At 36.1% G+C, this 1,148,575-nt stretch overlaps 24 protein-coding genes, 6 long non-coding RNA genes, 9 other non-coding genes and 2 pseudogenes across 77 annotated transcripts; 23 read left to right on the top strand and 18 right to left on the bottom strand.

Annotated features, from left to right (window-relative positions):
- Positions 1-308: 308 nt before the first annotated feature.
- Positions 309-125,449, top strand: RhoGAP100F (Rho GTPase activating protein at 100F). The gene is given in 31 exon segments (XM_074175504.1): positions 309-1,062; positions 11,104-11,212; positions 42,674-42,787; positions 45,870-45,953; positions 54,823-55,080; positions 62,506-62,753; positions 64,666-64,825; positions 64,828-65,012; positions 69,600-69,797; positions 69,856-70,035; positions 71,642-71,767; positions 73,542-73,651; positions 74,691-74,750; positions 74,753-74,832; positions 76,982-77,111; positions 78,956-79,159; positions 80,917-81,087; positions 81,176-81,243; positions 81,306-81,504; positions 81,751-81,869; positions 82,077-82,212; positions 82,270-82,550; positions 82,988-83,225; positions 108,141-108,412; positions 110,713-110,953; positions 113,336-113,448; positions 113,779-113,899; positions 116,559-116,858; positions 117,086-117,200; positions 120,912-121,118; positions 123,512-125,449. Coding segments are annotated over 30 exon segments (4,896 nt in total). The 5' UTR covers positions 309-1,062; positions 11,104-11,128; the 3' UTR covers positions 123,606-125,449.
- LOC111504639 (pre-mRNA-splicing factor syf1 homolog) lies at positions 46,866-49,166 on the bottom strand (annotated as a pseudogene).
- On the bottom strand, positions 108,751-108,822 carry TRNAD-GUC (transfer RNA aspartic acid (anticodon GUC)). The gene has a single exon. It is a non-coding gene; the product is annotated as a tRNA-Asp (tRNA).
- Positions 115,342-115,413, top strand: TRNAD-GUC (transfer RNA aspartic acid (anticodon GUC)). Its single transcript has one exon. It is a non-coding gene; the product is annotated as a tRNA-Asp (tRNA).
- On the bottom strand, positions 122,276-122,347 carry TRNAE-UUC (transfer RNA glutamic acid (anticodon UUC)). Its single transcript has one exon. It is a non-coding gene; the product is annotated as a tRNA-Glu (tRNA).
- Positions 122,638-122,711, bottom strand: TRNAI-AAU (transfer RNA isoleucine (anticodon AAU)). Its single transcript has one exon. It is a non-coding gene; the product is annotated as a tRNA-Ile (tRNA).
- LOC111504645 (serine/threonine-protein kinase Nek8) lies at positions 125,411-132,375 on the top strand. Its single transcript, XM_023159314.2, has 5 exons — positions 125,411-125,589; positions 127,479-127,737; positions 128,490-128,650; positions 129,596-129,746; positions 131,225-132,375. The coding sequence occupies exons 1-5, from the start codon at positions 125,477-125,479 to the stop codon at positions 131,426-131,428; spliced, it is 888 nt and encodes a 295-aa protein (XP_023015082.2). The 5' UTR covers positions 125,411-125,476; the 3' UTR covers positions 131,429-132,375.
- TRNAL-UAA (transfer RNA leucine (anticodon UAA)) lies at positions 129,467-129,550 on the top strand. Its single transcript has one exon. It is a non-coding gene; the product is annotated as a tRNA-Leu (tRNA).
- A 1,315-nt stretch (positions 132,376-133,690) lies between the features above and the next one.
- Positions 133,691-135,437, bottom strand: U2A (small nuclear ribonucleoprotein polypeptide A'-like U2A). The gene is made up of 5 exons (XM_023159323.2): positions 135,250-135,437; positions 135,051-135,198; positions 134,635-134,987; positions 134,455-134,580; positions 133,691-133,870 (listed from the first exon to the last, which is right to left on the bottom strand). Exons 1-5 carry the CDS (start codon positions 135,329-135,331, stop codon positions 133,836-133,838), a joined length of 744 nt encoding a protein of 247 aa, XP_023015091.1. The 5' UTR covers positions 135,332-135,437; the 3' UTR covers positions 133,691-133,835.
- An 11,666-nt stretch (positions 135,438-147,103) lies between these two features.
- TRNAD-GUC (transfer RNA aspartic acid (anticodon GUC)) lies at positions 147,104-147,175 on the bottom strand. Its single transcript has one exon. It is a non-coding gene; the product is annotated as a tRNA-Asp (tRNA).
- A 1,554-nt stretch (positions 147,176-148,729) lies between these two features.
- On the top strand, positions 148,730-216,839 carry LOC111504663 (very long chain fatty acid elongase 7). The gene is made up of 8 exons (XM_023159334.2): positions 148,730-148,904; positions 187,938-188,009; positions 200,707-200,897; positions 202,050-202,130; positions 203,080-203,136; positions 211,311-211,553; positions 212,792-212,962; positions 215,191-216,839. The coding sequence occupies exons 2-8, from the start codon at positions 187,949-187,951 to the stop codon at positions 215,416-215,418; spliced, it is 1,032 nt and encodes a 343-aa protein (XP_023015102.2). The 5' UTR covers positions 148,730-148,904; positions 187,938-187,948; the 3' UTR covers positions 215,419-216,839.
- Positions 211,311-212,911, bottom strand: LOC111504673 (uncharacterized). 2 transcript variants are annotated; one of them, XR_012465487.1, is made up of 3 exons: positions 212,772-212,911; positions 212,152-212,697; positions 211,311-212,086 (listed from the first exon to the last, which is right to left on the bottom strand). It is a non-coding gene; the product is annotated as an uncharacterized lncRNA (long non-coding RNA). The 2 variants fall into 2 exon arrangements; XR_012465486.1 differs by having other exon boundaries at positions 211,311-212,697.
- A 44,351-nt stretch (positions 216,840-261,190) lies between the features above and the next one.
- LOC111504679 (very long chain fatty acid elongase 7) lies at positions 261,191-290,971 on the top strand. Its single transcript, XM_074175506.1, has 8 exons — positions 261,191-261,296; positions 261,356-261,424; positions 276,323-276,513; positions 280,431-280,511; positions 280,570-280,732; positions 283,911-284,047; positions 284,918-285,103; positions 286,085-290,971. Exons 1-8 carry the CDS (start codon positions 261,206-261,208, stop codon positions 286,262-286,264), a joined length of 1,098 nt encoding a protein of 365 aa, XP_074031607.1. The 5' UTR covers positions 261,191-261,205; the 3' UTR covers positions 286,265-290,971.
- Positions 290,972-291,607: 636 nt separating this feature from the next.
- On the bottom strand, positions 291,608-487,996 carry nmo (serine/threonine-protein kinase nemo). 6 transcript variants are annotated; one of them, XR_012465493.1, is made up of 11 exons: positions 487,481-487,996; positions 344,169-344,298; positions 343,320-343,375; positions 303,042-303,148; positions 302,261-302,346; positions 301,472-301,660; positions 301,119-301,328; positions 300,304-300,505; positions 298,984-299,077; positions 293,772-295,027; positions 291,608-293,579 (listed from the first exon to the last, which is right to left on the bottom strand). XR_012465493.1 is itself a non-coding variant. In XM_074175508.1 (11 exons), the coding sequence occupies exons 1-10, from the start codon at positions 487,699-487,701 to the stop codon at positions 296,230-296,232; spliced, it is 1,374 nt and encodes a 457-aa protein (XP_074031609.1). In that variant the 5' UTR covers positions 487,702-487,996; the 3' UTR covers positions 291,608-295,027; positions 296,214-296,229. The 6 variants fall into 6 exon arrangements, 4 of the variants coding, with proteins under 4 accessions (XP_074031609.1, XP_074031608.1, XP_074031610.1 ...); XM_074175508.1 differs by adding an exon at positions 296,214-296,308 and having other exon boundaries at positions 291,608-295,027; XR_012465494.1 differs by lacking the exon at positions 291,608-293,579 and adding an exon at positions 296,214-296,308 and having other exon boundaries at positions 294,992-295,027; positions 298,937-299,077.
- On the top strand, positions 449,565-451,447 carry LOC141482380 (uncharacterized). Of its 2 annotated transcripts, XR_012465489.1 has the most exons (3): positions 449,565-450,143; positions 450,428-450,731; positions 451,064-451,447. It is a non-coding gene; the product is annotated as an uncharacterized lncRNA (long non-coding RNA). The 2 variants fall into 2 exon arrangements; XR_012465488.1 differs by lacking the exon at positions 449,565-450,143 and having other exon boundaries at positions 450,293-450,731.
- Positions 457,419-459,324, bottom strand: LOC141482381 (uncharacterized). 2 transcript variants are annotated; one of them, XR_012465491.1, is made up of 3 exons: positions 458,741-459,324; positions 458,135-458,438; positions 457,419-457,802 (listed from the first exon to the last, which is right to left on the bottom strand). It is a non-coding gene; the product is annotated as an uncharacterized lncRNA (long non-coding RNA). The 2 variants fall into 2 exon arrangements; XR_012465490.1 differs by lacking the exon at positions 458,741-459,324 and having other exon boundaries at positions 458,135-458,538.
- A 3,998-nt stretch (positions 487,997-491,994) lies between the features above and the next one.
- Positions 491,995-504,336, bottom strand: LOC111518312 (ubiquitin-protein ligase E3B). Its single transcript, XM_023174728.2, has 15 exons — positions 504,026-504,336; positions 503,491-503,968; positions 503,241-503,429; positions 502,925-503,116; positions 501,461-501,650; positions 500,699-500,944; positions 500,469-500,640; positions 500,239-500,357; positions 497,819-498,137; positions 497,252-497,535; positions 496,917-497,196; positions 496,734-496,863; positions 496,497-496,661; positions 495,433-495,544; positions 491,995-495,367 (listed from the first exon to the last, which is right to left on the bottom strand). The coding sequence occupies exons 1-15, from the start codon at positions 504,184-504,186 to the stop codon at positions 495,195-495,197; spliced, it is 3,210 nt and encodes a 1,069-aa protein (XP_023030496.2). The 5' UTR covers positions 504,187-504,336; the 3' UTR covers positions 491,995-495,194.
- A 998-nt stretch (positions 504,337-505,334) lies between these two features.
- LOC111518314 (tRNA (guanine-N(7)-)-methyltransferase) lies at positions 505,335-510,389 on the top strand. The gene is made up of 4 exons (XM_023174731.2): positions 505,335-505,525; positions 505,582-505,888; positions 507,263-507,478; positions 510,167-510,389. Exons 1-4 carry the CDS (start codon positions 505,386-505,388, stop codon positions 510,290-510,292), a joined length of 789 nt encoding a protein of 262 aa, XP_023030499.2. The 5' UTR covers positions 505,335-505,385; the 3' UTR covers positions 510,293-510,389.
- Positions 510,364-520,871, bottom strand: LOC111518313 (cilia- and flagella-associated protein 65). 3 transcript variants are annotated; one of them, XM_023174729.2, is made up of 16 exons: positions 520,666-520,871; positions 520,390-520,612; positions 519,903-520,162; positions 519,435-519,732; positions 517,929-518,126; positions 517,700-517,865; positions 517,362-517,643; positions 515,791-516,025; positions 515,005-515,349; positions 514,662-514,738; positions 514,291-514,561; positions 513,736-514,143; positions 512,025-512,278; positions 511,533-511,785; positions 510,801-511,063; positions 510,364-510,748 (listed from the first exon to the last, which is right to left on the bottom strand). In XM_023174729.2, the coding sequence occupies exons 1-16, from the start codon at positions 520,846-520,848 to the stop codon at positions 510,391-510,393; spliced, it is 4,074 nt and encodes a 1,357-aa protein (XP_023030497.2). In that variant the 5' UTR covers positions 520,849-520,871; the 3' UTR covers positions 510,364-510,390. The 3 variants fall into 3 exon arrangements, with proteins under 3 accessions (XP_023030497.2, XP_074031618.1, XP_074031619.1); XM_074175517.1 differs by lacking the exon at positions 520,390-520,612 and having other exon boundaries at positions 520,774-520,852; XM_074175518.1 differs by lacking the exons at positions 511,533-511,785; positions 512,025-512,278.
- A 2,570-nt stretch (positions 520,872-523,441) lies between these two features.
- On the bottom strand, positions 523,442-529,299 carry LOC111517760 (uncharacterized). 2 transcript variants are annotated; one of them, XM_023174024.2, is made up of 2 exons: positions 529,156-529,299; positions 523,442-525,649 (listed from the first exon to the last, which is right to left on the bottom strand). In XM_023174024.2, the coding sequence occupies exon 2, from the start codon at positions 525,642-525,644 to the stop codon at positions 524,241-524,243; it is 1,404 nt and encodes a 467-aa protein (XP_023029792.2). In that variant the 5' UTR covers positions 525,645-525,649; positions 529,156-529,299; the 3' UTR covers positions 523,442-524,240. The 2 variants fall into 2 exon arrangements, with proteins under 2 accessions (XP_023029792.2, XP_074031621.1); XM_074175520.1 differs by having other exon boundaries at positions 529,159-529,275.
- Positions 529,300-529,417: 118 nt separating this feature from the next.
- Positions 529,418-541,825, top strand: LOC111517761 (apolipoprotein D). Of its 2 annotated transcripts, none has more exons than XM_074175522.1 (4): positions 529,418-529,556; positions 537,953-538,083; positions 539,942-540,144; positions 541,223-541,825. In XM_074175522.1, the coding sequence occupies exons 1-4, from the start codon at positions 529,524-529,526 to the stop codon at positions 541,387-541,389; spliced, it is 534 nt and encodes a 177-aa protein (XP_074031623.1). In that variant the 5' UTR covers positions 529,418-529,523; the 3' UTR covers positions 541,390-541,825. The 2 variants fall into 2 exon arrangements, with proteins under 2 accessions (XP_074031623.1, XP_023029793.2); XM_023174025.2 differs by lacking the exon at positions 529,418-529,556 and adding an exon at positions 533,105-533,326.
- Positions 541,826-544,538: 2,713 nt separating this feature from the next.
- Positions 544,539-889,015, top strand: LOC111510052 (uncharacterized). Of its 5 annotated transcripts, none has more exons than XM_074175514.1 (16): positions 544,539-545,048; positions 655,776-655,860; positions 657,810-658,115; positions 675,422-675,532; positions 785,202-785,335; positions 839,581-839,671; positions 868,831-869,052; positions 870,542-870,899; positions 873,243-873,458; positions 873,518-873,788; positions 874,915-875,129; positions 877,706-878,336; positions 880,991-881,864; positions 884,073-884,378; positions 884,927-885,083; positions 886,971-887,181. In XM_074175514.1, exons 1-16 carry the CDS (start codon positions 545,011-545,013, stop codon positions 887,015-887,017), a joined length of 4,062 nt encoding a protein of 1,353 aa, XP_074031615.1. In that variant the 5' UTR covers positions 544,539-545,010; the 3' UTR covers positions 887,018-887,181. The 5 variants fall into 5 exon arrangements, with proteins under 5 accessions (XP_074031615.1, XP_074031613.1, XP_074031612.1 ...); XM_074175512.1 differs by having other exon boundaries at positions 544,550-545,048; positions 870,551-870,899; positions 887,038-889,015; XM_074175511.1 differs by having other exon boundaries at positions 544,560-545,048; positions 887,038-889,015.
- Positions 644,627-867,677, bottom strand: LOC141482384 (uncharacterized). Of its 2 annotated transcripts, none has more exons than XR_012465495.1 (5): positions 867,501-867,677; positions 797,615-797,677; positions 750,264-750,386; positions 711,283-711,409; positions 644,627-644,968 (listed from the first exon to the last, which is right to left on the bottom strand). It is a non-coding gene; the product is annotated as an uncharacterized lncRNA (long non-coding RNA). The 2 variants fall into 2 exon arrangements; XR_012465496.1 differs by lacking the exon at positions 867,501-867,677 and adding an exon at positions 866,830-867,064.
- Positions 694,725-716,674, top strand: LOC141482385 (uncharacterized). The gene is made up of 2 exons (XR_012465497.1): positions 694,725-695,401; positions 716,452-716,674. It is a non-coding gene; the product is annotated as an uncharacterized lncRNA (long non-coding RNA).
- On the top strand, positions 755,852-758,225 carry LOC111517762 (large ribosomal subunit protein P1-like; annotated as a pseudogene).
- LOC141482452 (small ribosomal subunit protein uS2-like) lies at positions 840,799-858,173 on the top strand. The gene is made up of 3 exons (XM_074175775.1): positions 840,799-840,843; positions 857,000-857,250; positions 857,943-858,173. The coding sequence occupies exons 1-3, from the start codon at positions 840,799-840,801 to the stop codon at positions 858,139-858,141; spliced, it is 495 nt and encodes a 164-aa protein (XP_074031876.1). The 3' UTR covers positions 858,142-858,173.
- A 1,325-nt stretch (positions 889,016-890,340) lies between the features above and the next one.
- On the top strand, positions 890,341-894,872 carry LOC111510102 (S-adenosylmethionine-dependent nucleotide dehydratase RSAD2). Its single transcript, XM_023165966.2, is given in 6 exon segments — positions 890,341-890,716; positions 891,705-891,761; positions 891,764-891,924; positions 893,432-893,595; positions 893,973-894,162; positions 894,600-894,872. Coding segments are annotated over 6 exon segments (1,068 nt in total). The 5' UTR covers positions 890,341-890,385; the 3' UTR covers positions 894,765-894,872.
- Positions 891,888-892,325, bottom strand: LOC141482386 (uncharacterized). Its single transcript, XR_012465498.1, has 2 exons — positions 892,235-892,325; positions 891,888-892,170 (listed from the first exon to the last, which is right to left on the bottom strand). It is a non-coding gene; the product is annotated as an uncharacterized lncRNA (long non-coding RNA).
- Positions 894,866-906,884, bottom strand: Marf (Mitochondrial assembly regulatory factor). Of its 4 annotated transcripts, none has more exons than XM_023165955.2 (11): positions 906,762-906,884; positions 905,586-905,869; positions 905,016-905,236; positions 904,660-904,959; positions 901,953-902,060; positions 901,328-901,611; positions 900,558-900,734; positions 900,159-900,506; positions 899,437-899,720; positions 899,010-899,282; positions 894,866-895,453 (listed from the first exon to the last, which is right to left on the bottom strand). In XM_023165955.2, the coding sequence occupies exons 2-11, from the start codon at positions 905,800-905,802 to the stop codon at positions 895,362-895,364; spliced, it is 2,304 nt and encodes a 767-aa protein (XP_023021723.2). In that variant the 5' UTR covers positions 905,803-905,869; positions 906,762-906,884; the 3' UTR covers positions 894,866-895,361. The 4 variants fall into 4 exon arrangements, with proteins under 4 accessions (XP_023021723.2, XP_023021715.2, XP_023021702.2 ...); XM_023165947.2 differs by having other exon boundaries at positions 906,622-906,821; XM_023165934.2 differs by lacking the exon at positions 906,762-906,884 and adding an exon at positions 906,533-906,622.
- Positions 906,885-907,570: 686 nt separating this feature from the next.
- Positions 907,571-908,213, top strand: mRpS18C (mitochondrial ribosomal protein S18C). Its single transcript, XM_023165995.2, has 2 exons — positions 907,571-907,729; positions 907,787-908,213. Exons 1-2 carry the CDS (start codon positions 907,687-907,689, stop codon positions 908,125-908,127), a joined length of 384 nt encoding a protein of 127 aa, XP_023021763.2. The 5' UTR covers positions 907,571-907,686; the 3' UTR covers positions 908,128-908,213.
- Positions 908,210-909,849, bottom strand: LOC111510109 (NIF3-like protein 1). Of its 3 annotated transcripts, none has more exons than XM_074175523.1 (4): positions 909,652-909,849; positions 909,257-909,520; positions 908,912-909,207; positions 908,210-908,498 (listed from the first exon to the last, which is right to left on the bottom strand). In XM_074175523.1, the coding sequence occupies exons 2-4, from the start codon at positions 909,496-909,498 to the stop codon at positions 908,239-908,241; spliced, it is 798 nt and encodes a 265-aa protein (XP_074031624.1). In that variant the 5' UTR covers positions 909,499-909,520; positions 909,652-909,849; the 3' UTR covers positions 908,210-908,238. The 3 variants fall into 3 exon arrangements, with proteins under 3 accessions (XP_074031624.1, XP_023021752.2, XP_023021742.2); XM_023165984.2 differs by having other exon boundaries at positions 909,257-909,505; positions 909,652-909,846; XM_023165974.2 differs by lacking the exon at positions 909,652-909,849 and having other exon boundaries at positions 909,257-909,643.
- A 1,750-nt stretch (positions 909,850-911,599) lies between these two features.
- On the top strand, positions 911,600-916,181 carry Ipk1 (Inositol phosphate kinase 1). 2 transcript variants are annotated; one of them, XM_023166014.2, is made up of 7 exons: positions 911,600-911,909; positions 912,056-912,411; positions 912,662-912,867; positions 912,921-912,979; positions 913,060-913,224; positions 913,281-913,718; positions 913,771-916,181. In XM_023166014.2, the coding sequence occupies exons 2-7, from the start codon at positions 912,063-912,065 to the stop codon at positions 913,949-913,951; spliced, it is 1,398 nt and encodes a 465-aa protein (XP_023021782.2). In that variant the 5' UTR covers positions 911,600-911,909; positions 912,056-912,062; the 3' UTR covers positions 913,952-916,181. The 2 variants fall into 2 exon arrangements, with proteins under 2 accessions (XP_023021782.2, XP_023021776.2); XM_023166008.2 differs by having other exon boundaries at positions 911,605-911,909; positions 912,043-912,411.
- Positions 916,182-933,880: 17,699 nt separating this feature from the next.
- On the top strand, positions 933,881-1,119,770 carry Sarm (Sterile alpha and Armadillo motif). 16 transcript variants are annotated; one of them, XM_023166048.2, is made up of 11 exons: positions 933,881-934,119; positions 988,030-988,071; positions 1,081,988-1,082,086; positions 1,090,506-1,090,880; positions 1,098,435-1,098,602; positions 1,107,089-1,107,337; positions 1,108,203-1,109,503; positions 1,110,309-1,110,840; positions 1,111,108-1,111,274; positions 1,114,844-1,115,095; positions 1,117,547-1,119,770. In XM_023166048.2, exons 1-10 carry the CDS (start codon positions 934,054-934,056, stop codon positions 1,115,049-1,115,051), a joined length of 3,207 nt encoding a protein of 1,068 aa, XP_023021816.1. In that variant the 5' UTR covers positions 933,881-934,053; the 3' UTR covers positions 1,115,052-1,115,095; positions 1,117,547-1,119,770. The 16 variants fall into 16 exon arrangements, 15 of the variants coding, with proteins under 15 accessions (XP_023021816.1, XP_074031627.1, XP_074031628.1 ...); XR_012465499.1 differs by lacking the exons at positions 933,881-934,119; positions 1,117,547-1,119,770 and adding exons at positions 987,196-987,216; positions 1,112,693-1,112,841 and having other exon boundaries at positions 1,114,844-1,114,983; XM_074175526.1 differs by lacking the exon at positions 933,881-934,119 and adding an exon at positions 987,196-987,216.
- Positions 934,279-934,350, top strand: TRNAM-CAU (transfer RNA methionine (anticodon CAU)). The gene has a single exon. It is a non-coding gene; the product is annotated as a tRNA-Met (tRNA).
- TRNAV-UAC (transfer RNA valine (anticodon UAC)) lies at positions 949,109-949,181 on the top strand. Its single transcript has one exon. It is a non-coding gene; the product is annotated as a tRNA-Val (tRNA).
- LOC141482387 (uncharacterized) lies at positions 959,148-960,273 on the top strand. Its single transcript, XM_074175524.1, has 2 exons — positions 959,148-959,359; positions 959,423-960,273. The coding sequence occupies exons 1-2, from the start codon at positions 959,208-959,210 to the stop codon at positions 960,132-960,134; spliced, it is 864 nt and encodes a 287-aa protein (XP_074031625.1). The 5' UTR covers positions 959,148-959,207; the 3' UTR covers positions 960,135-960,273.
- On the bottom strand, positions 974,460-975,518 carry LOC141482388 (uncharacterized). The gene is made up of 2 exons (XM_074175525.1): positions 975,311-975,518; positions 974,460-975,251 (listed from the first exon to the last, which is right to left on the bottom strand). Exons 1-2 carry the CDS (start codon positions 975,488-975,490, stop codon positions 974,850-974,852), a joined length of 582 nt encoding a protein of 193 aa, XP_074031626.1. The 5' UTR covers positions 975,491-975,518; the 3' UTR covers positions 974,460-974,849.
- Positions 998,188-998,258, bottom strand: TRNAA-UGC (transfer RNA alanine (anticodon UGC)). Its single transcript has one exon. It is a non-coding gene; the product is annotated as a tRNA-Ala (tRNA).
- LOC141482389 (uncharacterized) lies at positions 1,117,597-1,119,770 on the top strand. Its single transcript, XM_074175533.1, has 2 exons — positions 1,117,597-1,118,032; positions 1,119,110-1,119,770. Exon 1 carries the CDS (start codon positions 1,117,597-1,117,599, stop codon positions 1,118,008-1,118,010), a length of 414 nt encoding a protein of 137 aa, XP_074031634.1. The 3' UTR covers positions 1,118,011-1,118,032; positions 1,119,110-1,119,770.
- Positions 1,119,771-1,121,400: 1,630 nt separating this feature from the next.
- On the top strand, positions 1,121,401-1,130,250 carry gry (trafficking protein particle complex subunit 11 gry). Its single transcript, XM_023166120.2, has 15 exons — positions 1,121,401-1,121,936; positions 1,122,457-1,122,816; positions 1,124,190-1,124,420; positions 1,124,474-1,124,615; positions 1,124,852-1,125,022; positions 1,125,081-1,125,214; positions 1,125,266-1,125,473; positions 1,125,658-1,125,860; positions 1,126,015-1,126,198; positions 1,126,795-1,127,119; positions 1,128,031-1,128,395; positions 1,128,463-1,128,620; positions 1,129,093-1,129,306; positions 1,129,563-1,129,760; positions 1,130,116-1,130,250. Exons 1-15 carry the CDS (start codon positions 1,121,551-1,121,553, stop codon positions 1,130,182-1,130,184), a joined length of 3,348 nt encoding a protein of 1,115 aa, XP_023021888.2. The 5' UTR covers positions 1,121,401-1,121,550; the 3' UTR covers positions 1,130,185-1,130,250.
- Positions 1,130,251-1,139,088: 8,838 nt separating this feature from the next.
- LOC141482390 (uncharacterized) lies at positions 1,139,089-1,141,260 on the top strand. Its single transcript, XM_074175534.1, has 3 exons — positions 1,139,089-1,139,948; positions 1,140,008-1,140,229; positions 1,140,287-1,141,260. Exons 1-3 carry the CDS (start codon positions 1,139,694-1,139,696, stop codon positions 1,140,374-1,140,376), a joined length of 567 nt encoding a protein of 188 aa, XP_074031635.1. The 5' UTR covers positions 1,139,089-1,139,693; the 3' UTR covers positions 1,140,377-1,141,260.
- The last annotated feature ends 7,315 nt before the right edge of the window (positions 1,141,261-1,148,575 follow it).

Below are 1,148,575 nucleotides of genomic sequence, written 5' to 3' on the forward strand. Positions count from 1 at the left end.
AACCAACGTTTGATTTCTCTTCTCTTTTGTTGTGGCTGGTGGTTAGAGTTATTGTCCAGGAACCTTTCTGTGTCTGTTTGTTTCCTCTACACTCTGTTACCCTATGTACCGTTTTCACCTCTATTCACAAGAACATCCAAGAAAGTTACAGTTCCTTGGGTTTCTCGTTCCATGGTGATCTGGATTTCTCCACTATCTTGTCTTACCAACAATATGGTTTCACGACCGCTTGCTTCTTATTATTATATACAGTTAAAAGTATATTATATATAGTGAAAAGTAGTGGGCCTAGAACAGTACTTTATAAGATAGTGCGATTTTTCTCACTTTGCTGATGCTATCGTCAATATAAACCTATGCTGGCGACAGACAACTTTCTAACAAACAGTATGAATATCCTCCAGGAACGTTATTTTTCTCCCTACATACATTCCCGCATTTTCTCATCCGCCGGTTTCGATTCAGGACGATCTTGACGTCTCGTCTATCTTTTCCTCCCCGTTCCAGCACTGCGCATCTCATCGCATTTTCCGGGTCGTGTTTTTCCGTCAATCTCTCGAGCAGGGAGGGGGCCGCAAGCAGTGAAGCTATCGGGGGTGCTCCAAATTCAAATCGAGTCGTATTAAACGCGTTTCCCTTAATTATACCCTAATTAGAACCCGATTAGGAAGTCATAAGTGCCAATGCAGTTGGAAAACCTCGTCCAAGATTGAGTGATCAACAACACAATCGGTTTTTGAATGGTGCCGAAGGGTTTCTATCGCCATTTTCTCTCGCGAGAACTCTTTACTCGATTATTCTGTCGATAAATGGTGATTTGGGACCGAATTGAAAAACAAAACTAGTGGACTGGAAAGTGAGGTGAATAGATGAGGTTTTTTGACAGCGGGACATGAAATGATGATCACTGACTGAAATTATCGATTGAAGCGTGTACTACTACTACGTCTACGCTGGTTCTTTACTGAATTTCGGGGAAAATGCATCGGTTCCGGTTTGCTATAAGGCACAGAAAGTTTCTCGACAAAATATTCAAGAATAGGTGATTATGAATGTATCTAGGTGAGTGGCATGAACTTTTATGACAGATCGATGATAAAATTTCGAAATTGAATAACTTTGGAGATCAACTGTCGACATTTCTCTCTGATACGAATCACTAGAAACCGGAAAATTTTCTAAAATTGCTAAATTATGTAAAAATCAAATTGCCTTTTTCAATTTGAGCATCAAACATGTAAAGTAAAAGAGTGGAGACCAAATAATGAATGAAAGAGCACCGAAATAAAGTTTCTCTTAGACGATATATTCCATCCCCAAAGTAACCTTGTTTTTTGTGATATTATTTTAAATATTTTATTTTTCGAACTGATTATTCTCTGATACATTGACAATGGAAAATATGCGATCTGTTAGATGTGAACCATACATACAGGGTGGCCATACAAAGACGAAATAGTCTTTGTGTCATAGCTAACTTACGGATTTTTTGGCCGTGGTCTATAGGTGTTCATGCCTGACGTTTCGTCCACTACTGCGGTACACTACTCGAGCACTTCGATCATTACCTTATCCTCTTCGATAATATCTAGCCAATGGGGAGCAATCTGTCACCCTCAGGTGAGAATGAAAATCACTTCAAAATTATTTAATGTCACTGGGGATCGAGAGGATATCGTTTTAAAGCCGTTGAAATTTCTATTGCAATAGTTTTTGAATATTAGAATTGCTTCTAATAGTTTCCAGAATGATTATATTTCAGAATTAGGATTTTTTCATCGGCCGAAGTTTTCCAACTTCACTAGTCAACAATTTGGTGACCCAATCTTCCTGAAAATGCTGGTAGTGTTTTATATGTCTACCTTAATTTCTAGATGCTCATAAAAATACAATAAGGGGCGATACATTTAACACAATGTTGCCTCTTCTTTCAACCCAGTAACGTGGAAAATGTTGGTGTGAATTTGAAGTTGTGGGGATGGAAAAATCTCAGAAAAGAAAACCTAACCTTACCTTAACTGAATTGAAATCTAACCTAACCTAACCTAACCTAACCTCACCTAAACCCTAATTATCCTATTTCATCAATTTGGACTTCTATTGTCTAATATAATATAAAATTGATTTGAAATCCCTGAACAAAAATTAAAAAGATTAACCGAAAATAACAATTTCTTAAACAAAAAACTGAAATTACAAAGAAATAACATACAAGCAACAATCAAAAAAGCGACGTGAAAAGCCTTTACACCAACGTTCCTGTCGAAGAAGCATTTCAAATCATACAGAAGAAACTATCCGATGATGGGGACCTGAAAGATAGAACAAACTTACCGATACAAGTAATCACTAGGATGCTGTGTACGAAACTGCTACTTCCAAATGAAGGACAAATTCTTTACGCAAGATGAGGGACTGCCAATGGGATCGCCACTTTCACCGGTTATAGCTAATATATATATATATATATATATATATATATATATATATATATATATATATATATATATATATATGAAGTGGTTTGAAAATTTGGCCATTGCAGAAGCCTACAAGAAGCCCGAGTCTGGTTGAGATACGTAGACCTTCATAATATGGAACCATGGAAATGCAGAACTAGACACTTTCCTGAAGCACATCAACAACGCAAGTCCTTCCATCACTTTCACAATGGAGAAGGAAGTTCATAACGAATTGCCTTTCTTAGAAGTATTGGTGAAGGGGACCGACACTAAATGGGACACATCTGTATATCGAAAACCCACTCACACAGGACAGTATCTGAACCAGAAATCCAACCACCATCAATCGACTAAGAGAGGAATCATCAAGACTCTATTAGACCGTGCTTTTGGGCTATGTAATGCAAAGGAAGGTCTTGAAAAGGAACTAGGCATCATCAAAAATGACCTTCAACAGAATGGTTACTCCAGAGTGATGATAGAACAGGATTTAGCCAGAAGACAGTAAGAGCTCCACTAGGAAAAGAAGCCGCCACAACCAGTACTTGTTCTTCCCTATATCAGAGAATTATTGGAAAAGATGAGAAGGATTGGGTCCAAGTATAATATCAGCACCTGCTCCAGATCTGGGAACACTATCCGTAGCAGCCTCATAAAAACCAGGCCACCAAACGCGGACTGCGATTCCAAGAATTGTATTTACCGGATACCCTGCGAGTGCGGAGAATCATACATCGGTGAAACTAAGAGGTCATTGAAAGTTCGCATTGTTGAGCACAACAAACACACACAGCGAGGAGAAACCAGCAAATCCAGAATAGCAGAGCATGTGTGGACTCATCAACACAACATCAAGTGGGCTCAAGCTGAAATCATCCACAAAGAGGAACACTGGTTTAGGAGAAAACTCAAAGAAGCCACGTGTATGTTGTCCAACAATGTATTTAGTCAAGCTAGCGTGTAGATACGTAACATATGGAAAACTTGAATATAAACATCCAATTTCATCATGAATTGGCGGCACAACTCTGCTGTTTAATGTTTCACCCATTCAGAAATAATCATACACCTATCATGAAAAATGAGATCTCCTACCACGTAGTAACGGATAAATCCATCAACCATATTATATCCTTTCCGTGATATCTGTTTTACTTTCCTTCATGAATGTTTTTGGAAAAGGTATTTCTGTGTTGTTCGATATTTGTAAATGAAAATTGTTCAGTGATTATTTCAATAGCGACATCAACTGTTGTCGAATTATCGATTTCTAATTATCATTATGTACATAACGTCGAACATTCGGAGCACAAAAACAAATTGCGTGGGATGTTATCTGCCCACTCGTTATAGCAGAGGAACGTAGCTTGTGGGTGTTCTAAATCAGTGGGTTTATTGTGTATGTCATCAAAGTTCCCCTTTGATTTCTCTTGGGGTGACAGGAATATTTCTAAACCTACTCATTCCACACACGAATAATCCATGAGATTTTATTCCGTTTTATCCATTCTGGTTATGTCAGATATCCTGGTTTTCCAGAAAATGACGAAATGATTAAGGCTTCAATGCCGAATAAAAACAGTGACACTGATATTCAAAAAATTTTTTATACATCGCAGTTAACAATTCATAAGCATCTTTCCGGTTCTGAAAAAAACATTGGACCAAATTAGGTTCCAAATAATATAACTTGACATAAAAACTGTTCACGTATTTTTGTGAAATTATAAAACAACGATAAAAATAAAAACAACAATAAAAATTAATTGGCGCTCCGGGGCGAGTTCATTGATTCTAGTGGCGCATTTGCTTTTTCAGCTGCAGGAAAACCCGGAAAAACCTGCAGCACCACATCATCTGAAGATCTTGATCTGCCAATGTCCTCTCTCTCATGAAACAAAATGTAGGGTGTCTCCAGAGGCTCCAATAGATTCAATACATCGCCAGAATACTTAGGCGTAATAATGAACAAATTCAACGCTAGAACCACAGTGAACAATGACTGCATGAATATTATAATAGTGGTTTGCTAGGTTGAAATGTTCATCTATTTCGAACCTTCCAAAAAGTTTCTTGCTTCCGTTAGAGATTGAGTTTTGTTCGAAAATCATTTGTGTTATTATTAGATTGACTGGTGCCTCAGCTATACTTTTTTCCTTATAACAGTCAGTTTGGCGCATGTTTGACAATACAGTCGATCATCAACAAGATGGTCTGTACGGAATCATTCAGTCCAGAGCGGTCAGGACTATTGATTTTGCTATTGTTTTGCTCACGAAGAGTATTCAACAAGAACCCCAAGAATTCGGAACAATCCTCTTGTTGTCCTAACGAATATCTAGTGGACTTCAAAGACTCCAGGAAATCAGTTGGAGGGAAAGATGATAACATTGTTACGAAACTGCAGCTGCATGAACAGGTGTCTGAGTTTGATGAATAAGTAGGAAACATTCCCGTTTTCCTTCATCATTTAAACCTCGTTCTTGAAATTATTCGTCATGAACAACACTTGTGAAATGCTATTCATGTAGCAAGTGTTTTCTAAATTGTCCAATCCAATTTTCTTCTCTAGATTTTCAGGACAACTCTACTGATTCATAAGGAAGAACATGTTTCACAGAATCTCCATAAGAACCATTTCTCAAGCTGCGATCGATCCTTCCAAGTGAAGAACGGTTTCGTAGAGGGATCGATTCGGCTCTTGCTTCATAAAGCTCTTCCACTGAAAGGGAACCAGAACTACGAGGACTGCAACTCATATTTGGGGGACAAGAATGACCCAAGTCCATTGACCGCACTGAAAAAGAAGAAGGTGGATCAATCACTTGTGAATTAACCTTGATAGGAGACTGATGAATATCCACATATCTCGGCTTGTTTCGAAGATATTTCAGTTTCGTACTGAAATTAGGGCAATGCATGATCTCATCAAAATTATGTGAAGGAGGAACAGTTCCAAGGACCGAAGCAGCATTACCACGTTGGATAGCAATACTAATTATTTCTATCAAAAAAGAGGTAGAACGGTGATCTTTCGTTGCTTGGCCTATTCTCCTTCCGAGTTCATGAACGACTAACAGAGATTCCGGGCCATAAACACCGTTGTTCAAGAAGAGGTAAATTGAATTGAATATATCGATTTTTTCTGAATGAACGTGTTATTTAACAAATATGGCAAAACAATATTGGTTTAGTTTGATAAAATACAATGCAATTGTAGAAGAAACAACTTTCTCAATTGCTTTTCTCCGAAGTTCTGTGGAGAACGGGCAATTTTGAAGTTGTTTTCGAAAAAAATTACAATTTTGACAAGTAGGTACTGACAGACAAGTATTTATGCTACTCTTGATCCAACCAACCAACCAAACCAAAGTCAGAGTCCAATGAAGTTGTATTGGATTTCAAGTGAGTCTAGTAATAAAAATATTCAATAGTTTGGCGACTTCATCGGTGACACTGTATAAGAAAAATGAATTCTAGAGTGGCAGGATGTATTTGCATAACGGTGGGCATTTCGAACATTAGCGGAAATTTTAAAAGAGTTCCATTAACTTTCGAAACGGTTATCTAAATAAGAATGTACTTATTGTATTATCAATTGTTCCTCTTGAAAAAATTATTTTGAATTGCTTCTGATCTGCTCTTTTATACATTGTATTGAGGGCAACTATTATAGTTGCAGAATTATGCCTACTATAAACATTGTAGACAGGACTGGATCCTCCGGCAGGAGGAAATATTAAGAGTAGATAGTTGTTGGTACACAGATGGAACAAAAACACCTTCCGCTTCTGGTGCAGGTGTTTTCAGTCGCAGATCCAGGACAGTCGTGCGATCCAAATCTAGACTCACCTCACCAAATTGCCAAAGACGACTCTCCTGGATAGGAAGACTCAATAGATTGTCTCTGGTTTGGATTCCTGGCCATACTGGCCTGAAAGGCTTCATTGCCTTTCAGCTACTGACTTCCTTGCAAAGGAGGGTGCTACAAGCAGCTTCATCGGACCAGAACCTGTCATTAGCATCGCTTTAGGCTTTGTCAAAGATTGAACACTTGGATGGCAAGAATATTTATGGACTTCTGGCAGAATCTCCCAGAATTGACTCACTCCAAGGCGTTTATTCATCCTTCGAAGTTTGATACCAAACAGTTGTTGGACTTTAGTAGTGATGAACTACGATGTCTAACAGGCCTTCTTACAGGTCACTGTCGTTTGATTAAACAGCAGAGCACATACTTTGTGCCTGCCCCTCTGGGGACCGAATCAGGTTTTTAGAGTTCGGCAGAACCGTACTCTTACCATCTGAGCTGAAAGACCACTCATCATACAAACTAATCGGCGTCGTTAAGAAGCTGAGTTTATTGGGTCGAGTGTGAATAGGCGTGAGCCTCAATAAACCGTTGTGGGTTGCGGTGGAGGGTTGAATAGATTCACTCACTTTGGACCTGACCTAACTATAAACGTAGAATAATGTTTTTATTGCAAAATAGAGGTGAAAATATTTCTGAAGGAATTTTCGCCAATATTTCTTCCAGCAGCACTCTGCGTGGAAAACGGATATATCACAATTATGGTGAAATCCAATGAAGAAATATGGACAGGAGTACATTTGCGAACCTCCGTAATAAATTTTTAATAAGCTTTGCTGCCCATAAACAACATTTACACCCCGCTTTATGACATAATGAAGTACAGTTGCAACTTTCTCTCTGTTTCCGACTGACACCATATTTCTAACTTTGGATTTATTACAGCGCTTTTTCACCTTGTTTATCGTCTGCCGTTACTATAATTACATATCGCATGTCGTTTCATTGCGAAATACATTCATTCATAGAGAAAAAATACTAGTTGATCGTACTAGTTGATGAGTCTACTTTGAACTGTAATCTCTCAAGGAATACTTATTATATTCCGTTAGCACAATAGTTGGTGTTAGGGATTCGATGAAGTCGACGAAGACTGTTTTTGCCTGTATCTGATTGGAGAAGGTGCCACCAGTGAGGAAGTTAGCGAAGTGCTTGAAAAGATACAGGTTGACGGGAGGTCTGGACGATATGGTGGCTGAGGCAGAACTTTTGTTGACCAGTGTTGGCTGCTGCTGACACATTTCGTCGATTTTTTCACGATAGGTCGGATTGGCTCGGTTGCAGAAACATATAGTGAATTACACCAGCCGCTGACCATCATACAGTACCCATTTTGGGGGGGGGGTTTGCCTGTTTTGGCTGTTTTGGCAGCGCTTTGGTTCACTTCGAATTCGTAGGGAAAAATTGGCCGAAAATCGCTCAACGATATCATATAGCAATAAGTTGAAAACACGCAGAAAATTCAATTTGATAGATGTAGCTCCAGAGGTCCCTGTTGGAAAACCCTTCAGATGGTGATAGGAAAGATAAATTCATGAAGTGATGACTTGGGCGAAGTAATGACAACAATCTAGCAGTTCTGTGGTGGAGTTATTTGTAGCAAGGTCGTCTACAAAAAGTACCAACAATAATAGTGGTAAACAAAAGGTTAGGTTACAGGTAACCATAAATTCATTGTTGAACTGAAAAGGAGAGTGACTTTCTTCAAAGGATACTTGCTAGCCTCTACTCGTAGACTCATTCAAGAAAAAACTTTCCCAGAAGAGGAAATATCGGAGGGTTGTGGTAGGAAAAACTAATAAAATCTGCTCTACTTCAAGCAACAAGAAGCATTTTCCTTCTTCAAATATATGAGAAGTGATTGATCAACATTTACGTAACCTAGATTGTTGCATTTGACGTTAGATTACTGAAAGGTGGTCATCATTCGTCAATTAATGAAAATTTAAATGTTGCATTGGTAATATATTAAATCAGTTTGCCATTCGGACTATGCAATTCACCTTCCGAATTTCAACGTTCAATGGATTTGGTTTTCAGAGGACTATCTGTATCTGTACAGTAGGGAAGTATCTGTATCTGTACAGTAAGCCCACAGTACTTGAACCACATGTGACCCATTGTTCATCCTCCCGAGGAGTTGTCCTACTAGGTCTTCGTCCAACCTGTCCTTTTCAGGAAGGTGGACAGGTCACTGGGAGACATCTCCTTTATATCGGCAGGTGTAGGCCAAGACTCGCCGAACACACACTCTCTTATTGACGATAACTTCGGGCAATCGCATAGGACATGCCTGACAGTCTCATCTTCCAGTTCACACATCATGCATAGAGGTGAGTCCACTAGCCCCATATTATGGAGGTGTTTCCTTAGTTGACAGTGGCTAGTTAGAAATCCTACTGTTAAGGGTAGATTTTTCCTGATCATCGCCAGATATTTCTTTGGCGCCAGCTTCCCAGGGTAGCCAAGGGTGATCCTGGCAAGATTGCAACCCATCTCTTCAGGGGTTGAGCATGGGTGTAACATTCGACTAGTTCCGCAATTGTCGAAGTCATCAGGCCGTAGGTGCCACTGGGTCCTATAATTCTTAGTCCAGCCGCTTCCTTGGCTGAAGAATCGGCAATGCGGCAACAAGAATCATTTTCCTTCATGAAATATATGAGAAGTGATGAAAGAATAATGTAGTCGTTGGTAGTGTTGTTTACTAAAAAGATTGATCAACATTTACGCAACCTAGATTGTTGCATTCGACGGAAGGTTACTGAAAAGTAGTCATTATTCGTTAAAAAAATAAGTGAAAATTTCAATTTTACATTGGTAATATGTATATTAAATCAGTTTGCCATTCGGACTATGCAATGCACCTTCACAATTTCAATGTTCAATGGATTTGGTTCTCTGTCAAACCTGATTGTTTTATATCTATCATAAAGATATTTCGAAAACACTCACTGTTATCCGGATTATTATCCAGGACTGAATTTCGCAATGATAATTGTTGTGTTTGTAATCAGATCCAGTCACGTGAATCTGGTAATATATTAAATTATTCCTGTCGGCATGTGTGTTTTTCGGGCGTTAATTTAGGTATTTGGCGTCGGATGGTAGTTAGACAAGACCGAAAAGTTTTATTATCCCGAAGATCGTATAAGCATCTTGAAACGCTTATTATTAAATCCCATGCGATGTTTTTGCTAAAAACATGAATTCATGAATAATTTCGATCTGTTTTTGGTGGAAATTCAACTAATGAAACGAATTTATTTTCTAACAGTAGACGAGACTTGTGAAACCTTTTAGGAATATACAGGATCACTCATGAACACAACCGCAATCTATTTGAAAAGTATTCTTGTTAACTTACGTACAGTTATGGCAGTTAGATGTGAATAATGTAGTATTTCAGTCCATTACAAGTGTGAGAACAGAATGAAGCCGCAATGAGGAAAACACAATTTGCATTTGCAATGACTGGCCATTAATCACACCATTTTTCGCTGTCTGGCTCAAAGCAAAACTCTTTTCAATCCCCAAACTCGTAACATACCTCCACAGGTTTCACAAAAATTATTAAAATTCCCGATGAAATGTGTCGGGAAAACGTCAAGGGATTAATACAACAAAGAACAAGCTCTCCCTGGTTTTGTTTCAATTAAAAATATACGTAACCCCCTTTTTCGGCTCTATCAATCATCAGCATCATTTGTTGCGTGGAAAATAACATATACGGGCGTATAATTATCGTGGAAATCATGAGAATTACGACCAAATTAGAGTACAAATGGAATTCAGGTGAATGATATTGAGCAGGTATTGACAAGTTTGTACACGAACTGAGAAATATGCCACAAGAAAAAAGTTGTACGTTCTAAAACTTTCAACGATAAAAAGAGTGAGTGCATCACACATGGACCTAATAGTTAGAAAATGTTGATAAAAAATAAATGTTGTACTCAGCAACAGTTGGCTGTAAAAAAAAACAGATGCTAATGAGACATCTGTGGTTTTGGTTGAAACATCTCTTGTCTTCACAGGTAAACCTGGTTAACATTTTCATCCAGAAAATCATATAAAATGAAATGAGGAAGTTTCATTGGTCATTAGCGTATATATGCAATCGAATGGAACCAATGAAACTTGAAACGAATATTGAAGCTTCTTCGAGCCAAAAGTTCTACGAAATGGAAAGCTTAAAACGCAGCAAAATAATCTCAAGATGGCGGCAAAAACGCAGCAAAATAACCTCAAAATAGCGGCGCTTCTCCCTTCACCACAAGCGATGCGTCACAGTTCTCACTCAGCGTACGAATATCTTTGATACTTCAGCTTCTCAGTGGTGTAATTAAAATTTAGATGTCCACATTCTATCTTCTGATTTCGTTGTCATTCAAATTTTTAAATTGTCTCCTACGATGGATGCGAATGTCGAAAAAAACAGATGCACAGAGTCATCAACAGAAGCCAGCCACACATCTGTAGAGTTCGTTGAAAGATCTCTTGTGTTCACAAGAAAATACGTGAAATTTTTACCTGATATTAACACAAAAAAGCAAATCCATCAACAGTGTTGCGAGCTAGATGTGCTTCTTCTTGAAACCAAATGTTGTTAATCTTGGCTACACCGTACTGATGAGGACCAACTTTCACAAGTACTTCTAAGAGTTGTTTGATGTTTCGGATTTCCAAAGTATTCGACCCGAAAAACGAAAACCATTAGCTGCATTATTGTATAATAATTGTTAGATAAATTGACTGTGACTTTTTTTTCAGGGCGACATCCCAGAGCTGATCTGGTATGCAGTGGCGGAAATTGGCACGCTCTAAGATCTCCTCCGGTCGGTCACGCACGCGCAACATGCTCTGCTGTGGCCGCAGAAAGGTAAGGAATCATGAAAACATTTCGAACTGTGAAATATATGCTTGACTTTCGCGATGAATCTTACATAACTGTATTACCTTCATGATCCATATAAAAGTGTCCAAAAAAACATATATACATATATTATTGCAATAAATCAGAAACATAAGCAGGTCCAAAACTGCTCCCTGAGGAGTTCCAACCATTTGTACAACTCATCTTTTGATGGTACATTTCAGATACACTGGGTGATAGTTTCCATTATCATTTGATTCCCTGAATCAACGAATCATTGAAACAATTACACATTGTTTGATCTTTGATCAAACCAGTTTGATCTCCCTCTTGAAGATGATCACTCGGTGATCGAAACACATGTCGAGGTATTGAAATAACGGTTTGGTGTTGGGTAAAAACTTCAGTAATATTCACTACTACTGAGGTTCCAAACAGTGCATCATAAGTTAGTCCGGAAGGTTATTTTATCATAAAGATATGGTGGCTTCTTTGTTTCTGTAATATTATGGAACAATTTGCGGGTAGAAATTATTTGTCTCTTGTAAATATTGAGCCAAGCGATTTTCCCTCAGCGGCCTGATTCATGATGTTTTTTCAAACCTTAAATCGAAGGACTATATATCATGTTGACGTTGTTAAGGTGGAAAAGGACTAATAACTCAGATGATTTTACCTCTTTTAATAAACTAGTTTCGAGTTGGCGAAGGCAGACTGATGTGGCTGTTGGAATAGAGAGAGGAGTCCAATATGAAACGAAGAAGTGAACACAATACGCCCTGGCGACTACAGTGTTCTGTGGAGACTAGAAAAATTGGCAACATTGCCAGGGAGGTGATACCAATTTTACAACCACACCCGCTACACCGGAATGAAAATGCGGGAAGGTGCATTACCATTCAGGAATCCTCCCACATCCTCGGGTTTATTATGAATGTATCGGAGTCACGTGACCTTAGCCATACGTACACGTGTCAGTAATTAAAATGAAACACGACCTGCAACGTTGCCGTCGAAAATTACGCCTATCAAGTTGTCAACGGGCACACATATAGGACACTCCTGATGTAATTCATAACCCACGTGATTGGAAGATTGCACAGCAATGAATGCGACTATGCAGAATGGTTTTTTCATGAACTCTCTTTAAATAACAGGGGCCGATCCTATATATATTCCTGGGGGGCACACTAGAAGTCCACCTCATATGGGATTTTTTGTAATCTATGAAATTTCGTGAAAAAGATATTCGTTCTCGATCTTTCTCTGCAGCTTTCAGTGCAAGGCAACTAGTTGAAATTAGAGCCCGTTTATGTTTGGGGATTCAAGAACGTCGAGGATTCTTATGCGCGCAAAATCACCCAAGGCCAACACAACATGACGGAAACGAAAGGCGCTGAAGAATCTCAATACAGATAAAAATAAATTGGTATTGCCTGCTAACAAAGGGAATGCTCCGTCGTTATGAACACAAAGATTATAATGAGAAAATTGTCGTCTTACTCGATCCAGGGACATATAAAAGACTCAGCCGGGACCCGACCTCCGGGATTTTGAGAAAAACGAATCTTGCTATCCGTTCTTCAAGTCCTGGAGAGAACACAAAAATCCAAAGCCTTCCGCCAACTATTCGGAAGTAGATTCACCGTAAAATCGTGATTTCAATAATTTTAATCACAAAAATTGTTCCTCCCCACTGTTCTCCTTCATTGCAATAGTGAGAGTGGATAATCCCTGATAATCATGGACGCATAAAGCCGATAGTATCGAACTGAAATGATAATGGAGTCACCTAATCTGCACCCTCATACTTTATCAACTATAACTAATAGCTCTGATAACGCCAAAACGTGCATTTCTAACAAGAGCGCTAATTGCGATTTCATATAACAAAACACGTAAATAGATAAAGGGCTAGACTAGACAAGATAATAGTCGAATCCTACCAGGTTTATCGACGATTGCGTTCGTTAACTTGTTTTAGGCCAGGTGAGTACGCTGAAGGCTAACGCAAAATCCTCCAGCAAGTTTGTTTCTAGCATTCAATTGGAGACGGTGGAAACAATAGTGTTCGAACTTTCCAAATGCTCATTTTATGCTGTAGCCGTATCAAAAAACACGCTGTTAGCTATGTAGTTGAATTCAGAAATAGAAAATAATATTGGTACATGAGAAGATCACTAGTTAAAGTAATAATATAAGGAGTACTACCAGGATCAATTCCTGGACCTGCTTTTCAATTCTTTGACTACAGTAAATTCACCGGACAAGTCACAAATTTTGCTGACGATTTCATCGGTGCCTAACCACTGTCCTGAACGTCTCGTGCTGTTGTAGATGATTCAGTGATGATCCGATCCAAAGAAGGATCGTTTGGGTTGCGCAAAAGCAAAGAAGAACAGACCTTGAAACACGACAATTTATGTGGATCATTCAAATTCACTTTTGGAGCTTTTCGACCTTTCCAAAATGTTTTAAACCACGCACCGTTTGTGATGGGTCGGTCTTCATCGGCGTCCTCAAGTCCACGTCCTAGCTTACTGTAGGTCGACCACCCCAGGGCTAATTTTTGAGGCTAAAATCTTCGGAATGAAATTTCGCAAACCAACTTCGAACAGTTCGTTCATTAACACTATCATTGCCGAATGCCTGGTTAATTTTTGGGCTGTTTCGGTTCAATTTGAATTCGTAGAGAAAAATTGGGTGGAAATCGCTCAACGACGTCATATAGTTCTGAGTTGAAAAGGTGCAAAAAATTAAATTTTGAAGAAAAAATCAACAGCATTATTTTATACAGTACAAAATTCTTTATCGATCAGTATACACCAAGACAACGTAGAATGAATATTTATTGAGATATGAAGCTACGAAACACATGACATCAAAACGGACAAAACTGTTTGAACAACTAAAGACGTTGATCAAATACCGTAAGCTGTTGCCGTAAGCTGTTGCAATTGTTGCAATTTGATATTTGATGCATATAAGCCATTGCCATGTTTCCGGCGTACTGCGAAGTCCAAACGTCATGCGGTTAAACTCGTTTCTTAATTTCGTGATGTGTATCAAAAAGGATTTTTATCGTGTTATAAATAAAAAAATGGCACATCCTACAGATATTTCGTTTCGAACTACAACTTTTCAATTACCGAAAACCCGTAATACTTCCCGAGTTCTTACTGGGATTAGAGCCAAGACATTTCCAGACAACTCGCAGAGCCCATCTAGTACACAGTTAATGACCGTCCTAACAATCAATTCTGTCCTTTCGTATCGGGGATTCCCATCTTCGAAATGGTCCGCCGTTTCGCCGGGATCTCAATTAATGATCATTTATACCGTCCCAGCAGATAATCTATTACAGTTGAACCCGCGATTTCTTAATTATATTCTGGCAATCAACGGGTACGATCCGCTGATAATACTCTGTCTTCTGGTGCGACTGAAAATGTTGTCGGCAATTTATTTTCTTCCCGGGTGTTGACAAGATCGCATTAACACCCGCTGTTTGAAACTTGATAGCGCGTATTGATTGAGAATGATATATTTGGAAGGTAAAGAAAGCCGAAGTTGTGAGTATCGCACGAGATGGATTCATCATCCAAAACAGATTTTACTTACGCTTGCGTTTCATCATTTTCATCATTCAAAATATATTTTTGCGATCCTTCGAGAAAATTTATGGTTGTGTTAATAGGGATTTTTCTTCTAGTTCGTACTTATGTGGATGCTATACATGTCTTTATAAATAGTTTTTGTAAAAACTAATCTCCCCTGAATAATAATGAATAATGAATAAGAATTTTTACCTGAGCTATCATTTTACCTAGTTTGAAGATATGTACTAATTACCAATTTCCTCGTTGCAAACAATTCAAATCTATTCGATCATTGAGCAATAATCCCGAATTTTCACATCTATTGATTTCTGAACATTCCAAAAAGTTGAGTTCTGAAATTCAAAAAATTACTACTATGTTCTTTTATTATTTTGGAAAAACTTCTTCCGGTTTGTCCCATATGAACTTTTGGACAAGAACCACAAGTCTACTGTAATACTTTCGATCTATTCGACGCTGGGGTTTTATCTTTATTGTTTTTGATGAATTTACCCAAAGTATTGTTTTTTCTGTAGGCTACGTCCATTTCTTTGCCTTTACTATTAGTTGGATCACCAAAGTGAGTATACAAGCTGATGATGCACTGTTTGGAACCTTTGGTGTAGTAATGAATATTACTGGAGTTTTTTCCCAACACCAAATCGTTATTTTTAACACCTCGACACGTGTTTCGATCACCAAGTGATCATCTTCAAAGAGGAAGATTAAAACTAATCCTATTTATGCTATAAAGGTAACTCATACAGGTAAACCATCCAGGCGTACCAACGATACAGGTATACCAACCTAAATTAATTTTACAATTTTTGCCTTATCTATTATTTTACTATATACAGGGTGTTCCTTATACACATGCTAATATTTAAGGAGGTAATTCTTGGACCCATTTTAAGGATAATACGTCCTATGGACGTATGTCCTAAACGCCTTAACTTTCGAGATACAGGGTGGCAAAGTTTTCAAAAATAATCAGTTCAGAAGTCAATAGATGTCAAAATTTGGGATAATTGCTCAATGATCAAATAGATTTGATTCGTTTCCCTTTATTGAATTCAGTTTGCAACAACGAAATTGGTAATTAGTACAGATCTTGAAACTAGGTAAGATGATAGCTCAGGTCAAAATTGTTATTCATTATTCTCCAGTCTTACGAGTTGTTCCAAGATAAGATCATCTCCACAGCTATATTCTGGAATATTTCATTCCTCATTACTTCTAATCGACTACGAGCAAAACAAAGATCTAAAATTTTGATTAACTTTTCTGGATATTACACAATATCGGGCTGTCAGTTCCATAACAGTTCGTTGAAATGCTATTATGAAAAATCGAAGCAATTAATCAAACATTCGAGTGACTTTACACCTTCGGTGGTGGATATTCATATAAAACTTGCAATATTTCCCTTCAATCTACAAACCAAAATGATTGTATCAGAACAGACGTATGCGAAATGATGGATTGCAAAATGTCATGATGAAGTGATGGAAATTCATAGCTGAACATGTTGAGTGTATATGAAAACTCTCCCTACATAGTGGTGCTATGAGTTTTCCCAGAGGTTTCTCTAGCTGAAAGGCAAATTAATCATTGCCAAACAACTACTAAACAACGCGGCGTCTTCAAACTTGAAACATATGCTTATAGATTATGTACTTTCTAACACAGTGATATTTTTTCAACAACTACCGCCATCTCCAGGTCAGGCTAGATACCTCTGGGACCACCCTTTTATATGAAAGATGTAAAGTTTCACTTATATGGAACCCTGTCACCCTCAGAGGCATACATTCGATGTTTCGAAATAAGACACTTGTTTTTTGCCTCTTCAGCATAACATTACAAAATGAAGCGCTCAATTCATTAGTAAAGTTACGACCTCATGTCACGAATGAGTTCAATCTACTCTTGTCGAACTTTTTAAGTAATGTTTTTTATATCCGTTGAATTGAATAGAATTAATTTCTTTTTCAAAAATTAATTCAGTATCGATCAAAGTTATGTTAATATCTCATAATCTATGACACAGATGGAGCGACTTGAACGAAATTACCATATAAATAACTTCCGAAAACTCCCAGCGGAAAACTTCCCAGAATATCACAAAAATGCATTGTACCGAAGAGTTTTATGAGGGACATTAGACTTGTTTATGCGTTTTGGACATGATGTAAGAGCGCAACTTTTTGTGTCATCCGATACCAGAAACTCCCCAGAGAGCTTTGAGGGGTTGTAATATTGGGGTGTTCATTTATTATTCTGCTGGTTTACGAACGAAGTGCATATTTAATGACTGTCCTTTAACATATAGAATGAAGAAACTAACTTTTGTCTAATTTCGTAACAAATCGGTCGTAACAAAGAATAAACTTAGTAGAAATTAGACAAGAGTTATTTTCTCTATTCTATATTCAATATGAATTTCTATAAATTAAATAGGTCATCAATCGAACGAGTCAAACTGCTCTTGAAAAATTACTGAAGGTTTTCAATTTGAAAATTATCTGTAATTTTATATTGACTTGCAACTAAGTAGGGAAACAAAGCGACTTCTGGCCCACTTCAAGGTCGCGTGTCGTTAGTAAGTGTTTCGGAGAGACTTTAGTGAGTGGGAGAGAGAAATAAATTATAACTAGCGTAGTTTTTTGACGAAGAAGTATTGTTTATTCATGTATGTACGTATCACCTAATTATTTTCCCCGAATCTTCACATTTAATCGGTATTTTTTTTTGTTCAAGTTTCTGATTCTTCTAAGAAACAATAAAGTTTACTGGAATTGACTCCAATTCAATGAGTTTTTTCCAGCAATACAGAGTTTGACTCATTTACAAACTGCATGATTCGAATGGATGAAAACTATTTTGTAATTTCCATTGCATCAATTATTTTATCCCGTCGAATTCAATATCAATGCACAACCTGTAATAATTCGAAATGTATTTACCGGAGATAATTCGTTTTACCTTTGTTTTCAACATCAACATTACCCAATAACGAAATTAATAGGCAAATTACAACGAAAACTCAGTGCAATGTATTTGATTTTGAATCCAATGAATACCTGTACGTAGTTCATTCAACAATATCGCTGCTAGGCATTTTTATAATCGAAATTTTTCAGTGGTGAAATTTTATTTCATTGCTTTCTACCACTTCTGCATGAGTGTGTTGAATAACATCCCTCTAGATACCAAAGTAAGTATAAATGATGTATTAAATTTTCAAATGTATCTGTAATTGTTTTAAGCTCATGGTTTTTACATCAGAGCTCAGAATCACCGTTTCAGCAATCATTAAATTCCACTTCAGAAACTCTTTCATTGTAGTACCTGAGAAATAGCATTCTATAAAGATAATTGATACAGAGTATTTTTCCAATCAAGCAGATATTGAAAAGGGTTTACTACAAGTAAGTGTACTGGGCCCTTCGCTTATATAAACGACCACGTTTCTATCAGATACAAAAATGTTTAGTTATATATTGAACATCTTTCGCACGATCTTGCTGGCTAGTTCACATCACCCCCACGTGTGACAACCGTGCCCTCAAATCGCTCCTGCAGAATATCAAATGTGGTATGAGCTGGGTGGTATGTAGCGCCGTCCTGTTAAAACCACATGCCGTTGGTGTCTAGATCATCCATTCCAAGCCAAAAGAAGTTGGTACTCATCAAGCTATAGTGCTCGCCGATAACAGTGATGGCTTGGTCAACGTCAATCACAAAGAAATAATGAACCAATGACGACCCCAGCCCAAAATCCACACCCAACAGTGACTTTTTTGGGATGCATTGGACGCTTTTAGATCTCATGTGGATTGTTACCGTCCCAAATTCGAAAGTTTTGTTTGTTCGCGTAGCTATTTAATCAGAAACGGGCCTTGGGCCCTGGAGAGCCTTCGTTATCTGTGATATTCGAAGACTGGGTTCTCTGACGATCAAATAGATTCCAAGAAGAGGTATCATTGCCTTCACATACTCAAGTATTGTTAGTAATAAGAACCTAATCCGCTTAAAAGCTGTACCTACAAGTCCCTGCTTGTATAGCAAGGGTCGATTACAAAAGGATCCCCCCGTTAATTATACCGCAAGTGATCCCTTCCGGAGGTCGATCCCACATCCAACCCCGTTCCACTTCTATTCAAAATCACGGATCCCAAACATCAGATTTTTCCGTCTCGAATGGTGCAAATTGTACAAATGTTTACAGAAGCAAAGTTCATCAATCGAGTAGATGAAGCTGCTTCTTGCCTTGCAGATCATTCACCGTAACGAAAACCTCGTAAACGTTTCGATTCCGTACAACTGTTAACATATTCCCGGCTTTTGATGCGGTGAAGGATCGTCTGGAAAGCCTCGAGAGCTAGGTAAGGTGTCTCATTGGAAGTAATCAACATTATCTGATTGTAGCGATAGAGCTGTTTTGTCGTGCTGTAATGGAATTTCGGTTGGTGAATTGGGTTTTCGAATAGACGCGTTATGAGGACGGAATAACTTGAGAGAACGTTGTGATTATTTTGGAGTTACGCCAAAGCGAATGGAATGTTAAATTCATTATACTATGACTTGTAAGAGACGTATTCTACGAACGACAGAGCGGTGGACTACTTCTACACTTGGCAGTTGAAGCTCCAGGCTGATTTTTTATTTTTGAGATAGTCAAGCATTTATTGCCTCAAGCATTTAAGGGCCTCACTCGAGGCCCTTAAACCATCTTCTTTTTTGCATTAGTTTATTGGATGTTTGTCATATAATTCTGCATACAATTTTGGTTGTGGCTTGCTTTCTTTGATCCACTGTCTTGTATCCACATTAAACACTAGCTGTCTCTTTCCTTTTGCACAGTCAACATCTCCATCATGCAGTCTCATTTTCTTCAGATGTCCTCTGAATTGACCTTGTCCGGTGAGTAGCCTGAGCCTACATCTGGTACCCCAGATGTAACTACATATTGAGCCGATTTGAAAGATTCATATTCGACGAATTGTTTTCTGTTAACTAGATATGAGTCAATAAGAGTATAGAGTAAGCAGTTGCTTAGAGAGTCCCAATTTGGTCAACTTGCTGAGAAAAACATAACATCGGAGTTTGGCCAGCAAATCCTTATGCCATACACGGTCGAAGGCCTTCCCACCATGTTTTTAGATTGCGTTATTTCAAATATGGTGACATACGATAGAAGGTCGTCTGATGATATCTGTTTCCGAGAGGCATATTGATGATCGGATGTTAAAGCTTTCCAAATATTCAAGGATATGATGGTTCACGGCTTTCTCCATGATTTTTGATATTTCTCTTCAACTTCATCCATTTTTGTGAAATCGTTATTTGTTTGAGTTGAAACAAGTTCTCCCTTCTAAGAAACCAACCGTTCGATGTTGTAAGTCATTTGTGGTATCTTTCTGTTTGTTTTGGAAGCATTGATATGCGCCCATTGCAGCACAAAGTTTGATATATGGTCCATGTTCAAATCCTACGCTTCTCCTGCCTAGTAGCGTTTATCGATTCGCAGAGAGCAGAGTGCTGGCAGAGGCGGTACAACGGGGTTACAGGCCTCTTTAAATTGCATTTTGTCAATAATAAACACTGAACAACTGAATCGTGAAAATTTCTGCTCGATAACATTGGGACATACTCATTTCTATCATTTTCTATTTCCAAGTCTCAGAGTGTTGATTTGATTTTTGTTTGGAGTCCAGTTTTGTTTTGAGTTATTGAACGTTTAACAAAAATGAAATTTTGTAGTTTATTTATTTTTCTAAAGTGAATCATCAAGGAAACGAAGTTTTACAGATACTGTATGGTCCACTGTCGTAAAAGTACTGTCGTTTCTACGCCAAAAAAGGGGTTTTGGAAAATACGCTCCACAATTCAATATCAAGTGTCACAAAGTTTTTATGTGACGTAAAATTCAAACTAAGAATTTCACAGTAAATACATTTTTGTTCGGACACAACTAATTTGTCAGTTTGTCCGAGTCGTCGACAATTTCTCTTGTGCTCATAGAGACTGGTATCAACACTTCTTTCAGTGGTTCCAATGTAGACCAACCCGCAGCTACAAGAAATCCGGTATACACGGGTGTTGCTAAAGGTTCTCTGGGGTCCTTAGCTCTGACCTTAACTTCGTCTGATAGTTTTGTTGGCCTAAACATTGGTTTCAGGTCGTGTTTCTCTAAGATCCTCCCAAATCGGTCTGTAACATAAGGAAAGCTTTTCCCTTGACCAGCCTAGTTGGGGTTACTTTGGCGATAACTCTCCTGGGTCGTATGGCCCGCTCAAATTCTCCTTTGCTGTACCTATTCACTTTGAAGGCATTTCTTTAGGTGATTGACTTCCTCAGAAAAATTCTCAGGTTCACATATACGACGTCGTGCTCCCTCAACCAACCTTTTCTCTACCCCTCTCTTTTGTTATGGCTGGTGATTAGAGTTTTTGTTCGGGTACCTGTCTTATGTGATGTTTTCTGTACACTCTGTGGGTCAATGTCCCATCTTCCCGTCTGTTCACAAGAACATCGAAGAAGACTAGAGCCCTTGGGTTTCTCATTTCATTGTGAATTGGTTCACAATGAAATGTGAACCAATTCACATTGGTTTCTGATCTATCTGTAGACCAAGTGACAAAAATCTTTCTCAAGTTCTTGTGTAACGCATTATCATCTCTCAGCTTTCCAATCATATTTTTGAGTTTTTCTGAATTGATGACTGGTTTAAAATTAGTTCATATCATTTTTTGGGTATTCAGTGTACATGTTTTTTCCACTATAATTCTTTGTAGTGAAAACATCCAGTCCTTTAGAGGACCTCCAGAAAACCTTCCAACAAAACCTCATATCTTTTTTCGCCTACTCCACTGCCAGTCACATACATAGAAACTCCCAACTCCACTCGGATAAAAGGAAAAGACAAACAACCGCCAGCCAGCGAAAACCACCCCCGTCACCCCCGTTGCTATCCTCGACCCTTCCAAACAAGTAAACTGTTTCGCGACTTCAAAGTGGTCGTCGTTCTATTTATTTTCATACGAGTGCATGATGAAGAGCTCCATGGATGAGTCCTTCTTTCAGCTCGCTCGGACTCTGGAGAAGTTTTAATTATCTCGTTTCCAGAAACCTGCAGCGTTTTCGGTCGCCAGTGAAGAGGAAAGTTCGACGAGAGTGGTTTGACAATTACATTTATTTAGTCTCTGGTGTATGTTGTACATCGTGGTATAATTCCCTTAACTCTGGTTGGATGGTTATGGCATGGTTCTAGGAATCATTGTTACGTCCTTGTCGGTTATTCATAAAAATAAGTTGGTCTAAAAAAATAAGCTGGACTAAAACTAACCTTAAAGGACAAGCCTGTGATGTTGATGACATATCCCCTCACAAAGTTGCCATATATACGGAAGATTCAATTCACAAATATCAACATTGACCTCTGCAACTTTTTTTCAAGACAACTAGATGAAACCAGAGCCCTGAGACAGATCATTCATTGTGAATGAAACGATAGCTAGGCAAATACTGGTTTACTTTACTTCATCTAGTACATTTAAAATACATACATTTCAAAAAAATATACCCCTTTTTCAAAATCATACACCAATAATAATATACAACAAATTAACATATACAATTGTGAAACTAAAACTAAACCAAATGATTTTACTTTTGCCTAATACAAACACCTTCCTTCATTTACATTTTTGAATCCAACATGGGGTTACATCTGATTGGAAATCAGATTCCCTTTGGGATCGTAGGTTCGTATCCTACCAACTGCGCCATGTGAATGAAACGATAGCTAGGCAAATACTGGTTTGATTTACATCCTCTAGAACATTTGAAGTACATACATTTCAAATAAATATACCGAGTGATCCTCTATATTCATGACACTGGACAGCGCTCTTTTAACTCGTCATGGTGCTAGCTGAACTACAGATGCATTGCTGAACTCAACTATGCGGGATATCATTGAAATTTTTCATTCGTTTAAAATACCTATCGACGCCACTATGTGTGGAATGTAATATAGTTCTAATGTCCGCCACGACTTTACTGGGTAGATGGAAGCCGAAACGAAAATAGAAATGAAAATTTCTATGTTTTTTACCACTTTTAATTGTAACTAACGTTACTGCAGTTTCGTCCTATATGGACATTCTCAAACTAATACAATGAACTAACAATGATTCCATACATTCGCCTATATATACCATTCAGGTACTTGATCGAGTACCTGAATTTACAGTTCACAATGCGGATGTGCCAATTTAAAAACGGAGAGTAAATTAAATCGATTTGATCATTTAACAGGTTGCACCCGCAATGTTTATACTTGTAAATTTCCAAGGATTCTAAATAATTAAGTTGGTTTGAAAACGGCGAATCATTTTTTCCTAGTCTGAAGGACCTTTCATTTTCAGCATTCCGTTTTTGGAAATTTCGTCCGCATTGTCCCACATAAACACTATTACACTCCGGACACTTAAGCTTATAAACTCCAGATTTTTCTAACTTGTCTAACTTGCAAAAGATAAGGTGGTAATATAGCACTCTTAGGGCCGCGTTATGTCGGTGGATATAGGCCGATACCGCATATGTTGGACATGCTGATGGCAAGTGCATTAGGTCTCGAGCGCCTCGCGGCAGGCCCTGCACCTTGTGTCAAGAACCTCTATACCCATCAAGCGACTGCGGTAGACTGAGGTGTTGAAGACACCATCTTGTCAAGCCATGATGAACCCCTCAGTTTCCGACTTCAGCCCACTTGACCTGAGAAAAGCGAAGGTCAGGCGCTTTAATAAGTCAAGGTCTCCAATGTTATTGAAGAAGACCCCATGCATTGGCTTATCCTTGTGTTTCCGCAGAAGTAAGGTGATCTCTGCGGCTTTTATATGAGCTTTTTGCTGAATAGGTTCCAAGTCGGTGACAGTGTGGTCACCTCGTTCAGTGTCGAAAACTATACCGAGTTCATCAGCTGCTCTGGCAGCTGCCCTAAAGGGAAATACTCCAGTTCCTGCTCTCTCATGGTCACGGACCATGCAGAGAAGGGGATCCGAACTCCTGACGACTTTACAGGCTGTATCCAGAACCATTCTGTCATGTAGACACTCCAAACTCAAAAGTCCACGGCCTCCCTGTTGTCGGGGGAAGTACAACCGTGAAACGGACGATTTGGGATGCAAACTCCTATAGAGATGCATCATTTTTCGGGTCTTTACGTCGAGTTGATACAACTCCTCCCGAGTCCACTTCACTACTCCAAACGAGTAGAGTAAGATTGGAACGGCAAGCATATTTGTTGCAGCAACTTTGTTCTTCCCCGACAGTTCCGATGACCAGATCTGTCGAAGTTTGTGCTGATACTTGCCGCGGAGAGAGTTTTTCACTGCTGTTACCTCTTGTGAGTGGCGTTGTTCCACCCCGAGGTAAGTATACGTCCCTCCGACATCCAGATGGTGTAGGATGCTTCCATCTACGAGCTGCACATCCTCTCCGTAGTCCTCGCATCGTCCTCTTTTGATATGTACCATTGCACATTTGTCTATCCCGAATTTCATACCGATAGCATGCGTGTACTCTTCCACTACCCTCAAGGAATGATGGAGATCCTTCTCTCCAGAGGCATAAAGTTAAGATCATCCATATAAAACAGATGGGTGACCTCGTGCCTCCGGTTTCCGGGGGTGCCACAGTTATACCCTCGAGTATTTCTGAGCGCAACGGATAATGGCAATAGTGAAATGCAGAAGAGGAGGGGACTGAGAGAATCACCCTGAAATACACCCCTTCTGAAAGTGACCCACCCTGTTTGGACCAGATGTTATAGTGAAGCGAGTTCGCCTAAGTAGTATTAGTTGTTCAATGCATCTCACTATGTTGTCGGATACAGCAAGGCATCTGAGCAAATGCAAGATGAGCTCATGCGTTGTATCAAATGCCTTACGGTAATCGATCCAGGCCATAGAGAGGTTACGCTTATATTGTATCGAGTCCTGCGTTATACATCTATCGATGAGCAGGTTCTCTTTACATCTAGCGACTCCTCTCTTCGACCCTCTCTGCTCATATATCCGTTCGAACACTCGGTCAACTGCGGTGAGTATTCGTGTGTATAAGATGGTTGAAAACAACTTATAACACGAATTCAAGCATGTTATCGGTCTGTAATCCTTAGAAATCGACAAAACTCCGCTTTTGGGGTTGAGAACGGTCCGCCCCTCGACAAACCAATCCGGAATCAGCTGCTCTCCGTCCAGTCATGAGTTGAAAACTCTGGCCAGATGGCGGTGGGTACTTGATAATACTTTCCACCAATAAGTGTTCTGCCCATCTGAGTCTTCTTAGTGACTTCTTAGCAGTCACTAGCATTCGTATCGTATCAAGGCAGTGCTGTTTGGTGGTCAGCAGCACGCCTTGGCTTAGAGTGTGATGGATACGTCGTAGATTGGCGGCTATTCGCCGCACTGCGGACGTGAAAGGCCTATTGGCCGCCCTGTACTCTATCACACATTGGATACGAGACGCGTGTTGTCTTGCCGACGTGATCTTAGCCTCCATCTTGTGTACACGCCGTTCAATCTTCCGAACCGCAAGGCCGGGATTTCGTCCTTCCGATTCGGAAAGCGATTGGACAACGTTATACACGACATATTTATTATTATTATTATTATTATTATTAAAAAGTATATTCGATAGTTTGTCGATCGCTCCCGTGTATTCGACAAGAAAATGAAAGTTGGAAAATGTTCCAATGCCTAACCGTACCGTTTTCAACAAAAAAACCGACTTGATTTATTTTTTTACAGCGGTCACGCATTTTGTCGATTTATTTTCCAGTCCCGTGCCGGATTGATGACTACTCTCAATTTCCAGAACATAAAGCCGGGCCATAAAACACTTTCCCATTCCTTCGGACGAAATGAACTTTCAAAATCAGTATTCGAGTAATCGAATTGTGTTGTTTTCCTCTGAACCCTTGAAATGAAAAAGACCAGTGCAATATTGATGATAAATTATGGTACAGGCTCTGATGGGGTGGATGAATGGCGCCACCACTATTTTAGGCCATTAAGTGCTTCCTATTTTTGAATTCAGATAAAACAAAGTGACTGGTTTTATTCGTTTGAAAGACCAATTGATGCCATCATTATTTGTTGAATATAATATCGTTCAAATGTAGGGCACAGTTTCTCAGGGTGGTGCGCATCTAAAAGGTCTAATTTTCCATGACTCTAGCCCATAAATCAGGCTGATTTTGACCAATGGCATGGGTTATGTTGGCTTTGAGGACCTCTGTTCGCATACACCTACAATTTGAGAAAAAAGAATCTGTTTAAAATCTGTTTTTCCGTTAACCAGCTGTCGCACCCCTACGAACGACAACCCTCAGAAGTCGAAACTTGTGCGAGCTAAGGATTAACGAGGTCTTACCTTTCAACGTGTGATTTCTAACACGGGTTGGACGATAGCAAGCGAAGATCGATCGTTCAGACTAGGGCTTGAACCATCGAACAACACGGCAGTCAATTCGAGTGAGTGAACAAAGCACTCACGCCGAACCGCTTGGCTACCGACCGACCAAAACCACAATAAAAAGTCTAACGGGGTTAAATTGCACGATCTCGGTGCCCAGTTCACATCACCTCTACGTGAGATGACCATGCCCTCAAATCGCTGGTGTAGAATATCCAATGTGGCATGAGTTGTGTCGCATCTAGCTCCGCCCTGTTGAAACCACTTATCGTTGGTCTCCAGATCATCCAATTCAGGCCAAAAGAAGTTGGTAATCGCCTATAGTGTTTGCCGTTGACAGTGTAGGCCTGGCTAGCGTCGTTCTCAAAGAAATATGGATTGATGTCGCCTCCAGCTCCAAATCCACACCAAACAGTGACTTTTTCGGGATGCATTACACGCTCTTGGATCTCATGTGGATTGGTATCGTCCCAATTTTGTTTGTTCGCGTACCCATTTACAGGCTTGTCTGGCTATCATTGGTGTCATCAGTACCATACCATCAGCGGCTATGGAGTTCCTTCTAGATCTACCTCCTCTCCACATTTTTCTGGAGAGAGAGGCTAGATGGACTGCATACAGACTTTTGCACATTGCCAATTGCAAAAATCAATTTAATGCAGAGTGCAACAGACTGTTGGTTGATATTGGAAGTCACAGCATTCTGGAAATGACCTCTGACTTTATACTTCCAACTTTCAACTACGATTTGTCTTATAAAGTACTATGCCTGAGGAGAGAGGACTGGATCTTCCGGGAGAAGGAAATATTAAGAGCAGATAGTTGTTGGCTCACAGTTGGATCAAAAACATCTTCCGGTTCTGGTGCAGGTGTTTTTAGTCGCAGACCCAGGACAAAGATATCTATCTGCCTAGGAATTTATGCGACTGCATTTCAAGTGGAACTTTACGTGTGCGGAGAGATTGGATAAATCCAACCTCACACACAAGTCAATAAAATATTCTCGGACAGTCAAGGGGCGTTGGTAGCTCTTGGATCCTACCGAGCAACGTCTAAATTGGTAGCAAATTGCCAAAAACGACTGTCCTCGATAGGTAGACTTGACAGACTGTCTCTGGTCTGTGTTCAAGGCCATACTGTCCTGGAAAGCAACGAAGCTGTTGACTCCCTTGCAAAGAAGGTGCTGCAAGCAGCTTCATCGGACCAGAACCTGTCATTGGCATCGCTTTAGGCTTTGCCAAACAAATTTTGAACACCTGGATGGCAATAATATTTATGGACTTCTGGCAGAATCTTCCAGGATTGGCTCACTCCAAGGCGTTTATTCACCCTTCGAAACTTGATACCAAACAGTTGTTGGACTACAGTAGGGATGAACTACGATGTCTAAAAGGCTTTCTTACAGGTCACTGTCATCTGAATCATCATATGCAGACACTTGGACTGTCGGAAAACAGTATGTGTCGCCTCTGTTTGGAAAATGATGAAATAGCAGAGCATATACTTTGTGCCTGCCCAGCTGGGGACCGAATCAGGTTCTTAGAGTTCGGCAGAGCCGTACTCTTACCATCTGACCTGAAAGACCACTCACCATACAAACTAATAGGCTTCGTTAAGAAGCTGGGTTTATTTGTCCGAGTGTGAATAGGTGTGAGCCATTATAAACCCTTGCGGGTTGCGGTGGAGGGTCGAATAGACAAACCTATTTGTCCAGAAATGGTTCTTATCGCTGAAGTGATTTTTCAATGAAAATTAGGGTCAGTTTCCAACTTCTTCAGAGCCCATTTAGCAAGTACACTTCGTTGACTATGGTCGTTTACTTTCAGTTCCTGGGTCAGTTTAATTTTGTACTGCTGCAGAGCCATGTCACGACCCAAAATTCGCCAAGTTTTGGAAAAAAGAGATGCAAACAAGTAATAGAATGCAACCAAGTGTTTTAAACGGTACGAGTTTTTTGCTCAATTAAGAGACGGTTCTTATGACCGGCCATGGTTCATTCTGTGTACTGTACTCAGCATTGACTAAAGAAAATACCAAGTATGTTCGTTGCTGAAGCTACTCAGAAATGGAATATCATCTGGCATATAAAAAAGAGAAGGTTTTCGGTAATGCTGTTCATCTCATGAGGAAGATCATCGCTAATCTCCATACAACAGGATCTGTAAGGAGTACCAGTGTTTGTGTCAACCAACTTTCCAATGAATCAAAGCAAAAACCTTGACGACTACAAATTCGATCCTATCCCACACGAAAATCGTATCCAATTTCTCCCACCACCACCCTCCAAGCTACCCCATCAATTAAAAACCTCACGGCAATCCGTCAGAATCGAAACCGCATGTTCACGTTCGCGTACGGCAACTGTCATCTGAAATTTTGGCGCTTTTTCCGCCCGCCAATCGCAGCGCTCGTAGTAGCTGCGCGCGAAAAGCGCTACGTCACACCGGAGATCAATAACCGGGCACCGAAATCAAGTTGGCGCCGACCAAAACGTCGAATTAGTTTTATGTGTGATAAAAATGGCAATGGCTGCTTTTTCACCAGAAAGGTAAATGAAATGCTTGTTCGATTTACGTTTGCTTGCGATAGGTGTAATGGTTTGGGGGTAGCGACGCCATTTTGGGGTGCTAAATCGAGTGTGACTAGGGGCATGTCTTCGGAGCGGTAAATGTCTGTAAGAGGCGATCGGGGGTTATTTATAGGGTTGGAAAGTTTATCGGAGTTTTTTGTGCTAGTTTCGCAAGCAACAACTGCATTGTTTGGTTCAGTGTGCCAGATTTGAAGCAAAGTCAATATTTTTCATAAGAGTAACTTATCAGAATGTCGAACGTACATTTTTTACTACTGCCATTTGGTCTTTCTAGTGTCCCACATAATAAACATCGCCTCATTGACTGGAAAATATGATCTATGCACCAGTATAAATTACTCAGGAATGTATTTGGTGTACTCTGTTAGTTCATTCACCATGAATATGATTTATTTGCGAGTGCATATAGTTTTTCAGAATGATAATAACTCAATGTACTCTCCAAACATCATTATATATGAATATCGAGCTATGAAGTGAAATATTTGTCGTTATTGAAATAATTGAACAAGGATGATGATAAATGAATGAACTATTGACAGTTGCCATTTGGACTACTTAGTGCCCCTGAGAATATGTATCGTATCATTGCCTGGAAAATATGATGTATGCACCAGTATAAATTAACCAGGAATGTATCTATGCCATTCGTTTTTCAGCATTAGTATAACTTAAATTATTCAAATTAATTCCCAAATCATTATAAATAAAAAAGTCATGGTATTAAGTGAAATATTCGAGGACTCCAACTATTTGGTGTACTCTGTTAGTTCATTCACCATGAATTTGATTTATTTGCGAGTGCATATAGTTTTTCAGAATAACAATTACTCTCCAAACATCATTATATATCGAGAATCGAAGTTAAATATTGTAATTGTAATTGAAATAATTGAACAAGGATGATAATTGAATGAACTATTGACAATTGCCATTTGGACTACTTAGTGCCCCTGAGAATATGCATCGCCTCATTGCCTGGGAAATATGGTCTATGTCCTATATGCTAGTGTATGTCGATTTTCAGAACTATTATAACTTGATATATTTACAATTTATATAACAATAAAGGTTATTGAGTGTTTTGATATAAATACAGTAGATAATTCATTGGACATGACACTCAAGAAAATGGAAAACCATAAACACGTGTTTCGGGCTTTTGACCCATCATCAGTATGGTGCAAAGATGGATTACACTTCCTGAGTGTTATGTCCGATGGATTATTTTCTGCAGTTATATCAAGAAACTCAATAACCGCCATATCTCTATGATTTTCTGGACCCGGATGTCACGCAGGTAGCTATAGCTGCCTCAGTGGCAATTTTAATAGTTTTCCTGTATACACAAGGTCTATTAACTCAAACTACAACTATGCGGCTTGCCTCTGCTGATGGCTGCGTATATTTGTATTTATTTTGGCGACCAAGTGTTGTCCATTCTTGCACTTGGTTGCACCATACTGGTGATGGGATAAAAGCTGAAAACACGTGTCTATGTTTTGTCCCTTTTTTGAGTGCAATGTCCGATGAATTAAAAGTCGAATTTTCGGTAAGGAATCGAACCACTGTAAATACTTCGAAACGTCGAACACATCGGAAACCAACTTCCGTAGGAAATAGAATCCTAAAAGTTGGAATTCCACTGAAAATATAATTCAGAGTATCCTCGCGTTCTGAAAGAACTTCTGATCTATAACTCCTACCGTTCATGTGGAAAAAATTGTTTGAATCACTGCCTGCAATCTCAATTCCTGACTTGTGCTAGTAATTAAAACTTTTCCATAGGAAAAAGAGCGACTTCGGAAAACTTTTGTTAGAAAGTCTTGATCGAAACAGAAAAGTTTCCTGGCTGTGCTCTTACAATCATTTAGGGTAAGGTCTCATAATTTTTCACGACGAAATAGAAGTTTTTGAAATCATATTCAACAAGCGAATTCAAAATTTGTGCTGTCAGCAATGAGAAATATTACACAGAAAGTCGGTGAAGCCTTGACTATATTCATAGACTTTGTTGTTGCTCTTTGAAAATTGATTTGGTTATTGAAATACTGTTTTCCATTGCATTTATTCTAGAGTTCACGTTCAAAGTTTTCACTTACAGTTTTTATTTGTTTCAACTGTGGAGGGTTAGAATTCCCAGAAATTTCTACAGAAAACAATGAAAGGATGTAGTTATTACGTCAGGTATTGATATGTAATGACACGTTGCTCAAAATATTTTCAGATGAAATGAATGGATGATTTTTCTCACGATATAATAACAATAATACTGGGTTGTTCCAAAAGTTTACTATCATACAGCAACTATGGTGTTTTTTGACGAGATTTCACCTTTGGGAAGCACCTAGGTGGCTCATCGGTGCCATCGTGGGATATCCAATTTTCGAGCTTTTTGAACTCAAAAACCGCCTGGGTGCTGACCCCCAGTTCTCCACCAGGGTCCTAAAATCTTCGTCTTAGATTACTGTTACACTATCATTGCCAGATGTCTGTTTTACTTCAATCCAAACTCAACTTTCATCCAAAAGTATGAAAGAAATACGAAGTATTGAAAATCGATCAATCTGAAGTTATGATTCTGCTATTTAGGAATTCGCTTCCATCAGGACAGAATACATAAGAGTTCCTTGTCAAAATTCTTCCGCTTTTCGTCACGTGTATGCCGAAACACTCAATTTACTCTGTTTGAATATCGCAGAATCTCGATTCTGCCGTGTGCCTCTCTGAATTATAGAAACATCTTCGTGTCACGTTCGTATCCAAACTGTCGTTGCTGTTAAATTTTCACGATGGGAAAACAATCGTTGTCCTCGGAGAATTCAGATCTGTGTCGCTTGAAAGGAAATGCTTTCTCTCGCTCTTCCCAATAGGGATTATGAAGAAAAAGGCGAGTCGATGAATTGTGCATTCAGGGCCTAATAGACCTGAGAATCGATGGAAAGATTTCAAATATTTCTGAGAGTTCAATTGATGCCAATTGATGGCACTTGTTTTTCTTTCCTGCCAATGAGCTCACTTGATATACGTGTATGCTTGGCGCTTGGCGTTGAAAATCAAGACCTACCCAAATTATTAGATATTTAAAATCATCGTCAAGGTTTATAACGTTTCATATCATACGGTAACCATGTTCTTTTTTTGTTGGGTTCCACTTTTTGGAAGTGCCTGGGTGCCTGGTTACGCAAAAGCGAAGAAATAGGCTTCGAAACGTGACAATTTCTGTCGATCTTTAAGATCGTGGGACACCCACTTTTCGAGCTTTTTGAACTTTCCGATATGTTTATAACCGTTAAAAACCGCATGGAAGTTGACACCCAGTTAATCCAGCATCGCAGGCACTACTTGTGATGGGTCATTCTCCACCAGGATCCTCAAATCCTCGTCCTTGATTACTGTAGATCTACCAATTCTCAGACATTCTCTCAAGTTGAATTCCTTCCTGTTCACAACATTGATGAGCCCTTAATGGTTTAATATGCTCAAGCTCTCTACCGCTATTTTAATCAACGTTGGCACGGTCTCTGTTTGTATAGATCGACGAAATACTGGTTTTTGGTTGACGTGATGAATACTGAGCCTGCTCTAATCCATGAGTTTACGTTCAGATGCTGGATTTGGATGCAGCCTCTCCAGTAAATAGATGAACTTGTTGTAAACCGATAGAAGACGGAAATTGTTCATGTAAAGTACACGTGCAGGAGTGATTAATTTATGAAACCGTGAAACGGAATGACAAGTTCTTGATGTGCTACTTGAAAGGACAATTATGATAATGAATTATTACTTCTTTCATTTGAGACAAGGCAAGTTCAACATTGGGATTTCTCTGTTTGTAATGTTATTCACTATACTATTTTTGTCAGTAGTCATCGTTAAGATTCACAATAATATATCCTTTCGTTATTTGTAGCACTGAATATTATATTGCATGGTAAAATAATTTCTGTTGTGGTTTCTGCCGTAATGTATGAACTTTCCTGTATTCTATACAATAAGGGAGTATGTAATAAATAAATATCCACGAAAGAACTTGAAGTAACTCTTTTTTCTCATAAGCATATTTTGCTTTTTCAGTAACCTGACATAAAGTTGAAATAACTAACCTGTACGTATTGGGCTGTGATAGCCTGACCTGAAAAATATCCTCTCCCCAGAAGGCTCAGGATGTGGAGTGTACTCCAGATCACTAAGCCTAAGGATTAAGTGAGGAATGGGAAAAAATACCAGTGGTCCAAACAGAATCGCCACAAAAGAATAACCAGGAAAGGAATTTCTGGCAAAAACATAACAATCTACACTGATGGCAGACAAGTCCTGTTAGCCTTGAACAGATAACGTGTTACCTCAGGGCTAGTACTAGAGTGCCACCCAGATTTAGCCTCGGTAGGTAATAACATCATCCTGAGGAAGCGGCTGGACCAAAAATTTTAGGACCCAGTGGCACCTACGGCTTGATGACTTCGATAATTGCAGAACTAGCCAAACGTCACCAAAGGTCTCCCAGAGACCTGTCCACCTTCCTGAAAAGGACAGGATGGACGATGACCTAGGAGGACAACTCCTAGGAAGATGTACAATGGGTCGCATGTGGCCTAGGTTCTGTGGGCCTACACTCACCTTCCCCACTCCCCAGATACAGATCCTCTCTCCAGAATAGAGGTGTTCCTAATCATTGTCCACAGCTAATAAGGAGCTGTGACCCATCTGCTTGGTAGGTCCTCATTAGCGCTTCCATATCCCTGGTTGGTGGAAAACGTACGCTAATCTAATCAATATTTCCTTACTCATCAACGTTATTCTGATTACTGTCGGGTCCTTGGTATTGAAGTTGCCCAACGGCAGTATATCCATTCATTTTCAAATAATTTTACTCTTTCTTGGTCTCTCTGAGGTTCTGTTATGAATCAACTTTCCTGGGATCTCTCCCAATCATATCATTTTTTCCTGTAGATCCAGGATTCTTGTATGACAACAAACTTTTCTTCATCTTCGTTAGTACTTCCAAAGCTTTCTTACTGTGTTGAAGTCCCTGTTGGAATCCTTCTCTTTATGTTTCTACTTGTGATCGATTCTGTTTCTACGGGTATACGGAGAGGGGTTGTTCTCATCCATGGAACCCCCTACAAAGATGCAAGTAATCCCAGAGGCTGTCTGGAAATCGCTTGGTATACCAAAGGTTTAGTTTGTGATACCTAATGAGATCCAGAAATCATTCATCCCTCAGCACGGGTCGCATAACACCTCTGACGTAGACCTCCATTTCAGCTGTCTCGCCAAAGATACCGCTGACTTATTCTAGCTCAGTATCCCGCATGGGTTACTTCAGTTTCCTGTGCCAGTTGCCTTGGAAATGATTTTGCAGCCTCAGCTCGTTCAGACTCACTTGAGAGAGTGAAAATCGTGAGGTTTTCTTTTGAATTACACGTATCCAGGCTTTCAGATCATAAGCTAAAACTTTTCGTCCACTCTCTGGCTGAAAATAGCACGAAATAAGTAATCTCTGACATTCTACTGATTATAAAAACCCCGTCTCCGGCACCATCGCTCAAAATTAAAAACGTTCCGGTATGTCATCCGTCAAGGCCGATTAAATCTTCGATCGCACCGCTGGAAAAATAATTTTTCAGTCGGATTTCCCGGGGCGGATTCCACTTGTTATTCTAACATGACATGGGAGGGATTTGTCAAGATAAACGCTTTCCTTGTACGCGAATTCCCATAAATTCCGATTCGGTTCTGCCGCCGGTGAAATTACAGTTGACGGATGTGACCCTGTTGACCATGATGACTGTCATTCATTTGTTCCGTTCCGTGTTTGAATTAAAGATTTGGTGTAATTTGGATTATTTTTGAATGTATGGAGTAGCGCTGGATGTTAAGATTGTCATTATGAAATCTAGATTACGCTGAATAGTCAGACCTCAATCTAGAAGTCATTAGGTGGTACAAAGGTAAGGTCTACTCATTTGAAAGCGATAAAAAATGCTCGTTGTAGAAGTTATTTTCACGAACACATAGTTCCGGTCTATCCACTTTCCCGGAGCTCCAATACCAAGAACCTCCAAGCTGGAAAATGGCAATTGTATTGAAGATATGGAATGCTACAGCCATGTTTCTTCATTACATCATTTCAAAGATGGATGACATATGAAAAAAAGTCGCTTGATGATATTTGCTTCCGAAAACCTTAATAATGGTCGCTTAAGACATTAGAGTATCTTGAATTTTCAGTAATTTGAAGACTCACACGTTTTATATTATTTTTGATGACAGTGTTAGTGAAGCAAGAGTTCACCTGTATTCGTTATGAAGATTTTCCCTGCTGTTTATTGGTATAGATTGAATTCGAGCGGTCTTAGGTTAGGTTAGGTTAGGTTAGTTTAGGTCCAAAGTGAGCTGACTAGTTTGTAACGTGAGTGGTGTTTCAGGTCAAATGGTAAGAGTACGGCTCTGCCGTAAGAGTACGGCCACTGAACCATCCATTTGTGTTATCCAAAAGGAATGATCAAACAAATCCAGTATTTGATATTTACTTCCATATATTTCGAGGAGATTTAATAGACGTTCCGTTCTCATAAAACAGTTGAAGACTTTCGTTCGCTGAAACCCGGGAGCGGTGTTTATTTTCTGTTAATTACTCTGAGTCAATAATGCCGTTGTGTGTACTCATGTTTAGCAACATTTTCCTCCGATTAGCGTTTCTGTACTGTTTCGGCATATTGATGAAACCGAAAACTGTCATTTGGTATTGATTACTACCGGGGAAATTGCTCAGCAATTATATTGGCGCTGACCATTGTAGCAATTTAGTGGTGCATTCTTTAAACAAGTCAAAGAACAGATTAACATTTTGTACTGACATTTCTGCGAAATATAACATTTATTAATTCAATTTGAAACAATTTGTCTTCAGGAGATAGAGTCTCTCTATGTCCTGAACCAATTTGAAATTTCAAATATGATTTGAATTATAACATAATATAAATGTTCATGTTATTTTGTTCTTTAAGTTGTACATTTGTTGAACATGGCATTGCTGTTCGATATTTAGAGGCAACTCTACCCTATAAACTCAGAAACTCAATGGTTTATTCATCAAAGACAACGAATAATAAGTCTACGCGCTTATTATTTCTTCGAAATTCAAAAATAGACATTACTTTCGTAGACTGATTTAAAACGATTCAGTAATAATGTAACCGTTGAAAAGGCCACATTTATCATCAGAACTATTCTTGAAAAACCTTCCCGTTCCTCCAGAGTTTTTCTCTCATCATCGTAATCCATGGAATAAATTGGTAACTCGATATTTCCTCTCTTCTCCTCTCACTGACTCCCACGAACTTCTTTCTCACAAGTTTGCTTTGATGTTTGCATAACATTTGCAAATTCTCGAATTCCTCTTCCAGCACTTCGTTAACAAAATATTCGTTTGACTAAGTAATTACCCAGACGGATGTAAATAATAGAGATAACATGAAAGTTTAATGATTCACCTTCGAGAAAGTATTACCGGGAATTAATTAGGCTGAAAGATCAACTTCAAGCTGTCGAAGACTTGCATTTTTGTACAGTACATCGTTCTTGTGTTTTGTTCTTAAAAAAGCTAAGTCGTGGGTCACGAAACACAAGAAACCAGAGAAATTATTGAGAAGAAGAAGAATGAATTAACATAATTCCAGATGTTTTATGTCAAATAATTCTTCTTCTTGTATTTTATCTTTTGTCTTGTGTTTTGTGATCCATGATTGAAACTGAAGGGGGTATGTTCTTAAGAGAGATAGGTTTTGAGATGACAGTGCTCCATATAGTATATTGTATAGCATTCCTATGAATGATCTGTTCCAATTCCATAATTCATTATCAATTAGTGCTCTATTGACGTTACATTCAGGAAACTTTGAGATCATACCATCACCCTACCAACTATAAGGGTAGAAAAAAATGACTGCTCGTCTTACTGCGGGGGATCATACTACAGTAAGTTGTTAAAATTCAGAACGATTTTATAGAACTGAATTTAAAAATGTCACTTTTTTCAGCGAACAATCGCCCTCGCTTGAGAAGTGTTCTCAAATTTGTTCACGAAGTTTCCGCCCGCCAGTGATTTTATCAGAATATTCGAGAAAGTTGTCACGCGTGAAAGTTGCTTTCAGAGTGGTGAGCCCTTTGTGAGGCCGTGAGAAAAACGACCCGCACTAATGTCTCATCCCTCAGGAAGTTGCGTCATCCATCACAAAGGACTGGCACTACTTCAGCAAAACAAAACAGAGACGAAAACCATCTGAAATTACTTGAAAGAAAAGAGTCCTACGTGGAACACAAACTTCTCCTGACAAGTTACTGGCAGAAGATTTAATTAAAATTGAAACCGGTAAGAGTTTCCTTATAATATTTCATTATGATGACTCGAAAACTTCAAAGAAGCGAATTAAAGATGGAATCTTGAAACTCGAGGGGATTATATTCATCCTCCTTGGGTGTTCAAATTGGTTTTTAAAATGTAATTAATTCCATCCGCATTTGCGTTCGAGCGACCAGGTATGGACTTACGCAGTTTGGAGATCTTCCAGAGAATGCACAATAAGCCCATACTTGCTCTCATCTGAGCCAAGCATTTAATATCTCACGTCCAAAAGTATTATAGAGTGATTTAAGGTTAGGTTAACTGTCATGAGAAATTCATTGTATTCGTTGATATGCATTTCAGTTCTGTTCTGTGCAAATGCTTTGTTCGTTGGAGTCAGGAAAATATTTTTGACATTACGCGGGAAAATTACGAAATCAACTTGTTTTGATCCAGTTTTTTTAAAACTTAAGTATTCAGGTTTTGAGATTTAACGGTTGGGCTGTTAAAGAGTTTAGTTAGTTAAAAATAGTTTTTTTTTGTGTAGAATGCATCACTTTCAATATTCCATTACTTTCCTATTGTTATGTCATGATAGAAGCAAAGTCAGCAATATCCATCAGGATGTTTTCGAGCGGGAAGATCGAATTTTCTACAATGAAGCTGTAATGCATTTAGACTGCGTAAGATTTTAAATCAATCTACTGAAAATGATCGTCATGTTCAGTTAATTGCGACATGCGACTATTGATGACTGATAATAACCTACAATTCTTACGTAGATTACATGTTACTTCACTCCATTTTGAATTTTAGATCTGTCACACATGTTACTAACAGGCGAGAGCAAGATCCACAAGTTTTTTTCATGTTACATTTTCCATATAGAAACAATAATAACCTGTCAGCAGAAAAAAATCGAATCCAGCCAGAGGCAACGTATTTTTGATGGTTTCCTAATATTGTCTGTTCTCAAATTTCTCCAGGATCCTGAATTCCTTCCAGACCTCGTGATAAGGTCCATTTTCTTGCACTTGTGGCTTCTTTGAAGTTGGACGATCGTTGAATTTTTAATATTTCATTGAACAGACCATTAAATTGGAAATTCAGCCATTCCTTTAGCTGTCTTTCCGTTCGAATAAAAGGCTGAGAGGGTGTGCAGGAATGGAAAGGTTCACAGATTGAGGTGAGTAAGGAATCCACTGAGAACTGATAGAGATTTGGATTCAATCGAAATAATTTTTGAGTTCAAGGCTGATAAATCATTTTCTTATGTTTGCATCTTATTCATTTTTACGAAATGGAATGTTTATACAGGGGAATATGAAGAACAAATAAATAAATGAAGAAAAATGGGAATATAACGTGTCCTGTGAATTGTTATGATATCGAGGCTATTTTAGTTTTCAACTACTCTCATTTTGTTTTTAAGTGATAAACTTCCGAGTTCATGTTTTCATTCATGTGTTTTTCTTTAGACTGTCTGTTCGATAATAAGTATAACGTTTGTGATCAATTTTGAAGTAGAAATGTTTTCTTCCAGGGGCTGTAAATTGATGCATTTTTTCATTTGTGATTGACCTTGAAGGTGTTGAGGAGAGTATTTGGCAACTGTGATTGGTATCACACACAGTCATCAAACAATAACACAGATGTGCACTATAAAAACACTTTTTCCAATCTGTTTAACTCCTATCACATTTCATGAAAATGTAGCGTGTGCTGGAATCAAATTAGCAATGCTTCAAACTCGATTAAAATTTCGTGAGACTAGCTCGAAAAAACAACGACAAACATCCCATTTGTTTTGCATATCTGTACAAACTCTCATGTTCACTTATTTAGATTTAATGAAATTTTTATATGCGAAACACGATTTTGAAGTTCGTTGAGTTCAGTTTTCTGTTTTTTCTGTTATCGGCGAGCAGTTAATTTTCCACCTCTTCTCATGAAATGCGTGTTAAATTTGATAGTTTCGCACTGGAATATACACGGTGCATAATCTGAAAAATGGTCGATCTTTGGAAGATTATAATATTAATACTTTGTGTATACATTTGAACATCGACAAATTTCAATGGTTTATCGAATTCCTGAAAAAGGAATCGATAAGGTAACAATAACATCAAGTGTTGAATATTTTTTGCAGCATAAAAGGGAGGCCAGTTCTCCATATGCTACCTTGGTAATATTTCTAACATCTCATAAAAATATTTTGCTGAGATCATAGCCGGTGCAGGGGCGTCAAAACTAGTGTGTGGCTCCTCTTCCACAACTCCATAAAAAAGTTCGAATCAAAATTCTAAATGACCACTAGTGTATTTGATTGTCCTTGAAACCATTTACTTCTGGGAACGAAACGAACTCTACAGAATTGAATAATGATCAATTTTTCATTTAACAGTTTTTCATAAAATTTCAGAAAACTTGAATAATTTTTTTTACAATTCTCCAAAGTGATTGTTTTAGCGATAATTCAGTGTCAATATCATTTATAATATTGCAGTCTCTGATTTTGTTCAACATCTGGTTTTTCACTGTTCACTGTTGAAAAATAGCATTGCCAATACATAAATAAAAATTCATAGTGATGTTTCAAAAATTGCAACTCGCGCTGCTGTTCAAATATTCAACACGTCTGAAGAAATAATTGTAGAGTGAAACATGTGTTATTATTTTGTAAAGTATGTGGTGAAAATCTCCCAATGAAACTGAAATAACTCGAAAACATGATGACTGATAACACAATATTTGGTGAAACTATGGAAAATGAGAACATGCACGTTCTGCAGTAACTAGATTCTGCGAAGAGTGTTGATAATGGGCATATATCTATCCATCCAAATTTCATATGATTGAATTATAATAACAACAATAAAAATGATAGTTTTTTGCAATAAAAGAGTACAATGATCGAAGTAACTCCCAATTCATACTTCTCTGCATTTCATTTCAATGTAGTTCTTCCTTAACAAATATGGATCATTCTAGAGTGAAATAATAAATAATGAAAATGAACTTGGACTCGCAACCTTTATCAAAGACGAATGTTTTCTACAATGATTTTACTGGCTGTTTGGCCTCATTTCCAAATCTAAAATGGTGGAAATCACAAGTCTGATTACTTATTGAGGAGAGATAAATACGTAACTATATTTCTATGAATGATCAAAATAACTTTTCATAACTTGGAAATTGTAATTTGAAGGCACTCGAATAATTTAATGTCAAATATTTCCCATCTCATAGCTATTTATACCGAGTTGGAATATGGTATGTTTCCTTTATCAAATTCTCACAATCCGAGCTGGTAATTTAATAAATTGAACAATGTCTAACTTAGTTAGCTGAAGATATTCGGGCAATATTCTCGAAACGTAGCCTCGTAGACTCAGGACTTCCCTGTCTGAATAATAATTAAATGGGACATCCATTCTACCAAGTCTCACATCGATTACCATAAAAGTGTCGAGAAAAGTTTGTTTTATGAAGGTGATCTTTAATGTCCTCTAAGAGCTTCGTTGCTACTTTATGGGGACTCAGGATATGAGAAAGTTTTCCGCAGCAGGTTAAACGTTGAAGTCTTTATATGAGAAATGACAGTTTCGTGTTGATATAACTCTCAGCCAGGATGATTTTATGAACCAATTTCGGAACAAGTAGGAATGGTGTTTTTATCGATTAAGGGAATGGAAAAAATGAGGAACGGCACAATTCAATTCTTTTTAGTAATTCATAAACTTCTTGGACGTGAAAATTTCACGTTTCACTGATAGTGTACAAATACCTTCTTCAATTATAAAGTCATTTGGAGATCAACTGAAATCCTTCGGTTACTTTACTGTTTTTATATCGCTAATCCTATCAGACAAGAAACAATCGGGAAACCATATTAGAGATGCGTTTTTGTTATCCGCCTAAAGGATAAGGAGTTTTATTTTTATCCTTTCTGAACGAAAACTCCTTCCCAAACTAAAACGGTTTATAAACCTCTATAAGACGGAACTGACGTGATACGATGATACGGAAAAGGATTTTTGAGTACAAAAACATTCGAAAAGAGGCAAGGATTACAATGGTAACGTAATTGCGGGGATCCACTTTGAGACTTGAACTTTTATTATTTTTCAATCGAATAGAAAATAAAACTGGAGAAATAGGATATTTATTATCTAGATATTTTCAGAACATTTGAAATATGAAGAATTCAATTCAACTTCAAAAATATTTTTATTGTGTTACTCAATTCGTGATTCAGACACCATCAATATATCGAAAGATACCCTGTGAGTGCGGAAAATCCTACATCAGTGAAACTGAGAGACCATTGAAAGTCTGCATTGCAGAGCACAAGGAATAGCAGAGAATCTTTGGACTCATCATGTTGGTCTCATGTTCATAGTTCATAGAAGCTGCACATATGTTGACCAATGACGCATTTAGTCACTGAAATCATTTATTGTATGATTCTCATCATAAAGGGTTTCACAAAAATTGCGACTTGTGTTTCGCTATACAATAACTTTCTCAAACGTAAAATAATTATTATTTCATGAATGAGAAAGCTTTTTTATAAAGAAACAGTGTTGGGGTTTTTGTAAAACCCTCATTAAATAAACAGTATTGATATTTTAATATAGAAACCTGTAATCAAGCGGAAAAACGGTCAACTTCCTCTAAACCGGTGAAGCGGAGAGTGGGAAGAGGGTATAGATGAAAGCTTTCGAATGACCTATAAATACCTAGTCATCTCTTGGAGAAATAGTTAATATAACTTGGTTTGAAATCTTTCTTGATTATTTTAATTAATTTCTAATTGTTCAATAAATTCTTTGCACATTTTCGTATATAGATATAAGACTATATCTTATGGGTTAGGATTGAAATAAAATTATTTGTTGCTGAAATGAAAGTTTTATTTTGTTAGTTACCTATCAAAGAAAACATTTTATTTACACTTTTGTACATTTTTGTAAAAACCTCACATGAAATGGAAGAAACGACATACAAATTCTATTCCTCCTTTTCGATTTGTATAGTCACAAAATAAATCCCAATATGAAACTATTTCTCGTCCTTTTTCTTATCGCCACATTTCATTGAATCTAACCTCTAACCAAAAACTATAGATTAAAAAGTTTGACGTTGATATGCCAGCACGCGAAGCGCGCCAAATTCAAAATTAAAGAAATCTAATTTACATTACATAGATAAAAAATCACAAACAATGCTTAATTGACAATAAAATTTTTCACCGTTCTAGGACTTTTGACGTATGCTGTATGCACCCAAAATTAATCACAACAGAACATACATGAGTTTTTCAAAACAATTTCTCAAGATACTGCACCTCATCTAGTGTTCTTCTCAGTTTTGGTATTGATTTTTCATTCTGCCCTCATTAGACGCGTTTATTTCATGGCGCTTCGATTTTGTTTCAGGATAATGGGCGAGAGGCTTTGGATCTCACGGCATCTCCCTTGCGAGCCCCTCCGGCGCCCAACTCGAGGAACACCCATCCGCCGCCGATGGTTATACAGGGGGATTTCAGAAAGGTGAGTTGATACTTACCAAGATCTGCGACAGTCTGGAAAATATATATAAAGCATCATTCACGTGTTGTTCTTTACATTATAGAACATCTCCAACACATTTATCAATATCCTGTTGTGAAAAAAATTAAGGGTATTGTTCACTTGAATCGTTTTTTTACAAAAACTGCTAATTTTTCTCATAATTATCGTCATCTGGAAACATGGAAGGGACACTCCATACCTTTTCCTAGACCACTTGAACGCTCAGCACTCCAGCATCAAGTTCACCATGGAGACTGAACAGGATAAGCGAATGGCATTCCTAGATTTACTAATCGAACGATTCGGAACCGAAAATCCAGACACACGAATATATACCCGCACGCATTATCAAACCACTATCCTAGTCAAAAGAGAGGAGTCATCTCTACTCTAACTGAACAGGCTTGGAGAATTTGTGAACCGGAGCATCCAAAGGAAGAAATGGAACGTATTCAAGTGACCTTGAGATCGGATGGATACAGTGTACACGAGATCAACAAGGCCATGAAACTGAAGAGTTCCACAGTTCAAAAAGAGGAGGAGGCTACCATATATCGCTACGGTTATAGACACAATTGGAAAACTCTTGGGGAAACACAACATTAAAACGGTTTTCAAAGTCACCAAGAAGATACAAACAAGTCTCAGGTCGGCTAAAGACCAAAGAGACCCACTATCAGCAGCAGGGGTCTATCACCGTGCACCTGTAGGAAGATATACATCGGAACCACCAAAAGATCCATGGGAACAAGGCTGAATAGTAACACTGAGTAGTACATCATGGTTGTCTGTTTCGCCATTTACTGCAAATGAATAAGATTTTCTTACGACTTCTGCATCTTTTGACAACTGCGCCTCTTTTTAATACTTGAAGTCATATCTGTTTCCAAGCTCCAACCAATACATAACTTTCTTCGAATAAGTGTTCTTCTTTTGGCTCTTCTCCATCTGTTGACTATCAATCAGGTTCTTCAAGGACCTGAGTTTGTGGACTCAGTTTTGGTAGTCATACTTCCTCCTCTGCTTTCCCTTAGTCTAGTATTAGTCTTTATTTATTATTTATAAAACAGTTGTGTAAGAGTCATGTGCAATTTCCTGGTGTTTCAAACAAAAAAATCAGAACCTTTTAGAATCGTTTTTCTGGTTTTAAGGAGTTGGTTTTCCTTTATGCCGAGTTCAATTCCTTTATATAAAAGATTGAAACAGCAAACACGCTGTTTCAATCTTCTACCTCCATTATGGATGATCTTCTACCTCCATTATTTGCGGTACTATCATTCTTGGTTCCAGAAATGGCACTCAATTGAGACATTTAGACACTGAGGCACTTAATTGTTATTTTGTAAATTCAGACCTCAAAGGCTCAGTGGTCAAGAAGCAGATAAATCTCAGGAACACTCGACAAAAAATCATGACCATTTTCTTCGGTGCCCGCCACGGGATGTTCCTGTTTTTGCAAGGGACACCAAATCTCGTTCTCTAACTTCCATTAGTGGAATTTAATTATGGAATGAGTGTATTTGTTGCGGTTAACCGGTGGTATAACGTTGCAAATCGTTAATTAACGAGTTAGTCGGAGCGGCCAGATGGTAGTGTGTTTTCTAATTTCGTGCGATACAAGTTAAATCGTTAACGAGTGAGTTATGTCTGAACTTATGAGACCATAAGTCTGAATGTAGTTTTAGTTTGTTGAGTTCGTTTCTATCATAACTTTGATTGTTTCTATTTGTTGCAGAGGAAGTTTTGTAATATTGTTTCGTAAATTCGGCGTGATAATGACTATAACCACGCAAACCTGAATTGTAAGGACGCTGTCAGGTGATAGTTTTTCAAATGATAAAATTACAGAGCGTGCAATGATGGAAAGAACCCCACAAAAAAAGAAATATATTTTTGATCGTCACGTTCACTTCGTCAACCCTTTAAGCTTGAATGGGATTAGGAGTCAAGTGATATCTCGTATGGAAAGTCATGTTTTCCAACAATTGAAAGTTTATCTTCAAGAGAAAAATCCCAGCATACATTACATTCCACGGAAAAAGCTTCTCTATATTTTGTTATCATGCGTATTCACAAACTGGGTTTTCCTCAGACCACTACCGAAAGTTATGACGATTAACACATGTGTTTACATGAAAAAACTCACGACAACCTGTCAAGTTATAATTGAGTAATCTTTGAAATAGAATCAATACTGATGCAACATTTTATTTTCCCAGTATTTCAGGTGGGTTTTTCGTTTATTACTTTCCATATATTGGCAACTAAAGAACGATGCTGTAATATAAGCGAACCTACCGTTGTAAAGTAAAGCTCATTTATCGATATTCGTGGCAGTTGAATGAACCACTGGTAGGTAGATGATAAGAAGAAATAAACATGGTCAAAATACTGTGGGAAACTAGGTGTGGATATATGGAATGTACTTTCAACGCAACGGCGTTCATTTTTTATTATAAGCATCGAAATCCGAACACTAAATTATATTAGTAAGCTTGGATATCTCTTTTTATAGAAACGCCATCTAGAGATCCAAGACAAACACTGGTCGCAACGGCAATGTGTTGAAAAATTCTTTGCTGAAATTGGATAGAATTATTTTTTACAATCTACTCGACATAGACATATAAATAGACTTAGACATGAACATGGGCTTGGACATATACATAGACCATGGGTATGGACATAGACCATAGACATGAACATGGAAATAGACATTGACACTAATTCTGACATAGGCATAGACATAGCCGTAGCCATAGCTATAGGCATAGGCACAGGAATATTCATATACATAGACTTAGACTTGGACTCAGACTCTCTCAGACTCTCAGATGCAGACTCAGACTCTCAAACTTAGACTTGGTCTTAGATAGTCTCAGTCTTAGACACGGACATATGAATAGATTTAGACATGAACATGAACATATGAATAGACCTGGACATGAACATGAGCATGGACATAGACCATGGATGGTGAAGGTAACTTGTTATAGAGACTAATAATTTGCAGAGAGTTATCATGCCGAAACACATGCATTGTGATTGTTTTTTTTTGCAGGTATCGGGAATCAGCAGCGAAATTTTCAAACAGATAGAAACAGTAGAAAACGACCATGATGCGTCAACTGCAGCCGCATTAGAGGTGAGTTGATTTTCTTTGACTGTCGTTAGAGTAACTCCATTTAAGAGTAATTCGAATTCGACCAGGAGTACGAAACTTCGCGATGAAGAAATACTTTTCAAGAACTCATCAATTGCAGTCAATCTTGAAATAAATAATGTAGCGAACTTGACAACAAGGCTTTGAATCGCGTTATTTCTTTGAGGGTTGTGAAAAGAGGGAAAGTCGAGCGACCGTGAAAATTGCAGAATGTGCACTTGCCCGGAAGAATGTTTCCGTGAATAACCAATAAAAACAGACGGTTGCGAGTTGTTGGTTATTGTTTGCGTTTCATTACTTACGCTCTGGGAAGTTTTTACGTCAGTTTGTTTTCCGTAAGTAATTCTTGATGGATATCGAAACAATTTAACTTCGGTTTCCTGATAATTTTTTGACTAGAATCAACACCGTAATAAATTCTCATCCACCGTATCCTCATCACTCTGATGGAAGCACGGAACAGTGTCAGAAATTCAACAAGGTAATCCTGACAGCAGGACCCCACTTTACGATTACGACAGCTTTCAGGTTGGAGTATTTCTATGAAAATATTCTCTGAGACACGAATCTCCAATGCACCGGCGCATGCAACGAGAAATCCACCGAGACTTGGGAGAAAATACCTCGGAAGACAAGTCACCGATGAGACAGAAACTCCACCTGCTCGATGGCTTTGTGGAACGTCTTGGATGCATTATTTATGACATAATGCGGACATTTTTACTGGAAAAAGTATAGTTTTTGAGCTAGCTTTATTTTTAGGTGCTTGCGGTGTGATCGATTTGCTGTCACTGGTTTAATTTATGGAAACTATGCAAACTGAATTACATTCATTCAATCATATTTTGGAAGAGAGAATTGATCTATTTCCTGACTAGATGACAGACAAATAAGACTTACAATTCTCCCTTATTTATTAAGAAAATTCGTTCATCACTATTTTTTTATGAAACAGGTAAACTTAATCTTTATAAAGCATTAAAACTAATCACTAGTCTCACTGGTCATCTTCCTTTTTCGGTACCTGCACCCGCAAACTTCCAAATACCTCGGAGGAAATACTTTGTTTTTCCACAGGTACATCCTCTTCTTCATCTTCATCATCGATATCAATCTCATCAGGATTGACAACTTTGTCTTTTTTATCTCCCTGGGTTTCTCCCCTGACAAAGTTTATTCCTGACATTTCCACTGCTTTGGCTTTCAGCAATCGCATTCCATCCTTGACACCAGGTACCAGATCTGCGACAGTTCTAGACATACTGGCAGCTGTACTCAGCATCTGCGCCGACATCATGTTAACCAGGGTGTTGAACATTGCCTGGACACGTTGCCGTGTCATACTTCGAACTCCTTCCAAATCTGCCAGAAGTCGTTTGTTATACGCGGATCGCAAATTTGGCTGCAATGAGCATAGATAGCTCTCGCTCTGTCTATTTCCCCTAATTTTTTCTCCATATCAGCAAACCTAATGCAGATATCCCTCGTTTTATCTTCTGGTAGCACCTCAATCGCCTTTTCATAAATTTGACTAGTTTTTGGGATACCATAGATTTCTGCCGCTCTCTTTATGTATATATTGAATATTTCGAACATTTCCCCTTCTGGCACAGCTTTGGTAGACCTTTCGTAAACAGCCATCGCATGTCTAGCCATTCCATGCTCTTCTTCCAGCTTGGCGTAGAGAAGGTAGAAATGTTTCGCGAACTGAGGAGGAAACCCCTCTAAACACTGCTCGAAAAGATCCCTGGCTCGTTCAAGTTTAGTACCTCCATATCGTTTGAGGAACTTGGTGAGATAAGTATTTCAAATGTCGTAAATATTTGGCCACTTGAAAAGAGAGATGCCTTTTTCGTTAGCCCTGAACGCTTCCTCAAAGTAGTTATTTTCTTCCAAAAATAATCCGTAGTTGATCATGATCTGAGGTGTGTCGATTTTCAGATCTATTATGCGATCATAGATAGCTTTGGAAGATTTAAATGTACCGAAACTTTATTCTAAATCAGCGTACATGGACCACACTTTCAGTGATTTATAGACCCTACTTTACACCGTAAGTGTTGATTATTTCCAGTGGTTTATATTCATACAGTTGGACCCCTTTATGCCATTCTTGGACGTTATGCAGGTTCTGTCTCAGAAGTACGGAGTTAAGCAACAGCAATCTCCTTTCCATGAGATTTTCAAATCCCGATAGCCTCATTTCCAGATTTGTATTCTCATCTTCTGTAGGATTAGCCTGATTAGCAACCTCTTCCATTTTCTTGCTAAGACTCAATTCCTCAAACTGTGCGTAAGAATCAAAAACTTGGGTGAAATCACGAACGGTAGTGACTGTTTGAATAGCTTCCTCATAAATGTCTCTTGCTCTTTCGAACAGGCCACTGCGTACATAGTGGTTTGCTAAGGAGTTCCAGAGGTGGCCCAGTTGATCAGTATAGCGTCTCAGGCCTCCTCTGATGATAGCATCAACATTTAAGGAGCGAATCTTGTCAGGATTTTTTGATATGAGTTCCTTTCTGGGAAGCAAAATTTTCATCACTGACAATTTTTGCCAATACTTGGGCAGCTTCGTCAAGCCGATCTATTTCTGTGAGGAGTCCACACATTTCTGTGTATTTTCTGCACACAGTTTCCACTACCTCCTGCATACCCGGACAGCAGTCTCAGGAATATCATGCTGCTTTACAAATCTCAAGTACAAAGGCCAAATTCTATTATGTTGTGTTACGGGCAATGCTCTCAAAGCTCTGTCGAACACCTTTCTGGTTCTTCTTATTTTGCACTGATCGGTAAGGAATGTGCAGTAGTCCATCCAGATTCGAGGCATCTTGTGTATGAACACCAGGTCCCTTCCGAATGCATTATTTACCTCTTCATATTCGGGGTCTATTATGCACCGAGATTTGACTTGCATTCTCCTAGTTCGTAGATATTTATACCATACCTTGTGAGAACCTGGCAGTTGCCTCAGGGCTCTTTCATATACGATGTTGACTCCTTTCGGAGCTGCCTTTTTGTGTTCAACATATCGCAACCACTGCTTGACTGAATACGGGTTGCGAAGAATCTCTTCTTCATAAGGCAAGTTATCATCACTGAATTTTACTTCTATGTGTTCGGATTGTTGCACCATATTACTTATTTTTTGTTTATGTTTTATGTTTACTCTATTTTTAGGAAATTATTTTTCAGGTTAATTCGTTCAATTGGGTGCGTTCTTAGACATGTACCCAGCCACTAATTTCTCAGGAGCCATACTCGGGTTCGCTATCTGAACAGTCCCTCAACTCCCTAACAATCAAAAGCAGTCGCACAGTTGAGAATTGTAAAATTAACTGAACTTAGAGCTATCATGAGTGGGGGAAGGGAAGGTGTCTTCGATATGACAGTAGCTATTAACAAAATCTGATTAGATAAATTAATAGTTCTGGCAATCCATTATGATAGAACTCTTTCACCTGGAGAACTGCGTTAATGTGGAATAAACTTCATATGGTTGAGATCGACATTTTTCGATCATATGAATATCAGCCATTAATATATCTGATACTTCAATACCATCTCTCTGAAATTTCATTCCATTTCATTTCATATTTTTTCAATAATTAGTTTCATCATATTGATACCTCTTTCCAAATTCATGGAAAATATACGCAATCATCCTTAAATCACTTTCAATTAAAGTGTGCTTCAAAGTTGTTTTGACTGATTGGCATCTTAAAGCCGTGCTTTAAAAACTAGAGAGGTCTCTAAAATCCAACGTAATTGATTTCCAGCCTCGAAACTGGTATCGGAAAGAGCGAGCAGAGCAGAGCCAACTTGAGAAATTAATCAGGGTTTACGGCCACGGCAGCTTTTAAGTTTGTATATCTGTTCGCGGTGAACGTGAGCTGGTTTTCTATTAGTTTTTTTCCAAGTTTCTGCCTCCACTGTCAATTAGAAAATGAAGTTTTGAAATGATGGCGGTTCTTTGGAAATGAAGTGCCCTTACGAAATTGTAATGACATAGATTAAATGATCACTTGAACTCTGTGGGTTTTCCACTTTCCACAATACGAAAGATGGGTGAGTTCATTGAAAGAAATGCATATTTCAACGTGAAATCTCGAAAAACTTCCATCTCTTCCAGAGTACCTACATACCGGAAGAGTTATTGCCACAAGGTGGCATTAGCGTCAACGCAAAACTGAAGGAAAACAAAGAAACCGATTGAATATTTGTTCTCTTCTTTTTATTTGGAACAAAGCTCTGGCAGAAACAGATGAATTAAATGATCAATTCACCAATTTTGAATTTATTTTTACATTCCTTCCGAGCTGAGCTTCTGAGAAGGAAGTATTATATTCCATTATAATGAGCTACTTGCCAATTAGTATACAAAAGTGTTTTAGCGAATGAAAAGTTCACTTTAATATTCATGTATATGAATATCGCAAACACATGGAGAAACTTTATCTCCAAATGTTTGCTACTATGTTTTTTTACAATAATCAATGATTTCCTTGAGTTTGACATTCAAATTATAACTTCTAGATGTCGCTCATTCTATAGCCATTCTGTTTTAGAGCCGGTTAATTCAAGCAAATTAATTGCACTTCAAAGAGCACTTTGTGAGGAATAAAGAAAAGATAAACAGGATTTAATCAACCTCAAACAGAATAAAAAACATTTACGTTTTACATAAATGTGCTCCAAAGGACTCAGTTCCTTTAGATTTTTTGCTTCTTTTCCTCTCGCTGTTAGTGATTCAATTAACTCGGACAACAAGGTTACTTTGTATCGTTTCCGAAAAGCGCCTGTTGGAATGTTTTGGCAAAGGGAAGGAGTGCTCGGAAAATAGTTAAATAAAAGCGAGGGACCAAGGATGGTTTTAATTAGTGATGCAGCGATATACAGAGAAAAAGCTGGAGAAATAAAAGTTGGAACTGTGTTGAAGTTGTGATACGAAAGAGTAATTCACCTCTTATTACGAGAGAATTTGAATTATGACACAAATTAAGGTCATTAACCTCATTATTATGCTATGGTTTTCGAATGTATATACAAAATGAGTTATTGAAAACAAATTACGAACCCAAAAATACGTCCGGTTTTGAGTGTAAATGATAAAAATTCATATCATCTCCATAACAGTTTATAGCGACTATCACTTCAGTTCTGGGATAGATTTAAGTACCTGAGAAAGGCGGATATCATCCATATTTTTTCGTACATAAGAGTTTTTGGAGATGCTGAATCCAATTTTGAAAACAATTCTCATTGAGTTTCATTTTTGACATACTTCTCGTGAATAATTATTCCTATTTACCCTCCGTAAAACGGCCCGCCTACGAGAATAATAATTTTTATTTCGGCCAATTGGAAGGAATTTTTAGTGTCTTCAGGAACTTTATCGTACAATTAGATATGATAAAATGACAATTGCAAAATAAGTGAAGCCGGTACTTACCAAAGGTGAGGTTATGAATATGAAGACAGCAAGAAAATCAATGTTTTCCTTGATACATTAATTAATTAGAAGGATATAAGAACACTCGTGAAATTCAAACACATGGGAAAGACCGTATAAAGTTGAAACGAAGAGACGACAAAAAAAGATTAGCACAATTGTTTGAAATTTTCAAAACCCATTTTGTAGACTTTTTGGAGGACATGTCCAAGTCAACTGTCATGAAACATGGAACTCAAAATAGATGGAAGCGTCTCTCAGAGTGACTGCCTGTACCAAGAGAGTTAAGAAAAATTTTGTGAAAAAAATTCAATTAACAGGATGTCATTGATACGTTGGAGGAAAGTTTTCAGATAACTAATCAGTTGTCATGACATGACCAGAATGAATAAAATTGATTATTCAAAAAAAATGTACTATATCGACATACTACATTATTAATATTGAAAAAGTATGGAAATAAAACATATATTTATTACTGTAAGCAACTAGTTAGTAAATATAGTTCATGTTGAGACCTTCAACGTCCCTTCTAGAATTCATACTGAGTGGATATTCAAAGATGTTAGATATTTCTAGGTATATTATTTATGTAAGCTATTAGAGAAATCTACATTTTGGCACTGTCATATGCAATTTTGTGGTCCAAGTTGATGGAGTGATATACTAAAGTACAATTCTTTTTGTTATTCTTGATATCACTTTTGTTGGCTCTGATTATGTCTTTAGGCAGAATATCATCTTCGTTCCGACTATGCATACCCATAAAGACAGTAAGGATTGTGAAATATATTCAAATTTTGCCTCAGAAGACTTTGTTCAAGCTTTGACTTCTCTAAGTTTTCTCTGAAAATTTGCAACAGCTCAAGTTTGATATATTAACTGGGGGAGATATATCATGTTCAATTCCCGTTTCTTGTTTTCTCATTTGTTCATGTGGTAAAAGGTAATCGCTACTAGAGTTTTGTCTAATTATCAGTTTCAAATGTAAATTTCACGATTGTTAGTTGCACGCACAATACTGTGGAGAAAGATCGATATACAGTGAGATTCAGTAGTATCAGTCAGTCATTTTGATTAATATTTCTGGAACTTTTCAATCCAGAAAAAAGAGAATGGAGTTTATTTCACTTTGAAAAAAACAGCTCTGAAAATGTCACTGTGCCCATACGAAAGTAGCGATTCACGATGGATTTGAATCGCTGAAGATTGAATTCATTCGGAAAAACCTCCCGTGAAAGAATCTATGAAAGATAGATGAATCTCCAACCTGTCTTCGATGTTCCAGGCTGTCAAAGTTGCAGGTGACGTTCGCGTCTCCAATCAGGCGGATGGCTCTTTCCCGCATGGAATCCAGCAGCTTCAGGGTATTCTTAGGGGCGGAGCTCCATGTATGAGAACAATACTCCAAAAAAGGTCTGATCTGAGCTTTATACAGCATCAAAAGTTGCTGATGTGTGTACAGTTTTCTGGTTCGGAACAGTGTTCCAAGTTTTTGAGAAGCAGGCTTTGCAATTTCAGCGACACGATTGTGCCAAGACATATTGGTGTCCATTTTAATTATTATTTTTTTACCATAGTATGCGCTGGTCAGGCCCTATCCCCCGAAGCCCCGATACATTCGGGAGGGCGCGCCAGCATTACCAGCCAACGATCACTCTCACCACCGTGGGGTAAGTGATCATTGGGTCCGAGAATCGTGTGCCCTGGGCAAGAGCAGTGAGCCAAGAATGACAGCCATCTGCATTTGTCCGGCTAAGATTTCTGCCTTAGTGCGGCATGCTGGTATGATTTTAAGATTCGAGAGTAGAGAGGAGATCATTCCACCAAGGACTCCAATAATCAGAACTACCATCTTGACAGAGTGATCTGGATAGAGTCTGCGGAGTTCGAAGAGAAAATCTCGATATTTTATCCGTTTTTCCTCCTCTTTTCTGGCGATATTCGTCTCGCCAGGAGGTGAAAACTCCACGACAAATATCGTCTTGCTCTGATGGTCAAGAGGAACTACATCAGCCCCATCACCTGGAATGAGCCTGCGGGTGGGGAACGAATAGTTCCAATAAATTCGACACTCCTCGTTCCCCACAACGGTTTCAATATCCCCCGGAGCGTGCGGCGTGCGGTGTCTCGTCAATACCGCAAGAGTGCCGTAGATGGTAATATAGCACTTTTAGGGCCCTGTTATGTCGATGGATATAGGCCGAGACCGCATATGCTGGACATACTGATAGCAAGTGCATTAGGGTCTCGGGCACCTTACGACAGGCCCTGCACCTTGTGTCAAGAACCTCTATACCCATCACGCGACTGCGGTAGACTAAGGTGTTGAAGACACCATCTTCGCAAGCCATGAGGAACCCCTCAGTTTTCGACTTCAGCCCACTCGACCTGAGGAAAGCGAAAGTCAGGCGCTTTGATACGCCGTAGGTCTTCAATGTTGTTGATGAAGACCCCATGTATTGGCTTATCCTTGTGTTTCCGCAGAAGTAAGGTGATCTCTGCGGCTTTTATATTAGCTTTTTGCTGAACAGGTTACAACTCGTGACAGATTTGTGGTCACCTCGTTCAGTGTCGAAAACTAAATTGAGTTCATCAGTTGCTCTAAAGAGAAATGCTCCAATTCCTGCTCTCTCATGGTCACGGACCATGCAGAGAAGGGGATCCAAACTCCTGACGACTTTACAGGCTGTATCCAGTACCATTCTGTCATGTAGACACTCCAAACTCAAAATTCCACGGCCCCCCCCTGTTGTCGGGGGAAGAACAACCGTGGAACAGACGATTTGAAATGCAAACTCCTATAGAGATGCATTATTTTTCGGGTCTTTACATCGAGCTCCTCTCGAGTCCACTTCACTACTCCAAACGAGTAGAGTAAGATTGGAACGTCAAGCATATTTGTTGCAGCAACTTTGTTCTTCGCCGACAGTTCCGATGACCAGATCTGTCGAAGTTTGTGCTGATACTTGCCGCGGAGAGAGTTCTTCACTGCTGTTACCTCGTGTGAGTGGCGTTGTTCCACCCCGAGGTAAGTATACGTCTCTCCGGCATCCAGACGGTGAAGGATGCTTCCATCTACGAGCTGCACATCATCTCCGTAGTCCCCGCATCGTCCTCTTTTGAGACGGACCATTGCACATTTTTCTATCCCAAATTTTATACCGATAGCATGCTTCCACCACCCTCAAGGATCATCCATATAAAACAAATGGGTGTTTGGACTCTTGCTTGACCAGATGTTAAGATGAAGCGAGTTCGCCAAAGTGGTATCAATTGTTCAAAGAATCTCACTATTTTGTCGGGTCTTTACGATAATAGTAATAGTTAATGGTTTCAAGCATGTTTCCTGATCCTCACCCAGGTTCTTTTCCCTTACTTTGAATCTTATGATTTCAGCACGTGGAAAAACGCGGGGAGATGATCGTGAGGATCCTGGAGGCTCGGCATCTTGGCAGGACTGCCAGTGAAGCAGCGAAAAGGTTCACGTCCATGCAAGATGCTAAGCAAACGGTCCAATTCGTTGAGATAGTGAAGAGGCCTGGCCAGACTTTGGGCTTGTACATAAGAGAAGGAAACGGGATCGATAGAAACGACGGCGTCTTCATATCCAGGATAGCGCTGGAATCAGCGGTATACAACAGCGGGTGTTTGAAGGTAAGAGTTCTTTGGAGATTGTTCCAGTTGAAGTAGAAGATCACTGTTGTATTTGTATGTATACAAACAAGATATATTTAATGTTTTCTGTATTAAGATCATGTACGAGCAACGGAATAGAAACTGACAGACCGAAAACTATATTTTGTTGTCACAGAACACTGACTGATTCATACATCACCCACATTTTTCTGACAGACAGTCCCCCTGTCAATCCACTTTATTTTACTGCCAACCATTCATAGTAAGGTGTTGCCAACTGAATGTAATTTATTTTTTACTGTACATGACAAATACGAACGAGTTTTCTGAAATTTAGACGTATTGTAGTTTTCAAAATTCGATAGTCCACTGTTCGAAAATGCCCCAGTTTTGAGATATCGAAGGAGAAAAATGCCAAAGAGAATGCGAACAAACCGTTCTGTGTATTCAGAAACATTACATGTACGACGGTGGTTCTAGAAGTACCTACCCGGCCTGACCTAGAGATAGTGGTAGTTATTTGAAAAATACCACTATACGTTTGAGTAAAGAAATCAAGCACAAACGGTCGCATTAGGCTAAGAAAATAGTGTTGTTTCATCAAGATAATGCACCATCTCACAAATCCATTATCGCAATGAACAAAATTAATCAATTAAAGTTTAAGTCACTACCTCATGCAACCTCGCCAGATTTAGCCCCCTCGGATTATTTTCTGTTCCCAAACAACGATGAAGAGGTGATGTCGGCAGTTAATGACTATTTTTAGACAGTGGTCAGTGATGTTTGAAGGTGATTGACAATGTTTCATGATAAATTTCACTAGTACGGACTTCCATTGTCTAATATATAAAATGATATGAAATCCATGAAACAACTAAAAAAATAATTAAAAATGAATAGCTGAAAATAACAATTATATTAAGCAAAATAAACCTGAAATGAAATAATATTGAACTAAACTACAAGTAAAAAAATAACAATTGAATTATTAAAAACAAAATAAAAATAAAGGAATGAAAAAAAAGAAAATAAAAATAAAAAGTGTAGAGATTCCAAGTCATGTTAGTTCACGACGTTTCGATTGTTAGTATCTACAATCGTCTTAAGGTGATGACTGGACTGATTTCTCCGAGAGATGACTATTTATAGGTCGTTCAAATACTTTCACTCATCCCTGCTTTCCATTTTCCGCTTCACTGGTTCCGTTGGAGATGACCGTTTTGGCGGGAGTTGGCCATTTTTCGCTTGATGATGGGTTTCTATATGTTGCGTATTTCTACGCTGACCTGGCTGAATACGTTGTTGGACAACATGTATGTGGCTTCCTTGAATTTTCTCCTTAACCAATGTTCCTCTCTGTGCAAGATCTCAGCTTGGGACCACTCGATGTTGTGTTGATGGGTCCAAACATGGTCTGCTATTCCTGATTTGCTGGTTTCCCCTCGCTGTGTGTGTTTCATGTGCTCGGCAATGCGAACATTCAATGGCCTCTTAGTTTCACCAATATAGGATTTTCCGCACTCACAGGGTATCCGGTAAATGCAATTCTTGGAATCGCAGTCCGCCTTTGGTGGCCTGGTTTTCGTGAGGCTGCTACGGATAGTGTTACCGGATCTGAAGAAGGTTCTGATGTTGTACGTGGAACCAATTCTTCTTATCCTTGTCCCACAAGTTGCTAGGGAAAGAAGGTCAATCACGTCGCCCGGTATCTCGAAGGTTCCGTAGAGACAGCTGATAGGCTCGGTGTCATTCATCCTCTCGTCACGGATACACAAACCTTAGGATTAAGCCATCGTTGGGATGCCTTTCAGTTAGGGAATAACAGAACCACGAGTGATTCTGTCATCTCTGTATCCAGCGAGGCTACGTGGAACCAGGCATTACATTTATATTTATTCAATATTATTTGTTGTTTCAAGTTTGAATTTCAAATTGCTATTATTAAAATACGAGATACAATGAAGATTTTCATCGCCTAGACCAGTTTCACGAATGATCAATGATCTATGCTGAAGATCTGTCATGATTCTGTGTCGTTCACATCGGTTGATAGTTCAAAGAAGCGTGGGCGTCGGTCAAGTCCGTGGTTGATGCGACTCATCAGTTGCCATTGATTAGTATGAGCAGTTGCATTATCATTTCGTGAAGGAAATGAACAGTGTATATGCATACGTATTCTCCAAATTTCAGTTTTCCAACACTTACCGTTTCAAAATAGAACGTAACATCGTAAACGACTTTGCTAGATCTATGCAATACCAAATTCGAAATCAATTTCCTGAAACTAATTGGATACACTTGATAAAAAGAAGTTAGTTTTGTCAAGCTTAATAGTCTATTCGCAGGAAATCTTATAAGACTGAAGCTGCTAAGAGGAAAATTGACGCTCTTTGAACTCCGGACAACTTTGCAGATTAACGGTTATTACACGTAATTCGTTTTACTGGAAGCCGGATCATCGCTAACAATGCAGTGCTCCTTTGTGAGATTTATTATTTCAATAAGTTTTGATATTATATCGGTCTTTGTTCTGTCTAAACTAGAACGGCGTACAATATTGGATTATTGTTTCGAAAGTTTTGTGTTTTACGCGTTTGTGTAGCTCAATAAATATTCATTCTACGTTGTCATGGTGTATACCAGAGGTTCTTGTCTACCGCCCGCTTCGAGAATTATTATTTTCTAGCGCCCTCCATTTTTTTTTAATTTAGTACATCTTAAGAATCACAATCGCAGTCATTATTTTAATAATTAAATTATGTTTGTCATGTGAAAATGTTGGAGATGATTGGAATGAAAAACTTCAATGCAGAAAAACGTTTCTATTCACCACAAAAACACAACAAGTCGCCGGAATAGATAAAATAGAGTACAGGTTTTGATAAATAATTTACATGTCGTCTGTTCAGAATGTTAATGCAAGTGTAAGTGTTCCTCAAACAAAAGAACGCTCGTTTTTTATGAAGTTCCTTGTCACGTGATCATAGACGCTAGTTACTGTTTTACCTTTCATATTCTAGCCAATAGAAATTAAACAAGTTAAATGAGGTGATAACGACAACGAACTTCATAAAGTATTGTCAGCAAAACATACATTTCTAAATTCAACCAAGTTATTGCAAGATGAACATAAATAATTCATGAACTACATTCTCAATAATGAAACAAGGAAATAATAATGATAATAATAAGAAATCACATTACAACAAAAATAAGACTTTCTGATGAGGGTAATGTAAACACCATTTTGTAATATTAGGAAAACTTTTATTCATGTTATTAAAACAAACATTTCAATTTGAATTTTGAAACTAATCTAATGTGAAAGATGGATTTGATGATTTTCAACAAGTTTGTTAATATCAGGCTCGAATTTATTCAAAAACAGCCGTAAATCACCGCGTTCGGTAATCTGCAACCGATTTCTCTTTATAGTTAGCAGCGTTGCCACAGCACTAAATCGACGGTCACACAAATACGATGATAGGAATTTCATTTTCATTTCCTCGTTCGTTATCAGTTCTATGAGTTCTTCTTCCAGCTGGGGTGATTCTGCTGTGTTGACATTTGAAAAGGGATCCAACACCCAGTCCGGTATTCCCAATTTTAAAATGTCCTGGAATCGTTCTGCAAAATCAATGTGGAGGTTCTCGAAATGTTGGCAGTGAACAAGCAAGTCGTCGTTGTTGAAGGATACTGCTGACAAATTAGGAAAATTGCGAAACCCACGCCGATGTTATTCTTGTATGAGAGCAATTTGGCTACAAAAGCAGCAATGACATTTTTTTATTTTAATCAAATTCTAGTCGTCACCTTGGAGTTGGAGATTGACATAATTAAATAATTTATACAGGTCTGTCAAGTACGCAATATCATTCTTTGAAGTGATTAGGTTGTCGTGCAATTCTTTGTCTTTGTTTTACAAGAACTCTGTTATTGATAGGGGAGCGCCCAAGTGAGGATTTTGGGATTCACTAAAGCGCGGCAGATTAATATACAGGGGGATATCTTGTACCCGGTTAAGTACCTCCACCAAATATGAGCCCCATATATGAGGCCGCCTGTGAGGGATGAAGGATCAGATTAGTAAAAAAAAATTGATCATCAGAAATTCTCGAGCGCGTCAGATTGAGGTAGAGTGAGTTAATTACCTGCTAAAAAGTGTATATTCCATTAAGAGAGTCATAGTTACGACCGCACCAGGGGGCCTGGGGGGCCAGTTAGGCCCCCCAGACGCACCCTGGCGTTGGATGTGATCGGGTGTGGAGGGGTGGATTTTCGGGAAATCCTTGCGGGTACCGCCCCTCACCCCACACCAACAGGATTTCGCAGGGCTTCCTCCCGCTCACCGAACCCGGAATTGCTTCCTTACATCTACTTAGTGTGGCTAACCAAGAGACAGGACCATCGGCAGCGTTCGACCGAACGTTCGTACAAGTTAACTAAGCTCTTCTTTCGCCAGAGAGTGCTCGCGTCACACACCTGCCCCCGCCAACCATGCCAAATCAATTGGGAATGTGGTCCCGGAAGTGGCAGGTCGGGGTCCTAAGCTCGGATACTAGTAGCTCCGTCCAACCGGGGTCCGACACCTCAAGCGTCTGCCTTGGTGCCCTCCAAGACTAGACTCGGATACTAGAGCCCGGAAGGACCGCGAGCCCCGACACCTCGAACGCTCGGATCCGTACAGAAGCAGGCGAGGATCACGGAACAGCATAGGCCGTCCAGTACCTCAGAATGGGGATGCAATGCACCCATGAATGGATTACCGCAACCCTGTATCCCTTTACCCGCTAGCGGAGCCGCTGCATCTAAGAGGCCAACGCCAGTTGGAGATGAGGCTCACTAGCCTCCAGCCGCGAGCGGGCACTCACCTCCCCCCCTAGAACTCATGTTAGGAAAGTTCCCTTTCCAACGTTTGATGAGTAACCGTCGAGGACTCTCACGAGCATCCTCTACCACACATCATATGTCGAAGATGTCGCAACCATTACCCGTGTAGGTGCGGGATAAGGCGGTTCATCAACAACTTTTGGGTGTACGCCGTGTGGTCTGCACCGCATACCCTTACGTTACCCCAAGGGGCACTCATGTTAGGAAAGCTACCTTTCCAGCGTTGGATGAGTAACCGCCGAGGGCTCTTGCGAGACACCTCTCCCACACATCTAGCTTGAAACCGGCCAACGCCTGTTACCCGCAGGTGCGGGATTGGGTGGTTGACCGATAACTTTACTGGGTGAGTGCCGTGTGGTCTGCACCGGGGACTGTCAAACACCCATAAGAGAGAGACAGTGATTCCCCGCCACTCACCCCGGAAAGAAAGAGGAGAGCAGCAAAGTTATAAAAAAATAACGTCATTTCGACATTCTCGAGCGTAGCAATTTTTTTTTTATTTCAAAGGAAATAATTCAAGGATAACGAAAAATATATAATCCGACGATTTCCGCAAGGCGAAATAACAAAAATTTGTCGATAAAGTTTAATGCGTGCAGCTGTGTGATACCTATATTTCCCTCTTCGAGTTTCTATTCCTTTATTCTCTATTCACTTTTTCTCTATCTATTACTCTCTCACTCCGTCCCCACTCTGAATTCTGTTGCCATGACGCCATCACAGCTGATCACAGAGACTCGTTCGTGATGAAGATGAAGATGATGATTAATTAATCAATTAATTGATGGATGTAGCTGTTTCTACGTGGTAGGAAATCATAATGATGAAAAGAGAAATTGAATTTTCTATGTTTTTACCACTTTTATTTGTAACTATCGTTACTGCAGTTTCGTCCGATAAGGACATTTTCAAACTAACACAATATACAAGGATATTTTCAAACTTATACAATATTCAAGTTTGAAAATGTCCTTATAGGACGAAACTGCGGTAACGTTAGTTACAAATAAAAGTGGTGAAAACATAGAAAGTTCCATTTCTCTTTTCTTCATTGATTAATCGATTGATTATAAAAAAATAAATTTTTTTGAGCATTTCGTTAAAATTATTTTTTCACAAATACAAGTATTCCACTTAAAAAATATACACTTTTTTATTTGCATGCTATTTCCTGAGCTTTTCAATCAATTAGGTTCAATCAATAAAAAAAAAATTTAAAAATATTGTTTTTGTTAGATTAATCGAATCCCTCTAGATAATCGTCAGATTATGAGACAGCACGTCTAAAACATAAAGATGAACCATATATATCTTAATATGACGCGCTTGAGTATTTCAAAATGGCGAATTTTTTTGCACATTATAATAATGGCCGCGAGTTTGCGTCAGATCGAAATCGTCAGATTATTGAATGAGAGTTTTTTTTGTTGCACTTAATACCCCTTAGAAAATCTGACGCGCTCGATAATTTTTTTTTCACTTTTAACCCTTACGTACAACCACCCACATCATGCAAACGATCAGATTAACATACCAACATTAATTAAAATACGTAGGACATTGATGTTATCAATATCTGACGCGCTAGAGTATGTCCATGCAACAATTTTTTTTTACACATTCAAAAATCTATAGCCACTTCCCCCACCGATGAAAAGGTATATATTATATAAAAATGTTTTCTTTTTATCATCTAAGCTCTGCAACCTAATATGTCTTAATGACGCTCGAGTAAATCCCCATTTTGCATCGTGGGCTCCCCTGCTATTTACACAGTCAAATGGATTGTAAAGTCGAGTCGGACAGTTACCTCTTGATAACCAAGGCACCTCTGTGTGAAATACCAATCGGTTGAAATTTTCATCATTAGCAACAAAGCTGATTAAATAATCTGTCATTTGAATTGCTGTTTAGGATTTCATTGACTGATTTGATGATATATTGCAGTGATTGAGAGAGGCGCTCACTCAAATTTTTCGCAACCAAATGTTGCCTATGAATGACGCAATATGGAGCGAGCACATCTAGAATTTTATTTTTTAAGTACGCTATGAAGCCTTTGTAACGTCCTGTCATAGCTAGAGCGCCATCCGTAGCAGCTGATATAATATTCCTCAGTGGAATTTCTTTCTCATCACAACATTTTTCCAGTGTATTATATATGATTTCTCCTTTTGTATCCGTCTCTAGATTTCTGACAAATCGTAATTCTTGATATATTTTCTTATTTTTAATAAACCTCATGTATGATAACAACAATGCTTCATTGGTTGGTAAAGTGAACTCATCTAACTGAATTGAGAATTTAGAAGTCTTCTGATGATTGCAACAATGACTCTTGAATGTTACTACTAAATGTAATAACCCAAAACCCCCCCGCAATCGAACTATATTCCAAATATCTTGCATCAAAAGCCACCTTCAGATTTGATCTAAAATTGCTTATTTTCATTCACTGCAACAGTCTAATTGGTCTTTGATATCTAGCAGTTGAATCACCAGTTCTTCCACTGCACCTCTATCGGATGAAACACCTCGTATTTTTTCCAGGTTGGCGACGAAATCCTAGCAGTTAACCTGGTGGACGTGACGCGAATGAGCCTTGACGACGTCGTCATCATAATGTCGATCCCCAGAAGACTGGTGCTGGCGACGAGGCAGAGGAAGGGCAGCAAGGGCGGACAGGGCTCCCCCAGCGTGCAGCCCCGATCAGAACACAAACCCCCTCCCGTGGTTGTCATCAAGAGGGATCTGAGGGAGGACGAGACCGATGAAGGAGACCTTGGAGGTGATCACAGGTGAGTGTCAATGTAGGAGATCGAATGTCTTTGCAGTGAGACTGAATGTATTTTTAACCTTTTAAATGTCAACTGAAAATACTATTAATTATTCTAAGATTATTTTATATTCCACTATATCTATACAGAGCCAACCTGAATGGATCGTTCGAGTGGAGAGGGTGTGAAAGATTGCGAATTGAAAAACTGGATTTAATCGTTTTTCGGAGTTCCTTGTTCATTTCATCCCAATCATCATACTTGGCGAAACAATTCTTTGCGGATCTTGGCCTGCTCGCATATACGTTGCCATTTCCGTCGATTCCTAGCAAATTTCCTCTGTTTATTAACCGTCAGCATCTTTGAGTCTTCTTCCACATCACGAATCCATTTTCCACGCGGTCGTCCCTTACTTATTCTGCCCTCTGGGTCTTAGTATTCATTATCTGACATCCTAGAAAAATGCCCAGCCAATAAATGTTCAAAATGTTCACCATTCATTTCGAAACAACAATAAAGCCTATTCACTAATTCATTTATCAAACTATGGGATGTTTTAGGGGCAATTTCGTTGCAAGCGCTTTTCATTCTATCCAGAGTTCTGAAATGTACTGAAAATGTATAACGTACATTGATAATTCCAAGTATTCCCACAAAAAATCTAAGGGCGTCATATCAGGTGATAAAGCGGGCCATTCTAAGGAACCAAGTCTCTCCTTTCATTGGTTGGGGTACTTGACATCTAGGCACTTTTGAATCAGCCCGTCATGAGGAGGAGAAACCTCATCATGCAGAAACCTAACATCAGCTTCATATGAGAACTCATTTTCCTGTGCAATTTTAACAGTCCCAGACTTGATACGATTTTGTAGGATATCCAGATACAGAGGACTGGTTATATTTCTTCCAAAAATATTTGTCTTAGAATGTGGTTATTCAGCATCAATCTTTTGTGGACAACTTGTCCGCTAAAGTGATGAGATACCATGATATGAACTTGTTTTTCTTCTTCATTGGGCTTTCTTCTTGATTCCTCTCATCTACTTACTCAAACGGTCCTGTGAGACTGACTGATTCTTTAAATTACTTTCGATATATTAGATTATTATCAGGAAACCGTTAACAAATATTCCTTGTTTTGTGATAAATTCACCCTAATTCATCATAAATTGAAACAGCTTCAATTTTTTTCTTCCAAAAGTCAAGAGCCAAACCATTGTTTTGACAATAAACTGGAAAACTTCCCTTGAAAGGTTACCAGAACAAGTAACAAGTGTTTGACATAAGTAATATATGGTATACTTGAATTTGAACTGAATATTATGCTAGTAGACTCGGCCCCGATTAAGCCAGACAGACAGCCGGAGCGAGACAGACAGCCAGACATCCAACCAACTGAGCATATTATTCACTGAGGCGCGTTGCGCCGAGGGATATAATGTGCGAGGTAAATAATAGCTTTCTCAGCCTAGGTACATATAGAATTCAACCACATTATCAGATTATCACCAGTTCAGACCTGTTGTAAACCAGTTCAAACCTGATAAAACCTGTTCATAACCGGATCAAAACCAGTTCAGCAGACCCGATAGAAGCAGATCAAGTATCCGTTCAACCTATCTAAAAACCTGATCTATTCAAAAACCTGATATAGACCAATTTGACCCTGTCTCGCGTGACAATTTAGTTGTATGCCTGGCTGGTAACGTCACTGTTCGTCACTGGTACACCACGGTTGGATGTCTGGCTGTCTGTCTCGCTCCGGCTGTCTGTCTGGCTCAATCGGGGCCGAGTCTACTTATGCTTCTCATATAGACTTTGTCTGACCTTGATATTTAGTCCCGTTCAAAATTCGAAATGGAGGAAACTTCTTACGTCCACGCTGTAGTACCCTCATAACTATTTGATAACCGACGAAAATTCCTCTTTTCAGAGAACCTATGAGGCAAAGACACACCGGCGACGGTAGAGAAATGTCCGAGTCCCGTTCCCGGCTCGGACTGGGCCTCTCCAGTTTAGATTCTCGCCACTCCTCCGGATCGCAGCAGCAGGCCGACAGCAACGGCCTCGATCTGTACTATAACAGCCGCCCGCCGATAGCAACTGGGGCTACCAGCCGCCGCCCCCTGTCATCACGGAGCAGCCCAAGTCGAGCATGCAGCACTTCCAACCCTATGAGAGGAACTACCCGAACACTTTGGAGAGTCTGGCGGAAAAAGTGCACTCGTTCGGAATGAGCAGTAGGAGAATGTCTGCCGGTGGGCAGCCGCTGACTTCCAGGTGAGTTGAATAATGATATATTGTCCTCAATACGACGTAGTGTTGAAATGTTTTTCTGTTAACCAGCTGTAGCACCCCTACGAACGACAATCCTATAAAGTCAAAGATTGTCTGAGCCAAGGATTAATGAAAATTAAAAAAAAAAAGTGATATTACAAAAAATGAGGTCTTACTTTTCAACGTGCGATTTCTAGCAAGTACTGATCTACCACTTAATCTGGTTTTGACTGAATACTAGGTTTTTTATTTGGTAGTTGTTCTTTGGGAGAGTTACCCTATATCGACATAAAAAAAATCAGATATACTATAAATTGTTAGCTACGAGTGACGAGACGGTTCCTGGAAGCTGGAAAAGCATGTATACACAGGTCAGTTGTGGTCATGTTCAAACCTGTATTGAAGTGTACGAGGTGTCAACTCGAATGATTCTCTTTCACAAAGTAAGTCTTCCAATTTGGAATCTTGTAATGGACGAGCTATTATGTATCTTGGACCACAATGGGTATAAAGTACTGGGCTATGCAGACGACTTAGTTATCTTACTCCAGGTTAAATACAATAATATAGTGAAGGGATGCCCCGAATATTATAACAAGATGGACCGAAGAAGAAGGGCTTAACATAAGCCCATCCAAATCGACCATAGTAGCATTCACCAAGAGGACTAAAACGGAGGGTCTCGGACCTCTAAAACTTCGAGGTCAAGGAATACAAGTGTCGGGGGAGGTTGAATATCTGGGAGTAATCCTAGATTCCAAACTGACCTGCAACCAACACTTGGACAGGATAAAGAGGAAAGTGGAGGTAGCATTGATGCTCGCCAGACGCACCTATGGAAAACATGGGGAATGAAACCAGACATCGTATATTGGCTATACACGATGGTGGTTAAACCATGATAACATACGCATCTCTGGTCTGGTGGCCAAAGATGAAGCAGGCGACCGCCATCAACAAACTAGGCAAGGTGCAAGGACTTGCATGTTTGGGAATGACGGGAGCAATGAGAACTACCCCAACAGCTGCATTGGAGACACTACTGAATCTACCTCCTTTACACTTTGTGATAATGGGGGAGGCCAGGATGGGCCAATTCAGACTGGAAAACTCACCGAACTACTAAAGATCGGACCGAACAGAAATTTCGGAACAAGTGGAGGAGCACATATTGAATATGTGCACAGACCACATGACACCGAAGTACATCTTTAACACAAACTTCACGGCCAAAATCATATGCCATGAAAAGTGGAAGAGAGTACTGGACAAAAGTACCTGACAACAAACACAGTAGAACCTTCATTAGGGAACCGTCCGAGAAATGAACCGAAGAACTACTTCAATATATTAGGGATCGGCTCAGAATAATTACAGGGTTATTAACCGGTCATTGTCCGCTTAGAGGACACCTGAATAAAATGGGGCTCCATAACGGAGACCTCAGCGACACATTATGCAACGAAGGGATAGAAACAGCTCTACACATCTTATGTGAATGTGAGGCACTGAATTACAGGAGGCAGGCAATATATGGACGTACGAAATTACGTCCAGAAGTATATGACGAACCTGTACAGACCAGTACATGTAACGAGACTGATGGAATGGGTGTCATGAGAAGATGGGAGAATAAACGCAATAAGCCCAAGAGGCTGCAGTGTTTTCTGGAGACTTGGACTAAATGAACAAGTCAGACAGCTTCCAAGGTACCAAAAAAAAGTTTTCCAGTTACAAACATGAACTCCTCATCAAATGAAGCAATCCTGACCCAGTAGTGAACATAACAAGATTCCTTACAAGGGTAATATCTACTGAATCGACGGAAAATTAAAACCCCTCTAACTTAAAACAGCTCTGGTAGTTTTACTTGCTCTTCTCGACTTTGGCTTTTTATGATGGCTGGTGCTTGCTGAAGATTGTGTAAGCGAAACACCGTTTTTTCGAAAAATATTCTGAAGAAGGATGAATTTGAAGAATGTGCGTGTTCAATATATGTTCATTTTGAACAGAAGTAGTATTTTGCACCTGCAGTAGTTATGAAAAAAAAATATATGAAGAAGAGGTGATAAACTGATCTAGCGGCTTTCGAAACTTCTGAAAGTGTAACAATGTCCCAGATATCGCATGCCATTATTTTCTACGAGGATTTCTCGATCTCTCCAAGATTCAATTTCGTTTTCCTATTAATCACATAAACCTGAACATCGACCTCAGAATTCGATTATCCGTTCACAATTCCCCATAACCGGTACATTGAAATTACCGATGATTCGATAGCAACAACGAACTAAATGGAATTTGGTCCACGCGGCAGAACACGAACAGTCAGCGATGCAGTCGCTTCGAAGAGTCCGCATTTGGAGATGGAAATGTAATTCGACTAGAGAGACGAATGGACCATTCGCGAAATTAATCGATGTTGTGTGTGGTAACGTCTGGCGGAATAGTCCGATACGTTTATGTTTTGGAGCGCATTTGAGAAATAGGTAGGAGTTCTGATATCTACGTTCTATGTTGCGCGTTCGGTATGGAGCTCAGTTGAAGATATGGAGTTGATCTTTCCTTAAGTTGTTCAGAAACGACAAATTTAAGTTATCCTACTGACTGCGCCAAATTTCTCTATAATAGTCCTTGAGTTGGAATTACTCTCTACATATTCCATAAAGCATTTGAAAACACTTCAATGTGAAATTTATACTTGACAGTTTGCAAAACCGCGACAAGTTTGTCACTCTCTACCAACAACACATGCCAAAGCAAGCTCTGCTGATAGTGACTAGAGTTACCCTTCCGAAATGAAATAGATGGATGATTAAGAAACGTATCATTAACTAGGTAACCTTACTTAAGCTTTTTCTCTCATTGGTGAGGAAATGTCTCCCGATTCCTTCAAAGTTTGGGAGCTGCAAAAGCAGATGTAGCTCTCTTCTGTAGATGCTCAACTCAGAAATGTTCAACTGATTTAGATATCTCTAAGTTCAACTCAATAGCTTTTCCTGAACTCTTCACAAAATAAACATTATCGAAGCTGAGAACTTTTCATTGGTATGCATTGTTCACTCATTCACTATTGGAGGGTTATTCAAAGTTGTTTGTTCGTGTTGAACGTTCAGTACCGCAGCACATTATTGGACATTATTCACTGCACTGTGTGCGAGCAGTCGATATTGCCAGCCGACGGAATTGTATTTGTCGAAGTTATTGAATGCGAAGAATGGTCTTTGTACCGGGAAAATTCCTCGAGTCATTGTTTTCCTCGATTTCCCTTTAAGACGCGTATTGAGGACGCTCACTTTCCGGAATGAACGCGTTCCTGCGAGAAATAACAAATGATCGGGACATTGATGAATCTTTCAGTCACGGTCGCCCTGGATCTTGCCGTTCACAATATATCCGGAAAAGAATTTCCTGTTAGAGATGGAGGGTGAATTGAATTTGCTGGTGTGAAAAACGTGAGCAATTATTTGCAATACGACCATGCCTGGTCAATTATGCAACTTGAAAACTGTAACACCTTACACGTAAAGTTTCGAACCCTAATTCCCTACTGTAAACGTAACAATATTATTATTTCAGAGGGTGATCGCGTAACTGGACTACAATTGAAGTTAGTTTCAATAGTTTTTCCAAAGCTGGTGTTAGTAATAATCATATCTGTTGAGTTAAGCACATTATTTTAAAAATTTGTGGAACTGGATCTTCAGAAAATGTATATTGAATTTGCTGGTGTGAAAAATGTGAGCAATACGACCCTGCCTGGTCAATCATGCAACTTGAAAACTGTAACACCTTACACGTAAAGTTTTGAACCCTAATTTCCTACTGTAATCGAAACAATATTATAGATTCAGAGGGCGATCGCATAACTGGACTACAATTGCCACTTGAAGTTAGTTTCAATACTTTTTCCAAAGCTGGTATCATTAATAATTATATCTGTTGCGTTGAGCACATTATTTTAAAAATTTCTGAAACTGAATCTTCAGGAAATGTATATTGAATTTGCTGGTGTGAAAAATGTGAGCAATACGACCCTGCCTGGTCAATCATGCAACTTGAAACTTTAACACCTTACACGTAAAGTTTCGAACCCTAATTCCCTACTGTAATCGAAACAATATTATAGATTCAGAGAGGGATCGCGTAACTGGACTACAATTGTCACTTGAAGTTAGTTTCAATAGTTTTTTCAAAGCTGGTATTATTAATAATTATATCTGTTGCGTTGAGCACATTATTTTAAAAATTTCTGAAACTGAATCTCCAGGAAAAACAAACATGCATTTGCCAGTGGATGCTACATAATCAAATATGGAAAACAGTGTCTCTCATCTCGAATTGTTCCAAATAAAAAGTTGATATCGACTTTTTCCATGATATAAATCTTTGAAGTAAATTACGAGACACAGTCTTGAACCAATTTTGTTAATATATGTTATATTATTATTATCAGCACGTCTAGAATCGTGCATTTCAACACTTGACGGGTTTGCATTACATTTCCTGAAGAGAATCACCTTTTTGCCTAGGATTGCCTTCAATTCCATCTCTGAAATATTTCATTTATCTTCTACTATTTCTTTGCAGCAGAATATCTTCCCAGCAAAGTCCATCCTCCCACTACTACGTCCAACATTCAGGTACAGGAAGTCGTAGAATAATGCCCAGATCTGGGTCCGATCAGCATCTTCCTCAAACGGAATATTCGGATTACACCAGTATCACCCAGGCTGGACGGCACAGCTTGCTACGCAGTAGTCTCAAATCGGGATCGACTATGAGCAGGTAAGTTATTCAGATCATCATGCAATACCTTATATTGATTTGAGACGTTATTTTTCAGATATAACCAAAGATTCGTGGATCAAGCCGCAGTCGCAGCTCAACTAGCTCAAGCTAAGTATGGTACTACTGGTACTCAGTACGGAACTTCTGGTACTATGCGGAGGAACAGAGGTAGCCTGGATTATTCCAGTGACACCGAAGCAACCAGTGGATCCCGAAGTGGTTATTATTACTATAGGTGAGTTGCCTTCATTTTATCTCAACTTAAATGAAAATGTTAGGTTAGGTTGCTTTCAAAGTGAGACGGCCTGGTTAGACAATGTAACTCACCCCTGCTGTAGTCTCACAAAATTTGATGACAAAGGGTATGGAATGCATTGGAAACCCGTTTTGCAGTCCAGGTCTTTGGTGTGAAGCAGTGCAAAAACTATAGATTCTGGTCCGATGAAAAAAGTGAGAAGCTTCATTAGCTCCCTGATCAGTATGGGTAAGAGTCCATACCAGCGACAATTTATTGTCTAACACCAACTTGAAAGTTGTTTGGGGATCAACAAGTGCTTTCATAGATGTTTGGCCGTATGTGATGTATTGATTCATTGTGAGATTGGTATCTCTCCACATATAAATCAATGGAGTAAATTTTCGCTGCACCAGAACCTGAAGGTATTATCTCTACTATCTGTTCCTCCTCTCGGAGGATCCAGCCCTCTATACTCAAGATTGGGACTGCATGAGGAGGTTATAGCTGACTGCTGGAGGCATTGAGTTGTAGATATTTTCCAAATGCTGTAACTTTCAGTGTCAGTCAGTTGTTACATGCACAGTTCTCTATGTTTATATGTTGTCCATCTAACTTATCTTTCCAGAAAGATGTTGAGAGGATATAGGTCTCGAAGGGTTCATGGCCGCTACCGGAAGGTTGAAGATGATATTGCTATAACCTGTCTTTGTACATTAGACAGTATCTCCTGATATCTTCGCTGTACGTGAAATGCGTTGAATAGTGATACTGGAATTATTATTTCTGGAGTTCGAGGAAAAATTCCACCGTTTTCGGTGTAATAAATTTCCTCAAAATAATGAAACCTAATGCGGTGCCACATATTTCTCGCGCTGATCGTTTATCTCAATGAAACAGCAGAGTGGGAGCCGTTCTGATTCCATAACTGAAAATTATGCATGTAAAAACACTGAAAGGTACTGATGATTAATTGATTCGGCAGAAGAAGTATGTTTTGTGGTGAAGGGGATCAGACCGAGAGCTTGGAAATATTTACGGTCATAGAGCGTCGGGGGATTCGAAAAAGAAGAGATTCATTAGTGACACTCAATGTACATTGATTTTTCGGAGCGGTCAAAAATATGTGTGAAAACGAATGGTTCGGCACGCATAGATTGAAAAATATTTCAATTTCCTACTTTGTCTTTTTTTTTATGAGGAATTCAAATACGAACAATTTTAAAATGAGTCGTTGGGATTTGTTTATTTTTTTGCGGTATCAACTGCTAGGTTATTAGCCTCGGACTTGTTTGTTTTTCAAACTCCATCTATTGTATTTGCGGTGTTCAAAAATGCCATCAGGTTGCTCAACGTTCGTCTATCATCACATGGAATTTCTTCCATTTCTTCAGTTATAATTTGTTTATTATTCATTATTCATTGTATTCTTTGCAGGAACTGTTTTAATATCAAACGCACGCAGTTTTATAAACTAATGTACCACTATCACTTCTTCACACGAATATACAAATATGATCGTACACCAATGCTAATGCCCTACGCTCATTTTGAAATTCATACCGTAGCATCTCCAAACATCTAACCACTCATTTCTTTTCCCCAGGAATCAAGGCGCATCGGCGGTCCCTCATAGCACAATTCCCACTTTGGGACGTCAAAATTCCATGACAGCCACAGACATCACAACCAAATTCAACTCGCTGCCGCGTGATTCCAGAGGATCGACGAGGTATGGAAACGGGAAATTTTTCACGTATTACATGTCTCCTCTCAACGCTATTACACTGTCATGAAATGATCAGATTGTATGAATACTCGTATATTATGTGCTCTGTATCCATAATACTTTTTGGAATCTAACAGGGTACACGGCACTTTCACTGAATCAGATTCCCTGACTTTTCCAAGTTTTTCCTGACAAATTTTTTCTTTTTCCAGCACCTAATACTTTGATGATTCGAAAAGGGAGTTGAACTATGAAAACAAAGTGTTCAGATGTTTATACATCCTGATTGACGGTCCGTGTGTTTGTGTTTTTTTTGCCTCCCGTACCAGTCGGCTAGGGTATTTTTGTTTGGGGGCAATGTAGTAGATCACCAAAGTTGATTCTGGGACACCAGTTTGACGTACTAGGTATCAGTTTCGCTCAAATGTTATCTTTCAAGGTCACGCATACGGTTGAGAATCGAGCAGCGTTATCGCATATTGAAAGATAACGATTCGAGCAGAATCGATACATAGTACGCCGAACCAAGCCATACTGCGCAAAGCGTAACTGCGCAACATCAAATTGTACCGCGCTCTCATTGGCTGGTGTCCCAGAATCGGCTTTAGTGATCTATTCAATGTGTTCCGTGTTTTCAAACAGAATCCTGCGGTTTCCCTCACTGAGTGCGTGTTCTGCCACAGACGACTTGTCCGTTGGGCCCAGTCTGCAGTTTCTTTCATGCTCCTTCAGCCTTGTTCTCAAGGATCTTTTGGTGGTTCCGATGTATACCTTTCCACAAGTGCACGGTATGCGATAAACTTCTGCTGCTGATAGCCATTTTGTAATACAGTTGATTCAAAAACTCACTTGTAATGTTCCAATGATATGATGATATTTTGGTATCGAAAAAGCCGAATGGTCTATGTCAGATTATGGGGATGGGGACTCCTCCGCTCCTGAAACTCTTTCGATCCGCAGAGAGTGCGGTGAGTGGAGTATGAAAGATGGATTGTGGAAGAAGGGCTCAACATAATCCCATCCAAATAGATCACCAAGAGGATCAAAATAGTAGGACTAGAACCTCTATAACTCGTGGTACTATTATTGAAGGGGATTGAATATTTGGAAGTTATACTTTGTGATAGCTGACCTGGAACCAATATTGAATCAGAATGAAAGAATAAAAAACGACGGAGGTTGCACTGTTGCTGGTTAGACATGGTGGCTAGAACCAAAAATGCTAATTTGGGCATGATCAACGATACTTAAATCTATGATAACATATGCTTCTTCGGTTTTGTGACGAAGATTACACTAGTTACTGTTAGTAACAAACCAAGTAAAGTGCAACGACTTCGTTGTTATGGAATGATGAGAGCAACAAAATCCCCTCCGATAGCTGCATTTATGGAACTCCCTGTTCACATAGGGGAGGCAAGAGAAAATGTTACTCATAGCTTCATTCCAAGTCATATTTTGGTATGTTATCACCCTCCCAAGTATTCAATTTTGAATGCCAGTTACGTCTTTGACTTTATACTTGCATATTTTAATGAATTGTTTGTTCTCCAGTTCTGAATCGGAGTCATATGGGCGGGGGGAAGCTCTCATCTCTTGTCTTCTATATTTCCCAAAAAACTTCCCGACTCCAACAAAATCGGCACGAAGTGCACTTCAGCTGATCCATTAATACCTACTGAAAACCATAATCCTGGCATAATCCGACACGCACCAGAAAAACTTTCGGCATCGGAAAAACCGAAATGACTTGTTATTAGATAATGGTCTTTTTCAGATTGCCGATGAATAAAAGATTCGGAGATAGAAGCGTATCCCTGCTGCAAGACGAATCGGACGGAGCACTTTCAGCTCCCGAAATGCCTTCTTCGATCCGCAGAGAGCGCGGTAAGTGGAATATTTAACTTTCGGGGTTTCGGCGAAGGGTGGTTTGGGACGATGAGGGCGGAAAGTTAGAGGTGCGTTGAAGTTTTATGATGCGAGTGTGTGAACTACACCGAACAAGGAAAATATGGAGGTGGAGTAGGCAGATCTTCAACTAATGTATCGACACAGTACAATATGAAATTGTGAAATATGAAACAACAAAGTCATACGTTAAAATCCCTCATAGACTCAATAGTTGAATACCTCCCAGACATTTTTATTACATTATACTGACAATGAATCTGTTACTGACGTAGCGATCCGTGTAAGCACGTTGTCTCAATTATAGCATTTGAGGTTGGAATTTAGGGTAAACTCTTTCAAAATAGTGCATATGATTAACGAATCAACTAATATATTGCTATCATTACCACTTGAACGACTTAATAGCAAGAACACTCTTGCGTAGTTATTTTTTGATTGATGTCAGTCCATCAACCTGAAGTGTAGGTGAGTTGACACTAGTCTGAACCAATTGTTCTCTCAGATAATTCAATTCAATCTGTTTATATTAGCCAACCCAACGTTTGCATATTCTATACTTACTTATTGCCGCTGTTAACAGAAACAAAAAAGAAGTAATTCCGGTATTAGACATCTCATTGTCAACAAAAACTGCTTGTTCACGCCAGCTTTTCAGATACGTCATCTGTCAACACGTCCAACAACCTCTCCATGAGCGTTGAGTACGCGTCACACGAACTGGGTCGTTAATCCTGAGGAGTACATCATCAATAACCGGATTAATGGAAGGTGATGTATCTGTCGCGAGCACAAGTCTTTTCGAGAGGAAACACACGGGCTTTCGAATTAATTTTGCGAAGCGACGCCAGACTCTTGCTGAATAATTCGAATCGGGAGATTGAATCGCCTTTTAATCTCTCTCGAAACAACTAGCTTCAAACGAATATCGAATTACACGAAGTTTCCCACACTTTTTTGTACAAGAAAATGAAAGCCAAAAGCCTTGAAGTTTTGAAAAATGTATATGTTTTTACAGATGAATACAGGCAGTGGCTGAGCAGAACACCATCAACGTCGGCCATATACGAACAAATCCGGCTTCAAGAGACGTTCTGAATCAACAACGAGCAGCCAGATTTACATACAGCGCTGAGAATATTCACGATGCTTTGAAAAATGTAAGTATTAAAACGATTCGTTCCCGAAATTGTGGCGAAAGAACCATTTCTCGATATTCATATAAGAAAATGAATATTTCGAAATGAAATCCTGCTGATGGATGAACGAGAAACTTTTGCTAGCAGTGTTGTTCCTGCTCGATTTTTTTTCAACAGATTATGAAGTCTTTCACTTCAAATTTTAGATTTTGATTTGAATTTCGAATTGTATGTTCTGAATTTTGAACTTATATCAATTTAGATTTCTATTTTTTATGTAGATTCAAGTTGTACTTTGACTATTCCTATACAATGTTCTGTTGTCTACTGGAAACTAAAGATCTTATCTCATCTTACCTTCTCATATCCTATTGTCTACTGGAAAATAAAGATCTTATCTCATTTTACCTTATCTTATCCTATTGTCTACTGGAAAATAAAGATCTCATCTTATCTTACCTTATTTTATTCTATTGTCTACTGGAAAATAAAGATATTATCTTATCTTACCTTATCTTATCCTACTGCCTACTGGAAAATAAAGATTTTATCTTATCTTACCTTATCTTATCCTATTGTCTACTGGAAAATAAAGATCTTATCTTATCTTACCTTATCTTATCCTGTTGCCTACCGGAAAATAAAGATCTTATCTTATCTTACCTTATCTTATCTTGTTGTCTACTGGAAAATTAAGATCTTATCTTACCTTACCTTATCTTATTTTGTCTTAAGCTGAAAAGCAGAAAATTCATATTTACTGTTATTCCCGTCCGAGCCATAAAGTCTTAAAAACAATCATGAATAATGGCACTGATAGATGCAAAATCCATCAAATGGAAATGTTTGATAATAAATCTCAAAATTGCACAGGAACGAAAAGCTTCACTCAGAAATGATACCAATTCTGCAGGACTCCGAAGATATAACAATAATATTATAATAACATGCTTCGAGAATCCAGATATAATCAAACTTTCGCTCCAACTCAAACTAATAAACAGTTTCGTTGAAAGTAAAGTAGTCGGTAACAAGTAAAATGCAGTTTCGGAAAATTTTAAATTAAAATAAATGTACACAAAGAAGTACGATTAAAAGTTTGGAAGTTCCATCCAACTTCTCCAATTCAATTTACTTATGGCGTGGGGAGTAGTGTGGTTTGCTTTACAGAATATAATTTGAACGTTAAAGTTATGGATACAGTGCAAAAAGGTGCTAAATAAAATAATTCGCTGTAAAAATATCAACAGTAATTCAATTACCGAAGAGAATGTACTTGTAATGCAAGTACTGGAGTTTTATCTCAACACCAAACCGTTATTTTCAACACCTCGACACGTGTTTCGATCACCAAGTGATCACCTTCAAGAGGAAGAATAAACTAAACAGTTTAGTTAAATCTTCCTCTTGAAGATGATCACTTGGTGATCGAAACACATGTTGATCACTTGGTGATCGAAACACATTTTGATCACTTGGTGATCGAAACACATGTTGAGATGTTGAAATAACGGTTTTGTGTTCGGAAAACACTCCAGTTTTATACATACACTTCATTAAAAATAAATTCCGTAGCAGAGTTATCTTTGGGAAGTGCCTGATTGGCTCAATGGTGTCCAAATACTGTGCTCCTGTTGTCGTAGAGGATCCACTTTCCATCAAACGTGATGATCCGATCCAAAGAAGGATCGTTTTGGTTGGCGAAAACAGAACAACAGACAATTTTTGTCAATTCAAATCGTGGGGCACCCATTTTTTGAGCTCTTTGACTTTTCCAATGCGTTTTAAACCATCAAGAACCGCATGCGAGGTGACGCCTGGTTCTTCCGCCTTCCCACGCACCGATTGTGATGGGTCATTCTACACCAGGGTCTTCAACCCCTCGTTCTGGATTACTATAGGTTGACCACCTCGAGGCTCATCTTCGAGGATGAAATCATCAGAACGAAATTTTGCAAACCAACACCTAACAGTGCGTTCATTAACACTATCATTGCCAAGTTCTCGGTTAATTTTTCGGTCTGGTTCGGCAGCCCAGTTCATAGAGAAAAGTTCGCCGAAAATGTTGCTTACCATTTGATTTTTCTTCCAGTTTTGAAAATATTACAGGTACATTGACCATTTTCAATTGACGTAAGATAAATTCAAATCAAAATACTTTATCTTCCAGATGGAAAGTGGATTATATAGCGGATACGGACGTCCAGGAACAACATCAACTCTGGACAGGCACTTCACGAGATCACAACAACCCAGCATCCCTGCAAGATCTTTGTCGACGCAACATATCACAGCATCAGGTAGAAAATATTTTAATAGTTTTGCTCAAAAACTGAGTCTGGTTTCCGACAGTTCGAAAATGAATCGAAAATCAATTATGGAAGTTCAAATAACAAACCCCACTGAATATGTTCACGTATACCAGTCGTGTCAAAGATTCGACCTACGAGCCGCATCCGGCCCCGGGCGTATCACTACGGCCCGCGGTCGCAATGCGTCACAGAAAAAAATCATGTTTTTAGAGCTTTTAGACTTCACTCGATTCCTCAACTGAAGTTTTAAAATGCGCACACTACATTTCAAGGGCAGCACGTGCCTAGCCAAGCGAGAGAGTGTTAGTTAAATACCCATTTACTTCTAGTAAACAACTCAATCATAGACAGTAACGCCATCTCTCAGCAACAAGCCGAAATACCCTATTATTTTTGTTGAGAACAATAGAATGTTCCACGCGCTTCGAGTCTAAACTAGAACTTTCCTTATCGATATAAAAGGAGTGCGTCGGCCCGACGTGAGTCTGTTGAGTCGAGTAATCGAAGCGATACGGTCGGAGGAGGATTCTAGTTGTACAGTTGTACTGCGAAGTAGTTATTGTGAAGTCTAGTAATGGTGAAGGTATTGTGCATTTTTTTGTGTCTTGCGCGTGCGATATCCATTATTGTTTTGTGGATCCTCAACCTAAAAATAATTACCCTCTTCTACAACTTCGATATGATTTTTAACATATAATTAAATAGTACATTTTTTATTTGAATATGGCCCGCCTACATATTTCAAATTTGATATATGGCCCTCTGCAAAATTGATCCTGACACCTCTGTCATATGCCATATTTTATCACCCCTGTTGAGTACATCAATACATAGACATGAGCTGGCTGGTGAATTGATTTGGCATCTACTCGTATCAATAGCCGGCGGTACAGTTTAATTTGTTATAGAAACGTTGCATTCAGCAAATGTTTCGGTTTGCCACAATTATGTTTGTTAACAACAAGTTCAATCAATTATAGCCGTGAATGCGAAGCTGTAATTTTGCCCTCTGGTTTGATATAATCAATAGTTGTACCATGAAAATTATTAATAACGACGTGAGACATAGAATTTTTCTATCGTTGATATTAAATTCCTTTTAACAATATCATTGTTTATTAACTTAACAATTGAAATATTTCTGGATATGTAAATTTGAATCTGTGATAAAAATAAAAACAACAATAAAAATTAATTGGCACTCTGGGGCGACTTCATTGATTCTAGTGGCGTATTTGCTTTTTCAGCTGCAGGAAAACCCCGAAAAACCTGCAGTACCACATCATCTGAAGATCTTGATATGCCAATGTCCTCTCTCTCATAAAACAAAATGTAGGGTGATTCCAGAGGCTTTAATAGATTCAATACATCACTAGAACACTCCGTGACACGACTACCGTCAAACTTAAACCAATCCTTTTCGTCTCTGACTAAGGCATAATAATGGCCAAATTCAATGCCAGAACAACAGTGAACAATGACTGCATGAATATCATAAAAGTGATCCGCTAGATTGAAATGTTCATCTATTTCGAACCTTCGAAAGAGTTTCTTGCTTCCGTTAGAGGGTCTACTCAGTAACCGTTAGTTGTGAAAGAGCAGTGTTTTAGAAACCCGGATATAATCTTTATTTCGCTCTCGGAGGCAACTATGTTGGATAACGAAATCAAATTTTATTAAAAAATGTTTTTTTCTATGTTAGCCTACGGAATCTTTTCTCTTTTCATCGGTATGAAGGTATCGGTATCTATCTAAATTCTTTTGTGAAATGCTGATGAATGAATATCATCATCATTAAATCTGAAACTTATGAACTCATTATCGAATTCCAGCTCTGAGTAGTTCGAGATCGCCTTCGATGCGTCGGATGAGACAGCTCCTCGACCTAGATTCCGTCAGAACCGGAGCCCCAAGTCCCGTTCCTACCCCTAGCGGCACCCTGCCAAGGGGGCAGAGGCAGCTCGACATCAACCCCGCCGAATTTCTCAAATACAAACTCGACAAGCCGGGGATGGTGGCTGGGACGTCGATAACAGGTGAGTTTTGGTAATCGGGTCAAGAGGATGAGCGTTATTTGCCCGCTTGCTAAAAGTGGATTAAGAATTCGATGAACTTTTCTAGTTGATTGCTGTCTTTGATGATATTCCTAGTTATCAATGAAAGTGATCACAAGTTTTCTCAATAGAGACTTTATCTCCAATGGGCGTTTCACCACATAGTAGTTTCCTCAGTTGATCTGGTACTCTGCACTCATTTACAATACAATTTATACAAATTATCAATTAGTAGAGATTACTAATTGATCAATAAGTAGGTTTGAGAAGAGGTAGCCTGCAGGTCCTTACTAATGATTTGACTGATGGTAGAAAAAATTTATTGTACCTAAATTCAACAGTGGTGAGATATCAACTTCTTGTTGGTCGTTCGATTGGAAATTCGATTACCAGCGATTGTAACAGGTTTGATTTATGTCCTCAATTTGCTGTATGTAATTCGTTCTAGTTTGTATGGAAGTTGTCATTGTTTTCCAACAAATGGCATGCATAGGTTGAATTGGTTTCAATTAATTCAAAACTTGTTTTGTGTTCAGACATTCTGGTTTTGAAGTTTCAAGATTTCCTTTCAATATAAACTTCTGAGAACGAGCCACATTTCAGCTTGTAGACACACGATTCGTCCGCAGCTACAAGGAATCCGGTTTACCCAGGTATTGCTCAAGGTTCTCTGGGACCCTTAACTGACATTAGACTGGTCTGTAACATTTTTAATATAGGAAGGAAAAGCTTTTGCCTTGACCAGCCTAGCTTGGACTAATTTGTTGTTCTCTCTCCTGGGTCCTGTGGCTCGCTCGAATTTTCCTTCGCTGCGCCCATTCTTTTTGAAGGCATTCTGCAGGTGATTGAGTTTCTCAGGAAGACTCTAGGTTCACAGATACATCATGCCGACTGCTTGCTCTTAGACCCGTTGTTCGGAATTTTCCATAATGAAGTTTGCCCAGACTGCCCATTACGGTGTTCTTAAAAAAACACCATCCCACTGGAAATGAGTTGATGATAAATATTGAGCAAAGAGGGTGGTATCATTTGCTGGGAATACTTCGCTAATTAACAGTGTCGTGTCCTTGATTCAGAACTTCTTGTATAAGGATACCACGTCGAAGTTCACTGGATTGTCCCTAGGACCAACTTCATATATCTACTCTTTTCGATAAAATGTCTTGAGTCCTCAATAAATTACACTGTATTTCATATAAATAGCTGCAGTAGGGTTGTGAAGTATTTGTCCAGCTCATAGGTGCCACATTTTCTTTATGGATTTTTGTGTCCTCAAAAATTAAATATTCTAAATATTCAGTAGTCTGCCTCTGACTGACTATCTGTAGGTACGTCCATCTGTCTGTCTGCCTATTTTTGACTACCCAAATGTCTGCCTGTATGTCCACCTGACTGTCCGTCTACCTGTTTGTTTGGCAATCTGTCTGTCCGTTCGTCTGTCATCCAGTCGTCAAAAATTCTGTTGTGTGTGTTTTGTTGTCCATTGTCACATTTTCTGCAAAAAAATAATATTTTGTAGGTAGACGTGAAAAATATTATTGTTTACTTATTGTCCAACAAGTTCTTCAACATTGCTGAATGTACATTCATATCAACCACGTATAATACTGTTCCAATCCAGAATATGGGTATTTTCCGAAAAATCTGTTTGAAATGTGTTTTCCCGTTAATCAGCGTTTTTCCGTTAATCAGAAAAATACTCGTATACATCAATGAATGGAAACATGAATTGGTTCCAGGTCTTTCTCAGTTGGCCACGGGCACGGGTACACTAGCATCTTCGTCAGATGAGCCTGTCAGCGGTATGCTTTGGGTTCACCTTCTCGCTGGAAGAGGATTACGAACTTCTGCCGGTACTTCGGCAGCAACAACGCCTGTTACACCAAGCGGAGCATCTCCTAGTATTACAGGTATGTTCCCTGAAACACTTCTCGTTTCATCTACCGATCTGCCCAACGTCATTATTCGGAGAAATCTCAGATTCCTTATATTTTGCAGGGTCTGCTGTCGTGAGAGACCTCTACTGTGTTTTGGAATGCGATAGAGTGCATAAAGCACGCACTGTTGTGAGTAATATCGAAATCATCCGCTGACATTTTCGAAAAATCATGAAATATCCTATTTTCAGGTGAGAACCGGTGATCTGGTATTCGATTGGGACGAGAGCTTCGAACTTGACCTGGTGAACAACAGGGAACTGGATCTTTTGATTTACTCTTGGGATCCTCAGTACAGACACAAACTGTGCTACAAGGGCTCCGTCTATTTACCTACGCTGCTCAAGTCTGGTCCTATACACCAATTGGCTCTCAAAATTGAGCCCAGAGGTAAGAACACGTAATATATATTTGAGTCTTATCAATAAGGCTTCAAAAATACACTCAATATATCAGTCAGTGCTTCAGTTGTTTCCCCTAGGGATATAGGATCATATTGGATAATAATAGGTGATTTTTTAGACCTCCTCCTCATCAAAATATTGGAATTCGAAAGAGTTGTATCGGTAATAATAACTGAATTATCTTTATCTAAAATCATGGTTCATATAAAATGATATCAACTCTCGATTTCAGGCACACTTTATTTGAGACTGAAACACACCGAATCCCAGACACTCTACAGAAGAAGAATGCTCTCTACTCTTACCTTGTCTAGGACCACTCCTCTTTTTGGAGTTGATTTAGAGACTGTGGTGAGTATTTCATTTTCCTCAAACCTGAATCTTGATTGACATTTCCTATCTATAGGTAGTACATTCGGTTGGAAGAATGAAATTCCAACATTGATACAGCAGTCATCAGAGTATATCATCGATTACTAAATATCTTTTGTCACAACCTCGTGCTGTCAAATTTTGTTTCAGTGTGTGTGTTTTTTCGTTATTGCATTTTTTTTTCAGGTGAACCGAGAATGTAAGACTGGTGGTGTTCCTGGAGGAGTCGCGACAGGTTTAGTAGCGAGTCCCCAACACAGTATTCCTATTATAGTAAAGCGATGTGTCGAAGAAGTGGAAAGAAGAGGTCTGGATATCATTGGTGTGTATATTTTTGATAGCAATATGCGGAGTTGGAGTCCTAATCCTCCTTTTCTAGGTCTGTATCGATTATGCGGATCCGCAACCAAGAAACGGATCCTCAGAGAAGCTTTTGAACGCAACAGCCGATCTGTTGATCTCAGCCCTGACAACGTGCCGGACATTAACGTTATCACCGGCGTCCTCAAGGACTATCTGAGGGAACTACCGGAGCCCCTATTTACGAAATGTCTCTACCAGATGATGGTCGACGCCCTAGGCGTGTGCTTGCCGGACGATCCAGAAGGCAACGCTAAACTCATGTTCTCCATATTGGATTGTTTGCCGAGAATCAACAGGGTGAGTGATATTGAAGTTACCGCTGTGGTTGATTGTTTTTTGAGGTTAACATAGGAAGAGAACTGGCTATTTCCCGTCGACCATGTCACATTGAACGCCAGAAGACTTTTGTTCAATCGAATATTATTGTTGCGTTTTGCTGAGAACCAACAAAGTGGGTAAGCTTATGAAAATGATGAAATGACAAAACGTCTTCTCTAGACAGAGGTCTGGAGTCTTTATCAGGAGTATCCTTTTGATCCTTGCTCAAATATTTTCTCAACTGATGACAAGTAACTAAGTTATTATTCTTATTCACCATTGAGGTTTTCTTCACCTTCAAATATTTGGATCGTAAGGAATTCTTTGTTTCATATGGATGACTTTGAATTTCATGCCTCTTGACCAGCCCTCGGGTCTGGTGGAAATATTCGAAAATATTCTTCTATTTTTTGCAGGCTACCCTCATTTTCCTCATGGACCATTTGGCCCTCGTCGTTTCTGCTTCGGATCGCAACAAAATGTCAGCCCAGAATTTGGCGACAGCTCTAGCTCCGCCCCTCATGCTTCAAACAAGCGACTCGATAACTCCCACCGCAGCCTCGAAACCCCACCATGAAATAGATTATCAGCAACCGATTAGCGTTCTCAAGTACTTACTTCAAATTTGGCCAACGCCCAAACACCATCACTCAGGTAATGTGGAGTTGTCCACGAGAGCTGTATTTCTACTTAGTTTTGATTAAGGTGTCTAGATTTCGAGAGATTGCTTTAAGGGAGTCGAAGGTCTGAAAAGTATTTTTGTTCGCTTCTACTTCGCATGGAAATTAAAAACAATTATATTTGGTGCAAGATATTAAGGACCTGATTTTGAAAAGAAAAAGGCGCCAATATGCACATAAAAATTTAAGACGAGTCGTAGATGACTCAGAATTTATGGTGTCCTCAATGAGTATACTTGTTTGAGGATAACTGAAGATCATATCCAATGTAATGTGCAAGGGTTGGAGTTTGGAATGCTTTCGTGGAACTGAATCGAGATAGAATGCTCTGAGAAAAGATGCTGATCTGAGAAAATCACCATAATAGACAATTTGAAATCAGACCTTCAATATATTGCACCAAATATCACTTTTTGTATCACTATAGCTTTTTTTTTCATGTGTTGGGATAAAGGACTAGATTTTTAGTATACTATATTACATGATACCGACGTATCATGGACGAAAGTTATATTTTTGATAATGACTGAGGTGCCTAGAACCATAATACTTCGAAAAGCATGAGGCGCAATTTTCAAACCAAAGGGCAGTGTTATGAATTCATACAACACTTTTTTATAGCACTTTTTGACTCCTTTTGGCAATCTCTTTTGCTTGATCAGTAGTGGATATCTTCGAACCAGTGATCATCTCATCTATTTCTACGACTTTCCACAGAACTTGGTACAGTAACTAGACATGAATAGCTTAGATAGATTGTAGATAACGTCCTAGAATAATTCAATGTTGACTCCTTCTGTAACAACGTTAACGATACATAGCTATTTCAACACTGAATGATTCTAAAATCACAACACCCACAGCACATCAACTCATTAGGAAATCATATTGATAAACACCAGAAATAATATTTCTGAGGCAATATATCTTTCATTCTTTCAAAGCGGTTATTATCGAAAACAGTTGTTTGATCTCTGGAATGTACCAATGTTCACAGTTATAGTTCACGGTGCGATAAAAAATATATCAATGACCTTACTATATTCTTGAAAAAGTCACAAAATTGTTATTTCATTGCAAAAAGGCTGAGTGAACTAAAAGTAATTAGTGGTAGTTCTCCAGTGCTGACGATAATACTAGACATTTGCCTCTATGAGACATACAGATTTGTAGGTGCATGTAGCATATAATAAACAACAACAAACCAAGCTAATGCTAGGCTGAAAGATGAAGAAGATCCATCAAAAACCTGAACAACATCTTCCGGTCGAATGATTTATTGCAAGTAACCAAGTAACTTCTTGTGGATGAAAAGCAGATATTAACTTCATCTGGTCTGCATGATCACCGACAGGCTGGTGATTCAATTCTGTCCGGATGAATTGCTTATAGATTTCCAAACAGATATAACTCCTTCCAGCTTTTCATAAGCTTCGTCTGCAGTTACAGATGCGTCTTGATGGATCTTCTTCAACATTCGGCGTGATATCATCTGGATATGTTGTTGTTTCCTAGACAGTAATTTGCCAGTCATGCCTAGACAGATCTCACCCGTATCTATAGGTCTCACCTGAGAGTGAGAGCTTGGAAGATTCATCACAACTTGGATACTTTAAATACATCTCTTAAGAATGTCTTTATATAGTTGGCTGGATCTGTAAAATATCAGATCCGTCCCGCATTTTCATTATCGACCTGAAATTATCAATTATATCGGTTATTTGAAAAGAAAAACTCAAAACTGTTGGAAAGGTACGTTCCTCAGATCTACTCGAAATATTCTCTCCGCACTCTGTCCATTCACCACCGACGCACATTTCACGCAGCCGAAATGTTTGACGCGGTCTCACAATTGATAGACCCTCCCTTAACGTAGTTAGTGTCGATGTGTGGGGGTGTTGTTGGTATTTAGAGGGGGCCTTTCCAGACAGGTCGTCGCGGCAGGCCAGCCGGGCCGCGTGGAGACAGTCGCAGTGCGTGTCCTCAGGGGCTCAGCAGCAGCGCAACGAGCCATCTCGGCTCTCAGCGGCTCCGTTTCCTCCTCCTCCTCGCTCAGCAGTCTCGGGCCCGCGAGGCCCACAGCCACAGGTCCCATCACACCAGATACTAGTGAGTATGGAGTTTAGTCGTTGGGTCTTTCAACGAAATATGTAGAAACTTCTATTATAATAACAAAATTAATTGAGAAAATGTTTATTGGTTATGCAATTATACTAGGAATGGCACGTTGAAAGATAAAACCTAGTTATTCGTCAGCTCGCACAAGTCTGGACTTCGGGGGGTTGTCGTTCGTGAGGATGTTCGATGTTCCATTTTTCATGATAGCACCATCCTGAAAATAATTGTATCTCCATTACTTATTTGGTCATGAAGTTTGAGAAGTTTTGCATCTTTTTCCATTATTGTATTGGGACTACAACCTCTTCTGGGGGTTGCCGATCGTGAGGAGGCAATAACATTTCGATGTTCTATTTTTCATGATACAAACATCCTGAGAACGAAAAAGTTTTCTTACATATCGGGTTATGATGTTTAAGGAGTTTTGCGAAGGAAAATACCCTATAAAGTTTCATTTTTTCGGCTTTCATGAGGTAATTATATTACAACCGAAGCTGATCTAGATCGTTCGATAGATTTTCCTTCCCTGTGACCGGAGCTTTTGATGGTATCTACGAACAATTCTTATTGGCAATGTTACTGTTCATCACTGATCATGTAGTATACTGCTGAGTTCAGAGGGAGAATTTATTTTAATAAGGTTTATTGTATTGAAGTTTCTACATATTTCTATTCTGATTTTACGATGCAATTGAAGAACTGGGATCAATACAAATGATATCTAAGGAAGGGTGTTGTGAAACTTCATATTAATGATAAAGGAAACAAGTTCTCCAGATGCATCTTAAGGACCTTTCAAAACATCTCACCTCTATCTACACTACACAAATATTGAACAGGTATTATAGAGAATTTAGAAATAGCGACCGTTTTAGTATCGATTCGTATTGAAATTAGAATTCTAATACCACAATATGTATATTATATAAAATAGCTAGATAATAAAGTGAAACACAGTATCAACAAACTAGAAATCTAATTTCATATTCGTTGCTAAGGATGTTTTTACTGTATAAAAGTGAAAAAACGTACTTTAGCGTTAATACCTCCAATATAATGTACATGAGTATTTCTACTTTTGATATCCTCAGTGATGAATGATCAAGTTGAAAAAATCTCTATTTTAATTTATTAATTTACTTGAATAATGAACAGAGTTGACAGCTATAGGTTGAATCACTTTTATACGGAGTTACATGTTCTTGATGTTTAGTATTTCAACAAAACGGAAAACTAGAGGAAGAATTTGTAAAAACTTTCCAGATTTTTTTATTTTATTTCAAATATATTCAATGAAATCATAGTTATTTGTCAGTATCTATGGCACCTTCAAATATCTCACAATCAAAAAATATTCCAAAACATTTGAGTAATTTTCTACTGATGTTCACCCTAAGAGCACAGGGTTGTGGACTTGTCAGATATATATCACTTATTCAGATCCTGTAACAAAAATGCAATAAGGTCATGCGAATTCTTCAATAAATAATATTGTTTTGAGTACCCAAAAGTGAAAACAAATTCATCCACTGACTAACCAAAACACTATACACTTCGCGCATACATCTTACTGTTATAAGTAGACAGGCTATAAAGGTTCCACATCGAAAACATAATTTTATTCTCCATTCAATCAATGCCTGATCATGCTAACATGTGATCCTTAGTCATCGAACCCCCTTTTTAATAGAGGAGGGTTCGATACTTTTGGTGTAGAACCCGTATAGTTTTTCTACTGCCACTCGAAACTGGGAAACGCTCACTGTTTTAATCTTACAGGGCCAATCATCAGCAAGCAAAGGTCCCTACCGTCCGCTGTCTCCTCGGGTCGGACCCCCGGCGGCATCCTCGTCGGCAGGAGCTCTGCGGCCGCGCCAAGTGATAGTCTGTTCGCCAGGCTCGCCAAGCAGCAGTAGCGACTCCCAATCGGGATCAGAATCCGTTAAACACTGCCTGCCCAGCCGCGTCAGTTCTCCCGCCATCCGCGCTTCCCCCTCCTCGCAGACGATGCTGCGGTCCTCGCAGTCTATCACGATCAGCTCGCCGGCCATGAGGCACTCGCCTTCCGTCACCAGCGTCGCTTCTCCCGGCCCAAGGAACTCGCCCTCCGTCACCAGTCTGAGCAGGGCATCGCCTTCACTGCTAGGCCAAGCTTCCAGGTCCAGTTCGCCGGCGATGCAGGCCAGCTCAGCGGGCCTGAACGTTACCCTCGGAGGTACCAGCCCCTCATTCGCAGCTCTGACTGGCTTGCAGAGTACGACCGCGACGACGAGTTACGGCTGGAGCTTTTCTCAGCAGCCCAGTTATTCCCAAGCAGCAAGCTACTCTCAGCCATCCAGCTATTCCCAATCGTCTAGCTACTCGCAGTCATCCAGCTATTCCCAGCCGCCTAGTTACTCCCAACCGAGCAGCTATTCTCAACCTTCTAGCTACTCTCAGGCCGGAAGCTACTCTCAACCCGCCAGCTACGCTCAGGCTCCAACCTACGCTAGCACGAATCCGTTTTTGACAGGAGCTTACATGAGCTACACGCCCGGAGAGATGAATTACTCGGACAAGTTCAACACCATCGGCCCGACGAAGGAAGTGAAGTCGTTTTTTGACTCGTACACCAGCGACACGTCGAAATACGCGACGATGAACAGCAAATCTATTTCCTACGACCCTGATTTGATTTACGCTTCTTCAGAGGGCAAGACTAATGGCATCGGAGGTCGCTACCTGGGTACCAGCTATTCTCCGGACATGAAGTACAGTCCAGGAAAGAATAGCAGCTATGATACTAGTCCTAACGTGACGCAATCGGGCAGTAGTTCAACGTCCGGACTGTTGAACGTCGAAGAGACCCCCACCCCAACTAGCAGTATCGATACGGAGGACAGCAACACTAGGGAGGTGGGCGAGAAGGACGTGGAAGGGGATGGAGAGCAGAGCGACTGAATTCGCGGCAAGGGCACAACCGAATCACTTCTTTATTGTGGCAGCACAATTAAAAGACAACACTTAGGGTATTTATATATGTAGATCATCGCCCATTATCGATGTAAATGTACCATTTTGACTCGCATCATCGTGAATGGCTACTATACGAAATGAGATATGTCTTAGTTATCTTTTACATAAACATTGATGTATTCGCTTGCTAGAAATCAAACTGAATCAATAGAATCATTGTTAACTAATATTTAAATTATATAATTTAGTTGGTAGCTAAATGAATATTATATGAGAGATAGGTCAAATATCTAAATGGAACTTTAGAGAATAATTGTTGCGTGTTTGCACAATTTCTTTGGTTTTTCTTCGGTTGTTCAGAGTGCCGCAAAATTGTGCTGAGATAGTGTTCTTCAAAAAATTTCTGACTATTAGTAATGTTCTATTTCCAAGCGTCGTTGTTCCTGAGGGGGATTCACTTATGCAGGATCTATGGAACATATAACCGCAATGTTAGTACATGCATCAAGTCAATGAATTCTCATTGATGGGACTTTTCACATCAACGTATAAATATCCATTCAAAGCAACCAGAATTCCTTGAAGCAGACAATCAAGATAATTCAATCGATTAACCATTATTTGTTCATGTTTTTTCCTTCAATTTTACATTTATAACAGGAGGAATCGAAATTAATTCGAAGACCAATTCATGCAATTTTGCCATCGTTTTCATTGATTTGTGACACGATGTGACACATCACTTTCTTTTTTATCAAATAGTGTCTTTTTTTCGCATTTTCGTTCCTCAAACGCTCCAATAACGCTATGTGATAGTCGATGAATATTATACCATCCCAAAATACTGGTACCATAACCTTGCCAGCCGCTTGTTGCGTCTTTGCACGGTTCACCTCGTCCTGTCCACTCAGATGACGATTGTTTCAATTCTGATGAGGTTTTCATGGTGGAACAGCTGCTACACTGCTCAGAATCGTCAATAAGTTGTTGCTTTGACCGCAACTTCACTTTGCGGTCACCCAAAATTATTTTGTGGACTTTTTTCATGTTTTCGTCGGTAACAATCTCTTTGCGATCTCCCCATAAACAACGATTCATTTTACAACCGGCAACACCTGCTTGCACTAGCAACGTATAACCTCGATACCATCTCCATCTCTTTGCGTCGATTACGTCACACGTGTCTCTCACTCTCCCACATATACGCACCTTTATATGGAACATCAATTCATCCCCAAATCTAAGGACATTTTCCTATCTTCAACATGACAATTACGTCACAATTTCCCTAACATTCTACGGAAATTAAAAAGTGCGGTCAAGTATAATGAAATGAGTCAACTTCGGTCCCGACAAAACAACCGCTATAAATATCAACAATTCGCAGTTACTTTTAATATTCCATGTTGGAGTCGAGGCTAAGGACAAACCCTACCACGCCGATGTTCTGGGTTCAATTCTCATACCGATAAACTTTTTTTAATTAGGGCCACGTGACTAGGGGGCCCGAGGGGTGGGGCGAAGTATTAAGGGGGCCCTAGTTGTGGGACGGAGGCTATCCTATACTCAGTCCGCCCTTCTCTGCATCGATTACGTCACACTTTTCTCTCCCCCACTCTCGTTTGACCTGAAAATTGTAAAAAGTTTAGCTTATAAGAAAATACATGGGATTTTGTACTCGCACCGGCCTTGTTCATCTACTGTCCACTTCTTGCATGGTCCTCGGTGCTCATTTCACCTTGTTTAAACTTAGCAAACTACTACTGAATGGTTTATTTTCCTGGTCTAAAGTCCAAATAATCTTTATCAACCCGAGCCTTGGCTTCAAAAACTTTTCAGCCTACTTAATTGATAAATGGAAATATTAAATTTATGCATTTATTTGTCTACTTTTAATTCAATACATTTATTCATTATTCATACACTTATTCATTCCTTCATTCGTTCATATAATTATTCATTTATTGATCATACATTCATCAGCCAAAGCAGACAATGGGAAAACAAATTTTTATATTTTTCAACATTGGGTCTCTCAAGCAAATGAAGTTTTGACATAATTGCTATTATTTTTCAGTGATGGCATTACTTTACTGATGTGTGGGTCATTACCTTGTTTATCTTCTAAATACTTATGTCAGTCAATAGTATATATTCATGAGTCATCTACTTTGACCAATCTATTGAATCATTACATTGTCTGTCATGGAAATTTTGATACAACGTGAAGTGGGTCCAGAATTTCTAACTCACACGTACTGTTTTTTTTTTGTAAATAATCATTGACCTACCATATATACGCTATGTATCACAAATGGTGATTGAATATTATTATTATTATTATTATCCCGTATATAGTGGAACCCCCAAAAAAGTTTCAAAGCTATAATTCTGCAACAATTTTGCAGTGTCTCTTCATGTGATATTGATAGAATTTTTCATAACCCCGATCATCCTGAATCCGACATGCCAAAAACTCTACGTATACACAGGGTTGACTTATTTTTTATCGTTTTACCGCCGCCATGCCGAATATACGAGGTGTAGTTCGAAAGTTGTATGAAATATTTTTTGGAATTATACAATCAAGCTTGTGAGCATGTTGGTACCTCTTTAGGATGAATACCTGTCTTTATTTTAGAGCGCATTTACCTATGGAACTGTCTGTCCGATGAATAATCGAAAAGTATGAAGCATCAGCAAGAAGCAGTGAGTCTGATATCTAACCAACCGAAAACAAGTTGACTAGATATTTATTTTCATTGTGACAAAGAGATTTCAGTGAACGAAATGAAATATCGGATGTTCGGAAAAAGTTCTATAGGCAAGTGTGCACAGTTTTTCTTCACTGGGATAATTGCACAAATACTATTTGTATAATAAAACCGTCACTGCCATGTAACGTATTTAAGGCAGATTTCCATCTAGCATCTCAATCGTTTCGGTGAGAGTAAATCCCTAATTTTTTTCTATAGGATTTGTAATTTTTCATGGTATATATCTAGATCGTATTCTGAAGCGATCTAACTCTGTACATTCATGGTTGTACATAGTAGTGCGATATATTCAAAACTGAACCTTTTTATGATATACATGCAATTTATTATTTTCACTTGATTGTTGGTAATTTGTATTTTATATATGTACAGTGTTTCATTTGTTTACGTTGGTTGCCATGCAAGAATTTGATCATATACGCATTCGGCGATTCTATCGTTTTGTTACTAATGAAATGTTTATTATAAATATTATTGAATGTTCTCGATGTATATATTATTGCTATGTTTGGGCGTATGTTTAGTGTCCAAGAATATTTGTATGGCAATAGGAATAATATCTTCGAAAACTTCACATTGAATGTGGTATGTTCCAGATGCATTGATATGCTTCTTCCATATTTACCTCTAATACACTTTCAAACAAGCTGATACTGTTCATTTTTGTGTATATATAAATATGGAACGTCTGCTTAGCAAAAGGAGGCGTCAATCCGCATATTTCAAAAAAATCTTTGATTTCTATGTTGTGACTATGAATATCAGGCTGTGTACAAATCAATTCATGAAATCCAACTCGTCATATTTTTGATGATGGGACAAAAATCGTCGGATATAAAACTCAATACATAAAAAATCTTTTATGCAATGCAAATGCAATAAAATTCATGTGATCTGCAAAATCAAACCCAAGAAAAGTTTGATTAACCATAACATTTCAACTGGAGGAACCAATATGAACGTTATGCATTGAAAACTATTCAATTTAGTATTATCATCAAAAGAATGCATTGAATGTAATCAAAAAATTGAAGTACTATCACAATAAAAGCTTCCTAAATACAAAAAAACATTCTAACAAGATATTGTGGAAAGCATTTAACAAACAGAAATTATTCAATTCGTTATTATCATCAAATAAATTCGTTGAATACATTAAAATACTATCAACAATATCAAATCATCAAATACAATGACACAATTTCTTCAAATATATGTACTGTATGTGAATTAATAAACATAATTCATTCAATTCACTATTGTTATAGAATGAATGTAATAAATATATTAAAATACTATTACAATATGAAATCATCAAACAGAAATTATTCTTTTCAGCATTATCATCAAATACAATAATATAATTTCTTCAATGAAACAAGGTGAATGGTATTTGATATCAATTCAATATCATCACGGAATAAATGAGAAAAATACATTAAAATACTATTAGCAATATTGAATCGTTAAATACAATGACATAATTCCTTCAATGGAGTATACTGTATGTGAATTGATGAACAGAATTCATTCAATTCAGTATTGTTATAGAATAAATGTAATGAAAATATTGAAATACTATTACAATATGAAATCATCAAACAGAAATTATTCTTTTCAGCATTATCATCAAATACAATAATATAATTCCTTCAATGAAACAAGGTGAATGTATTTGATATCAATTCAATATCATCACGAAATGAATGAGAAAAATACATTAAAATACTATTAGCAATATTGAATCGTTAAATACAATGACATAATTCCTTCAATGGAGTATACTGTATGAGAATTGATGAACAGAATTATTTCAATTCAGTATTGTTATAGAATAAATGTAATGAAAATATTGAAATACTATTACAATATGAAATCATCAAACAGACATTCTTTTCAGCATTATCATCAAATACAATAATATAATGTCTTCAATGAAAAAAGGTGAATGGTATTTGATATCAATTCAATATCATTACGAAATAAATGAAAAAAATACATTAAAATACTATTAGCAATATTGAATCGTCAAATACAATGACATAATTTCTTCAATGGAGTATACTGTATGAGAATTGATAAACAGAATTCATTCAATTCAGTATTTCTATAGAATGAATGTCATAAATATATTGGAATACTATTACAATATATAAATATCCCAAATATAAAGAACTTCTAACAAGATATTGTGGAAAATACTGAACAAACAGGATTTATTCAGTTTAGTATCATCATCAAAAACAATAATATGACCTCTTCAATAGAATATAATAGATAGTATTTGATAAGCAGTGTTCATTTTGATTCAGTACCATCATGGAATAAATGGAGAAAGTACATTAAAATACTGGTACAATATGCTTTCACCATACATTTATAAAATCAATATTAAAATGTTAAAAAAATTAAATGTATCAATTGATTTGTATGGTACGTGGAATGTGAAAATTTCAATAATAATAATAATAAAGTCTCCTGATATGAAATACATCAATTCATAGATAATCAAAGCCGCAACCACGAGTCGGTGAAATTGTCCTCATTATCCGAAATTTTCATGTCGAGAATGCCCTATTCGGATGCAAAATTCTGACAAGAAGTGTTACCAACTTTCGAAAAAGTTCAATAGGAACCAACCGCACTTTTGCAACTAAATTTTTGGTAGTTTTCACATAACTCCCACTTTTCTCACATCTTTCTCGAAATGAAAATGCCCATATCTGAAAAAATATGCGGCATTGACGCCTCCAAAAAACTCTTTAGGCTCTTTTGCATTTTTGTACTTTGCGGTGCTAGGACAAGCAAGTAGGTTTTGATGTTAAATGCACACTGAAAAAAATTGAAGCGCTCGGGTCATATCATTCGTAACTCGGGTCGTTTCTACGCGCCTAAGTAGTAAATGTGGCTAAATCGATGACAAAAAAATGTATATTTATTATGTTAGAGACTGTGTGCTGTGGAAGAGAGATATATATACTCTAGTCAATTTTGAGTTTTGTCAATTTTACGAGTAGCTGAATTTATCGTTAGATTATGCAAGCACTGGGGTTAACACAATGAATACAGGGACGACCGAGAATGACCTAAGAGAAAATTTGAAAAGATGAGAATTTCAGAAACGTACATTGTTTTTCTCCAGATCATCAGATACATATCCCACTTTTCCACAACTTTACTAGCCAATTGAACTAACTATTGTTTCACTTTCCTGTTACGCTTCATTTTGTTGTTGACTACTTGGAGAAATTACTAAGTTTTACTTATGAAAATGTCCTCAATGATGTTCATATCCAAGATGAGAACCAAAAACAAAAATAATTCAGCTGTTTCCAAAATTACCCAATATAATAATAATAAACAAGAATGTTTATAACAGGGATAAAATTTAAAATAATGATTTAATAAATTATTTCAATATTAAATATCAATTTAATATATAGCACATAAATACAAACACATATATACATATTCATATACATATTTACATATACACAGACAAACATATATAAATATTTCAATATTAAATTCTACAAAAAGGATTTGAAGCTTTATATCTTCTATTAATTATCTGCGAGCGCTTTCGACAGTTGGTAGTACTGTCATCTTCTAGGCACTCCTCAAACTGGCAGTTTGAGGAGTGCCAGAAGAATTGAAAATCAATATAAAAACAATAAAATTCAAATCAGAACATCTTTTGTTGTAAACCTATAGAGAAATTCAGACTTCTATATTAGTTTTTCATTCATTCAAATACCCTTGAATTTTATTTCTGTTTTGAACGTTTTTGTTTCTTGGGATTCAATAATTCTCTATGATTAATTGAGTAAACATGTGAAAAATAATAATTTTTCAAAAAAATGTGTGGGAATTGCATCTTAATTAGGTACAAATTAATAGTTTTGGCTTTTTCGATCATGTATCTACCAATTCACAATTTCGTCAATATAGAGACCAATTAATCGGGTACTTTGTTTATAGGATATATTTTTGTTATTAGAAGGAAGTGGAGTGTCAATATTATGTTTTTCTTTCTGGAAATATACTAATAACGGATCAAGCATACATTTTTACGTTTAGTAAACAAGTCAGGGCTGAGCTTGTCCATTTGTAACAATATTTCTCAAGTAACTTTCACATTCATTTCAGTTCATAAGTCATCTTTCATCTATCATCATGATGATAGATGAAAAAGTACCTGATTCGGAAAATCAAGCTACCTGAACTATTGATGCTACCTATAATGTAAGAGGGTTCAGAACCCTGTGGAATAGCAAATGAAAAACAGCAGAAGCAATAAAATATTTCACATAATGATTTGATTTCAAAAGTTTCTCAAGTTGATAAATTGGAAACGCTGTATAAGAAGCATTCTGAAAATTGTTTAAAGATGAACAGTGAAGATATACAATTATATTATTCAATGAATGGAATAATGAAATTGAAGAGGACGTTAACCCAACTTAAAGAATCAAATGAAGCCGAAAACAAGCACTGTCCAGAACAAGTCTTATTGCTCTGGTTACTGATATAAATCGAAGTAAATGAATATATTCAATTAAGTACTGTATTCATGCAGAATACAGTATGATTCATCTATAAAACGTTAAATAATCCTGCATATCATAATTTTGATCAAGATTGTTGAAAGTAAAGGGTACCACAAAATGAAGTGAAACAATTTTTGAACTCTCAGTAAATAACAGTAGTTTTTAACACAATTGTAAAACATATTTTGGACAATTAAAGATCGAAATAGTTTCATCTGAATGTACAGGGTGTACTACAATAACCTGCTGATATTTAATGAGATTACTTTCAGGTCAATTTCGAGAAAATATTTTTATCCTTATAACTTCTGAAGGTCTTGAAATTTTGAACTGCAGGTTTCTGAAGTGTTAAGAAAAAAAAAGTATTTTTATGGTAACTTTGTTAAAACCCTAGATAATTTGGGGAAACGCCATAGACCGCTTGGTGTACAAGATAACTCTTACTTTCCCGCTACTGCGAAGTATAAAAGTAGTTTTTCGTGCAACTTCAGCAGCCTGCATTTCAGATCATATGTTTATATAAAGGTTTTTTTTACCTCAAAATGGACTCTATAATAACTTCCTCAGTGTTTAAGGAACACCCTGTGTAATCTTCTCTGGGTCATTCTCGTATATCCGAACGAATATTAAATCATCAAAAAGGCGTATGTATGTTGTATGCACATATCATTATAGAATTTATACTTTCCTATACATGACAGCTAAAGTGTGTACAATAATTATGTAAAACCTTCGACCATTTATTACCCTTCCTAGTCGGGAAAACCATTCGTAAATTTTCGAGAAATCACTCCAACAACTTGTTTTTCAAGTGTATATATACTACCCCAAAACCTCCTATTGAAAGTGATTGAAAATATTGAATAAAAGAAACTCATTAATACAGTTTATTGTATGGTTTTCACTATAAAGGGTTTTACAAACACAGAGACACGTGTTTTGCTATACAATAACTTTCTCAAGCGATTATTAACACTTGAGAAACACGTGTTAATAATATTTTCAAAAGGAACCATAAAAATTAAAAAGATTAGCTAAAAAATAACAATTATATTAAGAAGAAACTGAAATTAGAATGAAATAAAATACAAGCAACAATTAGAAATTGAACTATTAACAAGAAATGAATTATTAACAAGAAATTAAAATCAAAAAAAGATGTTAAGGTTGGTTACTTCATCCACAATCGTCCCCAGTATCCCAGTCATCACCCGAAGATGTTTGTGGATACTAACAATCAAAACGTCGTGAATTAACTTTGGTTGGAATCTTCCAATTTTTAATTTTCATTTCTTGTAAATAATTTTTTATTTTCATTGCTTGTTAATAGTTCAATTTTTAGTTGTTGCTTGTATTTTACTTCATTGTGTAATTTCAGTTTTTTTGCTCAGTATAATTGTTATTTTTTAGCTAATATTTTTAATTTTTATAGTTCCTTTCAGGGATTTTCAAATCAATTTATCAGACAATGGAAAGAATCAATTTTACTTAAAAAAAAAGCTTTCTTGCTAACGTTTTGAATCCAGATAAATTCTCCTCAAGGCTCGAAAAGTGGTTTCTTTCTATTGAAACTATAACCATTTTAAAAAACCAGACATATTACATACTTAATGAGAATAAGAAACACTAAAATAATGAAATATTCGGGACAAAAACAACATTACACAAAGTTTTGAAACAAACGAATGACTTTATTTATGTTTGAAGGTGATTGACAATGTTTCATGATGAATTTCACTAGTTCGGACTTTCATTGTCTACTATATAAAATGATTTGAAATCCCTGAAACAACTAAAAAAGAAGAATTGAAAATGAATAGCTGAAAATAACAATTATATTAACCAAAATAAACCTGAGATGAAATAATAGTGAAATAAAATACAAGTAAAAATAGTACAATTGAATAAATAGAAATAAAGAAATGAAAAAAGAAAATAAAAATAAAAAGTGGAGAGATTCCAAGTCACGTTAGTTCACGACGTTTCGATTGTTAGTATCTACAGACGTCTTCGGGTGATGACTGATTCCTCCGAGAGATGACTATTTATAGGTCGTTCGAGTACTTTCACTTATCCCCGCTTTCCATATTCCGCTTCACTGGTTCCGTGGGAGATGACCGTTTTGGCGAGAGTTGGCCATTTTTCGCTTGATGATGGGTTTCCATATGTTGCGTATTTCTACGCTGGCTTGGCTGAATACGTTGTTGGACAACATGTATGCGGCTTCCTTGAATTTTCTCCTAAACCAATGTTCCTCTCTGTGCAAGATCTCAGCTTGGGACCACTCGATATTGTGTTGATGGGTCCAAACATGGTCTGCTATTCCTGATTTGCTGGTTTCCCCTCGCTGTGTGTGTTTCTTCTGCTCGGGAATGCGAACATTCAATGGCCTCTTAGTTTCACCAATATAGGATTTTCCGCACTCACAGGGTATCCGGTGAATGCAATTCTTGGAATCGCAGTCCGCGTTTGGGGGCCTGGTTTTCGTGAGGCTGCTACGGATAGTGTTACCGGATCTGAAACAGGTTCTAATGTTGTACTTGGAACCAATTCTTCTTATCCTCTCCGATAATCCTCTGATGTAGGGAAGTGCGAGCACTGGTTGTGACGGCTTCTCTTCCTTACGAGGCTCCTGCTGTCTTCTAGCCAAAGTCTTTTCTACCATCGCTTTGGAGTAGCCATTCCGTTGAAGATCATTTTTGATAATGTCTAGTTCCTTCTCGAGACCTTCCTTCGTATTACAGAGCCCGAAAGCACGGTCTAATAGAGTCTTAATGATTCCTCTTTTAGTCGATTGATGGTGGTTGGATTCGTGGTTCAGATACTGTCCCGTATGAGTGGGTTTTCGGTATACAGATGTTTCCCAAGCTGAGATCTTGCACAGAGAGGAACATTGGTTTAGGAGAAAATTCAAGGAAGCCGCATACATGTTGTCCAACAATGTATTCAGCCAAGCCAGCGTAGAAATACGCAACATATGGAAACCCATCATCAAGCGAAAAATGGCCAACTCCCGCCAAAACGGTCATCTCCCACGGAACCAGTGAAGCGGAAAATGGAAAGCGGGGATAAGTGAAAGTACTCGAACGACCTATAAATAGTCATCTCTCGGAGGAATCATTCCAGTCATCACCCGAAGACGATTGTAGATACTAACAATCGAAACGTCGTGAACTGACGTGACTTGGAATCTCTTCACTTTTTATTTTCTTTCTTTTTTCATTTCTTTATTTTTATGTATTCAATTGTTCCATTTTTAATTGTATTTTATTTCACTATTATTTAATTTCAGGTTTATTTTGGTTACTATAATTGTTATTTTGAGCTACTCATACTCAATTCTTCTTTTTTAGTTGTTTCAGGGATTTCAAATCATTTTATATAGTAGACAATAGAAGTCCGAACTAGTGAAAGGCTTTATTTATGATACTGAAGGAGAATTTGAATAAATTCAAAACGTTGGTAAGGAAATTGATTGAAGGATATTCGAAACCTTTATTATTTCAATGTATTCAATTTTTTTCCATCGTGTTCCACAGATTTTCCTAATTTCTTTATCGAAATGTTGTATTTTGAATGAAGTTAGTTGCTTTTCATTTTCCTTGTTTTGTAGAAAAATATACAAATTTACATCCATTCTCATATGTTTAGGAATATATTATAATCAACAGCAACCGTCTGGTATTCAATTTTTGGAGTAATCAACTCCCAACGTTTACTATGGCTTAAAATTATTTCTACTTCTACTGCGAGTATTTTTCTGTGATTATTGAGGAACAACATTGAAGTGAATTCGAATTTTCTTTAAAAAAATTTTTAAAAATTATGAAAGGAGTGAAAGTGAAATTTGTCACGAAAATTCGAATTCATTTCAATGTTGTTCCTCAATAATCACAGAAAAATACTCGTTATATCAATCCCAACTATGATATTCTCAAAAATTTACGAATCGTAGCCTTTCCTTTCCCAATAGACTATCGAATTGTTATGTATACATATATTTTTCTCCAATATTGTCACAAAATTTTATCACCAGTCATTACAATTCCAATGTGACCCATTCGGAAAAAAAGTTTGTCGCTCGTGAGCTTTCTTGTGCTTCAGCCAAAGTTGTTCAACGTGTTCATCACATCTCACTGAAAACACAAAATGGCAAACAAAGATAGAAAGATAAACATTTCAGTGACTAATTTTGTATTCCTCATCTGTATCTGTATCTAGTCTAGTCTAGTATGATTCTATTTGGATTCGAAATCTATGAAAGAACAAATGAAATTATAATGAATAGCTGAGAAATATCAATTATATTATGCAATAAAACCTGAAATGAAAATACAATACAAATAATAAAATAAACAACATACAAAATGAAAATGACTTTAGAGTTAAAATAATAATAATGATTTTATTAGTCTCAAGAAACACACAGTTTTTAGACACGTCAATACAATTTCTAAAATAGGTTTGAGAGGATAAGATTCGTTAATATAGTTTTAAAAAAATGCTTGTAGATAAATTAGATTTACAAAAAAATACAAGTTAACAAGATAAAATTCCAATCTTATAAAAATTGACTGAAATATAAAGCCATGTGCTTCTACAAATTATAAATTACATAGCTAACATATTATATACATTCAGAGTTTAGTAAAAGTTCGGAAGGTGACCACAAAAGTGTCTCTTTCTTCCTGAATAACTTCAAAAAATTTATCAATTTCGTATAAACGATATTTGGTTAATATTTTCATCAATTAGTTTTCGAATCTTCTAAATGGCAAGTTACGAAATTCGACAGATAAGGCATTGTATATCTTAATTCCTATATTATCTGTTCTTTTCAACCTATTAGCTGTAGGAACAAGGTTTAATTCATTTCTTGTATCATGTTGGTGTATATGCTTGTGAGCAACTTCATTCAACAAGTTTTGTTGAACAAGAAGCAGATTTTCATTGACAATAACTGAATATAGGGTCATTATTTTAAGTTTTACAAATATTGGTCGACACTTTTTATCATAATTGGCAGAGATCATGCTTCTCGCTGCAGATTTTTGAATGACAAATATTCTATTAAGATGTACCTTTGATGCATTTTTCCAATTGATTATACCATACCTAAGGACTCAATAAAAAAGTGAATGATATGTTGCAAGTGCAAGGCCAAGTGCTTCTGATAGCAAAAACTGTCTTACTAAGTTTACTACACATGCTATTTATATGGCCTATCCATTTCAGGTTGGAATCTATTTGTACTCCCAAAAATTTGGTAGAATTTTTGTTATCTCGATTCAAACAAATTGTTTCAGAAGTTAGAGTTTTTGTTTTTTTGTTCATTGAGAATCAAAAGGAATAAAAAAATTAATATAAGAGAATAAAAATAAATATAAATAAAAAGTTTAAAAGTCATCATTCCTTGTGGATAGTAATAATCTAAACGTCGTGTATTAACTTGATTTGAAGTCCTTTTTAATCTATTTTTAATTTTTGATCATTTTTATTCTTTTTAATTTTATTTTCCATTTCTTTCTACCTAAACCTATCTTGTTTATTTTATTTGTTGTATTATATTTTCATTTCAGGTTTTATTGCTTAATATAATTGATGTTTTAGCTATCTATTCTGATTTTATTTGTTCTTTCATAGATTTTGAATCATAGTGGAATTATAGTAGGCAATGGAAGTCCGAACTGATGAAATTCATCATACAAGGTGGCCCAAAACTTCCAAAAATTGTTCATAATATAAAGTCTGTAATTAACTTGTTTATAAAAGAGATACCTACAATAGTTTTTAATTGATATCGTCAACGTTTCATTTTCATCTGCAATTCATTTCATTTTTCCATTCAGAGTCCATCATTTAGTATTTTTTTTTCAATTTTATAATTTGTGTGGAAGATAAACCACACATTCGTACACAAGTTTTGGTATATATTGTTCACAATTTTTCTCAACATTTTTGCCACTAGTTTTCACAAATGATGCTGATGATGACACTTTTAATCAGACGGTTTCAATCTCGCTGGTCAAATAACTTTAAATTCAATTTTTTAGTCGTTGTTCAAAAACAAACACCAAATAACTCGTTAAACTCTTCAGGATCCTTTCAAATTTAATTATTATTTTCACTTTTTTAAAACTCTTTGATAGTTTCTTACAAAATCATCATCATAGATGTGATATCTGATGATATTCGAAGTGGTATCAAAATTGATCACGTCATAAAATCATTAAGATGAGATAAACAGTGTTTTCGCAGTCTCAGTTTGAATCCTTATGAATTTCATACGAAAAGTTTAACGAACTTTAGAAATGAAATACGTGATATATACAAAAATAAATGAAGGTAAATAAGTAAGGTGTAGTTGTGGAAATGAAATACGATATATCAATTGAAAAATAAAAGTTTTGAAACATTACTCGTAGGTACATTCAAATCAAGTAGCAAAAATTAAAGACGTTCAATATTTGAACTCTCAGACAATGTTATTTCACACCCCTTTGTAATCTCTCGTTTGCCATTTTGACTCGATTTCCATAATTTCACATCATTATTAGACAATAAATACGTATAAAGGAATTTTAGAGTACAATTTTTATCGTTTAAGTTACGCCTGTGTTACGAATGTAAAATTTTGTGAGAATATTTAAAAAAATATAAAAAATATAGATGTTAAAAATTAACTATAAATTATCAGTATTTAAGATAGCTTTTCAAATGGCTAGACCCTCCTAATATGTACTTACAAAATAACGAATAAATCATTCAGTTGAGCAATATTCTTTGTTGCTTTTTTTCCTACGTCCAAAAAATAAGATGAATGTTCATATTTCGTAGACTACGTTACTTCCGATTAGCGATTTTTTAATTTTTTTATGTTGTCGAACTCGTCTGGAACATATGTTCATAGTTTCAGCTGTTTCTGTTCAATATATGAATGAAAAATACTACATGGGAAACGAGTGGAGAGAAATTTTCATTGATATTACATTCGCCAACAAGACTTTCGATTAATCACAAACGAATAAAACAATAACCATGTCAATACCTTAATGTACTGAGCAATCAATCAACACTGCAAAAAAAAGTACCGCTTCAACGCACAACACCGCAAAATGGATACATCACCGTTCGTCAGTGTTGCCGCACTGAGAAAATGTTCAATACTACAAATCAAGATGAAGAGTACCACATTTCATATAATGAATATTACAACTGCACTATCATGGAGAATGGATAAGAGTTTCATCGAATCTAATATGGGCTTCAGAAATCTGAAACAGCGAAAGAAACTTGACTACTCTTTTCTTCAAAATATTACAATTTGATAGGTAATATATTTTGTAGTAAATGATCAAGAGGTAGCAAAAACGTAGGTGATTTTCTGAAACTTCAACAAGCGTTTCCTAATATGATTGAGCATTTGAACTTTTACTTTGAACATTTACTTAATAGACATTTTTAATAAATTTGTAGTTCAACAAAAACCTCATTAAATATTCCATTTAAGCCAAATTTCACAATTACTGCTTCACCCTGTACAATTATTTATACCATTGCATAGCATTTTTTATAGTCTTTTTAATGATGTATCACAAGTAGGGGTTTGCAATTTGAACTTTTTGAGTTTTGGTGGGTGGTGCTTAGAGGGTTGATGGGGGTGAATTCTCTTTCATGTCACTTTAGTTCCCCCTTACTATCCTAGAAACGGATTAAAGCATTTTTCGATATCAGCTTTCGTTCGTGAGATATAGTCCATTGTAAATTTTAAAATTGACACACTGTATAAAGTTGTGTTTTCTGTGTTGAACCAGGTACTTCTTGGATCACCACAAGGTGTCTTATGAATGCCTTTTTGTTATTCCTTCTATGTATTTTTTGTTTTGCAAAGAACTCTAACATTATACATTCCATATTTCAAATTGATATGTCAGAAAGTACCACATTTGGAGTGAATTTTCGAAAAGAGCACCACCGTACTTTCAATAACAGAAAAGTACCACCTAAGCAATCGTACCACTGCGGCAACACTGTCGCCCGATCTTCATCTGTTTTACCACTCCGTTGCTTCGGTTGCACTTTCCCAAGAAAGTGAAAGTGGAAGGGAGTCTCTTTTTCCGCCGATTTGGAGAACCACGGTTCCGCAACGATATTGCGATCCATCAGCAATCAACAGGCAGTACGACGCGGTACGCGAGGTAATGTTGGTTCGCAACTTCGTGTTGTTTCTAGGGGTATGCGCGCAGTTCGATGGGGGTCAGATGCATGGAAACAGGAGGCCAGGGAGGTTTCCCCCGAGGCTGAATCTGAAAACGGCGCTAGGACTGAAGAACAGGATCCAAGAGAGGATTACGCAGTACAGGGAGCGAACTACTCAGTCTGTTTGTTACGGTAAGTAGCAGTAATTCGAGTAATATAGAAGACCTGTCCTGGTTCTCTGTCCGAACTATTTCTAACAGTCAGAAAACGGTCGCCTAACTGAATACTGAAGATGTTGTTGCGTAAAAACTTTCAGTCCACAACTGAGTCACTGATTTTGGACGATTCGAAACAGTGAAAACTGAGAACCAGAAGAAACCCAGAGAGACATACCTAATTAATTCATTTGTCATCTTCCAATAATAAAACTGAAATGAGTGTGAATAATTTAAGAAACACTTTATTGTGAGATTTACAAAAACGCAACACGTGTTTCGCCATACATAGTTTCTTACCATACCATCATACCAAGTTTCGTTCAAAATGAAAATTTGCCGTTGTTCTTGTCTATATTTAGTTATTTCTTCTTCTTAGTATTTGTTACGCAATTCCATTATTCTTCTGCTTTCCATAACTGCTTTACGTTTGTTTATTATTTCAAATCTAAATCCTAGTTTCTTTATCCAATTCTGAAGAGTTTTGTCACAGCAGCTAACGTTATGGTCGGAAGTATTCAATTTCTTCCTTACGATTTCAGTAGGAATCTCATTGCTTTTGTAACAGTCGTATATTGTTTTTTTCAATGATTTTATCAGATGAACATCTAAAGGTTTTGGTAATCCCGTATCACATCGTGTCTTGCGTTCATAAGGTTTGTTTTTGTCTATTTTTCGTACAGTGAAGAAAGGAGTTTCGGTCAAATCTGATGTTGCTTGTAATAGTTTGTTTCCCTCGAAACCAAACTTGAGATGTAGATTCTTATATACATTGAAACATACTCTCTGTGTTTCAATATTCAAATTCATCCGAATCTTATTCACTGGTATCCCTTTTTCGCATTGTTCACCATCGCTATTGGAATCACTACACAGGAAAAAGTCTGCGTTGATCACACTCACTATTACTATTAGTACTTGTCCAAGGACGCCACATTTTAAACAGATAACAAAAATTTTAAGTGATTATAACTGCACCAATATCTAATTTCAACACTCAAATCGCGATCAGTTCCTGAACTAAATACAACGGCGATAACCATCCCCACATTTCCGATTTCGTAACATGACTTCAAATTTAATTTTATGACTCTTCAGCCATTCATAAAACTCGGTTAGTAAAAATTATCCAATACAAACCAATTATTCAGTCCAAGTGGACTACTTGGCAGCGGCATTATTTCTCTGTATTAGTTTTTTGGTCTTTGATACAGGTTATTTCGACTCTACCTAATATTTGCCTGGTTCAAATTTCTAATTATTATGCAAGAGAGTGAACAACGCTGTTCATAATCTTCAATTACTAAACTTCTGAACTTCCAAAGGCGTCTTAAAGCCGGTTGTCATGTACCGTTCTCATCAGTTTCAAACATTTCACACTTTCTTTATGATCCTCGTCTATGGTATGTTGAGCCACAATAGAATTCTCCGGTCTATGAAACTGAATGTGTGAAATGTGTTCTTAAAAACGTGTTATTATAGTTCGGTCAGCTTGTCCAACATACTTTTGTGTCGGAATCCTCTCGGCTGATATTGAAACGATTATGTGCCTTAAATGAAGGAAGAACTCTACTTGAAGTAATTTATGATTCCACTGGCTAAGGAGATAATTATTCTCGACCAGGTTGAAATTGAAATAATTAGAAATTGTGGCGTTTGAAGTTTTCTTTGAAATTTGAGTTTTATGGGATTTTGGATTTACAAAAATGACGATATATTACCGTTTGAATACAGCAAGGTATTTCGTATTGTGAGAAGACAAAAATATATATTTTGTTACGAAATATTGTTGTAATATTACAATTCTTTTCATGACCTCCACTTCCTTGCAACATCTCATAAAAATTTGCGATCTATGTGTACCCACTTAAAAAAGATTTCTAGCAAATTAAATAGCTGTGACCAAATACGCGAGAATCTCGATAAAACTGATAATTGAATTCATGATTGAACAATTTCTTCATCCAATCACTTACATAAGTCCTTGTATACCCGTACACAATCACTTCGACTTGAACTTTAAAGAAATTAGGTTAAGAACGTTGGTATTTACTTTGTTTATTTTCTGCAAATAAATTATTATAGCTAACGAGGAAAGTATTAAGGTTTATATGTATTCGAAAAGCGTTCAAAAGAAGATTCTAATAGCAGAATATATACAGGGTACACCGCGATGACAGTTGGTTAACAGTATTTTGAGAAATGATACGACTCATATCCTGAAAATATGCTTAATCGAATGAATATAACGGTTATACCGAAAGTTGATACCAACTTCGTCAATTCAAAAGTAACCCCCTGTATATTGCCACTTTTTTTTATAGCTAGCGTCACTCAAATGTCAGTTTATGTTGTACACCATGTACCAAAAACTATCCGTCATCGAGATATTGATTTGTTGCTGTTGATAAATTACATAAATAAGTCATTATCGATTCATCAAAATACTTCATTTCATCCTGTGGTAGAAATAACATTTCCAAATTATTATACAAAGTGTTCTGAATCGATGACTAACTCTGAAGATATAGAAACGGGTCAAAACTCAAATTTTTCAAATGGAACACCCTGTATTTCAGGAAAGTTTTGTAATTCCAAAAGGAATATATCGCACGGTGTTTTTTCAAAGATATAATTTTCTATTTCACATGAGGGATATTAATAAGTCGACCTTAATGTCATAAATATTAGGTAAACCTTGAATTAGGCAACGATAATGTATGTATTATTACCTGCATATTGGCCAATTCCGTCACTATGATGATAATTCTCATGCAAATTAACATTACGCCAAGAGATTTGACTGTTGACAGTACCCGCCTGAAATATGTTAGTTTCATGGTTATTTTATTGATGGGTAAACACTCAATATCCGTTAAAGTATGTTTTCAAATGAATTTTGTGACCTCAACCCAAATTATCGATGGAATTGTGTATAACAAAACTATATCTGATAATATCAGTGCCCATATACAGAAGCCTGTGAATATACGAAATATTATCCAGTAGGTTTGCAAGATTATCTGTGACAATTTGATAGTTAACAATCAAATTTCCGCATACCTCCGTATATATGAAATTTTTTGCTACGATTGCGATCCGAATAATTAAATAAAAAACAAACACAGTCGTACACTAACGGAGACCAACTGGAGGCTAGCCTCCTCTTACGCTATAATTTCTGCAACTGAAATTACAAATCCGGACGTATGTCGCTGGTTGGATCGGTCTCGCGAAGCTTGTGTTTTTTAAAGCGGTCGGAGGCTTGGCTCCCTTGCAACGTATGGCATTTATCATTTCGGGTTGATGGTTTATTCGTTATTCGTTCATGGGCGGTGCGTTTGAGTTTTGTTGATGCAGGATACAGTGTGGTACGTACTACGTACCACACTGTATTTATATTGAAAATTAACGGTAAAGTAATGATTCCCAAGCATTTTTACAAAAAAATAATCATAATCATTCGTAAATATCTTTAAATTTATTGCGATGAATAGCCTCAAATTTTATGGGGAGGCTAAGCCTCCCTTGCCTCCTCTGACGAGCCGCCGCTGTTGTCTTCAATCGAGGACCGCCTGCCCGGTACTGACGATGCACAATAGGCTGAAACAGCTGTCTACCGGTGGCTAATAAATTCAAATCAATATGGAATGATCAGAATGGTACTTACTATGTATCTTTTGATTTTAATGGAATTATTCTCCGTCAGCTTGACTTTAACCTTTGTCGAGACATGTCGTTTTGTGTTGATGTTGTCTCGAACATTTGATTTTGCAATGTTTTTTATTATTATTTTTTAATCTAATATGTCTGATGGTTTTCAAAATAGTATCATCATCAACACGAAAAAACTACTTTTCGAGCCCTGAAGAAGAATTTAATTAAATTCGAAACGTTGGCAAGAAAACAATTGTTTTTTTAATAAAAAAGTGTTTTTGTTACCCAACCAACCCCTTTTTGTAAAATTTCAACTGACTGTTTTCCTAAATTGTCTTTTTATGTGACGTCAATCTCTTGTTAACAAGATCAAATGCTAGTAAAGATCATTATTATTATTATCATCAATAATTTTCAGACATCGTGGGCTGCTTCAACCTTCCGCACAAGAACTCCCCTCTCCAAAAAGTGCCAGAGGACCCCCAAGTTCTGGATACCAAATTCCACCTCTTCACTAGGCGCATGGTGGACATTACCAAACCGGAAATTCTGCGCTATGATGACAATGGAAAATCTTTAAACGAATCGACGATGGACTTCACTAAACCCCTGAAGCTGATTGCCCATGGATATATGAGCAGATGGAACGAAAAAGGATCCATCATCATGGCAAACGCCTATTTGAAATTGGTGGGTGAAATATTAACAGTTATTTCAAAAAAGTTTTGTCCGTTTTCCTCAGTCTACTGATGAATATTTAGTCTCGGAGATATATTAAGAAAAAATAACTGGGTTTGAAAATTTGAATTCAGAGAAGAAAATATGATTTTTGTAATCATTCACTGATGTATGTAACAAAATATTTAAAACATTTTCAAATCAGTTCGTATTCTCTCACTTGGACAAATATGAATCATACATCGTTAGACAAATACAAGTTTTTAGTCATATCAAACATTTTTGACCTCAAAATTTAAAAAATCATTAATGCGAGATTATTGAAATCCTACCCGAAATTAAAAAAAAATCTCCTCGGCGGGGAATCGAACCCCGGTCTCCCGCGTGACAGGCGGGGATACTGACCACTATACTACCGGGGACTTACAGATTAGTAACGAAAATATTTTACAGAAAATGTAATTAGTTAATGGTCGATAAAAGTTGTTGCCTGAGTTAAAGAAATAACAATTTTGAATAATATAGTTAATCCCAAAAGATATTACATCACTTACTCGCCACATCTCTTTTCATGATCAAGAAATTATTACGTAAAAATATTTGCGAAAGTTACGTGGCATTAAATACCAAATTATACTTTCACATAATGTGTTCCTAATATTATGTTCGCCATAGAGTTCAGGGACGCCTTCTGTATTCATTGAGTGATTTTAAGTAGTCCGATGGGGTATATTTATAATAAGAATTGAAAAGCTGCTAACAGAATTTTACATATATGGCCATGAAATTTACATCTTTGTGTCATTAATAATAGTATTGTATTCAACGAGCCCGAAATATGGGCTTTATTCGTAAAAATGAAGTTTTTCGACGCGAGCTAAAGGACAATCGGTACTTGACATCCAGAACTTCCAGTAATGTGACTTGACATCCAGGAATGCAACTTGACATCTAGGATTTCCAGTAACGTAACTTGACATCCAGGACATTCAGGACTTTACATCCAGTATATTAAGGCTTCTAGCAATGTAACTTGACGTCCAGTAATGTAATTTGACGTCCAGGAATTTAACTCAATATACAGGACATCCAGGAATATAACTTGACATGCAGGAATGTGATTTGACATCCAGGATTTTCAGTTATTGACATTCAGGTATGTTACTTGACGTCCAGGACTTCCAGTAATATAACATGCCATTCAGGACATCCAGAACTTCAGTAATGTGACTTGACACCCAGGAATGTAACTTGACATCTAGGATTTCCAGTAATGTAACTTGACATCCATGACATTCAGGACTTTACATCCAGTAGTATATTAAGGCTTTCAGCAATGTAACTTGACGTCTAGGAAATCAACTCAATATACAGGACATCCAGGAATACAACTTGACATCCAGGAATGTGATTTGACATCCAGGTTTTCCAGTTATTGACGCCCAGGACTTCCAGTAATGTAACTTGACATATAGGACTTTTGTTACTTCACATCCAGGACTTTCAATAATACAACTTGCCATTCAGGACATCCAGAACTTCTAGTAACGTGACTTGATATCCAGGAATGTAACTTGACATCTAGGATTTCCAGTAAGGTAACTTGTCATTCAGGACTTTACATCCAGTATATTAAGGCTTCCAGCAATGTAACTTGACACCCAGGAATTCAACTCAATATACAGGACATCCAGGATTATAACTTGACATCCAGGAATGTGATTTGACATCCAGGATTTCAAGTAATTGACATTTAGGAATGTAACTTGCGTCCAGGACATTCGGTACTTCACATCCAGGACTTTCATTAATATACTTGCCATTCAGGACATCCAGAACTTCCAGTAATGTGACTTGACATCCAGGAATGTAACTTGACATCTAGGTTTTTCAGTAATGTAACTTAACATCCAGGACATTCAGGACTTTACATTACATTACAGGACTTTATATTAAGGCTTTCAGCAATGTAACTTGACATCCTGACATCAGTTATTGACATTCAGGAATGTTACTTGACGTCCAACTTCCAGTAATGTAACTTGACATCCAGGACATTCGGTACTTGACATCCAGGACTTCCAGTAATGTATGTTGCCATTCAAGATTTCCAGTAATGTAAATTGGCGTCCAGGGATCTAACTTGACATCCAGTTCACTCAGGAATGTAACTCAACCTCCAGAAATCTGAGTTAACACACAGAAATCGAAATTTGTGGTCTTGTGACTTTCGATAAAATTTCGGGGTGAATATCCGGTCGATAAAGGATTCGATACACGAATTTTGCACTTATTATCATCATTGATTTCAGTATGACTGTAACGTGATCCTATTGGACTGGCACATTGGAGCGAGGGGACCACAATATCCTACAGCAGCAGCCAATACCGAATTGGTCGGAAGACAACTGGGTATCCTGCTCGTCCAGATGGTAGAGAAAGGACTGGACGCCAGAAAAATTCATCTGATAGGGTTTTCGCTAGGAGCTCATGTTTGTGGTACGGCATCAGAAAGTTTGAAGGCGAAGGGATACCTAATAGGACGAATAACTGGTAAGATACCACTTTTGTTTTCGTGTTTCGGAAGGGATCTATGTTCACGTTTTTTTTTTCCTCCCGTACAAGTTGAAAGAAGTCTTGAGAAAAATTGTATGTTGATTAGGCGCCACAAGTTTAATTTTTCCTTCTTTCATTGGATTTGTTACACGCCGAAAGTTCCAAATCTACCTTTCTTTCATTTCAGTGTTGAATGTTGATGTCAGCAGAGGATAATTGTTTGGTATGAAATGGCTAGTTCAGTCGCCCAAGTAACTTAACTAGATGCGGAACTTTGAAGTATAAGACTGTTGAAACGAAATTTGATCGCCGGAGATAAGTGTGTGAAAGTTATTTTCCAGGTTTTTTGGTCGTAGTCTACAGGTTTGACGTTTCGTCTAGTACTTCTAGTAATGTAGAAGATATCTACCGCAGTAGTTGAGTCAAGTTTCATTACCGAAAATCCTGGATGTCAAGTCACATTACTGGAAGTCAAGTCACATTACTGGAAGTTTCTAATGTCCTAGATCTCAAGTATCGATGGTCCTGGATGTCAAATCACATTTCTGGATATCAAGCTACATTATCGGAAGCCCTAGATGTTAAGTTACATCGTGACTTACACTTCTGGATGTCCTGTATATCAAGTTAGATTCCTGAATGCTAAGTTACATCACAGGAAATCCTGGAGGTCAGATTACATTGCTGGAAGCCTTGAATGTCCTGCATGTAAAGTCCTAAATGCTGGAAGTCCGGGATGCCAAGTACCGAATGTCCTGGATGTCAAGTACTGAGTGTCATGGATGTCAAATTACAATCCAGGGTGTCAAATTACATTCCTGGATGTCGAATTACATTCCTGAATGTCAAGTTACATCACTGGAAATCCTGGATGTGAGGTTATATTTCTGGAAGCCTTGAATTTCTTTGATGTAAAATCCTGAATGCTGGAAGTCCTGGATGTCAAGTACCGATTGCCCTGGATGTCAAATTACATTGCTGGATGTCAAGTTACACTACTGGAAGACCTGGATGTTGAGTTACATTCCTTGATGTCCTGTATATCAAGTTAGATTCCTGAATGTCAAGTTACATCGCTGGGAATCCTGGATGTCAGGTTATATTGCTGAATGTCTTTGATGTAAAATCCTGAATGCTGAAAGTCCTGGATGTCAAATTACATTCCTGGATGTCAAATCATATTTTTAGATGTCAAGTCACACTACTGGAAGACCTGGATGTTGAGTTACATTCCTGGATGTCCTGTATATCAAGTTAGATTCCTGAATGTCAAGTTACATCACTGAAAATCCTGAATGTCAGGTTATATTGCTGGAAGCCTTGAATTTCTTTGATGTAAAATCCTGAATGCTGGAAGTCCTGGATGTCAAGTACCGATTGTCCTGGATGTCAAATTACATTCCTGGATGTCAAGTTACACTACTGGAAGACCTGGATGTTGAGTTACATTCCTTGATGTCCTGTATATCAAGTTAGATTCCTGAATGTCAAGTTACATCACTGGGAATCCTGGATATCAGGTTATATTGCTGAATGTCTTTGATGTAAAATCCTGAATGCTGAAAGTCCTGGATGTCAAATTACATTCCTGGATGTCAAATCACATTTTTAGATGTCAAGTCACACTACTGGAAGACCTGGATGTTGAGTTACATTCCTGGATGTCCTGTATATCAAGTTAGATTCCTGAATGTCAAGTTACATCACTGAAAATCCTGGATGTCAGGTTATATTGCAGGAAGCCTTGAATGTCTTTGATTCAAAATCCTGAATGCTGAAAGTCCTGGATGTCCTGAATGTTAAGTACCGAATGTCCTGGATGTCAAATAATATTCCTGGCTGGCAAGTTCCATGCCTGATGTTTCCTCTACTACTTCTAGTAATGTAGTAGATGTCTACCGCAGTAGTAGATGAAATTTCAAGCATACTAACCTGCAGACCAAAGAAGATAGCTTTCTCACAATCATTGATTACATTATTTCGTGCACCTGAGTCGCTATGGAAAAATTTACTAGCCAAGTAAAGCAAAGCAAAATTCAAGGAAAATTTCAAAATATAATCTTTATTTTTCGTTCAGTACAAAAAATGAAAATTCAATTGCTTTTTGCAAGCTGTGCATAAAAATACAGTGATTTTTTATAATGGTACTAATTCTCTACGTCTCTTGTCTTCTTCCACATAGAGAGCAAAGTACCTATTCTAATTTGGTGTTTTGAAATACAGAATTCACTAAAAACTTCAGGGTATGTACAGATTCATTTTCTTTTGCTCGAAGCCCAATTCCTTTTGGTTTTGTTCAGGATTATTTTCGAATTCAGCCTGTGCCACATTTTTCTGATAAAAAATATGCAATTCCTTAACATCAGACTTTTTCTTCAGGACTTGATGCAGCAAGTCCCTTATTTAGGAATGAATATCTAAGGGAAAAATACAAAAAGCTGGATAGAAGCGATGCCAAGTTTGTTGATGTTATCCACACCGATTCTAGTCCAGTAAGTCCATGAAATTATATTTTTTCATGCATGACTAGGTTGTAGAATGAACCTTGTAGACAATAAAGTGGCTATGAAGGGTTGTATTAGCACAAACATTTATGGATCTGTTACAAATTGAGTTTTATTCTCAATAAAATGCACAAAATGTTCTTGCTGATACATTACCAAAGCTTTAATTAGTGAACACTATTGTGTTGAAAAAATATTGGTCTGAAATGAAGAAATTGAAAATCAAGTTCTTCAAACGTCATCAATGTCCAAAATCATGAAAAAAAAAATTACAATCCTACATTTATCAATGTTCATAAATACTTTTTCTGTATATAGTTTGTCACTGACGGTTTCGGCTTGTGGGAACCAATTGGACATGTGGATTTCTTTCCGAATGGGGGTCAAGACCAACCTGGTTGTGAGGATGTGAAAGATTCAATAGTTGTCTCACATTTTGGTATGTATTCAGACCAGTTTCAAAGAGATAATTGCAAATCTTCGATTTTTCCTTATATTTCTTTCATGAACACTGCATACCAGATAATATTGAAAATAAACAGGGTGTCCCAGAATGTATTCAACAAGCGATATCTTCGTTAGTTTTGAACCTAGAAAAATGAAACGAAGGCGGTTTTGATAGACTTCAGAATGCCATTCTGAGATGATGCTGTCATGGCAATTTCAAAAAAATGTTTTTCAAACAGCACCCCCAGCATAAATCTACTTTGTTTAAGTTTCCATTGTACTGTAAATACTGTCACATCATTTTCCATACATGATACTGCAGAATTTAGTTAACTCGCCTGACAGACTTGCACCAAATGAAATCACTCGATACCTAGTTGTTTTTTAATTCGCTAAACGATATTCTTACTAACTTCAAGTGCTTTTGAGAATACTAGAACTGAAACATGTGGCTTCAGTTCAATACATGCCAGAACATTTTTTTAAATTTCTTCTCTCCTGGTTGATGCCTGATGTCGGGCACGTTTTGAGATTGGAAACTAAATTCTAGGGCATTCTGTATGAACAATGACATGTGACACTTAGAAAAATAACAATGGTTGTAATGATTTCAAACACCATCTCAGAAAGGCATCCAGAAGTCTTTCGAAACCACCTTTGTTTCATTTTTCCAGCTCCACCAATACCAAAGATATAGTTTGTTAACTAAATTTTGGACACCCTGTATATACTTATATATGAAGTGTACTAACAATATGGATGAAAATGAGAAAAGAAAGTACAGAACAAAACCTAATACATGCTAGGGAATAATGGAGTGGGTATATGTGAAAAATTTATCACATAGGTAGGTATGTTCTCAATTTGATCAAGAATCCATTTTTGATAAATATTAGCCGAGAAGAATGTGAAATAGTCATTAAAATAAGCAACATGTTTTGAATGATCTATTTTTATGATATTCATTCACAAAATGCAATTTTGAGTAGGTAGAACTTTAGTTGTTCCATTTACCTACTTCTCGTATATCCTATGGATATCCATAAGATACATCCATAGGCTATACTTTTCAATGTAAAGATATCCCGAACCTGAAATGGACATGAAACGGATATCCGTAGAATGTCCTGTGTTAACTGGGAAGGATTACTAAGAGACATTTCATTTCACAAACGTAAAGTCCAACGAAAATAGTGGAGAATAATCGGGCATTTTTTTAATTCTATAACTAAAAGCACTTTTCTATAGTTATCACATTTGAAAAAAAAGATGTCATATGGTCCATAGTTATTTGAGTTAATGTTTGTGTTTTCTACACCTGAATAGAATTTTTCATGATGTGGAGGGTGTGAATCCCCAAAAATATCAATATGTTGATAATGAATATTGATAACATATTCTTTCAATACATGTAATTTACTAGAAATATGTAAGTCCCCGGTAGTATAGTGGTCAGTATCCCCGCCTGTCACGCGGGAGACCGGGGTTCGATTCCCCGCCGAGGAGGTTTTTTTTATTTTGAGAAAAACATTTTTATTATTAAACACAAATATTTTTAGTTACTCCACACATTTCACATTGTTTATCACCTGGAACAATTACTTGTAATATATAATTTAAACTTCTACCTTAATTACTCCTAAACTAAATGTGATTTCAACATTTGTTGAGCAGCACTGACCATTGTTCTGAAGCTATAATATAATAAATTTGTAAATGGTGTCGTACTCACTATTTAACATTACATAAGGTGAATATGCAGTCCATATAAAAATATTTTTCTACACCCGTACTCTAACAATACACTTATATGACCATAATCCGTTTCATAATGATATCCATTATGATACAGATTTTTCATAACGATACAGATTATCAACCAATAGAAACCCATAATTTTTCAATCAAGAATCCTGTTCCTTTGTTTGTCCTAGATTCTAACCTAAGTAACTAATTGCTTTATTTGTCAAAATCAGTTTTCATATTACCTACCTATATTATCAAAATGTCTGAAAACAGCGATATAGAAGGAATACCATCGACTCCAATATTTTTAAAAGATCAGATTAATTACAGTTGTTATAATCAATATAAATATAATTAGAATCTTTATAGTTTTCATATATCCGTGATAATACCATTAAGTTTGTGTTTTTTTAAAAAAATATGAGTTAATTACTGTAAATGTGTTCAATACAAATATAATATTTATAGTTTTTCATTATTTATCGGGTTTAGAAAAAATAGCGTATGCAACTCTCATGTAATGGTTATTAATACACTCGCATATACCATACAAAACTCGCCTTCGGCTCGTTTCGTATCCCGTTAATGCTCGTGTCTTAATAACCATCATTACATGATCGTTGCATAATATACTATTGTGATGTTCTCCACGGATCTATTCTTTTTTTAATGGACATGAATAATATGTTTCTTTCAGCCTTGATATGAAATTGAACATGTTACAAACCAATAATAATAATTCCCTTCCATTTCAGGTTACAATATACCTACTGAGACTTTATATTTTTTTCTATCATTTTTACGTTTCTCAATAGCTCATCCGGAATTTCACTTTCAGTATTTTAATTCCTCCCCCACCTTCACACTTTCACTAATCTCCTTACTAATCGTGCATTCTTCTCTAGAAAGAGGCCTCTCCAAACAAATAGTTTGCAGCCACATCAGAGCTTTCCATCTCTTTCGAGAATCCCTCTTGAATCTCTTAGAGAGACAAAGAAACAAGGACAGTTGCGAATTTACCGCCTATGACTGCCCGGGCGGTATGCCTTCCTTCGAAAGGGGCAACTGTTTTCCCAGGATAGGAAAGGAAAACGAAACCATCGCCTTGGACCCCTCATACAGGTATGACATAGGAAAGTTTGGGGAAGAAGCCAAAGGAGAGGGGGTCATGTTCTTTTCTACAAAGGACAGTGGTCCGTACTGTGGTAAGAAAAAGTCTAATTTTACAGTAACTTATAGGAATGTGGCGTACCACAAGGGTCGCTCTTGAGCCCTGTTATGTTTCTAACCTCATATACATACGTGATATCTTTGTAGAAGTCACACAATTCCAAACGCTCTTTCTGTATTTGATCCATTTTTTTGGTAGAATTTTTCAAAAGCTAACAATAAACTTGGGAATGAATAATAATCTTTTTTTTTCTCCTCGAAGGTACCCAGCTTCAAGCTTCAATACAACTATCGCCTAAAACCGGGCCCATGAAAGGACTGTTACAAGTGCAATTGAGACCTTCCAACAACCCTGTTGTTTTTCAAATAAACTGCGAGTAAGTATCATACATTTATATTCCATGAATGAAGCAAAAATAGAAGCATCTACCATGGAGACAAGGATGTGATGGCAAAAGAACTGGATAATGAAGTAGAAGAACCATCGTAGGGTACCTATATAGTCGACCGTTACTGTTTGGATCTACACCGTGGACATGGACAAAACAACTACTATGAGAAGATTACCAATAAGTTCTTGTTCAGTAAAGGTTGCACACAGAGTTAGGGGTTGACCCCCTTCTGAATCCACTCCTACCTCTCGTCTATCAAAGATATCAAGCAAACTTATATAGACTACCTTGTCATCTTGGCATGGACCAAGTTGGGAAGGGTAGCCTGTTGAATGCCCCCTTTGAACATTGGACAATGTTCATAATTGGTGTCAGACAGAGCAGAGGTCTGTAAACACCAGCAAAATTGTGATAGTCCCTTTCACTCCATCATCATACTGGGGTAGAGAATCGACCTTTACTGTCGAGTCTACACCGTGTTCACGAACATTGGGGTGCTAGCCCCCCTTTTGTTGCCAAGTTGGGAAGGGTAGCCTGTTGTATACTTCTTTTGAACATTGGGCAATGTTCACAATTGATGTTAGACAGAACAGAGGTCTGTAAACACCAGCAAAATTGTGATAGTCCCTTTCACCATGAGAAAGAACCTTTGCTATTCAACTCAATCATCATACTGGGGTAGAGAATCGACCTTTACTGCCGAGTCTACACCGTGTTCACGAACAATGGGGTGCTAGACCCCCTTCTGTGGCCAAGTTGGGAAGGGTAGCCTGTTGTATACTTCCTTTGAACATTGAGCAATGTTCACAATTGGTGTTAGACAGAACAGAGGTCTGTAAACACCAGCAAAATTGTGATAGCCCCTTTCACCATGAGAAAGAACCTTTGTTATACAACTCAATCATCATACTGGGGTAGAGAATGGACCTTTACTGCCGAGTCTACACCGTGTTCACGAACAATGGGGTGCTAGACCCCCTTCTGTGGCCAAGTTGGGAAGGGTAGCCTGTTGTATACTTCCTTTGAACATTGGGCAATGTTCACAATTGGTGTTAAACAGAACAGAGGTCTGTAAACACCAGCAAAATTGTGATAGTCCCTTTCACCATGAGAAAGAACCTTTGTTATACAACTCAATCATCATACTGGGGTAGAGAATCGACCTTTACTGCCGAGTCTACACCGTGTTCACGAACAATGGGGTGCTAGACCCCCTTCTGTGGCCAAGTTGGGAAGGGTAGCCTGTTGTATACTTCCTTTGAACATTGAGCAATGTTCACAATTGGTGTTAGACAGAACAGAGGTCTGTAAACACCAGCAAAATTGTGATATTCCCTTTCACCATGAGAAAGAACCTTTGTTATTCAACTTCATCATCATACTGGGGTAGAGAATCGACCTTTACTGCCGAGTCTATACCGTGTTCACGAACATTGGGGTGCTAGCCCCCCTTTTGTTGCCAAGTTGGGAAGGGTAGCCTGTTGTATAATTCCTTTGAACATTGAGCAATGTTCACAATTGGTGTTAGACAGAACAGAGGTTTGTAAACACCAGCAAAATTGTGATATTCCCTTTCACCATGAGAAAGAACCTTTGTTATTCAACTTCATCATCATACTGGGGTAGAGAATCGACCTTTACTGCCGAGTCTACACCGTGTTCACGAACATTGGGGTGCTAGCCCCCCTTTGTTGCCAAGTTGGGAAGGGTAGCCTGTTGTATAATTCCTTTGAACATTGAGCAATGTTCACAATTGGTGTTAGACAGAACAGAGGTTTGTAAACACCAGCAAAATTGTGATATTCCCTTTCACCATGAGAAAGAACCTTTGCTATTCAACTCCATCATCATACTGGGGTAGAGAATCGACCTTTACTGCCGAGTCTACACCGTGTTCACGAACAATGGGGTGCTAGACCCCCTTCTGTGGCCAAGTTGGGAAGGGTAGTCTGTTGTATACTTCCTTTGAACATTGGGCAATGTTCATAATTGGTGTTAGACAGAACAGAAGTCTGTAAACACCAGCAAAATTGTGATAGTCCCTTTCACCATGAGAAAGAACCTTTGTTATACAACTCAATCATCATACTGGGGTAGAGAATCGACCTTTACTGCCGAGTCTACACCGTGTTCACGAACAATGGGGTGCTAGACCCCCTTCTGTGGCCAAGTTGGGAAGGGTAGCCTGTTGTATACTTCCTTTGAACATTGAGCAATGTTCACAATTGGTGTTAGACAGAACAGAGGTCTGTAAACACCAGCAAAATTGTGATATTCCCTTTCACCATGAGAAAGAACCTTTGTTATTCAACTTCATCATCATACTGGGGTAGAGAATCGACCTTTACTGCCGAGTCTATACCGTGTTCACGAACATTGGGGTGCTAGCCCCCCTTTTGTTGCCAAGTTGGGAAGGGTAGCCTGTTGTATAATTCCTTTGAACATTGAGCAATGTTCACAATTGGTGTTAGACAGAACAGAGGTTTGTAAACACCAGCAAAATTGTGATATTCCCTTTCACCATGAGAAAGAACCTTTGTTATTCAACTTCATCATCATACTGGGGTAGAGAATCGACCTTTACTGCCGAGTCTACACCGTGTTCACGAACATTGGGGTGCTAGCCCCCCTTTTGTTGCCAAGTTGGGAAGGGTAGCCTGTTGTATACTTCTTTTGAACATTGGGCAATGTTCACAATTGGTGTTAGACAGAACAGAGGTCTGTAAACACCAGCAAAATTGTAATAGTCCCTTTCACCATGAGAAAGAACCTTTGCTATTCAACTCCATCATCATACTGGGGTAGAGAATCGACCTTTACTGCCGAGTCTACACCGTGTTCACGAACAATGGGGTGCTAGACCCCCTTCTGTGGCCAAGTTGGGAAGGGTAGTCTGTTGTATACTTCCTTTGAACATTGGGCAATGTTCATAATTGGTGTTAGACAGAACAGAAGTCTGTAAACACCAGCAAAATTGTGATAGTCCCTTTCACCATGAGAAAGAACCTTTGTTATTAAACTCCATCATCATACTGGGGTAGAGAATCGACCTTTACTGCCGAGTCTACACCGTGTTCACGAACAGTGGGGTGCTAGACCCCCTTCTGTGGCCAAGTTGGGAAGGGTAGCCTGTTGTATACTTCCTTTGAACATTGAGCAATGTTCACAATTGGTGTTAGACAGAGCAGAGCTCTGTAAACACCAGCAAGTCGTGATAGTTTCCTTTGTCAAAAGACTATGGTATGGCAATTCTATTGCCATACTATATTATGATTGATAATAATGATTCTCCTGGAACGCTCACTTGGAAAAACTTCTACACAAAGCCAGACTACACAATTTGGAGGCTCACTACCGAATAAATAAAACGGATATATCTGACCAATTATCACTTATGGAGCAATTACCTAAAAACCGTTACACTCGTTTCGTTGAATAAAAGCCTACATGAAGCCTATAAACAAGCCTACTTGAAGAGGTTACGCTATCGAAACACGTGTCATGGTTTTGTAAACTGTTTTAATTTGGAGTTTTCGTTGAGTATCAATTTTTTACAGCAAAGGCCTCAGGCCAATCATTCTAGAAAACACAGAGACAGGCTTGTCTGGCCACATTATATATTTATATATGAGAGAGTTTTCATGACTGACAAATGATAATGGCGATTTCATCAAATTGAAAATGTATTTCTTTCAGATTGCCGAACGACCAAAATCTGGGGATTCAGATGAATGGTTTGGCCGTCGCAGATTACAACTCGTTGCCAGCGGATTTGGACAGCATCCAAGCAAGGTTAAGTTTTTTTGATATAGAACAGGAGGAGAGAATAAGGAAAAACCAGACCGATGTTTCGCCTACAATTTATTTTGACAAGCTAGCAGTCAGAGACATGTATGGAAACAGGTACGTTTTCTCGAGTGAGGAACTCACAATTGTAAAAGTCAACTGGGAGTTATCACATGTTGGATATATTATATCATTGTGGAGACAACTTATTTTTCTACAAAACACGCTTCAGTTTCAAATAAAAAATTGAGAGATGCAGATTTCCGATAATTTCGATGAAATAAAAAATTCCGGTACCGGAATCGAACCCGAGCCTCCTGGGTGAGAGCCAGGTATCCTAGCCACTAGACCATACCGGATTATAAGAGAGTGTTGCGAAATGTCTGATATATCTATATACTAAAAAACTATTACCAATCAAGATATTAATACTCTAACTAGTAATATAATGAAATATCAAATGAGAAATAATTGTGGGAATGTACATAAGCATATACATAAGCAGAAAACTCTTTCTTGAATATATTATTCATGTGATAAAGTCTTAGTTGCTAGTTATTACGTTTAGTTCTTAGGTATTTCTGCATAAACCCGCTATAAACCATTACAAAGAACAAGAATACTTTGGTGATATTCATTTCCAATGCTCTGGGAAGTTATTATTTTTCGACATTCTAGATCAAGATCTTCAGATGATGTGTTGCAGCAGGTTTTTCCGAGTTTTCCTGCAACTGAAAAAGCAAATGCGCCACTGGAATCAATGAAGTGGCCCTGGAGCGCCCAATAATTTAATTGTTGTTTTTATTTTTATTCTTGTTTTATAATTTCACAAATAAATCTATTCATATTTTCTGATAGTAAAAGTAGTAAGAATTGTTAAAACTTTCAGGTACCTAAATGGATTTATTCTATGGAACACTCTGTATATTTAACAGTTTTATCTCAAATATCAAAATGATTAAAATGGTTTATATCTACAACGACTTAAGAGGTAAAGCCCATTAGAAAGGTATATTAAAAAATTAATGAAGATTTAAAAAAGTTAACCAAAATCTGGCACGAATCTGTTACATTTTAAATATTTTCTGCCTCTTTCTCGAAGAGAATAGAACTTACAAAATGGTAGATAGATGAGCTGATGGACAGACAGGCAGATAAAATAATAGACTGATAGAGAGATAAGTATGCAAAAATCCCAAGAGATTGATTACTTTGCACAAGGGATGTTCTGAGGGTAGTTGTGTGAAAAATTGAACAAAAAAAATAAAAAAAAGTTCCGATACCGGGAATCGAACCCGAGCCTCCTGGGTGAAAGCCAGGTATCCTAGCCACTAGACCATATCGGATTATAGTAAACAGCAGCAAAAAATTATTCGTCAATGAATAGTATGAAGACCACTACCTATAAAGATATTAGGACTACAAACCAACTATAAATTAAAATCAGCATTAATAAAAAAAGCAAACTGTGACCAACAATTTCATTGCTGAAAATAATATTTTACCTATACTATCCTAAACCAGTGAAAATTTAAATGAACTTGTGAGGAAGTATAAAGACAATTTATGTAAACGTTAAAATAGTGACATATATTTCATGATGTATTCAAATCAATGTTACAAATTGAAAAAAATATGGCCCATGAGGGGATCGAACCCGCGACCTTCGCGTTATTAGCACGACGCTCTAACCAACTGAGCTAATGGGCCGACGTTTAATTTTACCCATGATACAATTATCAATTAACATTCAATAATAGAAACTTTTGGTTTACATTTTTTCAATGAACTATGGAATTATTCATCAGGAAAAATTATAGAAAGATGTGAATCTTTTTTAAACGCGTTAACAGAGTCGATTTACTGCAAATTATTTTTGTAAGAAATACAGTTACTTTGCAAGATAAACTTTTCTCTAGCTCAATAATGGCGAATTGCTAAATAATTAGCTATACCTAAATGAGTAGATATGTTCTTTAAATAAAAAAAAATAAAAATTATTATTTGTTTTTCAGGTTTGTCAAATATACACAAATGGTCAATAAACATGGATTAGGTGTAATAAGATCCAGTTTCTAACATGAATGGTGCAACGAAAATGTTTGCTACTATTTGTAGCTTTACATAACTTTCAACGTTGTTTGACATTATGCTTCGTTAAATCAGTAGTGTGTAATCTCTTTTTCTGAAATAACAAGAAGATTTTTGTTAATGCTATTTTCAAAATAGCAATATTATCAGCACTCTAGTGGGATTAATTTTATACTTGTTTAGTGGGCTTCCTTTTGCGCTTTGATTTCTCATTCATTTTCCTCGCTGGATTTTGATTCAAATGAAACTGATTAAATCTGTTACTTGACCAATATACAATAAAGAAATCAACATTATCCTACAAGAGAAGACAATGAGCCACAAATGGAACTAGTTTCAACATTGCTGATGTTTGCTAATAGCTCCTATATTTTCTTTTCTTTCATTATGCCCGATATGAACCTTTTTCCTTTTTTCAGTTGGCAGTATTGCGGAAAAGACACCAAGATGGAAGATAAGACAGGCCAAGTTTATGGCTTATTGAACATCACTCTGAGCAAAGTTGCATGCTGATATTCACCATAACAGAAGACTGATTCATCGGTAAAGAAGAAGGTTCCCCGTCAAGATAAACCATAGTTGAAGATTTCAGAAATCCACTCATGGTTAGAAAAAATCACCAGTAATAGACATAGTTAGAAATCGATCTTGCCAAACTTGTTTGAATATTCAACGCATTGTTACAATCTGAAACAAAATAAAAATTGTAATGGAGGATTTTACCACTCTGGTTCGAATCAATCCTAAATGGTCGTAGCATAATTGTGAAGCAAGGAATTTCAGAATTTCAAGGATATTTTTCTGTTTTTCTTTCTCTTTCCGGGCGGTATTCGTCTCACCAGGAGCTGAAAACTCCACGACAAATATCGTCTTGCTCTGATGGTCAAGAGGAACTACATCAGCCCCATCACCTGGAATAAGCCTGCGGGTGGGGAACGAATAGTTCCAATGAATTCGTCACTTCTCGTTTTCCACAACGGATTCAATATCCCCCAGAACGTCGGACAACACCAGTGTCTCGTCAACACCGTAAAAGTACCGTAGGAGGTAATAAAGTACTGGCAGGCCATGATGAATCCCTCGGTTTCCGACCTCAGCCCACTTGAGTAGCTGCCCTAGAGAAATGCTCCAATTCCTGCTCTGACATGGTCGCGGACCATTCAGAGAAGGGAATCTTAATTCCTGATGGCTTCACAGGCTCCATCCAGTACCATTCTGTCATGTATAGACACCTTCAACTCAAAAGTCCACGTCTCCCCTGTAGTCGGGGGAAGTACAACCGTGGAACGGATGATTTGAGATGCAAACTCCTATACAAGTGTGGAAAAGGAAAACATCTAGTTCACCCCGAATTTGATGAATTTCTCTACCAAAAAAGAGCTGAGAAAATTATACACATACTTGTCTTGAAGTTTCTTCGAAGAAGTTTGAGAAGTTTCTTAATGAATTGAATCAAATAAAGAAAAACTACAACTGGCGTTTGATGTCGTCAATTATAAAGACTGAAGCAGATTTTTGGTCTCTAAAACGTCCTTTTTTAGGAAAGGAAAAAACTTTTTGGCTCTCCATTTCTCAATCAAACAAAAAATGAAAAAGGGAGTGCTTCGTCTTGACATCCAAAACGACGCTGATGAGGTGATGAGGTGCCTTGCCCCGTAACTTCGAAGTACACCATTGAGGATGAGAGGGTTCCATACAAGTAACATTTTATATCAATACTGTTCATATTGTGTAGTGATCCTATGAAAAATATTCATTTAAATCCCATTGAAAATGTTTGCTTCATGTAATTTCCAATAAAGTTAGAGTAGATAACTGTATAATTTTCGTAGTGTTTTCTGGTAGGCAAAATTATCAAATACAAGTTACTGTGTGAAAAATACATTGTAACATATCGGAGTCGACTAAAAAGTTTGCACTTTCCACACCTGTGTAAAGTTTTCCATTACAGTCTTCATATTTGAGGAAGTTTGAAGTTTTCAGAAGGAACAAGGCTCGTTTCAACCACAGAAACGAATTTTATTCAATATTGATTGTATTTCGTTATTTTTTTTTTCAGGTATAGGAATAAAAGTTCAATGTATTCAAAGTAACTTTTCGGGAAAATTTGTGTTACCAGCGTCATACTTAGGGAAAACTTAACAATAATAAGACCACATTTTTTGTAATCATCACACTTTTATTGATTGTCAAACTTTTAAAAATTGAAATAATTTTCAAGGTAGAAATGGACCTAATTTATTGTAACCAGTGTACTTCACCATATGCAAAGATTCCGCACTTTTTTCTCGTCCTAAAGATTAAAATATTGTTTTTATTTGAGACAACTGAAATCGTCATTAAAAAATATCCTTGAATACATTTGTTTTTAATTTGAATGGGCAATGCGAAATTCTGTATCCAAAGACTTGCCCAACTTTTCGCAAATTATGACAGAAAAAATAAAAATGATGGAATTTTACAATACAGTGAGACAGCTTGGCAAAGGTACTTTTGGGTAAGTACTATATAAGATCAAATATATCTTCAAATCTAGAATTTCTCGAAACATTTTATTAATTACTTTCGGTAAATATTCGTTTTGAGGGTACCCGGAGATTTTGAAAAAAATTTTGAGTGTACTTACGTATTTTGATGCGTAGATTACGAATCCGAAAGAAAAAAGCGGCGCTGTCCCTTATATACAAAGTTACGGGCCCTTCAAAGTTCAGAAAAGGGCAACTTTTCAGCCTTCTTTTTCACAAGATAAACCATTTAAAAACACAAGCATTTATTCACTAGGTTACCTTTACACCGTATTTCTCCTTCCTTGGCACTTTTTTTTCACTTCAACAATTAACATTTTTCCAATAAAAATGTTAAAAACTGTACGGAGCTGCTTTTTGGTTATAGGTATATCTATGTATTTTACGTTTTTAAGGTTAATGGCATAGTTGGCACGACTGATGCTGCATTCGTTTTTAAATTAAGTTTTTTATAAGAAAAATGTTGATTGTTGAATTGAAAAGTGTCAATTAAGGAGGAATAAGGTGTGAAGGTGACCTAGTGAATAAATGTCTGTGTTTTTGAATAGTTTATCTTGTGAAAAAGAAGGCTGAAAAGTTGCCCTTTTCTGAACTTTGAAGGGCCGTAACTTTATAAATAAGGGAGAGCGCCGCTTTTTTCTTTCGGATTCGTAATCTACGCATCAAAATACGTAAGTACACTAAAAATTTTTTTCAAAATCGCCGAGTGTCCCCAAAACGAATATTTACCTTGAAATTATAAATGAAATTTATATTTTTTCAGTTGTGTTTGAAGAATTTGACAGTTCAATTCTGAAATTATTTTTTTACATTCTATTGAAAGTAAATATTAGCCAATTCTTGATGAGAATCAATACTAATGAAATTACTCACTTCAAATGTACTCATATTGATTCACAAATGTACAACTGTGAGATGTGGCCCTCTGAAGTATTCTCTTTCACACATTTACGCACCTGTCCAATGAACAGTGAATTGAAAGTTTGAAATTTTCTATAAACTGTATTTCAAAAACTCATTTCGAAAATATCAGATTATTTGAAGAATAAAATGTTGTTTTACAATAATGAGAACATTTCGTGCTAGAAATCGCGTATCAAAAGGTAAGACCTCGTTAATTCTTAGCTCGCACAAGTTTATATTAACCCTCTGTACATTACTCTTGAACGTTAAGTCACTGTTGATTTTTAACCAAGTGAATAAATGTGCAGAATTTTAGTGTGGACTGCGGAATATTGCGAATCAATCCACTAAAGACGAAGAAGTCATGCAATGAGAAACGTACCGTATTCGGATATGCCAGGTATATCCTGTTTTTTCAGTTAAAATCCATTGTTATGCTGTTTGAGAGTTAAAATCTACTGAAGACTTAGTGTACTTTTTATGGTAATTATTAAATGACTCTAAATGAATTTTATTGCATCAATTTACAACTCTTCATTAAAAGGAGCAGTGGACATCGTTTCGATTTGATTAATTTGACTTCGGTGAGTAATTTAATTAATATCTCATTATTTCTTGTGAAATTGAAACGATAATAATCGTATAAGTTTTGTGGAAGGTATATTTATGAAAATTAATTGTTATAGAGCCCTGATGGAGAGTTTAATTAAATTCGAAACGTCGGCAAGAATACAATTGTTTTCTTTAGAGAAAATTGATTCTGTTACCCAACCTACCCCTTTTTCAGAAAAAAATTGTTATTCAAAAAAAAAAGATTAACCCGACAACAAAATATGGCAAGAAAACACGATTATCTTTGTCGTGAAATGAAAATAAAACAACCTTGAATAATAATTTCAAGGAACTAGATAAACCAGTGGTTGAACAATAGTGCCACAACATCCTGTATATATTCTAGCACAGTCCAACTATGCGAAAGGATTCACAACAAACAAAAGATCGTCGTCAAGCAAATTGTGACGGAATTGGAAGGACAACAGCTGGAGGCAGCCAAAAATGAGGTGGTCATCCTGAAATCCCTAAATCATCCCAACGTCATTCAATATTACGACAGCTACATACAGAAGGGACTGTTTTATATCGTTATGGAATACGCCAGCAAAGGAACACTCCAGGAGTCTATCGAGAGAGAAAGGCCAAAATATTTCACACCTCAAGTTAGTCGTTTCCAAATTTTTCTTTATAATCTCGCTTTGATTTTCGTAAAATTTCCTTAATTAATTCGTTGTAGCAGTTAGTCGTATATTAGGTGGGCTGAAGAGTTCGTAGGCTACGACAGAGATGGCGCTACACGTATTATATCCATATATTTACCTAACCCTAACCTTCAAAATACACGTGTACAAATTTCACAGATATCGGGTTATTAGTTTGAGGGATATAACATTACCATCAACAGCGTTGATGATAAAAGTATTCGAGATATATCCATCGACGGTCACTTTCAGGCAACGTTATTTCAGGAAGCTGAAGAGTCACACACAAAAATGACCCCACATACCATATCATCAAAGTTTGGCCAGCAAACCCTCATGTCACACACGGTAAAAGGCCTTAGAAATATCAAGCGCAATAGCTCTTGACCCTTCATGTTTATTCTTCTCAGACCTCGAGAGAATGCTCGCTGGAAAGAAATTAAGCGCCGATGAAGACATAATCATCGAAACTGAGGCCTATTTTGAGGTTAAAGAAAAAGCGTACTGTAAAAAATGGTATCGAAAAGTTGTAAGACGGCTATAATTATTGTATTGCCTTTGAAAATAATCATATTTAATAATTGAATCAAATTTTATCAAAAAAAAGTATATATTAGCCTACGAACTTATCAGCCAAACTGTTATATGATATGTTCAAAAATTTGAGTAGCTGCTAATGAATGATGAATAATAACATTGCCGTTATCTTCTAGCACGTGATGGATTTATTTTGCCAAATCCTAATGGGACTTGACCACATACACCGACGAAAAGTCATCCACAGAGACTTGAAAACAGAAAACCTCTTTTTAACCGGGCTAAAAGCGGACGTCATCAAAATTGGCGATTTTGGTATTTCCAAAAATCTTGTAAAGTGAGTAGACAATTTTCTGAATACAATAAATTTTGAAAGCGATCGAAACAAATGAATTTCAAATAGTCAACCTCGCGCTCAAAATGTCTGCGAATAAAATTCCCCTCTAGCTTGGCAAAACTGGATTATATTCTGTTGGTGTTATACACAGCATAGGCACAGCATATGTTAACTATGCTGTGAAATAGGTAACAACTGTTACGTATGCTGTGACACAACAACAACTACGCTAAGATGAGTATTTTGACAGTTTTCCGCCATTTTGTGTTTACTTCCTTAGACATCCACCTGAGCGCTGTGCTGTACTAATGATAATAACTTTGTATCTTTGTATATATATTAGAGATGTCAGTGGAATGAATTTTTAGGTTGTGTGTTTCGTTTTTATTGTTTATTGACCTTCAGTGTGTTATATGGCTATTTTTTCTCAGATGTCAAGTTTTCCGTTTCTAGGGTATTTTTTTCCTATTGGATATAATATTCATGGCATTTTTCAGGACATATTTCTCACATTAGATCGCTGAAATAAGGAGTAGACATTCGCGTATATGAAAATTATAATAGATAAATCAAAACAATATTTGAATGTGACTCGTATGTCAATAATCAATGTTTCCCTGAGTTCGACCTTCCAATTTTCAAAACTAGATGTCGCCCATTCTGTAGTTTTCTAGAATAGAGGTGTAAAATGAATTTCAATATGCATCTTTATTGTCTATTTATCAACAGATGGCAGAAAAGTGCCGAATAATGATCAAATTACAATAAGTGTTAAGTTTGACGAATCAATTATGTTTTCCTCACTACATTCTACAAGTCAGGTTGGCCGAGCGGTCTAAGGCGCCAGATTTAAGCTCTGGTTCCCGAAAGGGAGCGTGGGTTCGAACCCCACACCTGACAGACAAATTTTTTCTTTTTTTTTATAACAATGAACATTGTTTTCAGTGGAAAAATGGCAAATACTGTTATTGGCACTTGCAATTATCTAGCTCCGGAACTTTGCGATGGAAAACCTTACAATAGCAAATCTGACATTTGGTCACTGGGTTGCATTCTTTATGAAATGTGTGCCATGCAGAAAATGTTTGACGGAACCGTAAGTAATATAAACTTTAAAGCGTCTCTTTGAAATATAATCATCTTGAACCACATTTTTTTCTCTATTTCCAATTTCAATTAAACCATTCTTTTTCACCAGAATTCTGGGATGAAGGAGTGGAATTATTAAAAATCATTTCATATAAAATTGTTAGATATCAATGCACTGGACTCTTTTGAAATATTCTCCAATATACAGGGTGTCCAGTAGCGTGCCGTAAAAATGTTGATTCCTTTAAATGGTAAGACATATATTGCTTTCAATATTCGGACTCTGACAGAAAAGTACTTTTAGAAATATAAGGAATGTATGGATATATACCAAGCGCTTCAGAAGTTATTAAATAAACGTCGAAAAATGAATCGCTATTTATCCGTCTCCATTTTCAAAGAGAAGTTATCTGAGAAGTCTATTTTGTTATGAGATGTTTTGAAAATGTAGTTTTGCATTATAAAATGATAATTTGTTCGATAATTGTGTTCAAATGAAATACCCTATATATCTTATTTTAAATTTGATTTCCACGTGAAAAATGCTTTTTAAAAAGACAAAATAAATTTTGAAATATTGTTTTTTTTGTCATCGATGAAAATAAATTTGATTGAGGTAGTACCTGAGAGATTTAATATTTGAAACCATTATTTTCCTTATTTTTTTCCAAGGAAACGTTATGTACGAAAATCGTATAGATTCCACAATGTAATTTCACTGGACCCTATATTTTTCAGTCCCAAATGAACCTTGTTGACCATGTAAACTTTGTTGTACATTATTTCCCTAAGAGAACTTCCTAATTTTTTTTTGTGTTCAATAAGTCTTCATTGTTCCTAAGTCATTACAAAAATATCTCTTTCCTTATTCTTGAAAGGATTGTTCACGTGAATATCTGATAATCTATTTATTTCACGTTGGAATTTCGTTTTCGAAAGAACGAAGTGCTGGAGAAGTTCAATGTTGATATGTGATATCGTTTTGGATAAGTATTCTTTGAAAACAGAGACGGTTGATTAGATCTACTTTTTGCCATTATCTTTAGCTTTAGATTCTGAGCCACTGAAGCATACAATATTATATTTTTATTTTATATATGGTTTTTTGTTGGATAACTGCTTCTATATACAGTGTGGATGAATTTCTTGCTTTCAGTGCTTAGATAAATGACAGTTTCTTTTACACATGTAGTCTTTTTTAAGTTTATTCAGGATCAAACATTTCAAGCCACGTTTCTACTGGGTACTCTGTATATTGAAGAATATTCGAAAGCCTATATAATTTAACTTCTGAATACTGACACTGACATCTGAAACTTTTAAACTAAACATTTTTTAAAACTTCACTCCTTTGTCTTACACTTCTAATGGTAGGTGTCGATGTGACGCACTGTATATCAATTTACATTCATTTTAATATTTTGCATATTCCCCAGCAGCGTTTGTAAAGTACTCGTATGTCATACCTTTTGGTGTTCTTTCCAGGTTTCGAACATAGTTCTATCCATCGCCAATGGACGAAAAAAAACCGTCAACACTAAAGTGTACGGTAAACAAATGCAAGAAATAATTGACATGATGCTTCAGCCGCGTCCAGAAGACAGACCCGATACTCTGGCTCTTATGACGCATCCGGATATCTTTCCTTCTTTGTATTACTTGGGAAGCTATCTTGGATGCATAGAATAACTGACTGATGAAAGGTCAAAATCAATGCTTGGTTCCTTTATGGTCTGGCCGACGTTTGCTACATCGAATATGCTAAACTACTGCTGGGTCCCAGTAGATTAGCTTGATTCGTATCCTTGATTGAAATTAAGATTAGGACAGCGAAAAATTGTTATCCACAAATATTTGGTTTGTTTCCTTATTTATTAAATTAAATCAACTACTAGCTAGCAGAGACCCTTTCCAGGGAAACCAAATATGCGTTAATTTTGAAATTTCTATCTCTCCAAACCAGACAATAATTTTATTCTCGAACAAGTCATTTTTTGTGGGGGAAATTAAAGTTTTCATCGACTTCTTTGACGATTCTCACCTTTCACAAACTGAAAAAGTTTAAATTTGCTTATCGCTCACAAAATGAGCTGAGAATTTGCACATATACTGATAACTAGATCATTTGTCTTCCTAAAAAATACTCAGAATTTAAGTAGCGACTCATTGCGGTGAACTAAAAAGATTACGATTTCTATATTCGTGTCAAATTCTCGAATTCAATGTTTTTCAGATTTTGGAACTTGAAAATACCCAAAAGAAGTTCGACCAAAAACTTTATTGAAATTGAAAGAGGTATTTTTCAGTAAAGATTAGTTTTTGGAAGAAAAGCGTCTCAACTTCCACTTCTCCTTTGGAAGTTCCCACAATTTTTTGCATAAAGATGGTGAAGTTGAACCTGAAAAACTTTATTTTTATACTGACATCTCAAAAGTCACTGCATCAATGAAAAATAAATGAGGTTAATATCTTTATAGTTTGGTTTGTGGAATTGATTTTATATATAATTATTTTAAATTTTAGATTTTTCTACTTTTACTGACCATGTTACTGAACGTTTATGTGTGAGTTTTGTTGTGACATTTTAATTTGTTAAATTTATTATGATTTCGAGACAATAAATCCGTTTGAAAGTACAGATCCCGGTTTTTTCATTTCCAACCCACAATCTGTCAGTTGTCAGGAAATCGTCGTATTCATAAATTTTGCCTACAAAATGAATCATCAATGGAAAAAATTAAATTTCCATACTCAAGTTTGTCACGTGGTTAACGTTTCGAAAAATAATCCCTCCTGTTCAAAAAACTCAAAAAAACGTAGGATGTTTTCAAAGACCACAGAACACCATTTTTCCAATCTTACAAATTAATATTTGTTCCATGACCACAAATTATTAAATAATCATGATTCCCTTATATTTGATGATTTGAAGGTTGTTTAATGGAGGGAAATGAAGAAACATACATTACTATTTAAACTTTATTGAATTATGAACAAAGAATGAAAGCGATGAACAAGATCATGATGATAAGGTATTTAGTGTATAAAATCAAATCAAATGATGTAACTTTTATGTCGAATTTGAAAGACAATTCTTCAAGACAAATTTCGTTTTCCAACTAGTAGTTTTTTGGTTTGTCCTTACATCGTCAACATTCCCCAGAACTAATCCTTCATGCATTTCCATGGGGAAAGATTTTTTGAAAATTTGAAAAATATATTTTTTCCTAAAACCCATGTTACCTTTGAAATAGCAGATTTACACGAAGTTTGAGTCGTTTATGCCTTGTAATAACAATCAATATAGAGCTGAAAATTAAAAAGGCGCAGGCTAAAGTTATTTGAAAATGACAAGTTTGAAAAAAAATTAAAAAATCATCATTTTAGACAATTATTTTATTGCTTTTCAAAATATTTGCCTTCGTGTTTTTGCAAGGTTCAACAGCGTCTTCCTGACGTGGTGAAAAATTCTTTCAATGTATTTTTGTTCGAAATGAAGGAACAGAAAAAGTTTTCAGGTGATAATTCAGGAAAATATAGGCGGTGATTAATTTTCTCTTTCGAATAATCAAATGTTCAATGTTGTGTGTGGGACATTTGCAGTTCCCAGCATATTTTAGAGCAATTCCATACAAATCAAAAGCCCATTATATACTTTCAAATGATATCAAAAAATGAACTAAAACTTTTTCAGTTCCATAAACATACAGGGAAACCAAAAAATTTCAAATTCCGTTAGGTGTATTTATTTTTTTCCATAGAATGGAAATCTGTTCTGAAATACAGGAAAATCGAACGAATACCAAGGAAAACTCATTTAGAACATTTCTTCTAGTCTTACTCTTTTTTATAATAATATTAGAAAGGTCTCCAAATTACACGCTTCACCCAATATAGTTGTTCTTGTTTTTATTATGATAGTAATAATTATCGCTTCTCAACCTACAAAAATATGTAGCACATACATTTTTATTTCTTATAAAAGTAGTGGTACAATGTTCTTATCAGCTTAAATATACAAAATCAATGACGTCAACAATGAAAACTTATATAAATACTCTTTGTGATACTTTACCGAAAACACACAGGTAGTTCTTCATTCGTATTCCATCATGGTTCCATTTTGAAGTCCTGGGAGAGAAAAAATCACAGAATCAATATGCATTTTCTCTAAGCTTTCAAATATATTCAATAATTTTTCCAAGAAAGAGTATCTAGAAATGTAAAACAATGAATGCAACTATTACTTGAAATATATACTGAATACTGTTCTTTCCAACATCCTTCATTTTAATTTAAGCAGCTTCTATTAATTTTGCAAAAATAATATGGAAAACACGAACAGTGAGAATGATGAGAAAAAAATTTAAAAAAATTGCATCAACTCAAATTGAAGTGAAAATAAACTTATGTGACTTTTGAAGAACACTGTATAAATATACATGATGATCAGAGCATTATGTGGTGTGTTCTCTACGTCATTTCACCAGACAAAATTCAGATTTTTGAATACATAACATAATTACAGTTACTTCATTCAGATTCTTGAAAAAATTTCTCTCTGGACATTAGGACTTCTGTATGATCATATCTCCAAAAGCTGCACCGAATTATCACTTCAGATTTGCGATCGGCATTCAAGAATGAGTAACGATGAAAAAATTGCAAATCATTACCAAAACAGTAAAATTCAATTACTCAAAAATAACACTCACTGCTATTGAATTCATTTCCAGGTATCTGGCCAGACTGCAGAATTTTTTGCAGTCTTTCCACCTCTTCTAGGGAACTGGCTTTATTGATAGCCTCCCTGATCTTCCCAAGTTCCTCTTCTGTCAACCCTAAAAAACAAGACTCAGTTATTCAAGACACATCTTTGAAGCACCACAACTCACCTCTACTCTTAGCCAGGTTGTTCATATTGCCACCAGGTACGAAGGTTTTTGCCTTCTTAGCAATTTCTTTCTGAATTTCTTTTCCTTTTTTGCTCTTGAAGAGAGTTCTTGCTTCTTCACGTTCCTTCATTTTGATTTTCCGGAAATCCAGTAGCTTTACTTGTGGCAATTTGTATATAACATACAGTCTGTAATGCTGTTTGGCTGCAATAGGGTTGAACATTAAACTTAAGGTAGTGAGTTTTTCTAGGTTAACTAACGGTTCGATATCTGCCAGTTCTTCAATTTGATTTCCGGCTAGGATAAGAGTTTCTAAATTAGGAATGTATTCTTCGAGGTGCTCTCCCAGACGCCTAGAAAGAAATCATTTTCAAATAATGTTAGTCCTGCACATCTATTCTAACGATATTACTTACACAATTCGATTGTTGTTCATCAGCAAACATTTCAATCTCTTCAGGTAGGGGAATCCGTCAAGTTTTCTGATATCATTGTCGGAGAAATCTATGGTATCGAACTGGTCCCCAGTAGCGCCCAAATTTTCAATTTCAGGGATTCTATAACCTGATATAAAAACATGAAAAAATCACTATTTAGGAGTATATAATGTCTCACCTCTCAAGTCCAGTTCTCTATCCTTGACTGGATTTATGTATTGCATTGAATTCAGGATTATCTCGGCCGTCAATTTGACCATGTTTTATGTTTAATTATTATTAATTTGAAACTATTTAATAAAACCACGCTTCAACTCCAAAAATATCAAAATAAAATGAATCTTTTGATGTCAGCTGTCATCTGTCAATAGTGCCAACCTCGAAATTAATGTCGTATATTGACCAACTGCCATACAACTACCGCACTACAGATACAAGGTGCGTTTTGTTGCTACGATTACGATTTCGAAACCACAATTCCCAGCGTTTTATGCTCTATGTTTAGTGTTCCAGCTACTACTGTTCCTTCTCAATCGATGGAATCTTCGAAAAACATCGAATTCTATTGAATGTAATAGATATTCATAAAGTTTTGTTTCATATATACTTGTTTGATATTATAGCTGTAACACCACAATTTTCAAAATTTTTGATAATTCTCAAAAGTTTCTACTTTCATTAACTGAAATGTTGAACGGTCTTAAATCTAAAAAGAATAACGAACTGATTCAAAATGTATAAAAATAATAATAATTGTAGAAATAAGAGTCGGATGAAATAATCAGATCAAAATCAATATTGTAGAATAGATATAAAAAAATCATAATGAGTAGATATTTATTGAAACGGGTATATTTTTAGGAGAGAATAATTTTTGGGAAAGAGAGGTTTTGGCTTTTTACTTATCCACCTTTATACAAAAAAAGTGGGAATCTTTCAAAAGAAGAAGAAAGCAATCGATTCCAAAATAAACTATTTACAAAGATGTGTAGATTATGCAAAGAAGTAACTTTCAGACACAAACTGTAATAAAGCCCTCTCAAAACAGTTACTTTCTTATAAACATTGAACTACACGAAAGAAAGAAGACTTTTGAAACTCCAAACATTTGTTAAGAATTGATTCACAATATCGTATATGAAGTAAGTATTATTTCACTTACATGGAACACTGTCATCCTCAAATACTTGCACTGCATATCTGTAAACTCAGAATTCGTAAAATGAACCACGTGACTTCACGTGACATACCAAAGCAGTCCAGTCCAATTAGTCGACAACACGAAGTTACCTATACTTATACAGCCAAGCACAGTAGATCTCCAACCTCAGTAGTAGCACATCATTCCGGACACTGGCTTGCAAGCTGCAAGAGAGTCTTTGTCCGCCGACGAAGCTTTTGTTATGTAACAGCCAGTTACGTAACAGAATGAGCATTGGTCATATGCGCCTGAAGATAGGAAGCAACAAACATCCAAAATAGAGAGAGAGAGAGAGAGAGAGAGAGTGAACCACGTGACAGCCAGATATGAACCCAATTCCAAAAATATATTATAATTTAATCCGAATCCGAACTGTTCAATATCAACCTCTCAATTAATCAAACGCGTGACATCACCGCTGATCATCAGTTTTTTTCATTGCACCTTGCAGATGACAGATATGAATTAAAAAAAAAAACCTTCTCTTGGCTGCTGGACCGGAAATAAAATGCTGTAATTTCCTTGGCGCTACACACCTGTAGGCGTTAGAATTTGTAGTATTCGAAGTCACGTTAACGGTTTGACCTTTAACTCTACCAATTCGGAGCCCCTTTTCTTTGTTCCATGGATTTAGAAATTTAATTACCTACCTACTGGTATCGGTTTATGCAAGGTTAATTGCAGATTGAGGCTATACGTCTCAAATGTAATAGTCAAATTGTGAAAAAAAGCTTTTTGTTTTTCTACTTCGCCATCATTAAACATAAAATGTGTTCAATGATGGCATCATGGCATCATCAATGGAAATATTTTTGGACAAAAAAGTGTCATGTTCCGAACATTTTGAAGTATACCATTGAGGGTGCTACAGTTCAATGTAAATGACATTTAAATTGGTGATTTTTCATGTATTATATTTTGTAGGGTTAGGTACTATTAATGCCATCTGTCTCAGTTCCATAATGAATGATTGAAGTACAAACATAATGTGAATAGTTGTTTGGAAAGGATTTTGTCTTTTCGTGTATTCCAATGTAAATGTGAAAGTGATTGTTTCGAAAGACTTTTCTTCTTCCAGTTTACATCTGAAAGAACAGTTTGTGTATGCATTATATATGAAGGGTATCACATTATAGATTTTTTGCTTTTTTTGCTTTTCCATATTTTTTTGTTTAATGATGGAGTAAAATACTTGATATACGAGGTGGCCCAAAAGGAAACGTCCAAAAATTTTTTATAGAAAGGTGACCTCAAGACCTATCATAATTGGTCCAATCAGTGGAGGAAAAACACCAACGATATTGTAGGTATAAATTTTGCCATTCATCACCAATTTACATAAATGTTTGGATTTAGATTCTACTGGGAATAGAAACCACTTATTTCCGGGGGTTAAAATGTTTTATCAGAAATACGTTCGAAATTAGATAGATGTCACTATCGAGGTGAGTTCCTGAAAACTCTATGCTTTGTGAGAACTCCATGTAACCTCCAAATACTGCACGAACATTGGCATTTCTAGATCTGACGGATTGTCCTCATTATAACCCCATAAAATGGGGTTGTATAACCGAGACTTCAGCTGCAGATTATGCAACGAAGGGATAGAAACCCTCTACACATCTTAGGCGAATGTGAGGCACTGAATAACAGAAGGCAGGCAATATATGGACGTATAAAATTACGTCCAGAAGAATAAGACGAACATCCAACAAGGAACCTGTACAAACTAGTACAGGGAACGAGACTGATGGAATGGGTGTCATGAGAAGATGGGAGAAAAAACGCAATAAGCCCAAGAGACTGCAATGTTTTCTGGAAACTTGGATTTAATGGACAAGTCAGACAGCTCCCGAGGTACTAAAAAACAAATTTAAGGTTGTGTTCAACATCGATAATAAGTTCTATGGCCTGATGTAACTGACTTTCTATAAGGCTGAAATCAGATTATATATATTAAAAAAATTATTTTGTTGTTAAAATAGGATGGGATGCTCTAAATTATATTTTTATTGTGGCTCCAATACCAAGTATTTATAACAAAGGATATCTAGCACCCTACGATTTTTTACAACAGAATAATTTTTTTCGTAAATAGATTTATTCTGATTTCAAACTTATCAAAAGTCATTAGTTACATCAACACAATATTAAACTAGTTTCAAATACTTTTTGAGTTTGTGTCGCTGTTAAAGACTGTTGTTTTAGTTGTTTAAAGTATTATTTCTTTTCCATTCTTCAGTTTGCCTTGCTATTCCAAGCCCACTTGTTTTATTATAAAATATATACGTATGCGCAAACAGTGTGGTTTACTCAATTGTTCTTACACATAGTTTGTGTAAGAACAAGTGAGTAGTTAATCCTGATGATCCTGATCAGGATACTGAGATAAACTTATGGAATTATTGTATTTCCACCGATTTTTGATGAGTGTACAAAGTTTAAAATAGATCTATTCGTTTGAATTTAATCAAAATCGAGTCCAAATGAGTATTTTACAAACAAACATACATACAAGTGACGTGTTAAAAAGTGTGTGGTAACTCTTATGGATTCTAACAGACGCCTAAGAATCTTAGTCGAAATTGACATTTGTTGGTTATATCCCTGAAAAAACTTCACTATTACTATTATTCTTCGTATTTTGGTGAGTACGGTTTTCGTCGAAATCGACGGCGGAACATGTGCTGACAGTCATTTGAACCGTACAAGGTGAAAACTAATTCATAACAAACGACCGTTTCTCGAAAACAAATCGGGAGACGCAAACGACAATTCAAGGTTCTCCTTTGTTGATACATACTCAATATTTACAGCAAATTCTTAAGATAATTATTCGACATGCCTAGCCGTTGAGGTTGCCATAAAACTAATTCGTCAATCTATATTCTAGACTGCCCGAAAAGTGAAGCGATGACCCAATTCCCTCGATTAATGTTAGAAAAACATTACCAGGTTTTGTATTTGCATGTCTGCGACGTATTGCTAACGCTTATTTCGAGTTTACGAAATTTTTCGTACCTGACATAATAGTGACGATTGAAAAATAGGCCGAATGTTTAGGTATAAACCAAAGAGTAGTTGATTTGGGCCTGGGTAGTGCAAACATGCATAATCTTTCCTATTTTTCATATAACTTTTTTTATATCCAAATAAAATGTATTCTTACATACACATGTTATATATGCCACTATAAATTAGTAGGTACACACATACATATTTGAGTATGAGATATAAGAGATATAAGAATATAAGAGATATTGTAATTCAACAACTGAATATCAGTATAGGCTCTAATGGATTGGAAATTATGAGGGAAGCAAAAAATCTTAGGGTGATCTCCGATTTGATTCCCATGTGAATAAACCAATCCAGAAAGCTTACCTCTCACTCGAGCTGATTTACGAAAATCGAAAATTCCTCTCTAAAAACCCAAGAATTACTCCATGTGACAGTCTCGTTCTATCGTCTTTAAACTATGCAGATGTACTCTATGGACCAAGCCTCACAATTAGAAACAAGAAAAAACTGCAGTAGATTCAAAACTCCTGCCTTCGCCTAATTCATGGAGTAAGTAGAAGGAACGGAATCTCATCAAAGCTGTCAGAAACTTGTTGGCTCAATATGGAAAACCGAAGGTCGCTACAGTCTGCATGTATCTATCATAAGGTTATGTGCAAGAAGATTAGGACTTATAATAGGGGAGCCCAAGAGGGGATTTCGGGATTCACTAAAGCGCGGCAGATTAATATACAGGGCGATACCTTGTACCCGGTTAAGTACCTCCACCAAATATGAGCCCCATATATAAGGATTAGTAAAAAATTGATCATCTGAAATTCTCGAGCGCGTCAGATTAAGGTAGGGTGAGTTAATTACCTGCTAAAAAGTGTATATTCCAGTAATCTGACAATTTGAGAGTGACGTAAAGAAAGGGAGGGCAGCAAAGTTGTAAAAAATAACGTCATTTCGACATTCTCGAGCGTAGCAAATTTTTTTTTATTTTGAAGGAAATCAATCAAGTATAACGAAAAATATATAATCTGACGATTTCCGTAAGCCGAAATAACAAAAATTCGTCGATAAAGTTTAATGCGTGCAGCTGTGTGATACCTATATTTCCCTCTCCGAATTTCTATTCCTCTATTCTCTAATCACTTTTTCTCTATCAATTACTCTCTCACTCCGTCCCCAGAGACTCGTTCGTGATGAAGATGATAATTAATTAATCAATTAATTGATGGATGTAGCCGTTACAGCGTGGTAGGAAATCATAATGAAGAAAAGAGAAATTAAACTTTCTACCATTTTTATTTGTAACTGACATTACTGCAGTTTCGTCCTTATAAGGACATTTTCAAACTTATATATTGTATAAGTAAGTGCAGTAACGTTAGTTACAACCACCCTCTCTACTCTACAGATACAGATACATTTCGGACTGACGTACACAACTTGAATGTACGGCACAAAGAGATTAACTCCTTTGATACACAATAAATAATTTTTCAAGCGATCATTTACGTATCAGATATGCCACGTTTACAATGAACCCCCACCCATTTGAAACATTTTAAAATAGGTATTTTTAGGAAGAAATTTGAAAATTGAACTACTCAATAATATATCCATATTCGAGTGCAAAAAAATTTATTTTCAAGTGGCTTATTCACAATGATGTGGCTGAAGTTAGCTTTAGATTTAAATCCGATTTATGATGGAATCGGCTGATACTTGATGAAAATCCATAACTAACGTATTCCAAAAACAATTTATTGTGAGATTTTCACTAAATTGTTTTACAAAAACGCAACACGTGTTTCGCCATACAATGGCTTCATCTGGCGTGTCTTTCAACTAATTCTACACATTCAATACTAAATATATATATAGTTTATGATCTCCTGATCTATCCGACATATAAGCTGACCTGTGGCTCTTGTCCAAAACTGTATATTGGCCAAACAGGAAGAACATTTTTCCAACGAATTAAAGAACATAGGAGTAGTTTTGTAAAGAGAAAGACCAATTCCACATTTGCAAACCATCTTTTAGCAGAAGGACATGAGTTCAATCATGAGTACGAGGTGTTACATTTAGAATAGATTCAGGAATTCGGGTAATTTACTGAATGATCAATTAGAACTCAATAACTCTCCGTTACTGAATATATTTTTTCAAATGTGAAAATAGAACATAAGTGCAGGTAATTTAATTCGTTAGAAACTCAGGTAAAATATCAGCTACTTAAAATTCAGGTACTTCGTTTACAGGTACTTTGATTTCAGGTACTCCATAAACTATATATATATTTAGTATTGAATGTGTAGAATTAGTTGAAAGACACGCCAGATGAAGCCATTGTATGGCGAAACACGTGTTGCGTTTTTGTAAAACAATTTAGTGAAAATCTCACAATAAATTGTTTTTGACCAGATGAATAATGCTCATAATGATAGTTTCTCGAAATATGTCTACTTCACAATGAATTTTGTAGGTAGAAATGCATGTTGATATCACGCATATTGGAATTCACATCAAAGATTACACTAAAAGGGCGAGTCACTACCCGTAACAGGTATACTTTCAAAAAAGAGTTTCGCAAACCGTTTCAAAATATACTTGGATTTAAAACACAAAATAATGCAAATAATCAGGCTGCCTAAACCTGGAAAGGGTGGTCTCACCCCTATTGCTACAAGTAATGACGATTTCTACTGATAATTGATATCTCTCCACCAGAAACATGACGAGATTGGCAGAAATTTCATTTGTCAAATGATGAAAAAAAAAATGTATAGATGGCACATGGAGATTTATGATAGTTAATAGACTGAAAGGAGGTTCAACCCCTAATATAAAATTTCTGCCCAGGTCAATTTCTGACGAGAAAATCGAAATCCACGAAAATCTATTATAAGAACATATAGGAATCAACACTAATATCATGAAGATAAATACCATTCATATAATAAGGGGGTGGTCTCGTCATTTGTCAATATACATAATGATCTAAATTTGGATTTTTACTTGAAAATTTTGTTCTGTCTTTGTTAATTATCCAACTACCTCTTCACGTCATTGAAATTGCAAAGATCTCTGTTTTAATTTCCAGTACTGAAATTTATTTACGACTTGACCGGTGAAATATATGAATTTAATGAAATTCCTGGTTGCAAATCAATTTCTCTCCACTCGAATACAAGTATCTCCTATTTTTCGAAGTACATTTTCACTTGTTGCAGACTTCGTCCATCTACCTTACTTATATTCTAAGATATACAGGGTGTATTCTTTTTAATGGACGATTTTTTCACTGTTGCAAGTTCAGATGAAATACCCAGTGAATAGCTTATATCTATCTGCTACGTATATCGCGTGTTCATAGAGAAAATCATTATCATTTCTGACCCAAAACACTAAAGATCAGTGGCTTATATAGTGGTGGGGCAGCGGGGGCCCGAGAATGTAGTAGACAATTAAAAACACATTCATTTGGGTCGTTATCAACCAAACAATTCCTTTAGTTAGTTCTTTTAATGAAGGTGTTTTATTTCATAGTATTATACAGTGTATTTCTTTAATGTCCCCCTCCCCTTTTATTTTTTGAACGAGTCAACTATAAAATTGAAATTTGGAATAATGAAATGAATTCATGAATACTTTATTTTGAAGTGAAATTGACAGATGAAACTTTCGAAATGACCTGGGAAAAAAATTAAATAGAAAGGGGGGTGTTGTGACACATATTTTTGAAGCTCCCTACAAATGCTTCACAACCCTAGAATATAATGTCAATATCTTCAACTACTACAAAATGGCGGAACTTTTAACAAATGCCTCAATACATTGACATTTAACTATATAATATGAGGTAATAAGTTTGAGGTCACTTCAGAAGATGCTCGAAATGGTTGCCTTGAACTTCTTGACATATGAACAGCCTATCCGATATTTCACGCCGAACATTTTTGAACACAGTAACGTCAATATCTCTTCAAATATTTATTATAATCTCTGCCGTATATCCAATATTGAATCAGGTTCACTTTCGTACACAAATAGCCCATAAAAAAGTCAAAAGGTGTCAAATCTGGCGAGCGAGCTGGCCATTCTGTAGGACCTCGATGGCCAATCCAACGACCGGGAAAAGTAGTATCTAAATAGTTTCTTACTTGTCTGTAGTAATGTGGTGGTGGTCCATCTTATTGGAGTGCAATATCCATATCGAGTTTACTAGGATTCGCTTCGACGATTTTAGTGATGAGACAGTCAACAGTTGTTTTCAGCATATTCAAATACAGTTCCCCTGTTGAATTTTATCAATAAATAGAGGTCCTACAATATGGTTTTCCAATATTCCTGCCCAAACGTTAATTTTTTCTGGATATTGGGTATGTGTTTCCCGGAAAACGTGAGGGTTGGTGTCACTCCAATTTTTTATAAACAAAAAATAACTTAAAAAACCTCATCGGGTTGTTAGAATTGCCATATGGTAGATAAAAAGGAATATTTCTAGAAATATCGATATTAATGTGTTTGTCTTCAGGAAATTATTAAATGTTCCACCATTTTGTGGTAGGTCAAGATATTGATTTCATATTCTAGTGTTGTGAAGTATTCGTCAGAAGCTTCAAAATGATGTGTCACAATACCCCCTTTTCCATTTATTTTTTTTGCCCCAGAAGGCGCCCAGTCGCCATCTTGAAAGTTTCATCTGTCAATTTTACTTCAAAATAAAGTATTCATGCATTAATTTCATTATCCAAAATTTCAATTTTTTGAATTGACCCGTTCAAAAAATGAAAGGGGGGCGGGAAATTAAAGAAATGCACTGTATAAAGAAAACTTTGCCTTCCCCCTTTCTCAGGAATAGAATAGATGAACATTTACAGATGCCTCATTGGATTAAAAAAAATATACATTCTCAACCTTCTATCATGCAAAGCTCCATTTAATAATTATTTATGAAGGAAATGGAAAGTGCCACTAAAGATTTTATTGTGGTAACAAAATAGATAGTAATTACAAGTGAGAGTAATAAAACTGCTCTTCCCAAGAATCTATGGAAATTTTGAAGGAGAAGTTGAAAAAACAGTGTACTTTATACCAATAACAATTACTAAATTTATTGATTGCTAATTGAAAGTTATACTCTATATATTTATTACAAAAAAGTTCCAAACTTCAAGGGTAACTATTTGGACTCTATACGATCAAATCACATAATAAGCGTTCGGAGAATGAAGAAAAACACGTCATTGTCTATTCTATTGAAAAAAAAACGGAACTGATGGGACTTAGAAAAGCCTATTATAATTACAATATTTAATGATAATAATTGGCCAATTCGTTTATCGGAAGCATCAAAAAGCAATAAATTACCATATCAGAAATCAAATGAAACAGGTTGAATATAATAGCAAAAAAAATTGCAAAGTGATCATTATGGTATTTGATTTACGACATCAAAGAACGCGGAACTGATTTGGCCAATAAAATTTATAGCCAAGCTTCAAATTTGTTTATAAAAACAGTCAAATAAAAAGTGGCACTGGAACCATATGAATAAACAAAATATCATAACGGTTTCTCCTCTATTAAGTGTTGGGCTGTATTCAATATAAATATTCGAAACACACCTTCATTTTGACTGCCCGTAACAACTTTAAACTTTCGAAGCAGCACTTCGCAAAACGCCGTCTTTTTATAGATCTTTTCAATCTTGGGAACAGGAAAAAGTCGCAGGGGGGCAAATATGGTGAATACGGTAGCTGAAGCATGATTACGATCGCTCCATATTCTCTGTTACACTATCACTGTCGTCATTTAAATAAATAATGAATTTATTTTTACCATTAATATGGAAATGTCCAATCTTCATATAGTCTTCTTCAACTAAAATTACTTTTTTAATTCTTTTCTGCCAGTCTTCTGGTAGAATATTCGATACTTCATCTTTAATCAGCTCTATTCCTTCTTATCAAATTTTGGAAAATTATTTTTATGCCTAATGCTTGGTTTCAATTTTCCCCTTGATCCCCTTGAGGGATCAATGAGTTGCTGAACACCTTCCTCAAAAATATAAGCTTCCATGATAGTCAACATTGCAGTCCTCAAGTTTTTTTTCCACATAATTTCATGTTAGGCGTACACATTCTCGAACCGTCAGTCCACCCTTTGCTAACTATGCCGTGAGTGTCATACCAAGTTTCGTCCAAATAGAAAATTTGCCGTTGTTCTTGTCTATATTTAGTTATTTGTTCTAAGTATTTTTTACGCAATTTCACTATTCTTCTGCTTTCCATAACTGCTTGACTTTTGTTTTTCATTTTCAATGTAAATCCTAGTTTCTTCATCCAATTCTGAAGAGTTTTGTCACAGCATCTCACGTTATGGCGGAAAGTATTCAATTTCTTCCTTATGATTTCACTTGTAGGTATCTCATTGCTTTTGTAACAGTCCTATATTGTTTTTTCAATGATCTTATCAGATAACCACCTGAAGATTTTGGTAATACTGTAAAACATCGCATCTTGCGTTCATAAGGTTTGTTTTTGACTATTTTACGTACAGTTGAGAAAGGAATTTCGATCAAATCTGATGTTGCTTGTAATAGTTTGTTTCCCTCGAAACCAAACTTGAGATGTAGATTCTTATATACATTGGAACATACTCTCTATGTTTCAATATTCAAATGCATCTGAATCTTATTTACTGGTATCTCTTTTTCGCATTATTCACTATCGCTATTGGAATCACTACATTGGAAAAAGTCTGCGTAGTTATTACATTCGTTATTACTATTAGTACTTGTCCAAGAACGCCACATTTCAAACAAATAAAAAAAATTCAAGTATCCATAACTGCACCATGCAACATCGAATTTCAACACTCAAATTGCGATCAGTTCTTGAACTGAACATTGACACGACGGCGATAACCATCCCCGCATTCCCGATTTCTATTCGTCACCGTAACATGACTACAAATTTAATTTCACGACTCTTCAGCCAATCATAAAACTCAGTTAGTAAAAATTATCCAATACGAACCGTTAAACTAGTCCACGTGGACTAATTTGCTGCCGCTTCATTTCTATGTATTGGTTTTCTTGGCCTTTGAGAGTGCCGACAAAACAGTTCATCTGTCTGGCGGCATGTAGTCTGATGATTACATGAAAACAAAGTATTGCTTATCGATTTTCAAATCATGAAACTGTGCTATTGTGCTGAAGAATTTGTATAATGCCATATGAATAATTTTCTTGAATAATTTAGCTAGCGCACATATGATTGAAATAAATTTGTAATTTTTTATATACATTTTACTAACAAATTTGTGTTAGTAGCCAACTAATGAAAAGCACTAGATCATGAACTGAATGCAGATAGCAGATGCCAATATCCCACAGTCTGGCGTTTAACAGAAATTTCGAACTTGTATTCGATAATAATTCTCCAATGAAGCACACTAATTATCGAAAAGTTAATGACCTTATTCAGAGAGCCTATTATATACTCGTATAAAATGCAAGGGGTCAGAAACTTTTAGAGTGCCCAGCTGGATCACCCGACCTGACTCCTTAAGATTCACATCAGGAAATTTAAAAAAGTCATGCCATTTCGACATAAATTGAAGCTTTCACCATCTTTTAAAAACGAAAGTCAAATACTTATAATCTTTGTCAAATATTGAATACGTCACTAGATACACCTAATTAGTCAAGATAATAAACAAAAACAAATTCCCATAATTTATTAGGTGAATCTCTTTTGAAAAATTCCGGTGATTATGGAAAAATCATTTCAATTTAAAAATAAAAAAAAATCTCCTCGGCGGGGAATCGAACCCCGGTCTCCCGCGTGACAGGCGGGGATACTGACCACTATACTACCGGGGACTTGTATACTAACGTAATTCAAGTGTATCATACATCCTCCATCAGTTTTTTCATGTCCTCATCAACATCTTTACAAAAAATGTTTATACTATCGAAGAAAAAAATATATATAAAATTATCAAAAACCTATGAGTAACATTTTATATTAATAATTTGAAATAAATATAGTCCAAAAAACTAAAAAGCACACTCTTGAAGAACATCGAACTAAAAAGTTTAAAATATTTTTTTTTAATAAGCTCAAAACAATAACGAACGAAAAATATTAGTATATTTGTGAAAAAAGCGTGGGCGCTTTGTGCCATATTTTTTGTATATGCAGCGCTCACGCTTTTTTCACAATAATACTAATATTTTTCGTTCATTATTGTTTTAAGCTTATGTAAAAAAAATATTATAAACTTTTTAGTTCGATGTTCAAAAGTGTGTTTTTTAGTTTTTTGAACTATATTTATTTTTCATTTATTAATAAGTTGATGGATGTAGCCGTAACTACGTGGTAGGAGATCATAATGAAAAGAGAAATGAAAATTTTTATGTTTTTTACCACTTTTATTTGTATAAATATAAATAAAACGAGTTTCATTGTATAAGTTTGGGAATGTCCGTATAGGATGAAACTGCAGTAACGTTAGTTACAGTGGCGTAACAACAGGGTGGCAAGTCGGCAAAATGCCATGGGCCCCCAGCCGGAAGGGGCCCAGGTCAGAGGAGAATCCCAACCCAAATGCGGTTTTTATCCAATGTATTGCTCATAATTTAAATTTGTTATAAAATGATGCAGAAAAAGAGGTCATAGAAAGACATACATTATTTGAAACTGTGCAACAAATTTATAACTTTTTTGGCCATAGTATTAAACGGAGCTTGAGAGTTACATACATACATACAGGTGAAACTAATAAAAGCATGTTGAAGTAAAAAAAATAATTTATGTGTAATTAAATGTGAAAGAGTAAAATAATTTTGTTTCAGAAGAGATTTTTCTGGTTTTTATCCACTGAAATTTTTCATTTTCACTACAGAAAAAATTAAATAAAAACTAACAAAAAATGCAATTTCGACACCCTGTATCTCCGAAACGAAGCGTTTCCGGACACAAGTTTACATAAACTTTTTTTCTTAAAATTGTTCCAGGAATGAGTCATTATGTTACACCCTGTATATTATATTGAAAGCACTTGTCCCACCCCTCTCCGGGTGTTAATCTGTGCTAACTCTGCCTTTTGGTAGGTCATTTTCTCTGGCACTATTGTTATTTTAGTTTGATCCTAGCAATAACATCGTTCATAATAATAATTATTATTATATTTTCCGTCATTTACTGAGATCTACAAAGCCGCTCACAGTACGTCTAGAAGAAAGAAAGAAGCTGAAAAAATTCCGTCATTTACTGACATCTACAAAGCGGTTCACAGTACGTCTAGAAAATAGAAAAATACTCAAAAATTTCCGTCAAAAAATTCCGTCGTCGAAAAGCACATGTACTTTAGGTTAGGTCAAGTAGCTCCCTGGCTAGTGGGGATAATTATAAAAGATAGTTTACTTGATTTGATGCGCGATTGTGTGTGGTACGTTGTAATATTCAGTTGTTAATAACTCCGGGCACAGGTATCTATCAAATCGGTGGGTTTTACTTTCATTTCGCGCTTGTTTCAATCCCAGTAAAGACGCAAGTGCAAACGCTGTGGTGATTTTTGTGTCTGTGATAAGTGCTGTAGGCTTTAAGGTGAGTGTGTTTCGAAATTTCACAGAAGTACACTGATAAAAAGAGATCCATGAAGCGAATATTTTTTTTCGAATTATTTAAACATTTTTGGTAGTCTTCAATGAAGACGCAAGTCAAGTAATATATTATTCATTGATAATTACCTAGCTTTTTCGATAATTCACTTTGAAATTTTTTCCAACGACCATCAATATTTTTTCATAGTATTCAACGAAAGTCATTTTTTGTGGAGGAAAAAATCAGTTTTTTTATCGACCTTTTTTGGGTAATTCTTACCTTCCACAATCTGAAAAAATATAAAAATTATAATGGAGAACTTTATACAAGTGTAGAAGGGCAAACTTTTCAGTTTACCCCGATAAGTTACTGCGTAAAAATCAAAGTATTTTTCACAAAGAAAAATCTTCTATTTATCAGTAACTTGTATTTAACAATTTTGCCTATCAAAAAAATTATTAAGAAATAATACTTATCTTTCACGTTTCGGAGGCCAAAATCTGCCTCCGTCTTCAGAAATAAGCTATCAAAAAAGGAATAACTGCGAATATATTCGAATTTTTATCCATTTCTGAAGACGGAGGCAGATTTTGGCCTCCGAAACGTAAAAGATAAGTATTATTTCTTAATAATTTTTTTGATAGGCAAAATTGTTAAATACGACAAGTTACTGATAAATAGAAGATTTTTCTTTGTGAAAAATACTTTGATAATTTTTATATTTTTTCAGATTGTGGAAGGTAACAATTACCCAAAAGAAGTCGATAAAAAACTGATTTTCCATAGTATTCCTTAATTTTTATAAATTTTCAAATCGATAATCGATAGTTGAAAAAACATATTTTTTGTGACATATTCGCTTCAGATGCCACGTCCGCATCCCAAAATTCACCCGCGAAGGTCTATTTTTGGTGTTAAATTAAAATAATGAAGTATTTGCAAAAACCTAAATACTTACCTTTTTTGACATGCTAATTTGTTTATAACTTTTGCATTTTTTATGTGCTAAAAAACGGTTTTAGCACATTTTTCTGTATCATTTCGGATCGGAGGAGCCATCGCACGTACCTCTAATATTATCTCTATGTATTATATACGCTGGTAACTTTTCGATATCTGAAATTGATAATGTTTTATTTGCAGTATATGTGAGAATGTGTAATGTACCTATTTTGACAAACCTTTCATACAGGAAACGCAAAAAATGCAACAAACATATCACCTAGAAAATTGAGAACCAATTTTGCACCGAATTTAAAAATATTAAAATTGGAGTTCCACAAGGAACCACACTAGGCCCGGTGCTATTTCTTCTCTACACAAAGTGGAAACATCATAACTTCCATAGCCATATGAAATCGAACCAAGTTTTTTGAAGTAATATCCCTTTTGTTGAATTTGAAGGAAATAAAATGGCAAAATTGACAGATTTTGTCGCACTGACTTAAGTTTGAGAGGAAATCCTCGCAAACGGAATTTTGGTTCAATAAATATTGTTAGATATATTATTTTGCATGCATATCGTTTGATTTAGTTGTAGATGTAGATGTAGTTGTAGTTCAGTGACACAGATTTTAAACAGATTCGTAATGAATGATTCGTATTTAAGAAAAATAACATGGATTTCTATATGATTCAGCATGCGTAGAGGGAAGTAGTTATTCCAAATAGACTGCCGCTTGAAAATATATTACGTTTTTCTTGGGATTCTAAAAAAATGTTTTGGTTTTCCTGTAAAAAATTTATTTACCATATAATATTGAAGTGAAATATAAAAGGGGCATAGATGTAGATTAGTTACGTGTGTTTTTTTTGTTCATTCCATGTATTATTGTCTAATGACTTCGACCTACTTAGAACCTCCCAAAATCTGGAAATGTTTTTTATTTTGTTCTTGAGATGAATTAATTCAAACCGAAAATAAAATGCATAGTTGAGTGTATAATGAGCTATAATAACTAAAAAATAAGTTTTACTTAGATAGTCGCTGAATTAACATACATTTCCACCATTTTCAGAAAATTAAGTATAATGAAATACCTGCCCATGTTTTTTATTTTGTTCTAGGGAACAAAGTAATATAAAACAACGATAAAAATAAAATAAAAACAACAATAAAAATTAATTGGCGCTCCCGGGCGACTTCATTGATTCCAGTGGCGCATTTGCTTTTTCAGCTGCAGGAAAACCCGGAAAAACCTGCAGCACCACATCATCTGAAGATCTTGATCCAACAATGCCCTCTCTCTTATAAAACAAAATGTAGGGTGTCTCCAGAGGCTCCAATAAATTCAATGCATCACCACAACACTTCGTGACACGACTATCGTCAAACTTAAACCAGTCCGTTTCTTCTTTGACCAAGGCGTAATAATGACCAAATTCAATGGTCATTATTGGTATGAGAGGCATACCATTTGGTCGTTTACCATCATCTCGACTGGTACCTAAGGGTTCCAGAATTGCAGGAACATCCGCTGACAACATAGCTCGTTTCAATATGTCGTTCACTTGGTGATGTCGAGATGTACGCTCTGCACTTCTCCTGCAACTCAAACCATGTGTACCTTTCTCATCAACTATACTACCGCAAACACAAGTATGAGAAACACAAATAGATGAACCCATCCTAAGTCCTAATGCAATTCTGAAAAATTCATCGTCTAATAGTGTTCCAAGAGATGCAACAGGTAAAGCATTCAGAGATGAATTGATTGAAACCGAAAATAAAATGCATAGTGAAGTGTATAATGATCTATAATAACTAAAAAATAAGTTTTACTTAGATAGTCGCTGAATTAACATACATTTCCACCATCTTCAAAAAATTAAGTATAATGATATATCTGCCCACTGTCATACCAGAAAGATTTGGAAAAAATGATCTACCTTCATGTATTGCAAAAGTATTACTCACTGCCAATGAGACATAGTTGAACAGAGAAGAATATGTGAAAATTGAAAAATCTCTGTGTGCGAAATCAAAGTTGGTCCCGTCCCATACTTCCAATTGCTCGTGCAGAATATCCAATATGTTGAAACCACATGTTGTTGGTGTCCGAATCTTCCAATTCGTGCCAAAATAATTTGGTAATCATCCACCTACAGTGCTCGCCGTTGATAGTGATGGCCTGGCCAACGCTGTTCTCAAAGAAATATGGACCAATGACGCCGCCAGCCCAAAATCCACACCAAACAATGACTTTTGCGGGATGCATGTAGATTGATATCGTCCCAAATTCGAAAATTTTGTATCCATCCATCCAGAAATGGGCCTCATCGCTGAAGATGATTTTTCGATGAAAATTAGAACAGCGAACACATGTAGTTGTCTAAGGTTGTTCATCTTCAGTTCCTGGGTTAGTTGAAATTTTTACGGGTGCAGGCCCAAGTCTTGTGAGCGACACAAAATCGACCCTCTCGGATTTTCCTGCTCACTCTCACAGACAGCGGTGATGTCTTCGGTGAATCTTGCGTTTCATAGAAGTACGGGTGTTAATCGATCTTTTAGTGAACCGGTGGACTCAAATTCATCCAACACATTGCGAATAGTCTTTTCTGTAGGACAATGGGTTTGTTTCATGATTTTTGGTTTACAGTTCATTTGGTAGTAATTTCAAATTGAAAAATAGTGTACTTTGTTTCAGCTCTCTAAATTGCGTTGTTTTCCCGTAATCAGTTATTGGAAATCGGATTTTCTAGGCCCGTGACGTCACGGGCCTAGTCCCGCTTCTTGTTCGATTGACTAATGGGAACAATACAAATAATGAAAATTGATAAATTGTAAAATTCATGGAGCGTATATACAGTTTCGGATTCATTCGTGATTCAAAGTGAAATCACACTCATTTCCGACAACAATCTAAGAAGAAAGTGTAAGAAATGCATTGGAAGGGAGAATTAATTATACATGGGATCCAAATGACACAAAACGCAATAAAAACGTTATTTTTGAAATACCTCCCTCCGCTAGTAGACATTTTCATGTTGATATTACAAAAATTTTATTTGAGGGAAGTGAATATGAACCCGTTAACGTTCAAATTCATGAAAAAATTCTACATATAGGATAAAATGTACTCGAAAACCATGGTTCTAAATAAAATTTAACGAGTTATATTTTGAAACGGTTCTCGAAGGCTCATAAACTCTAATAAAATAAATGCATTCATGCCACCCAACAAAAATAAGAATTGCAATGTAATATATTAAACATATTACCACCCACTCAGCTTTCTCTCTTTTATGTATGAGACAATGTACTCTTTCGAATGTTTCACAACTTCGTATTTTTGTTGAAATAATTGACACTTGGCAACACCGCTGTAGACACGATCAATTTTATTGGTCAACAGACACGCGGCCAATTTAAACTGTTGCTTCTTGAATTTTTCTTTTTTCTGTGAATATAAAGAGGTATTGGGACCGATTAGGCTCGTTAAGTGTATAATACCGCTAACTCGATCAGTCTATAAGCAAACCAATATTATTTTCAATAGCATGAGACAAGGCCATTACGATCGCCGTAATGGGCCTGTTTCATGTTTTTACGGTCGCCATGGTGATTTGGCAAACCTGTTTAAAAAAAAATCTGCCCCATACGAACGACAATTCTCAGAAGTTGAGAAACTTGTGCGAGCTAAGGACTAACGAGGTCTTACCTTTTAACGTGTGATTCCTAACACGGTTGCAGAATCGTCCCAGCTTCAACCAGATAAATTATCTCGAGAAAAATATCTGGTCGAGGCGGGAATCGAACCCACGGCCTTCCGATCGTGAGTCGGGCGCACTACCACCGCGGCCAATTCCACAACCTGACTGAATAAATGACAACAAATTTGACAGATGTAGCTTCAACAAGATGGGCGTCATCAATTGTCAAAGTTTGGAAGTTCCTGTTAAGGTGCGTATTCATCAAAAAAGCGAGCACGAGCGAACAAGAGTGAGCGAGCGAGCGAACGTATGCTTGTTCGCGTTCAGAAAAGATCGAGAAGCAGGCGGTACTACGAACTTGAAGATATTCGCTGTGGTGGGGACGAGACATCAATATGTCGAGCAAACACGAGCAAATATACACTAATGCTCGCTCGTGCTTGCCTTTTTTTGATGAATACGCACCTTTAAGGTGCGTGTTCATAAGGTGCGAGCACGAGCGAGCATGAGCGAGCATTCGTGTATGTTTTCTCGTGTTCGCTCATTATTGATTATTGATGCAGAATGCTCGTTCACTCTTGTTCGCTCGTGCTCGCTTTTTTGGCGAATACGCACCTTTAGACATAATTTATTTCAAGCGTCTCTCATTTTCTCACCGCTTGGGTGTATTAGATAATAGCCGAGGCAGCAGTAACAAGTACACAACTGTATTCTTCCAACCTGATATTTATTGAAAAGCATGTACAGAATCGATAAAATTGTTATACGGCAATTTAAAAGACTCTTATCTAGCTTAAATACGACCCCGAGCTAAAAACAAATGAACTATCGAAACATATCTAACCTGAATGAAATTGGTCTAAAGAATGGAACATGTTTTATCAAATATACAAAAAAGTGCACCTTTGTTGCAAAGAATAACGCAATCGAGAAACATGGAGATTCAAGAGCTGATGCGCTTGATATTCCTAAGGTTTTTGACCGTGTGTGACATGAGAGTTTGCTGGCCAAACTTCGTCCTGAATGTTATTTTACGATATACCTAAATAAGGCGGATTTCTGTATAATATAATTTTATGAAATAAACATATTGAATGAAATTCGAACCTATCTTTCATGTTGAACCAGTTCAGTTCCCAGTTCCGCAAGCTTGTGGGACACATGTTCATACTTCCACTGATATATATATATATATATATATATATATATATATATATATATATATATATATATATATATATATCAAGACGAAGTCCATAGACCGGAGAACAATAATTGAATTGTGATAAAACTAGAGACTCGCATAACATTTTCTTTATAGGTAAATTGAGGTACATTTTGTGAGGATATAGTAATTTCAGTGCATAGACTCTTTGAATATTTCGATTGATATGTTCTGTAAATCTTAACGACTCATCTAAAATTAAACCAAGATTTTTTGCATTACTTTCATTTCTAATTACTTCATTATTCAGGTGCAGTTTCAAGTTATTTTTTACCAATGATGCATGAGCATTGTTTCCGAATACTAGTGCTACTGATTTTTTTGGATTGAGCACAAGGAAATGCTGTTCGTCAACGTTTGATATAGTTTCTAAATCATTGTTCAACTTTCTAGTAGAGTTGTCCAGGTCATCAACTTCGAAAGGGAGGTACAGCTGAATGTCATCAGCATACATGTGTATTTTACAATGTTTATGAAATTGGCTAGTATAAAGTGTAAAAGAGTGGTTCCAGAACTGAGCCCTGAGGTACTCCCAAGTTGACATTTCTAGCTGCAGATAATTGATTTCCCAATTTAACGCTTTGTGTACGATTGTTGAGATATGACTGACAAAGCTGCAGCGATTTCGTACTGACTCCACTTGTTTTCAAGATCTTTAGTAAAGTATCATGCCTAACCGTATCGAACGCTTTACTAAAGTCAAGCACTTTGCGGTTAGTCAGGTTTCTCAAACGTTTGAATTCATTCCAGATTCGCGACGGGCTGTGGCTGCTGTTTTGAGGAACAACTCAGTAAACCTCGAACTTCATTGTTTAAAAGCTCTTTCATTTGAAGAACTGCGTTCATGTGGAATAAACTTCCTGAAAACGTTTTTCTAAATGAATTTGATCCCCAGCGATTCAAATCGAACGTAAATCTCTTCGTTCGCTCAGGCACCGCACTTAAAGCCCCTTAAGTATTTTCCTGTAGTGCTTTGTTTTGTCCTTGAAATAAAAACCCATATAGAAATACTTGGCATACCATTAAGTAAAGTATAATTAAAACTAAGTACAGGGTACACAGATCAAATTTGAAACCCCTTTATTGTATAGTCTATCCATTACCAATTGGAACGACAATAAAAATAAGAGTACAGTCATAAACAGTTCTTGCCTGTGGCCCCTGGTCGCCCAGATAGTTAGTAAACGTGCTATCAAATGTAGTTGAGGAGTAAAGGCTCGGCTAGCTGGACTTGCTGAATACTAATTTTTTGTCCGTTTCACAATATTCCTTTATCAGTGCCGTGTGTTCGTGGGGTTAGGTGAGGTAGTGAGTGGTTTTGCACACTGATTTTTGTAAACTTTTTCTAGAAATCAATTACCCTAACACCAAACTGATATTTTTGCACTCGACGCGCGTTTCGCTAACAAGGTTAGCATCTTCAGGAGAAGCAAATTGATACTGAATCTAAAGACAAGGGTTAGGCTGTTTATATACCTAACGTTTTTTGGTCCGATGTGGACTTTGTTTGTTAAATGATGATTATCCTAATTGATTTTTCGGTAATTAACTAGTGGAACCACTATTTGCAAATTAATTTGTCAACAATAGATTCGATAATCAACAATAGATTAAAAAGCGGACAAATTAATTTGCAGGTAGTGGTTCCACTAGTTAATTACCGAAAAATCAATTAGGATAATCATCATTTAACAAACAAAGTCCACATCGGACCAAAAAACTTCAGGTATTTAAACAGCTAACCCTTGTCTTTAAATTCAGTATCAATTTGCTTCTCCTGAAGATGCTAACCTTGTCATCGAAACGTGCGTCGAGTGCAAAAATATCAGTTTGGTGTTAGGGTGATTGATCTTCTAGAAAAAGTTTTCAACTTTTACACCAAAGGTTCCAATCTCATCGTTTGAACCGATTTTTGTGAAAATCTTAGTGTTTTTGGGTACTTTCATCAATATAGCTTTCTGGAGACCTTTTGAAACGAATTATAACATTACGTGTGAGGAATCTGTGTCAATCGACAGGGATCCGGAGTTTGAAAATAAGGACTTACATGTTCAAGTTCAGCGAGTAATTTTAAATATTCATGAATGCTTGAAGAAGGAAAACTGTCACACTTCACAGAATGCTATTGTGAATAGAATATGCGAGTTAACGAAACTATCCTGTTCGACAGTTCTTCGATTCATTAAAATAGGGGATGTCATTGACCATGCAATGAAACGAAAACAAAGGAATAAAAAATTCGCGAACGTTGATGGTGCTACAAGAGATGTGTTTCGGCGAACAATTTATGGTATACACCAAAAAAATGAAGTACCAACTTTGGAAATGATTTGGTATAAATTACTCGACTATCCCGATTACAATTATAAATCTTTAGAAACTCTACGAGGTGTCTTATTGTTTTGTGGTTTCAAATATAAAAAATTGAACACTCGGATGGTCATAATGGAATCGACACGCATTGTTCAACTCCGACAAGAATATTTGAGGCGAATGAAAAGCTACCGAGAATCCAGCAGACATATAATCTACCTCGACGAAACTTGGTTTGACACCCATGATGTTGTCAAATATGGCTGGGTAGACGAAACCAAGTATTGTGCTTTGAACACACCTTCTTCAAGGGGAAAACGTGTTATAATTTTGCATGCCGGGAATGAAAGTGGTTTCGTACCTAACGCTTTGCTTCTGTCGGCCAAAAATATAAAAAATTCGTCTGCTAATTACCACGCAGATATGACTGCGGCTTTATTCGAAACTTGGTTCAGTGAGCAGCTTCTCCAAAATATTCCACCAAACTCCGTTATTGTTATGGATAACGCTTTGTATCATTCTCGGTTATTGATTACAATACCAAACAATAACACAAAAAAAGTAGATATTATTGATTTCATGCGAAATCATGACATGTAAATACCAGAAAAGATTCCAACGAAAAAGGTATTACTGGCGACCATAAAACAACGTAATTTCAAAAAGGATTATATTATTGATTCGATGTGTGAAACACGTGGTCATATTTTCTTACGTTTGCCTCCATACTATTGTGTGTTCAATCCAATTGTTTTGGGCCACAATGAAAGAAAGCTTGCAGAAATGTAATCAGTCACCGACTTTGAACGCTGTAGTGTTTGACAATATTAGGCGAGTGGTGAATGAAGTAGGTAATAGTGATGTGTGGAAGAACTGTGTGGCCCACGTTATAAAAGAAAAGAGCAAATATTATGTGCAAAGTTCCATAAATCCGATCGTTATTCAACCCGATGATGATACCACCTCATCCGAATATAGCGAAGAAGAATTTTGATTTTTTTAGCAATTTTGTTGGCTTCTATTATTTTGTAAATATATGTTTGACGAGAATTCTGTGTGCTTATTTGTGTTTTCATTGTATTTTAGAGTTTTCGACTCGGAAATCAACTACCTTGAATTTCGAAGTTTTTCATAATTACCCATGGTGGAAAAATTCAGTTGAGATAACTTCTTCATGGGGTGATCAATTGCTATGATTGTAAGAATAAGTAACTGAAAAACTACCACTGAAAAATAATATGCCGACGCCTATGCCGAGGCGGGAATTCCTTCACTGTGATGTTCCAATTGGTATTGGAAATAGTATACTTCTCCATAGCACGACATGCACACGCGTTTTTAATGACTGTCATATCGCTTGCTGTTTATCATAGTGATTTTCAATTTATTCTGGGTAATAAATAAAAAAGTTAACTTTACAGAAAAAAATGTATTGCTTGTGTCGCAGCGAAAAACATTTTTAATGAACGGTATCAATTACAAAATGTGCGGCAATCTACTATTAGTAGGATTATGACGGAACTCAAATCTATTGGTTCGGTAAAAGTTCATTTCAGAAACAATCTATCCTATAAAATATAATGAGAAAAACCAACCGAGTATGTGCCCCAATATTGTAAAACATTGGTAAACTTCTGGGGTATGAATAAATCAAAAACAAGCAATTAATACTGAATAAAAAGTGGATAAGTTAGGAAAAAAATGATAAAATATAATATAATAGTTGATAAAAATTGACAAATATTTATAATCATTGATTTATCGATAGTTCATCAACTATATATGGCGCGTTTTCGACCGGAGGCACCGGTTGACCTGAAGTGATGCTGTGACCGCGTGCTCTCCGCCCTCTATCTCGAAAACGGTTCACCGTATAAAATTTTTTTTAAACAAAATTTGTAGAGAATTTTGTATTCTACAATATTGATAATAAATACAAATAGCAAAAAACTCATAGGAAATGAGATATTTCCAAAAAAGCGCAAAAAACCGATTTTTGTGACCTTTGACCTTGAAATTTAATAGTTGCTTACACCCTACCATATGTAGGTTTTGAGACAACTTTTAGGGTGTCAATATACAAGTATTTACAGACCTACAGCTAGGTATCTCGATTTCCGAGATTCTTACCTAATTTAAGCTTAAATGACTGGATTATCCACATTTTTCTGGAAAGAGAGGCTAGATGGACTGCATACAGACTTATGCACATTGCCAATCGCACAAATCAATTCAATGCAGAGTGCAACAGACTGTTGGTTGAAATTGGAAGTCACTCCACTCTGGAAATTACCTCTGACTTTATGCCTCTATCTGTCAACTACGAACTGCCTTATAAAGTACTATTCCCGAGTAGAGAGGACTGGATCCTCCGGGAGAGGGAAATATTAGGAGCAGATAGTTGTTGGTTCACAGATGGAACAAAAACACCTTCCGATCGAGTTGAGATCTTCTTGAAGGGAATAATGTTCGACTGAGGCATTTCAATACAGCTTAGTATCATCGGCATAAAACGACTTGCTGGACTTTATGTGAAGAGCAATATCACTTGCATAAACAACGAAGAGGAGCGGGCCAAGAACAGATCTCTGTGGAACTCAACTTGTGACTTGTCTGTGCGAAGAGAAAGAGTGACCCACTTTGACCGTGAAAGTTCTATCTGTCATGTAATTTTCAATCCATAATTGGATCAAGTTTATCGCCTTTTTTGAAAATAACGGTGACAGATGCCTTCTTCCAAGCCGTGGGATGCGAGATTTTGCGAAAGAGACTGACATGATTGTTGACAACGGAGAGCAGAGAGTTTCGGCAAACTTTTTGAGAAAAAAGGGGCTCATTCCATCCAAACCAGGGGATGAATTCGATTTAATGTTCAATAAATGATTTTTAATTTTTTCGGAAGTAAACGTCACATTAGTCAGATTATCACGTAGTCGTTCTGCTATAATTTTTGGTAATTGGTCATCTCGAGGCTCAACCGTGAAGGAGCTTGTGAAAGAATCGGCCAAAATCGTCAGGTTTTCGTAGGAGCGGAATGCTTACTTTGGTGTTCAGGTTAGATCGTATGAACTTGTACAGTTATTTATTGTTTTCAGAGTCTGCAACAGATTTTTCGAACTCACGACGTGAAGATCGTATTGTTGATACCAAGTGTTTTGAGAAATTTCGATGAGCTTCTGTGGCTTTTGATCTTTTGTATCTTTTCCAAAGTCTTATTTTTGTGATGTATGAGTGACATTATTTTGGCATTGATCCATGGTTTGAGAGGTAGGTTTGATCTACAAGCACAGGACATTGAAACGGACCAAACTTTGGAACAACTGAATAGTATTCAAATAAACATGAACGAGCATTGATCATCTCCATTTCTTCTCTGGGAATATATTTTCGCCAACACTGTCATTGAATATACGTCACGTTCAATCCGAGCTGAAACAGCTGTCATGTTTGAGCTTTGTTTTCCAATAGTATCACGGATTGTTTACTTTTTGATGATTGTATAAACAATTACGCGCGGATTTGAATAAACTATCATTAACGCAGTTCGAATTACGAGGCAAAATTTCGTAATTTTCGAAGAACCTGCTCAGATGGTGCGGACGAGGTGAACCACTATACAGGGCAAGTGAGAAGTATCGAGCGAATTGAAAAGGGGGTAGTTGAACATGGGATTTCTGACCATTTCATAGTTTACTGTAAACTTAATTTGAAAAGGGTTACAGTTACAAAATTTTGACGAGGCTTTGTTCATTAATGATTTGAGAAATATATCATCCTTCCGTATATTCGATCAAATATTGAACCACGTAGTTTTGAGTTTAAAGAAATAGATGGCATATTCGTATATGACAATATATGCAAAATTAAATCAAACGCAATGGGTTGTGATGGGTTAAATGTTACGCTTATCTTATTGTTCCATATATCACACATATTATAAATTTTTGCCTGATGCATGGTATCGTCCCGTTAGTTTGGAAGAAGGCTGTAGTAATATGGGTTCTACCCAAAAATCAACAACCTGCAGAATACATAGATCTTAGGGGGATAAGCATTTCACCTATCCTTCCTAAGATTCTTGAAAGGAGTATTGAAGTACAAATAAGAGAGCACTTGACTGGACATAGCTGGACTACTGCCTCACTCAATATGATATAATTACTTCTATCGATAAAGGTCAATGTACAATTTTATTTCATTTAGACTTCAGTAGAGCATTTGACACTATAAATACAGACTTGCTACTCGACATTTTGGGCTATATAGGTTTTTCTGATATAGCAACCTTTTTTTTTACGAAATTATTTAAGTAATAGAGAGCAGTGTGTAGAAATTGAAATGGTCCAATCTGAATATTGGACACTGAAATCAGGGGTACCTCAGGGCTCTATCCTGGGCCCGTTGCTTTTTTCTATATACACTATCAATATCTGCTTATTGATCAACTCTACTGAATCAAAATTATTGTTGTTTGGTTCTGCATATGATCGTGCTAAAACGCAAGCAAATAAACGTTAAAATCAAAAATAATTTGTTAACTGAGAAAGATGACAGCACGACCAGCTGTCGGAAGCTGGTCGTACTGTCATCTTCTAGGCACTCCTCAAAAGTTTGAGGAGCTGTCGAAGCGCTCGCAGATAATTAATAGAAGATATAAAGCTTCAAATCCTTTTTGTGAAATTTAATATTAAAATACTGAAAATAAAGGAAAATTAGTTGCATCATTCAATATATATATATATATATATATATATATATATATATATATATATATATATATATATATATATATATATATATATATATATATAATATATATATATATATATATACAGACAAAGAAGATTTTATCGAGTGTGTATGATATACAAATCTTAGCGACTGGAGAAATGTACGGTAAAATAGATTAACAGAGTCTCTCAGTCAAAAAATCACACAAAACGAAACATGACCTTTGAAACAAAAAATATTCTTCATAATGTTTATTAAAAAAATTGTAAACCTTTGCCTTTCATATTAATTATTCACATCTGGCATCAAGTGAAATCACAGACAATTCGAAAGGTACATATTTCCAAATCCGCTACGACCTTTACATTGGCCTGATTGTTCTTTTCTCTGGGGCAATACCGAGAGAAAAACATATGACTGTGGGTACACCACTCTCGATTAAGAATTATCCGTTTGTCATTATCATAAAAAAAAAGTACATGCAATTCATTCATTATGACAATTCGATTGCCCTTGAATCATTTCTTTCATACAGTTTAATTTCTTAAGATGTATGTAAATCAAGGTCGGCTAACGTCAATTGGTAGCAATTGTTTCACTCTCCGTCTTGAACAATCATTTGTTATGTGTCGTAACTTTCAAAAGCGAAAAAAAATAAACAGTTTTTCAATCCATGAGATCGACAAGAAGAGAAATATTCAATGGGGTTTGAAACATCGACAGAACCATTGAAATAGAATAATAGCGCCGAATTAAAGCAAATTCAAATCCAAGATAGAGTGGATGTAAACATTGACATGCCCTACGCACGTGATATTGAAAATCCCAAGAATTGGCCAGGGTCGTATTCAGAACCAACATCTTGTTGATCGCAAATGCTATTCATACTTAGGAAAACTTTTTTATAATAACGAGTGAAATGCACAAGTTTTGCAGTTTAACGGGAAAAATGCAGATAATATGTGTAATATAAAAAGATTTTCATTGGATTTTTCACAGCGCACTCAAGCATTATATGAAAAGAGACGTAATTATTTCTTTATTGATAATTTTTTTCTATGTAAAATCAAAAGGAATATTAATCAAAATTATTCAACTGGATGAATTTGTCTCTTCATCAGTAGTGTCATCCTCACCAATCTGAATTATCAGTGGCTTGATTTGTGCCTCTATTATGTTATCAAGCTTCCACATCTTTGTTTCGACTTCCGATATCACATGCCGAACACACTTCTCCCATTTCTCCGCTGTGACTCTTTTCAAAGCATCATCAAAAAGTACTTTGAGATCTGCAAATTTAAACGTGGTCTTATGCTGAGCTGCAAAATTCTTCACATCCGCCCATATTAACTCGATGGGATTGAGCTCGCAGTGGTATGGAGGCAGGCGAAGGATAATTTTGTTTTGGCCTGCTGCCATCTCATCGACTATATATTTTTGGTATTCAAGCTTGCGCTCCTTGACAATTTTTAGTAGCTGTACTCTTAGCATTGAGTCTTCAAAGCTAATATTTTTTGATCGCAGCCAATTTTGGATTTCAACCTTCTTTGAAGACGTTGTCGGAATCTTCTCTAACCGTCGCGAATGATAATGTGCATTGTCCATCACAATCACAGCATTATCCTCCAGATGGGGTAGAACTTTGGAAAAACACTGTTCGAAAGATGAACCGTTCATTTCTTCATGTTAATCTCCAGTTTTCTTCGACTCGAAACACCACAGTCCTTCAGCAACAAACCCATTCTCGTTGCCGATGTGACAAATAATCAGCCGTTTTCCTTTACCTGAAATTATGAATAGGTATGTAAGTAAATAAAACAAATACAAGGGTTACTTTTTATATATTGAGATTGAGGCAGGTCTTAATATAAATATAAGTTTACCTGATGGATTTGTTAATCCGGTGGATAGTCCATCTAGAAAGGCCCTCCTAGATGAGGTCACACTTTCATCGACCCATACTTTAGGGGTAGTATGACCAGCATTAACCCAGGTTTCATCTATATAATGAATTGTTCTCTGTTGTTCCCTATAATATATAATTTTGGTCAAATACTCTCTCCTCCATAACACAATTTCTTCTCTATCCAATAATAAACCATTGCGCCCTCGTTTTTTCCATACAAAATTCAAATGTTCCAATACTTTATGGAATGTTGACCGCTTAAAACTTGGCAATGAAAACATCTTCATTTATTTCTGTGAGTACTTTGTCTATCGTGGGTATTTCATTTCTGAAAAAGTACTCATGCACTTTCTTCCTGATTGAATGTTTATCAGCATCATCTATTGATTTTATAATGGTTTGACGATTCTGATTTGTATTCGGTTTGGAAAATGTATGATTTTGTTTATATTCCCGTAAAACATTGTGAATCGAAGCGCAACACACTCTAATTTTATCGGAAACTTTCGATACGACTTCGTCGACAGTCGATGTCTCAATTTCTTCCATCTCTTTCTTGAACACATCTTTCATCTCAACACTCAAATGTCTTTTTTTGGATCGTTTCCTGGATGGACTCAGAGGATAGCTCATAGTGTCATCTGCAGTGTCTGTACTGGACATCTTGGAAAACAATTTTAAACAATATACTAGAACGCACGCCACACAAACACGCAAAGGACTGATTACAACCCTGTGCTGGTACCGAACTCGTACCAAGAAGGCGAATTCACCAATGAACGCTGCCCTTTCCATCTGACACTGGGCGATCATGTGAACATCACGCTTCGGTTTTGTTTTGTTTCACTCTATCTTGGATTTGGATAGACTTTAGGTACCTACAATAATTCCATTTGTCCCTCTATATAATATGCAGTTTTTTCAGAAGTTTTGAACGTTTTTATTGTAATTAATGTAATTATACCAGCAAACAAAATGTGGGTCATGAGATGTTCCTAATTACTAACAAATTATAGGTGGCACTACAGCCCTACATATCACTAAAATTTCCATTCATTATATAGCATATAAAAGAAATGGAAACGGAACTTTTCACGCACCAACCAAATTAAACTTAATCACAGTACTTAATCGATCTCATTAACAGTACTTTTCCTATCAAAGTATCAAGTGGCAAGTTTTCTTTTATCTAACAACACCTATAACGAATATGTCAATTAGTAAAAAGCTCACTGCTGCATCAAAACACGATAATTATAATGGCAGAAACCCTGGTGGAGAATTTTGAAATAATATTTCGTTGGCCGACGACGGCGAGCATGGGTGTATAAAATAAAATCTAATAGACACCGATTCTCAACTGGAAGTGGGAATTTATTATGGTTATTATCATAATGGAACAGTTGTAAAATTCATATGCTGGTGAACATTTTTCCGGTGGTACCGGGGACAATTCAATTACCGCCCTAATTAGCGAAAAATTACTTTTGTGTGTGATTTCACATTCCCTGCGGAATATTACTTTGTAATTCTACCACGAAAAGAAATGTGTAATTTTTCATCGTTATTTTTCATTTTGAAATGTACTTTTGCTATGGAATAAAACTTGTAAGGTTAAATTTGCGATATAAATATCTTACGTGATATTACATTCTACCATAAATTTACAGTGGAATTTTACATTTCGCCATAATTTTACAGCAGAATTTTACACTTCAACATAATTTTACACTGTAATTTTTCATTTATAGGTCATCTTATAATCACCTTGAAATGAAACTATACAAAATAGAGAATTTTAATGTATTGTATTTCCAATCAAAAATTTGTGAAAAATAATACTGGAAAATAAAAACATGAACTCTTTTAATCAACATTTCTTTCTCAACATCTCATCTTTTCAGTTCTTTCTCAAACATTGATGATGAAGGATCCTCAAATAAACAGTAAATTCGAAAATCTGAAAAAAAATTCTGATACATTTCACAATTCTAAATCGTCTTAAATCAAAACATTTGAACAACGTATACTTTTTTTTGGTGAAAAATTGAACAAAATACACAATAACACCGCAGACATTTTTTTGCAAAATATTTTTTCGTACTGATAATTTTCTTCAAAGCATCCATGAGTGTATCTCTGTATCTCAGTATACTTAGTCTCCATAAAAAATCGAATTTTCAGTGAAAGAGGAGTCGAAACTTGTGCGAGCTAAGGAATAACTAGGTCTAACCCGTTAACGTGCGATTCCTAGTACGGGTCAGACGATACGCGGTAAAAATGAGTCCCAAAGTTTGAATCTGTTAAAAAAAATATCTGTTTGAAAATCTGTTTTTCCATTAACCAGCTGTCGCACCCCTACGAACGACAACCCTCAGAAGTCGAAACTTGTGCGGGCTAAGGATTAACGAGGTCTTATCTTTTAACGTGTGATTCCTAACACGAGTTGGACGATAGCAAGTGAAAATCGATCGTTCAAACTGGGGCTTGAACCATCGACCAACTAACTAACTAATCCTCACATTGTGGGTAATTAAATTTGTCTGTTTGAAATCTGTTTTTCCGTTAATCAGCTGTCGCCCCCATACGAACGACAACTCTCAGAAGTTGAGAAACTTGTGCGAGCTAAGGAGTAACGAGGTCTTACCTTTTAACGTGTTATTCCTAAGACGGTTGCAGAATGAGTATGACGAACCACTCACATACGTCTTTACTTTCACTCTGTTGGTAACTTTTTTTGAAAAACTAAAATGTTGACTAGCTAACTTCAGGGACTTTCTGATCGCGACAGAGAATTGTTGTGCCGATAACGACTGTCCTCAAAGATGACACGTGGATTTCGTAATAGGAGTGGAGTCCAAAAGTGAGGGTTTTTTTCAACACGCTTTTATTAGCTTCACCTGTTTGTATGTATGTATGTTTGCTTGTTTGTTTGTAACTCTCAAGCACGGGATCAGTATTTGACAGAATAATTGACATTATTGCTTGATCTATTCGCGGAAAGATGGCGCTGTACGTAAACTCCTTCACATAATTCGAAATTACTTTACATGTATTTCTTCATTTGAAAAAAGTATTTTTTTTATTAACACGCACGCATGCTGCCTTATTTGTAACCCTCCTTTGCGCGCCTGCCGCCTTAGGCTTGGTAGCTGATTTTCAGGCTCCCTCTTCGGAATCGGAAAATATCAATGGTCATTTTTCTAAAAAATATACGGCTGATTGATCCCAAAGTTTAGATAAAATAAATATGGTTCAAAAATACTGAAAAACACGCTTTTATAGCATAAGAAACTGAAAAATGAAAAGTAAATATATCTAGTTTAAAAGACTAAAAAACACGCTTTTAAAGAAGATCGAACTAAAAAGTTGAAAATATTTTTTTAAATAAGCTTAAAACAATAACGAACGAAAAATATTAGTATTATTGTGAAAAAGCGTGAGCGCTTTGTGCCATTTTTTTTGAATATCAAGCGCCCGTCGCTTTTTAGTTCGATGTTCTTTAAAAGCCTGTTTTTCAGTTTTTTAAACTATATTAATTTTCGAAATAAAGGCAAGTTCGAATAAATATTGAAGTGAAATATATTTTGAGAGGACTGGCGATCCCCTAGTGACAAATTAACTGTTTTCATGAAAAAAAAAGTTAATTAGAAAACTTAGGGTGGCAACATTGCCTCAAGAAAGACAGCTGCGCCCTCGGTCGAAGCTTCTGTTCACTATGGACAAGAGGAGGCTGGCCAAATGCGCTCGACTAAGAAGCAACGGCCATATAAAGTAAAGAAGAAGAAACTAAGAAGAAACTCATCGGATTGATGAATCCTCTGCGACTTCGAAATGATTCTAAACTGACTTAAACCGTCCCGAATCATTCTTGCTCTCGAGGCTGAACTGTTGAGAACTGTTCCCGTTGCTCATGCGCATTTATGTGGAAATTTGTTTGGACTATTTTCTTGTATGTTTTTTTTATTTATTCGATTGAAATAATTGATGATTAAGTTCAGATAACTCTGAACTGACTACAAGGATACGCTACATAACAAAATGGACATGATCAACAGTATTTTTCTCGTATTGATCTCTTCATATATACGATAGGTGGCACCGTGGTCTCCTCAAAATGTGTTCTGGTTTAACCAAGTATCCGAGACTTAGAAGTGTCCGAGAATCTTTACTGTGTATATGACGATTTCCATGCTTGTAAAAAAGTCTCAGTAAAAATAAAGTATTGTATTGTATTGTATTTCGGACTGTTTGAGATTTTTTGCTTAAACGCATTATGTCTTGCGCAGTTTCCGAACAGTTTCGGATGTTAGAACCGAACTAGAACAAATCTCTTCTATTCAAAATATAATAAATAACTTACATTTGGGCTTATTCATGATTATTAATTTCGAGGCATTGTCAACTTCGAAACGTAAATAACTGGACTATTATTTCATTAGATCTGTTTTGCTTAACGCATACCTACCTACCTGTAACACTTTCCATTTTGTTTGTGTAGCACTGCAATGTGAACGAGATTATTGACACAATTCGCCGAGTCTGCAGTTGCGTTTATAATTTATTTCACGTGTTAAAATCTAGCATTCCATCAAATCTCTAGAGCGACTCTTGGCCACAATTTCTTGTTGGCCATAATGAGATCGTTAACCCTGAAATTTGGTAGTTTCACTTATATATAGGTAATAATCATTAGAATGAATGATTACAAGCAGACGACTGAATTAGGAATTCGTAGTATACAGTGTGTCCAAGATGAGGATGTCTTTCATAGGTATATGGGAAATCACAAAATATGTAAAGCTGGTTAATTTAGGGGAAATTTTATCATTTTGTATTGAGGGTTAAAATACTGTTGAGAAAACTGACAAATTTCAGAACACAAATTATTCATTGAATTGAAACAAAATTGTAATAAACTTATCTCCTGGAATTTCATGAATCGCAGTAAAAATGTCTGGCCTTAGCCCCTCTGCGCTTTCAAGCAGGGCCTACCCGTATCTGTAGGGTAGGGCAAAGCGATTACCTTTACTCCTATCGTCCTAAATCTTGGTGGCACTCTAGTACTAGCCCTGAGGTAACACGTCGTCTGTGCAAGGCTAATAGGGCTTGTCTGCTATCAGTGCAGATTTTTTTGCCAGAATTTCCTTTCCTGGTTATTTCTATTGTGGCGCTTGAGATACCAGCCAGTTCTGTTTGAACCACGCTGCTATTTTTTCACATTCCCCACTTAATCCTCAGGCTTAGTGATCTGGAGTACACTCCACATCCTGAGCCTTCTTTGTTTTATGAACCGTCTGTATATATGCATTTACATTTGTAGCATCTGACTCTGTGTTCTGTTTTATTTGTATTTTGTAGGGTTTAATAAACCCTAATTAGGAAGGGTACAAGATGGGCCCCTCAAAATAAAACACGTATACCAGTAGGAAATGAAAACCCCAATTCTTTTTTTGTGCAGACGTAAAATAATTGAAAGATAATAAGTGTAGTAACACGATGTTCACTACACGAGTTTCTTGATGTTAATGAGCTTTCGCCCCACTCCGCAAATAAGGTGTGAATGTGATGTGGTGAATATATTTGGTATTGTGCAAAACTAAGGCTCAAAAGTTGCATTTCTCGGAAATTTGAAGATTTGTAACTCAAGAAATATATGTTCAAAATATGTTTTGTCTGTTAATCAGCTATCGCACCTCTACGAACGACAACCCTCAGAAGTCTAAACTTGTGCGAGCTTAGGACTAACGAGGTCTTACCTTTTTACGTGTGATTCCAAACACGGAGAGCATTGATATTTTTCGGATTCGCAATTTACACGTCAAGATAATTACGTAATTACAGCTTCGCAAATCTGACCGTGTCTTTGAATATTGGATGCGCAGTAGATCAACCGGCGGATCAACATCGAAGAACTCGTGTAGTGAACATCGTGTTAGTACACTGAGTAGAGGAATTAGTTTGTGTGGTAAACTGTTATTTGCCTTCGTACAGTAAACTGAAGAACAAGGCTCTGAAAGGACAAAGAAGATACATTGTGAACATCGTAATTAGATTTATGTAAGCGGATGCAACGGTATATGTGTAGTTGATTTCACCATGTTTTTTTCCAAAATGAAAATCTTGATTTGCAATGAAGGACATCTCCAGAAGAGGTGTTCAATTCAATAAGTCGCGACACTGGAAAAAATTAAAAAATCCCTCATAAATCGTCGTTATTAATATGAGTGTTGAATAACCATAATAGTAATAGAAATAAGAATAATCCGGATATAGGCCTATATCCATCGACATAACGCGGCCCTAAGAGTGCTATATTACTATCTACGGCACTCTTACGGTATTGACGAGACACCGGTGTTGCTCTACGCTCCGGATATTGAATCCGTTGTGGGGAACGAGAAGTGCCGAATTAATTGGAAATATTCGTTCCCCACCCACAGGCTCATACAAGCTAATAAGCCTAATGTAGTCCTTCTCGACCACCAGACCAAAACGATATTTGTCGTGGAGTTTTCAGCTCCTGGCGAGACGAATATCGTCAGAAAAGAGGAGGAAAAACGGATAAAATATCGAGATTTTCTCTTCGAACTCCGCAGACTCTATCCAGATCACTCTGTCAAGATGGTTGTTCTGATTATTGGAGTCCTTGGTGAAATGATGTTCTCTCTACTCTCGAATCTTAAAATCATACCGGCTTGCCGCACTTAGGCAGAAATCTTAGCCGCACAGATGCAGAAGGCTGTCATTCTTGGCTCACTGACCTTGCCTTAGGCACATGATTCTCGGACCCAATGATCACTTACCCCACGGTGTGGGGAGTGGTCATTGGTTGATAATGCTGGCGCGCCCTCCCGAACGGTGAGAAAAAAAATAGAATAGAAATAATAATAGAATAATAAATGCATCGGCTAAGAAATGTGTTCGCAGTAACTCTCGAAAAATCATCACTGACAAATGGTCGGGGTCATAAATATAGTCAAAAAGGATCAACCACTTGAGCACGAATTTCTTGTCTCAATCCATAAAAGCGTTAACGATGAGTACCTACTCGAAACATCCCAAGTGGTGTCGTTCTACATATTCATCAATAGAGAAATAAAATGTTTCTAAACTGTAGTTGTAGGAAAAAACCCTGCAGACACGTTGTCCAAGAATTTAAAATTTTATTCTCTGGGAAATCACTTGAAATTTGATTGAATTTCAGGTATAAATTTCGATTGCTGTTACATAATAGTGAACGGAACATGTCACAATGCCCAAACTCCGCTAACAATCTAACCCATTAACGCATAAAAATGACGAAATGAATTTACTCACCAATTGGAATTTCCCAACGGCATAATTCACCGAAAAACTTATTTAATGACTTATCTGAAATCTCGAGTACGAAGATCGATGGTTAGTACTTGCTTGAAGCAACCACTCTGTATACTATTTAGTAACATCGATATTAGCCATGAAATGTTAATTAGGTTCGAAATCACTCCTGCTAATTGTAACGAACAGAATTTTGACGAAATCGAATGGTACCTACCTACCACGTACCTGAATTTCATTCAAGTTTTACGTCATGTGGTGCAATGTTCATATCACAATAATTCGAAGATATTACAATCTTTTTATATAACTTTCTGTTAGCTTCAATGATTTCTTTACCTGTATCTCTTAATTAGTTGTTATATGCGATGGCATTGACCGATTCTTGATGAAAATCCAAAACGTATTTAAGTAACACCTCATTTTGAGATTTCCACTGAAAAGTTTACGAAACCTCAACATGTGCTTTACTATACAATAGCTATCTGGGGCGTGTTTATACAGGGCGTTCCAACTAAAACTTGACCGCCCCTGTGAGTCAGAAACGGACGTGTGATCGAAAATTTCAAAGGACACATCAATTTTTATTTTTAGGGGGAGTAATTCTGATACGAAAATCATACCCGAAACTTCACCCCCCTGCGGTCATGCACAGCAACTACCCCCTCTATTTTATTCAGTGGCATGGAGGGTCGAGTGATACAATATTTGTCCCTCTATCACTTCTGTGATTTTTTTCTAAATTGGTTCATTCGTTATTGAGAAATTAAATGTTGAACTTCTTCTTCTGTCACTTCTTCACGAATTATTATTCAGTCATCCTTGTTCACTGTGTTCCAACATGGTTTATTCTACTGAAGAATAGAATAGAATAGACTTATACTTTATTGTCCAAAAAAAAACAATCTTATTGACAAAGCTTGTTAAAAATTCTGGTAAATATAGCACTTCAAAGAATAAGAGAAAAGAAACAATTCACAAACACAAATACATAGAAACACAATTTGAGCAAAACTCAATTCACATTATCTAATAGATAAAATATAACAATAGAAAATAAAATTCAACAAATTGTAGACAAAATAGTTTGTATGTAAATAACAAATATATACAATTTGAACATAAGTTCACGTGCCATGGCAATAAAATAATATATATCCCAGTAGAAAATATAATTTAAAGTATAGGTGTCAATATAAACAACAAAAAAAACATCTATATTAAATCACAGCAAAGTTCCATTGTAATATTCATCAAGATTGTGGTACGCTTTAGTTGCAAGGGCATTTTCAACAAGATTTCTGAACTTTTTTATATCTTTTTTCCTTCCTAATTTCGTAAGGTATGTGATTATACAGCTTTTTACTTTCATAAATTATAGAATACTTTGTCTGGCTTGTTTTTGGAACAGGAAGATGTATTTTATTTTCTGTTACTTGCCGATGTAATTTGTAGGTTCCATGTTATGTTTTTTGTAAATCAGGCAAACAGTTTCAAGTATGAAAATACAAGTAACAGTGATAATTTTTTCTCTCAAAAATAATGGTCTGCATGACTCACGTACTCCCACCTTGCATAAGTATCTAACTGCTCGCTTTTGCAAAACAAACACTGAATGTAAAAGTTGTTACAAGAGCTGTTTTTAGACACGGAGGGAAATTTTTAAGGGAAAAGGATTAAATTTAAAGAAAGAATAGAAGTTTTTGCAACCTATTATCGAAATAATGAATGTGCTAAAAATGCTGCAAAAATTTACAATACGAATCATCCAGACCAAAACGTGAGCCATCAATAAGTTAAAAAGTTAATGAATAAGTTTCGAACTTCAGGTTCTATTCACAATAGAAAACATGAAGTATCCCGTACTGTCAGAAATGACGGAGTTGAATTGTTCGGTGAAATTTTTGTTGGAACGCCCTGTATATAGTACATACACTCCAGACGTAGCTATTGTATAGTGAAACACGAGTTGCATTTTGTAAACTGTTCAATATGAAGGGTCTTTCAAGAGAAACTTCCGAACTTTGACAATTGAAAACGGCCATTTTGTTGAAGCAACATCTATCAAATTATTTGCCATTTATTCAGTCTGATTTGCCAAATCATCAAAGACGGATATAGAACCCGTTTTCAGTTGAAAAAAATCTGTTTAAAATCTGTTTTTCCATTAATCAGCTGTCGTCCCCATACGAACGACAACTCTCAGAAGTTGAGAAACTTGTGCGACCTAAGGACTAACGAGGTTTTACTTTTTACGGTTGATTCATAACAAAAAAAGAAAAATGGCAGAGAGTAGTGAAGTCGACTTCAAAAAATGCTTTTAAAAGTATGTTGATGATCGGGTTATTCGTGTCATAAGTGAATTATTTCGGAAGGGAGCCATTTTGAAGGCGATACGATAAATTTAGATGAATAATTATATATTTTGGCTTTTCATTCCTACAGCTGTGAAACGTTCCAAATCCGCAAATTCTCACCTGCTAACCAACCACACAAATTCAACAAATTATATATTAGTTCATCAATACTCGTTTCAACATTAGAAAGTTGGCGTTTACAGTAAACACACAAGGTTGCAAAATGCAGCGGCGATGGAGAATTTAAAAAAATTGGAAATGTCAAAAGTGAATCTCAATATCTAACCCGTATTGTTGCAACTATAGTTGGGAACCGGCAAATGGTCTGGGCATCTAGATTTTCTCCGTATTTTCCGTATTAGTCCGGTCAAATTAGACCAAAAAATGAGAATAAAGCTACCTAAATTTCCACCAAGCTGAATATCAGTATGATCAAAAATAAAATTTGAAAATTCCCCATCTTTCCCCTGTCCCTTCTCAGTGCCTTCAATGTTTCTCAATTACTCATTTCCTGATTGGCTTTTATACCCCTACAGGTAATTCGGGGCCCATATATGGAGTTGATGTTACATGTCTAGCATATTCATCAGTTATCATGTTGCCGAATGTCTTCTGTCGCTGTCGGGCATTTTTTAATGACCCATAGAGTCATCAGTGCCCATAGTCTAGCTAAGATTACAACTCCCGCTCAAACAGCAGATGTGTATTGTCATAGGAAGTATCACGAATATATCCACATCCATCAGTTGATGTTTAATAATCCATTCAACAAACTCTCTTCGCTGTGTAATTGTCATTTGTACGACTCCATTTGTTGTTGTATTTCATCAGTTCGGACTTCCATTGTCTAATGTCACAACGTTTCGATTGTCAGTATCCACAATCGTCTTCGGGTGATAACTGGACTCATTCCTCCAAAATCTGACTATTTATAGGTCATTCGAGTGCTTTCACCTATCCCCTCTTTCCTCTTTCCGCTTTATTGGTTTTGGCGGGAGTTGGTCGTTTTTCCTTTGATCAGAGGTTTCCATATGTTACATATTTCTACGCTAACTTGACTAAATGCGTTGTTGGACAACATATACGCGGCTTCTTTGAATTTTCTCCTAAACCAGTGTTCCTCTTTGTGGATGATTTCAGCTTGAGCCCACTTGATGTTAAAACATGCTCTGCTATTCCGGATTTGCTGGTTTCTCCTTGCTGTGTGTGTTTGTTGTGCTCAGCAATGGCCTCTTAGTTTCACCGATGTATGATTTTCCGCACTCGCACGGTAAATGCATTTCTTGGAATCGCAGGCCGCGTTTGGTGACCTGGTTTTTGTGACGCTGCTACGGATAGTGTTCCCAGATTTGAAGCAGGTCCTGATGTTATACTTGGACCCAATCCTTCTTATCCTTTCCGATAATCCTCTGATGTAGGGAAATGCAAGCACTGGTTGTGACGGCTTCTCTTTCTTGTGGAGTTCTTGCTGTCTTCTAGCTAAGGCCTGTTCTACCATCACTTTGGAGTAATCATTCCGTTGAAGGTCATTTTTGATGATGCCTAGTTCCTTTTCGAGACCTTCCTTTGTATTACAGAGCCCAAAAGCACGGTCCAGTAGAGTCTTGATGATTCCTCTCTTAGTCGATTGATGGTGGTTGGATTTTTGTTTCAGATACTGTCCTGTGTGAGTGGGTTTTCGATATACAGATGTTCCCCATTTAGTGTCGGTCCTCTTCACCAATACGTCTAGGAAAGGCATTTCGTTGATGATTTCCTTCTCCATTGTGGTGTATTTCATCAGTTCGGACTTCCATTGTTTAATATAATATAAATTGATTTGATAACCCTGAAAAAAATGAAAAAAGTAACCGAAAATGACAATTTTATTAAACAAAAAACTGAAATTACAAAGAAATAACATACAACAACAACCAAATAACTAAAAATTGGAATATTAATAAAAGCTGAAAAAAATTGAAAAAATTAAGAATATTTTTAACAAAAAATGAAAGAATTAAAATTAAAACCAAGTTAATACATTAGTTGTTGTTGAATTTGTTAAGCGTGTAGACCAGTCCTTGAGTAGCATCTGCTATAGAGAGCTTCTTAAAACAGGAATTGAATTGAATTGAATATTAATACAATCAAGTGTCTTTACCATACACTGGTTAGGCATAAATTAGAATTTGCTTCAATAATATGGTCAGGAGAAAGTCGGACAATACTTCAGAGTTGAAAAAATACAGAATAAATTTATGAGATACTTGTATTTTAAAAAATATCACACTAGAGCAGATTATAATACAGGACGAACAATTAATTTGAGAAATGAATTTAAAATTTTGTCTTTGGAACATAGACTAACCCTTTGCATGTTGGTTTTTCTGTACAAAATTATTAACAATATAATAAATTCTCCTGAACTGTTAGCTTTCATAAAATTCAATATACCTCCTCGCAGAACCCGAACACTAGCTATGTTCAATATACCTCGATAGGTAACAACTACTAAGGCCCCTCTTGTGACCATGTTTCGACTAGCCAACAACTTCAATGCAATGATTGATTTGAATTGGACTCTCTCACAAAGTGAATTAAGCATTTGCTTGCATTATTACTTGGAGTGTATAATGCTCTTATGTGTGCTATTGATGCAGTGTGCATTTTTTTTCTTTTTTATATTAAGTTACAATGTTTAATTTATCCATGTAATGAGACCGATAGGTCTGTTTGGATATAAATATAAATAAACAAATAAATTTTCACTAATTGTAAGCTAGGGTTGCCAACACTCTACTGCACAAATGGCGGCAAATTCAAACCTTGTATTCATTGTATTACACGTTTTATAGTGTAATCCTCTAACTCACCTATTATTTGGAATTATTTCCCTTTCTTATTATTCACTTCTAATTATATCTTAGTTTTTTCGCATAGCGCAACTTCAATTATATTATCTATAAAATGAGAAATAGCTGAAAAACTTACTGTTAGTCAAATAGTGTAAAAGTTGGAAATAAAAATGTCAAACTTTTAGTCCTATACCGCAATAGCACACAAATTTGAATATATTATGATTTGATATTTGAAGCTTGTTTTGATATGTATGAATATATTTGCTTTAATTCAAAACGATGTTAACTTTTTTCCATTTAAATAAATATTGCTTTCGTCCATATAAAGTTTGACATATGACCTTCAATAATACATAAATGCTTGAGGTTTTTTTACATATTTTTCCCCATAAACATAATAAGTTGCGAGGTGAAGGCTAAAAAACTAACACGAAGACACTAAAGCAATAGAGGGAAGTAAATAAATCTCGTACCACTCAATTTTAATGAATTTATCAGGGGAAACATGCCAAAGAAAAATGAAGTGAAATCAAATGCATGAAGCATAAATACATGAGGTTTTTTACATATTTTTCCCCATAAACATTATTATTTGCGAGGTGAAAAAACTAACACGAAGACACTGAAGCAATAGAGGGAAGTAAATAAATCTCGTACCACTCAATTTTTATGAATTTATCAGGGGAAACATGTCAAAGGAAAATGAAGTGAATACATAATTCGTAATTCATGGGTGAATTGTGTGTATTTTCTATAATGTTAACCAATTTGGTACTGAAGAGCCTTAGGGCAAGTGTCTTACGGTGCAACATCGATGTATACCAGTGAGGATGACAGTGTTCCATGTAAGTGCAATTTGTTACCATTCATTTCACAACGAATGTTTGGAATACAAACTGAGTAGAGAAAAGTATCTTCTGTATAATTCAGTGTTCATATAGAAGTATTTGTTTCGAAAAAATTTTTTTTGTTTCGTGTAATTCAATGTTTATATGAAAGTAGCTGTTTCAGGAGGACTTTCTTTCAGTTTGTGTCTGAAAGTTACTTCTTTGCATGATCTACACATCCATGTATAGAGTTACTTATTTTCAAATTGATTACTTCCTTCCTTTCTTTGGAAGATTCCCTCATCTTTTTTTGTATCAAGATGGAGTAGTAGAAAACGCGTTTTTTTATTTTCAGACTAGATTTATTTGACTTTTCGTGAAATAGAAATTCATGTGAAAACAGTTGAAATGGAGAGGTGTCAGTTCACTAGTTTTCATTTATGGAAGTATCCCCAAAAACAGTGCCAACTTTGGAATAACATTTGCCGTCATAATTTTCAAGTTTAGCTGCTTTTTTGTCACCGAAAGCCATCTAAAAATTACAGGATGATACAACCATCAATATTGATAAGCTATTTATAAAAAATAGTCTATCCTGTCATTTCCTCGGAGCTAATAAATGTTTTCTGTTTGACTTGACTTTCGAAGCATTTAAGTGCTCTGAAAAATTACTTAAATCATACCAAAGTAAATTTTATTCGACTCTTATTCAGAAAGATCCATTGGAACGAACATTCCAATTCCCTTAGGATGAATTTGAGGTGTCATTTGTGATGATTATGACAAAAAATTTGATTTTTAATGCTCTTAGGGAAAAGAAAAAGCATTCAATTCATTTTTTAGATCACTTCACAAAACTTTTGCACCAGTATCACGTGAAGAAGGTCACCATGTATATGAATAGGAATGAGCTGTTGAAAAATAATCACTTGAGTTTTATGTTCCAGCAGCTATGGTGAAAAATTAACATTTTGAATTAATAATAACGACTTCTCTCAAAGTATTCTCCAAATATTCAAAAATAGCAGATGAAAGCCGGGTCATGATGTTATGACACAATTGGCATTGTTCTGATTGGTTGAAGAGTTGCTGTGAAATTTGGCAACATTTCAATTCGATTAAGTTTCTCTTTCCTACTAGAAATGAGAGATTCTGGAGGAGTAATGGTTCTATAATTATTAATATTACATTTATCTTTCAAAGAGACCCTTAATTTTCCAGTTTCTCCGCTGATCGGTAGCAACCTTAACCTCCTTTTTTATTTACGACTCATTTTATGCCATCCACGAAACACCGCAAATAAGCAACTGCCATTATCGAGATTTTCTAATCAGAATGAATTATCATCATTAGATAAAAATATGTGTCGCCTAAGAAAAAATGTTACGCAAGAATAGTAGCTTGAATTATTCAGACTTTTATGTTAAGGTCAGTTTGGGATGTCTATAAAAGACAGGTTATCGATGAGTTTTATAACCATATATGTATTTTACATCTGGGTGAATGTTGCTACATTCTGAGCATTCATAGAATATGAAAGGTTTGCAGATGAACTAGAATTCAACCTTGTTTACTGGGTTATTGAAATTTTTCATCAGGGTTTCAGAATTTCATTGCCCTTGATTTGAAAATGCTAAATACATTGATTGAAAATTTGTGCATCATCTTGTCATAAAAAGAAACATAAACTAGTTTTCCTTCGAAAAATAAATAAGAACTGTTAATGGACATTTTTATATTGATTTTCGCACAAGACATAATCAGAAGAAGAAAAAATTAAACAAGATATATGTATACCATTCATCTCAGTTTTTTCATCAGATTATTTATATGCTTGTTCCACTTCAAGTTTCTGTCAAGCGTAATACCTAAATATTTAACTGTGTTGGTTGATTTGAGTTGTACTATATCATCTGATATTCGAACAGCTATAGATGAATAGTTGGGTAGATTTGATTCGTAACTTGTGAAAGGTGTGTGCATGGCTTTCTTTAGATTTACAGTGAGTAGTTTACTACTGAAATATTCCATGATGTTATACTTGGAACCAATTCTTCTTATCCTCTCCGATAATCCTCTGATGTAGGGAAGTGCAAGCACTGGTTGTGACGGCTTCTCTTCCTTGCGAGGCTCCTGCTGTCTTTTAGCCAAAGTCTTTTCTACCATCGCTTTGGAGTAGCCATTCCGTTGAAGATCATTTTTGATGATGTCTAGTTCCTTCACGAGACCTTATTATTGCATTTGTGATCTTAATGTATAAATGATTTAGATTTCAAGTATACACTCCACTTGGTCTACTGCGCCAAAGGGAAGCAAAGACCATAAAAAAAGAGAAGAAGAACACGTACACTCCACTGGAAAAATCACTGAAAGCAACAATATTGGATTGAGTTTGTAAATTTTCAAATATGGAAAAATTTGAATAAATTAAATAAGTTGCAATCATTTCAAATAATGGTATAACCTGACAACATCAGCCCCTACTCACCACTGTTGGGTAAGATTAGTCAGGGTCAATCAAATGCCAACCTATAAAAGTCTAAGGAAATATCGCCAATGACAAGTGACTAATGGAAAAGCCTCGCGACCGTGACAGATGTTGTTATGATAAGTGGGCATTAGTAGAACAAAGAGCGTAGAAACGTCTCCAATATCACAACGAAATCGTAAGTGAAAATGAATGTGCTGAGCATTAATTTAATTGCATCTTACTAAATATTTTGTTGGACGCTCTTATTTAAATAAAAAAACAATAATGTTCACTGATCTAGGATTGCGCAGGAATGCCGCAAGGCGGTGTTGCCCACTCTTCAAGCTGAATATACGTATACAAAGCGGGAAAATTTTACGAAATCATATCAGAGTTGCACAAAGTTGAGTGTAAGAGAAATGTCGAGACATAGTTGATGATAATAATAAAATATATGGCCAAGTGGCCAACACATGAGAAAATCCATGACGTCTATTCCAATAACAAAGAGCTTTTGTGGATTGGAGAAATAACAAATTCAAGAGCAATTGCCATTTCCAATCCTGAGTTCCATAAAAAAAATCTTTAATTAATCGAACATTATCAAGTGAAAAATAATTTTTCAAGAGCCCTCATCCGAAAAATTATTGAAGAAATAAGTTCTTTTTCCCAAAATAAAAGAGTCAACATCAAATATCACAAAATACCATGTGTAAAGAATTTGGAAAACTTGGAATGTTACTTAGTGAACAACAAACAACTGAAACACCTCAAGACAAACAGTCCAACATAGTGTACAATTTGAACTGTGAGAGCTGTACCAAATGCTATGTTGGTCAAACTAGACGACATTTTAAAACACGCGTTTCAGAAAACATTAGAGACTCTAAGAAACTATATATCAAAAACCCCCACAGTCCTTTTTGAACATGAAAGAGAACATGGACACATTTTTGACTTTGAAAATCTGACTATTCGGGATGTGCAACCATATTTATCTAAGAGGTTTTTGAGCGAAATGATACATATAACCAAACACGATAGTTTCAACACTGAAGGACATATTTCAAATCGATCAGTGAAATATTCAAATAATCTCCCAGTTTTTATTACCATTTTTTCTGTCAGTGTAATACATTATTATCGTGATTGAACTCATGTCGCTCTATCAAAAGAAGGTTAGCAGATTTGGCATTAGTTTTTCCATTCAAGAAACCATTTCTATGTTTTTTTATTCTTCGGGAATTGGTTCTTTCCTTTTGGCCAATAAAAGGTTTAAGGCAAGAACCACTGGTCACTCATATACTCCTGATCTGACTCTGAAGTTTTGTCTTCACTGTTCTTATTAAATTTGCTTCAATTGTGTTTCTATTTCGCACCTTTCTTGCCCTAATGTGGTGTGAAATTTGATGAGTTTTGGGATCCCAAAATGAAAAATTATTGTTGGAAGTTGCATCTTGTGCACGTGGAAGAAACAGATGGAAAGTTGAAGCACTTTGCTGGGCCGTTATGCACTCACCCCGTTTCTACAGGGCAAGTGCGGTAGTCAGAGTTGAATTCTTTTTATGGGCTTGTTTCATGCTATGAAAAATGATACTGGTTTGCTTATAGACTGATCGAGTTAGCGGTATATTATACTTATGAAGCCTAATCGGTCCCAAAATCTCTTTATATTTGAGGAAAAAAGAATAATTCGAAAAGCAAGGATTCAAATTGGCCGCGTGTCTGTTGACCAATAAAATTGATCCATTTTGACAGACGCCATTTTTGTTGTTATTGTTGTCAACTCAGTTGAATACAACTGTTACAATCATCTAATTAAAGAACGTTTTTTTGTAAAAGGTAGGTCTCGGCGGGTGCCTATTTTGTTGCATATTCCTTGTCATTAGTTTACATTCCGGAAAATATTTTTTCAGGTTATTTTTGAATTGATATGTTCTGGAGTAATTCTACATTTCACTGTACATATTTTTGCTTCTCTTTTCAACCACCATACTGCTCCTTGGCCGAGATAAAATACAAATTAAATCAAAACTTTCCATCCTTCGATGAAAGACAAAGTCTGAAATGAATGTCATATAAATAAAAGGGACCTACTAAATATACCACCTACCGTTTCAAGTAGGTGGTATATTTTCATTCTTCATTTTGGTACCAAATGCAAATTTTTCAAGTAAAATTCATCGATCACTTCAAAATCGACTCTTGGTAAGTTGTCGTGAGTCAGTTTCAACAAAATTAGACTCAACATTCATTTTGAAATTATTTTAACAAAAATACGAAGTTTGTGGAAACCATTAGAACCATTAGAAAGAGTACATTGTCGCATACACTACAGAGGGCGCTGGCTGACTGGATGACAATATGGCTAATATACCAGTAACGTTGAATTTCTTATTTTTGGTGGGTAGTATGAATGCATAATTGATTTATTTTATTAGGGTTCATGAGCATTCGAAAACCATTTGAAAATACAGCTCGATTAATTCTATACAGAATCATATTTAGATATCAGTTATCTGTACTATATCAGTTATCAAGGCAAATATTATTGTTCATTTTTATGCTTGATTCGTGGCTTGGAGCGATCTTATTATTGTATATTTATTTGGCTTTATTCTTAAAGAAAAATGAATGAATAAATACAGAAAATTTTAATTGAGTACCCATATCACAATTTATTGGTTCTTTCGGATCCATTCTGCTTGTTTTTGCAACATTGAGTTTCAACTTTTTCTTCGCTGAGAGCTCGCGTAGGAACAATTTGTTTTTTTTATCGAGTTTAGTTTGTGTGTGTTTTAAACGTGTTTTAGAGATATATTTGAATATTAAGCACAAGAAAACAGAAAGCGCATTGGTTTATAGATGAGTTATTTCATATAATGAGTTTAGGTTCCCAAAGGATAAAATGGTGAGAAAAAAAATGAAGTATCGAAAAGAAAGAGCTACAATTCTTCTACTCCTCCGAAACTTTAAAGAAATCATTTAAGAAGTGTTTTTGCAACATTGAGTTTCAACTTTTTCATAGCTGACAGCTCGTGTAGGAACAATTTGTTTTTTCATTCAACCTTCCTGTCAAGTTTCGGAAGATTCAACAGATTACCCAAGCGAGCCTATAAGCTTGAATTTAGTAGCTATATTAAAAAGAGGTATGTATGTAGGAATCATTTTTTTTTGTAACAAATTGCAGTTGTACAGATTGAGGATTGTAGAATAAATTGAATATTTAAAATGATTCTTCAATCCAGTTTGCTATATTTTTTGATTTTCATCACTGTATATTATTAAATAATGCATAAAATCAAAGTTTAGGTAAATATTTAGTGATCTATCAACTTTGTGTACTGACTTTAGATATAGAACTTATTTCCAAACATGATTTATCGTGTACATTTTATTCCATGTGCAGAATTTTTCATTAATTGAAACGTTAACGGGTTCATATACACTTCCATAATTAAATTGATAATTTTATAGGCTCCGTAAATTTCACGATTTGGCAATGTTGATTATTTCTATTGTTTCTATTGGTCAATCGAACAAGAAGCGGTAATAGGGTCGTGACGTCATCACCCTACCATTCGATTTTTAATAATTAATTACGGGAAAACTACGGTATTTAGAGAGATGAAACAAAGTGCACTGTTTTTCAATTTAAAATTTCTATCAAGTGAACTATGAACTAAAAATAATGAAACAAGCCCATTGTCATTTAAAAGTTTCTAGAGGTATACAGAACAAGAAAAACACCCTAGCATTAGCGACTGGGTTTTGATGTTTTGTAGATGTTGGACTTTGCAAACCATAGCATACATTTTCCACACCTTGCCTTAATAAATAATGAGTGATGATGCATCTGCTAATCTTGGCATACGTCTGTGGTAAATACTTAAGGTTTTGTGCAACATTTTTCATACTAATTCTAAGTAATACACCAATATTTCAGAAATTTGCAACAGCCTGTATGCATTAAATATTCCATATGGTTCAATAACCTTGGGCGCCAAAGACCTTTGTTGAAAGTTCTGTAAAAATTACCACACCCAGTAGTCTCCAATATTTACCTAAATTGTTATATCACTCTACCACGCAATTGCGACTGTAGCTCATTTATTTTGAATTTCTATTAGTAACAATCACTTTTGCAACTCTTACCTTGTACGACTATAGCATCATTTCTCGCAGTCGAATATGGGAAAATACATTTTGTCAATAAATTCACACGTTATAGGAGGCTGATTTGTAATCCGCGTTAATTTCTTTATATTTTCATCTCGATGATTCTTGCTTAAGCTCAACGACTGAGTAATCATCTTTATTAACTCATTTGTAATATTTGTGTTCACACGAAATGGATCCAAGAATAGTCGAGATTAGCCGTCACTCACTTTTCTCAGGAATTGCTGGCCAAACTTCGATGCTATGGTTTGTCGGATCATTATTGGGGGTGGCTCTTCAGCTTCCTGAAAAAACGACCCCTGCAAGTGACCGTTGATGGATATCTTTCGAATACCCTCACCATCAACGCTGGTGTTCTCCAGGGATCCATATTGTCTACAACCCTCTTATTATTGTTTATCAATAACTTATTGGAGAAAACCAAGGTTCCAATATATTGCTTTGCTAACGACAACTGACACAGTCATTCCATTCAGAACCCAGGCAGGTTTTTCCAAAAAGATAAATGTCTCCGCACTGGATATAATAATGTCAGGACAAACAATTCCGCTTTCTGCTTCGATAATTTTGTTGAGGGTTGAAATGGACACTGATATGTCTTGGTTGGCACAATCATGTCGCTGGACTTGCAAAGGCTGCTTCTCAAAAGCTTGGAACACTGTTCCGAACCAGAAAACTGTACACACTTCAGCAACTTTTGATGCATTATAAAGCTCAGATCATACCTTCTTTGGATTATTATTCTCATGTACGGAGCTCCGCTCCTAAGTCTTGGCGATTTTCCTGCGGTGCTCGTATTTTGTCCTTGAAAAAGTTCAGAATAATCTATGATTACCACAGTTTAAATCATATCCTGATGGTGTCACATCGATTTTCCGAAACACCTCAAGATCACTACGCCAGACAACTTCTATATCTTCATTCTCCATGTCAATGTATATGTCAATGAATAAAGCCCATTTATTATTTTTTTTCCACCGTAGCGTGCGCTGGTCAGGCCCCATCCCCCGAAGCCCCGATACATTCGGGAGGGCGCGCCAGCATTATCAACCAATGACCACTCCCCACACCGTGGGGTAAGTGATCATTGGGTCCGAGAATCATGTGCCCAAGGCAAGGTCAGTGAGCCAAGAATGACAGCCTTCTGCATCTGTGCGGCTAAGATTTCTGCCTTAGTGCGGCAAACCGGTATGATTTTAAGATTCGAGAGTAGAGAGAACATCATTCCACCAAGGACTCCAATAATCAGAAGAACCATCTTGACAGAGTGATCTGGATAGAATCTGCGGAGTTCGAAGAGAAAATCTCGATATTTTATCCGTTGTTTCTCCTTTTTTCTGACGATATTCGTCTCTGGTGGTCGAACTACATCAGGCTTATTAGCTTGTATGAGCCTGAGGGTGGGGAACGAATAGTTTCCTGGAGCGTAGAGCAACATTGGTGTCTCGTCAGTACCGTAAGAGTGCCATAGATGGTAATATAGCACTCTTAAGGCCACGTTATGTCAATGGATATAGGCCGAGACCGCATATGCTGGACATGCTGAAAGCAAGTGCATTAGGGTCTTGGGCGCTTCGCGGTAGGCTCTGCACCTTGTGTCAGGAACCTCTATACCCATCACGCGACTGCGGTAGACTAAGGTGTTGAAGAGCCCATTCTGGCAAGCCATGATGAACCCCTCAGTTTCCGACTTCAGCCCACTCGACCTGAGAAAAGCGAACGTCAGGTGCTTTGATAAGTCAAGCTCTCCAAGGTTATTGAAGAAGACCCCATGCATTGGCTCATCCTTGTGTTTCCGAAGAAGTAAGGTGATATCTGCGGCTTTTATCTGAGCTTTTTGCTGAACGGGTTCCAACTCGGTGACAGAGTTGTGGTCACCTCGTTCAGTGTCGAAAACTATATCGAGTTCATCAGCTGCTCGGGCAGCTGCCCTAAGGAGATATGCTCCAATTCCTGCTCTCTCATGGTCACGGACCATTCAGAGAAGGGGATTCGAACTCCTGACGACTTTACAGGCTGTATCCACTACCATTCTGTCATGTACATACTCAAAACTCAAAAGTCCACGGCCTCCTTGTTGTCGAGCGAAGTACAACCGTGGAACGGACGATTTGGGATGCAAACTCCTATAGACATGCATCATTTTTCGGGTCTTTACGTCGAGTTGATACAGCTCCTCCCGAGTCCACTTCACTACTCCAAACGAGTAGAGTAAGATTGGAACGGCATGCATATTTGTTGCAGCAACTATGTTCTTCCCCGACAGTTCCGGTGACCAGATCTGATACTTGTGCTGATACATGCCGCGGAGAGTTTTTCACTGCTGTTACCTCTTGTAAGTGGCGTTGTTCCACCCCGAGGTAAGTATACGTCTCTCCGGCATCCAGATGGTGTATGATGCTTCCATCTATGAGCTGCACATCCTCTCCATAGTCCCCGCATCGTCCTCTTCTGAGATGGACCATTGCACATTTGTCTATCCCGAATTTCATACCGATAGCATGCGTGTACTCTTCCACCATCCTCAAGGACTGATGAAGATCCTTTTCTCCAGAGGCATAAAGTTTAAGATCATCCATATAAAACATATGGGTGACCTTGTGCCTCCAGTTTCCGGGGGTGCCACAGTTATACCCTCGAGTATTTCTGAGCGCAACGGATAATGGCAATAGTGAGATGCAGAAGAGAATGGGACTGAGGGAATCACCCTGAAATACACCTCTTCTGAAAGTGACCCACCCTGTTTGGACTCTTGCTTGACCAGATGTTATGGTGAAGCGAGTTCGCCAGAGTTGTATCAGTTGATCAACGCATCTCACTATTTCGTCAGGTACCGCAAGGCATCTGAGCAAATGCAAGATGAGCTCATGCGAAATTGTATCAAATGCCTTACGGTAATCGATCCAGGCCATAGAGAAGTTACGCTTATATCGTATCGAGTTCGAGTTGTATTGTATCGAGTTATTATTTTTATTATTTTTTCCAACAAAACATGGCTAGAGTTAATTGAGATAGAGTTTTCAGAACTTCACGTTCAAGAGGAATGACCTCAGTTACTTGGGATAATTCATTAGTTCGGGTTCCTAACCTCCTCTTTCCATGTTCTGGAGTATAAATGTTTGTGTCTTCACTCAGGAGAATAACTCTTTTCTGTGTAGAATCTGGAAGCCTAGGGATATGTTTGCTCTATATGTGACCAATGTTTCAGCTATTCCTGTGGGATAAACAGATTCTGGGTCAGTTTGGTCCAACAGCCAGGAATTTATTTTGACTCATTTTTAATATGGGTGAAAACATTTCTGTAGTGACTACTGAAAATTAAGCAATTCAGTATGAAGATCGTGGAAACATACATTATATCTTTGGACGGTGACAAATTTCCAGAAACCCGTTTTCAGCTGGTGATTCAATTTCGCCTAATTCCAATGTCATTAACTTCGGAAGATTTCCAATAATGGAATCATAATTAAAATAGCAATCAAGCACCTAATGTCACGCACAATAGATTCCAAAGGTTATCCGATGGATTGGAAAATTGCCGAAATCTCCTGAGGGGGTATTGGTCAACGGTCCTGTCGAAAATTGGAGGTCAATACCGTTAGATAGATAACAAATAGTTCAAAGTGTGGGTAAGTATGCTAAGGTTGCTTTTTTGTTATTTATTGCAAGGCTCGTACGAACATATGGCACGGAATTAATATAAATATTGTGTTGACGATCATGTAGGAAAATAAGACAGTAAATCATTATGGAAATGGTTGGTCTTTGAAGGTGTGGTTTGTCCTGGCAAGGAAGTTCACGTTGTTTCAACGCTGTTAACAAATCGGAATGCGACGAAGTCGATGAATGTCTTCAGATAATATTTCCTGCCTCTTTTGTATGAAAGACATGTTGATAAATGTCATTTAGAAATTCGAATAGTTGAAAACTGAGAAACTGATTGCTTACATGATCATTATCACTTACATTACATTATTCGTATAGGTCTTCAAGCAATCTGAATATTTGGACATGACAACCATTGTTTTAGGTTGTTTTAAAAGTTTTTTTTCCGTCTACTTTGTACTGTAATATTTGTCACTTACCTATACGCATGTGCTCAACCAGTATTAAAATTATAACACACAGGAAACATTTTGATCAGTATTTTTATTAGGCCTTTGAAACATGTGACGCCATTTTTTTCAGTGTAATCTGATTTCAATTTTTTTGTTTCAGTATTATACAGAATGACTCATTACATCAGATATGTGGTTGATGGATATCATGACTTGATGGACAACAAAAGTGGTGAGTGCAAATAGTATATTATACATAAATTGAAGGGGGTTATTTTAAGAAGATCTCCACACACTTAATTTGAGAAATATATCAATACAGGGTGTAACTAAATAAATGTAAAACATTTAAGGAGGTGATTCCTCATCGAAAAAAAGATAGGATCTTTCATATAAAGAAATTTCATTGGAGCATCCCTTGTTAAGATACAGTCCCTTAAAGGGGGTACATAAAATTTGTATAACAATTTTTTTCACAAGCACTAAAATAGTTACAATATTGAAACTAACCTGACGTTTTGTACTACCAAAAAGGCACTTAGCCAGAAATTTATTTGGTTTACCCCATAGTTGTAAGGGGTGGAAAACGCAAACCCTAAAATTTATTTCCAATGTAACTTTTTGTCTTATCATTTGTTTACCTTTTAAAGATTTATTTCCGATAGCCTGTTTCATTGTTAACAAAAAATGTCTCTTGGGTTTTTTGCCCAAAATAAACCAGTTCGCAGCAAAAAATTATTTTACGAACAACTACAGAGATACATCGTCATGCACTTTTGCTTGATGAGACTTGAGTTCTTTATTGAAATTATCTATTGAAAGAGGAACATTGACCAATCTATGAATCATGCAATTTTATACTGCTACAGAAAAGTCAATGTTCCTCTTTTAATAGATAATTTCAATACAGAACTCAATATCATCAAGCAAATTGCAGTAAACAATGGGGTTAAAGCTAAATTAATGAACAAAATACTTTTCAAAAAAGTCTACACAAAGGCAATTAGAGACGTTTTTCCTATTGATAAGTTAGACAATCAAAATCAAAATTATGTCTCGATATTGAATCAAAATAAGGGGAAAAATTTAATATTCTAGATGCAAAAAATTGCAATGCATTTGGAAAATCGAAAGGTAAGTTTTCACCAAATTTGAAAAGGAAAAAAAAATTTTTGTAGCCTATAAAAAAAAACAAAAAATCGATTATTCGAGTTTTTTGCATGATTCTTGAGGTTATGTGAAAAAAGTGTCAATACAAAAGTTTCAGATCTTTTTATCACCTGAAACTTTGCTACTCACCTTTTTTCCATAGGACTTGTAGTTTTGCCGGAAATCAAGATTAACCGTTTGTTACCCTTAAAAACTCACCCTCTTTCACTTTCCGTTCTCAGATCGCCCGTGAATGAATTTTGTCATATGTTCTTCCCTCTCCAATGGGTTCCAACCTACTACTATATTCTTTCTCTTTTTCTCTTTTTCGAAGGCTTCGACTGGTCTGAAAATTCACTATTTTTTCTAACAGTACAACGTTACTTGAATAGTTATCATTATTCAATTTCAGCCTTGGTGAAACTGACAAAAGTTCCTGTTCTCCTTGAAGAAGCGGACTTTCTTGATATAACGCCAACGTTGCTTTGAGGACGAATAATATTCCATTATTTTTTTAATTGTTGAGTCGTCGATTATAGGACCTATAACGATTATTTTTTCAAACTCCAGCATTTGACATACCAGGGTCTAGGTTATAACAGCTTATTATGCAATGATTCAACATAGTTATTAATAATCTTTATCCGCTATCTTCGGTTAGAAAATATCAGTTTTTTGTTTAGATTTTGTGTATGTTTGAAGCAATATTATAATAATAATCGAAGAATGTAAAGTTTCACGGCCGGAGATGACTGTGTAAAGTTATATTCCGGGTTTTTTGGCCGTTTCATCTACTACTGCGGTTGTTGTTCCCGTATTGGACATCTCGTAAGGCATAGTTTCAAAGTCACTATCGCTACTGCTTTCTATAGTTTATTGCGATAATTGCGAATAAAAACCATACAAACTTTCAAATATCAAAATGTCAACTAACTTCAGTCAAACAGTTGTCGCTCGATATTTTGCTGCTATGGTAATGATCAACTGCGTTCATCGAAACAATACCCACCAAGTTTTTCATATTTACAGAGACAACAACGATGTGATTCTTCCCGCCTAGTCCGGAAAGGACGTACTTTCCGAACTAGGCCGGAAAAACGCTACTTTCTCAAAAAAACGTTTCAGAAAGTGGACACTTTCCAGACTGTTGCAGAAAAAAGTATTTATAGTAAACCTTGTCCCTGTAGAAATAATTACATAGGTGAAACTTCCAGATCCCTGAATGTATGAAAAAAGGAATATGCTGAATATAAGTATAGAGGACAAATATCAGGATCGGACTGACAAAAATTGACATCAAAGATACTAACAAAAGATCGTGAAAACTCTGATATACCAATTCGGAAAGACGGTTTTCCCGCACGGTTGCCAAAAAATGATATTTCAGTCATCTACATTCAAACAGACTACACATTTTGTCATTTTTCTGTGAGACTGCGTTACTTTTTGAACAATTGCTTCTGTTTCTGTATCTGTTGAGTAGGGAGAGTAAGTTTAGGCCCACAGCACTTAGATAGATAGATAGATATTTTATTCATGTCATTACACAGAAGTACATATACATACGTCACATATAATAGATTCAAAAAGTAAAAATGTATAAATGTAAAATATCACAGTGACTCGGATCAATGTTATGTCCTAAAAACAAAACGTGTTCTTCAGATGCGTTTTTCTTTCCAAAAATAAGTGTTTTGGTTTTATTATTGTTGAGAATCAGTTTATTTGCGGTGAACCATTCTGTGGATTGCTGTATTATATTTTCTTTCCATTCCTGAATTACTGAGGATCTATCACTAATTCTTACAGTGAATGTTACATCATCCGCAAACAAAGTTGTTACGGCATTCATAATTCCGGGTAAGTCGTTTTTATATATTAAAAACAAAAGTGGTCCCAACACACTACCTTGGGGAACTCCGTTGTTTACCGGAAGACTTTCACTGATTTGGTTATTACAGTACACTGATTGTGATCTGTTTTGAAGATATGAGATCATCAATTGTATAGCTATGTGCGAAAAACCATAAAATTTTAACTTTTTTATAAGAATATAATGGCAAACGCAGTCAAAAGCTTTGCTGAGATCCGCAAAAATTGCTAATGAGTTCGAAGAGGCCTCAAATCCTTCAGTTACAAAATCTACAAATCTCGTCACTGCATCAGATGTAGCTCTACCATTACGAAACCCAAACTGGCATTCCGTGAACAGTTCATTACTTTCAAAATATTCCTTTAAGATACATAAACTTTTCCACCATTTTCGCCGTTATGGGAACTAAAGCTATTCCCCGATAATTGTTGATCTCTCTTCTGTCTCCTCCCTTGTGAAGGGGTATTACTTTTGCCATTTTCAATTTGTCAGGAAATATCCCATCACACAAAATAGTATTGATTAAATGAGTGATGGGGCTAACAAGAAATTTAATGTTCTCTTTAAATAATAATGGCTGTTTCACGTATAGTCAGTGGGCATACTTGAAGACTGGCTATAAATCAAATCATCTAAAAGAACAATTCGTTCAGGCCAGCCTCAACACCCTACACAGTAGGTTAATGGACTGACACCTATCAGAAAACAACTACTCCCCTGGCTAATACCACGAAGGGCGTTGGATTATATCCGACAGGTGTCAGTGCAGGATTCTTCACTGAAGTTATTCCTGCATATGCTGTTGGCGATACAACTGCCGCAATAGATTTTCAATTATTGGAACACACTTGCAGACCGGTTTCGGGCTGTTTGGCCACTCGTCAGTGCAAGGTAGTGTATATCATCAACATAAAGTCGATGATTTCCGATAATTGAAAATCGAATTCCGTCAGAGTATCATTCCTCGAACTAAGCTGAAGACTACAAACAAACAACAGGTTTGTCGTCGCTCCATCTGCCTGTGAACGAGGTAACCAACTGCATATCCAAATTTGCCCAATTCCTCGTAAAAGGAAAGAAATCTTTCACGTATAGTCAGTGGGCATACTTGAAGACTGGCTATAAATCAAATCATCTAAAAGAACAATTCGTTCAGGCCAGCCTCAACACCCTACACAGTAGGTTAATGGACTGACACCTATCAGAAAATAACTACTCCCCTGGCTAATACCACGAAGGGCGTTGGATTATATCCGACAGGTGTCAGTGCAGGATTCTTCACTGAAGTTATTCCTACATATGCTGTTGGCGATACAACTGCCGCAATAGATTTTCAATTATTGGAACACACTTGCAGACCGGTTTCGGGCTGTTTGGCCACTCGTCAGTGCAAGGTAGTGTATATCATCAACATAAAGTCGATGATTTCCGATAATTGAAAATCGAATTCCGTCAGAGTATCATTCCTCGAACTAAGCTGAAGACTACAAACAAACAACAGGTTTGTCGTCGCTCCATCTGCCTGTGAACGAGGTAACCAACTGCATATCCAAATTTGCCCAATTCCTCGTAAAAGGAAAGAAATCTTTCACGTATAGTCAGTGGGCATACTTGAAGACTGGCTATAAATCAAATCATCTAAAAGAACAATTCGTTCAGGCCAGCCTCAACACCCTACACAGTAGGTTAATGGACTGACACCTATCAGAAAACAACTACTCCCCTGGCTAATACCACGAAGGGCGTTGGATTATATCCGACAGGTGTCAGTGCAGGATTCTTCACTGAAGTTATTCCTGCATATGCTGTTGGCGATACAACTGCCGCAATAGATTTTCAATTATTGGAACACACTTGCAGACCGGTTTCGGGCTGTTTGGCCACTCGTCAGTGCAAGGTAGTGTATATCATCAACATAAAGTCGATGATTTCCGATAATTGAAAATCGAATTCCGTCAGAGTATCATTCCTCGAACTAAGCTGAAGACTACAAACAAACAACAGGTTTGTCGTCGCTCCATCTGCCTGTGAACGAGGTAACCAACTGCATATCCAAATTTGCCCAATTCCTCGTAAAAGGAAAGAAATCTTTCACGTATAGTCAGTGGGCATACTTGAAGACTGGCTATAAATCAAATCATCTAAAAGAACAATTCGTTCAGGCCAGCCTCAACACCCTACACAGTAGGTTAATGGACTGACACCTATCAGAAAACAACTACTCCCCTGGCTAATACCACGAAGGGCGTTGGATTATATCCGACAGGTGTCAGTGCAGGATTCTTCACTGAAGTTATTCCTGCATATGCTGTTGGCGATACAACTGCCGCAATAGATTTTCAATTATTGGAACACACTTGCAGACCGGTTTCGGGCTGTTTGGCCACTCGTCAGTGCAAGGTAGTGTATATCATCAACATAAAGTCGATGATTTCCGATAATTGAAAATCGAATTCCGTCAGAGTATCATTCCTCGAACTAAGCTGAAGACTACAAACAAACAACAGGTTTGTCGTCGCTCCATCTGCCTGTGAACGAGGTAACCAACTGCATATCCAAATTTGCCCAATTCCTCGTAAAAGGGTGTTGAGGCTGGCCTGAACGAATTGTTCTTTTAGATGATTTGATTTATAGCCAGTCTTCAAGTATGCCCACTGACTATACGTGAAAGATTTCTTTCCTTTTACGAGGAATTGGGCAAATTTGGATATGCAGTTGGTTACCTCGTTCACAGGCAGATGGAGCGACGACAAACCTGTTGTTTGTTTGTAGTCTTCAGCTTAGTTCGAGGAATGATACTCTGACGGAATTCGATTTTCAATTATCGGAAATCATCGACTTTATGTTGATGATATACACTACCTTGCACTGACGAGTGGCCAAACAGCCCGAAACCGGTCTGCAAGTGTGTTCCAATAATTGAAAATCTATTGCGGCAGTTGTATCGCCAACAGCATATGCAGGAATAACTTCAGTGAAGAATCCTGCACTGACACCTGTCGGATATAATCCAACGCCCTTCGTGGTATTAGCCAGGGGAGTAGTTGTTTTCTGATAGGTGTCAGTCCATTAACCTACTGTGTAGGGTGTTGAGGCTGGCCTGAACGAATTGTTCTTTTAGATGATTTGATTTATAGCCAGTCTTCAAGTATGCCCACTGACTATACGTGAAAGATTTCTTTCCTTTTACGAGGAATTGGGCAAATTTGGATATGCAGTTGGTTACCTCGTTCACAGGCAGATGGAGCGACGACAAACCTGTTGTTTGTTTGTAGTCTTCAGCTTAGTTCGAGGAATGATACTCTGACGGAATTCGATTTTCAATTATCGGAAATCATCGACTTTATGTTGATGATATACACTACCTTGCACTGACGAGTGGCCAAACAGCCCGAAACCGGTCTGCAAGTGTGTTCCAATAATTGAAAATCTATTGCGGCAGTTGTATCGCCAACAGCATATGCAGGAATAACTTCAGTGAAGAATCCTGCACTGACACCTGTCGGATATAATCCAACGCCCTTCGTGGTATTAGCCAGGGGAGTAGTTGTTTTCTGATAGGTGTCAGTCCATTAACCTACTGTGTAGGGTGTTGAGGCTGGCCTGAACGAATTGTTCTTTTAGATGATTTGAATAATGGCTGTGTTCGAAAATATCTGTAGCGTGTGAGTTTCTGACACAGTTGATTACATCATGAATGTCCTTTTCTGTAGCTGGTAGAAAAGTAAGTGAGGTATGCGCAACTAAGTTGGATTGTAGAAGGAAATCTTATGCCACATGTTGCACATCCTCCCGAGGAGTTGACGTCCTAGGTCATCGTCCTTCCTGTCCTTTCCAGGAAGGTGGACAGGTCACTAGAAGACATGTCCTTTATATCGGCAGGTGCAGCCAAGACTCGACGAATGAACACTCTCTTATTGACGATAACTCTGAACAGTCGCATAGGACATGCCTGACAGTCTCATCTTTCTGTTCACACATCCTGCATAGAGGTGTCTCCACTAGCCCCATAATATGGAGGTGTTTCCAGTGTTGACAGTGGTCAGTAAAAAATCATACTGTTAAGCGTAGATTTTTACTGGTCATCGCCAGATATTTCTTCAGCACCAGCTTTCCAGGGTTGCCCAGGGTGATCCTGGCAAGATTGCATCTCTTTAGGGATTGAGCATGGGTGTAGCATTTGGCTAGTTCCACAATTGTCGAAGTCATCAGGCCGTAGGTGCCACTGGGTCCTAAAATTCTTAGTCCAGCCGCTTCCTTGGCTAAAGAGTCGGTAATGCGATTACCTTCACTCCTGTCGTGCCCTTTAACCCACCTCAGGATAATGTTATTATCTACCGAGTCTTTGGCTACATCTTGTTTGCACTCTCGTACTAACCCTGAGGTAACACATTATCTTTTTTTTTTACTTAATCGCATCAACCTTTTTGGTTATTAGCGAACAGTATTTTACTAGCATATTTACAATTTGTTTTTGATGTGAATAGCTTCTATGAACGAAAGTACATTATCTGTATTACAATTTGTTCCTAAAATAGTTTCTAGCGTTCCTATCAGCCTGTGCAGATTCCTTTGAGGGGCGAAGTTTAGGCATTCTGTCAGGATATGTTTAACAGTGAGTTGTTCATTGCAGGTTTCACACATCGGTTGGTTGGTGTTTTTGAAAAGATAATCATGGGTTAATGGTTAATGGTTAATGTTTAACACATTATCTGTTCAAGGCTAATAGGGCTTGTCTGCTATGAGTGCAGATTGTTGTGTTTTTACCAGAAATTCCTTTCCTGGTTATTTCTTTTGTGGCGATTGAGATACCAGCTGGTTTTGTTTGGACCACGCTGGTATTTTTTACCATTCCCCACTTAATCCTTAGGCTGAGTAATCTGGAGTACATTCCACATCCTGAGCCTTCTATGGTTTTTAGCATTTGACTCAGTGTTCTGTTGCATTTGTATTTTGTAGGGCTTATTAAACACAAACCTGGGTCCAATTGCATCACTGGTTGCTTGTAGTAGAGGTAAGCGCTTCTCGATTGACCCATTCCTACTTTGAGGTTTATCCAACCGTGAGCAAACGTAACATGGCTATTAAGGCAACCTCTTCTACGTACAGGTCCAGAGAGGTCCGACCAGTAATCAATTCCACTGCCGCGTGTTGTTCTCATGGCTCCTGTGATGTTTAAACAAGCCAATCGCTGAATTTTATATTATTTTTGGATGGCCTTTGCTTGTAAAACTTTCGGTCCCCATGCGATGGCTCAGTACGTTAACATAGGAATTATTATTGCAGTGTAGATCCAGGTGACTACCCCATGTGCGTCCCACTGTCCTCCGACATTGCTCATAAGCCACCAATGCTCTTTTTGCTCTACTCTACACTTGCTTATTTTGTATCATTCACTGCATTATAATACAATATTCAGCGTGTTTGCTCTGAGGCTATCTTTACCGTCCGAAGATGGATACTAATAATCAAAACGTCGTGAAGAACCTTGGTTCGAATTTTTTTCTATTTTTAATTTTCCATGGAGAAATTGACCTAACTTGATGAAAAGTTTACAAAAAAGATCGTATTCATTCAAGTTTTAGAAGTATTTACCACAAGAATATGAAATATCTGAAGACTTGCCTCTTCAACGAACCCAAAACAGTTAACTTTGTTTTCTTTTGCCGTTTGAAAATAGACTTGGCTACAGTTGGAGGAACTCAGAACACTGACGAAAAATAACAAGTTTTTAGATGTTGAGAATAACAAAAACCTGTGTTTTAAAGCACACTGCGATGGACTTACAACCAAAACTGTATTCTTTAGCATTCTAGCTAATCAACTACTGAAGTGGGGAGCTCTGTTACGCCAGCAACGCAAAGTACGGAAATCACATTTAGAAAATGCCAAAATTAGGTTCTTTTTAGGTGCTTTTTAGGTACCGAAGTCAAAAATTAGGTGCTCTGTAACTTACACCGCAACTCAATACTCAAAGTTGCGTTGCTAGCAACGCAATGATGAAATAAATAAAATAATGAATGTTAAGGGAACACTATTAGGTGCTAATTAATGTCGATAATTATGTCAAATACAGATCCCGAGAATTCAAACGGGAAGTTACAAACAAACAAACATACATACATACATACACACATCGGAAAAGTCTAGGGATATTTTTTAAAATGGCAATAATTTTTTTTTAGATCGCTTTAGGGAAAAAAAAAAGTTGACGGGTGATTACTAAACGAATGTAACTTACAACAAAATTTATTAAATGGTCAAAAATACTGAGTGCGCATATAAGCAAAACTAAAAAAAAATATGGCTCTTCTTTGGCACCCCGAAAAAAAATCATAATACAAAAAAATTGGAATCAGTACAAAGTATGGCCTCCACGCTGGTTTATTACGGCCCTACATCTATCGTGCATCGACAAAATGAGATTGTCAATGTCTTGTTGAGGTACATTGGACCATTCAGCGATTGAAAGCTCTCTCAATTGAAACGTTGTGTGAATGTTCCCCATATGCGGAGTAATTCTTCGTTGAAGCATGTCCCACACATGCTCGATGGGATTCAGGTCCGGTGATTGTGCTGGCCACGGCAATTCAAAACTCCTTCGTTGGTGAGCCAGTCAGTCACTAGACGCGCGACATGTGGACGAGCATTCTCGTGCATTAGGTGGAAGTTTTCACCAACAGCACCAGCAAACGGACGGACGATAGGTAGAAGAATGGTGTCGAGGTACTGTCGAGCTGTGAGGGAGCGATTTGGAAAAACGAGATCGGTTCTGCCGCCGATCATGATTCCGCCCCATAGCATTGCTGTACCACCTCTGTATGTGTGGACTTCCTGGACGTGTCTCAAACGTTCATTATTTCCAGGTCGTCTCCACAGTTTTACTCGACGAGAATCTGGATGAAATCCAAATCTGGATTCGTCTGTAAACAAAACTGTGGCCCAATCATTTGCATCCCAGTTTTGATGTTCTTGACACCACTCTAATCTTCTACCGCGATTGCCTCTCGACAAAGGTGGACTTCTAAGTGGCCTTCTGTTGTGGAGATCTGCTTCATGCAATCGATTTCTGACAGTATCACGACCAATGGTTACCTGGTGCGTCTGCTGCAACACGTTAACCAACTCAGGTGCTGTGATTGTCGGTTGTCTTCTTGCGGTTAAGACCAAAAATCGGTCTTGAACTGCAGTTGTAGCGCGTCCTCGCCCTGGATGTTGTTCGGCTGGACTGCCAGTTTCACGGAAACGCCGCCACAATCGACTGATAACACTTTGGAAGACCCCCAAACGAAGAGCTACATCATTTTGTCGCATGCCCTATAGCTCTATTCATCTCAGCCAATGGTAAGTGATGGCGTTCCATGTTAAAGCACAATATTTCCAGTTTAATTGCTAAGCAAGAACTGCATAGAATGTACAAACTCGACACTTTCAGATTATTCATTTTAGCTGAAAACCTACAGTTTGTAAAAAACTTGATAAAAGATTAGTTACCGTCTTTGCAGGCTTTGTTCAACCCATAGAAATCTACAGGGTGGTCGAGTGTACCAATTTAATCGAAATTAAACGACCTCATGCATTTATTTTTATGATATTTAGTATGTTATAAAAATATCCCTAGACTTTTCCGATGTGTGTACATACATGCAGATGAAGGTAATAAAAGCTTGTTAATTAAAAACATTGAAAAATATATCAAGTTCCGCTGGTTCGAGGGCGGATTGTTCTCAAAGGTTTTAAATGTTGCAGGTCTTCGTTTATTTAATGTATTTCCAACTGGAATAAAGAAAGCGAAATTTTAGAGAGGTTTTAAATGATTTTTTTTTTTAGTTTTCAATGCGTATTACAGCATTAATGATTATTTAACGTAAGTGTATGTGTGGTGCGTGCATGCATTTCCGTGTGTGCTTCTAGTTTGACTGTATTAGTTTATAACTTAGCTTTTACTGACTATTCCTAATACAATTAATCATAAAATTGACAAACAGGAAAATGAAGGATTTGATCTGATCTGTGAAATTATTTACCGAGTGGTCCAACGAAAAGTATGCGCCTTGATTTTCTCCTTTTTTTGTAACTTAACACAAAAATGCTCGGACAGGTCAATTTTGCATTTGAGAGGGACACATTTTAGATGTATTTTTCTATATGTGCCTTCAACCCCCTAGCGAGGGTGAGTAACAACCCTAAAATTTCAAATGGAAAGTGGGGTCGAGTAATATATCATTTGAAAGGGCACAAAATTCTCTTTCCAATGATACCAAATTTGTTGTAATTACTTGAATAGTTATAAAAAAGCAAGAACATTTACTTGATATTTTTGGTGTAAATGAAAATGCGGAAAAAACGGCATTTTTATCACTACTACATTCCTCAATTTCTCTTGTGCGTTTTTTGTTTCAAATGACAGCAGATAAGTGTACAAAAAGAATTTAGGCAAACGTTCATTGATTCAGTTCGGTTGCTTTTGAAATTATTTCAACTTTACTGTAAAAATGGTTTATTCCATTCCTGAACGAGTTGGAATTGTTAAACTTTATTATCAATTTAATAGTTGTGCTAGACTTACTGCTCGCCTCTTTAATAACAGTCATCCCAGGAAAAATGTAAATGATTCGTACGTTTCCTAGTTAGTCCAAAAGTTTGTCGATACCGGATCTGTCTGTAATGTGAAACACCAGCCACGGAAACCGATCAGAAATGAAGCAGTGGAAGTCGCTGTTTTGGGACATGTTGAATTGGATTATACTCAAAGTACCCGTCAGCTTGCTGCAGCCTCAGGTGTCTCCCATTCGTCCATAATACGGATATTAAAAGACTATAAATTTCATCCGTACAAAATTAAATTAGTACAAAAACTCAATGAAGATGATCCTAATAGAAGGCTGCAATTTTGTGAACAACTGAGCCAGCTACTAATTGATGATCCGCACCTATCATTCAATACGTGCTTTTCCGATGAGAGTACATTTTTTTTAATGGAGCTGTGAATGGGCATAATTGCCGTTACTGGGATGACAGTAACCCACACTTATTCCGAGAGGTCCATACCCAGTACCCTCAAAAAATCAATGTCTGGTGTGGCTTATTAGGTAGTCATATCGTAGGGCCACTTTTTATACCTGGGAATTTAACTGGTGAGGGCTTCCTGAACATGCTTGAAGATACAATTGATCCTCTCATAACAGAAATAATTGAAAATGACCAAAATCATAATGATGAGCGGCTTTATTTCCAGCAAGATGGAGCACCTCCTCACATGTTGCTCCGGTAAGAGAGTTTTTAGATGACCGGTTTCCTGGACGGTGGATTGGAAGGAGAGGCCCCGTCGAATGGTCTGCCAGGTCACCTGATTTATCGCCTTTAGACTTTTTCCTTTGGGGACACTTGAAAAATAAATGTTTTGCTACGCAGCCCGAGTCCATAGAAGATCTTCGCCAACGAATTACAGCAGAGTGCAGAAGTATAACACCTGAGAATGTTAGGAATAGATTTGAACAAAATCTGTATTATTGTATGGAAGTAAATGGGTCACATTTTCAGCACTTACTGAAGTAGGATTCTACTAAGTCAATTACACATGTCCAAGTACTGGGTTGTAGTTGTTTTTCTTCATAATACCTACATGTTTGAGTGAAATACAACAAATTAGGTATCATTGGAAAGATAATTTTGTGCCCTTTCAAATGATGTATCACTCGACTCCACTTTCCATTCAAAATTTTAGAGTTGTTACTCACCCTCGCTAGGGGGTTGAAGGCACAGGTAGAAAAATACATCTGAAATGTGTCCTCTTCAAAAGCAAAATTGACCTGTCCGAGCATTTTTGCGTTAAGTTACAAAAAAGGAGAAGAGCAAGGTGCATACTTTTCGTTGGACCACTCTGTATGATTGTTTTCTTTTGCAGATCCAAGAGTCAACGACTGGTTCCTTATGAGCTCTCCATTTTACACGCTGGGTATCTGCTTGTCGTATGTCTACATTGTCAAAGTGCTTGGACCCAAACTGATGGAGAACAGAAAACCATACGAACTGAAGACTGTTTTAATTGTATATAATTTTTTCCAAGTGTTGTTCAGCTCGTGGCTTTTTTATGAGGTGAGTGTTTCATTTTTTCACAATTTCACAATTTGAAAACTCATAAAAGTGGACATATTATTTCTGAAATTTGATATTGAGGTGGCATATTAGGAAGGGATCGTAGAACCTCAATGAAAAGGGTTTCAAATGAACGTGGATCAGAATTGTTTTCTCTGGCTGGCACGATAGTATTTCTGAGTTATCAAGACCCTAAGTCATGTTCAATTAAAGTTGAAACTTTTTTGTAAACTGAAGAAAAACGTTCAATTAGCTTCCTCCATCTCCTTTGAAAACATTACAGGAGCTCATTTCTCTATTTAGATAGAGATTTTTGTTTTGCTGCCACATCATTTGAGATTCCTTGATAACATAAGTTTCTTGAAATTTGAAGTAGTACTTCGTCCTTTTCTCTTTTGAGAATTTCCCAATCCCTTGACGACAAGGAGATTGCTGTTGCTGTATTTTTCAATATTGAAGAAGCATTTGGCGTTGCACTACCTAAATCTATAGGTTCATCTCTGGCTAGAAAAGGCATCGAATCGACTATAACTGACTGGATCTATGCAATGCTGGTAAACAGAACTGCAACTATGACTCTTCAAGGCAAGACCATTAGGTTCAGGGTCACCAGAGGCTGCCCTCAAGGTAGGGTACTATCCCCTCTTCTGTGGTCGCTCCTAATGGACGCTTCATGCCCTCGACACAAGAGAAGTAGATCTGCAAGCTTATGCAGATGACCTTGTCATCTTGGCAAGGTCGACGTCGGGAAGGGTAGATTTATGAATTTCTGGCAGAATCTTCTAGGATTGGAAGATTGCCTCTGTTTGGAAAATGATGAAACAGCAGAGCACATACTTTGTGCCTGCCCCGCTGGGGACCGAATTAGGTTTTCAGAGTTCGGCAGAGCCGTACTCGTACCATATGACCTAAAAGAGCACTCACCATAAAAATTAATCGTCATCGTTGAGAAGCTGGGTTCATTTTGTCGAGTGCGAATAGCCTCAACCCGCGAATAAACCTTCGCGGGTTGAGGCTGAGCGTCGAATAGACCCACTCACTTTGGACCTAACCCAACCTAACCTAACGAATGGAAGTATTCAGTATATTTCAAGACAAGATTATCCAAGAAATTTCTTTCTGAAGTGTTTTCAGCAGTTTTTTTTCTTGCAGAGTTGTGTAGCAGGATGGTTGAACCATTACAGCTTCAAATGTCAGCCAGTGGATTATTCGCGGAATCCTTTAGCAATGAGGGTAAGTTTGTGTTTTTTAATTCCTTCTACTAATGGAAGATTCCTACATTTTTGATTTGTATCAAAGTGAAGAAGTAGAAAGCCAAAACCGCTCTGTCCCAAAAATGAATCTCTCTTAAAAATATACCTCTTTTAATTTGAAAAATACTTTCCTATTTTGGAAGTATGCTATTGTTTTGCCATTACTAAAAATGAAAGAACCAATATAATTATTAATGTTACAAGGTCGATATGTAGCAAATAACGGATGAGGTTGAATATTATAACAACCGAATCCGTTGTATTGGCCGTGCGGCTGTTATCGAAGCGTTTGAAGGCCGAAATTGCGGAAAATCGACCCCATTTCAAGAAAAAGAAAGTGCTGATTCAACAAGAAAATGAACAGTGTTACAAAGCAATGAAAACGATCCCAAAATTGCATGAATTGCTTCCACATCCACCGTATTCGCCAGACTTGGCTCCTAGCGACTGGCTGTTCGCAGACCTCATAAAAATGTTCACCGGTAAGACATTTCTCTCGAATAAAGAGGTTATTGATGAAATTGAGGCCTATTTTGAAGCAAAAAATAAATTGTTCTTGAAAAAAACACTTTCGAAACAACTACTTTCACATGAACATTGAATTACATGAAAAAAAAGAATCCTTCCGGAATAACTACTTTCATATGAACAATGAGGTTCACGAAAATCACTTTTTTCCATTCACTTTGTACTACACATATTCGTTATAAAATTGAAACAGATATCCTTCATAGGAATGATTTACAATTTGTTATATAAAAGAACATTGATATGAAATATTACGAAACTTCGAAGTACACCATTGAAAGCTACCTTTCATTTTTTTAAAAATTGAATGCTGTGCAAAAGATGAGACAAATATTTGGGGTAGAAAGTCATTGTGATGGTGTTATTAATTTTTGATATGATTTTTCTTTCTATTTTTTCAGATGGCTAGAGGATGTTGGTGGTACTATTTCTCGAAGTTCACGGAATTTTTAGATACGGTAAGTTGCAAAGTATCTCAAGTTAACCTTTCATTGAAGTGTCATCTTTCCAAAGATGACACTTCAATGAAATCAAATTAGTGAACTATCACCGATTCCAATCGATAAAGGTACGTCGCGTCACATAACAAATTACTATAATTTGTTTTCGACTTCGTCAAATAATTTATAATGGAAATTTAAAACGGTATTAACGAGATGCACTTGAGAAATATTGACTGTGAAATAAGTCGCAGGAATTTCTAGTGTTTGGGTTTTTTCATCTACGACGCACTTTTGCAGAACCGGATTGTACTGGTTGGCCAGCTGCTGTTTTATTCATCTGATGGAAAAAACCTATAAGTGCTATCAGAATCATATACGTCAATAAAAACTATATGGCTATGGTGTGACAGCACAAGTTTAAAGTTCCGTCATTTTCACATGTAAACGTCATTTGTCAAGCGAAGCGGCAGCAGTTATGCAACACACAAAGCTATTTCCTGAAGGTATCTAGATTCTAGGATAGAATCATCCCCTTTGAACCACAAAAGTAATCCCCATTTTAGTTCTGTTCACAAATAATAAAAAACGACTTTCAACAATACAGCCAGGCCCGGATTAGCCACAATGACAACCTAGGCCATGACCTAGGGCGCAGACTAATACTGGCCTCATATTACGACAAACAAATGTAATTTTTATTGATAATTCAATAAAAAAACAAAATTATTCAACAGCTCAGTCAAATCAATCAATTTCTCATTCAGGAACATCAGGTGTCAGCTACAGTTCTAGATATTTTATCATTGTTCATTCAAATTTAGATTGTTGCCTTTGGGAAGTCTATCGTCCAGCTACGACATCTACCGGACATTTCGAAACTAACCCAGATAGTAAAACAAAATGTCCTGTCACCTGTTTTACTATATTGTTGTGGCTTCTTGTACCTCGCGTGAATGAAAGTAAATTATTTTATCCATTCACCAGTTTCCCACGTCTATAACAAACGCAACGAGGCATTACTCTCACAAATTCACAATTGAATGAATTGAAACACAAAAAACTTGAAACAATAAACATGAGGTGTGTCTAATTTTGGGATCAGAAAAAAGTCGCAGTCGTCCAAATCTGGTGAATATGGTGGCTGAGGCGTGATTACGGTTTTGTTTTTGGCCAAAAAATTATGAACAAGCAATGACGATCATGAATTATTTTTCCACAATACCAGTAAAGTTAGGTTAGGTCCAAAGCGAGGGTCTATTCGACCCTCCACCGCAACCCGCAAGGGTTTATTGTGACTAACACCTATTCACACTCGACCAAATAAACCCAGCTTCTTAACGAAGCCCATTAGTTTGTATGGTGAGTAGTCTTTCAGGTCAGATGGTAAAAGTACGGCTCTACCGAACTCTAAAAACCTGATTCGGTCCCCAGCGGGGATGCGACAAAGTATGTGCTCTGCTGTTTCATAATTTTCCAAACATAGGCGACACACACTGTCTTCCGACAGTATGAGTCTCAGCATATGATGATTCAAATGACAGTGATCTATAAGAAGGCCTGTTAGACATGTAACGGGTAATTTTTTAAGAGGTACAGGATTTGATTTTCAAAACGACACAAAAAATTTGAAAACATTGATGAAATCTTTATTGCAATCGATAGAACGATCAAAATAATTTAATGTTTGAAGATAATTTCATGCAAATGTTGTCCGCGGCTCCGTTTTAGATGGTCCATGCGCAAGGTCCAATTTTGGCACACTCTCTCTAACATATCGACCGGTATTTCACGTATAAATGCTTCAATAGTGGCGTCAGTCGTTGCTGGGTTATCCCTGTAGACATGAACCTCAACATGACCCCACAAGAAATAATCCAAAGGCGTTAAATCACACGATCTAGGAGGCCAATTCACGGGCCCCAAACGTGAGATAAACTTTTTTCACGGAAGGCGGCTCTTAATTGGGCCGATGCATTGGGATGATGCCACTGACCCATAATCCATACCAAACAGTGACTTTTTTGGGATGCATCGGTAGCTCTTGCAATGCTTGTGGCTGGTTTTCACTCCAGATGCGGCTATTTTGCATGTTAACGTATCCATTCAACCAGAAATGAGCCTCGTCGCTGAACACAATTTTTCGATAAAAATGTGGATCTTCCTCCAACTTTCCCAGCGCCCATTCACCAAATGATAGACGTTGTGGGAGGTCGTGTGGCTTCAATTCTTGCACCAGCCGTATCTTATAAGGTTTTACACCCAAATCGTAGTGGAGTAACAAAGGCTCAATTGCTGCGAACGGCGGCGAATCCACATTTCACGGTCATCACGAACACTGGCGGATACAGCCGCAATATTTTCTTCGGTCCTCATTCTACGTATGCGTGTTGGTGGTTTGATGTCCAATAATGTAAACTGGGTTCGAAATTTAGTCACAAGCTTCCGAATAGCTGCTTCAGTAGGCCGACAACACTGCCCATAAATTGGAAGAAGTGCACGATGCCCTTTCTTCACGAGCATGAATTTTGATAATCCTGGAAGATTCTGCCAGAAGTCCATAAATATTCTTGCCATCCATGTGTTCAATCTTTGTTTGGCAAAGCCTAAAGCGTCGCCAATGACAGGTTCTGGTCCAATGAAGCTGCTTGCAGCACCTTCCTTTGCAAAGTAGTCAGCAGCCTCATTGCCTTCAAGGTCAGTATGGCCAGGAATCCAGACCACAACACTGGACGTTTTCTTCGTATTGCTTCTTGCAAGCGGCGCACAATTCCAAGATAATACTACTTGAAACACACGCTAAACACTTCTAATTTGTATGCTTCTCACCAAAAAACTCAACGTGCAAAACAGCTGAAATCGTGAACGTATGTTGGAACATCAGTGTACCAACTTAAAAAAAAAACCCTAATCAAACGTACGTAGCCCGGGAAATTTGAACATGGATCCCAAACATAGCAGAGTACAGGAAGATAAACTAGAACCAAAGTGTTGAGTGAAATGTTGATTATTTTGTACGTCAACGACGCAAATTATAATCCACTCACCTAACTTTAATTTTAAATAAACTCTCGACTTGAATGACATTGAATATCAATTTACCAAAATTGAAGGCCCAATCCTCCAGAAATATGAATGAACATATTTGTTTATATTTTGTACGACCTCACTGTTATTGATTGTTTGATGACTATTCTATCGCGTGAACTATGCTTACCAGAACACCTTCGATCATTAATTAACATACCGCTGAATGTGGGTGGCCTGCAAGAAAATGCGTTTCAATTATGTGGTAATGTAACAGAAGATATGCATGTGACAAGAATATTTGTGGAAAATCGGCATGTATTATAGACTTTTCTACCGTTATGTAATCACTGATTGCTATTGTAATAGGTCTGTAATATATACAGACCCTGTAATATATATGTTACATTGCCTGCATTTGCTGGTGGAAAATATACAGTGTCACCAAAAAGTAAATGGATTGATGAAATCGTGGGACACCCACTTGTCGAGCTTTTCGACCTTTGCAATACATTTTGAATCATCAGACACCGCATGGGAGCTGACGCTCAGTTCTTCCGCCATCCCACGCAGATTCTCTTCCTCTCCTAGATAGGAAGACTTAACAGATTGTCTCTGATCTGGATTCCTGGCCATACTAGTCTGTGGAACGCAATGAGGTTGCTGACTCCCTTGCAAAAGAGGGTGCTGCAAGCAGCTTCATTGGACCAGAAGCCGTCATTGGCATCGCTTTGCTAAAGGAAGATTGAACATCTGGACGGCAAGAAGATGTATGGACTTCTAGCAGAATCTTTCAGGATTGGCTCACTCCAATGCGTTTACTCACCCCTCGAAGCTTGATACCAAACAGTTGTTGGATTACAGTAGGGATGAACTACGATGTCTTACAGGCCTTCTTACATGTCACTGTCATTTGAATCATCTATGCAGAGACCTGGACTGTCGGAAGACAGTGTGTATCGCCTCTGTTTGGAAAATGATTAAACAGCAGAGCATAAACTTTGTGCCTGCCCCGCTGGTGACCGAATCAGGTTCGGTAGAGCCGTAGTCTTACATCCGACCTGAAAGATCACTCAACATACAAACTAATCGGCTTCGTCAATAAGCTGGGTTGATTTGGTGGAGTGTAAATAGGCGGACTTAACCTAACCTAATATATACAGACCTTATAATATAGACAGATAGATAGATAGATAGATAGACAGATAGATAGATAGATGGCAATTCATATTGGAGGCCCTTAGAAACAGAGGCGTGAAGGAAAACCTAATTTATATGATAGCGTTTGTTTGAAGGTGATTGACATTGTTTCATGATGAATTTCACTAGTTCGGACTTCCATTGCCTACTATATAAAATGATTTGAAATCCCTGAAACAACTAAAAAAGAAGAATTGAAAATGAATAGCTGAAAATAACAATTATATTAACCAAAATAAACCTGAAATGAAATAATTCCTTCGAGAGATGATGGGAAGAGGACCGACACTAAGTGGGAAACATCTGTATACCGTAAACCCACTCATACGGGACAGTATCTGAACCACGAATCCAACCACCATCAATCGACTGAAAGAGGAATCATCAAGACTCTATTAGACCGTGCTTTTGGGCTCTGTAATACGAAGGAAGGTCTCGAGAAGGAACTAGACATCATCAAAAATGATCTTCAACGGAATGGCTACTCCAAAGCGATGGTAGAAAAGACTTTGGCTAGAAGACAGCAGGAGCCTCGCAAGAAAGAGAAGCCGTCACAACCAGTGCTTGCACTTCCCTACATCGGAGGATTATCGGAGAGGATAAGAAGAATTGGTTCCAAGTACAACATCAGAACCTGCTTCAGATCCGGTAACACTATCCGTAGCAGCCTCACGAAAACCAGGCCACCAAACGCGGACTGCGATTCCAAGAATTGCATTTACCGGATACCCTGTGAGTGCGGAAAATCCTATATTGGTGAAACTAAGAGGCCATTGAATGTTCGCATTGCCGAGAACAAGAAACACACACAGCGAGGGGAAACCAGCAAATCAGGAATAGCAGACCATGTTTGGACCCATCAACACAACATCGAGTGGTCCCAAGCTGAGATCTTGCACAGAGAGGAACATTGGTTTAGGAGAAAAGTCAAGGAAGCCGCATACATGTTGTACAACAACGTATTCAGCCAAGCCAGCGTAGAAATACGCAACATATGGAAACCCATCATCAAGCGAAAAATGGCCAACTCCCGCCAAAAAGGCCATGTCCCACGGAACCAGTGAAGCGGAAAATGGAAAGCGGGGATAAGTGAAAGTACTCGAACGACCTATAAATAGTCATCTCTCGGAGGAATCAGTCCAGTCATCACCCGTAGACGATTGTAGATACTAACAATCGAAACGTCGTGAACTAACGTGACTTGGAATCTCTCCACTTTTTATTTTTATTTTCATTTTTCATTTCTTCATTTTTATTTATTCAATTCTTCTATTTTTACTTGTATTATATTTCACTATTATTTCATTTCAGGTTCATTTTGGTTAATATAATTGTTATTTTCAGATATTCATTTTCAATTCTTCTTTTTTAGTTGTTTCAGGGATTCCAAATCATTTTATATAGTAGACAATGGAAGTCCGAACTAGTGAAATTTATATGATAGCCTCATATCTATGAGAGAGAGAAATTTTACTGGAAGCCATTGATGACACAAAAACTATCAGTATAAATAGCGGTGCCCCACAGGGATCAGTCCTAGGACCTACGTTGTGGAACATCCTGTATGATGACGTTTTTACAATTGAATTGCCCGATGGAACTGATTTGGTAGGGTTTGCAGACGACGTGGCAGTAGTAGTGGCAACCGGAAATGAGAATCTCCTAATGAATGTAGCAAATAGAGCAATACTACGAGTATCGAAATGGATGAAAAGTAGGCGCCTAAAACTAGCCCCATAAAAAACCGAAGCCGTGCTCCTGACAAAGCGTAGAAAAATAGGGGTGATCTATTTCGATATCGAAGGAACACAGATCGGACTGAGCAAGGTGGTAAAGTATCTGGGAGTATGGCTTGACTCTAAGCTGACCTTTGTAGAGCATATAAAACAAAGTGAACTCAAGGCTGAGAAAACAACTACAGCGCTAGCAAACCTGATACCCAATATCGGAGGCCCCAGAGCTTCAAAGAGACGAATTATGTCAAATGCAGGTCATTCACAGATCCTGTACGGTGCACCATCCTGGTACACCGCAATGCAAAACAAGAAACTAGTCCAGAAATCAACAGCGGTGCAGAGAAAAATGAACGTTCGAACGTGCAGTTCATATAGAACGATATCCGTTGAGGCAGCATGCGTTATAGCGGGGGTTTCACCGATAGAAATTCAAGTGCTGGAGAGAATGGAACACTACAGTGGCCTGGGAAGAAATGCAGGCATGGAAAACCTCATGCGTAGGTGGCAACTGAAATGGGACAGTGGTCTATATGGGAGATGGACGTACCGACTCATTCCAAACGTAGAGAGCTGGGTTAACCGAACCTTTGAAGAAGTAGACTACTACCTTACTCAAGCACTTTCTGGAAACGGCTGCCTCGGTAAATATCTGTTCGACAGAGAAAGATTGGAGTCTGCATCCTGCATCCAGTGTCAGGTAGATGATGATGCGGAGCACACGCTTTTTGCCTGCTCAAGATGGACTGAAATGCGTACGGAATAGCACCGAGAAACGGGAAAAATATTTAACATCGAACATATGATGGAAGACCTACACATATCTCAATCTTCTTAAGAGAAAAATTGTACTGGAAAGCTCGCTGGTCAGTTTTTGAGTATGATAGTGCTGGCTGAGAGTGTCATCGATTGTAATTCCAAGAAGTTTACAGTGTTCTCCTGATGTGTATTTATTGTTACTGGATATAATCATTTGTTGCGTTTTTTCAACAATTAGTTGTAGGGAGTTTGCAGAAAACCAATTTCTAGCAAGGTCAATCAAATTGTCAGCAAGAATTCTGAGGCTATGAAAATCTGACGTACTATTGATAAGTGACGTATCGCCAGCGAAAATAATGGTGGATGTATCCTGTAGCATATGCTGACAAATGTCATTTATGTAAATGATAAAAAGCAAAGGACCAAGGACCGATCCCTGAGGAACTCCATGTTCCACTGTCCTGAGCTCGGATGTAGTATTTTTCATTTTGACCAGTTGTTGTCTATTTGTTAAAACGATGACATCAATTTTAGTGGTGTTCCTCTAACCCCATAATAAGATTACTTTTCTAACAGTAGGTCGTGTGAGACACAGTCAAACGCTTTGGACAAATCGCATATAGAAAGAATGAAATGTTGCTTTTTTTCAAGGCCATCGACAATGTCCTCCACGACCTTCACTAGTGCCCTCATTGTAGATTTGTTTTGGCGGAAACCAAATTGAGTGTTGGCGAGGAAGTTATTTTTTTCAAAATAATGTGTTAACCTTTCTTTGAGCAAAATTTCTATAATTTTAGAAAACGTGTTGATTATTGAGATTGGGCAAAAGTTGTACATAGTTTCAAGGTTTTTTTTCCGGTAAGGGCAAAACTCTTGAGATTTTGAATAAATCCGGGGAAATGCCATCTAAAAACCACTCATTTATTAGCGCAACCAATGGTTCAAGCAAAATGTCCGATGTTTTTTTGATAAGTAATGCATTCATTTGGAAAGCATCTTCTGAACTGTTTTTTATTTATACTTTACGTATAGCTGACAAGACTTCGTCTAGAGTGGTTGGGGCTAAGGAGCTAAGGATCCAATATACAATGTCACCAAAAAGTAAATTGATTGATAAAATCGTAGGAGACCCACTTTTCGAGCTTATCGACATTTGCAATACGTTTTGAATCATCAGAAACCGCATGGGAGCAGACGTTCCGCCATCTCACTCAGATCAATTTTGATTTCTGTCGAACAAATTAATTTATGTAACATTGAAAAACAACTGTCATTCAAAATAGAGTAAATCTTGTGAACAGTGAATGTGTCCTACAAATTCAACCAAATAAATTGAAACAAAAGAAATTTTAAGTGAGTAAATTGAGGAACAATTGTTTGAGACAATAAAAAGTAAAAGCCCTGTTGTATAATTATCTGTTTTGTTGCTTTATTTTGATGGTCTGGCTATTAAACCACAAATTTCTTTTCCAGTTCTTCTTTGTCCTCCGGAAGAAAAACGACCACATCTCGACCCTGCACGTTATTCATCACGGCATAATGCCGATGTCCGTTTGGTTTGGGGTCAAGTTCACTCCTGGAGGTCACTCAACCTTCTTTGGTTTTCTGAATACCTTCGTTCACATCATCATGTACAGCTATTACCTTTTGGCCGCTTTGGGACCACAGTACCAAAAGTATCTCTGGTGGAAAAAGTACTTGACAACTATACAGATGGTGAGTTCATTGACATTTTGAATATCTTCTGTTTGTTCATTTATTCTCGCCGAAATTATGTGATATCGGTATTCCTCAAGGATCGATGCCTAGGCCACTTCTCTTTCTATTTAAAGGATCGCCTAAGCATACATTCGAAAGTAACGTGAATAAGGCATTGAAAGATGTCTCAACCATAGTATAACCAGGCTTAGTGACTGAGGGACTCAAACAGGACAACCATAGGAGGTTGAAGATTGGTGTTATTCAATGAAAATGAGCTAAGCATCCTCTATAGTGTTGGATATGGAAGACTCTTGAGTCTCCACTTGAGGTGGAGAGATATCTCAGTCTTTCTGTTCTCGAGTAGATTGAGGAGTAGAGATAACAAAGAAATGTAGCATCGCTTTATAATTTTGAACAAAAACATGACGAAGGGTGTTCATATTAGAATGAAAGTACAAAAAACTTAAAGGGCTATCGCCGGTCGGAAGAATTTGATAAGAGTCCAAGCTTTCACATATATGCGGGATAGTTCAATTCAACGGCAATTCCTGAAAAAGAGCAGCGACATCATTATTGTAGGTAATGAACATATGATATGACATGTACCACGTACCTAATGATAGCAAAAAGTCTCTTAACTTTGTAAAGGTGGATGAAATATTCCAAAATTAAAGTGCTACACATCAAAACCTTCGAGCTAAGAAGGACCAGTAAAAAAATAGATAAAAGCAATGATTATGTTAGACTAACTTGTTTCACGTTAACAATTACTGAAAAGGAAAGTTAATTTCAATGAAGGATTGTGATGAAAAACGCGGATACTAACCTTGGGGTTTCTGAAAATGCTCTTGAAATCATACATTTGTAACTACCACGATGTTTTTATCTCTCTTGTCATTAGTCTTAGTTATGAATTGAAAAATATCTGAGTTTCCTATTTCACTCTATATCCATTCTGGACATTTTGTTATGAGATTCTGCTACAAAAACTAGAAGTGTATGACTTCACAGACATATCATACCTGTCAGAACGTACTCAAAAAGTTAAACTTCCGGAAAACTTATCCCATCCCCAGACAGTTACCTGTGGTGTTCCACAAGGATCGGTTTCAGGCCCAATTCTCTTCTTGTTTTATAATAACGACCTAGCTCGATATAGCTGCAGAAATAACCCAGTTTGCAAATGACACAACTTTATTTTGGCATTGCAAGAATGAAAGCAAGGATACTAACCTCATACTTATTTTTCACAGATCCAATTCGTTTTGGTCATGATCCACGCATTCCAGTTGCTTTTCATTGACTGCAACTATCCTAAGGCTTTCGTTTGGTGGATTGGCATGCATGCTGTGATGTTTTACTTTCTGTTTTCCAACTTTTACAAGGAAACCTACAACAGGAAACAAAAGAAACTGAAAGCTGAGGTGAGTTTATCAGTGTTAGTTCTGAATAATTGATGAATAATGAAAAAACATATAAAACTGTGATGAGAGTGAGGCAACTGAACAGGAGAATTGCTGATACAACATAGATGGGCAAATTGCGACTGTAATCGCTCTTTTTTTTCCCTATTGTGTTAATAAAACTGTTGGGAACCTGATAATAATTTAAGAGGGAGAGAGAGAGAGAGATTTGAAGCTGTTGAAGCTCCATTATAAACCTTTATTTCGTCATCAGCTCTTATTGATCCAATAGGGAGATGACACTAGAGAGGAAAAGTGCAACCTCCTCTCCTCAATTCAGAATGGTACAAATGTGGTTATACTGGAAGAATCTATAGTAATGAAATAATATTTTCATTAGTTATGCCACCGATTTATGACGTAATAAGTACTACGAGCTGAGTTGCCAGTTTAACGATTCCACTGAAGTTTAGAGAAAATAGTATTCACTTCCCAATGAATTAAAATTGGAAGTTTATATTGAACAGTATTTTTTGATTCAGTTCTTCATGAACAATAACTTAATGACTAACTTAGTGCTCGAATTGCCCACAGGGAAAATAATAATTTTGAAAAACATTTGGCAAAGCTGTAAACCATTCTGTGATAGTAGTGTTGCCAGATTTACTGATGGATTATGGTGTAGGTTCCTAACAGCAGGCCATGAAATTTTCTCATTATCTTTATTACTCACGATGTGATTAGGAAAGATTACATTTTTTATAGTATTGAGCTCATTGGATATTTGTCATTGGAACTGTCAGAATATGTATCGACTTTTTTGTCTACCTATAATGACAACGTAGCTTCAGGACTGTCGAGTACTCGTGACGTCAGATGCTCTGCCGTTTTTGAAACAGACTTCTTTGGGTGTTTATTATGGCCTCGAGAAGCACGTTCATCCAATTTGTAATCTATATAAGATCTGGTATTTGGATAAAACTCCATTTCCTTCATAACATGAATTCATAGAAGCGGAATTATTAGATCTGTCAAAAAAACGTACTCCGAGCGACAGCTGGTGGACAAAAGTATCACTATTTCCTCCGTTCCGAATTTTCACAGAGGGAGCACTAAAATTGTTTAAATTTAACTCTCCCAAGATTCTTATTTACTTTTATTATTGTTGATCGGAAGGTAAAGATTTGAAGTCATTTTCCTATAACTATTGATGATACATCATGCCTGAAGTCGATTGTATTATTATTATTGGTTATAGCAAAGAATACAAACTCAATTCCAGTCTTCGACGGCTGAATTTTCTATCGACCTATAGATGGCACTCTATTCGGAAGACAGAAGATTAGTAATACAGATGAAACCAGGAAAATCGGTTTGAGGCTCATCGAATATTATTTTTGAAAAAAAAATCATTATTATGCATATCTCTAAGTTATCTTTTTTCTATTTGTGCGTACGAGATGAATTTTATGAAGGTAAAATTTATGAGATTAACATCTTTTGAAACGCATATGGCAACTCAGGTATTCCCTAAATTTTTCTGTGACTTAAGTAACGCATTTCTGGTTAACGTGGTTATTGGCCTTCTTTCAATTTCATTGACGCGCCCATTATGACAACTCCTATGGCGAACGTTCCTCTTCCATTTAGAAGTTTTCTAGTTCAAACCTTTTCAAAAAAAAATATATTCCAATTTCAATTTAAAAATGAACGTGTAAACTGTTGCCATCTATGAAGGAAAAGAATAACTTCTATGTCTTTCAAATTAGTAACCATGCGCCCTCTATCATTGTTGGCGTTCTGTATTATCGATCGGCTTTTGAAAACATTCAAAAGATATATAAAATACATATTTTATATATCTATAAGAATTCAAAGAAGATTCAGATTTTGACTTATTGTAAAGTTATTGGAAAATGATTCATAACTAGACTTAGAACATTCAAAAGGTATATTTTAAATATTCACATATTTCACTTCTAACTTAGGGCGAAATCACACAAACCCCCAGTTTATGTAAAATTTACGAAGGGATATAACTTCGATTTTACATGTTTTTTTAAGCTTGTAAAGTGGAAAATTTTTGAACTGTACTGTTGAAAGTTTAAATCCTTCACATATGTGTTGTTTATGAATATGTTAAGGTGGTAAATACATTGGCAAGTTTTTGTTCATTTTCTCTAACCAGACTGATGACTAACCTAATTTTAGAAAATAAATACACAGATTAACATACATTTCTGTTACAGGCGGAAGAAAACAAGCCAACTCAAAACGGAATCCACAAAAACGGTGTCCACAAAAACGGTGTCCAGAAAAACGGATACTCGAAAGTAGGCATATGCTTCACCACCCAAACGGCTTTATACGAACACACCAATGTCGTTAAACCAATGCCGAATGGATACACATCGTCTGAGATAAAAGACGAGCTCAGAAACAGAGCGTATCTAGATAAAAACGGCATCAAATCATAGGCGTAGAATTAGGTTTAGGTGTAAATAATTTTATAGTCATCACACAGTAGAGATAAGTCTCTATCATTATGAATTATACTATAAGCGGGGCGCCACAGCAAGGAACTTGTAAGTAGAAATGCCACAGATTATGGCATGGTTAAAGGAGAGCGTATGGTACAGTGTTGGTTGGAGAGTGTGCAATAATCAAAATCTCTCCATAGACACACTGTACATTCACCATTGTATTATGATCAATAAAGGATACGAAGTTTGAAATAGTTCTTCATTCTTGAAGAACGATACTGCTGATGATGGTTCTTCAGACGATTCTGAGAATGGTTTTCCATGTACAACCATGAAAACGGATTATGTTGAGGAGCAAAGATTGTAAAATTCTAACGTTTTTCATTGGGAAAAGAATGTTGCAATTACTTCAGATCAAGGTTAAGGTACCTTTTGAACTTCCATCTGAATATTCGTGGATTTTTCCAAACAACTAGAGTGTTTAATAATATTTTGACAGGTCAATTGGACATAATACATAATTCACTTCAGTTCAAGCCAGTGACGTGATAATGAGTATGGACTGGCAATTAGAGAGAGAACATTGATTCCAACAACTAAAAAGAGATGAAGAGATTCATGTCCTGGCATGTCCCTCAGTCTATTTATTAACATGTTTGACAAAAATTCTCATGTTTATGAAACGTTTTGGTGTTTCACATAGGAGAGTGCTCAGTATTAAAAAATAAAATACTGTATTTTTTCAGATCCTTTGACTAATGCTTATATACATTGAATTTATATAAATCAATGAAACTTTAATTATATTGCCAAAGATGAACATTCTGTTGAACTATTCAGAACTTTTATTACCTAATTCAGAAATGAATGACTCAATGGTATTTGTTGAAACTTTTATAAAATATTTTTGACATGCTCCAATTTTCTTCAGGCGTTTTACAATTAATTTACCAGGTGATGAAAAATCCTGAATATACAGAAAAATGTAACATCTTGAGTGAGAATGACGTACTTAACTCAATGCAAATTCAATTTAGTTTCAGTGTGTATCTTCCCCATTTTGTGCTCTAAGCAATAATATTCATTTCAAGAAAGTTTGAAGCACTTACAGAGTTGTAACATTCTACAATAATAGACCTTCTGAAGGCAGAATTAGTTCATTTACTTTGGAACTTTTCTGGTGATTTTATGTGAAAGAATATCTTCCACTAAAAGAAGATATTTCTGCTCGCCTTGGATAACTCTGAAGATTTTTCTCAGAAATATAGTGATAGTATTGTACATTATGATTTTACCAGAATATTCTTAGGTAGTTATAAATTTCAACGGTTCAGAGAATATATTTATTTTTTTATTGTATGTTTACTTCTGGAAGTTTCGAATATTATTTGTTAAATATATAATTTATCATACAAGTTTTGTTTTTTTTAAACCCTTTTGTGTATTCATTGTAATGGTGTGAAGAAAGTAGGTAGCAGTTTTTGCAGATTAGACCAAATATCACATGGATATCTGGTAGAAGCCAATCCAGGTTGAAATATTCTTGTAGGAAATCTCACAGATATCTTCGATTGATATTTTTTAAGTATTTCTGCAAAAATCAGAGAAGCTTCCGAAAATTCCACAAACAAATCTAATTGTCATAATATTAAACATAAACAGCGGCAACGTTGCGGTGAGCGATCTGCCGCTGACGCCATCAAGCTAGAATCGGCTAGAACCGACCAGCCGGACCAGCGCGTTAGTGTTCGAGAACGATCTGGATTGCTTTGAACGGGATAAATACGCACGGCGCGGCGACATTGCGCTTAGTTTAAAACTGAACGCGTAACCAACGTCCAGCGGTTGGGTTAGTAGAGAACAACAAAAATAATATTATGGCAAGCAGTTGTAAGAAGGTAAAGACATACCACTTTCATTCGGAATGGGAAGAACAATGGCTTTAGTAGCGCAGTTTGTTGTTTCACCCTTTATGGAAATTGATATCCAACAGTTTGTAACTTGTGTTATGCAGAACTTTGGCGAAGACATCGCTGCAACAGAAATGGAAGTCATTGAGTTTCAAAATGATTTAGCCTTAAAATCGTTAGTCTTAAGTACTGAATGTATCTGGTCTATTGTAAGTAAAGACAAATATTCAGTTCTATGGCGTGTTGCCTTGAAAGTGAAAGCATTATTCAGTTCAACCTATTTGTGTGAATCTTCTTTTTCCAATATGGAGTTTATTAAGAACAAATATCGCAATCGACTTACAGATGAACATTTGGATAATTGTATTCGAATGACTGTATCAAATTATACTGCAAACATTAAAAAAAATATCGATGAGTCTGAGTGTCAGCCTTCTCATTGAACGTGCTTTTTTATTTTTCAATGTTTATGTTCATGATAGTGCGTTACTTTTTTGTTGTTATTATTAACTATTTTTAAATCATACGTGACATGCCGTTGTGACTGGATAAAAGTTTGTGTTTATTTTTCAAACACCTTCGTTTGATAGGTAGGAATGTAGCTATGAACAAGTACGTACTAGTAATATTAGTTATTTTGTTATCAGTTTATTATTAGTACCTATGTATTATGTATTACCAGTTAAATAGTAAAATAAATACATATAATGATAAATTAACTGTGGATTATTTCATTTACGTTGCGTTGCGTGGCTTCCGTGTGGGTAGCTCGCTGTTTATTCCAAAATTAACAAAGTAGCTCAACACATTGAAGAGGTTGGCGACCACTCGTCTAAGAGTTTGTGTCCCATTGCACTTCCGAATACAAAAACAGATCATCAACTCAAGTACATTTTCTCGTCACTAGATGTCACGGTGATTCATATTCTACTTGGTGATTTCTGTTCAACAATTTATACACGCAGGTTGTTATCAAATAACGTCAACATCACTTTTTTGAAAAGCATTTTGAAGTTGTCAACTCCAGATATCTATAGTAAAACCAATAATGATTGAGAGTAAAGCGCGTTGTCATATCTAAATTTAACGTTACCAGTTTATAGCAGAAGAGTTATAAAGTAGAGTTACCTAGTGCTCTGGCTTTCTTTATTTCTCTTAAAAAGTTTCTTCTCCATTCTACAATCTCTGATTCTTCGATTAACATGCTTTTTCTATCTTGCTTCCCAAAAGTGAAATTCAGCTCATGTAATATCTTCCATAATCGAGTTCTTCTTATATCAGGAAAAAAACTGTCTTAAATAATAACTGACAAAACTTTATTTAATGTAGGTATTTCGTTTTTCATTTAAAAAGAGTGTACTGTTCTGCTGATAGAATTTTTCACTTCTTCATCAATAACCAAGCACATTCTACCAGTGGATACTTTCGGCTCGAAAAAGTTGTTGTTTTCCTTGAGTTCCTTGAGAATTCTAAAAATTGTCGATCAATTGACACCGGCCATACTCGCGCATTTTTGCACTACTTCCTCCTTATTTTTTATTTCGGGCGGATATTATATTCTTAGAGAATTATATACATTCATAATAATTGCTTTTTCATTTATATTTAATGGTGACAATTTCGGGCGCTTCACGATTCCCGAACAACTAGCTTCCATGTTGTATAGCTGTTTATTCAACGCGCTCTCGAAGTAAACTGAAGAATATCACGAATAACCCCGCTAAAAAGCCAAGTCGGTCTTATTTTGAGGTTAAGTGGAGGAGCAATTGAATTATGACTTGCCATCATGTAAATTCAACTTCGCCTTTTATCTTCTTATATGTTATAGTGTAGAAGCTACACGAAAGATATGTACTTGATTTGGGCGTCATCTATGGATAATATTTTGAAGTTATACAATTATAATCTGTTCAGAAATGAGAGAGACTACAGCAATATATATATATATATATATATATATATATATATAAATATTTATATATATATATATATATATATATATATATATATATATATAAATATTTATATATATATATATATATATATATATATATATATATATATATATATATATATATATATATATATATATATATATATATATTACAATGTAGGTTTTCACGGATGGTAGAATATGATGTGTTGTTTTTCCGGGTATTCATCCGTTGTGTACTATTCGATAGTCGACGTTTCGCCATCATCTCAGATGGCATTATCAAGACGAGTTACTGCTTCGAGAGGTGTAACTTTAGTTACACCTCTCGAAGCGAAGCAGTGTGTAACTTTAGGTGCAGGTGTAACTTTAGTTACACCTCTCGAAGCGAAGCAGTAACTCGTCTTGATAATGCCATCTGAGATGATGGCGAAACGTCGACTATCGAATAGTACACAACGGATGAATACCCGGAAAAACAACACATCATATATATATATATATATATATATATATATATATATATATATATATATATATATTTATATATATATACAGTGTGTAACAACGAAAACTTAACAGCCGTTTTTGAAAATAAAAAATGAGATTTTTAAAAAAAGCTCGGACACGTCGATTTATAATTAAAGGGGGACACCTTTAAGACTAATCAGATTTTTTGTAGTACGCACCCCCTCGAAGGGGTGCGTCTGACGACCCTTATTTAGATAGGGAAAGTAGGTCGAGTGGCACATTGTTTTAAAGGTATTTCGAATACCTTTACAACTTTGTTAAAAGAAAATTTTTGTAACGATTAGTTTTCGAGATAATTTGAAGTTAAAATTGCCATGTTAATAATACATTAGACAGACCACTCGGTAACTGGTATGCCTAAATAAAAAATTTTTCGAGCAGTTCTTCCTATCAGTTTTTTGTTAAATAAAATCCCTTTTTTAAAATCAATACCCAATCCTCTTGATCCAGTTTTCATTAGTACATCGTTCGATTGTTTTGCTGAAAGGGTTTCAGTTATTGATTTATTTTTTGGCAACTACCAAAATGCTCATAGAACATCAATTTTATTTAACAAGCAAATCACGTTCTGGATTTGGTCACAAAATCCAGGGAGACAGGTTAGGTTTTAAATAAGAAAAGAAATGTTCAGAGAAGGGTAGTGAATGACGATAATGCGATTAGAGTGATTGGTCAAGTCATCGCCAATCCCAGGTTAAGTACCAGAGGTTTATCAGCAATGGCCGGAATAAGCCATATGAGCGCATGGAGAATCCTTAAAAACCACAAATTCCATCCTAACAAAATTAAACTTGTTCATGAACTCAATGAGGATGATTTTGACCGAAGACAGGAGTTTTGTGAGGGCATGAGTGAGAGATTAATGCAAAATCCCGAGCTGCTTTATAACATCTGTTTTTCGGACGAAAGCTCATTTTATTTAAATGGTTGCGTGAACAATACGCAGAAATACATACCCAACATCCCCAAAAGTTGAATGTCTGGGCCGGAATATTAGGCAATCATATTATAGGTCCATTTTTCATTGATGGAAATTTAACCGGTGATTCTTATTTACAACTTCTTGAAGAGGCAATACAACCTCGTATAGTTGAAATAATTGAACAGGATCCAAGATGTCAAGATGAATTTATCCATTTTCAACAAGACGGTGCATCACCCCATTATGCCCAGCAGGTTAGAAATTTTGTGAATAATCATTTTGAAGAACAATGGATTGGCAGAAGAGGTCCAATTGAATGGCCAGCACGATCACCAGATTTAACACCACTGGACTACTTTTTGTGGGGATATTTGAAGTCTGAAGTTTATGCTACACAGCCAGCCAATTTGGATGAATTACGTCGTAGAATTATTGATGAATGCCGAGCTATAACTCCTGAGATGTTGAATAATGTAAGAACAAAATTAGAACAAAATTTTTATGGTTTCATGGCGCAAAATGGCGCACATTTTGAACATTTACTCTAAATTTCCTATGTGAGTTACCCTTATTAGGTGTTACTTTTATTGGGTGTGCTTTAAAAACAATTATTGGGATTTATTAACCCTAAAACAGTTTTTAAACTTTTCTATGTCATCAGCATTCAAGGAAATCATCAGGTTGTATTCGTTGTGTGGGTAAGTTTTTAGTATGATTCACTTTTTTATCAGAAGCATAAAATATCCACGTCAAAAGGCAACCTTCATAAGGAGGTGCCACTCAATTTACCTAAAATGTAAGGGTGGTAACCAACCCCATCCCCCGAAAAAATCTCCTCGTAATAAACAAATAATTCTTACTTTTTTACGAAATCAAATGGACACGTATTAGAAGGTTGTCATAAAAAGCAAAAATTTATTTTTTTTATGAAAGTTCTGAACGTAAATTGTACCTCAAAAACAATTTGATTTATTTTAAAAGAGTTGAACTCAAAAGAATACCTTTAAATCTTCAAATTATCTCGAAAACTGATCGTTACAAAAATTTTCTCTTGACAGAGATGTAAAGGTATTCGAAAGACCTTTAAAACAAGGTGCCACTCGACCTACTTTCCCTATCCAAATGAGGGTCGTCGGACGCACCCCTCCGAGGGTGTGCGTACTACAAAAAATCTGATTAGTCTGAAAGGTGGCCCCCTTTAATTAGAAATCGACGTGTCCGAGCTTTTTTAAAAATCTTACTTTTTATATTCCAAAACGGCTCTGTTAAGTTTTCGTTGTTACACACTGTATATATACTGCTGTAGTCTCTCTCATTTCTGAACAGATTATAATTATATAACTTCAAAATATTATCCATAGATGACGCCCAAATCAAGTACATATCTTTCGTGTAGCTTCTACACTATAACATAAACAAAAATTTCGGTTATAACCCAAATGAAAGAAAAGCCTTGAAACCAGTAATTATAATTTCTAGAACCATCCTGAGTAAAATATTTGACTTGGGATAGGGTGATTTCAAACCTGGAGCTTAAGTAGGAATGTGTGGGCTTTGGAACCATCTAGTTGACTGCCTGCAGTGAAAGCTGCAGAGGGTCAGAAAGCGAATTCTCATTTGGTGGTAGATATCGAATTTTCGGTTTGCATCTAACCGCTGTTGAAACTGTCCATCACCTAGCTAGCATTTGGTAACATTTTTGTATTATTCAGGGATTAATTTCGCCCATTTCAAAATAATTATTTTCATATTTCTTCACCCAAATCATTATTTTCGAAATTTTTCCGTCTATTACAACGAATTGAAACCCTTGGAAAAATTTTTATCAGTGGAAACTCATTAGTCAAACGTACAGTCGATTCTGTCAAACAATTTGCATTTTATTTGTGTCCCCATTTGATTATTTACGATTACAGAGCTTTGTTATCAAATTGTGTTGATTAATATATTCATAGACACTGTGGACAATGTTCATAACCAATTCATTATTAAGAGCATTTGTATCAACAAGCGCTTAATCAATAAAATTCGAAATACTTAGACGGGAAGTAGGTAAAGATTTTGCTGATATGTGAATCACTTGATATACTGTTTTATACAAGGTGTATCGAATATGTGTGAGAGAACGACGGCTGCTTTGAGATACTTAAAAATGTACCTAACAAAAAAACCCTGTAATACCTTGAGAGTAAAGGCTCTTTTATTGAGCGCTTTCTATCTTTGGAGTTGAATAAAACTAAATGTGTGAGAGATCATCGACATTTTTTATTTGTTGGAAAGACCTTGATGCCATTATGTGCGTAATATAACATCGTTTAAATGACATATACTTTATTCTACAATTTGAAGTACCTTCATTTCAAGTACCTGATTCTTACCTAAGTTTGTAATGAATTGAATTAGCTTAGCTTATTTCCCATTTTTCACATTTGAAAAAATATTTAGTAACGGGGAGTTATTCAATTCTGATCATTCGGTAAATTACTCGAATTCCTGGATCTATTGATTTCTAAACATTCTAGCTAGAAGATTAAGTTTCACACTCTTCTCTTCTAAATGTAATACATCGTAAATTCATGATTGAACTCGTATTCTTCTGCTAAAAGGTGGTTTGCAAATGTGGAATTGGTTTTTCTATTCACAAAACTACTTCTATTCTCTTTAATTCTTTGAGAAAATGTTCTCCCTGTTTGGCCAATATACAGTTTTGGACAAGAGCCACAAGTCAGCTTATATACTCCTGATTTATCCGACATCGAAGTTTTGTCTTTATTGTTTTTAATAAATATAATTAGGAATCACACGTTAAAATGTAAGACCTTGTTAGTTCTTAGCTCGCACAAGTTTTATCAACTTCTGAGAGTTGTCATTCGTATGGGAGCGTATTATTCGTTCTGTAAGCTACGTTTACGCATTCTTTCTTCAAAAAACGGGCATAATTATTGGTTGGTTCACCGAAATATGACAATGTACTATAACTGACGTTATCGCATTTTGAATTTGGGTAGACCAGGTCCATGTCTTGCTTTTGTAGTTTTTTGGAAAGAATGAAGTCTATAATATGTACCTTGTAACCGTTGTTAACAACGATTTGTTTGATCAAACTCAGCTCTCTCTGGAAATCACTCCCAGACAGTGGAATATTCAATAGTACACATAGTACTGAATGCAGCAACTTCATGCTGGTAAGGGTTTTGTTAATTGTTATTTTTCGTAATAGTTAAGTCAAAATAATTAATTATTCACCTCCCTCTCAGTGGTGAATTTAATTGACGGGTGGATGGAATTGGCATATTCAATGAACTCGCCTAATTGCCTATCAGTACCAGTAAAACAGACTAAGATATCATCTACGTATCTGTACTAGTACAAAAAACTGTTAGCTAACCGACTATTGTGGATTTCATACTCTATACCTACTAGTTTTACAGATGTAGCTTCAATAAGATGGCCGTTATCAGTTGTCAAAGTTCGAAAGCCCCGGTTGAAAAACCAGTTATTTCGTTGTTGAGCTATTTCTAAGGTCCAAGAACTACTGCAAAAGATAGCTAGATAGATTCTCGATTGGAAAAGATGCATACAAGTGGGTATCGTCAGCATAATGCCGAATGTGGCAAATTTTGAATACTGATAGATATCTGAAATGTAGAGAGAAAACAGTAATGGCCCAAGTATTGAGCCTTGTGGAATCCCGAATATTAAAAGTAAGGCATTTGATCTATGTCCATCCAAACAAAATGTTCGGGTTGATGAATCGTAATTGCTTTGGTTCAAGGAATTTTTCCTACTTGTCTCAAGAATTTAATTAAATTAAATTTCCGATAGAAATTGGGTAGCCCAAACCTACATTATCTGTGAGCTCATGTTACAGGGTGTTAGATTAAAAATAAAATGCAGGGGGGAGGCTGCCCCCATCCCCCCATGGCGACGGCCCTGTCTCTACTCTACAGATACTTCAATAGAAAATAATAATAGTATTCCTACTATTCAATGATCCTCATTATGTTCACTGTTTTCTTTCAATTGGCCCACCCTGTACAATTGTTTCGCAGTTACTACCTGATTCGCAACTCATAAAAACTTTCACTGCAATATTGCTGTATATTGTACAGCATGAATCAAACTACTTTCTCAAAGTGCAATAATCCTGAATAATAGAATAATTGGCTTCATTCGTTCCGATAGTGAATTGCCAATTTCACATAATAAAGTGATGAGGTTGCATTATTAACAAAAGTTATTTTATTTGCACTACTTTATCCAATAACAGTTGGATATTTGTTGAGGTAATATTACATAACTTTGCGACTAATAAACACTATTTTTATCGATCGATGAGACCAGTAACAATAAACATAGTCAATTCGACCAATTCAAAGTAAGCAGGTTAACATCGCCAACTTTTGAACTCTTGATGTGAGAAATTTCGTCTGAAAATGACGAAAGCATGAAAAAGAGATTCCACAAATTCTGTAACATGAAAACAGCTGTCGTTTCAAATGAATCAGCCCCTAAGGAACAGTTACATCACAAATTACAACCCATATTGAGAGAGTCTTTGACAATGGCTAACAAGGATAACAGATACAAGAGATGAAACCTAACCTCAAAAAAGTTTGTTTATTATTGAATTTAATCCTCGAGCAATTATAATCAAGCTAGACATTCAAGTAAAAACTTACGTCAAAGTGATGTTCACAAAAATTAAGCTGAGTACTGGACAATATTCCCGCTGAACCTCGTCTTGCAAGTTTAAGCTACTTATTTCGCGTTGTTTTTTTTGTACTGGACGAACATAACTAACTTTTTCGTAGTTTTTATTGATGCATTAGTACAGTGACGAACTGCACACCACATACCTATACACTTTTGAATTCATGACGTCACGATACTTTGAAGTGTTTTGGTGCGAATTTTGAACTAATGAATTGAAGTGTATATATTTTCTTTTGATGAAATGTGATATACGTTGTAATTATAATATATTATAGAACATTATTTCAAAATCTGTCATCATGCCTATTATTTTTTGTTCTGTAAACTACGTCCAAATTTTTCTTTTTTATATTGGTATGTTATTGGTTAGTTCACCGTTTCATGAAGATATATCAATGAGAACTAGGGCAGCATATCATTTTGAAAAATTACCCGTGTAAACTACCCCCTAAAGGCAATAATAACATCATACCAAGATAGGTAGATAAAATTATTACTTTCGTTTGTAATATTCTGAATGGGAGGCCTTGGCCAGCAAAAATCATAAGAGTAAACTACACCCATATAAGGGTGTGGATTGCATTTTTATGTAGGGTGAGTTTTCAAAAAGTAACGAGTTCTTCGGATTATGAATGGCATATTTGGGTGATCCTTTCTGGCCAGCAAATTATCCACTCCCCCAGAATCCCTATCACAGCTACTCTTGACCCCTGCATTGCAAAATGTTACCTCTTTCTGCACCATCTACACTAAAATCGTCACCATCGACAGGTGTAACTCCGCCGGTAATCCGCGGGGAGTCATTCAACCACCCGGATGACGTAACTGTGCGTTTTCCGTCCATCGGCGATCGAGCGTTTCTACTCGGCCGTTTCCGCCGAAAACGACCTCACGAAGGCCTATATATAACCGCTTCTCCCGAAACGACAAAACCCTACCCGCTAAATTGAATGAGAGTTGGCCCTGGTGCGGTGAGTACGAACCGGACGAAAACCAGCAGTTACCACGGCATAGGCGGGTTGATTAGGTTGATTTATATTATACGAACGCGGCACGCCTATTTCAAACTATGGTGCGATTTAGTGATAAGATCTAGTTGGCGAAATTGGAGTGGAGAAATTTAAACACTGTCGTTTGATAAGAGAAGGCGTGTTTTTTGATAAAAATACCGGCGGAAATTTGTGTTGTCTTGTGTGGACCGAAGTTAGGTGCATTTATTCGGTACCGTAGGTGATTCCTGTTATTCTTCAGGTGAGTTTGTTGCAAAATACACCCACTTTCTAGTCTCTCGTTTCCCTGGTGATTTCCTTAACGTGGAACTAGTTCACAGCGGAATGCTTTATCATTTTCACCTACTTTTCAGTTAATAGTCGCACGATTGTTTCGACTTTGTGGGTTTAATGATTTTGCTCGCGAATATGGGGAGGAACATAATCCTAACCTCAATTCGAAATAATCGATAGATGTGGTAGGGTTAGTGCGGCAGAAAAAACTTGTTTTTTACGAAATTATTGTTTCATCCTCTTTGGGATTCTACCAAAAGACAACACTTGAAAATGAGAAATTTTGAATATTAGGTGGTAGAATTTGAAGGTCGAAAAGTATGAAACTTACCCTGGTTTCAATTGATATTAACAATAACCAAGAAATATTATTGAATGAATTTATGTCTTGCAGCAGGGCTGGCTTTAAAGCTTTGGGCACTACTGGCAAAACATGAATTTGGCGTCTCCTACGAAATTTTTCTGAATTGTATGAATGGATGAACTCATTTTTTACAAGCATTTTTTACAGGCACATAATGAAAAAGAAGGGTTTCAGTGAAATCTCAAATAATTTAAGTAACTATAAATAAACATTTCATTTTGAGTTTCTTGCATCAATTGAGCTCGATTTACCATTATAGAAAACCATTTTTGGTCCTCATAGTAAATGATGGAATTTTCATCAACCAAAAATCGAGAAAGAGTGGAAACTTTGAAAAACGGTTGACACCAAACATAATGGGCTTGTTTTATGATTTTTGGTTTATAGTTCACTTGATAGAAATTTTAAATTGAAAAACAGTGCACTTTGTTTCATCTCTCTAAATACCGTAGTTCTCCCGTAATTAATTATTGAAAATTGAATGTGGTAGGGTGGGGACGTCACGACCCTATTCCCGCTTCTTGTTCGATTGACCAATAGAAACAATAGAAATAATCTACATTGCCAAATCGTATAATTCACGGAGCCTATAATTACCAATTTAATTATTGAATTACGAAAGGATAATGTTTCAATTAATGAAAAATTCTCCACATACAATAAAATGTACACGATCAATCATGTTTGGAAATATAAGTTCTATATCTAAAATCAGTACACTAAGTCGATAGATCACAAAATATTTATCTAAACTATGATTTTATGCATTATTTAATAATATACAGTAATGAAAATAAAAAAATATAGCAAACTGGATTAAAGAATAATTTCAAATATTCAATTCATTCTACAATCCTCAATTAGGCTCGTTAAGTGTAATATACCCCTAGCTCAATAAGTCTAAAATCATTTTCCATAGCATGAAATAAGCCCATTGACATTAACAATAATGAACCACAGACTGGCAAACGTACCCATTGAAAAAATGCCAATTTTCTTCTGGAATTCAAAACAGAACCAGAGAAAGAAATAGTAGGTGATACTTTTGTAATATTTATTTGTAATATCAATTCTAGGAAGACAAATTTCTTCATAAAACTCCACCACCTTGTACATATGAACTCGAAGGCCCTATTTAAGGTGTGTTAGTAACAATGATTTTAGTTGTTCCAAAGAATTTGGAATCATTAAAATTCTGCCATCTAGACGTACTATCAGGATATTAATACACCTAATTGGGTAATATTTCGTTCATTAACTATATAGTGATATGGTGATAAGGAAACGTAGTTATCGATTTTCCACGAAAATGTAAACGTTGCCTCCTTATCTTACTCTAATTCTATCCTTGCTTACTTGAAGTTCTGAGTCTACATATACAAGTGTATATTCGAGTATGAAAAGAATTGTATGTCTAGTTTCAAAGATATTTTGGAACTTGTCACTTCAAAAATTACTGAGAGATTTGGAAAATTATATTTTATTCAGCACTTTAGTGTTCACCACTGCACCACTGAGCTGTTTTTTCATGTCGAACATTCAACTGGCATTTAAACGAAGAAAAACATATTTTTGAACTTCGAAGCTTAATTTGTTTAATTTCTGCACAGTGATTTGTGAAAGGTGTCTCTTCTGTTGACCTCTTCTGTTGACCAGTGCTTGCTGCTGCTGACTCAATAGGACTCTGCTAAGATGATATGTCCCGGTTACAGAAAGTGAATCAAACCAGTCGTTGTCCACCATACATGAACCATTGTCTTTTTTGGTGGGTTTTCGCCTTTGGGCAGGGCCTGGGTGGCTCATAGGTGTCCTGAACGTATCCTGTTGTCGTAGAGGATCTACTCTTCCTCAAACGTGATGTGATGGGTCAGTTTCCACCAGGGTCCCCATATCCAGGGTCCCCCAAGTCCTGGATTTCTGTAGGTCGATCATTTCGGGGCTCATTTTCGAAGCTGTAATCTTTGGAACGAAATTTCGCAAACCAACGTTCATTAACACTATCATTGCCTAAGTCCTGGTTAATTTTTCGGGCTGTTTCGTAGACAAAAATTGGCCGAAAATCGCCTAATGACATCACATAGTAATAAACCGAAAAGAGGCGACAAAAAACAATTAATATTTATCGAGATATGGACCTTCGAAACACGTGACATTGAAACGGACAACTTTTCAAACAACCAATAATTAAATAGGAACTACTAATTTGAGAAATAGTAGCCAAAACAGCAGTGGCGTCGAAATTCAAAATATATTCATAAAACTCCTGAATAATGTGAATTGAAATTGTATCGAAACTCGATTAAATAATCAAATACCAAGAGACAGTTTATTTTGAGACAGAAGTAGCGATTCACATTGGATTTTAATTGCTGGAGATGAAATTCATTTAGAAAAACGGAAGTATACCACATAAACAAAACAAAACAAAATTAAAGCATGATGTTGATGTGGCATACAGAAAATTCTCGGTTGAAACTGAGGAAGAAATACATATCAATCCCAACAGATTTTGGTCATTCATAAATAATAAACGAGGTAGTTCCAAAATATCACAAGTACTGAATTTTGAAGGTCAATTGCTGGAGAGGCCCTCTAATATCGTAAACGGTTTTGCCAATCTTTTCCAACAATCGTATACCGTTTCTTCCCCTTTTCAACCAAACTCTGATATTGAGAATAATCACTTTCTTGATATATCAAGCTTCAGTGAAAACGAAGTATACGAGGCACTAAGGTCGCTGAAGCCTAAAAAGACCACTGGTCCAGATGACATTACAGCTTTCATCCTAAAAGATTGTGCACTTGTGCTTGCTCGTCCTCTATCTATACTAATTAAAATCTGCTTGAGATCGGCTACAATACCAATGATCCGGAGTCATCTAAAGTCTGTCCCATTTTCAAGAAAGGAGATAGACAAAATATTTCAAACTATCGGCCTATCTCTATTATTTGCAACTTCGCAAAGGTTTTTGAGATTCTGCTGGAGCGAGTTATATAAGCATGTAAGTTGCAATATAGGTATAAACCAATACGGTTTTATGAAAAATCGTTCAACGGTCACCAATCTTCTGACTGTAACCCAACATATTGCTGAATCTATTGATAATAGGGCCCAAACTGATGTTATTTACACAGACTTTTCTAAGACCTTCGACAGGCTTGATCATGGCATTCTATTAAACAAACTATAGTCCGTTCATAATTTGTCGATAGCTCAAAATGAGGGCCCAAGTCATAAAACGGTCGTAAAACTCGTAAAATCATAGGCGGAGGTTCCTGAGGTGTTCATTCATTAAATATAAAGCTTCAGTTTATATTCGAAACTTGCCTTGAAAGGGTGAAGTTGTTACGAACGAAAATAATTTTTGGTTTAGTACATTTTTTAATCGCATTTAATTTACGGCTCGTTGGTGTTTCGGCGTCTACGGCAGTAATTAACGTCTCTAATATTTATTTTGCGAATTTTGTGCAGTGCGTGAGTAACTTTTTTTCATATTCCTACAAACATATACGTACCTTTCGTTCCTGCTTGTTTTGTTTGATTGCTTGCGATGGCTTCAACATCAACATCATCAAGTTTTACACCGGTACTGTTGCGTACAGTCAGTAAGTCTGTCTATTCACCAAGAGAGAAGACTATTGTTTTGAACGTTCACGATGCTCTGGTTTCTCAGAATCCCACAAACACTGTTCAGAACATAATCAAGAGTTGTGCCAACATGACGGGCGTAGGGGAGTCAACAATATATAGGTTCCTATCAGAAAGAAAAAAAAAAGGTATAGCTAACCCAAATACAAACGAATACTTAAAGAGGGGGAGAAAACCTATTGAAATTGATGAATTTGCCAAAAATGGTATTCGAAGGAAAATTCACGAATTTTTTTACAAAAAAGAAATACCCAACTTGAACAAAATTTTACAAGAAGTTAGAGACGACCCGGATTTGCCTCATGTCGGACGAACCAAATTGTGGCAAGTTTTAAAAGAATTAAATTTCCGGTGGGAGAAATCAGACCGAAAATCACTTTTGATTGACCGGGAAGAGATAATATGTTGGAGAAGAAAGTATCTAAGATCTATACGAAAATTTCGGGCTGAAGGAAGGCCAATTTACTATCAGGACGAAACGTGGGTAAACGCAGGTCATACTCTCACAAAAATTTGGACATATAAAAATATATCAAGCTCCAGGCAAGCCTTCATGGAAGGTTGGTCTACTGGTATTTCCCCACCCTCTGGTAAAGGCAGTAGATTAATAGTTTCTCACATTGGCAGTGAAAAAGGATTTGCTAAGCATGGTTTGTTGGAATTTGAATCCAAAAGACTATCACGAGGAGATGACAGCTGATGTTTTCGAAGAGTATTTTGAGCAGATGATTGAACATATGCCACCAAACTCAATTATAGTATTAGATAATGCACCTTATCATTCACGACTAGTTGAAAGACTTCCAACGACTGCGTGGAAGAAACAGGATATCATTGACTGGCTGCGGAATAAGTCCCTGCCTTACGAAAATGGAATGGTTAAAGCAGAACTTTAAAAATTGCCCGGCAACACAAATCTAAGTTCAAGAAATACGTAGTTGACAAAATGGCGGAAAGACGAAACATCACAGTCCTTAGACTTCCACCCTACCACTGCGAATTAAATCCAATTGAACTCATTTGGGCACAAATGAAAAGCTATGTGGCTAGAAAAAATACGTCATATAAAATACAAGCTGTACGTGAATTGTTATATGAGTCTTTACAACATATTACAGAACAAAATTGGCGAGATGCAGTAAGACATGCAATAGAAGAAGAACAAAAAATGTGGGATCTTGACAATATAATTGATGCGACTGTAGAGACACAACCGCTAATTATTAACCTGCAAGACGACTCGGATTCCGAAGATGATCCTGTTTATTTTGAATTTGAATAGTTTTGTAAGTAATCGTAGTTTATATCATTTAAAAATAGGTATTAATTAAATAAATGTATCTTTTACAAATTGCAAGTAACTTATTATTTTTGAATAAAATAAAGAAATTTTTTAAAATTAAAAATACAGTTTACAGTACCTACAGTTCAAGAATATTAATATATTTATTTATTTAAAGTAACTAATGTTTTAATCATATACTCTACGACACTGGTCACTCATTTCCACTCAAAATACCTACATAATCGGATTAAAAGTTTTATAGCTGTATTGTATTTCTTCAGATACAAGGTGGGTTAGTCGAAAACATCTTAAACTGCCAGTTTTAGTTTGGTTTTTGTTATTATATCATATTAGCTGTCCTCTCTGTATTTCAGTTCTCTAATGAGGGTCAAACTTGCAGTGAGCTATCAACAAATTATGAACGGACTATATTATTTATTTCCATCCTTAATCGAATTCTTTCATTCCTATCTACAGGATCGAAAATAATATGTTCAGCTCAAATCTACCGAATATAGTGCTGCTTCCGGTGTTCCACAAGGGTCAAATCTGGGACCATTGCTCTTCAATATCTTCGTTAATGATATTGCAGATGTTATATATGTGTATTTCCTCTTGTATGCCGATGATCTAAAACTATACTGCCTAGTTGAGAACATAGATAATTGTGTGAACCTCTCAGCAAACGTAGAACGGGTTGTAGAATGGTGTTATCGAAATAACTTGTCGCTAAACCCGGATAAATGTAAGGTCATGTCCTACAGTTTTAAAACGAACATTTTGATCTTTTATTATTCAATAGAAAACGTTTCCCTGGTGAGACACGGTTTACTCAAAAGAAAAAATACAGAAACAGCATCGTTTGATTTCATAGATGAAATTCATTCTTTTCTAGAACAGTACTCTATGGCTTGTGGTGTTTTTCTGGACCTGAGTAAAGCTTTTGACTGTGTGGACCATTCTGTTTTATTACAAAAATTGTATCATCATGGTGTCACGGGTAAAGCTTTAGATCTCATGAAATCGTATCTTAGCAACAGAAAACAAAAAGTTTGCATTAAACATCAAACAGAAGTTTTTTACTCTGACAGCTGATATTCATGAAGGTGTTCCACAAAGAAGTGTGCTAGGTCCTTTGTTGTTTGTCATTTATATAAACGATTTTTCGAAAATTTTTAAAAATACTAGCACCAAACTTGTCAAGTTAAGCTGATAATTTCAATCTTGTTATACCTCTTGACTGCCATATGAATTTGGAAAGTGATGTATTGAACGTTGTTTCTACATCCTCAGCATATTTCATTCAAAATGAACTTCTTTTGAATACAGCCAAAACTAATTGTATAGTTTTCAGAACAGTTAATACTTCCATCATTATTCCAGAGTATGTGAACATGGGCCCTGAAAAGTTGAATTTTTCATCATGTACAAAAATGTTAGTGGTCTATCTAGATGGCAAATTAAACTTTGACGTAAATATTGAGCATCTTGCAAAAAAGCTGGCTAGCAAATGTTATGCAATTAGAATTTTGAGAAGTTATTTGAATACTGCTGCACTAAAAACAGCATACTATGGAACCGTATATCCTTTCCTCAAATTCGGAGTTATGTTCTGGGGTGGAAGCACTAACTTGGAACGCATTTTCATTATGCAAAAACGTATAATAAAGACTATGCTTAACATGAACTTAACCGACTCCTGTTGCGGAATTTTTAAAAGTAACAAATTACTTACTTTATATGGGATCTATATTTATGTTTGTGTTACCTTCGTTTATGACAACAAAGAAAAATTCATTACTCATAAAAACATTCACGAGTACTATACTAGGAACAATTCGAACCTTGTTCTTCCTAAACATAGACTAAGAAATACAGAAAGAGGTCCACGCTATATGGCCATCAAACTATACAATCATTTACCACTGACAATCAGAGAAGAAAGCAGACGGCATACTTTCAAAATTCTAGTTTTCGATTTGTTGTGTAACATGGAACCGTTTTCGATGCAAGAATTTTTTATGCAACGATTGCAGAAAACAGAAGAAGGATAGATATTAGTATTAGTCATCAATTTTTTTTTAATCCTAACAAATATAGACATGATATATGCGAGAGGATATTTTTATTTTCATTATACACACATCGGAAAAGTCTAGGGATATTTTTAAAAATGGCAATAATTTTTTTTAGATCGCTTTAGGGAAAAAAAGTTGACGGGTGATTATTAAACGAAAGTAACTTACAACAAAATTTATGAAATGGTCAAAAATACTGAGTGCGCATATAAGCAAAACTAAAAAAAAATGGCTCTTCTTTGGCACCCCGAAAAAAAATCATAATACAAAAAAAATTGGAATCAGTACAAAGTATGGCCTCCACGCTGGTTTATTACGGCCCTACACCTATCGTGTATCGACAAAATGAGATTGTCAATGTCTTGTTGAGGTTCATTTGCCCATTCAGCGATTAAAAGCTCTCTCAATTGAAACGTTGTGTGAATGTTCCCCATATGCGGAGTAATTCTTCGTTGAAGCATGTCCCACACATGCTCGATGGGATTCATGTGCGGTGATTGTGCTAGCCATGGCAATACATCAACTCCTTCGTTGGTGAGCCAGTCAGTCACTAGACGCGCGACATGTGGACGAGCATTCTCGTGCATTAGGTGGAAGTTTTCACCAACAGCACCAGCAAACGGACGGACGATAGGTAGAAGAATGGTGTCGAGGTACTGTCGAGCTGTGAGGGAGCGATTTGGAAAAACGAGATCGGTTCTGCCGCCGATCATGATTCCGCCCCATAGCATTACTGTACCACCTCTGTATGTGTGGACTTCCTGGACGTGTCTCAAACGTTCATTATTTCCAGGTCGTCTCCACAGTCTTACTCGACGAGAATCTGGATGAAATCCAAATCTGGATTCGTCTGTAAACAAAACTGTGGCCCAATCATTTGCATCCCAGTTTTGATGTTCTTGACACCACTCTAATCTTCTACCGCGATTGCCTCTCGACAAAGGTGGACATCTAAGTGGCATTCTGTTGTGGAGATCTGCTTCATGCAGTCGATTTCTGACAGTATCACGACCAGTGGTTACCTGGTGCGTCTGCTGCAACACGTTAACCAACTCAGGTGCTGTGATTGTCGGTTGTCTTCTTGCGGTTAAGACCAAAAATCGGTCTTGAACTGCAGTTGTAGCGCGTCCTCGCCCTGGATGTTGTTCGGCTGGACTGCCAGTTTCACGGAAACGCCGCCACAATCGACTGATAACACTTTGGGAGACCCCCAAACGAAGAGCTACATCATTTTGTCACATGCCACCTTGAAGAAGCCCTACAGCTCTATTCATCTCAGCCAATGGTAAGTGATGGCGTTCCATGTTGAAGCACAATATTTCCAGTTTAATTGTTGAGCAAGAACTGCATAGAATGTACAAACTCGACACTTTCAGATTATTCATTTTAGCCGAAAACCTACAGTTTGTAAAAAACTTGATAAAAGATCAGTTACCGTTTTTGCAGGCTTTGTTCAACCCATAGAAATCTACAGGGTGGTCGAGTGTACCAATTTAATCGAAATTAAACGACCTCATGCATTTATTTTTATGATATTTATTATGTTATAAAAATATCCCTAGACTTTTACGATGTGTGTATTTTGATATCTATATATTTAAGACAAATGCGTTTATATCTGTGACACTTATCTTTTTTTCTTTTGTAATTTTTGTATGTTGTATATTTCAAAACTGGATCTGAACACACACACAAATGCAAAACTATACACTTTCGCGTTCTTTGCCCTCGCGTTTGTCAGTTTAACATTTATCAAGGAGTCATTTTAGTACTCGAGAAGAATATTGAACAGCCACGTTGGGAAACCGACGATTTCTATTAAAATTCATTCACGTCGGATTTATGTGGATCATCAACTGTCGAAGAATTTGATGTATTCGTTTGTTTGTTTATCCATAGATATTTGACATGTACGGCACATAAATTGAGTCATTGTCATTTGGAATAATTACGTCTGATGTGAATTGTTATTTGTGATAAAGGACCACCCAAAATTCGTCAAGGTCAAAAGTTTTAGAGGTATGATACGTATGTTGTCATAGTTTTTATCGATTTGTGGTCACTTCAACACCTATGTTTTCATAAAAAAATGGTTCTGTGGATCTTGATGGAGATTACGTTGATGGATGAAGCCAATTTCGAAAAAAAACAACGTGTCTTCTTTCTCATGCCGGGTCCAGACCAAGCAGACAAAACAACGACAAGACAAGAACATGTTTCGCGGCGACAAATCCGATACATTTCTGTAACATTTTTGTCTTATTTGGGTTTTGTTTCCAAATTCTGAGACTGTTGCAAGTCCCGTCGCTAGTCGGTAAAGATCAAAGGGTCTCTGTTTTGTCTGCATATTTTACGACAAGTTGTCGGCGCAGGGTGAACGGTACGCGCTGACAAAACTAGGTGACCAGGTAGTAAATCAGTTTATGTTACAGAGTATTAACACAAACCAATTACGTACAAACGTTATACATACATTTACATGAACACTAAGACTGTTAATTAAACCTTCACAAACTTCAGGTATTATTACAGATATGGACTGCTTTGATACTTTTGAAAGATACAAGATGCTGTGGTAGGTACATGTGGCAGATACATGATACATGATGCTATTGATAGAAATCTTAAAGTTATCGCTAACCTTTCTGTTACACTTATATCATTTCTGTAGTTAGTATGTCTTTTGGCAACTGCAGGACCAACAAGGCATATCAGATTCTCGAAATCTTCGGTGAACATTCTTAGAAAATTCTTAAAGCTTGAACGAATCTCACCACTAAGTCCAATATCATCCTCACGTAACTGAACTAACAATTCATCAATGGAATAACTTCCTCGCTAGCAATAAATCTTCATTTTTTTGAATTTTCCTCCTGGTGGAACAATGGTTAAACAACGAATTCCCATCAACTAAATTTTGTTGCACACTTGTCGTTGTGGTGAGGACAGTTTGTCTCAATTTTGTCTTGTCTGAATACCTAATATTTTGTTGCAATTTTGTCGTGTTTTTGTCTCAAAGTCGTGTTCACTTTTTGTCTGCTTGGTCTATACCCGGCATTAGGCCCGAAACTTTTCAGTCCATGTGTTATCTGTTGTAAAAATATTACCTTTGATGAGATGTAACTCCGGCGGCTGCGAATCTCTTAATAAAATCTCTTTGCGTCTTTGAAATATTGAATATTACTGGAGTTCTTTCCCAACACAAAATCGTTATTTTTAACACCTCAAAGGTCAAAAATTTCGAAAAAAAAAATGTTTTTTCGCGTAGAGATACGCAACATATGGAAACTCATCATCAAGCGAAAAATGGCCAACTCCCGCCAAATGGTCATCTCCCACTGAACCAGTTAAGCGAAAAAATGGAAAGTGGGGCTAAGTGAAAGTACTCAAACGACCCATAAATAGTTATCTCTCGGAGGAATCAGTCCAGTCTTCATCCGAAGACGATTGTAGATACTAACAATAACGTCGTGAACTAACGTGGCTTGGAATCTCTTCTTTTTTAGTTGTTTTAGGGATTTCAAATCATTTTATATATGAGACAATGATAGTCCTAACTAGTGAAATTCATCAAGAAACATTGTCAATCACCTTCAAACAAACAGTTAAATCATCTCTGAAATTATTCAATCTTTGCAAAAATCTCTGCGATGATCAGTAATGAGCTAACACCTGGTATTTTTTGTAATCAGTGTTCGGGGAAAATATATATTAATCGCATGTTTCTATTGAGACAGTCCATATTTGAACTTGAGATAAGATAATAATAATACACCTGTTTTCACTTAATATATCTGAAAATGATAATTCACACCTGCCATGTCACTTGAAAGGATGTTATAAAAGTGATCATACTGGAAGTTATAGCATAGGTCGTGTTTCAAAGTAGCAACAAAAGATTCGTATAAGGATTTTTCAATATACCTATAATATATTTATGTCAAGCTTTAACAACATCGTCCAATTATTCATCTTTTTTGGAGTGGCGTAATTTTTCTGCATAGTACCACTGTTCCAGTTCCTCGGTAATAACTTGCCGGGTGGCTGGTTTGGAAGGAGAAGTTCTTTAGGATGACCACCCAGAACACCCGATTTGACTTCACTGGATTTTTTATGGAAATGGTTGGAATCCAAAGACGCAGCTCACTACTATAGATAGTTGACGGAAATAAATTACCGGGTGCTATAGATTATTAATAATACTCATTATTTTCCTTCAGATAAATATAAATATATATGTGTTCAAAAATGTTATTTTGTCGGTACAGAAGCTCATTTATACCGCTGGTTGGATGGAAGAGCAATACCTGCCTTGATTTATCTTGTGAAGATGTTGAATTATGCCTTTTGTTAGGTTAGGTTAGTATCTCTATGTACTGAGTAACCTTTCAATAAAAGCATTTATTATTATTATTATCATTATTATATGCGTTGTTTTGTATGCATTTTTATATGCAAGTTACATGTGCTTAAATGTTAAAACTACAAAAAAAATGGTCCTGAGATCCTGGCTTACCGTATAGGTCAGCCAGCGGTGGTCCGACATAGAAATATGGTCCGAGACTTGCCAGTCTTGGATTTTGTTTGATATTTTGGTTGTCGTAAGCGTGATATCTATTAAGCGGCGTTCCCACGAGGCGTTAATCACGACAGTGAACCACGCTTTCGTGAAATACACTTCTGTGTGAACGCATAGTCGTTAAACTTGCTTTCGTGAGGAACGGCGCACGACTCAAGCGTGGATAGATCAAACCTGTTTGATTTTCAGTCGTGATATACCGTTCGTGAAGCCAAGATGTCGTCACAGCAACGTGGCATTATTGTGTTTTTTGGAACACGGAACAAAAATTCTAAACTTTTGAAGGAATCACCTGTAGCTAAATACCGTAACGTCACCTCTAATTTTGTTTTTGCACTAATTGCTTGTCTCATGTTAGTGTTAGATTTTGAAATTTTATTTGTAACACGCAATAAGAGGTATTCAAACCGAAATTCAGTCATTCGCAGTAGGTTTCTGAAATCTTCTGAAGAATTGCTTTTTAGTTCCATACTAACCAAGTTTGACGCTCCTAACATATTTGTTCGCTGTATCCATTCTCTAACCCAAAAACGTCTTTTTTTTCGTTTTCTTGTAATTGTGTCCTGTAAGCACTCCATCTTTTTTGCTAAGATAGTAGCAAAAAACGAACTTAGAACAGCACAACTTTCAACAACTAGATCATTCATGATCGATGTTTCGATGGTGACTAGTCGAAACGCGAGGCGTGAACGGCACGAACCCCCCAACCGTGTGAACGTTTTATAAATTCACACTTTCGTGATTGTCACGAAAGAAAGTTGACTAGCGTGGTTAACTGTCGTGATTAACGCCTCGTGGGAACGCTGCTTTAATGTTTGGCTCCAGTTGTTAATAAATGTCGGTTCCGTGCCTCTGTTCAAGATTGTTAGATCTTTCTTAATTATATTTTCATATAGGGACTTTCCTCGGGCGATGATTTCCTTGCTGCCCCAGGTCAAGTGGTGAGAGTTTGAGTCGCAACCCAATATGAGCTCCACTTTCTGGTTGAGGCAGTGATCCACTAGTACCTCCATTTCTCTGGTCGGTGGCTGCATCTGAAGGGAAGTACACCGATGCGAGTATCAACGCCATATATTTGCCTTTTCCAACTGGATCGGATCACTTTTACTCTTTCTTTGTTGGAGAAATGTCGAACGACGATCTCGAGTTATTTCAATATTATGTAACAGAACCAAAACTGGTTTTCGGTATCGAGGTCACTGCAGTATTTTGCTGGAAACTTCGAGTCGATAGTCTACTGAATCCTTTGCATATACTCATCATGTACAAAAAACAGCAAATACGAGGGTGATCTGAAAAGTTTTGTACCTCAACATGTAAATAGCAGCACCCTTGAATAAAACCTGGTGAATTCTGTTGTTCATCTGTTGACACTTACCAAAGTTTCAGCCATTTTTTACGTGCATTTGTTATGTAACAGTCGTTTAGTTAATGTGAGTGTTCTTATGAAAATGTACAAAATAGAGTATTGAGCTGCCATTTTAAATATTTGTTTTTGAAAGGCAATACGCCTACGCAAATCAAAGATGAGATGTGTTCTGTGTATGGGGATTTTGCACCATCATTTACCTCAGTGAAATTTTGGGCAGCTGAGGTTAGCAAAGGTTACAAACATGTCAAAAAACGTGTTGCGTTGGGTTAGGTCTAAAGTGAGTGGATCTATTCGACCCTCCACCGCAACCCGCAAGGCACGAAAAACGCAATATTTTCCAAAAAAAAAACGTTTCAGTAAATTTTTTGATATGGATTGGGTTACGACCATTATTCGTCAAATACTAGTAATGAAAATTTTAATAATTCAGTTATATTAAAAATTTCACTACAGGTGCTGTGCTAACTTTATATCGAGTTAGCAGGGCTACCCCTTATAAAAAAAGGAGATGCGCGACAATTATTTTTCTTTCGCGACAAATTCTCGACAAATATTCGATAATTAAAAAAGTATATTTCAATAATTTTACTGCAAGTTGCCTTGCTAACTTTATGGAGGTAGTTTACTCTGTCCATAAAAGTCCCACGAGTAGCTAGGGAAAGAAGGTCAATCACGGCATAGCCCCGCATTACCGTGACAAGGCGATGCTACGTCGAGAGGACGTCTGGACCTTAGGATTAAGCCATGGTTGGGATGCCATTCAGTTAGAGAATAACAGAAAACAGAACCACAGGTGATTCAGTCATGGAGTTAATTTATTCGATTATCGTCAAAAAGGAAAAACCATTACACGAGCATATTACGCATCATTAATTGATAAGCTGAAGGCAGAACTTGCGGAAAAATGGCCACACCTTAGCCGTCGCCATGGTGAAAATCCACGAATTACGGTTTGAACTGCTTGACCATCCGCCTTACTTACCAGATCCAGCCCCAAGCGACTTCTTTTTGTTCCCTCATCTGAAAATCCCGCTCAGAGGACAGAGGTTGTAGTCGAATGAAAAAACAATCACCTTCGTGAACAATTATTTTGCAAAGAATATAGTGTAGTCGAAGTAAACGATATTGTGCACTCTTAAAGTTGGCGGCACTCTCAAAGACAAAAAACCACTAGTCCACTTGGACTGTAGAATTGGCGATTCGTATTGGAAAATGTTTAGAAGTCATGTTACGGTGACGAATAGAAATCGGGAATGGTTATCGCTGTCGTGTTCAGTTCAGGAACTGATCGCGATTTGAGTGTTGAAATTCGATATTGGTGCAGTTATCTGTGCGTCCTTGAACAAGTACTAATAGTAATAACGAGTGTGATAACAACGCAGACTTTTCCCAGTGTAGTGATTTTAATTGCGATTGTAAACAATGCGAGAAAGAGATACCGGTATAAGAATCTACATCTCAAGTTTGGTTTCGAGGGAAATAAACTATTACAAGCAACATCAGATTCGACCGAAATTCCTTTCTCAGCTGTACGTGAAATAGTCAAAAACAAACCTTATGAACGCAAGACGCGATGTAATACAGGATTACCAAAACCTTCAGATGTTCATCCAATAAAATCATTGAAAAAAACAATATACGATTGTTACAAAAGCAATGGGATTCCTACAACTGAAATCATCAGGAAGAAATTGAATACTTCCGTCCGTAACGTGAGCTGCTGTGACAAAACTCTTCAGAATTGGATAAAGAAATTCGATTTAGATTTAAAATAAGAAACAAACGTCAAGCAGTTATGGAAAGCAGAAGAATGGTGGAATTGCATAACAAATACTTAGAACAAATAATTAAATATAGACAAGAACAACGGCAAATTTTCTATTTGGACGAATCTTGATATGACACTCACGACACAGTTACGAAAGGGTATACTGATAGTTCGAGAATGTGTACGCCTAACATGCCTGCAAACAAAGGATCGTGACTAATCATTCTGCATTGCGGAGAAAGTAAAGGATAGGTTCCAAATTTTGTGAAATTATATTATATATATATATATATATATATATATATATATATATATATATATATATATACATATATATATATACATATAATGTAGTGTTAAAAAGGGACTATGGTAGTCGGGAACTTGTCATACCACCCTCGTAACGCAAGTAGCAAATTCCACAGTTGAACCCATGAACAAATGCTTTGCAATGCTCTAGAGAAACTTTCACTTGGCTGGTTGAGCAAATCGTGACTGAATGTTTTGGCGGGCGACGTTTTCGACTGCTGACGCTGAATATGTCATAATATCACAGACGTATTTCTACATTGCTCCATCGCTACTGGAGACATTAGTGAAATGAAATATTTTTTTTTAGATAATGTATTATGTTGTGAGTATATGGATTTTCTAATTTACACTCAAGTCCTTGAGCTTCGCAAGTCCTGCGAACCGGTTTATATTGGGCAAAAAACTCAAGAGACATTTTTAGTTTAGAATGAAGCAGGCTATAAAATTTGTATAACAATTTTTTTCACAAGCACTAAAAAAGTTACAATATTTGTAATTAACCTGACGTTTTGTACTACCAAAAAGACACTTAGCCAGAAATTTATTTGGTTTACCCCATGGTTGTGAGGGGTGGAAAACGCAACCCCTAAAATTTATTTCCAATGTAACTTTTTGTCTTATTTCTTGTTCATCATTTCCGATAGCCTGTTTAATTCTAAACAAAAAATGTCTCTTGGGTTTTTTGTCCAAAATAAACCAGTTCGCAGCAAAAAATTATTTTACGAACAACTACAGAGATACATCGTTATAGTTTCACCCTGTACATCGTTCACAATCTGAGGAAACTATTTTTGAAAGTGAAGTTATCGGAAGCTATTTCAAAAAAATTACTTCACTCTGTACAACTATCAGAGATAAGTAATTATTTAAAAAAAAGTTACTACGTGCATTGCATTAAAACAGAAAACTGGAACAACGCTCACGATGCCGTCGTAATTGGCAAGGTTTCAGAGTGGCCTACCATGACTTAATTCTCATTCAATTCATCATTATCCACGGATTTGCAGAGGGCCTTGCTCTACCTAGATCTTTTCTTCATATGCCTAATTATATTCAAGATATACGAGGTTTGTTCAAAGAATAAGGTTAGCGAAACACGCGTCGTGAGACCGTAATTTTTGTTCTGTGGTTGGGAAACTGTTTTCAATAGGTCGTTGATGTGCTGGGGCGTCCAGGGTGAGCATAATAATAAAAATAATAATAATATGATTTAATTTCCTTGAGACAGTACAGGCTGTAACGAAAAAGTCAAAGGAAGGGTTTCATACAAAGTGCATATACCATCAACAAACGAATAGCAAACACCGCATACAAAACATACAAACGGTTATATATAACAGGATAATCAAAAGCAAATAAGTTCATAAATAGATGAGAAAAAAAATTTCCCTCAGAAGTAGTGTTCTAAAAACTGTTCTATGGAGTAAAAGCAATTTTGCACTAGAAATTCTTTCAGATTTCGTTTCAAAATGAAAATTGAACTACTATTTTTTATGTTTTTCGGGATCAAATTGAATATTTCTAGAGTCCTGAAGTTTGGGGCATTTTGAGTTATTCTAAGTTTTGTTAAAGGCACCATAAAGTTATATATTCAATTCTAAGATATGGAGTGAGGGTAAAGTTAATATCTCCAGGTCTTTGAATGAATTTCTGCAGGAGGTTCGAGAACTCAAACCCGACATTGAACGTATAATACGTTTTTGTGCTATGAACATACAAAACGATGAAGTTCATGCCAGAAGGTCAAGCTATATCGTAGTCTACTTTCTACCTGTGCATAATAGAGCTGCAACAACTGATTAGGATTCAGAATTTTTTTTGTATTCCTTAATTGAAAGGCAACTGTGTGGAGTTTGGTAACAAAATCCTCACAGTGGGATTTCCAATTGAGATGGTTATCAACATTTAATCCCAGAAATTTCGTTCTTGTGACATTAGTGGAGATCATAGGAAAACGAAATGAGATATATTCACAGGTTCTTTGCGGGATATCGTCATACGCATCGTCTCGACCTTCTGTGAAAAGCTTTTTTAACTTTTTTCTCACTCAGGGTACAATCATCGTATGTCACTGTCAACATTTTAGATGTTTTTGAGCACTCGATTCCGTTTAATACACAAAATTTGATGCACATTCTTTGATCCATTTTCTTCGATAGCAGATCGAATCGATTGCCGAACACACAAAGTACTTTGAGCATCTCACTAACAAACTAATCATGTTAAACAGCTGAAATCATGAACATGTGTAACATGTGTGACGAGTGTAACAACATGAAAAAATCGCTAATCGGAAGTACGTAGTCTATAAAATTTAGACATTTACCTTATTTTTTTTAACAGACCTTGTAAACCGAAACCTGCGCAGGTGGTGATTTGCATCTAATTATGAATTTTTTTCTGTTTGGTCATTATGTATGCTTCGTTCCATATGGAAATGGATACTCAAATCGGTAACCTTGGAAGTCAGTATCAACTGGAAATTTGAATAATTTGAAAATTTCAAGTATTTACAGTGTGAAATCAGCGGCATTGTTCGAACCGGACATTTGGGTTTTTACCCACTAGGGATATATTAAATGATGTATATATTAATGATGTCAAAATTGACAGTTTATTCCTATTGCACAATATTTTCTTCCCTGACATTTCTCCTTATAGAATCTCTACTGGTTGTAGCTTCTTACTCAAAACCAAAAATACCTTTATTATTGCGTAACTTATTGGTTTCGGAATATTTGGATGATTTATGATCCACTTTTCTTCAAATCAATGTGTTATTATGATCCTAGTGACTCTAATAAAAGGTTCGCCCAAGTTATTCTGCAAGAAAGCTATACAAAGTGGCTAGATCTGCATCCGGCTGCAATGTAATAAACGTTTACTGTGTAGTCATAGCTTCCAATTCTACGTATAACAAATAACGGTTTCTAGCAATGCTACTAATACTATGTAGTCAATTCTACCTAGTTCAAATAACGGTTTACAGCAGGGCTACGGAATTAGCAGATGTTATTTTGCTAAAAAGCTACTGATACTATGTAGTCATAGTACGTAGTCATACTACGTAGTTCAAATAACGGTTTCTAGCAAGGATACGAAATTAGAAGGGGTTATTTTTGTTTGCTAAAAAGCTACTGATACTTTGTAGTCATAGCTTCCAATTCTACGTAATTCAAATAACGGTTTCTGGCAAGGCTACGAAATTAGCGAGGGTTATTTTTGCTTAAAAGCTTCTGATACTATGTGGTCAATTCTAGCTAGTTTAAATAACGGTTTCCAGCAGGGCTACGTAATTAGCAGATGTTATTTTGCTAAAAAGCTACTGATACTATGTAGTCATAGTACGTAGTCATACTACGTAGTTCAAATAACGGTTTATAGCAAGGATACGAAATTAGAAGGGATTATTTTTGTTTGCTAAAAAGCTACTGATACTATGTAGTCATAGCTACCAATTCTACGTAGTTCAAATAACGGTTTCTAGCAAGGCTACGAAATCAGCAGGGGTTATTTTGCTATAAAGCTACTGATACTATGTAGTCATAGCTACCAATTCTAATTAGTTGAAGTAACGGTTTCTAACAGAGCTACGAAATTAGCAGGGGTTATTTTTCTAAAAAGCTACTTATACTATGGAGTCCAGTTTACCTAGTTCGAATAACGGTTTCCAGCAGGGCTACGGAATTAGCAGGGGTTATTTTGTTAAAAAGCTACTGATACTATGTAGTCATGGCTACCAATTCTACGTAGTTCAAATAACGGTTTCTAGCAAGGCTACAAAATTAGCAGGGTTCATTGTGCTAAAAAGCTACTGATACTATGTAGTCATAGCTACCAATTCTACGTGGTTCAAATAACGGTTTCTAGCAAGGCCACGAAATTAGTAGGGGTTATTTTGCTAAAAAGCTACTGATACTATGTAGTCATAGCTACCAATTCTAATTAGTTGAAATAACGGTTTCTAACAGAGCTACGAAATTAGCAGGGGTTATTTTTCTAAAAAGCTGCTGATACTATGTAGTCATAGCTACCAATTATACGTAGTTCAAATAACGGTTTCTAGCAAGGCTACGAAATTAGCAGGTGTTATTTTTGATAAAAAGCTACTGATACTATGGAGTCCAGTTTACCTAGTTCGAATAACGGTTTCCAGCAGGGCTACGGAATTAGCAGGGGTTATTTTGTTAAAAAGCTACTGATACTATGTAGTCATGGCTACCAATTCTACGTGGTTCAAATAACGGTTTCTAGCAAGGCTACAAAATTAGCAGGGTTCACTTTGCTAAAAAGCTACTGATACTATGTAGTCATAACTACCAATTCTACGTGGTTCAAATAACGGTTTCTAGCAAGGCCACAAAATTAGTAGGGGTTATTTTGCTAAAAAGCTACTGATACTATGTAGTCATAGCTACCAATTCTACGTAGTTCAAATAACGGTTTCTAGCAAGGCTACGAAATTAGCAGGTGTTATTTTTGATAAAAAGCTACTGATACTATGGAGTCCAGTTTACCTAGTTCGAATAACGGTTTCCAGCAGGGCTACGGAATTAGCAGGGGTTATTTTGTTAAAAAGCTACTGATACTATGTAGTCATGGCTACCAATTCTACGTGGTTCAAATAACGGTTTCTAGCAAGGCTACAAAATTAGCAGGGTTCATTTTGCTAAAAAGCTACTGATACTATGTAGTCATAGCTACCAATTCTACGTGGTTCAAATAACGGTTTCTACCAAGGCTACGAAATTAGCAGGGGTTATTTTGCTAAAAAGCTACTGATACTATGTAGTCATAGCTACCAATTCTAAATAGTTGAAATAACGGTTTCTAGCAGGACTACGAAATTAGCAGGGGTTATTTTGCTAAAAAGCTACTGATACTGAGTAGTCATAGCTACCAATTCTACGTAGTTCAAATAACGGTTTCTGGTTTCATCCATGGTAATGAAACGACTCAAGAATTCTGACGACGATCATTCAGGTTGATTGTCTTCACCGTTTCTGGAGTTATTTATTTTCATAGACTCTAATTTAAAACGGAATTTTCATATTAATTACTTAGTCAAAAAACTCCAATATCTGATATTATAGATTTATAACACTGGGAACTCTACTTGACGAGAAACCTTTGAGAACGATATATTTTGCTCTTATCCAGTCACATATACTTTGGGAATTCTAGCATGGGAGTTGACAGGTAAAACAATCATGAACAAAATACTAATAACTCAAAAGCGTTTTAAAAAAATCAAATATAACAAAAAGAGAACCCATCCATCGGATGATCTTTACCAACAAACATAAATATTGGACCCAATACAACTTTTCTTCCACTATAGCAACATACGGTTACAAAAAATTAATACATATTACATAGAATAGATCATAAACATCATACAATAAGTAGAGAACACAAATTAAAAATACCATTTATGAATAAGAGTACTGGGCAGAAAAGTTACAGATAGCAGAGCTTGAAACTATATAACAATCTACCGGATATAATAAAAAACATCAAAAACATACATGCATTAAAAAAACAACTGAGTTATTGTCTTGAATTATTTTATGTTTTGAATTATTGTATTTCTCAAATTATTTATTATAGCTTTGTCTGTCACACACAAGCGTTGCTTTCGTGGCGTATTTTGTTTACTTTTCATTTTTTCAACACTTGTATCTTTATTTATATGTTATTGAAGTAAACGTATTATTATTATTATTATTTGTTTTCACTGTAGTGTCCGCTGTCAGGCCCTATCCCCCGAAGCCCCGATACATTTGGAAGGGCGCGCCAGCATTATCAACCAATGACCACTCCCCACACCGTGGGGTAAGTGATCATTGGGTCCGAGAATCATGTGCCCTGAGCAAGCGCAGTGAGCCTCAGTTCGGCAAGCCGGTATGATTTTAAGATTCGAGAGTAGAGAAGACATCATTCCACCAAGGTCTCCAATAATCAGAACAACCATCTTGACAGAGTGTTCTGGATAGAGTCTACGGAGTTCGAAGAGAAAATCTCAATATTTCATTCGTTTTTCCTCCTCTTTTCTGACGATATTCATCTCGCCAGGAGCTGAAAACTCTACGACAAATATCGTCTTGGTCTGATGGTCGAGAAGGACTACAACAGGCTTATTAGCTTGTATGAGCCTGAGGGTGGGGAACGAATAGTTCCAATAAATTCGGCACTTCTCGTTCCCCACAACGGATTCAATATTATTATTATTATTATTTACCGTAGTATGTGCTGGTCAGGCCCTATCTCCCGAAACCCCGATACATTCGGGAAGGCCCGCCAGCATTATCAACCAATGACCACTCCCCACATCATGGGGTAAGTGATCATTGTGTCCGATAATCATATGCCCTGAGCAAGCGCAGTGAACCAAGAATGACAGCCTGATAAGCCAAGGTCTACAATGTTATTGAAGAAGACCCCATTCAGCGGCTTAACCTTGTGTTTCCGCAGAAGTGGGGTTATCTCTATTATTATTATTACTATTTGGTCGACCACTGCGATGCTCCTCTTGGCAGCTTGTAGGGCCTAATTCAAACTCTGATATCCAATATTTGTTGTTAACGAACGAGCAGACTTACCCAAAGTAGAATCCAGTTCAGCTTTCATATTGGTTGGGCTAAGGCCTCTCAAATGGCTCAAATGGGCTAATGGCTGCCAAACAAATGCTAAACAACGCAGCGTCTTCAAACTTGAAATAATGCTTTATAGCTTGTGTACTTTCTAATGCCGCGACATTTTTCAAAACAATTACCACCATCTCTAGGCCAGGGCAGGTACTTCTGGGACTACCCTGGTAGGTCACGGGATTGCTACACAATATAGCATATGAAAGAGGTAAAATTCCACTTACATAGAACACTGTCGTCCTCATTGGTGGACGTCCAAGGTTTCGGAATAAGACACTCGCCGTATTGCCTCTTCGGCAGTTACATAATTGCTGAATAGACTTAATGCATAGGAAGTCTTGCTTTCTCTCAACTGCTCATTCATTTATTATGTAGCAATTACCAATGAATGTGTTAGGTTTTCTCGCATCGTCATCATTTCCTCCAGTGTTTCCCAATTTGTTCTACATTAAATTGGCGTATTTCGTAATATTTTCATGTCTAGAGCATCCATAGGTTTTTTGATTGAGAACAACTTTGTTTGTGCGTGTTCATAGGTATCAAAGATACACAAGTTTTGTTTGAAGGTGGTCAACAATGTTTCGTGGTGTATTTCATCAGTTGTCTAAGAAACTATCCGAAGATGGGGACTTGAAAGATAGAACAAACTGACCGATACAAGTAATCATGTAATCACTAGGATGCTGTGTAGGAAACTGCTACTTCCAACTGAAGGACGAATTCTTTACGCAAGATGAGGAACTGCCAATGGGAATGCCACTTTCACCGGTTATAGCCAATATATATTTGGAGTGGTTTGAAAATCTGGCCATTGAAGAAGCCCACAAGAAGCCCCGAGTCTGGTTGAGATACGTGGACGACATCTTCATAATATGGAACCATGGAAATGCAGAACTAGACACTTTCCTTCCATCACTTTCACAATGGAGAAGGAAGTCCACAACGAATTGCCTTTCTTAGAGGTATTGGCGAAGAGGACCGGCACTGAATGGGAAACATCTGTATATCGAAAACCCACTCATACAGGACATTATCTGAACCAGAAATCCAACCACCATCAATCGACTAAGAGAGGAATCATGAAGACTCTACTAGGCCGTGCTTTTGGGCTCTGTAATACAAAGGAAGGTCTCGAAAAGGAACTAGGCATCATCAAAAATGACCTTCAACGGAATAGTTACTCCAGTGTAATGGTAGAACAGGCTTTAGCTAGAGGAGAGCAAGAGCACCACAAGGAACAGAAGCCGCCACAACCAGTACTTGTACTTCCCTACAGCAGAGGATTATCGGAAAGGATAAGAAGGATTGGGTCTAAGTATAATATCAGGACCTGCTTTAGATCTGGGAACACTATTCGTAGCAGCCTCACAAAAACCAGGCCACCAAACGCGGACTGCGATTCCAAGAATGGCATTTACCGGATACTCTGCGAGTGCGGAGAATCATACAGCGGTAAAACTTGAGGCCATTGAAAGTTTGCATTGCTGAGCACAACAAACACACACAGCGAGGAGAAACCAGCAAATCTGGCCCACTTAACATCAAGTGGGCTCAAGCTGAAATCATCCACAAAGAGGAACACTGGTTTAGGAGAAAATTCAAAGAAGCCGCGTATATGTTGTCCAACAACGCATTTAGCCAAGCTAGCGTAGAGAAACGTAACATATGGAAACCTCTAATCAAGCGAAAAAACGACTCCCGCCAAACGGTCATCTCCCGCTAAAACCAATGAACCGGAGAGAGGGAAGAGGGGATAGGTGAAAGCACTTGAATGACCTATAAATAGTCAGATCTCGGAAGAATAAGTCCAGTTATCACCCGAAGACGGTTGTGTATACTAACAATCGAAACGTCATGTCATTACTTGGTTTGGAATCTTTTAATTTTTATTTTTCATTTCTTGTCAATTTAATTTTCAGCTTTTAGTATTATTTTAATTTTTATTTTTTTGGTTGTTGCTTGTATGTTATTTGTTTAATAAAATTGTTATTTTCGGTTAATCTCCTTAATTTTTTTCAGGAATTTCAAATCAATTTATATTATATTTAGACAATGGAAGTCCGAACTGATGAAATACACAAGTTTTGTTCTTGTTGGAATTCATGTACAGGGTACTGCTGCAATACCACGTCATTTATGATTATATATTTGAAATTAGACCTGGAAAATCTATGATAAATAAGGTAATGTTTTTTTTATAGACCGACACTTGTCAACTGCATTCCCCCACACATTGAATATTAATGCACATTTGCCCGTCAAAAGGGTAAAATTGAATAAGAAATGATGTGTGATTGAAAAATTAAAATTATGAAAAACAATCATCGACTCCTTCGTTGAGAAGCTGGATTTATCCACCTAAGCAGTTGTTGGAGTCAAAAAAATTATTCTGTCCGTCAGGACTCCAAAGTTAACAGAGAACCCATTTTCAGAAATAGCGGGACACCCGGTATACTTGAGTGATACCGACCGAAACTGTTATAAAAACCGCAATATGTTAATTTGATTAAATATCCCATATATTGACAAAAACTATTGCCAACTTTTCGTGGTTTCAAAATGACACAACTTTCAACTTTGAAATCGGCCGCTTGTTTTTATCAGAGCAGAACCTGTTATATACATAGAGTTAGTTATGTAAGATACGCAGAAAAAAGGAATTTATTATCAGCGAGCGTTTTTTCCAGATAGTTATTGCCAGCATTAAAATCCGTTTTACATAACCCGCTAATTTATTCATATTCAAGATTCTGGTTTACTGTAAGAAATACATGTAGTTTACGTGATGTACATCCATGGAGTCACTGACAAAGTGAGCCGAACGACATAACGTAAAAACAGTATTCACAACCAACAACTAAATCTCCACTATGTTAAGAACACCCAAGGACACGATACGCCCCAGAACTTACATCGGCCAGACCAATAGAAGAATTTCCAACAGAGCCTATGAACATGAACTAGCTGTTCGCAAATCAGATCCAGCATCATCTCTCTCTCTCACCACCATCAAACAGGCCATACAATAAGCTTCGAAAACACCAAGACCATTGCTACGGAGAAAAATCTTCAGGCCAGAAAAATTCGGGAAGCAATCGAAATTGAAAAACGTCATAACTGCCTTAACAAGCGAGATGGATTCGCAGAGACTACCACAAGCATGGAGGACATTGCTGTCACGCAAGATACCTGAAAATAACACAGGTACCTGGTCAGGCAAACCAGATACCTGCTACAACATAAATATGGGCTCCGTACAACAGAGTGACCAGTACGAACTTAGAGTGGAACACAGCAAACATAGAACTAGTAACGAGACTTGGGGACAGGGGAGATCACGACCTCGTCCTCGAGTCATGTAAGTACAAATCTAAGTGATTCTTGAAAATGGGTTCAAAGCAGGAGCCGCAACGTCAAAAGGACGAAAATTACAAACCATAGACGCGTGTAAGTGTAAGGATGAGCAACACTTTGTTACCAGAAGAAATAAATAATACAAATACACGGAGCCACCAGCAAAATCACCACGGAGACAGCTGCAGCTACCTGCGTGACATGCGGGTCCAGGAAATAATACAAATAAGAAGGTTATCGAGTGTCTTGATATGGATAAAGAAGTTATCAATCAGACATAGGTAGCTACAGCTGCCTCCGTGGTGATTTTGATAGCGTTCTTGTAATCACAAGATCCATTAACTGAAACCACAAATGTGTGGCTGGCTCCTCCTGGTGGCTCCGTGCATTTGTATTTCTTTCTTCTGGTAACCAAGTGTTGCCCATCCTTACACTTGGCTGCACCATACTGATATGACAGTTTCTTCTAGTTCTTCCATTACAAGTTGAACTATGGTACTTGATATTGGGGATCCCATTGCACAACCGTCTAGTTGTTGAAAAAAGGAGTCTTTATATTGGAAATAGTTTGTTGATAAAGTTGTTTCAATGGTCTTGATGAATTCTTCCATTGGTAATGGGGTATGGTTTTGTATGAGGTTCCATTTTTTTTGTGATAATGTTTTTTAACAGTTGGTTGGGAATGCTCGTGTATAGGGGTGTGACGTCTAGTGAAATTAGTATGTGGTCGTCCGGAATTCTAATGGTGTCTATGAAGTTTTTGAAAGAGAATGAATCTTTAACGTAGTAGCTATTTTTGTTGATAATATTGGATATGCTGTTCCCTAAAAATTTTGAAAGATTATAAAATGGGGATTGAATGCTGGATATAATGGGTCTTAAGGGTATATTGGTTTTGTGTAACTTGGGTAGGTCATATATTTTGTCTGCGATAGCATTTTGGATTAATAAGTTTTTCCTTGTTGATTTGAAATGTATTGTTTTGATTTCCATTTTTTAATGAGTTTATTGTTTGTAAGTTGGTATTTATTGGTGGTATCATTTTTTTATTTTTTGATATGTTTTTTTGTCATTAAGTAATAGTTCCATTTCATTTTCATATTCTGTGGTGTCCATGATAACAGTTTTATTACTTTTGTCAGATTTAGTAATTATAATTTGAGGGTTGTCCTTTGATGAATCTTTTTGTTTTGATTAAATTATTATTTGTTTTGAGTTAAGATTTTTTATTGTTCTTATTGTTCTTCATTTTATTTTTGTGTTTGTTAATGGCATTAACAATTTGTAATCTTATTTCGTTATTGGTGTCTTCCGCTGAATATATAGCCAGTTAATGAATCTATTTCCACCATTAATATGGAATTGTCCAATCTTCATATAATCTTTTTCAACTAAAATTACTTTTTTAATTCTTTCTGTCAATCTTCTTCGGTGATATTAGATACTACTTCTTTAACTAGCTCTATTACCTTCACAATGATTAGTCGCGATCCTTTGTTTGCAAGCATGTTAGGCGTACACATTCTCGAACCATCAGCCCACCCTTTCGTTTTTTTTGACTATTTTACGTACAGTTGAGAAAGGAATTTCGGTCAAATCTGATGTTGCTTGTAACAGTTTGTTTCCCTCGAAACCAAACATGAGATGTAGATTATTTTATACATTGAAACATACTCTGTGTTTCAATATTCAACTGCATCCGAATCTTATTCACTGGTATCTCTTTTTCGCATTGTTCACCATCGCTATTGGAATCACTACACAGAAAAAAGTCCTATACTGAACATTGACGACACAACGGCGATACTCATCTCCACATTCTATTCGTGACCGTAACATGATTTAAAATTCAATTTTATGACTCTTCAGCCAATCATAAAACTCAGTTAGTAAAAATTATCCAATACGAATCCCCAATTCTTCAGTCCACGTGGCCTAGTTGGCAGCGGAATTATTTCTCTGTATTGGTTTTTTTGGCCTTTGAGATGCCGATAGCTTCAACTATTCACAATACAGGTTACTTCGATTATACCTCCGACAGCAATGATTTGGCTAAAATAGCGATTCACGTTGGATTCGAATCGCTGGAGAATAAATTTTTCTGGAAAACAGTTCTCAGGAAGTTTATTCCAAACTTCTCAAAATGAAAGAGTTCTTAAGCAGTTAAGTTCGAGGTGTACTGAGTTGAACCTCAAAACGATGAGCAGCCACAATCCGTCTCGTATTTCCGATATATACTGCTCTTGGTGGAATCAAATGTGCCAAGTTACTTGAACACTTCCCGTGAAAGTATTCGATGTTCCAGACTATCTAGGTAGCAAGTAATGATCGAGTCTCCAATCAGGCGTATGGTTCTTTTCTTGATGGAATCCAGCAGCTTCAGGGTATGCTTAGGGCGGAGCTCTATACATGAAAACAATACTCCAAAAAGGTCTGATCTGACCTTTATGAAGCATCAAAAGTTGCTAAGCTGTGTACAGTTTTCTGGTTTGGAACAGTGTTCTTAATTTCTCATTAAGACATGCAACCTCCTGCTGCCCGTGAAGATATGCATCTGCAGCCTTTGCAATTCCTCATTAAGATATGCCACCTCCTGCTGCCGGAGAAGATATGCATCTGCAGCCTTTGCAAATCCTCATTAAGATATGCATCCTTTGCAATTCCTCATTAAGATATGCCACCTCCTGCTGCCGAAGAAGACATGCATCTGCAGCCTTTGCAATTCCTCATTGAGATATGCATCCTTTGCAATTCCTCATTGAGATATGCCACCTCCTGCTGCCGGAGAAGATATGCATCTGCAGCATTTGCAATTCCTCATTAAGATATGCCACCTCCTGCTGCCGGTGAAGATATGCATCTGCAGCCTTTGCAATTTCCCATTAAGATATGCAACCTCCTGCTGCCTGTGAAGATATGCATCTGCAGCCTTTGCAATTCCTCATTAAGATATGCCACCTCTTGCTGCCTTTGCAATTCCTCTTTAAGATATGCAGTCTTTGCAATTCCTCATTAAGATATGCAACCTCCTGCTGCCGGTGAAGATATACATATGCAGCCGATGTCCTGGAATCCAAATGGAATGAGGAGCCAAGTGTGCTGTCGTCAGCAAAGCAATATATTGGATTCCTGATGTTTTCCAATAAGTCGTTGATATACAATCATAAAAGGGTTGGAGACAATATGGCTCCCTGGGGAACACCAGCGTTGATGGTAAAATTATTCGAGAGATATCTATCGACGGCACTTGCAGGAAGCTTGAGAGCCATACACAAGCCATAGCATCGAAGTTTGGCCGGCAAACCAACGTGACACAAGTCATCAGCATAAAAATTGCGTCATTGAGAAGTCGACGAAGGCCGTTTTTGCTTGGTTCTAATTGGCGAAGGTTCTTCCGGTGAAAAATTTATCGAAGTGCTTGAAAATGTAGTAGTCGGTTGTTGTGAGATCAATTCGTTGTCGTGGAGCAGTAACCATGGTCTTTTATGGTGGGTTTTTGCCTTTGGGAAGTTCCTGGAAGTCCAACCACTGAACTGAACGTCTCCTGTTGTCGTAGAGGATCCACTTTCCTCACACGTGATTATCCAGTCCAAAAAAGGATCGTATTAGTTGCATGAAATCAAATGAACAGACCTCAAAACGTGACAGTTACCGTGATAAAATTAAAACATCGTATAGGTAATTATTCTATCAAATATATGGCACATAACCTTAAATAAATATTTGAAATGAACAAATGAAGCTTACGAAAATCAATATAGTTTTTCTTCTGAATAATATTCATAATAATCGCACAATGAATTTATTAGTTCAAATTTGATTTATGTTTAAGTGAAGGAACCTATCAAAATAGAAATTAAAGGTTCAAACAAATTTTAAAGTCGATCTTAAAACAATGGAATTATGCAATTCCGCCAACAATTGAATTCAACTCTTGTCCAATTTCTGTGAAACATAATAGTGACTGTCATATTTAATATATTGTTATCTTCATCTGTACTTACAGGGATTCACTGAATGTGATTTAAAGTATTAGCACCCACGATAGAAACAAAAAAATCTCATTAAGATAGCACAGAGATAAATGTTTCGTTTCTATCGTTTCGAACCTGTTTTCAACAATGCTGATTCATCAGAAATGGAACTAACATGACATGTGTACAAGTGTAGTTCTCCGAAAAATTCCTCTGCTAATATCGACGCGAAATAAAAATACTTGTTGCAATTATTTTTTTTCAATTCGAAACGGTATAAACACTTGAATTTTGATAATTTAGGTACCTATCATACATAAATAAAGTAGGGAACTTCCCTATAAGGAAAAACACAATAAAAACTCTTCACAAAGACATGTCAATCATACATAGAAGTTCATAGATGATATCATTCATAGGAACGCCACACAACGTGATATTTGAAAGATAATTCATATATTATTTCACTTACATGAATCACTAGCATCCTCAATGGTGTACTTCGAAGTTTCGTGATGGGACACTTGTATCCACTGTTTTGATGCAGGACGCACCATTAAGGAAAATCTATTTCGAGAATTGATTCCAACCTGCCCAAAAGTGGAAAACCAATAAGGCTCTTTCTTTGAAAAAACTGTAACCATTGCCTCTTTTGTGGATTTTCGCCTTTGTCCTGAACGTCGTAGAGAATCCACTCTTCATCACAGTAAAGATCCGATCCAAAAAAGGATCCATTTGATAGCGCAAAAGCAAAGAAGAACAGACTTCAAAACACGATATTTGTGTGGATCCATCTTCGAGACTGAAATCTCCTGAACGAATTCAATTTGAAGTAGTAGAGAAAAATTGGCTAAAAATCGCTTTACCACATCATATAGTAATAAGCTGAAAAGCGGCAAAAAATTTAATTTTGGACGAAATCTGAGCAATCTGTTGGAACTGACATGGTTCTTTCGAAACTATTTCATAATAATGTTTATTGAGTCATCTGTTATGTGACATTTTTTAAATTATCCACAAGGTCGAATGCTCTGAAGAAATTTCCGTTGAATCGACAAAGCTGAATTTCAATTGTTTCTATCAATTTCTCAAATAATTATAATAGTTAATTGGGTAAATGGTACTAATTACTGCATCTCTACATTAAATGTAAATTACGAGCATTTCGTGCCGTTGGAGTTGTACTTGTAATAAAAGACCATGAGCTAAAATGCTCTAGTTTTTATTGAGAATATGTTACAGTCTATTTTCATCTCAGATATGTGGAAAATGCGTTCTGTTCATTGTCACATCGAAGTAAACAGAGAGACCAAAGCTAGTTTTCAGAAAACCAGGATTGAAATAATTTCGTTACTGATAATTAATGTCTTTAGATATTTGGGAGGCCAGACCCGGCCTCCCATATATATATATATATATATATATATATATATATATATATATATATATATATATATATATATATATATATATATATATATATATATATATATATATTGCTCTTACTCGTAGGGGGCGCCACCTACACGTCTTTTTCTTTTTTAAAGATTCATAACTCGTCTTCTAGCACATTTTTCAGTAAAAAAAATCGATTCCTCTATCATATCTACGTAAATAAGCTACCCTTCTTACTAGTCGCTGTAAGCAACCGTTTTCTAAATATTTGGACTTGAAAACTTTGAGTCGATTATTTGATAAATAATCGATGCATGTTGAAGTTATTACGAATATTTTGCTTTTTTCACAAGAATGCTTTGGAAATGAATTTGACGTTTTACTCGTTTGAAGAGGTCATTACTGTTGGGTACGTTCCTTTATGACATCCTTAAGCGAAATAGTTATTTTTGTATCAAGGGTGCATAATCATTATTTGTTTCAATAAAATTTGCAAGAAATGTCAACATTTTATTTCAGGAAATTTTGAATATGTAGAATAAACTCAAATAAACGAAACTAAATTGTACTCAAATAAATTGTTGGAAGTGTCCACCTTCAGCGAAGATACAGGCAGTCAGTCGTCTAGTCATTGAATCTCGTACTCGCTCAAAAATTATTGGTGTGTTTCTTATTGTTTCATAGGCGTCTATTATTCGGTTTCTTAGATCTTCCTCGTTCACCACTGGAGTCTTATACTAGTGACTTCAAATGTCCCCAAAAATAAAAATCTATCGGGTTTAGATCTGGGGACCTTGGTGCCTACGCCTGGTTAGGTTCTTCTACACCCCTACCGATCCATCGATTTAGATAGACTGTGTTAAGGAATTCCCTGGCTACAACGCTAAAATGGGCCGGAGCCCCATCATGCATAAACCACATGCGGATACGAATTTCTAATGGTACATTCTGAAGTAGTCCCCGCAATTCATTTTCTAAAAAGTGTCTGTAAGTTGCGCCATTCAGTCGGAGAGGAAGAAAGAAAGGACCTATCAAGTAATTATCAATTATTGTCGCCCATACATTTACAGAAAATTGATACTGATAATGCCTTTCACTAACTGCGTGCGGATTTTCGAGAGCCCAAACATGGTTGTTATGAAAGTTTGTGATAGCGTTTCGGGAGAAGTTTGCCTCGTCCGTGAAGAGTACATATCTTAAATATTGAGGATTTCCGGACATTTATTTATTTGGACAATTCATATTAGAATATTGTGAGGAATCACCTCCTGAAGTTTGTCAAAGTACTTTTGAATCACCCTGTATATTAATATTAAATTTCACAAAACGGATTTGAAGCTTTATATCTTCTATTAATTATCTGCGAGCGCTTTCGGCAGCTGGTCGTACTGTTATCTTCTAGGCACTCCTCAAACTGAACTTGTCATCCTGTCGTCTGCCTCTTTATATGGTCCGGACGTCTCAACTCAGGTATTTCAGGTACATTAGGTAAATTTGCTTTTATTTGTACTGCATCAGGTACTATGCTTTGTGTTAGATCTTCTCTAGGAATGTGTATGGTTTTGTTTAATATATTGAATGTGAAGTCTTGTTGTGTTTTGATTTGTACTTGTTCGTCGATGAGTGATTTATGACTGTTGAATTTATGGATATTCAAGTTTGCCCAAATGTCCATGCGGTTTCCCTTGTTGACTTGTTTTATGAGTTTTATGTTCTCTGGTGGGGGGAAATTATGTTTGTTTTGTATGGCGTGTGTTATGAGGTTTGATTTATATACTATTGGATTTATGTATGCCTTTTTGTGCTCATTGTACCTTTGGATTAGTTTTTTCTTGGTTTGGCCGATATAGAATTTGTTGCAGTCCAAGCATTGTATACTGTATATCCCGTTTTGGTCTTCGTCTTCTTCTTTTTCATAGTTGTTTATTTTTTGTATTATCTTCGTGTTTGGCTTGTATGTGATGTTGATGTTCAGTGGTTTGAAGACGTTTGTTAGTTTTTTGGTTTGGTGTCCTACGTACGTAAATGCTGTCCATCGTTGTGTTGTTTTGTATGTTGGGGTGGCTTGATCCTTGTTCTGTATTTTTTGTTTGATTCTGTTTTCTAGTTCGCTATTTGGTATATGACTTTCCGTTCTTTGTTTCGTGCTTCATTGCTGAGTGGTATCCCCAACATTCTATATATGAATGCGTTATAGGCAGCCATTTTGTGTGATGGTGGATGGTTTGAACTTGCGGGTATGGTGGAGCTTGTTTGTGTAGGTTTTCTGTATATTGCCATTTGAAATTGTGTTTTGTTGTGGTTATATCCTATGGTTATGTCCAGATAGTTAAATTTTGAGTTGTGTTCTTCCTCAATGCTGAAACATAGTTTTTGATTTATTTCGTTAATTTCTTTTTTATTTGATCTATTCTTATTCCATTGTTTTGTGATATGTACAGTCCATCGTCAACGTATCTGAACCATTCTCCTTTTTCATCATGTGTTTTTATTAAATATATACATACATATATATATATATATGTATATATATATATATATATACATATATACACAGATATATATATATATATATATATATATATATATATATATATATATATATATATATACAGATATAAAGATGTGATTGAATGTGTATTTTTCCCTTTTGATAGATATATCCTTTGATAGATAAGTACTTTTTGATCATTTCCATATCGATTTCAATTTAACAGCTGTTTCAGCCTATTGGGCATCGTCAGTACCGGGCAGGCGGTCCTCGATTGAAGACAAAATGAGAAAAAACCAAGAGAGTACTTGATATAAATAGCTGCGTAAACGCAAGCGAAACATAAGTGGTAATTAGAGAGATGAAACAAAGTGCACTGTTTTTCAATTTAAATTTTCTATCAAGTGAACTATAAACCAAAAATCATGAAACGACCCCATTGTTTAAAATTAATTTGGCTTCTTAAAACACTTAAGCTTATTCAGAAGTATTTCTATTGTGGATGTTTATTTTTCGATGTCCCCAGAAAAAAGAGAAATCCAGTGGATTTAATACTGGATATCTAGGAGGTCAAATTGATTTCTTGCTTTAATATATACGTACGCAAATATTAGCTCTTACTATATATAGACTTTTGTATAAGAAAGCTATCCATCATTTCAGTGCCATTTCTATTTTTCTCCAGTATTTTTAAACAGATCACACTCTCTACCGCCTCCAAATTATTTGATAACAGTTCCAGAGTTTTCGTTCCACATGTTTTTCACCAAATTCACCCATTTTGTGGCCGTTCTCTAAAGCATGTTAAGCGGCATCACACTTTTAGGGTCTGCGAAACCGAATATGTGATACATGTTCCTTTAAACGCGTCATTATGGTCCTCCTAGTTTGACCGACATACTTTGTATCCCAATCCTCACAGCTAATTTTATGAATTCCAGACTTCTGCTTCCTCATTCAGGTTGCCCAACACATCTTGGAGAGTACGAGCAGTTTCAAAGTACACTTTCATATTATTTTTTTCTATGTTCAGAATCAAATATCAAGGCGAAAGTTGAAGAGTTTTATTGTCATTTCAATATGTTTACCAAATTTTCTCGCATAATTTTCCATCGAAAATATTCCCAAATGACTTGGGAATATTTGAATAATGCATTGTCCATACTTCGAATTCCAATTGTTATTTTCTTGCATTATGATTCAGTAAAATTCCGAATGAAAACATTGTTTGCAAAAAGATTTAAATGGTTTCTTCCTAACCAGCTGTCATTTTTGTACGAACGACAATTCTTATGCGAGCTAATAGGTAACGAGGTCATACGACGTATTTTTTCAACGAATAACAAACTTTTTTTTTCTTTACAGATACCAAAATGGCTCATCTAGTTACAAGTGTGATCGATACATACCAGGATATACTAGTGAATAAAAGTGGTAAGTTGTTTATCTTCTTCTTATCATTTTTTCAAGTACAGTCGTGAATTGTACACCATAATACCGGAGTACGGTTTTCATCTAGAAGTAGTTGTTGCTCGCGTAGAATTTGGTGTGTCTCATTTTCGTGACCCAAAACTTCAGGTTTCCAACTTCAAAACTGACGAAATTCAATACAATCTTTGTTCCCCTATTTTCCCCTTTGGGGGTGGAAATTTTTGATTCCCTTTCTTGTTGCGTATTTACGCTATACAAATAGCCTACCTGCATATTTCAAGATTCTAGGTGCTGTAGCTTTGGCTATACGTTAACATAAAGGTGGGCAACAGCTAGAAATTTTTTACTTCAAAAATATAGTAACTAAAAAAATGCCAACTGCACTAAGTATTTAATAGCTTCGAGAATCGAACTAACACAACCTTCACGCGTCTGCCTGCGTTCTCGGCGACGGCGCTTCATTGCTTAGACCGCCCCTCTACGCCTCGAAAGGAAACAACAAATGCAGAAATATGCAAAGTACCTTTTCATCGTACTCATTTTGGTCATATTGACTCTTTAGGTAGAATTTTGATACTTGCAAGCACTAACAATGTAGATTTAGAACTTTTAAATTCTTCTTTGGAATCGTTTTATAAGACTGAAAAGATTTTAATTGATTGGCTCATTTTCGCCATTCTTTTTTCATATTTTTACCTTACATCAACTGGTAGTTATAGATTATTGTTACAGTACATGTGTGAATTTGTTAATCATTCTGTAAAAACAAACAATGCTGTAAATAAATAAATAAATAAACATTAGATTTGAAGAACATCCCATTGTATTTGAAACAGGCCAAGCCAAATTTCGTAACACTTCGAATGAATGGTAAAACGAGGTGTCATAATTTTATCGAGTTCAACCCCGGGTTACACAACATAAATGAAATAGTATCCGCTTGATGGGATTTCGCCCGCCAAAATCTTTTTAACGGCAACGTAACTACTTGTTGAGAAACCTCAATTAGTGGTCAGCATTAGTTTGGTAACAAGCAATTCCGTTCAATTCAATGATCTCAACTGTTTCTTCACGGTTTTCATTTGTAAATACGCGGAAGGACACAGTTACTCTTTAACCCCAATATCGAACAACACAACCAAAGTTTATTGCTTTCAGATGTTCGTTACGTAAAAATTACCGAATGATGTATAATCGTTTTAGTGACGCATTGTTTGGAACTTTTGGTGTAGTAATGAATATTACTGGAGTTTTTTCCCAACACCAACTCGTTATTTTAACATCTTGACACGTGCTTTGATCACCAAGTGATCATCTTCAAGAGGAAGATCCAAATGGAGAAAGAAGTCCACAACGAATTTCCGTTCTTAGACGTACCTATTGGGAAACACTGTATCATGTTTCGGTATACAGATGTTTCCCACTAAGTGGGAAACATCTGTATACCGCTAAGTGGGAAACATCTGTATACCGAAAACTCACTCATACGGGACAGTATCTGAACCACGAATCCAACCATCATCAATCGACTAAAAGAGGAATCATCAAGACTCTATTAGGCCGTGCTTTCGGGCTCTGTAATACGAAGGAAGATCTCGAGAAGGAACTAGACATCATGATCTTCAACGGAATGTCTACTGCAAAGCAATGGTGGAACAGACTTTGGCTGAAAGACAACAGAAGCCTCGCAAGGAAGAGAAGCCGTCACAACCAGTGCTTGCACTTCCCTAGATCAGAGGATTATCGGAAAGGATAAGAAGATTTGGGTCCAAGTATTACATCAGAACCTGCTTCATATCCGAAAACACTATCCGTAGCAGCCTCACGAAAACCAGACAACCAAACGCGGACTGCGATTCCAAGAATTGTATTTACCGAATACCCTGTGAGTGTGGAAAATCCTACATCGGTGACACTAAGAGACCATTGAAAGTTTGCATTGCCGAGCACAAGAAACACACACAGGAATCAGGAATAGCAGAGCATCGAGTGGTCCCAAGCTGAGATCATACAAAGGGAGGAACATTGGTTAAGGAGGAAATTCAAAGAAGCCGCATACATGTTGTTCAACAATATATTCAGCCAAGTTAGCGTAGAGATACGCAACTTATGGAAACCCATAATCAAATGGAAAATGGCCAACTCCCGCCAAACTGTCATCTCCCGTTTAACCAGTGAAGCGAAAAAAGGAAAACTTTGGTAGTTATTCCTCTTAATAAAGATTATCCCTCTAATCTTCTCCCTATTTCTCTAATACCAACTATATCGAAAGCCATCGAAAAACTAGTTAAGATTCGAATGGATGATTTCTTGTATTTACATCAAATCATAAGTAAAGATCAATTTGGGTTCCAGGCCGGAAAAAGCACTCATGATGCAATTTTTTCTTTTCTGTACGATTTTTATTCAGAAATAAATGCTGGTGATACAGCCGCAGCAGTTTTCTTCGATCTCTCTAAAGCATTCGATTGCGTTAATCACAATATACTGCTTAGAAAACCCAATCGTTATGGGTTCAAGGGCACAACTTATCATTGGTTTGAATCATATCTCACAGGACGAGATCAAATGGTCCGAACAACAGAAATCTCAGAAAGAAGGGCAATCGATAGTGGTGTACCATAGGGATCCGTGCTGGGACCTGTTCTCTTTCTATTATATGTAAATGATTGGACGAATATCAACATATCGGGCAGCTTTACACTTTTCGCGGACGACACCACCATCTTGTGGAAAGAGAAAAATGAAATCGAACTACATAAAATAATAACTTCTGACTTGGAAAAAATTAAAATGTAGTGTGACGCTAATTTGCTTTCTCTGAATGTTACTAAAACAAATATAATATCATGCAAATGCGAGCTTGACGAATTTCCTGTGAACGGTGGTGTCCTGCAAAATAAATCTAACACAAAATTTTTGGGTGTATAAGCTTAAGTTTGATGAACAGGTCCGACAGCTCAGAAGTAAAATTTCCTTTGGGTGTTATGCAGTGAGGGTAGTTTCTAAGGAGTTGAATTTCAGTACTGGAAAAACGGCCTACTATGCATTAATTGACTCCCAAATTCGATATGGGATACCTTTTTGGGGAGCATGTTGTCCAACTCTCTTGTCTTCTATATTGATTATACAGAAAAGAGCTGTAAGATACCTCTGTAAGGTGAAACCAAAAGAGTCTTGCAGAAAACTCTTTATTAATAATCAAATATTAACTGTCATTGCACTTCTCATCTTGGAGACAGTATGCTTGGTGAATAAACACAATCAAGAATTCAATATTTTACAATGGTGCTAAAACTGACAATCATCTGCCAGTCGACGTAAGGTCCTCTAATTTGACAGGCAAGCATTTTAGAAAGGCTGTAAAGAAATTTTTAGTAGATAAGCCCTATTACAGTCTACAAGAATACTTTGTAGACACCTTTTAGCATGTTTATTGTATATGTTATGGTACCATGTGTGGATTTTAGACGAAAAGTTTTATTATATCTTGATTATTTTTTAAGTTTATTCGCTAAATCTTGAATATTGATTAGTTATATTTAATTGTCCTTATTGCTCAAGCAATAAGGACTAGTTGAAGGAAATTTCTTTATTATCTACCATGACTTGTGATTTTACGTATATCAGTAAGTTATATGAATTGTCCTATTGCTCAAGCTTTGTCAACAAGTTGCCCTTGAGACAATAAAGCATATTTATTATCATTATTATTATTATCACCCGAAGACGATTGTGGATATTAACAATCGAAACGTCGTGAAATTACTTGGCTCGGAATGATATTTTTTTAAATTTTTTGTTCAATTGTTCTAGTTTTACTTTATTTTTTTCACTGTTATTTCAGCGTTTTTTGCTTAATATAATTGTTAATTTCAGCTATTCCTTTTTAACTCTTCTCAAATAAGTCTGTGTAATATTATACAATGCAATTCCGAATTAATGTAATTTCTACTGAGTTTATTATTTGTCACGAACGATTTCGGTTTATTAGACCATTATCAGTCGTAACAAAACTTAGTGGAAATTAGACAAAAGTTATTTTATTTATTCAATATAAATTTCTATAAAATGAAAAGGTCATCAATCGTACAAGCTGAAAATCTACGAAAACAATCCATTCATCAGATCTATCCCTGTGTGTAAATTAACTTATTTATCTACGCCTGTGGCGAAAATTTGCTACCTCCTTTCAGGTTTATTGAGAATATGTTTTTTTTTACTATATTTTTGTCCGTTTTTTGGAAGGATAATGAAATGTTATGACCTGACTAGTGGAATTGGTATGTTTTCCGATAAGAATTTATTTCTGCTCCACATTTTACATAACCACTTGTTATTTTATAAGTTTGGTGTTTATACGAGGTCTGTTAAAAATTAAGGTGATTGTTCGAGTTTCGCTCATCTCAAACATACGTCATCAAATTCAGCTGTTTACTTTGTTGGTGAGAGACATAAAAGAAAATTACAGGGAAGCCTCGAGGAACTAACACGAAGTCTTTTCTCGATCAGCGAGGAGACTGTAGAGCGGGTTTAGTTCTCGGCGGAAACTTCTGAATAAGAAATAGTTCTCGGGCGAAATCCAAGAACAGAAAGAATTGCCTCGGCTAAAAAATGTGTTAGAAGTCACTCTCGAAAAATATCATCACTGACGATGGTCAGTCCAGAAGGGTCAACCACTTGGACTTGAATTCCTTGTCTTAATCCATAAAAGTGTTAACGATGAGTACCTACTCGAAACGTCCCAAGTGGTGTCGTTCTAAATATTCATCTGTTTTTCGGCAGAAGATAGCATTTCGAGAGAAGATAGCATTTCAATGATATGCGATGAGAAAATACATATAAACACCCAAGCAGATGGATATTTTGGACGACTGCCGCTAGTAGCTGTAGTAAAAACCCTACACCACTTCATAGTGGATATTTTGAAAGGGTGACTGAACTTTGATTAAATTGCGAGAAAATACAAGAATTCCGTCCCAAGTTTTTGAAGTTGAGTGGAAGAATAACTCAGTAGCACTTGTGCTAACTAAGTTGAACTTCGCCTTTTGTTATGTCAGCAACTAGCTCTCTAATTTATTTAAATATTTGTATGTAACTACAGCTGAGTAACAATAAAGACGATTATTATTATTATTATTATTATTTCAGACAATTTCCGTTGTAAACACCGCTTTGGACCTACCTAGCCACTTGCACTAACTAATTTCTAATCTCGACGCCACAGAAATCCGCACTCATGCATACCTAATTGTTTTACATTCCGGTAATGTTTCGTCCGCGAGGTTTTAGCGCGTTGCATCATCAACCATTAACACATAAGATGACTCGCGAGACATGATGATACATCGGAATTTTCGTGTTGCGAGTCATGCGGCAATTCGACCCACAAATACACTTTCGATGGAGGGGTCCAAACTCCAAATGTCGAGATCGTAAGAGGGTGTGGGTAATACGGAGTCTGCAACGGCCTTGAGGGGAAGTGGGTCTAGCGGTACGGCGTCAGGTATGTGTACAGGGTCTGCCGAGACTAGGAGATGATCAGTGGCGAATCCAGCCAGGCCCTTGGACGCGGAAAATATTCAATTATGGGGCCTAAGCCGGTCCTACACTGTTGCCCATTACCAAACTACAACCGATAACCAGATTCCTGCATCTCAAGTGCGCCCTGCCCCCTCAATGAATTCCTAGAGCCGCTCCTGGAACTGATCTGACTTTTTTTGAAGGGATAATGGAATCTGTAGGTTTACAAAACCCGAGAAACACTATGCAGTGTGACCGCAAAGTATGGAATAAATTCGATATTTCCAAAACCAAAGGTCGTTTTACAAAAGCCTGAAACACGTCGATTTTCAATTTTAATATTCTACATTTCACAACAAAATTTCATTATACAGGGTGATCCATATTAATGTGATGACGTCATCGGCATTTGGTGTCAGTTTTAGATAATTCGTAACGAGCTGATTCCGAAAAGGTATGATACTTAGGGTCTAACGGTCAGAATCTGAAAAATATGTATTACAAGAAATACAATTTTTGTTGAAAATCTTACAAACTGAGAATTCTGCATACTTACATTCTGCAAATCTGAATGCGACGTTGCTCAACAAGTACGCAGCTTCTTTGAACTGTCTCTTGAACCAGTGTTCCTCCGTGTGAATGTTTTGGTTGGTTAATTGGCGGTAGCTGATTTAATAATTCGGATACTGACTTGCATGTGTTAGTTTTCGGTACAAAGATGTTTTCTACTTGTTCAACTGCTAAAAACATTCTTGGTAACTCTAGAACATTCCAGATATTTATAATATGTATTGAATTTCTAAGTAATATTTTCCTCGGATAATAGATAAATTTAATGGTAATAATTATGTAGTTATGATCTGTTTTTACATTAACCTTAACAAAGGAGGATTGCAAGTAACAAAGCTTTCAATGCATGAAATAGTTCATAAACAATTCGTAGCATTGAATTACAAATGTTATTGTTTCTAAACATCCGTCTGGAAAATAACTGGGCCAGATTGTTTGTCATAGGGAGTGTGTCATTTAGTAAAATTCATATTTTATTATTACTATGCTTCTCTAGTCAAATTTGAAAATTTCCCACATATATTTCCATTCAACAATGATTTTCATTCATTTAATCGGACAGGTCAGGGTCGTAAATAAATTCAGAACAGTTCTAGGGACGTTCTTCTATTTGAAATTCTAATTTCTTCCGTAAATTATAGTAGCATTTCGTAGCCGTGTACTATGTAAACAACAGCGGCTTCATAATTGTAATGGGTAACGTATAGTAGATGAACGTATGAATTATTAAAACATGTATGAATAATGTAATTAACATATCTCTGCTTCTTTGTTTTTGCAATTTTTATATGCGAAACAAGTTGTTATTTGATGTGCATTAGTTGTGGTCACCAGGATTTCTAGATCTGATACCTACACCCTAGGTTAATGAGCAGCCGGATAATACTTAACAACTATCAGCCTGTTAATCGCCTGATTTGGCATCTATTGATGTTGCAAAACATTCATGGACTACAAAGAGAATGTCTTGGCTCTTAGCATAACTTTTTGCTGTTGATGAAATAACATATTCTCCGATATACCTGATTCGGACAACGCAGGATCATAACGACTACAGCACCATAGCTGCATTATAGCTTCTGTTCTATGTTGAATAACATACATATACATTAACGAAACTTCCATCTACTGAACCAATTCCAAAATGTGGTCCTTCGAGCCGGATTTAGATCATCCCTTCTGAATATCCATAAATAACGAGGGAAACTAATATCCACGTGTCATGTGGTGTGTTTCGCAACACCTAATTTCGTTTTCTACTTTATTGGGTCTCTTAGCAGACGTGCTGGTATGCGTACAGGAACTAACAGTACGCCTGCAATACGCGGGGCATTTTAATTACTATCACTTTGTTGCTCGTTTTCTATGCGACGTAACGGCTTGGAAAGAGTAACGCGGGGAGATCCGTTATCGACAGGTGGCGCTTTGAGGATTTCACTTTCGCCGGCAGATTGCTATCGGATGGATTTTAAGGTGGCCATGGCCATATGATCCCAGACAATACAACCCACCAAAAGAGTCACTGTCCAATGTTCAACTATGTTTGAGTGGGTTATAAAATCTACGAATTTACTTTACCTAACAAATCGTCGATAGAGTTACTTGAAAACAGAATATGATAATAATAATGATGATGGTCTTTTTTGGATGAAATGTAAAATAACAGCCAAAAGGCGTAGTTCAAATTTGCAATGGAGAGTGCTACATTTTTGTTCTACCAATAACCAGAACACAGAGTCAGATGCTATATGACATATATACAAAAAGAAGGCTCAGGATGTGGAATGTACTCCAGATCACTATGCCTGAGGATTAAGTGGGGAATGGGAAAAAATACCAGTGAAGTCCAAACAGAACAGGCAGGTATCTCAATCGACAAAAACATAACAATCTGCACTGACAGCAGACAAACCCTATTAGCCTTGAACAGACAACGTATAACCTCAGGGCTAGTGGTAGAGTGCCACAAAGATTTATCCAGAGCCTTGGTGGATAATAACATTATCCTGAGGTGGGTTAAAGACCACAACAGGAGTAAACGTAATCGCATTGCCGACTCTATAGCCAAGGAAGCGGCTGGACTAAGAATTTTAGGACCCAGTGGCACTTACGGCCTGTTGACTTCGACAATTGCGGAACTAGCCAAATGTTATACCCATGCTCAATTCCTAAAGATATGGGATGCCAGAATCACTGGAACTGGCCTGAGAAGTTGGTGCCGAAGAAATATCTGTCGATGACCAGGAAAAATCTACGCTTAACAGTAGGATTTCTGACTAGCCACTGTCAACTAAGGAAACACCTCCACAATAAGAGGCTAGTGGACACACCTCTATGCAGGATGTGCGACAGATAGAATGGATGATGACCTAGAAGGACAACTCCTCGGGAGTTGTCCTTCTAGGTCATCAATTGTCCTCAATATTTTTGGGATTTGCCCTATGCCTAGCTGATAAAATTGAAAGTATACAGGCATTTGGAACAATCATACTAGGCTGTTGGGTCAAACGGTAGCTGCTTAATTATCGTGATTAATTTGTTTTACTCATTCATCCAACCGATCCGTGAACGTTTAGTTCAGTCCCGAACTGTGGGACGATAGATATTCACTGCGTATCGTCCGACCTGTGCTGGGGATCGCACGTTGAATCGCAAGACCTCGTCAGTCTTCACCTCGACAAGTTTTGACTTGGGCGAGGTCGCTCTGGTGTGACGGAACGAACTGGAAGGATCCTCGAAAAACATGGAGTTAGGGTCATTTTCAAGGCCACAAGTTCGTTGGAGAAGAGTCTCAGATAAGCAGGAGACCTGTGATAATGACTGATGTGTTATCTGTGAACTGGTATACACTACCCAGATTCAAGGCTTTGGGTGAGTCGTTTACATATGAATGAGCAGTATTGGTCTACGGATTGAGCCCTGAGGTACACCATGCCCAATTATGATTCTACTAGGTATAAAATGATTATGTTAATTCAGTATGCTACCAACCTGGGCAGGGCCGTAGCGAAAAGCCGAAGGATTAGTTACTACTATAATATATTAATTTTCTTACTTAGCTATCCAACAAAACTAAATTTTGGTAATTATAAAAATAATAATGGGAATTATTCTACTTTGGACCAAGGTCCTTGGTCTTCCACCATGCATAGGAATATTCAATACAAATGAAAGGAAACGACACTTAAATAATATTGTGCTTTTTGTAAGTTTTCAAACAACTCAGAGTTATGCATGTTGGGAAATCCCAACCTTGTCCTGGTTCTTTCCCTTTCCTCATTACCTCTCCCTTTCTTTTCTCTCATTTTAATTTTTTTCATTCATTTTTTTACTATTATTTTTCTCTATCTTCACTTCCCAACTTTTTCCTAACTTTTTCCCAAGTCGAAAAAGCAGGGGGGAGGCTCCCGCCCCATCCCCCCATGGCGACAGCCCTGAACCTGGGATCTATTTGATAGGTATGACCTAACGATTTCATAACCCACACCCATTATTCCATACTTTTCCAGCTTATTTGGAGTTTTTTCGTGGTTTACCACGTCGAATTAGTTTTCATGAAAAATGGGGACGTATGAATAAATTCGTTTTTCGGCGTTCTGAATCGCTCGATGTAAACTCATGGAATTCTATATGTTGTTGATGAAAAACAAGAACGATTCTGAGCAGTTTTTGGCCATGTTTAAACATTACAAACAGGAATTTATGCATCAATATGTGACAATGGATGAAATATGGATCCATCACTTCGCTCTGGAATCAAAACGTATGTCATCTGGGTGGAGAGCAACTGGTAAAAGCAATGGCAAAACTACTTGGATTGAACTTCGAACTTCTTCCGCATCCACCGTATTCGCCAGATTTGGCTCCCAGCGACTGCTGGCTTTTCGCAGACCTCTAAAAATGCTCACCTGTGAATTTTACTCGAACGAAGAGGTTATTGCTGAAACTGATGCCTATTTTGAGGCAAAAGATAAATCATTCTAGAAAAGTGACATTGAAAAGTTAGAGCGGCGCTGGAAAAATTTTGTGGCTCTTAATGGAAATTACGTTGAAAGCCAATTTTGAACAAAAAAAAACACGTTTTCTTTTTTAGGCCCATGACTTTTTATCCCATGTCGAAGACCCCTAATCGATTGTAGCTTGGTGTCGTTGTTTATTTTTTTTTACGTCTACGAATCAATGGTTCAATTTATTCCATAACCATTCGAAGACATTGTATACGACTTCGTGCTTCTGTCAAAATTGCCTGCGGCAAACATGCTGAATACACGAAATTGTACTGCCTTGACCTTCGAACGACACGAATCTTATTTTATTGCAAGTATGCACACATTATGAAACAATGGCGGATAATTATTCAATTTTTTTCTTCATATCTCACATCTGTCAGGCGAACGGTTCGCTTAGTTTTGCTAAAATGAAGAACAACAGAAATCTTAGATTCTATGAATATTGGACGTTGAAAGGGGTAACAACCAAGAAAACTTTGCATTTTGGAAGTTTTTTATCTTTGTCACTTTCGAGGGGGTTTCGAAACATGAAAATGGACTTTTTTTTAACACAATATGGACGAGGACGAGGTTCACCAGTTACTCTGTTACCGTGTTAGGAATCACACGTTAAAAGGTAAGACCTCGTTAATCCATAGCTCGCACAAGTTTCGACTTCTGAGGGTTGTCGTTCGTAGGGGTGCGACAGCTGGTTAACGGAAAAACAGATTTTAAACAGATTTTAAACTCTCCAATCAGATGACGTTTGTTTTGCAATGCACAATGATTAGTCGCGATCCTTTGTTGGCAGGCATGTTAGGCGTACACATTCTCGAACCATCAGTCCACACTGTTAATTTTTTTTGTAAATTCACATAACACTACGTTGGCCACAAATAACCAACGTAATGTCCTGTAAAAATACAGCAGAGGTTGTAAGGAAGACACTCCATTATAAATTGTGTAGAACAAAAATCGTTGATATAATGGAGAATAACACGAGAATTTATGTGTTTTCCACAAATACTAATGAAACAGTCGAATATGAATTGGAAGAATTCTGCATATGTAATGTAATTTTAAATAATATTTCAAGTAAATTTCCTCAAAAGTAACTCAAAATTCTGTGATAGGTTTACCTTATTAATAATGTGTTTTTACATTGTATATTTCCATTTTCACGGTATTTTTACAATGTATTTTCACATATTTCATTGTCATTTCACAATGGACATGTTAATTTAAAAGTTGAGTGTTATATATCAAAGGGAAAGCTTTATCAAGCATAGCACTGAAATAAAAGCAAAGCATGGCCGATGAATCTTTCTCTTGGATTTATATATCAAAGCATTTCTATTGTTACCATTTCCGGATTGAAAATTCCACGTAGGTAGCTATAGTTGCCTTTTGTGAATACTAGATCTTCTTACGAAAACCACAGATGTGCGACTGACTTCTGTTGAAGACTGCATATAGTTGCGCTTTTATTTGTAACCATGTAACTGTCCAATCTTCGGCCAATCATAAAACTCGGTTAGTAAAAATCAAGTCAACAGTCTACGTGGACTAGTTCGCTTCCGGTTCATTTCTATGTATTGGTTTTTTGGCCTTTGAGAGTGCCGTCAACTTTAAGAGTGCACAATATCGTTTACTTCGACTACACAGTGATGAAGAAATGGCTATTTTCAAAAATGGCCTCAGTATTCTATAGCACTGTAGAGAAAACCGAGAGCAAGCTGGAGAAAAATAAAACTAATAATTCAATAGTTTGACCTCCAAAAAACTCATTGAGAATGTTAACGGCCTGATAATGTATTCCAGTATTTTTTTTTTTTTAGTTATTTGCGTATTTTCCGATAACATAGTGTTGTTAATGACTGACAGTGAGTTTTTTCAAGCAATTATACCTAATAATTGGCCATATAGGTAAATTAATTTTTCAGATATTGTGTATTCTGGAACTTCGAAATTTGACGTTATCTAAGAATGACCGATAAATAATTGTTGTTGATAATTTCTGTTTTCACTAGGCATATGAGCAAAATGCTAGTTGGTAATATTATAATAAATTGTACAGGGTACTCGCCTATCTATTTGTAGTAACGTGATTTTAATTCAATTTTTTTAAATGAAAAATAGTTTCCTCATGATAAGCGATGAAATTATGAAAAAACGAACGAAAGAAACACCGGTCAACTTAATATTTATCGTTGCCTCTTAAATTTCATCTCTTGAAACGTTCAAAATTTTATGAAAACCCTCTTTCTGTGATTTGAATAATTGGATTTGATTTTAATATACAGGGTGTGCCATCGAAAACTTGACATGGAGGTTTTGGGTACTAATCTTGCAAATCCGAAAAAACGCTCAGACAGGTCGATTTTTATAAGGAGGGGAACAGTTTTTTCCCCATTAAAGTACAGTAAAGTACTATAAACTTACATATCGATTTGTAAATGTTTGGAATCCTGGGAAATCATACATTAATGTTGCATGACATTATGTGAAACTATTACAGATCAATGTATTGGTAATAGGTATGTAACTTTCCAGTTTTACATTATATTTGCTGTAGCTTTTCAGTATGAAATGTAATTTTCATATGTAATTTATCAACTGGATGAGATTATACAGAGCTAAAGAGCCATATTACAAAAATAAATATGTCAATTTGAAATCTGAACGTGAATTATGTAATCAGTTATACGTATTAACTCATAATGAACCATATTGAAAATGTAAAGTGTGCATATTAGTGGTATTTACTGTAGAAATACACTTTTTTTTCGTATGTACTAAATGAGATAAGTTAGTGACTGGAGAAAATGTATCTAAATGGGCAAGTTGTTAGGCGAATTTGATACGTTCGATTTGAACAACCTTGAGCACCTACTTATCAGCCTGATTTCCGTCGAAGTTATTATTATTATTGACTGTATAATTTTGTTTATAATTTAGATCATTTTAACAGAGTCCAACGTTCCGAGCATCATTAATTTGCTACTGTAATTGTATGCAAACGTATCGATTGTTATTACCTGTGATTAAAGACTAAAAAAAATGAATTGAAATTACAAATCGAATGACACCTCAATTATGATTTTCGAGGAAGGCGAACTGAATTGAGACGCTCGTTAACCATACAGGGTGTTTCCTAGCTAAGGTACGAAACTTCAGAGGGTGATTTGTTAGGTCGTTTTAAGAAAAAAGTTTCTATGAACATATATTGAACTTTAAAAAACCGGTATTTATAAAATATCATGAATATCCTTAGACCGATTTCGTTGAAATTTGCTACAGTTATTTGAAGTAATAAGGCGCTTATTTAGCCCGAACTAGATTGAAATTATTAGTTCCAGTGGCGTCTCAGTGGGCACCACAGCCAACAATATTGAGAAAAAAGAACGCCACTGACTTTTTTTGTTGAGAATAATTTTTTTAGAACAGGGGTCTCCAAACTACGGCACGCGGGCCAAATTCGGCCCGCCAGTGTCATCAATCCGGCCCGCGACAGCCAATGATTTACTGTCATCAATCTGGCCCGCGACAGCCAATGATTACCTAATTGTTGTTACTATTGCTGTGATAAGTTGAAGAAGAAAACACAGAATGATAATTACACGGTTTAATTAACTTGCAAGGTAAAACTTAACGACAGAAATGATGACAAAGAAAACTTAACTTAGGTATCTAAGTTTAAGCATATTAATAACTAACAAATAATTAAAATGAATCACAGTGAAACAAAAACACTAATGAGATTTATATAATTGTGATTTTCCACCGACAATACTTTGTAGTTGTGGATCAATTTTACTTGTATCATTTATCAAGAGAGATTTAAGATGCTCATTGGTTAATTGAGATCTGTAAACATTCTTTGTAAACTTCATCTTGGAAAACGTTTTCTCACACAAGTAAGTAGTACCAAAACAGAAAACAACCCACGAGCAAATTTATGCAAATTATCAAATTGTTCCAGTGGAAGACTCTTATAAAATTCCAACAAAGATGAATTTTGATATTTGTCCTTAAGCATATCACTGCACCGTAAATCAATAATTTCCATTTGGACTTCCGGAGCCAGGGTTTCTTTTCCATACTAACAAATCAAACATAAAAACATAAGTCAAATCAAAATACTTTTATTGACGGGTGTTACTTTATTTCACAATATAGACAGTTTCGCTTCCTTCGCCTTTCCTACGCAGACTAACTCGCAGTTGCGCCGCTAGCCTTTTTATATGCAATTATTACTGCCATCTCGAGGTGATCGGAATACACTAGCTAGAACCAGAACTTTCTCGAACCAACGCGGTAATTCCAAATAATAAATTACGCCTAATGCCACCTAGCGGGTAGCTGAAAAAGACTACTCGCCACTAGATGTAGTTAAGTGTCACAATACACAATAATAATTGAAATGCAAAAAAAGCGTAATTTTGCTTAGGTCACGCACTTTGTGACTATCCTAGTCTAGAAATATAGTTAAGGGCAGAAATTGGCCCTTGGAACAAACTGAAAAAATCATTATGTCCCGAAGGCTTCAAAGTTTGGAGACCCCTGTTTTAGAATGAGCAACTAAAAATACAATTTCTCCGTCGCTTGTGTTTTCCTCATATCAAGCTCCGTTTTCGAGAAGAAAAAATCACTTCTAAAAACGAATATCTTGACAAACAGTAGAGGGTTTTTCAATTCGAGATCTCAGTGTTGCTCAATGGCAGTTCCAACTTCTTGTAGTTTCATATCTGTGAAAACAGTATGTGAATTATTTTTCTCTAGAATGAGAAATCATCGGTTCTTTTTTTGTTTGTTACAGATCCTCGAGTCAACGATTGGGCGATGATGTCAAGTCCTGTCCCAACCATCCTGATTTGTATGTTCTACGCGTACTTCTCGACAGTATTAGGACCAAAAATAATGGAGAACAGGAAACCTTTCAATCTCAGGAATGTCCTGATCATCTACAATCTAGTACAAACTATTTTTAGTGCTTGGATATTTTATGAGGTAAGTCAGTTCAATGGAATAGTTTTTATACCACTTTGTATTTGTAACTAACGTTGCTGCAGGTCATGGTCATGGTGATCTTCTACCATATGGTAACCGCTACATCCGTCAATTTATTGAAAGATTTTTCTGTTCCCTATGTATGCTTAGATCTTTAAAACTACGCAACAGACTTTGATTCGGTTATTTTAATAGATACAAGGTTTATATGTATACAGGGTGTGCCATCGAAAACTTGACATGGATGTTTTGGGTACTAATCTTGCAAATCGTAAAAAACGCTCAGACAGGTCGATTTTAATTTGGACGAACCATATTAAATTTAGAGTTGAAGTTAATTACTTTATTCTGATGTTAGCATATGCTCAATATGAGCACCTCCAGCTTCCATACAATAATAGAGATTATGCTGGAAACGTTCTCGAACATTCTGGAGCATTTCTGGAGTGATTTGCCGACATTCATTTGTGATTCGTTGCCGTAAATATTCGAGTGACGCAGGAGGAGTACAGTAAATTCTGCTTTTCAAATGACCCACAGAAAGAAATCTAACGGCGAAAGGTCTGGTGATCGTGGTGGCCATTCGATAGTGCCCCGTCTCCCAATCCAGTGATCCGGAAAAGTCTGATATAGATTTTTCTTTTTTATTTGTTTTATTGATACTGCCGAACAGGCAGAGCATAGTGCGGAGGAACCTCACAGATCCTCCCGATAATTGTGGTCACTTTCAATAATATCAGTGAGAAGGGGATTAATAGTATTTTCCAGAAGTTCCAGATACATTTGTCCGATTAAATTGCCTTCTAAAAACATTGGGCCAACTATACGGTCACCAAAAATTCCAGCCCATACATTTAATTTTTGTGGATGTTGAGGATTTGAATCAGTTTAATAGCGACAATCATGGCGATTAACTTCAGAAAAAAGAACATTCATCACTGAAGCAAATGTTGAAAACGAAATTTGGATTTTCCACCGCTCGTTCAGTTCTTGCGTTAATTTAATCTTGTAAGGAAGCATTTTGTAGGTTTTAAAAAAACGACGAATGCTAGTTCGTGACACCCCGGAAACAAATGCTAACTTTTTTGTGCTCAAAGTATGATCAAGCTCATCATGGCCCAGAATTGCAATTTGTGTCACCTCATTTGTTACTGGTGGTTTGAGTTGCCTTTTGTTATTTGCTACAGAATAGAAACCGCATTTTTAATCATTTCTCAATTGTAATAGTCCTCTTATCAGAGAAGAACTAAAAAATTAACAAAAAAGTAGTGTAAGAAACAAATGAAAGAGTTCCAAAAACATTCCAACTGAGCATTGGCGTACAACAATTTGTTACTATCAACAATATTGATAAAGTTAATTATCGGAAAGAACTCTTTTTAAATACGTCCAAATTTTAAAAAAATGTACACCATTGTTTAGAGAATTTCAAGATCTTTCAAACGATCAACCCCTCTGCCCCGGGGTTGAAGTGACGACGCTGTAAATGGGGAAAAAAACTGTCCCCCTCCCAATAAAAATCTACCTGTCTGGGCGTTTTTTCGGATTTGCAAGATTAGTACCTAAAACCTCCATGTAAAGTTTTCGATGTCCCACCCTGTATATCGGTTATGGGAAACGGTAAGTGATACGGGGTCGATTGAATTAGAGAAAAGTAGCGCATTTATGTTCCTAATAATATGCCATTTAGAAAGTTTTAATATTCCGAGTAGTGTCGGAGATATCCGAGAAAAACCGAGATTTGATAATATCGTTTTTGTTTTCTCCTACCTTCATTTTCGACAGAAATGTAAAAAAAATAGCACTTTGTCATGGTCACTTTTCAAGGACTACATGATAACGTAAGCAGAATTTCTCTGCGACGTTTCGTCTTTAAGAAAACATCGTCAACTGTGTATTTTTATATGGGGCGGAACTGAAGTATACCCTGTATACGACTCCATTTTTACACGCTTTATATTAGCTTCACCTGTATGTATGTATGTTTGTTTGTAACTCTCAAGCTCAGGATCTGTATTGACAGAATTATCGGCATTATTGCTTGATCTATTCGCGGGCAGATGGCGCTGTATGTAACCTTTTCGATAGGTTGTTCAAAAAAAATTAAAATAATAAATATAGTTGAAAAAACTAAAAAACACGCTTTTATAGCATATGAACTTAAAAGTAAAAAATAAATATAGTTTATTTCTGACCGGGATATTATAAGCTTATATCGTCATAGTTACGCTATCAATAAAGAGGGTCATAACTCCCTTGGGACATTATAGATTTTATAATTCCCTCTACCTTTCACAAGTAAAAATAAATAGAAATGAAAACTGAACCATATTTTATTTATTCGCGTCGTTACAAATAATAAATGTACAATTTTGAAATGTTCCCTGAAAATTACTTCCGCCACTGGAAACAATTTCTTCTTTTGTATGGCTGGAGCTTCTGTTCACTACATCTTTAGGAGATAAAACAGCAGACTTTTTCGGCTTATAACTCTTACTCTTCCGTTTCAAAAAAGCCTGTAGTTCATTGAACTTGGTGATATCTCGTTTCTCATGTATAGTCACCATCGATTTTAGCATTGACCATTTAGTCCATAAAGAATTCGGACTATACGTTTCTGACTGAAACTAATAAACACAATTACTACCAAATCTACCGAAAAACATAGAAAATTCCTTACCAGTTCTTGAAAATATGCCAGAAATACAGTTTCAGTGACATCTTTTGGCATAACATTTTTCCGTGTCAGCCAGTCCAGATATATCTTGTATTCTTTTTGGTATACGGCTTCACTTTTCGATGGAATTAATGATTCTCTTGCTTGTTCAGCTTTTTTCAAAATATCCTCCATTATATTTGGGGTAGAAAACACGTTTTCACCGCAAACACAGCTTGATAACAAAGTTCTGTTTATAAACAAGTAACATAGCAACAACCTAGCAACAAGAAAACTACTATAATCAACGGTACCTGATTCAAATATACCGGGAAGGTAATGAATTGGTACATTTTTCCGTTTCAAAAATGAACAAAATTTTATTGAAATCGGTCAGAAATAAAATTATCTATGTACCACGGGAATTAATGAGCCTTAATAACCTCAGGCAATTGCTGTCCCTCGGGCCAGAGGCCCTCGGGACGCAAACTTTGCCATCGGTAATTAAGGCCCTCCTAATTCCCTTGATACATAAATAACTATTAAAAAAACTAAAAACACGCTTTTAAAGAAAATCGAACTAAAAAGTAAAAAAAAAAATTTTAATAAGCTTTGAACAATAACGATAGAAAAATACCAGTATTATTGTGAAAAAAGCGTGGGCGCTTTGTGTCATATTTTCTGTATATCTAGCGTTCAGGCTTTTTTCACAATATAACTAATATTTTTCGATCGTTATTGTTTTAAACTTATTTGAAAAAAAAATATTTTTTAGTTCGATGTTCTTTAAAAGCGTGTTTTTTAGTTTTTTCAAAATATATTTATTCATAGTGAATATAGCAACGTATCACACAATATGATTTCATAACCATTTCTCGCGCAAAATGAAAAGTGATTCCTCAACCTGCTTTTCTTCGATTTTAGATAGTACGCCCTGGAAAAAATGTCATATATAATAAATTTCAACTAACCACTTACCACTTGGTATTGGTAACATTCACAGGAAAAGTATTTTGGATTACTGAGTAAAAGCTTTTTTCCGGGTTTGTTGTCCTTGGTCTGCGTATTGTATGTATGTAGTTTCGCCTACATCAGCGGAAGGCGTTAGAAAAGTAAATGAGACCACGGATGCTGCACATCTAGTGTGTGCTTTGCGGACCACAAGAACAACTAGGAAATAGTTTGGGCACAGGTCTCATCAGCCTAGTTATTCAAACAAAGATCAACTGCCAAATCTATCTATATTTTTTTTTGTTTTCAGTATCTGATGAGCGGATGGTGGGGAAGCTACAGCTTCCGTTGTCAGCCGGTCGACTATTCAAACAGCCCAATGGCTTTGAGGGTAAGCGTCACCCTCAGAAGTATCTGAAGGAATCAACTTAATTTCTGTTTCTTTCCAGATGGCTCGTACGTGTTGGTGGTACTATTTCTCGAAATTCACCGAATTCACCGATACGCTTTTCTTCATTCTGAGGAAGAAAAATGACCATGTGTCGACTCTCCATGTCATACATCATGGGTGCATGCCGTTCTCCGTGTGGATGGGTTTGAAATTTGCACCAGGTAATTGCAAATTTTCCATACTTCAGTTCAGAGATAATATTTTCATTCTGTTTATACAGTACATTATTCCAAATTGAAATTTGGGATAATGAAGTAAATGCATGAATACTTTATTTTGAAGTCAAATTGACAGAAGAAACTTTCAAGATGGCGACCATCTGGGGAAAAAATTAATTGAAAAGGGGGGTCTCGTGACACATCTTTTTGAAGCTCCTGATAAATGCTTCACAGCCCTAGAATATAATGTCAATATCTTCCACTACTACAAATTGGCGGAACTTTTAATAATTGCCTCAATACATTGACATTCAACTACATAATATGAGGTAATAAGCTTGAGGTCAGTTCAAAAGATGCTCTAAACCAGGGGTCTCCAAACTTTGAAGCCTTCGGGCCATAATGATTTTTTCAGTTTGTTCCAAGGGCCAATTTCTGCCCTTAACTATATTTCTAGACTAGGATAGTCGCAAAGTTCCAACAAAGAAGAATTTTGATATTTGTTCTTAAGCATATCACTGCACCGTAAATCAATAATTTTCATTTGGACTTTCGGAGCCAGGATTTCAATGTCAGAATCGAAAGGATTTTGAAAAAGCTTAATTTCATTCGCAATGACATCAAAATCTGAAAAACGAGTATCAAAATTTATCTTCAAAGCACTCAAAGTTTCGATTGGAAAATTGACGGGAAATTCAGTCTCTTTAGTGTGGCTGAATATTTCACATGTTTCAAAATGTGTGAAACATTTTTTACGTAATTGCGATTGAAATAGTATTACTTTCTGACTGAAGGATTTGATATTGGTGTATAAATCAGGGAGAAGCTGATTTTCTCCTTGCAATCTCAAATTCAGTTCGTTCATATGATTTGTCAAATCGACATAGAAGGCTAACTTCCACATCCATTCACTATTTTCTAAATCGGCAAAAAGGGCGCTGCTTCTCATTTAAAAAAATTTCGATCTCTGCTCGAAGTTCAAAAAAGCGCTTAAGGACTTTTCCGCAACTGACCCAGCGTACGGCAGTATGATATGGTAAATCATTTTCTCCAATCTGTTGAATAAACTCGCGGAATTGTCGGTGATTCAGCCCAGTGGATCTGATGAAGTTAACAACTGATATGACTGGTTTTAGAACTTCAGACATACCCAAACATTTTCCGCACAAGGACTGTTGAATAATGATACAATGTAAGACTAATGGTTTTGAACCACCATCATTTTCTACAGCCTCTGACACAAGTGCAACCACTCCTTTATTTTTACCATACATATTTTTGCCTCCATCAGTTGTTATAGATTTCAAATTTCTCCATCGAAGGTTCTTTTTATTAATGGCATTTTCAACTCCCTTAAAAATATCTGCCCCAGTTGTCGTGCCGTGAATACTATCAATATCAAGAAGTTCTTCATACACTTCATATCTTTTATCTACTCCGCGAATAAAAATCAACACCTGAGCAGTATCTGACACATCCGTTGACTCATCCAATGCTAGAGAAAACCACTCATAATGTCCATTTTTGTCAGACAGTTGAGATGATATATTTTCTGCGATGTCTTGGCACCCTCCGAGCCACGGTGTTTGCTGACAAACTGACACTTTTAAATAAATTTACCTTTTCGGTGCATATTTCTTCGGCTACTGCAATCAAGCATTCTTTTATCATTTCTCCATCGGTGAATGGTTTGCCACGTTTTCCGATTTCAAGAGCCACACGAAAGCTGGCGCGAGTTGCAGACTCTTGTTCAGTATTCGCTTTGGTAAACAAAGATTGCTGCGATTTGAGTCCGCGTTTCAAAGCTTCAAATTTTTCCTTCCACAAACTTCCTGTATAGTTGGAGTAACTTTGAAGATGTTTCGATTCATACTGTCGTTTAATGTTATAGTCTTTGAGAACAGCTATGGTTTCATTACAAATTAAACATAGCGCCTTATTACTGGACTCAATCACAAAATACTGAAAGTTCCATTTTTCTTGGAACGTTCTGCATTCACTGTCGATTTTTCGCTTCTTTTCCATACTAACAAATCACACATAAAACCAATAAGTCAAATCAAAATACTTTTATTGACGGGTGTTACTTTATTTCACAATAGACAGTTTCGCTTCCTTCGCCTTTCCTACGCAGACTAACTCGCAGTTGCGCCGCTAGCCTTTTTATATGCAATTATTACTGCCATCTCGAGGTGATCGGAATACACTAGCTAGAACCAGAACTTTCTCGAACCAACGCGGTATTTCTAAATATTTAATTACGCCTAATGCCACCTAGCGGGTACCTGAAAAAGATAGTATATAGTACCACTACTCGCCACTAGATGTCGTTAAGTGTCACAATACACAATAATAATTGAAATGCAAAAAAACCTAAGTTTGCTTAGATCACGCACTTTGCGACTATCCTAGTCTAGAAATATAGTTAAGGGCAGAAATTGGCCCTTGGAACAAACTGAAAAAAACATTATGGCCCGAAGGCTTCAAAGTTTGGAGACCCCTGCGTCAAACAGTTAATGAAGTTTCGAACTTCAGGTTTTGTTAACAACAAAAAACATGAAATATCCCGTCCTGTCAGAAATGACAGAGTTGAAGTTGCAGTTTTAGTACATGTACAAATGGATAATCGACAATCTATCAGATGTGTGGTGTATCAGCTACTAGTGTTTATCGGATTTTGAAAGCCTACAAATTCCATCCTTTCAGAATAAGGCTACTTCAGGAATTAAACGAAGATGATCCTGACCGTCGACTTCGGTTTTGTGAGGTGTTCAAAATGATGACAATTTAGTAGAAAATGAAATAACATTCCCCTTAACTCACAGGGGGTCCAGTATTTTTTGGAACGCCCTGTATAAAAAAGAATAAATGAAACAGCCATTCTCCAGACATGTAAATATTCATTTACTTTGTGCCACTGTGTTTTCTTTGATCTTGAAATAACAAGAACAGGATTTGGATCCATTATGATGAAATGTTTACAAAATCAGTGATTCTTTTTGCTTTTTCTGTCGTCTACAGAGCTTCAAAACAATTTTATGTAGTGCTAGTTTCAAGGTTGTGAACCAATACTTAGCAATCCAGTTTATTGTTTTCTCAATTGTGATGGTAATTTTCTTCAGCTTGTATCTTGAAAATGTGTTTCGTTTTTTGCATACATTTCTTGAATTTCAATTTTTAGGTGGCCACAGTACTTTCTTCGCTCTGTTGAATACCCTTGTACACATAGTCATGTATTTCTACTACATGGTAGCCGCCATGGGACCCAAGTACCAAAAGTACATCTGGTGGAAAAAATACCTGACCACCTTCCAAATGGTAAGTTTCATCAATCATTCCGATATACAGAGAAACTTGGTAAATTGACTGTTTTCTCCGTGTTGAGAGATTCTGTCGAAGGCATGATTTAACAGAATAATGATATAAATTCTAACTTGATACTTACAAGTAGCATTAATGTGTATTCTGTCGGTTTAAAAAATTCATCATAGTAGTCCTCCTCAGATATAATACACTTTTGCCAGCGTTTCTTCCAATTCTCCAATCTTGGGGAAAAAGTCGAATGGAGCCAAATCTGGCGAATACGGTGGCTGAGGCATGATTACAGTGTTGTTTTTGGCCAAAAAATCACAACCAAGATATGGCGAATGATGCAAAAGCCATGAATTGTTTTTCCACAATACCGAACGTTTTCTTCGAATTGCTTCTCGCAAGTTGCGCATAATTCCAAGATGATACTCTTTATTGACCCAACGACAATGTGGCAAAAACTCCTGGTGTACTACGCCATAATAATAGAAGAAAATATTGAGCCAAACCTTGACCTTTCATGGAACTTGACGTGCTTTGTTGGTCTTAGCTGCACGGAAAACCTTCATATTCAAAACGAAAGGTCAGTACACCACTATCAGCGAACGCGGGCGTCGCCTGGAACAATAATCAATGTGCCTCCAGATGAGCGAGACACATCACAACACTCATGTACCCCTCCAATATATATAATATATATATATATATATATATATATATACATATATATATATATATATATATATATATATATATATATATATATATATACAGTGTTACCCATTTTTCAGGAAGTTGTATTTACAAAAACTTAGATATTATTAATTTAACTCAACTAAACTTGCTTCAACTTTTCCAATATTTTGAATTTCCTTATAGGTTCAGTTCGTCGCCATCTTCATCCATCAGTTCCAGCTCCTCTTCACGGAATGCAACTACCCCAAAGGCTTCATGGTCTGGATCGCCCTTCACGGCATCATGTTTTTGTTTTTATTCTCCGACTTTTATAAAGTCAAATACACTAGCAACAAGAAGGCTGTGAAAATATCCGATTTAGCTTGCATGGTAAGTAATGTTCCTATCTTGATGATGAAATCTTGACAATGAATGCTAATGACTATAACTCCTTGAAGTCCATAGCTTGTCTTGAATCGAAGTTCAGATATATCCGGAAGCCTGAAAAGCTACGACAGCATTTTGTGTTTTCACACTTTGAATCTCATCTATCACACATATTGATGAATGTTTCAATCCTGGGCAGTATCTTCGTACGTTGAAGATCTACAAATCATTACCAGTTTTCAAGAACAACAACGCACTTCTGTGGGAAATAGCAATCAGTTGAAATCGGGCGGGCCTAGTACTTTCGAGAATGGAGACTAGAATCTTCTCGCTTCGCATTGTAGCTTACCGCCATCTATTGTACAGTTTGACAACTATCGAACAGGACATGGTTACTATCTAGTCCCCTAGATGGCGATAATCGAGGAAACGCGCGTTAAGCGTAAAGGATCGGTAAAGTTTGTGTTAAAAGCAAAAAAAAAACGTTTTTATATTAGCTATCGCCCTCCAAAACGGCTTCAAAACCCCTCGATCTTCTATGTGCCCTTTAATGCCCTCCTATAGGCCTCCACCGCCCCCTTTGAGAAAGACTAGTGTAGGGACAATACTTAATGTCTGATTTTGGTCTTTCTGTAAATATATCTGACCAACATCACTGCTAGCTTTCTTTCCAATTTTTCTAGATGTTGGGTCCAGATTAGCCCAGTATGATTACCAGATTCTGATGGCAGTTACCAGTGACGGGGTGTTGAACTTTAAAAATTCCAGTTGCTCAGTTGTTCACTTCCTGGACTCCTAAATAATGAAAATTGCCGTGGACATTCTCGAACCAATAAACATGTATCTAATCTATAAAAGAGAGAGATTAATCTTCCTCTTGAAGATGATCACTTGGTGATCGAAACAGTGCATCACAAAAGTGTAAAATTTCAGACGATAATAGTTTTGCAGTTCTCACATAAAGATAATATTCTTCTATTTCAGCAACTACTTGATGACAAATTACCAAACGGTATCAAGAAATCGAACAGCAACGGAACCCTCAACAACACCTACATCAAGAGCGAGTACTCTGATTCGTATGAGGCGTGCTACTCCAACGGAAGCACAAAAGGTTTCGTAACGCAGTCCATAGTGAAGACGACCAGCAAAAAAGTAGAATAAAACTACAGTTTTGTATAATTTTTTAGGTTATGAAATCAAATTTCACCGTATTTTCAGCGCGCGACTTTAACAAATGTCGTCTAAACCAATCTTCGCGGATGATCGGAACCTTGAGGCAAACATTGACACCGTCAAGGATTGGTTTTTACCCTTGTTGATGCATTTAGTCTTCTTTATTTAATAAGTATTTATCAGTTGTAGGGTGATTTATGTTTTTGTTGTTCAAAATTGAAAACTCAGGGTTCAATTTTTCGCTGATGTAAATTTTATGTTTACGTTGATTTTATATATGTATATATATTATATCACTGGGGGTTTTGTTTCATACGTTTTAGAACTACCGAGTTTCCACAAAGGCATTTCGAACCTAATTCGTTCATCATCTTGATTCGGTTCATGCAAGTGTGAACTTTGAATATAAGAGGGTCTGGAATTGATCCCTGCGGTGCGCTGATACAAAAGTTGACTTGTTTTATGAATGAGTAAAGGGAGTGGGTTTTAGACTGTTCCTAGGGGTGCTAATGGTCGTTTGTAAGGAATCCCATTGAAAATTCTTTGATATCATCTGTTAGTCATTTCTCGAATCTTTAATTTTGCACTGCTTGTTATCATCAGTCTTCTTCAGTATATCTGTCTTGGGTTCGAGACAGGAAATCATTCTTAACCAAAGATAAGCCATGTTAGAGATATCAGAATACCTTCAGGCAACTTTATATAAATTTTGAGTGCTTTATCGAAAGTTACTGTCAAATAGTCTTGGTCAGTGCTTTGGTTGAAATAATTACTAACAGGAAACTGTCCAAGAGTCAGCAAAATTGTCCTGTGAAAAGCGTTTCATACCATTGAAATGGCAGGGAATTTTCTATCTTTTGTCGTTCAGGAACTATCAGAAAAATGAAACCAATCGAGATGTCCATATCTACGTATCTGTCGTATACTTCGTCGAAAATTATTAGTGTTTGTACAGTGAGTTATTCCTCCCCATCTTTTTTAACAAAACTGTGTTAATCATTGATTTAATTTTTGTATTTTTACCAACGTTTTCTTCACAGCTGTTGGAGTATCAACATATGTGGACAGTATTTCCTGTGAAATGAATGTGAATGTTGTCCATTCTGAATCCTTAGTTTTGATGCTGTCAAGAGAGTATGCATCAGTTGGAATGTCTACATTGAGTTGAATATTGAGAACTGCCTTTAAAAAGCATATAGACCATTGACATTCATTGAGTTCCCCAATATTCAGTCTTACATTGCTGCTGTTTCTAGACTTACTCATAAATTCATAAAAATGTATCCCACTTCTGACACCATTTTTTACATTTTTTGGAGATATTCGAATGAATTGATCTGCAATATAACACCTTAATACTTATTTCACAATTACTGTATTGCTCCTCACTTATGTAGTTAGAAATTTCAATATATTGAATTATAAATGGCAGGGTTAACCCTGTAATACACTGGACAATTAGGCTGTTCTTATATTTCTTTCACTTACTGGGCTTATTTAACCCTTTAATTGCATTTTAATTGTACTTGCACTATTCATTAGAATACATTTATTATATCACTGCCTGACAGTTCTGAAAATTTTTCCTATATACTATCAACCACAAATAGATGAGGAATCTAGTTCTTTATGTTTTGGGTTCAAAATATCTTGGTTTTTATGATGTTTTGCATTGTTTTCTTATCTTCCCTTGTCATCAGCTGTCAAATACTGCAAATATTTGCCTTGTTGGAATGCCTTCAAATCCACTGCTTTACATCTGCTACACATGGGCTTTAAATATGGCCCTGAAACTGATCCGTGGGCGACTCTCGATATGTTTGTGTGGAAACTCGGTTCGTTCACACCTGAAACCAATTTTTCATCTATCATGGAGGGCCATCGAAAGAAAGGTCTTTTTATGCTTGCATAATGTTTGACCGTTAGTGCCTGAAGTCTGACAACAGAAAAAGTTTAAGTTCCAGCAATAACTGTTTTAGCTTAGCTTTCGTAGGTTGTCGTTGGAGGTGACACACAAATTTTTCGTTGTGCTGACGGTTTTTTGTACTTACCATAGTTTGAATTAGTGAATCTGATGAGTATTTGCTTTCCAATACAAAAGTGGCACAAAATAAAAATGAAAAGTTGAAATAATCAAAAGCTTCAAGAAGTCTGTTGTCATTATGCGGTAGCAGGAATAACCGATTTATGTATTCATTGAAACAAAATATTTCACCTCGTTATGTTTTGACAGCATTAGGTTTTCATATTTTTTTATCTAGTGGATCTCCCAATGAAGATAGTTTTTCAATAGCGATTTAACAAAAAAAAACAACAATACGAAAGCTCTGAAGGGCGGCACATCATTTTTATAACTCTTATTGGCAGTTGAACTGTTTAATCATCAATAACTCTTTGGTTTTCGGAAAAGTTGGGATTCTTCAAACTTTATTTGATGATATTGAATAATTACATCAGGTTTTGTGGAAAGAAGCTCCCTACGCGTTTTTGGGGTGTCAAACAGGTTATTTATTGAGATATGCCAGGAGATACATTGGCCAAAGAAGATGAGGTGTAGAATTTCGTTTGAAGAAACACACTCCTCTCAGAGGAGATGAAATGTTTGTCTTTTATGAAATTTTGTGACACTATCAACGAAAGAATAAGCTTACAAAACACAAATATTCAACAGTTCTGGGTAGGTAGAAGAGTTTGCATCAGATTCTTTGTTGATGCTACAAATGAATAAAGAGTTTGCGACTTTTTGGGAGAAAGTGGACTGTATGAATTGCTTTTTCAGGTGATCCCCTATTGTAAGACTTATTTGGGAGGACAATGAAAATTTTATGAATGGCCATTTTTGAGCTATTTACAAAAAATTAAAATTGCTTGATAACTCTAAGGTAACCAAACTTATGCCTTACTGTTTCCGACGTAGCAGTAGTGAGATCAGCTAAAAAAGTTGTGTCCGAATAACGCAGAAAGATTATTCTACAAAATGCCACGAATACAGACACCAATACATTATCGTTATGTTTTTTTTTTGTGGGAGATCCAACCATTCGCTTTGGCAGACAATCGCTTTTAGATGTTTTACAGAAGAAAGGGTTTCAGTTTTTTTTTTGTATTGAAAAATTTCGTACCGTGAATTGAAGTCTAATAATTTTTATTGAAAAAGTGTATGATGTAGATCGATGTTGTTGATTTATGAATGATTTATAAGCCGGAATTCGTATAGATCGTGATTTGGGAAAGTTTTTAGGACAGAACTGAATCGACTGGAGAAACCTGCCTGAAAAATGTATCTCTATGAACAGACTGAATTTAAATTTGTTTCTTTTTTTAATTTCAAGATCCATTAGTATTTTTTCCAAGTGAAAATTTCTTTGCTACGAAGCGTTTTTTTTTCTATATAAATATACTGTTTTTTTTACAATTTGGAATAGGTTCTTGTTTTTTTTTCATTTTTCATAAGTCAAACCTTTCAAATATTTTTTTCAATTTCAACTGATTTTCAATAAACGATTTGAAAGCTTCTGCAAAATAATTTTTTCTAATTATTATCCAATAATTATTGAAAAAAAAATAATAAAAATTTCAAGTTTCCAAAACAGAGTAAAAAGTAGTAATACCCGCCTATGAGGTACTTCCTTAGGATTCTTTGAATTGAAAATTATTCATTTTAGAACAAACTATGGTCCATTTGATCAAATATTGTACTTTCACGACCGCTGTGTGGCAGCGGGTTTTTGGACCGTGGTCTGCAGGTTTTTATGCCAGACGTTTCGTCTACTACTGCGGTAGGCATTATCAAAGGCCATAAGGTAACGGTCGAAGTTCTCAAGTTGTTCCCAACACGGAAACTACAAATGCTGATATTTGAATCTGATCAGCTGTAGCTGAACATGCTTTCAAAAAAGAAGCCACTGACAGTATCTCATTTGAAGATACAGTATTACTCGATAAAACTCGAAATTACTGTCCCAAAATATTAGAAATTCAGAAACCCAGGGATAATTTCGATGGAAAAGAGGAGGCAATGAACATTTATAAAATCTGGCTACCTGTCTTTAATTGTACATAAGAGAAACCGAGCCACGCCCACCTATAGTAATATAAAACCGAAGTCAAATCCCAGCATTGTAGTTTTTGTCTTAGGAACAACTTGAGCACTTCCACCGTTACCTCATTGTCTTTGATATTGTCTACTGCAGTAGTGGACGAAACGTTAGGCATAGAAACTTGCATACCACGGCCACAAAACCCTGAAAATAGTTCTGACACAGTATGTGTATCATCAAGTGAAATACTTGAATTTCCCTTTGGCACTTCAATTCCGGAATGCTGAACGAGGCTTCCAAAATGGCAAACGGGTGTCGGACAGTTTGCTATCTGAAAGAATTATCCATTCAGGTAGAATAGTTGTCAACCGTATAAAATGTTTTCACTAGTCCAAGTTCTACTCCTTGGGGTACACATCTTGAATAATCCTTTCCGTTTTGAAGTGCTAGTTTTGTGTAAACTTTCACTCGCAATGAATGTCCAGGTTTCTCAGGTTTGATTTCTTTTAAACCAACTCCGATTTTTTCTTTCGAAATAGTGAACCTTTTTACATTTAGTGTAGTCCAATCAAAATTTGTATATATTTGTTGAGTAAGTTATGTAAGTCATAAAATTGTATGATATTTTTGTACATAAATAAAATGCTGCATTTTACATGGTGTTTCTTTTGGAATCTTGGTCATCGAGAGGAGCAGATTCGATCCAGGTGAAATCCCAAAAGTGTATTTTCAAATCCAATGAGAAATGTAACTATTCACGAATATAATTTGGTAAATGTAACCTAACAAAGTTACTGTGAGCTAATGGATTAATTGCGTAATTTAAGAAGCTTTTGCAAGCGGGGATTTTTACTTCGGCTACATCTGGATCTTATTCTTTAATTTCAGCACTTAATTTGAAATTTGCAATTTTGCTACAGTGGCGCTTCCCTAATATAATGCTTTTGGACAGAGACTTTCCGATACATAAAGATGGTTTTCATTAGTTCTTCCCTCCACAATACAACACCATCTACACGTGACAGCTGATAATAATGACAAATACATAAAGTAACCAACACAGAAACCATATCGTACATGGTTTGTATATTTACAATAGGACTGTAGCGATTTTGGGAAATTTCAATTTTGTTATTTGTCCTGCCATCTTCTGATAAGACGTCCAAGTAAAATATCAAGTGGGAAAAATACTTTTGCTACTAGTCATTAGAGGGCGTTAGGCTGTTTTAAATACATTTTCCAAACACGTTTTCCGGGTAATTTTCCACAAAACACAATCCAAAATCAAAAGAAAACTATAAATTGTATATTGAGAGTTTGTTTATTTTTTTCATATCAGAGTATACTAAAGTTAACATAGACTGACCATTAATTGAAAAAAAGTTATGAATACATTTCATTTTATTTACATTCATCAGTGAGATCTCTGGAAAAATCATTGGAATATAAATACAAAAATCTTAAAAATTGGAAACACAATAAAAGCATAGATAATACTCGCACATTCGACAAAAAATCTGATGTGCGAGCATTAGGAGGCAATTTTGATATGAAAATAAAGTTGAAAAGAAGGAGTTAATCTAGTAAAAAATGAGTGAAAAACATACTCAATTATGTACAAATTCGATACCGAACTGAACAGTAAAACCTTCATTTGCATTATCTCTGTCAGAAATCAAAAGGAATCAGTGACAGTTCATAATTTCAAATAATAAGTAAGATGAGTTTTTTACATTACTGTAGAGGTACTAGAATAGATGTTTTTTTAGTGTTATTACATTTCTTCAACTGTCGTTTTTCCAAATTTTTCTTATTTAATTTTCTTCAACAATTTTTTTCTTTCCTGTAACAAAATTTGTATCAAAGCCTCAGAAAAAACGGTCTAATTTTTTTTATGATTTTTCATCAGTTCCATTGTTTTCCAACTCTACTTCAGTTCAAATTTTTTTCAACGGTTTTTTTAATTATCTAAGTTTGGCTAAATTTCACTACATGAAAAATGCAAATGAAGACTGCGTTCAGAAATTCAAGAAAATCATATTCGCTAATGAAAAACCCTACATAAAATTCACTAAATTAATGACATTACACGTTTAAAAATTATTTACATATCGATAAAAAAAATTCACTACTTACAGACATTAATATACTCGAATATAAACAATCAATCATTGTTTCAACAGTCTCTATATTCTCAATTGCACACATAATATCCACACCGAATGACACTAAGACATCTACATATCGTGGCTGGCTCACCACGTAACGTTAACTCCGCTAAAATGGACCTATATAGAGCTGCTCCAAAAGTAAGGTTATGTTGCTAGTATTCACAGTCTTTACCTTAGTCTTGAACGAAAATACGACTACCAAGGTTTTGGCAAATTTTGTACTTGGAGAGAATCGGTCGAGTTAGATTTTGTGGGTGTGAGACTCATTTTTCAACTCATTCTTTCAACTAACATTTTTACACATTTTTCATTATTCCACCTAAAAAGTATCGAACTTTCCACATCAGTGGATCCTTGAACAATTTTAATATACTCAGGCTCATTCATGTACCTAAAAGAGTTGACATTTTGGAAAATTTCATGTCATTTGTTTCATTAGGGTGTTTATTATTTTTCACTCGCGCTTTTTGTTTGCTAGTTAGTTGTTTAAGGCATTTCACAATTGGCAACACTGACATTTGACATAATATTCAATTTATCAATACACTGACCCCTTACATGATAAAAATTAATAGCAATATCCATATAAACTCCACCTGCAATAGACATAGGTATTACATGACTCAACACTGATTTATTTATTTCATCAAAAGCGGCAAAGTTTGAAATTTTTCCATTATATTCACAGTAATTACATGTCTTCTTCACATCCTTATATGTCAAATATCAGTGTTGCCAATCATAAAACGCCGGAAACATGTATAACCAATTACGTGAATTGATCATATTCACATGAAAATGGTCATACATGTTTTAGACAGTTTCCTGGTTGGCTATACTGATATTTGACTCTTAATATCAAAAAGATGGATTCACAATTGAACTTTTTAAAATTTTATACTGCATGTGAAGTTACCTTTGATAATAGTAATCTGAAAAATATTGATTCACTATGATTTGTGTTGCCACTACAAATATATACAAATGCCAACTATTAACGTGCTTATTGCCTTTAGTTGAAGTACTAATTGTGATGAGATGAACAATATCAACTCAACATACATTAGATATCCATGTTATATGACCAAAACACTCAATCATTTTACTTACACAATAGAATTTCAAGTTTTTCAATTACAGTGATCACATGTCAAATATTTTTGCCAATTAGGAATCGCATGAAAAGTGCCGGCAGTTCAACAACACAGGCTGGACCAGCCAAGCAGCTGTCACGTAGTCCAAGTGGCCACCGGCGGCTGGATACTACCTTCTAGACACCTGTACCTAAATAATTTTCCTGCGTAGAGTGTTCAAAAAATTGTTCAACTGACTATTCCGAATAGGCAAGCTAACCACAATCTCATCCTCACCAAATCTCTCCAAGATAACGGCAGTGCATCAATGTCTTAAAAAAATTGTCCATCAGTAAAAAACTAATCTCTGCTATTCGATTCGATCGCCTCATCAAGAATCAGAAAGGAAACCGAGTTTTAGTTCAACTATTTTCCTATATTTATCACAGCACCATTTTTAGTATTCAGTAATCATAGAATTGCAGAAAAATCATAAGTTTCAACAGGAAGATCTAATCGAATGGCAGGCGTTTAAGAGTGGAGTTAATAGAGCTAACTATTCGGTTTGTCTAAATCTGGAAATACCAGGACCGAAAGTGGAGGGGGGAGAATCATACATTCATCAGTTTCGATCTAACGGTTCAATCCATCAGTTTCGATTGAATTGATGACACTGAAAGACTGCCTCAATTGCCTCGATAAAGAAAAACTGCCAGTCTTATACAACTAAATATACTAATTTCACTAAACTAATCAAGGCAGTGATATCTGTACACGGAGTCTACAGGGCGACTCGTAGTTTTTGTTGTTTTCAACTTTTCCAAACACAGAGTTATTTACAATACAGAGACATAGGCGTGCTTTGTACAGAAACTGAAATAGAGTCGACATTTTGAAAATTTCGATCCGACGGTGGTTTTGATTTCGAATGGATCGGGGCTTAGATATTTTGTGATCGGTAAACAAGTTGTGAAATATCAGATCATCAGGAATTAACAATTTTATTTTGGCGCCCAATCTGGGGCCCAGATTTTTCTATTAGCTGCACTGATACTTCACAAATCGTTCCAGAGTAAACAGAGCGTTTTTTTTGTCAAACCCGTCAAAAACCACGCGACTCTCTATCCAGATAGGCAGATCTACTTGGTAATCAATCAATTAATTAGGTAAAATCACACTCTTTGCGACTAAATATACACGAAACACACACTATAATGAACGTTTTGCAGCGCGAATTGTCCGAAACGTTGCTTCCTTCCTCGGTTGCATTGCATAGAATCCCTGATTTATATTTGGTGTAGAGGTTTTACTTAGTTGCTAATAAAAGTTCATTTCATAGTGATTAGAGAGACACAAAATGGAGCAATGTACAAGAGAGGGCGTTGTTGTTATCTCCGCTGCAACGCCCTAGGAGACTCCCATTGGTGAGGGGAAGGGGGTAGCATCGAGGGATGGGCGACTGTAGAACTGAAACGGAAAGAACGAGGAATATCAGTCAAAAGACTAAGGTGATGATGTTTTTTTTTGCAATATCTACAGTGAAGCTGTTTATGATGAGGATGTGTGAAACTGTCTAATCTGTATGCATAACGGAAAGTATATACAAGAGCAATGAAAAAGTTTTGAAAAGTGCATTGTGAGTATACATAGCTTTCGGGGTTTTCAAGAGCTCTTTCAAGTTAGTTCACTGATTAGTGATGAGGTTAAAGAAAATGCAATTCTTCTACGCAACTATAATCCTTCCATGTTTCTTGGGTCTCAGAGCTTCCACAATCTGAAAAAATAAATGAATATAGAACAATAAGAATCTGCTGTAGTGTAATGAAAGACAAACTGAATCGTTTACCCCAAAAAGTTTATGCATAATATAAACCTTTGGAAAGCCCAAATAGCAGATTCTCTGTTTATCTATATTAATTTGTTTTTTCGATTTTTCAAGGGTAGAAGCTCAAAAAACTTCAAGGAAAATTAACTCCTCCACAAACAACAATGTCTTGCAAAGAATCTCCTTGATAGAAAGAATTTTCAAAGAAAAATATAAGTATTTTATATTTTATATTTATTTTGATTTATAATCTATTTTGTATCAATCTGGCATTTGGCAATAATAGTGTTAATGAACGCAATGTTCGACGTTTGTTTAAGAAATTTCGTTCCGGGGGTTTTAGCCTCAAAGATGAACCCCGAAGTGGTCGACCTACAGTAATCTAGGACGAGGATTTGAGGACCCTGGTGGAGACTAATCCATCACAAACGGTGCGTGGGAAGGCAGAAGAACTGGACACTTCGATAACTGTCTCACTGGTACAACTTGCGTCAATCAGGTCCAGGCAAAAACGACCTTCCTTGACTTCATCGAATCCCGAGAGATTAATTTTTATGCTGGCGGAATCAATCGACTCGAGTTACGTTCGAAAAAGTGCACCGATTCAAATGGCGCTAATTTCCATTGAATTGGATGAGTATTGAATGAGATATTACAAAAGTATACTTATAGAAACGGAGAAAACTCTTGAAACAACCTGTTATTTGAAATATTTGAAGGCTATATATACTCAAAAAATAACTATAGTGACAGGCTAAACTAACCATTCGAGAACGTGAAGTTAGAACAGAAGGAAATAAAGAGTATGTAATTAAAAAAAGCACTAACCTAAAAAACAAGTGCATCACGCAGCACAGAGAAAGATGACGGGTGATAACAGAATTTCTAGGGTCTTCTTGAAAGGGGCACAGCTGTTATCCTTCCTGTACAACAACCATCATCTTACTTGAGCCATTTATTTAAAAAAAGAAACCTTTTTTTCTATGTTGGTATTGTTAACTTTTCGAAAAGCAAGAGGTAATCGAAAACTTGCTAAATAACCCGAGTTAATTTCATTTTACTCAGTTTACACATCATGTAAACAACACTGTACAAGGCGACGGCATTTTTTTGAAAAGTCAACAAACAATGAACGAAAATAATGTTGATGTACAGATTTGACTTCCATGCATTCATCAAATTGAAACATTCTATCCGGACCTCACAATATTCTTAAACTAAACTAAAAAAGATATGGTGAGAGATTAGAAAATGTATGGTAAAGTTTTAATGAACAGAATCTACGATTATTGTAAAAACAGATGAAATCAACAGAAACACAACAAATCAACAAAAAAGTTGAATTCAACGGATTTCAAACTAATGTTTTCGAAAAATTGAACCACTGATTGAAAGAGTGGTAAAGAGCAAGACATACAAGAAGTTCATCAGAATTTCTAAAACATGGAATGAATTTTGTAAATAAAACAGAATCTGAAAGCAATAGATTTTTCTGATTCAACTGATCAGAGTTTTTTTGCTGGTATCTTTTTGGCAACACTGTTTTTGACAGATCACGCGTGAATCGTGTCTTGTGTCATTGTCAAACTTGTTAAGTTTGGTCTATAATTTAACCATGAATCGACTTACGAACGAATAACGCTTGCAAATTATTGAATTTTATTATCAAAATTCATGCTAGGTGAAAAAAGTGCATCGTGCATTTCTTCCAATTTATGGGCAGTTCTGTCGGCCTACTGAGGGAGCTATTCGGAAGCTTGTGACTAAATTTCGAACCCAGTTTACATTATTAGACATTAAACCACCAACACGCATACGGACCGAAGAAAATATTGCGGCTGTATCCGCCAGTGTTCGTGATGACCGTGAAATGTCGATTCGCCGCCGTTCGCAGCAATTGGGCCTCTGTTACTCCACTACGTGGAAAATTTTGCGAAAGGATTTGGATGTAAAATCTTATAAGATAGAGCTGGTGCAAGAATTGAAGTCACACGACCTCCCACAACGTCTAACATTTGATGAATGGGCGCTGGCAAAGTTGAAGGAAGATTCACATTTTTATCGAAAAATTGTGTTCAGCGACGAGGCTCATTTCTGATAGAATAGTTACTTTAACAAGCAAAATTGCCACATCTGGAGTGAAGACAAGCTACAAGCATTGCAAGAGCTACCGATGTATCCCAAAAAAGTCACTGTTTGGTGTGGATTATGGGTCAGTGGCATCATCGGGCCGTACTTCTTCAAAGACGACAATGGTCGGAACGTTACTGCTGCCCAAAATGGAAGAATTGGACATGCCCGACGTGTGGTTTCAACAAGATGGTGCTACATGCCACACGACACGCGAAACAATGGCCCAATTAAGAGCCGCTTTCGGTGAACAGTTTATCTCACGTTTGGGGTCCGTCAATTGGTCGCCTAGATCGTATGATTTAACGCCTTTGGATTATTTCTTGTGGAGTCATGTTATGGCTCATGTCTACAGGGATAAACTAGCAACGACTGACGCTTTGGAAGCTAATATTGAAGCATTCATACGTGAAATACCGGTCGATATGTTAGAAAGAGTGTGCCAAAATTGGACCTTGGGCATGGGCCATCTAAAGCGGATCCGCTGACAACATTTGCATGAAATCATTTGTGTTGTTTTGAAAATCAAATCCTATACCTCTTAAAAAATCACCAGTTATGTTCAATATAGTAAAATTAAAAAATACATGGAATTTTACAACTTTGTGAACATCTGAATATTGTGAGATCTTGTACCTATACTAGCTTCGGAATTAACTCAACAAAACTACAGAAAGAAACCGTGTATAGGGTACTAACTACGATGGTAAATAAATTTGCAAGTCGCAAACGCCAGCATGGAAATCATATGGGTGGGTGCTATGTTAATGAGTGACATAATGAGTATTATACACTAAAACAGAAAATTAAAAACACTTAGCACCTTTTGGTGTACGTTATTTTGTCGTTGAAAGGGTTCATTGAAGCAAAAAAATTGAAATGATGCAACATAAAAATGAAAATGAGATATGATGAAAAATCAATAAATGGTGTGAAATGTAAATAAGTAAATGATCAAATATCTACAGATATTTTATCATTTACTGATGCAATGAAGAATATCAGAGTCATTATTTTTACTAAGTAGTGGATTCACAACAAAAAATTTCGAAATCTTTTGAACAATGCATCTCAATAATTCATAAATAACAGGAGTTGAAAATGATCACAATTACTATGTACCTTTTAGGTGAAGAAAACAACAAAAATAGTAACTTTCGGTCTTGGAGGATAAATTGTTGATAAAATGGCACTTGTGAACTTGACTATATTTTCCAATCCCACACCTGCAACCAAAGTTGCGACTTGATCCCACTTCTGAAAACTGAAAAATATTCGTGTAGACTCCCTCAATTAGCTACAGTGACGTGAAAATGTGTCGGTGAAAGTAAATAATGTAACGAAGCGAAAAAAGCGTGATACTATACGATAACGACTTGAGGTTTAACGTACACCGAAAGGTAAGTGAAATGTGCGGTCACCTATGCAATGGCGCTGCGCTGGTCTGCGGCGTCGGCGGCCGTCTTACCTGGCGAAACTCTTGAACGCCGCAGATTGGGGGTTTATGCACAGAGGAACCCGACTCGTGTTCAGCTGCTCCGCTATGAATTTATGCATCTCCTCTGTAACAGAAAGACAAAGTCATCGGTGAATCATCAAGATGAATAAAGCTCTGAGGAAGCCAGCCACTCGTGCTGGCGAAACGTCAGGACACAGTTCCGAACTACGACGGCCTTCAAACCCGAATGAAGATGGTAATACTGAACATCTCGGCCGCGAAGATCTCAATCAATTTATCAGAAAAATAAAACTTGTCATATGATAGAAAAAAAACACAGACGAAATTTAATTTATTCCAACGAAAATTATTTGAAAAATGCAGATACTCTTTGAAAATATTTTCTTTAAATGGTATACTGTAATGAATCTGAAGCCGCCCCTGACCGATATGTCAGCCAGCACACATGACATCCACGCAAAAGGAATGCAGTCGGCAACCGCCGATTAAACTCTAGTTGAGTACCGATCGTTACCGATATATAAGGCCGGCTTCTCGTCCCAAGAGGGCAGTTGAGTTCAGAAAGTGACTGGAGTGGTAAAACAAGGAATTCAAATAGTGGAGATAAATTAACCGTTACTTGCTAAGTGTTGAATATAAATTAGTTTGTGATAGTGAAATATTGTTGGTAATAAATTTGATTAATACAGTTAATTCTTTAATTAGTTACAAAACAGTGCATTTCTTTAATGCCTCCCCCTTTTATTTTTTGAACGGGACAACTCAAAAAATTGAAAATTGGGATAACGGAATGAATGCATGAATATTTTATTTTGAAGTGATATTGACAGATGAAACTTTCAAGATGGCGACTGGGCGCCATTTTGTAGTAGATAAAGATATTGACTTCATATTCTAGGGTTGTGAAGTATTCGTCAGTAGCTTCAAAATGATGTATCACAAAACCCTCCTTTACATTTAATTTTTTTTCCAGATGGCGCTGTCAATTTCATCTGTCAATTTCACTTCAAAATAAAGTATTCATACATTAATTTCATTATCCCAAATTTAAATTTTTATAATGCCGGTATAATGCCGTTTTTGGGACAAAATCCGATAAGAAAAAGCATGGGGTTTTGTCCCAGAAACGGGATTATACCTTCACTGCTTCTACCCATTGTTTTCTGGAGTCCAACCAAATTTAACCAACGGTTAAAAGCTAGCTGCTTTGAGGCGACAGCTGTTGCAAAACCTCTGTCAAATACCAAACAGCTTACTCAAGAGGTTCCATAAAAAACATAAGAATAACGATACATTTCAAACTCAATCACTGTCGACCAACCTGCTTACCTTTAACTTGCTGCACAGAGGTGAGTTTCTTTTCCCAATGGTCATCAAAAGGTTGTGGAGCTGTACTTTCGAAATCTTGAGTGTATTGCCTCATCCCGCTTGGAGCTGTGTAGCAACATTTGCACATACAGGAATGGTACCTTAACCTACCTTCATCCAAATAGGGGTGTGCTAGGGCGTCTACCACCGATATACGTTTATCCTGAAACAGAAAATGGTCATTTATGGTACTTATTTCATTATACTGGATGTGGACGAATCAGTATCCATTGGACGTCCGAATTATGTCCAAATTATATCTTGTGGACTCCTGAAGTGGTCCAACTTGGACTTTCATGAGATATCATGCATTTTTTCCATAGGAATACCACTGAAGGATATCCATTTCAAGTCCACTGAGGGATATCTTTTGGACATCCGTTTCATGTCCCAGGATATTCCGACATGAATTGGATATCAACAGTATATTTGGTGTTATCTAGGTCATAACATGTGACATTTTTAAAACCTGTTGCATCTAGGTGGCCATGATACGACGAATTTACTTCCAACAAGATGGAGCAGACCCGCATGATACCAAACAAGTTCCTAATCACTTACTAGATCATTTTGGTAATCAAACAACCAATTCCAGTACGGTAGCCTCCACGCTCACCGGATCTCAGTATGCTAGATTTATTTATTTGGCAGTGAACTAATGAAAGGTTCTACTATGCCATAGCCCCAGCCACCCTTGATGTCTTAGAAAAAAGAATGCAAAGGGAATTTAGAGTCTAGTTCTAGTCTAGTTCTAGTAACACAAATAGTTCACTCACCGGATCATAGACCAACATCTGACACATCAAATGAACAACTTCGTGTGTAGCCTGAGAAGATAGAGTATATAAGGCAGACAAAGATTGAGGTTTGGGAGCCCTGCTCAGCATATGTGTTTTCGCACCTTCACAAGCATATTTCATGTCTTCCAAAGATGGCGTGCCCAACAGTTCCGTAATAAGTTCTAGTTGCTGAATGGGATTTTGGGCCTGAAACGTGAAAAAATCCTTCAGTGACCTTAAATCTGGAAAATGTGTTGGCCATCGTTGAGATAATCAATTTTGAAACGGAAATTTCAATAGGATCAGGTCTGGAAAGAGTTCTGGCTGAAGCCTAACTTGACTTATCGTACCTGGAAAAGTATCCTTCTTCCTAGCAATTCTCCGAATATACAACCCACTGACCATACGTCTACGGCGGTCGTATAGTGTTTGGCCCCCATCAGGATCTCTGGCGCTCGATAATATTGCGTCACTACTTCTTGCGTCATGTGTTTGCTTGTGTCGGGTTCTTTGACTCTCGCTAAGCCAAAATCACAGATCTGAAACCGATTGAAAAATCATTGAGTTTTTATTACGTTTTTGTAATATATCAATCAATCAAATAATCATTCATTTCAAATACGAGTATCCTAATACACAGTTGATAAATAAAGTATCTTTAAAATAAAAGGCAATTAAAAGATGATACAATTAGTAGAGGGATATTATATCTCATATTACGAGTTTACTTTTGAATTGAGAAACATTACCAAACATAAAATACGAGCTTCAAAAAAATTTATTTCCCTCCAAAAAAACCTTCTATTGCACAAAATGTTTGTTATCATGGATTATCAAACTCTATTTCAATCCATATCATTTTTCAAGTGTTCATCACGGTTGAGAATAAATACAATCTTCAGTTAACCCTACAGGAAAACATCAAGTGACTTCAAGTCTGGAGATCGCGCAGGTTCCAATCTGTCGTACCAAATATACATATTTTGAAGGGAGGACATCTTTATATATTTTTTTGTGCCAACACTAAGATGTTTTTTCAGTTATTAGCATCAATCAAAATGGAATACTGGAATATACTTCGTATATTCCAGTAGATGTTGCTCCACCATTTGAAAAAAACCTAATTTGCATAATCTTACCTTTAGAATACAGTTGTCGTTTACTAGTAGATTTCCAGGTTTGATGTCCCTATGTAATATTCTAGCTGAATGTAAATATTTTAAACCTGTAAAAATAAATACCAACTTTAATATTTGAAATTTGAAGAAATGTCTTAATTTTGAAAAAAAGTCAAAATTTTATGCTTTTTTCCACTTTTTTTGCTTCAAATTGTTGGTAACTGACTTAATGTGTCTCAACAAAGCTGAACCAACAGAGAATATGAGTAATTGAAACCTCAGTGCTTCATATTATACTGTAACTTTTCAATTTGCCTTGTAACCTAGAAATACAGACAAAAATGTCGTTCAAAGAATATATTTTAGTTTATTATTTACGCCCTGTAAAAAATACATTTTCCTCTTTATCCAATAAACTAAGTGGATAAAAGGGGATTTCTCATAACACTGTTCAGCATTCACCTCTGTTCCATCACACAAATACCATGTAACCTGATATCGTTACCTAGAAAAAGGATTATCTAGGTTTCTAGGTTGAAGAACGTTTTATTAAAAAAATATATATTTTTATTCTAGCATTATATCAGAACTGATATCTTTAACAATGTATTTTCACATTTTCAAATTGAAAGTGGTCTAAAGAATCATTTTCAACTGCACAATTTCATTCACTTTTTCCCCAGTTTTTTAACAAAAATGTTTTTTTTTGCGAAATCAGCTATAAAAATAAATAGGATAGAAACTCAAACTTTTAATGAATGTAACACAAAATTCGATAGGTTATAAAATGTTCTGTACTTACCTCTAAGTATCTGGTATAAGAAAACTTTTATATGGTCCGGTGATAGTGGTTGATGTGAAACTATAATTTTGTGTAAATCGCTCTGGAGCAACTCTGTGATAACATATCTAATAGAAAATCATTAAGGAAAACAATACATGAAAATATAGGAGGATGAAAGTAACCACAAACAAATACTTCCCATTTGATAACGAAAAAACAATAATTTTCGTTGAATTGTAGAGGTTAGGTTAGGTTAGGTCAGGTTATGTTACGTTACGTCAGGTCAGGTTATGTTAGGTCACGTTAGGTTAGGTTAGGTTAGGTTATGTTGGATTGGGTCAGGTTAGGTTATGTTAGGTTAGGTTATGTTAGGTTAGGTTATGTTAGGTTAGGTTATGTTAGGTTAGGTTAGGTTAACTTAGGTTGGCACCTGGTTTGTGAAAATAATGAAACTCAACTTTTGGTATTTTTGATGGTATTGACCAGTGTTTGATGAATATCTATTTTGAACTGTTGTAAGATTTTCATATAAATAGTTCATTCACTACATAATAGCCTTCATGATGCGTATCTAATATTGAAGTACGAGTAAAAATATTGCTACTTCAATTCTAACTGAACTTTTGGCAGTTTTCCTTGATTTTTAATCTCTTCATTTTGATGCATTTTCAAAATTGAGTATTATGTCTTTCTCTTCCAAACGTTATACATCATAGTTATGAATAGAAAGAGTTTGAAAATGCTGAATTGGTATTCCTCCTGTGCAAAAAAATACTCCTATGATCAGTTTTCTTTTTGCGAAAATTTCTCCTTGTTCTTCCAAGTTGGGACAAAAACTGCAAGTCAGCTTGATCTATTTGACATTGAAGTTTTGTCTTATCATAAATTTCAGGCAGGTCTTATTTGGAAAACAATTTGCGATATTTTTGGAAATTCTCCAGAGTAGATGAGCATCATCTTTTGGTGAAAAAAAATCGATGTTTTTTAGAAAATAAAGTTTGTTTATTCACAATTCCAAGACGTTTCCTTTTATTAGTTATGATAAGAAGCTAATTTTTCAGAATGCCGACAGCTGTTTCTTTAAATGTTTATGGCAGAGCATCGATGTTTCTGACAGAGCATCGATATTTACAGCAGATTATTGATGTTTCTGTGAGAGCATCGATATTGCTGGCAAAGCATCGATATTTCTGACTGAGCATCGACATTTCTGGCTAAGCATCAATATTTTTGGCAGATCATTGATGTTTCAGGCAGAGCATTGAAATTTCTGGCAGGGCATCGATGTTTCTGACAAAACATCGATATTTCAGGCAGATCATTGATGTTTCTGGCAGAGCATCGATATTTCTGGCAAAGCATTTATGTTTCAGACAGACCATTGGAATTTCTGGCAGGGCATCGATGTTTCAGGCAAAGCATCGATATTTCTGGCTAAGCATCGATATTTCTGGCAGAGCATTGATGTTTCAGGCAGAGCATCGATGTTTCTGGCGAAGCATCGATGTTTCTCCCAGAGCATCGATATTTTTGGCAGAGCATTGATGTTTCAGGTATACCATTGAAATTTCTGGCAGGGCATCGATGATTCTGGCAAAGCATTGATGTTTCAGGCAGATCATTGATGTTTCATGCAAAGCATCGATATTTCTGGCTAAGCATCGATATTTCTGGCAGAGCATAGATATTTCTGGCAGAGCATTGATGTTTCAGGCAGAGCATTGATATTTCTGGCAGAGCATTGATATTTCTGGCAGGGCATCGATGCTTCTGGCAAAACATCGATGTTTCAGGCAGACCATTGATGTTTCTGATAGAGCATCGATATTTCTGGCTGAGCATCGATATTTCTGGCAGAGCATCGATGTTTCTGGCAGAGCATCGATATTTCTGGTAAAGCATTGATGTTTCAAGCAGAGCATTGAAATTTCTGACAGGGCATTGGTGTTTCAGGCAAAGCATCGATATTTCTGGCTAAGCATCGATATTTCTGGCAAAACATTGATGTTTCAGGCAGAGCATTGAAATTTCTGACAGGGCATCGATGTTTCAGGCAAAGCATCGATATTTCTGGCTAAGCATCGATATTTCTGGCAGAGCATTGATGTTTCAGGCAGAGCATCGATGTTTCTGGCGAAGCATCGATGTTTCTCCCAGAGCATCGATATTTCTGGCATAGCATCGATGTTTGAGGCAGACCATTGATGTTTCTGGCAGAGCATCGATATTTCTGGCAAAGCATTGATGTTTCAGGCAGAGCATTGAAATTTCTAACAGGGCATCGATGTTTCAGGCAAAGCATCGATATTTCTGGCAGAGCATCGATGTTTCTGACATAACAAAGTCAACACTGTGCTTTAATAAAATTCAAAGGAATTTTGTAACTACACTTTGACTATTTCAATTAATTTGATATCCTTGATGAATGATGATAATAATAATACGCGTTACTGTAGCAAAAGTATCTTGAAAAGTATAGCACCAGCAGGCATTGTATCAACATTCAATATAAGGGGCAATGATCATAACCAGACAAAAAACAACGAATCAATCAGAGCGACACCTCGACGAAGGAAACAACATTCCTACCGCCAAACGAACAAGCGACTACTCATTACTCGAAATGATCGGTACTTCCAAAGAAAAACCAGACGAACGTTGAGACGTTTTGATTAAAAAATATCCGGCAAGATCACGGCGATCGAAATCCCGATGCGTGGCAATTGCACTCGTACGTGAACAATTACATCGACGTTACTGGACACCGAAACTAATAGGACAGTGAAATTTAAAGAAATAAGACCAACTACATGAATTACAAAAAAAAACGATTGAAGGGCTACAAGTTGATCGTTAAACTTTGCTTGAATTGTGGTAAAAAATCTACATTGCCATTTTGAAGAGAATGGAAAAACAAGCCTGAGAGAGAAAATGCGATAAAATCTTCCCTTCACATTTCAAAGTTTGACTTTGCATTGCTTGGAAGACTCGAAGAATTGGCGTCGCCTCTTGTGAATTATCCAATCAAGAAGATCCAATATCATACAGGATGACAGTTTCAAAACTAGTAACATATAATTTCTGAACAAGAATTCCAGAAATTCCAGAACCCTTTTCGTATTGCCAATGCCAACAAATCTTGGATCTTGGTAATCTTGGATTATTAAAAAACAAATTGAACAATTCACCTTGAAGTAATAATTCGCGAGAAGAAATTATGATTGTAATAACATTGTAATCTTGTAATAACATTTCAAAAATCTCCGTTTTGAAAAATAATTCATCACTTCACTAACAGCAATAAACCGCTTGTGACAAAATACTGAATTCTGAGAGCACTTAGAAAACTGTGATGTGTAAAGCCGAATACGATGGGCCCAAGGACTGATCCCCGTTTTACACGGCGAAAGTTCTTACAGAATCTGAAAATTCATGATCCATGTGACACTTTGAGTTAATTCTGCCTGTTTTGAAACTTGTGACATTAAACAGAATCAGAAGAGGCATTTGAGTTTACTTTGTTCAAAAATTTGTTCAAGTGGTTATTTAGTGGCCAAAGAAGCTTTCTTTTTTCCTGGCTAGGCCACCAAAACAAAGCGATGAAACTGACAGAAATAAAATTAAACTCTAGGTGTCATTATTCTTGAACCATACGTGCCTTCCAGGGCCTAAGTTTGCATCATTTTCACAATTTTAGTCACTGTCCTAATCAAATTGAACCGATGAAATCAAATATGATTGTGACTAAATATTAAAACGTTGCATATATATTTGTACAGCAATTCACAGGTTTAACTTGATATTATGATTATGACAGTGACTAAACTAATATAACTGAATATTTAAATCAAATAAAACTCAACAATACAAGGAACAGATCGAAATGAAAAACGAATTTCCACACTTCAGTGATTCACAACATCTCGAAAATAATACAACAAGATCATAATCAAAACTATTCAAACAATAAGACGCCTATAAATCGAATGGAAACGTCATTCTGAAGTTCAATGAAATCGAAAAGAATACGCGACGTATTGGCAGAGGGTAAATTATAAAGTTTTCGTTAAAAAATGGAAATGTATCGATAAATGTTGAGGTCTTGGTCGACAAACTACTTCTGAGTTTGAATCTACTTTCACAGTACTATTTCACGAATTCTATGAAATGAGATCTGTTCCGCGTAGTGGAATGTATCCTTGGACAGGGCATGGATACGGAATTGTCGAGAAAAGTGAGAGAGATACAGAGACACTGTCGTGGGAACTCTGATTCTATTATAAGTCAGGTGTTGTAATACGGAAGATTGATGGAAAGGAGTAGTGCGAGCGGAGTTTTGATGTCGTTTCAAGTTTGTTTAACTTTTAGGAAGGTCGTAAACTAGATGAATGGTAGTCGAGAGGATTATGATCTGTCTCGATTACATAACCAAATTATATCGTCAGAGTGGTCTGAAGGTAATGGGAAACATACATCAAGACACAAATAAAAAAGTAGTTAAAGAATCTATTGTTCGAGTTCTAAGAAACGACGGCAGGGAAAACGAGATGACCACTGATGAAGGAAAACCCACAATGCACCATAATGTGTTTTAGGTCGACTAATATACTTGATAGATAGTTTATTTAACTGTGTATGCTCCTAAAGAGCCTTCTGAGAGTTAACCTTAATAAGAAGATACAACAATCTGATGTACGAGATCTGTTCAAGAAATAAGATGAATTTATATTTTTCTGAGAAATATTTATTCATTCATCAATTTCTAGTTTATCCATTCCAATACTAGAAACGACGTCCTTTCATGTGTCTCTCCAATCTTGGGAAAAGAAAAAAGTCGCAGGGTGCCAAATCTGGTGAATACGGTGGCTGAAGCATGATCGTATTTTTGAATTCCGTAAATTAATCCAAGGCACGACTTTTGTACTTTATCTATACCAATTACATTGCTATGATCGAAACATGGTCCATTATACAACATCAGAGAAATTGAAATGACTACTTTATGTCGAGCGATGTTGATAGCAAATGTCTGGGTGGAATAGAGCATTATCAAAGAGGTTAATATGAGGTTGATATGATTTTCAAATCGAAGTTTTGTATCAAGCCCAGCTTGATAGAAATTCATTTGTCCACATACTGAAGAACAAAGGTCCAAGTATCGACCCTTGCGGAACATCGTTAGTCTCCATATACCTATTCTGCAAATACGTATTCAAAAGCTCAATAACATTTGCTAAAAAACAATAAAACTGTAAAATAGAAAGCATTATCTGATGATCTATGGAATCAAATGCTTTATTCAAATGTTTATTCTAGTGATATACGAAGTGAATTACATGAGTAGCACTTATCACATCGTCCAGTATATTCGGACTTTTTACTTGCGTGGTAAATTACTAACTGTGACACTTTCCAGCAATAGAAAATTAATTTTCCAACACACTCGAAGTTACTATTGTAACGAATCGGCAGCCGCCCCTGACCGATATGTCGGCCTGCGAACAAACACATGACATCACCGCAAAGGAATGCAGTCGGCAACCGCCGATTAAACTCAAGTTGTGTACCGAAACGACTATAGAATTCTAGAACGATCGTTACCGATATATAAGGTCGGCTTCTCGTCGAGAGAGGGCAGTTGAGTTCAGAAAGCGTATCGAGCGGTTAAACAAGGAATTAAATTAGTGGAAATAAATTGAGCGCTAGTGCTAAGTGTTGTAAATGAATTAGTTTGTGATTGTTGGAAATAAATTTGTTCAAGACAGTTCAGAGGAAGATTAAACTCTTCCTCTAGTAATGTAAATTTTTTGTGTTGATTATAATGTTTTGTTGAATATCGATCTGGCTCTCTTTAAAAATCTGTTTGAAATCTATTTCTGTAACTAGCTGTCGCCCCCTATGAACGACAACCCTCAAAAATCGAAACTTGTGGCAGCTAAGGATCACCGAGGTCATACCCTTTAACGTGCGATTCCTAGCACGGATGATTGGAGAACGTGTTGATTCATTTCAGAGGGCTTATCAAGGCATTCTGTAATATCAACATTATGTGCTTTTCCATTATAAAAATATTCAAATATCCTACTGCAACGTTCCCATTGAAACCAGAAGAACGTATCGGCGAGTGCACCTCCTGCCGTTCGGCCGCTGGTCATCGGCTTTTCCGGTTGCGCTCCATCAAGGCCGCCGGGCCTTTGTACCTTATATTCCCATCTCTCGACGAGGACCAAACACCTGAACCACTACTCTCACAACACCGACCAAGTTCGTCAGTCTTTATATACCGTACAAACTCTCGGTGAACTTAATACCGCCCGTAACCGCATTAGATGGGAATGCGGGCGTTCACACGGTCGCAATGGCCCAATTATAGACGATTCGACACCTCATTTTCCGGATCTAGATCCCATTGATATTTTTCAATTAATTTTATTGTGGGAAGATTGAAAATACGAATGAGTCCTCGACACTCCAGATTTAATCGCCATTGATGTTTTCAAACATTGAATTGGAAGTCATGAGTGGCAAATTTGGTATGGAAAAGCAGCGATTCAACTTGGATTTGAATCGCTGGAGATTAAATTCATTTAAACTCTGGACGCTTTTGTTTCGGAAAAATAGAACCCTTATTCAATATATCTATTTATTTGAGTTATCAGTTGATTTGTTATGAAAAACGTTGCCTATACCGAATAAAAAAGTCAACCTGTATACAGGGCTTTTCATGATGAGCGTTAATTAGCCGTTTCTGACAAACTATTTAACGGATCAACCTGAAAATTTCACAGTATGCATAAATCAATATTACCTACACGCCTAAAATATTTCAGACGAAGCGGCGTTGTCGCTTCTACTATAAAGTAGCGGCTTCTTTGATTTTTCAAATGGAACACCCCGTATATTATATCATATCATGATTCATTATCGCTTCGTCAACAAATTCATATACTATTTCCCTATACCTATCAATTACCGTTTTGAAGATATAAATTAATTTCGATATTTTTTTTACCAAACATGAACTTTTATAAATGCTGATAATCTTGAACTCTCTTGCACTAAAACGATCAAATTTGAAATGAAGTGGAGTGATACTATAAGGATCTTCACTCCGAGTCATATTTTCATTTGCCTCATACAGGGTCTTCAAAAAATGCAGATACTTTTATCTCATGAAAAAATGAGTGGAATTCAATTTTTTCAAATGGAACACCCTGTATATTTCAACATTTTTGAGCTCTACATCCAATTTTAGATTAACTTTGTTCAGATAATACTATTTCTATTTTGAACCGTTTTCGAGATATACTGTTTCAAACGGAAACTGACGTGGTTTTCTTGTTCATCACTCATTTTTGTAAAACAGATTTCGTTTGATGTTTCTCAATTAGTCACAGATAATACAATGAAAAGATAATTATTAAAATACTCCTCAACTATCGAATGAAACTTCTCTTCAAACAATAGTTTTATTAACGCTGAAACACGAACTGAAAATAATAAACCCATAAATTAATGAGTTAATTTAATCGTCAGTGTATTTCAGAATATGTTCAAACACATCTCCACCTCTACTTAAACAAACATGTAATATCTTCAAAAGATTGTCATGTGTAGCGCTTCTGATCAAGTCTGGATACTGTGAAATTTTCAGGTTGATCCGTTGAATAGTTTGCCAGAAACGGCTAATTAACGCTCATCATGAAAAGCCCTGTATACTGTGTGTACTGATCTAGTTATTTCAGTTTAACCCTTTTATTTTAAACCGATGAATAAACGCTTTAACGAACAATTTCAATAGCGGTTATTGTTTTAGCCCTTCTATTTTCGACTGATGAATAAGAGCTTCAACGAACAAATGTTTAATCGCGGTTATTGGTTTAGCCCTTCTATTTTCAACCGATGAATAAATTCTGCAACGAATAAATTTAACTGCGGTTATTGATTCAGCCCTTCTATTTTCAACAGATGAATGCTTCAATGAATAATTATAATTGCGGTTGTTGGTTTAGGCCATCTATTTTCGACCGATAAATTAGTGCTTTAACGAAAGATTTCAGCCCTTCTATTTTCGACCTATGAATAAGTACTTTAACGAACAATTTCAAGACTGGTTATTGTTTCAGCTCTTCTATTTTCGACTGATGAATAAGAGCTTCAACAAACAAATATTTAACCGCGGTTATTGATTCAGCCCTTCTATTTTCAACAGATGAATGCTTCAATGAATAATTATAATTGCGGTTGTTGGTTTAGGCCATCTATTTTCGACCGATAAATTAGTGCTTTAACGAAAGATTTCAGCCCTTCTATTTTCGACCGATGAATAAGTACTTTAACGAACAATTTCAAGACTGGTTATTGTTTCAGCTCTTCTATTTTCGACTGATGAATAAGAGCTTCAACGAACAAACATTTAACCATGGTTATTGGTTTAGCCCTTCTATTTTAAACCGATAAATGAGTGCCTTAACGAATAATCCTAACGGTGGTTATTGGTTTAGCCCTTCTATTTTCAACCGATGAATAAATGCTTCAAGGAATAAATTGAATGTGGTTATTGGTTTAGCCCTACTATTAACAGATGAATTATTGCTTTAATGAATAATGATTATTGCGGTTGTTGGTTTAGGTCATCTATTTCCGACCGATAAATCAGTGCTTCAAAGAACGATTTTAGCCCTTCTATTTTCTACCGATGAATAAGTTCTTCAACGAATGTTTTTAACCGCGACTATTAGTTTAGCCCTCCTACTCTCTCCTCTCCGGTTTTTGATTCAGCCCTTCTATGTTTAACAGATGAATAAAAAATGCTTCAACAAACAATTTCAACGGCAGTTAAGCCCTTTTGTTTTTAACCGATGAATAAGTGCTTTAATGAACAATTTTGACCGCGAAGTTTCACTTCTTGATGAAACGTGTCCTCATTAGTTTCATCTTTCTCAAAGAGTTCAAATCTAAATATCCAATAATTTATTTCTACGATAAAAAAAGTTTGGTTCGGTTTAAAAAAATCGGAGAAAATTATCGAAACTTTTGAAAATCTTTCCATTACCATCGTGATTTTCGTTTACCACATTATTTCGACAAAATCGCCGTCCATTGGAGGATCTCACAAATTTTCCAGGCTATCAATCCTCGCATGCCTCCTGATCAAGAATCACAGGGAGCAACGCTCGTTGAAGATACGCCGCTTGCTCCGACGAGAAAAATCCAAAACCCATTATGACCGAAGCAGCTCCAAGGTTTTATTGCTCTCGAAAATCGCATCGAACTAAGAAAAATAAACGCTATTCGGTCAACGACACAGAGCGCAACATCCGATCATGGGTCGTGGAAAGTTATAGTTTTCTAATATCTGGCTCGAACGACCAATATTGAATTAGGGATGTATATGATGTGACAGTTGTGTATAACGTATATGAGTTCCAATATTGCCTGATTGTGAAGAGTTTATTTGTTTAAATAAATACTCAGTGAAAAAGAGCTGATATAAAAAAGAAATGTTGCTAATCAGTATAATTATTGATATTTCGTCACTTTCTGGTGCCATGAAATAACAGATCCGTGTCATAAAAATAGGAAAGTAAAACCTAATTCTGTAACCATTTCTGTATTATTAATACGCATCCATTTGGTAAATTCAATTGTTTGAAAATCACGCAGCACTCGCGATTTTTAAATTGCATTCTGAAGATATGAATTTGTATGATTAAACTCTAAAAATAGCTGAAATTATTCCAAACTATTTGGAATAAATACAGAAATAGTTATAGACGCGGTTTAGCTTATTTCATATGCAAAAACAAGCCAAAAGCTAGTTCTTACGTCAAGTTTTCATCAAACAAATCACAATTCATTACAATAATTTTTCTAGATAAAATTATCTATCTAATATACGAAATTCTCTTATCACAGTGTTAGTTGCCACATTCCTCAGAAACGGTGTTCTGAGGAATGTGATAAGGGTGTTCCACCCCAATTTTTTTTGGCAAAATTTTGTGTTTTCATTCTTTTATGATGTGACATTGAAAAATACATATAACTCTCAATATTTACCCCTTCATCACAACCCCTATTCTTCAATAACCATTTTAATAATTCAATCATTTTCAACCCTGATCAAAGATAAGTTATTTTCACCAGGTGTCTACCGGTGTCACTTCTTTCTCAGTAGACAGCACGGAGTAGGGATGAGAAAGAAGCCGTTCTCCTGCCTTCCTCCCTCTCACACAATGAACCGCATAATTTACAACAGCAGGTTGGATCACTCCGTATTTTGAATCCACCACGGCTGTGCAACAGTACGCGATCAGTTATTGAAAAATTAATTAAAAAAGTTGTCGAAGCCAGCATTTTGAATGACAAGTTCCGAGATGAAAATATATTGATACCACGAATTCCTAATTTTTTTATTTGTATTGTTATTGTGTTTGATATTTGTAAGTGTTATTGTTCTGATAGGAACAATTCATGTGGCAGCCGGGTCAGCTGGTCAATGCATAAATTTACGATTTCATTTTAATTTTTTTAATGAAAATGCCTTTGATGGAGTCTAGGTTTTTTGGCTTTATTCACTATTTTCAGTAATAAAACAAATTAACTGAAAGAACAATTTATTCAAGCCAATCTCGACTTACATAAACTGCAGTTTAATGGACTGACACCTAGCAGAAAACAGCTATTCCCCTGGCTAGTACCACGAAGGTTCGTAATATAACAATGATAAAAAAGTCCTGAAGAACTCAAAAAACTGACGCTTCGCTATTTCATGTCGTCGAATACAGTCGATTCATTTTTTACCATTTTTAAAATCCAGTAAACCGAAAAAACCAATGAATAGAATTCCAACGATTATTCTGTAAAAGTCTAGTCTCACGCGAACTGCGAAAATGTACTGCATACTCTCTTCTTCCTAAGCAAAACGCGACTAGTTCCCATGAAGAGTTAATGGCCTAACGACCGGGTACGACTTCCTAGGGTATCATTTGTCGAAGAGCACAAGCCTGTTTGTCATTGTGAAACTGTTGCATTTAAATACAGCATACGACAAACGAGAACGCAGAGATCGTAGTTTTTGAATTTTTGGTGAATGCGGGGGTTCAAAATAGATCGAATTACTCCAAGTAAATTAGATACAAAATTCATTTGTTGAAGGAATGGACGTCTTTTTCATCATTTTTTGTAGTGAGTTCCAGTATTTTCAGTTTCGCCATGATAAGTTTGAACGAAGAAAGACTATGTGGATCTCAAAGAAGTAAATTCTGAATTGACTGACTAGGTAAATAGTTCCAAAACACTCACTCTTCTAATATCAATATCAGAATCATGATCGTACTTTTTTGAGACCAGGAATGCTATTATCACAGTTTTTAAGTTTTGGTGAATGCGCGAGTTTTAAAGATCATTTGTTGAAGGAAGGAGCGTCTCTTTTATTATTTTCCATAGCGAGCCCTAGCATTTTCAGTTTTGCTCATTTTACAAAAAACAAGGTAAGACTATGGGTTGTATAGAAGTACATTCTCAATTGATTGAGCAGATAGATAAAATAGAGCAATGACGAGTGAGCAGGTGCTTTATCGTAATGCAAAAGCCATGAATTTTTTTCTACAATATCGGACATTTACTTCGTATTGCTTTTCGCAAGCAACGCATAGGTTTACGATAATACTACTCTTTTCTATTTATACCAGCCAGCTCGTTAAATCCCTTAGACATTGTTCTTCTCATTTATACGCAGACGACACACATATCTATATGTCTATCAAACCTGAAGACGTTGATAAGGCTTGTACACAAGTTAATAAAGACATCAATAATTCAGTTGAAACTGCAACTGATCATTGTCTAGTTAACAATCCAAAAAAGTCTAATGTTTTGATATTTGTTTTGATTTTGTATACCCTGAATTTTGCTGATTCAGTGTACAGTCCATGCTTAACGAAAGCATATGAGCAAAAAATCCAAAAGATTCAGAATTCATGTACGTCTCATTCATGGAGTTCGAAGGCGAGAAAGTATTTCCAATAAGTTGGTTGCATGCAGCGTGCTTAGTGTACAGAATAATCATAACGAACATTCCGATTTACTTATAAGAAAAAATTCAATTTCGAACCTATGTTCATACAATCAATATTCGATTTAAAGGTATTTTAACACCACCAATTCACCATCATGAATTCTTTAAACAGTCCTTCAGTTACCAAATTGGCTACGTGTACAACGGTATTCCAAACGAAATTAAAAAAATGAATGTGATTAGTTTCAAGCACTAGTATAAGAATGTTTTGTGGAAGCAAAAAAATAATACATTTCAGATCCTTGAGTTGTTGAGAGTCCCTATTATTGTTTTTTTTTTTTTCAAATTCTGTATTATAGGCATATTCCATAATGTTGAGCTTGTGTGAGGTTAAGTGGTAGAACAAATAAGGAATTTTGAATTATTGATTTGAACTTTGCTTTTGACGTCAGCCCTAGGATCATTACTGTTCCAAATGTAAAAAAATCTATATGTATCCTAGATTGACAGAATAAAGACACATTATTATTATTATTATTGACAGTACAACCATGTAATAAGAACTCCTGATGCACTACCCCACGGAAATAGAGAAAAACAGTGACCAAAACCTTGACATTTAATCAAATATGGTCTTGTTTTTTTTGTCTTGGCACTCCTGGGCTGAGCAGGGGAGATAGTAGCCCGCCCTCAAGGTACTATCTCCCCTTCTGTTGTCGCTCCTGATGGATAATCTGCTTGATGCCCTTGACAGAAGAAAACTTGATCTGCAAGCTTATGCAGATGACCTTGTCATCCTGGCAAGGTCCACGTCGAGAAGGTAGCTTGTAATATCCTCCAAAGCACGTTGAACGTTGTTCACAGTTGGTGCCTGAGGGAGCAGATGGCTGTCAACCCCAGCAAAACTGTGTTAATCCCCTTCACCAAGAGGAGAAATCTGGACGAGCTAACGCCAATTTCCCTCAATGGTGAGGTCATTCCATTTGGGACGGAGGTGAAATATCTTGGTATTGTCCTTGATAAAAGACTCACCTGGAACGCTCACTTGGAAAAAGTGAGCTTTACAGAAAGGCTTTACAGGCTTTACAGAAAGGCTTTACAGAAAACAGCCCAAAGCAAAGCTCTTTGGCTTACAGAGACAAGCGTGTCTGGTGCCATCAGTACTACACCGTCAGCGGCCATGGAGATCCTTCTAGTTCTACCTCCTTTCCACATTTTCCTGGAGAGAGAGGCTAGATGGACTGCATACCGACTTGTGTACATTGCTAATTGCACAAATCAAATACAGAGTGCAACAGACTATTGGTTGACACTGTCACAGTATTTTGGAAATGACCTCTGACTTTATGCCTCCAACTGTCAACTAACTGCCTTATGAAGTACTATTTCCGAGTAGAAAGGACTGGATCCTCCGGGAGAAGGAAATATTAAGAGCAGATAGTGGCTCCTACTGAGCAACGTCTAAATTGGTAGCAAATTGCCAAAAAACGACACTCCTCGATAGGAAGATTAAACAGATTGTCTCTGGTCTGGATTCCTGGCCATACTGACCTGGAAGGCAATGAAGCTGCTGACTCTCTTGCAAAGGAGGGTGCTGCAATCGGCTTCACTGAACCAGAACCTGTCATTGGCATCGCTTTGGGCTTTGCCAAACAAGCATTGAACACCTGGATGGTAAGAAGACTTATGGACTTCTTGCAGAATCTTCCAGGATTGGCTCAATCCAAGGCACTTATCCACCCTTCGAAGCTTGATACCAAACAGTTGTTGGACTACAGTAGGGATGAACTACGATGTCTAACAGGCTTTCTTACAGGTCACTGTCACTTGAATTATCATATGCACAGACTTGGACTGTCAGAAGACAGTGTGTGTCACCTCTGTTAGGAAAATGATGGAACAGCAGAGCATTACTTTGTGCCTGCCCCGCTGGGGACCGAATCAGGTTCTTAGAGTTCGGCAGAACTCCATCTGACTGTGACTGTGACCATCTGATTGTGACTAAGAGTTCAATCACCGTATGCCACTGTCAATATTTCTAGTGGTTTTGACAACTCAACTCCATTTTTTTCACAAAATTTGATGCAAAACAGTTCTGCCTTTCACCAACAAACTAAACATGCTGAGCCCGGGAAATTTGAACATTCATTTTATGTTTTGAAGAAGCCTTGTACATTGACCATAAAAACTTTTCCATTCATTTTTCTACCTCCGATTAAGAACCGACTTATCGAAAATAATACTTTATGCAGAACTCCTAAAAGTTATGACTCGTTTCATTTTACGTTCGGGTCGTTAAATCGAAATACATATTGTAAAATATTTAACACTCGGATGGCTTCCACGTAAAATCCCATTGTGAGAGAGCATGTTTATAGGCAGGTATGAGTGTTTCGTTTCAGGACAAGGTAATGAAGAGAAACCGACCGAAATCCTAAACCATATTTTACCTTGTCGAAAACATAAATGAATTTTTTGCCACGTCAAGGATACGAATATTATTTTTACAGCGAACAGAAACAATGTTTATCACTTCAAAAATGTTTTTTTTCCAATTCTCAAATAATATATTAGAAAACGTTTTTTTTTTAATTATTGAATTGCAATTTTCTACAATTTGAAAGACGTTTTAACCATCTGTTTTACCTTGAATCAAGAAAATCATATCGATTCAATTATTTGAAAGTTACTGAGAGGCAAAAGTAATAACGCATTCAGAATATTGCCCACAATCCTGCCTGAGGAAGTTATTTTATAGAGAAACATATTGTGGCACATATTGAATGTAAAAAAGTACAAAAGATTTAAATCAGAGGTTCTCAAACTTATTTTGTCTACCGCCCACGTCGATAATTAATTATTTTCTAGCGTCCCAATTTTTTTTACTACATCTTTAGAATCATTATCGCAGTCATTATTTTAATAATTGAATTATGTGTGTTATATGAAAATAAGACTTTCTGATGAGGATACTGTAAAACACCATTTTGTAATATTAGGAAAACTTCTAGTCATGTTATTAAAACAAACATTTCAATTTGAAATTTAAAACTAATCTAATATGATGAATTTGATGATTTTTAACAAGTTTGTTAATATCAGGCTCGAATGGGAACGCTATCAAAAATCGTTGAACGATGGACCACAATCCAGGGTACAATAGCGGGATTGGCTTTTGTAGCCAAAATTCTTGGTATCTATTTTATTTATTTTTACTTCCTCGTTCGTTATCAGTTCTATGAGTTCTTCTTCCAGCTGGGGTGATCCTGCTGTGGTGACATTTGAAAAAGGATCCAACACTCAGTCCGGTATTTCCAATGTTGGCAGTAAACAAGCAAGTCGTCGTTGTTGAAGGATACTGCTGACAAATTAGGGAAATTGCGAAACTCACGTCTGCCGATATTATTCTTGTATAGGAGCAACTTGGCTACAAAATCAGCAATGACATTTTTTGTTTAAATTCAAATCGGCACCTTGAAGTTGGAGATTGACATCATTGTATAATTTATACAGGTGTGTCAATTACGCAATATCATTCTTTGAAGTGATGAGGTTGTCGTGCCATTTTTTGTCTTTGTTTTCCAAGAACTCTATTACAGAGTCAAATAGATTGTAAAATCGAGTCAAACAATTACCTCTTGACAACCAACGCACTTCTGTGTGGAATAGCAATCGGTTGAAATCTCCATCATTAGCAACACAAAGCTGATTAAATGATCTTAAAGTGCTGTTTAGGATTTCATTGACTGCTTTGATGATATATTGCAGTGACTGAGTGAGGCGCTCACTCAAATTTTTCGCAACCAACTGTTGCCTATGAATGACGCAGTGTACAGCGAGCACTCCTGGAATTTAATTTTTCAAGTACGCTATGAAGCCTTTGTGACGTCCTGTCATAGCCGGAGCGCCATTCGTAGCAGCTGATGATCATCTTCACATGATTGCATAATGACTCTTCAATGTTTTCAGTAAAGGAGCGGTAAAGTTTCTGTTAAAAAAGGAAAAAAAAACATTTTTAAATTAGCCATCGCCCCCCTAACCGCTTGAACGCCCCAAAATCTTCTCTGTGCCCTTTACTGCCCCCCTATAGGCCTCCAGCGGTCACAAGGGGGCGTTATCGCCACTTTGAGAAAGACTAACCCTTCTATGGTGCTCATTACTGTTGAATAAAAAATGACGAGCGATCTTAATTTATAAATATTTTGTTTTTTTTATTCTGAATCACAACTCGTGACATGACATCCTATGAACTTTGACGAACAAAAAAGTCAAACATCAAAACAAATTCGCTCGAAAATATAAGAAAACATTTCGCAGTAGTGATAATGATTTGCAAATTTTTCGCGTTTTTCAAATGTTCCGTGTTCTAAATGAGACCTGAATGTTTATTCACGAAAGCACCGTGATAGTAATGTAGTAAATGCGATTTATTTTGGCAAGTTCACCTATTTTGATGACCTCGTCCCAAAATTAGTTCTCGTCAATGTTTTAGAGGATACCGATATTAATTGTTTTGTCCTCGCTTTAATGCGAAATTTTCATCAACTTTCGACACGTTATGGTGACATGTAGCAATCGGACCTTACCATTTTTGTCCTCGTTTGAAAAACAGGTATTCATGTTGACGTATTCATGATGAAAAACCAAATATTCGTTATTTTACAATAATTAACGTGTATTTTCACTTGTGATGCACTGTTTAGAATCTTTGGTGTAGTTTTTTCCGAACACCAAACCGTTATTTTAACACCTAGACACGTGTTTCAATCACCAAGTGATCATCTTCAAGTGGAAGATCAAACTGTTTGATCTCTGAATCACCCTCTGAAGTTTCGTACACCCAGTATTCAAACCACAGTTGTGACAATTTCAAAATAGATTATTTATGGTTTAACTAAAAACATATCACAACTATTGTTTGAGGATCTTTCGAAAGCATCAGTTCAAACATGAATTGCAAAATTAGTTTGTGAAGTATACGTTCAAATAAACATATCGATCGAGTGGTCCAACGAAAAGTATCCACCTTGATTTTCTCCTTTTTTTGTAACTTAACGCAAAAATGCTCCGACAGGTCAATTTTGCTTTTGAGGGGGACACATTTTAGATGTATTTTTCTATCTGTGCCTTCAACCCCCTAGCGAGGGTGAGTAACAACCCTAAAATTTTAAATGGAAAGTGGGGTCGAGTGATATATCATTTGAAATTGCACAAAATTCTCTTTCCAATGATACCTAATTTGTTGTATTCACTTGAATAGTGATAAAAAAAGCAAGAACATTTACTCGATATTTTTGGTGTTAATGAAAATGCGGAAAAAAAACAGCATTTTTATCACTACTACATTCCTCAATTTCTCTCGTGCGTTTTTTGGTTCAAATAACAACAGAAGATAAGTGTACAAAAAGAATTTAGGCAAAAATTCATTGATTCAGTTCGGTTGCTTTGGAAATTATTTCTACTTTACTGCAAAAAATGGTTTATTCCATTCCTGAACGAGTTGAAATTGTTAAACTTCATTATCAACATAATAGTTGTGCTAGACTTACTGCTCGCCTCTTTAATAACAGTCATCCCAGGAAAATGTGAATGATTCGTACGTTGCCAAGTTATTCCAAAAGTTTGTCGATACCGGATCTGTCTGTAGTGTGAAACACCAGCCACGGAAACCGATCAGAAATGAAGCAGTGGAAGTCGCTGTTTTGGGACATGTTGAATTGGATCATACTCAAAGTACCCATCAGCTTGCTGCAGCCTCAGGTGTCTCCCGTTCGTCCATAATACGGATATTAAAAGCCTATAAATTTCATCCGTACAAAATTAAATTAGTACAGGAACTCAATAAAGATGATCCTGATAGAAGGCTGCAATTTTGTGAACAACTGAGCCAGCTACTAATTGATGATCTGCACCTATCATTCAACACGTGCTTTTCCGATGAGAGTAAATTTTTTTTGAATGGAGCCGTGAATAGACATAATTGCCGTAACTGGGATGACAGTAACCCACACTTATTCCGAGAGGTCCATACCCAGTACCCTCAAAAAATCAATGTCTGGTGTGGCATATTAGGTAGTCAAATCGTAGGGCCACTTTTTATTCCTGGGAATTTAACTGGTGAGGTCTGCCTGAACATGCTTGAAGATACAATTGATCCTCTCATAACAGAAATAATTGAAAATGACCAAAATCATAAAGATGATCGGCTTCATTTCCAGCAAGATGGAGCACCTCCTCACTATGTTGCTCCGGGAAGAGAGTTTTTAGATGACCGGTTTCCTGGACGGTAGATTGGAAGGAGAGGCCCCATCGAATGGCCTGCCAGGTCACCTAATTTATCGCCTTTAGACTTTTTCCTTTGGGTACACTTGAAAAATAAATGTTTTGCTACGCAGCCCGAGTCCATAGATCTTCGCCAACGAATTACAGCAGAGTGCAGAAGTATAATACCTGATATGCTTCAGAATGTTAGGAATAGATTTGAACAAAATCTGTATTATTGTATGGAAGCAAATGGGTCACATTTTCAGCACTTGCTGAAGTAGGATCCTACTAAGTCAATTACACATTTCAAAGTACTGAGTTGTAGTTGTTTTTCTTCATAATACCTACATGTTTGAGTGAAATACAACAAATTAGGTATTATTGGAAAGATAATGTTGTGCCCTTTCAAATGACATATCACTCGACCCCACTTTCCATTTAAAATTTTAGGGTTGTTACTCACCCTCGCTAGGGGGTTGAAGGCACAGGTAGAAAAATACATCTAAAATGTGTCCTCCTCAAAAGCAAAGTTGACCTGTCCGAGCATTTTTGCGTTAAGTTACAAAAAAGGAGAAAAGCAAGGTGCATACTTTTCGTTGGACCACTCTGTATATGTAATTATATTTTGCGTTATACGAAATATATCGACCATTAGGTATTCCTAGCCACAATATTCATTTAAACAAAATGAAATTAATTTGTTAATAAGCTGGACATTTATTTCAGAACAATATGAATTGGCGACAAGAAAAAACCATACAGTGTGTGAATTTTGAAACTTACAATGGGCTATATCTCACGAACGAAAGCTGATATCGAAAAATGCTTGAAACCGTTTCTAGGATAGTAAGGGGGAACTAAAGTGACATGAAAGAGAACTCACCCCCATCAACCCCCTAGGCCCCACCCACCAAAACTCAAAAAGTTTAAATTGCAAGCCCCTACTTGTGATACATCATTGAAAAGACTATAAAAAATGCTATCCAATGGTATAAATAATAATTGTACAGGGTGAAGCAATAATTGTGAAACTTTGGCTTGAACGGAATATTAAATGAGGTTTTTGTTGAAATACAAATTTATTGTAAGTTTTAAAATTGACAGCCAAAAACTAATAGAAGCCAAAAACTAATAATAAAAGCAATGAAAAAACCGATGAAAATATACAACATACAAATAAAATGAGTAACAAGGCTTGGAAACAAACAAATCTTGAATATAAAAAAACAAACCGACGCGAAGCCAACAACTGTCTCTCTACCTACACTGTATATTCTAAAATCTTTTCAAATAATCACATAAAGTCACCGAATGAGCTTTGAGCTTAGTTTTCAGCCTTCAAATCGTTACTCACATTCACACACGAACTTTTACAGTACATAAACACGTGTTCGATGACATCACACCCTTCTAGAGTTACAACTACGACCCCGCCCAAGACCGCTACACCCTCAAAGTTGTAGGTGAACTTGACGAACTCCATTGGCGTACAGTTGCCAAGAATAAGATACAAAGAAAGTCGAATTTTACACAATGTATCATATTGTCGCGAATGAGGCCAATGGGCGGGTGCGGTCCTAGTAGACGATTAGAATGCTTTACTGTAGTACAACGGAGGTGGAACTACTTTTAGAGAAGCTAACCACGCATGATGGTGAAACGTCAGGAATAAATTCCAGAATTTGATGGCCCTCAAACCCGACAAAAGATATTGATACAGCAGATTTTGATCTCGAAACCTAGCAAGTCGATTATAGGCATGTTCAACAATCGTACTTCAGCGGAGGTCAAGAACTCTTCACCAACTGGATATTCAAAGTTTCGTAGAGTTTACTGCAAGTAATCAGCTTTGCCAGAGAAGGAAATGTGAATCAGTGAAATATTTGTAACAAATTAGTACAAAGTGGAAGAACAGGAAACGAAAAAAACAAACACGAGACAAAGAAGGGAAATAGATCATGAATAGAGACTGCTGTAACATTTGGAAAGCAAACAAACGTATCCATAAACTTGGTGAGGGACTAAGAATCAACCAGTTCAAGGTGAATAATACGAGATTCTAAATGAGATGGCCGAGTGGGCCACAGTGAAGAACTAGTGGAGGTAGATCATAAAATGGTTCATAGAGAGATGAATGATTAATTGAAGTAACAAGTGAACAAATTGAAAGATCAGTACAGTAAGACCATCTCAAGATAACATTTTTGAGCCTCCGACCTTATTATCATATAAATGGCACAGGTTATCAACTGTACTGCAAAGATGAGTGCTAGAAATACTACAAAATATTCAAGAGAGCTACTAAAACAAGGGTTAACAAATCTGGAACCTTTAGATATTAGAACATTAACAGCTGAAAGAGACCTTGAATGGGAGGGGCATCAAAAAATATTATCAATTTGGCCTATCCAGGCAGTTACAAAAAAAAAATGAAAATATAATAACCTCTTACGTAACGTCTTTTAAAGATAGACCACATGTTGTCAATACTTGATTCCACCACTATTTTTTTGGCTGATCGAAGTGCCACCAATTCAATAATTAATTTGAGAATTTCAATAAACTCTTTTTGATACTAGGAACAGTAACGATCTCTAAAAAACCGATACCTAAATTATAAGGTATAACTGAATTGTTATAGAATAGATTTAACTTCTATCTGTATCTATATCTGTAGAGTAGGAGGGTGAGTGTAAGCCAACAGCACTTAGGCCACATGTGACCGATTATACATCCTCCCGTGGAGTTCTCCTCCTAGGTCATCGTCCATCCTGTCCTTTTCAGGAAGGTGGACAGAAATCTCCTTCATATTGGCAGGTGTAGGCCAAGACTCGCCGAACACACACTCTCTTATTGACGATAACTCCGGGCACTCGCATAGGACATGCCTGACAGTATCATCTTCCTGTTCATACATCCTGCATAGAGGTGTGTCCGCTAGCCCCATATTATGGAGGTGTTTCCTTATTTGACAGGTCAGTCAAAAATCCTATTGTTAAGCGTAGATTTTTCTTGGTCATCGCCAGATATTTCTTCGGCGCCAGCTTTCCAGGGTCGCCCTGATTTCATCCCATATCGTTAGAGATTGAACATGGGTGTGACGTTTAGCTAGTTCCGCAATTGTCGAAGTCATCAGGCCGTGTGCCACTGGGTCCTAAAATTCTTAGTCCAGCCGCTTCCTTGGCTAAAAAGTCGGCAATGCGATTACCTTTACTCCTGTCGTGCCCTTCAACCGAGGGCACGACAGGAGTAGAGGTAATATACCGAGGCTTTGGCTAAATCATGGTGACCCTCTAGTACTAGCCCTGAGGTTATATGCTGTCTGTTCAAGGCTAATAGGGTTTGTCTGCTGACAGTGCAGATTGTTATGCTTTTGCCAGAAATTCTTCTCCTGGTTATTTCTTTTGTGGCGATTGATTGAGATACCAGCCAGTTCTGTTTGGACCATGCTGCTATTTCGTCCCATTCCCCACTCAATCTTTAGGCTTAGTGATCTGGAGTACACTCCATATCCTGAGTCTTCTTTGGTTTTTGAGCGTATTGCATTTGTAGCATCTGACTCTGTGTTCTGTTTTATTTGTATTTTGTAGAGTTTATTAAACACAAACCTGGGTTCAATTGCATCACTGGTTGCCTGCAGTAGAGGTTGCGCAGTAAGCGCTTCCCGCCATAGGCCCAGCCTCAATTGACCCATTATTACTTCAAGGTTTACACCAGCCGTGCGCAATCGTACCATGGCCATTAACGCAACCTCCTTAACGTACAGGTCCAGAGGGTCCAGACCCGTAATCAATTCCATTGCCGCGGTTGGTGATGTTCAAACAAGCCACTGGCTGTATTTGATATTATTTTTGGATGTCCGTTGCTTGTAGAACTTTCGGTCCCCATGCAATGGCTCCATACGTTAACATAGGTCTTATTATTGCAGTGTAGATCCAGGTGACCACACGGGGTGAAAGACCCCATGCGCGTCCCACTGTCCTCCGACATTGCTCATAAGCCACATATGCTCTTTTTGCTCTACTCTATAGATTCAACTTGTGCACAGAATATAATCTCAACAATCTTAAGGGCAGGGCTTTAGCGTAGTCATCGTTATTGAAGGGGAATGCTATTTTAGGTCATTTATCAATAATTACCAAGTTTTTATTGAATCGCCTGGACCACGCATGCTTCGAATCAAACATTTCCAAGCTATCAGTGAACATGTATTATTAGTCCCATGATAGATCCCTGGAGCACACCCCATGGTACTTCAATTGCCTCAGACATCAAAATTCAATGTTCAACATCTTTGATTTTACCAATAGGATACCTCCCAACTCATTTCAGACCCAAACAGAGTTTTCCTGCTACGATTTGCAACCCTGCGGCAATTATTATTCACGATCTTGCTCAGATGTTCTGAAATGCAATTACAGCTATTAGAATTATCATCAACTTCAATCAGATGACGAAGAAACGACACAAAATATTCCTGTGCAATAATTATACTTAATTTGTGGGTGCTTCGATCCTTTGTGAAATGTCAACGTACCGACTCTGGTATCCACGTAGACCAGATGGTTGGCAAACGGAGTAAAATAGGCCACTTCTCGATGGGGCTTTGGTACACGAACGGATATTAAAATTCATCACTAAGGATTGGAATAACGACACAGTCAAGATGGGAAATAATGACATATCAAAGTGGTGGCGCAAATATGTATAAGCAGAATCTGTCCAAATTCGATAGTAAATAACCAAATAAAGTAAATAACCAAGAAAGGCTACGAAAGAATCGAAGGTAAATTGTTTTCAGAAGTAGGTATACCGAATTCGCAATTGAAATCAAAATGATAAAACCAGCAGGTTCGGCTACTTGACACGGGATTGAACAAAATTATTGTCAGACCGTTTGCAAACGAATTGGAAAATTTCACGGAAACGACAGAAACACGACAACTAATTTGAATTGGAATAAAGATAAGGAGTTTTCTCCAGAATTTGATGAGGTCATGATGTCTGTCAATAGAGAATTAACCGATTAGAATCTTTTAATAGTCTGATATAAATAGAAATTTACCTGGAAAAAAATTGAAGGTATGAAGCAAATTATTTACAGAGGGTTAGGAAGAAATTTACTGAAACCTGTGTGCATGTATTACCAACAGAGCAAAAATATAATACATCTAGACGAAACATGCTTTGGTATCCAGGATACTATAAAAAAAATTAACTGTCGATTTGAAGTTGTTACAACTGAGTGAAAATGATTACAATTATTATACTTGCTGAATCTATAAACAGTTGGATTTTGAATGGAGAGTTATTACCACAAAAAATATTAAAGATTCATCACTTTATTTGAAAACTGGTTTACTAGACAACTGATTCCAAATAAACCACCCTTTTAGTGCCAGAGTTGTGGATATTGCTTCTTAACATGGTCCACAATTGTCGAGGGTTTCTGACGAGAATAACAGGGGTTCAAGATTTCTTGTTTGCCAACTACAATTTTTTTAAAAAACAAAAAAAACCGGCTTCTTGAAACAGAAACAACTTCCAATTCTCAGCAGTTTCAAGTTTGTGGTAATTAACTAAAAATACGTTCAAAAGAACGGTTTTCACGGCCGTTGGCAACGCATATATCACTGAAGATGTATGCCGCATTAGGAGACGAAACTTTTGTTACTATGAGTTCCATTCAGCCCGGATTATGTTCTGAGGAATTCACCCAAATAATTTTGGCAACACTTCTTTCCTGACTTCCGGTTTAACGAACATAGAAAGTCTACCTCAAATGGATCCGATTGAATCGGTTGTATTGTAAAGAAAAACTTACCAATCTGTACCAGAAACTAATCATCATACGTGCATTGAGAAAATAAATAACAAAGGACATAGACCTAGAACTTTTTTAAGTAATAAAAAATGAATGTTTTGTTTATAGATATTTTGTTTTCAAAAAAATAAGAGGTGAAAATCTTAGCCAGGCAAAAGATGTAATTTGGATTGCCTACTCCTGGAGAAACTTTCTTTAAAATCATCTAGGATTACCATAGGTAACATAAAAATTAAATAAAAAGTACAGTAGGTTTTTATAAACGCTACAACCTTATTTTTTGAACAGGTTAGTACCTATTTTAAGTACTGGTCTCTACGGTATCGATACTCAAGAGCAGGGGTCTCCAAACTTTAAAGCCTTCGGGCCATAATGATTTTTTCAGTTTGTTCCAAGGGCCAATTTTTGCCCTTAACTATATTTCTAGACTAGGATAGTCGCAAAGTGCGTGACCTGAGCAAACTTACGCTTTTTTTGCATTTTAATTATTATTGTGTATTGTGACACTTAATGACAACTAGTGACGAGTAGTGGTACTATGTACTATCTTTTTCAGCTACCCGCTAGGTGGCATTAGGCATAATTAAATATTTGGAATTGCCGCGTTGGTTCGACAAAGTTCTGGTTCTAGCTAGTGTATTCCGGTCACCTCGAGATGACAGTAATAATTTCATATAAAAAGGCTAGCGGCGCAACTGCGAGTTAGTCTGCGTAGGAAAGGCGAAGGAAGCGAAACTGTCTATTGTGAAATAAAGTAACACCCGTATTTTGATTTGACTTATTGTTTTTATGTGTGATTTGTTAGTATAGAAAAGAAGCGAAAAATCGACAGTGAATGCAGAACGTTCTTAGAAAAATGGAACTTTCAGTATTTTGTGATTGAGTCCAGTAATAAGGCGCTATGTTTAATTTGTAATGAAACCATAGCTGTTCTCAAAGACTATAACATTAAACGACACTATGAATCGAAACATCTTCAGAGTTACTCCAAGTATACAGGAAGTTTGCGGAAGGAAAAATTTGAAGCTGACTCAAATCGCAGCAATCTTTGTTTACCAAAGCGAATACTGAACAAGAGTCTGCAACTCGCGCCAGCTTTCGTGTGGCTCTTGAAATCGGAAAACGTGGCAAAACATACACCGATGGAGAAATGATAAAAGAACGCTTGATTGCAGTAGCCGAAGAAATATGCCCCGAAAAGGTATATTTATTTAAAAGTGTCAGTTTGTCAGCAAACACCGTGGCTCGGAGGGTGCAAGACATCGCAGAAAATATATCATCTCAACTGTCTGACAAAAATGGACATTATGAGTGGTTTTCTCTAGCATTGGATGAGTCAACGGATGTGTCAGATACTGCTCAGGTGTTGATTTTTATTCGCGGAGTAGATAAAAGCTATGAAGTGTATGAAGAACTTCTTGATATTGATAGTATTCACGGCACGACAACTGGGGCAGATATTTTTAAGGGAGTTGAAAATGCCATTAATAAAAAGAACCTTCGATGGAGAAATTTGAAATCTATAACAACTGATGGAGGCAAAAATATGTATGGTAAAAATAAAGGAGTGGTTGCACTTGTGTCAAAGGTCCTTAAGCGCTTTTTTGAACTTCGAGCAGAGTTCGACATTTTTTTAAATGATAAGCAGCGCCCTTTTGCCGATTTAGGAAATAGTGAATGGATGTGGAAGTTAGCCTTCTATGTCGATTTGACAAATCATATGAACGAAATAAATTTGAGATTGCAAGGAGAAAATCAGCTTCTCCCTGATTTATACACCAATATCAAATCCTTCAGGCAGAAAATAATACTATTTCAATCGCAATTACGTAAAAAATGTTTCACACATTTTGAAACATGTGAAATATTCAGCCACACTACAGAGACTGAATTTCCCGTCAATTTTGCAATCGAAACTTTGAGTGCTTTGAAGATAAAGGTTGATACTCGTTTTTCAGATTTTGATGTCATTGCGAATGAAATTAAGCTTTTTCAAAATCCTTTTGATTCTGACATTGAAACCCTGGCTCCAGGTGTCCAAATGGAAATTATTGATTTACGGTGTAGTGATATGCTTAAGAACAAATATAAAAATTCATCTTTGTTGGAATTTTATAAGAGTCTTCCACTGGAACAATTTGATAATTTGCATAAATTTGCTCGTGGGTTGTTTTCTGTTTTTGGTACTACTTACTTGTGTGAGAAAACGTTTTCCAAGATGAAGTACACAAAGAATGTTTACAGATCTCAATTAACCGATGAGTATGTTAAATCTCTTTTGATAATTGGCACAAGTAGAATTGTTCCACAACTACTGCTCAAGAGGCTTTGTATTCTGCTGTGTTTTTTCGAAACAATCGAGGATTCAAGGAAACGTATCTTCTTCTTGTTGAATCCCTGCTAAAAATTTCGTGCTTTCATAATTTCTTCAAAGTTCAAGAACATCGAGAAAAAAGGTGGACCTTTGTTTGCGATGCATTAAAATCGTATATTATACGAAATGTTATTTCAACAATGAAAACCCATCGTGATACGGATTACCGTGTATTTAGCATATGTTTCCGCAACACTTGAAAAAACACGAACCTGATAATAAGGTTTGGACAGGACAATGCCTCTTGAAACGAAAGGTCAACAATCTAAAAATAAGAATGGAGATGTATGAAGGTCGCACGGCTATGAGATTTCGATTACTTGCAAGAAAATGATATGCACAGAACCAGACGCGAACTTATTCAAGTGAATCGGAGAAATGAGAAACTGGTACAACAATAGTGTTTCAATGTGAAGTTCAATTATGACTATTTGAATATATTTACTAATGAACGGCCAGACGTTTTTTACCATAGAATACAAGTTAAACAGTTGATGAAAGTAGGAATGAAATCGTCGCCAATAATATTATTCATATTCAAAAATGTACCTGCTGCCCAGAACTTAGTTGCAATTGTTTTACAAATTCTGCCTATTATATCAAAATTCAGAGTATCATTCCTCGAACAAGGCTGAAGCGAACGACACAACATATTTGTCATTCGTCCCATCTGCCCGTAAAAAGAGACTAACCAGATCTTTCTATAATATAAGACCATGTTCATATCAAAAGATGCTAACCTAAGCCAATCTTTCCCAATTAATGTTCAAGTTTCAACACTCGTAGTATCTAATAACTGAAATTAATTCACTGACACCTGTCTTATCCAGTCTTATCAGTCCTATCAACACCTACGTATCTAGATCATTGTTAGAGATAAATCACTACCGCCCTAATAATAATATCCCCCCTTCCTGAGTCCTCAACAAGCTCGAGACAGGAACCAAAAAGGTCCCCCATCTTTGTGCTGCTCGCAATTTCCTAGCTGATCCCTCTAATGCTTCAAAATGTATTCCACTGCTGATATTATTCACCCGGCAGCGAGCAAGCGGGAGAGGAGGAAAATGGATTGTGAATGAAATAAGGAAGGATATTTATGTGCGCGTGCTGAATCCAGGAAAAAAACGAGTTGCCATTGATGATAAAAGGTTATCTGAGTTGTACACAAATAGTAAACTGATTCAAAAATGGAAAAGGGTTTGAGTGGAAAAAAAATGAAATCCTTTTGTACCTAGTTGAAAATTTGTTGGGGTTCCTCAAGATGCACAACTTGGACCCTTGTTTTTATCGTTTATATAGGCACCTACAAGGTTAACATGGACAAACGTTTACTATATGAGGAACTTGAATAATCTCTTTTTAGATTGAGATTATCAGTGTTTTTGAAATATTCGCCAAATACTAGAATGGGGAATGTTCCTCCTGACAAAAATCAAGTAGTAAATAAAAGTAAATAAAAGAGCTCTGAAACAACGCATTTCAAACTTATCATTTCAACCTTTTTCTTTAAAAAATTATTTAAATACTTAAAAAAAAGGAATGAAATAATGCATTCAACATTTAAAGGGATTCGTTTCTATTTCACCATTTGGCAACATCGGTTATAGCTAATAAAGGACAATGAATCTGTTACCTGTATGAGACAAACAAAGATGACATATTTCAGAGGCGTGCTGTTCTGTTTACTTATGTTCCGAGTTCCGAGACATTCTGTGACATATGACATTTTGTGCACCTAACCTATCTTCCTCTATATAAATAAATAACAAAACAACTGTTCTTTATGTGGCTTGTGGAGGAGGTATTGAACTATAATTTATATTTTTCCTCAATTGTTGATTTATAAAGATAATTTTCCGTTTTTAAAGTAGAATATCTAGGTACGTATAAATTATTTCAACTTGATATAGGCGGTGTTGCCAATATGTGAATTAGAAACAAACCCCTTTAAAAATTGAAACCCAACATTTGAAACATCAATTTGAATACTTTTCGAAGTGAATTTGAAAAACTCATGAATTAAACTCAACTTTATTTTGTTCAAACTCGCATTTGCTGTAATAACCCAAATTGAGGAACATTCCCCATTGTCCAATTTGATTTCTTAGTTTTACCGCCTCCATTTCGAATGATATAAAAAACGGAGGAACTTTCAATACTGTGTCATATTTGTTATAATCTGATATAAAACAATCTGCAAAGCGACGTTTCGTTCATTAGATTTCATCAACAACTTCATTTTTTTTTCACACGGACCTGTCGTTTTTCTAGCCACTGTAATAACACATTCGGCTATGTGTTACAATACAGGTCCGTATTCAACAAAATGAAGTTGATGATGAAATTTGATGAACGAAACGTCGCAATGCAAATTGTGTCATATCAGATTATGACAAATGTGAAACAGCATTGAAACTTCCTCTCCCTTTTTTTAAACATTCGAAATGGAGTCGGTAGAGTGAAAAATAAAGAAATTCGACAATTCTAGTTTGTGGAGAATATTTCAAAAACTTTCGATCAGAAAAGGGGTTGTTATTTTAGTTCCCCAAAATAGGAAACTTTTCTTTAATTTAACCAACCTTGTGGTACTTAGAGTTTACGGGATATCAACATTGTTAACAGTTAAAAAAAAGTATGTATAAACAATTTAGAAGTACTAATACAGTTTTTTGTTGAAAACATATACAAAGAGCAAAAAATTATGGAACAAATTCATGATTCCGCAAATAATATACTTTTGGCCAACATATTAGAATTATATTCATTCATAGTTTCAAATATTTCTGTAAACATTATATTTTGATATAATCGGTGGTTTCTTAAAATAGAAAAACAGGTCACTTGCTATCTGATTTGATCGTGTTATATCGTATTTAGCGGTAATCAATTGGTTAATTGGTTAGCACAGAGTGAAGAAGAATAATTTCGTTTCAATTACAGATTTTTTTGTTATGCAATATAAGTAATGGTTTTGAAAGCAAAGGATATAAGTTATGATTTGTTATAGGCATTATTTCCCCATAATGAGCGCTGCACCAGAACTGCAACATTATTCTCGACACGTGTTTCACCAATCAAAATGGCATCATCAGGAGGTGAACTAGACTAATCCAAAACTAATCTAAAACTTCGCCTATTTATGTCTAACAGGATACACTTCAACTTCTAATTGAACATCAATAATTTCTTGGGTACAAATCAGATTGAAGTGAACATAAGACTCTTTGGAATTTAACTATCATCACTGTTCATAGTTCAAGCTATACTTTCGCTGTCTCCCGGATCAAAAATTCTAGTGTCATGAATCGATTTCAATAATTTCAAACAGTCTTCATATGATCATTCTACAAGCCATGTTTAGTGATACTAGACATTGTTGAACTCCGAAATCGAATTCGTGCAGCGTGTTCTTTGAAAGTAATTTAGCTTGTTTGGTTTGACAAATATACTTTTTGTCAATGTCATAGCTCATTTCATATATACTTGTTGGTTCTGTTGGTGTCACTATCTTCTGTTTTTCTAGTGATATTAACAGAAAGAGAGAGATATTGACATTTGTAGTTTCACTCAGTGAAAAAAAACTTACGAGCGGTTCGTTTTCAATAAACGAGGGAGCAAATCATTTGAATTTGTATGATTGTTGTGTCACTGTGATGATTGAGATCATGAAGTAACGCCAATAGTTACTGATTATCGAAAAATCCAATAGAAATTTGTGAGATCTAATATCTCACAATAAATCAAAATGTTGCACGAGCAAAAAGCTGTGGCGTACCACAAGGCTCGTTGAATGGTGCAGTTTTGTTATCTGATCTGGTCCCGATTGACCTACTTTGATGACGCGCGAAAAAGACATTGCTTGAAGACAACAATCGCTAAAAATATAGAAAAAAAAAATTAAAATTTGTTGTGATATTAACCCGCTTTGACACGAAGGTTTTCTCACAACAAAAACAGATTAATTCTGATTTGATACTACAAAAGAGAGTGGCAAGATAGCAATGTGGAGACAAATACAATTATCACTGGAATTGCCAAACAATTATAAACTCTATTTCTCTAACGTTCCGAGATAAAATTACAAAAATGGACATTAAAACACAGTTTCAATTAATACCGCTAGGAATCGCACTTCGAAATGTGAGACCTCATTAAGTTACGACTTTTGATGGCTAATTAACGGAAAACAGATTGTGAACAGACTTATCATATTCGATGGTCTTTTAATAAAAAAACTCTTACAACGACAAACTAGCACTGACTGTGGCAACTCGCATTCCTACGCTTTTACTTATGGCCTCAAAAGGGCGTTTCACAAAAATCCGGCAACACAAAAATATTTCCTCGTTCGAACAGTTACGATATTTCTACCTGGCCCAACAAGTAATTAAAACGATATTTGATTGCAGATAAGACGGGGTGGGGTACAGGTAAAACCGTCGACGTGACATTTGAAATGTAACATGCAGGCGGTTGGATTTTTGCTCGAAAATCTAGACGAGGCGATTTGATATAAACCTACTTGATTAGATGATTACAGGTCGAGTTGGCTTTATGTTATGGGTGTAGATTCGGTTTTTTCGAAATGATTGTAATTTACTAGCTGGCCAGGTAGCCCACATGCTCCTTCAGAATGTTCTACAGGGGGATACCTTGTACCTGGTTAAGTACCTCCACTAAATATGAGCCCCATATATAAGGCCGCCTGTGAGGGATAAAGGATCAGATTAGTAAAAAAAATGATCATCAGAAATTCTCGAGCGCGTCAGATTAAGGTAGGGTGAGTTAATTTCCTGCTAAAAAGTGTATATTCCAGTAATCTGACAATTTGAAAGTGACGTAAAGAAAGGGGAGGGCAGCAAAGTTGTAAAAAACATTCAACATTCTCGAGCGTAGCTAATTTTTTTTATTTTGGAGGAAATAATTCGAAGATACCGAAAAATATATAATCTGACGATTTCCGCAAGCTGAAATAACAAAAATTCTTCGATGAAGTTTAATGCGTGTAGCTGTCTGATACCTATACTCGTCCCCACTCTGAATTCTGTTGCTCATACAATATATAAGTTTGAAAATGTCCTTATAGGACGAAACTGCAGTAACGTTAGTTACAAATAAAAGTGGTAAAAACATAGAAAAATTAATTTCTCTTTTCTTCATTAATTAATCAATTGATTTTAAAAAATTAAATTTTTTTCAGCATTTAAAAAAATTATTTTCTTATAAATACAAGTATTCTACTTAAAAAACATACACTTGTTCATTTGCATGCTATTTCCTGAGCTTTTCAATTAATTAAGTTCAATGAATTGAAAGAAAATAAAAAAAAAATATTGTTTTTGTCAGATTAAGCGAATCCCTCTAGATAATCGTCATATTATGAGACAGCACGTCTAAAACATAAAGATGAACCATATATATCTTAATCTGACGAGTATTTCAAAATAGCGATTTTCTTTCTTGCACATTAAAATAATGGCCGCGAGTTTGCGTCAGATCATAATCGTCAGATTATTGAATGAGAGTTTTTTTTTGTTGCACTTAACACCACCTTAGAAAATCTAACCGCGCTCGATTAAATTTTTATTCCTTTCACTTTTAACCCTTACGTATAACCACCCACATCATGCAAACGATCAGATTAACATACCAACATTATTAAAAATACGTAGGACATTGATGCTAGACATATTTCATTAACAAACATTGTATCTGCTTAGGTTAGGTCCAAAGTGAGTGGGTCTATTCGACCCTCCACCGCAACCCTCAAGGGTTTATTGTGGCCCACACCTGTTCACACTCGACCAAATAAACCCAGCTTCTTAACGAAGTCGATTAATTTGCATGGTGAATGGTCTTTCAGGTCAGATGGTAAAAGTACGGCTCTGCAGAACTCTAAAAACCTGATTCAGTCCTCAGCGGGGCAGGCACAAAGTATATGCTCTGCTGCTTCATCATTTTCCAAACAGAGGCGACACACACTGTCTCCCGGCAGTCCGAGTCTCTGAATATGATGATTCAAATGACAGTAGCCTGGAAGGCATGTTACACATCGTGGTTCATCCCTCCAGTAGTCCAACAACTGTTTGGTATCAAGTTTGGAAGGGTGAATAAACGCCTTGGAGTGAGCCAATCCTGGAAGATTCCGTCAGAAGTCCATAAATCTTCTGGCCATCCAGGAGTTCAATCTTTGTATGGCAAAGCCTAAAGCGATACCAATACCGGTTCTGGTCCGATGAAGCTGCTTGCAGCACCCTCCTTTGCAAGGGAGTCAGTAGCCTCTTTGCCTTCCAGGCCAGTATGGCCAGGAATCCACACCAGAGACAATCTGTTAAGTTTTCCTATCGAGGAGAGTTGTTTTTGGCAATTTGCTACCAATTCAGACGTTGCTTGGTAGGAGCCAAGAGCTTGCAACTCGCTTGACAGTCCGATAATATTTTTATTGACTTTTGTATGAGGTTGGATTGTTCCAATCTCTCCGCACACTATTCAATAGCGTAAATTTCTGCTTGAAATACAGTCGCATAGGTTCCTAGGCAAGTTCCTCTTGGGTCTGCGACTGAAAACACCTGCACCAGAACCAGAAGGTGTTTTTGATCCATCTGTGAACCAACAACTATCTGCTCTTAATATTTTCTTCTCCCGGAGGATCCAGTCCTCCCTACTCGGGAACAGTACTTTATAAGGCAGTTCGTAGTTGACAGCCGGAGGCATAAAGTCAGAGGTCATTTCCAAAATGATGTGACTTCCAGTGTCAACCAACAGTCTATGTATCTGCTTACTGACGATTTGAAATCTATTGCGTTATTTTTGGTGCTTGGCAGCAATTGTTCCAAGACTCTGGAAAACACTACAGCCTCATGGTTTGAGAAATTTGATTTCAACTGATATTTCTATCAATTGAGGTATTACAGTGATCTGAGATTGAACAGATCTCAAAGAATTTTCTTGTAGCGCTAAACCAAAGAATAAGGTTAAGTTAGCCTTTAGTTCAAAGTTTCATCAGGTTTACACCTGAATCAGAGCACAAGCGGACGGTACAAAATAACAACAACGGCAGAAAACGCAAATTCACTTACTGAACAATAAAAAAAACATCACCCACAAAAATGGTATTGAACTGCCAATGAGGATTCTCCCAAATAGGAAGACCTAACGAAATGTTTCTGGTTTGCCTGTAAAGAAGCAGCTTGCAAGCAGTTTCATCAGACTTGACCTGCCACAGGCATCGCTTAAGACTTTGCCCAACAAACAGTGAATAACCAGACTGAAAAAAAGTTTCAGACTCTCGGCAGAATCTTCCAGAACTGATTTATTTCAGGGTATCCAGACGTCCTTCACAAAGTATGTCTCCAAAGGATTGTTGGATCACAGTAAGGGTGACCTACGTGGTTTAACAGGGCTTCTTATAGGTCACTGTCCTGAATCATCATATGCAGCGATTTGGACTGTTTGGAAGATGAAACTACAGAAAATATACTTTGTGCTTATCCACCGCTACGAAATCCGGTGGCAAAGCTCCACTTTCGCCATCTAACCTGAAAAATTATTCACCAAATAAACTAGTCGGCTGTGTTTAGAAGCTGGACTTGTTTGATGGAGTTTGAAATAGTGTAACTGAACTTAAGCTAACCTAGTTAGCTTGATTTCACCACCAAGAGCTTTGATGTTTTGAGAATTATTCAGCTTGTGTATCTCCAAAAAACATTTCAAAATTTCCAGGTGGAAACAATTTTTCAATTCGATCTGGTCACAATAACTTCTTCTTTGTGATAACTACCAAAGCAATGCTAAACAATAAGTACCGGGAATTGATTACTGGAACGTATAACCTTCAAAATAGGCCCCTTCCGAAATAATACACTTACGCCAACGAACAACGCAAACATAAAAAAAAATTGTTTTTAAACTCATTACGCGCTGCGAATTCTCTCTTGTGTCCTCTATCGACTAGAAACGGGTGCCACAGAATGATAATTTGAGTTTTGAGAAAAATCGACCGGAGCCATATCGGGAGAATATGGTGGCTGTTCGATATGGTTTATTGAGTTGGCCAGAAATTCGTTCACAATGATGGCTCAATAGAAAGACGTCATTCCGGAGCTTGTTGACTGGTTTGCATATCAAATTTGTAAACATATGTCTCATCACCAATTACAATCCCTTCACGCGAGCTTTTCACCTTCACGCGGGCTTTTCAAATAATCGATGGTACTTTTTAGACACAATGTACAGACTAATAATTGCAGTTACATGTAATACAATAATATGATGATTTCGCATAACTTTTTAATCCGATTCAACTAACTTGCATACCACTCGCTGATCTCTCGGCTAATTCCCAGTCGTACCTTGGTACCGTCGTAGGAAATACTCCGAGTGCTTGTACTGCAACTACACGGATTGTTAGTTTGCGAGAATTCTAATTATTTTATGAGTCGTCCCCGCCGGTAAAACGATTACGTGTTGCAATTACACGTTATGAATGCGTTCCGATACGATTTTTGCGATAAAATTGTCGTGACAAACGAAGAACGAAAGTTAGTATTGAGGTTGAGATATAGCGAAGAAACCCCGATCGTAAAATTCAACGTGAGAACCGTTGATCAAAGTTCCTTTGGTAGCTTTAGGGTTTGATGAATAACATCTGAAGATTGCGACAAAGAGTATGTTTGGCTGGCTAGACGAGCTAGTAAAACTTGTTTGAAAGAGCACATGACCCATTATATGATTTCGCAGACCACCAAAATGTAATGTCTCCAAAACACTTCTTAAGTAGTCTTAGTCATCTCCCGATGATGGTAACATGGACATCGAAACGCGAGTAAAGATATAGTATTTTCATTCTTGATAGAGAAAAGTGGTTGATACCAGTTCAGTAGAGAAACTGTACGTAGATCCTGGACTAATCAAGCCTCTAACGTCAATAAAACTACTATAGTTCACTAATTCAAGCAAACTTTATCATTAATGAATTTAAAGAAAATACAAACACCGATGGTAATCATTCATGCAAAAAAAAAGTGATGCATCATTGGAAATTTAAATTTCCAATGATGCATCACTTAGAAAACAATACACTTGAAAACAAATACACTCTGAGTGGAAAGCACGAGAGAGAGAGAGACAGAAACATCTACAGCCACTTTCAGTCTGAAAGTCGCAAAGTCGTGAAAGAGAACTAATTTTCAGGTAGCAAAGTTAGGTTAGGTTAGGTTAGGTTAGGTTAGGTTAGGTTAGGCGACATTTAGAGAGTGACTACAATAAAATTGAAAACAGATACACTAGCTGCAGCAGAATAATGGTACCAGACAGAGACCCATCCACAGCTACTTTCAGGGAACGTTCTTAAAGTCGGGCCGGAAAGTCATGAAAAAGAACAAATTTTTGGCAGCAAAGTTAGGTTAGGAAGCCCTCATACCAAACAGGGTCAAACATGTTAGCATCAATCTCAACACTTAGAGAGTCCTGCCAAAAAATTGAAGCAGCAGCAAAAGGTACCAGACAGAGAGTTATCTATAGCTACTTTCAGGAAACGTTCTTGAAGTGATGAAAGAAAAATAAGTTTTGGGCAGCAAAGTTAGGTTAGGAAGCCCTCATACGAAACAGGGTCAAACGTGTTAGATAAGCATCAGTCTCTACAATTGGAGAGTGACTGCAGCAAAATTGAAAACAGATATACTTAGCTGCAGCAGCATAATGGTACCAGAAAGATAACTATCCACAGCTACTTTCAGGGAACGTTTTCAAAGCCGGGCCGGAAAGTCATGAAAGAGAACTAATTTTTGGGCAGCAAAGTTAGGTTAGGTTAGGTCTCTACACTTAGAGAGTGACTGCAATAAAATTGAAAATAATACTTAGGTGCAGCAGCATAAGGTACCAGACAGAGAGTTATCTATAGCTACTTTCAGGAAACGTTTTTAAGGCCGGAAAGTCATGAAAGAAAACAAAGTTTTGGGCAGTAAAGTTAGGTTAGGAAGCCCTCATACCAAACAAGTTCAAACGTGTTAGATAAGCATCAGTCTCTACAATTGGAGAGTGACTGCAGCAAAATTGTAAACAGATACACTTAGCTGCAGCAGCATAATGGTACCAGACAGATACCTATCCACAGCTACTTTCAGGGAACGTTTCCAAAGCCGGACAGGAAAGTCATGAAATAGAAATAATTTTTGGGCAGCAAAGTTACGTTATGAAGTCTCTACACTTAGAGAGTGACTGCAATACAATTGAAAATAATACTTAGGTGCAGCAGCATAAGGTAACAGACAGAGAGCTATCTATAGTTACATTCAGGGAACGTTCTTGAAGCCGGACCGGAAAGTCATGAAAGAGAACTAATTTTTGAGCAGCAAGGTTATGTTAGAAAGCCCTCATACCAAACAGGGTCAAACGGGTTAGATTAGATCAGTCTCTACAATTTGAGAGTGACTGCAGCAACTTTGAAAATAGATACACTTAGCTGCAGCAGCATAATGGTACCAGACAGAGAACTATCTATCCACAACTACTTCCAGGTAACGTTTTTAAAGCCGGGCCGGAAAGTCGTGAAAGAGAACTAAGTTTTGGGTATCCAAGTTAGGTTAGGAAGCCCTCATACCAAACAGGGTCAAACGTGTTAGATAAGCATCAGTCACTACCATTAGAGAGTGACTGCAGCAAAATTGAAAACAGGTACACTTAGCTGCAGCAGCATGATGGTATCAGAGAGAGAACCATCCACAGCTACATTTAGGTAACCTTATTAAAGCCGGGCCGGAAAGTCGTGAAAGAGAACTGAGTTTTGGGCAGCAAAGTTAGTTCAGGAGGCCCTCATACCAAACAGGGTCAATTGTGTTAGATCAGCATCAGTCTCTACACTTGGAGAGTGACTGCAAAAAAATTGAAACCAATACTTAGGTGCAGCAGCATAAGCTACCAGACAGTGAGCTACCTACAGCTACATTCAAGGAACGTTCTTAAAGCCGGAAAGTCATCATACAGAACTAACTTCCATGCAGTAAAGTTTGGTAATGAAGCCCCCGTTTCAAAAAGAGTCAAACATGTTAGATGCACACCAGCCCCAGACTCTCCACGTTTTTCAATTTCATCATTCTAAAAATGACGCATGATAGAAGGTCACGTGTTGATCTCTTCTCAATGAACCAATATTCATCTTCCTATATTTGATTATAAACTGCCAAAATACATGATTCACTAACTCACCGATAGAGAACAATAACCAAGTGTTGAATTTTCTAACTCAAATTATATTCATAGCATACAGAGTCAATTCAACTACGATCTCTAGCATATTATCTAAGACTATGTCACTGTCAAGTTTTTTGATAAAGTCAAGACTATCGGAAGTTCTATATTTCCTGGCTGGTGTTTTTGGAAAAAAATCTTCAACAGGTGGAAAGCACTTGAGAAGAACTTCAGGAAATCCCTTTTTCTCAAACACAATCATCGCCGACCTCAAAAAATCCCTCGATCCATCATTTAACCCCTTCATAGACATCGTTAACCTTTCTGGATCGGATCCCATCGGCAAGACGTGCGCCTCGTTTTTTCTCTTTAATTTACAACTTCCGGCGACGACGTTTAATTGCCCATTAAAAAGACTCGAATTCAGTGGTTCATTCACTGCCAGTCACACCAGAGATACATAATTAAGATTATACGCACACATCGGACGTATGGGCTTTTTAGCCTCGGTGACCTCGAAAAACAATGGCTGGTGAACTGTCGTCCAGCATGGTCAACGTCGATATGTCACCGAGTCGGAAATTATATTTGAACCGTTTTGGAAATGCTGGCTGGTCGGATGCAGATACTTTGAATACAATGCTAGATGTAAAAGCGAGTGTACCAAATCACATCCAAACGCGGTGTAAAGCATACCAGGAATGAACATGTAAATCGTTTATTTATTGTTCAAAAACATCTAGTAAAAAGGGTAAGGAAATATCCCCCTAAGAAACGCAATCCATGGCATCGATGATAAACGAGACATCCCACATTTAGCGTCTTTGTTGTCATAGCATTTCCTTACTCAAGCTTGCCCTTTAGTCTAATCAACAAGTTCAAAAACATGAAAAATAGAGATAAAAGGTCCTAAAAATATGAGCGATAGCTCATTCGATTCGGAATCACCTCTAGAAAAATGTTTTTGAAGGATTTTGGTGCAGGTAAAAAACTGCAACTGTTATTAACAAAATGAGATACACCATTTTTCGAAAAGTTATCCAATTGTTAACTAACAAATTTTTTCACAATCTCCGTTGGCATAAATAATGGGATAAAAGGTATAAATAATTGGTCTATGAATGTTACACTTCGTGAAACCCTTTTGATATATATATATATATATATATATATATATATATATATATATATATATATATATATATATATATATATATATATATACTTCATACGATCCTGCGATAAAAGTTCATAAAAATTTATTAATTTGTTAATTATGATTTTTTATAACTATTGCAATTGTTGATAATTTTTTTTTCAATGGATACGGCCAAAGTCATAAGCCGTGAAGAATGGAAGACCATTAGTCATCCCGAATACATTTTTGGAAAAAACACCTGATATACAGCTGTCTTAGTTTCGATTCAAATAACCCGAATGATATTTGAAGATGGAGATACCAACTTTTCATTCATTTATTTCTTCTGCTTTCATATGAATGGACATATGTTCAAATTGATTTTTATTATTGTGGAAATATAAAGTATATAAGTTGACTCGAGGTTCTTGTCAAAAAATTTATATCGGACAAACCGGAAGAACATTTTCCAAGAGAATAAAAGAACATAGAGCAATTCAACATTCGCAAATCATCTTTTGACAAACATATATTCAAAAAACACACATTGAACTGTGTTTTTTGAATATATTATAAATTGGCTTTGATGTGGATCTAATATCCTAATTTCTTTATAGAAAATATCTGAAGAAAACCTATATCATTTTTCACCATCAATCAATATCAATACAAAGTTTAGGAAAAGTGTCTCTAATATGACTGAAGACGGTTTTTAGTTAGTTCTCGTTTGACCAGGTGGTCATTTACTGAAAAAATAAAAGAACATATAGGAGTAGTTTTCTGAGTGAGAAGAAAAAATCTATATTTGCTAACCACCTTTTGGCGGAGGGGCATATTTCAATCAAGACTATGACGTAGGTATCACATTTGACAAATGAAGGTTTCAAACTCAATCGTTTGAAAAGATCAGAAATTAATGACTTCAGAATTGGGGCCATTTGCTCACAAATTGTTCACAAATGATTGCATTGGTAATCAAAGATTTTGAGTACGATTATAACAGAATGGATCAAATTATTAAATATTAAGGAGTTGGTGATAGTCACTATATTTGAAATCATTGACATAGAAGACTATTTAGAATTTAGTTTGGTATTAAATACACCTGAAGAAGCTATTGTGTAGCGAAACACGTGTTGTGGATTTATAAAATGTTTGAAAGAAAATGTTTGCAACTTGTTCACTTTCATTTCAACGATAATTCGTTATAGTTTCAATTATTTTGGTTCATTACGTGGAAATTCGTGTAATTCAACAGTATAAACTCATTGAATATTAAAAGAAGTCAATAAAAATATTGCCACACAAGAAACTTGATTTGTTTTTGCCTCCCTATTTTAAAAAGATCATTTACACGAATAAGTACATAGAATATGTATTATTCAGATATGAATGTAAAATTACACAACGTTGACAAATCGATTATTATACAGTGTACTTACCCGGTCATTACGCAAATACCTTAAATTTAGTTTCAATAAAAAGGATACATTTCTTGAAAGAAGTCCAGATGTGGAGGTTGGAGTATATCTAAGGCGGAGAGAACCTGGAAAAAAAGGTTTTGTTACTCTCCAGTCGGTTGGTACCTTCGTGAAATAAAAGTTGACGCTTATATTTTCTCGAAACGTTGCAACTGTTTCAATTAGTCACATATTTCATCAGTGGCAACGTGTTTGGACTCGACCCAAATACATCTTTGATGGGTATGGTTCAGTTTTTGCGAAATCCATTTTGGAAAATATCAAAAATCTGCATGTCAGTAAAATCAAACAAATCCAATCTACTGAACCTCCTACACAAACAATAACGTTTACATAATGATTGTCCTGCTACGCTAAGAATCAACATCGTCAAAAACCTGACCGGAATCATACAAATCCTGTTATGGAATTCAAAAGCCGGTAGAATATAACCCTGGTTTCAATTTAAATTCCCCAATTGATGAAAAACTCGAAATCAATTGTTCCTGAATAGATTTTGGTTTTAATAACAGCGTGTACCTAATGAAACATCAATTGTTTTTTTGATGCAGTGAATACAAATTTGACACAAAATACTGCCTTCGATTTGGCCCGCTAAATCCTATATTCGCCAATAAAAAAGGTGAATGAAATGACAAAGTTTCGACTAATGTCTTTCACATTACAAAAATATCATATTTTCATGTACGAACAACGCCACCATTTTGTGTGAACTAGATTATATCAGCAGAATGTATTGTGTACCCGCAAGGTTCTGTTTTGGAGCCGTTCTTGTCAAAAATTCGTGTCGTTCGTTAACAACATTTCGTTTGTGATCATCGTTTTCACTGATAGCAAGAAACATTGAAAGTTACTTACATTTTCGTGTTTGAAAAAACACAACATTTTCAATTCCCTGAACACCCTTTTGGACGACACCACTGACTGAAACACGTTCGGTAACTTCTTCAGCGCTACCCTCCTGCCATCCCTAGGGTCCGTCACAGCCCTGCAACAACAAAAAAAGCGGGTATGAAATATTATCCTAGTCGGAGGACCTAATCCTGTTATAAAACACTACAGAAGATTGCATTATTTTTTTGGGACGGTTGCCAGAAAAATCTCTATTTCAGGGTTTCGTCGGGATGCTAAGGGTTCGGTTTGGGGATGATATACTCGGATTCAATAAATACACATCGATATGATCGGGAGGTAGAAGTTTTAAGTGGGTGTGTTTCTTGTTAAACCGCCTTCAAGAGCCTTTCTTGACGGTTGATAAAAAATGATAAGAGACCAGCTAGTCCAGCTAGTACAGGAATTTTTTTTGTATTTTGGTTTTCGACGTTCAAATGGAATTTCCTGGGGGTTAGAATATAATTGGTTTTGAAAGTGCGACTTTATAATGGACGGATGCAAAATTTTCGCCAAAAGGCGAAAATTTTGAGAGATATGGAAGTGGTTCAACTGAGATAATAAGTATCAGTCCTTCTGTTGAGGCAAGGTGCTGTATGAAAGATAAAAACCATTTTCAGAAACAATCTCTTAGACTAATTTTTCTGAATTGATAAAATTTCAGCTGAATTTAAGTCAGTTTTAAGGTCTTATTCGTTAAAATGGTGGCACATATTTCAGACTGTAATCTACTTTTATGTGTCGCAATGCGATCTTTAAGTAGTCTCAACGTTTGACAAATTTACGAATATTTACTATCACAATTATAGCAGACAATAAAATGAATTGATTTCGATTGTAAATTGATATAGGTTTTGTCTTCAAGTTTTGAAAACAAATTATTAATGGCTAACAGAGTCACATCGTTAATAAAAGGTGATGGAATTATTAACAAACAATTCGTACCAGATATATATATTTTTACTATGAAAGGAAGGTTCAAAAATATGCAGAATTCAATTTTTCATTTATTTGACCAAATTCATTTTCGTGGAGAGTTTGTGATACGACCAGAACTGACAGATTTTTGATACCAACCGATGCGTTCTGCTAAATTTCTTATCTAGAATGGAAGTTCCATGTTTCTCATTCTCAGTTTCGATAGTAAATCGTATGTAACTGTTGAAAATATTTACTATCTGTAAGGACGATATATCTTAGATTCAACAAGAATTACACAAAAAAAAAAGTAACGGCCCCAGTACAGATCCATGAGGAACGTCTATGTTGATAGTTGATTATATTATCACTTAATTGTAAACTCATTCTCACACTGAATCTAAGCTAACAATTATTCGATCATATCTACATTTTATCTCATACGAGATACAAGCCCCTACCACTCGTAATCCATTCGTAACATCATCTTCCACCGCTTCTTACCTTATCGAAGCCACAAGACAGATTACAATAACGTGAAATTGAAAGAAATTTATGTAAATGCCTATCTCAGATCGGCCATTATGCTCCTATCACAATAGGGCTTGTTAACGATATATTATCCGTGGATATTTATAGACCGTTCGTTTTGGTAGTTTTTTTTCTTGGATGGTTGCTTGCCGGAAGGCTGGAAGCAGATTCAAGTATACAAATGACAGAAAGAGGAAAGGAAATGTTTATGTTAGGTTATAGAATCGGAACTTATCAGCAGGAATGCCGGTTCGTTGGCACTGTATATGATAAATATATCAATTTTTAGATGGGATTCGAGTCTGAGATATTTCGAGGGATGTTGCCGTAGAAAGACTTCTGTAGTAAGTAGCTAATACATAATGTGAAATGTTCACTGAATGAAATAAGAAGTATTATCAGAAGAGAATGTTAGGATATATAGAGCCTGAATTTGACTGATGACATGGGTTATGTTAGCTTTGAAGACCACTGTGGTTTGTGGCTTTTTCCTGAAAGAAAATTCAGTCTTCGACACTTCTGGAATGTTCATGTCGCTAAACAGTTCAAAAACAGCTGCAGCTGCATTTCCACCTATTCTCAATACCTAATTTCAATTCAGCCTCCATATTCGCCAGAAATGGCCCCATGTGATTTTTTCCGTTTTTCCATAAATGAAGAAAACCACCTTGAAGGGCCGTCGTTTCACAAACATTGATGACACTTAAGAACCCATCGCTGAAATAGCTAAAAGCTATCCCAAAGATTAACTTTGAGAAATGTTCCGAGTGTTGGAAGAAGCGCTGGCATAATATTCAATGACGACCATTTTGAAGAAAAAAGGTAAATTTCTGTTAGTTTCCGGGCATACCTCATACTCGTAAGAAAGAAGTGAACTCCAAGATCGGAATCTAAAACTTATGTTAACACCCACCGTTGAGTCAACGGAAAAAAATTCGGACGAAGACCCTGAACGCTGACAAACTATCGCAGGTGTCTACTCGACCGACAAGTTGCTTTACCTGCTAACTTTACCGTCTTCAAATAACCCAACTACCTGTACAACTTTTGTTCGTAGAGGTCTTCGTCGATATAGTCCGAGATTTAAGTGAAATTTCTGGTCTGTTACTGATTCGTCACTTATTTTGGGAAAAAGATATTTCAATTTTTGATTCAATCAAAAAACACTCTGGGGAGCTTACCAATCCATCAAAAAGACAGTGAATTGGAAATAACACCGCTTCATTGGTCACTAGATACTGTGTAAGTTGTATACTGGTATAACTGAATGATTTTGCAAAAGCGACCCTAAATTGTAAAACCGCCACGAAATATAAGAAAAAGATGACATGACAGACATACTTCCGACAGTTCCGAAGTATGTTGGTCAAACTGACAGATCTTCTGGATATCAGTTCAAAGAACACACTGTTCCAGAAATGTAGATTTCAGCTAGCTTGATTTGGAGAATAGGAGTGGAATAATGATCAAAACTCCGTGTACATCATTGGGCCTGATTATAAAGTCTCACAAATGCCATATGATAGATTTTAAAAGAGAGACAAAAAACAGAATCATTAGTTAGGTAAATATGAATCCCAGAGAGTTTTTACTTTGCCTGATTAATTAGTCTCGAATTAATTTTAGATAATTGAACAATTGCTGCATAATTGTAATTTTAAATGTGGTTTAATAGGTTTAATTAAAAGAGTTACGTGATTTTACAATCACACAATTTCAGATGCTTTTGAAAGTGTAGAAACGGCAATGTTTTGTAGCAACAAGGGCCCTGTTCCAAACAGTTTGTTTCTTCTATTTTTCAGTAATCAAGTTGAAAACAGAACTATATTCATGATTCAACACCAGGCTACTTGCAACCATGAGAATGACAATCATAATGTCAATAACGCTTGTCATATTGCACAATATTTTGTACATTTTCTTAATTTACTTCCAGACCTCTTTTCTACTATGACTATTTTATAGTCCTGAAGAAGTCCTAATATTAAGACTCGACATATTATAAAAATGCAGTAGGTTTGTTAGTAAATTGAAGCTTCTTTTGACTGAAAAACCAGTAATTCCATTCCTTCCTACCTAATTTCAAGTTGCTTTTCCAGGTGTTTATCCGTTGTGTTTCATTCACCAAGTGTCGACGTTTCGTCTTCATCTCAGATATCATTTTCAAGACTGGTTACTGCTTCTGCTTTGCAGAAGCAGATAATCTCAGATAATTTCAAGATACTCTCAAGGCTCCATTTTTGGTCCTTCTTTATTGATATGGTCAATTTATCTGTGCTACAATCATATTCTGCTTATAGAGTCTAGATCGTAGCTTATATAATTGCCTACCTATAACTAACTATAGGCTACAATTATAGCCTATACTTGACGTTTAAAATAGAAAAAACATGAAACATGGGCATCTCACGGCTCCATTTTTAGTCTTTCTCCATCATTATTGTCACAATTATTTAAAAAAACTTCAACTATGGAACAGAGAAATTCATTTGTTCTTCCGTTACATCTTGGTTATAGAGTCTAGACCGTGACCTATAACTAATTGAAGGCTACAATTATAGACAATAATGACCTATGATTGGCGTTTATAATAGAAAAAAATTGGTTCTTCTGTATTATTATTGTAACATTTTTTTAAAAATTGTCAGCTCTACAACTCTCAACAAAGCAATATATCTGTGCTTCAATCATATCTCTCAAGACTCCATTTTTGGTCCTTTTTTATTATTATTGTCAAAAAACTTCAATTGTTCAACTATCAACAGAGAAATTTATCTGTGCTACAATCATATTTTGCTTATAGAGTCTAGATCGTAGCTTATAATTGCCTACATATAACTCATTATAGGCTACAATTATAGACAATTATAGCCTATAATTGACGTTTAAAACAGAAAAAAATGAAACATGGGCATCTCACGGCTCCATTTGTAGTCTTTCTTCATCATTATTGTCACAACAATTATTTGGAAAAACTTCAACTATGCAACAGAGAAATTCATTTGTTCTTCCGTTACATCTTGGTTATAGAGTCTAGACCGTGACCTTTAACTAATTATAGGCTACAATTATAGACAATAATGACCTATGATTGACGTTTATAATAGAAAAAAAAATTGTAACATTTTTTTGAAAATTTTGAGCTATACAACTCTCAACAAAGAAATATATCTGTGTTTCAATCATATCTTGATTTTAGAGCCTAGAGCATAGCCTATAATTGATGTTTATGATAGAAACATATTTTAGACCGCAACTTATAACCAATTATAGGCTACAATTGTAGACAGTTATGGCCTACGAGTGGTGTTTATAATAGGAATAACGTGAAACGTTGGCGTCTCAAGGCCCCATTTTTGAACCTTTTTTATTATTATTGTCACATTTTTTTTAGTAAACTTCAGCTATACACCTTTCAACAGAGCAATTTATCTGTGCTTCAATTATATCTTTATTGTAGAGCTTATAATTGGTTACATATAACCAATTATATACACTTATAGTCAATTATAACCTGTATTTAAAAATGGTTGCAAAAATGGTTTCCTTTGTAGCTTCTTATAGCTCCTCTATTCAGTATGATGATGATGTTATACAATTCAGAGTACAATAAAATCGCAGACGTTGTTTCGACCTGCCATAGGTCTCATCAGTGGTGCTAGGCTGAATCACAAATGCGAATCTGGTTTTCAGCTAGTTGCCTTGCGGTGAAAGGCAAGAGAACGAATCTCGTAGACGGTCGATGTCGAAACTTGGCTTTGTAACTAACCGCCTCAGGGAGCCTCGCCCATCTTTTGGTATTCGACGATTGAGTTCTCTGGCGATCCCATAGATGGCGTTTTTGAAAGGACAGATATCGCACTTACTTAGTATTTTTTTACTAGGAAATGGTTATATTTTTCCATTGAATGTTAAGTGAATCTTTGTTTTCTTTAGAATATCTTCCATATACAGAGTCTGTTATACTTTTATTGAACGTTTTGATTTCAATTATGGAATTAAAAAACCGTTCACGTGAAGATTTCGACTGTGACTCAGTCATCATCGTAAAACTTGAAGTAAAAAACATTGCATTAGTTCTAGTGTATGGAAAAAGTACCGTTAGAAGAAAGAAAAACATGGGGGATACGTTCAATGAAAACTTCAACTATCAGTGATCTAGTGAAGCCCCGACCCAGACTATAATCTGGTTCACACAAAAGTTGAACTACCTGTACAACTTTTGTTCGAACGGACCTGTGTTCGACATTAGACGTGCTTGAAGGGATCAGGCAAATGAGAATGAGAACGGCCGTAGTTGTCAGAAGAATCGGTTTTGCTCGACGACGTTCAAACAGGGTTTCAGAAGGTTACTATAAGCCTTCGAGAATTATTAGACGACGCTCTGATTGACACGACAATACCTATAAGAGTTTTTGTGTGGACTATTCGGCCCTGGATGAATGTTAGGAATTTTCTTTTGTAGCTCGATTCCGGCTTTCAGGTAATTCACCTGTGAGTAAAGAGATATAAAATCTATTGTTACTACAGAAAAATAGCCACACAAGTTTTGTTGATATAAATAATTTGGGTATTTGTTTAATAAAGATGACAGCTATTGCAAAATTATCATTTTCGCGGTCACGACGACGAAATTATTGGATTACATTGGATTTAGGTTGAAATTGAGCTGCCCAGAATACAAAAATGGTTTCCTTTGTAGCTTCTTATAGCTCCTCTATTCAGTATGATGGCGACAATAAACAATTCAAAGTTTCAAAGTTTTTCAACTGCTTCTTCCACAAAAACTTCTATGCAACGTCAAATGCCAAAATGGTTGCGAACATGTTTTCCTTTGTAGCTTCTTGTAGCTTCTCTATTCAGAATGATGGTGACGATATACAATTCGAAGCACAATAAAATCATGTCAAGGTTTTTCAACTGATTTTTCCATTAAAACCTCAAATGCAAGAATGGTTTCAGAAATGGTTGAAAATGGTTTCCTTTGTAGCTTCTTGTAGCTCCTCTATTCAGTATGATGGCGACGATATACAATTCAAAGTTTCAAAGTTTTTTAACTGCTTTTTCCACAAAAACTTCTATGCAACGTCGAATGCCAAAATGGTTGCAAAAATGTTTTCCTTTGTAGCTTCTTGTAGCTTCTCTATTCAGAATGATGGTGACGATATACAATTCGAAGCACAATAAAATCATGTCAAGGTTTTTCAACTGATTTTTCCATAAAAACCTCAAATGCAAGAATGGTTTCAAAAATGGTTGAAAATGATTTCCTTTGTAGCTTCTTATAGCTCCTCTATTCAGTATGATGGCGACGATAAACAATTCAAAGTTTCAAAGTTTTTCAACTGCTTCTTCCACAAAAACTTCTATGCAACGTCGAATGCCAAAATGGTTGCAAAAATGTTTTCCTTTGTAGCTTCTTGTAGCTTCTCTATTCAGTATGATGGTGACGATATACAATTCGAAGCACAATAAAATCATGTCAAGGTTTTTCAACTGATTTTTCCATAAAAACCTCAAATGCAAGAATGGTTTCAAAAATGGTTGAAAATGGTTTCCTTTGTAGCTGCTTGTAGCTTCTCTATTCAGTATGATGGTGACGATATACAATTCGAAGCACAATAAAATCATGTCAAGGTTTTTCAACTGATTTTTCCACAAAAACCTCAAATGCAAGAATGGTTTCAAAAATGGTTAAAAATGGTTTTCTTTGTAGCTTCTTGTAGCTCCTCTATTCAGTATGATGGCGACGATATACAATTCAAAGTTTCAAAGTTTTTCAACTGCTTTTTCCACAAAAACTTCTATGCAACGTCGAATGCCAAAATGGTTGCAAAAATGTTTTCCTTTGTAGCTTCTTGTAGCTTTTCTATTCAGTATGATGGTGACGATATACAATTCGTAGCACAATGAAATTTCAAGGTTTTTCAACTGATTTTTCCACAAAAACGTTGATGCAACGTCGAATGCAAAAATGGTTGTAAAAAGGGTTTCCTTTGTGGTTTCCTGTAACTCCTCTATTCAGTATGATGGTGATGATATACAATTTAAAGTACACTAAAATCGTTTCAAGATTTTTCAACTGTTTTTTCCACAAAAATTTCAATGCATCGTCCAATGCAAGATTGGTTTCAAAAATGGTTTCCTTTGTAACTTCTTGTAGCTCTTCTATTCAGTATGATGTTGACGATATGCAATTCGAAGCATAATGTAATCATTTTAAGGTTTTTTAACTCTTTCCACAAAAACGTCAGTGCAATTTCGAATGCAAAAAGGTTGCAAAAATGTTTTTTTTGTAGCTTCTTGTAACTCCTCTATTCAGTACGATGGTGATGATAAACAATTCAAAGTACACTAAAATCGTTTCAAGGTTTTTCAACTGCTTTTTCCACAAAAATGTCGATGCATCGTCCAATGTAAGATTGGTTTAAAAAATGGTTTCCTTTGCAGCTTCTTGTAGCTTCTCTATTCAGTATGATGGTGACGATATACAATTCGAAGCACAATGAAATCATTTCAAGGTTTTTCAACTGCTTTTTTCACAAAAACGTTGATGAAACGTCAAATGCAAAAATGGTTTCCTTTGTAGCTTCTAGTAGCTACTCTATTCAGTACGATGGTGATGATAAACAATTCAAAGTACACTAAAATTGTTTCAAAGTTGTTCAACTGCTTTTTCCACAAAAATGTCGATGCATCGTCCAATGCAAGATTTTTAAAAAATGGTTTCCTTTGTAGCTTCTTGTAGCTTCTCTATTCAGTATGATGGTGACGATATACAATTCGAAGCACAATGAAATCATTTCAAGTTTTTTCAACTGCTTCTTTCACAAAAACGTTGATGAAACGTCAAATGCAAAAATGGTTGCAAGAATGGTTTCCTTTGTAGATTCTTGTAGCTACTCTATTCAGTATGATGGTGATGATATACAATTCAAAGTACACTAAAATCGTTTCAAACGTCCATAAAAAATATTGTTTTAAAACGTCCTCACAAACGGCCCAACGGGCATTTATCTATCCGTAGCTTTATGATATATGCTATGAAGTATCATACAGTGTGACCTATTCAAAGTGAAAGCAGCCTTACAAAACATATATTTTTCAATCTTTAGCCACTGTTGCAATAAACAATCAATAAAACTACATAGTATCCACAAAAATCACTTTCAGGCAATAATACGACCGTTGAACAGGTATGTGAATTATGGATAAATTCAGGAAAGTATGAAAAAAAAAGGAAATAAACATAAATTTTGGCTCTGACTTGAGCAATTAAATGAAAAGTATGTCAATTTCTTCCGTAATGAATTAGACTGAGTATTAACGAAACGAAAGTGTACGGTTTTTACTTTTACAGCTATACTCCTCATTCATAATTGTTCAATTTTGCTGGTAATGAACATATACGGTGGATCAACAACGGTTCCTCCAGGCGAATCACTAAAAAAATAGCACATTGCCCAACATTTTGAGCATATTGCTTCTTGCCTTGTTCAATTGAAAAATAATAAACAGGATGGTCCCCTGTACAATCAAAACGAACCGCAAGGCATAAATTGGTACCAAAAAAATGAAAAAAACACGTCAGAATTGTGAGGAAGAGTTTTGACCCAAATATCATTGAAACATCACTTATTCTTTAATATAGACAGGATCATTCTCTATCATTAGTTGATAGCATTTTGTAGTGAATCCAGCCCACACGTTTAAGTTATAAGGGTTTTGTTTGCCTACGACGTTTGCCTAACAGCATCGATAATGAACTGGTTAAATACCAATAAAACCCTTACATTTTTCATCACAAGGATACAATATATCCTTCAGACAAAAATTAACATACGGCAAAATCCTCACTTGAAGATCAACTGATTTCACGTCACATTAAATAGCTTTCTCAATGGTTGCTGACGTCACAAGTCGGGTGCGTCGTTGTTCGCAATAATCTTCGTTCGTAAATTAGCGTTGTCGAATTTTTTACTATCCAGTCAATGGGGAATGTTTCTCAATTTGGGTTATTACAGCAAATGCAAGTTTGAACAAAATTGAGTTGAGTTTAATTCATGAGTTTTTCAAATTCACTTCGGAAAGTATTCAAATTGATGTTTCAAATGTTGGGTTTTAATTTTCAAAGGGATTTGTTTATAATTCACATACTGGCAACAGCGCCTATATCAAGTTGAAATAATTTATACGTACCTAGATATTCTACTTTAAAAAAGGAAAATTATCTTTATAAATCAACAATTGAGGCAAAATATAAATTATAGTTCAATACCTCCTCCACAAGCCACATAAACAAAAGTTGTTTTGTTATTTATTTATATAGAGGAAGATAGGTTAGGTGCACAAAATGTCATATATCACAGAATAACTCGGAACATAAGTAAACAGAACAGCACGCCTCTGAAATATGTCATCTTTGTTTGTCTCATACAGGTAACAGATTCATTGTCCTTTATTAGGTATAACCGATGTTGCCAAATGGTGAAATAGAAACGAATCCCTTTAAATGTTGAATGCATTATTTCATTCCTTTTTTTTAAGTATTTAAATAATTTTTTAAAGAAAGAGGTTGAAATGATAAGTTTAAAATGATATTCATTCTGATATGTTTCAATAATTCAAAGGGATAGTGGGGACAACTTTATTTTAAAAATCCGACTTGTTTTTGAACGCTCTGTATACCACATCATGGAGCTAAAATATCGGGTTAAGGAACAAAACCATTTTCAACGATAAATATTCATCCAGTCATGAATAAAACTAGATGATTCTGAATCACGGAAAAACTACATCTTGCTGGACTTATTGATTATGATTACCAGCAATTTATATGTGTTAATTAAGCGAGTCATTACCAGTTAGATACTAAACATCCGCCTGTTTGACGCAATTTCTTACTTTTCAGAAACAAGAAAGAAATGACAGTGGCCATCCTTTGCCTGCTAGTCGGACAAGGTGGACTGGAAAAACTTATAGTACAGTAAAAGTGAGCATATCCTATAGTAGTCTGGGCTCACTGCGAGAGGACGGCATAGGACAAAAACATGTCAGGACGGAAACATGACGTGAAGTTTATTTTCTCTTTCTATAGTTTACTAGCTGACCCGGCAAACATTGTTTCGCCATATAAATTATTTCTATCAGAACAATAGCAAATATAAATAAGATTAATCCTTCAATGCTATAGGGTGTACAATATTTTTTGTAAGTCCATGTTTAGCTAACACAAACAAACTGGATGGTTTCCCCACTAGAGAGCATTCCATGTTTAATTGTCAGTGCGAAAAACCCAAACGGATATTGTTTAGCCGTGGGACTTAATAATGGTCACTGCAAATGCCAATCTAATGAAATGGGTCATCTCCAGATAGGTAGGGATTCGTTATATTAACATATTTTCACCTCGGAACTTGCCATTCAAAATGCTGGTTCGACAACGTTTTTCATCAATTTTTCAATGACTCATCGTGTGCAGTTGCACAGCCGTGGCGGATATAAATTCAGTTGTAAATTATGCGGTGGCATGCCTGGCAAAGCCAATGAGTTCAAAAACTTTCATGGATAATTTATAGCTTCGATGGTACCGCAAACTGTATCTACGCTCGCTGGATAAACTATAATAGTGACCAAAAACTGTGTAGGCACTAAGAGAAGGGTAATTTCGTGAGAGAGACAGGAGACCGGTTTCGATCTCATCCTTTCTCCGTGCTATTTACTGGGTGAGAAGTGACACCGATAGACGCGTGGCGCGAATAACAATGATTGAATTACCGAAATGGCCATTCAAAAAATAGGGGTAGGCGATAGAAAGGTAAAACTGACACTGTGACATGAGAATTTTATATATTAGAAGATTATCGAGGGGCGCGCACTAAGGCAGTCAACGGACAGTCACATGACAGGACCCCAAGTCACTGTCTATCTCCCATACATAGAAGGTGTCACCAACCGAATAGGTAAAATTCTAAAGAAGAAAACACCGTCTTTGAACCAACGAAGAAAATATCGGAGTATCTGAGATCAGCACACTGCAGCAGATATCCACTCAAATCAGCGAGAGTTCAGAGGAGTTTACTTGTAACTGTGGTAAAGTTTATATCGGCTAGACGAAAAGAACGGAGTTGTCGATTGGAATAGACCGAGAAATCTATTATTTAGTCTGTCATAATTTCAATAGAAAAGAAGAAGCAATGAACATCAATAAAATCGTCACCATATCACCTTTATCAATGTCAACCGCAGTAGTAGACGATACATTAGGCATATTAACTTGCAACCGCGGCCAGAAAACCTGGAAATCAGTTTTCACACAATCAGTGTGAAGTCCATTAGAAAACAACAAAGGACCTTTACAAACTATTACAGGAAACAAGATTGCTGGGACAGGTGTCAAAAAAACGACAGACAAATGCAAAACACTGTCACTCTTGTGTCATTTCGTCTGCTCAGGACATATTATTCTCCAACCCTTTGATCACTTACAGCAGGGAATGGTGAGTATTCATTGGTTATTGATGCCGGTATGACCTTCAGAGTATTGGAGCTCTGAAAAAAGGTCCCAAGGGGGGCAACCTCATTGGAACCTTTATTCGAATGAGCCAGGTAAAACAATGAATATTCACTTGTTTTACTTGTTTTATTTTAATAAAAATATATAAAAACGGTATTTCAATAGAGAGAGGCGGTCTGTTTAGGATTTATTCATTGTTCTTATCAGCTTAAAGTTTGTCTTTGGTTCAAGTTCAACGTAAATCGAAATTTTCACAAAGGATCCTCTTGTTGTTTCCTTTCGAAAAATTAATTTACTTCAAACTCACCGTACTATAGGCAGCAGCGGAAATGAAGAAGGCCGCGTGATTTGACTAGCAAATGCTCGACACGACGTTAAGGTCATGTATAACAGAGTAATGGTCGGACTTTTTCTTCTTCCCGAATCTTGTTTGAATAAGATTGTCTCAAGTACGATTCGTTCTAAATGGAAGTCACCATGTGAAAATACATAGTAACTAAAGGCGTGTTTGTTATCAGTGGCATATGTGAGGGGAGGTACCCCCCAGAAATATTAAAAGCTGAGTTACGGAAAAAAAATAGTATATGAAACACGATTTCTGGAACCCTATCAACACAAAAATTAATGTGAGTAGATGATGAAAAAATCAATTTACTTTATATTACGAGTATTGCATACAGAATGAATTTTTTGGTCCGCATAAACAGAAAATGCTCCCGTCTAAACAAGATTCGATATACGTCACTGTTTGTTGTTGATCTAAACAAATCAATCCCAACAGCTAAAAGATGAAATAAAGACTTATGTACCGGGTCTGATAAATTCACTAGTTAATAACATATACAACCTCCAACATAAAAACAATGATTAGACCTTGTGTTATACCACGTCGCCCATGCCATACAAAGAAACTGCCGACGTTCGATAACTATTTAGTTTTAATGCCATTAGAATTGACTTCGTATATACGATAACTTCTCATATAAAGCAACACAACTAAAACGATCACAGTACGTTAACTATAAACAGTTACAATCTCATATTCTGAAACAATAATATAACAAAACAATATACTAATAGTGAGAGATTTTTTTGCTGGTATCTTTTTGGCAACAATGTTTTTGACAGATAACGCGTGAATCGTGTCTTGTGTCATTGTCAAACTTGTTCAGTTTGGTCTATAATTTAACCATGAATCGACTTACGAACGAACAACGCAAATTATTGAGTTTTATTATCAAAATTCATGCTCGGTGAAGAAAGTGCATCGTGCACTCCTTCCAATTTATGGCTATTCGGAAGCTTGTGACTAAATTTCGAACCCAGTTTACATTATTGGACATTAAACCACCAACACGCATACGTAGAGTGAGGACCGAAGAAAATATTGCGGCTGTATTCGCCAGTGTTCGTGATGACCGTGTAATGTCGATTCGCCGCCGTTCGCAACAATTGGGCCTCTGTTACTCCACTACGTGAAAAATTTTGCGAAAGGATTTGGGTGTAAAACCTTATAAGATACGACTTTTTGTTGCCCAAAATGGAAGAATAAGACATGCCTGACATGTGGTTTAAACAAGACAGTGCCACATGCCACATAGCACGCGAAACAACGGCCCAATTAAAAGCCGCCTTCGGTGAACAGTTTATCTCATGTTTGGGACCCGTCAATTGGCCGCCTAGATCGTGTGATTTAACGCCTTTGGATTATTTCTTGTGGGTTCATGTTAAGGCTCATGTCTACAGGGTTAAAACAAGCAACGACTGACGCCCTGGAAGCCACTATTGAAGCATTTATACGTAAAATACCGGTCGATATGTTAGAGAGAGTGTGCCAAAATTGGACCTTGCGCATGGGCAATCTAAAGCGGAGCCTCAGACAACATTTGCATGAAATCATTTGTGTTGTTTTGAAAATCAAATCCTATACCTCTTTAAAAAATCATCCGTTATAATCAGTATCTATTTCTTAGACCACAAATACCCCAAAGAAATTCCCATTTTTTTTATTTTGATAGTGAAATGTAAAATTCAATGAATATTGATGATGATTTTTTTATGTTCTTACCCCCTTCTCATAGAATGGTAGGTCACTTTCCCGACATAAGATTTCTGGCTTACCTGAAAAAAAGAACATTTCGTTAATATCTAGTTGCTTCGGAAGGAAGAATAAAGAATGATATTACAAAAATCAGAAGCGCTTTATCCAACTGATGTCTTATCGATCTCAAATCAACATCGACACCAGTTGTCAATCTACAGTGTAATTGACTTCAGGACCCCTGCGCGGTTCATCATTTACTATTCAATTAATAACAATAATAATTCTGAAAAAAGGTTGGATGGGTAATTAGATCAATTTTTTCTTGCTGATAATATTACTATTTCAAAAACCATCAGACAGATTAAATACAGATAAAAAAAATAAAAAACATTGCAAACAACCAAATTTCCGAGACAAACACAAAACGGCATGAAACAAACGTTTGTTGGCACTCCTATACGTAAGAAAATTTATCTTAGCGGAATTTTATGCGACAAAAACAACTGGATCTGATCCTGAATCTATCGTCGATATATCCGTTTCCGTTTTGTTTTTCTTTACTTCCCTTGCAGGAAGCCATGCTGTCAAACAAATCGGCGCGGCGTCGACAATTTGAAAGAAAAACGGTAGTACTGCACTTTTTGCCGCTCTTGGTACCGCATGGCGGTTATTAATCGAGGAAAATTTATGCGAACAGGAAAATAACGGTTCTGCTACGTGTTTGTTATTCCCTGGCAATTCAATGATATTTCGCAATACGATTAAACGGGCAAGAGCTGCATGACGCCCGTGTCGACGGAAAAATAATACATAATGCCTTTTAAGGTTACGGAGTTATTGAACTTGGATGCAATGAGTGATTAATGTCGTTTTCGATGACATTGATTACAAGATCTTAAAGATGGGAATGGTATTGACTACCATTTCGAAGTTTTTTTTCTTACTTTTCTTCACTGTGTTCATTCCAGAGGTGCCACAGGGTTCAATTTTATTGCCACTTTCATTCCTTTCATACAGATACGGACTTCAATAAGTTGTACCTTCAATGTTCATACGTCGATGGATGCACGGTCCTTTATCTCGAGATGACTGAGTTGAAACTCGTGATTTGAGTTGGTAGGACTTAGTGAGGTAAGCTGATCTAACAGTTCCCATGAGTATTTCTAGGTATACCTTACATCGATGATCATATTGTCCATCATCGCTTTAGGCTTTGCCAAACAAAGATTGAACACCTCGATGGCAAGAAGATTTATGGGCATCTGGCTGAATCTTCCAGGAATGGTTCACTCCAAGGCGTTTATTCACCCTTCGAAGTTTGATACCACACAGTTGTTGGACTACAGTAGGGATGAACTACGATGTCCAACAGACCTTCTTACAGGTCACTATAATTTGAATCATCTATGCAGAGACCTGGACTGTCGGAAGACAGTGTGTGTCGCGTCTGTTTGGAAAATGATGAAACAGCAGAACATATACTTTGTGCCTGCCCCGCTGGAGAACGAATCAGGATTTTAGAGTTCGGCAGAGCCATGCTAGTTCAGTAAGTGTAGGAAATATTCTGTGTGGATATCTGTTAGTTATTTGTTGTCTTTGAAAATGCCTTCTCAGTGGACAAAGTAGAGAAATTGTGAACAACGTATTAAGATTTTTGTAAGCGGAAACAACGGCAGATGGAATAAGGATTCCTGACCAATATTGTATTTTAACTTAGAACGTTCAAGTATCCGAGGCCACGGGGATTTGCGTGATAACTGAACGACTCGACTCGTTGTTTTTTGCCACCCCAAAAGTTTTCATCATCAGGAGACGATTATTCATCCACCACACCGTTACAACCCACTTACTTTCTATCAAATGAGTATACTATTTGATAAACAACACTCTTGCCTAAAGCGAGATTAGTTTTTAACGAAATTTTCAACATCGAAGAAGAAAACTACCAATTTCCATCGTCTCGTCGGAAGCATGAACCGTTATCGCAATAAGTTTCTCGTCTTCGGCGAACGATGTATTATTTTTAATTGATTGCAGAAAGCCGAGTGAGATAATAGTCATTACTTTGCTCTAATTGGATCGAGGTCTAGATTACGACTTTCTTCGAGTTGCGTTTTTACAAGAATTTTACAGAACTTTTCCTTTTTAATAACTTCGGACGCGTCAGCTCGAATGAGTTGAGGAGGGAAGTCAAAAAGTTTTATTAGATATGGATTCCACTAATTTCTTTGTTCTTTTAGAACTATTTCGTAGTCTAAACACAGTTTATAGAATAAGCATTGTGTAGACTCAATCAAAAAGTAACTATTTTCTTTCAACACTCATTTTGACTCTTCAATAATCGTGAATAGCGTTTAACAAACATTTTTCCAAAACCAAAAAACTATTATAATTACAGTCCAATGTACTGTAGAAGATTACGATGTAGTGGACATATACTAAGCGAGATATCATATTGAAGAACATAATAAGATGATTATATTACCAAAAACCTATGATTCAGAATACTTAGTAACTGAGATATTGTTTTTTACGCTTATCGCATACAAGCCGAATAAATGACTTTTTTGGTCAAAGTTTTGCTACCTCGGGTAATAGTATCGCAGTTTCTGTAGAAATCTCTGATTATTTAGGAAACAAAATGTAGCTTTCTATTGGTAAAATCAGTTTTAACTTGTAATCATTGACGGGAAATCAAATTCCATACAGGTAATACATGCCTGGCTTTTCCCACTCCCCACCCAATTTCTTTGCGCTTGTATATTCGCTAGTGACTAGTTATTTGTTTTCAAAGTTTATAGAAGACCATAGAAAAGAATATGATATAGAGGTGAAGACTCAGATAATGATTATCCATGCTCCGCATGGATGCCACTGAGTCTAGAATAGAAGATGAAGATTTCGCGCATAATGTAACCAACGATGGAAAATCACAGCTTGAGGAAGCAGATACCACTCCTATCTCGAATAATTTTCATGGAAAAAGTCGCTATAAATGGTCACGATACTTCAAAACCACACGTTCCTTGAAACACAATATTGGCATAACATGTCCAGGATTGAATAATCGTATCATTCTGTCTGTATCTGTAGAGTAGGGAGGGGAGTGTAGGCCCACAGCACTAAGACCACATGTGACCCATTAAACATTCTTCCAAGGGAGTTGTCCTCCTAGGTCATCGTCCATCCTGTCCTTTCCAGGAAGGTGGCCGTAGGTATCACTGGGTCCTGAAATTCTTAGTCCAGCCGCTTCCTTGGCTAAAGACTCAGCAATGCGATTACCTTTACTCCTGTCGTGCCCTTTGATCCACCTCAGGATAATGTTATTATCTACCGAGGTTTGGCTAAATCTTGGTGGCACTCTAGTACTAGCCCTGAGGTAACACATTGTCTGTTCAAGGCTAATAGGCTAATCTTACCATTTATAAAGAAGAATCAGGAAAAGCGTGCAATACTCTCTGCGATGTTGAATTTGAATCTTTCATGGACTTGTTATCTTCAAGCCCAACCATGGAGATTATGGTCCCATTTTCGCTACTGATGGTTCTGGTAAAGACATAGTCAGATGTGTTACACATGCCAGCCGATTTGCTATCATTCTTCCAGCTCTAAGATTTGACGATCCCGAAACCAGAGTCCAACGTATGAATCAATATATTCTTGCACTAATTTCAGTCAGTTTCAATGCATTCATTCGTTATTGTCAGAATTTTGACACAATAGGTATATGCACATGTGTCGATGATATTTCTCCAAAGTTTCCTCCAAAACGACCAAGAGATATATGGATATAACAATAACATGACAATAATGTTATAGGTGAAGGAGAAAAATAAAAGTAGCTTTTTCTGTTCAGCACCAAGAGGGCATTGACGATAGTAAATGAAAATAAACTTCCTATCTACAAAAGGAGCTGTTTGATGTAGTTATTCGTCAGGTCCTACGGTTACATTTTTCAGAATGATGGATATTTCTTCTGCTTCCTATCAACTCCATCAATCAGACAGAGATAAGCCACCTGAGATACACGTGAAGTCAGGATATTTATTAGAAGTTGTAAATAAAAGAAGACAACAATGTTAATGAACATGAACGAATTTAAGTCTGAGAAAAACATGTTTTTTATTTCAAGTTGTTTTTACACTGTTACCTGTCTTTTTTCTTCAAATAATATTCTGGTACTTTCACAGTTGTGAATGTGAATGATTAGATTTTTGACGTTATTTATTATTAGATTTTTTAAACAGAGAGAGAGAGATCCATTGCAACCAAAAACGAGCCGGCAAATCCTTCTCTTCAAAATATTATTTTCGATCTAGATACTGAAACGAAATCTTCCGTTTTCGCATAATTCGGAACTGCAATTTCATGCGAAACTCGTATCCAAACAACGAGTCGCCTAAATTTAAACACCGTACAGATATATTTAGCCAGAGTTCAAAATCCGAAGGTTAAATTTAAGTGACAGATTTATAGCAGCGGTGCACAAAGACAGATTAAAACGACACTGAAAACCTTTTGTCTGAATGAATAAAGAGAACACGTGGGCCTTTCCAAATAACTATTTTGTCGTCGATGTTTCGACAAAAGAGTTGAATGTACGAGATTATAAATGGGATCCTTCCATTAAATTATAATGTTGAAAGAACAATTCATAACGATGATGAAGGATGATTCAGTCTGTATTCTTGGACACTGAAACATATATATATATATATATATATATATATATATATATATATATATATATATATATATATATATATATATATATATATATATATATATATATATATATATATATATATATAGAACTTCGAAACCACTATGTGATTTCTGTTTGTGAGGTTGCAGTCAATTTTGAGGATGCCAGGGAGTAAGAAAAACTGGTATTACGTCAAGCTTTCGGAAATGTTTATTTCCTTCTTCAGGACTTACTAAAAAATTGTAAACAAATTAGCAACACAGTTACAATTTCATAGATTGGATGAGACTACTTACTAACGTGAGTTTGAGATAAGCTAGTTCTTTCATAACAATCAATACTGTAGCAACAGCAACGCTGTTTTGATTTGTCAGTGATGCTAGGCTCCACTACGAATGCATTATTGGACTCAACTGCCCTCAAAGAAGAAGGCTGAGGAAATTGAAAAAGGAATTTTCATAAGAGAACAGTTTTTCATGATTATTATACCGTTTTCTTACTCGTTTCTTGATTTAGAACAAGAAAGCATTAACTGTGCCCAGTTGGAATGACTAGCTCTTGACTTGCGGAGGCAAGGGCATAGGTCAGCATAGAGATTTAATTATAGGTGTTGAAAAGGGTTACCAAATTGAAAGCCCTTATTCGAACGACATCTACCGAAGTCTCCAGAAATAATGAGCCCTTTTTCAACACTTGTTACTGTAGACTAACATAAAAAGACATTTCAATAAAACAATACAATAAACCAATGAATAAGATTAACCTGTTTGTTTTGATAGTTTAAAAAATATCAGATGGTCAAAGATTCGACAAAAGGTTGTATACTTCTCATCGATTTTCTCGATAGGAATATTTATGAATCTTATCAGTAACAAAATATAGGGGCTTACCCCAGGTTTCAATGCATCAACCTTGCAACTACTGATCGTAATCCTATCTCTAAGAACCATCAAGAAACCAATCATATTCTTCTTTTTACTCGTCTGATATGAGATCCAAGATTTCGACAATCTTTAACAGCAGTTATCTAGGATCTAGGTGCTCTGATATTCTAGCCAGCTGTTCAAGGACTGTCTTTTTACTTTTGGGATCCGACTTAGTCTCTATTTATTACTAGTAACTTACTACAAGCTTGATTTTAATTCGACCCAGATCACAACGTTGGTCACAAGCTTCATTTCGGATTGATTTTTCTTAAATTGCTTGACTTCTTTTTTTGAATTCACTTGAGTTTGTCATAATTTACTTGGCAGAACTCTAACATAAAAAAATGCTGTAAAAATGCTGACGACTCTATCAATAGGATCTTTTTTCAAATTTTCAATAGTTTTGCAATAGTTTTTGAGATATTTACAAAAACTCTTTTTTGTTAAACTAAATTCTTCATGACACCACAATCATGATTATCGTTGAAGGCGAACTAAAATTATGTGAAATAGATTAAATAACGCATTAGACCAGGTGACGACCCTTGAGGTGCACTATTGTTTTTTTTTCTTAATATATTTTCATTCTTGTATTGATAAGAACAGAACGAATCGTGGGACATAGTAACCACACGTGAGAAATTAAATGTAGGCACCGATTCACATCAATAGATAAAAATAGGATACCACATTTCAGGAGACCTTCCCACGCCGTTCAAGGTCACTTCCATAGCCCCCTACGAATGAAGATGAAAGGAAACGTCTGCATAGTCGAAGTTATTTTTACCTGGTCGCAAACGCTAACGTACCTATGCAGTTTCAAATTTGGCAAAAATGTATTGTGTGGTCTGTTTAAACAGGACAAAGATATCGATAAAATCGGCAATGTTTTCAAAGGTAAGGTTCAACATGAAAAAAACCGTTGAACACAACTGTTTGAGAAGGCAGAGCAAAATTCAAGAATATAAATAGAAGATCTCATGAAAATTATGTATCAAAAAGCATAATTTCTTTACAAAAAACTACTTATCAATACACGTCTTTACTTTTGCCGCTGATGACGGACTAAAATGTCTGGTTTCTAGTGTCCTCTCATTACACAAACAAATATCATGCATACTCCGAGAGACCACTGCAATGATTCATTTCATCTTCTTCTATAGTACGGAACAGTTCGCTCAGATCTCTTTTGTGCTTTTTAGTTTTTGAATCCCGCTAACCGTCATTCGTGCCAAATTTTCGTAGAAAACCCCGTATTATCGTGTACTTTGTACTTCAAACATATCGAATTTCGTAGTAAATACTTTTCATCTATTGAACATTTTTATTTCTGATCTGAGACTATTATTATGCAGCAAGGTACTACTCCCCCGTGGGTTGGGCTACCTATCGGGCCCGTCCCTAGGTGGTTGATAGGGGAACGGCCAGGGGACTGGAGGACCTGTCCGAGAAGCCAATGTGACCTTAAGAACGGGGTCGCCGGACTCCTGGTCCTTGGCAGAAATAAGTAGGGTGAGAGGAACTAAAACTCAGGAGCGTCAGCAACTGCTCCTTCTCCTTCACTCCACCTACAACAGCAAAGGCACTTCCTGCAGAGGCCGCCAAAAGCTCCGTCTTGAATAAAGGCAAGGAACCGGCCGCTCCTGCAGGAAAGCTCCCTCAGTTGTACACCTCCAGGAAGGGAATCCCAAAAGTGTTGAAGAAACCGCGCAATGACAGTAATGTCGCTGTACCTTCCTAAACCTTCGCGGAGGCCACCACTAGGGTGCCAGAAAGAGTGTGTGTTCGGCGAGTCTTGGCCTACAGCTGCCAATATAAAGGAGATGTCTCCTAGTGACCTGTCCACCTTCCTGGAAAGGAAAGGATGGACGATGACCTAAGAGGACAACTCCTCGGGAGGATGTACAATGGGTCACACGTGGCCTAAGTGCTGTGATTCTACACTCCCCCTCCCTACTCTACAGAAGGTACTACTCCTGACAGTATGTATTTTGGTCAGTTGTCAAAATAAATGCACGCATGGCTTGTTTGATCCTAGCTGTAAGGATAACAATGAATTATTTTCGTGTAATTTTTTTCAGTGATAGAATTTATCTAATCTTTCTTCAGTACTGCTCATGTCATCATTGTCACCAAAGATACTTCTCTGGGTTTTAAAAGTAAGAATTAAGCGTTGACCCTTGCAGAGATCAGCGACGAGACCTGGGGTCTCGTGTCACTACCTGATGAGTAGGCAGATTGAGATCTCAGTGTACTCATGGCTTTTTGAAAATGGCTTCAAAGTCGAAGTCAGAACGTCGAACAACTGGGCCACCTGGGCCCTTATTTATATTGTGGCAGGTATCTGGTTTGCCTGACCGGGTATCTGTGTTACTTTCAGGTATCTTGCATGTCAACAATATTCTCCATGTTTGTGGTAGTCTCTGCGAATCATCTCGCTTGTTAAGGCAGTTGGGACGTTTTTCAATTTCATTGCTTCCCGAATTATCCTGGCAATGGTCTTAGTGTTTTCGAAACTTATTTTGTGGCCTGTTTCCTGGTGGTGTTTGAAAGACAGATGATGCTGGATCCGATTTGCGAACAGCTAGTTCATGTTCTTAGACTCTGTTGAAAATTCTTCTATTGGTCTGGTCGATGTAAGTTCTGGGACAGTTTGAACATGGTATTTCGTATATGCCATGTGCTTCATTGCGTATCGTGTCCTTGGGTGTTCTTAACATAGTGGAGATTTGGTTGTTGGCTGTGAATACTGTCTTTACGTTATATTTCTTCAGAATTCGGCCCACTTTGTCAGTACCTCCATGGATGTAGGGGAGAAAAACTTTTGTCTGGTTGGTCTGTTCCTCAGGTAACTAGTGGGGTGGGGTTTGTTTTGGTGACGGGCGGCTGTGAGTTCGTATAGTTCCCTGGATCTATTGTGGTTGTCAGTGAGTTTTATAGAACGATGTATGAGGGAACTCAGAACAGAATTCAGCTGGGCAGGATGATGATGGTACTTGGCATTGGAGTAGCGGTTAGAATGGGTAGGTTTACGGTAGATCATGTGTGAGAAGGAGTGAGAATACCTTGGGTTGGTCGTGACTGGCCAGTTGAAGAAAGAACTTCGAAACCACTATGTGATTTCTGTTTGTGAGGTTGCAATCAATTTTGAGGATTCCAGGGAGTAAGAAAAACTCTCTGGTATTTCGTCAAGCTTTCGGAAATGTTTATTCCCGTCTTCAATCTACAATTAAATGTAGATTGAAATATAAATTAAATCTACAGCGAATGCTTTGTTTTTGAGCTTTGGTTTCGTTCAGTTGTCCTGCAGGAAAAGAGAAAAAGCGATTTCTCGTTGTTTTATCATCCTCCCGTGTAGTTTTTATAAACAGAACTCCATCATGGCGTTCTTGAAATATTGGAAACATTATTGAAAACAACTCTCAACAAATAAATTACTACTTCACAGTACTACTATTATAAATCATATTTTTCGTATAGACCCTGAATTAATTTCAGCAAAACTAATTTTTCGTTACCAACTTGAGTGCAAAGAAAATATTTCCAATGAAACAAAACCACAATTAACCGTTGACAGAGTTACATTGTGAATCGAATTCCAACTTGTGTTATAATTTAACATCAATGAATGTGTTTCTCATTCGAAATAATTGTCGAATTAATTGACTCTCTTTGAAAATTAATTAATTTGTTGCGAACTAGTCTACAGACATTTACCTTGATTGCTTACGGGAAGCAATTGCTTCGGAATTATTCTTGAACTTTTGGTTGAATGACTTGGCTTTTTCCTTAATTGTTGAACAATGAATGACAGGGATGAGTTGGCTAAGTAAAAAAGCGTTATTATTATAATTAGAAACTAACACTGATCATAATAGTAGATTTATCCAAACATCGGTAAATACGATAAAAAAAATTCGGAAACAGCAGAATTTAGCACAGTATTAGCGGTAGTAATCGTTCAAACATTTGACAATAAGAAAATATATTTTTATCGGTCAGAAACAATGCCTTATAACGAGTTTATTCGACACAAACCACTTTAACGAAATATCCTACTCTTACATCAAATCATATCTTCTTCATTGATGCATTTATAATAAAAGAAAACATTATTTTGTTCGTGTAGCAGCTGAAGCTTTCACAGTCGAAGGACCAATTCAATATTACTTGTATTCTCAGAATCTATTATTGTATACAACTGTCAAAACTTAAATGAACTGCAATACAAACGTTCCGCAAAATGCGTAAATTGAATATCACCATCAAAATGGAGGACTTCAATTTTTTTCCAGTTATTTTTTCTTTCACATCTGTGCAAGTTCTAGTTACCTTTTTTCCAAATCAATGGTACCAAATGTGGACGAAATTTTAATCATAGAGACTAGTAAGTCAACGTCAATAATGCGCATGACACGTACATTTCTGTATATGATGGAATTGGCCGATGCGAATTTCTATTTGTTTTTATGATGGTAGAAGTTTATTATCATACAAAACTACGTTTCGATCTGTACTATTGTGTGACACATGTCTCTATTCTTAACTGTTATGATTAAAACTATGTTGACTAGTCTCAAAAATTCTTAAGACAACGACTGATGTTTGGACAAAAACTGAGGCAAGGAAAAGGATGTATATCAGTCCATAGTGTACATAAATCTCGAGCACACTCGACATCGACTTGGTGTATTTTGTACCATCCATGTGTGGACGAGTCCGCAGTTTAATCTATTTCCGCTGTGCCGGGATATATTTAGCGCTCGAAACGGTGTTAATCATCGTTCACAATTAGTTTAAAGTTGTACTACTATAGTGACAGCAATTGGTTAGGCGCTACGAACAACACTGACAGCAGAGGAATTAATAATAGCGGTCGAAGAGGAGACAGGAAATAGATGGAAACAAAAAATACACTCTGGTAATAATTAAATGATCTGACTCGAGATATATGAAATCTTCTGGTGATAAACAGCACATAACAATAATATTAAAAGTAATTGAATCACTCCAAAACCGATATTGATGGTTCTCGTTTTTTGATGTATGTTATGTGTTATGTTTAGTGAACGCAAGAAACAATTCTTGTTGATAAACACATGTAAGTGCAGCGAAAGTATACAGAAATACACACAGTCAAGACATGAAAAAACCAAGAAAAAATCTACGCATCATAGCTAAGTTTTGATATAAATCATTACTCAATAGATTGTGTTTCATTTCTGGAAATGTTGTTAGTACTTTACGCATTTCCATTTTCATTTCATTCTGACAGATGCTTTTTATGGTTAATGGAAACTTTCTCAAATCTAAGGACCAATTTATGCATATCAGTCTTTGTATCTGCCTTGGCTTCTGCTTTGGCTAGAAGACAGCAGGAGCCTCGCAAGGAAGAGAAGGCGTTACAACCATTGCTTGCACTTCCCTATATCAGATGATTATCAGAGAGAATAAGAAGAATTGGTTCCAAGTACAATATCAGAACCTGCTTCAGATCCGGTAACACTATCCGTAGCAGCCTCACGAAAACCAGGCCATCAAACGCGGACTGCGATTCCAAGAATTGCATTTACCGGATACCCTGTGAGTGCGGAAAATCCTATATTGGTGAAACTAAGAGGCCATTGAATATTCGCATTGCCGAACACAAGAAACACACACAGCGAGGGGAAACCAGCAATTCAGGAATAGCAGACCATGTTTGAACCCATCAACACAACATCGAGTGGTCCCAAGCTGAGATCTTGCACAGAGAGGAACATTGGAACATTGGTTTAGGGGAAAATTCAAGGAAGCCGCATACATGTTGTCCAACAACGTATTCAGCCAAGCCAGCGTAGAAATACGCAACATATGGAAACCCATCATCATGCGAAAAATGACCAACTTCCGCCAAAACGGTCAGCTCCCACGGAACCAGTGAAGCGAAAAATTGAAATCGGGGATAAGTGAAAGTACTCGAACGACCTATAAATAGTCATCTCTCGGAGGAATCAGTCCAGTCATCACCCGAAGACGATTGTAGATAGTAACAATCGAAACGTCGTGAACTAACGTGACTTGGAATCTCTCCACTTTTTATTTTTATTTTCTTTTTTCATTTCTTTATTTTTATTCATTCAATTGTTCTATTTTTACTTGTATTTTATTTCACTATTATTTCATTTCAGGTTTATTTTGGTTAATATAATTGTTATTTTCAGCTATTCATTTTCAATTCTTTTTTAGTTGTTTTAGGGATTTCAAATCATTTTATATAGTAGACAATGGAAGTCCGAACTAGTGAATGTTCAAATGAGGAAGGTAACATACCCTAGATGTTGTGTGGCCTCGAAAGTGATTACGTAGAACTTACGTCGAAGAAGGTTGGAATGTTCAGTACTCCAGAAAATATATCCACAAATGAGTGAAGGTGGTTAAGATTACCCAACTTATCAATAATCTGGTGTTTTTGAACCAGATTTCCAGAATAAATCCGCAAAATGCGAAAATTGAATATCACCATCAAAATGGAGGCCTTCAATTTTTTTCCAGTTTTTTTTTTCTTTCACATCTCTGCAAGTTCTAGTTACCTTTTTCCCAAATCAATAATACCAAATGTGGACGAAATTTCAATCATAGAGAAGAATTTCAATACAAACATAAATCAACCTGAATGGATTACAAGTATAGGTTATGTTTTGAAAATTCATTTATTTTGTAATAACTGCTACATTTCTAATGATCCAAGTGACTGAAGAAACCAAGTCTACTGCCAGAGATAGTGAGAGTAGGAAAGTTTGAGAAGAATTGAAATAAAATTTAAAAAAAAATCAATAATAATGATTATCTGTAAGGGCATGATCACATATAATATAGATTTGTTGACAATCCGATTCCTCTATTTATTTTCTCCTTCTGCCCTTCCTTTTCAAGTCTAAAATTCTTAATATCTAAAAAGGTAAATTAAAACCGCAACAAAATCAAATGTGAATCGCTACTTTCGGCCATGCACCGCTCTTAGATCGCCTTAAGGGTTCTCCTGCAGTGCTTGTGTTTGACCTTCAAAAAAAATAAAGTGATCTACACACCACAAAAATCAGCCAATCATTTCTGTGATACATGATGATACATCGTCCCACTATTCTCAGTTTTTCCGAATCGACCGGAAACGCTGGTCAGTTTACCGACCGCGAAACAATCGAAAAACTCGAAGACGAGATCGTTTTTTTGCTGAGCGATTCCTAGTAATGTCGGACGATCGGCTCTCCTACGTCGCGAACAAAGGAAATTTCGACGAAGCGTCCTTGAACCTGCACCGCTCGCGACGACGACGCCCATCACAAACGCAGAACAGCCTCGGACACGTTAACCGACAACAGGTTCAACATCCTAGAGACTCGAAAATAACTTGAAATCTCGCGCTGCGGTCAGCGTGCCGACTTATACACGGCGATGCTTCTGCTAACGCAGTTGGTGCAGTATGATATACAACAAGCGAGAGTTCGATAAGTATCCAAGATAACTATCTTCAGTGTTGATACTGTAACACCCCTGTCAAGTTAGCGTAAACAGTTTGGATTTTCACAAGCATAATTTGAAGCTAATATTGTACTCCATTGCCGAATTTGTTGTTCTTCATTCAACGGAGAAAGGGGTTCTGCTAGCTCTTAGCACAATAAAACACCGTGAAAAACATTGTTGAATCATTCCACGCCATAATTATAAGCTCATTTGAAGCTCCGTCATTTCCAACCCTGTTGGACTATGTTTCGCTCTTCATTTCTTCATCCGATCAGTAGCTTTCTACCTGTCCAACCGACAAATCCGCATTAAAGTCGGCAACGCCTTATCCTCCCCCTTAACACCCAAATCCGATGTCCTCCAAGGATCAGTCGTCGCTCTCTCCTTATTTCCAATTTACGCTCACGACGTTCCCACGACCCAAAAAATCCTCCAGTATGCCGATGACACTATCCTCTACTCCTCCGCTCCCAACACCCACAGTTTGCAAATTCAAGCACAAACCATGATCGACCACTTCGAGCAGTGGTACAACAAGTGGCGTATCTAAATCGCACCAAAACCAAAATCATACTATTCAGACAGCATCATACCACTACCCGCCCTAAATTAAATCTCGATAACTTGAAACTCAGACTCTTAGGAGAAAACCTCATACTCCAAGACTCGGTATCCTACTTGGGGGTTACCTTCCCGAGGACCCTCAACTAGGAAGTCGACCTGAGAGAAACTCTGGACAGAGTCCGGAAAAAACCAACCTACTAAAAGCATGCGACAGTAAAACCCTCCTACACACCTACAAAACGTTTATCAGACAAATTCTAGATTATACAGCCATGATACACTCCCAACTAGCAATTTTATATTTTGAAATGGCTGTGAAAACGTTTCGGAGAAACCAATTATAAAACTGTATTTCTCCCAGAAATGTTTTCAGTGTGTTTATAAAACAGCTATAAATAGGAAATTGACACAGTTTTATAAAACATTATAGTTATTATCAATATTTTGTAAGGCCTTTTACAAACACTACAAAACAGTTTTATAAACATTTTGGCAGTTACTATAAAATTTGTCTTACACTCTTAAAAAGTAGTTTTGGAAAGACTTCCCTTACTACACTTTTGCAACATATACAAGCGATACCTATAAAATAATCACAGTTTTTATTAGTTTTTAGTAGTTCCAAGTAGTTATAATATTTCATAACGCCTTTTGCAAACACTACAAAACAGTTTTATAAACATTTCGGCAGTTACTATAACATTTTTCTTACACTCTTGAAAATTAGTTTCGTAAAGAAATTTGAAGCACTAGGTTACGTGGGTCTTCGTCTAAAACGAACCACTTTTCTTGATTTTTTTTTTCAATGACCAATATTACACGTTTGTAGGTATATAGTTATTGGGACGCTAGTTAAATTAAACTTGACAAATTATACTTCATTACACGACCTCTAAAATTAATGGCAGCTAGTTCTTCTTAAGTGATGCAATTTATTCTTGGCGACAGCAAAATATATAAGCGGAAGCAATTTGATTTTATAACAGTTATTTTATTGTTTTGGAATTGTAGTAAATACATCATACTATGAAATAGTTGGGTTATTATCATCAAAGTGAAAATATGGTAAAGAAAACAAAATTGTGTTTGAAAGCATTCCGGTAAAATAATTGTATCAAAGCTATAGGAAGCAGTTGTGAAATAATCTTGAAATAGTTTCATGAAAAGCATACAAAACTCACAGAAAAGCTCTGTAAAATTTCTACAAAACAATTTACTTTTATAAAAAAATATATTTTATAAGTTAGTTGTGAAAACGTTTCTGTGATAATTTCGTGACTATTTTATAACGTATCTATAATTTTACTTTATAAACGTTTCTATGAGAAATTTATAAAACACTTTCATCATCTACAACTGTATTATATTCACGGCTCGTCTAATATAATCAATTAGCGTTTTGGAAGTAATTATAAAATACCAACAAAATAAAACAGTTGCAGCACCACGAAATTATAAAATAATTTTCCTAACGACCGAGAGAAGAATCTTACGCAATATCCACAACCTCCCTTACCGCTATCCATCTCAACCTAGTAAATACTCCCGATTCCCCAGCAAGACTACTGCGAGCAATGGAAGACCCGTCGTAGCAGATCCCACTAGGAATCAGATAGCGGACAGCTACGCCCTGGAAGGAACAGAAATCGAACAACACTCATCCCCGGCCCAAAAACCTGAACCCATGTTGAAACTGACCACCGCAACGGACCCGGACCACTCCAATGGCACAACGAAAAAACAAGAGGAACAAGACAACACATACACACACCACCACTAACCCTGAAGAGGCATAAGCCTATAGATGGTCCCCTCTCAAAACACACTACCACAAACATTATGTAATTTAACCAAAATTCAATACACATTTTTGATTTGCTTGTTATTTATTTGGATTGAAAATTTGGGTGGTTCTTTAAGGTACAGACAGTAGAGGTGAGAGCAAAATTGATTAAAAATCACGGGCTACGGTCAGTGTGACGCAGAGTGTCGAAGCTATTACACCCCTGTTAAGGAAGTATAACCACTACATTAGGTTTTTCCACTTATTTTCAGGAAATCAGGAAATGATTTGAGGCTAATTTTGTACTCTATTCGGAAATATTTTGCTCTGCATTCAACAGAGAAATGGGTTCTGCAAGCTCAACATAAATCTAGCACCATTCTAAAAAAAACGTATAAATCTCATATCTGACATCAAATTCTGGATCTTGGTTACTTCCAGTCACTAAGATATCCATTGATGGAAGTCTTAGTGATTAGACAAGCATATTATTGTCAATATACAGGTCAGAACTCTCAAGTGTAGCAGTGCTTTTTCAAAATGTTTCATCTGGGACTTTGAGGGATTTAACTCTGAGCCGTGGTTTGTGGAATATCAATAATGACAATTATGTATTTCATTTCCTTAAACCACAAAATACAATGGCACGGAGCCAAACGACAAAAGACAGAGTTCGTTCAGTCTTGACGGTACGCGATCTTCCATTTCCATGTATTTTTCCCAGCTTATCTATCAACTAGTTTTTATAAAATCAGCTGTAAAACTATAAAGATCTGAGTGTCATGTGCAAAATGGCGGAGTCTACAATTATCAACAAAGTCTTCAGTATATATCAAGAAGAGTAGTGGTCCCACAACACAGCTTTGGGGAACTCCTTGTTTATTGAGAATTGAATCTGATTAACTTTCCTTAACTACAACTCTTTGAACAACAATTCAATTCAAATTAAATCATTTGTGTTCTTCGAGAAGCAGTACTATTTAAATTTTGATAGAAGTAACGCGTGATTTGAAGCGTTAAATACTGTACCTTAATTCAGTAATAGTACTATGGTTAGTTGTTTCTAATATACCATCTGCATAATTTGTTATAGAGTATGACTGCCATATTCGGTGAACATTTTCCTCATTAAGACTACATCGAATCGATTTTCACGAGTCATTTATAGACCCCATACCGCCACCCTTATTTGCAGAACGTCCCCCATGTCTGGACGTTGTTGCTCGCACATTGCACCATTTGGAATTTGCGGCGACAAATGCTCTTGGCCCCGTACGATAATTTGGCTGTGATATATTGTTTGATTAGGTGGAAAAAGCAATTATTAGCCAAGGGACGATAATTCGCGCAATCGTATCACAACAGACCTGGATTATTTGCCTTGCGATTAGGTTTACTTGGCACTGATCACACAACAGATTCATATATTACCAAAGTGTTGATGAATTGACGTACATTCTGTCTAAAAAAATAGGCATACAGGACAGTATCCAAATCACCAATCCATTTCCACTCTAGTGTATCGTGCTTTCGGATTCTGTAATACAAAGGTATCGAGAAGGAACTAGGCATCACCAGAAAAAATCTTCAACGGAATAGTTTCTCCAAAGTGATGGTGGAACAGACTTTGGCTAGAAGACAGCAAGAGCCTTGTCACGTTATAGGATTGTCGAAAAGGATAAAAAAAATTGGGTCTGAGTACAACATCACAACCTGCTTCAGATCCAGAACCACCATCCCTAGCAGCCTCACGAAACCCAGGCCACCAAATGCAAACTGCGGTTCCAAAAATTGCATTCACCGGATATCCTGTGAGTGCGGCACATCCTATATCGGTGAAACTAAGAGGTCATTGAAAAACCGCATTGCTGAACACAAGAGAAACACACAGCGAGGAAAAACCAGCAAATCGGGAATAGCAGAGCATGTTTGGATTCATCAGCATAACACCAAGTTGCTCCAAGCTGACATCATCCACAGGGAGGAACACTGGTTCAAGAGAAAGTACAAAGAAACGGCATATATGTTGCCTAACGACTCATTCATCCAAGCTACCGTAAATATACATATAGAAACATGTAATCAAGCGGGAAAACAGTTAACTCACGCCAAAAGGTCAATTGAAGTCAACTGAAGTTACTTGGTTTGAAATCTTTTTCAATGTTCATGGGTTTTGTTGAAACATCCGTTCTTTTCAGTGTTACGTTGAAAAAATCCCCAACACTGTAAGTTGTATAGTGTATCGTCCCAAACCATTAAATCAGATATGAAAACCTAGTTGTTTCCCAAGGCTGCTGGCCCAGAAGTGAGTTTTTGGGTTAAAGTTGGCAAGCATGTGCCCTTAAGACTCCCAAAAAGTACAGTTTGGTGAATGTGTCCAGCAAAGTTTGGTTCCAGGATCATATGACTGACGTGAAATGTAAATGGAAGGATTAACCGTGATAAGGGTGTCAGAAGAGTAACCAGGAGGTAGCATATCTTAATGAGGATTTAGAGTTGGGGTGAAAGTAACGAGGTTCAATTCAATGCCATGAAATTCCAGGCATCGGTGTTCTCCAGGAAAATAAATGTCTCCAAACTGGACATAATAATGTCAGGATAGACAATTTCGCTTTCTGCTTTGATAAGCAGAAATATGGAAACCAATATGTCTTGGCACAATCATTTCGCTAGAATTGCGAAGGCTGCTTCTCAAAAGCTTGGAACACTGTTTTGAACCAGAAAACAACCCCAGCAACTCATGATGCTTTATAAAACTCAGATCAGACCTTCTTTGGAGTATTGTTCACAGCTATTTCACAGGCCGATCACAGATGGTCAAACTGGATGATTACCCATGGGCATCCTTAAAAGAAACAATCTCAGGTGTACCGCAGGGAAGTATTTTAGGACCCTTGATGTTTTCAGTGTTTATTTTTGATAACCACACTTTATTATCACATTGTCAAGTACATCTATACGCAGATGATATACAGTTATATTTGTCTTCTCATAACAGCGATACAGAAAGTTGCGTGGCCAATATAAACACAGATTTGCACAAAACATTCCTATACTCGGAGAATCATCGACTGAAAATCAATCCAAATAAAACTGTGGCCAAATCTAAAGGAACTGAACTTCAAACGTTCAAGCCAGTCTCTACCTACACAGTAGATTTAATGGACTGACGCCTATCAGAAAACAACTACTCCCCTGGCTAACACCATATTAATATTCATATTAACATTATTATTATGTATGGAGCTCCACCCCTGATCATACCCTGAAGCTGCTGGATTCCATCCAGAAAAGAGCCAACCGCCTGATTGGAGACACAAAACCTGTGCGAATTGAGGATTAACGAGGTATTGCCTTGTAACGTGCGATTTCTATCAACAATATGAACTGTCATACAACATTTGTCTTACACGTTTCTGGAAATACAATTTGTTAACTATATGATTTTTGTCATCTCAAGAAAAACAATTGAACTTATGAGGTACTTTACCTCCGAAACGTTCAGTTTCCTCTCACTACACCTCTGCTCAGTTGCAGGCCCGATAACGTCAAGTAAACACGACGTCAAATAAATTAGTAAAACTTCTGGCAACATCTGTCACCGTCAACCCTTTCGAGTTGAAAGAAGGGGACGTTTTTACGGTGCTCGGTATCGGCGACATGTCAAAACTTTTCTATCCCTAAATTCTAACCTGAAAGGAGTTTAGGTAAGAATAATGATATCACGTTGAAACGTTATACTCAACAAGATGGAAACTGTGAAGAATAAAATTGCAACTGTAGGGAATCGAAATGGGACGCCGCCTCATTGCGGCCCGGCCGTAAGTCTAGACGTTGCGGGATCGCCTTCGGCAAACGCCACCCCCCCGAGAGCAGTGGCGTGCATCGACCCCACCGTGATCAATACGTGTGGACGTAATGACAGATGGGGACGAGTATTGTACAGTGCTTGCCAAAAGGTAGGCATCGTGTGGAAAACTCGTTGATTCGCAGAAAAAAAATCAACCTTTTTTTATCGACTTTTCTGGGGATTTTCACCTGCCACAATCTTTGACATCTGTCGAAGAAGTTTCAAAGTGAGGCAAACCGAAAAAACAACTGCAACTTGCATTATTTTTTAGCAATTCCGATTGCGGAGGCAGATTTTCAGCTCCCTAAATGTTGAAGCTCTTCATTTGATTGACAAAATTATTAAACACGACTGGTTACTGATATATAACGAATCTTTCAACGGGAACTTCCGAATTTTGACAATTGATAACTGCCATCTTGTTTCAGCTTTCAGATAGAATTGTACAGATAAAGATACATATCGACGTTTATTATAAAGTTTCTGTTGGATGACGGGACTGTCAAACTAGTTGTCGTTTATTAAGTTTGTGTTGCCATATCACCATGGACAGATATAGCATTCAACAAGACGTGCAAATAATATGGATTTATCAAAATGGGTGTTCTGTTCGAGCAATGTACCGCACGATTCGCCCATTTTACGGTCGCCATATTCGTCCTACGGATTATTCGCAATGTGGTGAATAAATTTGAGTCCATTGATGGTTCAGTAAACGATGACCAACATCCAGAAGTCGACGAAACGCAAGATCTGCCGTAGACATCGCCGCTGTCTGTGAAAGGGTGCAGGAGAATCCGAGGCAGTCGATTTCGCGTCGCTCACAAGAACTCGTCCTTCCGCAGACCACATTTTGACTTGGGCCGGCACCCATACAGAATTCAACTGACCCCCATTTCTGGATGAGGGTGCGTGAACAAACTGAATTGTTCAATTAGGAACGATACCAATCCAAGAACGTCTGATGAATCCCGAAAAAGTAACTGTTCGGTATGACTTTTGGGTTGGCGGCGTCATCGGCCCATATTTCTTTGAGAACGATGTTGGCCAGGTCATCACTGTCAACAGCAAGCACTGTAGGTCGATGATTACCAATTTCTTTTGGCCTGCATTGGAAGATCTGAACACCAACAGGACGGCGATATGAGCCACACAGCTCATGCCACATTGGATACGATAGGTTGCCTTTTATGTTTCGGGATTTGGCAACCCTAGGTTGGCAACACGTCTATGAGATCGTGACAGGTGACGAATCGTGGATTTTCGCGTATGAGCCCGAAAGTAAACAGCAGCCGACTGTATGGGTGTTTCAAGACGAGCCAAATCCAACAAAAGTTGTTCACGCACAAAGCACTTCCAAGCAAATGGTCGCCTGTTTTTCAAAAAAACTGGACATGTTGCAACCGTACCACTAGAACAACGCAGAACAGTCAATTCTGAGTGGTACACAACTATTTGTTTGCCAGTTGTCTTCCAAGAAATCAGGAAAATCAACCGCCGAAGACGGATCACTTACCACGACAATGCGAGCTCTCACACATCGGCTCAAACAACTGCATTTTTGAGCACCCAAAACATCGATTTGATGAGTCATCCGCCGTACAGTCCTGACTTGGCATCGAATGCCTTCTTTTTATTCCCGCACGTATAAAACAAACTGAGAGGTCAACGTTTTTCGACACCTGAAGAAGCAGTTGCTGCATTCAGAATGCATGTTTTGGAGATACCTCAATCAGAGTGGTAAAAGTGCTTCGACAATTGATTCAAACTCATGCAAAAGTGTATAGATCTTTATGGGGAATATTTTGAAAAACAATAAAGTGATATTCGATGACTAATATTTGTTTTTGTTATCTAATCCCGAAATATAAAAGGCAACCATCTTTTCTGCATGAGCGATTTGAGGGTATGGTCATCTCACGTGGAACTGATGTGAAGTGGCCACCGAGATCGCGCGATTTGACCCCGTTTAACTTTTTCTTGTGGGGTTTTCCTAAGTCGCAGATGTATGCGAATGAGCCACAAACCACAGTAGTCCTCAAATCCAACATAACCCATGCCATCGGTCAAATTCAGTCTGATTTATGTGCCAAACTCATGGAAAATTAGATGTATAGGATGCGCTTTACCCAGAGAAGCCATGACGGACATTTAAACGATTAGAAATTCAACTAATTAATACAGTTTATTGTATGATTCTCACTATAAAGAGTTTTACTAAAACCGCGACACGTGTTTCGCTATACAATAGTTCCCCCAAGTGTAAACTGAAAGTTACATTTAGATTACAACTATGAAGGGTTCTACTAAAACCGCGACACGTGTTTCGCTATATAACAGCTTTCTCAAGCGTAAACTAAAAGTTACTTCTAAATTACAACAGTCGTAATTTAGAAGTAACTTTTAGTTTACGCTTGAGGAAGCTATTGTATAGCGAAACACGTGTCGCGGTTTTTGCAGAACCCTTTTTAATGAAAATCATACAAAAACTGGCTTTTCATCAAGTATCGGCCAATTCTATTCAATTAACGAAACAATATCCATCAAAGAGAGATGATATCTAGTAACGAAATGAAATTCACGTCAATCAACAAAAGTTACCTTGTTTCCTGCAAATTTTCGGAAAGTTAGAAAATAATTCGCGAGATCAAAAGAGCACTCTCTACCATTACCATTCTGATCTGATATCTCACAATACAGCTTTGTTTATACACAAACTGCTCTATATGTATCTCACTTCCTGTCGTCCTTTGTTTTGCAGCACCGTAAGTCTGTGATACTTCAAATTTGATCCATTTGCGTTGCTCCATTCGCCATCATCTAGAGTTTGCATATTTTCAAGCACAGAATATGTAGAATCTGGGTTTTGTTCTGTGAGTCTGACATCTGTTGTGTCGTGTGCAAAATGCGAAGAAGTTTGCTGTCTACAGACGCTAGTCACGGTACACACATCAAATCAATTGTCTAAGGTAAATTCAAAAGTGGCATTCCCTATCTTCTTGATAGTCATATAAATTCGACAAAACCGCATTCATTTCTGACCGCAGCGCTAAGTTTGGCTTTCATATTCGTGATCAGCAGACAAAAACATGCGAAAGTTGCTGAGAATTTTTCCGTCCAAAATACGGAATTTCCTCCACAAACCTCAAACGAGTTTTTTTTTAAATCAATAATAAAAACGTTTCCCTACGGTGCATAAGTTCGGGGGACACTGTATATATAATAGGACTCTCCAATGTCGGCATTATGTGAGATGCATAGACCAGAGGGGTCGTAATAGATGAGAACACAGTGAATATTGATTTTCCTTTGTTGGGCATGTTGACGAGGAAAAAACCGAAGCGGATGTTCGATTGAATGGGCCTTCCGGATAATCGATCGAACGTCTTTTTTGATCCGGAAAGATAAATCTCCGGTTCTGTATGAGGAATGTACAGCGCGATTTCTTCTATTGAGGAATTTTCATTAGCAAGACAGGATATTCGTGACCGTATTTGATTTCCGATAGTTCAACTAAATTATCATGAAATGAATCGTACTACTTGAAATAAAAACAAAAATATTAACAGGGGCTTGTAGCTTTGAAAACAAAGTTTTGTTCTACTTCTTTCTATTTGATGAATAATGAAGAACATTATTAATATGAGTAATTCAATAGATCTATGGGCAAACTTATTCCCGAAGGAAGAGTATCATTATATGTTTGATTTCTTGATAATTGATTATACTGAAAAAACCGTTGACCATTTTTTTTATATAACTTTGCTCTCAAGCAACTCGTTCTGTATCTGGTATTATGGATCTCTAATCTCTAATAGCAGATCATGATAAACCCTTAGATCTAGATCCTAAGCATACTTGACCTGTGAAAAGCAAACTTCAAGGCCTTGGACAAGTAAAAGTCCTGTGTTATTGAAGAAAACTGCATTCTTTATACCGCGACACCTCTTCAGATTTCCAAAAGTTTCCAGCTCTATACCATGTTATTTCAAGTTCTTGGACCGTTCAGAGAGGGAAACAAAATCCTGATGAATTTATATGCCACATCCAGATCATTATGGTAGAAACCTCGAACTCGAAACACAAAAAGTCCATGACACTAACAATTTGGGATGCAAACTTCTTTACTACTACAAAGAGTGAGGTAAGACAGCAATAGGACTCTCCCATCTCTGTTGAACACCGATGAAGATAGTTTTCTCCGGAAGAATAATTTTGTATTTTCGACTGAGTTTTCCTTAACGCCAGGAATAATTATTGTACAGAAAATAATAATCATATTACAAACAACGTAATTAGCCAACTAAATAACAACAAATATATATAAGATAAAGTAGTTGAATCAGATATTATTGAAATCAATTATATCCCGCCTATATATGTAGAGCTAGCTCAGATATAGGCAATTATTCACCATCCTATGTACGTTAAGATAAAAAGTAATATAATATGGTCAACGCAATTTTTTCCGATGAATACTCATAACGATTAACGATAGTTGAATTCTTATCTGTTATGAATAGACAATGCAAACTAGGCATATTTTTATTTATGGTGTTACAGTGATAACTTTGTAGTTAAGCAGAATTTTCAAACTGACGCAGCACACATTCTGACATCTTTTGGTACAGTTTACAAACAGTTGAGACTATCACCATTGATAACTTGAGTATAAGTAAAGAAAACGGTAATTATTTCTGATTTTATTTCGATGAGCAATATCTTCTTCCTAATATTTTGAGTGCGTACTAGTATGTGAATTCGAATACTTATTCACTTCACTGTTGAGTTGCGACAACATAAATAGTGAAGAGGAGTGGCCCTAGCACTGATCCCTGTGGTTCTGTGAATTCAATTTTTCTCGAATTACTCGAATTTCTCTAATTACATCAACTGAATAATGTTTATTGGGTACGGTTCCACCCTGAGATATTTAGTCTGTTTGGTAAATCAACCACGCTTTCAGATACCTTAAGATTATTGATGGAAAACAGATTATTCTTACCAGCACGATCCTCAATATACGACAGAAATGTTGATGCTTACCTGAAAAGAAAAACGGAATTAGTTTTGGATGATCAACTATGGTTAAATACACTTTCTAATATGACTTGATCAGAAGCGCTATATCCAACTGATGTCTTATCGATCTCAAATCAACATCGACACCAGCTGCCAATCTACAGTGTGATTGGCTTCAGGACCCCTGCGCGATTCATCATAAGTTATAAGTGTAAGTCACATCGAATTGGTGACAGGTGACCGAACTCTTTAAATAAAGATCAAAAACAGCAATGGGCTCGAAACAGAGCCCTGAGGTATGCAAAACACTTTTGATCAGTTGACGTACGGCACGAAAAGCTAATCTCCCACACTGTGGTTGTTGAGAGTGAAGTTTTTCGTAATTCTATCGAGCAAATAATGATCATTTGTCCCGAGTAGAATACTATACTTTTTCTAAGACTTGTATGAGGATCATTTCAAAATAAGATTATTTTTATGAAGCATATTCAGAGTGACAGTAATATTATTGAATTTCAGGCACCTTTCCCCCTCAACAGAACAAAAATGCGAGTTCCGTTAACCAAATTAGAATCATCAGGAGATGATGTTAGTTATCTCTTGAAAACTGCATAGAAACAATATTTTACAACTAAAAGGATGATTGTTGTGAGGGTAAACAGTTTGATTTTCAAAAAGTGGTAATAATTTGACCTTTCCAATCTAATTCAAATAGAGTGAAGTCTCGATATTTATGAAATTTATTTGTACTGATTATGAAAAAGTAATTAATGTTTTGTATTTCAGAACCTTTACTTTTACACTTGAGAAATAAAGAGGAAATATGTAGGTATGATTGTAATTCAAATCCACAGTATGAATAACCAAGCCTAGCATCAATTCATTCATAGCTATCTTATCAATCAAAGAACCATACACTGCACATTGCGGATGAAAAAACTGAAACGATACTACACTTGGCGTGCTTTTCATTACCTCGGGAAGTATATTTGCATAACGCCAAGTTTAATAATACATAATTCTTATCATTAATAATGTTCGGCCGTTTATTTAGTCAGCAAGAACACCATGCCCGTTTTATATCGAAGTTCATGAACTACGAGCTAACGATATTTTAATTTTTACCCGACTTCCCTCAGTAGTGTATCTACGCATGTTACAACTAATTACAGTTGGGACGTAAATGTTCCATCTTTTCCCCCTCAAAATTCCATGTTTTTTCTCATGAAAGCTCATTTTGAGCTTTTTGAGTCATTTCAAGGTCATCCGAACTGGTTTGGTGTGAGGTTAAACATGTGTAAGAGTGGGATGAACTGAAATATGTATATTTGAGGAAGAAGACGATGACGTCAGTGTGGAACAGAGAAAAAACAAACATGGTGATATGCCAAAAGGGTACTAAGCTGTATCCATGTTAATGATTGTTGGATCATAACGTCTCAATTCAAATGTACTAAGAAAAGCGAAACACCTTAATACATTCAGTATCTGTATCTGGAGAGTATAGAGGATGTGTGTAGGCCTTCAGCACTTAGGCCACATGTGACCTATTGTACATCCTCCCGAGGAGTTGTCCTCCTAGGTCATCGTCCATCCTGTCCTTTCCAGGAAGGTGGACAGGTTACTGGAAGACATCTCCTTTATATCGGCACTCTAGAGTACTAGCCCTGAGGTAACACGTTGTCTGTGCAAGGCTAATAGGGCTTGTCTGCTATCAGTGCAGATTGTTATGTTTTTGTCAGAAATTTCTTTTGTGACGATTGAGATACCAGCGCCAGTTCTGTTTGAACCACGCTGGTATTTTTTTTCATTCCCCACTCAATTCTTAGGCTTAGTCATCTGGAGTACACTCCACATCCTGAGCCTTCTTTGGTTTTTGAGCCGTCTGTATATATGCGTATTGCATTTGTAGCATCTGACTCTGTGTTCTGTTTTATTTGTATTTTTTAGGATTTATTAAACACAAACCTGGGTTGAATTGCATCCCTGGTTGCCTGCAGCAGAGGTCAGCCTCAATTGACCCATTTCTACTGCGAGGTTTTCACCAGTCGTGCGCAATCATAACATGACCATTAACGCAACCTCCTCAGAGGTCCACAGGATCCACTCAGTACATTTCTCAGTTTAGTGCAAAGCAGTTTATGATGAATAACCTTTTATGTGAATAAAATGTAAGCTTACTGTAATTTTTTAAGCTGAACTCTTTGTTCAACATTTCATTTCGTAGCTTTATTGTGTACGGCTCATTCGAACACATTTCTGAAACTATTTATCTTCTGAATGGAATAGATAAATAATTCATTATCGGTTCGATTATTACGACAGCATTGCTATTTCTCACCAATAAAACTAATCAGCCGTGAAAACCATTATATGGTCTACGATTATCATTGATGGTGAACTTTCTTTTCCACGCCATGCATTCGAGACCGTCGAACCATGTCTTTACGGTCAGAAATAGGAGCGTTGAATAACGTTTTCGATTATAATGGAAGGAAAACAGCAGTTGTGATGTTCAAAAATTTTGCTAATATCGTTATAATGTCTTGTTTGGAAGAAAAATATCAGAGGCTTTCTTTCAATATCCGACAATGTTGAAATTTGTTTTCTGATATCTTCAGAAGAAAAATGTCAAGCCTCATCATAATCATTCAAGGTTGCAGTCACCAATTATCTTTCAAACTTGCAGCTTTCTTTTCCATTTCATAATTTATTTCAATCCTTCATTGAAGTACTACTAGATAGGATAATAATAATAATAGGTCTTTATTTCCACACATACAATACAATAAGTACAGGGTAGATATATATTTGGGAAATCGCCGGAGATCAGATGGTTCTAAATTGATTGTAGTTTATTTTAGTAACAACACAATATCAATTTATTTTATATTTTTTTGAAGTATAGCAAAAAAGCTACGATAACAACACTTCAAATCATAAAATAACAATTGTCCTTAAACTAAAAACGATGAAGCTGATTGTAGCTGAAATTAGATGTTTATAGTTACCATTAAACACATCAAAAATAAATGAAATAAAATCGAGTATTTTCCAACTGCATTTGTAGTGAATCAAAAACAAAATTTTAACTACAAACGATGCTGATGAATGTAGTAGAGTTCATTTTCTTGTAGTCTCATCAGTTACTGAGAAAGCACTACTATTCAAACTACGACATACGACTAACAATGCGCAAGAAAGTTTTGAAATAGGCTTTAAATTGATTGTAGTTTATTGTAACACAACACAATATTAATTTATTTTATGGTCTTTCAAAGTATCACAAAAATGCTGCAATAACAAGACTAACTCATACAATAGCACTCGTTTGAAAACTACTAATAATTGTATAAAATGTTGAACTCTTCAACGGCTGCAAATTGCTTTATCAAATGCTCTACTGTACATCTGTAGTGATTCAAAAGCAAAAAAATTAATTTTTTGTTCATTTTTCGTGGTAGAATTTTTAGTTTGATACAAATTTTTTTACTACTTGACTCAATCATACTGTGTCGCTATTCAAATTGTCAGTTAACTTTGGCTATCACAAAAATTCAAACCTCTTTGGTAATTTTAAATAACCTATTTATAATAAAAAGTGTAACTTGCAATAAATATGTAATTTAATTATTTAATTTGATAATTTAACAATTTAATATTCTGTCTCTTTCTCTCAATTTATGAATGGGTATTTAATATATTTTATATGATTTCTTTTATAATTATTTTGAATAGTTCATACACAAACTTAATTGAATGCAAAATCAATTTATTATTATCACTAATGTAATTTTCTCTATAAAAATATTATGCAAGTATGTTGACAGTAAATTACAATTTACTGTAACAATTAATCGAAAGAATTAAATTGTTGAATAAATAATATGCTTTCTCAGTAACTGATTAGATTACAAGAAAATGAACTCTACTACATTCATCAGCATCGTTTGTAGTTGAAATTTTGTTTTTGATTCACTACAAATGCAGTTGGAAAATACTCGATTTTATTTCATTCATTTTTGATGTGTTAAACTACAAACATCTAATTTCAGCTTCAATCAACTTCATCGTTTGTAGTTTGAGGACACTTGTTATTTTATGATTTGAAGTCTTGTTATCGTAGCTTTTTTGCTATATTTCAAAAGAATATAAAATAAATTGATATTGTGTTGTTACTACAATAAACTACAATCAATTTAGAACCTATTTCAAAACGTTTTAGCGCATTATTAATTGTATTCCGTAGTTTGAATAATATCAATGGTGCTTTCTCAGTAACTGATGAGACTACCAAAAAATTAACCTTACTGCATTTATTAGTATCGGTTGTAGGTAAAGTAGGCTGAAAAAAATGTAGATTTTTTCCAAAGCGGATTCCAGCGTGACGGAGATGACAGCTTGCTTGCAATTTTTGTTGAAGCAAAGTTTCCGTTAGAAGTTCGTTTCACTGATTCAATTAATGTTGCTCACTGTATATAAATATATACAACTATAAAGTCTTCTGAGATTTGTTACATCAAATCATACAACAACATTAAATGTTCGAAATAAATACTATAATTTTCATTCTTCAACCGACCAATGCACCGGCAACTTGCAGATGATTTATTTCTCCGTTGCTCAAGGAAATAGACTATAATAGAAATCTTCCAGTAAACTGTATCATTTAGGTTTATTACCGAGTTTCGTTGACATGAGGATGAAGAGATACAGTTTGCTTTTTATAAATGTTGTTGGTAAACACTTCACAAAGGAATCTTGATTCTTACACTCTCTATTTTCTGTTATATTTCGATTATTTTTTTGTTTTATATGTATAAACAGAAAAAAATCGATTCACCGTAACCTCCAGGTGCGGAATGTATCTAAACCGATGCCGGTATAAAGACGACAGAACGGATAGACAGATACATAACGGCCAATCATTCCACATACCTACTTGCCATCTGGGTCAGAACGAACGAAGAGATAAGAGAGAATTTTATTAAAGTCAAGTGTAAAGAAAGTGAAATAGCGCGTTTTCGCTGCTCGCAAAAACGCGTCTAACATAATACCTCGTCTTTGTTGGCAAAAACCTTTGTAGAGCCGTTATACATCGATGTAGAAGGAAATAATCGTTAAAAAATAGTCGTCACACGGAGAAAAATATATCCTAGGGGGAGAGGAAAGGAAATTTGAAAAAATTCTTCATCTACTATATGACAAAGTTCACGAGAAATATCGCACATTCACTGTAATATTCATAAGAGAAAAGATAAGTGAAGAAATATGAATGAGAGTGTCTGACACCTCTGGATAGTTTATCATCTGAGCTCAAAAAAAATCGATCGTGATAGGCTTTTTCAAGCATTGAAATAATTGTCAGAAAAAGATAGAGTGCTGTTAGTTTATGACACACCGTATACATTTTCGCACATATGTCACAATCATAGGTATATTGATTAACTCAACAGATGAGTTAGAGTCTTCCTGAGAAACTCATTCACCTGAAAACTGCCTTCAAAGGGAATGGGTAGAGCGAAGGAGAATTCGAATTCGTCCATGTACTCGTTAACCACCATTTGGCTCCCTCTTGCGGAAGAAACGACGCCTAGACCTCTAGAAATTCTCCAAAATGTCGGACAGCGTTTCATATGCATGTATGACAGTTAATGAAGAACAACTCGAGCATCGATTGTATATTAGAGTGATTTGAAATTATACATGGTTTTCCTCTTTTGAGTTAATACTGTACATTTTTCAATTTGTGATATATTTCATGACTTGTTCACATTATTTTCCAAATGATGTATCACAATTTGAAAAACGGAACAGTTGTTTTTTCCCGCAAGAGGGTGCCAAAATGAAATGGTGATGTTCACCAAGCGGTAGGGGAGGCGTTACGACGGTTGAGGTTATGATTTGCATTTTTTCTCTGTTTCGTTTCACAATGTCGCATGATTTAGTTGAACAGAGTTCGAGAATTTTTTCTGTAGAATTAATTTTACCATCTTTCAAAAATGTCTCCTTTATTTTCTAGCGTCTTCTTCAGATGAATCGCTTCTCTACGTGTACCACATCATTTTACGGTGACCTACTTTCAGATACTTGTTATATAACTGGCTGACTATGTAGGTCGAACTCAAAAAAGACTCGGTTTTGATTGATAGAGTTCGAATAGATCTGCCAAACCTCCACGCCAGAGCTAATGAATTGGTTCTGTAAAAACGATCCACTACGACTATTCAGAGTATAACCAGAAAACCAACGAGATGGATCCATTTGCATTTTACTATCGATGTTCAGATTACCTTCAAGTTACCGCCGTGACAATTCACGATTTTGCGAAATCGTCTTTGTTTGATCTAGGAAGTGATTGAGAAATCTACAGAACAAATGCGTAATGAAGATGCAAATAAAAACGAGCATATTTAATGGCCTTTGATTGAAATTTGGAAGTTGCTAGATGGTTTTTGTTCGTGGTTCTTCACTGGAAGTCACTGCCTTATAAGGTACTGTTCCCGAGTAGAGAGAACTGGATCCTCCGGGAGAAGGAAATATCAAGAGCAGATAGTTGTTGGTTCACAGATGGATCAAAAACAATTTTCGCCACAGTTACTTTGAAATTAGTGAGGTTATGTACAAATAATTGAAAACAGTCTTCTTCTTTTCAATGCATTGGCTCTGCAACCAAGGCTATCCGGCCAGTTAGTAACGGGGTCAATATTCTGTGTTTTGACAGATGTCATTCAAGTCATGATGCGTCTACCAACTTTCAGCCATTAAAACTACTGTTTAATAGAAACACTTTCAATGATGCAACAAAGTTAAACTTAACAGATCAAATATAACTATATTACTTTGCTCATGTAAGCAGACTTGTAAATTCCTTTCATTTATATGCTTCAACTTCCAATGTACAACTTAGCAAGAAGTTTTAAATACCAATGAAAATATGGAAAACATTTCAGCTTGGGCCGTGCAAGTGAACCTTAGTCTCATTGAAACTAATCGATGGCAGTTTTGGGAGACCCAGCAGTATGAAGCTGACTTAGGATCATTTACAAATCTGGCTATTGGTCAAGACGTCGTTTCAAGGATGGAGTTTATATGAAACAGAAACAGAAAATCACATTGGTGACATTCAGTTTCTCCGAAAGTTTCGTACACACTCATACCAAAATCTTCAGAGTTTTCTTATGCTAAATCACAATTCCCTCTAAGCATAAAGTGATCACAATATATTATTTTGTAAGAGTAAGTGAGAATATCGTTTTGATTGGAGGTTGAACCTAGACTGCTTTGATCTTTGACATAAACTACTCGAAATGAATATAGAGACACATCCTTGAAACCCAATAAGTAAAAAAATATGTATTATTTTTTCATGATAAAAACTTCTGGTGTGTACTCCATACTAATTCTTAAAAGGTTCCATTCGGTTGTTGCTTACTTTTTTTACTTCTTTTTGTACTTTTAGCTACAAAATCATTAATATGAAAAATTCTGTATTTAGTTTCACTTTACTTTAGTTCGTGATAGGTATTAAATTTCAAAATTTAAACAATAAATGTTGATGTATTGGGTAGAAAGAAGATACGTAGGGTGTACCTCAACGAATTTCAAGTTGCTAGAGCAGTGGCATTGATCAAAGCAGGGTATTCAAGGCGTCGTGTAGCCCAAATGCTTAATGTGAGTCATTCTGCGGTTTCCAGAGCTTGGAGTCGCTACCAAACTTACGGCATAGTGAAAAGAGCCCCTTATCCCAATCGATAAAGGGCAACAACCCGCAGAGAAGATCGTTTGTTACGACTTACGGCAATCAGGGGTCGCACCGATTTTAGTAGAACACTGCAAAATTGCCTTATAGAAGCTACGGGAACGTGAATTTTGAACCAAACGATACGAAACCGACTTCACGAAGTACAACTCCATGCAAGACGACCTGCTAGAGCCCCTGGATTAACTCCAGCTCATCGAGGAACTCGCAGAAACTTTTGTCAAGGGCATCGTAATTGGAATTCAGAGCAACGGGCCAATGTAGTGTTTACAGATGTAAAAAAATTCATGTTATTCAACAATGACAGACGTGTTCGGGTATGGAGACGTCCCGGTGAATGCTATTTGGATGACTGTGTGCAAGAAATTGTTCCATTTGGAGGTGGATCGATAATGGTATTGGCTGGTATAACTTTGACAGGATACACGGACCTTGTGGTATTTCGGGAAGGGACTTTAACGGCTGTCCGTTACATTGAGAAGATATTGGAACCTCATGTCGTCCCATTTGCCCAAAATATGGGCGCTGGGTTCATTTTACAAGATAATGCCAGGCCACACGTAGCCAGGGTCGTGAGAAATTTCCTACAGAAGCACAATATTAATGTCATGAGATGGCCAGCTAATACTCCGGATTTAAATCCTATTGAGCAGCTCTGGGATGAACTGGAAAGACGTTTGAAGGATCACAACCCTTCCAAAATCTGAACCAAGTTGCAGATGCTCTTTTGTCGATTTACGGGTAGTTACCACAACAAATAATTAGAAATTTGGTGGAAAGCATGCCTCGTCGTTGTGCCAAACTTCTTAGAGCCAGGGATGGACGTACTCACTATTAATGTACATTTTTCTTAATTTTTTTCTGAAATAAATTTTATTTGTTTTTGACACTCATTTGTATTTCTTTTTAATCTTATTACCAAACAGCATTTTGAAAACAATGTAAGTTAAATTTAATAAAGGCACCTATAAACAATTTTATTAATATAAATGCTTGACAAAATGATACATGTTTTTTTACCTATTGCATTTTAAAGATATGTCTCTATATTCATTTTGAGTAGTTTATATTATGAAATCACACGTCCCGAAATTGAACCCTGTGGTACTCTCAGTTGAATCTGACTCATATTCCAGCTCACCACTTCTAGTTTATGACTATCTAGGTGTGTAATTACAGTTCATCCTCAATCTGAAGTTACTTTCATCTGTTGACAGGTGTGATAAATAAATAAATAGAACTTAACAAATTTCATAACGAAAGAAAACCGGCCGTGAAGTAATTCAACTGAGTATCTATCGCTGAACAAATACTCATCAATCTAAAATATTCTTACCTGCCCATCATCAGGAAAAGTGTGAATAGTTGATGCTTACCTGAAAAGAAAATTCAGAATTAGTTCTCGAGAATCAAAGACTGCGAATTATAGACTGAATAAACAGAATTTGATCAGAAGCGCTTTATCCAACTGGTGTCTTATCGATCTCAAATCAACATCGACACCAGTTGCCAATCTACAGTGTGCTTGGCTTCAGGACCCCTGCGCGGTTCATCATTTCTTCAAGATTCTCATTGCTTCGTTAACAATGCAATGTCAGTGTCAGTGCAAAGAAATTATATTGAGTTATTTGACTTGGTTAGAAACCTTGTTGATTTTGATATCAGTAACATAAACAAGGTGAACCAGTAAGCCTATTTCCGTAGGCTGTAGTCCCCACTTTAGTCCCGTAGAGTCATATCAATGAATATGGACCAGATTCTGTTACAGATTTCTAGACCCAAGAGGGCAGTTCAGAAAGTGAATCGAGCGGCTAAACAAGAAATTCAAATAGTGGAAATAAATGAAGAGTTAGGTACTAAGTGTTGAATATAAATTAGTTTGTGACTAGTGAAATATTGTTGAAAATGAATGTATTTAAGACAGTTAACTCTTTAATTTGTCACAATATGATCCAGGAGACGAAAGTAAATTCTCATACATTTCAGAGGACAGAAACTCCTCATGTAATACAAAATAGAACCACACCAGCTCTCCATTTAAAGCAAATCATGCCAGGGAACAGCCCTCCATACCTTTGCCAGAATATTCAAAACAGTTTTTCAGCCACCTCACAAATCAACTCCCAGTGCGATAAAATCCATTCCATCCGACTAGAATTCTCCAGTACTCCAATTAATTCTTACTCCACAAATGAACTGTCACGTTTATCAAACACTCTACGAGCAGTAAATAATAAAATAAGCCATAAACGAAACTGTAGTTTCATTATGTCTCATCGCGATCGTAAAGTCAAATGTGGGAGAGGTGAGAGGTTAATTTAAGTCAATAAACGCATAAAACATGTTGAGTTATTCGTATCTCGAGTGTGTTGGACGACTAGAGGAAAGATCTCAATCAGCGGGGGCATTGGTTGGTGACGAAGTGAATTTGGGTCATCTCTCACTAGTCTTAGATGTGTGAGCATGTCAAAACGATTCCTGATGGATAATTCAAATATTTACGAAATATACTTCCTTGATCTAAGAGTGGAACATGTTCCACACCTAAATACCAACTTTTCAGAATTTAAATTGATGTTCAATTGCATTGAAAATACCGAGCAAATGAATGACTGTCCTCTTTGGTGATATCCCAAGGAATGTGAATTCGTTCCGAAAGGACGAATCACTCTGAGCCCATCAGTCACTTACAGTACCTTCGGGCGCTCCCTCATCGTGAAAGTTTTGTTACAGAAATGCAGGACTGTGCTGTGATGGATTTCCTTTCTCTCGCTACTCGTGGGGACCATAAAAGTCCGACCCTGAGTCTGCAGAGGATATATATGTCGACTGAACGATCCCAAGCGTCCTCCCTGTAACGTCAGATCGAGAACGGGAGCTTCTCAGCACTCCAACTCCTGATTTTGTTCTCAAATCTAGGTGGCTAGATGATGCAACCCTAAAGCGATTCATTCGCCTCCTAAAAAGCGAGATATCTTATGAATGGAACTGCCTTTTACCAAATTCTTGAGCGATAGAAGTAAGTCACCCAAACTGGTGGCGATAGCGCCCTCTATGACTAGTGCAGGGCTAACAGATATGGGACACAGTGGAATTCTTGCACATTCGACAACCTCCATGTCGGTCAATGAACAGAAATATCTCCACTTTGCCATTATTGACGTCGCAGAGGATACTGCAGGAGGTGGCCCACATAGCTGCTCATTCTGGAACATATTGTTAGAGGTTACATGAGAGGAGACCTTCTTTCCAGAAAAAATCTGTCTTATGTACGTTATACGTTATGGGAGTCAGATGAATGTAACCTCGATCTGTATCTGTATCTGTATCTATAGAGCAGGGAGGGTGAGTGTGAGCCCACAGCACTTACGCCACATGTGATCCATTGTGCATCCTCCGGAGGAGTTGTCCTCCTAGGTCATCGTCCATCCTGTCCTTTCCAAGAAGGTGGACAGGACATCTCCTTTATATCGGCAGGTGTAAGCCAAGACTCTCTTATTGCCGATAACTCCGGGCACTCGCATAGGACATGTTTGACAGTCTCATCTTTCTGTTCACACATCCTCTATAGAGGTGTGTCCACTAGCCCCAAATTATGGAGATGTTTCCTCAGTTGACAGTGGCCAGTCAGAAATCCTACTGTTAAGCGTAGATTTTTCCTGGTCATCGCCAGATATTTCTTCGGCGCCAGCTTCCCAGGGTCGCCCAAGGTGATCCTGGCAAGATTGCATCCTTTGATTCCATCCCATCTCTTTAAGGATTGAGCATGGGTGTAACCTTTGGCTGGTTCCGCGATTGTCGAAGTCATCAGGCCGTAGGTGCCACTGGGTCCTAAAATTCTTAGTCCAGCCACTTCTTTGGCACCTCAGGATAATGTTATTATCTACCGAGGCTTTGGCTAAATCTTGGTGGCACTCTAGTATTAGTCCTGAGGTAACACATTGTCTGTTCAAGGCAATAGGGCTTGTCTGCTGTCAGTGCAGATTGTTATGTTTTTGCCAGAAATTCCTTTCCTGGGTATTTCTTTTGTAGCGATTGAGATACCTCCATCTGACTCCATCAAAAACATCACGTAGACAACTCAGTGTCGAAGCATAACTTTCAGGATCACCTGAAGAAATGTCCTAGGTCTGCTGTTGATTCAACTGATCCATAAAACTTTCCACAATGAAGGAAAGCGTCTTCCAAAATTGAGATAGGTAGGCGCACATCCTGTCATTTCGTGCTGAGTGGTGTGAATGACATGCTGGATTGTCAGTACATTTCATCATTATCACGCGAAGTCATCGGGCACTCCAAAAACTATGTTTTCTATAAAATTCACAATATTTCGTTCAGTAGCTTTCCTTAAAGGGCATAAAAGTGTGCATTTGGTCAACCCATCACCAACAAGTAGTAAATGAGTATGGCTTTTGGAAGATCTTGAAAATTAATTAAATCTACCGACATCATTCGTCAAGAATATTGGATTTTTTCGCAACCCATACGACATTCGAATGGCTTACCGACCTGTCCAAGGTAGTCGCAGACTGTCCTCCGGTCAGGGGGACTACTATCCTTCACAAGGACATTTTAGACCCTTACTTGACCAGTGAGACAACCAAATGAAGTGATCGGCTTCGTTAAAAAGCGTTGGTTGAATTTTTCCGTAAAGGAATTGCCAGTGATTAGAGTTGTCAACTTCTGAGTTAGAATCTAAGCTTCCTGGCTCTTGGTTTGTGACACGTGACGATGTTTCCAACGTCAGTAGAAATTTCATTTGCATTTGAAAGGTTTATTAGTGTATTGAGATTATCCCACTACTATCCAATTTTTGTTCAAAGCCTTTTAGCAAGTGTGTCCACATCGTGATAACGTTTCTGTAAGATGATTTAAGCCTCGATTAAAGGCCCCCAGCCCAGAATATGCATAATTGCTTATTCTTCACAATATTATCAACATCCGACTGTTGACGTTGAGAAGCGTATCTTTTTCGTTTCGGATGAAATCAGTTGTTGGATTACTTTTACACGCGTCGCCGGATAAGCATATCCTTGAACCCTGTCTCGAGAATGACATTTCTTGTTTCAAATGAAAAATGAATTTGCAAATACATTCGCAAAGAACTGAAAATCCTTGATAATCCTCTTGGTACGTTCAGATGAGAGGTGGAATACCACTGTTTTTTGTTTATGGACCTCTGTTCAGTCTCTGTCTTGCTTCAGTGTTTTCGATCTTATATTTGTGCAATAAACAGCCTTCACAGCCTTCAAGAATTCGTGAAGGGTCAATAGTTTCTGCTTATGAAGCCACACATTCTGTAAGCTTTGAATTCCATTGAATTCGTGTGTTCATCGGGGCTGACATGATTGTAAAACACTTAAACTCTGATAGGAGGATTCCATTACCAATTTTATAATTATACAATACAATATACAATACAATTATACAATCATTGATATTTTGCTTCGCCTTACATCATGTTGAAGAAGAACCAATGAAAACTATGGTAACAATTTCACAATAAATAGTCTTTTTAATAAACATATTTTATTCTAAGATGTAATTAGCTTCTGCATTGTTTTTGATGTAGATTTGCATTCCTCGTATTGTCAAGGTCATAAACTCAGCGTTGGGCGCCAAATCTATAAATTTCACAATTACATAATCAAAGTGTAACTAAAGAATTCCCATGACATGAATAAATATCTCTGAGTGAAGTTTGAAATGTCCTGTTTACAATCAATGAATTGGTAATAACTTTCCAGGCATCTGAAGAATCGTATAATCAACTGAATCTTGGGGATCATGTTCAGACTGATATCAAGTCGGGAATTCTAGTGTTGAGAATCTGGAGTATTGGTTTACATACGTATGCAAGAATTTTTTTTACTATGGATTACGTTTGCTGTAACTCAAAATGCTTTGAACTAAATTATGCTTTCGTTACTTGGTGTTCTTGTATCATATTTGTATACAACAAATATTCTTAAAAGTAATATGTGTACTTCGATACATCTCAGTCAATTAGCACTAAGCCAAATTTTATGAACTTCCAGGGGTTCCCAGGTGTTTAGACAGGGAGTCTCTGAGCGGAAAGTATTTCGACGACGTCATTGGTGGAAAATGTGTCCTCCAATGACGTCACAAATACGGCTCCCAAAACTAACCCTGGTAAGCTACAACAAAAAGGCCACATGTGCGCTAAGTCACCCAAAGCGACAACGTCGCCTTCGAATCGATGCTACCGACGGACGCGACGGGCATTCACCGACCAAAGCAACTGACGATTCTCTTTCGCATCCTCTTGTTTATCGTTTTGCGCCGCTCCGTGTCTTTTTACCGCGAACATCATCAGTCATGTGCGGTTCCGAGACAATGAACGGAGAGACACTTTCCCGGTTGCGTGTAGAGTTTCGTTTTTTCTCGCGAAGTACTTCTTTGTTTCCCAGCGCAGGATCAGCAGTCTCGAGGGTATGATTTATGGTCGAGAAGATATGACACTTATCACCGGGGTGCGGGTCAGTAATGATCAAGTAGCTGAGGCGATGCTACGTGGGGATGAGGATGTCTACAGTACGGTCAATGGATCTTTACATGTGCGTCATGGTTTTTTGAATCCGAAATAAGTCGACAATGTAATGTGTCTACTGCTTTAAACAAACTTAACCTCTTGATGCTTTTATTTTGAAAATTCACCAAAAAGTAACCTCATGTTACGATGTTGGGTCAGTTTAATTAAATTCGCTGGCACTTCATCGTTTATGATTACTAATTCATATCCAGTGATTCAAGTCGATCATATATCGATTTAAACTTTCCAGCCGGATGAAGGAAGAGTCCTCTTAACGACCTGTGCAGTGTGTTTCCGAGAAGAAAGGATGTAGGACTTCGAGTCGAAACCAAGGAGGCTAGGTGGTCTTAAGAACCTCTATTGATCCCAATTTTTGAGCTCCCGAAGCAGAATCTGCATCAGGAATGAATGATGACGTGAAGTTTCGTTTCTCTTTCTATTATTTCTTATGGGGGGCGCACACTAAGGCAGGCAACAGAGAAGTACATGCCGTGCCTGTCCCAGGCCTTTCTCCTACGCCTGCTTCTTCCCCCTCACGGCGAATGCTTGACCTTGGATTTGAGTGCTCTACAAAGACACTACGAGCTATTTATTCGCCTTTCCTTCATCTGTCTGGATTGCCGCTATAAAAACATGGAGAATTTCGAGTAAAAATTAATATGTGGTATCCAATAATGCCCTGTATTGTTTGATCTGTCCAATACTATCTGAAAGTCTCACTTACAATATCCTCCTCACTGGATGGGCTGTCAGATTCCGACAGGAGGATCATCGTAAACATTACTAGTTTCGAGCTATTAAATATGGGAGGGAAAATAAGAAGAGGAGCCGAGTAGGAAGTAAAGGAAGAAGGTGTGAGAACAGGATGCGGCATCTCGCACTACCGTAGTGTGCGAAGGGGGCAAAGGACAGGCCATGTCCTGTGGCAGTGTGCGCTTTTCTTAAGCAGCTCAGCAAACGCTTAGTTAGAAATGATGATTTAGCCAAACCATAGGCTAAATTCAATGTATCATTATGTATAGCTGACAGATACCCTTGTATGGGTTCGTCGAAATTTTCCACCTGGAACATGTGACAACCTCAATATCAAACAATCAACTGAAATCTCTTCAGTATGCTATTATGTCGATTGTAGAACCTTATTCTTCGCATCTACCTTGTCTGAGTAATAATTAGTTATACGATTATTTTGAATACTTTCGATTCAAACTTGCATCCTTCTTTGATCTAGATATGTTTCTAAGGAACTCTTCCAATGGCATAATAGTCAAGTTCAGTCGAGGGAATGGAATGATCTACGCAATGAATGGTCTCAGGTAGGACGCAGCGATTTCTATTAGTTTCGTTGGAATACAACAAATGTGACAGTTGTTAAGTTTCAATTCTGCCTGAACCTAAATATGAGCCTGTGAAAAATTCACGTTTCGTTGTGTAGCAGTGAGACAGCTCTATAAATATCTAGTACAAAAATTTTCATGTCTATGGGCAAAACGTTCCACGACCTGCCTTTACGATTTATAGTACACCTATTGAAAGATCAATAATGCAATCATAGCTGCATTTAAGTTGTCCCCTCATCATGCAGTAGTACTTCTTACGTTATTGCCGTAGTATTCCATGAAATGGAATGCAGCTAAATTGTATCTTCTGTGGGTCATTTTGAATAATGTGGCGTAAATCATCTTCAGCAAACATACGACTTTCGTTCTTTGTAAATTATAGAAACGCGTTAGCTAGAGCAAGCCGGTGAACGTATACCATATAGAAAGTTCATTTGTTCACGAAATATTGCAAAAAAAACAAAAGCTCCATACTTTCGTTACGGTAGTTATCCCAAGGCGAACGTTTGCGAAATTTTCAAGAAAAACAATCTTGAAACCTTCGACACGTTGTTCGCACACTCGCCATAAATGAAAAAAAGGAAACGACATAAAGCATAAACCTTTGCGAAGGTTACTGTGTTCTTACACAATCCACAAAAAAAAACAATCGAAGCACGCTTCACGAAAATAATGGATCGTCATTACGAGTTTTTACGATTGCTTCGGTCAATTAACACCTAATTGAGTAGAAAGTGATTACGCCATAATCTTCACTCTTATAATTGCTGCACAACAACCTCTTGACAACAGTTTTCTTCAGACACAGGGACATGATTTTAGATTGTTTCAAAAGTTTTGTCTGTTTTTATGGGTCTACTTTAAACTGTAATACCTCACTGAATACTAATTCAATTTAATCGAAATAAGCGCCATTTGAATCAGTACATTTTTGCCAAAGTAACACAAATCGATCAATACCGTCAGCATAAAAGCGGTAAGAAAGGTATCGAAGTGCTTTAATAATAATAATAATAATAAGATGTATATAGGCCGAGACTGCATATGCGGTCTCGGCCTATATACATCGACATAACGCGGCCCTAAGAGTGCTATATTACCATCTACGGCACTCTTACGGTACAGATGCAGAAGACTGTCATTCTTGGCTCACTGCGTTTGCTCAGGGCACATGATTCTCGGACCCAATGATCACTTACCCCACGGTGTGGGGAGTGGTCATTGGTCCGAATGTATCGGGGCTTCGGGGGATAGGGCCTGACCAGCGCACACTACGGTGAAAAATAAATAAATAAATAATAATAATAATAATATGCTTCATTATCATAAGCATAATCTTGTAGACAAAGCTTGGGTAGTAAATACTTCTACCTTAAAATGGAGGATATAAAAGATATGTATATATAAAAGAGTTAAAGTTAATTTAATAAAAGAGTAGACATAAAAAGCAACAACTTAGGAGCTACTTAATAAATTAGGATAAAAAGAATGAGTAAGTCAGTTAAAAGCTATCGTTAAAATATTCATCCATAGTATGATAGGGTCTATCAGATAGAAATTGTTTGACTAACTTCCTGAATTGGAAGTCCTTTATATTGGCAGATCTTATGGCCATAGGCAAATGATTTTTCCATTTTTCCGCCGTTGTAAAATATGGAGTATCTGGTGATGTTTTAAGTTGGCACAGTGAGTTTCAGAGTGTGTCTGCTGTTTCGGGTGTTATAATGGGAAGAGGATGCAGCAAAATTTAATATATGCTTATATATTAAACACACAAGCTGAGGTATAAATAATGCAGTTACCGTTAGAATATTATGTCTTTTGAAGACATAATAAAATTAGTAGACACGGAATTCCGTGGCGTAAGTGAGAATCTATGAGTGCATAGTACGCCATCTTTGCAGTGCTGAATCCCAGTTCATTATAAATCACTCTAACCGCATAACAGTAGATAGTTGTCCTGAAAATCTAGAGAAGAAAATTTGATTGGATAATTTAGGAAACACTTGCTACATGAATAGCATTTTACAAGTGTTGTTCATGACGAAGAATTTCAAGAACGATGTTTCAATGATGAACGAGAACGGTAATGTTTCCTACTTATTCATCAAACTCAAACACCTGTTCATGCAGCTGCAGTTTCGTAAGAAGGTATCATCTTTCCCTCCAACCGATTTCCTGGAGTCTGAAGTCCACTAGATACTCGTTAGGACAACAAGAGGATTGTTCCGAATTCTTGGGGTTCATGTTAAATACTCTTCGTGAGCAAAACAATAGCAAAATCAATGAACATTTCAACCTAGCAGACCACTATTATAATATTCATGCAGTCATTGTTCACTGTGGTTCTGGCCGTGAATTTGGTCATTATTACGCCTTGGTCAAAGACGAAACGGACTGGTTTAGTTTGACGATAGTCGTGTCACGAAGTGTTCTGGCGATGCATTGAATTTATTGGAGCCTCTGGAGACACCCTACATTTTGTTTTATAAGAGAGAGGACATTGTTTGATCAAGATCTTCAGATGCGCCACTGGAATCAATGAAGTCGCCCCGGAGCGCCAATTAATTTTTATTGTTGTTTTTATTTTATTTTTATCGTTGTTTTAATAAAACAACTAGTGAGTTGTTTAACATGATCCACAAATTTTAAATTCTGGTCAATGAACACTCCTAGAAATTTAGTGTTATTTTTGGATTCCAGTGATCTGTTTTTTAAAAAAAAGATCGTTGATTGAGCATCTAAATGATATTAAATTTGTTTTAGTTAAGTCAAAAGATAAAATGTTTGAATCACACCAATCTTTTACTTTTTTCAGGTCGTCAGAGATTATTTTGCGCAACTCACAAGTGGTTTTATTATTCCAAAGTATGGTAGTGTCATCTGCAAATAATTTCTGTTGAGCATGTCGTGTTTGGTTTCAAGTCTTGCATTACGCTTGTTATCTATATAGTTCAATTTTGTTAGTTTTTTGTGTTTTTCCACAACAATTCCTAAAAAGTAAAGTTGTCTGAGGCCGATACATTTCAGAAACATCGCGCAAAACTACCAGGATAAAAACGTTGTGCGACGCAAGAGCGAACAATCCAAAAACTAGGTTAAAGAACGCACAGCAAATGCAGCAGCCACACAGAAGATTCATTTCTAGGATACTGGTGCAGATGCAAATAAATTTCCACGTGTAATCGAAGCCGGCGAGAAAAGCTGCCGCACATTGATCGGATTGAAGAGATCGGAGTACTTTGATAAAAACACGTGTTCCCATGCATGATACATTCGATTCACGAGGTTTTTCCTATTGAATATATCGGCGACACTGAAAGAATGACGTCGAAGCACTGTGGAAGTTGAGGGTGAACGCGAGTTGTAATGAATGATGATTTATTATCTTGCTGGATGATAGAGCTGTTGAAGGTCATTTTGAGGAATTATTGGTAGGTCAAGGTAAAGTCATCTTCCCTTAGAAATCCAGCACTTGAATTATTTTATGAGGACTCTTTCCTGAAAAGTAGTAATGTGATATTATTTCTGGTGTGTGAGACCCATATATTTGAGATGATCAATTTTTTTTTTTTAACGTTACTATTAATTTTTATTGTTTTTTTTATCCATTAACTGCTTTACCAACTATTTTGTGACACAACTAGAAATACAAATCAATTCAAAGAACTATGATTATTAAGAGAAAAGGAAAGAAGAAAAAAAAAGGAAAGAAGAAAAAAAAAAACACACATCAAAGGTGCTGCTTCGTTCCCTCCTGTTCATAAAAGAGGACATATGCCTCATTGCTCACAATTGATTTTGGCGATGATCAAATTATGTGTCATCTCTCCGATGGGTTCTAGATGGAAAGTTGAATGGATATTTATTAATCTTCAATGTGAGTATACAAATATGGAACAACTAAAGGCTTATAGAAAAAGCTGTATGCCGGTGGGTCTTAAATTGAAATCAAATTGTAAACAGCCGGAGGAGAGCTCATTTATTTATCTTTTCATTTAAATTCTGGCACCTTGACAGCGTTAACCTTACTTCATTCTATATTATTTCTGGAAATATATGTAAATTCGGTTTCCGATCGCATTCCTGAAGAGCTTTCTATGCTTCTGCTAATGCAGTTGTCGGTTTTGAAGGTTGGTAATACCACCAAGGCCGACGTAAAAAAATGGGTTAGCAAACTTGGGTGTCACACCACTAGCTGGTTCCACATGTCTCGCTTGCGTTCACACAGTTATTTAAATGAAATCCTCATTGATTTTCCACAATTTTCTTCAACTGAAGACTGCCTGCCCAGTACTGATGATGCCCAAAAGGCCGTAAAAGTTGTATGCCGGTGGCTCTTGAATTTAAATCAAATTGTAGAGAGCCGGAGAAGATCTTATCTATTTATATTTCCATTTAAATTCTGGCATCTTGACAGCGTTAACCTCTCTTCATTCTATATTCTTTCTGGAAACATGTGGATTCAGTTTCCGATGGCATTTCTGGAGAGCTTTCCATATTTCTGCTGATGCAGTTGTCTGTTTCAAAGCTGGTAATACTAACAAAGCCGACGTGAAAAATTGGGTTAGCAAACTTGGATGTCACACCACTAGGTGGTTCCACAGTAATTTCAATGAAGTACTTATCCTGATTTTCCACAATTTTCTTCAACTGAAGACCGCCTGTCCGGCACTGACGATGCCCAATAGGCTGAAGTAGCTTTATGCCGTTTGGCTCTTGAATTGAAATCAAATTGTAAAGAGCCGGAGAAGGGCTCGTTTATTTATCTTTTCATTTCCAATCTAGCACCGTGACTGCGTTAACTTTTCTTTATTCTATGTATTTCTGGAAAAATATGTGGACTCGGTTTCCAATGGAATTCCTGGAGAGCTTTCCATATTTTTGCTAATGCAGTTGTCGGTTTCGAAGGTTGGTAATACCAACAAAGCAGACGTGGAAAATTGGGTTAGCAAACTTGGGTGTCACACAGTAATTTCAATGAAGTTCTTATTGATTTTCCACAATTTTCTTCAACGGTATACCACCTGCCCGACACTGACGATACCCAATAGGCTGAAAAAGCTGTATGCCGGTGGTTCTTGAATTAAAATCAAATTGTAGAGAGTCAGAGAAGGGCTCATCTATATTTCTTTTCATTTCCAATCTAGCACCTTGACTGCGTTAACCTTTCTTTTTTCTATGTCTTTCTGGAAACATGCGTGGATCCTGTTTCCGATGGCATTCCTGGAGAGCTTTCCATGTTTCTGCTAATGGAGTTGTCGGTTTCAAAGGTTGGTAATACCGCCATGTCCAACGTAAAAAGTTAGGTTAGCAAACTTGGTGTCACATCACTAAGTGGTTCCACAGCTTGCGTTTCAATGAGTTTCTCATGCTGATTTTCTACAATTTTCTTCAGTCGAAGACTGCCTGCCCGGCACTGACGATCCTCAATAGGCTGAAATAGATGCATGGTGGTGACTCTTGAATTGAAATCAAATTATAGACAGCTGGAAGAGTGCTCATCTATTTCTTTTCAATTCAATTCTGGCACCTTTACTGCTCAAACCTTCCTTAATTGGAATGTGGATTCGGTTTCCGATGGAACTTACCATATTTTAGGCCAACACAGTTGTCGGTTTTAAAGATTGGTGATACCACCAAGGCCAAGTAAACTTGGGTGTCACACCACTAGGTGGTTCCACTTATGTCTTACTTGCGTTCACACAGAAACTTTGATGAAATTTCATTTCTGGTTTTGTATGAGTATTTTTAGTTAGGGAAGCCACAGATTATGCTGTGGACGACCCCTCCCGATATAGAAGGCCCCGACACTCTGTCGAATGAGGCCCTCATGTCCCCCGTTAACGGATGAATAACTTTTCCATCCATCCCACCCCAGCCAGGTAGGGGTATCCCGTGAAGGGCGGCACTGATGTCTAAGGACTTCATGCCGTCATCAATCAGTCATGAACCCATTGGTCCCTCTCAAGACCAAAACTCAGCCAAAAGGGTAGGGGAGCTGGTTTCCAAACCTGGATAAAATCAAGATGGATTTCGTCGTATGAGTATTTGTGAGAAACATTTTATTATTTTTATGAATGTATGTTAGGACTCCCAATATTCAGAGACCAGAAAGAGAAAGACAAGTTTCTTGTCTTTTCTTTCCAATATGGACCGACATCAGATTTCTTGAACTCTTCCAAATTGTCCTTTGGACACTCTTACTAATTCAACGCGAATCTTCTTTTCTATTCGAAACAACTGTCAAGCTATTTATTAGAAAAGTACATTAGCCCAGCTAATTCCGCACCTTCGTTTGTATAATATTAATTCACCCTTCCTACCCTCTGCACGTGGCGTTCCACGGACCAGTTTTTCGGAAGGGCGCGTGTTCCCGCCTCCTCTTCGGTCTACGGAGGCGAGTTCGATACCAGTGGAGCTTTATCGAACGTGAGCAGGGACTCTGCGCTCTGCACAGGGATTGTTTTTTCTTACAACGGTTCAAGTAACAGCTGAATATGATCGTGACCTTTAAAGGACCCTACCAATTTGTATCAGGAAGACATCAAAGAAATTTGATTGCATCATGGATGAAAGGGAAAAAGCTATATTGTTGATCATGAACCATCTAAACCAGAACCACGATAAACTCTACAATAAATTGTATTCATAAATGGTGTTGCAGTAATGTACTTGAAATAAATGAAAATCAAACAAAATGTATGCTCATTGCAAGAGAAAACCAGATTAAAACAATGCCAAGCCAGAATTTAGAAAACAAACTATGCTGGAACCCAATCGAACAAGTGAAAAAAATCAAATACTTGGGTATTATAGATGACCATGGACTAACGTTTAAAGAACATGCAAACTATATATTAAAAAATATTTCTTTTAAAGTAAACTTTTTGTTCAGATGTTCAAGATACCTTAATGCATGGACAAAAACGGTAATATACAATAGTATTATACTTCCTCATTTGGATTATTGCTCCACTATTGTATACCTACTGAACCAAAACCAAATTAACAGATTCCAAAAACTAAAAAACCGATCGATGCATATCATTTTGTCATGTAGCAGTCACACTCCCGGTCACACCATGTTAGACAGTTTAGGATGGCTAGCAATTAAATATTATCTGTAATATCAGACATTTATTTTCATTTTTAAAATCAAAACAGGACGGGCACCTAAATACAATTTTGAACTGCACCGATACCCAACCAGATCAAGAAATTGCTTTCACTTACCTCTAGTAAGGACAAAGACTTGTCAAAATTCTGTCTTTGTTTGAGGACTCGAAGCTTTCAACGATTTAACACCAGAATTAAAGGATATAGATTTTATTGACCTTTTCAAAAAGTGATTAAAAAAATATATGATGGAAAAACATAATGAGACTTGACGGTTATTTTATAAACACACAGTATCTATATTTGTTGTGAGACGTAAACTTCTAATTAAGAAAGTTTTTATATATTTTTTACTTTTTCTGTATGACGACATTAATTTAATTTTTTATATTTTTTATGTATTTGCAAGATTGTATGCTTAATATACACACATCGGAAAAGTCCAGGGATATTTTTAAAAATGGCAATATTTTTTTTTAGATCGCTTTAGAGAAAAAAAGTTGACAGGTGATTATTAAACGAATGTAACTTACAACAAAATTTATTAAGTGGTCAAAAATACTGAGTGCGCATATAAGCAAAACTAAATAAAAATATGGCTCTTCTTTGGCACCCCAAAATCATAATACAAAAAAAATTGGAATCAGTACAAAGTATGGCCTCCACGCTGGTTTATTACGGCCCTACATCTATCGTGCATCGACAAAATGAGATTGTCAATGTCTTGTTGAGGTACATTTGCCCATTCAGCGATTAAAAGCTCTCTCAATTGAAACGTTGTGTGAATATTCCCCATATGCGGAGTAATTCTTCGTTGAAGCATGTCCCACACATGCTCGATGGGATTCAGGTCCGGTGATTGTGCTGGCCATGGCAATACATCAACTCCTTCGCTGGTGAGCCAGTCAGTCACTAGACGCGCGACATGTGGACGAGCATTATCGTGCATTAGGTGGAAGTTTTCACCAACAGCACCAGCAAACGGACGGACGATAGGTAGAAGAATGGTGTCGAGGTACTGTCGAGCTGTGAGGGAGCGATTTGGAAAAACGAGATCGGTTCTGCCGCCGATCATGATTCCGCCCCATAGCATTACTGTACCACCTCTGTATGTGTGGACTTCCTGGACGTGTCTCAAACGTTCATTATTTCCATGTCTTCCCCACAGTCTTACTCGACAAGAATCTGAATGAAATCCAAATCTGGATTCGTCTGTAAACAAAACTGTGGCTCAATCATTTGCATCCCAGTTTTGATGTTCTTGACACCACTCTAATCTTCTACCGCGATTGCCTCTCGACAAAGGTGGACATCTAAGTGGTCTTCTGTTGTGGAGATCTGCTTCATGCAGTCGATTTCTGACAGTATCACGACCAATGGTTACCTGGTGCGTCTGCTGCAACACGTTAACCAACTCAGGTGCTGTGATTGTCGGTTGTCTTCTTGCGGTTAAGACCAAAAATCGGTCTTGAACTGCAGTTGTAGCGCGTCCTCGCCCTGGATGTTGTTCGGCTGAACTGCCAGTTTCACGGAAACGCCGCCACAATCGACTGATAGCACTTTGGGAGACCCCCCAAACGAAGAGCTACATCATTTTGTCGCATGCCACCTTGAAGAAGCCCTACAGCTCTATTCATCTCAGCCAATGGTAAGTGATGGCGTTCCATGTTAAAGCACAATATTTCCAGTTTAATTGCTGAGCAAGAACTGCATAGAATGTACAAACTCGACACTTTCAGATTATTCATTTTACCCGAAAACCTACAGTTTGTAAAAAACTTGATAAAAGATTAGTTACCGTTTTTGCAGGCTTTGTTCAACCCATAGAAATCTACAGGGTGGTCGAGTGTACCAATTTAATCGAAATTAAACGACCTCATGCTTTTATTTTTATGATATTTAGTATGTTATAAAAATATCCCTAGACTTTTCCGATGTGTGTATTTAAGACGAGATGTAAATTAGTAATTAACAGTTTTGTATGTAAATATGTGTGCATACGTATGTATTATTGCTTTATGACAATCTGCAAGTGACAACAAATCAATTATACTGTATTATTAGTCTTTGACTAAATAAAGGATTTATATAACTCACAAACTCACAACAGTTTTTTTTTAAAGGTAAGCACTAACTGAAAAAGTGGTTAATGCAATAATACTAGTGGCGACATCTATGTGTTGGGCCCGAGACTTCTCAGCCGAGTAGTATATTTCTAGGCAAAATCAGCATGACTTCATATGGATTTGTTTGCACTAACAACTTTCGTATGACAAAAGCGAACACTTTTCATTTTCATAGACTCTGATTCTCACGCTGATTTTCTACTAGAAATAAAATTCGCCGTATACGCATCTGACATCATCGTGGAATTTGCATATTATTATTACGTTCGCAAAAAGGCGTGAATATAGTAGTTTCAGCTTAGGAACAGCCTCGCATATCATGTTCACTATTATGAATTTCAAACATACGTGCTCAACCACAGCATTTGAAGATGGAAACTACATAGTTACCTAGGAATCTCTGCACTTTGCAACACCACCATAGATAACCGTGATATAATTAACAACCTCTACGCTTTCGAAATGAAACACCGAAGTTCATTATACGAAATGCTGATGAATTGAGGTTCAGAGGCAAAATAACGAATATTTCCTATTTCCAATGCACATGGGGTGATTCTTTGATACTGTCAATCTACTGTAAGGTTGATGTAGTTGAGAGTTATTTCTGGTGAGATGTTCATGGATTTGTTCATTTCTAGGAATAATTGAAATAGTGTTCTTTATATACAGTGTCACCATTAAAGTGCGCACCATATGGGAAACTTTTTTTTCGAAAAATTTCAATGAAGTTTAACTTCGGCACTTGTTTGTGCTTTAAATTTAACTTAAAATGATGCGGCCAACTGCGACCCACTGACGTTCAGTGTTTGTCAAATTCCACTTTTTTTAAAAAAAAATTGAAAAAGTGCATTTCTAGATCGAGTTTAACAAAAAGTTACTCGAAAAAGTTGTGTCTACGGCAATTTTATATCCATATGCCAAATTTTATGCAACTAGGCTAAAGTTAACGTTTTGCTTATTTTTGACAGATATCCCCTTTATTTTAAAAAACAAGTTCGGTTAATTGTCATCAATTCATGTATACATAACAAACTCATCATGGAGTTTAACTTTTCTGATACATTTTTACTTATTCGGACATTTAGAGAGAGAGAGGACATTTAGAGAGAAATTAAAAATTTGCTATAAAAATTTTAACATGACTGGTGCAAAGTTTCAATCACTTGGCTATTTTCTTAAACAAACCTTTGATTTCGAAAAAGCAGAGGCAACTAAAAAAAAATGCAAATAATTTCGATAGAACTATTATTATAAATTTTAGACAACAATAAATTATAGAAAATACAAATGGGTACAAAAAATTACTTATTGATCTAAATGAGGTTGTCAAACACTTATAGCCTACATTTCAGTATGTCTTCCTCCACGTTCAATACAAATTATGGTCCTTCTACTGACATCTGTAACTGCATTTTTAATAAATCGGGGATTTATATTTGCACAGCACTCGCGAATTTCGGTCGGTCGGTAGCCAAGCGGTTCATCGTGGGTGCTTTGTTCACTCACTCGAATTGACTGCCGTGTTGGTCGGTGGTTCAAGCCCTAGTCTGAACGATCGATCTTCACTTGCTATCGTCCAACCCGTGTTAGTAATCTCACGTTAAAAGGTAAGACCTCGTTAATCCTTAGCTCGCACAAGTTTCGACTTTTGAGGGTTGTCGTTCGTTAGGGTGTGACAGCTGGTTTACGGAAAAACAGATTTAAACAGATGTTGTATGTCAGTAAATGGTTTACTTCGGTACACTTTTTGTTTCAGGTAACCCCACAAGAAAAAGTCTAAAGGCGTCAAGTCGGGTGATCTAGGTGGCCAATAGTGTTCCCAGTTACGTCCAATAACTTTGCCTCTGAAAATTTGTTGGAGAGACTGTTTTACAGCAACCGTGTGATGTATTGGTGCGCCATCAAGCTGATACCATAGGTCGTATTTGATATTTAAAGGCATATTATCTAAAACTTCACTAACCTCATCATTGAAAAGGTTGAGATAACCGACGGATGATAAATTTTCCCTAAAGAAAAATGGCCCAATTATTTGGTCATTAAGTATCCCACACCATACATTAGTTTTAAAGGAATACTGATTACCACATTCAACTGTGAAATTGGGATTTTCTTGGGCCCACCATCGGCAATTTTGAGAACTTACCGTTCCATTTGAAGTGAACGTTGCCTCATCTGTCCATAAAATTTTATACGGAAACTTTATATTTTCTTCTCTCTTTCCTTAAAACCAGAATGAAAACCCCAAACGGACATCAAAATCTCGTTCTTTTAATGTGTTAATAAATTTTGGCTTGTAAGGCCAAAATTTATTCTTTAATAATTTTTTTAACACTTTCTCACTTGTGATCGGTATTTTTTATATCGGTTATGCTCGTTTGCCCGTGTTCAATAACTTTTAAACAAATGTTAAGTTGGGCCTCCTCATCATATTTACTTGGAGTGTGCTTTTTCTTAAATTGATTTGCTACGGATCCTGTTTCTCTGAATTTCGACATTATCCATGACACAGTAGTATGTTGAACATTTTTTCCTGGATGCCGTCCATTAAAAATGTTAGCTACTTGCCGGTATGGTGTATTCTCACCACATATTAAAATTATTTCTATTCTTTCCTGAAGAGACGACATTATTGCAACAATGACTGTTAAGAATTTGACAAGTAAATCAATAACTTGACACTACCATAGCATGCATTTTGTTTGTCAAGACCTACTTAAAAATTTTATTCAACGTGACCGCAATGTCATACCTTAAAGGTACGTTTTTTAGCATGTTTCAATTTAACCTGATATATTGTTTTAACTTTTTGATATTCCCTATGATATAAACCGTTTTTATATACCTTGTTCAGCTCAAATAACTCAGTTAGCCTTCTACTAATATCTCTCAACTCAGTACTTATCCACCTGGAATCCACAGATTTTTTGATCTTGACTAACTTTTTTGGACATTTTTTGGGAATTCTAAATAAAAAAACAGATTGAATATTAGAAAAAAATGGGAATGAAATTAAGTTATAATGATCTCTTAAGGACGCTAACTTGGTTAGCGCGTCGAGAAACCGTAATTTTATTCTGGTGTTGAGAAAGTGTTTTAAATAGATTCATTTCACGCCAGAGGTTTCAGTACGAACTATCAAGTATTGGTGAACTAAATTTATTTCTGCATATGTGTCTTCTTCGATTCTCCGACACCCTACGAGCGTTCGTATTAAAGTGGCGCGAGAAAAAAAAACATCTTTCATTGTCGGAGGTGTCTGCACGTACGAGTACATCAGGATCTAGTTTCCAAATTACTACCCACGACGACGCGACCGTTTTGGCACCGATAAAGGTGAATGAATCCCCTGCAAATTTCGTGATGCGTCTGGCAGATGTTCCGCTAAAGGCATGGCCGTCTACGAACCGCCGTTCTGTTATTGTTCGCGGACATGAACATTAGCGAGAAAAGGGCGGGTTACAGGGTTCGATAAAACGAGATCGGTCGATGATTTTTTTAATCGTAGACGAATATAATGACATATAATGCTAACGCATTAGATTTTGGTTCGAAGCAAGATTATTATCTTCAGGTCTTCGTGAAGGAATTACTAATTCAATATAGTGTCAGTTTTCGACGTTTCGCCATCTGAGAAAACAGTAAAAGGTCGGTCTTTGAAGATGAATATTCACAAAAATGAAATGATATAATATATACGCAGCCCCACGTTGGGCGCCATATTTCAAAGATAGACACACTTGTGCTACCACGAACTTTTTTGTAGACCCACTGAAGAAGAACAAAATATACTGAATTGTCCTATTATATCACAAGGGAACTAAGCAGCTCTCCGTCGTATTTCGTCGTATTTCGCCTAATTTATACATATAACAACAATGAATTATATGCATAAACCTTCCTATTGAATAACCTCGTCCATTGGTGTAAATCGTATGAAAATATGTTCGATAGTTTTTGAGTTTATCTCGTTCAGACAGACAGACGGCGGCGGAACTTTGGGTTATGATATTATAGTGGAAGAGCTATTCCATAGTGAATCACGTGTTTGCTATTTCACGCTTTTGAATACATATTTAGTTCATTTCGTTTCACCAAGAATCACCTATGTCCATCACAAATTTGAGTTTGACAGCTGACATGATGGAGGAATATTCTCGCTTATTGTACAAGGAAGTATTGTAAAATATGTCTTTTCTGCATTGACGTTTCATTTTCCTCATTTCACATATTTTTTACTTGTCACATTTTTGAGTGCTAATTACAATAGAATTCTTGGCAAAGAACCATATTATTTTCAAAATTCTTTGGTTGAGTGTGACCAAACTGATTCAACTGATTACTAACCACTGTGTTCTATATTGCAAAGTTGTCAAATAAATATATCTATCTATCTACCTATCTATCTATACACTGTTTGAGGACAACATCGACCAGATTAGATGGACCGACGAGGGCAGAGCGTAATTGTACTGGACAGACAGACGGCCAAATCTAATCAATGTTTGCGTCGGGTGGATCTAATAATGTTGCTAGGCCATGATCAAAGCCAGCTCCCACAAATTCGAGGTGTGTATTAACCATACGGACATGTTTGACGATTGCGTATCGAATACTAAGGGTTCTGTTCACAACTGCCTAAAGGTGTAGGTTGATATGTATTTGTGCGAATGTATCAAAAATATATGTTAACGGAGTAAACGTGAAATAACTCAAAAGAAAAATACCCGTGTTTTGCTACAAGGAGGTTATGTACAGCACCATCTGCCCACGAATAGATCAAGCAATAATGTCGATAATTTTGTCAAATACAGATCTCAAGAATTCAAATGAAATGAAAAGAAGAGTTACAAACATACTGACAAACAACATGCAGGTGAAGCTGATAAAAGCTTGTTAAAAAGAAAAGACAATTCGGAAAATTGATGATGGATGACACAACCTTATTTTGGTTTCCGAAATGTCTCCTTGCCCTTTGATGGTTTCACTTCCTTTTATTTGATTATGGTGTACCCCGTTACGTCAAAGGAAAATTGAAGGATGCTGTTCAGGCGGTTTTCCCTTTATATTTTCCACTTCAAAAAACATCTAGCGGATCAGACGCGCGTACATATAAGGCCGGTTATGACATGATAACAATAATAATAAAAATACCTGAACCCACAGTGATAGGTGAATACCGAACCCTTATCATGGATAATTGAAAAATTGAGGTTTACTACATCTACACGCCAAATTAGATTATAAGGAAGGAACAAGGAAGAGACTATGTGATCAGTCAGTAATTGAAGTTTTCAATTAATCCTATCGATGCGCTATAATTTCGAAGACGGAAGAAACGCACCTACTCATACGGGTGCTGTATATAATAGATATAATAGATAAAGAGCCGCGTCGAAGGCTCTACTTATAATGGTCGCCTTGCAAGACTCGTAAATTCTGCGGCGAAATTATTGCACGACTGTAAAAGTTACTCGAATTATATACGAGCGATATCGTCGACGTGTAGAAGTAGAAATTGATGTATTTATTTCATAACCGCGCTTCATGGGCCAGTGGTATGCTCTCTACGAGGTCTCTTTCTCCAAGGTATTTCATCGGAATCGCAACGGTGGTCACAGAAGTACCTGGTTTCTTTGAACAAACAATTTTATCAAGCAAAAAACTGAAATTACAGCCGAGCACTGATAAGGTCTCAAATTAATTACCACCGTTGGAAGTGGTCAACGCTGATGCAGGATGCCACAGAAGAAATAAGAAGAGAGACTTACCCACAACAGGAAGTGGGGAAAGTTGGTGAGGAAACAATGCCCAAATGCAGAACGAAAACAGGACAACTCTAATGCTCACAGATATAGAGGAATCTTTGTTGAGGAAAGGTCTAAACTTCGCCATTGCACCAACATCTGTGCCCACTATGGAAATAATAACTATAATGGAATCCACCAGTTCCCTTATTGATCAGATCGAGGCAGAAGAATTTAGATGGAAAATCAGAGAAGAACTTGATCGAGAACCAGTTCCAACATCTAACATCAGCAATGAACAACAAAGAGTCCTGAACAAGCTACGTAGAGACAACACCATCAAGATCTTACCTGCAGATAAGGGAAACGCTACTGTTGTGATGGATACTGACCTCTACGAACAGAAGATCGAAGAGGTGCTTCAGAAAGGAAAATATATGAAGATCGTAAGAGACCCTACTGCATCAATTGAAAGACTTTGAAAAAACACCAAGTCTATAATAATATGGTACTATGGGAATGCAGAACTAGACACTTTCCTGAAGCACTTCCACAATGGAAAAGGAAGTCCAAAACGAATTGCTATTCTTGGACGTATTGGTGAAGAGGACCGACACTAAATGGAAAACATCTGTGTATCGAAACCCCACTCAGACGGGACAGTATCTGAACCAGGAATCCAACCACCAAGAGAAGAATCATGAAGACTCTACTAGGCCGTGCTTTCGGGTTCTGCAATACAAAAGAAGGTCTCGAAAAGGAACTAGGCATCATCAAAAATGACCTTCAAAGAAATGGTTACTCCAAAGTAATGGTGGAACGGGCTTTAGCTAGGAGACAACTAGAGCTCCACAAGGAAGAGAAGCCGCCACAACCATTACTTGTCCTTCCCTACATCAGAGGATTGTAGAAAAGAATAAAAAGGATTGGGTTCAAGTATAATATCAGAACCTGCTTCAGATCTGGGAACACCATCCGTAGTAGTCTCACAAAAACCAGGACACCAAACGCGGACTGCGATTCCAAGAATTTCATTTACCGGATACCTTGCGAGTGCGGAGAATCATACATCGGTGAAACTAAGAGGCCATTTAAATTTTGCATTGCCGAGCACAAGAAACACACACAGCGAAGAGAAACCAGCAAATCCGGAATAGCAGAGCATGTTTGGACTCATCAACATAATATCAAATGGGCTCAAGCTGAAATCATCCACAAAGAGGAACACTGGTTAAGGGGAAAATTCAAGGAAGCCGCCTATATGTTGTCCAACAACGTATTTAGATAACCAATTTTCTCCATTTCCATAAATACACCAAAAACGTTCCCTATTGATAGCTGCCAAACAAATACTAAACAACGCAGCGTCTTCAAACTTGAAACATATGCTTTATAGATTGTGTACTTTCCAATAACGCCATCTCTAGGTCAGGCCAGGTACTTCTAGAACCACCCTGGTATTCAATAGATGCCACTGATACCGTACCAGTTACTGAAATCAACAATAGATTATTCTAGAAACAACTGTTTCAAAACCATGCCGAAGTCTCAAGAAGTTATTTTGGTATCTCATGCTATATGATCCACTCCACCATCACAGACCTGAAAAATAGAAGATAAAATGGTATCTCAATAAAAATTATTGAAAATCTTCCTGCAGAAGAGCTAGAAACGTTTCTATCTCCGATAATTTCCCGTTCCATGTTGGTCTGTAACTACAGCCATGGGAGGGTGTATCTGTGAAATGTGACAGAACTACTACCGTGGAGTGAAAAAGTATTGCATGGAAGAAGTTTCGTTATTACTTTTTCCAAGTGCTAATATCTAAAGTGGCATTACGCCTACGTCTAGTTTTTCAGAAAGTTTCAATTCCTTACACAGCGAAAAATACTAAAAAGTAAACAGCTTGAACAATTCTGGATCCGACAAATACGTATTGCTCGTTCTCCAAATTACCCTGCAAGAGATTCAATTAGCTGAAAACTACAAAGAACGTATATTTCGAGGAAGCCCCGCTGCTGGAGCATAACAATTGCACCCTCATGGTTGATTCTCCCTTCTCGGGAGGTACGTCAGACGCGACGGAAACTAGGGAAACGCTCCTCCGGAGAAATGGATGGCGGCGCTGCATCGGAGGAGAGGTTTACGACTCCGCATAGCGTTGAAAATCGCAGTAAAAATTCGCGAGTGCAATGCGGCGACGAGCGGATAGAAAAATCGGGGAAGGGGAGTCTGGCTTTCTCCGTTATTTTCATGCAGACCAAAACAGAATGCCGTTTGAATCACATGACCTTCACTTGAGTTTTGATAGGAAAGAAATATTCAATGAAACAATGAAACAACATAAGCGAGATGAATCAACAAACTATCTCTTCGTCCCATCCAGCGACTTCGAAAACTGGGAGTAATGTGAAGGAGCACATTATTTATCGATGAAAATAAACTATAATTGATTTCTCGAGAGCTTTCGACAGAATAAATCATCAACTCTTAGTTTATTTACTGAATTACATCGTATTCTCAGAGAAAGCTACTACTAGCTTCGATTCTTGAGCAGCCAATGGAGGTGTATCTCAAGGATCAATACTGGGACCCTTTTAGTGCGTTATTCACACTTCTGAATTTCGTAAAAGCTTACAACACTGTGATTCATTGACTGTATCAAAAATCTGTTTGTGAATCAACGGGCCGAAGTCATACTACTCGGTAGAAAGATGTCACGTAATGACTATAGTTTAACAAAAGGTACCAGCTCCCAGTGAAAGAAATCTAAACCCAGTGATGGACGATAATCTTGACTTTGAAAAGCATTTTGTAACCTACAACTTATATATCGTAACCGTAATGTGTTGGATGGAAAAGAAGAAGAAATCCCACTTCAAATTTATCACAATAGCTTCAGCGGCTTGACATGGAAAATAGATGTATCTCTGTACACTTCATAATGATATCCTTCACTCACACAAATCCTCGTATCTCTTTGAGAGAGTTAAGCTATAGCATATAGTATATTACAGGGAACTTTGCTTTACAAATACAATTTTAATTTCCCAACAGAACACAACCCAATCCCAGTAATCTTTTTTCGTGCAATAGAGCCAAAATGTAGAGTGATAATGTTTGTTTGAAGGTGATTGACAATGTTTCGTGATGAATTTCACTAGTTCGGACTTCCATTGTCTATTATATAAAGTGATTTGAAATCCCTGAAACAAGTAAAAAAGAATAATTGAAAAGAATAGTTGAAAATAACAATTATATTAAGCAACAATAAACCTGAAATGAAATGATAGTGAAATAACCTACAAGTAAAAATATAATAATTGAATAAATAAAAATTGAAGGAATGCAAAAAGGAAATAATAAAAATAAAAAAATGTAGAGATTGCAAGTCACGTTAGTTCACGACGTTTCGATTGTTGGTATCTACAATCGTCTTCGGGTGATGACTGGACTGATTCCTCCGAGAGATGACTATTTTATAGGTCGTTGAAATACTTTCACTTTCTCTACTTTCCATTTTCCGCTTCACTGATTCCGTGAGAGATGACCGATTTGGCGGGAGTTGGTCATTTTTCGTTTGATGATGGGTTTCCATATGTTTCGTATATCTACGTTGGCCTGGCTGAATACGTTGTTGGACAACATGTCCTTAAATTTTCTCCTGAACCAATGTTCCTCTCTGTGCAAGATCTCAGCTTGGGACCACTCGATGTTGTGTTGATGGGTCCAAACATGGTCTGCTATTCCTGATTTGCTGGTTTCTCCTCGCTGTGTGTGCTTCTTGTGCTCGGCAATGCGAACATTCAATGGCCTCTTAGTTTATATTGGTGAAACTGAGAAAAGTGATAGTATTTCAACGACCTATAAAATAGTCATCTCTCGGAGGAATCAGTCCAGTCATCACCCGAAGACGATTGTAGATACCAACAATCGAAACGTCGTGAACTAACGTGACTTGGAATCTCTACACTTTTTTATTTTTTATTATTTTCTTTTTGCATTCCTTTAATTTTTATTTATTCAATTATTATATTTTTACTTGTAGGTTATTTCACTATCATTTCATTTCAGGTTAATTGTTGCTTAATATAATTGTTATTTTCAACTATTCTTTTCAATTATTCTTTTTTACTTGTTTCAGGGATTTCAAATCATTTTATATAATAGACAATGGAAGTCCGAACTAGTGAAGTAGAGTGATAATATTAACGAGAAGTGCTGAATTTATTGGAACTATTCGTTTCTCACCCTCAGGCTCATACAAGCTAATAAGCCTGATGTAGTCCTTCTCCACCACCAGAGCAAGACGATATTCGTCGTGGAGTTTTCAGCTCCTGGCGAGACGAATTCGCACACTATAGTCAGACCACTCTGACTAGAGTGTGACCACTCTGACTAAACAAGTTTTGTTTTGTTCAATTTCTCTGCCATGACCGAGAAGTCAATTCCCTTTGCTCTCCGAAGTAACCTCCAGCTTTTCCCGTTTCATTAACACAGCGCTAGGGGCGGGGACAAATTCGTCGACTTGGCAACACCGCCTCGTTTCGGGAGGCGAACGACCGCCCCTACCCAAGGGTGGATTCCCGGCGTGTTCCAGACAAGAAGACCGCAAACATATCGGTAACTCCCTTGCTCCCGTGTGTTCCTATTTCTTGTCGCCGGAGGACGGAAAGAGAGCGGATGCTTTGAAGTTTTTGCGGTTATTAAAGCTGTTTTTAAAGAAGGAGCAGTCCCAAAAGACATTTTACATTCGATGAATGAATACAATTTGAACAAGAATTTACGTAGAAAGTACGTAGAAAAACAGTAGTTTTGCGTCACATACATTTTGTGATGTTACTGTCGAAATTTCGTAAGTTATACTATCGGGCCGTTTTTCCATGGAATGAATAAAATGATTTGGAAGTATCTGGAAATAATTTTCCATACTTACGGGTCGTAAAGTAAATAGGGTACCTCAAGGCCACATCTTTGGCCCTATTTTTTTCTCCTTCACATAAATGATTTATCTTTAATAAATGTAAGGGCCATGATCACCCTCTTTGTTGACGAAACCAGCTCATTATGTCATAAGAACATTCCTACTCTTCATGAGACCACCTTCAAAGTCATCAACAAAATCCAAAGACTGCGACTGCAATGCCTTAGTAAAGAAATCATAGAAAACGCACATACTTTTAAATTTCTTGGGTGAAATTGATAACAATAAACACAATAAACTTGACCAAGAAACTTGCCTCAGGATGCTATATACCAATAGTCATCTCTTTATAACTAGGCTGTTCACATTCGACAACAGCTCATTTTGCTGCCTATTCATGGAATTTCCTTCTTGAGAGTTCGGTCAATAGATTCATCTCGATTGATTTCTGTGATGCAGAAAAGCCTCTCCGATACATGTGCAAAGCAGCTGATAGGGGTACGTTCAATACTTTGTTCAAAGCTAACTATTTTGATGGTAGCTGCTTCACTTATTTCGGAAACTGTATGCCTGATAAAAAAAAATATGCATTTTGTGTGACCCCTATTTCTACATACAATACTCGTAGCCACAATAGCAACATTCTGGTGTTCCGGTGTTCCACAAGGGTCAAATCTGGGACCATTGCTATTCAATATCTTCATTAATGATATTGCAGATGTTATAGATGTATATTTCCTTTTGTATGCCGATGATCTAAAACTATACTGCCTCGTTGACAACATAGATGATTGTGTGAACCTCTCAGCAAACATAGGACGGGTTGTAGAATGGTATTATTGGGATAACTTGTCGCTAAATCCGGATAAATGTAAGGTCATGTCCTACAGTTTGAAAACGAACATCTTATTCAATAGACCATAAACATTTACTGACCTTGGCGTCACATTTGACACTGCACTATCATTTAATAGGCATATCGATAATGTTGTAACCTCCTCCTGTCGTTTGTACGGTTTAATTGCACGTAACATTAGTGATTTCAAAGAAACTTCGATCTTGAAAACTCTATTCTATGCTTTCATAAGATCAAAGTTAGAGTACGCGTCAGTTGTGTGGAGCTCCTTTTATCAATACCATATAGATAGAACAGAAGCAATTCAACGACGATTTTTAAAACTGCTAAGCCTTAAAACTGATGGCATTTATCCTCCAATAGAAACAACCCATTCTGAATTGCTACAAAACTTTTTCAGTCTCGAAAAAAGGCGTGAATATTTTAGTGTTGTACTAGCCTATAAAATTATGAAAAGCATAGTTGACTGCCCAACATCACTGGAAAAGTGCAAAGTGACAAACTCTATTAGCGATAATTTAGATATATTTAGTTGCAAATTGTCAAATATTAAATAACAGTTCCTAAAATAATTGTTTCATCATCTGTTATAAATATAAAATGTGTAGTCTTTATAGTTACTTGTTTGTGATGTATTTATTATACTCTGTTATTTCCTGCTCTATAATTGGGCTTTGTCCTGTAAAGTACTGTATTACAAATAAATAAATAAATGAATAAACATTTGATCTGCCTGCTGCTACGAGTCTCTTAAAGACTCAATTATATGCAATTTGATCAAACTTTTCTATCAACTGGCAGCTCAAACTGAAGAAATAGGAGTCCTCAACAGATTCAAAGCAGCAGTTAAAATGCTACTTGTTGACAGATCCTATTGTACTATTCAGTCGTATCTGGATGGTCATTTTGTTCATTGATGTTTGCTCTATTCTAACAAACCCCAAAGGTAAACTTTGCCTGACTTCGAAATCTTGTCCCAAGCACAAGTTGAGAGGGGAAACAAACTTTTTACGTCCGAACTGTATAACCTCCTCAATTTCCTTGAGAAAATATAATATTTTACTACCTAATTAAGCTTCAATGCTTCGCGATTTTTGCAAACACACAATGGGTGGTCGTAAAGGTCAAACGATCTGCCGTCTCACGCCTTTGTTCGCCCACGCAGTTGGAAGGTAATCTGTTGAAATAGTGCGTTTGATGCCAATAATGGCCACCTGACCATCTGGCTGTTTATGAATGAAAGGATATACTTTCACTACGTTCATGGTGAGCGTAGGCAATATTCTAAAAAATATCACTTTCCTTTGGAAAAATATTTATAATAAGCAAAAGCGAGTTTTATATGTGATTAGGGTATTTTTCTTCGGATACATTAAGTGCTATTGAGAAAGAATTTCAATAATACATGACCTACCTTAGTGTAACGACGTGGGAGAAATTGAAAAATGAATTGGATGAAACAAACACTAGAAGTATAACTCAAATTGTTACACGAATCACAACAGATGTAAACAAGATCAAACAAAAATTACGAAGTACACATCCAGAGAGTGGGGAAAAATATTTTGCCAGCCAGTTGCTAAAATATTGGTGGTCCAACATTTCATCAAATAAAAGTAAAAGAGCAAGAAGTGTACGATCAGAATCTAGGTAGAATCTAGTAACCTCAGGGTATGCTTTGAAGTGATTACCATTAAACTGATTGTTGGTTCCAACAGTCAATGGTCTTCAGTCACAATTTCATCAAATGCATATTCCTATCATTGACGCACAATTAAAAGGTTCAATAGCAATCAACAACTTCAGAAAAAGCAAATTTGCTCGCGAAACGATTCGCATCCAACCCCTTAGTTGATTCCCAGGAAAAAGAGCGTATTAGACAGTAATCAACTGGCTTAACAACAATGAAGGTACCTGTCACCGTGTTTAGAGAAAGTCTTGCACCAGTATTCTGTATAGTTTCTTCAACTTGCCTTATGAAGAACATTTTCCATCATATTGATGATTTTAAGCAATCATCAATATGGATTCCAAAAACAAACATCAACAGGCGACTTTCTTACATATATCATCCATCTTTGGAACAATGCAAATGGGAAACACTGAGAGTCTGGAGTGGTTGTGTTTCCACCTTGTCTAGCATAAGAGTTTATAATTGAACCTCTATGTTGTGGTATTGCCCTTCAGCTTCGTTGAAGAACGTTTCTCATATGTAGCCGTCGATGGTTCTCTCTCGAAAACCTTCACCATCAAGACTGGTATTCACCACAGATCTATCTGCATCCAAAATATTTTTTGCCATACCTAAGCAATCTTATAGAAGACACCACTAGAATTTAATGCTATGAAAACCCAGGCTTCAGTGTGTCAAATTGGATGCCACTAGGTTTTGTCACAATCACTTTCAACTCAGAAATTTCTAAAACTACGTGGAATAGAAAGTAGTATACACTTCAGCATGTTTAATACTTCATTGCAAGAACTTCTGCTGGAGCATACCATAAGGCAAATATATTCTATCCAGAAGATAGGCATCTGTCTGATTGGAGACCCAGCCTAAAATATGGAAGAACAGTTGAGGACTTATTGTTTTGTATACTTTCTTGGGAAGACTTTCCTTGACTGCTGCACTGATTCATGAACAATTTTGTTAAAGAAATATCTGGCGATGACCAGGAAAAATCTACGCTTAACAGTAGGAGTTCTGACTGGCCACTGTCAACTAAGGAAACACCTCCACAATATAGGGCTAGTGGACACATCTCTATGCAGAATGTGTGAACAGGAAGATTGGTCAGGCATGTCCTATGCGAGTGCCCGGAGTTGTGTTCGGTGTGTTCTGCGAGCCTTGGCCTACACCTGCCGAAATAAAGGAGATGTCTTCCAGTGACCTGTCCACCTTCCTGAGAAGGACAGGATGGACGATAACCTAGAAGGACAACTCCTCGGGAGGATGCACAATGGGTCACGTGTGGCCTAAGTGCTGTCACCCTCCCTACTCTACAGATACAGATATGAACAATTTTTTAGAAGGGATAGGGCAATCAAACCTGAGTTTTTTCATAAAAATTAAGTTGATTAATTCTTGAACATTCGTTCATAGAAAAAGGGACAAGAACAGATAAACAACATTGTTTTCAGTACACTTATAGGGATCTCAAACGCTTTAATATCGAATTATTTTGTGTTGATATGCAAACCTGTGACTTCAGCAGTATTTATGAGGTAGATAATATTGATCTTAAAGTAGAAAAATTCAACTCTTTGATCTTAGATGCTCATGCACCTATGAAAACTGTGCGCATAACTAAAAAAAAGGCCGCTTGGCTGACCGATAATCTGAGGCATTTGATGAAACTGAGAGACAAAGCTCTTTCGAAATTTAGACGAAGTGGTTTGGCTACTCACTGGGACTACTACAAACAGTTGAGGAATCTCACTAATAAAACAATAAAGCTTGAAAAGAAAGCGTATCTAGAGTTTCAACTCCGTAACAAAAATAATATTTGGAAAAAACTCTCTGATCTTGGTTTAAGTAGCAGACATCCTAGAACAACTATTCCCGATCATTTTAAAGAATTCAAATGAAATCAATAAATTTTTTTGTGAAAATAATTCTCACAATAGTCAACCAGATGATAATTTTCTCTCATTTCTCTCTGAAAATAAAATGAATACTCAAAATAATTTTCGATTTAGGAGAACATCCGAAAAAAAGATCTACGAATTCATGCTCTCTCATGCCGTTGGTCCCGATAGCACTAGCATCAAAATGCTACTTCATTCTAGTCCTTTTATATTACAGTTTATAGAACACATTTTCAACACCTGTATCGATTTTAGTGTATTCCCTACAACCTGGAAGCAATCTCACGTTCACCCTCTATGTAAAGTCAACGATCCCCTGAATTTCAGTGACCTCCGCCCTATAAGCATTTTAAGTGCCATATATAAAATTCTAGAAAAAATCCTCAATGAACAAATCCGTGAGTTTCTGGAGGAAAATAAAATATTACCATCGTCCCAATCAGGTTTTAGACCAGGCCATAGTTGCACGACTGCGCTTTTGAAAGTCGTAGATGATATTCACAAATCGATCGACAGCAATGAACTTTCTGTTCTTGTATTAATAGACTTTTCCAAAGCTTTCGATAGAATATGCCATCAGCTTTTAATTGCCTTATTAAAATATCTTGGATTTGCGAACTCTTCTGCCGGTCTAATTGATAACTAATTGAACAGTCGAACCAAATGTGTTATTCTGGATAATCAGCCTTCAGATTATCTTGGAGTTTTTGCAGGTGTCCCTCAAGGGTCTATCCTTGGCCCTGCATTATTCGTGATATATACGTCACAATTTCCCAGATGTCTCAAGTATACTAAAATTCACAGTTTACTGGCAATAGCTTGCCAACAAATCAACCAAGATCTGAATTCGTTATTAACCACCTCTAAAAAATATTGTCTAACAATCAACCCTTCTAAAAATGTTGCCATGCTATTCGGGAGGACAGCAATGGGAAAAGGATGTCAAAATCAAGTTTCGATTCTTCTTGATAATGTTAATCTTAGTTTGTCTGAGCGCACTAAAAATCTTGGTCTCACAATAGATCAGTCTCTCAGATTTTCACCTCATGTTTCACTAATCCTGGAGAGGGGATATTGCAGCTTGAAAACTATATATTCGAATAGGGAGATTCTTAATAGACAGTCCAAGAAATTGCTATGTGATGCCTTGTCATCTCACGCAAACTACGCGGATACTGTATATGGCCCAAGTTTGTTACAGTCTGACAAAAGAAGACTACAAACTTTGCAGAATTCTTGTTTAAGACTTATCACTGGAACAAAAAGGCGACAACTCATTTCTCATCATTTGTGTAGTCTAGGATGGCTGAATATGCAGGCCCGAAGGATATTCCACTCTTGCATTTCATTTCATAATATAATCTCTACGAAAGTACCGAGTTATCTTTATGAAAAGATCAGCTTCCGCACCGACGTTCATTACCTGAACTTGAGATTCAAACATCATTTAGCCACTCCATCCTATAAAACTTCATTATATCGATGCTCCTTTTCATATAATATATATCTCGGCTGTATAATCGACTCCCTGACTCATTGAAGTCACTGTCGCTTGCAAAATTCAGAAAAAAGCTGAAAGATGATTTACTTTTAAATGAATTTCTTCTACCTGAAAATAATGATCCACTTATATATATGTGTGTATATGAATGCCTATGTGTATATACAAGCAAATATCTGTTTCTAGGTAAAATAATTAGCCAACATTTTTCTGTTTCTTTACTAGTTTTCATTATCGTTTTGTAGGCGAATTATTAGTTAACATTTTTTCTATTTTTTTATTGTTTTTTCATTGTCGTTCATTGATCGAAATAAGGATAGGTGATAGCATAAGTGGTTAATGATTAGAATTCATTTGTAATTATTGTTATGAAGACGGTTGAATGGAAGAGCAAGTTCTGATTGCGTTACTCAAATGCGTTACAAAAATGTAGGATATCATTTAAAAACTGCCTGTTTTTTTATATCTACTATATGTTGTACTGCATTTTGTCAATAAAAGCAATTATTATTATATACCGCTTTACTCGATATACTTGTTATTCAACACAAGCACACACAGCTGCAAAGCAATTTACCTAAAGTGCCATAATAAAATACACGGGATCAAAAAACTACGAGCTCAAATTTTTGTTATCGAAGTCGAACGCTATATTTCAGATAAAACGAGTAAATGAAGTTCCAGATGGCTGAATGCGAACTAGAAACACTTCGTCTTATCTAGAAAATTCTATTAACGCTCTTGAAGAGAATTTGAATACGACACTCGAGCGCCCCGCCCACTAGAATCCAACTAATTCTCCCAGCCTAATTTTCAAGATTCACGGGAGAATTAAGATAAATGTCGGTAAGCTTCCTTTATCAAAGAGTCACGCCCTCTATCAGTTATTGAACCAGATAACGGACTCGATAACGAAGACAAACATTACTCAGTTAGCCATAATTGAAATCTTCAATAACATTAACATTGTGTCACATTTTTTTGGTGATATTCTCTTCGTCTTAATACGTCATCATTATCTTATCTGGTATTCGACCTCTACAGAACATTCTTTTAGATATACATACATGTTTATCATGCTGCACTTACTGAAACGATAGTTTATGAGATTCTAATGATTATCAAGTCTCCCACTGATAAATGACAAATATACAACTTTGTTGATTTCCTGTTTCTTCTTCAGCGACGATTGCCAATATCAGGTTTTACTTGTTTATCCATTATGTTTTTCTTCAAAGCACTTGATTCATCACGGACTTACCTGAAACAAAACGAAATTATCAACAAAAGGTTTTTCGACACATTAATAATAATAATAATAATAATAATAATATTGATAATGCTGGCGCGCCCTCAGAATTTATCGGGGCTACGGGATGTAGAGCCTGACCAGCGGAATAGTCTAATCAACAAGTTCAAAAACATGAAAAATAGAGATAAAGGTCCTAAAAATATGAGCGATTGCTCATTCGATTCGGAATCACCTCTAGAAAAATGTTTTCGAAAGGATTCTGGTGCTGGTAAAAAATTGCAATTGTTATTAACAAAATGAGATTTTAAAAAAATAGTATTTATTTTATCGTTAATAACTCAAAAAATATTAATATTTAGGCAATTTTGAAAAGAGCTCGGTAAAGAGGAGGAAATTTCCGATAAAAAAGTCCCGACTTCCGAAACTCTATCTCCATTATTTATGTTGAAAATAGGGTTCCGCGCGGCTGTTACGACATAAGCGCGCTGCCGCTAAAGAGAGTTTATCAAAAGAAATAATTTTTTTATACCATAAAATGTCATTTTAAACATTTGAAAAAAATCTAGTATATTCTTAACACTTGAATGAATCGAGTCCCGTAGAAAAAAAATTTTATCACCATTTTTCAAAAAAATTACGGTTCAATTCAATTCAATTGTTAACTAACAATTTTTTTCCCAATCTCCGTTGCCATAAATAATGGGATAAAAGGTATGAATAATTGGCCTATAAATTTTAAACTTCGTGAAGCCCTTTTGATATATAGATATATATATATATATATATATATATATATATATATATATACATATATATATATATATATATATATACTTCATACGATCCTGCGATTAAAGTTCATAAAAATTTATTAATTATAATTTTTTATAACTATTGCAAAATGAAATTTCTAAAAATTGTTGATAATTTTTTTTTTTCATTTAATATCTAGCTATTTCTGTTTTCACATTAAATAATGACAGTTATTAATATAGGATATGAATTTTTTACGTAATTTGTTTATTAAATTGTTTTAAACAAATAGAGAAATTCAATATTTTAAAATTTTTTTTTTGCTATTTTGTTGTCTACAGATAATTATGATTTTTTTTTTAAATTTTTTAAATTCAATTTTTAATTGTTTAAAAGTGATTTTTTTATATTTCGATTGTTTAAATAATTAGTTAAGAAATAAATGTGCTTTTAAAAATCATAATTTACACTTTTAAATAGTTTGGCAAAAATTTGTTTTTCATTTATTATTTAATTGTTTATTAGTTTTACAATTTGTTATAAACAAATATTGACCAACATTATTTTTTTTTCTGAAGCAGAAAAAAAATTATAAACACAGCTATATATGAGAAAGTACCATAATTTTTTTAATTTATTATAATATAATTTTTCATGGCTTTTTTATATATATATATAGCTGTTTTTATAATTTTTTTCTACTTCAGAAAAAAAATATAACGTTAGTCAATATTTGTTACAAACTGTTAAACTAATAAACAATTGAATAGTTGCCAAACTATTTGAAAGTGTAAATTATAATTTTTAAAAGCAAAACTATTTCTTAACTAATTATTTAAACAATCTGAATATAAAAAAATCGATTTTAAACAATTAAAAATTGAAATTGAGAAAAAAAAATTAAATCATAATTCTCTAGACAACAAAATAGCAAAAAAATTTTTCAAAAATATTGACTTTCTCTATTTGCTTAAAACAATTTAATAAACAAATTACGTAAAAAATTCATATCCTATGTTAATAACTGCCAAACTGTTCTTCCGCTTAAACATTAAACAAAGTTTTAAAACTGAATTTAAAACATGTCGCAAATTTCAATGCCGTCATTCATCCATATGAACTATCACCTTTTACCCGCGACTTCGCATGCATTTATGCCATTAAATAAGTGTCAGTACAATAGAAATGAATCAAATCAATATAAGAACTATATGACGTTAAAGTAGCTAGATTTTGAGAGTTTTTTGACAAACAATTTTTTTATCTTACATATTTTTTTATATATATAAAAAGTATCATATGTTACTTCTAAGAACATAATGTACAACATTTCATGATTATCGCTTTAGTAGTTTTCGCGTGAAACCGTAACAAACAAACTTACATTCGCATTTATAATATTAGTAGGGATGTTCTGACTTTTGCAAAAAGTCTATAGACTCGATTGTTTAAATAACTCGCTTCAAGAAATTTCTGGGCCACAAAAAATTGTGAACAGGAAAAGAGCTACCCCAAATGGTGTATTTCCCCATAGTAGAAAAGTTACAGTTCAAAGAAATGATTCACGACATTCTTAATTGGTAACATTGAACACCAAGTAAATTGGCTAGCGTTTCACGCTAGCTAAAACATGATGTCATTATCTACTTCCTGTGACGAAGATTTTTTTTCATCCTGCCGAGTGTATTAAAAAACTAGTTGTAATATGACAAAAACATAAAGCAGAAATGTTTGCATCAATTTTATTCTGAATATCTATACATCATTCACCGGACGGAAGAAGTTAGATGTCGTCTACATACGAACAGGTAAATGCATCTGATATAAAGCAAATAAAACAAGTCCCAATACTGAGCCTTGAGGCACTCTTATTACGGCTGGCAACTGGAGTGCAGTGCAGTAACTAGATTTTTGTTTTTAAATTGAAGGTTGTTTCTGAGGACTGTATTCCTTCGATATTAGTAAAAAATCACTGGACAGATGATGATGAGGTTACGACGCCAGGAATGTAATTAAATCCAGGAAATGATATTAGATGATTGACAAGTGACTAAGCCTCAGCTTGCTCAATCAAAGGCTACTTCAACCGAATGGGGACTCAATGTTTGAGAAGAAGGTGCTCTTTCTGTAAGAAAATATATATTCCTGGATTGCCGTAGGAATTAGTTCTCAATCCACCATATTCCCCTGATTTAATCCCATTCAACTGATATTTTTGGTTTAATATTTTGGTTTGGTAACTAGTTTGAGTATTTATCAACCCAGCCTCGTATATATAAAATATAAAATAAATATAAAATGAAAAACATGGACCCTAGATTGGGTCCTTATGGAATACCAAGTATACATGAAAATTCTTCACTCAGTTTATTTTCGAGACAGGATCAATTCAGCTATTTATGTTGATCTATTACTATTTTTTTGTTAGGTACTCCAGAAGAAAAATATATTTCCGTTGATATTCATGAATTGATATTAGATTTATGTAATCAAGGTCTCTCCAAAAATTGCATTGTGATTTATAGCCTACTTGTCTTGATGAGTTCTGCATAATATATGAGATACGTTATGAAAATTGCAAATGAAGAATATCAAAACGTTTTAATTGCGTAATAATTGGCAAATTAATAAGTTCCGCTGACATTTCGATTAAAAAGCTGCAATAGAATATTAATTGATGAGAGCTCTCGAAACAGACTTCATAAATCAACATTTATATTTTATGCTTCTCGGAAGTAAACATTCGTAGACATTCTTAATAATGGAAGAAAGAAATGAAGAAGACTTTTAATTGAAATAGCAAACATCCCTAAAATTATAGCAAAAATTGACTCAAAATAAAAAAAATTGATAACAGAAACACTGACGATTAGAAATGTGATGTCGATAAAGTCGTAGTGTTAAATTTACTTCAAACATAAAGTCACATTCAAGTAATTAAAGAGTACATATATTTCTCATACATTAAATAAATTACAGGGTTGTAATTTATTTCAATGTATCTACCGGGTGTCCCACATTTTATGTGACAGGCAATATCTGGTTTGTTGAAGGAGATACACAAAAATGTTTCATACAAAAGTTTTAGGAGTTCATGAGAGCTATATTTTGATATAATTTTTAAATATACAGGGTGTTTGGTGTATATTTGAAAATTATATCAAAATATAGCTCTCATGAACTCCTAAAACTTTTGTATGAAACATTTTTGTGTATCTCCTTCAACAAACCAGATATTGCCTGTCACATAAAATGTGGGACACCCGGTATATTGAAGATCATATTAATGCATTCCAGGCAAATCTCGCCTGGCTAAAATATAGCACAAACTGTAATCGAAAAAATATTATCAATATTCACCATTTTCATCATAAAAGTTGTCAAAAAAAATAAAAAATACGAGAAGGACAAATATAATGAACATTTCATTTTTGGTTTTAACAAGTAGTTTATAACCTATAAAATAAAAGACAACGAATATTCTAAACTTTTCAAAAACGCTAAAATGGTATCAGAGATACAAAATTATTGAACATAAGTTTTATGACCATTAGGTATTATATTGTTTACTATTCTGTGGTATTATCATTTTGGCAGGCAATTTATTACCTACAAAATATGAGAAACTCTGTAATTGATGGAAAAGGATCGTTACAATTAATTTTTTTTTCAAAAATGCAAAAAAGAGTTTCGTGACAGACCATTTTAAAGAAGTAGTTACAATATTCTTTCATTCTTCCAACTTCAAAAATGACTAAATTCAATACAATCTCTAAACCCCTATTTTTCCCCCTTGGCGTGGAAATTCCTGATTCCCATTCTTGATACTTATTTGCGCTATACAAAAAACCTACCTGCATATTTCAAAATTCTAAGTTCAGTAGCTGTACGTTAATATAAGTGTGTCAGGCAATCAACAGGTACCCACTTATACAATATTGAATAGGATCAGCAAAAAAACTGAAAGGATTATAATTGAATATATTAGTAATCCTACTCCTACTTCTATTATAAATGCGACAAGTTTGTGAGGATGGATGAATGTAATATATGTATTAACGTTTTTTACTTTTTCACGCCTAAACAGCTCAAAGCATTCAAATGTAACTTGGTATATAGATAGATCATGATCTGAAATAACAGATGCAGGTAGGTTCTTTGTATAGCGACAAGTTTTCGTTGAAACGCCCTTTCTCGACATTAAAGAATAACCACAACGTTCAAAAATAAATACAAAGTAGTGGCGATAGGGAGGAATGTGCACGTGCAAAGCGGAAAATGATAATCATCATTGTAAATAGACGGCGTCGGTATTGGGGTGGAACGCAAAAAAGAACGTGTAACGGAATTTGTAATTCATAAACTGTCGATAGCCGCCGGTTCAGAACACGAGGTTCCCCTGTTTAATAATTATCTCCGTGTAACAAACGTGAAGCGAGGCCTTATTTCGTTATTAATAACATTCTGGTGATGTCTGCCAGGCGAAGGAACAAAGAAGGATGAAGTGACTGTCCCGATGTTAAATTTAGGTTGTTTCAAAAGTTTTGTCAGTTTTGGTGTCAGGTGTTTTGTAGCTCTATATCCCAAAGGGAAGCCAGACTGGCGGCGTAATGTGTTTTTTTATAATCACTTTCAAAAGCGATTAGTTTTCGGTTATATATTCAATTTTGACAGTATTTGTGTATCGCACACTAAACACTGAGTCACGCGAAGAGAGGAGAGAGAAGCGTGACCGAAATACAGCTAGCTCTGTGGGTTAGAGTGAGAGAGGAGGAGCCTGTCTGCCGCTGACGTATGCGTGAGAGAAAGGGAAGCCAGACAGACTGGCGCCGTAACGCGTTACGTAACAAAGGGGTTTAACCTCGCATAAAAAGTTATCACTTCAAAAATCGCTAATCGAACATCCACCTTATTTTTTGAACAGTCCTCTTATAAGGGCGTTAAAGTGGAAGTTCAGTGTATTATTTCTACTGGGTGTTCACAGTAATCATCTCAGCTGCTATAGTATTCATATAACGGTCCACAATTACTCTGCAGCTTTCTTAAAAACCGCTTACCACGAAACCCTATATTTAACGACACTGGCGAGTCGAAAACTTTTCCAATTTATGATTGAATATCGCTACCGAGAATCGCTGAGATTTCAAAAACACGAAATAGAACTCATTCCATTAGTCGAACCCGCTTTTTTTTTCGCCTCGATTCCATCGATTTCGACGACGGACCGTGGGGCGATCGACCCTTGTTTTCGTGTCTCTCGCGAGAAATCCAGACTGGGAAATTTGAAAAGGTTGATGAACGAACCGTAAACGGTGCCGTGTTTAATGCGTCCTTATGCCTACGTGCACGATGTCTAGTAGTCTGAAGACTTTACGAGAGTCGGTATTGACTGCGACTGCTTTGTGAAACACTAGACGAAGATTATACGGCTGATGCGACCGGAGTTGTTGATGCTTTTTTTTCTTCCCATTTCGAAATATTGAGGGTGATTTCTCTATAAAGTGCTGACGTTACTAAACCCACTTACTCCTTATACACAGGTCGACATTGTACTTAGTATTTTCGGTAAAAAAATAGAGGACAATGGGTTTTTGATGGTACCCTCCTTTGGTAGGATTTCAAATTCTCTATCCAACCCTATTGCCTATTTCCTTGAGCACAGAAGTGAAAAATGCAGTATTTTTTTCAACATTAACACAACAAATCTCAGAAGGTTTTAATAAATTGATTGATGTAGCCATTACTATATGGGAGTAGATCATCATGACTTTTATGTTTTTTACCACTTTTCAAAAAGATTATATCCGACAGGTCGCAGTGCAGGATTCATCACTGAAGTTATTCCTGCATATGCTATTGGAACACACTTGCAGACCAGTTTCGGACTGACGAGTGGCCAAATTATTGAAACAACAATAATTGTATATACATGAATAAACACAGTTATCTGATGCTCCGCAATCAGGGCATTTTGAAGATTTTCCTTTCGTGTTTGTGCATATCCATAAAATATAGGTTCTAGGATAACGGATATGATCGCATAGTCGAAATTACGCAAAACTATTTCTTCATTCCTGAATCCTCATCGACCAGTTTTTCAAGTTAACAATTTCGTGGGTCATTCCCTCTTCTTCCAAGTACCAAATATCCAACTGAGTCACGTATCTAATACGCCGTCTCTTTATTGGTCACTTAAATTCTCGGACAAGAAGATATGTATATTATGTTTCGCATCGCTGGGGTCATCCTGACTAATAAATCCACCGAATTTATTCGAGTCATTTGAACGGAATGTCTATTTGTATGTTCTCATGCAACCAGTCATGTTAGAGTGACGAGGCGTTATGGAGGAAGACTGTAAAGGGAAAAGCTGTCGAAGTATTCAACATTCCTCGCATTTTCGAACAGTGACTGTACCGGGTTCATATCGGGTGTTTTTGACTGAAGAGATGAGAAAGGATGGCTGAAAGAAACGGCCCGGGGATCGGATGCGGCCCGCTACGGCCCGCGATCTCAATGTTTCACAGAAAGAAGAATCATATTTTTTATACAGAGCTTTCAGACTTCACTCGATTCCTTTACGGAAGTTTTGAAAAGTGCAGACTACCTTTTAAGAAATTTCAAGGGCATCGCATGCTTAGGCAACCAAGAGAGTGTTAGTTAGGTGCCTATTTAGTTCTAGTGAACAACCTTATGATATACAGTAACGCCATCTCTTAGCAACAAGCGGAAATACCCTACTATTTTTGTTCAGAACAATAGAATCTTCCACGCGCTTCGAGCCTAGACTAGAACCTTCCTTATCGATATAAAAGGAGAGCGTCGGCGCGACGTGAGTCTGTTGAGTCGAGTAATCGAAGCTCATTATAATAACCCTCTTTCAAAAATTTGAGATAATTTTTAACAACCGTATATTATATACCATATAATTGAATAAATAAAATGTTATAATAATTTAATACAAATTGTTTTATTTCAAGCTGGCCCGCCTACATATTCTAAGTTTAATACATGGCCCTCTGCAAAATTGAATTTGACACCTCTGCTCTGGAGCTTCTTCTGAGTCATAATAACAAAAAATTGAAAGTTTCTTAACGCCCAATTTCATAAAATATCCTACCTTATTTCCAAAACATACAACATTATGAATTACAACTTCATAAAGCATGCACCACAGGAAAAGTTAGACGAAAAAGCAAATGATCATGATGATTCAAAAACATGAAACCGCTCCCAAACAAAATCTTAATGACAATCACAAATACGTTTCAAAATATATTCATTGGTTTATGGGTGGGGATGAATTGGATAATAGAACTAAACTATATGTTGGACAAGACCAAGACTCGATCTGGATCGAGTCGTGGGATATACTTTATATGGAAGGCTCAATATGTGGAGTGTACTCCAGATCACAAAGCCTAAGAATTAAGTGGGGAATGGGAAAAAATACCAGCGTGGTGCAAACAGAACTGACTGGTATCTCAATCGAAACAAAAGAAATAACCAGAAAAGGAATTTCCGGTAAAAACATAACAATCTGCACTGATAGCAGACAAGCACTATTAGCCTTGAACAGACAACGTGTAACCTCAAGGCTAGTACTAGAGTGCCACCATGATTTAGCCAAAGCCTCGGTAGATAATAACATTATCCTGAGGTGGGTTAAAGGGCACGACAGGAGTAAAGGTAATGGCATTGCCGACTCGTTAGCGAAGGAAGAGGCTGGACTAAGAACTTTAGGACCCAGTGACACATACGGCCTGATGACTTCGACAATTGCGTAACTAGCCAAATGTTATACCCATGCTCAATCCCCAAAGGGATGGGAGGGAATCAAAGGATTCAATCTTGTCAGGATCACCTTGGGCGACCCTGGGAAGCTGGCGCCGAAGAAATATCTAGCGATGACCAGGAAAAATCTACGCTTAACAGTAGGAGTTCTAACTGGCCACTGTCAACTAAGGAAACACCTCCATAATATGGGGCTAGTTTTTACACTTTTATGCAGGATGTGTGAACAGGAAGATGGGTCAGGCATGTCCTATGCGAGTGCCCGGAGTTATCGTCAATAAGAGAGTGTGTGTTCGGCGAGTCTTGGCCTACACCTGCCGATATAAATGAGATGTCTCCTAGTGACCTGTCCACGTTCCTGGAAAGGACAGGATGGACGACGACCTAGGAGGACAACTCCTCGGGAGGATGTACAATGGATTACATGTGGCCTAAGTGCTGTGGCCTTAGACTCAACCTCCCTACTCTACAGATAGACTTTATATGAAACTATTACTAGACAAGACCTAATATGTCTATGATGGTTATGATTGAAAATGAAACACTCAACCCCAAAATTGAATTACATAGGGACAAGAATGTTTATGAAGCTTAGCTAGCATAGTACCACTGGGAAGCTATTCAACGTGTACGAGTATCAACAAAATTATTCTATAATTTCGTCAAAGCGCTTTTCCATTTCCGAACAAGTTGACCTCGACGATTCGTACACTTTGCCTATCCGTCATTCCTATTAAATGTTTTCCAAAGCACGTTTTATCTATGTGAGAAACAACGAAGTACTCGAGAACGTAAAAAGATGGAATAACTGCATAAATAAAAAGGGAACTAAACTTCCCACGTCTTGGATATACACTCAACATTTCTCCCAAGCTTGTGTGTTGCCTTGACACAATTCGGAGGAATTGAGTCAAGCATTTCCGAGTTGTATTTTCTCATCGGCATCGCATGAAAAGAAAACTTGAACATCACTCCCACATGAACGTTGGTAAAATTTAATTACGTATGGACAGATCATTCTATAAAAGGAAACAGTTTGGTATACAGGAGAGGAGTGGAACGAGCAGTATGCATGACAAGAAGCATGATTAATATATGCCATGTAAAATTTTGAAAATGTATCAAAAATTTCATTAAGGAAGGACAATATTGGAGATTTTTTCTAATTCCATAAATATTCGTACTCAATTAGAATCTGTTATGATAAATTGGTATACTTGGAAAATCGAACAAACCAATGTCTGTCAAACCAATGACTTATAATGTATTTGTGTTCAACCGTCAAAAAAAAGCGATTTATTTCCAACAGGAGTACCCAGTTAGAGGAAATGCTATTATTAGAGAGTATATATGAAATAATTAATAAAAATAATGGAATATATAAATGTATAAAAGTAAATGCTAAAACAAAGAATACATAAAATATTCGTATACGTAGAATTTCAAAAGAGGAATGAAAAATTGAGTATATAACAAAAAAGTTACAAATCATGCCATGTCAACTGTCACAAATGGGGCAAAGTAAGCGAGTAAATGAAACAATGACCTGAAATTGGATGTAAATTTCTAAAAACCCAACAGATCAGTCTTTCCAACTTGTATATTGTCCAATACCCCATGTCAATATGAACAAATTATAAATGATTCAATCATTGTCCCTTCAAGTCAAGGATATCGAATAGTAATCCAACCTCATAAAACCAACCAAAAACAATAGATATTTGAAAAAGGTTAGGAGGTAATTCATCTATCTTCAAAAACACTTTGAGGCGAATCCTCTGTTGAGCCTAAAAGTATGGGGTAGACAAGTGCCTGACAAAAAAAAAGGTGACATGTTGTTACTATTTTTCGTGCATACATTTCCCAGAAAGTCATTCCAAGACCCAAATCAATTGACTTTGGTATATTCATTAAAGAAATCAACGATTCAATGGCAAAATGGAAAAGAGAACATAACATTCTTGAAATATAATAAAGAATTTGTGTGTAAAAGTATATCAGGTTCAATTGTTTTTGTTATTGTGATAGCCGTTGTATCTCAGAACATATCCAGTTCTGATTTTCATTCATGAACGATGACAAACTATAAACTGACATGCCAGCAGCGATAGTTTGGTCTTCACATCATCTTTCTTCTTAATTTCTAACGTAGGTATGCAATCAAAAATTTTCTTCAAAGGAATAGTTTCCTTGAAGCTAAAGTGTTTTCCAACAAGGATTTCCAAACTTTGACAATTGATAACAGCCATCTTGTTGAAGCTACATGGCAACGTACCGCTCGCTTGGCCTATTCACGGTCGCCATAATCGTCCTAAAGAGAGGACTATTCGCAATGTGGTGGATGAATTTGAGTCCACTGGTTCAGTAAACGATCGACCAACTTGGCGAATTTTGCGTCGTGACTTGGGCCTGCACCCGTACAAAATTCAACTGACCCAGGAATTGAAGGTAAATAACTATTGACGTATGTTCGCTGAATGGGCTCTGGAGCAGTTAGCAACTGACCCTCGTGACGTCATTGGTTCATATTTCTTCGAGAATAACGTTGGCCAGGCCATCACTGTAAACGACAAGCACTATAGGTCGTTGATTACCAATTTCTTTCGGCCTGAATTGGATGATCTGAACACCAACAACATGTGGTTTCAACAGGATGGCACTACGTGTCACACAGTTTATGCCACATTAGATATTCTGCACGTGGAGGTGATGTGAGTCGCAGGTGTATGCGAAGAAGCCAAAAACCACAGCTGTTCTCAATTCACTTCACTTTTCGGATGCGTTCAACCCAGAAACGCAGTGACGGAAATATTAATGATGTTACATTCCACACTTAATGGCAACAATAGGTCTTTCAATCGAATAAAAACTTTCCATGATACTCACACATGATTTGTTTCATTTGAATTTAAAAATTGGAAGCCCTTGATGAAAGACTCTGTATGACGATGATACCTTAAAATGGCTTTGGGTAGATTGTTCTGTTGAATAGTTTGTATTTATAACGATTCATCGAATTGTTTTTCAATTTCATTGTGTTCAATAAGACAAGTTTTGAAGAATATTAATACTGAAATAGTGGACTTACCAGGACTCTCTTAAATTAGCGATAGTTGATGATGCTTACCTGAAAAAAATAAATAAATGTTAGTCTTACTCTTTGAGGAGCTTTTCAAAAGAATTCAACATCCAGTTGCAATCAGAAGCGCTTTATCCAACTGATGTCTTATCGATCTCAAATCAACATCGACACCAGTTGCCAATCTACATTGTGATTGGCTTCAGGACCCCTGCGCGGTTCATCATAAACTATTTAGCCAGCAATTAGCTTCTAGACAGTCACAGAAAACTACAAGATCTTCGGAGAAGAGTTGAAGAGATGTCCCCCTTTTATAGATACTTTCAGAGATAATAATTCTGCCTTTAGCTAAGCAATTGTATTCGGTATTACTGCATTATTTTTGTCCCATCCCTATTTAGGTTTAAACAGTACCTATTGATGAACTCGACAAGGTATATTGTCAGTAGATAATTTGATTGAAAAAAAGTAATTCGATTGAATCGTTTTTCAGGTTTCGTAGCTAAGGCTACTCCTTTGAATGTCGATCAAAATCGAAAAAGATTACGGCTGTTCCATTGACTGCACACCTAACGGGTGTGCATGCGAAAAATGTATATAACGAACTCGTCCGATCGACTGCGGATTAATTAATAGATCCTCAATTTCATTTCCACTTTAAAGTTACGGCGACTAACTAAGTCGTACCGGAGAGCATCGACGCGACGTCTGCCTTTCCCGTAGCTGTAAATCCCATAAATATGCGCTTCTTCCTCTGAAATATCGACGGCGCCAATCGCGAGGATTCCGCTATGAACCGAGACTGCATATAGTTAAGTAATTTCCATCGGGTCTACCGACGCGACGTTTATTTGTTTTTCTACGGGAAATGCTGGAAATTACGCGATGTTCGACCAGTTAGTGTCTGGTATTCATAACAGAATGTCGACGGTCTCTAAAAATGTTTGCACAAAATGGTAGTCATTTCCGCTATTCAGATTTGCAGAAAGAGTAAATGCAATTTAAAAAATAGCCGCGACTGCAAAGCATAAAACAAGCAGAAATGTTTATTCCTAACGCGATCCTTCAAAAGTCATGTTGAAATAGCTTTTTGGATGTTCAGAAAGAGCAGCGTAATTGTAACCACCCACAACAGAAATGTCACTTCTTACCTCATTATTATGATGAGGGCTGAAACGAAAAAGGAAGGCATGCGGAGTGTCACAGGAATAGTTATCCTACTATGATGACATTCTTACAGCCCAAGTAATAGACGAGTCAGGCTAATGAGATTCGCTGATATGTTGACTACAGTTACGGTTAAAACCAACATTTACAAATTATGGCAAAACAACTTTGGAAACACATGCAAAACATAGCCAAATTACATTGGAAGAAGTGGCTTACATCAGTTCCAGAAAGAAATAATTTTTTTTTCGTAGGCTGCTGACTTGAGTTGCGAATTCCACTCTATCACGTCTTGAGAAGCGTTTCCCCAAAAAAACATCTACAAAAAGGGTAAATTCCAACAACAAAAAAAGTCTTAACAAGAAACTGAAACACAGAAAGCAAGACCTTCGACAGAATGGATACCTATGAAGAGATACAGAGTTAATACAACTCGAATCACTCTTTAAGGTATCTATTCATATAGTATTGGAACGGAACATACTTGAGAATGGTTTTAGAAGTCCCTCACTTGCCATCCGCTGGTAGTGTTTTTAAGACTATTGAAAACCTGTGTGCTTTATTCAATCACCTAGATAGTTTCACCATCAAGAAGGGCTTGAAATAGTACTCTACACCGTACCACTCTTTGTGAGGAATGTACATTTGATGCTGTGGTGTTATCATGACTATTTGAAGATAAACTTTCTTCGCTAAAGAGCTGAGAGGCTATTATTGATGATAGATAATGATTGATGATAATGTCATGATTATAAATATTAAAAACCAATATAATTTTTCCTTACTCATTCGTTTAATGGTATGAAAACCACGACACGTTTAAATTCCATTAGTCGAATCAGTCCAAATCATTTCGTGGACAATTAAAAGATGAATTGGGTTCCGGAAAGCAAGCCGAAGCTTAATTATCTCTCGAAAAAGTCATGCGAGAAACTACAACCGAACACAAAAAAACGAAAAAGACAAAACGCCATAAATATTACGCCGAGTATGCTCGTACGGGCTACTTACGTCGAGATAAGGTGGAAAAGAAAAATCTCTCGAGTCGCGTGCTGGTACAAGATGTGTACGAGTCATCCGGGCAGGTGGTTGTATCACCTGCCCTCGCGCTTTTCTGTAATCGCTCGCCACTTTTGTAATGTAACGGCTGTATAAATCATTGATCGTCAACATGAAGCGAGTAGCCCGTGTTGCAGACGTTGGCTATGTGGACAAAAGCGAATTGGTTCACGCTAGAATAGAGTTTCAATTCAATTATCATATTCGATTAATTACGGAAGCGATATCAGAAATATAACGAGTTCTCAACGTCGATTCGCAACGATGTGGTAGTCAGTGGAAACGGTTTTCTGTCAACCTAAAAATGAAAGTTGTATGCATGGGGGCACTTGATAGTCTGAAAGGTATTAAAAAAAATTAAGTAATTTCGCAAACGTCTCGAATTATCGGCGTTTGTTTTTCGTGGTAGTTTTTGAATGAATACGATTATCACAGATGTGACACTCAGTGGAAACCGTTTTTTCAAAGGTCAGAAATGAAAGTTGTACGTATACGGGTATGCCTCATTGTAGGTGCACTTTTCAGTCCGAATGGCATTCTTAAAAATTAACGATGAAAAATTACTATTCTAAATATCGATATTTATTCCGAGTTGTATTTCTTCATTGAACTTATCACATGGTTGAAGAAGATATATTCCTCATTTCAAGAAAAGCCAATAATGCAAATGTCCTTACGAAGCAGAAAATTAGTCGTAAACACAATGAATGAATCAAATATTTATGTAGCTTATGTCATATTTGAGCATGTTTCATTGTAACCAGTAAATTTTTTGAAAAACAGTAAATGCACCAGTAATTTACAATCTACTACAACGACATTGATTTCTTTCAAGCCTCCGCGATGACAAAGGCCGAAGTGATGACCCGAATTCCGAAATATCAGTTATTCCACGGCATGATATCAAATACAAACGGCCCCCGAAGCAATTCATTAGCATTCGGACACGCTCTATCAACTCCTAGCTATTCGTTAATCATATGCCTGACGAAAACGAAGAGATAGCGTGGCATACCGCGTCCAAAAAGTTCACATTTAATATTTCGTGATATGTCGGATGCGTTGTTACCAAGAGATTATTATTTCTGTAGTTGAATAGAGAAATAGAGAGCTACTGTGCATTAGGAACTACTTTTTGTCGACGAGCTTTCTCAGAATCTTCACTATGCATTATATTAACCAGTGACGGCGTGCGATATTGATATTTCCCAGAAATTTCCAGATATCCATGAAGAACGCACACCAGATGCGGTGGTGATTAGGATAATAAAGGAAGTAGGCGGATTGAAATACAGATTTCCATCAATATCTCGCTAATACATTTTTGATATTTCAACAATTGAAATACAGCGTATATTTGATGATAACAAAAAGGTGATATTCATCAAGAGTTAAGTTACCTGGAACACTGCATTCCTGATAAATAATAGGGTATAATTTGACAAATGGAATTTTGAAAATTTTTCAACTTCTGAATGTAGTTCAACAATATTTCTTTCTTTCGAAGAGTTATTCGATACTGAATTGTTTATTAGGTTTTTTAAAGCGTGTGAACGCGTTAAAAAGCGATATAAACTTTCTTAGTCCACTATAAGAATAAAAATGTTCATGTTAATGAGTTGGTTTTATGGAACATGCTATAAACACATTCTTCTTTTACAATTTCAATGAAAAACTATGTAGCAACAGAGTTGGTAGTATATTCTATATCGTTTTCATGGTGAAAAAGTCTCAAGAGATATAATTATCCAATTTACCAACAAAGAATTGATTAACTTTTCTGGAATACGCCGCTGATGAAGAATTCATCCATATTGTCTTTTTCAAATTAATTTCTTAGCAATGTTATTGCGCAAAACCGCAACATATTTCGTTCTGGTGTTTCTTATTTCATAATGATTGATTTACAGGATTATATTTTGTAGAAGTTTCGAAAAAGCGGTATCAATAAGCGTCTTTTCAAGAAAATCTGTTGAAACTTTTTCCCTGCGATTATGCTAGGTAGTTTCAAAACTTGATTCCTAACGTTCTTCTGGACATGCCGATGAATGATTACCATTTCTGTATCGAGGAGAGATACATACGTACCATTTCGTAAACTAACTGGTATCGTTATGTTTTGACCTCCAAAACAAGATTCAGTGATATGATCCTCCTTAGCGAAGGTAAATACATTTATTATATTCAAATGAGCATGCACTGTGCAGAAATTATTAATAATGAGTTTGATGAGAATAGCAAGAGCTGTCTTTGTTGAGCTATAGTAAGAGAAGCGAGACGACTCTAGATAGAAATGATCATTCTTCACTTTGTACTGATCAGTTGGTAACTGTGAAGTAAATTGGAAAACGATGTGTAGCAAAAACCTTAAAAACAAAATATTTAACAAAAATTATTGCTGATAGCTCGCAAGAATAAAATGTGTGACATGCATAGACCTGTAGACTTTTGTATGAAGCAACATTATGATTTGATCCAAATTATTCAATAATGTTCAGTATAACGGTAATGATACTGATGAACAAAGCATTTTTATTAAAACAATAAGAGAACATAAAATTGTTTCTAATACATCTCAAATATTTCAAAAGAAAGACAGAGCTTTGGAGATGATAACTAGCATTACAAGGAGATCTTCAAGGAACTGACATTTTTCTCCAGACTTGAATTACATCACTTGATCCATTTCCACCGCCTACTATCTATTCTCAAAATTGCCACTCGTCGCATGAAACGAATACAAATAAACCACTTCATCGCCAGCTAACGACCGTAAAAAACGATCTGGCAGTCACATTTGACACTCAAATAATATGTATCTCATTGTTATATATCGAAATATGTGAATATTGGACGCTCATTTGTTATACGGTTAATGGCATCCAGTCACGAGTTCACGGTCTTCTACGATTAATGCATACATTTACAACAGTCTAGATGGGAAAAATAAAGGTCGTAAAAATGACGCTCCGCGATGTGTATTTCGCGGTCGGACATAAACGGCATTATACGCCGCGAAAAATAAAAATCAAAAACAGAGAAGAAGAAGGCCAACCGCCTCTTCGAAAAAATCAAACAGGTATAGTTCACTGAAAATAAGTCTCGGTCGGGCGCTGATTTGGCGTTGTTGAATGTTTTCTGGTCAACGTTCCGTCACTCCTTCTCAGAAATGCATTGGTGAGACAGACGTTGGAGACTTTTCATCAGTTCGGACTTCCATTCTCCCATCTCCCGCTAAAACCAATGAAGTGGAGAGAGAGAGAGAGGGAAGAGGGGTTAGGTGAAAGCACTCGAATGACCTATAAATAGTCAGATCTCGGAGGAATATGTCCAGTTCCGTTAATTAGGGAAGCTATAGATTATGCTGTAGATGACCCCTGATATAGAAGGTCCCGACACTCTGTCGAATGAGGCCCTCATGTTCCCCGTTAAAGGACGAATAGATTCTTCATCCATCCCACCCCAGCCACCACTTTTATTTGTAACTAACATTACTGCAGTTTCGTCCTATATAAACATTCTCAAACTTGAACAATAAACTAACAATGATTCATTACATTCGCTAATATATACCATTCAGGTACTTGATTGAGTACCTGAATTTAGTTAAGATTGAATAACAAAAGGAAGTTCGTCTTTAACAAGCTACCAGTAGAGATGAGGATCCAATTCCTGTTGACTTCACAGGTTCCACCCAGTACCATAATGTTTACGAACGACCTTTCCCGGCATCTAATGGGAAGCATCAGTTTGTAATAACTAATTAGTTTTTGAATTTATTGCGTTGAAGCAGGCTTACAGACAGAGAGACAGACATGGGAGACTGTTTTATAATATGTAGTGATACACAATTGTATCGTTCACATGTTACATTAGTTAAGATTGAATAACAAAAGGAAGTTCGCCTTTAACAAGCTACCAGTAGAGAAGAGGATCCAATTAATGACTTCCCAGGTTACACCCAATACCATTCTGTTGTTTACGAACGACCTTTCCCGGCATCTAATGGAAAGCATCAGTTTGTAATTACTAATGAGTTGTTCAATTTATGGCGTTCAAGCAGGCTTACAGACAGAGAAACAGACGTGGGAGACTTTTGTTTTATAATATGTAGTGATACACAATTTTATCATTCACATGTTACATTAGTTAAGGTTGAATAACAAAAGGAAGTTCGTCTTTAACAAGCTACCAGTAGAGATGAGGATCCAATTCCTGTTGACTTCACAGGTTCCACCCAGTACAATAAAGTTTACGAACGACCTTCCCCGGCATCTAATCGGAAGCATCAGTTTGTGATATCTGATGAGTTTTTGAATTCATGGCGTTAAAGCAGGCTTACAGACAGAGAGACAGACATGGGAGACTGTTTTATAATATGTAGTGATACACAATTGTATCGTTCACATGTTACATTAGTTAAGATTGAATAACAAAAGGAAGTTCGTCTTTAACAAGCTACCAGTAGAAAAGAGGATCCAATTGATGACTTTCCAGGTTCCACCCAGAATCATACTGTTGTTGACGAACGACCTTCCCCTCCATCTAATGAGAAGCATCAGTTTGTAATGACTAATGAGTTTTTTTTAATTTATGGCGTTCAAGCAGGCTTACAGACAGAGAGACAGACTTGGGAGACTTGTTTTTATAATATGTAGTGATACACAATTTTATCGTTTACATGTTACATTAGTTAAGATTAAAAACAAAAGGAAGTTCGTCTTTAATAAGCTACCAGTTGAAAATGTTGTCGCTTCAGTAGTTTAGAAACGGTAAAAGCGATATATTTCATCGATAGTGCCATGGATGTATTTAATTTGACGTGATGAGACATCCGAGAATTAACTGACTCACGCAAAATAGACAAAGAAACATTTCTACGACGTCCGTCTGAGATACATAAGGCTTCGCTGACACAATAAAATCGAATTAATCGTGACCTTAGACCGACGGAAGGAAACAGAAAATTTAGTCTTTGTTCCAAGCGTATTTCGACTGTTTCGCTTAAGGTTTTTCGAACAATTTCTGCACGAAACGCGAACCAGAACGCGCTAAATATAGCGTTCAATTTTTCTCATTCGCGTTCGTGCTAATTATAGCAGAATTCATTGACTTCGGGTTAGTTTAGAAGATACGAAGTGGATGTAGAAGTAATTTTGCTGGAAGAGTTGAAGGATCGAATACTGGAATAACCCCTTTATCGAAGTGTCTTGGGAATAATAATCTAAAGGGTTTTTCAATAAGGGCGGGTAGATGTTGAAATGGAATAAATCAAGCTGTGTGTGAGGTATTAACAATTTTTTTTTATTTGAAAGGCGCGTGTGTGCCTATAAGTGTGGAATATGACATCATCGAAATGCCCGCCTCGGTGGCACGGATCCGAGTGGTCCAATTTTCAATGACTCTTCCGCATAGATCCGGCTGAATTTGAGCGATGGCCTGTGTTATGTTCACCTTTAGGGCATCGGTCGATTGTGGTTTATTTGCATAGACCTGCGACTTCAAGAAACCCCACAGGAAAAAGTCTAGCGGGGTCAAATCGCATGACCTTGGTGGCCAATTCACATCACCCCTGCGAGAGATAACCTTACCCTCAAATCGTTCATGCAAAATGTCAATCGTGGTGTTTGCTGTGTGGCACATAGCGCCGTCCTGCTGGAACCACATGTCGTCTAGGTCCATATGGTTCAATTTGGGCCATAAGAAATTAGTTATCATCGTTCTGTAGCGCTCGCTGTTGACGGTGACCGCCTCCCTAACGTCGTTTTCAAGAAAGTACGGATCAGTTACGGCGCCGGCCCAAAATCCACACCAAACGGTAACTTTTTGAGGATGCATTATCACCTGGTGAACCTCGCGTGGGTTGTTGTCGGCCCATATACGTCAATTTTGCTTGTTAACACGGCCAAAAAATGCGCCCCGTCACTAAAGATGATTTTTCGGACAAAATTGGGGTCCTCTTCCAAACGATTCGAAGCCCAGTCAGCGAACAAACGGCATTGTCTATGGTCATGAACTTTGAGCTCCTGGGTCAGTTGGATCTTGTACGAGTGTAGGCCCAAGTCCCGACGCAAAATTCGCCAAGTTGAAGTCTGCGAAAGGCCGAGTTTTTGTGTACGGCGAGGAATAGACTGCCTCGGGTTCTGCTGTACACTTTCACGGACCGCGGCGATGTTCTCGGCCGATCTTGCGTTCCTTGAACGTACGGGTGTTGGCTGTTGGATTGTTTACTGAACCAGTCGTCTCAAATTTGGCCACCAAACGTTGAAGCGTCGACTGTGAAGGGCCACCACGTCTACCGTAAAATGGGCGCAATGCGCGCAACGTTTGCGTTAACGAACACTCATTTTGATAATAAAGTTTTATCATTTGAACATGCTGTTCAATCGTGTAACTTGCCATGATGATTTGGCATAAACAACTGAATAATAAACAAAAGATTTGACAGATGTCACCAAAACAAAATGGCCGCCATGGGGCGCCAAAATCTACCCGCGCCAATTGAAAAATCCTTTATAATAATCTACATTCAATCATACTTCCTCCAACAGCAAAATTATTTCCTGCGGCGGGCGCCAAGAGCTCCGCTTCGAATAAAGGCAAGGAATCGGCTGCCCCTGCAGGAAAGCTCCCTCACTTGTGCACCTCCACGGAGGAAACCCCAATAAGCTTGAAGAAGCCGCGCAATGACAGTAAAGTCGCAGCACCTTCGAAAACCTTCGCGGAGGCCACCGTGAGACACCTCAAGGTTGCCAAAGAGAGTGTGTGTTCGGCGAGTCTTGGCCTACACCTGCCAATATGAAGGAGATGTCTCCTAGTGACCTGTCCACCTGCCTAGAGGACAGGATGGACGATGACCTAGGAGGACAACTCCTCAGGAGGATGTACAATGGGTCACATGTGGCCTAACTGCTGTAGGCCTACACTCTGTAGGCCCTCCCTACTCTACAGATACAGAAATACAGATAGAACATTTCAACTCTCCAACAGTAGAACCACAGCTCGAGAGCAGAAACTGCGAAAATAGTAGACCTGGCAACACTGAACAAGGCTCTCCTCTCGTGCGATTTCTTCTTCACCGGGGGCCTTATTTTCGAATCAGGTCAATTCTCACATCATGAGAAACTTCGGATCTCTCTCTCTCTGAATATGAAGTGCTTTTGTTATACTAACAGTAAATAGGCTATAGGAGTTCTAGATCAAAACCCCATGTATTTTCTTATGGAGGTTCATTCTGCAATTTTTGGTTCCTTTCAAGGTCACGCGTACGGCAGAGTCCAATCAGAGCGCTCCAAATTGTCACGTGACCCAGATGCATCGTCGCGAGTACACCACACTGGCGCCACCTATGAGTCACTAGCTGAACTATCTATTGGTTGAAGAAGGACACTGTGAACACTAATCCTAGCGCCACCTATGAGTCACAAGCTGAACTATCTATTGGTTGAAGAAGAACACTGTAAACACTAGACATATGGGTGTTGTCATGCGACGCAGTATGCGCAGTTGCCGTTTTATGATGTCTGTCAATACGGATCGGTGTCTGTGCAACTGTCAAATGTCAATGAGGGTGCAGGACGGTGTCTGTGAGGGGGAAACGTGTGACGTCATCGACGCAGGATGGAACGAATATAGTAGCGATTTAAGCGTGGAACTCCGCCCCTCGGCCCCCTCGGTACTTCACCTAACCTATCGGCCCCCTTGGTATTCCACCTAACCTATCAGCTCCCTCGCCCCCTTCAGTCACGTGATTTTAATTAAAAAAAGCTTATAGTTATGAGATTCGAACCTGGGTCGTCCGCGCCGTAGACATTGTCCTTAGCCTCTACACCATCGTAAGATATTGAAGTTAACTGCGAATGTTGGGTATTTACAGCGTTAGTTTTGTCGGGACCGAAATTGACTCATTCATTATACTTGACAGCATTTTTATTTTTGATTTCCATAGAATGTAATTGTCATTATCATATTGAAGATAGGAAAATATACTTAGATTTGGGAAATAATTAATATTTAATGTAAAGAGGTGCATGTGTGTGTAAGAGCGAGAGGCGCGTGTGACGTAATCGATGCACAAATTTACGGGGCTTTGCGTATATTGAGAGATTCATTATAATAAATTATCGTACAGAATTGTTTCATGTCCTGTTATCAGTAACCGCACAAAAATAAGCGCTCGATTCATCGATACAAAAGTATATGGAAAAAACAAAAGTTATAGAACACAGAGAGTCATCTATGAGTCACTAGCTGAACCATCTATTGGTTGAAGAAGGACACTGTAAACACTAGACTCATAAGACGGCATCTGTCAAATGTCAATACATGCCAGCATGGCAGGTTCGGCGTTGCCAGTTGTACAATAAATCAATGGTTATGTAGTAATGTAGCGTTGCCGGTTTTGGAACTACTCGATGAAAATTGGAAGCGTGAAAGTGATATATTAATAATAATGAATCAGATTAAAGAAAAAATATGATGACAACCTGCGATCCGTCATTGTATACGGGGTGTCTCAAAATACATCATTGAAAAATAAATATGAGGTCGAAGTGTACAGGGTGCGTCAAAATATATCATTTAAGGAAAAAAACATGTCGATTTGAAATATGATATTAATGTGTATACAGGGCGTTTCAAAATACATCATTTAAGAAAAAAAACATGTCGATTCAACAGAAGTCTAGCGTTCCAACATGTCGGAAGTCTCGTATCTTTGTTAACCAAGTTAGCATCATCAGGAGAAAGAGGAGATCCAAAAGTGTCGAGAGGTTGAGTTTAGTGAACTCAACGTGAGGGCGCGAATGGGGGAGCGAAGTATTCGACAATGACATTTCAAAATACGTGGTTTTCCGTGCGTTTTCGATCGTTTTTCGTGCGTTTACGATCGTTTTTCGTGCGTTTACGATCGTTTTTCGTGCGTTTTCGACCGTTTTCCGTGCGTTCATTCGTTACCGTTTCATCGTTATTGTCGTAACGGTTTTTCGTGTTTCAATATGACAGTCATTTATCACTTAACGCGTTTCGCTAACCAAGTTAGCATCATTAGGAAATGACTAACGTACATGCTTTGTCATATGAAGATTCATTTTGCGAATTTTCAGACTCTTGAACGGAATCTTGTGGAACACCCAACCTAACTTCCGTTACAGAGTAGTGTCGGTCAGCCAATCAGAATTAAAAGCTTGAAAGTGACGTAGTCAGCGTGATAGGTGGTGGCGTGTGTGATAATGAATGAGTTATTACGAAGAATAATAGCGCAACTGTCAGAAGGGCACTGAGTTGTATATTTACTAATAATGATCGGATCGTCGCATACGGCATGTCAAATGAAAGGATAAGAAATGGAGAATTCGTCGACAGAGAAAAAACAAATATGGCGTAATGAATATAATATCCAACGCCTAATGTGAAATAACATAGGAAGAATTGCAAATTCAACAAAAATCACTGAAAAAACTTGTAATTAAAAATTGTTGGGTTATGAACAACTATAAGTTTATTCCAATTGCAGAAGCTTGATTCAAAACGCAGAATTTATTGACAAAAAAATTAAAAAAATCATTGGATACTGAAACATATGATATATTTGGATTCCTTAGGGTGAGAAGGTTTCGAATCCATCAAAAAACGACCACTTCCGGTTTTCACTTCCGGTCCTCCGATTTCGATGATTTCAACATCAATGGATTCGTTTAGATGTCATGAAACATAATTAATCATTTGTCGAAGCCAAAAGGGCCTTATAACCTATTTTCATTATACTAGCAGCAACGGACCGATGTGGGTACTCATTTCAAATGATTTCATTTGTAGATTATGAAAAGTATAATATCGAGCATCTAATATGAAATAGCATAGAAAGAATTGCACATTTAAAGAAAATCATTAAACATATTTGAAATTAAAAGTTGTTGGGTTATGAACAACTACGAGTGTAATGTAATTGCAAAAGTTTGATTCAAAACACATAATTTGTTAACAAAAAAATGAAATAATCATCGTATACTGAAACATATGGTATTTTTGGATTCCTTAGGGTGAGAAGGTTTCGAATCCGTCAAAAACAGGTCACTTCCGGTTTTCACTTCCGGTCGTCCGATTCCGATGATTTTGACATCAATGGATTCCTTTAGATGTCAAAAAACATAGTTAATCATTTTACGAAGCCAAAAGGACCTCATAACCTATTTTCGCTATACTAGTCGCAACAGGTTGATGTGGGTACTCATTTCAAATGATTTAATGTGTAGACTATGAAAAATATAATATCGAGCGCCTAATGTGAAACAGCATAGGAAGAATTGCAAAGAGAATCATTGAAAAAACTTCCGATCGCCACGTACATCATGTCAAATGAAAGAAGAAAAATTGCAGAATTCATCGACAACGAAAAAATAAATATGGTGCAACATGTCAGAAGGGCACTAACCCACATCTTCATTAATGATAACTGAATCTCAACGTGCAGCAAATCAAATGAAAGGAAAACGAATGCAGAATTCATCAACAGAGAAAAAAAACCAAGACGATGCCAAGAGGGCACAAAGTTGTATCTTCACTAATAATAGTCGCATCATCACATGTAGCACTTCAAATAAAATGGGGAAAAAAGCAGAATTCATGTGTTTGTTGCGCTATTCAAATCCAAGGTGACATGGATCAATGTCAACGCTGAATATGCATATAACAAAGACTCTTTGATTTTCTTTTGTTTCATTTCAGAATATGTCATCACTAATTTTTATATTCAAACCCAAAGTGACATTGATCACTGTCAATGTCGAATCTACATCCGGAGATATGCAGTTCTCAAAGCGACGAAACAAAGGCTCTTTGTTTCATTTTAAAATATGTCATCACTTATTTTACTATAAATACGTCATGCATGGCGAAATGAGTTAGTTGCATCCGTTGAAAGTGATACCAGTGACAAGTGCACCGATTCTATTTGAAAGTAAGTGTTTTAGGTTTGACTCTTTCCTCAGATGAATTTATTCAAATGTAATTTAATTGAAAATTGGTGAGAATTGTTGAATCATTTGATTTCCAAAATTTTTTCGATATATATATATATATATATATATATATATATATATATATATATATATATATATATATATATATATATATATGTTGGATGATTTCAGTCAAATGTTTTACATGTCGTGGTTTGTTTGAGATAGTATTCGCATATATTGTGAATCAAAACATAAAGCTTTCATTTTTTATTTTTCACAGATGGATTTACAAAAGTTGAATGCAAGTTCGATCGTGAAGAGAAAGCCAAGTATCAAAGTAGCAGATTTGCCTGTGGAGATGCCGCAGAGGATATTCACTGCCAAAATCGTGAAAGGAAAATTTGGTGAGGCGGTCTTGTTAGATTTGGGAGATAAAGTATCATTTCTGCCCCACCGAGTGACGGAGGCGTATCGTCCTCACTTAGAAGAATTTTCATTAGGAAAATACGCTATTGTGTTCAAAGGGTTAATGGACATTGGGAAACCGAATCTTGTCGTTTCATTTGAAATTGTACGAAATTAAGGTTAGTACTGTTTCCAATTTTATAGGCAAAGAGTTTTTGGATGTATACAATATTTTTCATTCGGGTCAAAAATTCTTACTCACAGATATGATCCGCATAAAGTAGTGTTTTCATACAATATATTTCCTTCACTTAGTACGTGCAGAATATGTGTTTTTAAATTCTTTATTTTGAATGACACTTGATTTTTTATTTTCATTATAAGTGTAGCAATTACTTCATGAAAGACATTACCCTCTCTGTTGGCAAAAAATTTTTTTCAGTGTATGTTTTTATTGAAAATCGAATTTATTTCAGTGTATTTTTTTACTGAAAAATCGAATTTATTTCAGAATAATACATCAACGTGTGCAGTATCAGTCAGAGTCATCTCAACAACAACATTCAAAACCGTCATAGCAACCTTTCCAGAACGAGATTCAAATCTCAGCAGTTTCCATTTTTTTCAGTCTATAGTTGCACATTATGAGGCTAGAATTTGTCGATATTCAGTGATTTGTTGGACAAACTGCGTCTATTCAATATATATACAACCGTAGTGAATTTGGAAGACTTTGAAGATTCATCGTGGTGTGTTCCAAAATTCAAGAAAAACACGCCGTTCTGTATGGGTCATTTCAAAGGAAATTTGTTCAGCTGCAGTCTCAATAACGTTGATATTTTATATAAATGGCTTTATAATATACTACCAAAATAAATAAAATACATATCACACACATCTTTTTTTGAAAATGAAAACTTATCTTATGCAGGGAAAGTTGTCAAAAATATGCAATAACAAAAAATTATATACCAGATTTTATAGAGATGAAGAAACATCATATTGAAAGATACTAGGTTGACAAAAACAGGACATTTTAGAAATAAAGGAAATAAGTTTGTCTGTCATTTCAAATTCTGATTCGTTGGGTCGATATAACAAAAAGTGGCATTTTATATCTTGAATTTTATTCAGGACATTATTATAGATGATTGACATTTGTCATTAAATTTCAAGTGTGATATTTGGAAATTCATTTCGTATTGTAGTTTTTTCGAAATTCCCATTCAAAATAGCATCCTTTGATATAGATACCACCGGACGAGTCTATTATGTGTAGATAACCTGAGTTTCAATTGTTCGGAGTTCTGAGTTCTTGTACATATAAATATAACAAAGTAACGATACAGACAAATATGAAAAATCGTCATAAAATAATTCAAATCCATTCAAGTGAATACATGAATCGAAAGATATTTTAACCTCAACTTCGATATTCTGAAACAAAAACACACAGTATTCACAATTCCATCTTTCGTTATTCCAAGTTCATAGTCATCAAAATTGATACGATTATAATATATATAGGAATATAAAACTATCTTCAAATACAGTTGCATGAATGCACATCAAGCATTTTATCATAGTACGGTGACCGGGGCAAAGTTACAACTTCAGCATAATATGAATGTTTATAAATATTAGGGAAGGTCAAGATCATCAACAGGTATTAAGAAATTCATTCGGTGTCCAAAGCTTTCGGAATACAATGCAAATAATTTTCTTTATGACTATTCGTTCGATATTAAATATTATTACCTCAAAATATATCGAAATCATAACACGTTTGCGATTCATTTTTTCAGTTACATTTGAAAAGTGAGTTTCAGTTTGCAGAAATAATAGCCCACACATGTTGGAAATTTTGCCATAGTGTGGTGAAAATCGTATTGAAAATTCTACGAAATATAAGCGCATACATACAGAGTGAATCAATATTTGAAATATATCGTTTGGAACCCCCCATAACCCTTCTCTATCGAATTTTGGCAGAAATAATGCTGAGTCGTATTGTAGAGTTAACGTTCGAAATTGGGGAAAGTGAAGTATTCAACAGTTTTGCGTGCGACGGTTTTGCGTGCGTTTTCGAACAGTTTACGTGCATTTATTCGTTATCGTTTCGTCGTTATTGTCGTTTTTTTTTCTATTTCAATATGACAGTCATTTAACACTTAACGCGTTTCGCTTACCAAGTAAGCATCATCAGGAGATGAATAAAGTCCACGCTTTGTCGTATGAAGGTTCGTTTTGCGAATTTTCAGACTCCTGAACCGAACCATGAGGAACAATCAGCCTAACTTCTGGTACAGAGTGGTGTCGTAAGCCAATCAGACTGGAGAAATCAAATATCAGTAGAATGATTGTTCTAGATGAAATTGAACTGAAGAATGTGGGTCGAATAATAATAATAATAGCGATAAAACATTAAAACTCAACTTGTGTTACAGAGTGGTGTCGGTCAGCCAATCAGAATGGAGGAATCAAATATCGGTCTAATAATTGTGTTAGATGATATTGAACTGGGGAATGTGGGTCGAAAAATAATAATAATAATGATAAAATATTAAAACTTTGAAAGTGACGTAGTCAGCGTAGGAGGTGGTGGCGTGGTAGAAAATGTGTGAGGATTTGTGGAAATGAATGAGTTATTAGAAAAAAAAATGGAGCAACTGTCAGAAGGGCACTAAGTTGTATATCCGCTGATAATAATCAAATCTTCGCTTACAGCACGTCAAATGAAAGGACAAAAAATCCAGAATTCATTGACGAGAGAATACAAAGATGGCGCAACATGTCAGAAAGACATTAAGTCACAATTTCACTCATGATATTTGGATCTTAACGTGCAGCACATCAAATGAAAGAGAAACGAATGCAAAATGTTATCGATAAAGAAAAAACAAAGATGACGCAACATGTCAGGAAGGAACGAAGCCACATCTCCGTTAATGACAATTGAATCTCAACGTGCAGTACATTGACTGAAAAAGAACAAAAATGCAGAATTCATCGATAGAAAAAAAAAACAAAGATGGCGCAACATGTCAGAAGTGCACTAACCTGCTTCTTTGTTAATAAAAGTCGCATCGTCACGTGCAGCATATCAAAGAAAAAAACAAAAGAGGCAACCAAAAGGGTACTGAACCATATTTTCGTTAATAATAGTCGGATCGTCGCATTTGACATGATTCATTCACTCAAAACTGAAATGTTTAGAAGATACCAAAGGAGATCTTACGGTGACTATAAGTTCTGGTATGCTTTGTTAGGTATCGAATGATGCGTGCAATTTCTTTAATTCTAGCGACGTGATTATTCCAAGATATATTGGTGTCCATTTGAACCTCAAAAAAACTTATTGAAGCAGAAGGTTGAACCCCAAAAAATATCAGATATAGTACAACAAGTCAGTGAAGAGCGGCTTTTTTCTGCAGAAAAATGTTTGAATTTCTTCAAATTTTCCAAATATCTGTAACAGAAAGACAAAACTCAGCTGCGGAACGCTTCTATCTACTAAAGTTAAGTATGTGTCGGTAGTGTGTAACGAAGGTTTCCATTAAATTCACTGGTTGCGCCCTCTGGAGGATGTTTGTTGCGATACACCATAGATGACAATATTTATTGTTTATCATTTCGAATCCGTTGAATACAAGGGGTTTGGAAATAGAAAAAAACAACGTTTCAACGCTTTGTAGACGTGTTTGATGCTCTATGACCAACACCCGTTATCCATATTTTCATTATTATTCCGATTGTATGACCACCAAACATTCAATTTTATTGGGATTGAAGGGAGCTGATAGGTTAGGTGGAGTACCAAGGGGGCCGATAGGTTAGGTGGAGTACCAAGGGGGCCGCTGGATGGAACGAGTATCGTAGTGATTCAAGCGTGTAACTCCGCCCCTCGGCCCCCTTGGTACTCCACCTAACCTATCGGCCCCCTTGGTACTCCACCTAACCTATCAGCTCCCTTCAATCCCAATAAAATTGAATGTTTGGTGGTCATACAATCGGAATAATAATGAAAATATGGATAACGGGTGTTGGTCATAGAGCATCAAACACGTCTACAAAGCGTTGAAACGTTGTTTTTTTCTATTTCCAAACCCCTTGTATTCAACGGATTCGAAATGATAAACAATAAATATTGTCATCTATGGTGTATCGCAACAAACATCCTCCAGAGGGCGCAACCAGTGAATTTAATGGAAACCTTCGTTACACACTACCGACACATACTTAACTTTAGTAGATAGAAGCGTTCCGCAGCTGAGTTTTGTCTTTCTGTTACAGATATTTGGAAAATTTGAAGAAATTCAAACATTTTTCTGCAGAAAAAAGCCGCTCTTCACTGACTTGTTGTACTATATCTGATATTTTTTGGGGTTCAACCTTCTGCTTCAATAAGTTTTTTGAGGTTCAAATGGACACCAATATATCTTGGAATAATCACGTCGCTAGAATTAAAGAAATTGCACGCATCATTCGATACCTAACAAAGCATACCAGAACTTATAGTCACCGTAAGATCTCCTTTGGTATCTTCTAAACATTTCAGTTTTGAGTGAATGAATCATGTCAAATGCGACGATCCGACTATTATTAACGAAAATATGGTTCAGTACCCTTTTGGTTGCCTCTTTTGTTTTTTTCTTTGATATGCTGCACGTGACGATGCGACTTTTATTAACAAAGAAGCAGGTTAGTGCACTTCTGACATGTTGCGCCATCTTTGTTTTTTTTTTCTATCGATGAATTCTGCATTTTTGTTCTTTTTCAGTCAATGTACTGCACGTTGAGATTCAATTGTCATTAACGGAGATGTGGCTTCGTTCCTTCCTGACATGTTGCGTCATCTTTGTTTTTTCTTTATCGATAACATTTTGCATTCGTTTCTCTTTCATTTGATGTGCTGCACGTTAAGATCCAAATATCATGAGTGAAATTGTGACTTAATGTCTTTCTGACATGTTGCGCCATCTTTGTATTCTCTCGTCAATGAATTCTGGATTTTTTGTCCTTTCATTTGACGTGCTGTAAGCGAAGATTTGATTATTATCAGCGGATATACAACTTAGTGCCCTTCTGACAGTTGCTCCATTTTTTTTTCTAATAACTCATTCATTTCCACAAATCCTCACACATTTTCTACCACGCCACCACCTCCTACGCTGACTACGTCACTTTCAAAGTTTTAATATTTTATCATTATTATTATTATTTTTCGACCCACATTCCCCAGTTCAATATCATCTAACACAATTATTAGACCGATATTTGATTCCTCCATTCTGATTGGCTGACCGACACCACTCTGTAACACAAGTTGAGTTTTAATGTTTTATCGCTATTATTATTATTATTCGACCCACATTCTTCAGTTCAATTTCATCTAGAACAATCATTCTACTGATATTTGATTTCTCCAGTCTGATTGGCTTACGACACCACTCTGTACCAGAAGTTAGGCTGATTGTTCCTCATGGTTCGGTTCAGGAGTCTGAAAATTCGCAAAACGAACCTTCATACGACAAAGCGTGGACTTTATTCATCTCCTGATGATGCTTACTTGGTAAGCGAAACGCGTTAAGTGTTAAATGACTGTCATATTGAAATAGAAAAAAAAAACGACAATAACGACGAAACGATAACGAATAAATGCACGTAAACTGTTCGAAAACGCACGCAAAACCGTCGCACGCAAAACTGTTGAATACTTCACTTTCCCCAATTTCGAACGTTAACTCTACAATACGACTCAGCATTATTTCTGCCAAAATTCGATAGAGAAGGGTTATGGGGGGTTCCAAACGATATATTTCAAATATTGATTCACTCTGTATGTATGCGCTTATATTTCGTAGAATTTTCAATACGATTTTCACCACACTATGGCAAAATTTCCAACATGTGTGGGCTATTATTTCTGCAAACTGAAACTCACTTTTCAAATGTAACTGAAAAAATGAATCGCAAACGTGTTATGATTTCGATATATTTTGAGGTAATAATATTTAATATCGAACGAATAGTCATAAAGAAAATTATTTGCATTGTATTCCGAAAGCTTTGGACACCGAATGAATTTCTTAATACCTGTTGATGATCTTGACCTTCCCTAATATTTATAAACATTCATATTATGCTGAAGTTGTAACTTTGCCCCGGTCACCGTACTATGATAAAATGCTTGATGTGCATTCATGCAACTGTATTTGAAGATAGTTTTATATTCCTATATATATTATAATCGTATCAATTTTGATGACTATGAACTTGGAATAACGAAAGATGGAATTGTGAATACTGTGTGTTTTTGTTTCAGAATATCGAAGTTGAGGTTAAAATATCTTTCGATTCATGTATTCACTTGAATGGATTTGAATTATTTTATGACGATTTTTCATATTTGTCTGTATCGTTACTTTGTTATATTTATATGTACAAGAACTCAGAACTCCGAACAATTGAAACTCAGGTTATCTACACATAATAGACTCGTCCGGTGGTATCTATATCAAAGGATGCTATTTTGAATGGGAATTTCGAAAAAACTACAATACGAAATGAATTTCCAAATATCACACTTGAAATTTAATGACAAATGTCAATCATCTATAATAATGTCCTGAATAAAATTCAAGATATAAAATGCCATTTTTGTTATATCGACCCAACGAATCAGAATTTGAAATGACAGACAAACTTATTTCCTTTATTTCTAAAATGTCCTGTTTTTGTCAACCTAGTATCTTTCAATATGATGTTTCTTCATCTCTATAAAATCTGGTATATAATTTTTTGTTATTGCATATTTTTGACAACTTTCCCTGCATAAGATAAGTTTTCATTTTCAAAAAAAGATGTGTGTGATATGTATTTTATTTATTTTGGTAGTATATTATAAAGCCATTTATATAAAATATCAACGTTATTGAGACTGCAGCTGAACAAATTTCCTTTGAAATGACCCATACAGAACGGCGTGTTTTTCTTGAATTTTGGAACACACCACGATGAATCTTCAAAGTCTTCCAAATTCACTACGGTTGTATATATATTGAATAGACGCAGTTTGTCCAACAAATCACTGAATATCGACAAATTCTAGCCTCATAATGTGCAACTATAGACTGAAAAAAATGGAAACTGCTGAGATTTGAATCTCGTTCTGGAAAGGTTGCTATGACGGTTTTGAATGTTGTTGTTGAGATGACTCTGACTGATACTGCACACGTTGATGTATTATTCTGAAATAAATTCGATTTTTCAGTAAAAAAATACACTGAAATAAATTCGATTTTTCAATAAAAACATACACTGAAAAAAATTTTTTGCCAACAGAGAGGGTAATGTCTTTCATGAAGTAATTGCTACACTTATAATGAAAATAAAAAATCAAGTGTCATTCAAAATAAAGAATTTAAAACACATATTCTGCACGTACTAAGTGAAGGAAATATATTGTATGAAAACACTACTTTATGCGGATCATATCTGTGAGTAAGAATTTTTGACCCGAATGAAAAATATTGTATACATCCAAAAACTCTTTGCCTATAAAATTGGAAACAGTACTAACCTTAATTTCGTACAATTTCAAATGAAACGACAAGATTCGGTTTCCCAATGTCCATTAACCCTTTGAACACAATAGCGTATTTTCCTAATGAAAATTCTTCTAAGTGAGGACGATACGCCTCCGTCACTCGGTGGGGCAGAAATGATACTTTATCTCCCAAATCTAACAAGACCGCCTCACCAAATTTTCCTTTCACGATTTTGGCAGTGAATATCCTCTGCGGCATCTCCACAGGCAAATCTGCTACTTTGATACTTGGCTTTCTCTTCACGATCGAACTTGCATTCAACTTTTGTAAATCCATCTGTGAAAAATAAAAAATGAAAGCTTTATGTTTTGATTCACAATATATGCGAATACTATCTCAAACAAACCACGACATGTAAAACATTTGACTGAAATCATCCAACATATTATATATATATATATATATATATATATATATATATATATATATATATATATATATATATATATATATATATATATATATATATATCGAAAAAAATTTTGGAAATCAAATGATTCAACAATTCTCACCAATTTTCAATTAAATTACATTTGAATAAATTCATCTGAGGAAAGAGTCAAACCTAAAACACTTACTTTCAAATAGAATCGGTGCACTTGTCACTGGTATCACTTTCAACGGATGCAACTAACTCATTTCGCCATGCATGACGTATTTATAGTAAAATAAGTGATGACATATTTTAAAATGAAACAAAGAGCCTTTGTTTCGTCGCTTTGAGAACTGCATATCTCCGGATGTAGATTCGACATTGACAGTGATCAATGTCACTTTGGGTTTGAATATAAAAATTAGTGATGACATATTCTGAAATGAAACAAAAGAAAATCAAAGAGTCTTTGTTATATGCATATTCAGCGTTGACATTGATCCATGTCACCTTGGATTTGAATAGCGCAACAAACACATGAATTCTGCTTTTTTCCCCATTTTATTTGAAGTGCTACATGTGATGATGCGACTATTATTAGTGAAGATACAACTTTGTGCCCTCTTGGCATCGTCTTGGTTTTTTTTCTCTGTTGATGAATTCTGCATTCGTTTTCCTTTCATTTGATTTGCTGCACGTTGAGATTCAGTTATCATTAATGAAGATGTGGGTTAGTGCCCTTCTGACATGTTGCACCATATTTATTTTTTCGTTGTCGATGAATTCTGCAATTTTTCTTCTTTCATTTGACATGATGTACGTGGCGATCGGAAGTTTTTTCAATGATTCTCTTTGCAATTCTTCCTATGCTGTTTCACATTAGGCGCTCGATATTATATTTTTCATAGTCTACACATTAAATCATTTGAAATGAGTACCCACATCGACCTGTTGCGACTAGTATAGCGAAAATAGGTTATGAGGTCCTTTTGGCTTCGTAAAATGATTAACTATGTTTTTTGACATCTAAAGGAATCCATTGATGTCAAAATCATCGGAATCGGACGACCGGAAGTGAAAACCGGAAGTGACCTGTTTTTGACGGATTCGAAACCTTCTCACCCTAAGGAATCCAAAAATACCATATGTTTCAGTATACGATGATTATTTCATTTTTTTGTTAACAAATTATGTGTTTTGAATCAAACTTTTGCAATTACATTACACTCGTAGTTGTTCATAACCCAACAACTTTTAATTTCAAATATGTTTAATGATTTTCTTTAAATGTGCAATTCTTTCTATGCTATTTCATATTAGATGCTCGATATTATACTTTTCATAATCTACAAATGAAATCATTTGAAATGAGTACCCACATCGGTCCGTTGCTGCTAGTATAATGAAAATAGGTTATAAGGCCCTTTTGGCTTCGACAAATGATTAATTATGTTTCATGACATCTAAACGAATCCATTGATGTTGAAATCATCGAAATCGGAGGACCGGAAGTGAAAACCGGAAGTGGTCGTTTTTTGATGGATTCGAAACCTTCTCACCCTAAGGAATCCAAATATATCATATGTTTCAGTATCCAATGATTTTTTTAATTTTTTTGTCAATAAATTCTGCGTTTTGAATCAAGCTTCTGCAATTGGAATAAACTTATAGTTGTTCATAACCCAACAATTTTTAATTACAAGTTTTTTCAGTGATTTTTGTTGAATTTGCAATTCTTCCTATGTTATTTCACATTAGGCGTTGGATATTATATTCATTACGCCATATTTGTTTTTTCTCTGTCGACGAATTCTCCATTTCTTATCCTTTCATTTGACATGCCGTATGCGACGATCCGATCATTATTAGTAAATATACAACTCAGTGCCCTTCTGACAGTTGCGCTATTATTCTTCGTAATAACTCATTCATTATCACACACGCCACCACCTATCACGCTGACTACGTCACTTTCAAGCTTTTAATTCTGATTGGCTGACCGACACTACTCTGTAACGGAAGTTAGGTTGGGTGTTCCACAAGATTCCGTTCAAGAGTCTGAAAATTCGCAAAATGAATCTTCATATGACAAAGCATGTACGTTAGTCATTTCCTAATGATGCTAACTTGGTTAGCGAAACGCGTTAAGTGATAAATGACTGTCATATTGAAACACGAAAAACCGTTACGACAATAACGATGAAACGGTAACGAATGAACGCACGGAAAACGGTCGAAAACGCACGAAAAACGATCGTAAACGCACGAAAAACGATCGTAAACGCACGAAAAACGATCGAAAACGCACGGAAAACCACGTATTTTGAAATGTCATTGTCGAATACTTCGCTCCCCCATTCGCGCCCTCACGTTGAGTTCACTAAACTCAACCTCTCGACACTTTTGGATCTCCTCTTTCTCCTGATGATGCTAACTTGGTTAACAAAGATACGAGACTTCCGACATGTTGGAACGCTAGACTTCTGTTGAATCGACATGTTTTTTTTCTTAAATGATGTATTTTGAAACGCCCTGTATACACATTAATATCATATTTCAAATCGACATGTTTTTTTCCTTAAATGATATATTTTGACGCACCCTGTACACTTCGACCTCATATTTATTTTTCAATGATGTATTTTGAGACACCCCGTATACAATGACGGATCGCAGGTTGTCATATTTTTTCTTTAATCTGATTCATTATTATTAATATATCACTTTCACGCTTCCAATTTTCATCGAGTAGTTCCAAAACCGGCAACGCTACATTACTACATAACCATTGATTTATTGTACAACTGGCAACGCCGAACCTGCCATGCTGGCATGTATTGACATTTGACAGATGCCGTCTTATGAGTCTAGTGTTTACAGTGTCCTTCTTCAACCAATAGATGGTTCAGCTAGTGACTCATAGATGACTCTCTGTGTTCTATAACTTTTGTTTTTTCCATATACTTTTGTATCGATGAATCGAGCGCTTATTTTTGTGCGGTTACTGATAACAGGACATGAAACAATTCTGTACGATAATTTATTATAATGAATCTCTCAATATACGCAAAGCCCCGTAAATTTGTGCATCGATTACGTCACACGCGCCTCTCGCTCTTACACACACATGCACCTCTTTACATTAAATATTAATTATTTCCCAAATCTAAGTATATTTTCCTATCTTCAATATGATAATGACAATTACATTCTATGGAAATCAAAAATAAAAATGCTGTCAAGTATAATGAATGAGTCAATTTCGGTCCCGACAAAACTAACGCTGTAAATACCCAACATTCGCAGTTAACTTCAATATCTTACGATGGTGTAGAGGCTAAGGACAATGTCTACGGCGCGGACGACCCAGGTTCGAATCTCATAACTATAAGCTTTTTTTAATTAAAATCACGTGACTGAAGGGGCCGAGGGAGCTGATAGGTTAGGTGGAATACCAAGGGGGCCGATAGGTTAGGTGAAGTACCGAGGGGGCCGAGGGGCGGAGTTCCACGCTTAAATCGCTACTATATTCGTTCCATCCTGCGTCGATGACGTCACACGTTTCCCCCTCACAGACACCGTCCTGCACCCTCATTGACATTTGACAGTTGCACAGACACCGATCCGTATTGACAGACATCATAAAACCGGCAACTGCGCATACTGCGTCGCATGACAACACCCATATGTCTAGTGTTTACAGTGTTCTTCTTCAACCAATAGATAGTTCAGCTTGTGACTCATAGGTGGCGCTAGGATTAGTGTTCACAGTGTCCTTCTTCAACCAATAGATAGTTCAGCTAGTGACTCATAGGTGGCGCCAGTGTGGTGTACTCGCGACGATGCATCTGGGTCACGTGACAATTTGGAGCGCTCTGATTGGACTCTGCCGTACGCGTGACCTTGAAAGGAACCAAAAATTGCAGAATGAACCTCCATAAGAAAATACATGGGGTTTTGATCTAGAACTCCTATAGCCTATTTACTACTAACAGAAAAGCTCTGTAACAGTTTCCATAAATAAAAATTCAGAACAAAAAAATCATGATTCGTAGTTGGGGGTGATGACATTAATTTTTCTTAGTTGTTCAGTTCGAATATTAAAGTTGTAGATGAAACGAGGAATAAGAATGAGGTTATGTTAACAAAGGAAATTTCAGATCTACACACAACACAAATCCAAAATTTCATTGGTACGTAAATGCCAATTGAAAATTCTAGATAGTCCCACCTCCAATGGAAGTTCAGTGAACGAAAACAATAACTGCACATGATCGAACTGTACCGAATTCTGAACCAAAACGAACCTTTAAATTTCTTCTTCGTCTGCAGTGGATTGATTTCGCAATATACCGCAGCCTAATTGTATTACGGCTTCATTGTATTACGATTTTCTCGCTCACGGTATTTAATAACATTGTGATCGATATTGCTGACTTTATGACAATTATTTATGCTCACACAATCACAAATGTCATAATTTCAATTGCCTTTGCAAGCACCTAATAACCTAATAAACGGAGCGTCGTCAATTCGTTTAATCTTTAATTTCTTTTGTATTCAGTGCAGGAAATAAAACAAATATTGGTCATATCTTGTGTGCTCTATTATTTGGATATACCTAGTTTACAATTGCTACAAAAATTCCTAAGAATATATATCAATTATAATTCCTTCTTGTGTTGTCTTTCTTTTTTAGTCAGAATGAGGTCCTTTTTTAAGAGCATATTCTCGATATTTCAAAACTCTTCAATGAATTACTAATTTGTTTCCCTTCTAGTGATCACAGCATACATATATACAATACGGCAAAAGGTCAGATGTGGATTTTTACAAATCGTCAAAATATGTCGCTTGCAAAACATACACCTGGAACTCACGCCTACGACAAAACATAACTTTGTCTCCTTTATTTGGCATGATTCATCCAAAACTTTTGTTTTACTTTATACACGTGCAAAACATTCAGTAATCGGGTCAAACTTCACGGAAAGTGTTAATCACTTTGTAATATATTTAACAGACATACCTATATTTCTGAACAACCGTTACGACACGCTGAAATCACTCGGCAAAATCCTGGCTTTCCAGTGAAAATTGTAAATAAACCGAACTTGTCTTTACACGCTTGAAAGGTTGGTCGACTTAAAAAATTGATTTAATATATTTGAAACAGCAAAGCAATTTCACTTATTTTAGTATTACAGTTAGATACAGTGGATTGAATACTAAAACTTTTGTTGAAATTACTAATTATTATTCATTCATATTTTGTTTCATATTGGACATTGTCTTGGGTTAATATTTCCATCATTGTTTTTACTGAAAATTTAAAGTTTTCTCAAAAGTCGATAAAACAAACAGGCCTACCCAGGCCAGAAACTGAATCTCATCTCGCTAGTTTTTCTACGAAAGCAAAGATAAGAGGTAAAAAATCAAATACGACAGATGCTTCTCCATTTGAGACGAGGTTGGACGTATAAATTACCTGCTCGAAGCAAACTGGGGCCGAATAACCAGTTAGTTTTATAATACTCTTTCTGTTTCAAAGCTATTTTGAAACGTTAGTTGAAAGTTATGTCGCAAGGTCCTAAACCCGAACAACCAGTGTTGTCCGACGAGATTTTTAAAAACTCCTAAACAGACAAAAAGAGACTGGAAGCGATCGGCAACCTTTACATTGCTTAGGTCTTTCTTACAAGCTCTCTTTTATCAGTAAGAAATTGCATTAGAAACACCATAAAGAAATGTCAAATGTCACTGCCGGTGCACATTTTCGACTGTTGATATGCAGAGTTCTTCAATTAATCACCACACAATATTTGTAAGACGTCAGCCTTTGTTGTATTCAGGTCAAGCACGGTCGAATGGTTCCATATTTTAATCTTTCATTTAGTCCCCAGATACCAAGTTTCTTTAGTCTGTATGTACGATAGGTTGCCTTTTATGTTTCGGGATTTGGCAACCCTAGTGTTGAAATCTGGCAACTGACAGCTCTATCGTAAAGTTGGACATTTTTGAGCTTATACGTACTCAGAAAGTTTTGACATACACGCGCTATTTACTAATTAAAGTGAATTAAAAGATTCATCATCGGACCAAAACTGGAATTAAATCGTGAACATTTTCGTGCGATTATTTTTCACACCTTTCGACGTGGATTAAGTCAGCAACAGTGCATGGATGAACTTAATTCAATTTTGGCGATGAAGCTCCATTCAGGACCAGTATTTATCGATGGTATGGTGAATTCAATCGTGGTCGTAGTTCACTCTTAAGACTTTCGTAAAGGTCGTCCAAAATCAATTGTTGTTCGGAAAACCGTTGATGCTGTGCGCGAACTGATATTGCAAGATCGTCATGTGACCAATCGTGAGATTGAGACAACCTTAGGCATTAGTGGGACAAGCATACATTCAATATTTCATAAACATTTGACTGCCAAAAAAAATTTGTTCGCGTTGGATCCCACACAATTTGTCAATCGCTCAAAAAAGGCTCGTGTCGATTGGTCGAAGGAAATGCTCAAAAAATACGATTGCGGTGCTTCGAAACACGTCTATGACATCGTTACAGGTGATGAATCGTGGATCTACGCGTATGAGCTCGAAAGTAAACAGCAGCAGTCGACTGTCGACCAAATCCAACAAAAGTTGTTCGCGGACGAAGCACTTCCAAGCAAATGGTCGCCTGTTTTTTCGGAAAAACTGGACATGTCGCAACCGTACCACTAGAACAACGAAGAACAGTCAATTCCGAATGGTACACAACTATTTGTTTGCCAGTTGTCTTCCAAGAAATCAGGAAAACCAACCGCCAAAGACGGATCACTCTTCACCACGATAATGCGAGCTTTCATACTTCGGCTCAAACAACTGCATTTTTGAACACCCAAAACATCGATTTGATGAGTCATCCGCCGTATAGTCCTGACTTGGCACCGAATGACTTCTTTTTATTCCCTCACGTAAAAAACAAACTGAGAGGTCAACGTTTCTCGACACCTGAAGAAGCGGCTGCTGCATGTTTTGGAGATACCTCAATCAGAGTGGCAAAAGTGGTTCGACAATTGGTCAAACGCATACAAAAGTGTATAGATCTTCATGGGGAATATTTTGAAAAACAATAAGTTTTCGTTGATTAATATTTGTTTTTGTTCTGTAATCCCGAAATATAAAAGGCAACCTCGTAACTGTACTATGCCAGAGAATCATCATCAGCGAAGTGAATTTTCCTTTCATACCTATAGAAGTCAAATATAAAAAAAAGATGTACAATAGAAACAGAATTGTTCCAAGAACTGATTCTTGTGGTACAACAGCAATGGCGATAGAGATGTCAGATTTTCACTGAATGTATTCATCTGGTCAAAGTTCTTTGAAGGTCAACGTTTCGCCATCATCTCAGCTGGCATTATTAAGAAATGGTAATGCTCCTGCTTAGCGACTTACCCCTCATTAAATTTTTTATTACATATAAAAATCACACTAGTTACCATTTGAAAGATTGGTCACAAGTCACAAGTAACCCGAATTGGTCCATCCAGTTCTAAAGAGAAACTAGTAAGTACTCTCCTGTATTCATCCCGCCAAAGTGAAATAAATTTGAGCTTTTATTTTCTGGAGGTGACTTGTGAAGAATAACCTAATGAAAATGGAAGCTGAAATTGCTTTCAGTTAGTCGGGATGACTAACGACAGACCGGTTTCAGAGTACTAGCCCCTTACACAGGTGTCTGATGGTTTCACTTCAACAATACACCTCTCTTCAACATATATTTATTATTCTGATTCCCACCCCGAATTATGTGCTTGTGAAATTGCTTCAGGACTCTGTCTGCAGGTGGGAGAGTGGCTTATGCTGCCGAATCAACTACAAGCAGAGCTTATGAATAGTTGGAAGGGATTTTGTTTGTTCGGGATCCTCAAGCAGTTCATTCCGTCTGAACTGACCTGCCCGGCATTGACAACGAGCTAGTATTTCAAAACCGGATTATTTAGACAGATATCGCAATAGGTGACGAATGGTAGCAAAGGCGTCATCTAATGACATTTCGTATCATCACCGGGTGACAGCAATTGAGTGGGTGAGTTTCTGAGAACAGATGGTTACTTGGCAATCATCATCAAAAAAGCACGCTATTGGACCTCGCAACTTGTACCAACACAAACGCCTAAGAAATTGCTATCAGTTTTACGTCAACCGCTGACGATACTTAACGCCAATCGAGAACGCCTCGTGCAACTCAAGCGGTAAGTCAGCTGTCAACTTTCGATGCGTTCACAAATTCTTGAAAATTGTTATTGACATTATCCACACACCCCCTCATTCCTCATTGAAAGGGCGTAACAAAAGTTGTTATAATTTGGTTTTGAAGCCAGAAATCAAACCCGAGAACACCAAATAACGCAAACCCTTCCTCAATCCACACGCATGATTTACATGCATCAAAGATTATTTTTCGAGGCGTGTATTCGCGTCACAGAAATCAAACCGCACCTCCTTTAATTGCTAAATTATGCATCCAGTAACGAACGTTATTATTCAACCTCTTCCTTCTCCTCCCTCTCACTAAACGGCATCCCCTCAGGAGCTTCCCACACTACCGGCCGGGTCACTCGATCAAGTGGCCGGAAGTTCGATAAAAAAGGGCACCGTCGCTTTTCTCGAGAGTTCGCAGGCCTGGGAAGGAAGTGCGATCATCTGTTTCAATTGTATACGGTGTCGATATTAAAATAGACGTCAGCAATAAGAGCAATATTGACTTCAGTTTATTATTACCCAGTAAGATTGGTTCGTTTGTTTTCCTGTTACTCATTCGACTATATCGGATAAGAATTCTGTTTGGAACAAATGTACATTTTCTATGTTGGCTACCCTATGTATGCCATTAGTGTCAGATGTCATGTGCAGTTGATGTTTGATTGCCCATTTTTTCCATGCGAAACTTCAATTTGAATAAACCTGTAAGAAGTAGATTATGAAATATATAAGTCAAACCGAACGATATCGGAACTCTGGCAAAAATAATACGTTTGATACAAACAAGCAAAAAAACATCGAAGCCAAAAAGAAAACAAAATTGACGAAATACTCCCCGCATCCCTCTTCGAACTTGCGTTACCCTTCACCCCTAGTCGAGCGCCAAAGGCACACTCCCGCACACTCGCCATCGATCGGAAGCGCACCCTCGTGACGTCACGGGAACGGCGTCGCATAGCCTACTGTTCGGGAAGTCTTCCTCTCTCCCTACCGGGAAAGCCAGCTATTAGTCCGGTGAAAATTGTCACAGCGATTTACAATAATTCGCATAATGCTGAAAATTGGTACACGTCTCAGGTACACTGTTATAAATAAAATATATAAGATCTCCAACGATCCCACGGGTGGTAAAACATTGATTGAATGTCAAAGGGGACCGGGTGACCGAAAGATTTGGAGCATACAGCTCATGTTAAGCTCTCTGAAGTTCAGAAATAGGTTCGCCTGGTTATCTTCGGTGCCATCTGAACGATACCGACAGTGAATATGGAAATAATGCTAGACCTGCTTTCCCTCCACATCCCATATTGTGGAGGTGTTTCCTTAGTTGACAGGGGCCAGTCAGAAATCCTACTGTTAAGCGTAGATTTTTCCTGATCATCGCCAGATATTTCTTCGGCGCCAGCTTCCCAGGGTCACCAAGGGTGATCGTAGCAAGATTGCATCCTTTAATTTCATCTCATCTCTTTAGGGATTGAGCATGGGTGTGACGTTTGGCTAATTCCGCAATTGTCGAAGTCATCAGGGTCGTAGGTGCCACTAGGTACTAAAATTCTTAATCCAGCCGCTTCCTTGGCTAAAGAGTCGACAATGCGATGACCTTTACTCCTGTCGTGCCCTTTAATCCACCTCAGTATAATGTTATTATCTACCGATGCTTTGGCTAAATCTTGGTGGAACTCTAGTACTAGCCTTGAGGTAACACGTTGTCTGTTCAAGGCTAATAGGGTTTGTCTGCTATCAGTGCAATTTGTTATGTTTTTGCCAGAAATTCCTTTCCTGGTTATTTCTTTTGTGGCGATTGAGATAACAGTCAGTTCTGTTTGAACCACACTGGTATTTTTTTACATTCCCCACTTAATCCTTAGGCTTAGTGATCTGGAGTACACTCTACATCCTGATTCTTCTTTGGTTTTTGAGCCGTCTGTATATATGCGTATTGCATTTGTACATACATAACGTATTGCGTATTGCTAATTCCCCAGAACTGGCTAATGAGGATCATTGCTGTAGATTCAAGACAAATGTATAAACCTGCCTAGGGACCTGTGCTATCTTATTAGCAGAAAGCAATCGAAGCCAGACTAGAGTAGAATGGTATGAGCCACAATAGATCTCTGCCGATTGCAGTGGATCTTTACCTCCACCGTTAACCAATATTTTAGACCTTTACCAATTTTTTTAGCACACATGGGATCGGGTTGAACTTTTGACATTTCATCCATAACAGTGAATTTGAGACCTGAGCAAATTTTCATTCCTATTTGAATCAATGTAAGCTTACACTTTTTCGCTTACTTTGACTGGACTATGTGGCGACGCTCCTACAATACACAGTCGACATTAATAAAATCAGTATAAGGCATTATTGCAGGCGGTTATCCCCGAAAAAATCCGTTGGCCGTGTGACAGCCGGTTTTCAGATGCGAGGGGGTTGAGGCGACGGATAATGGGAGGTTGAACAAAGGTGGGGGGTCTCACGAAAATTAGACGCATACAAAAAGACGCCCCGCAGTTTGCGAACGACGAATGGATGTCATTATAAAGAGAATTAACTAATAATCATTCATACGTCCTTGAAATTTGGAATATATTCTATATTAAATTTTGGTATTTCGTATTTGCTCCACAAAAAACAGGGCAGAACGGCATATCACAACCTCGTCGAATGACATTTGAATTACTGAATTCTGGCATGTGGTAGTGAATTCGAGAATCACTACACTTGTAGTCTTTTTTGCTGCTTGGGAGTTTCACTTGTCCATTTCTTCCATGACACTCATTCTAACACTATTATTCCCAGTACAGGTGTTTGTCATACTCTTCCTGGCATTCTTTGGGTTCTGTCATAGTCTGACGTTTCGTCTACTACTGCGGTAACCATGATCAAAGTTGATGAAGCAACGGATGAAGTGTCCGTGTTGGCTACGTTATGGTGAAGATACATTCGTGGTATAACAGCAGAGTGAAGAGCAACTAAACGAATTTGTTTCATTTCTGAACTCCCTCAACTCCAAAATTCAATTTACAATGAAACGGCAAACCCAAGGAATCATCGCCATCTTGGATGTACTAGTGAGCAGACCTGAAGATGGGACAGTTTTGCCAACCAAGTAGTATCATCAGGAACGAACAAAACTAACTTGTACTAACGCAATAATTAGTACTAGGAACTCATTCAATGGTACCTTACTACGGAAAGAAATGTTTCATCCACATGCATAAATAAAGACTTTAGCTTGATCGAAAAAGATTACTTGTGTGGTTCTAATTCTACCTATCAAGATGTTTTCTATGGTTTTTCCAAAAACTGAATTATTAATGAATATTTTCTGCAAGTCTAAACGCTTCCGTTAGAAGCTTCAGATCGAATAACTGTTTACGTTTTATTTTCTGGATATCTCATGATTTCTCAATTTGTACTCAGCATAAAAATTAACGAGGGCCTTATGAGTCTGACAACGTTACAAATCAAAAATTTAAAAATAATGAATACATTGATGTCACGTACGCTAATACAAAGAGGGGTTGAGGGCTTCCACAACAAATTTTGAAGATTCACTGCTTTCTTTTGTGTCTGAGCTTGCCAACGTGAGACACCAATTAAAAAAGTAATTACGCAATTAGGAAATAGACCGCGTGCGAGCTGAACTCTTTTCCTCGCGGCTACAATTAAAAACATGAACGTCTACTTCAAAAGCTAAAATAATCAAAAACAAAGAAGCTCACGAGCCGGACACTCGGAGAATGTGAATAAAGTATTAGTCCACCTAATTTAGACATAAAACCAAAACAATTACAAACATTCAAATTGAGTATGTCTTCGAACATTAATTTTATGAATTATATGAAATAGATGAGTATTTTATGTATAAGTTCATTCTTTGTTTGGAAATTGGAAGAAAATAGTAAGTAATTCTCTTTGGCAAATATAAATTCAAAGTTATATGCCAGCGCACTGATAGTGGAAGTACTAAACACAGATGAATACATTGGATCTAGGCAGAACTACTGGCTCTAATTGAGATTCAACACTGGTTAGCTCGGAGAAGATCGGTTCAAGTTTAATGAGTGGTTCAAAACTTAGTTGGAAAGAGTGAACAGACTGTAAAAATTACATTCACTTCGAATATTAGGGTAATGAAAGCTAGCCCAGTGCGAACCTACTAAGGGTTGAAACACTTCTAAAACGAATCAACTAAAAAATAATCAAGCTGGTGGTATAAATGAAAATTACTCCAAACATGCAATGATCACAGCTAAGATAATAAACATACCGTGGCACTGCACAAAGTTTGCAAAATTCTCTCGGAGCATCATTCTAATACGAGACACCAACACTACCGCGTACGGTTGTGACATAAGCCGAAACCGAAAAAGTATGCCAGTGGGTCAACTGTTGTATACATCTTCGTTGGTGAGAAAATAATTGTAACACTTTTTTAAAGCAGAAGCTTCGGTTATTTTTAGACCGATAACATATTCGAATTGTCTATAACAGTTTATTTATACTCGGCAAGTTATTTAACGAATGTCCTATCCTTTGCAATGGCCATTACAAAACGATTATCATGAGAAGAAATTTGGGTTGATTCTTCTAGTCAACATTTTGCAAAAACATCTATTTTTTAAACAAAAAAGTTCTTTGGGTTATTCAAAATTAGAAAGTAGTTAGCCATAGTTCAAGTAATCACGAACATAGACGTCTTCCCTGATGAAGACGCAGTCTATTGGATTATCAAAAATCCAAACCATACTTCTTTATCATAATAAAGAGCGGCTTGTTCAGAAGCCAAACTTTGACTTCGACCGCCAGATGAGAGAAAACCTGTCATTTTCTGCAGCTTCCACTGTAAATTAACTAGATTATACTAGTTCCTGATTTCCTCTAATTTAGAATTAGTTTTTAGTTTCATCTACTTCTTGGTATGACTTTCCTGATCACAACAACAAACCCTATTGAACAACAAAAACAAGACAAATTAAGTATCAACCGTTGTGCCAGACATTTCTAGGTTTTCTTCTATAATTATATACTGGTGAACAACTGTGAATAACTGTTTTCATTCTTTCACAGACTGATGAAAAATACTAAACACGGGGTAATCCTAATGAGTTAATTAAAAATACCTCTCTAACGGAACACAGAACGTGAAAATTTATGATTGGTGTACCTCAAGGAATAGTTTCTGGACCAGTTCTTTCAAATATGTATGTTCATGAAATTTTTCATTGGAAACTGAAAGTGGAAACTTGAAATTGGCAGATGATAAAAATGATTTTGGATCTATAAAAAATCCTAGTTAGTGCAGGCTGAGGAAATAAGGAAGACATACAAATTGAGGCACAAGAATGAAAGCAAAGAATAAAGGTAGTAACTGTTATAGTAGAAGAACGTTGAAGCAAGTAAATACATTTTTCCAGTAAGTAATGCATAAGAAATCAATATGTAATTGAAAGTTGTAAATCTGTATCAAAATTCTTGGCGCTAACAATTCTGACACATAAATAAATCGTAATGTTACCTGCCTTAGGATATATTGCCTTGCATGAAGTAGTCGACACATTCATCAGAGGATAACTGCCGACATTCAAGGTACCACCCAGGTGGACAAGCGAGAACTTACCTGTAAAGAAAGAAAGCGAATTCAATTTCAACTATTCCAAACAGGAATAAACGTCATTTTACGGAGGCGGCGTGGAACTAGTACCATTTTGAACATGAAAGATAGCGTACGTAGGTTTTCACATTATATCGGTGAGAATTTAGTACCTGGAAGGTAACTAACGAAGAGTAACTAATAATAATAATGTTCGTTTGTAACGATCAACACTCCCAATTCTTATCTGTACATGAAAAACGAAGATGTATTCATGTAAAAGTGTTTTCAAATAAGTGGGTATAAAGATTAAAAACAATTATTTCATTTCAACTTCAACAATAATTCAAAAAAGTGTGTCCCATTTTCAAGAAAGGAGATAGAAGAGATATTTCAAATTATCGGCCTATCTCTATTATTCGCAACTTTGCAAAGGTTTTTCAGATTCTGCTGGAGCGAGTTATATATCGGCATGTAATTTGCAATATAATATTGTATTACAAATAAATAAATAAATGAATAAATGTGCATACTCTGGAGATATCTCGGTCCACAGCACTCATCTACATAATCTGCTGTGCATGTACGTCAGCTATGAATGTTATGTGTGGCAGGTAATAATGTGGCTGCAAGTGAGTAAGAAACGATCCAGGTTGTGATAAGTAAATTCAAATCGACATTAGCGTCAATCTCCTTTCACTACGCCACCTTTTAATTGAGACATCGTCCGTCCAGCCACACAAAAATGTCAAACAGGTGTTGTCACAGCATGTAATGCGTCCCATATCGATGATTTACTCATGCATTAAATACCACCCACCAAACTTTCAACAAAGCAATATTGATACGTCACTACTTTAAATATGAAACAGGCTGCACGTTGATTCAGCATTATTCATAGAATTACAATTACATAAAACACGGCGATCGATCAAGATAACCGCATAGAAAAAAAAAGTCTCGAAATCCTACAATGAAATAAGTATTCGAAAAGTGAAATAAGAGACAACGACCTGGACGCCATTGTGTTTCGAGAAATGAGTGTTTATTCTTTTATGATAATTTCGAATTTCCGGAACAGATAAAACGCCACTCCAACAAGCACACTCATGTTCAGAAGATAACGAGATGGAGTGTATGTGATTGTGGTTGGATATGAGCTCTAATGGTAATCTTGAACTTTATGACGAAGAATTTATTCGGTTTTGTCTAACCTATTTCAGTAGTTTCTGTATACATTTTAATGTAGAATACAGTAGAGTGGCAATTCTGGATTTTAATTAAAAAAAAGAAAAGGAACCATTCAAGTAATTTTATTGATGAAAACGGAAACTCTATGTTCTGCAATTTTTGAGTCATTTCTTCTTTCTTGTCTTTGTTCTGTCAAAAGTCTAAACAATACTTCACATAGGACGGGATCTATTTGCAATATTATAACATTAGATCACTACTACAGATAGTATTTACTGTCCAAATATTGTGGGGCATTTTATTCTCAATAACAAAAGTGGATAGTTTTACAACTAATACAACAATTGCTCCAATTGCATATTTACTAGCATTTGTGTCCAACTAATAATCTGGATAAACTAGTATAAGATCGGCTCATAAAACAAAGTGATTTTGTAATTTGGACTGAATTACCCATGAATTTCTAACAGTTACCAACCGTTCCAAGAATACTCTTAAATTGTTTGTGTTTTAGGAATCGGCAATGTTGGAAATCTTGGTTTTATTTCATCAGTTGCTATAATAATAATAATAATAATCGTCTTTATTGTTACCCAGCTGTAGTTACTTACAAATATTTAAATGAATTAGAGAGCTAGTTGCTGACATAACAAAAGGCGAAGTTCAACTTAGTTAGCACAAGTGCTACTGAGTTGTTCTTCCACTCAACCTCAAAAAGATTCTACCTAAGCTGAAACAAAAAAAAAGTAATACATGAAATAAAAAAAAGATGGGATTGTTCCAATATCTATTTGGATGCTGGAGAGGACGTCCATTACCAAGACTCATTCTGGTCTCATAATGATGAAAAGTGTATAGGGTTGGGCAGTTTATATTTAAAGTTGGCTTTCGAACACAAGTAGTTTGAATCTTTTCCGTAAAACAGAAAGTTCTGAATTTCTTATTTCTTTTGGTAACAGGTTGATCACTTGGCAAATATTATAGCTAAAAGATCGCTTGAAAAATTCAGTTTTAAAACCAGGTGGGGAAAGAGTAGCACCCCTATAAGATCTGATAATTCAGCTCCTTGTTTTCGCTCATTTTCATTTGATTATTTTTTTATATTGTGTTCTTCAAAACTCAGTAAGATATTAGAAAGTTCCACAGAGTAACTTCCACGAAATATAAAGAATTCAAATAGCAGACGACTGAATTGGATATACTCGCATAAGACATGCCTGACAATCTAACAGTCTAACATTTGGGTAGTTCCCCAATTGTCGAAGTGATCAGGCCGAGGTGCGCTGGGTCCTAAAATTCTTAGTCCAGCCGCTTCCTTTGCTAAAGAGTCGGCAATGCGATTACCTTTACTCCTGTCGTGCCCTTCAACCCACCTCAGGATAATGTTATTTTCTTCCGAGGCTTTGGTTAAATCTTGGTGACACTCTCGTACTAGCCCTGAGGTAACACGTTGCCTGTTCAAGGCTAGTAGGGCTTGTCTGCTGTCAGTGTCAATTCTTTTGTGACAACTGACATACCAGCCACTTCTGTTTGGACCACGCTGGTATTTTTTTCCAATCCCCACTTAATCCTTGGGCTTAGTGATCTGGAGTACACTCCACATCCTGAGCCTTCTTTGGTTTTTGAGCCGTCTGTATATGTGCGCATTTGTAGCATCTGACTCTGTGTTCTGTTTAATTTGTATTTTGTAGGTTCTATTAAACACAAACCTAGGTTCAATTGCATCACTGGTTGCCTGCAGCAGAGGTTGCGCAGTAAGCGCTTCCCACCATAGGCCCAGCCTCAATTGACTCATTTCTACTTCGAGGTTTCCACCAGCCGGTTTACACAGGTCCAGAGGGGTCAGACCCGTAATTAATTCCATTGCCGCGGTTGGTGTTGTTCTCATGGCTCCTGTGATGTTTAAACAAGACAGTCGCTGTATTTGATTTATTTTTGGATGGCCGTTGCTTGTAGAACTTTCGGTCCCCATGCAATGGCTCCGTACGTTAACATAGGACTTATTATTGCAGTGTAGATCCAGGTGACCACACGCGGTGTGGTCCCTATGCGCGTCCCACTGTCCTCCGACATTGTTCATAAGCCACGTATGCTCTTTTTGCTCTACTCTGTAGGTGAGAGTTCCATGTTAGCTTCCTGTCGAAGTACCAAGGTATTTCACCTCTTCAGACAATTGATAAATTAGGTGAGTTCAGTTTTTACTTATTCTAATCAATCGCTACGAACAAGTAATCCTCTGCCAGTCTCCCCAATATGACTGAGTAGAGAATGTCTTAGGAAAATTTTCTGTTATTAACATTTTATTCATTCTATTAACGAATTACTACTCTCCGTATGTTTAGACTTTTCAGTTGGCACCGCATTTCCTATTCTGCAGGATGATTTGAAGAAAACTACTAAGAAAATCGTATCAAAATGAAAAATGATCAACTACATTTGAAAAACCGAATGATAATTTTTTCCGTAGATAATATCATCATAACGTTTCAAACAGCCCCTGTATAACTACGTTATAATCACTACACCTTTGTTGACAATATTTCAGTTATCGGATCAATATACATTACCTGGTTGAGACATTTTCTTTACGTGAGTAAATATATGCCGCAAAATGAGGCTACGTTTGATTATTGTTTATTCAATGATTTATTCTACACGGTCCAATTTTCCGTTTTAAACTCTTGAAAGCAGTGCAAATATTTACGGAGGTTGGTATGTTCAGAAGTAAAATTCAAGAGTGTTGATGCAAACTAAAAACATAAGAAATGGTTGTTTACTTCCATTCCTAAAAATATTGTATTAAAATTCACTTGAGAATTCACCGTGAGATGCTGACGAGATGCCTGCCGAGACGAGATACCTGTCAGATGATAGCCGGTTGGTTATCGAGTCAGATTCATAAAACCACTGTTATTCTGAAAGTTGGTTCGAGTCCAACTTTGAGGCGATGAGTGTTCACTAAGTAACGTGCACGTTGAAAAGTAAGATCTCGTTAATCTTCGGCTCACAAAAGTTTATTGTTCAGAGGTTGTCGTTTGAACGTAACGACAGTTAGTTAATGGAAACCGCATTTTTAAACCATATATTCGTAAAATAATATATAAATTTTGATAAATCCAAAAATTGAAGAAGCGCTAGATGAAATTTAATAAAGTGTAATTAGGATTACTATAGATATCCTATTTGTCTCAGAACAAAAATTATTTTTATCAATACTTTGATAAAATAAATTGGCGCCCAACGTGGGGCATGCAAAATGTAAGATAATGATGGAATTTCAGCAAAACATGATAGATTTTCTGCTATCCATTGCAGGATTTTCAGGAAACCGGAAAATGAACAAATGAAACCGTTACAATTCCTTAATGAAATGAATAATACATTATTTATGAAAATTTTAAAAAAGAAAGATGGAATAAACTATGGAACAACGATAAGTCAACTTGAATTATGTGATTCAAGGAAATAAAGACTAGAGAAAGGAAAACCTCGATATGATTGGCACAACAAAGACAACAAGAACTGATAAGATTCAAAAAATAAAAAAACAATGAAAGAAAAACGATAGAAAAAATACGAAAGAAGAGATTGAAGACGGCAAATATCTTGGCAGGATAAGGCTGTCATTCTCATCTCTGAATAAGTTATGTGAGAACAGATTATTATGCATCTTTTATCAGGTCAATAAAATAGTTCAGGATGTTTTTGGTGGATTACTAGAAAACCTAGCAATAGACCTGACCATAGTTTCTCAATTGGAAGCACGGTTACAGTATTAACCTCATTGACCTCAGACTACTCACTGTCCTAGTATTCAAAGAATTGATTTCCAATGGTAGATGTGAACAAGCTTAAAGTATAAAATTAAAACATGTCAAAATCCACTATTTCGAGACAAAATCCACCACTGCCTCCCTCCATGAAGTTTCTTTTTCTCCATTATGTTCGTCTTTTGAAATTGTTATGCAAGTGAACTGTCTGAAGACAATACACAATGCCACAATGCCATGGAGCAAATTGCCGAATATTCACGAATGCATATCCTTAGATCCTAGCACGTTCTTCATGTCAACTATTTCGCAGAGAACCAGAGTCCGGCTAGTCATTATAACTCTCTTGTTCTCAACAAAAAAAAAAAGAAACATAATCGAACTAATACAAATAAGTATTCAGCGGACCAGTCTCGGGGAGAGATCATCGACATCATCAGCCTGTTGTCGGTCGACAGACAGATGTGGAACCACCTGCCCAGCAACAAACAGCTGGCCGCGTTAAATATACTCGTATACCCTTAGTGGTAGGAGTTTTTTTTCATTTTTTATCCTCTCACCGACTGAAACAGACCGCTCTTTCAATAACCTCGATTCGAGCCTAAGGGAGAGCCGGGTTGAAGGGGGAAAGGGTTTGTCAATGTTCCAGTAAAAACCATGAGTGATTTTGGGAATTTCTGAAGCTTTGCCGTTCTTTGACAAACCTCAAGAGTCATTTGTCAGGTTGGAAAGTTGAAAGAATCCTACCCAATGAAACATAAGGCGACTACCTGAGAAAATGAATATAAAAATATGTGTGCAACACAATATACAGGGTGGGCCATCGAAAACTTGACATGGAGATTTTGGGTACTAATCTTGCAAATCCGGAAAAACGCTCAGACAGGTCGATTTTTATTGGGAGGGGAGTTTTTTTCCCATTTACAGCGTCGTTACTTCAACCCCGGAGCAGAGGGATGAACAAGTTTTGGAATTCTCTAAACAATGGAGTACATTTTTTGAACTTGGACATATTTAAAAGAGTTCTTTCCGATAATTAACTTTTTCAATATTGTTAACAGCAACAAATAGTTGTACGCCACTGCTCAGTTGGAATGTATTTGTTTCTTACGCTACTTTTTTGTGAATCTTTTAGTTCTTCTCTGATAAGAGGACTATTTCAATTGAGAAATGGTTAAAAATGGTGTTTCTATTTCTCATTTTTATGTTAAAAGTGATATCTACATTATTACTAGTAGTGAGTGCCGTAAAGTGTTGCTAAAGAAATAATGGTTTACATAACTGCAGAGAGGGTTGAGTTGGTTGAACTGTACTATGGAAATAGACGTTATGCTGCGAGAGCCGCTGAACTGTTCAATCAACAACATGAGAAGAATGTATGTTTTCGATTTGATCGCAAAATTTAGCGCAACTGGATCTGTAACAAATAAAAAAAGGCCAAAGTAATAAATAAGGCGACACAAGTGGCAAATCTGGGCCATGTTGAGCTTGACCATACTTACAAGATTAAATTAACGCAAGAACTGAATGAAGATGATTACGATCGACGCTTGCAATTTTGCCAGTTGATTAATGACTGAACGGTGAAAAATCCACATTTTGTTTTCAACATTTGCTTCAGTGATGAATGTTTTTTATCCTAAATGGCACAGTTAATCACCATAATTGTCGCTATTGGGCTGATTCAAATCCTCACATTTTTCATAAAGTGCATACTCAACGTCCGCAAAAATTAAATGTATGGGCTGGAATTTTTGGTGACCGTATTGTTGGCCCATTGTTTTTAGAAGGCAATTTAACCAGATAAATGTGTCTGGAGCTTCTGGAAGATACTATTAATCCCCTTCTCACTGATATTATTGAAAATTACCACAATTATCGGGAGGATCTGTTAATAGTTCAACAAGATGGGGCTCCTCCGCATGTTCGGCAGTATCAGGCTTTTCCGGATCATCAGATTGGGAGGCGGGGCACTATCGAATGGCCACCCCGATCAGCAGACCTTTCGCCGTTAGATTTCTTTCTGTGGGGTCATTTGAAAGGCAGAATTTACTGTACTCTTCCTGCATTACTCGAAGATTTACGGCAACTAATCACAAGTGAATGTCGCCACCAAATCACTGCAGAAATGCTCCACAATGTTCGAGAACGTTTCCAGCAGAATCTCTATTATTGCATGGAAGCTGGAGGTGCCCATTTTGAGCATATGCTAACATGAGAATGAAGAAAGTAACTTCAACTCTAAACTTAATATGATTCGTCCAAATTAAAAAAAAAATGTACACCGTTGTACAAGATCTTTCAAACAATGTGCGGCTCGCCCCCAGTTCCCTATTAAAATTCCAAGGGTTGTTCACCCCTCTGCTCCGGGGTTGAAGTGACGACGCTGTAAATGGGGAAAAAACTGTCCCCCCCCCAATAAAAATCGACCTGCCCGAGCGTTTTTTAGGAATTGCAAGATTAGTACCCAAAACCTCTATATCAAGTTTTTGATGGCCCACCCTGTATTACTTTTATTCGACATCCATAATATGTAACTATATCACAGAAATGACATCAATCCAGTGTAATAACCACTCATGAATTATAGTCTTTCGAGTTCAAGGATCGTTATTTATTGATGTAAACGGGTAATAGTAACTTATGAAATTTATTTAAAGGTATAATTGCTTTCATCGTTATCGAAAGTAAACTACATCTCAAGATAATTTATGCAACTTCTAAATCTTTTATTCGATCTCAATCTAGACTCCAGAGTAATGTTCAGAGGTCATTGGACGTTCTAATCTGTTTTTGTTACAAGAGAAAAACAGGGTATTTGCTCTTTTGCACGGAATTCCATAATAACTGACGAATTTCTTTGCATTGATTGCCATTTTTTGATATCGTCTATAAGGAACTTTTTTCTCCAAAAATTCAATCACCAACACGTCTCCTCGAAATCCTAGATGTTTAATGAACAGGGGAATTAGGCACACAAAGGACAACGACCTCTAGTAGGATAAAGACGAGTGACATTCGATATTTCGGAACCTTCACTCTTTGTTCCCAAACTAAATATTTATAGTTGCCGACGAGTACCACCATAAATATATTATCTAGACGATGCTCGCGAGGAAACGGCTCACATAGACGCATGTGGCCCGAAAGTAACTTTCAATATTAATGAATTGACTCCAGACAGGTATGCAGAGTGAAACTTCAGTTGAATGAGGTGAAAAAAAACTTCTGTAAGGTCCAGACGAAAATGACCATCGTCTATGAAGAAACTGTAAAAAAGACCTTCAATTCTCTTGCATCCCCATAGTTAGATTAGATTTCTTGGTTTTTCTGGTGACCATACAGTCCACTCATAAGTAAGGTTGTGTAGAAGATCCTCGTTTAATTTTTCGTATTTTGCCTGCATTCAACTACCTCGATATTGATATCTTTCTCCATCACTTTCTATCTCACGAGTGATAACATGGCTCCAGTTATTTTTTGTTTTATTTACGTTATTCTTCGCATTTTTCTTATACTAATATCCTTTTCAGCATATCCATTTTGAACGAATCTTCAATATTGGGCAGGTACTCCATGGTTACATTTAAAGGACTCATTTTATTGAATGTTTCCTTCTCAATTTTTTCACCCAGATACTCACTATAAGACTAAATTTTCTAATAGTACAAGAATGTTTGTGAATATAAACGAGGAAAAAGACAATCGAAGCTCCCGGTCTTGAAATTATAGACAAACTGATGAACAGGTAGACGAGAAACTGACAGATGAGTGGAAAAGTAGGGATTCAAATAACAGAGTGATGATTGAAAATACTTCTGAATACTTCTCACTCGCATTTGAATAGGTGTGAACCACAATAAACCCTTGCGGGTTGCGGTGGAGGGTCGAATAGACCCACTTACTTGTGACTCACATATTGTTACTCACATATATATAAACGATCGCTTCAAAAACAATTCACTAACTTTCTTCGAAAGCTTCTGATAATTCCTCTTCCATATTCTCCGTTTCACTATCACTGTCGTTATTTAAATCAATGATGAATTTATTTCCACCATTGATATGAAAGTGTCCAATCTTCAAACAGTCTTTTTCAACTAAGTTTTTTTTTTTAATCCTTTTCTGCCAGTCTTCTTCGGTAATATTAGATACTTCTTCTTTAACTAGCTCTATCACCATCTTATAAAATTTTGGAAAATTATTTTTACGCCTGATGCTTTGTTTCAATTTTTCCCAAATCAACTCGATGGGATTGAAAACACAAAAATAGGGGGAAGTCTCAGTAAGGTGTGTCCATACTTTTCAGCAATACTCTCAAGGGCATACACTTTTTCAAATGTGTTTGTCTTTAAAACTTCAAGTAGTTGGTTTTTGGTATAGTTATCTTCAAAATACAAATTGTTATCCATTTAAAAACTTTGTATTTCATCTTTCCTCGAATTTTTATTCGGTACTTTGATGAGCTGTCGCGAATGATAAGAAGCGTTGTCAAGACCTATTACACTATTCGCATCCAAATTTGGCATCAATGTGTTTTCAAACCATTCTTTACTTCCTCCGCAATGCACAATTATTAGTCGCGATCCTTTGTTAGCAGGCATGTTAGGTGTACATATTCTCGAACCATCAGTCCACCCTTTCGTAGCTGTGTTGTGAGTGTCAAACCAAGTTACGTCCAAATAGAATTTGCCGTTGTTCTTGTCTATATTTAGTTATTTGTTCTAAGTATTTGTTACGCAATTCCACTATTCTTCTGCTTTCCATAACTGCTTGACGTTTGTTCATTATTTTAAATCTAAAACCTAGTTTCTTTATCCAACTCTGAAGAGTTTTGTCACAGCAGCTCACGCTATTGCCGGAAGTATTCAATTTCTTCCTTATGATTTCAATTGTAAGAATCTCATTGCTTTTGTAACAGTCGTATATTTTTTTTATGATTTTATTAGATGAACATCTAAAGGTTTTAGTAATCCAGTTCATAAGGTTTGTTTTTGACTATTTCACGTACAGTTGATAAAGAAATTTTTGTCAAATCTGATGTTGCTAATAATAGTTTTTTTTCTCGAAACCAAACTTGATATATAGATTCATATATACATGAAAACATACTCTCTGTGTTTCAATATTCAAATGCATCCGAATCTTATTCACTGGTTCGCATTGTTCACCATCGCTATTGGAATCACTACACAGGAAAAAGTCTGCGTTGTTATCACACTCGTTATTACTATTAGTAATTGTCCAAAGACGCCACATTTTGAACAAATAACAAAAATTTAAAGTAATTATAACTTCACCAATATCGAATTTCAACACTCAAATCGCGATCAGTTCCTGAACTGAACATTGACGACACGACGGCGATAACCATCCCCGCATTCCCGATTTCTATTCGTCACCGTAACATGACTTCAAATTTAATTTTATGACTCTTCAGCCAATCATAAAACTCGGTTAGTCAAAATTATCCAATACGAACTGCCAGTTTTTCAGCCCACGTGGACTAATTCGTAGCGGCATATTTCTTTGTATTGTTTTTTTTGGCTTTTGAGTTCGCCAAAAGCTTTAAAAATTACTGTATCAGTTACTTCGACTATATCTATTCAACAGTTGAAAAAATTTATGATAAAAAATAACCCATTCTTCAACCTTGCACAACCCTTATTTTTCAAATACCAATTCCATGCTAGATAACATTTCTAGAAAGCAACGGGTAAATCAGAACAAGTTATTTTTGAATGTAACAAGAATTTTAGATAAGAACCTATTAAATCTCAGAAACATTAAAGTTGATTTAAATTAAATTCTCTGAACATAATATTATTATTTTGATGAAACGCAGCTGATTTACTTTTTTATCTGTAACAATTGTATATATAAAACGATATAACATATATGTTTGGAACAAAACTTAGTAAATATTTATAGAATGACGTGGGATTCATACGATATTCAATATTTTGATAAGCTCAAAAACACCTTGTTTAAGCAAAGCAAAGTTACTGTCATCAAGAAACTAACAACATTGCAAAATTGAAACATTCAGTTTCAAAGAACAGTTATTTCTCAAAGAACATGCTCACGAATAAATTCTTTAAAAAATTAAGTTTATTCTAAGCTTTTTCAAATTCTAAAATCCGGCTCGGAGGACCAGAATGTTCTTCTGGTACTTTTCATGGCATTTTTCACTGAAAATTTTGATAAACATTTAGCACCAATACAAGAATATTACCCTTCAAATATAATGAAAACAAAATAAAAAGACTGAATGAACAACGTGTGAGACAAACATATAGGGGTGTATGAGAACATAGGCTTTTACAGCCGGAGTCACGATTAAAGAGAACCAAATCCGGATTGGTAAGCTGTGATCTAACTTACTCCATAGGGGTGTTTTGAAACATAAAAAATTAAGGGTGGTTTGTTCATATCTTTTTATTGATTTTCGTACAATATATCGAATCAATGTTGAGTATATAAAATCCGTGCTATTCGGTGAAAGGGCGTTTGAATCCACACTCTGCTGTATAAGGCGTAATAGAAAGTATGAAATAAATTTAAATGGTAAAAGGAGGCATGCTGTGTGTTGAAGGGACCATGTTGAATGCCATGAGAAATTCAACAACGATCCCTTCTAATGTAAAAGTCTTGCAAATTTTTGTTATGTCGTTCTGTGAATTTTTCAATTAAAATGGTCTCAGGTAGTACATACAACTTTTTCTATTAGGACGATAGTTGGTTCACGGGATACAATTTACCGAGTGGTCTGTCTAATGTATTATTAACATGGCAATTTTAACTTCAAATTATCTCGAAAACTAATCGTTTCAAAAATTTTCTTTTAACAGAGTTGTAAAGGTATTCGAAAGACCTTTAAAAAAGGTGCCACTCGACCTACTTTACCTATCTAAATAAAGCTCGTCGGACGCACCCCTCCAAGGGGGTGCGTACTACAAAAAATCTGATTAGTCTGAAAGGTGTCCCCCTTTAATTAGAAATCGACGTGTCCGAGCTTTTTTTAAAAATCTTACTTTTTATATTCAAAAACGGCTCTGTTATGTTTTCGTTGTTACACACTGTATGTTTCAGTATCGAAACATATTCCCACCTGTCTTAATATAGACACATTCCTTTCAAATCAATGTATCAGGTATTTCCTTTTGCTTGTCAAATTTGAATTACAATTTTATTCAAACATTATTTGTCTCTACTCTTTCCTCATGTTGTTATTTGTTGCTTCTTATCTGGACAACATAATTAACAATATCTTTCAAGCTTCCCAATATTACTACATTTTCAAAAATTATTTGGAATTCCATGCCACAACTGTATAGAATACGTACTTGCATGAAATTAACTTTTTCTTTTTCACCATTTTCAATCTTCTTCCTATTCTAATTGAGTCATGGCTACCAATGAAAAATATTCAATCTAACCGACTGCGCCAAAACTTTATTTACGAACTTTTAATAAAGTTTATTCGTTCTAGCGCCTACATAGATAGACTCCAACCAACGAATATAAATAACAATGATAATAAATATTGAATGAAGTCGGTGCGATAAAATATACCATTCTATTTTCGTCAGGCTATACTCAGAAAATTTAAATTTCGACAATGTATCTTCATTGAACCAGACCTCCAAAGGCTGATTAACATGTTAACGACATTCGCGGAAGGTATATTTTTAGTACCGCGACCCCGATGTTCAGTGGCGCACATCAAGGTCTGACTTGACGGATGGTTCACATCAAAAACCAACTCATCTGGACATGTATTTGACATAACCATGGATGAAGTTCCTGGGTGTAGAATTCCGCACAAATGGTCGATAAATCAACGTGACCTCTACCTGCAGCTTGTATCTGACTTTTGTTGTTACTCATACTGCTGCATATAAGTTTGTATTGATACAACTATTTGAAAAAGTATGACTAACTCATTTGAACTGTTTTGATTCATCATTGAATTTGACAAAAACTAGAATATCCATTGATACTTTCTCTCAAAATAATCATGTCTTCATCGTATCAGGTGCTTTCGACTTAGTTATGTTTTGATTGGTGCATGGACTGTCTTGATTTAACATATACTTGTAGTAGTTCACTAAACAACTGAATAAAAGCTTATCAACGCTGCATCCATTCTTCTATAAGCATCCCGTTGAATGCGGCTTGGTACTTATATCATCATTCTCATCAGGCCTACATTTTGAGTCGGTTTCAAAGCTGTTAATATATCCACACATGTATTTAAAGTTACAACAAAAATTTATGACTTGGCCACTTTCCCAAAATAAATCCGATAGACCAGGTATCGAAACAATTTTATTTTCAAGGTAAAAGCGCAGCCCCAGTATTCCTTGGCTTACCTCTCGAAACTTTTTGAAGCTCCCTGTACAGGGACTTAGCCATTTGTGCACAGGTAGAATTTAGAATAACGCATCTCCAAAATGTTATTTTAATTTGATCAGTAAAAATCGGTTGTTTTCAGAAGAATTTTTTTAGCGCAGAGTCAAGTGAAGAATTTTGGAGAGGAAGTGAGTAGACTTGATATTGACTCAGTTGAAGAGTTAGCTCGAGTAAATCTATCTTGACCGCAACATCAAATAGGAGGTGTGAAGATCAAAAAGTTACTGCAAATGGTCTTGCTACTACTAATTTTATAGAAGTAGACGTGTTTGTTGCCGCCAGCAAAGCAATGTTTTGTCTACATCACAAAATATAAAAGAGTGTGTATGTTTCTGAATGAGTCGCTATCATGCCAACTTAATCAAAAAAGAAAATGATGTAGTTCAAGAACGTTTCGGGTCGATAAAATATGAGGTAGTGTCCTTGGTCTCTTTCTTTTGTTAGAAAATTCGCAGATATGAATTGCACAATCGTTTTCATACAAATACTTATATAGTCACAAGGTTACAGTCAGTGAAATAAGTTGAATACGGAACCGTTTTTCAATAGCCATGAAAATATATATATGGTATATTGTTTTTTGTGAAATAAAATTATGGAATGGAAGCTGAAGAACACCAGAGTTAATATCCAGTCCAGAAGCAAAAGTCGCAGGATGTTGAGTACCCCACAAAGAAATTGCAAATTCAGATACTGATTATACAGCTGACATCAAATTATTATGGCTAAGGAAAAGATAAGGTATTCTTCAATATGCCCTTCAGAATGTGTGTGTAGTGTTTCATTTAAAAGAAGGCTGAATTGATACAAATCAATTTACGCAGCCATTTTCTTAAATTTGGCATTTTGAAATTTCGTGATATTGCTTACAAATAACAACAAAAACTAGTGGAGGGACGATGCCATTTAGAACATGGCTCCAAAGGAGAGGGTAATTTTGGTGAAATGGAAGATTTTTATTCTATTGAAACATTTAAACTAGAGGAATCAGCATGTTTTTATTACCAGAAATGAGTTACTGAAATAGTCGACTTATTGACAGTTGTGACTTTTGTGTGACCGCAAGTAGCCGTGGCGTTAAATTTCGACTTAAAAATCGTGATCAATCGACCAAAATACGTAGATCTAATTGAAAATTCCACATAAATTAACTGGGTCATTTCTGCAACTGATATTTCTATTTTATGTTTAGTCAAGTACAGTGTAATAATTAAAAATGATGGCAAACCAACTATATTTTTGGTAATTTATTTCTTTAAAAAATCTCTTTTTTAGAATATGGTATCTAAAAACAATTGGAATAATCTAAACCACATTTGTGTTTGTAATATTTGACCGATGCAGTCATATCAACATAAACAATGAAGTACCAGAAAACATCTATGGGAAAAAATATATATATTTTTCAATGAAAACTGTAAAGTTGCTCGAAAAAAAGTTTAAAGGAAAGTGGAACAATGTATAAAGATGACGGGTGAACCAAATCGAGTGTATCACGATCGTTTTTTGGTGTAAAACAGAAGGTGGAGAGTGGCCTTCTTTTGATATTCGATGGGATGACGTCGCGTTTTAACTTTAGAACCATGTTCTGCTCATGGTTTTATGTAGGTACAAACGCATTGGGGCAAAACCAAAAATTTACAGGTTGAAGAAGTCGCCAAAAGGCATCCACCTACGCCCCTGACAAGCAACCCGATTCTCAACTTACCAAACAACTCCGAAGGCTCCGTATCCAATGGGCCTGTCCGGTTGGACCTGTTCCTGCGAATGGGCCGGTGTAGCCGCATGCTGCGGATGGTAGTAGGGCTGGGCGGCGTGCAGGCCCCCCTGCTGACCCGCTCCGGCCGTGGGGCCCGCTGTTCCCTGCATTCGGCTCATTGACACGGACATCGACACCCTCGAGTGGCAGTTCGGGACTGCCACAGCCATGTAATGTTGACCCAGATCGATGGTTTGTCACACTATGACCATTTCACTACTGGGCCCAATTTTCGACCCCAATTTCCTCGACTTTTGACGCCGGCACTGTGTTTTCGGGCCTCCGCAACTCACTATCCACAACCAGTATCACAGTTTGTCGCTTGAAACGCACGGGTGTCAGTTTCGGTTGAACTGAACTGAGGGTAGACTTGTAAATAAAAATAAAAGGGTTCGGTTCTGCGTCTGAGTGACACGAGCTGCACTCTCTAGAGAGGTTCGGTGCGGACTAAATTTTAAATGGCTGCTCGGCTCTTGTTAGCTGTCAGGCGACAGAGAGCGCTTGCGCCGTGGCCAATCAACAGCTGATTGCGGTTTGGGTCGACTACTGTGAGCGAAACAAAGGGATTGTGCGTGGTTCTAGGGTCGGGCCAGAATTTTCGGTAATTTATACTTGTTTTGGGTCTTTGAATCTATTTTTCGAGTTTTGTGAACTGTCAAAACGTTCTTTAAGCATTTTTTCGAAGTCACAGAAGATAAGATGAGAATACGAAGAATATTTATGATACAGGTCAAAGCCAACTAAGTATTTAATAAATTCTGCTTCTGCTAAAAACGATTTACGAGTTCAAAAATAAGTCCTTTGTTCCGAAATTTTTTTTAGTGTTTAAAAATCTGTTTTTCCGTTAACCAGCTGTCGCACCCCTACGAACGACAACCCTCAGAAGACTAAACTTGTGCGAGCTAAGGATTAACGGTGTCTTACCTTTTAAAGTGTGATTCCTAACACTTGTTGAAACCCTCCAATCTGAAGTAACTGGAGTAAACAATAATCTCAATAGATAGGATATCTAGGATAGAAAATCACTTGTTAATGGTACTGCATAATATGAATAAGGTTATACTTGGCGAAAAAAAGTATAATAGGAAATGAATAAAAACTGAAAGTGGCGAATTTCATGCAAGAAACGACTTTTATCATTTATCAATCATAATAACATCCTCAAAAACTATGAGAGCAGAACAATGACTACACCGAAATGGGATGATTTCAAACTATGTTTTTCGCGGATTATTGTTCTGACAGCGATGGACAAACTTATGTCACAGTAGACTGTGCTTGTGTACTGAGCGTATTTTTTTATGTTGTAACCACTGAACTTAGAGAGTACCGACTGGTTCACTTTTGTGGTCAACATATCACACTTTGTATTGAAATGTATACGAATTGTAACCAATCAAATGGATAAATTGTGTAGTGTGCTGTTGTAATACAGTTCAGTTTGATTTCCACAATCTTTTTATTAGTCAGTAGGCTATATGCTTGAAGACTGGCAGTAAACAAATCTAAAGAAATGAACTTTAAACGTTCAAGCCAGTCTCGATATACCTACACAGTAGGTTGAATGGACTGACGCCTATCGATAAACAATTACTTCCCTGAAGTAACGAAGGACGTTGGATTATATTTGACAGGCGTCAGTGCAGGAATCTTCACAGAAAATGTCCTGCAATACAACTGAAAGAGTCGACCTTCAATTTTGAAACGGACACACTTGCAGATCGGTTTCGGGCTCATTAGCCACTCGTCAGTGCAAGATAGTGACTATCATCGACCTAAAGCCAATGATATTCCATAATTGAAAATCGGAATTCTTTCAGAGTATTTCATTCCTCTTCCTAAGTTGGAGCGAACAACAAAATGTCGCTCCATCTAGTGAGCAGTTAATATTCAATCATGAGGAACAGGTCATTGCATTTATCAACAGTATGTAGTTTAGGATTCATTTTATTCCTTGAAAGGCATTTTTGTACAATGAATGGCAAAATGACAAGTTTCCCCCCAAAAAAAAAGTTATATTCAAAAATTCAAAGTTATATCCAAAAATTTTTAATATAAATTTGATAATCAATTGAGAAAAAAGTTCTATACTTAGCTTTCTTTAGTGGTCGGCGTTTCGGTAAATAATCTTTATCCGTCTTCACTTTAAAACTTTCGCCTCGATTGTAAAAATACCTATATTTCTTTTGACATGCGTCAAATGAATGAAATGTACAGATGTCATATGCGACAGTCTACTTCAATAGGTACATACGCTGTCTGTCAAAAAAATAAGATAAATTTTCATTTTTCTCAAAAATATTCATTTATTCATCAATTTAAAATGTATCCCCTTCAAAGTAGTCCCCCTCAGATATAAAACACTTGTTCCAACATTTTTTTCAACCCTCGAAGCAGTTGTGACATGCAATGTATATATCCTTGAGCTCTCTTAGCGATTGGGATTTTAACTCTTCAACCGTCGCAAAACGCCGTCCTTGGGAACCGAAAAAGGCGCAGGGGGTCAAAGGTGGCCGAGGCATGATTACGGTGTTGTTTTTCGTCAAAAATTTACTAACAGGCAATAACGAGTGAGCATGTGCATCATAGTGATGCAAAAGGCATCAATTGCTTTACACAATACCGACGCATACCTAACTTCAAGAGATGATACCACTCATTGATCGTACGACCATGTGGCAAGGATCGAAATTGGCGTGCTTTTTTGGTCTTGGCTCTCCTGGGCCCTTTCATTTGGACGGTTGCACTTTGGTTTCGATGTCATAACCATATACCCATGACCATGACCACCAGTTATGACCCTTTCGAGCAAATCTGTATCGTCGTTGACGTCATTCAGCAATTCCTGAGCAATTTTCATTCGGCGGTTTTTTTGGTTAAAATTTGAAACGAACTCCACTGTCACACGCTCCATGCCCGAAATTTTCGAAAAAATTACATGGCATGAGCAATTTTCTGCATTTTCTTAACATTTTCATCGACTTGCTAGGCTAGTGCTTCGTCTTTCACATCTTCTCGACTTTCTGTGAAAAACTTGTACGTAGCCAGCAAAATTTCAATGATCACCTCATTTTTTGGACAGACCTCAAGTTTCCAGACTCACGTCACGTCACTGGACTTCTAAAGTATTTCACTAATTATTATTTCACTCAACAGTATCTCGCTTATTTATTGAACATTTCAACTAAATACAACTATACTTTTTTCTACTCTTTTAGTCCAATAGAGGATTACCGATGAAGTTTCATGAGAAAACATTTGATTAATCGAAGATGATGTAAAAAATGAAAATTCAGCTTGAGAAATGGTTCTTATTGAGGGAGATTCTGTGAAACATGTTCTTCCTTACGAATCACTAGATAGTTGTCCTGAAAATCTAGAGAAGAAAATTGGATTGGATAATTTAGGAAACACTTGCTACATGAATAGCATTTTACAAGTGTTGTTCATGACGAAGAATTTCAAGAACGAAGTTTTAATGATGAACGAGAACGGGAATGTTTCCTACTTATTCATCAAACTCAAACACCTGTTCATGCAGCTGCAGTTTCGTAAGAAGGTATCATCTTTCCCTCCAACCGATTTCCTGGAGTCTTTGAAGTCCACTAGATACTCGTTAGGACAACAAGAGGATTGTTCCGAATTCTTGGAGTTCTTGTTGAATACTCTTCGTGAGCAAAACAATAGCAAAATCAATACTCCTGACCGCTCTGGACTGAATGATTCCGTACAACCCATCTCGTCTTGTGTTTGTAAATCTTTTGCTGGAAAAATCCTCACTTGTTTACTTTGTGGTAAATGTTCAAGAAGTACCGAAAACTTATGTGAATTTCTGGAACTTCATCTAGCTTTTCCTAATATGACTAATAACCAGTCCGTGCAAAGCTTATTGTTAAATCATCTGAAAATGGAATTATTAACAGGTGATGATCGACTGTATTGTCAAACATGTGCCAAACTAACTGACTGTTATAAGGAAACAAGTATAGCTGAGGCACCAGTCAATCTAATAATAACACTGATGATTTTCAAACAAGACTCAACCTCTAACGGAAGCAAGAAACTCTTTGGAAGGTTCGAAATAGATGAACATTTCAACCTAGCAGACTACTATTATAATATTCATGCAGTCATTGTTCACTGTGGTTCTGGCCGTGGATTTGGTCATTATTACGCCTTGGTCAAAGACGAAACGGACTGGTTTAAGTTTGACGATAGTCCTGTCACGAAGTGTTCTGGCGATGCGTTGAATTTATTGGAGCCTCTGGAGACACCCTACATTTTGTTTTAAAAGAGAGAGGACAGTGTTAGATCAAGATCTTCAGATGATGTGGTGCTGCAGGTTTTTCCGGGTTTTCCTGCAGCTGAAAAAGCAAATGCGCCACTGGAATCAATGAAGTCGCCTCGGAGCGCCAATTAATTTTTTTTGTTGTTTTTATTTTATTTTTGAAATAAACAATGTATAAAATATAAATGATCTTTATTACATTCTTAACATATAAGTCACATCACATTCTTCTTTTTGTTTGCACATTGATACTAAAGGAACGATAACAATTTTGCCTTAATGGTACGTTTTTACAAATATTTGCACTATATGGAACAAACCCAACTTAAAACTTACGATTATTGTTCAACTGCTTGGTATTGAACACAATACATGGGATAAAACAACTTCTATGCATTCAGTCCAAAACGAGATAAACTTCAATTTTGGCAGGAAATGTTGAAGTTTCCACAAGTCATCAAAATTAAAAGAAATATTATTATTTGAAACATTGGCATCGGAGACTAATAATGTATGAATGAGAGTTACAATTTTTGGAGGGACATTGTCACCAGATTCCCAGTAACCTTTAATTCATCTTCCACTTCTAATGAAACCGGATTTCCATAACACCAACTTCTCTTTTTCAATAACATATCACTTCACCCCCTTCTCAGAGCATCAACTTTTCAGTATATCTATTTTGCAGCAAGTGTGTTTCCATAATGCCCTGTTCCTAAGATATCAAAGTCCCAAAATATAGTGAATCAAGGGTACCAATTGATATTCAATTGCCATAAACTCAATTTCTTTTTACATCAATTTCCCTTTGTATCAATCAATCAAAACACTTGTGATGCAACACTAGACAGCCTGAAAGTAGAGGTGAGGACATCTCCACCTACAAAAGCGCCATCTATGAGATTGACAGAAAACTCGGAAGTTTTCTTTCGATTCCATAGATGGCGTCTTAAGGGAGACATATTTCAACCTTTATGCTGTTACAAGTTTCGATCCAACTAACGTTCAATATTTGGCAAAAATACTACTGTTCACTTGATTTTTGAAATGCATGTCGAGTAGAATGTTGCAGTACTGATTTGTGTTAAATCTATGCATCAGTCGTAGTATCAGTATTCCTGAAGGGGACAAAATTCCTCTGGTTTCATTGATAAATTTATTGTTTGAAATTGTTTAGCAATACATCTTGGCACTCACGTTGCACAATTTCAACATTGAACCTAAGATTTCTGAATGGAAATTTTGAATTCGGACTTCAAATTATAGTTACTCCTATGTGGAAAAAAGCAAAGACGACAAAGCCTACAATGACCGAGACTTGAATCAAAGTCAATCTTCGGCATCGATCGCTCCGCCTTTCTTCGCAGTTTTTGCTACAAGAGAACTACTCCTGTTAAATAAAACTTATGGCCCAAACAAATTGATTATATATGTAATGATTGTGAAAAAGAGCTCTCCAGTGTACAAAAACAGGCTTGCCTGATGGCATCTGCACCACAGCATCAGCAGCCTAAATCCTCCCCTCCACATCTTTCTGGAGAGGCTAGATGGACAACATACATTTTATCAATTGAACAAAACAGGCATATGTGGAGCATAGCACACTATTGGTTGATACTGAAAGTCACAGCATTTTACAGATGACCTCAGACTTGAAGCCTCTAACAAGCAACTAGGACTTGCCCTTATACAGTCCCGATTCCGCTGAAAGGATTATCCGAGGGGAAGTAATACTAGGACTTGCCTTATATAGTCCTGATCCCGCTTAGAGAGGACTAGAATATCCGAGGGGAAGGAATACTAGGACTTGCCTTATACAGTCCTGATTCCACTTAGAGAGGACTAGATTAGCCGAGAGGAAGGAATACTGAGAGCAGATAGCTGTAGGTTCACGGATGGATCAATAACAACTTCATGTTCTGGAGATTCAGAACAGATATATCAACCTGCCTAAGGATCTGGGATGTGTATGCCAGGTGAAAATCTACGCCACCGATTCATGTGTGTAAAGATCGGCAGAAACCAGCTTCAATAAAAATATGATCAGATGGCCAAGCGGCTCTGGAATTACTTGGCTCTAAGTGAGCAGCAACTTCCTAATTGTTATTTGGATAGAAGGCCTCAAGAAATGCTCCGTGGTCTGGTCTGGATTTGTGGCCACCCTGATCAGACAGGTAATGAAGCTGTTGACTTCGCAAAGGAAGGGCGCTGCAAGCTGTTTCGTCGAAAAAAAAAAACCTGTCAATGACACCACTTTAGGTTTTGCAAAACAATTACAGATTTCTTGGGTTGCAAGAAGAGTTTCAGTCTTTTGGCAAAATCAACGAGGATTGGCCCATTCCAAAGATACTTGTCTTCTGTATCATCATATGGAACAACTTGAAACCAGGCGTGCCGATTTCTTCTTGCTTTATGCCTGAGGCGCAGCAGATTGGTTTTCACTGTTCAACAGTTTCATTCACGCCATTTGATCTGAGAGATCTCTCACCAAATAAGAAGCTGGACTTATTTAGTACATTTTGAACCTAACATAACTTACAGTGAAGTCCGAATTCTAAGTTCAGAATTCCAAACTATAGAAGTAGTTTGGCCCTTCTACGATTCCACTAATTGGCACACAAGTAGTAAAGAGAACAGGCAAAATGTTGTGACATAATCAAGTGTTTCTATTTGCTGTACTGATGTCACTAATCTAAGAATCCTCGAAAAAGTAAATACATCAAAACTGGAGTCCACCCACATCTCCATTTTCGGGTTTGTTTGCCGTGTTCAGCAGACTATTATGGCTGACGTTTCATTTACAACTGCGGTAGACATGAACTAGGGCGGTGACGCAACTGACAGTTGCCTACACATCAACTGATTGGGTCTCTGGTTTTATTCTATTGGTGATGTAGCTTCGTTCCTATTAGTTGAATATATTTCCTGATACGTGTGCAGGTAACCAGACTTCATCGATGTTAATACTCTCTTATAACAGAATAATTAATTTCTGTCATTGAATTATTTTATTAGTAATGGTACCTCACTTTGTTTTAGATATTATCTACCTCTACTTGGCGACTTGGAAATATTTGCCCCATGGAAGAAGAGCACCCATCACAAATACAAGCTAATTCAGAATGCTGTCCTCCTTTTTGGAGAACTTTCAAGTCTCCTACTACATCCAGTTGTGGAAACATATTTCCCAGTCAAATAAGCCAATTTTTCTCTAATCAATAAAAAATATTGTCGCCCGCTCAAGAATTTTAAGACACTCGCCCACACGCTATGAAAATTTTTATAAAAACTAAGCCCAAGAGGTGTATAAAACTGATATGACATCAAAGTCAATTCCGAAATTCAGCCATCGCGGATTTTTACGGGACTTTTGGCTCAGGATAGTTCGAAACCAGTATTGCAAGTCACGGCGTATCTCAATTTCTCGCGAAGCGTGCTTTTCTTTTGGTAGTTTGGTAACTTCAGCAGGTTAAAACAGGTCGATGAGGTCGGCAGGCGGTTTTGGGGATCTTTTTTTCGTATGGTGAAGAATCCTCTGAATACACTACCTGGAAACATGAAATACAACCGATAGTGAGTAAAGTGGCAAACGAATTGATAACATGACAATTACCGATTGTATCTCCAGTATCCTCATCATCTGCAACTTCAACACATCTGATGGAAAAGGGGGGCTCCAGGTGTGCGAAGCCCAGTAGAGGAGGTTTGGAACAACTAGTGACAAACTGAAAATAATTTGGATTTTACGAAAACAATCATATGACCAATATTTTGGAAATATAACTTTGGCCAGGAAGTTTCTAGAGAGAATGGGGAATGCTCCTGACGAAAATCAAGTAGTTTTCGTAAGAGAGCTCTAAAACAACGCATTTTAAACTTATCATTTCAACCTTTTTCTTCAAAAAATTATTTAAATACTTAAAAAGGATGAATGAAATAATGCATTCAACATTTAAAGGGATTCGTTTCTATTTCACTATTTGGCAACATCAGTTATAGCTAATAAAGAACAATGAATCTGTAACCTGTATGAGACAAACAAAGATGACATATTTCAGAGGCGTGCTGTTCTGTTTACTTATGTTCCGAGTTCCGAGACATTCTGTGACATATGACATTTTGTGCACCTTAACCTATCTTCCTCTATATAAATAAATAACAAAACAACTGTTGTTTATGTGGCTTGTGGAGGTGGTATTGAACTATAATTTATATTTTGCCTTAATTGTTGATTTATAAAGATAATTTTCCTTTTTTAAAGTAGAATATCTAGATACGTATAAATTATTTTAATTTGATATAGGCGCTGTTGCCAATATGTGAATTAGAAACAAATCCCTTTAATTGAAACATCAATTTGAATACTTTTCGAATTGAATTTGAGAAACTCATGAATTAAACTCATCTTTATTTTGTTCAAACTTGCACTTGCTGTAATGAACCAAATTGAGAAACATTCCCCATTGTCTGTTGAAATTTTAACTTATTGATTTTCCGTTGGGGTGTACTTATTACTTCTATTTTTTCATTTGCTTTCCTTGTATATGAGTACTTATAAGAACTGAAATATTTAAAGTTTAGATTATTCGAACTGCTTGTTATGAAAACTGATGTTTTTGGAAAGATAAATAGAAAAAAAATCATTATAAAACACGAATTTTGCTATCAAGCACCTACCTTCAAGAACATTGCTTTTTCCTCCTTGTTGAAATCCCTTTCCAATATATCCCACAACCACCCTATAACTTTATGCGAATCATGAAATCCACCATAGTACTGGCAATTTTTTCGCAAATCTTTCAAGTCCAACGGCACGTTATCTCCAGATATCAAGCGTTGCAACTGAGAAAACATAAATAATCACCTGCATGCCAGCACTTATATTCAGGAAAAAAATAACAGAAAAACAATTACCTCGGGCGTTGAAAAAAGTGTCAACCATTCTGGATTGATTATAGATCTGAACCCGCGTATAAAAGCGGCCGTTTGCTCTTTGATTTGGACGTGCATCCGGAAATGAGCCATCAAATGGATATAGTTTATCCTGCAAATAAACGTAATTAATTTTCGGCGCCCAACGTGGGACCACATACTAACTTATTTTCATTCGTAACTTGCACAGCTCTACCACCAGGAACCAGCTCGTGGGTCACTATTTTCCCCATAGTGTCATCATCCACGCTGAAAGTTAAATCTAGATCCGATACATCTCCTTCGTAGTGTTTAACGTAGCTCAGACTTCGATACAGTGCGGGATCCAGAGACGGCAACTCGTCCACGCAACTGTACAGAACTTGAGTCGTCTGACCTGAGACCTGGCTGAGAAAAAATGACGCGAAAGGCACATCCACCACGATGCCCTCATACACAGCTTTACCTGAAAAAAAAAACTATAGCCAATAGCCGGAGAGAGATGTGGTCGTTCCACATACCCAGCATCCTTCCTACGAATTCGAATAGCTGCAGGTGGTTGTCCTGGACAGAAGATGTCGGCGAAGGATACAGCCGTTCCTCACTGGTAGCTTTGAAGAGGTTCAGAGAAGGATCGAACACTCGTTTGATGCTCTCTTCGAGGAATTCTTTGAAAACTCCGTCCTGATCTATGCCAGCCTCATCGAGACCTTGCTCGTTGATAAACCTCACCCTGATCACTCCCTTTAGGGATTGAGAGGGCAAGAGAGCTAATTGTCGATAGCCATCTTCGACAATTCTGTTCCTGAAGAACAAGAAGCGAAATGTAATGCAAATGTAACAATAAAATGTACTTTCATAATGTATTCTATTCTCTTGTAATGTATTATATTCTATAAATCACTAAGAGGGGATTCATAGTGTCAATGTATGTGATCTAGGTTTGATGGGATATTCTGTTTTTGCTGTAAGTAAATTCAACTTTGATGCATTTTCAACAGCTGAAACATCGTATCAACTTTTGTCACCATTCGTTGATTGTTAACAAGTTTTTGTTTTTACACAAACATTTCTCTATCTCTACTTACCTATGCACCGTGATCAAAGTAGACTGCGGAGAAGCACAAGCAGACTCCGTTAGCCCCAGCACGGTCTTCTCATTGTTGATGTGTTTCCTGAAGAGTCTGACTCTATCCTCGTGAGGTAAGACATGCGGCATGGTCTGCAGAAGTAGTTGCGGTCCCCGACGTCCCTTTTCCAAATCTGCTATGAAACCAGAAACTTTAATATCCTTTATCAGCCAGTGACCTTCAGGAGTGTAGTTGCGTCTGCAATCTCTTCGGTACAACAGCATCAGGATCGTGTGGAGAGAGGTGAAGAGAGAATTGGTTTGGATTGTTTTGAAATCTGCAAGAAAGATGACATTTGGATTGGTCACAAATGAATATTTAACCTCCACACATATCTGTTTGTATACGAAAATGAAATGTCAAGACTTTTTCCACAGGGGTATTTTCTTTCACTGATTGGTATGTGTGGACTGTATTTTTTCAAACGGCAAGTTATGAAAAACAATGATTGATATAAGGAACTAGTTTCCTTGAATGTATAATGAACAATTGAAACACTGATAATCTATTAAAACTTGAGGATAAATCTAAGCTCTTAGCACACGTCAAAGCTGTTTCTCAAATACATTCATATAACCTCAGATATCCGAGAGTTCACGATGTTAAACTACAATGCAGAAAACTTACGTCAGTTAAAGAAGTGAACATAATAATAGGGGAGCCCAAGATGGGATTTCAGAATTTACTACAGGGCGGCAAATTAATACACAGGGGTATACCTTGTACCCGGTTAAGTACCTTCACCAAATATGAGCCCCATATATAAGGCCGCCTATGAGGGATGAAAGATCAGATTAGTAAAAAAAAATTGATCATCAGAAATTCTCGAGCGCGTCAGATTAAGGTAGGGTGAGTTAATTACTTGCTAAAAAGTGTATATTCCAGTAATCTGACAATTTGAGAGTGAAGTAAAGAAAGGGGAGGGCAGCAAAGTTGTAAAAAAATAACGTCATTTCGACATTATCGAGCGTAGCTAATTTTTGTTTTATTTTGAAGGAAATAATTCAAGGATAACGAAAAATATATGATCTGACGATTTCCGCAAGCCGAAATAACAAAAATTCGTGGATAAAGTTTAATGCGTGCAGCTGTGTGATACCTATATTTCCCTCTTCGAGTTTCTATTCCTCTATTCACTTTTTCTCTATCTATTACTCTCTCAGTCCGTCCCCACTCTTAATTTTGTTGCCATGACGCCTTCACAGCTGATCACAGAGACTCGTTCGTGATGAAGATGATGATTAATCAATCAATTGATGGATGTAGCCGTTACTACGTGGTAGGAAATCATAGTGAAGAAAAGAGAAATTAAACTTTATGTGTCTTTTACCACTTTTATTTGTAACTAACGTAACAAACTTAAACAATATATAAGGACATTTTCAAACTTATACAATATATAACTTATACAATATATAAGTTTGAAAATGTCCTTATAGGACGAAACTGCAGTAACGTTACTTACAAATAAAAGTGGTAAAAAAACATAGAAAGTTTCATTTCTCTTTTCTTCATCAATTATTCAATTTATTATAAAAAATTAAATTTTTTTGAGCATTTTTTTAAAATTATTTTCTTATAAATACAAGTATTTTACTTAAAAAACATACACTTATTTATTTGCATGCTATTTCCTGAGCTTTTCAATTGATTAAGTACAATAAATCAAAAAAAATTAAAAAAATATTGTTTTTGTCAGATTAAGCGAATCCCTCTAGATAATCGTCAGATTATGAGACAGCACCTCTAAAACCTAAACATGAACCATATATATCTTAATCTGATGCGCTTGAGTATTTCAAAATGGTGATTTTTTTTGCACATTATAATAATGGCCGCGAGTTTGCAACAGATCGAAATCGTCAGATTATTGAATGAGACCTTTTTTTTTGTTGCACTTTACACCCCCTTAGAAAATCTGACGCGCTCGATTAAGTTTTTTTCTTTTCACTTTTAACCCTTACGTACAACCACCCAAATTATTCAAACGATCAGATTAACATACCAACATAATTAGAAATACGTAGGACATTGATGCTATCAATATCTGACGCGCTCGACTATGTCCATGTAACAGTATTTTTTTACATATTAAAAAATCTATAGCCGCTTCCCTCACAGATGAAAAGGTATATATTATATAACATTTTTTTTCTTCTTATCATCTAAGCTTTGCAACCTAATATGTCTCAATGAAGCTCGAGTAAATCCCCATTTTGCATCGTGGACTCCTCTGCTATAAGCTTTCTATGTACATATTTTGGGACTGACCCAAATTGAGTTCTGGAATTTTCCTTATTATAAGCTACTAGAACGAATATATTAATTATTACATTGAGAAAAGCAACTGCAGCAGTTCCTAGAAGTGGTTTTCTTACCAAAAAGATTGCCCAGCACAGCCTTGTACAGAAAAATGTTGAAAAAGTTTGACATAGCGACAAAGTCAGTCAGTTTGAATGGATTCTGTTGCTCGTACATTTCCATATCATCCAATATCCTGAAAAAAATTAGAAAATGCAAACTTTAAGGACGAAAATAACTAGATGGATCAATTCAAGAAATTACATTTATTATTTTCCAGCAAAATATTGGACTTTTTCATACGTACGTAACATAATGTGACATGCAGTCCGCAAACAACTGCAGCATCTGAAACTCCGGAGCTGAGCACTTGGTATTGAATGCTAGGTGATCGAGAAAGGGTTTTATGCTACAATTGGGCCCCAACGAACACAGAAATAACCACAAATCATACAGTATAGAGTTCTGATAACACAGACCTACAAAAAAGTAACATTGAACCAAAAAAACTTTCAACAAAATGATTTATATTTCCACCTGTTAATATATCCAGTTGCAACTGTGTCAAAGTGTTCAAAGCCGTATGATACAAGGAACAGATCAGGACTATCCGATGAACTTCGGGACTGCCAAGAGCCCTGTAGGATTTCTGAGTAGTCATTCGATTTCCTCTGCTTTCCAAGACTTTTTTGAAAAAATTAGATCCGCTGAAAGTGGTTAAGGTTGGGCTTAGGCTCTGTCCAGGAGTTTCTGAGCCAGAAACCAACTCTGCTAATGAATTACCTAGAAGTTTACAATACGATACCCAAGAAATTATTGATCTGATTTAGGAATTAACTGTATCAGTTTTGAGAGAAATAATATGTTCACGAATGAGATATTACAGTTTAAAGTGGACTCATAAAAACAAACAGAACTTTCGAAGGAACTGAATAATAAAGTCACTGGTACAATTTATTATATGTATTTTACATCAAGTTGATGAAAGGCAACATTATTACAACTGAACTTTGTGATAAAAAAAGTTTCAAATAATTTATATAAATGATAATTAGAACTGGCTCAAGAATGGATCCTTAGGGTGGCCAATTTATACTTAGCTGTTTTATTTGTTATTACCCAAATATAATTGCCCTACTACTAAAGAAATGAACATTCAAGCCAGACTCGAATATTCCACAGTAGGTTGAATGGACTGACGCCTATCAGAAAACAACTACTCCCCTGGATAATACCACCAAGGGCGTTGAATTATATTGGTTGGTTAGTCATTTATTACTATGGAACTTTGGTACTTACCTAGAAGAATCTGTACGATTTCAACATTCCACAAGAGATGGAGCTGAACCTTGATGTGATCCATTGCGGCATGAAGGGAAGGATCCATGGGTTGAGCAAACCAACCAAGAACCGGGTGCCAGTGGGTGAGAGTCGACTGTTTACTAACTACATAGTTCTGGCAGCTTTCCAATAAACCAGTAACTACGACCTACCAAATTTAATATAATGTTTAGAATCGTGTTGAAAATATAAATTATTCTAGGGTTTAGATGTAAACAATTAGACACGTATACGTGTCTAATGCAAAAGGGATCAAAAATATTCGTAGATAAACAATTTAGTTTTATGCCAACGTTTCGGACTTTATTAAATCCATCATCAGGGCTCTACAATAAAATAATTTAATAAGTGAACAGTATATGCCAATACATATTGCAAAATTTATAAAGTTTATACAATCTCATATTATGTAAAAGAGAAACAAACAGGTACACTTACCAAACATTAGTTATCCATGTCAAAAAAACGTTTAAAATATAAGTGTCAGACAACATAGGTACAAATGAAAATGAGGATTGACCAAATGAAAACACATACACCACAGACACGTTTTCATTGGATTTTGTGCACCAAACCTATCTTCCTCTATATAAATAAATAACAAAACAACTGTTGTTTATGTAGCTTGTGAACTATAATTTATATTTTGCCTTAATTGTTGATTTATAAAGATAATTTTCCTTTTTTAAAGTTGAATATCTAAGTAACCTGAACTCCGATGTAGCATTCTAGGCGCTGTTGCCAATATGTGAATTAGAAACAAATCCCTTTAAAAATTAAAACCCAACATTTGAAACATCAATTTGAATACTTTTCGAAGTGAATTTGAAAAACTCATGATTTAAACTCAACTTTATTTTGTTCAAAATTGCAGTTGCTGTAGTAACACAAATTGAGGAACATTCCCCATTTTCTGTGTCTTATACCTGTTTAGTTTGGGATATTTTGAAGTAAACCAAGTTTCAGCATCATTATCTGTTCTGGAACATAGGTCAATTAAGTCGTTAACATTTGAGTCTGTGTCTACCATTGATACATCATCTGCATAGCAAGAAAATAAGCTTGGGAGTGAGAAATTAAAAATATCATCAATAGGTATATACCACAAAATGAGTTGGTCCCAGTATGGACCCTTGTGGTACACCGTGCTACATGTGCTAGAATTTTCAGATGTATAAACGACTTGTTTTCTCACACACAAGTAGGTTTTCATTAGCTCTAAAGCTCTGCCATGTATCCCATAATATTACCTAGTAGGAACTCATGATTTACACTGTCGAAAGCCTTACTTAAATAAACTCTCTGGCTTTTTGAGAATTCTAAAATAATTATTTATGTAGCTAGAAAAAGTTTAAAAAACACGAGTTTGCTCAACAACTTTTTCGCTAATCAACAATACTTAATGGGTCTATTACCAATTACCGTGAATGTAGGAAAACATATTTCCCTAAGGGTGGTGTGTCTCTCGATATATGCCAATTGTATCAAATTTGCAAGCAGGCACAATGCATAACTTCCTTCTAAGGTATTGAAGACGATTCTCATTGACTGTTGACTAGAAAGTAATTCCAAACTTCTGGAAAATAACTTGTGGTTGTTGATTGTAACAATGGACTGTGGAAAAAAGCAGTATATTAATGATAAATATGAAAGCTGCAGTAATATAAGTTTTCGTTTCAGGTACTATCTCCAAAACATCATCATTCACGAATAAATTTGTGTGTATAAACAACTTTACCTCTGCTGAAATAGTCTGCAAGTGTTGGACAAGCCCTGGAACTGACAAAATATTGATTAAAAATATTGTCATAAGTTTATCTGAGTAGTTTGCTGCAACCAAAGGCCTGAGTGAGAGAGTTAAAATAGCTGAAAGAGACACATTTTTGAATGCGATTTTTGTCCGTCCCAGTCCTTTCAAGAGCAAATTCTGAAAAAAGAAAAAAGTTTTTTCAGTACAAATCTAAATTACTCTACTTCATTCAATTCACCTTCAATACTAAATAAAATCCCTTGTGAAACAGTTGCCCCATCAGATTGGAGCACAGTTGGTTCATACCGGACCTCAGTACCTCCATATTCTTGTTCTTCAACACTGTCCAAGTACTTGTACTTGTAAACGCGACCAGCACGTGCAAATACAATACGATACTTTTCATATCGCTTGCAAACTCAGGCTTGAGATCATTTAAATATTCACAGCAGTTCCACAATAAATCGTTCATATGTGAGATCCAACGTATGACGTGGTCTTTGTTTAGAGCCACACCTACGAAGCTGAATTTGGGAGAGTCACTGTCAAGAGTGGCTACTAGATATCGACAAAGTTTGGCGAATCTTTCTTTGTCTCTTTCTTTTCTCCAAACCAGAAGCAATTTTCGTGACTGGTGGTAGATTTCTATAGCTGGTTTAAACTTTCCTTTGGAGGAGTCTTCAGGAACATCGGGAATAATACTATCAAATTCGATTCTGGAAGTAAATGTGGCAGGAAGTGAAAAAATTTCGAAAGGGTAGGAAAACTCTTACAGAATATTTTGTGCAAATTTCAGACGACACAACCATCCTCTGACATTAGCTTGGATAAGTGTAGCAGCTGACTCTTTTCGTTTTTCAAGGGCCCTCTCTTCCCTGGCTGCTTTGGTGTGCTCCAAAAAGTTCCCTTTGGAGTTTTCAGTTTTGTGAAACATTTTGGAAATGTCACTAGTTATTTTTACTCTGGTCTTTATAGAAAATTGACGTCAAGTCATTTTGAAACTTCGAAGATTCCTACTTATTTATTCCATTATAACAAATTCTCATATAAATAAACAATAACTCACATGACATGTGACACTCTGACATATGACGTCAATGACTAGCACATGCTGACAGACTGGCTGCGTCAAGGACAAATTAGCAGAAAAGCTGCGCAGAATGCAGGGTTAAAGCGTTTCTTCAATCAATTAGATATACATCCTTTCCTAACAACAAATTTTATCGCAAAATTAGAACTGTCAACTGTCTGATTGTACATATATATTGTGAAGAAACTGACTGAAGATGAAAAACATAAATTCAGTTTCAGTTGGAGGATTAATATGTATTTTGAATGAGAGTTCTGAATCGTTCACTCTGATGAAGCGCTATCTTTTCGCAATTTATAAAATATTTGTTCACATCACCGAAGGTGAATATGGAACTGATTTGAGAAAAAATGAACATATTACATCTGAAATCGAAAATAAATTTCAATTAAAGTTGCATTCATTTGGTAAATAACCTTTTTTGACTCTAGGATTATGCACATCGAAAGGATGGTTCATTGAATATACATTTTTGTATCTATATTTATTATCATTGATATTTTCATGTTAATTGCTATTGAACATCTTGATTTTATTGGCAAATGATGTAATTTCTGATACCAATACAAAAAAGTTAATTTGGAACATGCTGAATTGTTTTTTCATTACTTTTTCAATATAATTATACATTCATTGACCATGGAATGGAAATATATCTATCACGGAAATGAATATTCGTATATTCGTATATGCTAATAGAGACATGTGCATGTAATAACAAGTTTCCTGTAGATAGTGTTGATTTAAAAGTATTGAGTTTTCTATAGGAAATTTCTGGGGCAAGCCCAAGAATATAATAATTATATTTGATCTGTCAAGTCGAACTTTGTTGCATCCTTGAAAGCGTTTCTATTAAACAGTAGTTTTGATGGCTGAAGGTTGGTAGACGCATCATTACTTGAATGTCATCTGTCAAAACACAGAATATTGATCTCGTTACCACTGGCCGGATAGCCTTAGTTGCTGAGGCCATTGCATCGAAAAAAGAAGACTGTTTTCAATTCTTTGTAAATAACCTCACTAATTTCAAACTAACTGTGTTTATGGAATTAATTAATAAAATGGAAAATTTGGCATCTGAATCCGTTTTGACTGAATCTATGTCGACAATGTCTTTACCGCAGAAAAGGTTTTACAGACAAAGAGCTCACTCCAACCCTATAGCAGATCACTGTTTCGATTAGTAAGTAAATGTATGGAGTTGAAAGTGAATTGCTGCTTTCTAACAGACATTTTCAGCCCTCAGACCCCAGAGCTCATGGACTGGAGTAAATATTACCCTGGAAAGTTCAATCAGAATCCGGCAAGTCCTCCACAGGTTGAATTTGCCGATATTGGATGTGGTTATGGGGGACTGCTCATTACATTATCTCCGATGTTTCCAGAAACTCTCATGTTGGGAATTGAGATCAGGGTAAAAGTTTCAGATTACGTAATGGACAGAATTGCGGCTTTACGATCTCAAAATCCCGGACAGTATCAGAATATCGCTTGTTTGAGGTCAAACGCCATGAAATATTTGCCAAATTATTTCAAAAAGGCACAGGTCAGTTTTATGGTGGATTAACTTATCTAAAAATCAAGAAGTTGAATGATTGAGTTGCTCGTCTTCAAATTTCACCTAGTTCCAACTTTCATAAGATTCTTAAGCAGTTTGGAACTGCAGATGATTACTTATGTTCAGCAAGAATTTTCAAGTCATTCTTGCGAATCAACAAATGAATATCTTTTCCAAAATTTGTGAACTGAGGCAAAATGATAGTATGCTCATATCTTCCCAACTTATCTTAAGAAATCCAAAGCAAGCATGAAAATAAAGTAAACTTCATCTCCTGATGACGCCAATTTGGTTGGTAAAACGTGGTGCGTGGAGAGGAGTATTATGTTTATCTAGGTGAAAGTGCTTGCTTTGAATTTATTCTACGACAGTTTCACCTTTTATTTACATTTCAATTTCACCAGCTTATACTGTTCATGATCCAAAGTTGAAACTGTTATGAATTCGACTTTTTTATGAAGTCACTTTCGGTAATGAAACTCCTAAAACAATACTTTGTTTCCATGATTGACTGCTGCAGAACTTTACAGAATAAAATACTCCGATTTTTTCAATAAACCCTATTTTTGAAATCGCATTGGCTATATCAGGAATACTCGAAATCAAGAAATGAAATTATGTTGCCAAATTTTGTAAATTTCAGTTTCTCATTCACTAAATATGTAAATGGCACATTATCTTTAAATCAGCTTTTTTTTAATGAGACACTACAAAAACTAAAAACATTGAATTAATTATTGAATGTTGAAGGCACATTGTAAGTTACAAAAATAACATGGGAATCCTTATCATTTTAATAGCCATATAAACCACTTGAAACGTGAAATATGACACTGAGTTGCACTTAACGGCTAGTGTTGATTGTAATGTCATTTTGGAAAATACTTCAATACAGACGAAACTGTGCAAAATCTATATAAAGTGATTTTAACTGCTATTGACTTATATGTACCAGTTGAAACTTTTGAAACTTCTATTTTTCCCATGTGGTACAGTTTTAACCTGAGGAAACCTGATAGAAAACAAACTACATAAAAAATATAATCACATTCATTTCTAGTTTAGTTTTTTAATACTACCAACAAAATCATTAAAAAGGTTTCCTGTAAAGCCGTCTCTTGGTTTCATGAACAATTATATTTGTTGGAAAACATACAATTTTGAGGAATTTTAATCTTTTGAAAAATTAGCAAGTCAAAGTTTGCAAAATAAAATCATGATATGAATGTGACCTTTTACAAGCTTTCATTACTGGAAGTGGGTTCCTGAAATAGTTCGAGTTCAGCTGAGAAAATTTTCTAGGTGTAATTGAAGCTTTTACAAAAACATATCCTCCAAACCTACTCTTCAATTTTTTTCTAGTTGAAAAAGATTTTCTTTCTATATCCAGACCCCCATTTCAAGAAGGCAAAGCATAAGTGGAGAATAGTCAGTCAGAATTTACTGGCTGAGTATGCATACGTTCTAGACGAAGGGGGTGTTGTTTACACAGTAACAGATGTAAAAGATTTGCACGAGTGGATGGTGAAGCATTTTGAAAAACACCCACTGTTCGTCAGAATTTCCGATGAAGAACTGGTAAGTTATTCCGTACCATAGACTTTATAACTGGTGGACTGGTTCTACAATCACGTTTCTGGAAAAAACGAGAATGAATTATCAATGAAAATTTATTTAGTTATTGTCGAATTCAGTAGTTGGTGTCAACGTAACAAACTGATTTTAAATAAATCTAAGTCAGTGCTGATGAAAACATTTGTTAGGAGGGATTTCTGTTGTAATTTAGTCACTTTAAATGACAAAAATATCAAAAGAAGTTAATTTTCTTGGAACTACTTTAGATAAGAATCTCACCTGGAGAAGTCACATACAAAAAGTGTGCAGTGAACTCGATCGAGCAGTTAAAACATTGTTTAGATAGGATTGGTTTACTAAATCTTTACTTTGTGAATGCATACTCCCACATCAGTTTCAACATAATGGCTTGGGGATGTGCAATGGAATTTTCTAGAGTTTTCATCTCTCAGCCTGGAGTACCAAGAAAGTTGTAGACCCGTTTTCAAAAGAGAACGCCTGTTGACTGCACCCTCAATATATATAATGAAATGTCTCATTTTTGTGCACAGGAACCTTGACTTGTACATAAGGAATTTGAGCATTCACAGTCATGATACTCGCCATGCTACTACTTTGAGGGTCCCTTCCCATAAGAGTGGTCTTTTCAAAAAATCTCCATTATATAATGCTAACATTTTCATAACAGACTTCAACTTTCTATAAAGAGGTTGAATTCTGCAAATTTGTTCATTATGGAAGTTAAAAATTTATTACTGGGCAAATGTTACTACAGTCATAAGGAATATTTAGAGGATTCTTTCATAGAAGAATAATAGACAAAGACAAGACAATTTATTTTCCACTGAATGTTACAATACAAGTACCATACATTATGGGAATCGTCACTAATAAGTAGGTTATAATTATATTACAATTACACTTTTTGATCATAAAATAAAATAAATTAATATAAATAAATAGGTACATGTACACACTTTAAAAATTAATAAATGAAATATAAGTTTATCAATACTAATTAGAATTATTTATTAAAAATTTGAATCAAAAGACTACTGTTTCATGTGGTCCGAGTCAAAATTTTCATTCAAAAACTCCTGAACTGAATAATAGCATTTCTGTACTTCTTCTAATTTCTTAATTTCACATATTTTATTGTAGCATTTGATACCTATATAATTGGGATTCTCCTGTCCGATTGATAATCTAGAGAAACATAAATTGATGGTGTCCTTCTGCCGCGTATTATGATTGTGAACATCCTTTCTTGTTTTGAGAGAGTTATGTTTATTTATGATGTGAACAATTATTGAGTAAATGTACAAGCTTGGTAATGACATAATACCCAGCTCAACAAAGTGGTTTTTACAAGATGTTTTGCTAGATAAATTCAGCATGCACCTTATAATTTTTTTTTGAGTGATAAATAATTGACCACTATTATGGGCTTTTCCCCAGAAAATCAGACCATATGACAGGCATGACTGAATAAGGTCAAAATATAGTAGTTTCAGTACTTCCATTGACACTGTGTCACGCAAGTTTCTAATAATGAAGCAATATGAGCTCAGTTTTGAGGATATATGTTCAACATGATCGTTCCATGTGAGTTTTTGATCCAAGTGGACCCCTAAAAATTTTGTACAGGTCAAGTTTTCTAATGATGTTTCTTCAGTTTTAAGTAGTATGCTCTGGTTCACAGTGGCATTTTTTGTATTAAAGTAAACAGCTATTGACTTGTCTATATTCAGAGATATGTTATTATTACAACACCATTGGGTTATGTTTTTGATAGATTCGTCAGCTTTGTCCTGTATTTCCCCCCTTGAGTGTCCAGTGATTATTAAATTAGTGTCATCTGCATAAATAATTGGAGGTTTTATTTACCTCCATGGGTAGATCAGTTATAAATATATTGAATAAGGTTGGTGACAAACATGATCCTTGAGGAGTGCCTATTCTAGTTTCGATCGGCTCGGATCGGACACCGTTGATTTCTACTTGTTGATTTCTATTTGACAGATATGAATGTATCCATTCTAAACACTGGCCTCTAACACCAATATGATACAGTTTAGCTTTCAACAAATTTTGATCAACGGTATCGAACACCCGGCTCATATCAAAGAACAGTCCCATTATGATATATTATATGATATATTATATGATATAACCATTAAGATATATAATCGTTCTAATTTGTGTGTATATGTATGTAGGTATATATATGTACATTTATTTGACTTCGGCAAGCAAAATTGACACATTTTTTATTTATTTTTTCATTAGTATTTTATATGTCTACGTGTATCTATACCTTTGTATATGCAAATATTATTTTTATTCAAGCTTTGATTTCATTGTTTTATTCATAAGGGACTTACTGTTCTTTGTTTTACCTAATTAATCATTGACCTACCATATATAAGCTATGTATCACAAATGGTGAATAAATATTATTATTATTATTGGGAGCATAAGACCCACACACTTTGGACTCACCTACATGGAATTTGTAGATATGACTAAATAGTTTTCGTTTATTTTCATTATACTATTGAAGCCGACTACATTGTCAGCAAGGTATAAGGTGGAAGAGTGATGTTGATAACCGGTACATCAGTTATAAATTCTTTGTTCAGTATTCAAAGTTGAATGTTGATGTTCTAACTGTATTGATTTCATTTGCAGAAACAGGATCCTATAGTTGAGAAACTGTACAGCAGTTCCGAGGAGGGCCAGAAAGTCACTAGAAATAATGGAGACAAATTTTTAGCTGTGTTCAGGAGAATAAAGGATCCTTTTTTTGACAAATAATAAATTTGTCATCATTTTATATTTTCCAAGACCATTTGGAATACGAATGATTGTTATTTATATTTTTAATGTTAATAAACATAACATGACCAACGGCCTCATTTCTTTTGAATTTTACAAGCACAATCATCACACACTGGTAGCAAAAGTTCTACTTCTTTTTCCACCTTTTTCTCATCGTACTCTTCTGGATAGGTCACTCCAAGTTGGAATACTTCTTGAATGCCATCTAATATAAGCTCTTTTAGCGCTCCGGAAAGCACAGGTAATTTTGGTCTGGAGAAGAACTTTTTTATTTCATCCTCCCTGATTTTCTTGATGGCTTCCTTACTCAAAGGCTCCGCGACTCTACTCTGGCTGATTTCTGCATCTAACGTAACTTGATCGTAGTACACTGGATATTGGTTGGTAGATGTTTCCAGCAGTTTTTGGAAAGTGTTGCCGAAAACAACTTCCCTGAAAGCGAAACACTTGATTCTGATTTGAAGCTTGTTGAAACAAGTCTTACGATATCAATTGTCTCATAACTGTCCTGACACTTTCGGAATTCTCAGCACTAAGAGCGGAGTCTGGGTCGTTCTGATTATTGGAACCCGAATATCTTTCAACTATTTTATTTACGTCTACATCCAAGTCCGCTTGTGGGGAACATGTGAAGAGGTTATTCGAACATTTCAAAATATCTAAATCCATGGCATGTATTATGTTGATATCAATATTTATTGATAGTGTCCAAGGTTGTGGTTCTTCTTGTAAAATCACATTGTTATGCTGCAAGGAAAGAATTGAAATAATTTGATAGAACATGTAATTTAAATGTATTGGGCTGAAGTTTATTACTAGAAGTTTTCTACTGAGAAAAAATAATCTTAGTCTATTGGTCAAAAGAGGGCAGTACCATTTCCATTACCAACTAATTTTATACGGAAAGATCACAACTTCAGAGGCATTTTTTCGATTAACTTTGAATATCTTATTGAAGGTGACATGAAAATCAATGACAATTGTTCTAGGTGGAAGAAAAAACTCGGCACAAAGAAACTACCCAAGATGCATCGAAACTGGTGTTTTCCGATTCGCTTTTCTTTAGTCAATAACTCTCGACTCGACAAATGAGATTGATCCAACTTTGAATAAATGTCAATAGATGGTGCAAGAATCGAAATCTGTCACGTGTATTTTGTCATACGTTTATAATACAAAATAACGAAAAATAGTTAATAGAAACATTAGCGTTTACCATCTCTTCAGATCCTGTTTCATTGATAATAAACTGCCCCTCCATTTCTTTAGCACTCTGTCGATGAAGTTCCATTGATTTCTTGTGGACGTACATCCCAGACAGATCATCTACCGTACAAGATAGCGAAATGTCTGTGATGCAAGCTTCGTTGAAGGAAAATATTTTGAGCACAATGGAATGTGATTCTTTGGGCTTCAGGGTACCATATTTGTTGACCACAGTTATTTTCACTACATTACGAATTCCTGCTCTGAAATTAATAATTTTAGCCTTCAAAAGCTGTGCCTTCCACAACGAAATGATTCAAATCCTTTCCAAAATATTGTGAAAGAACTGAAAATTCACAGAACTAAAAACAAAGAATGAAACGAGTGGTTTTAAAATAAAAATTATAAACTGATGGAAATTTATGACAAATTCAGTTGAGTCTTCAAATAAAACTGAAAGTAACTTCTTGATTACTTGGTATGATTTAAATGTCAAACTTACTCTCCCCAATGATATTGTAAAATCCTATCTTTGGTGATATTCTTGATGAAAATAATCCGCTCGGTGGAATTCCACACAAGTAATGGGTCAATAGTTAGGTAATCCGTGGATAAAGTCACCGGTACCTTGTAAGTTGCTGTGCAACTTCTTGTCACTTTATCCAAAAGAAACTCGCTAGCTTTTTTAGCGTGCCTTCCACTCCCCCGGATATTCAACTCCTCCTTGATGGCGTCAAAGTAAATAGGAACAGAAACCTGAAATGCCCAGGAACTGAAAATGTTATTGGTACTCATTGGTTTACCAATCAAAACTAGAGAATATGTGCCGGAGAGCGCACATCAAAAAGTATGATCCGCTGGTTAATGGAAAAACAAAAGAACAGAACTTACATTATAAAAATAATTCAGTCTAATTGTATTATTTTTCGTAGTTAATATTTTTTCGGAAACACTATAACTATATATAGAGAGTGTGTACAGATATATTATCATCTATATCCTATTGAAGGGAACTTTTTCTGAATTGGTGATAAATATAGCTAATGATAAATTTCATTTAATTTTTCTACATTGGTGATTATCAGAAAATTGTTCTTTTGTAAAATATTGTAAATTATCCTCTGAAACAAAAAACGCCGGCCGCCGCTGTTCTTCGTCAATCGACTGTGCCTTGGCCAAAGTCGCACTCAACTTGCGGATCGTTCTAGATGTCGCGTCACTTCGGGAGACTTTCTTATCGGCTTCTAGAGACTTCCATTACGATATATAAACACTACCAACAGGCAGATGGGCCAACTCTAGTTGAAAGTACGGTACAAAGTGCTCCAATGAGGCGATACACATTTGAGTACTGATCTGATGTTTCAGTGAAAGTGTTTGTGTTGTTTCGTCAGTGTAGCAGTGAAATAAAGTTGAGTTCAATTATACAGTATAGTCAATTACTGTCAAACCCACGAGGAAAACGTAACAATATTGAGCTGCCTTGTTTGATAAACATGTACTTTTTTATGTTCTATAGTACATTTCATTGTAGAATGTGTTTCCAGCAAACATGGTGACGTCATTTTCATGTCCATTTTTAGTCGTAATTGGTCGTCTACAAAATGTGACTAATAATACACTTTGAACTGACGTAAATTCATCGATAACAATACGACGTTACATTGGGAATGTGATATATACGTGACAATTTGTGGTGTTAAAACGTAAGTGACCACTGTAACAATGAATTCTGCCAGCCGATTGCAGTTAAATCTGATTGGCCAGCGTAATGAGGTTTGCCTATTTTATCCAATAGATGCAAATGTGTGTGGTGATCATGCTTTGATCATGGATCCATCATTGTTTGAGTTGCTTTTTTGTTGGATGGATATAGTTTAGTTGCCTTCGCTATACTTTCAGTTTTGTTTTCTTTGGAATAAGAATACCTGTAATTAATTGAAAAACCCATAAGAGTAGCCTATTTCACACTTTTGGGATAGGTGATAAACGATTTTTTCCAAAATATTATTGAAGATTCAAATTCTATTCCATCAAATTCAATTTGTAAGCTATTGTTGAGGTTGAGGACATCTTTATGACGTCACAACTGAGACGTCTTTGGTCTGCGGCTTAGGATCGTCACGTTGACTAAAATATTATGTCAAAAATAATGATATCATATTTACTGGGACAACACATTTTACGATTTTAAGTACAAAATTTGGACTTACTTGATATTCCTTAATTTCAATCGGATGAAATTTGATCATAAGGGGCCATGCAGTATACGGTTCGATTTCTCCAGACGGGTTCACAATTTGGAAAATAACGAACCCCTCATATCGACACAGTTCCTGAACGTTTTCGGTATCAATTTCATATCTCGCCGACCTTTTGGTATTGTTGTATAACCAGTACGTTTGAATGGGCGCTTTTTTCCTGCTCATCGCGACGTTAGTTAGGTTCGGTGAAAAGTAGTCTGTGTAGCAGGAGATTTTACCAGCATTTTCCGGAATAGCATAGATGAGGAATATCAGCTCGATAATCCTGCCGTCGCCGAGGTCTAGCATGTACCCCATTTTCGTCCTTCCCGGTATGCTGTACTTCACAGTGATGGTCAGCAGTCTGGAGGATTGTTTCTGTAATGCAATATTCGTCCCAGTATCAGCTAGGAATATATTTTTGGCTACACTTGACGCTTGGAGAAGCAGAACAACTAACAGTGAAGGAATGTTTTGAATGAATCATTTTAACTTAAAAAATATTCAGTGAGTAGTATTTCTTACGAAAAATATATTGTCCGACAATTCTAGGGAAAGCGTTTCTCTATGAGGGCAGTTGTAAACTTGTTTGGTTGTATTGAACGTGTTTTTGGCCTCTTGCAAGTGACAGTCGCACATTTTCTTCCTTTTCAATTCGATTTTCGTCTCGAAATTGGTGGTATTTTCTATGAGAACTGTGACATAACGTAATTCGGGTCCGACTTCAAAATCTGGCAAAGCCATGTGGATTGTTTCAGTGTCTTCTTCTGATATTTGTCCCAGCGCGTCGTTCAACCTGAAATAAACTGTTTGCAATCAGTGTTTTATTCAGAAATTGATGATTTTTTTGTACTGATTCGTTTGGTGATCGAATTTGGAACACTAGCCGCTTTTACCTGTCGAGGTTGAGGAATTCCCACATGTGTTTCTTATTGAAAAGGGGCCCAAAATCGTGTTCAACCACGTCTTCTAACTGAAAAGGATGCATTATTTCAAACATAAATGATATATAATAACGATTTTGTTTCATAATAAAAATTAGTTATGATTGGGTTTTGGGAAAAATGAAAATTAAAAATCATTATAGAAGATGTACGCTGTCTGTTGAGAAAATAGGGTGAATTTTCATTTTTCGTTTTGTATAATGTTTGAAGTTTCCTACATTTTTTTGTATGAAGATGGAGAAGCGAGAGCCAAAAAACTCTTTTTTTTTTTAATTCAAGCCGTGTGTTGAATCACCTGTAAACGAGGAAACTGACAATCATAAATAAACTTGTACAGTTCTATTGGTTCAGCGTGAAAGTCCACCGCCTCCGTATACTCTGATATCCTGTTCGAGTAAACTACGGTTATTTCGTTCGACCCCAAGGATTGGGCGCATCCCTCCACCTGAATCTCTAGTTTTTCACCCGGTTTCACCTCACCCGAGCTGGGGATGATTTGGAATTGATCCTGGTTGTGAGACCTGTTTATGCATCGCATCTTGAAGAACACTGCTATGTCTCCGAAATTGAACACGTGAAATTGTGACTGGATAACTTTTCCCCACTGGACGATGTTGAAGTTGTAAGAAGTTGGAGTTGCCTGAAAATTAGGAATATATTTGTCAATTTGTGAGAAAATTCGGTTTTGGGGTGGGTATTCCCGGGCTAAGTCTTGAAACCAATCAGGTACTTCGAGTATTTGATAATTTTTAAAAAGAACAACAGTTTATATGCCTCCAGTCGAGCGTAACACATCACACCACTCAATTGCCCCACCAATCAACCAAACGCTTTCCACCAAACATGCCACAACTATAGCCTAGGCCTAGAGGGAAGTGTAAATACATATTACTGGAGTTTTATCCCAACACCAAACCATTATTTTCAACACCTCAACACGACGATCAATCTTTTACGATAATAAAAATAATTTATTGAATAGTCTCTTCATCCAATGTAACTCCACCGCGAATTTCTCAAGTGAAATATTTAGTCATGAACTTTATTCACCAAACAAATATAGAAAAATAAACACACTTACACATAACTGTGCATATGTGAAGTCGGTGTAAACAGTGAATTCAGTTTCGTAAGTGAGGCCGACCAATTCCTGGAATTTTCGTAAGATCTGGAAATAGATCTTTCCACTTGTTTTCTTCTGGAAACATACACTTGCGGTATAGTTACATGTTAGAAGTATTTCGTCATATGGTTCAAGATCTGCCTCAGTAGGATCCAGTTGAACCAATTCACTGTCTCCGGTATCGATAACAAATCTGAAAGATATTGTTTTAAATTATCCTCCAATGTTGAAGCTCTTTGAACCTTTTAAAAGTGATAGCATCAACAGAACAATAATTTAACATAAGTATTAGTGCTGGATCGCAAGGGAGTCAACGATCATGTGTAAACAGAGGTCCTTGTCCTTCCTTTTGCCGAATGAAAGAGAAATTCATTCGATGGAAACTTTCTTAAAATCCAGCTGAACCTGGGAGAGATGAGAGAACTGTCCGGGGGTTACTATCCTCTTTTTACTGTGGCCGATCTTATGTGGTTATGTTTCGAAAGATTCAAGAACTTGGAAAAGGTTAGTATCTTCTTTCACTAAAATACTAGCTTTCAATAAAAGGAGTAACTTCTCAAGAATGATAGCAGAAAAGTCCTCAAAATATATTCTTTCTAGAAAAACTATCTTCTCAGGAAAAACTACTGGAAGTTGCAAGGGGAATCTGATTAAAAACACAGGAGAAGTAAAAAAATATCTCATAACAAAATTTTATGTCTGTATTTCCACAAACTGAGGACTTGACATTATAAACCTTCTGAAAATGACGCACATCATCAGTGAAAAGCAATTAGCAGCTGAACGTAATAGATTTTATAACAATCCAAATTCTCTCCCAGAATAGTAGGGGCAAATTGATTATTAAATTTAGAATTCCACCACATGAAATTTGACTTCATCTTATATGGCATAAAAGCATTTCGAAAAACTATAACTGTTACTGTTACTATTGGTCAATATTTGAAAAGCATATTGGACTTATTCCAATGTGAAGCATAATCTTAATGGTAGAATTAAAGCTCATGATGCCAGGTTTTTTAAGTAGAAAGACCAAAAAAGGAGTGTATATAGTTCAAGGTCATACACAAAGACAGATTCGATCGCCATACGACGTGCTCATAGCCCAAGGTCATTTGGGGGTCTTCAAGGTCATGTAAACTGCATATTTCACAAGGTCGACGCCATTCAAGGTCGAAGTTAAGTGGTGGGGGAAGTAAAGAACCGTCACTAGCACCCTACTGATTGTTAGCATTTGAAATCCAATTTTTTTCATATTCTTAGGTGGATTTTGATCAAAATTGACTATAATATTGAGTAACATCATGTCAGATATGGATTTATTAACATCAGAAATGTGTCATTTGAAGCAGTTGGAAGGGAAACAGCAATAAGAGAGGCTAATGAACAGAATATAAAAAAAATAATTTGACTGAGTGTGCATTGATCCAATTATTTATTGAATTAATGCAAAAAAATCCCTCTTTCAATTAAAATGTACTCATGACAATTAATGTGTACCTACTATTACTTTTAATATTAAAACCAACCTTAGATGGTGGCAGGAGGTGTTCCGCAAGGATACCGTCGCCATCCCATAAGTATGAGCTTGTATACGTTCTAAGACAACAACGTTATTATCTCCAATTTGAACTGAAGGTAGAGCGCAAACACCACTGAAACTTATAGGAATCTTCTTCTCTTCTCGACTGTTTAACTCCAAATACCAAGTCTCGAAAAATTGCCTCTGGCCAGCCTCGCAAGTTCTAAGCTGAGCCTGGATGATGACGTAATCCTCAATAATACCCGCTGTTGGTTTCATCGCCATGTTCCTAAAAATAACGATGAATAGAAACGAAAACGTTTGTACGAAATGGAGTTCTAGTACGTGCTGTATGGAGGGACCAGTTTGTACATTACCGGAACGGGACCTACGTTACGAATTTTGAAATTTTGGATCGTGACATCTTCAGGCAAACACACCGGAAACGTTATTTGTGGAGGACTTATTTCGACGTTGGTTATCACGAAGGCTTCCGAAGTGAAAGAATTACCTGCATGAGCAAAAAAAAGGGTTTGTTCAAACTGTTTCAGTAAGCTGGAGACGTGGAACTCACCTTGGAGGACAATGCTTGCCGTGAAGGGTACATTCCAAGTGCCGATTGTTTTCATTTCTGACACCCAGTAGACTTGGGCTGATAATGATCTGCTGTAGATACAGTTGTTGTCAGGCGGTGTAAAATAGAACTCGAAGAAAAACGAATGATTTGGAGATATTTGGGCTCTTTTGGGATTGGCGCAAAAAATTTCATCATCTGCAAATATATTTGGCTGAAACTGGAGGTGATTTGCAAAGGATAGGTTTGTTTTAGTAAACACCATGAATAAGTACCTTGGCCTACTATTAGATGACAAGTTGACTTTTGGTTTTCAAAACTGTGAGAACCCAGATTAAATATTAGCAAGATTGTTGCAAGCTGTTGCTGAGTGTAGTGAATGGTGCTTATAAATCAATACTCTGCGAAACATGTCTTCTGAAAAAGATCTCTCCGAAAGCATTGAAAATTCAAAATGCAATGGGAAACTCGAAGTAAAGAAGACAAAAACCATTCGTGAGAGAAAATTCTTGACGATTGATTAGTGGCAATCAAACTACATGTTGAAAATTAAGTTACTGGGATCTGGGACACGAGTTATAAAGAAAGGCACACTTCTAAGAACTTATATCGACAATTGAAACGAACGAGAGAAGGCATGACAGGTCGAGCAGTGAAAGGTAACTTCATTCCTGAGCAATACTCGATAATTCAGAGTCTATTAATTTAGGATTGGGAAAAGACACGAGTCCAGATTGTGACCTGCGTAGATCAGAAGATTCCCCATAGAACTGACCAACGACGTGGACATGAAGAAAATGGAAGGGTTATACTTTGCTAGATGTGAAAATCTGCCTGAACTACCTTGTCCTGGATTAACAATAAACGCTGTTAAGGAAGATTTAGAAGTACTGGACACATTTGAGATCTAATGAGATTACAGATCCAAAAACAGTATTTTCCATACTTGTTACATACATTTTTTTATCTTATAAACCATGTAACAGTTTCATCTACGATATGCTAAGCTCCGCATTAGGGAAACTGATAAATGTCAAAGGCGGATTGGCAATTGAAAAGAAAACAATGACTCCAACAACTAAAAAAAGATGAAGATATTCAAGTCCTGGCATTTACGTCACTCATACAATTAACGTCAGTTACACGTGTGCATATTTCCATTGTAAAAATTTTGGGATTTGATTTGTCACATGGTGCCGTCACGAATTTTTCAAGGCTTTGTGATCCGCGGGTGGAATATTTGTAAAAGAGATGTCACAGCCAGTCCACATTATCATGTCTATGGTTGAAATTGGATACACGCTAACTGGTCACATTTTGCGGGATATTTCAAAAAGAGCGGCTGGCAATATTAAAAATAGAGGTTTCATCTATTCAGTGAAGAAGTCTAACTTGTGTGTGTTTGTTCAAGTGTTAATTGAAATATTTTCGACACAAGAAAACTAGTGGACTTCTTGGATCGTTATTGTAAATTCACCAGCAGACGTTTGAAGCTTCACAAATCACCTTCTACCCAAAATACTTCGATGTCATGCTTCATATTATTTGTCACACTAATAGCTTGCCGTTTGTAAGCTGGTCGCCCTCCTCCATTCCACTGATTCGACTCCAAGTTGATAACTCTTCCAAAATCTATGAAATTCCTACTCAAAGAAATCGGAGGTAAAACAGACAGATCTATTTTCGAACACTCTGTATTCCCGAGGATTTCGTTGGTCGGCAGGGGATAAGGCTGGAATATTACATCTTTTGGCTCGATTTTTTCTTTTGTTAATATGCCGATGAGGTCCACAGATAAGGGTTTCTGAAAATAAAATGGAATGTCATGCCAAAAAGATAACTAGGTAGTAAAAACGCATTTGAAGCAGCTAGTCGTTCCAACTCGAAACGTTCTGTCAATAATATAACTAACTATGAAAATCACGAACTATTTTTGTACCGAAACCTATAGAAACTGAGACATATCGAACTTACGTGTCCCCAAACGAAACATGTGAGTTGCTGGCTGAAAACTCCCCCCGATTTTGGCGCGAAAAACACCGCTATATACATGTGTTTTCGAATCACTCCTTTACGTGGTTCAACTTGGAACAGTTCTTGTTTCTCATCAAAATCGAACATGAATTCAGCGGGGACATCAGACGAATTCACTATTTCGAAAACTTTTTTGGTTCTCTTCTTAGGTGGATGAAGAAAGAAATGGATGACATTTGTAGACGTACTCAGTTGTGGACCTGGAAGGTAACTCATAAATAAAATGATGTAACGCTACCAAAAGTGTCACATTGATTTAACTTTTAAATATTCATTGATTTAATATTAGTACCTACTAGTAATTGAAGGTTAGGTTAGAGGTAAGGTTAGGTTGGGTTATATTTCAATTGTGCTACTGTCTCATTAATATACCCGATCATTTGAAGTACAAATACTAGCTGTGTTGTCCAGAGAAATTGAATTTTACCTTTAGTCTCTCCTTTAGCTACTATTTTGACGACGTTGTAACCGTTATCCACAAATTCAAAGCAGCCTACATCTTTGTAAAAAGGAATCGTCGGCAAATAGTCAACTTTCAGTTTGATAAAGGCTGCATTTGCTTTCACGAATCCTTCCTTTCTTTTGAAACTGAAGGCGGGATTGTAGAAACCCACTGACGCGTCTCTCTTTATTCTGTAGCTTGCCACATCCTTTGAAGGAAATTTATTCAGGAGAGTTTTTGAAGCTTTTCAATGTATCTCACCTCTTGGTTGAAGTTTCGTATGGAAACAGTTTTTGTGTATTTCCCAAAAACTGCCACTTTCCCAAAGTCGAGCACAATCTTCTCTATTACTTTAGATTCTTCGCTTACCTTTGAGAGTCCCTGAAAACAGGAAATATTCTGTGGATCGGAGAAATCGACGTGACATCGACATATTTCCTCCATTTTGTTACTGTGACAACTGCTAAAGTGTCAAATGCTGCCTTAAGATTCTTGTTTTTTTTTAAACTGACCGTTACATGATGAAAATAAATCCTTGATAAACTTTTTTAACAATACTTCTTTAAGAGATTAGGTTGTTTCGAATGTTTTGTCCCTTTTCATGAATCTACTTCAACCCTTGAGTTGACCAATAATTGACTACACTGAATAATCAAACTTAACTTTATTTCACTTTAAATACAACAAATACTTCAACTAAAACCTCAACTATTATTTGAATGTCTATCGCCTTACTATATCACTTCGCGCACCGCACTGTAGCGTCCACTTGACTGTCCCGATATCCTCCTGGCTAGCCTTTAAATATCGTAATCGAATGTTGTAGAAATTTCGCCAAAGTTCTGTCGAAGTCGGTAGCATTATTCTCGCTGCTTCTCAAGTGGCGGGGAATCATCGTACTTTCGCGCGCTCTTAACTACGCCACGTTTGGTTTATGGTTACCAGTGGCGGCCGGCGTTATTTTTTTTTCGGGCATGATTTACAACACTATCCCCTTACCTGAGGTTGTTCGCCTCAAACAACATTCCAAGAGGGGACATCACGATCCATGTAAGGACTCAGCCTCTCTATGTGGACAACTTTAGGCTTGCTTCTGGGTCACAATCGGATTCTGTACACCAGATCGTTTATCTTTTTGGTCCCAAGTAAGGTCCATGCCATGTTTTCTGCATCTTGGGATGCAAACCTTTCCGATGTTGGGGTTGGTAGATCCATACTGCATCGCTCTCCATCGCTCTGCATCGCAGATTTTATCTTTATCCTGTCGCTGGAAAGCTGTAATTTGGTCTTGACAAATTCGTGAAGTACCATTTCTAGTTTCTCCTTTTGGTAATTCATTACTCTGAAAGACGTAACTCTTGAGATTCATCGAAAGGACTGCCACACAATACATCTATCGGAAGCTTCAGTTCCCTACCAGTTAACAACATGGATGGTGTGCAACCTGTCGCGTCATGTTGGGAGCTTCTGTATGACAACAGAAAAAGAGGAACCAATTTATCCCAGTTTCTTTGGTTTTCGGAGACAAACATCGAGAAGTAGTTATTGATGGTGCGATTATGCATTTCGATCATTCCATCGGATTGTGGGTAAAGAGCAGTGGTTCTTGTCTTCTTTATTCCCAACACAGTCATCATTTCCTTCCATAAATCCGATTCGAAATTGCGGCCCCGATTCGAATGTAGTTCTTGGGGTACTCCGTGTTTGGCAATTACGTTCTGTAACAGGGCTTCTGCTACCGTTTTCGCCTCTTGGTTGGGTAAGGCTACTACTTCAGGCCATTTGGAAAAGTAATCGATCACAACCATAAGGTACTTGTTACCGGATGTGGTCATAGGGAATGGTCCCAAAATATCGACTGCGATTCTGTTGAAAGGACACTCACTGAGGTACCGCTTCAACGTCCTCTCTGCCTTGTCTTCGGACTCTATCTCGAAGAGCACAGGTCACAGCGCTTGCACCACTCTTCCACGTCTCGATGGCAATTAACCCAATAGTACCTCTCACGCATTCCCGCTAGAGTTCTATTTACTACGAAATGCCCCCCAGTGCTACCATCGTGGAGCTGTTCAAGAATACTCGGGATACACCTCTCAGGAAGGATCGTCTGGAATCTGTGGGTTCTTCCATCCGGGCTTTCCCATCTCCGAGTGAGTAGGTCATCTCGAATGCTCATGGAGTCCCATTGAGGCCAGTAACCCTTCTCCTGCTGGCCGTGCTTGGAAATCTGTTGCCATTCCGGTCTCGCTCCTTTGGCAATCCATTCTCGTACAGTTTTCAAGACGGGATCCTCCTTCTGCGCTACGATGATGTCTTGCCTCATCCGGACGGTAGTGTCACCCTCAGAGGCTATTGACGACCGTACCACACCGTGGTCAGGTGATTCCTCAAATTGTCTGATCCTTACAGGTTGCTACCCTCCGGGTCAGAGGGAACCCGAAGCGGCGCGGCGGGAGGTAGGGGAGCTTATCTCTCTATCAGAGCTGTCCATAAAGGAGTCTCTGCGCGCTACCTTATCAAGTCTGATGGAAAGTTCTTTTTCTGTTAACTGGGCATCCTCAGTAACCCTTTTCGAGTCCGGCGATTCTTTTCGAAGTTCCCGAAAAACCTCTTCAAACTTTTTATCGACTACTGCAAGCTTTTTTTCAAGTTCTTCTTCAAATTTTTTTCGACTCCTTCAAGCTCCTACTTAGAATTTCTTTCAACCGTATCAAGCTTCTCATCGACTAGTTTTTTTAATCCCTCCGTTGTTTCATGAGAAGTTTTGAAATCTTCAAGTAAAGAATGTACATCTGATTGTATTTTTCTTGTTGCTCCTGAATATTTACCAGTAATTTACGATATTCTTCTCTGTTTCTTTCTTGTTTTTCCACAATATTCACATTTTCTTAAGTTCGTCGTAATCGACACTCATTGTTTTCACCATATGACAGAGAATTTTCAGTCAATTATTTCACTTCCGACACCAAATGTTACGTAAGTTTGTTTGGGTTATATAGAATAATAACTTGTCTGAATGAAAGAGTGGAGGAAATAATAAGTCTTTCTAGGTATTCTTTATTAGGAAGCAAAAATAACAAAAACAACCAAAATCATTGAGGTAGATAACATTCCTAAATCTAAAAAATCAATCTATATTCAACAAAAGGAACTTTTCTATAAGTAGTGCATTTCCAAATCTGGCAAGACTTCTTTGTACCTCAGTGCAATATTTTTATTTTCCATATTCTACAGCTTTCTACCTCAGTCTGAATACGATGCAACGCAGTACAAATTTAAACTTCTAATATTTGGGACAGAGTTAAGCGACGTATTGTTTGAAGAAAATCAGCATTTTCTGTCAGAGTAGGTAACATTTTTTTTATATAGTTTCCGAAAACTCTTCAGGAGAAAATCTTTAAATTATATTTGACTGAAAAACCTTATACCTAGATAATTTCGACAAACTGTAAAAATTACTGTCAAATGTCAAATCCTGCTGATGGCAAGAATACAGTGTTGCCAGTTTGTGCAACTAAAAGTAGTATAAACCAGCCTGAATTACATTTGAGCCTAGTGGAATATTTTGCTTGCTAAGCTGCTAATAGAACGAGTACATCCCAAATTAGTTGGAATTATGTATTTGACAAAGCGAAGAATTTAAACGGGTCATTTAGTGCTATGTGTATGTATACTATTTTCTCATCTTGACTATTTCCTTATCTTAATAAATTTTTGTTCGATTCTAAATAAGTTATTTCCACAGGAAATTGAATTCAGTCTTTATAGTTTTACTGGTAAGCATTATTAATTATGCCTGCTTGAGAAATAGAAAGCTGCAAAACAGGAATTACTTTTCAATGGCAGAAGAATATCGTAACTGAAACTAAACCTACTAAAAATATACTAGATTTAATTTGTTCTGTACAGTCCGTCGAAAAATCAGTTGACAAATAGTTGATATCAGATTCAGTCACTTCAGTAGTTCGACCACAAGAATTTCTGAGGAACTCCTGGGCAGAGTCAGCATTGCAATTAATGCTATTGCATACAGACACATTTACTTTCTGGAAATACTTTTCCATTTCTGCGAAGAATTCGCATTTCCAAGGATTTCCGTAGGTAAAAATTTCTTTGACACCCGGTAAGTTTTCGTGAAGCGTTCGAAAGCTAAAGCTACTTAAGTTGTTATTACTGAGATCCAAAACAGTAAGAGAATTTTGTACTTCGTACTTGAAGGTAACTGTGAGATTCCTAATCTCGTTTCTGTTCAGCCAGAGATATCGTAAGTTAGGAATGTGGCTGAAGTAATTGAAATAGTTGACGTATTCAAACTTATTGCTAACTAAATCTAGGATCTCGAGACTGTCCAATCCTATGAGACCGTATGGTTTAATCTGGACCAAATTATTGTTGCTTAAATGTAGAGATTTGAGACTCCCCAGACCATTGAAGGAACTGGTTTGAATCTCTGTCAGATTATTATACCTTAATTGCAGATCTACAAGACTAGCAAGCGACTTAAAGTTATATTGTACCAAGTAGTTAATACTGTTGTTGTTCATGTAAAGAAAGCTCAAGCTCCTCAAGTCCGTGAAGGCTTTGGGATGAATGCTGGCAATTTTGTTGTTTTCCAGGTAGAGAATTTTCAAGTTCTTCAGAGGCTTAAATATGTTTTCCTCCAACTTGCTCAAACTATTGTGACTCAGATACAAATATTTCAAGTTGTTGAGCCCGTTGAAAGCTTCGGAGTTGATGAAAACTACCTTGTTGTGATTCAAGCTTAGGATATCGAGATTTTCCAACCCCAAAAAAAGATTGTTCATCAGTATTTTCAGATAGTTCCTGCTCAAGTCGAGCTGGGTCAGCATTTTGATTCCGTCAAAGCACATGCTTTCTACCGTCTGTATGCTGTTGTTGTGAAGGTTCAGGAACTTCAAGAGAAGGAACTTCCTGAAGGCGAATTTTCTCAAAACCTTGATGCTTGCCCCAGACAAATCCAAAATCTTGATGTTGTTTCTTTTGGGGAAAGTGAAAGTGCTCTCATCCAATACGTCCAGAGTGCAGTTGCTGCATTTCACCCAGTGTGTTCTGTTTAGAGGAATGTCGAAGTTGTGAAAGAAGTTCGAATTGGCGTTGCTGCAAGTCATTTGTTGTCCTTGTAGGACGCTGAGGTGAAATTTGCAGATCTGCTTGGCTTCAAAGTTTGTTTGGACTTCGAGGAGTGTCAGAGTTGCCACTAGTAGGATCCATCTTGCCATTGTAACTAGAAATAGAAAAACTTCATTTTGAAAGAGTCGAATATAAAAATTGGAAGTAAAATGATATTCCATCATTAGTTTTCTTTAGGCAAAATTTCCATGGTCTGAAATCTTTCATATGATGTACCTACTGTTTGGAACCTTTAGTGTAGTAATGAATATTACTGGAGTTTTTTCCCAACACCAAATCGTTATTTTTACCCCTCGACACGTGTTTCGATCACCAAGTGATCATCTTCAAGAGGAAGATAAAACTAGAAACTACTCAAAAATAAAGCTATTTATGCTATTCAGGTACATCATGCAGGTAGGTAATCAGTAATACCACCCATACAAGTGTATTGTACGTTTTTCTTTTGCGAACCTATCATATGTTAGAGGGAAAGTCAAAAGACAATGCACCAAAAAATTCAACCCAGCACGTTTGTGCTGTCCACAGTGATGTGAACTGTGAGGAATATACCTGTACGTGCTTGTTTCTTTTCTAAATATATCGTATTCTAACCCTCCATCTTTGCTCCTCATTACCAAAACGTCAAGAAATGGTAGTTGTCCCTTATTTCCTAATTCATACGTGAATTTTATTGATGGACATCTATTATTTAAAAAGGAAATAAAGTCGTCGATATTCGATTTTTTGGTATCGAATACCGCGAAAATATCATCCACATACCTTAGCCAATTCCTAGGAAAATACTTTGACTTTTCTTTAGTTTCCATTTCGAATCTGCTCATGAACAGGTCTGCCAGGTAGGGGGACAAGGGATTTCCCATGGCCGTTCCTTCCTGTTGTTCATAAAAGCAACCTTCTACCTGGAAACGATTTTGTTTCATACACAAATCGGTAAGAGAAACGAATTCATCGATTTTGTTGTTATTGAAATTATTTTTCTCTAGTAATTCTCTGAGGTATTGCAAGGTCTGTGGAATTGGGACGCTAGGAAATAAGGAACTAACATCAAAAGAAACCAAAATTTCACCTTCTTGCAGAACCACGTTTTTTGTATGTTGTACGAACTCTAAAGAGTTTTTTATACTAAAACCTGGTTCCGCAATAGACAAGGTTTCAAATTCCTTGGTAGGTTGGCTATTTGGTAGGTAGGAGCTCCAATAGCTGACACGATGGGGCGCATTGATTTTCCCGGTTTATGGATTTTTGGGAGGCAATATAGTTTCGACACCGTTGGGTTGGAAACTTGTAACTTTCGTTTCAGTTGAGGGGTAAGTATGTTGTCGCATTTCTTTAGGACGTCTTTTACTTCTGCAATCATCTTTGGTAACGGGTTCCTGGACAATTTCGCATACGGTCCGTTAGTAATGAGAGTATTGACCCTTTCGTAGTAGTCCGATTTATCCAGAATTACTACTTTGTTACCTTTGGACCTTATAGACAGACAAAAAGATCTATTAAAGTGAGATATAAGGAACACATAGCACACTTAAAATATGGAAGACCTGAAAAATCAGCAGTCGCCCATCATATTTTGCAACAAAACCATTCCATAGACTTCAGTTCTTTAAGATTAGTAAGACAAGTTAACAACAACAGGCAACTAGATGCCTATGAGAGTGTAGAAATAAGTAAACATAATAATATTATGAATAACGATAACGGACCAATACCAAATAGCATACTATATAGCTTGTTGAAATAATATTGTTGGGTTTACTGATTACTACAAAAAGACACATTGTAAATATATTTAGATAGGCAATATTGTGAAACTAATTTTATATAGCTGAAAATTGTTCTATATATAGCTGTAACATTTAAACATACATAAGGACATATTGTAAAATAATAGAAAGGCCAATTGTAAAATTAATTTAGGGTGGTACACTTTTATGGGTGGTATTACTGATTATCTACCTGTATGATGTACCTGAATAGCATAAATAGCTTTATTTTTGTGTAGTTTCTAGTTTTATCTTCCTCTTGAAGATGATCACTTGGTGATCGAAACACGTGTCGAGGTGTAAAAATAACGATTTGGTGTTGGGAAAAAACTCCATTAATATTGAAATTTTTCAGAATATAAACTCGTTAATCCTTAGCTCGCACAAGTTTCGACTTCTGAGGGTTGTCGTTCGTAGGGGTGCGGCAGCTGGTTAACGAAAAAATAGATTTCAAACCGACTTCTACACAGATCATCCTCACAGGAATGTAGAACATGTTTCAATCTGAGTAGGTACTTAGCTAAAAATATATCAAATTTCTGATACTGTCACATGTGATAAACCCAACAATAGCAAAACATTATTGATAACAACGATGTAAAAGTTTAACAAACTGAAACACAAGCTGAAAATAGTTGAGAAACCTCATGAAAAATACCAGACATTAGCAAAAATACAAAGAGTTGTAGACTACAAGGTATTGAATATAATGAAAAACTGAAAATAAAGTGAACTCTCACTTTTAGAGAACTTCTGAACTTCGGAAGGAAAGTTTTTTCCTACGTTTTCATTAACCCCTCTCCCCCTTTCGGTTGTCGAAATATTGAATTCTTGTATCAACTAGTTTTCAGCGATAAACGATAATTAACAAATTGAGTTGCTGGTTAAAATTGAACAACTTTTATCTTTGTTGAATACGACAATTTGTTCACATAGATTTTTTTGGCATAGTCTTGAGAATTGATATAATGAATCCTAATCAACAAAAATATTCTTATAAATTGATGTATGTAGCCGTTACTACGTGGTAGGAAATCATAATGAAGAAAAGAGAAATGAAACCACTTTTACTTGTAACTAACGTTACTGCAGTGGTAACAAATATAGAAAGTTTCATTTCTCTTTTCTTCATTAACAAAAATATTATTTCTCACCAAAGTATGTATTAAATTTATCTTTTTATTTGATATAAATAAATATAATAATATATAACATTTAGAAAGTGCCATAAACATAAAAACAACCATGAATATCTTGTGAATACTTTCTTAATTTTGCAAGCACCAGAAAGTATATATTTTCTTTAATCATCACAGACTTTTAATTGCCACCGAGTTTCTAAATTATCTAAAAAAATAAGAGCTATGATACCTTGAGTATTTTTTTGCACAAATGCAGCAGTTCAATGCAGAATTTCATCTATTTGAATGTATTTTGAATGGGATTTTCCCAGAAATGCATCATTTAGAAGTTATTATTGAAAAAACAAGGTTTATGGAATACTCTTTCCGTACCAGAATAAAAAAATTTAACCAAACTCCTATACACTCTTTTTTATTGACGAAAATGAATAAGTTAATATCGATTATAGCTTTTCTGGGTATAGTAGAAATTTCACACACATAGGCAACGTTGCATGGGCTTAGCGCAATCTTACTGAGCATATGCAACCACGAATACATAGGACGGCGTTATGTGTTTTCTGTACTTAACATAAACCAGATAATTTTAAAGTACGCCAAAACAATATAAATGGCAATAGCAGCAAAACTGTATGTAGATTTAACGTTATTGATATGAATGAAATTATAAAAAGTTGTATTAAACTACTTACGACAAGAACTTTCTTTCCCAACTGTAACACCGGGTCACCTTGATCTCTACATTTCCGCACAAAACTACATTGTTCTTGGATTCACACTACTGCGTCTCAGTCCACTTTGTAAATGCCAGTATACTGTTTATTATTCCTTTTAAACAGACAGCGAACTGTCTATAACTATGATGAAACTCAGGTTTCTCGAAACAATGTGAGTTCGTCGATCATTTACCTTTTTAATAGTGTTTGCCGTTTACTTCAGCGTGGCTGTAAGATCATTATTCATCCAAGGTCAGGTTCTTGCATGGGAAATTGAAATGAGGAGCATTATCTGCTGGGCCGTGGGCCTGGAACTGCGACTGTGAATTCGATATTGGATTACGATGTGCCGGATGTTGAGGTTTTGCACTAGAAAGGTAGCTAAAATCGAGAATGTAGGAAGTAACTGCCCAAGTAAGGAAATGAAACGGATATTTCGAAAGGGTTTGCAAATCAGCGGTTGAATTATTGTTTGTGAAACTGTAAAAGGAGAAGCCAAGAAACTTTGGCAAGTATACAGGGTGGCTCACAGTTCTGATTATTGTGAATATGTGATTATTTGAAGTAATTGAGGTCGCGCGTGAAAAGATAAGATCCTCGCCTGCTCAACTAAATCTCCTAGAGACTCCCGGGAGTTATTCGAGGTTCTTTCGTTTGAACTATAACATTTTGACAGTTTTTGGAATTTTAATTTTAGAAACAGTCTGTGATTAACAAACATAAATTGATATTTAGCGACTACTCCCTTTAGCGAGTATGCCCTTTCGTCAAGCTAATGACCTGTGTTATTTACCCGTACCAGCTTTTACTTTAGTCAAATACTTCTTATATTATAATGATCTTAAGATGTTTAATCATTTACCTGGAGATTTTAGAGGATAACTGTAAATTTCGGAAGTCAATTGAAGATTTATTATACGATGGACACTATTATAGTTTAGAAGAGTTCTATGGGGATAGTTTTTTTCTAACTAATTTTATCATCTGTATTTTTAATACTGAATTTCCGAATTTTTAATATTTCAAACTTTTCTGGTATTGTTTCTTTAATATATCTCTCTTCAGTATTCGCATGTTTTGTATGTGCTGGATAAAATTGTTAAATGTATGTGTATTCTTGTGCAGACACATCTTTACTCTGTATTTGTGCTATTTTAAATATGATTTGTACTATATATCTATGTATATATCCTAGTTGTTAGGTGACTGAAGAATAAATTGATGGATGTAGCCGTTACTACGTGGTAGGAAATCATAATGGAAAGAGAAATGAAAATTTCTATGTTTTTTACCACTTTTATTTGTAACTAACGTTACTGCAGTTTCGTCCTAGACGGACATTTTCAAACTTATACAATAAATTCGTTAGTAAGTAACATAGAAATTTTCATTTCTGTTTTCATTATGACTGAATAATATTTGCAGCTTTATCAATAAGACCTGAGGTTCTTTGAGCAATGAAGCATATTATTATTCCTTTACTTCGTTTTCTAATAATAGTAATAAACGCTCATTATAAATGCAAATCGCAAAGATTTTATTATCGTTCCTGTCAATTTATTACCTGCAGTGGCGTGAGTCAAAAATGCTTGTTGAAGATAATAACTATGTTTAATAATAAATGTTTATTTTTAATAATAAATAGGTATGTTCATTTCGGAAAATATCAGGTTTGAGCAAAAATTATGGTGTTATCATCAGACCAATCCAATAAATCATCGTCGAATGTCCCGATTAAAGGTTCTACAATTTCCTCAACTGAATGGTCTAATTTCCACATGTTTTCCTCTTCTTTTATAACATGTTTAATACATTATCGCCATATAGGCACATAGGGGCAAAAGGGGTAAGTCCATAACTTCTTTTTTGTTCGTAGATTCTCGTTTTAAAATTTCTTGAAGTTTTGTAGTAGATTCCTGATCTCAAATTGTCTAAAAGAACAATTCGTTCAGGCAAGTTTCAAGTTACCTACAGTGCAGGTTGATGGACTGACACCTATAAGAAAACAACTACTTGATTTTCAATTATTGGAACACACTTGCAGACCGGTTTCAATTTGTGAAGGACTCATGATCTGTTATCCTCATCTACCTGTGTCTACCTGTTGTCTACCCAAGGGGTTCCCAGTCTTATATGCTACGTGAATATTTTGTTTATTTAGTAGTATTTATATTTTATCTGATGTTTTTCCGTTATACATGTGAGTGTCTTGAAGATGCTATTGTTGTGAATTATGCCCAAAAGAAAATAACGCCTGCCGCCACTGGTAACCACAAATCAATGGTGACGTAGCGCGCGAATGTACGATGATTCCCCGCCAGAAATTTGGTTGATGGTTTATTCTCAACAAAGATGTTGTCAATTTGTAAATTGCTGATGGAACAGTTGAAGCAAAGTACCTTCGTTTTTAGAGATATTAAAACTGAGAAGATTTGCGTCACACCATCTTTTTATATTGCTAATATCATGATTTATTACTGTTTCAAGTTCAGAGGGATTTTGATAATGCCATAAAATTGTAGTGTCGTCAGCGAATAGTGTGAACTCTTCTTTAATATCAATAGATGTCAGATCATTTATATACAAAAGAAATAATAGTGGACCTAGGACTGAGCCTTGTGGAACTCCACAGTTTATATTTCCTTCCTCAGAATAATTAGTCGTTTTAAAAATTTGACTACGCTCTCATACCATACTATTGTAATTTCCGAAGCAGTGTATCATGATTAACACAGTCAAACGCTTTCGATATGTCACAGAACACAGCAGCTGCAATCTCTCCATCATTTAATTTGTTATATAGACTGTACAATAATGAAAAAATGGCATCATGAGTGTTTTTTCTACTCTGGAATCCAAACTGAGTGACATTTCAATTATTTCATCCTTATTTTGTAGGCAAACCTTACGTGATAGATAAAAATAAATGTCATTTTTCAAATCAGCGAAAAAAGTACATAAAGATCAGTTAATGAAATCAAAATAACTTTTCAAAAAGTTGGTTTATGGTAAATTGTGTTTATTATTAATTTTTGTAATTGTGAGGTCTAAATAGTTTCTAAACATGCGCCAAACTAACTGACTGTTATAAGGAAACAAGTACAGCTGAGGCACCAGTCAATCTAATAATAACATTGATGATTTTCAAACAAGACTCAACCTCTAACGGAAGCAAGAAACTCTTTGGAGGGTTCGAAATAGATAAACATTTCAACCTAGCAGACCACTATTATAATATTCATGCAGTCATTGTTCACTGTGGTTCTGGCGTTGAATTTGGTCATTATTACGCCTTGGTTAAAGAAGAAACGGACTGGTTTAAGTTTGACGATAGTCGTATCACGAAGTGTTCTGGCGATGCATTGAATTTATTGGAGCCTCTGGAGACACCCTACATTTTGTTTTATAAGAGAGAGGACATTAGATCAAGATCTTTAGATGATGTGGTGCTGCAGGTTTTTCCGGGTTTTCCTGCAGCTGAAAAAGCAAATGCGCCACTGGAATCAATGAAGTCGCCCGGAGCGCCAATTAATTTTTATTGTTGTTTCTATTTTACTTTTGAAAAAAATTAAAAATCGTTTCTAGTTCTTTTGAGAATTTAATGTTCCTATGAATAAAGTTGGAGTATTAGATGAATGAATCTGGATTAAATGAATGAATGCTTGGAATCACACGTTAAGAGGTAAGGCTTTGTTAGTCTTTAGCTCGTACAAGTTTCACCTTTGGCAGTTGTCGTTCGTAGAGGTGTGACAGTGGAAAAACATATTTAAACAGTTTTTTTTAACTGATTAGCTGGATTAATCAGTTCCATTAGACCTGAATGAAACTACCAACGTAATAACGAAGGGTAATATATAAGATTCGCAAAAAACAAGTCATGACCTTTTATAAAACAATTTCAATCCCATAAACAACTGCACGAAAGGTATCAAATTCATTCTCGAACAATACCCGCTAATGAATACAGCAAATTATTGGTAAAATGTAAATATCCGGACCGATCGATTTTAATAGTAAAATGTTGTGGTTGGAGGAACATTGTAAAGTATTTGTTGTAATATTTTTAATCTGCTTGGAATGGACGTCGGCAACTGGTTTAGGGCCTTGTCCCAAAGTCAAGAGCATGGACAAATTGAATTTAACAAAAGTGAGTAAAGTTTCATTCGCTAACGGTTTCCGGGGTTTGAGGTTATGAAATTGTGTGGAGTAATGATGATGATAACTGCAGTATGGATTTTGGAAATGCAAACATCTGGTATAATATCGTTTCAAAATTTGGGAAGTGTATGGTTAAGCTATTGTTAACTCTCTTTTATGACTTTGAATTGCCAAACCAACGCTACATAGATTATCGTCAAAAATTATTTTCATTTTCTATCACAAATGAGGTAATACCGACGAAACATCTTGAACGGTTTCAACTAACTTTGGAAAATATACAGGGTGTTTGGTAACTACGGTACGAAATTTCAGAAGGTGATTCGTTAGGTAGTTTTAAGAAAAAACTTTTTAAACACTACATGCAAGATTATGTAAAACTGGGAGTTTTTAATAAAAATGCAGGTGGTGGAGGACCAAAAAGTGTAGCAACGCCTGAACAGATGCGATACAAAAAGATCATTCAAATAGTACCAGAAAGATTGCACTGCAGCTTGAAGACGGCCCAAAAACCGTATAGACAGTTCTAAAAAGAAACCTCCTATACCTACCCATATCACATACAGCGGGTTCAAGCTCTACTGCCTCGGGATTTTCATCCAAGAAAAATGTTTTCTAGGCCGTTCATTCATACGATGGCAACCAATAATAATTTTTTACCAAATATTTTTCTCACGAACGAAGCAAATTTTTCACGAGATGCTATTATGCTATTCGTCGGCCCATTTTTGGCCGACGAAAATCTCCGCGTTATTAGAGAAAGCTGAACGTTTGGGTAGGAATAATTGGTGACTATACCTGATTGGCCCATTTTTTCTACCAACAAAGTTAACAGGTGAATCCTACACGGACTTTTTGTGAGATCATTTACTCATTTTGTTAGAAGTGCCGGTACTCGTGAGAGGCAGCATGTGGTTTATGCACGACGGAGCTCCAGCTCATTTTAGTGTTCTTGCACGTCAGCATCTCGACATCTCCTACCCTAGTCGCTGGATTGGACGTGCAGATTTGGCCAGCTCACAGTCCTGATATGAATCCTTTAGATTTCTATTCATGGGGTCATCTGAAGGCTCTTGTTCTCAAAATGCCTTTACTAGATGTGGATGACTTGGGGAATCGAATAATTGACAATCAATGGCAAATCGATTGCGGTTGTGTATTTTTTCAGAAGGTGGACATTTTGCTCATTTACTATAAGGTCGGGATTGTTTCTTTACTTTTGGTTATTATTTAATGTTGTTCATGGATCGTTTTTAGGAGTTTTTTTTCCCGTAAACGGAGTTTGGTATGAAGAAAACACAACCGACGAAGAAGTTGTATTTTTAATTGCCCATTCTAAAAAAAATAAAAATCTACCATAAAAGTCAGTGGGGTTCTTTTTTTTCTCAATATTTTTGTCTGTGGGGGGCCCACTGAGCCTTCACTGGATCTAATAATTTCAATCTTGTTCGGGCTAAATAAGCGCCTTATAACTTCCAATAACTGTAGCAACTTTCAACCAAATCGGTGTAAGGATATCTATGATATCTTGTAAATAAAGTGAATAGTCATGATGCTCCCTAGGTGGCTCGGGAAGTTATTAACATTGCCTACCCAGGACACGAGGCTAATGTAGTCGATGCCGATGACACCAAGAAAACATTATTTTTTTTAATTCAACGCCCTGTATCTCAGAAACGCAGCAACTCTGGAAATATGTCCATATGTTCATAGATACTTCTTTTCTTTCTGACCCTGCAGCTCGTGTTATTAATTTCTCTTTCATTTTCCGGGTGCAATGGACTGGATTGCTTGTGGATGGGGAGATGTTAGGGGAACAAACTTTTATATTTAGTGCGTCTCCATAGAATGACACTGTGGGTCAAAATAACAAAAAAGGCGTGTATTTTAATGCATTCGAGTACGAAAGCATTGAATGCAAATTACAAATTTCCATTTTAGGCAAATGTGGTCTCAGGTTATGTATAATTGGAAATACTGCATTGAAGAAAATACTACGATGAAATTTCCTGATTGGGCTTTTATTACATTCTTTACATTCATTCATTTCAATGGATGCGTTGGCTACGATGAGAATGTAAATGTACCAACTCACCAGTAATTCTGAAAGCAAGTTACTCTCAATTTCCTCCTATGTTTTATGTTTTTTCATCGACATGTGCTTGATTTGGTGTTTTTGTAGCTGCACGTTGTACAAAATGTTTTGATGACAATAGCACAAAAATCCCTGTGAAATCTTCTGAGGAGTTTAAAATCTGTTAGTTTTTTCAAATGACATGGTGATTTGCGACTTATTTTCTGATTTTCGTAGTGATTTACGTTTCAACATTACAGACTAATCAGAGAAATGGTAAATTTGGCTGAAGAAATAGGCAGATCTATCAAAATTCCGGGATTAGACTACTGAAAAGATAAAAGTACTTTTCGTAGAATGTATCAATATCATATTTTGGATAGATTTTCAAAAACTCCACGCGAATGACATTATGATTAATCTCTCTTTCCTTGAGGGTTCATTTCCCTCGTGTCTTAAACATGCTATTGTTGTTCCTGTTCACAAGAAAAGTGATAACCACTTAATCTCCAACTACAAAGGTATTGCATTGCTGTCTTCATTTTCAAAAATTTTCGAAAAATCCTCAGACTTGTATCCTTCTGTAAAAAGTATAACCTACTCGCAAAGAGCCAATATGGATTCCAATCTGGTTTATCCAGCCAAGAAGCTATTCTTTCTCTGTTCAATCATGTTTTATCCAAATTTGAAAATGGCGAAAAATCGATCAGTATTTTATTTGATTTGTCACGTGCATTTGATACCATCAACCATCAACTTCCCCTCGATAAACTTTATGATACTGGAATTCGCCGCCAAAGTCTAAAATGGATTAAGACTTATCTGACTGGCAGATCACAATCTGTTGAGGTTAGGCTCAAATCTGGAATATATCATTCTGAAAATCGTAACAATTAACAGGTGTTTCCCAAGGTAGTGTCCTGGGTCCTATTATCTTTCTCTTATTCGTCAACCACATCTCTAAATTCAATCAACAACATTGTACTGTACAGTTTGCTGATGATACGTCCTTCTTATTGAGTTCTTCTTCTTGTGAAGGGTTATCTGACCAGGCTGATATTGCAGTTGCTAACATGCTTAATTATTGCGCCAGAAACGGCCTCGTACTAAATAGCAATAAATCTGATACCATTGTTTTCTCGCTTAGAGAAATGGACTGCAGTATATTAGTTAGAGCTAATACTAAATCTATTGTGCAGAAAAAATCAGTCAAATTCTTAGGGTTGAACATTGATTCCCAATTATCCTGGATTGATCATATTGACTCTATTTCTATAAAATTATCCAAGCATTGTTTCGTCATTTGGAATCTCAGAAATTCTGTCCCTATAAATATTTTATTAAGTTACTACTATGCCTATGTTCACTCAAGTCTAAATTATTGCTTAGTCTGCTACGGTAACAGCAGCAAATTAAATGATCTGTTGATTGCTCAAAAAAAAAAGATACTAAGAACCATGTGTTTTAAAAAATATGGTGATTCTTGTGAGCAGTTATTTAGTGAGTTACAAATTTCAACTGTGATATCCATGTATATTTTGAATTGTGTCACTTACATTAAGAATCATTACCATGAGTTTCAGCAAAGGGATACTATCCGCATAGCTGCTGGTTATACTCTCAGGCAAAATTATAATCTGATAGTTCCTGTATGCAAATTAACATCTGTATCAAACGGACCTCATCTAATGTCTATAAAAATATTCAATAAACTTCCAACATTCACTTGATGAATATTTTCAAACTGATCTGGCTGCTTGACATCACGATTGTTTGCTTGTTAATATTCTATTGTTTATACTATGATCTACTATTGATTTAATATTGTACGTATAAACTGTTTCACAACTATGTACTATTATCAATAGTGGCTGATTTTTCATCGATATTTTCCGTACTATTAATCAAAAATATCTTGACTTCCTTTATAGAACTCAGTGAGAAGATTTGGGACATGAAAATGATACTTATACAGAAATATATTTTCATCAGTCATAAAAAAAAAATTTCTTTTCATTTTTTTTTAATAAATAGAAATTTAAACCGCAACAAACTTACTTTATCAAATCGGTGCCTTCTTTTCTTTTGAAAGATATCCCTAAATATTGAATTGAATAAGTATTTAGTTTCGTCACTTTGCACTAACTGAAGACGAAGGCAGATTTTAATCTCAGAATCTGTTAATTTTTCAGTTCTTTTCATTGGTAGGGAAACTTATTAAATACGACAAGCTACTGGATTAATTTTTTCCCTTGCTATGGCTGTGTGATGTTCACCATTATAAGTATTATAATTTTTCTGATATCGTGGGCAGAATATTTGGAAGGGAAGATATATAGACAGACAAAAATTTTTTATATAAATTTAATTTTTGTATATCGATAAAGATTTCAATAGTGTTCAGAATGAAACCTCTTTTTAACCTAACCTACCTTTCAGTAGGTTATGTCCAAAGTGAGTGGGTCTATTCGACCCTCACCCGCAACCCGCAAGGGTTTATTGTGGCTCTAATGTTTCAGTAACAGGCATTATATTTTTCAGTTTTCAGGACATTGGCATGAAATTGAAAGAACATTTTATCTCATGGAACTGATTCGTAGCTGTGTGACTGTAGATATATCAGAACTGTCAAAAGATCGGCTAGGTATAGTGGTCAACACAAAAAGTACTTGGTGAGTGGCATATTGTTTATAAAAGTTTGGATAACTGGAAAATTATATGATTGGATTACTTTTCAAAACTAGATTTTTATCAGTAAAAACTAATGAGTGATTTTTTGCTGGTATGTTTTTGGCAACACTGTTTTTGACAGATCACGCGTGAATCGTGTCTTGTGTCATTGTCAACCTTGTTCAGTTTGGTCTATAATTTAACCATGAATCAACTTACGAATGAACAACGCTTGTAAATTATTGAATTTTATTATCAAAATCCATGCTCGGTGAAGAAAGTGCATCGTGCACTTCTTCCAATTTATGGGCAGTTTTGTCGGCCTACTGAGGGAGCTATTCGGAAACGTGTGACTAAATTTCGGCCCAGTTTACATTATTGGACTTTAAACCACCAACACGCATACGTAGAGTGTGGACCGAAGGAAATATTGCGGCTGTATCCGCCAGTGTTCGTGATGACCGTAAAATGTCGATTCGACGCCGTTCGCAGCAATTGGGCCTTTGTTACTCCACTACGTGGAAAATTTTGCGAAAGGATTTGGGTGTGAAACTTTATATGATACAGCTGGTGCAAGAATTGAAGCCACAATGTCTAACATTTGGTGAATGGGCGCTGGCAAAGTTGGAGGAAGATCCACATTTTTATCGAAAAATTGTGTTCATCGACGAGGCTCATTTCTGGTTGAATTGATACGTTAACAAGCAAAATTGCCGCATCTGGAGTGAAGACCAGTCACAAGCATTGCAAGAGCAACCGATGCATCCCAAAAAAGTCACTGTTTGGTGTGGATTATGGGTCGGTGCCATCATCGGGCCGTACTTCTTCAAAGACGACAATGGCCGGAACGTTACTGTGAATGGCGAGAGCTACCGTGTGAGGATGACGACTTTTTGTTGCCCAAAATGGAAGAAGTGGACATGCCTGACATGTGGTTGCAACAAGACGGTGCCACATCCACACGGCACGCGAAACAATGGCCTAATTAATACTCGCCTCCGGTGAACAGTTTATCTCACGTTTGGAGCCCGTCAATTGGCCGCCTAGACCGTGTGATTTAACGCCTTTGGATTATTTCTTGTGGGCCATGTTGAGGCTCATGTCTACAAAGATAACCAGCAACGACTGGCGCCCTGGAAGCCAATATTGAAGAATTTATACGTGAAATACCGGTCGATATGTTAGAGAGCGTGTGCCAAAATTGGACCTTGGGCATGGGCCATCTGAAGCGGAGCCTAGGATAACATTTGCATAAAATCATCTTCAAACATTAAATTATATTGATCGTTCTATCGGTTCCAAGAAAGATTTCATCAATTTTTTCAAATTTTTTGTGTTATTTTGAAAATCAAATCCTATACCTCTTAAAAAGTCACCCATTATAAAAAGTATTTATTTTGCTTCATTTGAAATGTATTTATTGTATCTATTCATCAATTGTATTGATCGTATTTTATTTATCTATTGTATCTATTGTACTTATTTCGAAATGTATTCATTTTTCGTCACTTCCTTCAAAACTGCCGATATCCTCAGCAGCTTCACTACAGTTATTCGACGATTCCCCATAACAATTTTCTTCACTTTCTCAACATTTTCATCATCCAGATGTGCTGGAGCGTCCAGGGCGAGCGTCGTCCTTCATATTTTCTTACTCAGGGTACAATAACCGTACGCCACTGTCAACATTTTTAAAGTTTTTGAGCACTTACTTCCATTTTTCACACGAAATTTTGTGTGAACTTTTTGATCCAACAACAGAAAATCGCCGAACAGGCAAAACTTTCAAGCCCATCATCAACAAACTAAACATTTTAAACAGCTGAAACTGATATTTTAAATACATTTTTTATGATTCAGGACGGGCACTTTTTCTATCAGCGAGGGTGTGGCGTCTCCTACCAAAAGAGATCCAAATATTTTCCAATATAAAGTCAGCAGCAGCTTTCCCAGAATTGTGAATAGATATCTACCAGGAGCAGGATTCTACCAAGTCCTAGATACAGACTATGACACCTACGCTGTTGTGTATTCTTGCTCCAACTGGCAGGTAGTTCATTCAGGTAATATTTTTTCAAATACACATCTCATTGATATTGTTTGAATGTTATTTGGAGAGGTACACAAGTCACTCTTGGCATTCATGAATGACTATTTTCTGTAATTAGTATTTGGAAGTTTCCATAAATATATAAAATTTCACATATTTTTATTTGTATGCTCTCCCAATCAACTGCGTTATGTGCGCCACTGTCGCTGGAGGGGAAGTCACAGTCTATCGCAGGTCTCATCTTTCCTCGTGAACCGTGTGGTCTTAAATCGACTAGCGACTCTAGCACAATCTGGGTCGTAGGTATCGCTTTGCTGAGCCAATTTATTTTTTTAGTCTACTAATGTTCACGTTGACAATTGATATATGTGTACCTACTATGAGGTTTTCTACTCACGATCTCAGGTGTTTTGGATGATAAGCAGGTGGCTAACAACACTGTGACAAGACAAATTATTCTATAAAAGTATTACTATTGTTCCAATAAATTGATGGATGTAGCCGTTACTACGTAGTAGGAGATCATAATGAAAAGAGAAATGAAAATTTCTATGTTTTTACCACTTGTATTACACTTATACAATTTTATTGTTTAAGTTTGAGAATGTCCATATAGGACGAAACTGCAGTACAGTTAGTTACAAATAATAGTGGTAAAAATCATAGAAATTTTCATTTCTCTTTTCATTATTACTATTGTTATTGTGTTATGATATGAGCAGAGCAAATTCATGTAGATGATGATTGCACACAAAAACCCTGAAATACCAGAAAAAATTGTCTATAATAATCTTTTCAATAAAAACACAGGTAATGTGCTCAACTAACAAGGAATATTCCAGTTGTACAGTATAAAATGTATTTTCAGTTTTTTGCCAAAAAATTGGTCCTTGATAATATTTTATATAATTAAATTGATGAACATTGAGATCTCACTCATCTAATGCTGGAAATTACTTCTCGACAACGAATAGTAAGGTGAATTTTGAAACAGCTAAATATCAAGAAGGCGTCTGGTCCTGATGAAGGGCCTGTTTGAATTTACTCATTTTCTTGAATTGCGAATTGATACAATATCATTTTTATTTCAGATTTAATTTGGATTTGGGGCCGGAAGCGAGAAATAGACGTCGAACTGAGGTCTGAACTATACAGAAAATTGAACAATATGCAACTTGACCCTGAAAGACTTGTTTTATCCAAAACAACTAACTGTACTGACACTGAAGATTTTTTAAATGATGATATATTGTATTAACATTTTAGTTATTGAAAGGGCTGAATAATTAACGTAGATCTCGAAAAATACATAGACTCTCAACTAGAAGTAAACTGCATCTCTCTAAATTTTCAAGTCAACTTTTAGGTCTATGGTATTTTATTCATTGATAAGTATATTCAGACTTAGTTTCCACAACACCAACTATTTTTCGAATACAACTTATATAGTATGAAAATAATATTTTTCACAAAATAAACATAATATATGCAAATTTCTCAATAATTAAAAAGTATTACTAATGGAAGATCAAATTTCTCACCATTTTCGAGATCTACTGTAAAAAAACACTTTTATTACTGTGAGAAATTTCTCTTTAATCCTTTTCTGTTCAATACTACTTTTTGTTACATTCATATATGAAAAAATGTAAGGATTTTTCTGAGGATGATTATTATAATCTTATGTCGTTTTATCTACTCATTCTACTGACTTTCACAAAAACAATCCAATAACGAGTCATAATTGTTGAATAACTGTTAACTCTGACGATGTAAACAATATTTCCGAAACCATGACTATGATACACTATGGTAGTTAGAATCTTGTATCTCTTTAATCATCTACTGAAAATATTTCCGTTAAGAGTGATTGGGACTTATCCCATACATTGAATAATGAAATCCAAGTTATATGTTCTTCTCCTATTATGAAGCTCTTCGAAAAATGAATATTCCAGCATGATTCCCATTTCAACCTATCTGTTAGATTATTCACCTTACAAAAATTAAACTTTCATTGCAAATTTGCTCCATTGAATCCATAAAATAAATGTATTACCTTTGTATATAGAGGTTAGTCTATATACAAAGATATTACCATACCATTGTCTAAGCATTGTCTATAGACAATGGGTCTAAGTTAGACAATGACCGTACCTTTGTATATAGACTAAATACAAAGACCGTACGGTGCCGAATGGTTTCTGTACTCAAAAACAACGTTTGTGTTTGTGGATCCAACAGTATTTAATTGTGCTATTTCATGGTAGATGGCAGTACTAGTTATATTTAAAATTTGAATAAGTATAAGAAGCGATCAATGTGCTGAATTGATTTGAGAGCTTTGAGATTAGAGCAGATTGAAAAGTAGTCTTTTTTATATCACGCACGAAATTCAAATCACTTTCACCAAACACCGTTATTGACAAAAGCATGGAGTGAGAAGGAAGACATCAAAATTAAAATTCATAAGCATCAACTGTTCATATACAGGGTGGCCAACGGCCATTTTTGGCTGCACTTAGCAGCATAAGTTGTTTTTCTTGCAAATACTTATACTAGATCATTTTATTTGGATTTTATTCCAACCAAGTGACGTAGAGCCTAAAATTTTAGTTTCAGGAATATTATATCGATCTCACAGACGACTTTAACGGTGGGTATACCTGTATATTCTTACGTTTATGGAATGGTACTCTTCTTGAATCTAAGAACTTTTCAAAATAAGTTAAATATAGACGGTATATTTCAATAATTGGATAGAAAAACTCCTCTCAACTTACCAAAGATCTTTTAAAGAGTGATCAGGGTAGATCTGCTCAGGTGTTTCTAAGTGGGAGGGAGTGAAAATATGAAGTGCCGAGTTCAAGTCAAGCTCATTTGAGAATAAAAAGATTTTACAAAATCGCTGTTATACATTCGATACCAATGCCTTGATTATTCTTCTGAAATGATTTTGCAGTAGCGCAAAACATTCATTTGAAATTTTCTTTTTCCCGTTTCTATCTTGTTTCCGAGAAAATAAATACATCTTTTGCCTTGGCTGTGTACATATCTGAGAAGTTTCAGTATGCAGAAAAAAGCTGTTGACTATTATGAATACATATAAAAACTCCTGACTAGAAGGTCTGACCCCTCTGGACCTGTATGTTCATTATAAATGAAATTTATCTATCTTCTAACAAAAAACATACCTTTGGTACGTATATTGATTGAACTAACTCGACAAGTAAGTCAACATTGTTCATTTCAGTAGTTGACTTCGTTTCTGGGTATTTCATTTGAAATATTAGTGTTTTCTGGTATTTTCATTGGATTCAATCTGTTTTGATTTGAGTTGTTCTTAGCAAAAACAGACCCCATTTACTGTTAACTTGGCTAAAAGAAACTTTTTCTAAGCCTCCTATAAATTGGACCTCTCAAATACCTGATATTGAAAAATAAGCGATTATAACAATTCTTAAATTGAATTGAGTCCTTATGCTCCTTCCATTTTGAATTTTGATCCACCTTGGAATAATAATAATAATAATGAATGTTATTATTGCATGAACAGCTTGTATATTTGATTATAATTGGTTTGATCGTCAATTACTAATTGAAGTAGTTGGAGTATATCTGACAACTATTTATTTACATTCCAAGTATGGCAAATCATTTAATTTTTGTAAAAAAATCGTTTTCGTTTTACTTCTCCAGTTTAAAAAAATTGAGTTTCTCATAACCTTTCGTATAAAGATAAGTGAAAGCCTGAAAGTGTTTCTCCCAAAAAGTTATCTCTCGTGAAAATATCCCTTTCATTCAGTTGATCTTTGATTTTTCGCTGATTCAGTAAAAGTGTTTGATTCAATGAAGTTGTTTAATTTCCTTTTAATTTTGACATTACTCATTAGTTATTTTTAACGTTATTGAATATGGGTTCAACTGTAATGACAACGAAAACAAATCATTTCTGTTGTTTTTTATTACAAATTTATTAGAATTTCAGTGAGGCATTCCCAATTTGAGGTTAAGATTTATTGGTGTGATATTATATGTTGATTATCTGTTGTGTGGCATAAATATAATCTTATGATCTATACATTCTTCACATTCATGAAGAAAAACCTGAATTTTACTGTAATTGTATGTGAATATATGTAGTTCACATGTGAGATTTTCTGACGCAAATATCCAATCTTTCTTAACGATTTATTCATTTAAGTATGAAATAACATCACTATTGAACATATGCAAGCTGTATGCTATCAGAATTACACAAAAATTGCTGCTGTTTTGTTTATTCTTTTTCACTTGTAAAAGAAAATTTATTCTTTATAAAAGTATTTGTTTTGTAGAGTATTTTGTTGATGAAACGTGCCAACTGTACATTACAAGTGAATCGATCCTTATATTATTGTAGGAAATATTACTTAAAATATACTCATTCAAGTTCCTTTGCCAATATCAACTAATCAAATCAATTTCCATTAAAAATCAAAGTTGCAAACTCTCGGTGAAAAATTGGACCCGGCAACGCCGCAGATGCACGGCACATTGCATCCACCACCGCGGCGAAAGCCAATGGAGAACTCGAATAACGGTCACGTGTCCACTGGAGCAAGACTCAGTCGGCTGGTCGGGTTGTTTATTTTGAGCTTCAGCATCTTGATTTGGAAGTTCGTGTGTGTCGATTGTCACTCTTGGTAGCGTCGTGAGTTCAGTCAAGTTTCCGTGAGTGCATTTTTTTACGAAACCGCATGAAATTCGGGATTTGGTGACGATGTAAGTCGATATAGTTCAGTGGGTGAATTCGTCGCGGAGTTATGGAATTGGAAGTATAAACGGGCCGCTGGGAGAAATAGTTTTCCGAATTGCGTTTCTGCTCGTAGTTTTCGAAATGCTGGGTGTTCTCAAACGCCGTTGGAAGCCAAAAAGGTGAATACGATAAATTTTCAGTTAAATATAGTTTCGGCCTTGTTGGTTGCTGAATATTCCACAGCGGCATGTATTTACGGTTAAAAATAGACGGTTTTTTCGGTGTGACGCTACGTAGATTTTCTTGAGCTATGCAACAAATGACTGAAAGGTTGCAGGGATTACCGGCCTACTTATTTTGTGTGATACTCGTGTCACATTCGAGAATTGCAAGGTTGTCTTTTCGGGTTTGTTATTGATCCGTGTTCTGTCACTTCCCTACCCCCATTTTGTCCTGCCAGCTGATCGCTGTTGCTGGGTATCGACCGGTTTCCTAACCTAACTTCACCCTGGATGTCAATCTGGGAATTTGTGCACTTTCTTCAATAACCTGGACTAGTATTGGCAGTACTGCCACAGGATAATATTCAAATTGATACCACATGTTCCAGATTACTTGATAATGAAAACAAAATTTTACAATTTGGAATTCAAGAGTAAAATTTTATTTCATTTTGTCCAGTGAATCAACTTAACCTTTACCCATTTGCGACCGAACATTATATTACAGTGCTCATCTCATAGAATAATCTTTTGGTTTTTGAAAGCAGTGACGATTTAATTTCGACTTTTCACTAGTTGTCACTCGAAAATGATAATTGGAAATTTCACTAAAATCTGTACAAAATGTAGAAGTTGTATAGGTACATTATTTTTGCCATATTAACGAATATTATAATAGTAATCATATATAATCCTTATAAAAGAAACTGTCATAATTCAATGTCATAGCCTTCGTCTCTAATATTTATGTATAGCCCTGGATATATATGATGCTAAAATTGGTAATTTTTATTTTATTCATTTATTGTTTCTACTACCTTTAATAAATGAAAAATATTAGAAAACTATAGAATGGACCCCTAATTATGAGTAATTATATATTTTGCTCAACTAAAATTGGTAATTTTTATTTTATTGGACCTCATATCTATCAATACCTATTAATGATATTTAGGTCTTTTTACTTGTTAAATATATGTTTTATGAAAATTTAAATGCTGTTTAAACATTGAGATGAATGTTTAGTCAGAAAGTCAATGAGGTTCGAAAAATCAATTAATGAATTGAATATAGGCCTGAGTATGGGCCGGCTATGTGCAAGAAAAAATATGTGACTTTAATACAGTAGATAAAAATATAAGACATGTTTTCATGTGACATACCTACCTTGAGGAAGTTGGTTTAAGGGCAGAAACTTAGAACCACCTTTGAACTATTGATTTATACATATTTAATCGCAAAATATTGAATAAATTCTTCAGAAAATGTCATGAAAAAATGCAATTTTGTGTGTGCGTTAAAAATTTTGTGCCTACCTATGCTGTTAAGTAATACTGTTACTTTTGCCGATGATTTTTCATTTGAAGAGAACACCGATGGCTTTCATACATTTCAGGAAAAACTCAACACTAAGTCAACGGAATATACATAGGTATAGTCGAAGTAAACGATATTGTGAACTCTTAAAGTTGACGGCACTCTCAAAGGCCAAAAAACCAACACATAAAAATGAACCGGTAGCGAACTAGTCAACGTGGAGTGTAGACTTGGCGGTTCGTATTGCATAATTTTTACTAACCGAGTTTTATGATTAGGTGAAGAGTCATAAAATTAAATTTGAAGTCATATTATGGTGACGAATAGAAATCGGTATTGCGGGGATAGTTATCGCCGTCGTGTTCAGTTCAAAAACTGATGCGATTTGAGTGTTGAAATTCGATATTGGTGCAGTTATAATTACTTGAAATTTTTGTTATCTGTTTTAAATGTGGCGTCCTTGGATAATCACTAATAGTAATAACTAGTGTGATAACAACGCATACTTTTTCCAGTGTAGTGATACCAATAGCGTTGGTGAACAATGCGAAAAAGAGATACCAGTGAATAAGTTTCGGATGCATTTGAATATTGAAACACAAAGAGTACGTTTCAGTGTGTATAAGAATCTACATCTCAAGTTTGGTTTCGAGGGAAAGAAACTATTACATGCAACATCAGATTTGACCGAAATTCCTTTCTCAACTGTATGTAAAATAGTCAAAAACAAACTTTATAAACGCAAGACGCGAGGTGATACAGGATTATCAAAATATTTAGATGTTCATCTCATAAAATCATTAAAAAAAAACAGTATACGACTATTACTGTGACAAAAGTCTTTAGAATTGCATAAAGAAGACTGGCAGAAAAGGATTAAAAAAGTAATTTTAGTTGAAAAAGACTATATGGAGATTGGACACTTCCATATTAATGGTGGAAATAAATTATTGATTTGAATGACGACATTGATAGTGAATCAGAGAATATGGAAGAGGAAGCTTTGCATATCGATTGGGCAATTTTACTTGCAAATCCATAAACGAATATTTTCTCGTATTTTAAAAATTTTCTCTTTAATTTTTGAACTTTAGGATTTCGACTGTGAATTATTACTGGAGTAGTAACTAGTAATGTAAATGTGTTTGGCTCTAATTGAATTTCATTTACCTAAGGCGTTTGTTTCTACCCACATGTTCACAGAACTTGTTAAGACTGCTATTGCAGAAAGTTAACCTCAATATTATTACATACTAGACCATTTCTTGGTAATACAGTTTTCATCTGTGGTCTATTCGTTTTATATTTAGTTAGCTTTCCGAAACTCAGGCGTAATCACGTATTTTAAAATCAAATTTCGAAAGTCAAATTTGATTAAATTCCAGGATTGGTTTACTCATTTGCTTTTTTATTGTGAATGAGGTTTTGAAAGCTCTAATTATTTTTCAATAACTTTTTTCTCAAAAATAAAAAATGAATCAGGGAATGCAAAACGTGTTATTGGGGTTGTATACCTAGCAAATTCCTGCACCAAGAATTAAAAATCGAATTTACCATATACGATTATGACCTGATATATATCTATATCTAGTTTGTGAGGATGGATGTATATTTTTATGTTTGAAGGTGGTTGACAATGTTTCGTGGTGTATTTCATCAGCTCGGATTTCCATTGTCTTATATAATATAAGTAAATTGATTTGAAATCCCTGAAAGAAATTGAAAAGATTAACCGAAAAATAACAGTTTAATTGAAAAAAAACTGAAATTACAAAGAAACTACATACAAGCAACAATGAAAAAAAATATGAAATATTAATACACGATGAAAATTAAAAAATTGAAAATATTATTAACAAATCGAAAGGGTTATCTTTTAAGGAGTGATTAATTTTTGGGAAAGAAAGTTTTTGGCTTTCTACTACTCCATCTTGACACAAAAAAAATCACTGGTGAGGATGACAGTGTTCCATGTAAGTGCAATTTATTAGCATTCATTTAAAGTAGAACCCTGTGAATGATATCTGAATTTCATTCCATAACGAATGTTTGAATACAAACTGAGTAGAGAAAAGTATCTTCTGTATAATTTAGTGTTCATGTAAAAGTATTTGTTTCGAAAGAATATTTTTCTTTTGTGTAATTCAATGCTTATATGAAAGTATCCGTTTCAGGAGGGCTTTCTTCCAGTTTGTGTCTGCAAGTTGCTTCTTTGCATGATCTACACATCCATGTATAGAGTTATTTATTTTCAAATTGATTACTTCCTTTCTTTTTTCCTTTTTCATTTTTTTAGTAGTAGTAGTAGTAGTAGAAAGCCAAAAACTTTCTTTCCCAAAAATTGCCAAAAAGTGCTTGTGAAAAAAAATTGTTATACAAATTTTATGTACCCCCTTTAAGGGGCTGTATCTTAACAAGGGATGCTTCAATGAAGTTTCTTTTTATGAAAGATCCTATCTTTTTTTCGATGAGGAATCACCTTAAACTTATTCAGTTACACCCTGTATAGTAATGAGATGAAAAGAGTCAAAAATTAAAATTTGGAAAAGAGTTGAAAATTCTCTATCGATCAGTATATACCAGTAAATATCAGTATATGGAGCTACAAAAACACGACATTGAAACGGACAAAACTTTTCAAACAACCTGACGACTCAATATTTTGGCAATAATATTGGGGCAATCAAAGTTCCAAAGAATTGAGATAGCTTCATGACTACGAAGATTCGAATCATCATCAACCATTGATCGGGTGTACGTAAATACGCACATACAGGTTTATATGGGGTGTCCAAATAAGGAGAGCCAGCCTGTCGGTCGACCGGTAGCTCGGTGCAATTCAATTGTTTCTCTCTATTACGATGATCCACATAAACACGACCTGCCTCGCTCACGCCGGTCTTCATTCATGCGAGAAGACCTGTTTTTTCTTGTAAAGTGTAGCCAGAAGCGAGATATTTCTTTAACAACCTTGTCGTCTTTCGCCTCTTGGACTGGTTTGAATTTTTGGTGCACTTTGATCAGCAACGTGTTGCACACTATATTTTTTCTATTACTCTTGTTATTGTTTTAACCAAAGTAGGGCGGAGGAAGGGAAATAGTTCATCAGCCAAAAGCGTATGCTGTCTCTAGCCGCTTTTTCTCCTACTTTCGATTCAGTTTTCTTCCGATCGAGTAACTCTAACCGAAAGCCGTCAACTGAATCATAAAATGAAAAACACCAACAGTGTATTGAATATCAGATTCGCGTGATTTCAGGAATGCGATATCGTAACCGGATATATTGAACATTCAGCTTTCCAGGGTTCATTTAATGGGAACTATGTTGACGTTTGCAAAGAAGTGGAAAAGTGCGCATCAGATGACTTAGTGGGCGTAGATTTGACGAAGGGTAGGTTTCACGAAACACAGACAGACGTGTTACAGTGAGGCGAAGGAAATATTGAATGAAGAAATAATTGAAATTATTGTAGCACAGGAGAATTTTTTCCCAAAATTGACTCGAAATGTTTGAGTATGGATAGTATCTGTATCTGTGGAGTAGGGAGGGTGAGAGTAAGCCCACACCACTTAGGCCATATGTGACCCATTGTACATCCTTCCGAGGAGTTGTCCTCCTAGGTCATCGTCCATCCTGTCCTTTCCAAGAAGGTGGACAGATCACTGGGAGACATCTCCTTTATATCGGCAGGTGTAGGCCAAGACTCGATGAACATACACTCTATTATTGACGACATGCCTGACAGACTCATCTTCCTGTTCACACATCCTGCATAGAGGTGTGAGCACTGGACCCATATTATGGAGGCGTTTCCTCAGTTGACAGTGGCCAGTCAGAAGTCCTACTGTTAAGCGTAGATTTTTCCTGGTCATCGCCAGATATTTCTTCAGCGCCTAAAATTCTTAGTCCAGCCGTTTCCTTGGCTAAAGGGTCGGCAATGCGATTACTTTTACTCCTGTCGTGCCCTTTAGCCCACCTCAGGATAATGTTATTATCTACCAAGGCTTTGGTTAAATCTTCTTGGAACTCTAGTAGGTACACTAGCCCTGAGGTAACACGTTGTCTGTTCAATGCTAATAGGGCTTGTCTGCTGTCAGTGCAGATTGTTATGTTTTTGCCAGAAATTCCTTTCCTGGTTATTTCTTTTGTGGCGATTGAGATACCAGCCAGTTCTGTTTGGACCACGCTGGTATTTTTTCCCATTCCCCACCTAATACTTAGGGTTAATGATCTGGAGTACATTCCACATCCTGAGCCTTCTTTGGTTTCTGAGCCGTCTGTATATATGCGTGTTGCTATTGTAGCATCTGATTCAGTGTTCTGTTTTATTTGTATTCTGTAGGGTTTATTAAACACAAACCGGGTTGCCTGCAGCAGAGGTTGCGCAGTAGCGCTTCTCGCCATAGACCCAGTCTCAATTGACCCATTCCTATTTTGAGGTTTACACCAGCCGTGCGCGATCGTACCATGACCATTAACGCAACCTCCTTAACGTACAGGTCTAGAGGGGTCAGACCCGTGATTAATTCCATTGCCGCGGTTGGTGTTGTTCTCATGGCTCCTGTGATGTTTAAACAAGCCAGTCGCTGTATTTGATGTACTTTTTGGATGGCCGTTGCTTGTAGAACTTTCGGTCCCCATGCAGTGCTCATAAGCCACATATGCTCTTTTTTTTCTACTTTGTAGGTAAGAGTTCCATGTTAGCTTCCTGTCGAGGATAGTACCAAGGTATAATACCTCTTCAGAGAAGTTTAGTTTGCTTTTGAAGATTTCGGGAGGTTTTAAGTCCGATAAACTTCTTTTCCTGGTGAAAAGGACCATCTCAGTCTTCTTGGGATTGATCGACAGTGAGTGTTCCTTACACCATGTTTCTATTAATTTGAGCCCATCCTGAGCTCTATCGCACAGTGTGTTCACAAATTTGCTGGTCTGCAAGATAACTATGTCATCTGGAGTATCAATGGTATGGGGTTATCCATTTTTGATTTAAAAAATAATTGATGCTTAGACCTTGTTAGTATGTACGATATACACTGTCATTTAAATGACCGCCTCTAGATTGGTTGCAGTTTGTGGCACAGTTCGGGAAATATTACGGCGATAACTTGACGAATTTTGGTTTTCAAATGCTCCGACTTTAGGGAATTATTCGTGTAGACACGGTCTTCAACGTAGCCCCACAAAGAAAAGTCCAACGGCGTCTAGTCACATGATCGTGATGTAGTAGTTTATTTGACCAGATTATGTAGTTTATACATTTATTGGCCAATTGACGTCGTCAAAAAGTGAGATTACGCGCTGTGGAAACCTCTCATGCAATTAGGCTAAAATCTGATGTGTTTTGTGGCTCGGTGGACCGTCCTGTTGAAACTACATACCATCCAGTTCATAATTTTCAAATGTAGGCCAAAAAAATTCTGGTAGCATACGGCCGTAGCGCTCTGAATTGACCGTTACGGTTCTTCTACAGTTACTTTAGAAAAATTATGTCCCAAAAAACACCGCCAGACCATAATGTACTCCAAACAGTCACATATTCGGAGGCAGCACTTTCCTACAGTCATTTCCTTTCTATTCATTCTTTATAGCTTGTTACTATACGATTTCTTCCTTTTCACTGCTCTTTTTACCACAGCAAGTCTAACGTCTTCTCACCATGTTTCTTTGGGTCTCCTTTTTCTGATTTTCATTTAACCCAACCCGACCAACTATTGTCTCGTCTTTTTTTTCGTTGTCTCGTCTTTTTTTTTCGTGTTCAAAACCAGGATAGTTGGTATTTTTCTGTATCTTCCTCCATCGAGTTTGTTTCTGTGATTGTTATAAATCTCATTTTTTCCTATGTCCCAGTGTTTATGTCAAAGTTTCTGTTTCATGTCCGATTATTGATGTAACCACTTTATTGAAAACTTGAACTTCCATTCCTTTAGGTGTCAAGATATAATAGTATCAAATGTTTACTGTTTCTTACAAATGAACGCTTGATACCGAGTTTGAAAAAGTGGATACCTAATTCGATTTCGAACATCTAGATTCCAAGTTTCAGGCCAATATCTCATACAGGTTGTCAGTTATATGACGAAAAATTTCTAAATGCATGATTTTTTTGACTGACCCTGTATGAAAGTCTATGAATTTTACAGAAAAAATTAAGTAACCATTCAATGAAATAATACTTCGAATACTCAGCTGCAAAGTTACATAGGTTGTAATCGTTTCGTGGAGTTGTCTCTAGTTCAATTAAAATCAACAAATCAAAACGTGTTTTCAATTTTAGAAAAATTACCAACAACAGAAATGAATCAAGTGATAAATGGAACAGTTTTTTCAGATACTGGAGTTTTCAATATATCCTCCTTCAAGCTGTATACATTTTTCATAACGTCGCGTCGTTTAAAATTCTGGCGGGACTTCCTCAACTGGCCTGATGTTATTTCACCACACTTTTGCCTTATCCTCTCCTTCAATTCGTTCAAATTTCGTGGTCTTCTATAAACACTTTCTTTCAAATATCTCCACAGAAAAATCTAATGGAGTCAGGTCTGGTGATCGAGGGGGCCAACAAATAAAGGGCTGTTCCTTCCAATCCATCTTCCTTGAAATTTTTCATCAAGATATTGCTGCACAGCAATCACATTGTGAATGGAGGCACCGTCTAGCTGAAATATAACATTTCTGCGTTCTTCAATGTTTAGTTCTTCCATGAAAGCCAAGCATTTGTTTTCTGGCCGTTTCTGGTAACAATCTCGTCATGTCTCCAGTGATTTTATCTTCTGGGACTTTTCCTCTTTAAATTTTTTCTGTGACTTCTTTTTTAGTTCATCTGAGTTCATTTACTATTTTTCCCTTAATTATATTTCTTGTTGGGCTCTTCTGTGGTCTGATATATTGTTCCAGTAATTCTTTAATGCCATCTTCATAACGTCACCTCCCCATACATTATCCTTTTCATTTTCATTAGGAATTTACTACTATCGTAACTTTTTCTGCTTTATGTTCTTCTGTACTCCAATGAATTTCTGATATTCCTCTTTCCGAAACATTTTTGGCTCTTTTATAATCTTGAGCTATATTTTATTTCCCTGTGGTTTATGGATGAAATCTTAAAAAACTTCTAGTTGCCTCATGATGAAATACCCGTTAATATCGTCGACTCGGGATCATTTCTAGTACATTAAGCAAGTGTAAATTACGCGTAATGTTGCAAACATTTAATGGGGATTGTCGCAACATCCATCACTTGACCAGGAAAAACAGGAGAAACGATCTTGGCATTTGAAGGTGGAACACCTTCACCTGACAACAAAAATAAACGAAACTCATTATAAATAGCAGAATATATCGACCTTCGAAAATGAATAATTCGAATACGTTTTAACAAATCGACTCGTATCTAACGTTACACATGCTTGTCAATTCGCGTTATTTATAGGCTGACGAGAGTTTTTCTAATTAGGTATTACCGTGTGCAGGTGGGTAAAACACGAGAAAGGTCTCCTTTTAGCGTGTAATTTTTCAGTCTGTTGTGACAGGTTGGCAATTCAATTTGTGGATGTGGATCACTGAGTTCGAAGAACGCCTTCGGGAGACGTTTACTTTCGTTCTCATCGATCATTTGAAACCGTTGGAAATCGATTCGTTTGGCGTTTTTATGGGCCCGTTTAGAGTTGCTGATGGTGTTTCTTTAAGTCGATGTGGCACACTTCGTACTGTTCGAAGTGTTGCTAGTAATGGCGTGGAAAAGTTTTGTTTTTACACGCTTTATATCAGCTTCACCTGTATGTATGTTTGTTTGTCAGTTTGTTTGTAACTATCAAGTTCGGGATCTGTATTTGACAGAATTATCGACATTATTGCTCGATCTATTCGCGGGCAGATGGCGCTGCCTAACCTAACCTAACCTAACCTCTTTGACATTTGAAGATGATGGAGATTACGTACGAAGGACACCAAACCAAAAAACTAAAACCAAAAACCACTGAACATCAACATCACGTACAAGCCGAACACGAAGATAACACAAAAAATAAACAACTATGGAAAAGAAGAAGACAAAGACCAAAACGAGATATACAGTATACAATGCTCGGACTGCAACGAATTCTATATCGACCAAACCAAGAAAAAACTAATCCAAAGGTACAATGACCACAAAAAAGCATACATAAATCCAATAGTATATAAATGAAACCTCGCAACACACGCCTTACAAAACAAACATATTAAATAAAACCCTACACATTCCTAGAGAAGATCTAACACAAAGAATAGTACCTGATGCAGTACAAATACTGGCAAATTCACCTAAAGTACCTGAAATACCTGAGTTGAGACGTTCGGACCGTATAAAGAGGCAGACGACAGGATGACAAGTTCAGTTTGAAGTAGGTACATGCAGTAGGTATCTGTAAACCTGGAGATTTTAATCTCCGCTCCAAAACAAACATAACAAAACCTTGTTAGACACGATAGTGCGGAATGATAGTTTCTCTAGGTGCATAAAAATGATGAAAATGATGTAGGCTAGGCAACTTCTATACAGTTTTACAGCCACAAATATCTGTCCATCCAAGCAACGGAGTACTCCAAAAAATTATCATGCATGATGCAAGTGGTCTCCCAGACAAGGCTGCTTGTACAGAGTCGCACTAAGGAATGACCAAAATTTTATTAAATTTTTAATAATATGCTGCTGGGTATAGGAAAATTATTGAACGTTCAACTAATCAAGGAAACAAAAATAATTTTGTGTATTTAACATTAAATGAAGTACAAAAAATGGGGACATTTTATTTCAGCAGGACAAACGGGTAAACAGTTTGATTCCGAAATAACGTTTTAGCGTTGATTAAAAAAATGTATAATAAATTAAATAATTCTTTTGTCATTTTAGACCGATCTGTACCCGAGGTATCCTCCTAGGTATTATACCATAGCATAGTTGTGATTGTACGAGTGCAAAGTACAATGTTTTCAAATGCTGAATGTCAAGAAAGTTTTTTAGGCGAATGAACTTAAAAAATGTACCTCTCAACTTTCTGATTATTTCTTTCATCTGTAGGTGCCATCGAAAATGCCTATCTATATAGATACCTAGATATTTTATTGACTCGCCTTCAGGTACTTGATTATTATTTCCTATATTTAAGTATCCCATGTTGGGTAATGTACTGCAATATGATGTAAATGGTAAATATTTGGTTTTTTCGAAGTTGATAGTGAGTTTATTGTCACAGAACCATTTTTCAATCTCAATAAAATCTATTTCCGCAGAAGCTTTTAGTTAGCTCCATGAAGAGTCGCTATACAAAACAGTCGTATCGTCAGCTGTATGTTGATTTCATATATCCGAGTATTATACATAATTGAGACGCGATAAATTGTTTTATTAATTTCATGACTTATTCTTGGGAGAGTGGAATAAATATATTTAAACTGTAGGTGGCGTGAATATGTCAGATGTTTATGTTTATGCCATAATTTGTATCAACGCTGGTTAAGGAAAGGTATAAAAAGCCGTTTCACCAGTGGCGCTTACCGATATATTTCAAAGGGGTTATATATTTCAAACAAATAATATTCTGGAATGAATATCGTCCTAATGAAAATATTTTTGCCACACCAGAACAACAATACTGTCTCTCGACCAACCAAGTTAGCATCATCAGGAGTTGATTAACTTGGTTAGCAAACTCACGTCGAGAGACGGTTTTTTTGGTTCTGTTTGGAGATATTATCTATCAAAAATGACTGTGAAGTTTATGAAATCAGAGCGGTGAAACGCAGTGCTCAGTTCCCTAGTTTTGTTCTGTAAATTCAGGAAAATACTTTTTTCAAACCAAAAAATTCAGTTTCATTGATTCCTGTTCTACTGAGTTCATTATCTATATTAATAACATTCACAAAGAATTGCAAACATAAGATAAGAGACTTGGGATAATCGAAACAAACTACTCACCTTCAGCTGTAATATTAACAATTTATACTTGAATGGACAAATTCTTGAGAATAAAAACCAATCCAAATTCCTGGGAATCTTCATCGATAACAAATTAAAATTTGATCAACATATTTTAGCTTTGAACAACTTTTGCAGTCAACAACTTTTTTATTCAATTGTTTGTTTTGCAAAAGCGAGCAGTTAGATACTTATGCAAGGTGGGAGTGCAGCCCATTATTTTTGAGAAGAAAACTTCCCACTGTTACTTGTATTTTCATACTTGAAACTGTTTGCTTGATTTACAAAAAACATAATATGGTTGGAACTCCGAAACATACAAATTACATAACCCGGCAAGTAACTGAAAATAAAATACATCTTTCTGTTCCAAAATCAAGCCAGACAAAGTATTCCTTAATTTATGAAAGTAAAAAACTGTATAATCACATTCCCTACGAAATTAGGAAGGAAAAAAGCTAAGAAAAGTTCAGAAATCTTGTTAAAGATGCCCTTGCAACTAAAGCGTACTACAATCTTGATGAATATTACATAATATAGGTGTTTTTTTTGTTTATATTGACACCTATACTTCAAATTATATTTTATACTGAGATATATCTTATTTCATAGCCATGACATGTAAACTTCGGTTCAAATTGTGTATATTTGTAATTTACATCTTTTGAAAGAGACTATACGTACTATTTTGTCTACAAACTTTGTTAAATTTAATTTTCTATTGTTATATTTTATCTATTAGATATGTAAACTTAGTTTTGCTCAAATTGTGTATTTGTGTTTTTGAATTGATTCTTTTCTTTTATTCTTTAAAGTGCTATTTATACCAAATTTTTTAACAAGCTTTGTCAATAAGATTGTATTTCCTTGGACAATAAAGTTTATGTCTATCTATCTATCTATTCAAACTGTTAATTGTATGAGGTAATGTTTTTTTCATTTCTACTCCCTTTAAAACTTTTCGGTGTCCGTCACTGGTCAGTGGGCGGCCTAATGTCAATACGTGATGTAACAGAACCGCAGTAAATTAAAATCATGAGTTAGTATTTTAGCTTGTTCTCGTAAGTCGTAGGTTGTTACATAAGGCCTTATAACATTGTATATTGTTGTATTGTTAAAACAGTTCTTTCATTCATGTCGGATGATTCAGTCTTTTCGAATTGTCATTATCGTCAGTAAGTGGAGCGAAGATAAGTAATAATGACTTGATTCGAAGAAACCAAGCGCACAGAGAAATTGAATGTTATTGGTAACCGCTGTCAAATATAAATCGTTGAAAAATAGTCAATGGATTCAGTTTGTAGATATTTTTCTGTGTTGTGGCTCTTGTTCTAGATGACATTTGTACGTTCTGGGTCAATAGAAAAATAGTCTGAAATTGTATAAGTATCGTGATTTTTTTAAAAAGGTGGCATTGTTAGTTCTTTCTTTTCAAACGATTTCTGATGTATTCTCAATTGCGTCAATGAAAGGCCATTGGAGCCAGATTAAGTTTTATACAGGATGTTTTCTAATCACAGAGAAAAAATGTAATGGAGTGGATTTCATTAGTTCGATCTTCCATTGTCTAATATGATATAAATTGATTAGAAATCCCTGAAAGAATCTGTAAAATATTAATAAGGTTAGTTGAAAAATAATAATTATATGCAGCAAAAAAAAGTGAAATTACAATGAAATAAAATACAAGCAAAAAAAAATAATTAATAAGAAATGAAAATTATAAAATTAAAAAATTCCAACCCAAGTTACTTCACGACGTTTCGATTGTTAGTATCCACAATCGTCTTCGGGTGATAACTGGACTCATTACCCCGCCAAGCCCCCTGCCGGGTTGAGAGCCCTGAGTTGAACATCCCACTCCTCCGGAGCGGTCCTCAACTTACTGATTGGGCACTTCAGCAAGATTGACATATGACCTTTTTTAGTCGAAAGTCAGCCTTTAGGTACTTCTACTTTCTAGTCTAATGTTTACTTTTAACATGGCTTTCCTAACTGAATTTTTGCATGAGGTCCACAAAAACTAACCGGAGACGATTGTCTTTATATCGCGAGCAAGTGTTGTTTCTCGGTGAATCTGAAAATGAGATCAATTATAAATCTGGTTAAGAAATTTGTATACTTACCGGAGCCGCCTGGTAGCGACTCTCGGGGGTGGTCTATGGTTCTGCTTCGTTGGCCTCCTGTGTTTGTCCCTCTCTCGGAATCTGGGGTCATCTCTGTTCAGTGCAATGTGTATTAGATCGCTTAGCGCTGGATTGTTGTGCGCTCGAATTCTATCAAACGTGTCCTGTAAGTATTGTCTCATATATGCGTCTACGTAGTGTACGTTCAGGTCTAGATCCCGGAATATGTACCTATTGGGTACATATCTTGGAGCGTTTACGGCGGCTCTTAAGCACGCGTTCATAAACGACTGGATCTGCCCTCTGTATGTCGCTGCACACTGGCCCCAGGCAGTAAAGGCATACATGATTATCGGTGATATTACGGTCTTCATCATCAGCAGCTTCACTTTCAATCCGATGTTGCTCCTTCGACCTGTTATTGATAATAGTTTTTGTCTGGCAGATCTCGCCATTCCTATTCTCTGCCGTACGTGAGACCTGAACGTAAATCTTTTGTCTAGGTTGACTCCCAGGTATCTTGCTTCGTTGGTCTACGGAATCTCTTGTCCGTTGAAGATGATGTTCTCTTCCGCCTGACTCTTGTCAGGGTTTATTGATCTGTTTACTGATCCTCCACAGGTTGGCCCATTCCTCTAATATATCTGCCCATTGCTGCAAGTATCTGGTGTGGACTTATTCCTCAGAGATCTGACTATTTATAGGTCATTCGAGTGCTTTCACCTTTCCTCTCTTCCCTCTCTCCGCTTCATCGGTTTTAGCGGAAACTGACCGGTTGACGGGAGTTGGTCATTTCCCGCTTGATTAGAGGGTTTCATATTTAGCTTGGCTAAATGCGTCCTTGTGTTCCACCTTCAAACAAATGCAGTGTTGAGCAGCTAATTTTATAAAAAAAACAATGTTACACTTTTCTAAAGAATGCAGTTTTTGTATTGATATTGTAACAATATCTTAGTAATGTAACGCTTGAACAATTTACGAAACCCCGAAAAGTTCAACGCCTTCCTACGCACCACAATCGGTGCGCAGGAAGCCGGAAGAACCAGGCATCACATCTCATGCGGTTTTTGATGGTTCAAAACGTATTGGAAGGATCACAAAGCTAGTGGATGTCCCACGATTTGAACGATCTACATAAATTTTCACTTTTAGACGTGTGTTCTTTGCTTTTGGACAACCAAAACGATCCTTACTTGAATTGGATCATCACGTGTGATGAAAAGTGGAACCTCTACGACAACGGGTGACTTTCCAGGCACTTTCCAACGGCAAAAACCCACCAAAAAATACCATGGTTACTGTATGGTAGTCAGTGACCGGTGTTTTTGTGTTTGTGTGTGTTTGTGTAACCGGTGTTGCGAGGAAATCACGAAATATACCGAAAATTTCGTCAGCAGCTGCGGCTACTGGTGAACAGACGAGGTCCTCCTAAAGTTCTTAATAGTATCTCTTTAATTTCATTTCATCAATTAGTGCAAGGATCAAAATCAGAATAAGAACCTAGGCAAAAAATAATATACTCCTTATAAACGTCACTTGAACCGTTCTTCTATGAATTCTCTATTCGGAAAAGATATTGCTTTCTCTTGCGGTCAGAACGATCATTTCGTAGAGAACTTCTCTCCTCACATCCTCATAACGGACCTCGTGAAACTCGATGTATATAACCCTAATACCGCAATGCGACGCAAGCCCGTAAATCGGCTCCTCAAAAGGAATAAACCATTGTCAATCGCAGCACCGTGGAATTTTAATTTTACAATAAACAATCCGGGTATATTCAAAGTTCCGTGCGAGTCCTCGATCGCGATGTGCGTGGGTTTATTCTAAATGCATGCTCCGCGTTGCATAACAACCCATGTCCATAACACCGACCCACATATCTCTCTAATGCTTGGACTAATGGTTTATGGTACTGTTTGCTGGAGGATCGCGTATGAGCGGGTGGAATGGATTGCAGAATTTTCTCGCAGACAGATTGAGACTTTGTATTTGTGAAGATGCCGTGTTGGCGAAACGTCGAGAAACCCGATTCAGAATGAACGGCGGTCAACGATCCAGAAAAACTGTAAAAAGCAGTGTTTTGCAAAAGCAGTGCATAAATTCTTTGAAATACTTAACAAAAAAGTTTGGACAATTCTCTTCCCATCGATCCATCAGCTTTGACCCTTCTACAGGATCATATTTCCTTCAGTCCAAGGTTGAATCTCGCTTGGAAACATCTTACCGTCATTGGCTGAACGGCTTTTCGCGACAGAGGCACCGTAGCATTGTCTGCTGGTCCAAGGAATCTGGAACAACCGCTCAGTTTTTTCACTCTCCCAGCCATTCTTATTAATTCTCTGGCTCACCATTCCGGCGGGATTGGTGTGAGCACCAGTTGGACAGCAGGTACTTACTCTTCCTACGCATTTTGTGTTCTTTGTGCTCATACGCCTTTCTGTTCTCATCACTGCATTTATCATGTTTTTCCTCCTCCAAGTATGTCCTTTTCTTTCGTCAGTCATCTTCTTGTTATCGCCATCCTTTTACTATTTGAACTGCTGTTCCTCAGCAATTCAATTGGCGATTCCACGTTTTTAGCACTTTTTCAATCGCTTTTAATTTTGAACTCAGTCAAAACACTGTATTCATCCCCTTCATATGTATCTGTTGAGTAGGGAGGGTGAGTATAGACCTACAGCGCCACATGTGACCCATTGTACATCCTCCCGAGGAGTTGCCCTCCTACGTCATCGTCCATCCTGTCCTTTCCAGGTAGGTGGACAGGTCACTAGGAGAAATCTTCTTTATTTTGGCAGGTGTAGGCCAAGTCTCGCCGAACACACACTCTCTTTGGCAACCTTGAGGTATCTCACGGTAGCCTCCGCGAAGGTTTTGGAAGGTGCAGCGACATTACTGTCGTCACGCGGCTTCTTCAACATTCTTGGGGTTCCCTCCGTGGAGGTGCACAAGTGAGGGAGCTTTCTTGCAGGGGCAGCCGGCTCCTTGCCTTTATTCAAGGTGGAGTTCTTGGCGCCCGCCGCCGGAAGTGCCCTTGCTGTTGGAGGTGGAGTGGGGGAGGAGGAGGGTGCACTGCCACTTCTGCCTCCTTCGCTGTCTTTCTCCTTTTGGCCTCGGCGCCGCAAATGCGCTCACGCCTTGGCCTTTGTATTATATCACGAGGTGATCTGCCCCATTCCAAGCGGTAGATTGGGGTGGACATTTCTGTTCATCTTCAGCCACCGCCTTAGATTGAGGTGAGCACTTCTGTGCAGCCTCGGGATTGGTTTTTGTTGTTTCTGTTTTTGTGTTTGTTTCATTCATGTGTGTTCCCACGAGTAGCAAGGGAAGAGTTGCTCACCTCTGGCTGAGCCCAGCATTACCAGAGGTAGGCTGATTAGGTACAATGAGGTTTCGCCCAGTTCCCCAAGGGTATCGTTCGTGACCGCATATCACCCTGCGGCCATTCAGCTGTCGGCACGATTCCTTACACCTCAGCTTGGGTAGGCTTGTTCCACGGTGGCATGTCTTGCAAAGGCTTTTGGGGAGTTCAAGTTCCCCTCACCCTCATCCCCTTCATATTCATACACTCAGATAATAATGCCCATTCCCACTTCACCACTTTTAATTCCAGCATCCACATATATCGATCTTCATTCCATGGCCTTGCAACCAAAACAATGCAACACTAAAACAATGTTTGCACCAGAAATCTCAACAACAACTGACTTTGTCAGAGACTTAGAGATATAATCTTCGTTTTCGCTGTCAAGCTGTCGAAACGTTTGGTGCTACAAGGTCCATGTGACCATGGGCTACCAGTCTGAATTTTTGTTCTTTCTAATCATTGGGAATATTGGAAACGATCATCAAGGTTGGAATTCTTTGGAGAAGAAAAATTTGATGAATACGAGTACTATGTTAGATGACAGTAGTCATTTTGAAGTGTCTTGGTTGGTTTCCAGGTTTTGCTGTGGTCTTCTTTGGTCACAATCTCTAAACGTTTCAACTGCAACTGTGGCACTCATCTTCAGTGGCGTGATCGAAATACTCTTCTTGACTAAAACTGAAGCTCTCATTTCTGCCATGTCATTAGTGCTGATTTTTCGCGCGGGTTCGCGCGTTCTTTTCGCGCGATTTGGCTGTGTGCCAGATCTTTGAAGTCTTGCAAGGAATTCAATATCAATTTATATCGTCCATTCGACACTTTCAGTGTTACATTAGACCGCAAATTATGCAAGAAATTAATAACTTAGAAACATCTACGTCTTTGCCTCGGGCTACAGTTAACCAAAGACATTTCTTATTTGGACTGCAACTTGAATTGCGCCAAAGCTCTGTTATGCATATATTTACCGCCGAGCAATTGAATAGGAAACAGCCTGAGGTATATTTATGTAACTTTGTGTGTACAATTTCTTCTCGAATTAACATTTCACCGAGTCATCCCACAGTCTCGTTTAACCCAGTTCAGATGATTCACAATGACAACAAAGTAGGGGACGGCACAAAGTGACTGTGTATAGAATGGTGTAAATCGACCTCGAACATGTGAAGTTGCAATGTGATAGTCTGAGAAACTTCGGTTTGAACTTTCTGTATTCGTGACTTGAATCTAATGTAGATTGGGTTGATGAATGACTGTATTGTATGTGGACCCCTGTCGCCCCCTTACGGACGACAACTCAGTCACTCATTAGCCAAAACTTGTGCGAGCTAAGGATTAACGAGGGCTTACTTTTTAACGTGCGATTCCCAGCACGGGTGTGGCGTGAAAACGTAAATGGAGGGACGATAGCCATTTGGTTGACGTTGGCGATCCATTCTATACTCATTGTATAGACCGCTATGTGAATGGTGCTAGAAAGGGAAGACCTCGTTAATCTCCAACTCGTACTTATAGGCAGCTGCTTAGCGAAAAGTTTTTTTTCAACGTAGTGTTAGACATATATCAATAGGCTTAATAGGCTCAAATTATGATAAGATAATTAAATTATTTTATTGATCTTTTAGATGTTTCAAACAATACAATAGATAAGTCTATATTGCAAGTTCACAAACGATATACATATAGAGTTATGACTATAAAATGGACAATGAAACTGAATATTGTAGAGGTCAACATCGATAGAATTTCTGTTTGGCTTTCTTTTAGTAAATGCTCTTTCATTGAGAGATATTGAAATATTATCAATACTGGCCCGGTAAGGTAATCACCGCATCAGCCCTTCATACTCTCAATATTTGAAAGTATGATTTTGTGGAGATCTGAGGTATCATTACTGTGCCACAGTATAGTAGTGTCATCTGCAAATAACGTGAATATTCAACGGTGCCAGATCAGTTATATACCGAAGAAAGATGATGGGACCAAGAATAGACCCCTGAGGGACTCCACTGTGTAGATAAGATAAGATAATTTATTTCACCACGTTACATAATGAAATGTTTGGAGCAAGTCAAAAAATAGCATGAAAGTAATTTGTTAACAATCAAAATATTATAAAAACAAACGAGAAACACAAATACAAAAATGTAAGAACAAAATTGAGTATGTATGTTGACATTATAAACATTTAAACTGATTCACGTATTGTTCGACAGAATAGAAGCAAAAACTCAAAAGATAATTTTTTATTGTTTTTTTGAATTTGGATATACTAAGAATTTTGAAACTATCGGGAAGATAGTTGTAGAGGTTGAAATTCAGTGTGTTCTTTTGTGATTTACTCAAACGATAGCGGTTTGTCCGAAATTTGTTACAATGTCTGGTATCATAGTCATAAGGTCTGATTGCTTGATTAATGAAGTTGATTTTTTATGAATTTCTGTGGGAACGTTGTACAAAAGTAATGTGGGTAATGGCATTATTCTCAATTTCAAAAACAGAGGTAGACAATGATCCCTATAACCAGAATAAGTAATTATTCTGACAGTTTTTTTCTGCAATTTAAAAATTTTCACAGTCCCAGTTGAGTTGCCCCATAGTATAACACCATAGCTAATGTGAGAATGGAAGAGGGAGAAATATGTTATTTTCAGTGTATCGAAACTAATTATATTTCTCAACTGACGCAAGGAAAAAAAGAGTTCTAGATAATTTTTTACTCAATTGGTCAATATGACAGGTCCAAGTGAGAGTACTATCGACAACTAACCCAAGTAATTTAACACTGTTTGCGCTTTATGTAGCGGCAGAGCTTGTTGTACCTGTAACTGTTGCGTTTTGTCTGTATTCAGTTTGACTCGATTTGTCACGAACCAACTTTCTGCCTTCTTGTCGACTTCCTTTAATATTCTAGATAGTTCAATAGAATTTCAGTCAGAGTAAATAAACTTAGTGTTACCGGCAAATAAAACAGATTCACATGGATGCATGAAGTTACTAATGTCATTCACGTAAATTATGAATAGAAGTGGTCCCGATACTGATCCTTGGGGAACACCATGTTTAACGAGTTTTAAATTCGAAATGCAATTATTTTTGATTGCTTGATATCTATTCGACAAATATGATTTTATGAGGGATAGAGATACTCCCCTGACGTCATGTATACTAGCTGCAGTTGATAATGAAGTTGACGTTTGAACAACTTGTTTTCTACCGATAAGATCTGATTCAAATTACTTATGAGTTACTCCGTGCGATGAGTGCCACAATGGAAGAAAGTCATATATTACACGTTCCTGCGTGTTCAGGAAAATGTTTGTGGAAATCCTATGAAAACAAGGGAGTCTATAAATAACACGTTTCGTATCTTCACCGTTATCGTTTGACCAATTTTCCGCGACTATGTAATCGCCTGAAACAACAAGAGCGCAGCTGGGTCGGTGAACCTCGTCGCTCGAACTGGAAAGAGAAGGAGATAGTTTCCATTGGCAGACGGCGTGACGCCTCCACTGAAAACCGCAAAAAACGGCCTCATTATTAATCATCTACCTACATTCTCGACAATCTAACCATCGAAAAAGTGTTTACATAACAAGAATGCGCTGCTCACGGATTTATGGCTTCCTCTGTTTCTCTCGGTCCATCAAGTCTCCTGGAATAGAAGGGACAATTTTTAGAACTGGCCTGCTTTGATGTCGCCTCGCTTCGGCGATGGATCGATTAATAATTCAATGGGAGAGATTGCGTCTTTTCGGAGACAGAAGGGTCTTTGTTTTCGTAGGTTAATGGGTGGATGCGTGACCTTTTTACGTTTTCGAAACACTTATATACCAAGTCTTTACGTGGTTTCAGTCCTTGTTCATGCAAGTCATGGACATCATTCGATGACGTCATTTGGTACATCACGGTAATTTTCAGTGGGGTTGTTGTTTCACATAACATTTCACCAAGTGGGCGATAACGCCTATATGAGGGCAGTAAAGGCGCTGGAGGCCTATATAGGGGCAGTAAAGGGCACAGGGAAGATTGGGGGGCGTTGAAGCGGTTTAGGGGGGCGATGGCTAATTTAAAAATGGTTTCAACACAAACTTTACCGCTCCTTTACGCATAACGCGCGTTTCCTCGTGTAACGCCATCTAGGGGATTAAACAGTAACTATTTCCTGTCCGATAGTTGTCAAACTGTACAATAGATGGCGGTATGCTTCAATGCGAAGCGAGAAGTTTCTAGTCTCCATTCTCGAAAGTACTAGGCCCTCCCGCTGCCTCATATAAAAGCGCGCGCGACATCCAGCCAGTAATGTCATTCGACGATATTACGAAAACAAGTGAATTTAATTAGCGACTAGCTAGGTAAAGTGCAGTACGTGCGGTGGTGAATACATAGAGTGGTTTTTAATACTCGATTCTTTACTTCGGCTTTTTTGAAGACAAAATTATGTCGGAAGCAAAAAAGAAGAAACGGCAGTATAGCGCTGAATATTTAAAATATGGATTTTTCGAAAATCCCACAAATCCATCTTCGCCTATGTGCCTAAAACAGTGGATTGGAAGATTATAGAAAATAACCGTGATCAGCGGAATTACCTCGAATATTTGAAGAATTAGAAAACGATAGAAAAGACAGAATAACAGAAATAAATACTTAGTGGTGCGTATAGCCTATTAGATAAAAGGTTATCCAAGAAAACAATTCTGAAAATACATAGAACAGCAGTCCGGCCTGTAAGCACTTTTGATAGTGAAGGATGAAGAAGAGTTGGGAGGTCCTAGAAAGAAAAACTGAGGAAAATTGCTGAACCGATAGAGATAGGAATGAGGAATTCAGAAAATTGATGTATTGTGAAATAAGAGACACCAAAAGAAAAGTAGGTTATCCAGTTCATAAAGATTAAGAGACTTGGATGAATGGGATAATCAAAGAAAATAAAACCAGGCTCACTGAGAAGATCAAGTGAATGAGGATATAAGTTTGCCATCCTCCTTAGTTGGGAGGCAACCACTCTGCTAAAGGCGGAGCCAAAGTCACATTATACGCCGCTTTTCAGTTCAGAAACCGCGCCTTTCACGAAAAGATAAATACACGTGATATCTCACTACATCCCCCTTGTGATACTTCGTGATTTTTGCTAAACCCTTTCCCTCCACTTTCAAGCCTCACATTACCATGTGTTGAGGTAAATCCATTTTGACGTCCTCCTGGCTACTGCAGCCAAAGTATTGTTCAGTTCTGCCAATAATTATTTAGAAAAAAACTTCTGGTCATTTTGCATGAGAAGAGTTGATATCATTTGTTCCTTGAGAAATTTTTTAGCACCATATTCGAGACATCATTGCTTTGGTGAGCCAAGGAAGACAAAAGTAAAATGTTCTTATGTAGAGCTCCCTGATTTTGTTAAAGATCCCATATAAATATTGAGTATTATGTGAGGAAGAACGAAGACTCTTCTACTGCATCGGTTTGAACAACTTACAGTTCTGGTTACTCTTTTCGTTGTTGGTTACCATGCTGAGAAATGCTCCATATTCAGTTGTCATGGTCCTGGATGAAATAATAACGGAACTATAGAAATTGTTACTCCAGAAATATATTTTCTCGGTTTATCCCAATGGTGATATATTTAGTACTACAAAATCAACCGATATTTATTTGAAAAAAAATCTGTTTTTCCGTTAATCAGCTGTCTCCCCCATACGAACGACAACTTCCAGAAGTTGAGAAACTTGTGCGAGCTAAGGACTAACGAGGTCTTACCTTTTAACGTGTGATTCTTAACACGATTATCTGCATAGCTCGGCCTCGCAGCCTAGACCACTAAAAAAATGCAATACACCTGAAACCAATAACTTCTCGAGCACATTCTTCAACATTTCTCACTTGTACCAACCGACTGAGTCGGTATTAAAATCGAATAAATTATTATCCGATTTATAATGCATACAATCATTTCTTATTCAAATACATATTTGTTGCGTTAAGATACACGAGTTCTTAGCACGAGAGCTAGAGATTTATGCTTGCCGCGAATTAAAAATTACCATTCACCAAATGTACCTCGGTGGGAGGTGATGTATGACCTACATCGATTGTCCAAATCTTCACGGTCAAGATATTGAGGACGAATCACGACTAGTTGGTCACGAATAGTTGTAAATGATGAAGAGGTGCATTCACCTGAGGTGGAGTTTCTATCGAAACCGATACTCAATATTTGATTCCAAGTTCCATCAATTAATATGTGTGACAACGCAAAAATTGTCGAAACAAATATTATTTTGGGTGTATGATAATTAAATTCGCTGCCTTGCCCCTCATGTGGTACTTGTGGCAGATACCCGACGGAAACCCGCGGGTTGGGCTACCTATCGGGCGCGTCCCCAGGTAGCGGATAGGAGAGCGGCCAGGAGACTGGAGGCACTGTCCGGGAAGCCAATGTGGCCTTACGGACGGGGTCGCCGGACTCCTGGTCAGTGGCAGAAATAAGTAGGGTGAGGGGAACCGAAACTCCTCGAAAGCCTTTGCGAAACTTGCCACCGTGGACCAGCCTACCCAAGCTGAGGTGTAAGGAATCGTGCCGACAGCTGAATGGCCGCAGGGTAATATGCGGTTACGAACGATCCCCTTGAGGAACCGGGCGAAACCTCATTGTAATCAGCCTTCCTCTGGTAATGCGGGGCTCTGCCAGAGTGACCAATTCTCTACTGCTACTCGTGGGAATACACATGAATGAAACAAACACAAAAACAGACACAGAAAACCCAAAACCCAATTTCGAGGCTGGACAGAAATGCTCACCTCAATCTACGGCGGTGGCTGGGGATGAACAGAAATGTCCAACCCAATCTACCACTCGGAATGAGGCTGGGCATGGCAGATAACATCGTGATATAGTACAAACCGATTGAATATCCTTTAGAAACTTGCCGTGCCCCCCTTCCCCTTCCTCTGAAATTGTGTGCCAATTTACACACGATTGACGTGTGTAGACTATCTTCCATCCACCTCCTTCAATTCCGAGCGGGTTTCAACCCGCCGCTTGACACTTCAGCGAAATTGATATGGTTGATAGTCAGCCTCTGGTACCTAGAATCCATTTGTATCTCATTTCATCACCCGACTCTTCTGCGCATAGTGTTTGCAAGATGGTCCCCTGTACCTAACAGAGACGAGTGTGTGTGTTTAAGTGATGTTTTCTTACCGGAGCCACCGGACGGCGCGCGACCCTTGGAGGTGGACTTTGATTTTGGTCAGCTTCTTGTGCTTGTCCCTCTTGCGGAATCCTCAGGAGGACATCCACGTGCTGGATGCTGAGATCTAGGTTCTGCAGATGTATCTGTTGGCCCCTTACAAACGGAAAAATTCTTGCCATCTAGTCATAAGCTTGGCTGCAGTTGATTCGGTAGGCTGGCCACCGCGCCACTTGCAAACAAAGCAGGAAGCAACTCCACGAACACATACTCCGGGGTGGGAGTCAGAATGGTAAATATATTCCGGAGAGGTGTATACCAAATGCCCAAATTATGATAGAAATACCAAACCCTTACCTCTTATATGAGACCAATGATTATTTCCCGACTAACCCAAATTTAATCTTCACATATAGGGGGCATACTTGAAGATTGGCTGTAAATCAAATTATCTAAAAGAACACATCGTTCAACTGTCACTCCATTATCGGCGTGAGTTGAGACTGGCTTGAACGAATTGTTCTTTCAGGTAATTGGATTTACAGCCAGTCTTCAGGTATGTCCCCTTAATATATGTAAAGGTTTTTTTCGGGGAATTGGGGGATTCGGATATACGATCGGTTACCTCGTTCACGGGCAGATGGGGCGATGACAAACATGTTATTTGTCGTTCGCTTCAGCCTAGTTCGGGGAATGATACTCTGAAATTATGGGAAATCATCGACTTCATGTTGATGATAGACACTACCTTGCACTGACGAGTGGCCAAATAGCCCGAAATCAGTCTGCAAGTGTGTATGTTCCAATAATTGAAAATCGATTCCGTCAGTTGTATCGCTAACAGCATATGCAGGAACTTCTTCTGTGAATAATCCTTGGATATAATCCAACGCCCTTCGTAGTATTAGCCAGGGGAGTAGTTGTTTTTTGAGAGGTGTCAGTCAATTCAACCTACTGTGAAGGTATATTCGAGACTGGCTTGAACGAATTGTTCTTATAGATAATCCAAGTTTAATCTGTTATAATGCGAAAGAATCCACAATCTTCAAAAACTTTCTAAGCTAATGACTCAAGCGTATCATACGAATATGACACGAACTATTTTTTTCATTTTTCAGAGCATCAGTCATTGTCCTCAGATAACGCGTTTCTTCCTCATTTGAGTTTCAGTTAACAGTACGTCAAGTGTTTGATAATTCTTCGGCAAATATTTACGCTGCATACGGGTCGAATATTAGAATATACAATATATGTACATGAATGGACGTATCGTTTGGTACTTTCTAGGAAACGGTGTCTCTCGAAATCAGTTCGTAAATATAGCATGAAAATGGGCGTTATTTGATGGTAGAACTAGGTGTGATTCTTAAGAACCCTTTTCTTTATGTTTAGAGTTTTTAATGTTTTTTGAAAACGAATAAAATGGTTTGCTAAAAAGGAAAAACTCGTGTTTAGAGAACATAATGCAGACTGACCATTAGAACTAAAATTGTAAACAGTAACAGAACAGTAAAACTAATCTCTTCTAAAAATATACTCCTTTTTATTTAATTTAAACATGTTTTGTAGAATCCATCTAATAATTCGGTATCATAGATTTACAAACGAGCCTCGTAGAACACTGGTTAGATACAAAAGAAAATAGTTTTCCAAGAGCCCTCATCCGATAAATAATCCAAAGAAGTTCCTCTTCCCAACATACAAGACAACACAAAATATCACAAAATACCATACGTATAAAATTTTTCTGAAAAGCTAGGAATGTTACTTAGTAAAAAATATAGTAAAGTGACCTTTTCAAATGAAAATACAGTTGGAAGGTGTTTCCTCTCGAAACATAAAACCAAAACACCGAAAGACATACAATTCAACATAGCATACAAATTGAACTGTGAAAGCTCTCCTAAATGATACATTGGTCAAACCGGACGACATATTAAACCACGAGTTTCAGAATACATGAGAGACCAAAGACACTCGTATTTCAATTTGATCAGTAAAATACATAAATAATTTCCCTTTTTTCATTCTCATTTTCTATGTCATTGATAAAGACAGACACAATCTCATCAGTATCATAGATACCGACATTTGTTTGTTTCATGCCTTTGTGTAGTGTTGTTTTCTCGAGAATTTTATTATTTTAGTGTTTTTCATTTTTATCATGCATCTAATATGTCTATTTCAAAATAGTTACATTTTCAAAACGAGGAAACTCCTTTTCGGTGAGTATAGAAATGATAGTTATTAGTTTTGTGGAAGGTATTTTCAGGAAAACTCATTATTACAGATCCCTGAATAATAATTTAATTAAATTCGAAACGTTGGCAAGAAATTATTATTTTTATTGTTACCCTTCTTGAAAAAAAAATTAAATCACTGAACCAGTTAATCACTGAACCAGTTATTACCAGAAGGTTTGCCATTTCTGGTAATAACATTCTTTCAGAATGTTATTCAAACAATATTTTTAATGATATTAGATTAGGTCATGGGCCATTAAAACCTATATTAACAAATTGAAGCTATTAAAGTCGCCGTCTGATGACCCAATCCTAAAAATTTTCATGTGCATGCGTATCATTTGACGTTAATCTGTCAAATATTTTTAGGTTATGTGTTTTATCTGGTAAATTGACTGATGTATATGTTCATTTTCACCACAAATATAATTTTTGTAATGTCTCTGTTCGCAAAAACCACTGTGTTCAGAAATTGGGATTTAGAATCGATTTGAAGTTGATTATATTTTTTGTTGAACCGAAAAAATTAGATAATAATAAATCTGATACCAAAAAAAAATGGTAGGCAGAACACCATTATTTCTGTGTTGTTTGAGGAACCAAACAACACATAAATTCCTAAGTGGTTCTGCCGGCTTAGACCGTTCCCCATTTCCGCAAATGGAATATGTTTAGCTTTGCCTTTTATGTACATGTACACACATGTTTACCGAGTTACTCTCTCGAGACGCCTGCCTCTGTCCTTTTTTAGGAAATTATCGAATGGTACAAGGGCAGGGTCGCAGTAACCAGAATTATCGAAGGTGAAACGACTTCATTCTGAATCAAGGCGTGTCGTTGACCAAACGGTACTGCTGCATAGACAGCCAAAACATCACGTTCTTGGGCAGCTTTTCGATGGAATTCAGTAGAAAGTGGGTCCTTTGATTATTCAGCTTGATTCGAGTGAGCCGAGAAATAATATTGAGAAATCTGCCCTATAACTATATTTTCTTTTGTCTTGTACTTCTCAACAAATGACATTATGAATGTTATTGCCTGTTTATTCCAAAGTGGGTAGTATAAAAACACCTGTACAAGATCCCAAAAATTGGGTTGTGTAGAATGGATTTTCTTTGTCTTAAAAAAAAATATCGGTATCTGAAGTGAAGTTACCCTAGGGCCTAGGCTTACACTTGAATTTTCCAAAATCTTTATTTTTCATCTAAATAGTATTAGGAATCGCCAGGATTGTTCTAGTTCTAGAGATTGTGTTTCCCAAAAGCAGTGGGGAGGTTGAATAATCTAAGTAGCTCAATACATATGATCTTTCAACGGTACATAGAAAAGCTTTGTGTATTATGTCCTTGCATAATTTCTAGAATGAATAATAGGGCAAATAGGTTTTCTCTGACACTACTATCTAACTGACATAAAGACAGTTAATACGTCCTTGTTAGTCAACCTCACCAGTGGAATGTTGTCATTGAACGAGAATAGCTTTCTCGATTCCTTTATAATCAATATATACAGAAACTTGATACCGATCTAATTCAAAACCAAGTGAAAAGTTATACACCTGGCTACTAATTTTCTTGACCTCTCTACTATTTTCCTAATACTCAAATTTGAAAATTTGTATCGAAATGAATTGATATTTTTGAGCAGCAATTGTTATGCAAACATCTATATGATGCCTATCGCTTTACTTCATCAATTTGAAGAAAATTGGTTTTTCTCTTTGGAAAAGATTTGTTGTGTGCTCCTCGATCTTAGCATCCTAGATGACTAAATATAGAAACAGACACCATTTTTCTTTCTAATTTCATTAAGGTTTTTGAACTCGTAATAAACTATTTCTTTACTATTCTGTCTCCCTCTCTCTATCTATTGCTTTCATTTCCCTCTATTCACTTTTTCTTTTCACCCTCTTTCTTTCACCTGGTTCAGGTGAAAACACCTTACCCCTTGTTTCTCATGCAGACCTACGACGTTATAGGTACATGTGGCAGATACTCGACGGAAAAACAACAACAAACCCAGCTAATGCCGCACAGAAAGTTGAAGTAAAACCATCTGTGCAACGTCTTCGATTTGGAAGATTCGTCGCAAGTCATTTTCCACTATGAAAAGCAGAAATATTAATTTCATTTGGTCGATACACCAACCGATAGACCGGTTTCGGGGTACTTGCCCCATCATCAGTACAGGGCATGGTCTCTTCAGAACGAACGGAGTGAACCGTCTGTGTACCACAACCAAACAAAGATAGGCAACACTTAGTTGCCGAAAACGGAAAACAACACAATGGAACGGAGTCACCAACAGGAGCCTATACCGCACATTTGTAGTTCCATTTGTAGGGAGACCTAGAATTTCCAGGATACAACTAATATCACCACGTAGACAGATACAGCTACCGGCGTGACTTTCGGGTCCGGGATATAAATTTAAAAAAAGGTTTTAATGACGAGAATTCCAATAGATCACGAAATTGAAAGCACCTAAAGACTGACTTTCGACCGCAGGAGATCAGATGTGCTGAAGTGCCCATCAGCACATTGAGGTAGGCAATGTGAGGTAGGCTCAAGTTAGATAGTCAACAACTTTTATTATTTCATTAAATTTTTAATGAAATTTCAATTTATCATTGTTGTACATGAATGATAGTTCTGAAATAAAATATCAATTTTCGGAAACTTTCGATTTTCATGTTACAATTCCAACAGATTTTCAGTACCAATACTCATTGGGAACGGTGGTCGAGTTCTCTGAGAATAATTCAAGAATGGCATCCTTATGATTTCAACCTCAATACGGTAAGCCGGTATGAACTTGAGGTTTGAGAGTAGGAGGGACAGTAACCGGTTGGTTAGCATAAGTGGTATCTGTATCTGTAGAGTATGGAGGGTGAGTGTAGATCCACAGCACTTAGGCCACATGTGACCCATTGAACATCCTCGCGAAGAGTTGTCCTAGTAGGTCATCGTCCATCCTGTCCTTTCCAGGAAGGCGGACAGGTCACTGGGAGACATCTCCTTCATATTGGTAGGTGTAGGCCAAGACTAGCCGAACACACACTCTCTTTCGCAACCTTGAGGTGTCTCACGGTGGTCTACGCGCCAAGGTTTTGGAAGGTGCAGCGACATTACTGTCGTCGCGGCTTCTTCAACCTTCTTGAGGTTCCCTCCGTGGAGGTGCACATGTGAGGGAGCTTTCCTGCAGGGGAAACCGGTTCCTTGCCTTTTTTCAAGGCGGAGCTCTTGGTGCCCACCGCAGGAAGTGCCCTAGCTGTTGGAGGTGGAGTGGATGAGAAGGAGGGTGCACTTATAGTTGCTGTCACTTCTACCTCCTTCGCTGTCTTTCTTTTGTCCTCGGCGCCGCAAATGCGCTTACGCCTTGGCGTAAGATTGAGGTGAGCACTTCTGTCCAGCCTCGGGATTGGTTTTTGTTGTTTCTGTTTTTGTGTTTTTTCATTCATGTGTGTTCCCACGAGTAGCAAGGGAAGAGTTGGTCTCCTCTGGCAGAGCCCCACATTACCAGAGGTAGGCTGATTACAATGAGGTTTCGGCCAGTTCCCCAAGGGGATCGTTCCTACCGCTGTCGGTACAGCTGTCGGCACGATCCCTTACACCTTAGCTTGTGTAGGCTGGTCCACGGTGGCATGTTTTGCAAAGGCTTTTAGGGAGTTTCAGTTCCCCTTCCCCTACTTATTTCTGCCACTGACCAGGAGTCCGGCAAACCCGTCCGTAAGGCCACATTGACTTCCCGGACAGGGCCTCCAGTCCCCTGGCCGTTTCCCTGGGGACGCTCCCGATAGGTAGCCCAACCCTCGGGTAGCATAAGTGGTTTTTTGTACTCTTTCAGTCGCGGATATCGATTTCAAAAGCGTGAACACTTTATAGATACTTTGGAGGCATCGCATCTTGAAAATCCAAAAATTCTACTACCTTGCAATTTTTTTCCTCGACAGATGTCGAGGAAAGCTACTTCAGGAACTTCGTTATCTTTGAAATTCGTGAATTGAGTCTTTTGTCGATCCAATAGATGGTGTTTTCAGAAAGAGAGATGTCATTGCTCAGATTCAATTTTATTTAAACATTTCGAGGTGATTATCACCTACGTTCGGGACTGAAAGTGGTTGAGGTAAAAAAACGAAAACATGTTGACCTAGTTCCCGATACTCAATTAAAGATATAGTCCCATTATTATTATTACCGAACGTCTCGCCCAATCAGCATGCTGTACCGTCAAGGACCGTTCACCTGCCACTCGAAATATAAAACCGTTCCGAGTACGGAGCGAAGGGCGGAAATACGGAACACGATGTTCCGGGCGAGACGCGGAGAGATAGATTATATTCCGTGGCGAAGACAAAAGCATGACGATGACGATGAGATAGGGAGCCCACACGCGCGACCCCTATGCACAGGAAGTTGTTAGCGAATGCAAATAAGCCGACAGACGCAACGACTGGTGTTCCAGGAGCAGCGATGGTACTTCACTCTAGTTTCTTTGCCTTGGTCTGTATCGAATGTGAGAGGAATAAATTCAGCTGCTCTGAAAATATTGATCTTGGTCAAGCCACAATGTAATTCAACCAAATTACAGTATCCTATGAATGAAATTGAGTCTTTCAGAGAATTATAATTGAGAACATACTCAGCCCGTTATCCTCGAATATCAAACACGTACGTAGCTCCCAAAGAAGATTCGCTACAAAACCTTTCTTTCCAGCTTTCACTGCGAAGTAACTAGATGAAACCAAAGCCTGAAAAATAGCAATCGTGATACAATACGAGATAGCACTATAAGTAATTTAACACAGGTTTGTGTTTAATACACCCTACAAAATACAAATGAAACAGAACACAGAGTCAGATGCTACAAATGCAATACGTATATATACAGACGGCTCAAAAACCAAAGAAGGCTCAGGATGTGGAGTGTACTCCAAATCACTAAGTTTAAGGATTAAGTGGGGACTGGGAAACAATACCAGCGTGGTCCAAACAGAACTGGCTGGTATCTCAATCGTCACAAAATAAATAACCAGGAAAGGAATTTCCGGCAAAAACTTAACAATCTGCACTGACAGCAGACAAGCCCTATTAGCCTTGAACAGACAACGTGTAATCTCAGGGCTAGTAGTAGAGTGTCACCAAGATTTAGCCAAAGCCTCGGTAGATAATAACATCCTGAGGTGGGTTAAAGGGCACGACAGGAGTAAAGGTAATCGCATTGCCGACTTTTTAGCCAAGGAAGCGGCTGGACTAAGACTTTTAGGACCCAGTGGCACCTACGGCCTGATGACTTCGACACTTGCGGAACTAGCCAAACGTCACACCTTTGCTCAATCCCTAAAGATATGGGATGGACTCAAAGGATGCAGTTTTGCCAGGATCACCCTGGGCGACCCTGAGAAGCTGGACCTGAAGAAATATCTGGCGATGACCAGGAAAAATCTATGCCTAACAGTGGGATTTCTGACTGGCCACTGTAAACTAAGGAAACACCTCAATAATATGGGGCTAGTGCACACACCTCTATGCAGGATGTGTGAACAGGAAGATGAGACTATCAGGTATGTCCTATGCATGTATCCGGAGTTATCGTCAATAAGAGAGTGTGTGTTCAGCGAGTCTTGGCCTACACCTGCCGATAAGAAGAAGATGTCTCCTAGTGACCTGTCTACCTTCCTGGAAACGACAGGATGGACGATGACCTACGAGGAAAACTCCTCGGGAGGATGTACAATGGATCACATGTGGCCTAAGTGCTGTGGGCTTACACTCGCCCTCTTTACCCTACAGATACAGAGAGCACTACATCAGTGATGCTGATGATCTACTAAACCACGAATGTTAGACCCAACTGTTCCTTTTGGACAAGTAAGAAAAAGTGATATTTTACGAATACATCACCTCGGAATCCACAGCAAAATCAAACTTTGTTATCCAGAATGAACTGACGTCTGTTTTAAATCTCAACCTTAAAGTATTCATAAGAAAATACTGACAATTGAAAATCCAATATATTGAACTTGTGATGTTCAATATGTCTTTCATGTACAGTAGAAAGAAGGTTGGAATCAATATGCATCCAACTTTGATGATGAATCCGAAAAAAAAGAAGAAATTACGCAAGGAAGGGTTTGGGGAAATTGAAGATCGATAACCAAGATATATCTCACAAGCCATAACATCTGATACTTTGATACCATAACATACTTCACTGAAGTTATTCTTGCATATGCTGCTTGCGATACAGCTGCCGGAATCGATTTTCAATTATTGGAACGTACACTTTTGCAGACTGGTTTCAGGCTACTTGGCCTCCCGTCAGTGCAGTGCAGTCCCATCATGAACATGAAGTGGGTGATTTCCCTTAATTGAAACTCGAATTTCGTTCAGAGTATCATTCCTCGAACAAGGCTGAAACGAACGACAAACAACATATTTGACATCGTCGTTCGCCGATTTCGGCAACAGCAAATGCAGGAATTACTTCTGTGAAGAATCCTACAGTGAAACCTGTCGCATACAATTCAACGCCGTTCGTGAGATCAGCCAGGGGAGTAGTTGTTTTCAGTGTAAGGTGAGTTGAGACTGACCCGAACGAATCGTTCTTTTAGATAATTTGATTTATAGCAAGTTTTCATTGTACGGAAGACAACCTTCCAAAGTCGAAACTTGTCCGAGCTGAGGATTAACGAGGTCTTACTTTTTATCGTGCAGTTTCTAGCACTTTATGGTTCCGGATAACTGGGTAATTGAGCACGTTATAATTCCGGATAACTGGTTAATTGAATACTTTTACCTGAATGATAATTCACAAAATAAAACCATCCGTAGATTTTGTGGAGTGTGTTGTGGTACATCACCGACAAAATTCAAATGCATAGAAAAATTAAATCAAATAATTTTCATTAGTTTTTAAATTTTAGAATCGTATTGAATACCATTTTTTAAACTGAAATTTCCTGATTTTTTTAAAATTCTTCAAAAATCAGTATTAGTGACAAAATGCAAAAAAAAAGAAATTTAACTATGTGTTCGAGTTCAAATATGTATTTTGTTGTTGTTAGTAACCCTTTTTTATTTGTTTCAGGTAAGTTCGTGTATATTCTCGTCAATAAGGTAAGATCTTCAAGTATCTGACCATAAGACAGCAAAACTTCAAAGAAGAATATTGGAGAGCGATTTTATTATTCAAATTGATAATTCCTTAAGGAATTCCCAAATAATTTTGAAAATTATCAGAGTTTCAAACCTTTATTCTTGACATTTGTCTAGACACTAGACAACAATCAAGGATTATACAATGATATCAGAGGGACTACGATGTCAATATAGCACAGGAGTATATTAATTAAATTGTGGAACTTGTCCTAAGGTAGGTATATATTGGTCAAACCGGCAGAACATTCAGGAATCGCATCAAGAACAATCATTTCAATAAAGGAGATTTCGAAATTTTGCACATAAAAAATTAAAGTTTAAAGCTAGATCATTTGGGAATATTGACATTTGATAATTCAATCATTTTATTGAATGATCAACTGGATTTAAATATATCATCATTACTGAACTTGTTTTCTCAGAAACCGATGTTATCTTAGTCTTTGTAGTCATATCATTATTGATGTAAAACTAATGTATACTCTAGATAATTATGATTGAGTATGTACCTGACCAGGTAGTTCTCATTAGTGATACGTGGGGTCTATAAAAATTTAACTGAAGAATTAGTTTCCGGCGCACTGTCTGAACAAAGTCATTGTAGGATTTGGCGAAATAAAAACTCATTAATACCGTTTATTGTATGATTTTCACTATGAAGGGTTTTACAAAAACCGCGGCACCTTTTTCGCTATACAATAGCTTTCTCAACCGTAAAATTATTTTCTCAAGCCTAAAATTGTTTTACGCTTGATAAAGCTTGAGAAAGAAATGTTTTACAGAAATCGCGACACATGTTTCGCCGTATAATAGCTTCCTTAAGCGTAAAATAATTTTACGTTTGAGAAAATGATTTCACGCTTTAGACTGCTATTGTATATCGAAACAGGTGTCGCGATTTCTGTAAAACATTTCTTTCTCAAGCGTAAAGCAGTTTTACTTTTGAGAATATAATTTTACGCTTGAGAAAGCCATTGTATAGCGAAACACGTGTCGCGGTTTTTGTAAATCATTTCTTTCTCAATCTTTCTCAAGCGTTAAACAATTTTACGCTTGAGAAAATAATGTTACGCTTGAGAAAGACATTGAATAGCGAAACACGTGTCTCGGTTTTTGTAAAACATCATGCAATAAACGGTATTAATGAGTTTCTATATGGATTTTCATCAAGTATCGGCTAGAGTTCTATTCAATTATTGACGAAATAATTTTCCATTTCACTCTTATCTCAGTAGCGTACCGTAAATGTATGTCAGACGGAAACTACATTTTAATTGTACTCGAAAAAGGTTTTGAAAAATGGGTGCACTGGTTTTGTTGATATTCCAACAGGCTAAACTATGAACTGTTCGAGATTAAAAACTAATCTTATATTATCCAATGACTCCTCGAAATTACTACATCCGTTCGATCTAACGCCGGCTTCGTCTAGCTTAGGACTTTTGTCAGTCATTAACACGTACTTCGATCAATTATCGTGTTCTTAAGTAATAAAACCGGACTGGAGACCATCGTAAATAGTACGACGACCAAGAAACAATCTCGAAATAGGTATTTTATTGGGTGATTGCCAATTATACAGCGTCAATGCCCGATTACGACCTATAAGAGGAGTGCTTTTATTCAGAAAATCTTACGCTGTGCGATTACATTGAAAAGTGCTTTTTAGTTTTTTACTTTGATGTCTTGGCTTCGGTTCTGCTCCTCAGAGATGATTATTATGTCAGTTCAGTCTTTTGGAATGACTTATCCTGCTGAATCTCTTTTATGGCCGTTACGGTTCTTTTGTTGATGCAATAGTCGACAAAATAAATGCTTGCGCATAAGAGAACTCTGCATTTCCAACAATCCTAATATTCCCTCTAAACATACACTTTTTCTCAGTTTTTTTGGCATCTGAATTTATAATTTAGGATTTTGATTCCATCCTCCTTCAACATACGGTGAGGGATCAGAAGATTGAGAATTGTGTGTTTTTCTCACTCATTATATTATTAAAATATTTATATAAGCTGCCGTTATAGAGCCTGAATGTTGACTGTTATACTTTAAACTGGTATATTGTCTGTACTGTAAATAAATGTCTGGGAAACCCATGCGCAACTCTGAGTCCTCAATGGGTGTCCCTGACTCGTTTGGTTACATTTCGTGGAACAACATACAAATGCAGACCCATGTAAATAATTTCATATATTACTTTTGTTTATTTCTTGTTGAAACAATAAATTATTATTATTTTTTACCATAGTATGCGCTGTTCAGGCCGTATCTCCTGAAGCCCCGACACATTCGGGAGGGCACGCCAGAATTATCAACCAACGACCATTCCCCACACCGTGGGGTAAGTGATCATTGGGTCCGGGAATCATGTAACGTGAGCAAGCGCAATGAACTAAGAATGACAGTCTTCTGCATCTGTTCGGCTAAGATTTCTGCCTTAGTGCGGCAAGCCGGTACGATTTTAACATTCGAGAGTAGGAAGGGCATCATTCCACTAAGGACTCCAAAAATCAAAACAACCATCTTGACAGAGTGGTCTGGATAGAGTCTGCGGAGTTCGAAGAGAAAATCTCGATGTTTTATCCGTTTTTCCTCCTCTTCTCGGACGATATTCGTCTCGCCAAGAGCTGAAAACTCCACGACAAATATCGTTTTGCTCTGGTGGTCGAGAAGGACTACATCAGGCTTATTAGCTTGTATGAGCCTGAGGGTGGGGAACGAATAGTTCCAATAAATTCGGCACTTATCGTTTCCTACAACGGATTCAACACCGGTGTCTCGTCAATATGGTAAGAGTGCCGTAGATGGTAATATAACACTCTTAGGGCCGCGTTATATCGATGGATATAGGCCGAGACCGCATATGCTGGATATGCTGATAGCAAGTGCATTAGGGTGTCGCACGTCTCGCAGCAGACCCTGCACTTTGTGTCAGGAACCTCTATACCCATCACACGTCTGCGGTAGACTAAGGTGTTGAAGACACTACCCAGCCATGCCATGATGAACCCCTCAGTTTCCGACTTCAGCCCACTTGACCTGAGGAAAGCTCAAGACAGGCGCTTTGATAAGTCAAGGTCTTCAATGTAATTGAAGAAGACCCCAGGCATTGGCTTATCTTTAGTTGCCACAGAAGTGAGGTGATCTCTGCGACTTTTATATGAGCTTTTTGCTGGACGGGTTCCAACTCGGTGACAAAGTTGAGACTACCTTGTTCAGTGTCGAAAACTAAACCGAGTTCATCAGCTGCCCGGGCAGCTGTCCTAAAGAGAAATGCTCCAATTCCTGATTTCTCATGGTCGCGGACGATGCAGAGAAGGGGATCCGAACTCATGACGAATTTACAGGCTACATCCAGTACCATTCTGTCATGTAGACACTCCAAACGTCCAAAAGTCCACGGCCTTCTTTTTGTCGGGGGTAGTACAACCGTGGAACGGACGATTTAGGATACAAACTCCAATAGAGATGCATCTTTTTAGGGTCTGTACTTCGAGTTGATACAGCTCCTCCCGAGTCCTTTTCATTACTCCAAACGAGTAGAGTAAGTTTGGAACGGCAAGCATATTTGTTGCAGCAACTTTGTTCTTCCCCGACAGTACCGATGATCTGATCTGTAGAAGTTTTTGCTGATACTTGCCGCGGAGAGAGTTCTTCACTGCTGTTACTTCTTGCATGTGAGTGGAGTTGTTCCACCCCGTGGAAAGTATACGTCTCTCCGGCATCCAAATGATGTAGGTGCTTCCATCTACGAGCTGCACATCCTCTCCGTAGTCCCCGCATCGTCCTCTTTTGAGATGGACCATTGCACATTTGTCTATCCTGAATTCCATACCGATAGCATATGTCCCTCAACGACTGATGGAGGTCCTTCTTTCTAGAGGCATAAAGTTTGAGATCATCCATATAAAACAAATGGGTGACCTCGTGTCTCCGGTTTCCGGGGGTGCCACAGTTATACCATCGAGTATTTCTGAGCGCAACGCATAATGGCAATAGTGAGATGAAGAAGAGAATGGGACTGAGGGAATCGCCCTGAAAAACACCCCTTCTGAAAGTGACCCACCCTGTTTGGACTCTGGCTTTACCAGATGTTATGGTGAAGCGAGTTGGCCAAAGTTGTTCAATGTTGTTCAATGCATCTCACTATTTTGTTGTATAGAGTCTTTCGTTAAGTGCTTTCTGCCTTAAAATTTGAGTAAAATAAAGTTTGTGTCCTCAAGAGATCGTAATGATCTCCTGAGGTCTCTAACTTGGTTAGCGAAACGCGCCTCGAGAGACGGTAATTTTTGTTCTGGTGTTGGGAAAGTGTTTTCAATAGATTCAATTTACGCCAGAGGTTCCAACAACAACATAATCATTGTTTGACAACGAATTGTAACTCGACGCTATTACACCGTCTCCAGCTGATTACAATTTCCAACTCGAATTCAGTTAATAGGTCGCCATCAACCACAATAGTATTTTCATTCAGACGATATGAATAAAACGACGATAAAATTTGATAAAATTTATAAAATGATTGTGTTCGTACACGGGTGTGTGGGAGTTTTCGCCCACAGAGTCTCTTAAGAATGCATATCGTATCTTTAAAGGCAAACCTACACTAATAGGACGAAGTCTGACCCAATTTCCGATCGGAGATATCCATGCTGCGTATCAGATTCCGGTTGATTGATGATTGTTTTCTGTTGGCGAATTGGTTTTCATCATTCTGAACAGGTAGCAAGAACAAGCGAAGAGAACACACCTAGAGCTCCGAATTTAGATTGAGTACGATGGAAGAAAGTCATCATTTGCAAGATGCATATTGAATCATGACAATTATAGTTATATTTTGACAAAGATATAAACACCATACCAGCGCTATTATTACACAGAATGATTGAATCTTTTGAATCAACAGACAGATTTGATTCAGGAGAGTAGTAGTCTGAAACAGTTGAAGTGAAGTGTTTTGGTAGAGTGGAAAAGAACAACATCAGCAATGTGGACGATCCAAATCTTCGTTTATTTTTCAGCTGGAAGGAAAGTCCTGGAATATTCCTCTATGGTATTACCTTGATCAGAATCTTTTTATTGTCGTACCAGCACAATTTCAAAGAGTAATAGCGACTGGAATCAGTACAACCACTAAAGACGTTCCGAAATGATGAGCAGTCAAAGTAATCGAAGTTAAAATATGCTTTACTGGATCAAAGCAGATTGTAATCATTTAAATATTTCAAATGCAAAATTGAAATCTTTGGAACAACGTTTTTGGTTTGCCAGATTGCACCAAATTGTCTACAATCATACGACTGGTTTCCAACCAGTCAAAAACTCGAGCTTCTAAACACAATCGAACAAATCCTGAGTGGCTCCACTTAGGACAAAGATTTATCTACATGGAAAATGGTAGAAATTCACTTCGCTCTCATTAAATCACAAATGTTTTATAGAAAGAATCCTGGGATAAAAACGATGTACTATATTGCACCGGAAAAATTGTGGAGGACTCAATATTTCTTGTTTTTTGGGTATATAACCTTCCACTATCTGAAAAATGAACGAAGCTGAATCAATATAGAATCTGCTTCATTTATTTTTCAGATTGTGAAAGGTTATATACCTAGAAATACACCGTATTATTTTTTATCTTTTGAAACAGTATTACAGTATTTTTGGAATGCGAATGTATGACCTAGAAAGAGCCTTAAGAATTCTCAAAACCTGCAGGTTACCAAACATTAGGCCGGCCATACACGGTCAGTTTAAATTGACAGTTATAATTCAGCAGCCAAAACTACGAAACTACGTTTCGTTCTTACCGGATTTTTTTTTAAATATATTCATTTTATGCCAAAATTTCCAAATTCTACTAATCACATAATTAGTTTAGTTTGCACGACATAATGGAAATTAAAAGTGATCAGAACATAGACAGGCTCGCTTCAAAAATAAGCTTACTGAATACCGTTCAGTTGAACCGCCCCGCCCCACAATCTCTTCTAATAAAAATATTGAAATTTATTTTTCTAAATTTCACCGAACAGTCGAGTATGACTGAGACTGATAAACACTTACACGCACATTTTCAACTTGCAGTTGAAGGTATTTAGTTATAACTGTCATATAAAATTTTACGTGTGTGGCCGAATGGAAAATAACGGAGGTATACACTACGAGGTTACTATTGTAACTGAGCGCTCTCGCCGTCTTCTAACGCGCATCTAATGTGCTATAAGTTTGATTTCTCATTTTGTGAATATATTTTTTTCTGCCTACACTGTTTTTGTGTGACTCTTGTTGGAGTTTACGTTGACGAATAAAGCCAATTTTGCTAAGCGTTTTCTTGCTTAGTCCCGGAACTTTTCAGCTCAGGTGTTACTTAATTGTCCACCAAAAAAATGCCAATACATTTTTTATCACTTCGGTATACACATATATACGCAGATATGCGTTAGCATATATTTGAATATACCAAAATGTGCGTTTCCTGTTTCAAAATCATCCACCTGGTTTTCAGCTGCGTGATTTTAATTTTCGAATTTATTTACTTTGTGGACCACGGAAAGCGCCCCGGTGAGAGATGCCCGGGTTTGCGATTCCAAACACTTTTTTATGCTTTAAATTTAATTAAATCCCTGCAGTAGACATGCTTCGAGTCGTCGGGTTATATTTAGTAAATTAGGAATCCGAGTTGGTTTGTAAATTGCTCATTCCACGCGAAGGAGAAACAATTATTTGTTTAATTAATGGAGGTCCTTTCTATTAGACTTCACGATTGATGCACTACATCTATATTGAACATCTTGTTGCATATTCTCATGCATTGCGAAATAAAACCGAGTTTGCTTCACAAAAATTAACACTTAAAAATATGTTGTCTTTGTTTGATTTAATGATGCGTTTTTTAATTTCGGAACGAATTATTAATTGAAGTTTGGATTCAACTGATTCGGACGGTACCATTGCCGCAAGATAGTGGTGCATACAGAAAAATAGATTTGTGTGACATTTTGTATTTACATTTTTCCGAAATATTGAATATATGTAAATTTCACTAAAGTTCTTTTGAAATTCATCATGTTAAAGTATTGTTGACGGAAATTATTCGTTATTTGAAAGATAATGCTAGATCGAATTTGATATTTGTGTCAGATAAAGGATGAGAACTGGATCTTCCGGAAGAAGGAAATATTAAGAGCAGATACAGAATAATTTTTATGCTGGTATTTTTTTGGCAACACTGTTTTTGACAGATCACGCGTGAATCGTGTCTTGTGTCATTGTCAGACTTGTTCAGTTTGGTCTATAATTTAACCATGAATCCACTTACGAATGAACAATGCTTGCAAATTATTGAATTTTATTATCAAAATTCATGCTCGGTGAAAAAAGGGCATCGTGCACTTCTTCCAATTTATGGACAGTTTCGTTGGCCTACTGAGGGAGCTATTCGAAAGCTTGTGACTAAATTTCGAACCCAGTTCACATTATTGGACGTTGAACCAAAAACACTCATACGTAGAGTGAGGACCGAAAAAAATATTGCGGCTGTATCCGCCAGTGTTCGTGATGACCGTGAAATGTCGATTCGCCGCCGTTCGCAGCAATTGGGCCTCTGTTACTTCAGTACGTGAAAAATTTTGCGAAAGGATTTAGGTGTAGAACGTTATAAGATATAGCTGGTGCAAGAATTGAAGCCACACGACCTCCCACAACGTCCAACATTTGGTGAATGGGCTCAACCTAGCATAACCTAAGATAAAGGATTGTAAGTGAGATTAACTATGATGACTTCAACGAATTGAGTGGATGAAGGCTGTGTGCAATTGTAAAGAGCTCAGTTTCATTTTGGTAATACAAACGCATACACATTAGTATAAACACAATATTTCATGTACTTGGAATCATGATTGATTTGAGGATTCTGATTATACTACTCCATTTCTTTGCTGGCTTCTTTGCTGAGAATTATCAGATTCAAATTGATCACATTGACTCACTAAATAATACCTTATGGATTTACTATTGAAATAATACAGTACATAGATGTAAAAACAATTATTTGAATATTTGTGATTAGCGTTATTTATCGAATAAATCAATGTTTTTCGTATGCCAGACATTCCATACAATTCCGTTTTCCTGAATAGTTATACGATGTTGTTCAGTATCGAGTATTTTTGCCTATTATTTCATGATAAATCCTGGTGAAACTACCTAATATTTTGAAAAGAATCAATGATATCTGAAAGTTGAGATGAATATTGAAGGCAAAAGTTACGTAACAGGATTCCAAAAAATCAATCTTAGTGAAACGTATCTGGATTACTGTTATAGACTTGAAATTTCTCTTCGTAAGAAGCAATTGATGTGAATATCCATCCGTTATCGGTTAACAGGAAAAAAATGCAAAAATAAGAAAGTAATTAATTGTGTACTCGCCGTTACTGATTATTATCCTATCGCTTTATTTACTATACTAATACCTCTTAATTCCATTGCCTCTCAATTACTCTGTTTTGTAAGTAATTAAATATAACTGTATGGATTAATAATGAGTTTCATTGCAATTTTCAACTTGATTATTCAGTGATCAAACCGTATCTAAAGACTGTATCGAGGAGAGATATACACGTATTAGAAAATATTTTTTTCTAAATGAAATCTCGAAAAACAACAACTATTTCCCCGGCTAATACCATGCTGGATATTTTTATGAATCAACGCTCATTCATAAGGATTAATTGATTATTCTTAGCACTGTAACTATAGTTTCACTGTCAATTAGAAACTATTCCTGAGCATCATAGGTTTCAAAAGTTTTGCTCCGAATCTCAGGAATGATTTAATGAGCACATGGCAAGTTAACATAAGTGTCAAAATAGTAATGAGAAGACTCAAAGAAGTTGGTTTGAATCCAAAACGCCCTGCCAGAGTTCCTAGGCTTCTTCCACGTCACAAGTCTAGATGTTTACAGTTTGCCATAGCCCATGTCAACTGGAATGAACATTAGTGAGAACATTTTTTTTTCACAGATGAAACAAGGTTACAGATGAACGTGGTCGAGTATACAGAAGATATGGAGAACGTTTGTAATCTTGTAGTACGTAACGTTAGTTTTGGTGGTTCCATTATGTTGTGGCGTGTCATTAGATGGGACAGTCACATCCAGCTCATAGAGGTGAATTTAAGAATGATTGCTGACTGGTGCATACGCAACATCCTTGAAGAGAATGTTTTACCTTTTGCGGAGTATGCCTAGGAGCATGCAGGCTATTTTAGAGCTAGGGGAGGAAACTGTTATTATGTTACCTTAAAGAACTTTCATTTTGTTGTCATTGTTGCTTGTTCTGATTAAATATTATTACCAAAACTAGTCTATTCCATTACTTCTTCTACAAGTATGTTATAAAGTTTCAATATCTGAATTATTTGGTGAATACTCCAGCATATTATTCAGTAATGAAAACTGCATAGATATTGAGACAAATAGAAATAAATATGAAATCAAGGCTTGAAATGAAATATGCAATATTTTTGTCTTTGAGTGTATATTTTAGTCAATCGTTTATCGAGGTCTTAATAAATTATGAGAAATACGCCACTTGTTCAAATTGTAATGAGAATCTAATCAAAATAGACATTCCCAGTGAAATACCGAAAACAGTAAACGCTTTGATTCAATCAACTGATAATCCGAGCGAGATATTTGTGTATTTACGTAAATCGAGATTACAATTGACGGGTAAATGTTTGCGTTGAGTGCAACAATAAATTTCGAAAAGTTTCGAATGAATTCCCAGTCAAGTAGCCTTTTGATCTCCATTTGTTCTCGGAAAATGTCGTGAGAGACAAAAGAAATGTTGAAATTAACCGCCAAAGTTAAGTACACAGTGCACGTACGTACGTGTTTACTTTTGAGCTTTCTCTAACAGAAGAGTAACATCTGTCGGGAAAAAGCGAAGAATTACTTATACGGGGTATTTCCTACAGTGCTGGTTAAAAGTTTTCCATAATGTTTCAGTTATCTATATATTATGTTTTCAATTTTCCTCTCGAATCCGTTTACACGAATTCGAAAAATAGCTCCTTCACTTGATAAGGCCGAGACCCACGCATCAATCATTCACCACGTCCATTTTTCAATGCCCGCATATCGCCGGCAAAGCAATCATCACGAAAATGTTACTTTCGAAATTAATGACGGACATTTCTCGGAAAGTATCAATTTGTGAGTCAGACGCCTCGTAGAAAATGTCCGATCTATGTATTTTGTATGCGAGCGGTTAATCGACATCGCGCATAAACATCCTCGAGACAACAAAATGATAAGGAAACCTCGTAACTCAAACAGGAACTTGCAGAGAGGACGTGAGACGATTTTTGAGATGATCTCTTCCATGTTGAGGCGATAAATTATTTACTGGGAACTTTTGACAGCAGTAGTTATGCAGTTAAAGTTTGGGAAGTATTCTCTTGTCACAGGTCAACATTTATTTTCGTTAGTATGCCACAAGGTTGATTTTCAGAGTCATAAATTCAAAAATAATATTGTATCATTACTTGAGATACTTACTTCGGTATTCTCTGGAATTTTGATACAGGAAGCAAAATTTTTTACTCTTAATATGTCTTAAATTAATAGGTAACCATGGAAATCACATATTTTATCAATTGCAGCCTCAATTCTGTTTAAATCTGTTTAAAATCTGTTTTTCCGTTAATCATTAATCAGCTATCGCCACCATACGAACGACAACTCTCAGAAGTTGAGAAACTTGTACGAGCTAAGGACTAACGTGTGATTCCTAACACGATTGTATTAATAAACTACTCAAAATGTTGAAAAAGCAAAACATTCGATGAGAACAACAATTACAACTTTACATACAATTAAAAACTTAGAAATATTTCAATAGTTCATGGGATATGACTTGCGGGTGAAAAAATATAAAAAATAAAAAGATTAACCGAAAATAACAATTTTATTAAAACAAAAAACTGAAATTACAAGGAAATAACATACAAGCTACAACGAGAAATCAGGTTTTATTAATATTTCAATTTTTTATTTTCTGGTTGTATGTTATTTCCTTGTAATTTCAGTTTTTTGTTTTAATAAAATTGTAATTTTCGGTTAATCTTTTTATTTTTTATTTTCTTCAGGGATTTCAAATCAATTTATATTATATTAGACAATGGAAGTCCGAACTGATGAAATATCCACATAAATATGCTATTCTTCCATTTTCGTAACTCTTTCTACATCGATATTATCCTACAAATTATTAGATCAAAGTCTTCTATGCTAATAATTAAAATGGTTCAAAATGGGGTTTTTACAGTCGAACTTCATAAACGTCAAAGCCTTGACAGTTAACAGTTTTTAGGTTATGATTTTCATATTCTACACTCTGGCTTCAATTTATGCCAGTGAAATTAGTTAGAGAATTCAATTCTCTCACTGTGTGATAGAAACTGTTGAAGAACAGAGTTTCACGAAACAACTATCATTTTTGATACTTTCTCTTGACATTTCTATTCCCTGAAACCCAAGAAAAAAGGTCCAGTCGTCAATGTCCAAGTTCTTTATCACATTCGACGAACATTCATTACTAAACCATATTTCCTAATAGTGAAGAGTATTAAATGCAAAACCCTATTAACAGGGTTCTCAAACAAAATTTGGGGATTCCGTTATGATTTGTCACAGCTGGTATTGGCTGTTTTATAATACTTTATCGGGTCCGTCCAACACTGATCAGGACACAATGGTTACAAGAATAATTTACATTCTTCAGTTTATAAAGTACCTGATTAAAGAACTATCAGATTGGATCGAATTATGATGTCATCCTCTTTTCCAGCGAAAATTAATAATTCCTCAGGTATGACTGGGGACTAGAAGCCCTGCCCAAGAAGCCTTACGGACGGGATCGCCGGACTCCTGGTCAGTGGCAGAATTAAGTACAGCTGAATGGCCGCAGGGTGATATGCGGTCACGAACGATTCCCGAAACCTCATTGCAATCAACCTACCTCTGGTAATGCGGGGCTCTGTCAGAGATGACCAACTCTTCCCTTGCTACTCGTGGGAACACACATGAATGAAACAATACAAAAACAGAAACAACAAAAACAAAAACCAATCCCGAGGCTGGACAGAAGTGCTCACCTCGATCTAAGGCGGTGGCTGGGGATGAACAGAAATGTCCACCTCAATCTTCCGCTTGGAATGAGGCTGGACATAGCAGATCACCTCCAACAGCAAGGGCACTTCCTGTAGCAGACGCCAAAAGCTCCGCCATGAATAAAGGCAAGAAACCAGCTGTCCCTGCAGGAAAGCTCCCTCACTTGTGTGCACCTCCACGGAGGGAACCCCAAGAAAGTTGAAGAAGCCGCTCAACGACAGTAATATAGCTGTACCTTCCAAAACCTTCGCGGAGGCCACCATGAGACACCTCAAGGTTGCCAAAGAGAGTGTATGTTCGGCGAGTTTTGGCCTACACCTGTCAATATAAAGGAGTAACCCAGAGTAACCCAGTAACCTGTCCACCTTCCTGGAAAGGACAGGATGGACGATGACCTAGTAGGACAACTCCTCGGGAGAATGTACAATGGGTCACATGTGGCCTAAGTGCTGTGAATCTACACTCACCCTCCCTACTCTACAGATGCCAGAGATTATAGCAAATGTTTCATTACTATAAAAAGTATTTTGAAATTTGTAATATCGATTCAGTATAACAAATCTCAAAATGCAACAAAATGCATCACTAATTTTTCAAAATAAATACTCACTTTTTCACTCTTCAGCCGATTCAATTATGTACGCCTATGGAACAGATACTTGAAATTGATTCATTACTCCGTTGTTTAAGGAAATCGAAGTATAACAGTGATCCAACGAAGAGATGTTGAAAAAAATCGCCTGATTTCTAAATGTCATCTAAAATTTCTCAATCTAGCAGCCCCAGGATCTTCTATCAATTTTTACACAAAAATCGAAACCTTCTGAATGACATTGGGGCAATGGGGAATGTTCCTCAATTTGGGATATTACAGCAAATGCAACTTATGAATTTTTCAAATTCACTTCGAAAAGTATTCAAATTGATGTTTCAAATGTCGGGTTTTAATTTTTAAAGGGATTTGCTTCTAATTCACATATTGGCAACAGCGCCTAGAATGCTAGATCGGAGTTCAGGTTAGTAGTATGCTAGAAGAAGAAGAATCATGTCAAAAGTGTCAAATTAAGGCAAAATATAAATTATAGTTCAATACTACCTCCACAAGCCAAATAAACAACAGTTGTTTTGTTATTTATTTATATAGAGGTAGATAGGTTAGGTGCACAAAATGGCATATGTCACAGAATGTCTCGGAACTCGGAACATAAGTGAACAGAACACCACGCCTCTGAAATATGTCATCTCTGTTTGTTTCATACAGGTAACAGATTCATTGTCCTTTATTAGTTATAACCGATGTTGCTAAATGGTGAAATAGAAACGAATCCCTTTAAATGTTGAATGCATTATTTCATTCCTCTTTTTTAAGTATTTAAATGATTTTTTAAAGAAAAAGGTTGAGATGATAAGTTTAAATTGCGTTGTTTTAGAGCTCTTTTATGAAAACTACTTGATTTTCGTCAGGAGGAACATTCCCCATTCTCTTGGGAAGATACCTCCATCAAACACCTGTTGCCGCAGCACTCCTTTTTTAGTTATGCCGTGTCGATTAAGAGACTTTCATTTCCATCTGGTCCCGCCCTGTACGCATGCGGCCACGTAGATTATGTGGTTCCAGGCCGCAATAAAAGGAGAATGCGGCACGGTCGATGGTTTGGTACGTGCTCTGAGAAGGAGCAAGCCAGGTTAGGGACCGTGAGAATTCAACTTCATCTCCCAAGAACAGACAAACTCATTTGTCCACAGCCGCAGCTTCGAATCGGTTCTAATAAATCAATTTCACTTCCTATCGCGGCAGAAAGTAATTACTGAGGTGGTTTTTCAAGGGAAACGCTCTAAAATGGTAATGACGCGATGGAAGCGAATCGGAAAATTGAATGCCAGATGGGCCTCGACTGTGATTCACATTGAATTTGAATCGCTGGAGATTGAATCCATTAGGAAAAACGTTCCCAGGAAGTTTATCCCACATAAACGCAGTTCTCCAGATGAAAGAGTTCTTGAACAGTGAGGTGTACTGAGTTGAACCTGAAAACGATAAGCAGCTACAGTCCGTCGCGTATTTCTGACATGTACTGCTCTTGGTGTAATCAAATGTGTCAAGTCACTTGAAAACTTCCCGTGAAATTATCTTTAGAGGAGAGACAAATCTTCAACCTTTCTTCGATGTTCCAGGCTATTAAGGTTACATGTGACGTTCGCGTCTCCAATCAGGCGGATGGCTCTTTTCTGGATGGAATCCAGCAGCTTCAGGGTATGCTTGGGGGCAGAGCTCCATACATGAGAGCAATACTCCAAAGAAGGTCTGATCTGAGCTTTATGAAGCATCAAAAGTTGCTGAGGTGTGTACAATTTTCTGGTTCGGAACAGTGTTCCAAGCTTTTGAGAAGCAGCCTTTGTAATTCCAGCTACATGATTGTGCCAAAAATATTGGTGTACATTTTAACCCACAACAAACTTATCGAAGCAGAAAGCGGTATTTTCCGACCAGACATTATTATATCCGGTTCGGAGACATTTATCTTCTTGGAGAAAACCGATGCCTGGGTTATTGTGGCATTGAATTGCCCAATTCGAAATCACTTGTAGATCCTCATTAAGATATGCAACCTCCTGCTGCCGGTGAAGATGTGCCTTTGTAGACGATGTCCTGGAATTCAAATGGAATGACGAGATAAGTATGCTGTCGTCAGCAAAGCAATATATTGGATTCTTGGTTTTTTCCAATAAGTCGTTGATATATAGTAAAAAGAGGGTTGGAGACAATATAGATCCCAGGGGAACACCAACGTTGATAGTGACAGTATTCGAGAGATATCCATCAACGGACACAACAAGCCATAGCATCGAAGTTTGGCCGGCAAACCCTTTTGCCACACACGGTTCCTTTCAAATTCTAACTTAGGTCCGAGCTCATTCGGTTTTAGTCCATTGAAGTGTTACATTTTTTAGGTCCTAACTTGTCTTTTTCAGAGGATGCAATTTTAGTTTTTTGATGTGTAGAGGAGTAGTATAAGCCTTAGTTCATGTTTGTGGAGTCGCAACCCTTGTCCTCCGGGCACCATCTTGGAAAAAGGGGAGCGAAGGGTTTTCGCGCTGAATCTCGTAAATCAGCTACCCTACAGAAAATTTTATAAGACATTATTTGTAGCGAAATTAAATCGTCTACAATTATATCAGCAAACTGTTGACTGCAAGTTTCACCTCCCGACAGTGGCGTAAACCTCATGAAAAAAGACAACAATACTTCAGTCCAAATCCAAATCAAACTCATAATTGAAACTTATTCGTATAATGAGTAATTTTTCAATGCCATTTTTATATTTGTCTTTGTCTTTAGCCTCAAAATAGGCCTCAGTTTTGACGGTGCTAAACGCTTTCGTCGGAGCTAAATTTCTTTCCAGCGAGCATTCTCTTGTGGTGTGAGAACAGAAAAAATCACTCGGGGGCAAGTCTGGAGAATACGGTGGATGCGGAATCATAAATTCATGTAATTTTGCCATCGTTTTCAATGATTTGTAACAGGTTGCATTGCCTTGATGAAACAGTATTTTCGTTTTTTTTAATGGGGCCGTTTTTCCGAGAGTTCGTCCTTCAAATGCTCCAATGACGCTATGAAACAGTCGCTGTTGATGGTTTGTCCTTTTCGAGACATGTTTCATCTATTGTCACATATTGACACATAAATTCAAGGTTTTTAGGGTGCTACACCTTCAAACACTGCTCAGTATCATTAATATCTCGATCAACTTCACATTGCGGTCATCCAAAATTATTTTGTGGGCTTTTTTTATGTTTTCGTCGGTAACAGCCTTCCACTGCGTGCACCGTCTTCGGTGCTCATTTCATCTCGTTTAAACTTAGCCAGCCACTTCTCAACAATTGATTTTTCTAGTGCAAAGTCCGAATAATGTGCATCAAGCCAATTTTTGGCTTCAACCGTATTTGTTTTCGCCAAAACGCAATGTTTTATCCACACCTGAAATTCCTTTTTATCCATTTTCTTCAAACTAAGAAAAGTTGCCTCACTCAAAATTTTTTATCCCACAAACTAATAGTCCGACAGCTGTGAAATTTGTACATCTGTCTTTTGAAGGTTAGAGTTAACTAAAAACCATATTAATTCAATACTAGTAGCGCTATCGGTGTATTAGCGTACGTCATAAGTATGGGCTGTAGCCCATCTAGTACTTATGACGTCAGATCTTTCCCGTTTTCAAACAGGACAACTTCTTTGGATTTTTTTGGGGAAACGAATTAAAAAAAAAAATAAAAATCTTACCACCTCTCTCACTGTTCCATTTTTTGGCGCTCTGGAGTGTCATCGATATTTATGACGTCAGAACTTTGCCGTTTTTAAACAGGACTTCTTTGGAAATGTATTATGGATAAAATACATTGAAAGGAGAAACACTCTTACCACCTCTCTCACTGTTCCGGAGATGTTTTTTTTTCAGAAATTTGTGTTTTCGTGCCCATTTCCATTTTGATGTTTGCAACCAGTTTTTAATTCACACCGTTCTTTGTCTTTTTCTCTTCTTGATGGCCAAAGACAACGCCATTAGAATTGATAGATCCTTCCTTCCTGAACCTGACGCTATATTAATTAATATTATTGAGGCTTATTGAGTTATATTGTATTATTAATATTGCTTCAATTGTGATTAACGTGTAAGATCCAAAAAAAATATATTCAATTCAATATAGAGTGCATTTCTTTGATGTCCCCCCCTTTCACTTTTCGCCATCTGGCAATTCCAACAACTCGATAAGGTTTGTTAAGTTATTTTTTCTTCATAAAAAATTGGAGTGACACCAACCCTCACGTTTTCCGTGAAACACATACCCAATATCCAGAAAAAATTAACGTTTGGGCAGGAATATTGGGAAACTATAATGTAGGACCTCTATTTATTGATCAAAATTTAACAGGGGAACTGTATTTGAATATGCTGGAAACTACTGTTGACCCTCTCATCACTGAAATCGTCGAAGCGAATCCTAATGAATTCGATATGGATATTGTATTCCAACAAGATGAAGCACCACCACATTACTCTAGACAAGTAAGAAACTATTTGGATACAAATTTTCCTGGTCGTTGGATTGGCCGTCGAGGTCTTACATAATGGCCAGCCCGCTCGCCAGATTTGACACTTTTGGACTTTTTTTTAGGGCTATTTGAAGCAAAAGGTATACGAAACTGAACCTGCTTCAATATTGGCAGAAAATAATAAATATTTGTAGGGATATTGATGTTACTGTGTTCGAAAATATTCGGCGTGAAATATCGGATAGGCTGTTCATATGTCAAGAAGTTCAAGGCAACCATTTTGAGTATCTTCTGAACTGACCTCAAGCCTATTACCACATACTATGTAGTTAAATGTCAATGTATTCAGGCAATTATCAAAAGGTCAGCCATTTTGTAGTATTTGAAGATATTGCCATTATATTCTAGGGTAAGGAGCTTCAAATAGATGTGTCACAAGACCCCCTTTCCATTTAATTGTTTTTCCCAGTCGCCATCTCGAAAGTTTCATCTGTCAATTTCACTTCAAAATAAAGTATTCATGCATTAATTTTATTATCCCAAATTAAAACTTTTGGAGTTAACCCGATCAAAAAATAAAAGGGGGGGCATTAAATAAATGCACTGTATATCGGTCAGCCAGTATATTTTATGAGGGTGTACATGCCTCGTAAGAGTGTTTGAGATTTGTCATCTTGTGGAACTAGGAATTACAGCCATATCATCCATGAAACACGACGTATGGCCGTTCACATATAAAATGCCTGTGAACAATAAGAGAAAGAACCGATTATGCATTGTCGGTTGTCGTAAAATTCTATTACAAAGACGAATCCAAATAGGTGTGTTACCTTTACGATGTTTTAACGGTACTCAGTGAAATTAAAAAGCTAATGTTATGATAAATAGACAGTCTATCTCGATATTGATGTTGAGTAGTTTTTTTGAGTGGTGGATCAAGCTGGCCGGATATTTTTTTTCTTCTTAGGTGAAAGCGGAGAGTTTGTGAACGATGAAGGCGAGATTGAAAGTCGAGCTATGAGAAAAAGTGAGCCACGAGTTTTCAAGGACATGGTTCTTGGGATGGTTGGAATTATTTTTCAACTCGTGTTGTACCAGCTGACCTTTGCGGGCGATCCTCGCTAGCCCGCACGAAGAAAAAATGCAAAATCGTTTTTAATTTCTGAATGAAGTGGTTGTCACATGTTGAAATCGGTTATGCAGGAATAATAAATGTTTTGAAATCAACATTCTATGATTTCACCAAATTTTTTGAAAATTAATTTCAATTTATGTCATAAAGAGAAAATAGCTTATTTTTTTGTAATGGACGGACTCAAAAACTTCTTAAAAATTCTGTCATCCATTTAGAACTACATTTTCAGCAAGTGACACGGACTGCATTCAAATAAAACAAGGTGTATGTGAGAAATCATCGAATTTTTTTATTCATTTGATGCCATTATGTGTGGGTTATAACATCGTTCAAATGTCTGCCACGGCTTCTCTGGTTGGAACATCCAATTTTCTATGACTCTGTCGCATAAATCAGGCTGAATTTGACCGATGGCATGAGTTATGGTGGCTTTCAGGACCGCTGTGGTTTGTGGCTTGGTCGCATACACCTGCGACTTAAAAAAACCCTCAGTTGTGGTCTAAATAAGCAGAGTTTTTGTGAGCGAAGTGAATTCGCTTGCCTCGGTTTTTCCTGCATACTCTCACATACATCGGCGATGCTTTCGGTAGATTTCGCGTTTCGTCAACGTACGGGTGTTGGTCAATCGTTTACTTAACCAGTAGACTCAAATTTATCCACCACATTGCTAATAGTCCTCTCGGTAGGACGATTATTGCGACCGTGATTTGGCAAAAGAGACTGAATAAATGATAACTAATTTGAGAGATGTAGCTTGAACAAGATGGTTTGTTGGGAAGTACGAATAATACTAAAATCCCATGCGAGTTTGTGAAGGTATTATTGCACAAATAATTGTGTTTTTACTGTATTTTTGTATATAATATCTCAACACACCTTAGGATTAATAGAAAATTGATGTCTGGAGGTAAGATTTTCACCTTTTTCGAAATTAATTTTTAGTTATAAATGAGTGTACAGAAATTGGTTACGACTGCAACGGGCTTATTTCATAATTTTTGGTTTACAGTTCATTTGGTAGTAATTTCAAATTGAAAAATAGTGTACTTTGTTTCAGCTCTCTAAATAGCGTTGTTTTTCCGTAATTAATTATTAAAATTTGAATTTTTTAGGCTCGTGACGTCACGGGCCTAGTCCCGTTTCTTGTTCGATTGACCAATAGGAACAATACAAATAATGGACATTGCCAAATTGTAAAATTCACGGAGCGTACAAACAGTTTCTGATTCATTCGTGATTCAAAGTAAAATCACAGTCACTTCCGACAACTAAATCTAAGAAGAAATTGTAAGAAATGCATTGGAAAGGAGAATCAATTATACATGGGATCCATATAACTCAAAACGCAATATAAACGTTATTTTTGACATTTTCATGTTGCTATCACAAAAATTTCAATAATGGAAGTGTATATGAACCCGTTAACGTTCAAATTCATGAAAAAAATCTCCATATGAAATGAAATGTACTCGAAAACCATGGTTCTCAATAGAATTTAAATGGTTTTCGAAGGCTCATGAATCCTAATAAAATAAATTAATTATGCATTCATGCCACCCACCAAAAATAAGAAATTCAAAGTTATATATTAGCCATATTGTCAGCCAAGTGGCACTTGGCAACACCGCTGTAGACACGATCAATTTTATTGGTCAACAGACACGCGCCCAATTTAAACTGTTGCTTCTCGAATTTTTCCTTTTTCCGATTGGGACCGATTAGGCATGAAACAAGCTCATTTCCCAGTTAGTAAAACTGAACATTATCTAATTTTTACAATTCATTTTACTTTAGGAGTTTATTTTTCATTTCTGACGATTCGATTTGTTATTTTGCCAAATCTCCTTGAGGGGTAAATTTAATTTTTTTCACAGTTTGTCACTTTCACTTGTCCTCATCTTCTTTCTTTTAATTTTTCGTTAGAAACGCTCTGCAACTGTTTGGCCCTGATGGCGTCCCTGAAGAACCACGTACATCGAATAACTGCATAACTAGGAAAAAAATGTCATCAACCTATTGCTTATGAGTGGACCAGGTGAACCGATTCACGATACAGATGAACCCGCATACAGATCGGTGCACCTGCCAGAGGAAATTATCGTTTTGAGAACATCCACAGAGAGCTTTGTGAACGCGTGTCCGCTCGACCATATTCGATGACAGTTCAACGAACACTTGGTTGCGGTTCCCCGGGCGGATTGTACCTTGTTATGAAATCGACGCAAACGTTTCGTTTTTACGGTTTTTATGGTTCTTGAGCAGAGGACGTGTCTGTTAGACGAAGGGTGAATATTTTAAATCGTAATGTCATTGAAGTATTGCGAAAAAGCACTTTAAACCGCCCCTAGAACAATTCACATCCAAAAGGATATCGTTCTCCAAATAAAGAAGTTCTTATAAAGTGTAGTTCGAGGTGTGTTAAGTTGACATTGAAAGTTGAGGCATCAAAACTTTCGAATTGAAATAATAGCTGAGTGACACCTTATTTGAAAGGTCTTTCAATTTCATATCCAGCTCTGTAACATTTTTGTCATAACCACGAAGAACAATGTTGAATGCAATTGGCCCCAAAATTTGACAAGATTCTAGTTTTTAAGCCTTCGTAGCAAAAGAAATTATACTTTTTTTTTGCTAGTGTCATAATTTTGGTTTTGTTTGCTCAGTTGGTAGACTTCTTTGTTATGCTTCGACACAAATGATTTGAAGAAATGTTGCCTTACGTCCATGATTTCTGAGTCTTTGTACATTTCGTCATTTAAATACGCAGCTTCAACCTAACATAGAGTATGTCTCGTGATTCTCTAATAAATTGTAATGTTTTTTCTGTTATAAGTCTGCCCTTCAGCTGTCGAAATTTGTATAATTTGCACAATTTCTGAACGATAAATGCCAAATGTGGAACAACTCCTGAATACTTAAAATTTGTTTACCTCTCAAGAATATTGTTATTGCAAAATAGCACAAACCTCGTTTTCTTTGAAGTTTAGAGAATTTTGATCAAGTTTAGTGATCGCGAAGTCCCTTTCGGTTTGAATTGTGTTTCATAAAAATACAGGTTTACCTGTAAAACCATTGACTTTTCCAGAAAACTGGGACGAAAACAATCCATATACACAAAGCAAGATAGGGCCCAATATTGTCCCTTGTGGCTGGCCACAACAAATAATTTTGAGTCTCATCGCTGTCGATTCTTACAATTTGCTTTTTCCCCATTAGATATAATTCTAGCAACTTTAATGCATTTCCTCTCACTCCTATGTGTTTTATAGTGGATAGTCTTCATAATATTACAATAAGTTATTCGTAGACCGGATGAGCAAGCGAGATAAGTTTTCATGTTCGTATGGCACGAATTCGTATAAGTTATCTGATAAGAAGATTGATTCTTCGATATTATCTCCGATAATTTCAATCATTGATGACAATGCTGAATCAAATCTCAATGTTGATACACTTGTGGCGATAATCTCAAAATATCGCTCAGGATGGCTACTTGAAACAGTAGTCATAACAAACGATAAGAAATAAATCAAATGTACGTATACATATACCAATTTACATACCACATACGACCAAAAATTGGTCGTATTACCTCTTCTGAAATGAAATGCTTTATTCAAATAGGATACATCCTAATATATACAAAAATGATAGTAATGGTAACATTAATATACATATAAATACAATAATACAAAAAAGATCTATTTATATTTGTTAATAAGTAGTCTTACCTACGATAATTGAAAAAACAAAAAAAAGAATAAAAGATAAAAAATATCACATAATACTTTAATGGTCTCTTAAATGGTCTAATATATTTCTTTTGAACAGAACAAGACTGTTAGAAGACTTTACATTTTCAGGTAGACTGTTATACTTATTAAATCCTTTGAACATTAAGCTTTGAATGTTGAATGATTTTATTTGTTTATTTGCATACGAATTATTTACTGAGAATTTCTATTAGATACAGAAACATTTTTTCTTTAAATCAATACAACCTCCTGCAGATTACATTATAAAGTATAAAACTTTGAACGAGAAATTCTATTATAATATGATTGAGATATAAATAAATCGTTATAACGTGTTCGTATCCCGGACAAGAAAAAGGAATTTTTAGGAATATTCATATTATATCATTGAAATAGTACTTTACTTCTAGGGATAACATAAATTACCAATCAAATTATAAAGAACAAGCTTAGGCAGTAACAATCTCATCCAAAAAAAGTAATTCAGAGACTTACGCCACATTCAAAATGATTTATGTGGAGGCTAACATCTGTTCTGTAGGTTTCGTAATTGACTAAATCCTTATTAATGCCGAGTTAGTGATTTAGCAGCCCACAAAATAGTCGTAAGCTGCCATAAGATAAATCTAATACCCAGGTAAAAAAATACATTAACTGTTAGGCAATCGAATTGATTGTTATTGACTCATTTCATTTTTTCTTGCCTTCGGAAGACTTCAAATAGCTGTTGGAAAGTCAGGAAGCAATATTCTACAGGTTCGTATAGAGAACATCAAAGGGATAAAAATACATGAGGTGGTGACGAATATTTTAGTTAAGGGAAGAATATTTCCGTTGATTTTTTTATTTTATTAACGGTTGGAGACATTTTTATGTAACGACAAATATAAAACTACATGAAATGTGCATTATAAATCCTAAGTAATAATAATCATCCACGTTTTTAGTATTCGACGTGACAATGTCTGAAAGAATATCAGTTACTCGGCAGGTGTAGGCCAAGACTCACCGAACACACACTCTCTTATAATGCATGCAATTTTCAAATTGATTACTTCCTTCCTTTCTTTGGAAGATTCTCTCATCCATTTCTTTTGTATCAGATGGAGTAGTAGAAAGCCAAAAACTTTCTTTCCCAAAAATTAATCACTCCTAAAAATATAACCTCTTTCAATTCAAATTTCTTTTATATTCGCATATTCTCGTTTTGAAATTTCTTGAAGTCCTTTCTATATAGACTTTCGGTCACGTGTTAGTTTGTAGACCTGCAGTTATGGACCTATGGAGCAGTAGAAAAAATGTTGAGAAAGTAGTGACTGAATATTTTTTAGGAAAGTTTTTACGTAAGAGTTGTCTGATGTAAAATACATTGATGTTTCCAACTCCAATGTTCCTCTCACTCAAATGATCATCAGTTCTTCCACATGAACAGAAATAATTGAATGCAAAGTGGAAATCGAGCTATTAAAGTTAATTGCGTGTCATTCTTATGAATTCGTTTCTAATGAAAATTAGACAATCAAATTGTATCGACTCAATTTGCAATAAACTTTGAATCAGACCGACTTCCTTATTACTATGTCTTAGTTTTGATTGGTTGGTACGAGAATGGATTTAATGAAATTGAAAGATACTTTTTCATTGATAACAGCAATGAAGTGACAGTGGAACTTTAGCATTTTCTATTATTAGAAATGGAACTATTCAAGCAAAACAGCTTCTACTCATTCTTAAATCAGTTTAATAACAATGGCGACTCTCAAAGATATTAAATTTGCGATATATGATTTTGAGTTTGAATATTTTCAGTTTCTTCCAAAAACTTGGAGTGAATACTTGTCTATTTCATTCATGTGGAAAGTTATAATTTCTTCCTGTACCTTCTTCCGCAATTGCATTCATTCAAGTGAAATAATTTCATGAATCCAGTGAACACAACACATCAAAAATGCTAATATTTGACATGAATACAAACAACAACTGAGAACTTCCTGTTATAATCGCGCAGAACGCAGGCAATTGAATATCATTATCACCAAAAAGTAATAAAAGAGATATGCTCATAATTACCGAAACTTTCACATTTACCCGTTGAAAAAAGTAACAAAGCGGTGGTTCTGTCATGTTTCGGAAGTATTCAAGACTGCAGCGATATGATTAACATTTTAACAAAAAAGAAACTTGAACAGAACAAGGTGAAACGACTGGTGAACCCAAGTGATAATAATTAATTATGTATACGGTCAACGAACCGCTCGCTTTGCCCATTTTACGATCGCCATAATCGTCCTGCAGACAGGATAAATTTGAGTCCACTGGTCCAGTAAACGATCGACCAACACCGGTACATTGACGAAACGCAAGATCTACCGAAACATCGCCGCTGTCTGTGAGAGTGTGCAAGAGAATCCGAGGCAGTCGATTTCGCGCCGCTCGCAAGAACTCTGCCTTTTGCAGACCACAACTTGGCACATTTTGCGTCGTGACTAGGACCTGCATCCGTACAAAATCCATCTGACCCAGGAACTGAAGGTAAAGGACCATAGGCAACGACGTGTGTTTGCGACATTTAGTTAAACAGGACGGTGCTACTTGTCACACAGCTCATACCACATTGGATATTTTGCACGAGCGATTTTAAGGCATGGTCATTGACTTTTTGGCTTTCTACTTATCCATCAAAAAATGGAGAAATTCTGATTCTGGTCGAAAACTTTTCAATACCTGCAACAAAGAGAAATGCTCCCAATCAGTGTTTCATGTCAAAGTATTCACTTGGATGGATTTTAGTGGAGTGTATTTTTTACTTTTGAACGGAACTTTAATTTTCATTGATTTGACATAAAACTCTGCTTGTTGAGAGCTCCTTCTGTACTTTGTCTCTCACCGTCGAATTTATTTTCATTTCTGACATGTCTGTATCTTCGAGTCGATATTGCGACAGAAGTGCAACTTACGCCAAAGTCATTCTTCAGTAACATATCGATATGAAAAAGGGATTTAAAATAGGTAGCCAGACACAGCTAAACACTAGCGGCCCACTTAGGAGGTTACAGTTCACGACGAAGTTATTAATGTATTGAAAAGAAATGCTCAACCTTATCTTTACAACTCATCTCTTGTAACCAAACAAACAAATGAACAAAATGTTCAACATTCATCTAATCTCTTCTTACATAATAAAAGGCATCAGACAATTTAGACGCGCGTCCAAATATTTACATGTGTTAATATTTACAGAAGAGGTGCTTAAGAGTGCAACTAAAATTAAATATAAGCGGGTACTAGCATATGTAACCCAAATAAATTGTTGAGAATGCTTTAGGCTATTTTTGGAAACGTGACCACGTCCCAAGACGAATTTCAAGAATGCATGTACGGGTAAATAAGGTGATACCAACATGTTTGAGGTTATATTGCGAAAGATATGCTGGAAGTTCTTCTATTGTTCTCATTTCTTTGTTTTTCTGTTCTTGTCTCACATTTGAAATAGTACAGTTGTCATAAAACTATCACAATCCTTGTCAAACCTATTTTTCTATCACACTTATGTTTGAAAAGAATTATGAGACGATTTTGATAACAGTGATTTCAAGAAAGAAAAATACTTTTCATATATTTTTTCATATTTATACCAAAAATATGGGAAAGTTCCGATGGAAGCAGTAGAAGTTAGACAAATATTTTTTAAAACAATCCTTATCCCATATGATGATAATAATATTTTTATAAAATTTGAATGTGATTACAACTAAAATGATTACTATAGATAGAAATAGATTACCATATGATATATAGTTTATTTTATTTACTTAAAATTGAGAAATTATCATCACTTTATAATGGCATCCAAGAAAATACCAATAATGTATCCAAATGTTGGTAATACAAAAAAAGCATATTTAACATGTACCACAGAAGAAAAAAGCATTGTTTATGATATCAAGTTGTCTCTTGAAACGGTAGACTTGCCATCGAATCTTCAGTATTATCAAAGATGCTATAAACTTTTTTCACTTGTTTCCCAAAATCATTTCAGACCCAACGAAACGGATGAAATAGTAGTCATACATTTCAGAATTGAGTTGGTTTTTTAACGTAATCAATGTTGTATTGTTCTTTTTCCATTCGCCTCGTATACTAAAAATTTTAAGCTTGTGTCATCAAGATACCGATATTTGGTAAGAGCACCGTTATGATGCATTAATTCTTGAAGTAAATACACATTACTTCAGATTAAAATGACAATAATGACTAATAAAGCAAATAATACAGATAAGCCCTTGTCTCATATAGATTGATGAATGATAGAAACGTTAGAATTATAATTTGAGATCGTTACTCTACTGGAAATCCGGTAGTCTCTAAATAAAAGGGCTTATCTGAGGCCAGCCAAACCTGAGAATGAGAGTTGTTATTAATCTTGAAGTGATTCGACTCATTGTGGGACCATTTAACAAAGTTCCGAGTTTATTTTGTCAAATTCCGATCTTGAAACTCGCAATTTTGATGAATTTCGACTTTCAACTCGAGTTTTGTCATATTTCTACTTTGATCCTGTAGTTTTGTCAAATTCCGACTCTGAACTTGGAATTTCATTAAATATTTACTTTGATTTCGGTATTTTGTCAAATTCTGACCTGAAACTCGAAGCTTTGTTAATAAATTGCGATCTCGCAATTTTGTGAAATTTTGAGTTTAAACTCGGAATTTCAACTTGTAGTTTTGTTAAATTCCGTTTTCGAACTTGGAATTTTCTTGATTCGATTTTGGAATTTTGTCACATTCCCACCTTGAAATGGAAACTTCGTTAAATATTGACTTTGATCGCTTAATTTTGTCAAATTCTGATTTTAAACTAGGAATTTTGTTGAAAGTTGACTTTGATTTTGTAATTTTTTGGAATTAGGATTTTAAACTAGGGATTTTGTTAAAAATTGACTAAGATCTTGGAATTTCGTTGAATTCCGTCTTCAAACTTGGAATTTTGTTGAATATTAAGCATCATTTTGGAATTTTGTCAAATTCCGTTCTTGAAATCGAAGATTTGTTATATATTGACTTTGATCTCTGAATTTTGTCGAATTCCGACTTCAAACTAGGAATGTTGTTAAAAATTGACATTGATCTTGGAATTTTTTTGAAATTCGATTTTAAACTAGGAATTTTGTTCAAAATTGACATTGTATGTTCTCGGAATTTCGGTTAAATTTCGATTTTAAACTCGAAATTTTGACGTATTCTGAATTTGAACTTGTAGTTTTGTTATATTCCGAATTTAAACTTGGAATTTTATCGAATGTCGACTTCGATTTCGGGATTTTGTCAAATTTCGATTTTATGTTCGGAATTTTGTCATATTCCAACTTTTGAAGAATTTTTAGTAAACTATTGGCCTTCCTTACGCATTCGTTTCGACTTGATAAAAATAAAGGGGTGTATTTTTCCTGAGATGGTACCGTCTTATAAAAGTTCCACCATAACCTCCACCAATGGAAATGCAGATCAAATAGATTTCACAGTAGAAGATATTAAATATCAAAATCTCAACGAAGGTAGGTAGATAAGCAAATAGCCTATTTATTATTGATTTCAGAAACATATCACAGTACCCGCGACATAACCCGTGAAGTATATTTCGGTAAACATCGCAGCTGTTCTCCTCGCCTTAGAAGATAGGATTATCAGACTCGCATTAACGAAAAAGAAACGCTTTCGTTTTGTCAATTAATTCACAGAGTTAGCTAGCATGTATGCACATGTTGTTCCTAAGTCTCACGTTTTATGGTTGTCTTCCGTTATTACAGTTGTAATATGACAGATGGGTACTTACCGACGTCTAAAAGTAATTAGATTTACTGTTTAGACTCGTAGGATGCCTTTCAGATTTCTAGAATTGTTCGTTTCTTTTTTCGAATGCGGTTGAAGTGGGTAGCGCATAAGTGTTGGCTAAAGCGTGAGTATGGGCATCTCAACCTCAATAAAGCTGAAGTATGATTGATATTGACAAACGTTCAACATGAAAAAGGATTAAGTTGTGAAAAAGGTAGAACACAGCGGCATTCAGAGTTGATTGATATTGTCAGGATTGCCCCAACCACTCACTGAGCATTGTTTATTCAACCACTGTCAGTGTAAGACTGTCCCACTTAAATATTATCAGTACAAAGGAAAGTATCAAACCCTCATCTGTTCAAGCTCTCCAATACTCGTATTCCAAACAATATCAATTTGTTGCAAAACAAAAACCGAGAAGCAATAAAAGACACATCTTGAAAAAATGTGAGGTTCACGAAAATTTTATGAATACTCGCTCTTTGGCCGACATATCTAACAATTTTTTTGCACTTCTTATATAAATAAATATACAAAATATCATAACCCTAATAATAACACAAAATTTGTGAAAGGTAGATACTGAAATCACAAGCGTTGCCGATGGGACTTCTTTCAAACGGCTGGAGCTTGTTGATGTGTCGAGATTTTAAACTTTTGAACTGTGATTTTGGCAACGATAACGTTTCGATTTTCCAAACTATCTAAAGTGGCATAAAAGTATCTTCAAGTGTTAATGGATTTACCAAAATCGCTAAGCTGTGCCTTCTTTTTTCTCTACTTTACTGAATGTTGGAGGACTCCACTATGACAAGAAAGTACCCGGTATTGATCATTTGAAAACCCATCCGTTATTTAGTTTGTTCACGGTACTTAATTTGTTAATCATGTCGCTGGATTTGCAAAGGCTGCTTCTCAAAAGCTTGAAACACTGTTACGAATCAGAAAACTGTACAAACGTCAGTAAGTTTTGATTCTTTATGAAACTGAGATCAGACCTTCTTTGGAGTATTATTCACATGTATGGAGCTCCGCCCCAAACATACCCTGAAGCTGCTGGATTCCATCTAGAAAAGAGTCATCTGCCTGATTGGAGACGCGAACGTCACCTGCAACTTTGACAGCCTGGAACATCGAATGAAGGTTGGAGATTTGTCTCACTTTTATAAATAATTTCACGGGAGTTGTGCAAGGGACTTGCAGCTCACCTCGAACTTCACTTTTCAAGAACTCTCACATTAGGAGAACTGCGTTTATGTGGAATAAACTTCCTTAGAATGTTTTTTCAGATGAATTTAATATTCAACGATTCAAATCCAATGTTAATCGCCGCTTCCGCACAGGCACCGCTTTTAGAGCGGTGATATTGTTTGATATTTTTAACTATTGTAAAATGGCAAAATTCATTAGAGGTTAATTTTTTTCAAGGACAAAACACAAGCACTATAGGAAGATTTTACTCGCTTTGGTCGGCCATTGTCATCCTTAACTGAACTTAACGTAGCTAAACTAAAGAAAATAGTGACTGAAAATCGTCCCACGAACCAGTTCGTATCATTTTAAACGATTTCAGGCATGAAACGCGTTGAGCTCGACTAGTGTTAAAAGGCCTGAATTTTTTGCAAAATCTCAATCGCTTAAAGGTCGCTGAAAATATGTTAGAACGAGACAATTCCGATCCCAAATTCATTAAATGCAAACTAGTCAACAAGTTTCGGAAAGGCGTCTTGCAACTAAGCCGAAACCGAAAAAACTTCGTCAAAGTCGATCAATGGTGGAGGTGAAGTTAACAGCTCTCGGAATTCTTGTCAAGTGATACAGTAAATAAAAAATATTTTCTGAGCGTTTTAAAGCGTTTGAAAGATCAAATAAGAGATTTTCCACCACGCAACATCTGACAAGCTATCATTGTGAACGAATTTATGATCAAAACTCTATTATAAATACGGTGGCTGTTCCACCGTGGAACAGCCACCGTATTTATCTGATATGGCTCAGACCGACTTTTTTTTTCCAAAAACTCAAATTACAACTTTGAAAAATACCGTTTTCAGTCGATTGATGACATGAAATAAATAGAATTTGCAGCGAGTACCGCAACAACACTGCATATGTATTGGTTGTAAAATTTACAATATAATTCCACGAGAAATTAAAAAGTTGAGAACAACTGCATTTAAAAAAAATACACAATTGGATATTGAAAAATACTAAAAAAATTGAAAATGTGTTCACATTGAAATAATTATCAAATCCTATATAAGGCCGGCATGTGGGTGCCTCCTTACTGAATCACCTGCTTGCAATTTTCATTTGTCGTCGTAAAAATGCGAGTAGACCAGTTTATTTGCACTCATATATCGAGGGATGAGTGTAGTGAACGATGAAAGAATGAATATAGTTTAAAAAGGTAAACAAACACGTTTTTGAAGAACATCGAACAAAAAAATTTAAAAATATTTTTTTTTAAATAAGTTTAAAACAATAACGAACGAAAAATACTATACAAACAAAAAATATGGCACAAAGTGCCTACGCTTTTTTCACAATAATATCAGTGTTTTTCGTTCGTTATTGTTTTATGCTTACTTTTTAACTCGGTGTTCTTTAAAAGCATGTTTTTTTAGTTTTTTAAACTATATTTATTTTCATATGCTATAAAAGCGTGTTTTTTAGTGTTTTTAACCCATTAACGTCCAAGGCATTAGAAATTTGTAATTTAGAAAAAATATTTATTGTGGCACGTTTAGAATACTCAAAAAAACAACAATTCGTCATTAAAAAAAAAAAAAACTCACAGTATTGAAAAAAACAAGTGGGTGCGTAAGCGCACCTTTGGCAAAAAATGGTTAAAATAATCGACTGAAAAACAATGTGGTATCTGACAAATAGATGTTTTGTTTTATTGATCTGAATTTATTTCGACTGATGGTTTCTCTCACAATGCGCACTTCTTTATCTACATCCTTCGACCAATACATGTCAGTTTGTGGTAGAGTATAATATCCGGATAATATCAGTATCTCAATAAATTTTTTCAAATCTGATTTGTTGATATCAGAATCGTGTCGGTTTTTTGGGTTGCATAGGTATTTGAAAAATTCAAATTTTTTTCGGTCACCTCATTATCCAAAAATAGTGAAAAAATTTCGTAAGGCGTCTTGCCGCCATGTTCTGCTCTTATGTTATTAAATGATCAATGGTATTGGGGAGAATCTGAGTAGGTAGGTATATCTATTCTTTTCCATTCTGGAATAACACTTTTTTGGTATATCGTAGCTTTTTGATTTTCTGATTCAATACGTTTTGCTATTCCACTCAGAGGGAGGTCGTCTTCTGAATCATGACTATCTTCATTCGATTGTATTCTAGTTCCGGCAACATCCGCCTCAGCACGTTCTGCTATTTCCCCCGAATGTATGTCATCATCTGAATCATCACTATCCTTATTCACTTGTATTTCATAAGTTCCACAATATCCTCCTCCATTATTTCTTCTCCGATTATATTTTCATCAATGTTTTCCTCATCGGTCAACTCGTTTGTTTCCGGCGGCACATAAACGACATCAATCGAATCATAATTTTGATAATCCAACTTTTCCTCTTATAAAGCACTGAACTCTTGCGTCGTCAGTGGTCTCTTCATTTCCCATTTCGAAAACTGACTATAAGAATAAATAATGATAATGAAATACCAAAATCTACATTCGAGTTATGATTCTTACCTCATTCTGACAACTTTTTACAAAAAATACGAGAAATCTTCCCTGCCAATACTGATTCGCACTGAACTAAACTCAATTAAGGCTAATAATCGACTGACCATCGTATCCTAATATTCCCAAACTTGTCAAAACTCGCATACTAGTGCATGAAAATGTTAACCATTATCGGCCAAAGGTGCGTATACGCAACCATCACAAATACATGCAAAAATGAACGACATGCGAAAATATTTACGTAAATGAAAATATAGGTTACATACAGCGCCATCTGCCCGCGAGTAGGTCAAGCAATAATGTCGATATATCAAGGAAATTAGGTACGTACAGCGCCATCTGTCTGCGAATAGATCAAGCAATAATGTCGATAATTCTGTCAAATACAGATCACGAGCTTGAGAGTCACAAACAAACATACATACATATATACTCACACACACATACACACATACATACATACATACGGGTTAAGCTAATAAAAACGTGTTGAAAATAGTGTTAAGCCTGACTGATTGCACCTGTTTACTGTTGGTGGAAATAACCCCTCAATAATGTTTCATCATTGATAATGTTGATTCTAAGATCCTGGATGATTTCAAATGAGGCGAATGTGGTCTTTAGAAACTTTAGTCCGATTTTAGTCTGCAACCAGTTCAATATTCACGTCTCTTGACCCTAGCTTGCATATCAACGACGTTTCTCTTGTCATAGAAAAAAATATTTCGAATGATTACCGATAAGATTTCAATATTTTTGTAGATCAACCTAAATAATTCCGGTCAAATTAGAGAACTTTCTGCATAGTTTCGTCGTTCGTAGATTTTGCCACAATTTCACTTATACAGTCCATCCAAATCAATTTTTGAAGGCTTCCGAAGGAATTCTTCAATAACAATCATTGAAATTGTTCAGTGAGAACAAATCTGCACTCAGTAACGAATGTTCCCAGGAAGATCGCACGCACGTACTATGATCACAATTGTTCTGTACTTCTCTTTAATCATTTCATGAATTACCGCTTTATCATAGTCATTAAAAATCTCTCACGATAATTCGCTCTCGTTTCCTGAACTCTACCGCGTCCATGCCTAGAGGTGATCGCACTCCACCGAGAATCGTGTAGTGACTCTTACCTGGCGGACTGCAACGGACGCGCGATTTTTTTCCAGCACAATCGCAACATGCACAAGTAATAGATCTTAATAATCAATCCACTTCAAAGTCTGCACAACGCTGCGGGTAGGAAACGCGATGTATGATGAGAGACGTTTTTGCCAACATGCCTATGTAACGAGTGCAGCTGATGCTGAATGTATTTGAGATGAACATGTGTTTCAGGTATAACATCTATCCCAAAGTTTTTTTGGGAAGAATTGGTTATAGACCACGTTTTGGAGCACCACCACTGTGGTGGTGACACTGATCATCCGTTGTTATAACGGTGGAGAATCTAACATCTACTTTCTAGGAAGTTTTTACACGGATCAAGTGTAATTACACATCTGCCTTTATAAAACACATCCGTGACAACCATTGTTGCCAATATAAACACATGGGCTTAACTATTTGTAAATTTTACATATAATGATAATAATAATAATGATGCTTGAATTCGTGTTATAAGTTGTTTACAAGCATCTTGTACACACGAATACTCACCGCAGTTGACCGAGTGTTCGAACGGATATATGAGCAGAGAGGGTCGAAGAGAGGAGTCGCTGGATGTAAAGAGAACCTGCTCATCGATAAATGTGTAACGCAGGACTCGATACAATATAAGCGTAACCTCTCTATGGCCTGAATCGATTACCGTAAGGCATTTGATACAATTTCGCATGAGCTCATCTTGCATTTGCTCAGATGCCTTGCGGTACCCGACAAAACAGATACCACTCTGGCGAACTCACTTCACCATAACATTTGGTCAAGCAAGAGTCCAAATAGGGTGGGTCACTTTCAGAAGGGGTGTATTTCAGAGTGATTCCCTCAGTCCCTTTCTCTTCTGCATCTCACTATTGCCATCATCCGTTGCGCTCCGAAATACTCGAGGGTATAACTGTGGCACCTCCGGAAACCGGAGGCACAAGGTCAACCATTTGTTTTATATGAATGATCTTAAACTTTATGCCTCTGTAGAGAAGGATCTCCATCAGTCTCCTTGAGGGTGGTGGAAGAGTACACGCATGCTATCGGTATAAAATTCGGGATAGACAAATGTGCAATGGTCCATCTCAAAGGATGACGACAGGGACTACGGAGAGGATGTGCAGCTCGTAGATGGAAGAATCCTACACCATCTAGATGCCGGAGAGACGTATACTTACCTCGGTGTGGAACAACGCCACTCACAAGAAGTAGCAGTAGTGAAAAACTCTCTCCGCGGCAAGTATCAGCACAAACTTCGACAGATCTGGTCATCGGAATTGTCGGGGAAGAACAAAGTTGCTGCAACAAATATGCTTGCCGTACCAATCTTACTCTACTCGTTTGGAGTAGTGAAGTGGACTCGTGAGGAGCTGTATAAACTCGATGTGAAGACCCGAAAAATGAAGCATCTGTATAGGAGTTTGCATCCCAAATCGTCCGTTCCACGGTTGTACTTCCCCCGACAACAGGGAGGCCGTGGACTTTTGAGTTTGGAGTGTCTACATGACAGAATGGTACTGGATACAGCCTGTAAAGTCGTCAGGAGTTCGGATCCCCTTCTCTGCATGGTCCGTGACCATGAGAGAGCAGGAATTGGAGCATTTCTCTTTAGGGCAGCTGCCCGAGCAGCTGATGAACTCGGTATAGTTTTCGACAGTAAACGAGGTGACCACAACTCTGTCACCGTGTTGGAACCCGTTCAGCAAAAGGCTCAGATAAAAGCCGCAGAGATCACCTTACTTCTGCGGAAACACAGGGATAAGCCAATGCATGGGGTCTTCTTCAATAACATTGGAGACCTTGGCTTATGAAAGCGCCTGACTTTTGCTTTCCTCAGGTCGAGTGGACTGAAGTCAGAAACTGAGGGATTCATCATGGCTTGCCAGGATGGTGTCTTCAACCCCTTGGTCTACTGTAGTCGCGTGATGGTTATGGAGGTTCGTGACACAAGTTGCAAGGCCTGCCGCGAAGCACCCGAGACCCTAATGCACTTGCTATCAGCATGTCCAGCTAAACGCGGCTTCGGTCTATATCCATCAACATAATGCGGCCCTTAGAGGGCTATAATACCAACTACGGCACTCTTACGATATTGACGAGACACCGGTGGTGCCCTACTCTCCGGGGGATATTGAATCCGTTGTGGGGAACAAGAAGTGCCAAATTCATTGGAACTATTCGTTCCCCACCCTCAGAAAGACTACATTAGGCTAATAAGCCTAGTGTAGTCTTTCTCGACCACCAGAGCAAGACGAGTTGAGTTTTCAGCTCCTGGTGAGACCAATATCGTCCGAAAAGATGAGGAAAAACGGATAAAAAATCGAGATTTTTCTCTTCGAACTCCGCAGACTATTTCCAGACCACTCTGTCAGGATGGTTGTTCTGATTATTGGAGTCCTTGGCGAAACGATGTCCTCTCTACTCTCGAATCTTAAAATCATACCGGCTTGCCTCACTGAGGCAGACATCTTAGTCGGACAGATGCAAAAGGCAGTAATTCTTGGCTCACTGCGTTTGCTCAGCTCACATGATTTTCGGACCCAATGATCACTTGCCCGACGATGTGGGGAGTGTTCGTTGGTTGATAATACTGGCTGGCGCGCCGTCCCGAATGTATCGGAGCTCGGGGGATAGGGCCTGACCAGTGTATACTTCGGTGAAAAAAATAAAAAAATGTGTCTATTTCCAATTAATAAAATATGAATCACATTTTGTTCATGTAGTTGGAGCAAGATTCAGTTTGTATGTAATGAGTATTGTACATTATGAAATATACTTCATCAGTTAACGTACATCTGCTCTTCCATCTAACCGCATGAAAGAAGTCAAAGACAGCAAATAGAATAATGAATCAATAAATTAAATCAAATCAATAGAGAAAGAATGAAAGCTAACCGATTAGTTAACAAGGAAAAAAAATTCAATCCGAATAATGTATTATTATTGAGAAAAATAATAGACATATGTGCTGTCACAAAGAAAACCCAGTTTGTGGCGGCAAGGACCAATGTGTTAGAGATCACACGTTGAAAGGCAAGACCTCGTTAGTCCATAGCTCGCACAAATTTCGACTGTTGAGAGTTGTCGTTCATAGGGTGGGTGACAACCACGAAAAAACATATTTGAAACAGATTTGTAAACAGATATAATTTTGACTTTGTATTAGGGGCACAGGTATATTCGAGAAATAAATGCAAATGCACCCATCCCAAAACTTTTAGAAATAATTTCTGCCATCGCTTAGAGTAGCCTGTTGAATAATGAGCTTAATATTTTTGTGCACTACCGCAAAACTGAGTAAAGTTACATTCGCATATAAATCTTTTCAATCCTGAGAGTCGTGATCCAACAAAAGCGAGAAATTCTCGAAACTTAAAACCTGACTACTAGTAGAGATCGTAGGTCGCTAATTGAATATGAATGAGTTTCTAGTTAGTCCAGCGTGTCCCATTCCGGTGGCATAACGGGGTTTATTTTCTTAGAAGGTACAGAGATATCAGATTTTTTATGCATTTATGCATGGAGGAAAACATCTTTTTGACATTTACTATCAATTTCAAAATTTTAAATATATGGCTACCTCAACTTACAAAGTAGCTGTCCATAATGCCGTGGTTCTATCATATGAAAACTTGTCCAATCGCAGAACTGTTCCAGGACTGTGAACATTTTTCCTACCTTCAATGTCCATGTTTCGAAAAAATGACGCCACAATGTTGACCCGCCGAAGTTTTATCAGCGGTACTAGAATGAATGACAAATGCATCGCTGGAAAAATCTGAATAAAGATAACGATAACATCTCTCAGAACAAAGACACCAGCAGTGGAAATAACAGAACACTCAAGAAAAATGAGGCTTCCCAAGGCGGTCTATTATGAAGCCAAGATTCAATATCGACCGCCGAACGAGATTCGTCCTCTGTCTTCCGCTGCAGCTTTCATTGCAAGGCAACTAGATGAAATCAGAGCCAAAAAACAAAGCATTCGTGATGTGAAATAGTGCGAATAAGCAAAGAGTAAATGATGAATGGTGTGATCGGAACCACTGAAAATCGTCGAATTACAGTCCAGTTGTGTTGTTAATAACACCTGAGTTGACAAGTCCTGGGCCTAAGAAAGAAAACGTTTTTTTTACAATTGGCTTTATTCATCAACGTTATCTCCATCAAGAACTACACAATCATTCCAGCGCCGCTGTAACATTTCAAAACCACTTTTGGAGAACGATTTATCCTTTGCCTCAAAATAGACCTCAGTTTCAGTAATAACCTCTCCATTGGAGAAAAATTCCTCACTGGTGAGCATTTTTTGAAGTCTACGACCAGCTAGTAGTCACTGGGAGATAAATCAGGCCAATACGGTGGATGTGGAAGCAATTCATGCAATTTTGGGATCGTTTTCATTGATTTGTGACACTGTGCATTCTCTTGATGAAGCAACACTTCCTTTTTCTCAAACGCTTCAATAACGCTATATACCGCCAAAATACGGAGGTCATAACCTTTCCAGCCGATTGTTGTGCTTTCGGGAGATTTGGACGAGGTTTACCAGTTGCTCTCCACTCAGATGACGATCGTTTTGATTCCGGAGTGAAGTGATGGATCCATATTTCATCCGTTGTCACATATCGACGCAAACATTCCGGTTTGTTTGGTTCAAACATGGCCAAATACTGCTCAAATACTAATACTAATCAAATTAATCAAATTAATTTTAAGAACTATTCATGAATACTATTCTTCGGGGTATTTATCATATGAGTAAACCCCAAGTGTTAGAGTTTTCGTAATGAAATTCCCATAAAATCACGATTTCTAGATTCAACACCAAACTGAGGACTGTTATTAAACTATAAAAAATGCTAAACAACCTCAAGGCTTCATTTCAGGACCAGAAAGTTTTATTAACGATTTGTAGCTGACTAGAATGGAACTGATAATGGAAAAAATGTAATAAACCTCTTCAATCTACGATGTATTAATGCAAACTAGCAAACTTCTTTATCTCAGATGAACTTCATTAGGTTTCATGGTGTGACTTGGGTTTTGTTACTAACACTAAACAATCGATCACTCTTCATTTTAAGGAGTTGCCCTCGTAGGTCATCGTCCATCCTGTCCTTTCCAGGAAGGTGTACTGGTCACTAAGAGACATCTCCTTTATATCGCTGAACACACACCCTCTTTAGCAACCTTAAGGTGTCTCACGGTGGCCTCCGCAAAGGTTTTGGAAGGTGCAGCGACATTACTGTCGTTGCGCGGCTTCTTCAACCTTCTTGGGGTTTCCTCTGCGGAGGTGCAAAAGGTAGGGAGTTTTCCTTTAGGGGCAGCCGTTCCTTGCCTTTATTCAAGGCGGAGCTCCTGGCGCCCGCTCGCCGTTCTCTTTCTCCTTTTGGCCTCGGCGCCGCAAATGTGCTTACGCCTTGGCCTTTGTATTACGTCACGAGGTGATCTGCTATGTCCAGCCTCATACCAAGTAGTAGATTGAGGTGGAAATTTCTGATCATTCCCAGTCATCGCCTTAGATCGAGGTGAGCACTTCTTTCCAGCCTCGGGATTCGTTTTTGTTTTTCTTTCTGTTGTTTCTTTCATGTGTGTTTCCACGAGTAGAGTAGCAAGGGAAGAGTTGGTCAACTCTGGCAGAGTCCCGCATTACCAGAGGTAGGCTGATTACATTTAGGTTTCGCCCAGTTCTCCAAGGGTGACCGTTGGTGACTGCGGCTGTCGGCACGATTCCTTACACCTTAGCTTGGGTAGGCTACGGTGGCATGTTTTGCGAATGCTTTTGGGGAGTTTCAGTTCCCCTCACCCTACTTATTTCTGCCACTGACCAGGAGTCCAGCGACCCCAACCGTAAGGCCACATTGGCTTCCCGGACAGGGCCTCCAGTTCCCTGGCCGTTCCCCTATCCGCAACTTGGGGACGCGCCCGATAGGCAGCCCATCCCACGGGAATCAGATCCGATTCAATGACAGCAATTAATATTTTATTATATTTATCAAGAAATTGAATAACTCAACTGCCCAGTTTCTGCACTGTTTTTAGAACTACATTTCAAAATGTTGATGTAACTCCGTCTATTTTGATCTGAAAAGAAATGCATTCACAACTGTGTTGCTGTGTAATATTGATTACCTTGTAGCTGTTCTATAAAGGGACACGAATACCGCTTAGCTGTAAATAGCGCTATTTTTGCAATGTCCATCGTGTGACTAAGTCGTATTCTTGGCCGAAAATGAGGGACAGGTGAAAATAGTTACGGTACAACGACCCACTTATGACCTGATGCCAGGAACTTTCGAGAATTCTGAGAATGTTTCCAGTTGGCGGCTTTCCTAGACGAATCTTTCGGGAGAGTAGGCGGTAACAATTTCGTGAAGATGTTTTGTAATGGAGAAACTGACTCATTTTTGGTAGATCGAACAAAAAAAACAAACGTAACTGTCACCGCCTTTCACCAATAATTAGCATTTTTCTGAGTATTTTCAATGTAATTCGTGAAGATCCAACCAAAGTACTCATAGTTGAACCAATAGGTCATGTTATCGGTAAATCCCCAGATAAAGAGAGTATACCGAAATACTATTCCAAAGCGATATTATATCAATGCATTATAAAAATGATAAACATCGCAATGAACAACATGAAGCAATTGTTTCCCTCATTAATATAGTTTATTGTATGATTTTCAATATATACAGTGAAAATATTGTTGAAAATATGGACACAAATGTCCAACATATGGACATACAGTATACCATGATACACTAGTCCAATTTTATATTTATGATATGGACACAAATGTACATGATATCGACACACAATATATATACCATGATATACTAGTCCAGTTTTATGACCATGATATGGACGCACAATGGACACATAATGTTGAAGATATGGACACAGATGTCCATGATATGGACACAATACACCATGATATACCAGTCCAGTTTTATGACCATGATATGGACGCACAATGAACACATAATGTTGAAAATATGAACACAAATGTCCATCATATGGACACACAGTATACCATGATACACTAGTCCAATTTTATATTTATTTATCATATGGACACAAATGTCCATGATATCGACACACAATACTCCATGGTATACTAGTCCAGTTTCATGGTCATGATACGGTCACACAATGGACACATAATGTTGGAAATATGGACACAAATGTCCATGATATGGACAGACAATACACTAGGATATACTAGTCCAGTTTCATGACCATGATATGAACACACAATGGATACATAATGTTGGAAATGTGGACACAAATGTCCATGAAATGGACACACAATACACCATGATATACTAGTCCCGTTTTATGACCATGATATGAACGCACAATGGATACATAATGTTGGAAATGTGGACACAAATGTCCATGATATGGACACACAATACACCATGATATACTAGTCCCGTTTTATGACCATGATATGAGCGCGCAATGGACACAATGTTGAAAATATAGACACGAATGTCCATCATATGGACACAAATGTCCATCATATGGGCACAAATGTCCATCATATGGACACAGAATATACCATGATAGACTAGTCTACTTTTATATTCATGATATGGACACATAATATACCATGATAGACTAGTTCACTTTTATATTCATGATATGGACACACAATACACCTTGGTATACTAGTACAATTTCTTGGCCATGATATGGACGCCCAATAGACCCAATACCCCATTGAATTGCAAAATATGACTATAGTATAAGCAATGCAGTTGATTTGTATTATGCGTAACGGTACTTTTTTACCAAAAGGGCTACAATCGCGACAATATAGTATCCAGTTTTATCTCCGTGATACAAACACGCAATGTACAGACAATTTTAATGAGAACACAATGGACACACAATCCAATATACTAGTCCAGTTGAATTTAATTTTTTTTTGAGTCAACATACAGTTGATTACTGTTATGTCTAAACAGAGTATTCCAAAAAAAAGGTCCACAAGATATTCCTTCATCATGATATACTATCTAATTTTATGTCCATTATATAGACACAAAATGGACACACAATAGACCGTGATATACTAGGTCCAATTTTAAATACCGTAATTGAATTGAAAATTGTGCTTAAGGCAAAGCATGCAGTTCTACCAAAAGGCTAATATTTCAGTTATTGATTCCTTTATCCATTGTCATTTGAACTCAGCTTTATCTCTAGGATATTCTTAGATTTAGTATTATTTATGTTTCTTTCACATATTAATTATGTGAAAGACGGAAAAGGTGAATTTTAAATAGGAAAAAACTTCCATCCAACTAGTTAACCAAAATGATAAAAGCTTGACTATTAAGCATATCGTAACTTATTTTACACACCACTGCAAATACAGATAATGATATAATTTATCATTATGTGGGCTGTTGTGGTGTTTCTCACTGATACTATTTATTTTTTTTCACGATGTTTAAATAACAGTTAAGAGTAAACACTTCGCCGTTATATCAACAACTTGAATTGTTTTTATATCATTTGGCTGATATTTACTACTTTCCTTTTCTATTTCAAGGTAGCCAAGGTCAAACATTGGGTGTTTCCAGTAAATATTTGTAACGTGGTCTTCTTTTATACTAGCCTCATTATTTGGTTTCGTTTGCTTTTTTTATTTATCCACTGATACAAATATTCCTTAAATTACACTTAATGCCTATCTTATATGCCTATCTGTAATATCTATTTTTATTATTGAAACTATATGTCTTATAGCAAAACATCAAAATCGATTTTCAACACAAACGCCACTCGACAAATTGCCACTCGCCCATTCCAAAATATTTCCTCATTAAAGACTCTTTTTTTAACAAAAAGTTAATGACATTGAAAGTATGAGAAATTTTAAAAGAACTCTGGATGAAAGCATCAGAAAATATAGGGGGAAAGCTACAAGAGAAAGATAACTGCCTGATCTAAGATGAAAATCTGGGAGGAGGATACCTAGAAGTCAGTTAACACTAAAACAAATTATTCTGAGGAGACATCGGAAAGACACCAAAGAGAAGTTGATGATTAGATTTTTATGACGAAACAAAATCTAATGGACTGGAACTTATTCCCAATGATAACAAACAAATAGAACTGAATCATTTCAGAGCTAGAAGAGGTCCTCTAAACAAACTGGCATCAAAACTCATGAATAAAACACAGCTTTAAGATTCAGCAGGAGGCGATCCTCTATTACTCAATAGTTCTAGCTTATGCAGTTGATGTTCTTAAAGTGAGACACAGAGGGGAATATAAAAACTTGGAACAATTCACAAACAATCAATTTGCAATCGTTTTGGCAGTTAGAGAGGGTAGATCTTTAAGATAGAAGCGATGAAGATACACCAGAAGATAGAAGGATAGAAGAGGGAAAACGTTGAAGGGAAAAACTTGCACAAAAACATAAGAAAATGAAAAATGAAAGGAATAGAGCGGAACAGAAAAAGGGGTGTAACGATAGTTGGGAATAATGAGAATTTGTGAGAATGTCGTAAACCAAAAACGATTATTTTTCTTATGAACCCACATACAAAGATATAACCTTTGGCGGGTTTACCACACAAAATCCTTTTGGTTGAATATCAATGAATATATCCTATCAACATAATATAAACACTCAAAAACATGTTCTGCCTCTGCAGCACTCAAAAACCCTTTTTTCAAATAGAAATTGTTGTAACGTGCTCAGATCGATTCTTTTCGGTCAATAATTTGGCTAACTAAAACACCAGCTCTTTCGCTAAAGAGGTTCCAATTAAGATTCGTAATTGCATTAATAAAACATCACTCGTAATGACCGACTGTGCTCTTCGAATTGTCGGATCGAAACAAAAACACGAAATCAAGTCGAAAACGAACATCTGTTTATCGCACCGTTAATGACGTCCACCTCGAGAGAGATAAAAAGGAAGGAAGAAAAACAACCGGATGCGATCATTTCGAATTATTTTTGTATGCGTGAAATCGGTGTTGCCAAACCTGAGTTTTGTTTACTTTCAACTGACGATTTACATTTACAATTGGAACTAATAGTTTTTTGGGTTAGTCATTTGATCGATCGTTATTTGGAACGGTGGTTCGAGACCTACTGCTGCATGTTAAAAGGTGAGACCTTGCTATTCCTAGAAGGGCGACAGGTGGTTACTGGAAAAGTATATTTTTCACAGATTATTCACGAAAATGCTTTGTATTGAGACATGAATGACTGTCATCTGCATTTGTCAACCCAAGATTTCTGCGACAGATTAGTACGGCAAATGAGTGTAATCTTCATGTTTGAGAGTAGTGAGCAGCTTTTTACCAAAGACTCCATATATATTCGAAGTTTTCTGGCGGAGTTAGAGGAGAAAATTACGTTATTTTATCCGGTTTTTTCTCATTTTCCGATGAAATTCATCTCTCTGACTAACCGTATCGAGGAGAGATACATACCTATTGAGAAAAAACATTTCGAAATGAAATATCGAAACTTTCACCTCTTTTGGCTGATCCTACACCTGTTATCTCAATTCTCATTGCGCGACCTATGGTAGACCAAGATATTGAAGACATCATCCTGGCGGGTCATGATGAATCCCTCAGTTTCCGCCTTCAGCCCACTATTTCAGAGAATAACAGGGAAGCTTTGATGAACCGTACTTCTTGTGTGGCTATAAAAGTTGATGTGCTTTCGATGTGGGCCTTTTACCGAATGGGTTCAAACTCTGGTCACCTCAGTCGCTCGGGTAACTTCCTTATATGAAAACCCTCCAATTTTTTATTTTTCTTGGTCTCGAACCCTTTATAGGAGGGAATCCGAACTCATGAATACTTTTACTTACAAGCTTAAGCCAGAACCATTCTAGCTCCACATTCAGACAATCCAAATAGTCCACGGTCTCTCCACATTTCGGCAAATGTATAACTGGGAAACGGAGGACTTGGGATGCAAACTCTTGTGAAGGTGTATCATTTTTCGGACCTTTACATCGAGCTGTTGCAGCTCTTCTTGGGGCCACTTCACTACTCCAAATTGATCCTGAGATCAGAACAGCAAATATATTTGTCGCAACAACTCCTTCCTCGACACTTTCAATGACCACATCATTAAAAATTTGTGGTGATACATGAGCGGAGAGAGTTCTTCAGTAAGATAACCTTTTCCCATCTTTCCACTGATCACGTTAGCATCATCAAAAGATGAATGTAGACTGAATGATCTCAACTGTCCCAGCGAATCAAGACCAAGAGCTTCAGTTTTCTTGTTAACAAAGCTAGAAGGCTGGGTGATGGAGACGAGAAGTAATTTATCGCCTGTTCGAAAGCAGGATGTCCTATGAATATGCCTTGCACCAAATTCTTGAGCAGCACAAGCAGAATGTGCATCAGGAGAGAAAACAAATTTACTCCAGCAGGTCTGAAATTGCTTACCCTCAAACGATGATTTACCTATAAGCAGAGGCAAAAAAAGGTCTAAATGATCTAATCTAATGTACCGTTAAGTGTAGCTGACTGGATTCTTGTACGTTGTGACTAATCCATCGGAATATTTTCAGAAAGCTCTAATGGCTGCCAAACATGATATTTCAGAAAATGGTCAAGGTACCAGAGCTGCATTTTCTGGTTCAAGAAGTGTCTCCTGGTTGTTGGGTGCAGTTGGTATCCTGCAGCAGTAGATACCGTCTACTTACCTGACTTACCCTGCCGCTAGCTCGATCAGGTTTTCAGCAATTGCAGGAGTCTCACTCTTTCCAGTTGGCCTAAAAGATTATTCACCAAATGAAGTGATCGGCTTCTTTAAAAGGCTAGATTCATTTGATAGAGTTTGGCCAAAGTGGAAGACCCCCTTTGGCCCTTCCTACCTACTGACTATGTTTGTTGTGTGGTGTGATATTGTCAGGATAATTTCGAAGTGAGGCAACACCTCCAATCTCAGATGTTGGCAACACCGTGCGAGATTGGCTGTGCGCCAGTTCGCGATTCATCGACCATAGTCTAGCGAGAATTATTTCACACTTATTAAGCACATTCCTCGGGCATGGACAAGCATCTATCAGCTGTCTCTCGAGTTAAACTCAGCTGGCATGGAAGACAAAAGAAAGTCGTCGAGAAGGTCGATTTCGAGAGGATATTGTTTCACTGGGGACTGCTTTTTTCAGAGAATTGAATGAAAACATCTGAAGCGTAAGGTCAGCGAGATCCTTCTAAAGGATTTTGCAGATGTCACGTTCTATGTATACATGTCAACAATGTTGATTTTGAAATGTGATTCAATCATCAAGTTGAGATTTGAAGAATATTATAGCTTTCATGAAGCTTATTTCGAATTACAATTTTTCGAATTTAGTTTTGTGCAGGGATCCTCAGGGATTTGCAGTTGGCTCTTTGCTGCACAGTATCTGTATAAAATCATACGCATCGAATGGTAACACGCTATTTGGTAGTGAAAATTGAAACATGACTTTATAGAAGACCGTTGTGTGTGTCTTAGTATATCTTTGATGTTCATGAGCACAAAGGTTGCCTTATGGCCAAATAGATAAATTGGCAGTGGCAAAACAAGCCATTTCAGAAAGCAGCCATAACATTGTCTTCGCATGCACGCAAGTTCTTGGTGAAACCAGAGGGTACTAACAGAGGATATTCAGACAGGACATATACATAAACATTGGACCAGAAGACCAAAAAGAAAAGATCTTGAACATCAATGAGGCATGGGTACAGGCACTTCATAATACATAGATTCTTCCAATAATTGGAGAAGGGTCATACCAATCAGGTATAAAAGCAGCAGGACCTCCGATACCTAGCCCCATTTCTTCCAATAATTGGAAAAGGGTTGGACCAATTAAGTATAAAAGCAGCGGGACCTCCGACACCTAGTCCCATTTCTTCCAATAATTGGAAAAGGGTTGGACCAATTAAGTATATAATCAGCAGGACCTCCAATACCTAGTCCCATTTCTTCCAATAATTGGAAAAGGGTTGGACCAATTAAGTATAAAAGCAGCAGGACCTCCGACACCTAGTCCCATTTCTTCCAATAATTGGAAAAGGGTTGGACCAATTAAGTATTACAGCAGAACCTCCGACAACTAGTCCCATTTCTTCTAATAATTGGACAAGGCGCACTCCAATCAGGTATAAAAGCAGCAGAACGTCCGACATCTAGTCCCATTTCATCCAATAATTGGAGAAGGGTTATACCAATCAGGTATAAAAGCAGCAGGACCTCCGACACCTAGTCCCATTTCTTCCAATAATTGGAAAAGGGTTGGACCAATTAAGTATAAAAGCAGAAGGACCTCCGACACCTAGTCCCATTTCTTCCAATAATTTGAAAAGGGTTGGACCAATTCAGTATATAATCAGCAGGACCTCCAATACCTAGTCCCATTTCTTCCAATAATTGGAAAAGGGTTGGACCAATTAAGTATAAAAGCAGCAGGACCTCCGACACCTAGTCCCATTTCTTCCAATAATTGGAAAAGGGTTGGACCAATTCAGTATAAAAGCAGCAGGACCTCCGACACCTAGTCCCATTTCTTCCAATAATTGGAAAAGGGTTGGACCAATTAAGTATAAAAGCAGCAGGACCTCCGACACCTAGTCCCATTTCTTCCAATAATTGGAAAAGGGTTGGACCAATTCAGTATATAATCAGCAGGACCTCCAATACCTAGTCCCATTTCTTCCAATAATTGGAAAAGGGTTGGACCAATTAAGTATAAAAGCAGCAGGACCTCCGACACCTAGTCCCATTTCTTCCAATAATTGGAAAAGGGTTGGACCAATTAAGTATAAAAGCAGCAGGACCTCCGACACCTAGCCCCATTTCTTCCAATATTTGGAAAAGGGTTGGACCAATTAAGTATAAAAGCAGCAGGACCTCCGACACCTAGTCCCATTTCTTCCAATAATTGGAAAAGGGTTGGACCAATTAAGTATTAAAGCAGCAGAACCTCCGACATCTAGTCCCATTTCTTCTAATAATTGGACAAGGGGCACTCCAATCAGGTATAAAAGCAGCATAACGTCCGACATCTAGTCCCATTTCATTCAATAATTGAAGAAGGGTCATACCAATCAGGTATAAAAGCAGCACAACCTCCGACACCTAGTCCCATTTCTTCCAATAATTGGAAAAGGGTCGGAGCAATCAGGTATAAAAGCAGCAGAACCTCCGACACCTAGTCCCATTTCTTCTAATAATTGGAAAAGAGTCGGAACAATCAGGTGTAAAAGCAGCAGGACCTCCGACATCTAGTCCCATTTGAAATATAAACGCACCAGGACCATTTTCAGTTAGCGCATCGCCTTTGATAATGTCTGCCTCAGTAGCAGACGAAACGTCAGGTTTAAAAACCTGCCACGGGTGACAAACCGGAAATATTCGAAAATTGATTTTTTTTTGTAAATCAAGCCAATTTCTGCAAACTCACCGATCTCGCTTACTTTAACGTGATGTACACTAGTGGGCCATTCCATATATTTCTAAAGATATAAAACTGTAAGAGTTACGTGCGAAGCACAAATAAAGCTCAATTAAGGTACAAGTAAAACTGTCGTGACTCATCAGAAAATTCGATTTTTTCGGCTACGATCTCCACTTTTATGCTTCCTTCGTACAAGGATTATGCAGACACTTAGCCTGCGATATCTCTGCTCCGCTCCTGCGGCATTCGCGTTGGTGTCGTTTATAATAATTCGAGACAAATTCATAATGCCACAGTACGCGGTCTGGACGAGTACCAGCATCGAGCATGAGTCACACAGGTAGTGGTTCTCAAGGGAATCCGCTCGATTCTAATAATTGCACCTGACCGGACAATCATTTACGAGATATCGCATGCAACTCGATATCTTCAAGTCTGCGGACTTGACCGGTAAAAAATCTCGCATAACCAAATATGTACTCGTATAAGACTATTTATGGAAACGGCAGTATTATTTTCATTGTCCGATGATGTGGGAAGTTGAAATTAATATCTTTACATCGGTTGTAATATTTTATACTTTTGCTGAATCAAATTGAAAACACCTACACTTGAGAAGTGAAATGAGAAGTTTGTCGAAAGTAAAACCACAACGGTTTAGTGAAGGTTTCTTTAAATACGCTTCCATTTCCAACCAACGTAAACTGGACGCGATGTCATTATAAGAAAGCATTCAACCTATGGGGTTCGATAGATGAAATAATTATAAATGAAGAGAGTTTCCATTTTGAACACTGGGAATATTGTAAGACATATCATTGCCAAATGTCAACCCTATATGTGCGATTTTGGCAAAATGGAAGCTATTTGAAATTTCCGTCTTTCTGAATTTTTAATTACTTATGACTGGCCAAGTTTCTGTACTGTTTTTTTACTGTAACAAATTCATTCGGATGATTCACTGCCATGTAATTTTATTGGCACTTCTCCAGATGAAAGCCACAGAATCTCGTCCTACCCATTGCAAAGAACAAACGATTGTAAAACGTTCACGTTCGTCTCATTGAATTCATTTCATTGTCTGAAGTAGGCTGTGACTTTCGTATTATGCTCGCTAATGGAAAGCAGCATGTAATATAATTATAAGTTACACCTGTAATAATATTTGCGCGATAGTTTTTTGATTTCCAACGGTTTGACTGATAAAAATCATTGCCATATGCCATGAATGTAAGTAGTAATCCAGACCATGACGGATTGATAGACAAGCAAACGCTATCGAACGTGGGGCAGGTTTCCTGAAAGAGCTATTTCCGCTTGTGGTAACAGAAGTTCTTTAGGTAATTGATAAAAACATCAAACATCAATAAATACTTATCACCACGTATTTTAAAAAATCCCCCGGGATCACATCATATCGTGAGTGATAGAAAAAATGTAACAAATACATTCATTTAACAAACTAAACAAGAAAAATAATGTTAAATTTATAAAAATATAAAAAATATTGATACCCAAGTGAAACTACACGTGTTAAAAATTTTCTAAAATAAAAACGTCTACTGTTTTATTTACTTCGATTCTCTGTCTGTCTGTCACAAATTTTGGTAAAGAATATGATACATTGAATTGAAATTACCACCATTCGTTGAATCTATTACGAAGTCAAGATCATTCATAATGAAAATAAGTAATACATTTACTTTATTGTAGATTTCAAACAGTTGAAATATTTTTTCCGATAACTATGATGGTACGGAAAATGTAGATAAAATGATAATAATTTTCTAATATTTCTCAAACACCTCCAAAATTGTGTGATTACCATTACATTTTTGTTTCAGGTGAGTTACCCTTCGAAAGTATAAAAATTTAGGCGTCAAAGTAGTAAGTACATTTTTTTTCATTGGTTGAAAATTAACCACTGTGTATTCACGTGACCTTCATGTTTCATGAGTCTCTTCATGAAACGGAGTTTCATGAGAGACATAGTTTCAGAAGTATTTGTAAATTCATGAGTAGATGTAGTTTCATGAGAAACGTAGTTTCATGGTTAGATGTAGTTTCATGAGAGACGTAGTTTTATGAGACGAAGTTTCATGAGTAGATGACTTTTCATGAAAAGACGTTGTTTCATAAAAATATATAGTGTCATAAGTAGGTGTCACTTCATGAGACGTAGTTTCATGAGTAGATGTAGTTTCGTGAGAGGCGTAGTTTCATGAGAGACGTAGTTTTATGAGACGAAGTTTAATGAGTAGATGACTTTTGATGAAAAGACGTTGTTTCATAAAAATATATAGTGTCATAAGTAGGTGTCACTTCATGAGACGTAGTTTCATGAGTAGATGTAGTTTCGTGAGAGGCGTAGTTTCATGAGAGGACGTAGTTTCATGAGTAGGTGACGTTTCATAAGAGACGTAGTTTCATGAGTAAATGAACTTTCGTGAGAGGCGTAGTTTTATGAGAGGACGTATTTTCATAAGTAGGTGTAAATTCATATGTAGATGCAGTTGCATGAGTAAGTGTGAATTCATGAGAAGTAGTTTCATGAGAGCAGATGTAGTTTCATATAAGACGTCGTTTCATTAGTAGATGTAAATGCATTAGACGAAGTTTCACGAGTCGGTGTGAATTCATGAGTAGACGTAGTTTCATGAGACGGAGTTTCATGTATAGATGTAGTTTCATGAGAAGATGAAGTTTCATGAGAAGACGTAGTGTCATTATCATATATCTAATGTAGACAAGACGTAGTTCAGTTTTTAATAATGCTTTTTTACATTTTTAATAGATGGGTAACTTCAACTCTGGGAAATGGAGCCGTATTAGGATGTTACCTTTATATACGTTTTAAAAGATCATCTGACGGTAATGAGAACAACTTCTCACGTCATTATTGTATCGAGCCAACAAGTTCGAGGTTAACTCGCAAAAGCGAAACCATCAGCGGATTCATATTCATCGCGATGCTAGATTAAATATAGTTTCGGTTGGAAATGTGATCGTAAATCAGCTCTCGATACGCTGTTTGCTCGAAACTGCTTATATTGCAGGGAAATTGGATACTTGTGTATTCATGTCGTGGTTGGTTTCAAATGGTTATTGGGTAGTTATTTTGGGTAGTAGACTATTTTTGCATGGTAATGAACACGTATTTGATATGTTTTAGTTATGCATCGGGTTCGTAAGGATATACATAATGCGTATTTTGATTGATTCGCGTTTTCTGAAACATTATTAGAGCCCCCCTTGGTATAAGTTAACGTTTATGGGCCGGTATAAGGTGCATACCAGTTGAAAAGAGCCACCTTGGATGAGTTATTTGATGTTTAGACATTGAAAAATTCGTGAGATCAGTGAAATCGATCTCTTATCCCAAACCATATGTCAGAAACTTCAAATTACAATCATTGTGAACTGACATCTTATTTAAAAAATATTTCAGTTCTGAATCCATCCCTGTAATATCGTTGAGAAAAATTGAACACTACACCACAGAAAAATTAAACACTACAGCACCCGATTGTTTCCTTCCGCCTATTATGTTCAGTAGTTGTATGCGTCTCGTATACCTTTAACATCAACCATATCTTCAGAAGAAATCAAGTGAAGTCAAATCGGGAGATCTGGGTGGCCATTCTGTAGAACCAATCCATCACCCGGAAAGGTATCATCAAGAAATTGTCGCACTGGTAGTACACAATGAGGAGGAGCCTCATCTAGTTGAAAAACTACCCGATTTCGCAATAGACGATCTAACTGAATGGCGTTGTTAACACTTCGAATAACACTGATTAGGTTCGCTTCCAGAAAGAATGATCATATAATATGGTTACCCGGAAATAAGGCTGTCACTAGGGCTACGTATTGCGAAAAGTGCAGCTGTAGTACCAAACTGTAGTACCAAATTCTCTACCGAACAGTATATATTATAGTCTCGGTAGTCTCATTGAGTGTGGCTTATTTTAACTGGAAAGTACTGTATAATACATCACAATACGAGTATCACCTGTAACACTATTGAAGACATATAAGAACATTGGGCTTCCACAGCCGGAGTCTTGATTAAAGACAACAAAATCCGAGTTGGTGGGTCGTGGTCGTGTAGAAACCGAAGTACCAAACGTTTCGCCCGATACGACGGCAAACATCATCAGTGGTATATGCGTTGAATATGAGGAAGAAGGTTATATCTCCGAGTCTCAGCAAGGACTGATAAAACACATGAATATTTCTTCAAGTGAACAATCAAGAGGCGGTTCTTTCCAGTCCCCCTTTCCCGAACGACACTGAAGCCAGTCCATCAAGTTAACCACCGCAGGGGGTTCGTTCTAAGCTAGGTGGACGTTTTTATCCCGATATTACATCTCGTGTTTCACATCGGTAATGATCTCATCTCGGAAAATAAACGAGTTGCTCTCGCTGCTCGTAAACCAAACAACTACGTATCAAATTGTTGTTGTTATTGTTGTGTGGGATATACTGGTGTTTTACATTTTGATTGCTATACCTTTTTACAAGGGACCTGCAGAAGGTTATGTCTGCAGACGCAGTTGTAAAGAGTGTTAAAGTGACGGAAACGACAATAAACTTTTAGTCATTGTTGTGGTTCCGCGTCATATTCCAAGGATAGCAGCAAGGTGCGGGCAATAAATTCAAAATTGCGTCAGTCAGGACATTCTCCGTGATTGTAGAAATGTAGTAAACATTTCTTGACTATATATGGTCGCTAAAAGGTCTGAAAACGGCACTTAAATTTTTAAACCAACTCCTCTTGGTGAATGTAATTTGAATTTTGTCATGTTGAGACCATTTTATTTTTATGAGAAATAGAAAAGAGTGCAGAACCTTTGAACTTTGATGGTGTGCTTTAAAAAAAATAAACAACCAGCAGGAGAAATTCTCACGTTACTTCGATATGTTATCAAGCTGAAAGTGCTTTTTTTGATAGCTTTTCTTTCAATTTGGACTACTAGGAGAGATTTAAAATCCTTAATATTTGATAGTGATACTAGATTCTTAGAAATTATATAAAAAAGGCATAATGTTGACGCTTTTTCTATGGTAGTTGATCTGGACCATTCCTGAAATAAGTCCATCCTTTAGAATCTGCAACTAACTAAAATTGATACAAACTGTTTGAGGCATTTGACGTAAATAAATACTAATTTTATTGCAGTTTAAGCAGTTTTGTTTTTCAATTTCCATGATGATATAACATACATGTATGAGATTTCCCCTTTAACGTTGGTTTTACTATTCAATTATACCTACAGCCGCTGAATAATTTCGAAAAAGTTCCGAATATTGCTTGAAAGTTGAAGAGAAATGAAACTATCTGGTAGAGATTTAATATTCTAAATCCGGGAAACTAACTGAAGTCTGAAAGAAGTAGGCTATTGCTGACAAAATGTTCCTACGAAAAGATTAGTTGGCTAAAAGGAAACACCGAGTATTGGTTACATGTATATATACAATGGTGGTTAAACTCGTTTGCATATTTGGTTTGGTAGCCAAAAGCTACTGCTATTTACAGGCAAAGCAAGGTGCAAAATATGGATCAGTTCAGTTCAATTTCAAACAGTGTCGCTCGACAGAAATATTTTTTATACAAATGGATCGGGAATTGAACATAGGTCGAGGGAATAAATGGGTAGAAAGTCAAGTTACGGCCACCTGCTTGTCCAAAAAAATACTAGAAAAAATGTATCCGGGACCATGAACTGAAAAATCTTCAACAGAATACGGGATTCATCTCAGAATAATCACGCACAGAATATTCACCGTACACTGTTCTTTCAGAGGACACACAAAATAGAGCTATAATGAATAACTTAGCTATCACCAAAGAGACAAAGTCAGCCTTTGAGTGCTCTTCACCTTGACCTACTAGTCAAACTAACTCCAGATATGGATCCGGTGACCTCAAAAACACCTAGTGAGTTTGGTTTCCTCTGCCTGTGGAGGTTTTCTTGAGTTGACCTACAAACGCTTTTGGTTTTGTCCCACTAAAGTCAAACTGACCCCTGTCTCAGATTCGGTGACCTCAAAAATGTATAGCAAGTATAGTCTTGTTTGCTTTTGGGACTTTTCCCTGACTTGACGTTCAAATGTTCTTGGCCTTGACCTGATATCGTAAATTTATTGCAGATTCGGATTTGGCAACCTCAGAAACCTACCGAAGATCTAGTCTGGGCCGTGTTCCAAAGGACTGTCCCATTTTCCAAGAACTTCGATATCTCGATGTTTCTTCTGGATTTTGTACGCATGGGCACTTTTGATAAGGACGTTGAACAAACCAAAAATGTACATAAATCCACAGGATACCAGAAACCCATAAGTTTGTACGAACTCCTTTCAATTCGTCCACTGGATCTCTTGGTCTGCACTATTGATGACCACTAACCCTCTCGCGGTAATTGGCCGCCCGAGGAGTCGATTATTCGTACGTTAAGCCCTCTCGGACCGGTATCCGACACACGGACGGACGCGCGGGCCGACTGATGCTGGGGCTACGAAGATTACCTTTGATAACGTGTAATTTCTGGAATTACTCGAATTACAGGCTTCGCGCAGATGTCGGCTCGCGATTTGAAGTGGCCTTTGTTGTGGTTAGGAATAACTTAGCGGAAGGCGGTTAGGCCGCTGTATCGCTTTTTGTGTTTACATTTCGAGTGGAATGATTGCGGTGGTGTGTGTGTGTAATCTAATTTCGGAACTTCAATTATATTCCCGTTGGTATCAAGAATTATTGAATGCAAGTTGAATGTTTCCGTTATATAATTTTTAAACATTATTTAATTCACGAAAAAGTATTAGCACAAACTATTTGTATTGAAAAATATACTCGTATATATTAGAAATGGAATTTAGTTTCAGTTAATACTGTGATAATAAAGGAAGAAAAACACAATCACACAGTCCCAATTTGCTAATTCAATTGTCACTTTACATTTGCCAAAGTATTAGCAAGTAAAATCCCGCAAAGGTAATGCAAATAAAATCCTGACGTCTTTATTTGATTACGTTTGTTTACGGTTTATATTTACAAGAGGTGAAGGCCTATAAGGAATTCGTCAAACGTATATCATAATATTCAGAGAAAAAATTTTCCTCATCTGATCTTTTTTTTATGATTTTTCATTTCGTTCTTCAAGCTGATGTTTCATTGAAAACAAATAAAAAATGAATTTTTTTATACAAAACAGTTTAAGCTCATTTGTGAGGTTATAAGCTAACTTCTCAGCAAAATTCAAGTAAATCGAGTCATTTTTAAAGCAGAGAAATATGGGGTTTGCTCGTTTTGTAATTTTGTAATTTTTTTTATAAAAAATATTATCTGTATCACACTGTATATAGCTGCATGCTCGAAGGAGTATTCCATTTCGTAGGCAAGGAAGAAGTTCCGATTTTCTTTCGGTTACGCACAGTCGACCATGACTGAATGTTTAACTAACCGTTCTAATCACTATTGTTGCAAGTGTTTGATTTGCTTTTTCGCTTAGGGGACGCAATCGATCAATACATCAACGGAATTGAACGAGAAATTATTTAGTTTTGTTCGTTCCACAAAAATTATCCGATTAATGAGGTCTTACAGTGTCATTGCCGCAACAGTCATCGATATCTTTATTCATATCTTTTGCACAGGGCCAGTCTTTCACTTTGAAATAAATTTAATAATTCATATACAAGTAGTTTTTTGGAAAAATACTCGGACTTTTTCCTGTGAAAACAATATACATACAATGAATAAGTTTCAAATTTTAGAAATTTCACTTTATTGTTGATTTTTTTGAAATCGGGACGCATGTTGAAGTCAAATTATACAAAAATTTCAAATATATTGCTCCATTCAGACTGTTTTCAAAGGAAATTGCTTCTATAACTTGATCTGATCTGCCCAGTAGTGACAGTTCTGTTGGTTTACCGTGCTATTTGAAGTACATATAGATAGATTCAACCGAAATCATCACAATATTTTTTTGTGTTGAGTTCATTCCCATCTAACAGAACCATTATTTCTTCATACAGATCTCCTAACAGGATCATTTTCGTTCAATTCTTGAAAAGCAACACTTATAAGATCGTCAACTTTTCTCTTCAATTTTTCATGTACAATTCCTTGAGATATGAATGCTAAATCATGACATTTTTGAGTGAATCGCAGTATTTTACATGTACACTTCGATCTTACGACTTCAGCATTTCATTTCCGATTGTTTCAAAATGACAGACGTAAATAACAGTTTTGAATGGAAGACAAATTTTCAATTGGGCAGTCATGTTCAACTTGATGTGTAGTTCAAAAATACACGGGTTCTAATGAAAAAATCATCCATAATGTCATATGTCGAATTGATGAGATACTATAGCAAAGAGCGCAACTCTAACAATAATAGAGTTCACACCTGACACCATTTTCAGTTATTCTGCATACACAGACAACTCATGAATCATTTACTTCAAAACGACGGCTCTTAGGCGACCCTCCCGATTTCCTAACCTTATCAAACACTCATTGTCCCTTTGACACAGTACCGCTCTGTCCCATTCAATTCTCGCAATTTCCTCTATTAATAAAAGACAGCTTGTTACATCCTCCCCTGCGCTTTTTTCAATTCGCAATCAGCTAATAACCCCTCGTGACTCACGTATGGATCCACCCCCACGCCGCTTTGATCCGCGCTGTCACTGTCAAGGGCAAATACTGCGGTGTAATCAGGCGCAATATTCAACGTCGGGGACGTCCCAAATGCGGACGGTCTCTTTGGGGTTGTTTTGTTTTGTATAAATAATTCTGGGTGTTTTTTCGGGCGTGAGTCATTTGAATAATATTAAATCTTGAACGGTGTTTATTTAGAAAAAATACTTTATTTAATGAAGAAAGATATTTTGTGTTATATGAAAACTTCTTAAATAGACAGACAGACAGACATTTAATTGATCATAAAATCACCAATTTACATCGGGTTGACAGATCATAAAACTTGAAAATACAATTGAAAAATAATATTGCAATAGTTTATCAACTTATCTCAGTTCATATTGCAGAGAGAGGAAAATTCCTGAATGTATTCGTAATCAAAAACGACTTAAGATCTGAATTGATTTTTTTGTCGTGTTTGGTAGCCATGAATGTCGCTATTAAGTTATTTTTATGCTTGTGAACATGTTTTATATAAATAAATACCTGTGAAAGTTAATAATTGCTTTGTTCTGAATACTTATCGGCAGGACTCACGATAGTCTAGTCTGAACATAGCACGGATTATTCTTTTTTGTGCCAGAAAAACTCTGTTACTGGAAGTTGCTAGCCCATAGAGTAAGATGTTGTAACTGATGGTCGAGTAGATGAGGGCATACTAGACTGCGATTAGCCCTTCTTCGTTCAGGCAGCTTTTCATAATATTTATGGAAAAGTATTGTTTATTTAGTTTATAGCAAATGCTATTAATGTATTCGTCCCAGCTAAGAGTTTCATCTAGAACTGTGTCTTAAAAATTGCATTTGGAATTGAATAGGAAACTATATTGTCTAAATGTGATATTTTGGGCGATTATGGATTCTACACAGGGTCTGTGGAATTTTAGTAGTGTTGTCTTTGAGTGGTTCATCATTAGGCGATTTTTGTGACACCATTCATCGAATTCGTAGAGGACCTTTTTTGTTTCAAATATCACTTCATCTTCGTTTATGCTAGATACGATTAAAGATGTGTCGTCTGCATGCATGAAGACTTCGCCGTAGTCAGGTAGATCATTGATGAATAATAGAAAAATCAGGGGACCGAGCACACTTCCTTGAGGTAATCCCGAATTAACCAGGTATTCGTCTGAAATTTCATTATTCACCCTCACTGTAGTCTGTAGTCATGCTGCACTTAGTTAAATCGAGGTATAGGCATTGATTTCTTTTTTTAATTGAAGAACACGTCAATTTTTGAGAAAAAATGCTTTTTGGCTTTCTACTTCTCCGTTTTTATTATTATCAAGAAATTTTCTATCCAATCAATTCCATTTAACAAACATCGGTAAGTCTTTCGGAAATTATCCGTTCCAAAAATAAGAAGTATAAGTTTTCATTACTTCCATTCTTTAAGGAGTTAGCTAGCAACTCCATAATCAGTAAGATAAATGACATTTCAATACTTTCTCCTTTCTGCAATCAATATTTCTGTGTCGCCTACAATTATTTGTTTTTTGAATAATTTAACTTCCTTTTCTTTGACTTCTAGTCATAATCAGACCTGATTCCAAATAATTTTCTGTTTCAATTCAAATGTGTTGGACATCTAATTCGTTCCACTTGGCTTGGCATGTGATCGATCATATTTACGATGGGATAATTATTTTGCAACTCATTAGCAATTTCGGGTGAAATCACCAGTCAAGCGTTACTTATTTTGAATTCTCTCAAGCGTTATACGTAGGGACGTCAAGCTTAATCAGTATCAAAGAGGAGCTTATTCGTACCATGAAGAGCTTCCTTTCAATCAATGTAACTAGGTATAATTTGGGCGAATTGAAACTGTAGATGGGTTATTAAAGACTTTGATAAATTATTTGTAAACCTTACTTACCTTACTTATGTTGGCAAATTTATATTTTTTATCATAAGTTGATTCTTCATTTCCAACAGTAAAAATTCAGTTAATTTTTGGATGAAAAGTGTGTATCATAGTTCATATAATATAACAATGTATCTCCAAATACTTGCCAGAAATATAATCAATAACTATTCAAACGCTTGATTGGCGCTACTTAATTATTACGCAACGTTCTCTCGTACTCGCAGATAAATTTTGCCAGTGCACCTGTGCAGATAATATCAAAATAAAGTGCTTTAATCGATTTTGAAATTGACTCACTCAATAGCAAACCTTCCCGGAGATCATTATCTATTCCGTAACACCAGTAAGATTTCATAGGATTACAATTTTTTTTAAACAATCTAACGGATATTAATTATAAGCTTATTAAAGCTGAGATAATATATCGCTTTATATGATAATAATTTGTTCAATTCCGCAAATAGTTAATCAATTATAGTGCGTGATCATGGTTCAGCGTTGAGTTGGCAGAGTTAATGACTCATTGATGTTAAATGTTGGTGTATACGGTGTGTGAAATATTGCAGAAACTCGTATATCTCATTTTCTTAATAGTAGGTCGTGCCCGATCGTGATTCCACTTGTGCAACTTCTTACATTTTTGTAACTTTCTTCCTACCTTGACTCTTCTGCTATCTGATTGTTTTCCTGCTACCGCTTTGCAGTGTAAAGGTTTGATAAAGTAGTACCATGTCATGTCATATCATTAGCGAGTAAACTTCTTTGTTACCATTTTACTCTCATCTAAAAAAAAGGCAATTCATACTAGTTAAAAAACGAGAGTTCATAAAATACAAAGCTATACAAATCGACAATTATAAATCAAATAAAATATTCGATAAATGAGTTGAAAATATATTGTTCAATGATCTAAAATTTCGCTAAATAGCACCCATGTTCATAACAATTTAGGTTCTACTCACCCTCTACTTCAAAGTTAAACCTGTACCGGGGGTGATTTTCACTCTGGAGATGGATCCACCCCTGTACCCCTGAGTAAAAACATCCCATGTAGACGGACCGATGTAATTTCTTTCACGTTTTTTTTTCGACAGTTATTTGTGATTTTCTTTCATTTCCATGTATTTTCAACAATTACCCAACAAAATCACCAAGAATCTCTGGCAACTGAGGCCATCGAACCTGTTCCACCTCCTAAAAGAGTTCATGAATAAAAAATGCCGATCAACATCCGCGATATCAATACAAAGTGTACCTCCATCCATTGATACTGATCCCGATGTTTATTTTATGAGCACAACTCGAAGCGAGAGCACATTTACATTTTGATAAAACTGCCAACGATGGCAGGAATGCAGTCGTCTAACAGTCCATTTTTTTGCAAGTTATGGTAATCTAATATCCGAAGAAATGAGAACAAATTGTTATCCGGTACAAGAGACTGCTTGTTCAGATTGCTGTTATTACTCTGTTTAGGAAGTTGTTTCGTTTTGTCGCTCCGTCAAATCAGTTCTAAGGAACGTGTACTAACGATACTCTTGAGTTTTTGCGGCACTACACCTCTACACAACGGTTTGACAAGTGGCAACCCCCAATTTCCTTATGCAATTCAAATCAAGAGATAAAATCAACAGATACACTTTTCTCAAGATCTTTGTTAAGATGCACACATCTTCATAGATGTGTATTTGTAGCTGATGTTCGGGTATCTGTTAAGGAAAAATGATAAAGATATCACGTGCCCCAAGAAGACTGTAATGGTCCTTTTTACCAGGAAAAGAAGTTTATCGGGCTTAAAACCTCCCGAAATCTTCAAAAGCAAACTGAACTTCTCTGAAGAGGTGAAATACCTTGGTACTATCGCCGACAGAAAGCTAATATGGAACTCTCACCTACAGAGTAGAACAAAAAGAGCATATGTGGCTCATGAGCAATGTCGGAGGACAGTGGGACGCGCATGGGGTCTTTCGCCCCGTGTGGTTACCTGGATCTACACTGCAATAATAAGACCTATGTTAACGTACGGAGCAATTGCATGGAGACCGAAAGTTTTACAAGCAACGGCCATTCAAAAATTATATCAAATACAGCGATTGGCTGGTTCAAACATCACAGGAGCCATGAGAACAACACCAACCGCGGCAATGGAATTAATCACTGGTCTGAACTCTCTGGATCTGTACGTTAAGGAGGTTGCGTTAATGGCCATGTTGCGATTGCCTGCGGCTGGTGTAAACCTCGAAGTAGGAATGGGTCAATTGAGGCTGGGCCTATGGCGAGAAGCGCTTACCTCTGCTGCAGGCAACCAGTGATGCCATTGAACCCAGGTTTGTGTTTGATAAACCCTACAAAATACAAATCAAATAGAACACAGACTCAGATGCTACAAATGCAATACGCATATATACAGACGGCTCAAAAACCAAAGATGGCTCAGGATGTGGAGTTTACTCCAGATCACTAAGCCTAAGGATTAATTGGGGAATGGGAAAAAATACCAGCGTGGTCTAGAAAGAACTGGCTGGTATCTCAATCGCCACAAAAAGAATAACTAGGAAAGGAATTTCTGGCAAAAACATAACAATCTGCACTGACAGCAGACTAGCCCTATTAGCCTTGAACAGACAACGTGTTACCTCAGGGCTAGTACTAGAGCGCCACCAAGATTTAGCCACAGCCTTGGTAGATAATAACATTATCCTGAGATGGGTTAAAGGGCACGACAGGAGTAAAGGTAATCGCATTGCCGACTCTTTAGTCAAGGAACCGGCTCGACTAAGAGTTTTAGGACCCAGTGGCACCTACGGCTTGATAACTTCGGCTACTTCGGAAGTAGCCATATGTTACACCCATGCTCAATCCTTAAAGAGATGGGATGGAATCAAAAGATGCAATCCTACCAGGATCACCCTGGGAAGCTGGCGCCGAAGAAATATCCGGCGATGACCAGGAAAAATCTACGCTTAACAGTATGATTTCTGACTGTCCACTGTCAACTAAGAAAACACCTCCATAATATTAGGCTAGTGGACACACCTCTATGCAGGATGTGTGAACAGAAAAATGAGACTGTCAGGCATGTTCTATGAGAGTTATCGTCAATAAGAGAGTGTGTATTCGGCGAATCTTGGTCTACACCTGCCGATATAAAGGAGATGTCTTCAAGTGACCTGTCCACCTTCCTGGAAACGACCTAGGAGGACAACTTCTCGGAAGGATATACAATGAGTCACATGTGGCCTAAGTGCTGTAGGCATACACTCACCCTCTCTACTCTACAGATACAGATGTGCCCCACGTTGGGCGCCATGCATTGGAACCTAAAAATTCGGAGTAGTCCTACGTTTATCACTTCATTCTGAACAATAAAGTTGATGTAGAATAGTTTGATGTACCAGTAACTGATGAAGCTACCGTGTAGCAAAATGCGTTTAAAATAAAATTTATTGTGAAAATTCTATATCATCGTGGATACAATAAATGTAATCAAGTCGATATACTTCTAGATACAAATCATTTGATTCTCCTGCACCTACCGAGCGAATTAATTCAATGCTATTACCTTTCTTGAAGCAGTATCATTCCACAGTTAGTTAAACTCTGCTGTCACAAAGATATCGCGGCTATCTTCGATTTTCGCAAAACGACTACGGACTTGGCATGCCATTAGTTCGGTCTCTATGACACCGGTCTTTTCGCGGGGTTATTTATGGACACGATGCACTATCGAAACCTTAATCTGATTGCCTGTCCTATAAATACGGCCTACCATTCGATAATAAATGATATTTGCGCGGGAATGGAGGTTGGTAATTCTGCGAATTATGGGCGGGTTCCACGGCTATTATACAATCAATACGGTGGGATTAGGCTGCCAGCATGAATGGAAATATAACTGGGGAATGGGTTATTTATATAATTTGCTTTTCGTTGTACCATTGCTATATATCGAACCTTCTTATCTCGTTTGTGGGTGTCTGTTGAAGTGATGGTCGTTCGTGGGAATCTTGAACATTTCAGAGATGTTTCTTTATGAGAAAATTTTGTCCCGATAAAAAATTCAACACACTACCAATTCATGATCAAAGTGGCCTCTCTGCTGTCTAATATTCCCGTACTATAAAGTCGCAGACTCATACATATCATTTATCACCGGCCGGAGTAATTAGGAGCATCAGTCTATTCCCAAAGGAGATACATAACTTGCGACTGGCATTATATCAATTGCGGGTAATTGAAGGAGAGAATCGTGGCTTTATGACTCGCATTTCTTGATTTAATTATCAAATCGGAATGGCGATACGAAAAAGTTAATCGTTCGTAATTGGATGTTATTTAGTTACATTGTAATGGATTCAGGCGTTTAGGGTGATAACGACTGGTTTGTCCAGATTTCCAGTAGTTCTTGTAGAACATGTGTAATGTGTTGTTTTTATGAAATTTTTGTTGACAGAAAATGAAGTGTTACATCAGTATCTTGTTAACAAATTTTCTGGTAATTAACTCATTGATAATATACGGCGAAATACTAATGGACATACCTCCGTATCTACTAAATACCTATTTATTTGTGATCTTCTGAAGCAGCTCCTGCTAGTAACGTGTCTTCTCTTTTCGATAAATAGAGATAACCTCTGGTATACTGATAGAAAGACAAAAATATAATGTGAGGTTACTGAAAAAGTAGTTTCAACTGAAAATGGAACCTTGGATGTTGAAGGTTGATTTCAATGGAATTTGAATTTAGCGAAATCAATTGAAAAATATATTTACGAAAGAATCTCAGTTCAATTGTGTGGATCATGGCTTCAGAATACGCGAATCTTGTCACAATCTTTTTATTATTCCATGAATAAATAATAGAGATTTTGGTCCGTATACTCTATAAACTTCAACAGCAATATGGCGAGGAAGATACTATTCATGAATATTCTGATTCTTTCTTTTCCACATCCAATGCTAAAAATGTCAATCAACACATCAGTATAGTTCAAGTGTTCATCATCATCAAGAAGTGCAACTTCTCTTTCAACAGTTCCCCTTTAATAATATAGTTAAGGCGCTGAATATTTTCGTTATTCAATAATCATTTCTGATTTATAGGTGAGTGGGAAAGTAGAGATTTAAATAACAGAGTGATAATTGAAAATACTTCTGAATACTGCTTACTCACATATATAAACAATCGATCGCTTGAAAAACACTTCACTAACTTCCTTCGAAAGCTTCTGATAATTCCTCTTCCATATGCTCTGTTTCCCTATCACTGTCGTCATTTAAATCAATAATGAATTTATTTCCACCATTAATATGGAAGTGTACAATCTCCATATAGTCTTTTTCAACTAAAATTACTTTTTCAAACCTTTTCTGCCAGTCTTCTTCGGTAATATTAGATACTTACTTCTCTAACTAGCTCTATTACCTTCTTATCAAATTTTGGAAAATTATTTTTACGCCTGATGCTTTGTTTCAATTTTCCTCAAATCAACTCGATGGAATTGAAAACATAAAAATAGGGGGGACGTCTCAGTATGGTGTGTCCATACTTTTCAGCAATACTCTCAAGGCCATACACTTTTTCAAATGTTTTTGACTTTAAAACTTCAAGTAGGTAGTTGTTTTTTTGGTATAGTAATCTTTAAAATACAAATTGTTATCCATCAAAAAACTTTGTATTTCATCTTTCCTCGAATATTTATTCGGTACTTTAATGAGCTGTCGCGAATGATAGGAATCGTTGTCAAGAACAATTACACTATTCGCATCCAAATTTGGGATCAATGTGGTTTCAAACCATTCTTCGAAAATATTAGCTTATGATAGTGTTCTTATGATGATCAACATTGCAGTCCTCAAGTTTTTTTCCATATAATCAAAAGAATTCGGAACCCATTCTTTAATTCCTCCGCAATGCACAATGATTAGTCGCGATCCTTCATTTGCAGGCATGTTAGGCGTACACATTCTCGAACCGTCAGTTGTAATAGTTTGTTTCCTTCGAAACCAAACTTGAGATATAGATTCTTATATACATCGAAACATACTCCCTATGTTTCAATATTCAAATGTATCCGAATATTATTCAGTGGCATCCCTTTTTCGCATTGTTCACTCTTGCTATTAGAATCCCTACACTGGAAATATTCTGCGTTATTATCAAACCCGTTATTACTATTAGTACTTGTCCAAGGACGCCACATTTTAAACAGATAACAAAAATTTTAAGCAATTATAACTGCACCAATATCGAATTTCAACACTCAAATCGCGATCAGTCAGTTCCTGAACTGAACACTGACAACACAAAGAGTATAAACGTCCTCGCATTCTATTCGTCATCGTAATATAACTTCAAATTGAGTTTCATGACTCTTCAGCCAATCATAAAACTCGGTTAGTGAAAATTATCCAATACAAACCAATTATTTAGTCCAAGTGGACTACTTGGCAGCGGCAACATTTCTTTGTATTGGTTTTTTTGGCCTTTGAGGGCGCCGACGCCTTTAACTATTCACAATACCAGTTACTTCGACTATACCAAGATACTTGTGATGCACTGTTTGGAACGTTTGGTGTAGTAATGAATATTACTGGAGTTTTTTCCCAACTCCAAACCGTTATTTCAATACCACGACACGTGTTTCGATCACCAAGTGATCATCTTCAAGAGGAAGATCAAACAGTTTGATTTTCGATTTGAAGATGATCACTTGGTGATCGAAACACGTGTCGATGTGTTAAAATAACGGTTTGGTGTTCGGAAAAAACTCCAGTAGTATTCAGTACCAAGATATTTTGGACTTATTTCTAGTCTAACCAGAATCACTTTCAACGTTTACTCTACAGATTTGTTGTGGATAAAACAGTAGGTGAGAAACTCTGCCAAGAGCTGGTGTCGAATTTGGGAAATGTATTTTCGAATTTTCACTGATAAAGAAGGATAATATTTGTTAAACATAGTGGCTCGTTAGTTCATGAAAACACCTTGGCGTTTTCAGGAGATGAGATTTTCGTCACCTCCTAAGAACGCCACTGAAAATGTGCTTGTTTTTGTTTGTTTTCTATGCCAGAAACTCCAGTTCTGCCTCTCATCATTTCTTGTTTTAGGGCCACTATCTCTGCTCATTAATTTTGTAAAAGAGCTCTGAAAACTGCATCTTCCTAATTTCCGTTCTGATTATAAGAAACAAAGCATATCTTTTCGACCATTGTACTGTCTCAGATAAAATATTACTTTCTTCTAGTGTACGCTTGAAAAAAAAATCTCGAACGGTACTTAACGCACTTCCTGAAATTAATAGCGACCATAACAAAAGACGATCTAGTTTCATGTAACAATGCCATTTTTTTCACAACATTGTTGATATCCTATTGTCCCATGCCCACATTGAGTTACGGTTCTCCATTTCCCTGGTGGCGCATAATACTCATCTGTCATTACTTGATGGGTCGTTTTACGGATAATTAGAGAGAAGAATTATCGCGACCGTGGGTGTCTCTGAAGATCACAGAGTGCTGTGATTTCGCTGCCGCCCACGATTTGAGTGCCTAATCAGAACGAGGGATAGGCTCGTTGTAGCCATTTGCGATCGGATCACGTCGATCTAACCGTTTGCGATAGGTGTTGAAAGGGTTTTCCTTTGATTTGCTTTCGATGGAATTAGAAGCATTTGGGGCTGGGCAAAATCGGATAAGATTGTTGGGTGTTGCCAGGGACTGGATTATTTTCTCACATGATAGTTTGAAGTTCGCGATAACTCCTAAAATATTGACTGGAATTGAATAGAATGCAATTATAATGTGCATGGCGACTAACGTATTCATTTGATGAGGAACAGTATCATATCCGTTTGAATAGCTTTCAAATTACCACATTATATGAAGATATAGATATACTATCGAACACTTTTTTGTAGACCTTTGAAGGAAGAACAATATGTAGTGAATTATTGAAAAGACAAACAGACAAGGAGGGGACCAAACCACCAACACAGACATAAAAACTTGGTACGCTGACTTGGATGTCACACCAATAGGTGGTTCCTGATGATGTCTAATGGGCTGAAACAGCTGTCTACCGGTTGCTCTTAAGTTGAAATCAATATAGAAATGATCAGAATAGTACTTTATCTATTCATCTTTTGACTTTCATGGAATATTTTTCCAGCATTAACCTTTCTCGATTTCAAATCATTTCTAGAAACATGTGGATTCGTTTTCCGATGGCATTCCATAATAGTTTCCCAAATTTCTGCTACCGCAGTTGTCGGATGATTGGTTAAACCACCAACACTGACATAAAAACTTGGCAAGTCGACTATATTTTTATTGACAATACATTCGACTATCATAATTTTTTTAAGTCTATTTTTGTAGGACCCTGCTGAATACCAATGAAATACTCCGGTGTTGTAGAAACTATATATATCACACTAATAATCCGCAAAAGCAACCAGTATCAAAGGCTTATACGAAAATGTATGTCCAATTAACTCGAACAATATTAAACTTTCATTCCGTTACCGATTTCATAAATCATTTCGGTTACCGGTCGCAATTTTCCATCCATCTTTTGGAACTTCAGTGATGTAATATTCTCTTCTGGTGGTTCTCGTCTTCTGTTTCAGAAAGTTGCCGTGTCCCTCAGATTTCCTGTAAGAAAAATGTTTTTTAGTTTCCAAATTTCTATTTCTTAACAACTAGTATTAGTTATCGGTGACAGATCGCAACGAATTGAAAAAGAAATAATATTTGGAGAGATATCTTTTTGGAAAAAATATTTTTTCCTGCTACTCCATCAGTATACGAACAGGGAGTAACTTGTCACAATGACAGTTCGTGAAGAAGCATATATACAGCTAGTTAATTCAACGATGGCTACTGAAATTTCGTTTAATCAAACAGAAAAAGATTACTTTCTGGTAAGACAGTCGAGTCCAATAATATATTCGTGGTCCTTCCTGACCTCCGATAGATCGAAACAGTGCTATCTGGTGTTGAATTACGACTGCTCTTCTCTAGGACTCCGGTTCTGATGTGTTTCTAGACTTGAAACACCTATAGGAGAAGTTTCGTATGTGAAATATATAACTTCTTGATCTGCTTGACATCCGTTGAAAAACTAGAACCTGTTACTTCTTGATTCAAATTTTCAATATTTTATTATAAAGTAAATTGAATGAGCTTCAACATCAATCCAAACTCTAATCCGCATAACCTCTGACCTCAATCTGTGAAAGCCGAAAATTAACAGATTAATTAAGCGATGGGGCAAAAATAGGTCTGCCTTCCCATAAATTTCGAAAACGTGTCGAAAATAAACAACTCGAATAACCATCTAGTATCGTTCTAATCCGTATCGAATGAATCATCTTTGTTTATGTCGAAATCGTGAGGGCGCAGGCATGCCTCTGTCATTAGATGCATCGATCTTCCTGGTTTCCAGTGAGAAATGCAGAGCAACGCCTCGCGTGTAGGTGTGATTGTAGGTGAATGTCGAGGAGGTGAACGATGTGGATCGCAAGATCGATTCATCGACAGACACCGACAAGTAAACCTTCGGAAAAGGAGCAGTTACTTCATTCTCTTCGTTTAACATGTATACTTCTAGCAACGTAATGATTACACATGCATCATTAACAAAATAAGCTATCTTTTCTACTACCTACAAGTGGAAAACGAAGACAAAACAGTTATTATTTGTATTTAATCAACGAGAGCTATTGTATGATTGATATGCATCGATATGGATGATTTTATCAACGAAATGGATAGAAACGTCATTGTGTAATCACTTGGAACCCTCCCCATTTGAAGTATTTTGATGGAAACACTCGATTTACGTCACTTTTGATTTTTTTATGAAATGAATACATCCAACGTACTTCGGCATTCCATTCACAGAAGCGCTAAGAACCCACCATCATCGCACATTGTAAATTAGTTCATTTTAGAGCTGCCAACTATAAAGATAACTTTTTCTAAAAACCTTACATAAATCATTGTTGTTGATGTTGAACATCCTATAATTTACATATCGCGTTGGTTGACCATAAATATCAATTGTAATAATATTTTGGCAGTAATTCACTGATTTATTAAAATGTGCCTCTAAACACACCTAATTCATTCTGTCTCTGTTAATTATTTTGTTGAAATAGAAATAAATTGTGAGCGCAGATGCTACGTATTCATTGAGATGTTTGTCAATTCGAGTATGTTGTAAGTTTTTGGAAGATGTAGTTGTGTGCCATAAACTAAAATTCACAACTCAACAAACATAATTTCACAAAGTGAAATTATTTCTGTCAGTGTACTCATGAATTATTATTAGTTCGAAATTTAAAAATACCATTTCGAATAGCTTTTTCCTCGAATTAAATATCAACAGTTTACAAAATTTTCAACATTTGCATTTTTTAAAAATATGTAAAACGTTCAGCTCACTAATTCATCAATACTTCAAAATTGATGGTCAAAATGAACTAATGAAATTAACAATGATGATGATGATTATTCAATACTTTTGATTTCTCTTCTTCAATGCCTTACTAATATATTTGAATCAAATGAGACAATTGGTTCTTTGTCCATTTTGTCGACCTTCCACCTATATATCGATAAGGAATAGAGAGATTATCAAGCCCACTCAATAACATTTAGGTATATTGGTTTCAATAAAATAAATTGTTGTATCAGAGGGGATAATTTCAATCAAACAGGGATTCGCATTGAGTATTTTCATCAACAATTACAGTCGTGATCAATTCTTGCACCAAGTGAACCTTGTACACATGAAGATTGTGTTTGAGAAATGTCCAAAAATTTTTTTCGACTCATTCATGTACCCTTTACAGGGGTTAAAAGTAGATTGTTAATATTTGAAGAGTATTTAATTTGTTAATCCTTACCTAGCACAAGTTTCGACTTCTGAGGGTTGTCGTTCGTAGGGGTGAGATAGCTGGTTAACAGAAAAAACATGTTTTAAACATACACTGTTTTTAGCTCGCCAAAAGTTGAGACATCTGAGGGTTCGACAGTTGGTTAACGAAAAAAAAATTCAACAGATTTTTTTAACAAACTTTGTGAACGAACGACTCTTGTTTTCATTCGTAAAACAAACTTTGTAATTTATTCAACATTAAAAATAACTAACTATCAAGGAGTACTATGCCGTTTGGTGTTAACTGCCAGAAGTGACCTCTACCCGATGGCAATTTGAAAATAAAATTTTAAGTGTCCAGAATACCTATTTTTAGTTTTTTCAGTGTATACAGACCAAACAAAAAACAAAGTTGGATAACAAATAATATAATTTTGCGAGTAAAGTAAGTTATTCAGAAGATGGGTGGATAAAAGAGAATCAATAATTATTCATGAAAAATTAACAATTCATTTAAAACCTATTTTTCCAACATAGGGACGTAAGAAGCACAAATGTGTGAAATCATAAGCGTAATAATAATTTCTTTTGGGCTACACTAGATAGTAGGCTTCGGAAATGCCAGTCAAAAAACAGCCACTCACCAGGTTAATGCCAGAACGGCTATTCAAAAACCGCTGGTACAAGATTCCTCACATTCATGAATGTTGCTCACACTGATTAAGTACAACAAACATCGTTTTCACAACTTCTCACAATATGATATTTATTCAGTAAATAATCGACAAAAATTTTCGAAATATTACGTTGATATGTAAGATAAACAGTTGTGGGACGGGTCTGTCCGGCAGACAGACGGCTTTTATGTAATTTATGAACTGGCGACTAAGAGTGAGTACTCTTTAACAGATGAGTGGTCGTTCACACTGAAGACTGGTATTAACATTTTTTTGATGCGTTGATGAGATTGAAAGAGAGGTTCGATGAGATGCTGAGTTCCTTACATTTTTCCAGTATTTGAAGGGTGATTTTATTGGGAAATTCACCGTGTTAAATACGCTTGTAATTGACACGACCAATTGAAGTATGAATGAATGAAATTCGAAATATTAACCTTTGTGTAATTGCCAGAAATGAAATCCACAATCATGACTCCTAAACAGTACTACCGTAGATCGAACTGTATGCGCTTATGACATTTTTGTGCATAATTTCTTATTCTATCCGGCTCGAAGGACCAACGTTTGCATTAATAGACGTGGCATTCTGGAGGTATTATATTAAGGCTGGATGCATACATCCAATCTTAAGCCGCAAGTCATATAGTTCACGAAATGACAATTTGACCCCTCCCCAGGGTAAAAGCAACCACCGGTAGAGTGAAGCCGTATTTTACTTTCAATAATTGGACTAATGAGAATTCATGAGTATTTCATCAGTAATTTTCAGTGGCAACATTTATGAACTAACAAAGATATTATCCTTCGTGTACCTACTCATAATATCTATGCGTAAAAGTTGTAAGTTTTCAGTGATAACAAATTAGAAACAAATTTTCGAGACTTAAAACTGCAAAACTCATTATTCAATATTTCTCTTTTTAATCCAATGAAAATAAAAATGGAAAAATGGGAGTTTCAACATCAATTTTTTCAAAAAATACCTCTTTTGCATTTTTTATGTACATTTTTATACTCTTTGACTCGTTTCTTTTGAACTGGTTCAAAGGTTAACAGGGAGGAGGAGCAGGAAAGTTCCGTATGTAAAGTAACGTAACGCCCCTCGTTCTTATAGTTTGATCCTAACCTCATTGTGTGAACTATCTGCGATGGATCTTGATGGAGACATTATCTAGATTATTCAAAAAACTGTTACCTCATCATCCATTGTTTGTTCAGTTCGTAAAAATCCCTCGTTATGCACCTCGTTGAGTTATTTAAATTTTTCCCGATCATGCATGGGAGTGAAAAATGAATGCGTCGACTATGACTCATTATTCAAAGCCATGATCCAATTTGCATCACAAAAACGAGATACGTCAGCGGACGGCACGAGAGATATTCTTCCAGCGCCCTTGGCGGAATCGATTTCTGTCGAAGAAAATTGCCGACTGGAAGAAAAATAGTTCTTGGGTTGACAATAATGTAGTAATAGCTAATTGTATCGAATAAGTGAAAAGTGTGCAAAATTTTCCAAATGAGTTTACCAGGTAAACATATGAATATGTGGTACTCGTGTTACATCATTTTATAATTTATTGAAAAGAAACTCCCAAGTGAGTCTTGGAACGTGCTCGATATTTCACATACAGATATAAATTATCTTTGATGCTTCACTACCGTCGTTTCAAAACTACTTCTAAGATACATGGAATAATTTTAAAAAAGAAAGTTATTAATGCTCAAGCTAGCATTCAGTGTCAATATAATAATTACTGTGACATGTTCTAATAATTGTGACAGCTTATGCCGAAAAAACGGGCACAAATTCGTAATTCACACCTTGATTATAACGGCCAGGATGTTACTGTCATCAGTATATAGAAAGTAGTGTTTGATCTTTGTCAGAAATAAATTATCTTTGAATTTATAATGGTTGGATCGTGGTTTACACTGAAAAAAATTGGCCAAGGAACGTAGAATGGAAATGTCACACTTAGAAATATATCCTCATCTTTCAGGATACGAGGGAAAAAGTTTTGCTCTATATTTGATTGAGAAATTCATGAACAATAAGAAGAAAATGTCGATAAACTACCGTCTCTTAAAATTCAGGATATGGAGTGGGAAGATACCACTCATAAAATTGCGGACTCATCTGTCCTTGAAGAACAAACCTGAGTAAGTAGAGGCGATGACATATATCTTTACGAAGATGACATCTGTTGGATTGATAGAAGGTTTTAACCATGTGAGTGTCATTTTCACCTTTGCAGAAGGTCACAAGGTTAACCACTTTTGCTTTGAAATTCTCTCGAAAGTTGATTCGAAGCAAAAATCTATGAAAGTCGACAACTTCGATATAAATACAACTGTGGTAGGAAAGCCATTACAAGTTGGTGATTAGAGTAATATTATGTATATAAACATCTCTTTTATTTTTGGAGAAAAAGAAATTTTCGTCTTACCAGCATAACCATTTCCAATTATTATCAAATTCTTGATTAACAGTTTACAAGAGTACGATATAGACATTTTTCCTGAGTCATATAATTTATTTCTGTCAGTGTAGAATGACTGACTACCTCAAAAATGCGTGACTACCTATTTTGCATAAATTCATCAGATTTCAATCAGTCTATCGAATAGTAAATTATAGTGTAACGAAATTACTTACTTGAGTGAAGGAAATTACCAGAGGAATAGATAACCGATAAGGACGCGGAGACAGATTATGCAAAGTCGATTTTGAAACTCAATTAACCTCTGTTAGTCGAGGGAAATGGAGAGTATTTTTCGTTGTCAGCTTTATTCCACATATGTAAGTATATAATTATTTCAGTTGAGAAAGAAATTGAACAAAATACATTTTTGAAAATAAATATAACTAACTATCTACTCATTTTCCCCTCGATATACTTTGATGAATGTCGTCCGCAAATCATCAAAGCGCACACAAATCATCGAACCATTAATCAAAATAAATAATAGCACCAACTAATTTTCCTTGTTCGCCGGTTATAGAGTTCGGTTGCCATTTGCACACAATGTACTTGTCAGTTACAAGAGTTTCACGCAAAATTAACAATCAATGCCCCTATTCACGAGGTTGCGTTATGTCGCTGCACCTTGTTCGAGGAAACATTGATGAATGTCGGTATGAGTATCGATGCTTGTCGAACCTAAACCCACAACGGTACTCTTACAGATGTAAATTGAATTTTGGTAGCAATTGCCGAGGAGTACTTTTGCATTCTACAGTCTAAAAAAAAATAAAAAATATAATAGAGAACTTTTAACGTAACAATATGATTGACTGCATAGTTCTACAATGGATCATTAATTAGAGACAGTGGTTAGGAAGAAGGATTTCAATTCATGTTTGAAGACTTTATCTTCCTATATAGTAGTAACATTTTCAGGAAAACGGATGGTATAACCTAAGTCCCAAGATATAAAAAGGTTCATACAACACAAACTTTTAATTACCTTTATGAATTTCTGCTACTGCGTAATTTTAATATATATTCCTCAAAAATTTTATTTTCAGCAAATTATGATATGCTTCACAACGACACATCATTCCTCTTATATACCTGAGGTAATATTACTTCATGAAGAGAATAGTTCAATGAAGAACTTTGAAAGCAAAAAAAGCTCCAGAAAACTGCTTACTGTTGGTCTAGTATTATCTTTCCAATAATACTTTCACACAGACACAGAGTTTTTGTTGAAATAGCTGATGAATATTTTGTAGAAATTTCGATATGAACTGACATTTTTTGTTTTCCTTGAACTGTGCAGCGCCACCTTTCGGCTATCGTCTCCGTTAAGAAATGGTCTTCTCAGAAAGAAGATTTCTTCTCATATTATTGTGGGTTTGACTTGTGAGGCATTGCCCCAATTCCACACTAATTTTATTGGGAGGTGTTGGTTTGAGTAGGATACAAATATTGAGGATATCGTTTGTGCATTTCCATAAGACTGCATTGATTTGCAGACTAGTAAACAAGTGGAAAGGCTTCAGTTTTCCTGCACATACCCCATGATTGTTTACTCTTCTGTGGTAATTGCATAATCAACTTTGATGAGTTCCTCCTCCACTTATGCCAAAATCTGAATGATCTCGATCACTTCAAATGCACCGGATACGTATCCCCGTTCATCATCCCCGACATAATTCATCGTATGTTATTCTTTTTTCTGCCTGATTATCTTTTGCAGGCCGAACGGAATGCAGTCGTCGCTTTGTCTTGGCCTGCTACAAGGCGAGTCGGCGTGCAAATGACACGGCGCGCACCTGCCTGCCGACAGAGTTCGCTGTAGGCGAGTGCATGTGCATTTTTTAGTCCGGTCAACGATGTCAAATTGGCAACGTGTAGACCAAAGAGTGTGAATTTTAATGACTGCAGAAAATTGTGACAGGGATATTTTCCGGGGTTATTGAAAGTACAGAGAATACGAACCTAATTTAGATTTTGAACTTGAAAACTTTACAAAAAAGATTTTTTATGGTCGATTCACTTTGGATCAACTGTTTAATAGTGTTCGAATCGAAAGTGTGTGAAGATTGGGGATCCGAATACTCTAGGTGTTTCTATAGGCAAATCTCAACGAATGACAGGATTTTTTTTGAAATGTAACCTTTCTATGAATTGATTTCGTGAATATTCCTTGCTTTCAACTATGATCTTGATTAAATGTTAATTGATGTAAATGTTTTCAGTTTCAAGGGAACATAACAGCTTTGTAGGCAATAAACTTATGCATTCCGGAATCGAAGCTCAACTTTGAAATGTTCTAGATTCATTGAATGTTTGAACATATGAAGAGTTTTGAAGCTAGCTACCTCGATAATAGACATGTATTTGTCTTGTTTCCACGGCTATAGCCATTTTTTCTAGTTCCGCCCATCGAACGGGTCTTTGTCTCGCCGTCCCGCACTAATTAATCGCGGAATTATCATTATTGCGTAATAGAACAGTTGCTGCGAGTGTTAGATAATGATTAGAATTCCAGGGGCTACGAACAAACCCGATACAATCGAACTGTGAGGTGTAACAGGAGAAGAGATTTTATCAAGAGATGCAGATATTGACAATTTATGACTTAATCAAATATTTTTAATAATAATAACGATACTATTTATTTTCGCTTACAGCATGTATAATAGAGTACAATTGGTAACTGAAATCATTAATTTACTAATCCTCTCTTGTTGCTTTTTGATAAAATTACCCTGCTGATTTTACTTTCAAATTATACCCATTCGTTAAACAAAGTTCTTTTTTTGTGGAGGAAATCATGGACTTTTTATCGACTTTTTTGTGGGATTTTCACCTTCCACATCTGAAATAAATTAAAATTGTAATGGAAAACTTTATATGGGTGTAATAAATTCAAAGTATTTGTCATAAATGAGTATTTTTCCAAGGTGAACTAAAAAGGTGTCCATATCCACGCATGTATGAAGATATTTATTACAATTTTTATTTTTTTCTTATGTTATATCTATACTTTCCATAAATTGAAAAATATCTCATGAGCAACTGACAGAAGCAGAACAATAATAAATACATTTCTCTTCTTGAGGTTTTCAAGACAACAATATTTTAATTTTTTCCGAGGTAAAAAGCTTAAAACGTTAAGATTGGGAGAAAAAACCATTTATAAACTTTTGAGTTAGGTACGTATAAAAAAATAACGGCGACCATTTCACATTTCATAGTAAGTAAATTTCATATCGTGATTACAAATTTTTGTGAAAGAGTCTGTCTAATGTTTTGCATATTCAAATTACCAAATGTCGGATTTGGAATATGAAATAAATCGTAACATGGAGTTACTTTTTAGTGAATTTCAAAAATAAAAGCCATTAATATTGATTACTCTGTGGGCCCATTTTGGATGCGTAAATTCATAATAATAATAATAATAATGGCATTCATTGCACAACAGTTAGAAAACCATTTACAGGGTTAACTGGGTATATTGAAAAATTATGCAAGTGTAAAGATCAATTGGCCGTAATATACCTGTCTCATATTTCCTCGTACTATAAATTCGCTGAGAATCCATTATAAAATCATGATTGAAACTGACATGGCGTGCATGATTTATTATCTCCAACTTCGTTGCTTTCAGTAATTTTTCATCTCTATCATTCCATTTTGCAAAAATGAATCCGTTTATGGAAAGTTATCACGTACGCGTACACGTCTTATTTCCTCGACAAGAGCTATGATTTGAAAATTGATTATTATTTATGGAAGCCTGTAATGATTGCTATTACATGCAAACTTGCGTATGATATATAATGCAATCGAGACTTCAATCTATATGTTCATATCATTACGGTACGCTGGTGGCAGACCACATGAGAAAGTATCTACTTTTGTTTAGCTTCAGAAAATATACATTAATCGTTGCTAGGTTATGCAGAGTCTGTTGTGATAATTATTGAAATTCTAATTTTCTCTGTGTCTTATATCAAAACACGTTGAAAATATTAGATTTTTTGGCAAAGTATGAGTCAGTCCACGCATATACCACTGATAATGTCTGCCAATAGCAGACGAAACTTCGCACTTCCAGTTTTGTTCGACCAAGACCTACCAGCCCGGATTTTGTTATCTTCGACCGTGATAGCCCAAGTTCTTAAATGACTAATATTTTTGTGAGGTCTTTCATTTCCTATAAATTATCAAGATGTCAACTCTCCTAAACTTTTTTGATGAGGTCAGCCTTACAAATCACTTAAAACGTTGAATCTATTGCCAAAAGAAGCCTGACCCTATACGTTTTAGAAGCACTGATGAAAAAATAACTGAAAAACAGGCAGCAATCCAAAGTATTACATAAATATCTCTCGGATAAAATTCAAAATCCATCGTGGCATCCGCCGGGGATATAGTTGTTTTCCGGCAGACCTTTACCAAATCCCACTGTGTAAGAACGTTGGGAAAGGGGAATGTGTCAAAATTTCATTTCTAAATATTTATTTTTCAATTATTGAGAAAAAAATCAATATTTTATGGATATAATAGAGAAAAAGAAGATTTAATTCGTAGGAACTAAAGTGTTTTTAGTTCAAAAGGGAGAACACTGGATTAGAGACTTGGCCCATATTTGATGAATATACAAAATACAGTATTCAATTTTTTCAACATTCATTGCTGTTTGCAGACTATTTATGTATGCAAGTTGATCTGCAGTAATTTTGTGTCGGTGAAAAAGATTATAAAATATCCACTAGTCATAATTCCGAAACGGCAATCTCAATTCAATTTTCTGGTAATTTTCAGGTTATTTTATGATCCGACCACTGTGCGTGCCGAGAGCTTTGTACTTAACTGGATCCCGTTGAATTTCGTTCTCAGTTCGGTAATCTGACACATCAAAAGTGCCGCCTCGTGAAATTTTATCCCGTGTTGCATATCGTCATCTCTTCCACGGTGTTTTTATCGTGAGTTATTTTGCATCTTGGAATGTATATCGCTTATGAATTTGGAAACCGGTCCTGGAACCTGGAGGAATTTTGATTACCGAAATACTGGTCTCATATCGTTCTGTTTATCATCTTGAAAATTCGGGGTACTTTCATACCTAAATACACATACCTTTCACTTCTGAGATGAATGTAAGTGTATACAAAGCTGAATTCATTTTGTTTATTTCATTTTCACGATAAAAAAATACGGGGACAGTGTCCTTTATTTCAATTTTATCAGTAATAATAAATTGAATGGATCAGAATAAAACATTTTTTGGTAATCAAAAAGACGTGAATGAGTGTGCTTTAGCCCATCGGTAGAAAAATTGTTTATTCTGTTAGTATTTTATATAATTTTCAAAAAAAACTTGATTCTGTGCTTCCTCTTCTGAAAGTAGATCAAAGCTAACCAACTTTTTTTTTCAGGTCCAACGCTGGGTCCAGAATTCCCGGTGGAGAAACCAATTCTCTCGACGGCGACAGAGATAAGGCCCAGTTACGATCACATCAGGTAAGTTTTTATTATTGTGTTAGTTTTATACCACAAACATCAACTTCAACAATCAATATATTTTATGAATATAATATTGAAAATCAAAATTTTTAATTTTCATTCCGTTAAAAATTAGAACCAGTTTTATTGTCTTGGAATCCAGAAGTGAAAAACTGTGGATTGATTTCAGTTTGAGAATTACAGTCGAAGAGTTCAATGACTGCCAACTTTCACGGTCAGATACCTGTGTTAAAATCAATTTTTAGGTTTCCTGGCCGAGGTCAATAGCTTTTCAGTAGGTTTTTTGTCTGGCGTTTTGTTTGCAAATACGGTAGACTTTTCATGTATTTTTTTTATATATATTTTTTTGATGTCCAGGGTGCCATATTTCAATTTCAAATAAATTGTTCAGATACTTTTTTGAATCGCCCACTTCTGCCATTTCTTTTTTTTTTTGTTAGCGTTTGCATAATATTTGGTGAACAGGTAGTTTTAAGAACAGGTAACCATCAGGTACAAAGCAGGTAAAAACTATGAGAGATTAACTGTTTTTGGTCGTTCAATAAAAAAATTCATTGATTCCAGGGATTCTACAGGTTGAATTTTCGTCCTTTATTTTCCGTATGTAGTACATCGTAGTTTTATGTTGAAGTCGTAGTTGTTATCTAACAGGTGGCATGTATAAGTTGAATTGGTTTTTCTCAATTAAAAACTTCTTTTGTTTTTTTGGGGAAAGAAAGGTTTTGGCTTTCTACTACTCCATCTTGATACAAAAAAAGGGTAAGGAATCTTCCAAAGAAAGGAAGGAAGTAATCAATTTGAAAATAAGTAACTCTATACATGGATGTGTAGATCATGCAAAGAAGTAACTTTCAGACACAAAACTGAAAGAAAGTCCTCCTGAAACAGCTACTTTCATATAAACATTGAATTACACGAAAGAAAAAAATTCTTTCGAAACAACTACCTATATGAACACTGAATTATACAGAAGATACTTTTCTCTACTCAGTTTGTATTTCGAACATTCGTTGTGGAATAAAAATCAGATATCATTCACATGAGTTCTACTTTAAATGAATGGTAAAAATTGCACTTACATAGAACACTGTTATCCTCACTGGTATACATCGATGTTTCGCCTTAAGACACTTGCCTCAAGGCTCTTCAGTACCAAATTGTATAACATTATAGAAAATACACACACTTCATTCATGAATTACGATTTTCAATGTCACGGAATAAGCTTGATCTGCTTATGTCATCGATGACATCGTAATGCCATTCATTCACCTATTAAATTCAATCCCAGCCAAGAGGAATCTTATTTGAATTGAAGGGGTTATATTTTAATATATAAAATATATTTTTATATATAAAAATATAGCCCCTTCAATTCATACTTCTTTTTTGTTCTGAGATTCTGGTTTTGAAATTTTCAGATGTTCTCCCAATATAAGTTGTTGAGCACGAGTCACATTCTAGCTTGTAGACACCCGATTTCTTGTCCTTGTCGATGTTGAATGTCCACTTGAGGTGCTCTTCGTCTTGTATGCTATGTAGATCATTATCTCTACATAAGAATATATCAACTCCTGCCTTGAAGCTTTAGTTTAAACATAATAAATGTCGTTAATGGAAATACTAAGGTTTCCTGTGGAAAATATGTAATAACTAAAGAATATATTTTTGCCGATGTCTATAATTCACATGTCATTGTCATCAGTCTTAATTCTCATTAACATAAGCAGGCCAACTCATCACCCAAAACTCCACAAAGTTCGATTTGCAACTTTTCGTAAATTTTAGTGGTTTTTTTAAATCAATTGAATTATTTTTCTAAAGGGGTGTGTGTGTGTGTGTGACTGGTTATGAATTGGCTTGCCCGAGTAGATGATTATTTGGTTATGAGTTGGCATATACCCGATTATTGCTCAACCCACTGACCCATTTCCTCCGTTTTCCAGGTCCACCCGGTACTCGACACCCGCCAGACGATCATCTGTTACGAAAAACCGCCCCCGCCGATCGGCGATCGACCGCCCACGCCGCCGCCGTCCCACAACTCGTGCTACCCTCTGGCGCCCAATATCTGCGTCGAGGCGGGTCGCATTCAGTTCATCCGGCAGGAGTCAGAGGGCGCGCCCGTACCGCCGCCTCCGGATCCCGCCGTAGCGGCGACGGCGGCGCAGCACCAGCGCGGTGGAAGGATTACCGTTACGAGAGGATTACAGACGGAGGACGAGGACGAGATGGGATTCAGAGAAGTGCAGGTAGGTGGCTCTAGGTGTTGCGTTTTAGAAATAGAAATAGATTTATTTGAAATAGATATCCTAATATACATGAATATTATACAAATATATCAGTTATTAAACAGAATTACAAAAAAATGAAATATATAAGACCCCATATAATGGAATATATTGGGTAAAACATAGCAGTAGTAGATGATGAAGAGATTATTAGAGAGAAGAATGATGGCAACTCAATTGGAAGCTTGTTATAGTCCAAGTGTCCTCTGTAAAAAATAGAATTCATTGTTCTTGCAAGGTTAGTTCGTGGGACAATCAAGTCATTTCTTCCTCTTGTATCGTATTTGTGTATCTGATGGTTATATATAATAAACTCATTGAAGTAATGTGGTGCTTTTCCAGTGATTATTTTGAATATGAATATCATAGAAAAATATTGTAATCTACCTTTTACTGTCATCCAATTCAGAATATTAATCATTGATAATATAGGAGTATATTTATGGCATTTTAATAACAAGCGCATTCCTCTGTTTTGTAATTTTTGTAGAGTAGAGATAGAATTACCGTCTGGTAATGATATCAAAGTAGCACAGTAATCAAAGTGTGGTATGATTATTGTTTTATAAACAGTCAAATTAGATTGGAAAGTTAATTGTCTACTAATTCTAGCATCGCTTGCTGCAATGAGAACATCATCTGCAAAGAGGTTGAGGAATTCACACTCACTAATAAAATTTATGTCATTCAAATAAAGTATGAATAAAACAGGGCCAAGTACACTTCCTTGGGGGACCCCGGTATCAATTGCTTTTTGGCTTGATAGAACGTTGTTTATTTTAGTACATTGAGGTCTGTTGAGTAAATAACTTCTGAACCATAGCAACACTCTACCAGTTATTCCATAGTACTCTAATTTTGATAGCAAAATAGATATATCTATAGTTTCGAACGCTCTTTTGAAATCCAAAAATACTACTACTACATATTTATTGTCATCAATTGACAGTTTCCATTTAGCGTAAGTGTAGAGAAGTTTCATTTGTTTTATTGATTCAGAAGAAGTTTTTGTACGAGAGTTTGTTTTTCATGTTTTTGCAAACGACCTTACATGGCGTTACTAAACTATGGTATCGCCATATTCGTTCATTCGAAACATGAGCAAGGTTCCTCTTTTGTTTTTCACTATATCAATTTCTTTCAAAATATTTCCATAAATGACGACAAATTGTTACCATACTCCTACTTCGTCATTTTGAAAATGAAATGTATGTTCCATAGAATGGTTTGAAAAATATACATGGTTCTATCTGAAATTCTTGATTTCAAATTTCAAATTCTTCGTTTCAAATTTCAAATTTATCAACTAAGAAACAACTGAATGGCTCCGTGTATAAAGAATTTTAAGTTTTTCAACTTGATTTCTTTCTGTTGCGTAATCTACAACTCCGGTGTTTATTCTCGTTGAAAATCACAAGAGTAATAATTGAAAACTGTTTTGATCAGGGCATTATGTTGAGGATGTCGGTTTTGTGAAGCAAGAATTGAATCTTGTGATATATCGTGAGAATACTACAAAATTAATAATAAAAAAATGTTTCATTTATCACAACTATCAGGAAATGAGGAAATGCAAATATATCTTTCTTTTTTAAATTCGGAACATTTTTTGAGATCTGTTTGAACTATTCATTCATATTTTTATCTCCTCAATAATTAGGTTAGACGCTTCAGATTGAACGGTCCCGCATGACCGAAATTTATTTATTACCGGAAAAAGTTGTTCGGCGTAAATTTCAATTTTCCGGAAGTAGTCCAAAGTTAATGAAAGTGAAACCATCCCCGGAAATTTATGAACCCTAAAAAAGGCGGATACAATGGAGATATTACTTTGTCCGATTAACTAATGGGTATTTTCGTTACATAGATCGATTAACTTATTAAAAGTTGTTGGTATCTTGGGGCTATTTGCGATTGTTTGTTATGTCTCGTTGTGAATGCCGTCTATTATTGATCATAAATATTTGGTGGAACAGTTAAGCATTATTTGGAAGCCTGATAGTTCTGGAATTTTAAAAACCGTGAAGTGAAACCAACCAAGATACACAATAACATTGTATTTCACACTTTCTGTTTTACCTACGATTTCCAACATAATCATATACCAATATGGTTTTCGCTCAAATCGCTCTACTACTATCGCTGTCATGAATGTCGTGAATGACATAACATCTACATTGGAAGATGGTATGCAAGCGGCTATCACCTTGTGTGACCTTTCCAAAGCATTTGATTGCGTGTCACATGATATATTGCTTGAAAAATTAAACATCTACGGGATTAGGGGGTTACCACTCAATCTGATACAATCCTATTTGAAAAACCGCCTCCAAGCGGTAAGTATTGGAAATACCTTATCTGATTTCAAATACAATGAACGTGGTGTTCCTCAGTGGTCAGTATTAGGACCGTTATTGTTACACATAAGTTACGCTACTATTCTCTGGAATGGTTTATCGAATTCTCTCTCAATTTTTCGTTTACAGAAAAAAGTTGTCAGGATCTTGTCCTGTGTCAGCTATCTGGAACACTGCCAACCTCTCTTTATTATGCACAGAAAAATGCCATTACCGTGTTTGTACATTTTTAAAGTTCTAACAGAGATTTACAAAAACTCCTCGATGCCTCACCAAGCAATTGGACATACATAGCTGGCCTATCAGACAAACAGATAACCTGACATCAAACAGGTTCCGCCTAATCAAATCCAAGAAAAATTCACTCAATTATTATCTCTACAATATATTACCGTCGAAATTAAAATCGTTAAGTATACATTTATTCTAAATAAGGATAAAAAACTTACTTTGGACGCATTGTTTTTATTCCACAGAGGAATACATTGAACATTTAAGACTTTGTGGGGAATAAAATTCGTCTCGTTAAATGTTTCCAATTTTATTTTATTTTCTATGGTTTTTTAACTGTCCTTTCTTGTTTTAATATTATTTTCAAAAATTACATTATATTACATTATAGGTTATAAGTTTCAAGTTTTAAATTTATTCAAGTATTGTATGTACAAAAAAAAATTACAATTTTTTTTTACAAAATGGGGTTAGATTTGCTCTCTGAGTAAAACATACCTAGGCACAATTGCCTGTGTGTGTGTTCTATCCAGGGCTTCAAAAAAAACTATTATTATTAGTATTGTACATAAAATTATCTTGAAAATTTTGGCAGGCAAAGTTTTATAAGATAAAAAATTGAAAAATAAGAAAGTTAATTAACTCTTATGTAGAGCAGAACTTCAAAACACCTGTATATTCAATGTGTGCACGTATCTTTACCAAAATTCTAAAAGATATTCGACGATTTGTAGAGGACAGGGATAGCAGCAAAAGGTGGATGTTATTCACTATCGTTGTATTTTATAGAAAATTTTCTTGTTTTTCAGGATATAGTTCTTTATTTTAGTTTTGAAATTCCTTAGTTTGTCAATTTTTTCAAATGTACTTGTATTTCATTGTGAAATTTTGGAATAATATTTTAACAATTATTATTCTGCGGTTTTTTTTCTTAATATGACATGTTACAAACAAACATTGTAATGTAGTCAAATGAATATATTCTATTATCATCTATTCGAGTGTGAAAAACTCAACTACTTCAGTCTCTTGTGTTAACTGTCTATCTGGATGTCCGTCTGTCCATTCGTGGCATAGGCTCCTGTCTACCGTTATTTATCAGAAGAATCCATAATTTTGGACAGTTAAAGAGTTTATTAATATGATTAAAATTAGAAAACTCAAAATTGACTCTTTACATTTTTTGGTCATGATGACAAATATCATTTGGGCACTATTTTGGGCAACTCTAGTGGAATATTATAGCAAAGAGCACACAAAATTCCATCAACATATTATACAACCTTTATAGGCCCACCATGCTTTCATATTAGAGTGATCATTTTCACCAGTATAGGTGAAACACTGAGGCACAACACCACCAGTACCTCATTTGGAATAGAAACTGAATTTGCAGTAGCTGGAAAAATGTAGTAGAATGACAACAAAAAGTCGCCGTACGCCTGTAGACCAATTTCCGTTGTTTTTCACAGAATATATCGGTATATCTCAGTCCGTACACGTATTATTCGATAATTGAGACGATATTTCTTGCGTCTCGTCGGACGCAAAGATTAATAAATCAAGGCTTTCAATCGGTTCGCGCAGGAAGTACAAAGAAACTAAATCATTTCTGTCCTTCGCAGATATTATCAGTTGAAATACTACCATCATATAAAAAAGAAAGAATTGCATTACTTTTCTCGTCCATTTCCATTGTTATGGACGCCCCTTATTCAAGCATTTTTCTTTGTCGTCGAATTCTCTTTCTGCAATGCTTTGAAGGTGTAATTTTTTTCAAATATAAAACAGTCGTAGAATGACATGATGGTCGAACGGAATCAGATCTGCTGAATAAGGGAGGTATTTATGTGATTAGAACCATAAATAATAATTTTTACATGGCAAATTCAATTTCCAACAGTGAAATTCAACTACATGACATTAGGCTATCATCGAAAGTTGTGTAATAAAACTCTGGGTTCGAGCAAAATTCGATATTACTCTCTGGAGCTCTGGTCATACGACTAATGAATCTCAAAGTTGTTTTTCTTGCGTATTTCTAATACTCCCCCTCGCCATTGAATTTTTATCGGGTCGAAATCAGATCCCAAAAATTTACTACATTTTTATGGGACGCCATGCAACAATATAGCCCTCAATAAAACGGAAATTTTACGACGCAACTTCTCTGTAGTTGCAGTTCGTGAATGAGACATTCGAAACCTCACGAAAACGCCGATGAGCCGCCATAACTCATCCGGAAAACACGAAAAAAACGACGAATCGAGAACTAACAGATGTTAAAATCATCTTTCTGCCCGTTTGAGTCTCGTGTCGTTCGGCAGCCATTACGGTATAAATCTAGGTATTTTTCTCCATTTCTTCCATTTCGTGGTAGAGACACGCTATCAAGCTCGGTAAACTTCCATTTGCTTTACTTCCTAATGATGGCCATAAATATCGCATGCATAGCTCGTTTTGCTGAGTGCTTGCGAAGGGAATCTGGATTATTTTATTACCGAGAGGAAAACGTCTTGAATGTGGGGGCCAAACTACCTTTCTTCAAATCCATCATGTTCTGGATAAAGATTGCGTCGTTTATGTTAATTTTCAATAACGTGAATAACAGCCTGTGGAAACTGAGACACATGAATGCTTGATGTTGCTTCACATTGTGAGGAAATGAAATATTAGAGAAAGTTGTGAATGTAATTTCTATGCCATTTACCAAACTGACAACTTTTCAGTTATGAAATTGAAAATCTGCTTCTGTTTGCAGCTAGATGGTGATTTCATCCACGATTCAATGATTGTCCAGATGGGAAAAACAGTGCTTTTGAGGTATGACCTCTGAAGTATCCCTATATTGCGCTTATTGAGTTTTATTTTTCGTGAGTAATAAAAAGTAACGTGTACCTATGTCAATAAAACTAAGCCCAGGAATGGAGATAAACTTTGTGCCGGTATTAGGCAAGCCTACCAGGAAATCATCAATTGGCAAGTCGAAAACATTATCGTAATATAATAAACAAAATTCATTTTTCTTGGAGTATTTCCTTCGAACTGATAAAATGATTAAATTGATTAACTCGAATGAAAACTAAAGAGAAGCTAGATTGCTTTCCACGGACTTTGATCTGATCTATAGATACTACTGTATTTGTCATTTTTGACAAATTCCCGACTATTTAGTTCACATATGAAGAAGAGCTTGGCTTTTTTAACGATTTTTCATTCAGTGTTTTCTCTGTTCGTTCTCTTTGAAACGCCATAATCAAATTACCCCCCTTGCATTGAATAATTCCTTCGCTGCCGTCTTCTCGAAATTCCAATTAAAAATGCAATTCAATCACTATCCGGAAGAATACTCTTTTCGGTGTTTTCCTCGGACTTTCGATCGAAGCTAACGTCGTTACTGCCTCATTGTGAAATCTTAATAGGAAATACAACGCCATCAAGAGTTGAATTTTATCGAATTTAGTCCCTTCGCATCTAATTAAAATCGGGGATGTTAACATCAAGCGAGCCAATTCACAGCGGTAAAGAATGCACGGAGTGGAATAATTCAATGAAGGAGATTCTATTGCTTTTCCGGATGCATGGAGGGTTGCAGGCTTCGAATTCGCAGATTAAATATGGATTTTAATGAGATATATATCGAAGCGGTATGGGAGAACGGTCGGTGGCCTTAGAAATGTGTTCTCACCAGAAATAATCAGTCACATGTATGTTTGTTTTAATTGGCTATTATCGCGTTTGCAAAATGTTTTCCAAATATGCATCTACCTCTGGGAGACTATACGCCTGAACTTTGACAAATTCTTCTCCAAATATATAAACAACAGAATAGACAGCAGATAAACAAAGTTATTTTTAACATCCTATAATCGATTGGAAATCCTCAAAGCAAATTCGATCAAAAACTGAGGTTATGTTGAGTATAATAATAATAATAATGTTTATTTAGATTCAAATCACAAAAAGAAATAACTAAAGTAATATATACAGTTGAATAAACATCGTAGAAACCACAGAAGCATCAGATGTTACTTGTATGTGGTAATAAACATATGGAAATGACAGAAATCACCTCTTCAATTCACCCACTGTTGTCAACTGGATGAAAGTATTTTGGTCCCGGAGTGAGTGTTAATTGGAGAAGTGAAATATTCAATATTTTGACAGATTTGTAAAATGATTCGACGAAAAATTGTCTCCAAACTCCGTTTGAAATATGTCAAATTTGACCAACTTTTGAATAACGACAAATCATGACAACTGACTATACTAAAGACTTGTGACGTCAAGTACTTCTGAGAACTTGTGATGCACTGTTTGGAAACTTTGGTGTAGTAATGAATATTACTGGAGTTTTTTCCTAACACGAAACCGTTATTTTATCACCTCGACACGTGTTTCGATCACCAAATGATCATCTTCAAGAGGGAGATCAAACTGATCTTCTTTTTGAAGATGATCACTTGGTGAGATGTTAAAATAACGGTTTGGTGTTGGGAAAAAACTCCAGTAATATTCTTTACTTCTGAGAAATCATTTATTTTGATTTTGATTAATTGAACTTTAGGTTAGAATTTGAAGATTGTGTTTGTAATTGTAAATAGAAGGATTTTATTGTCATTTGAGTAATTCAAAAAAGTCATTCGACCAACTAATTGGGTTCGAACTTGACAAAAAAAAAATAATTGTACAAAGAAACTCGGTTATCTCAAAGGTGCAGATTTTGTTCCATCCTTTTTATAAAAGAAGATGTATGCTTCTCCACTCCCAAGCGATTTTGGTGAAATTGGTAAGAGGTGTGAATCGTTGTATTTGTGCCATGCGTCAGTATATGGGTGTCTGCAGTATGCTGTATAATGCCCGTTGTAAGTAGTCCCACTGTGATTTAAAAGCGCATAATGATTATAACAACAAGTAGCCTCATTTTCTGCTGCAAAATTGTCCATATCCAATCCTTCTAGAGGAAATTCGATGACATCATTCAATTTGCTTCTAATATTTTCGTTGCCGTTGGAGAAAATCTTTTTAAATGAATTACTAAAATATGGGAAAACTTGTGGATTGATAGGGACTTTGTGTATTTTCTCCTTTCCTTGCATTTCGAACACGTCGGTTTGTCATTTCCATTCAAAGTTTCTTCTCTTGTAAACGAATCCAAGCATTGCCACAAACTCAATTGGTCGGTTCTTTGTGGGAGAGAAACAAATCCCAGAAAGGATCGAAGGTGGACTTGTGAACTCTATGAAATTGTACTGCAAAAAATCCTCTTCGCTGTTAACCTACTTGTAGTTCTCCAAAACTGATTTTATTTCAACCTGTGCACGGAGTGGATTTTACGCATCATAAACCAAGTTTCCTGCTGTAACACTTTCTATTTGTATGCAGCTTTTCCTGCAGTATTACAAAAACCGATTTACGTCTTGTTTGTTCACCGTTCCCTATATAGCTTATTTCCATAATTTGCTGAATGAATAGAGCGATAAAATCACCGAAGCGTTGATAATTCGGTTCTAATAGTTCGAATTGCCGATTAGTTATGTTAATTGGTAATCCAATTACAGGATTATGTACTCGTACTTACAGGTAGCGATATTATTGTGGTAGTCTCCATGGATATTTTGTGAAATGACTAAAATATGTCTTATGCCACATTCAGTACTTTTTCTCCCAGTGGAGAAGTGATATTGATTCATTAATTTGTTTTTCAAAATGATTTTATTGTGTTTTCCTATATTTTTTGGTAGTCTAAGATGTATATCAATAGCTTGAATAAAAAATAAGTGAATTTTTTGTTAGTGAAATAGTTGAAAGTTGAATTTCAGCCTACTGAAAGTTTCTACCAAAACTTCATTTCAAAGTGGAGACCAACCCTTGAAAAGTTTTCAAGTTTTCGGAAATTCGAATGGTGATTTTTAATTCGATGTAAAATTTAACCTCTTTTTATTATTGTTTTGAAACTATCTACAAAAAATATGTCCTTGTGAAAGTCAGTTTCTTGAATATTGGGCATTCAAATGATACAATTCATATTTTATATGAAAATTTATATCAAGGATGAAAGCGAGTACTAATCATAATTAATTTTTTACAAGATAAATTGCGGATGCAATTGGAAAATTCATTGTTTTAACGAACTATCGTCTTATATTAGAATGATATTCAGGAAAATTTATCTCAGGAACAGTAACTTTCCGATTGACAAACTTTTCGTCCATATATGCATATACTTTCATCAACCTTTCATTAAAAATGTATTTAATAAATTATATGAAAATTATATAAGGTTGTTCATTCATATTTCATTGTTGTCTGAATATTGTAATGATTTTGAATAGCTCTTAATTTGATTTTATTTCCATATTTATGCATCAATATTGGATGACAAAACATTAATTTTAAATATAATAAATCGCTGCACTGGAATAATTGAAATTTTTTCTTTAAATCATTCTCAAAATTCACTTTTGCATAGCATATACGTTATGTAGGTTATTTCAGATTAACCCCTTCACTACTTAAAATTCCGAGATAACTGAGATTGTATAATATTTTCAAGAGCTATGCTTTTACATTTGGAAAATTATTTGCATTGGCCTACATGTTTCAATTCTTGTTCGAAGGCCTAATTACTGATTTCAAGCAGTTGGAAACTTTTCCTTGCTAAGAACATTGGCAAATCACAGAAATATCACACCGCGAGTCTTTCGCTTATTTGTCCAACTCGACCACGAATCGGAAGTATAAAGAGCCGATACCTTTATTGAAAACGTGCTCTTCCCACCGCATCTCTATCCCCACATCCGGCAGATCCGTTGGGCGCAAACCCAATTAAAAGATTGAAGACCCACGAAGACTTCTTTCACTCAGTTCGACGACGGTGATTGAAAGGCCGAATTACCCCCGTCGTCTCTCTCAATATGTATTTAGAAGCAATTTAGCATGGAAGACGAGTAATTAGCGAAGTTGCGACAAAAACCATATAATTGAATTCAGACTTTATGAACATTATTTGCATTTTAAATTGGATTCGAGCCAATTTTCCGGGGGCTTTGTCATCCCTGAATTAGCGCAGAATTGCCCGTTTGCACCACTAGCGAAACGGTGATGGTGCATCGTTGCTGTTTATGGACCTGGAATAACGGTCGTCGAGCTTGCAGGAGTCGGTGGAAGTACGATACAGGGTGCACATTCATACTGAGCAATCAAAGCATTTATTGTATTCATTTCAACATTTCTTTGGAGGAATATTTCGCCCTGGCAACACGTGTTTCGTTTTTGTAAAATCGTTTAGTGAAATTCTCACAAAAAAGTGTTTTTTAAATACGTTATATGTTATACAGCCGCATTTCATTCAGTCGCCCTCCAACTGGGCAGAGTTGGTTTATAATAGTTTGTCCGTATACCCAAGTGTATTTTCTTGGTTCTGAGCGTGACTTGACCGTCTTGACGTCATTCAGACTGCCTTTCAAGCCCTATAAACATACAGAACACTACTTAGTTGTGTTTATTTGACAGTACAGAAGTATTCTCTAACTTTTATGAGACTCGGACCGTGTATCTCCTGGCTAAGGTGCGAGTGTGTGAGGTTTTTATCATCTAACGGAAGTCGTGAGAGCTTTACACAGATGAGCAAGGCGATTGTTGAAGTGTAATGGGTCGTCTATACTATAGTTTACGGCTTTCCTAATTGACGGGTTCTTGCAACTTTCGCTAGCTTCAGAAACTTTCCCACTCTACAAATGCATATACTCCTGTATCCATTGGAAGGCAGTTTCCACGGCTGGAATGGCACCATTCCCATCAAAACACAGAGCATTCACCACCAGGTCTTATTTGGCAATCTTTCCAGACAGGGGATATTTGTCAAGGTGTCGAAAATTTTTTATTCTCATTGGAAAATCATTGTAGCTCCTAGGCGACCATCTGGTTATGTGATACCAGTACTGGTTTTCATACAATTGGTCTTTAAGTAATGCTTCGAGAGGGTCTTTCCTCAAGAGTGTGTTCGTGTGTATTGTTGGCCTCCCTATACAGCTGAGGATAATAACCACTGGTTATGGGTCTGACCCCTCTGGGCCTGTACGTTAAAGAGGTTGCGTTACTGGCCATGATTGTGCATGGCTGGTGTAAACCTCGAAGTAGAAATGAGTCAATTGAGGCTGCGCCTATGGCGGGAAGCGCTTACTGCGCAACCTCTGCTGCAGGCAACCAGTGATGCAATTGAACCCAGGTTTGTGTTTAATAGACCCTACAAAATACAAATTAAACAGAACACAGAGTCAGATGCTACAAATGAAATACGCACATATACAGACGGCTCAAAAACCAAAGAAGGCTCAGGATGTGGAGTGTACTCCAGATCACTAAGCCTAAGGATTGAGTGGGAAATGGAAAAAAATACCAGCGTGGTCCAAATAGAACTGGCTGGTATCTCAATCGCCACAAAAGAAATAACCAGGAAAGGAATTTCTGGTAAAAACATAACAATCTGCACTAATAGCAGAGAAGCCCTATTAGCCTTGAACATACAACGTGCTACCTCAGGGCTAGTACTAGAGTGCTGAATTATCCTGAGGTGGATTAAAGGACATGACAGGAGTAAAGGTAATCGCACTGTCGACTCTTTAGCCAAGAAAGCGGCTGGGCTAAGAATTTTAGGACCCAGTGGAATCTACGGCCTGATGACTTCGACAATTGAGGAACTAGCCAAATATTACATATACGCTCAATCCCTTAAGAGATGGGATGGGTCACCCTGGGCGACTCTAGGAAGCTGGCGCCAAAGAAATATCTGGTGATGACCAGGAAAAATCTACGCTTAACAGTAGGATTTCTGACTGGCCACTGTCAACTAAGGAAACACCTCCACAATATGGGGCGAGTGAACATTATTTATGCAAGATGTGTGAACAGGAAGATGGGACTGTCAGGCATGTCCTGTGCGAGTGCCCGGAGTTATCGTCAATAAGAGAGTGTGTGTTCGGCGAGTCTTGGCCTACACCTGCCGATATAAAGGAGATGTCTCCCAGTGACCTGTCCACCTTCCTGGAAAGGACAGGATGGACGATGACCAAGGAGGACAACTCCTCGGGAGGATGTACAATGGGTCACATGTGGCCTAAGTGCTGTGGGTCTACACTTTCAGTCGTAATTACCTTGTCTGGGAACATGTTTTGCAACCGCCGATTGAAGTGACCCTTTAAAATCTACATGAGCTGTGTGTACATTCGCCAAAGAAATATTGTATTTTGTTTGTATTCGCTTACTCTCTTGGATATTTCTTCTGGAACAAAGAACACTTTCTAGCCGCACTATGTCTTGTAAAAATAAAGAAACGCCTCCGAGGAAAAAAGCTGTTTTCACTTATCCTGCGGTCATTTCGTTGAAAAAGCCCAGTGATTTCAATCGTCCCCCATCGACATTATTCCGAATTCCATAATACTTAGTTTTATCTGAGATGCATCGGCGAGGATTTCAGCAGGATGACGGTCAGCTTAGGCCTTCGGGCTTTTATCCTTTGGAATGACCCAACTAGGAGGATTACGCCGCCTCCTTCGCGTTTCGGATACTCTGCTGTATTGCGGGGTGGGGCGTCGTTTTACTCAAAAGGGAGTGCTTGCGGAAATGGGGAGAGATACCTGGACTCTCAGAAGTTCGGTATAGATTCGAAACTTTGAGGGTTTCAATTGTTATCGAGGTTTCTGATAGATTCCTTTCACTACTGGGTTCATTAAGAAGATTTGAATTAGTTTCTGGTGATGAATTCATAATTGAGAATCAATATATAAAGGTTTGGAGTAGTTCATTTCAACTCGGCCGTTGACCAGGAAAGTATATCAGTCAGTCATACAAATCGTTCTGTCACATGTCAGGTTACGTAATAATTTTTTATTATATTCATAAAAGTATTGTAATAATTTACCTCAAAATTGTTCATAAAAACAATGAAACCATTTTTAGAATCAGAAGTACGTACTACTCATAGTAAAAACTGCCAATTTCTTCAAAAATACTCGATTGCACATGTAGAAATTGTAATTTCAGTTTATTTCCTATTGAAAAATTATTTATAGAGCGACATACATTCCAAGAGATTGATAATAACTTGGGGATGATTAATTGAAATTGATGATGGTTCCTCTGTGATATTCATATCGAACAAATGAGATTTTTAATATACCTCCCACATGCAGCGCTAGACAAATTCTTCTCTATTATCAGACGTTTGTAATGCGTTCGGATGAACCCTGTCTGCCCAGGAATATTAATAGCTACATTTTTGTTCGTATCCTGTATTATTATCTACCATGACTGATTAGCTCTTGAAGTGAACTTCCTTCAGGTGTTTTTTTTTTGGGTGGCAACTGATGATTAGTCTCTGGAAGGAAATTAGTTGAGAGTAATGTTACGAACAAAAGAAATGAATATAATATAATGCATGTGATGAGTTGCATATGACGGTTTTTGGATTGATTTATTTTATTCACAGATTCGAACAAATTACATTTTGTCTTTTACACTATTTTTTTCTACTCAATATTCATGGTGTGTATCATTAGACTGAGTAATTGAGTATGAAGTGGTAATGAAAGCATATAGAAAATAGAACGTATCATTCAGAAAAAATAAAAAGAGATAATTCATACAATAAATCAGTTAACAAAAAGTACGGACATAGGACAATAAATAATTGAAAGTATTTTTAATAATACCTTTCCATATATGTATGGGTTCAGCGATGACCGTTTGAAAATACTCCAAAATTCTTTAATTTCTGTTACATTAAATAAATGGCATAGTGGTCCAGCGTAAGTTTTTGAGTTGAATGAGATAGCGCTCTCTTTTTAATATAGTCTAGTCTATAGACATATTATTTTTGTGGTTTCTGATGAAAAAATTTCAATCTTTTCGATGACATATTACCAAAAATTATATATATTCATTCAAATAATATTTCTTATTTTCATAACGTCCTGATTATCATTCTACACATAAACTTTTCTGTTCTCTTTGCTGTAACAATCGCCGTTACAAAAAATATATATCCATTCTGAAAATACCAGTGGAATAGTGCAGATTCTTCTGTAAAAGCATTTCCAGCTCGAACATTGTTGAGGTTAAGAAATTTATGTTGCGGTGCCTTTGTATTCAGGCATTTTTATGACGTCACTGCGAAACAATTATGTGATACTCTCGTAGAATAAATACCATAAGAATGATGGGCACGTTCACCATTTACGCGAAATGTTATAGGTTATGTTGTCCTGAGAGGTTGTCTGTGAAATAATATATCATCTGTATCATTTGGTGATTCATAAAAAGAATCAGACTTGTATTCCTTTTATTCCATCTCAATTTTTGTTTAAATCCTCCATGAAACGAAACCAATTTGTATTGAACATTCCATAAATTGAAACGGTGCATAAGATATTGAAAAAGTTCCCAATTCTTTTCACCGAGTAAGAGGAAATATTCGTTTCATTATACAAATCGCTATTGGAGCTCTATGGTAATATTTTTGATCTGGGCTTCGAAGTTTTTATTGATTTGGAAGTTTCAAGTTACCGATCAAACCGAAATTGAAAGAATAAATTCAATTTTTCCATTGACTGAAACTGTCTTTCTAGTTCTAAAGAGACTCGGTCTAGAATCGATCACTTCTTTTCCATTTCAATAATCTACATGATACGTAATCTACTTTGTAACAGACATCGGCGTCCCGCAAAGATTGTTCGTGCGGTGTTTGGAAATCAAACTCGTGTTCGAAATGAAATAAGTATCGCATCCCACCTCTGACACCGCTGTGTATGTGGTGAATAAATTTGGAAATTACAGTTTCAATAATGAACATAGTTTGCATTGTTTTCCATTTCAAAAACTGAATAAAATCTAATTGAGAGTATATTATGATACATCTATATCTAGTTACCTTGAATATCTAATTTTTCTCGATGTTACGAAGAAATGTTCAGTGAGAAAAATGAAATCAAGTGTCGGCCATTTTTGAATCACTCATTTCAGTAATTCCGAAAGGTTTCGCGTCCTGCCATCCATGTTGTGAAGAAAAACAATTTTCATTTCGTTATTTTCCACCTACGCTCGCGCCGCCGAGTTTACCGAGTCTCCTAGAGTTTCCTAAAGACCTTCAAAAGAATCAATCAAATGCGATTCTAATTTGAGCCGCTTCGCTTAGACGTTATCAGTTTTTCCGGGTGAACAAGTCCCCTGAATGGGGGCGACACTGCGAGTTTCTATTGAAAACTCTTTCCTAATAAATCTCTCCTTTCTGGAAACGGATGATATTCACTTCTCTGCGCCCGACAATAGAAATACTATATCAAAATCTTGGATGGTGTAGTTCTTTTTATTCCGCTAATCTTACTGATATTGGATTTTCTCTGAGGATTCACTGTCGTCGGGATGTACGGTCGAAGTGATTTTCTTTTTTCACTTACCGAACACGTTTCAATTAGGAAGTGAATGAATACTTTGATTGGAACCCGCAGACTGAAAAGTCTCTCAAAGGAATCACCTCAAAAGTAATTATAATTATTTCAGATGAAACAAAAATTTTTTTATCTTCTCATCTTTCATGGGCTCCTGCCCTAATGTCTTACTTTATTGAATTTCTCCTTTAAAAACTCTTCATAAAAATACTATTTTGGTAAAGTAAGGTAAGGAAACAAATGTCTTAAATTATCATGATTGTTGGAATTGTTTTTTCACTAAATAGAATTCAAAACTGCTGACATGCTTGAAGATTTTTTTAACTTTGGTGGATGACATTACACGGTACTCCCAGACCAATCTCGATGATTTTTTTGGGTTATCAGTACCCCAGCCTGGCTATCTGTGAAAATCTTGACCCACTTATTTCGTTGAGACCTCAAATTACTGTTTTTTGTACAATGCAGGATTGTTCTACACTATGACCTGAAAAACGAACATATATTCATCGTTTTTGTCTACACAGTATTGTTCAAATTCGAGATTAGAGAATTTAATTAACTCACAGCAGGTGTGAAGAAAAGCACAGACCTCTGAAACTTACAAAAGAGGCTTGCAAAAAACGAATAAGCTCAAGTTATGAAACTCATATGGCATCGTTTACTGCTACAAGTTAGAATTTAAGAAAGAAACTATAGATGGTGACAAAAAACAAACTTTTTCAAAATGCAAGAAAAAAAGTGAACAAAATTATTATCCTGTAAAATTTTCCACAAAACGATTCTTTCTGCAGAATCAATCACAAGAAAACAATCACATGAACATTGATACAATGGTGGATACTTCATTTACGTTTCAATCTTCGTCATTATTTTCTTTCAGTTACGTCGTTGTCGATTGAATATTGTTGAAATAATTCTGAAATAATCTATCAAATCAGCAATATTTACTGAAAATTGAGGTGTGATTTCTGGAATACGAATCAGGTTGGTAGCGAAGTAGGTGGAAAGTAAGCCATTATTTAACATCTCGTTCGAGTTACTAAAATAGAAGCAAAAATCAAATGGCTACCGATCCACTGACGTATCATTCATCATATAAATGAGCTGAACGGAAGTTCGAATAAATTAATTAACGATTCCTACGAAGCCTAATTAACCATAATTACGCAAGTCTGAAAGCCTTTTCGAATTAATAAAAGACGACGGCAGTGGAAAATCGAGTAAAAATACTTGAAAGTTGTGACGATGCCTCAAAGAAGCTTTTTGATGCCGTTTTAAATCTGACTTAAACATTAATGCGACTTGCTATCTCCCTATTTATCCACTGAATAAATCACTCTCCGGCCCGGTTTGCTGAAAAGACACTCGATTAAAGCCGTTCGGGGGATTCATACAGGGCGGGGCTGTGAACTTGTGTATTTTTTTGACATATTCTTCATTGGTGACTAATAGTTTCGTTTTCGAAGATTCAACCACGTTTTTTCACAATTTCATGCTGCGTATCTTCAAACACTTCACAATTAGAATAAATAGGTAAAATATCAATTATACAGTGAGGACGTAAAAAGTCCTCCCCCCCCCCTCCCTTAACTTTTGAACGGAATAAATTATCGAGGTCATGTGAAATTCAGGTAAAAAGTACTAATCTTACTACCTTTTTACCTAAATTTCACCCGACCTCGATAGATTGTTCCGTTCAGAAGTTAAGGGGGAAATACTTTTTTCGACCTCGCTGTATATGTATAGTCAATAAAACGTGCAATGAAACTACAATAAAACGAATAAAATGAAATAATCAAGATAAAAAATGAAAATTACCACAGAGTACAAATAAATAAAAAGAATACAAATAAAAATGAGTAAAAAATTAAAAATATAAATATTAATGAAAATTGAAAAAGATTTCAAACGACATTTCGACATATCCACAATCTGCATCAGATCGGAAAGACCATCTGCTTGAGAACCAACATTTGAAAACAACAGGAATTCGACCATAATTTCCGTCAATATACAGGCCATTACTGAATTCAAGTATACTGTTGAAGTTTATGATCTTACGCCCGGAATCTTCAGAAGTTCCTAACTCCCTGACTATCGAAAAAATATATCACAGATATTCTGCGAATGGTAGCATACGACTCCATATTTCCAAAATCGTTTTTATTTACCAAGTTTAGTTTTTCTGTAATCAAAGAACCTTCTATGATGAATCAATGTTTTGTTTCAGAGCTACTTAGAGAACCGAATAAGCGAACTCGAATCAACGCTGGAGACTGCCCAGAAGAACGAACTGAGGGACAAGCAAACGATCAACAAACTCACCAAACAACTTAATAGGGTAAGTGGATGTATAAATAATCCGGGATTGATGAAGACGCGATACCGTACCGGTTTCTTAAGTAGGCTTTCGAATAAGGTTCCCTTTTTTTTACTGAAATATATCAGCGATGTCTCATCTCGGGACGAGTTTTTTGCAGCATAAAATTCGGCCGTCGCCGAAGACACCCATAAAGCTACAAAGTTTTGAGAAGAAGTAGCTTTCTACGTGTTTCTTTTTTGAATAATTTAGTCGGGTCCGGATTTCGTGTGATCGTCGGAATAGGTTGGACCCTTGTCTTGCGAATATATTCTGGCGACATGTTGGTTATTTTATGCAGATGATAATCTCTGTGGAAGGCTCGAGACAGAAAAAGTGAGGTCGTCTTCAGGTGAGGTTTTTGTTCAAATAACCTGAACTTTGTCACCGATTGTTTTGAATCGATTCGCTTATTAATTCTTTCTCAATAATGTTTTATAGCGGGTAATTCCGGAAAATATCAAAATATGTTGATGAAATACTTGACATTCAATTTTGATGGGTACTACAAAAATATGACCATTTTCTTTCTTATGTTCAGCTCGGTATGCGAGATTCATAGTATTTATCATTTCTGTACCGCGTTTTCTAACACCCGTGTTTCCAAACACCAACATAACAATATTGGCAATCACTGCAGTTCAATTTGTTCTTTCTTATCAGTACATTGTATATGTCATTGCCATATATCAGTGTGCTTTTGTTCGCAAAAGCTATTTTGCTATTGAATATCGTGGCCTCTTTTTCAAATTTGAGAGATGCTATTCATATTCACATGTTATTTTCTTGATATAATACTGCCGTATAGTTGTTTCTTTCTAGTGTTTTAGTCAGCGTTCTTTTTATTTCAGATAATGTAAATTTTGTTCAAAAATTATATTTTCTCGATTTGAATAGTTTCTTAGTCGTCCTTCTCAATAAATCATTCGAGTTTGTTATAAGTATTATCCTTTTCATTTGGAAAAACTATTTTGATATTTTTGATCATATCCGAGATACTGAAAAAATATAGCTTTTGCGTTTTCTATATTCATATTATAAAGAGAAAGCATTCGATTTTTGATATGATTGTCTCAAAAATGTAAAACTTTTCCATTTTCCGGTTTTGTAGGAAATCAATTAGTTTCGAGACTAGAACTGGTTTAGTAAAATTTAAAGTTGTTATCCTCGGTCGGTCTGTAGCCGGTCGGTTAGACGTGGGTGCTTTGTTCACTCTCTCAATCGACCGTTGTGTGAGTCGTGCGGTTCAAGCCGCAGGCCGGACGACCGATTTTCACTTGCTATCGTCCAACCCGTGTTAGGAATCACATGTTAAAAGGTAATACCTCGTTAGTCCTTAGCTTGCACAAGCTCCGACTTCTGAGGGTTTTCGTTCGTAGGGGTGCGACAACTGGTTGACGGAAAAACATATTTTTTCTAATTGTCTTGACCAAATTCCCTGCTCATAACAACAGATGAACGACAGGCTGACGACAGAGTTCTTCCAAAAATTTCATTATCGATCATTTCCTCCAAATCAGGAAACTCTTAGGTCTCCCGCCGACTTCGGTCATTCCCTCCCGACATCAATCAGACTGTCGTGTTTACGAATCCGCAAGTCAATTAAATCCGTAAGGTCTGGCGAACTTTGAATACAATACTGTCGAGGTTACGACCCGCGTGTTATGCAGAGTATATCTAAGCTCAGTTGGTGCACATTTCGAAGGTACAAAGGGCCTTGTGTTCACCGCAGAATCTCGAGCGAGAACTGCCAAGAGAATTATTCGGGCGGTGAAAGGCTGACAGACAGACATACAGACATCGGCAATGGAGAATGGGAAACGCATTAGTACAGTGCGATGTCATTTTGTGGTTTTTCTGGCGCTTGTTCCGTGATAACGAAGGTTTTGAATTGAGAAGGGCCAGAAAATGATTGAGTGTTCTCTAGACTCTTCTTACTCGGTTGTCCTTTTAAGAAATACTATAAGTATATTTCATATTGTATAGTGATCGAATCAGACCAGGTACAGATTGCTTTTCGAATTGATATTTCATTGAAATACTCTAAATGAGCTTTATTCTCAATTCTCATCAAGTATTGTTGATTAAGTGAACATCTTTTTAAATAACAGAATGCAGAAAGGTTGTGTTAAAAGCTAAGATTTCGAACTGATCAACATGTTCAGAGTTGGGCAGGCATACTTCATGATTCCATTTTGGGCCTTCTTTCTTTTCAGATATATGAGTATTGGGGTATCGTCACAAATGCAAGTTAACGATTCACTCAGTTTCTCAGTGCGAAAATCGAGTCCTCGTTGTTATTTCAGCTACACTGTTGCTTATAACTCGAAAAATGTATAGCATTCAAGTACTTATAGGGTCTAATATTGTAAAACTTTGTTATTGAACAATTCATCACATATTGATGGTCGTAGTTGGGTGCAATGATTATTTATCAAAAATGCCCACATCACAATTATTTCATGACTACCCTCTCAAGAAACTGGATTACAAATGTGTATTTAAGAAATATCTCTTGAGAATAACTTGTTGATTCAACAATAATCTATGATATAACGACGTCGCCGTGAGTTAAAGATTGGACTGTTTAAAAATTATTCAAATACATGAAACTCATTCTATTCAATCGAAAACTGAATTTTCGCAATTTTCAGTATATGCAATATCTGTATACCATTATTGCACTCCCAACGATCATTCTGAAACAGCTGAATTGCATACCACTGATTTCATTCAGACTCTAATAACCTAGAAAGACTTTCAAACTCGATAATTGAAGGATTATTTATGAAATGGTTACGGTCGATATCAAACATTCTAGTCGTTTTTCAGTAGGAGGCCAATTCAAACACCAAAAACGAACTCTCACATGCTAATATCCAATAAACTTCGTCTCCTTTTGCTCGTAGCGCATTTGTGAGGCCATCCACTATATTATTCATGGTAAGAAGAATTTTCCCGACTGGCGTGTTATTTGAAGCTTTGCAGTAGTTTCTAGACAGACTGGGCATCAGACACTAGAAAGCACAAAAGGAATCTCCTTTTTATTAGTCTCATACATATTAATCGACACATTAACGCTAGAGAAGGGGTTTATTGCAATTCCAAATGGTATCTTTTTGGCGAATGAGCTATTGCTGAACGAATACGAATTATTCAAAATAGTGGAAAAGAACTGAATCTATGAAGATCGTGCTTTGTAGTGACTGCAGGCAACGAAAATACAGTGTTTTGGAAAGACGCAAATTCTTTTTTTTTCCCTATTAAAATTGTCCGTATAATTTGCAGGACCGCACCTAGAAAGCAAAACTTGTTTTGTGTGTCTCGAAAAATTCTGGAGGTGTACTCATATAAAGACTGGTTGGTGGTAAAAACAATATCGAATCGATTGTTTCTATTGATTCGATATTATTATAGTTATCAAATACAACTAGATCTAATCGACTATCATTTTGGACTTCTTTCTAATTTAAAAACAGTATGCTGAGTTATTTGACAGCTTGACAGCTTCTGGAACAGCTTGTTGTTGATTGCAGGGCAAACAAAATGTATTACAATGAACACTGATGAATTGAACAAATATTTGAGAAGAGTTATCAATAGTAGGAAGAAATGAAAGTTATATGAGACCATTGGTAAAGAAGAAGGCACAATAAACTGAAAAAGCTAACCGAAGAGAAAAGTAATAAGAAAAATGAACCCCGACACTTCAGAATACCCACAAAACAGGATTCATTCATTGAATTATTCTTTTAACTCGGTATAGACAACCAGTTTTTCTGTACATTTGATGACCTTTGGCAACAATAAAATACGGCGTAGGTCTATACCGACTCGCCCGGAAAAACTTCGCCACCACCGTCGATTTTTCAACATTTATCCGTCCATAAATTGCGTTGGTCGCCAAATTAAAAACACACTAACGAACAAAGTAAGTGCGAAATGGAATTTTTTTCACAAAACCCCTCTAAATAGATTTTCGGCGGAAAATATTCATACGCGGGTAGGTTGGATTAATGGCCATTACAAATGACCGCAGAGCCGGGATGGAGGGTGTCGCGCGAGGGGGTTTGTTTTGTTGTCGATAAAGCGGGGAACTCCCCCAGTTCGGGATACGTCGGCCGTGAATAAAATTCTTCAATGGGGAGCCCGTTAAATACAGAGTACCTTCATACGTTGCGAATTATGAGATTTGTGCGTATATTACATTTCGCGTGGCAGGGTGGGTTTTCATTACCGAATTGTGTTTATTTTGGAAAAGCGGTGTTGTTCTAGCTGCTCGATGCTATCCATTTATATTCTCTATTGTAATACTCGTGGAAGATAAATAGAATAAAATTCGAATCTGCATAACTGAAATATATATTGAAGAAAAGAGAAATGAAACTTTCTATGTTTTAAAACACTTATTTGTAATTAACGTTACTGCAGTTTCGTCCTATACGGACATTTTCAAACTTACACAATAAACTCATGATGGTTCATTACATTCGTCATTATATACCAGCCCCGTAAGTACTAAGAAAAAAACAGAGATCTTTTATGTCCTTCAGACTAGGAAAAAAATGATTCGACGTTTTCAAACCATTTCTTAGCATGCAACCACAAGTTTCCGAATCTAAACGATGCGGAAATTCTGCACTATGCCAGGAAGGGTTGCAAACTCAATTATTTACAATCCTTGGAAATTCACAAGCATAAACATTGGGGGTGCAACCTGTTAAATGATCATATCTATTGTTTACTCGCCGGTTTTTAAATTGGCACATCCGCATTGTGAACTGTAAATTCAGGTACTCAATCAAGTCAAGTACCTCTATTTCTATTAGTACCTACAGGGGTGGTATATAATGGCGAATGTTATGAATCATTGTTAGTTTATTGTATAAGTTTGAAAATATCCGTATAGGACGAAACTGCAGTAACGTTAGTTACAAATAAAAGTGGTAAAAAACATAGAGAGTTTCATTTCTCTTGTCTTCATTATGATTTCCTACCACTTAGTAACGGCTACATCCATCAATTTATTGAAATATATATTAATTATTTTTGACAATATTTCGTACAAAAGGGCGCTAAAAGACATTTTTTTGCCGATCTGCGCCTTTTGTGGCGAATGGAACTCTTCCAAATTTGGAATTTACGCAAACGCAGCATGATAGCGAAAATATTACTGCAGCGTTCCGCAACAAATGGAATTTTTGAACATGCAGAGAAGTCGTTCAAGCCAATAGTGTTGCCAGAATGCCAGTAAAAGATCTAGTCCTCGATAAAAAATGTTGAAAAATAAAATTAATTGAACTCCGATGAATAATTCAAAAGTCTCTTGTCTTCAACTGGTAGACCAGCATGTATATCCTTACCGAAAGGTACTTTATAATATTCAAATTGAAAGGCTCTAATGTGTACTTTTAATTTGTATATCATTGTAATGAAATGAAACATGATTCATGATTTGTTATAATTAAGTATCCGTAGATTTTGTGCGACGTAACATCAAGTCGCTTCCATTTGCATTGGACCATTTGTTTACTCAAAATAGACGGGAAAGCGAGACAAATGTCTGCGCTTGTTTTTCCTCCGATTTCCTCAATAAGAGTTCATGTAATGAAGGATCCAATGCCTATTAGACTATTTATTCACCTAGACACCTACAGTCTGCGACTTGAACACCTACACCACAAATTGCAGGTCTTTTGATCCATTAGTAAACCAAAAGATATCTACTCTTAGTATTTTCCTCTACCAGAGGTGCCAGTTCTCTCCACTCATGATCCTCATGATCTGGACTGTGTGAGACAGGTCCAGGTTGACTATTGGAAGCATTTGGTCCTTGGTCTTTCCTGAAATGCTGTGAGTTTCATTGTCAACCAGTAGTCTGTTTTGTGCAATTGTCAATATGAACAAATCTGTATATTATCCCCATTCAACATCTTTCTTTTCCTCCAGACAGATGTAGAGGGGGGTGGGTCTGGAAGGATTTTTGAGGCGGCTGACTGTGGTGCAGATGGGATCGGAGATAGCCAATCCTGTTCCTCTATGTTAGAGAGTTTGGCTTGACCTGTGTTGTAAAGCTTTCGGTCATCAAACAATTATTTCGTATGTGATCATTGGTTCAACAATCATCACACATATGGAGCGAAATTTGTTTAGGCTCTGAGTCCCAAGATTTGTCTCAGATTCTTCGACCTGTCAATATAGTCTGACTTTCTGTAGGAAACGTCTAGAGGGAGCCTGATTTTGCTGAAGTTTATGAATGTTTGCTTCCTTTGGCAACAAATATCCACATCAACATTCAAAGAATGTCAACAGTCTTGGAAATCGAAAAAGTGTGTTGAAGTCTTTTTTAAAATCTATTCCGTTCTCAAGCCTCTTCACCTGGTCACCCCGTACCACAGAGAGGAGATATCGCCTCGAAATTATCTCGAAAGATGACGCTTCGACCAATTACTGGCTCCGAAAGCTTTAAAGTACACACCTCATACAGAATTTAGGCACGTAGGGGCAATAACGTCCTTCATAAATAACGACAACGGTTTTCGCTCATTAATTTGGACCCGCATTGATCGCGCCCGTACACTAAAGCGTCATAGTAGACCGTGCAGAGATAAGGCCCTCTAGTCGGGATCGTGTACCGTTTTGCACAGAACGGATTACCCGAATCGAGGAGGTCGTTGTTTTATCTAGATCGGGTGCGGAAGCTCGTGGTGAATTTTTGTGTTAATTTTCAACAGGAGGGCGGTTATTTGTGTGAAAATTAATTGATTCTTCCAGTAGAGGTATATATGGTGTTAATTTGATAACGTTCCATTTTGGATCATGCAGCCTCCAGAGAGTTCCATTTACTTTCAAAGGCCACATTTTCTAAATTGGTCATCAATGGAATCTCATCAATCCTCTCAATATACCTCAATGAATATACCTTAATAAAAAATATAAAATATTTTCTCTTAGTTCTATACAAATTTATAACATCTCACGGATCTGTAATCCCATATATTGTCCTGATTATTTGTGATTAATAATTATTAATAGGTATGGGGCTAGGAATCTATGTATATTCATTCCAGGAATTATTTCCTGCTTTTTGTTGAAAACATATCAATTATTTTAATTATAATGAAACGCAAATCGATACACCTTGACACCAATGTCAACATGGTGGTAACAATACTTAAATAAACTGAAGCTACCAGGATCAACCACCATTTCTTGCAATTTTGGAATAATGTCATTGGAAAAATATGTTCTGAAACATGCAATAATAATTTTAAACAAAAAAAGTAATGATCGTATGTGGTTTACAGAGCAGTTAGAAGATTTAGGCACATCCGCTTCAGAACGGCAAGTAAAATTATTGAATAATCTACGCCATTATGAAAAAAAAAATCCTTCAATATCATTTGAATTTTGTGAAACAGTGATGGATTTTACAAGGATCAGTACTGGGATCAGTACTGGGACCTACCCTGTTTCTTCTCTATATCAATGACTTGACTACCATTGATATTGAGGATAAATTTACTTTATTCGCCGACGACACTACACTATTATGACGCAATACCAACACAAATGTGGACGAAGAAAAAAAACTAAACTCGCCAGGTTGTCTGGTGAGTTTAGTTTTTTTACACGCTATATTGGAAATTCAGATTTTTTTTTATTCTACTCGACATCTCAGACACATAATAAACACTTACCCCCACTATAGGCGGCACACGATAAAAATCAATGATAGATGTGGGCCTTTTGCTGTAAGTGAGGAACATTTTTGTGAACCTCATCAATTCATTTGACAACGGTTTCTTTTTGGTATTTTTTGCTCTCTCATCAGAACAAACGTGATGTCAGCAATGTGCGGAAAAATCCAACGGGTAAGCTATTAGGTCAACACGTCGTTAAGAGTTTTTTGATGTCCCATATGTATTTTACGCGTATGCGAGTCGTTAGTTTAGATTAAAGCGAACGGGAATACGGGATTTTATGCTGGGAAATGAAATTATCGCGTTTTCCATCCCTGCAACTAACGAGCTGTAAAAAACCCGTCCGGAAATTAGAAGGTAAGCACCAGGTGTTTGCACGTACCCATTTTTAAATAACTTGTGTTTTTGTGATAGTCGCTATTTAACTTTTTAGCCTGATAGAGATAGTTGATACGAACTGAAATTTAAAAAACTATGATAGTGAATCATTTTCATTCGCCAACAAACCTACCGAATTACTGGTTCTTATTGCAAAAGCTTCCTAGAAGAAATTTATCCTACATTCCTGACACCAAATATCGATTTTCAAATGATGATACCGAAACAAGTCGAATCAATTATTATTTCTTGTGGATTTCCAAAATTCAACAGGAATATTTCAAAGTTATGTTTTACAGGAATAATTGTACTACATTGGATGATTATAACTGAGATAAGACAGCAGTATCTTTGCTTTGCTTTCACAAAGTTGCTCTCATATTCCCCAAAGTTAGAATCAAACCTACCGAGAAGGGGTGTGAAGAGATCACTCCGTCATAACTTGACGTCTCTCTCAGGTACTGAGTAAAATCAACCATTAATTGTCATAGAAACTAAACGAGGTCACCAGGAGATTTGAAACAGTGAAATGATAGATCGGGAACCAGGAGATCTACTTCAAAAGGAATAAACCTGGCAACACTGGATACGACGCTCCTCTCGTGCGATTTTTTCTTCATTTGCAATGGATTGATTCGCGATATGTCACAGTCTGATTGCATTACGGCTTCGGTGTGAAAAATTCGATGTTTTCGCTCGCGGCATTATGAGTAACACTTCGCTTCTATTATGAGAGATTCAATAGTTATTCTACTATTTCGGTCGGAGACAAATCCAGCGAATCAAAAATGATGAAAATCGGTCCAGTCGTTCTTGAGTTTTAAATCTAAAACCAACAACATTTTGCGACTTTGTTTTATATATCATATATCTAAAAATGATATGTGAACATTAGTGTGCCTACACACATTTTGACTCCTCTATAAAACACTTTTTTTTGTTTGGACTAACGAATTAGTTTTCATAATTGTTTTGGGGATTTTTCCAAGTATATTCATTTTCTACATATCCTAATACAAATATTTCAATATTCCTGGCGTTTGTCCTGACTATCAGAGAGCCAATCTCCTCGAAACTTAATCAACGAAAGCTATCCACGTTGATTACAACCTGCTCGTTCACAAAGCCCGAAACACCCTTGCTCCATCAACGAAACAACTCCTTCACGATTTTGATAAATTAAAAACACCACTCTAACACTCCCAATTTCTAGCTCGACGACACAAAGTTCCTACTGAACAATCGGAATGAATCGTCTCTTGATAGTATACTCCAACAATAGCACCAAAAGTTTATAAAAGCAGAAATGTCTCACTCTCATTATTCGCTGTTCATTTTTATTTTTCTTTCATTGATTCTATTTCACAGAAATATTACAGTTTTTCTTTTACCCAACGGAGTTATTTTTTTAATGCATGCCACCATCTAGAGAACATAGTCTATAGCCGTGGAATGTAGGCTTTCAAAACCTATCATATAAATTACTAGATTTATTCAAGTCTGATAAATATGGACCATATAAGGTTATTAGGAAGTTTCATCAGAAACAGCGGAAACCATGTCGCAAGTAGAAGGGATCCTATCGATAGTTCAATCAAAATATTCGAAAGCCATATTGAAATATGCTAACAACTAAATCGGATTGATTTAACCTTCTCAGAATTGCTGCGATGAAAATTTGTATATATGAGATTGTATATACTAGATTTGATCTGTTTCGTCGCGCAGATCTGGTCTAGTCCCTCGCCTATCACCCCTGGGGAACGGTTCCTTTCCTTCCTAGCCAAGAAATAGTAATCCGTAATCCTCGAAAAGTATAAGCCCGCACTTGGCAAACCCCGTTGAATAAAAAGACTAACACCATACTGCAGATTTTAGTCTGTAAATCTCTTTTGCAAAGTGTTCCGCGTTGTTTTTGCGTGCACGAGGATCAAATATTTATGCAGTCCGGATCATCCCGGATCGACCGCGGAAGTTGCTCCGGACGCAGACAGAAAACGATCACTGAAAATTTTATTGGAATAAATGTTGGCTGAATGCGTTATGAAGATAGTTGACGAGATTGATGATGGCTTTTGTTGGCGTGCTTTGCCACCAGATTATCAATCACAGTTATTCTTCATGAAACTGCAGGTTGTAACTCAATCAGACCGTTACTAGATCTACAGGAATATGAATTCTCAAATACCGATATCGTAGTGGAAATGTTTACCACCTAAAAAGTTATAGCATCAGAAATGTTCACGAATTTTGAAAAATCAACTGAAATATATTGAAAACTCTGTAAGGAAGGAACACTGTTCACTGACAGTGAAGTTACGTGAAATGAGATGTATTTCCATAATCCTTGAAAATGTTTATAAAACTCTAGTATGTATGTGTTGCCATTCTAAAACTCAGCATGTTTGCCGAACACCTAAAATTTCCCAAGCCTCCTAATGAATTTTCGGGCAACGACAAAATTTTAACAATGTTTGAACAGTCGCGGAATCGTCAGCAAAACTTTCCGGATAATGCGGCCTAAATGTTTTAACGACTAACTCACATTCACACAAGCGGTAATGTATATAGGCACAGTATTTTCACACGGGAACTTTTCCGGTTTGCATAACTGTTATTTTGAAAGTATTTATTTTCTTACTTTTCACGAATCACGTTCGGGCATAGTTAACTGATGATTTTGAGCTTTTTGATGGTACCTTCAAGTCCCGCGTGACACGTCGAAAAATTCAATATCAAAATTTCTTAGGAGAAATTAAACTTTATCGAAAGTGTACAACTGGATTTTCTCGAAATAGGTTAAAGAAATTCACATGAACAATATTTTACGGTTCACGAAATATTTCGGCAAATTTAATATGTACCAAATGTAATCCGGGTTTATCAATTATTGAAAAAATATTGAAGGAAAGTACATTGAAAAGCAGCTATTGGAATTTTAATATTTTATTTCAGTTCTCTTCTTATTTCATTTAACTTTTCATCATAAATATTTTATATGAAATGTTATTGCTTCATTGAATGATTGAATTATTTAACTGATTTTTACATCTTTCACCCATTAATGCAATTTAACTTTAGGTTCCTTTACATATTATCTATGCAAAAATTGTTCTTCAGAAGGTTATTTGTTAACTTTAAGTAAAATTTGCTATTGCCATTGACATGCTGTGCATTTGTTTCAATTTTAGTAACAGTTAAAATAATATACATACCTACTGTTGTTGTGAAAAATGAGAAATTAAACTTTTTATGTTTTTGCCACTTGTATTTGTAAATAACGTTATTGCAGATGTTTTTGCCACTTGTATTTGTAAATAACGTTATTGCAGATTCGTCCTATAAGGACATTTTCAGACGAATACAATAAACTCCCATTAATTACAAATGAAAGTGGTAAAAAAAATACCTACCACATAGTAACAACTGCTGCATCCATCAATTCATAATTTTTCTGACTTCTATCTATTTAAATATGCATTTCAACTTTGACTTTCGTCAAACTAAGTACTAATGAATATTTAGCTAAGTACCTATACACAATTCTTCAGAATCATTCTATATAACACAAGTCGCCGTTTTACTAATTCAGCAATTACAATAAAAAAATCTTTGTAACAGTTCAGTGTTGAATTACCGATATACTTTCGTTTACGTTCCTGTCAAACTATTAATTCACTATCATTCAGCAATGATCTTTATTCACTCAAAGATGCCAAGTTTGATTCACGTTCAGTACATAGGCGGGTGTTTTATTGACTTCCCAAAGAAATATTAATGGAGAAAATTCATTCAGGAAAATGAAATTGTCTTTTGATAACAAAAATAAGAACTCAGCATATTTCTAGCATCCACTTTCCGTAAAATTGATCACCTTATGATTTGTCACTGCCATTATCAAAGTCGTTATTAGCACAGTCATCAAAACTACTTATTTTTGTAACATTTTCATTTTCGTTAACTATTTTTGGCTTGGTCAGAACCCCTTAGTATGTTTATTCTTGAGCAAAAAATACGGAGCCACTCCAGAAGTAAGTAGAATTGTCAAAAAACATGTATTTGAAATTTTCTATTACAATTTTTGAAGGGAAAGAGAGAATGAACAATTCTTGATGTGAATTGCCCTATAAATTGTTAAGGACCAACAATGTATACATTTAATTTGTACTTTAGGTAAATCGGGTTCACATTATTGCCTTTCTAAAATAGTATCTCACAATCTTTCTATCTCCGGCACTGCACGAAAATGGACATTTCAAAAGACATTTCAAAGCGACCGATATAAATCGTTGCTCATTACGGAGGGACAGCATTCCCGAGGTTCGAATACATAATTATTTCGATATTACAACTATTAATCTCGAATTTTTCAACGTGTCTGAGAATATGAATATAAACGGCCGTTATTCCACGACGAAATTGAAACATCAAAGCCCAACGGAGCGAGAACTGTCTCTTCAACCGTTGGTCTTTTTGTGGTTGAACGAGCGAATACCAAAGGAAAACCATTAGTTCGGAGATCTACGAGGACATAGATTGAATTAGAGTTGTGGACGTCATTATCAGGCGGTTTCTCTTTTTCGGACATCAGATTAATTTCACTTGAAGTTGAATAAGCAGTTGTGTCGTGATAATTATTGTATATGCGTTCCAAATAATAAAGTTAGTTGATCATTGACAGACATGTAAATCAATTACGATGTTGGTCAGAGTTCTTTTTGCGCCGAAGAAATTAACTGGCTGCCAGCCAGAGATAAAGTGTTTGTTTTTTTTACATAGCAATGCTCAATCACACTTCTAGAGTTTTCCTAATTCGCACTTTTCGATAAGGATCAATTGGTGGCCGAGTTTTTTGTATCATCGTTGAGATCAAGACAATTTTTTAACAACATTTTCGGTCAGATGGCGCCAAGTGGAATTATTGCGGTTCAATTCAAAATTGACTATATTCGATTCAAGTTAGGTGGTACCGGATATTATATCAAACAAAAATTACTTTCACCGCGACCTACGTCCATTATAAATAATACTAGAATATTTGTTGATTTCATTCGTTATCATTTGTTACTGATAACATTTCCTGCTAGCCGGATATCTGCGAAAGGCAGGCGCCTCGAAGGCGTAAAACCTTTCGAATCCCTAACGCTGAATGAGCGAAGTCGATAAATCTTGGTTGCGAAAAAACATTCACGACACAAATTCACCATATTTTCTCATAAAACTTTCCTTGGAAATCAATAAGAGTGAATTTGATTCACAGCACTGGTGCCCTACTTGTAATAATTCACGGGCTGCTTTCATTCGTTCCATCCGGGTGAAGATTTCGTCCTTATGGCGCATGCCAATAAGGACGAGGAATATTGTTGTCGAGGTTTGAGAAAAGCAGATCTGTCGCTTTCCGTTTTTCTGCTGAAACATTAATTTTCAGAGGCACATTCACGAGTTTTTATTGAACATCGGACCCGTTCACGGACCGAATTTCACTGGGTCATGGGAATTTCCCATGAATTAGCATAATGTAAAGGGAGAGGCGCAAATCTGACTTGATTTTTTTCGAATTTGTTCATGCAAGTGCAGAATTTGTGTAATTTTTTTCATTTACCTTGCCAACTGGCTTATTTGTTTTTATGGAACAGGATTAGATAACCAAAAGTTTCAGCGGAAAATTAAGGAGTTTTGTACAGGCGAATCATATCATCAATATATCTTTAAAGAACATTGGCAAAACCTCCTTTCAATAGAATTATTGTTTGAATAGTAGAAGTTTCAACACTCCTAAATGCCAGAAATTATTGACAGTCAGAAGAACTGGCATGAGAAGCAATTCCGTTAAAACAATAAAACAAGTGATAAGTCACTCAATGAATATTGGACCTGAATTATCGAGAAAAAATGGGTACTCAGGATACTTTTTTATATCAACCTTGTACTATTGGTCATCACTGAAGACATTCTGAGTAGAATTGTAGTATTGCCAACTTAAATCGTTGAGAAGCAGGTGATTTTTGCCTCTAACTAAATTCTAGTCAATTTTTCAACAGATAATCGACTGAAAGAAATTCTGAATTCCATCAAATGGCACTACAAAAGTTATAAACATTTTGTCGTATGCGAATAGGTATAATGTTATTGAAAAGAACACTCCAATGAAAGAGCCGAAGAATTCTACTGATCAAATGTCCGAAAAAATTAATGGAAAATAATAAGAAACCATTGGTACAATATTAATTATACAAAAATTACGGCTCGTCTGTGGACTAATTTGATATGGAAAAATTAAATAGTAACAATTGAATAGTAACAATATCAATTGAATTTATGATAAATATACTATAAATTGAATAAAATATATTCAAATATGAGGTCACGAACAGAAAGTAGACTTTTGGTGTACGTACTCAACATTAATTTGAAAAAAATACATATTTTGATTCTCACTTTGATAATTTTTGATGCACTTTAGTAGTACCACTGACTAGTCCTATCTGACCATGAAAAGTGAAAAGTGAAAAGTGACCATGGTGAATGAACGGTATTTTATGACTTCCTTCGTATGTAGATGATTAGAAAACATACCGGATGCAGAAAGTAAATGGATACGATAACGTTTGTAACAAGTGTATTCGATTAAATGTTTGATAATGTGTCTAATTAAAATATTTACGGGCATTTAATGTTTTGTACGCCTACATACCCATTATCCAATTTGATAGAAATAGGAGGAAGTTTCAAGGTTCGCAAAAATAATCAAATGGTTCAGTGTTTGTTGGTTGGAAAAATATCATTTTGCGTAGCACAGTAATAATGGGTTTTCAGTTGTATAATAATCAAACCAGATTTGTTATACTTGAATTATACTGTTACTTGTTGTTACTGTTATAAGATCTGTTTACTTTATTATTTAATGATAGTTATCACAAGAATATATGAAGCTGTATTGGAAGGAGTACTTTATCAGTCATTAGTTGCATCATGGGCAAGCATTATTCAAGAGCAACTATTGATTATTTACTTACTATTCGGTCCGGTCAAAAATTCTTATAAAAATATTTTGAAATTCGTTCAAAAATGCTACGTCTATGTTTGAGCCACCTTTTTTAAATATAAATTTAACAGAGTCAATCCTAATTACTTTGATAATGAATTCAACATAGCGATAAAAATATTGACCAATACATCTCAGCCTAGATTATAATCACGACAAAATAACAGATGCGTTTTTTCAGATTGTAAAATGTTCATGTTGAATGACAAAGTGTCTTCTGCTTCACTGAAACGGTGCATTATTATATGTATAAAAAATTGAGAAACAGGCTTTTAAAGAATATCGAACTAAAAATTGAAAATAATTTTTAAAAAATTAGCTTAAAACAATAATAATAGTATATTTCGTTCGTTATTGTTTCAAGCTTAGTAAAAAAAATATATATTTTTAACTTTCTAGTTCGATGTTCTTCAAAAGCCTGTTAATTACTTTTTTAAACTATATTTATTTTTCATTTTTTAGTTTCGTATGCTATAAAAGCGTGTTTTTTAGTCTTTTTAAATTATATTTATCTTATCTAAACTTTGGGATCAATAAGCCGTATATTTTTTAGAAAAATGACCATTGATATTTTCCGATTCCGGAGAGGGCGCCTGAAAATCAGCTACCAAGCCCAAGGCAACAGGCAAGCAAAGGAGGGTTACAAATAGGGCAGCAGGGGTGCCTGTTAATAAAAAAAATACTTTCTTCAAATGAAGAAACACATGTAAAGTGAGTTCGAATTATATCAAGGAGATTACGTACAGAGCCATCTTCCCACGAATAAATCAAGCAATAATGTCGATAATTTTGTCAAATACAGATCCCGAGCTTGAGAGTTACAAACAAACATACATACATACAGGTGAAACTAATAAAAGCGTGTAAAAAAGTTGATACTAGATACTTAGGAAACATTTCGTGTTACTGAAAGAATCTAGGCATCCAACTCCAGGTATCTGGCAAACAAATCGAAAAGTACATCGAAACGAAAGCGAAAGTTCATTCTACAGCACCGCAGACAGACTTATCGAAACCGAGAGCAGACGTCGTATGCACGAAAAGGCCGTTTCTTTAGTAACTCTCAATTCGATCGTGTTCGAATCCGTCCCCCGGCTCGACTACGCAAAGCGAAAATTCAATTTGATTTCGCGAGATAATAAACTACCGCTAGACATTTCTGTAGGTGTTTATTAATTTTTTTTGTTCCTGCGACAGCAATAACGAAACTCCGAGCGGAGTGTTGTTCTGCTCCGAGTTTAGTCTGATATAACGAGATGTTCAAAGTGGCTAGACGTATACTCGTTTCAAGATAAATGCTCGAGTGGATTTCGATATGGATTTGTTGAAGGAGAATTGCTATGGCATTTCTTACAAGGCTCTGAAAACGCTACAACATTATAACGTTATTACTCCTATTCTGGAAAATATGGATGGAACCTTATAAAGTTATTCAATACCTTTGTTCTGTGACGATTGTATAATAAACCGGAATAACAAAGCATATGCGTTTCATTTACATGTGTGGAAATATACGATAATAAAATGAGTAACTTCTCCAGCTCTCCCAGAGTATGCGGAACATTTGTAAATAAATTTGATATAAAGGATCCTCTCATCCAGAAATTCCGACCCGGCGTTCCAACCTTTTGTCCTCTACCAAAAACAACGACCCAGTCTGATTCTCATGTTCCAGCGAAAGCTAGGAAAATGAAAAAAAAAACTGAAACGCGGTACCGACACAAAATCTAGCGAGCGTTTTCGCCCTTTCGAAGGCCCTTAGAGCAGCGTCGAGACGTCTGCGAATGGCGTCGTGACCTGGCGCCGAAGTTCACTCCATACACGAGGTTGCGGTCTCCATTGAGGAACAGGATACTGAGTGTTCCTCGCATCTGTTCACCCACCGGATAATAAATAATTTCCAAAGTTTCGAACGGTGGCTGATACCGAATTTGGCAATTACAAGGCGTAGTTTCTCAGTATTGAAAAATGTATCTTGTCCATTCATACCGGGCTTATTTGAAGCATTCCTATAGTCCCACATCATTGTTTTTGATCCGGCTCGAAGGACCGAAATGTTTTGGTGAGGTTGGAAGTATACAAAGCTCACGAAATCGACAATCATTGTTGAACTGGGTGTGAGGTTTGTCAAATGAATAACTTGAAGATGAAATTAACAGTTTTCTTCATCCCCTGAAGACGACAACTTTGTTGATTAAGCTCACGTCGTTAAAAGTATTACAGTTTTGTGGATTCGGAGAAGTGCTTGTTTTGAATCTATCCTGCGTCAGAGGTTCCAATTTCACCTTTTATTCTTTTGACGAGTTCTATAAGCTGAAGAGTCAAAGATCGAAAGTTTCATCAAAGCTTTCTCTTCATTACCCTTCTCTGATATATTATGGAGATTTGGGAGTTTCACACACGAGTTAAAAGGACTGTAGTGGGCTGCTTGACGATTCACCGATCAGAATTCAGTTTAATCGTGACATTGAATTATGTAACAGCAAACAAGGAGATTTTTATTGCTTCGAAAGTTTTTGTGATTAAATTATTATTATTTCATCTAAAAATGGGTTATTGTTGATTGTTTTGAGTACCTCCTGGCTATGTGTAATGAACATTTTTTTGCTTAACCGTTGATTGATGTGTCGAGACTGGTGATAGGTGAATTATTATTTAGACGAACACAGTGACAACAACAAGACACAACAAAATAAAAATCAATAAAGAAACAAAATGTTTCTACTCAACTAAGTAATTGTAGGAAAAACCCTACAGAGGCCTCAATTTTTTGTTCCTTGTTGCATATATTTCCACATGGAAGAATGAAATCACTTCAAATGAGCAGGAACCTGTTATGCATATTACAACGTAAGTTACAGTTCTTTGATATCCGCTCTCACAACTCGTAGCGCCATCATCAGTGAACAATCCTCGTATGTATCATAAAAAAACCATTACTTCAATAATCATGTAGTGAAATGTGAACTCACGAACCTCCTAACCTGTAAATAGCTCACGGATTGTGAAAAATCTCAAGAATGGAAAGCTCTCTCTCTCTATTTAACAACACCTCATTTATGCGGAAAATGCTTCTCGAATATGACTTTATGGACATAAACAACCAAACAAGCGCCATCAGCCACCGAGCTTCGCCTTATATCCTTCGAATCCCAGAAGATCCTCGTGATTTATGGGACGGTCAATAAAATTTACGTGATGCGGGAAAGTGTTTGTGCCTCGTTGTGATGACGGATAGTCCACAAACACCCGGGCTCTGTTGTTGACGCCACCGGCATCGGAAAGAATAAATGGATCAAATACATTTATTGAATAGCGACGATGACTTGAAACAAAACGTGAGTAATTGACACCATCGATCTTGATGTTTTGTAATATATTTACGAATTTTCTCGAGTTTTTAGTTAACGTGTTGAGACACGTTTTCCGATTGAGATCGATATAGGTACCTCTAAAGAATATAGTTGATTTGGTCATGTCATGATCCATTCTTATGGAATGAGTCGGTTATGTAGGTTGAAAGAAAAATCACCAATCATCGCTCGTAAATATGTCTGAGGGACGTATTTCCAGTCTTTCTACGATCGTCAAAATTGTTGGACAGTGTTAGTGAAGGATCACCAAGGAAAGGAATTGAATGACAGCTTCAAGGAATGTCAAGATGGTGGTTCCAATTTTGGCAGAATTTAACAGAAAATACTGGTTTTTAGAGCCGTGGCCTACAGGTCTGACGTTTCGTCTGTTACTGCGGTTGACATTATCAAAGGCAATACGACTTTGCTTGTACTATGGAAAAATTTCACTAATTCTCTTTCAGCATCATCTTCAACAATATCTATCGATGTTTTAAAATTCCTGGAAATTAGTAGATACCTATCGTAGAAAGCTAATGCGCCTCGTAGATTCTACGAGGTCATAAACTTGATTGCTTCCTTTGTTCTCTTTTAGAGAGTGTTCTATGACTCAGTTTTGGACAACCCGAAGAGTACAAGGAGACTATTATGGTCTGCAAAACTATGGATTTAAGAGGCCTAAATATAGATTATGGACATGATCGATGCAAATTGCAAAACTGTGGTGAAAGAATTACATACGAGTAATCCTGGATTCGAAAAAACTGATGCTATCAGTGATCAAATTCCCTAATTTTATCCAAATTTACAGGAATCGCCCGTATAAAACATTTTTCTAGAACATTCTCGTGTGATGATCTTTTCTGTACAGAAGATATATTTTTTGTAACAATCTAGTTTCTCCGGAACAGCGACATTTCCCGAAAAGTTATCTGAAGAACCGTCGCCATGCTTAGTAGAAATCGACCTCGACGATTCGCGATATCTGATATCTCGTGTTTTGTTTTATCGCGCGACGTCGATTCTTTGGCTTCTCTCCAGAACATTTCGATTGCCACCAACATAAAATCCCATTTCATTCAGTAACAATGGCGTTCTATAAATTTTTGTACAGACAGAGATATGCAATGAATAAGTGAGTGCAACGTTTTACGAGAGACAAAAATAATAATCTTATGCGAGTCAAGATATTTCCAGATCATATACATTATTAATGGTTGCCGATTTATCTCACGTCCCACTACTATTTCTGTGAAATCTAACGCAGGAATTCGTTTCGGTTCGGAAATAGACCATCAGATGGAAGATGAAAAATATGATAGATTAATTATGGTGTTTTGAAAAGAGCACTCAAAGGTCATCTAAAATATATGTGAGTATTAAAATAAAAATGGTGAAAACACTTTTTTGAATATTTCGTATTTTGTTGAACGCATGGAGGTCATTCCAATATTGGAGGCGCATTAGGTTTCATCTTCTGTAATTAATAACTTACACTACTCTATTTTGGATCGATTCACAAATTGTCATTTTTGAAAGAACATTTTGCCTCTTCATCAGGTACAAATTCCAATCGAGATAATTATTCTGAAAGAATACATTTTTCATATTGCTAACTTCTCTCTTCAGTTTGATGTTCATCGAACCATTTATGAGTTGTCGATTGTCTGAGATTGATGAGATTTTGGGAAAAAATCTCATAATATTCTTTTTCAATTTAAAAATTTGATTCAAAAATTGGATGCAAGAAACTTGTGTTGTCTTCGAAAATTGTCCAATGAATATTTACCCAATATCCTAAATATTATTATATTGTTTTTATGACCATTGAATTCACAAAAGTTGATCAAATAGAATCTTGCTTTATTGACATTTGTTATAGGAGTACCTTTCAACAACATTTTAGACTTTTCAGAACCAAATTTCGTCCAGTTTTCAATTAATTTCCATTAATAAGCTGAAAAAAGATCAGTGGTAATTTTAATAGATTTTTTTTCATTCAGTTTTGATTATAATTACAATTTTCCACCAAAATTCTTTTGTATTTTTGTGAATAAATTTCTTCGTGACCGGGACGAAATATGAACCAAATGATATCCTAAAAAGCATTGATGAAGTTTACAATACTTCAACATTCTCCTAGTTTCAACATATTTTTCTATCGACGAGAGCCTGTACATCTATGACAACATTTTAGGCTTTACATGATAGTAAAGAAATATAATTTTATGCTGCAAAAACCAATTCGAAATATGAAATGACAGCATCCCAAAAATTAAAGTTGAAAGTCAACTGTCTGTCAACAAGGAAGAGTTGAAAACCTGTTCTATTCCTTAGATAATTTCGACCGACTCGGTCGACTTGATTCCACCCAGAAATACGCGGCAAAATACAAAATACGGTCAACTTTACTCACTTCGATCTGCACTTTTCAACAAATCTTCAATTCAGATTGTCAGAAGTATCTCTTTGAAATACTTCCAAAATGAGCTCTGAAGAAGAATACAATTTTGGGAAATTTAACTGACTTGAGGGATGCTGGGATGTCATTGGAAAAAAATAACGTAATATGAAGCAATATGAGTGAAAGCACCGAAATTCCTGAATAATAAAAAAATCTTTATAGATAAGGAAATTGATTTAACCACTTTCATTTGTAACTAACGTTACTGCCGTTTCGTTATAAGGACATTTTCAAACTTATAGATACATAAAAAGTGTTAAAAAACATAGAAAGTTTCAATTCTCTTCTCTTCATCTTTATAGATCAATGATTTATCCGAATATTATGCTTGACAGTCATTATTTGAAGATGTCACGTGATGTGTTTCTTATCAAGCTCCGTTTTTATTAGAAACAAAAATTTAAATAACTGAATAAAAATTCATTGATGAAATTCCAAGGACTTGTAGAAATGATGTTGACAACTTTTGTCTTGACATAAAACGTATTTTATCTCCTCTTCATTATTTTTTGCACCCTCATTATCACCAGTAAATTCCTTCTCAACCGAAAAGACATTTCCATCCACGGAAAATCCATATTACTGTCAAAACAGACCTCTATCCGAAAGAAAACGAAAATTCAGCTTTAAAAATATTAATCCACCTTGAAGGCGAGAATAAAACAAAGAGCTTTCCTAATTAAAATTTCACTGGTACCGGCGTCTAATTAGATTTTTTCGCGTCTGTATTTTTCTTCTCCCTCAATAAATCCTCGTCACAATCCGCTGTAACCGTTCCTTTCAGCGTTTCTGGCCGAAAGGCAGGTGTATCACACCGAGAAAGTTACCCTTTCAGCTGGAGGGAGGCAGTCGAGGGTTTCTGCATTCATCGAGGCCACAGCAAAATTTCTCCATCCATTCATTTTAATTAATGTTATTTTTGTTCCCTGCATCCTTGTTCCGCAGTAGGTATTCGCGTATGAAATGGAAATGAATACGAGTACATCAGGACAGCTGTTTCTTTTTTCCACAACCTCAAATGTTTGCAACCCACATTTATTTCATTCACAAAATAACATGAAAGTATACTGGACTGTAGAATATTGATGTCTTCTCCCGTGGGGTAACATCATGTGAAAATAGAATCGATATGGTTTAGAAAAAATAAATCAACAAAAATTGCAATCCACTCATTAACAAGTGACATCTACAGTGCCCTCCTAATAATTTTGAACCACCTGGAAGATTGCAATGAAATTTGAGGGGTTTGAAAAGGATAAGAGAAACCATTTTTTATGGAAAAATGACACCTGAATGATTGGGAAATTAGAACAATAACGAAAATGTCTTTTTTGAAATGTTGAATTTATGAATGAAATAGTTCAGGAAAAATATTAATATAATTCTGAGAATTGTTTATTGAAATGGATTTCAATTCATCTTCATGTTGGTTGCAAACAATTTAATAAATTATTCGCGATCGTTTACCATGCATTTGTATATTCCAAATTTACTATTACGATATTGCTGTGTGTAGGAATACGGTTTTGCATTCATCAAAATAAAATCCCCAAAAAATCAAAATGAACTTCTCATATACCAGTTTACCGAATTCAGAAGACAACATAATCGATTGAAATGACCAAGACAGACGTTAGCACATCTACAATAATGCTATAACTGACGCAAGTCTCACTAGAGACTACTTTATGTACTTAAACTATTTCTATATATAACGATGAGTAACGATGAGATTGGAACCTTTGGTGTGAAAGTTGAATAACTTTTTTCGAGATCAATTGCCCTAACACCAAACTGATATTTTTGCACTCGACACGCGTTTCGCCAACAAAGTTATTATTCTCAGGAGAAGAAAATTGATACCTAGTCCCCCCCATGCCCCCTCCCGGGTTGTGTGCCCAGGTCGCAAGCTCCCTCCTTACAGAAATGCTTCCGCAGGTTTGGACCTGGCGACCCTTTCCTTCCACCCCCGTTTCTTAAGGAAACGGTCCTCAATCCAGCTGCTGGCACTTCAGCAAGATTGATATCTAACCTCTTTTGGTTGGAAACCAGCCTTTAGGTGCTTTTATTTCCCTATCTAACTTCACGTTTTAAATTTTATTTGGCTCTTGTTTGTCGCGGTATTCCTAATTGAATTTTTGCATGGGGGCCCCCAAAACTAACGGCGGCCAGAGTTATGATAGACGGGCGTTTCCCAGTGAAGCTGAGAAATGTGATTTTGAAATTGAATCGCGGTTTTCCTGAAAGAGAATATATGGTTAGTACATTTTAAGATGCTATACTTGCCGGAGCCGGTTAGTCTTTATATACTAAAATTTGTTACCTGAAGTTGTATACCTGAAGTCCAATATAGAAGTTCTCGGTAATTAACTACCTGGAAGTTCTTAGTAATTATTCTCTTCCTAACAGAAGATTGAAAAGCGGGCTAAACGTGATGGGTCCCTTATCGCCATTCATGCTGTTTTTACATTTTGCTATTTCTAGACTCTCACATGCATCGAGTAGCCTGGTGTCATGCACATGCTTAATCAGTTTCAGATTGTTTTCACCAATTCTGTGGTCTTTGTCTAGAGCATGTTGGGCGACACTGGATTTTTCTATCCTTCCTTACATCATGTGTGCACAAGCGGGTTTTAATCGCTCGTCGGCTCTGGCCGATGTATTTGCTGTTGCAATCTTGACAACTGATTTCGTAAATCCCCGACCTTTCGGGGTTTCTAGTCTATCTTTAGGATTACCAAGAAGCTATTGCAATTTATGAGAAGTTTTATATGCAACTTTCATATTTACTTTATCGAATATCTGTTGAAGCCTTCTCGTGTATTGGGGTTCATATGGGATTACTATAAACTTGTTATTACTCTCATCTTTTTGAAAAGTCGAAGATTTTTTACGAAGTGCTTCCCTAAACTTGCATTTTTTAATTATCTTGCCAACTATATCTGGGTTAAAACCGTTTGCTTCAGCTACATACCGAATCACTCTCTTTTCATTGTCGTACTTATCTTTCTTTAAAGGAAAAGTTATTGACCTGTGTACCAGAAATTGCAGTGCCGCCATTTTATGTTGTGGACAATGATTCAAGTCATTGGGAATGTATCTGAAAGTGCCCGTGTCTTTCCTAAGGTCATAAGGAACGAACAGAACGAAATAGAATTTGACATTCACAGGTTATAACATTCACAAATGTTACAATTAAGTCCAAGTTTGTTGTTTCCAAACAAGATTGTCAATATAATATCTGGTTCAGAAATCTACTGCTGACAACCCGCCATAATTACTTCACAATCAATAGGAAGGTTATGAAATTTTCGAATCTTAACATACATCTATTACACCTGCAATCTGTATAGTATTTTATAGGGCTTTCATAAATGCTGTTTCATAATTCCAACAAAGTGAATATACGTTTTTATCTAGTTGAACTAACTTTATCAAAGTCTATTATTTTCCTGTATTGAATTATTGACTCAATTACTAATTTCACTATTTCCTGCAGAGAAGCTGTCATCTTCAAAAACTTCACTCATCTTAAGCAATCATTCGTCGCGTATTTCAACACCCTAATCATCCCCTCGAAAAAAATTTGTTTGTCACATTGCTCGCAAAATAATGTTCCCTCCTACCTGCAAACACAAATGTCATGTGTTATGTCTCGAAAACGGGAATCGAGAAACAGATGTTTGTCGTTTCGCATGCAAGAAAGCACTTTCAAAATACGGTTATGTATGTTTTCCATATGCTGACAGTATATCAGTTGTCATTCGGGACTGTGAACTTTGAAGTGGTGCGTCTCGTTTGCGAGTTGTTCTTTCCGGAAATGACGTCGAAGGAGTGGTTAACCTGCCAAAACTTTGAAATCGATTAAAGTGCCAAAGTTCCGAAAATTATTTTGCTCGATTTTGCTAGATATTTTAGTTTTTGTGTACACGAATACAAACGAATAATTCGCAATGAAATGAAAATGAAAACAAGCTTTTATTGAATCGAACCAAGCTAATGTACTGAAATAATAAAGTAATTTTTGCTGAGAATGGAGAATTAATTATAAGAAAATTAAAATATGTATGCCTACCTACTTTAATTTAGTACCACTCCTGATACTGAAAATAAAATGCTGCATTTCAAAATAATCAATTTTTGTAAGTTCTTGTACATTTTTGCAATGGAAATCGTATTTCTGGAGAAGATATACATACAACGTGGTGATCATTTTTCAAGTTTTGGTTTTTTAAAGAGCAATATTTTAAAGCAAGTTCAATGAAGTGGTTTACTTCATTTTTTTTTAAATAAGTTTTTCAAGTCATTCTAGGTTTTGAACGTTCAGTTTAACATATACTCAAGTCCTTACAAAATTTTCAACAAAGTTTCCACAACAATTTAAAAAACCATTCATTTCGATCCTAATCTACTTTTCGTGTAACGATTCGTCTTTCGGTGGTCCGACATATTTCTTGAGCCCGCCGAAAATTCTGTTACCAGATTAATTTATCACCTTTAAGTGAAACCCGAAATCGTTTTTCTTTTATACCGTGTTTAATTCTCTTTTCTACAGCCCAACAAATGGTCCCGACTCGAAAGAATATATGGTTGCAAAGGAAATTGCGGATACTCAGATTTCCCCCAGGAAAATGAAAAGGTGTTACAGGTCCGGAGTTGAATTTTTATTGTTCTCATGATAAGTAACAATTTTTTCAGACTGTAGCAATAATGTGAGCATCTTTTGTTGGATCAGAAATGAATCATTCTTGTTATCACTAAAATGATTGGATCTACGATACAAAAACAATTAAGAATGTGAAAATTTTAAAGATCACAATTTGATTGAAGTTTCACAAGTGTGTCTATTTGGAAGAGTTCAAATCATTTTTGACAATCAGTGGTCAAATCTTTTTTACATTTTTTCTGTAGTATAAATTTCAGGAAGTTGAACATGTTTGAGGAATCGACATGCTGGTTACATACAATGGTTCATATCGTGGAAGAAACAGCGAGTCATTTGAAATGTCTTTATCAATCAAATTATTGTATCTTTTTTAGATAATATATACGAAAAACCCTGGTAACATTGAAAATTGAGGTGTTTTTCTATGTGACATTCGATTTTGCAAACTTCTGTGAATGTGATTTTATGTGGACAAGTAGTTGCTACCGCTTTAGTATTTGCAGTTGTGGTGAAAATTGTTCAATAATCCAAAAAAAAAGTGTTCGAAATGGGAAAATTGAAGAGGAAAGATTCAAAATGTGTTTTTTCATTAACCTGCATTTGTTTCCATACGAATGACAACTATGACATATAATGACATTTCTACACTGGAGAAAAGAAAATGAAACAACACACTGTGGTAGTCGTTTATAAACAGTTGATCATATACATAAATTATTCAACACACAACACTACGAGGGAGATTAAAAGACACTTTGTATCTATTGAATAGTAGTAGGGACTTTCAATTTATTTTTCATTTCGTTCAGAAAAAAAATCATCAATGTTTCGACATATAAACATTTGTAATTTTCTGTAAAATTTGAGTGATTTTGATTTTTCAACATTGAGAGACATCTGATTCGCTGAATACCAGTCAAACAAGTTTTCAAAAACTGTCACATTTTTCCAATAAACTAAATTATGTTTCGTCTGGAATTTTCGCATAAAATGTGTATGATGTACATGCTTGTTACCAAGATAAACAACAAACCCTCGATATATGTTTCCTATCGAAAATCCACTTCTGACGCTTCAGTAATAGCCCGACACCGTCTTGATCTTCTCCGGCGCGCGTTTTAAAATAACCGTAGCGCCTTTCCGAACAATTAACCCGACGTTACTGCCGCACACGAACAAGTCGAAGAATCGTTCCGAAGTCATTCTTAACCGCTCCTTACTAATTGCTCACTTCATTATTCACGAGATTTGTGGACCGCCGTTTTATTTTCGGACGAAACGTTCGAGTTAAATCGTCTGCGGAACATGTAACGGGGACAAAAGAAAACGAACCCCGTGATGGATCGGCCGTTGTCATGAGCAGAGGATTTATCGAGGTCTTTCTGCATTCTTGCATGATGTATTCCTGGTGAAATACCGTTCAGAAGTAATTTGGACGATTTAAATTTCGTTTCCGGCTCTCAGGAAATATCAACAACGATTTGTACCTATTCAAATAACACGGGTTTCAGATAGCACACGAGAGTATGGGGCCATGTATGAAAATGACCAAAGAGTGTCCGTCTGTGCACAAGATTTGCCCCTTTTAGAATAGAGACACGAGAAGACGTGTCAGTATTTCATACGAAATATACAAAGTATAACGCAAGCTTAGACTTTATATTCCTAAAGAGGGAAAACAGCTAGACTGAACTAGTATGTAACTATTTGATTATTTCTCCGGTAGGCAGTATTTACAGTGGATATCAACTACTGAAATTGATATAAATAAGCATGAAAAGCGCTGTTGACATCAGTATTTGTGTACTCTATACTACGAGTAGTCTACTCTACTCTATAGACACGCTCAAAGAAGCTATTGTATAGCATAAATCCTGAAATTTGGAGTTTTTGAATTGATTTTTTTTTTAGAAATAATTTCAACATAATTACAATAAGCTCAATAGATCAAGATGCGTGCAAATCCATATGTTTTGAAAATTTTACTTCAAAACATACGCTTTCGTATTCAATAATTAAACTCAAGTCTTTGCTTGTCAAAATTTTGAAAATTATGGATTCTCCCGTGTAAACGTCTATAATTTTACTCACCAAACCACCAAACTTTAATGGAGTCACATAGTAGTCCGAACTAACAACTATTTTATTCATTTGCAAGAGAAATCTGAACTAGATGACTAATTTGTTTCGAAAAAATAAATTGTTCAACACAGAATATTTTGTAACAATTAGATAATTACTTAAATGCTATATGTTTACGATTAGATGAATTAACATTTCTGTTTAACTATCCTGTGATGGTTAACAGTTTTTAAGTTCGAAAGAAATATCATATTACTGTCAACTCTGAAGAAATGCAATAGTTGACGATATAAACTCTGTATCTGTAGAGTAGGGAGGGTGAGTATAAGCCCACAGCACTTAGGCAACATTTGACCCATTGTACATCCTCCCGAGGAGTTGTCCTCCTAAGTCATCGTCCATCCTGTCCTTTCCAGGAAGGTGGACAGTTCACTAGGAGACATCTCCTTCACATCGGCAGGTGTAGGCCAAGACTCGCCGAACACACACACTCACTTATTGACGATTACTCCGGACACTCATGCCTGACAGTTTCATTTTCCTGTTCACATATCCTGCATAGAGGTGTGTCCACGGTGTTTCCTTAGTTGACAGTGGCCAGTCAGAAATCCTACTGTTAAGCGTAGATTTTTCCTGGTCATCGCCAGATATTTCTTCAGCGCCAGCTTCTCAGGGTCGCCCAGGGTGATCCTGGCAAAATTGCATCCTTTGGTTCCATCCCATCTCTTTAGGGATTGAGCATGGGTGTAACATTTGGCTAGTTCCGCAATTGTCGAAGTCATCAGGACGTAGGTGCCACTAGGTCCTAAAATTCTTAGTCCAACTGCTTCCTTGGCTAAAGAGTCGGCAATGCGATTACCTTTACACCGGTCGTGCTTTTTAACCCACCTCAGGATAATGTTATCATCTACCGAGGCTTTGGCTAAATCTTGGAGGCACTCTAGCTCTAACCCTGAGGTAACACGTTGTCTTTTCAAGGCTAATAGGGCTTGTCTGCTGTCAGTGCAGATCGTTATGTTTTTGCCAGAAATTCATTTCCTGGTTATTTCTTTTGTGGCGATTGAGATACCAGTCAGTTTTGTTTTGACCATGCTGGCATTTTTTTCCTTTCTCCACTACTTAATCCTTAGGCTTAGTGATCTGGAGTACACTCCACATCCTGAGCCTTCTTTGGTTTTTGAGCCGTCTGTATATATACGTATTGCCTTTGTAGCATCTGACTCTGTGTTCTATTTTATTTGTATTTTGTAGGGTTTATTAAACACAAGCCTGGATTCAGTTGCATCACTGGTTGCCTACAGCAGAGGTTGCGCAGTAAGCGCTTCTCGCCTAAATTGACCCATTCCTACTTCAAGGTTTAAACCAGCCATGCGAAATCGTAACATGACCATTAACGCAATCTCCTTAACGTACAGGTCCAGAGGGGTGAGACCCGTAATTAATTCCATTGCCGCGGTTGGTGTTGTTCTCATGGCTCCTGTGATGTTTAAACAAGCCAGTCGCTGTATTTGAAATAATTTTTGGATAGCCGTTGCTTGTAGAACTTTCGTTCCCCATGCAATGGCTCCATAGGTTAACATAGGTCTTATTATCGCAGTGTAGATCCAGGTGACCACACGGGGTGAAAGACCCCATGCGCGTCCCACTCTCCTCCGACATTGCCCATAAACCACATATACTCTTTTTGCTCTACTAATCTATCTAATTTGACATATACAAATTTTATCTGTTCGAGAAATGATTCACTAGTAAAAGGTATATTTTGAATTCTTTATAGCAATTACCTTATTATCCTTGAGCCAACGAATCTATGTATGATGCTTGGAACAGTATTTAACCTAAACGACAGTAGATAGACATTGGTCACACCAAAATAGTAATTGTAAAAAACCAGTGCATATTGTCCTTCTTCATATTTTTTTTCAAATTGTAACTAGGTCTTTTGCAGGTTCACATCGTTAATCACATCTTTCAGTATGTTAATTCCTTCAACGACTTTCTCATCATGCGCGTTAGGTTAACAAGAGTCGTGAAAATCATCATTCGTTGACCTGTTCGAGGCACTTTTGACAGAGGGTGTGTCCTCTGAAGTTGATAAAAATGCAGATGGGCGTTTCTGGCTCTGCACTAAATAACGGTAATAAATATTTGCAGAGCATTAAATAAGGGACACAGCTGTCATATAAAACATTCCGAACTTTCAAATTCCACGTTATCAACAACGCTGCCGCCATAACCACAACAATAAACTTATAATAGCATATTAGAAAACACGCGACACGGGAAGAACCCATAAAATACGGGGTCGCATTTTTCTATACAAATTCAGTGTCGGCATTTTCTCCGTTATTATTTATGGTAGCGTTTGGAAATATTTTTTCTCGAATAAAGCTCACGCATCAGATTTGATCGAACTCTATTACGATAAACGCAACTTTTTTGTAATATCATGAGCTTCTCTTACCGACGGTAAGAGAAGCTCTGAAATATTTATTATATTCTGTAGAAGAACTTAAACTGAATTGACGTTTACTAATTGTTCAGAAAACAGTTCAAGCCGTACACTAGAAATTTCTGGAAGCCCGTTCTCAGTCCCCTTCGCTTCATGAAATCTCCACCGATTTATTAGCAGTGAAATTTCTCGCGATAGTCACTCAAAGCGATATTAATTACCCTAATTATAGTATACACTTCCTAATAAGTAGACAAACTTTGATGTCTTACAGTAACCTGAAACCTAATGGGGCGTCGTTAAAAAGGGCTTCCATTTCGATAGGCCAGTTGTTGCAGTTCTTGCTTGTTATAGAAAACTCACATTATCAAAAGAAAAATAGATCAAAATCACTGTTTTGGTGGTTTAATACTAGTCGGGAATTCATTTAATAAGCCTTGATTTGTTTGCATCCTTGTTTTCGTCTGCATTCGAAAAATGTTTCTTTGAGAAATCAAAAGTGAAAACTATCGAGGAGAGATGCATATGTATAAGGAAATAAATATTTTGAAATAAACTTCGAAATATTCATCCCTCCCTACTACCTACACAGTAAGGCGTGGTAAACGTCTGTCGAATGTCTGTCGGATATAATTCAATATCCAGCGTGGTATCAGTCGGGATGTAGTTGTTTTTCGACAGACGATTACCACACCCTACTGTGTAAGTAGTTGAGAAATTTTATTTCGTTAATTTTTCTTTGAGCTGATTTCTCTTCTTCACAATTCATTTATAGTTTGCTTGATTTAAGTTGAAAATCAAGCAAACTATAAATGTGGATATTGTAATATGAATTGAAAATCGTTACATGCACGTTTCCATTAAAGATATCCACTGTTCAATAGAATCTGTGATATAATTATTGATTATTACTATGTATACTTTTAATGTCTTATATATTTTATTACATCCTTCTTCGTTACATTTTTATTGCACTTAACTAACCTGCTAGAGTCGAAGATAACTGATTTTGACTTCATTAAATTTGTTCTCATCATCATAGGATAAAGTTAGTCACCCTCAAACGTGATTTGTCACACAAACTCGTAGGGTATGTTGCAGGTTTAGATATATGGATTGGGGTAGCTTACAGCAGAGGGTGGTTGAGAAAAGGCGGGTAGGACTAATTGCCATAAATTCATTTTCCACAGAAATATATGGTATTCTAGTATACTAAATGAATCTAAAGAGAAGAAAAGAAAAATAAATTTTCAAGTTATCAGTTTCAGTTCAATGAATTCTTTAGAAAATATACAATTTCTACCTTCACCGAAAGGATTGGCCTAATTCAAACGAAACGATCTGCAAAAGACACACTCCAAATACTAACAGGAGGACAAATAAAACGTTTCTAATTACCGAACTAATAATACGGATATTTTGCCCAAGAAGCCTTAAGCAAACGGGAAATGAAAACGGAAAATCATGGTCGATCCAACTCGTTTGTGGGATACATCGAGGACTACTCTTATCTGAATTGGAACAGTTCGAAAGGATATTTTTTGTAGTAAGTCATATATATGTCATTTCACTTGGAAGGAAGAAATGTAGTTATTTATATTCCAAAAATAGCCAATCGATTTAAGATATATCTTGAATAACAATTTGAAAAAATCTCTGACAGTGTAAAATCGTGTGACACTGTATATATATATTACATTTTGCCAACGATTAGGAGAACTATCATCGTATCACCCAATTTCTGCTAGTCGTTTTCCCGAATATGGGAACCTTAAGCGAGAAAATCCATCTAGCTGCTAGTTTCGTATACCGAAAATTCCGCAATTGTTTCTTCCTTACCCAGTATAATCAGAGAAATTCCTGCCTAAGCAATCATAAAGTTAAATTATAAACACCGGCATAGACCAGATAAGCCAACTAGGATTGAGACTAGTCTCGATTTCCAGCTTTTCGAGGCGAGAATGTAGCGCATAGTTCCCATTAAACAAGGGATAAGATTCAATTTGGAGGTAAGATGCGGCCGTAGTTAGGAAAAATAATAACAGTGAAACTATCACTGGTATTTAGCGGTACGACGAGGTGCCGCATGGAAAGGATAAACTGTTTATGGACGTTGGAAATAAAGTTTTTTCTTGTTCAATGGCGACTCGTTCTAGCGTTTAGATATTCAAATAATTGGCGAAGGTTTTGGTTCGCTACTAGTAAACGGCAAGGAGCTACCTTTGGCTCTATCATAATCAGGCAAATGTGGATTTATTACTGATGAAATTGTGTTTTTATCGTCCCACATGAACAAACTCGAAGTACAATGTAGGATTTAATGGGGTCTTATCGTTCAACGTACGATTCCTTGCACCAATGTTTTTTTATTATTGCACATACAATATCATTAACATTGGCAAGTTAATGGCATTTTTACACAAGTAAAAATGAAGGTAACATAAAACGTATTTATTTTGTTTGAAATATTTTTTTTATGAAAAGCCTCGTGGAAAATTATATATCAATTGTAAACGCATATAAAATTTCCTATACTTGTGAAAGAGGAACTCATATACTAGCGAGAAAATAATTACTGCTTCGAATTTTTCAGTACTTCAAAAATATATATTTGATCCACAGAGATTGATCAGCATTCAAGCATGCTTCCAAAGGATCATTTCAGCTCACTAGATAAGCCACTAGTGAATCACATTTTTTGTGTACCAGAATGGCATTATGAAAATCTTCGACTCAAAAAAAATATTAACACCCAACTATGAACAATGTCAAAACAGGGAAAATGTATTGTTTACAACTAATAAAATAGGCTTGGAATCAGACGTGTAAAAAAACATCAAACATGTACCAACTAGACTTTTTGAAGCTCGCACATGAGGCCTCTTCTATTGTTACCTTTTATTGATTTATTAGAAGACTCTCAACTGTTCTGGGTTTTTTTATGTGTTTTCTTTCAATACAACTTATGAGGTTGGTGGTTTTTCCGAAGTAAATATATTTTCATTCATTTCTTTAGAAAAGTTTGCGAACTGTTCTTCAATTTTCTTGTAAATTCATTATATATATATATATATATATATATATATATATATATATATATATATATATATATATATATATATACATCGGAAAAGTCTAGGGATATTTTTATAACATACTAAATATCATAAAAATAAATGCATGAGGTCATTTAATTTCGATTAAATTGGTACACTCGACCACCCTGTAGATTTCTATGGGTTGAACAAAGCCTGCAAAAACGGTAACTAATCTTTTATCAAGTTTTTTACAAACTGTAGGTTTTCGGCTAAAATGAATAAACTGAAAGTGTCGAGTTGGTGAATTTTATGCAGTTCTTGCTCAGTAATTAAACTGGAAATATTGTGCTTTAACATGGAACGCCATCACTTACCATTGGCTGAGATGAATAGAGCTGTAGGGCTTCTTCAATGTGGCATGCGACAAAATGATGTAGCTCTTCGTTTGGGGGTCTCCCAAAGTGTTATCAGTCGATTGTGGCGGCGTTTCCGTGAAACTGGCAGTCCAGCCGAACAACATCCAGGGCGAGGACGCGCTACAACTGCAGTTCAAGACCGATTTTTGGTCTTAACCGCAAGAAGACAACCGACAATCACAGCACCTGAGTTGGTTAACGTGTTGCAGCAGACGTACCAGGTAACCATTGGTCGTGATACTGTCAGAAATCGACTTCATGAAGCAGATCTCCACAACAGAAGGCCAGTTAGATGTCCACCTTTGTCAAGAGGCAATCGCGGTAGAAGATTAGAGTGGTGTCAAGAACATCAAAACTGGGATGCAAATGATTGGGCCACAGTTTTGTTTACAGACGAATTCAGATTTGGATTTCATCCAGATTCTCGTCGAGTAAGACTGTGGAGACGACCTGGAAATAATGAACGTTTGAGACACGTCCAGGAAGTCCACACATACAGAGGTGGTACAGTAATGATATGGTGCGAAATCATGATCGGCGGCAGAACCGATCTCGTTTTTCCAAATCGCTCCCTCACAGCTCGACAGTACCTCGACACCATTCTTCTACCTATCGTCCGTCCGTTTGCTGGTGCTGTTGGTGAAAATTTCCACCTAATGCGTCTAGTGACTGACTGGCTCACCAACGATGGAGTTGATGTATTGCCATGGCCAGCACAATCACCGGACCTGAATCTCATCGAGCATTTGTGGGACATGCTTCGACGAAGAATTACTCCGCATACGGGGAACATTCACACAACGTTTCAATTGAGAGAGCTTTTAATCGCTGAATGGGCAAATGTACCTCAACAAGACATTGACAATCTCATTTTGTCGATGCACGATAGATGTAGGGCCGTAATAAACCAGCGTGGAGGCCATACTTTGTACTGATTCCAATTTTTTTTGAATTATGATTTTTTTTCGGGGTGCCAAAGAAGAGCCATATTTTTTTTAGTTTTGCTTATATGCGCACTCAGTATTTTTGACCATTTAATAAATTTTGTTGTAAGTTACATTCGTTTAATAATCACCCGTCATTTTTTTTCCCTAAAGCGATCTAAAAAAAAATTATTGCCATTTTTAAAAATATCCCTAGACTTTTCCGATGTGGGTATATATATCCAATCTAATATAATTATCAAATTATATATATATATATATATATATATATATATATATATATATATATATTTTCTTTTTTGAAAATAAAAAGTGAAATACTAACCAAACTGCCTTCATACCCTGCCAGCATCAAATTTCAATTGTTTCGCATAAACCAATTCAAGTTTTCAATAATCCCACACAAAGCCTCAACACCCATTATACCATTCGAAACTCCTGTTTACAAGCTATAGCAATATTGATACGGCCAAAACCCCAGTCGAAATAATTAATGTCGAATTTAATATATAAAACGGTCATTGTTTCGATTTTTATCGTAATATCGCCAGTTGTTTCGGTCCAATAAATAATTGGGAATTACAACCTTTTGTCGAAAATTCGCATGCAAACGGTTAATGTTGTTATGTTTGAACAGCACAGACACCATTGACGCTTTTTGGCTTTTCAGCAGTTGGTTTGGTTTGATTTTTCACACGTCATAGGCGTGCCCCACGCAAAATTTCCAAAAGAGCTTAGAAAATATTGAAACAGTCTTGTAATCAATGTTACAGTAGCAGTGAATACATTTTTCAAAGGAAAGTAAAGTCGTTGAATAATCAAGACTTCTTCATATACTGCCTTCTGGTGCATTCACCATTCTGCTAAAATATGATGTTTATTGAAAACCTCGCAATGAAATGTTATTTGAACTAATTATTGATTTTCATCTAGTATCGGTCAATTCCATCACATATGATATTGTTGTTAGCCGTTTTTGTGGCGCAGTAAGTAGGATTGATTTTTGTGAGTTTAATAAGTCGAGTAATCACCTAGTCCAGTAGTGCTCTAAAAAGAATGATTTTACAGCAGAGTTCAATGAAAAATATTGTCATTTATCTGATGATCATTGGTGGTTTATACTAATAATTATAATTATAGCGCAAGATGTCAAATTGACGGATGACAAAATAAAATGAACTGAATTCCTACCTTACAATTCCGTTAGCCAGCGAAAAGTACAGCTAGTGTAGCTGATGATTATTCCATGTTCCTAAATATCCAGGATTTCAGTAAACTTCAACATCTTGAAAGAGTTCGAGTTGATTCGAAATAATATCTGAAAATAACAAAATCGAAAGATTGAGCAATTATTAAAATAAAGAGTTAGTCTTTCTGTTTGTTTCCTAACATTGGGAGCTTACACATCATTGCGCTCAAAAATATGAAAATTGGATTTAATAATATATTTCCAAATTTTCTGAAGAAAACCTTGATATTTGCAAGTGAACCATCAAATTTTTAATCAATATTGGTATGAGGTGATTTCTCAAAAGCATTTCATTGCAATAATCATCAGATGTTGCAAACAAAATTTCATTTATATGGCTTATAGTTGAAGCAGAACTCATTCCATGCCTACTTCAAGGCTACGAGATGTTCAATTTTTTACCTGGATATAAAAAATCGACAATTTTAAAAAGTATGTGTGTATACCCTATATTGAATGTTTTATTATATCCTACTCAATTTCGACTGGTTTTAATAATTTGCCATCTATTTCTGTTCCTTTACCTGAAATGTCTTGTTTTCATACTATAATTATAAGTTTATTTGTGCATTCTCTATATTAATCTATTAGGAATTTCTATTATTTTCATTAGTATGGGTACTTTGTCGATAATAATACTGTCTTCATGGCAATAATGTACAAGTATTTCTACAAATAACACCATTATCTACCCAATTATTTCAGTAAACTAAATCCCACCAATTTTGAGATCAAGTCGCATACACCCACTCTTATTTCGAACATAAAACAAAAAACTACCCCTGGATAACGATATCGAATAACTCAACCAATCGGCTTACGACTCCCTGTCAATTCGATACCGTCGCGGCTCATCTGTCGTTCGTAAGCCACTGTCGCGTAGAGGGGAGGGGGGGCAAACATGCACCAGCACTCATAAAAGGGATAATACGAGCAATAAAGATATAGCAATTATCCGCCGATTAAAAACGTCAATAAATCTCACGAATCCGCAACGATGTATCGTTTGATTAAATTCGCCTTCTGTTGCCCAATTAAATTGACATTCGACCGCAGAATGTGCGAAACTTCCACGCGACAAAAACACAACTAATCGTTAATCGATCGGAGAGCAATGTGGTGGACGTTTCCACGTGGAGGAGTTTCAGCGAAAAGGATACTTCAATTTAGCGACAACAATGAGTCTGGTTAGGTTTTTTGTATCATCAGCACAGACGGTTCTTAAGATCGACTGAATTATTTCAATTGTTTCATAGTATTCAACGGTGGACAGTATTCTAATAAGAAATAAATGATGGATGATATCAAATTACCGTTGTATCATTAAAATATTTTTAATAGTCGGCAAGAAGATCTTGGAATTCAATCAAACTCACAAATAAGTAACATCCAGTATATCTGGTTTACTTTTTGGAATCCAAACTGTCACGTTCTTCTCTTTTTGAAAATTTTGGAGTTATATAGGAGGCTGTTTCCTTTTGCACTAATTTCCAAACCTTCGTGTACATACCGTGTGTCTCACTTCTCATGGAAACACACCTGTATCTTCCGTAATATTCGAGGTAGAACGATGAATCTCGCAGGACTGATGGAAATGCTCAAAATGCACCTACCACCTGAATGGGGTTGGCCAATGTGATATACACTGTCCGCTACTCGCGATGGAACACCCCATTTTTACGGTGAAACATATTAGGGTGCAAAATAGGCTCAAAATTCCTTCAAATTCGTGATCAGGACTACCAACTTACTACGATTACCTGAAAAAATTTCAGTCCTGAAAAATCTGAATTTGTCTCACTTCTTATGGAAACACCCCCGTATCTTACGTAATAATTGAAGTAGATTTTTTTTTGTTTTGACATCAAAACATGAACGAAATTTTTTAAGAGAAACTCGCCTTTTGTTTTCACATAAATATTTATTTTTTATTTTGTTGTCAGGAAAGTTATTCCTTCTCAATAAGAGAGAAAATGGTAATTTTGTAAGAGGAACGGAAACATGTAATCAAAGGGGTTTTAGGATGGTTAATGTTAGTTCATATTCTCATTTTCCCATTATTTAAAAAAAGCAAGGGTATTTTGTGGCGAAAAATGTTATGCAGTTCAAAATTCTTTCGAAGTACTACTTTCAAAATCACATTTCCAATTAAAAAACAAAACAACCAATTTTCAGAAAAAAAGTGTATTCGTAGTGAATTTGCTGCAGTCAGAGAGTTTATTTATTAATATTTCACTGATACTGTTCATAAAATAATGAAAGCAAATCACAGTGAACTTCCTTCAATCAGTTCCATTCATTTTTCGCAAAATCGCGTTCCAAATAGAAACACCAAAGTCAATTTTTCAACCAACTCCCCTGCACAAACTCACCTTTAGATTTCATTTATTATCCATTATTCAAATAGAAATAAGCCTATTCCTTGTCTATACCTTTCACGTTGTCAATCCTGTCGCTACACAACCCTATCGATTCCGCATTATGTAAATAAGCCCGAATGACTAATTACAGCGTGAATCATCACAGTGTTTTTCGTGTCGGTTCATTCATCAATCGAGACGGTCGTGTGCACGCAAACACCTCGCTAATTTATTAAACAAACTTCCATGACTACATATTGGATATTAGCAAAGTCCCGCTCGTTCATAACTCAAAGAAATCGGCACCCTCTCTTTCTATACTTGATGTATTATTTGTTACTGTCAAAGATGGGAAACGCCTCGAGGGAATTCGGCGTATTTAATGTTTCTTTGTCTGTTTTAACGCAGGAACTCTCCTAACTTTCAGCCTGGATAATTGATTAGGCTCACACTCTGCGGATGGAATCGATAAGTACCTCGATAGATATGTTTCGGTAGATCAAATATTTATCAACATCGAAGTCAACAGTAGATGATCATAGACGACGAAAGTACTGCTGAATAGTGGAAAGAGTCTCCAAAACTTTCTGAAGATTCGATCCATTTGTAGAACAGGAACAAGATTCAGTGTCACTATTTTTATTCAGGTTTGAAGGTCGTCGATTTTTTTAATTTCTTCCTGACGTTTGCTAGCTGCGAGTGACCAGCTTCTTCAGAGGTTCAAACATCTTGAATTCATATACTGATTACATCAGGGATTCATTAACATCTAGAACAAGCTGACCAGAAAGACTTTTTTTGGTATTTTCTGGTCTTTTCATTAAATAATAATGCTTTCAATTGAAAAACGACCACGTATGTAAAATTTCTTGGTCATGAGTTATGTTACCAGCGATAATTTTTTATATATTCGTCATATTTTTACGTTTCATTTTTGTGGGAGATGTATTATATTTGTAAAAAAGACCGTACTTCAAGTGGACTGCAACGAATCGTTCTTCTCTTCTTGATAGTCTTCCTTAACTATTTTTTCCACTATCAAATGCCAAACACCAAGTTTAAACTAGTAAACTTTCCAAATCGAATTCCCGAATGCGATAAAACGAATTTCGAATGCATAGAAATTGTCAATTTTCCTTCAGCGATGGTTCATTAATAGGATCCACCTGTCTGCGTAGATAGCAAGACGTAAGGGAATTGACTTTCTAACTAGGTAATAATTTGATTTAATACGGCAATATTCCTGTGGAATACTAGTTCGTACACACGTGGGAATTTTCCCGACTGATTTTGATAACGGAACAAACTACAGCTGGCCGTAGATTCCGAAACAATCTCAAGATCTACACGAATGTGATACATCTGTAGATATATAAAAAATTAAAATCTCATAGCTCATAACTTTGCTGAACAACAAGCATTGTTTAAAGCCGAGAATTCTCAGAGGTATCGGGATGATTGAAATTAAATTATTAGCTCAATCATTGAATGTAAAATACGGCGTGTACTGTATAATTTTGCCAAGCGACACCGATTTGTACGAAAAGTTGGATTCAGATAATTTATCCTGTGTATCGGAGGTTGCTTTAATCCTGGGAATGGATGTCACTTTATTTATCTACTTTCTAAATGATGTAGACGTTTCACCGGTTTTTGAAGTGCTTAATTTAAAAAAGAAAATCAAAATAACTGTGATAGTAACTCATGCTTTACTACTTTGAACGAGTCGACTCTGATTTTGTTATTGTCGAACAATTGGCAAACGTTCAAAAGAGAAGAGGCCTTGAAAGAACCCCTCTTGCACGAGAAAGAGAGAGAGAGATTGTGTAGATCGCGACCTATATCCTAGGCTTTCAAAACTATGGATCGCAGAAATTCGACTCCATTCTCCATCTCATCTGTCGCATCGGCAATCCGCATTTCCCTCAGATTACCGAACGAACGGGCAAAAAGTGTGTTTGTATACAATTTGGAAAATTGGGACATATTTGTCTCGGCCTCGTAATCTATTTGCGGATCTGAATCGCTGCCGGTTAGTGGTCGGGCAAAGAAAACCTATTATCGTGAAACGTCACTTTATTTTCTGCTTTGAAATTTTCATGAAAAGAAAAAGGCAGTAACATTCTGAATTAGTTTAATAATTGGCGAAACTATGTGTGTGTTTTATCGCCTTAAACGTTGCCAAGGTTATCATCCATCCTCTCTTTGCCTTGAAAAATCGGGATTAAACATAAATCTTATAAAATTTACACAGAAAACCTTTGGTGTTGGTAATACTTTCAATTCTCTCTATTCAATTATTTATATAAATTCATTCACGAACCACTAGTTTTAAAACCGACTGTATAGGCTAGCATTGGTCAATTTTCCAATCGAATACATTGCACTGACTGAACCGTCCAAGTCAATTCTATTCATAAGAGAAGAATACTGTTTATTATCGATTTGCTTGAGAATTTGACTCCAAATAGATGAAATATTGATACGGTACCGATCAATATCTGTCCAAATCTAATAAAATAACAGGTTTGTGAGAAAAAAATACACGAATCATTTTTATCGTTGTTAAAATCAAACAACTGATCTTTAAAAAGTTTTTGATAGGGTTTACCGTAGTAAAAAAACTAGCTTGTCATTTGCGACATTTCATAATGCTTCTATGAATTTAAATTTGAAATACGTAATTTATATATAACTAATCTCATTTGAAATTGAATTATACTAGTTCTTTACTTTTTCGTTTTGTTTCAGGTGAGTGAATCCGACTGCCGATCAAAAATCCATCCAAGAAGAACGGTAAAGTTTTCAAATTTCCATGTCACATGTAAATACTTATTATTCAGCATGTTACTAATGATTGTTTGTCTATTTTCTGAATGGACTGATGCTTTCAATGTTAATAAATTTCTAGTCATGAAACACAAGATTCTTATTTGAAATTTTTGTGAGGTACCATTAAAGAATTGAGGGGATACCAATGTATTTTTTTTGTGCTGAATGAAATTGTTTGTCATTTTACTTTTGAAAAAAGATACTTACATTTTTAATAACTCATACTTCGTCAAAAATCAAATCATTTCCCCCTTCAAATGTATTTTTGCCTTTTCCAGGACTAACAAATCGAAATAAAATATTCATGTGAAAATAACAAATGCAATTCATACTCATCAATAGTAATTGTAAGCATTTGTTCAATACGTTTCTCAATTCGACTTTAAGTGGTATTAAAATTACGAAACTGTACCAAAAACAACAATTGTTGTTCCAAAGTGTGATAACCTCAACGTATGCACCTCAATGTAGCATACATTACATTTCTATTAATCAATAATGTTACCATTACTTTGAAACTAATGATACGTTACCTCTACATTTAACCCGCATCTTTTTCTTTAACAATGCATTTATGATACTTGTACCGTATTCCATTTCAATATACAATTCTAGTCTGGATATGCGGCTTGAAACATTACACGAAATAACTTCACACATGCGGGTCGGTTCGAATGAAAATTTTGTAATGCCGTTTCCTATCGGTGAAAGCAAGACGTTGTTATTCCAGATCACCTAAAGGCATTTTATCACTTCGCATTAGACATAAAACTTCCAAAGATATTGTATCAAAACTCAAGTTCGGATTCCCTCTTCAACGTGTTGTAACATTTTTAGCAAAGCAATGGATCAGTAAGAATCAAAACATTATCTTTTTTCTATCGGTCAACTAAACTGATCCATGATAGTTGTCGTTAGCACCCAATGTTTTAAGGAATGTTTAAGTAGACTTTTGCCAGAAGTCCTTCAATTATTCACCAGTGTTTTTAATATCAGACATGTTTTACCGTGAATGCAACTCGCTGCACGAACAAAATATGTTTTTCAATAAGCTTAGGTACCTTATGCCGTAGTATCAAAGCGTAAATAATAGTTTTTATCCCCACATATCTATATATAGGAGAAGTCAGTACAAATATGTGTCTCGGTTCTTATGTTCATGTTTGGTCATTATATTCGAATAAATATTTTCAAGCCATTCCTTTATTGCCATAAAAAGTGACTGGCTTCTGAAAAGACTGCAAATATTAAAGTGATTCCTGTAAACCGATTTCTTGAAAAAATGTATTTATCCGATTACTTCGATAATCATGTCAAGATATCGTACTTTATGAACCTCTAGGAACTAAGAATTCATTGGTTTTCGTTTTTCATTCCCCTTTTTTATAAAAAAAAATCATTTACAATTAGGGTTGACCTTAATGGCATCTCTTCAATGAAGAATTCATATATTTTTCTCTTTTTATACACACTCATGCCGGAAAATGTTTTAGACGCAACTTCCAGCAGCCCTATGGTCAGATCTGATTCACACCCACCCACCCACAACAAAACAATTTCCCCTACGTTTTCATCACAAAATATACACATACGCGTTCAACGCGTATATTATGCTTTCAGAAATCAGGACTATTCCTAACAGAATAGCTGATTTTGATTGATATTGTTCACGTACAGTTCGACATAATGTATATTGTATTGTGGAGCCTTCAATTTTGAAACCCTCTCTTGACGTAAATCATGCATGGTCGAGTTATTTATGGTTGAACGTGACCTTTTGCCGGACGAATTCGTTCAAAATTCACTGATTCAGACAGTTTTAGATATGGCCATCATATTCGAAATCAATTTTATCATGTGCCTCTAATTTCTGTCAATAATCGGACATCCATACTGAAATAGTAAAAAGAGCCGTTAGATATTGGGAATATGGAGCATGGAATGCCGCAAGAAACAGTACTTGGTCCAGTGTTATTATAAATAAGATGGTCGGTGTTCTTAATGTGAATACTTCTGTTGACCCCGTTGGATATGCTGTCTATCAGAAAAAATAATCGTCTTATTAAAAAGTTATAATAATTGTGGCAGAAAAAATCTTCATGTAATAAACTATTATTCAAAAAATTCGTTATTTTAGTATTGCTTTCATATTTTATATTCGACGGCCTGAATTTACAAAAAGAACCTGGAGCGACATGACAAAAAAAAGGGAAAAAACATGGATATCTCACACGGAGAAAAAGTATAATAATCATTGGGAAAACCTAGAATCGTAAAAACCAAACTTTCTGTCAAATCTTACTTCACACTGCTCTTCTAATTGAATTAAGAGATGTCAGATAATATGGACTGTTCTTATCGAACATGCATTTTAATTTTTTCTCCACGTGAAGTAACCAGAAAACAAATCATTTTTTGAGTACTTGAAGAAACTTTTGTTTTTTATAAAGACAAAGCTTATAATACTTATTTTTGACAACATTTCAGATTGAAATGGGAAGAGTATATTTGAAATATTGCAAAAATTGACCCCTCTTCAAAATGAGTTCAAAAAGTTTGACTATAATAAGCATATAGCAATGCTTCAAATAATAGTTTTGCAATGCTCTATTCATTTCAAGCTTTTTTTGAAACTTATCACTTTAAATCGGTCAAACTCCTTGGGCATTATTTCAAGTTTTCAATCAATCATAGATCAATCAATTATAGAGTGGTAACGATTATTTTATGTAGGGATGACATATAATTAGAGGGTGATTTTTAACATTTTTGGAACCAACCCCGTTGATGTTGAAGGGTTTCGAAAAAATAATTTTTCCAGTTGTTCATGAAAATTGACAGTCAGTCGCCGAAAGAGTCGAAAAAAATCGACTCTCAGCAAAAACGTCATAAAACAAAAGTTGCTTAGAATTTGTTTATCTATCCATTTCCGGACTCATTTTTATTGAAACAATTTCCACCCCCAAGAAGGAGAGACATTCGCCCTCAGGTTAAAAGCAACAACCAGTCCGGAGCCATCTTCAAAGTAGAAGGTAAGCATAACTTTAATCCAAATTTTCATGCAAATCAGTGCTGTTTGGAAAAATGACTTTTGATGAAAGGACTATATGATACAGAATCTCTAACTGGATTACATCCGAATATTCTCTTTCGTTTGTGAGATGAAATCCTTCATCCTCGCTTCTTTCGATTCATACATAAAACATATCCGTTTCTAAGGAATTTTCAGTAATACCATCAAACTAAAGCCCCGCTTAACAGCGTACAAAATATTTCCCTTGGCGAGCTGAAATTAAATTTTCATGGCGCTTCCTGCGTACGCTTTTAATATAGAAAAATTGTTTGAAGAAACCCTCCATTAAATAATTTTATCGTCAGCCTGATAATATGGCCCATCCAACATTATAACTCGTGGAGGCAAATGTTTGAGAGATACTGAAAATTATATCGAATATAAACATTCGAAGAAGACATACATAGTTTGGAAAAAACTGTCATATACCTGTGATATATTTTTTTCTTGTTGATTTTTTTCTCTTGTTGTTAAAAATCAAGTCGTTTGAACAACACCGTTCAGCAAGGGGTCCTCTTTGGTTGTAAAAACAGTTATCCTGTGATACCTTCAAATTGAATTATTTTTATACAACTGATATAACACCCAAATCAATAAAATCAAAGTGATACGCCCTTAGGCCTAAACACTATTTCAGAAAAGTAATATTTTCAGAAATTGGGAATAATTTAAGAGTATATTTCCATGACTATGATGTTTGAATAGAAATAAAATCACGAATATATGGATCCGCCAAGAATAAGGTTTCATTACACATTTATGAATAATTTTGTATATTCAAAACTGTATTTAATGATATGGTGACTAGATTATTTCAAATCGAGTACTTTTGATTTTAGTACGTTCATTGTTTTTATTTTTCTGAAACAACAAAAATAATGAAATTGAAAAAATCGACTGTAATTACTTCGCAATGCACTTTTTTCCCACGCTTCAATCTCTTTTTCAAGTGTCATGTGTTATATTGTGTTGAATTAAATGCTGTTAATTATTTCTGAAGGTGACTGTTTATTATATCGTAAATTCCCCTCGTTTTATAAACATAACTCTTGAAAACTTGCAGATGTTAATTATCATCGAGAAGAGTAGATGACAGACAACCCCCCTCAAATAGGAATGTCTGAGCAATATGTGTCTGAAAACTATACCTTTTTTAGTTTCTTCGAGTTTTTTCATTTTTCATGAGTATTTAAATGATGATTACCCAGTAAAGTATGAGAAAAGTAAGTTTCTTATCCGAAAAATTAAAACAAGACCATTTTCCCTCCCAGTCATTTCCACAAAAGATTAATCGATCATCATCTCGAGAAGATTGAGATTGTTTCAAAAGTTATCATCAGAAACCATCAGTCATAAAATTTCGAAAACAACCCGAAACTTTTTAATTAGCAACCGCACCGAAGTGAAATTATTCAACAACACTCGATTCATCAAATCCGCACAAAATTAATAACAACCCTTTAATTCCATTAAAGCCGACGCTACCAATTCGACCGTCGAAAACCCTTTGACTTTGAACGAGTTTTTCAATTCGTCCACGGTCCGTTCGATCGACAACATTGTAAAATTAAATAGATTGCAACTCGCTATAACAATATACATGATAGCAAACAGTCGCAGCAACACAGAAATAGTCCAGTTACTTCAGATCGATTTTAATCTTCCTAGCTTATTTCATTACCACAATTTGAATACCGTTAGTTTCCCAAAAAATCTGATTTCTATAAAATTTGTCCCATGAGCTCATTAGCTGAAGATAATTGATTAAGTATTTTCAATGAATACGTATTTCACTATACAATACGTTATGCTCTTGTTAGTGTTACTCGAATGAAAAATATAAATCTGAAACAACCAAAAATATAACTACAAAGTTGTGGCCAACTGTCAAATATAAACTGCGTTCAATCAAATGCGTAGTATTTGTTGAAACTGTCAATCAGTTAGAACTTTCAATAAAAACATCGGGGAGTCTGTTGTATTGACATTTTGAGTTTCTTCTGTTCTTATATCGTTGGGTGCCCTATTCAATATACCATACTATTCAATTGAATTGTTTGAAATTGGGTTAACAGAGTGCTTTTCATGAACCCTAGACAATTGCTCTTATATTTTCAAGGAACACTACAAAAATCCTGTTACTTTTTAGTGAAACCTTGTATGACCTTTTATTATATGTGAAAAAGTTCTTATTTTGATCAATGTGGATCAAGAATCATAAATACAGCTATCATAATAGTGAAACACGGTTTTCGTAAACTGTTTTTTGTGAAAATTACACAATAGAGTGTGTGATTTCATGACTTTTCATCAAATGTTGGCCATATCCATCACCTTTTATACTTTCCATTTTTCCGGTGTGCATTTTGTGCGACATGATTGGCGATCTTTACGATATCGTATATTTTTATTTTCTGATATATTTATTTTTTGGGCACCCCAAATGAAAACGCCGTTTCTCCATAACATTTTTGTGACAATATTTTTTTGAAGCAACCGGCCTACGAAACCCCCGTACTAACCGACCAACGACTGCGCCCTACCGTCAGACCGTAAGGGGGTTGCATTCTGAAATAGCATGTGAAAGATTCATTTCGAAAGGGTGGTTCGAAGCAGATGTACCGCCGGTTTCCGCGCTTGTGCATTTTCCACGGCACGCGTGATATTTCCAAAATAAATTTACTCCTAAGATCCTCACAAACAATATTTCCTAAACGGTACTTTGTTAGTGACGTGTTTCGGTGCCTCTAGAACAAATTTCTCGATTGCATGCGTTTTGTGATAGTATATTCATGTGTTGATACATTTTAATGAGGAGTTAGCACGGACCCTTTCCCCCCGGTGACTCGTTGTAAAGTTCGGTGACTACTGCCCTCGTTGTTGCTGGGAAAACCGCGTGGAAAGACTTATTTTTCGCTGTGGCCGGTTCGATACCAGAAAGCAATTGGCACTCATGAATGGGATCCACCTTGACCAAGGCTAGCCGCGTAAGTTACATTAAAGATCATGTACGATTTCGAAAAGAAAAGCTTGTTGATTGGATCTGCCTTAATATTAATCTGCGACAATGTGGCGGTTAGATCCCTGTGCACTAAATAAAACATTTTTTCAAAGGCGTTACGAATAGAGTTGCATCTGCAAAATCAAAAGCTATAATTTATCGCATTTTTGAAATGTATAGATAGATAGATAGATTCGTTTATTTAACTACGTTACATAATGTTTGTTTCTCACAAATTCTGAACAAACGTTTAGATGTTAAAAAAACAAAATTATAAAATATAAATTAATAGTAAATATAGCATAAACATATGACTTTAAAAAAGGCTAACAATATCGTAAATCTGCAACAAGAATTCTATACCAAGATTAACAACAAACTTTTCCTTGATTTCTGAAATATTGTTTCATTCTGATTTTGAACTGATTAAAATCAAGACTTCCTAATTTTGACGGAATTGTATTATATAAATTCAAGTTTAAAGAATTCATTTTGGATGTTGTCAAACAAAATTTGGGTATTTTCAATAAGTCGCCAGATCTGGTGTTATATTCATGGTTGTGAGAGAGTGTTTCATGCATCTCCAATATATAATGATATATAATACAAAGATGGCAAAGGCATGATATTATATTTCCTAAACAACGGTTGGCAGTAGTCGAATGCTGGAGCATTTGCAATGATTCGCAATGCTTCCTTTTGTAAACGAAAAACATGTATTGCTGAACTGGAATTACCCCATAAAATAATGCCGTAAGTAATTCTACTATGAATCAGAGAATAGTAGATGTTAAGTAGAACATCTTCGTTTTCAGTCTATTTAGTTTCAGCTTATACTTGAATAAACGTATCGTTAGATGTATTGAATTTGTTTTCAATTAACCATTTTATATGGAGGAATCTTGTAAAAAATCCTCAACATGTCAACGATATTTTATATTGACAGTTTTTTTTACATGATATTTTTCATGCACAAGAGAATAATCTTCAAAGTATTACAAATAATTCCCACTCCTTTATTATTTTTTTCCTATGATATCGAAACAATCCTGACAAAGAATTAATCTTTTCTAAGTACCAGACTATTTTGTTGAGTAAGATAAATCAAAATATCGTAATACTGTCAAAAGTATTTTTCCCAATGATACAGTCATGATGAAATTTTAGGATAGAAAGCGGTTATTGATTGTTTTGTATTATAATTTATATTAGGCAAGACATGTGATCTCTCCTTTGAAAAAGCTCAACTCATAGACATTAAACAGGTTTTATATATGGAAATACTATTATTATTAATAAGCTATTGTCCTCAGGACGGAACAACATTCGAAATAAGAATTATTCTCAAACAGTTATTTCAATTGTTGAATCGGTAGAAACGGTAAAATTGAGTGGCCTGTCCGTTCCCCCGATTTGGCCCCTCGTGACCATCATATACATCAACTAACATCGGTGGTTTTGAAAAGCGAGAGTAATGCAAGAAATTAATCAAATCAACTTAGGAGAAATATGAGTTCAGATTTGATTCAATATCGTTGATAATGTAAACCCTTTTACCCTCGTTATATGTAAAAACTTTGAAGAGAGTGTTGTCACTTCGAAAGGGGGTAATATAAAATTATGCTTGAAAAATATCATTTTCCAATGAAACATTGACTAGTTTCAAAGATTTTCAATAATAGATATCGATTATTTAATCAATAATGAATGAAGGTGTTACTTTTTGGACACTGTGTGACAATTTTCACATTTCACCCAAAATAACAAAATCAGACAGTCAGTCGTGAAATATCAAGTTTCGACTCTGATGTATTACGACCATTTTCCATTCAGACGAAAATTTGTCTAGCCTCACGAAATTCAACGATACACACCCTATCATCCGACATGATTAATGGCTTCGACTATGTTGAAACGAAGAATATTGCCTCGGAAATTTACATTCTGAAATGTATTCGGAATATTATTTATGGTTTCAAATTATTATGTAAAGGTACTTATATACGAGAAAAGAGAACTAGTAAATCAATATGTTCTCGATACACAGATCATTCTATTCGGTATACCGTTACCCGATATATCGATATTTGATATAGAGAGTTCCTTGCAGTTTCATCGAAATGCTACGAAAACGTTACATTGTTGATGTAAATCAGCTTCGTTCACTAACATTATGTAAACATTCAAAGAAAACAAACTCCGAGCTAATAGGCCGTATGAAACGAGACTTAGCTGTATCTTTTGTTATTCTATAGAAATTTTCGAATTAAGTAATTGTCATACAAGTTTCAAACCTTACTTTTGGACTCATGTCTCTCTGTAAAAAGGTGAATAGCACACGTTGAACCTATTTTTACATTCTGTGAACTTTCTATGTTCATTTGTGCATACTTAAATTGTTCTTCCAGTTTGACCTATGTGAAACATTGGACATGAACCACACAACAAACTATAAACTCCTAATTTATCTGACACCAAATTCTTGTTTTTATTTTTAATATGTATGCGCAAGTTATTTATTTTATACGGTATATTCACAATTTATATTTTAAAATTTATATATCCTAATAATCAGTTCTTTTTTCGACAGTGAAGAATCTATTAAATCGCTATCACAACTATTTTTGAATGCAATATGTTTCACTAAATTCAGTTTTTTATTGGAACAACAATCACTAGTGTGATATGGAACATAATGTTGACTGCTGCTATTTTGTGTTGATATGGATTGATAATATAACATTGAAATGACATAATATAACAAGTAATTAATGCACGTAACACGTACATACTGAGATTTTATTGTGTGAATATTAATTTATTGCAGAAAACTCTACTTTAACAATTATTTTTTATATCAAAGTTATTATACGAAAACATTTTTAATAATAACCACGTGAAACTGAAGTTTCTATATGAATATCATATTCCGTTACCTGCTCCAAAAGGTTTTCGATTTGAAATAATATAAAAAACATAGAATAAATCTAAATCAAAAAATATCATCAAATTCGGAAACTTCATTGACGCGACTAGTTATTTTGAAACTTGTGTTGGTAGATTCGAAAGGAAATTATTGTCGAATCGTGTATACTCATTTATTCAATTACGAAATCACGAATCCTTCCATCAAAAATCCTCGCGTTCGATTCGTGGGAAAGTCAACTCTTATCAAATTCATACTTGGACGTGAGGCTCCTCAAACAGTAGCACAGATATTGATGATTTATCGTTTTCTTTATGGGCATTTCACTATCTCCTCTCTGAATTATGCATTCCTGTGGTTTTGCTGAGAAGTGTTGTTCGACAAACAAAGGAGTGGTTTGTTGACACTGGTGATTTGTAAGAAAAGTTTACGACTTCTGCATAATTTTGTTTGTTCCAGAGATCAAGATCTAACCAGTGATGGAGTATCGTGAATAAATATAAAAAAAGAAAAAATATCAAAATAAAATAAATATATCAAAGATAAATTCATAAATAGCATACCTTATTTGGAAAATATAATATTTTGGTCAATTGAAATTATCCTTGTATGTAGTTTGGAGTAGCAATCAAAAAGATCACATCTGTAAATTTTGAAGTTTCTATTACCTCAAATTGTTTTTACTGTCAATTGCATTTCGTTAATATTAACCATATTCCTTATATTTTTGATACTATTCAAGTTGCATTTGAATATTTGTGGTAACATGTTGTATCCCATGTGTTATAATAAAGATTTTACATATGAATATTCAATAGCATAAATTCTACCATTGGCGTGTTTCCTCAAAGAGTACCTTTATACAATCGACATAATTTTGGTCACACGAAATTTGCCAATTCCGTGAACTAGGAAGCTTTCTTCAGATACTGCAGAATACACAGACTGTAAACAAGAGTTACTCCTACTTGCTGGCGCCTAATATACTGGATAAAGCTGGATCCAAGATATTTTTTAAAACAAAGTAAATTTCCACAGTCACTTTTTCTCATTGAAAAAGAATCACCAAATATTCCAGCCTACATATTCAGTTTCTGAAAATTTTGATTTTGTTGTTATCCTGTTATATCCTTGAAATTTCATCGGATTAATAGCTACCAAAACAACCATTCGAAGTTTATGTAATACGTTATTATCTGAAATATATCATTTTTTGTTCCTTAATTGATAACATAATTTTTTTTGGAATCGGTCAGCAATAATATTTTGTATCATTTGAAAGCTTTTCATCATCTACAAGGTAAGGCTAACAAAAAGTAAATAGAAAAAATCGCAATGAAGAAGAGTGCACTCTTAACTGGTTCTTGAGACTCTTCAAATATTTATAATCTGAAATTTCTTAATCTACTCTATTTACTTTTCAAAGTAAATAGAATAGATTAGAATAGAATAGATTAACATTTTTCAAAGGTTACTTGAAATTTCAGTTTTTTCGAAAAATAATCTCTTGATCCATTATTCAAGAAAGCAACTTACCACATTTTTTCTATTTTTACAATTAATGTTTTGAAAACCTGAAACCTGAAATTGTCAGAAAAAATGAACTTACGTGAAATTTCAACATATCTGGTCACATAGCAAAGCTATTTCAGAACTATCGACGTGAACTAATTTGAAATATTAGTAACGCGTGGTTTTCGTTTTGATCTGATAGCGCTCATATCGTTTATTCGTAATCCAACTAATTTGCCTATCGGTTACTGGATCAATTCAATCAAGGATTTATAGTTATTTGTCATGTGTCATTGAATAATTGCAACAACCATTTAATTATTGTAATTCATAACGACATGGTTTTGAACTGAATTGAATTCACGAAATGATATAAAAAAAACGTTCAATAGTTTACGAATTCTGTTCTATTGTTTTTTTCATGGATATAATGTATGTGTGAGTAAAATATATGGCACCAAAAAATATTGAAAATAAATAATGATTGATTATGAATACTTAAGTAAAAACTAATTCAGAAAAAAAAAATTATTGTGATCTGATGAAGTATCAACAATATGGACCGCAAAAAACAATAATTGTTACAAAAAATACGAAAAATATCAGTGATGAGTCAATTGTGAAAAAAATCTAACTCTAAATAATGGATTCCAAAATGAGTTATGACGAGGTTTCGGTTTCAAATATCCACATTTGAAAATATTTATAGGTCGATAAGGAGGCTTTTCTCCTACCTTTTTTTAAATAACGTAGTTTTCGATTTCAGTGCCCTACAGGCTTGTTTGCAGCTTTTTTGAAAGTTTTCTGACGATGCGTGAAACGCAAACGAGGTTTGGCTATCAGAAAATAACAGGATTTTTCCGTTACAACTTTCATTTTTCAATATTGGAACCATATTGAAAATGAATGTTGACATTTCTAATTAGTCTGTAACTCGGGTGAAATTATTAGTCATTGTGTAGGTAGAAAGTCATATTAATCAAATTGTTGATTTAGGTTAAGTATTAATTATGTAGAATTTAATTAGTTTGATCATGTCTGAAGAAGCTGTTCTATAGCGAAACACGTTTTGCGATTTTGTAAACTAGTAAGTGTTTCTTGAATCACTCCCTATACTTGTTTACCACCAACTTAGTGGGCTACTAAATTTTTTTTTACTAGTAGGTTTGGACTTCAAGCACGATTTTTATATTCGATTTCATCTATGAAAGGCAGTGCTTTCCCAAAAAAATCATCGCCTACTCCTCCGCATCAAGTCCCCCCCCCTCTTGCTAGCCGCAGCAGTGGTAATTCCGAAAGCAGAACGTTAATTAAATTCATACCGTGCCACGCCAACAAACCAGGAGCGATCGGAGCCCTGAACAGCTCCGACTAAAGGAGAAGAACTAATTTACTATGTGTAAGGAAATTAGCATTCATCCGGTATGAGCGACGATGCGATGTCTCAGCGTCGTTATGATGTTGGCAAGAAACGCTTCCTGAGATCTTCTAGTTGTAAATTTTCTATTTCGGAATAGATTGGAGATTTACAAGATTTACAATGGCCCAAATGAATTCAAGCAGAGCAGTGGAAGATCGACTTTGAGGCAGTGCTTTGTAGATATATTGACATAATTGCTATGAAACAAAGTGTTTTCCTTAGGACGAAGGATTGTTTCTCACGAAATTATCACTTTTTCTGTGACTGCGGGAAAGAAATGAGAGGACATGTGGTTTTATATGCTAAAAAATAGAGGTAGGAATAAAAGAAGGCAGGAAAAGAAAAAGGAGAGAAGTAATAGAGAATAGAAAGGGGGGAGGTGTAGAAGAAAGAGAAGAAGACATAGAAATATAAGAGTGAAGGAAGAGAACTGGGGGAATGAAGATACGTATGAGAGTCGAAAAAATAGAGCCTTAAAGAAGAGTGCATAAATAGGAAAAAAAGATAGGTGGCAGTAAAATCGAGTAAAATCGTACTTGATAATGTCAATTATTCAATTTTTACACATCAATACGATAGAATTGTCTCTCGATGCAAATTTTTCTAAACTAGTTGCCTTCATCAGGAGTTTCTGGTCGTCTGATGAAGAAAATTCTACTTATCATATCACCTAATATTGAACGAAAGCAGACAATTTTTAAATTACTGAGCCAAGCATGTGAATAAAATCCAAGTAGTAAAAAACGCATCCATATGTCAATATACGGAAAAACTTTGGTCAAAACTATACACTCAGAGATAAATTTTCCCGAAAATTGGGGAAAAAGTGCATGAGCTCTAATTGGAATATTTGTACAACTCCAAGATTTTGGCTACACGCTGTGAACAATCATCGAAACCTTTGAATTCTGGGATGTATCTCTATTCTACAAAGTTCTGAGCAAGTGAGTGTTTAATCCTTGATAAAAAAAACTCAGGAATTTTGTACACTTTCCTATTACTCTGGATTTCGAATAAGATGATTTTTCTTTTCCATCCAATCAATCCATACATTGAAGAGATTTTCGCCAATGAAAAAATGAAAAGACACATAAAATTTTACTATCGACTTTTGAATATGGTTCAAATATGATTTATTGGAAGACCAATAATAGTGAAATTCAATTCTTAATTATAATTATTGAAATTGAGTTGTGAAATCAGGTCCTATACATATTTTGTCTGAAAAATTCTATTGAAACTTTTTTTCTTGGATGATTTATTATTTTCTACCATTATGATAACGTCTCCTTTTGTTTAATAATTTTTTTTCAACGTTTAGAATGTGTTGTTTGTTTTTTCAACGTTATCCAATGTTTTTTTACTCACAAAACGCTTCACTATTCAAAGATATTCATAACTAAGACGTTGTATTTCAAGGAACATCAGTTAACCTAAATTATATCAATTCCAATACCCATGAGCTATAGTGAAACTATAAATTTCGATGATTGCTATACGTTGCAGCTTGTAATTTGTAATTTGAGATATTTCGGTAATAATTCCTGTCCAATAATAGAGGCCCAACCAGTATCCCGTGTCTAGCGCGAGACTACATTATTAAGATACATTAATAATTGTGGACCATTATATGCCAAAAATAATGATTGATCTTCACGATTTGGTTTCGATTCATCATCATTATCATGAATAATTCTGATGCTCGAAAGGTCAAACGGGTAAGAGAATATGGAAATAACGTTTAGTCTCAACCGAATAACATTTCACTTTATAGTTATAGAGGGTTCTCTTTTCTCTATAAATGTTTTATTTTGTGGAAGTTTATCCAGTCGTTTCTGAGTAATTATCAGTTTTATATTATTTTAAGAGTTTTCAGACAACGATAAGTATTCTACGCAAAATTTTCATCATCCACAATAACGAAGTCTCTTCACAAATTCGTTTCTTATGAAATGTTTCTGAAGAAAAATTCCGTTGCAAGTCTATCAATGGGTTCGTAACAAACTTTATATTTCAATTCCCACAAAAAATCTATCGACGTCATATCTGATAATCCAGCGGATCCTTTTATGTATCCACGTATGGCTAGCCCTATTCTAAAAAATAAACCAGTGTTGGATAGATAATTGCAATACTAATCAAACAAGGTAAAGAACCCATTTCTATTTAAAAAAAAGTTGATAGCATACTAATAATGATACTTACCTTCTTACGTAAATTTTGTCGGAATTTGATATGTTTATGACTTTTTATAAACTATAATTAAGTATTATGTTGTACAGTGACTAATATATTCTCCCATACACCGACAATACCATTCAGAATAGAAATTTCCTTCATTAACAACCCCCACCACAATAATCCGCCAATTGCGGTACATTTCGCTTCGATTCAATATATTTCCGATCTGCAGACAGCAGCAGCGTCAATGAGAGAGCTACAGCCGAGCACTATATCTCCTTAAAGTTCCACGGGCGAGACAGGACCTCCTTCTTCGTCAATGCCCCCCGTCGAAGCCTTACAAGACCGCAATGTAAATTCCCATTGAATTATTCATTTAATTAGAATATGGCTTCTTCGCGAGGTATCGCTCTCTTCCTGTTGAACGCCTCCTTGAATTGTTACCTCTCGAGGGGCTGTCATCTCTCAACAATGGATTTCAAGTTCGTCCTTGTAAGACGTTCCTTAAATGGCTGCCGGGATTCATGAGTGGAAGATATTCATTGGCTTGTTTATCGAAATAGGGGAAATTGTACTGGTGATATTGTCGTCGTAAGGCTGCGTTTAATTAACGAGATGACCGTCGGGTTAGGTGTAATTTTTTTTTTAAATATCGAAAATGTATACCGTTGCCGCGACGATGAAATAGTGCTTTTTTTGACCAATAATATTGATGAATAAATGAAATTAGTATTACAAGTACTATCTTAATGTTATAAAATAGTCTTCTCAATAGCTTCTCCGAAATATATTGATTTGCATTTGTATTGACAAATATGGTGAAGGACACTCCATTGCACAATAAAAAGTAAAGTTGTCTCCTGCAGATATTTTATAATAGTGTCTATGTCATAATGACATATTTTCAGGCACTATATACTGGTGGAAAAGTATTTTTTTTCACTACTAACCTGAAAAATTGCTATTATTTACTCGATTCCCCTAACGAGAATTAATATTTCTCACTCTTGGTAAATAATGATAATAAAAAAACACCTAGGTAAATAATGAGAACAATTCTATAATTTTGAAGATATTCTCAGAAACTTTTGTTAACTTGATTATCAACTAGAAGTAGGAAATTGAACATTGGAAATACGCTTGAAAATTATTTGAAATTATAATTAATTGTACAATTGCGACAAATCATGTGTATTCCAGCATTTCCTGTATTAATGGGAATAACATTTGGACCAGGTAAATTCACTTCTGTGTTGCAAACAATCCTCGTATTTTGAACGCATTCATTACCCTTTTTCACTAAATTATCTTCAACATGGACGTTTTCTAAGACAGCATCTTGACTTGCAGAAAAAGTTATATTTGAAGCTTCATTGAGTAAATTACATTTTTGCACTAATTCGGCGATTCTCTTCTTATCAGCTATTGATTCCTCAATATATCCTTCAGCCACTGCAGCCGACTTCCTTCCACCGTGCCGTGTGAATCACTCCTGATGGACAGCTTGCTTGATGTCCATCAAAAGAGTACCAAATATCAACCTAGAATGCTCACTTTGAAAAGGCTACGTCAGACTATCTCAATGTACTTGTTAAAGGATCAATAGAAAATTTTAGGGCTCATGTGGCCAAACAAATCAATTGTTTATAATACGTGGTGATTGAGATGGTCATGAGTGGAGAAATAACTACAAATGGCTCAGGTGGGTTGTACTAGTGGGTTAAATAGACCCACTTACTTTAAACCTAACCTAACCTAACTGTCACAAAGGAACGAAATAAATGTTTATATCTAATATTGAGATATAAAGGACATTTAGGTACTAAACTGTGGTTTCAGTTGTGTTCTCGGAAACTGAAAATACTACCTTGTCTCCAAATGTAGCAGTTCGTTAAGGACATTTCCCTGGAAACGTCCAATTTCGATACGATCCCGAAATAGATGTCATTCTTCCGGTTCCCTCGAAATTTCCGCCGTCCTCTCCAACCCGACAATAGGTATACCTCGACGGAAACGATTCAATTAGTTAGAGATTGGCAATCAGTAACCGAAACCAACATCCAACATGGCTGGCGAACCGATCTAAACCACCGGCATAACTCGACTAATCCGACTGGCAGGATTAAGGTCAGGATTCCGAATTTCCCGCCCGGGCATTAAGCGTTACACAAAGGGCTCTACGTCAAGAGTAATAACTAGAAATATACTATTAGTACGATTAACCCCCTCCCGATGTATTGCCATTCCCGGATCGGCCGCCCAAAACCGGCAATTACCCCATCTCGGGGACGGGGATTTATGTAAATATTACGGGATTTGTAGATGAGATAATTGATAGTGTTTACTCGCGGTTGACGCGATAACGCTTAAGCCTTTATGAGGTGTACAGTCATGGCTGAAATTATTAGTTAAACGGCAGTCAATGAATGGCGAGGCTCCAGTTTCTGAAGGTATTTAGTCTTTGGCCTATATGAAGCATAGTAGTTTAAAACACTTTTACTTTATTGAACCAAAGTCGTTTTACAATGTACACAGACCTTTGCTATAATACAGTCGGTAAGTCAGAAATGGTAGCGTTAGCAATGGTAGAAACGCCTTTATCGGTTTTTATCTATGGTTTTTTAACTTCTACTGAGTAACTAGAATAAGTTTTTGTTGTCGAGAACTACCAAATACCTCATGAATCCTCTCCAGACTTTTTCAGCTTGTATCCTTCCGAATCTTGCTGTAAAGATGTTGATATTCTCATTCAATATTGAAATATTATTCACCACATCGTTTTTTCCGTTGATAATTAATAAAATGTTCATACCCCATAACTCGCTCTTTCTCCTTCGTTCTCTATAGTTCAAGATTGTACCTACAATCTCGTTTATTAAATATTGAAGACACCGCTAAGATTTTACGTGAAGGGATGTTCACGGTTGCTCATAAAATATACAAATACCTAGTTATGTTGTACTAAGAGGGTGAATAGCGTATTATAGGATGAAACCACCGTAGCATACATCTTCATCTTCATTATCCTCTTCCGCCGGTTGACAAGGAAGTCTGTATCCACTTCGGGTTATACCGAGCATATTTATATATTGGCAATAGTTGATGAAAAGTAGGGTGTTGAATTCATTTTGAATAGAATTGTATTATATATACCATGCATGAATGGTTCACCTTCATCTCTCTATGGATTGAAATGTTGCTTAACTATGTTCGGAAACGACACTACTAACTTATTCGACAATATTCTATATCTTTTAGAACACAGTTATATTCATTACTTGCACTTTTATAAACTGTAAGAAAACATGACATAACTATGTATAGATTCACAAAATCCAAAGAGTTTAATTGAAAACAGAGTTTCAATTTAGCTTTCTGACCTGCAATATCACCAAAAAAACTAATCGGTGTCGTTAAGAAGCTTGATTAAATTAGTGTGGGCTACAATCAACCCTACCTATTAACATAAATAAATACAAGAAAACATTATTGTTAACAAAAGAAATATTCAAATACTTTTCTAGAACATTCTATCACGTAGTGTCCCTGAGAATCTTGTGGAATTAAATATAAATACTACCGGATCTTGTGCAACAGGATATCTGAAAAACTTTCTGCAGAACACTATCCGGATAATGTGTAATCTCTCCATTCAGCTCACTCCCTTTAGCAGTATTCAGTTTTCATTAGTCTTTTATGACCCCCATTGAACGACATTTCTGATAACGGTGCGTGTAATTAAGAAAAACGCCAAGAAATAAAGACGACGAGACACGACAGAGAGAGAGAGGGACATGATAGGCGAGGTGAAAGATCTGCATATGCACTCCGACAGATGAAGTTTATGCTGTTTTACTTTCGCGATATCGCCGTCTGTTTTGAATGATGCAGGCTGAAAAGGAAAAACTGCTTAGCGAAAAGTTACGTTCGCCTTTTCACCGGTTTTTTTTTCAGCTGAAATATAAAATAGGGCGACGTTATATGGATTTTTGTTGCTCAGGAAGAACTGTAAGAGAGGGTTTACTGCGCTTTTATCATTTTTTTCTGGTGGATATTACACCTTGCTGTTGTTTAATATCATTTGTAGTTATTTAGTTAATGTGGAGAATTCTAAATCATAACGAAATTTATAATGAATTTTCTCTACGGACAAGCGTTTGGTAATCATTTCATCGCAAAGGGACTTCAGATAGGTCATTACCATCGTTCTGGTAGGCCTTTAAAACTTTTTCAACTGCGGTTGCTGAATATCCATCCGATAGGACCAAAAACAGGAATTTCCACCAGTAATTATTTGAACTCGTCTGACACGGTGATTATTAGGATAATTTTGGTTTTTGAGCTTGCTTGGTGATTTCTATTTATGCATTTTTCGAGTTTGTCATCGAAATTGACCACCTGCATGGTTACTTGGGCTTGGGTGCAATGGCCATTACAATTATTTGTTTTGAATATATCCTTACCTATCCCAAAATGTCGATTGAAAATTTTACTTTCTGAGACGATTAATTCGTTAAGGAAATCTATTAAAATCATTTGTGAATCTTGACACACCAATCAAGATGCTGATATTACATAGACAACTTATTAAAAATATTAAATATCTAACCAGGAAACTGTACACATCTTACCAACCTTACAAAAGTATACAGTAAAAAAACTATAATAATAACAAGTATAGAATAGAAAATAAATTAACCAATACAATAATAAACACAATAATAAAAGCTTGATTCAAATGAATAATAATAAGGGTTATGCAAAAATCGACATACAGAGCACCAATTACCAGGATTTAAGCAGTTTCAAGCGTTTTTTAAATGTAATTATCGTGTAAAGTCTGAAGTCACTGGGCAACTTATTATACAGTTTAACGGAAATATAGGAAGAACTACGAGTAAAAAGTGCCGAGTTGTGTTTACGAATGACCAAGACAGAGCCATTTCGAGTATAATAGTTGTTAGTCTGGGAAAAACTGAAACCTCATGGTGACTGAGTCTTGAGTATAACTAAGATGAAGAGGATCCAAACCTTTCCCTGTGTATCATGTTTTTCAATATCCAAAGGTTCCTCGTTGGTAAACACTCTTCAAAACTCTTGGGGGCCTCAATATCCACCAAGGCAATTGGATTAGTATGAATCGTTATTTTCGAAACCTAGAAAATATTTCCATTGCCTTCCGATGATATTACTTTTCCTGTCAAGCTTACGCAAAAACTATTTTTATTTTGTTGAAAGCGTTTCAAACTATTCTTCGACAAACCTCTAAATTCTGCTTCATCCCAATCCGGCGAATTTTCCAACAACTTTCCCTGGACTATACCGCCTAAATCCGGCCGTAACACGCAGAAGTCCCGAAGCAAAGGTGAGAGATATGATGAAAACGCACAGAGAGACGGAGGGGACAGACAAAAGGGGCCTAATCGATATAGACACGTCTCCCTGGTTGCTCATTGATTTTAAACCAATGCCAAAAAGGACCATTAAATAAGGTAAGATCTCTCTTTAGTCTGGCAGTGATCGCATCCTCGCATTTTACGAACTCTATACGGAGAAGGCTCAAGTATGAGCCGATGTTCTATAGAAAATCATCTCTGGAGTCTGGAAAGAGATTGATTTACTACGAGAGTAGTGGATCTGAATATTGAAAGCTAATACGATTTATCAGGATATGAAAGAAAAATTTGTTTGCAGGATTTTTAATTGGATTGATACACTTCGAGGAGTGAGGATTCGAAGTTGTAAACTCTGACGAACAGTTGCTCAATATGAAGTGTTGACAGAAATTGTTTTGAATATTCATTTTGATATATAAACGTGGTATATTTTATTTTCATTTCAATAATCATTTTCTGCAAAGTCTCAACGGTCCATTCTGAAGTTAGTATACCGGTGGAGTGAAGCTCGTGACGAGCTTTAAGTGAGAATGGAACTACTTCGATATTAGTAAGTCGACAGAATTGTGAATCCATCCACTGCCTTCGTTTGGACCATATGTTTCTTACCATATGATAGTTATCTTTGTTTCTGTATCTCTATCTAAGCATCACTCACTTTATATGTATTTTGTGGCTCATTATTCGGCCACTGTGTCCGAATAATGAGTTACTGACACTGTCAGTTGTTGACTGTTGTTGATTTTTTTTATGATGAATGCGCATCCAATGCAGAGCTTTCATTGAAGTTTTTAGGTTTCTTTTTCATCGAATAGTTAGTTCAAAATCCATTTTGAAAATCTGTAGGGGCCGACGTGAATAGTCTCACAATAAAATTCTAAAATAATAGAATAATAGTTAATATTGGAGATACCTTTTGTATCAAATCGATCGTTAACATAATTTTGTTCATAATAATGTTCAGATTTCATGATTTCTGTAATTCAAATGTTTTCGTTATTCATAATGTCAATAACGACATGTACGAATATCTTTTGAAACCTCTACACAAGTTTGTGCAATGTTTGTCGGCTTCTCCATACTTTGAGGCTAGAAATATCGTTTTGACATTTTTCTATTCATTATTCATTTAGAATCTATTTGTAGTATTTGGATGTATATGTTGAAAGAAACGAATATTTTATTTTCATTACTTCATTCGTGATTTAATTTGGTGATGTCAATTCATTTATACATATTAGTGTAAAATCGCTTATTCATTGATTCAGTTACATATGTAATTCATCCTCTTATCTATAATAAATACTAATTACTGGCGGAATTGAATATTTTCCTACCTTTCGTCCCAACTTTGAAGAAACATTTCCAAAATTTTGCTCCTTCGCCATTTTATTTGTGTGTTGCGCATTCGCCATTTAGAACAACTTTTGGCTTGAGGGCCCACCATAGTGTTTTGTGTATGCCAAAGACTAAACTACTGATATCATTTTGGAAATACGTTACCCAGAAGAATTTCAGGTTGACGTATTTCCTTCGGAAAAATGACAAAACATCACAAAAATTGTCCATTTTTCATCATGCAACGTGGTATAGAACTGCAACATTATTGCCCTTGATACTGACGTCATGTAGACACATGTTATCTGTCTGTTTATTCGTTAACCAGCTGTCGCACCCTTACAAAAGTCGAAACTTGTGCGAGCTAAGGTTTAACGAGATCTAACCTTTCCACGTGTGATTCCTAGTACGGATTAGACGATAGGAAGTAAAAATCGATCGTCTGGCCTTGTGGTTTGAACCACCGGTTCACACAGCGGTAGATTGAGTGAGTGGAGCAAACCACTAACGTCAACCCGACCGTCTATTATCAATGTAACCATTTTTCACGAATAATTTCATCAATTCCAATACGTATGTGAATTTCTGCCTCGATGATTCTCATCGCATCTTTAGCAGGTTTTTCAAATTCATAACATAAACCCACTATTTTAATTTGTTTTTCAAATATGTACTCGTAGAACATCTCTAATACAACGAAATGAAAAGAGAGTAGTAACTAGAGCTCAAAGTAAACTTTCTGTCAAGGATTTCCCTTTGAAAGAAACTTTTACAAATTACTGTCGAATAAAATTCAATGTCCGGCGTGGTATTGGTCCGTGAAAGAGTTGTTTTCTGACATGATTTTGCCAGATCTTATGGTAAATGAAATTTCAATATTTTCTACTATCATTTCTGTTTAAAATATTCAATGGAGTTGTTGTAAAGGGCGAGTGATTTATATATACTTTTGATTTTAATGTAAAAATGTGTCTTCTAGAAACCAAAGCTAACAAATTTCGCACTGCAATGCACTGTATATAAAAACTAAGTTGATGTATCATTTATTTCCTATTATATTGCCTCAAATCCAAATATTTTACAACTCCATCGAACCGTCTAACAACTCCGCGTCCTCCTTTTCTTCACACCAACCTTCAAACTATTTTCCATCCCATTCATATCCTTTTTCAGGTCGACACGGAAGTCCATCAAAACTTTCTTGCCGTCTCCCATTCAATTCGTTTAGAACCGTTTCTGGTTGTCCGCTTTTATAGCGCCCGATACCATTTGCGAAGAGTTTCTTTATTTTATTTTTCTAGTTAGCCCAGCGAAAAGTTCATGTCTCTTCTTGGCACTGATCGATGAAGTTGAAAATTGAACTTTTCGTCGGTTAGACAAAAAGGACAGTGATATGTTTCCTGGGGCATTCACACCAGTAGATTTAATAGTCTTTTTTTGTACAAAGTTTCATGAACATCGTTTTGACATATTCATGGTATTTTCAAGATACTTCTTATTTTACCCATAGGAATACTTTTTGTGCTTGGATGAGACAAAGTTTATTGATAAACATTGGATAAATGGAAGAATGTAGCCGTAACTACGTGGTAGGAATTAATAATGAAAAGAGAAATGAAAATTTCCTATATGGACATTTTCTTTAAACTTTATTTAGTTTATCTTATAAGTTTGAAAATTTCCGTATAGGACGAAACTGCAGTAACGTTAGTTACAAATAAAAGTGGTAAAAACATAGAGATAAACATTGGGTTCATCATCAACTTCAATCTATATTTAAGGTTCTATGAAGAACCTTAGTACCAATAGCTATAATATATATGGAATTCAGAGTATAAATTTGTAACAGCAAATAATTGATAAATCAATGGTCCTCTGTACATTTATTTGTGAACGGCAACTTTTGGCCGAAGAGCACTAAGGGTTCGTTAAAAGATTATTATTATCATCAAATTCAAATTAACATCGAAGTGAGCGCCACCCAACTTTGTTAAATCACAAGTAGCAACCATTTATGAAGCTGCTGGGAAATTAAATGGGAATAATTGATGGGAACGTATTTTTGTGGAGTTTGGTTGTTAAGTAATAGCATAAATAGTAAACAACTGAAATAAATACCTGTATATTAAAGTTATACTCGTATGAAACAAAAGGCTTCTGTGATATGGAAATCGAAGATATTTTTGGGAAAGACTAAGAACTCAAGTTTGCAAGATCATATCACACCATAATTGTAAAATGCTTACCCATAGTACTATGCATCAGCTCACAACATTATAGCATCATAATCATGATTTATATGTAACACTTCACCTAAAGGTTTTTTATAAAAATTTGAAATAGGTTCAGAATAACATTATGAGTTGAAATCAATTATAAGTTCTGGCCTTATTGGTCCTCTTCACATAAACAGTAAAATGGAGGTAGTACACTATCTAGCTGGACACCCCCACAATTGAAGAAAAGAAAAAGATCTATACTTCTAACCTCTAACCGAGTTGGACGTAATGGTCTATGCAACAGCAAAGTGAATAGATTCACTATTTTCAACATAAACTACTTATTCGCCTGATGTCATCCTACAACCCTAAAATTAAACTTTAGTTAAAGCAAACCTAACACAAAAAGGTATCCAGACCATTATCCAATTTCTGGGGCTTCTCAAAGTCTTACCTATAAACAGGGTACGCAACGGTTTATCTATCAAAAATCGATAGCTTCGTGGTTTGATTAAGCAAAAAAACTGGAATTTCCAGGACTAATTTACAAAATAGCCAGAATATTATTCTACTCAATTCAGGAAGTTATCAGTTATCAACTTCAACAAGAAGAAGAATTCAAATCCAAAAACTGTGTCCCTTCATAACCACCTTGGCACATCTGCAGGAAAAAATATCGAACTCAAGCCTTATCCTTGAAAAGAATCGTGCTTGGTTTGACCAATCGAATGGAATATACATCAGTCATCTGACAAATGGAAAATGATCTATTTAATATGCCGCATCAAATGGAATTATACAGTAATGGTCATACAACAAGCTGAAAAATAGTGTTTTCTTGACCTTTGAGACATAAAGAATATGAATTGAATATTTGTGAGACTTCAATATGAAACAGAATTCAATTATGCGAGCCACAAATAGATATTTTGACATTTTCAAATGAATTGAAAGCCAAAATCGACAATCTTTCACAATAATGATCAAAAAGTCAATTATTTTCTACAGCACTCCTATTTTTTCATCACTTTATCGCAGTCAACATTGAAAAAAAAGGAGTTCAATTTTTATTTACATTTCCTATACCTACACTGCATAGTTTTCATGGTTTTTTTCATTAAAATTTCATATACTGACACTGAATAGTTTTCATTATAATTTTTTGACTTCCTACTCACGTACAATGTACGAGAAAATGTGATGCTTCGCTAAGTATGCAGACAAACAAACACTATCGTCAGAACACTTCGACGTCAACACTTTCAAAAAAACTATGGTTTCCTTAAAGCAGTTGTTGTAGAGAGAAAAATACAAAAATACAGAAACTTTCACGAAAGATCGCGCCCTGAAAATTTCTCGAAAAATGAACCGTTTTTCGCACCCATAACGCATTCGTCCCTGGCTGTCGGCCCGTAGCCGTACCGATATCGGTCCCGAATGCCGATCACGTCTCCCGTCGGAGTCGGGATCACGTCTCTCGGCGCTTTTGATTGATAAATTCAATTTTCGGGCCTACCGCAATGTCGAGTCGAGTCTGCAATTTTTCACCGAAAACGAATTGGGACTGCATTCCGATAATGTTTTCGGAGAGGGCTAGAGTGAAGAATTGTAACTTGAATTGCAAACATACGTCCAGTCAGCACATTTTCTGAATATTAGCTTTCAGATAGATAATTTTCAAAGCAGTTCTATTCTATTGAAGTTCTGCATTTACAAAGTCAGATTTACGATGGGCAATTTCCATTATCTACATGTTTGAGCTGCTTTTTTTTAATGAACAATTCAAACTACGTGCATCTTTTGCACATAATTCGATCTTCAACTTAAGGAACAAAAGTTTTTTAAAAATCTCGATTTTCAAGTAAATTATTTCGTTTGACAGTAATAACAAATTCTGTCAGATGCTAATAACTATTGTTTTCAACTATCTTGTTCGATTAATTAACCTATTTATTTTGTAGAAATATAGAATACAGAAAACGTTTCTGTAACTTCTTATAAACAGTCTTCAAAAGTAAACGAATCAAAATCACAACAGAATACACAAGCAACAAGATATATACCTACAGATCGTCAAAAAAATTTCTATTTTCCAATTATGTGTTGATAAAAGCTGTTTTTTATGTGAGGGTAAAAATATATTTATTTTACCAGTTTTTCCTGATGCAACTAGTTTCCTGATGTTTGAGTAAGAAAGACCCAAGTTAAAAAGTGAAACCTTTATTCACGCCTACCTCCCTCAAAGGAAAATTGAAACATCCCTGCCATTCCTTCCAAAACTCTCCCCTTTCAACCACTATTTTAATGCATTTTCTGCTCTTATAAGCCGAAGTGCGGTTTTCTGAGAACGCTGATGAGCCCTAGCCAGGGGGAGAAACGAGATTCCAAGGACATTTTCACTTCTATTGAAATGTTAATGCATTTGTAGTATCAATCATACTTAAAAAAGTGTCATCACCGCGTATTTGGCTTACGGGAACATTAACCTCGCACAGAAATTGCTGATGACGCTAAAGTGGGCACGTTTATAACTTGTGACGGATTTCATACGGTCATTTGCTTTTGGCGTAACAGGAAGAAAGGGACGTTTTAGAAGTTTCTCAAGGGCTACGTGATAACTTTGAGAAATGCAATGTGACTGGTAAAGTCTGCATCAAATGGAATTTTTTTAATTTATAAGCTCCATGCGAAATTTGACTTCGATATCAATTACCTCAAAATTATTTTATGCAGCTGCAATTTGCGAAATGTGAATTTTATCATTAAACTAGGTTTATACAGTTACAGCAAAATTCTAAACAACCTACTCTAACAGATTCTATTCATATGCTACGATAATTCAATAGTTTTTCAACGTTAGTGTTGGTTCAATGACTATTTATGTGGAACTAGCAAAACGCATTGCTTATCAATATTATTCCCTGTTTTATTTTCTACACTTCAACATTCAAGATTTCACAATACTACTTAATATATCGAAAGGAAATCTGTTCAATACACATCTTTTTATTTATGCAACTAGTTTTTCTTTATTCTCAATATTTTAATAGTAACATTCGTTCACAAAAAAGATTTGAAGCTTTAATAACCTCTAATAATTATATGTGAGCGCTGCAGGCTGTATCTTCATGGCTCTACTCAAACTGAACGTTTTATCTTCTTGATTGTTCTTTTATACAGTTAAAACGCCTTAATTTAGGTATTTATCCCCTCATTTCATCCGGATATTTCTTTAAATTTGCCTGTTTGGGTTACAACAGGTATTATCTATCCTCTGTGTTGGTGTTTCTCTAGATTCATTGTTTCTAGGAATGTGTATTGTTTTGGGAGGTATATTGAATGGTAGGTCTTGTGTTTTAATTTGTGTTCGTTTCTCGATAAGTGAATTATGACTTTTGAATTCATGGATGTTTAGGTTTTCCCATTCAATATACTCCACGAAACGATACATATTCCTAGAAACAATGAACCTAGAGAAACATCAAAACAAAGGATATTACCTGATGTAACCTAAGTACAGGCAAATTCAAAGAGACAATCCGGATGAGAGGAGAGGACAAATACCTTCACTAAGGCGTTCCAACTGTATAAAAGAACAAACAAGAAGATAACACGTTCAATTTGTGTAGAACCATGAAGATGATAGCACGGCTTGCTATCGAAAGCGCTCGCATATAATAATTAGAAGTTATTAAAGCTTCAAATCTTTTTTGTGAACAAATGTTATTATTAATATATCGTGTCTGTTGCTATTTTCGGGATTGTAGTGGAGAATCTAGCACTCCGCTAATTCATTAACATTCTGTAGCAGGATATTAAACTGCAACCACACCTTCCTCGTGTACTAATTTCGGTAAAAATAGCCCAGAATGACATTATGTAACTTTAATTAGATGAATTCGGAACATTGGCCTCTTAACTGCGGAATTTCATGCAACGATAAACTCTTATTTGATTAAATGCTAAATAATAACCTTTCAAAAGTTCTTTGTTGACGATATTTTCATTACAATATCCATGAACTTGATTCATTTTCGTCTCTTCATTTTCTATATCGATAAAAAATATTCATTTGCTATGTAAGTTCCTTTTTTGTTAAAAATAGATTAACATTTTTTTATAATTGGAAATTAAATACTTTGAAACACTTCATTCATTCCTCAAGTGTTACCAAATTTGCAAAGACAACAGAACCTATTGAAAACACTGTTAACGACATTTAGTAACATTGAAAAGCCTGTCATATGCTCGAAATTTTTGAATTCGGTAAATTGCAATAAGCTTCAGTCTGATGTCCACTCTTTTACGGTATATCACAAGTGGTCATTAACATATAAATGAGATTTCAAGATCCAAATACTTATGAAATGACTTGAATGTAATGATGTCATGACAGGAACTAGTGGTTCGTCTACATGTATATAAAAAGCTATAACTTAATTGCAACATTTATATTTGTCATCTCCTGATGATGCTACCTTGTTAGCGAAACACACATCGAGATACAGTTCTTCAATTCTACTTATCAAGCCAACCAAACATATTGGAGTTGATTTTTTCCAGACAGATTATCTCCAAAGTTTTTCTTAGTAGCAGAAAACAGTTTGATGGTTACCAATTTTCATAACATTTGGAAGGTAGAAATCTTTTGCGGATCTCACCTTAAAGTCACTATTGAATCGGCAAGGAACCTCTCTCTCTACCACAATGTATTAACTTGGACTTCCCATTCAAATTTCCTCAGATATTCGTGACTGTGGAAGTGGATACGTACATTAAATTCAGAAGATTTAGCAATCAATCACCTGTAAAGTTCCTCAAATTAATACATTCTGAAATAATAACTCGAGGACTTTCCAACATCCACTTTGTATAATCTTCAGCCACCATACCAATTTTACCGACGAACAAGTTTTGTAATCCATCCTCTCATCCACCAACTCATTGGGTCCATCCCTATCCATTACCGGATCCCATTCACCTCAAACTTTCTCTCCTAAATATTTCAATTATCAAAGTTTGCTTTAAGACAATCACGGAACCACAATGGATTTTCTTTTGGAGCCGAAGTGGATCTCAACAAACTCAATAAGTTGTTGATAATGGAGTACGGTAGTGGAGGGAAAGACTTGGGAAAAGACAGGACCGGGTAGATAACCGACATTTCGGACTGAAAAAATACTGAAGTAATGGTGTTTTAAATCGTCCCAAAATAATACAGGTATGGACTCACGTAAACGAAGGGGCAGGAATATTTAAAATATTTTCAACACCAAAAAGTTGCAAGGTTGGGCTCTGGTTTACAACGAAAAATACTTTTGTCTCCTTATAGCACTCAATTTACAGATCACCAGTCGAAATGTTGAATCTGTATGTCTTGGGAGAATTTTGGCGAGGTCTAAGTTATCATGACGCTTAAAGCCTTGATGGAGCTATGGACAGACAACGAAAGTCGGAACCTCTAACTTAATTCTTTGTTGATTTCACTGGACGTCTTTTAAGGTGTCCCCAGGTCTGAATTTGTCCAGGACACTGGTAACAGATTTGTAATTTCTGATACAAGAACTCTCCGGTATATTTTATAGTATTATTCATGGATAGGGAGCTTTACGTGTTTTCCTTGCATTTTTGAAGACCTTTCGTTTTTTTGCTTCGAATGAAGCAAAAAAACGAAAGGTTTTTTTCAGTTTTTTTTCAGAAAGAAACATTCGTGCTTAATCTCTGACTGCCTGTAGTACAATGTTCGTTGTACATACTTATATAGCTCCAAATAATCGGTCTGCTGCCAACTATATGTGTGTAGAGGTGCTAATTTCGAAACCTATCTGGTCTAAACTATATCCATACAACAAAAAACGCAACCCAAACAATGATAGATGCTTGTGCAAAGCATGGTCACCTATCGGGTAAGATAAACAAGCCTCCTTACGCTGGCCAATCAGATTTAACTGCTATCGGCTGGCGGAATTCATTGTTATACAGTGTCAAAGTGGTCAGTTACGTTTCAATGCCTGTGGTGTGTACATATACATTATTTTAAAGTTTTTAATTTTCAAAATGTCAAGTACTCATACGGCTGAAGAAACTGCTAGAACGCTAGACGCCTTTGACGTCAGGTCTAGGATTAGCATTAATTTTCCAAATGCAAAAAAAATGTATGTGTCCTAGATTGACAGAACAAAGACACATTATTATCATTATTAATGTGTGCTCCTACACTCCACCGAACAAATTTTCCTATACCACGCCGCATATTATTAAAAAAAATAAAATGAAACTTCGGTCGTTCCTTAGTGCGACTCTGTACAAACAGCCTTGTCTAGAATATCACATGCACTATGCATGATAATATTTTGGAGATCTCTGTTGCTTGGTTGGACAGAATATAAGCTGTCTGAATGTATTTTTTATGTTACTTTCTCTAATAATTTATTAGATTTTCAACAAAGAAAATCATTATTGAAAGAATATACGTCGGCTCCGAAACTAATCCACAAAACGCAGCATATTCCAAATGGCCGATAATAACTTTATGTGATCGCCAATTTTCTAGATCCGTCTCTGATGTAAGGGAGGATTATGAGGTCTTCCAGATACCTTTCTCTCGAGAAGGGAACTTTAAATTGGACTTGCGAACAATAGTATTAGACGTAATGAATGTAATTGTCAGGAGAAACAAAGCAATTAGGGGATACTACTGCTGGATTATAGTTTCGCGGACTTGGATCTGAAGGAAGGAATAACGCCCTGAAAGCATAAAAGGACAATTTTTCTAGGCTTTTTGTCTCGAAAGAGAGAGTGGTTGTCGTTTGCGAGGTTCGGGGTTTAATTGCTCTCGGTCGGAAACTGCGATAAGACCGAGTCTCACCATAAAAGAGTGTACGGCAAAGAGTAATAAACTCTCTCATCTAACAAAATTGATGTGTACTAAATTTGGAACGAAAATAGTTCAATTAAAAACGATAAAAGGATGTTTTCAAAACACCATAAGCATCAACTCATCATCTGTTTCCTAGTAACACCGGTAGTTTCTGAGAACGTTCCACAAAAGTACCCAAATTAAATGGAAAAATGTACTCCAATCTATTTACTTCTGGAGGAATTTCTCAATGCATTTCTCAAATACACCCGTTAGGTCAATATAAATAATTTTTCAGAAGAAACAACATAAAAATGGTTACTGTGGAAAGGGAATATGATGGCCATAGCGGTCAAATTAAACTGAAGTCGATTCAAACTATGAGAAATGAAAGTGAGTAAATTTGAGAAATGGAAAATGATTGTTCACCATTTTCATACAAACTAAACCTTTATCAGAAACACTTGGCCATAAAAAGTTGTTGAAAAAACCAACATGAAAAATCTCTTTACTTATTGATAACAAATTGGCCTACTGTACCAAACCTCAAATCTCGAAATGAAAATCCTCTCTCGACTCAAGCCTCCACCCGGAAATGTATTTACATATATCAATCAGGAAAATAATCTCCGCAAAATGTTCTATTCAGCCACTTTCCATAATCTGCGGGATATCGGAATCAATCTTGGGAAACGTTATATATAGATAGAGGCGCATTTGTTACTTTTCCCCTCTTTTTCTCATCGAAATGGGAGACTCACAAAAGCCAGAGTAGATCACAATTCGTCGTGCCTTGCATGATAACGGAAAAGTTTTCCTAATAGGAAAACTCGTATAGGTAACCACATAATGGAGTTGTTGAGTGTTGTTGAGGAAATATCCTATCATGAAAATTTCTGTATCGATAAATGTACGAGTTTATAAAAGTTATAAAAAAGGGCCGAAGGAGAAAGAAGATTGCTTAAATTTTTAGAGGTTTCACCTACTCACGTCATAAATTCTGTCATTTTGAGGGTTTACTTAGAAATTTTATAAAAACATGTATTAACGAATTGAGTTATTAGTATGTCCTTTAACTCGTCAGAGCTAAAAGTTAGTTTCAACAATTAGATGAAAATAACTTCATATGAAAATATATAAAAAAAATTAGCCACTGCAAACTTTACAATCATTTTTGTTTTTTTTTAGTATTATACAAAATTCCTGAGACATGTATGTTATATATTCTGTATCGGCAAAAGTAAAAACCTAAGTTTATTAATTTCTTGAAAGACAGTTCTTGTGAAAAGTTGAATTTTTCTCAGTCTTTCATTTCATCAGTATCTGTGAAACAAAAAATCATATGTCAAACTTTTCTTATTAGACGAGAATGAATTGTATTTTCTCACTTTTGGTGCCTAAGGCTATATTCATTCTAATTAAAAACGGAGTGTCAATAAAATACCCCAGACAGCGATGTTTCGAACCGCTACAGGTCTCATCAGTAGTGCTAGTTTGAATCATAATGCATTCGTTGTGAAATAAAAATCAGATATCATTCACATGAGTTCTACTTTAACCGAATGGTAATAAATTGCACTTACATGGAACACTGTCACCCTCACTGGTATGCACCAATGTTTCGCCTTAAGACACTTGCCCCAAGGCTCTTCAGTACCAAATTGGATAACATTATAGAAAATACACAAAAAAATATCAAGATGGAGTAGTAGAAAGCCCAAAACTTTCTTTCCCAACAGTATTTGGTGTTATATTAGGAATGCTTTGTTCAATTAGTTTCCTTTCGGTGAAATCTGCAAAGAAAATCAAAAGACGTATCTCGTTAGGCGACCAATGCCGAAGCTTGGCACTGTAATGGACTGAATTTGGGAGCCTCGTTCAGCTTTGATTGAGTGTTCTATCGATCCCACAGATGGCGTTCTCGAGGAGGAATAGGAATCCATCACCTTCTCCAACGCGTACTTGATTTTTTCTGCCCAGGAGTAATCTAGACGCTACTCACGAGACAAAATCGCAAGCGTCTGATAAGGTTCCTCTTTCAATAGTATATAGACAATAATTGATATGAAAATAATGGATGTTGGTGGTATACAGTCAGCGGATTCGTGTTCAGCCGTTTCAACTCGTCAACATACTTAGTCATAGTCACTGTTATGTTACAGTCCACTTCTTATATGCTAATGTAATTGTTCGAGAAAAAAATTCCTGTTAAATCACAATATACACTATATAATGTGTCAATTTGAACAAGTAACCAATAAAGTTCAATAACTTAAAGGATGACTGTAGCCTAACATGTGGCTCCATATCCTCCGTAAGGACTCGAAATCCCCTTTTACCACCTCCACTAAACACAATATCTCCTCTCGACTATACGAAGAAGAAGAACGCGCCGTCCCGTTTTTACACTCGTTGATTTTATTGAATAATAAACCTTCTCGTAATCGGGTTAGTTCGCTAGGCCTGCACCGCCGACTAAAGGTTAATTTCGGTTCTATCCCGATTCATCCGAAACAAGTCTTTGTTCGGAGCGAAAATAACCGCATAAAAAGTTTATGAGTAGCTCCGTTTCCGTGTATGGGGGCTTATCAGATGTTACTATTGCTTAATGGTATCCGAAAAGCCCCCTTCGGATGCTCGCTGATGATCATAAAGTTGTATCTGTTCAGCTAGAGGTTCATTACCCAAATCTACGGTATTAGTTAGCATAGATTGATTATAGACAACGTGGAATAATGACGCTGAGTTTTTCCGGACTGAGCAGCAAATGAAATCAAAACTCGGAAAAAATTTGCATCGAGGAGTACGCATATATTGTAAATTTTTGTAATTTCCGGGTTGGGCATTTTTTATTTTTTTCGAGATTTTCAACTCGATCGACTTTTAGTTTTCCCAAGTTTTATAGTAAATTTTTGAGGAACTTTTTCAACATAATCTATATAAATAATTCTTTCTACTACAAAATGACCAGCTCTGTAGCATGAATGAAAATTGACAAAATTTATGTAAGAAGTGACAAGCAGAGTTGAGTTATCAGCTTGAAAATCAAAAGTCTAGAAAATAATTCCTGGGTTTAAAAAAATCTGTTCTGTTCTGTCTGTTTTTCCGTTAATCAGCTGTCACACCCCTACGAACGACAACCCTCAGAAGTCTAAACTTGTGCGAGCTAAGGATTAACAAGGTTTTACCTTTTAACGTGTGATTCCTAACACGGGTACTTTTTAACATTTTATGGAACACTAAGCTACAGTAAAAATTCAAAACAGTGATACCTTATAGGCTATTATTTGATGAAATTTTGAAAATACCGAAGTACAAATTTTCTCAGTTGATTGATTTTGAAAAAATATTGTATATTTTGTCCATTCTCAGACGAATTTAGGAGAACAACTCTCCAACATGAATTAGTTAGTTTTGAATATCAACATTCAGTGTCGGGTATGTGTCCTTTTTCTAAAATAGTTATTCAAGAATAGTGTCAGGACCATAATAAAAACCATTATTCAAATGAGCATTAACAAAAACATAAATCGAAAATAACAAGAAATAGGATAACACACAGCGGCTATACGAATATTTGGATGCGTCTCCATGAGAGGAATATATTTTTTCTCACGTCATAGTTTAAACCATCCTGAATATGATTCAGTGTCGAGTTTTCAATCAATCAAAGTAGTAGTCACGTTGTTGACCAAGACATTCCATTAACTTTTAAAAACTTAGCTGAGAGTCAGTCAAGTCAATACATATTCAAAAATCGGTCCACACTAAAAATTATAAATGAATTAGATGAATAGTGCACTTACCATTATCGTAATATCTGATAATGTCTCAGCTTGACATAAAAGTACTTCCGAAAAACCTCCATCATTCTTCTATTTCTCCCCATCTACTTCCTATGATTTCGTGACTTTTTTGTGACTTCAGATCTGTAAACAAAGTTTTTTTTTAGGTCTAATATCCCAAAGTTATAATTAAAACTGTACAATATTTCTTGATATTCTTTATATTTTGTGGCTAATTTTGTTGATCACTGTCAAAAAATCATAGAACTTCTGAAAACTTAATCTGTAAAAAGTTCATTCATTGCCTGTCTGTACTGTTCTATTATAATTTGATGAAGTACCATATAATACAGATACACTATTTCAAATAATAATAACTACATAAAAATGTTTTCTATTCAGACTCCGAATGGTTTATTTTGATCACTTGTTGATGGAAAATCTCGCGTCTCTCGCAGCCACACCGAACTGAAACAGTTTGTTACCTGTTAGTGCTAATTAGACAGCTCCATCCAACACTTCCTCATGGCCTTATAAAAGCAAACGCTCTATATGCAAATGAGAAAACATGCATTATGTACAGGATAAAATTTACAAAGCTACCGCGAACGTATTTTATGGCATAGCGCATAAATGGTAACGTTCAAACCCACAATGATCAACTCAAAAATATTCAACGTTGAAAACTTGGAATATATGCAAGAACTGAACATTTTCTTGTAACTGTTAGCAAAGTGTTCCTTAAGTTAGCATTTCCGAAACACTTTCTATTTAATTCGACTGAAAATAAAAATGGAAAAAACAACTGTGGATCCGAGTAAATCAATTTTTTGAAAAACATTTGTACTCCCTAGATCTTTAAAACGTCTATCATTGTAAAAAAAATTACAAAGATTCAATTGGGCTCAGTGGGTTAGGTATTTCTGTAACTGCCTTACTTTATGACCTATTTTTCAAATTTTGAAATCTTCGAAACCGTTTACATTTTCATTACTTCCCATATATAGATAGATAGACTTTATTTGCTATTTCACACAGTGATTTACAGCACGTCACATAGTACAAAAAATATGGAGAGAAAATATGTAAAAATACAATCAGGTCATTCACAAAAACATTTTTTTTAATTACATTAAAAAGAATAATTCGAAAATTCTTCTACACTATAAAAACAATTTTTTAGGAGTAGAGATTCAGGGAACGCACTTCTAAGCTCAACTTGTTATAAAGTTTCAAATTGAGGGAATTTGACTTCGACTTATTCAGTCTGAAACGTTTTAGTGCTATATACAGGGCTATTCAAATTCGTTTCTGTACATGGGGATCTCGTAAACGGCTAAATTGTGGCAAAATTGTGTATTTTAGAGACCTATTCAATGATGTAAAGAAATCGAATATAGCTCTTTTGGTTCTGCAGATATACAGGAAAAACAAAAAGAAACCCAAATTATTTTTTTGCCTATATCTTCTTTATTCGCAGATATATTGAAAATCTGTCCACATTTTGCCATTGACACTTGATGTGGGCTCTCAGAATATATACATGAATCTTTTATACAGGGTGTCATCTGACTTGGGCCACCCCCATCTTTGAATTTTTAAATACGGACCTGTATTATTTGTTGTAGTTTTTGGATCGTAGACGTTCACTTCATACTGGGAAATTAAATTAAATTTTATATTTCGGGATGTTGTGAATTATTCTGTGAATTATTCCCTTTTAAATTACGGCCCTGGAAATTGGTTGACTAAGTTGAATAAAAACTTAATAGCAATTTTCACGTCTCCCTATGTATCGTAGAGTTTTTCGAGAGTTTTTTTTTTTCATTTTTGGTTACCTATTCATGTTTTTACCATTGCTCTGAGCGTTTTCTACAATGAACTTCGAATAAGAAAACTTTTATGATTATTTGAAACATATCTACATCAAAAATATATTATATGTGTTTTAATAAGCAGAAAAAGAAATGATAGCAATAATAACATCCGAAACGAACACTATAATTGTAATGAAAACTGAAATAAAGTAATTTATTACATAGGTACCCAAAAAAATTATTGGCGCAATAAATGTTCCAATTGGAGTCCTTCCATTTCGAGACATTTTAAAACTAGGTCTTTCATATTATTTATTGCCCTAAATACACTTATTTGCTGCATTGTTGCGAAATCATTTAAAATCCTCAATCTCGAGTCTTCCACATTTTCTATCTATCTGCCAGCGTAAATCCTATTTTTCAATGTCCCCATAGAAAATAGTCCAAAATAGTAAGATCTGGTGATCTTGCAGACCATCTTATTGTCCCATTATTTATCTCGAAATGGAAGGACTCCAATTCGAACATTTATTGCACAACTAATTTTTTTGTGTACATAAATTACTTATTTCATTTCAATTTTTATTGTAGTTGTAGTGTTCGTTTCGGATGTTATTATTGCTACCATTTTTTTCTGCTCATCAAAACACTTATAATATAGTTTTGTTGTAGATATGTTTTAGGTAATCATAAAAGGTTTTCTTATTCGAAGTTCATTATAGAAAACGCTCAGAGCAATGGAAAAAATATGAATAGGTACCTGAAAATGAACACCCTGTATGAAAGATTCATGGATATATTCTGAGAGCCCACATCAAGTGCCAATAGGAAAATGTGGACAGATTTTCAATATGTCTGCGAATGAAGAAGATATAGGCAAAAAAATTATTTGTGTTTTGTTTTTCCTGTATATCTCCAGAACCATAAGAGCTACATTCGATTTCTTTACATCATTGAATAGGTCTCTAGAATACGCAACTTTGCGATAATTTAACCGACACTCTATCTCTTATCGTTTACGAGATCCCCATGTACAGAAACGAATTTGAATAGCCCTGTATAATATATAAACAAAGGATATAGTTATTATTCAATTTAGACGATGCCATTTTTGAAAGGCTTCTTTTTCTTCCATAAACCTTTTTTATCTCTTGGTGACAACTATTCTTGTAGTCAAAAAAATTCTGTTTTTGGTTAATAGAATTAAATTAAGACATTGATATATCAAACAATTCTAGCAAGATCAACCAAATAGTACATTACAAACGTGATAAAACTCTTGAATGAAAGACCTGCATCATTCGGCATTCCTTTTTGAAGCGCCGTTTGTTGATTTAACACTCACTCTCTCTCATTCCGAATACATTCGTTGTTAATCCCAATCACCAGCGCTCTTTCACAGTTTATTCGACTCAAACACGGAATCCTTTTTTATTCAACCTGTCAGCAAATAGCTGACGTTTGACGATCTGACGCTTCTCTCGCTTTTTCGCCAATAAATGTATAATATACGCGATATGAACATGTCTTATCTGCATCGAGGTCAACTAATGAACGTAACTCCAATGTATGTTGTATTTGCAGTTCACTTTGATTGAAAGGAATTGTTTACACCAGGGGTGAACGTGTTTCCAGGAGTGAATTCTCCGAAACCGTTACGCTGGCGATCACTTGTCTAAGCCACCATATAGTCCATATGATAACATGGAAAAACTTTCCTGAGAAAAAACACAGGAATTCAAAACATACATGCCAACAGAGCGTTAATCGAAATACTTTCGAATGTAATCCTTCCCGTTTCGAAAAGGAGGGGTCCAGTATGAATGAACGAATATTCCCTTCAATTTATCAGTTTCCCCTGTCACCGGCGTTGGTCTCATTAAGGTAAAATACTGACAAACAATAAACCCGCTGCACACAAAAGATCAAAGAAAACACGGACCCAACAAAGACAAACTTATAAAATTCCGAGCAATTTTCGTGATTATTAGGATCGTGAAACTTTCCGAGAGTTCAGCACGAATTTGATAATTTAAAAGTTATCGACACTCCTTTTTCTCGTGCGCCTTCGCAAAACTTTCCGCGAATGATTTAGGAACAAGTTAGAGATAATTACATTCTTAGGGCTTGGACGTTTTTGTCGAGAGTTTGTGAAAGATGAACGTCGTCTATAACGCAAATTAGCAGAGAAAATATGTCTAGCCGATTTTTTCAGATATTTCATCGTTTAACTTTCTATTTTTCATTCCCCAGCGAATGACAGAACTTTAATATTCATTGAAAATAATGCAAATGACTTTCAGACGTATGAGACTTTCCAAAAATTGTTTTCTATCCTTGAGAATACAGAGAAACTTATTTCCAAGTGAGCAATGTCAAGTGGTGTCAGGTGTGGGAGTCACAGAAGAAATATAAGCGAAATTGTGACGAATTGTCGACCATTTCCTGAAACTAGTTACCTTTTCCTGGCATATATGATGTGACTATACCTGGAAGCTACTACATAAGTAATTTGTAACATATAATAAAAGTCAGTAAGACTGTCAGTAGAAATAATTCGAATCTTCCACTATTGACCAAATGAAAAAAAACTAGCATATAAAAAGTTACCTAAAGAAAATATTCATAAATTGATGAGCTAAATGAAACAATAATGAATCATTAATATAATATTACATAAAGATATTTAGTATTTCAAAATTGATCATCCCCACAAACAAATGTGAACCTATTTGAGTTGTTTCCGTGTGTTTATTTTACTGTTGTGTTCAGAAATATTGTCCTTTAGTTGTGTCTTTGGTATGCTGAAACAAAAACACTAATCCATTCTATTTTATCCACTCGTATACCTAAAGAAACTATATCTGGTCTATTGATCACCTCCCAAATCTACAGAAACAGCGGTAGTCCCCAGTAAGGGTTTCTCGAAATTCATTGCAACTTCTCCAATAGGTGAACGGAGGTCAGGTGTTGTTCGAAACGGCTCTCAATTAAACCCCCTTAATTATTTCCGTTGAATGCATTAACCCGAATGAACCAGGAGAACGATCCAGATCGAGAGTAACACGTGCATCTGTCACCGAGCTGATAATGTTTGCACTTTGCTGTTAGCACATAATCAATTTTTGCATGCACATGTGCATTAATTGGATTTCACCCTGACTGGTTTGTATTAGTGTTCGAATGTCAAACGGGATACGTTTCACTTGAAACAGATGTTCTGGTTTAGTCACATCCATTCCCCATTCTTCCATTTGTTTCTCCACGTTAGGGTATTCAGTCTTCGATGGAAAATTACTTAACCAAACATTGCTAATGTTCTACTAGTATTTTGGTTAGGTTGAAAGTAAGAATTCAATTAAAAATGTTTGCTAGCGTTTCAGCAATTACTATTTTCGTTGCATAGTTCTTTAGCCTAGTATCAACAACAGTTAAACAGTACCATCGATGGATGATATGAAGGAAAAGTACTGAACAACCATCACAAACATTTCCTTTGTGTGCTGTTAGTTTTACTCCAATTTTAATATTTTGTACTTGGTGTTGATTATTGCAATTCATTATTTATCAGTTTCCTTTTTAGAGAAGTGTTTCTAGTATTTTCACTTTCTGACAAATAAGGGTATTACTTCTTCTCCCTAAAAGGTTCTACCTTTTTGTCGAACTCCGTTACATAAGTAGGACGCATCAGCGCCAATAATCGATGACCACAGTAAGATAACTGATCAATGGCTCCAAAAATCATGTTTGAAACAAAAATGACAACCTTCTGCGTTTGTTGGACCATTATTCATGTCGCAATACGGTAAGCCGGTCATGATCTTGAGCTTCACCAAGAACAACAATTCCCACAAAGTAATCTGGAGTCGCGTTACTTATTCCCTGCAGAGTATAATCACGTCATTTAAATATGCTGTTAAGTAAAATGAGTTCTTAAATGATTTGAAGTAAGATCATCATACTCTGAGCAAGTTTATGAACACAGCCTGAGTAGAGTCTGAGGAGTTCGAGAGAAAATCTCAAAATTTTATGTTTTCTACTTCTTTTCGGACAATATTCGCTTCTCACGGAGCCACTCGTGCTTATATCTTCTCATTCTATGATACATACATACATATTTTATTCACCATGAAGTATTTTCCCAGAATCCTTGATACACATTGATGGTGTGTCAAAATCAGTAGCCAATGACGTCTCCCCACCAAGGAGCATGTGCCTTGAGAAGTTACAAAGAACTGATAGTGAAAACTTTCCGCACTTCCAAGATTTCTGGCCTAGTGAGGCAATCTGATATGAAATTAGGATTCTATAGTAGAGATAGGGGTATCATTCCACTAAGGACTTAATATTTAGAACAACTATTTTGAGAAAGTGGTCTGAGCAGAGCGTGTGGAGATCAAAATACAAATCTCGATGTTTTATTCCACAAAAAGTTTGTGGAATAAAACTGTAGAATAAATGTGTAGAAGCTACAATAGTCTACAGAACATAGATATATTCTTCTTGTCACTATCTCAGTTTAGGAAAGCAATATATATATAATGCACTACAGAACTGATATGTTACATGGTATGTAATGCTAATATAGATTACGTTTTATGTTTAATTTTTGTTTTTCAGGACTAATATAAGCTTTTCACATTTTGTATTATGTACTCCTGTAATTGGATCTCATGATCTGTTGGATGTATTTTCTAAATAAATAAACATTGCTATATTCTAAACCGTAACAGAGACGAAGACGATTGAATGGGAAAAAAGGTAACTGTCATCGGGAACAATACAATGGTCGAAGAAAATTTACGAGGACTCTCGCCCTTTTCGAGTTATACGGGGAAAACTAAAAATGCTGTTTTTTTTTTTTTTCGAATGGGGAATTGTTATTTCGGAGAATATCAAAAATTGAAAAAAAAATGTATTGTATTTGAAATGTACTATGACGATGTAATAATAAATTTTCGATAAAACGTTTCGTATCAACATGGCCACCATCTTTTTTTTTTAACGGACCTGTCTTTTTTATTACAGATATTGATAAAGCGATCAATTCACAATTCAAGGGTGTATCACATTCGATATTTTTATAGCGTTTCATTTGAAATAACCACCATCATCAGTGACAACAGTCAAACAGAAAAATTCATTTTATCATGAACTTTTGGGAAAAATGAAACGAATACGAAATTTGTTATCACTGATGATGGTAGTTATTTCAAATGAAACGCTATAAAAATATCAAAAGTGATATACCCTTGAATTGTGAATTCATCGCTTCATTAATATCTGTAATAAAAATGACAGGTCCGTATTTAAAAAAAAAGGTGATGGTGGCCATGTTGACACGAAATGTTTTATTGAATATTAATTATCAAATCCTCATAGTACGCTTCAAATACAATAACATTTTTTTCCATTTTTTGATATTCTCCTAAATAACAATTCCATTTGAAAAAAAACCGAAAAACAGCATTTTTGGTTTTCCCCGTATAACTCGAGAAGGGCGAGAGTCCCCGTAAATTTTCCTTGACCATTGTATTATTCCTGATGACAATTACCTTTTTTCCCATTAAATCGTCTTCGTATCTATTATGGTTTAGAATATAGCAATGTTATCACATGATAAAAGAAACGGCCTGTATACAATAACATTTCGGACTTAATTCGAATTTTTAACCAATTGGGCAGCTTGAGAATGTGGTCTATGTTGAAGTAAGGATTGTAAATTTCAGCTAATTCTACAGTTATTCTGAATTATTTGTTATGGTTTGTTATGGCTTGAGTTTTTGGTGAATGTAGATGTATGACTCAGCTCTAGTTAAGAAGTCTGCATGAAGTAAACATTTTTAAATTGTAGAACACCGAACTTGCTTGCGTCTACTCAGCCCTAACTCTGGTTGATGATGTAACTGGTGAAAAAATCCAGACCATCCTCGAAGCTGCCAACGTTTATGTTGAACCATACTGGCCTGGTCTTTTTGGGGAAAGCGCTAGAAGGAATCAACGTCAGGGAATTGATCACCAACATTGGGTCTGGAGTAGGAAGTGCACCCTCTACAGAAGATGCTGCAGCTGCTGCTGAGCCTGCCAAGGAGGAAAAGAAGAAGGAAGAACAACCTGAAGAGTCTGATGATGATATGGGTCTTGAACTCATCGATTAGAGTACAAGTTTTTTTTAACTATGTGACATAGGATTAAACTTTTTATAAGTTCAAAAGAAAGAAATGAAAGAGTGAAAAGAAAGTTTCTAATAACACTTCCTTGAGGAATACCAGTTGTTTCGATTGAGGAGAATATCATCAGTCGTTACTGAGACTTCGAGATATAACCTTCGTCCTCGCAGTCAACGCATATATCACTGATGATGTTTGCCGCAGTAGCCGACGAAATGTTTGGTCTTCTATTCGAAAACAGTCTACTAGCCTGGATTATGTTCTCATCAATCATGACTTCTGCCGTAAAAGCAGTTTTGTTTCATTCCATTGAAATACTCATCAATGATACATACTTTCTATGCTTTTGTAATGGGATTGAAAAAGTCTTAGGACATGTTAGGATACATCCGTTTGATCAAAATATTCTTAATAATACATCATAATAATATACAATTCACACGCTAGAGATAGTGAGGGTTATTAGAATTGCGAAGTAAATCGTTCAACCTCAGCATCCAAAGATTCTGTTGAAACCCAACTAAGAACGAAAATAAAACTTCCCAAGAAAGCCCTTTAAAAAAATAATCACCTGCGAGACCGAGGTCAACAACTCGCAACCCTTCCAAACAGAAATATCCCCCATTAGTCCAGAAAATCCCCCATTCGTATTCGCGGTGCGTCCCAAACGGAACATTTAATGGTTCCATTAAGTGAGTCCGATTTAAAAAATCGTCGCCATCCATCTTCGAATATCAATTCGAATCGCGTTCAGAGTCGAAAGGCGAGACTAAGTGCTCCAATAACCCTTTCGATGAACTGTTTTGATTTTCGGATTACCCAGTTTTATTACCGTAGATGTGTGGATACGAGCGTTCGATTTGAATGCACCGTCGACAATCGGCTTCAATAATCCTCTTATCGACTGGGATCATCACTACCGTTATGGTTATTTATTGGTTACCATTATTCGAAATTGATTTACAGTAACATTAGTGTCGATGAGGCAATGAATTAATGAATATTTTTTGCTGTCAGAAATTCGTGTTGTTTTATTTTTCAGGTTTGTTAACATTTTTCTTTGAATTCGCCAAGAGTGGAGAGCTTCCTGCTGAAACTGCAGGCTTTTCTGTATGATCTAACTTGCAACTTTTCCATGGTCCCACACGTGGGGTATATGTGACCATCATGACCAATCAGTTTTGTCCTTGATGCTTTCTAAAGACTCTTCTGTTCTTCTAGTTGCCGCCTTCATTTCATGCAAAAGATTCCATTTATATAACAGGTGATTTTTTAAGAGGTATTGGATTTGGTTTTCAAAATAACACAAAAAATTTGAAAAAATTGATGAAATCTTCATTGGAATCGATAGAACAATCAATATAATTTAATGTTTGAAGATGATTTCATGCAAATGTTGTTCGCGGCTCCGCTTTAGAAGGCCCATGCGCAAGGTCCAATTTTGGTAAACTCTCTCTAACATATCGACCGGAATTTCACGTATAAATGCTTCAACATTGGCTTCCAGAGCGTCAGTCGTTGGTGGTTTATCCCTGTGGACATGAGCCTTAACATGACCCCACAATAAATAATCCAAAGGGGCCCCAAACATCTCACTGTTCAGCGAAGGCGGCTCTTAATTGGGCCATTGTTTCGCGTGCCGTGTGGCATGTGGCACCGTCTTGTTGAAACCACATGTCAAGCATGTCACATTCTTCCATTTTGGAGAACAAAAAGTAGTCAATCATCACACGGTAGCGCTCGCCATACACAGTAACGTTCCGGCCATTGTCATCTTTGAAAAAGTACGGCCCGATGATACCACCGACCCATAATCCACACCAGTGACTTTTTCGGAATGCATTGGTAGCTCTTGCAATGCTTGTGGCTGGTCTTCACTCCAGATGCGTTAATTTTGCTTGTTATCGTATCCATTCAACCAGAAATAAGCCTCGTCGCTGAACACAATTCTTCGATAAAAATGTGGATCTTCCTCCAACTATGCCAGCGCCCATTCACCAAATGTTAGATGTTGTGAGAGGTCGTGTGGCTTCAATTCTTGCACCAGCTGTATCTTTCAAGGTTTTACACCCAAATCCTTTCGCAAAATTTTCCATGTAGTGGAGTAACAGAGGCCCAATTGCTGCGAACGGCGGCGAATCGACATTTCACAGTCATCACGAACACTGGCGGATACAGCCGCAATATTTTCTTCGGTCCTCACTCTACGTATGCGTGTTGCTGGTTTAATGTTTACAATAATGTAAACTGGGTTCGAAATTTAGTCATAAGCTTCCGAATAGCACCCTCAGAAGGCCCATGAATTGGAAGAAGTGCACGATACACTTTCTTCACCGAGCATGAATTTTGATAATAAAATTCAATAATTTGCAAGCGTTGTTCATTCGTAAGTCGATTCATGGTTAAATTATAGACCAAACTGAACAAGTTTGACAATGACACGAGACACGATTCACGCGTGATCTGTCAAAAACAGTGGTGCCAAAAAGATACCAGCAAAAAAATCACTCATTATGATATCCAAAAATCTCAATGTCATAATTGAACCTCATTGTATATTAAGTAGGACATTTTTAATTCAAATGAATTCCATCCGTAGGACCAGTGGTTTGCGCTTGAATTATCGATGAAATTTCGAGAAACGACAAAATGGTCAACTTGCGGAAATAAACTCAGGATGTATGAACTTCTGAAGAAGCTAGCCGTTCGCGCCAGGACAGCGATAAAACTTAGGTTGCGTACACGAAAATGGCGACGGCCAAGCGATGACGAGGCGACGCGCACGAAACGAGCGGTGGCGTTTCGTGTCTACGCGAGATACTTCTCCTCATGGCTCCGCGCCGCCCCGCGGTTGCTTGACCGTCGCGATTTTCGTTCCCGCAGCTTAACAGTCATGAAATTAATATCTACAAATATCAATAAAATTGTTTAAATTTTTTCTTATATCGATGTATTCATCTGAGAATATTTCTGGAAATAACGTTTACGAATATCACTCAACCTGAAAATTTTCTCTGATAAATGTTAATTTTTTTGAACTAACTTTTTTATTTTCGAGCAATATAAATCTAGCAATCACTCATGCTGAATGCTCATGGTACTGCTGACAAAGTTTGGGTTTGAAAATTTATGCATAAAATTTTGAGGTCTTATGGTATCCATTCCAATAAACTTTTGAGTTCTTGTGGTAATAATTCAGCATAATCGAATCTGCCGAATTTCCTCCAACAGCTCGAAAATATTTTAAAACATATGGAGGTCTCCTCCAATTTTCCGAAGATTCGATATTTCGCGAATTATCCCATCAAAAGGATAATTACTGTTTACAACACGACCGATCACTCGATTTTGTAATACGCATTCACCGTGACGTGAAACGACAGAGAAAACGAATCGGTCCATAAATCGCTCAGGACTTTTGTCCCTGCGAATGGCCGCAGCAGGAACACGAATAGCAGTAGAGAAATAATTTATCGCGTTGTACGGTTTTCGGAAATCACGCTGCTGCCAACGAAACGAACGTAAATAATCTGTTATTGAGTCTGTTTTGAATGGACGATAGATGAATTGGTGGCAGCACGATTGGGGGGTTAATAACGGGATAGGATGTATTTGGAACGGTTGAAAAATACGTAATTTCGGAAATATACTTCCTAATGAGGTATTCGTGCCGTTGAGGGGATTTTTATGCCAATTAGACGGGAGAAATAATTTCTCTTATGAACCACGATACCGCTTCCATACGAACTCTGGTCCATCTTTGATGCTCTTGATTTTGTTATTAACATACTGGAAAGACAAGGACGCTCCTACCGGGATTCACTAGTCTTGATAGACATGTCATCGCTCTTTGAATATATCCACGTGTTTGGTGAATTTGCAATTTATTTTTTCAATAAATTTGGATAGCCCATTCATGATCTCTTACATCCTTACATTCAATAGTTTCATGATTTCTTCTTCCCGGGTATTTGCAGTCACATATTTTCGAAAGAATAATGAGCCTTGATTAATATTATTGAGTTTTTCTATTGGTTTTTTTAAATATGTAAACCTTTAATTTTTTGTTCTCCTCCGTTTCTTCCTGATCACTCTTTTGGTCCCAGTTTTCATTCTATTGATCATTTTGTCCACTCTTCTTCCTCTAGCAGTTTCATTATTCCACGAACTAAGGAAGTTATTTTATAGTATAACACATGTTACGATGTTGTAAAATATTCAGTGATAATCTAACAAGAAACTGATATTACTTGCGTTAATCAAAAATACAATAAATAAATAAAAACTTGCCACCCAGCAGGATTCAAGAAAAGGAGATGTGCTGCATTGCTGGAACCTTTTCTGAAGATCAATAGATATTAAATGAATTTCTCAATACTGTGTCTTTTTTATCTCTACCTCCCTCAATATTTATGAAGATCTGTACGCTGACATTGCAGCGTACAAGTTTGCGTATTTGGAGATTGTTCTATATTTCTATATCCTGTGATCGTATCAATTTCGATGTCTATGAACTTGGAATATTAAAAGAAGGAATTCTGAATACTGAGTGTTTTTCTTTCAGAATACTGAAGTTGAGGTTGGAAAATCTTTCAATTCATGTATTCGCTTAAATGAATTCGAATTATTTCATGATTATTAACTGTTAACTGTCAAGACTGCCTTCATGCCTTAACATAAATCTCACAAAAAACACTTCGCAACATTCCTGAAATGAAAACTCCTCGAACCGTCATGTTCCACGACGTCACTTCAAAACCCGTTCGTCGCCTGTATAATGCCACCCTAATGCTTCTTTTGTGAGAATCCCTTGCGGCCTCTTTGTATACGTCTGGACGGCCTCTAAATTCCGTAACTTTCCAGACATTCCCTACTCCATAATAGAGTCCAAACTAATCGTCATCGCTAGCGACTCCGCTGAAAATAACCTTCAAAAGACCCATCCTGAACGGCCGCAAGTATAACATTTTTTCCACGCTGGACAACTCTCGACCACTCGTAATCCCACTCCTGCGGTAAACCGGCGTCGAGAGCGGATATTGCGATGGAATACGGCAGCAGGAGAGCGACAGGCAGGGCAGCAGGAGCGTTCGTCCACCCTTCATCAGGAGCGTCCGCCTACCCTGCGTTCTGCCCTCCGGTCATCGAGCACTTTGTGTGCTGGCTGTCACACACAACTTATCTCCCTTTCTCTCCCACGTATGCGGGTCTGTCAAGGGCTTATCAGATGTGTTTCACTTGTCGCAATATCGCGATTATTAGCAGGAGCAGAAACCGTTCGTAGCAGGAATGCTCTCTCATCTCGGAAGGACACACGTCATTTTTTATTGGATAAGTAAGCGGAAGTGATATTAATATCTTGGAGAGTTTGACGTGTCGGCACTATCTCTGACGTCGGGGGGGAAATTTATGTCCGTTATCAGAAAATTGTATTAAACGAGGAAATGGTCAGTGCAGGGGTCCTTTCGTTCCAAGAGGGGTATCCGGAGCAATGTCAACGTAAAAGTGTCAATGTTAACAGAAACAAAAATTACATGATGGTGCTCTTAAGGCGTAAACTCAATTGAATTTCCGATTAGGGACTGATTTGGGGGCATCATCCTGCACGGGTTGGTTGAATTCCACTATTTCTGACAATCCTAAGGGTCCTTTCATCAGGATAATAGAACCAGTACCAGCTCTCAGATCGGTTGCTGAAACAGCAGAGTACTAGGACTTGAATATTTATTCGATGCACCAACATCTGTACTTTCCGAAACCAAAGTTTAGTGTTGAAACTCCGTCAATTTTCTACTGATGTTGAGATTTTCCAGATCATATTTGTTCATGGCTTTATAGTTTTCTCAAAAACTATTTCTCACAACTAGTTATCAATGGTTCTCTATGTTATTTTCACCTATAACGCCGGTGTTCCGCAGGGGTTCTTATTGTGTCCAACCCTCTTTTCATAATACAACAATACATTAGAAAAGACCAAATCTCCAAAAGCTGACAACAACACTTGTCTCTTTTTCCAAGAAGTCTTATATCTTAAAACTGGAGAAAATTTCGACTTATGGTGACTTCAGCCAAACAAAAATTACGATCCAAATCATACATCAAGTATATGATAATTATTGTGTTCAGTACAAACATGTCATCGAAGCGTTACTAGTTGTTTGAGCCGAAGTGTGAGAGCTCGCATTGTCGTGGTGAAGAGTGATCCGTCTTCGGCGGTTGGTTTTCTTGATTTCTTGGAAAACAACTGACAAACAAATGGTTGTGTACCACTCAGATTTGACTGTTCTGCGTTGTTCTAGTGGTACGGTTGCGACATGTCCAGTTTTTTGCTTGGAAGTGCTTCGTCCGCTAACAACTTTTGTTGTATTGGGCTCATCTTGAAACACCCATACAGTCGACTGCTGTTTACTTTCGGGCTCATACGCGTAAATCCACGATTCATCACCTGTCACGATGTCATAGACGTGTTTCGAAGCACCGCGATCGTATTTTTTGAGCATTTCCTTCGACCAATCGACATGAGCCTTTTTTTGAGCGATTGACAAATTGTGTGGGATCCAACGCGAACAAATTTTTTTGACAGTCAAATGTTTATGCAATATTGAATGTAGGCTGGTCCCACTAATGCCTAAAGTTGTCTCAATCTCACGATGGGTCATATGACGATCTTGCAATATCAGTTCGCGCACAGCATCAATGGTTTTCCGAACAACAATTAATTTTGGACGACCTTCACGAGTCTTAAGAGTGAACTACGACCACGATTGAATTCACCATACCATCGATAAACACTGGTCCTTGATGGAGCTTCATCGCCAAACATTGAATTAAGTTCATACATGCACTGTTGCTGAGTTAATCCACGTCGAAAGTTGTAAAAAATAATCGTACGCAAATGTTCACCATTCAATTCCATTTTTAGGCCGAGATGAATCTTTTAAGTTTCTGTAAACAACACAAATAGCGCGTATGTCAAAACATTCTGAGTACGTATAAACTCAAAAATGTCCAACCTAACGATAGAGCTGTCAGTTGCCAGATTACAACACTAGGGTTGCCAAATCCCTAAACATAAAAGGCAACCTATCGTATACTCTAAAATTCCTTCAGTAAACACGGACCTGTCTCAACATCATCATCATCTACCATCTACATCTATCTTCCTGATTGTCAACATAATATATTGCTTTGCATCATAGTCATTTCTCACCCTGGCGATTATTACTTATCAGATGTGTTCTACTCGCCGCAATATCGACTATATTAGCCAAAGCAAGAAAATGAATATGTCCGTTGCAGGAATACTCCGCTTTCGACGAAGTAGACGTTATTTATTATTGGATAAGTAACCAGAAGTGATATTAATATCCTGGGGATATTTGATGTGTCCTATCGCGGAGCTCCAGTAGGAAATTGATACTCTTATCGACAGCATTCGTCCTAAAAGGGGACCGGCAAACATGATTATTAGACCAGATAGGGATGAGAATGCTGTGGGATTATTTGGTGTGATGGCGTTAACACTATTGACGGACGGTTTATACGAAGGGACGATTTCCAATTATTTCGAAAAGCACCCAACAAACTAGAATATGGTTGAAATTTAGTTCTCCATTATTTATGATAACATTTCTTGTTGGGATTTCAATTTCGATGCAACATTCTCGGCTGTTCTAGAAATGTTTATTCCCAATCTAAATCAGCAATTAACTCCAATATGTTCTGTATATGTATCTGTAGAGTAGGGAGGGTGAGTGTAGGCCCACAGCACTTAGGCCACATGTGACCCATTGTACATCCTCCTAAGGAGTTGTCCTCCTGGGTCATCGTCCATCCTGTCCTTTCCAGAAAGGTGGACAAGTCACTAGCAGACATCTCCTTTATATCGGTGTAGGCCAAGGCTCGCAGAATACACCGAACACAACTCCAGGCACTCGCATAGGACATGCCTGACCAATCTTCCTGTTCACACATCCTGCATCCACATCCCATATTGTGGAGGTGTTTCCTTAGTTGACAGTGGCCAGTCAGAAATCCTACTGTTAAACGTATATTTTTCGTCGTCATCGCCAAATATTTCTTCGGCGCCAGCTTCCAAGGGTCGCCAAGGGTGATCCTGGCAAAATTGCATCCTGTGATTTCATCCCATCTCTTTAGAGATTGAGCATGGGTGTGACGTTTGGCTAGTTCTGCAATTGTCGAAGTCATCAGGCCGGAGGTGCCACTGGGTCCTAAAATTCTTAGTTAAGCCACTTCCTTGGCTAAAGAGTCGGCAATGCGATTACCTTCATTCCTATCGGGCCCTTTACTCCACCTCAGGATAATGTTATTATCTACCGATGCCTTGGCTAAATCTTGGTAGCACTTTAGTACTAGCTCTGAGATAATACGTTGTCTGTTCAAGGCTAATAGGGCTTGTTTTTGCCAGAAATTCCTTTCCTGGTTATTTCTCTCGTAGCGATTGAGATACCAGCCAGTTCTGTTTGGACCATGCTGGTATTTTTCCCATTCCCCACTTAATCCTTAGGCTTAGTGATCTGGAGTACACTCCACATCCTGAGCCTTCTTTGGTTTTTGAGCCGTCTGTATATATGCGTATTGCATTTGTAGCATCTGAATCTGTGTTCTGTTTAATTTGTATTTTGTAGGGTTTATTAAACACAAACCTGGATTCAATTGCATCCCTGGTTGTCTGCAGCAGAGGTTGCGCAATAAGCACTATAAAGGATCCACGGGACAAGCTACAAATGGATAAACTGTTTTAGAATGACCTCATAAACCAAATAGATGACTTTTATCTAACCCTTCAATTATTCTCTATGAATGTACTTGTCACCTGCCGAACCTTCCTAAACACACTTGTAAAGTATGGACAAAGAAGTACTCTTAGTTGAATTCTTGAATATTCAAAGAACATTCGAACCTCTCAATTCTCAACACTCAATTATAAAGATTTTACGGAAGAGGATTAATCACAATTTCTGATTAGTTATAAAGCATGTTGCCTCACAGTTTGAAGCTTTTGAGGCTTTGGTTTCGAAGAAAATTCCACTTTATTCTCCAATTTTATTATACTACACTAACATACTTTTGTGAATTTCATAATGAAGTCTTTCAGGAGAGTCATATTATCGTGCTGACATTTCATATCAAGTAATATGAAACTGCACTCTATTTGGCACCTTTTAATTCGGAGATAATCTGTTTTCCTTTCACTAATTTTCAATTAAATTAAATTGCATTTGCATATTAATATAGTCGTAGTAGCAGAAGAAGCCATCAGAGTATCAGCATCTGGAATAATTATCAGGGTAAAAACTTCTCCAGTTTCCACTTTACCAAATCTTAATGAATCGAACAACTTTTGAGAATGTTAAGAAATGTTCGAAAATATCTTTGTAAAATAAAGCATTTTTGGAGATATACCGAATCGATATGTTTGCATATTAAGTATAAACGGCAACTACTTCCATACAGGCCAGTACTTAGGTTAGGTTGTCTTTTTTTTCATCTAATCAAATCAAACATCTTCAAAGAGCTAGATAGATATTGCACAGATAGATATTCAGTTTGTATCGAATACAAACTGAAAGAAAAAGCCCATTATTTTGAATTAACATCGAATTTCATGAAAATCATTTTTACACGCTTCACATTAGCTTTACCTGTATGTATGTATGTATATTTGTTTGTTTGTAACACTCAAGCTTGGGATCTGTATCTGACAGAATTATCGACATTATTGATTGATCTATTCGCGGGCAGATGACGCTGTACGTAACCTCTTTGATATAATTCGAACTCAATTTACATGTATTTCTTTATTTGAAAAAGTATTTTTTTATTAACACGCGCACCTGCTGCCTTATTTGTAACCCTCCTTTGCGCGCCTGCTGCCTTGGGTTTGGTAGATGATTTTCAGGCTCCCTCTCCTGAATCGGAAAATATCAATGATCATTTTTTTAAACAATATACGGCTGATTGATCCTAAAATTTATATAAAATAAATATAGTTTAAAAAGGCTAAAAAACACGATTTTATAGCATACGAAACTAAAAATTGAAAAATTAATATAGTTTGAAAAACTAAAAAACATGACATTAAAGAATATCGAACTAAAAAGTTAAAATATTTTTTTTAAATAAGCTTAAAACAATAACGAACGAAAAAAAACTAGTATTATTGTGCAAAAAGCGACGGGCGCTTGATATACAAAAAATATGGAACAAGGCTCCCACGCTTTTTGCACAATAATACAAGTATTTTTCGTTCGTTATTGTTTCAAGCTCATTAAAAAAAATATTCTCAACTTTTTAGTTCGATGTTCTTCAAAAGCGTGTTTTTTAGTTTTTGAAACTATATTCATTTCCCATTTAGTTTGTTGTCCAAACATTCGTTATGGACTTGAAAATAGATCCCAGGATCCCTAAAATACACAATATATGGAAGAGTTTTGAGACATAAATTCACTTTCACGGAAAAATACCATCCCTAGGTGTACCTCTAGAAATTTAGTGTCGTAAACTACACATCATTACCTTTTTGGATAACTCAGAAGACGAAACATTAATTTCTCGCTTAAAACTACGACTTTTATGTCATCTGAAGTGAAAATTCTACTCGATTCACGGTGACCGTAAAACATTCATTAGATGAATTGATCCAAGCATATACTTTTGATAGATTGAGAGTTTATTGAAGTTTTATGTGAAAGTTTTTCACGTTTGTGTAATCTAAAGCTCTTTTTCCAAAACAAATTTAAAAATATTCTCTCCATAATTTATTCTGGTATTTAGCTCTATTGATATTTCAAAATATTGGAGATAATAATAGTAGCAAGAAAAAAAGTACTTAGGAAAATATACAGTTGCAAAATTCTAATGGCATAGATCATTATATATTGGTAAAAATTCAAAAACAATATGAATCCCTCACTAGATATATAACGTTAGACAAAATGGCCTCTGCAAATGGTCGAACACTAATTTACTTTAACTAATAATTTACACTCATACCTTGAAAAATTACAGTTAATAACTTATTTATCGCCTGCCATAACGAGGTCGAATTTGTCAAATTCGGGCGATCGGCCAAAACGGCTGTAATATTCGTTGGCGCGAGTCCCACTGGTCAGATTACGCTGCTTTAATCGATATTTTCATAAATTATTCTACGCTCGTTCTCTTGTCGTCTGACTTGGCACTTTACGATCACATTAAACCCTTGAAAGTATGCAAGCAAAAAAAACGTCCGCGTCGGTATTTTAACGCAGCAATTTTAGATAGTTTTTTGATCGAAGATAAAATTAAATTCCTTTGTCAAGTTCATACGTTATGCAAAAACTGGTAATTGAATATTGTATTACCAACAATTACCCTGAATTTCCTCAGCTTTTCTGCAGCGTTTCTGAATGATTTTTAGTAAAATGATTGCTCAAGGTATATTGAGACAACTAGAAAATTTCCTGTATTTGGATTTTCGACACAATTTTATGAAGACTTGAATACACCGAAAGAATAGCTCAGTTCCTTGAAGGTATGAACAGATGAAATGGTTTTCAATGAGTGAAAATATACAAGAAGTAATTTTTCAAACTAAAAGGAGCCAACGTCAAAATTGTATTTCAACCTATATAGGAACAAGAGAAAGTAACTTAATTCAGCGCATTGCTGATCTATTCCATTGGCTCCCTCATATCCTTCCAAATTGAATTTTGTTTCACAAAAATGAACAATGAAACCTTCACAAATAAATAAAGAGCATCATGTTAACAATCAAATGAAATCAATATTATAAATGGAAGGTTAGCTCAGCATTTATTTCGCCATGGGAAACATTGGCGTGAAGTTATCCACAGATTTCTGGCGACACATGCTGACGTAGAGGAAAATAAAAATCTGTGGTTGAGATACGAAATTATTAGCACCCGTACTAATATCTGTGGCTGGAAATACCTATTCACTGTAGGTTGAACATGGAATTATTAAGACTATTTGGTGTTTAACTTTTTTATAGAATCTTGAGTAGATTGACGCGTTGATAATCGTTTTCTCGTCAACAATACAAATTTAGGGAAAAATAAAATTGGAAATATTAGACTTACTTTCCAATACCCCATATAGAAATGATATCCGATGATGTGCGTTCATCAAAATCACACAACTTCCATAGTTTCTTGAGTACATTAACTTGGTGACGACAGTTTTCTTGTCATCTAAACAGATTTCGAAAAAGAAATTGGTGAAACAATCAGACTCATTTTTTGAGATTCCTTGTATTCATGAAAATCACACAACTCTTATAGAATCTTGGGTAGATCGATATAGTGAAAACTGTTTTCTTGTCACCCATACAGATTTCGATAAAAAAAATGTTGCAACAATCAGACTCATTTTTTGAGATTCCTTGTAGAATTGGAACCATATGATGTACGTTCATGAAAATCACACAACTCTTATAGAATCTTGTGTAGATCGATGTACTGAAAACCGTTTTCTTGTCACCTCTACAGATTTCGATAAAAAAATTGTTGCAACAATCAGACTCATTTTTTTGAGATTCCTTGTAGAATTGGAACTAGACGATGTGCGTTCATGAAAATTACACGACTCTTATAGAATCTTGTGTAGATCGATAAAGTGAAAATCGTTTTCTTGTCACCCATACAGATTTCGAGAAAAAAATTATTGCAACAATCAGACTCACTTTTTAAAACACCTTGTAGAATTGGAACCATATGATGTACGTTCATGAAAATCACACAACTCTTATAGAATCTTGGGTAGATCAATATAGTGAAAACTGTTTTCTTGTCACCCATACAGATTTGCGATAAAAAAATTGTTCCAATTCTACAAGGAATCTCAATGTTCCAACAATGTTTTTATCAAAATCTGTATGGGTGACAAGAAAACAGTTTTCAATTTATCGATCTCTTCAAGATTCTATAAGAGTTGTGTAATTTTCATGAACGCACATCGTCTAGTTCCAATTCTACATGGAATCTCAAAAAATGAGTCTGATTGTTGCAACAATTTTTTTCTCGAAATCTGTATGGGTGACAAGAAAACAGTTTTCACTATATCGATTTATCCAAGATTCTATAAGAGTTGTGTGATTTTCATGAATACAAGGAATCTCAAAAAATGAGTCTGATTGTTTCAACAATGTCTTTTTCGAAATCTGTTTAGATGACAAGAAAACTGTCATCATCAAGTTAATCTACTCAAGAAACTATGGAAGTTGTGTGATTTTGATGGACGCACATCATCGGATATCATTTCTATATGGGGTATTGGAAAGTAAGTCTAATACTTCTAATTTTATTTTTCCGTAAATTTGTATTGTTGATGAGAAAACGATTATCAACGCATCAATTTACTCAAGATTCTATAAAACAGTTAAACACCAAATAGTCTTAATAATTCCACGTTCAACCTATAGTGAATAGGTATTTCCAGCCACAGATATTAGTACGGGTGCTAATAATTTTGTATCCCAACCACAGATTTTTATTTTCCTCTACGTCAGCATGTGTGGCCAGAAATCTGTGGATTACTTCACGCCAATGTAGCAAACAATAGTTCTTGTAGAAACATATAAACTAGAGCAGCACACCCTGTATGTGTTCTCACAATTCATTAGCAAAGGGTGAACCTGCCAAATACACCAGTCCAAGTCCCTCTCTACCACAATTCATTCTGCGGAAAATTTACCATAAACTCTATTTACTCCTAACGGCTTGTCATTTGGACTAACAGCCTGATTGATCTCGGTGTCTGTGATCTCCGATAATGATTTCGAAGCACCCTGTTGGGGATAATAATGAACTTCCGACCACACTGTGTCGGAAGAGACATTTCCTAGAATGATGTCAGTCCCATGTGATTATCTTCTTCCCTAAATTTGGAATACATATAACAGATTAGTTTCGTAAATCAACATAATTTTACTTCCAGGATATGAAAAGTCGCAACAATTTGAAGAGTTGAAGTGAAAATGAAAGCACATTTCTCCTCGAAAAATCGACCAAATTTTAGCACTGCTATCCGAACATGTTTTTCTTTCTATACTTTTTTTCTGAAAGAATATACCACCAGATTTTTTAGATTAATGCAGATGATTATAGAATGTTGCTATACCAAATATGGACGGTCAACCAATTGAACTTTTTGGTTTTATGGAAGTTCATGCAATCCTATGCATGTTGAAATCCGAAAGTCGAAGTAAAAATATATTGGACAAACACGACCAGCTTACAGAAATTGGATTGAAGAAGCACACATTGAAAAAAATAGTCTGCAAATAACCATGGCTGATTAGCTAAACATATACTGAACAGATTGTCTTAGCATCAATAAAGTCTTTTGATTACATTCGCAATATCAATTGGAAATACTTATACTGTTCAGCATCAGAGAGTTTTTAATACGCTGCTTATTTCTTAAGTGTTTTTTTCAACTAGGCATTGTTGAAAGTTTGTGATACTTTTTCTTTTTTTTCAATGTTATTATTGCTCGTTGCCAAATTCCTATTCTGTTTATTCGTCCAAAGGAAACTAGAAGTAGGAGAAATTGCAACTGGTTATGGCGTGGAGTGTATTGAAGACGGAAGAAGATCGCGATATACGTTAGAGGGAATATATGAGATAGTAAAAGTTTCCAGGTGCTGGAAAATCTTTATGAATCGTTACTCCTGTTGAAATGGTTTTCAATTTCAATAGGTTAGAGGATTATTAGGGTACTTTCATCGGGAAACAATTTTTATATGAAATCCCAATTCCGAATCCTCAAAGAAACGAATACACGATTCGCATACTCTAATACCTAATCTGATAGTAAAATCCCAATTTAGTTCCGATATAAACTCTGAATCACCTTTTCAGAGCCCCCTTTGCTCTTTGAACATGTACATAAAGCGACGTGTGTTTGGATTCGGAGCCGTAACATCAAAACGACGTCAATGATGGTGTAATATTCTCCAATGTACTTCCTGTTAATGGAACCTTAATTTCCGGTCGATGGCACAAAGCTATCTCCAACGTATTGATCAGCTTTGTTTATTGTCCCTCTCTCTGAACATATTGAATTCCTGATAGTACAACAATGTATGTATGTATGCTTTAGTTTCGAATAAAACAAAAACTTTGTTTTGTTCAAAGGGGCTGAAACTATATGATACAACAAAGCGTTCTTAAAGAGCTTCTTAAAGAGCTCCGCAATCTGTTTCAAAAGTCTGCCCATTCAAGGGGTGTAAATAAGGATGTTCTGGGCTGAAACTGTATAGGTAGTTCCATGTCAAATAGACCAATGGTTGGAAACGACCCCTTTTGATTTGTATAAAAATTGGTAAGAAGTCCTTCAGCAGAACTTCTTTATATGATGAATGAAAACCTTGATCAATATTTATCCAACCATTAGTCTATTTGTTCCAACCATTAGTCTATTTGACATGGATACAATATACTTCTTGGAGAGCTCAGGACTCTTTTTAAAAAATCTGCCTTACCATTTCATGTGATAAACGACATTTTAAATTAAAAAAAAGAGGACCGGATTGTGAACCTTGCGGTAGACCATACATTGGATTTATGGGAACATTTTCCAGCTAATTTGACAAATGACTATGGAATTTGAGATTGGCGAAGAGTATTTCATGGCTAGCTCTAAGAAAAATCTTCTGAAAAAGTCGGTATAGAGTTGACCTGTGACTTTTTTTTTAGAGTTGAGAACGATATTATTGTATTATTCATTATTGTCGACTTTTCCCACATTAAAAATGTCCAACGCTGTTTACATTGACAAACTAATAATAATAATAATTCATTTATTTCGATTTATTCGATAAAAAGCGATTGACAGTGGACAATTCTATCAGTACAATAACAAGGAAAACATCAAAAGAATATGTGCTTTTCATATACATATATATGTTCAAACTCAAGTATTATTGTAAATATTTTAAAAGAATTGAGATAAAAAGATGACAAATATATGTATACAAATAAAAGTCGGGAAATACTACAGTAATAAACAGTAAAATTGATGGTCATGGTTATAATTAAAAAGTTTAAAATAATGGTAATGTCAAATAGTGACAAGAACGTTAGAGATAAAAAAAAACACCTAACCTAAAATTCCTCAAAGGGTGTAGCAATTTTTTTCTGAGAGCAGCTTTCAGTCTTGATTTAAAAATATTGATATTTGGCGCGTTTTTTACCGAATCATCAAGCTTATTGTAAAATTTTGCTCCAAGAAAAAGGTGGCTTTTTTGGTATATGGTGGTTCGATGCATATGGGGTATTCATAAGTTTTTAGAGCGGGTAGGGTATTCATGCTGATTAGATATAAAATTATGACCATTCCTGTACATGTATATGCATAATTCATAAATATAAATACCCGCAACGGTGAGTATTTTCAGTTCTTTGAAAATGTTTCTACACGATTGCCTCCATCCTATACGAGCAATAGTTCTAATGGCATATTTCTGTAGTATAAAAACCCCCAATGCAGACGATCCAGTGCCCCAGTTCAGTATTCTATATCGTATATGACAGTGTATTGATCCATAGTACAGATTCAACAAAACTTGTTTACTGCAATGGTTTGACATAAATCTTAGCGCATATCAATTTCCGCGGAGTTTGTCGCAAAGAGTTTCAATGTGAGGTATCCAGGTAATCAAGTGTAAGGCCAAGCATCTTTGTTGTTGAGCAAGATTCAACATACAACTCCTCGTTCTCAAAAATGCTAAAATTGTCATGAGCAGAATTCAGCGAGAATTCCATTAATGATGTTTTCGTGATGTTAAGTGATAGTTGATTTTTTTTGCCCATGTTACTACCGCAAGTGCTATTGCATTGCTCTCCTTGATGAGGAAGTTGGTGTCGTCTGCATAAGCAATCACATGTATTTCTGTGAGACTATTCATGAACTGCAACAAGTCATTCGCATATATAATAAACAGTAAGGGGTCAAGAATTGAGGCTTGTGGAACACCCTGTTCAATAGTTGCTGACTGACTTAGAGTTTTCCGAATCACTACTTTTTGGGTCCCGCCATGCAAATAAGACTTCATTAATTTCAATGCGGTTCCCCTCACGCCATATCGTTCCATTTTCTGAAGTAGAAGTATGTGATTTACGTTATCGAAGGTTCTGGAGAAGTCAATAAATAAACTACAGATACTTAGTTTGCCATCAAGAGCATTTATGACATGTTCGTGGAATTCATACAGTGCCGTTTCAGTACTTTTGTTCAGGGTGAAACCATGCTGATTTGATGAAAATTGTTCATTAGCATAAAAAAATGTAATCAAACAGATTACTAATTTCAGATTGAATAGTATAGGCTACAGTTTTAAATGTTTTTTCGCATTCACAAATTTTAGGATCTATTTAGTAACTAGAAGGGATTCCGTTAATAAAATATAAAGGTATGCCACCTGAACCAAGAGATCATATATAATGCAATTGAATAAATCAATCATCCTCATTCTGAATTTAGCTAACTCGATTGCTCTTCGATGATTATGTTCGGAACTCATTGATTGGTTATATTTTTTGATAAAAGACTAGATTTAAGTTAGTGTTTGCGTCATTTACAATGGAAACATATCAATACGTTTTATCGATGATTTTGAGAGAATACATGAAACCAGAACGACTTGAGAACAACAAATATGCTCTAGCAGTAGTCGGGCATCTTGAGTAGTGACTCTGAAGTGAGTGCATTGGTCAAGACAAACACGAGGCTACTGTCAATTTCAGATTTTACTTCATTACATTTGTCGAAAACATTCCGAAGAGTAACCTTGAAAGTTTGTCCTACGTTGCATTTCCATAAAATGCCTCATCTCTAGTCTCAACCACAGTTTTTACATTCTTACACACACCGCAAAACAGTCTGTCAATGACACTAGTCTGGTCCCCGATCCACCGACTCCACAATGTCCATACTCCTCGTCAAAGCCTCGCTTGATTACTCTTAATTGGCTCCAGTATTTCGACCCATATCAAGCATCTCATACGAATGATATAACCGACGAACGCACACATTGCCGACTACTAGATTGTTTCATACGAATTAATTAATCGAATGAAGGCTCGACCGAACAAGAATGTTATTATATTTGACATGTGACAGCAGTTGTTCGCAAAGGCCCTACGCGATACCATCAACGGGAGTACGAGTGTTTCGGAAATGGATCCGAATGTGACGTGCATTTTAAATCTCGTTCTTTAATGGCGAATCGACGGTCTTCATGGCGTTTTCCAGCTACAAGTACCCGTACAGATGTGGACAAAATGGAAATGTAGGTTTGATTTAGTCGCAATTAAACGCTCGGTATTTCGAGCTGTTTCTATATCCGATTCGAGAAATTTCACTGTTATACTCACTGAATGGAATCCATTTCTACAAAAAGCCACTTCATACTTTAATTATGAGAAACTGTACATACTGCATGACTTCTTAGTAAAGTGGTAATTCCACTTTTCCATTTTTTCGGCCCGAAATTCTTGTTTTTTCTAATGTTGAGTCGCTTTATTCTCCATCACATTTTCTAGTCAATTCTATTTATTTCGTTTTCGTTCCTTGTTGCTCGTTTCAACTTTATCAGTTGTGCCATTCTATGGGATTGAATTGGCATTCTTTTCTCAAATCATATTTTTCAAACCGAACTCACTGCGTTAAAATAGAAAACAAAATATCAAACACCATAGTGGTTTACCAAAGGGTTCCACAAGGTAGTGTATTGGGACCACTTTTATACACATTGTATACCTCCAATTTTCATAATCATCTGACATATTGCAATTACCACATGTTTGCCGGTAACACGCAAATTTATTGTGCATTTAAATTGGAAAATAAGAGGGAAGCTAATATATAAACCACCAATTGTGATTTAGAAATCCTCCTTAATATTTCTAATGATCATTTTTTATCTATAAAATGTAATAAATCTTCTGCTATGTTATTTGGTACAGATACTCGGAAACATGAAGCTTTGAGTGAAATGCAGATAATATTAGGGGCTGATATGCAGCTGCAAAAATTTAGGATTACTCATAGATTCTAAATTACGTTTTAAAGCATGTTACGGAAAAACTTCGAAATGTCTACGCATCGTTGAAGTTGGTATATCAGCAGAGAATGTATTTAAGTTTGGAAGTGAAAATAATATTGAGCGATACTGTGATATTGTCCCATTTCATTCACTGTGACATTGTGTATGATTCATGTATAGATTGTAATGACATACGTCGAATCCAAAAAGTTGAAAATTGTTGTCTTCCAATGATGTATCACATTAGGAGGAGAGAAAGAATTTCCCATAAGCTGAAAGACGCGGGATGGTTGAGTATGTATAACATACGCAAATTACACGCTCTCACTTTTTACTATAAAATACTGAATTTCAAAAATCCTGAATTTTTATATAGAAAAATTGTATATAGGACAGATGTGCATAACGTCAATTTTCGGAGAAAAAATATGATCCATATTCCTGCACACAATAAAGAAATTTATAAAATATCATTTACCTACCAGATATCTTTTCACGGCAATCTCCTGGATGTCCCCGATTTCTCTACATCAATTCACACTTCCAAAAAAATGCCAAAAAACATTTGTTTGTGAAGCAATGAAACAAGATTTTTTTTAGAATATTTCCTTGATTATATTTGAGTTCTATTTATATCCAGACAATTCATTAAAAAAGTGTTATATTCGAAAATAGTTCACTAGCTTTCTGAAAAAAGTACCGACAGTACTACTCTTATTTTTAAATCGCATCCCATTTTAAGTTTATTCGCCATCTCATGAAATTCGATATGGACAGTGAAATTATATTTCTGAACACTCTGACATGTGACCAACAAAATATAAATATAACTAATATCGATCAGTTTATTTTGGAATTGCAGAACAGCTCACATAAAGTAACTGAATAATATCCATGGCCAACTATAAACCTGTCATGATTGAACATGTAGTTTGTAGATGTCACAATTAAAAAAGTATCCAATTTCAAAAGAGGATATTCTTATTTCTAGATATAAATTAGTCTCAAAATGACTATATTTTCATATTATTCAGGGTGTGTCACATAAGATTTATGTCTCAATCTTCATCAACAACAATCTAGTTAATATAAAGCTTCTGTATCTATACATATTTTGCCCCCCCCCCCCGATAGATAGAGTATATCTTCAAATAACAAGCAGCTATAGACGAAACATTTTACAACTGAAAAGTAGTGGATTTAAACTGTATGTCAGAATTTTTGTTTTATATCTAAAATCATTACACTTTTAATAAAACTTATCGAATAAATCTCAATGACTATGTTTTCGTTTCTGGCGGAATTTTTGAAAAACGATACCTTTTCATTTTGCTAAAGTTCATGACGTATCTGTTGTATTATTTCAAACTAAGATGAGGCGAAGCTTTCGAAACGATTCTGTGGTCGCAAATGATCTATGTTTCATTGGCAATTAATGATTTGAAAGTAAAAATCATACAAATGTGATATTTTCAGCTATAATATCCCAAGGACATTGATAACTAACGAAATAATTTTATCACAGTTTTCGAAAGCACGTTATTTGGTAACATCCCGACGCCGAAGGCGGAGGGATGTTACCTAAAATAACGTGCTTGAGGAAGTTGTGATAAAATTATGAGTTATTTATCAATGTTCGAGGGATATTCGGTGAGAAAATTTTTTGCAATTCGAACAAAATTATTTATTGAACACACAGTTATTAAAAGAACAATTCGTATAATGATATTCCGTTGATCTTGCTGTATTTGCCTAGGTTACTGCATAGACACCAAAGCGAGGAAGTGACATTTTCGAAATAAATTGAATTACTGAAATGTCAAACAACTTTATTGTGTTGGTTGCTTAGCAATGTCATGACATAAGTGATAACTACCCGTGAAAACTATCCATGGGTAGTTATCAGTGTAATGATGGTTTCATTGGTTATTTCGACACACATGACTAGAAATAGACAAATTTGATAGGATAATTTTTTTGGCAAAAAATTTTCATAGAAATTATACTTCTGTTCACATACTTATTACCTGAGGTAGTTCTTGATCCTTAAAATTCTGTAAACTTGATGCTTATGTATAATATCAACATTAGCTCTATTCTATCTCGTAATTTTTTTTTATGTGTTTTACCCATCTCAGTATATTACCAATTTTTTAACAGCTAAGAATTCATGTTCGTCTACAGATAATAATAAAAATATTGCTAGTCAGAAAATTCGGTCAACATATTACTAGTTTTTTATTTTTGGTTATCAAAAATGTTTTCAAACAATAGTAAAAGTATATCCTCAATGTATTTAATTGGTTTTCTAGTTAGCACACAAAGAAGATGAGTTTTTTAATGACATAAATTACAAAAATATTCAGTTTGGGCAAGTATTTGAACTTGTTGTCCTCGCTATTTAATATTCAGCATTTACTTGTGGCAATAGGTAATAATATCCCTGTAGTGTGACCAGAATTATGTATCAAATTAATTCATTTAAATATTCCCAAAAAAGTAGTATCACTCAGAAACTTAATGCAGAGTTAATGAAATTGAAAGACATTGACATGAAAGACATTGACATTAAAGACATTAAAGACATTGAAGGAACAAACTATTATGCAGTTTAATTTACTCCCTGTTTTGGAAAAATGGAAAATATTCAATTCCCATCTCTTTTCACATCAAAAGAAAGGGCTTATTATGCTGAAACATATTACAAGTGTTTCGAGTCTCCTTATTCGAACGTATTCCCCAAAGTTGGCGAATGTTTACTTTCGAATACCAACTATTTGGAATCCTTCGCTATTTCTCTTGAATAACGATTAATTTCGACCGTATTATCAATAGCTATTACAAAGTGCCCCCATTCATCGTCCTGAATGTTCAAGCCGTTCACAACCGACCATAACCAAAACACAAACGACAGAACGTCTAGTAACATCGAACAACTATCTTTAACAGATTCATTCGCATACACAAATTACTTTGCCAATAGTCCAGGAACATTGAACAGACAAAATAAAGAGGGGAGATATTCCCAGAAATTTGAACTAAGAAGTTTTTTACATGCATTTCTGTAGCTTCTTCCTGGAAGTTCATCATATTCATTTTGTTAAGTTTTTTCACCAATGTGGTCCAGGACTTCTCGCTCATCTAACTGAGTTTCCATTTAATTTTAGTCTCCTGATTACGCTTGGTTAGGTTAGGTCAAAAGTGAGAAGGTCTATTCGACCCTCCATCGCAACTCGCAAGGGTTTATTGTGGCTCACACCTATTCACACTCGACCAAATAAAACCAGCTTCTTAAGGAAACCGATTAATTTATATATTGATGGATCTTTCAGCTCACATGATAAGAGTGCGGCTCTGCCAAACTCTGAAAACCTGATTCCAGCCAGAGGTGACACACACTGTCTTCCGACAGTACGAGTTTCTGCATATGATGATTCAAATGACAGTGACCTGTAAGAAGGTCTGTTAGACATCGTAGTTCATCCCTACTGCAGTCCAACAACTGTTTGGTATCAAGCTTCTAAGGGTGAATAAAAGGCTTGGAGTGAGCCAATCCTGGAAGATTCTGCCAGGATTGGCCAATGATAGATACTGGTCCGATGAAGCTGCTTGCACGGATTATGCTAACTTCCAATTCTAACTTTAAGAAGAGTCAGGTCTGGATTAATATTGTATTTTTTCAATTTGACCTTCTTTAGTGAATAATTCAATTTTTTTTGTTCCGAGGAAGTAAAACCCTTGAATGTTAGGAATAACTCACAACTAGATTGTCTTGGAGGTAGATCAAGAATGAGATCATATTTTTCTTAATCTGACGATTGAAGTATTGATTTCTTATATTTGGATATTTCTATAGAACTGAGTTCAAATAATAGCTATCCTTACAATCCAAATGGTTCCTTCGTCAAACCAGTATTTCCACCACTACTGTTTACTGACGGAAGTTTGGCTATATCCAATCAAAATTTTGGTTTGATTATACCAAAAATAGTCTTCTGCTTTTTGACAAATGCCATTAAAATTAAATATTAACTCAGAGCATGTCCGACCATAAGGAATATCATCCGTCAAGTAGAAAGGTTCAAGCTCAAAACGCACTCTATGACATCGTGACTGGTAATGAATCGTGGATTTACGCGTATGAGCCCGAAAGTTAACAGCAGTCGACTGTATGGGTGCAACAAAAGTTGTTCACGCACGAAGCACTTCCAAGCAAATGGTCGCCTGTTTTTTTCGGAAAAACTGGACATGTCGCAACCGTACCACTAGAACAACGCAGAACAGTCAATTCTGAGTGGTACACAACCATTTGTTTACCAGTTGTCTTCCAAGAAATCAGGAAAAGCAACCGCGAAGACGGATCACTCTTCACCACGACAATACGAGCTCTCACACATCGGCTCAAACAACTGCATTTTTGAGCACCCAAAACATCGATTTGATGTTTTGGGTGCCATATAGTCCTGACTTGGCATCGAATGACTTCTTTTCATTCCCGCTCGTAAAAAACAAACTGAGGGGTTAACGTTCTTCGACACCTGAAGAAGCAGTTGCTGCCTTCAGAATGCATGTTTTGGAGATACCTCAATCAGAGTGGCAAAAGTGCTTCGACAATTGGTTCAAACGCATGCAAAAGTGTATAGATCTTCATGGGGAATATTTTGAAAAACAATAAGGTGATTTCCGATGATTAAAATTTGTTTTTGTTCTCTAATACCGCTCTACGAGGCAACCCTCGTAGAGCAGTAGGATCCAAATATCGTCTGCACATTTATTGGTTTTATGTTCAACTCGTCCTAGTAGGCTCAGTATTTCCAAGATTTGCTTTTTATATCGGTATTGAACACCCTGCAGCCATCCTCGAACATGAAACTACCACACTTCATTTTCAACAAATCGACAAATTTTCCCGGATTATTCCATCGCTCGCACGAATTAGCCTTAACGACACCGTAATTCGTAATTAATTTTTTCTCTCTCGCGCGAGCATTACCATTTCGCTGTACGGAATGTACCTGCTGCGCAGTATTTCATAATAATAGAAGTCTCGCTTCTACTATATGTAAACCGCATACTTATTTTAATTGGACGCACATGCGGCTTTTTATCGTTCAGAATAACTCTCGAACCGCATTCTCGGCTTCTTCGAGTATTTTTAGGCCATTCAATTGAATGCGATAAATTCATATTTTAACGGGACAGGGTACAAACGAGTTTTCGTCTACGGATATTCAAGTGTTCCAGAATATGAATCGTAAGGTCAGTAGAATCAAAGGCTCGCCCTTTTTTTATGGTCCCTTGGAAGATATCTGACTTGTCCAAGTCTTCAGAAAACACTGCAGCCTCTTGGGCTTATTGCGTTTATTCTCACATCTCATGACACCCATTCCATCAGTCTCGTTCCCTGTACTAGTTTGTACAGGTTCCGTGTTTGATAGTCGTCATATTCTTCTGGACGTAATTTCGTACGTCCATATATTGCCTGCCTCCTGTGATTCAGTGCCTCACATTCTCATAAGATGTATAGAGCTGTTTCTATCCCTTCGTTGCATAGTCTGCAGCTGAGGTCTCCGTTGTACAGTCTCATTTTATTCAGGTGTCCTCTAAGCGGACAATGACTCGCCCCTTACGATTATCTGGAAGATCTAATTATTCGCAGACATTCCAAATATAATACATACTGGTATCACAAATATCTGTGGAGGGTTCCTTTGATGGAAACTTTTTGTGGATAGTTTTCAGAAAGCCATTTTTTTCTGACTTAATCTGGCAAGAAATCACTTTCTATTCCACCTCTGAAAAAGGCATATATTTATGCTCTTTCATCAACGTCCAACTCTTCTAAACTTTGACATCACATTCCTTTTTATCAATAGTCCCCTCTCACACACAGTAATCGTACTGAAGGCAATCTCAATCTCATCAGTCACTACGTCCAGCAAAATCTCTCTTTTTCAAAGCCAACATTACTTACGATTATGCTTCAAATCATTCATGATTACCTAGTCATATGAGCTGAAGGATTTGAAAGTCTCCATACATTCCTGATCCACATTAATTCCCTCCACTCCAAAGAAATGTCCTCAATGGAAACGGAAAATAACAACACTTTTTCATTCATGACATAAAATTCAACAGTTCCTTCACATATTGCCTTACAATTTTGAAAGGTATCTTGGTGTCTTCATCATCTAGCCCAACTGAAGTCCGTTTTGAACTCTCTTACAGATTTATGAAACCCATCGACAACCACAACAAAACCAAGCAGCTAGATGAACGATCAAACCGACTCCCCAATTCAGACATCTATTCAGGTTCAACATACTCGTAATCCATATTCAAAAAATCCAAAGACTGAGTAACAAGAGTTTTTCTTCTATATCCATGATGTTAATGATGTTGAATAAGCAGAATCCCTCAATACTCACTGAGATACTGGGTATATACCAATTACCATGTTCTAACTAATGCTGAACTTACTTAGGACAAACAAGCAGATGAGTGTCTAACAGAGAATATGAACATGATTTACCAGCCGAAAATATGGCTCAGGCAGAATGTTTCACACCAGACTAAACCAAGCAGTCGTAATTGAAAATCTCGTGAGCAGCATGCAGAAGCGGTTGTTAATAAATGTTTTTGCACCTGTCTATTCCCCAGAAGAATTAGAAATTTCCGGTTCTATTACGTAACATTATTCCTATTTTGGGTTGAGCAAACGAATGAAAAAATCTTGATACAGCGACGCTGAAATCGACACCGTGTAACTCGATTCTGAGGGGGCGAAACAACAAGGAAAAGTAAACATCAATAATGACGCCCTAAGAAAATATCATCAAAGAACGTATAAAAATAAAAGACCCACTTTAACGACGGTTCGGAAAAACATAATATCGAGCTAATATTTGCACAGAACACCAAAAAAGCAAAGATTATTGAAGTTCATCCCCAACTTGAAATAATGATTTGAAATATGCTTCGCAACAATGGAACTGGATAATTGGTACTTGTCTAATTTACCACTCGGTGCGTCATTGTTGATTTTTTCGAGAAGATTTGTTTCTTTTTGTTCCTTCATGTGCATTAAAACACTAATTAATAAAAATTCAATTGTGATTATTTATTCTTGGAAGAAAGAGTTGACGATTTAATGTTATATTGCGCCATCGGAAGCTTGAGTGTTGTTACATTTTACTTTTTTCAAAACGAATTCTGGTAGATATTTGTTATGAAAACGGATATAATTTCTGTATACATTTTTTTATTATTTTTCATTTTCTTAATTTTTTTTAAACATCTTCACCCTTTTTATTTTAATTGTTTACATATCATTGATATTTCACTCATTAATCCGTTTTCATTTCAAGTCACAATAATTTATTTTCTTATCAAATTAGTGTTTCACGATAATATTTCTGGTATTTTAACAGTTTTGATATACCATTCATCCTTTTATTTTTTCTCCATATAGTTCCAATCTGTTGACACATTTCAGAAAGCGGGATTCCAAACCTCTAACAATCATGAAACATTGTCGACCACACTAAATAAATTATCGAGAGAATCGACTCCAGTTCATTTCGAAAAAAATGGTTTCTAAAATCATCACTCCTTTTTCCCATCACACTGTGCAAAAATCCAGTTTGGAAACGTTTCAATTCCACCAATCCATCGACATAAAACTTACCGATTACCCAAAAAAAAAAGTCGACACTGGTTACTTGGTATATCCCACCGCTGACACCAAACACTTCCAGTGCGCATCTACTCTGTTCCATCCTCCCTTCTCCGTCCCTACGTTCATCCCCACACCACCGCAATATCATGAATAATAAAACATTCCATCAACGACTTCCATAAAAACGTTCTTGGGTAATAAATACGTTCCTTCCTGTTGCAGAGGGAATCAGCTCAGAGGGATGCTGACCGAGAACGTCGCCTGCGAGCCGACAGCGAGACCCGGGCCAAGCAGGCGCTCCAGGAGGCGGCCCGCTGCCGGTCCAGGCTCAAGTTGCTCACCAGCGAATTCGCAAGGTAGGTTGATATTTTTAACCTGACGAAGAATCACGAAAATGTTGGTAAAACTTCATACTGATCGAGAATGAAGGAAAAGGTGTTCTTTTAAAGGTTTTTAGCGCTATACTATTCCTATTACTCAATAAAATGACACTAAAAGATATTATTTAGCATTATTTTCATTAAAAACAACTACCTATATATACTTCAGCCAGGTTTGCTTTTCATTTCAATGATATAATTCATAACTTTTAACGTGTTAAGAATCACACGTTAACAGGTAAGACCTCGTTAATCCTTAGCCCGCACAAGTTTCGACTTTTGAGGGTTTTCGTTCGTAGGGGTGCGACTGCTGGTTAATGGAAAAAACAGATTTTATTCATCAAGTCCAGTTTTTCAACAAAGCCGAATTGTTCGTGTAGTGAATGATTTTTCAGGACCGATGGCCACAGTGAAATTTTACCAACACGGCAGACACAAAGAATATGCTTTGCTGTTGCAGCATCTTTCGAACGTAGACGGAACACAGTTTACTGACAATTCAAATATGATAGTTCAGACGATAGAGACCTCTAAGATCACCAACGTAGACCACATGTAGTCGAACATTTTTGAAGGATGTCTTGGGCCTCTGATGCTTGCAGCTTTCTTCCTGTCAATGAGGAGACTTGTTTTAGCTGGTTTTAGCTGAGTGTCGCTTGGTTTTCCGATAATAATTTTATTGGTTCGTGTATAAGGTTGTCTCTGCACACATAAATCATTGGCGAATATTTCAAGTTGATAATATCGATGGCAATATACAAAATAATACAGACAAATCAAAATAAATTTATGACTCAAAATTAATTACATAAATGTTCCAACCTAAAGAAAGCATCGGCGACTTCGCCAAATTCTATACTATTTTCGAGCTCATAAATATAAAAAGTGAAATGAATGAGTTGGTTGTTGGATAACTTGAAAAGTACGTTTCGAATGGTTTTAAACAATCTCCTTCATAACGAATGCATTTGGATTTTTTTAAACAGAGTTGTGTTTTTCAGATTGGTAATATAATGAAGAAATCAAGTTTTACACAATTTCCAACTGAACAATGAAGGTGTTAAAACAATAAAACTTTGACAGTGATCCTCCTTTGAAATATTATTTGTGTATCTATAAAATATTAACCTAATACATTTAGCACTGGTGAAATGTGCAACGTGTCAGTTGCAATGTTACAATAGCAAGCAACAACATCTCTTCGTAGAGTCTATTTTTGACATATCGATTCGCATTTACCATCGATCCGAAAAACAGGAAACTGTGCCAATTTCGTACTATAGCAAATTATACTTTTCCTTCGTGACCTTAAGACATAATCGTGTCAAAATGTTATAATCCTACACGAAATCGTGTGAAACTATCCATAAGAATTGGGTAGCAGCTACAGTTTATATCGAGGAAATGTGGTGATAATATTAAAATAAAGGAAACGGAATGTAATATATTCCTGAAAAAACATTCCGTTACTTACTATCAACGAAAATTTGTTTTCGAAATAGGTTCCACTGTTTTGTCGTTTTTTAAAATTCTAGATCATCGTTATGGTTATTTTTTCACATTTGACAAGGGCCTTCTCCATTGAATGTTATTTTACATATTCAAGTTTAAAAATAATCTCAAAAAGCGAGTAGTTTATGTCCATGGCAGTACTGTCATTCTTGAATTTTCTATTGTTTCATTTCATCATTTAAAATATTCCATTTTTTAAAGTAATTCAGTGGAGTAATACCTATGTTAATTAATCTAAGAATAACAACATCGAAATTGAATATGCAATGTATAGCATTACGGAGATTCAACGTTGAGTGGTTCTTCTGAGATGAGCCACTAAAAAAACTTGGTGAATTTTTGGAATTGAACTATGGACAAAGGCAGTTGGTTTGCCAGAAGTTGTTTAATACTTCAGTTCCGTACTGTAGCATAGAAAAATTTGTAACATGATATAACGAATAACTTATTTTTTATTTGGAATGAATTTTTAATGTATGATTTCACCACAGACGCGGATTTCCATGAACCATGCCTTTTAATGATGGAGTTGTTTGCCTCAGAATCGGCCAACTCCGTGGTTGACGATAACCCCCTCGGAAGCCACCATCAAAATAATGCTCTGGAAAAAATCAATTGATGTTAGTTATGTTTTTATGATTTTTTTTTCACGGAAAGTATTTTTAAACGAAATTAGCCATAGAAAGAACAAAAGATGAAATGAAAATTGTTTACAATCAAATAACTGTATAAAAATGTCTACCTACATATACTTTGAACGCCGATTTCAGATGAAAGCCACGTATTTTTGGGTTATTGGTGATTCTGATAGGTCATAAAGTCTCATATTTGAAAAATATTTTTGGTCATCTATAGTTTTTTCGTTAACCAGCTGTCGTACCCCTACGAACGACAACCCTCAGAAGTCGAAACTTGTGCGAGCTAAGGATTAATGAGGTCTTACCTTTTTACACAGTCTATTATATCTTATTTAAACAGGTTTTCTTAAATTGTATACGTACTTGCTCTTGAAAAATAATTTACTTCTACTATGCCCAATCTAACCCATCTCGTAAACATACGTTCTGATCTTCTTTAAGTTTAATTAGAGAAGGAAATCGTTTACAAAAGTAGATATTGCAATGTTGTAATCAGTCGAAGAGTTTCAAATTTACTGACGTAATTTGTGAACAAAATATACATATTTCCTTCAAATTATTCTGTCGTACTGAAAAGTTCTACTTTCCGCATGATAAATCATACTCGTGGAAAAATAAATATTCCATCAAAGTCAGTCGCAGATAAACACACAAAAAATTAAACGAATGTTCTCCCAAATCTGAACAGAATAATTCCGATCCGTAGGCAAACCTCCGGAAAATAGATTGCCGAGTTAATAATTCATAGGCAGCCAGAAGACGTTTAGCAAATAACAGTTCAATCATCGCTTCTCCCTATCGGAAAGCAAAACTCGCGTAAATGCCATCGGAAACGAAGCAATTCTCCGAATCGGCATCTCGCAATAAACGGCTATGGAAAAGCGAGACGGAGACATTATATAGACCAGTCGTAATTTCGAATTTTCCCGCCTCGAGTGCGCTACGAGAGAAAATTTCAATTTCCGCGGAAAAGATAAGGGGAAAATATCTTCCAGTGAGCGGAATACTATTGAAATATTATATTTGTACTGGTTCTGCGCACAATAGAATGCGCGATATAATCAATCGCTGACAGTTGACAGTACGACATTACTTGTTGAACCAGAACTGAAACCGATCGATAGTTTCGCCATCTATGGAGTAAAGATAAGCATACAAAAAAAACAGATAGATTATATTAGTGAGGTTAGGAGGGAAATTTTAATTGCGCTTCAACGCTGGATTTAAGTATAAGTTTTGCTATGCCCTTTTGAGCAAACTTTCGACGTTTGAAAACTTGCTCATGATTCTCATGGCCGGACTGTTTTCTTCAAGATAGGGTTGACATTGAAGTAAATCCATTCAACACAGAGATTTGTGATTATATAGAGATTGGACTTGACTTCTCTGAGCATTTCAGTACCAATTGAATTCGAAGTCAACTATAGTCTATTTCAAAAGAGTGTAGAGTAATAAAATCTCATTAAGTATTCAAAAGCGCTACAGGGTGATCCGTCAATAAATTCTGTCACTTCCCTAGTCCGCATTGCAAAATTATGTCGTTTCATAAAGAGCAGGTAGGTATCACCCTGTTTTAAGGGATTTGTCCATTGTTATCGAGGGATAAATACTGAGCCAGAGGCGCGCTAGTGGGATAATTGCCAAAAGAATATGCATTCATAAAAATTATATTAAAGGAAATAAAAATTTAATACAGCAGAACAGTGTTATTAAAAAAATATAAAATGTAACAATAAAATATATACGAACCGAAATCGTGAAATACTCACAAACACACACGAACGAACTTTACGTATTGAAACACTTGTGGGGACTTTAAATCAATTTATTCACAAAAACGACAAGAACTTTACTGGATACGTTATTACAATTTGACACTTGAACAATACTAAAACTGTGAACTTCCCTTAACGTTTAACAACACTCTATTTATACCCTAATTGAATGTTCTAGAGATTACTAGGTACAATTTTCGAGAACCTTCCGAGAAAATAATTATTCAGACAACCCTTAATTCTAAACCCTAACCTAAGCAAAAGTGTCACTGTCACTGATACACTGGTCTCTGTCCAGATTGCTTATCCCGCTACAGTATATTTACAATTCAATTAAATTATTCTACATCAGTATAGTCTTCATCCGAAGAACTGTCATCATCCCCTGGTGTTATAATTATAGGGTCAACCACCTGATCGACCAAGTTGTCCAGTTCCCACATTTTATCTTCCTCTTTTAAAACATGCTGGATTGCTTTTTGCCAGTTTTCTGATGTGATTTCCATAATGGCTTGATCAAACAATACCTTGACATCTTTCATTTTAAATGTGGTATTGTGCCTTGCAACATATCCTTTAACTTGTGCCCATATAAGTTCTATAGGATTTAATTCGCAATGATATGGCGGTAGGCGCAGCACAGTTACTTTATACTTTTCTGCTACATCTTCTACGGCATATTTCATGAAGCGAGATTTATGTTGTTTTACTATGGCTAGTAGTTCCTTCTTTACTGAATTCGTCTCAAACTGAATACCTTTATTTGACAGCCAGTTAATAATTTCTTGCTTTCTCCAAGCTGAAGTTGGTACCTTCTCTAAGCGCCTTGAATGGTAGCTTGCATTATCCATAACCACGACCGAATCAGCTGAAAGAAATTTTAACATTTCCCCGAAGTAGTCTTCGAAGACATCCGAATTCATGTCCTCATGATAATCTTCCGTCCGGCACGACTCAAAGCTTAACAAACCTTCTTTTAAAAATCCGTCTTCGCTTCCAATGTGAGCAATTATAAGCCTCTTCCCTTTTCCCGAAGGCACTTTAATACCCGTCGAAAGGCCTTCTATGAAAGCTTGGCGAGAACTTGTTATATTTTTATCTTGCCACATTTTTTTGACTATATAACCTTCGTTTATCCACGTCTCATCAAGATAAAAAATTTTCTTTTGCTCTCTGCGGTACTGCTTTATAGTTGTCAAATATTTTCGTCTCCAGCAAACAATTTCATCACTTTCCAGTAATAGTGCCTTTCGATTGTGCTTTTCCCAGGCAAAATTCATACTTTTTAAAGTTTTCCATAAAAGTTTTCTGGATATCAAAGGAATATCGTTATCTTGGCTTATCTCGATAAATATTTTTTCAAGAGTGGGTATTTCCTTTTTAAAATAAAACGAATGAACTTTTCTTCGAATGTCACATTTGGTGTCTTCATCTAAGATTTTTATTGGTCTTCCTGATTTTCTCTTGCATGGACTTACCTGGCCTGATATCTTTCTTTCTCGCAATAATTTAAAAATCGTGGACTGTCCAATTCCAATCATTCGGGCACATCGCTCAACACTTTCTTGCACAGACAAACTAGGGTGATCGTGTTTTATGCAATCATATACATTTAAAATTATAACTTTTTCGCAAACAGATAGCGGAGAATTTTTTACACTTCTTTTCTTTGGAGTAAATGTCCCCATTTTATAACTTTTTCACTATTTCTATATCACAATATCACTGTACGTTTAATTGGTGTAGTAACAATTACTATTATAACTCGAATGTTTAAGACACCATTACAATATATTTAAACCCTTTTTCTTAATTACCTGGGTTTAATAGGTATTGCATGATTGGTGGGCAGGGTCAAAAAGGGATTATTATAATGACATGGCACCTCGGAACTAAGTGTTAACCCTTTTTTGAGAAATCATGCTCAAGTATATGAACCCAAATTGCATATTAAATAAGTTTACAAGAACCACTAAAATTAATCTTAATCTTTTTTTAAGAAATTTTACTTACCTAAATACATGTAGGTACTTAGTTTTAGACCAAATTACTTCCCAAAAATGGCCTTTTATTATTATCTATGTCTGTAATTTTTAATTTACTTTAATTATTAAGTTTAATAATCCTAAGATTTGCCTACGCCCATGGACGACAACGAAATTCAGGCAAATTTTATGACACTTCATGATTTATTACTCTACACTCTTTTGAAATAGACTATAATAAAGTTGTGTATTTCTGTCATAATTGAAGTAAATGAAGTTGAGTGTGAAATTTTCTGAAAATAGGTCGTGATATCAAATCTGTGGTGGTTAAACTTGGTGAGGAATTTGAAATAGTATTTATAAGAAGTTTTGCTCCGAGTTTTAGCATGTTTCTATTGGTTTAAAGCAATCTGCCTTTATCTTTATCTTCAATAATTGTTATCAGATAATTATAGTTTGAATTATTTTTGTTGTTTATTGTAACTTAACGTGCCACAAATTGTTGAAATTGTTCATTAATTGTTAAATATTGTAATGTCTACTGTTATTGTAGTGTACACTGTTTCATACCTTTATTTCTTATGAATGACGTCTACATAGTTTTCGGCTGAAGATTTATTGAAAAATCTTTCAAAAAATATTTCTTGTAAAGGGTAATGTCCTGAAAAAGTAACACACAGTTAGTAAGACACCAATAAGGATCCACTAGCGATATAATCAATACATTTTTGGCAGACTATTTGTTACTCGATCTTCAACAATTCATTACTACTATGGCTAACAAACTATCTATATTTAGGAAAATTATTAAATCGTAAAAATTTACCAAGTTCAATCTGTTCAAAAATGAAATCTTTAAATTATTGACTGAAATCTTCGAAATGGAAATCACTTACAGAAAAACTGCTCATCATAAATGTGATTCATACAGTTTTCTTTAGATTCAATTGTTGTCTGATTTTTATTCGTCTAGAGTAGAGCAGATCCTTAGTATTTTCCTTTTCAATTTTGAGAAATGAGAATGAGAAAAATCAGGCTTACCTACCATTAATTCAACCAATTTTTCTCTACTGAATTTAAGAGCAGTTGATGTGTTAAAGCTTTACGAGTTTTGACTGTACTATAACAAATTTCAGAGTAAAGAAAGTCGACAGTACATCACTAATGCAGTTATCTTATCCAGCCACCGAACAGGAGTTGTGTCAATTTATACAACCCCAAGTCTCACTTCTCCTTTTATACTGTCGAAGAGAGAGAGTGAGAGAGAGCGCTAAAGGAGCTGGGTTGTCTTTTTGCATTTACATAGATTGCTTGTTATCGCGACAAACAACATGCCGAACGAACAAGATCATCCGTCTTCGTCATAACGGGAAACGCCGGAGTTAACAAGTAAAAAATGACAAGTAAGTCAATGAATAACAAATCAAATTCAGTAGGGAAGTGACGAGAAACAATTTGGGAAAACAATCACTTTTGGTTCGGTTCTAATTTCTATAATCCGCTTATACTCTCATGTTCGTCCTTCTGGGTAGGATATGTTGATAACACCCAGAGCCACCTAAAAGGAACATTATCGCTGTGTGCAGCCCCGTGATGTAAAGTAGCAGGGTCAGTTCACCCTCAACTCGGGATAATTTCATCTTTGGACCTATTAATGTTGTTTTTTCACTTGAGAGTTGGCTAGCTTATCCATTTCTTTCAAGTCTCCGGAAAACACTTTATAGGTTTACTGAGTTTTTTTCCCACCTTTTTCACCTGTACCAGTTCATACAGGCTCCTTGCTGAACTTACGATATATTCTTCTAGATATAATTTGAATTGGTCATTTGTCTCCTGTGATTCACAGCGCCTCTCACATTCTTTGCTGTTGAGGTCTTTTTTGTACAGCACTATCTTGTTCTGATGTCTTCTCAAGGACAATGACCAATGAGTGGCTCTGTGTATGGTCTGAGCTAATCCCTGCTTTCTTGACGCATTTTTTCAGTTTTCTTTCCGAGCGGACCCTCTGCAAGATTTTCCCGTTCAGGACATGCATATGGAGTTGATGTTCCGTGTTTTGGCACACTCATCAACTCTTTCGTTGCCAGTGATACTTGTGTGATCTGGCACCTATAATGGAGTCAAGCATTCCTGTTCGCAATTTTCCACAGTTTTTCGCAGCACTTTTGGGTTCATCAGTGCCTCACTCCAACCTGAAAGACTAAAGTCTATTGACCGAGAGGGTTACTAAGTGAAGATTTTTCGCCGAACAGTAAATTTCAGTTTCCGTGTCAGTTTGGTTTTCGACCCGTCTGTGTACCAGATATTTCTGTAGAGCATATTCTCGGGTTGATTGTTCATTTTCATCTCTTTGTGATTCAAGGAGATGCAAAGAAGAAGATTCAAAAATGTCTTCAATACAGTTGTCGTAGTGGTTTTCATTGCTCCCGTTATTCCCAAACAACAAAGCCTTACCACCCTGCTCAGTCTGTTGATAGCAGTCATTTGTGTCATTTCTGACTACCAGACCAAAAACGCATATGTTATCCTGAGTTTAACCACCGTTTGGTGTAGAACCAATACATCATTAGTAGTTTCAGCCTCCATATATTTTCGTAAGTGTGTCTGGCTAGCATCAGAACTACCTCCGGCTTTCTTTCGAAGCTTTATAGATGTTGGTTCCAAATATTTGTCCTCATCAATAGATGTATTTCTTTATGTTTGTCCAGACATGCTCCGCTATTTCCGATTTGTTTTTAATAGTGTTCTCACACCTCAATCTTTTTATATCCACTTCGACAGTCTGTATCGGTAAGAAGGATTTCTCTTCTGCTTCTAGGAATAAAAAATCTGTTGAAAATCTCTTTCGATGTCCTCCAGTATCTAGAGGAGGACATCGAATTTATAACACAAAAGAGCATTACTCTCCTCTTAGTGTATTAGTGGTGGTTGGATTTTTAATTCACTGTGCTATGTAACTTGTTTTCTAGAACTAGATGTGGTCGGTCGTCACGTGTAGAAACGACAATTTATTCTTGGGATTCCTCATGTTATGGAAGTTTTAAAGTATGCAAGATGTATGGAGGGGACGTCAAAATATCTCAACCAGATTCCCGAGTTCTTATGGACGTCTTCAGTAGTCAACGTTTCAAACAGTTCACCATCATTTCACCTCAGATGAAATTTAATTCGTTTATAACATGTGGAAAACAAAATAATTCGAAATATACTACTATTATACGACTTGGTTTTGAAGAAAATAAGGTCAAATCATTTTTCTATTTTGTTCTATATTCACGGAAATGCTGAAACACACGACAATATCGAAATAAAGTTAGCCATAAATCAGCAAGAAATTACCGAACTTCCACGCAAGTGTCTAGATTACTATCTAAGAATGAGTTCCTTTACACTCTACGACATAAAACGCAATGTTGTCAGATTTACTTTAGTAAACTAGGCATTTCTGTTTTTAATTTCGATCAATGATCCTCATTCACTGATTCGGAAATATTGGTTTCAATTTTTCAAAACTACCATTAAGTGAAAATGATTGAATCATATTGTAACGAACCAGAAACCGCCCCTGACCCATACACCAGCCGATTTACCGAATAAATACATGACTCACCGCGAGAGAATGCAGTCTGAAACCGCCGGGAAAATTCCAGGCGAGTACCGAACAGACTATAGAATTCTAGAACGATCGTTACGATATAAAAGGCCGGCTACTCTTCCAGAGAGGGTAGTTGAGTTTAGAAAGTGAATCGAGCGGTTAAACAAGGAATTAAGTGCTAAGTGTTGTAAATAAATTAGTTTGTGTTAGTGAAATATTGTTATAAATAAATTTGTTTAAGACAGTAAATTCTTTAATTTCTAACAATATCTAATCAAGGCATTTTTATATTTTTGAAGGAAAAACCCGCGATTCCTAGTTATTAATATATTTTTCTCCTCTAAATTCTACATAACCTTATTGATAAAGTTTTTACTAAATGAAATCTTTCAACGTCTCCGATAATGTAACCGTTTACCTAGTCGATTTTAATTGTCAGACACAATAAGTGTTTATATGATCATTCAACTACATCACGATATTGTAACAGAGCTAATTTTAGGAAAGGCAATGTTCATCGAAGTCACTTGAAATTTAATAAGGTAGTGATCGTATTGTAACAAATTAACGAATTGAATATCTTGAACAAATTTATTTCTAACAATATTTCACTATCAGAAACTAATTTATATTCAACACCGTTCTAGATTTCTCTAGTTGTTTTGGTACTCAACTAGAATTTCACCGGCGGTTGTCGACTTCATTCCTTTAGCGGTGATGTCATTTGTTTATTCGCTAGCCGAGATATCGGTCAGGGGCGGCTTCAGTATATAAACAGACATAACCTATCTCGGAATAAATCAATATTCATAGCCGAAAGAAATATTATAAAAAGACTGCCGAGTCCATATCTGTCGGAAGAGACGATAATTGCATAAAAATTTTTAGATGAAATAGGTGACGACATCGGACTGTAAAAAATACAATTCTCAACTAATCTAGGTAAATATATACCCGTAATCTGGAGTGAAACCACTAACAGGGTGTTGATATAAAATCATGAACCAATTGCCTTGGATCCTATTTCGGGTTACTAAAACGATTTTTTTCTAAAAATAGATAACTTACTAATCAATGTTCAATTTTTAATTAGTTTTACACCGACTGAATGTACTTTAAGCAATTAAAATGAAATCAAGTCGCTGCTTATGACAAGCGTTGTTAATATCAATATTTTTGATAGGAAATTTACATGTATTATTTCTTCCAATGTTATACGTTGAAAAAATTGAAGACCATGCCGCCAAATTACAATTACATTGCGGTTGATTTACACGTGATTTTCAGGCACAAAAGATATCTGTGATCAAATTCAGTATCAGTATTACTATCATAAAAACCCATCAACATACGTTTGAACTGAAATAGCAGCACCTCTCTTTGCAGGCACATTTTTCCAACCACGAAACGTTTGGCAGAAAAGAAACAACGACAATTCCGTCAGTTCCTCATTACGATCTCGGTTACATGATTACAAAGCTGTTTATGTTCATGCCATAAACAATATTGCGTGACGGTCATAAACAAGATTGTACTCGGATTTCGTATCGGTCACAGATCACAAGATGGGAAATTCACCTGCCCCACGACTGCTCCTGATATCTGAAGGTGACTGATGAAATGAATCTCGTTAGTCGAAATAAAAGCCTTCTGTGAGTCAGAAACCTTTTTTTGCCAAGACACACAAGCTTTTTTGTTTGAAGTTGCGTTGTCCATAAAAGGTGAGCCGTTGTTAGTTGCATTTTTGTTGACATTTGTTATTATTTGTCGGTTTGTCGACAACTTCTCTTGTGTCAGAAAGACGAACAAACGGATGGTACCGCAATGGAAAGTCCATCAAGTCCGGCTGTGGCAAACTTTTTCATGGAAAATTTCGTACAACGAGCCTCAAAACAAGCCGCGGAAGGGACTCTAATCTTCTTGGATGTTCTTGTAAATAGACTTGAAGATGGTGCATTGGGCCACAGAGTGTACAGGAAAATAACACACACAGATACCTGAACAAAAACTCAAACCACCAGCTACGACAAAAGGAACAACATAATTAAAACGTTGGTTGAGAGAGTACCACGTATCTGTGAACCTGACAGTCTTCCTGAGGAACTACACGTCTTCAGGTGATAAAGAAAACTTTATCAGGCTCAGACAGACAAACACTCGTATCGATCTACAAGGTTATGAACAGCGAAGAACGTCGCATAATATTTTTGCGCCATGGAAAAAACTGCTCTAGACCATCGCGCAAGACATTAACCTTGAATTTCCAATCGACCGCTCCTCCCTTATTCTTGTCGCTTGTTGCTATCTTCACTTATCACAATCAGCAAGTCACAATAAAGTCGCTCGCGAATCGTTTGGAATAATGAAACAACTTCAACCTTGGCGATTTCCTCCTCGTCACGACAGGTCTATTTGGAAATCGCCTAGAAACATCACGCCGCGGCTGGATTTCATTAAAATTGAACGAGCTGCCAGCTGTGCAAGTCACGGTTCAATACGTTTCATATATTATTGATCGGGAGATGCACTCTCGTATGAGCTGAAAATAAAAATATTCTCCATTTCCATGCACCGGTACGTGATCCGTATTGAATGCGGAATAGTTGATTTAATTATAGTGGGTGTTTAATTCTATTTAAGTCTCAAATGTGACGCTAGACTGTCTTAAATTTAATAACCGAATGGTAAATGTCGCAGTGTTCAGAATGGTCGAGAACAAACCCGTTTTTGATAAAAAGTTGTTGACTTACCATTCAAAAAATCAACGAATCTTCGATATCAACCACACTGCGTCCAGGCCAAGTAAGCGGTTTCTGGAACAAAAAAAATCACCAATCATTAAGACATATCAACTATAAAGGCATCAACAAAAACGCAGTAAAAAATGTTGTCACGAAAAAATATAATTATTTCTCAAATATATTCAAAGTTTTACAGGAAATTATATGTATGAAAAGTTACAATAAGTAGTTCAGAAGATCGCGACGTCTGAGTTATATCATTTTGCATATGCCACATAATATGGCACTTTCATTGTGAATACCAAATAAATCTCCCATGACAGACGGACGAACACATATACGATAGAATTAAAACAATATATTATTCGTGTGTCCAAACGGGCACTTTAAAATCCTATTCGAAATGAACACAAAAAAGCCTATTCTAAATGGACACGTAAAACTCTGATAGAAACGGATACATGAAAATCCGATTCGAAACAAACACGTGAAAACCCGATTCCTAACAAACATTAAAATTCCGATTCGAAACGAACACGTGAAAGTCCGATTAGAAACAAACACGTGAAAACCAGATTCGTAACAAACATTAAAATTCCGATTCGAAACGAACACGTGAAAGTCCGATTAGAAACAGATATATGAAAATCCGATTCGTGACAAATACGTGGAAACCCGATTCGTAACAAACATTAAAATTTCGAAACGAACACGTGAAAGTCCGATTAGAAACAGATACATGAATATCCGATTCGTGACAAACACGTGAAAATCCGATTCGAAACAAACACGTGAAAATCCGATTCGAAACAAACACGTGAAAATCCGATTCGAAACAAACACGTGAAAGTCCGATTAGAAACGGATACATGAAAATCCGATTCGAAACGAAATCGTGAGAGTCTACTCCAAAAGGGCACGTGAAAATCCGACTCGAAACAATCACGTGAAAATACGATTCGAAACAACGAATACATGAAAATCCGATTCGAAACGGACACGTGAAAATCCGATTCGAAAGAAATATGAACATGTGAAAACCCAATTCGAAATGAACACGTGACAGTCCGACTAGAAACGGACCCGTGAAAATCCGACTCGAAACAAACACGTGAAAACCCAATTCGAAACGAACACGTGGCAGTCCAACTAGAAACGGACAAATGAAAATCCGATTCGAAACGAACACGTGAAAATCCGATTTGAAACAAACACGTAAAAATCCGATTCGAAACAAACACTGAAATAGAACGTGAAAACCCGATTCGTAACAAACATTAAAATTCCGATTCGAAACGAACACGTGAAAGTTCGAATAGAAACAGATACATGAAAATCCGATTCGTGACAAACACGTGAAAATCCTATTCAAAACAAACACGTGAAAATCCGATTCGAAACAAACACGTGAAAGTCCGATTAGAAACGGATACATGAAAATCCGATTCGAAACGAAATCGTGAGAGTCTACTCCAAAAGGGCACGTGAAAATCCGACTCAAAACAATCACGTGAAAATACGATTCGAAACAACGAGTACATGAAAATCCGATTCGAAACGGACACGTGAAAATCCGATTCGAAAGAAATATGAACATGTGAAAACCCAATTCGAAATGAACACGTGACAGTCCGACTAGAAACGGACCCGTGAAAATCCGACTCGAAACAAACACGTGAAAACCCAATTCGAAACGAACACGTGGCAGTCCAACTAGAAACGGACAAATGAAAATCCGATTCGAAACAAACACGTGAAAATCCGATTTGAAACAAACACGTAAAAATCCGATTCGAAACAAACACTGAAATAGAACGTGAAAACCCGATTCGTAACAAACATTAAAATTCCGATTCGAAACGAACACGTGAAAGTTCGAATAGAAACAGATACATGAAAATCCGATTCGTGACAAACACGTGAAAATCCTATTCAAAACAAACACGTGAAAATCCGATTCGAAACAATCACGTGAAAATACGATTCGAAACAACGAGTACATGAAAATCCGATTCGAAACGGACACGTGAAAATCCGATTTGAAACAAACACGTAAAAATCCGATTCGAAACAAACACTGAAATAGAACGTGAAAACCCGATTCGTAACAAACATTAAAATTCCGATTCGAAACGAACACGTGAAAGTTCGACTAGAAACAGATACATGAAAATCCGATTCGTGACAAACACATGAAAATCCGATTCAAAACAAACACGTGAAAATCCGATTCGAAACAAACACGTGAAAGTCCGATTAGAAACGGATACATGAAAATCCGATTCGAAACGAAATCGTGAGAGTCTACTCCAAAAGGGCACGTGAAAATCCGACTCGAAACAATCACGTGAAAATACGATTCGAAACAACGAATACATGAAAATCCGATTCGAAACGGACACGTGAAAATCCGATTTGAAACAAACACGTAAAAATCCGATTCGAAACAAACACTGAAATAGAACGTGAAAACCCGATTCGTAACAAACATTAAAATTCCGATTCGAAACGAACACGTGAAAGTTCGAATAGAAACAGATACATGAAAATCCGATTCGTGACAAACACGTGAAAATCCGATTCAAAACAAACACGTGAAAATCCGATTCGAAACAAACACGTGAAAGTCCGATTAGAAACGGATACATGAAAATCCGATTCGAAACGAAATCGTGAGAGTCTACTCCAAAAGGGCACGTGAAAATCCGACTCGAAACAATCACGTGAAAATACGATTCGAAACAACGAATACATGAAAATCCGATTCGAAACGGACACGTGAAAATCCGATTTGAAACAAACACGTAAAAATCCGATTCGAAACAAACACTGAAATAGAACGTGAAAACCCGATTCGTAACAAACATTAAAATTCCGATTCGAAACGAACACGTGAAAGTTCGAATAGAAACAGATACATGAAAATCCGATTCGTGACAAACACGTGAAAATCCGATTCAAAACAAACACGTGAAAATCCGATTCGAAACAAACACGTGAAAGTCCGATTAGAAACGGATACATGAAAATCCGATTCGAAACGAAATCGTGAGAGTCTACTCCAAAAGGGCACGTGAAAATCCGACTCGAAACAATCACGTGAAAATACGATTCGAAACAACGAATACATGAAAATCCGATTCGAAACGAACACGTGAAAATCCGATTTGAAACAAACACGTGAAAATCCGATTCGAAACAAACACGTGAAAGTCCGATTAGAAACGGATACATGAAAATCCGATTCGAAACGAAATCGTGAGAGTCTATTCCAAAAGGGCACGTGAAAATCCGACTCGAAACAATCACGTGAAAATACGATTCGAAACAACGAATACATGAAAATCCGATTCGAAACGGACACGTGAAAATCCGATTCGAAAGAAATATGAACATGTGAAAACCCAATTCGAAATGAACATGTGACAGTCCGACTAGAAACGGACCCGTGAAAATCAGACTCGAAACAAACACGTCAAAACCCAATTCGAAACGAACACGTGGCAGTCCAACTAGAAACGGACAAATGAAAATCCGATTCGAAACGAACACGTGAAAATATTATTAGAAACGAACAATATATATATATATATATATATATATATATATATATATATATATATATATATATATATATATATATATATATATATATATATATATATATATATATATATATCGCTCATAGATATCCAAAATAGTCTCGTATCAAAGGAACTTTGAACCAAAATAAAATGAAATACTGGGGGGAAATAGATGAAAGCTTCTGTTTTCTACGGATTTTGAAGGCGGTGAGTAATGTTTCACTCTGAAAACGTCAAGAATAATATCAACCCAATTTTTGGTAGGTGAATACGTGACAAAACTTGAAATCACGTTAATGTTATTTATCGGTTTCCCAGTTTGAAAGATTTTCTTTGAAACATCAACACCTTAAGGAGGATAGTAATCCTGTAGTTTTAACATGTCTTGCCTGCATCCCCATCAAATATTTAAAAAAAAAAACGTCGTCTGACCCTTGCCGTGATTCAGAGGCATCTCAGCATCCGCTTTCCGATATATTTTACGATGCCAATAAGTACTAAATCATCTGTATACAGTCGGGATAAGGTTACTTTCCGTCGATTTCCCCCTGAACTATTTCTTTTGAACGTCTAACCGATTTTCACACACTAGACTTGATACACCTCTAGCAACGCGTACTTTATATTTTCTGGAGTTTATCGATTGTGCGATAAATAGAGGAGAAGTTAATAGAGCAATAAAAAAATGTACAAAAGAGGCAATTTCGTCAAGTGAAACAATGTGATATTCTGAAGGCATAAAGGTCGATTATTAACAATGGTGGCGTGTTTTGGCTTCCTAGTTGTTGAAAAAAACTATAAGTATACTGCCAGAACTTATTAAACAATGAATATCAAACTGAAGTTGGACTAATCAAAGTGTTTATTGTGTAGAATGAGGATAGTTTTTGAATAAATTTAGATGAAAATCAAAAGAACCTGTTCAATTTACATACTTTTCTCCAAGTGGATTATTAATGGGTTTATAGTTTATGTATATAGATCCTGTATGTGTACTTATAGCTCTAACATCACCAAAATTCCTCATTGATACGAGGAGATTCAAAAACAGTACTTGTATGTAATAATTTTAAAGGTAGTAATTATTCAAATAACATCATTTTGAAATGTAGTGTTTATATGAATTGAAAATTGAACCAGACTCAGATCTGAGTAATGAAACGATCTCACTACAAAAAAATGTGGTCATTTTCAGAAATTTTAAACCATAAAAAAAAAACATTACTTCTGAAGAAAAAAGTTAATAAAATGAAACGGCCCAGTCTACTGCGTACGTTGATCGAATTACATTTGCAAATTCTTTCCACTGGAATCGAAAACGAAATAGCAGCGAACTGTTAAAAAATTGGCGCCGAACGGCAGAACAACGTCAAAAATTAAAGTGAACGAAACGTTAATTAAAAACTGCAGTCCTTCAAAAGGACTCGATGAAAGAACCGTTGTTTTCCCAGCAAAATGAAGCGTGGCACAAGAATCAATGATAATTTAGCTGACACGAGAAAGATTGGCTTTCAACGTGAGGCGACCCGAAGTGATTCGTCAAATGAGGGATGTGAATGTCTCATTCTGTCAGTGTTACTCTTGTGTTTGTTTGCTTAGTAGTCCTGTGTATTTGCAGTATACCTTTAGTTCGGTAGACGAAACCAAAAAATAACGTTTAAAATGAGTAACTTTTCATTGACAGATAGAGATAGATAATTCAATAGTTTCAAAGATGTATAAAACAGTACAAAAAGAAAAACCAAAACTGAAAATCCACAAAAAATATGCATATGAACATTGAAGAAACGTATAATCAATAAAACATGTAAGTTTTTTGTTGTTATGATCAAGATGGAATAGAGAAATACAAATAATAATTTAAAATGCGAGTATATTCTAGGTGAGCAGGTCAATTTAAAACAAGTGTTTCATGACGATTGTTTATCGGACTTTTATGAAAAGTTATGATGTATGATTAACTTTTTGGTCGTTATAAAGAAAATTTCATTGTTTCCCTTCATTGATTTCCACGTAGAGGGTTGCCTCTTATATTTCGGGATTAGAGAACAAAAACAAATATGATTCATTGAAAATCACTTTATTGTTTTTCAAAATATTCCCCATGAAGATCTATACACTTTTGCATGTGTTTGAACCAATTGTCGAAGCACTTTTGCCACTCTGATTGAGGTATCTCCAAAAGATGCATTCTGAATGCAGCAACCGCTTCTTCAGGTGTCGAAAAACGTTGACCTCTCAGTTTGCTTTGGAGCTTCATTGCCAAAAATTGAATTAAGTTCATCCATGCACTGTTGCTGACTTAATCCACGTTGAAAGTTATAAAAAATAATCGCACGAAAATGTTCACGATTCAATACCATTTTTGGGCCGAGATGAATATTTTAAGTTATTGTAAATGCGCGTATGTCAAACCATTCTGAGTACGTATAAGCTCAAAAATGTCCAACTTTACGTTAGATCTGTCAGTTGCCAGATTGCAACACTAGGGTTGCTAAATCCCGAAACATTTTGTTTATGTAATATGTCACAATTCGAAATCGTTCACGTTCTGCAAAAAGTGGCAAGCATAGGTGGAACTGATCTCCTTCAAAACTTCTTGTGTTCTGAAATTCTTGATTTGAAATTTCAAGACGTTGTTCCTATCTAAAATTTTGGTCACGATCCACATGTTGCCTGTACATACCTGATTTGTTGTCTTTGCTGTTTGTTCTTTTGTTCTCTATATGTTTACCCAAGGAGTTATCAGTCTGCCTTGTGTTTGAACTCTGGTTTTCAATTAATTTTATGCACTTATCGCTTTCTGTGTACGAAAGATATTCAAGAGGAAGGGGATTTGTCAACGCAACAAATCAATTAATACGGTAATGTTTGTTTGTACAACGGCTTATTTTATTTGTGAATAAAAAAAGGTGTCAATTTGAAGAATCTAACGTCAAACATTTGTTTAAAGAATATTGTTAATATAAAGTCCAATATATTTATAGTTCTTTCACGATTTTACAAACCAAAAACAGACAAATAAATAGATACATTTTGCTGAAATCTAGGAAATCCCAAAAATTGATGTCTGCGCAAATGAATTCGTGAACAGAATAAAGTTAAAAACATGAACATTTGGTGAAACAATCTTATCCCACTTCTGAAACTCGAATTTCTACAGCTTTTTTTCTCCTTCAAAGCCCCCAGTGTATACATTTTCCCTCTGGCGAACAATTCCTACGTTTCTACAGCTCGATTCATCCCAGTTTAATTTAAACTCGACAAAGGACAACTACCTATTCGTTTCGTACGGTCATCCAATAGCAACATTTGTTTATTTAATTCGATTTGAAAGGGGAGATAAACACAAAAAGGACTTGCTGCTGCTTTCAGCTGGGACAACCGTTTATCTTGAGCCTGTTGGAGTAAGTAGGCTGGGAGTATCTGCAGGGCAAATATTTGACTGTTTACTTTAAAGTCTCTTATCTTATTAAGGACTGAGAGTTCGACGGTTAAACGGAAACATCAAGTCGAGATTTTGTTTGTGTTTCGAGTTTACGGGTGAAGGAAATTCTTTCTCTTATTATTTCATTCTTGCGGGGGAAGCGAGTTTGGAGAATAAGGCTGAGGGGACAGATTTCGGAAGAGGACAAGTTTATTGAAATTCCTTTTTTGTTGTCGGTATACCTTGAGAAAATTGTTTATTCCGATGAATTATATTTTTTCGGTATAAATAGTTTATAAGGGTTATTTTAGCAATGGAAAAATATGTTCAATATTGGTATTTTCAAGCTCTGATTTTCATTATTATAATATAATGTCGGAAGTTTTATTCAATGTGTTTGAAAAAAAAATATGGCGGTAAACTATCGGCATAAGACTGAAACTCAATCTGACTGACTAAAAAAATCATACGTTTTCAAGAGACTGCATTTTCATTAACTCGTACAGTTATCTTCAATAAACTGTTTGCATTTCAGAGAATATAAATGAATGAAATATTAAAAAAAATACTAAAACAATATTTTAAAAAAGAAAATCGTATCAAAAACTTGAAAGAAAACGAAATAGTCGAATGTAAAAGTATAAGAACATCATTTAGCTGAGAAAACTTGAATGAATAAATGGATTCAACAATGAGAAAAATGTCAATAATTTACAAAAAGTGGAATATTGATTTATAAGTCTTCTACTTCACGACGTTTCGATTGTTGATATAATCATATTTGGGTTTCCCTTAACGTTATGACCCTGGCGCATTCGCCAAAAAATAAAATTTATTTGATTGGACTTTTTCTGTTATCACCTCTGTCAAATTATATACCAAATCCTTCGGACTGTCTATTGACGATAACTTGAAATTTAAAGACCTCGTACTGGAGCTCAATCAAAGTTGTCTTCGTGTTATGTGGACAGTGCAGTGAAAGAGCGGGGGCGAATCTCGTTGCATTAAACTGCAATTTCCATATTATCTACTTGAATTCGTCATTTTTAGGATTTTTTTTAAACCTTCTCTCACATTATTGAAAATATATAGGGTCAGCAATCGATATTTCCCAATAATTTCCTCTTGTATCTCCTGAGAATTTTCAGTAGTGATTTTGATTTCCAATGGATTCAGTTGGCTACCCCACTTTGCAAAACCACCGAGAAAAACAAGTTCGCCAAAATAGTGAAGTAGTGAAGTTTTGTTTCTGAACTAGTTGAAGTACCATAGGGTATGTCTCAAGGATCCCATATGGACCCATTATTATCCGATATCTTTGTGAACGAACAGTTGACTTCAATTTCAGACTCAATAATACTACTTCATTAATAATCGATTGAATTAAAGATTTAGGAATGATATTTCTATAGCAAAATGACCTTCAAATATCACATAACAGAAACTTCATCAAAAGCTCGTAAAATATTAGGTTTTGCCCGTCGAGCATCTAAAGACTTTTCTGCAAATTATGTTACGATCATAAGATCCATACTCGACTGTAACTTCGATATATGGTTGCCTCTAAAATATAGAAATCGACTTGTTATAGAGCGTATTCAGAATATATTATTTTTGTGAATTTCGAATGGGATTCCACAAAAAAAATTACAGCTCATCAAAAATAATAAATATTTTGAAAATAAATATTTCAGTTTAGCAAAACACGTGTTGAGGTTTTGTAAATTGTTTGTTGAAAATATCTTTCATTGAAGTGTTACTTCTCGACTACGAATGTGTCAATTTTGAAGAAGTGCAAAATTAATAGCCATTGAAAAAATAAGGGAGTGAAAATTGGGCCACATCGAAACAAAAACTGATGTATTCTTTGAAATATTTCACCAATCATTGAAATAATTCTGGATGGTTGTCATCATAAATGTTGGTGTTCCCCAGAGATAAAAATTCCAACTCTTTTTTATCTTACATAAACTGCCTAAAAATACCAGAAATGCGATCGCTTTGCTAATGACTTGTTTCTCCCAACCATTCAAAGTTCCACCAATAAATCAATAAATTCCCACCAAACATCCATCGATTCCGAATATTCACAGCAAGAAACAAACTAGAATGCTAAACTTCCCATCAACACCGCCAGAACCTCATCTCGCACACTAAAAAAACCAGAAAAACTGAGTTCTCGTAATCTTGATCGATTTCCTCGTGCGAGTGACGGCTCTCTTCCGTTCCGTTAGATTTTCATAAATTACCTGTCGAATGAGGAAAAGCGGACAATTACTCCTCGTTCGTTTTCCTCTTTGATCTCGACGCCGATCCATGTATCATAATATCGCGAGCGTGAGCAGAAGAAAGAACGATGAACCGAATCGATCGGTGTATAACGTTCGACTCGATATGGACTTTTGTCGAGCGAAGGATACATTTTCGAGATGTGTTTACTTCAGCGGTATTCGTTTTCTAACGAAAGATTCTTTGCTAGTGGGTCAATCGTATCACGATTTTGAAACTGGGTGACTATTGACAGTTTCGGTGAAACAATTACAAATGGATATCCGTAACTACCAAGACGCATAGAAACCCTCGTGTTCTCTCATTCGCTTTTGTTCTGTAAACAACTCGACGCGATTAAAAGATTAACCCAACTTTGTAAACACGTTGATGGATGTTGCAACTATGGAATTTGTCGTGGTAAAGCGTCGCACTGATCCACCAGGATCCTCTACATTTGAGGACCTTGGTTTAAACTGACTCATCACAAACGGTGCGTGGGACGGCGACAGAACTGGACGTCTGCTCACAAACGGTTTTGATGGTCAAAAATCCCGAAAAGTGAGTGCCACATGATTGTAATTATCGACAGAAATCAACACGTTTCGAAGTCTGTTCTTCTTTGCTGTTGTGCAACCAAATCAATCCTTTTTTTTGGATCGGATCGTCATTTGTGATGAAAAGTGGATCTTCTACGACAACAGGAGACCTGCAGGACCAAGGTTGAACACCGATGAACCACCCAGGCACTTCCCAAAGGCAAAAACCCACCAAAAAAGACCGTGGTTACTATTTGGTGGTCAACGGCACTATAACTTTTTGCAACCAGACCAAGTCCTACTGTGAGGAAATCGACAAAATTTACCGGCACTGGTCAACAGAAGAGGTCCGATTCTGCTCCTCGACAACGCCTGTCTGCACGTTCCACAAATCACCGTCCAAAAATTCAAGGAATTGAGGGTGGAAGTTCTGCCTCACCCACCATACTCTCCAGACCTGTCGCCAATCGACTACCACCTTTTCAAGCACTTCGATAACTTTCTCACTGATTAAACCTTCACCGTTAAGGATACGGCATAAACAATTTTCGTCGACTTCATCGAATCCCGATGATCCAATGTCTACACTAACGGAATCAATCGACTTATGTTACGTTGGCAAAAGTGCGCTTACTCAAATGGCGCTCATTCGCAGTTCAAAGTCAAAACTTTTGAAGAGACCTAATTTCTCAACATGAAGATAGGCAATTCCCAATTTCATGTATAATCCATAATCTTTTTCTTGAACTACCAAAAAAATCCAATAAAAATACCAGCTTTCTTCTCGAAAAAGTGACACCATCACCATATCTTAAACTTTTAGGCCTAACATGTTACATAGTTTTCATTGATTTTATTTCGTAATTACGAACCATACTGTGTTGAAACAAACTATTTTGGGTATAGTTTTGCAAAAACAGACAAGCCTACAAACTTCTCGATATGTCCTAGTTCTAAAAGGCAAGTTTTGCTCAGGTAATTCTAGTTAGACGTTTTTTATTTGAAAAACTATGAAAATATAATCTGTCAACACTCAATTAATCGGACCCGTATGTATTATCTATAGGTATTACAAAAAATCAACATTTTGTATTCTTCAAAATCGCTCCCTTAATTTTTTTTATATTTCTTGAAAATTTTTTTTCTTTCTAACCATATGCTACTCTTCGAATATGAACGAAATAAATATAACTAAAACACACGCTTTTAAAGAACATCGAACTAAAAAATTAAAATTTTTTTTTCAAATAAGCTTAAAACAACAAAGAACAAAAAATAGTAATATTATTGTGAAAAAAAGCGTGGGCGCTTGATATCCAAAAAATAATGAACAAGGCGCCCACGCTTTTTTCACAATAATACTAGTATTTTCTGTTCGTTATTGTTTTAAACTTATATTAAAAAAAAAATTTTAACTTTTCAGTTCGATGTTCTTTAAAAGCGTGTTTCTTAGTTTTATAAACTATATTTTTAATTTTTCAGTTTCGTATGCTATAAAAGCGTGTTTTTGAGTTTTTTTTAACTATATTTTATCTAAACTTTGGGATCAATCAGCCGTATATTGTTTAGAAAAATGACCATTGATATTTTCCGATTCCTGAAAATCAGCTACCAAGCCTAAGACAGCAGGCGCGCGTGTTAATAAAAAAAATACTTTTTTTGAATGTAGAAATACATGTGAAGTGAGTTCGAATTATATCAAGGAGATTGCGTACAGCGCCATCTGCCCGCGAATAGATCAAGCAATAATGTCGATAATTCTGTCAAATACAGATCCCGAGCTTGAGAATTACGAGCAAGCAAACAAACAAACATACATACATATTAAACAATCTAGTACTGCAAAGCGAGCGTTAGACGAATCATCTAAATGTCTGGCTATTTCCCTTGACCTTGCTAAGGCCTTTGATACGGTCTCACATAAGATCCTTAAAAAAAAAATAGAATACTATGAAATTCAAGGTATCGCATTGGACCTGATGCTAAACTATTTGAAATACATAACACAAAAAGTAAAGATTGGAGGAGAAGTGAGCTCAGAATTGACTGTCAAAATGGGTGTACCACAAGGAACTATTCTGGGGCCACTTCTTTTTTCTATTTATATGAATAATATATAGTTCAAATACGGGACTTGTCGTCCAACATAATATGCTATGCCGATGACACAGTTCTGATATTCACAGGCACAAGCTGGGAAAAAATAAAATCAACCGCAGAAGCAGATCTAAAAAAATTGCAAATTTGGCTGGACCATAACCTACTCACTATAAACGGTTCTAAAACTAAATTCATACCTTTTACACCTACGGGTAATACACAACCAACTACAGATTATTCTATAAACCTTCACAAAACAACTTGCACGGACACAAGTACATGTACCTGCCCAGAAATAGATCCAGTATCATCAATAAAATATCTAGGAGTGACTCTGGATCAGCACATTCGCTGGACCGAGCACATCTCGAATTCAAATAAACGACTGAGAGCATTATTGCACAGATTTCACACTTTAAGAGATATCCTCTGACGCAAAAACCTACTAATGCTTTATACTTCCCTAGTAGAATCCGTTCTAAGATACAGTATTATAATATGGGGAGGAGCCTTCGTTAACAACTTACGTCCTCTACATATCATACAAAATTCCAGAGAAGCCCTGGATAAAACACACACACAGGCAATTATGTCTAGGTATGTTTTACTCAGAGAGCAAATCTAACCCCATTTTGTGAAAAAAATTGTAATTTTTTTTTTGTACATGCAATACTTGAATATAGAATAAAGAGTGTGGAACATACATATAGGTGAAGCTAATAATAAATATAAAAGCGTGTTAAAAAAATTTATTTTTTTATAAAAACAAAATTTTCAGTCCTGCAAACGATCCTGTCTTCGCCACTGAAAAACCAGCCAACGAAATTTCCATTCGACCACATGAAATGTGTCACCGAGAGATTATTTTGTAACCACTCCTTCGAAAAGTTGGAAGTAGGTAAAAGCACACGTCTGCTAATGCCAGCTTTTAATTCCAGTCTTGTTTACCAACGTTATTCAACTCTCGGCAGCAATTTCTTCGTGACACTGTCTGGCGGGATTAAGCAACTTCTTGTCTCTTGAAATCAGCTAAATCTGCGGAATCCAGAGGGATGAAGTGACACCAGTAGACTTCTGTTAACAAAATAGTTTGAAACACGGGAATATGGGAAGTATTACCCGAATCTGCAACAAACACTAATAGAAATGTGTTGCGAAAATCACGATCTTTGTCAAAAACAAATTCCAAATCGATAATACACGGTTTAGATTAAAAAAAGTTAGTATCGTGGAATGTCACCACCAATTCAAGAACAATTCACCCAGAAAGATGTTATTACGTTGTTTTTGCGAAAAGTTTCGAGAGTTTTGGGTGTGACAGAAACTTCGAAAAAAAATATGTGTGATTGATAACTTGTTTATTTTGTGGTAATTAATTATCCCTTTAATGAAATGAATTAAAACACTTTTGCCTAATTACCATGCGGTTTTGAGATGTGGGATGTGGGAGTTGAGTAAACCGGCCATGGGATGTCTGCTTCGACGTAGCCCCGCTGGATACGGGAATAACAGAATCACTTGTGGTTCTGTTATCCCCTAACTGAATGGTATCCCAACAATGGATCAATCCTAAGGTGTGTGTATCCGTGCCGAGAGGAAGAAGGATACTGAGCCTATCAGCTGTCTGTACGGAACCCTCGAGATACCGGCGCCTTCTCGTCGTAGCATCGCCTTGTCACGGTAATGCGGGGCTCTGCCGTGATTGACCTTCTTTCCCTAGCTACTCGTGGGACTTTTATGAACAGAGTAAACTTAAAAATTATTTCTGACGCTGAGTCTACAGAGGAGATGAATGTCAAGCTTACGACTCCAACTGACCTCCCTGTAAATTTAGATCAGGAACGAGAGCTTCTCAACTCTCCAACTCCTGATCCAATAACTGAACCTAAAAGAAAGTTTTGTTGGTGCAACCAGGAAACGACCGAGTCGTCTCCTCAAGAGCGGGGTACCTTATAAAACCGCCTTGCACCAAATTCTTGAGTGGCGTACGCAGAATCTGTCTCAGGTGGAGGAACAAACCCCTCATGAGCAGGTTAGCAAACGTTTGCGCTCAAGTGATGATTCACCAATACCAGATGCGAAAAAGCCCTACACGGTTGAATCTAAAGCATCGTCAAGTGTAGCTGACGTGCAGAAACCTTCATATGGGAAAGTTATCGGGGGTATCAAGGTAGGAATCTTGCACATTGGCTATCCGACTACCTCATTAACGATGAAACAGCGCAGCATATACTTTGTGCTTGCCCCGCTGGGGACCGTTTCAGGTTTATAGAGTTCGGCAGAGCCGTACGCTTAGTCGAGTGTGAATCGGTGTGAGCCACAATAATCCCTTGCGAGTTGCGGTGGAGTCTCGAATAGACCCACTCACTTTGGACCTAACCTAACCTACCACTAGTTGATTTTATTGATACAACCGGTAATGGGGTTAAACCCAAAACTAGTGGTAATTAGACAAAAGTGTTTTTATTCATTTCATTAAAGGGTTGTAATGGTTTAAATTTCTGAATTCAGAAGAATCAGTAGAGCCGCTCTGTAGGTTCGTTATTTTATCACCATATTGCTGGGATGGTGGGTTGTTTAGTAAGCAGGAGTGAATAAAACCCAGGAGATTTTCACGGTCAGGATTTAAAAACGATTCAGATTAGTATCTATCGTAAAGCCAACACAAAAGCAAGGTTCTAGCAAGGGACTGTCCAAAACCTAAAAACATCAAAGGTCAGTCAAATTTTTCAATTCAATATTTTCATTTCCTATTCTTGAAATATCGGTAGAGAATCCTATAACACATGTTTTCAGGTTTTGTGGACAAGAATAATAAGATCACCTATGAAAGATTCACGTCGAGCACTGTCAGACCTTTTATTCATTTTTTTGGTGTTAGAAAAAAGCTTGCAAGGCATATTTATCTGGTAATGGGAGAAATTTTTCGGAAAAGATATAGTTGCAACATACATGTCATTCTTTGAGATATGAGGAGATACTCTAGAAAGTACAAACAGAGAGCCGTACCAATTATATAAGAAAAAATATTAAAAATGATGATACGCCGCGAGTAGAAGCCCTGATATTGTTGATATATTATATTTTGGAGCGGTCTGAGTACTGAAATCTACAGTTCATTCCTAAAATTAGAGGATAGTTTTAAGCATTTTCCTTTTCTCTGTGCACCTAAGACTGCTGTTGAGGGGGGTAATAATTATCGAGTTTGATTGCAGTTAATCGAAAAGTATATTCTGGATAAATTAAGATTCAGACCGTTACTTTTAACTGCTCATTTGTTCCCTCACTTTCAATTTACGTAAAGGTCTATCTCTGTCAGTTCAATACTCGAATCTTTTGATTCGATATCCAAACTATCTTCAAAATATCAACTTTTCATGAATTGAGAGTACTGATGTACTTAATTTCAATTAAGGCTATGTTTTGGACCATATTTAGCACAATTTATTTTTTATCTCTAAAACAGATAGAGATAGGTATAGAACATTATTAACAGAAAAGTATTAAAATACCAGAGCGATTTCAAAAATGTATTAATATACGGGGTGTTACATTTAAAAAATAAAGTTACTAGGACTGTTTAATGGAAGTGGCAACGCCGCAATGCTGAACATATTTTAGATCGATAGAACAGGTAAGGAAATGTGAGAGGTGAAATTTTCAGAAAAATCATGCTTTGCGTTTTCCAGTAACGTCTAACCTACCATCGACCGTGAGTCACGGCCTGTTCTTTAGATTAGTTCATTGCAAATAACATATGAAAATCAATTTTTGAGTTATTACACAGTTGGTCGTGAAGTTTGTAAATATTTCTTTCTATATATCAATTTAATATAAATTTCAAGCCTGGAGCTTCGTTGTTGACTTTTTGGTTATTTCTCCAACCCCTTCCCTGTTGAATCCGTTCAACTGGCGCCCCAGGGCTTACTTTTTTTTCATCTATTTCGACTGTAAAACATAAACATATTTTCTTTTCCCACGTCCAGCCCCGACAATAATCGACTAGCCTGGGCCGAACTACTTTTTGGTAAATACATAAATACCAAGGTAGGTTATAGGATTCATAAGAAAACATATTATTATTCAGTATTCAATTAAACCGGATCTGAGTAGTCAATTACTTTCATGACTCTCCTATGTTTTCCAGAGATGAAAGTTAATATTTCCACCAAAGTTTACTCATGTAATAATCTATTGCCGATTAAATTAGTATGAATGTTAAAAAAATTGAAAGAATAAACTTAACGATTCTCCTGTATCAGAGAAAACAAGATCTGGGCTGAGAGTAGTGACAAACATTTCATTTACTGCGGCAGACATCTTCAGTGGTATATGCGTTGGGCTGCGAGATCGAAGTTAAGTATATGTTTGCCTTAAAACCAGGCGACTCCAACAATAATGACTCTAACGGGACTTTCTTCTGGAACTAATTACTGCAGTATGAAAGTGCATTTACACATCAATTATTAAATAATGAAACGTTGGGCAGGAGACAAAGTTTAATCACTCAATAACTGAATCATATCTTCAATTGATTCATCTGAGAGCGAAATGTGTTTTTATAAGAGATTCATAGAGATTCAAGATTAATATGAGTATAATCGATAAACTGAAAGACAACCAGGTATCGTTCAAAATTCTCCATTTATTTTTCACTGAAAAAAAATTCTTCAGCTATTTCAGTTCTACGGAAACATATCCCATCTCGCCCCCACCGTTCTTGTCACCGGGACAGCGTGATCCTCGACACAATAACGCTTTGAAATTTCAACAAAGTCACTTACAACTCTGAATTGTTTTGCAACAGTACAAATCCTCGGGCGGCACCCCCGAAGTGTTATAGGACGCCAGCGAGGAGGTTTCTCTTTGCGACTGTCATTAGGAAGGGCACTTTACGGGAGTTTTTGTAAAAGCGTTTCAACCGGGATATTGTGGAACGAGTGTAAGAAAGGGGTAATCTTTTGCGAATGAAAATCAAGAAATGAAGAGAATCTACTTTACGGAATTTTTTTTCACTTCTCCAAGATGTTCATTCGCGGTCTCACTGAAAGTAAGCTCCATACAATTTTTATAAACTCAGTACGACTGAGGTAACAAAGAAATAAATAATGTATTAATCACTCAATAATTACTGGGGGAGACATATGTGGGAGACATAAAGAATATATAATGAGCCAAAGTAAAAACAAAATAATATTGACCAAATATTTATGTCTCGTGACAACCTCGGAATCTGATCCAATGGAATATTTCTTTCTTGGCATGCAGCAAAAACCGTAATGATTCTACTGTAGAAAAGTTGGAATCCACGTAGTTCATCTTTATATGTTTATATGAAATTAGCTGTTTCAGGAGGACTTTCTTTCAGTTTGTGTCTGAAAGTTACTTCTTTGCATGATCTACACATCCATGTATAGAGTTACTTCCTTCCTTTCTTCGGAAGATTCCCTCATCCTTCTTTTTTTTTGTATCAAAATGGAGTAGTAGAAAGCCAAAAACTTTCTTTCCCAAAAATTAACCACTCCTAAAAATATAACCCCTTCAATTCAAGATAAAATACATTTTAAAGGATGACTAAATATGAATATGTAAAAAACTTTCTTTACCAAATCTTTTATATATTCTGCACATTTTCCTTATTCTTTGCACTTCAATCAAACTGTTGATATCCTTCTTCTTTTTATCTTTTCATTCAACAGGATAATTCTAATCCATCCTTTCTTTCTTTTTTCAGGTCTACTTTAACATAACAGTGTTCCGTTCGAAATTTCCTTCTACCCGTTCTATTTCCAACACAACTCTTACTCTGTAACTGGTTTTATCAGCTGCTTGTCTATGGAACGTATAACTACTTTTTTGTGTCCAATTATTGATTGGTTTTTGGTTCTGAGTTACCATACCATTTGGTAGTATTTATGTTAGGGTCAAAATGGACCCCTTGGTATGAGTACACCTTTAGAAACACCAACAGTTGTTAATCATAGTAGACCACGTATTTTTGAAAACTCAAGGCAGTAGCTAGCCAAAACAGTGGAACAGAGGTAGAAAGATCCACTGCCTTAGTTCAAGCGCAGTGGGAACTATCATTGCATAACAATCCAAATAGTAGCCTAAATGATTATCGAAGGATCGTGGAAATGCTATGTGGACAAGAGTGCCCGAAGCAAGTACACCAGAGCTAACTCGGAAGCATATATTAACAACCATAAGTGAGGAGATTGAAGTTCAAGCCTTCACGTGTTTACGGGGCTAGCATGTCTGGGTAGATACCAAACGACACATGACGAATTGATAGCAATACTATACTTTTTCTACGGATGCTATACAATGTGCCACTTCTCTCATCGCTTTCATGCGTTCAAAACAACGAAAGATTTCTCACCCAGTGAGAAATATCCGCCATTATTAGATTAATATGACACGTTCTCCATGTTGACAACGCTACGCCGACGATTTGCGTACAATATCCAAGTAGCCCATTGTCGGCGTTTCTATAACAACAAAACCGAAGCACTGCATAATTATTGCTGTCAACTTACCCAACGAAAATAGTTTTATTCTTGATTGTTGTAGTATAAACAGTTCAGATTTAATAAATATTGATTATAATGGAATACGAAGATTTAGAGTTGAAAAATACACCTCCAGAAATTGTTAAGAAAGCAATAGATGTTTGCAATAATTTGCTACCAAGCACATCAAGAGAAAAATATGAAATCGCTTACAGAAACTTCATGGACTGGAAAATGAAAGCCAAGGAAAATTCTTGTTCCGAAAATACCTTGTTAGTTTATTTTGCACTGCACTGCATAATTATTGCTGTTAACTCACCTAACGAAAATAGTTTTATTCTTGATTGTTGTAGTATAAACAGTTCAAATTTAATAAATATTGATTATAATGGAATACGAAGATTTAGAGTTAAAAAATACACCTCCAGAAATTGTTAAGAAAGCAATAGATGTTTGCAATAATCTGCTACCAAGCACATCAAGAGAAAAATATGAAATCGCTTACAGAAACTTCATGGACTGGAAAATGAAAGCCAAGGAAAATTCTTGTTCCGAAAATACCTTGTTAGTTTATTTTGAAGAGTTGTCAAGAAGATTGAAATCATCAACATTACGGACTTGGTACTCGATGCTGAGCAGTATCTTAATTATTAAAAACTGTGTTGATATATCAAAATACGAAAACCACGTGCATTTTTAAAACGCAAATCTGAAAAATATGCTCCAAAACAGTCGAAAACATTGATTTCTGAAGAAATTCAACAATGCCAACTAACTTCTGCGCTCGTGAGAAATATGTCGTTTTTCTCACTTGTTGTACAATATACTATTGATGTTGAGAAAACTGCTTTCTTGATGAACAAATTCACGAATAACCATCCTAGACCACTCACAAAGCTATACGAATTAAGCGGGTGGATGGGAGAAATGGAACAATACTAGAAAAACCGATACTACCACTTTGAAAAGCTAGATCATCTGGAAATAGATGGCTGGTAGTGACCAATATCTCGTGTTCTGCGAAGAAGATATCCCTCAAACAAAGAGATCAGAATGGTCATGGGGCCTCTCAAGAAGAAACTACTACTTTTCATAAATTGACAACAAGAAGGCACATATATGGATCTAGGAAAGCCGATCAAAGAAATTCGATCGATGAGTTTCAATACTGATGCTGGCAATGAATTTGTTCAAAATTTGCAATCCCGAAGGAAAAAATTGACAACCAAAACATGCCACAACCATAGGCGATAACAGAACATTTTATGAATTCCACTTCAACTGTTTTCATACTGCCAAAACAAATGAGCTACGAATGCCCACAGGACATAAATGATATATGGAATTAGCAACAACAACAACGACTAAACGACACTTCCTCGTGTACCAATCTCGTGTCGAGCAGTATACGTGACCCAGTAAAAACAATTCCCGGGAATAATTCATTCTCCCCGAGGACAATACTTCTCATCTCTGCGAATTATCCCGAATCTCTCCATCCGAGGGATTTAACATCAACTTTTCTCTGAACGACTTACAACAACAGTAACCTTAAAATGCGGCCTCGGCTATCAGCCCGGAGTCGTAAAGAGACGCTAAAAAGTGTTTATGAGAACAATAAGCGACGTAGGAAAACTTATAAAAGCAAAATAGTCGCCTTCGGAAGTGGCAGAAAATGAAAAAACGTAATAATCCCCGGTAGGCGGCAGAGCCATCATGCAAAATGTTTATTCATTTTATTTCCTAGGACTCGAGATCGCTGGAGAACGACCAGTGAAGGAGATGTAGTTTCGGAATAAGGAGCAAAATGTGATCTACGTCAGATGTTCAAATCTGAACAATGATGATAAAAGATGGAAATATGAGAAATATGAGTCCTGTATGTTAATTAAGACTAATTAACACTAACATTTCCATTCTGAAGAAGAAAACTGTAATCGCAGCGATAGTTTACCTAACGTTAACAGTATTAACAGTAAACTTATGTATATTTACATTTTTTTAAATAATTTCATTTTATTCGATAGACAAAATTAACTGTCACCCCGGGGCGACTTCGTTGATTCCAGTGGCGCATTTGCTTTTCAGCTGCAGGAAAACCCGGAAAAACCTGCAGCACCACATCATCTGAAGATGTTGATCTAACAATGTCCTCTCTCTTATAAAACAAAATGTAGGATGTCTCCAGAGGTTCTAATAAATTCAATGCATCGCCAGAACACTTCGTGACACGACTATCGTCAAACTTAAACTAGTCCGTTTCGTCTTTGACCAAGGCGTAATAATGACCAAATTCACGTCCAGAACCACAGTGAACAATGACTGCATGAATATTATAATAGTAATCTGCTAGGTTGAAATGTTCATCTATTTCGAACCTTCCAAAGAGTTTCTTGCTTCCGTTAGAGGTTGAGTCTTGTTTGAAAATCATCAGTGTTATTATTAGATTGACTGGTGCCTCAGCTATACTTGTTTCCTTATAACAGTCAGTTAGTTTGGCACATGTTTGACAATACAGTCGATCATCACCTGTTAATAATTCCATTTTCAGATGATTCAACAATAAGCTTTGCACGGATTGGTTATTAGTCATATTAGGAAAAGCTAGATGAAGTTCCAGAAATACACATAAGTTTTCGGTACTTCTTGAACATTTACCACAAAGTAAACAAGTGAGGATTTTTCCAGCAAAAGATTCACAAACACAAGACGAGATGGACAGTACGGAATCATTCATGATTTTGCTATTGTTCTGCTCACGAAGAGTATTCAACAAGAACCCCAAGAATTCGGAACAATCCTCTTGTTGTCCTAACGAGTATCTAGTGGACTTCAAAGACTCCAGGAAATCGGTTGGAGGGAAAGATGATACCTTCTTACGAAACTGCAGCTGCATGAACAGGTGTTTGAGTTTGATGAATAAGTAGGAAACATTCCCGTTCATCATTGAAACTTCTTTCTTGAAATTCTTCGTCAAAAATATATAAATAGGACAAATAGTTACTAATGAAACTCTTTCTAAAAGTAGCTTTCGAGGTGAATTTTCCAGTTTTCTTTCCATTACATTTGGGCAGAATATCTGTTGATCTAGATTTCACCAACTTGAAACCTTTAGCGTAAAATGAATGCAATAATAATGTCCAGATTAGAACCAAATTGTATCTTCCAAACAAATCTATTTACATTAATAAAAATCGACTTTATTCATCATGAAGGTTCAATTTAGCAGACCACTATTATAATCTTCATGCAGTCATTGTTCAATGTGGTTCTGGCCATTATTACGGATTGGTCAAAGACGAAACTGACTGGTTTGACGATAGTCGTGTCACTAAGTGTTTTGGCGATGCCTTGAACTTATTGGAGCCTCTGGAGACACCCTTAATTTTGTTTTATGAAAGAGAGGACATTGGCAGATCAAGGTCTTCAGATGATGTGATGCTGCAGGTTTATCCGGGTTTTCCTGCAGCTGAAAAAGCAAATGCGCCACTGCAATCAATCAAGGCGCCTCTGGAACGCTAATTAATTTTTGTTGTTTTATAATTTCGTGATTTGTATTTTGGAAGTGTTATAAATTTTGAAATATAGAGATGAAGGATTTCTTATTTGTAATTACATTACATTAATTGAATATAACCTTATGACGAATGGACGAAGTGCCAGCTAAAGCTGGTTTTCAACTCGACTTTCAGTTTCTAGCTATCTGACACGAAGTTGAAAGTAAAATGATTCCAAACTTTCGAACAATTAAAAATAAACATGTTTTAAGTCTTTCATTTGAAACCAAAATTCATAATTATGAATTTCAGAATTCAACAGATTATCTTCGCAAAAATTAGACATGAAACGAATTCCTTTGAATGTATCATCCTAAATTCCAACACGAAAACTTGTCAATCTCCTCGGGTAAACATTGAATAAATTCCATTCGCTTCCGACATAAATCCAATGGCACATTGCAAAGGAAATGGAAAACGTTTCATAGAACCTGGTTCAATTTTACAGAAGCTCATAAGGCATACATTTTATCATTTAAATTTCAAATGTTTATCTTCGCTGAAGGAACTCCAAATACTTCTTGCATTCCTTTTCGGATTATTCCAGAAGGAATCCCGTAGGGGGCAGAGAGGTAGGAGAAGAGGGGGGATTCAAATCGAGGAATTCGGGGACACAGAAATCGATGGGAGGTCTGTTGAAGTTTGGAGGGAGAGGTCGGTTATTGAAATGAATCCCATGAGAGTTATTGTAGGATGTTTGGTATATCTGCTTCGCATATTTTTGAGACTATTCTGTCAATTATTCCTGTTTCAACTCGGAAAAAAATGGGGAAGCTAAAGAACGTATCAGTCAGACAAACGGGATGGGCGATTTGAAAGAAATGTCGAAATGTCGACGAAACTGAAAATAAAAGAACAATAAACACTGGAATGAAATTAGAAGTATACTCCTGGATGTGTTGAACCACGAAAGGACGCTCAAGTGTACTTGACAATGTATTTCTAATATACACCGCTTTGTCGTATCAAATTGACTTCTACAGAAATCAGTATCATGAAACTATCTGTAGAAGACAAGTTCCCAACATCTGGAGGTAATGAAAATCCAAAAACACAGGGATTATTTCAGTAGAAGAGAAAAGGCAATGAACATCAATAAAATCTGGCTACCTGTCCTTGAAGGTACGATCTTGCGAAATTCAGATATCAATCAAAAGTCACCATTTCAGTACTGCTTGATCAAAGTGAAGCTTTCGATTTCGTTACTTTCGATTTGCTCATCAGCAAGCTCAAGTTCATAGGATTCGATTACATTTCTCTTAAATGGATGACCAGGTATCTCACAGGCTGATCACAGAGGGTCAAACTGGATGATTACTCGTGGTCATCCCTAAAAGAAAAAATTTCAGGTGTACCGCAGGGAAGTATTTCAGGACCCTTGATGTTTTCAGTGTTCCTTTTTGATTACCCCACTTATCACATAGTACATCTATACGCAGATGATATACAGTTATATTTGTCTTCTCATAACACCGATACAGAAAGTTGTGTGGCCAATATAAACACAGATTTGCACCATGATTCCATGAGTCCATGATTCTCTTTCACTCGGAGAATCATGGACTGAAAATCAATCCAAATAAAACAATGGCCTTATGCATAGTGTCTCTCAAAGACAAATAGTAGAAACTCAGTGTAACTTTAGGCTCACTCTCGATAACGCAGACATTGACTGAGTAGACAGTGCTAAAAATCTTGGCGTAACCATAGAGAGCTATTTGTCTTTCCATGAATATGTGACAAACATTTTCGAAGTATCATTTTTCAAACTCCAATCGCTATATAAATTCAAGTATCAGTTATCAGTATTTTAGCAGCAATATAACAAGCGAAAGTTACAACGTATACAAAATGCTTGCATGCGATTCGTATGCTGTATACCATATTGGGAACATGTCACACCATCTTTCCAAAGTTCCTCGTATATTGGTGGTATGGAACTGAGATGTATTCATCTTGGTTTTTGTCCTTTGAAAACTGATTTTGTCAAATAAAGCAATTAGTTACTTAGGTTAGAATCTAGGACAAACAAAGGAACAGGATTCTTGATTGAAAAATTATGGGTTTCTATTGGTTGATAATCTGTATCGTTATGAAAAATCTGTATCATAATGGATATCATTATGAAACGGATTATGGTCATATAAGTGTATTATTAGAGTACGGGTGTAGAAAATAGTATATTATGCAACGATCATGTAATGATGGTTATTAAGACACGAGCATTAACCGGGATACGAAACGAGCCGAAGGCGAGTTTTGTATGGTATATGCGAGTGTATTAATAACCATTACATGAGAGTTGCATACGCTATTTTTTCTAAACCCGATAAATAATGAAAAACTATAAATATTATATTTGTATTGAACACATTTACAGTAATTAACTCATATTTTTTTAAAAAAACACAAACTTGATGGTATTATCATGGATATATGAAAACTATAAAGATTCTAATTATATTTATATTGAATATAACAACTGTAATTAATCTGATCTTTTAAAAATATTGGAGTCGATGGTATTCCTTCTATATCGCTGTTTTCAGACATTTTGATAATATAGGTAGGTAATATGAAAACTGATTTTGACAAATAAAGCAATTAGTTACTTAGGTTAGAATCTAGGACAAACAAAGGAACAGGATTCTTGATTGAAAAATTATGGGTTTCTATTGGTTGATAATCTGTATCGTTATGAAAAATCTGTATCAAAATGGATATCATTATGAAACGGATTATGGTCATATAAGTGTATTGTTAGAGTACGGGTGTAGAAAAACATATATTATAAAATAATAGATAAGGCAAAATTGTAAAATTCATTTAGGTTGGTATTCCTGTATGGGAGGTACGCCTGGGTGGTTTACCTGTATGTAATACCTATATAGCATAAATAGGTTAGCTCGCATTAGTTTCTAGTTTTAATCTTCCTCTTTGAAGATGATCACTTGGTGATCGAAACACGTGTCGAGGTGTTAAAAATAACGATTTGGTGTTGGGAAAAAACTCCAGTAATATTCATTACTACACCAAAGGTTCCAAACAGTGCATCATAAGTATCGTCTTTGATGATGATAATAATGATAAAAACCTGCAGACTACGGCCGAAAAACCGGAAAAAGTTTTCCTACCGTTTGAAATAGTTGTTCCAACTTTCTAAGATACTTCCTTTCCATTCTCACCTTCATGAGCGAAAACGTATTGTATCCAATTTGACACCCAACAAATTGATCGATGTAGCCAGGGTAGTTATGTTCCCTGATATTATAATGTACGGTTCTGTCACATTTACCTTTTTAGATGAATCTAGTGGCCGGGTTTTCTTAGCATTAGGTTCATTTTATTTAGTTGCTGTCTCCTCAAGCTGAAATTTCCTCCAGACGTAATTTACGAGGACGTGAACTGTCTTCTTGTCGGCAAAGAAGGAAAGAAGAATGTTCAATATCCAGATCCCTGGGAAAGAACAAAGCTGATGGTAAAGACAGAGGGAGAAAGACAATTATTGACGACTACTTGTTAAAAAAGCTCTTAGTAAATCTAGAAAGCCCAGAAAAAATTGATATAGCAAACTCCAGATAGGCAACTTTTTAATTTGATATACGCAGAAGGAATTTGAGCGAACCATTTTCTCGATCAAACTGAACTAAACCGAATGGAGAATCAAATCCTGATAATCATCGACAATCCATTGACTTTCAAATCACCATCATATTGTCAAACAGAAAATTCACGAAGCCCTTCGCATCGAATCAACTTCCTGCGAAGAGCGAAAAGAATTCCTCCTTCGGGGCATTATCGACATCATCCCGAATGGCCGACGAAACGAAAATCTATTGTTTCACAAATTGGCTGTCGATCCAGAAATAAACTGACAGCTATCCGCTTTCTGCCATCGCCAGGAACGGCCGACTCAATAATAACACTTTCGCTGAATATTCCATCACGAACAGCAATGGTGCGGATGAAATTTCCGAAACGCCCGGGACCCATACAAGGGAGGGAAAAGGGTGAAAAAGCGTCACTTTCGTTCGTTCGATTGTTTAAAAATATATCTGTCGATTGGTGCGGAAATGAAATGTCGTTTTATGTGTGTCTTTTTGTCGGAATGGAAACGAAAGCCGTTATTATATTTTCAAAGGTTTCCTTCATTTGCCGAAACGGGCAGAGACACTCGTATTTGCTGATAGCGACAGGTTGAGTGACAGGTGTGAAAAACTGTACTGCAAAAGAAGTGACACCTTCATGCACAAATTCAGATGTGAGTTATCTTTTAAGTGTTAGCTGGACCAGTCCAACTGAGGATGCTTCTATGTGGTGAAACGTGTAATGAAAATAATATGTATATTGTGAACATTTATTCCTATTCCAAAAATAGCAAACACCAATAAAGCTAGTGAATTTCGCCCCATTAATACTTTGCCCTCAATTGAAAAAATTCTGGAAATTCATGTGAAACAGCATTACAGCTCACATTATGTAATATTAAAACTAACTTAGATAGCAAGAAATATGTTATTGCTGTATTTTTATGTTGTTTAAATTGGCTCAGTATGGGATTGATGGAAAGTTGTTACAATGGTTCAGTGATTATTTAAACAACAAAAACTACGTTTCAAAGATGCACTATCAAATGAAAAAGACATTGATGTAGGTGTTCCCCAAGATAAAGTTCTAGGACTACCTCTTTTTGTTTTATATTTGAACGATATTGAACTTTTTATTGAATCTGAGTTCATAAACCTATTTGCTGATGATACGTTGCTTATGTGTAGCGATATGAATTTAGATAGAGCTATTCATAAAATAGATAGGATTTTAGGAGCGGTAAATGAGTATTTATGCACTAACAAATTGAAGTTAAACGTAACAAAAACGAAAGCAATTATATTCACCACGAAACATAAATACAGTTCTCTAGATATCAACGGTATAAACCTCAATATCAATAACGAAAAAATTTAAGTTTTGTCATCAGTCAAATGCCTTGGTTTTCAACTGGATAATTTTTTGAATTTTGACAATCACTTTGAATATATGCATAGGAAACTATCGAAAAACTATTTTTTTTTTTTCAGTAGAATAGCACAAAATTTGTCAATGCAGTCCAAAGTAACGGTTTACAATAAATACCATTATTCAACCACACTTTGATTACTGTGCGTCATTATTATTTTGATTTAACCTCAATAAATCAAATATGCTACAAAAACTACAAAATCGAGGGATAAGAGTAATCTTGAAAACAAATCGTCGTACTCCCATTGAAAGAATGCTTGATTGTTTGAATTGGTAATCAGTTGAAAGTAGACTCTACTATTTTACAATGACTCTAGTATACAAAATTGTAAATTGAATGGCACCAGAATATTTCAGAGTACATCAAATTCAATAAAAACATTCATAATTATAATACAAGAAATTTCAATAAAATACATATAAACAGACCGGCATTCGGAAGTACCATGAACTCGTTATTTTTTAAGGGCTTCCACGAGTTCAATGAATTACCGGAAGAGATAAAAAAAATATCCATTTTAAAATATTTTAAAAGAGCACTCAAAGACTTTTTTTAAAAGTAACAAAATATAAATTGTATAGTTATGTGGAATTATTTGGGACATTATTGGCTATCATCTATTGTTTTTAATTGTTCACTAGGGTATTTGTATCTGTAATGAAACCAAATATCATCATCTCTGTGATTATTCTGTTGGAGAAATTTCTCAATTTTTTTCAGGCAATCTCTTTAGGAAGGTTTTTCCGTGTGTGTTCACATTTTTCCCAATAATTTTTATGTTTCTTGTTGATCTGGTTCCTGGTCTGATCCTGTACCATACTCCATATTTGAACAGCTGAACTCGTATTTGAACAGCTGAGACCAAATTTGGAATTAATGATCCTTGTCAGTTTTCTCACATATCTGAGAATTTTTGTCAGCCAAAATGACCGAAGGAAGATAACTAGGTTGGTTAAGTTGCCGACTGAAGAAGAAAAATGAACCCGAGTTAATTTGGGATAAATTTACGTAGAGATTTTGTTTATGGGGGACATGGAAGAATATAATTTGGATTTGAACAAAGCTGAAAAGATAGGGCAGTTGCTAGAAATCAAGTTGAAGATCTAAGAAAAGGGACATAAGCTTTCACAGGTTGATGAAAGCAGTGGTAGTAGACAGAGTAAACTGAGTAAAATGTCATGAAACTGGAAAAGCTGCCCATTATGCTAGGTTGTTGAAATAATATGAAAGAAAAAAAGTGAAAGTTCATCAAAACAGACATTTTCAAAAGTAATATTCCGAAAAAAGTGAAGAAAATACTAGAAATAGTGATTCTGTATTTTCTTCCATACAGTCAGCTTGCAATGGATTTTCAAACGGGTTTTTCTCCTAACCAGTTGTCATTCCCATATGATCGACAACTCTCAAATTCGAAACTTGTGCGACCAACGGATTAACGATCAATTTCAAATTTCTAGCAATTACATATTTTGTAACTCAACCTCCATCGATCAAATCACATTTACAAGTATGGTGCACCATAAAAGAAATCTCGTCCCAAAATAGGGGAAGACTGATATTAGACTCCTACTCGAGGAGCCGAGTGAAATAAAGTGGTCCCGCTACGTTAGCTGACGACAAAGCGAATCATCTTCATCCTTCAGTCTGCGAGTCAAGAGGTCGGATGATGAAAGTGAGAGCCTCTCGAATCCTCACCACTTGGCCCTGTTAGAAGACGAGTCCTGCTCGCTCATAATGCATATATCCCCCCCTTCGCCGTCGCACCACTCCCCTTCTCTCCATTAAAGAGGGAAAAATAAACATGCATTGTTTCGTCGAGAACGGGGTTTATAATCCTCTCCCGAGTTACACGGAAGTAGCTATGGATTTTCGAGGGGTTGGTTAATCTTCCGGGGGTCGTAAGACAGACGCGAGCAGTGTTGGGTACCTGGAAGTATATGACGGGTGGCATAATTGGGTAGTTGGATAATATTCGACGTGACAGGATTTCGTATCAAGTCAAACATGCTTCAACAACTATTAAGTCAACCAATTGATATCTTGCAACAACACAGTGCTACTGGAATCGAAGTTAACAAAGTATCCAATGACGATAATTTTGGTCGTTTCAATTGATAACTGGAACTATCAGGTTATTCATTGTGAATCATGGGTTAACGCCATTAATATTGTTTTGCAAGGATACTCATAGCCAAGCTTATCTATTATCCTGATTGCTTTTTTGTAAATGGATGGAGTGATTTGAGTGAGAACAACTTTTCACATAATCCCGATGGGAGTGAAATAAAGAAAAGTATCGTCGCCGCAAATATTTTATTCTATTTTTTCAAGGACAAAACACAAGCACTGCAGAAATATCCTTAAGGCTCTCCAAGAGCGGTGCCTGTGCGACCTTGTGACACTTAGATGTCGCAATATAAATATTTGACTAGGTACTGGCACCTATAGTGTAGAAAAAATCCAAAGCAAGCACTTTTCCGAACACAAGAATTGCCATACTCTTCTCGACGCGCGTTTCACCAACCAAGTTATCGTCTTCAGTAGATAAAGTTTTTGTTTTTACCTCGCGAGGTTTGGTGATCCAAATTATATTTTCAAATGCTTATTAGTTGGTTAAGGGATCAAAAATTCTACGTAGATGAACAATTCAATTTTTGCCAACGTTTCGGACTCAATTAAGTCCATCATCAGTGCTCTATAATCAAGTAATTTCACAAGGAAACAGTATGCATGCCAATACATATTGGAAGTAAATATTTTGTGAAGTTTTGAATTTGACTAGTTTGTTTCTTCTACGGGGTCTGTCGAACAATTTTCAACGCTTTGAATCAGCAACAAGGTCCAGTGGTCCTGATTTAGGATTCAAAATTTCTGATTCCTTCTTGAATGATGTAAGAAAATATTCTGAAAGTTGACTGTATTATGGAACTTGTCGGAATCATTTTGAGTAATGTTTCCTTGATTTTTTTTTTCTACTTATGTTGTTGTTTATAACGGGTGAGTTTTTAAAAGGTATATATAACATATCGACCGGTATTTCACGTATAAATGTTTCAATATTGGCTTCAGAGCGCCAGTCGTTGCTGGTTTATCGGACCCCAAACTATTCACCGAAGGCGACTCCTAATTTGCCATTGTTTCGCGTGCCGTGTGGCACCATCTTGTTGAAACCACAAGTCAGGCATGTCTGATTCCTCCATTTTGGGCAACAAAAAGTCGTCAATCATCACACGGTAGCGCTCGCCATTCACAGTAACGTTCCGGCCTTTGTCGTTTTTGAAGAAGTCCGGCCCGATGATTCCACCGACCCATAATTCACACCAGTGACTTTTTCGGGATGCAGCGGTTGCTCTTGCAATGCTTGTGGCTGATCTCCACTCCAGATGCGGCAATTTTGCTTGTTATCGTATCCATTCAACCAGAAATGAGCCTCGTCGCTGAACACAACTTTTCGATAAAAATGTGGATCTTTCTCCAACTTTGCCAACGCCTATTCACCAAATGTTGGACGTTGTAGAAGGTCGTGTGGCTTCAATTCTTGAACCAGCTGTATCTTATAAGGTTTTACACCCAAATCCTTTCGCAAAATTTTCCACGTAGTGGAGTAACAGAGGCCCAATTGCTGCGAACGGCGGAGAATCGACATTTCACGGTCATCAGGAACACTGGCGAATACAGCCGCAATATTTTCTTCGGTCCTCACTATACGTATGCGTGTTGGTGGTTTAATGTCCAATAATGTAAACTGGGTTCGAAATTCAGTCACAAGCTTCCGAATAGCTCCCTCAGTAGGCCGACGAAACTGCCCATAAATTGGAAGAAGGGCTCGATGTACTTCCTTCACCTAGCATAAAATTTGATAGTAAAATTCAATAATTTGGAAGCGTTGTTCATTCTTAAGTCGATTCATGGTTGAACAAATTTGACAATGACGCACGACACGATTCACGCGTGATCTGTCAAAAACAGTGTTGCCAAAAAGATACCAGCAAAAAATTAATCATTACAGGTGTAGATCATGTAGAGAATTTACGAAACTGGAAGAAAGAGAACCCTCTTATTCAATTCCACAAGGAATGTTTGGAGTACAAACTCAAAAATTATTCTCTCCTGAAATTATATCTTTCCCTTTCAATTTATGACTTTAATTGCAACTGTGAAGTAAAAAATCTCGTGCAATACTTTTACTGAATCTCAAAAAAAAATCACTTATACATTTCCTAGCATCAATACCCTCCCAGATGCCTTGGCAGACACTTCTCAATAGCGATCCGTTCCAAAAAAAAGCCCGCAAACTAACGCTTCACGCTCATAAAACGAACGCGGTTACAGAGACTTTCCATCATTTCGCGAAATTGAAGTTCCCAAACCACTTTCCACGCTCCTCCGATACGATATTGTCTCTGATCTCCGCTCCACTCCTCATAAAATTCTGCAGACTATATCAATTTTTTACGGCGTAATCTATAAATTATTGAACGCATCTGTTCATAAAACTTCCTGCTTCGCGCGTACCCACTTGAACTTCCGATCCCCGTCGAGTGGCAGACAGGCAACTTTCTTAAAGGCCCTCTCGACTCCTGTATAGTTATTTCGTCCCCTCATTGTACTGCTGCATCTCGAGATTTCACCCCCTGCGTCTTAGGTGGAGTTTTTTCCGGCCCTTGCCTATAATTCGCAAGCCCCTTATTAACTTTATACAAATTTCTATAATAACGTTCGGGAAGAATACGCCTCTCGCCGTTTGGTAGATAGCTGGTTTATTTCGTGTTTTGAATAATAATGGATCATACAGGATCGTCCAATTTCAGAAAGAACAATTGAAAACTTCCAAAATATCTTCACAAAAAAGCTTATGCAAATCTAACAAAACATTATTCTTCTTTTTAACAAAAACGTGCTTTGTTTGATTTGGCAATTGAAACCAATGTCTTTTGGGTTTTCCAAGAGCTTCATGTATCTCTATCAAGAAGAATATATAACATGTGATAGAACTGACTGATGAGAGAGACAATCTCAACCAAAATCAAGGCAAAACAAACAAAGTCTAAGTAATCCTACTGAAAAATATAAGAATCAGCCTACCACTGATTGACTAAAATCAGATACTTGAACCCCAAGCAATCTAGTATGTGCTGTGAGAACAATAATACCTACTGCAGTTGTAGACGAAATGATTAAATGATCATCAATTTCATCATTGTAGAATTATGTTAATAGAGAATGATTATATTCATTTCCATGTGGTCATTGAGCAACTGTTCAAAATTTCTGCTGCTTCATCATTTTCCTGACTTTCAGTGTTAAACAACACTCTGTTGCACTCTTCATTGAATTAATTTGTGCAATTGGCAATGTGCACAAGTTTATATTCAGTCCATGTAGCCTCTCTCTCCAGAAAAATGTTGAACTGGACTTTTGGGAAAAGATCCACCAACATAAAGATGGAACATGAATCACAAGTATACTTCTGACCAATCTGATATTTATTGTTTTTAAAGAAACATAATAATTATTAGATCTACAGTAAATCTTTCTTTCCAAAAAAATAGTGATATCTTGGAAGAATCGAAGAAGTGAATTATTGTTCTAGCTGGTTCATAGCTTATTTCTGTATTTTTAGAAAGAATGTAGTCGATAATATCTATATTAAAACGTTGCTGAGGGCAATTTGTTTTATGAAACTCAATTCTATTTGAAAATTTCTATCATGCTGATATGGATACGTCGAAGAATTATGTTTCACTGCATTAGTAGGTTTGTGGAAAATTGCGAAATCATGGGATAGTCGAGAACATTTGTTGAACTATTTCATCTCCATCTCAACTCGCTCAACTGTCTACAAGTACCAATAGAACAAACCAAGATACCATCTACATTTCTGTACTGGTATAAAAAATTCTCATGATTATCCATGAAAATTTAGCAAAGGACTGGAAAAGTCTCCTACTTCGCTACATGAAACTCATCAATGAATTTGGAAACAATTTTCATATAGGCAAATTCTGATCAAATCTAGAATTTTCCTCAATACAGTATTAAAAGTTTTTATCCAAGAGGCGCCCAACCTGCTCAATTGTTTCAATTATCGGGATACAAAGGAATGTGTTCACATATAGTCAGTGGGCATACTTAAAAACTGGCTATAAATCAAATCATCTAATAGAACAATTCGATCAGGCCAGTCCCAACTCCCTACAATGTAGGTTAATGGACTGAGACCCATCAGAAAACAACTACTCCGCCGACTAATACCACCAAGGGCGTTGGATTATATACGACAGGTGTCAGTGCAGGATTCTTCACTGAAGTTATTCCCGCATATGCTATTGGCGATACAACTGCCGAATTGTTCCTTTAGATGATTTGATTCATAGCCAGTCTTCAAATATGCCCACTGACTATATGTGGAAAGTTATCTTTCCTTATACGAGGAATTGGGCAAATTTCTGATATGTGGTTGGTTACCTCGTTCACAGGCAGATGGAGCAATGACAAACATGATGTTTGTCGTCCGCTTCAGCCTAGTTCGAGGAATGATACTCTGAAAAGAATTTGATTTTCAATTATCGGAAATCATCGACTTTATGTTGATGATAGACACTATCTTGCTGACATGAACGAATTGTTCCTTTAGATGATTTGGTACAAAATAATGGATTTCGGACGCCGAATGATATTATATAATTTAGAGTCCATTATGCCAAAAGAAGCATCTCTTTGTAATTGAACCGAGAGTAGTTTTAGGAAACCTGTCTTCAATACAATTCTTAGAGTTGATTCTTAATTTTTTGCACACACAGTGTGACTCGACTCTTATCGAATAAAATTGTTAAAACGAATAGAAATATCCAACTTTGGAAATCACTCTCGATAACTCACTAATATGATTGCTTTCTGACGCCATCTAGCCTGAAAAAACCACTTCAACACTTTTTTACGACACTTTCTGAATTCTAGTCGTACGAGTAAAAGCCTCCATTAATTCCAAAACGTTCGAAACACCGAGTGGTTCTTTGTCCGAGCCGTATAATTTCTCTCAATCTTTTTTATGGCCCCAAACAGGCGATCACTATAAAATGAAACGTTTTCGCTATCCGAAAAATCTAAATTTATTCTCCAACTCCCAAGAAACTGTTGTTCTGTTCGATATTTCCTCTTTTTAACTTCGTTTTTTAGCTAATTAACCGAAATGTTTTGTCACATCAAGAAGTGGACAGCAGGTAGAATTAAATGTTCGAATATTTGAAAACACTGAATAGATTTCCAAAAGCGATAACTGTTTTCGTCTTAATTGAAATGATTCTTATTTCGTACGAGATTGAAATCTTAAATATAGCTGAGGAAGGTACTTAATGCTGTTTCATATGTTAAAAATATCCTCAGATATTCTAATACGACACGTGTTTCAGGCATCTTCGATACTAACCATTTTTGCATAGTACTTTTTATATAATATAATAATTTACACCTAATTTACTAATCGATACATTTTTACTTCATCAGTAAGAAATTTATTGAATTGAATTTTAATGTAAAATTACTCAAATCCATTTGGTCACTGAGCAGTAATTCTGGATTCTTGAAACTATTGATTTCTGAGCGTTCCACTAGATTCGAGATTTGAACTTTTCTCTTCCAAAAGCAATATATCATAACCATGATTTATCTTGTGCATCTCTACCAAAATATCATTTTCAAATGTTGAATTGATCTTCTCATTCAAAAAACTACTCATGAGTTCTTTTCTTCTTTTGGATAAAGTTTCTCCAGTTTGCCCAATATGGATTTCTGTACGAAAACAATGACTGGCCGATTTTTCATACATTTCAAAAATGACGTGATGAACTATAAGTTTTTTTTTAAACTACGTTAAAGTCACAACACTCGAAAAAGGTGTAATTAAGAATGCTTTACTAATTTTTTAGGGTCTCGTTAACGAATACCACGTTAACGAGGCCGTTAATAGACATATGCTTACTTATCACGGGTTTATTTTCAGAAAACGAGCCACTCAACTTGAATGCAATCCATTAATATTCATCAGAGGTATTTCGGGAACATTCGGAATGTGATTCTTGTAACATCACTCATTTGAGAATGTTTTCATTCAGAAAGAGGGTATATTCTAATTGCTAGTTCGAAATTTTCATTTGAGTTATATTTTCGCATGAAATAATGCAAAAATTGTAATGAATCAAAAGCCGTGGTCTTCGGAATTAAATATTGTAATATAATAAATGTGATAAATATGACTATATGTATAGGGAGCCGATAGAAATTCAGAAACACAAAAACAACTTCAATGGAGAAAAGGATAATTTTTAACATTGATAAAATCTGGCTACCTGCATGCAATTGCTGTCGTTTCAGGTTATTGGTTCCAACAAATAGAAAGAAAGAGACGCTCACCACCAATGATAAAAAACCAGAGACCCAAACCAGTTCTGAAGTACCTGCTTAGAGGACACTCATCGCCTGTGTTAATATCTACCGCAGTCGTAGACAAAACGTCAGACACCTCATGGCTAAAAAAACCATAAAAGAGTTTTGACAGACGTCATAATATTGTCAAATGTAGGATAAACAAAAGTTTTGATTTGGCTGCAGTTTGAATCAATAATTTCGAGTAATTCAATGTCGAACCTAATATTTTTCCTGTACGAAATACTCCATATATTGGTAATTTCAACCTCAATTCACCCTAAGAAGTCCTTATATTCTACTCGTAGTGTTGTTCGATCACGCGATTTGTATGGTATCTCCTATTTGTCCAACATGCCATCAAACAACTTGTCAATAACTTTATTGATTGATGAGAAATAGATGAGAGAAAATAAAGATAGGTTTCACAGTAGAGAAGTTTCAGGTGTGACAATTCTAATTGATTCAAAGTTTTTATGATTTCAAAATATAAAAGTTCCATTATTGTTTTACTACTAAGAATATCATACTTTATTGGAGTGACAAGAACGCAAATGAAAGAACCACTTTTTTAAAGATTTCATTTTGATTATTTAAAAATAACGAACAATTGTTGTAATTACTAAAATTAACAAAACCCCAATATTCGAGATACTTGCAAGAAACTGATTTTCGCATCAACTGACAGATTTTTGAGATTTTTTCACGCCCAAATGAAGGTAATCCTGCTGAAAAATCTTCGTTTCAATTTTTTTTAACTGGTAGAAAAATCACTGGAATATCTTTTTGTATTATTTCGTTCAAACCCGTATATTATTAAAACCGATTCAAAATTTTCTCAACACACTGGCTTTCACTTCGAAAGGTCATACGTCGGCCTGGCCTTAAGAAAGGGGCAGGAATTTTCTCCTTGGCGTTTATTCCTGGAAACCATAAATCGACCGCGAAAGACGCGTTCCACTCCCTTAATCCATAAATCATTGGTGTACTTCTCATTTTCTAGAGTACACGCATTTCGCGGATAGTAGTTTTCCGCATTCTTTCGTCCAGAAAACGTTTCATTTTATCTGATAATGACGAACAACAAATCCACCAGCTAACTGGAAGATATTCCAGTTATTACGAAGGATTACATTAATCCTGGAGTTTCATATCAAAGGCAGCCTGTGTGAATGACACAATACGTTATGTTTATTATCGTTTATGGAAAGTGGTCAATTATTTACCCAGAAAATATTATTCATTTTGCTGCGAGACCAGTTGAAGAGTTGCTGTTGACACCGCTTGTCGAGAGCACATATTTTTGTTCATTTCATTCGGTTAAAAATTGATCTAGTGCCTTTAATCGCCGTACATATCTGTTAAAGCTGCCTAGCTATCGACATTTTCATCGTTTTTTCTTCATTAAAGGTCATAATTCCAAGTTAACTTTGGAAAACATTTAAAACTTTATCCCCCAAAACCTTAGACCATCTGCCGTCGTAAACGCTTATGATAACCCACCGTCCTATTCTTCACTACTTCCAAACTGCATCAAATAAATGACTTAATTTAGCATAATAACTAGTCACTTAATAAGAAAATAAAGCGCGACAGAAGGGGCATTCGAGAGCCAACTAGTAGCACCGGCTGTTTCTAATGTTTAGAACGAGGGGAGTTCCTCAAGGATATCACAGACCTTCTCCCAACATACTAAGGGCCACGTTAATAAGCAGGCACTTGAGCTGCACAAAAGGTTTTTGGAGATACGAGGACGCTACTCACCAAATGGAATCGATTTATATTTCAATTGAAACTAAGTTATCCAAAATTTTCATTTTAGTATCATTGATACGACTCAATGACGTTCCAGGCAACAAAAAAGATCCTTCTGCACACATACACAAGACATATACCACACACACACATATACAAGACACATACCACACACATATACAAGACACATTCCACACACACACACATACACAAAGCACAAACCAAACACAAGAAGAAGACGACACCACAAAAGACACAAACGACACCACAAAAGATACAGACGACACCACAAAAGACACAGACGACATCACAAAAGACACAGACGACACCACAAAAAATACAGACGATACCACAAAAGATACAGATGACACCACACAAGACACAGACGATACCACATAAGACACAAAATGTATGACACAAGATGGGCGACACAAGACACCACACACGATTCAAGATTGGTGACACAACACACACGACACGAGATAGGCGACACAAGATACCACACACGATACAATACACATACGACACCATCCATACAATACACAAGATACAAGATAGGCGACGCAAGACACACGACAATACACTCGACAATACGCACACGACACAAGATACCACAGAAGACACAAACACCACAAGACACACACGACAAAACATACGATACAAGACATAGACGACACAAGGCACACACGATACGAGACACAGGCGACACAAGACACACACGACACCACACAAGACACACACGACAAGACACACGCGACAACACACAAGACACACACGACACCACACAAGACACAATATAGGTTACACAAGACACAACTAGGCACAAACGACACAAGACATGGGTAACACAAGACACATTCGACACCAGACAGATGACACACAAGACACACACGACACCACACAAGACACAATATAGGTTACACAAGACACACTAGGCACAAACGACACAAGACATGGGTAACACAAGACATGGGTAACACAAGACACATACGACACCAGACAGATGACACACACGAGACAATATAGGCGACACAAGATATAAGACACAAGACACGGACGGATGACACAACACCCTACACAATAAAAACACACATGACAGATGGCACAAGACGCAGACGGCACAAGACGCAGACGACACAAGACACAGACGACGCATCTTACAGGACACCGACGACATACACGACACATACGATACCACACACACTACAAAAGCCACACATGACATAAGATAGACTACACGACACACTAAACACAAGACACGGACAATACAAGACCCACGACGACCCAGGACAGACGACACAAGACATACAAGACACAGACGACGCAACTAATATATATCTATACTAATTATTAAAATCGGTTTTCGTCAAATACTTCTTTCGATTATTTTTTATTGGTTGAATTTCAGTTACTGTCTTATTGGATATACGAATGTCACTCTTGAGTTCTTCAATGCCCCACTACTGATCTTGATTCTTGGACCATAAATTATATTGTTTATAGAATGGATGTGAGAATGTTTCTGCGATATTTGAGGAAGAGCACAGTGCGCAAAACGTATTTATTCTCCGAATCGAATCAGTAAACTAAAGTATTGTTTCTTGAGCTGCCTCATATCTCTGCATCACTTATAACATTAAGGCGATCCCACGAGAAGATATCAAAAGATAACTCGACATACTCTTACACATTTCCTCGGCCGTATGTAGACCATTAAAATAATATATTTTCCTAGAAAATTATCCACTATTGTTCGTCCGGCAAAGTCTCTAATGGTCTCCGATATTGTCGATCGAGCTGCCATTGTTAAAATCTCGTTTCAGCGCACTCTTATTAAATTCTATTACACGGCAAAATAGGTGCCTCGTGGGAAAGCTTTGAATTATAATAATTCCAAGTATACAGTTTACTCAGCTCCATTATCTACGGAGAACGGAATAATTGAGTTTGATGTTTTCATGTGGATTTCCTCGAGCAGTTTACAGTGGCGTAACGAACGAATACGAAAAGATCCTACAAGAAACAAGTTCAACAGCGATATTGTTGACCGAAATACATTTTATACGGGGTGTCCCAAAAAGGGTGATAACAAAAATGCCATTTAATTTAACTTCGTTCTCATTTTCATCCATAAAAGGATGTAGCATGAATTTTTTGCATATAGTACGCTATTTCACTTTAATGGAAATCTCGGTATTTCCACATCATTAATATCTAATTCATTGAGTTATTCGGATGAAACGGTGTACTTTTATTAACAGTTAGACTTCAATAATGAATTCTTTTATATGGTTTTTCGATATGCTTTTTATATTGGAGCAAGTAACAAATTGTCTATTAGCGTACGGCTACTAAACTCCATCTTGAGCCGTTTTTGAAGTGAGAAGACACTGTAAAACTATAGATATGCATCTTGACCAATGTTTTCATATAAGATTTTTTCGTATTTCAGCTAACAACGACACGTTCACCCTATATGTATGCCACTGGCAATACTTTGGGACATTTCTCTTTTTGGATAACGCGAACAGTTTGGTATTTCTTGCACTATCCTTGCACATCATTAATCTTGAGGTGTTAGTTTATGCGGAGTCTCCTAGACACGACAAAAACTATGTACTTTCACGTTTACAAGATCCTCCGACATCGGTGATAGATGACTTTTCTACGCAATTAATTGTTTTGCGCCATTTTCTCCGCATTTAACGGTGCTTTTTGTATCTACACACCAACAAACTTTATCTTGTCGCAGACAATACTGCTTTCAGAGTTTCCACAATCGAGATGGACAGATCTGAGGACAAGGCGTCGAAAACATTTTTCACAGAGAAAATATTTTGGACGAGCTCTAAATCATAGCAAAAGTCGTTTGGGAGATAAATATACAGGCCGTTTTTTTAGCTGATCCCACTAGGTGGGAACTCAAATAATCCCTCTTCAGATTCAGAAGATCTATAATGTAATGATATGTGATACGATAATAATACAAATATTTTAAAATAAAAGAGATCGTTGGGAATACGTAGACTGTCGATTCCTTCCATTATATGAGCAATTATTGCTGAAAATGGTTATAGAGAATTCTCAAATCGAAAAATGATGGATCTTCTACAAGAAAGTATCCATTGTCCATTAATTTTTTCTGTAACCTTTTGTATTCAAAATTTAGTGTATATGAAAGCTGATATTTTGAACGAAATTCATTTTACACTAACTTTATTTTTATGTTCCCATATTGTAAAAATGTAATATCAATTGAATACCAGATTATTCTGCAGATTCACTATACCATACGAAGTCAAAATTAATGAAATAATCTTTTTAGAATATAATATTTTGAAAAAGTGGTTTGAACATTCAAATGGATCTATGCCAAAATTTTCAACAAAAATACGTTGCGAAATAATGAACTATAATTCAGCCGCTTTTTGTATAATGAGAAACAAATAAATTTATGTCAGTCTTCCACGTTCTAGCACTTTTTATCTTGGTGGAAGAAATACACAAAGAATGAAGTCTCACACCAAAGTTAGTTGGCGAAAGAAAAACAACACAAAGTGTAACATCGCTATCATTATTTCTCCGCTTCATTACACACGCCTCGGAACCAGAAGGATATGAACTGCTCGTTATCGTTTGGAAAATTTAAATATCAATAAAAGGACACAACTGACACCGAGGGAATATTTTTCTCACAAAAGGAACGAAAGACAAAATAACTTCCATCCATGATTTCGACATCTTTGTACGGAGTTTATTTTGAACCTAATTGTTTCCTTTCCCTCTTTGAGTATTTCCCAAAATGTTTTGTATGAATATGGAAAAGTTAATGCAAAAATCCTTTTTACCAAAAACTCATCTCCCTTAAAAAATAAATGTTTTACACTTTTTCAGTCCCTCTAAAAATAACTTGAAACAGTAAATAAAGGACCACGCACACTCCTTATGCAAAATGGCTTTCTGTCGAATCGCTTGAAATTGTAGTATTTTGTTGAGCTCGATCTACTGACCAAAAGTCACCATAGGCACAAAAAATTCTATGTATAGTTTTCGAAATACAAGGTGTCAAAACTGGAAAATGCCACTTTCAGACCAATATTAACTATTTAATATCACACATAATTATCGGTAGAATTGAAAAAAACTAAATGGAGTCTATAGTTCTGATCTCAGACCAAACTTCCATATATATGTTATGAACTTTAAAGAATAATATACAGGATGAATCGTTATTATTTTTGGGTACTATAAAAATGAAAAATGAAACTCTAAAATGAGTTGACGCTTTCATGCATATTGTTAAAAAAATCACAATAACTCATTCAACTGTTTCTAGTTGAGGCCACAATACACCGAAAATATCAGATTTATTATTTTATATAGAGCGATTCACATATTTCTTTGCAATATATATTATCGCTTCACAATTATTCGTTTTTAAAATTTCAACAAAATTTTCACTTGTATCAGGTGAGAATGTACAGAAACCAAAATCAGAAATGGTCAACAGAGTGATTCAAATAGCTCATATCTATTCATGGGATTTCGAAATATTTTTGTTACATTTCGCCCTGTATACTAAAATTTTGACTGTCAAATTTTTTTATATTTTAGCATTCCACAGTGAATGTGATTTGTGAATTTCAGTAAAAATTAAAGAAAATTCTTATGTACCGTTTTCTATTTATAACCTGGCATAGTCACGTAGGCATATTTTTCAATAATGAATTTTCAGAATTTAAGACCAAAACTTGATTGGAACGACACACTAATAGTATTTTTTTTTCAGAATGGAAGAAACAGTTCGGGCAATGCTGGTATTCAAAAAACAGGCAGAGCAACTTCGACAAGAAAAAGCTGCTTTAACTCTAGCTTTCGAGGTAAGACTCAATTTGGAAATGCCCATAATTCAAAATGTTACTTGATCCGAACGTTATTCAAATTTTCAAATAACCAATTCAACCAAGGGGAAGCATAAAATGTAGGAATCGTACGTTAAAATTTAAGACCTCGGTAGTCCTTAGTTCGTTCATAGGCGAGCGACAGCTGGTTAACGGAAAAACAGATTTTTGAACAGTGACACAAGCCTTTCCAGTTATTCCATTTTCATTTACAAATCAATACAGCTATCTGTTTCTTTTTCGAAAACAAACATTTAAGAAATGGAATGCTCAGACTAGATTTCCTAACTTTATTCGAGCTATCTCAAAAAATCGCACAAATATAAAATTCCTATCATATACAACGAAACCTCCTCTTCATAATCTCCATTCGAAAACAAAATTCAGTTAACCCAGCATTGTTCCGTACAATGTTCAGTTTTAATTCCTTTTTGGTCTCCGCTAACTATACAAAGTGCTTTGTATTCTCCAACCAAAAGGCTTTCCACCACCAGCTCAGATCTAATATTCCTCTTTTGTTTCGCCGTTTCCAATTTACATTTTCTCCCAAATACCGCTACAAGTGTTCATATTCGGATATTAACAAATCCCTTTCTGAATAAATATTGGCTCTAGATTGCTTGAATGGTACGCGGGACTCGATGTTTGGGTGTGGCTTTCACAAAAAAATAGAGAACTGCACATACGATCGGCAAATTTGTTGATTACCGAATATAAAACCCGACCAAAAAGACTTGTTCAGGAATAGAAATCACTATTTTCGCTATATTGCTAAAATAATACGATTTATGTTGAATGCCCATAAGAGTAACATCTCAAACATTCATCTTAAAAGAAAATCAAGTTGATTGTGCAAATATCATTATTTATTGAAGATCAGTAGTTTTTAGGCCTTTTTAGGCCAATGATTCACAGTGTAAAAAATTATGAATAATAATTTATTCACCCCAACTTTTTTATAAAATAGTTCGGTTGTTTTTTATGCAACTTATCGTATTTAACGACCTCGGAAACATAGATGTCTTCTGCTTTTCTTTTTCAATCGGGGAATTCAGGGAAACGTCAGTCCTCCATATTTGCCGCCATCTTCACCATCGTTACACGAAATGCTTCTAGCAAAAGTGGCCCTGACTATAAGGTGTATAAGGTGTGTTAGTATAAAATGTCTCATGTGAAAATTGAACTCTTCACAGTAAAGCATAGTAACTGATGTATTTCCTTGTGATTCGTTGGGATATTTTCGTATTTTACTCTTCGGAATTTTCCTCTTCCTTGGCTAAAGAGTCGGCAATGCGATTACTTTTACTCCTGTCGTGCTCTTTAACCCACCTCAGGATAATATTATTACCTACCGAAGCTTTGGCTAAATCTTGGTGGCTGAATCTAGTACTAGCCTTGAGGTAACACGTTGTCTGTTCAAGGCTAATAGGGCTTGTCTACTATCAGTACGTTAAGGAGATCTGTTGGAGTTCTACCCACATCCTCCAGATCTCCATTCGAGGTATCGTTGCTGTTTCAATGAGCTAACAGATGTATCAACAGAATTATTCCCTGTATAAAGTTTTCTCTTGATTCATTCAATACTCAAGGTAGACACGCTGTTAGTGAGTCAAAAACTATTCCCTATATCCGTGAGGCATTGTTTAAGAAATGAGTACCCTATTCAGAAAGACTGCAGGTACATTTTGAGGTTGGAAATCATAGAAGACTGCATTTTACCCAGAGCTGTTTCAATGCCCTATAACCCACTATGGGCCAAAGTCTAATGTTCTCGTAGAATAGATAAGAAGAAAACCTGAACCATTTCATTCAGTTCATGGGTTATTCAGACTGCCACTTTGAAAAGCATCTACGAGCTACATATCCTCCCCTGCATCATCCTCATGAGAGCTACTGTTGCACATTTTCCTACCCCAAAGTCAATCCTCAAGGACCACCACCCTCAAGGACTGATAAAGTTCTGTTTATCTGAGAAGCAGAGGTTATGGTCGTTCTTATAAAAATTATAGGCTATCTTGACGACTCTTGTCTCTTGAAGTGACTTAGGTAATGGCAATAGTGATCTTCAGAAAAGAAAGAAACTGATGGAAATACCCTGGAACACACCCCCTTTGAAAGAGATGCTTCGACTTGACCTAAATGAACGTTACAGTGAAACTGACTGAGATTATTTACAGTTCAAGTGCTTTTGGAGCATTTGAACAAAGTTTAGAATACTACTCGATTCAGGTTGAAGGTGAGATTACGCGCATGCTACACAAATATTTGCGTAACGAATCTTTGGATGAACATATCATTCTCACAACTAGAAACCCTTCTCTTTCTCTTTCTACATCTATACTTCATGCTCACATATGAAATGAATCATTAGTCATAATGGTACATCATCCTTCATCATTGTTGAACAACGCTCATTTAAATAATTACAAATAAATTTAATTCAGAGTGTTTTGTTTACGTCATTTTCATTTACGGATTTCACAAATGTATTCAGATACGGTGTTTAGGTTCGATGCTTCATTTGAATACTAAGGGGGGAGTTATTTTTTACCGGAGTTGTCTAATTGAAAATCGATAACATCATTTAGGGATTTGCAAACGGTAGCATTACAGCATTAAACGAACTTGCTTGCGGTTTTCCACCAAGATTGAAAATCTTTTGAGATTACAGAAGCGAGACTCAAAAGAATGCTTATCGAATGGAAGAGTTGAATATCTGACAACTCAGCAAATTTACCCTAATAGAATTAAGATTGTATTGACATGAAATTGTACTTGATTTTCTGAGTAAAAAGCATTTCCGCTGTCTTCTTCTCCATCGTTGAACAAAAAATATGGGAAACTTCGAAAAAAATGAAGAAACAAATAACTACAGTTAAAACTCCTTACCAAGTCCCCCGAAACAATAACATTCAAACATATGAACATTGAATAACATGAAAATATTGTTTTCTGTTCAATAATCCAAACATTAGTTATGGAAATGAAAGAAAATTTATGTGCTTGATATGAAGTGTCACGTTTTCGTGTCCTCGAATTATTTTGAAATTTGAAAGTTTTATATCTTTCATTAATATAATTTGGCTTTTTGTAAATGAAGAATTTATGTGTATTGACGAGTAGGTGGAACCGCCAGGTTTTAGCAATCGGTAACCAACCTGACTCCTCGAACTTGGGGATATATGGTCGAATTTTCTCTCACCATAAGAAAGACGAATGCAAATATTTTGTATTTTATATAAACGATTTACATCAATTTGTATCAAAGCAGGCCCGTAGATTATATCGCAATATGCTAATCTAGACAGTATGAGGGATTCGCAAAGTTTCAACTTCAATTTGGAAGTCATAATATCTCTACTTTGATAGACTTGACGTAAGATACTGTACGAGCTACTTCAAAATGAATTTATATGTTTGTGAAATCTCAGGTCAGCATCTAGCCACAAACCCAAGTTCTTGCTTTCTGTAATTATTTGTAGTAAGTCTTGTCCAACTTTGATTTCAATTCTTCCTTCAATTTCCCACCTTTTATGTTTCGGCCCAAAGAGTATCAGCTGAGATTTTTTAGAATTCAATTTCAGGTTATGGACTATAGATAGATCCAGTAACTTTCGTAGATCGCTGTCAATTTTTTCCATTGCCACCTGCCGGTTACTTGGAGGAAATCGATAATATAACTGAGTGTCATGTGCATAGTAATGAACTGTGCATTGATCAATTATTTTATGGAAGTCAGATATATATAGAGATAACAGAATGGGGCCAAGGATGGAGCCCTGAGGTACTCCATAGTCAACAGGTAAAGCAGTAGAACACTTTCTGACTGACTACGATTTCTGAGGTTACTTTTCAACAGATCTACAGTCCCTTCACTAAATCCGATCACCATTATTGACATCGGTCTCAATTTTGGGGTGAAATTCTTGGCAGTCACGGAACTAATTGAAGGTATCATCATACACTTTCCAACCATTAGGTATTTCACTACATGACCGAGCACTTTTTGGACGTCAATTATATTCAAATCGAGATTTATGAACGCGGAAGATGAATACATTGATGACGCATTAGCAGGCCTGCGTATTATTTATGATAATCCATTACAATGCTGCTTGATGACTCGAACGTCATCGGAGTGTCATAATTATACCTTCAATTAGTCGGCTAAATTACTGAAGCTGCCAGATGGTTTGACGAATGTGAGAGAAAGAATATACTGACCTCAATAATATCATTATAATGAATTCAATAATTATTCAGGAGACAACCAAAACACCTCTCATACTAATAGTTACACAACTGCAACAATCGTTAATATTCTATTCAATAAAAAAATTAGTGAAAAACTACACACTAACAGCGTGGATTTTCCAAAAAACGACTATAGAATTGTAGAACGATCGTTACCGATATATAAGGCCGGCTTCTCGCCCAGAGAGGGCAGTGGAGTTCAGAAAGTGAATCGAGCGGTTAAACAAGGAATTCAAATAGTGGAAATAAATTAAGCGTTAGTTGCTAAGTGTTGTAAATAAATTAGTTTGTGATTAGTGAAATATTATTAGAAATAAATTTGTTCAAGACAGTAAATTCGTTAATTTGTTACAATATGATATATTTGCGGCCTCAAAACATAACCCTGCAGCATACCATAAGTAACACCAGCTCAGTTCTCCCCTTGTTGTCGATTGGTGTTTCTAATTATAGTAAACATCTACCAAATCATTGGATATGTCGGAATATGACCATAACCAACTTAGAAGATGACTGAGCAATCAATCGTTGCTGATACTTCAGGATATAACCTTCATCCTCGCAGTCAATGTACATACCACCGATGATGTCTGTCACAAAAGCGTTTGCTACTTCAGGTGTCATTCAACCATGGCTTACTGACCTCGATTTTGTTCTTTTCAATTGGGCGTGAAAGCCTATATTTTCATAGCATTCAAAAGGTCGATTTCTAAATAAGACTATGACGTTTCCAAATTTTGATTCATTACTATACTGTGATCCAAGGATTGATTCACAAAAGGCAGCTTCTCAACGATCATTACCGGCACATGACATTCACAGCCCTAACATGTTTACCCCGGCCATATGGCAACTTTATCGGGTGTACGCTAATAGCTTCATCCGACGATTACTCGAAATTCTGAAATCTCGTCGCGCTTTCGGCAATAAAATATCTAATTCAAAGCGCCAGCGGGTGTTTGCCAGCGGGAGCACCTCGAGTTTATAGGGGGAGATCTATCTGCGGTTACATGCAAACAAAGGGAGTCCGTCGACTCTTTAGTCAGCTTTCTCTCTCTCCGTCTCTCGAGCTCTCCACCCTTGCAGGACCGACGGGCCCTACCTTGTTCTCCCCGCCCGCCCCCTTCCGACTTCTTTTTATTAATGCCCATCGCTGAAACTGATGATGCCCTGCCCCGAACCTTGTTAGCAGTAACTTCTTTTGTTTCGCTTGATTTAACTTCCTGGAATAGTCGAGTTAATATTGCCGACTTCTGGAAATGTCACGAAAAAAGGGTAGGAATGCTCCAATTGCACATGAAAATCTTTTCCTTCTCTTGCAACTACCGTAAATTTCATTTTACATCAACACGTCTATTTTTCTCGCTATAGCTAATTCTCTCCCACTCAGTTACACAGTAACTGGGCAGGCTTTGGTTTGGAATAATGAGTGATTTTTTTGCTGCAAATTATTGAATTTTATTATCAAAATTCATGCTCAGTGAAAAACAAGCATCGTGCACTTCTTCCAATTTATGGGCGGTTTCGTCGGCCTACTGACATTCAGAAGCTTGTAACTGAATTTTGAACCCAGTTCACATTATTGGACATTAATCCACCAACACGCATACGTAGAGTGAGGACCGAAGAAAATATTGCGGCTGTGTTCGCCAGTGTTTGTGATGACCGTGAAATGTCGATTCGCCGCCGTTCGCAGCAATTGGGTCTTTGGTACTCCGTGAAAAATTTTGCGAAAGGATTTGGGTGTAAAACCTTATAAGATACAGCTGGTGCAAAAATTGAAGCCACACGACCTCCCACAACGTCTAACATTCGGTGAATGGGCGCTGGCAAAGTTGGAGGAAGATCCACATTTTTATCGAAAAATTGTGTTCAGCGACGAGGCTCATTTCTGGTTCAATGGATACGTTAACAAGCCAAATTGCTGCATCTGGAGTGAAGACCAGCAACAAGCATTGCAAGACTACCGATGCATCCCGAAAAAGTCATTGTTCGGTGTGGATCATCGGGCCGTACTCCTTCAAAGACGACAATGGCCGGAATGTTACTGTGAATGGCGAGCGGTACCGCGTGATGATTGACGACTTTTTGTTGCCCACAATGGAAGAACTGGACATGCCTGACATGTGGTTTCAACAAGACAGTGACACATGCCACATGGACCGCGAAAAAATGGCGCAATTAAGAGCCGCCTTCGGTGAACAGTTTATCTCATGTTTGGGGTTCGTCAATTGGCCACCTAGATTGAGTGATTTAACGCCTTTGGATTATTTCTTGTGGGGTCATGTTAAGGCTCATGTCCACAGGGATAAACCAGCAACGACTTACGCTCTGGAAGCCAATATTGAAGCATTTATACGTGAAATACCGGTCGATATATTAGAGAGAGTGTGCCAAAATTGGACCTTGCGCTTATGTCATCTGAAGCGGAGCCGCGGACAACATTTACATGAAATCATCTTCAAACATCAAATTATATTGATCGTTCTATCGATTCCAATATAGATTTCATCATTTTTTTCAAATGTTTTTGTTGTTTCGAAAATCAAATCCTATACCTCTTAAAAAATCACCAGTTTTATAAGTAACATTGGTTTTATCAATCTCCGTTACACAAGTCATAAATAAAAATAAATCGACGTATGAGCGCGAAACACACAAATAAGGTACTACAAAGGTAAAAAAACCGTTCCGGAAAAAGTTTACGCGCATGCCATTTGGGTCGCATAACGCTCCTGCTACATCCAAACGACTAGTTGATTCTTCAAGGTCCAGTACTGAAATTCTCTGTTTTATTTGTGATATTGATGACTTAATTATTTTGTGGAAATTCATCTTCAATTAGATATAGGAATAAAATACTTTGTCTAATTTTATTATCAATATTAATATTAATACATTAAGTAAGTGGAAATTAGACAAAGTATTTTATTCCTATATCTGATTGAAATCCTCTGTATTTATAAACTCATACAGTTCACTGGAAGATTTTCACTATAAAAGGTTGCCTCAAGCAGGATAATTCCTCGAGGAAGTTGAAACAAATTTATAGGTGCACATATCATGACAACGATAATTACTTTAGTCCTTCGAAAGAGTAAAATGAATTGTGGAAGTATATTATTGACTAAGGTTGCTTGAAGGAAACCAGCTGGTTGACGGTAACAACAACTTCTCAGTTTACGAATAAAACCTAGTCCTAATGATGAACTTTTCAAAAATATATGTGAGGAGTATAATGCCACTTTTTAATTAAGGCAGTTTGAATGTTGAAAGTGTACCAAAATATTCCTGCTTGTTCATATTCGTTGAACGTTATTACTCAGCACGTAAGTTTAATGAAAGAACAAAAAGAAATTTTGGTAGTGGATTTCTCGTTAACCTAAATAAACCTAAATGTTTTCAAACAATGTTATTTATAACTAATCTTGATTGTAAAATGACTAGCTCAACCTGAACCTCTCCAGAAACGGTATTTCAGAGAAGGGGTCTTGAAAAATGACAAAGAATATGTCACCCATTCATTGATTTCAACTCTGGCCACATTCCTCAAATTCGAATATAATAAATTCTCAGGCTGCCTTGATATTTGCTTTCGATTACAGTGAAAATACTGTGCGCGTCTCTTTTCCGGAAAAACTCGAAACAGAAAGATGATTAAACGGAGTGCCGAGCGAGATTAGGCAACTTGATGAGCTATTCTGAAATTTCGTTTCGCGGAGAGAAAACTCGTTGAAATTTTAAGAGGAAACCAGCTGCAAAATTACCGTCCAGAGACGTTGTGTTCGTAGGATATAAACAGTTCGTTACAGTTAAAATTTACTAGGCGTTTACAACTTCTAAACAAATTACTAGACAACAATTGCCGCTCGCCGGACCGTACAACTAATTCATTTAGAGTAGTGATCTCCTATTTGTTTCTCGGCTACGCCGCATACGAAAATAGATTGTAATATATTTCACGTTAGATTACGCTAAAGTTAATCAAGTATATCGAAAAGGCTCTTCAGATAAAATAAATTAACAATTGATTTTTTCTATTAACGTGTTTAATTTTTTTTTTAAGGTTATGCCTGAGAGCAGCCATATGATTTTGAAATTTGAGTGTTCGCTTGTGTATCTGTTCACTTTTCATATCCTCAACAACATTTATCTGTTTAAAATGTTTTTCCGATAACCAGCTGTCGCACCCCTACGAACGAAAACCCTCAGAAGTCGAAACTTGTGCGAGCTAAGGACTAACTAGGTCTTATCTTTAAACGTGTGATTCCTAATACGGGTTGGACGATAACAAGTGAAAATCGATCGGTCGCCCTGGGGCTTGAACCACCGACCAACACGGCGGTCAATTCGAGTGAGTGAACAAAGCACCTACGTCGAACTGACCGGCTTCAGACCGTGCTGAAGATCAGAATGGGACTTCATAAAATTAATCAACTTGACAAAGACATACATCACTTCTTTCAGTGTAGCACCAAGCTTCCCACAAAGGGCTGCCTGGTGAATTGTGCACTGATACGATATTAGACTCGAGTTTGTATCCCTGATTCTCTTTACTACACCTTCTTCTTTGTCAATGATTCTTGGGTCCCTGTCAGTAATTTAGTAAAAACTCATCAATGACCTTGAATAAATCTTCTTCTCGAGTGATACCTTTCAACGGCAATATTGCTAGCAACACTTTTCTAAAAATCTGACGCTCAATATCAAGAAATCTTAAGAAAATAGTTATTTGTTGATCATCAACAATGTCATATGATTTATCAAGTGCTATGGCGTAGCAAGGTACCTTTTGCAGAAGTTCAAGAGGAGTGTTTTTGATATCAGCAGCTAAAATTTCCGTTTTTCGTGTATTACTTCTCGCTGGTAATGAAATACTTTGAAATGCAGCAACATCTTTTTTTCTCCAAAAAGTGCCGTAACTACTTCCAACATACATTCGGTCACCATCTCAGAATCTGAAAATGGTTTCTGGTGTTTATTAAGCGTCTAGTACACACTAACACTGCTTCTGTAGATGTTTCTTGCTCGCTCATGCAACAAACTAGTAATTTTGTGCTTTTTTTTGTAAGAACTGAAATATGCATTAAGTTTTTTTTACGAGCCTCACTGCCAAGAGGAAAGTTTTTGTGAAATTGCTGGTGAATTGTTTCGTAGTACTGCTTCAAATTGCCACTCTTAACAATAGCGACAGTTTTATTGCATATAAGGCACACTGGAACCGCTTAAGGCCTATTAGGTAGCGCAAAACAATATTGTTCAGTCCATTTTGCCAGAAACCTCCTATTTTCAGTGTCCACTTTACGCTTTTTAGGATCCATATTAGCATAGGTACGAAAATATTATGAAAACGCGGAAAATCACAAAACAAATGATTGGTACTCAGCGGTTTGCCTGCGACTTACAGTCTGCTCGTGACGTAAGCACGCACAAACATACACAACCATATCAGTTGTAGGTAGGTACTTGTAAAATAAATACATACGTAGTTGAATTCTATGTGACTTATAATGTTAGTTTAAGTAATAAAGGTATGGTATACCTCATCTACATATTAATTTATACTTGGTATATAACACATTACAATATGTGGCGGTCCAAGGTTCGACCTTTCGCGGTCCGTTTGCGGATCCACACCAAGCAGTAACTTTTTCGAATCTCTCGAATCTCATGTGGAGTGATATTGTCCCAAATTCGACAATTTTGTTTGTTCACTTACCCATTCATCCAGAAATAGTATCATCGCTGAAGATGATTTTTCGATGAAAATTAAGATCACTTGCCAACTGCTCCAGAACCCATTCAGCGAACACAAGTCGTTTTCTATGGTCATTTACCTTCAGCTCCTGGGTCAGTTGAGTGTTGTACGCTTGCAGGCCCAAGTCACTAGGCAAAATTAGCAAAGTCGTACTCTGCGACAAGCCAAGTTCTTCTGAGCGACGCTAAAGCGACTGCCTCGGATTCTCCTGTACACTCTCACAGACAGCGGCGATGTATTCGGCAGATCTACAATTCGTCGATCGTTTACCGAACCAGTGGGATTTTTTATCTTTATCATCATTTTTTTGTTGCCATATCAGCTCTTTTTTCTAAAATGTCCTATAGCGATGTTATTTCTCGAAACATCAACAAAAAAGGTATCGGAATGTCTTATTCGCTATCTGATACTTAAATCCTCGTTTTAGAATGTTTTTTTCTTCAAAGATCATCAAGCCGCCCAAATTGCTTTGTTGTATCCTCTACAAAATAGTTTTTGTTGAAAAGACATTTTGGCACGCCCCTGCAAAACTGCCACCTCCCTACCATGGAAACAGTCCCTATCCCAGCCCTAAATACTTCACGATGGCAGTTTAATACCGAGCTATTACGAAACACCCAGTGCCAACTCTTAATAGATATACGCGGAGAACAACTACCCTCATACACCGAAATTATTTCACGACTATCCGTACCATTCGGAGGCAGTTAATTACCCTCCTTGTCGGGATGTCATTCATTTTGTCGACTGTGTGTGTGTTATGTGTGTACGGGAGGGTTAAATTTTGCAAACTTCTTTGGTGGATGAATCGATGCGTGTGTGTTTTTGTTTTAATTTTGAATTTTTGAGATGAGAATACAAACTGGCACCTTCGCCATTTTTACAGAATTTTATCTGCTGTTACTTCTGAGTATCAAAGTTATAATAAATTGTAAGATTATGATGTTATACAAAATTAGAGCTTTCTCAATTCTTATATCGAAACTAGTAGCATGTTGTACAAAATAAACCATCTTCAGGTTTAATAAACATTGATTTAATTGAAAAAAGGATAATATTTTGGTGAGATTAGTTTTTGGAAAAAAAGGTTTTTTGCTTCTACTCCTCCATTTTTATTTTTTTTCCCAAAAACTGATCACTCGTAAAGATATTACCTTTTTCATTAATTTGAACAAGATTGATTCGGTTGGAAATAGATCAAATAAGCGTATCTGTTTAAAAAAAATCTGTTCCATAACGAATCTTTGGGGTACAAACTGAAAAAGAAAAAGTGATCTTCATATAATTCAGTGTTCATATGAAAGTAGTTGTTTCAGGTTTTTTTTTCAGATTGTATCTGAAAGTAACTAGTATGCATGATCCACATATCTTTACAAAACGTGTTTTATTTTTAATTTAAGTGTTTCTTCCTTTCTTTGGAAGTGTGCCACTACTTTTTTTCTATAAAGACGGAGAAGTGAAAGCCTAAAACGTATCACACTGGAATTTTTCAAATTCCTGTAATTAATAAACATAAACTTGTTATTTGTATCGGATAATATACATTCAATTTCTTTGTTGCGCTTATAATATCAATATTGATGAACAAGTTCTTCTATTTTCAATTTTATTCTAGCACTTTCTGAAAGTGGATCATTCTTGTTGCCTAGTTTTTCACTAACTTGGTTGGTGAAACTCGCGTCGAGAAGAGTGTCACAGTTTTAGTATTTGAGAATAGCGCTTGTTCTGCACCATCACACGTCGGATTTCAGCCCCCATATCTTTCCAAATTTACATCTAACCAGTGGGAACGCTAACTCTGCTTTTCTTTTTATTTTCCTTCTTCCCGAATTTGTATACCTTCACTAAGAAGTTTTAGAAGTCCTAGTTCATCTAGCTTGTCCTCTTGGTATATGCTATTCTGGGCGATTATTTGATCCTTCTTTCCCACAACATTTCATTATAATATTCAAAGTTTGCTGCATGAGTCTCCATATTACATCATTAATTTTTTCCTGGATCAAAATGACAAAGTCGTCTGTATAGTTCAAAAAATTATATTCATCTTGGTCCAGAACACGTAGTTACTCGTCCATTTCAAGATTCTATAACAGTGGGGACAAAACCCTTCAAAGACAACCAATTGCTAGAGTACCACTATTTTTTCTCTCATGAAACCAATCTTCTTCCAAACATGCATTATATCCACCTGCAGCTTCTAGCAGAAGTCTACTGATTATTGATTATTTTTACCAACATAATGTCAACTCTTTTAATATTCAGTCCTTTACTATTTAAAAGACAACTCACTAAAAATCGGCATTACTGATTTCCTTCAATGCCTAAAAACGATCAAAATATTGAAGACAAGACAACTCTTACAGAGCTTTAGAGTGATTGAATGCTATAGAATAGACGAAATAAAAATTATAACCATTGATTAAAAAGAAAGATGTTTGGAAAGTAAGGGTATGTATAACCAAGTAAACCGAAGAAATCTAAATTACCGTATGTCGCAATCATGTGATCATCCCTTATTTATACCACACCCATCAAAATAATTATCGAAAATCACCACCCCCAACTATTTTCAACAATATCGCAGTGCAACTGACAGATTCCCGAGCGATACCAAATCAGATTAACTGACAAACTCTGCTAAACTTCCCCAACTGTCTAGATGATTACCCCCTCCCCCTTTCATTTGACGAAGACAAATAACGGGTCTAGACGATGCAAATTTAATTAAAATCCCTGTTTTTTCGCAACTGTCATAATCCAATCCATCAACTAAAACGTCGAAAATGCGACACACCTGCTTCGTGTACTTACAATTAAATTTTTGTTAACCCTGCACAGATGTTGGAACACGAATTTTTCCTCAACAGAACTTTATTATGAGGGTGAAACTACCCCTCGAAGTTATACAATCGATTAATTCCGCTGACTGTCATAATAAAGGAAAATTGAAAGATAGGAAAAGTGTGATGAGTGTGTTTTAAAAACATACCTATTTGGGAAGGTTATTTTAGGAATAACTTTCAATTTCTGTCGGATATCTACCTGCTCGTTTCGTCATTCAGGATCGAATTGTCATTCTGTATATCTCTGAAAGTACTATACAACTCAGTTCGTTATTTCCTACAGGAAACAGCAAAATAAAATGTTGCAAGAATTTCAGTTGCAAGTTCAACAACAGAAAGGTAATACAGCTCTAATATCACCTGAATAAAAATTAATAAAAAGATAACTGTTCACCCCGTATATTTTTGGTCATTGTTGAATTTCCTCAAAAAACTAGTTAATTCAATTTTACTAGCTGAACTACTATAAACGGTAATTCCATGTATATACATTTGAGTCGTTGGTAGTAAACATGAAACTCTATATCTGAATAATAATCGAGAAAATTGGGAGCAATGATCTAACTAGAAATAAAAACACCTCAGTCCCTAAAATAGGGCTATTTCAAACACTATCGAATGTAATCATAATATTGCCATACAATCAGACTTGAAAAGTAATCATACAAGTCATTATAGCTCGTAGAATATGCAGCACGTCAGGGTAGCCGTTGTTTAATTCATTAAGACACAAAGGAAGATACATAACCTCACTTTCGTTGTACTCACGAAAAGTTTGTTTTTTATTGTCTAAGTAATTGGATAATTGTTTCTTGCCACCGATGACGATAAAATATTAGGCAGTGAGAAAGAGTAAAAAACACACGTACTTGGTAATTTCCAAATTGAGAAGCAATACATTTGATTAGTTCTATTTTTCAATGGGTATTATATACAATAGACAAGGTTGAAGACCTTAATGGAGAAAAAACATCTCAGTAATCAGAGAACAGTTAACTGTAAAACACGATCAATTTAAAAAACTGGAAAGCCATATTACAAAAACTACCAGGAAAATCATGAAAATGAAGTTGGCAATACTGTAAATATCAAGGGGCTCTTCATATTTCTCGATTTAATTGTATAAAAAATAGATAATATAATGGATGTCTCAACCATTCATGATGCAGGTATCAATAAAATAAAGTTACATTGTAGATATACTTTTAGGAATTTTGCAAAATAACAAAAACAAGTACAAATAATTTTTTTAAAAAATCGTAAAAAGCCCCAAGAGAGGTGATCTCCAACAGTTTGCAGCGACCACTCCTGTCAAGGTAGATCCCAAAAATTATAGTCCTTTGACTGTGTGTGGCATGAGGGTTTGCTGATCAAACTTCGATGCTACGGCTTGCCGGATCATCTTTGGGTATGACTCTTCAGCTTTCCTGCAAGTGGTCGTCGATGGGTATCTCTCGAATAATTTTACCATTAACGCTGGTGTTCCCCAGGGATCCATATTGTCTCCAAACCTCTTTTTATTGTATATCAACGACTTATTGAAAAAAACCAAGAATCCAATATACTGCTTTGCTGGCTGGCGACAGTCAGGTCAGACAATTCCGATTTCTGCTTCGATAAGATTGTTGGGGGTTAAAATGGACAGCTTAAGAAAAAGGCTACCTCCTAACTTCAAATTTCGTTATGCGTGGCAAGCAGACTATTACCATGAACAAACTGGGTGAGTAAGAAAGAGATGTTGGAGCTTTTGAAACAAATATCTGAATCATTTTTCCAAATTTAACTGCAGAGCCAAAAGTCTAATAAAGTCATGAATTCTAGAGTTCATACAGCTAGAGAGACACTAAGGGTTGCCTTTTATTTCAGGTGTCGAAAAACGTTGACCTCTCAATTTGTTTTTCACGTGCGGGAATAAAAAGAAGTCATTCGGTGCCAAGTCAGTACTATACGGCGGATGACTCATCAAATCGATGTTTTGGGTGTTCAAAAATGCAGTTGTTTGAGCCGATGTGTGAGAGCTCGCATTGTCGTGGTGAAGAGTGATCCGTCTTCAACGGTTGGTTTTCCTGATTTCTTGGAAGACAACTGGCAAACAAATGGTTGTGTACCACTCGGAATTTACTGTTCTGCGTTGTTCTAGTGGTTCGGCTGCGACATGTCCAGTTTTTTCGAAAAAACAGACGGCCATTTGCTTGGAAGTGCTTCGTGAGCAAACAACTTTTGTTGGATTTGGCTCTTCTTGAAACACCCATACAGTCGACTGCTGTTTGCTTTCGGGTTCATACGCGTAAATCCACGATTCATCACCTATCACGATGTCATAGACGTGTTTCGAAGTACCGCGATCGTATTTTTTGAGCATTTTCTTCGACCAATCGAAACGAGCCTTTTTTTGAGCGACTGACAAATTGTGTGGGATCCAACGCGAAAAAATTTTTTTGACAATCAAATGTTTATGCAATATTGAATAATGCCTAAGGTTGTCCCAATCTCACGATAGGTCACATGACGATCTTGCAATTGATAGGTTGCAAAAGGCAACCTATCATAATAAGCTACTGCAAATTCAAATTGTAGTAATTAAATTATTGAGAATATTAAAGATACTTGTTCTCACTCTTTCCCTCATAATTAAAAATATATTCGCAACCCAACAAAGATGACCAGGGTGCTGTCGTAAGTGGCATGTTGGTATTGATAATTCAAGAGTTAAAAATGCAAGCAAGAAGTTTAGGAAATAAATAATATAAAGTAATAAATAAGTAAAAAAGTTAAAATTTCACCTTCAAAAATGTACTGACGAAAAAGTGATAATTTCACAACTTTCTAGTTTGGTTCGTTTTTTGTCGTATCTTTCGCAAAGGAACAATAAACGTATCATATGTAAATAACCAAACCATTGCAAACCAAGTGCAATTATCATAACTCATATGTCGCATCCCAATCTAAACATAACCCCTTCACGTTTCGAAACCGACTCGGGACCCGGGGAGCTAAAGTGCGAATATACATGCATTATTTAGCATTTTCGGGTCACAATTCACGGAAAGGTGTCACATATCCCTCATCCCTGCTCCCCTAATCAATTTGACCGCATCTGGCGTGCCGTGTCGCAGCGGGACCTGTATTTGGGATAATTTAAGGATAACTTTATGCAGATGACACCAGCTCCAATACGTCCCCGAATCAGCAAAATTTTACCGGACAGTGACGCGTATGGAGAAAAACGGTTCAAGAATCAGCGTAGTTAAAGTATATGTAACAATAGCATAGGGGTTTGTGAACGTGACTGACCGTCCTCTAACAAAAGGTGGTGAGTCGGTACGAAAAATAGAAAGGATAATTGATGAACCCACTTTTCATGCGACGAATATCTTGCTGAGAATGACTTTTTGCGTGTATTTACTTCAAATTGATGACCATCTGTAAATCAGTTTCGATTTTTGTACTACTCCTGCCAAAAAGTGTATCTATTAGTCTTCGATAAAGTGACATGAAACTCGTTTATTTGCAGAACAAAAATTCTGCTTATATTAGTACATTACCACCAAAAACTTATTTCTAAAAAACGGAGATTTGATTTATAGTGAACTTAATTTAATTTTGTTAGGATTAGAGTATTATGGTCCATGAATTAGAAATTGTGTGTTCTCTGAACGAATTCTCAATGATCGTTTCGTATGTCCAACAAACGTTTTATACCAATCTCCTCTAGTAAACTCATGGCTGCCAAACTGGAAGAACATCGGTTCTTACAGATGTGTTCTCACTTACTTCAAAAAAGATGAACGTAAATCAGAAAAGTATATGATTGCCTAAAACTAATATTCAGAGTAATGTTTTGATTCAAACTGAAAGTGTCTTACTAAACCAATAAGCTTCGATTGAGATATTGAGGTGGAGTTGAAGGATTGTTACCTCATTTTCATGAGATCTCTTCTATCTGTTCATTGTATTGGTGAGTTTTATTTGATTTACCGTCATTGTCTCAGTAGAGTTAGAGCCTAGTTATGCATCATTGTCATTATCACAGTCTTTACCATAGTCATTGTGAAACGCATCTATATAAGAACAAAATATTCAAAGTTAATTAATTTTATAACTTGAAGACATGGTTTGCGAAATTTGGTTTTGGAGAATTCAGCCTCGAAGATTAGCCCTCAAGTGGTCGTAGGCGTCAGCTCCCATGCGGTTTTTGATGGTTTCAAACGTATCGGAAAGGTCTAAAAGCTCAAAAAGTGGTTGAAGAAATCGACGAAATGTTCGTCAGCAACAGTCGGCACAGCAGGAAAGGTTCGATCACGACAATTCCCGTCTGCATATTTCACAAATCAACGACCGAAAATTAAACGAATTGAACGTCGAAGTTCTGTCTCACCCACCAAACTCTCCAGATCTCACGCCAACCGACTACCATCTTTTCAAGCACTTCGATAAATTTTTCACCGATAGAACCTTCGCCAATCAGAACGAGGCAAAACAGGCCTTCGTCGAATCCCGAGCACACAATTTATTAATAGACTTGGCAAATCAAATGATGAAGTGTTCGTCATTTCATCTCGTCCTTATGGACAACGTGCTGTTCTCAAATTTGCTGCACATACTGGAGCTACTCCCATAGCAGGAAGATCCACTCCTGGTGCGTTCACTAATCAGATTCATAATCATAATCTTTATTTCATCCACAAAATTCATACACAAATGTAAACAATAGAAATTACTTACATCCTGCAAGAAATATATCGGACCAGTCAGCTACATAAAAAAGTAATACAAAAGACAAATGTAAAGTTTTATCGTAACACATTAAAATGTATAGAATGTATAAAGTAAATAAAATGTACACCACAGCCATTATATTAATATGTAATAATCTTAGAATTTAAGGAATTCATCCACCATGTAGAACATATTGCTGTAGAGAAACGAATGCAAATCAGATTCAAACCTCATTTTACTAGTATTCGTATCAATAAAAGTTTTTATTTTATTGAAACATTTTATGCCAATATAATTTGGTGGGTTTTTGCCCGTCGATAATCTTGAAAATAATTCATGAATGTTATCTTTTTGACGTGTATTATATCCATGAATGGATTCGTGACAAACATAAATTCATTTTCTTTCACATACATTATCAATTGGAATATGTAAAGGCTAGGAAATGTCAGGATTTGAATCTGATGGAATAGAGGTTTACAGGTTTCTCGTGGATAAGCTCTGAGAATTGCTTTCAATACTTTTTTCTGTGAAATGAATGCCTTACCAATGTGTGCTGAAAAGCCCCAGAACATCAAGTCATACTGATGCAACACTGATTGCGTCAATCCAAAATAAATTAACCTTTAGACTTCGATAGAGACAGTTTCTCTGATATTTTTTATTATATATGATTTTTTGGCATTGCTATTCCTGGCAATAACAAGTCTCCACACAGTATCGGTCTTCTCTGGTGGCTATTAGCTCGTGAGGTCCTGTGTCTTCGAGGAACCAAGTGGGAGGTTGTAGTTGATCTATTCTTCAAAGAGGCTGTTGCAGCAGTTGTTAAACCTACTGAAATTGCTGCTCCTCTGGATCTACCAGATATTGACTAGAATACCAACGAAACTGATGACTGGGCAGCTGAGGTCCCAGCAGTTGCTCCTGCAGTAGCTGGCGCAACCCCTACGTATACAGCTTGCCATACGGACGACTGGGAAGCAGGAGTTCAAGAACAGTGGACAACTACAAATACTGCTCAGCAACCCGCTGTTGCTACCAACTGGGGAAGTTCCAGTGATTGGCAATAAAATTGTTTTTAATGAATGACTTGTGATACATCATTTTGTATCAATAAAAAAATGGCACTTTTGAAACAACCTAGCACATGAACGTTGTTTGAGCACACAAATTATATCATATACTTCGATTGGTATTCGTTGTCACGTAATTTGACGGTGATTCAATGACATTTTAATGAGTGAATAAAAATTTTTTTCAGAATGTTATCCAGGATTCCTATTATGGAAACTACAGCCAACATCCTTATAATTTTAAAGACCAATGTGAAGGCAGCCATAGGTTTCAGCCACAAATTGGGGGAATTTACCATTAACGGAAAGGAGTGCGCTAAGCCACCATTGGTCGTTAAAATTCATTGCTAGCCACGAAAAGTTGTCTTTTATAACAATAATTTCATGACCAGCCATAAAAATTTTCACATGAAACGATAGTTTCATGTGAAAATAATAATACCTTTACACTCCTCGGTTCTATCGCGGAAAAAAACATTCCCTGTAACTCCTTCCACCACTATTATTGAAAAACTCATATCTTTTGAAAAATTTGGGCTGCTGGGGATATTTTCACATAAAACAAAAGTATTCGGCGTATTCTATGATACCTACCTAATCCTCGATTTGGTCGCGGAAAAGTACACCCCCTGCAACCCCTTCAATTATTTTGATAAAAAAATCATATCTTCTGAAATATTTGTGCTGATGAGAATATTTTCACATTTTTCAAAAGATATGATTTTTTTATCAAAATGATGAAAGGGGTTTGCAGGGGGTGTGTATTTCCGCGACATAATCGAAGACCATATAGGTATCATATAATACGTCGAATACCTTCGTTTTATGTGAAAATATTCTCAGCAGCTCAAATTTTTCAAAAGATATGATTTTTTCAATCAAAATTATGGAAGGAGTTACAGGGAATGTTTTTTTCCGCGTTTCATGTGAAAATTTCCATGGCTGGCCATGAAATTATTGTTATAAAAGACAACTTTTCATGGCTAGCAACGAATTTTAACGACCAATGGTGGCTTGGCGCACTCCTTTCCGTTAATGGTAAATTTCCCCAATTCGTGACTGGAATCCATGGCTGCCTTCACACTGGTATTTTAAAGCCTCTTTCCAGATCTGAACGTATCGGAACTATGAACAACGTCATAACTTCCCCGAATTTCTTCTAACCCCCAATCGGTTCTGTCGACCGTCCAAACATTTATGACCAAATTCCGGTGCCCATCGGCGATTTACACAAACCAGAAGGGTTGCAAAGTGAAAACGGCATCTGTGCTGGATTTGGTTAGTATTCTGAAGCATTGTATTTAGACTACTCTCGGTATTTATTCCTCCGATCGAATCGATAACTGTAAAATAAGCGTTCGGAAGGGTAATAACGGCTTAAATCCTCCCTTTGCATGTTTATACAGGGTGAATAATCTGTTTACTCGTGTTCTTGTTATCGTTGCTGGAACGTTGTGGCAGGCGTATGGTCGATGAGTCACGACGAGGTGGATTGATACGGAAACTAGGGAATAGGTGCGTGTACGGGGTGGAGGCTGAACCCAGAATGGTTTGGTTCAGTTAAAATCCACTTTTTCGATCAGAGGAGAATGATTTCCCATAAATATTCAGGTGTGTTTTTACTCAGCGAATGAATACTTTAAATATATGAAAATGGGCAGCGAGCAGGTTCGATCCCTGCTCGCTGATCATTTTTTGAGATATTTGTGGGGACAATAGCTTATTGGGAAAACACCCATTTTGACCCGTGTTTTAATGGGATGGATAAAAGTCAAATTTCCAAGAACTCGTGCAGTTTTCATAATAAACTCGACGTTGAGGTTGCGTATTCGACAAAAAACACTCCATTAACCGCCGAAAACTCCAACCACCTAACAAACATCCCTATCATGCAGATACAGCCCTAGGCGACAGCTAATGCGATAAAAGTCGAGTTTGGGGAAATCCACTTTTCGTCCTACACGGCATCAAGGACACGGAGAAATCCCCGAGAGTAATCCGATTGTTTGACAGTAACGTTTTAACGATATATATTAAAGATAAATTGACGTTTGACGTATTAGGGCGCAATTTAGGGACTGAGCTGTCAGATTTGCCGAAATGCACTCACCGGTTAATTCTCAGACTACTGTACAGGATGTCCCAAGACTGACCCCAGAAAAATCTCTTAGTACTGGATAGCAAGACTTTGAATGTATTTTTGATAAAGTTCAGTTTTAGTGGAACGTGATTTTGAGCTTTGTGTTTTATATTTATCAAAATCTGTGTTGGGAAAGAAGGTTTTTGCCATTCTACTACTCCATCTTGAAACAAAAAAAAAATTTGGTAATCTTCCAAAGGAAGGAAGGACGCAATAAATTTCAAAAGAAGTAACTCTATGCATACATGCAAAGAAGTAACTTTCAGACACAAATTGGAAACAAAGCCCTCCTGAAACAACTACTTTCATATAAAGATTGAATTACACGAAAGAAAAATTCTTACGAAACAAAAACTTTTATGTGAACCCACAATTTAAAACAGAAACTTTTCTCTACTCAGTTTGTATTCCAAACATTGGTTATGGAATTGAATCAGATATCACTCACAGGATTCCTACACAATATACTAAATGATAGGTAAAAATTTCACCTACTTGGAGTAGTAGAAAGTCAAAAACTGTCTTTTCCAAAAATTAATCACTCCTAAAGATATAACCTTTTCAATTTAAAATGTCTATATTTTTTGTACCAGTTTCAAGAGCTCTGTGCAGCAGAATTGAACATCTATAGAACCGAACATCGCCAATATTAATTCCACTATTCAAAAAGTGAGCGAGTTTTTGGAAACGTGAATATTAACAATTGGATCATTAATCAAAAAGTAATTTCATAACATATTGTATAATATGTTCATATGTTGTGTTCATGAATAAAACACAGAATAATCTCCACACTCATTCTCAATATTACTCTGGTTTCGATATTTTGATTTATTCTGAGTCCTCAATCTACTGGCATGTTCTTGGAAACGAGTTTCCGTAGCTCGTTTAGTCTGACCAACATACTTTTTATCAGAGATTGTTATTTCCAAAATGGATTCGTTGAATTCGTATTCAACGATCTCAAGAACCTCAGTAAATTTTTCATTGTGAAAATGTTCAAATATTTTCAGTTTCATAGGAAACCGAATATAGGTTGATCGAACACCCACGGGTATCCAAAAACTATCATACCAATTATGTGCCAGGTGCTTTGAAAATTCACCAAACCGAAAAGAACCGCCATAATTCCATTCCGAACGCGAGATATCTCAGGACTGTCATCGACGCTACTCCCAATTTGCACGGACGGTTAAACCGGAGTTTACCAAATCAACCCGGAACAAAGAGGACGCGACCCCACTTCCCCCTGTCGCAATGTTTCTACCTAGGATTGTCGTCGAGTTTGCCTGCATTCTCGTCATAAAACAGATAAAGCTTAATTAGTGGAAGAAGAGATAGTGCGTGTAATGTCCCAGAATGATCTCGAAAGGGGCCTGCTTGTGCAACGCGTTTCAACAGGACTGGGCTGGCCCAATAGGCAAGCACAAGCACCCCAAATACATTTGAGAATCTTGCTCTCTGCGAAACAGCGGAACCGAGTTGAAAATAGTTCAATATTCGATCTTTCCAGTGCCAACCTTGAATTCCCGTAAAATTGATGTTAATGAAATTGAGTTTCAAAAATGCTCAAATGTTACGTTCGAGATGGGCCCAAATATGTTCTGACGCTTCCAAGCGGCAAGAAAATGATTTTGAACTAAAATATTAAATGCTAAAGTTTTTAGAACAATATTATTGTTTCGAAATATGTATAAGTCGTTGTAAGACCTTCCTTTTGTTGATAACGAAATTAAACTCAGTTTAGAAAACAGATGCAAAGCAGAGATATAGGTTTTAGTTTTTCATGTATTATTCATTTTTCTGATATCGTAAAAAGTCTGCTAATAATATGGAGATTTTGGAGTATATCCGATCTTATCGGTCGGTCGATATTAAAAATATTCGTCATACTTCTGAAAGGCTATGTGTTTAAGTTGGTTTCTAGTGGTAGAACTTCAACTACGAATATCAATGATAAACGAGACATCCGCTGAAAGGAATTCGTCTTCCGCCTCTCTTTGGATCTTTCACTGCAAAACAGCTATTTGAGGATATGTTCATGCTTATTGCGGGTCGAAACAGCGCTATCTAGGGTTAGATCTCGAATGCTTTGTTTGTAAGCTCTAGTTTCATCTAGTTGCCTTACTGTGAAAGCTACAGAGAAATACAGAAGACGAACCTCCCCCCATAAATGGCGTCTTATATTTGGATTTAGTCTTGGAATTCGTATACCGAAACACCATTTCAAAATCTAAGGAATTTCAGTGAAAAACTAGAGTTTTTACAGAAAATTGAGTTCCTATTGAATTTACAACTTTTGAAAAAAAAGTGTTTTCCAATGAAATAATCTAAAATACAATTGGAAAACAAAACAAAAAATTGGATTCATTATCATTTTACAGTTTTTCCTCAATTCTGACCTATAAATATAACTTACGTGATTAATCTATCAATATAAATGCTGTTGAAAATTAAAAAAACTATAGAGAAAAATAACGGAAAATGCAAGAATTGCAATTTCTCAATTTTTTTTCGATTCTATCATTATAAAACGTGTTTCTGTAAAAATTATTTTACAGTTACATCATAAAAATATCAGTTACTAAATTAATTGAAAACCTTTTTCATTCTAATAAATCCAAACCTAAATTTATAATAGCACTTTACTCACATTTTATTTTTTTAAGGTTACAGTTGCTTGGAGTACGTTCAATGAATTAGTTTTCCTCCTATTTTTTATAATGACATTAAAGGTTATTGACTACCTATAATTTCATCATCAATGCTATTATTATTCATGTCCAATATAAAAAAATTGTTCTGTCAATAGTAATGTCAGCTCTTTCTCAAATATATTTATATTATTATTATTAATTCAATATTGAAGTAGATGAAAAAAAAATGTAGGAGTAAGTCTCGGTGACTTAAAAGTGATTTTATACTGAAATAAATGAATATTGGAATTGTCGATTTATCTAGTATTGAAAGCATATAATCTGCTAGTTTTTCAAAAAGAGCAATTTCTATTGAAAATATATATACAAATACGTCTAGCAATTGATCAGATCTTATTTTTGATTGAAGTTTTGGAATCATGAAGGATAAAAATGCACGAACACCGTTTTAATAATATTCAACGATAAGTTTTTCCCTCAATCAACTATCTAGTGCCTAATTACAGCGATGTTTACTATAAATATTATCTTTGCTTGGAACAAAAAATTGGCAAAGCATACATTCTGCAGCTGGTAAATTACCAAGAGCTCCACTGAATTCATTTACGTCTAGCAGGAATAATATGAGTCCTAAAATGGAACCTTGTAGAACTCCTAAACCAAATATCACCACAGCACAGATTATTGATTTTATATTATTATCACCATAGAAAATACTCGGCATTAAAAGAGTCTCAACCAGCTTGCAGTGAAACATCTACATGATTATTGTACGCATTCTTTAAAATGTCCATTACAATGACTATTATTATTTACACTAATCAATTATTCATTTAGGAATGTTTCTCCAGTCCGTCTCTGCGTGTGTGCATGCCCTTCCAACATGAATTATTCAAAGGATCTCAAAATAATTTTGGTTCACCCTTTTCCCAAAACAACATATACAACACGTTGAACATTACCGTTACGTTATCTCTGCGGGAAATTAATTGGAATATATTTGGGGATCGTTTTTACAACAGACAAATATTCATTCTCGAATCAATTTGAGGGCTGCGGCAGGAGGAAGAGGAAGGAGGGTGTCTATTAGCACGTGGTCAAACAATACAAAAAAAATCATAATGGAAAAAACTTTTTTTAAGTTTTTAATTTTTCATAATTCGCGGCAAGACCACTCCATGTCAAATCAACCTACAGCCTGGATATAACTTCTTGGATTTTGATCATTTTCGGTTTGCTTATCGTATCCACAATGAATATTGAAAATCGAAAATTTGAAATTTTTAGGATAATTAGTTTCTAATTATTCAAAAATTTGAAAAAATCAAAATTTTTAAATTTCGCTTTCGTTTCAAAATCGAATATCTCGGACACGGATTCGGCTAGAAAGTTCAAACTGGTCTTCTCAATTTCAATTTCATATGCAATATGACAATAAACAAATTGTTATTTACGGTTAATCTTTTTTTTTCAGGGATTTTAAATCAATTTATATTATATTAGACAATGGAAGTCCGAACTGATGAAATAAAATATATATTTGGTAAATTTTCGTTATGTGGACACCCGGCGATTTTGAAAAAATGTTTGACTGTACTTACGTATTTTGATGCGTAGATTACGAATCCGAAAGAAAAAAGCGGCGCTCTCCCTTATTTAAAAAGTTACGGCCCTTCAAAGTTCAGAAAAGGGCAACTTTTCAGCCTTCTTTTTCACTAAATAAACTGTTTAAAAACACAAGCATTTATTCACGAGGTCACCTTTACACCTTATTCCTCCTTCTTTAACACTTTTCACTTCAATAATCAACATTTTTTGTATAAAAATGTTAAAAAATGTACGGAGCTGCTTTTTGGTTACATATCACTGTATTTTACGTTTTTAAGATTAATGGTATGGTTGGTACGACTGATGCAGTCCATATTCCTGAAGTAATTCAAATGTTTTTTACCTTCATTCTTTAGATCGTAAATTGGTTTTTGGTGGTGTATTACGAATTTGAAATAGTAGGCGACGGCAAATACTAACCGCTTTTTTCTGAAATGTCACTAGTAACTAACCTAAAAATAGAATAATGTCACCAGGAGAAGCATTTGTTTTTAAATTAAGTTTTTTATAAGAAAAATGTTGATTATTGAAGTGAAAAGTGTTAAAGAAGGGGGAATAAGGTGTAAAGGTGACCTAGTGAATAAATGCTTGTGTTTTTAAATAGTTTATTTAGTGAAAAAGAAGGCTGAAAAGTTGCCCTTTTCTGAACTTTGAAGAGCCGTAACTTTTTAAATAAGAGAGAGCGCCGCTTTTTTCTTTCGGATTCGTAATCTACGCATCAAAATACGTAAGTACAGTCAAAAATTTTTTCAAAATCGCTGGGTGTCCACATAACGAAAATTTACCATATATTTTAATATGACACACCATTTTTGCTAGAATTTAGGTATACCGTAGTTTAAAAGAATAGTTAGTATAGGAAAATATTTAACTTGATTACTACCTTTATTTACAGTAGGATTTTTTGAAAGAATTGGAAATGAATTTCAAATAAGTTGTCTGTATCCTAAAGGACCAGCTATACTATTTCTTCTACCCTATGCCAAGTGATATAATCATTTTTCCAAGAAGTTTTTCAAAAAAACTACTACAACTTTTTTTTTAATATAGGGCGACAAAATTTTCTGACCATACCTCTGACAAAACCAATTTTGATATTTTTCAAACCCGAAATGAAAGTTATGATTACCGAAAATAAAAATTTGAGAAAAAGCTTTATCGTTTAACGACATAGACTGCTCGATCTCCGTACTTGAATCTACAGAATTTTTTCTAGTTGATCATCAAAATTACTAGCGTATGCTACTCCATTGCATAATGTGGAAGACTGAAGAAATTCAACAAACACATTTTTTGTAAGGGACTGTATCTAATAGTCTTATCTTGTTCTATTTTTTTTCTACTAAAAACCCAGTTTTCTGACAATTTTCACATCATGCATCACGTAAAACATCGTAACGTTATATCTGACGTTAAATGTATGAGTGACGTAAATGCCCGGACGTGAATCTTTTCATCTTTTTTCAATTGTTGGAGTCAATGTTCTCTCTCCAATGGCCAGTCCATATTTATCATTACGTCACCCACTAGTACCATGACATTACTATCTTTAATAGAAATAGGTATTCTTCAGGCTTCCTGGAACTGTTTAGACAAAAAGCAAGTGCTTATTTTCAACTTCAATCAACGTTTTTAATAAATTTCAACGTCATCCTACCCTAATGACTAATTCCAATATTATTTTCTATGATTTATGCCAAGATGCATAGAATATGTACAGATTTATATGCATATCCGAGTTGGATTTGACAGATATCAAATGTATCGCAGAAAGTCATGAAACCTTTACCATTTTCTGATTTCTAATTAGTTTCAGTTCGATCTTGTTAATTGTGTCTGTCAAATGTCTAAGAATTACATAGTATTTTTTTGTTTTCCGATATCACATCGGAAAAAACCAGTAATATCTGTAGATACTTATATATAAATATCAAAGAGATGTTGGTTTGAAAAATTGAAGACCTTGAATAAAAAAAACTAAACTTTTGGCCCAAATTTCACGCACCAATTTGTAAAATACAAAACAGGTCCTCCAATTTTTATGAACATTCCTACAGGCGCGTAGACCAAGACGTTTCCACTTACCTTTCATCCAACGAAGCCAGCCCTTTGGATGTGTCTTGTTTTGTAAAGGGCAACACACAACAGTCACTTTCACTTGATATAAGTCAAAATCAACCGGCACTATTTCTAAAATTGAAAACTTTAAAAAATTCGTTTACACATGACTATCACTGTCTCAACAAAATGAAATAAACGACAATGACAAATCGAACAATCGGTTGTAGAAACGCTCTTGCGTAGCCAGTCACGGCTTACTATGATTTTTGTTGAACGCAAAGTTGCCTGTCGAAAGATTCACTTTTAGTTTTAGTGTGAGACAGTTGGATTTGACAGATGTCAATTTTTTTTAACGGAGAAACTCATAGGTACAACCTATACCATTATTTTTTGCTTTTTTATTAAATACAGTTCAATTTTGTTAATTGTTTTCGACAAATGCCAAAGAATTACATCTAGATGAGTAGCTTTTTTATTTTCCAATATTATTTAGGAAAAAACCTGTCTTATCCGAAAACATTTGTACATTAATTTCGAGGAGCTGCCCGGTTTGAGAAATTTGAAGACCTCCAATATAAACGAACTCAACTTTTGGCTCAAATTTCATAAAACAATCTTGCAAGGCGCAAAACAGGTCCTCAAATGTTTACATTCCTATAGACTAGACACGTACATCAAAATACATTTCCACTTACCTTTCATCCAACAAAACCAGCCTTGGAAGTATTTTGTTGTTCGAAGAGTGGCACACAACAGTCATTTTCACTTGATATAAGTCAAAATCAACCGGTACTATTTCTAAAATAATCCAAAATTTTATAAAATTTATTCACACACGACATCGCGTCACTAACCAAACAAAATGAAGTGACAAATCAAACAATGCGTTATGTGACCAGTCACCGCTTACTACGTTTTTTTTGTTCAAAACCGAATTGCCTATTTACTGAAAAACTGAAGCAGGTTCCATTTATGGCAGATTTATAGATTCATACATCAAACTTATATTTTAGGAAAGTTGTCACACCATATTCATCGTGAAAAATTATGAAATACCTAGGTATTTGGTATATGATCAGTCATGAGAGTTTGAGTGTAATATGCAGAATGTTTCAAGTTCGGAAAATAACAGATTTTTCTGAAGATGACTACGATTTTCTAAAAGAAGTCCAGTACGTTTCAAAAGTGAACTATTTGTGTTCAAAGTCAGAGGCGTGCGATGATTTCGGTCGCTTTCAATAATATAATAACAGATAATTAATATGTTAGCAATCAAGATCATTCTCAACTAGGCCCATTTTTGCTTCCTACTATACCGTTTCTAAATATACGAATGGGTAATTTAAAATGTAGGTATATGAATTACAAATATTCAAGAAACATATCGAGGTCGAAACAAGCTTTTTCTGATATCTCGTAAGTTTTGGAAACTGAGAAGATAATAATAATAATAGTAAGAAAAGGAAGAAGAAGAATCATTTACCACTAGTAAGTGATTATTGGTTAATAATGCTGGCGCGCCCTTCTTCTTGTATTGGAGCTTCGCAGACAGATCCCAACCAGCTTACCTTTCGATAATAATAATAATAATGATAATAAATAATAATTTTTATGAAATTGCCTCGGATACATCCACTGATATATTGAATTGTAGAATTTTGCATAAAAAAGTATACCGTGTATCTTAACTCTTGAAACATGACGTTATTTTTTCTAATAGCAGCTGTTTTAGAGATTATTTTTGAAGTGCATATCAAAATATACATGAAGTACCGAATTTTATGATTTAATTTGTGTACAAATGAAAACCCTTCTAAGGGAAAAACAGATTTTCGCTTCAACAGGTATCCTTCAGTAGAATATGAAATAGATTTTCTAATTAGTAATAGTTTAAACGAAACTGAACATATCTATTAAATTATGCCCTGCATCCGTGTGAGAAATGACGAAGACATTAGATTTTGAGTGAAAAATAACGAAAGATATTTGGAAAAACTGTTTTGAAAATATTTTTTTTTGTTTCAGAACCGTTGCCAGCAGTACCAATGCACGATTAGTCGTCTGAACATAGAAATAGCAACTCTCAGACATCAGTTGGAGCAAGCGGGCAGAGATAATAATCCCGAAGGAATTCTACAGGCTCACGCCGCTGCTTTACAGAGACAGGCAGAGGAGTCCAGGAAACAGTACGAGAAGTGTTTGGATGACGTGGCCAATCAGGTGGTCAGAGCTTTGTTGGCGCAAAAGGTAGAGTAAAAATCGTTTCTAATCATTTCTTTTATGAAGTTGGAAATCGTAAGTTAAATGGTAAGACCTCGTTAACGTTTAGCTCACACAACAGTACATTAACAGTGTTTCGGTATTAATTTTCTTTCACCATAAACTGCATGAGGAATGGGAGAAGGTCCAAATTTGGGCTAGGGTCTAAATTCTTGTTAGCGTGATATTCATTACAAAGAAGTGCTGGAGCCTAGCGGAGAGAATGTAAAATAATGTTCAAGGTTGTTCCCATTGCTCAGTTACAGGTATAGTTCTGTTCCATGACACGTATATGCGTAGTGAAACATTCTTTGAATTTGACCATCTGAAAACTTTTGTAGATACATTTTTTTTCGTTTCATTACATAATCTGGGTATATGACAAGAGCATTCTTACTAATGCGTTTTATTATAAACATATTAATGTTTTAATATAAATATAGTTCTTACCTCTCCTCTAACTTGTTCGTGTATAACTAACCTCAAAGCGACGCCATAGTAAAGGTCCAAATTTAGGCTACCAGTGGGCCATCTATTCAATATTTCTTATTCTTACCGTTTACATTCCAGAATGCCGAGGAAAAAACCAAGTACACACCTTAGAATGAAAGGAATAACTGAAATGGGGTGGGCATGAAGAAGGTAATTCGTGCCGTTAGGCTTTGTTTATGTTTTTCCAGTGTATTACTCCTAAATTTGGGCCTAGCCCAAATAGGTTCATTTTGTAGTTTTTTAATATAATGAACTTAAATAAAACCTTTTGAACATGCAATTTATTCCCAGTTAAAGTGAATTATATTTATTTTAACAAAGTTATGGTTAAGAAAGTAAACGGTTTAGCCGGAATTTGGACCAACTCCTCTATATATTCGTGGATGAATATAATATACAAGAAATACTAGAAGAGGAAAATCTTAGATGAAGAGACAAAGCATTATTGCATTTGAATGCTAGAGAAAAAACATTCAAATAATGAGTTATAAAAATTAAATTGAAGTGATACCGAACCTAGATGAGAACCTTGTGAGACTCCAGATTCTTTCAATTCGTAGTTAATGCATTTAGTATGGTTTTTGTTTTAATTTTCGAATAGTCCATCAGGAATTTCAGTTATTAAAAAAAATTATAATAATTTCTGCAATATTATCATTATGTTCTGATATAAACCACATCACAAGTTGACTTTATGGCTATTTTGAATCAACTACTGGATACTGTTTTGCATTTCTAATCATTAAATAAACATATACGTTACAGTCGATATCGACTGTACCATATAGTCGATGCAATTGACCGCTTCGGGGAGCCTCCTCAAATTTCGAAATGTGTCCAAGCTAAGGATTAACGAGGTCTTGCCTATCAGCGTTCGATTTCTATCAGGTTAAAAATTACACGAAGATATTTTTACGATAATGATCCTTCATATCAATCTTATGATTAAGTAATGTGCTTGTTTCTTGATCTTAACTTCTTTTAGGGTTTAAAGGAGGAAGTTGGCACTCTGAACAACCGAATCGAAGAACTGGAGACCCAGAACCGAGCTCTAGCATCGATGTTAGTGCACCAGCTCAGGGGGGACACCCCCTCTACCCCTGCGGACCTGGACAACTACTCGAAAGAGTGGTCTGCAGCCGAAGATAGGCAAAAGGACAACAAGGACGCTTCTGCTGATTCTCCTTCGCCGGTGACCGCCATGGAGGCCAGTACCAATGTGAAGCATTGCAACTCCTTCAATTCGGAAGTGCTGGAAGAGAGCCCCAATGGCGATAATTGTGATAGCAAGGCTGTTTTGAGTGTTGATAAGAGGTTGTCAGCTGATACGGCCAGTATATTGGGTAAGTTTCTAGTCTTTACTGCTTTTTGTTGCTATTTTGATTTAATTTTTGGGATGGAGTGATCCATAAATAACTCACCATAAAAGAAGCTTCTGGTTGCTGCTTTGAAGATCTTCTGATTTGCTTGTTTTGAGAAATCAATCCGTCTTATCTCTTCAGTTGACCACGAAAAATATACATTAAAATCTAAAAACAAATTAAATCATTGTACCTTTCAGGTCCGCTTCTGTTATTATATTATTGGTAAAAAGAGTGAAAAACAAGTGTAATGGTTAATGGGGTTTTTAGGATTGGGCTGTACTGATTTGGAATGTACTAGCCACTCTAGCCACCTTAAATATCAGTGATGCATTTTTATTATCAATAAGCCTGCCGAGTCCACTTCTATTATTATAATATTGGGAGAAAGTGTGATCGATTGTGTAGGATTGAACATCGATAAAACAAAGGTGATCACGTTTAGATGTAACATAGGGGAAGTACACTTGGAAAATGTAAAAATTGAAAATTTGGAGAAAAACAAATTTTTCGGGCTCTTCATTGATGAAAATCTAAAATTTGATTCCCATGTCGACTACTTATGTAAAAGACTAGCAGCAGGATGTCATGCAGTGAGAGTTGTTGCAAGAGAGTTGGACACTACTATCACAAGATCAGTTTATTTTGCACAAATTGAAACCTATTTATGTTATGGAATTTGTTTCTGGGGAAATTATGCAAAATTTCGTTTCAATATGGTATTCTCTCTACAAAAAAGAGCCATCAGATATTTATGCAAGGCTAGGTACAGGGATTCATGCCGCCCATTATTTGTGAAGCAAAAAATTCTGACCTTAGTATTTCTTTTTATTATGGAAACAGTGTGTCTTATCCACAAAAAATATAAAAATCAATTTGGGAACACCGCAACTTATAGTACACGTCAGTCTTACTCCGTTTCCCTTTCTACACCTTCTCTAGCCCTTACACAAAATTCTATTATTTTCAATAGCAAGAAGTTATTTAACCACCTTCCCATTAATTTAAGGCGAATATATAATGGAAAGAAATTCAGAAAGAAAGTGAAAGAATACCTTGTTGGGAGGCCCTATTATAGTGTGGACGAATTCTACCAAGGCTCTATCGAATAATTGACATGTAGCTTTGTGTAAACAAGTTATTGAAACCAACACAAAATGGCTATCAATGTTCATTGTGTAGAATTATATATTTACGTTTACTTAATATTCATAAATTCATGTACTTATATTTGTAGCTGTTCAGCTGGACTTAATATTGTTCTGTCCATATACTCTGCTCCGGTGTTTAAGCATTATTTTATAGTTTATATTTGTTAATTGTCCCTTATACATGTTTTACTTTACTAGACTTTGCCAATAAGATGTTTATATCTTGGGTAATAAAGCATATTTTGATTTGATTTGATTTGATTGGTATTAAACGAGGTATAGGGTTTCGTTTTAGAGCTACTCTACCCACCGTATATTTCAGTGAATTACTATAGTCCAGTTCCCAGAGGATTTCACCTTACAAAAGGTGGGGTAGAAGATTTTATTTTTTTATTTCGTTTTAATGAGTATAAAGAGTGAAATATAAAAAATGTGACTAAATCTGGGCTCGGCACAACTTTTGGTAGTCGAAAAACCTCGACATTTTCGGACCTTTTTCGGTTTTTTCGCAATATCTCGAAAAGGAGTGGTTCTAGCGAAAAACAGTTTCCATACAAAGTTGTAGAGCATTAAATTCCCTACAAATTTCATACATAAATTTTTCTTCTACGACCAATAGGGAGCGAGCTACAGCATCTCAAAGAAGGGCCATTTTTCTTAAAATGGTAAAAAAGACAAATAACGCTTGCTTTTGTGTGTGTGTTGCGTCCTATGCATTCTTTGGTTGTATTTTTGAATTATATTTTGGTTCGATAAGGTTCTTCAGACACACCCATCACCAACCCCACCCTCAACCCCCCCACCCCCCAATTGATAACTGACAAGGAATGAGTAGGGAATTTAATGTTCCACAACTTCGATTGGGGACTGTTTTTCGCTAGAACCATTTCTTTTCGAGATATTGCGAAAAAACCGATAAATGTCCAAAAATTTCTAGGTTTTTCGGCTACCAAAAGTTGTGCTGAGCCCAGATTTAGTCACATTTTTTATATTTTACTCTTAATACCCATTAAAACGACCCCATTAAAACTACCCCACCTTTTGTAAGGTGAACCCCTTTTTTGTTCTCTGGGAACTGGACTACTATTCTTCCTTCTGTTTTGGTAGAGTGGCAATAGTAGAAATTCAACCTTTCTAAATCATTCAAACTTATTCTCCTTGTTTTTTTTTCCAGACACTCGACTTTCATTGGAAGACAAAAAAAGGCATCACGTATTGACAAAACTGTGGACAGAACTGAAGGGGACTGAAGTAACTCCAAAAAAACTACTAGAAGCACTCAGTGCAGTGGATTCTGCCTTATGGGTGCCCCCAAAAAGGCCCGTGTCGCTGAATCTACACCTACCAATTCTGCAAACTACAAAATATCGGAGATCTCGACCAGTATTAGGTATAACGGTATTTTCATATGCAACATTTGATACTGAATAAAGATTCCAAATCCTACAGCACAATCGACGTCGAAAAGTGAAGAAGAAACCACGGGAAACGAATCTCCCGAGAGCGGAAACAGGGACGAAGGCTACTCCACCATGTCCTCCGATGTTCAAGCAGACGTCACAAGAGGATCGGGGGATGCGACGTTACCACGGAGAGGTTTGGAAGACCTGAAAGAAGCCAGCGACGAGACCGATGTGTCCGATACTAGACTCCTAGTTAGCGATAATAAGGATCCTGATATACTTTACATTCCTCTGAACCTCCTCAATCTCAACCAAAGGTAATAGTCGTTCAGTAGTTTTCAACATACTTCAGTTTTAGTATTCCAACATCATTTTTAGAGTTAGGTTAGGTTAGGTTAGGTTAGGTTAGGTTAGGTTACTTTAGTTTAGTTTAGGTTAGTTCCAAAGTGGGTGGCTCTATTTGGCCCTCCACTGCAACCTGCAAGCGTTTATTGTGGCTCACACCTATTCACACTAGGCCAAATAAACCCAGCTTCGAAACGAAGCCGATTAGTTACGAAGATTTTTGCACGTCAGCTACACCTAACGATGCCCTAGATTGACCCGTGCAGGGCTTTTTTGCCTTTGGTTTTGGTGAATCATCACTTGAGCGCAAACGTTTGCTAACCTGCTCATGAGAGGTTTGTTCCTCCACCTGAGACAGATTCTGCGTACGCCACTCAAGAATTTGGTGCAAGGCGGTTTCATAAAATACCCCGCTCTTGAGGAGACGATTCAGTCGTTTCTTGGCTGCACCATCAAACCTTTTTTTTTAGTTTCAGTTATTAGATCAGGAGTTGGAAAGTAGAGAAGCTCTCGCTCCTGATCTAAATTTACAAGGAGGTCAGTTGAAGTCGTAAGCTCGCCATCCATTTCCTCTGTAGACTCAGCGTCAGAAAGAATTTTTAAGTTTACTCTGACCATAAAAGTCCCACGAGTAGCTAGGGAAAAAAGGTCAATCACGCAGAGCCCCGCATTACCGTGACAAGGCGATGGTACAATGAGAGGGCGCCCGGTATCTGGAAGGTTCCGTGGAGACAGCTGATAGGCTCAGTGTCATTCATCCTCTCGGCACGGATACACACTCCTTAGGATCAAGCCATCGTCGGGATGCCAGTCAGTTAGGGAATAACAGAACCACAAGTGATTCTGTCTTTCCCGTATGCAGCGGGGGTACGTGGAAGCAAGCACCCGATGGCTGGTTTGCTCAACCTCTACATCACAAGCCAAAAACAACATGTACAGTGGTTCAGGTAGTGAAAGATGAACAAGGACAGCCGACCCGTCTTCAAGGATGGGTACTAGGCCCTGTTTTATCCTCCCTGACCAAACCTATCTAAAAATTGTTTCTAGCAATATCATTACAACTATATTGTAAATGTATGTAAATGGTTTTATTTTCAGAAATAGTTTTCCACCCAGTAAGGACATCCTGCCGTTCCAGCACATCATGAGGAGTTTTTCTGATTCCCATCTGTGTATAAAAATCACCACTGCACCATCACCGTGTTATACTTTCAGCTCAACAATTTCCAGCAGCCCTTCAATTTTTTTAGTGGACATTACTGATAAGTCGATGAATCCACTGCGAAGGACCAGAGGCACAAATACTTTATGGGGTAAGTGAAAATATACTGCCCTTCAGTGAGTTGAATCAAATATTGGTTCATGAATTTTTGAAAGATCTTAGTGTATTATTTGTATTGTATTGTAAAATTTATTCATTATCAGTCGCGTTCTTTTAATCAAGTGATTAACATGTTCGTCCCACCTCATGTGTTGGTCGAGAAAAACTCCTAAGTATTTAATCGACGATGTCTTTGTTATTTCGGGGCATTGGCACTGTAGACTTGAGCAATCTGGTTTATGAATTTTAATTGTTTCTTTTTTGGGTTGATCGTTACATCTAAGGGAAAAGGTAATACATTTTTGTATATTAATACTCAATTCGTTATTATTTAGCCATAATCCAATTTTCCTCAAATCAGCTGTGCAAATAGTGTCATTCCAGGTGTTGCCTTTGAAAATCAATGCAGTATCATCGGCATAACATATGATGTGACCTAGAAAATTATTAATGCAGCAAATATTGTTTATATATACAAGAAACAGTATTGGACCCAATACTGTACCTTGAGGCATACCAATAGATAGGATTAAGGGTGAACTTTGGTTTTTACCGATTTTAACTTGTTGGGTTCTACCACTGAGATAGTTTTGAAGAAGTTGTAGTGATATTACGATAATACCATATCTTTCTAGTTTTTTCAACAGTGTATCATGAGACATAGTGTCAAATGCCAAGTCCAGAAAAATCGCTAAACATTTAGATGATTTGTCAAAAGAAGTTATAATTTCATTTGTTAGATCTAAGATAGCATTTTCAGTATTAGATTTCTGTATAAAGCCATATTGGCGTTCTGTTATAACATGATGCTCCATGAAAAATGTTAACAGTCTACTTTTGATGTAATGTTCAAATATTTTAGCTGAATTAGATATAACAGATATAGTTCTATGATTACTAAGTTTTTTTGGATCACCTTTTTTGAAGACAGGTGTAACTATAGACTCTTTCCACTGGAAAGGAATGATTTAGGGGTGGATTTTTTTATGGTTTCTGTAGTAAGTCCGTCTGGACCTGGAGAGCACTTATTCTTGAGCTTGGATATAAGTATGATTATTTCATTTACAGTTACGGGTTCGAAAAATATAAATGCCTTTACGTGGACGTCATCAAGGAAATTGTCAGATAGATTTGAGTATTCAATTTTTTCAGCCATTTCAGTGCCAATGTTAGTGAAAAAGTTATTGAAAAAGTTAGCCTTTTTTTCATTTTCTATCACATTTTCTCCATGTTCATTTTGTATGATTTTATTTTCTAAGGATTCTTTATTTGTTTCATTAGAAATAATTTCAATTATGACTTTCCATGTTTTTTTGAGAATACCTTCTATACTTCTAAGTTTATTTTTGTAATAATTATTTTTTGCGAGTTTTATTAATTTATTAACCTTGTTTCGGTATTCTTTGTTTTTTAAATTCGGCCGATGAATTAGATTTCAATCTTTTCTTTAGTTTGTCTCTAGTTTTAAGCGAATTTATGAGACCTGTAGTAATCCAGGGTTTGAGTCTACGTATTTTTGTGTCCCTCAGTACAAATTTTTTAGTTGTGTTTGTGATATATTTTGGTAATGTGTTAATGACATTATTGTAGGAATTTTGAGTATTATTTGATGAGAAGACATTTTGCCATGTTTCAGATTGTAATACAGTAATGTAGTAATGTAAATTGGATGTAGAGCTCAAAAATGTTGAAATATACAGGGTGTTCGATTTGAAAAAATTGAGTTCCACTCATTTTTTCATTAGATCAAAGTATCTGCATTTTTTGAAGACCCTGTATGAGGCAAATGAAAATATGACTCGTAGTGAAGATCCTAATAGTATCACTCCACTCAATTTCAAAATTGATCTTTTAGGGCAAGAGAGTTCAAGATTATCAGCATTTATAAAAGTTCATGTTTGGTAAAAATTAATTTATATCTTCTAAACGGTAATAGATAGGTATAGGGAAATAGTATATGAATTTGTTGACAAAGTGAAAATGAATCATAATATGATATTATATACGGGGTGTTCCTTTTGAAAAATCAAAGAAGCCGCTACTTCATAGTAGAAGCGACAACGCCGCTTCGTCTGAAATATTTTAGGCGTGTAGCTCATATTGACTAATACATACTGTGGAATTTTCAGGTTGATCCGTTGAATTGTTTGCCAGAAACGGCTAATTAACGCTCATCATGAAAAGCCCTGTATATCATTTGAAATATTTTATGTACAAGTGTGTTATTGAATGAATAAATTACTGAAATTACTGAAATGACTGTATTCGTTAAATTAAAATGCCAAAAAATCTTTTGATCAATTTCAAAAACGATGTCAACCGATTGAACTTTGATAAAAAACAAATACTTACTATTTACATACCTAGAAGATTTTCTGAATTATATTTTCTCGTCACTAGAGTTTTTGTAATTATTTGTTCGCAATACCTCAAGAAGTCACACTCTGTATAGAGTATGTGCACCTTCATTATCCTTCAGTCATCAGTCATAATTCCTGACATTTCAAAAAGTCACCGCCCCCGTCACCAATCATCTTCCCTCACTAATAATGATTATTTTCCTTGTAGGCAATGCAAACTTGGAAGTCTGCCCCGAAGACAAAACCTCCCAGCTTTCCTGGTCCAGCATCGCCGAAGAACGCCTAGAGTGCACCACCTGGGACGCCGAGTATATCCAGCAGTGGCTGAGACTCGACGAGACCCGATCAGCCCTACAGCAGCAGCACAGAGACATGCTAGAGCTCGAGTACGATCGAGCAGAGCTAGAAGACTGGAGCTTGAGCTTGTCCAGTGATGATCTGCGGGACCAGTGGAAGAAAACAGATGCAGTGACTCCCGGACAGATCTCCATCTCCACCCTGCCGAGCATCCAAGAGAACAACACGCTTGAGCTAGAGGAAGACTCCAACGAGTGTCTCTGGAACAACTCCAGCTACATGATGGACAAGGAGGGGCGGGAGCTGGTGACGCTGCTGATGGACGGGCCGAACGGGGAGAAACAGTGGCCCTACGCTGTGGCGAATATCGTCCACCAGCAGAATTCTCCGGAGAATAGCTGGTCCAGCGGTGGGTCCGACTGTTGCAACTCCCACGAGCAGGAAACTTATTCGAAGAGGTCTTCGGTCGCGTTGAGTGGGTCCAGCGATGATACCGGGGAGTTGCCTGCTATCGGGACGGATTTCACGAGGGATTTCTACAGGTAGGGATAAACAGATAATTTCTTTGACATACTCACACACTTCCTTTGTTGAAACATGTTTTGTAATTGCCTGAGTAAGTGAGAGCGATTGCTTATTCCCTCACAAATAATCGATCGTAGATAGTTATAGAAATCGCGGAATGCGGGGATGGTTATCGCCGTCGTAATCAGTTCAGGAACTGATCGCGATTTGGGTGTTGAAATTTGATATTGATGCAGTTATAAGTACTTAAAATTTTTGTTATCTGTTCAAAATGTGGCGTTCTTGGACAAGTACTAATAGTAATAACTAGTGTGATAACAACGCAGACTTTTTCCTGTGTAGTGATTCCAATAGCGATGGTAAACAATGCGAAAAAGAGATACCAGTGAATGAGAGTCGGATGCATTTGAATATTGAAACACAGAGATTATGTTTCAACGTATATAAGAATTTACATTTCAAGTTTGGTTTCAAGGGAAACAAACTATTACAAGCAACATCAGATTTGACCGAAATTCCTTTCTCAACTGTACGTAAAATAGTCAAAAACAAACCTTATGAACGCAAGACGCGATTTGATGCGGGATTACCAAAACCTTTAGATGTTCATCTCTAATAAAATCATTGAAAAAAGCAATATACGACTGTTACAAAAGCAATGAGATTCCTACAACTGAAATCATAAGGAAAAAATTGAATACTTCCGGCCATAACGTGAGCTGCTGTGACAAAACTCTTCAGAATTGGATAAAGAAACTAGGATTTAGATTTGAAATAATAAACTAACGTCAAGCTGTTATGGAAAGCAGAAGAATGGTGGATTTGCGTTACAAATACTAAGAACAAATAACTAAATATAGACAAGAACGACAAATTTTCTATTTGGACAAAACTTGGTATGACACTCAAGACATAGTTACGAAAGGGTGGACTGATGGTTCAAGAATGTGTACGCCTAACATGCCAGCAGTCAAAGGATCGCGACTAATTATGGTGCATTGTGGAGGAAGTGAAGGATGGGTTCTGAATTCTTTGAAATTATGTGGAATATATTATATTATATAATTATTGTGATTCTTATATAATCAGAAATGATTATTGAGTAACAAAACTAGTTAGCTCCTTAACTATATTATTAAAAGGGACTGTTGGAAGGTAGGTTGCACTATATCATTTACTTGAACTATTCATATTGGGGTTATTCAAATTCACCCTAAGAGTTATTTTTCATTTACAGTTTGAACATATGAACAATACCTATAATCTACTTTTGTGACACAGGCAGAAAAGGTTTAAGCCTATTCCTATATTTATAATTGAATTACTGAAGATGCCTGTAGTAGTAGAGTTACATCATTTATTACAAATGTCATGGGTTGGTGATTTTTTTCTGATATTGTTTTTGGTTTAAGTAAATGAAGATTTGGGTCCAGTCTACTGTTGAAGCAAGATATGCATACATTCAATACAGAGAGTGAGTTCAGAGAGATCATAATGTTTTTACTTAGTTTGAACCAAAATAATAATCTATGTACACTATATTCTTGGTTTTTTTTGTGATATTCTTGCACTCATGTACAATAAAACTTTTGTCCAAGAGCTTTAGAGCTGATGAAAACCTATTTATGTGGGAGAAAACAAGTTGTTTATACATCTGGAAATTCTAGCACATGTATATCCATTTTGCACGATGTACCACAAGGGTCCATACTGGCGACCAACTCTTTTTGTGGTATATATTATCGATATTTTTGATTTCTTATTCCCAAACTTATCTTTTTGCTATGCAGATGATTGAGATAAGACACAGAAAATCATATCATCAAATAGACAACTAATGAAGAATCAACATGTAGATTTATTGGTGTTTAAAATTGACATGTTAAACTGGGAAGCACATGTTGCTGGTCTGTGCAAAAGACTTTCCACATAACTGTTTCTACTGAGACAGATGAAAATGTGTCTTAATTAAAGTATAGTAAGTAAAGTAAAGTAAATAAAATACCAACAGACATTACCGGTCTGAGTTATAACCGTTTCAAGGCTAGAGTTAAGCACTCACTATTAAGCCACTGTTTCTACTCCATCGACGAATATTTGTATTGAGAGACATTAATCTTTTAATATGTGAAATGTATTTTAATTTTTTATTTCCAAAAATAACTATTTTAGTTGTAATCGGCGTGTATAACCACAAGTATTGTTCAATTATTGTTATTTTGTAGTTAATGTGATGAAATAATAATATTCTATTCAATGAAAAAGTCATTACCTGTTATTTCATGGTGACAACTTTCTGTTGTGCAGAAATAACTTTTTCCGATTTTGAAAGTTTTGTTTTTGGAATAAGGTTATCTTCAAAATAATACCCGGTTTATGCAACAATACCTAAAAACTATACCCAATAACTAGTATCTATTCTCAGGTCTATGACTGTAAAAAAATATTTCAGAATGGCGCATGCCCTTTTACCTATAGTCTTGAGTATTAGTTAAATGTTGGTCACTTTCTAGGCATAGTTGTTGGTTTATAGTTCCAGTTGAGTTTCCATAAACGCTCTCTTTGGTTCGTTATGGTTGAACTCTCAGTCTTAGAAAGTGTTTTGCATAAACTCGCTATAATTTATAAAAATACAGTCGACTAATTTTCGGTATGGTCATTATTTTTCCAGGTTAGTCAAATTTGAGAGCACTAAAAGTTTGGCATCGACTTCATCGCGGAGTCTCGGCGGAGCCTTAAGCGACCATGGAGATCGAGAAGCGACACTACAGAACGTCCTCACCTTCATAGCGGAACAGCAGAAATACGTCCACTGCCGAGAGGTCATCACCCGTCCCTGTTCCGTGAACGAAATAACCAAAGATTTCAATATAGAAGGGCCCCCGCAGCAGTACGAAGAGGTTAAGATATGCGGTAGCGATTATAGCATTCCAAAGAGCGATTCAAAGTCTAGCGACAACGAGAACTACGTCACTCTGAAGCAGTTGTGCGAGGAGTACGGGCTGAAGGAGAAGGAGAGTGCCGACAGTAAAGACAATAAGGACAGCATTGCGGACAGCATAAAACAGAACATTGCGTACGCGGCTGAGGTTTGCCTAGTGACTCCCATAGACGTGGAAAGTGAGAATTGTTCCAACATCAGTGAGCACCCTGTAGACATTTGCAGCAGCATAAGCGTCGAGATAACCTCTTTAGAGTACCAAAGCAGCGTGTTGAAAGACAGTGACGAAATCAAGGAGGCGGAGGAGAAGAATGTAGATAGTGATAAAGTAATGAACGACTTGACCAAGTCTAGTGATACGACTTTCAGTGATATTTCTACGAATAATTGTACAAGTGAATCATTGACTTCCAGTGTTAGCACGCCAGAGACTATAGTTTCGAAAATTCCCAGGAGGAGAACTCCGTCTAGGATTCCTGTAAGCCCAGCGAGAGTCATAGCTGTAAATAATAGTAACAATAACAATAATAACAAGGAGAACCTGCAAGATACCAAGATACCAAAGAGCAAGATACCACATAAGAGCAACAAACCGAAATTGAAGGTGAGGTATTAGATTGATGCAAAGTTGATATTTATCGTAGGTATAGCTGTTGGTCAGGGTAGGTCAGGTTAGGTTAAACCAGAGGTTCTCAAACTTATTTTGTCTACAGCCCACTTCGAGAATTAACATTTTCTAGCGCCCCCAAATTTTTTTACTTTACTACATCTTAAGAATCACAATCGCAGTCATTATTTTAATAATTAAATGATGTGTGTCATGTGAAAATAAGACTTTCTGATGAGGGTAATGTAAAACACCATTTTGTAATATTGAAGGATGAATTTGATGATTTTTAGCAAGTTTGGTAATCTACAACTGATTTCTCTTTTTAGTTAGGGATTTGCTTTTGTAGCCAAAATTCTTGGTATCCATTTTAAATTTTATTTTTTATTTCCTCGTTCGTTATCAGTTCTATGAGTTCTTCTTCCAGATGGGGAAAAAGGATCCAACACCCAGTACGGTATTTCCAATTTCAAAATATCCTGGAATCGTTCTGCGAAATCACTGTGGAGGTTCTCCAAATGTTGGCAGTAAACAAGCAAGTCGAGTCAAATAGATTGTAAAATCGAGTCAGACAGTTACCTCTTGATAACCAACGAACTTCTGTGTGAAATAGCAATCGGTTGAAATCTTCATCATTAGCAACACAAAGTTGATTAAATAACCTGCAATTTAAAGAACTGTTTCGGATTTTATTGACTTCTTTGATGATATATTGCAGTGATTGAGTGAGGTGCTCACTCAGATTTTTCGCAACCAAATGTTGCCTATGAATGACGCAATGTACAGCAAGTACATCTGGAATTTTATTTTTTGAGTACGCTATCAAGCCTTTGTGACGTCCTGTCATAGCTAGAGCGCCATCCGTAGCAGCTGATATAATATTCTTCAGTGGAATTTCTTTCTCATCACAAAATCTTTCCAGTGTATATATATGGTTTCTCCTTTTATATCCGTCTCTGAATTTATGGCAAATAGTAGTTTGTCATATATTCTCTCATTTTTAATAAACCTCACGTATGACAACAACAATGCTTCATTGGTTGGTAAAGTGGACCCAACTAACTGAATTGAGAATTTAGAAATCTTCAGATGATTGCACAATGACTCTTCAATGTTTTCAGCCTTCTCATCAATTCGTCTTTGCTTAAAAGCCGCTGAAAAAAAGTTTCGACACAGTTGACTGAACTGAGTGTTTCTTTTTCACACTTTTGTCTTTTTCATCTGAATGAATTTTATTCAAATGATCTTGTAGCCTTGAGGGTTTCATCGCTTCATTCGAAAATGCTTTTTGACAAAGAAGGCACATAGGCGAAGATGGATTTGTGGGATTTTCAATTCATCCATATTTTATATATTCCGCGCTATACTGCCGTTTTTTCTTTTTTGCTTTCGACATAATTTTGTCTTCACAAATGCCGAAGTAAAGAATCAAGTATTGAAAACTTGCTAATGACACCACTCACAGTATTCACCACCGCACGTACAGCACTTTACCTAGCTAATCGCTAAATAAATTCACTTGTTTTCGTAATATCGTCGAATGACATTACTGGCTGGATGGCGCGCGCGCGCTCTTATATGAGGCAGCGGGCGGGCCTAGTACTTTTGAGAATGGAGACTAGAAACTTCTCACTTCGCATTGAAGCTTACCGCCATCTATTGTACAGTTTGACAACTATCGGACAGGAAATAGTTACTGTCTAGTCCCGTAGATGGCAATACATGAGGAAACGCGCGTTGAGCGTAAAGGAGCGGTAAAGTTTGTGTTAAAAACAAAAAAACCTTTCAAAATTAGCCATCGCCCCCCTAAACCGCTTCAACGCCCCCCAATCTTCTCTGTGCCCTTTACTGCCCCCCTATAGGCCTCCGGCGCCCATAAGGGGGCATTATCGCCCGCTTTGAGAACTATAAGGTCATTTCAAAAATTTTGACCGTTTTTTTGAGTCTATTTCAAACTGCGAACAAAATATTTCAATTATAGCAAAGGAATTTTCTTCATTGATGAATAAACATTCCTGTCTCACGTAATGCCACATTACTTTTCCTTTAATACATTTCTGTTCTGGACAAAATATAATTTGCCATTATAGCTGTCAAGACGACTGATTCATAACAAAAAATTACCTTTAGTTCATTCGAACTCATTCAAAATTCTTCACATCTCTTATGTCTGTTAACTGATAAACTCTTCCTTCACTTCCACAGAAAATCATTCATGTCCAACAGAACAACACCCCACAACACATCATAACCTCAGAAAAGCTTCCTCAAAGCACTTCCGGTGTTCTGAGCAACATAATCGAAGGACCGCCTCACAGGGCTGTCAGTTTTCACGAAAGAGCCACCTCCAAGGATGTGATAGATGAGTTGAACAGAATGATCAAAAGCGGAGACGAAAACGTGGCCAGCCAAGAAGCCAGTGAAGATTCAAAAGCAACAAGATTGGATCAAGCTTGTCGCCCTACTGGATGGGTACATGTGGAGAAGGATATTGATCTGACTGATCCGAAGGTAAAATATTGGAAAGTTGAACTTTTTTTATGGCCTATTTTATTGCCTTATTATGAAATAAATATTTCTTTATCAGTGTTATGAATGCACTCACATCCAATGTATTTCATAAAGTTGCAGCCATGACCAATATATTTGATGTAGTATCCCAAAATTTTGTTTAATATGTATTGGAGAGGTTCTATGATAATTTACGACATCATTAACTAAGATGAGACTTTATCGACATCATATATTCCTTGAATATATCGATTATGTGTCATCATCACACATATTAACTCTGAAATGACATATATAATACGAGAAATATTTCTGGTCCAAGGATAGATTCTTGTGGAACCCCACAGAATACAGTTTTCCTCAACCAACTGATTTCCTTCAGGAATTTATTGGTCCATAACACGAAACTTACGCAAGTATTTGAATTTTTCAAAAAAACCATTAAAAGATGATCTCCTTCACTAGATTTACTTTTTTGAATCAAGGGAGAAATCTACAACTATAGGAAACTCTTCAAACCTCAAGAGGGAAAAATTTATAAATTTCAGGCAAGAGCAAATTTACTGGATGTTATGATGGCTTCTGTATCTAGCGAGTCCTCTCCTACATCATCTTGCGGGGGTAGCGTTGCCAGCGATTCGACAGAAGATCCTCCTGACTATGGCCACCTCCACAGGATTCATAAATACCACCGGCAAAAGAAAGGTAGGTTGAAATGCTTTTGAAAATGTGCTTTTTCATGTGGTGGTTTGGACTGTTCTCATTTCAAGATAATTAAGATAGCAGTTAAAAATTATGTATGCAATTTGAGAAGTCAATAATTTCAAATTTGGATAAGACGAAGCATTATTTTCGAGATTACTCACTTGGAGTCTTAGATTAACAATAAATATTTTCATAGCATTAACTGCAACAATCAAAGTTCTCTTGAATTATTTTGATTTTCCAAGTGTCTATTCTGGTAAACGAAAATTAAATCAACCAAGAGATTGATAGACGATTTTTAATCAATCAATCGCTAGGTTAGTTTATTGCTGATGATAATTATTATAGTGAACCTTAACTTGTCAGTGGTAATAAGAAAAAATATATTTTCTCCCTGAAAAGACCTTTTTTTCACTAACTGCATGTTTCTTGGCAATGACCAATACTCACAATATGATCCCAAACATTTTACTGAAGTACAATAATCTTTTCAATAAAATTGGTCATTCTTATTTTCATTTTTCAGCTACCTTCCCCTCTATCTTGTATTATTTAGCTTTCTATTAGTTCTTTTCTGATTTATATTGTTTTCCAAACTACTTATTTTGATTGAATATCTATTCTGTTCTGAGTTTGTTTACTGATTTTTCAAATCATCCATAACCAGCTTCATGATTCATCATTGTCCAATAATCCTTGATTATTGATATGATTTGTCAGTAACAAAGTTTCATGAAGTTGGACTCTTTGTTACAAAGGTGTGGTAATATAACTATGAAATTATTTCTTAAAAAAACTAAAACTTAGTTATCTGTTCTGTGGTATATTGGAACGCACTCTAGTAAAAAGTGTCAATTGAGACAGTTGACACTTGACAGAAGAGAAATAAAATGGTGTATGGGACCATATGTTCAAGTCTTATGTAAAGGTAAAATTTAATAATAAACACTGCTTTCTATTAATCGTTATTTCACTGAATGAATCACGAAGCATTCCAATTAGGCTAGAACCCAGGGACAACTCATGTTCCACAGCCAGTTTAGCGTTTTTGCTTGTTGAGTGAGTTGATGTTGGATCCCACTTCTGAAATACTGGAGCCCAAGTTTGGACACCATAAATAAACACGTCAGGATCAACTTCAAATCATTCTTCTTGGTGTCTCTGAGTAAAACATACGGTGAGGGTGCACTTCAGTGCGGGCTCCACCTAAAGTAGCAACATGATTCTGGAACTCCTGGCTGGATAGCCCTGGCAGCTGAAGCCATTATTGTAAAAAGAGGAAGAACGACAAGGGTTAGGGTATATACCTAAAATGAGTATGACCAATAAACCTAACATATTTCCTATTAATCAGTAGAACTTGAAAGGATATTCGATCCTTCAACAGTGGCAGTGGCTATATTTCCTGACAGTGCACTACTTTAATCTGTGGATAAGTTTTGGCTGGAAAAGGCACATAAACAACTATTAGGGACTGAATATATGACAGGCCCATAAACAGGACAGTTACCATGACTTTTAAAAATAAGACCACTGGATTCAAGGTCATCAGGGGTTTCCTACGGTGAGGGGTGCTATCATCCCTTCTATGGTCACTCCTGATGGTTATAAAAGAATTAGGACTGGAAAGTTATGATTTTTACCGTGTTGAACATCTTGTTGCTGTAAAATTTTTAAAGCCTCATTTTAACTTAGATGTAAACATCATTCAAACCCACATGCTTCATTATATATCTACACTATTACCACACCCTCTCATCAATCTCTCTGCTTTCGCCTGCTTGCCCTAGTTTCGTTTCTCATTCGATCATCATCAGTAAGCAATACTCGTGAACGTTTTGTCGAAATCAGCGGCGTACCTCAGTAAAAATGTTGGGGATTTTAAAGCTTCCACTTCGGCACCGTGCACCCCCCTGACGGAGACAACGGTGTGAAACGTCTGCTCTGCTTGCAGCCCACGCTGTTAGGCCCGAAATGGCCGTCGTGAGAGCTGCCCTGCCTCTAGCTCGCCCCACCATCATCGGTCGACCCGATTTCTTCGTTCGATACGGCGACAAGGAGAGAGAAGCTGTAGCTTCCTTCGATTTTCTGGACGAGCTGAGCACGACCAGTAGCTCCGTCAGTTGTTCCATTGAAGAGGTTCTGGAGGAAGAAGAAGAGGCATTCGGAGAAACTGGGCGTGTCGTAGTTAGTCAGGTTTGAGAACATAACCTCAATCATAGCGTTCCTTTAGGGGCGCTTTTCTCGAGCCGAAAATATCACATTCATGTTTATATCTCGACAATATTTCAGCATACCTATATTAAAAAGAAGTATTTCATGAATGTTTCAGACCAATTATTTGTTGATGGTTATTTCAGTTTAAATGGTCTTTTTCTGACAATGGAACATTCGCGTTTAGGACGGATTCATTTCTTGTAACCTGCATAAAATTTCTTAATGAAATTACTCATCATTGAGTTAATTGTGCTTATAAATCTCATGAACTCACCTTCATAGAAATGTGATTATTCAAAGAATGACTGTTGTTGAAAGGAAATACAGTCACTATTAGAATTTTTATTCAAAATCCATGCTTTTTATCAAATTCTGACAATATAATGGAAGGAAGAAACATTTTGCAAATTTCTTGTGGTACTAACATGACATCTGAATAGTTTTTTGTCGAATTAGAAGCTTTCTGTTGAAGTTCAAGGGTTTCAGGAATATGGTGTCATGAATGGGATTTTTCATCTTGACTTGCCGAATTGTTTTCTGTTTTGGTAAAATAATACCCTACAAACATGAGATTATAAAAATCAAATGGGAAGGATAAAAAAATGTTTTATGTATATGAAACAAAATAAAATGTTCGTAATCACGAGTAAGCGAATACTTCACATGCCAATTTGAGATCATAAGTTATTGCTTTCGATTTCAACCAAAATGCACTTTCTGATAGGTATGAAAGATTTTTTATCTGATTATATTTTTGTATTATTTGGAAAGAATACACCTGAATTTCAATTGTAACTGAAATTTTGAGGGTTTGATTCTCTCACCACTTGCCAAACATTTGTTGAATGTTGTTTATAATAAATGTTCACCATGCGTAGGTGAAGATGTACTCATTTATTTCTCATATTGAATGTATAGCTGTTCTGCTCGTATTTATTTTATTTATTCAACACAAATTTCTTGGCATCGAGTCAACATGATATTACTGGAATTAAACATTTGTAAAATATTGATTAGTGAAAGAAATATTATTGAAGACATCCCACAGGTAGTATTATTTCTTGGTGTATTTATTTATTGTGTATATGAGTATATGTATATCGTTTTGCTGTCTATAGAAATATTTTGTAAATTATCCTATATTTATTAACATTGAAATTCAAAGACAAATAATGTTTTGTAGGATTAGATCGAGCTTAGCAGATAAGACTGTAAATAGGTATCGTATTTTCCTCACAAAGGAAAATTCCTAGTAACTCTCTTACTTTATTTAATTGAGGATCAATCGAATTATTAGCTGTACAGCAGATGTACGTTGTGATATATTGTGAAATTTATTAGAATTTTTGTTATTTATTATGATGTTTTTAATTCTCAACTGAAAATTATCACATTCTACACAGTATTAACTTTTATTCGAGAAGTTCATTCGATTTTGTACCCTTTATACTGAGTGTTTTTGACAAAAATGTAGAAATAAAAGTTCATACAGTGTTACCCGGGCAATTAAGAAATGTATAAAACTGGCCTACAAGGAAATGTTCAACTAAAACAGACAAAACCGGAATATCCAGAATGATTTCATTTACGTTTTCAACTTCCCCATATGATGTCTATACTGAACCGTGTGTAGAGTGATGTATTTTTATATAGGGTACTTATATATTATATATATTTAGTACAAATTTAGACCATAAATAAACACAATAAAGATGTGTTGTTGTTTTATTTTCCATTCTTCTCAGTAAATAGTTGTCAAGAATATCTTTGAAGATTTCCTCCTCCCATCTCTCTTAACAGTGATCTGTTTTCATAGAAATTATACAGGTCTGTTTCATGAAAAGTATATAATTGCAGAACGATTTTTCATCTAATGAATGTATGTTGCTCCTTCCTTCACCCACAAAATATTAGATGGCATCTCGAAAAAACATGACATTAAAACGGACAAACTTTTGAGTAATTTCAATAAAAAAATCTCAGTAAAGTTAAATCCTTTGATAGGTAATTAATTACTAATAACCTATTGACGTCTTTGAAACTCTCAAAGATAAATGATGAAATTATTATTGATGAGACAAGCATATTACTGATTATCTGTTTCAAAACAAAGTGCTTGTGAATTCTTATCAGGATTCTCGGGTCATTTTCAATCATTCAATATAATATATCCAAAAATTTCTAGAAATCAGTAAAGTACAAATATATGCAAAGGGACAATTTGGTATTATGCCATGCATATATTGAAGAAATATATGTAGTAGTAATGAGGAACTACTCAAATATGCAGTGCTTTTCTTTAATGCCCCCCTCTTTTATTTTTTGAACGGATCAACTCAAAAAATTGAAATTTGGGATAATGAAATTAATGCATGAATACTTTACTTTGAAGTGAAATCTTAAAAGTTTCATCTGTCAATTTCACGTCAAGCATAAAACCCTGTGGATCACGGCCAAAAAACCCGGAAAATAGCTTTGACACAGTTATCTCCGGCCATTAAAGTTCACACTCTATTTTCAAATAATTTATCTAAAACAATAGAAACAGGGGCGCTAATTATCAATAATCGTAGATTCTAGGCTGATAATGGTATTTTTTTTGCTAGTTTCGAAAAAAATGTTAATTTTTCAATATCGATTCATAATAAACAGAATTCCAAATTGGAATGGTTATTGGAATCCCCCGTTAAAAAGTAAGACCTCGTCAATGATTAGCTTGCCACAAGTTTCGACTTTCGAGGGTTGCGTTTGTAGGGCGGCAGATTTTGAAACATTTTTTTAAACGTATTTTATTTTCCGCATTTGAAATAATAGTAATTTTATGTATCAACTGAATATTATTCAATGAACCTATGAGATCATTCGGTAGATCACAGATAAAAATTTGTAGATCTGGCAACCCTGATTCACATCGCTGAATATGTTTGATCTCTTGGTTTGTGTGGGAACCACCCATTTTGATGTACACATTGAAACCTAAAATTAAAACAAACCTTTCAACGAGGGATTCACCGGTTATTTTATATAAATATAACTGAAATGCAAAAAATACGTTCAGTTGTACACAGACATTTACATTTTCGTAATGTATCCAAACAATCTAGCAAAAATGTTTAACGAATTTTCTTTTGAAGTGTTTCTTTTTGTCACGATTTTACTCATTTGTAGAAGCGTCAAAAAACTCAATTTTGAAGTGTTTGTCGAAGCCATTTTACAAAGAAGAAAGGGTGTATCTGGTGTGGCAAAAAAAGATGCAGACAAAGTGGATGATGAAGTGATAATACCAAAGAGCGTCAATTATCATTTCACAAGGAAATGTAATTATGAATGTGGATTCTGTTTTCACACCGCCAGAACGTCGTTTTTATTGAATTTGGAGAATGCCAAAATTGGTCTGAAAATGTTGAAAGATGCAGGTATGTATATTGAAAGCAAAATAGGTAATGATATTAAAATTCCAAATTTTCAATATATTTGCAGAATTTTGGAATGCCAGAGGATTTTATTTATTGTTTAAATGAATCAAGAAACTCATGCTTACATAGGAATTTGAAACATACATTTTGTTTTTAAAAAGAAAGATTGTTTTCATTACAGGTTCAAGAGTTTTTTTCAATAAGATGGAATTTATTTCTTCTAAATTTTTTTACCAAAATTTGACTCGATTTTCATTGAACCTAAACAATTTAATTTATCTCTATTGTAATTATGAATGAGAATTCAGAATAATTACTAATGTGGAATATTTGATGATATTTGAAATTGAGTGAATAAATACAAGAATCTTCAGTTTTATTTTATATTAATAGTACGTTAATCATTGAGTGTAAAACCATATAAATTAAATATTTTTGTAGTTTCTAAAGTTATGGAGATGAATTTTGTTATATGAATATATTTTTATAATGAGTATTCAATTGAAAAAAATTTGTGTGGGTCACCAGAAGTACCTAATGTTGATTTTAAAGTTTTTTACTGGAACAAAAGAAATTTGATATCTTTTTTTCAAAGTATTTCAGAAATTCACAATAATAACCATAAAATAATTCAAACAAAGCAGTGAAATAAAACAGGAATGCTGAACAAAATAAAAAAAAGTTATGTACTCATTGAATTTTCAAATTCGGCATAGCTAGTTTGTAAATTGGTCATTGAAAATAATGTTTGCACTTTAAACAACTCCACCGAAAGTACGCCAATGGAATAAAATTAAACTGTCTACTAACGTATTATGAAATATCATGTTCATTTGGTCACTATCCAATTTCCCACAAGTATATCGTTCGTATATACTTATATGAATATTTCTCAGATTTATTTTAGTTTTTGCACCTGAATTAGCATTCATCACTATTATTTTTGATGAAATTTCATGTAGATTTAGCATCATTTTATGTTTTTCAGGAATGGAGAAAATAAATTTCAGTGGCGGAGAACCGTTTCTCCCCTCGCGTGGTAAACATTTGGGGAGATGGTGAAGTTTTGCAAACTAGAGTTAAAACTGCCTTCTGTAACTATAGTTTCGAACGGTTCACTAATCAAAGAAAAGTGGTTTGAGGAATATGGAAAATACCTCGACATAATGGCTATTTCCTGTGATTCATTTAATGAAGACACAAACAAGGTAAAACATATATAGTAACATACACGATTAGGAGCATTTTTTGGTGATAGGAAAAATGTCTACTGAGCGCTACTCGAATGATAAACAGTTGAAGCTGCACAGAAGTGAACAGTGTTTACTTCTTGCTGCCTGTAGGGAATAAATGTGGAACATAGATTATGTTCAATGTTTTGAGGTTTGATTTGTGCCATTGTCGAATTTTTTGCAGTAATGTTTTCTTGATGTGATAATTATAGACATGCGTAACTGAAAAATAAGTGAAATAAATTATTTTCGCTAACAGGAAGCAGGAAACACTTCAATGACTTACAAAAACAACTGACAGGACCACAGTAGAAAGATTCTAGCTATCCTACTATGATAGGACTTGTGAAAAATTTCATAATTGTCATATAGGTAGGGGAAAATTTATAATGAACTATGTATCTGAAATAAAAAATATATATTTTTAGATAGTATAACCTTAATTACGCTTATGCTGTCATCTATAATACAGCAGTCGAAGCTTGTAGCATATCACTGTTTCAAACATTGTATTTTTGCAGGAAACTATCAGACAGTTATTATTTTCAACCTCTTGGAAATTCGCTAAAAATGCACGCCATATGAGAAAGCAAATGTGGAGATGTACTTTAACAAGTAAATCTATTGGTCAATAACAGGGACTTTTTCAGACTTCTTGTATCACGGTATTATCCAATGATTGTTCCATTTGATATTAAAAGGCAACAAATACCTTATCCAAAAAGCATACATGATCATAATCTGTTTTTCCGAGAGAGTAATTAAAACTAAATGAAAGCAGTCGTAGATAAAAATGTTTGCGAACACTGTCATCTATAATTTAGTAGTCGAAGCTTGTAACATATTATTGTTTCAAAAATTGTATTTTTCTTTTCATAAATATCTAATGCAGGAAACTATCAGACGGTTATTCTACTACCTCTTGAACGTTGTTTGAAAAGAACAAGATGCATAGAAAATAAATACCACTTCAAAAACGGCTTATGAATTCGCTATAAATGCATGATATACGGATATACAAATATTTAAAACAGGGAAAAGGTGTACTTTCATAGTGACATCTATTGGTCAGTAGCAGGAACTTTTTGTTTGAAGAGAAGTAAGACAAACAACCATAATAAATATTCCTTTATAATCATTGTATATAGACTATCGTATAATAGTCTACATTGATATAGACTATCGTATAATAGTCTTTATTGTATGTAGATCATCTTATAATAGTCTATATACAAAGATTAGTTATTCTATTTGATATTGAAAAGCATCAAATACCTAATAAAAACTTCACAGAAGTGTTATTTATCTTGCAGTTGATTTGCATACGCAATTAGAACTCTTTATTCTCTGACAATATGAGAGTATAGGCGTTTTATTATTGAGTTTTCAAAAGAAATTCTTGCAGACTGTGATGTAGAAACTAGAATTTATCCAAGAGCCTATTGGAAAACTTTCATTTTTCAAGAATGATCATTATTTACAGGCTATTGGTAGGGGACAAGGTAACAAAAACCACATTGAACAACTATTCAGAGTGAGAGACTGGTGTCAAAAATACGGAGTATTGTTTAAACTAAATACTGTTGTTAACACCTACAACCATGATGAAAATATGTGCAAACAAATCAAACACCTCAACCCTGTTAGGTGAGCTTGAAATGATTTTACTGACTATATAGTAACCACTTACTGCTCAACAGTATAAAATTGAGAAAGTTTGATGAAAAAAGGATGTGAATTTAGTTGTGTTGAAACTGTAAATTTTATGATTGTCCGATTTTATCCCTCTGTGACGAAACTGAATATAAAACAAGACAATAACTCCAATTTTAAAATATTCCAGAAGTCTGAAGTATTTATCACTGAATACATTTTGAACGTTAACAAAAAACAGAACATCAGAAATCTATGCTTTCATAGTTATTTTTTAATCTATTTAAAAAATTGTTTCACTCCTTTTCTCTTCCTAGTAATAAGTAACTAGATACTGAAATAATGAATTCAAATCTTTCTTTGATATGTAGGTGGAAAGTTTTCCAGTGTCTGCTTTTGGAGGGGGAAAATGCTGGACCGGAAGCATTAAGAAACGCAGAAAGGTTTTACATATCAGAAGAAACTTTCAACGAGTTTTTGGAGCGACACAAAGAAGTAGCATGCTTGGTTCCAGAATCGAACACAAAAATGCAGAACAGTTACTTGATTCTGGATGAGTATGTAAGTTCACTGCATCAATAAAATAGTAGATAGGTTAAGAATTTATAGAAATCAGAGCATTTTGGTATTAGTCAGGAAAGGTAAGGAAGGTTTTGGCTTTCTACTTCTCCATCTTCAATAATTGAATAGAATTGGCCGATATTTGATGAAAATCCATATTAAACAACTAATCATCACAGTTTATTTGTATGATTTTCACTATAAGGGTTTTACAAAAACCGCGATACATGTTTCGCTATACAATAGCTTCTTGAAGAAGCCATTGTATAGCTATCATCTATCTTTAGTTATTTGGGTTAAGGTTTGGACGTGTCTATAAAATGTAAAATTTTCTTGAGGCAAATAAAGATGAAATGAAATAAATTAAATTTTTAATAATAAACATAATTGAAATCCCCACAAAAATAATAATTATATTGTTTCAACTCAACTTGCAGATGAGATTCCTGGACTGCCGGGATGGTTCGAAAACACCTTCAAAATCGATACTAGACGTCGGAGTAGAAAATGCTTTGAAATTTTCCGGCTTCGACGAACAAATGTTCAAGAAACGAGGCGGCATTTACAAATGGTCCAAAGAAGCCGATAAGCTGTCCTGGTAGACTAGAGACATCCATATAACCCACCACTCAACCCGAGAATCCGTCGTAATTCCCAAAAATATTTATATTTTTTTACCCTTAGTCATAAATAAAACTACTCGTGAACAACATTATTGTTTTATTAATATGTACACTAACAACAAGTTATCATAATCATCTGCTCACAGTGTGGACCGATTCCGATCCACAATCGGAACTCAAGCTTGATTTGTTTCCTGAAAATCATAATGTAATCGCTTCAAAGAAACAGTCAAAAATCCGACAGACCAAAATGTGTATGTATATATATATTTCATGGCCGAAAGTCTCGCAAACAATAAATAAAACCTCTTACGGACCAGGCCGGAAAATAATCAAGGTAAACCGTTCCGTTAAATGATATAAAATTCTGTATAGAATCGAGTGTAGGAGCTTAATACAATGTTAAATCTATCACAAATGTGAAGCCGCGCTCATCCAGGTTCTCGAAAGTGTTGCGAATCAGTTGAAGATAATACAGAACGTAATAAATAGTTGAAAGTTCGGATAGCTGGATACGCGCGGCCCGGCTAACGAATTAAAATATATTCAACTAATACGGAGGGTTCTCCACCGGCACTAGTGGTGGTGTAGTTTCAAGTAGGCATTCTCGAACAGCTCTAGCTCGTGCGCTAGGTAGTTGGCCTTATTCCTGAGGACTTTTGCATTGCCTGAAACGGAATGAAAAACAGGATTCAAGAACATTTTACAAGTGTTTTATATTGTTAGTAGTCAACAAATCTTCAAATCAAGTTTATGAATTTCAAAAGTAATGACAAATACATACAGGTAAATGAGGTTAACTTCAAAATAACCGTCCCAAGAAAGAATAGCCTGTTCCAAGATTGAGGTTAAGTGGAGGTTGAGTAGTAAAACAGAAGGTTAATTGGTAGAACAAACCTGTAGTGTTCTACACTACAGTTTTGAACTTCGCCTCTTGGTTGTTATATTCTATTTCACCCAATAAAGACCATTATTATTATTATAATAAAAATCGAATCCGGAGAGAGATCAAAGACATACCAAAACTGCTTTGAGAATTTGAAAAAACTTTGGCACAAGTGTATTTATTATATCTGAGGGGACTACTTTGAAGGGATTAAAATAGAAATTGATGAATAAATAAATATTTATCGAGAAACATATCTGTTCAATGATTGATTTTTTTACCAGTATATAATTTTATTCAAGTAGTAATTTTAATGTGCAACTTCAACATGACTTTTATATTTATATTTCTCTTCTTTTTACTTATTCTATGTCATCATTTAGAAAGTGTGTATTGACCTTATAATTCTTGAGGTATTTATTTTATTCATTTATAAACATATAATTGGCCAGTAATCAGAATAGATCTGATGTTATGGCCTACAAAGTATTCTTTGATTGATATAATCTGTTATTTTAATACCAAAATAATAAAAACAAAAAGTATGTATATAAAGACAAAAATTTTAAAATATAAAGGTAAAAAAAAATTAAAATAAAATAAAGTTCCACAACTACATGTTGGTGTAACTATTGTTCGATAGCTTTAACATGGTAAAATTATACTCAATCAACCTACTTTCACAAACAGTTATTAGCATGTTCGAATAAATTTTTTTTGAAGCTTTTTTGAATTTAGTCTTGGAAGCAATGTTTGTGAAGTCTACAGGAAGTTTATTGTATTGCTGGATTCCTCTATAGAATGGAATAGAACTTTATTCGTCACTGAAGTTATTACAAAAAGGAGTACAGAATGTGTAAGTTATTGGACTCGTCACAAAATATGATGTAAATTCAGTATTTACTTTACATATAAAAATCAGCACGTGAAGAAGTATAAAAAACAAATACAGACATATATAAAAATATACCTAATTACAACATAATAGTTCATGTCTCTACAAATTCCTCTAACGAGTAGAATGCCCTGGTTGCTGAATACTTGTACAGGGAGTTTTTGAAAATCCTCAGATTGGCAAGATCAATTTTGCTATTAAACCAATCTATTATAGCAGAGAATACCTTTATATATGTGCGAGTTTGGCCCAATGGTTGATCTTGAGTATGGTTGATGTAGGTTACCACATTTTCTTGTATCGTACTTGTGTAAACTGCTATTTTTAACAATGGAATTCTCTTGTGTTTTAATATTCAGAGTAATTTGAAATATATATAGTGAATACACTGTTAGAATACCTATCTTTGGAAAAATCGATTTACAAGATGTATTAGGCTCGACTCCAATCCTACTTTTGATGATTTTTTTTGGATTATAAATATCTGATTTAGGTAGCTTGAGCTACCCCAAAACATTAGGCCATAACTGAGTGTTGATTGAACCAATCCATAGTATGCCAATTTCAGAGTTTCAGTTGATTTCAGTTGTCTTATTACAAAACAGACTTTACTCAGCTCGGTGGTGTTTCATTTATATGATTTTTCCATGTCATTTTATTATCCAATATAACTCCCAGAAAGCAAGCAACATCAATCTGCTCAAACCTACTATGATTTACTCTTATTAATAAAATAGAATCCCTATTCAGATTTTTCGTTAGAAACTGCATGAAGCATGTTTTTCCAAATTCACCACTAGACCATTGTAAGTACACCAATTATAGAATTCATTCGCTACACTCTTGGATCTAAGTACCATATCACATATTGATTTTTCTGAGATAAGAAAATTGGTATCGTCGGCATACATAATTATATTTTGCGCACTTGGACATGAGTTGATCATATCATTCATAAAAATGATGAAGAGTACTGGGGCCATTATAGAACCCTGTGGAATACCCATATTGTTTTTTGTTTTGATTTATTATTATTCAATACTGCAATCTGTTTTCTATCTTTCAAATATGCTATAATCCAGTCATTTGCAACTCCCCGAACTCCTATTCGACATAATTTTTCTATCAACGTATCATGACTTACAGTATCAAATACACTGCTTAAGTCGAAGTATAGAGCTATTGTGTTTTGTTTGTTGTTCAAATAGTTATAAATGTTTTCACAGAGTTCTGCTACGGCTGTTGATTTATTTTGCCTAAATCCATGTTTATAGTTCAACACTGAATTATGGTGTTCTATGGTTTTCAAATTTGTTGGGTATTGACCTGTAACGAACGTTTCATTAATTAAGTGTGCTAGTGGCTCTTTTACATGTTCTCCGACATTTCTCAACGGTCTTCCAGAAATTTCATCAATACCTTCAGCTGTTTTCTTGGTGGTTTTCATAATATAATCCTCAATTTCATATGCATTAGTAGGAGAGAGAAAGAATGTATGATGGAAATAAGATATTAGTTTGATTTCATTATTATTAACTGGGGGACATTGCAAATCATTGAAGTGATAACTGAACATATTACAAATTTCCCTCAAATCTGTCACACATTCCCCTTTATAATGCAGCTTGGATACTGATTGATTTTGACTATGATTTTTGGATTTGTTATTAATTTTCCAACTTTTTTCATCCTTGTTTGAGGCTTTTTATCATCCTGTTGAGGCTTTTTTTATGATGAGTATATCCTGATTTTTCTTTGTTCTCACATATATTAGTTTCAGTCTTACCGCATTTCTTGAAATGTAATTATGTGTATCTCCTACTATTTCCATGGTGGTATTACATGAGATGTATTTATTCAAGATTCCATGTATAAGTTTTTGTTCAAGTGTAATAATTTTTTATATTTTTAGGAATCCGGTTATTTCATAAACAATGTTTGTGGAAGTTGATCGAAACAAGTTATACAGAAATTTCTTTGTTTTGTTTTGCGCTCTTCCTAGTTTGTTAATTAATTGTTGTAATTCATTGCCCCAAACATTGTATAAGATACCTTTTATGTGATTCAATATAGCTGTAAATATACTGTTTTTTTGACATTGTGGTTTATATATTATTATTATGACTTCTCAGTTTTCCCAGTTGGGTTGGTCTGCATGTCTTTGGTCATAATTCCATCCTAAATTTCGAAATCTGATCCTAAAAGTTGACTAAACTCAAAGAATGCTCTTTAGCCAAATTTTCTGGGAGGTACATTACTGCGCTTTCTGAAATCTCTTTACAGAAAACTCATTAGCGGATTTTCTTCTCAATAGTTTGAAATTCTAATCTCTATTCAAATTTTTTACCATCCTTTTACTACATGAGAATAATATGATAACGACTTGACAGTGTTCTGAAGTTTCAACACAGCAAATGAAAATATTTTCAAATACAAGTCTCACCTCCGGCTTTTTCCAATACACTAACTTCAGCTTCCAACCCCTTCAGTTGTTTATCCATGTCGTCACTCGCCTCGTCAACAACGTGGCACAACCTGGCAAAGGTACCGCTCAGTTCCTGCTGAACTTGGTGGCTGCAGTTGGCAGACGTTAGATCGACGATCATTCGAAGTTTCCTGGTGGCATGCTGGACGTATTGTTTCTTGAAAGCTTTCTCTTTGGCTTTATTCGTCCACGTCAAGCGTTCATACAGATATAGACCACCGTAGACAGCACCTAGAAAAACAAAAACAATCGGAATTTATAATGTTCAAGTTGATCAGAAACAATATGAAAGAACCAAAACAATGTGTACACCGGTGTGATTTCATCTAATCTATCTATCTATCGATGATATAAAATGATTATAATCAATAATATAATTTCTCACCTGTGACTGCCACCACTCTCCATCCGATAGTTTTGAAGAGGAAACCTGCCACGAGCAGGCAGCCCATCGTTCCCTGCGACGTAGCACCCATTATCGCTATTCTCGACAGCAACGACCAGTCGTCGATGCCAACGGCAGGGTACATCATCCTGCCGTCTACGACATCCGTAGGACTGGAAGGCATGACGGAATTGTGCGGACTCTCCCGTTTCGATTTGAGAGCCAAAAAATTGGCACCGCTGCCTGCGTATTTTTGGATGAGGGAAGTTATACCCCATGAGAACCTGAAGGACAAAAGTCATGAAAGTCATATAACAGAATGCAAATGGACCTTGAAACCGATATTGGAATAACCGTGTAGGTGAAAACTACATGTTGAATAATAGTTCCTCGTTTAATATTTTCAACAATTTTTTTTCAGTAGTTTATTCAAAATCGAGTAAAAACTATGGTCATGACATCACTACCATTTGATATGAACTTGGCAACACCGTAAAACTTATTCATATTGCCCATTTCAATTTTCTTCTTCTTCCTGTATTCTTGGTTTTCTGACTGCGCTTGCGACGTTGCCAAATTGTTTTTGAGTGTCCCGAAATAAAGAAGAATTTCATATTATGAAACAAAGATTTCATATTTGGAATTTTTTTAAAGAGATATTTGATTGAGTAGTACTAATTGAATACTCATGTCATATATTTAAAAAAGCAAGTACATCCTACCTAAACTCCAAATCTTCTTGAAAATCGGCACACAAGTTATCGCAGTTCAAACGGTACAGTATCTCGAACGGTTGCCGTCTGGGCAAGATTACATTACTCGCCACCTTGTTCTTGTCTGGAATGAGCATTTCCATCCTTTCTGTCATCTCCTTCTGACTGGCCTCCATATTCAAAGCCAACGCGGTGGAGAGTCTCGCCCTCAAATTCGACCCTAGACCAGTTTCTACATGCACGTGAAGTTCTTTCTTGTAGACGTTCAGCACCAGAGGTTCCGGATGGAAGGGCAAGTTGAATTCATCAACGAGAGTACTTAGACGGCGAATTTCTTCGTTCAGAGCCTTCGAGACCCTGGAAAAGTGAGTCGCAACACATTTTCCTTTGGGAGTTTTTTCAACTTACCTGTGTTCCACGTCTTCTACCATGTTGTGGATTTTCTTCTTCATTTCCTGGGTGACGACCATGAGCTGTTGCTCGGTGTAGTTGATTTTGTCGTTGAGTTCTTTGCGCTTCTTCAGTTTTTCTTCTTTTAGTTGCAGAGCGTCGTTGTATACCCCTTCTAATATGTCTCGTAATTGGCTGAAAGGAAAAAAATTACTCATCTGATTTATTTCATATAGAGGATCAAGATATTCTTATATAAAAAAATTGATACTCTCTGGACAAAAACCTGAGACATAATGAGAAAAGTTGATCTTACTGTGTATTACAGTTATCTTAGTAAAATGAACTTTCTGGTCAGAACATTTGAAAACGATTTTTTGAAGTGTTTTTCATTGACAAAAACAGTATAATTTTTCACACATTCCCCCTAGGTTTCTTACTCTAATTAAAACCGAAATTAATCTTTATGATTTCAAGATTCGGTTAAGTTAATTATGGCCGGCGCCCAACGAGAGGCATTCGCTGACCTTGAAAATGTAAAAAAGGAAATAACAAAGATGTCTTGAATAGAATGAAGAAATAATATAGATGAATGTTTTGTATCGACCTCTTTGGGGATTTTCACCTTCCACAACCTAAAAAAACGTGATTCAATACTGGTTCATTTGTGAAGTGCCCTTAAACTGTTTTAATTACTCTAATGAGGTGTCACTCATCTGCTAACCTGACATTGGATTTAGTTTCCGCTAAATTCAGATTCATAATAGGTTTGAATATAAATTACTCACTTTGCAATATATTTTCCCCTTTGCGAATGCTGCTCAAACTTCGTTTTGACTGCAGATATTGATATGCACTCCTCAAATTTCTTTTCGAAATCTTGAAATTCAAACCACCTGGTTTGGAAGCCTTCGGTAGGAGGCAGGGGAGATTTGTTGGCTTCGTGCATTCGTGCCTGGAGAACCTCTTTGGCAGAAATGAAGAAAATCCTTTCTTCGGCTTCTTTTTGAGTGCACACTTTTAGCTCTTTCACAAGGAAGTCAACGGCTCTTTCTTGATGCTGTCTCCTCACCTGAGGATAAAGCAAAATATAATTCAATACATGCCTTATGTAGAACAGAAATCAAGTTTTTCTCTAGACTACTTTCATTCGATTTGAACTATAAAGTAACTAATTTATTTCTAACTCACCTCTTCCTGCTCATTGCAATGCTTATAAGAAAAAAATAAGGTTAACTCGCTCATCTTGAACCACAAAAAACTTTCAAGCTAAACAGAAATGAAGCTACTGTGCATTATAATGAACTTATAAACTGTTGTGAATCTGGATAAGCAATGCAATGCATGCGAAAATGAGGTGTCATTATGAGTGAAAACTAATACTAGCCAAAAAAAATTAATATGAAAACTCACCTGATCCAAAAACTCAGGTTCAGAGGCAGATGCATCCCATCTGTTGTTGAGAATGAAAATATTCGGTTTGGACAATTTTGTTGACACTTTGTGAAAAAAGTTCTTTTCCTGGAAGCAAAACAATACGCTTTTATAGAAAGGTTACTATCGGAAATAGAATTTGTAGAATTCCTCCTGAAAACTACTATTTAACATACAAAAATACAAGAATATACATACGTCATCAGTAAAATTCACAAAACACAGAGTGGGAAGTATTTAAAAAATTACTAGAAAAGCAAGTACAAATTCTTTACGTTCACATTTTTACTTGTACTCAAATATATTTTCAGGTGAGGAGTTCATATCTTATTGAAAAAACACTCTTTAATGCCAGAGTTTCAATTGAAAGTTAACAAAACCGTAACACAGTACTGTGACGCCATTCTGTAGTAAAAAAATTATTATATATTCCAACATTGAACAAAATTTGAAAACAAATATTGATACCACTTCCTCTATAAAAACTTTCAACTTGAGAGAAGGTCAACTCCCTTTGGTATGATAATGAAGTTAGAGAGTTGACCAAATGTAGAGATAGAGCATATAAAGACTTTAAAAAATGTTGTACTGAAGATGACAAACAACTCAAATGAGTTATTTATAAAAGTTGCAGAAATGAACTTCTTAATTTACTGAAAATCAAAAAGACCAATTATTATGCTGATAAAATCAATAATTTATTGAAGGACTCGAAAGGAATGTGGAAAATCCTAAAGGCGTTAGCCAAAAAGAAGAACGATTCACTTCCACACACAATATTATTTCCAGCAGCTCAAGGAGTCTGTCAAGTCACCCATGATATAGAAAAAGCCGAGAAGTTCAATTATTTCTTCATTGATAGTATAGTAGACATCAAGAACCCATTCCCCATTCTTCACTTTGGACTAACAATAATCTCCCACCTATTAATTGTGAGATAACTAAATTTAGATTATTATCAATGTCAGAACTTAGAACTATTATTAGAAACTTTGATAGCAAATGTAACTCCAATTATATAAACAACAAAGTACTTAAAAGTATGTTTGAGGCAATTGGTGAAGTATTATTAAATTTGATCAATACATCACTCAGAGCTGGTAAAGTACCGCAAAAACTAAAAAATAGTACAGTAATTCCTGTACCAAAAATCAATAATACCAATGAAGTCATCAACTTTCGCCAATAAATACTTTATCTCCCATTGAAAAAATGATTGAGACGGTATATGAACAATTGATTGATTACATTAAGAGTAATAAACTGATTATGATGAACCAATCCGGTTTTCCATCTAAACACTCATGTGAAACAGCATTACAAGTTTCAATATCCAAATGGAAACCTGCTGTAGATGATAATAAATATATAGTGGCAGTGTTTCTAGACTTCAAAAGGGCATTTGAGACAACTAAAAAAACTCAAATATTATGGAATTTCAGGTTCAGTACTTGAATGGTTTGAAAGCTACCTCTCTGGTCGAACTCAACAGACTAAAATTAACGGGTCAAATTCAAACCTAATAGGTGTCAATAATGGTGTACCTCAAGGTAGTGTCTTGGGCCCGCTTCTGTTTATTCTTTACATTAATGACATCAACTTCAATAATGGATGTGAATTCATCAAACTATTTGCAGATGACACTCTGATTGCAGTGAGTGAACCTGAATTACAAACAGCTATCAATAAAATTAATGATATTATGATCAGAATATCTGAATTCCTCAACATTAATAAATTCAAGCTCAATGTCAATAAAACGAAAGCAATGATAATTACAACAAAACATGAACATAATTCAATTGACAAAACATCTATAAATATAAATATTTACAATCACAAACTGAAATTGTCGAGGAATTCAAATATTTGGGGTTCATAGTGGATCAAACACTGAATATGAAAAACCGCAATAAAATAACTAAAAAACTATTTTTCTTTGGCTGTGTAAATGGTTGCTCACCGTTTCAGACTTCCATTAGTTTTCAAATCAATCATTCAACCACATTTCGATTACTGCGGTAGTTTACTATCACAACTTGATGAAAATTGTTTGTGTACATTGCAAAAACTTCAGAATAGAGGCATGCGCCTAATTTTAAGATGTAATAGATATCCACCAACTACAACAATGTTAGAAGTTCTGGATTGGCTTTCTGTGAAAAACTGTCTGTTTAATCTTACCATGGTACTCATCTTCACAATATTGTACAGTAATGCACCCCCATGTTTTGACCAATTTATTGTTTTCCATCACCAATTTCTAATTTATATGTACCACATTTGAACTTTACACGATACATGAACTCCTTATTCCATGCAGGACTACAATAACCTCCCGCTTGAGATAAAACAAAGTGAATCTATTATGACATTTAAAAAAGGACTTACTAGTCATCTGAAGATACAACATCCACATTAACGTTGATATTATAATAACATCTATATCTAGTAATTGTAATTTACATTGTCATTTTTCCTATTTATTGAATGCTTGGATAATTTCGAGCATACATATTTTACTGTTATGAAGTTGGACTGTGACTTTCTCTATCCAATTTTAAAATGTTTTTGTATATTAGGATGCCTATTTGAAGGAAAAAAAAAATATTATAGTACTCAACTTCTGAGATATGACCATTACTCATTCGAGACTATCATTCAACTGCTGTATTTCATTACTCACCGTAACCATGAGGGTAGATTCAGCATTTGCGACCAGAACGAAAACGTCAGCATCCAGACAATGTTTGTCTATCCACTCGTCCAAATTAGGCGTGACGTCAACTCCAGGGGAATCTACAAAGACCACATCGTCTCTGAGCAAAAGGCACCTATCCTTAGGCCAGAATATCCTGACTAGGGAAGATTCGCTCAATTTTTCTTTACATAGGGCATGCGCCAGTTGGCCCACGGATTCTATGGCACAACGTTTATCAGAGCCTTCTAGGATCACGTACGGCTCCTCCGAAGCGGATCCTTCCACCTAAAAAAAAAATCAGGTATCTAACCTGGATGCTATTCTAAATCCGAATAACTCACTTGTAAGAAGCAATTTGTGGTGTGCCCAATACCGCTGGGTAGTATTTTGTCGCGGAGCATGGCGTTTATTACGCTACTTTTGCCATTGGATGTTCTTCCGAAGAAGGCTACTTTCATATGATCTCTGCAGAGAACGTCTCTGATGCTGTGTACTTTGTTGACGAAGTCTTCGATTTCCTTGACTTTCTCGCCATTAACTATTTTCTCGTTTTTCTCGATTTCTTAAAAAGTACAGATTTTTAGTTAATTTATAAGAAAAGTTTATTAGGAACATATTTGAATTCAAGATTCGGTATTTTATATTAGAAATAAAACCATTATCATTACTTGATGTGAAATGGTTATTGAAATTTTTGTTGTTTTATTCAAACCTTCCATTAATTTATGTATTGATAAACAATTGATTTAGGAACTATTGAGATCACAAAGTAATTACTAAGAACATACTAATGAGGCTAGAATACTTGCAAACCCTTAAAAGTACCAATCCTAAAATCGATTATACATATTATAATCATTCTGGAATTAGTGAAAAATACTAGATACAAAAAAATTCAAGCAGACACTTACCGTGCATATATTCCACAGTATCTTTGACATATTCCTCGATCTCTCCGAAAATATCATTGATCTTCTTCTTGGCCTTGACGAAAATCTGCAAGGGAGAATTATCAAGAGGAACCCTCACTCCCCTATCGGTAAGAATAGCCCTAACGGGAACTGGAGACACATTGTGTGGTCCGTCGCCCGACATCATAGAAATTGTGCGGTTTACAAAAGCTGCCATATCATGCGTGCTACTCAGTGTTCGGAAATGAATTCACATTCAGCATTTACTAGCATTCCAAGATGAACTGAAACAAAAAAAAAGTGAAAAAGTAATCAAAACAAGCATAGGAGTCAGTTTTGTACTACTAACTGGGGATACAGCTGGGAAAATTACCATAAAAAGCAGGAATACAATATTTGATTTGTTTTGGAATAAGAAGTGGCGTTTCAATAATGTCATGGTAGGATTAAGAGCTGAATATATTCATTCCCACTGATTCTCATCCTTTTCCTTCAAAGTAAATGTTATAATTAACAATATTCATCATACATTTTCTGCAAACAAAAGTCTAAATCAGGATCTGAACCAAAATTTTCAGCAATGCGAAAATCTGTATAGTCCAGTATTTGTAGAGTGAGTAGAACAAGTATTTTCTTAGAGGCGAAATATTGTAAATCAGCAAATATTTGCTATAAAATCTTGGTTAAAATTACAGATTTCTCTTTTATCTATCTATTATTCCAATCATAGGGAGGATGTGTCCAAATTTCAATTAATTTTGAAAATACCTACTCACGTATTGGCAGTAATATCTACGATACATAACTAAGGTAAACAGACACATGCAAATATAAGAACCTGGTTGTTTGTGGGCATATTCCAGCTAACACTCCAACCTCAACTGTACTAAAACATTGTTTTCAAATCTGAATTAATAGATAATAATAATTACAAGCTCATGTCTTACCCAGTTGTCAATGCAAATTTGATATTATCTTCAAGAGGTATATATATATATATATTAATAATTTTGGTTAAAAATAACACAAGATTCACCTCGAACTTATTGCCTTGACATTGACGGATGATTTCAGGTTTCGTTTGTTTTTAAATAGTTTTGAATTTTCAACACATTTCTGTATCAATAGTCTAAGCAAATTTTTATTATTGTTGATTACGTAATGAAATATATTTACTTTAAAAAATCACACAATTTTAGAATTTTTACATCACTTGCACATTCGATTTGATATTCTCTTCTTCTTTTTTTCAGACCCCCTCTAAAAATTTATTATTCTCATCTTTACCAAAGTCTTCCTTTGTAAATGTAAACATCAACCCAAAGTTCATGACTGGTAGAAGTTAAAATGGTTAGAAATACCATATTTGAATAGTTTCTGAACCCAAAGAATCATCAATCGAAACTAATATTCCATTCCATTGAAAACAATTTCCCAACACCAGAAAAAATTGCGGTCTCTCGACGAGCGTTTCGCTAACTAAGTTAGTGTCCTCAGGTCATCATTATGTCATAATGATCTCCTGAGGACGTTAACTTGGTTAGCGAAACGCTCGTCGAGAGACCGCAATTTTTGTTGTGGTGTTGGGAAAGTGTTTTCAATAGATTCATTTTAAGCCAGATGTTCCAGTACGAACTATCAAATTGATATTTCATTAATGTTGTTGAAGAAAGGTAAAGTCATATGTTTGGACATTAGGAGTTTGAAAGTCCAACAATCACCATTCTCCTGCTGAATTTTTTTGAAAATTATTCTTTTTCACTTCAACTTTTTCTAATGTGCGATTTTTATAGTTGAATCAATTCATTGAAGGAGGATGTTTTGCTGAAACTGTTCACATTAACTGTTTTTCATCATTCATCATATAATTTTTCATTTGTAATTCTCGAAAAAAGTATTAAAAAGAAAATAGGGTGGCAGCATTACGTAAAGCAACATCACTGCTCCCCAAAGACGAAGCTCCCGTCCATTTTTAACAGGAAGAGGCTGGTCAAATGCGTTCGAGTCTGAAACAACGACCATTAAAAAAGGAAGAGAAAAGAAGTGGAATATAACCTTTTATTTCCTGTGAATTTTGAAATTAGATTAATTATTGAAAATAATGTACTCTTTAATTCGTAAATTCAATTTAAAAGCTGTTGTCAGTAGGTTTTCTATGATTAGAATTTTGCCTCACAACTAACTTCCCTGTAATATTACAGATACTTCGAGAATAATTCGATCAAGTTCCACAGACGTCCCAGACTTTGACATGGAAAATCCATACGAGAGAGAAAAGCGGGAGTGCATCTTATGCAAGTACAAAATTCAAGCAGACTACAAAAATGTACGGTTGCTCTCGCAGTTCCAATCTCCCTACACCGGTCGAATCTATGGAAAACACATTACCGGACTGTGTTCCAAACAACAAGAGTTGGTTGAAAAGGAAATTGTAAAAGCCCAGAGTGCTGGTTTGATGGGAACTTATTCCAAGGAGCCTATTTTCCTTCAAGATCCTGAATTATTTGATGTGGAAAAGCCCTTGAGGCCCCACAGATTTTAGTGATTTAAAAATAGTTGGATATAGAATAAGGTGTTGATTTATTGTGTCACAAAACCGTTAGGAAAAAAATGAAGCTAATACATTGACGTTTTGCTGTGTTTTAATAAAAAATTACACAGTTACAAGGCAGTCCCTATCAACTTTAGAAACGATCACCTTCAATGATTGACACTGGATTTTTTGCTGAAAATTCTTGAGATATCCCCTTTCTGAGTCACTGTGATTGCACAAAATGACATTAATTCCATTTTGAGTCGCTTCTAAGACATCGTGATGTAACATTTCTCCTGTTAGATATAAATCTGCTTTAACTCCATTTAATACAGATCCTCCTGAACCAGCACAAACAGCTATCGATGAAATAATTGTATCTGAAACAAGAGTTGGTGAAGTCACAAATTAAAAACCTAAAGGGAAGTTGCAGTGAACCCCATTTTTTTAAAATACCTTTTCAGATCACTTATTAAGTTGTAAAAAATACTATGAGATAAAATTTCATAGGATACGAGCTACTACAAGTAGTAGAAAATAATATTAAAAGAATGATACTGAATCAGGAAAAAAGCTAAACCAGTCCTTCATGATTTAGTACATAATAGAATAGATAAAGAAAGTTTTTTATTGAATCAGATAAGAACAGATGTTACTAAGATGAGCAATATTTTGCATCAAACGAAAATGTTAAGCCACTTCCTTACTGAGTAGTTTGAGAACACCAGATTTTGCTTCTGTGTGAATAAATCTTTCTTCTGAATCGACACATCATTATTCAAACAAAGCTTACCCATATCCTGATGTTTTGCCAAGCCTACTCGGAGGTGAGGAATGCCAATATGTTTTTTGACATCCTCAATTATTTTGTTCAGAGGTGAAGGTGCGGCCATCGTTATTATTCTCCCAACTCCAGATTTTCCTGTTGGATCATCAGAGTTCTCCACAATTGGCTTGCTGAATCTTAAATTGAAAGCAGATGCTAACCAGTCATTTACTCCATTTTCCACTGCATCCCATGAAGTGTGGGGGCTGAACACTGCTATGTCACTTCTTATGCACTTAGAGATTATCCGTTCTTTCCAGTGGCTGCAAAACATTCGTAAGATCTAAAATCTTTGTTTGAATCATTGTTTACCTCTGTGTGACACGTTTGAGAGGCTTGAATATATTAGGGTGGTAGGAAATAATCAGCCCTGCTTTATTTTCAATAGCTTCTTCTACGACGTCTTCTGTGAGATCGATTGTAAGCAGCGCAGTGTCTATAATTGTGTTGGAGGTTGGTTCCACCAATAGTCCCACATTGTCCCAACCTTCAGCTAGTTTCAAAGGAGCTAACTCTTGTAGTCTTTTAATCACATCACGAAGGGGTAAGCCCATGTTGCTGCTGAAATTACGTATCCTAGAATGAACAAGGCAAGCGTCTTTTGAAATGTGGGAAAACAGATTCAATAAATGATTGGATTGTTTTAAATAAGTGGTAAAACGTGTTGAATACTTCAAACCAAACATATCAAAGAAAAAAAGACCTACTTAATATTTTATTGGAAATATATGAACGAAAATAAAGAATATTTGAGAAAAGTGGGGTTAAACTCTAAGTTAAGCCCAGTTTCCACTGAATACTGAATAAGCCACAGACTCAGACTGGACTATAGAATAGTTGAGACATTTATTGTAACATCATGAAATTCTTCAATGTTAGAGGCTCTCTTTGATTTTCATTTTCCTCTGACGAATTATTAAAACTTAAAAGTAACTCTTGGAAAGAAGCGGCCAACTTCAATATTCATTTTAATCACTATCAATACAATAAATTGGAAAATAATGGTCAATCTCTATGATTTATGACAAAGAATTATGACTTTCAGTTTCCATAAACCAAAATCTTTGTTATGTGTTCCAAAAGTAACCATAACTGTTTCATTCATGAAAAAGTGATTATATTCGGGACACGGCTTCCTGAAAAAACCTGTGAACCAAACTTGACGTTTGGTTCACAGGTTGACGTTTGAAACGTCAACCAAATCACCGTCATACATTGTACGGTGTTCAAATGTTAGTGTTGTCAGAATAAATGAATGAATATAATAAAAGTAAATGATCGAATGTAGACGGAGAGCAACGATATGAATGACTCTATTACATTACATATTCCGAAATATTTCAACTCTGCTTCAGTTCAGAACTCGGCAACTTCAATATTCTATATTTTGGTTAGTGAACTTAAATAGTTGGCTTTTGGACGTTAAAACTATCAATCCTCTTTCAATAACATTCTATTTGGAACGCAATAATTTCTACATGGACAGAAATAACAAATAATATAACATAAATGAAAAGTTGGTTTTAAACTTGATAATGAAGTGTTGCGAAAATCCCCACTCAAGTACGTTTTTATCAAATCTCCTTAACGTTCATGCACAGAATACCTATTAGAAGAAATACTAAGCACGGAACAGAGTTTTTAGAATCTCGAAGTGATTTCTTTCAACCTAAAAATTTCGTCGAGTGGTTACTGAACTTGAGAAAGGTAAAATTTCAAATAGTTTGGTTGAAATTATTGAAATGTTGTCCTAACAACCTGCTGAGTTATCATAATAATTCCTCGAGTGTAATCAAATTATATATCTGGTAATGTTCAAATAATTTGAATGTACCGCTAAAATGGTATTAAAATCCAACATAGAATAAAGGCCACAGAAACTTAACCCCTGAACGTCAAAGTGCCGCCAAATGAGGTATTCTGTGGTTTAGGTTGAGGAACTTGCTGGGGTTTCTGAAAAGTATTTTTAAATTCCGATGAATAGAATTATGTTATTGAAAGATAACTGACAGTTTTGTGCCCCAAAATGGCAAGCTACGTTATTAAAGTTATAGACTTGTATATTAAAGTAGACTGAGAACATTTTAAACGTTCCAAAATTGATTTTTTTTATATCATTATTTTCTCTGTATCATGTTGACAATGGCATCACTTTTTTCATGAATATGACAGTAGCGGATACTTTTAAATTATTCCCTAATGGAAAATGAGATTAACTCAAAATGAACAATTTTGTTACTCATTTGGTTTTGAAACTAGACACATAATTATTTTTTTTACGCGGCTATCATATTGGAAAAATACGGTTTGCATAGACGCTCAAAGAAGAAATGTACAATCAACTTGAATGAAGGTTCATAGGCTTTTACGGTCAGTGTCACGATCAGAGATAACAAAATCAGGGCTGGTGAGTCGTAATCGAATATAATCTGAAGTACCAAACGTTTCGTCTACTACTGCGGCAGACTTCTGATGGTATATGTGTTGACTGCGAGTACCAAGATCGACCACGGCCTACCAGCCCTATAAACGAACTCTGAAATATTTCAACTTGTATGCGTGTTTTGCAGCAATTGTGGCATCTATTCAATTCGCAAAAATATCGCGAAATTCGCACAAGTATGTCTGCGCCTCAACCGATGGCGAACAGACGTTGGAATGGATTAACCGATGGTCGAAAAGGAATCAATCTTTGCTACCGCATCTCGCATCTCTTACGTCATAACTGAACTTGCACTTTAGTTTACTACATAAATAAATAGTGACGTTTAAGTTTAATTACGATTTGATTATGATGGTACAGTACGGTTGTGCCTTGAGTCACCTTGGACATTTGCACTGTTCATAATTACACCCAACTAATTCCAAATGATGTAAACATTAAAAAAAACAATGATTAAAATTAACATTGAGAATGTCTTGAAGCGGTTATACACGATAGAGGTTCTTCTGGATACCTTAAAAAGTAAGTTCTTGGAGTTAGGTAATCTGATACACATATTGCACAATCTAAGGAGAGAAAGTTTATAATGATCTATTTTCAAACTGATAGAAGAGATGATTCCTTTAATTATTCAGTGTGTTTCCTTACCTCTCAGGAATGCTTTCCAGTATACTTATGGATCAAAGTGCCCCGGTCACAGATTTTGAAATCCCTTCCGAATGGATATACAGAGGAGAAGGAAATATGAATGTGGTAATCTCTTTACCAAAGTTGGGGAAAATACTCCGTATAAGGAAAACTGATCGACCAAAATCCTTAATCGAATGGCTGGTTTTGTGGATAAGTGATTTTTTGTATTGGTACTGGGGTAAAGGCGTTGAAGAAGAAATGAGAGACCTGAAGTTCTATTCGACTGTCATGCGTCCTATGGTTGGAAGGAAGTATACTTCGGAAGCACATCAGGTGGTTCTCACCAGGAAGCAAATACAAATACTACAGAATGAGTTGAGCAAATATAGACCAGGTATAGTTTATATAATATTAGTTTTTTAAAGAAGATGAAAGTGACTATGGATGTTTATACAGCTGTGTTCAGAGCTCTCTTTTTTACTTGATATTAAACTTTTATTGGAAAATTAACTCCTCTAAAAAAGTTTAAATAAGCAATGCCACTGAATAAAATTTTGTATTTCACCACTGTTTTTCTATTTAATGTAATCTGTCTTTTTGATAGTTTTAGAAATGTGTTAATTACATCCATATATTTATTATAGAGTTTCGTAAACATAAGATATTGCAGTATGGTAGAGCCTCACTTTTTGACGATTATGCCTTTATGCCTCTGGATGAGTATGACTACCTACCATTTCAGATGTCTGAAGACACTTTCGCTGTCGAACTAAAACCCAAACAAGGTTGGAGACCATTCAGCGAAAAACATTACCCTGCATGTGTGTTCTGTATGAAGCAATATTTAAAGGTACGCTACCGACATAATCAACTCGTTCAGAATTTATCACTATCTTTTTTCAGTTAGAAAGTAAAAAAATTAGCAAACTGAGCGAATATTGTCCGGAAGATTTGTTTTCAGGGTAGGTGATACTTTTTATCGCTCTTTCACATATGAATCACATCATCATTAGTTTATTTACAAGTTATATTTTATATTTAGGGACGAAATTAGAATGAAACGTGCCATAAAATCTTTGATAAGCAATCCACAGAACAATTTTCAAGTTTTCAAAAACGGAATTCTGGTATATGGAGAAAAATCTGCTTTGGATTTCTCTCACATTGTCCATAGTTTATTTGAAGACCACAATGAGGACCAAGAAAGGTAATAACAAAGTTGTATCATCAAACTATCACTCCCTCAATTTCCCCTTCTTTCAGACTGATAGATGAATTTTGTGAGCTCGTTAGACAGTCCTTAGTAACGAATATTATGAACGTAGACTTTGTTGAACACTGTGAAGAAAAACTGTTCTGCGAGTGGAACAAAATTATTCAACAATCGAGTGCTCAGAGCGCCTTGCCTAGAGGTTGCGTCCTGGAAAAGATTCTGTCCATTCAAATGTTGGACACTGAAGGGAGCTTCTACTACGAGAAATTGTTGCACAGAGAGGATATAAAAGACTGGAACTATATTAATATGTTGTTAGACAGAATTGATAATAAACATGTTTGTTTGAAATGTTTGATCATGATGCTAGGCGACACTAATCGGAGTCAGGAAGAGATGGATTTGGCTTTCATACCTTACCTGATATCGGTGATAATGAAGGACTGTTCTCTGATGGTTACCTTGAAAAGGATACAAGAGGATATTAGGTAAGATTTTGATAGTTCCACCGCACAAATATGATTTGGTAATTTTTTTCAGTGATAATTTGGAATTGAAAAACATAATTAAAACGAATTACGGATATTTTCTAGTGAATATCGGCGTTTTCGACTTGTATCCCAAACGGCTGTCATCCATAAAAATGCACTGCAAGAGGAACAAAAATATACTCGATGCATACATGAAGGCAACAACAAAATCGAATAAACTCCCTCAATGAGACTGTTGATGAAAAATTAGCTAGTCATTTGGTATAGTTTCGACATCACTTCCGGGGCTATATGCTTCCTAATGAGTTGTGCCTCCTAAAATACACTTCCTAGACTCACTGAAAATATGTCCTTTGGGGGGATTTCTTGAGACATCAGGAAAATCTTTGGGAAAGTTTCTGGGTTTCAACTCCTCCATCTTTAAGATGATGATTAAGATGAAAAAGTAGAGAGCTAAAACCTTTCTTTCCAAAAAATAATCTCTCCTAAAAATATCCCCCTTCCATTCAGGGATTTCTTCAAAATACTTCGACAACTATATCGTGAGAGTGTATTTATTCAGACATATCACTTGGAAGATTATCTTTTATTTCTGATTTTTATGTACCTTCTCTCATTTCTCTTGAGGATGCTTGAAAAATTTGGAAAAAATAGCCTCGAGAAATCCTTGATTACTTGTTTGATTTTGCGAGTATCTCAAAAACGACTTGAGAATATATTTTTTTGAAATGAACCCTTCGTGCTTGAGGGATCAACTCGAGTATCATAATATTCTGTGTTGGTGGTACTTAGAAGATTTACTTAATGTTTTTGAGAAATTGGGACAACTTGAACTTATAAATCTTAGAGACATAAATAAATTACTGTGAAATATTTTGATACAATACGAAAAGGATGTTTCATCGAAAATGTTTCTTGTGTAGGACCCTCAATGGGTATGGGAACAACTTAAGAATCAATCATTAGTTTTTATCATGTATGTGAATAAGGATTATAAATGCTTGGGATTCTTGTAGAGTATCGCTCGAGATTTGTCAGTATCTAAAAAATGTTCCTCTTGAGAATGTCTTCTCTAAATGGAGCTCATTTGAGGCTGCCTTGAATTGAAATATATTTTTTCTCAATATTCAAAAAATTCCCAAGTAGCCTCTTAGTATAACTGATATATATTTCAAAATAACTCTTGCTTTTCACATTTCTATATTTTTTTTTGTAAAAATATCTCAAGAGCAAGTAAGATAACTATTGATGTCTTCTAATTTTTTCATTAAACGAATGTGGAAGTGATAAAAAATCATATCAAGAAATATTTTTGCGGGTGTTCATTATAATGAATTCGTTACTCAAAAATGTTTGTTCCTAAATTTCAATATTTATTTTCAATTAAATATGAAAAGTATCCCCAATTATGAAATAGTCTGCATAGTCCCTTTTTGAAAGGCGTTTTTGCCTTTTTTGGAGGACGTTCTGATGAATTACTCAAGTTAAGCAACATGTATCGACGGTCGCCTTGAGGGTTTTTTAAATAGGCGTTTTAAAAAATAGGAGTAATAAAAATCTCTTTGGAACGAAAGACAGAAATTATGAGCCTTGAAGTATTACATTCAACAATTTACAATTAAATTGTTTTTAATGTATGAAAAGATAACATATATAATTGACAACAAATTTCTCTTTCATTGTTTCTCAGTTTGTGATGTTTTTGATATTTTCTGACGAAAAAATCATAAGCTCCTTTTGGAATCAAAAACCCAACCAGTATTATGTAATATGGTGAGATATTTCGAACTAGAACTGTTTTAGCCATTTCCGAATATTAACAGTATTGAATCCTTCACATGTACTGGACGATTTGTCTAGTAATATTATCTATAATTTGAAAAGGAGGCACAATTATTTTAACCTGACGGTAGCAATAAGTAGATGGGTACTTATTAATTACCTCTTTGCGAGACTAGGTATTGTTTAAATTATTTATAAGATTTTTTACGTTTTTATATTTTAACAAATGTTGAATATGTATTGTCTGATCAACTAGTGTGAGTAATTTTATAGGAGTACTATTTTATATTGCCCGTATTTTATGTAATTCATAAAGGTGGTTTTCAACATAACCAGTTTTTGAAAATATCAATAGGTAAACATAGACTATGGAAAATTATTCAGGAAAAATTTTATGTGACCTCTTTATAACTGACCTTTTTTGTAAAATTGATTATCATTGTTTTTTTTTGTTGAATTTTCATAAAAAATCAAGATAGTTGTATGACATTTGTCTCTGTGATCAATGAGAGTAGTTTTTAGTTTTGTGCCAAGGAACACCTGTTTATATCATGGAACTTCAGAGATCTTTTTGTATTTACCTTGTTATGTCACCCTTAATTTGCTCATAATAGAAAGGAGTGCCTATGTCCTATTAAAAAAACTGTTGAAAATAACCAAATATACAATTTACGACAACTCTGTTCATTTCAAACCCTGTTATGAAGTATTTCATCATTTGAAACTTTGAACACTGTTCAGGTAAAAAAAGTTTTATTTTCGTATTTACTTTACGGTGGATTTTGTCACTGCAATTTAAAAATATAAACAAAACATTCTCATGCATTTGTTAGCTTATCTGATTATTTAACGTTCAGAACTATGAGTATTATGGTACATTATTATGAGATATGGAACCAATTGAATGTTCAGAGATCTACGGAGAACTGAAAAAGATATTAACTTCGAAAAAAAGTTTTGCTTTTACCATTGATCCTTAAAGGAACTCGGAGTTTATTTCATTTTGCAAAATGTGACGTTCAGATTTCAATAAAAGTGGTATCAACTGAAAGAAATATTTTCCGAACATTTGAGCTTCAAAGCTTGTGATGAGAATAATTAATGGATAATTAAAAATGTGCTATGTTACGTATATGTGGCAACGTTGTCAAAGAAGTGATGACGCGCGCGAAATTTAAACATCTATAGAACGCGGTATGAAAGGATATCAGTGTCGGTTAATCATCAGTGTTCCACAAAATTATTATTGAACATGTTAAACACTTGAGAAATCATTCTAATTGAAACTGTGTAGTAAAAATCTCACAATAAAGCGTTTCTTGAATATATTCTCATTCGCTTTTACGCGGCGATGCCACATGTAAATACTAGAGAAATCGAACTACACATAGCATACATTTGACTCTCGAGGTAGTACTACCTTAGAGAAAACTTTATGGAAATTGCATTAGCTTTTCAACCTTTTTACATTGCGAGAATTAACAAAATTGTCTTCTCGAATGAGTATCAGCAATTCAACCAATAATAATATCATTAATATCAAGTAAGGGCGGTGACGTATCCCTTACGAAAATTTCTTCATCTTTTTAAGTATTTTGTGAAACTGGGAAGAATTGTAGAAATAAATTTTGTTATGGTTTGCTATATGCCTAATTGATTGTTTTTATACGTTTTGTCTACTCAGAAACTTTAAAGGGCTTGTAATCAAGTGTAATCTTTTTCTTTTAATGTAAGTTCTTTTTCTTTTAATGTAAGTAAATGATGTGTCCGAAAATTGGTAAAACAGTCTGTTATCTTAGATAACAATCACACTTCATAGGAAGAATCAATGGATATTTGAACTGGTTTACATTGCAAATTGAAGGCAGATGGAACAATTTCCAAAATCAGTGATTGAAGTTTGGTTCTGCAAGAGACTAGTGTTGCGACATCCGGTTATGGAGATGAAAAGACATAAAATTTATGTGTTCTGTCTAGCTGTGTAAGTCCTTATGCAATCAGAAAGCCAACTGATACTTTATATTTTTTTGTTTTTTTTTATCACAGTATTCCTTTGAAAAATTTAATAGAATACTGAAATTTTGTAAAAAAATATTTCTTTTCAAAATATTCGGTCGTACCTAATTCGTTCTCGAATCTTAACCTAAGAAGAATAAATAATGGTAAGAAAGTTTATTCTTTTTTAGAACAAACCATCTCTAGAAAGTTGATTCTAAAGTCAATTAAAAGTGACATTATCGAAATAAGAGAAAGATTTATTCCATAAACGAACACGATGGATTCAACGTGATCCGATTTTTAATCGAACGCCAAGAGAATATTTACCGAAGAAGGACAATATAGCTGTATTCACTCATAAGAATCCTGATCGTGTTTACTTCAGGTGTTGAAGTTTATGAGTCATCCTAATTATCATATGAATAGTTTATGTATTTTTTTAAAAATTAATCATCGAGCCACGCTAAAAATAAAGAGACTTATAACGTATAAACATTCTGTTACTATCTACTACATGAAAATATTCTGATACATTAATCGAGTAATTTGTTTTAAAAGTCCTTCAATCACGATTCAAATTGTCAAATACGGTATTATTAGGTGATTTATAATCTCGACAAACTGTACGTAGTCTGTTCCAGTTTTCAGTTGTCTGGGGAAAAGTTGAACCAACTCGATTAGAAGGTGCATATCCTCTTCCAGACGATCAAACGTGGAAAATCAAATTTGATGCGGTCGTTGAAAATACTTGGATATTGCGTTATGGTGTAATTTATTGAAATGCCAGCCTTTCTAACGTAACCAAGCGTCTTAGTTCAACCGGTTAGATGAATAATAGCGCAGGTTGTATGTAACAAAAAAGTGACCATGCACCTTAACTAATAGATATCTATTAGTAATCTAGACTTTCTTCGAATTTTCTTTTGTTATGTCATTGTTTCAACATAATCCAAGAATATTTGTTAATACAAAGTTGAAAAAAATGCAACCATTGTCACATATCTTCGCAAAAATTCCTGTTTTGTTTGAACATGGCCAAATACTGCTCCGAATCATAAAGACATTCTTGTTTTTGGACAACTGTAAGCTCCGGCGGCACCTACTCAGAACAGAGCTTTCTCATAGTCAAATGCTCATGCAATATAAAATCAACACTTTCTTTTGATATCTTTACGATATCAGCTAACTCGCGCAACTTCACTTTTCAATCATTCACAACGATTTTGTGGATTTTTTTTATGTTTTCTGGTGTTACTGCCTGGACGTCCACTGCGTTTTACATCATCGGTATGTCTCTACGACCACGTTTGAAGAAAGCAAACCAACGTTTAGTTGTTGTTTCTGTTGTTTTGAAGGTTGGTACCATTGTATAGTCTATATACAAAGTTAGTACTAACTAAAAAAGCGCTGAATGTAATGAGATTAGCGCCATCTGTATGTTAGACTTTTCAGCCCATGTAGTAGGGTCACAACTCATACATTTGACTGCAGTGATTCACATACTGGTACTTCTGGAAACGATGTAGCCGATAAACCTGCCAGAGAAGCTGTAGAACATCCAGCATGTAGGTAATCTCAGTATGAAAGCATTGCTGATAGATCTCAAATCCTATTTCCATTGCAAAATTGTAGAAATGTGAAATCACCACTGGTCTCAAAAACCTTCCAAACTTAAGGAAATCAAGGCTACATTATATCCTTGGAACAACAAAACAACAAACTGCTTCCATCAAGTCATAATTACAAGATTACGATTGGGCCACACTCGCCTCATGAACATCTATTGAGGAAAGAACCGCCACCAAAATGTTTCGCGTGTGAAGCGCTTGTGACTGTTAAGCATGTTCTGGTGAATGTTTTGAGACTGAACAATAAAATTCCCTCCAAACTAAGTGAAATTTTCCAAAATATCAATACCAACAATATTGTTGAATTTCTTAAAGAATGTAAACCTTTTATTCAAAGTATAATGTAAACAACTGCATGTTTTAGATATATTTTGAATGTTTGCCGCTAATAGCTAGGGCTGATGCGGTTTTTTCTTAATAAAAAAAAATTCTTAACTCACAATAGCGTTTGCACCACAGACTATGACTACTTATACACCCACGCAGTATACATATGTATTACACAATTTATCGAATACAGCTGATTCGCCCTGGCTTCGTATTGGTAGATAGATGAATTGGATTTTATTTAAACTAACGCAGAACAACTAGGTATTCTTTGAGTTGAAAGATTATATTTTTTAGGAGAGATTAGTTTTTGTATTCAAATTTTTTGTAGTGATTCGATAAAATAAGGTTATTTTACCAAAAGAATGCCTTCATTTATGGAAAAATAAGCCATCTCTAAGCACTGCTCAACATAAAGTCCTGGGAATTAAGTGGTTTTACTTACCCTGTAGTCACATAATCCCAATTTTCATTATTTGGAACACTGATCGGTACAAAATGTTTCCACCGATTGTGAAACTGTACTGAGACAGTTTTCCCAGATATCTTTATTTTGAAAATTTCGAATTAAACTTTTTGAAAACTTCAGCACATTTTTCTTCTAGACCTGAATCCAACCTCTTTCATATTACAGAATGGAAGTGCCATCGGTATGATTGCGTTTTCCAAATTATGTACTAGAACAAAAATAGTATGGGACCTTAAATAGACCCTTGCGGAACTCACAAATTTGTAGAAAGTGTCAGTTTTGATTTTATTCACTTCATCAAACTGTTTTATATCCGAGTGATAACCTGGACAGCGGAGACCATGTAGGTATACCGTATCTATGTAGTTTATTTTTTGAATTTTATTTTAGAATTTCCTCATATGATCTGTTTAATCTGTTTAAATCTGTTTTTCCATTAACAATATGATAATATGATAATTTCGCTGCAGCAAGAATGTATTGCTGTGGTTGTTGATTTTTTGTTGAAGAATCCATGTTGCTGTCCAGTAAATGTGATATTGGCATAAGATAACAGTACCAATCATTCGATTGGCGGGAGAATATTCAGTATTTTGCAAAATTTCCAATCTGTCTTACAAGAAAGGGGGTTTTTCTTCTTGTTGGAAGAACAATCTTCCAAATAACTGTAGACCAGTCGATTTGCTAGCAGTAATATCAAACCTCATGGAGAAAGTCGTAAACCACCATATCCTCAAATATTTGGAAAGCTTCAACATCTTGAGCGATCATCAATATGACTTTCAGAAACAAAGCTCAACAGACGAACTTCTGTCGTATGTCACCCATATTTGGAATAAAGCAATCGAGAAACATGGAAAATCAAGAGCTGTTGCGCTTGATATTTCTGAGGCCTTTGACCGTGTGTGACATGAGGGTTTGCTAGCCAAACTTCGATGCTTTGTCCTGTAGGATTATTTCTGTATATGGCTCTTCAGCTTCCTGAAAGGCAAGGCCTAAATTTTTTGTGGGCAAAGTACATTTTGTGAGGCCCTCTGATGATGCAAGAAGAAAGGTTTATAAAATGAAAAAAACACTTGATGTTTTTTATTCATTGAGAAACACCAAAATTTTTACTAATGTACTTTTTTGGAATATCAAACTACAAAATAAAAAAAACAACTTTGAGGCAATACACAAATATCATGTATAGGTCGCCGTATCAAAACTCTGACACTACGGCTAGCTACTGATTGAGACCTGTAAAATGAGGAGTAGGTCCTTGGCATACTGTTCTGGTTGCAGCATCAAGTCAAAAATGAAATGTTATTGTACATACTCTTAAAAATATCGACGTCTTATTTCGATCAGTCAAATGGATGTATTTTCAATCATTATTGAAGCGCATAATTTCTTTTCATATTCTTGGAAACGAACTCGTAATATTTGAACAGTTCTAGCGATTTTCATGAAACATATCTAAGAACCATCCCGACAAAATTAACTATTAAATAAAAAACCGCATCAAAATCGGTCAACTATTATAGGAGCTACAGTGCCACAGACAGTCGCACAAATATACACCTTTTTTTGCTTCGGGGGTTTAAAATGAAGAAAAAAGAATTAATTGAAGAAACAAAAATGTTCTACTTTTAGTTTTACTGAACTCCCTAATTATTGGTGATGCTTTGATACTATAATCTGCTTGGATAAAACTGCCGTAGCTGAAAGTCTTTCTTGATCCATTGTATTTATTGAATAATTTATTATTGTTTTTAATTTTGAAAATCTTTTTTCAGCGGAAGCAGTACTTACAGGTAATTTGGGTAACTTTCTTTCAAACCATTCTACTCTATAATATATTGAAGCATATAATTATGTCTTTGATAGATGAACAGTTTTTCAGTATTTACTCTTCTGGAATTTTTTTCAACTTGTTTAAGACTTGTTAGAGAAAAACAAAATCTTCAAAGTGTTGATATAAATATCGAATCCATATTGTTCATCATAGAATCAATCATGGTATTAAAAAATAGAATTTTCGTAGAAATGAACGAGCTACTACTCGAGACATTGTAATAGATTTGATTAATATGGTTGAAAATAATTGAAGGAATGTATTCGTTGATCATTCATCAAATTGACATTCAAGACATGCTCTGAGTTCATCAATCTTCGTCAAATCGACCGAATAGAAATGATATTAACAAAATAATGTAAAAGTTAATATAAAACGATTGAACCTCTTTTTTTTTACCGTGAACTTTGAACTTGGCTCAATTTTTCACGTCATATTCAACTAAAAACGAAGCAAATTAATATTAACGATGTACGAATCAACAAGAGAGAAGACTAATTTTCTTGTTCAACTTATGCTTCATTTTCAACTGAAATGTGTCTTTTCGATAGAAAATAGTAGGTACGGTAAAATAGAAATTACACACCGAATAAGTGAACTTCAGTTTTGAGGTTTTCCAAATTTTCTAACAGCATTTTGCTCTCATATACAGTGTGTCACACTTCTCATTGAAACACCCCCGTATCTTCCGTAATATTCGAGTTAGAACGATGAAACTCTCTGGACTGATGGAAATACTCAAAATGCACCTACCACCTGAATGGGGTTGGCCAAAGTGATATACACTGTCCGCCACTCGCGATGGAACACTCCATTTTTACGGTAAAATATATTAGGGGGCAAAATAGGCTCAAAATTCCTTCAGATTCGTGATCAGGACTACCAACTTACTACGATTACCTGAAAAAAATTCAGTCCTGAAAAATCCGAATTTGTCTCACTTCTTATGGAAACACTCCCGTATCTTCCGTAATATTCGAGGTGGAACGATGAAACTCTCAGAACTGATGGAAATGCTCAAAATGTACCTACCACCTGAATGGGGTTGGCCAAAGTGATATACACTGTCCGTCCACAGTAAAAATGGGGTGTTCCATCGCGAGTGGCGGACAGTGTATACCACTTTGGCCAACCCTATTCAGGTGGTAGGTGCATTTTGAGCATTTCCATCAATCCTGAGAGTTTCATCGTTCTACCTCGAATATTACGAAAGATACGGGGGTGTTTCCATGAGAAGTGAGACACACTGTATTTGTCCATCTTTGAATTATGGGAAAATGGTTAACCAAAGTTTTAGTCAAATCAACTCAACAGTTTTTTATTTTATTTTTTTCAATACAGGTTTGACGCGATTCTTTGAATTGACATTTGACTTTCCTATTTGTGAACCGATTGTAAACCAAACACTAAATTCACATCAATGGATGGCCATGACTTCACGTATTCGATACATTGTGATGACAGATGAATAATGAAACGGGCTGTTGAAATATGACAGTTGACAGTGGAAAACTAAATATTTTGGAATTATTAAAATGTACATGAAATTTGTTTAATACTGATGGTATCAACAATAATTAGTATATCACGGGAGTATATCTATAATTTTGTTTTAGTTATATGCATTTTTTTGACTGACATACACAGTCAATAAGGAAAATTGTAAAATCCTGTCAAAATATCCAAAGCAGCTGACATTAGGTTAATTATATGCAGATAAATTCATCATTTGAAATTTATTTATTACCTAAAATATTTTCTATTATTGGACGAACAAAAATTGTCTTATCGTTATGTCAAGAACATATTCTCATCCCACATTCAAAGCAATCGACCTTATTATTCAGGAGCTGTCTTTTAATTGGCATTTCGAATGTGCTTTTGCCGAAACTATAAATATTAATCTGAATAAATACCACTAACATGCTGTGGAACAACGCTGGAAATACACTAACATCGCCATAAATATTTATATAACTAATAGGTAAGTACCAGTCAGTGGCGTAGAGGAATTGCGACACCACTGTATAGAAAAGATCCTGAAGAAAATGTGGTTTGTATGTACTAGGTATACCGAACTTTTGAAAAAAACAAGATATCAAGGTCAGACAAAATCTATGTAAAGAGATATCATTTTTAGTATACAAGACCGTCGCCGAGAGGGAACTCGGATCAGCCGTTCTGAGTAATTAGCAGTTTTTATTAGTGTTTTCTACATTATGAAAAATTTTTCCTGGGGTAGATAATATCATTGCAAGCACCTCTTTGTCTATCCATGTGAACTGAAATGTCACGTGTCAGATGTCACGTATTCCCTCATAAACATCTAGAGGCGTCATATCAGGTGATCTAGTGAGATCTTCTAAGGAATCACGTTTGCCTGTATATCGCTTTGGATAGAATGAGTTTTCAACTAGAATATTAGGTTTCAGCAAGATGAGGTACTTCTTCATTATGACCAGCTGGTTCGAAAATGGATTTGACACCATTAGAAATTATGATATTTACTGTTTGTAAATCCTCAGAAACGTAATTACTCAGGAACGGCTTATACGATTCTCAAAAAAAAATGTTGTATAGAGAATTGAAATAGCTCGATTATCAATTAATGAATTGGATATTTAGACCTGTAAGATAGATACATGGATTGAGCCTGAACTAGAACTATGGTTGACGCTCTGTAAATTCAAGACAGCATCAACAGCTGAAGAAATCGAAGTAGCGACTTATTTGCAGACTGTGAAATGTTTTATCTCTTTATCTGAAGGGTCCTTCAGAATCTCACAACTTTGAGGTACAGGTACTACCTGCACGCTTGAACGGGAAAAATTTGAAGGCTTCCATTCAAAAAGTTTCGTAAAAATTTTCACGGCACTTTCTATTAAATTTTACTTGATGAGTAGGCTACCTTCCTTTGAATTAACATCAATTATTTTTATTGAACAAACTGTATAGTTATAGGATTTGTTTCCTAACCCATGTTTTTATCTAAGAAAACTATAATAATTTGATACAGAAACATTTGTCAGACAAGTACTAACACCCGAATTATGAATGTGATTTGGAGTAAGGTCGCCCAAACCCCCCAACCTCCTTCTCCCCCCTATATAACCATAGTTACGGACGGCCTTGCCTAGTACCTACTGAGGAGAAGTGGGGTAAGTGCGTAACGGGGGCAAGTGCATTTATCGGCTATATTGATTATTATATGAATAAAATGGTCGGTTGCAGCCAGGTGGTTCGACGTGGGTGCTTTATTCACTCACTCGAATTGACTGCCGTGTTGGTCGGTGGTTCAAGCCATAGTCTGAACGATCGATTTTCACTTGCTATCGTCCAACCCGTGTTAGGAATCACACGTTAAAAGGTAAGACCTCGTTAATCTTTAGCTCGCACAAGTTTAGACTTTTGAGGGTTGTCGTTCGTAGGGGTGCGACAGCTGGTTAACGGAAAAACAGATTTGAAACATATTTTTATAAACAGAAATTACAGTTATTCACATGTAGAAATATATAGATAGCTCAGTGAAATGTGAAGAAGCCGTCTGTTTAACCAACTTACAGAAACAGGTGTCAGTTTGTGTTAAACAATCAAGTTGTGATTGCTGTTTCAGTTATTTCATTAATTGGACAATATTATGTTGAAGGCTAACAGGGGTGATTATTCGAGAGAATCGCTAGAAGAAGCTATTGTGGAGATTAAAGGCGGACGTATTAATTCTTATAAAGCTAGGAAGCAATATGGTATAGTAAACACACCCCATCCCCCCATGGCGACGGCCTTGAATGGACCATATAATCAAAATCCTTTGGCAGAAGCATCGCGATTCCAATCCAAGACGAAAAACGACTTGCTGAGGGACTTCTGAAGTTGGAGAAATATGTATTTGGTTTGTCCAAAAAGAAAGTACTTCAGTTTAGTTCGTTCAGTCGAACAAGATTAAGACTCCTTTCAAGAACGGAACCACCGGTGTTGGTTTCTTGGGTTCGCCAAAAGAAATAATTCGTCGATATTTCACATTGTTGGAAAATACAATGAAGGAGTTAGAGTTAGAAAACGAACCTAGTAGAATCTGGAACCTGGATGAAATAATTTTCAATGGCAAAAAAATTTGGGACCAGTTGCAGTATAAGTACATACTTAGTTTATTTTGTTTTAGAGTTTTCTTCCTTATACTTACTGCATAACAGTTTATTTCACAGCACAAAAGAGCTTCCTTAAATTTTCCATAATACGCAGAGTTTTCAATTAACCAAACCTTTGCTGAAAATTTCACCAAAAGATGTCTGTATTTTTCAAAGAAAACAACTCTGAAACCAAGCAAGATAACTGAATGCGAAAAGCAGTTGAATATAGATTTGTTGTGAATTACGCTCTTGCCCCGTAGAGGTTTCAATAAGGTTTCATTATACTTTTAAACGACATGTACGATCTTACCCCGTTTTGACGGGGAAGTGCGGATTATTGACGTGTAGTGAACTTTTCTGTTATTATGTGAGCATAAAAGTAAAAACGGGGAGAGTGATAACAAATTTTCTGAAACAATACTTACCTAATGCTTTGTTCACCAGCGATATATCGTATTCCTGTTACAAATTGGAAATTTATAGGTTTGAAGTCTAACTTTTTGAAAACCAATCTGCACTTACCCCAATTCACCTTGTAGGTTTTCCCCAAGGATTTTTCTGCTGGTTGAGAGTAAATATTGTTTTGTTTTTATAAAGTTAAGCATCCGAATACGTTTCGTAGAAGTTTGTAGAATTCTATGATATATAATCACAGTAGGAATGTCAGTGACATGCCAAAAATGATATATTTATTTCAATGATTCTTGCAATATCGATGATTTACTGATATCCTTGGCCCTATTACATTCGCCTAATAATGCGGCTTGATCCACGAACTAGCCAAGAATCGCAAGAATATAAATCAAATAATTTAATGATCGTTATTAAGTTGTAGATAAAGACGGTTTCACGTTTTGCTCGTGGGAAATATTGAAATGCAACTCGTAAATTAAAATATTATAATGCTTCATTTGATGAGCTTCGAACCTAGATACGAAAATAAACAGAATTTATCACCATCTATTTTTACAACGACCTAATAAGAGTTGGCTGATGGTTACCAAAAAAATAAAACATTAGAAAAATGTATTGCGCGAATAGACAGCACATAATCTGTACCTCTCACTGAAATTGGCGTGGAAATCTAAATGCATCATTATTTCTAAAGCGCTCTGACTCGTAAACATGTTTGACTATGTTGCATTTAAAGCGCTGTATCCATTCGAAAAAAAAACGTGTCGGGAAGTTGATTTCATGAGGAGGCCGTTCTCCGAATGGAAGAGTTCTTAAATAGTATATAGTTCGAGGTGTATCAAGTTGAACCTCGAAAAGATGAGCAGCTGTAGCTTGCCAAGTGATCTATGGTGAACTCAAGTCGTCAAACACGGCCGATGAAAGTAACAATAAAAAGAAGAATGTCTCCATCAACCTTCTATGACACAGGCTATCAAAGTTATTGTATCTGAAATAATGAAAACACATTTTAATACTATGAACACTGAAAGGAAAACTAAAAACACAAATTGACAAAAACTGTAGATTTAATTGAAAAGGAATATTCATTTATATTTAGGAAAGATTCGTTTTCTTGGAAAAATGTCTTTATTGCATTCTGCTCGATTCCAAAAAACTAATGTCTCCCAAAATTCCTTTACAATTCAAATGAAATTTCTATGGCTAGGATTAAATTAAGTATATCTACGTGCAGTGGCGGATCCAGAAAATCATTTTGTGGAGGGCACAATTTACAACCCAGAGTATAATAATAATAAATGAATTTATTGACACTAGAAATAACATGTTACAATACAGAGAAAAAATACAAGTTTGTCAATAGGATGCGAGATTGAACAGAGTTCATTTTTCCTCTTGCACCATACCTACAAAAAAAAGAAGAAAAAGATAAAAAGCGATTCAAATAATTAGGTGATATCGATATAAACATAAGAATACTACAGATATTTTAGCTATTGCCTACAAGATATTAGCAGGTAGTACCTGTCACTGGAACTGCTTCTCTTGTTCAGAATGCCACGGGTCTACCTGAGAAAAGACCATGATATAAAAAACCAAGCTTAATCTATTTTTCAATATTTCAAAAAGTACAGTATTTATTTCAATGACACTTTTCAGTTAGCTTAGATATAGGCCTTTGTTAACATTGTGTATACATTTTATGGATGGAAATTCAACTACTTCTTCGTTCTAGTTCATCCTTTGGCATTCTTGAACAATGTATCAGAGTTTTACTAGTTTGAAGGGGAACAAAACAATTTTCGTACATTGTGTTCAAAATAAGATGTATGGGGAACACAAAAAATTAATGAAGAAGAAAAAAATATCAAGTAAGTACTAGAATATATTGTTGTCAAGCTTACCTTTGGTTGCTTAAAAAAGAATGTTTGTATAGCCTACTCGCGTTTTATTTCCTTCACTGCTCTCTTCTCGTATCAGCACAAACCACAAGATTTTATTCGAGACACTCTTTACTTTTTCATAATAGACAAAACTGTACAACTATGATGAAACACCTATTCAAAAAACACTTTATTGTAAGATTTTCACTAAACAATTTTACAAATGACTCGTTCAGGCGTGTCTCTACTCGGTGGGGGGGGGGCACGTGCCCCTGTGCTCCCCCCTAGATCCGCCACTGCCTACGTGCTGTCATTGTGACATTAAGTCGTGGTATTATAAGATAAATGAGAACTTCGTCTCTTAATGTTGCCCAGAATGGAATTTCGAAGTATACCAATGAGGTTGATGGAGAAGAAATAGTTCTTTATTATACAAGGGAAAAAAGTATTAGATTTTAGCTCGAGGTTGTGTTGTCTCCCGACGCGAAGCAGATACATTTCAAAATATTTCAAACTAATTACATTTCTGAAACAAAATGGGAAAGGTTACACGCCCAAGAAAGCTGCGATATTTACGAGTACACATATTAGTGACTTTTTAAATAATGCTCCCGATGAAGTTTATTTAATGGCCAAGGTTGTTGTTGTATTTGGGATTGCAGGAGCTTGTCGAATTTGTGATATCAGCCAGGTAACATTAGATGATATTGAAGATTCGGGAACGTTATTAATTGTGAAACTCATGCAAACAAAGAATGATGTAAACAGGAGATTTGTAGTTACTAAAAATATGTTAAATTTTACCAAATGTACATAGCCCTTCGTCCAGCAGCAGCAAAGGATCGTCGCTTGTTTTATGCTTACCGCAATGGAAAATGTATCAATCAGGTTGTGGGTAGCAATCAGTTTTATAAAGTACCTGGAGCAGTGGCTAATTTTCTTCAACTTGAAAATGCCAATTCATATACAGGCCATTCATTTCGAAGATCGTCTGCTACACTTTTAGTTGAATCTGGGGGAGACTTGATGACACTAAAGAAACATGGCGGTTGGAAGTCATCAACGGTCGCTGAAGGGTATGTTGGTAGCACACAGGACATGAATAGCTAATAAAGTGTTTAGAACGTTTGGCAGTGATGAAATAACACCCACACCCGATTTGCGACCAGGTACATCAACGGCAGTTGTGTCCATGGCAGAAAAAAATATAATTTCAGCACAAGAAAATTCGAATGTTGTACCGAATAGTTCAAGGAACATACCATTCATGCAATGCACATTTAATAATTGTATATACTTTTGATATAAAAGAAATGTAACAATTGTATAAGAAAATATTCTAAAATTTAATTTGACTGTCTTCAAATTTATACCAGTCTATTTCGTCGTTGACCAATGGGTAATAATGGCCAGATTCAACTTCAGAACCACAGTGTTAGTATTATCACTAACACTGTGGTTAGTGATAACACTAACACAGTGTTATTATTAGGTTGGCTGGTGCCTCAGCTATACTTGTTTTCTTATAATAGTTAGTTGGTTTGGCGCATGTTTGGCAATACAGTCGATCATTACCTGTTAAAATATCCATTTTCAGATGATTCAACATTAAGCTTTACACGGACTGGTTATCAGCGAGTTTCTGGAGTCTTTGAAGTCCACTAGATACTCATTAGGACAACAAGAGGATTGCTCCGAATTCTTGGGTTCTTGATGAATACTCTTCGTGAGCAAAACAATAGCAGAATCAATACTCCTGACCACTCTGGATTGAATGATTCCGTACAGTCTATCTCGTGTTGTGTTTGTAGATCTTTTGCTGGAAAAATCATCACTTGTTTACTTTGTATTAAATGATCAAGAGGTGGCAAAAACGAATGTGATTTTCTGGGACGTATACAAAAGAGTTGGCGGTTTTTCTAAATTAATATAATCTAAACAGCGGTATAAATTCAACCTCAATTTGGCACAAGCACCACACCCAGAAAGTTTCAAGGACTTTCCTACAGTGCTTGCATTTTTAAAAATTACGCTCTTTGAACTGTATTTGCTTTCAATCTGTAACTCTGAGTCTATATATTCATTCGAAAAACTCATTTCTAGCCGGCATTTTCACTACACAAATCTGTTCAACTCGAACGGTTCGAGACGATAAATCAGAGCAGCAATTACTTAATGTAATTCGATTTGATGGTAATTCCTATTGACCTTTCATGAAGCCAATTTATTATTCTTAAAATAGCTTTTAATGGTACGTGGGAGGAGCGCGAGCCAATGTCTTCAATTTCTGGAGCCCCGCGCTCGTTCTTTTTGGCAGTTATCGCCATACAGGGTGGCAAATAGACCAAATAGGAGCGATAGGTTTTGAATATGGCGGAAAAGTGAGAAATGAGAGCAGGTGAGGTTAGGTTTTTTTCCAGTGGGACATTAGTGCTCTGTGGCAATTCACTGAAAGTTTGAGCAATGCAGCATTTCTAGTTGGATATACGCCATGTTCAAAAACGGAACATCTGATTCTACTCTTCAAATGAGGCCACTAGATTCAAGGACACTACAGGTTTCAGGGTACTGTTACGTTTTTTTCCGTGAGCTTACCAATAATTGACTGCCCTGAACAATAATCAAACCTAATTTTATTTCACTGTTAATACAATAAAACACTTTAACTAAAACTTCAGCTTTTATTCAAATGTCTATCGCCTTAATAGTTCGGCCCGCGTACCGCACTGTCACTGAAACTTGACTGTATCGATATGTTCGCAGGTAGCGTTTATATGTGGCGAACGAACTATTCCGAAACCGGTGGAGAATTCCTCAGAAATCCATCGAAGCCGGTATAATATTCGCGGGGATTCCATCGAAACGCCAGCTGGGATGCGATTTTAGCAGCGGCGGCTGCGTTAACTATTTTTAGGGGATGATTCACAACATTACTATAAAATCCCTTATGTGGCAACTAGTGGTACACAGTTTGTTCGATGTCCTTGACAGAAGAAAGCTTATGCAAGAAAGGCATAATTTATTGTCGAAAGAACAAAATTCTTGTTGACAAAGCATAAAATGTACAATCATCAGATCAGAATGTTTGGTAGATGGTAGACATGAATAGATACCTAAAAATGAAAAAAAAACTCTCGAAAAACTCTACGGTACATAGGGAGACGTGGAAGTTGTTATTGTGTTTTTATTTAACTTAGTCAACCAATTCCAGGACCGTAATTTAAAAGGGAATAATTCACCCAATTATAATAAAATATTACCGAAACATCCCGAAATATAAAATTAGATTTAATTTCTCAGTATGAAGTGAACGTCGACGATCATAAAACTACAACAAAAAATACAGGTCCGTATTTAAAAATTCAAAGATGGGGGTGGCCCAAGTCAGATGACACCCTGTATAAAAGATTCATGTACATATTCTGATAGCACATCAAGTGTCAATAGCAAAATGCGGACAGATTTTCAATATATCTGCGAATAAAGAAGATACAGGCAACAAAATAATATGGGATTTTTTGGGTTTTCCTTCATATCTCCAGAACCAAAAGAGCTATATTCGATTTCTTTACATCATTGAATAGATCTGTAAAATACGCAACTTTGCCGCAATTTAACCGGCACTCTATCTCTTATCGTTTACGGATCCCCATGTACAGAAACGAATTTGAATAGCCCTATATAAACAAATGTTTTGACAATTTTCATTTGAATGAATGTATTTTGATTTGTTCTTCTTACCAAGTAGAAATCAGAACTTAATGATATTCGTAATTGGTGTTGCTCCAATAGATTACTTCTAAAAACTGTTAGATATGAATTGCTCATCTCGTGTGGAAACAGTTTCAACCAGCTGCTGTCGAAAACGCTCTAAAAAATTCAAATTAAGTGCCCCGGTAGAAAATGCCCACTAATTCTTGAAAAGTATGCAGGAAATAATTCAGTCCAGACCGACATTATCCTGTCTTACCCTCGAATTGAAAGCGTTTTAATTTTTTAATGTATCCGATTATTTCATAAAAATCCGCCTCAGCTAAAGAAGATTAACTACTCGTTCTTACATAACATCTCCTAAAATGATTAATGAGCCTGTTTCGGCACTTTCTTATGACAAGTCGAGAATGTGTACGTCTTAAAAAACATATTACTCAATTGAAGTTCCTATAAACCACGCACAGTTTCTATCAAAACAAAGAACGCGTATTTCTCAATTGAAAATGATTTGTAGAAGTTTCTTACATTTCGAAACACACATTAGGTTCTCGATCGACTGAATAATATTTCATTTCATTTCGGAGTAATACTAATAATATAATAATAATAATAATAATAGTAGGAATAATAATGATAATAATCTTTATTGTCATTTGACCTTGTTTGCAAGATATTGACGTCGTTACATAAAAATACAATTTAAGAAAACAAAAAAAAAAGTTAGGAGTGGAAAATTAAAATATTTATCATTGAATGCATTATATACAATAACAAAAATAATGGACAAGACAAAACTAGGTAGGTACAGTTTATTGTATGATTTTCACTATAAAGGGTTTTACAAAAATCGCTTGAGAAATCTATTATATAGCGAAACAAATGTCATGCGATTTTTGCAAAACCCTCTACCTATAAATAAAATCATACATAAACTGTATTATTGAGTTTTAATATGGATTTTTATCAAGTACCGGCCAGTTCTATTCAATTAGTTTATTATAAAGTTCGATGTGAAAGCCCTCTGCCAACTTTATATGAGGAGTGTCTGGGAAATTTGAGGTTAGAACGGTCGCGAAAATTGTAACCAGTATTCAAGGAAATATCGTTTCTGCTTAGCATGGAAGGTTAATTGTTGGTCCATATGAATTATCAGTTATTTGACCACATTTATTCGATTGAGGCACTGTCCGCCCATCAGTCTAACGAGTAGGTATCTCATGACCTAATTTTCTGATTTTCCCATGCTGATGGCCCTCCTAAACTTTGAGGGCCTATAGTTTTCTACATGTTTCGGATTTTTGAAATGAGTGCAATTGCTGGTGGATATTCTCAAGAAAGTTAGAATACCTATCTAACATGTTTATTAAGATCTACCATTTCTGTAATCTTCATATTTCAACAAATAATCTATAGATACAAATTAATTGAGGTCAAATAACACAAATATTTTTCAGGGACATATTAATAATTCCGCAATACAACTCTTGTTGTGCGTTACACAACAAAATATTCAGCTAGAATCCACAGCAGAGTGATGGTTTGATCCCGAGAAACACACGGTGGAATCAATTTTTTTCATCTGTTTTTCAATTAATTTATTCGTCTGTATCGCAATTTATGAATTAAATTCACAAAAATTTGTCCAACTGCCCCATGTACATTTCTAATGATTTCTTTCTCGTGCGATAATTGAAATCTCTACCGATATCCTCCTTCAAGATCTGCAACGAACAATACACTCCTGACAGGATTTGTGTAACGTTGGTGAACGCACCCAATCGCACGAAACTTCATCGCCATCTCCTCTAGATGTCGCCTCAAGTACAGTTGATTCTTTGTTTTCCGAATCAGTTCGGAGCGACTCATTTCTTCCGCACGATTTTGGAACCAAAACAAAAAGTTGAGAAGTTCAAAATCTCGTCCGTCCGTGAATTCCTTCATTCCTTTGTGTTGCTACTTCTTCTCTCGTGTTTCGAAAACACCGCGGATTTTCACCTGCATTTAATCCTGTATAACTAGTTATATACATCTCCTTGAGTTATTTATAAATTTTCAAAATAAAAAAGCTATTATCGACTCGTTAATTCGCGTAATGAACATGGTGCTGTAGTTTTTCTATCGGAAAATCGTCACTAGCGGAAGATTCGTTGAAAATGGATAAAGGAAAAGTTGTTGTTCCAGAAAGACAAAAGCGTAGAAAAATACTCGAGAAATTCAAGGTGGGTGTTGTTTGTTGTTCATTGTTTGTCAAAACAAATCTGTTCATTACAGAATGTAGCCAAGTCGATGTTTTATGGTTTCTGCGTGGGTAGGTCAGTTAGGAATATGTTTTACTGCGTTATAAGAACGTGTATCCAGTTGTGACACACTTTATCAACGCCTCGGTAGCGCAGTAGGCAGCGCGTAAGTCTCATAATCTTAAGGTCGTGAGTTCGATCCTCACCCGGGCAATTTTTTTCATTTTATATGGCAAATTTTTGAAAATGGTTTCTAACTTTTCTTAGATTTCTCCTTATTTACGAAATAATACATCAAGATCTACGTGAATTTTGTACAAAAGTAATTTTTTTTTAGGTGAACATTTTTAGTATCACCCCTCCACTTACGTTAGTAATTTACGTAACAAGTCCGGAAAATACTGTTTTTTGGACAATTAGACAAAAATTCAAAATTCTGTAAGTCTGTAAGTATACCAGTGGTTCTTAACCAGTGGTCCGCGGACCACTGGTGGTCCCTGGAAGCATCCCAAGCGGTCCGCGGAACCATTCTTATAAATATGTTAGATGAGTCGACACAATACAATGAGACCTGCCGCTAGAATGTTTGAAGAAGAGTCACTATTTTCTCAAGAACTTGAAACGACGTCGCAAGGTGCAGATGTTATATAGATGTAATAAGTCAATATATGGAGAAACATGGACTTATGTACGCATGGTGCTCCTGCTATGCTTGGTTCTCGCTCTGGTCTTGCAGCATTGATAAACACTGAAAATCCGTTTGCAATTACGACGCCCTGCGTTATTCGTTGTCGAGCACTAGCTGCCAATACGCTTCCAGAATGCTTTGACGATGAAAATGGCTATAAAATTAGTAAATTTCATTAAAAAGAATGGACTCTATACTCGTCTCTTGAAACAATTGTTCTGATATGAACTCTGAACATGAAACTTTGCTTTTTCACACGGAAGTGCGTTGACGGAAATAGGTTTTGAGGTTGTACGAACTAAGAGAGGAAGTAAAATTATTTTAACTAGCAAGGAAAACAAAGAGTTATTTCATCAGTTTTGTGAGTCCAAATTTCAAATACATTTCGCTTATTTGGTCGATTTTTTTGCGCATCTGAACAAATCAAACCTTCTACTGTAAGGGTCGGGAACTTTGAAGTCGCAAGACATGAGCAATATTTTTACTTATGAAGATAAACTCAGTGCGTTTATCGCTAAAATCGAGGTATGGATCAATAAGGTCGAAAGTAATAACTTCTCTGTGTTTGATAAGCTCAATCAAATCATTGATGGACAGAGTGCTGAAATTAAAGGAGAAATTCAAAAGAGCATATTACATTTAAAAAACTTAAAAATTGAATTCAATCGCTATTTTCCCGACCGCAAGGATAAAAGTATTCAAAAACTGATCCGCAATTCATTTATTGTAAACGTTCCTGGGGTGCCTGATGAAGATCAAGAAGAAGTAATTGATATGCTACACGACAGCAACTTAAAAGATACATTCGAATCAGGAATTATTCTTGGAACCAAAAGGCAATTTCTTTACAAAAACTTGGAGACTCGTTACCTAACTTTATTTTCTTCGACATATCTGTTTTCGGCGCTTCTGGTTATTAAAAACAAGCACCTAAATCGGTTGGATGCCACTGCTGATATGCGTTTAAGTTTAAGTAACGCTGAAAAAAGAATTCAGAATATAGTGAAGCCTATGCTACCACAAAAATCGCATTAATTTACAATGCAATTTTTGTTACAGTTACATATTTTAACTGATGAGAAAAGGAAATTAAATAATTTATGCGTATTTTATTTATAGATGAATTAGAACAACCATTCCATTTATTTACTATACTGTACTGTATTTATTTGTAGTTATCGTAAGGTACTTCATATTTACTACAAACTAATTAACCAACTTGGTGGTCCATGGCCTGACTGAAATTTTGTCAAATGGTCCCGCATGACTATAAGGTTAAGAACCACTGCTTTAGACCTAACCTAACCTAACTAAGTCTGCAAGTCCAAAAAACTGTGTTCGGATGTGTGCGGTCACTATTTTTTCGGCAACCGTGTAGAATAACTAAACAATGAGACACATTTCTTTATTATATTCCTTTGTAGAACAACATTCCGAACATTTCAATTCTTATTTGTATTGAATATTGAAATATCGAACAGAAGATGAGTACTAACAGAAACAAAATTCTTATTTATAGTAATATTCCTATGAAACCAACAGCAATTGCTAAAACTGAAGGGATTCAATTTGTTTGAATGCTTGGTATATTTAAATGCCTTTTGTTGAAGTCAGAACAAGAACATGTGAAGTTCCGTTCCACATTGATTGTGTTCATCTGATAATTTTTGAATGGTCTTAGCAATTTCCGAGACAAATTTCACTTGCCAGATTATTTTGTAAATTAATCTCAATGTTTAGTTATGAATGTGGAAAAAGTCATCGGCTGAACAGAATGATGAATCACTAAGTGATTATAATGCTTGAAATGTGCACAACTCGCTGACAGAATATTAATATAACGTAACCACTACTTGACATACATAGAAAATCACCTTTTACAGTTTCCAAACGGGCACTTTTCCTTGGTCCGAAACGGAATATTAAACACTGATATGCATAATGACTCATGAACTTTGACAGGACTTTCTTTATCTGAAATTCTCGAATATCTGACCGCAGACGTTTCAAAGAAATGCATTTTGAAGCAGAATTCATCGCAATGAATTGCATTTTTTCATTGTTAGTTATGATGTGTTATTATTGTTACTAGAAACCTATAAATACTGCTTGGCAAATTTAGCTGTGCCTCTGAAAATTGAGCGCGCAGTAGATCAGCCGGCGGGGTGGGTCGAGAGCTCATTAACATCGGGGAACTCGTGTAGTGGCTTCTTCAGGCGTATAGATACGTATAGACAAAGTTCTATTACGACAAAGTACGTTATGATGAAATACGATTATGTTAAAATACGTTATGATGAAACACGGTATGGCTGTGCATAATATGATATAGTACGTTATAATATTGTAACGTTATACTGCCGTTATATTTCTGTCTTGTACTTTATGAATAATTATGATTTCGATGCTATAGCATTATAATCACGTATTTTTTTGGTGTACGAGGGTGTCCCAGAACTACCCGACCTGACATAGAGATGGCGATAGTTACTTGAAAAATATCACTGTATTAGAAAGTGCACAATCTATAAAGCATATGTTTCAAGTTTGAAGGCGCTGCGTTGTTTGGTATTTGTTTGGCAGCCATCAATAGTGAATTTGTGAAGAGAATACAATACTTTCATTCAAAAGGTCTCAGCCCAACCAATATAAAAGTTGAACTGGATTCCATTCTGGGTGAGTCTACTCCTTCGTTTTTTAAAAAAGACAAATTTTAGGTAGCAGAGTTTGAACGAAGACGTACGAGCTGCCAAGACGAACATTGCAGTGGTCGACCAAATGAGGTGGCAACTCTAGAAACGGTGAAGAAAATCCACGAAGCGGTACTGAATGATCGTCGACTGAAAGTGCGCGAGCTAGCAGACTTAGTAGGCATTTGAAAAAGTCATATATTATCAGAAAATTTGGATATAAAATAGTGTCGTGAAGATGTTTCAATTGAGTGTTTAGCGTAGCGAAGTTTCACAGCAACAAAGCAGGATTCTTGAGCCGTTTCAGAACCATTGATGGAACATAGGTCTATCACTTTACACCCGGGACAAAAGAACAATCAATCCAAGTCGAAACTGGTAAGCCTCTACACCGACGTTCCTGTCGAAGAAGCACTTCAAATCACACAGAATAACCTATCCGAAGATGGGGACCTGAAAGATAGAACCAACTTACCAATACAAGTAATTACGGAATTACTAGGATGCTGTGTACGAAACCGCTACTTCCAACTGAAGGACGAATTTTTCACACAAGATGAGGGACGGCCAATGGGATCGCTACTTTCTCCAGTTATAGCCAACATATATATGAAGTGGTTTGAAACTCTGGCCATTGAAGAAGCTCACAAGCAGCCCCGAATCTGGTTGAGATAGGTTAACAACACCTTCATAATATGCAATCATGGGAATGCATAACTAGACACCTAACTGAAGCACATCAACGACGAAGTCCTTTCATCGCTTTCACAATGGAGAAGGAAGTCCACAACGAATTGCCATTCTTAGATGTATTGGTGAAGAGGACCAACACGAAATGGGAAACATTTTTGTATCGAAAACCCGCCTACACAGGACAGTATCTGAACCAGGAAGCCAACCACCATCAATCGACTAAGAGAGGAATCATCATGACTCTACTAGACCGTGCTTTCGGGCTCTGTAATACAAAGAAAGGTCTCGAAAAGGAATTAGGCATCATCAAAAATGACCTTCAACGAAATGGGTACTCCAAAGTGAGGTGGAACAGACTTTGGCTATAGGATAACAATTTTCAATTGAAGATAACTCATATACAAATTGAACTGAGAGCTAACGGCAACAATGTTAAATGTAAGAACTGAATTCTTACCGGGGTCATTTTTATTGTCTATACATCGCCATTGTAAATATTTGAAAACTAAGATGATTCCATAAAATTTGCCTCCCGTAACAAGATAGCTTCTGCATATCGATAGAATGTACGAGCGAATAGGTGAACCAGTTCGTTAAATACTTTCAAACATCGGTAAACTGATCAACACTTCGCAGGTTTATTATATTTGCGTCCTTGAAATGCCATAAGTAGTCATTCGGTTTTTTCATTATCAAGCGTCCATATCTGCATAGGCGTAGTGTGTTCTGTTTCTTGTGAAGGTGACTTTGTTTTGTATTTATTAAATATATTTTATTATATTTATTAAATAGACTGTTATATTTATTAACTTTAAAATATAAGATAGAGTTGGCCGATACTTGTTTTTCAAAATATATTATCATAGATTTTCATCATATTCACAATTTATTGTGAGATAATTAGTTGACCTAGTCATTAAACTCAGGTATAAATGTTCGTTAAACTCAGGTATAACTATCATTGATTTCATCCTGTCCTAGAATAGAATAGAATAGAGTTCCTAGAATATTATTAGTTTCTAGGTAGATAGTGATATTTCAAAAAATATGTATAAATCACAATGTATGTAGAATTCAGTTTGTTAGTGAACACGCTTGAAAAAGCTACTGTACAGCGAAACACGTGTTGGGGATTTGTTAATCTGTTCTAGTGAAAATCTCACAATAAAGTGTTTTTCATAATACATCAACTTTAAAATAGTTTTTGAGGTAAGTAAACAACTGAAAATAGCTGAATAATATCATTGAATTTTATTATTTTTATAGTATTAAGATGGATGCCGTAGCAGGTCCAAGTAATGTACAAAGAAAGCGGAAGTTTATGTCGTTAGAAGAAAAACAGATCGTCTGTTAGAGTGTACGAAAATTTAAAAAATACACTCCGTACAGTGCGGAAGCTGTAACCCAGTGTTCATTTTTAACGGGAATATCCGTGTTGACAATTGAATGCATTGTACGTGAAAAAAAGGTGAATGGGATTGTGTAGGCTGCAAAAGTACATTGTCGTGGTAGAAAAAAATTGAATTGGATGAGCACCCGAAAAATTTTGTACGCTATACCATTCATTCTTTCTTTTTTGAGAATAAAGCGCCAACCCTCGAATCCATTAAGACAAAGGTAATGGATAATGATCTCATTCCAAAAACAAGCAGAGATAAGTTAACGAAAATAATAAAAGAAGATTTAAAATTTATATATGCCAAACGATTCCGTAAATCTGTCTTAATAGAAAGAGAAGATATAGTCTCATGGCGACGGAGATATCTTCGCTCTATTAGAGAAATGCGTTCTGCTCACAAAAAGATTTATTATCTGGACGAAACGTGGGTGAATGCTGGTCACACAGTATCTAAGATTTGGCAAGATCTTAGATACTGTAACTAGTTGTCGTCAAGCATTTGTGGAAGGTTTATCAACAGGGTTACGCGGACCAACAGGTAAAGGGCGACGACTAATTGTCGCCCATATAGGTAGCGAGAGTGGCTTTTTAGACGATAGTGCACTAATTTTTTTATCAAAAAAACGGGAGATAATCACGAAGACATGGACGCCCAACGCTTTGAAGGATGGTTTGAATCCCTTCTTTCGAGTCGAGCCAAATTCGGTAATAGTAATGGATAACACTTCTTATCACAGCCGATTAGTAGAATAGCTGCCAACTATGACCACCAGAAAATCAGACATGCACAGTTGGTTACAACAAAAAGGAATTCCATTTTCCGAGAACATGGTTGAGGCTGAGCTTATGAGTTTCATTAAACATCATCGTGACATATATCGCCAGCATGTGGTGGATACAATAGCTCGTGCTGAAGGCATCACCATTTTGAGACTTCCTCTTTACCATTGCGAGTTGAACCCTATAGAATTAATCTGGGCTCAAATTAAGGGTTACGTAGCTCGTGAAAACGTGACATATACAATTTCTGATGTCCAACGTTTATTAGAACTCGCAATGGAACGGATTCGGAAAGAAGATTGAGCTAATGCTGAAGCCCATATGATCAAGGAAGAAGAGAAAATGTGGAGATTGGACGGGATGGTAGACACTGTTTTCGACCAAATAAGTACTGTATTAGGCATAACAAGAAAATGTAATCAGTTTTACCATTGACACCAGGTAGCGCCACCTACTATAACAATTTTTACGTAATTACCTATGTGTTTAAGTAAATGAAAATATTATTTTGGTACGCCTCTGCAGAGTTGGTAAGAGGATTAGCTGTTGGTCACTTCAAGTGCGACGTTGCTAATGAATCAATTTCAATTGAAAATTGTTATAGTATAGAAGACAGCAAGACCCTCACAAGGAAGAGAAGCCGCTACAACCAGTACTTGTACTTCCCTACATCAGAGGATTGTCGGAAAGGATAAGTAGAATTGGGTCTAAGTATAACACCACCTGCTTCAGATCTGGGAACACTATCCATGGTAGCCTCACGATAACCAGGCCACCAAACGCGGACTGCGATTCCAAGAATTGCATTTACCGGATACCCTGCGAGTTCGTAGAATCATATATCGTTGAAACTAAGAGGCCATTGAAAGTTCGCATTGCCGGGCAGAAGAAAGACACACAGCGAGGTGAAACCAACAAATTAGGAATCGCAGAGCATGTTTGGACTCATCAACATAACAACATCAAGTGGGCTCAAGCTGAAATCATCCACAAGGACGAAAAATGGTTTAGGAGAAAATCAAAGAAGCCGCATATATGTTGTCTGCATATATGTTAGCCAAGCTAGCGTGGAGATACGCAACATATGGAAACATATAATCAAGCGGAACACAACCATTTTCCGTCAAATGGCCAGCTCCCACTAGAGAGGGAAGAGGGTATAAGTGAAAGCACTCGAATGACTTATAAATAGTCAGATCCAGTCATCACCCGAAGACGATTGTGTATACTTACAATCGAAACTTCGTGAAGTAACTTGGCCTGGAATCTTTCAATTTTTTATTTTCATTTCTTGTTAATAATTTTTAATTTTCAGCATGTGTTGATAGTTCAATTTTTTGATTGTTGCTTGTATTTCATTTCATTGTAATTTCAGTTTTCTATCAACAGCGAGTATTATGCGAACTTATTGCAACGTTTGAGTGACGACATCAAACAGAAACTGCCGGATTTGACTAAGAAAAAAGTGTTTTTTCATCAAGACAATGCATCAGTCACAAATCCATTATCGCAATGACCAAAATTAACGAATTTAAGTTTGAATCACTACCTCATGCACCCTATTCACCGGATTTAGCCCTCTCGGACTATTTTCTGTTCCCAAACTTGAAAAAATGGCTCAGTGGTCAAAGATTTTTGAACGATGAAGAAATGATGTCGGTAGTTAATGGCTATTTTGAGGAGCAAGACAGTTCTTGTTATAAAAACGGTATCGAACTTATTGAACGTCGTTGGGAACAGTGTAGAGCTGCAAGTTGAGAAATAAATACTTATTTTTTCAAAATGTTTGTGTTTTTTTGTTGATCCCGGGTATTTCTGGGACCACCCTCTATATAACGATGCTTTATGTGACCCCAGCGAGTATGTGTGTTGAAAGGCCAACGACTGGAAATCCCACGTGCGTGCTGCCACTTCGAGCGAACCAGGATTGCTTTTGCATCTTGAATGTGGCCTGCACGTTGATCGCATAACGCCAGCTAGATTTTTGCGAATGCCGCAATGTTTTGATAAGGTGCATCATGCCGGTCGTGCGAATTGCCTCATCAGAATCTGAAACGCCTTGTTAAATATGGACGGAGACGTTTGTGTTACATCGACGAGAATATCTCGGAACACGTGTTGGGTTTTAACGACTGAATGCGAAGCGCAATGTGACAGTGTGCACTAGGATCTTGAACGCAAAAAAAACCATACGGTTATTTTATGCATCTAATTTGATCAAGGGTACCTTTTAGATTTGAATAGCATATTGATTAGCCTGCAGAGTACAATTTGTTAAATATGGTAACTGAGTATCTTCATCAATCATAGTTTCATCGGGTGTACCACAGGGTTCTCATTTAGGGCCATTGCTTTTCAACTGATTTGTAAATGGTCTGAAAGATGTTACTTTTTATAGTGAATTTCTTTTGTTTGCTGATGAACTGAAGATGTTTAACGTTATTCATGACTCAACTGATATAGAATTATTACAGTACTATTTATCTAACTTTTTTCGCTGGTGTGATATACATCTACTGCAATTAAATATAGACAAATGTCAAAAATTTACTTTTTTCTGAAACAAAAACTCCATTAACCGGTCATATAAAATCAGTCAATCAGAACTGAAAACAACATTCACAATCAGAGATTTGGGAATCACCGTCCACCCAAAAATGTCATTTAAACCCCATATTGCAAATATTACTTCTAAAGCAATAAAAACGTTGGTTTTCATTCTTGATCTGCAAATGAATTATCTCTCACTTCAATAAAAATCATATATTGTTCAATTGTTAGATCAATGATTTGCAAAGGTTTTTGAGATTCTGCTGGAGCGAGTATTATATCAGCGTGTAAATCTAAAGAAATGAATTTTAAACGATATAATCCAACGCCCTTCGTGGTATTATCCAGGGGAGTAGTTGTTTTCTGATAGGTGTCTGTCCATTCAACCCACTGATTTCTTTACTGTCAGTCTTCAAGCATAGCCCACTGACTAATAAGAAAAATTCTAATAGTTGCATTCCTAGAATCTGTTCCAGACACCCAAGTACTTTCTATATAAGAACATCTCGCACTAATGTTAGCTATGTGTTCGCTGGTTATATTTTCATAAGACTGTCAACAGTATATATCTAACGCACATTAAACACTGACCGTCTGCCCGACGAGAGAGAAGGAGCCTGCCTTCCGCTGACCTATGCGTGAGAGGAAGGGAAGCCAGACAAACTGGCGCCGCAACCAGTTACGTAACAAGAGGTTTACCCTCCCATAAGAACTAATCACATACATCGGCGATGTTTTCGGCAGATGGTTGATAGTTTACTTACCAATGGAGTCAAATTTATCCATCACATTGCGAATAGTCCTCACGGTAGGACGATTATGGCGACCGTGAAATGGGTGAAGCGCGCGGTACGTTGCCCGAACACAACACTCATGTTGATAAAACAATTTTTTTTGCGGCATCAACTGCTAGGTTATTAGCCACGGACTAGTTGTTTGTTTTTCAAATTTTATCTATTATATTTGCGGCTTTCAAAAATGCCATTATGTTGCTCAACGTTCGTCTATCATCACATAGAATTTCTTTCATTACCCCAGTTATATTATGTTGTCTCCTGGTTTCTTCATATTTTGGACATTCTAGAAGTATATGTTGTACCGTTAGTACCGTTAGGCATGTAGTACATAGAGGCTGTTCTCTTAGGAGCAAGTAAAGGGGTGTTATTTTTGTATGGCCGATTCGCAGACGCGTGAGAACTACTTGTTCTTTCCTGGTCAATTTCAGTGGTGAGATTCGCTTATTCACACTTGGTTTCGAGCATTTCAGTTTCGCATCAGTTTCGTTCCAAAGAGTCTGCCAGTCAGATACTTCTTTGGTTATTTTTAAATTCTCCAGATCTTCTAAGTGGAGTGGTACATATTTATCTTCGTTAGAGTTGTTATATTCTTAATTTTAATCATACATTTAATAAACTACTTTAATCTTATAAAACAGATACATCCTCTTAATACCACATACTACTGCACTCACTTGCTTATAATTTTTTTTCTTTCTACAAACCGTTTCGAAATAATTTATTGTCTTACAGAAATTGAACGTTTTGCCATATACTGGGTAATTATTAACTGGGTGTGATCTTCCACATTAGTATGATGGAATCGGCCGATACTTGATAAAAATCCATAACTAACGTATTCCAAAAACACTTTATTGTGAGATTTTCATTAAATTGTTTTACAAAAACGCAACACGTGTTTCGCCATACAATGGCTTCATCTGGCGTGTCTTTTACCGCTAACACTTCTTCATTCTGCAACGTTGCTCCTTTCGTAACTCCCGACATGACTTCGCTTCTTACTTTGGATGTTTCAATTATCCTACAAAGTTCTATTGCTTTGTCAAGGGTCAAGTTGTCCTGTAGAAGTCTTTCTCTGACGTTATTATTCTTGATTCCACAGGCTACCATCGTTGCTACTAAGCTGTCTTGCAGGGTATCTAGCTTGCATTTGGCTGCTTGCTTTTGTAGATCAGTTATGAACTGTTCAGTTGACTGGGCCTCCCCCTATTTGGTGCTGAACAATTTGTACATTTCGTAATTAGTATTTTCTTTGCCTTCGAAATGCTCTTGGAATTTTTGCATGAGTGGTTTCAATTTATTTCTATCGTCTGTTTCTAGTTTGAAAGTGGAGTATATCTTGAATCCATCTTCACCGATATAATGTAGGAGTTATGCACACTGGACTGATTCATCTTTTTTTGTGACTTCGGATGCAATTAAATAACTTTCGAATCTTGCTCGCCATGTTCTCCAATTTTCGGCCACATTACCCGCCAAGGTCAATGGTGAAATTCCTCGATTATCTCCACTCATGTTTTGAATTTACGGAACATACGATTCATAACGACTGCGCCATGTTATATTCTTGGTATTAATCATACAGCCATGTATTTAAATAAACTACTTTAATATAATAAAACAAGATACACCCTCTTAATACCACATACTACTCTAGTCTGTCGTTAACCTAGATCTGTTCGTTCGTCATCAACCTAGGTATGTTCGTTGACATAGTTCTCATAACAAGAGTTAGCAATCATTCTAGCTGCCTTATCCACATCCTCGTTGTTCTTTATGCCACAATGACTAGGCACCCACATGAAGCTGACAGTTCTACCGCTTTCCTTCTCTTTATGAATTCTGGCAAGAATAATCCTTACAAGGGGGTCAAGAGTTAATTTATTTTGGAATGATCTTATGGAACTCAATGAGTCGGTACAAATTAGGAAATGAGTTTCGTGCGAATTCACAGAATAATAAAGACTGGTATATAGCGTATAATTCTGCTGTGTATACGCTGGTTGTTGAGTGCATCGACCAGCTATGGAGGTGTCCATCTACAAGGAATGCACAGCCCACCCCATACTCGGTCTTTGATCCATCAGTATATATTTTGCAGTAGTTTGTAAATTCACCGACGTTACTGTAATAGTTCAGATTGTGTTGTTGTGAATTCAATTCAGACTTTTTCATTTCACTTCCCGAAACATTGCAATATATATCAGCCAGTTTCCATGGAGGGAACTCCGGGAGAGCGAGCGTGAAAACTCTCGAATCTATGATAATACGTTGTTCTTTTATGCGTGTACCTGTTGGTCTGGTTGCCGTTGGTTTTTGTAGGAATAACTCATGGATTTCGTCATTGAAGAAGATATCATAATTAGGGTGGTTAGGTTGACAGTATATTTTAACAGCATAGAAGTCTCTTTCTTCGAAATTCAAGAGGAGGGGAAGCAGTCTTACAGCAGAGTGATATTACAGGACTCGTTCTGAAACATCCCGTTATCAGTCTCAGAGAATTATTTTGAAGTTTGTTTAAAGTTTTCAATCGGGTTGGTCTGGCCGAGGAGTATTCTACACTACCATAATCCATTCGAGAGAGAATAAGGCTGCGATAAATATTCAGCAGAATTTCATGGTCTGCTTCCTATTTGATTCCTGCAAGTGCATTTATGATATTCAGTGGTTTCTGGCATCTTTCCATCAAACTATCTATGTGAGCTCCCCAATTCAGTTTAGAGTCAAATATCATCCCCAAGAATTTTATTTTGTTTTCAAACTGTAAAGGTGTTCCATTCATGTTGAGGTTGGGATTATTATGAAGTTTCCGCTTTCTACAGAAGTGAATCGTCTTTGTTTTGCTTGCCGAAAATTTGAGACCTGTACTGTGTGCTCTGCTGTGAAGCTAATTTATGGTGTTCTGAAGTTTCTCCTCAGCATCGGAAGTGACAATTTTATTATTTGGTGATTAGGTAAAACAACTTCAACAAGATGGCCTTTATCAATTGTCAAAGTTCGGAGGTCTCTGTTGGAAAACCCTATAGTTATTGACTATGACTCTGGAGTTTCCAATAAACGTTTCATAGAATGTTTGAGAGGGAATTGCAGTAACAGCTCGTTGCAAACTTGTTACGTTACGGCTAGTGGAAACGTGGTACAGTTGCATCCATAACCACTTTGATACAAGTATCCGTTACGAGCTGAGCCACCATTTGTCGGTTTTTAGCAGTCACACCACATGAGTGATACGTTACGCACGGTCACAATTTGATGTCTGTCTGTTGCATGCGGCGTTGTAACGTAACATCTTTTTGTTACGTTACGGAATGATCGATACTGTCAAAACCCTAAACTATGTTCTTTAACAGATAATCAACCATGTGAAATAGGTCATTTACAAATATATTTCATCAATGGTTAAGAAATAAATTAGAATTATAGAATCGAATTCGTTAAAAAGTGAAAACGATATTTTTGAAAGTGAATTAGTAAAAAAAAGTGTTCAGTTCATTCAACCTCAATGATCTTCGAAAAAAACTATTGCATATAATTTATATAATGTATAGATTGAGATAATCTCAATGTTCAAACATACAGCACCGATAATATAACATGTTATTTTCTAGAATTTTAACAGTTTCGTGGGAACAAGCACCATTCGATTTGCATATTTTTTAAATAAAGTTATTCTGCGTAGCGTAGAATGGGTTCGTAAAACCATTTATTTCGTCGTTAAGCGGTGTAAGTACAGTAAACTGTTTATAAGGTAATAATATTATAACATAAACACTAGTAATGGTCAGTGAATAAAACCAGATCAATGATCGATAAAACCCCACGAATATAATATTTTTTGGCGGATGATGTTGAACACTTATAATAGAAATATATTGGAGTATCATTAACATATTCTCAAATATCATTACTAGATTCATTAGGGATGATTTGATTTTCTGTATCTCATGCAGAGACTCACTGAATAATAATAGAATCTTATATAGTAATAGAGAAGCAGAAATAACATTTTTATACCCTTTAACTGAAGATGACCCTGATCGAAGAACAGAATTCTGCGAAATGATGACGGAAACCATTGCAAGGCATCCTACCTATCCCCACAATATTTGTTTTAGTGACGAATGTACATTTTTTCAAACGGCAATTTTCACAGACAAAATTGCCCTTATTGGAGTGACCCTCACGTTTTCCGGCAAACACATACCCAATATTCAGAAAAAATTAACATTTGGGCAGGAATATTGGGAAACCATAGTGTAGGACCTCTATTTATTGATCAAAATTTAACAGGGGAACTGTAGTTGAATATGCTGGAAACTACTGTTGATCCTCTCATCACCGAAATCGTCGAAGCGAATCCTAACGAATTCGATATGGATATTGTGTTCCAACAAGATGGAGCACCCCCACATTACCCCAGACAAGTAAGAAACTATTTGGATACTACTTTTTCCGGTTGTTGGATTGATCATCGAGGTCCTTCAGAATGGCCAGCCCTCTCGCCAGATTTGACACCTTTGGACTTTTTTATGGGGCTTTTGAAGCAAAAGGTGTACGAAACTGAACCTGCTTCAATATTGGATATACGGCAGAGAATAATAAATATTTGTAAAGATATTGACGTTACTGTGTTCGAAAATGTTCGGCGTGAAATATCGGATAGGCTGTTCATATGTCAAGAAGTTCAACGCAACCATTTCGAGCATATTCTGAACTTACCTCAAGCTTATTACCTCATATTATGTAATTATTATTATTATTTTAATAATTGCCTGTATTCAGGTAATTATTAAAAGTTCCTTCATTTAGTAATAGGTGAAGATATTGACTTCATATTCCAGGGTTGTGAAGTATTCGTCAGGATCACAAGACCCCGCTTTCCATTTAATTTTTCTTCCCAGATGGCGCCCAGTCGCCATCTTGAAAGTTTCATCTGTCAACTTCACTCCAAAATCAAGTATTCAAGCATTATTTTCATTATCCCAAATTTCAATATTTAGAGTTGACTTGTTCAAAAAATGAAATGGGGGAAGATATTGAAGAAATGCACTGTATTTTAGTTACTGTAGTATTGGTATTGATTATTCAGGTAACATTTGTTATTTCAGGTATCTATTTATACAGGTACCTGTTTTATCAGTGTATATTTATTGTATTATTGTATTAGTTACTTGAAAATGGTCTAATAAACCGAAACCGGTCGTAACAAATAATAAACTTAGTAGAAGTTAGACAAAATTTATTTTTTCATTCTATATCTTATGTACATCCATTTTACGTCCGACGACGAATAAGAAAAAATCACAAATGACAAAAAATGTGGCAACATAAGCAAATAGTGAATGAACAAAAATTTCCACAAACTTATCAAGTGGGTTCCGTAGTGTAGCGGTTATCACGTCTGCTTTACACGCAGAAGGTCCCCGGTTCGATCCCGGGCGGAACCACATTTTTTTTCTCTTCATCCTTGCCGTATCATGATAATTCAACTGTTGTTCATCGGGTACTCTGTTCAAAAAAAAAATCTGTTTTTCCGTTAACCAGCTGTCGCACCCCTACGAACGACAACCCTCAGAAGTCGAAACTTGTGCGAGCCAAGGATTAACGAGGTCTTACCTTTTAACGTGTGATTCCTAACACGGGTTGTCGGTAGCAAGTGAAGATCGATCGTTCAGACTAGGGCTTGAACCACCGACCAACACGGCAGTCAATTCGAGTGAGTGAACAAAACACCCACGCCGAACCGCTTGGCTACCGACTGTTAAAATGCATACAATTAAGATGTTTTTATTCAAGACTGTAAAGAATATATTCAGTAATTATAATATCTTTTTTAATTCCTGATAAAAATCTTAAAAAGGAAATACGATTGTTGCGAATAGACTGCTTGAAAAAACTTATTTTCAGCTTTCCCTTTCTCCAATAGTTCATATAAAATGTAAAATTCACAAAAACTGGAAAAAAAATGTTGTCCCAATTCAATAAATTTGCAATAAATGCATGTACCATTTGGCAATATCATTTTAATTTTTTAACTATAACTTTTCGTGATACTGACAAAAAATAATATTATAAACTCTAGTGAAGTGACTGACGATATTATTTAGAACATAATTTTAAAAACGGTTATTTCTGTGGAATAGAACTTTTATATTCTGTGAAAACATAAATCAAAAAAGTTCCAGGTTCCCCAATATGTGATCGTGAAAATCAAGTATCGTTTCACGAGCTTTTATACCAGGAGTACCGATAATACGTCAGACTATTCAACAAATTTCCAAAAACTCTGTACAAAACAAGAGCACATTTGTGGAAAACCTCTGCAAACCAAAACGTTTTAATTGTGTTGAACTTTATCAAACATGCTCGTTAAACCAAATGGGAAAGATTATGATACTTATTATCCGCGATACTTTGTACGTACATACTATCTCCGACTTTGAAGTTACGCGAACTAACATTATCATTTGTATGGCAACACATCACAATTTGTTTATAGTTATCACTGCATTGCTTGATTATATTAGGTTGTTTAGAGAGTTTTGTCCGTTTTAATGTCATGTGGTTTTGTAGCGCCATATCTCAATAAATATGTATTCTACTATGTCGTGGTATATAATAATCGATAGAGAATTTTGTAATTCTATACATTGATTCATTTTTTTTCAAAATTTAATAATTCCAAATTCAAAACGTCATAGTCGTGGTTAAACTAATCCCCCTCTGCCAAAAGATAGTTTGCAGATGTGGAATTGGTTTTCACATTCAAAAAACTACTTCTATGTTCTTTCATTCTTTGGAAAAAGATTCTTCCCGTTTGGCCGATATAAAGTATGGACAAGAACCACAAGTCAATATATATACTTCTGATCTATAAGACACTGATTTGTCTTCACTATTTTCAATAAGTTTGGCTTAACTATAATTTGTTCTGTAAGACATGTCCAACTCTTTTTTGTTTCAGTAAACGAGCGATGTTATTGGCGGGTTCACCAAAAAATGCCAGCGTCCTTTAAGCTTGTTATCGTTTATTGTCGTGTATTGAATTGTGCCCCATCATGGCTAGCTTGTTTAGCTCCTCCTAATTTTACTATGTAATAATACTGGGTCTCGTGTTTGTTATAGAAATATAGGCAGCAATCCAAGATCAACCTTATTCAAGGCAGCAGGCAACATTTTTTTCGAAACCCAGAACACTCGGAATAATAAAAGTTTATCGAATCATCGACTCCAGCTAATAAATCTCTCAATGCTGTCTTTCATTCATGTTTTATTGGTCAATTATAATAATTACCGAAACGCTTTTATTAACCAAAATATTTGAATGGGTTTTCGAAGACGAAACAACGCTGAAAAAGTAATAAATGTATAATTTATATTCCAGACGATATTAAAGTTCAAGTTTCATTTGGCGTGATTTACGAGATTCGAGGTTCTGCTTTCGGAATATCAAATTTTGCTGCGGCCAGTCAACGATATTACTCATCCGTGGAATGTAAATTGTGTTTGTTTACGAAATATTCGTAAAGAATTCCGTTGTTGAGTTTTTAAGCGCAATACCTCATTCTTCACACTTGAGATTAAAAAAATAATGTTCACTAACAAAAGGAGTAAGAAATGCATTAAAAATATTGTTACTTTTTTCCTCGTGGATTGCCCGTTAATTGGCTACACTGAATAATCAAACTTAACTTTATTTCACTTTAAATACAACAAACACTTCAAATAAAACTTCAACTATCATTCTAATGTCTATCGCCTTGCTAGATCGCTTCGCGTACCGCACTGTAACTTCCACTTGACTGCCCATATGCTCATGGCTAGCGTTTATATATCGTAATCGAATACGGTAGAAGTTTCGCCGGAGTTCCATCGAAGTCGGTACATTATTCTCGCTGCTTCTCGAGTGGCGGGGAATCATCGTACATTCGCGCGCTCTAAGCTACGTCACAATTGGTTTATGGCTACCAGTGGCGGCCGTCGTTAATTTCTTTAGGTCATGATTTTCAACAACTGTTTAAAAAATAAGGTGAATTTTCATTTTTCTCAAAACCATTTTTTTTATTCTCAATTTCTGTTTTGTTCCATTTGAAGTAGTCCTGACTTGGGCCACCCCCATCTTTGAATTTTTAAATACGGACCTGTATTTTTTGTTGTAGTTTTATGATCGTCGACGTTCACTTTATACTGAGAAATTAAATTTAATTTTATATTTCGGGATGTTTCGGTAATGATTTATTATAATTGGGTGAATTATTCCTTTTTAAATTACGGTCCTGGAAATTGGTTCACTGAGTTAAATAAAAACACAATAACAACTTCCACGTCTCCCTATGTACCGTAGAGTTTTTCGAGAGTTTTTTTCATTTTTAGGTATCTATTCGTATCTACCATCTACCAAACATTCTGATCTGATGATTGTACATTTTATGCTTTATCAACAAGAATTTTGTTCTTTCGACAATAAATTATGCCTTCCTTGCATAAGCTTTCTTCTGTCAAGGACATCGAACAAACTGTGTACCACTAGTGGCCACATAAGGGATTTTATGGTACTGTTGTTAATCATCCCCTGAAAATAGTTAACGCGGCCGCCGCTGACGTGGCCAAGATCGCAGCCCAGCTGGCGTTTCGATGGAATTCCCACGAATATTCTACCGGCTTCGATGGATTTCTGAGAAATTCTCCGCCGGTTTCGGGATAGCTCGTTTGCCACATATAAAGCCGAATCGATAGATTTGTGAAATAAGCTCTCAGGAATGTGGCTGGCGAAGGGAAGAGTTCATAAAGAAACCATCGCCCAGATTCACGGAAGACCTGCTAAACCACAACCGTGAGGTTCTGAGGGTAGTGATGGGTCTACCAACGGGGCATAGTCTGCTCAGGAAACATATGGGTCTGACAGAAGAAACCCAATGCAGGTTCTGCCAAGAAGAGGAATAAACCGCACTGTATGTGTTTTGTGAATGCGATAGCAAGGCTGGGACACGCAATATAGCTGGCAGAGGCTGTCAGCTATATGAAGAGGTCAGTGTCAAGGCTATGGAGTCTCATCGAAGATATCAAGCTAGACAATGAGCTCTGATAACCAAGGAGCATCACAATACATCTGAAAATGTCGCAGTGATTCGGGCCATGGGCTAGCTTCAAGTTCAAAATAGGCATTTTCCTGAACAATTTGCAAAAAAGGAAAACGCAACACATAATGACTCATAATTCTTGGCATATACAGGATGTGGTGGTGTAGTGGAATATGCATCGGTCTTTTATTGATCAAAAGGTCTCGGTCATAACAATACGGCACTAGAATTATGGAATAATATTCCGCATAATTTAGTGCATGTGTACGGAATTTCTGGTTTAAATGTTACCACTATGATGATGTAGGTACTTATGATAAATCTAAGCTCTTGGAGCGGTCAATTGTCATTGAACTGTTACGAAATCATTCAACCACTTCAATGCCGCCAGTAGTTGTTTACAGCTGATTCTCGGCCTCCCCCCACCACTATGACGTATTAATTGCTTTTTTTATTGGTTGTTGTTTGGTGAAGTTTTTTTTGTTGTGCAGTGAAGTCAAGGCGTTGTGACCTTGAAGTGTCTGGTGCATGGATCGTTCAGATTTTTTTTCATATGAGATTTTGTGTGTTTATGTGTGTGTGTAGGAGAATGCACGGTACAGGGTTTCATCATGTGCTTGTTTGTCTATGTACAAACATACGTCTGCATACTTCGAAGATCCTCCAAGTAATAAATGCTCCATCGGTGTTAGGGCACCAAGTTAGTAGTGGAGTGACGTCACAGCAATAACCGTTCAACGGCTAGAGAGCGACATGTTCACTCCACGACGTGTGGCAGAGTAATGCGTATTCATCGGTCTGCCCTCACCTCTCCTGAAGCGATGAAGGTTCGCTCTAGCCCCGCTATCGATGGTGACACAACGGCAGCCGAGGACTGTTTGCCTAGCGTCTACCCTCTCCGAGACCGCAACGACCACTGCTTGCTCGTATATCGACATCTGTTATCGCATTCAGTTGGGAGGTAATCTTGGCGCATGTAGTTGAGAAGTGGGGTTGGCTATGACGTCTTGACGGGTCCTATCAGAGTGTATTTAAGAAGCGTACGAGTGTTGGCTATGTCAGTTTACATCAAGTGAGTTAGTGAGAACTATTATATAAAATGTATTCCTGTGACTGTGGTAAATCTTTCACTCGTAGTGATAATCTTCGTCGGCATCAGCTCCAGAGTTGCCAAGGAGGGCCTGCAGTGAAACGGGTGAGAGTGGATAATGCAACACCTATGTATACGTGCAATTGTTGTAATGTGACAATTCCTATGAGCCAAGTGAATTCTCACCGAAGAACCATGAGTCATAAAAATAATGCATGTGTTCAATTGTCTGACGGTGTTCAAATTATAACGAATGCATTCAATTGCCGCATTGCTACATACAGGGTGGAGAGTTCGATTGTAACCAGTGACTACATTTCATTTTTCAATAAGATTAGGCAGAAGGTCATTGAATTACTGGAATCAGCCATCAGGATCCATAAAAGCATCAAGGTGAATATGGAAGTTTTTGGGAATTATATTCTTCAGACTGATGATTCGAGGGACACGAAGTCATTTAATTCCCAAAATAAAATAGTGGACCAATCTTCAGATTTGAATGCTGTTTTTGATGGATTCCGTGATGTAATTGTGGCACAAACGACTGAGTTCCAGGATCGTGACTCAGGTATTTATTTTTTAAAAATTTCAATAAGATTGAATAGTAATATTTTTTTTTTTATAATTCAGGTTGGACTTGTGAAAAAATATTGTTTCTCGAGGTCAACATTAATAAATACAGTCCACTGGAAGGACGTTCATATGTGAAGCTGCCTCAATGTATTCAATGGAAGAAAGCTGTTGTGAATGTTCGTAATGAAGATCAATATTGTTTTGCTTGGGCTATAACATCAGCATTATATCCTGCAGATAGTCGAGTGTCCGAACTTACGTCATATCCACATTTTTCCACTGTTTTAGATGTCACAGGTATGGATTTTCCGGTTAAAGTTAATAATAAGAGTATCGAAATATTCGAAGATAGGAATGATATTTCAATTAATGTTTACGGTTTAGAGAGTACATTTGAGAAGGGTAAAATGAAGTATGAAGTGATTGGTCCATTGCGATACTCACAGAGAAGACTCCGGAGACATGTCAATTTGTTGTTTATAACTGATGACTCCGGTAATGGTCACTATTGTTGGATCAAAGATCTTTCAAGATTAGTTTCTAATCAACTATCAGCTCATAGACAGAAAAAATATTTTTGTGACGGATGTTTGATATATTTTTCTGATGAGAGATTGCTTTTACGTCATAATATGTATGATTGTAATCACATTAGTACCACAACACCAACTACTAATTTAAAGATCAATAAATATGGTAGAATGGTTGCGGAAAATAAACTAATGTTTGAAAACTTTGAGAGGCAAATGAGGGTGCCATTTGTAGTGTATGCTGATTTTGAATCAGTGCTTAAACCGATTCATGTGAATGAGCCAAATCCTGGAAGTTCATACACGATTAAAACATTCAAACATGCCCCATATTCATTTGCTTATTTGATAAAGTGTTCATATAATGATGATTTGACAAAATTTGTTACATATAGGGGTGTAGATGCAGCTCAGAAATTTGTGAGTAGCATTGAAGATGATTTGAAAGAGATACATGAAAATCATCTCAGAAACCCTAAACCAATGGATACACAAACTGTCGAAGAAGAAGAACAGTTTGTTGCAGCCAGAACTTGTGGTATATGTAATAAAGCATTTACTGATGGTGACGTCAAAGTAAGAGATCATTGTCATGTCACAGGAAAGAAAAGATCACATGCCGCTCACTCGAAATGTAATTTAAATTTCAAAATACCAAACTTCATACCTATCATTTTTCATAATTTAAGTGGTTATGATTGTCATTTATTCATAAAAGAATTGTATAGGAATAAAGAGAAAGTTGATGTTATCCCGCAAACTAAAGAGAAATATATATCTTTCACGAAGCATCTCTTTACACACAGCTATACCGATAAAGATGGTGTGGTTAGGAAGAATTATCTCAAAATGAGATTTATCGATAGTTATAAATTTATGACTAATTCGTTGGAGAAGTTGGGTGCAAACTTGACCTCCGATCAATGTTTGGAGATGCACAAACATTTCCCACAAATTGAGAAATTCAATTTGATGAGACAGAAAGGTGTATTTCCATATAGTTTTGTTGATGACATTGACAAATTGAATTATCCATTACTTCCGACAAAAAATCAGTTTTATGACACACTCAATTGTGAACATATATCGGAAACTGATTATGATAGGGCTAGAAAAGTTTGGAATTTATTCGAGTGTCAGAATTTGGGGGAATACTCTGATTTGTATTTGAAGTCGGATGTATTGCTACTATGTGATATTTTTGAAAACTTCCGCACCACAAGTTTAGAGATATATAACTTAGATCCGGCACAATATTACACTGCACCTGGATTATCATGGGATGCCATGTTGAAGTTCACTAATGTTGAATTGGAATTACTAACTGACATTGATATGATTCACTTTTTTCAAAAAGGTATACGAGGTGGAATTAGTCAATGTAGCGAGAGGAAACATATAGCAAATAATAGATTTTTACCCAATTATAATCCCAACGAACCTTCCACATTCATTACATATTTAGATGCAACAAATCTATACGGTCACAGTATGTCACAACCTCTACCAACAAGTGAATTTACATGGTTGACACCAAATGAAATTCTTAATCTCGATGTGATGGATGTGAGTACTGATAGTCCGTATGGGTATGTATTTGAAGTGGACATTCATTATCCACAAGAGTTGCATGATAAACATTCTGACCTTCCATTTTTAGTCGAAAAAATAATACCACCTCGTACACAATCGAAAATTCCCAAATTAATTCCAAATTTGAATGATAAAAGAAAATATATTGTTCATTATAGGAATCTACAGCAAGCTGTCAAAAATGGATTGATTGTAATGAATACACATAGAGTATTGAAATTCAAACAATCATGCTGGATGAAACCCTATATAGATCTTAATACTGAAATGCGTAATAGGTCTAACAACAAATCTGTTAAAGATTTCTATAAACTAATGAATAATGCGGTGTATGGAAAGACAATGGAGAATGTAGATAATCGAATTGATGTTAGACTCGTTACACATTGGGAAAATATAAAGAAAAATATAGGTGCCAGCACTCTCATAGCCAAACCAAATTTCAAAAATTGTTCAATTTTCACTGATAATTTCGTTGCCATTCAATTGGGTAGAGTGAAGGTTCATTACGATAAACCATTATATTTGGGATTTTCCATATTAGAATTATCTAAAACAGTCATGTATGACTTTTTCTATGGATGCATCAAACAACACTTTGATGAAAATGTCTCTTTACTTTACACAGATACCGACTCGCTCATTCTTAAAGTAAACACAGAAAATTTTTATGAATTCATAAAAACTAACATAAGTAGATTTGATACATCCAATTACAGTATAGTTAACCAATTCAATATTCCAGTAACAAGTTCAGTCTTGGGTAACTTCAAAGATGAATTTCCAAATGATCCAATCATGAGTTTTTATGGTACAGGTGCTAAAGCATATTATGTGAAATCTGTTGATGGTGAATTTAAGAAAGCCAAAGGGGTTAAACGATCTGTAATAAAGAATGAATTGACATGCGAAGATTATCAAAAAATCGTCGAACAAGGTGGTATGATATTCAGAAAGATGAATTCATTTAGAAGCGTGTTACATGATATGTATACTGAATTAAAAAATAAAGTTGCATTATCATATCACGATGATAAACGATTTATCATTCCGAATACTACCCACACTCTTCCTTGGGGTCATAATGATATTGAATTTTATGAAAACGATCCAAATGAGAACATTCGTTGGATAAGTAATATTATTCAACAATCACAATCTCAGGAGACTCCATTGGATCAATTGATTAATTTATTATCTGCCGAGATCAATGATTGAAATATCATTCAATATCTTCAAAACCGGAAAATTCAATATTGATATTTATGTAGCCATTTATAATTAATAATATATGATAGAAGTAATGTGATATTAATGTATTATGTATGTATGTATATGTATTACTGTAATGAATATAAAATGATTAAAATTTTATTTGTATTATTTCTATTTCCCTAATCAATTACTGCAATATATAGTATAATGTAAATGACAGAAATATCAGTTTGAAGAGAATCATCGTAGAGTGCACAATGTCTAAAACAATCGATAAGTTTGGTAGAAAAAGAAAATGGGGTGGTAATGTCATTCGAGGTCCTCCTGGGAATGGTTTTAAATTAACAAAAGATGGTCATTATGACATGCAAAGGAAAATATTGAAAAATACAAGTGAACCAATTGACAAGAGTGATTGTGTAACTGTATCATATCTTGAGGGGGAAATTAATGGAGCAAAGGAAGTTATACTTCTAGCCCTACAAGCTGCAATACAATCCACAATAGGCAATATTGCTCGGGACGCCCGGCAAGCATTTAACGATAAAATTGCAGAGGCTCGGATAACTTTCACTCGTAAATTTGACAAACTTACAAGTGATGTAGACATAAAAATGTCTGACATAACAGCGTCTACAAATAAAAAATTTGATGCTATGTCAAACATAACAGGGACTACAATGAAAAAGTATGATGTACTGGAACAGAGAGTTGAAGTATTGGAGAAAAACCATAAAGAAGTTTTGGAGAGAAACTATAAAGTCAGGCCATCATCATCAGGTGGACTGGGATATCCAGGACTGAACATTAATCCAAATCATAGAATAATACAACCAAAACCAAAACCAACTGATGATGTATTAATGGAACCAACATGGTGAATGTATTCCCTCGTTAGGTTAGGTTAATAGCTACGTTAGGTTAGCTGCATACTTACGTTAGGTTAGGTGTTAGGTTAGTATTCCCTCGTTAGGTTAGGTTAATAGTTACTGTAGGTTAGGTTAGGTTAGGTTAGGTTAGGTTAGGTTAGGTTAGGTTAGGTTAGGTGTTCGGTTGCATAGCGGTAGGTTAGCGTACTAGGTTAGGTTACGTTAATACGTTAATACGTTAGGTTAGGTGTTCGGTTGCATATTATGTTACGAACGCGCGCGCGAAGAGGGCGTAGATGTCTCTCCAGATGTCCCGCCTACCTGGGGCCGGAGGCCCCACCCACCTGGGCGGAGCCCAGGCAGTGGGCGGGGCCCGTTAGGGCCACGCCCCCCCCCCCCCCCCCCCCCCCGTCGCCACCAACTTTTCGGATACCCCGCCCCTTTCCGAAGCCCCGCCCCCTTTCCGAAGCCCCGCCCCCCGACTCCCAACATTTGCGCATGTACACCCCTACCCTCATCGCGCATGTGCGCTCCCACCATTTTCCCACCGCTCACGCATCGAAGTCGATACCCTCCGGAGAGCACTCCACAACATTCAGTTCGAGAAGTCATCTCATCGAGAGCAGTCCACTCCACAACAAGGCAGTACGTTCCAACGACCAACTTGATATTTGAGTAAGTAAATTAGGAATGTTATTTTTTATATCAACTAACTTTGTATTATTTCTTCTTTTTCAGAATGGCAACCAATACACAGGAGGTGAATAATGCTGTGGCGTCTATTCTGCCGGTGTCCGCTGACCAGGAGGAGGCAGCATCTTCGAGAGCGGTGACGGTTGACCAGCCAACCACTTCGCGTTCGCGAGTTAGGTGCAGATCTTCTAGCCCTGACTTATTCGAGGAGGAGGAGGAAGTCAGGGCTGTGAAGAAGGTTTGCCAACGACCTGCAGCAAAGGTTGGTCCTATTTCAAAGTACCGAGCTACTTGCAATAGGACTAATCCTTATGCAGGTAGTTTTTCGACCTCTCGTAAGAGGGCCTCCACACCAGCAGCAGCACCAGCAGCAGTGGAAATTCCGAGGAGTCCTTCTCCGGAGTTGGTGATATTGTCGCCGTTGGTGACGCGACTACCACCGCTGCCAGCGACACCGGCGGATCCTGAGGTGTTGGTGCCACAGCCTATCGGAGAGGTTAGTGAAAAGATGAGTGTTTTTCTGCAGAGATGCAAGAAAGCAGAACGAGCTGCCCGATCTAGCGAGGCCGAGTTGGTTACCATGAAGCGACAAATGGCTGAAATGGATAACCGACGGAGGGAACTCCAAAAGGAAATGGCCGAAATAGATCGGAATTATGCATCTCTGCAGGAAAGGTGTAAAGCAAAGACCTCTTCGATAGAGCTGTACAAAAAAGTAGTGACAGTTATGGACACTCTTTTTGTAGATGAAGTGTAAATGTAAGATTAGTTTTAGGTTAGTTAGGAGTATTTAATTATGGTAGTTTTAAGTTTATATTTGTTAAGTTTATATTGAATAAAGGAAAAGGAAGTGAAATAAAGGGTGTACACTGTTTTTTGGTTTGGTACACATTGAACAATGCGATGGTTGGAGCATTTTTCTTCACTTCCTCTTATTATCATTATTATTTTTTTATTTCAATTCCAAGTTCTTCTAGACAAATACCTCACATCAATTTTTGTGTTCTCTAATCACTTGTAAATAATTTCATGTGAAGAAAATTTAAAAAATAAAAAAATAGACATGTTTCATAGTGAAATCGACAAGTATATTTCATTTGTATTTTATCCATTCAAGTATCTCTTTCATTGAATATGTCTTATGTCACTTTGCAATTTACCCCTACTCATTGAATATGTCTTATGTCACACTACAATTTACCCCTACTCAATGTTCCACTCCTCTCCCACTCCCTCTCGAAAGTATAAAAGTAGAAATCATCTGATGAAACATTCAGTTGATCAGCTAGCATCGAGATGGAACCCGATTCAACCTCCGAACCCTATAGCTGCCCGGATCAGGGGTACAACTTCAATTACTGGGATAACAGCCAGGTACAGGTTGTCTCTTCCACCACGGAACCCCACAGTCCGCCATACGAATACCGGGATCACGACATCAGGATGCAAGTTCAGCATGTCACTGGCAGTGACGAAGGACACTTGGATGACTCGGAATATCCAGATCCTGACGGATGGTGGGACCCTGCTTATGATGACATTGTCCCAATGAGTAGCGACGACGACGATGATGACGACGACGACTCTGGTGATGATGCTGATGACGAGCTTGACGTTAGACGTCCTCCACCATCCCCTATCCTCATCGAGGATAGTCCTCCGCCATCCCCAATCCTAATCGATGATGATGTCCTCAATTCCGATGATGACATATAATCATCTACTCGTCCATCATTTCCTTTCCTTTCCTTCCACGGAGTACACACTTTTTGGTTGGTGTACACAAGGCACTGCGAGGCTGGGGCAGTGTCTTCCTCCCTTCCTCTCCCTCTTATTAGTTTTTTTTTCCATAATAATCACTAGAATTTCTCCTAATAATCGCTCAGAGTTTCATTCTTGATGTTTTCGAATCTCAAACACTGTTCTACATTTCACCCCCTCCATTTCATTTCTTCCAATATAAATATAGCAACAATCCCAGTTCTATATCATTCTTCCACAATGTCGAGTACAGGACCCATCCAAGTACATGAAATAGATTCAACGTCTGATCATTTGAGTACAACCTTCGCTCAATTTCTGCAGCGAATCTATGATCTTCCTGATGATTTCGCAGAACGAGTGGAACAAGGTATTCAGGACGACATAGATGCTGTTGACGATAATAATGCGGATGATGTGATTAGTATATCATCTGATTCAGCTGATTATGACGACGACGACATCATGAGTATATCATCTGATTCAGATGACTACTATGAGGATGATATCATTAGTATATCATCTGATTCAGATGACGATACCATAATTATTGTTTCTGATGATGAGGAGCGTTAGTCCATATCATTGCATGGATTAATAAAAAAATAACAGCCCTTTTCAGGGCTACAATTAAAGACTGAAACAATAAAAAAAATAGCTCTTTTCAGAGCTACCATTATACTTTCAAACAGAAACAGATTCATACCATTGTTAACATTATGTTAACATTATAATCTCAAACGAAATATATGTATGTGAAAGTATTCATCATTATATGCATATGAATGATTGACAAATGCCAACTTCAACTTTCATTTAAAGTAGTACTCATCATATGCATAGATATTCAATGACTATCAAATTCCAAATTTCGACTTTTCAGTCAAAGTAGTAATTTATTTGTCATATAATGTATAGATATTCAAAGACTAACAAATTTCCAACTTAGACTTTTATTAATCAAAGTATTCATTTGTCACATAATCTATGAATACTAATACAACTAACTACTGTTTGTGTGAATAATGTAGCCCTGAAAAGGGCTGTTGTTTTTTTTTTGACCAGTAGGTCCACGGTTATTGTGCCACAGGTTGGACATTATTACATATAATACATGTAGATACTCGGGTGAAGTTTGTTAGTGGCCTCTCGCAAGCTTCACACCAATTCTGTCCCATTTCCATAATTGAGACAGTGTTGTGGGTGTTGACATGGGCATACCACCCTCCATTATTGTTTCTATGCGAATAAAACCGAAAGCAGCACCAACATAGTTTTTTGTTCTCTCCATCTATTGTGCTGATCAATACGTATGCATCCAATGCACAATACAAATCCAAGGGATCTTCCAGTGTCTCACTGACATTGAGTGTTCGCATACCGATCCTCATAGCACCATCACCTTCAGTTGTGTCAGCTTCTATCCCTTCATCATCTCCTTCTTCATCCATGACCCTCTCAAACTCCATCACGTCATCATCTTCGTCGCTTTGGTTGGCCTCGTTTTCAACTTCGTCTATCTCATCTTCATCGACTCCAACATCTTCTGCTTCAACTATTACTTCCTCTAGCGGAACATTGACATCCTCATCATCTGATTCGTCTATCCAATTGTTTTCATCAACAGCAGCTATTCTATTTAATGCAGCATTTATTTTTGCAGAATTCATCTTGTTGTTGTTTGCTCACAGTTGTAGAGAGTGAATGAATGAACTCTAGGTTTGCAAGTCAACTTATATAGGAGGTGATGCGACTCCCACTTGACTCGTTTAGAGTGGAATAGTAGGAGAAGTTATCCCACTATACTTCCACATGATGTTGATTTGTATAAATAGAGATCGTAGGTATAGGAGAGAGCATTCAGAGTTTCTGTAAGTCATCTCTTTATATTTCTAATCGAATTAGTAAAATGCCGTTTCCAAAAGAGTGGAATGAAAAACCAAAAGTGTGTGTCTACCCAATGATGATTGCAGGGGCTATTGTGTGCTACTTTTGTCAAATAAGTAGACCTAAGGATTCAATCAATCCATGTACTGGTATGTGTAGTGATTGCGTGTTGCGGATTCAACTATCGCCTCCTTCTCATCCACCGAAGCGAACAAAATCGGATTATCGTCAACAACAGTTACAGTGTCTGAAGTGTTCCGAACCTATAATATTTAACAATATAGGTATCTGTAGAAATATTTGTGGTATCTGTGCTGCCGTTCCAACTCCACTGCAACGTTGTTTGCGTTGTGATACATATTCCATGAATTGTTGGAATCATGTATGCAATGCATGTAGAAGTACTTGGGATCTGTGTGAGAAGGTTGGTCAACTCTACCCCAATAGGAGAATCCATTTTTTTCAATGTTGGTGTTTGACGCACGAGCAACAACTATTGAGGAATAGAGTCAAAGAACGTTCCACATCCACAGAGACATATTAACATTTTTCATTTTTTATTATCGTTATTGTCCTCTATTATTAATAAATATATATATATTTTGAATTTATTTGTATTATTTTCTAACATTTAAAAATACATGCATGCAACACAAAGTTTTCCTCTTAAATGACAAAGATTGTTACATGCGTGAATAGTTTAGTGAGAGAGCGCATGTGCCAGTTGATGAAAGAGCGCATGCGCTAGTTTATTTTCTTCTATAAATGGTGAGGTCTCAGTAACATCATCACCTTTCCTATCCACATTCTATTGCTATCACATATCATTCCTCAGACCTTAATAATCATGAGCTCTATGCCGCTATTGATTGCTGAAGATGGTTCACCACTTGTTGATATCGATCAGACTGATTTTGAAAATATTCCAGTATTACATTTATCGAGTCAAGATTCGATAAATGATTTTGATATTAACGACTTCGTTAACTTTGCAGATGTGCCAGAACCAAATGAGCAAATTATTATTGAAAATCCGATCGTTTCGCAATTATCATCACTCAAACACTCTTCATCTACCCTTCCTCTTGGTGTTGATAAGAAATCTAGAACAATCAAGAGGAAGGTTACTAAGGCATCTTCATCGATTGTCACTGACTTTAAAGAAAAGAAAGAATCCAAAAGTGTTGTGCGACAGAAAAAACCCGCAACGAAAAGTGACAGATCGAAGAGGAAGCCAAAAGGTACTCCTAAAGAAATGAAGAGTGATTTGAAAGCTGAACCGCTATCTTCTTTCAGCCCCCTCCATCGGTTTGGGGAAATGAAAAGGAAAGCAAAATGCCGTCTTGTAAAGGCACAGATGACTATTGCTGAACTTGAAAAGAGTGAGCGAGCTATTAATGCTAATAATGAAACTCTTGAAGCATTAGATGCCAAGATTGCATTAGCGAAGGTTGAATTGGCTAGAATGTCTAAAGATGCTGATGAACTCCGTTCAAAAATTGGTAAAGATAAGCAATTCCATCAACGTTCGAGAATGCAAGCTCAGGCTGAGCTTGAGGAGTCGACTAAGCTTTATGAGACAGCATTATCAGTGAGAGATAATTGGCAAAAAGAGTTGGATACTGCATTTCAAAGTGACGGCGATTAGTTTTGGGAATGATAATGTGTTTTCAATATCGTGAGTTGAAAAATATAAGCGGGAATGGAGTATACAATTAATTTGGTTTGGTATACACAGAACATTGCGAATGGCTGGGGCAATGTTTACCGCTGCAATATTTTTCAGTTCACATACTTATAATTGAAATGAAAACAATAATGAACTTTAATATTACTTTATTCATAAAAGTCACTATTATATACATTTAAACCATATTTGATTCATCAATCCAAGAATTTTGTTCGCTAGGAAGGCCTAACCACTTTACATATACTTTATTTTTTCTTCTCTTCAACACCTTCTCAATCAGATATACGTCAGGATTCTCGGTTCGTAATAACTCTTCTTCGTAAAAACATCCTCTAATCGGCTGTTCATTCATATCTTCAAGATTATAAGTCGTTGGGATGGTTTTATTAATTTTAACAATCTTGAATAGCTCCGTGGTAAAATTCGCAGTGTAAGACTTTTCAAAAATATGTTTGTATTTACTTATACGTACAATATCATTTAATTGGAATTTGGGTTTACTTTGTCTTCCTCCAATTCCATTGATACCCTTGAATTTTAATTTTGTTGTTGAATCAACATTGATGGGTGCCATACCTATTGTACGATGAACTTTATTATTATATCTACTAGTTATAATTGGAAGAATATCAAGCCATTTGTGGTGACCTCTCATCGAAAATTCCTTGTAGAGCCATGCCTTTATTGTACGAATCACTCTTTCTGCTATAGCTGCCTTCTTTGTGCTAAATGTTGAATAATGATTGATATTATATTCTCGCATGAGAGATGAGAAGCTTTTATTGAAAAATTCTTTCCCTTGATCGCTTTGTATGTGTTTGGGGGAGTATTTGGCTTCTTTCAGTACATGTTTCATTGCATTAGTTACTGTACTACCTGTTTTATCTTTAACTGCTACAGTCCACAGATATTTGGAGTAACAATCTATCACTACAAGTATATATCGGTATCCTTCATTACTTTTTGCATAAGGTTGCAGTTCAGCTAAATCTATTTGCCATAGATCTGCAAAACCTTTGATGGTGGTTATTCTTCTACGAAAATTACGTCTTGCAGGTTTATGTAATTCATTAACAACTTGTCGTTTGACATCACTTATTTCATTAGTCATTCTATTTCAATATGATTAAAGAGAAAAGGTGATAATGTTACTGCATTGAATGATGATGTGACAGTGATCATTACATGTGAATATGTTAATATATTATACCTTCTTCACGTAATTCTTCAATTATTGAAATTATTTCATTATCATGTCCGGTATGTCCGGCTGACTTTGAAGCTACCAATAGTCGTAGGCGAGCAACTAACTCTTTCGGTGAATTCCAGTACACATAATTCACAGGTTTAGAATTATATATTTTCTCCATTTTCACTCGTTTGAGTGCTCCACCAATTTTACTTCTACTTCTTATTGGATATTGTCGTGAGTCTAATAGAGGTTTGATAACTTCACGAAATTTTTTAGAATTTGTATTTTTAAAACCATTCTTCAGATGATATTGTTTATATGGAGCATTCGTTATTTTCAATATTTTGGAATATACTTGACGAGTTTCTTCATTATCAACATCTTGTGGATTCTTCAAAAAAATCATATCATACAATTCTGGACTACCTGCGCATTCATATTTTTTCACTTTATTAGCATCCCAAAATGAAATGTTTCCATCTTTGAAATTTACCACTAGACTTCCCATTTTCAGCTTTTGTGTAATTGGATCCATACGTACGCCAAATGTTCCATCATATGCTGGATTTCTAGATTTTATATTATTCAAATGTTTCATCAAAACATCTTCACCACTTTCATTCATAACAGGTGAGATGTCAGGATCCGAGGAATCGATGTGGGACGATGATGGTGTTTCGAATAGAGTTGTTCTCACATCGTCTTGAAGTGTGCTCGTGTCACTATTCACAGATGATACACTACCAAAAGATTGTTTTCTTCCTATTGGAGTACTCATGGGATAATTTGAAGTAGATTGAACAGTTCCATGATTTGGTGATAACACTGGTGATTTAGAAGTAGCGTTTGATGATAAAACATTCAATGGTTTCATTATGGGCTCATACAATCTTTCAAGTGTCGTACGATTTTCAATATTATCATTCTTGATAGAGTTGAATTTCTGCCTGACAGCTTCTGTTGTCTCTACTAGTTGACGTTTCAAATTTATTTCATTGTTTTTATTTTCAGGATCTTTTTTTGTATTCATAATGCCCTTTTTTTTGAATTAAAGCTTAATTCGTTGGTGAAGTGACCACTACAATATTCAGTGATCGAATAAGTTCCAAAAACAAGATCATGGGTATATAAAACTATCGAATCCTTTGCGATATCTACCTTCATCTATTTTTCTATCCTTATCAATGACTAGAAATCCATATTGGTCCTCCCAGCATTTAACACACATCAATTGGAATTGTTTGAATGTTACATCGGGTGAAACATGATCTGAATAAATGTGATGTAAATTCGTCTCATCTTGTTTGAACATTATAATGAAATTGGTATTGTCACGCACTAACTGTTTGGGTACCCGTGAATATGTCTGTGCTAGATAAAAACAATCAACATCCTTATGACGTCCCATACAGAAATATGATCTAATAATATCTTGCTTTTCACATATTACATCATCGAAAATGAAAACAGAATTAGGCTTAGCGTCGGAGGGTTCCACTATTTCTGCATTATTGCTGAATGTATAAAAACCTAATCCTTTTATAGGTTCCAAAACACTTCGCAAGTACTGATATTTAGGTTGATTGAGTGATTTCGAATAGAGATACACATTTCTAAATCTCAGTCCTTGTGGATGTGTTAATAGTGATATCATTGCATTCGTCTTTCCACAATTTGAAGGTCCTATAATGAGTCCTCGAACTGATGATGGAAGTAGTGGACCATGTCTGAATACCCTTTGTCCATTCAATCCACAACCAAATTTCTCATCTAGATTATCTACAGCAAACTTTTCTTTCTGTTTTACAATGCGCATCGTGCCGTGGTTGGAGACTATATAAATGTTATTAGCTTATTCATTTCAATGTGTACCATCAAACGATACGGACGTATTGAAAGTGATCGTAAAATTAAAAGAGGTTGTGGTTTTGTTAATGATTTAATAAACAAACTTCCTTTCGAATTACATCTACCGGAGGTTATCAATACTGTGGACCGGGTACAAAATTGAAACAACGTTTAGCTCGTAACGACCCTGGAATCAATAAATTAGATATTGAATGCAAAAAACACGATATTCAATATTCTAAGCATCCATCCGATCTTGCAGCAAGACATTTAGCCGACAAAGAACTTGAATACAGCGCTTGGGATAGGGTTAAATCGAAGGACGCGAGTATTGGGGAAAGAGCAGCTGCATTACTTGTCACCAACATTATGAAAGCGAAAAGACATATGGGCATGGGTTGTAGTACCAATAAGAAAAAATGTAAGAGGAAACAAACGAAGAAAAATAAAATTAAAAAAGTTGCATTTGGTGCTGGGATAGTCCATAAAGTGCGAAATGTATTGAAGAAAGCTGGTGGGAATCAATTTGTGACGAATAATAGCAAAAAAGCTATCACTGTGGCATTGCAGGCGGCACGTAAATACCTTAAAGCTGCCGGTGGAAAGAAGAAAATCCGCACACCACGCATAATTCCTGTTCCCAAGATCGGTGGACTTTTACCATTGATACCAATTTTTGCTGGACTATCCGCACTAGGAAGTTTGGCGGGAGCTGCTGCTGGTATTACCAAGGCCGTGAATTCGGCAAAAGCCAGCAGAGCGGCTTTAATGGAAGCCAATCGTCACAATAAAACCATGGAGGCTGTAGCATTAGGCAAACGCGGAAGTGGAATATATCTCAAACCATACCGTAAAGGTTTAGGACTATATTTAAAACCATACAAAGCCACAAACAAAACAAAAAACTAATTGAACCCCTACCTCAGAGGCCTCTTACTGATCTCGATCTCAGTTATTATGCACAAAAAATGAAAATTCCACATTTTCGTGGTGTTTTTATGCGTGATAGATTACCATCTTCAGGTCCAAAACAAAACGAGACAGCTATTGTTAATTTAGATGGAATAAGTGGACCAGGAACACATTGGGTGGCATATAAAAAATGTGGGAAAGAAGTCACATATTTCGATAGTTTTGGAGATCTACCCCCACCATTGGAATTGACTCGATTCTTTCGAAAATGTTCGAATGTAAAAATCAAATATAACTATGATCGACAACAGAAATTTAATACAGTTCTCTGTGGTCACTTGTGCTTGCAGTTTCTCTCTAAATAATTTTCCAAATAAAAATGGATTCAACACCAAAACTGGATCGGGAGGCTATCAAGGGAATGGGGTTTTCACTTAGAATGTTTTCAAAATATGGTACCTTGAAAAAAATGGATAAAGTGATGCTTGCAAATATGCCTAAGGAAGTGATACTTGCATGTGTTGCACATGAGATTGCATATGTTTGGGAAAAGTTGCCTAAGCATCTGCAAGATGACATCGATATAATGAAACATAGATATTGTTATGAGCACCACCACCACGATCAAAATTCAGAATCGGATGTTAATGACGGTCCTATACCTCGGAAATCTATGTGTTGTATTTGTAATATAGAGGATGTGAATATTGGTATCAATAAAAATGATACTTATTACAATACAACACCTTCCAAAAAGTGTAAATTGTCTCAAATGTGCTGTTGCTGTGTACAATAATAAATTGAAATGTGTTTCAAAATATTCATCAGTCATGTCACGAAAGTTCGAGCTACAAGCTGTCGGGACAAGTGTCTTGAGTGCGGATTTTTTTCCACCAATTGAATTGGATAGGAACAGTCGTTATGGATTAGGACTTTTGGGATTCTATGGATGCAATACAATCAATAATATAACTGAAGCTAATAACTTAGTTAGTTTTAGAATCAGTAATGACAACTCATCGATACCCCAAAAGTTGACAATTGAAATTCCATGTGGTGCTTATGAAATAGAAGAGATCAATGCCGTCATACAGAAACATATCATGTTCAGATTGTTTCATGATAAAAAACCAAATGATGTCGTTGCAGATGATATTTTCTATCTACACGCCAATAATAATACATTCAAATGTGAAATGCGATCCAAATATGAAATTGATCTGACACATCCAAATTCAATAGCAGAAATGATGGGGTTCGCTCATGAAATATTTCCACCAAATCAGATACATGAATCATCATTACCAATAAACATTACAACTGTGAGACTTATCCGCTTAGATTGCAATATAATATCTGGTTCATATATAAATGGTGAAGAATCCCACATTCTTTTCTCATTCGATATTGATGTTGAACCTGGCTACAATCTTACTAAAGAACCACACAGTATTATATATATGCCTGTCAGTCCAGAAGGTCGTCAATTGATTCACAACATTACAGTGCGTATTTTGGATGAAAAAAATAACCTTATCGATTTTGGAAGTGAAGAAGAGATTTTCATTATTTTGGAATTGAAGAAAATCGAATAACTGTTGTTATGGGTTTCATTTATAATAGACAAAATCGCATTGAACAATCCCAAACGAGTTGCACTATCAAAAAGAAAGGTGTGCATAAAAAGAAGCTCATTCCACAAGTGTATGCTAAACAGTTAGCACATAACGCTCTGTCTGTGAGTGATCTTAAATTTTTGAAATCGATTGGATTGAAAGTGAGAAAATAACAATGGTGCTCGAAACAAACAATGAAAAGTTGAATATATTCAATGAACCAGTGCTCGATCATTCTCTCATAAGTTTACATGAGCACACATATAAGCCCTATGGATCACCGCTATTCAGGAATTCGGATGAAATCAGAATTGCAATCAATAATCAAGATGTTATACTAGATATTGCCGAGAGCTTCATTTACATAGAAGGTAAATTCACCCCCAAAGATGTAGCGAAAACATGCTATCTCTCGAATAATGCAATTGCATTTCTCTTTGACGAAATTCGTTATGAAATGGGAGGTGAACAAGTGGCTGTTGTTAGAAAACCTGGGATAACATCTACAATGAAAACCATGATATCATTTGGACAATCTCATGCTAACACATTATTGACATCTGGTTGGGGACTTTCACAATTGAAGCAAGATATCTTGGATACAAACAGTCATGTTTTTAGTGGAAAACTACCACTGAAATATTTGATGGGTTTTGCTGAAGATTACAACAAAAGTATCTTGAATGCCAAACAGGAATTGATTTTGATTATCGCTCGATCATTCAAAAACTCATATATAGGTGAGGTTGATGCTGATTTGGAAATAAATAAAATCGAATGGAAAATAAGGCATATTGTACCAGATGATAAACACAAGCTCAAACTTTTGAGTAGAATAAACAAAAGCGGTCTGAATGCCAAAATCAAGTTGGCGTATCGTATGTGGGACCTCTATGAACTACCATCATTACGTGGGACTTCTTCAGACATATGGGCCATCAAAACAACTAACGCATTGGAAACTCCTCGTTTTGTCATCATCGCATTCCAAAGTACTACCACATCTGAAGATAGAACACAAGATATTACAAAATTCACAACTGCTGATATCAATAGTATTCGAGTATACTTGAATTCTGAAGTTTATCCATATGAGCGTTGGAATTTGAATTTCGATAAAAAACTTGATGCTCCTGCTTATTATGCTTTTGAGAGTTTCCAGCGAAGTTATTATGATAAAGATATGAGTGAACCTCTGATGGACATTGGACAATTTAGAGAGAATCCACTATTCGTCATCGATTGTTCCCATCAACCGAATGCAACAAAATCATCAACTATTGATATAAAGATTGAGTTTGAGACGAGGAAGACCAAGTTTCCAGACAACACTAAAGTATATGCATTAATTTTGCATGATACAGTTTTAACATACAATGCATTGGATGGTTCAGTTCATAGCAGATATTGACACTTTTTTTTCACTCTATCATGTACTGTTTTATGATCTTTTTTTTTTTTTTATTTGTAACTGACTTATATCATGTATTGTATTTTATATCATATTTATTGTTTTGTAATCATTTTCTATTGTATTTCATCAGATTTAAATAAATAAAACATGAAAATAATACAAAGTTTTTTATTTGACATTATTTATGATTCACAGGAACATACAGACTATCTAAAATAACTTCTTCCTCATAATCATCATTTTCGCGACCATCTTCAATTTCCTCTCGATTTTCATCATTCAATTCAAAGTGATGAATAATCCATTCTGGCAAGTATGGTTGGAGGCTATACAGGAATCTTCTTAGGTTCAGTTCAATCATAACCTCACAAAGTTGCCACAATTCCAATTCATTATCCAAAAATTTGTTGCAAACTTCTGCACCACTCCAATAGTTCTCAGCATCACGAAGGCATAATTCGATTTGTTTTTCATCATAGCATACACTCATATCATAAACGCTTGCATGTTCGGCTCCATCACCCAACACCTTCAATTTAGACGACAAATGTTGAACCGATGATTTGAGATCTACAATATCGACCCAATCTTGACTTGCGTACTGCATCCACATCTTTAAATGGTGGAACTGAAATCGAACAAAAAAAAAAAAAACAATAAGCAACCTCCAATTTTTCAGTGATATAATACTCACATTCCCATTTTACTTGTAGTTACAAAGTGAGTGTATTCAACTAAGTTAGTAATGTTTATATTTCCATATAATTATCATCTAATATATGAATATTAATAAAACAATAAGAAATTCATTATAATTACTATTATTATTCAATCATATTGAATTTGACTAGAGTTATCGTTTTCACACCAAAAAAAACTTTGTAAGCTATGACCTAAAGAAATTCACTATAAATTATTACTATTATTCAATCATATTGAATTTGACTAGAGATCGCGTTTTCATGCCAGCAAAACTTTGTTGGCTCTGTCCTAAATACATCATCGTATATTTACCACCTGATGAGTTGATACAAGATATATCGTCATCACTGAATTGCAACGAAATACGTTTTGGTAGCCATGTTTTAAATAATTTATCATTGCTCACATCTTGCAAAGTTAATAAAATTGATTTACCAAATCGTGTAGAATAAGTTGACATATTTTTAATTATGTACACTTCATCAATTGGCAATGATGATAAGGCCTTTTGCTCTAGTATTTCAACCTCCTGTACAATCAAATTATTAATTTTATTCAAGTCTACTTTTGAAACGGACATGATGAAAATATATATGAAAATATAAACAATTTCCAACAGACAAATACACTCACCGTCTTCCTTCTATTACGAACTGAATAACACTCTACCAATTGCTAACTGCTGCAGATATATTCGTCTACTGATTTCATAGTGTGCCAGGCATTTCTTTTATATTAAACAGTGTGAGTCACCCCCACCATGAAACCGTGAAAGATTCACATTGCTAGTTGCTATCCACTAGAGATGCCTGACGTCACAGCCAAGCCCATCTCCCAACTTGATGCGATAACAGTTGCCGGTACGAGCAAGCAGTGGTCGTTGCGGTCTCGGAGAGGGTAGACGCTAGGCAAACAGTCCTCGGCTGCCGTTGTGTCACCATGGATAGCGGGGCTAGAGCGAACCTTCATCGCTTCAGGAGAGGTGAGGGCAGACCGATGAATACGCATTACTCTGCCACACGTCGTGGAGTGAACATGTCGCTCTCTAGCCGTTGAACGGTTATTGCTGTGACGTCACTCCACTACTAACTTGGTGCCCTAACACCGATGGAGCATTTATTACTTGGAGGATCTTCGAAGTATGCAGACGTATGTTTGTACATAGACAAACAAGCACATGATGAAACCCTGTACCGTGCATTCTCCTACACACACACATAAACACACAAAATCTCATATGAAAAAAAAATCTGAACGATCCATGCACCAGACACTTCAAGGTCACAACGCCTTGACTTCACTGCACAACAAAAAAAACTTCACCAAACAACAACCAATAAAAAAAGCAATTAATACGTCATAGTGGTGGGGGGAGGCCGAGAATCAGCTGTAAACAACTACTGCCGCCGGTAATCTTGCAATTTTTCAGCTACGGCTAATTTCCGAATTAGTATAATAAATACCTCTAAGAAATTACTGGAGTGGAACTCTTTGCTAATGCGGCTTATGGTAATCGGTTTAAAGTGTTTTCTCGTGCGGGTGTGAAATGGCACATATGGTGTTGCGACAGGGGACATTGATATTAATACGGTCACAAATAACGATATTATTATATACTTTTGCCATCATAGAGATTATGCAAAGCTTGCGACAAATAGTAAACGCTGTGTATACTTTCTGACGCTTTCAAATGAAAGCTCATAATTTCACGGGATGAGAGAAGAGTGTACAATAGACCCCAGAATATCTAAGAAAGTGTCAATAGTGTTACATTTGATTTTTTGACAGCGACACTTTGCAAGAATCCATTGAAATTTGTTTTGTTTCTCTCTATTCGTTGATAACTTTAAGCCAAACGTCTCTAGAGAATTCAAAAACAGACATAATATCACCTGTGATAGGAATTGTTTTGAAATTTAGAAAACTAATATGAAAAAATTCAGAATTTGTAATTGTTTGCAATAAATAATAAAAAATTTATCGTTTGGAAACTCGACAGATGTCGAAATTCCTTTTGTCGTTGGGATTTTGAAGACATGACAATAAAACACCTTTTATTTCTGACCGGGATATTATAAGCTTATATCGTCATAGTTACGCTATCAATAAAGAGGGTCATAACTCCCTTGGGACATTATAGATTTTATAATTCCCTCTACCTTTCACAAGTAAAAATAAATAGAAATGAAAACTGAAGCATATTTTATTTATTCACGTCATTACAAATAATAAATGTACAATTTTGAAATCTTCCCTGAAAATTACTTCCGCCACTGGAAACAATTTCTTCTTTTGTATGGCTGGAGCTTCTGCTCACTACAGTCGAGGTACCTGCCTCTTCTGATGACAAAGTAGACAACATACGCGCCGTTTTATTTCTCAATTCGATGCTATCCTCCAAATACCCCTCCGCCACCGTGGAACTTTTCCAACCTCCGTGTCTTTTTAAGTTAGTCATAGTTGCTCCTGCATTGGCTAGAGCAGTAGCAGAAGTGCGACGAAGGCAATGTCCCGTATAGGAAGATGAGTTTGGCAATCCTAAATACATTGCGATTTTGCTGGGGATTTTCCCAAACATGTTTTTTTCCAATTGGCTGAGATGTACATTTATTTTGTCGGAAGCTCAAAAAAAATCGTTCAATACCTTTAGGAAGCAAAGACATATAAAGTCTTAATAAAGGCAAAGCTGAGAACTCTTTTTCATCCACAACTGTAAATTTCTTCGATACACCAGTTTTACTTTCCGGTACGTTCACTACCATAACGGAATCCCGGTCCTCTATATCCGATATCTTCATATTCAAAAGTTCCTGATTTCTGCATCCTCCAAAATAACCCATAATCAAAACAACCTATAACAAAAAAAAAAGGAAATAAATACACACAAAAAGGAAAATAAGAAAAAAATTACCTTATGCAATAAATGAATATCATTAGGAGCGTCCTTTAGGAATCTGATAACATCTTTAGGAGATAAAACAGCAGACTTTTTCGGCTTATAACTCTTACTCTTCCGTTTCAAAAAAGCCTGTACTTCATTGAACTTGGTGATATCTCGTTTCTCATGTATAGTCAGCATCGATTTTAGCATTGACCATAAAGAATTCGGACTATACGTTTCTGACTGAAACGAATAAACACAATTACTACCAAATCTACCGAAAAACAGAAAATTCCTTACCAGTTCTTGAAAATATGCCAGAAATACAGTTTCAGTGACATCTTTTGGCATAACAGTTTTCCGTGTCAGCCAGTCCAGATATATCTTGTATTCTTTTTGGTATACGGCTTCACTTTTCGATGGAATTAATGATTCTCTTGCTTGTTCAGCTTTTTTCAAAATATCCTCCATTATATTTGAGGTAGAAAACACGTTTTCACCGCAAACACAGCTTGATAACAAAGTTCTGTTTATAAACAAGTAACATAGCAACAACCTAGCAACAAGAAACCTCTACTATAATCAACGGTACCTGATTCAAATATACCGGAAGGTAATGAATTGGTACATTTTCCGTTTCAAAAATGAACAAAATTTTATTGAAATCGGTCAGAAATAAAATTATCTATGTACCACGGGAATTAATGAGCCTTAATAACCTCAGGCAATTGCTGTCCCTCGGGCCAGAGGCCCTCGGGACGCAAACTTTGCCATCGTTAATTAAGGCCCTCCTAATTCCCTTGATACATAAATAACTATTAGAATATTTCATAATGCCATATGACATTATGGAGTATTCATTTGAACTTCCCCACTAACCAGTGTCATTACAAATTTGTTGAATAATAAAAACAATCAATTCTCAATTTTCAAAGAGTGGTATGAAAAACAAAATAATTTCATTAAGTTTGTGATATTGATGACTTGTTTATTTTGTGGAAATTCATCTTCAATTATATATAGGAATAAAATACTTACTTAGTAAGTAAGTATTTTATTCCTATATCAAAGTATTTCATTCCTATATCTAATTTCATTAAAGACAATCCTGAAAAATATAATATGATTTTACTAACGACTACTATAGGTTAGGTTAGGTCCAAAGTGAGTGGGTCTATTCGTCCCTCCACCGCAACCCTTTAGGGTTTATTGTGGCTCACACCTATTTCCACTCGACCAAATACACCCAGCTTCTTAACGAAGCCGATTAGATTGTATGGTGAGTGGTCTTTCAGGTCAGATGGTAAAAGAACGGCTCTGCCGGCTCATAAATTGCAACAGCTTCTTGGTAATCCAAAAGATAGACTAGAAAACACAGAAAGGTCGGGGATTTACGAAATCAGTTGTCAAGATTGCAACAGCAAATACATCGGCCAGAGCCGACCCGCGATTAAAACCCGCTTCAAGGAACATTGTGCACACATGAAATACGGAGGGATAGAAAAATCCAGTGTCGCCCAATATGCTCTAGATAAGGACCACAGAATTGGTGAAAACAATCTGAAACTGATTAAACATGTGCATGACACCAGGCTACTCGATGCATGTGAGAGTCTAGAAATAGCAAAATGTAAGAACAGCATGAATGGCGATAAGGGACTCATCCCGTTTAGCCCGCTTTTTAATCTTCTGTTAGGAAGAGAATAATTACTAAGATCTTGCAGGTAGTTAATTACCGAGAAATTCCATATTGGACTTCAGGTATACAACCTCAGGTAACAAACCAGACTAGACTAGACTAGAATTTTATTCTCCTGAGGATGCTAACTTTGTTGGCGAAACGCGCGTCGAGTGCAAAAATATCAATTTGGTGTTAGGGCAATTGATCTCGAAAAAAGTTATTCAACTTTCACACCAAAGGTTCCAATTTCATCGTTACGCCTTTAGATGTTTTTGTAGGATACGTGACATCTGTACTGTACGATATACAACCACAGAACTCTTGGACAGAAAAAAAGTTACTTCATATAAAATTACCCCAAGAACGTTTCATATTGTAAGAAATAAATTTGTAAACAGTCTTCAGGAAATGAATGTAAACATATGAATAATAATAATAATAACTTTATTCACAACGTATACAGATTAGAGTACAATTTAAAGTTATTATTATTAATAACGAATGGTAAACATGTTGGATATTTATTAAAATGAACTGGGGTGAGTTTTGAATATTTTTTCAATAGTGATATTTATCGTTTGATTGCAGGTTTTCAAAATTGCTAATTTCTCAAAACTGCTTGAACCGAGTCCCAAAAATAAAACTGTGTCGTATAGAGAATTGAATTATCTATCAAACGAGTTATCACAATACCTTCTTTTTTGTTGTCTTTCTTATCCTTTACTGTCTTTCTTTATTGTCTCTCTTATCAAAAATTATTGAAAATTTTGTCCGACCTTGACTTCTTGCCCCGTTATGACTGTACATTGTTTTATAACATGGTTTTGACACAACCTGTACATTACATACAACTACCCACCTTTCCTAGGGATTTTTCAGTATTATGTCGTTTCTGAAATCGCTACAGTTTTCAGCAAAACGCCGGTAATACGTTCAAGGTCCGGTCTGCGGCACGCAGATCGTGGACACTCCTTTCCCGGAGGAGTGCCCCAATGTGGAACCCGTTCATTTATACGGTATGACTCATTCAAGTGAGCGGTTCACGGAGCATCTTCTTTCTTTCACCACCGCGGGAAACATGAGCGCCGAAGACACAAGAAAAGGGTTCAAAAAAATAGGGGGGCTAGTTGCTGACCCCTGGGGGTGAAGTTTCGGGTATGATTTCCATATCAGAATTAGTCCCCCCAGAAACTAAAATTGACGTGTTCTTTGGAATTTTCGATTACACGTCCGTTTCTGATTTACAGAGGGGAGTCAAGTTTCACGATATTTCAATTATCTTCACATCATACAGAATATATCATTGGAAAATTTATATTAGTACCCCCAGTCCGACGCCTATTAACATTATTTTTAACGCAATGTATCAAACAGCGTCGGCCGCCTTTCTTGAAGTTCTTTGTCGCCAGTCAACTATTTTAATGGCTCTTCAGCGGCGTCCTCAAGGGGCATGGCGGGTAAAAATATCTCAGTAACTTTGGAGATGAATTGCAGTGCCACTTGCTAGAGACGACCATGTTGCTTTCTTTTTTTCACTCTCAGGCAATAACGAATGTTAAATTATAAAAAGGGGGTGAGTTTTGTGTGGCAATTAATTGAAATAAAAATGGGTGTGATTTATTCACAGAGTGCAGAATAATGTACGGAACGAGTATGTAATGAATATTAACAACATTTTTCTGAGAGAATATTTAGAACTCTGACGGACTATGGGAACAAAAATTTGATTATTTGAATGATATAGCCGTTACTGCGTGTTGGAGATCATCATAAAAAATGAGGAATGAAACTTCAGAAACCAGATAAAACGTAACGTAATACGGATACATCCGTTACAAAGAATACCCCAATTTTTTTATTGGACGAGAATCATTTTTTTGTGAAGAAAAATCGACCTCTATTTTTCTTACTTCACCTTCCCCAATCTAAACAATTGAAAAATAATTATAGAAAACGTTATATTTATCTGTAACTTGTCGTATTTAATAATTTCGCCTATCAAAAAAACAGACTCTTATTTTTACGATTTGGAGAATGAAATCTAACTCAGTTTTCAGAATAGGATGAAATCTAATGAATATTACTTTTTTCTTTGGTTTGTTTTCTTTTTAAACGTTCTTGATTTTTCAGATTACGGAAGGTGAAAAAAAAATTCAAAAATATTCGAAAATATTTCGAGGAGATCCAATTTAGATATGAAATCCATACCCCCCATTAAAAAATTGGAGGTGGAGTGTAGGGTATGTTTGTTTATCATCATAAGGTGCGTTTTTTGCTACGTTTGTGATACCGAAATTTCTATTTTTGTCGTTTTTTTACTCTTTGGTTTCTCTTCTAGTTGTTAATTTTCATTCCGTGTCTATCGATGGAACTTTAGGAAGAGAGTCGTGAAGGAATTCGAAACACTCTGTTGAAATTGTTCTTTAAAAGACAGTTTTTGTGAGGAAGTCAATGTTTATCACTGTTTTTAGGATTGATAATCTTCCACAGTTTGATAAATAAACAAAGCAAAATTGTGTGAAAGTTATTTTCCGGTTGTTTTGGCCGTGGTCTGCAGGCTTTTATGTCTGACGTTTCGTCTACTACTGCGGTAGATATTATCAAACAAAGTTTAAGGTCAGCTAAGAACCCCCAGAGAACCTTTAGCAGGGTTTCTTGTAGCTGTGGGTCTGTCTACATTTGAACCACGAAAAAAAGTGTAAGTATCCAGGAGAAATTGTCAACTCGAAAAAACTAACAAATCAGATGTAGCGCTCAACAAAGAAGGCAATCAAGTTATCTCATTTGAAGATACATTAATACTCGATGAAACCCAAAATTACTATACAAGAGCATATAGAGATGTAATAGTAATTCGAAAATAAGAGAAACCAAGCCACGACCACTAATAATAATGATATAAAACCAGAGTCAAATACTAGCATTACCTTTAATGCTATGTGTAATACTTACACTTTTTTTCGTGGTTCAAATGTAGACAGACCCACAGCTACAAGAAATCCTGCTAAAGGTTCTCTGGGGGTTCTTAGCTGACCTTAAACTTTGTTTGATAATGTCTACCGCAGTAGTCTACCTACAGACCAAGGCCAAAAAAATCCCGGAAATAGCTTTCACACACCTATTTCTGGCTGTGAAAGTTCACATTTTTTGATCAAAGTTAAATTACTAGGGAATCAGCAGATTCTCTATATATTCAACTTTGTTGAATACATACCTTTTTGGTATACATGATTCTAGTTTTTCTGCCGATTTCAGTTGGGAACAAAAAAATCACTAAAATTGAAATTGAAACAAATGGTTCCCCGATCGACGCCTGTGTATTTTCCCATCTTCACAAATTCCTCCAGTCTCATTTTCCATTCACATCGCCATCAGTAGTGCACTTTACGGATGTTCTTTCATTAAACCGTTCGAATTGACGAGTGATTCATCCGCCCTGCAGGTAATACCTCGAGAATTTTTAAGTTACTCATGTCTGGGGCGCACAAACCATGGGAATCATCGGCTGGAATTCCATCACCTGTATCACCTGTTAGATATGCGTCCGATTGCATGACTATGAGCTGTTCTTCACCTCCTATTCTGCGGTCTGTGATCGTTGTTCCGGACCTCATTCATGACTTTGTCGGAGGCGGTTGTTATCTAAGTCAAGGAATGGCCGGAAAACAGATGGTCTCACAGCAATTGATTGGCATTTGGTAGTGTCTGCTTTCATTTCTCTTGTGAAGTAGACAATATCACTGAAAACATCACAAGTGGTTGTACAAGCAGTTTTATCTAAAATACAAGCGTTGTTATCTGAACTACAAGGGTTGTTATCTCCAATACAATATTTTGTTATCTAAATCGAGGAATTGTTCGATAACAGATGGTAGTATTCAATTGTCATTTGGTAGTGTCATATGTCACTTTTCCTGAAGTAGACAATAATGCTAAAAATATTACAATCGGTTGTACTAAACATGAAAACAGGCGGTTTTTTCTACAATACAAGCGTTTTTACCTCAAATACAAGGGTTGTTATCTCCAATACAATATATTGTTATCTAAATCGAGGAACGGTTCGATAACAGATGTTAGTATTCAGTTGTTATTTGGTAGTGTCTTATGTCACTTTATCTGAAATAGAGAATATTACTGAACACAATAAAAGTAGTTGTACTATATACAATACAAGCGGTTGTTATGAATACAATACAGTCCGTTGTTATATACAATACAAGCGTTGTCATCTACAATACAATCGTTGTTATCTACAATACAAGCGGTTGTTATCTAAATCGAGAAATGGTTCGATAACAGATATCCCACAACATTTAATTGGCATCTGATGGTGTCTGCTTTCACTCATCCTGAAGTAGAGAATAATACTAAATACAATACAAGCGGTTGTTTTGAATACAAACCAAAAGGTTGTTATCAAAAATACAAGCCTTGTAATCTACAATACAAGCTTTGTTGTATACAATACAAGCGGTTGATATCTCAATCGATAAATGGTTCGATAACAGATGTTGGCGGAGTATTTGATTGGCATTTGGTACTAAGTGATTGTACTACATACAATACCTACAAGCGGTTGTTATCAACAATACGAGCGTTGTCATCTACAATAAAAGCGTGGTTATTTACAATACAAGCGTGGTTATCTGATTCAAATCAAGGAATTGTTCAGAATGATTCAAGGAATGGCTGTTGATCCAACAGCATTTAATTGGCATTTATGATATATTGTCTATTTCCACTTCTCATGAAGTGCAAATATCATTAAATACAATATGAGCAGTAATGACGCACTGTTTGGAACCTTTGGTGTAGTAATGAATACTACTGGAATGTTTTCCCAACACCAAATCGTTATTTTTAACACCTCAACACTTGTGTCGATCACCAAGTGATCATCTTCATGAGGAAGATTAAACAGTTTAATCTTCCTCTTGAAGATAATCACTTTTCATTTACAATCCAAACGTTGTTATCTCCAATATGAGCGGTTTTTATCTAAATTGATGGACGGTTCGATAACAGATGATCCAAATTGGCAATACAGGCGGTTGTACTAAATACAATACACGCCGTTATCATGATACAATAGCAATAATACTAGTGTTGTCATCTACAATACAAGCGATGTTATTTCCAATACAAGCGCAGTTATCTACAATACAGGCGGTTGTTATCTAATTGGCTTTTGGTTATAATCAACAATACCAGCGATATTATAGGAATACGTGGATAAAAATTGCATTTATATGAACTATAAATAACAGCGGGCCTAAAACATTGCTCTGAGGCACACCATGGTTTATAAATTCTAAATTTGTTGATGTATCGTTTATAAAACCGTCTGTTCATCAATTGCATGAAAATTATGAAAGTCATTTCCAACAACTATTGGTGCCTGTGATCTCTGATCCCGACGATAAAGTAAAACCCGCCAACAAGCAATTACATAAGTTATCATTCATTCATAATCATGTTCACGACAAGCGACACGAGTTTTAACAATAACATTTATTATAGTGTTACAGTCCCTACCGCGGCTTGTTTTATAAATGTTCTATTCCGGGTCAAACCAAAATCAGTTTCATCAGACTGTTTATTTACGCAGCGCGATGAAGAAATTGCCAACAAAAATCTATCTGGCCTACTTGTGTTCGTACTAGTCGCGTCAATGAATATGTATAACAGGAAATTTTCAGAAGCCTTCAAAAACAGTTTCAACTTTGGTTTTTCTTTATTTTTCGCTTTATTGCTGCAAAAATTCGCATGTAAAAACTGGGAACTTCACGTTATGATTAATTGAAATAAATCTGACAATTTTCGGTGGTCCTCAAGACTGACTTCGATTTCAATAATTAAAAAAAAACGCTACTGAGAGTTGAAAAATTATGCATTTCATTTATGATTCATTATCAAACTTTTATATTTTTCCCATAAGGTTTCTATGGAATGAAATGAGAAATATACTGACAATTCTTAAGTAAATAATCAGTTTTAACAAATTTTCCATTTTGTAGTAACAACAGCGTTTAATTTTTTTATATCGACTAAAATAATCAAAAACAGTTTAGAGCAGATACAAAATTGTTATGTTCTTTAACATTGGATGTGTGGAACCCGAAGTACCATACGTTTCATCTGCTACTGCGGCAGGCACTCCGAAAAGTTATTGTGTAATATAAATCACTGGGGAGTCCAAATAGTCAGCAACTTGTAATCATAAATTTTCCGTATAAAATGAATGAACAACAGAAAAAATAAATTTCTATACTCAGCTTTCTTTAGATGGTTGATGTTTTAGAAAATGACCCTTTTCCGTTTTCAAAATCCAAAAGAATTCACTTGTGAACAACGCCTCATTTGGAAACAGTTACTCAGTAAAAAACTGGCGGCTCAATACAAAAATGTAAGAAGCAGTATTCAGTAGCATAGACCAATCATACTTGTAGGACCTTCAAATGTACATGAATTTGAAAAACTGATCTCTGAAATGAAAGATAGAAAATCTGTTGCTTACACCAAACAGCGAATAAAATCCTAAATTCAATGTTCAAATATATTCCAGAACGATTTTGTTTCATAATCAATGATGGCTATGAACAGTGGCAAAATACCACCTCGTTTTTAAACCGATACGTAAATTAGGAACAAAACTTAATGTTTCACAAACTACACTTAAACGATTTGATCTCCACTAACTTTATTGAAAATAATCATAACATGTTTCGCTAAAACATTAGCTTTTTCAAATGATTAATCATTTGAAAAAGCTAATGTTTTAGCGAAACATGTTATGATTATTTTCAATAAAGTTAGTGGAGATCAAATCGTTTAAGTGTAGTTTGTGAAATTACTATGGATCTTCATCAAGTAACGGCCGAATCAATCAGAGAAACTTAATGTTCCGAAACATATCGTCCTAGATCGTTAACATGCAAATTTTTAAAGAAATATCAAAACGAGGTTGATGGGTTACTTGGAAAAAAAAAATTTTATTTTGTCGAATAAATTTTTTTTTCAGGAACATTGGCACATGAAATTCACAAAGCTGCGGATAATTCCAAACTGTGTGCAGACGTATTTCTTGATTTGGAAAAAGCCTTTGATACTTTCAACCATAAGACCCTCTGAAAAAACTGAAAAATAAAGTATTTCGAAACTTTTTAGAAGTTATCTGACTATTCCTCAAAGGCATGTCCAAATAAATGGCTGTATGAGCACTGCCAGAATCGTAACCTGTGGTGTGCCTCAAGGAACGGTCTTGGGGCCCATATTATTTACTATATACTCGAATGATTCAATCAGAACAGGTTTTTGTAGTACTATATTTTCATTCGCGGTTAATACCGTTGTTTTTCACGAAGGGAATACATACTAAAGACCTGAGACATATTTGAAGATGGTTCATTGAAATATTTAATTGTTTCAAAAACAATCGTTCAGATCGTTCACTTCATATGAAAAATATCTACCAGAATACGAGTCCCTGATACTCGACAACCCTTTGAGGCTACTTGCTGACTCAGTGAAGTACCTTGGAATTTTTACAGTCGAAGGTTAGGTTAGGTCCGAAGTGAGTGGGTCTATTCGACCCTCCACCGCAACCCGCAAGGGTTTATTGTGGCTCACAACTATTCACACTCGAACAAATAAACCCAGCTTCTTAACGAAGCCGATTAGTTTGTATGCGTGAGTGGTCTTTTAGGTCAGATGGTAAAAGTACGGCTCAGCCGAACTCCAAAAACCTGATTCGGTCCCCAGCGGGGCAGACACAAAGTATATGCTCTTCTGTTTCATCGTTAATGAAGTAGTCGAATAGTCAAGGTGCAATATTTCAACCTTGATACCCGCGCAACCTTCCCATATGAAGGTTTTTGCACTTCAGCTACACCTGACGATGCCTTAGATTCAACCGTGTAGGGCTTTTTCGCCTCTGGTTTTGCTGAATTATCACTTGAGCGCAAACGTTTGCTAACCTGCTCATGGGGGGTTTGTTCCTTTACCTGAGACAGATTCTGCGTACGCCGCTCAAGAATGTGGTGCAAGACGGTTTCATAAGGTATCCCGCTCTTGAGTCGTTTCGTTTTTCAGGTTCAGTTATTGGATCGTTAGTTGGAGAGTTGAGAAGCTCTTGCTCCTGATATACATTTACAGGGAGGTCAGTTGGAGTCGTAATCCCGACATCCAACTCCTCTGTAGACTCAGCGTCAGAAAAAATTTCAAGTTTACTCTGTCCATAAAAGTCCCACGAGTAGCTAGGGAAAGAAGGTCAAACACGGCAGATCCCTGCATTACCGTCTACGACGAGACGGCGCCCGGTATCTGGAAGATTCTGTAGACACAGCTGATGGGTTGTGTAATAGGATTAAGCCATCGGTGGAATGCCATTCAGTTAGGGAATAACAGAACCACAAGTGATTCTGTCATTCCCGTATCCAGTGGGACTACGTGGAAGCAGGCATCCGAAGCGATGGCCGGTTTGCTCAACACCCACATTTCAAGCCAAAAACAGCATGCATAGTGGTTCAGGTAGTGAAAGATAAACAAGGACTCTAGCGCAATCTTCAATTTAATGCAATTATATGCAATATTCTCACTCGTAACTATATTGTAAATCGTTCTAACTCATACTGAACAAATATACATATATTGGACTATAGCTTCAACTACAGAATGTAGTTCATAAGCACAAAAATCTAGAGTGAGAGATTGGATATTATACTTAGTTCCTTTTTCGTTTCAGAACATTGTTGAATCATACTTTTTTTATCAATACTATTTGTCTGTTTTGTTTTTCTACCAGGTATTTGTCTTACTTCTATGTGTTAACCAACTTTTATATAAATAGAACAAAACATGTAAATAGCTATTTATAGCAAGTCATAAATATGTTAATAAAATCAATGTGGAAACCACCCATAGACAAGCCTTGTGAAGCCCCGAACAAATTGTTATATTTGTAATGTATTACTTTTTATTAATAATATTATTTTGAACATTATTTTACTGTTTAAACAATATACATAAAAAATTTCACGCTTCAAACGATTCAAATTTTGAATAATGTACAGAAAAAATGGAAAAAGTCATCAAAAGCAAAAACATTTTGGAGGAGTACCGATAAAAAAGACTTTATTGACTCGACTATACATTCGATTCCATTTTACTATTATGTATACATTAGAAACAATCGATGAATGAACGTACACCACCAGTTCGATCGAGAAAAAAGTAGGCCGGGCTATCGTTGCAGTTTTTTCGACTTTTGGACTTAGCCATTCACCTGATAAATGTAACGTAGCCTCAATGTTTTATTCATGCTCTCAGAAACGGAAGGAATTAGCGTGGGTTTTGATTAATAATCGATAAAAGTAATTCAGCTTATGTTGCAGAGTTGGCGGTTCGCGACGAAGTCAACATTAACCGATTTCTTTACCAAAATACTTGCCAAATAGTACTTGCGACAGATTATTATTTGCCGAAGAAATACTTTAAGAAGAATTTACTTGAAGCTGTAATGAAATAATAAATTGCTACAACGTCAAGGTTGTAACTCTCCTTGATAAAAGGACTTATCAAATCCTCTCTGGATAATCTCATAGTCCAACACCAGACAGCGCCATTTCGACTCCTAAGGTATCATCAGTTTTGCTCTGCTAAACCACTCAACTGTCCTTGCAGGGCAGGACTAAAAGTCAAAGGCAAAGCAAACAGTCATCTACTTCACTTTTAGGCAAGGAACTCCTGAGACTAATTCTCACCGCAGAGGGACAACTCCACTTTAACAAACTTTGGTATCTTTTGACGTGAATATTCTTCTAAGATGTTTGTCTGAATAATACAGGGTGCACGTGTTAGTCAAAGTAAAAGTACTAGCTTACTTTAAAAATTATTACGTCCCTGACAGTCTCGCACGTTTTTCAATTATGGAATATTCTCTCGATTGTAATACCAGATTGACGTGTGGGTCGGAGAGTTTCGTAACGTGAAATTTATCAGCTAATTACATGCTATTAAAAGAACCCGAAGTAAATATTACTATTTTGAATTGAGTTGTTGAACGTAAGTGTATATTATTCTTGATATTTAGCTCGAACGCTAGCTTTTAATTATATCCACATTCAGATGTTAAATGCTGGAGTGGGTTGAGCATGTGCTTGAGGGTAATATTATTTATTGTTTGTACTTAGACACGGCCATATCCGGATTTGAAGCAAAATCAAATTGGTTAATGGTAAACTGTTTAATGAAGGTTAGTACCTAGATCCTTTGTGAAAGTTACGAGATGCTTTATAGTCTCTCAACCTATTTTAAAAGTTCAAATCGTTCGTTATAATGATACTCGTCTATACATATACTACCTCAATCTGATTATACAAATTCCTAGCTTTGTAGCATGATTTATAAACAGCAGGCTATTTTCTCTCCTATCTCACAATAGTATTTCTAACACGATGTGACGATGAACAGCTCGACGATGAAGTCATCTTATTTCATTAAAAAAAATACACTCACTTTGGAATTGATGAATGGTAAATATAATAATGAACGCTCAGTACAAGCTCTGGCAGATCTAGCTATTGAACAAAGTTACTGCTACAATTTGATACACATTTCGAAAATAAAAATAGCAACAAAATTGGACCCAGAACTTTGTATGTGGGTCTTCTATAACAATATGGTTGCTTTCGAAGGCGATACAACGATTATAGCGGTCATATAATTTTTCAAAACCCTTTTTATAAGAGGATTTATCTTTGGCCTTAAAATAGGCTTCAGTTTCGACGATTACCTCGTATTCAGCGCCAAATTTCTTTCCAGTGAGCATCCTCTCAAGGTCTGAGAATAGGAAAAAGTCGCTGGGAGTCAGATCTGGAAAATACGGTGGGTGCGGATGCAATTTGAAGCCCAATTCACGCCATTGATTCATTCATTCATTGATTTTTCCACGATTTTGTTCTTGAAATGCTGCAATAATCGGACTAGTAACATTACACATTTTCATATCGGATTTATCATCAATATAGTTTAAAAATTCATTCTCAAGTCTGTATTTCTTTTGCAGGGTATTCCAGATACCACTACTCCAATGGGCATCACGAAAATTGTAAGTAATAACATTTTAATTTAAGCAGTTTTCACATATACAATTTTCATTCTAGACGTATTTCGCTAACATCGTGGAGGCATATTTATTTATTTATGAGGTATTGAAGATTTAATGCTGTCAAATCTATGTAATATTTTCCAACATTACGCTATTCGAATTTTCATTTCCAGGACTATTTCCAAGTTTCACGCTTTATGTTATTTGTAATAGTTCTTTTGTATTTGTAGGATATATAAACATAATTCTATAATTTTTTGTAATATCATCTTTATAGAAAATTGTTTTTGGTACAGTCAGCAAGCTATCGTCCTACTATATTGTTTATTAAGTTCAAAATATTTTGTATTCAAATTTAATTTAGTATTTCAGTTTTTGGAAGGATTCTATTACTTACAAATTTCATTTAAACGAAAAAAACGAAACTTTTTAAGATCCTTTACCGTTGTACATATACTCTGCGGCCGGCGAGAAGAAAGGTCATGTGTGCCCGCCCACTCGTGGTGTTGTTGCAAGCGAGAAGGTGCCACGTTTCCGCTGCCCACTCGCGGCGGACGTTCAAAGTTGTGGACCTATATCTAATGGACGTTGTTATCTTGAAAGAGATTTTTTTCGAAAACTCGAAAATATCGATGTTAAAATGGAAAACGCGCAAATCTAGTTCACCTACTTGATTTTGCAGTGGAGTGTTTGTCGGTAGAAAAGTAGATATCAGTATGTTAAGTTGGAGATAAAGACTTCTTTTGGCTTTGGCAACATGAAGGAATTCTCATTTTGTTTTTTACTGCAAAACAAGTTGATCATACTGAAATTTTCCTCATTTTCGTGTCAGCATCAAAAACAATCCAATATCCTAAACGATAATTTAGAAATAAATGAACTATGTGGTGAAGTATAGGGTCTTCCAATAGAGAGACTCCTGAACTTTGACAATCGATACCGACCATTTTGTTGAAGTCAAATAAGTTGTCATTTATTCAGTCTGTTCTGTCAAATCACCATGGATGGATATAGCTTTCAACAAAACCTGCAAATATTGAAATTGTTTTATTAAAATGGGTGTTCTGTTCGGGAAACGCTTCGCCCATTTTACGGTCGCGATAATCATCCTACCGAGAGGAATATTCGCAATGTGGTGGATAAATGTAAGTCCACTGGTTCAATAAACGATCGACCAACACCCGTAACTCGACGAATCGTAAGATCTGCCGAATACATCACCGCTGTCTGTGAGAGTCTGCAGGAAAATCCGAGGCAGTCGCTTAAGCGTCGCTCAGAAGAATTTGGCCTGTCGCAGAACACAACTTGGCGAATTTTGCGTGGCGACTTGGGCCTGCACCAAAATTCAACTGATCCAGGAACTGAAGGTAAAGACCATAGAAAACGATGGTATATTCGAGACTGGCTTGAACGTTTAAAGTTCATTTCTTTAGATTTGTTTACTGCCAGTTTTCAAGCATAGCCCACTGACTAATAGGAAAGTTTTTCTTCCTTATTCAGAGAAATCGGGCAAATTACGGATATGCAGTTGGTTAGTACCTCGTCCACTAGATGGAGTGACATTTTGTTGTTCGCTCCAACTTAGGAAGAGGAATGAAATACTCTGAAAAAATTCCGATTTTCAATGATGGAATATCATTGATGTTAGGTCGATGATAATAATAATAATATTTATTGGCAAATGTACATGTTTTAATGTCACAAGTTGTACGAGGCAATTTACGAATAAATATAGAAATCCCACAGAGGGACATACCTGTGCGTGGGTTCTGCAGAAATTGGAATACTAATGAATACAATTTCAATATTTAAAATATAAAATAGTATAACTAAATAATTAAAAGGTAAGACGTGGCCACTAACTTGCACTGATGAGTAGCTAATGAGCCCGAAACCGGTCTGCAAGTGTGCCCGTTCCAAAATTGAAGGTCGACTCTTTCGGTTGTATTGCCAGTTGCATATGCAGTAACTTTTCTGTGAAGATTCCTGCACTGACGCCTGTCGGATATAATCCAACGCCCTTCGTGGTATTATCCAGGGGAGTAGTTCTTTTCTGATAGGCGTCAGTCCATTCAACCTACTGTGTAGGTTATATTCGAGACTGGCTTGAACGTTTAAAGTTCAATTCTTTAGATTTGTTATAATAGCATGATTCACAGATTAGTCAATGTTCCTCGTTCAATAGATAATTTCAATAAAGAACTTAATATCATCAAGCAAATTGCGGTTAACAATGGGCTTAAAACCGAATTAATTAACAAAAAACTTGCCATGAAAGTCTACGCAAAAGCGATTCCAGACATTTTTCCTATTGATAAGGTAGATAATCAAAATTATAGAGCTTTAACGTATTTTGGACAACCAATGGAAAAAGTGGCTTCATTTTTGAGGAAACGAGATAATAAAATTGTATATTGAACAAGTAATACGTTGGGAAAGTTAGTTTGAAATAATAAAAACAAAACATCCAAATTCGAGAAATCAGGAGTATATAAAATAAAGTGTGGAACATGCCCTAAGGTATATATTGGTCAAACTGGCAGGACATTTAGGAATCGAATCCAGGGACATCATATGAGCTATGCAAATGAGAAAACTAATTCAACATATTCAAATCATTGCAAATAAAGTTTGTGGAGATCAAATCGTGAAGTGTAGTTTTTGAAAAGATGTAAATATTCCACATATCAATAGGTCTTTCAGACGAATAAAAAATTCCGAAGGTATCTCACTCACACTTCATTTTATTGAAGTTCAACGATAAGAAGCGGTTAATGAAAGACTCTATAATAGAGGAATACATCCATCTCACATAAATTTATAGGGCACATAATTGCTTTCAGTTCGCTATATAAGAGAGAGAGATTACTTTCCACGGATCCGATACATGTATGATGTATTTCTCAAAATGTAATTCCTATACTACCTGTACAAATAATAATTTATTGCGATTCTATCATTTTAATCTTTTGAGCTGAACAGAAATCCTTGAAAACTCCATATCTCCTCAGAATACGATTTCGAAGAGGGTAATAACCATAAATGAAACATTCGTTATGCTTTCCTAGAAAACCAATAATTTCATTGAGAGTAATCACTTTCCTTCAAATCGCAATATTTGTCAGCGGGATTTTCCTCGTTCGATATTATAATTGTTGAGCGTCACTTAAAATTCAGATGGCACAGTGTCATGCAGATTGTCTAGACGCGTCTGAAACTCAATGACTCCTTGCCGGATTTTCCTTCTTGCAATTATTTGCGAAACTGATTCTCACATCCTTTTTCCTTGGCCTGCAGGATGTGAAACATTACTTGTTGTTCACATTTTGTGGTAATTGGGTATTATACAATCTTAAAACACTAGAACTGAAATACTCCTCTCGATGTGCAATTCACCAACCAAATTGGCGCCTTTAGTAGATGAAGAATACTAACTCTGGTCTCCGTGTTCTTTAAAACGAGTTTTAAGGGTTCACTTAGTCTGATTGATATATTTTTTCGTCATAGTTGTTTATCCCTGACTTTTTATTTTCCAATATCGTGTTTTTAGGATTATCCAACATTTGTTGGAGTGAGCAAGAGTTTTGGAAGGCATTCACGTCCAACTCACTGAAAATAAGATGTAAACTGTTAGTGTAACCATATTGTTCATACGGAAGCACAATAAATATGACACTAGACTTCAGGATGCTTTCCAAAGTGTGAAAATAGTGAAGTGTGGCATGAGAACTCTGAACAGTGTTAAAGGTCCCATTCTAACAGCTCATTGTTTTATTTTTTAAATCGTTCTGATAAAATTCGCTTGAACTACCCGAAATCATTGATATGTGTCAGAAAGTTAGGTATAATTAGAGACCTACTTTAGAGTTCAACTTAATTTCCTGGAGATGCCAACTTGGCTGCTGAAACGCGCGTCGAGAAGAGTATTGCAGTTCAGATGTTTGGTAAAACTGCTCAAAACCAACTGTCAATTAGATAGGATAGTCAAATCAACCGTTATTTGATTTTTCAACTCCTACAGATTTCAAAGAAAAAAAGGGGATGAGATCTGGTAATCGTGGAGGCTCTATCGGTGTTATAATAATAATAATAATAATTTATTTGTTCTCACATGTATGTTCTTACTAGTATGAACTATATGATTCAAATTGTAACATTATATGAAGCACTAATTAGATAACAAACGATAATAAATGAACTGAAAAACCACAAAGTCGAAGACTGTCTGTGGTGTGCGTCTAGCCTATGGTAAATAGTATCGATTAATAGTGCATGAAGTCAATGACAATATATTTCCACCTTCAAATTTGAATTTTATAGTAAATAAGCGTGTTTAATGTGCTACTGAAATAGTGGTCACTTCATACAATACTAAAAATTACAGAGCAAACAAGTAATTTAATATACAATTTTCCCAACATTAGTGAACAAAAAAGATAATATATATACACATATATAGATATACATACATGCATATACACATATACATACATACGTATACACACACATATATATATATATATATATATATATATATATATATATATATATATATATATATATATACACATACATATATAACAAATAAGGGCAATAATAAACGTATGATAACACTTCCTTTACAGTAATATAAACCTTCACAAGTTCATGAATAGTGAGTCTGTTTGAATCAATCAAACATTTTTTCAGTTTCTTCTTGAATCCTCTATAAGAGTGAGTTTCTTTTATTCCAACAGGAATAAAATTGAAAAATTTTGGCACCAAGTACGAAAAGCATCGCTGTCCTATAGATTTTGAAGCTAGCGGTGTTCTAAAATAATTGGATTTTTTTCTTGTTTCGTAGCAATGTTCTAGTCTTTTGAGATTAGATTTTTGTTTGAATTCAAAGCAAGATACAACAAAGAAATAATGCTGGCGGATGTCAAGGATTCTAGATTCGGAGTATAACAAATCAGATGAATATCGAGAGGGTTTGTTTAGTAATATTTTCAGAAATGTTTTTTGCAGAATTTACAACTTTTTAATGTGCTCTTTGAGTGCACTTCCCCATCCTATTATCCCATATGTCAACCTGGATTCAACCAATACGTGATAAACCATTCTGAGATGTTTTTCTTCAAGAAATTTGGTGATGTACTTGAATCTGTATAAGATACTTCTCAGAGTATTGTCTCAATATATGTATGTTCCATCTTAGATGCTTATCTATGGTTACTCCTAAATATTTTATAGATTCAGTCTGGTTTATTTCTAAATTATCGCTGATTTTGAGGTTACTGAATAGAGGAGTGGTGTTTTCATAACATGAGAAAGGCATATAGAATGTTTTTTCGAAATTGATCGTTAATAACTTATAATCGAACCAGTTTTTGATAAGCTTCAAATCATTCTGCATAATGGTTTTCATATTGTCCCAGTTTTCAGATTCGAATACTATGGCGGTATCATCTGCGAAACTGATAACTTCCCCAGACAGGTTAATACTGAAATGATCATTTATGTAAAGTACAAAGAGCACTGGGCCTAGAACAGTACCTTGCGGTACGCCATAATCAACAGTGCACTCCGTATTCAGACTGCCATTGAGTGATACCTGGTGTTTTCTGTCACTCAGATAATTTTCCATTAGTTTTCTGGCTACTCCACGGAAACCCAAATCATCTAAAATGTCTAATAGTTGTGAGTGGGGGACCGTATCAAATGCTTTAGCAAGATCTAAAAATACACAAGCAGATTTTTTCCCATTACCTAGACTTTTTAATATCTTTGAGGTTAAATACGCAATAGCACCTTGGGTTGATTTATTTTGTTGGAAACCGTATTGGCGAGTACTTATCAGATCGAATTCCATAGTAAAATATGTAATTCTGTTTTTTAATGCTTTTTCAAAGAGTTTCGCAACATTAGATATTACAGATATTGGTCTATAATTTTTGGTCAATTTTTTTGAGCCCGATTTATGAATTGGTTTGATTATTGCTTTTTTGAATTGCTGAGAGCAAATACTAGATATGAAGATCATATTGATTATGTATGAAATAGGTCCAGAGACATCATCTTTCATTTCTTTCAGAATCTCCGCTGTTATTTGGTCAAAGCCAGGAGATTTATTACATTTCAACTCCGCAATTAGTTCTCTGATTTCTTTTTCATCATATACCAATCCTCCGCATTAAACATGATCAGAAAAAAATTCCACGACATAAAAACAGTTTTCAAACCCACCAGGAAGATACAACAAAGTTTCAGGTCGGCTAAAGACACGAGAGACTAATTGTCAGCAGCAGGGTGCATATCGTGCCCTTGTGGAAAGGTATACATCGGAACCACCAAAAATCGACGGCCTTCAAACCTGAAAAATAATGATACTGAACGTATTAACTATTTTGTCAATATTGCTATCAACTGCAACATTTTCATTGTTGGTATATATATGAATGAGCAAAATCTCTGCCCTATTCAATAGAAACTCTGGACTGTTTCAACAATAGTTGTTTTTAGTTTTGACTACAATCTTCAAAATTCCAATTGCTGGGTCTATTTAATCACTTCTTTCTTGGGAGTATAATCTGGAAAACATTTCAGCGCATGGACAAAAAACCGAGGGAAACACTGTACAAACCAAAACTTTTGTGAATCTAACCGCAGTTGTACTCAACCATATGACTATGAAAGTCAACCGCATCCGTTTTTGGTTATATCGGTGCTAAAATAAATGTTTATCTCTGGTTGGAAATGAGGGGAACACCAGAGACCTATCTGCATTCTTGGCACGTACGCCTTGATTGCATAAAAACAATGACGGTTTCCAGTATCCTTTTCTGCTCAATGCTACGAATGTAACAGGAATCTGAAAATCATCGAATGACTCGACAAAAGCCGTTTGAAACGTCATGAGTTAGGAAAATGAACGGTTCAGGGATTGGATATAAAAAAATTTCACAGCATACTACCTAATACCAATATACTGGTGACCATAGTATCCTGCTCAACAAGCTTTCGACTTTTGGGTTATCCAATGAATTAATTATCCTCTTCAAATCGTATTTTTACAACCGTAAGCAGTCCAACTCAATGGCCTCCAGTCTTTCGAATATATAGCCACATATGATGTACCACAAGGATCAAATCTAGGACCCCCACTGTTTAATATGTTCATTAATGATATCGGAGTTGAGATTGATGGCAATTTCCTTTTATACGCAGATGACTTGAAACTCTATCACAATATAACATTTTCTAATAATTGCGAACGTCTCGCACTAAATTTGAATCGCGTTGCTACATGGTGTCGGAAGAATAATCTATCTCTCAACATATCCAAATGTAGTGTAATATCTCGCTCACTGAAAACGAACTTGAATTTACACAACTACGTCATAAACAGTCACGTTCTGAAGCGTCTTGACACACTCACTGATCTATAGGTGTTACTTTTGATTCATCCCTCTCTTTCAATAAACATATTGACACTACTCTAACAGCAGCTTATCGCATGTATGGATCCTTAGTTAGAAATACGAAAGACTTCGAAAAAGCTTCAACATTGAAATTACTTTATTTCACTTTTGTTCGATCTAGGCTGGAATATGCATCTGTCGTGTAGAGTCCCTACTATCAGGTTCATATAAATCAACTAGAAGCGCTACAAAGGCGCTTCCAAACATTTATGTATTTTAATCTTGAAGGCACGTATCCTACTGTAGGAATACCCTATTATGAATTGCTTGAAACTCACAATTTTTGTAGTCTCGAGGTAAGGCATAAACATTATTCATTTCTTTTTTTATTCAAGGTCATAAACAATATCATCACCTGCTGTCACCTGTTACATATGTTGAATTTTTGGGTTCCTAGACGGTTATCTAGGAATAGTGTTACATTTTATCTCAACACTCTGCGTACAAATATAATGAAAAAATCTCCAATTTATAGAATGTTCGATACCTCTTATTCTGTTAATCATGTCCTAGATATATTCAACTACCAGATTATACAAATCAAAAGACATTTCTTAGCTGACTGACAGTTCTGTTTTTGATTCTGCTCATGAACAGATTTGTCAGGTAGGGGTACCCATAGCCGTTCCCTCCTGTTGTTCATAAAAGCAACCTTCTACGTGGAACCGGTTTTGTTTCGTACACAAATTAGTGAGAGAAACGAATTCATCAATTTCGTTATTGTTGAAATTATTTTTCTCTAGTAATTTCCTGAGGTTTTGCAAGGTCTGTGGAATTGGGACGCCAGGAAATAAGGAACTAACATCAAAAGAAACCAAAATCTCACCTTCTTGCAGAACGATGTTTCTTGTATGTTGTATAAACTCTAAGGAGTTTTTTATACTAAAGCCTTTAAAGGTAGGAGATCCAATAGCTGACACGATGGGGAACATTGATTTTCCCGGTTTGTGGATTTTTGGGAGGCACCGTTGGGTTGGAAACTTGTTCCGTTTCAGTTGAGGGGTAAGTATGTTTACGCATTACTTGAGGACGTCTTTTACTAGCTTATAGTATTTTAATTATTAGATTCACCCAACTATTACAGAAGGACACATTGTAAAATAAATTTAAGACTAGTAGATGAGGCAACATTGTGAAATTAATTTTATATAGCTTATATTTCAATTAATAGATTTACCTGATTATTACATAAGGACACATTGTAAAATCAATTTGATACTAGTAGATGAGGCAATAATGTGAAATTAATTTAAGACACTTAAGACGCAGGTCAGTGGTCCAAAAAAGAACGAAGCATTTTCTTAAAAAAATGTGGGTGGAATATTATGTATCTCGCTGCTGAGAAGATCTTAATATACGACAAGTTTCTTTAATAAATGTTCTGTTTGGAAACGCTACCGAATAAAAGCAATAATTCATGTCTTAGTCGAGGCTTATTCAAAGAAGATTTTCTCTGAAAAAGATTCTGTTTGTCTTCGACAAAGTTCAAGAAACTTTTCTGCGAAGACTTTTTTCGGGATATGAATAAGATTGGAAAAAAATATTTTTATCTGTGGTGTGACATCGTACTTACTGATTCATAGAATTTTTCTTTTCTGGATATTGAGCTCTATGAGTACAGTTCCAATTTTCTAACCTGTCATCCATTCCAGTAAAACATGACTAGTTTGTAGATTAGTTATACACACCGAGTGATAGGAAATTATTGGACAGAGTATCATTTTGTTGTTTCTGCGGAAGGTGAAAATACCCAAAGGAGGTCGATGGAAAACTGTTTTTCCTCCAAGAATTCTCTTTTCAACGGTATAACACAGGTGACCATTTCCCCTGAAAATGGCGACGTATAAGCCATTTCCTTTGAATTCAATATGGCGGCACTATGACGTCATCTATGAGAAACAAAAGACAAACCATATTTCCATAAATGACGACATGGTGCCGCCATATTGAATTTGCAACCATTTCCCCTCAAAATGGCGACGTATAAGCCATCAAATAGTCTTGAAAAATATACAGGGTTTTATATACAATTTTGACTTGGATTTATTATCGGTTAAACCAAGATACGGAGAGACAACTGAATGGCGTACAATGATTTCGCTGTCACTCGGTATAGCTGGAACTCATTGAACTCAAACTAAAAACAATGTTTTTATAGTCACTATATATTTGATGACTTATGCAAATATGCAAATATCTAGAAGATAATAATACTGGGTACACTTCCTACGAAACGGGAAATAATATAATTTATTTCTTTGCACGTTCAAGCTATAAAACTATTTTAGGGTATGAGCGTCGTGTCGAGAATGATAATTTTTCTTCAAAGAAAGTAAAAGATGTCATAAAAAACATCGTTGCACTGCCTGTAACCGCACTGGTTAGACATTATTGATTGAAAGAAAAATATTGGCAATGTGTTTAGTTTTCGATAAAACATTGGACTGTAAATTTGGCCCATACTCGAAAATCTATAACGTATTCAAAAAACTGTTCAGTAAAATCTCCCAACAAAGTGTTTTTTGAAAATGAGATAATGTAGATGAATATTTTTGATTTTTCATTGTTAACTTAGTTTCAAAATATAAATTATCTCCCGTAACATTTTTATTTAGTGTATAATGATTTTTATATAACATAAAAACGAAAAAAAATCTGGAGATGCGGGGGATCGAACCCCGGCCTTTCACATGCAAAGCGAACGCTCTACCACTGAGCTACATCCCCTGATACTGTATATATATTGTATATTACCATTATCAGAGTCTGATCTGCCAGAAGAAATACCAATTGAATGTTTTGGTAGAAAGGTAGAAGGTAGAAAGAAAATGTGCAGGAAGTTGATTCTCTTTCCGAAAGAATAATAGTAATTGGAAACTTATTTCAAAGACGATAAATTCAGCTTATTTTTTAACAAAATTTACATACCGATAGGCAGTTTCTCATACACACCTGGCTTATGAACAGGGTGGGATTAAGGAAAAGGCATGTGGGGCTACTGCCTCGGGGCCTCCACAGGCCTCCAAATTTTGACGGGTCAGCGACATCATCAACAACTCGTCATCGAGAAAAGCTCGCAAAGTTCCATGCGTTAACGCGGCTTTTAGTTTTTAATAAATTGTATTTGACTTGACACAGAAAAATATTTCTTTTATTTGGAAAATAATCAATAACTAAGGGCCTCTAGACTTTCGAATCCGGCCCTGTCTGTGGAAACTAAAATATGCTGTGAGAAGCTCCTCCCTCAAGATGTGCAGTAGATCTGTAGAAATATGTCTGTTAGATTATTCGAGTCGTGAACGTAAAATTGCAAACAAAAGTTACAATTCCTTTTTTCGTAATACTTTCTTTGTCATACACCGACTCAAACTTTACGCAGACATAATTTCTTCCCCGGCCATGACTCAGTCTGGTAACTGTACTTCATTTTTCTCTCCTTTCTACACTGTGTACCCCTTGAATACATGATAATAACAAACATATTGACCGTTCAGGGAAAAATGAAAATAATTTATGCGACTGATTGTCTACTACGACCTCATTAATTGAACTCCTGTCGTCACGCGATTGAGTAAAGGTACCTCTAATGCAAGGCGTACACTGGGACAGGACGGCACATAACGGGAATATGTCGGGATGGGAATTTGATGTGAAGTTTCGTTTCTCTTTCTATAATAACTTTTGGGGAGGGCGCACTGAAAGTTTACTCACACTGCGACAGAACGGCATGGAACGGAAACTTTAAGGGACGAGAATATGATGTGAGGTTTTGTTTCTCTTTCTATAGTTTCTTATGGGGTGCGCACTAAAAGTCTACGCTTACTGCGACGGAACGGCACAGGATGGGAACATTACGGGACGTGGCCTTCGAGCGGAGACAGCATGACATTGGCCTCTTCCGTCCTGTTCCCGGTCTGACATGTGTCTGTCCGTTGCCTGCCTTAGTGTGCGCCCCCCATAAGAAACTATAGAAAGAGAAACGAGACTCCACGTCATGTTCCCGTCCCAGTATGTTCCTGTCCTGTGCCGCTCGGTCGCAGTGTGACTCTTGCATTAAAGTCTACGCACACTGCGACAAGACGGCACAGAACGGGAACATGACGGGACGTGGCCTTCGAGCGGAGACAGCATGGCATTGGCCTCTTCCGTCCTGTTCCCGGTCTGACATGTGTCTGTCCGTTGCCTGCCTTAGTGTGCGCCCCCCATAAGAAACTATAGAAAGAGAAACGAGACTCCACGTCATGTTCCCGTCCCAGTATGTTCCTGTCCTGTGCCGCTCGGTCGCAGTGTGACTCTTGCATTAAAGTCTACGCACACTGCGACAAGACGGCACAGAACGGGAACATGACGGGACGTGGCTTTCGAGCGAAGACAGCATGGCATTGGCCTCTTCCGTCCTGTTCCCGGTCTGACATGTGTCTGTCCGTTGCCTGCCTTAGTGTGCGCCCCCGCATAAGAAACTATAGAAAGAGAAACGAAACTCCACGTCATGTTCCCGTCCAAGTATGTTCCTTTCCTGTGCCGCTCGGTCGCAGGGTGACTCTTGCATTAAAGTCTACGCACACTGCGACAAGACGGCACAGACCGGGAACATGACGGGACGTGGCCTTCGAGCGGAGACAGCACGGCATTGGCCTCTTCCGTCCTGTTCCCGGTCTGACATGTGTCTGTCCGTTGCCTGCCTTAGTGTGCGCCCCCCCCCCCCCATAAGAAACTATAGAAAGAGAAACGAGACTCCACGTCATGTTCCCGTCCCAGTATGTTCCTGTCCTGTGCCGCTCGGTCGCAGTGTGACTCTTGCATTAAAGTCTACGCACACTGCGACAAGACGGCACAGAACGGGAACATGACGGGACGTGGCCTTCGAGCGGAGACAGCATGGCATTGGCCTCTTCCGTCCTGTTCCCGGTCTGACATGTGTCTGTCCGTTGCCTGCCTTAGTGTGCGCCCCCATAAGAAACTATAGAAAGAGAAACGAGACTCCACGTCATGTTCCCGTCCCAGTATGTTCCTGTCCTGTGCCGCTCGGTCGCAGTGTGACTCTTGCATTAAAGTCTACGCACACTGCGACAAGACGGCACAGAACGGGAACATGACGGGACGTGGCCTTCGAGCGGAGACAGCATGGCATTGGCCTCTTCCGTCCTGTTCCCGGTCTGACATGTGTCTGTCCGTTGCCTGCCTTAGTGTGCGCCCCCGCATAAGAAACTATAGAAAGAGAAACGAAACTCCACGTCATGTTCCCGTCCCAGTATGTTCCTTTCCTGTGCCGCTCGGTCGCAGTGTGACTCTTGCTTTAAAGTCTACGCACACCGCGACAAGACTGCACAGAACGGGAACATGACGGGACGTGGCCTTCGAGCGGAGACAGCACGGCATTGGCCTCTTCCGTCCTGCTCCCGGTCTGACATGTGTCTGTCCGTTGCCTGCCTTAGTGTGCGCCCCCCATAAGAAACTATAGAAAGAGAAACGAGACTCCACGTCATGTTCCCGTCCCAGTATGTTCCTGTCCTGTGCCGCTCGGTCGCAGTGTGACTCTTGCATTAAAGTCTACGCACACTGCGCCAAGACGGCACAGAACGGGAACATGACGGGACGTGGCCTTCGAGCGGAGACAGCATGGCATTGGCCTCTTCCGTCCTGTTCCCGGTCTGACATGTGTCTGTCCGTTGCCTGCCTTAGTGTGCGCCCCCCATAAGAAACTATAGAAAGAGAAACGAAACTCCACGTCATGTTCCCGTCCCAGTATGTTCCTGTCCTGTGCCGCTCGGTCGCAGTGTGACTCTTGCATTAAAGTCTACGCACACTGCGACAAGACGGCACAGACCGGGAACATGACGGGACGTGGCCTTCGAGCGGAGACAGCACGGCATTGGCCTCTTCCGTCCTGTTCCCGGTCTGACATGTGTCTGTCCGTTGCCTGCCTTAGTGTGCGCCCCCATAAGAAACTATAGAAAGAGAAACGAGACTCCACGTCATGTTCCCGTCCCAGTATGTTCCTGTCCTGTGCCGCTCGGTCGCAGTGTGACTCTTGCATTAAAGTCTACGCACACTGCGACAAGACGGCACAGAACGGGAACATAACGGGACGTGGCCTTCGAGCGGAGACAGCACGGCATTGGCCTCTTCCGTCTTGTTCCCGTCTGACATGTGTCTGTCCGTTGCCTGCTTTAATGTGCGCCCCTCCATAGGAAACTATAGTGAGTGAAAATAAACTTCACGTTATGTTCTCGTACCGGCATGGTCCCGTCCTGTGCTGTCCTGTACCATTCTGTGGCAGTGTGAGTTTTCGAAGAGAAAAAACTTCCCGTCTTTCCTCAAGCCGTCTGGATTGTTGTTATGAATATATTGAGAACTTCGAGGAAAAGTTGTGTTTTCCCACAATAAATACCTTGCATTGTTCGATTTGTCCAATAAATTGTGATGTAAACGTTGCAATTACAATATCCTCCTTACTGAGTGAGGTGTTGGACTCTGATAGGGGTGTCATTTAAACAATGCTAGTATCGAGCTGTTAAATACGAGAGGGGAAATAAGAAGAGGAACCAGACAAGAAGGAAATGAAGAAGGTGTGGAAAAACAGGACGCGGCATATTGCCCTGTTGTAGTGTTCGGAAGAGGCAAAGGCAGGCAATGGACAGGCGAAGGACAGGCAACGTCCCGTCATGTTCCGTCCTGTGGCAGTGTGCGCCTTGCTCAACCAAATGATTAATGTTGTTTTGACACATTATCAAACGAGCATTAACTGTAAATAAAACATTGACCAATTTAACGATGAGTACCTTGATTTACGAATTCCACAATCCTTTCGATTTTTATTGGAGAACATCTGAAAATGCAGGTGTTTTTCACACGACGATGGCACGACATAATGACGGATTGCGTATTCAGTGCTCAAAAAACGTGAAGGTGAATCCTATAAATAAACAAATAGGCGTGAGATTGTACGTTAAATCGATTGTCCCGACAAGGTCGATAACTCAATTACGATTTAGAATTCTCGGGCACTCTCCCGACTAACGTTCGAAGATATTATTAGTATTTGTCATTATTCATGGTAATGAACAGTTTATCTATCGAACCTATCAATTTCGAACGAAAGTGCTGGGCGGATTGTCGGTAATTATGCTATTTTCAACTTCAATTGTTTCATAATACCTACGGCATAGCGAGGTTATGTTTTTAGTAATGAAGTAATCTTAAAATGGCAGTCACAGGTCATTGAAACCGGTGTATATTTTTGAATACAAAATGAAGCTGCATCGTTATACACATACGAATAAGGCTCACCAGGATTAGATGTTTGTATTCTTTGTCACCAAGAAACAATAATTTGAACATAATGCATGTTTGATCCATTACATGGACGAATGTTGTATACGCAATTCTTCCAATCACCCTACTAGCTGGCTTTTTGCTATCGTTTTTGTATACCCGTCTCTCAGTCCATAGAGTCCAGAATGATTTCTCTGATTCTTGTGTTAGAGGTGATGTGTTTCAATATTCGGTCTTCCTCTCAAGTAGCTCAACCCCAATCAAGACAGAATCCTCTGACAATATGGGTGTTTTTTGTGCCTTGGGAGCTGTCTGACTTGCCCATTTAGTCCAGGTCTCCAGAAAACACTGCAGCCTCTTGGACTTATTGCGTTTATTCTCCCATCTTCTCATGACACCCATTCCATCAGTCCCGTGTTGGATGTTCGTCCTATCCTTCTGGACGTAATTTCGTACGTCCATATATTCAGTACCTGTGATTCAGTGCCTCACATTCGCATAATATGTGTAGCGCTGTTTCTGTACCTTCGTTGCATAATTTGCAGCTGAGGTCTCCGTTGTACAGCCCCATTTCATTCAGGTGTCCTCTAAGCGGACAATGACCGGTTAGTAACCCTGTAATTATTCTGAGCCGATCCCTACTATATTGAAGTAGTTCTTCGGTTTTTTTCTCGGACGGTTCCCTAATGAAGGTTCTACTGTGTTTGTTGCCAAATACTTTTGTCCAGTATTCTGTGTGCTTCTTATTGGTCTATATCCTACAATATGGGTGTAGTTATCTAATGAATCTGCCTGGTAAACATTAATCTCAAGCACCTTGAGGAAATCAAGTCGGGTCAATTGGAAATGACTTGAGGAAAGTCAACCTTACATATCTAGAAACTTTATATCGACTCAAATGTTTCGGAAAACATTAATGTCAATCATATCTTAAACATTAAACTGACGCTTATCTAGAAACTCAATTCTGAGGATAACCCCTGCTTGATTTGAGCAATATCGACCTCAAATGTCTAGAGAATCAGAAATCTTGAACATCTGTGGGATCAACAATTCAGAAATCGTTTTGGAATAACTCGAGAAAAATCAATTTCTAATTTCTTGAGGAGTTATGATTTGAAACATCTCTAGAAATACAATTTCGGAGATCACACCATCATAATTTGAAAAATATCAGATTCGTGTCTTGAGGATAATATATCTTTATTTATATTCAGGAATATCAATCTAGAAATCATACTGGAATAACTTCAGGACAGTAATCTCAATCATTCCTACAAACTCCATTTCGTAGATCACATCAGCCTAATTTGAGGAGTGAACTTCATATGTTTTGATCTGGAGCATCAAGAATATCAGACTTTTCTGATACAATTTCAAGGAAGTCAATTTCAAATGTTTGGAGGAATGTCAATCTGGAGCATCTCTGTTCAAGGTTTAGGTCTCCGCTTTCATTCCATTTGTGATGAGCGTGTCAGGTAGCCAGATTTAGGCAGATAAATATTTGGATGGTAGCTCTTGTGAACCACTTGGATCTTGTGTTCTGAGAATCGTGTTCTAGCATTTCTTTTGTCACTTCCGATGTAGGACGATCCTCAGCTACATGGTGTTTCTATTGGCTCTATGGGGCAATTAGACGACCTAGAATCTGCTGTATTTCGTTAAGCTGAATATCGATTTCATTTTCTGTTTCTCCCAGAACTTTTCCAAATGATATTTTGTTAATGTAGGTCACTTATCTGGCGTTACCGTGGCTATATCTTTACTGGGTCGTATTGCATGTTCGATTTTGTGTATTTCATTAAATGTTCAAGTACCTTGGGGATCTAACTTTTTTTTCACCATTTTATTTTGGTAAAATTGGTGGTAAACGTTTTTGTTTGGTATAATAGAAGGTGATTCTTCTTTAAGTTACCTCTTCCATTGTGACATGAAAATTTGAATTGAGGGGAAATTGAATGTGTGAGAAATACGAGTAGTTGCTTTTTGCCATGTTTTTTTATCACTTCAAGGTTAAGCAGACTTATCCTCTCGTCTCGCATCGAATAATGGGTGAAAATTCACTTCTTCTACATTCATATAACAAAACCTCATTTTCACATACTGAGAGATAATTTCTTTTCTCTCTGTCAGATGCTTTTTACTTACAAAACTAACAGAGGGGTCCGATTTTCTGTCGATCTTAAAGTTCACCTTCTTTGAAAATAAGGCCCTAGTACATCACGATAAGCATTGGATGAAGTTTATGAACAGTTTTTTCTTGATGGACATGGAAAATCATTACATTTCCCCGCTGCATTTGTCTGTCTGAACGCTATGTATTCAAAAACTAGCTCCATACGGTTTGTACCTTGGAATCAAGAGATTCAAGAGAAAGGTTCATATGTATGTTTTATTAATTTATTATCGATAATCAATCCTATGCAACAAAATAATTCACTACATATTATATTTACTTCTTAGGTCTACAAAAAACTGCCATGGCATATGTCTATCTTTTAAGCATAACTCAGTATATCCATTTCAATGTGTGAAATAAAGGTCACATATAATGTAGTAATGGATTAGTTATTTAGACGGATATGATATCAATCCTGATAAAATTGAATATATTAGTTACCTTAAGTATTTGGTGCACATTATAATTTATTCAGCAAATATATTTTTGAAATTGTTGATCAGCTGTGTCTGGTGTCATTGGAAAACTTCGAAATAAGTAACTTTGTATTTTCAGATTTGACCGAATTGGAAAAAATCATAAGCATAACTACACAACCTGGCTAGAATCCAACTTTTCTCTCTTCCGATTCGTTGTTGCTCGTGTGACTCCTCTCCTTCCGAGAATAGATAAATTTCGGATTTATTTTGGTCAACGGGCCACCTTATTTCAAAGAGCATCGAGCCTTTGAAACGCTTCACATTAAATTAGCTCGTTCGGTTTCTCCTGGAATTGATAATGGGTGGTCGAACTTCGTAGACAATTCTTATTTACTGCAAACACTCGTTTTGAGGTGAATGCACAAATGATGTTAATGAGTATCAAAATATTTTTTGATATTCGCAGAATTGATTTTCATTAGAGTTGATGCGAGCGTATTTGTAAAAGCAACTAGGAAAGTCTGTTTGCAGGTGGTTGACAATGTTTCGTGGTGTATTTCATCAGTTCGGACTTCCATTGTCTAACATAATATAAATTGATTTGACAGCCCTGAAAAAAATTTAAAAAATCAATAAGATTAACCGAAAATAACAATTTTATTAAACACAAACTGAAATTACAAAGAAATAACATACAAGCAACCACCAAACAAAATAAAAAATGGAAATATTAATAAAAAACTGAAAAATTGAAAAATATTATTAACAAAGAATGAAAAATAAAAATTATAAGATTTCAAACCAATTTGTCACGACGCGACGTTTCGATTGTTAGTATCCACAATCGTCTTCGGGTGATAACTGGACTTATTCCTTCGAGATCTGACTATTTATAGGTCATTCGAGTGCTTTCACCTACCCTCTCTTCACTCTTTCCGCTTCATTGGTTTCAGCGGGAGATGACCGTTTGGCGGGAGTTAGTCGTTTTTCGCTTGATTAGAGGTTTCCATATGTTACGTATCTCTACGCTGGCTTGACTAAATGCGTTGTTGGATAACATATACGCGGCTTCTTCGAATTTTTTCCTAAACCAGTGTTTCTCTTCGTGGATGATTTCAGCTTGAGCCCACTTGATGTTATGTTGATGAGTCCAAACATGCTTTGCTATACCGGATTTGCTGGTTTCTCCTCGCTGTGTATGTTTCTTGTGCTCAGCAATGCGAACTTTCAATGGCCTCTTAGTTTCACCAATATAGGATTTTCCGCACTCGCAGGGTATCCGGTAAATGCAATTCTTGGAATCGCAGTCCGCGTTTGGTGGCCTGGTTTTCGTGAGGCCGCTACGGATAGTGTTCCCAGATCTGAAGCAGGTCCTGATGTTATACTTGGGTCACATCCTTCTTATCCTTTCCGATAGCCCTCTGATGTAGCAAAGTACAAGCACTGGTTGTGGCGGCTTCTCTTCCTTGTGGAGTTCTTGCTGTCTTCTAGCTAAGGCCTGTTCTACCATCACTCTGGAATAACCATTCCGTTGTAGGTCATTTTTGATGATGCCTAGTTCCTTTTCGAGACTTTTCTTTGTATTACAGAGCCCAAAAGCACGGTCTAGTAGAGTCTTGATGATTTCTCTCTTAGTCAATTGATGGTGGTTCGATTTCTGGTTCAGATACTGTCCTGTGTGAGTGGGTTTTCGATATTAAGATGTTTCCCATTTAGTGTCGGTCCTCTTCACCAATACGTCCAAGAAAGGCAATTCGTTGTGGACTTCCTTCTCCATTGTGAAAGTGATGGAAGGACTTACGTTGTTATTGTGCTTCAGGAAAGTATCTGGTTCTGCATTCCCATGGTTCCATATTATGAAGGTGTCGTCTACGTATCTCAACCAGACTCGGGGCTTCTTGTGGGCTTCTTCAATGGCCAGAGTTTCAAACCACTCCATATATATATATTGGCTATCCCATTGGCAGTTCCTCATCTTGCGTAAAGAATTCGTCCTTCAGTTGGAAGTAGCAGTTTCGTTACTAGGATGCTGTGTAACTGAAATAATAAGGAAGAAATTGAATACTTCCGGCCATAACATGAGCTGCTATGACAAAAATCTTCAAAATTGGATAAAGAAATTAGGATTTAGATTTAAAATAATAAACAAACGTCAAGCAGTTATGGAAAGCAGAAGAATAGTGGAATTGCGTAACGAATACTTAGAACAAATTCAAATTCAAATTTATTGCATCCATATCCTATTAACAAGAAATAGATCGGATTAGTCCAAGTCCACAAATTAAATTGTGTCTGATGAATATATACAAATAAAATGACATACATAAATAAAGGTTCAAAAAACAAAATTACATTCTTGAATATTATGAAACATCGAGTCAAAAACCGAATTTGAATCGGGTATTTCAGTGATGCATACTTCACCGCCTGTGAAAAATTACACAAAGATAAAGCAAGATATGAAGAAATATGAGAAGGTCAGTATTGAAAGTCACTTACGACAAAAAAGTTCGAATTCACGAAGGGAGTAAAAGCATCCTTCGGCCAGTACTTTCTTTAATTTGCATTTGAAGATGTTTTGACTTCTGCTCTCTCTCAATTCGAGAGATAACTAAATATAGACAAGAACAACGGCAAATTTTCTATGTGGACGAAACTTGGTATGACACTCATGACACAGTTATGAAAGGGTGTAATGATGGTTCGAGAATGTGTACGCCTAACATGCCTGCGACTAATCATTGTGCATTGCGAAGGAAGTAAATGATGGGTTCCGAATTCTTTGAAATTATGTGGAAAAAAACTTGAGGACTGCAATATTGACTATCATAAGAACATGGAAGCTAATACTTCTGAAGAATGATTTGAAAACAATTTCACCCAAATTTGGATACGAATAGTGTAATAGTTCTTGACAACGCTTTCTATCATTTGCGACAGCTCATCAAAGTACCGAATAAAAATTCGAGGAAAGATGAAATACAAAGTTTTTTAATGGATAACAATTTGTATTTTGAAGATGACTATACCAGAAACCAACTGCTTGAAGTTTTACAGAAAAAAACATTTGAAAAATGTAAGCCCTTGAGAGTATTGCTGAAAAGTATGGACACACCATACTGAGACTTCCCCTTTATTTTTGTGTTTTCAATCCCATCGAGTTGATTTGGGGAAAATTGAAACAAAGCATCAGGCGTAAAAATAATTTTCAAAAATTTGATAAGAAGGTAATATAGAGCTAGTTAAAGAAGAAGTATCTAATATTACCATATAAGACTGGCAGAATAGGATTGAAAATGTAAATTTACTTGAAGAAGACTATATGGAGGTTGGACACTTCCATATTAATGGTGGAAACGAATTCATTATTGATTTAAATGGCGACAGTGATAGTGAAACAGAGAATACCGCGTATCATCAAGGGGGGTCAATAAGTGCTAAAAAACATCACGTGATTAATGGCCGGCCCCTAATGAGTACTGAAGCTGTTTTATAAAAACAAAGGTTTTCCTGTTTGTTTCCATGAGCTCTATTATGTTTTCATTTCATCCATTTCATTTGCATGTGTAATATATTTCACTTGTGGCATGCATGTGAATAAAATCGATTTCACTCTAACAATGCGAATGCAAATCTCAACAAAAGGATTATAGAATTGCCCAGGTTCATATGTTGTAACAAAGGCGCTGATTTATATTTAAAAAGGAAGAAGGTAATAAATCACGTTGGTTAAGTCAAATGTTGGTGAATTATAATTGTGAAACTTTATGGTTCACTATCAGTTCGTATAAATACTATGATCATTTATTCTAAATGACAACGTTTGGTGATCTTTCTCAAAATATGTTCAAGCAACGTAACAGTCAGTATTTTTTCAACAAAACCACTCGTTGAATGTTAAAATTTGACACTGTTGCAAGAAAATTTATCGCACTTTTCAAAACAGACTTTGTCAATATCGATGTTGAATTCGCTTTGGTTCGAGAACTGAGAATAACTTAATGCAATTGAATATTTTTATATTCATATTTTCTTAACTCCCGATGAAAATAAATAGGTAAAGATAATTTAAATTGGGAGGAGTATATTTTTAGGAGAGATTGATTTTTGGGCATTCTACTTCTCCATCTTTTCCATGTGGATTTCCATGTGGAAATCTTTTTGTTTCTTCTAACCGGATACTCGTGCTTTGAGTTTGAACGCTGTTTTTGCGAATTTGAATGGTACTGTTGCTTTCAGATAACACAAAAAGATGGTTTTTGCGTAATTTGAAAACTCGCTCTTTTACTAATTTTTTTTGAGGACTGGATCCTCCGGGAGAAGGAAATATTAAGAGCAGATAGTTGTTGGTTCACAGATGGATCAAAAACACCTTCCAGTTCTGGTGCAGATGTTATCAGTCGCAGATCCAGGACAGAGATATCATATCCTGGACTTCTGGCAGAATCTTCCAGGATTGGCCCACTCCAAGGCGTTTTTTTTTGCCCTTCGAAGCTTGATAGCAGACCACTATTATAATATTCATTGTTCACTGTGGTTCTGGCGTTGAATCTGGCCATTATTACGCATTGGTCAAAGACGAAACGGACTGGTTTAGGTTTGACGATGGTTGTGTCACGAAGTGTTCTGGCGATGTATTGAATCTATTGGAGCCTCTGGAGACACCCTACATTTTGTTTTATGAGAGAGAGAGGACATTGGTAGATCAAGATCTTCAGATGATGTGGTGCTGCAGGTTTTTGCGGGTTTTCCTGCAGCAAATGCGCCACTGGAATCGATGAAGTCGCTCTGGAGCGCTAATTGATTTTTATTGTTGTTTTATTTTTATCGTTGTTGTCTTCAATATAATACAAGAGAAATGTGGGTATCTTCTACATTTTTTTTGTGTAAAGATGGAGAAGTCAAAACTTTTCTGTATTCAAAAAGTAATAATAATAGGTAAAAATTGCTTCTTACTGATAGTTCACTCTCTAAGTTTCAACAAATATATTCAATAATTCAAAATACAACTCGATACTTTTCACTTTAATTACATTTTGGAATTATTCCACATTACTTATCTATTACATTACACATTACTATCAATTTAATTTTTTTAGCACGCTCACCTTCCACTTCAGTCTCAATCCGCCAGGTAATCCCACTGGAAAGCAGAGTTCGGAAGGTCAAATTTCATTGCAGAAACATATTTATAAATTCATAGTGGAAAAAGCAGATCTGTATGTAATATGTTGAGAGATATTCAGAAAAGAAACAGAATTCCGAAGTTGACCAAGACATGAGTAGAGGATGCCTCCTCTCACTGAAGCTTGAAGGTTTCAGGCTCTTGGATTGATTTGAATTAACAAGAGAACATACGATTTTGTAATTCTCTACTGCTACTAAGAGAACTCTTGCTCAACTCAGCTCATTGCAAAACGGATCGATACCATGTAGAACTCGGTCGTACTATCCTGACTCCTGTCAATACAGGACACTGATCTTAGATTCACTAGCCATGTTGAAAATTCAATGAAAAAAGCTTATATGTCATTGAAACTGTTATACTGTAATCATTTTATTTTGAGCCAACCTCTAAGAAGAATGTTCTGTGATAGTTTGGTGCTAAGCCATTTCAACTAATGTGACTTCATATATGGGCCATACCTACTTATATGATTCAGATAAAAAAGAATACAAAAAGTGCAAATTTATGTTTCCGCCTAATTTATGGACTCCGTAAGTATGATTCAATTTCTGAAGCCTTTAAAAACTCCCGCTGGCTCAATATGAAAAACCGCATGATTCATCATTTGGGTTGATTTGTTCATGAATTGATTACCCTTTCCCATTCTCCTCTTTAATTACAAAAACTAATTCTGCGTGAAAATATTCACTCAAGAAACATTAGACATAAAAACAAATTAACTATGCCACAACATCGCACTGCACAGTTTTAGAGATCATTTCTTTTTGGTACTGTGAAACTCTATAATTCATTGCCCGAGCAATTGAAGAGATTCAATATCAGGAAATTCAAATACAAATATAGAAATGATATCTATGACAGTCAGTAATGTCAACTTTTGCTCATTGGACAAATTAAGAAACAACAGATCAATTAAATTCTATTGTTTATCAACTTTCTTCAGAGGGTAGTCACAAATTATTATTTTTATTTATGTTTCTTATTTCGTGGTACCATCACTGTTAATTGTCTTTTATTCTGTATGTTCGTGTGCATTATGGAATGGTGCTTGTTAATTGAGTTAGCTTTGAGTGAGACTTCGCCAATGAGTACCAGAATCAACTGTAACTTCTGTCATACCAGAATATTTCGAACTACCAATACTCATCAACAATCTCAGACGTAGTATTCGATCTACCAATCTTTGGCAAAGCCTAGAGCGATGCATTCCAAGGTTTCCAAGGTTCTGGTCTGATGAAGCTGTTTGCAGTACTACCGAAAATATAACAAGGAGAAAGTATAAAAAATCTTTTTTACTTCATGATGAAGGAAACATAGTCTGAAACAAACTGAAACTTTCTGTTTTGATGTATCGTTCCCAAACTCCGCTCTACTAATTTGAATCGTGTATTGTAGAAGAGCTGATTTTTCAAGAAAGCAGGTGGAATTCGAAAGAAGCCCGAAAACAAAATCTCGTAAAAATGATTGTTTCGCTGCATTTAGAGTACTCTATAACATACCCCATTATAGTATCACTCATATTTGAATAATCGCTCAATTCCTACACCCACGTCGACGCATGGGAGATGAATTTATGAATGAAATTAGTGGCGAGGAAACGGCAAGTGAGTCACGAGTAGGTTTTCGAAAGGAATCAAGTCACAATGTAGTGAAGTGACGAGATACTTCTAAGAAAAGCATAAGAGTCTTTGAGAACGAACGTAGTCAATGGATGATTCACCAACCACGGCAAGAAGCTGGACATCGGAAGTGATTAGATCGCCAGCGCTCTGATGGGATTGAATCAATTCAATTTGTTCTGCGAAACATTATGTCAGATGAAGTAATATCTGTTTAGAAATCCTCTTCAATTCGAGGAGTAGGTATCATATCACAATCTCGACTGTCATATCTCCTTCCTCGCCCTTTGATGTCTACCACTTTTAGAATTTGAATAGGGAAAGTACTAAGTGTGACAGGCAGGGCCGTAGCGAAAAGAAATACCAGGGGCGGGGGAATCCAAATTTTCCCAACCCCACCAGCAAAATTTACCAACTTTCGAAGAAATGAAGGCCGAGGGATTAGTTATAATATATTAATTTTCTTACTTAGCTATCCAAAGATTGGCTGAATGCTTATGCCCGTAGGTTATGCACAAACAAAAATGAATTTTGGTAATTATAAAAATAATAATGGGAATTATTCTACTTTGGACCAAGGTCCTTGATCTTCCACCATATCTACCATGTATAGGAAAATTCAATACAAATGAAAGGATACAACACTTAAAATAATATTGTGCTTATTTTTTTTACTATTATTTTTTCTATCGCCACGGCCCGAAGTTTCCCATCTTTTCCAAGTCGAAAAAACAGCGAAAAGTTGGGAATTTTGTAAAACTGTCACTTCAAAATTTGTGGACCGTTCAGGACTGTTCTCTTACTTGGGAGAAATTGAACTTTTTTGAAGTTTTCAAACAACTCAGAATTTCAAAGAATGTGATCACCAAATTTAGCATGTTGGGAAATCCCAACCTTCTCCCGGTTCTTTCCCTTTTCTCATTACCTCTCCCTTTCTTTCCTCTCATTTTTATTTTTTTAATTTTCATTCATTTTTTTACTATTATTTTTTTCTATTTCCACGGCCCAAAATTTCCCAACTTTTTCCCAAGTCGAAAAAGCAGTGGGGGAGGCTCTCCCCCATCCCCCCATGGCCACGGCCCTGGTGGCAGGTAATTTCATAAATTCACTGCGTAAATTTTCATTTTGGCGCCGTCTCGCGGGACAAATAATGTAATCAAGCAACTCCAAAAATGCTACAAAATGTCAGGCAACGTTTCGGGACCTACTAATACTCAGGTACGTCAGTTAATGGAGAACATTTCGAGCACCTACTGCGAATTAATTTGATTTGAAATTTTTGAAACTATCTAAACTAACTAAACTAAACTATAAAAACGGTTTTCGTTTCTTGGTGATGCAATAAACAATTGCAATGCAATTCTTCAATTCTTATTATCATTTCAAGATTTGTTCACTGTATCTTTCAAACGAAGTATCATAATTTGAAATAAGGTACAGGTTGAGGTTAGGTTAGGTCCAAAGTGAGTGGGTCTATTCGACCCTCCACCACAACCCTGTCACCACTAGAGTTCTCAAAACATCCTAGTCTTGGATTACTGTAATGTTGAAAATATATTTTACTGAAAATGACCTTCCCAATCATCTCTTTCCATGACTTTTGACATCTGTGATCAGATGCAATGTATAGTTCTATTGCCACCCTGTATCGAAAATCCCGTACCTCTAATTTTGCACCTGTCTATTCGATATCTACCTACATAATGGAACAAAGAGCAACTCAAGGTGAAACTTCCACATTATAAATGTAAATTTCATTTTTGTGTTTCCGGACTGCTGCTAGATAAACGGGAAATGGCCGAAATTGTTTCGACTTCGAACCCACTCATCGCAAGGAGTATCTAATTAAACAATTAAATGAATTGTTTGGTTCACTATAGCTGATTTCGAATTCGACCTTTGGCAGATAATGGCACTGTGGTTATTCGAATTTCAGATAGATTGCTTTCGTGTAATTATATATGTTACGTAACAGGTACTTGTTTATAATTTCCATTGTCTAGAAGTGTTGATCGTTTTGAAATTACTTCAGCATATCTTCTAGAAGATTTGCTGAAATGTATCCTCAACGGCAGCATCCTTCACATAGAATAGTTGCTCGACTTCATCAACGATTACGAGAATATTGTTCATTCAACAAAAGAACGCAGGGTTGTGGTCGCCATCGAGAAGTACGAACACCACAGCTTGAGGAAGCAGTACCTAATTTGATTGAAGAACAACCTACTACAGTACTAGAAAGATATGGGCTGATGAAAACCCTGACGCTAACCATCAAGAACAGTTTTCTCTTAACGTGTGACTCGGAATTATTGGGGATTTTAATTGGGCCTCATTTTCTACCTCCTCGATTAAATGGTGAGGCATACTTTCAATTTTCAAGAGAAGTGCATCCAGTACTGCTGGAGGAAGTTCCTTTGGGCGTCAGAAGGGATATGTTTTTTATGCATGATGGGCACGTCGGCACGTCAGAATTCAAATGAAACATATGCAAATCAGTGGATAGGTCGAGGAGGACCACAGAACTGGCCCGCCCGATCCCCGGATCTCAATCCTCTCGATTTCTCTATTTGGGGCCATTTTCAGCATTTGCTTTATCGTACTCCTGTTCGCGATGTAGAGGACTTAAGAAATGTCAGAAGGTAGACATATTGAACATTTCCTATGATTTCTACATGTTGTGTGTTTTGTAATTGATAAATTAGTTTTGTTTATTACCCTTTAATCGTTTAATGCAGGTACTAACTACAAAATAACAATACATCCAGTTCGCATTTATGACGATGTATCTCTGTAGTTGTTCGTAAAATAATTTTTTGCTGCGAACTGGTTCATTTTGGGCAAAAAACTCAAGACACATTTTTTGTTTAAAATGAAACAGGCTATCGGAAATAAATTTTTAAATGGTTAACAAATAATAAAACAAAAAGTTACATTGGAAATAAATTTTAGGGGTTGCGTTTTTCACCCCTTACAACCATGGGGTAAACCAAATAAATTACTGGCTGAGTGTCTTTTTGGTAGTGCAAAACGTCAGGGTAATTTCAATATTGTAACTTTTTCAGTGCTTGTGAAAAAAAATTTTATACAAATTTTATGTACCCCCTTTAAGGGGCTGTATCTTAACAAGGGATGCTCCAATGAAGTTTCTCTATATGAAAGATCCTATCTTTTTTTCGATGAGAAATCACCTCCTTAAATGTTTTACACTTATTCAGTTACACCCTGTAGTTATGAAGTTTCTCAAGATTTAGGGAAGTACACGACAATAAAAAAATTGTGGAAGCAATTCATTGTTGAGGTAGTCAAACCTTTTGATCTAACTGAATTTCGAATCATAGTAATTGTACAAATACAAAGAAAGTTTAAAAACTTTGCAGTTGTGGATTAATCGACAGTAACCACGGGCAAATCACTGAATTAATAGTGTTACTCACCAATCATATCTATGATTCCAACTTTGCCAAGTATTACTGTAGATATTGAATTTGGATTGATGTAGATAATGGCTTCCATTTGGGCAATTTTGGCCAGTACACGTAACACGTATGATTCGTTAGTAACAGTCATCGAGTCAATAATCATTTTGAAATAAATTAGGAGTAGGTAAATTAACATGTCTTTAGTTAATGTTATTATAGATCGCATAAAAAATAATTAACACTTCACAGTGGGTAGTGCATTGAATAACATTATTTGTTCTTGTTATAATGACATTTCGAATGATAGTGAAAGTAGTTGTTAGATTGGATTTATTTTCACAGGATGTGCTGACGAAAACCATAAATGCCAAATATGTAAATCCAGGACACCCGAGTGTCAAATCTTCTTTCTTTCTCAAACATGTATCACGTTTCTTCTTCTTTTCGCGTTTAGAATATTTTGTAAGATTCGAAAGTGACAAGAACTAACTACATTTTTTTTACTGGTACACTCAAGATTTAAATACTTGTTTTGAATTATTGCCCCTGAAATCAGTAAGGAACTGAGTCCCACAGTTTATTGAGGACAAATGAATCGGAGAATTTCCATCTGAAAAAAGGGGCTTTCTCTATGTGGTTGTGGGCAGTCATATACAGGGAGTTTTCGAAAAAGTATCTGTGGCCGCACTAGATATATCCAAAACTACACACATCGAAAAAGTCTAGGGATATTTTTAAAAATGGCAATATTTTTTTTTTAGATCGCTTTAGGGAGAAAAAGTTGACGGGTGATTATTAAACGAATGTAACTTACAACAAAATTTATGAAATGGTCAAAAATACTGAGTGCGCATATAGGCAAAACTAAAAAAAAAATATATGGCTCTTCTTTGGCACCCCGAAAAAGAATCATAATACAAAAAAAATTGGAATCAGTACAGAGTATGGCCTCCACGCTGGTTTATTACGGCCCTACATCTATCGTGCATCGACAAAATGAGATTGTCAATGTCTTGTTGAGGTACATTTGCCCATTCAGCGATTAAAAGCTCTTTCAATTGAAACGTTGTGTGAATGTTCCCCATATGCGGAGTAATTCTTCGTTGAAGCATGTCCCACACATGATCGATGGGATTCAGGTCCGGTGATTGTGCTGGCCATGGCAATACATCAACTCCTTCGTTGGTGAGCCAGTCAGTCACTAGACGCGCGACATGTGGACGAGCATTATCGTGCATTAGGTGGAAGTTTTCACCAACAGCACCAGCAAACGGACGGACGATAGGTAGAAGAATGGTGTCGAGGTACTGTCGAGCTGTGAGGGATCGATTTGGAAAAACGAGATCGGTTCTGCCGCCGATCATGATTCCGCCCCATAGCATTACTGTACCACCTCTGTATGTGTGGACTTCCTGGACGTGCCTCAAACGTTCATTATTTCCAGGTCGTCTCCACAGTCTTACTCGACGAGAATCTGGATGACATCCAAATCTGGATTCGTCTGTGAACAAAACTGTGGCCCAATCATTTGCATCCCAATTTTGATGTTCTTGACACCACTCTAATCTTCTACCGCGATTGCCTCTCGACAAAGGTGGACATCTAAGTGGCCTTCTGTTGTGGAGATCTGCTTCATGCAGTCGATTTCTGACAGTATCACGATCAATGGTTACCTGGTGCGTCTGCTGCAACACGTTAACCAACTCAGGTGCTGTGATTGTCGGTTGTCTTCTTGCGGTTAAGACCAAAAATCGGTCTTGAACTGCAGTTGTAGCGCGTCCTCGCCCTGGATGTTGTTCGGCTGGACTGCCAGTTTCACGGAAACGCCGCCACAATCGACTGATAACACTTTGGGAGACCCCCAAACGAAGAGCTACATCATTTTGTCGCATGTCACCTTGAAGAAGCCCTACAGCTCTATTCATCTCAGCCAATGGTAAGTGATGGCGTTCCATGTTAAAGCACAATATTTCCAGTTTAATTGCTGAGCAAGAACTGCATAGAATGTACAAACTCGACACTTTCAGATTATTCATTTTAGCCGAAAACCTACAGTTTGTAAAAAACTTGATAAAAGATTAGTTACCGTTTTTGCAGGCTTTGTTCAACCCATAGAAATATACAGGGTGGTCGTGTGTACCAATTTAATCGAAGTTAAACGACCTCATGCATTTATTTTTATGATATTTAGTATGTTATAAAAATATCCCTAGACTTTTCCGATGTGTGTATTACTTGCATTTTAAATTATTGACAGAAACAAATGTTGAGTACCAATTTCAAACGAGTTTCTTGGTGGACAACAAAATGTATTGATTGTTAACGATCAGTTTTAGTTTCCGTATTAATGTTTTTACAAACTGTCATCGTGACAAGACGAGAATTTCCTTTTTCGGTGATGAAAGTCATAAACTTATGCTAGAGACACGTGTTTCATTTTTTCAAAGTATTTGATAAAATAAAAACGTGAAGATGAATGATGAGGAGTGAAGACAAGTGTTCTTGTGGCTCAGTGGCTCCTGTAAGTGGAATTTTGTATCTATATACTCTTTTACATTTACGTTGTGTAGCGTTCCGTTGAATGTTATCTGTTTGAATTTCATAACGGATATTTCGTGTAATTCAATGTTCATATGTAAGTAGTTGTTTCGAAAGGACTTTCCCTTCCTGTTTGTGTCTGAAAAAAACTACTGTGCATGAAATTTCCCACATTTTTTTCACAAAAAATGGGAAAAAAAATTAAATGACTGTTCATGATCTACATAATTTTTACAAAAAGTTCGTTTCGAAGTTGGTTTATTTCTTCCTTTCTTCGGAAGCTTGCCATATTTTTTTCATTGAAGATTGTGAAATGTATTTTTGTGCATGATCTACATATTTATTGCATAAAGTTTTTTTGAAAGTTTATTAGTTTCTTCCTTTCTCCGAAAGTTGGCCATAGTTTTTTATTGAAAATGTACAAAAGTGCTATTGCCATTAGATAATTACTAGAAGTGAATGATTCAACTTCTGATAATGAACTGGTCCTTCGAGCTGGATATTTATTCATTTCATACACTATTCTACAGGATGAACCCAATTACAGAATATGGAGTAACAGTGACATTCACAAATATGTACCTACATAATATAATTTGTGAATCTATATAAAAAAAATTTAAAACAGAACTGTCAGTTAGCTAAGAAATGTTTTGGGAAAGAAAGTTTTTGGCTTTCTACTACTCCATCTGATACAAAAAAAATGGATGAGAGAATCTTCCAAAGAAAGGAAGGAATAATCAATTTGAAAATAAATAACTCTATACATGGATGTGTAGATCATACAAAGAAGTAACTTTCAGACACAAACTGAAAGAAAGTCCTCCTGAAACAGCTACTTTCATATAAACATTGAATTACACGAAAGAAAAAATTCTTTCGAAACAAATACTTCTATATGAACACTGAATTATACAGAAGATACTTTCCTCTATTCAGTTTGATTATCGAACATTCGTGGAGGAATAAGAATCAGATATCATTCACATGAGTTCTACTTTGAATGAATGGTAATAAATTGTACTCACATGGAACACTGTCACCCTAACTGGTATACACGTGTTTCGCCTTAAGACACTTGCCCTAAGGCTCTTCAGTACCAAATTGGATAACATTATAGAAAATACACACACTTCATTCATGAATTACGATTTTGAATGTCACGGAATAAGCTTGATCTGCTTATGTCATCGATGACATCGTAATGACATTCATTCACCTATTTGATTTAATTCCAGCCATGAGGAATCTTATTTGATTTGAAAGGGTTATATTTTTAGGAGTGATTAATTTTTGGGAAAGAAAGTTTTTGGCTTTCTACTACTCCATCTGATACAAAAAAAATGGATGAGAGAATCTTCCAAAGAAAGGAAGGAATAATCAATTTGAAAATAAATAACTCTATACATGGATGTGTAGATCATACAAAGAAGTAACTTTCAGACACAAACTGAAAGAAAGTCCTCCTGAAACAGCTACTTTCATATAAACATTGAATTACACGAAAGAAAAAATTCTTTCGAAACAAATACTTCTATATGAACACTGAATTATACAGAAGATACTTTCCTCTATTCAGTTTGATTATCGAACATTCGTGGAGGAATAAGAATCAGGTATCATTCACATGAGTTCTACTTTGAATGAATGGTAATAAATTGTACTCACATGGAACACTGTCACCCTAACTGGTATACACGTGTTTCGCCTTAAGACACTTGCCCTAAGGCTCTTCAGTACCAAATTGGATAACATTATAGAAAATACACACACTTCATTCATGAATTACGATTTTGAATGTCACGGAATAAGCTTGATCTGCTTATGTCATCGATGACATCGTAATGACATTCATTCACCTATTTGATTTAATTCCAGCCATGAGGAATCTTATTTGATTTGAAAGGGTTATATTTTTAGGAGTGATTAATTTTTTGGGAAAGAAAGTTTTTGGCTTTCCACTACTCCATCTGATACAAAAAAAATGGATGAGAGAATCTTCCAAAGAAAGGAAGGAATAGTCAATTTGAAAATAAATAACTCTATACATGGATGTGTAGATCATACAAAGAAGTAACTTTCAGACACAAACTGAAAGAAAGTCCTCCTGAAACAGCTACTTTCATATAAACATTGAATTACACGAAAGAAAAAATTCTTTCGAAACAAATACTTCTATATGAACACTGAATTATACAGAAGATACTTTCCTCTATTCAGTTTGATTATCGAACATTCGTGGAGGAATAAGAATCAGATATCATTCACATGAGTTCTACTTTGAATGAATGGTAATAAATTGTACTCACAAGGAACACTGTCACCCTAACTGGTATACACGTGTTTCGCCTTAAGACACTTGCCCTAAGGCTCTTCAGTACCAAATTGGATAACATTATAGAAAATACACACACTTCATTCATGAATTACGATTTTGAATGTCACGGAATAAGCTTGATCTGCTTATGTCATCGATGACATCGTAATGACATTCATTCACCTATTTGATTTAATTCCAGCCATGAGGAATCTTATTTGATTTGAAAGGGTTATATTTTTAGGAGTGATTAATTTTTTGGGAAAGAAAGTTTTTGGCTTTCTACTACTCCATCTGATACAAAAAAAATGGATGAGAGAATCTTCCAAAGAAAGGAAGGAATAATCAATTTGAAAATAAATAACTCTATACATGGATGTGTAGATCATACAAAGAAGTAACTTTCAGACACAAACTGAAAGAAAGTCCTCCTGAAACAGCTACTTTCATATAAACATTGAATTACACGAAAGAAAAAAGAGTAGTAGAAAGCCAAAAACTTTCTTTCCCAAAAAATTAATCACTCCTAAAAATATAACCCTTTCAAATCAACTAAGAAATGTCTTTTGAATTGTATAATCTGGCAGTTGAATATATCTAGGACAAGACTAACAGAATCAGAGGTATCGCACATTGTATAAATTGGAGATTTTTTCAATATATTTGTACACGGAGTGTTGAGATAAAATATGACACTATTAGTAGATGATCGTCTAGGAACCCAAAAATTCAGCATATGTAACAGTTGAGAGCAGGTGATATGGTTTCTCACCTTGAATAAAAAAAGAAATGAATAATATTTACCGCGAGACTACAAAAATTGTGAGTTAAAAGCAATTCATAATAGGGTATTCCTACAGTAGGAAACGTGCCTTCAAGTTTAAAAGACATATATTTCAGGAAGCGCTTCTGTAGGTCTTCTAGTTGATTTATATGAATCTGATAGTAGGGACTCCACACGACAGATGCATATTCCAGCCTAGATAGAACAAATGTGAAATAAAGTGATTTCAATGTTGAAGCTTTTTCGAAGTATTTTGTATTTCTAACTAAGAATTCATACATGCGATGAGCTGCAGTTAGAGCTCATCGCATGTATGTAGGGATGTAGGGATGAATTAAAAGTAACACCTAGATCAGTGAGTGTGCCAGGACGCTCCAGAACTTGATTGTTTATGACGTAGTTGTGTAAATTCAAGTTAGTTTTCAGTGAGTAAGACATTACATTACATTTGGATATGTTAAATGATAGATTATTTTTCCGACACCATGTTGCAACGCGATTTAAATTAAGAGCGATCATTAGAACATGTTATATTGTGATAGAGTTTCAAGTCATCTGCGTATAAAAGGAAACTGACATCATTATCAGCACCGATATCATTAATGAACATTTTGAATAGTGGGTTCTAGGTTTGATCCTTGTGGTACACCAGATGTGGCTATATATTCGATAGACTTGAGGCTATTGAGTTGGACGTGCTGCTTACGGTTGTAAAAATACGATTTAAAGAGGGTAATTAATTCATTGGATAACCAAAAGTCAAAAGCTTGTTGAGCAGGATACTATGGTCAAGTCTGTCGAACGCTTTAGAAAAATCAGTGTAGATGACATCAGTCTGAAATTGACAATCAATACCCTCCGCAATACATTGAGTGACTGTTACAAGATTGGTGGTGGTTGAACGTCCTTACACATTCGGATGTAAAATTAAAAATTCCTCAACATTAGAATCAAACATTTTCGAATATTAAAACATGATTATTGTGATGTCATGAGAATTTTTAATATCAGGAGCCTGAAAAGTTTATATTTTTGAATATAATATTGATGAGAAATTGAGAAACTTTGAGGATTTGGTGATTATTTCATCATTCCATTCCTGTTACGGTCCTTCGAGCCGGATGTCAGCTAACCAATCTAAATAAAGCGTTCGACTGTGCATCTTTCAATGTTGATGGCGATATGATAATACTTTTTTCAAGAATCGTTAGTAATGAGTGAACAAGTTGCCAGGAATTTGAAATTTCCAAGTTTCCTTCGGCAGTTAGGCACGTCTATTTCGTACGTTCCCCGATTTCCGATTCGCGCAACAATTCGAATTTTCTCACAGCCGCCTAGAAAACGAATTTCGACACGAAAAGTTGAGACAGTCAGTCGCTCTGTTCTGGGAACCGTAAGACGGCTAAAGTTGGACGGTCACGAAGGGGGGACGTTATATACATGGCTCGGACTGCTTTGAGTAACTCAGTCAGACGCAAGGCACACTAGATTAACGCGATCGTTCGTTTGTTTCTAGAGTTCAAATCGATAACGTGGCTTAATCGAATCGTTGTTGTTTTTTTTTCTGTCGCGATTCGGAACGACCGCGACGCTTGAGACTTTTCCTCTTTCTCGGGCAGTTCTTTGTTATGTGATAGTGAGTTTCGATTTGTGAATATGGTGGTGAATAAGATCAGCGCCATGCCAGCACAGCCGAATTTCAATATGCGACGCATGTTCTTCAACAGAAAGGTAAGTTGCACTTTCTTGTTGAACGTTCTCTTTTTTGGACGCTCGATTCTCGGAAGTCGTTCTCGTTTTCGGAAGTAAAAGCGGAGAAACTTGCGTTTTGGCGAAGGCGTTGATGACGGATCAAATGTGCATTTTTGGTGGGAGCTCGAAAAATACATTGAAATTCTCTGTTATCGGTAATTAGGCAGAACAAATATAATCACTTGTTTCAAGCATCCAATAATGAAACAAGATATTGAATATGCCTCGTGTTCCAAAACCAGAAAAAGTGTTTCACAAAGAATATTTCTAACTATCTAACTGGAGACTGAATTATATAGACTGTGAGGCAGATAAAAATATTACCTCACTATCAAGAATGGTGGAATATTATAGTCAAAAATGAGACTGCAGAGAGAGATGAAAGCTATCGGATATATGTCAATAATCGTATAGCAGAGAACTGAGAAACCTACCGACAAAAACGAAACACTGCTGTGAAGGTTATAAGACAAGAAAAAAAGAAATATTTAGAAAATAAAATAAATAGTAATATCGGTAATCCTACTAAAATGTGGCAGACTTTGAAGAAATATATACCAAAGAATAGTGTTTCTAGCACATATGCAAGTATTGAATTCGATGATGTTATTATTGAAAATGATAATATCAAAATGTCAAATAGTCTTAATGAATACTATGTCAAAAGTATTAACGATATCACTGATTCAATTAATATACCTCAAGACGAAATTCCTCGTATAGTTAGTCCTGTTTCACATAAATTGAGATATTTCAAGATGATTACCATTGTGAATCTCAAGGAAATAATATTTTCAATGACAAATAAAAATAGTACAGATGAAATATCTACAAAATTGTTGAAAGAATGCTTCTCAACCATCTCTAAACCACTTTTGAATATGATAAATTATTCTTTCGAAACTCATAAAGTGCCTGATGAAATGAAAATTGCAACAATTATCCCAATTCCTAAAGTCCCAAATACGAATAAAGCTTGTGAATTGAGACCAATAAATATGATACCAATTATAGGAAAAGTACTAGAAAAAGCGGTCTACAATCAAATTGTGGATCACTTGGAAGGTAATAAGGCCCATACATGTGTTCAGTCAGGGTTTCGTAATAAACACAGTTGTGAAACTGCTCTGCAATGTGTGCTCCACGATTGGAAGAACACTTTAGAAAAAAATCAAATAACAGTGACCGTTTTTCTGGATTTGCAAAGGGCTTTCGAAACTATTGACAGAACCAGATTATTGAAGAAATTGGAGTCAGTTGGAATTGTAGATGCAGCATTACAATGGATTGCAGACTATTTGAATAACCGGAAGCAAAAATTAAGACTTAACCATGTTACATCTGGCACACTCGATAATAATATAGGAGTGCCTCAAGGTAGTGTTCTGGGTCCTTTATTGTTTCTAGTTTATATAAATGATATGGTTGAGGTGGTGAAAGAATGTTGTATACACCTCTTTGCTGACGACGCTGTTATTTATTACACTGGGAATAATCATTCAACATGCTTCAATGCAATCAACGAAAGTTTAGAAGCCATTCAAAATTATTGCTGTGGAAACTTATTGAAAATAAATACAAACAAAACAAAATGGATGTTAATCAGTAGAGATAAAATGTATAGGGAAGTAATGAAAACAGAGCCAAAACTTTCAATCGATGGTGTCCAGATAGAAATGGTTGAGACATTTAAATATTTAGGGGTTTTGGTTGATCGTCAACTGTATTTTAATGACCATGCAAAAACTGTTATAAGAACAATTGCCATGAAAATTCATTATTTGAGGAGATGTTCTCCGCATCTCACTCAGTGGAGTAAACTTATAATTTATAATACACTTATTCTTCCTCATTTCAACTACTGTGCAACAGTGCTTTATCTGGTAAATCAAAATGTGCTAAGCCGTTTGCAAAAATTGCAAAATCGAGCTATGCGAATTATTCTTTGTTGTGCACGTGACACGTCAATAAATTCTATGCTCGATACTCTTCATTGGTTACCGGTTAAGACTTATCTATTATATCACTTCCTTATATTCATTCATAAAATTAAAAGAGGTATAGCACCTGAATACTTGCAGAATATCTTAGTTCTCAATCAGGATGTTCATCAGCACGATACTAGATGTAGAGGTAATCTTCGTGTTCCTCTGGTTAGCAGAACATATAGCCAAAACTCTATTTTTGTTAAAGGTGTAACCATGTACAACAATATTCCGGTTTATGTAAAAAATTCTGAAAGTCTGAGTATATTTAAAGTCAAACTCAAGAAGCACCAATTAACGGATGGAATTATATTGTAGTAACATTTTTTTTACAATATATTTGAGGTGAGATGTAAATTAGTAATTAATTATTTTTAATATAAGTATATTACAGCTTAATGACATTGTACAAGTTACAAAAAAAAATACTATAATTTTTAGATTGTATGGATTTCTTTAAAATTGTTATTCACTTATATGTATAATTTATTAGTCTTTGACTAAATAAAGGATTTATATATATAACTGTATCCCACTTGAACTACCAAATATTAATTCTCTGAAAATATTGTTTACCAATATGTCGATATAAAAAATGTGTATCATCTTCGAAATATAGATGAAATATTTCTTTATCTTTCATTAAAGTATTGTAAATTGCGAAAGTAAGGTTTTGGATTTCTTCTGAAGCATATTCATACAAAAATGTGGGAATTTCACACAAAAACTGAAAGAAATAGCCCTTTCAAAACATCTGCTTTCATATAAACATTGAATTACACGAAAGAAAAAATAATTTCGGATCAAATACTTTTATATGAACATTGAACATTGAAATTTTTCAATTCAATTTGTTTTCCACACATTCGTTATGTAATTGAATCAGATACCATTCATAGGATTCCTACACAATATACTAAATGAAACAGGTGAAATTTCACTTACATGGAACACTGTCATCCTCGAAGGCGGGCATTACATGTTTTGGATTCTTGTCACCTTTCTATTAGTTATTTTATGATTTTTTGTTACATTTTTATTGTTATACAGTGAATTTCTTCAATGCCCCCCTCCTTTTATTTTTTGAACAGGTCAACACAAAAAATTGAAATTTGGGATAATGAAATGAGTGCATGCATACTTCATTTTGAAGTGAAATTGACAAATGAAACTTTCAAAATGGCGACTGGGCGCCATGTGGGAATAAAAATCAAATGGAAAGGGGGTCTTGTGACATATCACTTTGAGACTCCTGACGAATACTTCATAACCTTTGACTACGAATATTTTCAGCTACTACAAAATTGCGGAACATTTAATAATATCCTAAGGACAAACACATTAATATCGATATTTCTAGAAATATTTCTTTTTATCTGCCATATGGCAATTTCAACAACCCGGTGAGATTTGTTAAGTTACTTTATGTTTATAAAAAATTGGAGTGACACCAACCCTCACATTTTCCGAGCAACACATACCCAATATCCAGAAAAAATGACGTTTGGGCAGGCATATTGGGAAACCATATTGTAGGACCTCTCCTCATTGATCAATTATTAAAAGTTCCGCCATTTTGCGGTAGTTGAAGATATTGACACAAGACCCCCCTTTCCATTGAAATTTTTCACAGATGGCGCCTAGTCGCCATCTTGAAAGTTTCATTTGTCAATTTCACTTCAAGATAAAGTATTCACGTATTAATTTCATTATCCCAAATTTCAATTTTTTGATTTGACCCGTACAAAAAATAAAAAGTGGGGGGCATTAAAGAAATGCACTGTATATTGCAGATCATACGATGATGTTCAAGAACTCTTTTATTTGGAGAACTGCGTTTATGTGGAATAAACTTCCTGATAATGTTTTTCAAAATGGATTTGAAATATATATTTTCTGAATCAACTTCATGAATAATCGCCTTAACTTGATATCAATGGAATCAGTTAGTATGAATAAAAAGTTTTTCTTCGAACAGTTTTGTTATGAGATAAAGATTCATATTACACACTCAAGCTATCCAAGAAAAGGTCAAAAACAAGATTTTCGATTTGGAAAAATGAAAATGGTGTCTTATGAAACCGCAAAGTATTATACAATCATTAGTTTAGTAACGCTAGAATATTATGGATGGCCAAACATTCATTTCATCTATCGATTTTTCAAATAGCGAAATTACAGAATAAATAACAAATAATTAATATTTCATCTTTCTTAGTTGAAAATCCGCTACGAAATATTTAAATGTGATGAACCTTGAGATAAAATTTATTTTAAATTCAAATTACTTCTCAGTAGTTACTTTTATTTTAGTTATTGTACACTGATACACTAAACTGATAATATAGATATTATATGCAAGTGAAATTTGTAAATATTAACAAACAAACAACGACTTATATAACGTCAATATCGCTCAGATAGAAATCAATAATTTATCAATGTTGATGCTCAGTTTTATGACCATGAATGGAAATAATGCAAGAAATGAAAAAATCAATATCTCATATACAAACGCAAGTTCAAACCTGTTCATTAATTCATTCTTCTAATACAATATTTGCTTTGTAATAGACTCCAATTGTACAAATATTTGCATTTGTGTCATCATCTACTCTCTTTATCTATCTCAATTATTTTATCGTGGAACATTCGTGGAACATTCCTTCCATGTTTCATATTGACGATTGAAGTTGTGAATGAAATAGGTACAAACAAAAGGAAAATAGTTTGGAAGCAATTCCGTCAGTTTGAAAAATTATGGAAATATATGTTACAAAAACTGTGATATAGATCGAGACGGATATTGAAAAGTTTAATGTGTTTTCGAAGAAACAAAATTAATGATTTTATGCCGTTTCAATACTTCTAACTATGATTGATTTTTGCAGAAGATTAGGAGACTGATGCCATGCTTGATTAAAAGTTTTTGTAATTCTTTTTTACAATTTGAATTATTTACAATACAATACCTGAGACTTTTTTACAAGCATGGAAATCGTCACATACACAAGTAAAGATAGGAGTTGAAAAATATCAAGTGATAAAATATGGAATATATACATGTGAAAAAAGGAAATACGAGAGTACCTAAAAAAAATTCAGTCAATAGTAGATGTAGGAGATGATTAAATAAAACAACAATGAATATTACTGTAGTTTTTTCCCAACACCAAATCGTTATTTTCAACACCTCGACACCTGTTTCGATCACCAAGTGATCATCTTCAAAGAGGAAGAGTAAAACAAAGAACTAGTGCGAGCTAATTCTATTTATGCTATAAAGGTAACCCATTCAGGTAAACCATCCAGGAGTACCAACCATACAGGTATAAAAAAAATCTGTTCAAAATCTGTTTTTCCGTTAACCAGCTGTCGCACCCATACGAACGACAACCCTCAGAAGTCGAAACTTGTGCGAGCTAAGGATTAACGAGGTCTTACCTTTTAACGTGTGATTCCTAACACGGGTTGGACGATAGCAAGTGAAAATCGATCGTTCAGACTAGGGCTTGAACCACCGACCAACACGGCAGTCAATTCGAGTGAGTGAACAAATCAACCACGTCGAACCGCTTGGCTACCGACCAACCTAAATTAATTTTACAATTTTGCCTTATCTATTATTTTACAATATTTAATTTAATTTAATTAAATTTAATTTAATTTATTATAATCATATTATACAAAAGCACTGTAACAATAGGATTCTCAAAATCAATATACAATTTTTATACAATTTATACAATTGAAAATGATAACAATACAATAAATATGATATGATATATATACACACACACATATACATATATATACATACATATATATACCATACATTTTTACTATACATTTTATAGTTCAGCAAGTTAATCGAGGATTTGGTTAGCTATACTAATTTCTGATTACATTACTGAGTTTGGCACCTAAGTGATTGAACACTTGTATTGTGCAACTCTATTATATATGCGGATTTCAAATAAGTCTTGTAACAAAATGGCTTAGGAATAATATTAAAACATAATGAAAACTTCATAAGCGTATGTCAGCAAAGAAGTGTAAATGTTGCATTAATTTATTTATTCAGTATTTTTAGAAAGGTGTAATAATTATGAAAAATATATTTTTTTGATAAAACAATTTTCAGCTATATAAAAATTAATTTCACAATATTGCCTATCCAAATTTATTTTTGCAATGTGTCCTTATGTAGTAGTAATCAGTAAACCCAACAGCATTATTTTATTTTATTCAAACAAGCTATATAGTATGCTCTTTGGTACAGGTCCGTCTTCGTTATTCATAATATTATTGTGTTTACTTATTTCTACACTCTCATAGGCATCTAGTTGCCTGTTGTTAACTTGTCTATCTAATCTTAATGAACTGAAGTCTATGGAATGGTTTTGTTGCAAAATATGATGGGCGACTGCTGATTTTTCAGGTCTTCCATATTTTAAGTGTGCTATGTTGTATTCCTTATATCTTACTTTAATAGATCTTTTTGTCTGTCCATAATATTTTGCATCGCAGTCCTTACATTCATTTTCGTAAATTCCAGACTTTTCCGAATTCTCGACTTTGTCTTTTGGACTTCCCAAAAGGCTCTGTAGTGTATAACTTGTTTTAAAAACCACCTTCATACCTAGTTCCTTGAAAATCTTTCCAAAGTTCCTCGTATATTGATGGTATGGAACTGAGATGTATTTATCTTGCTTTTTGTCCTTTATGAAAGTCGAGATTTCGTTCATTCTTAATCTGAACTTCTTTTTCCTTATTATGTCATCTACAATACCCCTCGAGAAACCGTTAGTGGCTGCTATTTCCTGTATTCGGATACCTATATAGCATCCCATACTGTATGGGATACCTATATAGCATAAATAGAGTTAGCTCGCATAAGTTTCTAGTTTTATTAAACAGTAGAATAGTAAACAAGCAAGCAATAGTATGACCATTTTGCTTGTTTCAAATTTCATTTCGACACATGCCAAAATCTGTTGAAGTTAATTTCATTGAGTGAAAAATACGAGTCTGGAAGTAGGGTGATCTTTAAAATGTGCGATTATTGGAAAACCTAATGATGATTTCTGAAATTTTTCATTTTCGAATATTAAGTTTTAATTGAAATGGGAATGTCCATAGAAATAACTACTGAGATCATGCTTTATCATAATGCAGAGTGAAAAAATATAATTTCCGGCGAGATTTTTTAATATATTCCCGTTACATGCATACTCCTATTGGATCATCAAAAAAATTCTGAATAGTTCTGAATGGTTTCCCCATTGTCATCACCACTGGGGAAACTAACGAGTGGTCCGAGGGGGGGACATGTCCCCTATGCCCCCATTGCATTCGCCAGAGTCTAGAAGTAACGAATTTTGGCGAATTTCACTTGAAAAATCCATTAGTATATTCTTGTCCATAAATCCTGCTAACATGTATTAATTTACGCAGTTCATCGTACCACTTTGTTTACATTTGAGATTACTCAGATTGCATTTTGAAGGAAATAACTCGTGCCAACGAATAGTTTTACAACTCCTATCTATAACATAAACAATCATCAGACAAAGACAGGTTACAAAAACAGAGTCGCTCGAGATAAAAATGTTTTCAATCATAACAGAAACATATGGGACGAAGGAAGTTCGATTGTAGTTGAAACAGTTGTGAAATTCGAGAGAAAGTACACGTGTTTCAGTAAATGTGGGCGATATTTTGGAAGTGAGGGTTTTTGGAAAATGTATCATCGTTACAAAACGGTGATACAAACAATGAGCACTTCAGAATGTTATTGTTTGAACTGAGTTTTCGTGTCTCCATACTAACAACACGTTTCGACAGTCGAAACTTGTAAGATGAGGATAACCGAGGTCTTATCTTTCAACCTGTGATACCTAACTCAAAATACAAGAAAGTAAGGGATATTCAATTTGAAAATTATACGCATCTCACTTCATCAGAGTTCTGTGTGAATAAATTCACAGAAATCATTGATATTGACTACAAAGGTAGAAAACCACGACCTTGCAGTATCATCGGAGTTCTGATTGAAGTAGTACCGTGAATATTATCAATTCAACCTTGCGCTATTGCCCTCCATATTTTTATGTTGAATCAAGCTCTTTGCCGATACTGAAAAAAATGTCGGCGAACTATTTTTCTCGTAACAAAAAGCCACATATTCGTTTTACTGGTACTTCGAAATGACAAAACATTTATCAGTAAAAACTAACGAACGGTTATCGCTTTCGAATATGGCTGATAAGAGGGACATTTGCATTCTACGATAAATTACAAAACTTTTGGTATTCAAATTGTCTGCTGTTTCCATGCAAAAATTGTTTCCTTCATTGACATTGACAGAACGGACACTAACACAATTAAACAAAGGACTTTTGGGGCATTTATCGATATTTTTGGAAAAATTTGAATGCATAGTTTCAAAGATTGTTTTTTAATAGTGTATACCTCAAAAAACGATGTGAATCATTCTTCTTTACGTTTTTTACAGACTTGAAACTTCAATTTTTTTAAATATTCTCATCAACTGTCAAGCTAACCTAACCTCATCAAAATTTACATAACATAATGATGAAGATCATTGTGGAATACTATAAAGAACTAATTATAATAAATGTACCCAATTCTACCTGGGGAGTCTACAGAAAGGGGACTCCCCATGAGGAGTTAGTGGAATCCCCTGGCAGGGGGGGATGTACCGTTACCGTGATATACAGCATTTGAAATTTGGACAATTACTATCGAAAATATGAAAATAGTTTTGAATGTAGTACTTACTTCGGGATATTTATTTTTAGAAATGTTAATAAACAGCAAGTTCTTGATTATGGTGAAAATTTCGTTGAGAATATTTCAAATAATTTTGAAGTATTGAACAACATTGCAGTGCAAGAGTGACAATTCTGGTGATCGTGTCGGCCACTCTGTAACACCTTTTTCGACATTCTGGTGATCAGGAAATCCGTACTAGCTTGGCATGAAATAGAAACATTTCTTTTTTTGAAATTAGTAATTATTTATTATCATGCGTACCCTCGCCAAATAAAATTGACTTATCTAAGCGATTTTTCTAAACATAATTTGAATCAATACAAATATTCTTGTTCACTTTTCGTCTACCTCGATAAAGGAAAAATACTTCCTGCAATACTAAGGCATAATACAATCATTTCAATCTACTCAATCAGAGTTATTATAATGATAATAATTATAATAATAATGTTTACTGGCTAAGCGATGTACAATGCGTACTTGTAGCAAGTTAAAATCACTAAATCTACAGAAAGAAATAGATGAAATTACGAATATAACAAAAATACAAGACTTCATGAAAACCCAATGAAAAACTTTTCAGCCTATAAAAGCAAGGGAGCGGCATTGTAAAATGATTTGAGGGAAAACCCTAATAAGCCATAAGGCAGAGTGACTTTTGAAGACTTGAAAGAAGACATAGGAATGGAAGTTCGTTCCGCTTTCTTTAAACTACAAGATAGATGGATGAAACCAATTAGCAACGAATTCAATCTTGAAGAAGAATCTAATTGTTGCATTATATTACCTTGTAGTAGCTGGTAGTAAACATACCATATGGCTTTTTATTGATAATAAGTCTGTCCGCATAAAAGCGAATCATTTTTCTTATTTCAAAATCGATTCACAAATTGAATTTATGATTTATGGTGTCCGTTAACGCATATTGTTTTTTCATCTCTCTAGTTGCGCATAGACTCTAATTAGGATCAATGGCTGTAACGATAGTGTTGACAGTAGAATGAGAATTATGCTCGGTTGAGAAACACTGCTGTGCTGGCTTGCTATTATTAATTGGATCAACCCATATTTATGAATTACGAGGTCGTACGGCCGGCCGATATCAAACAATTGAATATTTAATGCAATATTTGATGAGCGTCTTTGTACAATTGTTACTCAAGATTGCCTGATTATTGTTGAGTTTGCTTCTAACTCATGATAACATTTCAGTGAATGGCTAGCAGATAATGATGATTATGATACTAGCTTCGGCACTCCTACGGTATTGACGAGATACCGGTATCGCTGTACGCTCCGAGGGAAATTGAATCCGTTGTGGAAAAAATAAGTGCAGAATTTATTGAAGCTCAGACTCATACAAGCTAATAAGTAAGACGATATTCGTCGTGTTGTTTTCGGCTAAGGGTGAGATCAATATCGGCCAAAAAGATGAGGAATGATGGAAAAAACATCAAGATTTTCTATTCTATTTCTAATGACAGTCTTCTGTCATTTTCAAAAATGACAGAAGACTGTCATTTTTGGCTCATTGCGTCTGCTTCGGTTTGTAAGACAGTAATTACTTGAGAATCTATATACCTATACAGACAATAAACACACATCAAAAAGTACACAAATAGGATTTGTCAATGAAGCATGAACAACAAAATTTCGCAAAAACACACAAGTATAATATAAAACTAGTTAAGAGATGATAACACGTATATGTATACATATAAATCGCAAACCTGAATTCATAAACCAGATGAAATTACATCCTAAGACACCATACAACCACCTATTCATAAGATTTGGGCAATATATTAATTTTTTTTTCAATTTCAACGTAAGATCAATTGAAAACTCATTTGGGTTTTCCTGAAATATTTCTTAAACCATAGGTCCCGTATAAATTTGCAGCATATCCAAAAATACTATTTGTACAATGTACATTTAGCTTATTCACTGTTTCGTTAAAAAATACATTAATTACCGAAACAAATTCAACATCCTGAACTTAAATCTATGATTCGCTTCACAAATGTTCTAAAAACGAAAACACCACTGAAATATACGTACTTGAGTCTTCAAGAAAATGTTTGTTTGATTCACTCTCAAATAATATCTTGGAAGATCGTTATTTTCGAAGAGGATTGAAACAGATTTTGTTTACCTTGGCCTTTGGATATTTGTATAACGCCAACTCGGAACAGAAATTGAATAAATCTGTTGAATTCGGGAATAATTAATTACTCATTTTCTGGATTCAATAAGTATTGGCGTACGTGCAGCAATCGAATGGTATGGAAATAGAACACATTTCGGGGGCACATACTGAAATAAATTCTATGTATAAACGGAATACGTTTGACGACGCTTGAGAAATGTGAACGTACTATGTCTTGGTCACGAACTACAACAAAAATTCAGGGGAGTACTGGATCAAAAAGAATAAGTAAGGGGGGTTGGGTCAGGGTACCGTGTTGGCAGATAAATTTGTGCGGAAGAGAGTATGGAGCAAAGTAGAACAATGTATAAAGGTGATATAGCAAAAAAAGTGGAATATGACCTTTTATTGATGTTTGATGGGCCATAATTTAAATTTTTAAGGAATGAAATGAATCATAACATACATTTATTATTTCTTGGGGAAGAAAGGAAGTGGCTTTCTACTTCTCCATCTTTATACAAAAGAAGTATGGGAATCTTCCAAAGAAGAAATAAAGCAGTCATTTTAAACAAATACCTCAATACAAAGATGTGTAGATGATGCAAAAAAGCAACTTTCAGACAGAAAAAGCTCTCTCGAAACAGCTACATTCCTAAAAACATCGAATTACACGAAAGAATATTTTTCATTTTGGAATTTGGAGTTTACTATCAATAACAGCAACAACATGACAACCACATGATTGATATTGCCTCAACGCAAATTCACAAAAAAATCGTAATCAAAATACCAATTAGTAATTCTCCCAAAACAGATTGTATTATAATTCTCCATTGATGTTATTGACGGATAATTATTATATGATTAATGAGTTACCTAAAAATATTTTAAATTCATTACATGGAAAAATGTTTCTTTCGCAATTGAAAGGTCAGAGGTCCCTTGTTGATTTCTGTAAACAATTATCAGATGAAACTAGTGGGGGTTCAGTTCATAAAGTTGACTGCAGTCTTGTGAAGGTCATAAAAGATATATTTCTGAATGTGGGTATAACTTTAACTCTCAAAGGTGAAGTCGAAAAATGCAGACAAAGAAATACAGAAATAAAAACATTTTTGAAAACTGAATGGGAAGTTAATATCAACTTTTCAACCATCAAAAAGGATCAGAAAACCATTCAAAATTTGTTACATTTGAATCGAGAATGTCATGTTTTTGTAGCCCCGTACCTCAATAAATATTTATATACTGGATGTTGTACCTACTTTATATATTGATGCTGCTGATTTTTTTCCAAATTTCAATATTTTGCTCATTATTACTATATGCCCAAAAACGGTAAAATATTCTTTCAAATAACTATAGACCCGTGATATCAAAAATGATGGAGAAGACCATAAACCACCATATCCTTGAATATTTGGAATGCTTTAACATCTTGAGCGATCATCAATTTGGCTTCCGGAAACAAAGATCAACAGATCAACACATCTATCGTATGTCACCCATATTTCGAATAACGCGATCAAGAGTGTGGCATGAGTGTTTGCTGGCCAAACTTCGATGCTATGACTTGTCAGATCATTTTTGTGTATCGCTCTCTAGCTTTCTTATAGAAAGCTCCCTACAAGTGGCTGTCGATGGATATCAATCGAATATTTTTACCATAAACCTTATGTTCCTTAGGGATCCATATTGTCTCCAACCCTCTTTTTATTGTATATCAACGACTTATTGGAAAAAACCAGGAATCCAATGTATTGCTTTGCTGACGACAGCACACTTGTCTCGTCATTCCAATTATAGTGATAATGAACGCACTGTTCGAACGTTAGTTTGCAAAATTTCGTTCCGGAGAGTTTAGCCTCGAAGATGGTCGATCTAAAGTAATCTAGGACGAGGATTTGAGGACCCTGAAGGAGATTGAACCATCACAAACGGTGCATGGGATCAGGCGCGTGCCAAGGGTAAATCCACGGGGGGGTTCATATACGTTTTGAAAATTGAAACTTGAGTAATACTAAAGCTTTCGTAGCCTGCAAAATTTTACTCAAGTTTACTGTGAGTCCTAATACTTCTGATAGACAACGTAAACTTACAATGAATTTGGTGGAAATGAGTGATAACTTCACACAAGCAGCTTTAAATGCAGAATCCCTCTCTCTCCAATTAGATATCAAATCAAGGGATTCAATGATATTTGGAAAACTTTCTTGAAATCGCTGAATTGATTCATGTGTTTCACCCCACCTTGTATCACATAACTTTTTCAATTCATTTCCATTGACGTGCAATAGAACACTGGGTCTCTCAGGAGATGAATTGAAAAAGGGATGACTTCTTTCATGATTTCTTTCATGAACTCTTCGAAATTGATAAATTCAATGCGTGATTACTGCGTGGGCACTTCAGAACATTTTTCAATTCTTGTTACAATTCTTCAATGACGCCTTTCTGTTCAAGTAACATTAAATTGCACCCATCGGTACCAATTCCCACACAATCATCCATATTCAAATTCAAAGATTTCATTAGTTTCATGACAGTTTGCCTGTCATAACTGGTTCTACCGAAGGCTCATTGTAATTAGAGGCATGACAATTTATAAAACCGACAAAATCTGATGTACGTTGCTTTTGAAGATGAGTTTTTTAAATGTTATTTCAGTACGGTATCTCCATTTTCGACGCAAAAACGTAAGAGTTCTCTAAAATTCCGTTCATGCGCAGTGGGTGAAGATTATACATCTATATCAATATCTTCAGTTTCAGAGCTTTTCATATCAATAGATATATCAATAGATTATGCTCTCCTTTTTCTATTTTCGATAATTTGCTCCTAGAAGCTAGAAGACTAGAAGACAGGTGTAAAAACCCATAATTATGTCTTCATCATCATCATTTTTTGAATTTGAAAATAAGAAATGTTCGGTCATGGGCGGGGGGGTTTATTACCCCATTGCCCCCCTCAGGCAAGTGCCCGCGTGGGATGGTAGAAGAACTGGGCGTCACCCCACCGTTACATTATAACGTAACTGGCGAAGATTTCCAGTTTCGGTATAAATTTTTGTTGGCTTCATTGAAGGAGATATTAAAAAACAAAAACCGCTAATACTAGAGTAGGCTATGCGGTTGAAAAAATGGCGCATCAGAGCGCGACATCGTTATCTTAAGATAATCAAGCCATGTGCTATTCCACGTAAATTTGATCCCACTGTTGTTGTGGCATGAGCCAACGTCGATAATGTTACATTTCATCATTTATGTGGTATCTGTTCCGAATTGAGCTTAGGTAAGTTCAACGCAGACTTTGTTTGTCTTGCGAAAAGTGACTCGCTGAAATACGATCCGGCCATTCAGGTGGATCGCGCAGAGGTCGTAGTCCTTTTGACTCCTGTGTGCGTGCTGTTGAGTCGTTCGAATTTTGAAATTGGCCATACCGACTTCTTCAATGTGGATTTTCATGTCAGATGTTCCGTAACTAATTATTGAAAATTCGGGAATATTCGGAGATCCTATAAGAGGTTAAAAAGAGGTCACACGTTAAAAAGTATGACCTCGTTAGCTTTCAGCCCGCAACGGTATCATTATTTTATGTGAAATGAGATAACGAAAAAGAAATTGATGATAGTAAACAATACATATAATACAGGTATAAGTTATGGTGTCTGTTTGTGCGTGGTAGGCTTACCTCAACATTCAGTGTTTGATTTATTCTGATTGGTTCATAAATAAAAAAGTTTTGTTGAGGCTAGTGCAGACCGGACAACAAAATGTTAGTAATATGTTGATGTTGGTGTTGATTGCGTGTATCATAAAATTCTTTTACGGAAACTCAGTAGATATGGTATAACTGGAATGAGTCTTAAGTGGTTTGAGTCATACTTAGCAGATCGCACCCAGATGGTCAAAACCAATTCATACTCAAATGAAGGTAAAATTACTTGCGGCGTCCGACAAGGTTCGGTACTGGGCCCACTTTTATTCTAAATTTACATTAATGACTAGTAACATCCAAGGAAAATTTACTTTATTTGCTGATGATACCACAATTTCATGACTTGCTCTTAACAACCATACGTAGTATAAAGTTATTGAGAATGACATCATGAAAGTGAAAGACTGGTTTGACTCAAATCTCTTGAGCTTGAATTTATCAAAAACAAAAGTAGTGTCCTATTGTTGCCAGATTCCAGCCGTACATCTAAACAATATTCAAATTGACAACGTACCAACTTCTAAATTCCTCGGCTCGTTCATTGACAATAATTTAAAATTCAACAAACATGTAGATACTTTGAAATCCAAGCTCTCCTCTGGATGTTATGCAATACAAGTAACTGCATTTGAGCTCGGATCTGCAGAAGCTAGAATGGTTTATCATTTCCTTTTTGAATCCAATCTTCGTTATGGTATTTGCTTTTGGGGTGTGTTCTACCACATGCCTTCAATCAGTATTACTAATAGAAAAACGTGCAATACGATGCATATACAAAGCCAACCCTAGGGACTCTTATCAGCCTCTTTTTGCCTCTAACAGAATCCTAACTGTGGTCTCCTTCTGTCTTCTCTTCAAAAATAGGGTCTTGTTTAACAACTTGGACGAGCCAATGTATCAAACCAGGCAAAGATTCAGCTTCAAATTACCGCTGCCTTCTTCGACCCTAGTTAAAGATTCCATTATTGACAACGGTCTCAAAATGTTCAATCACCTTTCTCAAGCTATTAGAACCATCATAAATGACCTTAGAGCTCTCAAGAAAGAGAGAGATCTTATTATAGCTTAGCAGAATTCTACGACGATAATTTTAATTAGGTAGAGTAACTGTAATATCTACAGTATTTTATTTATTCGATTCAATTTAGTTTAAATTGATTTATTTTATTTTATTGACCATGTTCTTACATCCTGAACGTTTGTGTTAGTTTATTGTGATTTCATTTATATGTTATTTATATTTCGCACAAGGCTTTGTCAATAAGCATATATTCTTCAGACAATAAATTATATTTGAATTGAATTGAATTGAATTGTATCCCGTCAACTAGCAACTAGTTGAGGAATTTCGTCAACATCTGGCAGCATAACATGAAAGAAAGTTGTAGCAGACTGAGCGATGTTTTCCATTCCACATGGAAAACATTTCTCAGTCTGTACGGTGTCTATACAAGTGATGTCGCTAGTGCACCTTCTCATCAGAATCTTCATCTAGCAGGTACGTTATTTGTGGATATTTTTATTGTTCAAATAACTTCACAAAGTAATTCAGTGTTATTCTATCCGGAAGCAAACATTATATGGACCAGAGAGCTGGTGACAGAGCTCATTGAAATGTACAAAATTATTCCCGCATTGTGGAACAATAAAATTTCGGACATTAGGTTATTGCCATAGCTTGCTTGTCCCATTTGTTGGGGACTGTCTCTGCCACTACCTTTTTCTTTGCTTTTGGGCATGGATAGCACCAGCAGCGGTGTTCAGTTCCATTATTACCAAACTGAGTTTGTTTTGGACAGACAAGTGGTTTTGCCAAGTTGCTGTGTCCAACAAATGTTACCAACATTTTGTTGGCTGGTTTGAACTTACCTTCAATTTGAAGAATTATCTCAAACGGTAGCCTAGTGGATTGATGTGGGTGCTTTGCTCCACTCAATCAATCGACCCCTGTGTGAACCGGTGATTCAAACCGCAAAGTCGGACGATTGATTTTGACTTCCTGTCGTCCAACCCGCATTGGGAATCACACGATAAAAGGTAAGACCTCGTTAGTCCTCAGCTCGCACAAGTTTCTACTTTTGACAGTTGTCGTTCGTAGGGGTGCGACATCCGGTTAAGTTAACGGAACAATAGATTTTAAGAGATTTGTTGAAAAAAATCTATAAAAATAGTATTCAGTTGATTTGGTTGGAACTTTAATTACCTGTAGCTACAATTTCTAAAACGAATTTCTAATGGATCGAACAAGGGTAAATTTATGAGAAATGTCGGCTCTTAGAGGTAGGAATTGGTGTACTTCATTTCTGAAGACCTCAACTTGATAGGTGAAACGCGCATCGAGAGTAGTGTTGCAGTTCTGGTGTTTGGAATATAAAGTACGCCAGAGGTTCCAGTTCTACCTTTCATTTTCGCTGTTGAAAAATCTTGGAAACAGTTATTGGTTGAGTTATATTGACTTTTTTGATTGTGTTTGTAAAGCAGGAAGTCAGGCCATATTAATACGGCCAGTGTTGCCACGTCACGTTCATGCTGAGCAGCAGCTCTTGTTTTCGAAAAGCATACATACAAAAAAAGTGAAAAATTTGTTTTATAGACATATACTACTTTTACAGTTATTGTTACAGAAAGAACATTTGTATCTCTCGAACAGTAAATCATTATCTCTAGAGCCAAACACTTCAAGAACAATACACCAAGCAGCACCGAATACGGCGCTCCCTTAGTGCGATTTCTTCTTTCTCTGCAGTGAATTGATTCGCAATATTCCGCAGGGTAATTACATTACGGATTCTAGTCTCTCTCGTGGTATTGTAAATAACACTATGATATTATTGCTGACTTTGCTTCTATCATGACATATCAATTAATTATTTATGATGGCACAATTACAAATGTCAACTTCAATTTATGATGCACTGTTTGGAATCTTTGGTGTAGTAATGAATATTACTGGAGTTTTTTCCCAACATCAAATCGTTATTTTCAACACCTCGACACATGTTTCGATCACCAAGTGATCATCTTCAAAGAGGAAGATTAAAACTAGAAACTAACGCGAAGCTAACCCTAATATCACATCCCTGTATGAGATATTTATGCTATATAGATATCACATACAGGGATGCTATATAGCATAAATAGGGTTAGCTTCGCGTTAGTTTCCAGTTTTAATCTTCCTCTTTGAAGATGATCACTTGGTGATTGAAACACGTGTCGAGGTGTTAAAAATAACGATTTGGTGTTGGGAAAACACTCCAGTAATATTCAACTTCAATTGTCAACCAACCCATCAAAAATCATGAAAATTCATCCAGTCGTTCTGGATGTACCCACATTTTAGGTTCTAGCTGATATGAACACCTCAAATAGAATATATTATAAATAATTAACAACAATTCAAAAATGGGAATTCAATTTATTACTATCTCGGCCTTACTTTAAATCTCCAAACTAACTATTTTATTTCTAGTGCGGATCTATGTGTCCGTAATACAAACCGCGAATCTGTGAAATTCAATGAATATAAACTGTTGAATCTCTTGTTTCTGTTTTATACATCAGCTTTAATTCTGATGATATTATACGACACGAACACCAATAAAACAAATATTTTAACGTTATAAGATTCGAATATAAACATCGAATCGAGTTTAGCGTTTCGTAATTGTGATTTGCTTAGTTGCAAAATATAATAATATTTCTGTAGCGAAAGAAAACTACCGTGAGAAGTTTTGAATTTTATGCCAAGGTGCACAATCAGACTGTCGATTTGCTTGTTTTATGTAAACAAACCGAGGTGAAAGAGTTAAGTATATTTTTAACACAATAGTTGGTTGTAATTTAGTAACTCAATGGGGAAAATATTTAGGATACACTGTCAAAGTTATAAATCGGTCAAATATAATTCTTTAAAAATGTTAACAAGCTGTTTACATAATTCAATTTCTAGTTACTCATTCAATGAATGTTCAAAATATTCTCGAAGAAATATAATAAATGGTTTTGTGGTTTCTGTGATTTCCTGCTGACTCTTTCCTTCAAATTTCACATCGTTACAAATGAAAAATACTGGATTGTGGGTGAAACCACGGTGCCACCACACCCTAGAGATAAAAGTCACTCATTCTATGTATCAGGTAACCGTGATATCAATGATGCTTTTCATCGTAGTGAATTCATCTGATTACCTCGGAAAATCCCGTGTTTTAAAATTGATCAATGCTTTCTAAGATTTATTTATAAAGCCCCTTCTATGAAAATAACTAGACAACATTCAACGAAATGTTCTATATTTAGGTAGACATAAACGGAAAGTATTTTCATTTCTGGTCCTCAGAAGGGTTTGGATTCGTCTCATATGTTGGTAGAACTGACAAAGGAGGCGATGAGAAATTCATCTGAAAAAAATCAGGCGAATCAACTGGATAGTACGAAGGATTACTTTTTTCACATGTAGCTAATCCCATAGAAATCAGTGTATGTATTTCGCAGATTTGGTTATTTTTAGGATGTACATCGCCAAAATTCTTGGATCTAAATTGTGAAACGAAATATTCACCATGGCTGGTTTTTTATACATTCCATTATTATTTCCTACACTGGTGCTAGTCATCTGAAAACAATTTCCTCTAATTTTAGATACTGTTTGAAAAGTGGTTTATACCGATTTGGCGTATTTGAGTGATTGTTCAGTTCTTCAAGTCATCAAATCACTGATAGACTAAGGACTCCCCGCTCTTTAGTTATCCGAATAGTGCTAATGTACCAGGAAAGATGACTGGAGACGAGGAACTAGGCTATCTTTTGCCAGAGAAGTCGGTCCATACAAAGGATGATCAGTAATGTTTTGGGGAGGCGTATTGCATGGTTGTCGTAAGCATCTTATTCCAATTCTAGACACTGTGGCATGGGACAGTAATGTTCAAAACATTATTGAACCCATTATGTATCCTCTCCGAAATTATATTGGAGCCAATTTCATTGAGGACAATGCTAGGCTAGAAGAGTTCAAAATGCACTGTAGACTGAAAATATTCAAAGATTACCGTGGCCAACAAATTTACCAGATGCGAATCCTATTGAGGAAATGTGGAATTTTGCTGAACGAGCAATGTCAAATAGAATTAATCCTTCTTTCACCCTTCAGGAATTCACACTCGCGGCCCAAGGAGGATGGGGAATGTTCCTGCTGACGAAAATCAGGTAGTTTTCATAAAAAAGCTCTAAAACAAAGCATTTTAAACTTATTATTTCAACCTTTTTCTTTAAAAAATTATTTAAATACTTAAAAAAGAGGAATGAAATAATGCTTTCAACATTCAAAGGGATTCGTTTCTATTTCACCATTTGGCAACGTCGGTTATAGCTAATAAAGGACAATGAATCTGTTACCTGTATAAGACAAACAAAGATGACATATTTCAGAGGCGTGCTGTTCTGTTTACGTATGTTCCGAGTTCCGAGATATTCTGTGACATATGACATTTTGTGAACCTAACCTATCTTCCTGTATATAAATAAATAACAAAACAACTGTTGTTCATGTGGCTTGTGGAGGTGGTATTGAAAACTATAATTTATTTTTTGCTCTAATTGTCGATTTATGAAGATAATTTTCCTTTTTTTAAGTAGAATATCTAGGTACGTATAAATTATTTCATCTTGATATAGGCACTGTTGCCAATTTGTGAATTAGAAACAAATCCCTTTAAAAAATAAAACCCAACATTTGAAACATCAATTTGAATACTTTTTGAAGTGAATTTGAAAAACTCATGAATTAAACTCAACTTTATTTTGTTCAAACGTGCATTTGCTGTAATAACCCACATTGCGGAACATTCCCCATTGAACAGCGTCTCAAAGGATACCATTATGCATAGGAGAGTTAACACATTACTATTCATTCTTGATTTCGTTATATAATTTTATCATGTACAATTTTTTTTTTGTATTTTTTTTCTCATGCAATTGAATTCAGCCAATTTGCATTGATTACATCACCAAATAAAATTTACTTTGTAATAAACTTTTTGACTCATAACTATAGTGTCATTTAGACAAACACAAAGGTGTCCAAGAAATTTGGCTATGTGTATATTATTTTACAGTTGATTCATTCTTATATTATTTAGGACTAAGGACTAACGAGGTCGAACCTTTTAACGTGTGATTCCTAACACGCTATACAATAGCATCCTCGGGAGTCATAATACTGTGACGGTATACGATGGCTTCCTCGCAATATTATGACGCTTTATGATAGCATCCTTGGGCGTCACAGTGCGGCGACGCTATACAACAGCATCCTCGGGCGTCATAATATTGTGACGGTATACGATGGTTTCCTCGCAATATTGTGACGCTTTATGATAGCATCCTTGGGCGTCACAGTGCGGTGACGCTATACAACAGCATCCTCGGGCGTCATAATATTGTGACGGTATACAATGGCTTCCTCGTAGTACTGTGACGCTTTATGATAGCATCCTTGGGCGTCACCACACCTCGGGCGTCATAATACTGTGAAGCAATACAATATAATCCTTGGGCGTCACTATACTGTGACGCTTGATGATAGCATCCTTGGGCGTCACAGTAGTGTGACGCTATACAATATCATTCCCGGGCGTCACAATTCTATGACGCTATACAATAGTATCCTCGGGAGTCACAATACTGTGACGCTATACGATAGCATACTGGGGCGTCACAGTAATGTGACGCTATGCAATAGCATCTTCGGGCGTCACAACACTGTGAGTAGAAATCTCACAGTAGTGTGCGTTTTTTGAATATTCCAAAATGTCACTCTAACATGTGAGTGCTGAACCTTCAGTAAGCAAAAAAAAAACATTCACTACTGAAAAATTTGGGGTTGACAAATGTTTCTATAATGCGTCGTTATAATTATTTATAACGATGCACTTAAGAGATAAAAATGAAAAATTGTTTCACGGTGTTTTACTAAATGGTGCATGCTAACTTTAGCAAAACGCCCGACGAGAGACCGCTTTTTTGTTCTGCTGTGATGGGCAAAATGATTTCGATAAAACAGATATTTACTGAATATAATAGTGGCATTACTCCAGGTCACAAAAGTGGAGTTTTTGGATGAGGCATTTTCTCCGTGATTGTAGCAAACTTTAAGCATCAGTATACAGTCGTGGATTATTATTATAAACAAAGAGCGATCGTTAGGGCGTCTAGACTTCGGGGCGCCTAATAAAAGCCCTTCCGTGTCTTAACGGATATTAAGCGTTAACAGAAGTACGAGCTGCTTCGGTCGATGATATACGCTGAAATTCGATATCCACATAATCGTTCTCATACAAGGAGTTGGTAGGTGGCCTCTTCAACTCGAATTGATAGGTTTACGATCACAATTACTCTTCAATTATGAATACTTACTAATTAACACCAGTCCGAGAAACTGAGTGATTGATGTGTGTGTTTGCGAAAGAAATGAAAGATATATGATTATTGTCCTTGAGAGTACTTACATTTTAATTTCAATACATTTTCTCTATAAAGAAACAGTTCAGTTTTTTCGAAGCTCACAAATCCACCAATCTAAATACGACTTTTTTAAGTTATTCAATCTAAGTCTTTGTATTATCTCTCTCGTGTGAAAGAATAGATTTTGATTACAATTTCTGTCATCTGAAATCAACCCTTCGTGAACTGGTGAACATATTTATAATGACGAAAAACAAACGTAAGGATCCAGTGATTCATTTGAAGAGTCAAGTGTTTCTTGGAATCAAAACTTCGAATGGCCTTTTTGGTGTGTTTAATTTATAAATTAACACCTTCGCCAAATTTAGGCAAACCATCAGTCGGGACTCAATTAGCATGCCGCAGCGAACAAAGTAGGTATAATCAATTTCAAAATAACCGTAGGAGTTGGGATCTCACTTTTTTCTCGCGAAAAGATAAACGATTGTTGCCAAACCTCTGAGATTGAAAACTGTGATTAATTGAACAGAGGAGATCTTTGTATTTTATAGCGACAATTGTAAAGATATATTTAGATTGATGGATTTTTGGGTTTCGAAATAACTGGACTGTTTCATTTGACAAACGAAAAATGCAAAAGATTGTCTATGACTAGTTTTGAAGTTATTTTCTGCATAGGTCAAGGTTAAGGAGGTCTATTTCATGCTGTTGCATATGCATTGAAGACGTCGATAACGGTATTTGAAATCGATACGTATGAATAAGCATTTGGTAACGGAACGAATAAACATGAAAAAGTACTGACGGCTTCTTATACAGAGTGATTTCGGATGGAGGTGTGTTTTAAAAATTATATCCGAGATATATATTTTGTTAACATCAACTCATAACCAAACTTGAACACATAAAAATATCTTTTGAAGAGTTCATTAATTCATAAATATAAGAAATGTAAGTTCAAAGACCACTTTCTTAAAAATAATTTGTTTTGATCTTCGAAATTTGAACTAGAAAGGCATATTCTGCGGTATTCCAAAAAAAACTCATAAATTAGAACCCATAACGTCAGAAGAAATATTTGATCGTACTTTGATTTGTTAAAAAATGACAACAAGCACAAGTTGAGATAAAAAGTTGTTGCAAAGTTGAGTTTTATTGAGATATCAAAATGAAAATGAACTCTTCGGGATGAACCAGTGACAGAAAGAAAAAAACTCAAAATTTTTTTGACACCGGCGTAATGCCATGCCAAAATTCAAATAGTTTTAATCAACTGAAGAAAAAATTATAACTGTCGTTTGAAAATTGATTTCGGCATATATAGTGAAAGTCAAAATTTGAATATTTTATACTAATAAGTTGCCATAAGGTTCAATGTTCAATTATTTTGAAGAACTGTTCGAAACTTCTGAGATGAAAGCTGCATTATTTTTGGCTTCATCAAATTTTTCAATTAGAAAAGGTCAAAAAACTGCGATAATATACCTAGGAAATAGATACCTTCCTTCCATTCCATAGATGGTGTTTTTCCATCTTTCCACAATACCAATTCCAACAATATCGTTTCCTATACTAGTTTATATAGAACCATTATTGAATTTTCATTTTTTTTTTTTCGGTTTTGGATTTGTGATGCACTTTTTGGAAACTTTGGTGTTGTGAACCGTTATTTCAATACCTCGATATGTGTTTCGATCACCAAGTGATCATCTTCAAGAAGAAGATTAATCTTCCTTCAAGAGGAAGATTGATCTTCCTCTTGAAGGGAAAAAAAAACTCCAGTAATATTCAGTTTTGGATGTTTACCTGCCTGTTTATCCATTGCTTCAGATTGGAATCAGACATGACAAGCTACCTCTATTCCTTTGGTGCATCTTCAGCACCTGAGGTCTCCTTTCTATAGTTCTTTCTTATTCATATATCCCCTGAATGTCTGGTGAGGAGTCTTGTAATTATTATGAAAAGTTTCCTGTTCTGTTGCAACAGTTTGCAATTTTTTTCTTCCTTTATGATGTATTTCCTTGTGGATACCAATTATATTGGTACCCACAATGCTGGTTGAGGATTCATATGTATAGTTGATGACCCGTGTATGGTGACCTTCTCAACTTTTTGATTGTTTGTTTAAAATCAGCTGTCGAACCCTCCACTAACGACAACCTCCAGAAGTTGTCAACGTGTTTTTCCTAGCACATTCCTCCACTAAGAGTTTTGTACAAGAATGAAACAGCGCCCTCTAATAATAGGTGATGAAGGTTTTTTTCAATTCTTAGCACATCTTTATTTGCAAAACAACTTGTTCGATAAAATTATTCATTCGGGGAAAAATCCTGTTTCAATTTATGTGGACGACTATCCATGGAATTCGTTTATTATGAACATAAACCCACGTGTTTTCCAAAAGAGACGGCTGAATATACATTTATGCAAATTTCTTGAAATAAACATTACTCGTACTTTTGTATGGTCGTTTCAATTTATTCAAAATAATCATATTGATATCGCATGATCAATCATTATCTGACGTATTACATGATTAAACAAAGGTGCCTTTGTCTGTTTTTATGCATGTGATTGTGAGGGTGTTTCTAAACCCCGAGGCCAAATTTCAAACAAGGAATTTCTTTGTTCGGTAGGTACTAGAGATTGAATAGGTTCTGGTAGTTTTTTTGGCTTTTACGCTAATCAAGTCGTAATTTAAGATGTAAATCATATCAAAGGTCGCATATGTGATACGTGTCAAATAATTTATTGAAATTCAAAGTCATCAGACATGCTGAAACACCCACCAAAAATTCCTAAAGTCAATGCTAAAGTGTTTGAAGAATCGATCAAGTTCGTATTTGTCGAGAGTTTGTATGAGTTGAGAGTTTCGAACTTTATGATTTCTCCAATTCTTTTAAACCAATGTCGGGACTGGTGATGGGTGAATTATTATCCAGCATACTCAACGATAAAATTTATTAACACAAAACAAAATGACAAACATAACACGAAAAAAGAAAATTACATGGTAACTTAGAGGAACTAACGCTCTTTTCTCGATCAGCAAAGAGACTGTAGAGCTCGGTGGAAACTCCTGAATAAGAAATAATCCCGGCCGAAATCTCCGAACAGAATGCTCCGGCTAGAAGTAACTTTCTCACTGTCAATGGTCGAGTCATAAATATAGTCAAAAAAGATCAACCACTTGGGCCTTTGTCTTAATCCATCAAAGTGTTAACAATCAGTACCTATTGGAAACATCCTAGTTGATTTCGTTCTAAATATCCATCTGTTTTTTCGGCAATAAACTTTCTTTTCCAGAGAAGACGGCATTTCAATGATATGCGATGAAAAAATACAAAAATGCCAAGTAAAAATTAAAATGAGAGAAATAACATAAGAAACCCAAGTAGATGGATATTTAGGACGACTGTTCGATAATAGAGTTATGAAAAGTTAATTTCCTAACAAGAATGTATAATACAAATATAAAAATCAATAACAAAATAAAATGTTTCTAAACTAAATAGTTATAGTGAAAACCCTACACCACTGGTTCCCAAAGTGGTCCAAATGGACCCCTCAGGGGTCCACGAGAAACACGACGGGGGTCTACGTTGGCGTGACCAAAAAATGGGGGTTCACAATTCGTGAGCGGGGGTTACGTTACTGATTTTTAAATTCAATTACATTACGACTGAGTAATAATGTAATAATTACATATTTGAATAAATAACGCATAAAAATATACTACTATTCTTTTTATTTCTCTAAAGAAATGAAATTTAAACGTTCAAGCCAGTCTCACAGTAGGTTGAATGGACTGACGCCTATCAGAAACAATTACTCCTCTGGCTAATAACACGAAGGGCTTAGGATTATATCCGACAGGCGTCAGTGCAGGAATCTGAAAGAGTCGACCTTCAATTTTGGAACGGGCACACTTCCAAAATGAAAGGTCGACTCTTTCAGTTGTATTGCCAATTGTATATGTAGGAAATTTTCTGTGAAGATTCCTGCACTGACGCCTGTCGGATATAATTCAACGCCCTTCGTGGTATCAGACAGGGGAGTAGTTGTTTTCTGATAGGCGTCAGTCCATTCAACCTACTCTGTAGGTATATTCGAGACTGGCTTGAACGTTTAAAGTTCATTTCTTTAGATTTGTTTACTGCCACTGACTAATAAAAAAATTTTCATTTTTCCACACCAAATGGAAAATTGTCTAAGAAAAATAAGTAAGAATTGATCGGTTTTTTGTGCTGTGAGTAGATGTTAAAAAAAGGAAAGTTAGATGGATTCACTTTTCTGATTGACCAACTTCACTTTTTGACATCTGCTTAAAGCACAATTAATTGAGAAAACAACCAATCAATTCTTACTTTTTATTCGAAAACTGTTGATTCGTGGTTGGAAAGCAGCCGCAACGCAAATTTCCACAGAGAGATCTAATCATTTTTTGTCGAGTTTTGGGAATATGGTAGAAATGTAGCTGCAGCAAAATTATGAAAGTGGTCTGTGATGAAAAAAGTTTGGAAACTTCTGGTTTAAACAATCAAAAACCTCATGGGAGCTGACGCCCAGTTCTTCTGCCATCCCAAATCTACGCCAAAAACTCTCTTCAATACGAAGACCTATCTCTGCTCTGAAGTTTTGGCCACACTGTGGTGACTTTCTAGCTAGACTTCAGGTTTCGCGAGACTTTAAGAAGAGTTCCAGACTTTTCGCAAAATCAACCATGGTTGGCCCATTCCGCAACTTTCAAAATAGAATACTCGAATGGATTAGGAGTTTCAATCTACAAATATTGTATGGCTAGCTTCGGTTTTTGCATTCGCTAAATCCTATTCTGCTCTGCTGTTCCGCTGATTTCTGTCTCGATTATTGTTTACAATATTAACAACTAGTCGTGGACATGACTCATCAATCACCTCTGTACGCGCCTGAGTCATCCGTTCATTGATAACAGGATATTCATAATAAATTCGTAATCGAGTAGTACGCGAACAAACACGTTTTTAGTTTTCCTCAGGAAATTGTTGTATTTACCTTTCCGTTTGACGAAATCACACAAGATAATTCGGGTGGAATATTTTTCGGTAAAATAAACTCACATGGTTCATTCCCACTGATAACGACGATTACGGTGTTAACTTCGGCGTGTCTCCTTATAAGGATATATATCAGATCATATTGTAAACATGTCGATGTCCAAAAACATTGTCGATTGGCTGATTGTTTTACCCGACTGATAAACAATGTTTCATTGAAGTTGTTTATACTTTACACCAACTTAGCGTTGTGAAACCTGTCAAGTGTTACGGTGCGGCACGAAAATCGCGACGGCCGAGCGATGGCGATTACGGGGCGGCCCGGAGCGGGGCGATAAGAAGTATCTCGCGTGGGTACGAAACGCCATCGCTCGTTTCGTGCGCGTCACCTATACTGTCGATGTTGTATGCATCGCCACCGTTCCGCCGTCGCGTCGCATCGCCATCGCTTAGCCGTCGCCATTTTCGTGCCCACAGCCTCATGGACCACTAGAAAGCCATAAAGTGTAGTACAAACATTGTTGATGGTCTTCTGCGCTCCCTACCGAAAGATGAAAATTCATTAGGTATGCAACAAATTCCAAATGTATTAAAGGCTCAAAGGAATTATATATCTCCCAGTCTTTTATCCGTATAACTTAAAATGTGGGCGATTACATTGCGGGTCATTTGTTACAAATGGATAAGCGCCTTAACAAAATAAAGTCTGAGGTAGATGTTTTTATCCCTGTTCAATTTCTTGGTGCCCATTCTCAACCAGTCCCAGAACCTGCACCTCAGTGGAAGGTTCTCTCCGGAAACCCAATCGTTCATCAAGGATATTGCGCTTCTCAACGTCCCAACCGAATCTCTGCAACATAACTAAGTCAGCTCAGCGGCTAAGCAGAGAAGACTAACTGGAAGATGATTTTGTTTTTAACTAGGTATCATGATAACGCCTGCGTGTCTTAACCTTCTGGAATAGTAACAAACTGTTGAGGATATTGAGGTCATGCTCAAGGAATTCCTCTACTTCTCGCTATTCTTGAATGGTGTTTTTAATTTCGTTGGCCGTTTGTGCTGCTCACAATCGGTTTCTTTTCCGGTGAGATACTTCATCCTCAAACTCGTTCTAGCTTCTTGGTGGTCACTCTTTCTGAAGATGGCTGGAGACGCAAAGCAAGTGAGCGCGGAGAGCTTGGCATTTTCATTGATGGCTCTGCTCTGGGCGACTTTGGGAATGCTGGTTCGCAACATGCTACCACATGAAGCATGTGGTAGCAAAATTCGTTCCAAAATTACTGAATTTTTACGAAAAAAGCCGACGCATCGCTCAGGAATTGTTGATTGACGTCAAAGAAGATCCAGATTTGATCAATAGGGTCTTAACTGGTGACAAATCATGGGTATATGACATCGAAACCCAAGTCCAATCTTTCCAATGGAAGAGTCAAGAAGGGTCAATACCAAAAAAAGCACGCCAAGTTTGCGCAGTCGGTCGTACGGTCAATAAGGAGTATAATTTTGAAGTTATGCGCCGATAATGCATCTGCTCACTCGTCATTGCTTCTTAGTTTTTTGGACAAAAACAACACCGTAATAGTGCTCCAGCCACCGTATTCACCAGATTTGGATCCCTGTGACTGTTTTCATTTTCCAAGATTGAAGAGACACAGAACTGCTTCGAGGATTGAAAAAAACGGTGGAACAAGTGTTTTGTATCTGAGGGAGAATACTCTAAAGGGGACAAAATAGAAATTGATTACTAAACGAATATTGCTTGAGAAAAATGAAAATTCACCTTACGGCCTAGTGAAACACGTGTTGTGATTTTGGTAAACTATAATTTCAAAATTTTACAAGGAAGTGTTGTTGAATTATTTCTTTTGAAACCCTGTTATTTATAATAATGCTAAATGTCTGCATTCCCATAATCTCGAATGATGTCAAATGCGGTAATACCAATGAAGCTATTTTGTCATACTTGCAACCGTACAGTTATTGAAATTATTGGAATCGTAGCAATAAATACGTCAATTTACTTTAGATGATCCTGAACTTGATCGATTGACCTACATTTTTCTTTTCTATTTCTGCACTTATCGGTAATGGAAACTTTATGAAACGTGTGCCGATAGCTTTTTGTTCAATCACGTAACAGACACGCTGCCTTAGATCTGTTTACAAAACATTCCTTCTCTAGGAGTTTGTGTAATATAAAATCTCTCCGTTCGAAAAAAATAGCTACCATATTTAGAAAAAGTGGACCGAATTACAAAACTCATTAGTACGCTAATTTCTCCTAAGTAGAACTTTGGATTAAATACAGGATTGTGACATTTTTCTCTAATTCGAATTGAGTAGTTGTCAGATTTTTGATTGGGTCAATTAGTCAATCAAAATACTTTTATTAAGTATGTCTAACATAACAAACCAACTGCAAAACAGAAGTGTGAACATTAACTATGGGGCCAGGTAAATAAAACATAAAATATGAAGTTTAAAAAAATTGGCTGCTCGATAGTTAATAATTTCTGTTTCTCGATACGAAATGTTTCGGTAGGGTTCCACTTCTGAGTAATCTTGAATAAGACATTTGATATTGGGACCGGAGGACATCGTAGCTAATTGTCAGCCACCTCATTCCTACAATACCCCTTATGATCACTAAGGCTAAGGAATAAGTGGGGAACGGGAAAGAATACCAGCGTGGTTCAAACAGAACTGGCTCAATCGCTACAAAAGAAATAACCAGGAGAGGAATTTCTAGCAAGAACATAACAATCTGCACTGACTGTAGACAAGCCCTATCAGCCTTGAACAGACAACGTGTTACTTCAGAGCTAGTACTAGAGTGCCACCAAGGTTTAGCCAAAGCCTCGGTAGATTATAACATTATCCTGAGGTGGGTTAAAGGGCATGACAGGAGTAAAGGTAATCGTATTGCCGACTCTTCAGCCAAGGAAGCGGCTGGACTAAGAATTTTAGGACCCAGTGGCACCTACGGCCTGATAACTTCGACAATTGCGGAACTAGCCAATCGTCACACCTATGCTCAATCTCTAAAGAGATGGGATGGAATCAAAGGATTGTGAACAGGATGTGTGAACAGGAAAACGGCATGTCTTTTGCGAGTGTCCGAAGTCAATAAAAGAGTGTGTTCTCGAAGCCTTGGCCTACAGCTGCCTATATAAAGGAGATGTATCCTAGTGACATGTCCACCTTCCTGGAAAGGACAGGAAGGATGATGACCTAGGAGGACAATTCCTCGGGAGGATGGGTCACATGTAGCCCAAGTGATGTGAGCTTACACTCTCCCTCCCTACTCTACAGATACAGAATCCCTTATGTCAAAGATTTCTACAGTGGTGAATGACTGAGGGACTGCGGCATGGTGGTTCGGAGGGTTATTAACATTGCATATCCAAAACACGAAGCTAATAACCAAAGTAGTCTGTGCCGTTGACACGGAAGAAAAAAATTGTTGAACGATATCTCATTTGCAAGGTCTTTCAATTTGGTATGCAACCCTGTGACTTTTTGGCATTTCAGCGACAAGTAACGCCAGAAAAATACTCTCTCAAGTTTTTATTCTTTTTATATATGTACAATGTCAGCTAACTCGCGCAACTTCACTTTTCGATCTTTAGATAGTAGACGTCCTCATTTGGACGTCTACTACATTCTGCATCCTCGCTGTCTCTACGACCAAATTTGAAGTCAGCAAACTGACGTTTAATTGTTGTTCCTGATGGAGCGGAGTTCTTATAACACTGTTCAACCATTGCTTCGCTTGAACGGTATTTTTCCCATCAAGAAGCAGTATCAAATTAAAACACGAAATTGTTTTTGATCCATTGTTTTGAAAATAACAAAACTAGTATCACTCGTAGCACAATAAGTCACAAATTTATGAGTAGAATATCATGCAATTTCAACAGCTTTTTTCTGGAGGTACTAATTGAAAAAGCGGTGAGTGCAATAAGCCCTTCCAGCCCATGCAGTACATTATCATAGGACAATTTCTCTGAAATGGTATCTGTCACCTCAGTTTTATGATAATTTTTTTTAATTTTTGCCCTAGTTGAACTCGAGTGTATTTATTTACTCTTCAAGTGCGGACTGAAATGGTGGTGATTGAAAATGTTGCTCCTGGAAGATCATTGAAACTGTCGTTGACATAGATAAGGAATAGTCAGGGGCCAATAATGCATCCCTGAGGTGCCTTTTTTTCCAACTGTCGCTTTTTCCGAGAAGAAGGACGTAATCTCTTCATCAATTATTGACTCATTTCTCTCACACATTCCCCTATTGAAAAGATAACTTTCAAACCATCTTTGAATGGTTTCAAATTCAACACTAGAGGTGTGTTATCTATTGTACTCACAAACGTTGATTTATTTGGTCTCTCATATCTTCACCTATTTGTATTCGTGCCCGACACAAAGTTATTGGTTAATAACTCGAAGCCGACGTAGAGGAATCCGGAAACGATTCGTCTTCCTTTTGCATTCAACAATGGCTCGTTTCTTGGAGGCTCGGAGGAAGAAACGTTTAAAATACTTGACATTCCTCGCGGTGGAGATCCGTCTGAGAGATTTTCTGACGCGCGTTGCACGTCTGTAGGATATTGTTGAAAGAGTGCATTAGTTTGGTTCACAAGTGCCGTTTTATCGAAAACCTGTCCTCCAAGAATGATAATTATGAGCAAAGCAGTGGAATGGCATCTGAAAACTCTATGAAACTTTTGGAGTGTGGTTGTCAAAAATTCAAAAGGAAATAGAAATAGTTTTATCCATCACTAAAATTTTCACACATACACAATTACAAGATTAAAACAAATTTTGAACAAGACTACCTTTTGTTTTATGAAAGAGAGGACATTGGCAGATCAAGATCTTCAGATGATGTGGTGCTGCAGATTTTTCCAAATATATCATTTATCTAAGCACTGAAAGCAAGAAATTCATCCATACTGTAGAAGCATTCATCCAACAAGAAACCATATAGTTCATTCCTCATAACAGTTCTACTTTTATTGATACCTATAAAAGTTATTATTTTATTGAAGCATTTAATACCCAAGTATTTTGGGGAATTCTGACTCACACTAAAGCGAGAATAGGGTTGGTATAAAGTATCTTCACCCCGAGTAGTGTAATTATGTATATCAGAGTTTCATGGATTTAGGTTTATTATCATAGATGAATAACACTAGCTGTAATATGTAGAGGCACGGCAACAGTAAGATGCAAAATTTTTTAAATAGTGGTTTACAAGAGTTCATACAGCGAATGACTCTTTTCTGAACTTTAAAAATGAGGTCAGTATATGCAGAGTTGCCCCAGAAGATCAATCCATACTGTAGCCTTGATTGTACCAGTCTATGATACATGAGTTTTATAACTTCTGTAGAGACAGTAGGCTTGTTCTCGTTCTCTGCCGGTACTGTTCCTAACAATCAGAACCCAACTGAATACTGAACATTTTGTCGCGTTATCGTTTTCACTCCACAAATGACTCACTGATTCTGGACGATTCGAAACTGAGAACCAGAACAAATCTAGTGTCTCGCAGATTCTGAATTGCGTAGTTTGCACTGCCAACCTTTACACATGAACTGTCCCTGTTGAAAGACACTATAGATAACTTAACCTACCCAAGTCTACTAATACACATATAAAATAATAATCGAAAATATGAAATCGGTGTACCAGATGTCTAAAAATTATTACATAATCTTGCACATAAAGTTCACTAGGAGGGTTTTTGCACAAGAAACACCAAATAATTCAATCTGATTGCTATATTCATTGCTGTTCTTTTCCATTCTATTGAACGGTGTTTCATGAAAAGCGTAATCCAATGTTTGTCAAACACGAGATAGTTATTGGAATATTGGAAAAAGGATGAATTCATGAAAGATATCAATACTAGTATTTCTAGTATGGACGGTGCTTTAATCAAAGCGTTTGCAGAAGTCATCCAGGAGTTGTGGTTAGAAGATTCATTTGATAGAGTAGTAAATACAGTCTTCTTGAAAAATCAGATTAAAAGTTTTGCTCCTTGATTCATTGGTAATACCCATCAAGACGCCCATGAGTTCCTTCGTTATCTTTTAGAAGGTTTACATGAAGACGTTAATATAATTAATGAGAAACCTAAACCAATCTTAACGGAGATTGAAGAAACGAAAAATTGAGCGACAGCGGAAATACACAAGAGTCATGGCTCACATATTCGAGGATGCATAACTCTAAGATTGTAGATAATTTCGTTGGTAAATTGAAATCCACGATGAAATACACACACCTTTGATCCTTTCTTGGATTTTTCTCTCTCCATATCACAAAGAACCGACTAATTGAGTTTGTGGCAATGCTTAGATTCGTTTACAAAAGAAAAAACTTTGGATGGAAATGAGAAACCGACGTGTTCGAAATGCAAGGAAAGGATAAAATGCACCAAGTCTCTATTTTAGTAATCCATTTAAAAAGATTCCCTCCAACGGAAAGATTCAGAGAAAAATTGAATGTTTGTCATCGAATTTCCTTTAGAAGAATTGAATATGGACAATTTTGCAGCAGAAATGGTGGCTACTTGTTACAATCTATATGTACTTTTAAATTACTGTGGTACTACTTACAGAAAGCATTATACAGCATACTGCAGACACCCGTATACTGGCATGTGGCACAAATAGAACGATTTACACGTGTCACCAATTACACCAAAATCGCTTGTGAGAAGCATACGTCCTCTTTTATGAAAATGATGGAACAAAATTGCACATATGAGATAACTGGAAGAAAGTTTCTTTATGCTCCTGTACCAATATATTTGATATTCATATTCAAATATGTATTTGTATTTGTGTACCTGATAAGTTGTCTTTACACGGTTTCTTTATAGTGATTATTTATCAAATAGGAAACAGAGAGTACGTGTGAAAAAAATATAGTTAATGTGATATAATTTTGAGTGGAATATTTTGTTGTCTCCAGTTTATCTAATTGAAAACTCAAGAAATTTGAGTCAATGTAGAGAGGGGCAGGTAATTATCACCTGACAATAATTAATGAAGAAAACAAATTACTGACTCAATCCTTCTTTGCTCAAGAGTTTGTAAACTCAAATGTAACGTCATATCAGTATCATCATATTTTTCAAATATAAGGGCCCATTCTGAAGATGGACCACTGTGATTTTTTCAATCATCCAATATTATAATGAAAACTTGATAATCATATTTTAATATTTAATGAAAAATGGAAATTTAATTCATGACAAAAAAAATTATATTTAGGAGAAACATCGTTTTTAAAAGAAGCGTTTGTTGCTGAAAAATGCAGTATTTCATTCGTTGTTGTCATCAACCATTTGTTGAAAATTATTGTTTATAGTTTTCTTGAATATTTACCGAAATAAATTGTTCAATCATTTTCATATGTTCATTTAATGAACTATTTTATTTAAAGGGCTTTCTGAATTTAAACTTGTCCGATGAATGTCATCGCCAACGTATAAAACCCATTGTTTTCCATTAATATTTATATTTAATCAGTTGAAACAATGTTTTTGTTCAAGCATTACTGCTCGTTTTGAGCCTAACATTTACCTTGAATTTTTTTTCAAAAGTTTCATAGAGCTTTTTACATGGCATTCTGAATGGACTGCCACTTTGATTATATTTCACGCTCTTGAAGGTTTTCGACGAAGTGACACTTGTGATGATTTATGAGATGTTGTTAGGCGCCAGGATAGAATTTGCAATGAAAACGTGGCCCTCTACATCGCCTTCAAATTTAGTGTGTTCAAGTCCCCGTCCAGTTTGAAATTGGCACACAACCTCCTTCAATCAGTATCTGTGTTTTAATTAAAGAACATTATATAGGGTCATCTTGTTGAAGCTACATCTTTTTTTGGTAAACTTTCAAATCTATGCTTCAACTCATTCACTTACTTCATAGCTGTAGACTAGATCAGTGGTTCCCAAACTGTGGGTCGCGACCCACAAATGGGTGTCTGGAGCAATTTGGGTAGGTCGCGGAAATAGATTTGAAACACTCAATACTTTTGAATGGTTTTTCCATTTTGGATAAAGGCTGGGGGGGAGGAGAGTATCCAGTTCTTTCGAACATAGCTTTGAAAGAGCTGATGAGGTTTTCAACCACAAATTCGTGTGACAGGGCATTCTCCACTTTGGTATATTTAAAAAATAAATATAGAAATAGGCTTTGTGTGGAAAGTGATCTGCCTTTGAAGCTTTCAACTTTCAACCCCGATATAGAATCTCTTGTGAGTCGTAAGCACCAGCTACAGAAGTTACATCAATAACATAAGTCTCATTTTTTCATTTTCTGTATTTGTTTAGTTTCAAGATTTTGAATTGAAAGTCTTTTTTCGACCTTTATCTCAATCTTCAATTATATCATCTTCAGAATTTTCTTTCAGAGGTGTATTTCTCAATATTGACAATAATAATGAAAATATTATTAGTAATAATAATTAAACTTACTATTATTCAATATGTGGGTCGCGAAAAAAAATCCACAATGAGTCCCTATGCAGAAAAGTTTGGGAAACGCTGGACTAGATAGTTAGGAAGCCATAAATTGACCATGAAATATGTGTCTTTAACAATCTTCTTATCAAAAATACTTGCTGTGTCTGTTGTTGCGTCCTGTCTTTATCTCAACACAAAAATATATGTTCAGTTTTGCAAGACAGCAAATCAATACAGAAGAATTGCGATAGGATGTTTTTCATCGCATCGCAATTCGCCACCCGTGCTGATAAAGAAAATAATGCAACACCAGGTAAAGGCCTTATTTATTGCTTCCGTTGTTCGTTCTGCTGCAGATAATCTGATAATGTTCGTTGTGGCTTTGCCCCTTGTAAATGCGACACAATCGTTGATTCGAGACGCATTTTATATCGTGTAGGTGTCGTAGTACTGGACATGTAAGCAATTAAAATCATATCGGTACTTGATTTTGCAATTTATGGTACGTCCAATTCAGTTGCAGTGTCTTATTTCACAAATAATAATCGTGTATATAAATAACAAAGCTCTATATCCTGCTGGAAATATTGAATGTTGAGCTACTATTTATGAAACTCAATTAGTTTGAATGCCGAACTTTGAAAGTTATAATAATAATAATTCTTTATTTTCTTTCTGACGATTAAAGGTTTGTATGTAATCAGTTACACATATCACAAGCCTAAATTATTCAACTGAACATCAACAAATAATAACTGCATTGAAAGAAGTTGAGTATTTGCTTGTATAAACTCATCACGATAATAAAAAGTGTTCCAATAATTGTTTAAGACATTCAATAGTCGAGGTCTTTTCTATAATCACTGATTTTAACTGATGATTGGGAAATGAGTCGTTTAAGACCAGATTCTTTCATATTGTATTGAAATATGTTTACCTTTATAGAAAATTCAGCAACGAAATGAATTTAACTCCTGAACTTTTTAGCTTCAAAAGCTTGGTTTCTTCGTCCTTTGATCTTTGCTAATGGAGAAAATGATTACGAACAAGTTTCCAGACATGTAACTCAAACTTATACAGATGAATATGGGCTAGAAGGGCCATGAATCCAATGATATAGTCATTTTTGAGGATGAAATGAAGAATAACAACGTTGAGATTACCAATAATTTTAATAGTGTGAACATAAGAAAAGTTTTTTTAATTTTATAAAAGTAGTATTGATTTCTGCCGTAACACCATTTTTCCAATCCAATCATGAATATAACTTCCTTGAGATGATGAAAAATCTAAAAAAATCCAATTATAATGGCCAAAATTACATCTCTAATAATTTTTTAAATAGGATATAACGTTTTTGTCTAGAGAAAAACATGACTTCAGTGAATATGAAAACAACAGAAGACTCAATATCCTTTGGAGCTTCCGAACTATTTGAACTTAAGATAAAAAATCAATTATTATCCTTCCACTTCACTTGTAAATTTCTCTCTGTATGGATTCAACGAACATGTTATAATTTCCCTTGATAGTAACTGGGAATATATGTTCTAATCATTGATTTTTCTTGAGCTTATCATTGTGGAGTTCCAAGGGTACCTTACTTACAAGTGAGAACACAGAGAGTCATACTTCATGGAACAGGGAGTCCCTCAGGGATCCATACTTGAAACCTTCCTCTCTTCAACATGTGTTATCAATCTCATAAAAAACTTGTTATGCGGCTTCCTTGAATCTCCTCCTAAGCCAATGTTCCTCTCTGTGTAAGATATCAGCTTGGGACCACTCGATGTTGTATTGATGGGTCCAAACATAGTCTGCTATTCCTGATTTGATTCCCTCGCTGTGTGTGTTTCTTGTGCTCGGCAATGCGAACATTCAATGGCCTCTTAGTTTCACCAATATAGGATTTTCCGCATTCACAGGGTATCCGGTAGATGCAATTCTTGGAATCGCAGTTCGCGTTTGGTGGCCTAGTTTTCGTGAGGCTGCTACGGATAGTGTTACCGGATTTGAAGCAGGTTTTTATGTTGTACTTGGAACCAATTCTGCTTATCCTCTCCGATAATGCTCTGACGTAGGAAGTGCAAGAACTGGTTGTGACGGCTTCTGTTCCTTGCTTAGCTCCTACTATATTTTAGCCAAAATATTTTCTACCATCGCTTTGGAGTAGCCATTCCGTTGAAGATCATTTTTGATGATGTCTAGTTCCTTCTCGAGACCTTCCTTCGTGTTACAGAGCCCAAAAGCACGGTCTAATAGAGTCATGATGATTCCTCTTTTAGTTGATTGATGGTGGTTGGATTCGTGGTTCAGATACTGTCCCGTGTGAGTGGGTTTTCGATATACAGATGTTTCCCAATTAGTGTCGGTCCTCTTCACCAAAACGTCTAAGAATGGCAATTCGTTGTGAATTTCCTTCTCCATTGTGAAAGTGATGGGTGGTCTTACGCTGTTGATGTGTTTCAGGAAGGCGTCTAGTTCAGTATTCCCATGGTTCCATATCATAAAGGTGTCGTCAACATATCTCAACCAGACTCGAGGTTTCTTGTGGGCTTCTTCAATGACCAGACTTTCAAACCACCCCATATATATTTTGGCTATGACTGGTGAAAGTGGCGATCCCATTGGCAGTCCCTCATCTTGTGTAAAGAATTCGTCCTTCAGTTGGAAATAACAGTTTCGTACACAGCATCCTAGTAATTCCATAATTACTTCTAAAAGTAGATTCGTTCTCTCTTTCAGGTTCCCGTCTTCGGATAGCTTTCTCTGTATGATTTGGAGTGCTTCTTCGACCGGAACGTTGGTGTAAAGGCTTTCTACGTCGAAACTAATTAGTTGGTCTTCCTGTGTGACTTCAATTGACCCTTGTAGTTCGACAAAATGCCTTGAATTCTTCACAAAAGACGATGGTTTTCCTTGTAATGGTTGTATTATGGGAAGTAAAAATCTAGACAAGTTTTGAGTAGCCGAATCTCTGGAGCTGATGATGGGTCTAAGCGGAACGTCCTTCTTGTGAATTTTGGGTAGTCCATACAAGTGTGAAGGCATTTTATATATTAGACAATGGAAGTCTGAACTAGTGAAATTCATCATGAAACATTGTCAATCACCTTGAATCAAACGACTTGGTTTCTCCCGCTTCAACCAGTGGGCGTTTCTCCAGTCCTCTCTGCTTGGTGTGATAGTTTTGAATCTTTCATAGAAATTGTACTGCAAGAATGCGTTCATAAATGATGCCTAGGTTCTTGTGTAGGAGAATCTTATCACTAGAGTGGCTCTATGAAAAAAAAATGATATTTCTACAATATCTGTTATTTCGTTGACTAGCTGTTGACCCCCTACGAACAACAACCCACCAAGTCGATACTTGTGCGAGCTGAGAACAACTCTCATCGCCCTCGTACCTTCATTACAAACCACTTCTATTCTGAATCACTCACCGCAAAAACACACGCGCACTCGTATCCACTACACCTCTACCTTTGCCAGCTTTTAATTAAAACACAGCGTTTCGTCCTTCGCCGAGCGAAATCTATATTCGCTCGCGTCCACTATCATTTGTTTCGACACGGCTACGGTGGAAACACGGTCTACCGGGATCAATCTGCGGCCAGGTACACCATAGCACGGCGAAACGTTTCGGCTTCGTCCTTTTTCGCAGGAGTCCTGATCCTGGTGCCCGTTTCGAAGGATGCGATTCGATATTGTCGTGGGTTACGTTGGCCTTGTGCGGAACGAACAAATGACTGTCTGATTGCAGTCGGTCGTGGCCTGCTGGCTATTCGCATGATTGATTCCGTTCAGTACGACTGTTTATTGGTTTGTGTGCGTGCATGTGTTGTCGGTTTACGCGAATGAGTGGTTATTTTCGGAGGAAATCTGGTCATTTTAGCGATTCTGGATAACGTTGACGGAATAGCAGCAAGGTAATTAACGACTTTTGACAATTGTGTTCGGTGACGTTTTACAGTAATGGGTTTAGGATTATTGTTGAAGATTCATCGGGACATACTCATTTCCAATTACCAGATAAACCTATATCGCTATCACTAACTTAAATGTAGACAGAACTTTTTTAATTTTTCCCCGAAAAACAAACAAAGACCTATTTTCCAACTGTAACAACAGTTATCGCAAAATTTCATTTACTATGTCTTTTTTTCTGCACTGTCTTCTTTTCCTTTAATGAATTTTGAACGCGAATCTCCTTGATGCAGAACATGCTCCAAAATAATGACCAATTTGATTATTAATAGACATCCTCCAGTTGAAACAATATTGTGTAGAATATATGTATACAATAAATAATGAGATGGTTAAAAGTAAGAGAAAAACACTGACAACTCGTAATAGTTACAGGATTTTGAATAAAGCATCAGGAAAAAAGATCAGGAGTATATAAGTTGACTTGTGGCTCTTGTCCAAAACTATATATTGGCCAAACAGGGAGAACATTTTCCCAAAGATTCAAAAAGCATATAAGTAATGTTGTAAATAGAAAGACTAATTCCACATTTGCAAATCACCTTTTAGCAGAAGGACATGAGTTCAATCATGAATACGACGTGTAACATTCAGAAGAAAGAGTTTGAAACTCAATCTTCTAGGATGCTTAGGAATAATCCTCCTTTGGCTGAAGCCTTCGCCGTAATATTGGAGAAGATAAATTACATCAACTCTCAGGGACAGAAACTCCAGTTTCAGCTGGGGTTTCCTATGTTGATGTTCAAACCAACGGTCAAATTCAACAACTTCTCAGTGAATTCTCAACTCAATCAATCTCTTACAAAATCGGTACTGGGAACAATTGAATCTTTCAACACAATATACTGTGATGTGTCTAAAAGTGATCACTGGCACTAGAAGTGCATTGTATATACAAAACAAAAATATTGTTTCTCAATTCCACCTTTCCAATAATACTTCGATGTACACAGGAGAGGCTTATGCTATACTTCAAGCTCTTTTGTAGGTTAAACATAATGGCGAAGCTAGTTCAGTCATTTTATCGGATTCCAAATCTGTCCTTCTTTTCCCTACTAACTACAAAAGACATATCAATAAAAAATAACTTATTTTTGAAATTATAAAAACTTTAGAGTGCTTTTTCAGTAATGAAATTGACATTGTTTTCATTTGGATCAAATGGCATTTGGCTGCGAAGAAGCTCACATGTCAGAAAATAGAATTGAATAACTCCCCGCTACTAAATATTTTTTCAAATCTGGAAACTGGGACATAAGCTCAGGTTTAAAAAAAATTGTTTTTCCGTTAACCAGGTGTCGCACCCCTACGAACGACAACCCTCAGAAGTCAAAACTTGTGCGAGCTAAGGACTAACGAGGTCTTAACTTTTAACGTGTGACAAGTGAAAATTGATCGTTCAGCCTGGGGCTTGAATCACCGACTAACACGGCGGTCTATTTGAGTGAGTGAAGAAAGCAACCACGTTGAACCGACCAATCTTAATTTAATTCATTACAAACTTAGGTAAAAATCAGATACTTGAAATGTAGGTACTTCAATAAGGTATATTTAGCATTGAATGTGTAGAATTAGTTAATGAAGACATGCCCGAAGAAGCCATTGTATGGCGAAACACGTGTTGCGTTTTTGTGAAACTGTTTAGTGAAAATCTCACAATAAAGTAATTTTTGAATACCTTAAAAGCATCACCAATTGATCATCTTCAAGAGGAAGTTTTATCTTCCTCTCGAAGATGATTACTTGGTGATCGAAACACGTGTCGAAGTGTTAAAAGAAGGGTTTGGTGTTGGGATAAAACTGCGGTAATATCCCACCAATGGATTGATCCTAATAGTTATTGCCTTTGTACCGTGGTATATTTCAAAAACTCACCGGTTATCGTAATTATTCTTCGTATTTATATGCATATAAACTGATCCTTCGCCAAAATCAATGGAAAAGATCTGCGAACATCAAGAAAAGACTAAGCCTACACATGTTGAACCCAATAATAATTCGTTCAGAAGTGAACCTTGAGGTACTCCTGAAAATAATTTAATGGAACGAATGAATATTCGATGTAAATAATTGAGGAATATTTGTCGTTAACTTCGTGAAGTCTTCTACGAGATTAAATAACTGAATGAAAAACGGATTCGCCGATATGCGGAAGCCTAAAAAAGCCCTGACCTTTACTAACACCAAAACATTCGTTCATTCCGAAGGTCAGCAGCAAACGGACATGAATACCGAATTAGTGAGACTATATCATGTGGTCTAATATTTGATTAGCTCAGACAAGTTCAAAAACCTATTGGCATTCAGTTGAAAGCGAGACGATCCTTAAGCGGTAACAACTCTCTCTCTCTCTTTTTGTCTTTTACTCCCCGAGAATCAACTGCTTTTTAATTTATAGGTCAAAAACGTGAAGGAACTTTCCCTAAGACTTTTGGCGCAAATGTACAAGTCTACTGGAACTGTTAATATAGACTCAAAATCATTACATTTTATGAAATAAAGTCCTCCGCATACAATTTGAATGAAATGTAAGTTGTCCCAGAAACAAAAACGCGAAAAATAAATTGAAGCACAACTACGGGACACGCGTGATGAGGAAAGGTTGCAATCGCATAGTATTGCTGTTCGCATAGTTCAAGTTTATATTTTTGTTATGTGTTGTCTTTCAACAGATACGTATTTACTGGTTTCAAAATTGAAATTTACAGGTACAAACATACTTTTGTTTGAACGGATTATGTCAAGGGCCATTGTTGCGAGCCAACAGCATATATCGCTGTTAAGTTTACTGATGTTCAAAAAAATATAGAATAATACAAGGACTTATTCAACAAAAGTAGGAATAACTTATACCAAAAACAAAAAAGTAATTTCAATACTGAGATAACTTTGAGCAAAAACGAGATATCTTCAAAATATTTTTTTCCAGTGTAATACAAAGACACCTTACAAAAAGAGGTTAAAGAACAAAATTGACACTTTATAACAATAATGATATTAACATTAGGCTTCCATATACCACCACACCAAACACCATAAAATGACATTGTTAGTTTGAGAAATGTAAATATCAGCTACAATTACAACATTAAAACTTACTTTTCTCAAAACTATGTTTGTCAAGTTGTCCCAGTATTGTTCTAGCACAGCGATATGCTCTGCTACTGCTGTAGAGTCTAATAATTCGATTACAATAGATTTTCCACCATCACAACATCATCTTGTTTCTCGACAGTTTCCGCTTCTGTTTTTCTCTTGTACTTCGTTCCAGATGATCAAAGAGTTTCAGCGAGCCGAAAATGCACAACTTGAATCTAGCCGTTTATTTTGTTTTCTAATTATGTTGAATGAGTTTTGAGTGGAATTTTACGGAATTGGTTCATTGACCTTGTTTCTATTCGGGAATAGGAATTGAAAACATTTGTCTGGAATGTTCGACGGAATTTAGATTACTAGGAATCGTGAAAGCACTCCTTTGGATGTCAGTTATACAGTGGGTGAGATGATGTATGAAATGCACACTGGAGGTGTCTAAGCAAAGGGTGGCGTTTTGTATAATAAATGTCATCATATATTATGCAAAGCAATGTTTTGAAATTCAGGTATTCGTTTTAAATGAAAGAGCACCTGAATTATGAATTAATTTTATAGGAAAGTTTATCTTATGCAATTCTTTTATTATTCATGGAAAAAAACACTGAGAATTCTGGCTGACTCGCACTGCTGAGAAGATAAACCAATTTTTGCTATTTCTGGCATAATACCTTTACCAGCATTATATTCATACAGAGTTCTATTTGTAGTGTTGAATTATGTGAGTTTATATTCTTTGACATTATTAAAAATGTGAGAAAATCATTTTGGAGATATTTCCCATCAACTCGAAAGATTGAGAGAAAGTAAATCTTCAAATTCCTTTGCTTCGAAATAAAAAACTCCCAAATGGATCTCTCTGGAACTCCTATATAGATTATGTTATTTGTACAAATCGAGAAAAATCTATCACAGCAGAGTTTTTTGAAACGAATAGTACTTTTTGTTCGATAGAGCTCTTTTGAGAGGTTTTCTGAATCAATTATTCATTCTATACTTATATATTTCGGATGAATATGTATTTCCATCATCATTTACTCACATAGATAACGAAATGTATTTTTGGATTATCAATTACTCATTTGCAATGTGTTTAAAATGAAATTTCGCTAAAATCCACGAATTCCTCTAATTGTGAACTATCATAAATCATAAAAGATTTACCCTCTGGCAACCACCGGATATTATTATCAGGAAAACATTGAGTATACTTGGGAAATTCATATCTAATTATTATCATCATACCACCTACGCTGTTGCGTAACAAATTATGCTGTTATTTGAGATACGGAATTATTTCAATTAGCAATCTAGTTAATATCAATATTAATATTAATATTGATATTAATTAATATCAATATCAATATTGATATTAATATTATAGCTCAATTAATAAATGATTAATATTGATTTTAATATTAATATTGAACTTGTCTGAGCTAATAAAATATTAGACCATATAGTCTCACTAATTCGGTATTCATGTCCGTTTGCTGCTGACCTTCGGAAAGAACAAACGTTTCGGTGTTAGTAAAGATCAGGGCTTTTTTAGGATACCGCATATGGGCGAATTCGTTTTTCATTCAGTTATTTAATCTCGAAGAAGACTTCGCGAAGTTAACGACAAATATTCCCCAATTATTTACATCGAATATTCATTCGTTCCATTAAATTATTTTCGGGAGTACCTCAAGGTTCACTTCTAAACGAATTATTATTGGGTTGAACATGTGTAGGCTTAGCCTTTTCTTGATGTTCGCAGATCTTTTCCATTGATTTTGGCGAAGGATCAATTTATATGCATACAAATTAATATTAATATATTATAATTATTAATATAATAATTATAACAAGGTATAATAATATTATATCAATATTAATAATATTAAAATATCGTAATAAAAATCTTAAATTTGATGATCATGTTAAACAACTTAAAAGCAAGATCTCTTCTGGTTGCTATGGATTTTTAAGAAAAAATCCTGTTTTTTATTGGGTTTTTGATATTATTCTAATAATGAAAACTACAGTTCATTAAACTACAAATGAAAATTCGATATCTAAATTATTAAATTGATATATTTAAAATTATTGTAATAATTAAAAGAACTGTAATTGTATAATAGTAGTATAGTAATTTAAATTTTTCTTTATTTTGTTATCTTTTTAACACATCTGCCGCGAATGAAGGTAAATAAATTCTATATACGTTTTTTAGAACTTTGTTATTTTGAATATTATTACGTTTGAAGTTGTTTTGTTTTGTTAAATTAATTTTTTGTGTGTGTAAATAAAAATAAAAGTTGTCTTAATCATTAATATTAACAATATTAATATTGATATTAATAGGATAAGTTGATGGGTTTTTATGAAAATCCAGGAGAGAATGAAAAATGTAAGTAGAGGGTAAATGCATTATTCAGCTACAATTCCTACAGCCTTTTTTTGTAGAACTCATACATGATTCGAGTTAGCCCCTCAACTGTGAATAGTACACAGTTCAGTGGATTCATGTAATCAAAGATATCGTTGAAAAATAGTGGACCCAATACCAATCCCTGTGGCACACCATGTTTTACTGTTGAGCTTACTGAATGGGCTTCTTTCAAAAAGACTGATTGTGATCTGTTAGAGAGATTTGTATGGTGGTCAGCGGCTGGTGTGTTTTACTGTAACTTTCTGCAACCGGGCCAAACAGGAGAGTCCTATTGTGAGGAAATCGAAGTTTACTGAAAATTGCGCACTTGGTACAGTATGAATTTCCCTTCATAAATCACGAGGAAAGTCGAAATTCTCGGGAGAAACACCTCGAATACCCGGGAAATTCAAACGAAATCACACCATCCACGTCATACCTCATAATTTTCATCGAACAAATATGTAATTCCGACTACTATGGCACCGTAATCATAAAAGATAAGACGTCGTCAGTCTGCCATTCGGCAGGTAGGCTAAAGCATCTCACCTTCAGTCGTATTTTCGATTCTGTAAGATGTCGACGTGTTTCGGGGAGTGAACGGTTCCCTAAAAAATATCGGCGAAGCACGGTCGAAAAACGGTTTGGGTCGCTATGGGCGATTCGAGGAACAGCAACAACGCTTTGATCAACTCCGAAATAAGATTATCCGGAAGGAGGGTCAGGCCAGAGAGGTTGTCTTTCGAGCAACGGAGGAATTTTTTTAGGGTAAGTCACCGTCTTGTTTTCGTGAACGGGAGCTTTTCTGTGTGAAAAACATCGACAAACTTCGACAATTTATTGCTACCAAAGTGAGATGTATATTTGTGTTATGATTTTTGGCGTATTGTTGTACGAAACTAGTGCGAATGCGCCAATTTTTTAAAAAAATCAATCAGAATCACGTATTTTCATCCCTTGAACACGTTTATGGAGTCAAAACTCTGCGATACGATCTACTTTCCGAAATAGGGCCATTCTCAAAATTCGAAAAATCTACTTTTTTCATGAATCCAGTTTTTTTCGGTGGAGGAAACTACGCTAGCTTCGGATCTTTATTCATTTGCAATTTAAATTTTTTTGTCTTCAAAATTGTCTGAGTATCTTTTTTAGATACAATTGTTCATGTCAGTCTTTTAATGGGTTGTTTCAATAATAATAATAATAATTTTTTCAATAATTTTCGGTACTTAATTTACATATGGTAAGTCAATAATTGTGATATATGTTACATACATATTAAGAATGAAAACAATAGTTAGTCATACTTGAATAAAAAATTAAAGAATAAAGATAAAATATAAATGTAAAAACATAAATCACGGCACCTAATATACAAACGTCACAATTTAAAAATAAATGAATAAATAAATAAATAAATAAATATATATATATATATATATATATACATATATATATATATTTCAATATAAATGTAAGTCACAAAAAGGATTTGAAGCTTTATAACTTCTGTTTAATTATATGCGAGCGCTTTCGATAGCTGGTCATACTACCATCTAGGCTCTACTCGAAAGCGCTCGCATATAATTAAATAGAAGTTATAAAGATTCAAATCTTTTTTGTGACTTACATTTATACATCCTGTTGTCTGTCTCTTTATACGGTCAGAGCGTCTTAACTCAGGTATTTCAGGTACTTTAGGTGAATTTGCCTGTATTTGTTCTGCATCAGGTATACTCTTCTTCGTGTTAGATCTTCTCTAGGAATGTGTATAGTTTTGTTTAATATATTGCATCAATCAAAAATATATATATATATATATATATATATATATATATATATATATATATATATATATATATATATATATATATATATATATATTAATATATTAATATTAAATTTTACAAAAAGGATTTGAAGCTTTATATCTCCTATTAATTATCTGCGAGCGCTTTCGATAGCTGGTCGTACTGTCATCTTCTAGGCACTCCTCAGGCACTCCTCAGTTTGAGGAGTGCCTAGAAGATGACAGTACGACCAGCTGTTGAAAGCGCCCGCAGATAATTAATAGAAGATATAAAGCTTCAAATCCTTTTTGTAAAATTTATATAGTCCATATCAAAAATCAGTATTATAATGCGTTTTTGGGCAACACATATTTTATTCAAATCTCCACCACACTCCAATGACATTATACTTAAGGGAATATGTGGATACGCCATTGCAAAATATATACTTGAAAGATATTTTTACCTACAAGCAATTCAAGCAATTTCATTTGCTTAATCGCGAAGAATGGTGCATTAAGTTTCTTGCTAACCCCATCAATATGTAGATCCCAATTTAAAAATTCATCTAACATGGTACCTAGAAATTCAACATCATGTGACATTGCTATTCCATCAGTAATATCAACTCCCTCTGGAATTTTACTTTTTTCTGGCAAAAATTCATTGAAACAGATTTGGAAGTATTTAATATTAAATGATTGCGTTCACACCATGACGTAAATCTATCAATAACTTCTTTGACTCTTATTAATATACCATCCAGTGTGGACCTCGTGATTGTCATTGTGGTATAATCTGCAAACATATTTATGTAGCAATTGTCAACATGTTCTAAGAGATCATTAACAAATACCACAAAAAGTAAAGGTCCCAGTACTGATCCCTGAGGAACTCCTAATGTCACATCATGCTCCTTCGACACGATATTGTTATATTAGACTGTCAAATGCCGAGCACTTATATAGGAGTTTATCCAAGTCAGTGTGTTTTGTGGCAGGGTTGGCAAAAACCAAGGTTTTTTCAGAAATAAAACAAAAAAAAAACAGTTTTTTGTGTTTGAACTAGGTTTATTTGGTTTAAACCAGGTTTAGTTAATACAATGTATTGTAAGTCTGAATACTTTAAAAATTAGTAACATTAATATATTATATATTAATAATAAACAATGAAAAAATGATTAAGACAACTTTTATTTTTATTTACACACACAAAATTAATTTAACAAAACAAAACATCTTCAAACGTAATAATATTCAAAATAACAAAGTTCTAAAATACGTATATAGATTTTATTTATCTTCATTTGCGGCAGATGTACTAAAAATATAACAAAATGAAGGAAAATTTGAATATTATTAGTATAAAATTACAGTTCTTTTGATTATTACAATAATTTAAAATATATTAATTTATGGGAAAGAAAGTTTTTGGCTTTCTACTACTCCATCTTTCCCAAAAATTAATCACTCCTAAAAATATAACCCCTTCAATTCAAATATTAATTTAATAATTTACATATCAAACTTTCATTTGTAGTTTATTGAACTCTAGTTTTCATTATTAGATTAATATCAACAACATAGAGAGAAAAACCAAATGAAGAAAACAGGTTTTTTCTTTAAAATCCAGTTGGTTTAAATCTTGATTTTAACCATGATTTCACTCTCGACTCCAGAATGAATAATGCTATGACCCTAAGTATTTTGTTACTTGTGAAAATATCCCTGCATGACTCATGGGGTCTGATTTTATATATGTACCAAATGGCCCTTTTTTGTAAACTGAGCACTTCGTCAAGAATTCTTGTGTTACACAAAAAGAGCGTAATATGCCAGTTTTGTGATAGCTGGTCTTAGTTCTTTATAAATTACTCTACTGCATAGCAACCAGAAGAGATCTTGTTTTCAAGTTGTTCAACATGATCATCGAATTCAAGATTTTTTTCTATGAGCACACCTAGGAATTCAGTACAATCTTTATATCCTATGTGGCAGTCACACCTCGGCATCCAGATACTAGGGACCAAATTTTGCAAGCTTGAAGACATCCTGTACCTGTCAAGAAGGTGCAACACTAATCTTGTCAAATAATGCCTGGGAGCATTTTATTCCTACATATATCCATACTGTTTTAAATTATTTCGAAATATCTATCTTATGAATCATCCGGAATTTCTTTTCACAATGACCTTCTCAGTGCTTTTGTTAGGATTAGTCGAGGACTATTCAAAATGATGACACAGGTAATATTTATCCTTTTGCGGGCGCTAAACATTTTTTGGGGTGGAATTGAGACGAAAATATGAGAGTTGATTGATTCCCTAACTTATCGTTTGTAATCGAGTAACCTTATGTGGAATTAACAATAAACAACGTGTTATCTTCAGTGGGTATGTTAACTGTGGATTCTTCCAAATAACAGAGTCATAAAATATTCTCATTTCATCAAATGATTCTTATCTAATACATTTATGATAGTGTTTTTGAAATTCATGAAATGATTCACCAATTCGCGATTGGTGAATCATACACATTATAATAACCGCTTGAATGAATTACCTGTTATGATAATGCAAATTACATCTACTCTGTAATACCGTATTGGAGGTATTTTTACGTATGTTGATTTTTGTTAAAACTTTAAACCTGTTTTATGACGTTACAAGTTAGATATGACATAATCCAGGAGATATTTCAGAGCAAAAACAAATTGTATGTTTTCAATTTTTTTAACGGTTGTACTTGTTTTGTGATGATACACTGAATATTTTTATAGCAGACCGGTCCTTACAAAACCTGACTCAAAGGTTACTCTGAACCTGAAGAATTTACAGGCTATGATGAAATATGGACTACTGCAGATAATTGAATCCTGAAACACGAAAAATCCTTGTATTATATACAGATTCCTAATTCATTTATGCATCAAACTTCTAGGAATTGACCAAAATTGGCCTGTCGGTGATGAAAACACATGAGTTGTAACCGCCAAAGAACGAAAATGTATTTCAACTGTCAGTTAACCTGTGGAAACAATTCGTTCTCAACTGGCCGGATAGCCTTGGTTGCTGAGGCCAACCAATAGAAAAGAAGAAGAAGTTAAAACAATATGGCCAATGATAAGTGATAACTGCTGCTCTCTTATTGAACGAAAGTAATGTTTTATAGAGAAAATCATAGTTTTTTATGGACCATTTTTTGTCAATGAAAAATTACTGTTCCATCTATGTGTCAAGTGAAGAAACGTATGCTCTTAATTGATGTCAAACTCATTCGGATATAACACTTTTTATCGAAATAAAGTTTCCATTGTTTCCAGTATTTGATTTTTTTACGATCCTCTTCTATTTGTGATTCATCCAATGTTATGCTTTCTCCCTTCATAAAAAAACTCATTCTTTCTTTCCTTGGAAATATGTTGAATCGATTCCAAAAATATCATCCCGATGTTGTTGGAAGCAATGTGATTGATGACATTTTCCAAGTAAATTATTGAACTTGAATAATGAAGGTATTTCAAGAAACCTATTTGAGGTAAAATCAGCCATATTTGTATTGCATAACCTGTTGGGGAGATATTAGGAGATAAATGATGATTGGTTGAATTATTTGAAATAATTTTCACTTCTTTCAAAGATATATACTCCCACTTGTCAATCACTCACCCTCCCTACTCTACAGATCAGATGTACTTTCTCTTGAAAGCATAATTTTATGATTGAATGTTTGACAGATACAAGTCTGACGGTTCTCTGAGTGTTGCTATCACATGAAGTGAATGTGGGCAGCATAATCACTTCAAATAACGAGGAAGTTTTCATTTTCTTCTGCAGAAAATAACTGTCATCGAATTAGTATATGAGGGTGTTGAAATAACGGTTTAGGGTACTTGAAATTGAACTTTCAGGTAATTGAAATCAATAGAATTTATGCTTTTATTGTACTCATTTAAAATTGAACTTACAGTTCGATAGTAAACATTATTGACATAACTGTGAGTGCTTGTGTTAGATAAGCCCTTATCAGTTTTTAAACGTTCAAGGTAGAACTTCGGAAAAACCCTAATAACGAACTTTGCTCCTAGTATTTTACATGCCTTTTTTGGCCAGACTGACGGGAATGATGATTTCAGAGGTGATCTCAGTTTTTTGACGATCACGTATGAATCGGAAATATTTATGACAATCAGCAAACAAATTCAGATATGACTTCGTACAGTCTGACTCGTACAAAGGATCCGCTGATAAGGCACTATTCCTTGGCCGACTGTTTTCGGTTTTGAACCCCGTATAAATGTATTACGTAAACCTCTGTAATAATACTAAAATCTTCAAAGATAAACATTTCCGCAGTTGAATGCAATAAAATCCAAATTGTATTGTACAATAGAAAAAAGTATTGTCCATGTAAAGTTGTATGGAAGCATGCTTTTATGTGTCACGTTGGTTAGTCAATTAAAGTAATTTGTATTGCAAAGTGCACTATAATTACCTATTATGCTCTTCAATAACAATAATGTGTCGGAAACTTGTTTCAAATAACATTTCTAAGCGAAGATTGAGGTCATATACAGGAGGAGGCATTTTGTATGAAAGAGGATGATATACGCTTTAGGCCTGAATCTTTTTTACAAAATGTTAGTTTGTTCCTTTGTTTGTAATCAAAACTATAATGAAACATCCACATCAGAGGTAACACAGTTATGGATACAAATTATTGAGATTTTGAAAAATTCATCTCTGTTTTGAAAAACCTACGTAAGAACATTCTGAGGGATGTTGATGAAGAATGGTTGTGCAGATTTTATCAAAGCCTTCACTTCCATCTAACATATGTAATAAATGAAACTTCATGAGCTTGAAACGTTGAAAATGTAAGCTATCAAACCACCATGTAAATCTGAAGAAGATACAGACATGTCAAAAAAAGTAGACTGTTGAAAAACTAGGAGTTCCACTTGGGCTTATAGAAAAAAGACCGACACAAGAACTCGTAACAGATTCAGCTGAAAACATTTAACATACTTCAGATAAGATGAAACCTGCTAGATGTTTCTTTGTAAACTTTTCCAAATCGTATGGTACTATCCAGTGCTGGAAACGGTCAAAAATATAAGATTCATAAAAAGATCGTTTCCACTGTTTGAGAGATGAGAAATCTTTGGAAATGAAATGAGCCAAACGATAGTTGTGATTTGTGGTGTTCCTCAGGAAACGGTACTTGGCCCGGTTATGTTCATAATGTATGTATATCCACTCGTCAATGACTCTACTTCCTTTTTTAAAAATATCAGTTGGTCAGATTCAACACAGAAAGTATTTACCAGTACCAATATAATATTCTATTCATGATAATATTTTGTTTATGGCATTTTCTAGCTATGGGAACTATCTTCAAAATCATAAAGTCATAAACGTTCCAATGAATGGTAAATATATTCAATGAAAATCTTAATTACACTTAATAACGGTATGATATGGAATGCATTCACTAAAAATCTAACGAAAAATTGAGATATTTAGATAGCAATTTCGAACACTTGAAAATAATATACCAAACCAGGGTTCAAATAACTATTTGTTGAAAAATTTAGAGATAGTGCAAAAATGGATTATTAAAATCTTATTTAATGAACCATACAATAACCTACACAACGAATTTTAACTGATTTTAGAATGATGATCAGAAAAAAATTTGTGTTTGTTATGATTATTCATTTGCGTAAAAAAGTTAATGAGGCTAAAAGTGATGGATCGTGATTAGAACACCAGGTATGATTTTATTTCGATTAGTGTTTCAAAAATGTAAAAAAGCATTGGCCCCCAAAATGTATGGTACTACAACCAGACATTTCAAACTCGCAAATTCTATTTTTGTATCAAATCCAAAATCAAAATTAGATATTGAAATAGATTGATATATGAAACAGTTGAAATATGAATTATAATATAAATTCCGCTCGTCCATTTTGAATGCAGAGAAAACTGGATGGTTTTGATTCAGTTCAGTAAGTATAGATTCTCATATTGAAATTGAATGTGTAACGGGGTCAAAAACAATTCTAGATGTAACCAAAACTAAATATTTACTGTATATTATATTACTAGGCTTTGTCTTCATTTTCTATGTTTATTCGCGTTTTTTACTGAATCATTTTCTATGTTTGTATATTTCGTCATTGTTCTTTCTGTATATTGTTATTATTTTCCCTATTGTATAATGAATAAATATCATCATTATCATTATCTTTTTATATACATCTCTCGAGGAACACTCTACAATATATATTATGTTGAGAATTTGCGATAGAAAAGTTCGAACACAAAACCAAAGAACCAAACAATTCAAGGCCACCAACCGTTCTGAGAAACAGACCAACCTCCCACGTATTTTCAATATATTTTAAATTAGAACCAGGAATTAATTTCGTTTAGGATGTTCAGACGAGTGATGATGTCTGTGACATCATATTCTACGTTTACAAGTTACGTTTTCATTCATACGTACTGTACGGATTGCCCGATGATGTCATTAATTTAATTTTGTCAGGACCGGACTTGGCCATATGTTTTTAACGAGTTGGAGACCATTTGAATCGCCAAACAATCGGAAACTCGCAATTTTTTTCAACTCAACTCAAGTGTATTTCAAAGTGTATTGGTTTTTTCGTAAAATATTCCAATTAGCCCTGTTACAATACAAAATAGATAGCCATTTCGTTGTTTGACATTAAAAAGAAAATAGGTTTTATCGATGATATTCTGAATAATACAAGTAACGATTCGAACCAGTTTTTGAGCTTTATAATAATGAATGACGGTGACTGCATCAACAGAAGCACAAGATAGCATGAATGATTTTGGGAAGAATTTCTCTAGTGTATATACTGTGCCTGATTTCGGCTCAGCTGACTGTTTACTTAAAAAAACTCAGTGATATATTAATCATGGGTCCAGACCAAATACCGAGCTTCCTAGTTAGGAATTATATTATTATATTGTCACAAGTCTCAGTTTAAATGTTTTTTATGTGATACGGTACTCAAAAAGGGCTACAACACAAATAACAATTTATAGGCCTATTATGCCTGCCTATTTTGCTAATATGCGTTGAAACAAAACTTACTGTCATAAATATCAAATAAATCTCTCATTTCTTCGCAATAGTGCTAATAGCGCATGTGTTAATTGTCTTACTTAAAGATATAATGGTGCCTTTTCAGGCGTATTGGGGTTTGTGGTCGAAACAGTCCTAGTTCAGTTGAACCTTAGTTATGGGCGAGTACCGTTACTGATTCAAATAGGCTAGGTTGGTATTGCCTATGTTGCATAAAACCATGCTGATTTACAGTCAGATTACAGAATAAATGTCCTACGATAACTAATAGGTCTTCTTACAGTATACTTTCTTCTGAATTATCATATGAAGGGAGTTGGATATATGTAGTAGTAGCATGTATGGAGTTGTGAATTGGTTCATATCCGACATTTCTGATGTCCAGAACGTCTAGAGTTTATGCCGATAGTACCGTGCCATACCAAACATACCAACTTCTCACCGCAAACTGCGTCAAGTAGCCCAAAAAACAACTTCCTGTCACATTCATTCGCTAAATCCATTCGCACGTCACCGTACAATCCGAGTTGCGGTTACGGATCTGAACAAAGACTCGCTCTCATCTTGGAGAAAGGTCGCCCGACATCCCGTCTGACATATGTCATATCTTGTAATAACGCAGATAAGACGGGAACGTGACTCTAGATAAACTTAGCCACTCGGACGAGAAATATCAGTCGATTTCGGGTCTTACTTGTGAAGCGTGATAAGTTTGAAGTCTCAACGTGAACGTTTATCGCGATAATTGTGTTTGTTCCAAAAAGTGCTTCGTAATCAGCTGTTTTCGATGGTGCTGGTGTCACCCACAAGATGTGATAGGATATTCAACATGATGGTATTGATTTTTATCCAATATGGAATGTTTGTGGAAAGATTTTCTTTGTTTGCTTTTATTCTGTGCCATGAAAGTGAAATTTGTTTTTCTCAGCAAGTGAACAATGAGTGCTATCTTGTTTATCATTTGTTTAAATCCAAAGTCTGTTGATTTTGGAACAACAGGAAAACTGCGAAATTTATCAGTATCAGTAAGGTCGACTCTTTCAGTTGTATTGCCAATTGCATATGCAGGACGTTTTCTGTGAAGATTCCTACACTGACGCCTGTCGGATATTATCCAACGCCGTTCGTGGTATTAGCCAGTGGAGTAGTTGTTTTCTGATAGGCGTTAGTCCATTCGACCTACTGTGTGGGTATATCCGAAACTGGCTTGAACATTGGTTTGTTTACTGTCAGTCTTCAAGCATAGCCCCTTGACTAATAACAAAATAACCAAGTTTAATTTTCAAATATTTCAATAATGCTCGCCAGAGGGACCTTTAGAAAGAATAATTTCGCTCTGTTACCGACAATCTTAGTTATAAATTCTACAATCTTCATTCAAAGATTTCCCGGTCCTTTTTTATTATCCAAATTTAAGATTAATCACATAATCATTAGTTTTCTTCAACAATCCTATGCTTCACTTTTTTAGCAGAAATTTTATTGGTATATGCTTTTTGTATCAGATATTTATAATTCTCTAATCGGTTAATCCTCCATCGATAGACAGTATTATCTCATCAAATTCTGGGAAAAGTCACTATCTTTACTAATTTTTATTACTTGTAGTGCGTGTTCTAAAAATTATTTTCACGTGTAATGGATAATCAAATATTTAAGATTATATGCACGAATTACAACAATATGGAATGAATACGTATCTGCGTCTTTATTTGCAAAGGGTCTTACAATCTAGTTGACCGATAACCCTAGAATAATTACGGATCAGGACTGCCCATACTTTCAGTATTGCCAAATTGATTTTCCTCCAATGACGTCACCACAAATACCTCTGTTTAAAGTCTCTTCATACTTACCCTGCTTTTATTCTTCAAACGCTTCGTTTTTCGGTTGTTTCTTAACAATAAAAAGCCATAATAAATACTATTTATATTTCAATTCATCGTGAATGAACGCTTTGGAAAACTTCGCCTTCTAGACGTAATCGTAACAGATTGAATAACCTCGGGAATGCAGCAGAAGGCACGAGTTCTTTGTTCCTCCTCAAATGGCTGTAATAAAACCATCACGTTCCAATTTTACATTTGCGGATGTCCGGTGCAACGTGGCTCCAGCCTTTCTGTCTTTAATGTTTTCTTTATCAGTATTAATTAATCTTAATGGCTTGCAAGATCGCAATTGTGAGTTTAGTTTCAGTTCGGTTCGACCTGACTGTGGAGTATAAGAATTCAATCGTTTCGATTTTAGGGTTAAATTTCATGCTGGCAGGCTGGAAAATGTACACTTTTTTGGTTTCCCTGACTTGTTTTCAACTATAAGACAATTTGTTAGCTTAACTTGGCTCAAATCGTGAATTACTTGGTGTGAACTAGGGTCTACTAAGTCATGGACTTTGTAACTAATTTATGGACTGACCTTCAAAGAAGAAGATTGGGAACTACCTTCTTGGAAGAAGATGGATCACTTTAAATTAGTTGTTATTGTTAGTGTATTAGTTGCATTCAAATTTCCCTGCTAATTGTGGCCTAAAGAAAGAAGATTTTAAAAAATGAAATAATTTAAATCGTATATTACTCCATCCTTCCCAGTTTCTTTTTCTATAACGTAGTCCAGAAGGTATCAAATCGCTAAGTGACGAGCTGTTTCGTAAGTTATGAAGTCTATGGTCTAAGTACGTTCATTTTGTATATTTGAAAAATGGCATAATGTCTGAAAATTTTAAATGAATATGAATATTTTTCTTTAGAATCAACATCCTATAGATTCTGATAATTCTACTAGTACTAGTACTAGCTATTCATTTTCCAAGAAACGTGTAACGTTCAGAGAAATTAACTGATAAATGATTATGTCAACGATAAAAAATACATTGAATATAAATCATTAAGGTATTATACATATTCACTTCAATAGAAATGTAAATTTTTCCCAAATATGTTTTAGTTTTCATTATTGGAGCAACTGGTTGCATAAATATACTGGTCCAAACCAGTCTATGAGTAGGTAGTCTAGACAAGAATAATTCAAGAACAGGTCACCATTAATGTGACCTATGGCAAGTCTAAACAGCGCTGTCTGGTATTGGATCACAAATTTTTCGTTTTTGAACTCTGGTTTCAGTCATTCAATATACTAATTCGGATTTCTCCAACAGTTAGCACTATATGGAAACATGTAATTGTACTCCTTTTGCCAAAATGTGAAAATCCAACTGAATTATCTCATTTGGGGCCGATTAGCAAACTGTCTATCCTATCTAAGGTGTTCGAGCGGATTATGAAAGATCAAATTGATTCGTTTGTATACAATAATAATTTAATAACAAATGTACTCTTGGACTACAGTAAAGCATTCGATACATTAGACTACAATATTCTGTGTAGGAAAATGTAATTTCTCGGATTTAGTAAAGGGACTGTAGATCTATTGAAAAGTTACCTCAGAAATCGAACTCAGTCAGTATGTCTGGATGGAAAGTGTTCTAGTGCTTTACCTGTTGATTATGGAATACCTCAGGGCTCTATCATTGGCCCAATTCTATTCTTTCTATATATATCTGACTTCCATAAAATAATTGATCATTGCACAGTTCATCATTATGCAGATGACACTCAGTTATATTATCGATTTCCTCCTAGTAACTGGCAGGTAGCAATGGAAAAAATTAACAGCGATCTTCAAAAGTTACTGGATCTATCTATAGCCCATATCCTGAAATTGAATTCCAAAAAATCTCAGCTGATACTTTTTGGCCCGAAACACAAAAGACAGGATATTGAAGGAAGAATTGAAATCCAACTTGGACAAGACTTACTACAAACAATTACAGAAAGCAAGAACTTGGGTTCATGGCTAGATGCTGATTTGAGATTTCACAAACATATAAATTCACTTTGTCGTGGCTCGACCAGTATCTTACGTCAACTCTATCAAAGTAGATATATTATGACTTCCAAATTGAAGTTGAAACTTTGCGAAACCCTCATATTGTCTAGATTAGCATACTGCGATATAATCTACGGGCCTGCTTTGATACAAACTGATGTAAGTCGCTTACAAAAATACGAAACAATTGCATTCGTCTATCTTATGGTGTGAGAAAATTCGACCATATATCCCCCAAGTTCGAGGAGTCAGGTTGGTTACCGATTGCTGAAACCTGGCAGTTCCACCTACTCGTCAATACACATAAGTTCCTCATTTACAAAAAGACAAATCATATTTATGAAGGATATAAAACTTTCAAATCACAGTATAATTCGAGGACACGAAACCGTCGCACTTTTATTATTCCAAAACACTCGACAACCTGCTTTTCTCGTAGTTTTATTTACGACTCTATCAAAAAATATAATGCTCTGCCCAGTGAATTTAGACACTACTCCATATATAATTTCAAGAAAAAGTTGAAACCATATCTGAAGTCGTCTGGATAGATAATATATTCATGTTATTTCTTGCTCATATGGTTTTACCTTTGTCTCACCTATGTGTATGTTTTGACATATATTTTACCTTTATTTAAGCTAAATAGATTTTCAATATTTACTTTGGAATTTATAACCTTTGTTTTTTTTACCAATGTATACTAGGTAATTATTTTTATATTTCTATATAAAACATGCTATCCCCCAGCCTCGCCCTTTCATTGATTTTTGTATTTACTTCTTCTTTATAAACAATGTATGTCAATGAATAAAGCCCATTTATTATTATTATTATTATTATATATTATCAATATTGATATTTCATGTACAAGCAGGTTAGAAAAAAGCGGTCTAGAGTAGATCCCTGAGGAATGCGATTAATATTAGTTTCGAGTGCAATTTAATTGTTCGCCATGTTATCTTGATGATTATGACTTTTTGTATAACTCCGTGAATAAACAAGTTTTATAACGATTTTATGATTTTTGTTTTGTTTTTCAGATGGCGAGCGAATCTCCCACGGATCTCAACGCTAATGGAAATGAACCTACGATTCAGACTATTATAAAAAACCCAAGGACGAATGTAACCACAACTTCGGTGAGCAGAGCTATTTTAATTTCATTCTGTTTATTTATAAACTTCGATGCATCACTGTTTTCTTACGCTAATAATCAAAAGTACCGACATTTATCGGTAACATGTCCTTTGACGATCAATATTATCGCTTCCGAAGTGAATTCGAAACTTCGTAAAGTCTGGTGACTCAATAGTTGAGAAACAAAAATTTAGTGTAAGCTAATTATTTTTAAAATTTGAAAATTTCAAATTGTGAGAAATAGGTGAATCTGGATTCACAAGTGTTCAGCTCAATGGTTTGAAATCTACCGAATATAGTGCTTCTTCCGGTGTTCCACAAGCTTCAAATCTGGGACCGCTGCTCTTTAATATCTTCCTTGACGATATTGCAGATGTTATAGATGTTTATTTCCTTTTGTATGCTGATGATCTAAAACTATACTGCTTTGTTGAGAACATAGATGATTGTGTGAACCTCTCAGCAAACTTAGGACGGGTTGTAGAATGGTTTTATCGAAATAACTTGTTGCTAAATCCGGATAAATGTAAGGTCATGTCCTACAGTTTGAAAACGAACATCTTGATCTTAGATTATTCAATAGAAAACGTTTTCCTTGTGAGACCAGAAACATTTATTGATATTGGCATTACATTTGACACTGCACTATCATTTAATAGACATATCGATAATGTTGTAACCTCCTCCTGTCGTTTGTACGGATAAATTGCACGTAACAGTAGTGATTTTAAAGAAACTTCGACCATAAAAACCCTATTCTATGCTTTCATTAGATCAAAGTTAGAATATGCGACAGTTGTGTGGAGCCCCTTTTATCAATATCACATTGATAGAATAGAAGCAATTCAACGACGGTTTTAAAACTGCTAAGCCTAAAAACTGATGGCATTTATTCTCCAATGGGAACAACCCACCCTGAATTGCTACAAAGGCATAACTTTTTCAGTCTCGAAAAAAGGCGTGAATATTATAGTGTTCTACTAACTTATAAAATCATCAAAAGCATAGTTGACTGCCCAACATTACTGGAAAAGTTTAATATTTGCATTGCTAGAATCTGTTCCAAACACCCGAGTACTCTCTATATAAAAACATCCGGCACCAATGTTCTGGAGAATTCTCCGATCCATACCATGTGTAAAGTGAAAATCTCTGTTAGGGATAATTTAGATATATTTAGTTGCAAACTGTCAGATATAAAATCCCATTTCCAAAAATAATTGTTTTGTCACCTATTATAAATATAAAATGTGTAGTCTTTATAGCTACTTGTTTGTGATGTATTTATTATACTCTGTTAGTTCCTGCTCTGTAATTGGGCTACGTCCTTTAGAATATTGTATTACAAATAAATAAATAAAATGAATAAATAAATAAAGAGAGAGAAAAAGAGAGAGGGAGAGACAAAGAAAAAAAGACAGAAAGAGAAACAGAGAGAGAAGGGAAGAAAGAGACAGAGAAAGAGAGACAACTAAAAGATTCATACCGAAAAGTTACTGCGTAATATGAATTTGAGAAGATAAAACTCCGATTAGTCAGTAATTTGGCGTATTCGGCAGGACCACGAGATTTGCTAATTAGATCGTCCAACTCAAGAAAAATATTAGATTCAACCTCAGCTCCTCATAATGGTTTTCAAACCATGTGTATTATTCAGTGAGCCATAACAACTTTGTTGTCAATATGTAGAACAGCAAAGAAATGAAAAAGCATAGTGGGAACCAGCAAATTTATGTGTGTTTTCAATGAACACTTCGACAAAACTGACTTTACTTCAAGTACATGCATATGTACTGTATGTGCATGTATTAGCAATGGGGAATGTTCCTCAATTTGGGTTATTACAGCAAATGCAAGTTTGAACAAAATAAAGTTGAGTTTAATTCATGAGTTTTTCAAATTCACTTCGAAAAGTATTCAAATTGATGTTTCAAATGTTGGGAATTTGTTTCTAATTCACATATTGGCCACATCGCCTATATCAGTTGAAATAATTTATACGTACCTAGATATTCTACTTTAAAAAAGGAAAATTATCTTCATAAATCAACAATTAAGGGAAAATATAAATTATAGTTCAATACCACCTCCACAAGCCACATAAACAACAGTTGTTTTGTTATTTATTTATATAGAGGAAGATAGGTTAGGTGCACAAAATGTCATATGTCACAGAATGTCTCGGAACTTGGAACATAAGTAAACAGAACAGCACGCCTCTGTCATCTGTCATCTTTGTTTGTCTCATACAGGTAACAGATTCATTGTCCTTTATGAGCTATAACCGATGTTGCCAAATGGTGAAATAGAAACAAATCCTTTTAAATGTTGAATGCATTATTTCATTCCTCTGTTTTAAATAATTTTTTAAAGAGAAAGGTTGAAATGTTTGTCTCATACAGGTAACAGATTCATTGTCCTTTATGAGCTATAACCGATGTTGCCAAATGGTGAAATAGAAACAAATCCTTTTAAATGTTGAATGCATTATTTCATTCCTCTGTTTTAAATAATTTTTTAAAGAGAAAGGTTGAAATGATAAGTTCAAAATGCGTTGTTTTAGAGCTCTTTTATGAAAACTACTTGATTTTCTTCAGGAGGAACATTCCCCAATAATATTCTAGGCCATGAAGTAAGAAGTTGAAAAAAACACTGAAAAAAGTAATATTATCTCAAAGCATCATCAACCGTTTATATAGTTTCTTATTACAAAGTATTAAAAGCTCATTATAACGAACAGAACTGCACTTCCATTCAACTACACACGTGTAACCTCACTTTTCTCATCGCCAAATTCTCTAGTCACACAAAATCACACAATGGACCATGAAACTGCTTCGCTTTCTATCAGATTAGAGTATTATTATTTGTGGCTTTTAGAAAAATATTCTTCCATTCAGTATTAACACCAATTACAGCCGCTGATAATTTCTGTCCGAAAATTCCCTGGCAAAGAGTAAATTGGTGCAAGTTTTTGGATTAATTTCTAGTCGACAATTGGCGAAAGAATGGGTTTAAAAGCTCCAAAAGTAAATATTTATCGACGGGTTTTCAAATTTAGAAAAGTCCGATTTATTCCGGAAATATTTAAAAAAAAACGGAATTCGCAGGTTTAGTTTAAATTTTTCTCTGTCATTTTTCAAGGAGGTATTGAGAACGGAAACAGTTTCCCATTTCTACTTTTGAAGATGTTCAAGATGGCTTTTATAGATTTCCAGTCCGAAGTTTTGTCTCCGAAAAACCATCCTAAATTGTTATTGATTTTTATACATTATAAAAAAGAATCATCTGTTATAAGTTTACTGATGTAACGTTTATCATTGGAATTTTTCAAACTTTAAAACGGCATTGAAATAAGCTCTAATTTAACCGAGATTGTCTTGTGATTTCCGAATTTCCAAACTGGCACTCCTTATGTTGGACACAGAATAAACCACCAATTTTTAGATGCACTTTCAGAAGTTTATTGTGAAACCACTATCAATTGGCACCTTTTTTATTAACTTTCAAATACGAATTATTCCTGTAATAGTTTCTACAAACAGTTTCAGTTGAAACTTTTCATCTTATTCTTTTCATTTCAAACTGGGTATTCTTTATTATTCACTTAGGAAGAAGTAAACCTCCCAAAAATACTTTTTCTCATGTTCCCTTCATATTATATGGTTGCTAGGTTGCCGAATTGTAGATATTGAGGTTGGTAATATAAAATAATTGACAATGTGATTTCTGCCACTACAGATATTCTAGCTTATATAGACTCTACGTAGAGTTACAAGAAATGTTTTCCAGTACCTTTGGATCCCTTTACTATACAGATATTACAAACATATTTTCACTCCCACACGTTTTTTACTCTTGATGTTTCTTAAACCGAAAGTTTAATGAAATTTATGCCTTTCCTACATAGTGTAAGCCAATAAATACCAACTATACAATAATGTATGGGTGTTTAGTTAATGAAACTGAATAATAGCACTCACTATTCGTATGTTACTTTGGAATTAGGTCGCTAGTTTTAAACAAATGCATTTTATGTTCTCAGTCAATAATTTTCAACGGTCAAGTAAATAAATTACGTTTTAAACATTCATTCGTTTTGCTGAAGTACAAATCCGTAATCAGGCGGTCCCATCTTGAAACTAATCTTTTTTCGTTCGGTATATTAATTAATTCGCAAGGTCGGAATTTATAGTTTGAAAGAATGCTCTATGTTTTTTCAATAAATATTTACTAGATGTGCACGAAAGATTAAACTCTTACGCGATTTGTTTTTATCAGACTCATGAGAGTTTGCTTTATTCATGTTTGTTCCTATCAAAATAGTTCAGGTGTGTTATAAATGAATAATTGTTTTGTTTTTCGATTTATCTTTTAACTTTTCCATTGGGCGTAAGATTCTGCTCTATTTGTTCTTTGTTAAACGGTTTCAAGATAGCAGAAATTTCCATAGCGAAATCATGATATTTAAGAAACATTACAGATGTTATTCTGGTTTTTATCTCATCTGAACAATCATTTATTACCGAATAATGAATTCGTGACATAATTTAATAATTCCAATGTCATATAAATAGCCCCTTCTTATTTATTGATAATATTATCATTACATTTTTCCGTGAGTCAATATTTATTGAAAAGGTACACGCGTTCTATAGTCATATGTAAAACATAACATACAGAGTGGTCCAACGAAAAGTATGCACCTTGCTTTTCTCCTTTTTTTGTAACTTAACGCAAAAATGCTCGGACAGGTCAATTTTGCTTTTGAGGGGGACACATTTTAGATGTATTTTTCTACCTGTGCCTTCAACCCCCTAGCGAGGGTGAGTAACAACCCTAAAATTTTAAATGGAAAGTGGGGTCGAGTTATATATCATTTGAAAAGGCATAAAATTCTCTTTTCAATGATACCTAATTTGTTGTATTTCACTCAAACATGTAGGTATTATGAAGAAAAACAACTACAACCCAGTACTTTGAAATGTGTAATTGACTTAGTAGAATCCTACTTCAGCAAGTGCCGAAAATGTGACCTATTTGCTTCCATACAATAATACAGATCTTGTTCATATCTATTCCTAACATTCTGTAGCATATCAGGTGTTATACTTCTGCACTCTGCTGTAATTCGTTGGCGAAGATCTTCTATGGACTTGGGCTGCGTAGCAAAACATTTATTTTTCAAGTGTGCCCAAAGGAAAAAGTCTAAAGGCGATAAATCAGGTGACCTGGCAGGGCATTCGATGAGGCCTCTCCTTCCAATCCACCGTTCAGGAAACCGGTCATCTAAAAACTCTCTTACCGGAGCAACATAGTGAGGAGGTGCTCCATCTTGCTAGAAACGAAGCCGATCATCGTTATGATTTTGGTCATTTTCAATTATTTCTGTTATGAGAGGATCAATTGTATCTTCAAGCATGTTCAGGTAGACCTCACCAGTTAAATTCCCAGGAATAAAAAGTGGCCTACGATATGACTACCTAATATGCTACACTCGACATTGATTTTTTGAGGGTACTGGGTATGGACCTCTCGGAATAAGTGTGGGTTACTGTCATTCCACTAACGGCAATTATGCCAATTCACAGCTCCATTAAAAAAAATGTACTCTCATCGGAAAAGCACGTGTTGAATGATAGGTGCGGATCATCAATTAGTAGCTGGCTCAGTTGTTCACAAAATTCCAGCCTTCTATCAGGATCATCTTCATCGAGTTCCTGTACTAATTTAATTTTGTACGGATGAAATTTAAAGGCTTTCAATATCCGTATTATGGACGAACGGTAGACACCTGAGGCTGCAGCAAGCTGACGGGTACTTTGAGTATGATCCAATTCAACATATCCCAAAACAGCGACTTCCACTGCTTCATTTCTGATCGGTTTCTGTGGCTGGTGTTTCACATTACAGACAGATCCGGTATGGACAAACTTTTGGACTAACTTGGCAACGTACGAATCATTCACATTTTTCCCAGGATGACTGTTATTAAAGAGGCGAGCAGTAAGTCTAGCACAACTATTATGTTGATAATAAAGTTCAACAATTTCAATTCGTTCAGGAATGGAATAAACCATTTTTACAGTAAAGTTGAAATAATTTCAAAAGCAACCGTACTGAATCAATGAACGTTTGCCTAAATTCTTTTTGTACACTTATCTGCTGTTGTTATTTGAACCAAAAAACGCACGAGAGAAATTGAGGAATGTAGTAGTGATAAAAATGCCGTTTTTTCCGCATTTTCATTAACACCAAATCATTGGAAAGAGAATTTTGTGCCCTTTCAAATGATATATCACTCGATCCCACTTTCCATTTGAAATTTTAGGGTTGTTACTCACCCTTGCTAGGGGGTTGAAGGCACAGGTAGAAAAATACATCTAAAATGTGCCCCCCTCAAGCAAAGTGCATACTTTTCGTTGGACCATTCGATATATATGTAAAACAACAAAACACTCTTTTTCTAAAGAATAAAATTTTTCAGATTAGCTCAATCTGTTGACAAATATGGATCTTGAAACTATCTAGGCCATTGAAATTTTCGCTAGACCAATCTTCTGAAGATTTTAGTACTGGAGTTGATTTAGGAACAGCTGAAACTTCCGACATCAATGGATAAAATTTGCTTTCTTGCAAAAATCCTACAAAAATGTAATCAAAAGAACCATGAACTTTGCAATAACTCTCAGTTCATCTGAGTTTATATTAGTTCCAAATGGATTCAATCTCCAGCAATTCAAATCCAATGTGAATCGCCTTAAGGATTTTTATGTAGAGCTTGTGATTTGTCCTTGAAAAAATTTCGACATTTGAGGTACATACCGTCATAAATGTGGCCCTTCAAGCATTTCGGGCATCGTAGGTAGCTCCTAAGAACCGAAAACAAAAATTTTGATTATTGGAAAACCTTCCAAAAGTATGTTCATTGTTAGAAACTGACGTAGTTTGTAAAGATTAGATAAAAGTCGAGATTACCCCAGAATCAACAAGATTAATATGGAGAGGAAATAATGGTTTATGTTTACATTGTATTATCAATTTCTATACCGCACATTTGGAAAAATACAAACATTGCAATTTTAGGTTGATCTGAATTTTATTACCGGGATGGAATGTTAAAGAGTTCACATAATATTCGAACCAACTTGCTTCAAACTAATGATAGTTATAGAAATCTGTCACCAATAATTTCTTTATTAAATATTGAACTAATGTTTTTGTCGACTGATACTAATCTATCAATCAATGATTACACATAATAATATCTCTCCCTGAATTTTTAACTGTGTGATCTCAGCTTATCCGACGGATATACATTTCATCGTAACTCTCAACTCACGGGAATTTTACGTTTCACTTTAAATTTTATGTGACTGGATAAAATTGGCATCCAACACAAGCAAGCGTAACAACAAACAATCGCTTCAGATCACCTGAATCTCAGTGTGGTACGCCAAAGTGATAGAAAAAGGTAAGACTGAATAATGTTTTAAGATATATAAAAATTGAAAAGAGTATATTTATAGCAGAGGTTAGTGTTTGAAAAAGTATTTCCCCAACATAAAACTTACAACTCAATTATTCATTGTAACACTGAAAAAACTAAGTTTTATAATGCTAATCCTCTTTTTGAAAGGTTTTCAAAACATTCAAGATGTCAGTTACTATTTCAGATATCTTAATGTTAATTAGGGAGGTAGTAAAGTGTATTGTGTTGGCAACTCTGATAGTCAGGGTGTTACAGAGGTAAATGTTGGTTTATCCAAATTTTTTCTTCAGATCAGTCCTGATTGAAGAAGCTACTGTGTATCAAACCACATGTCTCGATTTTTCAAACCTGTCGGTTGTGAAAATCACAGTAAACTGTTATGTTCTCTCTTACTTTCTATTGAAGTTCTCTTGGTGTTTGTGTATTGCTATGGCTTTTAAATACATTCCGGTTGAATAATGAATCGACGTTGCTAACCTCTCGGTATTTTTGAACAGCATCTAGTGTTTCATTCAATGATTTACAGGTGTTCCTCATTATAACTTCAACTTCTCTAGCTCTCAAGTACGGAAGTATTCATAAAGTTATGGATGGTTGTAGATACGTTTGTCAGTCCAAAAGGTATCGATAGCACTCATAATTATTATTGTACTGGACGAAGGGGAAGGAGTATTTTTGAGGCCAAACGGCATTCGTATAAATTCCTCTAACCATGTTTTCGTTTTTGTGTGAAGATCAAAGTCCCACAGTTTCATAAATAAATAATCTCGTCGACCTTTGACCTGTTTTATCTACGCCTCTGGCAGTTTCCCCGTGAACCGTTGCCATTGGCCTAGTTCCAGCGCTTCGCGAAACCGCTTATAATTAGAACAATAAGAATCACCGTCTCGAAAATACGCCAATGTCTCATTCGATCTTTTTTATATAAGTTGCAGACCAACTCTCAAAGCAGTACTACGACGACCAGAGTTAGCAAATCGACAACCAGCTCGACGTCGACGAGTCAGCGTCGGCACGTCACCTCCGATCTGAAGGCGTCTAACATGAAATCCGATTTGGTCGAATTGAAGAACAACCTCAACGACATGAAGAACAGCCTGCCGAACACGCTCATCAAGTTCAAGAGTTCGCTGGAGAACCTGGTGGACGCAGACGACGAGATGAGCAACATGACGTACAGTAGTCCGATTGTGACTTTTCCTGAAGATAACACGCCGTTGCCTTCCGAAATGGGGTCGCCCACCAACATCGTCGATTCGCTCAAGTTCGAGCAGAAAACGATGAATAACTTCAAGAAAACTATGGTGAGTACCGGTTTTGTGTAATATATATGTACAATAGAAATCTAATAGCCTGTCGAAAATTTTCGACTCAATCAATACTCATATTACAATTAATAAACTAAGTGAGCTGGGTTTCTGTGGCAAATTTCTTTCGTGGCTGGCTTCATATCTTGAGGTCAGAAAAGTTATTGTATGAATTGACAATCAGAGATCTCTCCCACATGAGGTGGAGGCTGGTGTACCTCAAGGATCGATTCTTGGTCCGCTAATTTTTCTTCTTAAATGATCTTCCCAAATACGTCAGGACTAAACACCTAATTATATATACTGATGATACCACTTTAGCAAGGGAAGCAGAAACGTTTGAAAAGCTCATTGCAAAAATGAATATACTGGCAAAGGAATTTACTACGTGGTGTGGGAAAAATTCTATGATGGTGAATTCTGCTAAAACAGTTTGTATGCACTTTCTCACCAGAAATGAAATATCTGAAAATAGTAGAATCTCAGTAAATAATAGTGAAGTCCCATTCGCGAAATCCACTAAATTTCTAGGAGCATTTGTGGGATGGAATAACAATGAAAACTTAAAAACTGTCTATGTAATGAGTGTTACTATGACATATTAGAATTATTGAGCAAAAAAATAACGTGAGTTATGACACTCGGATGCCCTGGTTATTATTATAACCTTTAAAAAATCCAATATTATCATTTCATCTGTTTTCATGTATACATTATGTCTGTGACTCTTCCAATATCATGTAAATATGATCTGACTGGAATGAAAATTATTATTATTATTAGTTTGATGATAAATTCTTAAAGGAAGAGTGGTAGAGATGAAATTCAATTTGTTAATAGTTCCTTCATTATGACAAAACTAATTTTCAACCAAAACAGTTGAAAGAATTGAACGAAAGTAATTTTTTGTGGAGGATAATCAGTTTTTATTGACCTTATACAGATGTAGAAAGGGCAAACTTTTTAGTTTACCGCGATGAGTTACTGCGTGAAATCAAAGTATTTTTCACAAAAAAATATATATAGTTGTTCTACGAACAAATTTTATCCCTTTTCATTTACAAATTAGTCGGTGCGACACTGTCATAATTGAAGATAATTATTGTCGGCATATTCAATTTAAAAAAGTACCTCAAAAATCTCGTAAACACCAATCTTCCTATTAAACCTTGAAGACGTATATTTTATTGTTATTATACGAGATAGCAGGAAACACGTGGTAATGCAGACGTTAATTATCCTAATAATCAAGGAAGCGGTATAGAAATCTTTATATAGTTGTGGCATAGGACGAGTGAAATAAAAATTACTTTAACAAGATTATTTTGTGAGATAGAATTGAAACCTTTGGTGTTAAATGAATCTAACAATGAACTTCATCAAGACTGATGTGTAGGCCTTCACAGGCGGTGTCTAACAAATTGGCCGATATTACCGGTGGTCTGCAGGTTTTTATACATGACGTTTCGTCTGCTACTGCGGTATACTGCTATAGTGGCAACTTTTTTGTCGCTATAGTTGCCGCTGTGGCAACTTGTTTTGCCGCATTTTTTGTCCATGTTGGCACCTGATAGTATAACGAGTTCTTTCTGTTTTTACATTCTGCTCCTTCACTAAGAAACTCGGGTAGTCCACATAAGCTACTACTTGAATTGTTGATGATTGAGATAGAGCACTGTTTTACTTGTTTTGGATCCATTCTTCACCAGAGGTTTATGTTTTACTTTTAATAATTACTGGCGTACAAAGATGGGAAAATAAAATTATCCATATCATGCCTAGCAAACATTCATTAATGGAAATACAAAAATCGAAAAGAGGATCAGTCTAAAATGTGGCTTCATCCTACAACCACTGCTTTCAGCGGAAATTTTCCATAACATATGGATACGGATCATTACCAAAGTTTTTCAAACAATACTCCTATCGTTATTCTTAACATCGTAAGGGAGTTCGTTAGGTGTTGAGACCAATTGTACATATCTGTATTGTTTATAGGGGCGTGATAGTTTTCAAGATTTATTCAGAAAGCTGATTATATACCGTCCCTTTAATGTTGGTTATTTTCGTGACTGAACTAGATACAGTAGATCAACACCAATAAAACTCGAAGGTGATATTTCAAACACTCGAATCTAAATAGATCAAGGTATGTAAACAAGGTTGTTTTCTTTGGCGATATCTGTGCAAACAACTTTTGACTTAACATCGGCCCCTTTGTTGTTTTTCCATAATTTTCTTCTGAGAGATTACGATTCCTCGAAGCAAACGAAACACCTATCTCCGGATTATTGAAAACCACACAAAAGCGTCTCGTATACAAAAACCCATCAATACAATCGCAAGGAGTGTGTTTATTGCGCCATAGTTGAGTTTATTGGCATCGGTTCATTTATTTAGAACGAAAATATAACAAAATGTGATTCTGGAACCGCGCTGAGTCACATTCGGTCGCATTGAAATTCCTGGTATCTTAATCATTCACTGTTATTTTTCGCCGTTTTCTGAATGAGGTGATAGGTGATTGTTGTTGTTGAGAAAATGCATGTTTTCCTTGATTATTTATTCTCACATATTATCAGTTCTAGGAAGAATGTGCATTAAATTCGCGATGACTTACTAAAATTCGCTGCTTCTGAGAATTGTTACGAACGGTTGCATTTCAAATACGATTGTGATTATTTTTGTTACCAAATCCAAAGTGGGACGTCATATATGGACTCGAAAATCTGTTTTTCTATCAACCAGCTGTCGCCCTTTTACGAATAAGAACCCTCAGAAGTCGAAATCGTAAGATACCTAACACGTATGTAAACTGTATGAAGCATATAAGCTCGACCTCTTCGTAACAAAAATCCCTGACACATTAGGAGTTGGAAACAACACTCCCAATAACACAGATTACATTATTTTCATCAAATGCACCATGATCCAGTCAAATAACCTATTTGCGATCACATAACCTTTGGCATTATAATTTCGCCGACTGTATTTCGTCTTCTATTCGTAAAGTTTAAATAAGACGGAAAATCACTGAATCTCTAAGATATAACTATCCCATGGTTTATTTTCACATTAACACTATTGCACGGTTCATCCATGTAACAAGACCGATTAGGCCTGTTTGGATTCGGACAAATGAATAAAAGTCTTTTAAAATTATCAAGTATCGAAACTTCAATAATCTATTGAACACTTTGTACATGATTTCTCATTGAGCAATAATTTCATGGCAAATGTACAAAATAATTCAAGAATTCAACTTTTCAGTCAAAAAAATACAGACCTGGTTCAATGCCTCACAGGTTAGGCACTCTGGACAAATTGAGAAGAAGAAGAAGAATGGTATGTTTGATCATGTTGAAGTGAAGTACTAGGAAAACAAGTCATATAGAAACAATATAAAATGAAACGGAAAGCTGAAAAGCTAATGAATAGAAATATCAGATAGCATGTCATAAATAGATTATTGAAATCGATAAACAACATGAAATATAGAATTTCAATAATTATAATAAAAATGATCATGACCTTTATCTACCATAACATTAAATGAAATGAAATAATGGCTCAAGTAAAGTAACAGCTCAGTCAAAACTGATCTTTTTCCTCGGGAACTTGTGATACAAAACAAAAAAATATCTAAGATTACAGATCAAAAACTCCCAAAAAAGAATTTTGTGATTATCCCTAGAAAATTGAGAAGGAATAAAAAAAATACTTTTCCAAAATCAATGGTAATTATATGTATTTATATATTCAAACAAGTGTACTCTCTATAATTGAAAAAACTATATCAAATTATTACTCAAAAATCAATATTATTTTGTACGAAAACTGAACACTTTTTTCTGAAGTGAGAGATAAACAGTTAATTTGAGATATGGAAATATAAAAAGCGTATTTACAAAGAAAAACAAATCATTGCGACCTCAAATGGAAATAGATTAATACTATGTGTTTAACAGAAATTTCATTTGAATAAAATGCCAATAATATGTCAAAAGTTAAGTGGGTTTTACCGAATTCGTTTACCTAATCAGTGGATATAAGCTCGTTATCGGTTTTTCTAGATCAGTATAAATATTTATAATTAGTAGAATCAATTTTAATTGAATTCTCATAATATCATCTGATGTTCACCTACTATGCCTATAAGTGGATGCTAAACAGTGTGTAGGTTTTTCGAAGCAAAAATAACTCGAATTTATACGTTGTGTAATGTTGATTCATTTGATGTAAGAGTTTACTTGTCAGAACATGACTGTGAAAAACTAGTTTCATTCATGAAATACATGAATATATCGAGATATTTATATGCATTTACACATATTGGAGGTTGTGTTTTATCTCTAAGTAAATAGAATGGAAAGAAGCGGTTATATGAAGTTCTATTGAAGAAACAAGCAGTTCATGATTTCTTGAAACATTGGTCAGAATAAAAATATAACGAAAATGATGAAGAAAGTTGCACCTTGACATCTTGAAAATATCACACCATGAAAACTCACAAATCGGATTCAACCACTGATTGATCCATATCTAATCTTGATGAAATAAAAAAATTGCTGTAATGGTTGTCATATTTACTATAGTTCAAGAAATAAATAGCCAATGAAATTTGGATGCAGAAAACTTCTTTAACAATTCTATCTTCATTTCAAGATAAGCTGGTTTGAAAGAATATCCAAATCAGTGGATTCATAAGAGATGACCAGTGAAGTGGCAACCATGTTCACCTGATCTAACTCCCATCGATTTTTTTTTCAAGGAATATCTGTTCCCTTTACCTTTGCCATGTTTCATAAAGTTGTAATAACGGGTGATTTTTAAGAAGTATAGGATTTGATTTCCAAAACAACACAAAAAATATGAAAAAATTGATGAAATCTTTATTGGAATCGATAGAACGATCAATATAATTTTATGTTTGAAGATGATTTCATGCAAATATTATCCGCGGCTCCGCTGTAGATGGCCCATGCGCAAGGTCCAATTTTGGCACACTCTCTCTAACATATCGACCGGTATTTTACGTATAAATGCTTCAATATTGGCTTCCAGGGCGCCAGTCGTTGCTGGTTTATCTTTGTAGACATGAGCCTCAACATGGCCCACAAGAAATAATCCAAAGGCGTTAAATCACACGGTCTAGGCGGCCAATTGTCGGGCTCCAAACGTGAGATAAACTGTTCACCGGAGGCGAGTATTAATTAGGCCATTGTTTCGCGTGCCGTGTGGATGTGGCACCGTCTTGTAGAAACCACATGTCAGGCATGTCCAGTTCTTCCATTTTGGGCAACAAAAAGTCATCAATCATCACGGTAGCGCTCGCCATTCACAGTAACGTTCCGGCCATTGTCGTCTTTGAAGACGTACGGCCCGACGATGCCACCGACCCATAATCCACACCAAACAGTGACTTTTTCGGGATGCATCGGTAGCTCTTGCAATGCTTGTGACTGGTCTTCACTCCAGATGCATCAATTTTGCTTGTTAACGTATCCATTCAACCAGAAATGAGCCTCGTCGTTAAACACAATTTTTCGATAAAAATGAGGATCTTCCTCCAACTTTGCCAGCGCCCATTCACCAAATGTTGGGCGTTGTGGGAGGTCGTGTGGCTTCAATTCTAGCACCAGCTGTATCTTATAAGGTTTTACACCCAAATCCTTTCGCAACATTTTCCACGTAGTGGAGTAACAGAGGCCCAATTGCTGCGAACGGCGGCGAATCGACATTTCACGGTCATCACGAACACTGGCGGATACAGCCGCAATATTTTCTTCGGTCCCCACTCTACGTATGCGTGTTGGTGGTTTGATGTCTAATAATGTAAACTAGGTTCGAAATTTAGTCACAAGCTTCCGAATAGCTCCCTCAGCAGGCCGACGAAACTGCCCATAAATTGGAAGAAGTGCACGATGCACTTCTTCCATTCACGCGTGATCTGTCAGTGTTGCCATTATATATTGAGTATGTTATGAAGATATACATTGTGAACTAGAAGCATTAGGAAACTTTCATTTTTTATATTCATTTTTACTTTACTTTACTTCAGAAAGATCGATAAAAACAAAAATTACTTTCGTTCAATATTTCGGTGTCTTCTTGTGCCCATTTTCTCTACTTTGTTTTGCTTTTTGCAATAAATTTCTTCAATTAGCAAATTCTATACCGTTCATTATGACAGTATTAAATAAGTTTTTGATAACATTTATTGTTTTTGTTGGAAACAAGGGTTTGGCTTTCTATTACTCCATCTTGGAATATTTGGAATCTTCCAAAGGAAGGAAGGAAACAGTCAATTTCAAAAAAGTAACTCTATACAAAGTTATGTAGATCATGCAAAGAAGTAACTTTCAGACACAAACTAAAAGAAAAAGCCCTCCTGAAACAGCTGCTTTCATATAAACATTGAATTACACGAAAGAAAAATTCTTTCGAAACAAATACTTTTATATGAACACTGAATTATACAAAAAATGCTTTAATTGGTTTGTATTCCAAACATTAGTGATGGAATTGAATCAGATATCATTACAGGATTCCTACACAATAATATTAAATGAAAAGTAAAAATTTTACTGGTATACATCGATGTTTCGCTTTAAGACACTTGCCTTAAGGCTCTTCAGTACCAAATTTGATAACATTATAGAAAACACACACAACTCATTCATATATTACGACTCCATGTCATGGAATGAATTTGATCTGTCGTCGAAACGACATTCATTCTCTTATTTGAATAAATCCCAACCGAAGGAATCTTGTTTAAATTGAAAGGGTTTAAATTCTGTCTGTTATATCGTTAGTTATTTTGTTTTCTTGTGGAACATCAATAACTGAATAATTGGCATTGAAATATTTCAATATATTATGTTATTTTTTTATATTTGAAACAGGAAAAATAAAAGGTTGTCGAATTCAGAAATTGATAAGCTTCAAAGAGAGCTTTCACTTGATCTTGATCTTCATAGATATTTCAGACGTGAAACTCCTCCTGAATTCAACGACGGACAATCGATGTTTCGGAATAATATACTTGCCTTATTGCCTCGTCAGCACCAATTTTGATAACATTATAAGATGAAGCATTCATAACGCGAATGAGTTAAATCTACTCATGTCATCGATTTAATCCCAGCCATAGGAGTCGTATTGTATTAGGAGATATCAATTTTTAGGTAAAAACGTTTTGGCTTGCTGCGACTCCTTACTCATACAAAAAAAAGTGGGAATCTTCCAAAGAAACTCTTTGCAAATATTATGCTCTCCTGAAAATATATCCCCTTCGGTTTATATTAAAATCTAATTACAGCTTAATGGAGAAAGAACCACAATGAACAAACATTTTGCCAAATACAAACAAAACTTTCGACAATTCCCAACTCATTTCCACGTTTGCATTCCCGATTAAAAAAATAATACCGCAACAAAAACACGGATGTAAAAATAACCGTCATAAATAAATTCAATGGGCATTGTATTCAAATCAGTCTTTACTAATTCTATCGGCAACTTTAACTGACAGTTTTTTATTTCCAGGTGATGAAAGACGGTATGAGCGCCGAGAAGGAAAGCGCCAAGGTGGCGGAATCGAAGAAAATTCAAGCTGGGGATCTGTCTTACGAGGAAAATAGTGCAGCAGCCGCAACAAGGGCTAGATTGGAAATTGACGGAGTTTCAGCTGAAAAGAGTCAGCTAACAGCGAAGGTAGGCTACAGCTGGTTTTTTGTTGATTTTTTTGTGGAAATCGTTTTGGAAGGATAATATTGAAAATGTTTGCAATAAAGGTATTACTTTAAATTATTGAATATGTTGAAAGAAGTGTAGAAACCTTTTTCAGTTTTCCAATTCGCCAGACATAGAAAAAAATTATTATTACGAGGAAATAAATGGAAAAAATCAATATTTTTTTTCGATATGTGTATTTATTTTTTTGTAGCAAAAATGAGTTATTCACTACAAAATCGTATTAAGCGGGAAAAGAGGTGTTCTGTTGAACGCCCACCCATTTTGAATAATTTTCTAATATTTTTTCTATCTCTCGAGTGATGGGGAATGTTTCTCCTGACGAAAATCAATTACCTATTTTTCATAAAAGAGCTCTAAAACAACGCATTTTAAACTTATCATTTCAACCTTTTTCTTTAAAAAATTAATTAAACACTCGAAAAGGGGGAATAAAATAATGCATTCAACATTTAAAGGGATTTGTTTCTATTTCACCATTTGGCAACATCGTTTATAGCTAATAAAGGACAATGAATCTGTTATCTGTATGAGACAAACAAAGATGACATATTTCAAAGGCGTGGTGTTCTGTTTACTTATGTTCCAAGTTCCGAGACATTCTGTGACATATGACATTTTGTGCACCTAATCTATCTTCCTCTATATAAATAAATAACAAAACAACTGTTGTTTATGTGGCTTGTGGAGGTGGTATTGAACTATAATTTATATTTTGCCTTAATTGTTGATTTAAAAAGATAATTTTCCTATTTTAAAGTAGAATATCTAGGTACGTATAAATTATTTCAACTTGATATAGGCACTGTTGCCAATATGTGAATTAGAAACAAATCCCTTTAAAAATTAAAACCCAACATTTGAAACATCAATTTGAATACTTTTCAAAGTGAATTTGAAAAGCTCATGAATTAAACTCAACTTTATTTTGTTCAAACTTGCATTTGCTGTAGTAACCAAATTGAGGAACATTCCTCATTGTAACGGGCTATCTACTCAAATATTTTTCCTGCTTTCGAAATTAGTCGGCAATTTCTGAAACCTATCACACTCAAATTTCAGGCAGCAGAAGTGACAAATAATAACACTAATTAATTTTTTTATCTGACTCTCCGTTTCGAATGCTTTCATATTTACAAACGAGTAATAATCAAATCGACGTTGATGATGTATGTTGGAGGTAATTATCTGATAGACGTAATTACCCTATCGCGATGATAAATTGAAGAGACCTATAATCAAGGGTGTTCAATTTTTTTTATAGAATTTTCGAGACGAAAGTGTCGATTAGGATTTTATGACTGTAATTAATATTGATTTATGAAACGTTAGGGATGACGGAACTTGGTGAAGGTTAGTTTCATGCGCGAAAGTTCAACAGGAAGTGAAATTTTTTGTTTTAGTGCTCTTTGAAGTATTTTGGGGCCATAAAATCATACTATTCGTATGTAACTTGGGAAACAGTTCTTCAATGTCAACAATTTATATATATATATATGACATTCAGAAATCTCAATCGAAACTTATAATAGGACACATTTTCAATTCGAATCGAAACATTAAAATCGAAAAGAATACGCGACGTTCTGGTAATGTATCCAGCCGCGTCAAGGCGCGATATATTTTAACAATGAAATCCTATCGTTGGAAAACACGAGTTTAGTCATTTACGTAGTCTGTTCATATATTTAAACATTGTGTTTTAATAATTGTATTCTCATGCAAATGTTCTCGATTTAGATAGCCTCGCGAAATGTCCGAGCTTGTAGTGTTTTGGCTATGTCGATGGTCTTACAAAGTCTATATTGTGTCCTGTTTCTTGATGATGTTTGGACAGGGCTGAGGATCGGTCTGACTTTCGGGCAGCAAGTTGATGTTCGTGTACTCTACTTGTGACACGTCTATTGGTCTGGCCTACATAAGTTGTATGGCAATCGGAACATGGAATTTCATATATACCCTGGAATTCATTGATGATTTTGTCTTTGGGGGAATGGAGGAATGTAGAAATTTGTTTGTTGGTGGTGAATATAGTTTTTATGTCCTGTTTTTTGAAAATCCAGGCAATTTTGTCAGTAACACCTCTAATGTATATATATACTCGTCCGTAAAATGTGTGCTCGCTCTCTTGCTCGTATGGTAATATACGAAAAGTAACTCTCTCTCTTTCTATCTTTACTAACTTATACCTCCCTCTCAACTTCCGTTCGCCTCTTCCGATCACACTTTTCGTAACGTTCTCGTCACGCATTTATCAGCTCACTCCCAAGTCAAGCGCGCGTAAAGGAGTTTTACTTCAGAAATTTGTGTTCGTTGGCGATTCTTTTTCCAAAAAAAACCTTGACCCGCAACTTTTGTAATGCCCCTCGCAATGTTATTCAGGTCATTTGAGACGCAAGCACTCCTTTTCAGGTGTGCCACATTACGAATGTTAATAAAACGTCAGGATGAAAAATATGTTCGCACGACACGCGTTCCGTCTATTGATGTTTTATCGGTTAGAGAATTGTTTATGCCGATAGTTTGAAGTCGCTTTGTTCGACTGGTCATTAAGTCAATCGTTGATGATTTGGAGTTGGTGCATCTGTACTTCAAGCTGGAGTCGCAGATAATTTTATTTACAATCATTTGTCCGAGAACTTGAAATGATACTTTTCAGTATCATTTCTCAATTACATATTGAGGTGGACAAACTTACAGAGAAAGATAGCTAACAATAAAAATGATCAGTGAAAACTATGAAAAAATAGGTGAATCGTAAACAAATGCTTAATCCAGATATAAACTAGAAATGCATTGCGAATCAATCCACTGCCGATGCAGAAGAAATGAAGAAAGAAGCACAAGAAGATAGCCATATTCAGTGTTTCCAGGTCTACTGTTTTGGCAGTAGATCTACGCTTTCGGTTCACGTACTCTTTTAGTTTGAGAGTTAAAATTACCTGATGACTCAGTTAAGTTGCTGTTAAAATTATTAAATAACTCTGAGTGGTGAAAATGACCATGTTTGTAGAATGTATCTATAAAATATATTTTCTACTGTTTTTTGTATCGACCAACTGTTTTTCTGAAACAAAAACTACTGCTAAACTTGTAAATGACTTGGCAACACTGGCCTTGTTAGAATGGTACGATTAGTACCTCTCAAACCTAATATAAAAAAATAATTTAACTCAGTTAACGTCGCAGACTGGAAACCACTGTAATCCCTAAGTTCATGAATTTATTAGTTTGTATATCAACAATAATTCAACTTATTGGTTCAACGATACTAACAACCGGAGGATCCAAAAAATTCAGATCATTTTCAAACCATTAATCATAAGTTTGTAAGAACTGCTGCAACAATATTCAATCTGATGTAAAGTTTTTCTTATTCTTGATGTATCATCATCAACAGTACCATCGCTTCACGTTTTAATCAGAAACTATTTTTTTATGAGAGATCATAACAGACAATGTCCCCAAAACTGAACCTTGCGGAACACCCTGTTCTCAGAAACCTCTTCGTCGACTTATATTTTCTGAGAATCCAATACACGATATCTTTTTATCGCTTCGGTAGAAACACTATATGCCAGTTCAGGGGTTCGAGAGTCCAAACAACCCTTCATTAAAATTTCTAAGAATTTCGGCCAGCTAGATCGATAATCCGGCGCGCGACGCTGCCGTCGACACGCTAGACCTAGTTCGCGTCGGAGAGAAGACGCCATGAGACAGAAATCGTTTCGGGCGCTACTTCAATTAAAAAAATTGGCGTTTAATGATAGACTCGATTCGTGTAATCGCACATCCCATGTGGTTTGCTCGTTGGACAATAATGTTAAAGTTAACCGAAGATTGCTTTTCATTCCCAGTAGAAAGCTTGCAGCACGCGTCAAGGTAGGTGTTCCAGAATGTTCTCCGAATAAATTTGTTGTTTTATGACTCAGCTTGAAGGTCAGTTGAAAAAATAGTTTAGATTATGTGAATAATATTTAGGTATTGGGACAAACTTTTGATTATTTACCTGTGATGCACTTTTTGGAACCTTTGGATTAGTAATGAATATTACTGGAGTTTTATACCAATACAAAACCATTATTTTTAACACCTCGACACCAACCGTTATTTTTAACACCTCGACACCAAACCGTTATTTTTAACACCTCGACACCAAACCGTTATTTTTTAACACCTCGACACCAAACCGTTATTTTTAACACCTCGACACCAAACCGTTATTTTTAACACCTCGACACCAAAATGTTATTTTTAACGCCTCGACATCAACGTTATTTTTAACACTTCGACACCAAACCGTTATTTTTAACACCTCGACACCTCAATCACCAACTGACTGAGGTGTCTTTCTCGTGAAGATGAACGCTTGGTGATTGAAACACGTGTCGAAGTGTTAAAAATAAACGGTTTGGTGTTAGGAAAAAACTCCAGTAATATTAATTTTTCGATTATTTGTTCGGTACTCGATTCAGACAGCTTCAACCAATGATAGCTAAACCAAGCGATTTGGGAGAAAATTTTGGTTATTTCCACTTGTGCTCAAGAATATTAGTCGGACCATTAGACCTAAGGGCGAATTTGTTTGCGTTTGGTTCGATGTTAAGTGCAATCAGGATATAAGTATTCATCTATCTACTGCTAATGTTCAACTTTGTTGGTATTCAGGAATCAAATCTGATGACCTTCCTTAACTGATTCAGGCAAACCATTCAGTTTCAAATGGCTGTTTACTGCAAAACATCGAAGTCAAATTCAAAAACAGTAACGTATTCGTATCCCAAATTTTCCATGCCTATGGAAAAAAAATTGGGGTACATGGTACTTGGATCAACAATAGCTGAAAAACTCGATAAAGTAATTGAGTGATTCGTTCGGACAAATAATTTTTTATTTTATCAACTGATGAACAGATATTTATTTGAATAATATCAGCTGATAGTACCGAACATGAGATATACATTCACCGCAGAAAATAGTTTCATGGGAATAGAAGGAAGCTCATTTGGTGACTGAATTCGTTAAGCCTAATCAGCAGGTTGATTTTCAGGTAGTTTACGCCAGATAAATGACTTTGTAATTTATCCTTTCTATGAAAAGGTTATGTCCGCTGACTTAAACATATATCGTAACTTTTCTTTCCTCTTCTCATTGTTTTTTGTTAACTGTCACAGATTTGGTGTTGTTCTGCCATTGGCCTTTTCTGCTTTTCCTGAAATTTTCGTAAACTCAAGTTTGTCATTTTACCATTTTCATGATTTCTCAAAAATGTATTCTTGTCGATTTTAGTGGAACTAGGCGTGTTAGTTACCAGTCACAAGGGGATGATAATTACGGATAATAACTCCAGTGGCGTTACACAAATATTCATGGTAATAATAATTGTGCACCACAGTTTTTCTCCAAGTTTGATATTTCATCAGATTGAATTTATTTTATTTTCATTATTACTTATGCTGTACTCCTAATAAAATACGAATCTATTAGCAATTTGAATACGTCTTTCTTCTCTACTATCGAAACAAAGTTTTTATTTCAAAGATTGTTCGAATGGCTACGGATACCAAAACACATTTTCGAAACTTTAATGATGCTTGATCCCCATTTCTACGCTACTGACTCGATAGCTATTTCAAATGATTTCACCAGTGGCGTACAACTATTGTACGCCACTGCTGATATCAGCAGTGGCGTACATAAATATTATTTCTTGGTACATCTCTTTTATTTGTATTGGTCTGTACTGTGATTAATGAATGATCTAATTTCTGTTAGATTCATTTATAGATATATTAGACATTAGTTTTTTTTTTTTCGTAGAAACTAAACCGTGTTCATCATCTTTCTTTATATTTACGTATTTACAAATCTATAAACATCCATAAACATTACTCAGTCATCCATAATCGGAATTCACATTTATTCATAGTTTGAATGTTTATCACATCGTTGATATGAGGTTAATATAGCAAAGAAAGAGATTGAAACTCACAGTTGATAGAAACTTCTCCACAAGTGCAGTTGACTAGAGTGATCTCATACTTGAAAAATGATTCAGTTTTTAATTACTGATGGCAATTTCTTCATCAAACTAGAGGTAATGAAGAATACCATTTTATATCATTCACGGTTCGTTATGTTATATTTTTTATGTCATATCACAGCATTATTTTGTTTTTGAATATTTAATGTAATTCCATATCGAAACTTACCGATACAAACGAGTCCACTGAGATTTTCCCCATGAACAGTAAATTGTATTGGTAAGTATTGTATTTTTATCACTTATTCACCACATAATATGGTATTTTTAGCAAGCTTAACATGCCCTTCATGGCGCTGGAGGGTATAAAATTGCAGTTTATGAATAAGCTATTATCAATTGAAAAATGTATTTCCACCCCAGTTCAGTAATTTGTTATATTCTTTGTCGTGAACGTCTCTCGATTTTTTCGGTAGCAAGTTCTATATTGATTTTTTTGGATTTTTTTCTGCACTTTCGTCAGCAATTTCAGCGTTTGATAATAGATTTGTATGCCCTTACACATGAACTCATGAACCTCATAAGTTCGTCGCATTTTTTTGGCATAATATCACTGGTACAAAAATAACTATTATATTTTATATTTCATAATAAAAGTCACATATAGTTCTAAGATTATTTGGTTCAACCTAGCTAAAGAAGTCTAGCAAAAAACTACCACAAAATCGAGATAATTTCATCTGTTAAAATAACAACTCATCACACATTAATACGATGTAGGTAAAACGAATATCCGTCATAGCATTAAACACCTAAGAGTAATCGTCAACTTTAGGAAACGTGACTATTCGTTTTGTTGTAAATTAGTCATATTCAAATACTGCTTGTCTCTCATAGACTTGATATCATAATTTTCTTCCTTTTTATTTATCTGTTCATTCTCTCACGTTCCACCTTGTTGTATTATATTCATTTGAAATTTGTATACGTTTATCAATTAAATATGAACTTCAGAGTACGTATACTTTTTATCCATCCATTGATTGTTAGCTTACCACATGCTGTTTGATAAATCATTTTTCGATAACTTCACTCCTTCACAATCAAGTTCTGATAGATGATCGTTCTGACACACACTGTATATCAGCTGCACTCAAATATTTTTGTGAATTTCCATATTTTTCTTCCTCACTTCGTTTCTCCTGAAGCAGACATTGTTTATTAGATTTTCAAACCACGATTTTCTTCACACCACAGTCATATCTTACAGACTATATTATCCTCAAGGTTTGCTATTCCGGATCTATTAAACTGTCATTAACAGGTCGCCACGCACTTGAGCTAATTTACGTTATTATTTGCTTTAGAGCCGAATTCAGTGTAACACGTTTCACGTTTTTCTCTTGAGGGTCCATTTTAAAGGTATGTCTCCAATAAGTTAACATTCTACATCGTGAATCATGTCGAAAACACCATGTTCGAATCTGGACAACTCAAAATAAATACACCTAATATTTATTCAATGTTCGTTTTATTGATTAGCCCGTTATAAATAAAAAGGCGCATTATTTTCGTCGGTCAGTGTATGTATCAACGTCCATAGCATTAAAATTGTGGCACCGATCCAAAACAATCGCAAGTCTTATTTTTACTCGACAATTTCGGTTCCAATATTCCCCAATCGCGCGAAGCGATAACATCTCGTTCGTGATGTTTCTTACGCAATAAAGCATGTTTTAATTGCGCGCGACCGAACGTTTTAGTGTTTTCAAGAGGGGTCGTATCATGTCGGCTCCGTGGCCAGTGCGAGAAGGAGCCTTGAGGAAAATGGACAGGAACACAGAAGAGCTACCTCTAGTCGTTACTAGAGTTAAAGTTCCTCCTAAATTGAAGCTCCAAATGATGACGAACGTAAATATTGAATACCCTTTTTTGCTCACAAAAACATTTGTCATAATTTCGTTATCTTGTAAATTACGTTGAATAAAATTTTATATGTAATATAGCCCTCATCCTGCCGAAAATTAATAAACGTATTGTCAATATCTTTGAAGACAAAATCAGCTTTAATAACCGTGAAATTAATTTTGTTTAAAAACGCCTTCAACGTCAGTCCCATGCCAGAAACTCGTTATTCCTAAAACTATTTGAAATATTTCATGTATTAATATCCCACTTTTATTGCCTCGTATATATTTCAAATTTTTGTCAGACCATAGCAGTTTTATAGCGAAATCAACATAAAAATTCTACAATTCAGGTGATACCTTGAACACTACACCTAAAATAAATCCAGTATGATGTTTCCAAATTTTTTTATCCAAACATTACATCTCTTATCTTTCTTATCTGTACCGTTGGAACTATGCACTCATTGTTACTAAATTAAATCAGCCGGATATCAAATATCCTGCAGATGCCATGAAAACAATCTCGTTACACCAGTCGTATCTGTTTATTTCAGGAAGCGAGGTTACTGAAGGCGGGCGAGCTTAGTCAACAGGAATCGAAAAACATGGCCCAAACGAATATGAAACTCACGACGGACAAATTCAGTAGCGAAAGGACAGCCATCGAATCCCAGCAACAGCGTCAAACGGTCACTACTAGTGGTATATATAATCAAGAAAAACATAGTTCCAGTTCTAGTCACGTATACACCTCCACTAAGGCTTCCAGTAACACTGCTGCTATGATGCAATCTACAAGACAGGTAAGAAAATCAACAGTTGAAAGTCTACAAATAGTTCTCTGATGAATGAACGCGTGTGGCCAGCTTATTTTGAAAACTCACCTAGGGCATTCATGACCTGCTGAATAGTTGGTGTAGCATTTTATAGTCCAAATGGCATTGCAACCAATCCACTCTTTCACCACTCTTGCCCACCTTCATTTGGTTTCTTAGTAACCAATAGACAATAATACTCAAAGTGATTTTGAAAACTTTTGATAACGTCGATCTGATCATGGACGATGGTGATTTAAAATATTTCATTAAGAAAGTAATAACCAAATTGCTCATCTGTCTGGTTTCCAGAAGTTTGATTATTGAAAAGCTCAATACTTGCAGTAAATTCAACTAGAAAAACGTGAACTGAGAGATTTACAATGAAGTTTTGCTACAAGTTTTACTCATAATGCATATGATAATAGCTTGACAACTTTCGGATCAACTAATCAATGTATAGGTAACCAAGCGATGAAAAAAATCATGGCTCGAATTTGAATTAGAGTATTATGAAATTCAGTGGGATACATGTTTTTCAGCCTATCAGTAGTCAAAGGTAAGGAATTGCCGCATTTTAAAAAACAACAACGTAGGAAGTCATAGTAAAACCTAGTTTAGAAGAACTTATTTTCACGATCCTACCACTAAAAACAACAAATTTGGTACTAAAAGGGTAATATAGGGATGTCAATAATTTTCTCATGCTATAGGAAAGATATTTTACATATGTTTAAGAAATAAAAGAAAACAAAGACCCTGTGCATTATGCTGAATACATTTCCTTGATGCGATAGTTTTGATGGATCTCGTAGACAATCATTAACAAGTAACATCATTATTTCAATTTCAGTTCCACCTCATGAACGGTACACCAGAAGAATCGATACTGAACACTTCCCTGGACGATCTAGATGGACTATCCGCCCAATCCGACGTTCACGACATCGAAAGGGCGAAACACAAATACTCCACATACCTAGACGAATCGATACGCTGTTTGCAGAAATTGGATCAGAGCAAAGACGCGCCTTTGATCCTCAACAAAATCAACGACGTGATGTGTAAAGCCTGGGCTGTACCAACCTACGGCCACGAGCTGGGTTACGCGCTATGCAACGCTCTCAGGAATAGCGGAGGTCTAGATTTAATCATGCAGAATTGTACCAAATCCGACAAGGATCTTCAGTTTTCCAGCGCCAAGCTCTTGGAGCAATGCCTGACAGCGGAAAATAGAGCACACGTTGTTGAGCATGGATTGGATAAGGTAATTAACGTCGCCTGTGTTTGTACTAAAAACTCCAACGTAGACCATTCGCGAGTTGGAACCGGCATTCTTGAACACCTGTTCAAACATAGCGAAGAAACTTGCAGCGACGTGGTTGGTCTAGGAGGCTTGGACGCACTCCTCTTCGAGTGCAGGAAGACAGACATTGAAACATTGAGGCACTGCGCCGGAGCTTTGGCTAATCTTAGTTTGTACGGTGGAGCCGAAAATCAGGAGGCCATGATAAAGCGCCAGGTGCCGATGTGGCTTTTCCCTCTGGCATTCCACAACGACGACAATATAAAATACTACGCTTGCTTGGCCATTACGGTGCTTGTGGCCAACCCTGAGATAGAAGCTCAAGTGCTATCGTCTGGCACCCTCAACTTGGTAGAACCTTTCGTCACCTCTCATAACCCTTCAGAGTTCGCAAAGTCTAACCTCGCCCACGCTCACGGGCAAAGCAAAACTTGGTTGAAGAATTTGGTACCGGTGCTCAGTTCGAAACGAGAAGAGGCGAGGAACCTGGCCGCCTTCCACTTCTGCATGGAAGCGGGTATCAAGAAGCAGCAAGGAAACACCAATATGTTCTCGGAAATCGGTGCCGTCGAGTCGCTGAAGAAGGTCGCGAGTTGTCCGAACGCTGTGGCTTCTAAGTACGCGGCCCAAGCTCTGCGTTTGATTGGGGAGGAGGTACCGCACAAGCTCAGTCAGCAAGTGCCGCTCTGGTCTGCCGAAGACGTCGAAGAGTGGGTGAAACAGATTGGGTTTCCTGAAATCGCGTCAAGTTTTGTCGATAGTAGGGTTGACGGGGATCTTTTACTGCAACTGACTGAAGATAATCTTAGGGACGACATAGGACTAACCAATGGAATCAAACGAAAGAGGTGAGTTGCGATAATGTGTTATAGAATACCTAGTTGTGTCAACTACTGGAATGGAAAAAGGGTCGTTTTGTTGTTCATGTCGACCTGATTTATTTACTTTTCTGCTCTTTTCCGGTTGGAACTTTTGTGCGTTTTTCGTTGCAACCAACTTGTTTCTTTTTGACAATAGATACTTTCAAAAACATATTTATTGATCCTATGAAAATTAAAGTTGAGGAGGTCTTGAACAGTTTCATTATTCCTCTCATGAATCAATGGGAATTATGTTATTTTTGTATGATTGACAGAAAATTACCGGTTTAATAAATATAAAACCCAGACCACAAATGATTGTACCACATGCACTAGTTTATTTTCACCCACTACACTAATATCTAGATATATTAATACTACAACCGCAGTTCATCATATGATATGCTTATCAGTTCATGATTTATACTAGCATTTGTTATCAAATAAAATTTCCTGCGGTATTTATCTTTCACTTGTTCAAATTCTCTTTGATTGGTTTCTCTTTCAATTTGTGATTGGCTAAATTTTTATAAGAAATTATTCTTATTACATCATTATTATTGAGTATCATCAATCTAAGGTGTTTCTCGTCCAAGCCTAGATGATATTCCCCTATCTTTGGCGATAGCGTTGCCAACCTTCTCGGTTGTTTTGAATTCCTCACTGTGTGAGGTCCTCATGGCATACGGGATCTAGCACTGACATCAAATAATCCAATACCAGAAGCATTTCTAAAATTTGTACGTGCTGAAAGCCCATTCTTGAACTATTGCATTTATTATTTCAATGACAGGTTCACCAGGGAACTGCAGCAGCTCAAAAAAATGGCAGACTACACCTCAAGAGACACCGCTCACATCAACAACTTCCTCCAACAACTCGGCCCTGAGTTCTCAATATACACCTACAGTTTCCTGAACGCGGGAGTAGAGAAAAAAGACTACCTTCGAAACATATCCGAAGACCAGCTCTTGAGCGAAGTCGGTATCAAGAACTCCATCCACAGATACAGGATCATGGAGGGAATAAGGCAGCTGGAAAACGGCCTCGTAAATGGACTGAACGAGGAAAACATGGACAAGTCTCTGGACGTCTTCGTCAGCTACAGGCGGTCAAACGGATCACAGCTAGCCAGTTTGCTCAAGGTCCATCTACAGCTGAGAGGGTTCAGCGTTTTCATAGACGTCGAGAGGCTAGAGGCCGGGAAATTCGACAACAACCTTTTGCAGAGCATTCAGAAGGCGAAACACTTTTTGCTGGTGCTTACGCCGAACGCTTTGGACAGGTGTGTGGACGACATTGATAGGAAAGACTGGGTGCACAGGGTGAGTGGAGTTTATTGTATGAAGATCATTGACTTTGTAAGAGAAATGCTTTTGCTCTAGGTCATTAAGAAATTTTGTCCAAGTCGAGATAATTGAAAACCCATAAGTCAATGTAAAAATTAGCGTTGGTGCAGAGTAGATCACTTTAGATAAATTGGGAAACTACTTTCCTGAGAAATATCGCGACGGGTGTTTATTCATTTCTCTCACATATCTTTTTATATTTCTCGTATTATAATTTTTACTGAAGTCATTTGTTTGCTCCAGGAAATTTGTGCAGCTCTATCAGCGAACTGCAACATAATTCCGATCATAGACAACTTTACTTTTCCCGAAACAGAAACCTTGCCTGAAGACATGCGACAAGTATGTCATTTCAACGCCGTGCGGTGGATCCATGACTATCAAGACGCCTGCGTGGACAAACTCGAGAGGTTAGTATGGCAATCCTTTTAAAAAATATATAACGATTTATAGCGATTTATTTTTAGGACTAGCTGTATATATGTTTTGAGATTTGTCTGTGTAGTTAGCTGAGCTTATTCTTGTTTTCTTCTTCTGTGTTCTGAAGGCTAGTTAGTTGAAATTTGAGCAGAGAAAAATCCCTAACTGTACTTCATAGAAATTGTGTTATGAAATCCAAAATATTTTCGGCCTTCTAGGTATAAATCAAAAGTGATCACTTCAACGAAATACAAAGAATGAATACATCCGAAATTTGGTAAATCTAGAAATATCTACTTTTTAAAATTTGAACATCAAACTCGAGGAAAATATTAATAATAACTATGAGGAACCGCATTTACAAATATTCGAATATTAGTTGTTCGTTTACTCCAATGAAATATTTAACATATATCTCTTTATATTTTAGATTAGGTATGTGTAAACAAATATGTGTAATTTAATTGTAAATTGATCCATTATTATGGTGAAAAATTCCTTCAATCCAGAAAAATCTGTCTGGAGAGAAAACAGAAAATCAAAGTCGGAGTATGTGAAAGGATTATCAAATTCATGTTTTTGTACCAAGATAAATTCACTATAAAATATTTCCAGTTATGTATTAGTGAATATCCAATATGTTTCTTTCATTTCTCTAAGTTTTGCGTTGATACTTGCGTCACTCGAGGCAATGTTACCCTCAAATTTCTAACCTCAATCTTATTAATCTGAACTTCAACCCACATCATCTTTTTTTACGTTTGACACGTTTTCTTGTAAATATAACAAATACTTTCGATGTTAATAAGGATGCCCTTCGGACATGTAAAAGCACAAACATTTGGCAGCGTAAAAAACTAACCCTGGGCAGCGTAAGAACACTAACACTTGGCAGCATAAAAACACCAACACTTGGCAACGCTTTGCATTGAATAATCGTCAGCTTCTTGTTTTCCGCCAATTGCATGATCCTAATCTTTATTTATAATATTTTTTTAGGTTTCTTAATGGTCACGAACCATAGGCGTGTCACAAGGCACAGCGAAAAATGGCTTTACTTGGCACTTTTATTATTTATTGCATGTTTTGTTATTATTTTTTTTATCGAAATAAAAGATGGTGTTGGTTTCCTTTTTATTTTTACTGTTGTTGTGTCGGTGGTGATTGATAGTTGAATGGTACAAAAAAGACTTGGGTTGAGACCAGCAGTATAATTGAAGCTACCACGAATTAACCTTTTTTGGCAGTTTCAGTTGCACGTTTTTTGGCATGTTCGATTAGATCGATGTTATTCAACATACATTACGTTTATACTTGGAAGAATGCCCCCATAACTTAAGAACAATAACGCACTGTATGCTGAAAATAATTTAGCTATATTCAAACTCTTTGGTATCTCTTTTCTCAGAGACATAAGAAGAAGTCTGAAGAGACGTTACTAAACAAAAACATTGTAGACGCTGCTTGTATAATGCCTAACTCTCTGATATAGACTGAATGGTATCACGTGCAAGTTGCCAAAGCTTTTCATAGCTCATTTGCCTTGATAACAATCATGTGAGTACCATTAGATCAATGTAGTGATGTGATAAAACTGCGCAAAATTTTGCACAGCACTAAAGATGAAAAGTTATACCAACCGAACGCGCTTAAACACGACATTAATCTTTCCCGCTTTTTGCATGCCTTGCTGACGTGGTCGAGGTGAGTTGTTTCCAAAATTTTCCGAATAAAAGGCATATTTATTTTCTATTTTTATCGTTCTGAATAGATCCAGCTTTCGCTTTTTTTCACTTGAGATTTACATTTCACTTGTATAAAATGTCGTTGCTTTACTTGCTGATCTGCATATTTGGCAACCGTCTGAGAACGGTTCATAAAATACTGAACAATTCCTAATTCCAACTTTCCTTCATGATAAAATATAAACAAATAACTTACTCAATGGATTTCTTTACTTTCAACTATACAGAGTATGTATTTTTCAACAATTTCAACAGACATTGTTCCAAAACATAAAAATTATAACCCTTTTCGCTTTCGTCAACCATTATAATATAATAGTTGATTGAATACGCCTCAAAAAAAGTTTTGCAGTTCTGGTGTAGAAGAGCAATGTTTATTTTGGATTAATTCTACATTAGAATTTGCTGTTCAACTTTAACTGATACAGAAAGTTGTTAAAAGTTGATAAAATATTGAATGATTAAAATTTCATTATGAAATTGTTACGAATGAAAACTTGAATGAATACTTGAAATCCCACTTTCGAAGAGTTCCCTTTCTCAATGAAATTTTCAGTTGGGATCATTTGAAGATTGAACAGAAATAACATTCATTTTGGTACCACAAATAACATATCAATTGATCAGCAAATGTATCAAGAACAATAAACACGGGTAGATCAGGAGTGGTTTTTACGATAACTTTATATTGGCCAAACGGGAAGAACCTTCTCCCAAAGAATAAAGGAACATATGAGAAGTTTCTTGAATGTACTCAAGACCAATTCCACATCTGCAAACCATTTTTGGCCGAGGGGCATGTAAGTTCAATCACTACTATGATGTACTATTGAAAAAAAAATTTTACTCAATCTTTTGGAATATTTGGAAATTAAGGATTCAAAAAAGTTACTGAATGACTAAATGGAATTGAATATGCCTCCACTGTTAAATGAGGCTTTGAGCCAGGGGATGAGACGAATATCGTCCGAAAAGATGAAGAAAAATAGATTAAATATCGGGACTTCACTAGATCACTCTGATAAAAAAGTTGTTGATTATTGGAATCCTTGGTGGAACACTGCTTTCTCTCGAACATCGAGATCATACCAGTTTGCCGCACACTGCCAGATATATTGGACCTACCGGGTGTAATTCATAGCTCGCTACGTCTGACCAGGGCACCCGATTCTCAGACCTGAAGATCACCTATCTTATAGTCTGGGATTATTGATGTTGGCACCTCTATGCTATTTCGGGGCTTAGGGGAAATAGTCCGACCGGGGTGACATTTCTTGTAAAAAAAAATATCACCAATTCACAGGGTTAACTAAATGTATCCTACAGATTCTTATGTACATGGTCACAATTAGTAAAATGAATGAATTGCATATAGTAAAGAAATTTCACAACTAAGTAGAATTTACACATACATGTATGGATAAAAAACAGTAAATGAAATGGGTGAAAAAACTTATGGTCACTTCTCAAATGATGCATACTGAAAGTTTTCCGAAAAAAAAAATATGAAGGGTAAATATATTATTCTGGGTTTTATAATTATATCGAGTTTAAATACGAAATAGAGCATTCTTCAAAAAGATTTCCCAAGAAGTAATGAAATATGAGTCCTATAATTCTTGTTTATTATAATTTATTAGTATATAAGCAAATTCTCTTGTAATAATTATTTATAATAATTGATTGGATTGTAATTTTACATAGTATATACTGTGCAATATCTGAAAATAAATCCAAGGTTTTAATTGTAAGATTTAGTATTTACGAAGCTTTTCTGATCCTTTTATTTTATAGCTTTTTTCAAATATTTTCAGGTTCATGCGAGGCGAAGCGAATCCACGGTGCGGAGACAATCTGTTGAACCGCGTAGGCCTCAAGGGCGACATCACTCCGGGTACCCCCTCGAATCCTAGCCTAGTTAGGCAACCCCCGAATTACCAGCGAATGCACAGCAACGACTCTGGCAGCGGGAAAGGCTCCGACAAAGACGTCAACGGGAATTCGGGGTTGACAAGAGATTGACTAGATGGCCCCTATGCCTCGGTTACACCTACTCCACTGCCAAGGTATTTTTTTGTAATTATTTCATTAGAATGGACCTTCACATTTTTTCAGTTTTGCAAACGTTTTTATTGAACTGGATAAAAAATGAGATTCGTCATGTTCATCAAAATCGCTCTCATAAATTTCGTGGTGAAGAAGAAATCTTGATTCTTCTTCTCATTTTTTAAACTTCTTGTGAACATTTGTTAGGACCATGGAGTGGTAGTTTCATAAGTGATAGTTTCATAATTTGAATGCCAGAAATAAGGAGTACAGTTATTATTGTTATAAGGAACTGTAGTCTCAAGTCTTTGTTACATCTATCTATTGTAATATTCTTTCTTTAGCTAGTCAAGTAACTTTTCAAAATGATTAGTATTGTTAAGAGTGATAATTATATATCAGAAATTATGCCCATGCATAGCTTTCTCTAAAACCTCAAACGATTAAATAAATGTAAAATTACACTCCAATCGCATAAAACACTGTGTTTGTATTTATGTTCCTTATGAATAAATATTGAAAGTTCAACTATAGGTTGTAGGAAACAAAGCCTACGTGTTTTATAATTATACACACACCATTCATACACTTGAATTCAGGGTTATTCTTACGTGGAAAGAGGATTTTAATAAATAACTTTGTGCAAATATCACATTAATCAACTCACTTCCTGTCAATAATACTTTTACTACAGGAATTTTTAAAGATTATCTTTATCATAAACATTTTTTAATGTCTATACAAAATATCACTTCAACAATGCTTTGCTTTCCTTGAGGTGAACTCCGTCGCCTTGCGACAGAGGTCCCCTCGAATCTTCTTCTTTTAAATTATCCTGCTCTAATCAGAAAATTAGTCAGGACATTTATTTCAGTTTTTTCATCAAAGCACTGATACATTCCAAAATAGGAAATATTAAAGAGAAATAAGCTATATCGGCAGATGATTTGACTTTTCTGACGAATATATTTCTGAATCTAGTCAACTCATTTTGGTGTCCTTATAGCCCGACAATTTTGTTACCTGTGTAATGATTTTGTTCATCTGAATAGCTTTGATCATCTCTTCGTTATCTTAAACGATAACGTAGTTTCAATCACTTTTCAAAACGATCGAAGCTGTCAACACAATATGTCAATAATGGAGATGTTTTTTGATGAACATGTCGGCAATATTTCATTTTTAAAATGTGACATATGTGGAAACGTATTTATATTCAGAAGTTAAAACAGAAATTTCATGGAAACTTGTAACATTACTTTTTATAAAAGTGTAAAGGTCCTATGTTGTTTTATTATGTTGCATATTTTGGCTTGACAGGGAATTTTTTGTCATTTGAGCTGAAATCATGGTTGAAAAGGATTTACGCAAACAGACAAAATAAATAATAATAGATGCTTGTATTGAAAGGGTACTCAGTACAAGAGATACTAACCTAACCTAACAAATGGCAGAATTCAACATCTGTATGTGATGAATTTCATTAGTTCGGACTACATTATCTGATATTATATATAATGATTTGAAATCCCTGAAATAACTGAGAAAGAAGAATTAAAAATTAAAGAAGAAACAATTATATGAACAAAAAATAAATAAAATTATTGGTTCCATTTTTACTTGTATTTTATTTCACTATTATTTCATTTCAGGTTTTTTGCTTAATATAATTCTTTTTTCAGCTAATCATTTTTATTCTTCTTCTTTAATTATTAATTCTTCTTTCTTGGTTATTTCAGGGGTTTCAAATCATTTTATATAATATCAGACAATGGAAGTCCTAACTAATGAAATTCATCATGAAACATTGTCAATCACCTTCAAACAAACATCTGCACATATGATAAAACAAGGCAGATATTGCTCTTCCATGCAACAAGATACTTTAAGTATCATAATTATTCAAATTCTGGAGCTATTAAATTCGGTAGTTTTTTAAATTGAAACAAAGAATAATTCAGAAGAAATCTCGAGATTTTTCTCTACGACCCCCTCAGACTTTACCCAGACCACTCTGTTGAAATGATTGTTCTTGATATGAGTGGAGAAACATACATTCTTTTTTATGAAAAAGTAGGATGTAAGTCGGACATTTGAGATGTTAAACATTCAAATTGGTTTTTTAATTCATACCACACATATTATATATGTTGTATGCTCTTTTGATGGACATAGAACATACATTATGTTCTTGTGAAAGGTTGAAAATACAATATATTGCTTTGTTGACGACAGCACACTTGCCTCAGTTTTCTATGCAGATGCCAAACATCTGTTGAACATGTACCAATACTAATAAGATATTGTGAACACAAACCTGATTTCAGTTCATTTTTTAAAATGCCCCGACTTAAATAATGCCTATTTGTATGTGAGCTGTAATAAAAAAAATCCCAATATTCGTCGCCAAAGCATGACATAACGCTTACCGCGTCCTCTAATAACAACGGACAAACTAACATAAACTTCAGTTCCTTCCTCCAGATTCTGTAAGGCGAACAGTCCGTCCCGCAACTGGATCATGAACTCGAACAGGCTCGGGGGTCTCCCGCCGCAGTACCCGTACCCCCGGAGGGGTTCGAACACGCCCGTCTCATCGCTGGCGCTGGCCAGCCACCCTCCGGCCCCGCCCAACAGATCTCGTAGCCTCGACGGCCTCCTGGACGCCGGCGAGGCCATCCAAGCAGCTTCAGAAGCAACTAAGAGTGAACAAGTTCCGTCCCCGCAGACCGCGACCAAGAGTTGCGACAACATCGACAAGGATTTTCGTGACGATTATGAGACTGAGAGTTATTTAAGTAGTAAGAGTCGCGTTTCGGACGACAGCAGTGAACTCGACAAATGTTCCGTTTATAGCAGTTCGAGCGAATCGAAACGCAAGAGGAACTTCATGGACAGGTGCGTCAACAAAGTTCGGTCTATGATCAAGAAGTAAACGCCTGCATGTGCGAAGAAGGGTAGGTATAGAATTGTGTGAAAGACTAGGGGTTTTCTTCGGTCAGGTTGAAGTCCACTTTCACTGAAAGGCTTGTGTCTTATGTCGAATGTTTCCTTTAATTCTAGAATGATATCAGTCTTCAGGTTTTAATCTCTGTTGATACGTGAATTTACTGGATACATCGATTTTTCAAACACTATAACAGCTTCAACTAGGATGTAAAATCTAGAGAATATTTCTCTAATACAAACTTTTGACAACAGTTGTCTGTAGACAGTTCTCTCCTAAAAAATCAGAAATTCTAGTCAACTTGCACTTGGACTTGTGGAATTGCCATGTTTTATAATGGAAATTGATTGGTGGGTAGTTATTTGTTTGAAGGGAAGGTTTTAATGGGAATTTACAAATGCAAATAGACACTTGTATTATCAACAGAAGAAAAGTATTTTTGGAGAAACAAACTTGAATAGTTCTGGTAGATATTAGAAATTGGTTAATTTCAGATGTTCTCATCTTCCAAGCAGTAAGTACCTAATAGATTTTGTATTAAAAGTTGTCAAGTTTCAAAAAGTATATAGTGGAGTTCAACAGTCATCTTCATAATATGAGTTGAAAGAACTTACAGATTTATTTAAAATTACTCCACAATATTCAGAAATTATTCCTGGGATATTAATTACTTTTATTAGTATCATTTATTGACTAATAAGAAAACAATATCCAAAAAAGTAGAATCCCATATTTCAGAGGAATTTCAAAATATCAAAATTTACAAAAATGTGGGTTCAAAAAATGTTCTTTCGCAGAATGTTCAAAATAAGGAAGCAGTACCCACTTAACCTACAGGAGATATCAAAAAGTCACTCAGAAATTGTGAAACATTTTAAATTAGTAAATTTAAAATCAATTTTCAATGAGGGGTATCTTGAAATAGATTCCTTTGTAAAAGTTCAAAACGAAGATTTATTTTGTCATTTTTGAAGCAGATGTTTGGGTACAATTTCTGTCAGCCTGACACAGAACCATAAAAAAAAATTTCAAAAACAAGTGCTAGAGTCAGAAAGTGTTGAAAATGTGTACTTTCAACTTTTTTTAGGTTATGAAGGTTCGTAAAGAATCATTTGAAGAACTGAAGAAAGTCTTACAGTAACACAATGTGAAACTTATCAAACAGACAAAAGGAACAAGTTCATCACACTTTTACTTCTAATATCCCCTAGTGTTTTCACCCAGTTTCTCCTACCTGAGTGTCGATTTCATCCCTAGTATGACATTAGATTACCGATTCCCTATTGAACGGATCGATAAGTGATATTGTTATTTAATTTATTTTCGTATATGGCAACTAAATTACTTAGTACAAAACTTTTGTGCTTTCCTATTGAATTTGTAAATATTGTGAACTGTGTGATTGTCGAGCAGCTTCATAGAATGTATCATGGCCTATTTTTAGACCGATTTTGAAGTATTCATAAGTGCTGTCAAAGTGATCCTTCGTTTGACATTACTTGTTTTCGATTTTAACGTTTTTTAACATGCGTAATTTTATTCTACCTGAGCTTGCTTACGTCTCTTGTGAGCAAGGCCCTGAGGTATTGTATAATATTGTGGAGCACCATTTTTTCGGTTAATTTTATTGTAACTATTCCGAATGGTGCTCGTAATTCTGCTTTAACATTTATTATTAGCAAGTATTTTATAAGTAAATAATTGTTTTTTATTCATGTTATATTTAAAAATATATTTTATTAGGATTACCTTTGTTGTTTCATTTATCCTGTTGTTGGGCTCTGTACATTGGCGTAAGTAACTAGGATGAAGTTCCAGCCCGCATTAGTCTTTGGAGAATAAAATACCTCTTAATAACCTGTTGGTGGGCTGTGTCCTAAATCGCATTATCAATATTATTTCTGCCAAACAATCATTCAATAAGGAATATAGGTACAAATACCAACGAAAATAGAAATGTTTTATTTAATGAGACACGAAAAGTGTAGCTAAGTGGGCTAAACCCACCCTAGACCCCTCTAGTTCCGCCAATGGCTTTGTATAAAATTAGACCCAAAAAACTATTTCAAGCTATAGATTCTGTATAAAACATTAATGCAATATAGTTACAGTGCATACATATAGTGTTGAAATGAAAAAAAAATGTTGGCCTATACACGTGAAAAAGACAAGTCCAAATACAGAGATCATATCTGTGACACGGTTGGAAAGGGCATCTCTAGAGAAATCCAATGATACCAATGAAACGCCATGGGACCGAGCGGAGCAATGAAAATCTCAACAAAATTCGCCTGACAGATTTCGATTCTAGCACCATCTATCAACAAGTGTACAAAGTTGAAGCAATATCATTTCTCTCGTCGAGAATTATTGACACAACAAAGGCGAATCTGTAAAAACACCAGAGTTTCTGAGTATCTTTGTCAGGCCCAAAAACCCGCAGACGAAGAATAACATCAAATATTCGTCTCATTATTTTGTTGCATCGTATGTTTTTGTCATTTTTCTGCACATAAATGAAAGCAGAAAAGATGGTTTGCTCAATCTACATAATATGTGGACCATTGGCTTTTCCATTAGTATTACCTAAAATGGTGATATGCCTAAAGCGTTTTGCGGTGAAATTGGTATACTGAGACAAAGTTGTAGGCCGCACAGAAAATCTGCAACAACGAGAAGAAAGCGCGAATATATTAAAAATTCACAGATTTTTCATACCTTGTGCCCTGTTTGCAGCAGTGGCACCATCTATACTCTTATATTTAAAGCTTCAGAACGCAGATATAGAGATCTGCGAATGAGCTACACGCGTTCAAAAAGCTTCAGATATTTACTACGAGAAGACTCTAGATATACTTTTTATTCATTAATTGTTTTATATCGGTCCCATGCATTTTGCATCAAATCTTTGTATGTAGACTATCCATTAAACTGTTGTTGGAATAGTCTCATTCTTTTCAAGTAACGACTGGACGGTAGAGGAAAGATTCATAAGTTAAATTTTAGTTCCACCTTTGCACACCGTTTCCACACCAAATTCGACTGATTATTCGAGTTTTAGCTATTGTGTGATAGATGGCTGAAAGAAGATATTTTCTTTGTTACGTTCCGAAAATCATTTGAAAAAATGGCACTTTGATGAAGTCTTATCAGTTCAAAGCTGGTGAAGAAAGAAATTGTCTGATTGTATTGCGATCATAGCGGTGAATTAACCGCTGAAAAAAGAAACTAACGTATATATTGATCCATTCGAAACGTTAGCCCATTTTTATCGATTGAAGCAATACATCGGAACATTGTTGAATTTGAGAACTCTTCTAGTTTAAATGTTTTGATAGATGACAGAATCGACTGTCAAACTGACAGGTGACTGTCATTTTGACTTAACAGGTGACAGTTGATAGAAGTTTACTCATTGGATAGGATTAATGTTTTTATAATAAACGAATAAGCTGTTAAGCTGAATATATTGAAACTGATAACTCTTCTAGGAAGTTGAAAAGACCATGAGGCAATAGATAATCAAAAATGCATTCAAATACCATTCAAAACAATTCAGACCTGCCACCGGAGCTCTGTGCGAAACCTCTAGCCCTTGTGGGTGTTAGTGGTTTGGATGTTGTAAAAAATTCAATCCACAAAGCTATCTGGGAAACTTTTAGCAGCAACAGGCGTTTGGAAAGAACACCTGTACTGTTTAAGTTGATGAGCAATTCGCATGAATTTCCCGTAATCAAACCTCGAAGAAACTCCTATGACTGGTACATTCCCAAAGGCATCCTCAAAAAGAACTGGATGAGTAAACATTTGTATGAGGTGCCTGCTGTTGTTGTGATATTTTTTGATTTGGATTGGAACGATCCACAGTGGAATGAAAAAATGATTGAATGTGCTTCGAGAGTACAATCTATGAGGTAAATAGAATAAATATACTAATATTTACATTCTCTTCCTATGCAAGAGCAAGGTAAATTTCTGAACTACCTGTTTGACAATCACTGACCAATCAGACAGCTTTTGCAGAAGTGAGATTCCAAAAGAATCCATCCTCGGAACAGTGCAACATTGTTATTGAATTGTTAGAGTTCTAATTTTTTTATTTATACTGATGAATTTTTGTTTACATGTATTAATTTTAATATTTATTCAGCCTGACATGTTCCACACCCTATGACTGTAATGAATTTTTGTACAAAAGGAACCAATAGACCACTCACTTCATAGATTCAATGGATGTCTTGAATTTAGTAGGAAAAAATTAATATTTTTATCAATGATACATCCTTGATATTCAGTTTATAAGAAATGTCTTGTTATGGAACTTCTTAAGATACATGTAATTTCCTTTGGTTTATTGAAAACTGCGTTATTTGATATCTCTTTGTGGAGCAGTATAAAATTCTCTACTCAATAAACCAATTTTATTCCTTGTAGAGCTTCTTTGGAAGGGCACAGCACTCGACTAACAGTGGTTCTGATCCAAAACACTGTCCCGCTGCCTGCAGGAGAGGATTCCCTCTCGGCAGAACGTGCCCTAGCATTGTCTTCCAGTTGTGACTTGAATTCTCAGTACTTGTTTGTTTTGCCTCACGGAGACCATCTTCAAGGATATGCTATAAGACTGGAATCTGCATTTTTCGAACTGGCTCAGATCTACTATCACAACGAAGGGAAACACATAAAGTCCCATAAAGAACATTTGAATAAGAACACCCACCAGTATTTGTTCGTGAGGCATCAGTTCAAGATGGGGTTTATGTACGAGATGAAGCAAGATGCACATTCTGCTCACAAGTGAGTTATAAAACTATGATTTATTCATTTCTCTTGGTGATATATTCAAAAATAGACATTTCTCAACATTGTTCCTTCATGTCAAAATATATATTTACTTTTTTTCATTAGTACAAGAATATCACCATAAATTCCACTAAATACAATTACGTGTACTACGGGGTTCTCACCTTGAAAACTAATGAATCATCTGAAAATACAATTATTTTCAAAGGTCCGTCATTTTTTACTTTCAACTGAGTTGTTTTTGAGAATGACGCTTTATAAGTGCCACCGCAAAAATAAAAAATTCTTGATTGCCACTTTTTATATGTCGATTTATACATTTGATATATCAATTGACACATTTAATCTGTCATTTGGCACATTTGATCTGGCATGCGACACATAATAGACCAATTGACACATTTAAACTGGCAATAGACACATTTAACATGTCAATCGACACATTTGATCCGGCAATTGACACATTTAAGCCGTCAATTGTGACATTAATTGTCAATTGACATATTCCATCTTTCAGTCAACACATTTGTTATATTAATGGACACAATCAATCTGTCAATCGACACATTTAATCTGTCAATTGTCACATTGAATCTGGTAATTAACATAATATACCAATTGACAAATTTAAGGTGGCAATTGACACATTCAATCAGTCAATTGCCATAATTAATCCGGCAATTGACATATTTAATATATCAAGTGACACATTCAAACTGACAATTGACACATCTAACCTATCAATAGACACTAAGCTGTCAATCGACACACTCAACCTGTCAATTGACACATTCGGTCTACCAATGGACACATTTAATCTGTCAATCGACACATTCAACCTAATAACTGACACATTTGAGCTGGCAATTGACACATATAATAGGTCAATCAACACATTTAAACTGGAAATTGACAAATTTGATCTGTCAGTTGTCACATTAATCCTTGCAATTGACGCATTGAATCTTTTAATTGGCACCTTAAAACTGGCAATAGTCACATTTGATTTATCAATGGAAAAATTCAATATGTCAATCGACACATTCAATCTGTCATTTGACACATTCAATATATGAATTGACATATTTAAGCTCGCAATTATAATAAATCAATTGCCACATTAAAACTGGCAATTGATTAATGTAACCTGTCAATTGATACATTTAATATGTCAATGGCTACATTTGATCTGACAAATGACACATTTAATCTGTCAATGGATACATTTCATGTGTCATTTCACAGGATTTTCAATTTTTGCAGTGGTACTCGTGCCGTCGCACTGGAGAAAATTTTCAAAATGCAAATAATTTTTCACCACCAACTTATCAACAATTCATTTTTTGACATCAAGAGTTCTTTTCCAGACACTACACACACGCATATAATAGCCTTCTTGAAATCAGAATAGTAGACACAAATGCTCTGGAAATTCGAACCGTCGCTGGTTTCATCAATTACAAACTGTGCAGGCTACTTTTCGCTCTAAATCTCCCGAGAGATGCAATTTCCCAGTTCAAAGCCCACATCGACCGGTTCAAGGCTAGGATGGGATTCCAAGAATTGGCGTTTGAACACTATGCTTGGTTATCCAAACAGTACGTTGATTTGGTACGATTGTCAAGTGAGTTTGGTAATGAGTGTGTTTCAGATATTCAGTCTTTGGCGATATTTTTGACGAGGCTGTGAAGCAGGGCCTTCCTGCTGTTCAGACTCAACATCCGGGTTTATATTATCAACAAGCTGCTCAGTATGCTATCCAGAGGAAAAAATCCTGCCAAGAACTTTGTTCTGTAAGTTTTATGATTTGTTGAATTGTAAGATATCCTGTATTTTTGTGTAAAATTTAGTACCGTCACAAAATTTCATTTGTGATCGCCATACCAATCTGTCTCGCTATACAATAGTTTTTTCAAACATGTCCATAATGTAAACTTAGCATTTATTTGAAAATTTCATAATAGAGTTTTTGATACTTCATTTATAAAATGCCAACCTCAATGCCAATGTATTCTCATCACTCATACAGGCCGTCATAGCTTACCCACACCCAGACCCTTTGGAGGGTTGGAACCATATGGAATTCTATGGTCAGAGACCTTGGAGACCCGGTAAAATGTCAGGGGACGTCCCTGATCCTCAACTAGAATCCAACGGCATCCAAGCTTTGCAATTTTTGGAGAAGCATCTGAATCATTCAGTAATATTATCAACAAGTTGTTTAAATACTTCCAACTCAATTCTCTTCTGCATTTTAGAGCTTGATAATAGCCTTATACGGACTGGCCATCACCCAGTTCAAAACGTACAGATGTCCAAGGACGAGGCGACACTTGGTACTGCAAATGGCCGACGAATACTATGATTCCAAAGACTACGGAAAGGCACTGACGTAATGCTCTCTGTTATTTTTGTTGTCATGATAATGTTTAAAGTGTTTCAGGTTGTACACGCATATGCTCTGGGACTTTCGAATCGAAAAATGGTGGGGAATCCTGTCTCAAATTTTAGAAAAAGCTATAAGATGTGCATACTTGACCGCAAATATTCAAGACTACGTGTTATTAGCTATAGAGTTGCTAGGTTCAAACGTGCTGATCAGTCTGGATGAAAAACGGAGGATTTATGAAAACCTAGTGAGAATATTGAAGGTAAAAAATATTACAAGTAATTGAATTTCGACATTCATGTATCTGTCTATTGTATACATCTGTCTATCGGATGAACAACATCAGATAATGTTTTAATGTGAATATAATTCCCAATTACATTCACATTTGGGAATGACATATCAATTATTCTTTTCATTAGATATTGCCATGAATATTTTTTCAGAAACAAATACCTTTTGGTGATTCCAAACTTCCGCAAGACGTCTTACAAAATGCCATTATACTGTGGCAGCCTGTATTTTCAGAAAAACCCTTGAGCTTTTCCCTCGATATGGCTAATATCGTTTCTTGCATTGCAACCAAGGCGAGGTTTTTGAAAAACAGTTACGAAGTAGATCAAAACGTATCTGTAGAAATTTATGTCAAGTGAGTACGTATTTATGTTCTGGAGTACATTTTTTTCATAGAAAAGGTCTGTAAATTTTACCAAATTGAATAGAGGGCAAAAGAATAGAGTCTTAGTAACAGTATTTCTTTCAACTATGTTTCAGATTATAGCAATAAATTGAAAATTTTTTAGGAGCACCTGTCCTTTCCCATTGGCGTTTTCAAAAGTATCTGTCACTATTAACACGCAGGGTTATACCTCAGAATTTGCTGTAACAAATCTGGAAGGGGTTTTCATCAGTTTTCATAAGGACGAAGTGAAAAAATTTGTTGTAGAATTCATGGCAGATTCAAGTGATATCAATAAAGAAATCCAGGTAAGATTTGCAGTGAGTTTATATGACCCTTAAAATCTTTTTTGGAACCGATTCGTGAAAGAGAAAGGAAACTTAAAAATGGAAGGCAATAATTCCTCTTCTCATCAATATCTAGAAAACATTCTCACATAATTTTTTTGTCTATCAAACTCTAATACTCATTTGATATTAACATGTAAACATAAACAATAACTTAATTTCTTTCAGGTAAACAAAAATTCAATTTAGGAAATATTTCATATTTAACCTCAAAATCCAAACTTATTCATAGCAATTCTGTATTTTGTGCAGGAAATGGTTACTTTCAAAACCCCATGAGTCAACTTTAAAATATAAACTTACCCCACAAAGACCCTTCAATGGATTTCGTATTTCGTGCTCACTATCAACTGTCAACTATGTATTCTTCTTCTCTTTTTTATGGTATTTGCTTTCCTCACGGCGCAGTAGGCCGGTGTCAACTATGTATTAATTATGTAACTGTCGCTTTGCTGATTTGCTTATGAAACCAACATGTTAAACATGTTAATACTACACTACACCGTGAAAGCAACATTCGAGTTGAGCTGCTCCTAACCTCAATTCCTTATTTGCAGATTGCATCCATAAATCTAGTCCTCGGCAGCCCCAACGAGTTTAGTTTAGACTTGAAATACTCCCCCGAAGCTGACACGAACGCCAATCATTTAGAGTTGTCGCATTTCAAATATAACCCTGACATGTTAAACTTTGATAACATCCACCCACTGTCACAAGCTGCAGTAGTTCCGAGAGAGTCGAAATTGAAAGTCGAATTCGACCATCAAGATCCAGCTCTGCTGGGAGAGTGGTATGAGATCCAGACCAATGTTTTTAATAAAGAAATTCATGCCATCAGAGATATAAAAGTTGAAGTCAGAATGGAGGAGGATATTCCAGAAGGTGGGTGGAATAATTGATAACAGAAATAATTCACTTACTATGGAAAAATATTCAAGTAATCTATATAAATTGACCGTCAAGAAGACATTTCACACTCTTCTCACAATGTTTTATTGAAATTTCTATGTAGTATCTAGACAGTTTGAATAGACATATCACTGTCAAGCTAAAATGAGAAAGTGCTGAGAAATGACAGATCAACGTAACCATAGATTTTTTTGTGAAGAATAAGATTGACTTTGTCTAACAGTAGTCGACTTGCATCAGCATAAAAACTAGGGAATAACAACTAAAACTGTCGTATCGGCTGTGAAAATAAATATCAATTTGATGTAAATGTAACAATTTTGTTCAAAATATATCATTGAAAATTTTCTTGATTCTCTATAGAAAATAATTCATATAAATATTGACCTTCAAGAAGACATTTGACAATTTTCTCACAATGTTCTATCGAAATTCCTATGAAATTTTGACAGAAATAATATATGAACATAAATTTTCCTTGTCAAGAGTAGACTTTGTCTAATGTCTAAAGACAGCAGTCGACTTGCATAAACACATCAGCATGACAAATCATTAGGAATTAAATTATCTGATTATATTGATACTACTTATAATAAAAACCAAGGAATACAACTAACGCTGTACTATCAGTTACTCTTCATTAAATTTTCAACTTATTTTCGTTTCATATATCGAATTGATGACGACTCGATTTTGGGATAAAACTCAGTGATTTTTTTTTCTCTTTCATAGATTTCAAATCATATTATATCATATTAGACAATGGAATCCCGAACTAATAAAATTTACCACGAAACATTGTCAACCACTTTCAAACAAAAACTTTCAGGTTATCAAAAAGTTTAAAAATTAACTATAATATAATAATAATTTCTTTCTTCCAGTTGAACTATCTTTAAAACCGATCCCGCAGCATGCGAAGCAACCTACGTTGTTGGTGAACTCCAAATCGCTGAATCCAGAAGAAAAATTTGCTTGTCGGTTTTTCATTAGATCGAACCTGATCTGTAAATTCGCCGTTCAGGTTATTTTCATCTACACCTTGGACGGGGACAAGCCAGTGCTTAGTACAAAGACCGAAAGGCTGTTAATATCTGTCGTAGAACCTTTTGAACTAACCTCAAAGTTTTTATCCTTGTTGATGAACGATATTGACAGGTTTTACGCCGAGGAGGAATTCGGCATAATGAAGTATTTGAAGTTCACTTCTCCCTGGCCAATTATCGTAGAAGACACTTCTTTCAGTTATGTGAGTCATGATTCAAGTGTTCATGAGTGTAACAAAAGATTATAGTGATGGGATCTTTGTGTTTCAGACGGCTCCTTTTGTTTCTACAGAAAGGGAATACGTCAGTCAATTGGCGAATAAGATGTTCCACTCTGATGAAATTGGGGCTGAGCTGCATTTGGCCATGTGCGAAAAAAAGTCAGACGCGAACTTGAATATTGGAAAGTATTCTGTCAGATGGAAAAGGTAACTATAATTTTCTCGTTTTTTCAAGCTATCTGTGAAATGATTGGCTGTATCGAAAGTTGTTGTGTGGAGAAGTTGTGTACAAAATTATGCTGATTCGTCTTTTTTATTTTGACGAATTCAAAAGAGCTTGTTATTCCTGATTTTTATAAAATAAGATTCTGATACCAAAAATAGATGTCATTTGCGATATAGGTAATTCAGCGTGCCATTTATTCGACCTAACCTCATTTTTTAGGCGAAAATCGGCCTTTTTCTAAAATTCTCAACCCAAACATTATTCGTGAACCAGTCCAGGGCCGGGAAATGAGCGAAAACGTGTTTTTCAACTTGCTTTCATCAACTTTTGTGAAGACTAAAACTCGTTTTCAAAGTTACTTTATATTTTTCATGACTACATAGATTAAGAGGTCGAAAGATTGTTCATAATGACACTTTCAAAATTCTCAATTTCCCGATTTATTACTTGTAGACAAAATGGGCACAGTACAATCACAGCTCTACCTATAGCAGGCCTTATATGTGACTGGATACCCATAGGTTTAAAAATGGTCGCCCCTTCGTATGGTTTTCTTAGGACGCCAATGATATTGAGCTATCATGTACAAAATAGATCTCAGGAACTGGTGCATCTAGAACTAGCCATGGAGGCTAGCGAGGCCTTTATGTTCTCAGGATACAAACAAGTAAGTTGTTGTTAACCCACATAGGTTATTATTTTCTTCAACATCATCATGGTGCCTATAGTAGCGGACATTTCAAAGTTTACCCTTTGGTTCTCACTGTGCTCTTTGAAACATGTTAATGGAGTTCATTCTGTTTGTCCTATAAATGTATTCAACTATTTAATGGATGAGAGATCGTTATTTGTAATGAGAGAACTTGTATATATCACCTGAACTGTCACCTTCTTATATATCTCATGGAAATATTGTTTTAAAGTTTTCAGTTTCTGTTTTACCAAATTCGACTAGAACTCTTCAGTACAACTTGAATCCATTGATAGCTGGCAACGTGGCCTTGCCTAAATTCTCTCTTAAGAGTACTGAAAATGGGGATGAGATTGAAGAATGCTTTGTTCAACACGATGAGATGGATTCGTTGACAAAACGGACCTTGCCCACACATATTTATGTAATGGTGAGTCTTGGTTTGACGAATCAAACATGAAATTTGAAAGCGGGATTGAAGAATATGACAATTTTTTTTTGGCATGGTGAAATTATTTCAATTTCATTCATGTTAAAACCTATATCAGATAATGATTCGTCTATCTACCGTCAAAATACTTTTATTATTATGATTATGAAAATGAAAATTGTATACAATCCTATGAAGTTGTCTCTAGGCAATTCTGGTTTTATTAATTTAGAGAATTAATCTAAAATTAAGCAAACAAAATATGGTAGCCATTATAAATTCCATACATTAACAATTTTTTGGTGGATTATTTGAATAAAATGTTTCATTTTACCAGTAATTGCTTCTGTTTCAGCCTCAAGTCAAAGGTAACCCGAAGTCGACAGCTTCGTTTATACAGGGAACTCTAACAGAAGCGAATTAGATGAAATTTTTAATTTTGTAAATATTTTTGTTTTCTATTTTTGAAATATATATATATTTATATGTTGACTTGTTTTTATTCTCGGATATCCATCTTTCAGCCTCCATAGGAAAAGAAGTTCCTACAATCGTACTCTTTGAGTTTTTTGTTCAGCAAATTAGTCTATTGCCTTGTTTTTCATAATTCAACTCGTGCGCAAGTCGATTTTCTATCGCTAAGAATACAAGACTCGATAATCGTTTCCGTATCGTTAGTTTTAGTTTCCTAAAACTTCGCTCACAACTTGTGGATGTAGTAGTAAGCGCAGAGTAAATTCGCAAGGCAATAAAAGTATTAGGAAAAGCATCCTGCAAAACATGCGCATAGACCTGTTGCAAGAGATAGAAACCGTTAGCATTTTCTTCTTGGCAGAATTCAACGGTACTTAGATCACGCTAGTTTCGAGCCAGATCTGCTCCATACTTTTACAATTCTTCAATTGACATTTTCAAAATATTAGTACCATTAAGAAAAGCAAAATTCAGCATGGTACCACATTCGAACCTCTTTGTAATTTCTGATATGATTCGTTCAAATAACATCATTATTTCTTTAGAAAATAGTCGAACCGGTTGGAGCCTCTATTATCCAATATTCCATTGGATTTTGTCTCATTTTCTGCAAGGTTTTGAGCAGACAATCCATTAGTGTGATGGAATGGGCAAGGATAATATCTTCTTTCTGAATTTCTATATTTACTCGATTGATTTCGCGGAGAATATTTGCCCAAATAGTAAAGAGATGGCTTGCCTCGTACTTAGCTTCTGGAGCATGAGAAGTTTGCTTAATTTCTTCTAAGGCTTCCGCTACTTCTGGCAAATTATTCAAATAGGGCTTCACAGCAACATATTACGCCGACCATCTCGTGTGACTACTTTCTTTTAAATTAGTTTTAACATATTTTTCCGTAATGTCCCACCTAGTAGTAGAGCCAACAAAAAAAGCAAATTAGTTTTTGAATCAGTCCGAATAGGCTATTAACTTCTTGGCATAATGAGGTAGAATGAACACCTACAAGATTCAAAGAGCGAGCCAAGCGCGGTACGATCTTGGCTAGCTAATTCCTTTCTGCAGTCCTAGCTTGTACAGATGCCGGCCATATTGAACCCATTATCATAAGATTGGCCACGACATTGTCCAGTATCCAATATCATCACAAATTCAAAAGGAGGGAGCTGCATAGTTCTAGTTGATCATTGAGGGTTTTGAAATTGGGGTTTATTTCCAATACTTCTAACAAATTCATCTTCCTTTCTTTTTTGCATATATGGAGAAATTATGAGTTGTCCATTCGTCTGTAAAGTGTGAATTTGGCCGACCTGGGCATTTGCACCGGCTTGCCCCCCCCTAGACTTGGGCCTGAAGTTTGGTGAAGATTGTATCTTATTTCAAAACCTAAGGACTCGAAAGAAACAAAGGCGACGTCTTCCCCCAAGGTAACGCCATCTATGGGATTCTCGAATATCAAAGATAAAACAGGCTTCAAAAGCGGTCATTTGGAAAACTAAGCTTCAACACAGACCGCCGACAAGATTCGTCCTTTATCTTCCACTGCAAGGCAACAGGTTGAAATACAGAGCCTAATCAATGCATTTGTGTTTCCACACCAGTTTAGATCCGCCATTGTTGGGCCCAATTGTCCTTAAAGAACAAGCCTGAGAAGACAAGGGCAACGTCTCCTTCGCCATTTATGGTTCGATCCCGTAGATGATGATGACCTATGGCGGGTCGAAACAATGTTGGATCGCAAACGCTTTGGGTTTTGGCCTCTTTATTTCTTTAAAGAAAACGTTATATGATACTCAATGAAACTTGTTACCACTCTTATGTTAGGAACTAGGAAGGCAAAATTAATGATGACCCTCGTGCTTTTCAGCGTTATGTTGGTGGTAGAATGAAATATAATAATTTTCTCAATAGTATCTTTCTTAGTTGTATAACCCCATTTGTTCATTATTTTGTGTTTGTCTATACATTGTGTTTTCATTCATCTGATAAATTACTTACTCAATTTGTTTCATTACATGCTTTGTCATTGAAATTATTTCTTCTTACAATAAAGTACATTTATCTGCCCGAAGGATGAACTGGTCGGACCTTGTTCTCGAAGTCCCAATACATGCAGAAGGGCGCGTTAGACTCATCAACCAATGGCAACTCTCTACACCATGATATAAGTGATCATTGTGTCCTAGAATCATGTGCCCTAAGGTGACCAGTTAGCCCAGAATGACAGCTTACTGCATTTGTCCGGCCAATTTTTCTGTCGGCATGATACTGAGATTTGAGAAGACATATTTTCAATAATCGGAGCAACCAACTTGCAAGGGTGGTTAGAGTTTGCGGATTTCGAAAAGACAATCACCATATTTCATCCATTTCTCCTCTTCCCTTCGGATGATATTCGTCTCACCCGGAGCTGAACACTCCATGAAGAATATATCGTGTTGCTGATATGGCTGGCCTTGATAAACCCCTCGGTTTCCAACATAAGCTCACTCGAGCTGATGAAAGCTAAGGTCAGGTGCTTTGATAAGCCAAATAATGTTGCGGCCTTTATGTGGGCCTTTTGCTAAACTCGGTGACAGAGTTGTGATCACCTCGTTCAGTGTCGAAAACTAAACCGAGTTCATCAGTCGCTCGGGCAGCCAGCTTAAAGAGAAATGCTCAAATTCCTGCTCTCTCATGGTTGGGTACCATTCAGAAGGGGATCCGAACTCCTGATGACTTTACATGCTCCATCCAGTACCATTCTGTCATGTAGACACTTCAACTCGAAGGTTATTTTTATATTTTTCCGCGTTAGCATCACCAACCAAACGATCGCTCCCCACCCCGTGGGGAGTGAATGACAGTAAGCTGTGTTTTTGCCTTGATGCGGTGAGCTGACATTGAGATTCGACAGTAGAGAGAGCATCATCCCATCAAGGACTCCAATAATCAGATCGACCATCTTAACAAAATAGCTGGGTAGACTCTGCATAGTTCGGAGAGAAAACTACTGTTCCTTTTGAGGTAACGAAGAACTACCGACTTCTACGCGCTTACTTCCATATTAAAGAGCGTAAAAGTCGCCGTTTAAGCGAGCTTGTGCAAAAACAACTATTGTTATTTGAAAAAATAACGATCCTTCGAATAAAAAAATATAGAGCCTTGAATTTTTCCACAACAGTCACTTAATTTTAACAGCGTTACGCTTGAAAATTTTTATGGAAAGCCAACGATGTCGGCAGTGTGGTAACATCTCATTATTTTCTTTCTCGTCGTCATTACGCAGGACTTTATTAATATCGTAAAGTTCGTAAATTATTTTTAAAACCGTATTTTCGGGAGATGTTTTTTAGTATACATCATTGAAACGCTGGTTGTGTGCCAACTATTCTGGGACGGAAAGTTATAGGGGTATAGTACAACGGAAAGCTTTCTTCAGATTTCTGATTATTTAACATCTACCTTGATGAATTCCTTCAATTCAAGTGGATGTATGAAGGACTGCACTTCATTGGTACTTCAGTCTAACAACACAGCAAATATTCATATGGTAACTGAGAATATTATGTTATACCTACATAGGGCAGTCCGTAATATTTTTTCGCATAGATGTATGGAACATATGGAAGAGAAATCTCATCATATAATAATGATAATAATAATATTTATTCATCCATGTTGCATACAAAATAGAATTAACATCTTGAAGATAATGATGAATAAATTGCAAATCCACTGAGGGTTTAACCCTGTGTGTGGTTAAATTAACAAATAAAAAAAATTAAATAATGTTACATATAACACAATCACAATTACTCACGCAAAACAATTTGTTGTAATAGCTAAAAATAAAATATAATAAAATATCAATGTCATTCCCGCATTGATAGACAAAATCAAAGGTTACAAAAATATGTCTTCATTCTTTATGGAAACTTCCAGATCTTATGTTGCGACTCGAACAAATCTTTTGATACTGTCGATTATGAAAGTATATTGTAGAAACTCGCACTATATAGCACTTTATTTACATATCTTGTATTTAGATATATATGCAGGTGATATATTTTAATATATGATAACGGTTTTGTAATTTCTTATTTATGATGAGTAAAAAGTAAAACGATTGATTGACTGATCAGAAGAAAAAGAAATGAGAGAGGTATTATATATTAGTCATATGAACTTTACACAATATAATATATGAGAGAACATCCCCAATAGTGGACTTCAAAGTGGGAAATTTGGGAAATACTCTATCAAAAAACATCTCTACATTTAGAAAACTAAAAAAAGTAAGGATTTTGAGAATCGCGATATCCATATTTCAACGAAAGAGGATATTGATTCACTGTAATTGGTTTTTACTTTTATAAATATAATTTTTTATCGGGAACTTCGTGGAGGCGGCATTTTTACTCAGTTATTCATGAACGTGTAAAAATAAATTGAAATAGGAAGTATGGCGTCAATTAACTCTAATCACGTTGAGTGGAGAAACTAGGATATAGGATAATTTTTTTGACACAGGCATATCAGAGGAAGTGAAATAAAGTTTTCAAAAAGAATATAAGTAAGAGTTATTTCAATGGAACTCACAAGGAAGTCAAGTTTTCATGACCTTTTCCTTCAGGAATTCATTTCTAACTAGGATACCAAACAGTTGTTGGACTACAGTAGAGATGAACTACGATGTCTAATAGGCCTTCTTACAGGTCACTGTCATTTGAATCATCATACATATGCAGAAACTCGGACTGTCGTGAGACTATACGTGTGTCGCTTCTGTTTGGAAAATGATGAAACAGCAGAGCATATACTTTGTGCCTGCCCCGCTGGGGACCGAATCAGGTTTTTAGAGTTCGGCAGAGATGTACTCTACCATCTGACCTGGAAGACCAATCACCGTACAAACTAATGAGCTTCGTTGAGAAGCTGGGTTTATTAGGTCGAGTGTGAATAGGTGTAAGCCACAATAAACCCTTGCGGGATGCGGTGGAGGATCAAATAGACCCCACTCACTTTGGACTTAACCTAACCTAACTATTAGTTTTCCATATCTGGTAGATACAATAAGGACAACCAGTAGGATTCATGAAAAAAAGTATTTTTGGTGGATATAATTTAAAACAAAACTAATTGGCTTTCTGCCTCTTCACTAAACTATGGTTTTAGAAACAAATAAAATATCTATTGAGGGATTTTATCGTGTTTGAATAAAATTCAGGTGAAGATTTATCCAACCAATCATATTTTTCCTGAATATTGAAAAGAAAAGAGTTTCAAATGAATAAATACTCTCCTTGGACAAAGTTTTGAAAGTCCCTTCCTGAAAATGAAGAAAACTACAAATATTCCACTAGAAATTGATGGAAATGTCGATTCGAAATCGAATGACAATTCGGGATCAACCAGATCTACATCAACACTTTCCTTCTCTGAAGAAAAAACAATGTTTCATAATTGATTGCCTGAAAATAATTTTTTTAGTGTAATGATATTCGCAAATCTTTTGATTTCAACGTTCAGCATTCGTTCTTTTAGTCCATTGAAATGTTACATTGTTTTGGCCTTAGCGTGCGTTTTTCAGAAGAGGAAATATCACCAATAAATTAATTGAATTGAACGTTGATTCGTTCTATAAGATTGCTCTGATGTCATTTCATTGTGAAATGACCAGAAAAAGTTATAACACCCAAAAGAAAATTTGTTCAACAATTTTCAGTTATTTTTGTTAATAATTTTATTAATTTTACATTTTACGATAAAAAGTAATGGGAATGAAGTTGTAGACAGTTTAATTCGCTACAAATAATGTCTCATAAAAGTTTCCGTAGGGTTGCTAGCTTACGAAATACAGAGCAAAAACCCTTTGTACACCTTTTCCAAGATGTCGGCCGGGGGACAAAGGTTGCTGCCCCTCAAACTTGAACTTCAGCTTATACTAACACCCCCTCTGATATCTGTAGGGTAGGAAGGGTGAGTGTAAACTCACATCACTTAGGCCATATTGTATGTCCTTCCGAGGAGTTGTCCTCCTAGGTCAGTGGTCGCCAACCTGTCGATCGCGAGCTACCGGTAGCTCGCGGATGCAATTCTGGTAGCTCTCACAACGATTTTAATTTAAAAAATACAAACTGCAAAAATCAGAGAAGCTTCCGAAAATTCCACAAGAAAATCTAATTGTCATAATATTAAACATAAACAGCGGCAACGTTGCGGTGAGCGATCTGCCGCTGACGCCATCAAGCAAGAATCGGCTAGAACCGACCAGCCGGACCAGCGCGTTAGTGTTCGAGAACGATCTGGATTGCTTTGAACGGGATAAATACGCACGGCGCGGCGACATTGCGCTTAGGTTAAAACTGAACGCGTAACCAATGTCCAGCGGTTGGGTTAGTAGAGAACAACGAAAATAATATTATGACAAGCAGTTGTAAGAAGGTAAAGACATACCACTTTCATTCGGAATGGGATGAACAATACTTTTTTACAGAAGTTAAAGATAAAAATGTGTGTTTGTTATGTAATACTTCGGTCTCCGTTGCTAAAAAAGGAAATATTGAGAGACATCATAAAACTGTACATTCTAATTTCCCACTACATTCTGCCGCCAGAAAGGAGAAACTGAAACAGTTAAAAAAGCAGTTAATTGGACAACAATCAATATTTTTAAGAACAGTCGACAAAAATAAGGCTGCAACTGAAGCATCGTACCGTGTGTCCCAGATAATTGCACAAAAAAAGAAACCTTATGAAGACGGGGAAATGCTAAAACAGGCGTTTTTAGAAGCTGCTGATTCGTTATTTGCCAACTTTAGAAATAAAAACGAGATAGTTTCAGCTATAAAATCTATGCAACTTTCTGCTAATACTGTGATGAGACGTGTAGAAGTAATGAGCAATGATATTTTTTTACAGTTAAGAACTGACTTAGATAACTGTGTTTATTTTTCACTTCAACTGGATGAATCAACAGATGTCGTTGACACTGCCCAGATGGCCGTGTTCGTCAGGATGGTTTTTAGTGATTTTACGATTAAAGAAGATCTTTTGAAGTTCATTCCACTGAAAGGACACACTATTGGACATGAGTTGTTTTCTCATTTAAAAAATATTATTTCTTCCGAGAAAATTCCAATATCGAAAATGGTAGGCTTGACAACCGATGGCGCTCCAGCTATGGTGGGTTGTGATAAGGGTCTGGTGGCGTTATGTCGTAAAGACGAAACTTTTCCGCAATTTTTCTGTTACCGCTGCATTATCCATCAGCAAGCATTATGTGGAAATTTCCTGATACTAAACAACGTTATGAAACTGGTGGTAAAAATTGTGAACAAGATTAGAGCTCAATCGTTACAAAGAAGATTATTCAGAACCTTGGCCGATGAAGTTGACTGTCAATACGGGGACCTACTCCTTCACTCTGAAGTCCGATGGTTAAGTAGAGGATGGGTGCTGAAACGTTTTAATGATGTCCTATCTGGCATAGTTCAATTTTTCAAACAACGCGATGAACCGACTCCGGAACTAGAAAATTCAATCTGGATTAGAGATTTTGGTTTTCTCGTGGACATTACAGAGAAATTAAACGAACTTAATTTGCAGCTTCAGGGGAGAGACAAAGAACTAGCGGAAATGATTTCTGATATAAAGCATTTATCAAAAAGCTGGAGTTTTGGGGACAAAACCTAATTAACAGCGATGTCAAGCATTTTCCTATTCTTTCAGAAAAAATATCTCAAAATCCATTAGAACCCTATGACAACAAATATCATGTAGAAATAATTTCTACCCTGAAGAATAACTTCAAAAATCGTTTTAAGGATTTCAATGAAATGGCTTTAGTAGCGCAGTTTGTTGTTTCACCCTTTATGGAAATTGATATCCAACAGTTTGCAACTTCTGTTATGCAGAACTTTGGCGAAGACATCGCTGCAACAGAAATGGAAGTCATTGAGTTTCAAAATGATTTAGCCTTAAAATCGGTAGTCTCAAGTACTGAATGTATCTGGCCTATTGTAAGTAAAGACAAATATTCAGTTCTATGCCGTGTTGCCTTGAAAGTGAAAGCATTATTCAGTTCAACCTATTTGTGTGAATCTTCTTTTTCCAATATGAAGTTTATTAAGAACAAATATCGCAATCGACTTACAGATGAACATTTGGATAATTGTATTCAAATGGCTGCATCAAATTATACTGCAAACATTAAAAAAATTATAGATGAGTCTGAGTGTCAGCCTTCTCATTGAACGTGCTTTTTTATTTTTCAATGTTTATGTTCATGATAGTGCGTTACTTTTTTGTTGTTATTATTAACTATTTTTAAATCATACGTGACATGCCGTTGTGGCTGGATAAAAGTTTGTGTTTATTTTTCAAACACTTCGTTTGATAGGTAGGAATGTAGCTATGAACAAGTACGTACTAGTAATATTAGTTATTTTGTTATTAGTTTATTATTAGTACCTATGTATTATGTATTACCAGTTAAATAGTAAAATAAATACATATAATGATAAATTAACTGTGGATTATTTCATTTACGTTGCGTTACGTGGCTTCCGTGTAGCCAATCCCAATCCACGGGTACTAACCCCCCCTACATAACCAAAAAAATAAAACTGCGCCCTCTGAAAAATGCAATCCTAAATGTTACTTTTCAACGGACTAATTACCTCGTTTCGGTACGAAAATCGCCCTCCCCAGGTAACTTCGTCGCGGCGTCCGCAGCAATCCCGTTTCATAATGGTCTAAAATTGGGCTGCACCTCTGCTTCCGCGAATATCTGGCCCGAAAGGCCATGAATATCGCTCGCGCTTCGATGTCGTAGGCCCGCAACCTTGGCTCTAGGCTGATTTATTTTTATAAAAAACAGAAGACAGCATAACACGTGAAAATAGCATGTATGTATTTTGCGTATGTTACGTTTCTGTATCCTGAGATATTATCGTAATTGATTTTAGGAAAATGTCGGGAGCCAACCGGCGGATTTATTAAAATCTGGCATCGAAAGGAGTGGTTCTAAGTTGTCATGGAACAGTTGAGGAGTGGACTGTAAATTTATAAGGAACGTTCAGTTGACAGAAATGTAGATATCTGAACCTGCAGGTAACCAAATAAATCTCACAAATGGTCGGTAAAGTTCATCGAAGTTTTTATCTAGAGTAGCGAGTCACCCCGGCACCACACGCGTGCAATGCTGATACTATAGTTATTTATGTATCAAGGGAATTAGGAGGGCCTTAATTACCGATGGCAAAGTTTGCGTCCCGAGGGCCTCTGGCCCGAGGGACAGCAATTGCCTGAGGTTATTAAGGCTCATTAATTCCCGTGGTACATAGATAATTTTATTTCTGACCGATTTCAATAAAATTTTGTTCATTTTTGAAACGGAAAAATGTACCAATTCATTACCTTCTCGGTATATTTGAATCAGGTACCGTTGATTATAGTAGAGTTTTCTTGTTGCTAGGATGTTGCTATGTTACTTGTTTATAAACAGAACTTTGTTATCAAGCTGTGTTTGCGGTGAAAACGTGTTTTCTACCCCAAATATAATGGAGGATATTTTGAAAAAAGCTGAACAAGCAAGAGAATCATTAATTCCATCGAAAAGTGAAGCCGTATACCAAAAAGAATACAAGATATATCTGGACTGGCTGACACGGAAAAATGTTATGCCAAAAGATGTCACTGAAACTGTATTTCTGGCATATTTTCAAGAACTGGTAAGGAATTTTCTATGTTTTTCGGTAGATTTGGTAGTAATTGTGTTTATTCGTTTCAGTCAGAAACGTATAGTCCGAATTCTTTATGGACTAAATGGTCAATGCTAAAATCGATGGTGACTATACATGAGAAACGAGATATCACCAAGTTCAATGAACTACAGGCTTTTTTGAAACGGAAGAGTAAGAGTTATAAGCCGAAAAAGTCTGCTGTTTTATCTCCTAAAGATGTTATCAGATTCCTAAAGGACGCTCCTAATGATATTCATTTATTGCATAAGGTAATTTTTTTCTTATTTTCCTTTTTGTGTGTATTTATTTCCTTTTTTTTGTTATAGGTTGTTTTGATTATGGGTTATTTTGGAGGATGCAGAAGTCAGGAACTTTTGAATATGAAGATATCGGATATAGAGGACGTGAATAAATAAAATATGGTTCAGTTTTCATTTCTGTTTATTTTTACTTGTGAAAGGTAGAGGGAATTATAAAATCTATAATGTCCCAAGGGAGTTATGACCCTCTTTATTGATAGCGTAACTATGACGATATAAGCTTATAATATCCCGGTCAGAAATAAAATATAAATTAATCCACCGGAAAATTAAGGGCATTGAGAAACAGATAATTTTGTTTTATGCCCATATTGCATATACATACGAAAAAATCTTCAGGCTTTGACGATGTGCCAATTTTTAGTCAGAAAAATGTCTCATCACATATAATAAAACTTCTTACATATTTGATAAATTACTCAATCACCTCAAAAACTTTTCCAGAAAAATTTGAAAAAAGTAACGTCAATATTCTTATTTCGATCGTTTTCTATGGGAAAATTGTGAACCTTATCGAGATGAGCGGCCCTTTTGGGGTCATTTACGACCGATTCTGTCAATCATGACAAGATATGCCTGAAATTTCTGACATATAGAGTCAAGGTGTTGCATTTCAGTGAATTTCAAGTTTTTTACATAATAATAATAATAATCTTTATCAATCCTTACAGATCACATACATAGACATACATGGTAGACAAATTTACAATCAACAATATTGAAATAGTACCATTCAATAGATTTGTACACATATACATGAAAACATTTATTACATTTATATTCATACATGTGAGCAAACACATTTTCATTTTACATCAAGAAATTCTTTGGTACTATAGTAACATTTATCTTGCAAATATACTTTCAATTTTGATTTGGAGAAGTTTTCATTCCCTTGCTCCCTCGATATGACGGGCTTTTTTAATAGAATGATGATCTGTGTGTAGGAATTCTGATGGTGTCTCCGTTTCTAGTTTGGTAACCAGGGTAATGAGAAACTGTTTGATACATCTGAACATGTTGCATAAATAACATATTCATTTGAAAACATAGATAGATGGAAATGTTAAAATTTTATATTTTTGAAAATATGTACGACACGATTCATCTGGTTCTAGATTGAAAATGAGTCGTATAATTCTTTTTTGGGAAACAAATATTCTGCTTGAGTTCCTGGAGAATCCCCAGATGTTGATGTTATAGGTTATGTTGCAGTAGATTAGAGCATAATATACATTGATGAGTTGATTGGTATTGAACATATTTTTTAATTGCAATATAGCATAGTAACCTGTGTTCACTTTTTTGCTTATGGCATCAATATTATTTTCCTAACTCATCCACTATCTATATACGTTCCAAGGAATTTCGTAACTCCAGAAAGAGGAATAGTGCTATTTTTGACAACCACTTGAATATCAGTCACAGATCTCTACCTAGAATGGAAATGCATGCAGACTGTTTTCTCTGTATTCACTATCAAAAAATTTCTTTCACACCAATTCATGAATTTTTCTGCTAAATTATTAAGTTTTTTTGTAAGTCTTCAGGACTATCTGCATCAAGGGTTAATGTAACATAGAGAACTACTGAATCTGAACTGATATAGTCAGGTAGATCGTTTATGAATTACAAAAAAATAAGTGGCCTCAAGATCGATCCCTGAGGAACTCCCCGGTCCATCTCATAATATTCAGACTTATGCTCTCCGATTTTAACCGATATTTTTCTGAAGCGCATCTATGACATCAGCCATGACAAGAAATGTCCACGAAAACCAAGGAAATACAATTTACTTTCGATTATCTCCAAGTCAATAATGTCGAATGCCTTCGATAAGTTGAATATTTCATTTTATCTAGTGAGTCGTATATATATATTTGAAAAAATTGTACGAAGCACTTTCGGTCAACTTACCTTGACAGAAACCATGCTGATATTTTGACAGTATTCGGAATTTAAATAAAAATTAATACGTTTTATTATAAACACACCTTCCAAATACCTTCCCGATAATGGTGGGAATTGTTATGGGCCGAAAATTACACATACTGTAGGGGTCCAATTTTGAGAAAATTGGGGAACACCCCGGATTGTATGGAGTGATTTATAATGTGTGCTAATGGTTTGGCGATATATTGAGCAATTTTTTAATGACCTTCGTTGAGATGCAATCCATTCCGACAGAACTGGTGTTTTTCACCAATCGCATCCATAACGTCACAGTCTAATACAGGGGGGAAATGAAATATTTCACTTCTGTACATTTTGGTATAATTAATTATCTTTTCAACTGAAGTGTTTTGTTTCTCACAGTATTCCTAATTTGTTTCTGCTTCTGATGGTGACCCGAACCTTCTAATTTGTTTTGATAATATATACAGGGTGTAACATAAGTACGTTAAAATATTTAAGTGACGTATTCCTGACACAATTTCAAGAAAAAAAGTCTATATGAACATGTTTCCGAAAATACTTCGTTTCGGAGATACGGCGTGTTGAAATTGAATAATTTTGTTCGCTTTTTGAAAATAACTCAGCGTTGTTGAGGAGGTGTATCTTTTTTACTCGGAAAAGGTGTGGGAATTAGGTTTTTCAAGAAAATTACCAAAAGTTTACTGTTAAAAAAGATAGGGCCCCAAGAAATAAATAATGACAGCGTACGCAGCGTCCTCTAGATGTTACATGAAAATTAATACAAAATTATGATTTCCCACGTCAAAAAAATTCCGGGTACCGAATTTCGTGCAAATAACTTATTTTTTGCAAGAGTTATTTTCAAAAAGCGAACAAAACAATCCAATTTCAACACCCCGAATCTCCGAAACGAGGCATTTTCGGACACAAGTTCATATAGACTTTTTTTCTTAAAACTGTCTCAAGAAAACGTCACTTGAATATTTGAACGTACTTATGTTACACCCTGTATAATAGAACTCAGTAGAGCATGAAACATAAATATAATGATAGCATACTAACAAAAAAATCAGAAAAACTCAAACTCGAAATGGCAGTGCCGCAGGGGTCAATTTTAGGTCCTATCGTCTTTATACTCTACATGAAAAATGATAATTAAACTTCCTATGCTTGTAAACCCTGATTTCAAATAATATAATGAAACATAAATTTCAAAAAAAAAGAATCATTAAAATGGGAGGTGTTTTTGAGGAAGACACTTTATTAATTTCGAATGAACTATTGACTATGCAGATCAAGATATTTAGTACTTCGGTTGATATTTATTGACCAGTTTATCACGACTAGGTCGTACAAAAAGTACGAATTTACCCCAGAAAAAATTGCATCCTCCACCCCGAAAATAGGTCGTTTTTAACACTTGAAATTTCTGGCATGCCGAAATAAATCGCGTAGGTCACAGCGACATGGACCAAACTCGTACTCGAAAATTTTTTGCCGCATAATCTTCGCCAAGTTATTTCGGAACGCGAATTAAAAATAAATACATTTCTGAAACAGTACACTTTATTTTGACAAGATTTCACATATCAACGTCGAAACGTAGCATTTGCGCATCACTGACCAAACGTAATTTGTCATCGGTTCCCGTTTAATGAGAGAGCGATTATCGAAGTATTTTTTCAAAAAAAAGTCATAGTAGACTCGATTTTTTCTTGCGCGTGAAGTTGTATCGCTGAGGTGGTCGATGAACTGGAAGTAATTTACGATTTTCGGTTGTTTTTGTAGATCGGGCCAAGAAAAGCGAGTTGCACAATTCTTCGGCAATTATCTTTTAGCTTTATAGCTTGTCATCCAGTTTCGCTGATGGGAGCAATTTGGAACGGTTGCAACTATTTTTTTCGTGTTTAGGTCTTTAGGAAATAATTTATTATATAACACGACTGAAGATGTACTAAATATAAAGAGAGGGCAGAACCGGAATGCAAAATTTAGCTGATGAAATACTGAATTCTGTGTACACGTAGCTCTGCAAACCATTCTTTAAATCCTGAATTCATGAGTTAGGACTTGCACATACGCACTTGCACTTGCACATACGCACCTACGCTTACGTTATGAACAACGAGTGATTCAAGAATAGCCGCCCTGAAGACCTATTTTGGATCCGCTCGCTGTTCTGCTAATATCTTGCCTTTCTGAGTTCATGCCAGAACTAAACCCAGATCTTTTCTTGAATCCCACGCGGTTTTGCGTATACGTAGTTCTGCGAAATCGTTTGTGGGAACTATTCCTTGAATCAATCGCAGAGATCCAGATGTTTGTTTCACACCTCTCATTTTGCGAGTAATAATCAGATCGCAGATTTGCGCACGTTTTGAGAATACCAATTTCTCAGAAACAGTTCGTTATGATATCACCTGCGTATACGTTGCGAACGATGAATGATTCAAGAATAGTCGCCCTGGAGATCTATTCTTGAATCACTTGTAGTTCTGCATACATGTAGTTTTGGCCATCATTCGTACGAACAATTCCATAAATCCTATATGCTTAAACGCAGCCCTATTCTTGAATCTGACGCAGTTCTGCGTATACGTAGTTGTGCAAAATCGTTTGTGCGAACTACTCCTCAAATCCTACACTCTTGCGTTTATGCCAGGACTCCAATCAATCGCAGAGATCCCAATGTTTGCTTCAAATCTCTTATTTTGCGAGTAACAATCAGATCGCAGATCTGCGCATGTTTCAAGAATACCAATTTCTCAGAAATAGTTCGCTATGACGTTACCTGCGTATGTGTTGCGAACGACGAATGATTCAAGAATAGCCGCCCTGGAGACCTATTCTTGGGATCACTTGCAGTTCTGCATACATGTAGTTCTGGCAATTTTTCGTACGAGTAATTCCATAAATCCTATATGCTTGAGATCATACTAGGATTAAACGCACTTATTCTTGAATCTCACGCAGTTTCCTTGAATCCTGCATTCTCAAGTCCATGCTAGGATTTTGATCAATCGCAGATATCCAAATGTTTGCTTCAAACTCCTTATTTCGCGACCCCCTGGGCGACCGGTGTATCCAACTCATATCCACGTGTCATGGCGACAGGTCATGTACAGTCAATTTCTTATTAAAATAGTTACATCTTCCATCAAAGCTGACAATTCTGATTCTATAAATGGACAGTTATTATGTCTATTCAACCTCTTGCGTAGAAAATATGGTTCTAATAAGTAACCACTGCATATCGTGACGTATGACATATGAAGTAAGTATCTGATATTACGTTCTATGCCTAAATAAAAAACCGTTTCGAATAAAAAACAAAAACATAGTCAATCTAAAAAGAATTGACATCTTTAGCTTTCTATATCTGACACAATATTAGCTGAAATATATTTTTAACCCTCTGTAACAGCAACGTGAGTCGTAGGAAATATTGTAAAACAAACTTTTTTCCATCCATTTTGTACTTCAAAATGATATTTTTATACTAGTGACTGAATTGTTTACAACTTCCAAGGAAGATTCATCAAATTTTTGTAGATATAAATCCAAGAGACATGTGTCTAACACTTTGGTAATCGGTTGTATTAATACTATGAAATAAACTGACATGGTGTTTATGCATTTTCAATAAAACGTCTACCGCCATATCATATCCAATTCATCTTGGCAGATCAATGCCAATACAAAATAGAAAATGATCTCAAATCATCTGAGGATTTATTTCAACTTTCTGGTTGCTAAGCATCATATGTTATTGTTTTCGTAATCACTTAATGTTTGTTACAATCAGTAAACACATAAACTATCAGGCACATAATTATCAGAAGACGAGTAAATTCCTGTCACAAAATTTCTTTTGGATAAATTTGGTTGTGGAAAAAATCATCTGAATCCTAGAATGCCCTTTGGGTTCAACAATATCCCAGCAGCTCTACAAAGAATCTAATGTTTCACAGATATCATTTCACAGATATCAACATCTCACTGATGAAATTTCTTGTGTAACTTATTTGAGTACATATTTTTACATTTTAAAGTGAAACTCCTGATATATTGGAGGGGAGAAATGCATGAACTCGGCTTTTTTCAAGAGTTACATATTTATGTAAGTTTTCGAATCACCAAGTAAAACTGATTAACGATTAAGCAAGAATTGTTCTTTTTGCCCATTTTAGTGGGGAGCATTCGTTTTGTGATAATTGTAACAGTGTGGTTATTCATAACAATATTTGAATAAGTTTCAACATTTCTAACAATTGACCAGAATTACATTAAATTTGAAGAAATACATGTCGGGAAACTTACATCAATCATCTAATATGGGAGGTCCATTACTATTTATATGTGATTCTTTTATATACCCTTACTAATCGAAGACATTGGGAAAATATATTATTTCCTAATGATTGAAATTATTAACCTGATTGAAGAAGGAATGAAAAATTTTTGTTTCAAAAGTGGAATTTCGTCTCAGAATTGTTTGAGGTTAAATATACCAAAGTATTCATTGCCAAAAAAATTATTTCCCGAATTTAACAACCTTCAAACATTTAAAAATATCGATTTTGATCAACGTTCAAGATGAGAGAAAAACTGATATCGGTTGACATTCTATGATTTAAAACACACCTTTATTTTGTCTCAAGGTGTGAGTAGTATTAAACACGTGCCCGTCACATTAAAACCGTTGCCAAATGATATATTCGATTGAATTTTGAGTTGATATGCATTTCACATCAAAGCAATGTTGGAAAACACTTCATTTTCCTTCAAGCGTCACAAACTCGTAAATTAGCATTTTGGTAATAGTATTTCCATTAAAGTTCTATCTATCTTCCCTTCTACAAATAGATATTTACATGAAAAAAAGACATGATGGAATGTTACTTCTAATAGTGTAGAAATGTACGATTACAAAAAAAAATGTTAATTTTTTTTCCTTTTTCTCTGATGAAGTTTTCTAGTTTATAATTGTTATAAATGAGCTTCTCCATTTTGTCGTCTTTTTCTTTGTAGCTTCGCCTTTATTGTATACAATAATGGTATAATACAACAAAATCGCAATGGGGAATGTTCCTCAATTTGGGTTATTACAGCAAATGCAAGTTTGAACAAAATTAAGTTGAGTTTAATAAATTAGTTTTTCAGATTCATTTCGAAAAGTATTCAAATTGATGTTTCAAATGTTGGGTTTTAATTTTTAAAGGGATTTGTTTCTAATTCACATATTGGCAACAGCGTCTATATCAAGTTGAAATAATTTATACGTACCTAGATATTCTACTTTAAAAAAGAAGAATTATCTTTATAAATCAACAATTGAGGCAAAATATAAATTATAGTTCAATACCACCTCCACAAGCCAAAACAACAGTTGTTTTGTTATTTATTTATATAGAGGAAGATAGGTTAGGTGCACAAAATGTCATATGTCACAGAATGTCTGGGAACTCGGAACATAAGTAAACAGAACAGCACGCCTCTGAAATATGTCATCTTTGTTTGTCTCATACAGGTAACAGATTCATTGTTCTTTATTAGCTATAACCGATGTTCCCAAATGGTGGAGTAGAAACGAATCCCTTTAAATGTTGAATGCATTATTTCATTCCTCTCTTTTGAGTATTTAAATATTTTTTTAAAGAAAAAGGTTGAAATGATAAGTTTAAAATGCGTTGTTTTAGAGCTCTTTTATGAAAACTACTTGATTTTCGTCAGGAGGAACATTCCCCATTGATCACAACTATGATTGCTCAGCAATTGAATCACAACCCGTGCACAGAAAAAACCTCCCATATCGTAAATCCAGCCGTCACCACAGAAATATCGAATTATCGTAATTGACCGTATGTTGGCGAGAGCTTCAAAGTTGAATCAATTCATTGGCCAGAGGTCGCCAAAATCCGGGCACTACAATATATCAGCGAAACCTCTCTTTTACTCATGAATTTCCCGAAAGACCGTTTTGAAAATAGATAATTACCCGAGTGAGTTTATATATTTCTTGTGTTCTAATAATTAGCCAGCTTGAGCTTGCACAATTCTGTTTTCGTTTAATTTTAGCTGAGCTGACCCGCTATTACTGAACTTGAACGCAAATTCTGTGCCGTCTTAAATGATCGTGATTGTGAAATAATAATGCGTGTAATTCATGATGAGAAGCATTCTCAAAGACCTTTCCTCGAATTTTTATTCAGTACTTTGATGGTCTGTCACAAATGATGGAAAGCGTTGTCAAAAACTATTACACTATTCTCATCTAAATTTGGGATCAATGTGTTTTTAAACCATTCCTCAAAAATATTAGCTTCCATGTTCTTATGATAGTCATTATTGCAGTCCTCAAGTTTTTTTCCACAAAAT

Source organism: Leptinotarsa decemlineata, unplaced genomic scaffold (genome assembly GCF_025532065.1).
Source record: "Leptinotarsa decemlineata unplaced genomic scaffold, Ldec_3_MD MMD2_tig00001064_RagTag_RagTag, whole genome shotgun sequence".
NCBI classification, from domain to species: domain Eukaryota; kingdom Metazoa; phylum Arthropoda; class Insecta; order Coleoptera; family Chrysomelidae; genus Leptinotarsa; species Leptinotarsa decemlineata.

Coding starts and splice junctions, on each gene's coding strand:
- LOC111517760 (XM_023174024.2), bottom strand. CDS start 525,644: ATGGCAAGATGGATCCTACTAGTGGCAACTCTGACACTCCTCGAAGTC.
- LOC141482390 (XM_074175534.1), top strand. CDS start 1,139,694: ATGTTGCTATGTTACTTGTTTATAAACAGAACTTTGTTATCAAGCTGT. Junction 1,139,949..1,140,007: donor TGGCATATTTTCAAGAACTG/GTAAGGAATTTT, acceptor TATTCGTTTCAG/TCAGAAACGTATAGTCCGAA. Junction 1,140,230..1,140,286: donor ATATTCATTTATTGCATAAG/GTAATTTTTTTC, acceptor TTTTTGTTATAG/GTTGTTTTGATTATGGGTTA.
- LOC141482387 (XM_074175524.1), top strand. CDS start 959,208: ATGTGCGCTCCCACCATTTTCCCACCGCTCACGCATCGAAGTCGATAC. Junction 959,360..959,422: donor ACGACCAACTTGATATTTGA/GTAAGTAAATTA, acceptor CTTCTTTTTCAG/AATGGCAACCAATACACAGG.
- LOC111518313 (XM_023174729.2), bottom strand. CDS start 520,848: ATGGAGGAAATATGTCGATGTCACGTCGATTTCTCCGATCCACAGAAT. Junction 518,127..519,434: donor CGAAGTATTTTGGGTAGAAG/GTGATTTGTGAA, acceptor ATATATTTGCAG/ATGATGAAATTTTTTGCGCC. Junction 511,064..511,532: donor AAACAGGATCTGAAGAGATG/GTAAACGCTAAT, acceptor CTTTCCTTGCAG/CATAACAATGTGATTTTACA.
- LOC111518312 (XM_023174728.2), bottom strand. CDS start 504,186: ATGTTTCACAAAACTGAAAACTCCAAAGGGAACTTTTTGGAGCACACC. Junction 500,945..501,460: donor AATCGTACAGATTCTTCTAG/GTAAGTACCAAA, acceptor GTAAACTTCTAG/GTAATTCATTAGCAGAGTTG. Junction 498,138..500,238: donor TGTGCTGGGCAATCTTTTTG/GTAAGAAAACCA, acceptor TCTTTCTTGCAG/ATTTCAAAACAATCCAAACC.
- LOC111504663 (XM_023159334.2), top strand. CDS start 187,949: ATGACTCATTACATCAGATATGTGGTTGATGGATATCATGACTTGATG. Junction 211,554..212,791: donor ACTTGACAACTATACAGATG/GTGAGTTCATTG, acceptor TATTTTTCACAG/ATCCAATTCGTTTTGGTCAT. Junction 212,963..215,190: donor AAAAGAAACTGAAAGCTGAG/GTGAGTTTATCA, acceptor TTTCTGTTACAG/GCGGAAGAAAACAAGCCAAC.
- LOC111504645 (XM_023159314.2), top strand. CDS start 125,477: ATGCGAAATTCTGTATCCAAAGACTTGCCCAACTTTTCGCAAATTATG. Junction 125,590..127,478: donor CTTGGCAAAGGTACTTTTGG/GTAAGTACTATA, acceptor TATATATTCTAG/CACAGTCCAACTATGCGAAA. Junction 129,747..131,224: donor AGAAAATGTTTGACGGAACC/GTAAGTAATATA, acceptor TGTTCTTTCCAG/GTTTCGAACATAGTTCTATC.
- U2A (XM_023159323.2), bottom strand. CDS start 135,331: ATGGTCAAATTGACGGCCGAGATAATCCTGAATTCAATGCAATACATA. Junction 135,199..135,249: donor TAGAGAACTGGACTTGAGAG/GTGAGACATTAT, acceptor TTTTTATATCAG/GTTATAGAATCCCTGAAATT. Junction 134,581..134,634: donor CAACCTGGCTAAGAGTAGAG/GTGAGTTGTGGT, acceptor CTTGTTTTTTAG/GGTTGACAGAAGAGGAACTT.
- Ipk1 (XM_023166008.2), top strand. CDS start 911,837: ATGATTAAAATTAACATTGAGAATGTCTTGAAGCGGTTATACACGATA. Junction 911,910..912,042: donor TCTTCTGGATACCTTAAAAA/GTAAGTTCTTGG, acceptor CTTACCTCTCAG/GAATGCTTTCCAGTATACTT. Junction 912,980..913,059: donor CCGGAAGATTTGTTTTCAGG/GTAGGTGATACT, acceptor TTTTATATTTAG/GGACGAAATTAGAATGAAAC.
- gry (XM_023166120.2), top strand. CDS start 1,121,551: ATGCATTCAAATACCATTCAAAACAATTCAGACCTGCCACCGGAGCTC. Junction 1,127,120..1,128,030: donor GGAGGAGGATATTCCAGAAG/GTGGGTGGAATA, acceptor TCTTTCTTCCAG/TTGAACTATCTTTAAAACCG. Junction 1,128,396..1,128,462: donor AAGACACTTCTTTCAGTTAT/GTGAGTCATGAT, acceptor TTTGTGTTTCAG/ACGGCTCCTTTTGTTTCTAC.
- LOC111510109 (XM_023165974.2), bottom strand. CDS start 909,630: ATGTTTGGTTTGAAGTATTCAACACGTTTTACCACTTATTTAAAACAA. Junction 909,208..909,256: donor CTCAAACGTGTCACACAGAG/GTAAACAATGAT, acceptor AATGTTTTGCAG/CCACTGGAAAGAACGGATAA. Junction 908,499..908,911: donor GGCAAAACATCAGGATATGG/GTAAGCTTTGTT, acceptor CTCTTGTTTCAG/ATACAATTATTTCATCGATA.
- LOC111504679 (XM_074175506.1), top strand. CDS start 261,206: ATGAAAACATTGTTTGCAAAAAGATTTAAATGGTTTCTTCCTAACCAG. Junction 280,512..280,569: donor ACAGCCCAATGGCTTTGAGG/GTAAGCGTCACC, acceptor GTTTCTTTCCAG/ATGGCTCGTACGTGTTGGTG. Junction 284,048..284,917: donor ACCTGACCACCTTCCAAATG/GTAAGTTTCATC, acceptor ATTTCCTTATAG/GTTCAGTTCGTCGCCATCTT.
- LOC141482389 (XM_074175533.1), top strand. CDS start 1,117,597: ATGAACTCGAACAGGCTCGGGGGTCTCCCGCCGCAGTACCCGTACCCC.
- Sarm (XM_023166026.2), top strand. CDS start 1,068,806: ATGGGCGATTCGAGGAACAGCAACAACGCTTTGATCAACTCCGAAATA. Junction 1,110,841..1,111,107: donor GGAAAGACTGGGTGCACAGG/GTGAGTGGAGTT, acceptor TGTTTGCTCCAG/GAAATTTGTGCAGCTCTATC. Junction 1,111,275..1,114,843: donor TGCGTGGACAAACTCGAGAG/GTTAGTATGGCA, acceptor AAATATTTTCAG/GTTCATGCGAGGCGAAGCGA.
- mRpS18C (XM_023165995.2), top strand. CDS start 907,687: ATGTACTCTTTAATTCGTAAATTCAATTTAAAAGCTGTTGTCA. Junction 907,730..907,786: donor CAATTTAAAAGCTGTTGTCA/GTAGGTTTTCTA, acceptor GTAATATTACAG/ATACTTCGAGAATAATTCGA.
- nmo (XM_074175507.1), bottom strand. CDS start 487,701: ATGGCTGTGGCAGTCCCGAACTGCCACTCGAGGGTGTCGATGTCCGTG. Junction 303,149..343,319: donor CTGGACTTCTTTCAAGAAAT/GTATCCTTTTTA, acceptor ATTTTCTATTAG/ATATGTTATCACAGAGTTGC. Junction 301,329..301,471: donor GAAGAAGGATACTTTTCCAG/GTACGATAAGTC, acceptor TTCACGTTTCAG/GCCCAAAATCCCATTCAGCA.
- LOC111517761 (XM_023174025.2), top strand. CDS start 533,198: ATGTTGTGGTTGGAGGAACATTGTAAAGTATTTGTTGTAATATTTTTA. Junction 533,327..537,952: donor ACAAATTGAATTTAACAAAA/GTGAGTAAAGTT, acceptor TATATTTTTCAG/TTTTCAGGACATTGGCATGA. Junction 538,084..539,941: donor GTCAACACAAAAAGTACTTG/GTGAGTGGCATA, acceptor TTTATGATTCAG/GACGGGCACTTTTTCTATCA.
- LOC111510052 (XM_074175511.1), top strand. CDS start 545,011: ATGCTGGGTGTTCTCAAACGCCGTTGGAAGCCAAAAAG. Junction 875,130..877,705: donor AGGCACAAATACTTTATGGG/GTAAGTGAAAAT, acceptor TTTTCCTTGTAG/GCAATGCAAACTTGGAAGTC. Junction 884,379..884,926: donor TTGATCTGACTGATCCGAAG/GTAAAATATTGG, acceptor TATAAATTTCAG/GCAAGAGCAAATTTACTGGA.
- Marf (XM_023165955.2), bottom strand. CDS start 905,802: ATGGCAGCTTTTGTAAACCGCACAATTTCTATGATGTCGGGCGACGGA. Junction 905,237..905,585: donor TACTGTGGAATATATGCACG/GTAAGTGTCTGC, acceptor GTACTTTTTAAG/AAATCGAGAAAAACGAGAAA. Junction 900,735..901,327: donor AGGGGAAAATATATTGCAAA/GTGAGTAATTTA, acceptor TTTTCCTTTCAG/CCAATTACGAGACATATTAG.
- LOC111518314 (XM_023174731.2), top strand. CDS start 505,386: ATGGAATTAATTAATAAAATGGAAAATTTGGCATCTGAATCCGTTTTG. Junction 505,526..505,581: donor GCAGATCACTGTTTCGATTA/GTAAGTAAATGT, acceptor AGACATTTTCAG/CCCTCAGACCCCAGAGCTCA. Junction 505,889..507,262: donor ATTATTTCAAAAAGGCACAG/GTCAGTTTTATG, acceptor ATTTTTTTCTAG/TTGAAAAAGATTTTCTTTCT.
- LOC141482452 (XM_074175775.1), top strand. CDS start 840,799: ATGCTTCTAGCAAAAGTGGCCCTGACTATAAGGTGTATAAGGTGT. Junction 840,844..856,999: donor CTATAAGGTGTATAAGGTGT/GTTAGTATAAAA, acceptor TTTCACCGATAG/AACCTTCGCCAATCAGAACG. Junction 857,251..857,942: donor CACAAAATTCATACACAAAT/GTAAACAATAGA, acceptor TTATATATGATT/TTTTGGCATTGCTATTCCTG.
- LOC141482388 (XM_074175525.1), bottom strand. CDS start 975,490: ATGCTAAAATCGATGCTGACTATACATGAGAAACGAGATATCACCAAG. Junction 975,252..975,310: donor ATATTCATTTATTGCATAAG/GTAATTTTTTTC, acceptor TTTTTGTTATAG/GTTGTTTTGATTATGGGTTA.